The sequence below is a fragment of the Lithobates pipiens genome, unplaced genomic scaffold (assembly GCF_037356315.1).
Source record: "Lithobates pipiens isolate NorthernLeopardFrog02 unplaced genomic scaffold, aLitPip1_a1.2 Scaffold_16, whole genome shotgun sequence".
Lineage (NCBI taxonomy): Eukaryota > Metazoa > Chordata > Amphibia > Anura > Ranidae > Lithobates > Lithobates pipiens.
Window position 1 is genome coordinate 506253138 of NW_027507748.1, and position 1153433 is coordinate 507406570.

The 1153433-nt window shown below is 40.7% G+C and overlaps 1 protein-coding gene and 1 long non-coding RNA gene across 4 annotated transcripts in view; one reads left to right on the top strand and one right to left on the bottom strand.

Moving 5' to 3' along the window:
• Positions 1-34634, bottom strand: part of LOC143983436 (uncharacterized) — an 80830-nt gene extending 46196 nt beyond the window's left edge. Inside the window, exons 1-3 of the long non-coding RNA XR_013274608.1 lie at positions 34586-34634; positions 3499-3584; positions 914-1052 (exon numbers count right to left, since the gene is read on the bottom strand). This is a non-coding gene — a long non-coding RNA (uncharacterized LOC143983436). The remainder of the gene's footprint in view (positions 1-913; positions 1053-3498; positions 3585-34585) is intronic.
• A 3974-nt stretch (positions 34635-38608) lies between these two features.
• PCDH9 (protocadherin 9) lies at positions 38609-646066 on the top strand. 3 transcript variants are annotated; one of them, XM_077483137.1, is made up of 5 exons: positions 38609-38718; positions 38845-39579; positions 40596-43764; positions 643307-643387; positions 645098-646066. In XM_077483137.1, exons 3-5 carry the CDS (start codon positions 40729-40731, stop codon positions 645245-645247), a joined length of 3267 nt encoding a protein of 1088 aa, XP_077339263.1. In that variant the 5' UTR covers positions 38609-38718; positions 38845-39579; positions 40596-40728; the 3' UTR covers positions 645248-646066. The 3 variants fall into 3 exon arrangements, with proteins under 3 accessions (XP_077339263.1, XP_077339264.1, XP_077339265.1); XM_077483138.1 differs by lacking the exons at positions 643307-643387; positions 645098-646066 and adding an exon at positions 176346-177646 and having other exon boundaries at positions 38611-39579; XM_077483139.1 differs by lacking the exons at positions 643307-643387; positions 645098-646066 and adding an exon at positions 122284-130510 and having other exon boundaries at positions 38611-39579.
• The last annotated feature ends 507367 nt before the right edge of the window (positions 646067-1153433 follow it).

A 1153433-nucleotide genomic window follows, 5' to 3' on the forward strand; every position in this document is an offset into this window, starting at 1 on the left:
CCAGGAAATTGAAATATTTTGTTTACAGTTAATGGCTTAGATGAAAAATGATTAGCAAACTGGAATGGATCAGACATCAATTAGCATTGGTAGACAATGTGATAATTTTATTCAGTGTGAACTGTGGTTAATAAACCTACCACTAGTTAAAACCTTTAGAAATATTAAGTTAGTAGGCACAGATTGCTATCTGTAGCTACTGCCAGGAAATTCCAAAAGGGTTTCTGTATAATCCATGAACCCTGAACTTGAAAGGCTCGTGGATTACACTAACATGGCCTCCTCTCCATCACACTGATGTGTAACGAAGACTACCTCAGGAGTTATCATAGGATGCATAACATTCACTGAGCATGATACTAAAGAAAAAAAATCCCTATTTGAAGTATGAGGCTTCAATTGACTTTTTCATTGTCATATTTAATATCATGGCAAAATGTAATTTTAATTAAATGAACCAAACTAAGAGAAATGTGTAGGCTGCCATTGCTGACCTCTTATTAAAATGAGTGACCGAACCTGGTCATTACAGTACGACTACTGGTTTTTGCATCTAAAATATGTCATTATTCACTTTTCCCTACCAATGAGGAATTTTTTTTGTACTTGTCTTTGAAAATCTCAATAAAAGGTTAAACAATAAAAAAATATAAATACAAAAAATAAAAGAGTGACTAGCCTGGAAAAGGTATGTTATAATATCACCTGGTGCACATTTGTTACAGTCAGTGACTCAGAAAGCATTGAAGCCATGAACAGCCAGACAATTAACTTTTTCAGAAGGAGAGCACAGCAATAGCAGCCAACACATGTTTCTCTATACAGGCTTTCTTTAAGTCCTCTGTTGCTGGCCTTGTTACATTACTAGGCCAGGAATGGAGAAGCAGGCATATGGTACAGTCAATCACATTACCTTTTAACACCTTAGAGAACTGTGATTCCATTTATATCTCTCAATAACAGCACAATGTTCAAAGTAGCATGTTGTCAGCTGGAGCCATATGTCCTTTCAAAATTGGATGACCGGGCTTATTCTCCTATGGACAATTTTTCTGTAAGATAGATTTAATGCAACATTTTATGATTATGTTTTATATGTATTAATTGAATTCACCAAATACATATTCATATTTATTTTTATGCATTTATTGCTTTACATAGTTACATAGTCAGGTTGAAAAAAGACACAAGTTCCTCTAGTTGAACCAAAAAAAATAAATACAATCCCACATACACAATCCTTCACCCTCAGTTGATCCAAAGGAAGGCAAAAAATCCCAGCAAAACATGCTCCAATTTGCTACAGCAGGGGAAAAAAAATCCTTCCTGATCCCCGAGAGGTGATCGGATTTTTCATGGATCAATTTTACCTATAAATGTTAGTACCCAGTTATATTATGTACATTTAGGGAAGAATACAGGCCTTTATTAAAGCAATCTACTGAGCTTGCCAGAACCACCTCTGCAGGGAGTCTATTCCACATTTTCACGGCTCTTACTGTGAAGAATCCTTTCCTTTTCTTTTTCGTCTAGATGTGAAACATGCCCCCTTGTCCTTTGTGATAACCTTAAAGTGAATAACTCAACACCAAGTTCACTATATGGGCCACTTATGTATTTGTATATGTTGATCACATCCCCTTTAATCTCCTCTTCTCAAGATTGAATACATTCAGTTCCTCTAAACTTTCCTCATAGCTGAGCTCCTCCATGCCTCTTATCAGTTTGGTTGCCCTTCTCTGCACTTTCTCCAGTTCCCCAATATCCTTTTTATATGTACAGTATCATGATACAGTATTATAACAAATACTGTGCACTACTCTTGATGTTATAGTTATTATGTTTACTTGTTTATTAATTATTTTCCTAGTCTCTCTATCCTTCAGATTTCCAGATTTTCCACTATAAGTATAAACCAATTGAAGAAAAAAAATTATACCATTGGACACAACTTTCGTAGGTAAATCTACCACTTACTGTATGTCAAGAAATAAAAATGCTTGTTCACATATTTTAGTGTTATTTTGTATATTGTAGTTCGAAAAAGATACAGTATGTTGCTCCAGATTGCATGCAAATTTTTTACAATTGTGAAATCACGCTCCACAAGTCCTGTGTAATATGTTGCGATAATATTTAGTGGTATTACCACACCTTTTTGTCAGCTTGTAGTGAATCAAGGCCATACTGAGAAAGGTCAAAGGAAGAGTAATATTCTGATTACAGTTCATGGCAAATCAGATTATGTTTGTACAGTACGAATACAATTATAGCCCAAGCAATTGAACCAAGTAGAACTCAGAAAGCTTCAGATGTGTTCTGGCCCATAAACCATTTATTACTTCAGCTTACACTCCAGGGAATAGAACTGAACTACGCAGTCTTTAGCATCCTGATTGGGATTTTGACTTTAGCTTGAACTGAGAGGCTTTTCTACACATCAGGGCTGAATGACATTGGCTGAAGGTAATCCCATCTGTCTCTGTCTAGACGGTTCTCAGCACCAGTTTGCATTGCTCCTTCTTGCTGCTTTGTTGGTGTTTCTTGCGATATCCAGAAATTTGACAACAAAATCAATTACTGATCGCGCTGCAGTATGTGCTGGAATATGATTGAATGCAGCACATTTCTACTATATGTTTAGCTTGTACAAAAAAATGAAAACAAAAAAAAATATCTAGTGTACAAATGCGTATAAAATAAGAGCGTTCATCCTCTCTTCAATGTGTAATGAAGTAATCAGACATATGGGAGGTTTGCTTACAAAACATATGAAATCATCCTAAACTGCATGGCATGGTTCAGCTGGCAGTACATCCTAAAGTTGATATTTTCTTCATGTTTTTATTGCAAATGATTAGCTTTAATAAGCTAAGCAGGTTATTTCCAGGTCTTGGAACATATCCTATTTTACAGAAGCAAATTAACTGAGACATGTTCTGTATAAAGATGTAAGAGTCAAATTTATCACAATGAATAACCTAAGAGTGGAACTGTGCAAAATAGTATTTTATGTTGCATAAACCAGAAACAATTAGATCGTCCTAAATGAACTATATAATTGTTTTTTAAAGAGTGAATATTTATTATCCAATGTGTTGCCAAATCAACATTGATTTCCATTGCTTGTTTGTTTTTCTTAATGATTTAACAAGTTCTAAAGAAAAAAAAAAAACAGAGCACAGCAAGATGCCAATCCAGTACTGAAACTGATCTGAACCTGTAAAAGGAAACTATTGTTAAAGCATTTAATTTTCCTGAATTATGTTCATATAATTACTATTCATAAGTACAGTAATGTTACATAAAGTCCATAACTATATTTATATAAAATATTCAGTCATATCAATCCACAGTTATACTGTATACCATGAAGATAGTGGCCCACATACAAGTTACCTGTAAACCATATTTAAACATATGAGGTCCCTATCTCATATGCATACATACACATACTTAGGGCAATTTAGACATAATACAATGATCCAATTATCTTACCAGCATATCTTTGGACTGTGGATGGAAATGGGTGTATCCGGAGGAAACCCATAGAAGAACAGACGTCCGATGCCATGCAGGTAGTGCTGCAAGACATACATGTTTATATGCAACATCTTTACTTTCCAAAAACAATTTTTTATTGAATTGCAAGGTGCCTATGAACTGAATTGGGAACTGGCACTCCAGACAGTGTCAATTCCCAAGTGCAATTCCCTCTCTCTCCTGGCACACCGCTGTGGTGTGCCAGGAGAGAGAGGGAATTTCACTTGGATTGTGGGCTCCTTGAGGGTAGGGACCGATGTGAGTGTGCAATGTACAGGGATAGGGACAATTGTAGACACTCACTCAGGTTGAACTGGACTGGATGGACTGGTGTCTTTATTCAATCTTACTAACTATGTAACTATGAATGCACTGTATATATAGGCTACACTGAATTCAGAGTGTGTATGTATACATATATATATATATATATATATATATATATATATATATATATATATATACTGTATATACTCGAGTATAGGCCGACCCGAATATAAGCCGAGGCCCCCAATTTACCCCCAAAAAACTGGAAAACTTATTGACTCGTGTATAAGCCGAGGGTGAGACATGGCTGTCCATCCCTGTGTGTCCGTCCATCCCTGTGTGTGTGTCCGTCCATCCATCCCTGTGTGTGTGTCCATCCATCCATCCATCCATCCATCCCTGTGTGTGTGTCCGTCCATCCATCCCTGTGTGTGTATCCATCCATCCATCCATCCCTGTGTGTGTGTGTGTGTGTGTGTGTGTGTGTATTCATCCATCCATCCATCCCTGTGTGTGTGTGTGTGTGTATCCATCCATCCATCCATCCATCCCTGTGTGTGTGTGTGTGTGTGTGTGTGTGTGTGTGTGTGTGTGTGTGTGTGTGTGTCCGTGCAGCCTTGTGTGTGTGTCCAGCCTACCTGTGTCCCAAGCCTCCGTCCCGAGCCGCCGTCGTCCCGAGCCTCCTCTGTCCCGTGCCTCCTCTGTCCCGTGCCTCCTCTGTCCCGTGCCTCCTCTGTCCCGTGCCTCCTCTGTCCCGTGCCTCCTCCGTCCCGTGCCTCCTCCGTCCCGTGTCGTGCCGATGGATCGCCGCTCCAGGATCGCCGCTCTTCTCGGCGGCCATTCTACAATTCAAAAGCCGCGCCTCCGTCCTCCGCCTGTGATAGGCGGAACACTCAATTTCCCAGCAGCCTGTGTTCCGCCTATCACGGACATCCTCTCATACTCGTCCGTAGTATGAGAATGAACGGATGTCCGTGATAGGCGGAACACTGACTGCTGGGAAATTCAGTGTTCCGCCTATCACAGGCGGAGGCGGAGAAGGAGGCGCGGCTTTTGAATTTTAATGTCCGCCGTCTGTCTGCTCGATACGCTGATCGAGCAGTCAGACAGCGGTGACTCGAGTATAAGCCGAGGGGGCACTTTCAGCCTCAAAAAAGAGGCTGAAAATCTCGGCTTATACTCGAGTATATACGGTATATATATATATATATATATATATATATATATATATACAGTATCTCAAAAAAGTGAGTTCACCTCTCCCATTTTTGTAAATATTTTATTATATCTTTTTATGTGACAACACTGAAGAAAAGACACTGCTACAATGTAAAGTAATGAGTGTACAGCTTGTATAACAGTGTGAATTTTCTGTCCCCTCAAAATAACACATAGTCATTAATGTCTAAGCCACTGGCAACAAAATTGAGTACACCCCTAAGTGAAAATGTGCAAATCGGGCCCAATTAGCCAGCCCCCACCCCCCCAGTGTCATGTGACTCATTAGTTTTACAAGGTCTCAGGTGTGAATGGGGAGCAGGTGTGTTAAATTTGGTGTTATTGCCCTCACTCTCTCATACTGGTCACTGGAAGTTCAACATGGCACCTCATGGCAAAGAACTCTGAGGATCTGAAAAAAAGAATTGATGCTCCATATAAAGATGACCTAGTCTATAAGAAGATTGCCAAGACCCTGAAACTGAGCAGCAGCAAGGTGGTCAGGACAATACAGCGGTTAAACTGGACAGCTTTCACTCATTACAGGCCTCGCCATGGTTGACCAAAGAGGTTGAGTGCACATGCTCAGCATCATATCCAGAGATTGTCTGTAGGGGCACCAACAACAAGACAGAGACAACAACCCATACGCTGTGTATGCACGCATCGCTGCATGCACGATCAGAGCCCTCACTCCTGGTATACACTAAAGGTCCCACTGCAGTGGAGCGCTGGGTCCTATGTAATAAAGGTCCCACTGTGGCCGAATGGCTGCTGGGGCCCCTTGTGTACTAGAGGTCCCACTGCAGCCGAATGACCGCTGAGGCCCACAACAGCAGGGATCTATGTGCCTCCCAGGACCTGCCATGACAAGGTCAGGGGATGTGTGTCTCTCCAATTGAAGCACACATTTGTCAACATATGTTGAGGATGAATATGAGGATAAATGCCACTAACTGAATAACCTAGTATTTTTAATTGTGATATATATATATTTTTTGTGGACTTGAACTTGTTTGAACAATCCCTATTGCTCCTCTTAGGGTTCATCACCCACGGCTTCCCCCCCCCCCCCCCCCTGTGTTATAAGGCACTCTGACAATCCACATGTACATACAACGGATTGATGATAATTTTGCATGATTTTTCTTTCAATTTATTGATGTAATGGTTATTTTGTACTGATTTATGTTTGTTTGTTCTTCTAGTTAAAACTACTCACCCCACTATCCAAAAATACTGGACCCTGAGTAATCAGTAAAGTGAAATGCATCGGCCACAGATCTCTTGGCTAATGTCTGTCAATTATGAATTTGTAGTAGAAAACCATATATCGGGTGGTCTTCCACTATATGTGGGGCCTACAGTGTGCAATCTTTTAATACAATATAACTTTTATCATAATACATTTTGTATAAACTTCTTTATCTATTATGTTTTCTGCCCCATTTGTACAAGTAAAGTTCTACTTTATAGTTTTGTTTTTTGCTATTTAAAAAAATACATGGATGTGGTACAATTATTGTCAGCCATATGTCTTTGTATTTGTGAGTAAGTATAACAAGTATGCTTTACTGCATACACAGACTGATTTTATTGTTGTGGGTTTAGTAACACTTTAACTTCAATAACTTGAGCGAATACAAGGCCCACTATTTTTTTTATTTTTCTGCGTGTGATTGGCTGTTCAAAGCAAACATAATTTACTTTATTCAAATGGAGGCTTGTTTTGCTATGTAAACATTTCTTCAATAGTAAGACAATTCAGTTTGGAGGCTCATTACACCAACATTTAATTATTCAATTCAAAAGGCCTTTCAATGTGCATATAAAGGAATGTTGATTCATTTAAATATCCCTTTAAAGTGTATCTAAAGCTACCATTATTTTCCAGAACTGCCTTAACCCTCTCGGGCATGGAGTTCACCAGAGCTTCACAGGTTGCCACTGGAGTCCTCTTCCACCCCTTCATGATGACATCACAGAGCTGGTGGATGTTAGAGACCTTGCACTCCTCCATCTTCCATTTGAGGAATTCCCACAGATACTCAATAGGGTTTAGGTCTGGATACATGCTTGACCAGTCCATCACCTTTACCCTCAGCTTCTTTAGCAAGGCAGTGCTTATCTTGGAGGTGTGTTTTCAGGGTCATTATGTTGGAATACTGCACTGTGGCCCAATCTTAGAAGGGAGGGGATCATGCTCTGCTTCAGTATGCCACAGTACATGTTTGCATTCATGGTTCCCTTAATGAACTGTAGCTCCCCAGTCACGGCAGCACTCATGCAACCCCAGATCATGACACTCCCACCATAATGCTTGACTGTAGGTAAAACACACTTGTCTTTGTACTCCTCACCTGATTGCTGCCACACACGCTTGGCACCATCTGAATCAAATACATTTATCTTGGTCCCATCAAACTACAGGACATGGTTCCAGTAATCCATGGGCTTAGTCTGCTTGTCTTCGGCAGACTGTTTGCAGGCTTTCTTGTGCATTATCTTTAGAAGAGGCTTCCTTCTGGGGCGACAGCCATGCAGACCAATTTGATGCAGCATGCAGTGTATGGTCTGAACACTGACAGGCTGACCCCCCACCCCTTCAACCTCTGCAGCAATGCCGACAGCACTCATACGTCTATTTCCCACAGACAACCTCTAGATATGACGCTGATCACGTGCACTCAACTTCTTTGGTCGACCATGGCGAGGCCTGTTCTGAGTATAACCTGTCCTGTTAAACTGTTGTATGGTCTTGAAGCTCAGTTTCAGGGTCTTGCCAATTTTCTTATAGCCTAGGCCATCTTTATGTAGAACAAAACATGTCAAGTGAGACCGGGGAGGGAAAATGGCTAATTGGGCCCAATTTGGACATTTTCACTTAGGGGTGTACTCACCTTCGTTGCCAGAAGTTTATACATTAATGGCTGTGTGTTGAGTTATTTTGAGGGGACAGCAAATGTACACTGTTAAACAAGCTGTACACTCACTACTTTACATTGTAGCAAAGTGTAATTTCTTCATGTTGTCACATGAAAAGATATAATAAAATATTTACATGTAAGGGGTGTACTCACTTTTGTGAGCAGCAATATATATATATATATATATATATATATATATATATATATATATATATATATTGCTGCTTACTAGTGCTTAGTTGGATGTATTTGTTTCCTAATTTCAGTCTGTTTTTCTTTATTTTTACCTGGCATTCCTGAGAATAACACATTTTTCATCCTAGGATGTCAATGCTTACTGTGCTGTACTATACTGTGTCTACACAGACAATGTCTTGTCCACCTAGGGTGCTCTTCAGATTTGGATTGCATACACCTTCCCTATCCTAATCCCAGTCCCATAGGGACGAGATGTTCTATGGCTTAAGTTCTAAAAGATGATAGCTGAATTAGGCTGATAATGTTGTTTGGGATGTCAGTACAGTGAACAAGCACATAAAAACACACTGGATTTCTTTCCAGATCACCAGGTTTTTTTTTTTTTTTTCTGCTCTTTCAGATATTGTACCTAGCCTAAAAAAAAAAAAAGATATTGATTGATATAATTTAAATCCATGTAGGCTTTGTGGCCTTCTGTCCCTTAAAGTGTTACTTAACCCAGGGCCCTGCATTCACTATATCTGGTCTCCCACAATACACAGAACATGAAAACTTTAGTAACTATAAACTGCTAAATACATGTTCTCATCAGCAATTAGAGCAGTCTTGTGACTTCTATCAGTGCCCAGCCAAGCACTGGTTAAAGCTTGAACGAGTGGTTTTCTGACTGTCCTATGATACTGCAAGAGCCCTGACCCTCTGTCTGGACAGTGCTGATTGGCCTTGTGCTGATCGCATGCACTCTCAAAAGAAAAAAAAAACTCTCTAGCAATACACACCAAACTGAGCATATGCAGCCTGACTCCATAGGCTCTGTGTTATAAGGAAATTATCAATTTTAAAGAACTAAAATGGGTAAAATTGGTCATCAGTTGCCATTCTTAAAGACACCCTACTCGCAACTAGGTGTTTACTTAAAATTTTTCAACATACAGCATATAAAACAATCAGTATACATGGCGAATAGTCTCCCTCCAGAGGTGCATACAGAGGTATCGGTGGAGATGCCCCACTGGAGTAAACAAAACTGTTACTGTTATATGCAAAAACACAGAAAAACCCCAACAAAACAAAGACACAACAAAGGACATACAGGCATTCCATCACACACACACACACAGCACACTCACACAAGTCACCGTCCCACTGTGCAGTATTATTTTTAACATAAATAGCAGCCTCGTAAGGTCATACAATAGCCGATTACCACCCTGGTTCGCCCCTCCCCCCTATACCCGACATCACCCTCTACATTGCCGGAGGCCCCGGCCCTACCCCTACAGTCCCCCCAGGGGGTCCTGCGAGGATAGCACCGTCCCCCAGAAAGAACCAGAGACATTCAACCACGGTTGCCACACCTTATGGAACTTTTTCAAGCAAGCTCTGTTTTTATACACAATTTTAAATTTAGGGAGTTCACCATTAATAATACCATACAGGGATTGAATTCTGGGAGGAACATTCTCTTTCCAGTGCAATAAGATTACTTTACGTGCATAAAATAAAATGGTACGTAGAAGAGTCCGAGCTGATGTTCTGTGAAAAAAGTCATTCAATATACCCAGCAGCCCCAGCTCAGGGGTTTGAGGCGCCGGGAGAGCAAGATGATCATCAAAAAATGTAAACAGGTCCTTCCAATACGCATCCAGTCCAGGACAACTCCAAAACATATGAAATAAATCAGCATTATCATAAGTACATCTAGGGCACAAGGCCTCAGTTCTCAGATCCATTCTAGCCAATCTAGCCGGAGTATAATGCAGCTGATGAATAAAATTAAACTGAACATATTGGTCGGAAGTGCTGATAATGTCCTGGAAGCAACTTTCAGTAGTTTCCTCCCACCAACTAGGGTGAACTTTACCCGAACTCTTCCGCCTGCAGCCTGTGACATCCCAGGAGAGCTCTTCCTCTTGTTTTCCCCCCTCCACCATGTAAAGAAGGCAATCTGACCAGACTCAGAAATAGAGGCATAGAATGGATTCAGAGACATTACTAAACATAGTCCAACATGTTCCTAAGATGGCTGATTTACAAATCATTGCCCAGGAGTCAGGACATGACTTGTCAAACGCCCTGTCGGACACCGTCTCAGACTTCAAGGAGGAAATACATGGAGTCTCCAGTCACCTGGGGGAAATGGAGCGGACAGCAGGCTGCCATGATACTGATATTCAGGAGCTGCAATAGCACACAGTCATGTTCAACAACCATCTCATAGCAGTTCAACGTAAATTTGAAGACTTTGATAACCGGGGCCGTCAGAAAAACCTATGCTCCTGTGGCATCCCAGAATTGATCAAGCCCGACCACATAATCCTAGCCCTCCGAACCTCGATAAACAATCTCCTGGAAAGGCCACAGGACTCTCCAGTAGAGTTTGAGAGTGCCAGGCACTCCATTCTAGAGGCCATTAAGGAGATCCCCCAGAGACATTGCTTGCTCTTTTGTGGACTATCGGCTCAAAGAAGAAGTCACTATTAAAGCTCAGGAGCAGGAATAATTCTCTTTCAATGGCTCAGAGGTAAAGATCTTCCAAAATCTTTCTCAAATTAGCCTTAACAACCAAAGAGTTATGTAGCCCATACTAGCCACTTTAAGAGAAAGAAATATGGCATGTAAATGGCACTTTCCCTTTGGTCTATGTGTGACAGTTCAGGGCAGATCCTTTACTCTTTAAACACCGGTGGATCTCCCACAGCTTTTTGAACATGTCAACTTGGCTCCAATCTCAGTTCCAGACTGGTATCAAGAATTTTGCATACCAGAGATATGGAAGGAATTAGTACCCCCGGATCCTGAAAAACACACCCCTCATTACAGACCCAATTTAACACCACATTGTCGCAGGGGACAAGGTATGGCTTCTGCTGCCCCATCAGGAGAACTCGAAGTTGCCTAAAATACTAAATGTCCGCTTGGACCCAACCATGTTTCAGTCTCCTTCTCCATCTTGCATTACAAACTGACCCCTCTAGTTTCTTACAGCTAGTACCGTTCAGCTAGCTCCTATTCTTATGGCACAAAACTGTTTATCTACAGTACCAGCTGCCTTCTCTTCCATGTATTCTGTGCTCATTAGGTCCCTCGACCTTTCCGTTGGATAGTAACATTTCAGCTTGATGAAGCCCCTTCAAGAGCAGCGTGTCTGACCTACCCTTTAGCATCGGTGATATGACTGTCACCTAGACTTTTTGCTTGATCCAGTCTGTGCTATCTCCAGGTGAGCTGCTGTATCTGTCAATTGCCAGCAGCCACACTGAGCAGACTGTGCTTTCATTAACATTAACACGGACTGAGGAAAGGATCTCCGTTTTGTGCACTAAGTCCGTATCCAAAATTATTGAGGACCCAAGGAACTATGGTGCATTAATACCTAGTGACAATAGCTGGTAGGCCTTGCAGAAAAAAGGCCACTAAGGGTACATGATTCTCCGGTATAACTATCTGTTTCTTTGCTCATGTATGCTTGTGGGGCTTCTATTCTAACTGTTTTATTTTCTCACAGGTTTCTCTTCCCATGACTATCCATTTGTGCCCCCTTTTTGCCATCTTCTTTTTTATTTTTTTTTCATTTTGCTCTCTTTGAAGGGGAAACTGTGGATGTGGTTATTTTGCAGAGTAGTCTCTTGCAGGGGGCCTTCATTTGCTCATCATGCTCCCTTGGTCGTGGTGGGGGGTTGAGACTTCTGGACTCTCATATCAAGGACTGAGGATGTTTAAATAATATTATATAGAAGTGTTGTATGCTGAATGGGTCGACTTACCAAAGTTTTATATATTCATTGCTATTGAACTCGAACTGTTACTACCTACAGTATATTATAGGGTTACCTGTATGAAAGGCGATAAGAACATTATATTAGGTTTGCACATGTTTTATGGGCCAGACGGGCCATGTTAATGAGGGTTTATCAATCAATCTTTTTATTTTCATAGTTCTACTCTCTCTGCCCGGTGCTTTACACATGTCCATCTGTAACCCTTTGCATCTGTAACCCTTTGCAATTTATTTGTTGGATTGAGTGTTATTTTTTTTCAGGTTGAATAGTTCACATGTTAGCCCATTAGCCTAGACTGTCATTAACGCTAGATATAACTTACAGGTTATAGTCAACACTTTACTTTTCCCTATCATATGCTCCATACAATGTTAGAGATCCTCCCATAATGCGGACCTCCCTTCACTGTTTAGTCAACCACACTTTATTCCCCAATTAACCTAGTCAGTGACCAGGTTTTACCTTCCTTTTGGTACATTTTTGTGGGCAAGAGCAATGTTGCGCCTATCCCACCCAACCCTTCTCTTTCCTCCTCTTTACTCTCTTATTTCCCCCCTTTTTTCCAGATGTGATGGATGTTTTTGCCTAACCTTTAATTAGGTGATTCTACCTTTCACCAAGCCAGAGCCCCTCTCACCTTTTGATTCATGTACACAATCCAGTCGACACCGCCTGAACTGTATTCACTCCACCTTTTTAAGATCTCTAATGTCTGCATTCTCAACCATAAAATTCCCCTCCGACAATGTGAGAGGCTTGAATACCCCGGAGAAAAGATTTCAGGTTTTGAGGGAACTTTCCAAGCACCAGGCCCAATTGGCCTTCCTCCAGGAAACCCACTTTAAGGGACCTGACATCCCTAAACTATCTAACACTAAATTCCCTGTACTTTTCCACACATCCTGACCCACTTCCAAAACAAAGGGAGTAGCCATCCTACCGGTAGTTTCCAAAAATTTCCCATTTCAAGTTGTAGACCAAATAGCAGACGGTCGCTTCTTTTTTATTAAAGGCACACTACATAGTCGCCCCATTACATTTGCAAACATCTACTGTCCAAATAAGAGACAGGTTAGCTTCATCCAACAAACCACAGATCGCTTGATTTCATTCCAGATGGGAATGTTGGTACTGGGTGGGGACTTGAATGTCCCCTTGTCCCCGATTGTTGATTCCTCATCAGGTGCCTTTGCAATGCCGTACAGGGCTCTCAAACAAATCAATTCTTAACTCAATATGCTGCTCCTGCATAACACCTAGAGAGCTTTGTTTCTGGACACAAAACACTATACATTCTACTCTCCCCTCCAAAGCAAATATTCCCATATTGACTATCTTTTCCTCTCAGACCTGAAATATCTGCATGCTGCTAGTATAGAGCATATGTACATCTCCAATCATCATCCCATTGCCTTTACCTTGTGTCTTTCCAAACATGACCCAAAATCCCATTCATTTGAGCAGACTAGAGACTACCTTGAAGGATTTTTTTTCCATCAACTATTTTTTTTTTTTTTTTAATAAAGGAATTTTTCAAAAGTGTGTTTGTCTTATTTAACAATTTTTTACACTTTCTTTGTGAAATGGTAGGGGTACTTTTGTACCCCCTTACCATTTCAAACAGGGGGGGCGGGATCTGGGGGTCCCCTTGTTAAAGGGGGCTTCCAGATTCTGATAAGCCCCCCGCCCACAACCACCGGCCAGGGTTGTGGGGATGAGGCCCTTGTCCTCATCAACATGGGGACAAGGTGCTTTGAGGGGTCACAGACCCCCAAAGCATCCTCCCAATGTTGAGGGCATGTGGCCTGGTACGGTTCAGGAGGGAGGGGGGGCGCTCTCTCATCCCCCCCCTCTTTTCCTGTGGCCTGCCAGATTGCGTGCTCGGATAAAGGGTCTGGTATGGATTTTTAGGGAGACCCCACGTCAATTTTTTTTTTAAATTTGACGCGGGGTTCCCCTTAATATCCATACCAGACCTGAAGGATCTGGTTATGGATATTTAGGGGGAACCCCACGTCAAATTTTTTCTTAAATTTGAGGCAGGGTTCCCCTTAATATCCATACCAGACCTGAAGAGCCTGGTAATTGAATTTGGGGGACCCCCACACTTTTATTTATTTATTTTTTTATCAATGACTTTCAATGAGTGTTCTCTGTATTACGGAGCCGACAATTCATAATAGCTGCGAGTGATTTTAAAGGACTTTTTTTCCTGCATAAATGACACTTTGTGCAGGGACAGTTCTAAGCACCAGAAACATGCGCCCCTTCACAGGCATACTATAGACACCCCCCCCCCCCCTCTACGAAATTTAAAGGAATATTACACTTTTATTGTTTCACTTTAATCATTATTAAAATCACTTCTCCCGAAAAAAATGCAGTTTTTAAAACTTTTTTTTGCATTGCATGTCCCCTGGGGCAGGACCCGGGTCCCCAAACACTTTTTAGGACAGTAACTTGCAGAATCTTTTCTCTCTGTCAAATCTTTTTTCTCTGTCGGATATTTTCTCTATATAATCTTGGACTAATAGAGGTAAGGTTAGGCACATTCGACCACAGGTTCTATAGACAGATTGTTATTGTCAGAGTCACATCGAATCTCCTATTCTATATCGAACTGTTGTAACAATGAAAACGAAAATAAAGCATTTATTTATGTCGGATCTTTCGTTTTTCGGATTCTGTGCTTTCGTTATCGTTTGTCAAAACGAAAACGAAAATAGCTGAAATTCGGACGAAAATGCATTCGGACAAAAACGAATGCACATGTCTACTGTTTACTATACTGACTTGCTGTTTTGATTTTTATTTGGATATATTTTTGTATTTATTTTCAAACTGTTAATTCCCTTTTATGATTTCAATAACATTGCAAAATGCTGTTGTGTCATTGCCTTTAGACATATTTTTATGCTTTTCTCCTTTTAGAAATTATATATCTATGTCCCACTTTTGTATACATGCTGTATGCTGATACTGAAATAAACAGTTTGTAAATAATAACCCACCATAGTTAAAAAAAAGTACATTTTCTTTGCATCATACTGTAAAATAAATCTACCATAGCCACAATCAATCCACAATCAATCCTTTCCCTGTGTCTCATTCTTTGTTTGTTACACTGTATGGCTAAGTTCTGCATTGTATTGGGAACGATAGGCTAGTATCTCTGTGTTTGTGTGTTTGCCATTCTCTGACCTTTTGAAATTGCATTATTTTTATAGTATGGACTATTGATCATGACTTCTGACAGCAAAATGCTTCAGTGGCAGCAGCTCATACAGGGCGCAGGGGCACTTCTCCCCTAATCCATACGCCCGGCCCCTAAGCTACATGCAGGGAGCTGAACGAATGGATTTCAATGTTTTTTTTGTTTTTTTTTTGAAGCACATGATTAGAGCACTGGGTGGGGTAAGGGCAGAGCTGTCAGGGGGTCTGGCAGGCGACTGGCGAGCAAATTGACGATTGATCGAGCGATGGTGGGGGATGGAATCGGTGATCAATTGAGCACCAGCGCCACTGAAATGCTTGTATTTTGATACTGACAGCAATGTTATTATGAAAAAAATTTAATAAAATGAGAGGATATGAAACCATTACTAACAAATTATTATATGAGAACTGCTGCCCACTGTCCAATTATGAATTGAATATGTGGAGTAAGGATGAGCCGAACACCCCCAGTTTGGTTCGCACCAGAACCTGCGAACAGACCTAAACTTTGTGTGAACTTTAGAACCCTATTAACCACTTTCAGACCGGACCAATTTGCTGGTCAAAGACCAGACCACTTTTTGCGATTCGGCACTGCGTCGCTTTAACTGACAATTGTGCGGTCGTGCAACGTGCCTCCCAAACAAAATTGATGTCCTTTTTTTTCCCACAAATAGAGCTTTCTTTTGGTGGTATTTGATCACCCCTGCGGTTTTTATTTTTTGCGCTATAAACAAAAATAGAGCGACAATTTTGAAAAAAACGCATTATTTTTTACTTTTTGTTATAATAAATATCCCCCAAAAATATATAAAAAAACATTTTCCCTCAGTTTAGGCCGATACGTATTCTTCTACATATTTTTGGTAAAAAAATCGCAATAAGCGATTATTGATTGGTTTGCGCAAAAGTTATAGCGTTTACAAAATAGGGATAGTTTTATAGCATTTTTATTAATAATTTTTTATTATTTTTTTTTTACTAGTAATGGCGGCGATCAGCGATTTTTATTGTGACTGCGACATTGTGGGGGACCCATCGGACATTTTTGACACATTTTTGGGACCATTGTCATTTATACAATAATCACTGCTATATAAATTCCTGTGTAAATGACACTGGCAGTGAAGGGGTTAACCAGTGGGTGGCAGTGTAGGGGTTAAGTGTTCCTAGGGGTGTGTTACTAACTGTGGGGGGGGTTGGGCTTTCATTTAGTGAACACTGATCTCTGCTCCAATCACATGGAGCAGAGATCAGCGTCACTAGTTGCTAGGCAGAATGGAGAAATGTTGTTTACAACGGCATTTCTTCACTTGGCCGCTCCGTGAGACGATCGCGGGGATGCCCGCGGCGATCGAGTCCGCGGGTCCCGCGACCGGACTCACGGAGGTCCCGACCAGCGTAGGAGCGTGCCGATGGCAGGGCTGCAAATTTAAAGGGACGTACATGTACGCCCATTTGCCTGCCCGTGCCATTCTGTCGACGTACATCATCGTGCGCTGGTCGGCAAGTGGTTAAAGTCTATGGGAGTTGAACGTTCAAAATCTAAAGTGCTAATTTTAAAGGCTAATATGCAAGTTATTGTCCTAAAAAGTGTTTGGGGACCTGGGTACTGCCCCGGGGGACGTGTATCAATGCAAAAAAAAGTTTTAAAAACTGCAATTTTTTCGGGAGCAGTCATTTTAATAATGCTTAAAGTGAAACAATAAAAGTGTAATATTCCTTTAAATTTTGTACTTGGGGGGTGTCTATAGTATGCCTGTAAAGGGGCTCATGTTTCCCGTGCTTAGAACTGTCCCTGCACAGTGTCATTTCTGCAGGAAAAAAAGTCATTTAAAATCACTCGCGGCTATAATGAATTGTCGGCTCCCCGTAATACAGAGAACAGTCATTGAAAGTCATTGATAAATAAAAAAAAAAAAGCGTGGGGTTCCTCCAAATTCAATTACCAGGCCCTTCAGGTCCGGTATGGATATTAAGGGGAACACCTCATCAAATTAAAAAAAAATTACATGGGGCTCCCCCTATATATCCATACCAGACCCTTCAGGTCTGGTATGGATTTTAAGGGGAACTCCATGCCAAATTTTTAAAAAAATGCAGTGAAGCTCCCCCTAAAAATCCATACCAGACCCTTTATCCAAGCATGCAACCTGGCAGGCCGCAGGAAAAGAGGGGGGGCTAGAGAGCGCCCCCCCCGAATCGTACCAGTCCACATGCCCTCAACATTGGTAGGATGCTTTGGGGGTCTGTGACCCCTCAAAACACCTTGTCCCCATGTTGATGAGGACAAGGGCCTCATCCCCACAACCCTGGCCGTTGGTTGTGGTGGTCTGCGGGTGGGGGGCTTATCAGAATCTGGAAGTCCCCTTTAACAAGGGGACCTCCAGATCAGAAAAGTACCACTACCATTTTACAAAGAAAGTGTAAAAGAATGTTAAAAAAGACAAACACACTTTTGATAAAGTCCTTTATTAAAGGTAAAACAAATTAAAAAAATATTTCAGCGGTGGTAATCCACTCTTGCTATCCAGCGACGGATGATAATCTCTCCGGGGTCCAGCGATGGCTGATCTGATCCAGCGACGGGTGATCTCTCCCTCCAGCGCAGCGCATCCATCCATCCATCCTCTGTCTCCATTGGCGGAAACACTGCGGGGATCCCGGAAGCCTGACATTTCTTATATGAGGAGGGCGGGGCCACCATCACCTGACCCCACCCCCCTCTGATGCAAGTGGGAAAGCCTGGCTTCCCCAATGATGTGTGGGTGACCCTGCCCCCTCTGATGTAACGGAAACCCGGCCAGGGTTGTGGGAATGAGGCCCTTGTCCTCATCAACATGGGGACAAGATGCTTTGAGGGGTCACAGACCCCCAAAGCATCCTCCCAATGTTGAGAGCATGTGGCCTGGTATGGTTCAGGAGGGGGGGCGTTCTCTCGTCCCCCTCTTTTCCTGCGGCCTGACAGGTTGCGTGCTCAGATAAAGGGTATGGATTTTTAGGGGGAACTCCGCGACATTTTTTTTTTAATTTGGCATGGAGTTTCCCTTGAAATCCAAACCAGACCTGAAGGGTCTGGTATGGATATTTAGGGGGAACCCCGCGTCATTTTTTTTAAATTTGAAGCGGTGTTCCCCTTAATATCCATACCAGACCTGAAGGGCCTGGTAATTGAATTTGGAGGAACCCCACGCTTTTTTTTTTATTTATCAATTACTTTCAATCACTGTTCTCTGTATTACGGGGAGCCGACAATTCATTATAGCCGCGAGTGATTTTAAATGACTTTTTTTCCTGCAGAATTGACACTGTTCAAGGGCAGTTCTAAGCACGGGAAACATGCGCCCCTTTACAGACATACTATAGACACCCCCCCAGGTACAAAATTTAAAGGAATATTACACTTTTATTGTTTCACTTTAAGCATTATTAAAATTACTGCTCCCGAAAAAATTGCAGTTTTTAAAACTTTTTTTTGCATTGATACATGTCCCCTGGGACAGGACTCAGGTCCCTAAACACTTTTTAGGACAATAACTTGCATATTAGCCTTTAAAATTAGCACTTTAGATTTCTCCTATAGACTTGTATAGGGTGTTCCAAGGCTTTTGAATTTGCTGCAAACACCCCAAATTGTTCACTTTTCGCCAAACAGGCGAACAGGCAATGTTCGAGTCGAACATGAGTTTGACTCGAACTCGAAGCTCATCCCTAGTGTGGAGCCTGAGATTCATAGTCCTTCCTGATTAAAGAGGGAATAAAAACGGAATAGTGTGTAAACAAGTACCAATCAATCAGGTTCTATCGTTAGGTAGATAGGTAGTACATAAGGTTGAAAAAACACCAACAAGCAGGGCCGTCTTTACTTCCTGATTGGTTGAAAAACATTACTGCTCATTAATTGGTTTCTAGAGGCTACTGCAAATCCTTATTGCTCACTGATTGGTTGCTAGAGGTTACTGCACATCATAACCTCTGCATCAAATTGCGGGTGTGGCTAAACTGCACTAGCATTGAGTGGTGCACTATGTAAAGAGTGCATAGTTGAAAGGTGTGCTACATACACACAGGATTGAAGGGTGCACTATGTACAGAATACAGCATTCAGGGGTATGCTAGGTACAGAGTGCAGGGATGCGCTATTTACAGAGTGTAGGGTTGGGGGGGGTGCTAGGTGCAGAGTGCAAGGTTGAGGGGTGCACTATGTGCAGAATTCTGTGTTGAGGGGTATGCTACGTTCAGAGTGCAGGGTTGAGGGGAACACTATGTGCAGAGTGCAGGGTTCATGGGTGCGCTACATACAGAGTGCAGGGACAGGGGTGAGCTATATACAGAGTGCATGGTTAAGGGGCGCACTAGGTGCAGGGGGTGAGGTGGGTGTAGTGTGCAGGGGTGAGGTGGGTGCAGAGTGCAGGAGTGAGGTGGGTGCAGAGTGCAGGGGGTGAGGTGGGTGCAGAGTGCCGAGGGTGAGGTCGGTGCAGGGTGCCGCGTGCAGGTGGTGAGGGGTGGATGCAGAGTGCAGGGGGTGAGGTGGTGTAGAGTGCAGGGGGTGAGGGGTGGGTGCAGAGTGCAGGGAAGGGGTGAGGTGGGTGCAGAGTGGAGGTGGTGAGGTGGGTGCAGAGTACAGGTTGTGAGGGGTGGATGCAGAGTGCCGGGGTGAGGTGGGTGCAGAGTGCAGGTGGTGAGGGGTGGGTGCAGAGTCAGGGGGGTGAGGTGGGTGCAGAGTGCAGGGGGTGAGGTGGGTGCAGGGGGTGAGGGGTGGGTGCAGAGTGCAGGTGGTGAGGTGGGTGCAGAGTGTAGATGGTGAGGTGGGTGCAGAGTGCACAGGGTGAAGGGTGGGTGCAGAGTACAGGGGGTGAGGGGTGGGTGCAGAGTGCAGAGAAGGGGTGAGGTGGATGCAGAGTGGAGGTGGTGAGGTGGGTGCAGAGTGCAGGGGGTGAGGGGTGGGTGCAGAGTGCCGGGGTGAGGTGGGTGCAGAGTGCAGGTGGTAAGGGGTGGGTGCAGAGTGCAGGGGGGTGAGGTGGGTGCAGAGTGCAGGGGGTGAGGTGGGTGCAGAGTGCAGGGGGTGAGGTGGGTGCAGAGTACAGGGGGTGAGGGGTGGGTGCAGAGTGCAGGTGGTGAGGTGGGTGCAAAGTGCAGGTGGTGAGGTGGGTGCAGAGTGCAGGGGGTGAGGTGGTGAGGTGGGTGCAGAGTGCAGGGGGTGAGGGGTGGATGCAGAGTGCCGGGGTGAGGTGGGTGCAGAGTGCAGGTGGTGAGGGGTGGGTGCAGAGTCAGGGGGGTGAGGTGGGTGCAGAGTGCAGGGGGTGAGGTGGGTGCAGAGTGCAGGGGGTGAGGGGTGGGTGCAGAGTGTCGGGGTGAAGTGGGTGCAGAGTGCAGGTGGTGAGGGGTGCGTGCAGAGTGCAGGGGGGTGAGGTGGGTGCAGAGTGCAGGGAGTGAGGTGGGTGCAGAGCGCAGGGGGTGAGGGGTGGTTGCAGAGCGCAGGGGGTGAGGGGTGGGTGCAGAGTGCAGAAGTGAGGTGGGTGCAGAGTGCAGGGGGTGAGGTGGGCGCAGGGTGCAGAGTGCAGGGGGTGAGGGGTGGGTGCAGAGTGCGGGGAAGGGGTGAGGTGGGTGTAGAGTGGAGGTGGTGAGGTGGGTGCAGAGTGCAGGGGTGAGGGGTGGGTGCAGAGTGCCAGGGTGAGGTGGGTGCAGAGTGCAGGTGGTGAGGGGTGGGTGCAGAGTGCAGGGGGTGAGGTGGGTGCAGAGTGCAGGGGATGAGGCATGGGTGCAGAGTGCAGGTGGTGAGGTGGGTGCAGAGTGCAGGTGGTGAGGTGGGTGCAGAGTGCAGAGAAGGGGTGAGGTGGGTGCAGAGTGGAGGTGGTGAGGTGGGTACAGAGTGCAGGTGGTGAGGGGTGGGTGCAGAGTGTCGGGGTGAGGTGGGTGCAGAGTGCAGGTGGTGAGGGGTGCGTGCAGAGTGCAGGGGGGTGAGGTGGTTGCAGAGTGCAGGGGGTGAGGTGGGTGCAGAGTGCAGGGGGTGAGGGGTGGGTGCAGAGTGCAGGTGGTGAGGTGGGTGCAGAGTGCAGGAGTGAGGTGGGTGCAGAGTGCAGGGGGTGAGGTGGGTGCAGAGTGCCAGGGGTTAGGTGGGTGCAGGGTGCAGAGTGCAGGGGGTGAGGGGTGGGTGCAGAGTGCGGGGAAGGGGTGAGGTGGGTGTAGAGTGGAGGTGGTGAGGTGGGTGCAGAGTGCAGGGGTGAGGGGTGGGTGCAGAGTGCCAGGGTGAGGTGGGTGCAGAGTGCAGGTGGTGAGGGGTGGGTGCAGAGTGCAGGGGTGAGGTGGATGCAGAGTGCAGGGGATGAGGCGTGGGTGCAGAGTGCAGGTGGTGAGGTGGGTGCAGAGTGCAGGTGGTGAGGTGGGTGCAGAGTGCAGAGAAGGGGTAAGGTGGGTGCGGAGTGGAGGTGGTGAGGTGGGTGCAGAGTGCAGGTGGTGAGGGGTGCGTGCAGAGTGCAGGGGGTGAGGTGGGTGCAGAGTGCAGGGGGTGAGGGGTGGGTGCAGAGTGCAGGTGGTGAGGTGGGTGCAGAGTGCAGGAGTGAGGTGGGTGCAGAATGCAGGGGGTGAGGTGGGTGCAGAGTGCCAGGGGTTAGGTGGGTGCAGGGTGCCGCATGCAAGTGGTAAGGGGTGGGTGCAGAGTGCAGGGGGTGAGGGGTGGGTGCAGAGTGCGGGGAAGGGGTGAGGTGGGTGTAGAGTGGAGGTGGTGAGGTGGGTGCAGAGTGCAGGGGTGAGGGGTGGGTGCAGAGTGCCAGGGTGAGGTGGGTGCAGAGTGCAGGTGGTGAGGGGTGGGTGCAGAATGCAGGGGATGAGGCGTGGGTGCAGAGTGCAGGTGGTGAGGTGGGTGCAGAGTGCAGGTGGTGAGGTGGGTGCAGAGTGCAGGGGGTGAGGGGTGGGTGCAGAGTGCAGGTGGTGAGGGGTGCGTGCAGAGTGCAGGGGGGTGAGGTGGGTGCAGAGTGCAGGGGGTGAGGTGGGTGCAGAGCGCAGGGGGTGAGGGGTGGTTGCAGAGCGCAGGGGGTGAGGGGTGGGTGCAGAGTGCAGAAGTGAGGTGGGTGCAGAGTGCAGGGGGTGAGGTGGGCGCAGGGTGCAGAGTGCAGGGGGTGAGGGGTGGGTGCAGAGTGCGGGGAAGGGGTGAGGTGGGTGTAGAGTGGAGGTGGTGAGGTGGGTGCAGAGTGCAGGGGTGAGGGGTGGGTGCAGAGTGCCAGGGTGAGGTGGGTGCAGAGTGCAGGTGGTGAGGGGTGGGTGCAGAGTGCAGGGGGTGAGGTGGGTGCAGAGTGCAGGGGATGAGGCATGGGTGCAGAGTGCAGGTGGTGAGGTGGGTGCAGAGTGCAGGTGGTGAGGTGGGTGCAGAGTGCAGAGAAGGGGTGAGGTGGGTGCAGAGTGGAGGTGGTGAGGTGGGTACAGAGTGCAGGTGGTGAGGGGTGGGTGCAGAGTGTCGGGGTGAGGTGGGTGCAGAGTGCAGGTGGTGAGGGGTGCGTGCAGAGTGCAGGGGGGTGAGGTGGTTGCAGAGTGCAGGGGGTGAGGTGGGTGCAGAGTGCAGGGGGTGAGGGGTGGGTGCAGAGTGCAGGTGGTGAGGTGGGTGCAGAGTGCAGGAGTGAGGTGGGTGCAGAGTGCAGGGGGTGAGGTGGGTGCAGAGTGCCAGGGGTTAGGTGGGTGCAGGGTGCAGAGTGCAGGGGGTGAGGGGTGGGTGCAGAGTGCGGGGAAGGGGTGAGGTGGGTGTAGAGTGGAGGTGGTGAGGTGGGTGCAGAGTGCAGGGGTGAGGGGTGGGTGCAGAGTGCCAGGGTGAGGTGGGTGCAGAGTGCAGGTGGTGAGGGGTGGGTGCAGAGTGCAGGGGTGAGGTGGATGCAGAGTGCAGGGGATGAGGCGTGGGTGCAGAGTGCAGGTGGTGAGGTGGGTGCAGAGTGCAGGTGGTGAGGTGGGTGCAGAGTGCAGAGAAGGGGTAAGGTGGGTGCGGAGTGGAGGTGGTGAGGTGGGTGCAGAGTGCAGGTGGTGAGGGGTGCGTGCAGAGTGCAGGGGGGTGAGGTGGGTGCAGAGTGCAGGGGGTGAGGTGGGTGCAGAGTGCAGGGGGTGAGGGGTGGGTGCAGAGTGCAGGTGGTGAGGTGGGTGCAGAGTGCAGGAGTGAGGTGGGTGCAGAATGCAGGGGGTGAGGTGGGTGCAGAGTGCCAGGGGTTAGGTGGGTGCAGGGTGCCGCATGCAAGTGGTAAGGGGTGGGTGCAGAGTGCAGGGGGTGAGGGGTGGGTGCAGAGTGCGGGGAAGGGGTGAGGTGGGTGTAGAGTGGAGGTGGTGAGGTGGGTGCAGAGTGCAGGGGTGAGGGGTGGGTGCAGAGTGCCAGGGTGAGGTGGGTGCAGAGTGCAGGTGGTGAGGGGTGGGTGCAGAATGCAGGGGATGAGGCGTGGGTGCAGAGTGCAGGTGGTGAGGTGGGTGCAGAGTGCAGGTGGTGAGGTGGGTGCAGAGTGCAGAGAAGGGGTGAGGTGGGTGCAGAGTGGAGGTGGTGAGGTGGGTGCAGAGTGCAGGGGGTGAGGGGTGGATGCAGAGTGCCGGGGTGAGGTGGGTGCAGAGTGCAGGTGGTGAGGGGTGGGTGCAGAGTGCGGGGAAGGGGTGAGGTGGGTGTAGAGTGGAGGTGGTGAGGTGGGTGCAGAGTGCAGGGGTGGGTGCAGAGTGAAGGTGGTGAGGTGGGTGCAGAGTGTAGGGATGCATGGCTCTCCTCCCCTCCAGATTCCAGTACAGAGCTCCAAACTCCACTCTCCCCCCAAGTACAAGGTAAAACTTTCCTCCCTCAAAGCCCCCCCCCCCCCCGCCATTCCAGTACAGAGTTTTCCTCTGTCCTAAATGCTACTCACAGCATGTTGTCCAGTCCCCCGATGTCCGCGCAGCATGACAGTTTGAGGTAGCTTCCCCTGTGCAGATTCCTCACCCCCTTCCTCCTCTGCTCTCATAGAGCATGTGTATCAGAATTATCAGAGCGGCCGCCAGGGGGAGGAGCACTGTCACTTGGAAATACAGAAGAAGTGCTTCTGTTTTTCCAAGTGACATTAGCAAGTAGCCAACATGCAACCAGCACCTGAGGTGGCCAAACTCCGGCGGGCAGTGCGGGGCTCAAAAGGTGGGCAGCGCAGGGCCCCCAATAATGACAGGGCCCTGGGCAGCTGCCCCTTTTACCCCGCGTTAAAGACGGCCCTGCCAACAAGTTCCATTGAGTACTACCTTGGACAAAAGTGTCAACCTCAGATCCCTAAATCTTAAAGTAAACTTCTTTTTTCCCAAGCAGGGCAGAGCAACAGCTTCACTTTAATGCACACCTCCACAAATAGATATTGTTTATTTTCTTTTACTCCATTCAGCCAATGAAGATCAATAAAGATGAGCTTAGCATTTAGTCTGAACTTTAGTTTGGACCGAACACTGACTGTTTGAGAGCAGAACATTTAGGGCATTCTGCATTGGTGAACCTGACAGCTACAGTATCAGCTGTGTTCTTACCAACCACTGACATTACCTAACCTATTCACTAACATGGCTGGAAGTTCCTGCCTAATGGGTGGGGAATAGAGTGGGTTACATCATTGCCTGAATATGGCCACACAGCCATATTTGGGCAATGATACCACCACTATCCTGGCTGCCAATAGTTGTTAAAGAAGTAGAGTTTGCATCCTTACCAACTGTTGACATTACTTGGCCTATTCTCTTACATGACCTGGAATCCCCAGTCGTGTACGTAAGAGACAATAATGCCCCCACTACAACGAAAAAAGTATTGTAGAAAATGGTCTTTTAACCCTATAAGCCCCGGACCATTTTGCTGGCCAAAGACCAGACCACTTTAATTAATTCAATGTCCGGTCCATCAAGTGTAGACAAATCTGCACTAACACCCAAGGCAGCAAACAAGCTCCACAGGAGATGTGTGTCAAACTGTTCAGCACAACAACCCCAACACAGACCTGCCCTTAAGGGATCCCAAAGGGGGATGGTCAATGGGGAACTAGGTGGGTCTTCTTCAATTGGCCAATCCAAAAATCAAGTACATAATGAGGATGCAAAAACGGCGCCCAAACACACCTACATAGGTGTTTGTCTAAACCGCATACATGCAGTCAGACCCAACACCATGTTTGCCCTCACCTCCCCTTGGGAAGTGGAAATGGTAAAGTGATGACTGAGCTCAGTGGGCGGAGGCGGTTATCAAAGGCTAACCAGACTCCGAACAGCTCCGACATCATGCCAAGATGCAAAAGACACCCCACTAGGGTTTGATGGGGAAGTGGCCCATGTGAACGGGCCGCAATTCAACCCAGAGAGATAGAATCCAGTGCGCCAGCATCAATCCCTATCCAACGGAAAGCATCATGAGCCTCGACATACAATAGACCAGCGCGCCACCCATCAGACCAGCCTGCAAAACGTGAGAAAACCAAGAACAAAGCAACTGTCCATATCAGCCAGTCATCCATCGTGGTCTCCACCAATGGGCAGACCTTAAAAAAATCCTTATCTAAGAAACATGGATAGATATACCAAGGCCAAATGGGACCTAGCGAGAATATATCCAAGAACAAAGTACTCACAAAAAAAAAATACGCACCAACAGACACCCGCCTGACCATCCAACCCCCCCCAAAAAAGGGGGTCACAATAGAAGGATACATTGATTGGGGGAGCACACAATCTCACAATAATATGCAATGTGAACAGAAGTATCAATAGAGAAAAGGAAACATGGGACAGGAAAGAGCATCAGAATTTCTATCAGGTATAAATAAAAGGGTCATAGCTGACAAATCCATTTAACCCCCGGAGGGTGATCAGCTTTAAAAATAAATATCCTTCATGATTCGGAGAGCAAAATGGCATTATCAAAGTCAACTCCCCCCCCCCCCCCCCCCCACATGGAGTGTGGGTGTACTCTGTCAATAGCTAGGAACCCCAAATTATCCAAATTGCAAGGCCAACAGTTCTCAAAGTGTCTTGCAATGAGAATCTCGGGGATTCCATCCTTATTCCCTCAACATGTTCTTTGACACATTGCCACGGCATGCATTTCATTTTGCCAACATAAATGGCACTGTATTCCCCATAAGGATGTATACAAGGCCCTTAGTTTGGCAATTTGTAAAATGTTTAGGTCTAATGGTGGTGGATCCAACCATCATGAGGTCCTTATCTACACGTATGTAGCGGGAAAAAAAACACGTGTTCCACATGAATCAATACACCCAGTTCTATCAAAGTGACTGGATGTGAGAATGTCTGTGGTTGAGTGATTCCTTCTAAAATTAACTTGTGGAGTAGGGTCAACAAAGCACGTTATGGTTTTGTCCACCGTCAATAAGTGCCGATGTTCCCCCAGGACACTCATTATCTCATTAGGCTGTTTGTTGTATTTAAGGATTGGTCTAATCTTTACCTCCTCTGGGCTGTGATCCCCCTGGAAGAGTAGTAATTCACGTGGGCTCTCTAATGCCCTTTTATGGGCTTGTTTCAGGGCCCTATGGCTATAGCCCCCCCCCCCCCCTTTAAAAGTCTCACCTTTAGCGCTTGAGCTTGTATTTTAAAGTCACTATGGCTAGTGCAATTTCTATGAACCCGTAGGTAATCTCACCACTACACCTGCCCCTTTCTTTTATATAACAGATGACTGCTCAGAGAGATGTCATTTGTCTAGGATTATCATCCAAGATCGGTTATGTGCAGCGGGTCATTAGGCTTTTTTTTTTTCAGTGCTTGTGGGTATCCTGACAATGGATTAACAATGAGAGACTTTTTTGGGGGGGTTTATTTATTTAATAAAGGATTTTTCAAACAATTGGCTGTGTTTATTTCTAGGTGACATTTTGTTTTGTGAATGAGTTGAGATAATATGTACTCCATTATCATTCACATAGATATGGCCCCCTTATTATTAAAGCCCTCAGCTGAAAATCCACACAACCACTGGGTAATGGCCGTGGGGATGAGACCCTTTTCAGATTAAGGGATTAAGGGTCTGGGATAATTTTCAAGACCTCACACTACCAGACTCAAAGGATATGATATGCATTTTGGGGGGGGGGGGGGGGACTCTATGCATTCTTGCTGCAGGATGTGCTACAGTAAAATGGCATTTACAAAGAAAAAAAAAATGACAGGTAAACTTGCCAGCAAAGAAAACTGCATTTCTGACACAAAGACACCACCAATGTTCCTGCACAATACGTAACAGATCCTTAAGGGTTTGTTATGCATTTTGGGGACCTTTGGGATCTGCATGTTAGTTTTTTGTTTGTTTTTTAAGAAAAAAACAACAAAAAATATATATATTTTTTTTTATTATTGCATTTGTACACGTTCCTCAGGGTAGGGTCCACCCCCATCCTCAAAGTTCTGTGAACTTCTGCTGAACTGATGGGCAAGTCCGCTCAGAGCAAAAGCATAGAACTCCTTAAACTATGACAAGTAACCAGTGGCAGGAGAGTGAAGGAGGGATGAGTATATGCTTTTAAGAGTGGGGGGGGGGGGGTGCTTTGCCTTGCATGGGCAAACATATAGAATTTGTTGATGCATTGCACATGAAGGAAAAACTCTTTTAAAGCTTGGTCCAGTTTACAACTACAAGACATTGTTTCTTTCCTGGTCCCTTAAGGAAATTGTGTAACTCCCCTTACAATGTTTTACTTCTATTTTCAAACCTTCTCAGGCACCAGCCTTACTTCTGTGAATTTATAGATTTCACAATCCAGTTTAGAAATATTCTTAATTAACACAAAAGTTCAAGAACACAAATACAGGGGGGGGGGGGGGGGGGGGGGGAAACACCTATCAGCAACAACAAACAAAAGTATAGGCCTCAAGTGGCTGCAAGAAAAATGTTTTTCATAACATTATTCTCTCTTTTATCTTATTACACTGCACAGAGAAAGGGCGAATCTGATTGATTGCTGGCACACAGCCTGTCTGAGACGATTATTCCCCGAGACATTTTTTTAGAAATTAGGTGCTGTGTTTCTTCTGTTCAGCAGTACGTGCAGTGCACTCTTTTATTGTGTTCTATGCCTACTTTATACCACTAGGTGGCACAGTGTTTCATTAATAAACTAGAAAGGGAAAAAGTGGTTGCAGTTTGCAAAACTCTAAAGCTGCAAATAATAATACTACTATTAATAATAATAATAAAGTAGCAGGAAATAGATACCGGATTATTATTATTATAAAAATAATAAATAGCAGGAAATACATACTGGATTATTATTATTATTATTATTATTATTATTATTATTATTATTTATAGTATTATTATTATTATTAGTAATAGGATTTATATAGTGCCAAGTTTGTGATTCAATAGTCCTGAAATTGCAGGAGATTCTAGAGCTTCAGGTTGTCAGATCTAGTCGCAAAGATTGAAGTGTATGATGTCATACAGGGTTTTAATTCTGTGTATAAATGTATTTTTATACATGTATTGTATAAATGTATACAATGTATTTTTATACATTTGATTGCATTACTCATACATTGCATTACATTGGAAAAAATAACACAGCATTAAAATCCCATGAATTATTTCAGTGTCCCTTAACAGAGAGAAATAAGAAAACCAAAGTGGCAAACAACCTCCTGTAGCCACAAAGCAGAGAAAGGGTAAATTAATAAAGATCAACTTGTGTAAAGTGCTAATGTGTTCTGTTGTGACTAAAGTAACAGGAGGCAGGGCTAATAAAAGACGACTGTTTGGGGAAAAAACATCAATTTACAGAAAGCAAATAACGATTAAGAATGACATCAGGCAGTAGAGTTGCTTTCAAACAAATTCTTCCCCTGGAGACAGTACAGTGTTTGATGAAATGACATGTGAGTAAATTTACAACTCCCATATTCTTAATAGTTCAAGTGTTCTTTCAAAACCAACTTTACCCTTTAATAAGGATGGGAAATAAAATACCCCCACCGACTGCATTAAACATCTGCAGTGTTTGGTATCATTTAGTCCACTATACATGAACAATCTAATTGCAGAATGCATTACACACTAGAACCCAAGACCAGGAGCTGGTGGCTTGCTTTACTCCCAGCAGTTTAGCAATTACGTTTCCTCTAATGGTGTAGCCACGTTTGTTCTACTTAAATATAGGTAAGAGAACACAAGCCAATTTGTTCTATATTTAACACTGTAGCTTATTTTGTGACCTAAGCCTCAACGGGGTGACACAGCTAGCATTATCTCACCCAACATGTGATTATACAATAGTGTTTACTGTTCGAAAGAGACAAGCTTTGCCTTACAACTGTTGACTTCATACAGAACTGGGAGTGATGGAACAATAGGAGCTGCTATGTGAAGCTCTACAATGACACATACAGTATATAGGACGTGAGGGCTTTTGTAAAGTTTGAGGACAATTGTGAAAGCATTGGGGAGAGGAAAAACACCGACAGAATGATTGCACTGCACTGGATGTCAATTGTTAATGGAAGTGATGAAGTGTTAACACATTCATTGCTTGAGGGAAATGCAGGCTGGTTATAAACTGTGGATGATATGAGTAAGATTGAGTAGGTGGGGATCACTGGCTGTGTAGAATGGCTCCAGCTCAGGGATGCTCTGTTCTCCCTCAATCCCCTCCCTGGGATGGGTTTCAGCAGCAAGGACACCTCAGATGGGAGTGGACCGGGATTGAATGGGTGGGAATGGACCGTTCAGCATAGGGGAACTTTCAGCACCATGGATAAAGAGCTGGAGCTGAACAGCAGATGGGAGTGAGCAGAAATTAAAGAGGTTCCCATGGGTTGACTTTCAGCACCAAAGACAGGACACTGACGTGGAACAGAAGATGAGAATGGGTTTGGAATGGACGGTTTCCATAGGTTGACTTTCAGCACCAAAGACTGGGCACTGACATGGAATAGAAGATGAGAATGGGGTTGGAATGGAATGAACGGTTCCCATAGGTTGACTTTCAGCACCAAAGACTGGGCACTGACATGGAACAGAAGATGAGAATGGGGTTGGAATGGAATGAACGGTTCCCATAGGTTGACTTTCAGCACCAAAGACTGGGCACTGACATGGAACAGAAGATGAGAATGGGGTTGGAATGGAATGGACGGTTCCCATAGGTTGACTTTCAGCACCAAAAACTGGGCACTGACATGGAACAGAAGATGAGAATGGGGTTGGAATGGAAAGGACGGTTCCCATAGGTTGACTTTCAGCACCAAAGACTGGGCACTGACATGGAACAGAAGATGAGAATGGGTTTGGAATGGACGGTTCCCATAGGTTGACTTTCAGCACCAAAGACTGGGCACTGACATGGAACAGAAGATGAGAATGGGGTTGGGATGGAATGGACGGTTCCCATAGGTTGACTTTCAGCACCAAAGACTGGGCACTGACATGGAACAGAAGATGAGAATGGGGTTGCAACTAACAGTTCCCATAGGTTGACTTTCAGCACCAAAGGGAGGGCATTGACATGGAACAGAAGATGAGTTTGGAGTTGAAATAGACAGTTATCCATAGGTTGACTTTCAGCACCGTGAACAGGAACTAAGGATTGGATAGGTGGTAATAATCAGTTCCCCGTAAATAAAGTTTCAGAACCTTGGACAGGGAGCGGATGACAAACATCAGATGAAAATTGGGTGGGGTGGGTGGTTCGGCATGGGTTGACTTTCAATACCTTGGACAAGGGTTCTGATGTGGAACAGCAGATTTTAGTATCATGAAAATGGACACTTCTCCATGGGCCGACTTTCAGCATAATGTACGGGACGCATTAATTTAATAGGTGGAACTAAATGGTTACACATGGGTTGAGTTTGAGCAGCTTGGATGGGTGGCTGATGTCAAACTGCAGATGGAAGCAGGGCTGGACTGGGACAGAAATTTGGCCCTGGACTTCATCCAGACCGGCCCACTTACATTTTGAGTGTCCCATCAGCACTCCCTTACATCAGAGTGTCCTATTACCAGCCCCCTTACATCAGAGTGTCCCATCGGCAGCCCCCTTACATCAGAGTGTCCCATCGGCAGCCCCCTTACATCAGAGTGTCCCATCGGCAGCCCCCTTACATCAGAGTGTCCCATCGGCAGCCCCCTTACATCAGAGTGTCCCATCGGCAGCCCCCTTACATCAGAGTGTCCCATCGGCAGCCCCCTTACATCAGAGTGTCCCATCGGCAGCCCCCTTACATCAGAGTGTGCCATGAGCAGCCCCCTTACATCAGAGTGTCCCATCAGCACCCCCTTACATCAGAGTGTCCCGTCAGCAGCCCCCTTACATCAGAGTGTCCCGTCAGCAGCCCCCTTACATCAGAGTGTCCCGTCAGCAGCCCCCTTACATCAGAGTGTCCCATCGGCAGCCCCCTTACATCAGAGTGTGCCATGAGCAGCCCCCTTACATCAGAGTGTCCCATCAGCAGCCCCCTTACATCAGAGTGTCCCGTCAGCAGCCCCCTTACATCAGAGTGGCCCATCACCAGCCCCCTTACATCAGAGTGGCCCACTGAGCCATCGGCCCACCGGGAAACTCCCTGTAGTCCCGATGGCCAGTACATGCCTGGATGGAAGTAAGGTATGAATGGGCTGTTCGGCATAGGTTGACTTTCAGCACCATTGACCAGGAGCAGGGATTGAATAGGTGGGAATAATGAGTTCCCCGTAGGTTGACTTTCAGCACCATGGACAGGGAGCAGAGATTGAATAGATGGGAATAATAAATTCCCCAAAGGATGACTTTCAGCACCACGGACAGAGAGCTGATACCGAACAGCAGATGGGAGTGAGTAGGGATTGAATACGTGGGAATAAACTGCTTCCTATAGGTTGAGTTTTAACACCACGGACAGTGAGCTAATGCCGATTAGCAGATGGGAGTGAGTAGGGATTACCATAGGTGAAAATAAGCGTTGCACTTAGTTTAAGTTTCAGCACCGTGGTAAGTGAGCTCATGCCGAACAGCAGATGGGAGTGAGTAGGGGTTAATGGGAATAAACGGTTGTACTTAGGTTTAGTTTCGGCCACCATAGAGAGATTAAACAGATGATCTAAATGTAAAGTATGTTGGCTGTCAGCTGAGTTCCAGCCCCATAGACAGGACGAGGACACCAACCAGCAGATGGAAGTGGCATTGGAATGGACAAATCTTTATAGGTTGAGTTTAGCACCACGGAAATTGAGCTCATGCCGAACACCAGAATGGAGTGAGAAGGGATTGAGTAGGATAGGTGGTAATAAACAGCTTCCTATAGATTGGGGTTTAACACCATGGGCAGTGAGCTCATGCCGAACAGCAGATGGGAGTGAGTGGGGATTGAGTAGGATAGGTGGTAATAAACTGCTTCCTATAGATTGGGTTTTAACACCATGGGCAGTGAGCTCATGCCGAACACCAGATGGGAGTGAGTGGGGATTGAGTAGGATAGGTGGTAATAAACTGCTTCCTATAGATTGGGTTTTAACACCATGGACAGTGAGCGCATGCCGAACAGCAGATGAGAGTGAGTGGGGATTGAATAGGATAGGTGGTAATAAACTGCTTCCTATAGATTGGGGTTTAACACCATGGACAGTGAGCTCATGCCGAACAGCAGATGGGAGTGAGTGGGGATTGAGTAGGATAGGTGGTAATAAACTGCTTCCTATAGATTGGGTTTTAACACCATGGACAATGAGCTCATGCCGAAAAGCAGATGGGAGTGAGTAGGGATTGAGTAGGATAGGTGGTAATAAACAGCTTCCTATAGATTGGGGTTTAACACCATGGACAGTGAGCTCATGCCGAACAGCAGATGGGAGTGAGTGGGGATTGAGTAGGATAGGTGGTAATAAACAGCTTCCTATAGATTGGGTTTTAACACCATGGACAATGAGCTCATGCCGAAAAGCAGATGGGAGTGAGTAGGGATTGAGTAGGATAGGTGGTAATAAACTGCTTCCTATAGATTGGGTTGTAACACCATGGACAGTAAGCTCATGCCGATTGCCGAACAGCAGATGGGAGAGAGAAGGGATTACTGGGAATAAACGGTTGCACTTAGATTGAGTTCCAGTCGCCATAGAGAGTGAATAGATTAAATAGATGGAAAGTATGGTTGGCCGTCGGCTAAGTTTCAGCCCCATAGATAGGACGAGGACACCAACCAGCAGATGGAAGTGGCATTGGAATGGACAATTCCCTATAGGTTGAGTTCCCACATCACGGATAGTGAGCTCATGCCGAGCAGCAGATGGGAGTGAGAAGGGATTAAATAGGTGGGAATGGACGGTGGGATCGGATAGGCTGATTTTCAGCACCATGGACAGGGATGTAATGCCGAGCAGCAGATGGTAGTGAGAGGCGGGGGAATAGACGGGAACGGTCGGCAGTGTAGAGCGATCCGGCCCAGTTCTGTTCCGCTCAGTCATTCCCAGAGGATGAGTTTCAGCACCACGGACAGGGCGCTGGTAGCGGCCAGCGGATGGCAGCCTGCTCGGTTCTGGCACCATGCTACACCCATCCTATCATCCTCCGCCTTGTGCGATTGTGAATGGAGAACACATTCTAAAGAAAATCGTTTTTTTGTTTTTTTTGCCCAGGGCACGCTGGCCTTTTAATGGATTTCATTGCCCTTCGCAACCCTTTCCCCCTCGCGGATTGATTACTGGCCCAGGGGTCTTGTTGGTGGGGGCAGGCAGGAGAGAGGGATTAGCAATCTTCAATGTCCCTCCAGTCTCCAGTGCGTTTTATACATTGCTTAGTGCGACCAGCTATAGAGGAATAAGCAGGGAGGGCTCATCGCGAGAGGACAAGATCCGCATAGAGGTTGTATGTCTATACACGAGTGCAGAGCCTGTGTGTGTCCTTCTGTCAGTCCCTGAGCCCTTCTCTACTGACCACAGACAGCTCACATCACTGCTTACCTACCTGCCTGCATCAGTCCCTCAGCCCTTCTCTACTGACCACAGACAGCTCACATCACTGCTTACCTACCTGCCTGCATCAGTCCCTCAGCCCTTCTCTACTGACCACAGACAGCTCAGGATCGCTGCTTACCTACCTGCCTGCATCAGTCCCTCAGCCCTTCATTACTGACCGCAGACAGCTAGGATCACTGCCTACCTACCTGCCTGCATCAGTCCCTCAGCCCTTCTCTACTGACCGCAGACAGCTCAGATCACTGCCTACCTACCTGCCTGCATCAGTCCCTGAGCCCTTCACTACTGACCACAGACAGCTCAGATCACTGCCTACCTACCTGCCTGCATCAGTCCCTGAGCCCTTCACTACTGACCGAAGACAGCTCAGATCACTGCCTACCTACCTGCCTGCATCAGTCCCTGAGCCCTTCACCACTGCCCACAGCCAGCTCAGATCACTGCCTACCTACCTGCCTGCATCAGTCCCTGAGCCCTTCACCACTGCCCGCAGCCAGCTCAGATCACTGCCTACCTACCTGCCTGCATCAGTCCCTGCTCCATCCCACGCTGCACTCTGCCAACTACAAGGCAGTTCTTCTAAATAAAGCTAAAGCTATTTTTCCAACTGTATACTGGTAACAGGCTAGAAGGATGCCATTTCCTAACCCAAGGCACCCCCAGCACCCCTCTACACGTGCAAGATCCTTGCTTGTCTTTCCAGTCACACTGCACCAGGTTGGCTGACATTACTAAACATCATCACAATCATCTGACAAAGTGTACATTTCTAGGACTGATTATTAATATTCAGGTAAAGGTCACTTCCAGGCGTTTATAGTGCTGTTCATTTTATGTTGCCATGGCATTTTATTTTAACAGCTATCATCAATTTATTATCACTGCTAAAATACATGTTACCACCTCTCTACTAAAATGTCAAATTGTTTTTTTTGGAAGGGTAAAGCAAATAAAGTGTGTCATGGGACATGCTGAATGGCATAATATACAGTACCTTCTTGTCATAAACAAATTGTATTATACCCAGTCATTATAATATATTATATAGAAATCGACCAAAGACTTAACCAAGGTCTATTAAGATCCCTTTTTAACTATTATCGCCAATAAATATTTTGGTATTATATTGCAATCAATAAAAGACTTAGGGTCGGTTCACACTGGGGCGACTTGTCAGGCGATTTAGACTCCTGACAAGTCGCGTCCCATTCTGTACAATGGAACCGTTTCCAATCGGAGTTACACAAGTCCCTCAAACTTAGAGAAAGGTTCCTGTACGACTTTGGAGGCGACTTGCATTGACTTCTATAGAGAAGTTGTTTTGCAAGTCGCTGCAGCGGTCGTGTCCAGGTCGTCTGAGGCAGTCGCGCTGCAAGTCACGCTGCCTCAGTGTGAACCGACACTTAAAGTCCATTATTTTTTATTTATTCATTTATTACAAGTACTTATATAGCGCCATCAATTTATGCATCCCGCTTATATTGTGCATTCAAATTAGTCCCTACCCTCAAGGAGTTTACAATCTATTAAGATCCCTTTTTATTATTCGCAAAAATGATTTCACATTATATAGAAATCAATCACACTATGAAGGTCTATTAAAGGGGTTCTAAAGCTTTGTGTTTTTTCACTTCAATGCATCCACTCCAGTCCCCTCGAGCCCCCGTTTTACTTACCTGAGCCCCAAATCTCCGTGGGCTCGATCCCGCGTTGCTTTCCCCCAGCTCTTGTGGGCTCTTCATTGGATGATTGAGAGCAGCGCAGCCATTGGCTCTCACTGCTTTCAATCAAATCAATGACGCGGCACGCCAGGGATGGGGGCAGGTGATTTACTCAGCGGCTATGGCTGCTGACTGTATCACACGCACCCACAAGCTAACCCCCTTGGGAGAGCGCTTCCCAGAGGGGGGTTGGCTCTTGTGGGGAGGAGCCGAGACAGCCGCCGAGGGACCCCAGAAGATGAGGATTGGGGCCATTCTGTGCAAAACTTACTGCACAGTGAAGGTAAGTAGTATATGTTTGTTATTAAAAAAAATAAAAAAAATAAAATCTTTGCAACCCCTTTAAGATCTTTTTTTTTTTACTATTCCTAATAGGTATATGGCATTATTTAGCAATCACAGACTTAACCAGAGCCTATTAAAGTGGCTGTAAACCCTTACAACACACTTTGACCTACAGGTACGCCTAGATTAAGGCTTATCTGTAGGTCCAAGAAATATCTCCTAAACCTACACAGTTTAGGAGATATTTGCCGAAAGACAGGCACCGCTGTCTACGGCACATGCGCCGTAGACAGTGGTGCACAGGCGCACTGAGCGCGGCACCGTCAACGACGAAGATGCCGCGAGTGGCGGCTCCCGTGCGGATAAGCGGGAGTGACGTCATCGCGGCTTCGCCGAATGACAGCGGCGGAGCAGCAAAACCCACCAAGAAGATGGATGCGCCGGACTACAGGGGACAGCGGTGACTTCGCTGGCTCCTGTGTCAGGTAAGTGACACATAATGGACTACTATGCTATGCATAGTAGTCCATTATGCTTTGCCTTTGCAGGGAATGAAAGAGGAAGTAAACTCATCAGGGTTTACTTCCTCTTTAAGATTTTATTATTCCCAATTATAATTTGGCATTATTTAGCAATCAATGAAAGACCTAACAATGGTCTACCAAGATTGACTTTAAACCGTAACAGCAGCCATACACATGGCAATCTGATCGAATGATTCCAAATCAAATACTATGATGGGATCTATGAGTTATCTATGAGTTATTGAAAAGACACATACTGTTTGCTAGATGGATTTCAAGTAAAATGTCCTGATCTGATCAAAATATTCTGATTGATCTGGAAGAAAAATCAGATCACAGGACAGTAAAAAATGCAATGTGATCGCTAAGTTTATGGCGTAACCAGCGATCGATCTTTTTGATTTTAAGCAAAATCTATTGAAATATTCTGATCGAACTGGAAGAAAAATCAGATTACAGAACAGTAATTGTTATATGTGGCACTACCCCCCCCCCCCCCGCTGTCTGCCAGTCGATCCGGCACTTACCCCATCTAGGTGGTGGGTGGCGAGCTCCGGTGTCCTCTCCTCCAGTCACTTCCTCCTCCGCTTCTGCCATGTGTCTCCTTTCTCCTCCTAGGCTTCCAATAGGTTCCCCTGATGTTTTTTCCAATCGGGAAATGGGTTTTAGGGCCCACTTCCTGTTTGGCGGGGAGGAGACTTAGTGTGAAAACAGCGAATATCCATTCGCTATTGTCACACAATATTGAGCTCACACTTTTTTGAAGCCTATTAAAGCCTCCGGCTCTAATCACATGCATTAACCCCCCCCCCCATTGAAATCCATAGTCCGGCACCCTGTATGTAGATCAGGGGACCAGACGGATGGATGGGGGGGCGCCACTGGTTTGGACTGTAGTATGCTGGCAAATATCCTCATTGTGACTTTCTGATCCAGTTTCCAGCTGCTGGTTACTGCAACACCCAAATCTTCAAGAGCTTTATCCAGGAACGTCTGTGATGGGAATATGGAGTAGTACATATTTTCAATTGGGATTTTTCCCCTGCTGGAGCAAATTGGATCCTACTTTGCTGGAGTTTTTTCCCCTTCCTCTGGTTAAACTGTGGGTATAGCATTGTATATATAGAATTTAATATATATATAGATAGATAGATAGATAGATAGATAGATAGATAGATAGATAGATAGATAGATAGATAGATATGTGTGTGTGTGTGTGTATGTGTGTGTGTGTGTATATGTATGTATATATATATATATATATATATATATATATATTTGGGGGGTATTTATTATTATTATTATTATTTTTATCATTGGTTGAACTAGATGGACTTGTGTCTTTTTTTTTCCACCAGACAATGGGGGAGAATTACTAAAACTGCACAGTGCAAAATATGGTGCAGCTCTCATGCTAACATATATATATATATATATATATATATATATATATATATATATATATATATATATATATATATATATATATATATATATATATACATATATATATATATATATACATATATATATATATATATATATATATATATATATATATATATATATATATATATATATATATATACAAAATCGTCATGTGTATGGCCATTGTAAGAAGGCTATGTAGATTTTAACTACAAATAAGCCATAAACTGCTGCTGTTATATTAATACATATATATCCAGGCTTTCCCCAAGTGCTGCCCCGGGAGGGTTAACATTGTAAGTTGATTGTGAAGGATTACTAGACTGAGAGCCCTGCTGCTACAATGTAACTGAGCAACTAAACGGCGGCGGGCAGTAAAAAGTCTCCAGCACCCTTTAGCCGGCTGGGAGGAGCCGAGCAGCGGGCACGTCTAAAGGGAAGCCTTCTATGCCCCGGCTCCGTCTCTTTCCCAAGCACATACTCGTAGACAGCCAACCAGCAGGTCGTGGGCGTGTCCCGTCACCAAACACGCCCTCCCTTTGGGTTTATTGAGAGTTCTATGAAGAAATCCAGTTCAGAGGGAAAGAGGGTGGGCTATCTCATGCACGTCTATGAGAGGGCTAGTATAAAGAGGGAAGAAGGAGCATCTTGCAATCTCAAAGCCAATCGTTTGGGGATTTCTGGCAACTAGCAGTGAGCAGCACTATTAGCATTCTGACATTTGCCATAGCAAGTTGCAGACTCCTGATTTGTATTTATTTTTTTGGTTTATTTTTTTATTATTTTATTTTTTATTTTTTTATTTTTTTCCTGTTACAGTGCCAGATGGAAATCTTCTCCTCTGCTCAATGGAAAATATAAGTGGCTTGATTATTCCAAGCGGATGTGGTACCCGGTTGATGTTTTACTACCTTGGAGCACATGATGATGATGATGAGCGGTGGACCCGGCGGAGAGAATGATTTACAGTGTTCAGCTTGGAGTTGCTAAATCACCGTCCAGGAGCAACACCTTCTAAAGGGAAAAGCCTTTTGGGTTTAGGATTCACCAAACTGCTTGTGATTGTCGCCCTGCCAATTGCTGCTGGATGGATTCCTAGATGCATCACATCCGTGCTGATCAGGGGGCACAGTGAAGTTTAAGCATTGGTGCCGTTTGATTGCCTGCTATTTAATTTTTTATTTTTTTTGCCAGCTTGAGATGTTGGTGGGAGAACGCACTGGTACCTGCATCCGTACCTCCATCCCTACCTGCATCCCTACCTGTCTCTATCACTGCTGGAACTAATCACAGGCTCCCATCAGCTTCTCTCTCTCCAGCCCAATGCAGATCACATTAGAAACTGGCCAGCGGATGGAAGCTGCATCACAATCACTCCACTTTAGCTGCATTAACAAGTATTTGTGACTACTAGTTGAAGATCACATCCAGGGGACTGACCTTTTTTTTTATAACCAGACTGCGTCTTTTTTTTTTTTCCTTCATCAAGGAGCCTAACTACCCTGATACCTACCGATGCTCCATCCCTGGCTGCAGTTAACTCACCTCTGGACTGTAAGTTGCAAGCCCTTTTATTACTAGTTCACATGCCTTCCAATCTGACAGCTGCATTACAAGTCTGTATTGTCGGTGGGGTGAACACAATGCAATGTGATCATCACTTTGAAAATGAAAAAATAAATAAAAATGATGAGAATGTTCCCACAGCATGATCAGATTGCAATGTGTGTGATACCATTGTATGATTGTACACAATGTCTTTTTTTTTAGACAGCGGCCAGAATTAATCATGACATTATTGTTTTTTTTTTATATTATATTAGAAAAGATTTGCATCCTGCAATGCATAATGTTAGGCAAGAAATCCAGATTGCAAATGAAGCATCGTAAGGTGTGTAGTTAGCCTAAGTAAAGGATTGTACAGACTTGCCAGGTTAGAATTAACACGAGGCGATTTGGTAAATGTATAAAAAAAAACACAGAGTGGTACTGTGGATACATGAAAGTATAGACCCGTGCCACGTCCTGATATATCATGAAAAGCCCAGGCGATATGTTTTAGCTATCAGAGCTTGCAAGCATGTTCAGCAGTTGCTGCAGCAGCCCTCTTCTACTCCTTCCAGTCCTCCATATCATAGCAGTCTAGTAGCAAAGACACAAGGAATAGGCTCCGATAAGAGGAATGACTCCAGAGTAGAGGCAATGAAGCACAAATTGTATTTGGCAGCTGACAGTGCAGTTACAAGGAATACTGGTAAAGGCTTAGGATTTTATTGGCAACAGTTATATGGATAGGTGCATGATGTGAATCATGCATTACACAGCGGTGATTAGAAAAAGAAATGTGTAGGAATAAGATATCAGGAAAAGTAGCTGAGTGCATCCTATGTGCACATAATGCCAGGCATGCTAGTGTGGGTCTATTAGACTGTTTTAATTTTGCACACATGACAAGCTTTGCTGAGGGTAGTTACTTTTTGCAAGTCAAATGTGTTGTGTGTTTATGTCTGTATAGACTTATATTGTACTGAATGAAACAAATCTGTTTGTTTGTGTGATTGTGTTGACAGCTGCTGGCTCCAATTAGAAATGAGATGTAAGGCATCTTGCAGTCCATGCACGCCTCCACTTGCAAATCGGCACCATTTCTCAGCGACAACCCTTAAATCCTAAAATCCAAGAAAACAAAGGAAGCACATTATCATGGACCTAAGGGAATTTTACCTGTTGGCTGCTCTTATTGCCTGCTTAAGGCTGGATTCTGCAATTGCCCAAGAACTTATTTACACTATAAGAGAGGAACTGCCTGAAAATGTACCGATTGGAAACATACCAAAGGACCTGAATATCTCACATATCAATGCTGCAACTGGAACCAGTAACAGCCTGGTCTACAGACTGGTTTCTAAAGCTGGCGACTCTCCTTTGGTCAAGGTGTCCAGCACAACTGGGGAGATCTTCACCACCTCCACCAAAATAGACCGAGAAAAACTCTGTGCTGGATCATCCTATGCTGAGGAAAATGGTTGTTTCTTTGAACTTGAAGTAGTCATCCTTCCCAATGACTTTTTCAGGCTTATTAAGATCAAAATAATTGTCACAGATACCAATGATAATGCACCTATGTTTCCTTCAACTGTGATCAACATTTCTATTCCAGAAAACACGCTTATAAACAGCCGGTTCCCAATTCCATCAGCAGTTGACCCTGACACAGGTTTCAATGGAGTTCAGCACTATGGGCTTTTAAATGGACAGAGTGTCTTTGGACTGGACATTGTCGAGACACCAGAAGGGGAGAAATGGCCACAGCTCATAGTGCAGCAGGTCTTGGACAGAGAGCAGAAAGACACTTATGTGATGAAAATCAAAGTGGAGGATGGTGGAAACCCTCAGAAATCCAGCACTGCTATCCTGCAAGTCACAGTAAGTGATGTGAATGACAACAAACCAGTGTTCAAAGAAAGTCAGATAGAAGTTCATATCCCTGAGAACGCTCCCATAGGGACCTCTGTAGTGCAGTTGCATGCAACAGATGCAGACATAGGCAGCAATGCTGAGATCAAATATATATATGGTGCCCAAGTGACATCTGCTACCAAAAGACTTTTTGCTTTAAATAATACTACTGGATTAATTACAGTACAGAGACTGCTGGACAGGGAAGACACTGCAATTCACAAGTTAACCGTCCTAGCCACAGATGGCAGCTCCACACCTGCAAGGGCAACCGTAAATATTAACGTGACTGATGTAAATGACAACCCACCTAATATTGATCTCAGGTATATTATAAGCCCTATTAATGGTACGGTGTATTTATCAGAGAAGGACCCTATAAACACAAAGATAGCCCTGATTACAGTGTCCGATAAAGACACCGATGTCAACAGCAAGGTCATTTGCTTCATCGAAAGAGAAGTACCATTTCACCTGAAAGCCGTCTACGATAACCAGTATTTGCTAGAAACTTCTTCCTTGTTGGACTATGAGGGCACCAAAGAATTCAGTTTTAAGATAGTTGCTGCAGACACTGGAAAACCAAGCCTCAACCAGACTGCCTTGGTGAGAGTGGAATTGGAGGATGAGAATGACAATCCTCCAATTTTTATCCAGCCCGTAATTGAGTTATCAGTGTCTGAAAACAACCGCAGAGGTCTCTACTTAACCACTATCAGTGCCACAGATGAAGACAGTGGGAAGAATGCAGACATTGTTTATCAACTTGGCCCCAACGCTTCATTTTTTGATCTGGACCGGAAAACAGGAGTTTTGACAGCCTCTAGAGTTTTTGACAGAGAGGAGCAAGAGCGTTTTATTTTTACTGTCACAGCCAGAGACAATGGCACTCCTCCACTGCAGAGCCAAGCAGCTGTGATAGTGACTGTGCTGGATGAGAATGACAACAGTCCCAAGTTTACACATAACCACTTTCAGTTCTTTGTATCTGAGAACCTTCCAAAATACAGCACAGTGGGTGTTATCACAGCAACAGATTCGGATGCAGGAGAAAACAAAGCTGTAACACTTTCAATACTTAATGACAATGAAAATTTTGTCCTTGATCCATATTCTGGCTTGATTAAGTCTAATGTGTCCTTTGACAGAGAGCAACAAGGTTCATACACATTTGATGTCAAAGCTGTAGATGGAGGGCAAAATCCACGCTCCTCTACTGCAAAAGTAACAATCAATATCATGGATGCTAATGATAATAGCCCTGTAGTTATCTCCCCTCCATCCAATACATCATTTAAGCTGGTGCCTCTATCAGCCATTCCTGGCTCAGTTGTTGCAGAAGTTTTTGCTGTGGATGTTGACACTGGGATGAATGCCGAACTGAAATACACAATTGTCAGTGGAAATAGCAAAGGTCTGTTTCGAATAGACCCTGTAACAGGCAACATTACTTTGGAAGAGAAACCATCTGCAGCAGATGTGGGCCTGCACCGCCTAGTGGTAAATATCAGTGACTTAGGATACCCTAAACCGTTGCACACGCTGGTACTGGTATTCCTATATGTCAATGAGACAGCTGGGAATGCTTCCTACATCCATGATTTAATTCGCAGGACTATGGAAACTCCGTTAGACAGAAACATTGGAGACAGCAGTCAACCCTACCAAAACGAGGATTATCTTACTATAATGATTGCCATTGTGGCAGGTGCCATGGTGGTTATCGTTGTCATTTTTGTGACAGTTCTGGTTCGATGTCGGCATGCATCAAGATTTAAAGCTGCCCAGAGGAGCAAACAAGGGGCAGAGTGGATGTCACCAAACCAGGAGAGCAAGCAGAATAAAAAAAAGAAAAGGAAGAAACGAAAATCTCCTAAAAGTTCTTTGCTGAATTTTGTTACCATTGAGGAATCTAAACCTGATGACACTGTACATGAACCTATCAACGGGACTATTAGTCTTCCAGCTGAGCTGGAGGAACAAGGGATTGGACGCTTTGATTGGGGCACTGCTCCCCCAACAACCTTCAAACCTAACAGCCCTGACCTAGCTAAGCATTACAAGTCTGCCTCTCCGCAGTCTGCTTTTCATCTTAAAGCAGATACTCCAGTGTCAGTGAAAAAGCATCATGTCATTCAGGAACTCCCTTTGGACAACACCTTTGTTGGGGGCTGTGACACCCTTTCCAAACGCTCTTCCACTAGTTCAGATCACTTCAGTGCCTCAGAGTGCAGTTCCCAGGGAGGCTTCAAGACAAAAGGTCCTTTACACACCAGACAGGTAAACGAGCACTTTTACTGGTCTATAAGTACTGCATACAAGTGCCCAATCAACCAGTATTAAAGTGCCACTATGTCTTCATACAGTCTTCTTTGGCTTGCTCATGTTACTGAGAGGGAAAAAAAATCAACCCCTTTCTATTTTTTTTGTCACTGAGTCTTGAAAGACTTTTGAGGACTCATAAGTCCGGGAATATATATGCATACACATGTTTATGCATATATACTTATGTACATTCCTGATTGTACTGTACCATACATGTGCATGTTAAATACCAGAGTCCCACTGTAACCCCTACACTCCAATAATGAAAAGAAAAACAAAAAAAAAAAAAAAAAAAGTTTCTGAGGACTTTCTATTTTCACACTGAATATGTTCCACTGACAGACTTCAGAAGATTTTGATTTTAAAGTTTTTTTTTTTTTATTATTTCATGGACAAGAATTATATGTTCACAAAAAGGGGTTAACTTTTTTTTACTCTTGCTGTAAAGTAAGATAATGTATTTTGCATTAAATGCTAATTGTGAGTAAACAATGCATGACTGGGTGCAATTCACATCTGTCACAAATGTATTTTACATTTTGAGTGTTACTTTGCTTTTTTTTTTTTTTTATTATTATTTTTTTTGTTTTGTTTTTTCATTCTGTAAATTATTTGTCGGAAAAGCTACAGGTATGATGGACGCATGCTTGTAGCTAAATAAAAGTTTTATGTGTATTCTCAGTCCTGTGCCTTTGCTAGTTCTGCCTAGCTGCACAATGTATTGTGTTCTTCTGTCCTACAAGTATCAAAAAAAATAAATAGGCTATAATAACTCTTTATACATTTTATCCTGTGTATAAATCCCTCTATAATCAAATCGATCTGCAGGCATATTTCATAAGGCCCAAGAGCAATGAGCTATCAGCAAAGTGTATTAACCCATAGCAACTAATTGGCAAAAAAATCATTTAATGTTCAGATCAAGACAAATGAATGAAAATTTAAATCTGGCTAGATGCTTCAGTTGGTTAATAACAATTGCTCTTTGAATTGCCTTATTAAATAAGTCCTATAGTTTTTATAAAATGTTGCTAGTTTAGTTTTTTTTTTCTGTTCCCCCGTATGTAGGGATAACAGTGATCAGTTTACTATACAGGTCTGTTGAACATACAGGGCTATGGATTTGAATTGCCCCCAGATTTCTATTGTGTCATACTGAAAAGTTTTCCTATACTGCTGGAGAAATGTGTAGGGACTGTATCACTGAGCATTCTGCTGTATTATGCTTGTTCTTACAAAGCAAACTTATACTTTGAGAAAGTGGATTTATTCAAATAATTAGAGAAAAAATTATGCAGAACAAACTCAATCCATTGTAAATATTTCTTCATCTAAGTAAAGCAAAAGCAATCTGTCAAAGCTCATTTTAGCTGTGAAATTTGCCATCTAAAGAGGGATTAGTGATCAGGGAAACTCATATTTTACAAAATCCAGCATTAGCTTTCAGTCCAATAATTCCCTGCTAATAAAGATTTAAATGCAGAGCTGTCTAATTTATTTCATTGAGGCTTGTCTGTTTTGCCTCTAAAGACCAACGGAATGGCCTGTAGATGGCAGTAAGGTTCTATGTGGCTTGTGCTGGCTCGGTGCCAAGTCTGCAGTATATTAGAGATGGGGGAGGAATAGATCAGGCTGGATCTACAGCCAACGAAACCTTTTATTTAATGACGGTTGCACTGGAGCAACCAGTTCTTGAGTTTGTAAAGTAGATCCAGAATGGATAGGGTGTACTGCACCAACTTCCTAATCTTCATTTTATATCCCCCAATAAGTAATGGAACTACTGGCATTAGGCCTTAGGAATTGTGGATGATTGCAGTAGTTGGTAGACGTATAAGGAAATAGAACATAGCGTGACTCACTGTGTCACATGTGCTTTAGTGATGTTTCACACTGTATTCTACAACCGTACTTCTTTAACATCTTTAGCGTGAGGTCATGTGATATTATTTGAGTGCAGTGCAATAGCCATTAATGAATTGTTGTGTGCAACAGTGCATAGCAACCAATTAGAGTTCACCTCTCATTAGCATAGAGTTAATGTAAAAGTAAAAGGTCATTATTGATTGGTTGCCTTTGGTAACTGCACTCTTTATGTTGCTCCTCGCCTTATTAAATTAGCCCAATTATGTTTAGTTTGCAGTCTTATTAACTGTTAGTGAACTGTGCCTTCAGGTCGCAATGTATCCGTGAACAAACAAAACTTGTACTATCAACGCTCAAATTTCGACTACTTTTATTATGTTTTACATTTATGCAGGAGCTCAGGTGCAAAACTGTCAGTATTATGGCAGCCTAAAATATTGATGTTTTCTGCTGTCTGCTGCCAGATTTAAAAAAAAAAAAAAAAATGAAGTTCTCTGAGCTACTTTAAGCAACACTTGTCTTCCCCTCATTCTTTATGTATAGAGAATAGAGACAGATCTGTTGGTTACTGTATAAGTAATTCCTTTATTTACCATATCGGGCATGCTTTATTGACAGCCGTTTTATTGTAGCTAGAGGCTTTACAGTAAGCTGTTTATTGCCGTTTCCTAACTCCGTTGACAGCAATTGGGGAATTAATTTCCTTGGCCCTCGTGAATTTCTGTGGGTAAGAACATGAGATGTTAAAGATATGAAGCAGTGACCCACTTATATGATACATCTATGACATAACTCACTCTAAGTATTCATTTTCTAAGCTGTGAGTTTGGGTTGTCAAACTGTGGCACATAAATTGTTGTGACTGGTGCCAAGTGTCCTTACACCCAGTGTCAACACATTTCTAATTGTGCTTCATTGATGCTGGTTTCCTATCCTATTAGTAGTGACAGTGGGTGGTTGTTTTACAATTTTCACGTTTTTTTTTTCCATCCAAACGTGTATATATAAGCACATGGGTCCCTATTTGATACGCCGCTGTTCTTCTTGACTTTGTTCAAATATAAATATTCACCTCGCTCACATTTAACCTGTTTAAAATCTATACACTTAAAAAAAAAAATTTGAACATACACATCTCTTTTGTTTTTTTGGAAGAAAGTTTTATCGCTTAAAGCTAAATGTAGTGCTTTAAATTAAAAGCTAATTTATTAAATTATTAACCACTTAGATTTAGATAGTCATGTATTTTTTTTTATATAAAGGAAATCTAACTTGTCTAAATTCCCCTAATCTGATTGGGCATGGGACATAAGAGTTTTGTTACATGGTGACCGCTGATTAAATCAGACAATTATAGGTTGATTTATTAAAGCAGTCATTTTCAAGCTAGCTTATGTTCTAAATTTCCAATTAGGTTCATGGGAATGAAATAAAAAAAAATGAATATTTCCTGTGAAAGGAATTGGAGGTGTACTGAGGTAAAAAAAACACCTGATCATGAAATTCACTTGTTTGAAGCCCATGCAACACCTGGCTTGGCAAAAAAATAAAAATAAACAATCTAAATTCAGATTCAAGGATCCAGAATAAAAGCATAGAAACATAAAAGAAGAAAAAAAAAATCTCTCTCTCTCTCTATATATATATATATATATATATATATTTCCCTCTCTCTCTCTCTCTCTCTCTCTCTCTCTCTATATATATATATATATATATATATATATATATATATATATATATATATACATATATACAGTATAAATAAATAAATAAATATATATATATATATATATATATATATATATATATATATATTTTTTTTTTTTTTTTTTTTTTTTAAATAAAATCCTTTTTATTATTTTATATGAAAACAACATTGACACAGTACAGACAAAAACACAAAAATAGCAATCACACCAAACCAAACCCCCCCACCCAAAAAAAAAATAAAAAAAATAAAAAATAAACCCCAAACCACTTCCCTTCAACAAGCCCCACCATTTTTGTTTCTTCTTTTTTTTTTTAAAGCATACTTGTTTCATGAGCAACATTCTAGTATTAATATTGACTGTTTGTAATTCTACATACTGGTTTAACCCACTAATAACTGAAATGCTTTTGTGGCTTTGCATTGAGCGTTTATTACATGAGGGATGTGAAAAGAAAATTATGTATACAGCTGGAAAGACGGATGTAGAGCTAGATTAGCATAATCCCTTCTGGGAATGGGATGTCAGGCCCTTAGTATTTATAAGGTTAACAGTTATTGTTGATCTGAAATATAGCGCGTTATATGGTACTGTCAGTAATTGTTATTTGTTTATACCAAGAAGTGCCAGCGAGTTCACAGTTCACAATGCTTAAATAAATTGCCTTTTTTAATACTATAATTTTATTTGTTAATGTAGGAAAATGTCATCTGTAACGGCTCAATTCCATCCTTTTTTAAACATAGGTGACATATTGTAAATTGAATGATGAAAGTGTTCCAAATAATAATTTATTTCTGCTTGCAGAACGGTCTTGCTCATTATTTAAAAAAAGGCCTTTTCAAATGACTTTGAAGCTCATTTTCTCAATGTTAAATGAAGGGTCATTTTGCAATTCTGGCATATGAAGTCAGAAAAAAAGGGCGATATCAACACTACCCAGTTATTAAAAGTTGAAGGGCATTGTCTAATTCAACAGTAAACAACAACCAGAGAGATTTTGTGGGTCTCAGCTGTGACCCATGACTTCATTCTTATTATTTATTTATTTTTGTACGCTGCTTAAATCTGAACTCCAGACAAACACCAAAATACACAGCATTGTGGCCAGGCACTCCTACCACACAAGCTAGACAAGTTCTTTACCTCTACTGCATCAGCAAAGCTTGGCCAGGAACACACCTCCAGCATGCTGATTGGACAATAAAGTGACAAATCATAATCATGCTTTCTTCTTCTGTCCGTATGTTCACTGCCAACTAAGTCTGAGGGGCTTATTTTGCTCTAACTCATTTTATTCACCTGCATACTGCTGTACAGGTGATTTGCAGAGGTCGATGTCAGAACAAAGTTTAGTACTTACACTAAATTCAGTTAAAAATATATATATTTTAACAATATCATGAATACACAACTGGATCAAAGTGTATATCAACCCTAACAATGAACTTTTATTATTTGCATACCTTTGTGATTAAATATACCATTGATTTTTATTTATTTTTTAATCTGTTAGATGAGTCAAAAAAAATGTGTCAAAAACTCAAAACTGTTCTGTACCTTGTATCCTGCTGTCTGTGCATTATCAAGAAGCCTAATCAGCCCTCCCAGTTCTTGTCTTGGACTAACGAACATTTATGCCTTGTACACACGGTCTGACATTCCCACCACAAAACCCGTCGTTTTTTTTTCTGATGGATTTTGTACTAAACTGATGTTGCATACACACAGTTGGACAAAGTTGTCGGAAAATCCAATTGTTCAGAACGTGATGACATATCTTCGTTACGATGGGACTACGTCGAGGCTAGTAGCCAATAGCTATGGTCTTATAATTTGATCTGAGTATGCGTGGCACTTTGTCCAATCGGAAAAAGTCAGATCAGATTTTTTTGTCGGAAAATTTGAGATCCTGCTCTCAAATTTTTTCCGTCTGAATTTCCGACAGAAAAAGTCCGATAGAGCCCACGCACGATCTTGGATTTTCCAAGAATATAATCCGATCGGACCTTTTGCATTGGAATTTCCAACCATGTGTACAAGGCATTGCTCTCAGAGTGATGTGGAGATTAGGATGGGGGGGCTTCAGTAAAAGACAAGTGAGCAGGGCTGACACCTTTTCTAGTACATTTGACTCAAAAAAATCCTGTGTGTTGTCAGCCCCCAACAGGTAATTAAAGCCTCTTTCACATGGTGGCAGTCTCTACCACCTCTCCGAAATTAGTACTGTAGAGCAGAGGCTTCCAAGGATTCAGAAGGTAATACTACCACCTTTTTGAATGCATGTTTTTAGTCTGCAACTATTGTGCGTTGATGCTAAGTTTTGTGGAGTTGCAAACATTTTAAACATGTTTACAGCTGGATAATTTTTTCCACCCCGCAAAACAAAGCATTAGGACTGCAGAAATTTGTACAGCATCCAGGGAGCAGTAAAAATGCAAATCATCCATCTTTTTTTATTGACCACTACATCCCCCCAACCTTCCACGTGGACAAGGCATAAGAGCTAAGCACATTTTTTGCAGATCAACAGGTATTTTTTTGTACTCTCAGGCATTTTAAGGAAAATAAAACATGACAGAATGTGCATGTATTCCAAAGATATACTGCATATTTATTTTTTCTTTACCGATATACACTTTAACTCTTGTATTTGTCTGGGGTTGAGCTTTACTACAGGAAATGTTGTTCTAACATTGTAACTAATCAGCAGTTAATTGGTGGACTTTTTTGGTGTGTAGTGAGAATCTAATATGGTAACATAATTACCACCAACACTAGTGAGTAATTGCAATAGGCATATCAATAGGCACATAGAATCCAGCATAAATATCCTGTAATATATAGCAGTGTTTCTCAACTTTAATAAGGTATGTAGCCCTATACATAGATATATACTAAGTACCCCCTGCTGTATGTCAGCTTATTAGAAAATTTTTTTATATTATTATCCATGCTTCTAAATGTATTAGTCATTTAGACAGTGTTCTGTTAAGGTAATCCTCATTATAGGAATTGTTCATATATGTGGAACAACTTCCTAATGTACCAGCTGGCATTCTGTGTATACCATTGAGCTGTTCTGTGGACCCTCCATCCTGGGGACCGAACAGAAACATCATGATATATCTTCTTGTAAATGTTTGAACAGAACCTGTACTGCAGAAGTTGTGCCCCCAAAAAAAGGTAAGTAGAGGGTAGAGGACTAGCCACCAGTATGGTGCAGCTGATCTTTTCCCCTTTTACTGGCCTACTATGCCTTATTGAGTACATTTTTGTAAAGGTGATGATTTGCTTCCACATTTCGGAGTTGACCCACTGATGACTGATGGGGAAATTTTCAAGAAGCCAAAGGTTGGGAAATTACAGATCTACAGAATGATGCAGGGGGGGGGGGGGTGCACTGCAGGCCCTAAAGTACATATTTCTTCTCACTAGCAAGGAACATTGATCAGCACAATAGTAAAGTCAGAAAATCACTCTCCTAATATCATTAGACAAGCAGTCACAGGCACAGTGCCCTAGAAGATCTCAGTCTGGCGGATATTAACTTAAGAGGCTCAAAGCACAGCAAGTACACTTCTGTTTTCAGGAGGAATTCAAGACAGCAATTACTTTTTGCAGGGTACTGCTCAGTGACAATTGACATTACTACATGTTCCCTATAAGAACACATGTTAATTTTTCAAGAAGTATAAGCAGAGAAATGGTAAGTGCGGTATATATTCTACAGCAGTGCCAGTTTACTATCTTTCAGACATTAGGAGGGCTGGATAGTGGCCAGCGGGGGTAAAAAATGTCCTGCGCCCAGCATCAGTAAGAATAAATAAGGCCTCAGGGTTGGTGGTCAGTGGGAGGAGGAGTAGTGCCCCTCTTAGTAGGAGGAATAGTATCCCATCATTGGTATCAGTGGAAGAAATAGTGCCCCTTTTTTGGTGTCAGTGGGCAGATAAGTGTCTCATATCTTTGGGAGGAATAGTGGCCTGAGGGCCGGACAAAGGCTAGCAAAGGGCCACATCTGGCCCTTGGGCCGCAGTTTGGAGATCCCTGTTCTACAGCATTAGGGATTGTTTACATAATAAGTAATAACCCTATAAAGCTGTTTGGAATGCTAAGGGCAAAGATTGATTTTAAAAAACATTTAGGGCGTTTTTATCATATCTATAAAGCACATTTGCCATCTGCAGTAGCATAAACATTTACCTGATCTAGTTACATTTACTGCTGTTTACCAACATTTTGATTTACCATTCTTCAATTGGAAATAGAGACTCTAGTAACATCACTGTTACGTTTGTGAGCACCAATCACTTTTAATCATTTGCAGTTTGCAAATGATGAATCACGATTTTATTAACATTTCACAACTGATTCCTGTGGAGACCTGCTTGATCGTACTCTGTCATCTAAGTCTATAATCCCCACACATTCAGTGCTCTGCAAATGAGGATTTAAGCATTAAATCCTCATATACATATGCTTACGTTCACTTCCCCCATGCATGCCATTAACTATAAAGACACCCGGGCAAGTAATAGCGATAGCTGGTCAGTGATTCTAGCCATGCATATAGTCCAAGATTTTCCAGTTTTCCCCCACACACATACACACTCGCACACATATATTTTCTCTCTAAATACATTCCATAATTTACCTTTTCATTTAATTATTATTGTGGGCTTACAGTATAGCCACGATTGCTAAATAAACTCACATAGCTTTTAGTGATTTCTAAGGTATACAAATCAAAATGAAAGTAAAATCAATAGGAATAGTATTATCAAAACTAAAGAAAACGTATGCAGACTTGTCTAAAGGAAAACTCCGGGCATTTTTTTTTTTACCCTTGCAGTGTGTCTGTGCCCGCACTACATGGGTTAACTGTTTGTTGGGGAGATGACAGCGAATATATACTTGCCTGATCCGCCAATCCTCCCTGCAGAAGAGCAGTTCCTGCAGCTCCTGCTCCCCCATACTCCAGTGGTCTTGAAAATGGACTGTCCCCGATGTCAGCATGCTCTTTAGACAGGAACAGTCCACTGCTGGACTGTGGGAGAGTGTGGTTTTCTGGAGGATCAGGTGAGTATAAACTTTCTTTTCACCCCTAGAAACAATGAATAGTTGACCCATGCAGTACAGGCACAGCCCCACTGTATGGGGAACAAAAATTGCCCAGAGTTGGGCTTTAATAGATAGGTAGAAAAACTAGTCATATGTAAATTGCAGTGACACAGTAACACTATTAGATGTGACTGCGCAGTCAATCAGTAGATCAGTAAACAAAAAAAATCATTGGCTGCTACAGGTTACTGTGCATTACTCAGTTTTTTTTTTTTTTTGGGTGCCCTTTTGTTGTTACTGTGCATAATCAAAATTGTCAATTTCATAGTGCATGTTAGAATATGATCCATAGCTTTTTTCATTATAGCAAAATGGCCCTGGAATCACAAAGGTTGCATATTTACTTGATTTCCAGAATTCTCCTGGAACCCTCAAACTAAGAAGGTTATCTTATGGACATTGCAATAAGACTTGTTGCTTGATATTTGAACTAATTACAATATTAAAGTAACAGCATTAATTCATCAGTGACTAAAATGATGACAGGGCTTTTTGGGTCATTGTATGACGACAACAGGTGGTCCTTGCAAACATTAGATCAGTCTTTCTCAACCTTTTCAACACAGAGGAACCCTTGAAATAGTTCTCCAGCCTCGGGAAACCCCTGCTAAAAATTAGAAATCTGCAACTTGTGATTCAATAGTGTGATGGTTAATGGGAAGAATGGTCCTTACGCTTGTGGTCATTGGGAAGAATTACCTCCTCACAGATAGCTAAAAAGATTAATGGTGTCATTGGGAACTTATCTGAGAGGCAGAAATTGCCCAATGCTGAAGGAACCCCTAGCAACCTTTGGAAGAACCCTAGGGTTCCACGGAACCCTGGTTGAGAATCACTGCATTAGATTGTCAGTAACTCTCTCATACTTACTGTGTGTCCATTTTGTTTAAATTTTTCAGCTACAGTATCTTTTTAATAGATAGATATAAATAGATAGATATAAATAGATAGATAGATATAAATATCCCCAATATGGGATATTTTTTACTTCCTACCACTCCCCAAAATGTGGTCACTAGATCAAAAAAAAATGCCCTTTTTTATTTACTTTAAGCCAGTCATATGATGCCACAGCCCAAAGTCTTCTCCTCGTCTGTTCCCTTCATAATTGAGTCCTTATTCACATTCGTGCTTTCATAACTCTGACACATCCTATTGCAGTGGTGGGGTCTCTCAGGATCCAGAAGGAACTGATGTAATCAGAGGAGGATGGCAGGAGACCAGCTATCTTGGGCACCATCGCATCAGAGGATTCTCAAGCACCCAGAACTGACTGTGACGAGGGACCTAGAGAAGGAATTTAGGTGAGTACATAGGACTACACAGAGTAAGGATAAAAAAAATGCCTAGAATGAAGGGTTTGAGGCAAGTGGAAGGGGTGTGAAAAATATTTATTAAGGTTAAAACCCCAAGAATGGGGTTTTAACCTCCCTGGCAGTAATCCCGAGTGTGGCTCTGGGTTAAATTTCAGTGCCATTAGCAGTAACCCCGAGCCACACTTGGGATTGCATCTCAGGATCCTGGTGCAGATTACTTACCTTGTCACCAGGATCCTGCGATGGCCACCTGCTGTGTCTGTGGGTTGTGTCCTCCACCCGATGCTCTATGTTCTGGGCTACGGTCACTGCGAGCCTCGCGACGCATGGGGCGGAGCCTGGCGGCAAATTCAAAAAGTACACATAGCACAGTACACTGTAATCTTACAGATTATGTTTCTGTATCAAATTATTTCCCTTCTCTTTTGTCCCTAGTGCTTTGTCCAGTGCCTGGCATGCAGTTTTATATTATATATATATATATATATATATATATATATATATATATATATATATATATATACAGTATATATATATATATATATATATATATATATATATATACAGTATATATATATATATATATATATATATATATATATATATGCTGTTCTTTCTGCCTGGAAACTTGAGATTGTCCATGGCAACCAAAAAGTGTCCCTTTACATCAAAAGTGGTTTTAGACCAGCTAGAAAACAGCGATAGTAAATTAGAACACTTGCACAATTGAGCAATAGTGAATTGTGGGGAAATGTATTTTATTATTAATATATATATTTTTTATAATTATTTATAGTTAGTTATTAAGCTATAATTTATGATTTAATGTTTCAAACGTTATCATACCCAGGATGTCTACTAGATTCTTGTTTGGACAGATTTAAGTGTGTTATTACTAAGAATTACAGGCCTACAATATAAAACTCAAAATTTATATGCAAAACAATGTACCGCTTTGAGAGTCAAATATCTGACATAATCATACTGCCAGGGAGGTGAAGAACCTGCATACTTTTAAACAATTACTGTTAAGTACAGCATTTTCATATGATGATGTGCGTGTTTTTAGTGTCTGCTGTGTGTTCTAGTGAGGGTTTTATGCTGAAACCACTGATTGTTAGTGTAAGGCAAGGCACAAACATCACTAAGCACTGGAATTAAATTGATCAGCCTCTAGACTTCCCATGCTGCTACAGATCACTGTTTTGAAGCTCCCTTTAGTATTATGAAATTTGGTATCATCTTCAGGACTACTATAATTTTTGTTTCTGCAAATGTGCATTAACATTCTAGTTCAGGTCTAGTCACATCTGATCCACTATCTCCACCCATTCCCAAGAAGAAGATCAGTATAGAGCAGAATATAAAAAAAAAAATATATATATATATATATCAATTGGATAATGAATATAAATAATCCAATAAAAACACCCACCGTTACCATAAATCCTCAGGTTATGGGATATTCTAGATGCTATATTCATTTCCACAAGCATGTGTAATATCCTAAAAATATTTGCAATTACATGCCCATGAAATGTCACCATCAAACTATTTTTTGTCCATGCAAACCCCAATCCATTTACTGGAAAAATATCAGATAACATACCCTCCTTAGTCTTCCATAGTGTAGGGGAGTGATGTCATCTTCCTGTCTATGAGATCCCACAGAATGGTAAATGTTCCAACTCTAGAGAGTGTTCCAACTCTAGAGAGAAGGTGCAGCAGTGGAGTCCTGGATCATCTTAATAGTGACATTTGGGCTATTCAACATTACCTGGAATCTCACTAAAAAGGGGATGACGCCACCCTCATCTAGGCACCACAGGCGGATTCCAGGCAAGGTAAGTATATTATCTTCCTCCATAGGTGCTTTATTCCAGATTTTATCAATTGGAGGAGGGGGACACTTAAAAAGCTGACTTTGCACCTAAAAATCTTAAAGTTGTACTAACAATTTATGAAGCATTTTTTTCATAGCTGCGGAAACCTAAGCAGTAAAACTCCACACAAATTTCAGGTTGGCACAGCCATGGCAATGTGTAAACAGTAATGATAAAAATGTTCTTTCCCTGGGATCATGTGAGATCTCTTAGTTTAAACACAGGATCTCCCTGGAAAGGCACTGGTGATGTAGCCTCACTGCTCAGTAGGGAGCTAGTAGTTAGTCATCAAGAGGTGACGGGTGACTCCCAAAGTCAAGATGATGTTACATGATGCATGGGAAGCATCAGCTGCATGGGTGAAAGGGCTGGACTGCATGGACTGGTGAGTATCTTTATTCTTCAATGTCAGCAGCTACATTACATTTCATTTTCCTGTACTTGGGTGTAGTTCCTCTTTAAACAGATATACGATTTGAGCACATCTATTTATTATCTATTGACTCATGGATGTATTAGCAAATAACGGTGCATAGGTGAAGGATGAATCACTTGTATGATGCTGCTCTTCAAGTAAAATGGCATAAGCATATTTAAAAGGATAGATACATTGATGATTCATTTAGATGAGTCAGGACATGCTAAAAAAAAACCTACCTTATAGGCCCTTTATTACTTTTTTGCAGGCATTAATTAGGCTGGGTTCACGCTAGTGCAAATTGGATACGGGTTGTCTTGCATTCAATTTGCGTGACAGGAGAGTGTGCCAGGCTCTCAATGGAGCTGGTTCATACATCTCCGTGGCGGCCAAAGGAGCGGAATCCACAAGGGTCCTGTGCGTCTTTGGCTCCATTTCAGGTCCAAATTCAGGCAAAAATTTGGGCCTGAAATGGAGAACAGGGACACATCAGACCCCTGCTGTGAGCCGCGTCCACACTAAGTTATGAACCCAGCCTTAATGTTTCAGTTATCATTTAGGAGAATGTTTTTGGTGCTTTAACACTGTATTGTACAGGTGTGACAGCACCAGAAATTGTTCCATGGAATGGCATATGAAACATATTGACTTTCAAGGTGCTTTCAGTTATTTTTTAATAGAGTAAAACAGTAAGTTTTAAAACATGTAAACAATATTTAATGGTTTTCTGTTGCTCCACAAGAACATTTCTGTTAGCTTAGCATAAAAAAAAGGAAACCATCTGTTAACAAAGAGACTTTGGAACACAGGTTTTAATATGCTTGAATGGTATTTTATTGCATATCAGAATAAAAAAAGTAAAATCTCAAAGCATCCATAATTTTGCTCCTTTTCTTTTTGCAATGTTGCAGAAACATCTGTCTCAGAAACCTCACTAGATAATGCCATTCTCTAACCCAAATCCTGTACGCTAGTTATAGGGCTCTGCCTTCATCTACAGTGAAAGTAAATAGCCATAGAACGAGTTTGTTTCAGAACTAGTATGTAGGCTTTGAGTCTGAAAATGGCAGCTTCCATAAAAGGCATCTGACGCATGAATGTATCTCATGCCGCGTACACATGACCGGACTTTTCGACGGACTTGGTCCGGTGGACAGTCCAACGGACTTTGGGGTCCGCCAGACTTTCAAACAAACAGACTTGGCCACACACGATCACTCCAAAAGTCCGACGGATTCAAATGTTATGACATAGAATAAGGAACTTCATAGCTAGTAGCCAATAGCTGCCCTAGCATCGGTTTTAGTCCACTGGACTAGCACACAGACGAACGGATTGTCCGCTAAAAGCCAAGTCCGGTGGACAAATTTGAAGCCAGTCTTATTTTGAGGTCCGCCGGACTTTTGGGAAGAAAAAAAACGCTGGAGCCCACACACAATTGAATTGTCCAACGGACTTTGGTCCACTGGACCAAGTCCACCAGAAAGTCTGATCGTGTGTACGCGGCATTAGGCTTAAGGCCCGTAAACATGATCCGAATATCGTAAGAAAACTGTCGTCCGAGGAAGAATCGTGCGATTTTCGGATCGTGTGTACACTACTTTTGAGAGCCATGCACGACAGTGCATCCAATATTATTTGATCGGACAAGCACGAAAATTTTCCTCGTATCATACCAGATCGTACGATTTTCATTTAGTCAGTATAGTTGTCATCCAAAAATACAATACAAATACATTACAACACATGACATCACTTCCATTTTTTTTTCTTCTGTTGTCCGAGAATTTTCATGACTTTATTTACCTATTCAAATTCTACTTGCGACTATTAAGCGAATAAGGACATACGATCTGTCGAACGATATTCGGATCATGTGTAAGGGCCTTTAGTTTACACTAGCTTCAAAGGGAGACATTTCATTAATATTTTCAAAAGCTCTACAAATGTCTGTCAAAGCTGAGTACATTGCAGTACCCATGGTTTCATTAGCGTCACATCAAAATTGACTCAACATGTGTCCTTTTCCAGGCTTTGCTGTTCTCCAAACGCTTACATTGGTGTCAATGTAAACACACTGCAAATGCATCACAAAAACCCCTATGGTGTTTACTGTGTGTTTGAGATGTGTTTAGGAAGCATTACTAGCTGAGGTGGGGGTGTCTGGCAACCGTTTTTAATGTGAACACATCAAAAACGTGTAAAAAATGTGTTGTTAACACGTCTTAAAAGAGAAACACGGGTTCTTTTTTTATTCATATTTACCTTGGTGGATGCAACATCGGTCTGATGATGCATCTGTCCCCAGGTGCCTCTTACACTGAGAACAGAGCGATTGAACATCACCCATCGCTCTGTTCTCAAAGCTCAGTGCTCTGCCCTCTCCTCACTCATTTGAGCGATGGGATGTGGACGGGACGGGAGCAGCAGCCTCAGGCTCTCAGCAGGTCACTGAGAGGCTGAGCCAGGTGCAGGGTGGCCACGCTTTCTTCAAGTCAAACCCGAACCCGAGCAATTTTTTTTCATAGTATGCACAGATAAACAATGCATAGATGTTACTATTAAATACAATTTCTAATCATATGAAGTTAATCACAAGAGTCCCCCTTTACATCAGAGTCCACAGAGTTCCACTCACATCTGAACTCAGAGTTCCTTTTCACTGTAAGGGGCGACTCTGCATACTCTGATGTAAGGGAGGACTCTAACATAAGGTATGTTCTGGTGTACAAAGAGGGCTCTGATGTAAAGGTGAGCTCTGATGTAATGAGTGCTCTGAGAACCCTGATTTACCTTAGCGTGCTAACTTAGAGGCAGGAGAGAGAAGGGGGAGACTTAGTCTGATCTGAATGTGTCCAGGTCTCAGACAGTCTGAAACCCGGATGCATAATTCCAAACCCGAAGTGTCCGGGTGAACCCTGGACAGGTGGCAATCCTAGCCGGGTTTCGGCCCAGGGATCTAGGCTGATCCCGACTCTATGGTCGCGATGACGCCCGAGCTTGGCCTGACTTTGTGACATCAGAAGAGAGTGGACTTTAGACAAAACGGGTCACAGGAATGCAAAATGAACTGCACTCCTGTGATCCATAGGAGAAGTACAGCCAAACAAGTTTTGGTTTTGTTACTTCTCCTTTAATGCATTAGGTGCATTTGTGTATGCTCAAATTAATTTGCACATCTAAATGAACCCTTTGTAATATGCAGTGCTCTAAAGGTTGCAATATAAATGATTTTACTCAATGCTATGCTTGTTCGTTGGTGGTACAAAGGAAGTTTTTCGTGCAAAACTCCAAAACAGTACCCTTACTGAAATCTCACTGTTGATTTACAGAAATAGCAGCCCTTCTGTATATAGAAATATATAGTGTTTTGGGGTTCACATGGCTTCAATTATGCACTGAGATGCATAACATTTCAAAATGCAACATTTCTTTGTGGCTTCTCTGCCTCCTATGACCTTCACTGCAGGCAGGCCTGAGTCATGTAAAAAGAAATGAAATCTGGCACCCCCAGCTTCCCTCAAGACATGAATAATCCCTTCATGTACTAAACGATGATATACATATAGCAAATATATGATTTGCAGCACCATTAGGAAGAAGAGCATGCCCCAGAGATAATGTGTTCAGCAGAAAAAAAAAAAATCACATATTTTTTTAAAATTTAACCACTTAAGCCCCAGACCATTTTGCAGCTAAAGGACCCTTTTTGCGATTCGGCACTGCGTCGCTTTAACTGACAATTGCGCGGTCGTGCAACATGGCTCCCAAACAAAATTGGCGTCCTTTTTTTCCCACAAATAGAGCTTTCTTTTGGTGGTATTTGATCACCTCTGCTGTTTTTATTTTTTGCGCTATAAACAAAAATAGAGCGACAATTTTGAAAAAAATTCAATATTTTTAACTTTTTGCTATAATAAATATCCCCCAAGAATATATAAAAAAACATGTTTTTCCTCAGTTTAGGCCGATACATATTTTTGGTAAAAAAAAAATCGCAATAAGCATTTATTGATTGGTTTGCGCAAAAGTTATAGCGTCTACAAAATAGGGAATAGTTTTATGACATTTCTATTAATAATTTTTTTTTTTTACTAGTATCGGCGATCAGCGATTTTTATTGTGACTGCGACATTATGGCGGACACGTCAGACAATTTTGACACATTTTTGGGACCATTGGCATTAATACAGTGATCAGTGCGATTAAAAATGCATTGAGTACTGTAAAAATGTCACTGGCAGTGAAGGGGTTAACACTACGGGCAGTGTAGGGGTTAAGTGTGACCTAATGTGTTTTTTACTGTAGGGGGCGTGGCTTAGCGTGTGACATCACTGATCGTCTTTACCTATGACAGGGAACAGACGATCAGTAACAAGCTCACTAGGAAGCACAGGAGCTCAGGACTGGGTCGTGAGTGCGCTGCTCTTAAAGGGCAACGTACCTGTACGTGCTTGTGCCCAGCCGTGCCATTCTGCCGACGTATATCGGCTTGAGACGGTCCTTAAGTGGTTACAATTTCTTAGATATACAGCATTTGTAGAGCAGCCAGGTGGCTTGTGTAATCTGTAAAAAGTAAGGGATTATATTACTAATGTACAATTTACTACCTGGACTCTACCCCCTGAAGGGACAACACATACGTTCACAGGAACTAGGCACAAATAACTCCTTTGTGGCTTGTCATCAGGTGTTTTATATGTTCCAGTGGTGCATTATTTTCAGTGAAGACAATACTTAATATTCTCTCTGTCAGCATTTAAAGTTGTCTGTTGTCTGAGGGCTCGTTGAAATTTTTTTTGGCCTCTGAATAGAGAGCTACATTCAGATCACTTTTCTGAGAGCATTTGATGGGCGGCGATGAGGCATTTCATCACTTTCTCACTGGCTGCTCTAACCTCTTGAACCCCCACACTAGTGCGCTCCATTGATGAATTGCACACAGTTGCAGGGGACTTGCCGAGTGGTCCTATTCATCTGAATGGATCACGTTCGCCAAGTGGCAGAGTGTATAATTCCTGCTGTGCCCGCAAAGCATCACATCCATGACATGTGTACATCCCCGGCTGCTAAAGGGGAGTAGGTGGGGGCAGTCAAAATGCTGCTAAACCACAGGGTGTTAATGCCCACCCTCAACCACAATTGTGAACCAGCCCTAAGGCAAGCGACAGTGAATTTAAAGCCATTGTCAATTTTTTTGCCATCTGTGTCCTATTGGGGAGATTTTCCTTCACTTCCTTTCCTATAGCCAAAGCAGGAAGTGAGAAGAAACCCCTCCAAATGAGACAATCCCTGGTTGTCTCCAAGGCCACTAGAACTAGTGCCCCTTTTGGAAGATGTCCCCTCTATTTTCTGTTCTGGTGACAACCGAAAATGTAACATTTTCTTTTACTTTCACTTTCAGTAATAATGCTAAACAAACATCTCTGTCATGGTGGCACACACAGCAATAACAACCTGAGAGGTGTTCTAATCAAAATTAACAAACAAACAAAAAAAGAGTGCTGCCTTTAGTTATACTTTAATACTTTGTATTTTAGCTGCAGTGCATTAACCACTTTAAGACCGGGCCTTTTTCTGACATTTGTTATTTGCAAGTAAAAAAAAAAAAATTTTAAAGCAGAGACCCCAGAGAATAAAATGGCGGTCATTGCAACATTTTATGTCACACTGTAATTGTGAAGCTGGCCATTCAAGCGCAATTTTTTGGGAATACAAAATACACTTTAAATATAAAAAAACAACATTAAAGCTAGCTCAATTGTTTGTATAATATGAAAGATGATGTTATGCCGAGTAAATAGATGCCTAACATGTCATGCTTTAAAATTGTGCATACTCCTGGAATGGTGACAGTATGGTACCTTAAAATCTCCATATGTGACACTTTAACATTTCTTACAGGTTACCTGTTTAGAGTTACAGAGGAGGTCTTACACTAGAATTATAGCTCTCACTCGAATGATTTTTTTTTTTCTTATCACTTTTATTGCTGTTACAAGGAATAAATGTCCCTTGTAAAAGAAATAAGCATAATAGGTCCTCTTTATTGAGAGATCTGAGGTCAAAAATACCTCTCTCTCATTTACCTTTAAAAGCAGAAAAAAAAAATTACATTTTACCTTTAACAAAAAAAAAAATCAGCCCTTTAACCAGTTCTCGACCAGCGCACGCCGATGCACGTTGGCAGAATGGCATGGGCAGGCATATTGGCGTACATTTACGTCCAATCTTTAATGCCGCCCTGCCATCGCGTGCTCGACGCAGCGAGGTCCGGCAGAAGTAGGGAAGGGAACCTGTCAAAAACAGTCCGCATTCCCCTCTCCCCCCTAAAAGGTGCCAAATGTGGCACGAGAGGGGGGCGGAGGGCGAATAAGCGGAAGTTCCACTTTTGGGTGGAACTCCACTTTAAATAATCAGTATATTGTGCAGGTCTTTACATCACACACATTAAAAGATCAAATACTGGAAGGAAAGAGAGACCCCTTTGATTTGGTTACAAACAAGAGGGACAGATGGAGGCTCAGCTGGAAACCATTCAAACAGTGGCATCACCAGGACTGGTGTCATCCGGTGCAAAAAAAACATGGAATCACCCACCCTCCACCAACTATAGTCCCTCCTCAGTACAGACCCCCTCCTTCAGTACAGACCCCTCTCCCTCAGTATAGATCCCCTCAGTGAAGACCCTCCAATTCGTGCAGACCCCAATTCAGTGCAGATCCCAATTTAATGCAGACCCCCTCAGTGCATACCCTAATTCAGTTCATACCCCAATTCAGTGCAGACCCCAATTCAATGCAGACCCCCACAGCACAGACCCCAATTCAGTGCAGACCCCCTCACTGCAGACACATAATCTGTGCAGTGCATTTCTCATATCACAGACATGTTCAGCAGTGCCCCTCCTTCTGTGTAAATGTAAACATAGAGGAAGGGGAGACGGCTTCACTCTGGCTGTGTATGAGACAGCCGGTGGCACGAGAGATGCGGATTGTTTGTGCAGTGCCATTGCCTGGGTCCTGCCAATGGGAACCACCCCTCTGGCGAATGTCACCCGGGTGCACCCCCCCCCCCCCCCAGCGACGCCACTGCATTCAAAAGGCCTTGTTGGGCAATGCAGTGTGAATAGAAATTTTGTGTGATGACTTTTAGGACCCTTTCATGTGCGGACCGTTCAGATCCACCTGTCAGTTTTTTCAGGCGGATCTGAACGGTCGCTCCATACAGCTCTATGGAGCGACGGACGTCAGTGGTGACATGTCTTCTGATATCCGATCCACCCCGATCTGATCACCGCCACAAAATCCAGATGGATGGATATCCTATTTACCATCTACCTGGTGGATCGGATCTGATGAAAATGAACAGGTGGTCTGTAATCATCCGATCCCCCCATAGAGGAGAGTGTTCTCTCTGACAGATCTGTCCCTGCACAGTGTGCAGAGTCGGACTTGTCATCCGCCGGCTCAGTGAAGATCAACAGAGCGATCCCTGCTGAGCAAGAGGATGGCTAAATACGGATCTGCAGGTCTGAAAGGGGCCTTAGAGTCTTGCCTCTAAAATGATGTGCAGCAAATCCAAAAATGAGGTTCCTGCGTTTCGTGACACCTTAATAGAAGCTGATTTATTATAAGTTGCTATGGGTTACTTCTTCTCATTGCTCTATATTAAAGTTTAGTCAGTTTCATAAAACCATTATTGAGGATTGATGTTTTTGTACAACACACATGCAGATGGCCTAAAGAACATGTCTTGTCAGAAACCGTATGCAACTTGCTCATAAAAAATAAACTTTAATACTTTCTGTTAGCTGCCAAAAGTATCCACTTTTAGTCCATTTAAAAAATGATGCTGCAGAATGTTTTGTTTGTCAGCACAATGGATGTCGTAAAGTAAGCTGACTTAAAGCTATTCATACATGGCAGTGTAACCCTGTCTTGCCCCTGTCATGATTTTAAAAACAGAGTAGCAATTATCTATGCTGTGCACACATCTTATAATGGATTTGAGAGAAGATTCAGACAAAATTGCAGCATGCTGCTCTTTTCTCTGCCTTGGTTCGTATTTATTTTTGGGCAGACCAATGTGCACAGGAGATCTCCTAATGCATAGTGAACTGCTGTTCTCTGTTACTCTGCTGATCTTCATTTCTCTCTCTGTCTTCCCTCCTCTGTTCTTTTTTTTTTTTTTTTTTTTCAACAACATGGTGGAGGAGAGACAGGACTACAGATGACTGTGCAGGCGAGCCCTTTCAAGTACAGCAGTGCAGAAAGCAATACAGAAAAAGGCATAGCAGCCAAGCCATAACAATGTCACATTTCAGTTTGTTGTAGGTAAGCTAGATGATGATTTCTGATTGGTTGCTGTGGGTTTCTGCTTTCTTCACATTAGTAGATCTAAATGAGATAACGTTATTGTAAACAATCACTTTGCAAAACAACTCATTCAGTTTAAAATTAAAATGAAAGGCACACATTTTTGTGTATAGATAAAAAAAAAAAAATTATAAATACCTTTTTTTTCTTTTTTTATGTGATCACATTCTCTCTGTTCCCTCGGTTCTTAGATGAATAAGAGCTGGGGGGAGGAGAAGCAACAGCACACTGAGCTTCCCAGTGAAAGGCTTGTGTAGAGGGTGGGTGTCTGAATATGTCATTGTTACCCGTGTACTATATTTAAGATTTAATATCTCAAAGATATGATGTGGGTTAAATGAGAGTTCTTTGACCAAGAGTGAAAGCTTTAACACAATAACAACAATTATTGGTGAGTAGTTGAAAGTCTGTCTAACACACAACCATCTATCTGTAGTCTATACCAGTGTTTCTCAACTCCAGTCCTCAAGGTGTACCAACAGGTCATGTTTTCAGGATTTCATAGTTTCATAGTTAGTAAGGTTGAATAAAGACACCAGTCCATCCTGAGTGAGTGTCTACAGTTGTCCTTATCTCTGTACATTGCACACTCACATCAGTCCCTACCCTCAAGGAGCCCACAATCATAGGTCCCCATTCATACGAGTCAATATTTTTAGACAGAAGCCAATTGACCTACCTGCATGTCTTTGGATTGTGGGAGGAAACTGGAGTACCCAGAGGAAACCTATGCAGACCCAGGGAGAACATGCAAACTCCAGGCAGGTAGTGTCGTGGTTGGGATTTGAACCAGCAACCCCTCTTACTGCTAGGCAAGAGTGTTAACCACTACACCACTGTGCCACCCCAAAATTTCTATCAGATGAAAGAGCTGTTAAATATTGCAGCCAGTGAAATGGATCAAATCACCTGTGCAACATAATGGGATGCCTGAAAACATGCCCTGGTGGGGCATCTTGAGGACTGGAGTTGAGAAACACTGGTCTATACCAGTGAATGCGAGCCTTGGCACCCCAGATGTTTTGGAACTACATTTCCCATGAGGCTCATGCACTCTGCAGTGTAGCTGAGCATCATGGGAAATGTAGTTCCAAAACATCTGGGGTGCCAAGGTTCGCCATCACTGGTCTATACTAAGGAAGAAAATATTAGGTTCAAATAAAAGAATTACATTAAGGAATACAGAGTATATTCCTTAAAACATTCATCTACAAACATATTTAGTTACAAGTAAAATGCAGACTTTTCCCTTAATTACCCTTTCCACCAAGCTCCCATTCTGATGGTTGCTCTCCCATAAAGAGAAAGTCTTTCCTCCCATCTAGCCTGTGTATATCAATACAGGCTGATGCCTCATTGGTTGGCATAGCGTGGCTCTGATTGGTGAGCTTTCCTATACGTTGCATAAGTCAGCCCCCTTTAATGCAAATCCTTGTGACTATTCTGAGCAGGAGATTGACTTGAATTTTCCAGAGAAGTTAAGTATTGGCCTCCCTTCATTGCATATCCCAACATGGGATCCTTTGAAGTGAGTATGTGTAAAACAATGAGGTTTGGATCCCATTGTTTGTATATACAAGCCTAGGCACCGACTTGTCTGGTCTACCAGAGATATGTGTGAAGATAATATGTTTTGGCCTGCATAGATACAAGCTAAATTAAATATATTCCTAATTACAATATTTTACAGCTATTAATGGAGATTTCACATAAACTCACAAGGCAACAGTCATGATGTTAATGATTGTACCCAGTCTTCAAGTACCCCCAACAGGTCATGTTTTCAGGCTCTCCATTATTTTACACGGGTGATTTAAACAGTTTCACTGCCTTAGTAATTACCACAGCTGTTTCATCTGAGGGGAATCCTGAAAACATGACCTGTTGAGGGTACTTGAGGACTGCAGTTGAAAAACATTGGTTTAGAGCACTCACACTACACACAGGAACAGGACCAAGGGGGTGAACAATGATGTAAGAGTGTAACTCGCAAAAAGATAAATAACAAAAACCAAACACTAAAGCAAAATACAAAGTTTGGATTCAAGATTTATCTCACAGTACTATTGCACTTTAATATTGTATACACATATGGTATATTGCTTTAAGGGTAGCACAGTATTGTTTTAAAAGGGTCAAGGGGGTGAACAATGTCCAGGCTTGGTTAAAACTGTCAGTGTGACAACAGTGTGACAGGGCAACCTTGTCCACATGGTGGCAATGCTGCAGCAAGTTTGCTGCAGACAGAACAGCATTGTCACTCTTTAAAGGCGACTTTCACACTGGGGCGGTGCCGGCGTTATCGAGCTAAAATGAGTGGTGCTTTAGCGCTATTATAGCAACACTTTGGTGCTGCTTTTCGTGCAGTAGTTGTCTTTTTTAACCCCCCAAAAAAAGGTTAAAAAGGGGTTAAAGGCGCCCGTGATGCGGTGCCCATTCATTCCAATGGGTGTGGGTGTGGGGGGGGGGGGGGTTGAGGAGCGCTGTATACACTGCTCCCACACCACCCCAATGATGCTGCTTGTAGGACTTTTTTTCTCATCCTGCAAGCGCACCGCCCCAGTGTGAAAGCACTCAGGCTTTCACACTGGGGTGGCTTGAGAGGCAGTTTTCCGGCGCTTTACAGACGCTATTTTTAGTGCTAAAACGCCTGAAAACTGATTCAGTGTTAAAGGGGTTTAAAGGAAGTGCCAAAACAACAGATCTGGCAGGATCAACAGGTAATTAAACTAAGTGACAGGAGGGAATCAGAAAACCAAAACTGCTGTGTCAATGCTATAGACCAGTCATGGCGAACCTTGGCACCCCAGATGTTTTGGAACTACATTTCCCATGATGCTCAAGTACACTGCAGAGAGCATGAGCATCATGGGAAATGTAGTCCCAAAACATCTGGGGTGCCAAGGTTCGCCATCACTGCTATAGACTGTCATTTGTGCCCATAGTTTCAGTTTCTTTTTTTGTGTTATTTTATTTCACTGTATTTTTCTCATACTATTCTTTTCTTCACAAAAGCAGAATGAGCTCTGCTTTTATACATTTTCCTTTTTTTATGTTGTATTCTACTAAAGAAATAGTATAGATGAAATGGTGTTGATTTACTAAAGGCAAATCCACTTTGCACTACAAGTGCATTTGGAAGTGCAGTCGCTTTAGATCTAAGGGGAAGATGATGTGAAATGAGTGGAAGCTCTGCTGATTTTATCACCCAATCATGTAATCATGTACAAGCAAAAAATGCTGTTTTTTATTTTCCTTGCATGTTCCCCTCAGATTTACAGAGACTTTACTTCCAAGTTCACTTGCAATGCACTTGTAGTGCAAAGTAGATTTGCCTTTAGTAAATACACCCCATAGTGTATATCTGCTTCTCTAATTACAGCCATTGCTTGGTATACAGGCTTTGCCCAAAATACCAGCTGCTGCTAGCCCTGCTTCTATAGTATTCATTGTCCTTTTCCTTTCTTTTTCTTCTGAATTAATTTAGCTATTACAAATCTTAATTCCTTATGAATAGCACTTTTCCTCATGAAATATCATTGTATTTCTATCTCAAATGGCTTTTTGTTAGCTCTCCTTACAGTTATTGCTAGTTAGGAACAGGCATATTTTAAAAAGCTAAAACCAGTTCTTATTTTTGTGGATTGACTTAAACACACAGAAAAAAAATAAAAATACATTTTTTTTGCAAAAAACATAAAAAAAAAAGTGTAACTGGTAGATAAATGACTTTGCTGGTAGATAAGTAAGTGCTATGCAAGAATACAGTAAGTAACCTTACTAGGAGCAGGGTAACAAGCCTTCTTATGAGCTACAATAGCAGTAATCACTGAAACGCAGCTGGGGCCTCTAGATTCTCCCAGATGCATTATTTGTGCCTGACTGACGGGCTCCCTTGACAGCAGTGATGGTACTGAGCAGTGACTGTGCACTCCTTTACACACATCCTGCTTCTCAGGTCACACTGTCCCAGACGTCTGTCTCCAAAACAAGCTTTGCATGACCTATAATACACACGTATGTGCCCTTACGTCTGACGTCTTTCTTTGCTTCTCTTCCCTGGTCCTCCTGCCAGTTTCAGCTTCAAGGCCCAAGAGTCTTGCCTCTAATTATATATATATATTTTATTTTATCTTTTCATGTGACAACACGGAAGAAATGGCACATTGCTATAATGTAAAGAAATTAGTGAACAGCTTGTATAACAGTGTAAATTTGCTGTCCCTTTAAAATAACTCAACACACAGCCATTAATGTCTAAACCGTTGGCAACAAAAGTGAGTACACCCCTAAGTGAAAATGGGCCCAAAGTGTCAATATTTTTTGTGGCCACCATTATTTTCCAGCATTGCCTTAACCTTCTTGGGCATGGAGTTCACCAGAGCTTCACAGGTTGCCACTGGAGTCCTCTTCCACTCTTCCATGAGAACATCACAGAGCTGGTGGATGTTAGAGAACTTGCACTCCTCCACCTTCCGTTTGAGGATGCCCCACCAATGCTCAATAGGGTTTAGGTCTGGAGATATGCTTGGCCAGCCCATTACCTTTAACCTTAGCTTCTTTAGCAAGGCAGTGGTCACCTTGGAGGTGTGTTTCGTTATCATGTTGGAATACAGCCCTGGAGGCCAGTCTCCAAAGGGAGGGGATAATGCTCTGCTTCAGTATGTCACAGTACATGTTGGCATTCATGGTTCCCTCATTGAACTGTAGTTCCCCCGAGCCGGCAGCACTTGTGTGGCCCCAGACCATGACACTCCCACCACCATACTTGACTGTAGGCAAGACACACTTGTCTTTGTCCTCCTCACCTGGTTGCCCCCACAGGCCATGGCGAGGTCTGTTCTGAGTAACCTGTCCTCTTAAACCGCTGTATGTTTTTGGCCGCCGTGCTGCAGCTCAGTTTCAGGGTCTTGGCAATGTTCTTATAGCTTAGGCCACCTTTATGTAGAGCAACAATTCTTCTTTTAAGATCCCCAGAGAGTTCTTTGCCATGAGGTGCCATGTTGAACTTCCAGTAACCAGTATGAGAGAGTGAGAGCGATAACACCAAATTTAACACACCTGCTCCTAATTGTAACACTAATGAGTCACATGACACCGGGGAGGGAAAATGGCTAATTGGGCCCAATTTGGACATTTTCATTAGGGGTGTACTCACTTTTCTTGGCAGTGGTTTAGACATTAATGGTTGTGTGTTGAGTTATTTTGAGGGGACAGCGAATTTGCACTGTCATACAAGCTGTACACTCACTACTTTACATTGTAGCAAAGTAGCATTACTTCAGTGTTGTCACGTGAAAATATGTAATATTTATAAAAATGTGACAGGTATACTCACTTTTGTGAGATACTGTGTATGTCCTGTATGTATATATATGTATATATATATATATATATATATATATATATATATATATATATATATATATACTGTACACTGTTTACAACAAGGACAGCTTTGCAGACCATCTTGATTAGTCAAAAATACATTAGTTAGTTGGGCCAAGTTTACTCCCACCTATTAGAAAGCCAACGCTTAATAATTCAGTAACAAGACTGATAAACTAACAATGTAATAGAACATTAAAAGATGCTGCAAGTCAGTAAGTTATTTGATGTGCTTTGGGAAACATGAAGTTCTTTTACTGTAATCTTGCCAATCTAAGGTTATATTTCTATATGTCTATTTGCTGTTTATATGTCCAGGGATGTTGCACATTTATCAATGCTACAGCTTTACATGACAAAATACACTATATTACTACTACTATACTATTACTATATTGGTTCACCTGCCTTTACATGCTCATTAACTTTAATGGCATCCCATTCTTAGTTTGTAGGGTTCAATATTGATTTGGTCCACCTTTTGCAGTTATAACAGTTTCAGTTTCTGGGAAGGCTGTCCACGTGGTTTAGGAATGTGTCTATGAGAATATTTGACCATTTTTCCAAAAGCGTGTTTGAGAGGTCAGGCACTGATGTGGACAAGAAGGCCTGGCTAGCAGTCTCCACTCTAATTCATCCCAAAGGTGTTGTATTGGGTTTAGGTCAGCACTCTGTGCAAGCTAGTCAAATTCCTCCACCCAAAACTCGCTCATCCATGTCTTTATGGACCTTGCTTTGTGCACTGGCCCACATCATTTGGTGGAGGGGGGATTATGGTGCAGGGTTGTTTTTCAGGGGTTGGGCTTGTCTCCTTAGTTCCAGTGAAGAGAAATCTTAAGGCATCAGCATACCAAGATATTTTGGACAATTTCATGCTCCCAACTTTGCGGGAACAGTTTGGGGATGGCCCCTTCCTGTTCCAACATTACTGCGCACCAGTGCGCAAATAAGGTCTATAAAGACACGGATGGGTGAGTTTGGGGTCATTCAACATCAGTGTCTGACCTCACAAATGCTCTTCAGGAAGAATGGTCAGACATCTCCATAGACACCCTCCTAAACCTTGCGGATAGCCTTCCTAGAAGAGTTGAAGCTGTTATAGCTGCAAAGAGTGGGCCAACTCAATATTGAACCCTACAGGCTAAACTAAAACTGGAATGCCATTAAAGTTCATGTGCATGTAAAGGCAGGTGTCCCAATACTTCTGGTAATATAGTGTAGGTACATACACTAAAGATGTATTCCGCTGTATTAGCCTTAAAATGATGTTTTCTGTGCACCTTGGTAAATGTGATCCTCAGAAAAGCAAATGTAATTCCTTTGTTAAATGTACCTGTGCAATTGAGTAGTCAGATTCATGTAAGTCCAGCCTTCATGCTGAAGATGCTTAGTAGAAGTGCCAGGGGTACATATAGGGGTACATCAAACAAACTCTGGGGTACTCCTATACCATGGTATTTTAATGTTGTGGAACATTACTGCATACCAGGAAAGAGGGCTGTAGTAATTGCTAAATCACAGGTATTTCAGACCACAGCATTGGTGCTTCATGCCCAGAGATTTCTTTTTTTTTTTTTTAAATGAGCACTACATATATTTTATTTTACAATGACTAAACCTGTAGTCATTTTCTATTTGCTTTTTAGGAACTGTAGAAACAATTTAATCTGGTCCTTCCAGTTTCCCACTAGACTATTATGTTATACAATGAGTCATGCAAAGCATGCACATAACACAGTGAGCCCAAAAGAATAAAAATACAGCTCCGATAAAACACTAAAACATCATTTTTTAACCATTTAAGCGTCAATTATTCAAAGAAAATATTCAAAGAAAATATGTGAATCTCTCATTATTCTGCTGGAAGATGCGTATTGCCTGGCTGGTAATCTTCTATCTTCGCTCTTTAGTGAGCAGCTTTTCCAGAATAAATAAAGGTTGAGTGTGCTGTTATTACCAGCTTGGTGTGGACCAAGAAGTTACAGGATCATTACAGACAAGTATCAGTGAAGGCTTTTCTCTCCTGAGAGGTTTTAAAGCGGTTGTATAGTTACATTTTTCACTTTGACCTACATGTAAGCCTATAATAAGGCTTACCTGTAGGTAAAAAATAATATCTCCTAAACCTATACGGTTTAGGAGATATTGCTCTCGCAATGAGCCGCTGACTTCAGCGGTGCGTGCGCACCGGGGATTCTCGCCTGAAAGTCCGGCAGAAGCCGGACCCTGCCGGGAAGAAAACTCCCACGCGCATGCACGGGAGTGAAGACATCGCGGCTCCGGCCACTCGCAGCGCCGGACCCACGATACCCGGAAGACACGCCGAGGGAACATGTCAGCTCCCCCGGCGTGGACCGAGTGAGATGCCGGCGCCTCGTTCTAAGGTATTTCATAATGCGCTAATATATAGTGCATACTAGCTCATTATGCCTTTTCCCTTACAGGTGTAAAAAAATAAATAAAAAAAAAGTCAGCGGGTTTACTCTCGCTTTAATAAAAATCTAACATCAGAGCCATAGTAAAATATTCTTATGCTTAGCTATATTTATCTGACACTATTCAATGTACTTAAAATGATATTCCATATGCATAAAGAGGTTGAAAGCAGGAGTATGGAAATTTACATTCCATAACAGAACTAATCACAGTCATATCAAACACTTAAAACTAAAGATTCATCCTCCCAGGATGCCTGGCAGTAAATTCAACAGAAATACATACAATGCCTTTTCAGCGGTTGCATTGGACCCTATAGTCTTTTGACTTATAAATTCACCAAAATATAATCTGATAATGTTCTGGATGTATGTTTTTTTTTTTTTTTTTTCTAGATATCATTCATATATAGTGTTTATTGTGTTTTTTTTAAATAATAACACTTAGGGTTCCATTGACTGTGCTGTGAAGTTTCTCTTGCTGGCTCCACAGCAGTTTGTTGTAAAGTGATAATAATTTCAAATATATTATATTTGATGCACAGGTTATACTTTGAGAGAAAGAGCAGCAGTGGTTATCTCTTTGGCAGTTATACTGAACGCATATTAGTAGTTTCAATGTGAAGAGAGGTAGTGACAGTTTGATGTAAGTCAAGTGGGATGGGAATCTAGAGGAAAAGAAAAGTTATAGAAAAAAAAAAAAAAGTTGAAAGCACAAGAGCATTGGGAGTGGATGGTTCAGGAAAGAGACAATTTTGAGAGGCGGTAAAGAGATGTATTAAGGTATATGACAATAGAATAAGGATGATATGGGACTTTCGGATTCTGGTAAAGGAGTATACACATAAGGGAGTCTTCTTTTTAGCTTTTCTCCTATTTCAGAATACCTTGAGGTGTATAAAGCACAGGAATAAGTATTTAAAAAAAATACCTATGATATTTATCAAATTAACTACTTGACCTCCGAAAGATTTATCCCCCCCCCCCCCCCTTTTGTTTGGTTTTATGTAATAAAATAATTTGTATACTATTATAATTTGTACGTGCCTTAAAAGTCCACCCCCAGGGGACACCCTTTTCTTTGCCCCTTCATAACCAGGCCGTTTTTTGCGATACGCCACTGCATTAATTTAACTGACAATTGCGTGGTCATGCAACACTTTACCCAAATACATTTATGTCATTTTTTGTTCCCCCTACAAATAGATCTTTCTTTTGGTGGTATTTGATCACTACATTTTTTTTTTTTTTTGGTTGCACTATAAACAAAAGTGACCGGCAACTTAAAAAAAATATATATATATTTTTTACTTTCTGCTATAAAACATATCCAATAAAAAAAAAATGTAAAAAAATTAAATGTCTTCATAAATTTAGGCCAATGTGTATTCTACTACATGTACCCAATAAGCGTATATTGATTGGTTTACATGAACGTTATAACGCCTACAAACTGTGGTATATATTTTTGGAATTTCTTTTTTTTTTCATACTAGTAATAGCGATGATCAGCGACTTATAGTGGGACTGTGATATTGCGGCAGACAATTAAGCACTTACAGAAACTTTTGGCACTTTGTGGAAACCAGGGAACAGTGATCAGTGCTAAAAATATCCCCATGACTAAGCTTTGGGAGGGGCAGGTGAAAAATGTTGGGGTCGTGGCCTAGTTTGAGTCCAGGCTGAAGTTGCCCCTCCATTTACCGTTCTAAGACACCTTAGATGTGTGACTTCCAAGGGCTACCCCTTTTTTTCTTGAACCCTTGCAGGAGCCAGGATGGGCTCCATCCCCTGTCAGCACTCTGTGCCTGAGTGGCACACATACCCTTTCAAGGTCACTGTACTAATGGCACTGACTGGGAAGGGGTTACACATCTAGGGTGATCAAAGGGTTAACTTGTGCCTAGCCAGTGTTTTTCTGTTTACTGTGTTAGATGGTTTTTGCTTTCAGTTCTGTGTGTTTTACAGATGATCGGCGGGTGCCAGAGGACATCCAGTGCCCGACACCTGCAGATCGGCTTCTACTGTCATTACTCACAGTAGAAGTGGCCCACCAGCGGCACACACATTCCATGTGGGCAGAAATGCAGAATCACATATAAATACATGATCCTGTACAGGAAAGCCGCCTGGAGCACTAAATCTGCTATGGTGTGGATGGCAAGTGGTTAAATATTACCAATGGTTCTAAAACACAAACACAAAATCTATAGTATTATATCCAGTATTGAAATTCAGCGACATCCCCATTGCTAGTAGTCGGATTCAAATGAGATCTGTGGCTTTGTGTAATTGTCAATTTTTACATAAGCCCATGCAGCAATTGGTTGCATTGAAACTGGTACATGGAAATAATCCTACTTTAAGAGTAGACCCTAAATAGATGATGCTTAGTTTCTTAAAATACCATATATCATGAAAAATAGCTTTTTTTTATCATAAAGTACTGTTTTCAGTTTTTTCACACTTTTTATATGGCTGCTGATCTCATGAATCCTCTTTCAGACACTTTCTGTCTATATACACCCTTCTCTGCTTCATTTGGACATCATTGTTTGGAACCAACCTTCTGATGGTGGTAACAGTGGACCAGGCCTGCACAATGTGTGTCAGCAGAGTCACTTGCCATCTGCAGTGAGGGTGCATGTGATAGGATGACAATTCAGCAGTGCAAATGAGAGACCATTGTAATCTCACAGGAAGTACCTAAGCAAGTTATTTCATGGAAGGATCACTGTTTTTTTTTTTTTTTTACTGCAGTTTTAAAAACATTAAAAATTACTTTTGAAAATAAACTAGCATGCTGAAGCTTATATGAGGTTTTTGTAATGGGGTTTTGTTCTGCAAAAAGTGTTGCAATTAGCAATTACATTCCCTCAAGTGTAAATTGTGCTTGAGACAAGAAATTCTTTAGCCTAATACAGATTTTTTCTTTTTTTCGTTAGTGGAAGGAAAAAAAAAAATGACAGCCACTGTACTAACGATCCAACATTAGTACAACAATCTCCCCTGCTGAGCTATTGTGTTCTGACAGAGGGACGGCCCCCTCGTCAGAACGCTCTGGTCAGTGCTTTCAGATATTGTCTGAGAGCACTGATTGGTAGACGGTCGGCTGCTGGTTTTGCCAGCATGCTCGTCTGACAAAAGCTGGCTAATCGGCTGTCATCTGTTGGCCTGGCTTCCATATACACGGGCCGAATGTCAGCCACTTTTTATTAAACAGACCGGTGTCCCCCTACATTCGGCCTGTTTGTACTAGGCAGTACTTCAGGAATGAATTGACACAACAACAATACTGTGGGGCAGCTTTATAAACTGATTGTACAATTACAATAACAGTATGGCTACTGTGTCCTCTTCTAGAGGGGTAGGAGTGACTTACCTCTGTTGATGTCCCTCCACCACTCAGGAGCCACCTTGTATTTTTGTCAAAAAAAAGAAGACAGGTTCTGATTGGCTAAGGAGGATATTGTGATGTCATCTGCCCCTCCTCTCCACCTTGGCAAATCAGAACATTTTATTATTAATTACAAAAAAATTCATTACTACATAAAAATAATAATAATAATAATCATCATCATCACCATTATCAAGATGTACCCTGTTTCCCCGAAAATAAGGCCTAGCGTGATTGTCGGTGATTGCTGCAATATAAGCCCTGCCCACAAATAAGCCCTATCCTGTTTCCCTGAAAATAAGCCCTACAAGGACTTTAACTAGGGCTTATTTTTGGGGTAGGGCTTATATTGCCGCCATCACCGAGAATCACGCTAGGTCTTATTTTCGGGGAAGCAGGGTAATATTAATGATTGAACAAATCATACGAAGACAAGCGATAACCCAGAAGAACATTGTCAGACTCACCTTCAGCTTTAGCAGTTATAACTGATATTATAACTGATAAAAGACTTTGTAAGTCAGTTTATAGTTCAGTTTATATTTTCTGACCTTTCAACGTTGCCCATCATGTGGTAAAGCACATTTTCTTTCTTGAAATCCTCAGGATTTTGGTTGCTGGTATACCTCACGTTAGGCTACTGAAAATGTTTGATAAATGTTCCATTTGCAACATTCCATTATTTGTGCCATAGTAAGCTTTATCTGAAGTAAAGGTTCAAAAATCTACGGTTTACTTTAGATTTATTTCTTTCAATGAAATGTTCTATGGTCTTTTCAGCTCCAGACACTGCAATATTTTATCATTTTTACTTTTGTTTCTTGGGTCAAGATGTCTATCTAGATTTAGGACTTATATTTTCAGACAAGCACTGGAGCTGTTGCTGAAGCATATATTGGCCTGTCACTTTATATTTATAAATACCTTGGGAGGGAAGTTCAGGCCAAATAAAATTCTTTAGATATATATATATATATATATATATATATAAATTTCCTAACAACCACACTCAAAAAAAAAAAAATCACTCGTTAAGCAAGTGAATGCGAACTCGGGAAAAGCACTGCAATCTCTCATGCATTCTGTAAAATATAGTTGAAAATACGAGATTTCACCTGGCTCATTTTCAATGTTCTCTTCACATGCCATACACTTCTGTGGGGATCAAAGGCACAAAAGGTACATTATAAATCTTAGATATATTTTCTAAATGGAAGAATAGCAGTTGTTTGTATACAAAAACATAATATCCAGCAGCTGTATAGAAATCAGTGAATTAATTTCTACTGGGCTTTAGTAAAAAATGGAAGAGAGGCGCTTCAGTAGCTAAATGTCAATTCACATGATCCTTAAAGGGCTTTGCAACTCCTATTTTACTTACAAACTCTATTATAGCAATTCATTTGAGATTCCTTTTCTGGGACTTGGTAATAACTACTCATATTGACCACGTTCATTGCTAGAATGGATGTATAAAGGTTCGTGATGAGGGGAAACTGTCAAGGAAAACATAGTTACAGTATGCTGAACAAAACTGGATAGATTATTTATGTGAGACATTTACTTCTTCCACCATCAAATAAGCGCTTGAAACTAAACTATGTACATGTATTTAAAATCTAATTCTAAATTGATTTTATTTTATTTTTATGTAGCCCTCTGCCCATCAGAACTGCTGTAAGTTTGGGAAAGGGAGGAACAACATTATAAGCCAATCAGATTTTCCTGCATTGTATAATTCTGTTAGTCTAACACCTGTAATTTCCTGGCAGGAAAATTAATTTAGAGGAAATGGGCTGATAACCTCATCCCTTCAATAAAAAGGGATTCTGTCTAGTTACATAGTTAGTAAGGTTGAATAAAGACAACAGTCCACCCTGAGTGAGTGTCTACAATTGTCCCTATCCCTGTAGACTGCACACTCACATCAGTTCCTACCCTCAAGGAGCCCACAATCCAATGTCCCCGCTCATATACTAGGGGCAGTTTTAGACAGAAGCCATTTAACCTACCTGCATGTCTTTAGAGTGTGGGAGGAAACCAGTGTACCTGGAGGAAACCCACACAGGCACAGGGAGAACATACAAACTCCAGGCAGGTGGTGTCGTGGTTGGGATTTGAACCAGCAACCCCTTTTACTGCTAGGTGAGAGTGCTAACCATTACACCACTGTGCCGCCCTAACACCACTATGCCGCCTCTCTAAATAGAGCATAAAACATGAGGAACATTCTATAACAGTTCAAATATATTTAATATAGCTTTATCTTTAGCAGAGGTATTTGCCTTAAATTCAGCTTAAAATTGAATATGTGCCCAAACAACTGTATAATGTGCAGTAAAATCAACTCCCAATAACCTCTGTAGCTATAGGCATTGCAGAAAAAAATAATCTACAGACAAAACCTTGGTGTTTAAATATGGTCAGTCACAACATTTGCATTCATGCATATGGGGGAGGGCTTTAACAGATAAATCCAAAGATGTCTATATATTAGTGAACATAGAAAAATTGCTTTTAACCACTTACTGTCTGTCCCATAGACAGTTTTACTGCTATAGCGCAGCTCTCCTATACGTATATACAGGGGTCCCCTACTTACAAACATCTGACTTACAAATGACTCCTACGTACAAACGGAGGGAGACAACAGGAAGTAAGGGAAATTCTCTCTTGTAAGAGTTAATATGGGAAAAAAGGTGTCTCCACTGATGCTTTATCACCAATCCTTGTTTCCCTAACAGCCCAAAATTTTCAAAATCCAATTATCATTGGGACAGAAAAGTAGGTGAAATATTCTGTACAGGGGCACAGACAGCTAAACAAATGTTACAGGGGTGATAACCATTCCCTATGTTATCCAAAAAGCTTAAACATAGATTTTTTGACTGGAACTACACTTACAAAATGTACCTGTTCTGACTTACAAACAGATTCAACTTAAGAACAAACCTACAGTCCCTATCTTGTTTGTAACCCGGGGACCCCCTGTATACATCATGCTGCACTTCTGCCTACAGGAGGTGGGTGCCGCAGGGGGTTGGCTTCTGCTGTGAATATGATCTGTGGGTGGAAGGTAGTCAATGTCCTCCGGCACCCGCCAATCATCGGTAAACAACACAGAACGGAAACAAGGCAGATCGCTGTTCTGACAGAGGGGACGGGATGTATTCTGTGTTCCTGCAAAACAGTGACTAGAATCCATCTCTTCCCCTAGTAAAAGCAGCACATACAGTACACAAAAACTGGCTAGGCACACAGTTAAACCTTTGATTGCCCTAGATGTTTAACCTTTCCAGCCAGTTTCATTAGTACAGTAACAGTCCATATTTTTAGCACTGATCACTGTATTAGTGTCACTGGTTCCCGCAAAGTGTCAAAAGTGTCAGTGTCTGTTTGTCTGCCGCAATATTGCCATCAGCTATAAGTCATTACTAGTATAAAAAAAATAAAAAAATCATTAAATATATACCATTGTTTGGTTCAAGTATAGCGTCTACAATCAATATACACTTATTGGGATTTTTTTTTTTTTACCAACAAAATGTAGTAGAATACATTTTGGCCTTAATATAGGAATAAATTCATTATTATTATTTTTTTTTATTGGATATGTTTTATAGCAGAAAGTAAAATGCAATATTGTTTTAAAATTGTTGTTTGTTTTTTGCATTATAAAAAAAAAAAAAAAACACGGTGGTGATCAAATACCACCAAAAGAAAGCTCTATTTGTGAAAAAAAGTCACATCGATTGTATTTGTGTACAGTGTTACGTGGCTGGCCTTGCAATTGTCATTTAAAGTAACACAGTGCTGTATCGCAAAAAATGGCCTGGTCATGGAGGGGGATAAATCTTCCAGAGGTCAAGTGGTTAAGGCTCTCTGAATTTCATTTTTCACAAATGTCTCACTTATTTGAACAGTTTTGAGGTTTCGGCTCCCAGGGAATCACACTGATGCTTTTATTAAGATGTGGACATGTAGCATAGACACTTTAATTCAATCTCCACGGATGGGCAGATGTTATTGTCCAAGAACAGGGAGGGAGGTGTGACAGGTTTAGATCCATCCATTCCATTTATATGCTGCTTACATTTACCTACTCTTGGCTAATATGTGTAAAATGGTGTTATGAAAGACAAGTGTTTAATTCACCTTCAATATGGGGTATTTTCTGCTACCTTCATATTCCCTGCTATTTCAGTAAAGCCCTTGGTACAGTAATTCTTTCAGCAGCCTAGAAGCAGATTGCTATTGTCTATCTGCTACAGCAGACGTATTAGAGATCCACAAGTTCTTTTTAATGGCAGCATTTTAAACATCATGTTCATCCATCATGGTTTTGGCTCTAACATTTTTCACTATAATGTGAATTGGATGTGAAAATGCCTCTCTCTTTTTGTTTCCTTAACTAGTGATGCATGTCAGCAGCTTGCATGCAGTCTCACATTTAAAGTGATTGAGGCAGATTGCTCCAGTATAAACAACATAATAGTCAGAGAGTGCAATGCATGGATTTAAATCATTCATTGGATCACCCTGTCGTAATTATTTATTTAAGAGCAGCATTCTCAGAATAAATTACCATTTTTTTGTCTTTTGCCGGTTACACATTTTTCAGGTGCAGTGCAAATGGATGTTGCCAAGAATCTTTTTTAGTTTATTTTTATTTGAGTTTGTTAAATTTTGTACATGTAATTAACACAAATCCTCCCACAGATAAAAAAAAAAAAAAAAAAAAAAAAAAAAATATATATATATATATATATATATATATATATATACATACATATATATATACTTCTGGGGTCCCTCGGCAGCTGTCTCGGCTTCCTCCCGTAGGTACTTCTCACGTTCATGCGAGCTCCCTCGCATGGTGAGAAGCACCTGCGGGCACGCTCCGCAGCTATAGCTATAGCCGCTCGCTGTATCACACGGCCCTGCCCCCCGGCGCTCCGCGTCAGTGGATGTGATTGACAGCAGCGCGAGCCAATGGCTGCGCTGCTTTCCATCCATCCACTCCAGCCAATCTGCGTCCAGGCTGAACAGTGAAAAGGACGGCGGGGGCGAGCGCAGGATTTTCAAGGGGTGAGGTAAGTAAAACGGGGGGGCTGGGGGCGCAGGCACTGTCAGATGTTTTTTCACCATAATGCATAGAATGCATTAAGGTGAAAAAACATTTACCTTTAAAACCCCTTTAAGGACATAGTAGCCCACTTTCCTTAAAAAAGAAAAATGTATGTATTTACAACATAAGGTTTTCCACACAGTGGGTTTTCAGCCTCACATAAAACAGTGTTCTGCAGAAATACTGAGCCACCTGGCTCTCCTGTCAGCAGCACGGTGCTTTCTAGTCTCTCCGACCTCTGGCTCTTCAGGCTCACTCAGCTTTGGTTGCAGCACCCTACTGTATGTTCCTACTCCTGGCCCCCAGCACCCTGAGTTCTCCCACTTCATCTCTGCTTTCTCAGTCTGCTTGGACCCATGTAGCAGTCCTGACTTTCTTAGTCCAATGGGCAAGAAGTCCCCAATGTAAGGTCTTGTCTCCCGAGAACATCACCCCTCCTGACTGGAACACACAACTATCTATACACAGGGACATTCTCTCCAAATGGAAGCAACTGCCCTGAGTTCTCTCCAGACCTAGTTTATAATGAATGTGTGCACCTAGACACACAAGCTGTAAAACTCCAGAAAAACCTGGACACAGAATTGAAAGTTCCACCCTTGAACCTTCAAACTCCATGTTCCACCCTTGAACCTTCAAACTCAATTCCCTGATCCAGGACTACCAAACTCAGAGAAGTGACATACATACATAGCATACAAACATAGTTTGCTCCACAAAACACATTGCAAATCTGAAATCATGTGTTACCCAAATTCACCCAAATTGTTACCCAATGTGTTACCCAAATTACCCAAATTCATATAGTGGCAGAGCCTCACCCTGTCATATATATATATGTATATGTATATATAACTATATATATATAGTTTTGCCTTGAGTTGGCTGAGGTTGGGCCACTTGCTAGCAGTTATTAAGGCAGAGTCACACAGGGGATTATACTAGCTTGGTCATGCTACTAATGTCACTAATGATTAATCGCTAAGAGTAGTTAGACAGATGGAACAAGTAGCTCCCTTTGGAGTATGCTACACAAGCAGCATGTGGTAGAAATAATCCCAGCATGATTGCAGAATGCTCCAACTATGTGCAATTATTAACCACAAGATGATATTGCATAATACATGTGTAGTTTACTTTATGGAGTGTCATTTGTTGCATTTGCTTATTGAATCAGCAATCCAACAGGACCTAACACCAGGAGTTAACATAACAGGATTTAACAGGATTTAACGTTCACATATGAAAAGGCTTCTTCATATTACGAGCTGTGAAAATGTGGACTAGACTCAAGAAGTCATGAACTAGTTCTGGCCAGCAGATTGTTTTAAAAAGAGGTAGATGCATTCCTAATGCAAAAAAATGTGCAGGATATTGACATGTATAGGTGATAACATCAGAGAGTGTTGATCCAAGGAATATCTGCTTGCTTTCTGGGGGTTCAAGAAGGCATTTATTTTTTCCCTGCTAGAACAAAGTGAAACATGCTTTATAGTTTTTTTTTTTGGCTTTACTCTGGATCAACTGTGGGTAAAAGATTCTGTATTGGAGATTTCTATTTATTTATTATATTAAATTATTTATTTTTCTGTTTCTTGAACTAGATAGACTTTTTTTGTCTTTTTTCAGCCTGACGTAACTATGTAACTGCAGCTTACAGTCATTTTAGCAATTTTAGGGGCTTGATCGAACTACAAAAAAAAATTCTGGTTAAATCTTTCAGTGGCAAGAGAGTAAAATCTTCTGTGTTGTATAGCTCTTTGGGTTTTGTGCTAGCCAGCTATGTTGTAATGATATAAATGCAGAGATCCTAGTCTGACTGTTAATTTATACAGACATGTATGTACAACAAAAAACTATACCTGGATGTACTGTATAGTAAAACAAAACGTGCATATGTGTCTGATATATTCATAAAGAAAACTTTAACTGTTGCCCAGCAGTACCTCAGTGTAGATGTAATTAATGAGAACTACTACTGCTTAGTGCTAAAAATGATAACAAGAGACAACTAATGCCTAATAATGGATACAAGATGATAATCAAATGCAATTTTTTATTTAAAAAAATGGAATCCTCTTTGTGCTTGAGGGGCATATAAATTATATTTTTATTAGTGAATGTCATTCAAACTTTTGAATGGAATGTGAATTAAGAAATAAATTAATAATAATTCAACCACATAATAGCCTGTGGCTGCAGTTCATTCAGAACAGAATAATATGGAGGTAATCCTAAAATGTAAATGTTATTGTTACTATTGTTATTTTAAATTCATGGTATAAAACATTTAAATATCTTGTAACTATTATCATGACCGTGTCAGTTTGAGTATTAAAGTGGGGTGCCCATTTAAAAAAAATAAAAATAAAAGTCAGAAGCTACAAATACTGCAGCTGCTGACTTTTAATAATTGGACACTTACCTGTCCCAGTGTCCAGCGATGCGGGGGATCGAAGCCCTGCTCGCCCCCCCCCCTCAGTTCGGCATTGTAAGTGTGGGCGCTCGGCTGTGGCTTTACAGCCGGGCACCGACTGTGCATGCGTGAGCGGCACCGCGTGCTATGAGTGGCCGCGCAATCATCTGGGACCTGTCACGTTTCCCAGATAATTGACAGGAGGGAGAGGGCAGAGCTGAGCCCTTCCTGTGCCGAGGGGAAGTGATGTCACCAGCCCAGGCACTGAAGGAGGCAGACTACAAGGGACCCCCTAGCAACAGTCATTTAGAGGGGAGTTTAAATTTTTTTTATTTCCAAATGTTTTTTTATTTATTTTTTTTTTTTTAGGAATATTAATGATTTTTTTTTTGTGTGTGCAGACCCAATTTAAGGTTCTTGTCTGATAGCAACAGTATATTGCTTTTACGAATTTAAGGCTAGGTTTGCACTATTGCGACCCCAAAGTGGTGTAATTTACAGTGCGCCTTTGCAATGCGATTTTTGATGTGATGTCATGCGACTGGTGAGACTCATGGGAGAACAAGTCGCACCAAAATCAAAGTAGTGCATAAACCTTTTTCTGAGTCGCTGCGACTTGAGTCACACCAATTAGAATGGGGACCATTGAAATACATGGGTTTTGACTTGTCATGGGACTTCACATGTGTCAAGTCGCATAACAAATCGCAGGAGTGGAAACAGAGCCTTATGCCGCATACACACGATCGGAATTCTAGTCGGAAAAAGCTCTGATGGTTTTCCCGACAGAATTCAGCTCAAGCTGTCTTGCCTACACAGTCACATCAAATTCCGATCATTTATAATGCGGTGACGTACAACACGTACGACGTGACTAGAAAAAGGAAGTTCAGTAGCCAATAGCTTCTGTCTCGTAGTTGAATCTGAGCATGCGTGATTTTTGGCGTGTCGGAATTGCATACACACAATCGGAAAGTTTTTCTGTCCGGAAAATTGAGAACATGCTATCAATTTTTGGCTGGCGGAAATACGGACAGCTAAATTCCGATGGAGCATACACATGGTCGCATTTTCCAATGAAAAGCTCTCATCTGTCTTTTTCTGGCCCGAAATTCCGATCGTGTGTACGCGGCATTAATGAAATGGCTGTCTCTGTAGTGGTAACATGTATTTTGTGTGTTACACGTTTTAGCATATGTTATAAATGCTTCCATGCTCTATTTGAAAAATAACTAAACATAGTATACATGGCATAATGTACCCTGTTCTGTCCACTAATATGCAAGTCAAAAGTTTTTTTGTTTTTATTGGTTAGAGTGGGTGAAGGATTTAAACTCCTTTCAGGTTTTTAGGGATATTTAGGTATCTAGGGCTCTGTTAGAGATATTTCCCCTTACTTCTTGTGCTGATAACAATGATTTCATCAGACAGGAAGAGAAGGAAATCTGAAATAGCAATAAATACAGCAATAAAAAATCTAATATGGGTTCTAGCCTTCCCCATTGTGCTAACGAAAACCTTTTATTTATTTCTATCCGTGTGATGGTGAGAGAAATCACTTTACTTTCTGCCTGGTAAAATGCTGTCCTCAGGACAGGAATTCTCACTAATGAATCCTCACACAGCAGTTAATCCCTGATGGGGTTGTAACCCTTGCCACTATCCGAAACTAGGAAAATAATTTTGGCTCGGCATGCACTTTAAGAGGAGAATTAAAACATATCTAAATTAATCCAATCTACAGAATATCTTTTTTTATATTTTTTTCTAAGTCATTTTTTTTTAGAAAGTGTTTTGAAATTGATAAAAAGGTTACATAGGGTAATAACATGCAATACACAAGGTATGAATAGCAGGGGAATACGTAAGGTTGTTAGTCCATAGACAGATGGGTGGGCAGAGCCACAGTTACAGTATCTGCATGATTCATAATGCTGGCTATCTGCAGTAGTTATGGGCGAAACTTTGTAAACTTTAATGTGAACTCCAATGACGTCTGTGGAATATTGACAATCAGTTCTGTCCATTTTCAAGGCTAATAGGCAAGGTGTTGTTATTGTTGTTGTTGTTGGAGTCTATGTCTCGACTAGTCAGGGCTGTTTTGGTGTTAAAAGTGGGACTTCCTCAATATTAAGTGGGTGTTCATGTTCATGTTTGGGTAGGTAATCATAATGTTCTGACTGATCAGTGTTTATTAGATGCTTTATCTTAGATGATGGTTTGATGTGGATTGCAAGAGGGGATCCCACAAAAAAACAGCATGCGGTTCCCCCCAAAAACCTATACTAGACCTTTATCCTTAATGAGAGTCTGTTATTGTTTTTAAGCCGGTACCCCACATAAAAAAGACATACAGTATATCTGAAGGTCCCTTTTTTTTAAGGAGATTCCATATTCCTATATTTCTCCCCATAGACCCCAAAAGTTTACTGGACTACGGATGTGGAGAAGAAGTCTCTGGCAAAGTACCATCCTCATATTGAGGACAGGTGGCCTGGTATGGACCAGGAAAGGAGGTCTGCATGCTCACCTCTCTTCTCCTTCCTTGCCAGCCAAGCTGCATGTTTCAGTTGGGATCTGGTATGGATTTGGGTAGGTCCCATTGGTGTCATTGGTTGTGATGGCACGCTGACAAAAGTAATACCACCAATAAATGTATGACGTGGTGGGTGAACCACATTCACAAATGAGAGTCTTATCTTTTCGCAGGGACCAGGTCCTGGAAGAAAGAATGCTCAACAGAGATTCTCATTGGTTAGTGTAACTCTCTGTGTGCAGCCTATTATAGTGACTAGTGGGTGAAAGGAGGGGGGGGGGGGGGAGCCAAAGAGAGGTACAGGACCAACAAAGTACAGTGAGGATCTGAGGGTGGGGAAAGGTTACAGAGGTAGTGCATCTTTTCATTTTTTTTTTTATGAAAAGGTGAATTTGCCATATTAAGAGTCCTTAAAGGACACAACAGAGATTCCATAGATGGTTTTGATCAGTTTCTAAAAACTTAGAAACACCTGGGATGTGCTGCTAGCAGAGGACTGGCAAGCTGTCAAGATCTGCTTGTATAGAAAACAGCTAAAATTTCTGAGATTATGTTGTGAACTTTGAAGAACAACTATTTCTACAATGCTTAAAGTTATTGTAAAGTCTTTTTTTTAACAAATAGCAAACATGGCATACTTACCTCCTATGTGCAGTGGTTTTGCACAGAGCAGCCTAGATCCTCCTCTTCTCGGGTTCCTCTTTGCTACTCCGGTTGAGTGCCCCCTCCTTCCTGTTGAGTGCACCCACAGCAAGCAGCTTGCTATAGGGGCACCCAAGCCGAGCTGCAGCTACGTGCATCTATTCAAACACAGAGCTGCCGTGTGGCCCCACCCCTATCTTCTGATTGGCTAACTGATTTTGATTGGAGCCAATGGCAGCGCTGCTGTGTCTCAGCCAATCAGGAGGAGAGTCCCTGATGGCTGAGGAACTTGTGGATATTGCTGGACAGAGATGGGGCTCAGGTAAGTATTAGGGGGGCTGGAGGGGGTTGCTACACACAGAAGGCTTTTTATCTTAATGCATAGAATGCAGTAAGATAAAAAAAAAACCCTCTGCCTTTACAACTCCTTTAAGTTAATCTGTGCTCAGACAATGAACTAAAGTATTTATAATATTTGCAGTAAAAGCACTTTAAAACAAGCCCTCATTCACCTCTGTAGTTATAGGCATTTGTGGATAAATCTATCTTCGATTGGCACAGGCATACCTTAACAAATAATCTTGCACTGTAGCATAAAAGAGAAATGTTGAGAGTTGCAATTTATATAAAGAAGTTTTGAATTTCTTGGGATGCATATATGTTGATACAACGTAAATTAAATCTCTAGATAAGATAAGATTTGATCTTACTGAGATACACTTACCACAACAGCTTAGCTTCAAAAATGTGATTAAAGTCTATGGGGAGACTTGGAAAAAGCATATCAAGATAGATTTATCTCACACCAGAACAGAGACAAAATGAAAAATAGCAGTTTGTAATATTTACAAATTCATATGTAGCATTTACAACTATTTTGCAGTATCAGAAAATGCTCTTTCACAGCAGCAACGATTAACTTTGCATACCATATTTCCCTTACTGTTACCGATATTGAATAAAATGATTTATTTCTATAAAAAAAAAAAAGTTAAAAAGGTATAGAATCTGTATTGCTAAATATTGATAAAGGATGTGGTGCAGTTATTTATAAAAACCTAAGGCCAGATTTTTTTATTTTATTTGTAGGGTGTTTTAAGAGTTCCCTGAAAACTCATTTATTCAGGGAAGCCTATCCCACACCCGCCCCCTGTCCCCGAGCCACCCCCATCAAATCATTCTCTGCAGCTATTACCTTTTGTACCACCACCCCCTCCCTTTAGAATGTAAGCTCTATGAGCAGGGCCCTCCTGTACCTTTTGTATTGTACTGTAATTGTGTTGTCCCCCCTATACATTGTAAAGTGCTGCGTAAACTGTTGGCGCTATATAAATAAATAATAATAATAGGGTGGTAATACTCTGTAGTATCTGCGGCAGGAGAAAATGTATGATGTTTTCTGGGAAAAAAAGGGAAACAAAAGGAGAGACGGGGGAGTCCTTATAGTGTAGTAAATACACATATTTTTTACATATAAAAGTGTGACAATTTGAAAAGCATAAACAGCAATAAAATAATTTAGCAATTGTTTTTTCTCAAAGCGGGATCACTGGTCTACTTGAACAGGTATTGCAATATATGCTTGCTAGAAATAGATAAGGGTCTATAATAGTGCCCAGAGGGTTCAGACTATCCAGAAATAAAAACATTTTCAGACATTCTAGTCCCCCTCACTCTTTTTAAATTTGTTTTTGTTTTTATCTCTTGGCTCCATTGGAGAGGTTTGTCATAACTTCTTGTCCTGATAGAATGAACAGAATAAATAAAAAAAGAATGGGCCTGGTTTTTATAAGGATCATAGTTTTTGACCTCCAATCAATATATATATATATATATATATATATATATATATATATATATATATATATATATATATATATATATATATATATATATATATATTATAATATAATATATATATATATATATATATATATATTGCATATATCTATATCTATCTATCTATCTATCTATCTATCTATCTATCTATATATATATATATATATATATGTGTGTGTGTGTATATAGATAGATAGATAGATAGATAGATAGATAGATAGATAGATAGATAGATAGATAGATAGGGAGTTGCATTGTTTGGGAAAGGGAATTAGAGCAGGTAAATTATTATTATTATTTTTTTTTTACTTTATGAGGTTTGTGCATTATATAGTGGCTAGAGCTGCTACTTGTGTGGACTGTCATACAGGAACCTTTAGTTGTACTTTGTTTGTGATGCAAAATGGTTTCCACTTAAAGCAGCACCACAAGCTGAAAACACTACTTATTTCATTTTTAATATTTCAAGCAAATTCACCTATTCATCCATGTCTTTATTTTGTTGAGAAATCACTGTAATCAGAAATCAAAGAAAATCACCCCCCCCCCCCCCCCCCTAGCATTTCTAGTCGTGATTATCTTGAGTAAAGACAAATGATTTATGCAGCATTTGCTTTCTGGAAACCACCAGCCCTTAGGTCAGGCATGCAGGCAGGAGGTTCTGCTTAGCTGTGCAAGCGCTGATACCTTTCCCAATCAGGGCTTAGAATGCACTGTGCAGCACGCAGTGCATTGCAAGACGTTCAGCGGGACAAACACTCTGAAAATTCGGATGCTCTCCGCACGGGCGACCAGACAATGTTCGGGCCAAACTTTCGCTCGGCCCGGACCATTAGTCAACACTCTACTGAGAGTTAGACATCTAACTTTTGGAGATCATAAATGCCATATTTTTATATGAATATTATTGTATATTATATTATAGTTACTTGTTGTTTTTGTTGTGTTTTGCTAACACAACTCTGGGTATGGTTACTTAAATATATTTAACTATTATGATTTACAACACTTAAAGATATCTTAAATTTGCAACCAGTTTCAGAGTATTACAGATGTTATGTAAGTAGACCAGTGACAAGATTAAAAAGACTCCCATCTGTTAGCATAGCACCTCACATCTCACTTTTTTTAAGGATTGTTATACTACTAAGACTGTCTTCTCTAACATGCAAATTTTAAAATGTTTTGGAAGACTTAATGCAATTCAGAGTTAGTTTAAGAAAAAGTTAAAACCCAACTTGAAACTTTAAAAACAAGCTTGTTTAGGTCTATGGGACTTGTTATAGTAGAATAACTTACCCTCTCCTCTGCTCCTCCACACTCCTATTCCGGCCCCAGGGCCGTCTTTAATATAGATTGGACTCTGGGCAAAATTTTTCTTGGGCCCCCCCCCATGCAATTTCCCTCTCCATCTACTCTGAGACATAAAATAAATAGCAACTAGACTTAAAATCAGTTTACTGTATCAGATCAGGCAGCAATTGCGATTGGTTGCCAGCAGTTACAGCATATCATTACTGCTTACTGACTAGTTGCTAGAGGTTACAGCACACATTACTGCTCACTGATTAGTTGCTAGAGGTTACAGCACATCACCTCCTCACAGCAGGGGTGCATGATATACATAGGAATGCTGCCTTTATTTACATATCAATGCTGCAAGCCGCAGCTATTTACTTAGTATTGTCGCCGCTATTTACATACGAATGCCGGTTATTTACATGTAAACACAGGGTCTGCAGGTGAGTCATCTGCACACAACAATAGGGCAGAGCTAGGCAGCATTAGTAGCAGCACTTCACACTGAGATATCGGGACACAGCACAGGACTAAAACTTCAAGGGACAAGATAATTTAAACCGGGATAGTTGGCAAGTATGAGGCAGCTGCTTTGGGCCCCACAGCAATGACAGGGCCCAGGGCAACTGCCCCTTTTGCCCTGCCTTAAAGACGGCCCTGACCGGCCCCCATAGAGCCTTTTTCCCTACACCCCAGTGGACTAAGGTCCTGACGTTCTGTACCCCTGCACTGGATGTGTTGATCCCGAGGGACTGTCCAATATTGGAGTGTGGGAGAGCTTCCCCTCATCCCTAAACTAAACAAGCAATTCATTTTCAACATTTCCAAAGTCAGACTTAAACCACTTCAGCCTCAGAAGGTTTTACTCCTTTCCTAACTAGGCCATTTTTGACGATACAGCACTGCGTTATTTTAACTGACAATTGCACGGTCGTGCAATGCTGTACCTAAATACAATTGATGTTCTTTTTTTCCCACAAAAAGAGCTTTCTTTTGGTGATATTTGATCACCTCTGCGTTTTTTTTTTTTTGCGCTATAAATAAAAAAAGACAGACAATTTTGAAAAGAAAACAACATTTTTTTTTAACTTTCTGCAGGAAACCCAATAGAAAAAATTTGAAAAAACTAATGAATGCATCAATTTAGGCCAATCTGTATTCTGCTACATATTTTTGGTGAAAAAATAAATCCCAATAAGCATATATTGATTGGTTTGCTTCTACAAACTATGGGATATTTTTATGGCATTTTTTGAAATTCATTTTTTATAGTAATGGCGGTGATCAGCGATTTTCAGCTGGACTGCGACATTGCAGTGGACAAATCGGACACCTAAGTGACACTTTTTACACTTTTTTGGGAACCAGTGACATTATTACAGTGATCAGTGCTAAAAATGTGCACTGTTACTATACTAATGACACTGGCAGGCAAGAGGTTAACAGCAGGGGCGATCAAAGGATTAAGTGTGTCCCTAGGGGATGCTTTCTCACTGCGAGGGGGATGAGCTCACTGTATGAAATGAGAGATCCATGTTCCTGCTTAGCAGGAACACAAGATCTCTCTGTTTATACCTAACAGGATGATGATCTGCTTTGTTTACATCGGCAGACCACTGTCCTGTCTTTCGGGGGAGCGATCGCAGGTGGCTGGAAGATATCGCGCGTGGCATTGGCTCCCCCTCTGGCCAATGAATGGGCGCGGGTTCCCGCACTGGCTATTGCACAAAATAATGTACAGGTATGTTGCTTCACACAATAGAGCTGACCTGCCGCAGTATATGTACCGTGGTCAGTCGGCAAGTGGTTAAAAAAAATTCAACTGCTACGCTCAAAAAGCATCGCTTTTATAGCACACTATTTGGCATGTTCTGGCCTACTAGTATTTTCAGACAATGATATATTCTAATTTTTTTGTAGATAACATGTACCAAGAAAGCATATTCCTGGGTATTGATTTCCATTTTTCAGATAAGTATCCTTGGAGCTAGTAATAAAAATACTATAAAAATATATATTTTTTCTGCGTCCATTATGTTTATCTATAGAGGATTTTTTCACCAATGGTAGTCTATGTTTTGTATGTACCCTTTAAATATATATTCAAAATTAAATGCATATTATATAGTAATCACAATTACCCGATAAACATTGTATTAAGTAAGGCTTATTGTTTAAAGGAAGCAGAAATCAGTAAAATCTTTTTGTATTATGTTTAAAAGAGTATAATTACTTTAACATTATTTAAGTAAATGTCACAAAACATTCAGAGTATTTAAATATTCTTGTTGAACAAACTTTCAAATGCTAAATACACTTTCAGAATAATAGGAAAATGCAGAACATTAGCAAGCCCTTTTTGCTGAAGTGGATTTGCTGCAAGTGTAAACATTGATCTTGGTAATAATGTTTTGGTTGTATACAGAATTATTTTAATGAACTGTTTAAAGTGGAGAAATACAAGATTTTTAAACATTTGATTTCAATATTAACATTGCAAATGTCACCACTCTTCACATTGAATATATGAAAGGGCTGCATAGTTAAGAGGCATAGCATAAATGAAGGGACGTCATGCTGAGACAGCATTAGTAACAGCATACACTGGCAGAAATTACTACACTTAAAAAGTACTTAGATCCAAGATGCAAAAATGTTTCCAGTGTATTAAGATATGCAAATTTAACTTGTTAACCTTTTTTGTATTATTTTTTTAAAGTTATTGAGAAAAGGAAGAATGTCAGCAGCAGCACCCAAGCTAAATTGTGTTGGAGGTTGCCTCTGTGCTTTTGCAATTCTTTTCTTTTTTATTCTCTAAATTTTACCATTCTGATTTCAGACCTGTCTAGGGCTTATCATAGGGGAAGCAGTAGGAGTGGTATGAGGATGTTCATAGTTGGAGTATGTTTGGAAATTGTATTGTACTGTGCAAGTAGCAAATGGCAGACAAATCTTTAATGGAAGGGGTATGAAATATGCCCCCTTGCTTCTGGGTACCATAATTAGCTAAAGGCATGTAAACACTGGTTAAAAATATTATGAAAATGTTCATAGTTGGTACATCAGTGTGTTGGATTGTACTGTGTAAGTAGCAAATGGCAAAAAAATCTCTAATGGAAGGGACCTGAAATATGCACCCTTGCCTCTGGGTACCATAATGAGCTAAAGAAGCACAAACTGAAACTTGATAAAATAGATGGTTCACACCTTTTTGACCACTTGGAAAGGCATGTAAACACTGGTTAAAAATATAATGAAAATGTTCATAGTTGGTACATCATTGGATTGGATTGTACTGCGTTAGTAGCAAATGGCAGAACATCTTTAATGGAAGGGACCTGAAGAATACCCCCTTACCTCTAGGCATCATAATGATCACATCATGAGTCCCAGTCATGATAGTTATCTAAGGGAGTACAGACAGAAACTGGGTGAAGGGGTGGTTCAAGCTATTGACCATCAAGGAGCAAGGAATATAGATACTGGAAGCTTAATCAAACAATGTTTACATTAAATATAATGCAGTTTAATTTAATATCACACAAAATTTGTTGGTACCAAACCGTTTCTGGAATCCCATTTTTGATCTTAACCCTTGGTATGCCATTGTTAAATAAGATCTGTATGCTAAACAGTTGTAATGTAAAACTGATTTTAGAAAATTTCATTTAATTTGGTTTAATGCCAAGCTCACAAACAGTATTCTGAAAGCTATGTATTTGCAATGTCTATTACAATCAACAGTTAATACTATAGCATAGTAAGGATTATGGTTCCTATGGCTAACAAAGGTCCATTTATTTTTATATACAAGTTTAGTACTGTTGCCTGCAACTGCTGATGCTGAATATCCTGTTAGCCATACTTTTTTCACCATCTGTTGCTTAACCACTTACCGACCGGTTCATATAGATATAAGTCGGCAGTTCGAAGATGAATATCTCGGTAACGGCAGCAGCTGCTGCCACAACTGAGGTATCCATCTTTAGAGCCGGCGGTTCTGTCTACGATAATGGTGGTCTCTGTGGCAGATTTGCCGGGAGATCACTGTTATCAGCGGCGAGAGAGGTGTCACCCCCCTCCCGCTGCTCTCCCGCTCCCTTCGCCGCTTACCAGAGCTGTCGGTAGTGGCAGAGGCAATTGGGACATTTCCGTGTCTGTGTATAGAGACGAGTGAGGGGAAGATGGCCCCCACCTGTCTCCATACCATAGGAAGGTGGAAGCGATGTCAAAATGTCACTTCCACCCATACTTCTTAAAGGCACATTTTTCTGTTCTCATTTTTTCTAATGACATTTTTATTTTTTTTGCATTTTAGTTCAAATATGAGATCTGAGGACTTTTTGATCCCAGATCTCATATTTAAGAGGACCTTTGATGCTTTTTTTCTATTACAAGAGATGTTTACATTCCTTGTAATAGGAATAAAAGTGACCCTTTTAAAAAAAATAAAAACAGTAAAAAATAAATAAATAAGGAAAATAAATAAGAAAAAAACTATTTAATGCGCCCCATCCCGACAAGCTCGCACGCAGAAGTGAACGCATACATGAGTAGATTCTAAGCTCTAATGAGCAGGGCCCCCTGATTCCCCCTGTCTTGAATTGTAATGTATTGTAATGTCTGCCCTAATGTTGTAAAGCACTGCGTAAACTGCGCTATATAAATCCTGTATTATAATAATAATAATAATAATGAGTAGCGCCCGCATATGAAAATGGTGGTCAAACCACACATGTGGGCTATCATGGTGATCAGTAGAGCAAGAGCAATAATTCTAGCCCTAGACCTCCTCTGTAATGCAAAACATGCAACCTATAGAATTTTTAAAACGTCACCTATGGAGATTTTTGAGGGTAAAAGTTTGACACCATTCCTCGAGCGGACACAATTTTGAAGCATGTTGGGTATCAATTTACTCGGCGTAACATTATCTTTCACAATATAAAACAAAATTGGACTAACTTTACTGTTGTCTTATTTTTTTATTCAAAAATTGATTTTTTCCAAAAAAAGTACGCTTGTAAGACCGCTGCACAAATACGGTGTGAAAAAAAAGTATTGCAATGACTGCCATTTTATTCTCTAGGGTGTTAGAAAAAAAATATATAATGTTTGGGGGTTCTAAGTAATTTTCTAGCAAAAAAAAAAAAAAACTGTTTTAAACATGTAAACCCTTAAATTCCAAAATGAGGCTAATCCTTAAGTGGTTAAATGAAATTATTTGAAATTTCTTCCAAGCCATTTTCTTCTGTAGTTTTAGCTTTTACTGTGCTACTAATATAATGCTCCTACTGAGGACGATTTATCCTCAAGTCAATACTATTATTTTAGCATTTAGCTGTTTTAAATTGCAGGTTCTGTTTGTCTATTGTATGAACCAAAGGTTTCCAAAGTTTTAACAAATATTTACGTGAGTGTAAAACATAGCAGATAAACTTTTCTTCCATCTTTAGAAGTTTTGGGTGCTTAACAACCAGTACATGTAAGATAAATACGTAAAGGTAAATTAATTCATTATGCATGAAGGATGGGCATAGGCTGGCTTGGTTGTATTTTCTCTTTATTTTTTTCTCTAACAGATGTTTTTATTTTACTTGTTGAAATTCATTCTAGCAAATTATTTTCTAGCAAAGATGGATTGTAATTTTGTATGACTTCTTTAAACTAGTAAAATAGAAAACTAAACTTCACTGTGGCACATCAGTGGCACCTTATTAGCCCTTGTACACACGATCGGAGATTCCGACGGAATGTGTCCGATCGGAGCGTTTTGTCGGATATTCCGACTGTGTGTGGTCTGCATCGGACTGTTTCCGTCGGAATATCCGTCGGACCAAATTTTCCAACTTGCCAGAAATATTTTCCGACAAAATGCTCCAATCGGACATACTCCGATCATGTGTAGAGAATTCCGATCGGACAAAGTGCCACGCATGCTCAGATCAAATTCCTACATCAAAGCTATTGGCTACTAGCCTGAACGTAGTCCCATCGTAACAAAATTACGTCATCAGGTTCTGAAAGATCGGATTTTCTGACAACTTTGTCCGACCGTATGTATGCAACAGTTTCGGACAAGATCTGTCGGACAAAATCCGACGGATTTGGTTGTCGGAATCTCCGACCGTGTGTACAAGGGCTTAAAGTCAAATTCTACTTTTGGACAAAATGTGAAAAAAACCTGGTTATACCTACTCAACCTCCACTGAAAGGGCCACCTTGCTCCTTCCACTGACGCATTGTTTGGAGAACTTAGTCAAGTAGCTCACAAGCTAATTATCATTCAGATATACAGTAGCTGAAGAAAGTGCTCTCGGTGGTGACAGCCCTGTTGTAACTACTATTTTGTAGGGTTCCTAAGTAGGTAGGACTCCTGCCAATCACCAGCTTGGGGACAAGTTGACAGCTCTCCCACTCTCTGCCTCAGTTTAATTGATGGTAGAAGTCATTAAACCATATAGAAGTTAGCATTGATACATTGCAAGATTAATCAATATATAATTAACTATTGCAATGGTTGATTAAAATAGTTAAAAAAATCTCGCTGTATTTTTAAACTCCTGTAAATAAAATGCTTAATCATTTTGCTTAATCCCACTACTAATGTGTGCTGTTAAGGAGAGCAAAATTAATTTTATTTCACCAGCCAAGACTGTTGGGTTGTGTCCACACCAATATCACACCTTACTGAGATTTCTAAGGTGTTGTTTTAAAGAGGATATAAAGCCTATTTTCTTTTTTTTTTACCTTAACAACTAGCTGACCAGCCACCACAGTATAGGCAGGTTGGCATGGCTGCGCAAATCGCCGTAGCTGTAAGTTGCTCCTTCAAGACGTGACAGCAGACGTGCATGTGCCACCGGATGCGCAAGTCCCCGAAGCCGATGCAAGCGCCTGGTGGATGCGATGACTGCCGGGCACCTGCGATCGCTTGTGACAGAGCGAGAACTGGGACCTGTGTGTGTAAACACACAAATCCTGGTTCTCTCAGGAAAGAGGAGAGAGATTGTGTGTGCATACTAAGTATGAACACCGATCTCTCACCTCCCCTAGTCAGTCCCATCCCCCCTACAGTTAGAACACACCTAGTGAACACAGTTAACCCTTTGATCACCCCCTAGTGTTAACCCCTTCCATGCCAATGACAATTATACAGCAATCAATGGCTATTTTTAGCTCTGACCGCTGTAAAAATGTCAATGGCCCCAAAATAGTGTCGGAAGTTTATGATCTGTCAGGCGCAATATCGCAGTCCTGATAAAAATCACTGATCGCCACCATTACTAGTAAAAAAAATAAAAATAATAAAAAATGACATAAATCTATCCCCTATTTTGTAGACTATATAACTTTTGTGCAAACCAATCAATATACGCTTATTGCATTTTTTTTTTTTACCAAAAATATGTAGAAAAATACATATAGGCCTAAATTGAGGAAAAAATTAATTAAATTATTATATATTTTTTTCGGGGTATGTATTATAGAAAAATATTCCATTTCTGGGAGAAAAAGGACATGAATTTTGTTTGGGTACGTTGCACGACCGTGAAATTGTCACTTGCGATGCAGTGCCGTATCGCAAAACATGGCCTGGCCAGGAAGGGGGCAAATCCTTCCAGGGCTGAAGTGGTCAATGCATTCCTTGCACTAAGCTAAAAAATGTTTAGATATTTATATCCCCTTTCCTCTTACTTACCTGAGCCTTTATTCGATCCAGCACTGTGCCCATATGCAGCGGCTCTCTCCCCCACTTCCTGGTCTTTGCTGAGGCAGCTGGAGCCATTGGCTCCCACTACTTCCATTCAAAGCCAGGGACAAGTGAGTGGAGGGGCAGGGCCAAGACCTGCTGTCTGTGTCTATAGATGCAGACAGCGAGGCTCAGGAGGGAGCTTGCCCAAGCACCCTATAAGAAGCAGCTTCCTATGGGGTCACTCATCAGAGAAGAAGATGATCAGAGGACCCGAGAAGAAGAGAATCTGGGCTGCTCTGTGCCATTTCCTTTCTCAGAGTGGGTAAATATATTCAGTACTTTTTTGTTATTTTGATCACTCAAATAATGTTAGCACACTTCTGAGATTTCTTCACATCAAATTTTAATGTCAAATGGCAGCTTGACCACAAAGAACAAACTTTATCAAATCTACTTTCTACCATTATTTACAACACTGTTGTGCGTATCCACATATCAAGAGCAGCTTGTCACTTGTATCACTTTGGCATTTTGTATGTTCTTTTTTTGTACGTGGAAAGTCAGAAAAAAAAATGTTTTCTACTCATGTTCTACCACCATAACCCTTTTTGACAATACCACACATCTAGACAGGAGTCCAGATAAATCTAAAAGAAAAGTGTGTTTTACAATGTACTATGATCAATGTAAAATTATTTTGCTTTGCTGAGTTTTATTCTGGGGACATTGGTCATGGACTGTGATGTGTGAATCAATCAGCAATGTTTGAGCTATGCCTCAGCTGGAACACATTCACAGATAAAGGAGATTTACAGATATTTTTCAACCCGCATACAGTTTATCTGTTGGATATCTTCTCTGATTTTTTTACAACTTTTTTAATGTGTGGATATCCTCACTAAATGATCAAATGATCTTACTCTGATGTTGCTTTTGACTTGCATTTAGTAGCGGGAGAAAATGTAGTGGTTGTAAAGCCTAAAGTTTTATTTTTTATTTTTACCTTATTGCTTTCTATGCATTACATTAAAAAACGAAATCTAAAAAAATACTCCCTTCATCCCCCTTTTACTTACTTGAGCCCATTCTTGATCCAGCCTTGTGCATGAGAGCAACATCTCCCTTTGCACTCTCCCTCCACACAAGACAGATTGATAGCAGTGGGAGACATTGGCCGAGGGCCGAGCTGTGCTGTCTGTGGTCAATAGACACAGACAGGGTGGCTTGAGAGTGAGCCCACACAAGTGCACCCATAGAAAGAGGCATAGCTGTGCAGCTTTTGATAACAGGAAGCAGAGGCATAGCTTTAAGCTTGTGGACAATGATGCAAAAGATGACCTGGGGCTCCCCGACTACCACCCGCTGCTTTGCATGCCAAGATACTCATTGTGGTGCCCTCAGAAAGTCCCATAGAGTCTCTGAGACTCAGGCAGAGTATAGAGTAGGGAGGGAGGACTCAGAGGGAAATGCCCCTGTATTGTGAGGGGTGATGGTGTCATACAAATTCTAGGCAGTAATGACACCCCCTGGCCTTTCCAGGGTAAATCCCCTGTCCAGGCTCAGGCCGTTAGTTCGATGCCAGTTACTACCTGTCTGTAGGAGGCTCATCCTGATCATTTCCAATGAAGGGATATAGTGGAGCCATACATAGGAGTTTGTGACTGGCTGTAAATCAGGGACATCCCTGGGCTGGAAGAGAGGAATGATGGCTGCCTGAGTACACATGCTGCCATATCAGGATTCCCTGAAGCCCCTCCAACCCCCTCTATACATTGGAATGTTGCTGGTCTGTCCCAGCTCCCAGTATAGAGAGGGGAGGGAAGGGGGCTTCAGGGGGTCCTGGTGTGGCAGAACATTTGCTCAGGTAGCCATCACCCTTCTCCTCTGGAGACTTCACTGAGGTATGGCCAGTCAGAAAACATCTATGCACCGGAGCAGGCCACCCTATAAGCTTCCTTAGTATCAGCTCACCTCATACTACATAGTAAAATGTTTTTGAGACAGGACTCAGGGAACTGCCTAAGTCAAGGCAGCCAGTTTAGAAATCTGGATGCACGGGCCCCACTTGGGCATGGGAAGAATTGCAATTGTGGCCCCTGTGAACTCTGAAACTACAGGATGATCGGAAGAATATCCAGGGTGGTAGGATGTAGGAATACAGTAAAAATTCAGCCGGGGCAGGAGATAACGAGTTACTTATGGTTGAGTAATGCAAAAAGTGCACATACATATACTTTATGTTTCAATGTTTTTTTATGAAATCAAATAGAGAAACAGTATACCATAGTGTATCCATATATTCACAATTGTAATAATTGAGATGATGTGAATTATTTCACAATTACAGTATATCCAAAGAGTTTACATTTAAATAGTTCAAAGAATATAAATAGTATATGACATAAGTGTGGTATATAGGGGTTGATTTACTAAAGGTAAATATAGTTGCTCCAGAGCTTAGTAAATGAGTAAAAGCTCTGCTGACTTCCATTATACACTCACGTGCAAGTAAAAATGCTCTTTATTTTTTATTTTTTTCCTTGCATGTAAATGGGTATTCTTTGCCAAGTGAAGATTTACCTCATTTACTAAGCTTTGGAGCAACTGCACTTTGCAATGTGCACAGTCTATTTGACTTTGGTAAATCAACCCCACAGTATCCTGTCATACCCTTGCTCATACTTAGATGTCATATATATCAACAAACATGTATAGTCGTTTTGGAAGAAAAATTATATACCAATAGTACATCTAGTCTGATACAAATAAATACAAATAAAGAATTACAAAGTGCTGGGGGGGAGGGAAGGAACTGGAATGTCACTCGCGAGCATGTGTGGGAGTCTTCTTCCCGGCAAGGTCCAGCAGCGCCTGCCGGACCTTCATCCGGGCATTCACAACGCATGCACCGATGTCAGCGACTGCATGCAAAGTGAATATCTCCTAAACCGTACAGGTTTAGGAGATATTCATTTTACCTACAGGTAAGCCTTACTATAGGCTTACCTGTAGGTAAAAATAAAAAAAATGTATGTACAACCCCTTTAACCATTAAAGAACTTCACTAACATATTTGTATCTACAATGCGAACAGTACATAAGATAAAAAACTAAAATGCTTTTTTTAAGAGAAGAAAAAGCTTACATTTTCCTTTGTACGAGTTTGGATTTTTGTATCTCTGTGAACTTGTTTGCTGCTCTGTTTGATGCATTTTGAAGGATAACGGGTATTGTATTACCTGAAATGTAGCATACTCAGCACTCTTTAAATACTGATTTAGTTTTGAGAGCTGTAAGTCTTTCAAGTAACATATGCTTTCTGAAGTTAACGTATTTTTATCTTCTGCAAAGACTTCCTATGTTACAGCTGTAACAGCTCAACATCCGTTGGGTGTAGGCAGATGTGTTATGTGTAACTGGAATACCAGATATATGAAAACTAAGATTCATTTATCATGTGCCCAAGTTGCTTATAACATTCTTAATACATAGACAAAGTATAAAATATACTATCATTTTCATGTTTTAATGATAAAAAATATAAAAATAGTGTCCCTCGATGTTAATCCATCATCAATCACACCTCCCGCCGACCCGAAAAATGTAAAGAATTAAAAACGCTCTCGCCTCTTGGGAGGCCTCCTGCTGCAGGCCCCCTCTGTGCTTTGACATTTCTTATATAGGCAAAGGATGGGGCCACCTGGCTACGTCATCTGGTGGCATCGAGATTTGATCTAGGTCAGTGCCAGTGTTAGTGTTTGGGTCAAGGTTAGGGTCAAAGGTAAGGGTCAGTATATATATTTTTTAATTATTATTATTAGTGTCAATGTCAGTGTGTTTTAGGTAGGACAAAATGTGCACTATTGTTTCTGGGCTGTGTTTGGGGTACAAACAACAAATAACATACACATATGTGGTATCGCTGCAATTTTCAGGAGTAGGAGAAATTATTTTGGGCTGTTTTTTTTTTTTTTACTATTTTGGACCAGTTTACCTTTGATAATAATAAATAAAATCAGGAGATATCCATAACCACATACCACCAAATAAAAATCTATTTTGTCCTGAAAAAAACAAGGTATAATTCACCTGGCTATACAAAGTAGTTGTAGATGATATGTATGTTTTTACTAACATGTCACAGGTGCAAAATTGTGCTTAGGCATTAACATTTGTTTTACCCGTTAAGCATGAAGGAGTTTAAAATAAATTGCAATTAACGTATGTGGTACCCTGTAAACAGAATTATTTCCAACTACATTTTTCAATAAATATCTGGGCCCCATCTATTTACTTTATGTGTGAGAAAATGTCATATTAAATACAGAAATGAATTTTCTTGGATTAGAAAATGCTGCTGACCAATTCTTTATGTGTATATATATATATATATATATATATATATATATATATATATATATATATATACATATATAATATATATATATATATATATATATATATATATATATATATATATATATATATATATATATATATATATATATATATATATACACATATATATATATATATATATATATATTTATATATATATATATATATACACATATATATATATATATATATATATATATATATATATATATATATATATATATATATATATATATATACAAACAATATATAGTAGCTACAAAAATATATTGGAGCAAAAGTACCAAGCTAAACTACTAGCTGTAAACTAATATAGTTAGGCTGTAACAAAAAATATTCCCAGTACAGAAACAACACTAAAGCTTGCTAATAATGCTAGTGGCATACATGTGTGAATGTTTTTTTAACCCTTTACACAAAAAATATTGTACACAGGTAAAGGGTGATTCATATACAGACTAATATATATAAGTATAAAATATTTTTTTTTGTTTGATTTTGAGTTTTATTGGGAAGGGTTAGAACAGCGGCAGACAACCTTAACACTCTAGCTGTGGTGGAACTACAAACGCCATCATGCCTTTGCCTATGGGAGTCATGGCTATCGCTGTCAGAGTCTTGAAATGCATCGTGGGCATAGCTCCCAACTGTCCCTGATTTTGAAGGACTGTCCCCGATTCGGAGCAAAGTCCCTCTGTCCCTCTGTCCCTCATTCCTCCTCATTTGTCCCTCATTTTGGTTTGATCTATATAGTTGTATATAAAATGCACTTTTCATCTATCAAAAAGTGTTTTCCAGTGCTGAACCTTTCATCTGATTTCTAAAGTGCTGTATTTGTAAATTCCAAAAATCAATATAAAGAAATACTAGTGGCAAAAAAAGCACTTGTGGGTTGAACCAATCTTATTTTTTTATACAATTCTCCTGTAAGGGGGTGTGGTAAGGGGTGTGTCATATGCCTGCATACTTTTGCTGATAGGTGTCCCTCGTTCCCATCTAAAAAAAGTTGGGAGGTATGATTGTGGGACTTGTAGTTCACAGCAACTGGAGTGCAGAAGTTGCCTAACCCTGGGTTAGAACTTTTGTATAATTTTAAATGTTTTTTTTTTTTTATACATTTAGAAATACTTACCCACTAGGGATGAGCTCTGGGTTCGACTCGAATGCATGTTCGACTCGAACATTGGCCATTCGTCTGTTCAGCGAATTCAGAACTTTGTGGACCATTTGCACCAAATTCGTGTGGCACGCAATGCACTACGCCATCGTAGTGCATTGCTGGCTCATGATTGGCCAAGCATGCGCTGTGACCCTGCATGCTTGGCCAGTCACAGTGCCAGCAGCGAGGAGAGCCCTGCCTGTGGCCATTTATAGCTCAGGGGGTTTAGTACACGCCCCACACTATACGCCCCACGCCCCACACTATATAAGGCTGCCAGTGCGGCGGCCTTGGGTAGTGTATTCCCGGCGTGCAGGGAAAGAGCAAGATAGGCAGCGACAGTGTTCTTTTCTCAGGCATCTGCATGAGTTAAAGTGGATGTTGTGTGCCTCCAGCACAGTATACACCGGTATCTACCCTTTTCTACATTTTCTGCTGGTGTTCTCTAATACAGGCATCTGCAGGAGTTAGTGGGTGTTGTGTGCCTCCAGCCCAGTATACACCTGTATCTACCCTTTTATGCTGGTGTTCTCTAATACAGACATCTGCAGGAGTTAGTGGGTGTTGTGCGCCTCCAGCACAGCACAGAATACACCTGTATCTACCCTTTTTTGCTGGTGTTCTCTAATACAGGCATCTTCAGGAGTTAGTGGGTGTTGTGTGCCTCCAGCACAGTATACACCTGTATCTACCCTTTTATGCTGGTGTTCTCTAATACAGGCATCTGCAGGAGTTAAAGTGGGTGTTGTGTGCCTCCAGCACAATATACACCTGAAGATACCCCTTATTGCTGGTGTTATCTGTTGCATGTCTTGCATATTAGCCTTTAAAATGAGCACTTTTGATCTCGAATGTTCTAGTCTCATAGACTTTAATAGAGTTCTAAAGTTTGTACGAATTTTTGGTCCGTTTGAAGGTTCTGGTGCGAACCGAACCGGGGGGTGTTCGGCTCATCCCTATTACCCACACTTTCTATGCTGTCTGACAGCCATCATCTGGATAAGAAGTAATCTTCCTAACAACATAAAATAAACAAACATAGTCAGGAAAATCAAACACGTTACCATAGTTTCTGAAGCTATTGAATATATGTGGATTTGTCACAAAAAAAAAACAGAATATAGAGATATTCCAGGCTGCAGGCACAATTTCTGAAATTGCATGGTTAGTGTGCTGTCTGGTGAACCTATTGAGCACTAAATTGGGTATAGGTCCTTTATTAATCGTATGTTTTTTTATTTTTTATTCCTGGCATATCAAAATTGCCTCCACAATTTTACCTATACATTCTTCAAACAACATGTTTACATGACACAGCAGCTGAAATACAGGCACATGCAAGCTTGTTTATCTGCTTTCATCTCTGCTGTATAGTGGGGTCAATCTAAATACATTATACACAAACTTAGTGGGAAATTATTATTTGAATGCCATGGCTCTTGTAACCTACAAATTGTTTATTGTCAGAACCTGTGATTACTGTTCACTCATGAAAAATGTTTTGCTATTGATCTATTTGTTATTTCCAACTGGTGGTTCACTTGGAACCTATCAGTATACTTGTAGTCGTAAACTGTTGCCGTTTCCTTAAAATGCTAAAATACTATTTTACAAAGCATTAACACAACCATATACATATTGTTTTTTTTTTACTTACCTAATGACTAAATTGTAAAGTTTATTTTTATTGTTTACATTTTTATATGTATCAGTGTGAATAATGATATTGATATACGCTATCATTTTTTTCTTTCATTTTAAATGTACAGTATCTATGGACTTATTTAATTTACAGATAGTTTAATTATAAACTATATCTACATGGGATCAGTTATTTGTGTTTACTAAATATGCTAGGCTCTTTTTTCTGGTTTGTATTCTAGAAGAGTGTGATTATGATTTGTTATGGTTGAGTAGTACCCCACACTTACTGCTACAGGACAGGTGTTTCAGATTGAAAACAATGGTCTGTCTATGATTCTGCAAGAGTAGATAAAATGGTATTAAACCCAAAAACAAAAATGCTGTCCATGATGGAATAGCAGACGTGGTAATGCACATGCTCAGAATGACACCAGTTGCACAGCTCCCGATATACACAGGATGATGTCTTTTGGCACACTAACCTTTGGAGGTTGGTGCTCCCTGTGACTATGTGTGCAGCTGCGTGATGCCATCTGTTGGTGTGTTGCAAAACTAGTCTTGAAACATTTTGAGACCTTCTTGTATATTGCAGATTGCCAATCATTAGATGTGGTGGCAGCAGATTTACTGGCCAGATCATCAGATAAACATAAAGGAAAGAAAGCTTGACAAAGAAAACTTACGTAGCCTTCACATCTAAGAATTGGTATGCTGCAATAAGATAAATGTGTGCTTTTGGGTTAATATCACTTTAATCAAAAAGACAAATCAATTGTAGGAAGGTACAGTTTCACTGTTTAATCTGCATTCCAAAATGCTGTTCTCTGAGCTTGGGGCCCACAACATACTACATATGTGCAGTTTTGTCTCTATAAATTGAAATGGAAATCTTTCTTTGTGTCTGTGTCAAGTGTGAGAGCTTACTTGAATTCTTACATTTGCTTCTCTACCAATTGCCTGACCTTACACAGAAAACTGGTAAAAAAAAGCCTGCATAAGAAAAACATTAGAAAAAAAGGGGGAAACAAACTGCGCTAAGGTGAAAGATTGTGAAGTGTGTGAAATAATTGTGAATTTCTTAAATAATGAAAAGTATCAAAAGTGTTCAGCTGCGGCTTCACTGTATCACATACAAGCAAAATAGATAAACGAAAAAACATAAGCCGCGCTTAAACAAAGAAAAATGTGATCAGCTACTTGTACAGTAGTATTAAGATATACACTATATAGGGTACAGTAATATTGGGATATACACTATATAGGGTACAACAACCCTTTAAAAATATGTGCGTAATATAGAACACATATGTATTAATGTTCTAGATTCAAAACCTCACTGCTGTGATTCGCTATATATAATAAGAATACATAACATAACTTATAAATACGAAAAATATATAAAACATCAACACCCAGTGTATAAACAATAAGTCCGTGTATAGAACGCCAAAATGATTGACGTAAGGCTGTAAATATAAGACCTCTAAAAATAAAACATAATGTTCATGTAATCCAAACTGAGAAAAGTCGTGTTCAATCCACCACCAACATGTGTTGAGATTTGCTGCTTACCAGACGAATATGACCCCCCACTACAGAGGGTCACACAGAGCTCTATGAAATTGTGCACCACTTCCAGCCACGGGGGAGGGGATTCCACGATGTCCTCCTGACCTTGCTGCTTCAGAGGCTCTTGGGAAGAAAAGCTCGCTCCCGTATACTTGGCTCAAGGTCCAAAAGAAGGACTCAAAGGCAGGGGCATCAAAATCATAAAGGGAGATAAAACTCAAAATAGTATAAAACCCTTTTATTTTGGGATAAAAAATATAAAAATACACTTACAGATGTGTAAAAGAAAATATGCCTTAAGTCCGTGGCGCCGGCCGGACGCACACGGACAGACCCGTTCTCCTGGAACCCGTCACAAACACGAGGTGATAAGTAGCGTACCGCTCAGCCCGTTTTTTCGTTCATAAGAAAAACATTGTCATGAACTGAACAATGCAGATCAAACCAGACACTCCCCTATGACTTTTCATATATATTTTTTTTTTCAAGAAGCATTGTCTATGGGGCAGGTGGTATTTAGCAGGGACTCCCTCACAGGGGTTTAAAAGCAGTTGCATATCACCCCCAGGGTGCAGATACTGGTAGATGTAGCAAGAGGAGACAATGGGATTACAGACAGAATTGAGTAGGGGACTCATGAAGAAATGGAGGAAGGTAATGAGAGCACAGAAAATGAGATGCTCAGAGATTGCCAGCTGTGAGGGCTTGAAGGAGTAACCATCAGCAACTGGAGCATAACAAAAACAGTGCCTGTGGCCCGAAAAAAACTGGTAGAACATACTGGAAATGTTGGCCAGAGGCCAGGAGCAACAGGTTGTGCATATAAGGAACAGTGCCTGCAGCCAACGTCAGGTGGAACATATCAAAAACAGTGCCAGTGTCCAAGAGCAAAAGGTGGAGCATATTAGGAACAATGTCAGCAGCCAGGAGCGACAAATGACATGCAAGAAGAATAGTGCCTGAGGCCAGGAGCAACAGGTGGAGCATATCAGGAACAGTGTCAGCAGCCATAAGCGACAAATGACATATAAGAGGAATAGTGCCTGAGGCCAGGAGCAACAGGTGGAGCACATCAGCAACAGTGTCAGCAACCAGAAGCAACAAGTGATATATAATAGGAATAATGCCTGAGGCCAGGAGAAAGAGGTGGAACATATCAGGAACAGTGTCAGCAGCCATAAGTGACAAATGACATGTAAGAGGAATAGTGCCTGAGGCCAGGAGCAACGGGTGCAGCATATCAGGAACAGTGTCAGCAGCCATAAGCAACAAATGACACGTAAGAGGAATAGTGCCTGAGGCCAGGGGCAAGAGGTGGAGCATATCAGGAACAGTGTCAGCAGCCAGAAGTGACAAATGACGTGTAAGAGGAATAGTGCCTTAGGTCAAGAGCAACAGGTGGAGCATAATTGGTGTAGCAGTTACAGGCTGCAAGAACCAGGCTGCAGCAGGAACAGAAAGGCTCAGGAACAGAAGAGAAGCACAAGAAAAGGCTTAGGAAAACTGGCGCGTGTGTGGACAAATGTTTCATGAGGGTCTGTCTACATAGTTCATTGGTCCTTTACGTATGTGGCACAATGGCATGGATGTTCCTGATTCCCCTTCCAGTTCCCCTTCCTCCACAGCTCAGAGAGGCCACACTTGATAATGCAAAGGTAGTATTCTTCAACCAAGTGAGCAACCTTTCATTGTCACAACCAGAGTGTGGGTAGCCAAACAGGAGCCTAATAGTATACAGCTTCTCTGGAACACCCAGCTAATGTGGAGAACATCTCACCAATTGCTTTCAGAGTACTTCAGTTCCTGTGGAATGACACTTCATCCTCGGGCGATGGATCCCTCCAGCTGTTCACTTGTGTTTCTAGATAAATTCCCTACAAACAAAAACTATTAGGACTGTTAACCTGCATTACCAGAGCTATCCTGGACTTCACTGAGGTACTAAATATAATAAAGGATCCAATAGAGTCGTTATACAATGGCTTAGAATAGAGAATGACAAAGCCATGTCATTACAATTATACTATAGAAACTATAAAATGTATATAAGACTAAGACATACATAAACAAAATACCTGACAAAAAAAAACATTAAATTAGAACTATATGGTAGCAACAAAAAATAAATGTGTGTAAAACATAACCAAATCCTTTGTGAAGAAGAATATAAAAAAATTGAGATTTGATATTCATTACTCCTATGCACAGAATTTGGGAGACAATGGCTTGACTTATTATAGGTGCAGAGTATTTTCATAGTGAAATTTTCACTTACAAACAAACAGTCGGCAAGCTCACAGAGTCAGACAGGAGCATCTGACACATTGCTTACTACCAGACCCTTTCCTACTCCTTTAATGTAATGCTTGTTGCATATTGAGGGAAAAAAACTGCAGAAGTGTGGCATGTTTGTTTGTATCTGAATACTGCAAGAAGGAATGGATCTCAGTAGGTATGCACTCACAGCTAGTGGATGACCTGTAAACATACCTGTAGTGTTAATATTTTTATGAAGGTTTACTGAATTTTCCCTTAGCTTCATATACTGTATGTGGTGAAACAACTTTCTTTGCACATTATAGTCAGCATTTCATCTCATTTACTAAGCTAATTGATTTTTTTTTCTTTGCAAAGTGAATTTTCCATTAGCTTAGCAAATGCGGTCATCAAATCAAGGCTAGTGAAAATCCTGTTCTTCAATCTTCCTTGCACATGTTTGGTTATTGTTTTCAAAGTGAGTTTTCACTTTGTGTTATATAATTCACTCCTTTATTTAATCGGAGTCATTGTGTCAAAACAGGCAGTAGCAACGGGATAGCCATTTTTAGACTTTAGGGGATCCTATCATCCAAGCAGAAGAGTCTGACTCTGACATAGAAAGTAGAGCTAAATTAGGGGGCAAAATAAATATTTCATAAGTTATTCTACATGTTTTTAACAATGTAGGGCAAAACATTCTGATTTTTGTATAAGCTTAATTACAACTAGTTTTTGTTAAGGCGGAACATTCTTAAAGGAAGTGTTAACACTTTATTTTTTATCTTCTTATAGTGTTACTGCACAATTTAATCTTTTTTTTTTTTTCTAATGAGTTCTAAATTTAAATGTGTGTCTCACAACCTTAAAATAGCATACAGTATATTATCTGTACCACTTGATTCACTGGTAGCAACCAGCTAGTCTGGTCTGTGGCCACTATAATAAATGTATGTAGCTATGTGAAAATGTATTTTCCTCACTGGGTTGTCAAGATACACCATCCTTGACTGACTTATCTAACTAGTATTCTGTCCTTAAAATAGAATACCTTTGACAAGCAATTTCGACTATTCTTTACTGTACTCCAGAAAACATGTTGTGTTGATAATTATCCATTTCTAATTTTACCTACAATATAGTCAAAAATGACTGTTATTACACCTTGCACAAACCAGCAATTAAGGGAGCAGTCTTTTTCCCTTGTAATTTTCTTTTTTTTTTGTTGAATAAACTGTTCCCTGAATGAAATACTTTTGTCTCCTTTTTTAATATTTCTTTTACAGCAAAAGTGAAATCCTGGAAATTGTAATTTTTGAAAGTACACTGAATAGTATTAAATATATATTTTTTTATCCAAACAAGAATAGTAATATTAATGAAACAGGATGTCTATAACAAAGAAAAATAACATGTTTGCAATAACATAAGAAAACAACAATAGTCATGTACAGAATATCCTCTGTTTGAAAATATTTGCCGTTTCTAATGACCACATAAAATTGGTTTTTGGATGTGTTGCTAGTGTTGCTATATGTTGCTAGCAGCACGCAGCCTGGCCAGTCACGTACACACGATCAGACTATCCAGTGGACTTAATGTGTGGGCAAGTCCACTCGTTCAGAAATTCTGGCGGACTTTTCAAATGAGCGGACGTGCCCACACACAACCAGACTTTTCCAGCGAACTAGGTCCGGCGGACAAAATCCGCCGGACATTTGGCGGAGGTCTGCCGGTCTTTTCAAATGAATGGACTTGCCCACACACGGAGTAAAGTCCATTCATTTTGAACATGACTCCAGGTAGACAGGACTAGCGAAGGAAGTCAATGTCGCCGCCTCCACCAGTGAGATTGACACCTTGCTAACCCCATCGCCTGGTATAAATTTAAAGGGAACCCCTACGCCAAAAAAACAGCATCCATACCAGACCCTTATCCGAGCACACAGCCTGGCCGGTCAGGAAAGGGGGTGGGGACGAGTGAGCTCCCCCCCTCCTGAACCGTACCAAGCTGCATGCCCTCAAAATGGGGGTAGTGCTTTGGGGAAGGGGGCTCCCTGTGGCCCCCCCACCCCAAAATCACCTTGTCCCCATGTTGATGAGGACAAGGACCTCTTCCCGACAACCCTGGCCGTTGGTTGTTGGGGTCTATGGGCGGGGGGCTTATCGGAATCCGGGAGCCCCCTTTAATAAGGGGGCCCCCAGATCCCAACCCCTCACCCTATGTGAATGAGTATGGGGTACATCGTACCCATTCAACTGAGGGAAAAAGTGTCAATAAAAAAAAAACATAACACATGTTTTTTAAAGTAGTTTATTAGACAGCTGCAGGGGTCTTTTTACGACTTCGGGGGTCTTCTCGCCGTGCTCCTCCGCTATCTTCTGCTCTTTTACCGCTCTTTTACTAGCAGAGGAGCCCAGTTTTCTCCTTTGTCGCCGCCATCCGGGGGTCTTCTTCCGACTTTGGGGGTCTTCTTCTGACTTCAGGGGTCTTCTTCTGACTCCCGTTCTTCGGTTCTTCTGTCGGGCTCCTCCGCTATCTTCTTCCAGCTCTTTTACTAGCATTGGCCCGGTCTTCTAGTTTGTCACTGTCACCACCGCCTTCTTCTTCTTCTTCCCTTCTTCCGATGTTGACACGACACTCTCTCACACTGTAATTGTGATGCAGCTTCCTATTAGAGGGTGGCTACATTTCTGCTCCATGGCCCACTGTATGATAGAATGTGAATAAAAATTTAAATCTATCCGCGCTAAGGTACAAAATCCAAAGCTAATATTTAATGACATACAATATTAGTACTAGCAACCAGCAAAGAAGTCCATTTAAACTTGAATTAAAATAATGATTGAAATTATATTTATGCAGTGCTAAAGACAATATCTTAAACTAAAAATTCCATGTACTGATCAACATCTGATGAGTTTTCTAGCCACTGTATCCATGCATTAAACAACAGAAGAGCCCAACAATGACAGGCATGTGAAGGAAAGAGGGCACTCTACACCTACATGGTCTAGCCAAGCAGCTTACCAGAAATCAGGGACCCTTAAGTTAGTTATAGAGCGGTCATGTCAAGGCACAAAGGTATGTTATTCCAATCTCCTGATTTCTCCAATAATAAGGATAAAATCACAGGGATCGTTCATCACGCCTCTGACGACATCAGTTGTGCCGAAACATATAAGGTGAGACCTATGATGTCAGCATGATGGACGCTATGGCCATCTTACTGGTTTTAAACACACCTTTGATGACAGCAATTCTGATGAAACACATAAGGCGGGACCTACGATGTATGACATCAGCACGCTGGACGTCACAGTCATCTTACTGGTTTGAAACAAGCGCTTATACTGCATTTTACATGTGAGTTTGATACTTTAAAAATGTGAGTTTTTACTGGATTATATTACATTATGGAGGCTTTTTTATTTCCATGAGGGTATGTCTACCATATGTCTATTGATTTCTGATGGACATTGGGTGATAGATGAGGTCCTGGAATATTGATCCCGGTGATCTCATCTTTATAATTGGAGCAATCAGGAGATTGGGATATCATGCCTTTATGACCACTCTATAACTTAAGGGTCCCTGATTTCTGGTAAGCTGCTTGGCTAGACCTGAAGTGCCCTCTTTCCTTCACATGTCAGTCAGTGTTGGACTCTTCTGTCTCTTCTATGCATGGATACAGTGGCAAAAAAATCATCATATTTTGATCAGTACATTGGCTTTTTAGTCTAAGATCTTGTCTTTAGAGCCACATAATTATAATTTTGATTATGATAGAATGTAGCCACCCTCCCTTGCTCAATTCTGAGAGGATTAAGGACTATGGACTGTAGACTGTAGAATGTCTAGTGTGCATAGAGTAGTGAAAAACGAATATGCACTACTCATTCCAAGAAAACAGTTTGTGAGTAGGGAAAAGGAACGGTTCAGGAGCTTGTAGAGGAAATTACAAGGAGGCAGAACAACAAAGTAAGAAAGGATTTCATGAAACAAAGTTTGCAGGGCCATCAAGTAGGTGATGTGTATGGATTATTTCTGTAGAATTAGGGTATTGTGTTGCGACAGTTTAAGTTTGGAGTTAACCAAACTGATCCACCACAATTTCTTATTCATCTTAACATATGGCTTTAAAACATTGTTTAGTGATTGTAGACATAGAGTATATACTGTATGTCCATCATTTAGACTGAAAATTAAATTATGGAATGAATTTTATCTAAACCTAAGCAGTTATTGATCCCGTTGATATCAAAAGCAGTTTAAACATTAAGATGACCTACAAAGTGTCAATACAGCTTGTATATATAGTGTAAAGAGAGAGTATTATTAGCAGATTAGGCTCTAGTACAATAAATCAGTTTAATTGAAAACACATGCAGAGATGCACTATGAATATTGCAGGATGTAGAAATAAAGAGTAATGTTGAATAGGTGGGCAAGTTCACAATATTATTCAATTCATCTATAACTAATATTTCACTCATGAACAGAGAGTTAAATCAGTCACCAGATTGTATCATTTGGACATGCTAGTGAGGAGATACCAACACTGTGCCAAGGGGAGAGCCATACTCCGTTCCATAAACATTTTTCTACATCAAAGAAAATTCATCAATAAAAAGGAGACTACATCCTTTGCCATCACTGAATCATTCAGTCTACCAGCATACATTCCTGTCAGAAATATGTTCTGAGTTGACTGAACCTTTAAATGTTTTAGTGAGGAGGAGTTGAATACATTTCCCTTTGCTGTTGTTTAGTTCTTGGATTGTTCAATTAGCATTTACAGATTTAATTTGATTATAAAATGTAAATTCCAGCACATACTGCCAGTTAGCGAACTGTTGCTTTACCGTCATCCATGATATAGTTCAATAACTGCCAAGAGGGCACAGGCTGTATGCTTATGCCCTATACTTTAATAATTTAGACAGTGTATGACCACAAATCCGCAGAATATAAAAGTAGACAGCACTATCAAATGCTTTCATGTGCAGATTTCCCAGATCCATCAACATATCCATTTAGACGATATTCAGCCGGCGGTAACATGGCTATTAGAAAATGACATTGATACTTTCAATTTGCTCTGCAATGCATTTGGTCATATTGTTTAAATGTAGCACATAATCCAGGCACTTCAAAATTCTTTGAATATTTATTATGTGCAGTGATGTGGTGCATTGTTTTTCTCAGATAAGAAATTCTTGTCTGAGATTTTAAATTAATTATCAACATAGCCAGGAATTCCCTTGGCGCCAGTAATATATGAGAAAATCATAGAGCAAACACCCAGACACATGCACACAAAAAGGGAAAAGCAAAACCCTTACAATTACATTTATTTTAAAATACAATTTTATAAAAGAGCAATTTGCTATGTTCCCAAAAGTATATGAATAATATGTTTTAGCAGAGTAAAGCTGGCTGCCAATATTGTCGCTTGTTTAAAACAAAACAAGAAGACGAATGCTTAGAAAATCATTTATTATTGTTCTCTGAAGGTATTTACTGTATTAGAAAGTCTGGCATATCTGCCAAGCCGAGATTACTAGAAATGGGCATAACATGAGCAGGAAAGGGTGGTTATTTTACAATAGCCACAATATGCATGTGCTTCCGTAATCTCATTGGCAGAACTACCGCCATGACAACCTGCATAGTGGCAATAGGGCTGGTACAAGCTTCCTCTGCTGAAATTTTTTTTTTTCTGGTATTGGGCATAGCTAAGATATAGCACCTACTTTATTAAATCTATTGGTGAAGCTGCCTGTCTTTGAAGCATAAGACTGAAGCAAAAGATCTGGCTTTGAAGACAATCATTGCATGCACTAAAGCAAAAGAATTCAGGTAAAACAGAATCAGCAATTGAAAAACAGAACATATACATATGAATTATTAAGAATATATACATGTATAATACACACTAAATACTATATCAGAATATCTATATAAAGCCTCGTGCACATTTGTTTTTTTGTTTTTTTTCCTTCAACCTAACAAAAAATATCTGACAGCTCAGGAGGAACTGCTTTACTAACTATCCAACATTATTACAGCAATCTCCCCTGCTGTTCTATTGTGTTCTGACAGGGAGATGGCCCCCCGCCAGAACACTCCATTACCTGGGGGCGCTGATTGGGAGCCAATTGGCAGACCTTTTTCGGTCATGCCCCAAATGGCCGGCTTCTGTTCAGACCGCCTTACACATGGGCCGAATGTCGGCCAGTTTCTGTTGAACCGGCCAATGTTTCTGTAATTTGGCTCGTGTGTACTAGGCTTAACTGTAGTGCAATTAGTCCACAGCAATGTAAAAAAATAAAAAAACACACATAAAGCATATTCTAAAATGTATGTTCTTCATTTAAATCCTGACTTAGATGGTTCTCCAATTCCTGCCCCCCAATACAGGAACACAACCCTTTGTATTGACCTCCTATAATTAAAGTGGAGGTCCACCCTAAAAAACAAAAAACAAAAAAACCATAAAAACGCTCCTTTAAATACATAAAAAAAAACTTTTATTTATTACTTAACAGAAATGCCTGTTGCTAGGCAGATCGTCCTAATCTGCCACTTCCTATTCCGCGGTGATCTTCAGTCTTCTGAAGACCCATTCCGCTCAGCATGCGCAATAGGAAACAGGCAGTGATGCCACAAGGCTCCACTGCCTGTTTCCCTTAGTGAGGATGGCAGCGCAAGCACACAATATGGGGGAGGATTGTACATGAATAAGCATAAGCAAGCTTACCGGCATGACCACCTTGTGTCAACAACTGCAACCGGCATGTTTTTCTCACATCCAACTTTGTCAAGGGTGTTGCATTCTGCTGATTGTGATCAGAGAAGAACACAATAATATATTACTGTGCTTCAATTCCAGAATGAGCTTGAGCTATTGAACCACTCAATTTCTTAAATGCAAGTGTGTAGAAACCTAAAAGTGTTCATACAGTGGTGACTACAATAGATATGAGAGATATACTTGCCATCATTAGTTTTACACATGACTAGAACTCTGATGAGAGGTTTGATGGTTTATTTAAGACAAACAATGCCTAAATATGTTTTATTCTTTACATTTATGAGGTTGTGCATACTGAGCTAAGCTTTATGTTAAATAATATATGAATAGCTCCTTATAGTATATCTTAAACTCATTCAAAGCATATGAATATTGTATTGCATAATGTATGTGTAGGATAAATATTTATGTCATGTTTACTGGCCCTTTAAATACAAAAAGGTTGATTCACAGAAGGTCACGACTGCTATAACAAAATATGTACAATTTTCTTAATTACCTCCAATTGCATTTGTAAATTATATGCACACACGCACAAAAACATGCTCAGATAGCTTCTTGCAGTTGGTAAATAGAGAGAAGGTGGAAAGAGTGATAAATGCCTTAAGCTGATTTTTTTCAAAACCTTCTCCAAATTCTTTTGACATTGGTTTAAAGACAGGTAAAGATGAATGCACTCTGATAGCAGTTAAAAATGTGCTTAAAATATCAAGAAAGATAATAAAAAAAACAATAATTGCCTTTCAGCCTAAGAAAATTGTATTCTGTAGTGGAAAGCACATTTACATTCCAGCAAGCTGACTGTCAGAGCTTTTGCTTAGATTGTAACATTTTGTTTGGAACATGAATAGCCAGATTCCTCCTGTATATCGAGATTCATCCATTGTTTATTAGTGAGAGCTACAGGTCAAGTGCATAGGTAAAATGCAAAATAAATATTTTAGCTAAGAGGGCAGACTGCAGCTTTGGCTTTCTAGGAATCCACAATTACCTTAGCCCATAAATATTTAAATTGTTACTTTATCATTATAAACAAGAAATGCAGGTGGGTCATTCAATTACCCATCTTACGTGTACAATAAACACCTTTTTTCATATTTTTGTGTAAACCTTTGCATCACCCGTGACAGCTTCGGATATTTTGGCTAGTCAGCGTGTTTTGTGCTTTATTTGCCTGAAATGCAGTTGCTTATTTTAGAAATTGCAGTGGTGACTAGCTTCTCTAAATATTTCATTGATACATAATGGTCCAATTTACATTGCTTCCATCCATAATTTAATATTTTTCCACTGGCCGTGCAATTAGGGGCTTACTGAACATGCAGACCTTGGTTGAGATATATGACTAGCATTAATGCTTGCATTTGGGACTCCATGGAAATCAGATATAAGTAGAAAGTGAAGTGATTTCTATGTTCTTGGCTGAAACCTAGATGTATAGGTAGGCTAAGGTGAAACTATGAGGTACCTTCAACAGCATAGATGGCATATGCCTGGAGAATCACACCCAGGAGAGCATATACTGTAGGTCCCAAAACAGTTATACCATTATTTCAGGCACATCTGGATGTTACATGATCAGGGCTTCTAACTGGGAGCCTTCACACAGTGTTCCTGATCATTTTATTTGATATCCTCCACTTATATAGGGATCTCCAGTAGTCTCTACAAGCACAGTAACAGTATGTAGTGTCTCTAAGACCTTGTACACACGGTCGGACATTCTGACCACAAAATCCGCCGGATTTTGTCCGAAACTGGTGTTGCATACACACGGTCAAACAAAGTTGACGGAAAATCCAATCGTTAGGAACGTGATGATGTTCGTTAGTTACGACGGGACTACGTTCAGGCTAGTAGCCAATAGCTTTGGTCTCGTAATTTGATCTGAGAATGCGTGGCACTTTGTCCGATCGGGATTCTCTACAAACGATCGGATCATATTGTCGGAAAAAATTTAATATCCAGCTCTCAAACTTTATTGGTCGGACATTCCAATGGAAAAAGTCCGATGGAGCCCACACATGGTCAGATTATCCGACAATATGGTCCGATCGGACATTTTCCGTCTGAATTTCCGACTGTGTGTACAAGGGCTAAGACCATGTTAGTTGCAATTAAAATTCTTTGAGTCTGGAGACCTTTGGGAAATTTTTTGCTGTGAACTTGATACTTAAAATGTGCTAAATATGCCAACGTCATATTCTCAACACTAGTGATTAAAGATGGGTTCCCACTATTTGCACCCGTTGGTATTAGATATTAGGCTTGATTTACAAAGCCTTAACATTAACAGATAAAGTTAGCTATGTGACTTTTCAAATCTTATTGAACTCAAATGATAATAATTCTCACTTTGTGGAAAATAAGGATCCTGGTGTTTTAACTTTGTGAATTGAGCGTATACTGTTAAGCTCACCACACACCTCATAAAATCTGATCATACATTTTTTTTAGATCTACCGACAACCATTTAGTGCATGTGCCTGCTTGATTGGATACAGATTGATTGGATAGTTTAGTTAGGTGGTCATATTACCAGGTGACCCCAAGTGTAACATGCAGTGCACACATCTGGCAAAAAACAAACACTTGTTTTATTTTGTTTGCCTCAAGTATATACACTTGTGCTGTGAGTAGGATATGCCTTAACACTGCTACCTTAACAAGAGAACTGCTAATAACACATCCTACCCTGTGTAGATTATACTACCCTGTACTCTGTTCTCCCTCTGCCTCAATGGAAACACAAGGGTTAATAGTTTCTGATCTCAAACCAGCTCTTTTAGAAAACATGAATGATATATATGCCTGTTGACATGAACAATTGTTGAATTCTATGGACTGGGCAACTCAAGGATTGTATGGCTCTAAATCTGAAACTGTTAACACTTGAGGTCTCACTGAGGGAGAGAGAGATCTCTGATTGCAGTAATGTTGAGAAATACACTTGGCATATTTGCTAAATCTTAAGCATAATTTTTTTTTACTTAGTATTGGTGCAGTGCAAAATTATACATCATTATTGAATTGAAAACGTTGCTCAACCTAGAAAATTATAGCTAAGAGGAGAACACTTTCATTAAATCCCTAAGTTACATTTGTAGTTCTTTGCATGTTTTACTTGGATATATATAACCACATTCACGTGAATGGGAGAGTGTGCCTATATTTAAAATGTTACCATCGTAAAAAGCAGAAAATAAACTACCAAATTGTAAATGTAAATTGGTGCTACCAAAACAAAAAGACTTCTTCCAAAAGCTTTGGACTGTAAAACTCCCAGTATTTGTGTTCAATAGACTACTCCTTATTGATTCACTGTTATCCTGGCAAAGACAATTAGCAAGTACTTAGGGATCTGGTGGAAGTTCTATATAAAAATGATGAAGATGATCTGACTGAATATAAGGAAATTGAATCCAGTGGGGATCCAATTTGTCATGACCCAGCAGAATCTGAACATTTTTGTAACAAATCCATCAGCCTTTCCTCTCCAAATTTGAACCCCAATATTTCCACATTTGTTTAATAAACAGTCAAAGAAATGGAAAAGTTGCCTATTGGGGATAGGGGGCTTTATAATTGAATCCACATATTTGTATTGTTTAGTGCTCTTGATATTATGAGTTGGGATGAGCAACTTTCTCTAAAAAGTAATCAGAAGGGGCAATCTGTGTCAGGCTGATCATTATCTATTAGGAGCTAGCTTGACCCTAACCTTGGTCTCCCATCTATTTATCTCAGAATATGCTGCTGAGGTTCACCAGAGGTGGCAAGGATGCAGAGCGGCAAGGATGTGGAATTCCTTTCCACAGGCAGTGGTCTCAGCGGGGGAGCATCAATAGTTTCAAGAAACTATTAGATAAGCACCTGAACCACTGCAACATACAGGGATATGCAATGCAATACTGGCATATAATCATACACATAGGTTGGACTTGATGGACTTGTATCTTTTTTTTTTCAACCTCACCTACTTTGTAACTATGTATCTATGTAGAATGTAAATTCTATGCGGCACTGTAGTGGTAGGAAGGGTCTCCGCTAAAAGTAGGTACCTGTTTATCAGGGGTATATGTACAGGGGTCACAGGGGTCACCATCGTGAACCACCTCTATGCTCCAGGGGGCCCATGTGCCCCCCTATATGGCTGGATAGGAGGGCAGTGACATGTATCAATTATCCCTCCATGTAGCCACTGAATGCCCACCTCTGATTCTCTTCCTCTCAGACATTCAGCAGGTGCAGGAGAGAAATGGAGGGCATTGGTTCCTCTAAATGCTGCTTCTACAGCCCCCTCCCACAGAGCTTTTAGGTTTCCTCCTCCCACCTCCCCTTGGATGTTGTGGGGGATTTGTCAGGATGGAGAGCAGAGAAGGAGCTGATAAATTTGTAATTTACTGGCCCCTTTCTTGTCTTTATGAATAGAGTCAGTGATCTGACTCATTCATAGGTGGGGCATAGTAAAGTTTACCATGCCCCGGCTATGAATGAGTCAGATCACTGACTCATTTATAGCTGGGGCATAGTACTTTGTTTACTATGCCTCAGTTTTTTTAATACATGGGAAGCTGTTTACAGAGCTACAGTATTTCTGTTCATTTATTTTGTGCAAATGATGCTGCAGAGAAAGGAACTGATGATTCTGTCCTCAGTCCCTTTCTCTGTATCAAAAGTGAGACATGATATTTCACGAAAGCCCCCCAATTGGGGGTCCTAAAGAATATGTAAATAATAATAAAAGATCAAATTGTAAAAAAAATAATTAAAAATTAAATCAAAAGGTAAAAAATGTATAAGAAATAAAATAACAATAAAAAAACTACTGACACCAGTGGCAAAACTACTAGGGTCACAAATATCATACTTGTGAATGGGATCTGGTGTTCCTCCACTGTGGGGGGGCCTCAAGGTGGTAGGAAGGTGGCCTGCTGCTGGGACCATAATAAATGGTCCCACGATGGGAGTAAAGGGCCCCATCCCAGGTGGGTAGGGCCCTGTTTGGGAGCCAGGGGAACCCTTCATGGTTTTTTGCACCTGGGCCCTGAAGGTTCTAGTTACACCTCTGCTGTTTATATTACATTAGCTCAAGCTTTAGACAACAGCACAAGCATCCTCTAAAGATGCATTATCGTTTAGTGATCATTTTCACTGTACAGCTTTTATAGCAGAGTTTTAGTGGTGACATGCGGTAGCATTTTCACAAATATATCTGATGTGGATAATGTTTGTGGTCAAAAAGTAACAGGCAGGCTGATCATTTTGTCATAGAAAATTAGCTTTTGTTAGTTTATGTCATCAATCAACTGCTTCTCTTGTCCTATATACAGTTTAGACAGTATGATCTTTGCAATTTCAAAGTGCGTATTACTAAATCTGTTATTTGTTTCATGACCAAGCAACACTGCCTTGTCAGGTAATCATATTCAGATGATAGTGATCACCAGACAATAGTAATAATGCAGCTGGCTCTCAGCCCCTTCAGAGTGACCATGACTGTCAATAACAGCCTGGTGACAGTAAATGTGTAAAGTAAACACGCACCTAAATGCAGGGGAACACACAAACATGCAGTTGCAGTAAAGGGCAGTTGTTCTCTAGCATAGATCCTTCTTTATGCTTTAAGGCTCATCCCACCAATATGCAAATCTATTGCTAGGAAACCTTAAAACGATGGACATTTTTAAAAGCTTCATTGCTTTACGAGTCTTTTTTTTTACCTTGTAATGATGGGCTCACATGTGGCTGCAGTTTGTAGTATCATGGCTGATTGATTCCCCTATGTCTATGTATTAGTTACACTGCGTCCAATGCATGTGTCTCCATTTTCTTTGTGTTGCATTGCATACTGAGCTCTCTCTTAATTGCTCTGCCTGTTTGTGTCTGATTTTGATCTAATTACTGTTTAGCTCTCATAGAATGAGAGACGGAGGGATTGTGGGATACATAGTTTCGTCACAGGAAGTGTCAGTTCTCACACAACAGACAAAGGTCACGCATTAATATGTATGGTGTCATGTGGCATGCCTCATGTTTGTACACAAAACAGAAACTTCTAACATTGTAATGTGAATATTTACTGTACTATAGGCTGTGCATGTAGAGCAACAAATGACACCATGAATTTACATGATCAATGCACATATTTAGCAGGTGGGGAAGGTTCAGGTAGGAAGGTTTATAATGCCTTTAAAGGGTTACAGGCAAGGCCATATAATAAAAAAATTCTGAAAGTACAAGCTTAAAGAATAACTGTATCTGTCCTTTAATCGAACACCCCTTCCCAATAAACACCAAAGCTTTATACTTACCTTTCCATCTTATTTCAATATTTTTGCTGTGCTGGCCTCTGGGAACCTCACAACTGCTGCGGTAGTCTCTTTGCTGGGATCTTCTTCCTCCATCCAATCCTATTGGAAAATGTGATGCATATACATCTCCATATGAATAAATAGAGATTCACAGGAGACTTCTGCTGCTGCAGCTATGTGGCTCCCAGCCAGCAGGCTGCACAGTACAAAAAAATTTTGGAGCAATTAAAAGGTAAGTGTTAGACTTTGGTGGTTGTTGGCAAGGAGGAATAACTGCACTAAAGGTACAGTTGTCCTTTAGACCCCTTTTACACTGAGACACCTAGGGCGTCAGCAGTAAAGCTCTACTGTCGTTTTAGCAGCGCTATTCGGCCATTAACGGGGTGGTTTTGACCTCCGCTAGTGGCCGAAAAGGGGTTCAATACACCCGCAAAACGCCGCCGATGCAACGTTTTGCTGGCGGTATCGCAGCACTGCCCCATTGATTTCAGTGGGGAGCAGCGGTGGAGGAGCTCCAAAGAAGCTGCTGGCAGGACTTTTTGTGACACACTGCCAGTGCACCGCACCAGTGTGAAAGCCCCAGTGAATGGAGCCACTTTTTTCAGGCGCTATGTAGGCGCTATTTTTAGCGCTATAACGCCTGAAAAAGCCTGCAGTGTGAAAGGGGTCTGAGATGTTGGTCTCTTTTAGTGTAGTAGCTCTTGCTATTACACTTGATGTTAGGAGGGGAACAATTTTACAGCTTTAGTTCTCATAAAAACTATTTATAACAGTATTTATAAATTGCATTTCAGCTTTTACTTATGCTGAAGTATTAATGGTAGATTTTTCAATTTTTCATGATAGGTCCGCTTTAATGAATGCCCAGATGTCCTACAACATGTGAGTGGGTGGAGCTAATGCACCAAGACACCTCGTTTTTTCTACTCTACAACATGCATTGATTATGCAGTCTGTCGGAAGTTACTCCATCTGAAAACTAAAGCCAATAATGCATTCAATAATTCTGCCACACCAGAAACTGGACAGCTTGGGCCGTAGAGACCGATAAAAAAATAAAGATGAAAGATTCTGTACAAATTCGGATTTTCCCCACATTGCCCTGATTCTGCAGGGCATGGATCGAGAAAGGATTGAATTTGTCCCAGTGCATACAAATCCGGATTTATCCTATTTGCCTCAAATCTGCCGGTTTATGGATTAACAATGGATCATATATTTACAGACTTGCTCATGTCTGGCAATAACTATTAAAAATAATTAAACTTTTTTGGCACAAAGCCAGAATCACCCTGGAACCCCATATCATGGATTTGTAATGATGCGCTTATTAGGAACATTATAGGTGACTTTACAAGGTTTAATGGTTACTTTAATTAGTCCTTAGTGATAGGCAAATCTGGTAAGAAAAAAAAATGGTGGAGATCAAATAAAGGGCTCTTTTTAAAGACAATGGGCTTAAAAATCATAGTTTTCAATGCAGGCACATTTTTTCAGATGGTGAAATGATACAGGGGTCTAGCAATGAACAGTAACAAGTTGACTTTTGTGTTGAGGTTTGTAAGTCTGGTCATGATATGCATTTATGTGAAACCAAACAAACTTTAAATGAACAATCTTATAAAAAAAATCTATATGCAATACATATACAATCCAAATGATGTATTTTTAATGAAAAAAAAAGAAAGTTTAAACTTTATCTTACTGAACAATTATATACATATTATATACAAGTGAGTGTTAGGAGTGCAGTGTGTCCTGCATCAGAAATGTTATATATTTATCATGAGATAGTTTATTAGTATGAATTTCATTTTTGCAACTTATTGATATATTTAAAGGGCCAGTAAATTACAAAACATAGTTATCTGTTGAAAAAGAAGTGATATTAACAATTGCCTAAATGTTTGTACTCTATTACAGATCTTGTAGTATTTGTCAATGGTTAACTTATACGCTAACTGTAGTATAGGGTTTTTTGTAATTGACCATTGAAGCCCAACTGACAACTATATTTTAGGTGCATCAAAACAAAAGGTATGCAGATTTCAATTTTTTGGCTGAAATCCAGTACCTGATATTGACCTAGTATCAGCCTCTTGCAATCTGTGTACAGCAGAGCCCAGATTGGGCAAGGGAGAAACAGCTAAAGGAGCCAATCTAGTGTTCTACAGTATTTCTCTGCTATTAAAGGGTATGCCAATGGGGGAAGACAGCAGTCCACTGATTTTGCATTCTCTTTCTAATCTAGGGCTGTGGGAGGGACAAGACCTGTAAGTGTTCCTTAATAGCAGTAGAGAAAAATCAGGTCTCCTGCCCTGCCAGACAGGGCTGTGCTATATGGCAGAGCTGTGTAAATAACCGGACTCAGTGGACATACATACAAATTCATTGGCAAATAAAACAACCCCCATATATGTATTTAATTTGTGTATTTAGCTCTTTGTCTTAAATAAGCTTCAAAAAAACAACCATAGCCTGAGTAGAAAAGTCTGCCTCTTGTTGGCATGCTGCAGAGAGGGACCCTTGTTCTCTTGGTGGAAGTAGTGGTCTCTCTGCAGAGGTTTTTACACCTCCTGCAGAGTCAGAGTTAGCGCTCCCCAGTCAGCAGTGAGCATGAGCTTTCCTAATTGCAGAACTAGAGATCTGATTCTGCAATTGGCATGTTGGACTTCTGCAGAGAGATCCCGGCTTCCACACTGAGAAAAAGGGTCTTTCTGTGAAACATCCTGGCAGTGGACAGATTTATCTACTTTAAAAAAAAAGTTAATTTGAGACTTTGTACACCCTTTGTTTTGATGCATCTGCAATTAATCTAGCTGAATTCAACTTAAAGTTCAGTTGAGCTTAAAGGGTGAGAAAAGGCTGACTCAATGGTCCTTAAAGGGAAAACTCTTCATATATAGGAATACAAGAACAGTAGGACAAAGAAAATATCCAGCCATTCTCATTTGTGTTTTAGTTACTTTACTGTTGTGACTATGGAAACCCTATGCTGCAATACACCCTTGCCAAAATGTAAATTGCCTTTTGTAAAAAAGACCTTAAATTTAAAACTGGTTATTTCTGTGTTTTTTGGATTAAACTGTGATCATCAAGGAGAGATAAAAAGGCAGAAATCCCCAAATTCTGCCAATTCCAGAGCAACAATCAAATAAAAGATAGACTCAGTGTAGCTATAGAGAACCTGCAGAGAACAATATTAAAGCTGGCTTTACAGCTAGGTCTTGCAGTATTGAATATGATAATTGTAGTATTGTGGTATCTACCATAACATGTTAATGCATGACCTATGTGTTGCGGTGCCATTCATTTAGAATGGCATCCAGACTCACATCTATAGGAGCCAACAACCAAATGCATGGCATGTTTTGTGGTGTACTGCATAACATAAATGGTGCAGGAGCAGTGTTTCATCCTTTGTGATGTGTTGGCACTTTGTTCAAAAAGATTGAGTTGCCTTAATGCAATGCACAATAGTGCATAAGATATCACATGGTAACTCTTGTGCAGTAACATTTTGCAGCAGAGTTGGAAAGTGTGAAGGGAACCTAAAAATAGCTAAAAGCCACATGTGACTCCCAAACAACTGGTTGAGAACTGCTACGACATGAAAGCAGCTTCTGTATTGCCATAGATATATTAATTTAAATCAGATGGCGTTTTTGTAGTTTACAAAAGGAAGCTGCTTGGTGTATAATGTTTAACCTTTTCGAAGAGCATTAAAGTGCTCATTGCCAGAACTCAGGCCAATATGTGGCACTTCACACTAATCCTATGAGTCCATGTTTAATTCCATTTTAAAAAATGGGATCTACAACTTAGCAGTTCAATGTGGTCAATTTCAATGACTCCAGCAGCAATTTGAGTTCTTGGCATGGTATTAAATCTCCATTTCATGGATTAGCTTTCATCATGACTTTAATAAACACTCAAGCACGTTGATCTAATGCAGTTGCTTCTAAAACAGTACTGACAGAGCTAACATTTGAACCCCAAGGTCATTGCTCTGTAAGTTCCGCCAAGATTATTCACAGACAGACCTTTTCCCAATTATACTTGTAGGAAATCCAGAATGTCTTTGCTGAAAAATATTAAATTCTTCTGAGTTTATTTTTATAGAGTAGTAAAGCTATTTCAGGTATTTAATGTGTAGTTGATATGCCTATCTTGCACAAATTTTTCACACTTGTTGAAAATCCAGCCTACAAAGATATTATAACCTATAACATATCTTGAGTGCCTCTATACCTGTCCTGGATTTCTATGAATTTATTTGTGGGGGAGAACCTGGGCATTTACTTCACACATAGCATGCAGCAGCTACCCTTGGGAGAATATAACCATAATATATAATATATGTACATTATATTGTCAAAAGTATTGTTACATCTGCCTTTGCATGAACTTTAATGGCATCCCAGTCTTAGTCTATAGGGTTTAATATTGAGTAGGCCCACCGTTTGCAGCTTAACAGCTTCAACTCTTCTGTGAAAGCTGTCCACAAGGTTTAGGAGTGTGTCTATGGGAATGTTTGACCATTCATCCAGGAGTGCATTTGTGAGGTCAATCACTGATTTTGGGTGAGATGAGATTTTTGGATAAGACCTGGCTCGCAGTCTCCGCTCTAATTCATCCTAAAGGTGTTCTATTGGGTTGAGGTCAGGACTCTGTGCAGGCCAGTCAATTTCCTCCACCCCAAACTCGCTCATACACACCATATTGCCAAAAGTATTGGGCCACCCCCTCCAAATCATTTGGTGGAGGAGGGATTATGGTGTGGGGTTGTTGTTTTTCAGGGGTTTGGCTTGGCCCCTTAATTTTAGTGAAGGGAAATCTTAAAGAGTCAGCATACCAATAAATTTTGGACAATTTCATACACCTAACTGTGGGAACAGTTTGGGGATGGCCCCTTCCTGTCCCAAGCAGAGACCTTCATATCCAACATCAGTGCCTGACCTTACAAATGTACTTCTGTAAGAACGGTCAAACATTCTTATAGATACACTCTTAAACCTTGAGGATAGCCTTCCCAGAAGAGTTGACGCTAGTATAGCTAGTATGCACCAACTCGATATTGAACCCTACGGACTAAGACTGGGATGTAATTAAAGTTCATGTGTGTGTAAAGGCAGGCGTCACAAGCGTCACAACACTTTTGACAATATAGTGTGTATATTTGTGTATGTGTATATATATATATATATATATTATATATGTATTATTTAAATTATTTAACAATATATATTTACACAGGTGTATGTGAATATACCATACTCACACCAAGTTCAGTTAGTTCTGACTTAAAATTGTATAAGTACCCCAAAACTGCACCTTAAATTCTGCTTTGGCACACCTTTTTGGGTCAGTGATAGTATGCCCTGTACACACGTTCAGAAATTCTGGCGGAAAAGGTCCGATCGGATTATATTGTCGGAAAATCCGATCATGTGTGGGCAGAGAGCAGGATCTCAAATTTTCAGACAAAAAAATCCGATCAGACTTTTTCCGATCGTTTGTAGAGAATTCCGATCGGACAAAGTGCCACGCATGCTCAGATCAAATTACGAAATTACAAGACCAAAGCTATTGGCTACTAGCCTCTACGTAGTCCTATCATAACAAATGAAAGTCATCACATTCCGAATGATCGGATTTTCCAACAGCTTTGTCCAACCTTGCGTATGCAACACAAGTTTCGGACAAAATCCGTCGGAAAAAATCTGACGGATTTTGTGGTTGGAATATCCGACTGTGTGTACAGGGCATAACTCTCCCTTATGGATTATTAATTTATTTCATATTATGGGAAATGCAATACGATGTTCCAGAAGTTTAGTAGCCTACCAGACTCCACCTATAACTATGATTTCACCCTTGGGTAGATAACCCTTTAATGTTAGATATCAAACAAAGTTATATTACTGTTTGATTTGTATGCTACAGCTAGATGGAACACAACAGGTTTCCATCTTCACCAAGCTATCCTTCACATTTTTCTGAAACTGCTTTAATCTTTTTTGTTTTCTAACTTCTAGAATGCATTATTTTCATCTTATGTCACATAAGGCATGATGTTAGATGCTGTTATTGTAAAGCTGCCCATACGCAATATAGGGTTGTTGAAAGGTGGTCAGACATTGGGAAAAGTCAATGCATTTTTATTTTATTTTAGTATAAGCACTCATTCTTTTTCCGTAAAAACCCATACTATTTCCTCAACTTGCATTATTAGACAAAAAAATGATGTTGCTTTTAGATTATCTGCTATAATTTTATTAATTTGCTATCTGTGTCTTACAAGCATTAGAGGTGACCTACAAACAGTATGAAAATACCCAACCAAACCCAACATGCTTTTGTCTGGGTCCCAAAAATTGCCCTTATAATTATTCTTCAGAACACCTGAAGGTAGTTAAATCCAATTGCTCTCTAAATGTTCTGTCACCCGGTGCTGCCATGCTGTTATAAATAACACTGCTCAGATAAGCATTTATATTTATTGGAAGAAAGGAGGGGAGACAGGAGGAGCACAGTTATACAACACCAGGAACAGTTATCTTGAATAGGAGCAATAAGGCTGAAACAGGCTTTCAACTTGTCCAGTCTAACAATCCCCCAATGGCCCCCTCAGACATAAGGTGGTCTCTCATTATGGCCCATTTTGACCACCATCTCATATCTATGGGCATCTCTATTCAAAGATAGGTCTTCTTAAACCCCATCTATAAACTTTACAATTTTATTGACTCTTCAATACAAGTCATGTTTATATGCAATGGTCTCGGAGAGCTTTGGATGACCTCCCATCTCTTCAATTGGCAGGTTTAACCAGCGATGGTTTGGAATTGCATATACAAAGATATGAGGGTATTTTCTGACCCAGCCATTTTTGACTGGAATTGCATGTCTGTAGGCATCTCTTCTCCAAATACAGCATACACACACACATACACATCAAATTCTAGTGAGAAGTTATTTTCTTATTTAATGATCTAACAGAGCAAGCCTATTTAAGCAAAGCGTATCCATGAAACAAGACAAAATAGAAAGTAAAGCTAGTTTGAAGCATGTGTAGGAGGAAGTAGTGTATTATATATGCCAAGATATAAAAATGATTACTTGTACTCAATAAAACCTACAACATGTAGGGCGTTTCGATTCACTGCAGTGAATTGTTTGACACAAGTGCCGTTCATTGTAATTTAATCAGATTGCACCAGTCAGATGTGGTTACTTGCATCTATTGACATGAATAGTCATGTCATATGACAGAAACATAATTGATAACAAAAGACCTATAGAAGAAAACCCAAAATTGCTAATGTCAGCTTTAGTCAAATTTTTTGATATTTTCAATGCTGTTTTTCCAAGTGCTTGCTGTGTGCTGTGATTTCTGATTAAACCGAGCCTCCTTTTTTATCTATTCTAGATGAGTTTAACCCATGGAGAGTGCATGAAAGACATGTTTGTTTATTTCATGGAGTGATTCTTTTATAGCCTAGTGTATAGTGGCATGTTTCCAGAAAACTTTGATTTAACATGGCAGTTTAAATAGACTGTTGTTAAATGTTTTACATAAATTAAAAGGCAATTCAACATTTAAAACTATGTATGTATAAAGGAATCCCATCACACTACTTGCATTGTGAATCATATTTATTTTCTAAAGTTTTCAACAACTATTAGGCAGCAGCTATTAGGCAGCAGCCGGCCATAGTTCAGCAAGAGCAGAAAACCTGACTAGCAAAAAGTTTACATTTGTGTCACTAGAGAGGGAGCTGTGTAAATGTTGTCCTGTCTCATTACCAATAGTGATTAGTCATAAAAAATCCAATCAGCCTACCTGAAGCATCCTTACCAAGGGAGCATAAGGTAGAGTCACGGAGGGGTCTACAAATATACAATTATTCCATTATCTGACTGTGAATTACCAAATTTGGAAAATGCTCTCAAATATCTGTAGGCTGCAAGTGTCATTGATGAAGCTAACCATCTTTAGATGGTCTTTCTATGGATGCCACACCACTTCCTCAAACTCAACGTGTCCAAAACCAAGCTCATAATATTTCCTCTCCATGTGCCTCTTCCCCTTAATTCTCTGTCAAGAGCAATGGCAGAGCCATCCACCCATTCCCACATGCCAGGGTGCTAGGTGTTATCCGGGAATCTGAACTCTTCTTTCGGCCCCACATCCAATCCCTTTACAAAGCTTGCCGCCTCAACCTCTGCAACATCTCCAAACTACGTCCCTTCCTAACCAATAAAGCCACAATGCTCCTGATTTCCTCCCTGGTTATCTCTTGCCTCAACTACTGCAACTCCCTCCTTATTGGCTTACCTTTAAATAGACTATGTCCCCTTCAGTCCATCATGAATACTGTTGTCAGACTCATCCACCTTACAAACCGCTCAGCGTCTGCTACCCCTCTCTGCCAATCCCTCTATTGGCTGCCACTCACCCAACAAATTACTATCTCCAAATCTATCCACTTTTAGGTCATCTCTGAAAACATTTCTCTTAGGAGAAGCCTACCCTACCCTTTCATATCACTTAACCCTCCCTCCTAGATTGTAAGCTTTAATGACCAGGGCCCTCTAAATCTTCCTGTATTGAATTGTATTGTAATTGTACTGTCTGCCCTACTGTTGTAAAGCGCTGCGCAAACTGTCAGTGCTATATAAACCCTGTATAATAATAATAATCTCTAAAGAAATCTGAAGAGCTAATAATGAGCCTAGTGACCTGGTAGCACTTTTGAATTGCAAGCACTGGATCTCTAGGTTTATTTTCTTGCAGGGATCTGTCAACGTTATACTTGTACCGTTTGTTCAAGTTTTTCTTCTGCATTTTTTCCTACAAACAAAACCATACCAGCAGGTTAATTGCCTTCTGCCCAAATTAGCCTCAGTATTTACTCACATATATGCATGATTGTGGTAGAGATCTTAGATTGTTAGCTCCTTTGGGGCAGGGTCTGATTTGAATGGTTCTTTGTCTTTTGTTAAGCGCTGCGTAACTTGTCATTTCTGTATAAATAAAAAAAGTAAATAAATAAAAGTGCTGAAATAATGTGCAGTGCCCACTGGGAAATTCTCTCTGTCATACTGTGCTGCTTCTTGAGCCAGCTTCCCTAATAACATTACAAATCCCAAAGTCACACTGTGATCTTATTAAAGGGTTTGAATTAAATTTCAGATTGATATTGTATGGGGCAGGACTGAAGAAAACAGATTTTATTAGGAGAATTACAGATTATCATGTTGTCAGCTCACTAGTAGATACTTTGTGACCCTTTCACATTGAGACATAGGTGTTTCCTTCTCTGAAATGCTTACCATTCAGTTCTATACCAATCTTACTGGTACTAGAAACTCTCTTTTAAGACATTAGGGTTAATTTACTTATGAAGTAAAAAGTTTGCTTGGCTTAGTGAATAATGCTATGTTCATTTGCATCATTCAATCTAATGCAAGGTAAAATACATTTTTCTTTTTACATTCACCTGCATGTGATTAGCGTATCGAACGCAAATGAACGTATTCAATAAAGTAAGTGCATAATTATTTAGCTAAGGAAATATTCCATACTCTTTTAGCAAATCATTCCACTGTAGGCAGTATTTATCATAATGGTCATTGAGACAAATGGAGTGGAAAGAAATCTACTGACTGGGGGATGTGCATACTATGATCTTTCCCCTTTCCTTGCCAGCTAGGCTGCATTCTTGAACTATGGATCTAGTGTGGATTTTAGGGGTTTTTTGTTTTTTTCCACGAAGTCCCTGTTAAAATCCACACCAGAGTGTCTGCTATGCATTTTTTTTGGGGGGGGGGGTGCTCTAAACTGTTTTTTTTTCCATTTATGCTGTAGAATGTGCTTCTGCAAAATAGATGTTACAAGGAAAAAAAAACATGGGTGGGGGGTATGTTTTTTTTTTAATAGACACAAGAAGGGAAATGTCATTTGCTGGCAATTTAAAACCATTTTCTTTTATAAAAACCAATCAATGCTTCTGGCCAAATAGAGTTAAAAAAAAATGATTGTTCAGGTACATGCTCCCCAGGGCAGTACCCCCTATGCAATTTGTATACAACCCTAATAGCCCAAAAATGGTTTTGGTTTTTGATTCCAGTGGGGTTTGGGTTCAGCATCTGAACTTTGTTGATAATTGCCAAACCCTACTTGAACTGAATCCAGGGTGGTATGGCTCATCACTACTTTTACAAAAAGAATGTTCATGTAGCTTCAGAAAGGTGATTGCTGTATTTCCTTTAGTCGACTATTTTTTTTTTTTTTTACATGATCGGATATTTGCCATGAACGCCACTACCATTTGTTCACTAAATTTACACTTGCTTTGCTAGAATAGAGGTTTGGGAGTCTGGTCCCCAACCTAGACTCACCAAGAGAAAGAAGCATGCATACTATCTTGGTACAAGTTAAAAAACATATACAAATGAATAATTAAAACGAACATAAAAAGTTAAACAATCATTTATTCGTGAAAAAAGACACAATTCATTTCTAAAATTACAGATGGTATGGTATTCCAACTAGTTTCGCGATATGACTGCTTCATCAGGAAATACAGGAAATACATCTGAAAAAGATATAAGAATTCCATAATATAGCAACAATCATATTTATTTAAAACATTGCAGTTTAAATATATTTGAGGAGACGAGGGTGAAAAAAGAACACAACAGACAGCTGCTTACCCAGAATCAAGTAACATCAGGGCATAGAGGTCACCCGATCGAGCCTCCCGCGGTGATTGGGGGAGGCAATTTGAACAAAACCAGATGGCTAGTGTCTAAAGGAGATGAATAAAATACACTCAATTGCCAGGTAATGATAATGGGTCATGCCAAAATAAAAGCGATAGATCCTGTAATAAAATAGTGATCAATGTGACGAGAGGTGTGAGGGGGTTGGATAAAACCCAGACAAAGGTCACCAGAAAGAAAGGGAACAGATGGGGAAAGTGAAAAGTAAGAAGAGGAAAAATGGAAATTGTGAAGAAAATGACACAAGGAGAAGGAAAGGAAAGGGAGATGAGAAAGAGGGGGAGGGAAAGAGGGAAGAAAAAGAAGAAAAGAAAAAAGGAGGGGAAGGAGGAGAGAGGGAGGGGTTTTGCTTTGCTAATTGAACATTGTCTAAATCAACCCCAACATATCTGACCTAATACATTTTTGTATAGCCTCATAGCATGCAAATGAAATTCAATAAATACAAAGACAAGAAATAGTAATCAGACACATCAAACTAAAGGTATTTTTTGCTCTTATGCTTAGTAGTACACACAATAAATTAGGGTTTTAAACTGGAGGATAGAACAAGCCTGAAATTGTACATGATGCTTCAAATTCAATAGGAAATATTTTTATTCTAAAAGACATGTAGATATCTCAGTAAAAAATGAATTCAAGGGATTTCACTTTTTTCTTTAAAATAAATCCTTGCTTTTATCAGTATGTCAAGGGAATATGGCTGCTTTACCCTGATGTCTATGAACTAGATTTTTTAAGTTATTACTCTAAACATTTTAAAATCAACTTTTTCAGCATATGCACACTTGGGGGTGCATTTGTAATAGAAAGCAATATCTGCTTTCAGCAGTACTTCAAAATACCATGTGCCAGAATGTTACATTTAAAGCTGAACTTCAGTAATTTTTTCAACTTTCCATCCTTCTGCCCTTGTTGTTTTAACTTTGGATAGCATTTTTTTTTTGCCAGTAAATACCTTATACAGCCCACTTCCTGTTTCTTGTCTGGTCATTAGCCTAGGCTTATGACATCATGCACAGTGCTCTCTCTCACTCTGGTGAGAGTTTGAAAAGAAGGGGGGGGGATGAGTCATAAGAGGGCCAATGAGAGTGGCAGAGCTGGAGGTGTGTCTGTGTAAATCCAGGAAGTGCAAAGGAAGCAGCTTCAGCTGCCCACAGTTAAAATGGTAGCAGCCAGACTCAGTGGAGGGAGACTTCTGCAGCATAATTGGCAAGTACAGAATCACAGTTTATATAAAATAATATGCAAAGTGGTTGGAGGGGAACTGCAGAATGGCAAAAGTTTTTATTACAAATTATGTGAGAAGACTGCAGACTTAATTAAGAAGACTTAATTTGCAAAATACAAGGGAGGCTGCAGCTCCTTCTGTGTGTATTCTGCATAACACTATTTTACAGATAAAAGTCCTGTAACCTCACCTCTCAAAGTCACGTGACATATTTCCACCTCCCACCACTTACCCTTCCCATCCATTCATTAAATTGAACAAGGCTTTGCTTACTTCAGAGCTATTAAAATTCATATGGCTATAGTTAGGCCATATTGATGCTTTATAAATTGGCCCCTTAGTATTATGTAAAAATCAACTTTGTTCAGCCACAATACACAATAATATGAGCTGCAGGTAGGACCTAAATTCAGTCCATTGTGTTTTAATTAGATTACACCAGTCAGATATGATTACTTGCATCTATTACATAAAAAGTAATGTCGTACAACAAATACAAATTGACAACAAAAGGCCAATAAAAGGAAACAACAAAGCTAAGATCAGCTTCAGCCACATTTTGTAGACATTCCCAGTGCTGTTTATGTGGTTTATGTTAACCCTCTGCTTTCCTTTGCTTGTTTGCTCTGACATAAATATTTTAGAGGGTATGAAGGGGATGACTAGATTTTGAAATAAATAAATCATACTGCTAATACTGGCCTCAAAGTTTTTCCCTGTGTTTCACACATCCTGATTCTACTGCCCTTGATCCTGCTTCCGTACCTGCTACTCTTGCTTTTGCTGCCTATAACCTGTTATCCGGATTCCATTGCCTCTACCTATTCCGATTGTACTTGAACCCCCATGGCCCCCTTTCTGAACCATCTCACTTGCTGTTGCTTGCCCCTCTCTGCCTGACCTGATCTTTCCCAATCCCTATCCTTGTTTTGTGTATACTGTATCTTATTTGATTGGATTTTACACTATGGAAGCCTTATTTATTCTTGGGGTTCAACTGTGATCGGACCCATCTTTGGTGGCAGAGGCTTGGCAGCGAGATTCCCTTGGAGGTTTAAAGGCCCTGGCTGGGTATATAGCCACAAGTGGGAAGGACCTCTTGTCACAGGAGGTCATAAAGAGCTGGTAAGCAGCCATTCTCAAGAGGTGGAGGCTTTTTTTTATTAATTCACTTATCATTTTAGTGAAAGGTTAAAGCAGAAGGATCCATTGGATTTCACATCACTCAGAGGACTTTCCTTTATATGTTCATCATATTTGTGTAGCGCAACTTTATTTTGGACTTCTTGCCAATAAAGTATAGCACAGTTTTAACAGCTTTGCCTGTTGTGTTATTTATGTTCAGTATATGGACTAAATGCCCGCTTTCATATTTGTAGGAGGTATTCTTTAGTCATGATATTAAACTGTTGGCATCCAGTGCTGCTGATGTGAAATATTTATAGAACAATATACAAGTATGCGGGACAATAACAAGTAAATGAATGTAAAACCCTACAATTCAAGTAATGTACCTATTGTAAATAATGGAGGAACTGTCAGTGTCTAAAACCTGAGTAAAATAAGTCAGACCACACAAAACAAAGCGTTCAGTTTAATTCCACAGTTCAGATGTTTGTCAGATGTTATACATCATTGTTTCAGCAAGAAATACTGGCTAAAAGTCCGTGTAGTGATGCGTTTTATGATAAATTCTATTCCACCAAATATGTATTTTTCCTTTCTCATGAAAGAGCAGATGAATGTAGAAATTTCAAGGGTGGATTAGTCTAAACATAATTATTTGCCAGTTGCCACTAATAAAAAGGAGCACATTAACCAAACTATTATAAAGTAATCATTATTGCATGCAGTACACTAAGCTCTGGTGGTCACGTGAGCAGCCCAGCAGACAAATACTGTGTATATTGTTTTTGAAAGAGCAATTTAATATGTGTTCTAGAAATACAAACCAAGAAATAATTTGCCAGTGAAAGATTAAATTGAAGCTGCCAGGGGATCAGATAAATCCACAAAACACAGGAAACAAAGAAAAAGGAGCTCAGATTTGTGCTGTATTAGGTTTAAAACTGTTATAAACCGGGAATATCAACAAACAACCTCATTACACCTGTCTTTCAAAATGTGTCCCACTTTTGGCCAAAGCCATTTCCCAAAGTTCTTAAAATGCCAAAACCTAAATGGTTTCTATGGGTAACGCATATAATCCCTACCTCCCCTGTTCATAATCAACCCTTCTGAATCTATCAAGTATGACTTACTGGAAACTTTGCTAAAAAATGTCTTGAAAAAGTTATTTATGGACAGTTCAGTTGCCCATGTATTCTGAGATTTGCAGTTGTCATGGCTAGAGACAAGACACATCATACATTATATTATGAATAACAGGATGTTATTCCAACTGATATCAGCTGCCATTATACGTGTGCTTTAACATCACATAAAATATAAGAAAACTACTGAACTCCAGGCAGCAATGCAGTTCTGTTTATACAGATATAGTAAGTGCCTGCTATTTATCATATTATTACTATACAGAAAGCTCAGACTAGAAAGGGCAGAAAAAGAAGTCAATCAGTTGTGCTGCAGTGCTCATGTGTTAACAAAAAGCATGTTAACAGGAGGAGAAAGCAAAGTGGCAGAAAGATAAGCTTATCAGAGTGCTGCTTCTATTTCACTGCCTTATCACAGACTGAGGACGGGACAGAATTTGTGTTACTTAAAGTGATTGTAAAGCTTCCATTTTTGGAAAATTACTGTTAAAACCACTTTAACTACTAATTAGGTCTGCTGCCATGCCAGACAAGGCTGTGTTGTGGCAGAACAGTGAAAATCTTTGGAAGAGTTGGACATAAATTCTGGGAGTGGGTAAAACCCCCTTCAATTATAATTATTTTGTCTGATTTTACGGTAGCTATTTGCCTGAAGCTCAGCTTTAATGCAGTCTTCTCTTTGTATGATAACCTTAATTTCAAACGTAGTTCTATTACACAATAACAATTTCATATACAAATACTGTATGTATTAACTGACAGGGATGGATGTGACTATACAATATATACAATATATATATATATATATATATATATATATATATATATATATATATATATATATATATATATATATATATATATATATATATATATATAAAAACGCACCTCATAAATTGACGGTGCTATGTAAGTACCTGTAATAAATGCATTAATAAATAAATCACTAACATGTGAATGGGGTAGTGGCAATAGAAAGGGATAAGCATTCTATAGTCTTTGTACTCTTCTTAAAATACTGTACTTCATCAGTGTAAGAGCATTTTCAATAGGGGTGTATATCTAAGTAATGTACCAAGCCTAATAGCATCAGAAAGGGTCCTGCATACATGCAATTTGTTGAGAACTTGGTCTATATAAAACTTTTGGGGAAATACCTACGATTTATGCAAGACTTTCTGGTCATTCTTGTGGCATCAATAATGCTTTCCCAGGATTTCTTTTTTTTTTTTTTTTTTTAACCATGACAGGTTCCTGTGTACCTGGCAACCTTACCTCAACCACTTCCCACCCTCCTAGTTGACATAATGATCTTTGCAGCTCTAACCTAGGTGCCATTGCATATATTGCTTATGCTTTAGGCCTCTGGGGTCTACTCTCCTCCCTCGGGGGGGGGGGGGGGGGGTTCTCCCTGTTCAGCTACCAATATCTTTCCCCCTACTCCCCTGTTCCCCTCCCTTCTCTGTTCATGTCTTTCCCGTCTCTTATTCTCTTCTTCTCATCACCTTCTTAAGGCTGGGTTCACACTGCTGCGGGGGGAGATCCGGATGTGATTCGCACCGCAAATCACATCCGATCTCCGTAGCGATGCGAGTTCAGCCATACAGATAGTATGGCTGAATTCGCATCGCTCCCGCAGCAAACTCGCACGGGACCCTTTTTTTGGTCCGCAACAGAATCGGATCGCATGGGGGTTCACACCATGCGATCCGATTCCTGTGCGAGTCTGCAGATCGCACTGCGATATGCGGACGGATCTGGGGGTGTCATTAACATATCATTGACACTCCCAGCCGTCCGCATAGGGCAGTGTGAACTGCCGGCGGGAGTAATGCGATGCGGGAAAACGCCGCGGATTCGCGGCGTTCCCGCATCGCAGCGGTGTGAACCCGGCCTAATACTCATTAAGCCTGACCAAGGTGATCCTCTCCCTCCTCATAGATGACTGTAAGATAAGGGTTATTATACCCCAGTTCTTATGAACTGATTGGCTGAGTGTGTGACCAGCTCTATACAGCAATTTATTTTATGAGCTTCTTTCGTGATGGTCTCTGGAAAGCCCTGTTTATTTTGAGATAGTTTTTTAGGAGCAAACATGCATCACATTCCTTTGCTCAATAAGTTTCCCACATGCAGTTGTCTATTCTATATGTTTCTGATCTAATTCACTGGTGATCAGTGTTTTTCTAATTATAAGCACTGTACTTTTTTTAAATTTGTGTGCAGCAAAAAAAAAAGAAGAAAAACATTGCATAGGCCTGCATGTTTAATTGTATATTGGTTGTATACTGTATTATCTTTCTCTTATGAATAAAAACAAAGCAAAAGAACCTTTTTTCACTTTACATATCAGGTGAAGCCACTTAAGGTCCGGACAATTTTACCCACTTCATGACCAGATCATTTTTTGCTATACCGCACTGCCCTAATTTAACTGGCAATTGCACATTCATGCAATGCTGTACCCAAAAAAAAAAAAAAAAAAAAAATATATATATATATATATATATAAACAAAACCAAACAAAATAAAATAAAACAATATTTTTTACTTTCTGCTATAAAACATATCCAATAATTAAAAAAAACTAATTACTTTATACATTTTGGCCAACATTTTTCAGCTACATGTCTGTGGTAACATAAATCCCAAAGAGTGTACATTGATTGATGTAGGTGAAAGTTATAGCACAAACAAACTATAGTATATAATTTTTATTCATTTATTTTTTTATACTACTAATGGTGGTGATCAGCAACTTATAACGGGACTGCGATCTGACACTAACTGATGCTGGGGAGAACTATTTGCCACTGGCATCACCTGTGACATTAATACACTGATCAATGCTAATACCCTGTCACTGTACTGACACTGGCTGGAAAGGGGTTAACATCTACAGTAGGTCGGTGTTCCCCAAACATTTTTGTCTTGCAGCGCACCAAAAAGATCTTACAATGTTTGCAGCCCACCTGAAAAGATTTAACAATTTTTGTGGTGAAGAACTTATTTATTTTTACTTATGTGTACTGATGGGGTATGCTCACCTCTTGGTATAGAAGTGTACTGAGGGCCCCTTCCCCCCTCCATCCATAGAATGCCCCGGATACCTGGATCACAGCCAGTCATATTTTAAAAATATATTTTATTGCATTCCCATAAGCACTTTCTGAAATCTAATCTCACACATTTATAGATTGTATGTACAGCCTATCCAAAGCATGGACATGACTCCCCCAAAGTAGTGGGCAGCAAGGGGCAGAGTTAGGACAAGCGTTGTTAACTCCTCCCTACCCAGAAGCACTTCACACTGATCGGCTAGGCCGCCTCACCTCCGGCTCAGGCAAGTGCAGGTGGACATTGTACAGGCTCCTCTCTCAGACGTGTGGTGCGGTACTCATGCCCCCTTCCCTCAGGCACAGGCTCTGAACCATGTGATGCTGAAAAAGATGAAGGGAGGTGGGAGGAGCTGGAGCCAAAATTGAGTCACCAGGCACAGAGAAACAGATGAGGAGTTTAAATCATCTTCTGTTCTGAATGCTGGGGCCTTGCCTCACTCTCTTCTTGTGACGTTGTGATGTCAATGGTTGCTAGATGGCAGGCGATCCTACAGCAGTGCGGCGGCCACAGTAGAGGCCAGCAGAGGATCAGCCCACCACCCTGGACTCAGGGCTAATATTGTAAAAAGAGCACTGTGAGACTTAGGGCTTTTTGTTGGCCCACTCGGGGCTATAGCCCTGGTCAGCCGCAGCACACAGTTTGAGAAACACTGCTCTAGCTGCTCTTAGATCTCTAAGTTTCTCATCCCAGCTTTACAGACTGTTTCCTGCGTACAGAGCCCGTGATGTATGTCAATGCAGAGCTCGGGCTGTGATTAAACACAGCCCATCAGTAGGTCCTGGATGGGAATCATTGGCTGGGATTTCCTGACAGGCTCCAGCTGTGCACAATCACAGTGGGTTCGTTCCGGAGGGTGCGCATCTGCGTGCCCAATACCCGGAAGTGGGCAGTGATGGATTGGTGCTTCGCTTTGCCTGCGGCGGCCACCCATTCACAGTACATTGCAGAGGTGGGGGGGGGGGATTGTTAAGTGGATTTAAGGTGAACATCACTGGCTTATCTCCACACAGTTATCAGGGAACAATAGCATGTTAAGCTATTTACCAACCCAGCTAATTGATTGCTGCTAACTGGAAATTCTTGATTGTGATTGCTTTTATTCAATACAAGCTATTCAATTGTAAAAGCAAATGCATTAATAACAATACATCATTCAGTACACTAATTTGCAAAACACTACAATAAAAAGAACATTTCAGATGCTGGCCTTATAAATAGTGTAGAAAAAATAGAAAATATGCAGTATATATAATATCTAGCCTTTCTGTATTAATTTTTTTTTTGTTTTTTTTATAAAGTTACTTTCATTAACACAGATAAATACAAGGAAAATGTTCTATATTTTTTTGTCACAGTTGTGGTTTACAGTGGCTTTTTATTTTAAACCTTTTGCATGAATAAGGGTTTATTGTTCTAATTAAACATTGTTGTTCAGCATGTCACTTAACATAGATACTTGTGCAGCTAATTAGTCAGTGGTTCAGTATTATAAGAGGTCACTTGGTAACCACAAATAGGTTGCATAAAAAGATTTTTATTATTATTATTTTCAAGTGGGAAATAACAATTACAGGTTCTACGCATCCTTTTTGTTAGTTGTGAATTAAGCTAGGAAACAGTCTCCTTAATTGGAAAAGAGCTATGTAAGGAAGTTGAAAAAAAAGAATTACTGTTAATTAAAACCATAAATTTGCCAAAGAAAATTAACCATATTGTTTATAGCATATAATGCAGATGTGCTATGCTTGCAAATGCTCATATAGATAATATTTAGGAAAGGGCTATAATTAATAATTAAGTGCCCTCTGCTGTTAAGATATGGTGGCTAACAACTGATTTGCTAAACAAAATTGCATAAATATTAATGTCAAATTATACGTCTATGACTCATTTGAAATTTTTTTTTCTGCAGCCTTGCTACAACGCACATCTTTGATTGGCATGAGCTTTTCAAAAAGAAAAATTTATCAGATATGCTGATTTCATAATTAGATCAATAGTCTTCCAGTCAATTCTGTGTCCTTCTAGAGTCTCTTGGATCCCATTCTATACACAGAAACATAAGTTGTGTCCTAGTTAACACTTACCCCTGCTATTTCCTGCACTAAGGACCAATCCAACAGAGTAATTAAACTGACAAAATCAGAGTCTGTACTGGTTTCTGAGTCTCTGACCATTCAAATTTGAATGGAAAGGATGGTTGGGGAAACGCACAGGGTCACAGGAACTAAATGAAATACTTTACAAACACAGGTCATTTTATGTATCACAGGGCGTTTGCACTTGAATTTTATTATCTTACATCACTAGTTGTCAACTTCTGAGGTATAGGGGACCTCAACGGTGGTCCCCAATGTTATCAAGGGGCCCAAAATATTATTTACTAAAGAACTCTGAACACTACAGACATGTAACAGGTGCATTTGAAGAGTACAGACATGCTGTAGGAGAGGGCTTGAGACAAGGACATGTTATATGATCAATATCTCCCCCTCCAGTAAAGACTATGGTGATTCAAGGGTAGCATGGCAAGCAGCAAAGGGTGACGTGTGTCTATAAGTTGGGCAACAGGGCCTTTGCTCTTTATAGGCAACTGCTCCCTTTAATATACATTTGAAAAGTTAAAAACAACATATTAGACCATTAACACCCTGAGAGTGACAGTAAAGGGAACATACCAACTCTTACTTTGTTTACTAGGCAATTTTAAAATTGACAATGGCGAAGAGTTTGCCTGTTAGAAAAATGTATTATGTCGTTGGCCCTAGAAAATCTTTCTGATGGTCACTGCCTTTTCAGGTGTCTTCTGGTTAAAGATGGATCAATACGGCTGTACTCCAGAAAATTGCCATCATACAGTCAATAAGGATTGTACAGTACATATGCAACTAGTACCATCTCAAACTGGAATCAGTTTGGTCTGACAGTGAAAAAAGAAATACAGTAACAGACCAAACAATTGTAAATGGTAACATTTCCAGCAATAAAATGTCCCATTTTGATTTCTGACATGGACCCCGCTATGCTGCCCCTACTAACAGAATCAGTCTTATGGTGAAGCATGCTTACTTTTATACCAGAAGAACCCTACTCTGTGCTCCATGGAAATAAGTCCAGTATGTCAATAGTTGGTGCTGGTTGATTTTTTTTTTTATTGCTTTTTTAATGTTTAGTCATTTAAAAATGTTATTCAGTGTTTGCTGTTACTCAAATTAAACTACTATATAGCTCAAGGTCAGATGATTTAACTTTGAACTGGTTGATGGATTGTTGGCAACAGCTTTTGGCAACAAGAGTATATTCATGATAAGGACAGGTTAACTATGGCAAGCTCCAGGGATCTCTCTCCGAACCTGTTCTATTTAAGATATTCATTAGTTGTAAGAGACAGTCTAGAAGGAAAAGTAGACTTCTTAACAAATGACACAAGGTACTGCAAAGAAAAAGTTGACATTCCTTTGGGTAAACCAGTGATTAATGAATTAGGCAGATTAGTGGGATTGTTGGAAATGTTCTGCTTGCAGTTCAATGCCACAACGTGTTAGATAGCACACATGGGCCAGCAAGAATCTAAAAGAAGAGTCAAGGATTAATGGTACACTGATGCTATTAGAGAGGAAAGAAACTTTGCAGTCATCATTCCAGATGACCTACAGGTTGACAAGAGGCATTGGAAAACAGCAGCATTACAGCCTCTTTTATATAAAGGTTTTGCAGTTTGAAAAATAAGATAATACTGTTTTAATGTGCCATTAAACCTATTAAAACTTAAACCTCACCCTTATAATCAATACAGTTATGTCATTTTCAGGTTCCTCTAAATGATCATCAACCAATATTTTATTTTTTCATAGAATGCCCATTAGGCAGATACAATGATTTGCATCAATGTTTGGACTTTAATAGAAGTATATTTCACGTTGCATATGTAGTCCTTTTTCAACTAAATATCAAATGTACATGGCTGTCATACCATGGGACATATTTAACTGGCAGTGAATCAGTGGCGGCCGGTTGTAATTTTTTTGGGGGGACGGCAAACAGTACCCCCGCCCCCCTCATTGCAGTCAGTCAGTTGACGGGTGGGTCAGGTGCACTTACCCCATCTATGCAGAGCTTCACCAGTGGCTTTCATTACTCCTTGACAGCAGTGACAGCTCTCCCTTCCCCTGCTCTCCACAGGCATCGATGGCTTCCGTTTCCTCTCTCCTCCTCAGCAGCCAATTGGCACACTTCTCTTTTCGGCCAATCGAAAAATGGGTCTCAGGCCTGCTTCTGATTGGCCGGATTGAGGATCAGTGTTACAACAGCGAATGTTAATTCCCTGTTGTAACACCTGGATGGGCTTCTGGGGCAATGCTCTGCGATCCGAGCCCATCTTATTTTAAAGTCTATTAGAGCCTACGGCTCTAATCAGGTGCTTCAATGAAACACTCTCACCACTGTAATTCAGGAAAAGGCCAGATGCCTGAACTGGGTGTGGCCGCGGCATCCATAGATTCAGGCTATGTCTGAATCTATCAATTATTCATATAGAGGGTGGTGTGGAGAAAGGGGGCAGAGCCTGGGCACCCCTAATAGATGGGCCTCCACTGAATTGAATCAATTACTACACTGAATGTTTGTTTGTCACATTCACTGCTTTATAAGTTTCCCTAAACCTGTACCATAAGACCCCATATTAAGCACAATACAAGAAAAAAAATGTCAACGCCTACTGTATATATATGTGAATTTAACCCACAGGGTATACATACTTACTAATTTAATATTTGATTTAAAAAAAATATATGTATAACAGACTATGTATGTCAATGCATATCACATAAACTAGAACCGCTGATTACCTTAACCAAAAGAAAAATCATAAACTCTAGGATACTGAAGGACAATCCATCTGATCCAGTAATGCTAAATCATTCTCTGGAGATATACATGACCACCACTGGTTACTGATAGTAAAAATAAATTGAAAACAAATCTAAAAACACAATAATCAACATAGGTTGTTGCAATTCAATATTAAAATAGCTGACTCACTAATTCCTTAAAACCCAATTGAAGCTATGCAGAAATTTATATTTAGTCAATACACATTTTGCTACCAATTTCCATATGCTGTACTTTAGTAGAAAAAACAGTATGAGACTTTAACTGAACTTTGCATTACCCAAATAAATCACTAATTTTTATTTCCAAAATGTATCTCTTTGACTACATATTGTTAAAGTAGTTGGACAGTTAGAGCGGTTGTAAACCAAGTAAAAAAAAAAAAAAGAAAACTGCCTGCATTGCATACTAGCATATTATGAAATACTCACCTTAGAATGAAGCCATCTCAGAGGTGGACAGTCACTGCTGAGAGGGCTGATATCTTCTCCCGTCCTTTCTTTTATGGGATCGTGGAATCCGGAGCTGTGAGTGGCCAGAGCCACAATGCTGTCATTCCCCCGCATGCACGCGGGAACACTAATTTCCGGCGAGAAGCTCTGAAGTTCTGCCACAGTATGCCAGGCCTTCAGAGTGCTTGCACCACTGACATCAGCGACTGCATGCAGGGTGGATATCTCCTAAACCATGTAGGTTTAGGAGATATTCATTTTACCTACAGGTAAGCCTTATTATTAGTGATGGACGAACTTCCGACGGGACGTTTCGCGAAAGCGAAATGCGAACGGACCCAAACGTTCGCGAAACCGAACGTTCGCCGCGGGCCCCATTGACTTCAATGGGAGGCGAACTTTGCAAACCTTCATGTCGAATTTGCGGCCACGTGGTAATTATTAGGGGGTAAAACGTAGTCCCACCATCTGGACAATGACATAATACATGTATGAGGTGAATTTGGGATCGATAACTACAAGCATTTTTATTTTATTTGGGAAATTGTTCTAACAATTCAGGACTATGGAGCTAATGAAGGCAATGGAGGAGAGGGAAGGTCAGGGACCAGGGTAGGCAAAGAAGAGGGTGCAGGAGATGATCACCAGCAGCGTGACATACCGGAATGACACATGCACCGTGATAGAGGCATCTGACAGCAGCACCGTAATACAGAGCACTGACAGCAGCACCGTGACATACAGCGCTGACAGCAGCACCGTGACATACAGCGCTGACAGCAGCACCGTGACATACAGCGCTGACAGCAGCACCGTGACATACAGCGCTGACAGCAGCACCGTGACATACAGCGCTGACAGCAGCACCGTGACATACAGCGCTGACAGCAGCACCGTGACATACAGCGCTGACAGCAGCACCGTGACATACAGCGCTGACAGCAGCACCGTGACATACAGCGCTGACAGCAGCACCGTGACATACAGCACTGACAGCAGCACCGTAAGCAGCCCCAGGAGGAAGTCAGCACAGCACAGGGATGGTGTGATCCCCTCATAATAAGAACCCCCAGGAGGAAGTCAGCACAGCACAGGGATAGTGTGATCCCTTCATAATAAGAACCCCCAGGAGGAAGTCAGCACAGCACAGGGATATCATAAGCAGCCCCAGTAGAAATATGACACCGCTCAACCTCTTCAAAGAGGAGGGTAGGGGCATATAGTACGGTGTGCTTTTTTGGGTCAAGGAAGTGAGCCAAATGAATTAAGAAGGTCTGTGTGCTTGATTAAAAAAATAGTTTATAGACATATACATGGTCTACTGGTCACATGTGTTGAATTCCTCCGAGATCCATGCCTCATTCATTTTTAGAAATGTGAGGTAGTTAACACTGTGGTGAGCTAGGCGAGTACGCTTATCGGTCACAATCCCCCCTGCTGCGCTGAACGTCCTTTCGGACAGGACACTGGATGAGGGGCAAGCCAACAGTTCGATTGCAAATTGGGCAAGCTCTGGCCAGAGGTCAAGCCTGCCCACCCAGTAGTCTAGGGGTTCATCACTCCTCAGAGCGTCCACATCGGCCGTTAACCCAATGTAGTCGGACACCTGACGGTCTAGGCGTTCCCTGATGCTGGATCCGGATGACACCTGTCGATGGGTCGGCTGAAAGAATGACCTCATATCCGAAGTCACCAACACATCTTCAAACCGGCCTCTTCTTGCAGGCGCTGTTGGATTGGTACCCGCAAATCCTTCTCTGGGAGTGGGAATTGCTCCTCTGCCAGCGCACGCAAAAGCAGAATGCAGCATTTCTCGAAGCAAGGCCTGGAAGTGCTGCATTCTGACAGCCCTCTGCGACGGCGGTAACATTTCCGCCATTTTGTGTTTGTACCGGGGGTCTAAGTACGTTGCCACCCAGTACTGGTCCTTGACCCTCATGCTTTTTATACGGGGGTCCCTATTAAAACACTGGAGCATGAAGGCCCCCATTTGCACTAAAGTGGAAGCGGTGTGGTGGCCTGGCTCCTGCTCATCATCCAGGATAATGTCGTCCTCTTCATTCTCCTCTCCCCATCCTCGCACAACAGGGATCCCAGAAAGGTTTAAAGCATGCTCTTCTTGCTCCTGCTCATCCGCCCCGGCACCATCCTCCTCTGACTCCTCATCAGACTCCTGTTGTTGACTTGTCTCAGATAGAGTAGCCCCCCCTGGGAATTCATCCAGCATTGCGACTTCCTCATCTTCCCGCTCCTGCTCCTCCACAGCCTGATCAATGACACGACGCAATGCACGCTCCAGAAAGAAGGCATAAGGTACCATGTCACTGATGGCGCCATGGCTGCGACTGACCAGTTTGGTGATCTCCTCAAATGGCCGCAGAAGTCTGCATGAGTCGCGCATGAGCAGCCACTGGCGCGGTGAAAAAAAACCCAGCTCCCCAGAACCGTTTCTTTCGCAGAGTTCATACAGGTAGACGTTAACTGCACGTTTCTGCTGGAGCAGCCTATCAAGCATATAGAAGGTTGAGTTCCATCGCGTCGGGCAATCGCAAATAAGACGTCTGACCGGCAGATGGTGTCGCCGCTGAATGTCAGCAAGGCGAGCCATGGCCGTGTAAGATCTTCTGAAATGGGCCGAGATTTTCCTTGCCTGCCGCAAGATGTCCTGGACCCCAGGGTATTTGACAAGGAATCGCTGCACGACCAAGTTTAAGACGTGTGCCATGCACGGCACGTGCGTGATTTTGCCCTGTTTCAATGCGCTAAGCAGATTGGCACCGTTGTCACACACCACTTTACCAACTGTCAAATTGAGCGGTGTTAGCCACTCATCTGCCTGTGAACGCAAAGCTGAAAGGAGTGCCGGGCCAGTGTGGCTCTTTGCTTCCAGGCACAACAGACGCAGCACGGCATGGCAACGTCTCACCTGGCATGTGGAATAGGTTCTGGGGAGCTTGGGCGGTGCAGTGGAAGAGACGCTAGCAGCGGAAAAGGAGGAGGCAGCTGAGGAGGAGAGGGAGGAGGATGGAGTAGGAGGAGGAGAAGAAGAGTCAGGCCTGCATGCAATCCGTGGCGGTAAAACCAAATCTACACGGGTGCCACGGGTTACATGCTTGACGGCCGTCAGAAGGTTCACCCAGTGGGCAGTAAAACTGATATACCTTCCCTGCCCGTGTTTGCTAGACCACGTGTCTGTGGTCAGATGTATCTTGGCACCGACACTGTGTGCCAGAGATACATTCACTTGCCGCTGAACATGGCCATATAGCTCTGGGATGCCCTTCTCTGAGAAATACTTCCTTCCTGGGACCTTCCATTGTGGTGTTCCAATGGCCACAAATTTGCGAAAGGCCTCCGAGTCCACCAGTTTATATGGCAGTAGTTGGCGGGCTATGAGTTCTGACAAGCCAGCCGCCAACCGTTGGGCAAGAGGGTTATCCGGCGTCATCATTTTTTTACGCTCAAACATTAGGCCCACGGAAGCCTGCCTTTTTGCAGAAAAATGTGAGCTTGGCGTGATGGAAGGTGGAGTGGAGGACAATTGTGAGGAGAGAGGAGAAGGAGAAGTAGAAGACGAGGCTGGACGGTGAGAGCCTGCAGTGTGGCTTTGTGTGTTCCGTTGCTCCCACTGGGCTCGGTGATGGCTGCTCATGTGCCTTCTTAAGGCGGTCGTCCCTAGGTGAGTATTGGGCTTACCGCGACTAACGCGTTGACTGCAAAGATTGCAGATGGCAACGCTATTGTCAGCAGCGGACACGTTAAAAAAAGCCCACACTGCGGAGCCATGTGCCGGTGTCCTGGGAGCGCCAGATGTGACCGTACATGGTCGATGACTCGCTCCTGATACATTTGCAGTCTGCTTTGTCCCTGCTGTGCAATGTAAGTCATTGCTGCTTCTCCTCCCTATCTGCTGGTCCATATCTCCCTCTGAACTCCCCTCCTCTTCCTCTCTTGTGGGCACCCACGTGACATCACTAGACACGTCATCATCAACGTCACCTTCCCCACCGCTATAAGTAGAGATCTCGGAGTAGGCAGCAACACCGGGGACCAACCTCCTCCTTGGGCTGATCTGGGTACTGGCGTCAGACTGCTGAGTAGCGCTTGTTGCTACCTCCTCTTCCTGATCCAATACCAAGAGTGGCTGCGCATCAGAAATGTCCTCTTGATATGGATCGGAAAATAATTCCAGTGACTCAAGCGGAAGGTATGTGGTGGTGGTGGTGGTGGTCGTGTTGTTGGTGGTAGTGTCTTTGGGGGTGCACATAGCAGAGAGTGAAGAAGAGGGTGCAGATCGAGAGGATGAGGAGGGTGCAGAAGAGTAAGGCTGAGCGAGCCACTCAACCAAGTCTGGTGCATCCTTTAAAGTAATTGAACGCACCTTCTGCAACTTCCCACTTTGGCTCAAGCCTGTTGCTCCTGCCCTACCCCTACCACCCCTGCGGAAGGGCCTGCCTCTTCCTCTGCCTGTCATTTTTTAAATGACCCTGTGACAAAACTCTTAGTCCCTATACCGATGAAGGACTGCTGCAGTATAGGGCAGCGGTCAGCAGTGGTGCACGTCAACCCTATCTATTGTGGACCGATAGCGGTCCTTACAGAACAGCAGACTGTGCCGCACTCAAGCCTATGTACCGTAGCACCCTATACCAAGTTACCAGTCCTTATAAGAACTTTTGTGGACCAAGCAGGTTGTGTATTAGTGTTTAGCAGACTGTACGTCAGTCCCTATACCGCTGAAGGACTGCTGCAGTATAGGGCAGCGGTCAGCAGTGGTGCACGTCAACCCTATCTATTGTGGACCGATAGCGGTCCTTACAGAACAGCAGACTGTACCGCACTCAAGCCTATGTACCGTAGCACCCTATACCAAGTTACCAGTCCTTATAAGAACTTTTGTGGACCAAGCAGGTTGTGTATTAGTGTTTAGCAGACTGTACGTCAGTCCCTATACCGCTGAAGGACTGCTGCAGTATAGGGCAGCGGTCAGCAGTGGTGCACGTCAACCCTATCTATTGTGGACCGATAGCGGTCCTTACAGAACAGCAGACTGTACCGCACTCAAGCCTATGTACCGTAGCACCCTATACCAAGTTACCAGTCCTTATAAGAACTTTTGTGGACCAAGCAGGTTGTGTATTAGTGTTTAGCAGACTGTACGTCAGTCCCTATACCGCTGAAGGACTGCTGCAGTATAGGGCAGCGGTCAGCAGTGGTGCACGTCAACCCTATCTATTGTGGACCGATAGCGGTCCTTACAGAACAGCAGACTGTACCGCACTCAAGCCTATGTACCGTAGCACCCTATACCAAGTTACCAGTCCTTATAAGAACTTTTGTGGACCAAGCAGGTTGTGTATTAGTGTTTAGCAGACTGTACGTCAGTCCCTATACCGCTGAAGGACTGCTGCAGTATAGGGCAGCGGTCAGCAGTGGTGCACGTCAACCCTATCTATTGTGGACCGATAGCGGTCCTTACAGAACAGCAGACTGTACCGCACTCAAGCCTATGTACCGTAGCACCCTATACCAAGTTACCAGTCCTTATAAGAACTTTTGTGGACCAAGCAGGTTGTGTATTAGTGTTTAGCAGACTGTACGTCAGTCCCTATACCGCTGAAGGACTGCTGCAGTATAGGGCAGCGGTCAGCAGTGGTGCACGTCAACCCTATCTATTGTGGACCGATAGCGGTCCTTACAGAACAGCAGACTGTACCGCACTCAAGCCTATGTACCGTAGCACCCTATACCAAGTTACCAGTCCTTATAAGAACTTTTGTGGACCAAGCAGGTTGTGTATTAGTGTTTAGCAGACTGTACGTCAGTCCCTATACCGCTGAAGGACTGCTGCAGTATAGGGCAGCGGTCAGCAGTGGTGCACGTCAACCCTATCTATTGTGGACCGATAGCGGTCCTTACAGAACAGCAGACTGTACCGCACTCAAGCCTATGTACCGTAGCACCCTATACCAAGTTACCAGTCCTTATAAGAACTTTTGTGGAACAAGCAGGTTGTGTGTTAGTGTTTAGCAGACTGTACGTCAGTCCCTATACCGCTGAAGGACTGCTGCAGTATAGGGCAGCGGTCAGCAGTGGTGCACGTCAACCCTATCTATTGTGGACCGATAGCGGTCCTTACAGAACAGCAGACTGTACCGCACTCAAGCCTATGTACCGTAGCACCCTATACCAAGTTACCAGTCCTTATAAGAACTTTTGTGGAACAAGTGAGTTGTGAATGTTTAGCAGACTGCAGCAGAAGGGCAGCAGTCAAGTATAATATCCTTTCTATATTTGGAAGAAAGAATATTATACATGTACAAGCCTATTACTGTACCACTGATACCAGTCCTGAAAAGAACCTTTGTGGAACTAATAATAACAGCAAGTCTTTAAAATTACCCTCACTGCCTGACAACACTGCTTCCTTCCTGTCCCTATACAAATTGGCAAAAAAAGAGAACGATTAGTGGTTACTGGAACAGCTCTTTTGTGGACCTTGATAGTAACAGCTAATGATGATGATGATGATGATGATGATGAAAGACTAATCTGGCTGTCCCTGTAGCATACACCGTCCTTTCCCTTTCTCTAAACTAACAAAAGACACTCAGGCTGCTGCAAGAATCAGCAGCACAGCAAACCTATCAACACCTAACACCTATACCAGTCCTGAAAAGAACTTTTGTGTACCAAATAGCTAGTGGTTTATCTCTCCCTACTCCACACAGGAACCTGTCCCTATCGTAACAGAAGAAAGAATGTAAAATGGCCACCGGATCGGGTGTATTTATAGGTTAGGGGGAATGTACAAGTGTCCATGTGCTGTCATGTCTCAATTGGCTGTCCTGTATCACATGATAAACGTGTCACCAAAGGTTAAAGTTCTTGTATACATTAAACACGTAAGTCCGCCGCGGCGAACGACGGAAAAAGGCGTTCGAACGTGCGGACCGCGAATGTCGGAAATTCGCCGCGAAACGACCGCCGGGCGAAACGTTCGTCCATCACTACTTATTATAGGCTTACTTGTAGTTAAAAATAACACAGCAGGGTTTACAACTGCTTTAAGACACAACACATGTCCCAATGGAATAGCAAACATTGCCATGTCAATCACAGAATACAAGTTCTGTAAAATGGCGATATAACTATTCTTTTGTGATTCTATATTTCTGACCATGTAATTGCAAATCTCCAATGCATTGCCTTATAATGTGAGTGGAGGGCATGCATTTCAAGTCAAAAATAATAAAAGGAAAAGCTAGATCTACAATATTACAGTGCATATACTGTACTTCTAGAGGGACCAGCTCCTGATCATGTGACCACTGTTATTGGCTGTCAATTCTTCCTTCCTCCAGGGTGTTTAGAACCATATAAAGGTACGCTGGAGTGGGTGGGAAGGGGTTAAACTAGCCAGTACTGTCCCATGTACTGATTTTTTAATTTTATTTACCCAAACTTAGACTTTAAGTTGTCCCCTGGCTTTACTAACTGCACTGTAATTATTTGTATGTGCATCATAATACCTAAACATTTTCAGGAAAAGTAATACAATTATGTTATTAGAAGCCGCTTACTATCTGATTTATATGCAGATATTTAGTCCACAACTATGCAGCTGCAAGGAGTCTTATGATGATCTTCATAATCCAACACAATTCTTCCCCTTCTTCACTCCTGCCTTTGGATTCCAGTAGTTACCAAGCAAACAAAAACAAAGCAAAACTTTAACCACAAATTTCATTCCACTTTACACCACTGTTCTTTGTGCTGGTCTGCATATTTTATTTATTTCATTTATTTATTTCAGTTACTTATATAGTGCCATCAATTTACGCAGTGCTTTACATATACATTGTACATTCACTTCAGTCCCTACCCTCAAGGAGCTTACAATCTAAGGCCCCTAACTCACATTCATATATACTAGGGACAATGTTACACAGGATCCAATTAACCTACCAGCATTTCTTTGGAGTGTGGGGGGAGGCCGGGGTGCCTGGAGGAGGTCCATGCGGGCACAGGGAGAACATGCAAACTCCAGGCAGGTGGTGGTTGTGTTTGGGATTCGAACCAGTGACCCTTCTTGCTGCTAGGCGAGGGTGCTGCCCACTACACCACTGTGCCGCCCATATGCTTATGACTTTTCACAAATAAAAATTCACTTTCTGAAATCATTTCAGTGTATATACTTTTCTTTCCAACTGTAATCATAGTCACAACTTACCATGGGATATTTTAATAAATCTCACTGTCAACTGCATGTTTAACCAATGCAATACCAGACACTTTCACATCCTTCGTGCCCAGGCCAATTTTCAGCCTTCAGTCCTGTCACACTTTGGATGACAATTGCACGGTCATGCAACTCTGTACCCATATGATATTTATACCATTTTTTTTTCACACAATTAGAGCTTTAAAAAAAATATATACATTGACCTTTTCACTGCTAGAGCCTTTTTTGCACAAATGTTAGATCATTTTTGGCCTGAAGATTACACAAAAACTCCAAACATTATATATTTTCTGAAAGCAGACACCGCAGAGAATATAATAGGGATATTTCCAATTTCTTATGTCACACTTTATTACCACAAAGGTCTAGGGAACCAACATTTGCAGTAAAAAACACCCTAAATTGAATCTTTAATAATAATTTAATAATACACAATAATAATAATTAATAATTTATTTAATAATACACAACAACTACAATTTTTGGTCAAATATAAAAGACGAAGTTGCACAGTAAGTAGATACCCAACATGTCCAACCTTAATGGCAACAAACTTCAGTATCCTAGATTTTCTATAGGTGATGCTTCAAAACCCCTCTATAGATATCAGTTTGGTGTTACGGAGGAGGTCTTGTGTTAGAATTATTTCTCTCCCTCTGGCGTATGCGTCGATATGTACCATGTGTATTGAAAGCAATGTTTTAATGCTTAGGTGCCCTTGACACATACATATGTGCATATATGTGGGGGTGTAACTATATATTTGTGCAAAAAAAATAAAAATAACTTTTTTTATTACATAGGAGACAAAAAGTCCCATATGTGATGTTTTTTAGGTGACAGATTCTCATGCGACTTACTTATGTGTTTGCTTCTGCACACAAGCATGGAGGGATGGGCGCCTTCATTTTTTTTTCTTATTTATTTTACTTTTTTTTTTTTATTTTACACTGTCCCTTTAATTTTTTTGATTACTTTTATTCCTGTTACAAGGAATGTAGACATTTCTTGTAATAGAAATAAGGATGACCGGTCCTCTTTATGGAGAGATCTGGGGTCAAAAAGACCCTAAATCTCTCCTTTACTTTTAAATGCAATAGAGAAAAAAAAAGTTTTGATCTTTTGCTTTGAAAAAAAAAAACTTGTTTACTTTCAGCCTGACTTAATGGCACTCCGATCCTCAAAGGCCATAGGGGTAATCAAAGTGGACCTACTCTTTGATCGCCTGTATTCCCAGCTGGAAGCACCATCAGATTGTTTCTCGGGTGAACCAGCAGAAAGAGTAAGCCTGAGAAACACCATCAAGCTGCGGGATGGGGGGGTTCGTCACCTCTTGGCCCTTCTGAAAGCATTCCAGTGGCTTATGAGCTGTTCGGATCATCTTCATGAAAAAGTCAGCCACGGGCTGAAAAAACAATACCAGGGTTCAGCCATAATCCCGATAAACCACTTGCAAACCCCAACATATATATATATATATATATATATATATATATATATATATATATATATATATATATATATATATGTATGTATGTATTGTGTCGGCATATGTATTGTGGTCGGCAAGTGGTTAATCACCGCTGGGCTTTTAATATTTAAATAATTTTGAAAAAATAAAAATGGGTTTTTCCTAATTTCTGTTATAAAATTTTGCAAGTATAATAAACATTGTACATAAATTTAGGCTAAGATGTATGCTGCCACATTTCTTTAGTGAAAATAACCCAAATCAGTCTATATTATTTAGTCTGTAGGAAACTATGGTATAAATATCTGAAAATCAATCATAATAAAAATATATAAAAAAAAAACACTTTTTTTACATACTGTCACCAGTTCCCCAGTGCAGTACAGCATCATCATATAACTGGTGTGGTGGTGATCAGGGACACCGACTGGTAACAGTATCAACACAATAGAAAACAATGAATGGCATGTATGAAAGCCATCGATTGTGTACAATTGTCATCTGATCTGCTGTGATTGGCCACAGCGATCACATGGTACAATCACTTAAGCCAGGCAGGAAGCAATTGATGTTTCAAATCAGTGTTTAGAATGTATTCAATTAATGTGGGTTGTTATTTTCTTTACACTTTGGTGGCCATTATTGTATGGTAATGTGCGCATAGGTGCAAGGCAGTGGCATTCTAAAATATCACTTTCTTAGCTCATTTGCTTTGCAATGCAACGCAATGTAAGGATAGATGAGTTGTAGTGACCTGTGATGCCCAAAATGCTGTATGCATGATTTTTGGTATGTTCAAATGAATGGGCTGTATTAATGCAACACATATTAATTCACAAACCAAATATATTCAATTAACACAAAATAGAAGACCAGGCTAGTGGGAATGGGTTCTTAGACTTTAAGTCTAGCTGATGACACAATGTTAACCCATTGCTAGTTCAGAAGTAAGAATGTTTTACATTTTGTGTAATTAGCTACTGTATTTTGCTTTAACCACTTAAAGACTGCCTCATGCCGATGTAGGTTGGCAGAATGGCACGGCTGGGCACAGACACGTACAGGTACGTTTCCCTTTAAGAGCCCAGCCATGGGTCACACGCGTGCCGGCGGCGGTGCACTCGCGACCTGGTCCTGAGCTCCGTGACCGTGGCCCCCACGGACCTGCTCGCTGCCAGTGTCCTGTGATCGGGTCACAGAGCTGAAGAACGAGGAGAGGTAAGTGTAAACAAACCTCTCCTCGTGCTTCCTAGTGTGGCTGTCACTGATCATCTGTTCCTTGTTATAGAGAAAGACGATCAGTGAGGTCACGTGCCAAGCCACGCCCCCAACAGTGAAAAAATACACACACACTTAATTCCTACACTGCCCCCTAGTGGTTAACCCCTTCACTGCCAGTGACATTTTTACAGTAATCAGTGCATTTTTAATTGCACTGATCGCTGTATTAATACCAATGGCCTCAAAAATGTGTCAAAATTGTCCGACGTGTCCGCCATAATGTGTCGCAGTCACAATAAAAATCGCTGATCGCCGCCGTTACTAGTAAAAAATATTTTTTTTGAAAAATGCCATAAAACTATCCCCTATATTGTAGACGTTAGAACTTTTACGCGAACCAATCAATAAACGCTTATTGCATTTTTTTTTACCAAAAATATGTAGAAGAATACGTATCAGCCTAAACTGAGGAAAAACATTTTTTTTTATATATTTTTTGGGGATATTTATTATAGCAAAAAGTAAAAAATATTGCATTTTTTTCAAAATTGGCGCTCTATTTTTGTTTAATGCGCAAAAAATAAAAACCGCTGAGTTGATCAAATACCACCAAAAGAAAGCTCTATTTGTGAGAAAAAAAGGACACCGATTTTGTTTGGGAGTCACGTCGCACGACTGCGCAATTGTCAGTTAAAGCGGCGCAGTGCCGAGTCGCAAAAAAGGGGCCTGGTCCTTTAGCTGCAAAATGGTCCGGGGCTTAAGTGGTTAACAGTTCACCTAACTGAATTGAGTTCTTGGTAAATGATCACATCTGATAGAAAAAGATTTTCAAACTTTAATACAGGGTCTTTTAATGCTAATGTTGAAAAACATTTAACTAATGAGGTAAGAGTTTAGTAATTGCACTGCCGGTATGTTCCATAATGGAATCTGTTTATTGATTACTTTGATAGATGAACTTCATATTATGTGCTATGATGTTACTTTATAAGTTTGTTTCTGTTATCCATGCTGCTCTCTTCATCTCCAATGACCAGATAGACACAAATAAAATGAAGAAGATGAAATAAAGGATAGTAAAAAGTGCAAGGTCAATCCCATAAAACTGGTCTGAATACGCGTTATAGTAACTTTATAGATACAAAACAGGCTATTTCTTGCTTTACTGCAAATGAGAAAAGAAATTAATAGCTTCAATGAATACAAGTGGAAAGGCTTTGATAAAAAAAGGCTACATAATTATGTGGTATCACTTGCACAAGGTGTTGGCTTTCCACCCGGGGGATACACGCTCAGGTGAAAATAGAAAGAGCTGCAGGTTTACAAAAAAAAATTATAATACATAATTATTACCAGAATATTTCATTATTATTACATATAATAGATAATATTAAAGATAATGATACTATTTGCTAAGGCAAATTACAAGCGATATACCTAAGGAAATATAAAGGTTGATTAAAAAAAAAAGGAAAATGATGGCAATTTCCAAAACAGTTTTTTCTGTAACTTGTATCCTAGGGCATGACCAACTGAAAAAAATTTCAGCACTAAGCACTAAGTCTAAAATAAAAAAAAAATATATATTATGTAAAAGCATTACTAATAAAATGCACAACTATTTATGTATCTCCATACCTGTATACAACATAGATATTTACTGTAACTTAATTCTCTGTTATGTATGCAAAACAATATTTGCTTTCCTCTGTGTGAATATGGCATAGAAAGTAGACTACTGTATATACTTGAAAATACTATTCTCAACCATAATACCTATGTTAAAAAATGATAGTGCCAGGATTCTCAATTCAGCCTGGAAAAAATGGATCCCTCAGCAGCCCTTGAAAACAAAAGAGTAGCTCTGGCCACTATACTCACATTGTTCCATCCTACCAACCTGTCTGTACTTTTAGTGCCCGTTCACACTACCGCGACTTGTCAGGCAACTTAGCCGCCTGATAAGTCGCGCTCCGTTCTGTACTATGGAACCGTTCTAATAGGAGCGACTCAAGTCGCTCCGACTTAGAAAAAGGTTCCTGTACTATTTTTGGGGCGACTTCAGGCAACTTGGATTGACTTCTATACAGAAGTCGTTTTGCAAGTCGGCGCTGAAGTCGTGTGCAGGTCGCGTCTGTGAGTCGCGCTGTAAGTCACGTCGCCCCTGTGTGAATGGGCACCTAGAGATTAAAATTGATCATACATGAGATAATTTTTTATGCAATACTAATTATTTGGTACAATCTCTTAGCATGCAGACAATAACAAAATCAAAATATAAAATCTGCGCTTAGTAAAAAATATTACAGTGAAGAAAATTAAGAAAACAGCAGCTGAACACAATAACCCAGATACTAGGCCTAAGTAACAAAAATGTGAATAACAGTGCAGCGCTTGCAATTGAATAAATTTACATATACCTAAATACAGTAAATAAATTTTCATGAAAAACACTTTAGTGTTAGTGATTCCGAAAACTGAACATCAGTGATGAGAGATATTATGCAAAAAGTTATTTAGTCGTTAAACCAAAAAAATTTCCAAAAAATTAATATTAATGCAAAAAAGTGTATTTACCAAAAATTGTTGCTGGAAAAGCAAACAAAAGACAAAACAAAAACATTCAAAGAAAGTCCCCTGCCTTGAATGTGTGAAAGTGACTTTTCAAGGTCCCATACACATGAAGATAATTATTTATCGGTGAACAAAAAATAAAATTGATTGATCATATGAGATATAGGTGAACAAAAAATAAAGTTGATCCCGTGTATCTCAGGTGAAGGTGTTTGACCCCGTAAACTTTTTCACAGCAGCAACTCAAGTAAGTAATGCAGGCTTACCAGAACATCTAATAATGTGCGCAGATACGAATTCCCAAACTATTCGAATCGGTCGAGACGGTTCCTCGGACACTCCACAGTCACCCGGACGACTCGAATCCTCTTTCCGGGCGGGAAGGTAAAACACAGCCCCACCTTCGGGTGTTCCGTGATCGAAGTCCGTTCCGGTCTGTTCGGAAGTCTCAAGGTGTCATATCATCGAATGGATAAAAAAAGATAAAGCACGCCCAATCGTGTGATAAAGTTTCAAACACGTGGAATTTATTTCTCAACCAAATACATGTTGGAAACTACGAATGACTCGGTCGAGTCGCATAAAATTAGTCGCAACATAAAAAACGTTTTTGCTAGCAAAAGTATAAGACGAGCAGATAAAAAATAGCACGAAGTGTAAGCGTATCGTAGAGGAACCGTCTCGACCGATTCGAATCGTTTGGGAATTCGTATCTGCGCACATTATTAGATGTTCTGGTAAGCCTGCATTACTTACTTGAGTTGCTGCTGTGAAAAAGTTTACGGGGTCAAACACCTTCACCTGAGATACACGGGATCAACTTTATTTTTTGTTCACCTATATCTCATATGATCAATCAATTTTATTTTTTGTTCACCGATAAATAATTATCTTCATGTGTATGGGACCTTGAAAAGTCACTTTCACACATTCAAGGCAGGGGACTTTCTTTGAATGTTTTTGTTTTGTCTTTTGTTTTCTTTTCCAGCAACAATTTTTGGTAAATACACTTTTTTGCATTAATATAAATTTTTGGGAAATTTTTTTGGTTTAACGACTAAATAACTTTTTGCATAATATCTCGTTTTTGGAATCACTAACACTAAAGTGTTTTTCATGAAAATGTATTTACTGTATTTAGGTATATGTAAATTTATTCAATTGCAAGCGCTGCACTGTTATTCACATTTTAGCATGCAGAGTGTAACCTAGGACCACTAGAGACTAAGGCCGCGTACACATGGGTGGACTGTTCTCCCAACTAAGTTCGTCAAACAATCCGACAAACAGTCCGTTCAAAATTAGCATGAACGGACTTGACCACACACGATGAACGAACAGTCCGCTGAAAACGTGCGTGATGACGTGTACAGCACGTACGACGGGACTAGAAAAACGACGTCTTATACACTGCAATGCAACCTTCGGCCGTGTAAACCCTTTCTGAGCATGCGCGATACTTTGTCCGTCCAACTTGCCTACACACAAGCGGACTGTCCGCTGAAACCAAGTTTGGACGGACAAAACCAAGTTTGAACGGACTGTCTTACGGAAATTCCGTAAGACTTTGTTCGTCAGACTGTCCGCTGAAACAGTCCGCTGAAGCCCACACACGAGCGGACTGTCCGCTGAAACACTGTTCAGCGGACTAAGTTGGGCGAACAGTCCGCCCGTGTGTACGCGGCCTAACATTGAGCAATGAAAATCCACTATGTTTGAAAATTTTACCTAATTTTCCTGCTGGTCTTTCTTCATGGTAAGGAAATAATCGAATAGACTTCTGAAACTTTGCATTCTCTTGTCTTTTGACAAGTCAGCTGGCAATATACTATTTCTGAGACTAGGATAGAAATCCCTGCAGATAATAAATGCTTCTGGTGCTCAGGCACTAAAGCCATTATTAGTTACATTTGGCTATTCTCAGGCCAAATCTGTTATATGTATAACTATGCAGTGATGACATTGCCTACGTTTGTCTATTCACATAAAATGAATAAATAAAATCTCCTCCAGATGATTATCAGTTAGGTAATAATTCTGCCCATTTGTTTTCAATATAGACAAGGCCTGTAATGCTGCTTATCTTATTATTAAAAGTTATTCCCTAGCGTTTATGGAAAAGTTGCCTGGGTGTTAGTCTATCTCAAATGAAGATCAAGGCCATGAAGCATAAATCCCAAAGCAGGCAGCAGAAATCGGATGTAACCTCCTGTTCCCCATGGCAATAGATTCTCCTGGGTATTACCAGCTGCAGCTAATTAATCTCACTATTTCCTTCTGGCTTGTTTTGTTTATGATCAGGAAGTAGGAAATTGTGACTAAGATGAGCCTTCTGCTTAATATGCCAGACTGGGCAAAATAGTTAATTTAATTTATCTTTATAAATATTTTATTCTATATAATCAGTAGATTCCACATAACTATAATTTGTTTTATATGTTATGTTTCCTATTAAGTTATAGAATATGTAGGAATGAGCAGCTAGATAATACATTTTGTTTTTATTAAAATGTATCAGAACTGATTCAGTAAAATGTAGGGAAAGAAACAAGAGAACACAATTTGTTTTTGAATCATGGTGACTGGTCATATTTTTTTTATTTTATTTAAATTGTTCAACAATTGAAGGTACATCATGATTGTTTAATATTGGCCACAAGTCATTGTTTTTTTTTTTTATTGCAGTTTTTATTAGAAATTTGCAGTTTTATTTCAATCACAAGTATATACTCACACCACATGCCTTGAAGTACAAAAATGCACCTAAATGACTAAAATCCATTATGGTCTTTTTGGTCTACAATATTATCTCATGAAATGTATGGGAACATCCTTAATGGTATCATAGGTTCCAGACATTACATAACACTGCAGAATATGTAAGAATAACTTAAATAAATACAATTAATAAGAAAGCATTTCAACAAATCATGAAATCATCTTAAAGTGGTTGTATAGTCTTAATTTGAACTTTTACCTACAGGTAAGCCTATAATAAGGCTTACCTGTAGGTAAAAAAAATATCTCCTAAACCTGTAAGGTTCAGGAGATATTCCCCTCGCAATCAGCTGCTGACTGCAGCGGCGCATGTGCACAGGGGATTCTCGGCTGAAAGCCCGGCAAACGCCGGACCCTGCCGGAAAGAAATCTCCAGTGTGCATGCTCACGAGTGATGATATTGCTGCTCCGGCCACTCACAGCGCCGGAGCCGCGATATCCGGAAGACACGCCAAGCGAACATGTCAGCTCCCTCTGCGTGTATTGGGTGAGATGTCGGGAGCTCGTTCTAAGGTAAGTATTTCATAATGAGCTAGTATGTGGTAAATACTAGCTCATTATGTCTTTTGCCTTGCAGGTGTGAAAAAAATATGTCAGCGGGTTTACTACCGCTTTAACAAGAGCAAGGGCCCCTATGGAGTCCCCGATCCAATAATAATACATTCAACAACTATTTCACATTGTAAACAAACAGATTAATGAGTTTCATTCTAATACAATGTGTGTATGCCTTTAGAAGAGTCAGATCAGCTCAGACAGATCGGGGGGGAGATCAGGGAGAGGCCGTGTTGTAGGAAAACAAACCAAAAGGAGAATAATCCCATGGAGCCCAAATCCCCAGTTACTGCAAGAAGATATTCCATCACTCCTTTACACTACATCTGCGATGGTGGAAAGAAGTTGGGATTGAGACAGAGTCTCAGTAGATCTATAGTGTTGATAAATAAGTCCACTAGCTGCTGTTAAAATGTACACAGTGAGCATTTTAGAATACTTAGCAACACCTTGAAAAGGCAGTCCTAGGCCCTGGTACACATGGCCGGGCATTCCGACAACCAAATCCGAAACTGTTGCATACATACGGTCGGACAAAGTTGTCGGAAAATCCGATCTTTCAGAATGTGATGATGTAATTTTATTACGATGGGACTACGTTCAGGCTAGTAGCCAATAGCTTTGATGTAGGAATTTGATCTGAGCATGCGTGGCACTTTGTCCGATCGGAATTCTCTACACATGTTCGGAGTATGTCCGATCGGAGCAGTTTGTCGGAAAATATTTCTGGCAAGTTGGAAAATTTGGTCCGACGGATATTCCGACGGAAACAGTCCGATGCATACCACACACAGTCGGAATATCCGACAAAACGCTCCGATCGGACACATTCCGATGGAATCTCCGACCGTGTGTACAAGGGCTAGGAGATAGTGGTGAGGATCCAGAGGCAGGAAGATATCTAGAATTTGGTCTTTTGAGTGGATACCCAAAAAATGATTTTATTCTGAAGCATTGCCGAAATATGTGAAATAGAGTGCCTTTGTCCTGTTCGCATCTCCAACAAACCTCTGGCACCATCAAGTTGTAAGCATGGAGAGCATCACGGGTTTTTCACCAAAACATGAGAATTTTATATTAAGAACAGTAAAAATCATAGGGACAAGTAATAGATGGCCCGCTGATTTTTGAATGACATCTGAATGCCATTAGATCAGTGAAAAGGGATGCTGCATTTTATCAAAGCTCACTGACCTGAATTACACAGTGATGCCAGGCAGCACAGAGTGCCACCTGAAATTGCAGTGAATGAAGTATATGTTTTGTACACTTCAAATTAAGCTTGTTCAAAACAAAAACAGGGAGCAGTTCAATGCGCTGAATCATGCATTACACTGCCCCCTAGTGTAAATGGCAATGCTGATGCAGTGATTGCTCCAGCTGCTATATGATTTGCTGGTTTGTATAATGTGAATTGGCCCTTAAAGAAGGATGGATCTCTGGTGAAAAGCAATTATAGCACTTACTATAAAATTCCTCAAAGGTTTTTGCAATAGCATGAGGGCAATAGCTAGGAGTACCATCCTGTTGGAAAATAAACTTGGGCTGTTTGAGATGATCTGGCTGATAGTTTATTCACCAGCATCCTATGGAGTTTTTTGGAGTGCTCATAATGTTTTTGTTTAGTCCATAAGAGACTTATTTCAATTTTTTTTACATCAACTGTCTTTAGCTGATTTCACAACAAGGCAACTGCTCACAGTGGGGGTACTGTAGATGAAGATAACAATTGAGATTTTGCCTTACATAGTTTTTGCAATAGCTCCATTTTAGTTTCATTTGCGGCGAGTACCTTCTGATATGCACTGACCTCTAATGTAAACTTTATGTTCTTCTTATAGAATTGAAACCTGTGAGACTGTTAGTGTTTACTGTTAAAAAAAATCCTCCAAAGCCTTGGACAGTTGAGCCTTAAGCGGAGTACACCCGGGCCGAATATTGGGAGACATTTGCCAGTTCAAAAAAAAAATCCAGACATTCTGCCTATGTGTATGTTAGTCTGTCCAGTTGAGCATGCTGGAAAACCAGCGCTCTCAGCCAATAACGGAGATCACAGATTGGAGGGTTCTGGCACGAGAGGTGTTCCCCTGTCAGAACACAACTGCTTAGCGGGGGAGATCACTGTACTAATGTCAGCAGCTCCAACACTGTTAGTATGTACCAGGCTTTAATCTCCTCATTACAGAGACGTGTTTTCTTTAACTGACAGTGTCATGTTCTAGGGCTAGCATGTGTCACCTCAAGGTCCAAGGCTATAGGGGAATTAATACTATTTTTGAGGAGACCACTGATAACATAAGATAAGATAACTACATCTGCTTTCATGGAAGGGTTTGAGACAAGGTAACCTTTTTTTGTGGAAACGTGTTTCTTGCACCATAACTAAATCTACTTGAGAGGTCCTAAATTCCATCTAGGCTGACCTGAACAGACCTCATAATGATCATATCACGTATAGGAGCTCCTTTAGAGCCCATTCGCACATATGCATTGCAATATTAATTGGTAAATGTTCACTCACAAATGCATATAGGCATTGCACTGGCATCATAACACATATACAGTGCAATATGTATTTGTCTACTTAATTGGGGTTCACTGTGAATAATGTGAACTAGGTCTGCATTAGAAACAATTATCTAAAGTAAGGCAAGGAACCCGGATGCACCAAAACACGTGTTAACATATTTGTGTAGATGCACATGCATTAGGGCAATGCATAGAATGCATATGCTCTTGACGATGTAACATGGGTTCCTTAACAGTCTAATTCAATTGAAATACCAGAAAGGCAAAATATCTATTCTTAAACACACTGAACATAGTGTTACCCATTTACTATATTTGAGATTTAATATCTCTCAGATATGATTTGGGTTAAATGAGAGTCCTTTGAACATGAGTGAAAGTTTTAATAATAAAAATGTATTGGTATATAGTAAAGTAGAAAAAAGAAAAGAAAGATCGCACTACAGAATAATGTGTGAAAATCAATACTGCTGCAGTTCTAATATATACCAAAAAATATATAAGTGAATGAAAAGAAAACAAAGAGAACCGCGCAATCCCTAAAAGTTAATATAGGGTATTTTGTCCCTCCAATCGAGAGACTAAAATTCAAGAAACACACTAATAAACAAGTGCAATGTCCCTTAATGCAGGGACAATTATGTGATTAAAGGGCCACTGTGTATAAAATGTGAACTTAATGAGCATCAAAGAAATATGTTACATGTGCAGAACATTCGTTTACATACAAAGGCAACGATACCAAAAATATGTGTGCAAACAGATGGCCTGAATGAAGGTGCCACTCTATAGTGAACTACAAAATATAGTGCAAAATTAATTATTTAAGAGAACAGTCCTTAATTATAGTCCTTAAGTAAGACCATGAAGAAAACACCACGTGTCGCAAATAGCCTCCGTTTTCTGATTGTCGCTCCAACTTATGGACCATGCTATAGTGCACCACCACCAAAGGGATAAGATGGCTTCTTACCAGACATCCTGGTAGATCACGCTTTAAAAGGTCAAACCGGACCACATGGATGTCTTATTCCCCAGCTCTGTTACCACTCTTGGATCAGGTCACAGTTCAAAGGTATTCCAATAAGTTGAGAAAAGGTTGACCATAAAATGGAAAAATACTCCAAATAGTGAAATACCGTTTATTAAAAATGTAAAAGAGGAAGAAATACACTTACAGTGTTGATGTAAAAGAAGGCATAACAAAAGGGATGCGTCGGCCGAACACAGTACTCCACAGTTGTATCCTTATGTTGATCGAGAGGCAAACTATAGCGTGTCACAAGTTTTGTTTTCTTTTTATATAGTAAAGTAGGCCTAAACTAATACACAGCAGTGTTTCTGACTGTACAGGAAAGGGGTAAAAATCATGGATTCCATGATGGAATACAGAGTATATGCCTTAAACCATTCATCTATAAACAGTAGGACAGAAAAGACATAAGATAAACATATTTAGTTCCAATAGTTACCAGGCTATGACCCATAAAGGCTCCATTCGGGTGACCACTCCACCAGAGATTGTGTATTTGCCTCCCATCTAGACTGTGTATATCATTACAGGCTAATGCCTCATTGGTTGGCATGGTGTGGCTGTGATTGGTGGGCCTCTCTAATCCTGGCTAAGGACTGGCTACATCTCCAATCCCTATACTTTGCATAAGTCAGTCCCCTTTAATGCAAATCCTTGCCCCAGACTATTTTGAGCAGGAAACTTAACCTTGAGTAGATTACATTTTCAGGGAAATAAAGTATTCATGATGGACTGACCACGGCTCCTCATTGCATATTCAAACATGGGATCCTTTGAAGTGAGTATGTGTAGAACAATGTGGTTTGGGTCCCATTGTTTGATACACAAGCATAGGCACTGACTTGTCTGTCTAAAGCCCCATACACACGATCGGACTTTGTACAAACTTTTCCGTGGACTTTTGTACAAAGGGCGTGGTCCACAAGTTTGTATTGCATACACACGGTCGGACTTTTTGACAACAAACACGAACGTAATGACGTCACAATGTACTGACGCCGCTTCAAAAGAGGACGTTCAATGACTCCAGCGCCACCTTTGGTCAACTTCTGTATTGTAGTTCGATCGTTTGCATTGGTGCTGAGCATGCGTGTTTGTACCTTGTACAAAAGTCCGATGCTTTTGCATACACACGGTCGGACTTTGCTCCATCGGACTTTTGTTGCCAGAAAGTTTGTCCGTTCGCACAGCCAACAAAAGTCCGATGAAAACGGAAAAAGTTTGTCCGATGGAGCGTACACACAGTCGGATGTTGCTCCAAAACAGCTAATTTGCATGTTTGTTGTCAAAAAGTCCGACCGTGTGTACGGGCCTTAACATAGACTTCGGGGAAGTTATGTTACATAGATACAAAGCTAGCTGAAATATATTCATAATTACAATATTTTACAGCTATTAATTGAGATTTCACATAAATTCATAAGGCAACATTAGTTTACAAAAATTTCTCACTGTATCTACAGATTGTGTAATTCTAGGACATGTGCATAGGGGTTAATGAAAGTGAAAGGTCTTGGGGATAAAACATATGGAGAGCAACTGCAGGAACTTAATATGTACAGTCTAGAGGAAAGAAGAGAAATCATGATTTGAACTTTTAAATACATCAAGGGGGTGAGTAAGGGTCAGGAGAGCGTTTTTTTTTTCAATTTGAAGCAAAAATCAAGAACACGGGAACATGACCTTCCTCATTGGAGGAAAGTACTGCAATAAAACTACCAGCGGAGGTAGTGAGACAGTCAACAGTAAATGGCTTCAAACATGCTTGGGACAAACATAGATCTGGACTCACACAAAAAAGTTAATGAAAACACAAAACAATTGTCAGACTTGATTGACTACTCTGCCTTTTTCTGCTGTCCCTTTTCTATATTTCTATGTTATGTCCCTGGCACACATCTCTATTCTCAGCAGACTGAGAATGAGTCCAGATTTACACTGCATGACACACGCTCTCCACATTTAGGGACTTCTAAGCTGCAATATATTACATTTTGTGTTTAGAAATGCTTTAAAGAAACAGTAGGGTAGCAAAGTTAAGTAGGTAATCTGGGCGGAAGGGGCATTAGCCAAACAATCGATTCACCCTGTATGTATTTTCCTATTTCAATTTAGGCAGGCCTATCATTTTTAGGCATTGATCGTCAAGAAATATTGATCAGCACTGTTCCCTCTAGAAAAATGTATTCTACTGTGGTATTATTTGGACAGAGGTCAAACGTTCACTGTGTTGGTAAAGGTCTACAACTCCAAGAGTGGTACGCTGTAACTGTACCACAGTTTATGGTAAACACCTTTGTCACTGAGTGTCACCTACATTCTTCATGAAAGTGAAGTCCTACAGAATACAGGTGACGCTATATCTGTCTTAAATCCATGTAGGAGCAATGTACCATACAAATCCTAAATTGGCAAATGATACAGAAAACCATATGTTCAGCCCTTGTTTCTACAAACTGATGCATCTTTGTCTCTATTCTGAAGAAAATCTGTACTGACAGAAGTGCTATGGGTTGCGATTTTAGAAAAACTGATCAATCCAGATGAACAGGAGAGGCATTTTATAGACTTTCTCTTATAAGATTCTGCCTTTAGGAAAACAAAGTCTTTCCAATATGCTTCCTGCAACAATCAAGTATTATCATATAAATGTCCAATAGATTTGGAAAAGATTGAGAGAACTAATGAATTATGACAAAAATGTAGCTGGGGGTAAAACGTCTGTATAGATTTTTATGTGGTACTGTGAAACATCAGACATATTGGCAACTGCTATTGCTCTTTGTACATAGATGTGTATGTACAAGTGTCTGGAAGTCAACCAGTCTCCAAGTTGTGGCTTAAACTGTCACACTTAGTTAAATCATGTTTACCCAGCTCTAGTTCTTAAGACCTTGAATAGCTTTTGTTTTGTTTTTAGGACATTTTTGTCATGCTTCAGAAATGTTTTTTATTATTATTAATTTGACTACTGGCAAAACATGAACTTAACATAACTTTCCTGTTTTCTCTGTTTTAATTACATTTAAGTGTTACATGTTTGTATATTATTGTGGGCACTGGATATGAGCAAAATTAATTCTTCTTCAAGTGCAGACCAGGCTACATCATTGAGAGCAGAGATCAACAAAGGTCCATGCTTTTACAAAAGTATTTTTTTTTCTTCAAAGTCCTTCCATGTTAATACTTATGCAAATAAAATAAGGCACTGTTATGCAATATTAAGCAAAATGCCGTTCTGTTTACAACTTAATGTAAGAAAAAAAACACCTGTATATAAAGATTGTGTACTTCCTAAGGAGTGTTATTTAGCATCATTTAACATCTCCCCCTGTAACTTTAAGACCCTTTTCACACTGGAGGCCTTTTCAGGCACTTTAACACTAGAAATAGTGCCTTGAAACACTTAAGGACCGCATCATGCCAATGTACGTCGGCAGAATGGCACGGCTGGGCACAAGCACGTACCTGTACATTGCTTTTTAAGTGCCAAGCCATGAGTCAAGAGTGCGCTGCCAGCATTGATCTCCCGACCCGGTCCTGAGCTCCGTGACCGCGGGACCAGCGGACCTGATTGTGCTGATGTCCCGCGATCAGGTCACAGAGCTGATGAACGAGGAGAGGCCTGTGTAAACAAACCTTTCCCCCTGTGCTTCCTACTGTGGCTGTCAATGATCATCTGTTCCCTTTTATAGGGAAAGACGATCAGTGATGTCACATGCCAGGCCATGCCCCTTACAATAAAAAACACATAACGTCATGCATAACACCTACACTGCCCCCTATTGGTTAACTCCTTCACTGCCTGTGTCATTTACACAGGAATCAGTGCATTTAAATAGCACTGATTGCTGTATAAATGACAATGGTCCCAAAAATGTGTCAAAAATGTCCAATGTGTCCGCCATAATGTCACAGTCACAATGAAAATTGCTGATCGCCGCCATTACTAGTAAAACAATTTTTTTTTCTAAAAATGCTATAAAACTATCCCCCATTTTGTAAACGCTATAACTTTTGCGCAAACCAAACAATAATCGCTAATTGCGTTTTTTTTTACCAAAAATATGTAGAAGAATACGTATCAGCCTAAACTGAGGAAACATTTTTTTTTATATGTTTTTGGGGATATTTATTATAGCAAAAAGTAAAAAATATTGAATTTTTTTCGAAATTTCGCTCTATTTCTGTTTATAGCGCAAAACATAAAAAATGCAGAGGTAATCAAATACCACCAAATGAAAGCTCTATTTGTGGGAAAAAAGGACGCCAATTTTTTTTGGGAGCCACGTCGCACGACCGCGCAATTGTCAGTTAAAGCGACGCAGTGCCGAATCGCAAAAAGGGGCTTGGTCCTTTGGCTGCAAATTGGTCCAGGGGTTAAGTGGTTAAAGGGCCTATAAAATGCCTGCAATGTGAAAGCCCGAGCGCTTTGACACTGGGGCACTGTGCTGACAGGACTTCAAAAAAAGTCCTGCAAGCAGCATCTTTGAGGTGCTTTACGAGTGGTGTATATACCACCCCTAAAGCGCCCCTCCCCATTGAAATCAATGGGCCGCTGAAGCACCTGCAAAGCACCGTTGTGTTGCTTTGCAGGCACCATTAATCTCTTTATTGGCCGCTAGTGGGGTTAAAAGTCCCCATGCTAGCCGCCGAAAAGCGCCTCAAAAACAACGGTTTTAGCTGCGCTTTACCCCTAACAGGGCCGCGCTCTCGGTGTGAAAGGGCTCTAACCCTTTTGCTGCCACAGTCTTTTTTGTATTTTTTTTCTGCACAAGGTTAGAAAATCATTTTAGGCCAGAAGATTATATAAACCCTCAAAATATAATATATTTCCTGAAAGTACATTATAGAATAAAATAGTGGTAGTTCCAATTGTTTTAGTTTATGAAATGAAACATTTTAGTAAAAAACACACAAAAGTGTTTAGGACACTGAGACACAATAAATTACAAAATTTTCAGTAAATATATAAAAGATGAGGTTCTGTCAAGTAAATAGATGCCCAACATGTCAAACAATAAAATGATATGCGGCCCATGAAATAATAGCAAACTTTAGTAACCTACATTTTCCATAAGTGATGCTTTAAAAACTTCTACAGGTCATCAGTTTAGAGTTAGACCCCTTTCACACTGGGGCGGTATTCAGGCGTTACAACGCTAAAAATAGCGCCTGTGTAGCGCCTGAAAAAAACCGGCCCCTTTAACTCCAGTGTGAAAGCCGGAGGGCTTTCACACTGGAGCGATGCGCTGGCAGGACGGTGAAAAAAGTCCTGCTAGCCGCATCTTTGGAGCGGTGAAAGAGCGGTGTATTCACCGCTCCTATACCGCTCCTACCCATTGAAATCAATGGGACACCGCGGCAATACCGCGGTTTAACCCTTTTTCGGCCGCTAGCGGGGGTTAAAACCACCCCGCTAGCGCCCGCAGACCGCCGCTAAAACGACGGTAAAGCGCCGCTAAAAATAGATAGATAAAGTTGCATTCATATGTAATTTTTAATATATAATAAATGTCAGTGTTTTCAAAAGGTAGGCCATTTTCTGTGTGGCTTCAGTTCACACTAATGCTCAGCGTTCGTGAGCACTGAAAAATAATTGGACAAGTTTCATTTTGTGCAGTATGTCCTGTACATCATAAAGTGTGTCAGGAACTGCATTGCATTTTATCTCCTTAATTTCACCTATTGTAACAGAGGGCCCCACAAGCTCACCCTTCATATCAGCGCACACATGTTAGGTGTACAATAATGCATGCTGTCTGGTGTGAATGAGCCCTCACTGTTGGTATTTTAAGTCGCCAAATTCTTCAAAGGCAGTGAGGGAAAGAAGAAACCAGGAAGGATTCTATACTTATTTAGTCTAATTATATTCATGAATTCAATTAGGACAGCTCTAAAATATAATTTATTTAGCCAATTGTTGAACCCAAAGCAGCATTAGCAGCTCTGGCATGTAGTTACATCAGGTTGTAATGGGCTACTGCTGATGCATGTGCCCATCATGTATGTTGTCTATTAAGTGGATTTATCAGGTATTTTACTATAACATCCGTTACTTCACAGAGAATTTAGAAGTTCCAAGATTTCAGCGCAGTCTGACATTGAAACCTATACCTGCAACTTGGTTGTTTGGATATACTATCTCCATTATATTATATTATCCATTATATTAATATTTACTTTTAACACAATTAAGTTGTGTTTAACCACTTGCTTACTGGGCACTTAAACCCCCCTCAGTCCCAGACCAATTTTCAGCTTTCAGCGCTGATGCACTTTGAGTGACAATTGCGCGGTCATACAACACTGTACCCAAATGAAATTTTTATCATTTTTTTCCCACAAATAGAGCTTTCTTTTGGTGGTATTTAATTACAGCTCGGAGTTTTATTTTTTGCTAAACAAACAAAAAAAGATGCAAAAAAAAAAAAAAAAAAATCATGTTTTAATAGTTTGTTATAAAATTTTGCAAACGGGTCATTTTTCTCCTTCATTGAAGTGCGCTGATTAGGCGGCACTGATAGGCTGCATTGGTGGGCACTGATGGGCTGCATTGGTGGGCACTGATGGGCTGCATTGGTGGGCACTGATAGGCTGCACTGGTGGGCACTGATAGGCATAGTTAAGGCGGCACTAATAGGCACAGATAAGGCGGCACCGATGGGCACAGATAAGGCGGCACTGATGGGCAAAGATGGGCACAGATAAGATGGCACGGATGGGTGGCACGGATAAGTGGCACGGATGGGTGGCACGGATGGGCACTGATAGGTACCACAGATAGATGGGACTGATGGGCACTGATAGGTGGCACTGATAGGTGGCTCTGATAGGTGGCACTGCTGGGCACTGATGGGCGGCACTGCTGGGCACTGATGGGCGGCACTGGGGTGCAGCACCTTTGAGGCAGATTTTGGGTGGCACTGTGGGTGGCACTGCTGGGTGGCACTGCTGGGTGGCACTGTGGGCACTGCTGGGTGGCACTGTGGGCACTGCTGGGTGGCACTGTGGGCACTATGGGCACTGCTGGGTGGCACTGACAGGGGGGCACTTACTTTATTTCAGGATGGCACTGCGGGTGGCAGGTGGGCACTGGCAGGGGGCAGGTGTCCGCTGGAATTGCTGGCCGTGATCGGGACTCATGTCCCGAACACGGCCGCCGGCGATCGGCTTTTTTTTTTCTCCTCGCGCTGTCAGTGCGAGGAGGAATACTAGCCGATTACCGGCTCCGTTTTATCACATGATCAGCTGTCATTGGCTGACAGCTGATCACGTGATAAGGGGTCGGGATCGACCCCTTACACGGATCGGTGATCAGGCGAGTCTCACGGACTCGCCGATCACAGAGCGCGCCGCGCGCGCCCCTCAGGGGGCGCGCAGGCCGCTCGTAACCGGGACGACGTCAATAGACGTAGTCCCGGCAATCTAGGTCCGCGCTAATGCCGTCATTCGGCAATAGCGCGGTACCCAAGTGGTTAAAGTAAAGCATAAAATGATGCAAAGTGATACTGTGAACACAAAGGAGGCATTCCCAGGTACCTGCATGTACCCGTCAATCTCTTCATAAGCATCAAAGGAGCCTTGAAAGGAGTAAAGGGGTAAAATTGGAAAGCCTGGGAAGCAAATTAATGATTTGTTCAAACACCTTAGTGTGCCTGTATTTCAGTGATTTCGTGTTACAATAATTGTAATCCTTGATGTTCCCATCCATTCTGAAGGCTTCCAATCCTAAACGCTTAGGAGTTTTTCTAGTTTCAGAGCATATCATTCTGAACAATTGTGCCCTGCCCTCTAGTTTGCTGTAGGGGCAGCCACCAACACTGGATCAAAATCTTAGCTTCAGTAGGTAATTACTTTCCCAACAGGTCTCCTTTGGTGTTAACATCAGTAATCACTATTTTTGCAGCCTGAAACAGAAGAATCAGAAAGTTCTTTATTGTTTAAGTAACATGGAATTTTGTCGCATTTCGTTTTGTATAGTGGTCTGTACAGTTGAGGGTAGCTACATAAAGTAGCTAACATGCTGCTTACTATAGTGCAGTCCCGTGTGAGTTTTTTTTAAGTAATCACATGACACCTGGGCTGGAGCTTGTACAGGAGGATGTTATCATTCATTTGTTTCTAAGGCATCATTAAGTCTAAAGTTAGCTCTAAACATGTGATAGGAAATATAAAAAAAAGGAACTTTACTGGATATGATTGGATGTTATGCTTCACTTCATCTCACATCACACTTAAGTAAATTAGACACTGTGATTAAATTTTTCTAATTTATTTACCAAACTTTTAAACTTCAGTAGCACAGTAGAAACTGCACAAGTAATAATAAAACTAATTTAGCAAAAAAAATAAAAAAATAATCCAGTTTAGATTTAGTAGTGTTAATCATATGAATGTGCCGCAGTGAAGGTCATCTCGATGCTCAGGCTTTTTGCCAGCAGACCAGCAAGATATTATTTAATTCCATTAGAATTTTTTTTTCTCTGCAGACCCAGATGAGTAGCACAGCAATCTGCAATGATATGTATATTTAAACTGCCAAGGTTTCTCTTTACCCCCTGCTAAAGTCTGTCGAGTGAGTTTAAGAGAAAGTTGTGCCACATATAACAAATGTAAAATAATTAGGAGAATGCGCCAGCTTAAAGGTCAGTATGTTGCTGTGGCAAGTCATACTAATAACAGCTAATAACAGTTATTCTGGTTTACACTGGAGACTTCTTATTTATTTTATTTCCCAGACCTTCTCCAATATTACTTGTAAATTAATCAGTGGATACAAATAGCAGCTATCTCTTTCTCCTGTTGTGCACAGCTTTTGGGCTGACGTATTGAAAGTCACTTTATAGTCAATTTGCATATGCATTCCTAACATAAACTAAATGTTAATAGTTCCCATGACATTTTCATCTAACTGATGGCCAGATTCGAGACACTCCACACACATAGCAACCATGCAAACTGGAATTTCAGATTTATTAGCACGACAAAAGTTGATTAAGTGTGCATTTTTATATGACCGGTATATCTCAGATTGCCAAACAGTATTCCCTAGCAGCAATAAAATAGGTTTATACAAACAATGCAAAGGGGGTTTTTAGGAAGAAATAAAATTACTCATTATTTCAAACATAAATTATGAATTAACCGAGAAAACAACTTGACCTTTTAATCTTCTTGAAAATAAACTGTAAATAATTTAAAAAAAATTTGTTAAATCATGACTCGTTTAAAATAAAATGAAAAAAAAAAAAGTAAAATGTTGATAGTATATTTTTACTGGAACCTCATGATGGAATTCAGCAGATTTTATGGTAGTTTATTGCATGCTATACAGCTTTATATTTTAATTTTTCAGAAGCTTTGAACCAGCATAATGACATTAAGAAAATCAAATATAATGCTATATTGTGAAGCGTAGGAAAAGACGTCCTTTATTTAAGTGGATTTTTTTTTTAGATCCTTAATGAATGTTATAATGAAGCAAAAGTGAACATGTATTTTTAAAAGAACAGGTATATAAAAAAATGAAAATTATTGCAAATGTCATAAAATTGTGCATTTAAGACATATTTTATCTTTATGCGTGTATGTGAGCATATTTTTTTCAGCTTATTTCTGCCATGTTACATAACTCTGCCTTATCACTCTTTCCTAACCACTGTTATGGGCTCAACCAGTTATGAGTAATTAATAAAGACTGGTGCAAAGAAGAGAAAATAGAGATCCGTTTCCTGGGGTTACCAATAATATTTTGCCTTTAAACAGAATTAAAGTGGTACTAAAGCCTCAAGGTTTTTAACCTTAATGCACTTTATGAGCTGGGGCGGCAGCCGAGTCACCCGGTCTGTGTCAAGAGACGCGAGCAAGCATGCATGGGTGCCCCCATGGCAAATGGCTTTCCGTGGGGGCAGTCCCCGAAGAGGAGGGGCCTGGAGCATTGGTGGAGAACCCCAGAAAAGGAGGATCAGGGCTGCTCTGTGCAGAACCTCACAGAGCAGGTTAGTAAAACATGTTTGTTATTTTTTTTTAAATGACGGTTTAATATCAATTTTGAAATGAAGACCCTCCGTCACATTTTTAGCTATGAATTCTCTTCACCTTGGAGAGATTTCCCATAGGACAACAAGCAAATGAAATTTTTCTCACTCAGTGGGACATATATAGGAAAAAGGAACATGATAGGGGTTTTGCCCTTTCCTACTTTATCCCAAAGTAACAAAAAAAAGAAAAAGAAAAAAAAAAAGATTATGCAAATATTTTAAACCACGGTATTGAAAACCCTTGACTTTTGGGTGTTTTTTTGTAGACCAATATTTTTGTATTAGACTTACAGAATCTTTGTAAAAGCACCAAATCATCACAGCTGATGTAGTTTACAAACATACAAGCTTTGAAAAAAATGAATCATTTAGTAAATTATCCTCTATGGCCTTGTGCCCATGTTATCACTTCACCTATAATGGATTTGATTAGGCAGAGTTTACTACATACACAACACATAGAAAACTGAAATTATATAGGTTGCTATGAATGATCACATTTTGCACATCAGCATTGCTTCCTTTACTGCCTTTGTGAAAAAGCCTGAAAAGTAGTAAAAGCCTATATATTGGATCATTGAACTTTAAATCTGTACCCAAGTCAGCTCAGAGAGAGGGAGGGAGCTCAGGTGAAGGCTATGGGACTAATTTACTAATGAAGTTACTTTCTTGCCTGTGTTACTTCATCCAGATTTAAGGAAAAATACAATTTCTGCTTAGTCTGTTAGTATAAAAATCAATGTTTAGTAGATAAGCCTTAGCCACAAGCTAACACATTTGTTGAAAATACACATGATAGTATTCTAGGAAACATATTTTTGCTGTATTTGTCTGTTTAGCTGTCTGTTTTTTTTCAGTTTCACATCAGTACTATATATTGCAAAGCACAGATACAAATGCAGCCTTGGCAATTGGCATTAACTTGCCCAAAGCCACAGCTTTCTCCATAGACCATCTCCATAAACTCTCCAATTCTGTATAAGCAGTCCCATTTATACCTATAGAGGATACTAGCTTATGCCAGGACAGCACAGCCAGGATATTAACAAAGCAAAACATCTGATTGGTGGTTGCGGTGACTAAAAAATGTATGAAAACCACAAGATCTTGCTATTCACACAGTAGACCCATATCACCTCTATAGTGAATACTTGTACACAGAGAATGTTAGCTGTGCGAGTGCTGAAAGGGTCACAAGGAAACAAACTGTGGCAGGTTTCAGCATTGACATGCACAGGCCCTTGCATCTAGCTTTACATGAAATAATATTGCTTTTAATAAAAAATGATAATTGGGCAATATGATTTTTCTTCACACTCAAATCCAAAAGTTTTTCCTCACTTTGATTACTTATCTTGTATCTAAGCTTGTGGGGGTCAGGTATTCAAGTGACATTCAAAGGTAGAATAGGCTCTTCAAATAGGTGAACTCCCACTAGGTCAAAGTTAGGGGTCTACAAATAAAAACTTCTAATATTGGAGGAATGTTAGGTAAAGGATTTAGGTATGTAATTAGTAGACTAAAGATGCAGAGTAGAATCAGATTATATTTCCAGAGGTAAATGGGGCAATTATTTTTAACCCTAAGTAAAATCTCTTAGCATTATTTCATGTTAAACTCGCTGATGCCAGGTTCATTTTAATGAAAGGTTGTGGATTACACTTGTCACTGATTTTTCCTCTCTAATTTTTAAATTAATTAGAAAATGGCTACCGGGGATGCAGGAATCATCATGGATAAATCAGAATCTGTAGCCACTAGACAAGTATCTACAACTCTGGTGCCCCATCTTTTTTCTGAGAAAGACTCTAAGAACCATCATACCTTGTGACTGCCATGGCTATTCCATACCATCACACAGGGGTGGTCTCACATTGGCCACTTTGTAAATATAAGGGTATGCTTGAGAATGACTGCAATCTGAAGATAACAATGTCAAGCAGAGCTAAAGTTATTGTTTTATTACAAGAAAGAACTATTGCAAATAATAAAATATATGTAATAACATAAATATAACTAAATTGTGTTATACCTGTACTGTGTAAAATTATCCTTTAAAATTCCAGAAAAGTAATTCTGTAAAAGGGGACATAGTTTTGGTAAATACTGTTAACAATAAACATTTTGGGTTTTCTTTGCTGTTTTAACAATTTTTAGAACCACCAGTCAATTATAGCTATGAGTACAGCCACAGATTATAAAGCTTTAGTTTAATATGTCTGTTCCTACATTTGTTTGGCAGTATGTATATGGTTAATAGAGACACTGAAAAAAATACTAGTTGGTTCTTCATGTACGATTAATAACATTCCTGATGTTTGTATGCGTTTATATCTAAAACAAATATATATATATCCAATTAAATTGTTTGTGCTAAGGAATTTATTACAGATTCCATATGTGTGAAGCAAAATTTTAAAAGTGTTACCTTGCCAGCCATGTGTTCATTAAAATATTCCTGAAAACCTGAGAGTATATTGAATATCAGAATGTTTTCACTTGTTCCTGTTGTGTGTGGCAAATAATCATGGCCCATGTTACCTACTTGTCTATGGTAGCTGAATGATGTTAGCAGTTAGCAGAACCTTGCTCTGTAAACTTGTTTTTGCTAAGTATTATTGGACATACTAATTGAAACTGTAAGTAATATAATAGGCCTTTGTAAACTATAATTTATACACAATTAATGATAACTGAGATCTTATGATATTTGACAATGTAATGTGTGCCATTTTACCTTCTGTTATGTTTTTGTTCAAATGTATGCAAGTTAATTTATTTTCCAAAGGGATTATTTTATATAATGTGTATAATGTGTCTAAAAGCTAATTGCACTCATTCATGTATATTTTGTAACTTATAAGATCTGTCCTGCCTTTTGCTTTATCGTATGTAGACTTTTTCTTACAGACATCATTTCATTATAAAAAAAGTACGTTACTCTTTCCTAAATGTCACTGTAAAATTAACAATAAAGTCTAATAAGTTGTTTTATAAACTTTGGAGATTTTGTCCTGAATTTACTTGTTAATTGTATACAGACTATGTTACACAATGTGTAAAAAAATGAATAAAATGGAGTCACACAATATTCTTATTTCAAAAAGTAGAACCCCAGCCAAAAAGTTTGGATATAGTAGGAATAGAACCTTTTTCAGATTATACTTCTGTCTGTGAGAACAGATATCTCAAGGACAGGGGCACAATTATCAACTATATACACTGTATAATCCAAAAAAGAGAGCAGCACACATGGGTCTTGAGAGGTGAACACAAAGCGAAGATTTCATCTTGACGTTCCGAAGAGCCCCATTTATTTGGTGACTTTACACTGGGTTCATGTCTGTTTTTGTACTTTGCTCTTAATCTGCATTCCTGGTGTTAAAAGCCGTTTTGCAGCACCCCCTTGTACTTTTTCTTATACACATTACATGTTCACCATGCTCTTCTACTCCAGCTTTGCCTCAGTATGGGTGCATCTTGTCCAGGAAGCATGATACTCTGTCATGCAGTATTTTTATCTCTGACTTTTGTCTTTAGTGCCTCGATTTGGCTCCTTCCTTTATCGATGCCTATTTTGTAGCTACTTTTGTTGTTTTTCTGTTCTCCAAAATTTGGAAATTTGGCCATGATTGTTTTCAGCTGGAACGTTGACCTTTGCACTTGTTGATGTCATCACAAATGGATGATAATGATAGAAGGGGTTTTAGGGTATATATTTGCTGTGTTTCTTCATTTGTTTGTTGCCCTGAGGAAGACGAGCTTGTGCCTCATCGATATACTGTTCTCTCTTTTTGGAATATATATATATATATATATATACATACATACATTCGGTTTAATGGTTTTTATAATTATATATATATAATATATTGATATTAGCCTTTACCTAATATGTATATATATATATATATACATACATACATTCGGTTTAACGGTTTTTATAATTATATATATATATATATACATATTAGGTAAAGGCTAATATCAATATGCTATGCCTGTTTATAACCCCATTTTTCACTGGGACAAGTAGTAAAGGGTCATCTTCCCTACAGAGTCATACAGCTCTACCCAAACATATATTTTTCATGTTCTCTCCAAACATGTATATTTTAAGTTCTGTTAAGCTGTATCAAGACTGCTATTCGACTTTGGCAAAAGTATGGTATGGCCATTGCAAAGCCAAAAAATTGTTATGTGCCGTGCACCTGGTTATATATAATATATAATTAAAAGAGAACCATCTAAGAGACAGTGACACCCTTGTTCCAGCTTTACATGGCACAAGTTATTGTGACATATTAACACTTCATCTTTATACCAATAGTGCTGGAAATTTCTGCATTTATTCTGCACCATCTAAACTGATATAGCATACTGTATATCAGTGGTGATTCATAATAGTGATTTATTAGCATATTATTATCAAAAACAAAAAAAAAATTATTTTAGGTCAAGGAGATCCTAAACGATTATATTAAATATCAGAAATTCTGTGTATGATTCCTGCTGTTTTTCACTCTTTGAGATTGCATGCTGCTGATGCCCGGGAGATATGTTTACTAAGAAATATAGCTGCACCTGCCTAAAAGGAAAACTAACATATAGCGTAACATAATTTGTAGAGACTTAAAACGGTGTTCCACCCGCAATTTTTTTTTTTTTAAAGTTAGCAGGTACAAACACTGTAGCTGCTAACTTTTAATAAGGACACTTACCTGTCCAGGGAACCTGCAATGTCGGCCCCCGAGGCCGATCCATTCATCAGATCAGGTGCCCCCATTGTAATTAAGGGAAATCCGCAGTGGAGCCTTGCAGTCTTAAAGTGGAAATGCTCCACTTTAAGACTCTTGCTAATTCATTAATTTAAGGCCTTTTTATAAAATTATAAAGCAATGACATAGTTTCACATAAGCTGACATTTTTCAGATGAAAAAAAAGAGCTGAGAACTGATGGTTCAAATGCCATGTCAGAAAGTTCAATTTCAATTTCACTGAGTGGATCATATTTGTGATTGATAATATGGTTTTATTTCTTTAAAAAAAATGATTCTTGCACGTTGCTGCACACATATACTACTTAACTAGTAAGCACCTGTTGAATCTCTTGAATTTCTTATGAAAACTGCATAGTCTCTGGTCAGCCATGGTCAGCCTAAAAGCAATGGCAAAAGAAAAGTAACTCACTAACAAATCAGAAGTAAATGTTTATTGTTCTGTCTATTTTAAACTGATGAAAAATGGAACATGATTGATTGTTATAGGTTTCTACAAACTGTTGCTTTTGTAATATGTAAACGTGTAAAAATTATAGCAGAAAGAGTCATCTAAAGTCTAAAATATTTACGCTTGCCATACACTGATTGAAATGGGTCTGGGTCAGGTGGGACCAGCCAAATTTAAATCGGTACATGGCCACCCCCTTGATCAAAGCCAATCATTTCAAGGGACATATTGGAAAGCCTTTGTCACTTAGTGGCTCCAGCCAATCAGCTGTTCATTGTATTCTGGAAGCACCTGAATACAATATGCCAGAGGGGAGAGAAATACCTGGAGAAAAGGCTGCCTCAGGTTGACTTCAGTACTGTTTGCATAACCAAAAGTCCCAATATTTTAACTCTAGATCTCTGCTAAAACAGGAGATGAGAATTCAGAGATCTAATTATCAAATGTCCATTCTGTAAGCATGTGGCTGGCACTGAATGTTACAGTACATGGAGCTACATTTTTGGTAAAAAAGGTAAGTTCTAGCCACTATCAATCATCTGTCCAGGAGCCACCTCACATTCTAAAGCAGATTATCACATGGGGTAAGTACTGTAGTCGGGGAAAGGAACACGTCAACCTGCTTGAGCCACCCTTCAAGCTAATGACAAAAGGAAGTTACTGATGGAGCACGCATGCTGAAAGTGGAAATGCAGCAGCAAGTGTATCTTCTGCTATAGTATTGTCTCTGAAAATAGGGAAGCCTATAGAAACAGCAGGATCAACCAAGTAATTCCTAATATTAACAATATACTGCACATTACCAAAAGCTTCTGCAGTTAGAAAGTGAACATACTCTTTCTATATAATAATGGCACAAATAAATGACACATAAATGATAATGACACAAATAAAAAAGTGGGTTTACTGACACTTTAAACAAAACCTTTGTGATAACAATTGAGAAATTGTCTACTTTAAAGTGGTTGTAAACCCACTAACCTAAAAAAAAAAAAAAAAAAAAGAAAACTGGAAGACAAAGGCATAATGAACTAGCTCATTATGAATTATACACCTTAGATTGTAGCTCCTACAGCGGTCCTCATACACTACTCCAGCTGGCAACATAGCTCCCGGAGTTACTTCTGGGAAATGCAGGCTCCAGTGCTGTGATTGGCCGGAGGCACTATAATGCGCATGGGAGCCACTGGTAACAGCACATTAACTGAAGCAATGGCACATACTTGCCATTGCTTCAGTGCACATGTGCTGACGATGTTGGTAAATGCAGACACAGGGTATATCTCCTAAACCGTGCAGGTTTAGGAGATATCTGGGGTAGCTACATTTAAGTTTTATTATAGGCTTACCTGTAGTAAAAAGTGGGTGTAAAGGGTTTACAACTACTTTAAAAATAAGCCACATGTGATCATGCGTGTGCACCCAATTGTTTTGATTTTGTATGTATGCACATGGTATGAACAATGTGTGTGTGTGCATGTTTAAAAAATAGGCAAGAGGCATTGGGGTGAATTTACAAAGGCAAATAGACTGTGCACATTACAAATGCACAAATGCCGTTGTATTCTGTAGGTGCAGTTGCACTAATTTATCCCAGAGCTTAGTGAATTTGTGCAAGCAAAAACTTTTTTTTTAAATGTTCCTTGCACTTGATCTGGATATTCTTTACAAAGTGAAGTTGTACCATATTTACATTTACTGTAAAATCTAATCATATTAGTGTTTAGAGAGGCCTGATACACTAGTTTTAGTTTTGTTATGCCTTGACTTGACATAGATATGTGTAACTAATCAGTAACAATTATCTTTTATTATTTAGATGCAAAGTAAATACACACTGTCAACACTTTATTATAATTTCTTCTAATCAAAGCATGAATTGGTTTAACCTTTAATTAAAACATATATCCACAGCAAATTAATGAATGCAATCTGAAATGTATTGCATTTTAAAATGAACAGTGCAATCACTGTAACAGAAGGTCTGAGCTGACATGTGGCAGGTGACAGACTGACAGACAACAGACAGACACACACGCACACACACACACATATATATATATATATATATATATATATATATATATATAATGTTTATATACAGTAAATCCAATTTACCCATTTATTGGTAATAACTGATACTCAATTATCCCTATATGTAATTTTACTTATTGATAGCAAATCATTATGAGACATTTTTCACCTATTCATCCCATTTGTTATTGTTCTCAAATATCTGTGTGCACTTAGTAAACTCTTTCTTACAAAGGTTTTTACTTTCTATGCACTAATTCTAATTTATAATTTTATTGCCTGAATATAAATAAATGAATCAGTAGAAATGCCAGTTATGATCTGATTTCCCAGGTGCAAATAAAATAGTTAAAAAGTCACACAAAATTGAGTTAACATATATCAAAATTCAGCACTGGTAATAAAGTCTGCATTACTCAATTACTGACATTCTCAAACTGCTAGTACAATAATGGTTTGCAAACTGTAACGTTGGATTCACTCTTTCCCGTTTTTGTTTGCATTATGTTTATTTATGGAGTCAGCAATCATGCCTTTTTTGTGCTGTCAGTGTCATCAATGGGTCCTATAATGCAAGTTCATATATAAATAAATCGAAAAAGCATGTAAATGAAATGAATTTACCATTTGTGTACTAGCACCATTTAAAACACAAGCCAATGTTTGTGTATGTGTGTTGATGTGCATTAGTGCTAAAAAGTGTAAATTAGCCTTAATTTATTATACGGCTAGTCTAGTGGATATATTATGGTTCAGCAGACCCATATTCAGTCAGACTAAGAAACATTTACATAAGATGTGCCCCAAGTCTGCAAATTTCAGTGGGACAGAGGACAGACAAGGGGGGCCTAGATGCTACCAAGGAACGGCGAAGCAGGAATCCAGAGTTAACAAGTCTGTCAGGCATCGCATCTTATGATATAAACTTGGTCCTTTGTGATGTAATCTTTTTGCAATAAAAGTTGTGGACAACATCTGATGATTCACGGTGTGCTGGCAAATATGTGCATTGTTTCATGACAAGCCCAGTTTGCAGCTGGCAGTTGCTACAGCACCTGCGACTGAAGAGCCTATGCCCAGGAAGGTGTGCAATGAGAATATGGACAATACGAAGAGATATGATCGCAATATTCAAATATATAAATAGTGATCGTAGCATTGGGAGGAAACAATTCAGTCTCAGGTCACTTATAAGTCACATACACACATACACACTCACACTCACTAGCACAGGTTGATCTGGATGGACTGGCATCTTTATTGAATGTTACCAACTATGTAACTATGTTTCACAAGCCCACTTGTAGGTGTGGTTATATATCAAGTGAGGTATGGTGTGGGCAAGGGGATGTACTATCTGCAGGCATAGGCCCTAAATACTTGGTGGTGCTGCTCCAGGCTTAGGTGTAGAGCCCCATTGGCACTCAGGATAGCAGGGATACCAGCATAATAAAAATTCATCAAGGGAGCAATGAACATTTAAGCGTGAAACCGCCAATCACCATAGCCTATAGCCACAATTGGTCCTAGTATGGATGTATACATGTGAAAGCCTCAGTCAATCCTGCTTCTCAGGCCACGTCCTTTGACATAGGTCTATGATTAAGGCCAGTGGGTGGGGTGAAACATGTCAGGGGGCTTGTCCCATAGTGAGGCATTGACTGAGGCTTTTACATCTATACATCATACTAGGACCAGCTATGGTGAGCAGCGGTTTCATGCTTATATCTGCAGTCATAGGTGTTCCTGGCAAAACATGGAGATAGAAGGTTAGGAGCACTGATCAGTTGGGGTCCCAAAACCGAGATTTATGAAGCAGATATTGAGTTCAGTCCAGGTAATGTCTTTAAAATGCTTCCTCTCGGGGTAAAACATTAGGCTAAAGGGGAATGCCCATCTATACTGTAGGTGGCGTATCTTGCTGTTTAGTGATGGTTGACTAGGTCATGTCTGCATACATTTGGTAGGTATGTCATTGAAGATACAAAATGTGAGCTTACCTGCCTGACTTTAACATGTTTTCCTTGAAAAAAATGTAATTTAGAGACAACATTGCTGGGAGGGCTGTCTCATTGTCTGAGGGTAGTAGCTCTGTGACTTTGGTCCTATTTGAGGTGTTTGGCTGAAATGTCTGCGACCAGTTTTTGGAGAAACACTAGAATAGAACCTTGAAGATCTGTGATATTTTTAAGTAGGCCTCAGATCTGTAAAGTGCTGTAGCAAGCATGGTTCTTAGCATCCTTCATTTGAGAAAAGAAAGGTTTTTGGTTCACCGTGTAGGCTTTCAAGGTTCTTCCATGGCAGACCAGCATGATAGTGGTCATCCATCTAGAGGATCAAGCACTGGTCTAGCTCTTAAATTCCCTTGAGAAAATCAGAAGAGGGTTTGAGGAAAACAGCCGAGAACTTATCATGAACAACATTAAGCCAAAAAGTGTCTGATTCAGTATCTCATAGCCTTAGCGCAGAGGAAAACCTTTCCAGAGTGCTCAAGGACTCATTGGAGTCTGCTAGAAAATTACTGGCAGAGCCGACACCATTGGTAAGTCATCAAAGAAGTTTCAAGTCTGCTTTCTACTATATTTTTAATTTTTGCAGTTGACCCATGGTCCAGGTATGATCCCTTGATATTGCAATGCTTCTAGGAGAAAGTTTGTCTGGGATGGTCAGAGTGTCCGTGGTGTGTGGCTATGAATTAATGTGCTTCCATTCAGGTCTGTCATGTGCATGTGCCCCTTTCTTTAGATTTTTCTAAATTAGCACAATAACATCCTTTTCTCAAGTCAAGTACTTTACATTCTCACATACAGAGAAAGCAGAATGTAGATTTTACTCTTGATGACAAGTTAGGAAGAATAACTAAGGATGTGAAGGGCTGTCACATATTTAAATACAAGAGACAGTAAACAAGTAAGCAATTTACATTATTAATACAATATATCATTGTGTGGCTGAACAAATTTTCTTTAGTTATAGCCAAGGAATGTTAGAAAAATCAGTCATGTGTGTCCTTGAGATTGCGGTTATGATGCAGTCTAAAACTCTACATTATCCTACAACACATTTCTCAAAGGAGCTACTGACTAGCCATTGGAGCGTATATTTCATTTCTGTTGAATGACAGAATTTCTTGGGCCTGTGGAGGTGTTTATTCAAAAGAAAAAAAAGAGCCTGTCTGCCTTTTATAGCTACAAAATACAATATATGTAGAACGGAAAATGCACTGCTAGCATTAAAACATTATGTGTATATTTTTCCCTGGTGAGTCACAATCATTTTATGCAACTGCATATATACCATCAAAGGAAATGTGTTGATTACATTTTTTTTTTAATGTATATTGCCAGTTGCTAATATAAATGCAAATTGATAATAGACAACATAAGTTATTGTTTATCCTATGGATTTTTGTATTTATCTCTATCTATCTATCTATCTATCTATCTATCTATCTATCTATCTATCTATCTATCTATCTATCTAATTTTCTATCACACTATCTATCACACTATCTGTCAACATCAACATCTATCCATCCAGCCATGGCTTTATTCATATTTGTATTTAAATTACTGTGCTTTAAGATAGATATATGGCATCTTCTCTACTTATATATAACATAACATAATCCTGCAATTGTTTTACAAAAATTAGAACTTCAGTATTATGTCCCAGTGCCCATTTATTCTAACTACCCAGTGATATTGCTGAATAAATAAACCACCATAAAAGAAAATTCATCGCATTGCACAGGTAGTGCAAGCATAGCAATAAAGTTCTGTCTGAATAGTTTGGCTAAAAATGCACCGCTAGAGCAGGAGTGCTCGTACTGGGATTATTAATAGTATTAGTATATAGGATTTATTTAGCTTTAACAGCTTGCAATGTGCTTCACAATGTAAAGATAAATGGTACAGTTAAGTTACAATTCAATACAAGATGGTTCAGTGAGCCCTGTTTGTGAGAGCTTGTGATGACATCATCAGGCTGCTCCCAGCTATATATTGCCTGTTCATATCTGAATTGGGACCTGTGTTTTTCTGTTGAGCATATAGTTACATAATTGGTGAGGTTGAATAAAGACATCAGTCCATTCAGTTCAACCTGTGTGGATGTAGGTGTAGGAGTGTGTATATATGTATGTCCCATACCCCTGTATAGCCCATATCCCATACCCCTGTATATTGTGTTTGCTAAGATGCCTATTTAAGAGTTTTTTGAAATTATCAACACTCCCTGCTGACACCACCTGTTGTGGAAGGGAATGGAGATGGCTTTTGACTATCTTCAGTTTAGGTTAAAGAGATCAGAAATCTGTTCCATATACAAGAATAGAACACAGGTACTCCCTATTCTTCACCATGAGTGTGGCTGTTTCTTCTGTTTATTTTCCTTTTCAAAGTTATTCCAGATAATGAATCTCATAAATTTCCCAGGTTCAAGTAGCTTAAACAATTATTTTATATCTAAACGTTGATCTAAAAATATGCTTAGGATAGTGACAGTTTTTTACGACCTCATGCACACTGGCTTCTGGTGTCTTTTTTTCTGCAGCCACTAAAGTCCCTAGCATGGTATCCTTATGTTGTGTACACATGAGCGGATTTTCCGTTGGATCTTGCATGGTTTTTCAGACAGAATTCAGCACAAGCTGGGCTTGCATACACACGGTCACACAAAAGTTCACTGAACTTTCAACCGTCAAGAGCGCGGTGATGTACAACACTATGACAAGCCAAAAAAATGAAGTTCAATGCTTCCGAGCATGTGTCAAACTGCTTCCGAGCATGCGTAGGAATTTTGCGCATCAGAATTGCTGCAGATGGTTGGAATTTCCGATCAAAACTTTTTCCGACTGAAAAATTGAGAACCTGCTCTCAATCTTTTGCTGGCGGGAATTCGGCTAGCAAAAGTCCAATGGAGCATACACACGGTCACATTTTCTGACCGAAAGCTCTAATTGGTCTTTTGCTGGCCGAATTTCCGATCATGTGTACGCAGCATAAGTGTCCATGCACACATTGGCTGTTATTAGCATTTTTTGGCAGGGGTGTTTTCTGGTTGGAAATATCCCCCAAAACTAGTGGGTTTTAAGGGGAGTCTTTCAGCTGTAAAAACGCTCTAAAGCCTCATACACATGATTGGACTTTATACAAACTTTCCAAACTTTCCTGTTAATTTTTGTACAAAGGACGTCCGCCGTGAACTTGTATTGCACACGGCAGGACTTTTTCAGCCAACTTTCACCAAATGACATGTTTTTTCTGATCTTTACCACCACCTTTGGTCAACTTCTGTATTGTTGTCTGATCTTTTGCATTAGTTCTGAGCATGCGTGTTTGTACTTTGTACAAACGTCCTATGGTTTTCTGTACACATGATCGGACTTTGCTCCATTGGACTTTTGTTGCCGGTAAGTTTGTCCGATGGAGCGTATACGTGGTCGGATGTTTCCCATAAAACAGCTAATTTGAAAAGTCCGATTGTGTGTATGGGCCTTAACTCTGCTAAAAGCCTAAGAACTATGAAAAATGCTTAACAAAAAATTCAGAAAAACGTAAAAAAAAGCTATTCAGCGTTTATCAGTGTTTTTGAGCCACACACTTTTGTGGGAGTATAGTTTTACTAAAAAAAAAAAAAACGCTACTGGAAAAATGCTGTAAAACTCATTCTACAGCTATAGCTTTCTACAGCTAACACTACTGGCATTTTCATAACGTCCAGTGTGCATGAGGCCTTAGATTTTAATACATGAAAAGTGAGAGAAAAGAAAAAAAAAGGAAGAAACATAAGGTATGTGCAATACATTTAACCTGTAATAAGAAAAACATCTGACTTGGCGCTTGAGAAGGACAACATTTTTGTCATGTTCATTATTTAAGAATCCTTAGGGGGGAACTATAGGTGCACAAAAAACTCATGCAGAGCAGAAGATGAAAACATCAGAACGGGACAAAAAGGAGTAATTACATTCATTATGGCTGAGTTTGTCATGTAGCTTTTGTTTTATGACCAATAACCCCCTAGAAGTATTTCTTCATTGTTTTGTAAAGAATAACTTCACAGCTGGGAGCTCTGTGCATTCCAAATCACCTTACGGTTACATACATCAAACTGAATACATTAAGCTTTTTAAGCTGGGTCCCAGGCAGTATGTTATCCATAGTTCACCATTTCCAATAACAAATAATGTCCTTGTAACAGTGTTTGAGTTGCCTATAAATTCAGTGTGTTGTCATGAAAAAATGGTGTCCCTACATAAAGCAAGCAGTAGAACTAGCCACTATGAGCACAGAAGGCTATACTTTCCATTTGGGAAAAAAGCCTTCAGAATAAGTAAAAAAGTGACATTACACTATGAATATGAAACAGTTGTTAGCCCAGGGATATGCAATTAGTGGACCTCCAGCTGTTGCAGAACTACAAGTCCCATGAGGCATAGCAAGACTCTGACACCCACTAGCATGACACCCAGAGGCAGAGGCATGATGGGACTTGTAGTTTTGCAACAGCTGGAGGTCCGCTAATTGCATATCCCTGTATAAAGAATTTATTTAAAAAAAGTGACATTACAAATTGGCGATGATTTACTAAAGGTTCATGGGTACTCTTAATGTTCATTTAAAAAAAGCAATGTTAATAAATGAGGTGAAACTGTGTTCACTTTGAATGTCCTTTCAAATGTGAGAAAAACAAACAAAACAAAAAAAAAACACAAAAAAAGAGAGATTGTTTTTTAGCACATGATTCCATATTTAAAGTGAGCAAAGCATCACTTGATTTACTAATAATAATTTTGCAAAGTGATTATTGATGTTGGTAAATTAACAACCTCGACTTGATTAGTAACTCAACCCTACTGTATACAAAACTAATGCAAATCTTGATTGTGCTATTCGTTGTTTTGCAGGCCAACAGATTATATATGCCAGAACATTAATACATCTTATAGGGAGCTTAACCAGCATGTAAAATGAGATGTTTTGATTGATGAAAATTCTTAAATAGCCACATACTGATTCTTTCATCCCATAAAACATTAAAAAATATTTCTGGAGAGCAGTGTTCATTTTGTAGACTAAAACGACTAAAACATTGAAATTTGACTTAAAAATGAACACTGGTTTGTAGTTCAATACCATAAATAATAACATATTCAGTTTTTCACTCCAGCAGTATATAATGAGTTTGGAAATTGTAGAGAAATGTTAACTAATGCATTACAATTTAATTACACCCATTCGATTTTAGTCAACTAAAATATACTGGAGATTTTAGTCGACTAAAATGTAGGACATTTTAGTAGACTAAAATATACTGGAGATTTAGTTGACAAAATATAACTTAAACTAAAACAATTGCAGAAGACTAAAATGGGACTGAAACTTAAATGCCATTTTAGTCCTAACACTAAAACTAAATTGAAATTTGCTGCCAAAATTAACACTGCTGGATAGTTTGTTGTTCAAAAGTACTTTATCAACAGTCTATATCATGCATTGTGAGTATATCACATTAATAGAGATTGAAAGAAGTATGTTGTTTTAATCAAGCAGACCTGATCGAAGATTAACAAGATTAAAACATTTTGATAAGCTTATCTACATTTAGCTTTCATTTAGTTGAGTGAACATCTGACACTTGGCCACTTTCAGGAAAATTTACAGAATTATATGAACATATTGGCCTGTTCCTGCTGACTTTAGCTATTTAACAGCATGTCGATTTCTTGTCTGACAAATGCCAGTTCTTTTCTACTATTTATTGGCAAACATAAGTTTTGTGAAATTATCATTTTACATAGAGCAATTTTAGTGGCCTCCGGCCTCAAACATAAGAAGCTTTTTCCATGCTTGAGCATTATTTATTTTAGAGGTAGTACGGAATGCATTCATTTTTAATTTAACGAAGAACTTAGGTCCCCTTTTTTCCTCTCTTACCTTTTTTTGCTGGCCTATGCACAAAAAACATATTGACAAACCCAGCGATCAAGTGGTGTTCTTTAAGGGTCTGCCACTCCAGCGCCACCATACTATTCTCTCATGTCATGTGCAGTGCCAGGACAAGGTCATCCAGCACCCAGGGCGAACATGCCAAACGGTGCCCCCCAAGGTTGTACGTGGGTTTAATGCTCATTGATGCCTAGTACATATGGTGAGAACATGGGATGAAAACAAATGCATTTGGAGTGATTATCTGATAATCTGATCATTAGTACACAACTTTCAAGAGCTGATTACGACAGTTCATGTGAAAATATCACAAAATAAGCACAACAAAAATTCTTGTAAGATAACAGAAAAAAATATTTTCTTGTAATTATTATGGTATTTGCACAAAAATCTGTGCATGCTTGGAAATGAAATACGTAATTTCTGAAGTTGCATTCTGTCTAATGAGAATTTTTGTAACTTTACTAACCTATTTGTTTTCCATATGAGAACAGCATGGAAAAATTGTCTAATATTCTCATTGTATGTATGGGCCTTTTATTATAGGAGCAGAGAATTCAGGTAAAACCACCTAAACTGGCACACATGTATAGGTTTTTTTTTTTTTTCATTCAGCCATCGGGCTGAATGAAAAAAAAAAAAACCCTAAGGCTGGGTTCATACTAGTGCAAATCTTATGTGGGTTTCCCCACATCCAATTTACATATCAGGAGATTGGGGCTGGCTCTCTATGGAGAAAATTGCACAGGGGTCCTGTGCGTCTTCTGGTCCGTTTCAGGTCCGAATTTAGCCAAAAATCTAGACTGAAATCAGACCTGAAAAGGTGAACAGGGATGCAATGGACCCCTGCTGTGAACAGCTCCACACAGCAGTGTGAACCTAGTCTAACAGATTCATCCATCCACACAAGAGAGATGGATGCATAAATCCCCTTTACCGAAACATATTCTGACAGTGGGGACTCTCTGTCAGAATACACTAATCAACGATGCTGCTGATTGGCTGCAAGCTGCTGTTTGAACAAGATTCCAACAGTCCCATTCTACAGAAGATGATTGATGGGGCAACTTCTAACAGGCAAGGCCAAACATAGATCAAAATTCAGCTGGTCCCTGCTGAACCAAACAAATTTTGATCCGTATGTACCCAGATTTACCTTATTCCCTGCTCTAGTAGGCTCTCCCAGTACAGTGACTGGTCCTGTGGAGCTCCTGGGTGAATTGTGAGTGGCTGTGGTCACACTCCAGACTCATTATACCACACAGGGTTAATGTTCCTGTATGGTATGTGATACAGGGGGAGCACTGCAGCTGGATGGAGCAAGTACAAACTTTTCTCCAGCACTGCAAGGGTGGACTTTTTTACTTTGCTGGATTTAGATTTTTTTTTGAGCAAACTCTTTGGAGAGACTTGAATACACTCTACTCTTTCTTCATCTTTGTCCCATCTCGTTTCAACATCATTGTAGCATTTGTCTTTATGTACTTTTTTATTTATTTTTTATTTTATATTAGAATGTAATAATTTATTTATTTCTTTATATCACTTACTGTTCATGATCAAATTGTTAACCGGTTCCTGACCGGCTCACGCAGATATACTGTGGCAAAATGGCTCCCCTGGGCAAAATTTCATACGGGTACGTCATTCCCTTTTTCAGCCACCAGAGGGTGCACGCATGCCTGCTGCACAGTGGGGTACCCGATGTGTATGGCCGGCGGGCATGACCGCTGCTGGCCACATACGATCACATGCATGAGTGCAAGCATGGGGATTTGTGTGTGTAAAAACACATAAATCCCTGTGCTGTCAGGATAGAGGAGCCATATTGTTTGTTCCTACTAAGTAAAAACAATATGTCTCCTCTTCTAGTCAATCCTATCCCCCCAGAGTTAGAACACACTGAGGGAACACAAAATTAACCCCTTGGTCGCCCCTAGCATTAACCCCTTCCCTTCCAGTGGCATTTACACAGTAATCCGTGCATTTTTATAGCACTGATCAATGTATAAATGCTAATGGTCCCAAAAAAAGTTTCAGAAGTCTCCGATCTGTCCATGCAATGTTGCTATACCACTAAAAATCTCAGATTTTTTCAAAATTGACGCTCTTTTTTTGTTTATAGCGCAAAAAAAATAAAAATGCAGAGGTGATCAAATACCACCAAAAAAACTCTATTTGTGGGGGAAAAAAAAGCAATGCAAATTTTGTCTGGGTACAGTGTCGAATGACCGTATAATTTTCAGTTAAAGCGACGCAGTGCCAAATTGTAAAAAGTGCTCTGGTCAGGAAGGGGATAAAATCTTCTGGGGTAAGTGGTTAAATAGATTAGACATATAATGTGACTTTTCTGGTGCTACATAGATGTATTCCACATATACACTATATTTTATTAAAATGCATGAATTTCATTAAGATACATTGTGTGTGTGCAATACATCTACTGTATGTAGAGCCTGAAAAGTCCAAGTATATGTTTAACCTATTCATAAACATTTTACTTTCATTTTAGTAAACCTGCACTGCACAGGTTTACAGCACAGCGTTGCACAGTGTGGATAGCAGAACAGGTTGGGACTCACAGGATGAGAAAATCATTCTCTTATCTGTAACCTCTTATCTTAAGTCTGTGCCAGGAGAGAGGAAAGAGGAAAGAGGAAAGAGGAAAGCTCTGATATCTGCCACCCACCCATACTGGAGCTCTCACTGTCCCGATCCAATCGCCCAGCCTGTCAGGGACCTGTGCCCAGGAGAGGGTCTCTGTTCTTTTCAGGGAAGCCCACAGCAGGTAAATGCATATTCTCAGCTCTGCTTTTGGACAGAATTAGCAACACAGAGGTTGAGACAACGCATGATATTCCAGTATTTTGTGCCCCCTCCCACACTCCTCCCAGGGCAGTGGCCCCTTCTGCCCCTTCCTTGGATCGACCCTGGTCATGTGCACCATATTGTTCTCTCATATCATCGGGGGGCTAGATTTCTCTCCTGGGTTCTTTCATCCGGCCCTATGTCAGCTTGCATGCTCCATGATGCATCATCAAGAAAGTCCACTGAAAGAACCAGGAAGAGACAGTCAACCCCTTGATGATGCAACATGTAAAGTACCCAAGACCTCTTTGGATGTGTGTCATGTGTATTTTAGGAGACTGAGAGCATTAAATATGTAATTCTTGCCCAGGCAAGAATCCAGGAGGTGCAGGAAGGGTTCCCCATAAAAGGTATTAAACAATAATTAAATACAACGTATCCGATTGTTAGAGAGGAGGGGATAGAAGTGGGATAACATAAAGTGGGTCAAGAGAGTGAAGGTCCATTTAAAGGTGCCATGCACAAAAGATCTTCATAACCCAAACCTGACAGTTTTGTAATATCCATTGTTATTCACATTGGAAAGTAGATGTTTTCATCTGAAGAGTCTTGGTGTCAGAGGCATTTATTGGACCAGTTGAATCTTCCTGAATAATATCAATTGTCCCCAATATGGGCATCTGTGTTTGCTGAATTCACATAATACAGTTGATAATTGTATACTACACAAGTCAAATATTAAACCCAGCCAATGTTCTCAGATATGCATGCATACGTTCTGTCTTTAATATTGTGTACACAGCCATCATGGTCTGAAATCAGTACAGAATGGCTCCCCCAGAGTACCTTATGCCAATATATAAATGTGTGCATATGGTAGCAAACTGATTAGTCTAAATGTGCATTGCAGAACTTCACACCACTTTAAAAATGTAATACTTGGTTGATTTGAAAATGTCAGTTAAAATAGCATCAATTAATGAAAAATAGAAGTGTTAAATATAAAAAAATTAACTATATATGAGAATAACAATGAGTAAGCGTATAGCTGTTTATATGTTAGTAAAAGAATCATATATTCCTAAAGATCATAAAAATCATAAATTCCTAATCCATATTTTTTAAACAGCAATAAGTGCAGATTTTTTAATCTATAGAAGTTCGCCCATGAACCTTTTATGCTGCTCCATTGACCTACTTTGAAATATATTATATAGCCAGTTGTGTGAGCACACATCTATCTTTGTAGATGTTGCTGTGTTTCTACTAATATCAGCAAATAGGCCATTGATTTTAATTATGCGAAAGCATCACTCTCCACCCCTCCCCATTTTCCTATCAACAGAAATCCAAATGCAGAATTATATCAGTTAATTGAAGCAGTGCACTAAGTGAAAGCAAATAATTCTTGCATTAAGATTTGTTTTACTCATATAAATCCCTTTAGCAAACATATCCACCTGTTCCCAGAATCATTCACAAAGACCCCTTTCAATCACTGATCTAGGCAATCTAAAAGTGTTTGCTGCTATCTAACAGGGTTTAATATACATCAAATTATCCACATAGACAAGCTGCTTCCACATTCCAGCAAGAATAGTGAAACACAGAGGGTAATTTACTGAACATCAGATCATTGACATAAAATGATAATGAAAATAATGATAATAATGATAATAATAGTTAATATTTCCTACTAAACTTTGCGTAAGGTATTCAATATCTTTCTGCCTGCTCATTTGTATTTTCTTGCACCTCTATTCATCTTTTATCTCTTTGATGAATGGAGGTTAGTGCAAGCCACTTGCAGGTCAGCAGAGGTCCACACGTGGGTGGGCCAATAATTCATTTTTATAATAATGTGCAGACTTGCACATACATGCAATGCCCCTTGAAATAACCCTTGTTAATCATGTAGAATAAACTATGGCAGTCAAAGTCATTGTTGTTCAGCAGAGGAAAACATCTCATATTGCACCCCCAAAAAAAACTAGTAAACATATATGCTGGTAGAGGGCAAACATATATAATTCATATACAGTTACATATATATATATATATATATATATATATATATATATATATATATATATATATATATATATATATATATATATATATATATATATTTTTTTTTTTTTATCATACCATGTCAAAAGCAGACACCTGTGTCATTAGTCATAGATGTATGGCTTTTGACACATTCATTTTTAATTGTTCTTTGTCTATACATGGTAAGAGTATCACTGTAACAATGCATTGTTTGGGAGAAAATCTAACAAAAAAGCAAAAAAAATTGAATAATAGTTAGGTTGTAGGTAATAAAGACAGCAACATTTTAGAATATAATTTAAATGTAATCTAGTCAAAACTCATGATGGTATTGCGGCCTGGATCCCTGCTGGAGAGTGGAGAGTTTTCACTTACCCTTTCAGTGATCCCTAACACAAAAGAAAAAAAAAAACTTACAGAGATTATAGCCCTTCCCTATTGTTACTTTAAAATGCTTTTTTAAAAAAAATTATATAATTATAGAAAGTTATACTGGAGTTTCACTTTAACAAAAAAGCACACATTATTTTATTGTTTGCATCTTTTATGTTATTGCTCATAGAAATGAGTGAAGGTTGAGCTTCTTTTTTTTTTAACATTCTGCTTAAAAATTTGTATATCAGTACTACTTGGACCTTGAAGAAGGGGACATACCGCGAAAGCTTGTCCTGAAAAATTGAGTGTTACTGCAAATAAAAAAACGGACAGTACTTAATTTTCAAAGTTTAGAAAGAAAGATACATGAAATCAAATTGTTTGGCCTAAGTAACAGAGACTACCAAATTTACATCCAATGCATGGTTGCTACTATATCTGTTTACTAGGTTAAGTGTATATGTGAGTACTCTCCGGTTCTTATAGGAGTATTTACATATGCACAGTTAGATCTGAGGATCTAAAGAAGTAGTTCAAACTGCAATATACATTTGGCCTCATTCACACAAGGCGGATCAGCTTGCACGGAATCCGCCTCTGTCCACCGGCTCAGCGGGAGATCTCTCCATTGATCTCCGCTGAGCCGGTGGATGACAGGTCCCTCTCTGCTCACTGAGCGGGGAGGGGCTTTTTGAGCACTGCTGGATTCTATGGAGAGATTGGATGAAAATGGACAACATGTCCATTTTCATCAGATCTCATCCGATCTGATCCACCAGCGACGGATCCCGACGTAGGGCCATCGGTCTGCTTTGGGCAGATCGGATGTCAGCAGACATGTCACCGCTGACATCCGTCGTGCCATAGACCAGCATGGAGCGCCCGTTCAGGTCCGCTGTCAAAATTGACAGGTGGACCTCAATGGTCCGACGGTGTGAAAGGGGCCTTATTGATATCTGTATCTGTTTACTAGATTAAGTGTTAGATCTGAGGATCAAAACAAGTAGTTCAAACGGCAATATACATGTATTGATATCTTATCTGTTTACTAGGTTAAGTGTATATGTGAGTACTCTCCAGTTTTTATAGGAGTATTTACATATGCACAGTTAGATCTGAGGATCAAAATAAGTATTTCAAACTGCATTATACATTTATTGATAGGGATATATATATATATATATATATATATATATATATATATATATATATATATATATATATATATATATATATATATATATATATATATATATATATATATATATATATATATATATATATATATAAATTACACACTTAACAGTGTTTAAAATACAATGTATAGTATACATCTGGTGGGTTATATGATATATACAAATTCCACACAAAACCATATTTACAATACAGTGTACAGTACAAGTGTGAAGTTAGTTTACCTCTCAGCTTCAGGTCTGGCTATACTGAGTGCTTTTGTGTCCCAGCATGAAGAGAAAAGCATAGCTTGGAAACAATTCATTCTACCCCCCTTTCCTTTCTGCACAGTGGATACACACTATAAGATATTTGTTCATTCAACCCAGCTGGCTATTGTATTCAACAGGGGGACTGCTCCCTGGCAGAACAAACTCATAAGTGCTCCTAGCTATTGGCTGGCAGAGCTGATCGGATTCTGTTTTTCCAGCACGGCCATTTGACAGAAGCCGGACATAACACTGGATTCTGTAGAATAGTCAGGTGTTCACACGGGATGAAAGTCATCCTCTTCCTGTCAAACTGTTTTAAGCCAATTTTTGACTGTGTGTACCCAGCTTAAGATAACGTACCTTAATTGGTCACTATACCTAGGAAATGTATATTGGGTGCAGCCTGATTGGGAAATTCTAAAAAGGTTACTGTATACAACCTATGTGAGATGTGATAAGAAAAAACAATGCCAGACCCTTAAGTAGAAAAATATATATGGTAACACCTACTGGAAAGATAGAAGTGGTATAATGGAGAAACACACTCAATGGTTTAAAAGTATTTCCATCTAATTAAATATATATTTATAATCACAATATTATTTACATCTGTTAATGGAGATTTTACATAAACTCATTACATAACAAAAGCACAAAAAAATTTAAAATGATGGTTTGCATAAGGCCCCTTTCACATGATCAAAATGCAAAGATCCGCCTGTCCGTTTTTCAGGTGAATCTGAGCAGGCCACTCATTAACTTGTATGGGCAGGCGGGTGTCAGCGGAGATGTGTCCGCTGACTCCCACCTGCCATCTGATCCAACAAGATCCGCTGAAAACAGAAGGAAGGTGATACGTTCGCCATCCTTCCAGCGGATCAAATTGGATGGGATCGAATGAAAACAGACATGCTGTCCGTTTTTCATCTGATCTTCCCATAGAGAACAGTGGGGCTCTGGCAGGTCCATCCTTGCACAGTGAGCAGACACGGACCTGTCATCCGCCAGCTCAGTGGTTATCAACGGCGTAATCCCCCGCTGAGCTAGTGGAGTCCACTGAGGGGATCTGCCCCATGTGAACGGGGCCTTAGATGCATTATTTACATCAACACAAAGGAAAGTAAAAATAAAACTTGAATATCATTACATCTATTACTGCTACAATCACACACTAGAGGCGATTCAGTTCGCATTGTGCGCTATACAAGTATTTCATTCATTCATTCACAAAAAAAATAACAACCTTAAATTCTAGAGTGGTTTTCAAAAAAAGAAGAAAACAAGTAAATCTTTAACTTTAAATGTTATTTTCAGATTGAACTCACAATAAGGAACAGTAATAAAATAAGCATGCTTCTTGCTAAAACGAATTTAAATTATTCAAATGAAGTGAAAATCAAAGTTTAAATGACATACATTTTAATAACTAGAATTGTCACAAAGACAATACTGAAGATGTTGTTTCTTCACTTGCCTGCTGTTGCTGCAACAAGACTGTCTTTGATCTCATAAATTTCTCACTGCATTCTTAATATGGACTTCAATTCAGCATTGTCAGTTGAAATGAAGCTTAAAAACATCCACTGAAGCCTGATGCTCCAATCAAGAAAAGAAAATTCTCATTTTTTACAAATGTAATGGAAACAGAATATGGAAGTAGCCACATGTGGGGAAGCACTGTCTGAGGATCAACAGGAGGTAGGCTGGTTAATTGTGACTTTAGAAATTTAGCCGGAGACACAGCAAATGCATACAGAATGTGTATTTGCATGTCATGTGAATATGAACATAAGCCATTTTTTGACACACATTGTTCCCTCTTGTTTCTTTATCCACTTATTCCAATGTTCTGAGATTTTCCATTCCTGAAAAGGTTTTTATCAAAGCTCTTTGCATTATGTCGATGCTACATATAGTACTTTTCCTGGCAGAGCTGCATTAATGAAGGTCATATTTTTCCCCTTTCTTTAGAAGAGAACTTTTTCTAGGTGGTTGTATTTTAGTACTTTAATGAGACTGTTGAAATTGAAGTATGCTATGGTTAATGCGGTGAATTCAGCTGAATGTGAATTGGAAGGCCTGAGCACACCTTTACACAAGGAGACAATTAATATTCGGAATGCATAATATGATTCACATAAGAACATAATCACTATTTCAACATTGATTAGTGAAGTTAGAATACGTGGGTATATGTTAATAGAGCAGGTGTCCTTTGTTCCTTCTTTGTGCAAAAAAAAAAAAAAGAATGAAATTGTATTTCTACACAGTACCGTATATAAAATCTACATGTATGTAAAGTATGTACTTATATGCATATATTTATATGTATACCCACACAAAAATAAACATATATATATATATATATATATATATATATATATATATATATATACTGTATATATATGATATATATTATACAAAACTATAACTAACTGTATCCTTATCTTTGAATAGATCTTGGTAAGCTGTTGGTAAACCTTAAAATGCATGTCTTTTCCTTTATCTGGACACACACACATTCAGACTGATTTACGTACATTGGAGCAAAGAATTCTGGAGATAAATTAGGGCTGCAATCCATTACAAACACATTCCTTGTTTTAATCTATTGCAGAATAAAAGATAAAACTCGATGGTAGGTACTATGAACAAAAGCTCCACTTTCACTAGAACTCTATTTTCTGTTTTTTTTTTTTATATACTCACAAATTTCGCTGCTTAGCAAATAATTGTAAATATCTGTAAACCTTTCTGTAAATTTTGAAAAAGTCTATAGTTCAATTGGGCCAGATTGCTATATAAGTATTGTTACATTGTTATATATTAGTTTAAAAAATAAGAAAATATCAGTTTGTATTATTATACATCTCGAAGATGTATCTCAAAGTGGTTACTAAAATGCTTTCTGATATAAGCTATGCTTATTCACTGTTGCAGTTTTTACTGGAGCCAGATTTAAAAAAAATTGCAGTATTCAAAACAGTCAAACTTGGAGTTTTGAAGGATTTTAACCACTTGCCGCCCACCATATAGCAGAATGACGGTGGCAAAGTAGTTGTGATATCCTGACTGGACATCATATGGTGTGCCCAGGATAACACAGTCGGCGCATGCTTGTGGGAGCACGCAGCGGGGCGATCGGGGGTGCTGTATGTCAGTCTGACACAGCACAACTTCGATCATGGTATGAAGCCTCCCTCTGACAGAGGCTTCTTACCACATCATCAGCTGTGATCATTCATCTCATGAAGTGCCAGTAAATGGCTTTCCTTAGTTCACACTGACAGGGAGAGCCGATCGGTGGCTCTCCCTGTCAGGGGGGTCTGTGCTGATTATCAGCGCAGCCCCCATCAAAAGGTGCCCATCTGCTGCCAATCAGTGCCCAACACCTGCCAGCTTGTCCCCATAATAAACGCCTGTCAGTGCCCATAACAGAGCCAATCAGTGCTCACAACAGTGGCAATCAGTGCCCATAACAGTGCCAATCAGTGCCCAAAAAAATGCCAATCAGTAGCACTCAGAAATGCCTGTCAGTAGTTCCTCATCAGTGGCGCCAATCAGTCACCATCAGTGCTGCCTATCAGTGCCATCAGTGATGCCTATCAGTGCCCATCAGTTTTTTTTATTGTTGTTTTATTTCCTTTATAGCGCAAATAATTAAAAACCACAGAGGTGATCAAATACCACCAAAAGAAAGCTCTATTTGTGGAAAGAAAATGCTACAAATATAGTTTGGGTACAGTGTTGCATGAGCGGGCAATTGTCATTCAAATTGCGACAGCGCTGAAAGCTCAAAATTGTCCTGGGCGGAAAGGAGGGAAAGTGGCAGGTATGGAAGTGGTAGTTAAGTGCAAAAAGATGGATTTGGGGTCTTGACCCCAAATCCCTCCATAAAGAGTACATGTTACTGCCTATTACTGTCACACAAGGGATGTTTACATTCCTTGTGATAGCAATAAAAGTGATAAAAAATAAATAAATAAGGAGACAGTGTAACATAAATATATCAAATAAATACTATATATATATATTTTTTAACTGGTTTCCGACCGACTCGTGTACATATACTGCAGCACAATGGCACTGGTGCGCAAAACCCCCTATTTATATGGGGTTCCTTTAAGAGGCGCCAGAGGGCATGCGTGCCTCCAGAGGGGAGCGTGCACTGCACGGCAGGGGAACCCCATTGCACGGCGGTGGCCGGCAGTCGCTTTTAGAGGAGATAAGACATGTGATTTGTTCCCATAGGTAGGAACAGCTAAATGTCTCCTCTCCTACTCAGTGCTATCCCCCTACAGTTAGAACACACTGAGGGAACACACATTTACCCCTTGATCACCCCCTAGTGTTAACCCCTTCTCTACCAGTGTCATTTACACAGTAACTGATCACTGTATAAATGTCAATGGACTCAAAAATCTGTCAAAGGTGTCCGATCTGTCTGCTGCAATGTTGCAATATCACTAAAGATCGCAGATCACTGCCATTACTAGTAAAAAAATAAAAATAAATAATAATAAAAATGCCATAAAAATGCCATAAATATTTCCCACAGTTTGTATACGCTATAACTTTTACCAACAATATGTAGAAGAATATATATTGGCCTAAACTGATGCATACATTTGTTTTTGTTTTTTGGGGATATTTATTATAGCAAAAAGTTAAGAGCCGATTCACACAGGGGGACTCGTCAGGTGACTTAGCTGCCTGACAAGTCGCGTCCCGCTCGGTGCAATGGAACCGTTCTAATCGGAGCGACTCAAGTCGCTCCGACTTAGAAAAAGGTTCCTGTACGACTTTTGGGGCGACTTGAGGCGACTTGCATTGACTTCTATACAGAAGTCGTTTTTCAAGTCGCCGCAGTGGTCGCGTCCAGGTCGCCTGAGGCTGTAAGTCGTGCTGCCTCAGTGTGAACCGGACCTAAAACTATTGTCGGTCTTTTTTGTTTATAGGGCAAAAAATAAAAACTGTAGAGGTGATAAATAGCACCAAAAGAAAGCTCTATTTGTGAGGAAAAACAGACGCAAATTTAGTTTGGGTACAACATTGCATGACCGCGCAATTACCAGTTAAAGCAACACAGTGCCAAATTGTAAAAAGTGCTCTGGTCAGGAAGGGGGTAAAACCTTCCGGGGCTTAAGTGGTTAAAGCACCCCATCCCTCTGTGCTTGCGTGCAGAACAAACATATACGTAAGTCGTGCCCACAAATGTTCAAACCACACATATGAGGTATTGCCGTGATCATTAGAGGGAGAGCAATAATTCTAGTACTAGCCCTCCTCCGTAACTCTAAACTGGCAAAAAAAATTGAAAGCATCACCTATGGAGATTTACCGTAGTTTGTTACCATTCCATGAGTGTATGCAATTTGAAAGAGCGACATGTTAGGTATCTATTTAATCGTTGTAACATCATCTTTCACATTATACAAAAACGTTTGCCTAACTTTTATATTATTTTACAATGTGACATAAAATATTGCAATGATCACCATTTTCATTCTCTAGCGTCTCTGCTAAAAAATATATATATAATGTTTGGGGGTTGATTTTAACTTGTAAGCAATCCATGTCAGAAAAAAGCATCGAGCGGTTAAGCTTTGACACTAAAATCAAGAATCTTATTGGTTACTATGTACAGCTGCACCTGATTCTGTGTGCACCAGCTTTAGTAAATCTTCTCTAAACTGTCTCCAAAAAACACATCTGGACCTGTGCCTATTTGGACATTATTTCTAAATACATTAGTATAAACCACGAAAGCCACAAAAGCTAAATTACAGCTTTACATTGAGCATACTGCCAACTATAAAAAAAAGTTCTCAGTTTTTTTTTTTTTTTTTGCTTTTTAGCCACTTGCTTACTGGGCACTTATACCCCCCCCCCCCCCCCCGTTCAAACCAATTTTCAGCTTTCAGCGCTGTCACACTTTGAATTATAATTGAGCAGTCATACAACACTGTACCCAATTTACATTTTTATAATTTTTTTCCCACACATAGAATTTTCTTTTGGTGGTATTTCATCACCTCTGTGGCGTTTATTTTTTGTTAAAATAATGTAAAAAGGCAGCATTTTTATAAAAAGATTTTATTTTTTTATATTTTGTTATAACATTTTAAGACAGGTAATTTTTCTCCTTAATTTATGTACGCTGATAAGGCAGCACTGATGGGCACTGATAGGTGGCAGTGATAAACACTGATCGGTTATACTGATCGGCAGCACTGTTAGATGGCACTGGTTGGCACCACTGGTGGGCATTGATAGGTGGCACTCATGGGCATTGATAGGTGGCACTGGTGGGCACTGTGGGCACTGGCAGGTGGCAATGGCAGATGGCACTGGCAGGGGGTACTAGTGTGCACAGATGAGGCAGAATTGCCTCTTCCTCTTCGGGACCGATGTCCCTTGCAGATGAGCCAGTGATCGGCTTTTTTTTCTCCTCACGCTGAAAGAAAAACCAATTGCCGAGCTTTTGTGACAGCTGACAGCTGATCATATGTTAAGGGCCAGGACCGGTCGCTTACTCTGATCGGTGATCACCCGAGTCTCAGACTCGGTGATCACAGCACGCTCCGCATGCGCCCTGCAGGGCGCGCGCAGGGAGCGTGCACAGGGGAGGCCATCATATGATGTCCTCCCGGAAATTCAGGTCCGTGCTGTGGCCGCCATTCGTCTATAGCGCGGATGTCAAGTGGCTAGACTGAATTGAACTTTATTTTTTTATTTACAGGAATATGTTTATGTCATCCAAGTATCAGATACATTCACTTACAGCCTTCACTTTTAGTGAAGTTGTCATTTACAGCTTCCCCTTTCCCCAACCTCAGTGTAACCCACAAAATCTTTACTGTCAGCTTCATCTTGAGATCTTCGCTGTTTGCCCCTTCCCAGTGCCAAACAACCTTTGCTTGAATACAGTTCAAATGGGCCCTGCACCTACTTCATATCTATATCATAGCTTCATTTCTTCTGGTATAAACCAGGAAAAATACGGTAACTGTGCTATATAACCTATAACCTAAAAAAAGCAGCAACCATCCTGTAAGATATATACAGTCTCAAAATATAATTGTAAATAAAGTTGCGCTAATCCCCAAATGAAAAATTGTGAGAAATGAAATAAAGTGAAAATATGGCCAAACAATTAGTGAAAAATCAACTGATAAAAATAAATACCCAGCCAAGGCCTTTGCTTGCATAGGGAGATCTGTATATGACCGTCTCACCGTATATCTACTTCTGGGATCACAGGTACCACAACTGATATGGCTCAATCTTTAGCGGGAAGCCTTTACAGATGTCATTCGAATATTCCTACTCATGAAAGTTTCCCAAAAAAGATAAAGGCTCGCCAGAGTGTAAAACCATAAAAATGTATTACACATAAAAAGTAATGCACTTATATCAAGTTTGCATTAACACGCATGGGAAAATCACAAGCCAGCCGGCTTTAGTAATAAACGCCCGTCCTTCCAGGATCTATGAAGTGCGGTGATGTCAGCATGTCGCCCCACCCAAGAGCTTTGTGTCAGCACTGGGCAGGGCCACGCAATGAAGACCGAAAATCCAGACTGAAGGCATGTATTTACCACTTTGGTAAGAAGAAAACCCGCTCTAGGCGTCTGTACCTGAATATCACCTCCCCTGCCAAAGGGTGCCTGCTCAGTATGTACGAGGAATATGAACAAATTAAGATCCGGATAGCAAGAAAATTCCTTTATTGAAGATTCAGTCCATACAAAAACAGGATAAAATACAAACTGCTAACGCGTTTCACACCGCTGTCACTGGGGCTTAATTATATCATCATTACCTCTTTGGGTTACATTTTGCGTACACTGATGATATAAAGGACAGCATCAATTAAAAACAAGTTGCTGTTAAAGTCATTGTAACATTATGGGTTTGATTTACTAAAGTGCTACAAAAAGTTTAGTTAGCAAGGTAATGTTCAATTTGCAAAGTGAATGTTTACTTAGCTTAGTAGATACTGTCAAATTGTGTTTATGTTAAATACCCAATCAGGTGGAAGTGACAAGCTTGAGCTTGTGAACATGGTGCAAGTGAACAAGGTAACTCCCTATACATGACAGTCATTAAACCTTATAATACCTGTTACTCAGTGTATACTACTTCATCTTAGATATTAAAGACCCTTAAAAAGTCTGTTATTGCAAACACAATATAAAACCATTTATATTTTTTTCACATCTTAAAAACAAGTGTAAAAAATGCAGTCACCCAGCGTGATCAGAGTTAGTGTTTTTGTCTGGCTTCAGCAGTTTGAGAAAGATTTATTAATTGCTGCACAGCTGTCAGAATAATTCAAAGTAAGGATTAACCACTATAATACCTACAAAAACAGGCATTTCAAATACTGTATACTCAGAAGATAGAAATGACCCAGCACAGTCATTCACAGTGTCTTATAGCTGCCAACACTGGATCACAAAGGTAAAGGTCAGTGATGAGGCTACTAATTATTTAGTGATTCTCTGCCCAAAACTGAATCTTTTGAAATTAATATAATGTTCTGTCTTACAGCTTAATATATTGTTTAATCATTATAATCACCATAAATTAATCTCCAACAGATCAGTAATGCACAGATAGGTATTTCATTTTAGAGCACACATGGCTGTGCTTGCGCAATACAAAATTGTGGCTGTATTGTGACAAAAATATCTGCCAAAAGGAGATGTGCCTGCCCATGTTAGCTCTAGAGATGCACTGAGGTTGATATACTTAACCTGGAGGGTGAAAAATCTGGTGCAGTTGTGCTTGGTAGCCAATTAGCTTCAACCATCAGTTTGTTCAATTAAGCTTTGACAAAACGAAGAAAAAATTGGAAGTTGATTGGTTTTCGTGCAGAACTGAACCAGGTTTTGAACTCTCCGGCTTTAGTAATTCAACCAAAGTGTCTTTTGCAATGGCTGTCTTTGATTCATGAAACCTTATTAGAATTTCTCTCTATGGCATTGGATTACTAAAGTGTGAATTAAAGTGATATGAACACAAGCATCCAAACATGAGTAGGGGATATCTCAGAACAATTGTGCTTTCCCTGCCCATGTTTGGATGTTTGATTTGAACAAAGGCCAACTTTACAAAACTTTAGCTCATTCACACTGTAGTAACCCAGGACTAATAAAGGATAGTATGATTTTGAAAGCTATCCATTCTTGCCTCTGGATCAGCTCATCAGCAATGTTTTTTCTAAATATAAATACAGCTCAGTGTACAATCCCCAGAGTTGATTAACTCCTGAGTGCTTGCACATGAGTTATGTCATCTTGGGCTAACCAATCAAGGTGGCTGATTCTGACCCTAGAAGAAAACTGGGTAAATATATTAGCACTTAGCAGTAGTGATAGAGTGATGGTCAATATATATATGTGCTAAAGGGTTCCCTTTGGCAGTTAAGTCTGTCATAATGTGCAGATATGCCATGTATACTTGCATGTTATGACAGCAATCCTGGCTGTTGGAGGCAGATTTTAATTACGTTTTAGAAACCAAGTATTAGGGCTAAAATATATAAATACATTCAAGTTGCACAGTATTCCGTAGGCTAAATGTTTAGCCTGAGGGCAAGGATTTGGAAAGTCAAAAATCATTTTTATGTTATATTTTAACGATTGACAAAAAAGAAAGTGTAGATGCCACTTTAACCTCCTTGGTGGTATGATTATGTCATGGAAATTTGGCGTTTTATATTGTAGGCCTGTAATTCTTAGGAATAACACACTTAAATCTGTCCAAACAAGTGTCTAGTAGACATCCCAGGTATGATAAAGCTGATGATAAAATGATGAAACACGAAATCATAAATTATAATATAATAAATAACTATAAATAATTATAACAAATAATAATATATTAATAATAAAAACATGTATTCAATAATGTAATCGAAACAAAAACACTGAAATGTGCTCAGTTGCAGAATTGTCGCTGTTGTTTACTTTCAATGTTTGATGAAGAATTTCCCCACAAATTACTATCGCTCAATTCTGCAAGTGATTCAAATTTTTTATTGCTGTTTTCTAGCTGGTCTAAAACCACTTTTGATGTAAAGGGACACTTTTTTGACTGCTATGGACATACTCAAGGTTTCCAGTCAGAAAGAACAGTATATATAATATAAAACTGCATGCAGGGCACTGGACAAAGCACTAGGGACAAAAGGGATGTGGAATAATTTGATACAGTATTGCAATCTGTAAGATTACAGTGTACTGTATGTATTTTGTGTTTTAACTTTTTTAATTTGGTGCCGCGCTCCGTCCCCATGCGTCGCAACACTCGCAGGGAATGGAGCCCGGCACTGTGATGAATCGAGTGGAGGACACAGCTCGCACACACAGCAGGGAGACATCCCAGGATCCTGAGGACAAGGTAAGTAACTTTGTCTGGATCCTGCGATGCGATCCCGAATGTGGCTCGGGGGTTACCGCTTTGGTACTGAGAATTCAACCCGAGCCATACTCAGGAATTCCACCAGGGAGGTTAAACACTTTTTTTTTTTTTTTTTAGTTTATGACACTGCAATTTAAAACTTTGTATCCTTTAAAAATAAGCTTAACTTGGCCTTGGACATTTTAAACTTTCCAAATTCCTGTCTAAGTGCAAGTACCACAAGATATGCACTATTACCTTTATGATCCCATGTGTGTCCTTCAGATTTAGTTTCCAGCCCACTTTGCATTTTGTCCAGTAACGGTGCCCATAAAGATATGCCAGTTAGGGATGCTAGGGAGAACTTAACCCAGTTAATACAACCACAAGATGAATGAAAAAAATTCTCTATCCCCCCATCAACACAGCTAGTGTTAATGGGGAAACCCCTCCCATTGTGCTTTTGTATTCTGACAGTGGAAGGTTTCCCATCCACTAGAATACAATGATCACCGCCAGCGTCTATCACATGAAACAAAAGAGACAGGCTGATTGTACTGAAGTCTATTGATGGATCGCCTTCAATACAACCAGCCTGCCCATAGATGGATCCCATATATGGCCGACCTGAATCAGAGATGGTCACAGTAGTTTTGTCTGGTTATTAAAGGTAATAATAAACTACTTACAAGTTAGATGGGACCTTTTTAATGTCTTTTTTTGTGAGTTTTGCTTTAAATTTTAACAATATTTAATTGTTTTCAACACTCCTTTCAGATGTCTGCTGTTTAGCAAATTAAATTGGAAATTAGATTAATACTGTAGGCTTTAAAGTAAATTATCTAAAAAGAAAAAAAGTTTAATTGGATCAATTAATGATCACATACTTATGACTAAAACACAACAACACAACTGCTGATTATTTTCTATAAATTAACACATTAATTATTAAAGTAATCATAACACAAACTCATTAAAAGGGTTATTGTTACATTACCAAAAAATTTAAATCACTTGATAAAGTTTGGTTTTACATGTGAAGGTATTTTTTTTAACTTATTACTTGGATATTTATAGTAACATCTCTGCAGAAATGGGAAACAGACCTATCCTTTGGTGCCTTTTTACTTATAGTATATTATACATATAGCATACATACTGTATTATGAAATATTTACTCAGAACATAAAGTTTTTTTTTTAATAGATAAGTAAATTATAATTCACATATGCATGTTCTGATTTAGATAGTTCCAGTTTGCTCATCTCTAGTTCAAAATGATCAAAGAAATATTCCAATTATTTATCTTTTTATTTTATTTTTAATGCATACTGCTTTGTTTGGGAAACTTCTAGGTTTATTTGTTTTCAAATTTTAGCATGAATAGCTCTTAAATGATCTCTGATCTGAGCAACATAATATGTTGTTGTAGGTACAGGTTCACTTCATTTAACTTTAGTAAATTACCTCTAGGGTGTCAGTAATTTTAGACTCAAAAGGTGTTGAGTCATGAAATATGGCATAGAGTCAAAACACAGAAGTATAGCAATAATGAAGTGGCTGAAACAGAAGAGATTCTTTATTTTATAAAGGTCAAGTCAGAGTTCTGACCTCAGCCCCATTGAATTGCTGTGGTGTAAGTTACAGCAGTCTTTTCAGCATTATTTCTCCAAAAAATATACTTTATTGATAAAGCACAGGGCCAAAATATCTGATAACCACTATATACTGTATACATAGTGGTATATATGCTATATACTTCTCTGAACAGCAGCTACAGAAACTGTTTTTACTGAAGTTTTTGCCAATTAAATAGTTTCACTAGGATTCACATATGTTTCCATCAATTACCTTGATTGTTAAACCCTTTAATTAAAAAAAAGAAATAAAGAAAGATAAACTTGTTATTGTTTCTGGTTATAAAAAGTTGTATTTACTAATTACCGGTATATTTTGTATGAAAATGATAACCCATATAAGGTGCCACTCATTCAGAAAACCAGAAAAAGGGTACACACATTTTTGATTTAAAGCTTTTGTATTTCTTTATATGCCTACTTTGTACCATTTATTCTTTCCTCAATTGGTTTGTAAACAGTGGTGCTGTATTAAAACACAATTTGGGATTGATTTACTATACAATTATTTTTTTTTATTTTATTTTTTTATAGGTCCATTGTGCATTGGCATTTAAAATAAATACAGGGCTACCAATGAAAACATACCCACTCTGCTCTATAAATGCTCTATTTGTGTGTGATGGCTTTGTTGTTAGTATTATTATTCCTAACATAACTATATAATTTCTAATATTTATGTTGATTCTCAAATCTTTACAAAAGAATACATATGCAACATATAATGCTTTCATCATCACTCAAATATCAATACAACTAGCACATATTAATTTTTGTCATTTATCAAAAATCTTTGCATACCTCTTAAAATTACTCGGAGTCAATGCCAAATATTTTCTTTATGTATATAATAAAAGTCTTACAGGAGAGAAAATGTTCTATTTCCATGGTAATTTAAAAAGGTTGTTGCCATGGATATACTGTAACACTCTTTAATGGGGCTTTACGATTTAGTAGGTTTTGATATTTGCAAAGAGACATTTTTTTTGCGTTACTTGTAGTAACCTACATTTTTATTCTTTTAAATTGTGAGTAAACGTGTGTAGTAAATACATAAAATTGCTTGTTGTTTTGATAGCAAGATCCAATCCAGTCTAAAATTAGTGTCAAAATCAAACACATAGGTAAACAGTCTGAGTGAGATAGAGTATCTTGCTAAGTATTTTACTATATTACTTTCCTAATTTCTTGAAACAGATTTAGTTTTAGGAACCAAACTGTAAAACTTGTCATATCTGATAACATTTACAACAAAGAAAATAAAATACCTGTGCCTAAAGAAAACTTCTAAAAAAATTAAATAAATACTAGCTGCTTGGCTGTCATACTGATCCTTTGTCTTCAGCATTTTCACTCACCTAGAACAAGTAAGCTAATGGTGATATGTTAACCTTCAAGTGCATCACTGGTATAAGACTCAGAAAGAACGGAAAACATTTCATCAATGCTAACCAGCAACTTGAATTTTTCAATGGGTATCGACAATGGCAGCCACTATGGGGGATATTTACTAAAACTGGTGCAACTGTGCATAGTAGCCAATCAGCGTCTAACATCAGCTTGTTCAATTGGGTTTTGACAAAAAAAAAAAAACATATAAGCTGATTGGTTAATATGCAGAGCCACACCCGATTCTGTGTGCACCATTTTAGTAAATCTCTCCCTATTTCTCTATTACTGCAGGTTCCCTTTAAATCCCATTGTTGGTGTTCAGTGGATTTAACAGGGACAGTAGCAGCCCAGTAGAGCCAAATAGGTGTATAGGATTATAGTGACAGATGCAACTTGACACAGGTCACATTTATTTTTAATGCATCACAGTGTGAAGAAGCATTCATGCCTCTCTGAATGCTTGTGAGGATTAATCCAATCATCTTAATGAACTTTTTTTTGCCATTATTAGCAATGCATGCTCAGTGTAACATGTGCCTGTGGGAGCATAAGATATAATAATAAACAAAAAAAAAGTATTTGAAAACGATTGCCTGCTTTTGCTGTCTGGAGCTTTCTCTTGCACCAGTAACTCCTGCTGTACCACAATATTTTCCTAAAATAGAATCAGAATTAGTGATGGCCGAACGGTTCGCCCGGCGGTCGTTTCGCGGCGAATTTCCGACTTTCGCCGTCCGCGGGTTCGAACGCCTTTTTCCGTCGTTCGCCCCGGCGGACTTACGTGTTTAATGTATACAAGAACTTTAACCTTTCGTGACACGTTTATCATGTGTTACAGGACAACCAATTGAGACATGACAGCTCATGGACACTTGGACATTCCCCCTAACCTATAAATACACCCGATCCGGTGGCCATTTTACATTCTTTCTTCTGTCACTGTAGGGAAAGGATCCTGTGTGGAGTAGGGACAGAGAAAACGCTAGCTATTTGGTACACAAAAGTTCTTTTCAGGACTGGTATAGGTGTTAGGTCAGCAGCCTGAGTTTCTTTTGTCAGTTTAGATAAAGGGACAGAGCGCTGTATGCTGCTATTTTAGGGACAGCTCAGCCAGATTAGTCTTTCTTCATCATCATCATCATCATCATCATTAGCTGTTACTATCAGGTCCACAAAAGAGCTGTTCCAGCTAATCGTTCCAGCCTACTCTTTTTTGCCAATTTGTATAGGGACAGGCAGGAAGCAGTGTGTCAGGCAGTGAGGATAATTTTAAAGACTTGCTGTTACTATTAGTTCCACAAAGGTTCTTTTCAGGACTGGTATCAGTGGTACGGTAATAGGCTTGTACACGTATAATATTCTTTCTTCCAAATATAGAAAGAATATTATACTTGACTGCTGCCCTTCTGCTGCAGTCTGCTAATCATTCACAACTCACTTGTTCCACAAAGCTCTTTATCAGGACTGGTAACTTGGTCTGTCTAGGGTGCTACGGTACATAGGCTTGGGTGCGGTACAGTCTGCTGTTCTGTAAGGACCGCTATCGGTCCACAATACATAGGGTTGCCGTGCACTACTGCTGACCGCTGCCCTATACTGCAGCAGTCCTTCATTGGTATAGGGACTGACGTACAGTCTGCTAATCACTAACACACAACCTGCTTGGTCCACAAAAGTTCTTATAAGGACTGGTAACTTGGTATAGGGTGCTACGGTACATAGGCCTGAGTGCGTTACAGTCTGCTGTTCTGTAAGGACCGCTATCGGTCCACAATACATAGGGTTGCCGTGCACTACTGCTGACCGCTGCCCTATACTGCAGCAGTCCTTCAGCGGTATAGGGACTGACGCACAGTCTGCTAAACACTAACACACAACCTGCTTGGTCCACAAAAGTTTTTATAAGGACTGGTAACTTGGTATAGGGTGCTACGGTACATAGGCCTGAGTGCAGTACAGTCTGCTGTTCTGTAAGGACCGCTATCGGTCCACAATACATAGGGTTGCCGTGCACTACTGCTGACCGCTGCCCTATACTGCAGCAGTCCTTCATTGGTATAGGGACTGACGTACAGTCTGCTAATCACTAACACACAACCTGCTTGTTCCACAAAAGTTCTTATAAGGACTGGTAACTTGGTATAGGGTGCTACGGTACATAGGCTTGAGTGCGGTACAGTCTGCTGTTCTGTAAGGACCGCTATCGGTCCACAATAGATAGGGTTGACGTGCACCACTGCTGACCGCTGCCCTATACTGCAGCAGTCCTTCAGCGGTATAGGGACTGACGCACAGTCTGCTAAACACTAACACACAACCTGCTTGGTCCACAAAAGTTTTTATAAGGACTGGTAACTTGGTATAGGGTGCTACGGTACATAGGCCTGAGTGCGTTACAGTCTGCTGTTCTGTAAGGACCGCTATCGGTCCACAATACATAGGGTTGCCGTGCACTACTGCTGACCGCTGCCCTATACTGCAGCAGTCCTTCATTGGTATAGGGACTGACGTACAGTCTGCTAATCACTAACACACAACCTGCTTGGTCCACAAAAGTTCTTATAAGGACTGGTAACTTGGTATAGGGTGCTACGGTACATAGGCCTGAGTGCGTTACAGTCTGCTGTTCTGTAAGGACCGCTATCGGTCCACAATACATAGGGTTGCCGTGCACTACTGCTGACCGCTGCCCTATACTGCAGCAGTCCTTCAGCGGTATAGGGACTGACGCACAGTCTGCTAAACACTAACACACAACCTGCTTGGTCCACAAAAGTTCTTATAAGGACTGGTAACTTGGTATAGGGTGCTACGGTACATAGGCTTGAGTGCGGTACAGTCTGCTGTTCTGTAAGGACCGCTATCGGTCCACAATAGATAGGGTTGACGTGCACCACTGCTGACCGCTGCCCTATACTGCAGCAGTCCTTCAGCGGTATAGGGACTGACGTACAGTCTGCTAAACACTAATACACAACCTGCTTGGTCCACAAAAGTTCTTATAAGGACTGGTAACTTGGTATAGGGTGCTACGGTACATAGGCTTGAGTGCGGTACAGTCTGCTGTTCTGTAAGGACCGCTATAGGTCCACAATAGATAGGGTTGACGTGCACCACTGCTGACCGCTCACCTATACTGCAGCAGTCCTTCAGCGGTATAGGGACTAAGAGTTTTGTCACAGGGTCATTTAAAAAATGACATGCAGAGGAAGAGGCAGGCCCTTCCGCAGGGGTGGTAGGGGTAGGGCAGGAGCAACAGGCTTGAGCCAAAGTGGGAAGTTGCAGAAGGTGCGTTCAATTACTTTAAAGGATGCACCAGACTTGGTTGAGTGGCTCGCTCAGCCTTACTCTTCTGCACCCTCCTCATCCTCTCGATCTGCACCCTCTTCTTCACTCTCTGCTATGTGCACCCCCAAAGACACTACCACCAACAACACGACCACCACCACCACCACCACATACCTTCCGCTTGAGTCACTGGAATTATTTTCCGATCCATATCAAGAGGACATTTCTGATGCGCAGCCACTCTTGGTATTGGATCAGGAAGAGGAGGTAGCAACAAGCGCTACTCAGCAGTCTGACGCCAGTACCCAGATCAGCCCAAGGAGGAGGTTGGTCCCCGGTGTTGCTGCCTACTCTACTTATAGCGGTGGGGAAGGTGACGTTGATGATGACGTGTCTAGTGATGTCACGTGGGTGCCCACAAGAGAGGAAGAGGAGGGGAGTTCAGAGGGAGATATGGACCAGCAGATAGGGAGGAGAAGCAGCAATGACTTACATTGCACAGCAGGGACAAAGCAGACTGCAAATGTATCAGGAGCGAGTCATCGACCATGTACGGTCACATCTGGCGCTCCCAGGACACCGGCACATGGCTCCGCAGTGTGGGCTTTTTTTAACGTGTCCGCTGCTGACAATAGCGTTGCCATCTGCAATCTTTGCAGTCAACGCGTTAGTCGCGGTAAGCCCAATACTCACCTAGGGACGACCGCCTTAAGAAGGCACATGAGCAGCCATCACCGAGCCCAGTGGGAGCAACGGAACACACAAAGCCACACTGCAGGCTCTCACCGTCCAGCCTCGTCTTCTACTTCTCCTTCTCCTCTCTCCTCACAATTGTCCTCCACTCCACCTTCCATCACGCCAAGCTCACATTTTTCTGCAAAAAGGCAGGCTTCCGTGGGCCTAATGTTTGAGCGTAAAAAAATGATGACGCCGGATAACCCTCTTGCCCAACGGTTGGCGGCTGGCTTGTCAGAACTCATAGCCCGCCAACTACTGCCATATAAACTGGTGGACTCGGAGGCCTTTCGCAAATTTGTGGCCATTGGAACACCACAATGGAAGGTCCCAGGAAGGAAGTATTTCTCAGAGAAGGGCATCCCAGAGCTATATGGCCATGTTCAGCGGCAAGTGAATGTATCTCTGGCACACAGTGTCGGTGCCAAGATACATCTGACCACAGACACGTGGTCTAGCAAACACGGGCAGGGAAGGTATATCAGTTTTACTGCCCACTGGGTGAACCTTCTGACGGCCGTCAAGCATGTAACCCGTGGCACCCGTGTAGATTTGGTTTTACCGCCACGGATTGCATGCAGGCCTGACTCTTCTTCTCCTCCTCCTACTCCATCCTCCTCCCTCTCCTCCTCAGCTGCCTCCTCCTTTTCCGCTGCTAGCGTCTCTTCCACTGCACCGCCCAAGCTCCCCAGAACCTATTCCACATGCCAGGTGAGACGTTGCCATGCCGTGCTGCGTCTGTTGTGCCTGGAAGCAAAGAGCCACACTGGCCCGGCACTCCTTTCAGCTTTGCGTTCACAGGCAGATGAGTGGCTAACACCGCTCAATTTGACAGTTGGTAAAGTGGTGTGTGACAACGGTGCCAATCTGCTTAGCGCATTGAAACAGGGCAAAATCACGCACGTGCCGTGCATGGCACACGTCTTAAACTTGGTCGTGCAGCGATTCCTTGTCAAATACCCTGGGGTCCAGGACATCTTGCGGCAGGCAAGGAAAATCTCGGCCCATTTCAGAAGATCTTACACGGCCATGGCTCGCCTTGCTGACATTCAGCGGCGACACCATCTGCCGGTCAGACGTCTTATTTGCGATTGCCCGACGCGATGGAACTCAACCTTCTATATGCTTGATAGGCTGCTCCAGCAGAAACGTGCAGTTAACGTCTACCTGTATGAACTCTGCGAAAGAAACGGTTCTGGGGAGCTGGGTTTTTTTTCACCGCGCCAGTGGCTGCTCATGCGCGACACATGCAGACTTCTGCGGCCATTTGAGGAGATCACCAAACTGGTCAGTCGCAGCCATGGCGCCATCAGTGACATGGTACCTTATGCCTTCTTTCTGGAGCGTGCATTGCGTCGTGTCATTGATCAGGCTGTGGAGGAGCAGGAGCGGGAAGATGAGGAAGTCGCAATGCTGGATGAATTCCCAGGGGGGGCTACTCTATCTGAGACAAGTCAACAACAGGAGTCTGATGAGGAGTCAGAGGAGGATGGTGCCGGGGCGGATGAGCAGGAGCAAGAAGAGCATGCTTTAAACCTTTCTGGGATCCCTGTTGTGCGAGGATGGGGAGAGGAGAATGAAGAGGACGACATTATCCTGGATGATGAGCAGGAGCCAGGCCACCACACCGCTTCCACTTTAGTGCAAATGGGGGCCTTCATGCTCCAGTGTTTTAATAGGGACCCCCGTATAAAAAGCATGAGGGTCAAGGACCAGTACTGGGTGGCAACGTACTTAGACCCCCGGTACAAACACAAAATGGCGGAAATGTTACCGCCGTCGCAGAGGGCTGTCAGAATGCAGCACTTCCAGGCCTTGCTTCGAGAAATGCTGCATTCTGCTTTTGCGTGCGCTGGCAGAGGAGCAATTCCCACTCCCAGAGAAGGATTTGCGGGTACCAATCCAACAGCGCCTGCAAGAAGAGGCCGGTTTGAAGATGTGTTGGTGACTTCGGATATGAGGTCATTCTTTCAGCCGACCCATCGACAGGTGTCATCCGGATCCAGCATCAGGGAACGCCTAGACCGTCAGGTGTCCGACTACATTGGGTTAACGGCCGATGTGGACGCTCTGAGGAGTGATGAACCCCTAGACTACTGGGTGGGCAGGCTTGACCTCTGGCCAGAGCTTGCCCAATTTGCAATCGAACTGTTGGCTTGCCCCTCATCCAGTGTCCTGTCCGAAAGGACGTTCAGCGCAGCAGGGGGGATTGTGACCGATAAGCGTACTCGCCTAGCTCACCACAGTGTTAACTACCTCACATTTCTAAAAATGAATGAGGCATGGATCTCGGAGGAATTCAACACATGTGATCAGTAGACCATGTATATGTCTATAAACAATTTTTGGAATCAAGCACACAGACCTTCTTAATTCATTTGGCTCACTTCCCTGACCCAAAAAAGCACACCGTACTATATGCCCCTACCCTCCTCTTTGAAGAGGTTGAGCGGTGTCATATTTCTACTGGGGCTGCTTATTATGAGGGGTTCCCACCATCCCTGTGCTGTGCTGACTTCCTCCTGGGTGTTCTTATTATGAGGGGCTCCCACCATCCCTGTGCTGTGCTGACTTCCTCCTGGGGGTTCTTATTATGAGGGGATCACACCATCCCTGTGCTGTGCTGACTTCCTCCTGGGGCTGCTTACGGTGCTGCTGTCAGCGCTGTATGTCACGGAGCTGCTGTCAGCGCTGTATGTCACGGAGCTGCTGTCAGCGCTGTATGTCACGGAGCTGCTGTCAGCGCTGTATGTCACGGAGCTGCTGTCAGCGCTGTATGTCACGGAGCTGCTGTCAGCGCTGTATGTCACGGAGCTGCTGTCAGCGCTGTATGTCACGGAGCTGCTGTCAGCGCTGTATGTCACGGAGCTGCTGTCAGCGCTGTATGTCACGGAGCTGCTGTCAGCGCTGTATGTCACGGAGCTGCTGTCAGCGCTGTATGTCACGGTGCTGCTGTCAGCGCTGTATGTCACGGAGCTGCTGTCAGCGCTGTATGTCACGGAGCTGCTGTCAGTGCTGTATGTCACGGAGCTGCTGTCAGCGCTGTATGTCACGGAGCTGCTGTCAGCGCTGTATGTCACGGAGCTGCTGTCAGCGCTGTATGTCACGGTGCTGCTGTCAGCGCTGTATGTCACGGAGCTGCTGTCAGCGCTGTATGTCACGGAGCTGCTGTCAGCGCTGTATGTCACGGAGCTGCTGTCAGCGCTGTATGTCACGGAGCTGCTGTCAGCGCTGTATGTCACGGAGCTGCTGTCAGCGCTGTATGTCACGGTGCTGATGTCAGTGCTCTGTATTACGGTGCTGCTGTCAGTGCTCTGTATCTCCTGCACCCTCTTGTTTGCCTACCCTGGTCCCTGACCTTCCCTCTCCTCCATTGCCTTCATTAGCTCCATAGTCCTGAATTGTCAGAACAATTTCCCAAATAAAAAAAAAATGCTTGTAGTTATCGATCCCAAATTCACCTCATACATGTATTATGCTATTGTCCAGGTGGTGGGACTACGTGCTACCCCCTAATAATTACCCCGTGGCCGCAAATTCGACCTAAAGGTTTGCGAAATTCGCCTCCCATTGAAGTCAATGGAGCCCGCGGCGAACGGTCGTTTTCGCGAACGTTTGTGTCCGTTCGCGTTTCGCGTTCGCGAAACGTCCCGTCGGAAGTTCGTCCATCACTAATCAGAATGTATTTTTTCTTTCTTTTTTCTTCATTTTTTGTGGGCAGGTGGTGGGGCGTTAAATAGAACATTTAATTTATATGGGTCTTATTTTTAAAGTTTTTATTTTAAAGGAAGAGGTGGTGTTATAAAAGATATTTTTTCTTAAAGCTACTTTCCGGCAATGTAACACTGAATATTTTCACCAATATATAATTGAAAATGTGTTTAAGTACAAGATATTTTCAGAGATGTAATTTTTATATGATAAAGCAATATGGTAAGCCTAATGTTAAAGTTCATCTCCAAGTATAGACTTTAACCGTGCAACACAGACAGGTTAAAATAAGCTGCATAAACCAGTAGTGTAACACTAATATGGGAATTGACCTAAAAAATGAGTATTGTTGCAATTGGTGCTGTTTATGATTGTTATAGAAAAAAAATAAGTTACATTGAGCAGTCTTGTGTGATATGCAAGGAAACAAAAACTTAAAATGTTAAAGGGGTTGTAAAGGTTTGTTTTTTTATTTTCTAAATAGGTTCCTTTAAGCTAGTGCATTGTTGGTTCACTTACCGTATATACTCGAGTATAGGCCGACCCGAATATAAGCCGAGGCCCCCAATTTACCCCCAAAAAAACTGGCAAACTTATTGACTCGTGTATAAGCCGAGGGTGAGACATGCCTGTCCATCCCTGTGTGTGTGTCCGTCCATCCCTGTGTGTCCGTCCATCCCTGTGTGTCCGTCCATCCCTGTGTGTCCGTCCATCCATCCCTGTGTGTGTGTGTGTCCATCCATCCATCCATCCCTGTGTGTGTGTGTCTCCATCCATCCATCCATCCATCCCTGTGTGTGTGTGTCTCCATCCATCCATCCATCCATCCCTGTGTGTGTGTGTCTCCATCCATCCATCCATCCATCCCTGTGTGTGTGTGTGTCTCCATCCATCCATCCATCCGTGTGTGTGTGTGTGTGTGTGTGTGTGTGTGTGTGTGTGTGTGTGTGTGTGTCCAGCCTACCTGTGTCCCGAGCCTTTGTCCCGAGCCTCCGTCCCGTGTCGTGCCTTGCCTTCGTCCCGTCCCGTCCCGTCCCGTGCCGTGCCTTGCCTTGCCTTGCCTCCGTCCCGTGCCCTCTTCGTCGGCGGCCATTGTAAAATTCAAAAGCCGCGCCTCCTCCTTCGCCTGTGATAGGCGGAACACTGAATTTCCCAGCAGCCTGTGTTCCGCCTATCACGGACGTCGTATCATCCTCGTCCGTAGTACGAGGATGATACGACGTCCGTGATAGGCGGAACACAGGCTGCTGGGAAATTCAGTGTTCCGCCTATCACAGGCGAAGGCGGAGCCGGAGGCGCGGCTTTTAAATCATAGAATGGCCGCTGTCTGTCTGCTCGACACGCTGATCGAGCGGGCAGACAGCGATGACTCGAGTATAAGCCGAGGGGGGCACTTTCAGCCTCAAAAAAGAGGCTGAAAATCTCAGCTTATACTCGAGTATATACGGTACCTTTTCCTTTGATTTCCCTTCTAAATGTTTTTTTTTTCTTTGTTTTCTTTGTCTGAATTTCTCACTTCCTGTTCCTCTTCAGTAAGCTGTTCAGTAAGCTGTTCTGGCTGACTAAACACCGCTCGGATGGTGGTGTGAAGTTTACTGAGGAGAAACAGGAAGTGAGAAATTCAAACAAAGAAAAAAAACATTTACAAGGGAAATCGAAGGAAAAGGTAAGTGAACCAACAATGCACTAGCTTAAAGGAACCTATTTAGAAAATAAAAAATTAAGCTTTACAACCCCTTTAACCACTTTCAGACCGGACCATTTTGCTGGCTTAAGACCAGACCACTTTTTGTGATTCGGCACTGCGTCGCTTTAACTGACAATTGTGCGGTCGTTCGACGTGGCTCCCACACAATATTGACGTCCTTTTTTCCCACAAATAGAGCTTTCTTCTGGTGGTATTTGATTACCCCTGCGTTTTTTATTTTTTGCGCAATAAACAAAATTAGAGCGACAATTTTGAAAAAAACGCATTATTTTTTACTTTTTGTTATAATAAATATCCCCCAAAAATATATAAAAAAAACATTTTTTTCCCTCAGTTTAGGCCGATACATATTCTTCTACATATTTTTGGTGAAAAAATCGCAATAAGCGATTATTGTTTAGTTTGCGCAAAAGTTATAGCATTTACAAAATAGGGGATAGTTTTATGGCATTTTTATTATTATTTTTTTTACTAGCAATGGCGGCGATCAGCGATTTTTATTGTGACTGCGACATTATGGCGGACACATTGGACATTTTTGACACATTTTTGGGACCATTGTAATTTATACAGCAATCAGTGCTATACCAATGCACTGATTCCTGTGTAAATGACACTGGCAGTGAAGGGGTTAACCAGGGGGTGGCAGTGTAGGGGTTAAGTGTTCTTAGGGGCATGTTACTAACTGTGGGGGGCTGGGATTTGTGTTAGTGAACACTGATCTCTGCTCCAAGCACATGGAGCAGAGATCAGTGTCACTTGTTGCTAGGCAGAACGGGGAGAGGCTGTTTACAATGGCATCTCCCCATTCAGCCTCCCCGTGAGATGATCGCGGGTATCCCCATGGCGATCGAGTCCTCGGGACCAGCGATCGGACTGACAGGGGTCCCGACCGGCACACAAGAGCGCCGACGCCGGTGTGCACATGATGGCAATGCGGCATATAGAAATGGACGTACCTGTACACCAATATGCCTGCCCGTGCCATTCTGCTGATGTACATCGCCGTGCGCCGGTCGGGAAGTGGTTAAGTCCATCTTTAAAAAAAAAAAAAAAAACAATAAATGCATTCACATTTGCAAAAAAAAAACCTGACAACATGCTGCAAGTTATACCCCAAATATGGTTACAACAAATAATATGGTATAAATGGTGGCTGATTTAGCAATAAATATTATGCAGTCCTGTATACAATCAGAAACTGGAGCTCTAGATTTCTTTTCAGCTGCGCTAAAGGAAACCATTTTTATGGTCAATAAGTCTCCACTATAAGATATTTTGGAGGTTTGTTTTTCAGACAAGTGAAACTGCTAAGCAAGCCATTTTGCTGTGCTGCCTCTTTAGATAACACATAGTACTCTGGAAACCCTTTCTTGGGTGTTATATGTTCACAAAGCATTTAATGTGTTTATTCAAGGCAAGGCGTTAATGAGGGTATATATTTTTTTATTGTTCTATTGCTTGTTTTTGTCAGACAGTAAAAGATCACTGCTGCAGGAATGCAGGGAGGGACAAAGCAGAATTAAATCATCTCTGCCCTGTTCCAAGATGACCAGTGAAGATCAAAGGAGATCTCAAAGTTGGCAAAAAGGCATCTTTAAGATTTTTTATGTGACCACAGAAGCATTGTGGCTGCATTGTGCTGCAGATAGTTCATATAGAGCACACTGAAGCAGGATCAAAAACCCAAGAGCCTTCCTGCCTGTCAGTCTGAATGGTGGGGGTTCTTGCTTTGGAGTCTGTCATTCCTAAAGACATACAATGTTAGTAAAGAGTGGTTAACCTAACCTCCAAAGGATACTATGGTATGGTTAACCCAAGACAAACACAGGTTAAAAAAAAAAATCTGAGACAATGTATCGTTCACTAATTCAAAAGTACAGTAAATTCTGCAAAAAAAAAAAAGTGCCAGTTCCCTTCCTGTCCTCTTTTTGTATTTTATTAGTTCACTTTAGAATTAATATTTGACTTACAGTATAGCACCAATGCCCTTTGAAGATAACAGACTTCTGCCATCAGAATGTATTATCAATCTGAGTGTAAATTTTCAGATTGTAGTCAATTGATTACAATTAAGTAAATTGTAAAGCCTAAAGTAAAAATTCACCTTTTATTTAAAGCCTTGGAAAGTTGGAAAGAGTTACACGAAGTAGATGTAGATTCTTGTGCACAAGAAATAGATGGAGTTGTCGTCACCAGGAAGTCACAAACAGCAATTAATACATTATTCAGAAATTCAAACCCCTTTGTAAAGGGACACGGTTTTCAATATACCATATTTTTTGCTCCATAAGACGCACCTGACCATAAGACGCACCTAGATTTTAGAGGAGGAAAACAAGAAGATAAATATTCTGAACCAAATGGTGTACTAAAATATTTACCAGTGCCCATGAAACGCAGCCTGACCAGTGCCCATTAAATTAAGCCTTACCAGTGGCATTTAAATGCAGCCTTACCAGCGCCTATGAAATGCAGCCTGATCAGTGCCAATGAAATGCAGCCTTACCAGTGCCTATGAAATGCAGTCTTACCAGTCCCATGAAATGCAGCCTGACCTGTGCCCATGAAAAGCAGCCTGATCAGTGCCAATGAAATGCAGCCTTACCAGTCCCATGGAATGCAGCCTGACCTCTGCTAATGAAATGCAGCCTTACCACACAGAGCTCTGTTATGTCATGGATTTGAATATCCCGTCACACTGATTCAATGTATCTTTGGATCAATGTTCGGTCTATCTAGGAGGGGGGACTTTGTTACAATCCTCCACCTCACACAGACTGGCATTCCCTGGAGAGGATGTCATCACATCCACCTGTCACTCAGACAGAAGACAGAGCAGCCCAAGTGGCTAACGCGGCCCTACTTCATTCGGCCGCTTGGGCTGCTCTGTTTTCTGTCCGGAGATGTCAGGCCCGGTACTGTAACATGGCAGCAGGGGTGACAGGGGGTCTGGCTAGTATTTGCTCCATAAGAGGCACATACATTTTCCCTCATTTTTTTGGGGGGGGGCGGGGGTGCGTCTTATGGAGCGAAAAATATATCACCATCCTTGCTGTCTTCTGTATCATTTCTAAATCTGCCATCTGAACTCTCTCTTAGTTTTCCCTACATAAAAGGAATTTACATGGACATATGATAAAAAAATTCAGTGTCGTATTATCCATGGGTGCAATGTGCGCAGTGGGGGGGGGGGGGTTGCACTGTGCTCTGACATACAATGCAACCATGGAGGAGAATTTTCATTCCACAAATGACTGTTCGCTGTGCCCCTTACATGTCTAGGCACTGCAGTCAGGCCTGCCACTGCCCACTAGTTATGTCTTGCTGCCTGTATCCTGATTCCTGCTAACTGTGTCCCACTAATTGTATTCCCCTATCTGTGTTCCACTGCCTGTCCGTGTCACCTTGCCTGTTGCGGATCGGGATTTGCTGCTGGCTATCAACTCTGGGGGTGGAGCACTGATGCAATCCTGATGTAATAAACTTCACATGCCGCAGAGATGTGTCTGAGGTCTGTTAGCTGTTAACTGAGGGGAGGAGCTTGGTGACTATGCTGGGGACCCTGAGCTTGGGGGGAATGGTGATTGTGCTGGGGACCCTGAGCTGGGGGACCCTAAACTGGGGGGAAATTATGATTATGCTGGCAGACCCTAAATTTGGGGGGTGGTGATTGTGCTGGGGACCCTATAATGAAGGGGTGAGGATTGTGCTGGGGGACCCTGAACTGGGGAGGGTGACTGTTCTGTGGACCCTAAATTGTGATTGTGCTGAACCCTAAACTAAGGGAGATGGTGATAGTGCTGGGGGACTCTAAACTAGGGGGAGTGATTGTTCTAGGGAGCTCCATACCAGGGGGAAGGTGATTGTGCTGGGGGGCCCTGAATTGGGGGAATGTTTATTGCGCTGAAGGCACTATACTGGGAGGTGGTGATAGTGCTGGGGAACCCTAAACTGGGGGGATAATGATTGTGCTGGAGGATCCTATACTGAGGAGGTAGTGATTGTGCTGGGGACCCTAAAATGAGGGGGTAGTGATTGTGCTGGGGGACCCTAAACTGAGGGGGTAGTGATTGTGCTGGGGGACCCTAAACTGAAGGGGTGGTGAATGTTCTAGGGGACCCTAAATTGGGGGGAGTGATTGTGCTGTGGGACCCTAAACTGGGGGTGAATAGTGATTGTGCTGGGGGACCCTAAACTGGAGTGAGTGATTGTGCTGGGGGACCCTAAACTGGGTAAGTGTGGTGAATGGGCTAGGGGACCCCAAAACTGGGGGGCATGGTGATTGTTCTAGGGAACTCCAAACCAGGGGGAAGGTGATTGTGTTCGGGGACCCTGAATTGAGGGAATGGTGATTATGCTGGGGGCCCTTCACTAGGGGGGTGGTGATAGTGCTGGGGACCCTAAACTGAGTGGATAGTGATTGTGCTGGGGGACCCTAAAGTGAGAGGGGGTGATGATTGTGCTGGGGAGACTGAACTTGGGGGTGTGGTAATTGTGCTGAGGAACACTGACCTGGGGGTAATTGTGCTGGGGAACACTGACATGGGGGGTTAATTGTGCTAGGGACACTGACTGGGGGGTGATTGTGCTGGGGGACACTGATCTGAGGGGTGATTTTTCTAGGGGACACTGACCTGGGAGGCAATTGATCTGGGGGACAGACTCCTTCATTATATACATTATGTTGTATATTACACACGCCTGCACTATATATGCTATATTGCACATTATGGACTCCTGCACCACATACACTATATTGCAGATTACAGAATCCTGCATTATATACACTATATTGCACATTACAGACTCCTGCACTACAGTATTTACACCATGTTGTACATTATGCACTCCTGCACTATATACACTTATTGTACATTACACATGCCTGTACTATATACACTACATTGTACATTACACACTCATGCACTGTATACACTATATTGTACATTACACACTCCTGCACTGTATACACTATATTGTATGTTACACGCCCCTGCACTGTATACACTATATTGTACATATGTTGCATACTTCTGACCAAAGTGTTCATTGTCTTAACAGTTGCTGGTTGCTAAGCAGACCCTGTCTCATTTAATGATGTTCTTCTTTAGGTAGGCTCAGACAAAGTGTTAGATGTCTGTCTATTTTTAATGTAAACAAATCATGTGTAATGGAAAAGTTTTTTTTTTTTGTGTTTTTTAAAAGGATAATTTTATCTTTCAAAATATTTTATTTTATATTAAAGGCACTTACATACGTAAAACAGTACACAAACTAGCAGCAGCAGGGAGGGCCTGCTGTCACAATGTAAGTAAAGAAAACATGAGACATTAGTGAAAAACAGACAATATCAGGAGTGTACAGTCGGCAAGCCCTTCCTTATCGAGGGGCTACATTAATAAGAGGTAAACGGAGGGTGTCCCCCCCGGGAGAGCCCACCAGGTCGAACTATTAGGGTAACTCCCAGGAGCCCCCATCCCGACACCCCTAATAGGGAACTTGCTGTGCCAGGATGAGGGAGTGTCCTCCCAGGCCCCTCCCTCGCAGAGGGGAGAAACAGTCGGAGGATCGTCTGCAGTGGGTACCGCAACATTAAATTGGACTGTATGGTGAACCTGTCAATTACAGCTCTGTTGAGCAAACCAAAATCTTAGAACGACTAGAAGGACAGAGAAGAGAAGAAAGGAGGAGAAGAGGAGAACAGAGGGGTCGGGGAAGGTAAGCTATGTCCTGAAAGGGTGGAAGGATATAGCGAGGGAATGTTTCGCATTCAATGTAATTTTTTTGTGTTTTTAAATGATTGCTGAGGTGTATACATGTCTGTAAGACTCTTACTTGTGACACAATCTAAACATTTTTATGTGAACAAAAAGGCTTTTATTTTATTTAACATGCCTCTTTAAGCCCTTCCCACCATTACCACAATTTGGTCACACCCACCTTTCGCTTCGGCGCTCTCCACACGCCTCACTACTACTCTTCCTTCTGTAACCAATAGTGCCCTAGATCTTTTACAAGACACTTTTTAGACACTGTGCCCGCCCCGCACACACTCTGCCAATCAAAGGTTGCACCACGCAGTAGAGCCCTGTTCCCTGTATCCAGTGAGGGCACTGCTGATATCCCCCTCCTCACCTACCACATGTGCCTGGCTCTCCATACTGTGTGTCTGGAGCGATTGCTCAGAGGAGCATGAAGATGCCGAGAAGAGGGAGAGATCGGAGATGAGAGGGGTGGTGTGCCTAGGACCGGACACAGGTGAGCTATGTCATTGCTGCTCATTATCATAGTGGCACTATACAGCATTGTCTATGGGAGCTCTGTATCGTGTGCTGCGGGCAGACTGAATCTGTACTAGGACAGACCTGGAGTGTGGATATGGGGAGTAAGTTAGTGTTCTCTCATCTACAATGCTGTGAAAAAGTATTTTCCCCTTTCAGATTTTTTATTTTTTTGCATATTTGTCATACTTAAATCACTCAGATCATCAAACACATTTTATTATTACCCAAAGATAGCCCGAGTAAATACAAGATGCAGCTTTTAAATGATGGATTCACTTATTAAGGCAAAAAAGCTGTCCAAACGTGCCTGGCTTTATGTGAAAAAGTAATTGCCCCCTAAATCTAATAACTGGTTGAGCCACCCTTGGCGGCAACAACTGCAATCAAGCATTTGGGATAACTGGCAATGAGTCTTTCACATTGCTGTGGAGCAATTTTGGCCCACTCTTCTTTGCAGAATTGTTTTAATTCAGCCACATTGGAGGGTTTTCCAACATGAACAGCCTATGTAAGGTCATGATACAGCATCTCAATTGGATTTAAGTCCGAGCTTTGACTAGGCCACTCCAAAACCAAAATTTAGCTTTGTTTGAACCATTTGGAGGCGGACTTGTTGTTGTGTTTTGGATCATTGTCCAGCTGCATAACCCAAGTGCACTTGAGCTTGAGGTCACAAACTGATGGGCAGACATTCTTATTTAGGATTTTCTGGTAGAGCTCAGAATTCATGGTTCCATTAATTATGGTAAGTCGTCCAGGTGCCGCAGCTATGAAGCAGCCCCAGACCATCACACTACTACCACCATGTCTGACTGTTGGTATGATGCTCTTGTTAAAAAAAGAAAACGCTGTATTAGTTTTATGCCAGATGTAAAGGAATGAACACCTTCTAAAAAGTTAAATTTTTGTCTCATCAGTCCACAGAATATTTGCCTAAAAGTCTTGGAGATAATCAAGATGATTTTTGATAAATGTGAGGTGAAGCTTTGTGTTCTTTTTGGCCAGCAGTGGCTTTGGCCTTGGAACTATCCCATGTATGCCATTTTTGCCCAGTCTCTTTCTTATTGTTGAATAATGAACACTGATCTTACCTGAGGCAAGTGAGACCTGCAGTTCTTTAGATGTTGTTCTGGGTTCTTTTATGACCTCCTGGATGAGCCGTCATCATGCTCTTGGAGTTATTTTTGTAGGCCGGGAACTGCTGAAAAGGTTCACCACTCTTCCAAGTTATCTCCATTTGTGGATATCTACTCTCCCCATGGTTCACTGAAGTTCCAAAGCCTCAGAAATGGCCTTGAAACCCTTCATAGACCGATACATAAACATTGCTTTGTTTCTAATCTGTTCTTGAATTTTTTTTAGATTGTGACATGATGTGTGGTGATCTGTTAGCATGCTTCACTTTGTCAGACAGCTTCTATTTATGTGATTTCTTTATTCAACAGGTCTGGCAGTAATCAGGCCTGGGTGTGGCAAGTGAAATTTAACTTGACTTTCCAAAAAATTGTGGTTAATCACAGTTCATTCATGACTCAGCATGGGAGGGGGCAATTACTTTTTCACATAGGGTCAGGCAGTGTTGAACAGATTTTTTCCCCTTAATAAATTAAATAATAATTAAAAAACTGCATCTTGGATTTACCCAGGTTATCTTTGTGTTTTATTAAACGTTGTTTGATGATCTGAATCATTTAAGTGTGAGAAATATGCAAAAAAAAGGGGGTGGGGCAAATACTTTTTCACAGTACTGTATTAGATGTGAGTGGATGAAGAGTTACAATATGTACAGCTTGGGGCCCCCCACCACACTATTTACTTGCTGCAGCGATGAGAAAGAAATGTTGCGCAAGCTCCAGGTCATGTTAAGAGTTTTTGCAGGGCTCAGAACTCTCTACTTGAAGGAAAGGGGAGTATGAGCACAGTGGGATAGGGTGTCTAAATAAAGTGACAATAAACTTTAGCTACTGGTAGTTACGTTCCTTCTCCATGGTCCAACTCAGGCCCGGATTGGGCCGCATGTCCTAACAAGAGTTGGCTAAGAGTTGGCTAATGCAAGGGTCCCCAACCCCCAGGCCGTGGACCCGTACCAGTCCATGGCCTGTTGATGACCAAGAAGCACAGTGGAAGGTTGTCTTGCCCAGGGCAGCACTAGTACACCACTGTCTACATCTGAAGGCCTTCTTAATAGATAGTATTGCTACACTGCTACCTAGACTGAAATGGCTATGCACCAGGGAATCTTTAAAAAAAATGGGCTCTGTGTACATATTGGTAGATATTATATAATAATGTAATGTTTGTAATGCAATGACTTTAACTGCATTTCCTGTATGGTTTCTCCGCAACACATTATAATTTACAAATTTTGATTGCCCAAATACAGAAAGTATCATGGACAGCATTTGTGTTGTTGCAAATCTTATTTCAATACATTTCCTGTTTCTTTGCAGTAAACATTGCATTCCAAGGCTGATATGAAATGCAGAAGTTTAGTAAACCACACTTTTGAAATTTACACCTCTTCAGATATTGGTGGTTTTAGTCTTTACACTGTTTAAACCATTGTTACAGTGTGAAAACTATTACTATTCTGCACATATTCACCACTTAATTTTTGCTCTATGCATTCATTATATAGAGATTTTGGACATGTTCTGATTTTGAGACCTAGTCTGGATACAGATGTGTTATATACAGCTTTGCATATGTTACTAACTAGTGACTTCAGTAAAATACAAATAGACTAGCAAAGGACTATATCCATCTTTATAAATCATAGCAGACATTGCTATCCTAAAAGAAATATCCATTAAGTTATAGCTAACAACTAATAGCATTCTTAAGAGTGTAGAGCAAAAATATTTTCCATTATGTGTACAGATTATTTTGTGAACATTTTTTTTTTTAATTCTCAGCATATGGAAAGCAAATGTTATCACTTAACACAGTGATTTTCTTTGCAACAATCTATGTACCTGGTATGCTACAACAATTTATGTGTCTCAATGTGACATAGGTGGCAGATTAACTAGTTTAGCACTGGAAGGATGGATTGGATGCAGCTATCAGCTTTTGTTCTGCTTGTTCAGAAACCTTAAGACTATAAAGTAAATGTGATGCAGAAGCTGTATAGCCCCATGCTGGTGGTAATGGCCCTCCCCCCTGTGGTTCTCTGGCTCTCCCACTTTTACCTTGAGCCCGGGAAATAGTCACACTGCTCTCCATCCTGAAGCCACAACTGCTGGCTCCAGGATGGAGAGCAGTGTGAGAGCAAGGCATATCCATGCCTCAATCTCACATGTAAACAAAGAAACCAGAAACCATGATTTTTTTTTTAACTTCTGGTTTTAGATTCACTATTTCCTGTCTGGTACAGTCAGGGGACACATCTAACCGAGTAAATTTGTACTTGGTAAGATGGTATGAAAGGCAGAGTAGACATCGGGGTCTATTGGGCCCCTAATGTCTCCGAAAAGAGTACTTGTGACCTGCTCACAACTATCACATGGGGGTTATTAACCCCTTTGGATAGCAATCAAATAAAAATAAATACATAAATGGAAAAAGTTTAAAAATTATAATACGATGTATTAAAACTGTTTAAAAATTACCTTAATTCCCATTGCCCTGCACACATGCACAAATGCACACACATGCCCAGGTTGCAGACATGTAAGCAAACTGCTGTCACACCATACGTGTGACATATCACAGTGAATGTCAGAGTGAGAGCTGAAATCTAGCACAAGAGCTCATGGTTAACTCTAAAATGAGGAGCTGGTTTTTAACCACTTCCTACCCCGCCCATAGTCATATGACGTCCACAGGAGGGATCTCCTATCCTGGGTGGGTGTCATATGACATCCTCGGCTTCCCGGCCATCTAGGGTGCCGGGTATCCGTGATGTCTACCGGGCACCCGCGATGTCTGCCAGGCACCCGCGATTGCCCGTGAACACATCTGTGTGAGTACACACACAGATCCACATCCTGTCAGGTGAGAGGAGACTGATGGTGTGTTCTCAGTACAAAGGAACACTGATCGGTCTCCTCCCCTTGTGAGTCCCCACCCCCTACAGTTTGAATAATTCCCTAGAAAACATAATTAACCCCTCAATCACCCCCTAGTGTAAACCCCTTCCCTGCCAGTCACATTTACACAGTAATTAGTGCAATTTTATAGCACTGATCGCTGTATAAATGTTAATGGTCCCAAAAATGTGTCAAAAGTGTCTGATATGTCCGTTGCAATGTCACAGTCATGAAAAAAAATACCCCCAAAAGAAAGCTCTATTTGTGAGGAAAAAAACATAAACATTTAATTTGGGTACAGTGTTGCATGACCGTGCAATTGTCATTCAAAATGCAATAGCGCTGAAAACCAAAATTTGGTCTGGGCAGGAAGGGGGTGAAAATGCCCTGTATTGAAGTGGTTACAGCATCACCTGCAGAGATTTTTGGGTACCATCGTTTTTGTTTTTTTTCGCAATATCACAGGCGCACACAATTTTAAGACTTGACATATTTGGTATCTATTTACTCGACCTAACCACCTTTTTATATTTTATTAATAAATGGGTATTATATGGATAATATCCAAGTTTGTATGTACTGTATGTTTTTGTTTCTTTCAGGTTTCTGGTTTTGTCAGTACAGTACTAATGGTGTTTCTGTAGATACAGAATTGTATCTGTACAATATGGATCGTGTCCTCAAATATACTGTATCTCTGGTTAAGTCAGTATGGCACTGATTGTTTTCTGGTTGTTTCAGTACAGTACTGATTGCATTCTCTGCTTTTGTCAGTAAGGTGCTGATAATGTTCTGTGAATGTTAATGGCTGTATAATTAAGGTAGTAATTATGTTTCTGTTGACATATTTGTGGTTGTGTCAGTACGTTAATTATGTTGTTTCTGAAGACATGTTTCTGCTTTTGATTGTCTTAATATGCACATTTAACCATGTTTGTCACTTTAAAAAGTATGTTGATGCTGCCAGAAACCCATTCAGCTTCTCATTTTCTTTAGTGGGTTGACAACCCATCCTCTGCTTCACTGAAATCTCTTCAGTTTTGTCAGCCATTGCTATTTCTCTTCTGTGGACTACAGAACACTTTGTCTACTATGTTACAGAGATAAGGCGAGGGGAGGCATTTTGTAGTTCAGCTCAAACAGGAAATTAAAGTGGTTGTAAAGGCAGAAGGTTCTTTATCTTAATGCTTTCTATGCATTAAGATAAAAAAAAAACTGTGTGCAACAGCCCACTACAGCCCTTTTAATACTTACCTGAGCCCCATCTCTATCCAGTGATGTGCACAAGTGCCTCAACCATCTGGAACACTCCCTCCCATTGCTGTCAATCAAAGTCAGTTAGCCAATCAGGAGAGAGATGTGGCAGGCCCAAACCATGGCTTTGTTGAATGGAGACACAGAGCTATGACTCGGATCAGTTGCCCCCACAACAAACTGTGGGGGCAAGGAGAGCCTAAAAGGGACCCAAGAAGAGGAGGATCAGGGCTGCTCTGTGAAAAACCATGCAACAGAGCAGGTAAGTATAATATGTTTGTTATTTTTAAAGAAAAAAAGATGAGACTTTAGTATCACTTTAAGAGCACGCTGGTTTTCTGGTAGATCAATGGGTTATTTTTAAAAAGGCAAAATATGTGCATGTATTTCAGAGATGTACTGCACTCCTCTGAGTGTGGTTCCTAATGCCGTGTACACATGACCAGACTTTCCAGCAGACTAGGTCCGACGGTCTTCCTGATGGACTTTCGGCGGAGTTCCAACGGACTTTCCCAACGAACAGACTTGGCCACACACAATCACACCAAAGTCCGACGGATTTGACCATTATGATGTATGACCGGACTAGAATAAGGAAGTTCATAGCCAGTAGCCAATAGCTGCCCTAGCGTAATTTTTCACCCATCGGACTAGCATACAGACAAACAGATTTTTCAACCGGACTCGAGTCCGTCGGAAAGATTTGTAACATGTTCTAAATCTAAAGTCCATCTGATTTTTAGATAGCAAAGGTCCGATGAAGCCCACACACTGTCTGATGGATTCGTTCTGTCAGACCTTTGCTGTTGAAAAGTCCAGCCGTGTGTACACGGCATTAGAACTGGTATCATGTGCTGCCTTTCGGTGACACTAGTGGGCAGTGGCAAGAAATGCCAACTAGAATTCTCACTTTTTGCTCAACTGCTGCCACCATTGCTAAGCCAAATGATAGTGTCATGCTATCCCACCAATGCAAAGCATCAAGGTTTAACACCAGTATTCAATCTGTTTTTGAATCCTCTCTCTTTTTTCTTATGGGCAAAGGTAAATGCACTGTGCTCTAGCTACAATTGTTCTGGGCTGTACAGAAATATTGTGAATACAGAACATTATATCGTAAAACTAAACTAGATTAAGAGCCTTATCTTACCCATCACTGAACCAGAAATAAAAGCTAAGGGTGAAGAGTATATAAAACAATATTCCTTATAAATGGTGTTCTCAGCTTTCAACAACTAATAGGTTTCTCATTCAAGAAGTAACCTGCAATGTTATTATCATGAGATTAAAATTCATATAAAGGATGGGCAGAAAGAAAAGACAGTAATGTTTCAGTACTGAATATTTAAAGTGTAATTCTCTGCAGGAAGCTTTACAAGATTTGTTTCTCAGCACCCAGCTAAAAAGCTGAATATGTAGCATTTTGTATTAATGAATCTCCAGTTTAGAATTAAGGTTACTTTAGTGTGAAAGGGATTAAATGGTTATACAACTGGGAGATGTACTCAGTATATTTAGCTCTTACTGTATGGAACAATTACATTAGCCAATAATGTTCCTAAAATGCAGCATTTATGTGCAAAGCTTGCTTAAGTCTAAATCTTTAGTTTGATAAACTTTGAGAAATGTGCTTTTCATTATTTTAAATGAGTAAAATATATTAATTGTAGTTACAGTACTGAACAAATGAAAACGTATGTGATGATTGTAATTTAAATCAGTTTTCATACAGAGCAATATGTTTGCATTCTATGTAAATGCAGCCAAGAAGGGCCAGTAGACTGGTTTGATATTATTACAGAGGCAATGGCAATGTTTATCCCATTCATGTCCCCAGCTTGGAATCATTTTAAGGGCATTGCCACTTTTACTCCTTATTTGGATAATATCCTAGAGGCGATACAGTTCGCATTGTGCGCTATACAAGTAATTCATTCATTCATTTCATTCATAACTACTTCATATGTGTTATCTTTCAGCGCTGTCGCAATTTGAATGACAATTGAGCGGTCATACTACACTGGACCCAAACACATTTTTTATAATTATCTTCACACAAATACAACTTTCTTTTGGTGGTATTTAATCACTGCTGGGTTTTTTATTTTTTTTACAAAAAAAAAAGACCAAAAATTTTGAAAAAAAAGTTTTTTTCACTTTGTAAAATTTAAGTAAGTAATGTAAGTAATTTTTCGCATTCACTGATGTGCGCTGATTAGGCGGCACCAATGGGCACTGATAGGCTAAACTGGTGGTCATTGATGAGGTGGCACTTATGGGCACTGATAAAGCGGCACTTATGGGCACTGATGAGGTGGCACTGATGAAGAGGTACTAATATGCTGCACTTATGGGCACTGATAGGTGGCACTCATATGTGGCACTGATGAGCATTGATAGGTGGCACTGATGGGCATTGTTAGGTGGCAAGGATGGGCACTAATAGGCAGCACTGGTGGGCACTGATTGGCGGCAGTGGCGGGCACTGACAGGCAGCACTGGTGGGCCCGGATAGGCGGTACAGATGGGCACTTATGGGCATTGATGGGTGACAAATTTTAAGGATACAGGGAAGAGAAAAACAAGGGACTGGAGGGTAACCAACCCCTGGGACTTTTAAGACGGTACCAGATATAAAGGCAGGATAATCACATGCCAAAAAGTAAAATCAATATAATTTTATTAAGAATACAAATACATAAAACATTTCCGGAAAGGGAAAGTATAAATATATGTGGCAAATCCTAAAGTACAAGAAATGGTACAAAGTCATAGATAACTACACATGTTACCAAACTTGTACATTAAATGTGCTGCATTTTTCTCTACATGTTTCGCTCTCCTGAGCTTCTTCAGGATATTGCAGCGTGTACAGTTACACAAAGAAACTGAAAAAAATACAAAGTAATAAATAAATGTACTAAATACATCTAAGGAAATTTAAAGCAAACATTTCTGTGTTAAATTAAGTATCTGCTCTGACCAACCTCAGTTGATCAAGGCAGATACATTCCTTATTAAAATTATTAAAGCAAGGACATATATTACAAAGTAATATGAAACAAATGCATGTTAATATATTGAGGAACTGCGTATACATAATTTCCAGCATTGAAACAAAACAAAACAGTTTTAAACAACCCAATTGATATTTAATTAAACTTACAAAATGGCCGCCTTACCCAGTGGGTCTTACATCCATGCTTATCAAAGAATTGATCAAGTCAACTGTTGATGTGTGGAGAAAGTCAATGTGAATAGATAAAAGCGCTAATGAGGAGTTTAAAACACCTTCTCTATCATTGCCTATTTTGCAATTGACGGAGAAGGATCTCTGTGACGCTTTGATGCGACCTGGATGGAATGTCAAAATCCCTTTCATGTTCTCTTGGGAAAGGTAAAGTCTTGGAACCCTATTCAAACATACTCTGTGGGCTAATGTTTATATGTGAGCCCCTTGGGACTTGGAAAGCCAGCCTAGCATTTGCTGGGGAACTTTCTCTTGGTCCTTATCAAACAGATAGCAAATTATTTATAAGAAAACGCTCTCTGCTTTGAACTCTTACAGGCCAATGTTATTTGTAAAGGACCTAATCTCAAACACCTTCTGACAATATTTCGGTTATTTCGAGGTATCCTGTCCTCTACATTTTAAAATTGGCTCAAACATAGTTACTCCTTTGACACCCTTCAGGTACGTCCCTATATGACCAATATTTGCCTCTTTCTGGCCCAAACTTATAGATTTGTGTTCACTCTACCATATATCTCATGCCTCTGCAGACTCCCGGGGAACATCGGTGCTCCTCATTAGCGCTTTTATCTATTCACATTGACTTTCTCCACACATCAACAGTTGACTTGATCAATTCTTTGATAAGCATGGATGTAAGACCCACTGGGTAAGGCGGCCATTTTGTAAGTTTAATTAAATCTCAATTGGATTGTTTAAAACTGTTTTGTTTTGTTTAAATGCTGGAAATGATGTATACACAGTTCCTCAATATATTAACATGCATTTGTTTCATATTACTTTGCAATATGTGTCCTTGCTTTAATAATTTTAATAAGGAATGTATCTGCCTTGATCAACTGAGGTTGGTCAGAGCAGATACTTAATTTAACACAGAAATGTTTGCTTTAAATTTCCTTAGATGTATTTAGTAAATTTATTTATTACTTTGTATTTTTTTCAGTTTCTTTGTGTAACTGTATACGCTGCAATATCCTGAAGAAGCTCAGGAAAGCGAAACATGTAGAGAAAAATGCAGCATATTTAATGTACAAGTTCGGTAACGTGTAGTTATCTATGACTTTGTACCATTTCTTGTACTTTAGGATTTGCCACATATATTTATACTTTCCCTTTCCGGAAATGTTTTATGTATTTGTATTCTTAATAAAATTATATTGATTTTACTTTTTGGCATGTGATTATCCTGCCTTTATATCTGGTACCGTCTTAAAAGTCCCGGGGGTTGGTTACCCTCCAGTCCCTTGTTTTCTCTTCCCTGTATCCTTAAAATTTATATTCTGGGATGTGGTACCACTTTACCTTTTGATCAACTTCATCTATTTAAATCTTTTGTCTGTATTGATGGGTGACACTGATGGGCATTGATGGACAGCAGTGATGGGCATTGATGGGCATCACTGATAGGTGGCACTGATTGCCAGCACTGACTGGCATGGCTAATGGACACTGATTTGTGGCACTTGTGGGCAGTGGTGGGCACTGATTGCTGCCACTGGTGGGTACTGTGTGCTGGCATTGGTAGTCACTGTATGCTGGCATTGTGGGCACACTGTATTTTATACTTTATTTCTTTATTGTAATCAGGGCACTGAAGATCAGTGCCCTGATTACAACCCTAGATGTCCTCCTGTAAGGAGATGCCACTGATTGGCTCTCCTCTCCTCACACTCTGTCTGTGTGAGGCAAGGAGAGCCGATTACCGGCATCTCCATGTTTACATGTAACCGGCTGTGATTGGACACAGCCGATCACATGGTTGAAGAGCCACAGAGCAACAAGGTGTGGCCCTGATTGCTGCACTGAGTGCCCCCGCGGGCCATTTTGTGCCGCCATCATATGACGGCATCCCAGAACAAGAGCTGCACTGCCCGCCATCATTTGACAGTGCGGGGGCGGCAAGCAGTTAATAAACACTTACAAAAAAAAATTGCAGATAACTTTTTTAGATGCTGTATTTACCATAATTAACCCTGTCTGTACTGTAGTAGTCTGAATGAGAATACATAGCAAATATATGTGGCAGGGGAATTTGAGTAAGCTGAAGTTAGAAGCTGATTGGTAACTATGCACAACTGCACCAGATTCTATGTACACCAGTTTTAGATTATCCCCCCCATAGACTTTAGGTGCCTGCTTGCTGCTGCTCACCTTGTTTATTTGGACAGCAGCTGTTGCTAGTAAAGTTTCCTGTCTCTAACCACCCCAATGTGCAATATTCTTATTCAGTGCCACTGGGGTGTAGGGTGGGTCACCTTGCAAGTATCTTGCCTCCAGATGTCTACTTCCTTCTTGACGTTAATCCCCAGATGTGCCACTGTCATTATGGCACTCACGGCATCTAATGAAAAACGAAAACCACTGCATTCATAGTGTAGCATATCACATTAACCACTATAATACAAAAAAATTCTGCTTACATTTCTATTGTCCCTCAGATTATTCAAGGCTATAGTATGGGGCACACAGCTCATAGTGTAGTAGGATTAAAGGCACTGTTTATTTTATTTTATTTTTTTAGCAAGTGAGTCATGGAATAAAAATCCATCTGCTACATATGCTGCCTAGGTAACATGTGCATTGTTGCAGCATAGGCGACTTGGACTTTTGCTGCACATGTCATGTTTCAGCTATGATGAAACATTCTACTGTATGTATCACCTACACAATCTAGGTGGCATATGAATTTTTGCAACATAGGTGCCACATGCATCCACCTACTATATTCTTTACTGAAACACTATCAGATTTATGGTTGTGTCAGTACATTACTAATGTTACTAATTTTGGTGACCGTGTCCTATAAATTTCTTGTTATGCAGGTATTTTACTGATTGTTTTGGCAGATTGTTATATTTTCTGGTTGTGTTTCTTGCTTTTGTTAGTAGGTTACTGATTAGGTTTCTGTTGATGTTTCTGGATGTGTCAATAGGATACTAATTATGTTTCTGTTGACATATTTGTGGCTGTGTTAGTATTTTTTTTGTTGTTTCTGTGGACATGTTTCTATGATTGTGTTAGTTTGGTTATAATATTGCATTTGGATTTTGTTTGTCAAACTGTGTGTTGATAAGAGGGGTCAAGGTAGCTGGCCTAGAGGAGAAAACAATTACAAATCTGATCTTGGTAGCCAGCAGCACATATATACAGTATCTCACAAAAGTGAGTACATCCCTCACATTTTTTTAAATATTTTGTTATATCTTTTCATGTGACACCACTGAAGAAATAACACTTTGCTACAATGTAAAGTAGTGAGTGTACAGCTTGTATAACAGTGTCAATTTGCTGTCCCTTCAAAATAACTGAACACACAGCCATTAATTTCTAAACCGCTGGCAACAAAAGTGAGTACACCCCTTAGTGAAAATGTCAAAATTGGGCCCAAAGTGTCAATATTTTGTGTGGCCACCATTTTTTTTCCAGCACTGCCGTACCCTCTTAGGCATGGAGTTCACCAGAGCTTCACAGGTTGCCACTGGAGTCCTCTTCCACTCCATGACAACATCACGCAGCTGGTGGAAGTTAGAGACCTTGCGCTCCTCCACCTTCCATTTGAGGATGCCCCACAGATGCTCAATGGCATTTAGGTCTGGAGACATACTTGGCCAGTCCATCACCTTTACCTTCAGCTTCTTTAACAAGGTAGTGGTCCTCTTGGAGGTGTGTTTGCGGTCCTTATCATGTTGGAATACTGTCCTGCGGCCCAGTCTAAGAAGGGAGGGGATCATGCTCTGCTTCAGTATGCCACAGTACATGTTGGCATTCATGGTTCCCTCAATGAACTGTAGCTCTCCAGTGGCGGCAGCACTCATGCAGCCCCAGACCATGACACTCCCACCACCATACTTGACTGTAGGCAAGACACACTTGTCCCTTGGCATCTGCCTCAATGGTGGCTATACAATGATCATTAAGGCCAAAGTCATCTGGAATGTACTTTCTAACATAGTTCTCCTGCACTATAGTCCTGTGACCCAGTTATATCTCTTTGTCGCTTACCACCATGACTAGGTTGTAGGAAATGATGGTGACCCCATAACCTAAGTGTTGGAGGAAGGATGTGCGTAAGGAAAGATGGTGATAAGGTTTTTTGTTTTCTGTAGTTCTTAGTATCATTCCAGATTGCGGGGTATATATACTGTTTGCAGCTTTCTGTATACCTATTCAAATTCTGTGAAAAAAATGACATAAAATGGGGCTGCAAAGTAACTGCTGCTAATTCAGAATTTTGTATATATAAAAAAATATTGAATAGTTCCTCTAAAAGAAAAATAAATCTTCTTTGTTCAGTGCCATGTTTCAAGTAGGCTTTAGTTGCCACTGTTACTCCAATTGAATTTTTACTTCCAAAGTAAAATATGAGGAAAAATATGTATAAGGATATAAATACTTAAACATCAAGAGTAAAATAGGCTTTGGGGTACATAATGGTAAGAATCACTGCTTCAGATTTATGCTATTGATTTAAACTTTATTTTGCCCATGCTTTTTTTTACCAAGTCTCAGTGATCTTACTTGTGCGAAACCACACAAGGATATGATTTATACAGAACAATATCTGTAAGCCCTCTGTATTCCCTCTTTTGACTAGTATGAGCTAGGTTAAATGATAAATGTACTTCAGCTCAAATAGTCATATCTGCTTCTTCTTTCCCCAAGCACTTTCAGTAAAGATAGTACTTACCTACAGTTTTACTCCAAGTGCTGCTTGTGAATATGCACTGAGTTTCTATTTCTGCTTCTGCATGTCACAGTTTTCTTTTATCAGTAACTATGTCAATATAAAGATGTTAGAATGTTAAGGTTTAATTTGGAGTCATAGTGATTTTTGCACATGGTCTTGTACATTGATACGGTCATTGGTGTATCATAATATCCTTACAATTTACATCAGGAGATATATTGTATTTGCTCATTTATAATATGTGGTGCATTGTTAATATAATGTATGTATATATATATATATATATATATATATATATATATATATATATATATATATATATATATATATATATATATATATATATATATATATATATAGTACAAATATGTACTCTATACAACACTACTATGGCATTTCAGCTGTGTACTTCGTAGAGCATATTACATGATGTATTGCAAGCATTCCCTCAGTGTGAAGTGCTACAATCACAGCATCTTGTAAGAACAATTGCAGCTCAGAACATTACAATTAGCTGGGGTTTCCATTAGGAAGTAGGTTTTGTATCCATAAATGTCACACTGTTTATTTGCGTGCACACATAATATCTATGAATATATTGCAACAACAAATTTTAATTTGATGTTACTGTGCAATGTGCTCAGAAGACTCATATTTCAAAACAGTTGGGGGGAATATAGAGAAGGCGAAATCCCAACATGCTTTGCTCTGCAAAATGACCATAGCTTATTTTTTGATGACTGCTAACTCTCATTATGTGTGGTGGTGGTAATAAAAGAATACTAAGTAAAAAAACATTTGATGAAGAACAAAGTTGAAAGTGTTTTGTAGTTTTCACTTTTTTAACAAAATAACAAAAAAATACCTAATAAAAATATCAACCTGCACTAAAGAGTTACTCCACTTTTAACATTCCCCTCTGGTTGATCTATGTACTTTGCAGTGATTTTTAACAACCTTTGTTATTCTGAAGAAATAGCTGCGTGTTGTGTTCATGTACAGAGTGACTTTATATGGGAGTGATTTTATGATTATCAATCAGCTGCTGCATCTGCAGGGCTCTAATGGGGAAAGTTGCAAGGTCTGCATCCCTTTAGATATGATTTTCCCTAAGTATCTTACCAAAAGTTACATTTTTGGTGCACATAGGCAAACCTTCAAACATAAATGATAATTAAGTGACAAAAAATATAAGTGTATCAGACACAAAGTCCGTTTTCAGTGCAAAGTGCTGCGATTATTCTCAAAATCGCATAGGATGTGACTTCTTCAACAAGATATACGATGTGGAGCTGTTGCAATGGAAAGGGCAGTGGTGCTTTTGCCTGCACAAAGACTAAGCGCCCCAACGAAAGAAAAAGGAGTTCACTTCTACAAGCACTGGTGATACCTATACCATCAATGAATTCATCTGCTGCAAAACAGTGGGTGCCGTGTATGCCTTGGAGTGCAGTTGTGGACTACAGTACATTGGGCGCACTAAAAGACCACTAAGAACACGCATAAAAGAACACGTGCAAAACATATTAAAAGGCTTCGACAAACACAACGTGTCCAAACATTTCTTAATCCACCACAACAAAGACCCGTCACAACTAAAATTTTGGGGGATCGAGCCCTACGTGAAACATTGGCGCGGTGGACATAAGGTCCGCACCTTAAGCCAACTCGAATCCAAATGGATATATACATTAATACATTGACACCAAATGGATTGAACATTGAGTTTGACCTCAATTGCTTTATTAGCGACTTTTAAATCGCACCAGCAAGTTTTTTTCCTGGAAAACAGAAAAATCAATCTACTCTTCCTTAGGTGTTTTATTGAATATAGGAGAATCGTAGGCACATTCGGGACACTCCCCCCACTATGGATAAGCTTCAATTGTTTTATTAGCGACTTTCAAAATCGCACCAGCAAGTTCTTTTCCAGGATAACAGAAAAATCAATCTACTTTGCCTTAGGTGGTTTATTGAATATAGGAGGATCGTAGGCACATTCGGGGCACTCCCCCCACTATGGATAGGCTTTTCACGTCTTTTTTTAGTCATCTTCCCTTCCCCCTCCCCCCCTCTTATGATTAATGATTGTTATTATGTCCATTATCTTTCTCACGTTTTAATATAACTGTTAGATGAATGGTTTTATTCACTCGGCGATATACGTCATTTCCGGGTACGTCTATATTAAAAAATAAAAATAAAAAAAATTATATTAATTATGCGACTTTTACGCTAGTGCTTTATTAATTTTAATTGTTAATTTTAAAAAATTCCTCTAATATTTTAAAGATTTTCTCCAGGAATTTTTTATAATTTCTTTCCTTTCCCCTCCGATTATATTAAATGTAATTTTAATTTTATTTTTTATTTCCCCTTATAGTTATATATATACCTATTGGTATATACATACACATATCTATTAATATATTTTTCATATCTTAACAGTGTATGATTTATTCAGTGCCACATAACTCAATACGTCCCTTAACTAGCAATCTTGGTTGTTTTATCTGTGTTCACATTTCTTTATTTATATTTGCATATGTAAAACGGTCCTCTATATCCAGTATGTTCACTAACCATTCTGTGACATATAACTAACTATATCAATGGCGCCGGCCGCATTTCCTGTTTAATGGATAGATGGGCGGGTGCCTTCTATCCATTTCCGGGTTTTAAAACACAATAAGTATGCCAGACACCAAAAAATGGCCGCGGTGCCCTTTCTGGCGACATTATCAACAACAAAATGGCCGCTGGCTGACTTCCTGGTCTCCATAATAATGGCTGCCATATACTAGCGCTGTTTAAGTTATTTAAGGACACTTCCTACTGTTGTGTTTATCCCCTGATGAAGTCACGTGACCCGTGACGAACACGCGTCGGGACACAGCAACCAGGAAGTGACGTAGACCGAGCCCGCAGCTCGTTTATACACTGCTTGTACAGACTGTTTGTTTGTGAGTATTTTTAAACTGTTTTAATAACAATAAACCTGTTGAAGCATTTTACACTATGGAGTATTGTTCCTCCATCTCTGCTTAAACCCATGTATATGCCATACCACTGAGGAACCCTGACTGCAATACCACAGAGGAAACCCCCTTAAAGGGACCATATCATTGGTCAGGACCTGGGCACCCCACATTAAAGGGAAAACTCTGCTAAAAGGAGCCCAAAAAGCTCTCTATATATACGCTGTTACCTTACAGCGGTAAGGTAAGGGGACATCCATTACTGGTATATACCAAGGCCATATCCCCTTCCACCAGCACCACTGCCCTTCCCATTGCGAAAGCTCCACATCGTATATCTTGTTGAAGAAGTCACATCCTATGCGATTTTGAGAATAATCGCAGCACTTTGCACTGAAAACGGACTTTGTGTCTGATACACTTATATTTTTTGTCACTTAATTATCATTTATGTTTGAAGGTTTGCCTATGTGCACCACAGCTGAACACCTGCACTTTATGCGATTTTAGGATCGCAACACGCTGCACTTTTGAATGTTATACTGTGTTTTTTCTTTTTTCTTGTTTTTATTGTTTCACGGTTTCATGTTGTAGATTTTACACTAACAGCAACGAGCATTATTGTTTTATCAGCCACAGCGGCACATTGGAATATTTGCACTTTTATGCGACTACAGGATCGCAACACGTTGCACTTTGGATTTTATATGAATTTTCACTATTTTATGTATTTATGCTGTGGACTATTAGTAGAAATGAGTGTTGCTGTTTAAACTAGTCACATAGATATACCCAGACCTGTATTGTTTACTGGATATCCCCCCATTGCAAATTTTATATACTGCTTTTATCAATAGATATATCCTCTTTGTGTACAGCGCACCACTACCTTTCTTACTCATCTGTGCACAAAACACCTCCAGGTTGCCATATTGTATTACATTTTACATAAAATTACAGCACTGCAGATTAAAAAGTAAAGATCATTTTTAATAACATTCAATTACAATATGACTCGTGTACCAAATGTATATGCTATATATATATATATATATATATATATATATATATATATATATATATATATATATATATATATATATATATATTTTTTTTTTCTATTTTTTCCAACGGAAATTGAGTTAGCATTTAAAGGTGCCTCTATTCTTTTTTTCTTTTACAAAAGGTTTATTGAAAATTTACATCAGTGAGACAATACAAGGATGACAAAGATCTGTCAAAAACATATCAAAAACATGTGAAGAGTTACATATAGACATAACAATGTTGGGCTCATGTCTGGCCCATAATAATCATCTAGGAGTATCCGAGGCTGGCCGCAACACACAGCCGCACTCCATAGAGCAGAACTAAAGGGGCGTAGGGTCGGACAGAGTTCAGACAAAACTCTTACACAGTGACCAGATGAGTCTGGGCTGCTTTCGAAAGGGAAATAAAAGACCCACTACTGGTTAGAGATTGCCACTGGGCAGCCTGAGTGCGCTGTGAGACAGATTCAAAAGAACAGCAAGTAAGAGAAAGAGATAGTAATAGAGGTATAGAAAAGAAAGAAAGAAAAAGAAAAGAGAAGAAATGGGGAGAGGGGGAGGGAAAAGGGGGAAAGAAGGGGGGGCGGGGAGGTCCCTGGAGTGGGGTGAGGGACATCCAACGGTTAAAGAGAGAGGAGTACTAGATCAAATCTGGATGGGCGGGTATAAGCCACCCAGGGCTGCCACCTCTTTTCATTTTTTCATATTATTGTCATAGCTACTCAAAGTAACTGTACCATTTTAACATCTTATCTATATTGTATAATCAACAGGTTTGAAAGGTTAGGTACAATTATATTTATCACTGCAGTGAACACTAATACTAAATACACAATGTAATCCTCTGGTTTTATTTACATAAGATACATTATGTATTTAGGTTACAATAAGTAATTAGATACACACTCAGCAAAGCATATCTTATAGAAAATTACAGATAAAAACCATGGTGTTAATTTAGCAAAGGAATTGAGTAGCTTAAAGCAGTATCAAACCCAAAACCACAAATGAAATATATTCTAGCATAACCATCCTTAAAGGGATAAATTATACTAATTAGATTTTTTTATTTTTATTTTAGTTCAAGAACTCCACACTTACATAAAATGTATAGTCTTCTTTCTTGAAAAAATAATCCTTCTTGGCTGCCCCAGGTGGTCCCCCTCCTTTTCCCTGTTTTCAGATGTCTCTTTTGCCTAGATGGCAGCAAAGGAGACACCCGTGGGCGTGTGCCTTCTGACTGGGGGTATGTGCAATCACTGAAACGCACAGTGCCAACAAGCTACGCTTCTTCTTCTAGTTCCTGACAGACACATGTAGGTGCCAATTGCTCCTCTGCCCTCACCTCTCCTTAACAACCTGGAAGTTTGAAGGGACAGTATGGATTGTGTGGAATACAACTGCGGAGACAAGGACAGTAGGTAAATGTTTGAGAACAGGGAGAGGTAGCACAAGTAGTAGGGCATTTTTTTAAGATGACACTAGTCTCTAGTACTATTTTAACTGTCATTGAGGAAAAGAAGCAGCTGTCAACTCCATAACATCAAGCATATTTATTTTCAAGCCTTCACAATGAGTACAGTCAGCAGCAGACTAGTTTCGGTGATAAGGCTTGTTCACAGCACAGTGCTGTGAACAAGGCTTATCGCCAAAGCTAGTCTGCTGTTGAATGTACTCACTGTGAAGGCTTAAAAAATAAATACGCTTGATGTTATGTAGTTACCGGCTGCCTCTTTTACTCGATGACCGTTTGTCTATTGGTGTGTGGGAGGATCTTGGGATGTCTCCACTTCAATGGCGGAAACATTGAGATTGTCAATCTGGGGAGAGGGTAGTGTTAGACTAGCAGATTTAGATGAATTTGATGAATAAATTAAAGCAGAATCCAGCTTACATGGTTTAGGGCTCCTTGTGTATAGATTATGAAGAACAAAGCAATGTCAACAAAAAAAAGCTGCTCCAGGTGAGTGAGTCTCTAGTTAATCCGCACACACACACACACACTAGTCAGGTGCTAGCCCAGCTCGCATGCTGTGTATCATAAGGAAATGGTTCTGGAAGGCTGCACTTCCAAAAAATCCTTTTATTGAAGCTTTATGGAGCAGGGGACAAAGAGTTAGATGTGTTTTGCACTAATATTAGCTAGGTAATGACTAAGCACTAACATTTGCCTGAAGCTCGTCTACCTCTTTGTCTCCTACTCCATCTGTCAACCACTTGTCACATGAAGCTTCAATAAAAGGATATTTTGGAAGTGCAGCCATCAGGAACCATTTCCTTATGAAGCAATGTGAACTTAAAGCTCCTATGGCAGTTATGATGTGATTATGACATGTTTTTCTTGAGTTTATGAAGTGCAAAAAATGCTTCAAGAATGCTTTAAAAAATGTCCATGAAAGAGCTGCTTTTCTAGGGGGAATTGTTTAGAGGATAAGTGATGGAAAGGAAATGATCTGCTTTGAGGTGTGGTTAGGTTGTGGTGTGATAGCAGACATTTTTGTGAATTCTCTGCAAGATGGATTTGTATACTTTGATCTCTTTGACACTTGGCTTGGTTCAGCTCAACTTTGTTAATACAAAAAGTTTTGCTCTGAGAATAATGCTCAGTGCCTCTGGTCCTGCCTGGTACTGTCAGTATTGGTGGCTGGCTTGATGCTTTTACTTGCACATAAAAGCAAATTATGTTACCACACAGCTGCTCTGTAGAAAGAGGAAGTGTCTAGTGCTGTTCTGTCCTAGTTATCTATTATTTCCCAGTGCATTCTGGGATACAGGAACCTCCGCTGCCTATCCCCCAATGCCCAATTAACACTTTATACCTGCTTTAGTAACACGGCATAAATACTGTAGATGTTGTTAAGGTGCAGTTACAGGGCGTTACCATTGAAATCAGTGTTGGTGGCCAACAAGTGTTGATGCCTCATGAAAGCAACGTGCTGCTTAATTTTTTACCAGGACACAATACAACACTACCACTTTTGTGTGTTGTCGGCTTGTAGGTCTCAATGAACTACTAGGGCACTGTTGAGCACTCTAGGTAGTTCATTGTCGCTTCCTTTCAGTGTGTAACTGCCTGCTTGTACGAGGCATGAGCAGACAGCTTACATAGGCAGTCTGCAGGAGTCCTGCATGGTACCCGCGATCTGATAGTAAAAAAATATATAAATGCACATCTTTTTACTTGCGAAACAATGTAGATTTATTTTTATTTTTTTTACAAAGATGAACTCATCTTTTAAACAGTTACAGCAATATATATTTTTTTCATTTGGAATAAAAGTTTTACATAAATGAACACGCTGGAAGCTGCCACATTTATCCACACCGAACACCCTAAGAAGTTGGCAGTTGGACTAACGCATTCAGTCCAATCTTACAATATTGTGACGTTCACTAAAAAATGAAAGGATATGAGTTGAATCTTGTGGAATTTTCCCCAAATTGTCCAGTATAATAAGCCAGCACTGAGAGAATGAAAGACTAGCTAAGAAATTCATTGTAAACTATCAATATTGTGGTTATTAAAAAAGGAATTTCAATAAAATATGTTATTGTCCATATAGGTCCCATTTATAGCTTTTTATATGCTTTAATGACAATGTATTGATCATTACTGAGTAAGCTTTTACCTGTGCTATAGTGTGTATTTTAAGCACATTTTAATTCATGTGTGCTCTAAAAATGTACAAAATCCATCCATTAACTACACCATGTCCTTTGTTTACCCAGTAATAAATTGCATTTCTACAAGTAACACATTTTATGCAGTTAAATGTATTTGGTGCTTACTAGCCAAAGTCAAGTGGTGTAATTTAGCTTTTCTTGGATTGATTTGGCTTACATTTGTACTACACAATTTATACTTACATTTTATATAAAGCAATGACATCTTTAACAGGAAAGAATGAAAGTTGCCATGAGAATGATGATTAGTTAATCTCAGTCAATTGAGCAGAGGTGTGGGTGGGTTCTTTATATACACCATAATACATAGAGTCATCATATTATTGTGCTAATATTTCCTAGAACATGTATTTGCAGTGATTGCATTGTTTTAGATTTAATCATCATGATCAGAAGTATTTCATTAGATGCAGTGTACAGTAAAGCTCTCATATTCTGTAGCGTGGATCTTAAGATAATAGTTTTCAACACATGTTTGATCCTTTTCCTCATAGTCTTTATCGTATGAGTAGTTTAATGACAATGTTTGTTGTAGATGTGGTATTTTCATCATTCATTTTAGTAGACCTCAATTTTCTTCAAAAACAGGAGTGCATTGGTCAGTCATAGGAATGTTTTAGCTTGTTACAACTAGCCACATCTTTTGCTATCTGTCTACATGATTATAACTTGAACATTGCATGCAGACTTTTCCAGACAATTTTGTTCTTACTTGTCACGTGTTTTACTATCTATTTGTATATTCACATTGGGGGTTATTTACAAAAGGCAAATCCACTTTGCACTACAAGTGCAAACTGCAATTGGAATTGCACTGAAAGTGCTCTTGGAAGTGCAGTTGCTGTAGATCCGAGGGGGACATGCAAAGAAAATTAAAAAAACATAATTTTAGTTTGCATATGATTGGATGATAAAATCAGCAGAGCTTCCCCTCATTTCCGATCTACCCCTCAGACTTACAGCGACTGCACTTCCAAGTTCACTTTCAGTGCAATTTCAAGTGCACTTTGCACTTGTAGTTTGCACTTGTAGTGCAAAGTGGATTTGCCTTTCGTAAACAACCCCCATTATGTCTTAAATGTTAGATACAGCAATTTTTAGACCATTTGATATCCCATGGATTTTGCTTAGATTCTATCAAACTGACTCATTTTAATATAGGGTACCTGGGGGTCAGTCCATACAAGCATACCCCACTTTTAAGTACACAATGGGGTTTATTCACTAAAGCTGGAAAGTGCAAAATCAGGCTCACTTCTGCATAGAAACCAATGAGCTTCTAACCCCAGCTTGTTCAATTAAGCTTTGGTAATAAAACCTGGAAGCTCATTGATTTCTATGCAGAAGTGAGCCTGATTTTGCACTTTCCAGCTTTAGTAAATAAACCCCATTGTGTACTTAAAAGTGGGGTATGCCTGTATATCAATTTTTAAATGCTTTTTCTATTTGTCTGACTAGGGGTATACACATACATATAAATAAATTATTTGATTTGTGGGCCTAGAGGAGCATCAACTCTCTTGTTTAGACAATGAGAGGTTCACTTTAACACTTTAACATTGCATCTGAATGCAGATGAGCTGTCTTGCATGTAATGCTGCTGGACAGATTGGTATTGATTTACTAAAGCAGTGTTTTTCAACTCCAGTCCTCAAGGTGCCCCAACAGGTTATGTTTTCAGGATTTCCCTCAGATGAAACGGCTGTGGTAATTACTAAGGCTGGCCATACATTCAACTCCAGTCCTCAAGGTGCCCCAACAGGTTATGTTTTCAGGATTTCCCTCAGATGAAACGGCTGTGGTAATTACTAAGGCTGGCCATACATTATACAATTTTCTTCTATAGATTTCCTTTAGGTTTATCAAAACCATATAATATGAGGTCAAATCTGAACACTTTCAGTTTGTGTGCAATCAGGCAGGCCCTTGTACTACACAGTTGAAGGTAAATCTAAAGGAAATTGAATAAGAAAATTGTATGGTGTATGGTCAGCTTTAGGCAATGAAACTGATCAAATCACCTGTGCAAAATAATGGAAAGCCTCAAAACATGAACTGTTGGGGCGCCTTGAGGACTGGAGTTGAGAAACACTGTACTAAAGGATCAGATACCTTCGGAATTTTTATTGAATTGCTGTAGGTGATGCTGTTTTCACTTAGAAAAAGCATTCATGTGTGAGGGAGATGTAGAAAAAAGAAGATGTTTACTAGCACCTGATTGAATGACTGATATGAACACACCTTCGCCTTATTCACTAAGTTTGGAGAACTTTCTTTTGCATTTTATTTGAAATGTACAGTTTCTACTTTAGTAAGTAAAATCATTTTACTTAGTAAGTAAACTAATTTTGGTCTTCGGTAAGACAAAGGAAAGATCTATGGTGATTTACAGGAACCTATACCAAATTATGAGAAAGCATCTCAACTAATCTTTCCACAAAATACAAAAAAAAAAAGAAATGATTACTATTAGCTACCATGCCTTCATAGGTACTCGGATTAATGTCTTTGGTGAAGAGATCTTGAGTCTGTAGGATATGGGTGCAGAACTGCTGTATTAGGCTTTGACATGATTACTCTAAAAGTATGATAAGCCTGCACTTTTATGGGTGCCTTGGTGTTTGGGATTTGGATACGAGTTAGGTTAGGATTAAAGTTTGGATCAAAGTTAACTAAGTGTTAGGACTTAGGCAATATTTTGCAATGTAGAATACTCACTTTGCTAGCTCCCTGCTTCCCCACAGGAGTACTTTTCCTTACTATGTTTATGCTCTGTGCAATCACTGGGGCTAGTGAAAGAAAACCCTGTATAAAGCTCCAAACCAACTTGTGTCCCAGCCTCATATGACAAGGTTGTGCTAACCAGGAGGCACCTAGCCCTATCACATGGGAGAGGTGAAGTGAGTCACACACATATACCTGGAAGTACCAGGTATTTCATTTGACTGGTTCACTAAGTAAAGAAAAATTTTCATATGTTGCTAGGGAGTTGTAAACCTCAGACACTAAATATGATCAAATCATATCCTTTTATAGTGTGTACATGTCTCAATCCAGAGCACTAAGTGTCATTTTTCTCTGCTGCCTTATTCCTCTGCTGCCAGCATGAGTCACTTCTGTTTTTTCTGACACAAAAAGATAAAAAGGTAATAGGGAGGGAGCTCCAGCACGCAGCCTGTGGTTGACAACCTCAGCTTTGTTTCTGTGTGCTGCATGAAGGGGGTGTGTTCCTTCCCTCCAACCAGCTCTCAGCTCTCCTCACTGAGCTCTGCAGTGTGTACGAAGCTCAGACAAGCTGTACAAATGCTCCACTTTGAATGGCTGTAGAGAAGAAAATACTTCAGGTAAGGGCTACGAATTATGTAGGAGGATTTGTTTCATCTCTGTGTATCACCTGCGGTCAGTCACTTCATTGGGTATACAGTAAGTAACAGTTTACAACCACAAACCTTTTATTTTACAAAGGAAAGGCTTAGTTAATATTGAAAATTAGGCCTAACTCAACTTTTCTGGTAATTTTTAAAACTTTGTTCCCCAGCCACATATAAATAAAAAAGCAGCTTTTGCTGCAATATACGTGCTCAGTGTCACCCTCTACGTTCCCTGAGATTAGCATAAGATCAGAATAAAGTATTTTTTAAGCTGCTGCGTTAAAAACTTTCTCACTTAAAATCAATTTGAAGCACTAAATAAAGCCGTGTTCAGATGTCGTTGGCTACAGAGACATCTCACTCATAAAAAAAATTACTAGCTGTTGAAATTATTCATCTACTGTATCTTTAAAAAAATCTTTTTATTTTTTAGTTTTTTTTTTAAATATGCACTGCTACACAGACTGCTGCTTTACCAAATAACATGGCACAGGCTTTGTATGTTATTCTAATGTGTATTGTGCAAGGTAGATCTTGAAATAACCAGTTCTTAATTATATTCTATAATTCCTTGGCTTTCAGTCAACCTCATTGATTTTATTTCATATTCTGAACTTTTCTCTTTTTGACTAGCAAGTAATGACCTGCAGAAAGTACTTGAGAAGATAAAGCTGGTTCATTTAATTTACTTAGAGAAGCATCTTCCATAATCTATAGCTAATGTATTTAACATCATATTAGCTATTGACACATGCACACACATATGCAGAAAAGTTAATACTGCTTATCAAGCTCTTGAATATTATAGCATAGTCATGGATTTGACACATTCCACAAGAGTGTATTAACTGACAGAATTCCTTTTAATGCCATTATTGTAACATTTACGATAGTTTTACTGCTGAAAGTTTAGAATGTATAAAAAATACAGTACTGTGTCAGGCATAGGGTAACACAAATGTTAAACATAATAAACAGACAAAAGCAACCCTGCACTGAAAGGAAAGGAGTGACATAAAATTCCTAAATTCAGCTTTTTTATTAATATAATCCCTTATTTACTTCAGTTAAGTATTTAATGTTCACAAGTTAAATAAATACTCAAGATTTTCATAAATAAAATCAAAGGAGTCTGTGAAAAGTGATAAAGGCTGCACTTTTTTATTAAATAATTGTCCTGGTTTGTATATATTGTATCAACATGCTATGTTTAGAGAGATATTAGAGACTTTTCTGTTCCTACCTAACCTGACAAGTTATTACATATTGGTGTGAAAAGATAATGTAATTTTCCTAAAATAGGGCAATTTCAGATTTCCAAGTAGTTAATAATGCTAAATTTGTTAGTCTGGCATGATACTTGATAATTAGTGCTGAGCAAACTCAGAAAAGTTTGGATCGTTTGATGTTAGCTGGACAATTAAAAAACAATGCTAAGCCTAGAGCCCCTTTCACACTGACGTCCCGTTCAGGCCCGCCTGTCAGTTTTTCAGGCGGACCTGAACGGGTGCTCCATAGAGCTCTATGGAGTGTCGGATGTCAGCGGTGACATGTCCGCTGACATCCAACCCGCTCCGATCCGAAAAAGTGTAACGGAGGAAAAAGCTATTTTTCCATCCGTCTGCGGATCGGTTCGGGTGACGACGGGCACTGCGGTCCGTCGTCATCCGATCTCCCATAGGGGAGAGCGGCGCTGTGACAAGTCCGTCCCTGCGCAGTGTGCAGAGACGGACCTGTCATCTCCCTGCTCAGCGGGGATCGACGGAGTGATCCCCGCTGAGCAAACGGATATCCACGGGGCGGATCAGAACTGATCCGCCCCGTGTGAAAGGACCCTAACTGTAGCAGCAAACCCCATGGAAGTCTTATGGAGTCATCTTGAACCACCCCAGACCACATGCCTTCAGAATGTAGAGGGTATCTTAGTATTGAAGTGTGGCAACAATGATGAATGACACTGACTTTCTTACTAAAACAAAACACACTGACCTTTTAAGATGACCTACTGCTGATGAACGCTCACCACATCTGGCAGCTAAATGGCATGGTCTGGTATGGTTCAAGATGGGGGAGTCACAATCAGTGCCCCTCCCTTTAATGGCCAGCCGGGCTGTATTAACTGATTAGGGTCTGGTTTATCTGGGAAAATGTGCTGTGCTCAATAAATACAAAAAAAAACACCACTGTGCATAATAACATAGACAGTGTAGGAGAAAGTCCACATAGCTTTTTATAAAGTTCACACAAAAGAAATAACGTGCATTCCACTTCAGTGAGTAAGCCTCCATTATGAATAATTCATACAAGGCTTACTGTAACCCCATGTACCTCGGATTATAGAGGGTGTTTTTATGTAGATCCACCCCCATTAGTGCTTATCAAGGAATGTGTCCCATACTTGATCGGAGACATGAAATGACGAGGTTGGCCTCTCTTGTATCTCCAGCCCAGATCCCACTGAGGAAGGAACAGAGGGTATCCAGGGACAGGAAGAAAATGAGTACTGGCAAGTGTTGATAGCAGTGCTTGCAGCAGGCAATGTAATCCCAGGCAGACTGGCAGAACATCAGGTCAGGAACTGTGCACTGAGATCTAGCTAAAGTTGAAGGGGCACTCCACCTGGGATGCAGGTTCTGGATGCGAGGCTTGTCAGAGATCCCAGCAGACTTGAGACAGGAACTCACTGTCATGAGCAGAGCTGGTACAGATGAGAGCCAAGTAGGCTATCAAACAGGATGTGGAAACCAAGCCAGGAACAGAAGCATGGTCACTGGAATGGATGAGGTCAGCAACAGGTGGGCAGCGAGGTACAAAATCATAAGGCAGAGACATGGTCAGGAACAGAGCCGGGGTCAGCATCTGGTGACAAGGCAGAAGCAGGACTCAAGTTCAGGTCAGAGGCAAACTGGGTCAGCAACAAGGGAACAAGCAGCGTAGTAGTAGGATGCAGAGAATAGTTGAAAGACCAGTCAGCACTTAAACATGAGCAGAGGCATCCATAAATAACCCATCTGGTACCAACATGCGCACATGCATGTGCCTGGTCACTATCATGCTAAGAATGCCACACGCATGTGCATTTCGGCAAGCCAAACATCTGATAGGTATTCTCTGACAGATTGCTAGTTGGTAATAAACTGCACCCAAGATTGCTTTGAAGATTACACTTGCATATGCATAAGAACCAGGATACTCTCAAAACACCACCAAACAGGACACCACTGGTTATTTAGACCTTGCACTAACTTCTCAAAATAATATACACAGAAAGAGAAAAAAGGAAACCAATGCACCGCATAGTGTAAGCCAGTAAAGAAAATTTTAATTAAATAAAAATATACATAAATAAAAAGTACATAAATATAGGATATATCAGCGCTGTATAAACAAGTCACTAATTAGCCACATTCCACCACTAGGGGACACTTTCAGTGCATGGTGATGTCATGTAGCATAGCTCCACCCTGACATGTTTCATCAAAGATAACATCCTCAAAGGGCAAGGATGCTCCGCCAGATCACCACTGAATATATACTCTCCAAATGCCTAAAAGTAATGAAAGAACAACTAGACAATATCAATGGCACCATCTCTAGAACAAATATAATATCTACAGCGAAAACATAAACTGATCGATCATAACAAGGTTCCAAAAAAGAAATCTATAATTAATATGTCAATTTCATCCAGAGCATTTCAGGAGTCACAAATCCAAGAGGATATTTTACTAATTCATATTTAACCATGATTAAAGACGTTAATGAAAAAATAAATAAATCATATTCATATAAAATACCATACAAATTTATTAAAAATAACTTAAAATCATAAAATGGAATTAACACTGTAGCAACTGCTTATTGCAGTCTGCAGTCTTTGTGCGGACCCATGCACTAGGGTTTATTTACTAAAGTATTAGAGATTTTTTAAAGTGCAAATTGAACATTCTCTACTCTTTGATGGGGACAAGAGCCTCTTCCTGACAACCCTGTGAGGTGGTTGTGGGGGTCTGCAGGCAGGGGGCTTATTAGAATCTGGAAGCCCACTTTAACAAGGCTGCCCCCAGATCCACCCCCCCATGTGAATGAGTATGAGGTAGGTCGTATCCCATACTCATTCCCCCAAAAAATTGTCCAAAATAAATAAAAACACTAGAAGGATTTTTAACAAGTCCTTTATTAAATCATTTTTAAAGCAGAGTTCCACCAAAATGTGGAAATTCTATTTTAATGACTCGTGACCCCCTAACATGCCACATTTGGCATGTCATGTTTTTGGGGGGAGGGATTGGGTACCTAGTTTTGACAGTTACCCAGCTCCCACCTCCACTTGTAGTGCTGCAGTGCCACGAACAGAAGTTTCTCTTCTCCCCTCCCTCCCTGCAATCTTCTGGGACACGTCACAGGCCCCAAAGATTGCCTGACCATTCAAGAAGTGCAGTGAAATTCATGCATACGCAGTGGAGAGGAGAAGCAGAGAAGAGAGGCTTCAAGCGGTAATATGACTGGACCATGGGACAGATGAGTGTGTGTTTATTATAAGTCAGCTGCTACAGTGGCTGACTTTTAATAAACACAGAAATGGCTGGAACTAAGCTTTAAATATGTAAGGGCCACCTGGTGATGTCACCTCCCCCCCCTCCTCATGACATCACTGGCATGCTGGGTCGGTGACATAACAAGAGGGTAGTCCCACCAGGGGACGTTGCTAGGTGGCAGAGCCTGCAGTAGGCATTCACAAGCATTTTCTTTTCTTTTTTGGGGTCCGGCAGGTCTACATCAGGGGGACATTTTTCATTTTTTTTTAATAAAGACATTAACATAAAGACATCAAAACCCTGTCTACTGTTTTTTTTAAAAATTTTGTGAATGAAATACTCATTCACATAGAAGAGAGGCCGGAATCTGGGGGCCCCCATGTTAAAGGGGACTTCCAGATTTCGATAAGCCCCTTGCCACCAGACCCCCACAAGCACAGCTCAATGTTGTCAGAGCCCCCCTGCCCAAAGCACCCACCCCCCTATGTTAGGGGCATGTGGCCTGGTATGGTTCAGGAGGAGGGGGGCATTCACTAGTCCCTTCTCCTTTCTTGGCCTGCCAGGCTGCGTGACCAGATATGGGTCTGGCATGAATTTTGGGGGACCTCATGTTGTTTTTTTATTTTGTATTGCCACCATTTTTCTTTCAGCTGTCAATGGGAAAGTCCACTGACATCAGCTGTCAGCGGGGAAGCCAGCTGACAGCTGATGACTCATTCATTGTTGAGGACATGGCGGCTGGCTTCCCGACCCCGCCCCTTAAAAACATTTTCACTGTGCACTCAGTGGAGGAACATCCCATAGGATTAACCAGAAACACTCGAATGGACGATATTCACTTTTGCTCGACCCAAACCATTCGTCCAACACTACCAACTAATTGGCATCAACAAGGGACACATAATCTAAATTCTGAGCCTTAATTACATCACCTTCAACAAAAAAATATTTTCAGATTTTTGTATTTGCTTTTTTGAATATAACAGAAAAAAGAAAGAAATGCTGTTGACCCACAGAACGTTTCTTAAAATTACTTTATTTTAGGTATTGTATTACACATTTGTTCATACTTTGTGAACCACATGCAAAATTTTATTTTTTCTCTCAAAATGTTTGCAGCTCAGTTATAGCATTTATAAATGAACTGATGGGAATAAGGGAGCTACACATCCCATGCAAAATCTATTTGATTTTTTTTCTTATTCTAATCATCCAGAGGGTATATATGAAATTACATTGAGTACTCGTTAATATTCATGACGACATACTGTCTGTGCACTCATGTGCATAAGAACATGCTCACAGTTGGTTATACTGAAATTTTTCCCAGTCTTTTATCACAGCCAATGTGCATGTGTTTGCCTACATTCTGTTGTAGACCAGCCTGTTATGCACAGACTTTTGCCCTTCCATGATCATCCATGAGGAACTCCTAGCTTTCAATAGCAGGGATATGTCACACATTTACAAGGCAATTCATTTCCAGAAAGTGAAATGGTTGAGATTGTGTTTGGGACATGGATGACTTTACATGCTTCCATACCTAGTTCAGGTAATTACTCACATAGGCAGCATATACTGTATCGAGGTCTAACGTATAATTTTAGGGATTTTTTGCAGCCTTATGTTATTTAAAGTGCACTCAAATTTGGATATATAGATGTGGTGTATATAGACTTGTATACAAGCTACAAAAATGATTACATTAACCTGATCACAGCTTTCTATAATCCCTTGAACAGCAGAACACACTGATAGTGAATTTGTATGCACATAGTATAGATCTAGATATGCATTTCATATAGAACCTATGAGCAAAATTTCACCAATAACACCTCTAAGAATTGATTAACTCCAATCAAATCTGGTTCATTATTACAGTTCATACTATAGTCGATTAAGGAGGAGATTATATTATATGTAGAATTTCTTATAAAAAGCATTTATGAAAGTAATTGTACATAACATTTCTGCTTTTGCTAGACGTGTGGCCTTTGACATTTTGATTGTAATGCTGTAGCTTATATTTTTATCTGATGAGTTCCAGTATAATGAAAAAGATAGGGAGTAAAAGAGGGAGTACCCAGGAGCACTAACAAAAAACAGAAAATACTGATGTTTATTTGATTTTGGTTAAAGAACCTCTATGTTTAGCACATCTAAACTTGGAAGGAAAGCAACTCCTCTGCTCTATGCCCTTGTATACACGGTCAGACATTTCGACGGAAAATGTCCGATCGGACCGTGTTGTCGGATAATCCAACCATGCGTGGGCTCCATCAGACTGTTTCCGTCGGAATATCTGACCGACAAAGTTTTAGAGCTGGGCTATAAAATTTTCCGACAATATGGTCCGATGGGACTTTGTCCTATTGTTTTTAGAGAATTCCGATCGGACAAAGTGCCACGCATGCTCAGATCAAATTCCTAGACCAAAGCTATTGGCTACTAGCCTGAACGTAGTCCCGGCGTAAAGAAAAACGTCATCACGTTACGAACGATTGGATTTTCCGACAACTTTGTCCGACCGTGTGTATGCAGCACCAGTTTCGGACAAAATCCGTCAGGCAAAATCCCACGGATTTTGTTGTCAGAATGTCCGACCGTGTGTACAAGGGCTTTCTGTTGTGGTGGAGGTGGGATGAAAGCTTCTATCCTAGAAGCTGGTGAAAATAATCACTGACTGGTGCTCTTTAAAGATAACTAAACCCATCTAATTAACTGCTTCCCAAAACAGGTACAGTCAAAGCATACTGTGAATGATGAATATTACAGTTGCTTGTACTCGCAGCAGAACTCTCATGTCATCAACTGGCCGGAGTCATAACTGATCACATGGACAACTGCAGATCAAACAGAGGCTAAGATGGAAGTAAAGCATAGGAGAGTTTAGTTACACTTTAAAGGGTTAGTTCACTTTTACAAAAAAAACTGCCTATGCAGGTAAGGAGTGTTTGTAGATAAAAACAAACCATACAGCTCTGACTAAAAATGAATAATGTTCTTGCTATAGGTGTAGGCCATTTACATACATCATGAAGACTGACTGAAAGACTCCCAGGATGTTGCTAGGATGTTGCTAAGTGAGGCCTACTTGTTACTGCTCACCTCCATCATCACAGAAGTAGACTTTTTTCACTACTGTGATGGTGGAGGTGAGCAGTAATTACTAGGCCTCGCAACATCCTGGGAGTATTTCAGTCAGGCTTCATGAGTTATGTAAATGGCCTACACCTATAGCAAGGACAATATTCAACTTTAGTCAGAGTTGCACAGTTTGTTCTTTATCTGCAGAGGCCCCTTATCTGTGTAAGCAATTTTTTTTGTAAAAGTGAATTTACCCTTTAATGGTTTAGCAGAAAGATTTGCATGCTGTCATATTCAATAGGTGCTCACTGCTGCCCTCTGTGGGACTTCTTGGTACTTGCCTTCTGCTATAAACTTTCTTTTCTTTCCCTATGATCAATATTGATTGTATACTTGCTGGTGGCATTATTAAGATGATAACTGTGATAAAACCCAATAACTGTGCAAATACAGTTACAAAATGACAAATAATGACATAAACATATATGACCACCACTATTATAAGAAGCCCTAAGTCTTTTAAACGTATACGTTAATATGTAGTTAGCAGTGATGTACAAGGTCAATACTGGTCAAAAGATGTTATGAAAATGTTATTTACATTTGTTTTCTTTAAGTATACGATAAAATGCATGTCTAATCCTTTGTCATTCAATGCATTTCCAAGGACAGAATAGCCTTTCAGTGCCAACATGTATTTATTCTTGTCAGCTACATCTGTGATGGATAACACTTTGGGACACACAAGACAAGAACCAACGGAGGTGTCAGTCACAGTTTTTATTAAAATAACTAGAGCCATAACCTAGCCTAATCACTGAGCCACATAGTAGAAACATCTGTGAGATTATTCCATTAGAATAAATTTCAATATTTACATTTATTATAACAGAAAATGACTACGATGCAGGCATCATTGAGAGTAATCAGCTGCATTAACGGCTCTGCTATTATTACAGAGATTGTAACATGTTGCTTGCATCTTGCACGTAATGTTAAACATGTTTACCAGAAGCAGTTGTCATAGTAACCGGTACTGTCTTCATATGCGGAAAGTTAGCAAGGCATTGACTTCCATGAATGTGTTTGAGTCATTCCTTTGTATTTACATCTCAGAGGCTTAAATTCCAATAAAAAAGTTTTGCACAAATGAACTTGCTTAAATATGTAAATGGCATTTATTTCTATAGAAATGCAGTACCCTTCGGCAAACACTTGCAATTTCCATGCAAACTGTTTTGAGGAGAAATTATACACTTAAGTAACTTTGGTTGTAACACTACACAAAATTATAAATTTTTAAAGCTGAACTCTGAGGATGAAAAAAAAAACTTTAACCGTATAGTAGACCACCCTCCCTGCTTAGCACAGGGGCCTTCAAACCTTTACGTATAGAGGCCACGTCGTATGTTTCACAAATATTCTCAAGCCACAAAAAAATTATAATTAAATAAATTACTAAACATGCTCCAGGAACTTCATATCAGAAGCCCTCAATTGCATCAAAGTCCCCTCTCCACTCAAAAGCCTCCTTATCAGATCATCGTTCTCCTTTACCACCAGCAGCTCCTCATCAGTTCAGAGCTCCACCTTATATATTAAAGTTTGTATACATTAGAGTCTCCGCCTTACTTTAGAGCCCAAATCAGATGTGGAAACAGACTGATCTGATTCCTCATTTAGTGCAGTCTGAGGGTACAGCACTGATCCTAGATGCAGTCCAGGCATAAGCTTGTGGGCCAGATGTGGCCGTGGGCCATAGATGACCTCTGACCTAGGGGATGTCCAATGTCCTGGATGTGAGAGGGTCTTGGGTGTCCTCTCATGTAATGCAGGACTACTGGTCCTGCGTTGTACAGGATGAAATCAGAGAATTGTAACTTGCAGGGTAACAAAAAAATAGGCTTTGGGGGACTTGTTCCATGAGGATGAGGAAGCCTGTGAGTTTTGCAAAGTAAAAAGTAGGTATATCACCTTGTTCATCATTCACTAGGCAAAATTAGTAGATAACCCTTGCAGTGGGTAAAGGTTTTTCATCACTGGAGTTAATCTTTAAGATAAAACTGTGTGATAGCACTGCTCTATCACAATTTTTTTGTTTTTACAAAAAAAATTGCTTACAGTAAACTTAATAAATTAAATGCTTGTGCATAAGCTAACATTTCATTCTGTAGAGAATCATGAAATAGGCGTAGTTCACAAAGCTTTAACACAAGAAAAAGGATCTTTATTTTAGTCATGTGATTGTAACTTCCACATCTCAACAGACTTACCTGGAAAAAAATGCACTTTTTCTTAAAATAGTAAGTTGCCTTATGCTGGTGTGTTAGCTGTGGGAATGGAGCCTATTAATGTATTACATAAAAAAAAATAAAAAAATCCTCCTCTGGGGTCTTCTATCAGCTCCTCTCCGCTTTGTATAACCCCCTAGGAGAATCGTGCTCCCAGGGGGTTATCTTGCGCGCGTGCTCCCGAGTCCAGCATTTGCGTCCATAGACGCAGAATGCAGGACTAAGCCCAGCCCCCCCCCCCACACCTGCGTCATTGGATTTGATTGACAGCAGCGGGAGCCGCAAACCCCAGGCAGAGAAGGTGAGCAAATCTCCGCCAAGGGAATGAACGGTCTCAGAGGAGTAAAATGGGGGGCTGGGGGCCGATCACTGTCAGAAGTTTTTTCACCTTAATGCATAGGATGCATTAAGGGGAAAAAACACGAGAGTTTATAACCCCTTTAACATTCTTCTGAAAAGATCTCAGAGAATGCTGAGTACCCCAGAGCCCACAAGATTATGCATGAGCACAATGCCGAATAGTGTTCTCACAACGTTTGGGATACTCAGCATTATCTTGCCAAAAGGATGATGGTGACACCCTTACCTGTATTTTGGGGACAGAAGCTGGTAACATAAGCCTAATTACAATTTCTTTCATATATATATATATATATATATATATATATATATATATATATATATATATATATATATATATATATATATATATATATATATATATATTGTGCTACTTAAATTGATAGTCACAGCAAATTGAAGTTTTTTTTCTTTTTCTTTTTTTTTGGGGGGGGGGGGGGGGGGGGTAACTAGCAAAGTGATTGCCTGGGATATATGGCTGGTGTTCGGCTGCAAAGCATGGCTAGACATAGTACATCCTCATTTTTTAATTAGAAGAGGATAGGTACTGTTTTGTACTATAGTATGACAATCAGTGCCAAGAGTTAAGATGTCTAACCAACATTTTGGCTGCTTTTAATGCCTATTGTAAGCACTGTATTTACCATGCAGATGTTTTGCTGTTTCTCAGGGATGGAGAAGTAGAATAGAGACAACAATAACAAAGTTGGCTTTTCATTCAGCCTGCTACTCTGCTCTCTCTCTCTCTCTTTTACAATGCTGATGAAGAGGATGAAGGAAAATCCAGGCACACAGCAGCTCTGCCACCAGGGTGGATAGGACCTGGAGCTTAGCGACAACAGCTTACTTTCCCTATTACAGCAGAGTAGCGAGAGAGGACACTAACAAAGCAATACTTTATGCTGCAACTCAGTAGTTTGTCAGTGACTGTGTGGGTGCAACATGCCATGTAGTGCCCCCTCTCCCCAAATGAAAACACTGTGCCTGACTTACACCCCCCCCCCCCCCCGCATTCCTTTATTCTTAGACAGTATATGCCTAACCATGAGTCAAAACATAGCCCCCCTAAAGGTTAGAAGGCCTCATTACATTTTTACTTGGCTTTCTACCAGTTAAATTTGGGAACTGCAGACCAATTTTAAACATTTTTCCTGCATACATTGTGGATACATGGCTCAATTGTAAGAGAAAATCAGCTGGGCCATGTTGCAAAATGTTGTTTCTGGAACAAGCTGATGTAAAATTATGCATAAATCATAAATGTTGTACAAATCATTTACTTCTCAACATAAGCTAAGCATGGGCAAAATTCACAGCAAGAAGTAAAATACAATGCTTTGTAGCCTTGAAAGTCTAATCTCCCGTACTCCATGTTTGTTCCAGGTCAGGCCTGTAGATTTAAAAGCTAGCACCAAAACCTTCAGAAAAAAGTCATCAGTCTTAACCCTAGTGGTTCTCTCTGCACGGCTTTGCTTTAACAATGTTTCCTAACTTTGTGCATAGTGCAAAGAAGAAAACTAATCTTACTGCTATATTTTAATACATAATTTTTGTTCACTGCCAGGTGGTATGTGAATCCTGCTGCTAGTGTCTTGACACAGTTTAAGGCAAAACAGAGAGAACTAGACCAAGGAACTCAATCTGCAAAGAATAAAAACTGAACGGATAAAGAGAAAGCTAGATATTGATGGAAATTAACTATGTAATGATCACACATGAATATAATGCTAGAGAGAGTGAAATGAGAATATACTAAAAGCAGCACAAGCTTTTTTTAAGAAAAAACATATAAAAAAACAAAAAAAAACATTAACTATATTTTCTATGATTTTACTGTGTGTACTTTGTGTGCTATCAGTCCTATCAAAGCCGATCCCCAAGCATATATGATTAAAAAAAAAAAAGAAAAAGTTATGTATTCATTAAAAACTCTTTAAAAAGAAAAAAAATACCCTATTAACTTTATTTTCTATGATTTTACTGTGTGTACTTTGTGTCCTATCAGTCCTATCAAAGCTGATCCCCAAGCATATATGATAAAAAAGTTATGCATTCATTAAAAATTCTTGTGCTAATTAAAATAATTAGATGAATTTCTAAATGCAACTAATTAAAGTACCTGAATTTGCCTTGATATAAGCTTTCTGCAATCCATCAACACCCAGGTTGGGAGCAGGAAGGAAGCTTTACAAATCTATCAGGCTCTGCAGTAGTGCATACTGTATGTGCTTATAATAAATATGCTAATTGGTGTAATTGGTGTAAAAGTGAAGGTTGAGTGAGCAGATGATTAACCTTTCACTAAGCTTGGGTGTGTTCTGACCAGTGTCCATCACCAAGATGGTTTACCGTTGCATTGCAGGCAATAGGTCTGGCTGTGATCTCCGGTAGGGGTGGCTGGATAACAAAGTAAATCAATATTTTGGCACAGTTCCCAATTATGTATTTTGAATCTGTACTCACTTGCCTAGGGTTTAGCTAATTATTAATTAGTGCAAACATGATCTCTTAATTGATTTGCTAAAACATACACTCATGTTCAATGTATACACCGTGGTCCCTGCTTGCGGAGTACATTGAACATCAAAATAATGCTTGTTGTGCCCTAAAGGCAGATAAGGTAACGTAAATGATGTATTTAACTGCTTCTGCTTAAAGAGACCTTGTCACCACTTCATAAATACGAATAATTGCCTATATTTTCTAAATTTGAGTGTTTTGTTTTTTTTGCTGAAGACAGTGCCAACATTCCTCCTCTCTTCTGTCAACTTTTTAGATATTCTTGATTCCATCCCATGCCTTTGCGCCCTCTCCTTAACCCTGTTGTCATTGGAACTCCTGGCAGCATTTAGGGAATCGCAGCATGGTCTGCGAAGATTATCATATATTAGTGTTAAAGGTGGTACAGTGCTCCGTATTGGGCATATAACATGATTAATATAATATATAAACACTTTGTGTATATCCTTTATGGTGAACATCAACACAATATGAACAGAAAAATAACAACAGTGAAATCACTCTGACAATGTCACTTTAAATAAAATAATCAAGTAAATTCTAATGCAATATGCCACCACTGTGATGTTAGCGTCCATGAAATAGCGAATATTATACGTATTACCCAGTTATTAGGTAGATTTAAATAGTTTGAAAATAAAGTCTATTTAAAGAAGTTATGTGATGTGTGATGAAATGCCTAGTGACGTCAGTGTGCACATCGAGGAAGTTTATCCTGTGTATTTGTTGCTACTAACAGCCAAATGATCCTTAAGGGGGCTACACACCCTGAATGTGCTATGCATGTGCACCAGTGTTAGTGCACTACAAAATGTGAGTTTTATACTTTTTTATTAAGTTTTTATTAAAGTGTCTTAAAAGATTCAGCACTATGTCAGGCTTTTCTATTCCTCTGTGAGTATTACCACCCAGGATTGTCACAGGACATACTACAAGTACTTGGCAGGATCTATGACTATTCAGGATTACCGTAAGCACCCATAGAGGTCACAATCATCCACCAGAGGATTTACTTACCCCTTAAAGGGGAAGGCACATGGTGACCTGTATTGGGTCTAAAGTGGAGGTGAGCGCATAAAAAGGAAGGTGGATGTACACCACTGAAGGTGTTTGCGTGCTAGTACGGTATCCACTCATTTTCTTGATGCCTTTGGACTACCTAAATCTACCTAATAACTGGTTCATACGTATAACATTCTCTATTTCACAGACACTGATATCACAGCGGTGGCTTATTGCATTAGAATTTACTTGATTATTTTTTTAAATGGGTTGTAAAGTCTCAACGTTTTTCAAGTTTTTCACCTTAATGTATACCTCGTTTGCCCCCCCCCCCCCCCCCTGACCAACTCTTTTTCTTACTTGAGCGCATTAGTTCCAGCACCGTGGAGCCTAGCAGCTCCAGGCCCTGGCTCACATCACATTGGACAGATTGATAGCAGCAGGGGGCATTGGCTCCCGTTGCTGTCATTAAAGTCCCGTAACATGGGAGTGGGGCCAACTGTCTGTGTCAATGGATGCAGCAGCAGGACTCGGGAGCACGCCCGGACACGGGTGCCCCCAGGGAAAGCAGCTTTGATGAAGAGGAGGAGCCAGAAGTGCTGCAGAGCACTCAAAAAGAGGAGGATCGGGGCTGCTCTGTGCAAAACCCTTGTATAGAGTAGGTAAGTATACGTGTTTGTTATCTTAATTTAAAAACAATCCGAACCTGTACAACCCCTTTAAAGTGACACTGTCAAGTGATTTCACTGTTCTTATTTTTTTTTTCATATTATGTTGATTTTTACTATAGAGAATATACAAAAAGTGTTCATATAGTATATTAATCATGTTATATTATCAATAGGGGAGTGTGTACTACCTTTAAAACTATTCATAACTCTCAGCAACACATTGGGTATTCAGCAGCACACACATCACCATTACGATTTATAATACACAGTGCTTTTCAGCAGAATTTGTTTACATAGTAGTGCATGGAACAGTCACTTTTGTTAAAAGATTATCATATATTAACTAGTGGGCCTATTTGTTGTAACTACAGCACAATGCCAGATCAGCATATGCTTACAGTACCTTAGTTCAAACCTTTAGGTGGGGGTTACACTTAGATCAGATGCGGGTCACAGCAGGGTCTGGTGCTTCCCTGTTCTCCATTTCAGGGACAAATTGGGCCCAAATTTTTGCCTGAATTCGGACCTGAAACAGAGCCAAAGACCCACAGGACCACTGTGCAATATGCACCTTGGCCGCCACAGAGATGTGTGAACTGGCTCACAATCTCCTGTCATGCAAATTGGATGCGGGGAAACCCGCATCCAATTTGCACTAGTGTGAACCCAGCCTCAATGAAAATATATGTTGGGAAACCAAACCATCAATCTGATTGATATCTATCTATCCATATAAGTATCTATCTATCTATCTATCTATCTATCTATCTATCTATCTATCTATCTATCTATTTATCAATCTCTCTACTGTTAAAAGTACTGCCATAGCAGCCTATGCTGCCCTGTGATTTCTAGTTACTCCCCTGTATCCATCTATATTGCTAGGAATCCCTCTATACGATTATACAACACCATCAGGCCTGTGAGGCCATGGTTGTTAAGGCAACATAGTAAACTCACATGCATGCAAAGGAATTAACTTATTAAATGCATTGAGTTTTCCCTCAAGAATAACTACTTCTAGCATGATCAAGCTTACTATAGGATAGCCACTAGGATAGCCATGGAAGTTTGCTTCTAGTGTGGCTAATGCATTTATGGCACAGTGGAAAGAAGAGGTGGTTCATATGATTTCACTGATGGAACTAGGATTATATAAAAGATGTACTGATAATTTAATCAAAATATGTAATGGTAGTAAAGAATCATTGGAAAAGTTCCTATGTAATCTAAAGCAAAACAATAGAAACATTGAACTTACTTGGAAAATTGATGAAAAACAAATACATTTCCTTGATTTGGAAATTACTTTTGAAGGTGACAAACTAACTATAAAGACTAATTTTAAAGATGTAGCAAGGAATAGCTACTTGCCAATTACTACTTACTACTTGCCTATTAGTTGTCACTTCAAACCTTGGTTGTTTAATATTCCAAAGGGTCAGCTGAACAGACTCAAACACAATTGTACTAATGATTCTGATTATATGACCCAAGCTGACTTTATTGGAAACAGGTTTGTCAATAGAGAATAAACCCAGCAATATAGTTAAAAAAACAAATAGAATTGGTCAAAGAAATGGACAGAAAACAGATGATATATGGAAATAAAAAAGTATAGCAATTCTCGGAAGCTCCAGCTCTTATTTTAGATTATAGTGTCCAACATAAAGGTGTGGAAAAAATAATTAGAAAATACTGGCACATATTGGGTGGAGATAGGCACCTACAGAGTATCCTACCTGATAAACCAGTTATTATATACAAACAGGCAAATACATTAAGGGAATTAATTGTTAAAAATGTGGTTGAGGGCGTGGCCTGGCTGAGCTTGATGGCGGTCGCTTGAGCTCTTAGCTCCGACATCCCGGGACGAAAGCTATTGTCTACCGCAGGTCTTCCCGCCGATGTTTCACATCTAACGATGGGTACAGCCTCCCGCACGTCCTCCGCATCTAGATCTCGCTCCCCGAGAGAAAATTCTGCCGGACAACCGCCTCAAATCATCCCAGAGATGTTCAGGGCACAACGAGGAAACATGGCGCCTTCCCGCCACAGCACACCTCAGGCCGCGGACTCTCTCCCCCCCTCACAGGGGTCGATCGTCTTGTCTGACAACCTTATAGTTGGGACCGCAGCAGCTCAGAGACCAATTGATCATCCCCCGCAGGCAGCTTCCTCGCCGCAATCGATCAGCATGAACGATCTCCGTTCCGTCGCCTCTGATATTAAGGACACACTATCGGCGGCCATAGCTGAACTCAGGGTTGACATCAGAGGCCTTTCAGATCGTATGCATACAGTGTAGCAGATTGCAGATCAACATGAAATATCGCTCCGCAAGACAACTAGGAAGCTGGATTCCCATACTCTTCAAATGCGAGATATTCAACGACATTTAGAAGATTTGGACAACAGGGGAAGGCGTCACAACCTAAGGGTTAGAGGCCTCCCCGAATCGGTTGAAGCTGACCAAATCACCTCAGCAGTCTCCTCCATCTTTAATGATATTATGGGAAGACAGCCTCAATCTAACATTGAATTTGAACGTATCCACCGCGCTTTAAGGCCGAAGGGAAGAGACAATGATCCTCCAAGGGATATAGTTTGTTGCCTGGTCAACTACCACCTCAAAGAGGACATTTTAAAAGCTGCCAGAACAAGGCAAGTCATAACTTTTGGCTCTACCCCTATCCAGATTTTTCAAGACCTCTCTGGTATAACTTTGCAGCACCGCAGGGATTTGCGCCCCCTGCTCGACATTCTGAAGACGCGCGGCATACCATACAAATGGAAGTTTCCTTTCTGCCTCGCTGCCTCTGATTCCGGCCGTACTGCACACCTTAAAGTACCAGAAGATTTACCAAACTTTTGCTCGATTCTGAATATCCCCATGGTTGAGCTCCCTAATTGGTACGCCTCCTTCCGTCCGATGATACCTAGAGTGCCCAGACAACACGCGGATCCGATGGATACTCACGACACCTCCTTCCGAAGACGAAGATCCCCCTCGGGGCCACGAGGTCGGCGTCCGCCTGATATTACCCGCGGAGATCACAGTCCCTCATCCTCTCCGCGCACCCGCCGGGCACGAAGAGAATACTGAGTGAGTTGTCATCCTTTACTCATCGCCTTATCTTTCTGGTCAGACTTTTACACCTGGTTGTGTTATCAGTTACCTTCCTGCCAGAATGACCTGTCTTCTCTACTTGTCACAACCCGCAGTGAGTTACTAGTTGCCATCCGTTCCTGTTACATCGGTTCTTGTTACTCGATTTTTTCCCTGTTCTGCTCTTCGTTTCGGTATGTTGGCGGTACACGAAAACTTTTAGTCCTGCAGTACACCTACTCCAGATCGGATACAGACTTGGTCCTCCCCTGTCCTTTTAGTTACTGCTCTGGTATTGACTGTCCGCTGTGTACTACTTCCTCGCAATGCCCTCGGATTTGTATTGCTTTCAGGACATGACTTTATACGATCACTCATGCACTACTAGAGGAACTTTTGGATCCAGCCTTACTTCGGGACGCCGTTCGTTACCGATTACAGACGAGTCTGTTCCCAGCCATCCCACTCTGGATGTTTACTTGATCTCCTTCTATACGCTTCTCCCTGTACTATCTGACATGTGTACCCTAAGCAGACTGATCGAACTGTCTTCTTCGCGGAACTATTGATAGCTCTGTATCCTGGAATCCTTCGTCATTTCCCGAACACGCTTGTTTAAACCCCCCTCAGTGACAATGCCGGACTGCAGACGATTTCTACTCGCAAGAATCCACACTGTGCACTCGTTACATCAGACTGGTCTTCCCTTCTTTTATTTTCACAGGCTCTCCAGTTGATAAGTATTGTTGTCCTGATTTATTGTTGTTATATTGCGGTACTATCATTATGTATCACAAGCTTATTCTCTACACTCTACCATTTGCTGCGATCGACTCCGGAAGACGACTATTTACTCATATGTCGCCTGCGGACTCGGACGTACGCACCGAACAGCTTAAGGTTTATAATTGTTGATTGTTCGGTCGTACCTGTGGACCCTGAGTTGGATTATTCACAACTTTATATATATATGTAATTGACTGTTCCCCTGGTGTGTACTGTGCTCTACCACGAACCACAGCTGCTTTGTTTACTCACACATCAGGACCCTCTGTTAACTGTTATCCCTTAGTTAGTCCTTTTAAATACTCACCAATCATACCGTAGACCTGCTCCCATCACGCATGTCTTATAGTCCTGGGATGTCGCGAGGCCGTCTAATCGACTTATTTTTCTAATTTTTGTGTGTGATCCGTAGTTGGGCTGAGACTTGGCCAACCCCACTGTAGGGTGTCGTCTGGGATTCCCTTCGTTTAGCGTCGGGACCCCCTGCCTCATCCTACCCTTCTTTGTTTTTCTCGTACCACCGAATAAGTGGTCTGATTCCCTCTGCCCTTCCACCCCACTCATTCCCTCTCCATACACGTCATTCCTCCTCCCACAGCATTCAATTGGCCCCTTTTTGCACTCAGATCCGTTCTAACTACTGTTCGGACTGCTCCCACCTTCCGGACTTCCCCCCCCCCCCACCCTAACTCCCATTGCTTTGTTTTGATTTACTTGCTCCTCTCTGAACATGTCGGAAGCACGTTCTTCTCGAGACGATCGTGCTTCTCCACCTGATTTCACAGCCGGTACAAAATTCTACTCGATCAATATTAGAGGTTTAAACACTCCCGAAAAGAGATCAAAATTTCTTCTTACCTTACATAGAGCATGCGCACAAATAGCTCTGGTCCAAGAGAAACATTTTAGGACTGATTCTATACCCAAACTACATGACACAAATTATCCGATAGTATATCATGCTACTACGGCGGAATCGAAATCTAAAGGAGTCTCTATCTTAGTCTCTAAACGTTGCCCTCTCACGGTCACAGATGTCCTGTCAGACCCGATGGGCCGATATCTTTTCCTCAAAGGATATCTGCACAATAGACCTGTTACTATAGCTAACATTTATGCTCCAAATTCTAGACATGTTCCCTTCTTCGGAGAGGCACTCTCTCTACTCACCACTTTTCAACACGGGATGCTAGTCCTGGGGGGAGATTTCAATATCCCGCTTTCCCCAGACATCGACACGTCTAATGGTTCCTCTTGTATCACCTATAGAGCTTTACGGGCCATCAAAATGGAACTCCAATCTCTTACGCTACATGACACATGGCGTATGTTACACCCAAGTACTAAAGACTTCACGTTTTTCTCCCCACCTCATAATAAATATTCACGCATAGACCATTTTTTTCTTACACAAACTGATGTGCGTTGCTTGATGCAAGCCACCATAGAACCGGCATTTCTCTCAGACCACAATCCGATTACTATCACCCTTAACCTGACGACTACACCCCCACGTCCACGGCTGTGGAGACTCGATGACTCTCTACTCCTAGACCTTGATCACAAACAAGCCATCCTGGAATGCTTACAAAATTATTTTTCAGACAACTCCGGGGCTGATTCCTCTATGGAAACCATATGGGCTGCGCACAAATGTGTAGTGAGGGGATTGCTTATCTCATTAGCTGCTAAGCGGAAAAAACTTAGAGAAGCTCGTGTTACAGAGTTACACAGTCGCATTCGCACGTTGGAGCGGGCCCATAAACGTACCCTTGCATCCTCCAGTCTCACCGACCTTACCACAGCAAGGGAAGAGCTTTTGGAGGAATTGCAATTGTCAGTTAAACGTAAATTTGCTCTCACACACAAACTGTTTTACGAATTCGGAAACAAGGCTGGCAAATTTTTAGCTAAAGCTCTAAAGAATAAGAGAATGCTACATACTATACATAAGATTGTGACCCCTACTGGGACTTCTGTTGTAGCACCCGATGCCATAGCAAACCACTTTGTTAGCTACTTTCAATCTTTATATAATCTGCCACGGGCTTCCCATGCTGCTGACCCCACGTCTCGAGCGGACATGATTCATGACTTTCTGTCAAAATATGCCCCATCCCCCTGAATACCATTGACGCCTCTTCCCTGGAGGCCCCCATCTCGCTGCTGGAAATTAGGGAAACCATTAAGCACTTGAAATCCAGGAAGAGCCCGGGCCCAGACGGTCTAACGGCGGCATACTATAAATCTTTTCTTGATCTGCTGTCCCCACACTTAGCTAAGACCCTTAATGCCCTTCCTCAATCCACTAGGAACAATTCGGACCTCCTAGAAGCACATATTACTGTAATTCCCAAACCAGGAAAAGACCCTTCCTTAGTCACTAATTATCGCCCCATTTCTTTACTTAATGTAGATTTGAAAATATATGCCAAAATTTTAGAAAACCGATTGTCACCCCTACTCCCAGATTTGATTTCCAATGACCAAGTTGGCTTTGTCCCTGGTAGAGAAGCTAGGGACAATACCATTAAGGCAATAAATATCCACCACTGGCTCACCACGTCCCACTCGGAAGGCTTTTTTCTATCCCTAGATGCTGAGAAGGCGTTCGACAGGGTGGCCTGGGATTATATGATTTCCACTTTGCAGTATAATGGACTCCCTTCTAGATTAATACAAATGATACAGCTCCTATACTCAGCTCCATCTGCGAGGGTGAGAGTCAATGGCCACCTGTCGAACGCCTTCTCTATCACCAATGGCACACGTCAAGGTTGCCCACTTTCTCCGCTCATCTTTGTGCTTACCCTAGAGCCTCTCCTTAACATGCTTAGAGAAAACCAAAACATAACGGGGATATCGATTACTAATCATACGTACAAACTAGCCGCCTATGCGGATGATATTTTGCTCTTCCTTTCCAACCCGATCATATCGATACCCAACCTCCTACAAGATTTAGACTCTTATCATATCATCTCCAATTTGAAAATCAACTTTGACAAATCTAAAGCATTGCCGGTCACCCTGTCGGAACACCTTGTATCACAATGTAAAGATAACTTCCCCTTCCACTGGGAACGTAACACATTGACATACTTGGGAATTAAACTCCCGAATACGCTCTCCCAACTATATGACTGCAATTTTGGTCCAGCTCTCCTAAACATCCAAGAAGACCTCCTGAAATGGCACATGACGTCTTTTTCGTGGTTTGGGAGGATTGCTATTTTAAAAATGAATGTGCTCCCAAGGCTGTTGTATCTTTTACAAGCTATACCCATTGATCTCCCTAAAAGATTCTTTAACGCTTACAAACAGATGTGCAGAGCCTTTATATGGTCTCATAGATCCCCTCGTCTAAGTTGAGCAAAACTAATTCTTCCTAAAACGAGGGGAGGCCTAGGTTTGCCGGACATTCACACTTACTACCACGCTAACCTTCTACAGAGAATACTAGATTGGCATTTGCACCTTGATTCCAAAGCATGGGTCCGCCTAGAACAAACAATGAGTCCGCTCCCACTGATTAATCTACCATGGATTCCCAAATCGTATATCCCCGAGTCCTGCAAGACGCACCCTTTGATTGGACCCTCGCTTAGGACAGTTCACCAAACCTCCAACACTCTTGGCTTGCACCTTCCTAATGGTCCAATGACACCTTTGTCTAACAACCCGGCCTTCCCACCAGGTGTTCTGTCCACCGACCACTCGACTCCACAGCCCCAACCTTCTTATAGAGCATTCCAATTTTTTAGGCACAAGATGCTGCTCTCTTACCCGGAGATGACAGCTGCATTTCCAGACCTACATTTACCTTTTTTTAAATATTTGGGAATCTATTTACTACCACACACATAAGGGTTCCCTTAGTGTTTCCACACAGGAAAACAGATACAAACTGTGCTCGAGATGGTATCGCTCCCCCGATAAGGTACATAAGATATTCCCAGATGTATCCCCGGTGTGTTGGCGATGTGACTCAGCGGTAGGCTCCTTTCTCCACATATGGTGGGACTGCCCAGCCATACAAACATTTTGGAAAAAAGTTCACGACCAAATAACTCTAATTACGACTTATCAACTAGAATTCTCCCCAGCCCAATACCTCTTACATCACACTCCTATTCCTTTCCGCAGCTATAAGCGCTCCCTTGCTCTACATTTGATTAACGCAGCTACTCAGTGCATTCCCAGATGGTGGAAGTCAAAATCAACCCCCACTTTGGAAGACTGGTACCGACAGATTAATAGGACTGAAGAAATGGAAAGACTAATTTTTCAATCGCATGACAAACATGATAAATATACCCAAATTTGGTCTTGCTGGATACACTTTCGATCAACCTCTACGGCATCCCCTTTTCATTCTGACCGGAGACATTCTACACCTCTATGACTCCTTTACCGCTGGCACTTTAAGCTCCCCCCCCACCCCCTTTTTTAGTCTTTACCTCCCTAACCTGACCTCCCCTCTTATTTCTCCCTCATAACCCCTACATAAAAACTTTTTGCTCTTTCCTACCTTCATGTCCCTAATCCTTTGTAACACAAATTAAGCGGTTTATAACTCCATGCAGTGATGTTCAACAACCCTGTCATACCTCCGATAGGTCTCCTACAGTGTGTCTTTCCCATCCACAGCAAGTTCCCGTAAGGGGTGGATGGTTGAAAGATACACATAAAACTCCTAAGGGTAACCGGGTTCCCGAGATCTTCTTTGGTTCTTTAGTTATTTCGCCCAATGTTGTTACCCTTGACCTCCCTTTCCACATCCCACCTTGACCTGGCTTATATGACTCGGTTAATGTGGATATAAACATATGAACGCTTCTGATAATCATACTGTTTGCCTCCGATTATATTTCTTTACAAACCTGCTGTTCTTATCTGATGAATGATTTTCCCGACTATGATTGTACTTGATATATTGTTTGTATTAGTAATGCTTAAACTTGGTTGATATTGTATTGTAATACTTCTTATACTTTAATAAAATGTTTGAAACAAAAAATGTGGTTGAACCACCGTCTAGGAACCAATTCTCCTTCTTTACTGGCAAAGGTTTCTTCCTATGTAAATATTGTTTTGCATATCAACATTCAAAGACATTTCAAGGTAAAAAGAATGAATTTGAAGCTACCAATACAGGGAGTATCTATCCCATCAGAGACTTCATTAGTTGCCATACTGATGGGGTTGTATATGTTCTACAATGCTCTTGTAAATTACAGTATGTAGGGAGGACTAAAAGGGCTCTGAAAGAAAAAATTAGGGAGCATATACAAAACATTATTAAAGGATGTCCAAAGCATAGTGTATCTAGATCCTCAATGCTCACAATAATGACCCAGCCCATTTATTGTTTTGGGGAATAGAGAGACATAATAAACCATGGAGAGGTGACCATAAAGTTAGATCTTTGAGCCAGAAAGAATCAAAATGGACACACAGGATGAGAACTCTTGTACCACTTGGGTTAAACGTAGATTTTGATTTCAATTGTTTTATTTGTAATTATTCATTTTATAATATTTTTTTCTTTTTTCTTTATGGATTATTGATTACGTATATGTAAACCTCACATCTTATTTCCTGTGTGTATCAAACTATTTGGATTATTCAGATAAACTAACATCATCATGTTTATATGTGGTATTTTATGGGGCATTTGCTCTATTTTAGGGAGTATGTCTGTGTGTTTAGGAATTGAGGATATAAAAGCCCCATTATTATGTTCTAATTATCTATATTTTTATATTGTAAAACAATTTTTTAAATTATTTACTTATCCTACAATTAATTCATTTAATTTCGTTTTTTAGCTTTTAGCATAATTAATCAATTTAGTGTGCGATTTTGTCGGATATAAATGTGGTAAAAGGCTGCTTCTATGTCGATTTGCATTAAGAAGCACTCCAATTCCATTCTGTTATATTATTTAGAAGTATTATAAAAATCATAGGGAAAATGGCCTCCATCTCATTGTCTCTATCTATGACAATGAGCTTCATCAAAATAACGTTAAGCATTATACAAATATTAGGGAAAATGGCCACCGTCTCATTGTCTCTATTTATGATGATGAGCTTCATCAAAATGCCATCAAATACACTTTCTGTCCACATGATATAAATAGAATTACACAACAACCAACCAATCCGGTCCCCTGAGGAAGTCACGTGATGTGATGTAACATGTAGGGCATGGCCGGAGTATACTGCGGACTTTAAGTGATGTGAGAGGTGTTGTGAACGCTGAATGTTTGTCTTTCTTTGCTTTCATATAAGCAGGTATTTTTAATCTTAATAAACTTCTTTTTAATGGTGATACAGTTTTGGAGGCTTATTTGTTTATTATGTGGGGTGGAATTTTCTGACACAAAAAGGCTTACTGTTGATCCTGGAAGGGAAATTTGTTGTTTCTATTGGATTATGTTCCATGGCATATGATCTATGCTTATGAGGTTAGAGTTCGGTGACGACAGGGGTGTGACTGGTTTACCTATTGGATAAATCACCAAGTCTCTATTGATGCTTCATCTTCACTACTTTGATGAATTTGATTATTTTCACTTAAGGACTTCACTGCACATATTGAATTAATTGTGTCACTATTGTTTGGATGCGCATTGCATGCAATTTATTTCACATTATTGTAATTATTTAACATTTTTGGTGATTTATTATATATATGAAAGAGTATAGGATATGCGCAAGATCACTGTAAATTAAAACTTTTATTTGTGTATTTGTGAACACTATTAGGTTTTGCTGCATTTTCACCTTAATTTAATTAAATTGTATTTCTATTCACTGTATTTACTAGTAGTAGCGCAGAAGACCATTATACAATTTTTTTTTTATATTGTAAGGAACAACACATTGTCAACTTTTGGCTTAGTTAAAGTGGAGGTCCGCCCACTGCTGCAAAAATTAAAACCCAGCAGCTGCACATACTAAAACTGCTGACTTTTAATAATAGGACACTTATCTGTCCTGGAGTCCAGCAATGTCATTACTGCCTTCATTGCGAATAAGGGAACCCAGCAGTGTTGCCTTATGGCTTCAGACCGGGAACCCTACTGTACATGCGCTCCACTCCACTCCTCTCTCCTACTGGCCTGGCGATCAGGGATAGAGAAGGGAGAAGGAGGGAGCCCCAGAGATGATGGAAATACCCACTGCTGAGGCTCCCGGAAGAGCAGACAAGATACCTGTGAAAGACAGGTATCCTGTCCCCCTTCCCCCCAAAAGTTGCCAAATGTGGCACCAGAGGGGGGAAGGAGTACATTGAGCAGAAGTTCCACTTTTGGGTGGAACTCCACTTTAATTTGCATTGATCATGCAGGATAGTGGGCCTTTTGTTAATACATAGAACAAATAACAGGTACTTTCGAGGCAAGCCTTTGATGATAAATGTTACAGCTGTAATTGCAGTGGTGGCTGGGGCCCAGAATTTTTGAGGGGACGCAAACAAACTGAAAAATGAAACTGTTAGTAATGCAGGACTGTAAATAGCCATTTATAAGGTGTATATAGTGCACAATTCCATGTGTGTCTTTATGTATATAGTGCTAGATTTTGTGTGCGTTTCTTTTCCATGTCCATTTGTTAATACGCTTCTTACTTACAATAATTTATTCATATAAATTTCCCTTCAACTTTGAATGTGAAGGGATTTTTATTAAATCCCAATTGCATTTTATCTTCATAACTGGTAGTGTTGCGCTGCAAATCAATACACTGTAATAATTATTGTGTGTGTTTTTTATGGGGTTTAGAGGAAGATGGGAGTATACAGCTATATATACACCCACCCTCCTTCCTGTATATAGAGACCTTCCTCCATCATCACTGACCAGATATATATCATCTGTCCTGTATACAGCTATATATATATATATATATATATATATATATATATATATATATATATATATATATATTATCAGTACAAATGATATATACAGGAAAGACGAAGGTGGGTGTATATAGCCGTATACACTACAGTAACAGATCAGGACAGACTGATGATGACATACTTCTGGGATGAGGAAGGTCTCTCCTCCAAGCTTATCTCTGTCTGTATCTGTGTACTCCGCTCGCTCCAGCCGTGTGATCAGTCAACCCCCCAGCCTCTGGGCTCAGCCTGCATGGTCTGCCAGACTGCCACTGAGTCTGACTCAGGTGGTGAACTGGAGTAGAGAGAGAAGCACTGAAGTGTGTGCCGAGCAGAGGGGCGGCTGTCAGTGCACAAGCACAAACAGCAGCTTACCGGTCCGGTCAAGTATGGGACAAGGCGTCGCTCAGGCACTGCTTCTTCCCATCACATCCACACAGACAGTGAGAGAGTGGTGGGAAACTGGAAGTGACACAGCGGTTATGGGCGTATGACTTGCACCCTGAGGACACAGCCCATTGGATCTTGTCAGCCACATTCACTTGATTGCAACCATGTTGAGCTTCCCATTGACAGCTGTGGGTCTGGCGTCCATACACACTTAAAGGAACATTTTTGTTTTTCTTTATGACTGCTTTGAGGGGGGGTGGCACCCCATATTGACGGGCCACCACTGTGTAAGTGTATTTATATTAAAACTCAACCAAACTTTCAAGCTCCCAGATAACAAGTGTCACAAATAAGGTTCAATAGCATGACAAATACAGATCTGAATAAAGGTTAAAATGGTGCCATTCTCAGCTTTAAAGGATAGGAGGGAAAATTTTCACTGTAAAGCGGTATTAACAACTTAAGGCCCAAAAGGATTTCCCCCCTTAATGACCAGGCCATTTTTTGCGTAATGGCACTGCGTCACTTTAACTGACAATTGAGCATTCGTGCGATGTTGTACCAAACTAAATTGATGTATTTTTCCCACAAATAGAGCTTTCTTTTGGTGGTATTTGATCACCTCTGCATTTTTTATTTTTTGCTCCATAAACAAAAAAATTCTGACAGCTTTGGAAAAAAATATATATTTTTTACTCTTTGCTATAATAAATATCCCCCCCCCCCCCACGCCAAAAAAAAAGTAAAAAAAAAAAACGAATTTCTTCATCAGTTTAGGCCAATATGTATTCTACTACATATTTTAGTAAACAAATTGTAATAAGTGTATATTGATTGGTTTGTGTAAAATGTATTGTGTCTAGAAAATAAGGAATAGATTTATGGCATTTTTATCATTATAATTTTTTTATTAGTAATGTCGGTGATCAGCAATTTTCAGTGGGACTGTGAAATTGCGGTGGACAGATCGGACACTTTTGGCACTTTTTTGGGACAAGGGGAATTTTTTACAGCAATCAGTGCTGTTTACAGATTACTGTATAAATGATACTTGCAAGGAAGGGGTTAACACTAGGGGGTAATCAAGGGGTAAAATGTGTTCCCTGAGAGGTGTTTCTAACTGTGGGGGTGAGTGGACTGACTGGGTGTACAGAGAGATCATTGTTCCTAATCACTAGGAACAGACAATCACTCTGTACTTCCCTGACAGAACAGGGATCTGCTTGTTTACATTGACAGATCTCCACTGTGGTCATCAGCCACGTGCATCAGCTCCGCCTACACGCCATGGGCGCATGCCTATCCACTGTATCTATTGCACAAAGTGACATACACCTTTTGCGCAAAAGAGCCGACTTGCCACAGTATAATGATGGCGGCTGGTCGGCAAGTGGTTAAATCCAAAACTAAAATAGAATATGTTGCAGCTCACCAATCCTTCGTTGTGGTGGCTGCATTAGTTGTTTTTTCTTAGCCCTTTGCCCTATGTTTTGACCTAGTGATCTGGCCGGTTACATACGCTGGATGAAGGAGCACATTTGGACGGCAGCATTATCATTCTGGATGGGAGCAGAGTGCTAGATGAACTACCAGATTTAAATACACTAAATAGATTGAAGCAAAACTCCAGCTAACACTGTAGTTACACAGCAACAGTTTTTTTTTTCTGCTTTTAGGATAAAGGCTTTACGTAAATAAATAAAACTAAACATTATAAACACCTCTTTCAATGATACATGGTTTGTCTTAGGATTATAACTGCTACATTTGCAGGACAGCCTGCTTTGCTGAAAAATAACAGACTTACAGACAGGATCACCAGGTGAAAATATAGAAAATATATCCTAAAAAAAATAAAACAAATGTAGCAACCACATTTAATGATTGGAAAACTGCAGTATGATAAATGCTTGGTTTGGGGTTTAAGACTGCTTTAAATTTAAAGAGATGCAGTGATGTGCATCAAATAGCAGTTTTTAACACCTGTGTATATTATTTGTAGTCCAAATGCCAACAAAAAGTAGCATGTGTACTGTTTTCTTATAACCAAAAACAAACTGTAATTTTATACAAACTGGCTTCAGTTTTCTGATAAATTCAGATTGAGAGCAACGTAAGAAAACAGTTTTCTACGTTTGATGCACTTAAAAATAATCATGAATTATTAAAACGTGCACTGTTACAAAGAATTGTCAATGTAACACCTTTATAGACTAGCTGGTAATAACACCCACCATATTTGATATTGTTTATGTCAGCGCTATGCATATTTGTATTATTATACAAAAAAAAAATACAGAGAATGTTTCATAATATCCAGTTACAAATTAACATTTCTTCTCATTCCAGATTCAGATCATTACTTTAAAAAGCAAAAAAAGAAAAAAAAAATGGGGGGAAAAAAGATTAAAAACATAAATGCATCAAGAAACTATTATCTTGAGATTGTATCCAGAGGCACAGAAATTAAATGGTGTTTTGTAATAGAGTTTATCAAAAAGGCAGAACAATTACCAAAACTTTTCAGTTTGCACTTATTTGTAAAAAAATACATAAGTACCCTCTAGAGAGATATATGTTTCATAATGCAAGGAAGGGCAGGATTATACTCATTGGTGTATTAGTATTAATATGTGCCGTATTTGCCTTAATACTTGCATCACAACACAAAACATTTTTTTAACTCAAGGTATTCTTCCTGATGTCTTGTAAATTTTCTTTATGGGCAAGCAGACTTCATGTCATTAGAAGAAGTCCAACATCTCTCCATGTAACGCATATAGGCAATCAGATTGAGAGCTAGGCTCCTGATTGACAAGCTGCAGAGTATTTGGAATTTTTTTCTTTTTTAGATCTTCTGCACATTTGTGTTACTAAAGTGCAAATGAATTGAGATGATCAAGTGCTGCATCGTACCACCAAAAAGAATAATGCATGAGAATACATGGAGGATTGCTGGGAAGACTAATCATTCAATCTGAACCCCAGGCAGATCAAAAAGTATCAGTGAATACATAAATACTGTTATATATTTTTCATAGAATTATGAAATATATTTTTAAAAGTAACTCGTACAAATGCCCACGTTTTTTTTTTTTGCTGAGGAGAGAGCAAAGTGATGACTCCTGTTGCTGCTCCTTCACTGTCCAATTACATCTGTGCTGTCTCAACTGCGACAGAGAAAATTCAGGTCACCAAGCTGGTTGTGCTGATGGGAAAAGGCTGTGTACATATCTTGACTGGGTGGACAGAAATAGAAATCTTTTTTGCAGGCGCAACAGCCCCCTATATGTATTTTAATGGTGTATTTTTCCGTTTGACTGTATTCTGACATTCAGAGCTCCATGTATGAACAGCTTTGATGAAGTGCAGTATAGATTATAAAGTTGTTTGTTTATCTGTCAAAATTAGGATTCAGTTCAGACAACCTCTATGAGAAATTGTAGACAGTTATGACAACAGCAGTAAAAGCATGGACGTTTCTGGGTAGTGATTGTACATTTTCACACATTGGCCTATTGTCTAAAAGAAGATCAATAATTTAGGGTGAAAGTCAAAAGAATCTTACTCAAAAATAGTTAAAAAAAGCTGAATTAACAAAGCTCCATGTTAACCCTTATCCTTTAATAATGGTCATGTTCAGTTTCTGTCATAAACTAAAAATCAACAGAAGATAAAAGCTGGGCAAAATCAATAATAATGGCCATTGGTTGTAAATAATTGATTTTAATGTGTGAATGTCAGAAGGTGTTTTGGCAGGAAAACTCCTGTCTATGAAATATTTTCTAGTCTGCTTCTTCTCATACTGCTATTTGCAGTATCCAGCATCTGGACTGTTTAGGAGATAATTTGCTGCAAAATATGACAGTTAAAATTTAAAATAGAAATGACCTCTAATAACCAGATATGGAGTCATATCAAAAATAATTTAATTTATCTCTTTTAGAGTTCTTCTAACACGAGTGCTTATTCACTGGACTGAATCTATTCTTATTAAGGATCTTAACAGAAAGCTTTCCGAGGCTTATATGAATTTGAGGCAGAAAATATGGTACAACTGCAAGATTATAATTGGTGTTTTTCTGAAAATCCTTAAGAAACTTGTAACAGTAATCTAATAATAAATCAGAAATTAGTATCTAAAGCAATATGAATTACTGGAATAACATTTCCCATCACTTAATGGCCATTATAACAGTAATAGAAATGTCATATTTTTTAACGGCATCTAAGACAGTGCAAGAACTGGAAAGAACATACTGACTTATTGTTTGTTGGTATCTAAATACGATGAAAAAAATATTTTCTGGGAACTACTTGCAGCTGGGCTGATTCGCCTTTATATTGAATTTGCTTGTGCTGCAGTTTAGTGAACTTTGTGATAAAAACAAGTTTGAGCATCTGAAGACACCTTGTGTAATCTATCAATAAGAAGTGATAAAGAAATTTACTTTTTACTATTTTAAAAAGGAAAATGATTTCCTCTACTTGGTAGTTTTAAAGAATAAATATTGACTATTTATCCTTAGTGGGCTTTTCCTATCCTGCAGAGAATAAAAATTATATATTTTTTTAGTATTGATTCTCTTTAAAAATCTTTGCTGAGTGACCTGAATGGAAGAGTATTTTTTCCAAAATCTTTCCAGTTGGCCCATGCAAAGGTGGCCCACACTCTATTCATCTCAAATGAATGACAAAGTCACAAATGCAGGGCTCTCTGGTTAGCAGAGTCGATTTTTGAAGAAAGGGTGTGCATTTCCAGGTAAACCATAGAGCAAAGATTTCTGTAGATATGCGGCACAGGTAAGTATTGTAACGAAATGTGCCACACTCCACTTGAGTGCTTTCATCATATACTGCTTCCTCCCAGTCTGAATATAGATATCAGATATTCCAAACCGCTGACAACCAATAACTAGACAGTACTCATTTTGGTTGCTGAACATTAACTGCTTTATTTGAGATCCCACACAAATATATACACCAGGATTGCAATACAAACTGTAACTAGAAACCTAATTAACATGAGCCAATTAACTAATCATATAACCAGACTAGGTGACTCAGAGATATGACCTTTCAGGGCAGCCTCGTCCTCTCCTAGCTCACTGATTATCATACATATCAACACAGAACTCCTTCACGCAATAGCAGAGTTAATTAGCACAAATAACAATGGCTGAAAGACCCTTAGAGCCCACACTAGACTTATTAACAATTAACACATTATAGCAGACAGCAGATAGACAGGTGGCTGGAGTTGATGACATCAGCATCTGCTATGAGTCTGAACAGTATGAAGCAATCACTATTTCTAATATGGCATATACAGGGTTCCCAGAGTCTGTGTGTCTTGGGGGGACATGGACTTAAATCCAAAGTAACATTACTTCAAGGGTCCCCAGGCATACACCCCACAAAGATTATTGTTCCCTTAAAATCCAGGGCCCATAATCAGTAAGCAGGCTGAAGGCTAGCATTGAGTCCCCTCTAAAAGCCTCTGTCCTGGGTGAGTCTATCAAAAGTATATCCTACTTGCTGTCCACAAGCAGTAGAGGGTACCATAGATAAAGCCATGTAAGCACACTCATCATTTAAATAAAAAAAGCTTAACAGCATATTTATTTTCTAAAAGTCTGAAAAACAAGCTTTAGAACTGGAAAATCCTATTGAAAACATAAAAATTGCACAAAGTAGCACATTTCCCCTTAGTTATTAATAGTTATCTGCCTAATTTAACTGGCAGCTACACACTAGAGATGAGGTTCATTCTCACCGCTACCATGGAATCAAGACAAATGCCCCAGGTTCAAGATTTGCAGTCCAGTAAAATTATGTGAAGAGTCTCCAGAAAGTGTAAAACCATATTTCATTGCATGGCCTTTTGGGCTATGGCCATTAGGCTGAGAAACACCAATAAGTGGGGTTTTGGTTAAGCCAGCCCTTTTATTATAAAAGTGGGGCACCGAGAGCTATGACTTAGGGTCAGTTAGGGTCAGATAGAAAATTGTACTTTAATTTAGGCTGCTAGCTCTCTAGGCAATCAATTATTTTCCTGGGCCCCTTCCTGCCCAGGCCAATTTTCAGCTTTTAGCACTGTCACTCTTTGAATGACAATTGCATGGTCATGCTACACTGTACCCATATGAAATTTTTATCTTTTTTTTCACACAAACAGAGCTTTCTTTTGGTGGTATTTAATCACTACTGTGTTTTTTTTTTCTGCTAAACATGCCCACCAGTGCCACTGGTAGGTGGCACTGGTGGGCACTGCTTAACAGTGCTGATATGCACTGGTAGGTGGCACTGGTGGACACTGGTAGGCGGCACTGGTGGGCACTGCTTAGCAGCAGCGGGTCTGGAGTGTGCCAGACCGATGTCCCATTTACTCCAGACAGTAATCGGCTTTTTGTTCTCTCCTCTGCTGTTAGTGTGAGGAAAATAATGGCTCTGTTTACATCATGTGATCAGCTGTCATTGGCTGAGAGCTGATCACGTGGTAAGGGGCCGGGATCAGCCCCTACTCCAATCTGTGATCAGCCGTGTTTCATTGACTCACTGATCACAGATTGAACCACGCTGTAGCCCTCTTTTGGCTATAGCATGTGCGCAAGTTTGATTTGAGGTCAGCCGTCACTTTTCAGCTTTGTGCCCATATCCCCATGGGCTTTCAGTTACCAATATAAAGAAAGACTAAATTAACTTTGAGCATGCTGAGCTGTGCACTCACAACTCATTTAAACTACAAGTAAATCAGCCACCATGTTATTTTTCATTAAAAGAAATCTGTAAATCTGTGAAAAAATTGACAACCGGGATGGTGGAAGATCCCCACCTGCTGTCACTAGAGAGCACTAACAGCAGAAGGTGTGTGCATAGGAACATGTGACATGTTACACCCTGTAAATAAGTGTAGCATGCTAGGGTGTAACATGTAACATGTTCATAAGGGTGAACTCATCCTTTAAAATAGTCCTGTTTCCGGTCAATTTTACACTGCAGTGTCATCTGGAGTCTTTTCATGTATGTATTAATACACCTGCCTGTACTCTTTTTCTTTAAAACTTTTTGGCCAACACTCCCTTAATTAAAACTCCCCATTAAAAATATCCTGCTGCTGGGCAATATTAAACAGCTGTATCAGCTGCAGTGTCTTAATTCTTAATGAGAGTATAACACAAATTTACCAGTAGCAGAATAGTTTTGCATCAGTGGGAATAGGGACAGCCACATTGAACCACTGGGCAATTTCTCTTAATGAAATAACATGTGTTGCTGCTAAAGTTTACTTCAGTTTGAAATGAATCTGATTGGGATGCTGATGTAGGTAAACTAAGCTAACTGTAAAAAAAAAAAGTAAATTCAAAAGACACATACACACTGCCAGTGTCTGAGGCTGTCTTAGAATAATTTACAGTTCCATAACATCACATAGCTAGTAAAATCAAATACATGGTTTAGAGGTCAGAAGTACATAACACACAAGGCAGAGGTCAAATGTTACTAAAACACATCTCCATCACACAATCAAAAATACTTACCTTACAGTACAAACATCTACCCTAAATCTAAAATCACCAACAGCACAAATCCCCCCCACCCTTAGTAAAGTTAACTCACCAGATGCAGTAGCACCCTATGGAGTATGGTCTCCCCATTAAAGTCCTGCTAGGTCTCCTCATGATTGTGTTATATGACTTTGACCTGAATTCTTTAAAGTGGTAAGAAGATTTAGATGCTGGCAGCGGGCAGGGTTGGGTCACAATCAGGGCTCAAGTCCTGCCGGAACGCATGGGAATGGAGTTCCTGTACTTTTTCCACAACAGAAACTCAGTTCCCCTTGGCAGCCATGCCTTGCAAGACTTTGAAGTATGCGAGCTCTGTGGCAGATGCTACACCAGCAGCTGCCGACACGGCTCACAATACTAAGTGCCGCACCCCTGACCATTCAGGCATTGCCAGTAGGGGGCCCCATGACAGCTTCCACTTCAATCTACCTGTCAATCACAGCTAGCTGATGGGTAGATCAGGCCCCTGCTGCTAAGAGATTGTATTTAGTCAGACCTCTCATGATGCGCTCCTCCCTGCCGACCCCTCCTGATTTTCTGTCTCCTCCCCCCCCCCCAGTCTCCTGCATACTTGCTCTGTGTGTCCCCCTGAATCCCCCCTCCTCTATCTTCAATGCCATATGATGAGAGATCCCAGAGGAGGAGCACAGCTATTCTGCTCATAGGACATGCAGGGAGAGAGGTGAGCTGAGGGAGGAACATAAGTTTGGGGTGGTAAGCTGAGCACAATACCTGGCAAAGTTTAATTCCAGGAGGGAAGTTTATGTGGAAATATGTGAAGGGTTGGAATAGCAGTGAGTGTGTGTGTTGGAGCCCTGCAGAGTTTGCAGCCCCCCAAGCTAACATACATCTCCTAAGCAGGAACACATCACTATCTCCCCAAGCATTCTGTCCAGATAATGTGCAGTTCATTTATGATCTTTCCATTTAACACCATGTTATCCAAACTCTGTGAAAATGTAAACACACCACATAAACACTCTATATACAAAATAACATTCCCAAATAAAGATCAGAACATGATGTTCACATTTGCATGGAAGCACAATTGAATGAAGGCTGATTATTCAGAGAATTACCGTTTTTATGTTTATTGATGATTGTCTTCTTTTTATGTACTAACAGTTAAGCTTCATACACAAAATACGAAAATTGGATGAAAAATACCACTTTTGAAGTGTTTGTGCATACAGTATGAGCGTATCATTTTTTATTTTTTTTGGTGGGGGAGTGGATCTTGGGTGGGAGTTCCCACACTTTTTTACCCAGGACTTGACCCCTGGTCACAATCTACTTGTCACATAGTCACAACCTTTACAAAAAATAAGTAGTGCTAATCATCTAAAAGTATGAATGAAATCAATAAGAAATGACAACAAATAAAGGCCATCCAATGTAGTGACATCAGCGTGGCAATAATGAATATTACACCCAAGAAAACGTGAAGTTTGATTTCCACCACTAAATTCACTGCCACTTACCGACTTCCTATGTTGTCCTATTATGGGAGACCACAAGCACCTTTGAATCAATACCCAGCCAGGGCCTTTAATGAACACTGCAACAGTCACAGCCACAGCATCTTCATAAGCTTCCATCACTTATATAGAGTGCAATGACACAGGATCCCCATGAAGGAATAACAAGCTTCCATAGTGTAAAATCTTAGGGTGTTTTAATAATAAAAAAGCTGTAATGCACTTACAATTATGTAGATAAGCATAGCCCGTCACTCCGAGACCTGTGTGAACGCGATGATGTCAGCACATCGCTCCTCCCCCCAAACTTTAACATCAAGACTCTTTCCTTATTAGACTTCAGTGGAATCTGCCTCTCAGCATGAGTTCACCAGACTTTGAAGAAGATTACCGAACCTGTACCTTTAGCAATTTAAGCCTGTGCAGATTCAACATCACTACTGTACACACTGAAACATTTTCTTACAGTGCATCATTCATGTGAGCATCACTCAACAGCTTGGTATTGATAGTCAGTGGGGTCAGGCACAAATGAAATGCCACATGACATTTAATTGATTTGCCAAAGCCCCAGTCACATTGAGCCTGCCCTCTTATGGCTGATGTAGTGTAGTTAGTATAGAATGCAGCACATCATTTCAGATTCACAGTCAATATATATAAATTTTTGTTCCTGAAAAAATGATTGCTAATAAAAAACATAGTATTTGTACTTTGTAATTCAAAAAACAATATATTTTGTTATCTATAAGAGGAATGTCAAATATGTAAACATTAGACATGTGCAGAGTAAAATATTTCGTTTTGGAATTTCGTTTTCGTCTGAAAACTTAATTTATTTAGTTACTCCCGAAATTCGTTTTTATTTATTTCGTTTTTCGTTCAAAAATTGCATTCGTCCGAAAATCCACATGAATTACGGTCGAATCTGTCTTTGAAGGCTTATGGTGTCTGTCGAATGTATAAAGAAGATTCGACGGAGCTAGTATATAGCATACTTTAGAACCCTATTAAAGTCTATGGGACTCCAACGTTCAAAATCTAAAGTGCTAATTTTAAAGGCTAATTTGCAAGTTACTGTCCTAAAAAGTGTTTGGGGACCCGGGTCCTGCCCCAGGGGACATGTATCAATGCAAAAAAAAAGTTTTAAAACGGCCGTTTTTTCGGGAGCAGTGATTTTAATAATGATTAAAGTGAAACAATAAAAGTGTAATATTCCTTTAAATTTCGTAGGGGGGGTTGTCTATAGTATGCCTGTGAAGGGGCACATGTTTCCCGTGCTTAGAACTGTCCCTGCACAAAGTGTCATTTATGCAGGAAAAAAAGTCCTTTAAAATCACTCGCAGCTATTATGAATTGTCGGCTCCCGTAATACAGAGAACACTCATTGAAAGTCATTGATAAAAAAAAAAAAAATCAATAAAAAAGCGTGGGGGACCCCCAAATTCAATTACCAGGCCCTTCAGGTCTGGTATGGATATTAAGGGGAACCCTGCCTCAAATTTAAGAAAAAATTTGACGTGGGGTTCCCCCTAAATATCCATAACCAGACCCTTCAGGTCTGGTATGGATATTAAGGGGAACCCCGCATCAAATTTAAAAAAAAATTGACGTGGGGATCCCCCTAAAAATCCATACCAGACCCTTTATCCGAGCACGCAACCTGGCAGGCCGCAGGAAAAGAGGGGGGGACGAGAGAGCGGCCCCCCCTCCCTCCTGAACCGTACCAGGCCACATGCCCTCAACATTGGGAGGATGCTTTGGGGGTCTGTGACCCCTCAAAGCACCTTGTCCCCATGTTGATGAGGACAAGGGCCTCATCCCCACAACCCTGGCCGGTGGTTGTGGAGGTCTGCGGGCGGGGGGCTTATCAGAATCTGGAAGCCCCCTTTAACAAGGGGACCCCCAGATCCCGCCCCCCCTGTTTGAAATGGTGAGGGGGTACAAAAGTACCCCTACCATTTCACAAAGAAAGTGTAAAAAATGGTTAAATAAAACAAACACACTTTTGAAAAATTCCTTTATTAAAAATAAAAAAATTAAAAAAAGATTCCAGCGACGGTAATCCACTCTTGCTATCCAGCGACGGACGGTCATCTCTCCAGCGATGGCTCATCTCATCCAGTGCAGCGAATCTATCCTTCTTCTGTCTCCGTGTAGGAGACACTGCAGGCATTCCGGCGGCTGACGTTTCTTATATACGGAGGGCGGGGCCACCCGTCACCTGACCCCGCCCCCCTCTGACGCAAGGGGAAACCCGGGGTTCCCCGTGACGTATGGGTGACCCCACCCCCCTCTGATGTAATGGAAACCTGCCTGTGTTACATCAGAGGGGTGCGGGGTCACCCATACGTCACAGGGAACCCCGGGTTTCCCCTTGCGTCAGAGGGGGGCGGGGGTCAGGTGACGGGTGGCCCCGCCCTCCGTATATAAGAAACGTCAGCCGCCGGAATGCCTGCAGTGTCTCCTACACGGAGACAGAAGAAGGATAGATTCGCTGCGCTGGATGAGATGAGCCATCGCTGGAGAGATGACCGTCCGTCGCTGGATAGCAAGAGTGGATTACCGCCGCTGGAATCTTTTTTTAATTTTTTTATTTTTAATAAAGGAATTTTTCAAAAGTGTGTTTGTTTTATTTAACCATTTTTTACACTTTCTTTGTGAAATGGTAGGGGTACTTTTGTACCCCCTCACCATTTCAAACAGGGGAGGCGGGATCTGGGGGTCCCCTTGTTAAAGGGGGCTTCTAGATTCTGATAAGCCCCCCGCCCGCAGACCTCCACAACCACCGGCCAGGGTTGTGGGGATGAGGCCCTTGTCCTCATCAACATGGGGACAAGGTGCTTTGAGGGGTCACAGACCCCCAAAGCATCCTCCCAATGTTGAGGGCATGTGGCCTGGTACGGTTCAGGAGGGAGGGGGGCCGCTCTCTCGCCCCCCCCTCTTTTCCTGCGGCCTGCCAGGTTGCGTGCTCGGATAAAGGGTCTGGTATGGATTTTTAGGGGGAACCCCACGTCAATTTTTTTTTTAATTTGACGCGGGGTTCCCCTTAATATCCATACCAGACCTGAAGGGTCTGGTTATGGATATTTAGGGGGAACCCCATGTCAATTTTTTTCTTAAATTTGAGGCAGGGTTCCCCTTAATATCCATACCAGACCTGAAGGGCCTGGTAATTGAATTTGGGGGACCCCCACGCTTTTTTTTTTTTTATCAATGACTTTCAATGAGTGTTCTCTTTATTACGGGAGCCGACAATTCATAATAGCTGCGAGTGATTTTAAAGGACTTTTTTTCCTGCATAAATGACACTTTGTGCAGGGACAGTTCTAAGCACGGGAAACATGAGCCCCTTCACAGGCATACTATAGACAACCCCCCCTACGAAATTTAAAGGAATATTACACTTTTATTGTTTCACTTTAATCATTATTAAAATCACTGCTCCCGAAAAAACGGCCGTTTTAAAACTTTTTTTTGCATTGATACATGTCCCCTGGGGCAGGACCCGGGTCCCCAAACACTTTTTAGGACAGTAACTTGCAGAATCTTTTCTCTCTGTCGAATATTTTCTCTATATAATCTTGGACTAATAGAGGTAAGGTTAGGCACATTCGACCACAGGTTCTATAGACACAGATTGTTGTCAGAGTCATGTCGAATCTCCTATTCTATATCGAACTGTTGTAACAATGAAAACGAAAATAAAGCATTTATTTATGTCGGATCTTTCGTTTTTCGGATTTTGTGCTTTCGTTATCGTTTGTCAAAACGAAAACGAAAATAGCTGATATTCGGACGAAAATGCATTCGGACGAAAACGAATGCACATGTCTAGTAAACATTATACAACTGTCTTCAAGTACATCTCTTAACTAGAGTGCTAGGCTTGGTTTATCTCAAGAGGAACAATAATGATCAGAAATCAAACCTGATGGGTGCTTATATAGAAATTAGATTGTTATTCAGTCTGTCAGTAAATGGCCTGGTATCTATGTTCCATGATTAGCCTTATAATGTATGTCTCACATATAAAAACATGTAAGGATTGTGTTTGGTTATTACATTTTGCATGGGCTTTAGTAATATGGTTAAATATCCAAACTCAAAATGTAACTCTTAACACCTAACTGACATAAACACTTAACCAAATGTTAACACTTTATCCAATGCTAAAAATAACCTTTAACCCTTTTCCACCCTCTGCCTTTTTTAGCACTCCCCAGAATGATTTCCATGCTCCTCTTTGAGATCAAATAGCCCACAATAACAGCCAGGGCCCCCACTGATCATGGGAAAGTTAATGCCTTCAGATTGCAGTATTCATTGGTGATGCCATCTATTTGATAGTGTAATTGTCAGAATCAGTTGCACTAACAAAATTATAATACATCTTTTTTTTTTCAGCCTAAGAAAAGCAGAAACTTTTTTGTTTGCCTGGGTATCTAGTCTTTAATGACCTGGTCATGAAAGAGTTAAAACTTACCATTAATCTCTGAATTTATACTAACACTTAACTCCTAAAATACTAACTCTAACGTTGACCTTACCCAACCCCTCACCTTAAATCTAGCACTTACCTCACTGCCACTGAATGTAACAGTAATCAGTTCCAGTTTAAAAGTTGCCATGCCAAAATCTGGTGCCACCCTTATTTGGCATAAATTATGTCAAGCAATCTTCATAATAGAGACTGTCCTCAAAATGTTCCCTGACTGAATAGTTGAAAATCCCTTCACTGAAATAAGTACAAAATGTACTCCTTTCCTAAATCAACTCTATTGTGTGTTTGTATAAGCTTCTGTCAAGTATGTTTTAAAACACTTGTGTTGTCATATAATTGGTAATCAGCTGCAGAACTGTAGATAATTCTGTAACTATTCATGACGTATTCATGCTGGTGCATGAAGTGGTTTCACCTAAAAAGCCTGGGTTGTTTCTGACATCCCAAAAAGTAGATTATATAAGGACAAAGTACCCCCCAAAAACATGGGATTTTTGAGGCGATACAGTTGATGTGGTTGAGAATTGTTGGCCTCCTTTGTGTGTCTCCCGACGTGATTCAGGATTTCAATATTAATCCCTTCATCAGTGTGTTTCTTTTAGGAGAAGTCAATACAAATGATAATCTACCTGATAACTGGATACTGCACTTTTGTACTGCCAATGTTTTTGTATATATACACCAATATGTGATACCTATATATGTGGATCGGAGGTAGAAGAACCCACTTGGATACCTCGAGCAGACAGATCAAAGAACTTTATGGGTATGATGTTTGGGTGTGTGGAAATCCTGGGAAAGTGCATCAGAGCTTAAATTAGTTAAATTAATGATCAGCTGATGGTCGTCCAGTGTCACTGGAATAAGGACCGAATTATGTGTAGGAAAACCCAGAAGTTCTAAAATAATGAAAAATATATGCATGCATGTCAAAACTTACAATTGAATCTAGTACACAAATTATGTTAAATAAAAATTTATCATTAAGGGTAAACCCAACGTATTTACATTATTGGTATGTGTGCTATATGAAAGCATGGAAGACTATATACACATACATAAACCTACAAAGAGTACCTCCATGTCAGGTCTAACCATTTGTGCAGGCTGGCTACATTCATATGTGTCTCCAAGGAGAGAGAAGTCCTTTGCATTCACTACAGTACCTGACCGTGAGAATGTGTTTCCAGTGCGATCCCATCGCGCTGGTTCTCGGCAACAGGGTACTGTACATCTCGCGCTGGCTGCAATAGGAAAGTGTCATATTTTCTTATTGCAGCGAGTGCGAAAAAGAAGCAACAATGTTGCCTCTCTAATAATAAAACCGGCATGGGTTCCCCTCCAGGGGCATAGCAGGCCCTTATGTCGGGTATGGATTTTAAGGGGAACCCTCTATGTGAAAATACGGCGTGTGGGTCCCCCCAAAATCCATACCAGACACTTATCTGAGCACACAGCCCAGCCACTCAGGAAAGGGGGTGGGGACGAGCGAGCGCTCCCCCCCCCCCTCCTGAACCGTACCAGGCCGCATGCCCTCAACATGGTGGGTGGCTGGATGGGATTAATATTGAAATCCTGAAGCAGGTCGGCTGAAACACAAAGGAGGCCAACAATTCATCAACTGTATTGTTCTTATTTTCAATTTTATGTTCTATGTGTTGATGTATGCACCTACCAGTTTTTAATAATACTTCAATAAATTTTGTTAATTTTTTCGATATATATTTGGATTTCTTCATTAAATTGCCTCAAAAATCCCATGTTTATAGAGGGTACTTTATCTTTGTAGAATATCACATATTTACCCATTGCCTTTAATGTAATGTATGTATACATAAGTGAACTAAGTTTACATGACAAAAATACAGGGGTTGTTTAGATTATATATTTTTTTACAGTCAAAGCTAATATTTTTTAAATTGTGTTGCACATATACATTAACCAGGTAAAGTAACACATATGGAAAGGATTATAAAAAGAAAAGGCAATAATTTATTCAAATCATGTTTCATTAATCCTGTTTTGCTTGCAGGAAATTAATTTTATTTAATACGTTTTTGAAACACCTATTCCATGGCATACTTTTATATAAAAATGTTTTTGCATTTTGCTTCAAATCCCCGTTTATACTTCTTTGTAGAAAGACTGTTGGCTGTACCATTTACAATTTAATTTAGGTATAGGGATTAGTTTAATTGCCTAGATCAAAGCATCAGTTTGTATGTATGAAGCTTATTCATCTGCATACTACCAGCAAGTTGACCAGAAAGGTTGATGACGAGTTTAATCATGAGGAAGTATTTGCAGGCACACCAGAATAATGTGTTAAAGCAGTTAATACATTCACAGTGAATGTAATATTACTGCAGCAAAATAATTATATTTCTGCGCTTCTGCGTATTAGGCCAGGTCATCACACAGTGTACTTGTTCTTCATCGTCAGTTCAATGACAGGTTTTTAACATTGCTGACATTTTTAAATGGCATTTTTATAATACTATATGGCTTATCAAAGCTGAAATGTAGTCTATGCCTTTTTCCATGTACATAATCAAGAAGAAGTACCATGACTTGTATTGCACTGTATGTTTAGATGTACACTATTATGTATAAATAATGCAGCTTGTAATTTATTCAAGGTTCCTTAGCCCTTAGAGCAAGTCCATCTAACTTACCTTTTCTGTAAAGATACAGAAATGTTTCCTGCCTTCAGACCTCTTTTTACCTCCAATTCTTGCAAATTTAGACTTCAGATCAGCCTCAATTCCTGCATCATCAAAAAGGCACATATTTTGCATGTATACCAGCTGTAGCGGGCAGTTAAACTAGGAATAGGAAGAGAGAAAGTGAGTGGGCTTCTTCACAGGCAAACCTATGATGGAACTGAGAAGGGGGCCTTCTAGTCAGTGACATTTGTCAGGTCCCTTTCAAAAGGCAAATAAATGGGTGGGCTGAAGGAGCAGATGGGGAAGGCAAGCTGTTATCTTAGTGAACTGTCAGTTACAGCTTATACACCTTATGCCAATCCATGCCAATCATGCCACGTGATGCTCTTCTAGGTGCCACAGAAAATGACATTGCATTTCCAACCTGGAATGCATGCTTTAGGTTGCCTATACCTGGTCTAATAGTTTTCATTTCTACAAGGTTGGCATAATCTAATTGATGCCTATTCATGAAAAACAAAAACACATAATAATAAAAAAAAAACCTTAACCAGCTTCCAACTATCTTTACTGCAGGGCATAACTAAAAATTACCTAGGGATTCAGATTGGTTGCAATAGGCAGAGTGCTAACGGACTAAGTTACAAACAGCTGGATGGAGAGGAAATAGGATTAAAATAGCCACTTTGAACTTATTCTAAGGCCGCGTACACACGCGCGGACTGTTCGCCCAACTTTTTCCGTCAAACAGTTTCGGCAAACAGTCCGCTCAAAATTAGCATGGACGGACATGGCCACACACGACGGACGAACAGTTTGCTGAAACCGTGCGCGATGACGTGAACGGCACGTACGACGGGACGAAAAATACGACGTCCTATACACTGCATTATAACTTTCGGCGTGTAAATCCTTTCTGAGCATGCGCGGAACTTAGTTTGACGAACAAGCCTACACACGAGCGGACTGTTCGCTGAAACAAGGTTTCAGCGGACAGTTTTTCGGAAATTCCGTAAAACCTTGTTCGTCAAACTGTCCGCTGAAACTGTCCGCTGAAAGCCCACACACGAGCGGACTGTCCGCCCAAACACTGTTCAGCGGACAAAGTTGGGCGAACAGTCCGCGCGTGTGTACGCGGCCTTAGGCTGGGTTCACACATGTCTGGTGCAGTTTGCAGCTCCGGAGTCCAGTGCGTTTCTGTTCAAAAGTTCAGGTGTGATTCAGGTGCAAATTTTTGCCTGAAATCACACTTGAACCAGACCCAAAAACACACAGGACTCTTTTCAAAACTGCACCATGACTGCCCCAGACATGTGTGAAACAGCTCCATTGAGAGGCGGTCAGGTACATGTGTTGTGTGAATTGGATGCGGTTAAAAACACATCCAATTTGCATATATGTAAACCCAGCCTTGGAGTGTTCACTGGATTTGAGTTTGGAATGCCAAAATAAAATGTAAACACAATTTTTTTTTTTATACTTCTGCAGGCTTCTTTGTTGTGCAAGACAAATGGTAACCATGATGGTAACCATGATAGTGTGGACATGCTCAAAATATTTAGGGCTCATATAAACGTGCTTGTGTCAACATCGATCCAAAAGCAACTAAAAGCAGTTTAACCACTTGCTGTAATTATACAGCAGCAGGTCGGCTCTATTGCACAAATCGCTGTAGGTGTATGTCACTTCGTGCAATAGATATAGTGGGGCTGCAATGTCTGCCGGCCATCCACGATCACTCCACAGGGAGCCAGAATGGGGATCTGTCAATGTAAACAAACAGATCCCCGTTCTGTCAGGGGAGTGCAGAGTGATCTTCTGTTCCTAGTGAAGAGGAACAGTGATCTCTCTGTACTCCCTGTTAGTCCACTTCCCTCACATTTAGAAACACCTCCCATGGAACACATTTAACCCCTTAATCGCCCCCTAGTGTTTCCCCCTTCCCTGCCAGTTTAATTTATACAGTGATCAGTGCATTTTTATAGCACTGATCACTGTATAAATTACACGGGTCCCAATAAAAGTGTCCGATCTGTCTGCCGCAATGTTGCAGTCCCACTAAAAATCACTGATCACTGCCATTACTAGTAAAATTAAAAAAATATTAATACAAATGCCATAAATCTATCATCTATTTTGTAGATGCTATAACTTTTGGGCAAACCAATAAATATATACGCTTATTGCGATTTTTTTTACCAAAAATATGTAGAAGATTACATATTAGCCTAAACTGATGAAGAAATTTGTTTTTTTACTTTTTTTGGATATTTATTATAGCAAAAAGTAAAAAATATATTTTATTTTTTCAAAATCATCTGCCTTTTTTTGTTTATAGCGCAATAGATAAGAAACATAGAGGTGATCAAATAGCACCAAAAGTAAACTTTATTTGTGGGAAAAAAGAACATACATTTTGTTTGGGTACAGCATCACATGACTGCACAATGGTCCATTAAAGCGATGTAGTGCCGTATCACAAAAAATGACCTGTCATTAAGGGGGTAAATCCTTCCGGGGTTGAAGTGATTAAAGCAGAACAATTTGATATAACAGCAGCTTGAAGCAACTGAAAGGCAAAATAAAAGCTCAAAAACTCATATGTATTCAAGAATTACCTAAAAGCATGCTGCATTTGACGCATTGCTGTTTTCCTCTTCCTCCTTTTCTACTTCACTGAAAAAATAAGCTTATTTTTTACATATATCATAAACTCAAGCTAGAATTTACACTTGCAACATCAAAGAGGTGACCCATCTCTTATTAGAAGGCTTACAGAGTGACAGCCATTCTAGAAAGGGCATAACTACTGCTGCATTGTCTCTTTAAAAAACACATACTGGGGAATTTATAAAAATGTCACCACATTCTTTACAATGTCATTATGCCTCCACACAATGAATGTCAATGCTTGCCCAAAATTCATGTAGCTGTTGGAAACATGTACATAAATTTGGGGCAAGCTCCTCTATTTGTTGTGTGAAGGTGCACAGAAGTTGGAGTTCCCTGAGCTCCTTCCCTGTCACTGCAGCTGTCACTCAGACAGAGCAGCAGCAAAGGAATTTTGTAGGTAGGTGGGCAGATCCCGATGGGGATTTAGAGACATCATGTATGCTCCCTATGGTGTTAACAGTGGCAAAGGGAAGAGTCTGCTGCCAAAAGACATCATGTTAATGGCTATGGAATCCACTCACTTCCTACTGTTAATTACAAGGAGAGAACAGACCTGATGGGGATCCACTCAGGGTCTACCCGCAGTCAGTATCACCTACTGCTTGGAGCCTGTCATCTGTGAAGCCAACAGAATCTTGGCAGCCAGTTACATGTGGGGAGGGGGCAGAAAACATGCTGTCCGCTTACACAGAGTACATAACCAGACATTCTGCTTATCTATGTATGCCAACTTGGATCCATTCTTAATTGCATACATTTTCTTTACCTATGTACTGGAGATACAATAGTTTGTTTTTAATTTGCTGCAGTTACAACACCACTTTGTAAAAATAACTACCTGAATCTGTTGCATGTTTTGCTAAAGCTACCAAAACTGGTGGCAGTACTCAGTAAATGACCATGCTGCCTTTTGTCAGGCCTTAATGGATTATTGGCTAAATAGATAAAAAAAGATTGTATATTGTAAAACAGGAGTGTCAACCTCTTCAAACCTTGGGCAAGCCAGAATATTTTATATAAACCAAAGAAAAAGTGCGCTCTCGCCTTGCAAAATAAAAAATTATATATATATAAATATATATATATAAATATATATATGTGATAAAGTATATTTACAAACCTCCTAACTTCTATCAAATTGTACCACAAAAAAAGAAAAAATGCACACTCATCAAATAAAAAATGAATCAAATAAATGCCACAAGTCATGTGGTGTACCGCTGATAAATCCAAGTGCACAATCATAAATAAAAAATATATCAAACATATAAGAATCAAACATATGAAAATCAATCATATAAAATAGTTCAAATCAATAGTTCATACAAATAAATATATAACAAAAAGTTCATCAAAAATAAAGGCCAAATACATTTGCTTAAAAGTGCTCTGTGCTCTCTATATACAGTATATTTATAGATTTATTTGTATGAATTATTGACTAACTTTTTTATATATATATATATATATATATATATATATATTTGTATGGATTGATTTGCACTATGATTGATTTTCATATTTTTGATTTTTATATGTTTGATATTTTGCTTATTTAACTGCTTGCCGACCATCTCACTTCGGCAGAAGGGCTCATAAGGCAAACTAACGTACCTGCGCGTTGCTCTTTAAGAGGCGGCCTGCGGGCACGCTCCATGAGTCAGGTAGCGTGTCCCACAGACTTGATCGCTGTGGGGATACCTGTGATTGTCTCACGGAGAGGAAGAACAGGGAGATGGTAATGTAAACAAGCATCTCCTCATTCTGCATAGTGACAGTGTCACTGATCTCTGCTCCCTGTGGTTGAGAGTATACATATCACAGTTATACTGTGTATACTGTGTATACTGTGTATACATATCACAGTTATAAACACTCCCAGGGACACACTTAACCCCTACACTGCCCCCTAGTGGTTAACCCATTCACTGCCTTTGTCATTTACATAGGAATTGGTGCCTTTGTATAGCACTGATTGCTATATAAATGACAATGGTCCCAAAAATGTGTTAAAAATGTCTGATGTGTCTGCCATAATGTTGCAGTCACAATAAAAATTGATGATCGCCGCCATTACTTGTAACAAAAAAAAAATTAACAAAATGAATAAAAATGCCATAAATCTATCCCCTATTTTGTAAGCGCTATAACTTTTGCACAGACCAATCAATAAACATGTATTGCAATTTTTTTACCAAAAATATGTAGAAGAATACGTATCAGCCTAAACTGAGGAAAAAATATTTTTTTTATATATTTTTGGGGGATATTTATTATAGCAAAATGTAAAAAAAAATTGTTTTTTTCAAAATTGTTGCTCTCTTCTTGTTTATAGCGCAAAAAATAAAAACTGCAGAGGTGATCAAATACCACCAAAAGAAAGCTCTATATATGGGGAAAAAAGGACATCAATTTTGTTTGGGTGCAATGTCGCATGGCCGCGCAATTGTCAGTTAAAGCGACACAGTGCCGAATCACAAAAAGTGCTCTGGTCAGGAAGGGGGTAAATTGGTTAAGATTGTGCACTTGCATTTATCAGTGGTGTATCACATGACTTGTGCCATTTATAAGATTTATGATATGATTTATGATTCATTTTTTATTCGATGAGTGTGCAAGTAAATCACATATTTTTTTAATATTTTGCAAGGAGGCAGCACAATTTTTATTTGGCTTATTTGTAATCGCGTAATACCTGGTATTCAGGTGCATTTTGTTTATTTGGGTGCAGCAGCTCCAATTTGTTCCTATCACCGTGTGCGAGATTTAGCTTTTTCTTCTCTAGTTTAAGCCACAAGATGTTGCTCTGGATAATGTGTGGTGGCAGCATGACGAGTAAGAACTACTATTTTGGTATTACTAATATGTAAGCAGTCTGTCTATGTTACTTAGTGCTGGAAGTAAATTTTTTAACCATTATTGGGAACTTGCACTGGAGACCTTCAACTGACCGAAGAAAATCATACCTTAACATCACCATGACTTCCTTGTGGTTTTACTAGCATCAGGCAGATTTACCACCATTAAGCAGGTTGACTTTGTGCACAAAGCAAGGTCCATAAAGAAATGGATGAGTGAGTATGGGGTGGAGGAACTTGACTGCCTGCACAGAGTCCTGACCTCAACAAGATAGAACACCTTCACTTTTAGGATGAATTAGAGAGGAAACTGTGAGCCATGCCTTCTTGTCCAACATCAAGGCCTGACCTCACAAATGTGCTTCTGAAAGAATGGTCAAACATTCCCATAACCACACTCCTAAACATTGTTGACAGCCTGCTAAGAGTTGAAGCTGTTATAGCTGCAAAAGGTGGGCCAACTCAATATTGAACCCTACAGATTAAGACTGGGATGCCATTAAAGTTCATGTGATTGTAAAGACAGACGTCACAATACTTTTGACAATATAGTGTATGTGTATTATCCATGGCTAGCCATCAGCTAACCCATTTAATTCTGTGGCCTATGTTTAAAATGAAAATAGAAGAAGATGACAGTTTCCTACAGATATCACAGGTATATTTTCTTTGATGAGCTCAAGTTCATGAGACCCACTATGGCTGTCCAGATATAGTGTTGTATAACTGAGCAGTACATCTGAATAATGTCATAAGAAGGTGAATCTAAAAAGTGATTACACGATAATAAGATCAAGTCAACATTTCACATATCTGAAACCATATTGGATATTTTTTTCTTACATAAAACCATATCAGAATGCAGGTTGAATGTCACATCATACAATTGTATCTTATATGATCCCCCCATTATATGTGGGTCATATGGCTTTCAGAAATTTTTTTTTATATCTACAAGCATGAAAATATATTGCTCCCTGCATGGGTCTCTTACCATTTTATTCTGCTCCTTTTTGTATTGGCCATTGCGCTGCTTGATATACTTTAGCTTTATGTATTATATGTTTGAAAAGTACAAGTCAATTAACATGATAGATATATTCCGCCTTCAAAGACTGCAAACCCAGTAGCTTGTTAAATTCTTGATAAATGTATTCTACTGGTTTGTCATTGTTTCTTCTCTGCATTAACACTCTGCACAGAGTACATATAGCACATGACTATTGACTGAACAACAGATATGCTGATCACAAGTATTTTAACAAAACAATAGTTTCTTCAATTAATGAACTCTCTCTAGATTGATTTGTTAGTACGCTATGTCGAATGGATTTGATTCAGCCAGCACAAAAGGATTATTTTCTTAGAGAAATGACTTCCATTCTTAAAGGAAAATCACACTTCAAAAACTTAAACTGTATTTATTGCAGACACTTTTTGTCACCACAGGACACTGGAGGAAACATCACAGCAGGGAATAGACATGTATTTTACAATATTAGAAGAGAGGCATGGAATGTATTTGAAATTATTATAGAATCTATTGTATTATTTTTTTGGCCTCAGAATGCAGCATCGCAAAGTCTGGTATACTTTTTCAAAAATACTTTTAAAAAAATAAGAAAAGGTTGTTGTACAATATATATTAAAATATGTATATATCTGTCAGTTTTCCAAGCTTTTTCTTATAATATATACGTTTTGGAGGGGCGTGGCCTGACGAGCGGCGAGGATGGCAGCATAACTTAGGAGCTCCATCAGACCCCCGGCCCTAGCCCGTCTTTCTGCACCAATATCACCCAAGGATGAACAAACAGAATCACCAATTACATCTCACCCGATCCTGTCACTCTATGTCTGCAAGTGCTGGGAGAAATATCTCTGACATTTTAAAGAACCAGGCCGCCATTCTGAAAGTCTTGGCTGGAGGCAAGATGGTGCCAGTAAGTGCTGATGAGGACTTTAGTGAGGGTTCGCAGTTGGCTGTAGAGGATGACGGTAAGGGGAACACCACTCTGGCCACTCATAAACATTTGAGGATATGTCAGGGTTTACAGCTGATATAAAAGCCTCATTCTCCATCGCCATTATGGACCTCAAAACCAGCTTACTGGTTTTACAAGATAAAATGACCACCGCAGAGACGGCAGGAAAGCAAAGGGATAAGGCCATCAATAGATTAGACAATGTGGCTACTTCACATGCTTTGCATTTCATTGAGATGAATAGACATCTTGAAGACCTTGATAATAGGGGGAGAGGCAATAACATCAGAGTCTGCGGCATACCGGAATCTGTCATGGCTGACCAAATTACCTCAGTTTTGCAAAGGATCTTCAGTAGCCTCTTGGAGAGACCAGAGGACACATATATTGAATTTGTAAGAGCGGACAGGGCTCTGAGAGCAAGAGGCCTGGATACTCTACCCCCCTGTGACATAATTTGTTGTTTACAAAACTTATGTCTTAAAGAAGACATCATGTCCAAAGCTCATAGGAATGATCAAATTGTGTTTAATCAAGAAAACATAAAACTTTTCCAAGATCTTTCCCAGATCACACTGAAAAATAGCAGAGCCCTGCGGCTCATAATGGCAGACAACACACGCTCCACACACCAAATGAACTCCCTGAGTGTCAGACCCACGTACCTGACAGGTGAGCCCGAAATAGCAGGGGAAGGTCTCCCTTACGAGTCTGGTTCACGGCCCCTGATAGGATGGACAGGAGGCACGGGAGCGCAGACGGGTATGAGAGCCTGGCAGGTTAGTTGCTGAAGGAGGGATCCGACGGCAGGGTTCAGGCAGGTAGACAGTCTCTCACGGCTAGATGCAGGAGCAGATGCAAGCAGAAGGTGGGAGCAGGTCCAGCCACAGGCACAGATGACAGCAGGCAGGTAGTGCAGAAAAGGGATAAGCAAGTTCGAGTCCGGGTCACAAGCAGGGTTGGCAACAGGCGGGCAGCGTGGTACAAAGGAGCAGGCAGATGCAATGTCAGAGACAGGCCGAGGTCGAAGGCAGGCAGCAGACAGGAAAATCCAAGGGACGAGCCGGGTAAACATGAGTTCAGGAACACAAGCGAAGTCACAGGTCACAGGGCACAGGAAGCTGCAGACCGGACAGCACTGAGCACACCACGGGGGAACACTTAAGTAGGCCGATTGGCGCCAATGCGCACCGACGCGCGCGCACGCGAACGCGCACGTGAGCACGCGCAGGCGTGCACCCGGCAGCGCCAGCGCGCACCAGCACACACCGACGCCCCGCAGCGCGCCCAGTGACAAGTCCGCTACGGGCAACTCTCTGACACTGAGTTTTGCAATGCTCTCCAAGTAGATGAGATTGACCTTCCGGAGTGGTATCAGGAGTTCACCTTACCCCCCAAAGAACGGAGCCCCCCCATTCTCCCATGACAACACCAGAGAAACATCATTCTAAAAAGCATAAGCAAAACCGCCATGACACTCAGATGACAGGCACCCTCCGCAACAGGTCACACTCCTCCAGAAGCATAATGGAAAACTGAAGGATGGATCTGCCCCATGCTGTTTCACCTTGTTTAGCTGATGCAACGAGCTGATTTAAGACTGCTGCACCAGGTTAGAGATAAACTTTACAAGGATTGGATGCTCTGAAATTTTATTATGATATGCAACACCTGGGGTTGAACACAGGGTGTTATATATTTATACCGTCTGTTGTTCAGTGGTGACACAAGATTTGCGGCATTCCATGACTGAACTTATGCTTTCTTGTAATCCACACCTGCATACCCCTCCATGGAATTCTTGGAGCCTTTTTTCCCCAGATGCCTTAAAACCACACAATGACTGCATCATCAGGAGATAACCTGCTCACTAGCTTTTAGGGAGCTGGGATAAGTTTCAACAGACTGCTCAGGCTTCTCTTAGGTCCCAATTTAAATGTATTGTACAAGGTGATAGACTAAGGGAACATCACTGATTGTTTATAATGGTACAGTTAGCCACCTGATTCCTGACCTGGTATAGCAAGTTGCATAACAGTTAGTTTATAAGTTGCTTACAAAACGTTATAATGATCTCTAACTTTCTAAGTTGCACATATATTTGAACAGCAGTTTCTCTACCTCACACGTATATAATTACCTATATGTGTTGGGTTTGGCTATTGCTACTGTTCTCGCTGGGTTACTCCCACAACCCCGCAATAGTGTTTTGGGTGGGTTACATTGGACCCATCCAGGTGCACTCAATTTGACCCTCTGGGACGATACAATCGTCTAAGTAGGGTGTGACCTATCCTCTCCTTTCTTACTTCTATTTATATCATCTGTCTTGACCTTTCTCTATTCAACCTCTAATCTGTTGTTTACTTTGGTGCTCAGAGGGTTAGGAATTTCCAGTTGAAGAGGTAACTAATCTATATTTTTTTAGCTACTTTGGCAGGTGCATTCTCCCATCTCTCTCTGATCCTACACCATGGCTTACTTAGACTTAGGACGTAACCCTACTATGATTTTGCATAACCTCAAAGGCTTGAATATACTAGAGAAACAAACTACTCTTTTGAGAGAACTCAAAAAAGGTAAGCCCAAATATGTTTTTCTTCAGGAAACCCATTTCAAAATAAATCACGTACCAAAGATCACTGACTCTTACTTCACTGAGGCACATCACGCCACCAATGATACTTTCAAATCAAAGGGAGTCTCAATATTGGTGAATAAAGATGCTAAGTTTGAACTCTCTGATAAACTAGTTGATCCAGGAGGAAGATTTATCTTCCTTAGGGGAAAATGTGAGGGAGTCCACCTCACCCCAGCAAATGCTTATTTCCCAAATACTGCACACCTAAAATTCTGCCAAAAATTGACAAAAGCACTACCGAGTTTTAGTACGGGTCGTCTAGTCTTGGGTGGCGATTTCAACATTCCTCTTAACCTGATGGTAGACACCTCATTAGGGAAGACGCATGTCACCTTCAAAATCCTGAAGAGAATTAAAACCCTCTAACACTCATTAAACTTGATTGACACTTGGCGTTTCTCCCATTCTGATGGATAAGGATTTTATTTTCTATTCAATCCCACATAATCGCCACTCAAAAATAGACTATTATTCATCTCACAGAGAGACCTCCAACAACTCTCTGGAGCACACATAGGGCTCCAAACTATTTCAGAGCATGCTCCCATCTCCATTGCTCTGAACCTTTCAGAACCCCCAACTAAATCCAACATCTGGAGACTAAACTCATTCCTAATAACAGACACTTCCATACTTCCCACCCTGACCTCCTCACTGGCAGATTATTTCCGCAGCATTAGCCCAGACATGGATCCTATGATGGTCTGGGAAGCCCATAAATTCTATATTAGAGTGGAATTAATAAAAAAAGAAATGGAAAAAGAAATTGTACAATTGACAGATAAAATTCGCTTTTTAGAATCCTTACATAAACAATCGCTTACAACCCAATCTGTGACGTCCCTTCTTGAAGCTAGGAAAACTCTCAAACAGATTTTTGATAATAAAACCAAAAGATTATATTTTTCAAGAAAAAGATATACTACAAACATGGCGACAAAACTGGCAAGATACTAGCTAGGACCATGAGGGCACAGGCCGCAAAACACAATATCTTAGGCATTCAAAACAAAGAGGTTAAAATAGATAGAATCACAGATAAGATTGCGCAACACTTTCAGGACTATTACACTTCCCTGTATAACCTACAAGTCCAACACAAACCAGCAGATACCCTCAGCGACAGATCACAGGCCATAAAGGACTATTTAAAAGAATCTGATTTCCTCTCACTTGCTGAAGATGAGATATCTCAAATGGAAAGCCCCTTTGATACCTCGGAAATTAGATTTGCCATTAAAGACTTAAAATCCAGTAAGAGTCTAGGTCTTGATGGATTTAGCACCATCTATTACAAGATATTTATTAATCTACTAGTCATGCCCCTCAGAGATGCCCTGAACTCTTTATCCAAATTGAGATCGGTACCGAATGACTTTCTCTCAGCATTTATCAAAGTGATACCCAAGCCCGGCAAGGACCCTTTACACTGTGCCAGTTATAGACCGATTTCTTTGCTGAACTTGGACGTCAAACTCATGGCAAAAATTATTTGTATATTAAATAATAATTAAATTAATTAATTTTTTAATGCATTTGTTGCATTTTTTGTTGAATTTTTTGTTGAATTTTCTGCTGAATTTTTTGTTGCATTTTTTGCGGAATTTTTTGGGTTTTATATGTAATTTTTAATTTCTGCTGAATTTTTATGCTGCATTTTTGTTGGACTTTTTTATTTAAGCACTTTTATTGGTTTTTTCTTTTACTTATAGTGTGATTATTCTATATTAACACTAAGCACTTTATGTGTTCAACTATTATATAATATTTGCACTTTGTGCACATTTCTGTATCTTTTGCACTTCACCAGCACTTTTAGAGTTTCTTATGGGTTTAGTGTATATGCATGTGTGCAGACACATGGATACACATTTTTAATTTAGGTTTACACATTAGACATGTGCATTCGTTTTCATCCGAATGCATTTTCGTCCGAATTTCAGCTATTTTCGTTTTCGTTTTGACAAACGATAACGAAAGCACAAAATCCGAAAAACGAAAGATCCGACATAAATAAATGCTTTATTTTCATTTTCATTGTTACAACAGTTCGATATAGAATAGGAGATTCGACATGACTCTGACAATAACAATCTGTCTATAGAACCTGTGGTCGAATGTGCCTAACCTTAGCTCTATTAGTCCAAAATTATATAGAGAAAATATTTGACAGAGAAAAAAGATTTGACAGAGAGAAAAGATTCTGCAAGTTAGGCCGCGTACACACGCGGGGACTGTTCGCCCAACTTTGTCCGTCAAACAGTTTCAGCAAACAGTCCGCTCAAAATTAGCATGGACGGACATGGCCACACACGACGAACGAACAGTTTGCTGAAACCGTGCGCGATGACGTGAACGGCACGTACGACGGGACGAAAAATACGACGTCCTATACACTGCATTATAACTTTCGGCGTGTAAATCCTTTCTGAGCATGCGCGGAACTTAGTTTGACGAACAAGCCTACACACGAGGGGACTGTTCGCTGAAACAAAGTTTCAGCGGACAGTTTTTCGGAATTTCCGAAAAACCTTGTTCAGCGTACTGTTCGCTGAAAGCCCACACACGAGCGGACTGTCCGCCGAAACACTGTTCAGCGGACAAAGTTGGGCGAACAGTCCCCGCGTGTGTACGCGGCCTTACTGTCCTAAAAAGTGTTTGGGGACCCGGGTCCTGCCCCAGGGGACATGGATCAATGCAAAAAAAAGTTGTAAAAACTGCAGTTTTTTCGGGAGCAGTGATTTTAATAATGATTAAAGTGAAACAATAAAAGTGTAATATTCCTTTAAATTTCATAGGGGGGGGGGGGGGTTGTCTATAGTATGCCTGTGAAGGGGCTCATGTTTCTGGTGCTTAGAACTGTCCCTGCACAAAGTGTCATTTATGCAGGAAAAAAAGTCCTTTAAAATCACTCGCAGCTATTATGAATTGTCGGCTCCGTAATACAGAGAACACTCATTGAAAGTCATTGATAAAAAAATAAAAAAATAAATAAAAAAAAAGCGTGGGGGTCCCCCAAATTCAATTACCAGGCCCTTCAGGTCTGGTATGGATATTAAGGGGAACCCTGCCTCAAATTTAAGAAAAAATTTGACGTGGGGTTCCCCCTAAATATCCATAACCAGACCCTTCAGGTCTGGTATGGATATTAAGGGGAACCCCGCGTCAAATTTAAAAAAAAATTGACGTGGGGGTCCCCCTAAAAATCCATACCAGACCCTTTATCCGACCACGCAACCTGGCAGGCCGCAGGAAAAGAGGGGGGGCGAGAGAGGGGGGCGGGTCACCCATACGTCACAGGGAACCCCGGGTTTCCCCTTGCGTCAGAGGGGGGCGGGGTCAGGTGACGGGTGGCCCCGCCCTCCCTATATAAGAAACGTCAGGCCGCCAGAATCCTTGCAGTGTCTCCTCTGCGAAGACAGAAGAAGGATGTATTCGCTGCGCTGCATGAGATGAGCCATCGCTGGAGAGATGACTGTCCATCACTGGATAGCAAGAGTGGATTACCGCCGCTGGAATCTTTTTTTTTATTTTTTTTATTTTTAATAAAGATATTTTTCAAAAAGTGTGTTTGTCTTATTTAACTATTTTTTACACTTTCTTTGTGAAATGGTAGGGGTACTTTTGTACCCCCTTACCATTTCAAACAGGGGGGGGGCGGGATCTGGGGGTCCCCTTGTTAAAGGGGGCTTCCAGATACTGATAAGCCCCCCGCCCGCAGACCTCCACAACCACCGGCCCTTGTCCTCATCAACATGGGGACAAGGTGCTTTGAGGGGTCACAGACCCCCAAAGCATCCTCCCAATGTTGAGGGCATGTGGCCTGGTACGGTTCAGGAGGGAGGGGGGGCCTCTCTCGTCCCCCCCTCTTTTCCTGTGGCCTGCCAGGTTGTGTGCTCGGATAAAGGGTCTGGTATGGATTTTTAGGGGGACCCCCACGTCAATTTTTTTTTTAATTTGACGCGGGGTTCCCCTTAATATCCATACCAGACCTGAAGGGTCTGGTTATGGATATTTAGGGTGAACCCCACGTCAAATTGTTTCTTAAATTTGAGGCAGGGTTCCCCTTAATATCCATACCAGACCTGAAGGGCCTGGTAATTGAATTTGGGGGACCCCCACGCTTTTTTATTTATTTATTTATTTATTTTTTTATCAATGACTTTCAATCAGTGTTCTCTGTATTACGGAGCCGACAATTCATAATAGCTGCGAGTGGTTTTAAAGGACTTTTTTTCCTGCATAAATGACACTTTGTGCAGGGACAGTTCTAAGCACCAGAAACATAAGCCCCTTCACAGGCATACTATAGACACCCCCCCCCCTACGAAATTTAAAGGAATATTACACTTTTATTGTTTCACTTTAATCATTATTAAAATCACTGCTCCTGAAAAAACGGCCGTTTTTAAAACTTTTTTTTGCATTGATACATGTTCCCTGGGGCAGGACCCGGGTCCCCAAACACTTTTTAGGACAGTAACTTGCAAATTAGTCTTTAAAATTAGCACTTTAGATTTTGAATGTTGGAGTCCCATAGACTTTAACAGGGGTTCTAAAGTATGCTATATACTAGCTCCGTCGAATCTTCTTTATACATTCGACAGACACCATAAGCCTTCAAAGACAGATTCGACCGTAGTTCATGTGGATTTTCGGACGAATGCAATTTTTGAACGAAAAACGAAATAAATAAAAACGAATTTCGGGAGTAACTAAATAAATTAAGTTTTCGGACGAAAACGAAATTCCGAAACGAAATATTTTACTCTGCACATGTCTATTACACATACATAACCTAATACCCCCTGCTGCTTTTATATATGTGCATCTGTTGTTGCTGTGATCAACCTATCTGGTATATGGCTACATAAGTGCTATTTAGTGGTCTATACATACACCTCTGGGTGGGGCATGAGATATCTATATAATTTGTGATATCCCTTAGCACATTATAGACACTGGCGTGTACCACAACTAGTACCTATTAGTATTATCTACTAGTGGGGGATATCATATGTTTTTGCTCTGCTTGCTCCCTTTTTTTCTGTACCTTACCAGTGGAAAGTGTGGTTTTCTACCTCTAACAACTACTGTGGTCTTCTAGGTGGTTAGTGCTGTATGTGTACTCACCTTTATGCACATACTCCACTTTAGCCAATATCAGTAGCGCCTGACCCCGTTTAAATATATATTTTCAATAATTAAATTATTGCCAACAGGCTGAAACCTTTAATTCATAACCTGATCGGTTCAGACCAGGCAGGATTCATGCCTGGAAGGGAGGCCAGGGATAATGTCACAAAGTCATTGGACCTGATATATGGAGCCCAACAGCGAAAGATTGAGGGCTTTCTTCTGTTGATGGACACAGAGAAGACCTTTGATCGAGTAGCTTGGGATTACATGCTAGAGACATGCAAACATGTGGGACTAGGCCCTCACATGATGGCTTGGATTCTGGCATTGTACCAGGATCCTTCCACTAGGCTTAAAATAAACAGAACACTGTTAAATAGAGTGGACATAAAAATGGGAAGAGACAAGGGTGCCCCTTGTCACCCTTGCTCTTCATCATTTCGCTAGAACTGTAGCAAACAGTTCCGTTAAGGGATTCCAGATGTCTGTGAAGGAATTTAAGGTAGCTGCTTATGCAGATGATCTTTTACTCTTTTTGACTGAACCTCATTTTTATACCCTCTCTCATGCATGAGTTCTCATGCTACGGTTACATCTCCAATCTTAAAATAAATTATTCTAAATCTGAAGCTTTAAATATCTGAATCTAACTTAAGACATATGCAGAATAACAGCCCCTTTAGATGGGAAACATCAGCCATTAAATACCTTGGGATATGGTTAACACCCAGGCTTCCCTTAATCTTTAACCGCAACTTTCCTCCTCTCCCTAAAATTATAGAAAAGGATCTCCAGGATTGGCATCCAAAATTTTTCTCTTGGTTCGGTAGGGTAGTTATTTATAAAATGACTGTACTACCAAAAGTCCTCTACTTACTTTGTACACTACCTATCAAAATACCTCAGAGTTTTTTTAAAGCTCTCCATTCATTGCAAATTAAATTCATATGGGCCCACAAACCACCTTGTATAAAATCCACCTTACTGACTAGACCCAAAGTAATGGGAGGTATGGGCATACTTCAAAGCTTATTACCATGCATCACACATCGCTCGCATAATTGATTGGCTACTGCCACCCAACTCTCAAGTATTGGGTTTCAATATAAAACAATATGAGTATAATCCCCCTAAAATTTTCCACATGGATACCAAAAACTAGATATCCTCATCCTGTTAAATCAATCCCTCTAATAGGCACCTCATTGGAAATATTCCACAATCTTACGAAATACTCTAAATTCTCCACACCCTATAGTCTTCTTACCCTATTACAGAACAATCCTGATTTCTCACCAGGTTTAAGGAATCATTTACTGAGCTTTAAAGACACAAAGAAGTCCCTACTGGCACTGCATTGCTTCACTAACAAAACAATGAAAGACTTCAATCAACTTAAAGCAGATAATAACTTATCCCTCTTGCCCATGTGGACATATTTTCAAGTATGCAGTTACATCAACAACAAGGTTCACAAAGGTCACTTCACGAGAGACCTCACTGAATTTGAGTCGGTGTGCTTGGAGGGTGATCAAATTCAGAAATCCATCTCCACCTCATATAGGTGGCTGCAAAATTTGAAAATCAAAGATAGATTCAGAGAGGGAAGGTCAAATGAATTAGGAATACCGATTATGGACCACCAATGGGAGAGAATCTGCATCTTGTCATACAAGTGCTTGCTCAGTACACAAATGCAGGGAGCTGCATACACAATTCTGACCCATTGGTATGCCACCTCAGAAAAAATCCACAAATGGTACCCCCAGTCAACAGACTTATGTTGGAGATGCAAGAAAGAAAAAGGTACTTTGCTACACATTTCGTGGGAATGTGAAATGTTGACACCATACTGGTCCAAAGTGATAGAGACTATCTATCAGATCACGGAGACCAAACTTAAGCTTGACGGAGCTTGCTGTCTGTTACACATCTCAATTTTTTCCTTCAAAAAATACAAAAATACCCTCTCCAGGCACCTGATAAATGTGGCCAACTCTCTCATCCCACTCTTTTGGAAATCAACAAACATACCCACACTGAAAGATTGGTTGCTCAAAATTTCCTACATATGTGAGATTGAGGACACAGTTGCTCATTCAAATGAGACTGTTGAACGTTATCACAAAATTTGGTCTCTGTGGTTCATTTTTAGATACTGTCAAGCCTATGAACAACTGTTAGGTAAAACATGAGTTACAGAAACCCACAGACCCTCTTCCCATGAATTTTCCAACCCTGAATGACTTTATACAGCACTCTCTCAAACCTTTGACTGCACAATGTTACAACTGAATTTCTTTGAACATACTGGCAGATACTTGCTTATTATTAACTGGAAGATATCTGGTCATTTATAACAGGCGCTCAGAATTCTAAGGACACCTCTGTAGGTTACAACCTGCTCATGTTCTTTTTCTCCCTTTTAACTTTCTCAACTTAACTTTTCTTTGTCTCTCTTCCTATGAATATAACAAGTTGAAAAGCCCATTATACCGGTGGCAGATCACAATGCCAAGCTGAGGCCTCTGGCACTGGCTGTGGTTCAACTTACTGTTTTTGTTTTAATAGATTACCACCTACTTTCTTAGAAGATTTTGTTACCCTTTTTGTCTGGTAGCCATTTGCCCATAAACCTCATATGTCAGTAGTTGGACTGTTTTCCATGCCTATATGTATTCGTTATTTACAATAAACTTTGATGTAAAAAAAAAACTGCACCTACATGTAGGATGTCTTCTGGGATGCTGGAAAACGATGGCCATCCTCAAGAAGAGTGAGGTCACTAAACTCAATAATGTCAAAGAAACCTGTTGTGTGTCATGAGCGATGTCATTCTTGACCTTCTTTACAAATGAAAGTTGCCTAGATCTCATGCTGATCTCATGCAGAGTGGTAGGGCAAAGGGGATGAGAGAGCATAGATTGGGTGCCTTTTCTTCTCTTTTTGACACATGGTTTGCCAAGTGCTCCTGGGTCAGCACCTGATGCACTGAAGGGTGGAGAAGTAAATGTTTTGGAGTGACAGTATTTGCTACTGATCCTGAAGTTCAGGTGCCAAATTGATGGTAAATATGCCAAATAAATGAAAACAGTAATGTAATGGACATTTTTAGGCTAATATGTGAGGGATTGTGAAACAAATGACATTTGGGGCTGGCTGGAGGAAATAAAAGGGAAACAAATTATATTTGTCAGGCAGGAGCAATTTTAATAATGCCTAAAGTGAATATTGGAAAAATGCAAAATTCCTTTAAATAACATTCCTGGGGATTGTCTTAACTGCTGTGAAGTGGCTCATCTATATAATGTATTCAACCTACAACAGTAAAATTGACATATGCAAAGAAACAAATGCCATTTAAATTGCCAGTAAATTACAGCACCTGCACTCTACTAAGGCTGAAGCATTACCTGTCCACATATCTCCTGCATTGCTCACATCCCAACAAGGCAATGGTGCCAACATTCACTTAAATACATGCTTAGATAATGACTGATTACTCCTCCCTTTATAGTGCTAATTATCCCCTTTTGTTTTGATTGATTCTTCAATCATTTAAACAGTGGGATTCTTACAATATCTCTCTACTGGGAAGAATAAATGTTCTTAAGTTGGGAGTCTTGCTCAGATTACTGTACCTTTTAAAAACACTTCAAATTCCAATCCCTATGGCTCAGCTACATAACATGCAAAGGTCATTCACTAATTTCATTTGGCATAACAAGACCCATTGTATTACACGCTCTGTCCTTCTCTCTCTGCAGTCTCATGGCTGCCTAAGGGCACTTGACCTAATTAAATACTATTATGGTACACATCTGAGTTATATTACCTTTTGGTCTACTCAATCTGTACCCATTCACTGGACAGCAAATATTCCCTGTACATCTTTGCTCATTGATCCATTGAAGAAGGATTCATAGAATGTTAAAACATTTATATCTGGCTCCTGTGTTGATCACACTGTTGATTTGGAATATGCAATGTTATCTCTTTCTCCAACATGCTCCATTTTGACTAATGTTTTATATAAACCAGTGATCCTGATAGTCTGTCTTACTGGCGAATGCTATCACGGGCACAAGCAGCTATTTTTCAACTCTCACACCCTATTATCACAGTATCCCATACATTTCACATGTTTAAAGAGTTGCAGGTTAATAAACATGTAACTGAACAATGCTTCCATGTGTATTTGCAATTTAGGCATTGCTTCATTATTTCTATGCAACCCTCCTTAACCTTAGAAAGACCCACGCAATTTTAACCTATTTGTGTTAAGGGTCTGTTTCAGCTCCAACTAATTTGTTCCTTATATAAAATCCTCCATGAGAGCCAGTCACTGGATAGCGAATGTCATTCAATTCATATATGTTAAAATATGAAGGGACCCTTTAACTTCCTAGTCTCTTAAAAAGCTGGAAAACAAATATGGGAATTGACTTCCAAATCATCCCTTTCTGTGGTGTATAAAATATTATATTTTATATTATATATAAAATATTAATATAATAGAGAATATTTAAAAGGCCTTGATGTTGTTACATAGTTAACCTGGTTAAAAAAAGACATAACAATCCTATATACACAATCCTATATCCACAGTTTTTTTGCCATCCAGAGGAAGGCTAAAAACCCAACAGAGCATGAACCAATGTGCTCCAGCAGGGGAGAAACATTCCTTCCTTATCCCCCGAGAGGCAATCAGATATTCCCTGAATCAACTTTATCTATACATGTTAGTATCCAGTTATATTATGTACATTTATGAAAGAATCCAGACCTTTTTTAAAGCAATTTACTGAGCTGGCCAGAATCAGCTCTTGAGGGATTCCACATTTTCACAGCTCTTACTGTGAAGAAATCTTTCCGTATTTGAAGGTTAAATCTCTTTTCTGCTAAAAGTAAAGACTGTCCCCTTGTCGTCTGTGATGACCTTAAAGAGAATGGGGGCCGTTATGTATGTATAAATGTTGATCATATCCCCCTTAATCTCCTCTTCTCAAGAGAGAATAAATTCAGTTAAGCTAATCGTTTCTCATAGCTGAGCTCATCCATGCCTCTTATCAGTTTGATTGCCCTTCTCTGCACTTTCTCCAGTTATTCAATATCCTTTTTGAGAACTGGTGCTCAAAACTGAACTGCATATTTCAGATGAGGTCTTACTATTGATTTGTAAAGTGGCAAAATGATATCTCTCTCTGCAGTCCATATCTCTTAATAAAAGAAAGGATTTTTCTCGCTTTGGAAACCGCAGCTTGGCATTGCATGATGTTATTAAATGTATGATCTATCAGAACACCCAGTTCCTTCTGCATCATTAATTCCCTCTGGTTGTAAGCCCCCAGTATGTACGATGGTCGGTTTGTAAGTTGGAAACATCCTGTAAGGATGCTATTCCACTGCATAGCTTTGTGTCATCTGCAAACACTGAAATGGTTTCATGCTTCTAACTTCATGGTATCAGATGCTTGTTGGAGATCTGGTTTAGGAATGGGCTCATTATATCATATAGTTTGGCAATGTTTTCATATTCAATCTTTTTAGTCCCAGGGGATGTCGATCTTACAACAGGTCCTTGATACCACTTTTCCTTTAAACCCTATTCATTACCTCTTAGCCCTTGTACACACGGATATTGTCCGTCAGATTTTGTCAGACGGATTTTGTCCGAAACTGTTGCATACACACGGTCGGACAAAGTTGTCGGAAAATCCGACATGATGACATTATTTCATTACGATGGGACTACGTTCACGCTAGTAGCCAATAGCTTTGGTGTAGGAATTTGATCTGAGCATGCGTGGCACTTTGTCCAATCGGAATTCTCTACACATGATCGGAGTATGTCCGATCGGAGCATTTTGTCTGAAAATTTTACCAACAAGTTGGAAAACTTGGTCCATCGGATACTCTGACAGAAACAGTCCGATGTAGACCACACACAGTCGGAATATCCGACAAAATGCTCCGATCGGACACATTCCGTTGGAATCTCCGACCGTGTGTACAAGGGCTTAGGTTTACGCTTTCCTGGCATCTGTAAATACACTAAAAAGCTGGCCTCTCATTTTCCAAAGGCTGCCAGGCAAGTTATCCCACTACATTGGCTCTCTAAAAAAAACATTCCCTGACTCCACTACTTAATACGTACATTAGAGCTATTTAATACAACTTGAGCTTTATGGGACAAATCTCAGTATGGCCTTTCACCCCCACCCACCATTTCTCAATAACATTGTACTATGGCATTTGAATTGAACTTGATTAAAAACCTTGGTGTGAGCCATTTATTCTCTTTTTATCACTTTTCTTTATGTGTACCGTACCAATTTATCTGATAAAGTTTAGGTTGGATAGATCCATAGGCACATTTATGTTTTGTTTACTTGCTTACTACTTAAATGCACACTGAAATTTATTTTTTCTCTGAACATTATGAGTCAATGACACTTGCGGCTGTGCTGTGTTGTGGTCTTATGACTGTTTCTGCCGGTGAGTGTAGAGTATGTGCTTAATTTAATTGCTATAAAATTGGAATGCTTTTTTACTGATGCTTGTGGAACTACCTGGGTTCCATGCCATTGTACCTGTATTGATTAATTATTATCCATTGTCCTGTCTTGAAAAATCTATAAAAAATAAATTAAACAAATTGACAGCAACTCACTGCTTACCGATGCGTGTAAATAAAGCAATTTATTTCTATTCATCTATATTTTTCCAGATGAAAGTGTCATATATATGGTATTGGGGGACAACCCCCCCCACACACACATACACACACACACACACACACACACACACACACACAAATGACATAGGGTTCCCCTAAAAACACATACCAGCCCTTTATCCTTGATAAGGGTCTAGTGTGGAAGTCAATGTAAACCCTTCCAAATTGCCCATACAGTCCAGCAGGCAATGAAAGGTATTGGTGAGGGGGGGGGGGGGGGCATGTGCCCTACCTCCTGAATTATATCGTGCCATGTAGCCTTAGCATACCCGGGCCTCTTCCTCACAATCCTGATCTAGTGGTTGTGGGGGTCTGCAGGTAGGGGGCTTATCAAAATATGAAAGCCTTCGCAAAAGATACAACCCTCCCCCATGGAAGGAGGTACACATTCACAAAAAATGTAAATGTAAATAGACATATACACTTTTTTTTAGCAATCCCTTTATTGATAAATAACCCCCCTAAAATGTAAATCCATCATAATTCACTTTGTCCAGCAATGCAGGTGAACAAAGCTTGCTAAAATGTATAAATCCTGATAACCAATGGACACAATCAATCCCATCACTACAATCATTACATATGACATCTTCCAGTCCCTGACCCATCTGTACCCTAGGTGGGGTATACACGGTGGTGTCATTAACCACTTCAGCCCCGGACCAATTTTCAGACTAAGGACCAGAGGTCTTTTTACAATTTTGCACTGCACTGTTTTAACTGGTAATTGCGCGGTCATGCAATGTTGTACCCAAACTAAATTTGCGTCCTTTTCTTCCCACAAATAGAGCTTTCTTTTGATGGTATTTGACTGCCTCTGCGATTTTTATTTTTTGCAATATAAATTGAAAAAGACTGAAAATTTTGAGAAAAAAATATATTTTCTACTTTTTGTTATAAGAAAAATCGAATAAACTCAATTTTAGTTATACATTTAGGGCAAAATTTATTCAGCCTCAGTCTTTAGTAAAAAAAATGTCAATAAGCGTATATTTATTGGTTTGCGCAAAAGTTATAGCGTCTACAAACTAGAATACATTTTCTGGAATTTACACAGCTTTTAATTTATGACTTCCTATCTCATTTCTTGAGGTGCTAAAATGGCAGAGCAGTACAAACCCCCCAAATGACCCCATTTTGGAAAGTAGACACCCCAAGGAAATTGCTGAGGGGCATGTTGAGCCCATTGAATATTTTTTTTTTGTCCCAAGTAATTGAATAATGACACAAAAAAAAAAGTTTACAAAAAGTTGTCACTAAATGATATATTGCTCACACATGCCATAGTTATATGTGGAATTGCACCCAAAAATATATTCTGCTACTTCTCCTGAGTATGGGGATACCACATATGTGGGACTTTTTGGGAGTCTAGCTGCGTACGGCACCCCGAAAACCAATCACTGCCTTCAGGGTTTCTAAGGGTGCAAATTTTTGATTTCACTCCTCACTACCTATCACAGTTTCGAAGGCCATAAAATGCCAAAATAACACAACCCCCCCACCCAAAATGACCCCATTTTGGAAAGTAGACACCCCAAGCTATTTACTGAGAGGCATGTTGAGTCCATGAAATATTTTATATATTGCCACAAGTTGCAGGAATATTACAATTTTTTATTTTTTTTTCACAAAGTTGTCACTAAATGATATATTGCTCACACATGCTATGGGCATAAGTCAAATTACACCCCAAAATAAATTCTGCTGCTTCTCCTGAGTACGGGGATACCACATGTGGGGAACTTTTTGGGAGCCTACCCACGTACGGGACCCCGAAAATCAAGCACTGCCTTCCGGATTTAAATATAAAACGCTACCAAAAAAAACTGTTAGCGATCGCAGGGATCAGGCCTGACTCTGCGAACGCTGCAGTTATGTGTTTAGTGTTTTGTAATGACAGCGGTCGATCGATACTGCACTTGGGTGGGCTAGGCGGAGGGGAAAAACACAGGTGCTAGCAGGTATCTGGGCTGATCCCGCTAACAATGCGTTTTTTTGGAACCCTAAACTGCTGGGGACGCTAGTATAGATCTGATCAGATCAGATATTGATCTGTTCAGATTCTATACCACTACGGGAGATTTATGCTTTGCGCGTGGGTGTTAGCGGTACTGGCACTAGCCTAGCGCTGCCTGGGGTGACTCAGACCCTGACCCTAAAACCTAATTGATATCACCCGCCGGGTGATCAGGGGGTTAAACCTTTATTGGGTAATAAATGGTGGGTGCCCTGATGCTATAAAAAGCAAACTAACTAACCAGAGTCACCCGTAACACTTATATGGTGATTGCTGGTGAAAGGGTTAACTAGGGGCAATCAGGAGGTTAAAACCATTATTGGGTTAGGGGGGTACCTAGCGCTATAAAAACCTGGCGGTGAACCTAAAAAAATAACTAGCTACCTAGCGACACTAGTGACACTAATGCAGCGATCAGAAAAATGGCCGCTTAGTGACACTGGCAAAAGGGGGTGAAAGGGTTAACTAGGGGCAATCAGGGGGTTAAAACCATTATTGGGTAGTATATCGGGGTACCTAGCGCTATAAAAACCTGGCGGTGAACCTAAAAAAATAACTAGCTACCTAGCGACACTAATGCAGCGATCAGAAAAATGATCGCTTAGTGACATTAGCAAAAGGGGGTGAAAGGGTTAACTAAGGGCAATCAGGGGGTTAAAACCATTATTGGGTAGTATATCGGGGTACCTAGCGCTATAAAAACCTGGCGGTGAACCCAAAAAAATAACTAGCTACCTAGCGACACTAGCGACACTAATGCAGCGATCAGAAAAATTATCGCTTAGTGACACTGGCAAAAGGGGGTGAAAGGGTTAATTAGGGGCAATCAGGGGGTTAAAACCATTATTGGGTAGTATATCGGGGTACCTAGCGCTATAAAAACCTGGCAGTGAACCTAAAAAAATAACTAGCTACCTAGCGACACTAGCGACACTAATGCAGCGATCAGAAAAATGATCGCTTAGTGACACTGGCAAAAGGGAGTGAAAGGGTTAACTCTAAGGGCAATCAGGGGGTTAAATCTTTATTGGGGGGTGGTAGGGGGGTACCCTGGACCTAACACTAACTGCCCTGACACTTTTTACTTTTACAACTGACACTGAATGCAGTGATTAGTAAATAAATGATCACTGCAATCAGTGAAACTGTGACTGGGGGGGGGGGGGCATCGGGGGGCGATCGGAGGGGGTGATCGGGAGGGGGTTTGTGTGCCTGTGTGTTAGTTAGTGTCAGTGTAGTGTTTGGTGCAGACTTACTGTGCCCTCTCCTCGTAGTCCGGTCAATAAGACCGCCCCGAGGAGAATGACATCACTTCCCCCCTGCCTGTGTATACAATACACAGTGGGAGGAAGCTTCTCATTCGCCAGGAGCGATCGAGAGGGGATGACCAGAAACCAACGGCCATCCCCTCATCCCGGATCGCTCCTGAAGTGAACTGGACCGCCGCATCCAGCCGGAGGGGGTCCGATCGGACCCCCCACCCGCTGGAATGCAAGCACGTACATGTAAGTGCTTGTGCCTGTACATGCCATTGTGATGACGTACAATTGCATGCAGCGGTCGTTAAGTGGTTAACCAAATATGGCCATGTGGAACATGACAAATGGTTCAAAATGAACACAGTTTTACTTTATAAACTAACACACACAATGAAAAGTGAAAACTGAATTTTCAAAAGTCAATGTTTCATTTAATTTTGGCTAAACGGCCAACTCCTTTACAATGCAGCAGACCAGTTGCTCGGTATGGGACCTGGAAGGAAGTGGAGATCACTGGAGTAGCAACATCTACTACAGTGATTTCCAGCTTCCAGAGGTACAGTATAAACATAGTTAAATTTTTACATGTTTCCAAGCTGGAACGATGTATCTGTGTATATCATATCTATACCTGGAATCATTCTTTAAACATAAAACATCTATGTGTAAGTATATATGAAATACTGGGCTCCATTCACAAAGTGGTATCTATGGCTTTAAGAAATGCCAGAAAATACTGCATACCGTTTTCAATTTTTTGTAGGGCATTCACTGAAAAACACTTTGAAAATAGTGCATGCTGTATTTTTTCTTAAATATGTAATATTTATCTCATGAAACCATACAGTATTTTATCTCATGCAATATCCAGTGGGATGTATACAGTGGAGAAAAATTACAACCCCTGTTGTTTTTATTGTTAATAAAGAGGTAAAATGGTTTAAACCATAGAAATATGCCAACTCACTAAGTTAGTGCGGTCCCTGCAGCATATATATTAATACAAAAAAAAAAAGTGACTAGGGTATCAGTCAAAGGGAAACTGCTTTCACAGGACACATGTGGTATATCAAAAACAACTGGGTTAAAGTGGATGTAAACCCGATTCATGAAATTTGAGCTGGGCACATATATGTGCAGTGTTTTCTTATCTCTCTTCAAAGCGCTATGTCCTATAGCTGTCTCCTGCTCCGTTCTTCTGTTATCAGCCTGATAACTTCTGACAGGTTCTCTGTCACATATGATAAAGGCAGTCAGGTTTTTGTGTTGGGGAGGATGCTATAAATAGATTAGCAGAGCCCTGAACTATTCAACAAACAGAGCTGAACATCTCTACCTATGAGGAGAGGGGGGGTGTGCCTTTCCTCCAATCAGGTGTCTTGGCTGTATGTCCAGGCTTCACTGCAGTGCTAACCAGGAAGAGAAAATCTCCTAACACGATGTGCACTTTCTAAACAGTATATAAAGCTAAAGACATCAGATATATATGTTAAACATATGTAGGAGGATTTGTTTCATCTCTGTGTATCATTTGAGGCTGGTCACTTCACTGGCTATATGTGAGGGTTTACATCCACTTTAAATGAAATCAGTTCAAAATACCTTTATACATCTCACATATTGAATGGAAATAGTATAAAAAATCACACACATATATAAATACCTTTCTACCACCAATAAAACAAATGCTGCATTTTTATTGGTAGAAGAAGGGTATTTATATATGCGTGTGATTTTTTTTTATACTATTTATAACTAAGGGAAACATTTTTTTTTTTTAGTTTTTGGATAGGGTGCAGGGGTATTAGAACATCTATTAGATCACACTGTTGTCTGTCCCCATTAGGAAGATTCACCCTCTCTGTTTGTACTGTTTACCATGATCATTGAAAATGAAATTTGAAGAAAATGGATAGAGTAATAGAGGGTTAGAACCCTTGTCAGTTTTTTTCCATCTGTCTCTTTTTGGGGGGATTTACATTCAATTCCTGTCCCATAGCCAAAACAGGAAATGAGAAGAAATCCCTGCAAATTAAGGTAAACCTTTGGGGTCCCCTAGGTGAAAGTTTTCCCCTCTACTATTTTGCTGGGGACAGCCCAACATTTGTGATTTTCTTTTACTTTCACTTTCAATGATAATGGTAAAATGAACAAATAGAGAGGAGGAATCTCCCTAATTCAGGCAAAGACAAAAATAAAAACCTGACAGGTGTTCCAATCCACCTCCACTATATCAAAAAAAAATCATGTCTCCTTTTGTTATACTTTGCTAGGACATGGAACGATCCCGATCTGTGTAAAGAGCTGCAGCCTCGGCTCTTTAATCATGTGATCGGCTGTGTCCAATCACAGCCGGTCACACGTAAACACAGAGATGCTGGTAATCAGCGCTCTTCGCCTCACACTGAGAGAGTGTGAGGAGAGGAGAGCCAATCAGTGGCATCTCCTCACAGGGGACAGCTAGATATCATCAGTGACCTGATTACAATTAAGTGCCCACCAGTGCCAGCAATGATTGCCCACCGAAGCTAAAAATCAGTGGCAATCAGTGTCCATAATTGCCACCAATCCATGCCCACAAGTGCCAGTTATCAGTGGCCTTTAGTGATGCCATTCAGTGCTGGCTATTAGTGCTGTCCATCAATGCCCATCACTGCTGCCCATCAGTGCCGCCTATCCTTGCTGCCTATCTGTGCCTATCTGTGCCCACCAATGCTCCTTATCTCTGACCACCAGTGAAGGAGAAACATGACTTATTTATAAAATTTACTGACAAAATGTTTGTGGTCTTTTTTTGGAAAAAATAAAAAATCCAGGAGTGATTAAATACCACCAAAAGAAAGCTCTATTTGTGTGAAGAAAATGATAACATGGTTACAGTGTAGCATGACTGCGCAATTGTCATTCAAAGTGTGACAGCATTGAAAGCTGAAAAATGGCCTGGGCAGGAAGGGGGTGTAAGTTCCCTGTAAAGAAGTGGTTAACCTCCCTGGCGGTATGATTATGCAGGATTTTTGATGCTCAAAGCGGTACATTGTTTTGCATGAAAATTTGCCATTTTTTAATGTAGTACAAAAAAATCTCCACACAAATTAGTGAATGCAACACCAAACATAAATCACTGTGTCATAATGTGAATATGCACAGAAAAAAATACAGTGCAAACATAAAGTGCTATGCAACATGTATATCAAATACTATTGCCAAAGCAATTATAACAAAGTATCATTAAATAAATCACCCAGTGTGCACCCAAAGTGTCAATATTCCAATGATATATATATAAACATAAGTGTCTGTGAAATCCAATGTTAGAAACAAGTCTCTAATGAGTAATAATCAAGATTAAACTATCCGATGAATGGTGCAAATTCAAAAAAGGTTAATCCAGTTTAATGTTCTTCCACCACACCGCTGTGCTTGTGCCTCCACTAGCCTTGTCCAAACACACTCACCAAATAAATTTGCCTCTTGTGTTTGACTTAATGCACATTCATCCACTCCTGGATATGATACCAAATGCACTTTAAGATTTCTGTCAAGCGTGACACACTGTTCTAGGTGTCATACATCAGTTTTCCCCACATGTGAAAATAAAGAAATGCTCCAATAGTGTAACAACGTCTCACACCACTTTATTAAAACAGCACTCCAAATATTACACTCACATGTCAAATAGCAAACAGGGTGTGCGATAGATCCTCAATAATCTTACCCACTCCTTGTCCCCGTGAAGCACAAGCTGGTGCAGTAGATCGCGTTCCTCCGTCCTACCCCCCTGCTCAATAGATTGGCAGGAAGCCACGCCCAGACATGTTTCGTCATAGGAGACTTTTTCAATGGGATTCTATCGCACAACCTGGATGCCAATTTTGTTTGGGAGCCACGTCGCACGACTGCGCAATTGTCAGTTAAAGCGGTGCAGTGCCGAATCGCAAAAAGGAGCTTGGTCCTTTGGCTGCAAATTGGTCCGGGGCTTAAGTGGATAATGTAATCAAATCAAAAACACTGAAATGTGCTCAGTTGTAGAATTGTTGCTGGCATTACTTTCAGTGTTTGATGACGAATTTCCCCACAAATCACTACTGCTCAATTCTGCAAGTGATTCTAATTTATTAACACTGTTTTCTAGCTGGTATAAAACCGCTTTTGACGTAAAGGGACACGTTTTGACTGCCATGGACAGTCTCAAGTTTACAGGCAGAAAGAACATATAAAACTGCATGCAGGGCACTGGACAAAGCATTAGGGACAAAAGGGATGTGAAATAATTTGATATAGTAATGTAATCTGTAAGATATGTGTTATTTTTTTTCACTTTTTGAATTTGGCCCGAGGCTCTGTCCCCATGCGGCGTGGCGCTTGCAGGGAACAGTGCCCGGCACTATGATAGATAGAGTGGAGGACACAGCGGGAAGACATCTCAGGATCCTGGGGACAAGTTAAGTAACTTTGCCTGGATCCTGCAATGCAATCCTGAGTGTGGCTCGGGGTTCCCGCTTTTGGCACTGAAAATTCACCCCAAACCACACTCGGGATTACCGCTAGGGAGGTTAAGTAAATCAACGAAAATGATTTCCATTTTTAGGTTTCTATGCATTACTGTTGAGAGAACGGATCCAAAGGCAAACTCCTCAAAATTGGCTATTATATTTTTACATTCTTTAAATATCGCTTGCCTGGATCATTACTTAATTACCACACACATTTAATTATTTATTTCCTTCTGTGAATTGAGTTTCACGCCTTTTCATGTTTTATTCACCAATCGCTTTCAGCGTTTTGTGGTAAACACCGCAAATCGGCATAGTGAATTGGCAGCTTCAGGATTGCATACAATATTTAGTGAAAATGTGTCTGGACACCCATGGAGATCCCTTTAAGTGTCTTTAGTGAGATTCATCCTCCCTGAAAGCAGAGCATTATTGGTGTCCTGTTTTTTTTACCCAAAAGGTCTGTGAATCCTTTGTGATGCATTAAATATTTATTTATAAAGCAGAAAGTGCATGTATGTAATAAAAAGCTAATTTGAAAAAAAATCTATTTAAAAAAAAATGGATTTTTGTTTTTTAAATCCATTAGGATAAACTTGACCCAGAACCATGATATAAGTTCACTGTCAACATCAATTATACATATGTATTTGTACTGGCTTTGCTGTGAATAGAGTTTTCCCAGCCATAGCTAAAGGATACAATGTGAAGGCCTACCAAACCGTGCAACTGATATGAAGCACAGGCAGGCTGGAGCTATATGAATATACGATGATTTTCTTGAAGTAGCAATATTATTTGTCAACATTTGGATGAAATTTATGTTTGTCAAGTTTAGTAGCCTCTATTTAATTGATATACAGTATCTGTATAAGTAGTCAGATTGTCTTTGATATGGAGATTAAATAGACAGAATTCCTTATAATAGTTTTATTTAATTAATAACATTTTATTGATTAAGTAGTAGGTACATACATCTCAGACTCAATCCACTTTTCGTGCATAACAAGAAAGTATAAAATAATTTGTTTACCATAGCAGTAACAGCATTAATGTTACAACAAAAAGCATTTAACAAGTGACTATAAAGAAGACTTTTGCTGGCGTCTGCTCCAATTGCATCTCTTGCAAAAGTCTATTGACGGGTCTAACTTATTAGGTTAAGCTCTGTTTAGATACCAGGATCACTGATATCCCTCAGTTGCAACTCCTTATGCTTGGGGTTGTAGATGGGGGGATTATTGCTAAGTTTGGGCGATACAAGCCCTCGCAGGACTAGACTCCGCGGTTGCTACAAGCGGGAGGGAAGCTTTTGTTGTATCTCATTTAAAATGGGGGATTGTGAGATTGTGTAGAATCGACAGAGCCCTGTACGTTACGCGAGGTGTTGGCCGTTATGAGCTCTGGGAGACTGGATTGAGAGTGAGATAAGGTGACAAACAGGTATTGGGGAGAAGGGAATCCGGGGTGGGAACTAAATTGTGGTGAGGGAGAGATACATAGGATCAATGGGGGATATTGGGTATGATTAAAAGGGAGTAAGGGCTAAGGAGGGAGGGAAAATGGGGTGAGAGACAAAAAATGGGGGTGAGAGACAAATAAAAAAAAAACCCTAAGGGAGGTGGAGGTGGGGAAAGAGGGCTTAAAGATAGTGGGGATGGTCAGCTTGAATGGGGCATAGTGAAGTTTAGGAGAGGCATGGTGTGGAAGGAGATCTTCCCCAGTCTAGTTATGACCCTTTTTAGATCCTAGCTGGACACAGAATTGCTGGACACAGAACTTTTGTTCTTGAAAGGTAATACATCATACTGGGATTTTTTTTTCCGAAGTTACAGGGAAAATTTTGAAGTCCATAGTTAAGCTTCAGGTGTACATTATGGAATACTACAACTAGTTGGTTAGTTAACAAAAGTGATCATCTAAAAGACACATGCACAATGGTGTAAAACCACATGCAACATCCACAAAAGAACGCATAACACCACAAAGCTTTTGAAGAGTTCTATCCACTGTGCCTTTCTTTCATAATAACCCTCTCATTTTCTAAGGGTTTGCAGAGCATTTATTCTTGAAGTTATATATTATACTGTGCTCATTATTTCCCTCATTATTGTTATTATTCTCCTGATGATTGGTAACAATGTTTTTTCCTTCCTCTCAAATCTTTTAGAGTATTACTAAGAGAGAACAAGCGCTACACTGTAAAGTAGGTCAATGCATGCAGCAAACATGATTAAATGGGTGATTGTCATACTTGCAACTTTCAGTTTCTCAAAGGAAAAAAAAAAAAAGAGATGTTGGCACATTGATAATATCACTAAGTAGATCAGCATTATAGTGTGATATAAAGGGACTTCAAAATCTACAGACTGTCATAAAATGCAGTGTTTGCTTAATTATAATGCAATCACCGTCTTTGGCAATTAACTCTTGCACTTAATTAACTGGTATAAATACTGAGGAAATTTAGGAATCAAAATAAAATGCATATACTTAATTAAAAGCAAAGAAGTAATATATTTTTACAATATAAAAAAACTACAATAGTGCATGTGGTGTTTCTGAACACAACAAACTGTAACAAGAAGTATATAGTATATATAGTATTTGGGTATGCAGTGGTCATAACTTTTCACAGTTACCCAGACTGTTGGTAAAAGTCACAATAACAAAAATTGAGTTGCTACTTTCTGTAATGGAAGCCCCTCCTTGGCTGACTGAAACACTTGTTAGTAAGAAAGCAGTGGAGTGACGCTTTGTTGCTTCGGACAATGAAGGAATACCATAGTCCTATTCTTGTGTCGGCAAGTTATTGCCAATGTCAGAACCGATTGTGTGTGACATACACTTGGGACAGATGAAGCACTTATGTAGCTGGTGTAATAATGGCATAGTTAAACTAACGTTTTACAGTACCTATAATACAAAAATGTTCATCACAGTATACTACTAACCAACATTGTGTGTTACTGGGCTAGTACAACACGCATGTGTACTAAAGTTGCTGTGCACTATGTAGACCTCTAAGGACTACCAAATTATCTATTTGTCCTTTGGCCAAAATTAGCTTCAAATACTTTTAGCTTTCAAGAGCAACATTAAATAATACATTTAAGTCCTGGACTGTATTTCATATATAGGAATCTCTGATATTTTGCCTGGGATAGTTTAATTTAGTGAAGTAAGCTATGTCTTCTGTATGCAATTCGGTGCATGAAGGATGTATACCTGTAATTTGGAAACATTTATTCACACCCACTGAACCTCTTTAACACAGTAACTACTGTTTGTACTCCCAGGTCTGCCTTTCATACTCTTTTTGTCAGGGCTTGCCATCAGCAGGGAGTTACAAGACGATATTGAGTTGTGTGTACTGCTTTCTTTTTACATCTGCAGATATAGGGTGAGCCCCCTGTGGTTTTTGTATGGGCTTCAGGGAGATACCATTGTTTATGGTCCACAGCCTCATGGTACCTTAACTGCTTTATTTCAAATTTCTTTGCCTGACATATTTTAAAGGTTTGGATATGTGTGTACATTTAATAACCGGTGTTAAACTGGTGTTAAGTTGCGTTAAGCATTATCACAGAGAATCAGAGTGTTTAATTCCCTAAGAGGTGTTTAATTAACCCTTTTAACTAAGGTAGGAGCCAAATATCTCCTTGTTTCACCATACGGTGTTGTCTCTGTGATAATGACAGTGTTAGTATAGGAAAATAACATGCAGTACATTTCTGTGTGATTCATGTGCAGGCATGGTGTGAGCTGCCCCTTAAAATGAATAGGCTGAAACCGCGCCACACAGAAGCGCATGTGAATCGCACAGCTCATTCCTGTGTGGGCATGGTAAGAACCAGTCTTAAAAGAGAAATAGAAATGTGTCTGGAGAGTAATACAGTTAGCTAGAGGTGGGTGGGATGGCAGGGGGATATAAAATAATATTTAATATTTTAATAAAGATGTGTATATATATTTTATGTTGTATTTTAACCCCATAAGTCAGTTCTGAGGATTAAGCTATGGTCCTTTAGGGTAGAGGTTGGTAGGGGAAAAGTTATAGGTATATATATATATATATATATATATATGTAAATATATACTTTATAATATTAGTCAGGGTGTGTATTTGCTTTTGCATGTGTTTTTTTATTTCTGAGAAATAATCTATGATCCTTTACTGTAGATCAGAGGTTTCCCCACACAGGATGGTTATTGTGTAGCTAGTTATACCTTCGCCACATTCCTTGCACTCTAACACAGTGCTAATACACTGCTAGCCATCACTGCTTATCGCAGACCTGGAGTAAACACAAAACGGTTTATTAAACAGCCTCAGAGCAGGTGTAAAAATCGGCCGTGTTAGCAAGTGAGAAAGGTGATAATGCAAGAATTAACACAGATTACTAAATGTACACCATAGTGTGTTAACACTGTCTTTTAACCACTTCCTGACCAGAGCACTTTTTCCGATATGGCACTGTGTCACTTTAACTGACAATTGCGTGGTGATGCGACGTTGTACCCAAACAAAATTGACGTCCTTTTTTCCTACAAATAGAGCTTCTTTTTGGTGGTATTTGATCACCTTTGCAATTTTTTGCGCTATAAACAAAAAATGAGTGACAAATTTGAAAAAAAAGCAATATTTTTTACTTTTTGCTAAAATAAATATCCCCTAAAAAAAATGTCCTTCTTAGTTTAGGCCGATATGCATTCTTTTACATATTTTTGGTAAATAAAATCGCAATAAAGTTTGGTTTGCACAAAAGTTATAGCATCTACAAAATAGGGATTGATTTATGGCATTTTTATTATTATTATTTTTATTAGTAATGGCCTCGATCTGCGATTTTTATCAGGACTGCGACATTATGGAGGACACATCGTACACTTTTGACACTATTTTGGTACCATTGTCCTTTATACAGCGATCAGTGCTATAAAATGCACTGATTTCTGTTTAAATGACACTGGCAGGGAAGGGGCTTAAAAACTTGGGGGCGATCAAGGGGTTACGTGTGTCCTAGGGAGTGATTCTAACTGTGGGGGGATGGGCTACCACTGAGCAGTAGCTCCCTATCATGTCACTAGGCAGAACAGTGAAATGCCTTGTTTACATAGGCATCTCCCTGTACTTCCACTCTGTGACATGATCGGCAGACATTGAGTCCATGGGACCCACGGGCACGGTCATGGAGTACGATACCGCGTTTTAAGGGGACGTACCTGTACGCCCATTTGCCCAACCGTTCCATTGTGCCAACGTACATCATCATGCACTAATCAGCATTTGGTTAAACACCCGTTAAGCCCTGGCGACCCCTTGTGGGGTAATCATTACATCTCTGTAGACTAAGGGTGAATAGATATATACCTTTACTCTCTCTTTAGGTACCTAGATAGGGCTGTACTGAGTCCCACGCTTACTCGTTTTTTTTTTTATATCCATCAAGAAACTTATATAGCCAGAGGACTATCACCATTTCCTGCCAGGATACCACAATCTATTGATAGGGTGTGTGATCATATACAGATATTTACACCCATCTTAGACCATCTTTCCCAGCTCCCTATATGATGACATATTTTTGTATCACCAGACTGAGAATATATGCCGCTTGTTGTAGTGCTCCCATATTCGCCAGGATAGACGTATATTGTATTGCCATACTTATAGCCACATTATGGGTAAGATTTTGCACAGCCTTTGTAATCAAGTACACATGGTCTTCCCTTGTCATGCTGTTGTTATAATTATTATTTTTCTTTTCTGTAGAAATACATTTTTGTAATCACTCTCTAAAAACTCCTGAAAAAGTGGAACTTCTTCGCCAAACATGTTAAACAAAAACCTGAATATATGTTATCTGATTTTTTAAAGTATTAGCCTTTTTTGCCATCACTATATTATTATTAGTATTATTATTATTATATTATTATCCAGTCTATAGAGAGCAATTGGGTGCCCTTTTGTGGCACAATTTGTCTTTTATGTGTTTGTTTTAAAAAAAAAAATGTTGTAATACATAGAACCTTTTATATATCTACCCATGTGTTCAAGTTCTTATACAGTACCATTAAAGTTCATGATAGCCTCCAAAAATGGTTTCTCTATAACAGTGTTTCTCAACTCCAGTCCTCAAGGCACCCCAACAGGTCATGTTTTCAGGCTCTACATTATTTTGCACAGGTGATTTGATCAGATTCACTGCCTTAGTAATTGCCACAGCTGTTTCATCTGAAGGAAATCCTGAAAACATGACCTGTTGGGCCGCCTTGAGGACTGGAGATGAGAAACACTGATCTATAACTATTATAGCAGATATTTACTGCTATCTCAAGCCTTCCTCTACTCTACTAAAAAAAAAATATATATATATATACATATATATATATATATATATATATATATATATATATATGTATGTATGTATGTGTGTGTGTGTGTATTTGAAGAGATTCCTTCACTTCTTGAATGGTAAAACACTGTTGGCAGAGAAAGAAGCTAGATTAAATCTCTCTCACCTAGCCCCTGATACCAATACAAACTGGTCAGGGTTCTAATACTGCTTTACTCCCTACTTCCTTACTTACAAAAGCTAAGAATTTTTTTTTTGGATAGACATACACTTTAAATGTACTTTGTGTGTGCTTATACAAATACTCTGGCTTTGTATCACTGGTGCCATCACTATTTATCAGTAGAGCTGGTGGGATTGTTGCCACTAGTTGTCCTATCAGAAGTTATCAGTAGCTTTTATATGATTTCAAATATATAGCAATAGGTATTTGGAAACAAATGGCTTTTACCACTGTTGACCATTAGCACCATTTATCAAAACTGTGTTTCTGGATGTTGCTGAAGCTGAAAATACAGTTTAAGGAAACACTGGTTCTTTACCTATGCAGGATAAGGTGCCAGTGTCTCTGTAAAAGGTATCCCCTAAAACCCATATACTCACCTGCATTTCTTTAAAGCTTCTTGCTTCTGTGCAGCTAGAACTTCTCGGTCATGTGATAGCACACCTAATAATTAGCTTTTGGACTTGGGTGTTGTCACAGGGTAGCAGACCACATAGTTACATAGTTAGCCAGGTTGAAAAAAAGCACAAGTACATCTAGTTCAATCAAAAAGAAATACAATCTCATATGCACAACCCACAGTTGATCCAGAGGAAGGCAAAAAAACCCAGCAAAGCATGCTCCAATTTGCTACAGCAGGGGAACAAATTCCTTTCTGATCCCCAAGAGGCAATCAGATTTTCCCTGGATCAACTTTACCTATAACTATGGGTACCCATTTATATTATGTACATTTAGGAAATAATCCAGGCCCTTTTTAAAGCAATCAACTTAGCTTGCCAGTACCACCTCTGGAGGGAGTCTATTCCACATTTCTTACTGTAAAGAAACCCTTCAGTATTTGGAGTTGAAATCAGTTTTTCCTCAAGACATAAGGAGGGCCCCATTGTCCTGTGTGATGACCTTAAAGTGAATGCAGTGAACTATATGGACCACTTATGTATTTGTACATGTTGATTATACCCCCCTTAATCTCCTCTTCTCAAGAGGGCATAAATTCAGTTCCTCTAATCTTTCCTCATAGCTCCTTCATGCCTCTTATCAGTTTGGTTGTCCTTCATTACCCACCCAAAATTGATGGTTAGTGTTGCTGGTTGAAGGGGAGCAAGGAACTCTGAGGGAGCAATAGTAATGTCCCGTCTTTTTCACAGAATCTGGGGGGTTGGTGATACCCTTTCCAGAGACACTGTCGCTTTGCCCTCTGCATGGGCAAGATGGCAAAAATGATCCCCCTCATCACATTAATTGGGTCACATGGTGCAAAGTATGCAATTGCAGTACTGTGGTCTGGGCTTTTAGGAGTTGAACAGGCGATAAGGAGGCAACATAGTGCCTCCCCACCGCCTGTTAAATACCTTCTGAAAAGCAGTCTACTACAAATGCTCTTCAGAGGGCAATGCTTGTGTAAACGTGCCCTTATAGTTTCCTCATAAGGTATATGGAAAAATTCATTTTCTAGTTTATTTGATTTTTTTTTCCCTAGCTCCTCACTTCTGAATATAAATATAGTGGTAATACGTATACCAATAAAGTACCATAATGAATGTAATACAGCTCCTGTGCAGTCTGAACAACAAGTGAAAATGGAGCAGGTCTGTGGCCCAATCAATCAGTGGCTGATAATGATTTAGCATTCTATGGAAAGTAACGGCTCATCACCACTGAGTATAAACACTTCCCCATTTATTAGCATCACCTCCTAGCTGATTCTCCCATCAGTGCTTTTAAGTCTCTATGAAATTACTTTTTTCCTTTCTTGTTGACCCAGTTACAACATAAACATTAGACAATAATTTCCTTCTCTAAACACATGCTCATAACAGGTTTCTGAGCTGTATATAAAAAAGCCTTCAAACAGCAAGTACCGCAAGAAAAAAAAGAGAATATAGTTAAATAATTTCACCGATTTTATGAAACATAAAAGTCTTGCTCTAACAGCTAATAGTTTTTACATCTAGTTATACATATGAAATATTTCTTCATGAAATTATAATTTCCTAGTGCACTTCCTGCCTACATACTGCAAAATAATTCTCATGTGTGCAATCCTACATTTTAAACATACTGTAGAGCATTAAAAAGAGAGGGCACTTGACCCTTATGTAAAAAAATGAAAAGTATTTCTGCTGCCCATAGCAAACAGTAGATTATTAATTGTATATATAAAACAAGCAGGTAACAATTTACTGTAGAAAAGCATTATAAAGTATAGAAGGCAAAGTGCAATTCCTAAATGTACATTGTCTAAACTTATGGTGCCATTTAAAAAAAATAAGAGTACTTTAGTAGTGAGTTTATTATATCACCTACCTCCCCAACACCATCCTTCCATATTGACCATACTTGGAATATATTACAAAGCCCAGGTGCAGGCATATCCAAATGTGACAGCAGAAACCTAGGGGTCAAACATAACCAATTTGGCCTTTTATTGTAGGGGCAGATATTTGTGAGCAAACAAAGTTTCCCATACAAACTGTGTCATTGTGCATTGAGCATTGTTTCCTGGGCATAGTGAAAGGTAGGTGTTCCTAAAGGACAATGTTTATTGTCTTATATGTCTTTAAGCATTAGCTTCCTTTGCAGGTAATTTTGTTACATGACATCTCAGAGCCGCAAAGGAAGTTGATGATTGAAGACTTCCCTCTGCCAGATGCTGTGATCGATGGTGTGAACAGGATTAATGTATATATAGAATGCTTAGAATGTGTCACTAAGTGCAGGTGTGATTGATGTCTGAATGATGAAGTAGCTCCACTCAGGCCACCACGCAAAACCTTATTAGGACTGGCTTTGGGGAAAAATACCCCTCTTGCCCTCCATTGCAGTGCTCTGTGTGACAGCCATAGCAAGCCCATAGCTACATTGTTGTTCCTTTTAGAGATTCCCATTGCTAGTGGTCCTGCCTGTGGAGTAAACTGTCGTGAAATTGGTTCATTAACCACATCCCATCATTGGCCACTGTGGATTCCATTTTCTTTTATTGTTGAAAAAGAAAGGTGAGAATAAAAATTGTGATTCTTTATTTTTTGTATAAATCCTTTATTTAAGAAGGACGAACATGCAGAAATACAGAGACAACCCCAGTGGTATGTATAAAGGTATCAGTGAGCTCCCCCCCAAATATAATCAATGATACAGCCATTGCAGTATTATAATAAAGGTCTTCTATCTGTGGGAGTAGCACCTATCCACATGGCCAGTTTTCCATGGCAAACAGGGGGGAAAAAAAGAGAATAAAAACCACATTGATCCCAAGGTCGTGACGGTCATGGAGATGTAATAAGAAAGTAACAGCTGAAGAAGAGAGGAAAAAAGTAGAGAGGGGAAGGAAGAAAGGAGAGAGGGAGAGAGAGGAGAGAGAGGGAAAAACAAAAGGGGGTGTCCCCTCCCTCCTTGGGGGGATTGAGAAGATACTGTATATACCTCCAACCAGTCATACCATCCCCATCTGGGGAGCTTACAGATTGATCGTACCAAGGGGGAGCTAAGCCATCAGCTCCCTATATTCCTCAGAGAAGACATATTGGTGTCAATAAAACCATTTTTTGGAGAATTGCTTGCTGAGGCCTTACTCCGTGGCCACCAAGTCCTCCATTGATTTGATCTCCGTTACCTTTTTTAACCAGACGGCCACTGACAGGGGCTGTGTCTGCTTTCAGAGCAGGGGGATGCAGCTTTTCGCTGCTGTGAGCAAGAGAGGCAGAATGGATCTACTGTAAACCTTACTAGGAATCCCGTGGTGATGTAGGAGGAAGAACTCAGGGGTTTCCAGCAACCTCCCAGTCAGTGAATTCTTTCACTATGCGATGCACTTCTGTCCAAAAGGGCTGAAGGATGCGACAGGACCAGAAGACGTGAAGGAGCAATCACCTCCCCACATCTCTAACAAAGGTCCGTACTCTGAGGGAACATCTTGTGGATTTTTTCTGGAGTGTAGTACCACCAGGACAGTATTTTAAATCCCACTTCCTGGTGTCTGGGCAGATAGAAGTTTTTCAGGAAAAAGGAGGCACCAATCGATTTGTTTCTCTGTAAATTACACTCCCGGGTCCCGTTCCCATTTGGTAATATAGGGGGGTCTAAAGTCCGGAGATTGAGCTATAAGTAGTTGATAGGTCAGAGAGATAGCATGTCTCAGTGGAGATTGCTCCAGGCTCAACAGTTCAAAGTAGGTTAGTTTCCTCCTAAAAGCCACGGGGAAGGGCAGGGAGCCAGTACAATTAGTTAGCTGTACTTTTTCCAGAAAGAGAGCCCAGTCAGGGCAGGATCATCTATAATTTGTTGCCTATTTTTCCACTGGCCATTGACAAGAAAGTGTCATACTTGTGACCTTTTGACCTCTACCAACTCAAGAAATCTAGAGTCCTTGATTCCCGGATTGAAGGCTTGTTTGCCAACAATGGAAGTGAGTGGAGAAGGGAGCGGTGCGACTGAGAAGTCACGGAAGGCCTTAAGGGTTATCTGCCATGTTTCACTCACTATGGGGTGGTTCAGTAGCCAGTTTGGCAGGGGCTTCTGGCACCAGGGCAGTGGCTCCAACCGGATCCCAGTTAGCCCTTGTACACACGGTCGGACATTCCGACAACAAAATTCGTCTAATTTTTTCTGGTGTTGCATACACACGGTCGGACAAATTTGTCGGAAAATCCGATCGTGTGTAACGTGATGACGTTATTTCGTTATGACGGGACTACGTTCAGCTTAGTAGCCAATAGCTTTGGTCTCATAATTTGATCTGAGCATGTGTGGCACTTTGTCCATTTGGAATTCTCTACAAACGATCGTACAAAGTCTGATCGGATCATGTTGTCGGAAAATTTTATATCTAGCTCTCAAACTTTGTTGGTCGGATGGAAAAAGTCAGATGAAGCCCACACACGGTCAGATTATCCGACAACACGGTCCGATCAGACATTTTCCGCCGGAATGTCCGACCGTGTGTACAAGGGCTTAGAGTGTGCTCTATTTGTACCCATTGCTTCACAGTGCCATGTCGAGACCAGTCTAGAATTCGAGTTAAGTGGCATGCCGTATTATAGAGATTAGCATCGGGCAAGGTGATACCTCCCCTCAGCTTGGGGAGTCAAAGGAGGGTCTGCACTAGCCAGGGGGAATTTGGGCCCAGACAAATGTGACAAAAGTTCATTCAGTGCCCTGAGAGAAAGAGGCAGGGATCTGTATAGGGAGTGCCTGGAAGTGGGGGAGTTGAGGGGAAAGATCTCTTCCACTCTACTGGGCAGAAGAATGCCTAGGTACTTAATGTGAGACATAGCCCATTTGAAGGGGAAATCCACCCTGATCAGTGCAGCTAAGGAGGGGGCAGGGCTACCTCTAGTGCCTCAGACTTCTGATAGTTAATGCGGAAAAGCGACAACTCTTCTTACGTCTTTAGTTCAACGAGAAGCTTCAGGATAGACATCAGGGGGTTGTACAAGAAGAATAGCAGGTCGTCTGCAAATGCTGCAAATTTTTGGGGAAAGGGTGGCATCCAATCATAGGCCCGAGATGTTCAGGTTTTCCCTGATGAGTCTCAGAAAGGGTTTGAGGGTCAGAATAAATATCAGGTGCGATAAGGGGCAACGCTGTCTCGTCCAATTTGTTATCTGAAATGATGATGAGAGGTGGCTATTGACTTTATCCTGTGCCGATGAGCAAGAATAGATAGCTTGGACCCAGTTCATTATTCGTTCCCTCAGACCTATGCATCGAAGGGTCTTGAACAGAAAGGGCCAGCTCACCCTGTCAAACGCTTTTTTGCCATCAGTCGACAGGAGCACCATTTGGGTCTTCCGTGTCCATGCTGCACAAATCAAATTGATTGGCTTGGTTGTATTGTCGCTTGCCTCCTTTGTGGGGACAAATCCCATTTGGTTAGAGTGAATCAATGGTGGAATCAAATCCATCAGCTGTATGGAGAGAATTTTGGTGAATATTTTAAGATCCACATTTAATTGGTAAATCGAACAGTAGTTTTGGCAAAGTAGAGGGTCTTTACTCTCCTTCGGGATCACTGCAACGTGTGCACGCAGTATGTCTCCTGGGAGGGCCGTCCCTTTCCTCACAGCATTATATGCAGAGAGAAAATGTGGGGTCAGGAGCTCCTCGAAGGTCCTGTAGTATAGAAGGGAGTATCCATCTGGACCCAGGGCTTTTCCCATTTGCAAGCATGCCATCGCCAGAGCCACCTCGTCTGCAGAGATGGGTTTCTCTAGTTCAGTTAGTTCCTCATCTGAGAGATGGGGTAGTCCTGATTTTTTAAGGTAGTTCTGTATGTTCCTCTGTTAGGTCGGTATCTTCCCTTTGGATGCTGGGCATGAAAGGTTATATAGAGAGGTATAATACTTTTGAAACTGGTCTGCTATGTCCTCTGTAGACATGTGCGATTCGTTTCATACGAATCTCAAATTCGTATGAATTTCCCTAAATTCGTATGTTCAGGAGGATCCGAAATACCAATTGCCATGCGTCCGAATTTTGTACGAAATACGAACTTTTGTTTACGAATCCCCAGGAGGAGGTCAGCACAGCACAGGGATGGTGGGAGCCCCTCATCTAACGGAATTTCATATTTCGGACAAAAACCAAACTTCCATCAGCATCAACTGTCATATTGAGGTATATTTTTGCCTTTAAATTAATCATAACGAACGTTCGTACAAGTCAACGAACCTAACGACAATTCGTATTTCGTACAAATTGAAATTGAATTCCGGACACGAAATACGAAGTACGAATTAATTTTAATACGAACCGTAACGGAACAGAACTAAACAAATTTATTGACGGCGCCCATGTCTAGTCCTCTGTAGTATGGACCTTGTTATGGGTATCGGTGAGAAGTTCAGGGATAAATGATTAAGATTGCTGGGCTCTTAGAGCCCGTGCCAGCAATTTCCCACATTTGTTGCTGTGCTCATAAAATCTTTTTAGTAGAAAAAAACTGCCTTAGTTCCCTGGAACTTAGTTCCCTCAGTGACCTCAGGCAATTGGATCAGGGAATTGTTAATCTTCCCCATCCACTGTTTGGGAGTGGGTTGTAGGAGGTCAATGTGTACAAGAACGTGCGCGTGGTGTGAGAATGTTATGGAGCCAATTGAGGCCGAAGTAACCTTGGACAAAGATCAAAAATAAGATCAATTTGTGTGTAGGAGTCATGGGCATGCAAGGAGAATGTGTATTTTTTTATGGTTTGGGTGTAAAATACGACTGATTGGGGCTCTCAGTGCCCCCCTGGTCCTCCTGCATTTGCGGTATGTCATGGCAGTGCAAAAGAAGTAATTTCAGCCATTTTTGGTGGGTCAGGAGTCGGGAGCTCTAGCAGTAAGTGTCTTCACTCCGCCATGACCAAGCCATGCCCCCCATGATTCTTTCTTGAGCTTGATGAGGCCCTGCCATTTGCCATGTTTGCATAATAGTTTAATTCACAACAATGATCTATGCAGGCTAAATAAATTGCACAGCAATTGTGATACGTATGAGCAGTTTTCAATATTCCAGTGTCATAAATGTTAATCCTGTCCAAAATAGAAATCTTCTCCTGTAAAGATGCCATATAACAGCTGCAGTATAGAGGCTTTTTTTTATAAAACATGTGACCAATCAGATTTTTTGTTTTATGAGAGTTAAAATCTTACTGGTTACTATTAGCAACAACTGACTTTTTTCCTATTTTATTTCTATTTTTTTTAATAAAACCCTGATCCAATAAAGCAAGAGATCAAGTACTCTGGAAGCAGAAGGTAGCAAGTCTCTCAGCTATGGAGAATTGTCATACAGACATAAAATTAAACTGTACTTTGCCCATGCTCGGCAGAGCAACAGGTTCACTTTAATCTGTAATTGCTTTCCCTTTTCACCTCTACCTCTACAAGTTACTTTGAAGTGGTTTTACTCCACATGTGACTGCATTAATTGGCTTTGCTCTTTCACATGGATTGAGTCTCATGTTCATCCATACCAGGAAGTAACAGGAATTTCTTCTGGCTCTCAGCATAGTTCAGTGTTAAAGGGGATATTAACCAAGCCTGTTGCTTTTCTGTGAATAGGGGCAAGTTTGATGTAATCTTCATACCATTTACTACAAATAATATCAATAGTTTCAAAAGGGGCTGAAAAAAGTAAAGCCGTTAACCTCTTTTAGCAATTAAGTTTAGAAGAAAAAAAAATAGTTTTGATTAGTTATATAATTTCATAAATAATGTGATGTGCAGAGGGATTGTAACAGTTTATAGCATGCATATATCCACAATGCTTTTTCTAATAACTCTCAGTTATAGGATTTTGTTTTCCCTTTAACACATGGCTAGTTTCTTCAGGCAATAACCTTTTCCAGTTCTCAAATCAATATATTCAAAGTCACGGCCTCAAAGAAATAAAACAGAAAGACTCATAAAGCAAGTTTTATAGTCCCAAATGTATTCTAGAATCAGCAAACAATATAATCTATTAAATGTATCTTTATAAGTTTATAATAAGTTACCAGTTTTTTTTTTATAGCAACAATGCTGTCATTCCTGCTGTTTTAGTTGTAATATGGCTTCTGTACTTTGTAAATTTAAAATAACAACAGATTACTGTGCAGCTCTCACTCCATTATGCATTATGAAAAATCAAAACATTTTTTAGTTTTAGATAGAGGAAGGAAGGGTTAATATTCATCTTCTATTTTTTTTTTTTTTGTATTTCTCTTCACATACTGTTGTAAAGGTATAACAGGAAATAAGAGGACATCTCCCCAATCTCCGCAAAGTGAATGGAATGCCCATCTTAGAGAGTTGTCCTAGAATCAACTGGCCTCATTGGAAGATTTCCCACCAACAACCTCTTCCTGTTCTGGTGACCACTCTAAAATATTTAGTTTCAATATGTCTTTTATTGGTTCAATAAGACTGAATGAACAGGTCTGAATATGTCAGTATGTAAAATATAGAGTTGCATATATATATATATATATATATATATATATATATATATATATATATACATATATATATATATATATATATATATATACATATATATATATATATATATATATATATATATATATATATAATTGGGAGTTTTGTGATGGAAGAAGCTAGGGTAAAGATAGAAGTCCAGAATGCTGTGAGTTTTGGGCAAAGCCACCATGTATGTGGAGGAGAGCCAGTATGTCCACACTTTCGCCAACATTGTGGAGAGTAATTGTTGTATATGGCGGCTAGTTTTTCTGAAGTGAGGCACCAATCGTATAGGAGTTTTTTGGTAGAGGCATTTCACTCTTTTTTTTAAATTTTTTTTTAATTTCTTACTACTTTCTATCATTGTAACAATAGTGACCTGGACTTATGTCCAGGCTCTGAGCCATTTTACAACTTTGTATATATATATATACATATATATATATATATATATATATTAACAAATCAGTGACTTTGTTTTTTGTTTTTAACAATAAATGATGGTATAATGTGGGTTACACCCACCTGTTTCACACACACACACACACACACACACACACACACACACACACAGATACACACACGTGTGCATAAACTATATGAATATATTGCTATATTTGAATAAAATGAATTAAATTGCTTCCAACTCTTCTCTGGTTAAAGTAATGAAATTTACATGAAAATGTAAAATAGGCCAGGCAGTCATCTATTTGTGTTCTTTACCCATTATCATAAACTGCACTTCTTGTATGATGACTTCAACAGACTGCACATGCTACTTAATGCAATCAGCTAATATTACTAGCTCTAAACTCATTACATACCTTCGCTGGCAAGGAGGATTTGTGATTGGGTGTTACAAAGCTCTGTTGTGTCACGTTTTGCATTCAATTGGTATACTACACAGGGGATCTAAGCAGCAGCAACTAACCCTTCCCGTTCCTCTGAAGTCTGACATTATTGGTATTTTATTGTAATTGTTTGCACCACTACTGCTAAACACAATCTTCAGTCCAACTCATCTTTACTGTAAGCACATAGGGTGTGTAGAGAGGTCAGCGAGATAACTTCTTATGGGTCTTACAGAAAACCCACTGTTCTCCTTGAGAGGCCATGCTTTGCAACCCTGGGTACTATAATGTTTTTTCATGTAACGTAAAATGGCCCTTTACTTGAATGTAAACTCCAGGCAAGTAGAAAAGACACACATTAAAGTGTAAGTAAACCCTAACAATGGACTTCTTTTATTTGCTCCTTTTTGATCAATAAAATATACCCTTAACCACTTGCTTACTGGGCACTTAAACCCCCCTCAGTCCCAGACCAATTTTCAGCTTTCAGCGCTGATGCACTTTGAATGACAATTGCGCGGGCATACAACACTGTACCCAAATGAAATTTTTATCATTTTTTTCCCACAAATAGAGCTTTCTTTTGGTGGTATTTAGTTACAACTCGGAGTTTTATTTTTTGCTAAACAAACAAAAAAAGATGCAAAAAAAAAAAAAAAAATCATGTTTTAATAGTTTGTTATAAAATTTTGCAAACGGGTAATTTTTCTCCTTCGTTGAAGTGCGCTGATTAGGCGGCACTGATGGCTGCATTGGTGGGCACTGATGGGCTGCATTGGTGGGCACTGATAGGCTGCATTGGTGGGCACTGATAGGCATAGTTAAGGCGGCACTAATAGGCACAGATAAGGCGGCACCGATGGGCACAGATAAGGCGGCACTGATGGGCAAAGATGGGCACAGATAAGATGGCATGGATGGGTGGCACGGATAAGTGGCACGGATAGGTGGCACAGATGGGCACTGATAGGTACCACTGATAGATGGGACTGATGGGCACTGATAGGTGGCACTGATAGGTGGCTCTGATAGGTGGCACTGCTGGGCACTGATGGGCGGCACTGCTGGGCACTGATGGGCGGCACTGCTGGGCACTGATGGGCGGCACTGGGGTGCAGCACCTTTGAGGCACATTGTGGGCACATTGTGGGCACTGTGGGTGGCACTGTTGGTGGCACTGTTGGTGGCACTGCTGGATGGCACTGTGGGTGGCACTGTGGGTGGCACTGTGGGCACTATGGGCACTGCTGGGTGGCACTGCTGGGGGGCACTTACTTTTATTCAGGATGGCACTGCGGTGGGCAGGTGGGCACTGGCAGGGGGCAGGTGGTCAGCTGTATTGCTGGCCGTGATCGGGACTGATGTCCCGATCACGGCCGCCGGTGATCGGCTTTTTTTTTCTCTCCTCGCGCTGTCAGCGCGAGGAGGAATAATAGCCGATTACCGGCTCCGTTCTATCACATGATCAGCTGTCATTGGCTGACAGCTGATCACGTGATAAGGGGTCGGGATCGACCCCTTGCACGGATCGGTGATCAGGCGAGTCTCACGGACTCGCCGATCACAGAGCGCGCCGCGCACGCCCCTCAGGGCGCGCGCAGGCCGCTCGTACCCGGGACGACGTCAATAGACGTAGTCCCGGAAAAGTAGATCCGCGCTAATGCTGTCATTTGGCAATAGCGCGGATCCCAAGTGGTTAAAGCGATACTAAAGTATCGCATTTTTTTTCTTTAACAATAATAAGCATGTCGTACTTACCTGCTCTGTGAAATTGTTTTGCACAGAGGAGCCTAGATCCTCCTCTTCTCTTGTCCGTCTTTGGCACTCCTGACCCCTACATCCTATTAAGTGCATCCACAGCAAGCAGCTTGCTATGGAGGCACTCAAGCCGAGACGCAGCTCCGGGTGTCCATTCAGACACGGAGCCACTGTTTAGCCCTTCCCTCTCTCTCACCTGATTGGCAAACTGACTTTAAATGACAGCAGCAATGGCGCCGCTGCTGTGTCTCAGCCAATCAGGAGGGAGAGTCCAAGGCGGCTGAGGCACTCATGCACACCGCTGGATGGATATGGGTTTTGGTAAGTATTAGGTTGGCTGAGGGGGGGCTGCTACACACAGAAGGTTTTTTTATCTTAATGAATAGAATGCATTAAGATAAAAAAACCTTCTTTCTTTACAAACACTTTAAACGTTTTTTAAAAATCTGTTTGATGAAAACAAATACTTATTGAATGCACAGCAGCCACAGCAGCCAATGTTGACAACTGCGGCAGTGGAAGATCAGTGCTGTGGGCATGACCCAGCAACAGTAAAGAGCAGATTTCTCCACTATGCAGCAGTCAGACAGAAATTGGACATACTTCATTAGAGATTATTTCTCTTATACAGCATAGCAAAAAAAAAAAAAAATAATAATAAGCTTCAGCTTTAGGTCATTACATTTATCTTTTTATAAAATAACGTGTTTGAGTACCTACATTTAACTTGCTATCAACCTCTTGCTATCTCCCTATAAAACGGCATTTAGAGTTGGCTAATGAGAGATAGCAATGGGAGCCAATCAGGTCTGTTGCATGCCAGTGGCTGATAAGAAACAAGCTGACTGAAGGAGGAGAGAGAGGGAACAGAGAGATGCCCTTAACAGTCTGCTGCTGCTCCTTTACTGTCAGCAAGCTGAGTGGACATTGCTTTATCCCTTCGACATTGTGTAACTAAAGTATTGTTTATCTGCTTGTTTACCTGTTCTGTGCAGTGGTTTTGTACAGAGCAGTGCCAACCCTCCTCTTCCCAGGTCCCTCACCAGCGCTACTGGCCTCTTCCTCTTGTCGAGTGCCCCCCATAGCAAGTAGCTTGCTATGGTGGCACCCAAACCCAGCTACTGCTCTGTGTGTCCATTGAACACTCTCTCTCCTCATTGGCTCACTGACTTTAATTGACAGCAGCAGAAGCCAATGACACCCACTGTGTGGCTCAACCAATCAGGAGAGAGTGTCCCAGACAGCCGAGTCTCTCACACAACATTGCTGGATCAAGATGAGGCTCGGGTAAGTATGAGATGGGCTGCTGCACACAGAAGGTTTTTTTTTTTATCTTAATACATAGAATGCTTTAAGATTAAAAAAACCTTCTGCCTTTACAACCACTTTAAAGGGATTGTAAAAATATATTTTTTTTTTAAAATAACAAACATGTTATACTTACCTCCACTGTGCAGCTTGTTTTGCATAGAGTGGCCTTGAACCTGGTCTTCTAGGGTCCCTCGGCGGCTGTCTCTGCTTCCCCCCGCAAGTACTTCTCACATTCATGTGAGCTCCCTCGCATGGTGAGAAGTGCTTGCAGGAGCGCTCCCGTGATACAGCCGGTGGCTATAGCCGCTCCCTGTATCACTCAGGCCCGCCCCCCGGTGCGCCGCATCATTGGATGTGATTGACAGCAGCGCGACCCAATGGCTTCGCTGCTTTCAATCCATCCACTCTAGCCAATCAATGGCCAGGCTGAGCAGCAAAGAGGATGTCGGAGGCGAGCACGAGACTTTTGAGGGCTCAGGTAAGTAAAATGGGGGGGGGCTGGGGGGGCCGGCACTGTCAGATGTTTTTTCACCTTAATGCACAGAATGCATTAAGGTGAAAAAATGTTTAACTTTACAACCCCTTTAAGGGCTTATTTACACTGACATCACCCTTTGAAGAGCAATCCACTGTGGATCGTTCTTCAAAGGGCGTGTAACAGACATGGAGGAGGTGTACCTTCGGACTACCTGCTTTAACCCCTAAAACCATGCACCACAACTGCATGCATTGCAAAAGGATGCATGGAGGTTGCTGTACAGCCCCATTCAGTTGAATAGGTTTGCGTTCAGCGGTAGTAATGCTAGCCAAACACTTTTGCAGGCAAAATAGCTAATTTCTATGTATTAATCTGATCATTTAAAAAAAACACATAAACATAAATGTAATATAGGTTTTCTTATATTAGTAATCTAACGTCAAGGTATATAATGTCAAGAAAAAAAAATTGAATTATTTTGCAATTAGTGGAGGCAGTGTGCAATGAATTGTTGTTACAGCTGTGAAAGGTTAAGGAAATATTCTGCTTTAAACTAATGTAGAGATGGAAAACAACTCCACATCACCATAATAGGATTTCTGCAATTGACTTAATTACACTGTATGCAGATGTAGTGTCAAAGCTTATAGCAAAAAATGAATTGGTGCTTAGAGATAGCTTAAACAACTTGATTGGATAAAAAGATTCAGTGGCTATTTTATTTTTAATTATGATATGCATTGTCTTTAGTCATAGAAAGATTAATTACATCTCTTTTTGGTATTATGTAGCACAATGTAGAAACACTACACAATGCATATGAGTGAATGGTTTTAATGAATCATAGTCTATGGAAGCTGCTTTAAAAAAGCATTAATTTGTGTACAATGGACACAAGGCCTGTTTCTTTCAATATGTTGTAAGTCATTTTCTCAGTTTTAGAACTAGTTCTATTGTTTTTAAATGAATGTGAACAATTTCCCAGCAATGATTGCGGCAGACCCTTTTTTACATTTAAACTTCATGTAGATCTTCAATACAACTGACAGCATAGTGCAAATCAAATTGCCAAAAAAACAGTGGTCCTAGCACAAAAGGGATTTTAAACCGTGTGACAGTAGTAAACTATTGTACTATGTTAGACCTTGATTAATGCTGAAGGTTCGAAGTTTAAAGCAACGCTTAAGCTGGTCATACACCTATAGATTATCTGCAGATTTTCTATGGTTAGATGGAAAAAGTGGGAGATTCCTCCATCCACACAGTTTAGTGAACATGGAGAAATCTGTTGCACTTTTTCCATCTAACCATAGAAAATCTGCAGATAATCTATAGGTGTATGGCCAGCTTAAATGATATCCCTTTTCTCCAAAAATAATATATTCACATGCACCAATTAATGACCCCGTAATCTATTTTCATGAAATTGTTTCTTAATGTGTTTATCTACATCCCTATAACACCATTTATGAGCTTGCAGAAATGGGTTACTTCCACTTTAACTGTAAAATGCGCTTTGTAGACTGTTCTCATTCATGCAACATACCTAAAGAAAAAAACATCTTACCTTTTAGATGTTTTTTGGGAATAGCCATAGCTGACCACTTGTTTTTTTTTTTTTTAACAATGTTGGAGTGAGTCTGTCCCAAGTCTGTCCTCATTAACACATAATGCAAAATATCACCTTTAAAGTGATTCTAAAGGCACACTCTTTTAAATAAAAAACATGCTATACTTACCCGCTCTGTGCAATGGTTTTGCACAGAGCAGCCCTGATCCTCCTTTTCTCGGGTCCCCTGCCAGTGCTCCTGGCTCCTCCCTTTTTCCAAGTGCCCATAGCAAGCTGCTTGCTATAGAGGCTTTCATGGGTGCTCACTTCCAAGTCCATAGGACACACAGTGCATAACTCAGCCCTACCCCCATTTCCTCCTCACCAGCTGTGATTTACAGCAGCAGGAGTCATTGGCTCCCACTTTTGTATCTGAGACCAATGAGGAGACACATCACTAAATCTTGTGTAAGGGGAGAGGGAACTTGAGAAAGAATTACTTGCAGAATTTTTTTTTTTACTTTAATTCAAAGAACTCATTAAGGTTAAAAAAAACATTCTGCCTTCAGAACCACTTTAAAGTGGTTTTAAACCCATGAGAAAAAAAACCTGAAAGACAAAGGCATAATGAGCTTGCATGCATAGCATACTAGCTCATTATGAAATACTCACCTTAGATTGAAGCCCACAGCAGTCTCGGCACACTGCTCTGCCCAGTGAGAGGTCTCCCGGAATTATTTTCAGGTATCGCAGGCTCCAGCACTGTGATTGGCCAGAACCGCGATTATGCCACTCCCACCGGTAACGGCACATCAGCTGAAGAAATGTCATGAACGAGCCAATACTTCAGTGCGCATGTGCTGATGCCGTTGGTTATATCTCCTAAACTGTGCAGGTTTAGGAGATATCCACGGTAGCTAGAAGTATGTCTTATTATAGGCTTACCTGTAGTGAAATATGGTCTGTAAGGGTTTACAACCACTTTAATCCTTTGGTAGGACAGGACGTTTTCAAAACTAGGTACCTAACAATGTAAATCTGCCTGCACAGTACAGGGGGGGTTTCCCAGTCCCCTCATAAACAAGGGGAACAACCCAGGACTTTTTTCTTAATAGAGGGTGTAGAATAAAGCATGTAAAAGGGTAAGCTGCATTTTTTTTATTTTATGTTACGCAATGTGAATAAGGACATGTAATAAATAATGCTGGTGTTATCCTAATTTGGCTGCAAAAGTAGAAATACGTTTTAAGGGATGGAAGGGACTTAGCCCTTGTACACATGGTCGGAGATTCCGACAACCAAATCCGTCGGATTTTGTCCGACGGATTTTGTCCAAAACTGTTGCATACACACGGTCGGACAAAGTTGTCGGAAAATCCGACGTGATTACGTTATTTCGTTACGACGGGACTACGTTCACGCTAGTAGCCAAAAGCTTTTGTGTAGGAATTTTATCTGAGCATGCGTTGCACTTTGTCCGATCGGAATTCTCTACACATGATCGGTGTATGTCCGATCGGAGCATTTTGGCAGAAAATATTGCAAGTTGGAAAAGTTGTTCCGTCGTGCATCGGAGCATTTTGGCAGAAAATATTGCAAGTTGGAAAAGTTGGTCTGTGTGATCACACACAGTCGGAATATCCGACAAAACGCTCCGATAGGAAACATTCCGACAGAATCTCCGACCGTGTGTACAAGGGCTTAGTGAAGAGGCCCACGGGAAGCAAAAATGTTTTAGCAGAGCTGTGTATGCTTACTCCCCTTTAGGGAAAGGCAGTCTAGGAATGGAAGGCTGTGCCCATTAATTGGGGCATCAGGACAAGTGAACTTGGGTAACAATATTCTGTAAAATAACTTCATTAACATGGGCTGTTAGAAATGCATACCTGTTGTCTCAAACTGTGTTATGCCCACTTATGGGGTATGTTTACATTTATTTCAAGCAAAGAGGATTAAATTGCAAAAAAAATCTGTCTGTGTGGTGTGCTGAAAGAGATTAGAAGTGTTATTCAGTGTGCATGTGTGCCACTGCCTGGGGAAAAGAGTAAAATGTGAATATTTTTGAAAACCTGATCTTCTCAGGATTAGGTGTTAAATAGGGGAAATTAGTTACCCTCCTGGCAGTGAGAGCGAGCCCCCTCATGGAACAAGTGCTAGGGGACCCATGCTTCAATATGACATGGGCCTCAGGTGTTTGACTGGACTCCCAGAGCTCTAATCTGGGCCACCACAAATTACAGAGCCCGGCATGACAGGTATAAGGGACCATTCTGAACTGTGGTCACAAAGTGGAGTGAGGCTATCTCAGACATATGCATATGGTGGCAGAGAAGTGAATCTGCCTGGGCTTGGGAATGTCTGAAATAAAGAATATTCCCTAGATAGGCCTACTAATAAGTGAAGCCCCAGCTGCAGGGTTTCACCACTTGAAGCAGTCATAACTGCTCCAAGTGGTGAAACTTCTGAACTTCTAACTTCTGAAAACCACATATTCATACACAGTGTTGTATTTACCACATGCCGACCGTCTCACACAGATATACTGCGGTAGGTCGGCTCTCCTGCGCCAACTGATGTACTTGTAAGTCAGTCCATGCAATGAGAATAGTGGACGTGCACCGTGGAAGCGTGCCCGCAGGTACCACAGACTCGACGACCGCTGGCGGCCCACTATTGCGGTGAGGAGAGGCAGAACAGGGCATTGCCTATGTAAACAAGGTGATTCCTTGTTCTACCTAGTGACATGACAGAGATGTACTGTTCCTGGTGATCGGGAAAAGTGATCTCTGTCGTATTCAAGTAAGTCCATCCCCCCTACAGTTAGAACACACCTAGGGAACACACTTAACCCTTTGATCACCCCCTAGTGTTTCCCTGCCAGTGTAATTTTTTACATTGATCAGTGCATTTTTATAGCACTAATTAATGTAATAATGTCACTGGTCCCCAAAAAGTGTAATTTGCGGTCAGATTTGTCTGCCACAATGTCGCAGTCATGCTAAAAATCGCAGATCACCGACATTACCAGTAAAAACAAAAACGAAAAATAAAAGTCCCTAAATCTTTTCCATAGATGGTAGATGCAATAACTTTTGTGCAAACCAATCAATATATGCCTATTGCAATTTTTTTTACCAAAAATATGTAGCAGAATATCGATCGGTCTAAACTGATGAATATTTTTTTGTATATGTTTTGGGGGATATCTATTATAGCAGAAAGTAATAAAAAAAATGTTTTTTTCAAAATTGTGAGTCTTTTTTGTTTATAGTGCAACAAATAAAAACCACAGTGGTAATCAAATATCACCAAAATATAGCTCTATTTGTGGGTAAAAAAATGATGTAAATTGTGTTTAATTATTTAATTAATTGTCAGTTAATGAAATGCAGTGCCGTATTGCAAAAAAATGGCCTGGTCATTAAGGGGGCAAATCCTTCCAGAGCTGAAGTGGTTTAATAAATAAGTGCACAGCTACATTTATTACAAAAGAGCACTTGCAGCCAGGAAAAAAAATAATGTAACAGTTTGTTGACTATTTTCATGGCGAAAAATAATATTCACAGTACTTTAACACAATAGAACCAAACAGAATCAATTGTTCACTGCTATGACTTTCATATGGTTTCAGTGGATTGGAATAGTTTCAACACTGCTCTTTATACTGCTTTATTGAGCAAATCCACATGTTTTTCAGTGTTATAGTACTAGGAGTGTTGGAAATGGTCTAGTGTTACACCCTTTTTATACTGAGGTAGTTTTCAGGCATTTAGCACTATAAATAGTGCATGTAAAGCACCTGAAAACTGCCTCCTGTTTTTCACACCTGGGCGGTGTGCTTGCAGTATGTTAGAAAAAGTCCTGCAAAAAGCACCATTGGAGAGATTTGGACGCGCTGTATACAGCGCTCCCAAAACACCCCTGCCCATTGCAATGAATGGGCAGCGCTTCCGAAGTGCCTGAAAAGAGCTTCGGAAACGCTGCAACACAGGAATTTTTAACTCCTTTTTGGGGGTTAAAAGCCCCCCGCTGGCGGCCGAAAAGTGGAGCAAAAGTGCCGAATAAACAGCGGTAAAGCACCACTAAAATGAGCGGCCCTTTACTGCAAACTCATGGGTAGCCCCAGTGTGAAGGGGCCTTATAGGATGATATTACAGGATATGTACCTGTCACAAGCTGACATAAGCATCTGGTGAAACTATGTACAGGCAGCCCCTGGATTTGTACTTTAGTTGAATTTGTATGTAAGTTGGAACAGGTAAATTTTTTAACCACCCTGGCGGTATGATTCAGTCTGGAATTAGGTGCTGAAAGCGGTACAATTATTTTGCATGGAAATCTGGCGTTTTATTTTGTAGTCCTGTAATTCTTAGGAATAACGCTCTTAAATCTCTTCAAACCAGAGTCTAGCAGACATCCCAGGTATGATAAAGTTTATAATATAATAAAGAATAATAAAAAATATTCAATAATGTAATCAAATCCTAAAACACTGAAAAAGGGACACTTTTTGGTTGCTATGGACAATCTCCAAATTCCAGGCAGAAAAAACAGTATTTATAATATACAAGTGCATGCAGGGCATTGCACAGACCACTAGGGACAAAGTGGGTGTGTATTTTTTAATACAGTACTGTAATCTGTAAGATTACAGTACTGTGTGTGTTTTGTGTACTTTTGCTTTTTTGAATTTGCCGCCGTTCTCTGCTCCCGTGCGCCGTAACGCCGCAGGGAACGGAGTTCGGCGGCATTCGGCACTGTGAATCGAGCGGAGGACAGCTCGATCACACAGCGCTGGGGACATCGCTGGATCCAGGGGACAAGGTAAGTAAGTCTCACTGTGTCCTCCCCTGCATCCAGCGATGCGATCCCGAGTCTGGCTCGGGGTTACCGCTCCTGCTAGTAAATTCCCAACCCGAGGCAGACTCAGGATTACCACTAGGGAGGTTAATGACCAGGCCATTTTTTGCGATATGGCACTACTTGCTTTAACTGACAATTCTGCAGTCCTGCGATGCTGTACGGAAACAAAATGAAGGCCTTTTTTCCCACAAATAGAGCTTTCTTTTGGTGATATTTGATCACCTCTGCATTTTTATTTTTTGCGCTATAAACAAAAAAAGAGCAACAATTTTGAAATAAAACCCCTATATTTTATACTTTTTACTATAATAAATATCCCCCCAAAAAATGTAAACAAATAAATGTCCGTTTAGGCTGATATATAATCTTCTACATATTTTTTGTAGAAGCAATATGCATATATTGATTGGTTTGCACAAAAATTATAGCGTCTACAAAATAGGGAATAAATTTATGACATTTTTATTATTATTATTTTTATTAGTAATGGTGGTGATCTGCACATTTTAGTGGGGCTTCTACATTGCGGTGGACAGATCAGACACTTTTGAGACTTTTTTGGGACAATTGACATTTATACAGCGGTCAGTGCTATAAAAATGCACTGAATACTGTGTAAATGTCACTGGTAGGGAAATGGGTTAAATGTATTCCCTCATGTGTGTTTATAAATGTGGGGGGATGGGACTTACTAGAGAAGGAGAAAGATTGTTGTTCCTGATTAGTAGGAACTGTAGATTTGTCTCTCCTCTCCTGTCTCCTATCTGTATGTGTTTACATACACAGATGATTGTTATGTCTCTCGTGCCCGCGATCGCGGGTGGCTGGTGGACACCGCGGCCGCCGGCCAAGCGCATCGGGTCTGTGCCGTGCAGCACGCACGTGTGCACCTGCTATCGCCCTTAACAGTGCTGACATACACCTACGGTGATTTGCGGGAATGAGCCGACCCGCCGCAGTATAATGACGGCAAGGAGTTAAGCGAAACTCCAGTACAAGCATTTTTTTTTGGTTGCCTAGGGAATGGTTAACACCCCTGCAACATTTGTTTTGCTGTCTTTGGTCCTGTTCAGAAGATTTTACCTCACTTTCTGTTCCTGTATCCAATTGGATTTTGAAAAATTTGGGTTGTTGTGGAAACAAGGATTGGTGATAAAGCTTCAGTGGAGACACCTTTTTCCTATGATAACTCTTAGCCCTTGTACACACGGTCGGACATTCCAACGGAAAATGTCCGATCGGACCGTGTTGTCGGATAATCCGACCGTGTGTGGGCTCCATCAGACTGTTTCCGTCAGAATATCCGACTGGCAAAGTTTTAGAGCTGGGCTATAAAACTTTCCAACAACATGATCCGATCAGACTTTGTCCAATTGTGTGTAGAGAAATCGGACAAAGTGCCACGCATGCTCAGATCAAATTCCTAGACCAAAGCTATTGGCTACTAGCCTGAATGTAGTCCCGTAGTAACGAAATAACGTCATCACATTATGTACGATCGGATTTTCCGACAACTTTGTCTGACCGTGTATATGCAACACAAGTTTTGGTCAAAATCCGTCAGACAAGGGCTTACATGAGTGAATTTTCCTTTCTTGCGGTAGATTTCCTCTCACTTCCTGTAGTCTCCCATTTGTTTGTAGATATGAGTCGTATGTATGTAACTTGGGGACTGCTTGTAGTTGTTTCAGACTCCTTTGTATGTTAAGTAACCAGAGAACAACGATGATAACATAATATTTGTTTCCTCTTGACTTGTTGATTCTAACTATGGGTGTATACTAAAGCCTAGTACACATGGGCCGAATGTTGGGTGGCATTTGCCGGTTCAATAGAAAACCAGCCGACATGTGGCCCGTGTGTACTGTGGCCAGTCTGTTTTTTGTCGAAGGGCCAAAGGCCTGAGTGTTCTGGCGGGGAGGGGGCGCAGAAAACAATAGAACAGCAGGGAGATCACTCTAATAACATTGCATAGTTATTAAAGCGGCTGTCAGGTTTTTTATTTTTTTTGTTCAGCCCACTGATTTGAACGAAAAAAAAGTAGTGTGTACAAGGCTTAAATGTTTTCCTCGTTATGACAACTATAGTTTTAAACCAATCGCATATATATCCAACTCTACCTGAAACACATGCAGCTCAGTGTGGTTTCCACCATGTTGTATAATAAGCTGGCTTACTTATATCTCTCAGAGGTTTCCCTGGTGAGATATCCTCTGCATGATTCTTAGTTCTACCCAACTGACCAGAAGATGGTGTTATTCCCCAGGAGATTTTATTTAATGTAGCATAAATAGACCTGCTGCAAGCGATCCAATTTTTGTTGGCCCAGTGGGAAAGGATAAATATCTAACTAGTGTTAAAGTCTGACTACGATGAGCCTCAGAGAGATGTATAGATTCATCCCACCAGTGTATAGTGTTCAGAGGAGCTTGATCTTCTGCAAAATATATTTTCAATAATATTACTGTTTTTATCTAAAGACACCGGAAAATACAAAAAGAACATAATACTCTTGTGTCTCAGCCAGCAGAAATAAATTGTCCTGTTTCTCTTTCTTGGTCGTCTTCATTAAGAAATATCCACTTTAGTTTAATGTCCGCCAATGTAAGGTCCATAGAGGTATATCAATACAGAAATATTTCCCTCGTTTCAGAGAGCATGGGGTTTTAAAAGAGAGACTACTGAGCAAACGTGTTAGGCACTGTTCTCATTTTATATTCTTCAATTAATAATATGAAGACTTCATACTGTTAGAGTGGATTATTTAATCAGGATGAAAACATGCATTCAAAAATAGATAATGAGGCATAAACTACCTCCTACGGATATTAAAGAGTGACCAGGGACTCCAGGAGAGTAATTTAAGATGGACAAGGGCCATGTTAAGCTTCACAGGTCAAAAGAAAAAATTTAAAATCAATATGAGACTTAAGAGGAAGCCAATGAACAGAGTAAAGCACAGGAGTAATGGGATGGTTTGATTTAATATGAGTCCTTGGGCAACAGTATTTTGCAGTAATAACATCTTTGGTAGTGAGGCAAAAAAAAGCAGGCCAATGCTAAACTGCAGTGGTCAATTTTTGAGATAATAAAAGCAGTGAACAGTGCAGCGTAATTCAGCAATAGCAAAGCCAGTCTCAATCATGCAGCATTTCTAAGCTGATAAAGAAGCAACCTTGAATGCAGCACACAGTAAAATAAGTGCCTATAACAATACATTGTCAAATCTATTTCAGTAATAGCCTTAACCGTCTATTCTCCATTTTAAGCACTAAAGTCACACAAGCACAAAAAAATACAATATAAATGTAATGTAAAAGGGATTTGTAGCTTTAACCCTGTCCTGTCCGCATTTCTTAAATTCTTAGAGCAACGCAATGGACATGCAGTTCTTTCATTATTTGCTCACAAACACACATCTTTCTTTTTACTTATAAAATAAACAGTAATGCATATTTTTTGTCTTCAACAATTGACAGTGAGCAATCAAAGGATAGATTTTTTTTTCTTTTTTTTCTTTTTTTACGAGATGAGGTCACAAAATTAAAGCCAGTGGAATATATTTTTATAGCAATTTAATTATTTTAGTACTTACTGTGTCTCCTCTGTAAGCTGGGTTAATTTGGGTTCATGTGAATTTAACGTTAAAATATAACTAAATGCAAAAAGTACCGTATTTATCTGCATTTTTCCCCTGAAAAACAGGGGAAAATCGTGGGTGCGTGTTATACATCGATCCCCGCCTATCTCCCACTGATTGTGAGGAAAGGAGCAAGCAGACCTAAACAAAGCCGAGTTTACTTCGGCTAGACTCGGCTCCTCTCACAGTGCCGCCCACCTCCACTGTTTGCGAGAAGAGCAAGCATCGCCGACATACAGAAAGCCGAGTGTACTTCGGCTAGACTCGGCTCCTTTCGCAGTCCCGCCCCTGACTGTGAGCAGAGCCGAGTCTAGCTGAAGTACACTCGGCTTTGTGTATCTCGGCTCCGTTCACTCCTCTCGGCTCCGTTCGCTCCTCTCCGCTCAGTCAGCGGAGATCGGCGCCAATTTTAAATCAGGGCAATGCTGCAAAGACACTGGGCAATGCTGCAAAGGCACTGGGCAAGGCTGCAAAGGCACTGGGTAAGGCTGCAGATGGACACTGGGTAAGGCTGCAGATGGACACAGGGCAAGGCTGCAATGATGGACAAGGCTGCAGATGGACACTGACAAGGCTGCAATGATGGACAAGGCTGCAGATGGACAGTAACAAGGCTGCAATGATGGACAAGGCTGCAGATGGACACTGACAAGGCTGCAATGATGGACAAGGCTGCAGTGATGGACAAGGCTGCAGATGGATACTGATAAGGCTTCATTGATGGGTATTTATATGTAAGTTTTTTTTCCTTAAACTTCCCTCCTAAAAGTTTTTTCCTTAAAATTCCCTCATAAACTTGGGGTGCGCGTTATACGCCAGCGCGTGGTATATGCCGATAAATACAGTAATTGTTTTTACTTTTGAATAGAATAATGAGTGATTTGAGTGTACTCTCCTTTAGAGAGTTTCACCCCCTCTATATGTTCCCTCTGTTACCATTATCACTGGGAGTGAAAGCGGAAAAAAAGTAAATATAGTGCCCCCAATATGTTCAGGGGGCTGCACAATAGATTCATTTTCTCAAATTTTCAGTTTTTCTGTTTTTGTTGGCCCAGTGAATTACATTGTGATGTGCCCATAAAAAAAAAATAGTTTGTGCTAAATGATAATGTAATGTTCGTAGTCTATTTACATTTATGTGTTCCATTAGCACATAGTAAAATGCATTCTAATTCGTGCACCATGTGTGCACATTCTATATTATTAATTACGAATAGCACCCCAATGTACTGTTACAGTAGCTGTCAATGCATCTGCATTACAGAGCACCACAGTGAGCATGGCATACATTGCATTCAAGTGCACTGCATTAAAAAATGAATGTCTGAGTTTTAAGGCCAGTTTACCCCTTTGCAATGTATTGTCGCAAATGCATCAATACGATTGCATTAGAGCATCACTTTTTAACAATACCTCTTTATTTACTCTACATGATCATAGTGTATGATTGATAATAGCACTGTCCAACTAAGAGTCATTGTAGCACACAACCCACAATTAGGGAAGAGCCGACACCCTCCCCCCCCCTCCCCCCCCATTCAGTTCACACCAGAACTTGCGAACAGGCAAAAAATGTGTACGAACACACAAACACAGTTAAAGTCTGGGACACGAACATAAAAAATCAAAAGTGTTAATTTTAAAGGCTTATATGCAAGTTATTGTCATAAAAAGTGTATGGGGACCCGGGTCCTTTCCCAGGGGACATGTATCAATGCAAAAAAAGTTTAAAAAAAATGCCTTTTTTTCAGGAGCAGTGATTTTAATGCTTAAAGTGAAATATTCCTTTAAATATCGTGCCTGGGGGGTGTCCTTAGTATGCCTGTAAAGTAGAAAATGTTTCCGTGTTTAGAACAGTACCACAGCAAAATGACATTTCTAACACCCCTTTCACACTGGGGCATTTTTCATGCGTTTTTCAGGTGCTTTAGCTTTAAAAAAAGCGCCTGTAAAGCACCTAAAAGAAGCTGCAATTGCAACCCCAATGTAAAAGCCGAGTGCTTTCACACTGAGGTGCTGCGCTGGCAGGGCGTCAGAAAAAGTCCTGCAAGCAGCTTCTTTGCAGCGCTTTTGGAGCGGTGAATACAACGCTCCTAAAGCGCCCCTTCCCATTGAAATCAATCGCCTGTAAAACGCCTGAAAAGCACTATTGGCAGCAGCGTTTTGTGTGCGCTTTTAACCCTTTATTTGGCCACTAGCAGGGGTTAAAAGCGCCCCAATAAAGCTTGAAAAACGCTGGTAAAGCACTGCTAGTTTAAGCAGTGCTTTATGAGCGTTTTTCGGGCGCTGACATTATGAAAGGGCTCTTAAAGTACTTGGGCTTTCACATTGGGACTGCAGATGAGGCTTCTTTCAAGCGCTTTACATGGGCTTTTTTTAACGCTAAAGCGCCTGAAAAACGCCCCAGTGTGAAAGGGGTCTTAAGAAAAATTTAGTATTCAATGTATTTTTGGATCTCAGCAATATAGATACAAGTCAAAAAACGGCATGGGTTCCCCCTAGTCCATTACCAGGCCCTTTGGGTCTGGCATGGATATTAAGGGGAACCCTGCACCCATTTTTTTTAATGGCGTAGGGGTCCCCCCAAAATCCATACCAGACACTTATCTGAGCACACAACCTGGCAGGCCACAGGAAAAGGGAGCTAAAGGGCCGGGTATGGATTTTGGGGGTACTCCCACGCAACTCGAACATCAGCCTCATCCCTACCCATTATAAAGCAATGGGTATTTTGCAGTAGCAGGGATAGAAGAGTTTATGTCAGCAGCCACACACTGTCTCACAGCACATGTGTAACTAGATCCTCAAATCCACTAATACTGTATATGCACCTGAGCTCCAGCAGATTTTACCCCCCCTATGACCAGGCCATTTTTTGCTCTTCGGCACTGTTCTACTTCAACTGGTAATTGCGCGGTCATGCAACGCTGTACCCAAACAAAATGTATATCATTTTTTTTCACACAAATAAAGCTTTCTTTTGTTTCTGGATTTTTTTATTGTTTACTATATAAATAAAAAAATACTGAATAGCAAAAAATATATATTTTTTTACTTTATGCTATAAAACATATCCAATAAAAAAAAAATCTTAATACATATTTTCCAAAATGTATTCTGATACATACATGTCTTTGGTAAAAAAAATCCCAATAAGTGTACATTGATTGGTTTACATGAAAGTTATAGCGCCTACAAATTTCGGTATATATTTACACAAATTTGTATATTTGTTTTTATATACTGCTAATGGCGGTGATCAGCAACTTATAATGGGGCTGCGGTAGTGTGGTGGCTAATCTGACACTAACTGATGCTGGGATGCACTGACTAACTGCCACTGACATCTCCAGTGACATTAATACAGTGATCAGTGATAACACTATGCACTGTCACTGTACTAATGACACTGGCTGGAAAGGGGTTAACATCTAGGGCAAATTCAGCAAATTCAGGCTGTGAACCATTGGCCAGGACTTGCTGATAGGCTCCCTCTGTGCACAATCACTGTGCCAGGAGTGCATCCTGAACCAGGAAGTAGGCAGTTATTTACTGGTACATCATTTTGCCTACACCAGCCACTCACCCATAGTACATTGTGGGCAGGCAGGCATCAAGTGGATATAAAAACTGCTAGAGCCTCTGTAATCCAGTTCCTAGACCAACCATTTGTCCAGCCCTAAGTGCCTGTTCAAATATAGTGTGGTGGCCAGCATTTTTTTCAGTTTTTCTGTCACTGCTAAGACACATAGAAAACAATTGCTTTCTATGTGGCTTGTTTGCACTGCAAACAAGCCACAAGCGGTGAAGTGAGCTGCGATAAAAGGCAGTCATGCTGCAATTTATCACAGTGCACAGTAAGGCACCACATTTCACTGTACAGCAGTGCAATGCACTGCGCTGCTGTGCATTAACCACTTGCCGACCGCTGTCAGCATATATACATTGGCAAAATGGCACGGCTGGGCAAAGTAATGTACCCGTATGTTACTTTGAAATTCCCGCTGTGCGCACGCACCTGCCGTTACCTCCGTGACCGTGCCCGTGGGACCTGCGGACTCGATCACCGTGGGGATACCCGCGATCGTGTCACGGAGCTCAAGAACAGGGAGATGCCAATGTAAACAATGTAAACCGATCAGTGTCCACGTCACATACAGCCCATCCCCCAGACAGTTAGAGACACTCTCCTAGGACACACTTAACCCCTCCCCGCCTTCTAGTTGTTAACCCCTTCACTGCTAGTGACATTTTTACAGTAATCAATGCAATTTCATTGCATTGATCTCTGTATTAATGCCAATGGTCCCAAAAATGTGTCAAAATTGTCCATTACAGTCACGATAAAAATCACTGATCGCCGCCATTACTAGTGAAAAAAAATTATTAATAAAAATGCCTTAAAACTATCTCCTATTTTGTAGACCCTATAACTTTTGTGCAAACCAATCAATAAACATTTATTGTGTTTTTTTTTTTACCAAAAATATGTAGAAGTATATGTATCATCCTAAACTGAGGAAAAAAAAATTATTATATATTTTCGGGGGATATGTATTATAGCAAAAAGTAAAAAATAATGCGTTTTTTCAAAATTGTCGCAATTTTTTTGTTTATAGCGCAAAAAATTAAAACCGTATGGGTGATCAAATACCACCAAAAGAAAGCTCTATTTGTGAGAAAAAAAGGATGCCGATTTTGTTCGGGAGCCACGTTGCACGACTGCGCAATTGTCAGTTAAAGCGACGCAGTGCCGAAACGCAAAAAGTGCTCTGGTCAGGAAGGGGGTAAATCCTTCCTGGGCTGAAGTGGTTAACATCAATGCAGTGTCTCTTTTTGCATTCACATAAGGTTCACAGAAAGAAAGAAGCTGTGTGATGCAGTACAACATGCCCCTACCACTGTGGTTTAGTGTTTGGATAGTATGAACCTACCCTAAGGCCTTCCAGAGCCGTTGTCACTCAGCTTGCAGCCAGTCTGTGATTAGAGGTCTGCAGCACAGAAGGCTGCTTGCTGAGTGCTGGCAAACCATAGGCAGACCCACAAGTTATTTTTTTTTGGGTACCAGGGCTCTACATTGTTCAATCATTTGTATCACTTTTACATAGAACTATTTTTATTCATGCAATATGTTTTATAACAAAATAATTAATTATAATAATAATTGTTTTTTAAGATATACTGTATGAGTAAAAGTAGAAGAGCTATGGGGCCAATTTATTATAAATGTGCCAATGTTTGCTGTAATACTGTATAACAAATTCTAAAAGGTTAGAAATAAAGCCAAAGATCATAGTCACTTTGCACAATACAACACAATCACTCAAGTGATGATTACTTGTATATAATATTTGTCTAATGAGCAAAGTGGTCAAGGTTAGCCTATAAGTTCACTGCTTCGATGTATTTCCTCTATAAATTTAATTTACAATTAAAAAAATGTAAACCAAGATTCATAGACTTTATTATAATTATTATTAGTTGATGCTGCATTCTGTAAGCACAAATGTTGAACGTATCTGATATAAACATTCATGATGGCTACAGGGTCAGTGTGTAATTAACAATCCGGCTTATCTCCATTCTTTAAACTCCGCAATTTGTTATATTATTAAAATGTTCCATAGCAAAGGGAAACAAAATAATAAAACATCTCATACATATCGGGTTGTCATATTGAATACATTTCTTATTGCTCTACAAAAATCATGTTATAGGGTACTTTTAGAGGAACTCGTATAAGCAAGACAGGCTGTATTATACCACTTGAGTTTTTCTGTTAATTTACAGCCCGTTCTGTATATTCGATTTAAAAAATTTTTTTAGTTCAGGTCTATGAGTTGGTGAGAGAAGTATAGGGTTCTTATGCCATTGTATCTTTACTACCCTACAATAGTTAAAGCAGATCTCCATCCAAAAGAGAAAGCTCTGCATGTCTGCCGCACCCCCCCCCCCACCTGCCACATTTGGCACCTTTTTTTGGGGGGGTGGTTACCTGGATTTGACAGGTACCCTCTCCCACTTCCAGGTCAGTTTAACGCAGCCCCCCCATTCACAAAATGCAGCGTGCTTCGCACATGTGCAGTAGGAGACTTGCTGTGAAGCTGCGAGGCTTTACTGCTGGTTCCCCTTAGGGTGGTGGTGCCAGCACCCAGTAGCTGATTGAACACCTGGCTTGGGTAAGGACACCGCTGGATGCCTAGGCAGGTAAGTGCCCTAATATTAAAAGTCAGGAGCTACAGTATTTGTAACTGTTTTCTTCTTTTTTTCTGGGTGGGGGGGGGGGGGGGCTGGAGCTCCTCTTTAAAAGTCTGGCTTTTGATCTTACAATGTATTGAATCTGGAAAGTCTAATGGAGATCCCCAGCAATTAACACCTACGTACACGTACCAACATGTACAACGGGACTAGAAAAAGGAAGTTCAATAGCCCATAGCCAATAGCTTCTGTCTCATAGTTGAATCTGAGCATGCGTGGATTTTTGTGCATCGGAATTGCATACACACAAATGGATTTTCGGATAGGAACTTTATCCGACCGAAAAATTGAGAACATGCTCTCAATCTTTTGCTGGCCGCAATTCGGCCAGCAAAAGTCCAATGGACTCGATCCGATCGCATTTTCCGACCAAAAGCTCTCCTTTCGGTCTTTTGCTGGCCGAATTTCCAATCGCATGTACGCAGCATAACATGTGTCTGATGGCCCATGAAATGGAAAGTAAGAACTACTAAGTAGGTAGAGATTACATATTTCACTGAAGTTAGTCATAACATATCAGAATTGAGTTGCTTCTGCTAAATGATAAAGCTCTAAAACAAACTTACATTACATTAATTTAGTTGTCTGCGTAAGGTTAATAACTCTTCACTACCCAGATTTTATAATCCTTGCCAACATAACATATGAAATTGGGACCAGAGGCCTTAGTAACATTCAGAGCCCCAAGTAGTTTGTAGGACATACCATATTAGCACCCACACACGAATAGATGAATAAGAAAAACGTAATTCTCTTAGCAACGCTGGTCTAATGAGCCAATTATATCATGCAGCAATCATTTACTTTGCAAGCCTGCCAATTCCTGCTTAATGGATAGACATGGATTCACTACTATTACTTGTAATCCACTTTTGCATTTTCTGCTGACAGCTCTAATGCAACTAAGTAATCATCAGGGTAGATTTACTTTATTTACATTATACATCAAGCCACAAGGTAAGTGCATTCTACAGGGAACTAAAGATCAAGAATGTGGGTGACCAACCAAAACAGCCATAACCAGCCATACGAGTATGTCAGGATCAATGCAATAAAAACGTCAATAAACACAGTGGTTGTGGAAAAAGAAAGCATATAGAAAAGTGATAATTGATACTGTGTTAATTATTAAACACTGAGGTTTTATTCTGATTTTGTGTAGTGTCACTTTAAGTGTATTGCTACATTAAACCCTTGTATTAACTTTACAGATGAAGTAAACATGCTAAAATGTGGTCTGCTTTTCCGGTCAGCTTGTATACATTAAACTGAAATGTGTATTCCATATAACATGTAACAAAGAACCAATTGACATTTCCATTTGTTTTTCTAATATTTATTCTATTTATGCTCATGCAGGTAAGAGTTACACAGTGCATGCAGCTCTAAATAGAAACCAATCAGCTTCCAGGTTTTATCGTCAAAGCTTAATTGAACAAGCTGAAGTTTGAACCTGATTGGCTGCCATGCACAACTGTTTTAGTAAATCTCCCTAGGTATGCCAGGCCAATGTTTTTGATGGGCATAGCCCTCATTTATCAAGGTCTAAAGGTCTGAAGCATAATTAACAAAGGAGAAAAAGAACTGCTGATACATACCACACATATACATATTAATGGATATTATAAATATTAATGGCAATTATAAATAGCCAATGGAATATAGCTGTTTTAGAGCTTTTTTAACACAAGGGATACAACTAGGACAACTGGTCAGATTTTATGAAGTGGGCAGAAAAATAGACATACTATACACTTATGTCAACACACACCAGTGCAATGTGAATGTTGCTTATAATTCTGGTACTGTGATGGATAATACAACCACATTTACTGCGGGCGTGTGTAGTACAGACTAGGCTGTTGTCCTGCATTTAACCACTTGGACAATATTTAACTAATCTTTATAATTTTTTTTACTTGTAGCCTAAAGGAGAAGTACAGATAACTCTCGTTTGGCTGTACTTCTCTGGTGGATCACAGAAGTGCAGTTAGTTCTGCACTATTGTGACCCATTTTCAGTAGAAAGCGGGCTGAAGCCATCTGGCAGCAGACTTCACAGAGCTAGTCCAGGCTCAGGAAGGATTGCAACCATATGGTCGGGATCCACCCACATACCTGGACCAGCACCCGACTCAGCTTCTCAAGGAGCCACTGAGAGGCTGAGCCGACCACTCCCACCCCTTCCACATCCCAGTGCTCTAGTGAGCGTGGGAGGGAAGAGCAGAGAGACAGTGACTTACAGTCTTCAGCTCTCTGCTCACGGAGCTGTTAGAACCAAGCAATCGGCTGTGTTTGATCGCTTGGTTCTCAGTGTTAGAGCCAGCAATGGGACAGATGGAGCATCAGACTAATGCTTCAACCAGCGAGGTAAGTATGATTTACAAAAAAAAAGTAAATCCCATACTTCTCTTTTAAGCTGCTAACATATAACAACAGTTATCTGTCCAAAGTCCCTGCTTCAGCCAATATTTGGCAAAAAACACTTTTCTTTTAATACCTCAGCAGTACAAAAGAGGCCCTACTACAGATTAAGCAATGTATGTACATGAGCTATTAGGATTTGCTTTTTCAATTACTTATCATTTATAGGTTTTCAAATTAGACACGTCTGTATGTTTAAGTACCAGTTAAGTAAATCATTATTCTGTGCTGCTTAATTATACGATTCTTGTGAAGGCCTGGCTATCCTTGAGAGTTGCATCAGGCGTATTGTGATCTCTCAAGTCCTTTCGTTTAATGTTTTTTATTAGATAAGTAATAAATTTTGACTTTTATTATACTGCCTAGGGAGTTTCTGTCTTTTTAATCAATATTAGTCCTTGTGTGACTTTTTCTTTCCAATAAATGCAAGTACAAGGGGACATTATTGAGAAAAAAACTTGCTGGATCATATAAAAAGTGCATAGTATAGTTATATTCATTCGCAATGTCTCTAATTTAAAATAGTACAAGCAAGATTAAATAGTTTGTTCCATTTACCCCTAGGTTTAGGGACTTACTGGGGAGCTTAAATTATTTTAGGGAACAGTTAAACATAGACAACATTCCCCTCTTTAGAGCAGATGTTTAGGAACGTTTTGAAGAGTTGTTTTTACCTTTATTCATCTGCATGATTGGAAGTGTTTTGTTCTTTCTTTAGTCCTGGTACTAGGGAGCCCATTCAGGAATGACTCTATGGAGATTTGCAATCAAAAGATGGCCAGGCGATGAAATGGGGAATCTCAAGGAGGATAATTTTTCAAGATTATTGTTTATGAATGAAAAATATATTTTGGCCTCTTTTAATTCGTGTGCGAGTGTGCTAGATTATATGCTGGAATAAAGGTGGAGGTGAACACATGACAGTGCAAAAAGATTTCCATTTTAAACTGTTATGAAAAAGTATGGATATAGATGGTTGTGCACATTCTGTGATGTCATTATATGTTGATGAATTATATATATATTTTTTGGATGTGCATACCATCAGCTGGTTTAGCCTCCCAGCATCTGGCTGAGAGCCTGAGTCAGCCACTCCCATCCCCTTCCCAGCCCAGCTTTCCAGTGAGCACTGGAGGGGCAAAGCAGAGAGCTAGTGACTGACAGTCACCGGCCTCTGCTCACTGGTGACTGAGAACAGACCGATCAACAGTTTTTGTTAGCTCAGTTCTTAGTGTAAGGAAAAAGTTGGGGAAAGATGCAGCATCAGATTGATGCCAGATATACATAGGTGAGCATGAATGTTTACTTTTTTGAGAATCCTGCATTTGTTTCAAATTTTCTAATCATATAAATATTCCTCATGCACAAGATATAAGCAGGGAGAGGGGCAGGTTAGTTTGTTGGTTGGCCTGTTTAGTTGCTATAAACAACATGCTATTGTTATATTGATAGCTCTACTGGAATAGGGACTGATATGAATGATACATTGGGGGTTATTTACAAAAGGAAAATCCACTTTGCACTGCAAGTGCACTTGGAAGTAAAGTCGCTGTAGATCCGAAGGGGAAATGCGAGGGAAATAAAAAAAAAACAGTATTTTAGCTTGCACATTATTATTATTATTCACAATTTATATAGTGCCAACAGTTCATGCAGCGCTTTACAATGTATAGGGGGGGCAACACAATTACAGTACAATACAAAAGGTACAGGAGGGCCCTGCTCATAGAGCTTACATTCTAATAGGGAGGGGGTGGTGGTACAAAAGGTAATAGCTGCAGAGAATGATTTGATGGGGGTGGCACATGATTGGATGATAAAATCAGCAGGGCTTCCACTCATTTCAGATCTATCCCTTAGATTTTGAGTGACTGCACTTCCAAGTGCACTTGCAGTGCAAAGTGGATTTGCCTTTCAAAAATAACTCCATTGTAACACATGATTAAATATATTTTTACAGTATTCAAACACTATTAAATACTCTATAGCAGGGGTAGGGAACTTTGGCTCTCCAGCTGTTTTGAAACTACAAATCCCATCATGCCTCTGCCTCTAGGAGTCATACCTGTGATTGCTAGGGTCTTGCAATGTCTCATGGGACTTGTAGTTTTAAAACAACTGGAGAGCCAAGGTTCCCTACCCCTGCTCTATAGGGTAAAATGCAAAAGGAAATATTAAACTGTTATTATTATTATTATTATTATTATTTCTATACAGGATTTATCGAGCACCAACAGTTTGTTTTCCCAAGTTGGCACATAGGGGCATACTAAAAGTTTTTTTTTTTGTTGTGACATAAATACAGTAAGGACATTTAACTATAGTCTGCTCTGAGACAAAGTGCAACATAATATTTTAACACAATATAACAAAAATGAATGAGCTAAGTATCTACTTGTGTAACTATCTTTCTGTATGCCCATCAATCCATTTACCTAAATACAGGAAAATACTGTCCTAAATCATAAGCATTCCAATGAGGAAAATTCATGGCGGTTCATAAATAAACTCATTGTCATCATTCACTTGTATTTTCCTTTAAAAAGTCAACAGCATTAGTAGCACAAGGTTAAAGAAAAACATCAGAAGAAGAGCTAACAAAAAACAATCTTTTGTCAAAAGTGTTTTTTTTTACTTTTTTGTCCACCACCATGGCTTTGTGTTTCATCGACAAAGCAACAGCAAAATAGATTTTTCTTCCCAAAAATGCTTTTTTATTTTCCTTCTCTGTACATTTAACTGAAGCTGTGTGAAATATTTTTTTTTTTTTTTCGGAAATTGTTATAACAAAGCTGTACCCAATAAAGGGCAATGTTCATACCATTTTGAAATAAAGAAATAAAAGATTGGTTCAGAAGAAACAAACAAAGGGCAGTTATTTGAGATATTGGAAATAATTGTGCAGATTATATTTGAAAAGCTTTTGTTTGGCACATATATGTGGCTCTGTAATATTTTTAATGAATTTGTAAAACGATAGCATAAATATAACGTTGCCAGGGGAAGCTGTGAAATGTGTTTGTTCAGCTGAAGAAATGCATGCTTTCTTCCAATCAGTGCCAAAGAAAAGTTTTGAATTTGCCATACTTTTATTTTACCTTGCTATAATGTTACATTTTCCACTGATATTACAAGAGCAGATTACGTAATAAACTTTTACAATACTAGGAACTCCATAATATTTTAACCAAATTTTTGGCCTGTACTACTCATTTTATTATGTTTATTTATTTAGACAGGAATTGTAAAGGAAAACTAGAACTCTTTCCCACAGCAATCAATCAGTTGTCAGGTTCATTTTCTAACCATCTTTCATGGATAGAATCGGATTGCTTGCTTTGAAATACAACTCTTTTCCTCAGATTTATATTTATATTGGCTGTTTTTATAGATTTATTTAATCCTTTTTAGTGGTAATAAAACAAAGCTAATTTATGAAACCTGCAGAAAAGATGAAGTAGTTGTGTATGTCAGCAAATCATTTCTCATTTTAAAAATATGGAACCTGCTGTGCTTGTGGACAGAAGCTTCACTTTGATCTTGTTTTCTTTGCTTCCCTGTGCAATCATCAACCCCAAAGTATTCCTTTTAATTGTTTCTTGTTTTATTAGTAGAACCTCGCCTACAAGGTAGGAGCATATCTGGCCCCGAACATCCTGGTCACATGTGTTTCATCTCCTGCTGGTTGCCTCAATATCAGACACTATGGGGTTGACTTACTAAAAATGGCGAGCACAAAATCTGGAACAGCTCTGCATAGAAACCAATCAGCTTCCAGGTTTATTTGTCAAAACATAATTGAACAAGCTGAAGTCAGAAACTGATTGGCTACCATGCACAGCTGCACCAAATTTTGCAGTCTCCAGTTTTAGTAAATTAACCCCTATGACTGTCAGTACAATAGTTATGAGCTTGCTATCATTAGACCACATAGATCACAGTCAAAAGGCACAGAGCCAATCTGAACTCTGGAGAAAAGTTCCTTGCAAAATGCAACTTCCCTTGCAAAAGGGAACAGCCTTGATGCCTTTGGTAGATTAACCCTATTGTGTAAATCATTAGCCTTTTGGTAGTTTAAGATACCGCACATACTCATTTCTTAACCTTATTGAAGTGATTTGCTTGTTGAGGGGAGAAGCAGAATGTCCACATCCCTATTACATAACACGTAAAACCAAAGAACCTCTAAGTGGGACTTTGAGGGGCATCAACTTCAGTGTTATATAAAAAGTATGCATTTTAATTAAAACAAGGTAAACAGTATTCAATAGACAACATTTTTAATTTAGATGCAGTTTACATGAAAGTTGACACATAACAATTCTAATCAGTCAGCACATTGGTTCGTGGAGACAGAAAACTCCCAACGTGAGCATTTGACCATGAATGTCCACTCGCGGCGACTGCTTCGTCGAATCTTCATGTTGAATCTTTTCTCTCTATTTGCTATTGTCTCTATAATGTTGAATCTTTTCTCTCTATGTTAAATCTTTTCTCTCTATGTAGAATAATCTTGAACTAATACAGCTAAGGTTAGGGACATTCGACCACAGGTTCGATAGACACAGATCGCTATTGTCAGCATCATGTTGAATCTCCTATCTATATCGAACTGTTGTCGCAAAGAAAATGAAAACAAAGCATTTGTTTATGTCGGATCTTTCGGTTTTCGGATTCTGCAAGTTCATTATCGTTTGTTAAAATGATAACGAAAATACCTGAAATTCCGAAGAAAATGCATTCGGATGAAAATTAATGCACATGTCTAGATTGAACATGAAACCACAACATCAGTTAAAAATGGAAAACAGAAATTATTTTGCTGCTGCGTGAAATGAATGAACCAACAGGAAAAAGCACCCATTCTCCTAGCCACTGAGGGATAGAGGGTCCCAAACACAAAAATTCCCGTTGTCCTTGCACAGTCAGCCTAATTTGGGTTTTATGAAGGTGTGAGTGAACTCAATAAACTCTTGTCAGAAGACACAGAGCCCTCATTTGTAGAGATTCATGCTTACTGGGGTAGCGATATATCATTTGGAAACATCTTACACCTCAAGCATATCTTCCAGAGAAAGTAAACTACAAAAGAAGGTACAATTTAATATTCCCAAAATGCAGAGGGGATCTAATTTCTCAGAAATCCCCAAATGCAGTGCCTGCTGCTCCACAGATGTCAGGCATGACTGTGATCTACAGACACTTCATTTGGGGATTTCTGAGACATTAGATCCCCTCTGCATTTTGGGAATATTAAATTATACCTTCTTTTGTATTTTGCCTTCTCTCGAAGATATGCTGGAAGATATGCTTGAAGTGTATGTTTTTTCTGAATGCTATATTCCTACCCCAGTAATCATGGCTCTCTACATTTGAGGACTCTGTGTCTTCTGACAAGAGATTATTCATTTCAACTCACACCTTCATAATACCCAAATCGGGCTGACTGTACATAGACAGTGGGCATTTTTGTGATGGGGACCCTCTATCCCTTAGTGGCTAGGAGAGTAAGTGCTTGGGCCTTCTTCCTGTTGGTTCAGTCGGGGCAAGCAGCAGCAAAAGAATTTCCATTTACCCTTTTTAATTGATGTTTCGGTTTCATGTTCAATTCCTCTCATTCTGATGGATAACTATTTTGGTTATTACTTGCCCCTGAAGAAGAAAAAGCTATAAACTGTTACATTTTGAAACATGTTGGGTATTTTCTGTCTCCAAGAATCAATGTGCTGACTGATCAGAATTGTTATCTGTCAACTTTCATGTAAACTGCATATTTTTTTTTTTAATTTGTCTATTGAATACTTTTTAAATTGTTTCTATAGATTATATACTTTTTATATAACACTGAAGTTGTTGATGCCTCTCAAAGTCTCACTTAGAGGTTCTTTGGTTTTGTGTGATTAGTAAGTAACCTTAAGAAAGCTCGGCAACTGACTGTATTAAATAAACACATAAACTGGAACATTCAAAATCTGGTGCAGCTCTGAATAGAAACCAATCAGCTTCCAGTTTTTTTTTGTAAAAGGTTAATTGAACAAGCTGAATTTAGAAGCTGATTGACTACTATGCATAGCTGCACTACATTCAGAGTGCTCCAGTTTTAGTAAATCTTGCCCACAAGGTAGCACCATGGACATTAAAGCGGTAGTAAATGGCTGGACATTTTTTTTTGTACATGCAAGGTAATGTCATAATGTGCTAGTATGCATCGCATACTAGCACATTCATTTACACATACCTTAAAACAAAGCTCTTCCAGCGCTGAGATGTCAGCTCTGCAGGCGATCTCATCTTCACCTGTCTTGCTTCTGGGTTGGTGGACTCCGGTTCTGTCACTGGTTGGAGCTGCAATGATGTCACTCCTGCACATGGGCATGGGAGCTGCCATTCACGGCACAGGGCTTTGAAGAAACAGTACGGGTGGCCGTTCCTTCAGAGGGTATGCACCAGTGATGTCACTGGCTGCATGTACAGTAAATATCTCTTAACCCATGCATGTTTAGGGGATATTTACACTACCTATAGGAAAGCCTTATTATAGACTTACCAATAGGTAAAAGCAAGAGATGGATGTTTACTTCCACTCTAAAATGTAAAATGTAGTCACTTATAGTTAAAATTCACTGAGAACATAAAATTTTACATCTCTTATTTTGAAACAAATTAATTCATAAGCTAAACAAGATGAATTTTTTGCATTGCAATTTCTGTTGTACTCTCTTATTACCTGCTCAGAATGCATTTGATTAACTATGATTATGTATTGGGCTAAACAGAACAGAATAGCATTTTGTTGTATCCTCCTTCCTTAATGAAAATTATTCCTGTAAGCTTGGTTGCCCAGGAAAACCCTGTGATACCAACAAGACAAAAGATTTTATTTTCAGTGAGAAACTAGACAGTGCTAAGCATTCCTCATGCAATAAGTCAACATGCTGAAAATTGCCTCTTGCAATTTCTGTTAGGCATTGAGACAATATTTACACATTCGTAAAAACAGCTCCAGAATAAAATATGTGCTGATGTATGTAATGAATGGAGTAAGATATATCAATAATTCAATTTACGTGCATATACACAACCAAAGGGAACATATTATTCATAGAGAAAGCAAGGCCTGTTGAAGAGTTTATGCTATTAACTGTATAGAACGCAGGCAAGAAGATGGCTTTAGAACATTTCTGTATACATTCCTCAACACAAGTTTAATTACTCAGTTCCCCATATAGTTGCTTTAGTCTTAATCATATCAAAAGCCAGATACAATCATTTTAAATATATATTATTTATTACAGGTATTTATATAATGCTGTCAATTTATGCAGGGCTTTTACAAATTATATATATATGTGTGTGTGTGTATGTATATATATATATATATATATATATATATATATATATATATATATATATATATTACATTCACATTGGTCCCTGCCCTCAAGGAGCTTACAATCTAAGGTCACTAACTCATATTCATTCATACACATATTAGGGCCAATTTAATCAGAAGCCAATTATTTTCCTACTAGGATGTCTTTGGTGTGTGGGAAGAAACTGGAGTATCTGGAGGAAACCCATGCAGGCACAGGGAGAACGTATAAACTCCTGGCAAGTAGTGTCATGGATGGAAGTTGAATCGACCACCCTAGTGCTGCTAGGTGGAAGTGCTAACCACTGCTAGCCACTAGGTAGCTAATGCTTAGAATTAAAATATAACATATTGCAGCTTAAAAGTCTTTAGATGTGGTGTCTTCATTATTTTGCAAACTTGGTTTTCTATATTTTCATCCGGTGGTCCCGTGGCAACACTTACTATTGAATTGTATCTTTGAAGGACCCAGCTTTGTCATCCTGGGGCAAAAGGTATGTAATAACTACAGAATACCTTGCCTTCTCCTTGTCTCCATAACATAGGGTAAGCTGTTCTGTAGTTCATGAATATGATTTCTGACAGGACCTTGGAGTATTGTACATTTACTGAACAGAAATAACAGAACCAATACGAAAAGTTCATTGTAAGGGTTTATATTTTGCTTGAATCAATACTATTTTTTTAATAATGTGTAAACTAATTACAGTGAACTGTAAATAATTAGGTTCTTGACAGTATTCCAGGACTTCAGGGGTCCAGCAAAGTAATACTTGTGGACATGCTTCATATACTAGGATGAACTTACTAAATAAGCAGAGGCTTTTTACTTAGCAAAGTGAATATTATCTTTGCAAAATGTATGTTTGGTTGGCATAGTTATCATTAGTGAATATAGTGGACCTATTGCTTTGCTTGGTGTACAGCCTCTGGGGAATTTTAGTAAATCAACACCAAATGTGATATTGTAAAGCCTTTTCAGAGTACTAAAAGTAAGAAAAGGAAGGTTAATGTGGTGTTCATAGCAGCTGGATTTATCTGCCTATTCAACTAAACACTTCACGATGCAAAGTGAAAAATTGAGTACCAGTAACAATTCAAAACCCATCCTCCACTGTCGATATATATATATATATGGGAAACAATGTTATATATAATATATATATAATATGCAAGCTAAAAAATTAAACATTTATTAGGGTAATTTAAAGAGGAAGTAAACTCTCCCACTCTGATGCTTCTTTTCATTTAGTCCGTTATAATAAGTAATTATCAAACTATAGCCACTGTAATCCAGCCCAAATTGCATATTACTTACTGTTTAAAGAAATTTAAAAAAAACTTGTTTCCAGGAGTTAGGCAGCGCCATCTTAAGTATTGTGTTCTGAATCCACAGTAGAGTGTATTTTCGCCGTTACATTGAGCACTTCCTGTACTGTTAACCAGGCCTCCTTCTCAATCCAACATTTCTATGGCAACCCTGCTCCCCTGTTCATAGCTGACTTGTTTTATTTCATAGTATTTACTTATTCTGATTACCTAGTGTTTTCCTTTGTCAGTCTTATCAGCTTCATGCTGCCCCATGTCCTGCTTTACAATGCATGTGATATCACATGGTCACATAGGGTGTAGGAGGAAGCTCTGAATGATTCTGCAGTCTCCTGGGATTTCAGTGTTGTGTGCTGTAGGAAGTCCTGATAACAGATAACAGTGTGCCGTAAATCGGGGGAGAGCTGGGCATGCTCAGTGACATTGTTCTAAAGAACAAAAAGTATTACAACAATACTAAGCAAAGTAGTAGATATCTACAAGAAGTGTTCATTAGGGGTTTTATGCTGATTTACATGGGACAACGTTGTGGGGGAGAGTTTACAACCACTTTAACCACTTTCAGACCGGACCATTTTGCTGGTCAATGACCAGAGGTCTTTTTACAATTTGGCACTGCGCTGCTTTAACTGGTAATTGCGCGGTCATGCAATGTTGTACCCAAACAAAATTTGCGTCCTTTTTTTCCCACAAATAGAGCTTTCTTTTAAAGGTATTTGACTGACTCTGCGATTTTAATTTTTTGCGATATAACTGTAAAAAGACCGCAAATTTGGAAAAAAAATGATATTTTCTACTTTTTGTTATTAGAAAAATCCAATAAACTCAATTTTAGTCATACATTTAGGCCAAAATGTATTCAGCCACATGTCTTTGGTAAAAAAAAAGTCAATAACTGTATATTTATTGGTTTGCGGAAAAGTTGTCACATCTACAAACTAAGGTACGTTTTCTGGAATTTACGCAGCTTTTAGTTTATGACTGCCTATCTCATTTCTTGAGGTGCTAAAATGGCAGGGCAGTACAAAACCCCCCCAAATGACCCCATTTTGCAAAGTAGACACCCTAAGGAAATTGATAAGAGGCATGTTGAGCCCATTGAATATTTTATTTTTTTGCCTCAAGCGATTGAATAATGACAAAAAAAAAAAAAATTTTTTTTTTTTTACACAAAGTTGTCACTAAATGATATATTGCTCACACATGCCAGGGTTATGTGTAGAATTGTACCCCAAAATACATTCTGCTGCTTCTCCTGAGTACGGGGATACCACATGTGGTCGACTTTTTGGAAGCCTAGCCGCGTACGGGGCCCCGAAAACCAAGCACCGCCTTCAGGATTTCTAAGGGCATACATTTGTAATTTCACTCCTCACTACCTATCACAGTTTTGAAGGCCATAAAATGCCAAGATGGCACAAAACACCCACAAATGACCCCATTTTAGAAAGTAGACACCCCAAGCTATTTACTGAGAGGCATGTTGAGTCCATGGAATATTTTATATTTTGCCACAAGTTGCGGGAAAATTACAAACTTTTATTTATTTTATTTTTATTTTCACAAAGTTGTCACTAAATGATATATTGCTCACACATGCTATGGGCATATGTGAAATGACACCCCAAAATAAATTCTGCTGCTTCTACTGAGTACGGGGATACCACATATGTGGGACTTTTTGGGAGCCTAGCCGCGTACGGGGCCCCGAAAACCAAGCACCGCCTTCAGGCTTTCTAAGGGCGTACATTTTTGATTTCACTCCTCACTACCTATTACAGTTTTGAAGGCCATAAAATGCCAAGATGGCACAAAACCCCCCAAATGACCCCATTTTAGAAAGTAGACACCCCAAGCTATTTGCTGAGAGGCATGTTGAGTCCATGGAATATTTTATATTTTGCCACAAGTTGCGGGAATATTACAAACTTTTTTTTTTTCACAAAGTTGTCACTAAATGATATATTGCTCACACATGCCATGGGCATATGTGAAATGACACCCCAAAATAAATTCTGCTGCTTCTCCTGAGTATGGGGATACCACATGTGTGGGACTTTTTTCGGGGCCCCGAAAACCAAGCACCGCCTTCAGGATTTCTAAGGGTGTAAATTTTTGAATTCACTCCTCACTACCTATCGCAGTTTTGAAGGCCATAAAATGCCAATATGGCACAAACCCCCCCCCCCCCCAAATGACCCCATTTTGGAAAGTAGACACCCCTAAATTTAGGGGTACACTAGTGAGACTCACAGGTAAAAAAGCACCAAGGCTGTCAGCGACTGTATCAAAACGCTATAAAAAAAACTGTTAGCGATCGCAGGGATCAGGCCTGACTCTGCGAACGCTGCAGATATGTGTGTTGTGATTTGTAAGTGACAGTGATCGATCGATACTGCACTTGGGTGGGCTGGGCTGAGCTTGGCGGAGGGGCTAAACGCAGGTGCTAGCAGGTATCTGGGCTGATCCTGCTAACAATGCGTTTTGGGAAACCTAAACTGCTGGCGACGCTAATATAGATCTGATCAGATACTATATTACTAAGGGAGGTGTATGCTTTGCGCGTGGGTGTTAGCGGTACTGGCACTAACCTGACGCTGCCTGGGGCGACGCAGACCCTATCTGACCCTCAAACTTATATCACCCGCCGGGTGATCAGGGGGTTAAACCTTTATTAGGTAATACATGGCGGGTGCCCTGAAACTATAAAAAAATAACTAACCAACCAGCGTCACCTGTAACAGTTATATGGTGATCACTGGTGAAAGGGTTAACTAGGGGGCAATCAGGGGGCTTTATGCGGTAGTATATGGGGGTCCCTGGCGCTATAAAAAGCTGCGGCGAACCTAAATACCTACCTGCTTAACTAGCGTCACCTGTGACACTAATACAGCGATCAGAAAAACGATCGCTTATTAGGCTGGGTTCACACTGGAGCGATGAGGGAACGCCACGAATCCTCGGCGGGTTCCCGCATCACACTGCCCTATGCGAACTGCTGGGAGTGTCAGTGAAATGTTAATGACACCCCCAGATCAGTTCGCATATCGCAGTGCTATCTGCAAACTCGGACAGGAATCGGATCGCATGGTGTGAACAGCCATGCGATCCGATTCTGCTGCGGACCAAAAAAAGGGTCCCGTGCGAGTTTGCGGCGGGTGCGGCAGGTGCGATGCGAATTCAGCCATACTATCTGTATGGCTGAACTCGCATCGCACAGAGATCGGATGTGATTTGCACTGCAGTGCGGTGCGAATCACATCCGTTCTCATAAACCGCTGCAATGTGAACCCAGCCTTAGTGACACTGGCAACGGGGGGTGATCACGGGGTTAAACCTTTATTGGGGGGGTTAGGGGGGTACCCTAGAACTAAAGGGGGCTAATCCTAACTGCCCTAACAGTTATTACAGTCACAAATGACACCAATGCAATAAAAAAAAAAATGCAATTGGTGTCACTGTGACTCGGGGTGCAGGGGTGATTTGGGGGGTGATCGGGGGGTGAAGGGGGGTGAGAGTGTGCCTGGCATGTTCTACTGTGTAGTGTAGTGTTGGTGCAACTCACCGATCCTCTCTCCTCGGTGCCGGAATGAAAAATACCGACACGGAGGAGAGATTACATCACTTCCTCTGCCTGTGTTTACATTACAGGAGAGGAAGTGATGTCATGCTGCACTTCCATTCGTCAGGAGAGATCGCGAGGGGGTGGCCATGAATGAATGGCCGCCCCCTCATCCCGGATCGCTCCTGAATGGATTCCGACCGCTGCTGGCACCGGGGGGGGGGCCCGAACGGGCCCCCCACCCGCGGGAAGGCAGGGACGTACAGGTACGCCCATATGCCTGCCCGTGCCATTCTGTCGATGTACATCATTGTGCGGCGGTCGGCAACTGGTTAATAATACATGTAGAAGATTTTGCATATGTCTCCAAATTGTGTAGTTGATCAAGTGTTTGTTTATAAAGAGTCTTGATGTCTTGGGCCCTAAGTTTCATAATTTACAAGGCCCTTCCATGTACATAATGCTATATACTAGCTAGCATGTTTGCTGCCCCATCATTACTTAAGACAGATAAGAACAGAATTGTCTCAGATATATCAATGTCTTGCATTTTGTGCAGACAACACCATATCTCATGCAATAGAACTGATATCTACCGGTCCGTGATGCTTTTTGAACATGTTGTCCAAATACAGAAAGTATTTTTACTGCAGTATTTTCATGTCTCCCTTTTTTTGGTATATCCGTTAAACAGAGAGAACATGCACTTGACTTATGTGTTCTAAGATGCATACTGTAACTCATCAGTTTATAGGGACATTATGGTCAGCAACAACTGATCTATTTTATAAACCACAAACATTTCCTAAATGGTGTTCATTAAAAGGTGGTCAGGTTAAATTTAGCTGCTTCTGATGTAGCTGGCTCTACACTCAATTAGTTACTCTATTTCTACCACAGGCTTCAAATATAAATTCTGTGCTAGTTTGCATTCATTTTGAACATGAAAATTAAATTATCTGCATATCAGGTTTAAAAAAAATGTCTCCAAATGTCCAGTTGCAGGAGATAAACTATAGGGTCATCTAGACATCATACATATCTTTTAATAACTGACATTCTTTAATTACTGTGTTTTTTCAGGGCTCATTAAAATGAGAAAAATATGTAGACTCTAATTTCCGAACTTTATCTGAAAGTGTTAGTGGTCTGTCAGCCCTTGCATCAATAAGTTCAGTCACTTCCCTGGAACAAAGACATACATCAGAAAAGTCAGAACAAAGTCAAACTGTCCAATTTGCTTACTTGTTTTGGTTCAGTAACTAAGAAAGTAGTCAGGTATTTGACTCAATGTAGAAACCATAAAACAAAACAGAGGGCACACCAGCCTAGTGCATTATCCTCAAAACATGTATTTTATTATTACAAAAAAAACATAAGTATAATACTCAGAAACCAACAGGTGTATAAAAACTTGTCATGCTACAACAATTACAGCATTGAGTCAATGTTACATCTTAACCTATTGCTTACTGGGCACTTAAACCCCCCTCCTGCCCAGACCAATTTTCAGCTTTCAGCACTGTCACAATTTGAATGACAATTGCGTGGTCCTGCTACACTGTACTCAAATTAAATTGTTGTCATTTTTTTTCACACAAATGGAGCTTTCTTTTGGTGGTATTTAATCATCATTTGGGTTTTTATTTTTTGCTAAACAAACCAAAAAGGCAGAAATAATAAAAAAAAAAAACATGTTTCATAGTTTTTTATAAAATTTTTCTCCTTCATTGATATTCGCTGATAAAGCTGCACCGATGGCCACTGATGGGCTGCACTGATGGACACTGATGGGCTGCACTGATGGGCACAGATAAGACGACATTGATAGGCACAGATAAGGTGACACTGATCGGCACAGATACGACAACACTGATGGGCACTGATAAGATGGCACTGATGGGCCCTGATGGATGGTACTGATGGATGGCAATGATGGGCATTGATAGGTGGCACTGATGGACACTGATAGGTGGCACTAATAGGTGGCACTGATAGGTGGCACTGATGGGCACTGATAGGTGGCACTGATGGGCACTGGTAGGTGTTATTGATAGGCAGCACTGGTAATGATGCACTGATTGGTGATTTATATAGCAAGGGGCGTGCAGGCCACTCAAGCACGAGAGGACGTCCAGGGACACCCTCCCGGCAAATTAAGTCCACGCTGTAGCTGTCTTTTGGCTATAGCATGGATGGAAAGTGGTTAACTCATAACAGAATATCATGTGTCCAACAGGCTAATATGTTTCTAGCGGCTTCCCTCTTCCTCAGAGACCTGAGGAAGGGCTCTGAGGAAGAGGGAAGCCCCTCGAAACGTGCTATGATTTATGATGCAACGTAGACTCAATGCTGCTGTTGTAGCATGACAAGCAGTTATACACCTTTTGGTTTGTGAGTGTTATACTTAAGATTTTTTAACATTAAAATACATGTTTTGAGGACAATGCACTAGGCTGGTGCTCCATCTGTTTTTTTTTTTTTTTTTTTTTTTTATGGTTTCAGTGTATCCTGACTTCCCCAGTCATAAGAGGGAAGCAAGGCACAGCATGTCCATTAAACCCAAGATGGACTCTAGACAACTTCCTCTTCTGGGGTCCACTCTCAAGTGCAGGCGGTTTTACATGTGTTTGATCATTTGAATCTATGTGGCAGAATTTTTGGCATACAGGCATACCCCACTTTTAAGTACACAATGGGGTTTATTGACCAAAGCTGGAAAGTGCAAAATCAGGTTCACTTCTGCATAGAAACCAATGAGCTTCCAGGTTTTATTACCAAAGCTTAATTGAACAAGCTGGGTTTAGAAGCTCATTGGTTTCTATGCAGAAGTGAGCCTGATTTTGCACTTTCCGGCCTTAGTAAATAAACCCCATTGTGTACTTAAAAGTGGGGTATGCCTGTACTCGTTTTGCACATATCCTCTTTAAATCCAGGTAAATCCAGATAAAGCATTGACTTTAATTCTAACACATGTTTTATTTTCCATAACAATCTATGTTTAAATAATTAAATTGCTATTTTCAGTTCTTATTGGCTGTCATTGCTAAAATAATGATTGCCATGACAAACTAGCAGATAGGAACTGTAATAGTTTAGTAAATGGAGACTAATGCTACATGTCATGTCCCAAGCATTACTTTCTCTGTACCATCCTTTTTGTGGCACCATTTATTATCAAAGGTAACAGCAACCAACAGGATGGCGCCAGGATAAAACATTAGCTTAATCCCTGGTTTTGATGTTATCACTGCATCCCATATTAGCTCTTAATAACAGAAACGTGGATGGTTGTCAGTTAGGGCATGCACACTGTTTTGTTTATTGACAAAAATGTAGTGGTTGCAGTCTATCTACATTTCACAGAGTGGCATTATTATCATGGGGTTGGTTTACAAAAGACAAAAAGGCTGCTTATTTTGTAAGGGAATTCTCTCCAGATCTTAGTGAAAGGGGAGAATTTTCACTTTGCAAAGAATATGCAATTGAGCCAAGGAAAATAAAGACAATCCTTTTTGCATGTACATAATTGGATAATGGAAACCAGCAGAATTTGATCACAATCACTAAGGTCTAGGAAACATTCCAGTAAAAAGTGCAACTTCCCTTGCAAAATGAACATTCTATGTGCCTTTAGTAAGTCAACCCCATGTTCCAGTGATGTTGACCTCTCTGTTGTGTAGAGTAGTAATAATAATGCTAAACAGTATGACAAGAGAAAAAAAATAAGTTATCAATTTATTACTGAAGCAGTGGAGGCAGTCCATATGGGGCACTGCCCCTAAACCATGCACCCAGCCCCTAATCTACATGCACGGCGCTGGACGCATGGATTTCCATGTTTTTTTTTTTTAAGCACATGATTAGAGCCTGAGGCTCTGATTGGCTTCAAAAGGGGTGGGCTTTGGGCACAGAGCACTGTGCCCTGAGTCCACCCAGTTGTGTGACATTAGCAAATTAATATAATGTCTAATTATGTTAATGGCTAATGTCTGCTTGCTTCTCCTCTCGGCCAATCAGTAAGCAGGTCCTGAGACTTGATTGGCCAGGGAGTCATAGGACTCCGGGCCATTTGAGTCTCAGGAACCACTTCCTTGGCAAGCTGGAGTGAGGAGCAGCATTGGCCACTTAAGACTGATTGCTGCCTTTCCAGCTCCATAAATCTTGCACTGGGCGCCATCCTCCTAGCAGAGCTCATAGTTCCAATGAGCAGGTCATCCCAGTCCAATGCCTGCCTGGGAGGGAAGAGATGGAGCGGACCGATGCAGGGATTGCCCTGATTACAGATGGGAGGATGAGAATGGGGAGCAGTGTGTGTACCAAGGCTGGCCTGTGCGCGGGGGGGTGGTGGCGGTATGTGCGAGTGAGGGGGCAGGTTTGTTTGCCCCCCAAAATATTGAGCATCAGTTGTCACTGTACTGAAGTATTTATTCAAGGGTGTGGTGTGGAGAGTGGTTGCTTGTACACTCACGTTGAACCATGTTACAATCCATGGCATGTAATACATACATACTATACAACCAATCAATTGTATTTTCTGACTTTTGTATAATATTTGTGGAAGGATGTATCTTTATTTGAATACATTGTATAGCAAGTCAAGAGTTAAATAATGCTATTTGTCTTCATAGTAAAAAATTATTTAATACATACTTCTCTCAAGCTCATATTGCCTATTACAAATGTATTACTTTAACAATTTTTAAGTTGTTGTATCAGGAAATATGAATTTTCCTTGGGGCCTCAGCTGTACTTACATATTTAAATCTAGCTATCAGATATTCTAACAGTGTAGAAAAGTACATTCTATTATGCACACTCTGGATCTGAGATCACATGCAATTTTGCTTAAATTATTAATAGAAGAGTACATTTTTCAGGCTTCTTCATATACACATACAATATGCAGCTTACCTTAAATTGAATATTGTTAAAGAAAAAAGAACGTTATTTCAGGTTGAACACTACATTGGATCAACACTTAGCCATGAATGAAGACACTTGTAAGGAAACTGTGTTCTACTTCTTCCTTTAAGTATTTGATTTCTGAATGATTGACAGGTAATGTATTATGAGTTTTCATAACGATTTTATACTGTGATCAGGAAGGAAGAGGACGGTTTGAGAAAGGTTGGAAAGGAACTGCTGACAATAATAGCAACAATAGCTTCAGAATACTAAAATGTGATATATTATGAACTTGTGGCCATTGAGGCTTAGCACATTTCAATTGAGACAGAGTTTCAATATTTTAGAGAGTGGTGCTTAATCCTCATGCTGAATTCCATCTACAGATTTTTGTCAAAGTTGCTTGAGTTACTGCTGTCATACGAAGGATGTAGATTTAAAATTACAGTTATTAGAAATAATAGTGATAGTTCATCCTGAGGTCTGATTTGTTCGGTCTTGTCACTAATAATAAGGCAATAATGCCAGACTGTTTTTGACCACGGGGGAATACATAATAGGTCTATCTACTCGTGTATACGTAACTGGTGTAGCCCTGTGAGCCAACCAGTCTTCCAGGGATTTCTTAAGATTAACTATGATATTCCCTACAGAACCACTGACTTCCTGATATTTCCCTACACAAAGCACGACTGTAATATTGAAGTACGTATATTGCTGTGAAATGGGGGTTAGATACTCTTTTTATTTTTTCTTATGATTTCTTAGAATTTTCTGTGTACTTAGTATGTATTATCTATGAGGCTGCTGTAGCCATGTGTGCTTCCATGATGTTTGTTTTTTAACAAGACAGCAATAAAATATTCATTTACAGGATAATGACATTTAATAGGTTTAATTGTAATTTAGCATTTAGGAACATTATTGGAAGTGACATCAAAGCACAACCACAACAACCAAATATTGTTACAGCGGTGGCATACAAAATGGGTTTGTGCCAGTTGTTAAAGTTTATGTAAAAATGTTTTAAAACGAAAAAAAAAAAGGAAAAACAAAAAAAAGTAAACACATTTGACACAGTTCTCAAATACATGCACCTTTCTCCATGTTTTATATATATATATATATATATATATATATATATATATATATATATATTAATTCACTCTTAATCAGGGCTTTTTTTTCTGGTGCAGGGACTCCCCTTGTCTCTTCCCCCTACCTACCTCTAAGCACCTTTCCTTGGTTACACCCCCTATCCACCTATCCACCTCCCAGAACCACCCCCTTTTTAAAAAATACAAAACCAAATATCATCTTGTGCTACTAAGTAATTTGTATGCAATGTGTTCATGATAACAAGAAAGACAGTATACCAGTGAGCACCCCAGCAGCAATAGATCTCTCACACAAAAATACACCCCCCCAGCAACAATGGACCTCCACAAAAAAATAACACCCCAGCAACAATAGACTCCCAGCAGCAACAACAGATTTCCCAGCAGCCAGCATCAATCGATCCTCCAACAGCCAGCAGCAATAGACCTCTCCCTCGATAGCAGAGCCCCCCCAGTAGCAATTGACCCCCCAGCAACATAGGACCTACCTAGAAACAATAGACCCCCACGCAAAAGTAGAACCCCACCAGTGACAATAGATCCCCCAAGAGCCAGTAGCCCTGCTGTTAATGATGAAAAACACCCGATGATTCTGCCAGAAAAGCAATAAATGCTTATGCCGCGTACACATGATCGGAATTCTGGTCGGAAAAAGGTCTGATGGTTTTCCCAATGGAATTCTGACGGAATACCGCTCAATCTGTCTTGCCTACACGCGGTCACACCAAATTCCGATAGTTTAGAATGCGGTGACATACAACACGTATGATGGGACTAGAAAAAAGGAAGATCAATAGCCAGTAGCCAATACCTTCTGTCTCGTAGTTGAATCTGAGCATGCATGCGTTTTTGCGCATCGGATTGCATACACACAATCAGAATTTCCGATAGAAAGTTTTTCCATTGGGAAAATTGAGAACATGTACTCAAATTTTTACTGGTGAAAATTCGGCCAGCTAAATTCCGATGGAGCCTACATGCATTTTCCGATGAAAAGCTCTCATCGATCTTTTGCTGGCCGAAATTCCGATTGTGTGTTACAGTATCTTCTTGTAGTTGGATGATAACATTGCTGCTGCTGACCTGAAATTCCAAACAGCGGTGTTAGCCCTGTTTGAGTTCTTCTCTGCTGGACTACTTAATGCATTTCCCTTTCCTCTTCTATATCATTCCTCCTTTTTTATACTCTTATTACTGATTACTGATTGTGTTCCATTTCAACTGCCTCCTCTTTTTACCCTTCTCCCTTTACATCTGTGCTACAGTGTTCATGTTGTTAGTCCACTAAAGGATATTAGGATTGCATTTCTGGCAGGATCCGCAAGTATTTTTTTTTGTATTTGCAGAACTTTTAAGTACAAATAACTTGGAAAATGTGCATATATTGGATATAAGTTGTTTTAGATTTTGTCCACACATGCCATTTTAGGAGAAGAGATTTAATAGGTATGGGAAACAAGATAAGACCTATCTGGAAGTGGAGGCTGAATTTAAAGAGGAATTCCAGGAATACTTTATTTCTACATAGTTTTATTGCTCCAAAATAACTATGTATATATAATACCTGGCCAATGCTCCTGGAAACTGGAAATCACTTCTGTCTTTAATGTTTATATCTTCAATAGTACACACTGTTACTTTGGTAATCTTGAATTGCATCTGTGTCCTGTGCTGAGCAACTGGCATGTTGCATTGTGAACATAAGAGGTTGCCTCCTTGGCATGGGTGCCATTCAGAGAATGTGTCTGCAACAGTGATTTCGAGCTGCTAGGGGCATCAAAGCTGAACCAATGAAACTGTGAAAATATTCCATGTCTGGAATTCATCTTTAAATCTGTACTCCAAGCTAACATTCAGTCCTGAAATTTAGATCATTGGACATCATCAGACATCATCAGCACAGTGTTGAGTCTTATCTTAAAGTGGTTGTAAACCTCAGTCATGTATATCTCTAGTGTTTACTTGTCTCTCTCCAAAGCTCTAAATGTTGTTTCTCTCTGGTTCCTCTGTTTCATCGGCTATCAGCATGAGATACTTCTGAGGAGTTTTCCTGACACATGAGATTTGAGTTGAATAGGGAGCACAGCATGTAGGTTGTCTATTCACAGCACAGTTGTTCTGCTGTGTGAAGGGGGGGGGAGTGTTCCTCTCCTTCAATCAACTATCACGCAGTGTAACTGCAGCCACTCCACCCCTCCTCTGTGCTCCTAACAGATGAGAAAGGACTTTAACATGGTTCTGCCCTTTGAAGGGGTGTAGGGAAGAGAGGGCTGCAGATAAACACATTGTAGGGAGGTTAAGCATATGCACTGTAGAATAACTGATAAGTAGAGGATGCTATCAAGTCACACTCAGGTACTCACAACTTTAATTAAAAAAATATATTTTATGTGTGTCTTTAAATAGTATACATCTACAATGACTTGTGATTTTTTTTACCTACACATAGTTTTTTTTTTTTTTTTACCTGTGATCACTACCACTATGGAAGCCATGGTAATAAATAGAATAAAATGTTCTTCTAATAAACACCCAGGCATGGGTCTATAAAGCACTTTAGCAAGAACTGGGCCATAGGGCCCACACTGTACAGGTTATCCTGGGTGATTCTAACATAACGTGCCCCATAGAAAATTGAAATGATGCACTGTTTTTAAGTAGACATGATGGTTCATTTTGTTCAGAGTTAATATTCAGACACATTTTTTGTTATTCTGAGATTTGGATATATCCGAATACCTGAATTACAATATAAACAAATTTTACTGAATGCTCCGATTAATGTAACGAAATTCGTCCAAATACGAATTCTGAATACGAATTCTGAAAACGAATTCTGAAAACGAATTGAACGAATCAACCAAATTTAACTAAACTAAATAACTAGATTATCGAACCAAAACGAAAAGAAACAAAACACATTTTTTTTTTGTCATGCGCATGTCTATTCTCAAGAACTGAAATATTGAGAAAGCTGTATTTAGACAAGGTGATGCAAAGCCAGGACTAGTATATTGGGTCTGCAGTTTGAAGCTATAGACATTTAGGACAGAAGCGTTGTGATGTCATTTTTGGGTGCACTGCGGGCGCCATCTTGGTACACTTTCATACATCTGATTGTGTCCTATGGTTTTATATTTTACTGCAGAAATGTGAGTACTGTATTATTCCTCAATGACTTTTAATTTATTAAAACTTTTTACACTATGGGAAGTCCCTTTGTCCCTTGTTTTATGAGAGTATACTGAGCCAAGAGATCATTTAAGGGGGCTTATATCCTTGACCCAAGGAATGCTGAGGGACCTGGATCTTGGTTATATCAAAAGCACATTTGACCTGTAATTTATGGGTCATATTTTGAGGTGACCGTACATGACAGAAGGTGGTGGATCACAATGGTGTTACTCACATAAAAGAGACACAGAGATGTGTGGATAAGAAGGTGGATGGTTACAATTGCCATACGGAGGGTGACTAGATGTGTGTGGACTGTGGTTTCGATCACTGTCGGCCATGCACAATTGCATGCATGAGCTCCAGCATGGGGATTTGTGTGTGTAAACACACAAATCCCTGTGCTGTCAGAGGAGAGGAGACATGTTGTTTGTTCCTAGTAAATAGGCACAGCAAAATGTCCTATCTACTCTACTCAGTCCTATCCCCATACAGTTAGAAACACACAGAGGGAACACACATTTAACACCTTGATCGCCCCCTAGTGTTAACACCTTCCTTGCCAGTGTTATTTATACAATAATCAGTGAATTTTTATAGCACTGATGGCTGTATAAATGTCAATGGTCCCAAAAAATGTGTCAAAAGTGTTGCAATAATGCTCCCACCGCCACTACTAGTAAAAAAATTTTAAATAATAATAAAATGCCATAAAAATGCCATAAATCTTTCCCATAGTTTGTAGACACTATAACTTTTGTGAAAAGCAATCAAATCACACTTATTGCCAATTTTTTTTTTTTTTTTTACCAAAAATATGTAGAAGATTATATATTGGCCTAAACGGATGAATAGATTTGTTTTTTAAAAACATTTTTGGGGATATTTATTATAGCAAAAAGTAAAAAATATTATTTTTCTTTTCAAAATTGTTGCTCTTTTTTGTGTATAGCGCAGAAAATAAAAACCGCAGAGGTGTTCAAATAGCACCAAAAGAATGCTCTTTTTGTTGGGAAAAAAGGATGCAAATTTAGTTTGGGTACAGCATTGCATGATTGCGCAATTACCAGTTAAATTGATGCAGTTCCAAATTGTAAAACGTGCTCTGGTCAGGAAGGGGCTGAAGTGGTTAAAGAAAAGCTGTGGGTTTACTAAACCCTACTAGGCGCCATCCTCATTGATAACTATCCCACCTCCTACCACCCCCGACACCTTCTAATTGGCCTATAAAGTTGGCCAATGGCCATCACATTTTTTTAGGGGTAGCTGGAAGAGATGGACAAATTACTGACCAGTAAGCCATTTGCATAATAAAGCATTATGGTTTGGGGATCCTTTGGGATTCTAAAAAATAAAGATAGAATAGGAGCCACCGGCATGGTAAAGTGAGCTCACAAGTTTACTTTAAAGTTCCACCTTTCACAACTCTTGCACTCGAACTGCTGCAATAATGGTATGTTTTACCATAAGCACTTCTAGTCCCTAGCACATGGCCATAAGGGAAATTAAGATGACCTCTGTATCTAAAGCTAGGTTTACAGTAGTCATAATATACAACATATGTTGGTTTATCTATGATAAAATTCTTGTTATAAACAGTAAAGCAGAATATTATTGAATTTATTTCATATTTATCACTTTTAAGCAATGTACCATGGCCACTACTTGGAATAAGTAGTTAGATAATAAAGTATTCCTTCAATATCCTCATGGGCGAAAAAAAAAAATCAAGGTGTCATTTTGAATTCTGGCAGTTATGGAGCTAAGTTATAACTGAAAATAAGGATTTTATCTTTGTCACACAGAGCTGATAGGGAGATATGGGATGTTGCTGAAATGTGCACGCTATTTCTGTGAAACTGATAAAATGCCCTTCACAGTCCTGTACAAAGCTGACAAATGATTTGATATAAAATTAAGAACACAAGCAAAACTGAGAATGTGTGTCAATTCATCCTGTTTTAGAAAGGTGACTGTGTAGGATTCATGATCCTGTGTGAAATAACACTTCTCTAAAATTTCTATAACCTCACTATGTTCTACTATGTTCTATCAATTTACAGATACATAGATGTCACATTAGAAAAAAAATATATAAAGGAACTGTTAACATCATAAATGTGACACATACACAACCAGCTTAGTAGATAATGCAGTTGACTTACTAAAGCGAAAAAGACTAAAGGGAGAAAGTGGAACCCAGAGGAGAGAATGACTTGTGTATCGGCATGACTGAAGTGAGGAACAAGTCCTGGAAGGGTTAAATCTGGGCCATTTAGTGGTGAAAGGGCGTGGTTCTTACTTTATTTGACGTGGAAGGTTAGATGGGCAAGGAGGAGCCACAAGGGTGGTCCGTACAAGGGATGCTGGGTATTCATTCTGGAAAGTTCAAGCGACAAAGAAACTTCCCTCCCTCCCTCCCTATATCAAGGGTTCCTGAGGTATTAGGGCTTGTGAGTTTTTGATGTGGATTACAATTACGATATGGGCAAGTACTTTCAAAGAAAAAGGGGGGGGGGGGGTCATTGTCACAGCAGTTTAGTGGATCAGAGTGTCTTGGGGGGGAGTCAGTGTATAACTATATTGTTACAAAATTGGGGGCCCATCTACGGCATGGCGCTCCCACCTGGTTGGTTATTGGTGGTTATCCAAGAAGCTAGGTCCCCTGGGGGGAAAATGTAAGAAGGTGTGTGGTCGTAATGTCTTCAAGCTGGTTGGGGGTTATTACAGTTATAAAGTGTGCCTTAGGAACAGCCAAAGAGCCCTTCTTGGTTGTATTGTTGATTGTTGAATTGTTTTAATTGATGTTATTTATTCATTTGTTAATAAAAGGTCTGCTGTGGCCATTTAAACCCACGTCACTCAGTGTGGTGTCTTTATTTAGAATGGTTAACGGACCAAGGTTGACGAACCTTATAGTCATGTGCAGTTGCTCCAGAGCTTAGTAAATGAGGTAAGGCTTAATTTTGCAATGAATACCCAATCACGTGCAAGGAAAAAAAATGCATTTTTGGATAATGGAAGTCAGCGGAGCTTCTGCTCATTTACTAAGCTCTAGCGCAACAGCACTTGCAGAGTGCAAATGCACTTTGCAACATGCATAGTCTATTTGCCTTTAGTAAATCAACCCTATTGCGCTTATATAAGTGATATGACCTTATAGTAAGAATTGTATTAGGTCATAACTATTCTGATGTACAAGAAAGGTGTGCTGGCACATGGATGTACATATCTAAATATAAATATAAATATATATATATATATATATATATATATATATATATATATATATATATATATATATATATATATATATAATATATATATATATATATATATATATATATATATATATATATATATACATTTTTATTTTAGGTTTTCTGGGTGAGGGGGAATCAGATCTCACAAATAATAATTTTGTTTCTCCAGCTGACATCTTGAGGTTTAAAAGACTGATAGTCTATGGCACCCTTTATAAATCCCCCCATTGTATCCAAAATAAAGTCTGTATGATAAGTGAACATTTTTATGTATCCTCTGTATGTCTTATGTCTTCCCACAACCTGAGCGCAGCTTCCCGGCAAACAAACGTGCCCAACACCTGTGACTGTGTTCAAACCTCACCGGAATTATATGATCTTACTGCGAATTCAGGTCAAATGCACTTTCTCAGAAATCCTTTCTTTGTTTCTCCACCCCACCTCCAGACCTCACTGTGTCTTTCATGTTGCCATATCTATGTACAGAATGATGGTGATAGGAAATAAGGAATGTTCAGCAAAATGTAAAGAATAATGGCATTGTGATACAGGGAATGTACAGCACATTGTACAGAATAACGACAGTAATGAATGGGAAGTGTATAGAATGATAATAATCAAAAAATTGGACTGTGACTTAAAGCAGAACTTCAGTAATTTTTTTCATCTTTCCATCTATAAAATCTTCTGCACTTGTTGTTTTAACTTTGCATTATTTTATTTTTTTTGCCAGTAAATATCTTATACAGCCCACTTCCTGTTTCTTGTCTGGTAAAAAGCCTAGGCTTATGACATCATTTACATCATGCACAGATCTCTCTCTCACTCTCGTGAGAGTTTGCCAGGAAGGGAGGGGGGATGAGTCGTAAGAGGGCCAATGAGAGCTGTAGAGCTGGAGGTGTGCCTCTGTGTGTCTGTGTAAATCCAGGAAGTGAACAGGCAGCAGCTTCAGCTGCCCACATTTAAAATGGTTGCAGCCAGACTCAGTGGAGGGAGATTTCTGCAGCATATTTGGCAAGTACAGAATCACAGTATATATAAAATAATATGAAAAGTCGTTGGAGGGAAGCTTCAGAATGGCAAAAGAAAAACATACAAATTGTAACTGCTTAGAAAGAGTTTGGCTTCAATTTGTTAGTGAACCTAAATCTGCTAGTACATTTAACAACCCCCCCCCCCCAAACTGATAATGCAGCTTTCCGAAGTTGCCCCCTGTGTTCCTTCATCCAGAGTGGGGGCAATCTAATACAGAAGGTGTGTTACTGGCCGGGTCACCAGGTGTATGCAACCACCACCAATAATGATTGGTAAGCTGCAATATAATAAATTTTTGGCTTTGGGTTTAATACCATTTTAAATTGGTTCTTAGCCATAGTTCAATCAGTTCAGCTTTAAAATGGCGCTACTTTGGTGCAATTTCAAAGCCATGCATCAGTGCAATTTGTAGTGCCGATTTCATTGCAGCTTGTGACTTCACTTAACAGAAGTCTATGCAAGTCGCTATGAAATTGGTAAAAAGTAGTGGAGGAAACTTTTTCTTAATCGCTTCAACATGAGTCGCAGCAATATGAACAGTTCCATTTGCGGCAATGGGGTGTGACTCATAATGCCACTTGGAACTGTCAAATCGCACTACAAGTTGTACCAGTGTGATAGGGGGCTAAGAGCTCAAGGATGTTTACCTTCATGCATTCCATACATAAAGGTAATAAAATCCTGTATGCAGCAATCCCCCCAGCCCCCCTTAATACTTACCTATGCCTGATCTCAATCCATCGATGCGCACAAGAGTCTTGGCTCTCCAAAGACTCTCCCTCCTCATTGGCTGAGACAGCAGCAGGGGCCATTGACTGCTCCTGTGACAGCTAGTAAACCAATGAGGAGATAATGGGGGCAACGAATGGACAGGGAGAGCCGCGGTTCAGGAAGGTGCCTGCTTGGGTGGCCCTATTGAAAGCTGGGGGCAGGAGGAGGGAGGGGCCAGGAGAGACGGTGAGGGACTCAAGAAGAGGAGGATCGGGTCCCTCAGGAGGAGGTGAGTATGACATGTTTGGTGTTTTTTTTTTTTTAAGAAAGCCTTTCATATCACTTTAAGTCCAGAGAGGTGATGACGTCCCCAAAAGAATGTGATACACACGAATGGACACAAATGGCCACTTGGTATGTGGGTCCTTTAAGGCATCATCATCAACTAAATTTGTTTTATAAAAAATCTAAAATTGTATTATTACATAAATAAAAGACATAAACTCATTGATTGATCACATGACAAAAACATTAATCTCTCATCGACATGTCCATCATATTTTGTGCAAGGTACATGTATGGTGATATCCAGTTATACCACAACACACAGTGATACTCTAAATGCATTTCAATTCATTTAAATTTCACGAATGCATGAATATATAGTTCACTTTAGTGTGCCTGTGTTATAGCACATTACAGATGGACACATACAATACAATCTGATGTATCTATAGATCTTTTAGATTTATTTACAGATTTATCAAACCCACATAATAGGAAGCCTTAACCTTAATCTATAGGAATAATTAATCTATCCAATCAATCTGTATGCAATAAGGCAGACACTTGCACTACATACAGTAGGTGCTGGTAAATCCAAAGGGGATTTTATAATCAGATTGTATCGTGTATGGTGAGCTTAAAATGCATAGATGCAAATGCTATTGGTAATGATACTTTTAAACAGTGCAGGAATTTGTATTTCTTTTTTACTCGGGGTGCATTTCCAGCTTACTAAAAATGAATGGGCAGCCTACCTCAACAACACACATAAAGGTGCTAGTCTGGATTATACTGTATTTATATGAATATTTGCAATACATAAACATGCATGAGAATATTGATTGATATGCATTGTGAAATGAGCCCTTTCAAATCTTTGCTGCATACATTTTTGGGAACACATGAACCCATTTAATTTTGTCAATATTGTATATGTGATTAATATCATTATTATATATTGCCAAGTATATTTTGTTTTTCCCACTCACTTTCTCAATGCATAGATGAAGGATAGGATCTGGCTTGCCATTCCACATTACTGTTCCTCTCGCTTTGCGCATAGGTACAGCCCCCAGCAATATAAGTTCCACAAGGTTCATCTTCTGGTGGCTGCTGATAGCAGATAGCAGCTGGATCTGAGGTCTGACACATGTCAAGATTCATTTATCAGCCCAGTTGTGGCAGTGAGGAGCCAGCTAGGGAATAATGTAGCTGTCATTAAACTAACAACTGCATATGCTCTGGTGGTAGTGGCGGGGGAGGGGGTATTTGGACCCCTGTTGGAGGATTGGGGGTGGCTGAAAGTTAATGTTTACCATAATTAACCCTGTATGTAATGTACTGCCAGAATTCATTATTAGTGGTAAACTAAATTTGAACACTATGGCGTGGATTTACTAAAGGCAAATAAAATGTGCACTTTGCAAAGTAGTTTGCTCCAGAGTTTAGTATATGAGTAGAAGCTCTGCTGACTTCCATCATCCAATCATGGGCAAGCAAAAATACAGTTTTTAAAAAAAAAATCCTTGTACGTGAATTCTTTGCAAAGTAAAGGTTTACCTCATTTACTAAGCTCTGGAACAGCTGCACTTGGAGAAAGTGCACCGTCTATTTGCCTTTAGTAAATCATCTCCTATATATCCACTTCCAAACTGGGCCATAGTAAAAAGATGTCCTCGGTCTGAAGTGGAATACCGGGGTTATGGATGCAACAATATGCCATAACTCCAGTATTGTTTCAGCCGGCGATTCTCTAACCACTAAAAGTGATCAGAGTGGCTGATTAGTGGCTGGATCGCTCCCCCCTACCCCCCAGCTGCTTTCCAGTGGTTCTCGGGCTTACCTGGATGATCCATAGCCCCAAACTGATCTGACAGTTTGGGTGGCTGACCAGAGAAATTAGCTGAGGAAAAAGGGCCTCAGCTAAACTCTATGGTCTAGGAGGACCGGTGTCATGATGTCACTTCAATCACTGCTGATCACAATGAAAACACACTTGCTAGTTATCAGCATTCCTTTCCTCACCATGTTACAGTGTGAGAAGAGGAGAGAGACAGTAACTGACTAGTGTGAAAAGGGACAGCTGCACTGATAACCAGGGCACTGATCATCAGTGTCCTCATAATCAGTACAATGCTCCATATTCCCAATGCACATCTTCCTGGATGAAGCTTCAAAAAGATTTACTGTAGCTGCTGCAGAAAAGGCCAGCTGGAGACTGGTTCAAAAGCCATAATGCAGATTTTTGCCAGCACGCCAGGGAATGACAAAATAGCATCCAAAGATCCTTGCTCTGGACAAAACAAAAATTCTATGAATATACGAACAAACCCCATAGAATGTTAGTCAATAAATTACGCCCCCGGCCATTTAACTCCTTTCCTGCGGTCAGATGGAACCAGAACGTACTGACCCTGTGAGATGTCAGGAATTCTTGGCAAATTTTAGAATAAATTATATAACTGTCTCACCCCGGAGAATCACTTTAATTTTACTCAGGAAAAATTTGAAACCTTTTTCTCTAATATAAAGCTTCCTAAACTAACCCCAACAGACTTTGCTAACCTGAACAAAGCTGTAACGGCTGAGGAACTTCTGGCCACAATCAAGGGACTGCCTTTACACAAATCACCTGGTCCTGATGGTCTGTCATATTTTTATTACAAAACGTTCTTTGATATTCTATCCCCACATATGTTGACCTTGTATGGTTCCCTGCTTGAGGGTTCTTCCCAACATCCACATTTTTCCCATTCTTATATGTCTTTTATTCCAAAGCCAGGTAAGGACCCCTCTATTCCAGACAACTACAGACCCATTGCCCTCATTGGTTTTCATGGGTCCTTTTTAAAAGCTCTAGAGGCTCATTATTCAACGGTCTCAGCCCAGATACAGATGTCGTCCCTCCTGTCGCCTAGCTTCCCCATGACAAATGGAACTCAGCAGGGGTGTCCCTTGTCGCCACTGCTTTTTATTTTATGTCTAGAACCCCTGGCTGAGTCCATACGCTCTCATCCAGATATTCGTGGGGTGGTGATGCGACAGGGGGAGTACAAACTGTCGCTTTTTGCAGAGGACTAACTAACCCACTGATATCCATTCCCTCACTGCACAAATTATTGTCCTCCTTTGGTGCCATTTCCGGATATAAGGTTAACACCTCTAAAACTGAGGCTCTTCCCATCCTTCCCGAGCCCATACCATTGCAACTTAGGGAGGCATACCCTTATAAATGGTGTATAAATGGTGTAACACTTCTCTTAAATACTTAAGGGTCCTCCTCACCCCTTCCTACTCCTCTCTATATCCAGCTAATTTTCCTCCTCTAATTTTAAACATAAATAAATCCCTGTCAACCCGGACAAAATACCCCCTATTTCTGTTAGGTAGGATTAATGTCCTAAAAATGTCTATTCTACCTAGACTGCTCTACCATTTCAAAACAATGCCAGTTGCCATGCCAGTCTCTCAACTAAAAGCTCTCCAGAGGACCTTTCTGAAGTTTGTTTAGGGCGGTGGGGCTCATTGTATAGCGAGCTGGTGGTATTGGCTCTAAGGTCAAGGGGTGGTTTGGGGGCGCCGGACATTACCAAATATTACTATGCCACACACTTGAGGGCTTTGGTTTCATGGTCCTCTCTACATGCACCCAATCAGTGGATAGCTATTGAAAAGGGAGTATTGTACCCGGTCCACCCTTGCTCCCTAATTTGGGGAGCTCCTTCACCCCTGGATCCTGTTTTTAAATGCCAATGTACCGCTCCAATGAACTTTACTCTGAGTATACTCTGGCATAAATGTCTTAAATGCTATCCCCTTGCTTCTCTATGCCCTCCCCTTATGAATGTGTTGTTTAACCCAGTCATACCGGACAGAATGTCTCTGGGTAGGGTATTTACTTGGCTTAATGCTCCACTATTTCAACTTTGAATCCTGGTCCATCCCACTATGTAGAGGCTGTACTCTTTCGATATCCTACGTGAAAAATATGACATTCCCTCCCATCTTATTCATTTTTACCTACAGGTTAGACATCTCTTTCACTCCAAGTCCTCATCCCTGATCCTTGATAAACCTACCGCCTTTGAATATTTATGCACTCAGGGGCCCCACCAGTTACATTTAATATCTTCCATTCACCACATCCTCCATGAGTCGACCCCTCTCACTGAGCCCACTCACCACTACATGAGGAAATGGACCCACCTATTAGGTAAATCCATAACAGTCCAAACATGGGATAAGATTTGGTCCTCCATTTTAAATCCTCCAAATGTGTGACCCAAAAGGAAACTTATATAAAGATTCTTATGTTCTGGTACAAAACCCCCGATGTTCTACACAAATAAGATTCCTCGGTTTCATCTCGCTGTTGGTGATGTGGAGTTGAAGTGGGTTCTTTGTTTCATATCTTCTGGGAGTGCTCTCTGATTTGGCCCTTCTGGCAAGATGTGGGGCAACTAATCCAGGTAGATGTATCACTCCCGCTAGACCCCTTGAACTGTCTACTGGGGCTTCCTGTTAAGGGCCTACCCAAAAAAGTTAACCGGCTGATCTCTTACATCTTACTTGCAGCCAAAAGAATTATTCCATTATGCTGGCTGTCTAACACATCCCCCCCATGGCTCAGATATTTACATTTGGTAGCCCAGATCCGGAGGATGGAATATCTAACAGCATCTGTACACAATTCTATTCCCCATTTTGACAAAGTATGGGAACCATGGGATCAATCAGAATATGGGACTCATAAACTAGTGGACACATCGGAAAATGTCATAACTTAAAATTAAGTTTTTCCTTCTCCACCCCCTCCCTTTTTCTTTTTGTACGCTAATTAGTACCTATCTGATTACTTTGTTAGTCTACATATAACCTCCACAAAACTCCTTACTGTTTCACTATTGTACATGCTCTTGGATTCTAAATCTTACTATTCAAATCTGAGTTGTTTATGTTATATAACTATTAATAAGCTGTGCAGATCACCCCTGTGCTCTGCACTATGGACATTGTTTACCTGTTCTCATCAGTTCTATATTTACCATCTGTAATCATTATGCTTATACTACTGGTATAATGTGCATTGTACTTTAATTTTTGTATTTGGTTTTACTCTTATAACCCAATAAAAATTAAAATTTTGAAAAAAATAGCATCCAAAATAATTTTTAATTGCATGGTCACATCACAAAGTGGTGCAACGTTTCGGAGCCACACAGGACCCCACAGGACCCCTTCACCAGGCATGTGCACGTCACATGCCTGCCGAAGGGGCCCTGCATGGCTGAACTGTTAAACTTACCTGCAAAACAGAAATGGCACAGGTTGCCGCTCCTTCATAGCGCATGCGCCGATGATGCAATTGGCTACATGTACAGTAAATATCTCCTAAACTGTACATTTTTAGGAGATATTTACAGTATCTATAGGTAAGCCTTATTATAGGCTTACCTATATTGTAGGTACAAACAATACATGGACGTTTACTTCCACTTTAACAGTAAATGCAAGCCTACTTATTACATTTTACCATTAAATCACGTATATAACTCTTTTTAAAGATTGCATAATGTTTTTCCCTAACTTAACAGTAGTATTAATAATGAAACCATTGGTAGTGCATTGGTTTCCAGCTCTGGTTAGTTATTGACACTAGATGGTTTTCTTTACTAAAACCAACTGTCTAATGTAATAGGTCCAATAATGTCATTGACTTTTAACCTTTCTCTAACTCTTAATGAGAACCAATTTAAACCTAAACCATACCCTAACATTTAGCATAATCCTTAAAGAAGAACCTTAACCTTATCATATTGAGTTAAGCTTTAATGAAGGCTTTGCAACTAATCTGTAGAGCTGCTATGGCCCAGTCTCTTTAACACTCATAAGATGCAGCCCTTATGAGGTATAATTAATGTGCTTGATTTAATAAAAGGAATGTAAAAAAGAGCAGGTAGAAATCACTATAAACATAAATGTCATGGTTCTCTTGCAGGTTTAAATGAGCATGCGGACCATTACACACCCAGGGAACACAACCTCTTAACTGATTTGCTAAAGTGTACACTGATGTACAGAGCATATATTGCAGTCCTCATTTGTAATTTACAGATGCGTGTGTGTTAAGACTGTTCCTTATATTATATATATATATATATATACACAAACACACAAGGAGAAAATAGGGCAACCTATTGGCTCACCGTGTTTATGGCTTCCTATCATTATTGCTTTTGCAATTGTTTTATATGAAGTCATGTACATGTGAAGCCAAAGTATCCATGTGATACACCCAAAAAGCATGCATTGTGGCTTTTTTGTGTTCAGTGTTTTTTCAGTAGATCAGTAGGCTGATATCATCCTAATACTTTAATTTTCTTAATTTATTCTTACATTTCCTAATAACTATTTAACAATAAAACAAAAAAAAAAAACAGCCGTTCTGAAAATATAACGCTCCAGACATATATGCATAAATCCATGGCTAAATCAGGTGTACCCATGGTAGTGCTTTAACCACTTTCAGACCGGACCATTTTGCTGGTCAATGACCAGAGGTCTTTTTACAATTTGGCACTGCGCTGCTTTAACTGGTAATTGCGCAGTCATGCAATGTTGTACCCAAACAAAATTTGCGTCCTTTTCTTCCCACAAATAGAGCTTTCTTTTGATGGTATTTGATTGCCTCTGCGATTTTTATTTTTTGCGATATAAACGTAAAAAGACCGCAAATTTTGAAAAAAAATGATATTTTCTACTTTTTGTTATTAGAAAAATCCAATAAACTCAATTTTAGTCATACATTTAGGCCAAAATGTATTCAGCCACATGTCTTTGGTAAAAAAAAGTCAATAACTGTATATTTATTGGTTTGCGCAAAAGTTGTCACATCTACAAACTAAGGTACGTTTTCTGGAATTTACGCAGCTTTTAGTTTACGACTGCCTATCTCATTTCTTGAGGTGCTAAAATGGCAGGGCAATACAAAACCCCCCAAATGACCCCATTTTGGAAAGTAGACCCCCTAAGGAAATTGATAAGAGGCATGTTGAGCCCATTGAATATTTTATTTTTTTGCCTCAAGCGATTGATATATTGCTCACACATGCTATGGGCATATGTGAAATGACACCCCGAAATAAATTCTGCTGCTTCTCCTGAGTACGGGGATATCACATATGTGGGACTTTTTGGGAGCCTAGCCGCGTACGGGGCCCAGAAAACCAAGCACCGCCTTCAGGCTTTCTAAGGGCGTAAATTTTTGATTTCACTTCTCACTACCTATTACAGTTTTGAAGGCCATAAAATGCCAAGATGGCACAAAACCCCCACAAATGACCCCATTTTAGAAAGTAGACACCCCAAGCTATTTGCTGAGAGGCATGTTGAGTGCATGGAATATTTTATATTTTGCCACAAGTTGCGGGAAAATTACAAACTTTTATTTGTATTTTTATTTTTTCACAAAGTTGTCACTAAATTATATATTGCTCACACATGCTATGGGCATATGTGAAATGACACCCCAAAATAAATTCTGCTGCTTCTCCTGAGTATGGGGATACCACATATGTGGGACTTTTTGGAAGCCTAGCCGCGTACGGGGCCCCGAAAACCAAGCACCGCCTTCAGGCTTTCTAAGGGCGTAAATTTTTGATTTCACTTCTCACTACCTATTACAGTTTTGAAGGCCATAAAATGCCAAGATGGCACAAAACCCCCACAAATGACCCCATTTTAGAAAGTAGACACCCCAATCTATTTGCTGAGAGGCATGTTGAGTCCATGGAATATTTTATATTTTGCCACAAGTTGCGGGAAAATTACAAACTTTAATTTTTTTTTATTTTTTTTTCACAAAGTTGTCACTAAATGATATATTGCTCACACATTCCATGGGCATATGTGAAATGACACCCCAAAATAAATTCTGCTGCTTCTCCTGAGTACGGGGATACCACATGTGTGGGATTTTTTGGGAGCCTAGCCGCGTACGGGGCCCCGAAAGCCAAGAACCACCTTCAGGTTTTCTAAGGGCGTAAATATTTGACTTCACTCCTCACTACCTATTACAGTTTTGAAGGCCATAAAATGCCAAGATGGCACAAAACCCCCACAAATGACCCCATTTTAGAAAGTAGACACCCCAAGCTATTTGCTGAGAGGCATGTTGAGTCCATGGAATATTTTATATTTGGCACAAGTTGCGGGAAAATTACAAACTTTTATTTTTTTTTATTTTTTTTTTCACAAAGTTGTCACTAAATGATATATTGCTCACACATGCTATGGGCATATGTGAAATGACACCCCAAAATAAGTTCTGCTGCTTCTCCTGAGTACGGGGATACCACATATGTGGGACTTTTTTGGAGCCTAGCCGGGTACGGGGCCCCGAAAACCAAGCACCGCCTTCAGGCTTTCTAAGGGCGTAAATGTTTGACTTCACTCCTCACTACCTATTACAGTTTTGAAGGCCATAAAATGCCAAGATGGCACAAACCCCCCCCCCCAAATGACCCCATTTTGTAAAGTAGACACCCCTAAATTTAGGGGTACACTAGTGAGACTCACAGGTAAAAAAGCACCTAGGCTGTCAGCGACTGTATCAAAACGCTACAAGAAAAACTGTTAGCGATCGCAGGGATCAGGCCTGACTCTGCGAACGCTGCAGTTATGCGTGTTGTGTTTTGTAAGTGACAGTGATCGATCGATACTGCACTTGGGTGGGCTGGTCTGGGCTTGGCGGAGGGGCTAAACGCAGGTGTGACACTAATACAGCGATCAGAAAATGATCGCTTATTAGGCTGGGTTCACACTGGAGCGATGCGGGAACGCCACAAATCCGCGGCGGGTTCCCGCATCGCATGCCTCCCGGCGGCAGTTCACACTGCCCTATGCGAACTGCTGGGAGTGTCAGTGAAATGTTAATGACACCCCCAGATCAGTTCGCATATCGCAGTGCGATCTGCAAACTCGGATCGCATGGTGTGAACACCCATGCGATCCGATTCTGCTGCGGACCAAAAAAAGGGTCCCGTGCGAGTTTGCGGCGGGTGCGGCGGGTGCGACGCGAATTCAGCCATACTATCTGTATGGCTGAACTCGAATCGCACAGAGATCGGATGTGATTTGCACTGCAGTGCGGTGCGAATCGCATCCGTTCTCATAAACCGCTGCAATGTGAACCCAGCCTTAGTGACACTGGCGACGGGGGGTGATCACGGGGTTAAACCTTTATTGGGGGGGTTAGGGGGGTACCTTAGAACTAAAGGGGGCTAACCCTAACTGCCCTAACAGTTATTACAGTCACAAATTACACCCGCCGGGTGATCAGGGGGTTAAACCTTTATTAGGTAATAAATGGCGGGTGCCCTGAAACTATAAAAAAATAACTAACCAACCAGCGTCACCTGTAACAGTTATATGGTGATCACTGGTGAAAGGGTTAACTAGGGGGCAATCAGGGGGCTTTATGCCGTAGTATATGGGGTCCCTGGCGCTATAAAAAGCTGCGGTGAACCTAAATACCTACCTGCCTAACTAGCGTCACCTGTGACACTAATACAGCGATCAGAAAAATGATCGCTTATTAGGCTGGGTTCACACTGGAGCGATGCAGGAACGCCACGAATCCGCGGCGGGTTCCCGCATCGCATGCCTCCCTGCGGCAGTTCACACTGCCCTATGCGAACTGCTGGGAGTGTCAGTGAAATGTTAATGACACCCCCAGATCAGTTCGCATATCGCAGTGCGATCTGCAAACTCGGATCGCATGGTGTGAACACCCATGCGATCCGATTCTGCTGCGGACCAAAAAAAGGGTCCCGTGCGAATTTGCGGCGGGTGCGACGCAAATTCAGCCATACAGATAGTATGGCTGAACTCGAATCGCACAGAGATCGGATGTGATTTGCACTGCAGTGCGGTGCGAATCACATCCGTTCTCATAAACCGCTGCAATGTGAACCCAGCCTTAGTGACACTGGCGATGGGGGGTGATCACGGGGTTAAACCTTTATTGGGGGGGTTAGGGGGGTACCTTAGAACTAAAGGGGGCTAACCCTAACTTCCCTAACAGTTATTACAGTCACAAATGACACCAATGCAAAAAAAATAAAAAATGCAATTGGTGTCACTGTGACTGGGGGGGCAGGGGTAATTGGGGGGGGGGGTGATCGGGGGGTGAAGGGGGGGTGTGAGTGTGCCTGACATGTTCTACTGTGTAGTGTCGTGTTGGTGCAACTCACCGATCCTCTCTCCTCGGTGCCGGAACGAAAAATACCGACACGGAGGAGAGATTACATCACTTCCTCTGCCTGTGTTTACATTACAGGAGAGGAAGTGATGTCACGCCTCACTTCCATTCGTCAGGAGCGATCGCGAGGGGGTGGCCATGAAGGAATGGCCGCCCCCTCATCCCGGATCGCTCCTGAAAGGATTCCGACCGCCGCTGGCACTGGGGGGGGCCCGATCGGGCCCCCCACCCGCGGGAAGGCAGGGACGTATATATACGCCCATATGCCTGCCCGTGCCATTCTGTCGACGTATATCGTCGTGCGGCGGTCAGCAAGTGGTTAAGAAAACCAGCCTCCACCATACTTATACTAGCATATATGCACTACACTGGTTGGAAGATTGAAGGGGAAATCACTAAATTAAGTTACCCCATTGAAAATATTTTCCTAGTGTTCGGGATCCCTGGACCCAGTACCATTTTCCCATTTACCTTCTAGTGAAAGTACATTGCTAATCTTTGTTAATTGATTGGTAAAGAAGTCAATTGAATCCCTGCTCAAACTTGAAAATGGTTTCATTTTTCTAAAAGGGCGAAAATACTTAAAATGCCTAAAACTTGATGGATCAATTGACTTTTCTCTGGCAGAAAAAAGAGCTTGCTGGTTGTTCTTATTTCATCATGATGGAATGTCCTATGTCCTATGCAAGAGACATTGATGCTAGTTTTAGGAATTAGGAAGAACAAGACCTAGGTTCTGCTTTATGTGTCTTTTTATCTATGTAATGCTTTCTGTTTTATTAGGGCTATATAATCGACTGGCAGTAATAGTAGTAGTCTGGCTGTAATTTTCTAGAAGGATCATGGCATACCCATGCTGTTAAATATAATCCCTTGGATTGTGCTTGTATGTTTAAACCTGAGAAGATATCTTGGCATGTCCATACAACAGTAAAAGAAAAATGATTAGCCATATAAATCTATCCCACATGATCAATTCTTTCCCTGTTCAATCTAGTGTAAGTTAGGGGTAAGCCACATGTGTATGACATTTTCCATTTACAATGGTTATCAGTTGGATTGGGTGACAATCATCTTATATTCATGGCTGTTTTAATGGGGATTTGTGAGAATAGAACCACTGAAAACTTTTTATAGGCGTGGGCTTCAGGGTTGTCTACCTGCTTATGGTTTACAGACCCATCAACGCCAGAATGGTGGAAACCTGCGTTCTGTGCACATTTCCCACACTACATTCAAAACCCACTGCAGTTGCAACCCACAGTGGCTGTTAACATGAACTTAATGACACCCCAAACACAGGTTGCAAATGCATTTTGCCCTATGTACAAATCATTAGTAGGACCTAATCTGGAATTTGCCGTTCAGTTTTGGGCACCAGTTCTCAAAAAGGATATTGAGGAACTGGAGAAAGTGCAGAGAAAAGCAACCAAACTGATAAGAGGCATGGAGGAGCTCAGCTATGAGGAACCATTAGCTGAGTTGAATATATTCTCTCTTGAGAAGAGAACATTAAAGGGGGATATGATCAACATGTATAAATACATAAGTGATCATATAGTGAACTTGGTGGTGAGCTATTCACTTTAAGGACAGAGGACAAGGGGGTACTCTTTATGTTGGAAGGAAAAGAGATTTCATCTCCAAATACTGAAAGGCTTCTTCATAGTAAAAGCTGTAGAAATGTGTAATTTAAAACTTTTTATGTGAAATCCAATCTGCTCTGCATCAAAGTTCCCAAGTGTGCTACCACTGTGTGAATCCTTCACCATTCTCACTAAAATTGACTCACCAGGTGGATATGCTGGTAAGATTATAAACCAGCAAACAAGCTACAATGTCTCCCAACGATCACTGACTGCATCTCCCTTTCCCCACAGGTTTTTGGTCAGGCTCCCATCTCAAAGGTCACAGCATTCAATGTAGAAAACAAAGAGAAGGAAGGAGGATCCCATAGAGTTAAACCATATCACAGGCTTTATTTAAAAATGTATGTACTGCAATCACATTTAAAAAGTGTTTACCCAGCACTAGGGAAGTACCTGCTCAGCTTTACTAGCCATTCATCTCCGGACCTTTGATGCAGAGCAGTTTGGACTTCACATCACAAGTTTTAAATAATACTTTTTTGAACAATTTTCTTTTTTTCTCTTTTCTACATTTTGCTTACATTTTCAAGTTTTTTTACAAATATTTATGGATTATTGTATAAGCACTTTAGTGATATATTGTTGCACGATTGTTTTATTTGCACTATTTGATGCATTAGCACTTTATTCATATTTAGCATTGTTAATTAGATTTGTGTATGCATTGTTATATATATATATATATATATATATATATATATATATATATATATATATATATATATATATATATATATATATATATATATATATATATATATATATATATATATGAGCATTTGCACATTAACACTGCTGTTATTGGAGATTGGTCTACTCTTACCACATTATATTGAAATTGCACCGTACCCACCCTCCTATGCGATTCATTGTGTGAACCGGCCCTCACTACCTTACTAGTCAGTGACCTGGAAAAATAATATTTCCGGTTTTCTGTCTCTATTTAAAGCATTTGTTACTCTAAAAAAAAAAAAAAAAAAAAAAAAAAAAGATCCTATTCCCTTAAAGCATGTTATACAGCTTGTGCTGTGTAATTTGGCCCCTTGTATTACCTGAAATACCTGGTTGATTCTGCCTGGTTCTTCCCTCCCCCCTGTAAACTGATCATGGTTTATCATGGCTGCTGAGCCCTGACACCATGGTCAGTTTACAAACAGGATTATATAATGACCGTGGCTTAACAACCACTTTAACCAGTAACACCCACGTGGACTGTACACTGTGTGTCTGTTCTTTAGGGCTATACACAGAATTTTTAACAATAAAAAAAAAAACCTGGAAGCTGGTTTCTGCACAAGATTTTTCCAGTTTTAGTAAACCAACCCCTATGCATCCTTGCATCCTGCTTTTTATACAATATTATACCATTTTATATATACTGTATATATATATATATATATATATATATATATATATATATATATATATAATGGTTTTGTTTTTGATTGCTCTTGTTGGGCCGAGGAACCTTATGAGACCAAGGCATGTGACAAGTCTGGAGGTTCAGGTAGTGTTTTACCCCTTTAAAAGGAAAGGTGTAGAGAAACATTTCTTTATATATACGTCAATATCTCCAGGTGAAAGTGTATAGTGACAGATGGTGTAGCATGTGGGATTCACAGCACAGGATTTTTACCTATCTGCACTTCGGTTGAACAAACACATTGGACTTTTATTTAATTCAGCTCATCTATTTTCCTATTGTTTTGTTTAATCACATGTATGTGTCAATTATACGTTTTAGCAGATTTACCACTGTATATATCTAACTATATTATATATGTTAGTGATATTACATGCAGGGCATTCGTTATTTAATATTTTTTAATTTTTCAATATGCTTTTTTAGATTTATAATTATTTTAGGTGGTTGTACGGCACTATTAGAGTATAAATTATTGCTATAGGCGTGGGAACACATATCAGCGCAGTCTGCAACCTAAAAATACATTGGTTTCTGTTGGTAATACAGCAGAGGGTATTTTGTTCATTAACAGTTTTTATATTGCTTTATTTTTGGATAGAAGCAAAAACTTTAATAGGGTTTTTTTTTAAAGGGAATTGTGTAATCAGGTTTGAATTTTTCCTCATTATAAACATGTATGTGTTGCATTTTAGTCATGTGAAATAATGGCTATAGAATGACCTGGCCTTGCACATATTCACACATACATTCCCTCACATCAAAGACAACTGATAATGAAACATAGAACTCTGAATTCAATGTTATAACCTTGTGGATGTGGGATGTGTCATGCATTTGCATATAACATTTGCAGTTTGTAGTTTCTTTTGAACACCAGCACAGTAATTCAGCTGATTTTCAAAAAGAAAGAGTTCTATTCTGTTCACTTATTACAGTGCACCTCAGATCAGTAGAAATGTCACTTAGTACTGTCTGCCTGCTTAGGGCCAGGGATGTGCTTACTGAACACTATTTGTTGTTACAGCCTTGTGCATATGCTGAGCTAAGATCAAATGCCATCCTTGGAGAACAATAGCAGTCCACATCACTCTTTACACACATGCCAGACCCCCATTATTGTTTTTATTAGGTACCAATCTCAAGCTAAGCACATGTGCTGGACAGCAATAGGAAAAAGTACTATTCCAGCCATGGGCAAGCCGGACAATATTTAGTTACAATTCTGCCGATATGGCTTTGAAGTGTATTATTATATGTACATTACTATTGCAGAGCCTGGAAAATCATTACAGGCATACCCCACTTTTAAGTACACAATGGGGTTTATTTACTAAAGCTGGAAAGTGCAAAATCAGGCTCACTTCTGTATAGAAACCAATGAGCTTCCAGGTTTTATTACCAAAGCCTAATTGAACAAGCTGGGGTTAGCAGTTCATTGGTTTCTATGCAGAAGTGAGCCCGATTTTGCACTTTCCAGCTTTAGTAAATAAACCCCGTTGTGTACTTAAAAGTGGGGTATGCCTGTATTTTGCTTAAAAAAAAGGGCATTTATTATTTAAAGCTAAATTTAAGGCATGTAAATCAACGTGTATTAGTATAGCTACATATGCAATTGATCGTAATCTGGGTTTTGTTCCTGCTGTATGTATTGTGAATGCTAGGATTTAGGGCTAAAAAAAAGGCATTTTTCTGTTACTGCGACCAGTTACCCCAGCAGGCTGCCTAAGGGCCAGGGAATGGTCATCTCACTACTGCCTAGAACATTGGTGTGCAACCTGTGGCCATCCAGCTGCTGCCGAACTACAAGTCCCATCATGCCTTTCATGGCTTTCAGAATCATGCCTGTAACTGCCAACCTTATTGTAATGCCTCATGGGACTTTAGTTCTGCAACAGCTGGAGGGCCACAGTTTGAGCACCCATGACCTAGAAGTTCCGTGCAAGCAGGGATACCTGAACTATACTGTCCCTGACAGGAAAATGGGTGGAATGCTTTTTGCTTGTCCCCACCCCATTAAGCTCAGCAGTCAACCCTCTCTGCCTTCTCCCTTAGAACTCACCAAAGAATACTGTCAGTGCAGGCTTTACCTGCTCTGTCCCCTTGCTCTGTAGCACCTGCACACTGTGATAGCCAACTATTGGAGCAGGTACGGCAGGTAATGCATCTGCCATAAGCAGTGTGCAGAGGTTATAATGAAGCAGGGCAAAGACACTGCCAGCAATGGAGGCGTCACCTGCTCTGCCTCCCCCATTAATGGAAGAATAATTGTACAGGATGTTTATTTTATTACAGACACACACGGCACAGGCTTATCAAAGAATAAGTAGCCCTCCTCCATGATGCACTGAAGTCTCTGCAGACAACTGATGGGCAGCTGATTAGTAAATCAGGCAGAGCAGGCACTGATGTCAGTGGAATACACTTCTGGGAGCCAGTCCTCTGCTTGGATGGAGAGGACCCCTAAGAGATAATACTAGAAGTTGTATGTGGTGGATTCAAAATGTTGTATCAAAGCTAAAAATCCTTACAGGGGTCCATTTCAATATAGTTACGTATATGCAACAAAGCAATAGCCTCACTGAGAGTGAAAGCAGGATATGAGACTTTAAATGAAGCCATTTACTTCCAACAGACATAAAAATCCATATAATCAGTAAAGCATCAATTAATTTATTAATATGATACAAATTAAAAAAAAAAAAAAAAACATAATTCACGAAAAATGTATTTATTTAGACTTTGTACTATTACACAGAGCTTAGAGACATTAACACGGTTCATGATAGCAATCGCTTCTTCGGGATGTACACTGAAGAGTAGGCCTAAACTTCTTGTCAAATTTGTAATATTGGACAAGATGCTTAAGCCAACTCTGCAACCCACATCCTGAAGAAGCAATTGCCATGGTAAATGTGTCTCTGTTTCTAAGTGTTGTGTAATAGAACACAACGGGGCGTCTGTGTTGTATGAAGTCCAAATGAACAAATGTTTTAGGTTTTTGCAATTTGTATCATATCAATAAATGAATTGTTGCCTTTACTGATTAGATAGATTATATGTTTGTTGGAATCTAAACATAATCTAACAAAGGGGTTCCTTTAAAGTTCTATATCTTACCTTCACGGACAAAATTGCCCAACAGCAGTGTGAAAAAACACTCATTGCCAGTTATCGCAAACACTTGATTGCAGTGTGACATATATGCAAAAATAAAATAAAATAAATAAATCAGAAAAGGGGCAAATACTTTACAGCATATATATATATATATATATATATATATAGATATATATATATATATATACACCCACGATGCTGTAAAGTATTTGCCACTTTTCTGATTTATTTATTTTATTTTATTTTTGCATATATGTCACACTGCAATCAAGCATTTGTGATAACTGGCAATGAGTGTTTCACACTGCTGTGGAGCAATTTTGTTAGAGTATGTTTAGATTCCAACACACATATAATCTATCTAATCAGTAAGGCAACATTTCATTTATTGATATAATACATATATATATATATATATATGTATATATATATATATATATATATATATATATATATATATATATATATATATATATGGATATATATATATATAAATAAACAATATAATATAATATTTAACAAATAAAGTCCTAACTGCCCCACTATCCCCCTATGCCCTAGAGATATGTATAATACATTAGATAGCTTTCCACTGTATGAAATAATCAGTTCAAATGGAGAGGAAGGATCTGGAACTGAATAATTTTTTCAAAATTTTACATAATATATTACATTTGTCCTATTTCATCACCATATCTGCATGGCTGTTTTGCAAACATAAATGAAATTCTTAAATAGGGAATTCAAATAAAAGGTATAAGCATGAGATGCAGTCTGCAAATGACGCCTGTGACTTTTGGCATCCTTATAATATAAATTTGGGGCTTGGTATTCTATATATAGCTATTAGCACTATTGTACTAGTATTTTAGGTCCAGAGTTATTTTCAAAAAAAAGGAAAAAGAAAAAGGTAAAATGCAACATAGAGAAGAAAATATAATTGACTTAAAAATTGCAGTGACACCAAATCAATATACATGTCAAGCACACTCAAGGTAAAAATTCTATAAGTTAAATATCTTCTATTTTGTAGCCCATACACCAGCTAAAAAAAATATTTCATGGAACTACGGTAAAATAAATTGGAACACATTCAAAACGATGCTCTTTTTTTGTTGCTTATTTTAGCTCTCTGCTGATTCATGACACTTACACAACTCCAATTTACTTGGCTTGACAACACCCTGGCTGACACCTGTTTGATCAGGACAGGTGTGTCAGCAGAGGTTGCACACAGAATGTGATGCTTCGGCTGTCATAAAAAGCATTCTTCAGGGTGAAAAGTGTCAAAAAGTGACAGAAAGCTGCATAACTATGAGTAAAGGCAAACGCTTTTAAAATAACATAAAAAAAAAAAGTGTATGTTTACTAAATCCGAAAGCTTTTTAATGAAGCAAGCGAAGTGACAAAATCTAATATTCTGATCACATCTCACAATAAGGACATTAGGAAAACATTACTGACACAGCATTTTTTCCTACCATGTGATTAAATAGCGCTAGATAGGATGACTTTTAATAGCTTGCAACAAATGGGGATGTGAAAGCTGATTTGCGAAAAATGCAGCTACAGTAATCACCGTATACAAATGTATTATTACTGTAATAATCCCAGAGGGCTTACACTAAACACATGCTATATTTTGTGCATGTTATTGTGATATATATTTGGTTTCAGTCCTCTGGCATCCTCTCCCAGATCAGATCATTAAATCAAGTGGTCTGCTAAGTTGCAGTAATTACATTAATTTAATGAATCTGTAAGATGATATGTCAGTGTTAGCTCTTGATATCTTGCATTCACTTGGAAACAGGAGGCCTTTGTTGTGCAAATTAAGCCTACTACTTGTAGCTTTGTACTGTGTTCATGATATGAAAAGGAGCACTGTGCTAAAATTCCCCTGTGTTCTACCTTGAGCCAAATTTCCCCTTTAGTATGCCAACATAAATCAACCACCCGTGTGATTTCATAGTTGTCTTTAAAATGAGAAATGAAATATAAATATGTCCATGTTATCATACGTTTAATATTCTTTTTATGCTTAGGGGATACTAGTCCCTTAATATGGGGATATTTGGGACATTTTCAAGTGCGTAATGGGAATTTTGTGGCAATGTAAATAAATGGTCTAATTAATGAGCTTATTGTCAGTGCTAAAATTATGTTTTAGATGTTTTCTGGCTATAAATAGGCTGTCTATGCTCTTCCCTGATTTTCAAAGCCAACAGATAGCCACTCAAATAGTGAACAGCCAGGATGGACGATGCAATCATACAAGGTTCAAATCAGTGTCTGTATTTCTCTCTGCTGTCCCTACACAATAGGGGGAATTGGCAGCAAAGCAAATTGTCCCTGTCAGTCACAAGTAGCCATGCCTATTTTGTATTGGATTGCTGATGGGACAGCACAGAAAAAGAAATGGAGTACGACCTTATCTAAACATAGATTACAATCTTTTAGGTCTGGAGGAGCCATTAAAAAACGAAAAAAAAAAAAAAAAAGAAACTGTGTTGGTGAACTAACTTTTTAAGATTTATATCATGTTTGCACTTATTATTATAAATAATATCAACAAACAATAAGCTTTTTTTAATACACATGCCTACAAGTAGTAACAATAAAACAAATGATATATATCTATATATATATATATATCTATATATATATATATATATATATATCTATATATATATATATATATATATATATATATATATATATATATATATATATATATATATATATAGATAGATAGATAGATAGATAGATAGATAGATAGATATAGATATAGAATATCTATGATTGTGGACCACATCCCTGATACATAGAGTCATGGGTCAACATGAATTCCTCAGATTGGAACTTTAAACCGGGGCCACAAACAGTTTGATGTTAAAAAAAAATTCAAAATTTATTACACATTGATAATATATAGCAACATGAACTTGAGGATATACACAACAAATACAAATATTGGGAGCAGAAATGGAAACTAGCTGCAAGGAAAAGTTTTCCCTTGCAGCTGGTTTCCATTTCTGCTCCCAACATTTTTGTTTGTTGCATACAGTATATCCCCATGTTCATGTTGCTATATATTATCAATGTGTAATACATTTTGAATTTTTTTTTAACATCAAACTATTTGTGGCCCGGTTTAAAGTTCCAATCTGAGGAATTCATGATTCATGTTTTGACTCTATGTATCAGGGATGTGGTAAACAATCATAGATATTCTATATCTATATCTATCTATCTATCTATCTATCTATCTATCTATCTATCTATCTATCTATCTATCTATATCTATCTATCTATCTATCTATCTATCTATCTATCTATCTATCTATCTATATATATATATATATATATATATATATATATATATATATATATATATACCGTATTTGCCGGTGTATAAGGCAACCCGGCATATAAGACGACCCCCTAATCTTACAGGACAAAAACGCTTTTAAAACTGTACTTACCGTATAAGACGACCCGGCTTTCGAGGCTTCCGAGGCTTCATATTTCTTCCTTCTTCCTGCATTTGCTGGAGCCAATCACGGCGAGCGATGTATTCTATTAATGAATACAAAGCCTGCTTGGATTGGCAGAGGCTGTAACATCATCAGCCTGCGCCGCTCTGACTCTCCAAGCCAATCAGAGCAGGCTACAGAGTAGCCTGCTCGGATTGACAGAGGTCGTTACTCCAATCCGAGCAGGCTTTGTATTCATTTGAATACATCGCTCACCAGGATTGGCTCAGCGGTATATACTGTATGTAGCCGAAGCTACATACAGTATTACCGAACACCCAGCCGGCATCCGAGGGGCTGACCCGGCGTATAAGACGACCCCTGCTTTTTGGCCAATTTTTTTACATGTAAAAGGTCGTCTTATACGCCGGAAAATATGGTATATATATATATATATATATATATATATATATATATATATATATATATATCATTTGTTTTATTGTTACTACTTGTAGGCATGTTTTTACCATCAAACTGTTTGTGGCTCAGTTTAAAGCCCAATCTGAGGAATTCATGTTTTGACTTCTAGACAACAAGGGAGGCTACTAATGTTATCCAACAAATACTGCAACTGTTGAATGCAAAAGTGAAAATTCAGAAAAAAAGCAGAATGTTCACTGGGTTTGCCTAGATATGCATCCTCTATAATCCCATGCTGGCAGAATTCAAACAATACATCACAAGATCACTGCCAGTATATTTCCTGAAATCTGTATCATTTAGATTCCTATCTTTCTGCTTAATAAATCACATACATCACATTTAAACCTCCAATGAAGGTTTAAACCTTCAATGTGATAAAAATAGAAAGGTGCAGGTCAGCAGTGCTCCCTATATATGTCCTAAGGTTTTAATTTTCAACTTTGACTAACGTGTTAAAGGGTCCATTAGGTTTATGTGTATGTTGAGGTGCATTCTTTTTTAGAGCTCATCATGCAGCTGTAAAGCCCCAAACACACAATCAGAAATTCTGCCAGCAAAAGTCAGATGCGAGCTTTTGGTCAGACATTCCGACCGTGTGTATGCACCATTGTGCTTTTGCTGGCATCCAGCAAAAGATTGAGAGCAGGTTCTCTAATTTTCAGTTGGAAAAAGCTACGACTGGAAATTCCGATTGTCTGTACAAATTCCGATGCGCAAAATTCCTATGCATGCTCAGAAAAAAATTTGACGCATGTTCGGAAACAATTTGACGCATGCTCGGAAGCATTGAACTTCATTTTCTCGGCTCATCGTAGTGTTATACGTCACCACATTCTTGACGGTTGAAAGTTCAAAGAACTTTTGTGTGACTGTGTGTATGCAAGCCAAGCTTGAGCGGAATTCCGTCTGAAAAACCATCCAAGTTTTTTCCAAGGAAAATCCGCTCATGTGTACGGGGTATAAGATGTTTTTTACATTAGCACTCCTTCATTTGTGATGTAAAGGACGGTATGGTACGGCAGGGCTGTGAAGGGTAGTTGTGTTACATCCAAAATAAAGTGAATTGTTTTCTACCTTAGTTTGTACGTGCCATTAAAATCCACTCCTAGGGGGTTCTCTCTTGATGTCATTTGTGATGTAACTCGGTAGTGGTGGCAAGGAATGCATTTGACCTTCTGCAGACCAGGGTTGTCTTGTTCCTTAGTAGCACATACGGACCAGCTAACTAAAGCTATATATGGACATGGGGGACTGATCAGCCATAACACTACACACGCCAGCTACAACAAGTGAGCCTATCATTACAGGGTAAAGCAAACCTACAGCCCAGGGATTATAACTACACTTGTCTCTAGTTAAAACAATGAAAACATTCAAAAGTGTACACAGTTTTTAATTAAATATATTAAAATTATTATATTATTTTATAATAAAATAATAATTATTTGAGGGATTTTTGTTTTATATATATATATATATATATATATATATATATATATATATATATGCCAGGCATTAACCCAGGGGTGCCCAACCAGTGGTCCTCTAATGTGACCCTCGACCTCCTGCTCTAAGATGGAAGGTTGGCAAGCCTAGATCATGGATTTCTGACCCTCCATCCCAGAGCAGAAGTTTTGTGAATGAAGCCGCTGGTAGTTGCAAGCAAGTGGCTGCAGAGCAGAGCCACATATGCTTTCAATGCTAACAATGCTTTCTGTATAGTGCCCTCTCCTGTCACAGGTGGAGTGATACCAAATGCACTCCGCCTAGGACAGCAACAGCCAGCGATACCAGAATGGAAGACGGTTATTTAAGGTAAGTTTACTAGTAAATTCACAGTATATATGGATATATCTGTTTTGCAGTGGTTACTGGGCTGTTTTCAAACGGATCCGCAGGTGCAGTGCAGCTGCGGGTTACCTGCATTGAGCCATAGACTTATTACTTGTGGGTTTGTTGCGCCTTCAGAAAGTGCACCAAACCTGCAGGATATAACAGAAGTTTATGGCAAAGTGCAGCTAAACTGCAGAAAATCCACTGGTTCACTGTGCTGCACCTGCGGTTTTGGCAAATTGCAGCGCATCAGTGTGAAAGAAGCCTTAGGCCCCTTTCACATGATTGGTCCAACCCAATCGGACTTACTATTCACCTCTATGTAGCAGCAGATGTAAACGGACTTGTGTCTGTTTATACTTGCCTACCTAAAAAAAAAGGGTATCAGCCCCTTCCATCTGGGGGAATCGGATTGGATCAGAGGGCCCATAAAGTAGAGTGGGCTGTGTCAGTGGACACAGACCTCTCATACTCCCACTCCACTCATTGTGGCCCACGACCAGTTACCAATTCGCTTAAGTGGCCCTCGCTCTTCAAAAGGTTGGGCACCCCTGCATTAACCATTAACTTGAAATGCGAGGTCCACTTTAAAGATATCTAATGGTGAAATGACTGAGATTAGGAATAGAGAGTAAAGATTTCGATATACAGATTTAGAAAACCATAACGTCATAAAAAAGACACATAACACATGATGACCCTTTTTTAATGCTCTGCATTTGCTATGAAACAACAGTAATAACCAACAAATGCATTCGTAAGTTGTAATCAACAGCAATCAGTTGCTGGTTTTTATTTCTTTCCTCTGTAAGTATATATTCTGTATGTCTTATGTGGCAGTGGCTGTGCATTTTTAGTACCTGCCACCTCATTTAAATGCATGTAGTGACACTAGTATGTTTCCAGCCATGTAATCAAGTGCCATAAACCGGTGCAGTTGTGCAGAGATCAGCCAAGACATATTCTCCAGGGGTGGATGGGGGGGAAACTGTGTTGGATGAGTGCATTTGCCTGAGCATTTACTTCATATCTGTTCCCATTTAACAGTAAAAAAACACAATTACAATGTCTTTGCAATTATGTCATAGGATGTACGTTAGGAAATACTTAATTCATTACAGCTTCTCTGATTGTATTATGCAAACAAGGAACATGTGTCACTACTATCGTGTGTCTGTCTAGTAATTATACATATACACACACACACACACACACACACACACTTTTTCTATCTTAGTGATTTATTTCCCCTTTGGTTTACCTGTCATTCCTGTCAAGTATTGATAAGCAGGTTTCTGGGCTATTTGAGGATTTGTAGTGGATGTTTCAACTGCCAAATCGTACTTGAAGATAAGAAATATGTTTACTTTTAACAGATCATAGCAAAATAGAATGGAATATTTATGACAAAAGTGTTCTGGGCATGCCAGTTTTATTAAAATAGAAAAACATATTGGGTCCACAGTATGTAAAGAAATTTAAACACACACAAGCATACACTTAGAAAGGGGGGGGGGGGGGGGTAGTTACTAAAGCTAAAGAGTGCAAAATCTGGTGCAGTTCTGCATAGGAACCAATCAGCTTCCAGGTTTTATTGCCCAAAGCTGAAGTTAGAAGCTGATTGGCTACAGTGCACAGCTGCACCAGATTCTGATGCATCAGTTTTAGTAACTCTCACCCTTAGTCTATGTTAGTATTATATTAACCTATTGCTGACCAGCTGTGTTGTTTTACAGCAGCAGGTTGGCACGGCTGCACAAACTGCCGTAGGTGTACGCCGGCCGCTTTAAGAGCTGTGAGAGGCGCGCGTGAAGCCGGAGCCGATGCACGTGGCTGGCGGTCTGCCGGTCACCCATGATCATTCCACAGAATGTTAATGTAAACAGACAGATCCCCATTCTGACAGGTGATCAGGAACAGCAAGTTCTCTCCTCCACCAGTCACTACTCTACCCCCCACAGTTAGAAACACCTCCCAGGGAACACATTTAACCCCTCAATCACACCCTAGTGTTAACACCTTCCCTGCCAGTGACATTTACACAGTAACCAGTGTAATTTTATAGCACTGATCACTGTATAAATGTCAATGCTCCCAAAAAAGTGTTAAAAGTGTCTGATCTGTCTGCCGCAATGTCGCAGTCCCGCAAAAAATTGCTGATCACCGTCATTACTAGTTTAAAAAAATGAATAATAAAAATACCATAAATATATTCCCTATTTTGTAGACGCTATAACTTTTCTGCAAACCAATCAATATACGTCTATTGTAATTATTTTTACTGAAAATATGTATAAGAATACATATTGGCCTAAATTGATGAAGATTTTTTTTTTTATATATATATTTATTATAGCATAAAGCTAAAATATATTTTTTTTTTCAAAATTGGCAGTCTTTTTTTGTTTATATTGCAAAAAATAAAAACCGCAGAGGTGATCAAATACCACCAATAGAAGGTTCTATTTGTGTGAAAAAAAGGACATACATTTTGTTTGTGTACAACATCACATAATCGTGCAATTGTCAGTTAAAGCGATGCAGTGCCCTATCGCAAAAAATGGCCTGGTCAGGATGTAGGTAAATCCTTCTGGGGCTGAAGTGGTTAATGGTCATCAAATACTGTATGTTTACGTAACTGACTGACAAACAAATATAGCCCTTATGCACTTATTTTGCCTTACATTCTCCTAACCCAACCACCAGTAATTCTTTATCTTTATCTGTTTTTGTCTAATGCAAACAATAAAGTGTTATTAAACGCTAATGAAAAAGTATATAGTACTGCAGACCTCAGCACTTCCCATGTGTGCATGTCTACTATTGATTGCCCTCAATTCCAACCCTGAAAATTGTCTCTTTTGCTGGTTGTTGTTTTTGGGTGGCTCTGCCCCCTTACACAGTTCTGTGGAGCCACTTTTACATGCACACTTCTAGATGGCACTACAGAAAAGTCTACTTACAGGCACTGAAACAGATAGCCCTGATGATAAGCTATTCCTCTGCTCCCTGCTCATTCAAGCAAGTAATTGACACCCACTGAGGCCTGCGCTGCTCTTGTGCACTTACTCTATGCATGTGAAGTACTTAGGGCATGTACTCCCCTACCAGAAAGTTTGGGGAAGTAACACTGTGCAACTTGGATGTGGAAGCTTTAAATAGCAAAATATGGAGCAAAAAGTGTACTGGAGAATGTTTTTTTTTCAATTAGTTTTTTCTAAAGCATAAGTGCAGGTTACAGATAATCAACAACTGAGTCAGCATGCATGGGGCTACATTTGTGTACACAGTAAGCAAGGAACCATTTGTGATTTTAGTAAATATACAAAAACAAACAAGATTACATAGTTACATGATAGGTGAGGCTGAAAAAAGAGTCCATCAAGTCCAACCTATGTGTGTGATTACATGTCAGTATTACTTTGTATATCCCTGTATGTTGTGGTCATTCAGGTGCATATCTAATAGTTTTTGAAAATTTTGATGCCCCCCCACTGAGACCACCACCTGTGAAAGGGAATTTCACATCCTGGCTGCTCTTACAGTGGACATGTGTTTTGTTAAACTCCCTTCTGCGAAAACATTTTATCCCTATTGTGGGGTCACCAGTATGGTATTTGTAAATTGAAATCATATCCCCTCTCAAGCGTCTCTTCTCCAGAGAGAATACGTTCAGTACTCGCAACTTTTCCTCATAACTAATATCCTCCAGACCCTTTATTAGCTTTGTTGCCCTTCTTTGTACTTGCTCCATTTCCAGTACATCCTTCCTGAGGACTGGTGTCCAGAACTGGACAGCATACTCTAGGTGAGTTACGCCTTAACCTCAGAAATCCGGTTATACTCTGGACCTGACCCTCCAAAGGGGGAGCGTGATATGTAGTATTTAATTAGATAACAAAATAATACATACAAAACAAAAGAACATAGACACCATTTGGCATCAGAGAGAGCAAGAGCCTGGAGGGCCAATCAAGACAAAACCAAGTCAATAATCGTGTTACTACATGACTATGTATTACTTATAGGGAATAATCAAATTATGTTTGGAGAGTAAATTATTTATTTGTAAAGTAGCATATTGGTTATATCTAGATTTGCCTATGGTGAGGTCTTTAATATACAGCACGCCCTGTGAAGCCCAAGGGTGTATTTTAATGGATGGGATTACGTACTCCAATACTGATAGTGGAGAAGGAACAGGTTTGTTGTCCTTTTCTTATGATGTTGGTGGAAAAAATTCAAAGCTTGCACAGACACCTGAATTGCAGGGATCTTAGGTATATTCACAGAAAGGCCTGTCTGTGAGGAAAGCAGCAGGGAGGGCAGATCTTTGTTGATGACTAGGACCCTTTCAAAGGAAACCCAATGGCGCTCGGAGAGCGAGTCAAACCATGCATGCATTTGTTCAAGCAGCACTGCTCTAACTGGTTAATGTTTCACTGCATTTTTGCATTAAATGCATCAAGTTGAAAAAAAGCTGTTGAATACTACTTTAAGAGATGAAATTCATAATATATTTTAGAGCCAAAAAATCTGTTTCCTTTGAATGCTTTAGTAAGTCTCAATGCAATTTTCTTTTTTCTTTTCAATCTCCTGCAAGAACTGTATAATAGGTGCTTGTAACCTAAAATTCAATGTTGTAAGTGATAACATAAAGAGCAAGTCCACTTTTTGCTAAATAAATAAATGCACATATATTTGCAAAAAAATAAATAAATGTGAATTTATCCTTTTCTTTGCAAACTAATTAGTTTGCAAACTAATGTAAAAATCTAAATATGACTTGATATCTGTTTTGTTAAGGCTCAGATTCACACTGCTGAAATGCAATTGTGATGCAATGTGTTCAGTGTGTTTATGTAGTGTGACTTTGATGTGGCTTTGCATATTCTGTGGGCCAAATTGCACTGTAAATTGCACAAAAGTAGCACAGGAATCTTTCCAAAGTCCCACCATGCTGAATTGTATTGATGAGAACAGGCATCATCGAATATAATGTTTTCCCTTGTCATGCAACTAAAGTCGCATCAGAAGACACACTAGCGTGAACCAGCACTTGATCTACTGTACAGTAAATCACAGTCTGGGAGCAGGAGAGAAGTTATAATGAATCAAGTGTGCTACAAGGACATATGCTAACAAGGAGTTAGGTGACCAATGGAGAAAGCAGAGAGAGCAGAGGATTAAAGTGGTTGTAAAGGCATTCTATGCATTAGGATAAAACACCTTCTGTGTGTAGCAGCCCCCCTCAGCCTCCCTAATACTTACCTGAGCCTCATCTAGATTCAGGGATGTTGTAGGATTGTCTCGGCTGCCCAAGACTCCCCTCCTCACTGGCAGAAATGCAACACCATTGGCTCCTGATACTGTTAATTAAAGTCAGCCAGTCAATGAGAAGAGAAAGGGGGCAGGGCAGAGCCAGGCCACAGCTTTGTGTCTGAATGGACACAGGGAGCTGTGACTTGCCCCCATAGCAAGCTGCTTGCTGTGGGGGCACTAAACAGGAGGGAGGGGCCAGGAGCACCAAAGAGAGACTGGAAAAGAGGATAATATAGGCTGCTCTGTGCAAATCCATTGCACGGAGCAGTTAAGTATAAAATGTTTGTTATTTTTAACTAAAAAAAATGAGACTTTACAATCACCTTAAGCCAAATCATTTGTTTTATTCAGTAGACTCAAAAATTGTAGCATTTGTGCCATGATGTGTTTTTTTTAAAGAAAAACTGTCGTGTTTGACAAAAGACTACAGTGAATTAAGGACTCAAGTTGCCCTTGCCAAGTCATCAGCAATGGAAAATAAGTGGGCTTGGCATATTTTATTTAAAGCTTTAGTACTTTTGCAAAGAGCTGTTTGTAAGTGTTTGAATGCTACAGAGGATTATTCCAATTTGGACTAAATGTTGATCTGGACTTCTTGTTTTGTGGACCTATGCTGTCAATATTCAAGGGACATCTAGGCAAATGCATAAAGCTGAAAAAAGGGCTGTTATGCAGACTGATTTTGCCAGGTTGAGCTCACACTTTTGATAATCTATCAAGTCAGGCAAGGATACATGAAAACTAGATTAAGTGAATGTGACAGTTGATTTCAGGAGATTAATGTCCCACTGCGTGGTATCTCTTGAATTCAAAGAGTAAGTTACCCATAAGAATAGAGGGTCTTGAAACACAAAAACTGTTTCAGCAATTTTCTTCTTCTGCAAAGTCAATTTTTTGCTTATAAAACTATATTTCATAGCAACATCATTTCAGCATGTCACAGGCGCTGATGGAACTTTAGCCAATCCCATAGGAGACTTGTGGCACTTTGCTGGCTCATAAGATCATAAGTAGAGATTTCATAGGTATTTTAAGTAGAAAGGGTGTTTGGGGGATTTACTGACTTTTTAAACATTGAAATACATAAACAGACTCAATGAATGTGAATAATCTCAGTGCTGCTGAGCAATGCAACTCTTTTGTGAAGAACTGAGTGTTTAATGAGTCTTTTGGAAGATTAACCAACATGTGGGCACTTGTATGAATTGATTTGCCAGGCAGGTGTCTACTTTTAAAAAATCTACATGTTAACAGATATTGTTTGCTTATTTTCTATATTGAACTTTATAAATGGAGTGATTTGGCACATAATATGGGGGATCTCAAATATTATGACAACAGTGGTATTAAAAAAAAAAAGTCCCAGATCACATCTGTAACCAAACATGCATTTAAGGACTAATGAAATTCTGCAAAAGACAAGGCTCTGCTGGTTGCTATAGTGCATCTGTACTGTGGTTAGGTTCCTGTGCACATTTATCACATATGTAGATAGAGAATGACAAGAGCACACTGACATCTTTTGTACTGTAATAATTAAAGTTCAATTTCACTTCTGGATAAGTGCAGAGTACACAGTAGTTTTCATTATCGTAGCTAATCCTCATTGAGCATCAATAAAGTAAAAGTCTGGTCAAATCTAAATTTAAATCTGCTCCTACTCTCATTCTACTAACTACCCTTTAAAGAAAAGATGTGCATACTTATCTATTCCCCGGACACTCTGGTCAGGTCTGGTGATCCAGCTGCAGTGAAGTGGAAAAAGGTGCCAATAATGGCTGCAATGCCCGTGCCATGACATCACCCTTAAGCTTACTATTTGGCATCCATTGTTGGCTGTCCCTCCTCTACTCTGAAATCAGCGCTGGGAGCTCATCATATGATTGGAACACAGTTCATTCAGAATGGGTAAGTACATACATATTTTCTCTACAGGGTAGTTAGAACCAGAGTGGGAGCAGATTTAAGTTTAGATAGGTTTTGACATTTGTATTTAGGGTGCAGCATGTGCCAAGCTGAAGCACCACCCCCAAATGCCCTCCATGACAGCATTCAGTAGTTCTTATCCCCACAGCCACTGTCAATTTAGAATTTTGCATGGCTGGGTTTGGCTCTGCCCATGCGTCCATGTATTTCACTCATAGAGAACTGTGACATTTAGTTTGCATTTGGAATACAAGTTCAGTGATCATTGCACTTGTAGTCTAATGGCACTTCCCCCAGATCTCCATCTGAAAGTCTGTACCTCAGTATAAATAAGTAACTGGAGAAAGAGTCTGAAGGATTCTGGCATTGCACCTGTGATCCACTGATTGTGGTTGCAATGCTTTTAGGCTCATTTGCAAAAAAAAAAAAAAATACATGCACATTTCTTTTGATGCAGCTACTTCTGCATTTATTATTTTTTTTTCTTAGCCTTTAATTGGTAATGTGTTGCTGAGTTGCATTAGTGTGATGTGATCTATTTATTACAAGATATAATATTACTGTGCTGATGATATGACACTGCTCTTATACTAGTCCAAGATCACTAACAGTTGTAAGAAAAATGTAAAAATATGGCTTCTCAAGAGATACCGAGCAGGCGTTCAAGCTGATATCCTCTATACTGGAAGGTTTAAGCTTCTGTTCTCCAATATCCATATTAATACTAACCATTTAATTACAGGTAAGCCTTATTCCTTATGTGCCATATCCTAGACATTATGATACATCCTATCTCAAATAAATATGGTAAAATGTTGACTAAAACTTGCAGTTTTCTGTGCACTCACAATGATCTCATGCATTAGGTCACCTTAGCTCCTAAAACTGGTCCGTTTTTTTCTGTTGAAATATTTGGTGATCTGTTTTTTTATATAATATAATTTGTGTATAATGCATATCTTTTACCAAAGCCTATTGTATTGTGTTAGGAGAGCTCTGCCCTGGGCCAGTGCCATTGGCAGCATGTCTTTCCAGTGCTTTTAGTTTCCATACATGCCGAAGAGTGTACTGTGTCAGGCTGCAACTAATGCATAATTCCAGTTGGTGCTATTTGTAAAGTAAACTCAGCACGTAAAAATGGGACAGATCAAAAAAGAAACACTTATAATATGTAATAGCTGTTGTAATGACACTGGCCGGCCATTAATAGCAGTTATTGGAAACACTGGTGTCATTAAGTGAAAGGGCTAATGTTGTTGCATTCTAGAAGAAGTGAAAAAGATAAATTACTAGGCACGACCCTTGCACTTGCCATAAAAAAATGTCAAGTCCTTTCAAGTCAGCTATACTTTCAATCCACTTAGCCTTTATAAACAGAAATCCATATAAATGTTTAAATTGGTTAACCTAGGGTGAATTTATGGTTTACAGATTTTTTTAGTGTCTTCATCCTTTTCTGTTAGTATTTTTTTAGAGTTCTTTCACTGAAAGCTGTTAGTGGTTCACAGCTCACGTATATTTCCTCTGTATAATCAAAGAACAGGGATTATTGCTTCCATTAAAGTGATATTCCAGACAAAAGTCTTTTATTTGTTTTAGATACCGCAAAGAAGGGTTAGAAGGTGCAAAAGCATATTATTGCTGTCTGTCGGGGAGATTGCCCCTACTATGTCCTTGTGATTATAAGGACAGGATGGCATAAGATATCCGCCTAGGGGTCAATTTAACCCTTCGTCGCCCTATGCTACACTTATCATTTGCTTCATATCTCAGAGACACCTGTCATAAGAACAAGAAATGATGAGAAATCTAACCTTAGCACAATTTGTCATAAAAGGTACCCATACAACTACCTCTATGGCCCCAGCGAAATAGAACAAATACAGACAAACATTATTACTATATAATCTATACCAAAAAATGACAGCACTCCAATATAAAATGGTTTATTATCTAACACATGTAGGGTTTGATGGGAACAAAGTGTTACAGACTGAATTTACAAAAATAACAGGGAGGCTAAAGCCTCATACACACGGTATGATTGTTGGTCAACTGAGCATCTGATTTATGTCAAAAGGGCGTGTGCCAAGATCTTGTCTTGCCTACTAACATTACACAATTGTTGTACCACAAAAACGAATGTAGTGATGCACTACAAGGAAATTCAGCTCTTGAGCACCACCCTTTGGGCCCCTTCTCATAATTTTGTGTTTGGTGAGCATTGATTCCGAACATGCGTGTTTGTACTTTTGACTTTTGTGTGACGGATTTGTGTACTGACCATATACGAAAATCTGACGTCAAAGTGTTGTCCAACGAAAATTTACTAGCCTGCCATCCAACATTTGTTGGCCCGAATATTGGACAACAATTGTCAAAAGGAGCGTAATAAAGGTAAGATTTTAGGACAATAGACTGTCAACAAACAATCCCCTGTCAACAAACGTACTGTGTGTATGAAGCTTTACCCTTCTTTATCTGAAGATTTCAATTTAATATTTTATCAGTCTAAAACTAGGAAGAAAAGTTGTAAAAAAAAAAGAAAAAAAAAAAAGAAAAAGCTATAAGATATATTGCTTATGCATTCTGATAAAAATATTTAATTCTGTAACTGGTGTTAGCACTCTTATGCTCTAAAGTGTAAATCAGTAATTTATATGTAAGGAAAATGTATTTTAATGAAATGTGTAAAGTTGAGCCAGTAGACTAGAATGTGTGAGTCATGGGATTCAGTAGTAAATTCAGTCTGTTATTACGGAATTCTCTGTGTATGTACTGCTGTTGATTAGATGTATTCACTGTGTTCTGAAGGTGACACTATTGCATGCATTGCTGCAGTAGACACAAACAATGCGGGAGACAACCTTGCATGTGAATATATGTATTTTAAACATGCTAGCAACCCACTGAAACATTCTTGATCTTTTATTAAGGCATACCTTACCACCAGACAATTTACTACATCACAGTTTTTTTTTAACATAAATTATTTGATTTTACCATTTTTTTACATTTAAAGTAGTCTTTGTTTACACTTGAGAGTCGTCTTTTTCAGCCAGTTATGAAGATTTTTACATGTGCATTCTCACATAATTCTCAGAAATTCTTGCATATTTTCCATCATAAATTTAGATTAATTTAGATTACTGGAAAACAGGTTACTAAAAGAAGACATGACTGGTTGTTTGGCACATGCATTTTTCAGGTACTGCTATTAGGGTTTAAGGGGCTAAAAACATGGGACCCTACTGTAACCGTTTCAGCCCGGGAAGACTTTACCCCCTTCCTGACCAGAGCACTTTTTGCCATTCGGCACTGTGTCGCTTTAACTGACAATTGCGTGGTCGTGCGACGTGGCTCCCAAACAAAATAAATATCCCCCAAAAATATCTATAAAAAATTTTTTTTACTCAGTTTAGGCTGATACATATTCTTCGACATATTTTTTGGTAAAAGGAAATTGCAATAAGCGTTTATTGATTGGTTCTGAAAAAGTTATAGCATTTACAAAATAGGGGATAGTTTTAAGGCATTTTTATTAATATTTTTTCTTTTACTAGCAATGTCGGCGATCATCGATTTTTATCATGACTGTGACATTATGGCGGACACATCAGACATTTTTGACAAATATTTGGGACCATTGTCATTTATACAGCAATCAGTGCTAAACAAATGCACTGATTCCTGTGTAAATGACACTGGCAATGAAGGGGTTAAACACTAGGGGGCAGTGTAAGGGTTAAGTGTGTCCTGGGGAGTGTTTATAACTGTGGGGGGAGCGTGTCTACATGTGACACATCATTGATCTCTGCTCCTGATCACAGGGAGCACTGATCAGTGACAGTGTCACTAGGCAGAACGGGAAGATGCTTGTTTACATTAGCATCTCCCCATTCTTCCTCTCCATGAGGCGATCGAGTCCACGGGACCCGTGACCACGGAGGTCCCGACTGGTGTACACGCGATGGCATGGCGGCAAATTTAAAGGGACTTACAGGTACGCCCATTTGCCCAGCCGTGCCGTTCTGCGCTGGTTGGGAACCGGCTAAGGAACCACCTGTACTTCTATGGTTCAACAAGCAATAGCTCCCCACCACTCAAACGAACGGACTTGGCCACACATGAACGGACTATGTCCGTTTGAAAGTCCTTTTGTTTTGAACGTAATGATGTAAGACGGGACTAAAAAAGGAAGCTCAATAGCCAGTAGCCAATAGCTGCTTGCGTCGTATTTGGTCCGTCGGACCAGCATACAGAAAAACGGTTTTCCTGATAGGAATTGAGTCCATCGGACAGATTTGAAACATGTTCTATTTCTAGGTCCGTCTGATTTTTTCAACAAAAAATGATCGGATTAGCCCACGCACGCTCGGATTGTCCAACAGACTGATTCCGTCTGACCTAGTCTGCCGGAAAGTCCAATCGTTTGTACGCGACATTAGGGCCTGTTTCCCTTATGTGCAGTTAACTGTGTTTTTCCTAATTTGTAGCTAAATGCAGGTAACTGCAGTGACACACAGAAAACAATAGTATAATATAGAAATGACTGCAATGACAAAAAAAAAAGTGATCACACTAGAAAGCAGTGTTTCACTGCCTTCCAGAGCAGTGCAATACTATAAACAGGTTTGCATAATATTGCACCTCTCAGGATGGCAATGCATATCACCGTCCAGCAAGTGCTGGGCACCAGGCTGCTCTGCAGTGACAGGAATGAAGTGTCACTTTGTACATACTGTATCACATAAAGTTCAGTAAAAAAAAAAAATCTAGTCTAGTCGTGTGTACGTGGCATTAAAGTACACAAGTTGCTCAGAATTGAACAAGGCTACATCTACAGTAAAGGGGAATTCAGTGGACTAACAATAATGCTGTGCTATTACACACTATTTTAGACCACTTAAATTATGGCAGGATTAGCGAAGAAGCAGTGTAAAATTTTATTTTACCATGGAAACCTCATAATTATTACATTTACACATAATTATTTGTATTTAACATCCAAGACTATTAGCAAGCCATCGTTAACCAGGATTTAGTCAGTTTTTGATTCTTTGTCAGAGGTAACTGTAAACCATTATTCACAGAATGAAACACAATTGTTGAAAGATGAACTGCAATATAATAACTAGTGCTTGCTTGCAAACGCAGACATTTCTACCTAAACTGCATTGTAAAAACACAATCTGGTATAGCTATTGCTGCAAGGGCTACATTTTCAAGTGTTATGCATCTTTACGTTGTAGGACAGCTATTAGCTGTCTAGTAAAGTATCTGTTCACATGTTTGAGAACACTATTATAATCGAGCACTATATTTACTTTAAGAAATTCATAATTAATGAGTTCTTCTCCTGTAATGTGCTCTCAGCACAAAGTCCCATTATCTAATCTAAGTGATCACAGACTTACCTAGAAACCTTTATTAACATCTTAACATCCTTGATTTAATCATGAAAGCATTGTGTTTAAAAGGATATATATATATATATATATATATATATATATATATATATATATATATATATATATATATATATATATATATATATAATGCTGAACAGAACACTATTATCTTTATCTTTACATTAGAGGTTGCCCCACCTGAGCCATTTCTACACGGGAAACTAAATGAAGAATCAAAGTGATATCAAAGGATTTTTTTTCTTTAAAATGTTATACTTACCTGCTCTGTGCAATGGTATTGAACAGAAAGGTCAGTTTTTTTTCAGACCTCCATTGGCACAGTCCACTCCACCTACCTATGGGTGCCCCTTCAGCAAGCTGAATGCTAAGGGGCTTGCATGCGGGCACCCTCCCGAGCCGGGCTGTTTGCATCCATAGACACACACAGTGCTAGTGAGCCACTCCTCTGCTTCCCCCTCACAGGAGTTTGACTGACAGGAAGTGGAGGAGCGACACCACAGTTGGAAAGGCATTGGATCAGAGAGAGGAGCCAGGTAAGTGTTTAGGGACAAAGGGGGACAGTGTAGGGCTAGGACAGGTAGTGGAACATTTTTTTAAGCTTTATAATCATTAAGGTAACACTTGTTTTATTCTTTCATTGCAACAGCAGAAATCTTATTGCTCATTTTACATTTATTTAAAAAGCATGATTGTTAACAAGAGCAAGTGATGATTGGATGGGGGGTGGGAGTGACACCACCCCCTTGGTTAGTATAAGTGATCAGTAGGGATGAGAACAATGTTCGAGTTGAAAGTAAGTTTGACTCAAACATTGAGTGTTAGCACGTTTGCCGAATACTGAACATTATGGGGTGTTTGTGGGAAATGAGAGCATCCATGGAAGGTGCCATAATGAATCACCAATGCAGTGCAAGATCGCAGTGCAATGACATCTGCTGATTGGCCAAAGCATGCATCTGACCTGCCTGCTTTGGCCAATCACAGTGCGCTCTGCTGTGAGAGACATGATTGACCAAAGGCAGGGCAAGTTCATGCCCCACACTATGTAAGGCTGCTTACTTGGCAGATGTATGATCCCCATCCCCATCAAATCATTCTCTGCAGCAATTACTTTTTGTACCACCACCCCCTCCCTTTATAATGTAAGCTTCACGAGCAGGGATTGAACTGCACTATAATTGTGTTGCCCCCCCCATACATTGTAAAGCACTGCGTAAACTGTTGGCGCTATATAACTCATGTATAATAATAATAATAATAATGAATGAGAGCAGCAAATGACAATTGTAAAGGAAAACATGTAAAACTGCTTGCGGCTGTAATGTATTGCCGGGTCCTGGTAATATAGATAAAAATCATTGAAAAAATGGCAAGGGTTTCTCCACCCAGTCCATTACCAGGCCCTTTAGGTCTGGTATGGATATTAAAGGGAACCCTGCCCCAAAATAAAAAAAATTGCGTGGGGGTCTGGTTCAGGTCTGGTATGGATATTAAGGGGAACCCTACACCAACATTTTTAAACAAATGGCTTATGGGTCTCCCCCAAAATCCATACCAGAGCCTTCGGATATGGCATGGATTTTAAGGGGAACCCAGAGCCAAAATGAAAAAGAATGGCGCCTGAGTCCCCCCAAAATCCATACCAGACCCTTATCCGAGCACGCAACCTGGTAGGCCACAGGAAAAGAGGGGACGAGAGAGCACCCCCCCTGAACTGTACCAGGCCACATGCTCTCAACATAGGGATGATACTTTGGGGTCCCTCCAAAGCACCATGTTGATGGGGACAAGGGCCTCAGCCCCTCAACCCTTGCCCGGTGAGTGCAGGGGTCTGTGGGCGGGGGCTTGTTGGAATCTAGAACCCTGTTTAACAAGGTCCCAGCCCCCCTATGTGAATGGGTATCGGTTACATTGTACCCCTGCACATTCACCAAAAAAGTGCCAAAATGCTAAAAATGACAGGAGACAGTTTGGGGCTCCCGCTGACTGCAGGCTTTTTCCAATGACAGCTGTAATATAGCTGAGGGCGGGGTCACCCAGTGACATAACTGGGTGACCCTGCCCCCCCACTGATGTTACATCACATGACATCAGAATATATAACAGCTTTCATTGGAAAAAGCCTGCAGTCAGCGGGAGTGGGTCGTCAGACGCTGTGTTAAATTGCAGGACACTTTTCTTTTCTTTTAATAAAGGACTTGTTCCAAACTGTCTCCTGTCATTTTTGCCATTCTGACACTGTTTTTGGTGAATGTGTAGGGGTACAATGTACCCGATACACATTCATGGGGGGGCATGATCTGGGGGTCTCCTTGTTAAAGGGGGCTTCCAGATTCCGATAAGCCCCCCCCCACCCGCAGACTTCCAGAGCCACCGGGCAAGGGTTGTGGGCATGTGGCCTGGTACAGTTCAGGAGGGGGGATGTCTCTTGTCCCCCCTTTTTCTGTGGTCTGCCAGGTTGCATGCTCAGGTAAGGGTCTGGCATGGATTTTTTTTGTTTTTGTTTTTTTTCGGGTCGTCGGACGCTGTGATTGAAGATGGAGTTACATTGCAGGGCCCCTTTTTTTTTAATAAAGGACTTGTCCCAAACTGAGTCTGGTATGGATTTTGGGGGGGACTATCTTTTAAAAAAAAATTGCCTCTGGGTTCCTCTTAAAATCCATACCAGACCTGAAGGGCCTGGTATGGATTTTAGGGGGGTACCCACGCAATTTTATTTTTAAATTTTGGTGTGAGGTTCCCCTTAATATCCATACCGGACCCATAGGGCCTGATAATGGACTGGGGGAACCCATGCCATGTTTTTTCAAATATTTTTATCTATATTGCTGGGATCCGACAATTTATTACAGATGTGAGCAGTTTTAAATGATTTTGTTTCCTTTAGAAATGTAATTTTGCCATGGTAGTGTTCTAAACACGGGAAAGGTGTGCTGCTTTACAAGTATACAAAGGACACCCCCCAGGCATGATATTTAAAGGAATATTTTATTTTTATTGTTTTAGTTTAACCATTATTAAAATCACTGCAGCCATTTTTAAAACTTTCTTTTGTATTGATACATATCCCCTGGGACAGGACTCGAGTCCCCAAACACTTTATATGACAATAACTTGCATATAAGCCTTTAAAATTAGCACTTTTGATTTTTCATGTTTGTGTCACATAGACTATAACTGTGTTTGCACAAATGATTTGCTTGTTTGCAAGTTCTAGTGTGAACCAAACCAGGGGGTGTTCAGCTTATTACTTGTGATTGACCAGTATCAATGAGTATTAGTGGCAAGATGATTAATTAAATCCATTCAGAAAGATGATGTTGAAAGAGAAAGTATACAAAAACAAATTATTTCATTTAAGATCACCCACTATGCATACCAGTCACTGGGCATTTAAGTACACTTTGCATGGTACATTATCCCACAAAATCTGCCTTGACCATGTGAAGGCCACTTGGTTGTGTTTGCCTCCAGGATTGTGGATCTTGTTAAAGGCAAACAATCCCAAGGATCAAAATGCAAAAGCCAAAACACAAAAGATACCTCATCATATGTCCAACATAAAGTGGAGAATAGTGGATAAACTTGGGTATGTCAGTTCAGGTCTTAATGATTAATAATTCATACAGAGGACAATTAATATCACATTATAATGATAAAATGACCAGTATTAGAATGCACAGTGCATTACAGACTTGGCTAAAGTGGGCATAACAGCAGGCAACTACTCAGAGTAACCTACTTACAATAAACTGTTAGAAAGCAGTGAGCTAAGGAACATCATCAGGTGACTTTGATGACTGTAAAAAAATAATCTGGTTTGAGTAAGCCCAAACTATTGGCTCTGCATTATAGTGGTGTTAGGCACAGGGCACAGTTTATTGGGATGATTCTTGAATACAGCACCTACAGAAACATTAATTAACCATAAGCAGCAGTACAATACAACGAACAGCAGAAACTAAATAGAATAATTACTCATAGGGTAACAATAGCCTTTCTAAAGTACAACATAATAGAGGCTTAGGCTGGTCCAACAGGGAAAAAAATATTACACTTTTTGAGCATTTTGACTCATTTGTTTATTAATCTTTCAAGCATCACATCATATTGTGTGGTTTAACTAATCAGAAAGTTGAACAGCTTTATCACACATTCTAAACACCTCTGCTGATAAAGCACAGATGAATGAGAATAATAGCTCCCAATTACTAACACAATTTGGTAAAATAATGGAGGGCTTTTCTCAAAATAGCCCCTACAGCTAAATAGTATGAAGGAAAGATTTTTCAAGTACCTGATTACGTGTCTCTGAACAATTAGGCCCCTTGGTGTTTCCCTTTAAGGGAAAATTGAAAAAGCAAAACTCTACTTTTGCAGAAAAAATATAATTGAATATATATTCACTAAACAAACAATTTTGTACGTTTATGTTTTTAAAGCTTGCAGCTGCTAAAAGTTTTTTTTAAACCATCATAAATATCTGTTCCTTGCAATATGGCAATGTGGAGGTGATCTTGCTTTTGTGATTGGATTTTAAATAGTCTGAAAAAAAAAATCTGATTTTATGCATCCTCACAATAGAAGTTACATTTTTAGTAAGACACACTCTAAGGTCCCTTTTCCTCAAGTGGTTATAATGCTGGTAAGATAGAGATATATTTTTTGAGAAGGACGATCTGAATCAGCAAAAAAAAGTTAGTAATAATCTTTAAAATGTATTTAGAGCTTTTATATTTTCAACAAAGGTGGAATTACATTTTTAAATAGAATAAACTCTAACTGAATGACAACTGTGGATCATACAGAATTGCCATCTTTACTTTCATACTCCTAATCCTTTTTTGCATTACAGTTCTGTGGATGTCCACCAGCCTCCTTTAAGCTATTTTCTGTCTACATGCACATGCTTAAGGTTTAGTTGCATATCATTATTCAGGGATAGCTTCCTAATATGGGTACTACCGTGGACCATGTCTACGTAACGTACATTAGACAGGTCACTTTTAGTCTCCATTGGGGGAGTGTCTGACAGAGTGACAATGCAGGAGTAAAATGTAGAGATGGAGAAGAGCAATGTCAACCCCTAACATGAAATATTTACAGACATTTATTACAGGAATAACAGGCAATAAATCTGAGTAGTTTAAAAGACTGAAGACAGCTTTACTGTGTAAAATGTTTTATGCAATTCTAGTGACTTGGTTTAAATGTATTTTAAAGTGGTATTAAACCGTAGCACAAAATAAAAATTGGGCACTGGGCAGTTCAAGTTATATTATACTAGTATGCACCACATACTAACACATTATGACAGACGTACCTGAAAACAAAACCCTCCAGTGGCATACTGTCATCTCTGTAGGTGCTTCCTTCTGAGTTTGCTGGCTTCGGCTGAATGAATGGCTGAGCTGCAATGGTGTTACTCTAGCGCACATGCATGGGAGTCATGGCCGGAGCACAGAGTTCAGAATGACAAGGTCCATTCAGATCCCAATGCGCATACACCAGTGACGTCCCTGGCCATTCACCAAAATAAATATCTCCTAACTGGTCATTTACGAGATATTTACTGTACCTACAGGTAAGCATTCTTATAGGCTTACAGTATCTATAGGTACAAAGCAACAAATGGAGTTTACTCCCACTTTAAGATGAAAGGAATTGAGTTGCATTCTAACTTTCTGCCTTAAAGAGTTTTGGAGCTGCTGAGGTCCAGCAGTTACCTAAAGTTTGATTACAAATGTTTTTTATTGGAATATCAATACACATACAGATAATGATGATGGAATAACAGGTATTCAAACATAGTAGTTGGAAACATAAACACATTCCATATAGAAAGGAAGTCAGTAGCAAGCAACTCTGTTAATCATGTACTAGACGTGGCATAAAATATACAGAGAAAAGCAATGAGGTGAGGAAGATGTTGGGCTAGGTGTTGTTCTTCAAATTAGGTAGCACAATCAATTCAGATCAGTCATCCTAATATATTGAGATACTGTGGTTCATCAAAATGGTGAGTCCCAGTGCTCCCATTTTCGGTCACAGATGTGTATTGTATAATAAAGAATGTGATTAATTTGTTCAGATAATTTGATCATTTCCATCCTGGCTAAAACTTGTGACCAAGAAACTGAGGAATAATGCCAATTCAAGGCTGATACCCAGTGTATTGCAACAAACAGGGTGTGAATCAACTTCTGACATGGAACATGAACATTTGGGATAAAGGTAAAAAACATGCACATCTGCACTGTCAACGTGAGAAGGTGATCAGCTATCAAGGATGCTTTTGTGGATGCCTGCTGCCAAATAGGCTTGAGATGTTTACAACTCCAAAAAATATAGAGAAAAGAACCTGTTTTAGGACAGCCATGAAAGCAATGGGGAAATATATTATTTGGAGCTTGGCAGGTGCCAGGTACCAACTTGTATGGAGTTTAATTGCAGTCTCATGGGTAGACAAGGATCTTGTGTTTTTGTACATACTTTCCAGCCTCTCTTCCCATTCAGGAGGTGAAAAAGTGAGATCTGTCTCAATCTCCCAAATGTTTATTAGTTTGATTTTTTTGGTCAAGAACGGTCTCATTGAGTAACCTGTATATGCATGAGATTACACCTTTATCTCTAGAAGTGTTTTCACAAGTCAGTTCCAATTAAATGTTATGGATATGGGATGATAATGCGCCTCTACCATGATAGACATGACGATTGTGGAGGTATCTGAAATGTTCAGAGGAAGGTAGGTCGTGTTCCATTTGACATTGTGCAAAAGATTTGAATTGTGAGCCAGACCTAAGGGACACAAAGGTAGTTAAGCCAATGGAGCACCACCTAAGAACACAGTCTCTATGTTGGAAGGCTGAAGGAAAATATGGGTCCCCTATAAAAGAGTAAAGGGGCGCGAGTAGAGATATTAGTTTGAATTTGTTTTTGTATAGAGCCCACAGGTAAAGAGTTTGTGAAACAATACTGTTGAGAGGAGCTACATTACTTGCATGTACAGATAGGGACCATAGTAAACCAGAGAGGTGGTATGGGTATACCACATACGCCTCAAATTGTAACCATCTGATATTGGGGCATGCCACTGAGTGGTCTGGGTAAGTCTGGCTGCCAAATAATAGAGCCATAAACCTGGAAGGCCTAGCCCTCCGAGAGGTTAGGGTCTATGTAAAACAATGACTTTTTAAATCTTGGTTGTTTAGAATGCCATATACATTTATTAATGTGTCTTTGGAGAGATTCAAGATAAGGTCCTAAAGAAAAAAGTATCCAGGGTAATAACGACATCTTTATGGCCGTAACTCTACCTAAGAAGGAGATACGAATAGGATAGGGATCTTATGTGAGCAGCTATAGGGTGATAATTAAGATGGAAAAGACCCTGGAAAGTAGGAGTGAGTTGGATGCCTAAGTAGTGGAATGAACGAGTGCACCACGCAAAAGTAAAATTCTGTTGCAAAGTGATAGCGAAATCATTGGGTATGTTGATAGGCATGGCAGTACATTTGGACATATTCACTCCTAGACCTGAAATAGATTGGAAAGAGTCTAACAGGGATGTTAAATTTGGAAGTGTGATTAAGGGGTTTGTGAAGAATAGGAGAACATCATCTGCATAAAGGCTAAGTTTAAATTCCTCAGGTCCCTTATGATAGCCTTTGGTATTAGCATAAATTGCAATGGCTCTAGACAAAGGTTCTATTGCCAGGGCAAATAGGAGAGGGGATGGAGGACATCCTTGCCTCATATCTGTATGAAGTGAGAAAAATTGGGAATTGTTGCCTGGTAATTTGATACACGTTTGGGGGGGTTGATAAAGTGCATGAAAATCTTCCATGAAAGTGCCTGTGATACTGAATTTAGGCAGTAGGTGATCTAAGTATGACAAGCTCATGCTATTGAAAGCCTTGTGTATATTAAGGCTAAGAAGAAGTGCCTGATTAGAGTGCAGATTATCATCCTGGATAATGTTCGACACTAAAAGTATGTTATAGGTGATTTGGCTGACAGGTATAAAACCAGTTTGGTTTGCAGAGATAAGTGTGGTGATTACTGCAGCTATTCTATCCACCAGCAACCTACCAAATATTTTTAAGTCATTATTTATCACAGATAGGGCGTAAGTTCTGGGGGGCAGAATGATTTTTGTGAGGTTTTGGAATGAGAGACATATTAGCCAAAAGCATTTCCGGTGGGAAGTTATTACCCTTCACGATATGATTAAAGAGGGTGACTCATTTTGGAGTCAATGTAATGAGAATTTTTTATGGTATGTAGTAGTATAGCCATCTTAGCCAGAGGTGGTGGACAATTTGAGGGACTTGATAATGTCTGCAATTTCCAAGGTAGTGCATGGGACAATCAGAGTTTCCAGTTGCTGGTCAGATAGAGTAGGTAGATCTAATTCTGCAAACCAATCTTGGGAGGCTTGGTCAGAGGCCACATTTGGTTTCAAAAATAATTTTTGGTAGTAGTCAACAAAAATACTCAGAATGTCATTGGGGTGAGGCATCAAGGTACCATTTGAATTAAGCAGTTTGTATACATGAGGCAGTTTAACTATGTTGTGGATTTTTTTTTTTTTTAAAGATAGTAGAAGCAGAGTTACTAAACAGCAACAATTTTGCCCTGGACTAACATAAAGCCTTTTCAGTGTCTTCAGAAAGTAATAGGTCTAAAGCGCTTTTTTTGGAATTAATTTGCTCAAGAAGTGCAGGGGTAGGAAATTGGCTATAGCGATTGTACAAATGATCTAGCATTCTTGTAAGGGAGCGTTCTTTTAAATGAGGGGACCTCGCATGACTGCCTTATGAGCTTTCCATAGTGTGGTGGGCTCGCACAGGAAGCGTCCATCTCTCATCACACAGCGTATGCACCCCCCCCCCCCCCCCCCACACACACACACACCTAAAGTTATCTAAAGGTAGATACAGAGACACAGTATTTGTAAAGGCAACTTTTTTTTTTATTTTTTTTTTAGTTATACTCACCTGATCTATGCAATGGTATTGCACAGAGCAACCTCAAACCTCCTCTTCTAGGCTACTTGCAAAACAGTAGGTGAGAAGTAGATTTAGAAGGCTGCATAATTGTAAGCGATATAGCTGAAAGGTAGAGAGTTTTGTTAAAGAGTCCTCTTTTGAATAGTTAAAGCTTCTAAGTTCAGGAATGGGTCCTTCATTGTTAAATACTTATAAAAATATGTTTTGTACTGGGCAACATAATACAAACTTTCCACTTGGCCCGATCACTGGCCTACCTGCCAAAGAAGAGAAGCCAAACTTAATAGTGAGAAGCTGAAGGCATATACTAACTGAAAGAGTATAAAGGAACATTTTTTATACATTAATATTTTGCCATTGATTTTTCAGTTAGCGTTTTCAAACTTCGCTATTAAAATGTAATGACGCGTCTAACAAAGATTTTCTTTTTCAGTAGATGGAAGTTACAAAGCTGTTTTCTTTGCTTACTGCAGCAATGTTTAGTTTTACAAAAATACCTCTCTCTTTATTCAGCCTGCTAAACTATTCTAGAAAAAGCAGTTAGATTTTTTGCACAGTCAATACTTCTTTGGCTGACTTACAGCCCCAAATTGTAACGGTTCAGTATGTTTTGAAACAACTATACAACACAATATCTCTTTGAAATCATACAAATCAATTTATCACAGTATTTTTGGGCCATTAAAAAATTCTGTTCTTAAAATAAAAGACAGCTACAGTGTGAACTTACAATGCCGGGAGGGTTTATATGGATGTCCTCCTGTGAAGATGCTGTGCTCCGCATGGGGGGAGGGGCGTGCTCTGTGATCACCAAGTCATTTTGGCTCAGTTGATTACAGATTGGGGTAAAGGGCAAATCACAGTGGCCCTTTACCACGTGATCAGCTGTCAGCCAATGACAGCTGATCACAGGATATAAACAGAAGCCGGTTATCGACATTTCTCTCCTCCTGCTGTCTGCAAGGAGAGAAGAAAGCCTATAACTGGCTTCTGTTATCGGTCCCAACAGTGCCCACCAATGCTGCTTATAAGTGCCCACCAGTGTTGCTATTCATTACCCATCAGTGTTACCTATCAGTGCTGTCTATCAGTGTTGCCTAACAGTGCCTACTAGTTCTCTTCAGTGTCACATATCTGTGCCAATCAGTTCAGCTTATCAGTGTCATCTCTCAGTGCCCTTCAGTGCCACCTATCAGTGCTCATCAGTGCAGCCTCATCAGTGCCCCTTTTTTTTTTTTTGTTTAGCAAAAAATAGAAAACCAAGTGGGGAATAAATATCCCCAAAAGAAAGCTATATTTATGTGAAAAAAATTATAAAAATGTTGTTTAGGTACAGTGTTGCATGACCCCATAATTGTTATTCAAATTGTGATAGTGCTGAAAGCTGAAAATTGGCCTGGGCAGGAAGGGGGTGAAACTGCCCAGTAGGCAAGTGGTTAAATTATATATATATATATATATATATATATATATATATAAAAATATATATATATATGTAGGAAGGCCAGTGTGGTGGCCTGAATTTATGGGAGGAGCCCGGAGGGTATTTAACCAGCCCGCTCGCCTGTGGTCTTTGTCGGTTTCCGGTGCGCGGCACTACGTCACTAGGCCGACTGCTCGTGTTTCGTTGCCGCTCGGACAAAACGTCTCTCTACTAGAATCTCGTGGTTTACGTTTCCCGTTCGTTTTTGTACAAACGTCGCCGGCTAGACTGCCGCAGGTAAGGGTCTCGATTGACCTTCCTGTTCTATTTTTGAGTGTCGTTAAAACCTGAAATATCGAATCGTTCGTTATGATACCAGGTGGTTATCACTCAAAACGCACTATTTTCGCAGCACCCTTCATTTCACGGGCGTCATTTCGGTAGATATTGCTTGTAGGAAAAACTGCACTGTTTTAGTAACTTGTTATAGTCTCGTTGCCGTGTTCCACAGTCAAATCGTTGCCAGTTGTATCTCACGGCACAACGACTCGTACCTCTGCCATAGCTGGCTCACGTAGGTCATTTCATCATTTCACTCATTTCTGTCACGCACTGAGCTCCGATTCGAATCCAGTCGCATCCCTAAATGCGGCGATTCGTTCCGGTGTGCCCCTAGTTGCTCGGCCTCATTTCGGTACATGCTCCAGAGCCCGCTCGTTGCTAATCGACCCGGGTCTCTGTCATGGGAGTCATTTCACCTCACCTATTACGTTCGAATCAAAACCAGTCGCTTTTCTCAAAACGCACAGGTTCGATCGACGTGTCCCAGTTGCGTTGGCCTCATTTCGGTACATGCTCTAGAGCCCGTTCGTTGGCGGTCGCAGGTTGCGTCCTCTCCGATTCGTAGCTCTATCATGGGAAACATTTCATTGTCACGTAGTACGTTCAGTTCGAATCCGGTCGCATCCCCGTGCATCGATTCGTCCGGACGGCCCCAGGTATTTTCGGCCTCAATTCAGTACATGCTCCAGAGTCCCGTTCGTTGTCAGTCGCAGGTTGCGGCGCACCGATTCGTGCCTCTGTCATGGGAAATCATTTCACTGTCACGTATCACGTTCCGATACGAATCCAGTCGCATCTAAGATGCACCAATTCGTCCCGGCGTGCCCCAGGTATTTTTTCGGCCTCATTTTAGTACATGCTCCAGAGTCCCGTTCGTTGTCACTCGCAATCGCGGCACGACCGGTTCGGGCCTCTGTCATGGCAAACTTTGTCACTCATTTCACTGTCACTTACCGCGCTCCGATTCGAATCTAGTCGCATCCGTCATGCACCGATTCGTTTCGATGTGCCCCAGTTGGTCACGGCCTCATTTCAGTACATGCTCCAGAGTCAGGATTCATTATCGGTCGCAGTTTTCGGTTCTCTGATTCATGACTCTGTCATGGGAAATCATTTCACTGTCACGTATCACGCTCCGACACGAATCCAGTCGCAGCCACATTTCAGTACATGCTTCAAAGCATGCACGATTAACGGATAGTCGCAACAGCGGCATGATCGATTCGTGCCTCTGTCATGGCAATCAAAATTAATTTCACCACCACGTACCGCGCTCCGTTTCGAATCCAATTGCATACATGCACCGATTCGTTACGGCATGCCCCAGTGCTTTAGCCTCATTTCAGTGCATGCTCCAGAGTCCGGTTCATCTTCAGTCACAGTCACGGCATGACCGGCTTATGCCTCTATCATAACAGTTTTTTTTTTTTTTCCCATTAAATTGACCGTCATATACCATGCCCCGATTCGAGTCGGTCGCATCTGACATGCACCGATTCGTTCCGGCGTGCTCCAGTTGTTTTCATTCGTACGACCGATTCATATCGGATTCATTCCATACACATCCTAGAAACAACGTCTTGCAAAATCGCTGCTAGCGCGCACCTAAGCATACGCTCCCTGCAATCATTGCAAACACATTCCCAGGCACAGACTTCTCGCAATCGTTGCAAGCATGCATTCAAGCATAGACTTCTTGCAATCGTTGCAAGCATGCATCCAAGCATAGACTTCTTGCAAATCGTTGCAAGCACACATTCAAGCATGGATGTCTTGCAGTCGTTGCAAGTTCGCATTCAAGTGTAGACTTCTGGCAACAGTTGCAAGCACGCCTTCAAGCATAGACGCCTTGCAGTCGTTACAAGTACGCACACAAGCGTAGACTTCTTGCAATCATTGTAAACACACATGCAAGCGTAGACTTCTTGCAATCGTTGCAAGCACGCATCCAAACATATACTTCTTGCAATCGTTGCAAGCAAGCAGTCAAGCATGGACATCTTGCAGTTGGTGCAAGTACGCATACAAGCGTACACTTCCTGCAATTGTTGCGAACACGCATCCAAGCGTAGACTTCTTGCAGTCATTGCAAGCACGCATCCAAGCGTAGGCTTCTTGTAATCATTGCAAGCACGCATCCAAACATAGACTTCTTGCAATCGTTGCAAGCACGCATTCAAGCATGGACGTCTTACAGTCGTTGCAAGTACGCATACCAGCGTAGACTTCTTGCAATCGTTGCAAGCACGAATCCAAGCATAGACTTCTTGCAAATCATTGCAAGCACGCATTAAGCATTAACTTCTTGCAATCGTTGCAAGCACGCATTCAAGCATGGACGTCTTGCAGTCGTCGCAAGTACGCATACAAGCATAGACTTCTTGCACTCATTGCAAACACGCATCCAAGTGTAGACTTCTTGCAATCATTGCAAACACGCGTCCAAGTGTAGACTTCTTGCAATCATTGCAAACACGCATCCAAGCGTAGACTTCTTGCAATCGTTGCAAGCACACATTCAGGCATAGACCTCTTGCAGTCATTGCAAACATGCATTGGAGCATAAGACCTCTTGCAATCATTGCAAGCAGATGTCCAGGCACAAACTTATTGCAATCATTGCTAGCAGGCAGTTCTGGCTGGATCAATAGATTGCTTTAGGAAAAGCCTGGATACTTTCCTAAAGGTACATTATAACGGGGTACTTATATTTATAGGTAAAGTTGATCCAGGGTAAATCCGATTGCCTCTCAAGGGATCAGGAAGGAATTTTTCCCCTGTTGTAGCAAATTGGGCTATGCTCTGCTGGGGTTTTTGCCTTCCTCTGGATCAGCTGTGGGTGTAGAATTGGGTGTGTCGGGTTGTGCGGTATTTTATTTGTTTGATTCGTGGTTAGGACTGGATGCACTTCTGTCTTTTCCGACCTAGCTACCCATCTATCTTACCATAACTCCTTGCAATTGTTGCAGACACGCATCCTGGCATAACTCCTTGCAATCATTGCAGGCACGCATCCTAGCATAACATCTTGCAATCATGGCAAGCACGCATCCTGGTGCGACTCCTTGCAATCGTTGCAGGCACGCATCCTAGCATATCATCTTGCAATCGTTGCAAGCACGTATCTTGGCATAACATCTTGCAATCGTTGCAAGCACGCACCCAAACACATGTTCAAGCACAACTCCTGCAGTCTTTGCAAAGCACATGCGCTAACACAAATTTCTCATAGTCACTACCAACACATCTCCAGTGACAAACTCCCGCGCAATTGTCGCAAGTACACGTTTAAACACTACTTTTGCAATCATGCCAAGGCTCGCGACTTAGCATAACTTCTTGCAATCATTCTTTTGCAAGCACATTCTCAGTGGCACACAAACTGGCTACACGTCGTTTTCAGCAGCACTTAATTGACCACTTGTCTCCTGTGGCTTTTCTTACAAGCCACTCACCGTTTCCTGTCTGTCTGTCTCTCCCTTAGGACAGTTGAGTGCAACTTCCGTCCTGCACCAGGATCATATTGACACACACAACTGGCTTCTTCCTGTAACACGCTCAGGATATACCTAGCCAGCGTTCAGCATTTCTTATCCTTACAGGGCCCGGAGAGCCATCCGTCTTTACGGCCCATACAGCAAGATCCCCACTACGAGGCATCCAGAGGCATCGCCCATAGCCAACGGCAAACGACGCCCATCACAACTGCCATCTTTACGGACATATAAAAATCCTTGCATATTCCCCAGTCTAGTCATCCAAGCGGCCATCTACCTGGCCCTTTGTGGTTTTCCATGGCCTAGCCAATTTATTGTTGGTAGCACTGGCAGCCAGGTTCTACACAGACACTACCTGACGAACGTTCAAATCGGCAATACGGGCCATTCCCCAGGGTCGATCTTTATGTCACGCCTCCTGGTCCTCCTCTCACGGACACAGGACCCTTCTGAGATCCTTAATTTAGATGCCGTGTCAATAGCAGACCTATCTATGTCGGAAGGTTCCTTACTGCATGGGTTGGTGTAGCGATGTTTAGACCATCTACGATGCCCCTGTCACCCCTGGTAGTGACGGATGCCACAGCCCCCACAGGCTCGCTGCAATTTTTGGCCACCACTGGTTACAGAACCATGGCATCAGGGATACTCCTAAACCCCGGGTTTACCTGGACTTCCTCCCTCTTCAAGCTATACCCGGTCATGACAGCCTCTCGAATCTGGGGTTATGTCAGGACAGGACTTTCACCACCGACAACTGGGCCGAGGCTCACCTTGTTGATGAAGCCAGGTCTGGACCGCTCTCGGTTGGGTCCTTCCTGCGCAGACTGCTGCAGTTATCTTGGGGGCACCAGTTTAAAGTCCATTGTATGGGCATTCCAGGCCTTCAGCAATCCCGCAGGCCAAGTCCGGCATAGTCGTCACTTGGCTCGCTACCAACACCATTTCATCCTCCACCTTGCAGTGTCTAAAACCCAGCAATCTGGCTCCAGGATAGACGTCCATTTCTATAGAGTAGGCAGTGCTTGGTGTCAAGTAACCATACTCGACTACCTACTGTCACTCCTACCGGAACGCCTAAACTCCAGTTCCCTATTGCCTTTTCGTGCTAACACTTGTGTACCTGCCAGTTTCCCAAACACATGGGGTTCTTCTACGCAGCGTACACCTCAACCCCGGTCCATACCGTGGTCACTCTTTAGTATTTGAGCACCCTTGGCAGCATGTTGGCATGGGTCCCAAGTCACGTCATTGAGAGTCTAAGCAGTTGGAACCCTGCCTACCTCGCCCGGTACATCCCCAATCCTCGGATGGAAATGGCACAAGCATTCACCAAACTTGCTCAACTAATTAAGCTAAAACTAATAAACTACACCCCTACCTGAATGTTTTTGCCCCCTTATTTTGGTATACCGACCATGAGACCAGGGCACACTTCAGGTCCATTTCATGTTGTTAATCTTATGGTAAAGTCTATTTGTTTATATCCGTATCGGCCATAGGGCTTTGACCATAAGTAGGAAGGCCAGTGTGGTGGCCTGAATTTATGGGAGGAGCCCGGAGGGTATTTAACCAGCCCGCTCGCCTGTGGTCTTTGTCGGTTTCCGGTGCGCGGCACCCACCCTCCCATCCCCTTTTCAGGGCATTTCTCAAATTCATTTCTCTTCACAAATATTAATTTCTAATCTAGGGTATGCCCCCTTATTTTGGTATACCGACCATGAGACCAGGGCACACTTCAGGTCCATTTCATGTTGTTAATCTTATGGTAAAGTCTATTTGTTTATATCCATATCGGCCATAGGGCTTTGACCATAAATATATATATCAAGAAGGTAAATGCCTATGCCTTCATGAGCCCCTAAATGGTTTATTTCCATCCTCTAACTGACACTTTTGTTGGATGGGTAGGTCTGTTAGAGGAAGATGGAAAATGTTAGCTGCCTGGCTGTCTTTGATTTTAGTTAAACACAGAGGGAATTCAACATTTCTGACCTGCATACTTATTCCAGATCAGTGAATCAGATAGTAATAAAATACCTATATTGATCCAGCTTGGCACAGTCTGAATATACATATTTACGTAATGTAATTTATTTAAGAACACATCAAATGACAGGTTTAAAGATACTGTAAATGCCCTTTCAAGTGGATTTGGAGGTCCAGGAAGGGCCTACCTAATATCCTGCCCTGATCATTGCTTATATTCTGTTGACTGTCCTATGACCTCATTATCCCACCCCATCCCAGTAAATTCTGAATATGAAGGAGCATATGTCTCTCTTCTCTTCCTCCCATAGTGCTTGAGTGCACAGTTGTCAAGTGATGTTTGTCTGCCACATATGGGGGACATCCCTAAACCTTTGCATGTTCTGGGAGGACCAGCTTAAAGAGTACACAATATATATATATACACATATATATATATATATATATATATATATATATATATATATATATATACACATATATATTTTCTTTACTTTGGTAGGAGACTAGTGTAGTAAAAGAGAAGATAATGAAGCATAAATATAGACTTAGACACCAAGGTCAAGGTAGGGAAAATTGTTAATAGAAGAGGTAATGGGGTAATGAATAGTAAGTATAAGCAACCAGGCAACCAGGTCAGGGAAAGGGCTATTAAAGAACATCCATGCCCACTAAATGCATTACTACTGGCTCTTCACCTTGATCTAAGAGACTGCTGCCTTATTTAGCTTAACATGACTGCTAAAATCAGATGCAACATGACCAAATTATGGGAAATATGAACACTATATTTTCTGTAAATTATGGATATTTCTATATATCTGTTTGTAAATGCTTTGTTAGTTACATAGTTACATAGTAGGTGAGGTTGAAAAAAGACACAAGTCCATCAAGTCCAACCCATGTGTTTATATGTCAGTATTACATTGTATAACCCTGTTTGCTACATTCGTTCAGGTGCTTATCTAATAGTCTCTTGAAATTATCAATGCTCCCCGCTAAGCACACCACCTGTGGAAGGGAATTCCACATCCTTGCCTCTCTTACGGTAAAGAACCCTCTACGTAGTTTAAGGTTAAACCTCTTTTCTTCTAATTTTAATGAGTGGCAATGAGTCTTGTTAAACTCCCTTCTGTAAAAAAAGTTTTATCCCTATAGTGGGGTCACCAGTATGGTATTTGTATAATGAAATCATATCCCCTCTGAAGCGTCTCCAGAGAGAATAAGTTCAGTACTCGCAACCTTTCCCCATAGCTAATATCCTCCAGGCCCTTTATTAGCTTTGTTGCCCTTCTTTGTACTCGACCCATTTCCAGTACATCCTTCCTGAGGACCGGTGCCCAGAACTGTACAGGATACTCTAGGTAAGGCCAGACCAGAGTCTTGTAGAGTGGGAGAATTATCGTTTTATCTCTGGAGTTGATCCCCTTTTTAATGCATGCCAATATTCTGTTTGCTTTGTTAGCAGCAGCTTGGCATTGCATGCCATTGCTGAACATATCATCTACTAGGACCCCAGGTCCTTTTCCAGCCTAGATTTTCCCAGAGGTCCCCCCCCAGTGTATAGATTGCATTCATATTTTTGCCACCCAAATACATTATTTTAAAATTTTCTACATTGAACCTCATTTGCCATGTAGTTGTCCACCCCATTTATTTGTTCAGATCTTTTTTCAAGATTTCCACATCCTACAGAGAAGTTATTTCCCTGCTTAGCTTAGTATCATTTTCAAATACAGAGATTGCCGTTTATGAACAAATTAAATAGGATTGGTCTCAGCACAGAACCCTGTGGGACTCTACCCACCCCTGACCATTCCGAGTACTCCCCATTTATCACTACCCTCTGAACTCGCCCTTATAGCCAGTTTTCAATCCATGTACTCACCCTATGGTCCATGCCAATGGACTTTATTTTGTACAGTATGGTACAGTTGAGTTTATGGGAACCTGTGTCAAATGCTTTTGCAAAATCCAGATACACCACATCCACAGGCCTTCCTTTATCTAGATGGCGACTCACCTCCTCATAGAAGGTTAATAGTTTGGTTTGGCAAGAACAATTCTTCAAGAATCCATGCTGCTTACTGCTAATGATACCGTTCTCATTCCCTCCAAGAGTTTACAACTAACTGGTCTGTAATTCCCAGGGATGTATGTTGGGCCCTTTTGAAATATTGGTGCTACATTGGCTTTTCTCCAATCATCTGGTAACGTTCCAGTCAGTAGACTGTCAGTAAAAATTAGGAACAATGGTTTGGCAATTACTTGACTGAGTTCCCTAAGTACCCTCGGGTGCAAGCCATCTGGTCCCGGTGATTTATTAATGTTAAGTTTCCCAAGTCTAAGACTGAGGAGAAGAATAAATTCAATACCTTCGCCATCTCCCCATCCTTTGAAACCAGATGTCCTTCCTCATTCTTTATGGGACCAATATGGTCTGACCTCCTTTTTTACTGTTTACATACTTAAAGAATGTCTTGGGATTTTTTTTTGCTCTTCTCCACTATGTGTTTTTCATGTTCTATCTTAGCCGTCCTTACTGCACCCTTACATTTCTTCTTGCATTCTTTATAACGTCTGAATGCTGATGATGATCCCTCAACCTTGTATTTTTTGAAGGCCTTCTCCTTTGCTTTTATATGCATTTTTACATTGGATTTAAGCCATCCAGGACTTTTGTTCGCTCTTTTAAATGTATTACCCAATGGGATGCATTGGCTAATGCCCTTATTTAATATGCTCTTAAAGCAAACCCATCTCTCCTCCGTATTCTTTGGTCCTAAGATTTTATCCCGATTTATGCCTTCTAGTAAGGCTTGTAGTTTAGGGACGTAGCATAAAGGGCTCTTTTGAAATTCAGTGTCTTTGTATTCCCCATATGTTTCCTATTTGTGTGATTAATACTAAAGCCGATTGACCTGTGATTGCTGTTACATAAATTGCCCTGTATTTCCACATCTGTGATCAGGTCTGTATTGTTGGTAATCAGTAGATCCAGTAGTTGGTCTAGTTGGTGCCTCTACCATCTGACCCATAAAATTGTCCTGCAAGATGTTTAGGAACTGGCGAGCCTTAGATGAATGCGCGGGTTCCCTCTGCCCAGTCTATGTCTGGATAGTTAAAATCCCCCATTATGATAACAAATCCCCCATTAGTAGCTTCTTTAGAATATATGTTTTAAGTTTTACATTTTCTATCTCTTTAAAGGCCAATTAAAGTTGAACTATGAGCAAAATCAAATATTACATATATGATGCAACTTCAACACATCATTTGTTTGCTTTTCTGAGTTCCTCTGTAACATAGTTCTATTACCTGTTGATCCATCCGGTAAATCTGTTACTTTTTGACTGTCTTCATTAGCTGACAGAGGTGCTGATATTGGTCAATTGTCTCATAGTTAGAATCCTTTATCCTAAAATGAATTGTTGCCATAACTGCTTAAAAGTGTTAGCTGGCTCTTTAAGGTTGGAGATCACATTCAGATGAGGGTTTGTGTCTAGGTGGGGGTTGGATTGGATAGGGAGAGTTAACTCCGGTCCAACTGAACAGAAGGGTCTTGGAGAGTCCTTTTTGGAGGGCTTGGGCAGCTACCTTTGGGTATGGCCTTGAAGGTTGTTACCGCAAGGAGCACCCAATATCTAATGAGAAGCAAGGTGATGGTGAATTTATAGTTGTTTTAGTGAAAGAAACAAAAAATGGTAGCGCCAATGCATTTGCGGGGAACAGAGACTCCCCTTTCTTCAGGGCTTTTGTTGTGTGCTAATGTTGAATGGGGATATATCCCAAAATGCAGTGTCTATGACACCATCATTAAATGAGTTATTGTTTCCTCGTTCAAAGGCAGTCTAGCACACAGCAACAGCCCTGAAGAAGGGGGAGTCTCTGTTCTCTCGAAACACGATGGCCCGACCATTTGGTGTTTCTTTCAATAAAATTACTATAAATTCACCTTCACTCTGCTTCTCATTGGATGTTGGGGGCTCCTTTCACCCACCCTTTAAAAGTGTTAGCTGAAATTCAGTTTTAAATTGTTGATCACATATGTAAACTCCATCTAGATCTACTAGTCTATCTAGATCTACTAGTCTATCTAACATTACCATCTCAACAAGTAAATAATGCTGCTGTGCATGGGTAGATACTTTGCTACTTAATTGTTACAGTGGGAGGAGTGTAGCCACTCTAAAACAGGAAGCATGTTACTGACTGGATCAACACATTAAAATAAAAAAGCCTAACAAAGCTAATGGAAAGCATCACATCACTAGTAAGTTGTAATATATTATAGTACAGAAGCATATTGTTTCCAACTCATAGACTTACATTGTGAGAAGGAGCAGCACATTACAACCACGGCGTGGAACTGCAATGTAGAAAGCAGAGCTTGTAAAGGTCCTTAACAACTACAGCTGCCATGTAATTACAATTTGTAATTACAAACTAAAGGAAAAAATAAATTACATCCAAAAAATTATTACAATCTAGCTGATATGACAAAAGAAACCAGTCAGGAATGCAAGCAGCTTTATTAGATTAAAAATTTGCTTACCGCAGCTCACTAGATATTTTGAGGAATGAAAGCTTGACCATCTTACAAAAGTATTTTTTTGGGGGGGGGGGGGGGGGGGTCACACAGGTTTTCCTGTATAGGCTTTGAGAGGAAAGAAGTATAAATGAGAAAGTCAAAAGGCCATCTTTCCTTGAGGAGAAAATAGCAATCAGTCTATCACTATTACACACTATCTAATCAATTCTCTTGCTTTAGGCTGTCACTATTCAAAATTGACCAGAAACATTAGATTGTCCACCATTTAGCTATTTTCAGCCAGATTGCGAAACAGCCATCTCATATCTCCTATGAGCACCTTTGCCATAAATAAACGATAAGAGCTTTATTATTAGAATCAGTGCTCGCTATGTCAGGATCATTTAACTTTTCATTCATTCTTTAGTGAATGGATTACAGTAGAGATAGGCATATAACCACCACAGTGTCCTTAATCTGATCTAAATCTATTGCTATGTGTATCCCAATGTTAAGATCTCCTAAGAGATCAGAAAATATCCTGCAGTTCAGTTAATAGAATTCCCTGAAATATCAAGACAATAATTCTGTTTTCATTGAATGCAAATCCATTATTTTGGTTTCAGATAGAAAATGTTATTACAATAACATTTTAAGACAAAAATGTCAGAATGTAAATATGTTCAGTTTGGTATTTTTGATTTGCTTTATAGATATGGTTGCTTAAAAACAATACTTTAGATTAGAACATTCAACAATTTAACATTAACACAATTTATCCATTATGAACAAATGTATTATGTTTTATAATACTTCTCAACAGCATATGGGTTTTTTGAAAAGGCTAGTTAAGTGTAAACTTTCAAAATGTTTGCTTCAGTATAAAAAAAATTTTTCTATATATATTTTGTTTTATTTTGTTTTTTACGTTTTCTGGCTGAGATTTTGAAGGGGCCCTCTTTAATGTCATTTAGCTGCCTTGTGGGAAGAAAGGTACTTGTTCAAGTGGCAGGCCGAGAAAAATAGGTTGTAATACGTTTTTTATTTATTACATTACTTATTAGCAGACTTCTGCTGCTCTTCTTGTATCTCCAGCGTTCTGGGTTGTGGTTAGGTCCACATTGTCTACATGTACAATGCAGGACTGCTGTTCCTCCATTACACATGACAACATCAGGGTGTGACCACCAGCCGCAGTACCAGGGGCAAGAGATTTCAAGGAACTAGCCTTGCAAGTATGGTGGAAACTATTGTGTAGCTATTACAGCATAAGAAGTATAGTCAAGGCTTGTTTGGCTATATTTTTCTTCTGGGTCACACTTTTGCTTTCCTGTCAACCAGAATCAGCAGACAGGGAGAAAAAGCCCCATATAGCCAGTCCGGGCTCTGGAAGAGTCCCAACAAATAATTGGAGCAAGGTGAGTATGGGCTTTTTTTTTTATCCCAAACTTCTCCTTTAGTAAATAGTTAACTGTAGCTTTTTAAAAAAAAGTTTTTTTTTTTTTTTATATGTTTACATTGGTAGTTAAGTAGGTTCTTGGTGGGAGCTCCTTTGGACTCCAGTCTTCATAGGTTCCTCAAATAATGAGTAGCATTGGGGGCTGCAACAAGAGTTGCTCTGTGGCTGAACAAACACATGACCACTGCCCTCACCCATAACTGGCCTTTGCAGCAAGGAACATATGGAAGGGCAATGCATGCAAAACAAAACCAAATAAATTTCCAGCTCAACTTACTGACCAGTCTGCCATCAATCAAATTGTCCTATCTAACAATAGGCATTAAAAACAGGGGTTTAATTTGCACACATTTGCAAACATATGCATAAGCTACAGAGCCCCATTAAGGCATCCCAGTATTTTAGGTAGTCCTAACTTTAAATTTTGAGAGCCTCCACAATAGAGGCATGTGCATGCCTATCAATTATAATTCATGAGCTTCTACTGTGGTGGCTCTCAAAATTTAGAGTTAGAACTACAGAAAATACTTGGGTGCCTTGATGGAGCTCTGTAGCTTACTCATGTATTTGCAAATGTGTGCAAACAAAACCCCTGTTTTTAATGCATACTGATAGACAGGTTAGTTTGGTTGGTTTCAGATGGGTCGATAAGTTTCTCTGTGGCTGAAACCTACACAATTGTCTCCCTACTTATGCCAAGGCATGTGCACATAACATTACAATAATTGGCTTTGACTTTGCTGAGACTAATGCCCTGTACACATGGTCGGAAATTCCGATGGAAAAGGTCCGATCGGATTATATTGTCGGAAAATCCGATCATGTGTGGGCTCTATCGGACGTCACCACGTTCCGAGCGAACAGATTTTCAGACGACTTTGTCCGACCGTGTGTATGCAACACCAGTTTCAGACAAAATCCATCAGAAAAAATCTGATGGATTTTGTGGTCGGAATGTCCAACCGTGTGTACAAGGCATTACAGTTGCACAGACATGAATGTACAACCTAAGGAAGCATGGGCTGTGATAGACTGCAAAACCAGCATCTGCTATCAGTCTGTTTAGCAGTATATGTTAGGCAAGGAACAGCCTGGTTCATTGGCCTATAGAAAGCATTTCACCAGCTAATCAAAGGATTGATTGGCAAGCAATAAAATATTCTCAGGTAGCAACCAATGATTTAAGCAGTACATGGCTGACAATGAAGTAAGAATGTTACCTCTTTTATCTAGTTTGAAGCAAGAGTAATGCTGCTTTAGTTGTTGTCAGGTAAGATCAGCTAATAAAAAGGAGGCTGCATGCACAAAATGTAATGGGGGAGATAAACCCCCTAAAAGCACAGTGAAAGCTGCAGTAATTTCAAGTGTTGCCACTGACTGAACCTCTTTGACATGAAGGGCTGTGTGGTGACTTTGAAATGATTACCCTGTGAGTAGTGGGGTAATGGGGTAAGACTGAAACACAAAAATAGAACATAAGAGGCAAGTTTTGATAGAGAAGGGAAGAGGTAAAACCCCAGACAGGTAGTTATTATTGTCTGTGTCCCCTCTGGGGAGATTTAACCCTGAATTTGTCCTGAAGACCATTGTCACCATAACAGAAAGTGAGGAGGAATCTAAACATTGAGTCTACTGAGCAAGGGGCAATCGAGGGTGTGGATAAAGGATTAATAGCGCGTATTGCAGCAACATTTTTTTTTTTTTTTTTTTTTATCTTTTAAAGGATTATTCCTTTTTACTTGGGTTCAGATTTAGGATGGTATCCCATAACAAAGTTTTGCTAGTAATTTATCCATGTCTCTTCTTCTGCAGATAATAATTTTGATCTGCCTCATATATGAAATAAGTTATACAACAGGTTCTGCAATCTCAGTTGCTCACTGCTAGGGATGAGCTTCGAGTTCAAGTCAAACTCATGTTCGACTCAAACATTTCCTGTTCGCCCCCTCCCCGAACAGCGAACAATTTGGGGTGTTCGCGGTAAATTCGAAAAGCCATGGAACACCCTGTAAAAGTCTATGGGAGAAATATAAAGTGCTCATTTTAAAGGCTTATATGCAAGTTATTGTAAAAAAAAAGTGTTTGAGGATCTGGGTCCTGCCCCAGGGGACATGTATCAATGCAAAAAAAAAAGTTTTAAAAGTGGCTGTTTTTTTCGGGAGCAGTGATTTTAATAATGCTTAAAGTGAAACCATAAAAGTGTAATATTCCTTAAAATTTCGAACCTGGGGGTGTGTATAGTATGCCTGTAAAGGGGCGCATGTTTCCCGTGCTTAGAACTGTCCCTGCACAACGTGTAATTTCTGCAGGAAAAAAAGTAATTTAAAAGCACTTGCGGCTATTATGAATTGTTGGCTCCCCGTAATACAGAGAACAGTCATTGAAAGTCATTGATAAAAAATAAATGTGTGAGGTCCCCCCAAATTCAATTACCAGGCCCTTCAGGTCTGGTATGGATATTAAGGGGAACTCCACGCCAAATAAAAAAAAATGGCGTGGAGTTCCCCCCAAAAATCCATACCAGACCCTTTATATGAGCACACAACCTAGCAGGCCACAGGAAAAGAGGGGGGACGAGAGATCGCCCCCCACACCGTACCAGGCCACATGCCCTCAACATTGGGAGGATGCTTTGGATGATGTCCAGTGCAGCGCATCCTTTCTCCACCGGAGACACTGCGGGAATCCTGGCAGCCTGACAGGTCTTAGCTGAGGAGGACGAGGTCACCCGTCACCTGACCCCACCCCCTCTGACGCAAGGGGAAACCCGGGCTTCCCCAGTGATGTGCGGGTGACCCCGTCCCCTCTGATGTAATGCAGGTTTCCATTACTTTGGGGTCACAAACCCCCAAAGCATCCTCCCAATGTTGAGGGTATGTGGCCTGGTATGGTTCAGGAGGGGGGGCGCTCTCTCGTCCCCCCTCTTTTCATGCGGTCTGCCAGGTTACGTGCTCGGATAATGGGTCTAGTATGAATTTTTGGGGGGGAACTCCACGCCATTTTTTTTTATTTGGAGTGGAGTTCCCCTTAAAATCCATACCTTTCAGGTCTGGTATGGATATTTGGGGGGAACCCCACGTCATTTTTTTTTTTACATTTGACGCGGGGTTCCCCTTAATATCCATACCAGACCTGAAGGGCCTGGTAATTGAATTTGGGGGGATCCCCATGCTTTTTTTTTTTTAATCAATAACTTTCAATGACTGTTCTCTGTATTATGGGGAGCCGACAATTCATTATAGCCACGGGTGCTTTTAAAATACTTTTTTTCCTGCAGAAATGACACTTTGTGCAGGGACAGTTCTAAGCACGGGAAACATGCGCCCCTTTACAGGCAGGAATAATAAAGGAATATTACACTTTTATTGTTTCACTTTAAGCATTATTAAAATCACTGCTCCTGAAAAAACATTTTTTTTTGCATTGATACATGTCCCCTGGGGCAGGAGCTGGGTCCCAAACCTTTTTTATGACAATAACTTGCATATTAGCCTTTAAAAGTAGCTTTTTTGATTTTGAACGTTCGAGTCCCATAGACTTTAATAGGGTTCTAGAGTTCACACGAATGTTAGGTCTGTTCCCAGGTTCTGGTGCCAACCGAACCGGGGGGTGTTCGGCTCATTCCTACTCACTGCTATTTCATTTTCATTGCATCCACTTGTGCTTCTGAAATGTCAAATGTTCACAAAGCAGCCAAGCAAACTGAAAGTGATTCTACACATAGAAATTGTCATTGTTTTAAAGCTGTAGAGCCACAAATTTCATCGATTACAACTTAAAAGTGATTGTAAACAATTACCTTGTAAACTTCAGTTTAAAATGAAAATTAAAGGCAAACCAGTTTTGCATAGATATAAAAAAAAAATATATATATATATATATATATATATATATATATATATATATATATATATATATATATATATATATATATATATGAAATACCTTTTTTTTCCCCCTTTTTATTAGTGATCACATTCCCTCTGTTCCCTCTATTCTCAGCTGCATAAGAACTGGTGGGAGGAGAAGCAGCAGTACACTGAGTGTGTGTGTGTGTGTGTGGGGGGGGGGGGGGGCAGGACAGGTCTGGTCATTGGAGGAGAGCAGACTGAGTTCCCAGGACAACTAAAGAACTGACCATGGTGTGTTCTCCTGCTTAGTGCCGTCAGTTTTTTTTCATAGGAAAGCAAGGGGACTGACAGGAACACCAGGAATAGTGATGGACGAACTTCCGACGGGACGTTTCGCGAACGCGAAACGCGAACGGGCACAAACGTTCGCGAAAACGACCGTTCGCCGCGGGCTCCATTGACTTCAATGGGAGGCGAATTTCGCAAACCTTTAGGTCGAATTTGCGGCCACGGGGTAATTATTAGGGGGTAGCACGTAGTCCCACCACCTGGACAATAGCATAATACATGTATGAGGTGAATTTGGGATCGATAACTACAAGCATTTTTTTTTTATTTGGGAAATTGTTCTGACAATTCAGGACTATGGAGCTAATGAAGGCAATGGAGGAGAGGGAAGGTCAGGGACCAGGGTAGGCAAACAAGAGGGTGCAGGAGATACAGAGCACTGACAGCAGCACCGTAATACAGAGCACTGACATCAGCACCGTGACATACAGCGCTGACAGCAGCTCCGTGACATACAGCGCTGACAGCAGCTCCGTGACATACAGCGCTGACAGCAGCTCCGTGACATACAGCGCTGACAGCAGCTCCGTGACATACAGCGCTGACAGCAGCTCCGTGACATACAGCGCTGACAGCAGCTCCGTGACATACAGCGCTGACAGCAGCACCGTGACATACAGCGCTGACAGCAGCTCCGTGACATACAGCGCTGACAGCAGCTCCGTGACATACAGCGCTGACAGCAGCTCCGTGACATACAGCACTGACAGCAGCTCCGTGACATACAGCGCTGACAGCAGCTCCGTGACATACAGCGCTGACAGCAGCACCGTGACATACAGCGCTGACAGCAGCTCCGTGACATACAGCGCTGACAGCAGCACCGTGACATACAGCGCTGACAGCAGCTCCGTGACATACAGCGCTGACAGCAGCTCCGTGACATACAGCGCTGACAGCAGCTCCGTGACATACAGCGCTGACAGCAGCTCCGTGACATACAGCGCTGACAGCAGCTCCGTGACATACAGCGCTGACAGCAGCTCCGTGACATACAGCGCTGACAGCAGCTCCGTGACATACAGCGCTGACAGCAGCTCCGTGACATACAGCGCTGACAGCAGCACCGTAAGCAGCCCCAGGAGGAAGTCAGCACAGCACAGGGATGGTGTGATCCCCTCATAATAAGAACCCCCAGGAGGAAGTCAGCACAGCACAGGGATGGTGGGAGCCCCTCATAATAAGAACCCCCAGGAGGAAGTCAGCACAGCACAGGGATGGTGGGAGCCCCTCATAATAAGAACACCCAGGAGGAAGTCAGCACAGCACAGGGATGGTGGGAACCCCTCATAATAAGCAGCCCCAGTAGAAATATGACACCGCTCAACCTCTTCAAAGAGGAGGGTAGGGGCATATAGTACGGTGTGCTTTTTTGGGTCAGGGAAGTGAGCCAAATGAATTAAGAAGGTCTGTGTGCTTGATTCCAAAAATTGTTTATAGACATATACATGGTCTACTGATCACATGTGTTGAATTCCTCCGAGATCCATGCCTCATTCATTTTTAGAAATGTGAGGTAGTTAACACTGTCGTGAGCTAGGCGAGTACGCTTATCGGTCACAATCCCCCCTGCTGCGCTGAACGTCCTTTCGGACAGGACACTGGATGAGGGGCAAGCCAACAGTTCGATTGCAAATTGGGCAAGCTCTGGCCAGAGGTCAAGCCTGCCCACCCAGTAGTCTAGGGGTTCATCACTCCTCAGAGCGTCCACATCGGCCGTTAACCCAATGTAGTCGGACACCTGACGGTCTAGGCGTTCCCTGATGCTGGATCCGGATGACACCTGTCGATGGGTCGGCTGAAAGAATGACCTCATATCCGAAGTCACCAACACATCTTCAAACCGGCCTCTTCTTGCAGGCGCTGTTGGATTGGTACCCGCAAATCCTTCTCTGGGAGTGGGAATTGCTCCTCTGCCAGCGCACGCAAAAGCAGAATGCAGCATTTCTCGAAGCAAGGCCTGGAAGTGCTGCATTCTGACAGCCCTCTGCGACGGCGGTAACATTTCCGCCATTTTGTGTTTGTACCGGGGATCTAAGTACGTTGCCACCCAGTACTGGTCCTTGACCCTCATGCTTTTTATACGGGGGTCCCTATTAAAACACTGGAGCATGAAGGCCCCCATTTGCACTCAAGCGGAAGGTATGTGGTGGTGGTGGTGTTGTTGGTGGTAGTGTCTTTGGGGGTGCACATAGCAGAGAGTGAAGAAGAGGGTGCAGATCGAGAGGATGAGGAGGGTGCAGAAGAATAAGGCTGAGTGAGCCACTCAACCAAGTCTGGTGCGTCCTTTAAAGTAATTGAACGCACCTTCTGCAACTTCCCACTTTGGCTCAAGGCTGTTGCTCCTGCCCTACCCCTACCACCCCTGCGGAAGGGCCTGCCTCTTCCTCTGCCTGTCATTTTTTAAATCACCCTGTGACAAAACTCTTAGTCCCTATACCGCTGAAGGACTGCTGCAGTATAGGGCAGCGGTCAGCAGTAGTGCACGTCAACCCTATGTATTGTGGACCGATAGCGGTCCTTACAGAACAGCAGACTGTACTGCACTCAGGCCTATGTACCGTAGCACCCTATACCAAGTTACCAGTCCTTATAAAAACTTTTGTGGACCAAGCAGGTTGTGTGTTAGTGATTAGCAGACTGTACGTCAGTCCCTATACCAATGAAGGACTGCTGCAGTATAGGGCAGCGGTCAGCAGTAGTGCACGGCAACCCTATGTATTGTGGACCGATAGCGGTCCTTACAGAACAGCAGACTGTAACGCACTCAGGCCTATGTACCGTAGCACCCTATACCAAGTTACCAGTCCTTATAAGAACTTTTGTGGACCAAGCAGGTTGTGTGTTAGTGATTAGCAGACTGTACGTCAGTCCCTATACCAATGAAGGACTGCTGCAGTATAGGGCAGCGGTCAGCAGTAGTGCACGGCAACCCTATGTATTGTGGACCGATAGCGGTCCTTACAGAACAGCAGACTGTACTGCACTCAGGCCTATGTACCGTAGCACCCTATACCAAGTTACCAGTCCTTATAAGAACTTTTGTGGACCAAGCAGGTTGTGTGTTAGTGTTTAGCAGACTGTGCGTCAGTCCCTATACCGCTGAAGGACTGCTGCAGTATAGGGCAGCGGTCAGCAGTAGTGCACGTCAACCCTATGTATTGTGGACCGATAGCGGTCCTTACAGAACAGCAGACTGTACTGCACTCAGGCCTATGTACCGTAGCACCCTATACCAAGTTACCAGTCCTTATAAAAACTTTTGTGGACCAAGCAGGTTGTGTGTTAGTGATTAGCAGACTGTACGTCAGTCCCTATACCAATGAAGGACTGCTGCAGTATAGGGCAGCGGTCAGCAGTAGTGCACGGCAACCCTATGTATTGTGGACCGATAGCGGTCCTTACAGAACAGCAGACTGTACTGCACTCAGGCCTATGTACCGTAGCACCCTATACCAAGTTACCAGTCCTTATAAGAACTTTTGTGGACCAAGCAGGTTGTGTGTTAGTGTTTAGCAGACTGTGCGTCAGTCCCTATACCGCTGAAGGACTGCTGCAGTATAGGGCAGCGGTCAGCAGTAGTGCACGGCAACCCTATGTATTGTGGACCGATAGCGGTCCTTACAGAACAGCAGACTGTAACGCACTCAGGCCTATGTACCGTAGCACCCTATACCAAGTTACCAGTCCTTATAAGAACTTTTGTGGACCAAGCAGGTTGTGTGTTAGTGATTAGCAGACTGTACGTCAGTCCCTATACCAATGAAGGACTGCTGCAGTATAGGGCAGCGGTCAGCAGTAGTGCACGGCAACCCTATGTATTGTGGACCGATAGCGGTCCTTACAGAACAGCAGACTGTACTGCACTCAGGCCTATGTACCGTAGCACCCTATACCAAGTTACCAGTCCTTATAAGAACTTTTGTGGACCAAGCAGGTTGTGTGTTAGTGTTTAGCAGACTGTGCGTCAGTCCCTATACCGCTGAAGGACTGCTGCAGTATAGGGCAGCGGTCAGCAGTAGTGCACGTCAACCCTATGTATTGTGGACCGATAGCGGTCCTTACAGAACAGCAGACTGTACTGCACTCAGGCCTATGTACCGTAGCACCCTATACCAAGTTACCAGTCCTTATAAAAACTTTTGTGGACCAAGCAGGTTGTGTGTTAGTGATTAGCAGACTGTACGTCAGTCCCTATACCAATGAAGGACTGCTGCAGTATAGGGCAGCGGTCAGCAGTAGTGCACGGCAACCCTATGTATTGTGGACCGATAGCGGTCCTTACAGAACAGCAGACTGTACTGCACTCAGGCCTATGTACCGTAGCACCCTATACCAAGTTACCAGTCCTTATAAGAACTTTTGTGGACCAAGCAGGTTGTGTGTTAGTGTTTAGCAGACTGTGCGTCAGTCCCTATACCGCTGAAGGACTGCTGCAGTATAGGGCAGCGGTCAGCAGTAGTGCACGGCAACCCTATGTATTGTGGACCGATAGCGGTCCTTACAGAACAGCAGACTGTAACGCACTCAGGCCTATGTACCGTAGCACCCTATACCAAGTTACCAGTCCTTATAAGAACTTTTGTGGACCAAGCAGGTTGTGTGTTAGTGATTAGCAGACTGTACGTCAGTCCCTATACCAATGAAGGACTGCTGCAGTATAGGGCAGCGGTCAGCAGTAGTGCACGGCAACCCTATGTATTGTGGACCGATAGCGGTCCTTACAGAACAGCAGACTGTAACGCACTCAGGCCTATGTACCGTAGCACCCTATACCAAGTTACCAGTCCTTATAAGAACTTTTGTGGACCAAGCAGGTTGTGTGTTAGTGATTAGCAGACTGTACGTCAGTCCCTATACCAATGAAGGACTGCTGCAGTATAGGGCAGCGGTCAGCAGTAGTGCACGGCAACCCTATGTATTGTGGACCGATAGCGGTCCTTACAGAACAGCAGACTGTAACGCACTCAGGCCTATGTACCGTAGCACCCTATACCAAGTTACCAGTCCTTATAAGAACTTTTGTGGACCAAGCAGGTTGTGTGTTAGTGTTTAGCAGACTGTGCGTCAGTCCCTATACCGCTGAAGGACTGCTGCAGTATAGGGCAGCGGTCAGCAGTAGTGCACGGCAACCCTATGTATTGTGGACCGATAGCGGTCCTTACAGAACAGCAGACTGTAACGCACTCAGGCCTATGTACCGTAGCACCCTATACCAAGTTACCAGTCCTTATAAGAACTTTTGTGGACCAAGCAGGTTGTGTGTTAGTGATTAGCAGACTGTACGTCAGTCCCTATACCAATGAAGGACTGCTGCAGTATAGGGCAGCGGTCAGCAGTAGTGCACGGCAACCCTATGTATTGTGGACCGATAGCGGTCCTTACAGAACAGCAGACTGTAACGCACTCAGGCCTATGTACCGTAGCACCCTATACCAAGTTACCAGTCCTTATAAGAACTTTTGTGGACCAAGCAGGTTGTGTGTTAGTGATTAGCAGACTGTACGTCAGTCCCTATACCAATGAAGGACTGCTGCAGTATAGGGCAGCGGTCAGCAGTAGTGCACGGCAACCCTATGTATTGTGGACCGATAGCGGTCCTTACAGAACAGCAGACTGTAACGCACTCAGGCCTATGTACCGTAGCACCCTATACCAAGTTACCAGTCCTTATAAGAACTTTTGTGGACCAAGCAGGTTGTGTGTTAGTGTTTAGCAGACTGTGCGTCAGTCCCTATACCGCTGAAGGACTGCTGCAGTATAGGGCAGCGGTCAGCAGTAGTGCACGGCAACCCTATGTATTGTGGACCGATAGCGGTCCTTACAGAACAGCAGACTGTAACGCACTCAGGCCTATGTACCGTAGCACCCTATACCAAGTTACCAGTCCTTATAAGAACTTTTGTGGACCAAGCAGGTTGTGTGTTAGTGATTAGCAGACTGTACGTCAGTCCCTATACCAATGAAGGACTGCTGCAGTATAGGGCAGCGGTCAGCAGTAGTGCACGGCAACCCTATGTATTGTGGACCGATAGCGGTCCTTACAGAACAGCAGACTGTAACGCACTCAGGCCTATGTACCGTAGCACCCTATACCAAGTTACCAGTCCTTATAAGAACTTTTGTGGACCAAGCAGGTTGTGTGTTAGTGATTAGCAGACTGTACGTCAGTCCCTATACCAATGAAGGACTGCTGCAGTATAGGGCAGCGGTCAGCAGTAGTGCACGGCAACCCTATGTATTGTGGACCGATAGCGGTCCTTACAGAACAGCAGACTGTAACGCACTCAGGCCTATGTACCGTAGCACCCTATACCAAGTTACCAGTCCTTATAAGAACTTTTGTGGACCAAGCAGGTTGTGTATTAGTGTTTAGCAGACTGTGCGTCAGTCCCTATACCGCTGAAGGACTGCTGCAGTATAGGGCAGCGGTCAGCAGTAGTGCACGGCAACCCTATGTATTGTGGACCGATAGCAGTCCTTACAGAACAGCAGACTGTACTGCACTCAGGCCTATGTACCGTAGCACCCTATACCAAGTTACCAGTCCTTATAAGAACTTTTGTGGACCAAGCAGGTTGTGTGTTAGTGTTTAGCAGACTGTGCGTCAGTCCCTATACCGCTGAAGGACTGCTGCAGTATAGGGCAGCGGTCAGCAGTAGTGCACGTCAACCCTATGTATTGTGGACCGATAGCGGTCCTTACAGAACAGCAGACTGTAACGCACTCAGGCCTATGTACCGTAGCACCCTATACCAAGTTACCAGTCCTTATAAGAACTTTTGTGGACCAAGCAGGTTGTGTATTAGTGTTTAGCAGACTGTGCGTCAGTCCCTATACCGCTGAAGGACTGCTGCAGTATAGGGCAGCGGTCAGCAGTAGTGCACGGCAACCCTATCTATTGTGGACCGATAGCGGTCCTTACAGAACAGCAGACTGTACCGCACCCAAGCCTATGTACCGTAGCACCCTAGACAGACCAAGTTACCAGTCCTGATAAAGAGCTTTGTGGAACAAGTGAGTTGTGAATGATTAGCAGACTGCAGCAGAAGGGCAGCAGTCAAGTATAATATTCTTTCTATATTTGGAAGAAAGAATATTATACGTGTACAAGCCTATTACCGTACCACTGATACCAGTCCTGAAAAGAACCTTTGTGGAACTAATAGTAACAGCAAGTCTTTAAAATTATCCTCACTGCCTGACACACTGCTTCCTGCCTGTCCCTATACAAATTGGCAAAAAAGAGTAGGCTGGAACGATTAGCTGGAACAGCTCTTTTGTGGACCTGATAGTAACAGCTAATGATGATGATGATGATGATGATGAAGAAAGACTAATCTGGCTGAGCTGTCCCTAAAATAGCAGCATACAGCGCTCTGTCCCTTTATCTAAACTGACAAAAGAAACTCAGGCTGCTGACCTAACACCTATACCAGTCCTGAAAAGAACTTTTGTGTACCAAATAGCTAGCGTTTTCTCTGTCCCTACTCCACACAGGATCCTTTCCCTACAGTGACAGAAGAAAGAATGTAAAATGGCCACCGGATCGGGTGTATTTATAGGTTAGGGGGAATGTCCAAGTGTCCATGAGCTGTCATGTCTCAATTGGTTGTCCTGTAACACATGATAAACGTGTCACGAAAGGTTAAAGTTCTTGTATACATTAAACACGTAAGTCCGCCGGGGCGAACGACGGAAAAAGGCGTTCGAACCCGCGGACGGCGAAAGTCGGAAATTCGCCGCGAAACGACCGCCGGGCGAACCGTTCGGCCATCACTAACCAGGAATTTTAAACAAAGGAAGCAATACAAAGAAAATAGGATACTTTTTCATACAAGTACATGATACAAATGCTGAGGTAACAAACACTTTAACAACTCACTAAAAAATAACAAATATGCAGGTTAGGGATTCCAAATTAACTGCCTACTTGCTTTTTACAGGTCAGTTACAAAGTAAGTAATGGAACAAGACACAGTGGATTTGATTTACTAAAGGCACATATAGACTGTTCCCTTTTTAAAGTAAGTTTCAATTTGCGCCAGAGCTTTGTGAATGAGGTGAAGCTCTGCTGCTGACTTCCATTATCCAAATACATGCCAGCAAAAATGCTGTTTCTTGTATTTTCCTTGCATGCAATTGAGTTTTCTTTGAAAAAATATATTTCCCTACATTCACTAAGATCAGGGTAAAATTCCTTTACAACGTGCAACTTCCCTTGCAAAGTGACCATTCAATTTGTTGTTAGTAAATTAACCCCAAAAAGTAGAGCCTGTTCAAGTGGAACAGGCTCTACTTTTTTCTTTCTATTTTTTTTTTTGAGAGTGAGGGGAAATCCATGCAAATTAAGGGAATCCCTTGCAAACATAAATAGTATGACATTCCCGTGCATAGAGGTTTATTTACTAAAACTGGATAATGCAAAATCAGGCTCACTTCTGCCTAGAAACCAATCAGCTTCCAGTTTTTATTGACGAAACTTCATTGAACAAGCTGAGGATAGAAGCTGATTGGCTATCATGCGGAGCTGCACCAGATTCTGAGTGCACCAGCCTTAGTAAATCTACCCCATTTTGCGGGCAGTTTTAGCTATGATCCTGAATGAGCTGCTCTGTTAATCTTGATAATATAATGGAATGTATGAGTTTAGACACTTAATTTGTATATATATTCCTACTACATGTTTTCATTTTCGACAGGTTTTGGCAAACTTTCTCACAAACAATTGATGCTCTCACACCCCAATGCTTTTTTTACTCAAACCATGTGTTTCCAACTTAATCATATTCAAATGGAAAAGGCTGCATTTTAAAAGAATGCTTGTTGACATGATCCCTTAGACCAGTGATGGCGAACCTTGGCACTCCAGATGTTTTGGAACTACATTTCCCATGATGCCCATGCACTCTGCAGTGTAGCTGAGCATCATGGGAAATGTAGTTCCAAATCATCTGGGGTGCCAAGGTTTACCATCACTGCCTTAAACCCACTGCACACGTGCTTTAACAGGAAAGTGAAGGTAAGACTATAAAAATGAAGGTTGTTTTTACAATGTCTATCTGACAGTATATCTATTTCTGTGACATCATTTGGACTTTCAGATGCTTCTTGTTTCATACTCATACCTTGTAAGTTTGTACTCCCAGGGCTCCCTTTGTAGTATTAATCTTATTGATGTACATTTTTTGCTATACAGCTATAAGTAGCTGTTACTGTAAATGTTTTTTTATTCTTATATCATCTATAATACTTACCCTTGTCTGTATTGCTTAATATGTTTACCTGACCTCCATATTTGTATATGTATTATTATTATTATTATTATTATTATTATTAATAATAATAACAACAATTCATCCTTCTAACTGCAAGACTCAATTCTTGCAAAAAAAAAAGGAGCAAATTTTAGTATTAACATACTATAATTGCCTTTCTATATTAATACACTACCTAAAAGCGCTGTAACTTATAAACAGTGAAACCATGCATGAACTCATTTTCAGCCAACACATGTCCAAATATTGAATTTCATGAGCATGCATTTATTATCTAAGAACAGCTCTGCAAACATGTGCAGCAGAATTATTATAAATATACAGGGCTAATGTATTCCATGACCAGTCAGACCACTTCAGTCTGCACAAGATTTGTAGTGTTCTCAGATAATTGTAGCCATCCACTTGTGATATGTCCCAGCTCCAGCATCAGCTAATCATCTGCAAATGGCCTGCTTGTTGAGTATCCGCCAAGCCTAATAATCCGCCAACATGTTGTAGTCACAGTGCAAAAAGAAAAAAAAGTACACTCTGCATTCTATTATTTTGTATTAAATGCACTGAATTATGCATCTGAATGGTAATCACAGTGATGGAATATGTGGGAGCTGCTGTAAATGATTAAAATACTGCCATATTGCAGTGGGTAGCAAACAATGCATGTCCGACTTAGCATTACACTATTGTATATGCTTCATCTGGTAAGGCTTTAGTACATGAAATAAAAAATTCCTACCACTTCAGTGTTCAGGAAAAAATGAAGAATGAAGAGCTTAAGGTCACTTAAATTTAACAAAAGGCACTCTTTAAATATTCAGTAAAATGATGAAGATGAAATTACTGTGCCAGGTGTTTCAGTCACAGAAGGGCTTAAAGCATAGAAGGAGCAATGTACCAGCAAGCCAGACCTCCTGAATAATTCATCATTGTCTTACGTACTTCTGCTGCCATACTGTTATTTAGCAAAGAATATTACAATGTTATTGATTATAGCACTTGCTGATACAATTTGTTTGCTTGAAGGTGTTGTGTGCATATGCTCTGATTATCTGACGGGTTCAACAGCTGTGGCAAAAACTTAAGTACGAGAGCAATTAAAACTTAAGAGTCAGCCATGAACATGCACACTTGTCACCAAAAACTCCTGATCAAGGATCATTCTGAACTAACAACCCGCCCAAGGTGAAGAAATGGATAGACAGATAGATAGATAGATAGATAGATAGATAGATAGATAGATAGATAGATAGATAGATAGATAGATAGAGTCAAATTATGTTTAGCTGCTCTTTCTAAGTGCAAATGCTACCGTCATTCAACTTTAACTGTATCTATAGCTAAAACATGTTTTAATTTTAGAGAGGGAGGAAGGATTAGAGCTCCTTTCAGGTTTTCACAGCTGTCAGAGGCTTTTTAGACAAGTTTCCCTGTGTTTGCTGTCCCAGAGACAATCTTTTCACCAGACAGGAAGTAGAGTAAACTCTCCAACAGCAACACAGATAGAGGTACAAATTCTGTTTTTTGTTTTTATTTAACCCCTAGGAGCCGGCCATATGCAAATATGTGGACTCTCAGCAACTGGTCCTTAGTGCCGAGGGGCTGCATATTGGCGTGATTTTCCCCCAAAACAACTGTGTGGAGAGTGCACACGTTGCACGCTCCTGGCACAGTTGCCATCGCTTAACCAAAAGCTCCTGATGACTCCTTGCAATCGGGAGTTTTTGGACCAAGTGACCACCATGACAGCCAATCATGACAGTCATGTGCTCTTAAGCCAGCGCCATAAACCTCTTAAAGGGGAGGCACCGGTGCTAAGAGGTTAAGCTGAAGAATGCCAAAATTTCAACCCACATACCAGTAATCACTGACATGGGTTCTAAGCCTTCCAAACTCTAGCAGACTCACTAACTGTGGTGGGTAGTATACACAGACACCATGTCTTAATTTGAATATATGTTATGGTATTTAAGAGTGGACTTTATGGGTGCCCAAGAGTGTAATTTAGGGATTTAATCATTGTGCACCCATAAAGTCCACTCTTAGCCACTACAATACAGGGCACTTTCACCCCCTTCCTTCCCAGCCCAATTTTCAGCTTTCATCGCTCTAGCGCTTTCAGTGACAATTGCGCGGTCATGCTACACTGTACCCAAATTAAATTGTTATCATTTTGTTCGCACAAATAGAGCTTTATTTTGGTGTTATTTATTCACGACTCCGTTTTTTTTTTTTTGCGATATAAGCGCAAAAAAAGCGGAAATTTGGAAAAAAAACAATATTTTCTTTTTTCTATTTGAAAAGAAATCCAATAAAATCTAATTTTGTCATAAATTTAAGCCAAAATGTATTCTGCTACATGTTTTTGGTAAAAAAAATTCCGTTAAGTGTATAATAATTGGTTTGTGTGATCACGGACATATGTACGCAAATGATCATGTACATATGTGTGCAGGTGATCACGTACATATGTGTGCAGATAATCATTGGGACATGTGATTTTAGTGGGACATATGTGGGGGACATGTTTTTATTATTAGGGACATGTGTTTTTATTATTTGGGGACATGTATGTTTTGGGGACATGTGTGTTTTGGGGGCATATGTGGGGACTGTGTTTGTACTGTGTGGTGTGTTGTGTGTTGACACTACACTGATGATCAGTGAGTAAAAAGCTGTAAAAAGCAGCCCATACTCACTGATCATCAGCCGGCTGCAGCGTTCTGCTCTCCTCTCCTCAGCGATGACTTCCGTGTGAGGAGAGGAGAGCCGATTGCCTAGCAACCGGCTGTTTGTTTACATCACATGACGGCCGTGATTGGACACGGCCGTCATGTGATCAGGAGGGCCAATCACAGAGCCCTCCTGCCGATCCGAGATGTGCCGTGTCCGGGTGACACAAGCACATCGGGATCGCGCCTCTGCGCGGGCACGCGCACGCGCGATCCCGCTACTTCTGAAGGACGTTCCTGAACGTCCTATCAGGAGTAGACGGCTCCCACCCGGCCGTATATATGCATTGACCGGGTGGGAAGTGGTTAAATACACTAACATAACATATCCAAAATAATAAATAAATACATCAGCACATGTTTCTGAAAAATTTAAGATTGCACTTCAGTGAAAAAAAGATTTTCCTTTGCATTGGGTCCTAGTCTACATTGTAAGGAATAACTGCTTGCTTTACCTAGGGGGTGATGAATAGGGGGATACACTTACATTATCCCTCACTATCCCGATAGCCAGTGCTCTCAACTACTGCCCAGCGATCTTAATTGTTGATGGGCCTTCAACATCCTTTCTACATTCTACAAGATGACATTGGAGAGTGGTAGTCAGGACACCTTCACATGAAGAGGGGAAGCCTGTAGGCTCAAATAAGGTAAAAATAATATATAGCTTATCCATCATCTTCTACGCAAAAGAACCAGTTAACTTCTGAAATGAGGTGCATGTTTTGTTCCCTGGAGTTCAGATTTAATGCACATTTTCTGTTCAGTTTCAGAATTTGAGAAAAAAAGACAAAAAAATGACCAAAAGCGTTCAAAGTTTAGGCACTCCATCAGTTTGGCAGAAATCACAGACTCCATAATTTGTTGTAGCTAGCTATGTCTTTCTTTTCTGTTTTTTGTTCTTTTTTTCCCATTATTCCTTTGTTAACTTGTCTATTTCTGGATTTTCTTGTGTGTAATGTATGTTTGATAGTAACCCATGGACTATCAATAATTTTCAAGTCTGATATCTGTGAAGACTACTCAAAATGTCAAACTTTTATTTCTTAAAGCAGTTCTTGGCTGTCTTTAAGATCTCTTTCAGAACATTTTCTTGTTGTAATATTCAACCTCATTGCGCTTTTCAGTTTTATAGTAACTGATAAACAATAATCTGCAAGTATAAGTATGAAAAGTCAACATATGAAAGATCAACCACACACATACCAATTTGCAAGTTTTTTTTTTTTTTTTTCATTTTTTCAGTTGCTGCTTTTCTCTCCAAATGTACTTTTTGTACTGCAACAATAGAGCCCATTTTTGTTTTATCATTGCCCATGTGGTTCTAACATGCCACTGGAACAGCCAAGTGTAGTGAATTATACTTTAAATGTTGATTTTGGTGATAAGATTTTAGGTAATGCATTTTGTAAGGAGTCTTCCATTCAGATCATGTTTATCGAAGCAATGCAAGTGAACTACTATAAAATTGACAGCTAGGCCTTTCTCCAGATCCTTTGCAATGGTATGTGGATTAAGTCTACATAGATGACTAGTATACATGCTGTTCTACTGGATATATTTTTTTGGTCTTTCAGAACTTATCCAGACTTTATTATTTCCCTGTAATTGATAAACGTTAAGGTAAATCTATTATAACAAAAATACATTAGTTGAGCTTACCTTTGGTAAAAGCTACATGTTAGAAATCAGTTGAAGCAAATATATAAGCAGTTGATTCACCTGATTTGCAAATTGGTTTATTCATCACTATTCATCAGAAATGTATATTTGTGTTTTAAAGTTTGCAGAAACATGAAACGTATGAACATTTTCCCTGCAGAGCTAGTTATTTGATTTAAAAAAAAAAAAATGTAACCAACCGTTTGCATTTATATTGTATGTATATGTGTATAAATATAGTATAAATATAGTATATATATATATATATATATATATATATATATATATATATATATATATACTGTATATACTGTATATATTGTCAAACCTATAACGGATGGAATGGTTTTCTCTAAAACACCTTCCTAATAATAGGGAGAAAGCATGGTCTGTTGTACTGCTGTTGTATCTAAAATGTTATCCCGCAGAGTTGTATAAATGTTCAGAAGGGAATCTACAAACAGACTCAGTTGTGTGAATAGAGCTTTGATGTGGCTGTGATCAGAGCCAGTTCCACTTATGAACTAACCCCCAAGGGTCTCCTTTGCTTGTGCCACCGTACTGGCTGATACAAATAAAATTTCAACTTAAATTTGGTGGGAAGCCAAGATAATTATGTGGCATATCCGCAGATGGAGGGTCACAGCGCTTGCGGTTGTTCTAAAACACCTTTTAAATTTCTTACATATTTCAAAAAAATGCACATCTCATGGTAATATATTCTCTAACCTTTGAAATGTTAAAAAAAGCCAAAGCGATTTTTAAGTTTGTATAGACAAGTGTGATAACATCGGAACAAAATAAATTGCTGTTTCCCCCTGTGTGGCATTTTACCTCCTCAATTTTACATGTAAAGTTAATGCAGTAGAGTGCTCTTTATTTCACTGATTAAACTTTCAACAAGCACTTTGGCTATTAGATAGTTCATATGTTCTCTGCATGTCCTTTTTTTTTATTACTCAATCCTACTTAGAGTTAAAGTTGTCTTAGACCTGAACCCTTAGGCGGTGATTTACTAAAAGATGATCACTCAGAATCTGGTGCAGCAGTGCCAATCAGCTTCTAACTTCAGCTTGTTCAATTAAGCTTTAATGATTTAATGATAAAGTTTGGAAGCTGATTGGTTTCTATGCACAGCTGTACCAGATTTTGCACATTTAGTAACCCCCCCCCCCCCCCCTTAGTGTGCTTGAAAAAAAGTTAGTTATGTTTTGGGGGGGGGGGGGGGGCTTGGGGTTACTTTGAGGGTTTTCTCATGTCGCCCCTTGATTCCTTGATTTTTCATTTTGAGACAAAATAATAAAAGAGAACATTGTTAGTACATATTTAATATATATATATATATATATATATATATATATATATATATATATACTCATTCCTTCATGTTTTATCCCTTTAATGATGTTGGAAGTACAGAAAGATAACTTTTGGTGTGCTTGACAAATACTCATATCTTCCACCTTGACCTGACAATGCAACTATGAATTCCTAAGCACATAGTGTCAGCCATGACTACACGGGTGGACCTACAGGGATCGCAGGAGTCATCACCGTGCTCCGACCCCATGCTGGAGGGGGCCCATGCCAGCCCCCTATATGCCTGGATAGGAAGAGCAGCAAGGGCGGCTGAAACTGAGCTCCCCAATCAGCAAACTGTAAATGGGCACTGCAGGAGCTGATCCCACTGTTTAGATCTAAAGTGAAAGCACAGTGTGTGCTGTGCACTCTGCCTCCCCCAACAGTGCAGTACCCGGCAGGAAGAGTTACGGTACTGTAGTTTTTTTTAGAAGGCTATCTATGTATGTGTGTTTATATATGTGTGTGTGTATGTGTGTATATGTATGTGTGTGTTTGTTTATATTTGTGTGCATATGTGTATTTATATGTGTGTGTGTGTGTGTGTTTATATATGTGTGTGTGTGTGCATGTATGTGTGTGTGTGTTTATATATGAGTGCGCTTATATATATAGATATGTGTCTGTTTGTGTATATGTGTATGTGCATATATATGTGTGTACACGAATGTGTGTGTGTGTGTGTGTGTGTGTGTGTGTGTGTTTATATATGGGTGTGCTTATATATATATATGTGTGTGCATGTACAGTATGTGTGTGTTTTATATATGTTTGTGTGCATGTATGTGTGTGTTTATATATGTGGATGTATATAAGTGTGTGTATGTATGTACATGTGTGTTTACATGCATGTGTATGCATGCACATTACTTTTAAAATCAAAAGTGCTCATTTTAAAGGTTTATATGCAAGTTATTGTCCTAAAAAGTGTTTGGGGACCTGGGTCCTGCCCCAGGGGACATGTATCAATGCAAAAAAAAGTTTTAAAAATTGCTGTTTTTTCAAGAGCAGTGATTTTAATAATGCTTAAAGTGAAACAATAATGGGTAATAAAGTATAACATTCCTTTGAATTTCATACTTGGGGGGTGTGTATAGTATGGCTGTAAAGGGGTGCATGTTTCCCATGCTTAGAACTGTCCATGCACAAAGTGTCATTCCTGCAGGACAAAAAGTCATTCAGAAGCACTTGCGGCTATAATGAATTGCCTGCTTCCCATAATACAGTCATTGAAAGTCATTGATAAAAAAAAAGCGCAGGGTTCCCCCCAAATTCAATTACCAGGCTCTCGCTGGATAGCAAGAGTGGAGTAATCTTTTTTTTTTTTTTCATTTTTAATAAAGGACTTTTCCCAATGATGTGTGCATGTTTTTTACTTTCAATAAATTTTTATTGAGTATTCAATGTAATGATATAAAACATGAACAATGCTCAATGGTACATAGCGCAACATAGCGCTCAACATAGACAGTTTACAGATAATGAGTCCTTGTGGATAATGCTAACATAACAGTGCTAACTGGTGTGATCCAGAGTGATGGTTAACTGAAGAGCAAACCAAATGAAGAACCTTAGTGGACAGGAGTCCCATTGAGTCCCCTCCCCCATCAATAATTGTCTTTATCTAAGGGGCGAGCCTCCCAGTCCCAGCACCCCAAATTAGAACTAACTGTGGTGTGTATGTTTTTTAACAATTTTTTACACTTTATTTGTGAAATGGTAGGGGTACTTTTGTACCCCCTTACCATTTCAATCAGGGGGGTGGGATCTGGGGGCATATATAAATATGTATATATCTATATATATATATATATATATATATATATATATATATATATATATATATATATGCAAAAAAAAGATATATATATTTATGGTTTAGAGCCCTACGGCCGATACGGAAATGGATGGCATACAGGGTTAACATAAACTTACCACTTGAAATGGACCTGAAAGTGTGCCTTGGTCTAACGTACGGTATACCAAAATAAGGGGGCAAAATCATTCCGGTAGGGGATAGTTCTTTATTAATTGAGTTTGATCATTGAGTGAGTTTAATAAATGCCTGAGCCATTTCCACTTGCGGATTGTGGCTGTACCGGGCAAAGCAGGCAGGCTCCCACCTGCCTAGCCTTTCAATGACATGGTCTGGGACCCCGTGACGGGATTCTGCTGAGGCTGCCCCAATGCGGAAGGAGTGACGGGAGTACAGGATAGGGTTTAGGTGAAAGTTACGCAGAAGTACCCTCATCTGTTTCATAAACTGACCAGTACTCAAGGGCTTTGATGAGAAAGGAAGAAGGGGACTGGAGTCCGACTGTTGGGGGAGTAGTGTCGACAGTTGGTTGAGTGTGGCAACTGGACACCTGCTATTATCGGTTCTGTAAAGTGGATGTCTACCCTGGAGCCTACTTGCTGCTCTTTAGAAACTGCTAGGTGAAGTGCGAAGTGATCTTTGTAGTGGACTAAGTGGTGTCTACGTAGCTCTTGGCCTGCTGGATTGCTGCAGGTGAACTTTTCAGGTCGCAGGGACCCATAGTAGGCCAAACACCTGGCTACTTGTAGGACCATGCTAGGGGGGAGACTAAACGAGGAGGTAGTCAGGATGGTCGGTATGCCCTTAAGGATGTCACCCGTTTGGGTAAGCATTTGGCACTGACCACCGGTTGGAGTTCCTGGACTTCACGTAGCATGGCTCAAATAGCGTGGGACATGAATAAGGAAGGTTTGCGGGGTACCACAAGGACAAGAAATTTTGCATGCCATATAGGTATAGCCGAATAGTGTTATGGGATAGGGCTAGCTGGGTATGACAGTATGAGATAAAGGCCAGTATCTGCTTGATGTTAGAAGTTTCACAGGAGTGGTGTGTCAGGAATTTTTGAAGGCCCTCCAGGCCGTCTGGTAGGCTTGAGGGTGTTGCAAGAAAGTGAGACATTGATGAGCTTGGTCACTGTTTGCAGATGTTGTGCTAAACAGGGGTTTAGCTGAGACCGACCTAGGATAATGGCTGATACTGGATCGGCTCCTGGCACCTGTGCAAAGAAGGTGTAGTTAAACACGACAGCGCATCTGCTGCGAGATTGCTCTTGCCCGGGAACAATGTACAGTCAACTTTAAACTGAATTTATAATGACAGCTGTACCAGCCTACACAGGAAGGACATGTCTGCTTAGGGATTTAGATCTGTCTTTGCAATAATCTCTGCTGGTTGTCGGTGGTGAAGGCCATAGTTTGCCCTGTCCAGCAACGACCCCAGAGCTGTGCGGCTGTTACTATGGGACAGAGCTGCCATGACGTGGTGTAGCTAAAGAGGGAGGACGTTTGTGATTGGATGCATGCTAGCAACAATTGCACAAAGTTGTACTTGGATGTGTCTGAAATGAATCCGATATGAATCGGATGTAGGTATGAAATGAATCCTATGAATTGGTTGTATGCGATAAATCTCATACAAAGCGATCGTGGAGTGTATGAAATGAATCCGATATGAATTGTTGAGTTATACCCATAAGGCTGACATGACGGGTGTGGATCAATGCGTTGCTGGTTTGAGTGGATTCGAGTCGATAAAGCAATTAGTATGTGAAATGAAATAAATGAAATGTATGCCGTGATATAGGCAAGAATTGGTATGTTGTGATTAACGATGAGTTTAGATGGTGGAGCCCATAACGAAACGAGGTCAAGACAACTGGGCCATGCCTGGACAAATCAGTGCATGGCAGATGCTACTGGACTCGACTGACCTGCAAATATGAAAGCAAAACTTTGTTGAGAGTTCCATACCTGTCACAGACAACTGGCTAAAATGGTGACTTTAATGGGGGTGGTGAGTTTGAAATGAAATGAAATGAGTCAAACAAACACAATGAAACGTTGCCTTAAAATGAAACATCTGCCGTGACAGAGGCGCGACTCGGTCGTGTTGCAGACGCAACTGACAACAAACCGGAGCATGTATTGGAATGAGGCAATAAGTGAAATGAGGCCAATGAGCAAGGCCCCCGGAATGAATCGGAACATTGCAAAACAACTGGATTCGGGGCGCAGTACGTGACAATGAAATGAATGATTCTGCCATGACAGAGGTCCGGATTGCCACGCCGTAGCTTGCGACTGAGCACGAAACAGACTCTGGAGCATGTATTGAAATGAGGCTTGTCCTGGGGCACACCGAGACGGATTTAGTGCATAGGTGTGACTACATTCATATCGGAGCGTGATAGGTGACAACAAAATGATACCCATGACAAAGACAAGAATCAGAGAGTAAGCCCATGATTGACAAATTAATCCTGTCTCTGGAGCTGGTACCGAAATGAGGCCAAACAACTGGGCACACCAGAACGAATCGTTCCATCTGTAAATGCGACAGGATTCGAATCGGAGCGTAATAAGTGATCAGAAATGATATGCCATGACAGAGACAAGAATCAGCGACTAAACCAACGAATTTGACAAAGAATCTGTCTCTGGAGCATGTACAGAAATGAGGCCAAACAACTGGGCACACCGGAATGAATCGGTGCATTCCTTAAATACGACTGGATTTGTATCGGAGTGTAATACGTGACAAGAAATTATATGCCATGACAAAGACAAGAATCAGAAACTGAACCAGAACCTGCGAGTGACTCTATCTCTGGAGCATGTACTGAAATGAGGCCAAACAACTGGGCACACCAGAGTGAATCGGTGCATTCCTGAAATGCGACTGGATTCGTATCGGAGCATAATCCGTGACAAGAAATTATATGCCATGACAAAGACAAGAATCAGAGACTGCACCTGAATCTGCGAGTGACTCTGTCTCTGGAGCATGTACTGAAATGAGGCCGAAAACTGGGGCACACCGAAGCGAATCAGTGCATCGGAGATGGGACTAGATTCAAATCGGAGAGCGGTACGTGACAGAAATGAATGAAATGATTTAGAAATGATTTGAAATGATCCGGACTGATTAGAACGTTCTGACATGATAAACAACAACCTACAACTTTAGAAATGATTTGAACGATTCGAAATGTTTAGAAACGACTAGGGACTTGTCCGAATGAATGAAATGTTTGGGAAATGATTGCCTGATGTGGCATGACCGATGTATCACGAACGAGTGGCAACGAATCCTTCGAGAAGCTAAGGAGCAACCGATATTTAGGTAATGAATGCATGCAACATGATCGGAACGCGTTAGTGAAATGTTTGTGAGTGGTTCACATACGGGAACTCACGAACACAGAACTCACAACGTATAGTCTCGAATAGTCGGCCCTAGATCTCTGACGTAACAGATATCGCGCACAGGAACCAACAAGGAACACAGCCAAATGGGCTGATTAAATACCCCTCTGGGCTCCTCCCATAAATTCAGGCCACCATACTGACCATATATATATATGCTGTATGTATATATAGAAAGGCCAGTATGGTGGCCTGGAATTATGGGAGGAGCCCGGTGGGGTATATAACCAGCCCGTTCGCCTGCCTTCCTCGTCGGTTCCGGTGCGCGATATCTGATACGTCAGAAATCAAGGGCCGACTGTTGAGACCAAACGTAGCGAGTTGTGTTCGTGAGTCCCCGTGTTTGTCTTGATTGTGTCCGTGTTGTCAGTCGTCTTATCGTTGGCGTTCGTGTGTTTTCCGTCCGAGTGTCGCAATACTCAAAGAAATTGCCGTTGTCGTACAACGCGTCTGGGCCGCCTGTCGCAGGTAGGGCTTCGGCACCCATATTCTCATTTCATGTGTTACAATGTCACTCAAACACGATATCCTGAACTCACGAACCTCTCACCTCTCATTTCACGAATGTTTTAAACCGTGTCACTCGTACTCGTTACCTCATGTCACTACTCCTGTTTATTTCGAAGGAAAGTTGTTACTTCCTTTCGAGACGCGTCGGTCGTGCCACATCGGGCACTTCATTTCGTAGGCACGTCAGGTCGAGCCGAACGACTTCCCAATCATTACTTAAATATTCAAATCGGTCAAAATCACTCCGATACCGCAGCCGACTGCTCGTTACGCTAAATCTAGCAGTCCGGATCATTTCGAATGTCGTGTCCTTTCAAATGGTAAACCGGTCCGACCGTTCCAAATACGTTTCATTTTCATACATATTGAGTCATTTCGATCATTTCATTCCGTTCGAATTATTTCGATCATTTCATGTCACTTCGCATCATTTCAATCTTTTTGATATCAGATCGTTTCATTTCATTTCTGTCACTCACCACGCTCCGGTGCGAATCCTGTCGCATCCCCGATGCACCGATTCGCTTCGGAGTGCCTAGTTATTCGGCCTCATTTCTGTACATACTCCAGAGACTGAGTCACTCGCAGGTTCAGGCACAATCTCTGATTCTAGTCTTTGTCATGGCATACCATTTCTGTCACTTATTACGCTCCGATTCGAATCCCGTCGCATGCATTAATGCACCGATTCGTTCCGGCGTGACCAGCTGCTACGCCTCATTTCAGTACATGCTCCAGAGAAGGATTCTTTGTGGTAACCATTTGTCCAGTCGTTGATTCTTGTCTCTGTCATGGCATATAATTTTCTGTCACTTATCACGCTCCGATTCAAATCCTGTTGCATTTATTGATGCACCGATTTGTTCCGGTGTGCCCAGCTGTCACGCCTCATTTCAGTACATGCTCCAAAGACAGGATTCGTTTGTTTCATTCATGGGCACATCCTCTGATTCTTGTCTTTGTCATGGGTATCATTTCATCTCACCTATCACGCTCCAGTACGAATAGTCACATCCGTGCACCAAATTCGTCTCGGCGTGCCCTAGGACAGGCCTCATTTTCAGTACATGCTCCAGAATCCGTTTCGTGCTCGGTCGCAAGATGGCGGCATGGCGATCCGGACATCTGTCATGGCGGATTCACTCATTTCACGGTCATATCGCTTCCCGGTTCAAGTCCAGTTGATTTTTCAAGCTTTGGATTCCTACCGGGGGCCTGCCTCACCGACCTCATTTCACTATAAATTGCTTCAAAGGTTCATACCTGCCAAAAAAAAAAAAAAAAAATCTCACCTCCATGAAATCACTATTTTGGCTAGCATTTCTGTTCAGGTATAGAACTCTCAAACTTCACCTTCATCTCCTCAGGTCAGTCGAGTTTTCAGTAGGTCCACCCTGCACCTGGTGGGACGGTGCCTCCTTAGGTAAGAAAAAAAAAAAAAAAAAAACGTCTTCTGGGAGGAAACGCTCATGAGCGGAAGCATCCTTCTTGTTAAGCATACATGCTTTTTCAGGATCTCCAACGTGTCTTGTAATCCATGTCACCCTCATATAGGTTCCGCGTAGGAGAAAACCCGAACCCAAGGACCAATAAGGCTCGCCAGGCCTGGATTACGCCACCATGTCTCGGGCTGACAGCGAGGACCTCACTGCCCCATTGTCTCCGTCTCTAGTCTCAGAGAGTGGCAGCCAACGGTCCCTCAGAGCATGGACCATTCCTAGGATGACAGCTGAGCTTAGGCGCAGAGGCGTACCCTTTCCGGCAACAGCCAGGAAAGCCGAGCTGTTCAGGCTCCTCTTTCCTCCCCCAGCGCCGGCTGAGGCTAGTACCCAGCAGGCCTCACTGGGCTCTATCGCCTCTTCTATTTCGCAGCTCCATACCTTGGTCTCTTCCCTGGCGACCTCTATGTCAGAGGTCCAGAATCGGGTGGCCCTCCTCGAGACCCGCCCGCCCGTGTCTCCTCCAGTACCAGCATCCCAGGCAGTGACTAACCCTCTCGCAGGTACCACCGAGCGTACATCAGTGGTGTACCCCTCTCATCTGGTATCAGCTAGCATCAGGAAGGACATCTTAGAGGGCAAGGACGTCAATCTGGCTTCGCTTCTCATCTCCATTCATGAACTGGCAGAAAACAAGGCTTATACATGGGGGGACGTGTCGGTGGTCCTCAAGACCAAAGACCCCAGGCTGGACAGGAAGCTTTCTGTCACCGAATTTACACTGGCCTTCGGCATGATGAGGGACATCATCTGCTCAGTCTCCCCTGGCAGGAGGGAGGAGCTGGATCGCTACCTCCATGTGGTAGTAGATCTAGGTTATAAATACGGCGGGTTTTCATTTTACGACTACCACCGCTCCTTTTCCGCCAAAGCGGCCGCCAGGCTTGTCCAGTTCCAGACGCCTACTGATTGGAGCGTCATGGATACAGAACTATTCTGCCGCCACTTTGCGGGGCTACGGTCTCCTCTTTGTGCGATTTGCCAATCGGCTACTCACACCGCGACTTGGTGCGCTAGCTCAGTGGCAGCCCCGCCCTCAGACGGTCCTTCTACCTCAGGTACCGCTCAGGGCTCACAAGCGCCGGCACGCCTGCCGCAGACGGATAAATTTGGGCGCCCGATCAAGACCATGGGGGGCGCAGCAATCTGCAACAATTTCAATAGCGGCTCATGCAATTTCAGTCAGTGCAGGCTGCTCCACGTATGCACACAGTGTCATAGGGCTCATCCCAGGATCATGTGTGAGGTCAAACCGGTTAAGAAATTTTGACTAGGCCGGGTCAACGTCTCGTGGCTCAGCATCTACCTCACCGATCATCCTACCCCCTCACTATCTGTCTACCTTGTTCAGGGCTTCACTCAAGGCTTTCACACTGGACTCATTTCTCTCCCTCACCTCACGCACGAATGCCAGAACCTGCGGTCAGCAGCTATGGACGAACGAGCCGTTGACCAACTACTACAGTCAGAGTTAGACCGAGACTTCATCATAGGCCCTTTCACACAGCCCCCATTCAACACCTGGAGAGTCAGCCCTATTGGGCTTGTCAAGGGCAAGTTCTCTAATAAACTCAGATTGGTGTACGATTTGTCAGCGCCTCATTCCTCTTCTGTCCCCAGTCTTAATTCCCTTATCCCCTCAGAGGAGTTCTCCCTCAAGTATACATCTGTAGACACGGCCATCCAGGCCATTCTCAAAACAGGCACAGGAACCTGGCTCTCCAAGGCCGACATCTCGGACGCCTTCAAGCTCCTTCCCATCCACCCATCTCTCTGGTGCTGGCATGGCATCAAGTGGAAGGAGCGGTACTATTTTGCCACCAAACTTACATTCGGGTCCAAGAGCAGCCCCTGGCTCTTCGATACTTTCGCTCAGACTCTCACGTGGATCCTGCTACACGTAGCCCAGTGCCGGGGAGTCATACACTATCTGGATGACTTCCTGCTGATCGAGCCACCCGGCTCACCTCCAGGAGATCTGCATAAGTTGAGGGCGGTCTTCAGCAACCTCAACGTCCCCATTGCCGAGCACAAGGTGGACGGTCCGACGCAGACCATCACCTTTCTCGGGGTCAGCCTAGACACCAACACTATGCAGGCCAGCCTCCCCCTGGATAAACTGGCCCGCATCAGGATGGTCCTGAGGGACTTCACCCGTGCCAGAACTTGCACCAAAAGACAGCTACAGTCCCTACTCGGCATGCTGAATTTCGCTATGCGCATCATCCCTCAGGGTCGCGCATTCGTGTCACGCCTATTAGTCTTACTGTCCCTCTAACAGGACCCGGAGCAGGTCCTCAGCCTGGATCCCGCGGCGATAGCAGACCTTGCTATGTGGGAGGAGTTCCTATCCTCTTGGAATGGCGTGTCCCTGTTCATTCCCTCTGTCTTCTCTCTCACCCCAGGTGGTGACCGACGCAGCGGCCTCCACAGGCTTTGCGGCTATTTTTGGCCATCTGTGGCTCGCAGCTCCCTGGCCTCCCCAGATACTGGCTATTCCTGGCTTCACCGAGACGTCCTCCCTCTTTGAGTTGTACCCTATCGTAGCTGCAGCTCACACATGGGGCCGCAGTTGGTCGGGGCAAACGGTGACCTTTTCTACAGATAATTTAGCCACTGCGGAGATCATTAATAAAGGCAGATCCAACTCTCTAGCAATTATGTCCTTCCTTCGCCGACTGGTCCAGCTTTCTTTATCATTTCAGTTCAATATCCATTGTTCCTTCATCCCAGGTAAATTCAATCAGGCAGCGGACGCCCTCTCCCGCTTTAACTTTGTTTCTTTTTTTGATCAGGTACCCGGAGCTGGACCAACATCAGCAGCTATCCCGGACTGGTCTCAGCTGACCCTGGATTAGCACCACACCTCCTAGCGGCGACCCAACTCATCGAGCACTCCCTCTCACGCAATACCCTCAAAGCCTATCAATCGGCCTGGAGGGCCTTTAATCGCTTCATGACGTGTCACAGCACAGAGACGTCCCGTGTCAAGCAAGTCCTAGGCTTCATTTCCCACTGCCACTCGAAGTTGGCGTTGTCCTTTAACACAATCCGGCTATATCTGGCCGGTGTACAACATTTCTCATCCCTCCAGGACCCTACCGAACCTTCCTTATTTTCTTATCACGCCGTACGGGCTCTTATGCGCGGCATCCAGAAGCGCCAGCCAGTGGCCCGCACCAAACGGCTGCCTATTACAGGAGACGTTTTTAGAGATATGTCAGATATTCTGGCCACTTCACCTTTTGGTCTCCGCATAAGTATCGTCTTGCAAGCAGCCATACACCTGGCCTTCTACGGCTTCTTACGGCCAGGCGAGTTTACTTGTAACGGCCCCTCAGCACGCATGCTGTGCAAGCACCACCTGATCCAATACGAAGATCATTATATCCTACACTTAGCAGTCTCCAAGACGCAGCAGCTTGGCTCGGGTACTGACATACATTTCTATAAGACCAACAACCGCTGGTGCCCGGTCGCCATTCTCACCCGCCTGTTAAACCTTCTGGACGGTCAACCAGGGCCTGGCCCGCTTCTGCCATTTCACATTAAACCACTGAACGCTGCCCAGTTTATGGAACATGTCAGGATACTTCTGGGCATCCTTCACCTCAATCCTAATCACTACTCCGGACATTCTTTCCGTATCGGAGCAGCTTCAACCGCCTCCCGCCAAGGGGTCCCAGACCATGTTATCAAGAAGTTGGGCAGATGGAAGTCCACCTGTTTCACCCGTTACATACCCAACCCGCAAGTGGAGATGGCCCAGGCCTTTGTTAAGCTCACCCAGTCTCTAACTTGAAACAATAAATATAACCCCTACCTGAATGTTTTTGCCCCCTTATTTTGGTATACCGTACGTTAGACCAGGGCACACTTTCAGGTCTATTTCTGGGAAGGGAGTTTATGTTAACCTTGTTTGTCATCCTTATACGTATCGGTCAGAGGGCTCCAGACCATAAATAGAAAGGCCAGTATGGTGGCCTGGAATTATGGGAGGAGCCCGGTGGGGTATATAACCAGCCCGTTCGCCTGCCTTCCTCGTCGGTTCCGGTGCGCGATACCCACCCACCCATCCCCTTTTTAGGGCATTTCTCAGGCATTATACTCCTCATGAGAGTACTCATTTCACTCCATTTCATATTTATCTCATTTATACCCATTTCTCTATCTAGGGTATGCCCCCTTATTTTGGTATACCGTACGTTAGACCAGGGCACACTTTCAGGTCTATTTCTGGGAAGGGAGTTTATGTTAACCTTGTTTGTCATCCTTATACGTATCGGTCAGAGGGCTCCAGACCATAAATATATATATATATATATATATATATATATATATATATATATATATATATATACATACATATATATATATATATATATATATACATACAGTATATATATATATATATATATATATATATATATATATATATATATACAATTACTAATGTAGGGCATGTTTATTTATATTACCAGTATATATTTAGATATGATGATAAACAGTATGGATATATTTATCATAACTGGAAGATCTGTGATCAGAGTATTAGTCATCCAGTAAAACATGGTGGTATATGGTGGATACAATTATTAATCCTAATCTGATGCTGCGTTATGTTAAATGTTTTTGTCCCAACCTGATCAGTATTCAAAGAGCGTACCTGAATTATAATGAGAATGAGCACAGCAAGGTGGCATATTATGATACAGTGCTACACACACAGGACATTACCCCATTAAGCAGCCAGTGGGGCTTTCAGTTGGATAACTCTGGATGCACCAGCATATCTGCATGTAAGAAGATGTACTCTTACTCAGTCATCCATTTGGCTTTGTGACAAGATATATAAACTATTCTTGTTTGATAAACCTTTGATGCTTCATGAGCAACAGAACGAAGAATAACTTTACAAACAGGCAAGCCTTAATATGAAGGAATGGGATAAAACCAATAGTGTGTGTGTGTAAATGTGTATGAATGTTCACCAACCATGAGCAAGAGCTCTAAGTACAGATATTTATAATTTGTTTACACATTTAGATTTGACTAAGATTATTAGTTAGCTGGATACAGGTACTCACAAACATTTGACACTCTGCCTCAAAAGGTGTGCACCTTTTAATTTTAATATTGTTATTTACCTAACTCTGATGGTCCTTTGGGTGCATTTCTAGGCTGCCACATTTAGGGCAGCTAGTAAGGCTTACTTATCCAACCAACTATACAAAGTATTGCAAAGCACAGAAGTAGTCATCTTCAAATTGCTCTGCTAGGGGCAGATAGAAGAATGTCTTTGCTGCTCTGCTCCTGATTTTATATGTATATGTATAGCACCAAAACATTTAAATACAATGCTGCTCCATGACACTGTATTATTTCCAGCTTACCATAAACTGCCAACATTCATTGGTCCCCAGCGATGGCCCATCCTTTAGGGGTGCATGGGCACCGCCCCCCCCCCATCCATGCATCCGGCCCTTTAACCACCTCAGTACAGTGCAGTTACACCCCCTTCCTGACCAGACCAATTTTCAGCTTTCAGCGCTCTCACAATTTGAATGACAATTACTCAGTCATCCAACACAGTATCCATATGAAACTTGCGTCCTTTTTTCCACACAAATAGAGCTTTCTTTTAGTGGTATTTAATCACTAGTGGGTTTTTTATTTTTTGTGCTATAAATAAAATAAAACGTAAATTTTGTGAAAAAAATGCCTTTTTCTTCGTTTCTGTCATACATTTTTGCTAATTAGTAATTTTTCTTCATAAATTTTGGCCAAAATTTATACTGCTACATATCTTTGGTAAAAATAACCCACATTGGTATATATTATTTGGTCTTTGTGAAAGTTATAGAGTCTACAATCTATGGTGCCAATCACTGAAAATTCATCACTTCTGATCAGGCCTTCAGTACATCAGGTGTACCTAATTTCTTGAGACTCTAACTAGTCAGGAAAGTACAAATACCCCCCAAATGACCCCTTTTTACAAAGTAGACATCCCAAGGTATTAAGTAAGTAGCATGGTGAGTTTTTTTAAGTTGTCATTTTTTCCCACAATTCTTTGCAAAATGAAGATTTTTTATTTTTTTTTATTTTTTTTTACTAAATTGTCATATTATCAGGTTATTTCTCACACACAGCATATGTATACAACAAATTACCCCCCAAAATACATTCTGCTACTCTTCCCGAGTATGGCGATACCACATGTGTGAGACTTTTACACAGCCTGGCCACATACAGAGCACCAACATTGATGTAGTACCTTCAGACGTTCTACGAGCAAAAATGACGCATCTCATTTCTCAACCACCTATTACACTTTTGAAGGCCCTGGAGTACCAGGACAATGGAATTTCCCATAAAATCACCCCATTTTGGAAAGCTAACACCCCAACGTATAATCTGTGAGGCATAATGAGTCTTTTGAATGGTTAATTTTTTTCCAGAAGTTTTTGGAATATGTGGAAAAAAAATAAAACACATTTTTTTTACACAAAATTGTCAATTTATAAGATATTTCTAACACATAGCATGTATATAGCCAAAATTACACCCCAAAATACATTCTGCTACTCTTCCCGAGTACAGCGATACCACGTGTGTGAGACTTTTACACAGCCTGGCCACATACAGAGCACTAACATTGATGTAGTACCTTCAGACGTTCTATGAGCAAAAATTACGCATCTCATTTCTCAACCACCTATTACACTTTTGAAGGCCCTGGAGTACCAGCACAATGGAATTTCCCATAAAATTACCCCATTTTGGAAAGCAAACACCCCAACGTATAATCTGTGAGGCATAATGAGTCTTTTGAACGGTTCATTTTTTTCCAGAAGTTTTTGGAATATGTGGAAAAAAATTAAAACGCATCTTTTTTTTACACAAAATGATCAATTTATAAGATATTTCTAACACATAACATGTATATAGCAAAAATTACACCCCAAAATACATTCTGCTACTCCTCCCGAGTATGGCGATACCAATTGTGTAGGACTTTTACACAGCCTGGCCACATAGAGAGGCCGAACATTGAAATAGTACGTTCAGGCGTTCTAGGAGCATAAATGACACATCTCATTTCATTCCTACCCATCACACTTTTGAAGGTCCTGGACCACCAGGACAGTGAAATTACCCACAAAATGACCCCATTTTGGAAAGTAAACACCCCAACGTATATTCTATGAGACATGGGCTGCAAATAGGTACTCGGGTACTCTGATGGGCTGGAGATAGGTACTCGGGTACTCAGATGGACTGTGACAGGTACTCGGGTACTCAGATGGACTGGAACAGGTACTCGGGTACTCTGATGGCCTGGTGACAGGTACTCGGGTACTCTGATGGCCTGGTGACAGGTACTCGAGTACTCTGATGGCCTGGTGACAGGTACTCGGGTACTCTGATGGCCTGGTGACAGGTACTCGGGTACTCTGATGGCCTGGTGACAGGTACTCGGGTACTCTGATGGCCTGGTGACAAGTACTCAGGTACTCTGATGGCCTGGTGGCAGGTACTCTGATGGTTTGGTGACTGGTATTTGGGTACTCTGAAGGGCGGTGACAGGTACTCTGGTACACAGATGGACTGGAACAGGTACTCGGGTACTCAGATGGGCTGTGACAGGTACTCGGTACTCTAATGGACTGTGACAGGTACTCGGTACTCTAATGGACTGTGACAGGTACTCGGTACTCTAATGGACTGTGACAGGTACTCGGTACTCTAATGGACCGTGACAGGTACTCGGTACTCTAATGGACTGTGACAGGTACTCGGTACTCTAATGGACTGTGACAGGTACTCGGGTACCCTGATGGGCCGTGACAGGTACTCAGGTACCCTGATGGGCCGTGACAGGTACTCGGGTACCCTGATGGGCCATGACAGGTACTCGGGTACCCTGATGTGCCGTGACAGGTACTCGGGTACTCTGATGTGCCGTGACAGGTACTCGGGTACTCTGATGGGCCGGGACAGGTACTCGGGTACTCTGATGGGCCGGGACAGGTACTCGGGTACTCTGATGGGCCGGGACAGGTACTCGGGTACTCTGATGGGCCGGGACAGGTACTCGGGTACTCAGATGAACTGTGACAGGTACTTGGGTACTCAGATGGGCTGGGACAGGTACTCGGGTACTCTGATGGGCTGGGACAGGTACTCGGGTACTCTGATGGGCTGGGACAGGTACTCGGGTACTCTGATGGGCTGGGACAGGTACTCGGGTACTCTGATGGGCCGGGACAGGTACTCGGGTACTCTGATGGGCCGGGACAGGTACTCGGGTACTCTGATGGGCCGGGACAGGTACTCAGGTACTCTGATGGGCTGGGACAGGTACTCGGGTACTCTGATGGGCTGGGACAGGTACTCAAATACTCTGATGGACTGGGACAGGCACTCAAATACTCTGATGGACTGTGACAGGTACTCTGATGGACTGTGATTGACAGGTACTATGAGGGGTGGTGACAGGTCCTCTTTATTGGGGGGGGGGGGCAATCAGTGTGATTGGTGTGTACAGTAAGCGGTAACGAGATGTTACCGCAATCTCCTCCTCACACACGATCGGTGTGTGAGGAGGAGAACCCGGTAACATCCCGTTACCGCGGTTTGTTTACATTTTAGTGATCGGCTGTGAAAGGATCACAGCCGATCACGTGGGTAAACAGCCAGCCAATGGCTGTTTACCAGTGTCGGTGACGAGCAGTGTTCCCGGGGAACACGCCGCCACCGACGTGCACGCGCAGCGCGCTCGCGATCGCGCGCTCGCGATCGCGCGCTCGCGATCGCGCGCATGTGCCGTGCACGTACGGGGTGTGACCATCTGTGATCGGCCGTGACTTCATCACGGCCGATCACGTGGTAAACAGCCATAACGAATGGCTGTTCACCCCCTTCGGTGGCGAGCGGTGTCTCCGTGACACGCCGCCACCAAAGAAACAGGGATGCGCGCGCACGATCGCGCGCATCCCTGTTTAAACGGGAGGCCGTCATATGACGGCCTCCCGCCACAATAGCTGCGCCGCCTGGCCGTCATTTGACGGCCGGCGGTCAGCAACTAGTTAATCTACATGCAGGGTGCCAGACCATGGATTCCAATGGTGAGGGGTGTTTTTTTTTTAAATACATGATTAGAGCCAGAGGCTTTATTAGGCTTCAAAAAAGGGTGGGCTCAGGGCTCTGAGCACTGAGCTCCGAGCTCACTCAGCTGTGTGACAATAGCTATTGCCACACTAATCCTCCTCCCAGGCCAATCAGGAAGCAGGTCTTGAGACCTATAACCCGACTGGCTGAAAGGACAAGTTAATATTAACTTCCCGTTCCAGGGAAGTTAAAATCACACTTCATGCAATGAACATGTGATTGTAAACATTTTAGCCCATATATACCAAAAGTGAAACATTGCATATCATTCAAATGAATTGTTATTCAAAAATGCAGCACTCCTTTATGGTATCATGTAAAGTTATGACAAAAAAATGAAATATCACCTTTTCAAATAAATGTTCAAACTATTTTATACAGGTCTATTGCCAGCTTATTTTTTTTTGTTGGTTGTTGTTCCCTATTGATAATTATTGCTTTTGGCGTGCCATAAAGTTATATTCTGACAATGTTACAAAATATAAATGCTTTGACATGTGGGTTCCCAATTACAAGAACAATTAGCACTGCTATTCTAGATTTCATTACTAACTGCTGTTAGTGCTTCATTATTTCTATTATTTGTGCAATTTTCTGCTTTTTGTTCTGCGAGTTCATTTTTAAATGCATATTGCTTTATTATGCCTTTATTGTATTTATCGGAATACCTTTCAGCATTATAATTGGTAGCCTGACAAAAGAATTAATATAATTGCAATGTTAACACCATATTGAACTTTGTTATGACTTTTCCTATATTTTTTTCATTATAACTTCATGTTATACAACTAATTTATTCATATGCATACACAGTATATAGACTGTACGATAAAAACAAAATCACAGTGGAGTTGATTTACTAATGGCAAATAGACTGTGCACTTTGCAAATGCAGTTGCACCAGAGCTTAATAAATGAGGGGGGGGGGGGGGGCTCTGCTAACGTCTATCATCCAATTACATGCAAGCAAAAATGCAATTTGGCTTTCCTTGCATGTGATTGGGTAAGCTTTGAAAAATGAAGCTTTACCTTATTTACGAAGCTCTGGAGCAACTGCACTTGCAAAGTGCACAGTATATTTGCCTTTAGTAAATCTACCCCAATGTATCATGAACATACAATGTTTACACAATTGCAGTCCAATATATTATGATGTAAACATTATGCTACAATTTAGCACTGTTTTGATGCTATGTATATTTTAAGCAATCATGTGTATTAAATATCTATTAGCATTAGCTCTCAAAATCAGTTACTCCAATGAAAGCTAATCGTGAATTTAGGCAGGATATAAAGGGTTTTTTGTAGTTATATTTTTTCTTTCCATTGATGTCAGTGGAACATGCTTAAGTCAATGGAAAATCATTTTAACTAAACCCATTTACCAAGAGAACAGCATAGCATCATAAAGTTAATGAACTCAATAGACTTCCAGACAAGAAGACTGATGATATACAAGGCAAAAATTGAGCTGGACTAGTTCATGGTTTAGTCTACCACTGGTGTGCAAATTCCCTTTCATTTACCCTAACGTGTCAAAAAAAAATGATGGTCACTTTATGGTTTTAAGGGGTTTAAAATATATTAAAGTATATTATAGTTTAATTATAGTGTAAGAAAACAAAAAATCACAAAATAATGGGTATACAGAAGGCATTCTCCGAAGGATAAAAGATAACAGAAAATGAATACATCTGAAGCAACCCTTTTCCTTACTAAATATTATTCTTGGGGTACCACCTAAAACTGCTAAATGAAGTAAGGTCAGGGCCAGGTGGGGCCTTGGTTTGGGTGACCTTTAGTTTCCCTAACGCATTCCTTAAATCCATTTTAGCATACCACTCGTGAACAGGTATGAAGACATGACATGACCAAAATTGCGTAGCATAACATTCAGTTTTTCCATATAAAGTAATGCTTTAAGCTCTCTCTGGACCACGTGGATTGACAGTACCTTATGACGCCACAGTCCCAGCATGCCCCGAGACTGTAGAGATTCTGTTAGTTTGGGGCTGTACCACAGCCTGTGCAATGCAGGCATGTGACGTTTCCTCCTCTGGTAGTGGTGGTGGGTCCGGAGATGAGGGCAAGGTGTTTGGATCAAGCACTTTCTTCCTGGGATTGTGCACCATCTTAAGAAGCTCATTGGGACCTGTGTGTGATAACTGACTAGGACGGGAGCTGAATCCTTCCACAAATCGGTCCATGTGATAGCAGGGTGTTGATAGGTGTGCAACGCCTCAGGATCACAGGCTGGTGAACAATTTTATAAGCAGATGTGGCAAGTCTCAGCAGGAGCCAAGTTAACTCACATCTTCCCCATGCGGCTCCAGAACTGGACGTCTCTACACCCTGTTTTAAAGATCTAACAGGATGTGAGAGGAAAGCTTCCCTGAAGTGAGGGGAATTCCTGTATTTGACAACTGGCATCAGAACATCTGTCCCTAATGAATGATTTCTCCTCATTTTTTGTTCACATAATGACTCTAAATTTTAGCATTTACACTTGCCTTCTGTCTTGGTGACAATAGTCATAAAGAGAAATAGCAGGGTGATTCCCTTTGGCAGGAACACAAACTGGAATAAAAACTTGGCAGAGGGTCTAACCCTTCCCTACTATATACAATGCCCAAAAAGTTTGCCTTCACATATACTTTAACAATTGCAATTTCAATTTTGAGCAGCAGATGCTACTGGAGGCTTAAAGCCATTGAGTAAAAACAAAAAAAGATATATATATATATATATATATATATACCTGCAATGTTGAATGTATTTTGGCAGATGATCTATATCATTCATACCCCCATTATTTTGGATACTCTTTTATCCATTATCATATTCAACATTGTAGCGGGAAGTTATAAAAGCCAAAAAGCTAATTATTTATTAAAATAGATGAGTGAATCTGCCTGGGTTTGGTACACCATCTTTTTTTTACAAATCATGCCGTACGTTTTAACGTTTGTAAACTTTGCTGTGAACCCCATGTCTGTACGAGGCACATTTTGTTATTCAATTATGGCTGTTTGTATGATTAATAAGCAATCTGTTGTCAAACACAAGGCATGGGAAACTAGGCACTGGGCTTGAGGAACCTGTAGCAATGCAAATATTCTAAAAATAAATAAATAAAATTAATCAGCTCGAACATACACTGACAATATAACTGCTGTGAGTGGGATATCCATTACTTCAAATTATTGGTACTTATGACTCAGCTAACCAAAAGGGAAAAGCTGTGCACTACTTTATGGTTCCTCAACAAACATAGCACTAGGCTTGACTAGGACACCAATCTAATGTTTACATTCCTTAGATTGTATGCAATCAAATGCAAAAATGATCAGTATTTTTCAATCTATAACTATGCTAATGAGATAAGAACTCAACACATACTGTACATTAAACTATATCCTAAATATTTTATCATTAGCACTCCAAATAAGTAATCATACAGAAGAAACAGCTTTAAAATGTAGCAGAAAAGAGTAGATAAACATGTCATATAACTCCTGCAGAAGAACGTTTTTGTGCAACCTGCTCACCAAATGCTCACCAAATATATATGTATAAAGGAAATAATAAGGATGAAACTGATGAACAATAAAATGTACCTTTCAATGTATTCTTCCTATTATACAGACAAGACAAACACATAATAAAAGCATAGATTCTGAGGCCCCAGCATTCAATTTGAAGACAGTAAGAAATATTTGCGATCGAATGGTATACCAACAATGTATTATCTACTCTTCTGTAGCTATATCTTTCGAATAAGGACATTTTCAAATAAAAAATAAAGGCATAACAAGTATAAGAACAAATACTGATCTATAGGAAATGCCCAGCCACATCAAAACCACAGGGATGATTAGAGTTTCTAATAAAAACAGCCTATTAGGCTTATAACAAAAGGTACAAATGGATATAATATTCTTAAATGAGTGTGAAGAGGAGGAATCCTCAAAATACTCTCATTCTGTTATGTTACCAGACCTCTTATTATTTCCTTTATACAGCTTCTAAAATAAATGTTACACTAACAGGGATCTTACACTATAAGAAGACAAGCATATTTAGCCAATAACCTCAGAAATCAGAGGTACATGCAGTACAAATTGGTTCCTGTGGCAGTACAGTTACTTTGTAACATTTTATTGATTTAGCATTTTACAATTTTTCAATTACACGTTAAAGTAGTTACAAGTTCAATATTTTTTTTCTTTTTAAAAATGGAACTTATAACTGACTAAAGGAACAAATGGGAAACATGGCGTTTTGTTATTGTTAGTTTGAGTGTGTAAAAGCATAATTTCCTCTATCATGTACAGGTATTATCAATGTTCAAGCTATTTCACAGGCCGTTATCTCTGCACTTCTACAAAGAAAAACAGTAATATTAATAAACTATAAAGATTTTATGAAAAGAATGCACTGACATTACTAAGTGATCATGTTTTTGCCTCTTGGGACATCAAGCTTGTATTTGTAAAATGTGATTACTGGCTGAATACAAATAAACCACATTTCTTGTTCAGTTTATAGTGGTGGAAGTAAATGGGTCACAGGCAAAGCAATCACTCCTGTGGGGGTGCAGGTTGGCCATCTGCTTCTAGTCCATGAGGTCAGAGAGTCCAGATTAAAATAGTTCTGGCATTTATTCACATTCAACTGGACTTGCGCTCTAATATTGTTGGACTTTGGCGACTCTTCCATAGAAGTTACGGGGAACATACCCCAGCATTGTATTCAGGTGACTAGATCGTGTGGTAAAATATGTTAAACCTTACAGAATATGTCCCGATTATGGTGTTTAAATTCTAATAGCTGTTCTGTAGCCTAGATAAATGAAAACCACTCAACTCACTCCACTTTTTGATCTGCTATTTAGGCCTCCAACAGCCTAATATAGACTGAAAAGGTAATACCTAGATACTTTATGTAAGAATATCCACCTCAGGACTGTTTAAGGTCTTTTTTAGATACCAGTGCCCCCCCCCCCGTTTAAATTGTCCCCTGTAGTTTTGGAGTTCAGTAATGCTTGTTAGAGCTCTGAACTATTATTCCTATTTCCAGCTACTGAAAGGTTTGGGGGCCCTACACACTGATACACTGATTTCTGCACACATGGATGTGAGCATTAATACCATACAGAGACTCCCAATCCATGTTTATAGCAAAGACTGTAATTTCCATATGGATTCTTTAACTTTGACACAGTTAGTTACCCTACACTACCCTTTTGCTGCGTACACACGATTGAAATTTTGGTTGTAAAAAGCACTAATGTTTTTTCTCATGGAATTCCGAAGGAATTCCGCTCAAGCTGTTTTGCTTACACATGGTCACACAAAGGTTCTCTCTTTCAACCGCCAAGAATGCAGTGACGTACAACACTACGACGAGCCGAGAAAATGAAGTTCAATGCTTCCGAGCATGTGTCAAATTGTTTCTGAGCATGCGTAGGAATTTTTCACGTCGGAATGTGTACAGACGATCAGAATTTCTGATCTGAACTTTTTCCTACCGAAAAATTGAGAACATGCTCTCAATCTTTTGCTGGTCAAAATTCCACCAGCAAAAGTCCGATGGAGCATACACACGATTGCATTTTTCGACCAAAAGCTCTCCTCTGACTTTTTCTGGTGGAATCTCCGATTGTGTGTACGGGGCATAACACTAAAAATGATGGTACCTTTGCATACTTAAAATTGCAGGCTAATAAACATTTTCTGGCGTTCTATTTTTCACCTGGACATTGCTGTAGTGCACCAACTCACGCACCATCATTTAAAAAAAAATATTTTGGAAATTTTTGGAAATATATCCTTAAGCACAGCTATTGTAGGCTCCTTGTTGTCTCTCATACTCAGAAAGCCTGATGTATCAAAGCATCTCTCAATTTCTCAGTTACCAATTACATTCAAATATTAACCTCCCTGGCGGTACGATTATTTCGGATTTTAGGTGCTAAAAGCGGTACAATTATTTTGCATGAAAATTTGGCGTTTTATATTGTAGTCCTGTAATTCGTAGCAATAACTCACTTAAATCTGTCCAAACCAAAGTCTAGCAGACATCCCGGGTATGATAAAGTTTGAAAAATCAAATCATAAATTATAATATAATAGATAATTATAAATAATTATACCAAATAATAATATAACAATAATAAAAATGATTCAATAATGTAATCAAATCAAAAAGCTCAGTTGCAGAATTGTCACTGTCATTACTTTTCAATATTTGATGACGGATCTCCCCACAAATCGCTATCGCTCAATTCTGTGAGTGATTCTAATTTATTATCGCTGTTTTCTAGCTGGTCTAAAATAATTTTTGATGTAAAGGGACAGTTTTGGTTGCTATCTCCAGTTTCCAGGCATAAAGAACAGTTTTTTATTATATAAAACTGCAAGCACGGCACTGGGCAGACCAGTAGGGACAAAGGGGATGTGAAAGTATGTATACTGTGTGTTTCACTTTTTGAATTTGGCGCCGATCTCCATCCCCGTGTGTCGCAACGCTCGCAGGGCACAGAGATCAGCTCCGTGATAGATCGAGCGAGACACGGCTTGCTCGTACAGCGCGGGGACATCGCTGGATCAGAGGGAGAAGGTAAGTAAACGTCCTGGATCCAGCGATGCAGTCCCGAGTCTGGCTCGGGGTTACCGCTTTTGGTATAAAAATTCCACCCCGAGCCAGACTCGGGAATACCGTCGGGGGGGTTAAAGAACTGATTTTTTTTTTTAAATGAGAACATTTTTTTTTATTAGCATGGCCTTTTCAAAAAGTACAAAAAAATTTGATTCTGTATATTGAAAAAAATCTCATTATATTTCTTTGTTTTATAGAGATATAAAGGTAAGCACAGGTTGTCATGAATATATATAGTACATAAAAATCTATTTTTTTTTCTTTAAGCCTAAATTCACACTGACAGCGGGAATGAAATTGTGCGAGTTCAGCTGAACTCACGCAATTTCATTCCTGCATGTTAGTCCTGACTTTGGGGATGATTTTAGAGACATCTGTGTGGGTTGCTGCACAGATGTCTATGGAAATTGCACCCAAAATTCACCAAAAGTAGTACAAAAAACTACTTTTGCCGCAGGTTTGGAATGCAATATGACATGCCAAATCACATGCCAAATTGCTCCAATGTGAACCAGGGCTGAAGGGATTTTCAATGACTGTCTGTCTCTGTGATAATGGTAACCAGGTATAACAGGGAATATGAATCTCCCCCAGAAGGCACACCGACAGTAGAACAATAATAACTGGGGTTTTAATGCTTCCACATTATTCAAATACTAGACTTCATAAAAAGATTTAGATACTATTTAAAGCTAAACTTTTTTTAGTCCTTCCCTCTCAGTTTGCTACCAAGCTCTGGCACTGCCATCTGGGTTCCTCTTCTGCTTACTATCCTAACAAACTCTTGGGTTGACTGAGGGCCAGCATCATTGAACTCCTATCTGTGATACCAGGCTGATATTGACATTCCTTCCTAAACTCACAGTACTGTAGCATTGTTTAGAGCTCAAACATCATTATGTGAGTGCCATCCAGTGCTGAAATAAGGACCACAGCTGCCACCAGTAAAGAACACCTATGGCATCACTAGACAGAAAACCGGCAGGATTAAATCAAAATCTAAGCAAATAGCTTTTTTAATGTTTATTTCTCACATAAACATTGTCAATTTGTTAGCACATCAGGAACTCTCAAAGCTGAGAGATAATGTCACACTTCTGGCTCTTCGTTTATCAGAATGGTGTGTACAATCGATGCTAGTGCCTCAGCCCCCCTCTCTCTGTTTCTCTGCTATGCCATTCACAAAGCACAGAACAAACATCACCACTGAAGAGAGCTCCTCATGTACTAACAAACTGACATTGTTTATTTTTTAAAAAGCTGTGGGTTAATGTGGGCTTTAATCTCCCTGGCGGTATGATTATTTCAGATTTTTGATGCTGAAGCATATTGTAGGCCGATAATTCTTAGGAAAAACACATGTAGATCTGTCCAAAAAAAAGTCTAGTTGACATCCCGGGTATGATAAAGTTTAAAACACAAAATCATAAATTATAATATAATAAATAACTATAAATAATTATAACAAATAATAATAATAAAATGTATTCAATAATTTAATCAAATTAAAAAAAAATGAAATTTGCTCAGTTGCAGAATTATAACTGGTCATCACTTTCAGTGTTTGATGACAAAATTCCCCATGAATCACTATAGCTCAATTCTGCAAGTGATTCTAATTTACTGTTGCTGGGTTTTTAGCTGGTCTAAAACTGCCTTTGACGTAAAGGGACACTTTTTGGTTGCCATGGACAATCTCAGGTTTCCAGGCAGAAAGAACAGTGTATATCATATAAATATTGTACTTTCTGCCAGGAAACCGTAGATTGTCCATAGCAACCAAAAAATGTCTGTTTACATCAAAAGTGCTTTTAGACCAGCTAGAAAATAGCGATAATAAATTAGAATCACTTGCAGAATTGAGCAATAGTGATTTGTGGGGAGATTCATCATCAAACACTAAAAGTAATGACAGTGACAATTCTGCAACTGAGCACATTTCAGTGTTTTTGATTTGATTACATTGTTGAATATTTTTTATTATTAGTATATTATTATTTGTTATAATTATTTATAGTTATTTATTATATTATAATTTATGATTTTGTGTTTCAAACGTTATCATACCCGGGATGTCTACTAGACTCTTGTTTGGACAGATTTAAGTGAGTTATTTCTAAGAATTACAGGCCTACAATATAAAATGCCAAATTTCCATGCAAAATAATGGTACCGCTTTCAGCACCTAAAATCTGAAATAATCATACCGCCAGGGAGGTTAATGTCCAGCTCCCAGTACCTGAAAACCTATGACATCAGCATTGCATATTGCATATTACATTGTGCAAGGTAATTAAGTCAGATGGGCTCCAAATTAATAACCCAATAACACCTGATTGTCAGTCTGATTTCTGCAGTGCAGTTGGTATTTACAAGAAAATATAAAGATCTTATGCAATTTTACTGGCAGATTTACTATGTTCAATAAATTCATATCAATTCATCCCCCACAGCTATTACCTTTTGTATCACTTGACCCTCCCTCCTAGATTGAAGCTCTAATCAACCCTCTGATTCCTCTTGTATTGAATTATGTTGAAGCTGTACTGTTTGTCCTGTTATAAAGTGCTGCACAAACTGTTGGTGCTATATAAATCCTGAATAATAATAATAATAAAAACAAGGATATTTGCCTTGATTTTAATTGAACATCTGCATGCTGTTTATATAATCCAGGAACTCTGATGTGAATATTCAGAGGAATTCACATTTTATTTATTCCCACTCCAACCTTTCTTTAACCCTGTATGACAAGGTGGAAGGATTGTGGTCATGCTGGGAAGCCTAATAAAAAGACAAAGGATGTGCTTTTTTACAGTTTGATTTAGGAAACAAAACAAAAAAACAATATAAGCCCACCTTACCTGGCATGTGGGTTGATATCAGCATGGCATAAGATTAGAGTGGAAGTAAACTCCCCTATAGTTTTCAGCCAAGGAAGCTGCCATCTTTGCCTCTGTTTAATCTTCAACTGCTATGGTGCTGCACATGTGATTCGTTATGACACCAGCCATTGGATGGTTTGATAGTTTGGCTGAGAGCACAGCCAATGTGCAGTTAGCATTCCCGGCATGCCTTTTTTTATAACTGTTTAAATCGATGGGCTTACTTCCACTTTAATGTGCCTTAGGGCTCTTACTTTTTTGATGCCAATGTATGCTAGAAACAGTGTTTCGATTGAGCCAAAAACAATTTGCCAGAGCATAGGAACTCGAGAAATCTATGGGAAAGTTAGTGCAATAAAGAGTAGAATCAGCCTGGGAAAGGATCCTGAGGATACATTTGTTTAACACTTCTTGCATCATGGTGTATATGATAGAAGTCCATGCCAGGCATTTCTCTTTAGGTAGAGGAATTCTTTTTATTTGTATTCCATTTTTATATGATCCACTGTTAACACCATAATCAAGTCTCAGCAGTGCATTTGCACAGGAAGTGGCTTCAGGAGATGAGCAATTATGAGATAAAAAGGGATGAAATAAAAGTTAAAACAGTATTTTATTATGTAAAAAATTTCAATTCTTTATAATGTACAGTACTTTAGCAAACCAAATGTCATTCAGTTAGGGTTTACATCCACTATAAAGAATTAAAGAAACATTTATTGAAGCAGAACTAATAGGTCTAGAGAAGTGGCTGAAATGTGGTAATATTTGCTCTTCAAAAATGAGTCTGACCTAAGTCAGATATGGAGCCAGGCACTTATCTATTGTGGTCAGACCCCAGCCCACCAAGTATTTTAAGTAAAAGTAGGACTGGCGCTTATTGAATGAAGATTTTTTTTTACTACTTAGAGACACCACAAACAAGCAGTAAAATGTATTTTCTTTGAAAATCCACTTTAAAGCTTTAAACTTTTAAACGCATTTCTATATTACACTGTATTAGGTGTTTCTGTGTGTATATATTGCTATAATTATTGATAACTAGTACCATTGTCTAATTTGCAGTGATCAAAGCAGAAAATACAATCATATAAAGTGTTTCCAGTGACCAAGACAGACAGCTATATAGAAAAAATGTCTACAGTAATAACAAGGTACAATAAGAGACAGAACCTTGCCTGTATGAACTTCCATGACTGGTTAGTTGGCACATTGTAACACTGGTATGCTTTTAAGATTCGCACCAGTTAAATACAAATTTCATTAGCGAGTTTGTCGTTATTCTCCATTTCTACTCAGGCTTTAATAACTTGACCCTCATGACCGTGGCTTGAAACATGCCAAAATTGTTGTAGATAATAATAGCAGCTTGCAAACTCAAAAGCTAATTGCAACCCTCTTCCCAGCCTCTGAATGTCAGCTGATTTAATATAATGAAGAGGAACTGAGAAGATATATCACAAGCCATAATATGTGCACTTGTAATCCTCATGAACACTTTCTATATGGGTCAAGCAAATGAAACCATTCCCTATTTGAAGCTGTTACACAACCAATATTATTATACACAGCATAAATGGAGCATTCTTGTGTGTAAGTTGGTAGTGGGGTGAATGGAATATGCCTGACTGTGATTTTTGAGGGGGCAAGGTTGGGTTATGGTCTTGCCTTAAATCCATGTAATCTGAAGTTAACTGCAAACAACATTGACGTCTATATCACAATATGGCTATTTTCAAGGAAAGCTGTTGACAAAACATGGCGTTGGGAGTGGTACACTGCCATGGGGGAGATTTAGCAAAAAAAATAGGCAGGTGCAGTTGGCTTGCTTGCCACTAGATGGCTCACTAGTGGTAAAAGTTTGCCTGCCAGGTCAGTGAGGGGTCTATTTATTAAAATTTTCTATGCAAATGTCTTAAGCATTCACTCAACTCTCATGAATAATACCCATAGTTTACCTAAAATGTTTATTTCCTGTGATCATCAGTTCCATCTGGTGGCCATAATGCAGCATTTTCCTGATTGAGGTATTTTCCTTAGTTAGAGCATTATGGCCACTAGATAGAGCTGAGTATCATAACAAACAAATGCATTAGGCAAACTAGGGGGATTATTTGTGCCAGCTGAGCAACTGCTTTGTGTGACTTCCTGCCCTGGTCACCATATTGTAAATGACCACTTCCCTCATTTACAGTATGTATGGGTTGCATGAGATTAGGAAGGAACAAAAAATCTTCAAAATGGTGTAGAAAAAATGAAAAAAAAAACATTTTATAAACAAAAAAACAAGTGGCTAGGTACATTTACAGGGTTAATTCAATTTATACAATGCTGTTTTTCAAGCAATACAAAAGCAACAGAGCTCCTAACTGAAATATTCACCTGAAAATGTATTTATATTCTTACTTTAGGTTTGGAACTTGACCCACTCTAACCCAGTGTGTGCTTACCTGACAGCATTAGTTGATCAAAAGCTTAGTCACTCCCCAATGATTTTTTGGACATCTGTGAGAGGTCACAGACTGCTAGCTAGCAGGAAAATCATAGAACAGCAATGATTTATGACCCATCAGGCTCAAACTGTTTACCTACCACTATACAGACGAAATGCAAACAAAAAGAAAAGGTATTTTTTTTAGGATGAATGATAGTGGATCAAGAGAGGGCTGGTTAAATCTCTAACATTGCCAGTGTAATTAAACTAGTTAGCATTGGTCAAAATAAATACAGTAAAACCTTGGATTGCAAGCATAATTCGTCCCAGAAATATGCTTGTAATCCAAAGCACTCGTATATCAAAACTAACTTCCCCATAAGAAATAATGGAAACTCAAATGATTTGTTCCACAACCATTTATTCATAAATCCTTCCATTTATAGTCCATATAAAAAGATTATAGCAATGTGATTGTTGTGTAACCATAAAATGTCCATCCACAAATGTAAGCCTCCACATAGGGATTACAGTGGTGTGAAAAAGTGTTTGCCCCCTTCCTCATTTCCTGTTCCTTTGCATGTTTGTCACACTTAAGTGTTTCGAAACATCAAACCAATTTCAACAATAGTCAAGGACAACACAAGTAAACACAAAATGCAATTTGTAAATGAAGGTGTTTATTATTAAAGGTGAAAAAAAATCCAAACCATCATGGCCCTGTGTGAAAAAGTGATTGCCCCCCTTGTTAAAACATACTATAACTGTGGTTGTCCACACCTGAGTTAAATTTCTCTAGCCACACCCAGGCCTGATTATTGCCACACCTGTTCACAATCAAGGCATCACTTAAATAGGAGCTGCTTGACACAGTAAGGTCCACCAGAAGATCCTTAAAAGCTACACATCATGCCGAGACCCAAAGAAATTCAGGAACAATTGAGAAAGAAAGTAATTGAGATCCATCAGTCTGGAAAGGGTTATAAAGCCATTTCCAAAGCTTTGGGAATCCAGCGAACCACAGTGAGAGCCATTATCCACAAATGGCGAAGACATGGAACAGTGGTGAACCTTCCCAGGAGTGGCCGGCCGCCCAAAATTACCCCAAGAGCGCAGCGACGACTCATCCAAGAGGTCACAAAAGACCCCACAACAACGTCCAAGGAACTGCAGGCCTCACTTGCCTCAGTTAAGGTCAGCGTTCATGCCTCCACCATCAGGAAAAGACTGGGCAAAAATGGCCTGCATGGCAGAGTTCCAAGGAGAAAACCACTGCTGAGCAAAAAGAACATCAAAGCTCGTCTCAATTTCTCCACAACACATCTTGATGATCCCCAAGACTTTTGGGACAACATTCTGTGGACCGATGAGACAAAAGTGGAACTCTTTGGAAGGTGTGTGTCCAAGTATATCTGGCGTAGAAGGAACACTGCATTTCATAAAAAGAACATTATACCAACAGTAAAATATGGTGGTGGTAGTGTGATGGTCTGGGGCTGTTTTGCTGCTTCAGGACCTGGAAGACTTGCCCTGATAAAAGGAACTATGAATTCTGCTGTCTACCAAGAGATCCTGAAGGAGAATGTCCGACCATCTGTTCGTGTACTCAAGCTGAAACGAACTTGGGTTCTGCAGCAGGACAATGATCCTAAACACACCAGCAAGTCCACCACCGAATGGCTGAAGAAAAACAAAATGAAGACTGTGGAGTGGCCTAGCCAAAGTCCTGACCTGAATCCTATTGAGATGTTGTGGTATGACCTTAAAAAGGCCGTTCATGCTCGAAAACCCTCTAATGTAACTGAATTAGGACAATTCTGCAAAGATGAGTGGGCCAAAATTCCTCCAGGACGCTGTAAAAGCCTCATTGCACGTTATCGCAAACGCTTGGTTGCAGTTGTTGCTGCTAAGGGTGGCCCAACCAGTTATTAGGTTTAGGGGGCAATCACTTTTTCACACTGGGCCATGATGGTTTGGATTTTTTTTCACCTTTAATAATAAACACCTTCATTTACAAATTGCATTTTGTGTTTACTTGTGTTGTCCTTGACTATTGTTTAAATTGGTTTGATGTTCCGAAACACTTAAGTGTGACAAACATGCAAAGGAACAGGAAATGAGGAAGGGGGCAAACACTTTTTCACACCACTGTAGATGCAAAATCCAGCAAGAGCTACAGAGTAGACATGTGTTATTTTTTTCGTACGAATCGGAAATACAAATTTTTATGCTTACGAATTACATACGAAATACAAAATTTTGTTAACGAATTTCGGATCCAAATTAACAGAAACATGACGTGTGTTTTGTTCACCAATCAGAGGAAGTACAGCACAGCACAGGGATGGTGGGAGCCCCTCATAATGATAAATTCATGATAATGAACATTCGTACTTGTTACAAAAAGTGAACAAACCTAAAAGTTAAAAACCCAGGAAGTCAGCACAGCACAGGGATGGTGGGAACCCCCCATAATGATAAATTCATCATAACAAACTTTTCTTATTTTTGCGAAAAGTTAACAAACCTAAAATTTTAAAACCCAGGAAGTCAGCACAGCACAGGGATGGTAGTAACCACACATAATGATAAATTCATAATAACGAACTTTCGTTATTTCAATGACAAGTTTACAAATCTAACAAAAATTCATATTTTGTATGAATCTGAATTCAATTTCGTGCACGAATTACGAAATACTATTTTATTTTCATACGGAACAAAACAGAACGGAACAAAACAAATTTTTTGACGGCGCCCATGTCTACTACAGAGTATAAAAGAGGAGAGAGGTGCCTCTAATTGTAGCAATATGGTTACATTTAATGAAGGTACAACATTTAGCAACTCACATGATTGATGAGGCACATCTAAGTATGCAGGCATTGGGGGTAAAGCTGTCCACATAGACTATCCTCCGCACTGCCGGTTCTCACCGCTGTCAGTCTGCAATCATGACTGGGAAGCCCACCCTGCAGTAGAGTGATCTGAAAGCGAGGCTTGAACCGCTTGTGGAGCACAGCGTAGAAGGGATGACATTGATTGTGGTGTGAGTTGCTAAATGTTATACCTTCATTAAATGTAACCATATTGCTACACTTATGCCGCGTACACACAATCAGACTTTCCAAACAAGCAGACTTGCCTACATACGACCACACGAACAGACTTTTCCGGCTGACAATCCGCCGGACTTTTGGCAGAGGTCCGCCGGACATTCCACATGAACGGACTAGCCCACACATGGACTAAAGTCCGCTCATTTTGAACGTGACTTCATGTATGACGGGACTAGTGAAGGAAGTCAATGTCGCCGCCTCCATTGGCGAGATTGACACCTTGCGAGCCTCGTCACCTGGTATGGGTTTTAAGGGTAACCCCTACGCTGAAAAATGACATGGGGTACCCCCAAAGTCCATACTAGACCCTTATCCGAGCATGCAACCCGGCCAGTCAGGAAAGGGGGTGGGGGCGAGTGCCCCCCCTGAACCGTACTAGGCCGCGTGCCCTCAACATGGGGGGTGGGTGCTTGCAAGGTGTGAATTTCACCGATGGAGGCGGCGACATAGACTTCCTTCGCTAGTCCCATCGTACCTGAAGTCAAGTTCAAAATGAATGGACTTTAGTCCATGTGTGTGGACTAGTCCATTCATTTGAAAAGTCCGGCGGACTAGCACACAGACAAACGGATTGTCCGGAGGACAATTTTGAGTCAAGTCTTCTTTCAAAGTCTACCAGACTTTTGGGAAGAAAAAAGTCCGCCTGAGCCCACACACGATAGAATTGTCTGATGGACAGTCCAATCGTGTGTACGCGGCATTAGAGGCACCTCTCTTCTCTTTTATACTCAGTTGTGACATGATGCTACTTGTATATCAGGACATCGCTTGCATATCAAGTCAAAATTTGATAAAAATGTTGCTTGTCTTGCAAGACACTCTCAAACCAAGGTATTCTCAACCAAGGTTTTACTGTATTTTAGGAAAAACTTGTTGTGCTGTTGTGTTTAAGCAAAACAAAGAGTTATCATTACTGCAAGGCTTTAATGAAAATCTGCCATTTTGGAGAAATGCAGGTGAAATTGGGTTTTAGCCCCTAAAGGTTACAGACCTTTGAAATGTAGGGATGTCTGTGAACCTGTTCTAATGCAACAGTACACAAATAACAAGCAAGTACACCTAAAAAGGAAAAAAAATGCAAACAACACTAAATTAATAAGCCTTCTTATTCGTATAGCCTAAACAGCATAAGTATAAAATTTAAGGCAGAACTTTAGATAAAAATATCAAAAACGCGAGCAGGACGTTTTTTTTTCTTTTTGCAGAAGAAAATAGAATTTTTGACTTACCGTAAAATCAATTTCTCTGAGTTCATTGACAGACACAGCCTTCTATATTCATAACAATAGGGTTATATCACTTGTATTAGGAGTAGGACTAGGCAGAATCAAAGAGAAAACAAGCACCTGGGTACGCCCATGGGCCGTCCCTCAGTCAGTATATAACCCCCGCCCTGCTCTAGGCATTCAGTTGGAACCTGTGGTTCTTTGGATTTTTGTGTTTTTTCTCTTTTTTTTCCTGTGATGGTATATTATAGTAAGGGAGGATGAGGGCACTTCTGTTGATATCCGAGCCCAGGCAGAAGTTTGGAGATGGAACTTAGGGCAGCTCTTTCAAGAGGAGAAGCAGCTCTAAAAGATCAGGAGGAAAACAAAGGCATCTCTAATTGCAGTGTTTACAATGTGAAAGAAGGGGCTAAATATACTTGCAAGAGTTTCCATAAAAACAGGCATATCAGTATAGCAATCCTTGTAGAACATATGATCCTACGTCTCTGTATGGGGAGAGAGAGCTGGCCAGCAGCTGTCATGAACCCAGCATGACATGGGAGAGCGGGGGAGTGAGGAAGTGAACATTTGACCCGGCTTCTGGAACCATGCTGGAACAGACATGTCCAGAGTGGCGCTGGACGGTGACGCGTTTCAGATCAGCTTTGACGAAAGAGCCGAGCAACACCCACTACAGATGAGCCTCTAATCCAGGAACATGTGTGATGGAAATATGAAGAAAACAAATTCTGGGTTCATGATAGCTGCTGGCTGGCTCTCTCTCCCTATACAGAGACGTAGGATCATATGATTTACAAGGATTGCTAAACTGATATGCCTGTTTTATGGAACTCTTGTAAGTGTTTTTTAATCAATTGTAAATTATAAATTATTATAAATTGTAAATTGTAAATACTGCACTTAGATGCACCTTTGTTTCTCTCTCTCTCTCTCTCTCTCTTGTTATGTCATGTGTTAGTGTACTATATATATATATATATATATATATATATATATATATATATTAATTAGCAAAGGCTTTATTTAAAAATCAATCACCTTTGCAGGAAATAGACTACATTTGTCTGTTATATGCTATATGCTGCTATATTTAGCCAAACAGTCCTTTCTAGACCATATTCTCAAAACCGGAATGTCTCCACAGTTTATTCTTAATGTACAGAAATACTTTTTTACTTGTATCTATTTGTTCTGTAAATTTATGTATAACAAGCTTGTACAACAAATCCCTTATATATATATATATATATATATATATATATATATATATAATATATATATATATACGCATGCAAACACTCACTTGTTCATTGTGCATGTAATGTGTGTACATAAGCTCTGCTCAGCAGTATTTTTACTCTTTAACAATACAAAGCTCAGTAAATAATTGGCCCTTGTGGTTTGTGAGCATGCCTGAGCTGGCATAGTGCAGTAAATGCCATGCACAGTTAAGTCTCTCTACAGCCGGATGCTTATATTATTCTTCTGTGACATCATCAATCATGCTGACGCGGTGTACTGTTCCTTCATGTGATATTTTCTTACCAACATAAAGGTTATCATATGACTGTTCATTTACCATTGTCATTTCATTATAAAGCAAGATAACTGCCTTAAAATGTATACTATTTTAAGCAGCTCTGCTGTCCCCGATAGCAGAATAACTTGCTTGGCAATTAGCAGTGGTGAAAGCTGCCTGGGGTTGGAAACATTTATTTAGACACGCAGCAGTCTTGTAAAGCTATCACATATTGAAGGAACATCACAGCCTGATTATCTTCAATTTCTCTAGCATATGGTGAGAAAGTGCTGGTTAAAAAAAATTATAATCATGAAGTATTCATATGGGTCCATTCACATATTCTAAAGGTGAAATTATTAGTTGTAATAACCCTTGTAACACAATGTATGAATGTCTGGGTGGGATTAGGTTCCACCCAGGCATTCACACATCAGTCTGGTCCTGGTCCTAGAAAGCTATTAATAAAATGTTAGCCTTTATTTAATGATTAAAGTAGGTCTACACCCTACCGCGATGACATTTACAATGCTAAAGCACAGTGTATTATAAATAATTGCCATTTTTACCATATAATATACTATTTCAATCTCCTTTTTCATCCTATGTTCACATTTAAGTTCTGCTGATCTCCTTCGTATCTTTCAGACATTACTGTCAACGTGCACCGAAAGTTACAAAAGGAAGACCATGCCTACGCAGTGGGGTTCATTTGCTAAAACTGGAGTGAAAAATCTGGTGTAACTGAGATCTGGTGCATGGTAGCCAATCAGCTTTTAACTTCATTTGTTCAATTAAGCTTGGGTAAAAAACCTGGAAGCTGATTGGTTTGTATGCAGAGCTGCACCAGATTTTGCACTCTCCAGGTTTAGTAAACCAACCCCAGAATGTGTCAGCATGGCCACATGTACTCTTCACAAGCTGAGAGGAAGTGTCTGAATGAGGCCCTGGTGGCAGGATCACCCAGGTATTCTTTTACAGTCCAACTCCAAGGATTTAAAAAAACGCACACTGCAGGCCCTATTATTTACCTTATGGCCTGTTCTGGCCAGCATTGGGGCTCTCCTCTTCTGCTCAGATCTCTATTGTGTGGGCTTAGCCTTGGCATCATCATGTACAAAACAGGGCTATGGTATGTGAGGGCGCTGAAGTATGGCAGGAGCCGGTTGCACCTTACAGAGTAGGCTGTGGGGACTAGTTACAGGACTGGAGGCACCCTGCTGAATCCAAGAGTAAGATAAATATTTACTCCCTTTTTATGCATCCCTGCAGTGTAGGGAGGGGGGCCCACTGCAAGTTTTTTTTCTTTTTTAGAGGCTAGGCTTTAATAAAATCGAGTTTAAACCAATTTAATTAGAATTATGTTAACTTGCTGAAGCTTTAAAGTGATTTTAATAGTTGAATTCAGACAAGTTCACTTTTGTTTAAATGGCTGGTTTACATACTATTAGTCCATCCAGCTTTAGATGTAAAACAAGACTAAAGCTGGCCATAGACAAGTAGTGTTTTTTGTTTTTTTGGGCCAGCGAGCTCCATGCTTTCCAAAGAGCCGAATAGAGAAATAATGGAGAAATATCCTGCCATGATATTGTATTCTGAAAGCAGGGCCCGGCACTGTCAGAATATACTAATCAGCATCTGCATCTGATTGAGTGTAGCAGATCAACAAAAGTTTTCCAGCATGCCCCTTTAACAGAATTCAACTAACTTCTGTTGAACAGGGATGGCCAAACATGGATCCATCCATGGTTAGCTTAACTTCTTCCCGCCCATCCTATTGTAAAATCATGCCCGAGTGTGAGCCCTGTTATCCTGGGGGGACGTCACATGATGTCCTTCCAGGATCGCACCTCGCGTGTGCCCCATGGGCAGCTCTCCAGCAAGATTTGTCACCCGCTGTGTCCACTGGACACAGCAGGTGACAAATCAACATACCAACCCTCTGCTGATATGTGTGATCGCTGCGACCAATCACAGCATATCACATGACAATTGTACACAATGAATGGCTTTGATTCATGCCATTAATTGTGTACTATTGTAATGAGCTATGTGATTCATTGTGTTCAATCATAGCTAATCACAATAGTAAACACTGAATAAATAGTTTTGATTCAGAAAAAATGGTTGCTTATAACAGTAAAATTAATTTACAAGCAATCATAGTCTGTAAAAAAAAATAGAAAATCCTGATCACCTCCCTAGAGTAGTACAGTGTTACTATGGTAACACTATATTGCTCTGATCACTGTATGTAAAAAAATAAAAGTAAAATATGGAACAAAATATAATTACTTTTTTTTTACATACTGTCACTGGCAGTGTTCCTGATCACCCCCACACCAGTTATATGATGATGCTATACTGCACCAGTGACATTATGTACAAAATGTTAATAAAATTGTTAATAAAAATGTTGTTTTTATTTGTTAATTTTACAAAAAATTGTGACAAAAAAAATTACAATTTCAAAAAACTTGCTATGCCTCTTACTAAATACTTTGGACTGTCTACTTTCCAAAAAGGGGTCATTTGGGGAAATTTGTAATGTCCTGGCATTTTCGGGCCTCAAGAAATATGACAGGTAGTCAATACATCAGGATTGATCAATTTTCATATACAGTATATACTGTATATCATAGTTTGTAGACTTTCCTACGGACTAAATCATATACACTGATTTGAGTTATTTTCTTCAAAGAAATGCAGCAGTATACATTTTGGCTTAAATTTTCGAAAGAAAGATTATTTATTTGCAAAATGGGATAACAGAAAAAAGAAGAAAAACACATTTTCTGTCTTTTATCATTTATTAAGCAAAAAAAACAGTAATGATTAAATATCGCCAAAAGAAAACTCTATTTGTGTAATAAAAAATATAAAAATGTAATTTTAGTACAGTGCTGCATGACCGTACAATTGTCATTCAAAGTGTGACAGTGTTGAAAGCCAAACATTGGCCTGGACAGGAAGGGTGTAAAAGTGTCTGGTATTGAAGTGGTTAAGAATAGGCTATTTTCAGACATCAGAACAGTGTAGTCATCAGAGGCCATATAAAATGTTCTTTTTACAATTTTTATTTTTTTTGGATTTCAGGGCAGAGCAGATAGAAATGCTTGTACATACATTTTGATGGCTTCCAGACAGCTCAGAAAAGTGTAATGTGCTATCATTTGAACACTAACTTCAGCTGCTGAACTCATGCCCACTCATTTTACTGTATCACCATCCCTCTCTATTGGTTCACCACTATAATGTACAAACTCACTGACCAATAGTGAAATGCAAGAAGAGGGAAGGGGTAAGCTTAACTTAAGGAGCCAAAATCAGTTGAATAATGGAGCCTTAAAGGTGCTATAGAAATCTTTGAAAGGTACTGTATATGTGCCTGCATGTCCTTTTTTACTGGCAGTTAATTTGTTGTAATGGGGGAGGTTTACTAAAACTGGTATACACAGAATCTGGTGCAGCTGTGCATAATAACCAATCAGCTTCTAACTTCAGCTTGTTCAGTTAAGATTGGACAATAAAACATGAAAGTTTATTGGTTACTATGCAGAGCTCAATGGTGATCCCAGTGTAGGTAGGAAACTATTCAGTCTCAGGGAGTGTAAGAGGACATGGGGCCACACAATGAGACTGGAGGAGAAGAAGTTTAACCCTAAGCTACGTAGGGGGTTTTCACTGTCAGGGCAATAAGAAAATTGAACTCTCTTCCACAATCAGTGGTGTCAGCAGGAAGTATTGATAGTTTTAAAAGACTCACGGATGTGCATCTTAGCGAACAAAATATACAGGGGTATGGGGAATGATTATCAAGATTAACACACATATACCCACACAGGTTGAACTGGATGAACTATTGTCTTTATTCAACCTTACCAACTATATAACTATGAGGTAAATCAGATTCTGTGTGCACCACTTTTAGTAAATCTTCCTCAATGTGTGTTTTGGTACACTGTACAATTTTTTTAATTAAAAAACTCGCATATGCTTACACAAAAAAGCACTTATTCACCTTTCAATGTATTACAGCTATTTTTCTGTGGTTTACTCTGTGTAACTATTTTATTTTAGGTCAAGAAGCATTCCAAAATGTAACCAGTGGTGGTGTCCATGGCCATCAACCAGGTTGACACTTTCAGTTTCGTACCTAGACCATTAAAAGCATCATATGACACTTTATTGTGCGTGCTGTTGAAATGTAACATTAGTTTAGATATTTACATTGCAGGTTTACTTTAGGAATACTGTTTTAGAAATCCAACAGTCACTAGTGAGATTCCAACCTGTATTGGAAACGCCATTGGATAATGTCAGTTTGCATTTTTTGGTTGCAGATCAAGTGCAATTTCTCTGTAAAAAAATACATTAAAGTTCATTTTATTACACATAAACACAATATATTAGCCAATTTTGTTGTAAAATATAAGACATAAGTTTACATCAAGTTAATAGATATCCAACATGTCAAGTTTTAAAACAGAAAGTGCCTATGAAATGGCTACAAACTTTACTGCCAAAATTGTCCATGTTTTAGAAGTTCTTACAGGTCATTAGTTTAGAGTAGGCCCTAGAATTATTCTAGCTTGCATGGTAATATGTATCATTTGTAGTGCAATTGACGGTTTCATATGTAGGAACCCCCTGCTGTGTGCATTTAGGTACAGTACGTATGCACATGTTCATTGGGGCAGGGAGGTTATTAATATGTGTATTGGAAGGGTTTAAGTGCTTGGGCACACCTTTATTTTTTTACACTTTCTTTTTACAGTTTTTTAGTAACACTAAATCCCTGATGTCTCCCCTGAACTCCGATAAATCTAATAGAGCACAGATTGGAGTGACCGAGAAAAGTAATAGTCAAAACCAGAAGTGACATAATGCATATTGCTTTTGGGTTCTTACTAGCTAGAGGAGATCATTGATCTGCCTCCTCTCTACCTGGCAACATCCTCATGAGGGTCTCGGGCTCACAAATGGGGTAGCAGAGAATGACATCCATGGTGTGGGGTCATGAAGGAAGGATGCATTCTCCTGGGGTCTGTGAAAACAATCAGGTGGTTGTACAGCCACTGGATCAGATTCCATCTGCAAGCCAACAGTTGTGATGTTTACATGCACTGCTGCTGATGAATGATATATGTCAGTGGCAGCCTAGAGCAGCTGGGGACATGTATGTGAATGGCAACAAAGGAAGGAATTCATTGGGGACATTCTGACTTTAAATTAGGTCTATACGATCTACTGTGAGCTGTGACAAAATGGGAGGGGGCATTGGGGAGGGTGGGGTGGTGGGAGGGGTGTTATGGGTAGTAGATAGGAGCTATCAATGTTAGTCCGGAATGACTGGGCCCTGCGAGGCCTTTTTTTTGGTTTATTGGTTTTCTTTTTTTTGTTTTGGGCCATGTCACGCTGATATGGCCTGGATTTATGTGTGTTTAAAATGTAATCTTCAATAAAAAGAATAAAAAAAAAAAAAGTGTAATTAAATTCTTCTATTCTCTGTGACCATGTTTCGTGTTACACTCTAAGCATGGGTGTGTAGCATGGTCAGAAAGGTGGACTTAGCTTTTAAATAAAAAAAAAGATGTCTCCCTTATATGTATGTATTTGTATTGACTACTGAGTATTGTATAATCCCAAGGGATAATAGGGAAGCCAAAATTAACATGTGCTGTAAACGCAGGCATATGTTCATAAATATCATGTAAGAAATGTGAGGTATTGTATTACATAAGGGTATTGTATCATATCCATAAGAAGCCCATCATTCACTCATAACCATAATACGGTAAAAGGTTGGTAGGAGTTTCTGGCAATTTATGGGGTATAAATGACTGCTGTAATAGAAGTATAGTCGCTGTCCAATTCTAATCACTAGAAGAAAGTTGTTCTACTTTTTGATGCATGCATATTATAGGGATTTTCCATCAAGAAAAGTGTGCTTCAACAGCATTCCACTACTTAGATAAAACATGTTTCTGCCATATCTGTCAGTATCCGGATTAACAGTACAATACAAACGGGTAGGAAGCAGTGCTGAAAGATCCTTTCTCTAGAACCTTCTTCCACAGAGTTGGAAGTTCGAATACGAGGAGATAATACTCATTATTTCCTAGTGCATTATTTATTTAACAATGGTATATATAGATTTAATATGTAAAGATATTTTTCCACATTATTGCAGTCTGATCTACACTCACTGCCCACTTTCTTCAATCTAAAATAAAGAAAACTTGCGAGCCTCCACTTGTAAAATAATTATTGTGTGGACAGCTGCTGGTGTTGATCACGTCTCATAAATTCATGGAAAACCAAAGTGTATATTTAAAGCTATGCTGTCTTTAAATAAAAACAACAGAATGTGCAAATAAACTGAATAAAGTGACTATGGTGCAATGCATTGATAATCACTAGAACCAAATCAGCATAATTAAATCATGTCTACCTTATATTAATGTAAATAAAGTGACAATAGTTCAATAAAAGTGCTATTCACGTGAAACATAACAGAATCACAATATGCTTAATATTAATATTAATACAGTAACACATAGAAAAAGTACTAAAGTGCTGTAGTACATATGTGATATCCAGTTAATATATCACATCAACCAGTGCAGCAAACTTATAAAGTCCATAAGTCGTTAATTCTTAATGCAGTGATCCAAACGTGTTGGTGTGTTCACGCATTGGTGATCCCCCCTAGGTAATCAACGTTCACCTCAGAGCGTTTGGTCAAAACATGCCTGGGAAACCACTTCTGGATTCTGTGAATGCTGTAGAATCCTGGGCTGCCCAATAGCATAGTATCCATATATAAGTGGGATAACAGAAAAGACTGGATAGTGTGATATCGTTTATGTGTGTCGATACAGGGATGTGACGTATCTTCCTCAGGGGGATCATAATCCCCCTGAGGAAGATATGTCACATCCCTGTATTGACACACATTGGGGAGAGGACAGGACAGTACGGGAGGCAGCTGGTCTGCTTAAGGAGGAGACACATCGCATATGATCCCAGCATATATTTACCTTTTATAGAGTGGTGGATTGACACACCAAGTCCATGTGAGTACCCCTGACTTGAGCTTGTGTTTAATAAAAAAAGTTATTTTATATACCAAAATGTTATCACACTACCCAACCTTAAATATACACTTTTTTTTTAAGTATTCCTTGCTAGTACTGGGTTGGATCCACTTTTGCCTTCAGAACTGGTGGTTGGAAAGGTGTGGGAAGGTGTTGGAAATATTCCTCAGAGATTTTGGTCAATATGGACATGATAGCATCATGCAATGGATGCAGATTTGTGAGCTGCGCATCCATTATGTAAATCTCCCATTCCACCACATCCCAAAGGTGTCCCATTGGATTGAGATCTGGTTACTGTGGAAGCTATTGGAGTACAGTGAACTCATTGTCATGTTAAAGAAACCAGTTTGGGATGATTTGAGCTTTGTGACATGGTGCAGTATTCTACTGGAAGAAGCCATCAGAAGATGGGTACACTGTAATCATAGTAGTCAAGGGATAGACATGGTCAGCAACCATAGGCCATGGCATTATATGATGCTCATTTGGTACTAAGGGTCCCAAAGTGTGCCAAGAAAATATAGTTTGCTTTACAACACCGTGACATATTTGCTTTGAACCAGATCCCCAATAAAAATGAAAAATTGTGTTATCAGGGCCAGTGACAAGCTAATAATGGATTATTGACTATGCAGATGATTCAACAAAGTAGATTTCAATATTTAAAACCTGGCCCATATATTAGTGAACTATTGTAATAGTTCAGCATCCCACTTTTTACATTGCATGGGGTTATGGACAGTGATGTCCCTGAACAGTCCCTGTCTCCCAGAAACCTCTTGTAACTCATATTTTTCCTGTTGTTACTTTATTATAATATTCATTATAATACTCAGCTCATTGGAATTCAATTAGGGACATAAAGTGGCTTATTGTTGTATTTTACAGTCACCCCTTATCATTAGCAGGTAAAGCTACACCTAAAAGATATAATTTTTTTGGTCACAGAAGAGCCCTGAACAATTGGCTGACAGCTGATCACGTGATAAGGGGTCGGGATCGACCCCTTGCACGGATCGGTGATCAGGCGAGTCTCGTAGACTCGCCGATCACAGAGCGCGCCGCGCGCGCCCCTCAGGGGGCGTGCAGGGTGCTCGTGCATGGGACTACGTCTATTGACGTCGTCCCGGAAAAGGAGATCCGCGCTGTAGCTGTCATTTGGCTATAGCGCGGATCTCAAGTGGTTAAAGAACCCCCAAAAAATATCCAGAATAGGTGCTAACTGTGGAACAAACACACTTTATTAAAAAACTAAATAAAAAAAAGAATTTACAAAACCCAATTTGTGTACCATTTACACTACCAGAAATAACAGAAAATCTTGCAAAGTAAGAAAGCCAGTGGGAATCCTGACAGAGATGATTAAACACAATTTCCCAAATGTACATGCCACAATAGTTAAAGTGATCAACCAAGTCCTGGAGTGCTGGTTACTACCTTCAAGTTTAAAACTAAGGCCTAATAACACCCATCCATAAATGTGCAGCCCAGTACAATTTAGCCAACACACTGGGAAAACTATTCAACGATATTCTGAACAAAAGGATCCTCACCTTCCCAATACAACATAATGTCCTTAGCAAAAACAAAGCAGGTTTCAGGCCAAACCATCACACCACAAACCAAACTTACATCCTGTCTCATCATCTCATCAAGAACTGCATAATACAAAACTTGGAAAGATATTTGCCTGTTTTGCAGACTTTAAGAAGCAGAAAATAATAGGAGGGAAAACATGAAATACAGGAGCTCATATATTACAAACAGCTGCAGTGTAAATGTCCCATGGAGACAGGACTGCAGTCTAACTCCAACTCTCTTTCTTCACATGAATGAATTGGTTGCAGCTCTAGAATAATCCCCAGCACCATAGCTAACTTTACATGACACCAAGGTAAAGTTCCTGCTGTATGTAGATGACCTCCTACTACTGACATCAACAGAGAGAGGTCTACAGACAGCTTGGAAGTGCTGGTGAAATAAAGGGGGGATACCCTTTAACCCAAAGAAAACTAACATTATGGAGTTTCAAAGGAGGATCACAGAGGGTTAAAGAGAGAGCAATGAAAAAAGAGAAAATGAAAGAAAGAGAGAGAGGGGGCAGAGAAAGAGAGAGAGAGAGAGAGAGAGAGAGAGAGAGAGAGGGGGGCAGACAAAGAGAGAGAGAGAGGAATAGAAACAGAGCGCATGAGAACGGAAAAGAGAGAGAGAGAAAGAGAGAGAGAGAGAGAGAGAGAGAGAGAGCGTGGGGGGGGGGGGGCAGAGAGAGATAGTACATATATCTATGTAATTAATCTAAAAAGTGCGTAAAACCAATATTTCTGTAATTCTCAATACAAAAATGTGTGAGAAAAATAAACTCATATTAAACCATAATAAACACTGTGCATGAAATAAATGGTGAAATATCAGTCCCATAAAACTGCACATGCATAACAAAGAAATAAACTTCAAAGAGAAATATATAAAAATCCAAATGATGAAAGTCCATATGTAAGAATCCAACCAACTCACAGACAAGTGTGCCAATTCATTTATCAAATAGTAATGATCTCCAAATAATAAGAGATCAACAGCGCAGAAATTATCCAGTTGGAGGGCGACCACTCAGTAAACCACCGCCTCCATAGTCCTTCACCTTTTATCCAAAGCCAGCGAAAAAGTTAGAGTAGCACAGGCAAAACATACCACACCAGGGATCGACAGATGATGCACAGCATCATATGCCACTGGCCTTACCCTACAAGGAAATATTTTTCCTTGTAGTGTAGGGTGAGGCCAGTGGCATAAGAAGTTGTACACCTGCTTTTGATCGCTGGTGTGGTGTGCTTTACCTGTGTTACTCTAACTTTTGTGCTGGCATTTGGTACCCGGTGAAGGACCATGGAGGCGGTGGTGTCAGTAGTATCGTGAGTTGTGGCCTCCCAAATATGAGTTAACTTTTTTTCACACATGTTTTTGTATTGATCACTAAAAAAAATATTGGTTTTGTGTACCTTTTAGATTAATTATTTTTGTAATTCCTTTGTGTCTGGAATATAGATTGCTGCATTACCTCTTTTTTTTGCACTAAACAAACAATTTTTTCTGTGTTTATATACTGTATCTATGTAGAAAAACAAAAAGTAACATACATAAGGCAGAGAGAGAGATAGATGGATAGATAGAGAGATAGATAGATAGATAGATAGATAGATAGATAGATAGATAGATAGATAGATAGATAGATAGATAGATAGATAGATAGAGGGAAAGAGAGGATAGACAGTTTCTGTATGTCCTATCACTAATAGTTTTTACTATTTTTACTATTTACTAAATAGTCTCCACATAACTCGATTTTGTCAGGTAAGTACTTTCTATACCTATTGTGGTATGTTTCTTGTTGAAGTCTAACTGTTATTTCATGATAAATGATTATGCTGCTATGCATTACAGGCAGAACGAGATGATCATATCCTTAAACAAATGTCTTTTTAAAGAGTGGATTACAAAGCAGGACTGGAAAGTCTGCAACCATAATGATTTCATGTTTTGCTGATACCAGCCTTTTCGCCTGAAAGACTTTTTAGTGGTCCCTGGTGGAAAGTTGAGATCAGCATTAAAATGCAGGTCTATCTTTTTAACACAAGTCTTTAGAAGTCTGTATCTCTAAAAGGCTTTGAAAATCCATAAACAGGATGTATATGTCCGTGGGCCCTTAAGTCCATATCTTACACATTTATTAGTAAAAGAAGGAAAAACGTTCACTTGGCTTCCATTATTATTTTCACAGCCTGAAAGATAATAGGAGTCACAATAACATCCTTCCTCATCAAGTCATTCTGTAAATATAAAAAAAAAAAAAAAATCATCAAGAGCTCAGGGACCAATTTGAGCTATTTCCTTCCCTAATGAATTAATTCGGCTAAGACACATCGCTTCCTCAACAGGGAAGCTGAATCCTGCCCATGTACAGCTTTGCTTTCCTTCTGATTTCTGGTGATTTTCAGTTTGCTTACTGATACAACTTAAAGGCTGCACATACATTTTATGTGAGCTAACAGATGTTATTTATAAGCATAATGTCACACTGCTTGTGGAGGGAAAAAAAAAAAACTAAGAAAAAACCTTATCAGCAAGTATATCTTATTTATAATTATTAATTGTGTGAAAGCAACTGTTATATTTTTCCTAAGCTTGATTTGTTAAATACTAAATCTTTGTCATTTAGAGGGCCTAAACACAGCAACAATTTGATTAGGTACCTTTGTTTGTTGCCATGAACTAATAAACAGTAATTCATGCAACTGCAATGCAATGAATAAAGACATGGTGAAGACATTCACTTGAGTTTGGCATGGGGTAGATTGTCTGTGTCAGATGTTATGGTCTCACAATTTTAGAATTTTAGAAATGTATGGCCTCCTGGTACTTTCACACAATGGAAACTCCAGAGTTTACAGTAAATGGCACCAAAACAAAACAGCATCTGATCTGTAGGCAAAACTTTGTGTTGATGTTGTAGGAGGTCCGGATTTCCGCTGACAGGAAGTCAGGTGCCTATTATAATAGTGGTGTAAAGATGGGCATCTCTAATGCCGTGTACACACGACCGGACTTTCCAACAGACTAGGTCTGACGGTCTTCCCAAAGGACTTTCGGCAGAGTTCCGACGGTCTTTACGAATGAACGGACTTGGCCACACACGAACGGACTAAGTCCATTTGAAAGTATATTCATTTTGAACGTGATGACGTAAGAAAGGACTAAAAAAGGAAGTTGTATAGCCAGTAGCCAATAGCTTCTCTTGCGTCGTATTGGGTCAGTCGGACCAGCATACAAACGGTTTTCCCGATAGGTATTGAGTCCATCGGACAGATTTGTAACATGTTCTATTTCTAGGTCCATTGGATTTTTTAAAGAAAAAATGATTGGATTAGCCCACATACGATCAGATTGTCCGACCGACTGATTCCGTCGGACCTAGTCTGCTGGAAAGTCCAGTCGTGTGTGTATGCGACATTTGGGCCTGTTTCCGTTATGTGCAGTTAACTGTGTTTTTCCTATTTTGTAGATAAATGCAGGTAACTGCAGTGACACACAGAAAACAATAGTATAATATCAAACCAATAGTATAATATAGAAATGACTGTAATGACACACAGGAAATAGTGATCACACTAGAAAGCGGTGTTTCACTGCCTTCAAGAGCAGTGCAATATTATGCAATAGGTTTGCATAATATTGCACCTCTCAGGATGGCAATGCATATCACTACACAGCAAGTTCAGGGCACCAGGCCGCTCTGCAGTGACAGGAATGAAGTGTCACTTTGTAAATATCACATAAAGTTCAGTCAAAAAAAAAAGTGGGGTGGGGGAAGATGTGTAATGCACTTAGACATGCAGCACACTGCCCCGCAACTCAAAACTCTGGTGCCCGCACACTAAACCAATCTGACACAATTGACATTTGTGTGACATATTTGAGCATATTGCGTAAGTCAGAGCTGAACCAATTGAATGCGTGTATGGGCATGTGTGTGTGTGGTGTGGGGATGTCCCACACATGACAACTTTGTCATAAGCTCTACGATCCTTTATAGTAGCCGCCTTTCTGCGGTCTTTCCGGAAAGCGTTTTTTGTAGTTTAGTATGTGGGTAGCAGAATTTTGAGATGCAGGCTTGTGTGAAGGGCCCTAAAGGTATGACACATTAAACGTTAAATACGATAGGTTACAAAAACAGAACAATCCATCTGGTTGCATTCTTGTTAGAAAACAAAAAACAAAAAATTAACTAGAAAAATCAGACAAAAGTGTGCACAGGAACATCAGATTGCATAATCTGAAAAATCTTATATGATGATCTAAACCCAAGAAAATCTTAATAATATGCCGCGTACACACGATTGGATATTCCAACAGGAAATGTTAGATGTGAGCTTGTTGGTGGTAAGTCCGACCGTGTGTATGCTCCAGGGGACATTTTTTTGTCAGACTTTCCACCAACAAACGTTGGCTAGCAGGTTCTCACATTTTCCACCAACAAATGTTTGTTGTCGGACTTTCCAATCGCGCGACGGACAAAAGTCAACGCATGCTCGGAATCAAGGATGACCCGGAAGCGCTTGGTCTTGTAAAACTAGCGTTCTTGTACGTCTTGTACGTTCCCATGTTTGTAATTGTTGGCCAACATTTGTGTGACCTTGTGTATGTAAGACAAATTGAAGCCAACACCCTTTGAACAACATTTCACGGTTTTGTTGTCAGAAATTCCGATCGTGTGTACGGGGCATAACAGCTTACAAGTCCTTTGATGTAGTAGTTTTCTTTTGTATACTTTTTTTCTTTATTTTAACCTAGTAATCCTACCATTGGCACATTACCTGTCCTAGAGTGACAACCATACTGAACAGCATGCATAACACTGTGTTAGGTCTACATAACACCTCCTTCTCTTCTTCATAACACAGGGAGGTGTTTTGTAGCACACAGAGCTAGCAGGGAATCATACTAACTGTTAACAGTCCTGCTTACAAGATTTCCAGCTAGATGAACAGCTATTTTTTTCATCTGTTGAACAGAAATAACAAAACTACTTTTAATTGTATATATACAAGACCAAAAAGAATTAAATAAGATAAAACTATTGTTAGAGTTTACATGCACTTTAAATTCTGATGCTTAAAGAATTGGTTTGGGATATGCACGACAACATTAATGTATGGATCCATTCTTATTTGTGTTTATGGTTCACTACATAGCTACACTACATTACATAGCTCTCAATTTCCCCTGATTTTGAGGGACTGTCCCTGATTTGGAACAATGTCCCTCTGTCCCTCGTTCCTCCACATTTTGGTCTGATGCATATACCTGTATTAAAAATGCACTATTTATCTAACAAAAAGTGTTTCCCAGTGCTAAACCTTTCATCCAGTTTCTAAATTGTTGCATTTGTATATTTCAAAAGCCAATATAAAGGAATAGTAGTTTTTTAGGTTTAACTAAGACTTTTTTGTATAATACTCCTTCAAGGGGGGCTTGGCAGAAGCTGTATCAGATGCCTACCTACTTCTGCTAATAAGTGTCCCTTGTTCCCATCTAAAAAAGTTGGGAGGTATGATAGTGGTATAATGGTGTAAAATGATTTCTTGGTGCATATTATGGTAAACTGTTACCCAGACATTTTATATTTTTTTGATATGCGTCTGCCTTACTGTGTACTTGTGTGAAAATGTGTCCTGCTCTCTTTGCATTGCTTCCTTTGTGTGAAATACCTGGCGATCCTGCTATTCCCCGCTACTTTAATATTTCAATCTGACCTTGCCAGGCATGAAAGAACATCCACATCAGGGTGTACTCCAGTATCTAGATTTGTGCTGACACACCCCACTGCACAGCTCTTCACTAAGGAGCTCAGTGTACTGTTGCTTCTTTGCCTTCTGCAGACATGCCCCCCTGCCCAGCACTATACAGTGATTTCTGTCTCTGCATTTTACACAGGACTGTGCCTGTGCTCCTGTCAGACTGCTATTGCCATATCTCCCATCATCACAAGGAGTCTCCATTCCCACATCTCCAAGCCCATTATGCAGCTAAGAACAGAAGTTATGTGATCAGTTATGAAATAGAAGAGAAAAGAGAAAGATATACTGTATATACAAACCTTTGCCTTTCATTTATATTTTTAACCACTTGCCGAGTGGCTCGCGCCAATATGCGTCGGCAGAATGGCTCTGCTGGGTGAAACCCCATATGTTGGGGGACCTGATGTGTGTGGCCAGCGGGCGTGATCGCTGCTGGCTCCCCTTGATCGCAGATACAAGAACCAGCACCCGGATTTGGTTGTGTTAACACACAGACCCTTGTTCTGTCAGGTGAGAGGAGACATATTGTTTGTTCCTACTAAGTAGGAACAGGGTTATGTCTCCTCCTCGAGTCAGCCCTATCCCCATACAGTTAGAAACACTAACTGTAACACTAAGGAACACAGTTAACTCCTTGATCATCCCCTTGTGTTAACCCCTTCCCTACCAGTGACATTTGCAAAGTAATCAGTACATTTTTTTTAGCACTGATCGCTGTATAATGGTCATTGGTCCCAAAAATTTGTCAAAAGTGTCTTACCTGTCCATTGCAATGTCACAGCACCTCTAAAAATCACAGATCCCCGCCATTACTAGTAAACAAAAAAAAATAAAAATAAAGATGCCATAGATCTTTCCCATAGTTTGTAGACACTATAACTTTTGCGCAAACCAATCAATATATGCTTATTGCAATTTATTTTAACAAAAATATGTGGAAGAATATATATTGACCTAAACTGATGAAGACATTTTTTTTTTTTAAACATTTTTGGGGATATTTATTATAGCAACAGTAAAAAAATATGTTTTTTTTCAAAATTAGCGCTCTTTTTTTGTTTATAGCGCAAAAAAATAAAAACCACAGAAGTGATCAAATACCACCAAAAGAAAGCTCTATTTGTGCGGAGAAAAGACAAAAAAATGTAATAGTTGGGGTACAGCATTGTATGACCCTGCGATTGTCAGATAAATCAATGCTGTGTCAAATTGTAAAAAGTGCTCTGGTCAGGAAGAGGGTATAATCTTCTGGGGCTGAAGCGGTTAAACTGAATAGGTTGTTTTACTAGGTAAGGGATAGCATATATTTTAATACCATCTAAGCTTCAACTTCCTTTTACATGGCATTAGAATTTTGTTGCTGATTATGTGCACCCTCTGTGGATAGTATAAATGTGTACTTAATAAAGTGGCCACTGACTGTATACTGGCAGTGAGTGTAGTGATGACAATGACAACAATGTTGTTCTAGCACTGCAAAGATTTTGACTTGCATAATAATTTCCAACCTCATTTATAAATACTGAAAAACAAAAGAAAATATATTTATTTTTATTTTTTATTTTACATATTTGATTTTCCTTATTTTAACCACTTAACAACCGGCCCATAGCCGAATGACAGCTACAGGGAGGTTTCTTAACTCTGGGAGGCCGTCATATGACGTCCTCCCAGAATTCCGCTCTCGCACGCCCCCTTGGGCGCGCACTCGAGAGCATCCGTGACCGCCGGGTCCTGTGCATCACGGATCACGGCCGTTTACCACGGGATCGCTCCGTCAAATGACGGAGTGATCACTTGTAAACAAACCGGCGTCATGTTATGATGCCGGTTTCTCCCTCCCCCTCTCTGTACCGATCGGTACAGCGGAGGGGGAAGAGATCGGTGTCAGTAGCGCTGTGGGCTGCATCTGCAGTGCCCACATCACTGCTCACTGAAATGTAACCCCTAAATTCCCTGCCAATACTCTGCAATACTCTGCAATGCCAGCTAATACTCTACAATACCCACCAATACTCTGCAATACCCACCAATACTCTGCAATACCCGCCAATACTCTGCAATACCCGCTAATACTCTGCAATACCAGCTAATACTCTGCAATACTCTGCAATACCCGCTAATACTCTGCAATACCAGCTAATACTCTGCAATACCTGCTAATACTCTGCAATACCCGCCAATACTGTGCAATACCAGCCAATACTCTGCAATACCCGCCAATATTCTGCAATACCAGCTAATACTCTGCAATAACCGCCAAACCTCTGCAATACCAGCCAATACTCTGCAATACCCGCCAATACTCTGCAATACCCACCAATACTCTGAAATACCAGCCAATATCCTGCAATACCCACCAATACTCTGCAAAACCAGCTAATACTCTGCAATACCAGCTAATACTCTGCAGTACCCGCCAATACTCTGCAGTACAATTCCAGCCAATACTCTGCAATACCCTGCCAATACTCTGCAATACCCTGCCATAAATTTCCATACCCGGAGATACCCAGCCATACTCGGTGATACCCTGCAATACCCAGCCATAGACATCCCCCCCCCTCCCGCCGCCCTCCGGTGCTTTTACCGACTCGCCAATACGATCAAAGCCAGAATCTTTTTTTTTTATTTCAGGCTTCCCAGCTTAGAGGTGAGATGTGGGGTCTTATTGACCCCATAGCTCACTTTAAAGAGGACCTGTCATGCCATATTCCTATTACAAGGGGTGTTTACATTCTTGTAATAGGAATAAAAGTGATCAAAAATGTATTTTTGGGGAAAAAAATGTCAAACTAAAATAAATAAAGTAAAATGAACAATAAGATTTTTTTTTTTAAAGCGCCCCTGTCCTCATGTGCTCGCATGCAGATGCGAACGCATACGTAAGTCCCGCCCACATATGAAAACGGTGTTCAAACCACACATGTGAGGTATCGCTGCGAACGTTAGAGCGAGGGCAATAATTGTAGCCCTAGACCTCCTCTGTAACTCAAAACATGTAACCAGTAAAAAAAAATTTAAAGCGTCGCCTATGGGGATTTTTAAGTAGCAATGTTTGGCGCCATTCCACGAGCGTGTGCAATTTTGAAGAGTGACATGTTAGGTATCTATTTACTCAGCGTAACTTCATCTTTCACATTATGCAAAAATTGGGCTAACTTTACAGTGTTTTTTTTTTTAAGCACAAAATAGTTTTTTTTTCCAAAAAAAAGCCTTTCGAAAAATTTCTGCGCAAATACCGTGCGAGATAAAAAGTTGCAACGACCACCATTGTATTCTCCAGGGTGCTTGCTAAAAAAAAACATAATGTTTTGGGATTCTATGTAATTTTCTAGCAAATAAATTATGATTTTTACATGTAGGAGAGAAATGTCAGAATTGTCCTGGGTGCTCCAGAATGCCTGATGGCGCTCCCTGCATGTTGGGCCTCTTTATGTGGTCACACTGTGTAAAAGTGTCACACATGTGGTATCGCCGTACTCGGGAGTAATAGCAGAATGTGTTTTGGGGTGTAATTTGTGGTATGCATATGCTGTGTGTGAGAAATAAACTGATAATATGACAATTTTGTGAAAAAAAAAGTAAAAAAAAATCTTGATTTTGCAAAGAATTGTGAGAAAAAAATGAAAACTTCAAAAAACTCATCTTGCCTCTTACTAAATACCTTGGAATGTCTTCTTTCCAAAAAGGGGTCATTTGGGGGGTATTTGTACTTTTCTGGCATGTTAGGGTCTCAAGAATTGAAATAGGCCATCAGTACTTCAGGTGTGATACATTTTCAGATATTGGCACCATAGCTTGTGGACTCTATAACTTTCACAAAGACCAAATAATATCCACCAATTTGTACTTATTTTTTACCAAAGATATGTAGTAGTATAAATTTTGGCCAAAATTTATGAAGAAAAATTACTAATCTGCAAAATTTTATAACAAAAACAAAGGAAAATTCATTTTCAATATGAGAATTCTTGGCTGGTGTGAGCATCTTGGAGTGATCTAACTGTCTGACCTGTGTATGTTTGTGGTTCAATTAGAAAGCTGTAATTCTGCTTAAATGGAATTCAAGTGGTTGTAAACCTCAGACATGAAATATGAACAAAGCATATCCCTCTATAATGTGTACCTGTCTCAGGGCCAGTTCAGAATATGAACTGGATTATTTACTAAAACTGTAGAGTGCAAAATCTGGAGCACCTCTGCATGGTAGCCAAACTGCTTCTTCAGTTAAAGGCTATGTTCACCTTTGGTCACTTTTTTTTTCTAAATTCCAGCTCCCTTATGTACCAATATACTATTAATGTACTTCTTTTGCAGAAATAAAACAGCTTTCCATGTATTCAGCACACACTTACCTCACTCTTCCCATGGCTGTTTAAAAATACTTCTCCATTACTTCTGCCTTACTTCCTGGACAGACTATAGGACAGGACACAGGAAGGAGTTGACCAGCTGCCCTTATTAGCACACACCCTGCATCATCTGCCTCCTACCTATCCACCCACTTCCAGGTGCACTTAAAAAAAAAAAAACAATACATCATTGATTATTGTTCTCACTAAATATACAGGCATTTCTTTTTTTTTCTACCTTAAAGAAGTACATCAATGGTATATTGGTACATAGGGAGCTGGAATAATGAAAAAAAAAAAAGTGAACTTAGCCTTTTAAGAGGAAGTAAACTCAGCCCCTCAAATGCTCCTTCTAAATAAATCCAATACGATAAAGCTTTCAATAACATTCTGCATTATTCTTTCAGTTTATTTGTAATTCCTACTTCCTGATTGCAGCCAGCGCCATCTTAGCTACTGTCTTCTGAGTCTGATGAGCAGTTTACTTCCACCCTTACTGTGTTTCTGTTTGTCCCTGCTGTAACCTCGCACATGCTAAGTAATGTTGTAGCTATGCCTTGCTTGCATTAACGATTATTATAGCAATAATGTCCCACATATTAACGCATAGAGAGGTGAGCAGGATTTGCAATAACACATATTTTGCACATCACAGGAGGGGTTTCGAGAATTTGTGAATAGGGGCCCTGCTGCAGAGAGGAGATGCATATACAGTTTATGAATGGACTGACAGCACAATGAGCTTGCTGTGAATCGGGCAAAATATACACATGCGCCAGTGACCCCATGAAAATGAAAAATGCAAGTTACAAGAAAACAAAGCAGGCTAGAATTAATTCATACACAGCAATTTGTAAAGTGCGTATTACTGATTTACATGGGGAAAAGTTACGTGGTTGAGTTTTCAACCACTTTAAGCTTTGACAAAAAAAAAACCTAGAAGCTGATTGCTTTCTATGCACAGCTACACCAGATTTTGCACTCTCCAGCTTCAGGAAATCAACCTCTGTTTGTTCTTGTACCATTCACATGGAGTTCTTTGTGGTGCAATTTCAACCCATTCATTTTGTATGGACTAAAGTCGCACCGCACCAAAAGTAGTGCATGCACTACTTATAGAAATGCATTGTTACCGGATTGCATCTGTGGTGCTTTTGAATATGGTTTGGGAAATGCTCACGAATGCCCACAGAATGTAGGTTTCCTGCACTTGGTGTGAACTGGCCCTCAGTCCAGAGCACCAAGCGTCATTTTGTCTGCTGCCTCATTCTTCTGCTATCTGTATGGGTCACTTCTGTCCGGGTCTATGTGTTTGTTATTTGAGACTCTCCTTAAGGTGTTTCTTACTGCTGTGCGTTGCTTGTTGGATGGTTTATTGTAGTTGATTTTTCTCAGCTGGAATGTTTCTGCAAGTGTGTGTAATATTTTTTTCTGGTTTACACCTTGTGGGCTGATCTCACAGGTGTTGGTTTGGAAATGTTTGGGTTGTTTTTTGTTTTTGTTTTTATAACAGTTCCGTCAGTTACCTATGGTAGACTGCCTGGACCATTTAAATGACGGTGGCTGGTTGTGAAGATGAAGTATGATGTAGTTTTTAGGATGGTCTATTTGAAAATGTAATATTCACCAATGCCAGGAGCCTGCCAAACAAGATGATACTGTTGTACGAGGAGGATTTGGATTTTGTGGGAATTTCAGAGACCTGGGTCAACAACTCTCATGATTGGCTGGCAACCATTCAAGGGAATACCCTTTATCGCAAGGATAGAGAGGGTAAAAAAGGGGGAGGGGTATGCCTATTTATCAAGACTAATGTGAAAGTTAATGTGAGAGATGGCATCACTAAGAGAGTTAGGGAGGAGGTGGAATCCTTATGGGTAGAGCTCCAAAGGGATGAAGCTAAGAGGAAAATAATACTGGGAGTAGCTTTAGGTGCCCTAACCTGAGCAAGGAGAGGGGGACAGATCTCCTATCACAATTTAGATTTGCAGCAAGGATGGGAAGTGTTATCATAATGGGGGATTTTAATTATCCAGACATAGACTGGTTGGCGGGAACCGCGCATTCGTCTAATGCTCGCCAGTTCCTAAATGTCTTGCAGGACAATTTCATGCTTCAGATGGTAGATGCACCAACTAGAAATAAAGCGTTACCGGATCTTCTGATTACCAACAATACAGACATGATCACGGATGTGGAAATATGGGGCAATTTAGAAAATAGCGATCACAGGTCAAATGGCTTCAGTATAAATCACTCAAATAAGAAAGGGGAATACAAAGACACTGGCTTTCTTTCTTTTTATTTTCTTTTCTTTTCTTTTCTTTTACTTTCACTTTCAATGATAATGGTAAACAGAACAAATAGAGAGAGGCAGAATTCCTTAACGGGGACACAGACAGCAAAAAATAAAATAAAAACAGTGTTCTAATCTCTCTGTACTCTATGCAAAACTAAAAAAAGTGTGCCTTTAGTATACTTTTATGCATACCTTCCCAGAGAGTCTAACTTGGTGTGGCTATTATGGATGTAAAGCCTTAGAATCTGACACAGATTAGAACACTTTTCAGTTTTTTTGCTGTCTGTGTCCCCATTAAGGAATTCTGTGTGGCTTCTTTCTCTGTTTCCCTCTCTTTCTCTTGCATTCTCCCCATCTCCTTCTCTTTAACATCTATCTATCTATCTATCTATCTATCTATCTATCTATCTATCTATCTATCTATCTATCTATCTATTTTTTTTTTGTGGCTGCCAATGAAAAGATGACATAGGTGAACTAGTAAAAATACAGGATTCACTGACCACATATGAAACATAATTATAGTTCTATAGCTGCAGAATTGTGGATCCTGCAGTTTTACAGTGTAAACTTCTTTTGACAGCAATGGAAGTTTGCAAGAAAAAAATCTGCCAGCTCAGGTGTTTTCTTTTACCGAATAAGGCCCCTAGTGTCTAAACAATCTCATGAGTCATAGATTTTACACTTTAGGATAACACCTCCATTTAACTGTAAATTACATTCTTTTTGTGTCATTTTCTAGAAGATTAAGCCATAGTCCCTGTCATTGCTTGACAAGGGACACTCCTTCACTACTGTCTAGACATCTGTTCTGCAATTCTTGCATGTATATTTCTACTCACTTACAGGGCAACAGAAATTTCACTGTATTTAATGTAAATATAAATTATGTTGAATGTTTGCTGTGAGCAATATCCCTAGATGTTCCTTTTATGCATATGAGGCATCATTTAAGTTTGAATCTGCTTCACAGCAGAAGGATAGAGAGAGGTGAGCCATAATTGTTCCAGTAATTACATCAGTGCCCTTGTTATCGATGTTTCTTGTGATGATCGGGCTATTGCTAAACTACCTTAGGGTAGATCTTTCGGTGAAATTCTATGTAAAAAGATAGCCCAATTATTCTTTTTTTTTTAAATGGGAAGGATGATAAATACTGAATGTGTGCTTTATGAACCTTTTTAACATAATGGCAGGTTCTAGTACTTGATAGTTATTTGTATGTATATGGGCTGCCTAAGGTTCAACTGGACTTAGCAAGTGTCACAACATGTTTGGTATTAATTCTGAGTTGGACACATTGGCCTGTGCTTTAAGAATTTGGCTAGAGGGCAATGTTTCTTCAAGAGAAGGGGAAATATAGAGTCTGCAGAGCCAATGCAATGAGGTATTGTTACCTTTAATGTGATGCCACATAAAAAAAAAAAAGCTTCAATGAGCACTGAAATAGGTAAATACAACCTTTCTATCCCAGGCATTTAAAGTGATACTAAAGTTTTGTACCCTTTCATGACTAAGTCTATTTTTGACATTTGGTGTTTACAAGTTAAAATCCATATTTTTGGGAATAGGGACATTTTCATGAATTTAAAAAAACAAAACAGTAAAATTAGCCCAAATTTTTGAGCATAATGCATAATGCATAATGTGAAAGATAATGTTACGCTGAGTAAATAGATACCAAACATGTCACGCTTTATAATTGCACGCACTCGTGGGATGACGACAAACTACGGTACCTAAAAATCTCAATAGGTGATGCTTTATTTATTTTTTCCGGTTACCAGGTTTGAGTTACAGAGGAGGTCTAGTGCTAGAATTATTGCTCTCGCTCTGACAAATCATGGAGATACCTCACATGTGTGATTTGAACACCGTTTACACATGCAGGCGCGTTTTCTTTGCTTCGCGAGCTCGCGGGAAAGGCAGGCGCTTTAAAAAAAAAATTCTTATTTACTTTATTTATTTTAAAATTAATAAATAGTTTTAAAAAAATAAAAAAATGTGATCACTTTTATTGCTGTCACAAGGAATGTAAACATCAGTAATAGGTGGTGAAAGATGCTCTTTATGGAGGGATCGGGGGTCTTCATTCCAGTCCCTACCCAGCCGCCGGAGGCATCGGATTCGCCATCGATGCTCCCGATTGAACGGGAGCACTGGTAAGAGAGGCGGGAGGCGGCGGGAGGGGGGATGTCCCCTCCCCCTCCTCCGGCATAACAGCCGAGCAGCTTTTAGCCACGTCGGTTCTTATGGCTGGAAAGCCAATCGCCCGCTCTGCAAAACGGTACTGGGATGATGCCTGCAGGTGCGGGCATCATCCCGGTATAACCCCCAGAAGCCGAGTACGCACATCTGCGTACGCTTGGCGGCAAGGGGTTAAAAATTTAAAACATGTTATACTTACCTGCTCTGTGCAGTAGTATTGCACAGAGCAGCCCGATCATTCTTGAGTCCCTTGTCAGGTCTCTTGGCCCCTCCCTCCTGCCCCCAAAGCAAGCAGCTTGCTATGGGGCTCCCAGGCTGAGCTGCTGCTCTGTGTGACCATTCAGACATGGAGCCGTGGCGTGGCTCGGCCCGGCCCTGCCCTGCCCCCTCTGTCTCCTTATTGGCTCACTGGCTTCGATTGACAGCAGTGGGAGTCAATTCCGCCTTCTGTGTCTTTCAGCCAATTAGGAGGTCGAGTCCATGAGAGCCGAGTCGCTGCAAAATCGCTGGATTGAGATGGTTTGAGATGGGGCTCAGGTAAGTATTGGGGGGGGGGCTGCAACACACAGGTTTTTTTTTATCTTAATGCATACAATGCATTAAGATAAAAAAATTCTGCCTTTAGAACCACTTAAAAGAGGTTCTTTCACTAAGAGGGAAGGCAACATATTGCTTCAGGTGTGTAGTGCAGGCACCTGGAGCAGCCTCGTAAGCATTCCTGTCAAGACCCAATTTTAGGTCTTTCTGACAGGCGCTTTCTAATTTTTGCCAACATTTACCTGTGCCTTTCTGTCTTATATGTATTCCTAGTGACCCAAAAAAGATACCCATCATAGTATTATTGGGACACAGTTATGAAGAATGCCAGAGGTTTGCCAGCCAGCTTTGCCAGCCCAGCATTCAGCCATGACAGGAAAGTTTGGAAGGCCATAGCAGATATCTCTAAGTGCTTGCACTTTATACGTACAAGCAGTTTCCTCTCTTCTCTTTCTGTGACAGAATCTCTTTATGTCTATTGGCTTAATTGGACAAATGTAGTGTGTTTTTGACATCGGTCTAGGAGACTTCTGAGACCATTCAGAATACATTGCAGTTTCATTGGCCAACAATTGACCTACTTCATTTTTTTTTTACACTAGTTTGGGGGACAGATGCAATTCTGAAGAGCTGTCTACATGGGCCCTAACAATGAAACAGAAAAAAAACACCCAATCATTTTAGGTAAAACACATTCTCCATATCTTTAACTAAAGAAAATAAACAACACTTTTCAGCCCATATGATAGGACCATAGAGCTTGTTTCTGAAATACAGATCACAATGTGTGAGACATGCTATTTTAATACAATGCATGAGCCAGTATGCGGCTCCGAAAAAAAAAAAAACATTTGACATCCCCAGACAAAAATTTCCACTGAACCATGCTGCTTTAAATGCACATGGATTCACTGGGCCAGAGTAAAAAAGATCTGTAGTAAATTACAATCTGAAAGTCTAAGACCCCTTTCATGCCCTGTACACATGACCAGTTTTACCATCGGAGTAAACTCTGAAGGTTTTTCCGACGGAATTCCGCTGAAACTGTCTTGCGTACTCACGATCACACCAAAGCCCAATCGCCAAGAACGCGGTGATGTACAACACGTACGACAGGACTAGAAAAAGGAAGTTCAATAGACAGTAGCCAATAGCTTCTGTCTTGTACTTGCTTCAGAGCATGCATCGTTTTAGCTCCGTCGGAACAGCGTACAGACAAGCGGTTTTCCAGATAGGAATTGGTTCCATTGGAAATATTTAGAACATGTTCCATTTCTAGGTCCGTCAGATTTTTTTTTACATAAAAAGTCCGATGGGGCATACACACGATTGGAATATACGATGAAAAGCTCCCGTCTGACTTTTTCTGTCGGATATTCCGTTCGTGTGTATGCGGCATCACACTGAGCGTTTTCGAAGACCTTTTCAGGCGCTTTTGAAGAGCTTTCCATTTCAATTGAGAGGGGTGTTTTTTCACTGCTTTGCCAGCACACTGCCCCAGTGTGAAAGCATTCATTGATTTTAATGGAAATAGGTTTTCGTGAGCTTTTCAGGTGCTTTATTTAGTGTGAAAGGGGTCTTAAAGTGAATGTTAAATGTGAATAATAGTAAGTCATTTTGAAATTGTACAATTTTTAAGCTATCCGAAAATTTTCCCCAAAAATATAATTAGCAGAATTTTGATATGGTGTTGATGCTGATAGTTAAACACAGAACAAAAAAAAGCCTATGACCTATAACAAAATATTAGGTCAGTGCTACAGCATACCAACAGCAGATTTATTGCTAGGTGTGGCAGAAAACAGTTCAGTATTTAAAGCAAGCCTAACACTGTCCCTGGGGATTTATTCCAGGAAGTGCTCCCCTGTTCATGGCCTTTCCATCAGCTGCTTTATACTGCAAGTGTAGAGTGGCAGTGTACTTGAAATAAATATGCTGTCCTAGCCATTAAAAATTGGTTTGGATATACAGTATGCACTGTGGACTTTTTTATAAGGCTGCTTTTATATATATATATATATATATATATATATATATATATATATATATAGAAGCAACAGCAAAGCCTAGTTATGTGGCTAGGCTCATTTTGAGCCTTTGTGTTAGGAGAAAAATGTAATCACAATCTGGGTCGTGTATTCAGTATCGTTTCCAGGAATTACATTTTATACATCTTCATTGCATATTTACATAAGAGTTAAGCATTCTGTACCAATCACTCCACACATGTTACAAGAGGGTAGGGCTTACCAGGAAAGGTGTAGGGTAAAATGTAACTATTGCTGCAGAGTATGAATGCACCGGGAGAGCCAGGGCTATAGTGGAGCCATACAACCATAATCACATGACTGAAGTATAGTGAGACACTTTGTATGTCTGTGACAAAGTAGTAAATGTCAGTCAGAACCCCTGGTATTATCATATGTGAGACTGAATACATTTGTTATTATTATTATACAGAATTTATATAACGCCAACAGTTTACGTAACGCTTTACAACTTGAGGGTAGACAGTACAAATACAATACACTAATACAGTAGGAATCAGAGGGTTGTAGATTGTCAGTCACTTAGAAGCAGTGATTACATCGTACTTTAGCTAATAATGTACCTAAATATCACAAAAATAAAAAGCAATTGCAATGTTTTGTGTCTTATTAAGTATATGCAAATAGCAATATACGCCAATCAACAATCAACTTTTACCTTTTGGCTCAGACACACCCTACTCCTTTCCTGGTAAGTCCTTCCCTCTTGTCACTTTAACCACTTGATGTCCACGCTATAGCCAAATGATGGCTACACCGCGGACCTGAATTTCCGGGAGGCCATCATAGGACGTTCTACCCTTTGCACGCTCCCTGCATGCCTCCTGCAGGGTGCGCGCGGCACACACTGAGATCACGAGTCACCAAGACTCGAGTGATCACCGATTATAGTAAGGGGCTGAGCCCAGCCCCTTATCGCGTGGTCAGTTGTCAGCCAATGACAGTTGATCACGTGTGTAAACAAAAGCTCGGTAATCTTTTTTTTCTCTCCTCACTCTGACAGCGTGAGGAGAAAAAAAAGCCGATCACAGGCTTATGTTCAAGGGACATCAGTCCTGAAGAGGAAGGCAGCACATCCGTCTCCTTCTCTGCCTCCTCTGTGCCAATAAGTACGCCCTGCCAGTGCCACCTGCCATTGCCACCTGCCAGTGCCCACCAGTGCCACCTATCAATGCCCATGAGTGCCACCTATCATTGCCCACAAGTGCCACCTATCAATGCCTACCAGTGGTGCCAATCAGTGCTTCATTAGCGCCACCTAGCAGTGCTACTTTCAGTGTAACCTACCAGTGCCCATCACTGCCACCCATCAGTGTCCATCACTGCCACCTATCAGTGCCCATCACTGCCACCTATCAGTGCCAGCTATTAGTGCCACTTCTTAGTACCCACCAATGTCACCTATCAATGCCCTTCAGTGTCACCCATCGGTGATACCGCTCAGTGTCACCTCTCAGTGCCCACTAGGGATGAGCCGAACACCCCCCTGTTCGGTTCGCACCAGAACCTGCGAACAGACCTAAACTTCGTGTGAACTTTAGAACCCTATTAAAGTCTATGGGACTCGAACGTTCACAATCTAAAGTGCTCATTTTAAAGGGTAATATGCAGGTTACTGTCCTAAAAAGTGTTTGGGGACCTGGGTCCTGCCCCAGGGGACATGGATCAATGCAAAAAGAAGTTTTAAAAACGGCCGTTTTTTCAGGAGCAGTGATTTTAATAATGATTAAAGTGAAACAATAAAAGTGTAATATTCCTTTAAATTTCGTAGCTGGGGGGTATCTATAGTATGCCTGTGAAGGGGCGCATGTTTCTGGGGCTTAGAACTGTCCCTGCACAAAGTGTCATTTGTGCAGGAAAAAAAGTCTTTTAAAATCACTTGCGGCTAAATTGTCGGCTCCCGTAATACAGAGAACATTCAATGAGTGTTCTCTGTATTAGCCGACAATTCATTCACTCATTGATAAAAAAAAAAAAAAAAAAGCGTGGGGGTTCCCCTAAATTCAATTACCAGGCCCTTCAGGTCTGACATGGATATTAAGGGGAACCCCGTGTCAAATGTAAAAAAAAAATTGACGTGGGGGTCCCCCTAAATATCCATACCAGACCCTTCAGGTCTGAAATGGATATTAAGGGGAACCCCGCATCAAATTAAAAAAAAAAATTGACGTGGGGGTCCCCCTAAAAATCCATATCAGACCCTTTATCCGAGCACGCAACCTGGCAGGCCGCAGGAAAAGAGGGGGGGACGAGAGAGCGGCCCCCCTCCCTCCTGAACCGTACCAGGCCACATACCCTCAACATTGGGAGGATGCTTTGGGGGTCTGTGACCCCCTCAAAGCACCTTGTCCCCATGTTGATGAGGACAAGGGCCTCATCCTCACAACCCTGGCCGTTGGTTGTGAGGGTCTGCGGGCGGGGGGCTTATCAGAATCTGGAATCCCCCTTTAACAAGGGGACCCCCAGATCCCGGCCCCCCCTGTTTGAAATGGTAAGGGGGTACAAAAGTACCCCTACCATTTCACAAAGAAAGTGTCAAAATGGTTAAATAAGACAAACACACTTTTGAAAAATTCCTTTATTAAAAATGAAAAAAATAAAAAAAAGATTCCAGCGGTGCTAATCCACTCTTGCTATCCAGCGACGGATCTCCGGGGTCCAGCAATGGATGACCATATCCAGCGACGGGGGATCTCTCAGTCCAGCGCTGTCCATACATCCTTCTTCTGTCTCCACTCCGGAGACACTGCAGAGAGCCCAGCGCTGACGTTTCTTATATTAGGAGGGCGGGGCCACCCGTCACCTGACCCCGCCCCTCTGATGCTGGAGAGGGAAGCCAGGGGTTCCCCAGTGACGTGTGGGTGACCCCGCCCCCTCTGATGTAACGGAGGTTACATCAGAGGGGGCGGGGTCACCCACACATCACTGGGGAACCCCTGGCTCCCTTCACCAGCGTCAGAGGGGGCGGGGTCAGGTGACGGGTGGCCCCGCCCTCCTAATATAAGAAACGTCAGCGCTGGGCTCTCTGCAGTGTCTCCGGAGTGGAGACAGAAGAATGATGTATGGACAGAGCTGGACTGAGAGATTCCCCGTCGCTGGATGTGATCATCCATCGCTGGACCCCGGAGATCCGTCGCTGGATAGCAAGAGTGGATTAGCACCGCTGGAATCTTTTTTTTATTTTTTTCATTTTTAATAAAGGAATTTTTAAAAGTGTGTTTGTCTTATTTAACCATTTTGACACTTTCTTTGTGAAATGGTAGGGGTACTTTTGTACCCCCTTACCATTTCAAACAGGGGGGGCCGGGATCTGGGGGTCCTCTTGTTAAAGGGGGCTTCCAGATTCTGATAAGCCCCCCGCCCGCAGACCCTCACAACCAACAGCCAGGGTTGTGAGGATGAGGCCCTTGTCCTCATCAACATGGGGACAAGGTGCTTTGAGGGGTCACAGACCCATAAAGCATCCTCCCAATGTTGAGGGTATGTGGCCTGGTACGGTTCAGGAGGGAGGGGGGGTCGCTCTCTTGTCCCCCCCTCTTTTCCTGTGGCCTGCCAGGTTGCGTGCTCGGATAAAGGGTCTGATATGGATTTTTAGGGGGACCCCCACGTCAATTTTTTTTTTAATTTGATGCGGGGTTCCCCTTAATATCTATATCAGACATGAAGGGTCTGGTATGAATATTTAGGGGGACCCCCACGTCAATTTTTTTTTTAATTTGACACGGAGTTCCCCTTAATATCCATGTCAGACCTGAAGGGCCTGGTAATTGAATTTAGGGGAACCCCCACGCTTTTTTTTTTTTTTTTTTTTTTAAATGAATGAATGAATGAATTGTCGGCTAATACAGAAAACACTCATGGAGTGTTCTCTGTATTACGGGGAGCCGACAATTTAGCCGCAAGTGATTTTAAAAGACTTTTTTTTCCTGCACAAATGACACTTTGTGCAGGGACAGTTCTAAGCACCAGAAACATGCGCCCCTTCACAGGCATACTATAGATACCCCCCAGCTACGAAATTTAAAGGAATATTACACTTTTATTGTTTCACTTTAATCATTATTAAAATCACTGCTCCTGAAAAAACTGCAGTTTTTAAAACTTTTTTTTGCATTGATCCATGTCCCCTGGGGCAGGACCCAGGTCCCCAAACACTTTTTAGGACAGTAACCTGCATATTACCATTTAAAATGAGCACTTTAGATTTCTCCCATAGACTTGTATAGGGTGTTCCGGCTTTTCGAATTTGCTGCGAACAGCCCAAATTGTTCACTGTTCGCTGAACAGGCGAACAGGCAATGTTCGAGTTGAACATGAGTTCGACTCGAACTCGAAGCTCATCCATAGTGCCCACCAGTGCCACCTATCAGTGCCCACCAGTGCCGTCCTATCAGTGCCCATCAGTGCAGCCTCATCAGCGTACATCAATGATGGAAAAATATTACCTGTTTGCAAATTTTTATACCAAAATATAAAAAGAAATAAATATATATATATATATATACAGTGGTGTGAAAAAGTGTTTGCCCCCTTCCTCATTTCCTGTTCCTTTGCATGTTTGTCACACTTAAGTGTTTCGGAACATCAAACCAATTTAAACAATAGTCAAGGACAACACAAGTAAACACAAAATGCAATTTGTAAATGAAGGTGTTTATTATTAAAGGTGAAAAAAAATCCAAACCATCATGGCCCTGTGTGAAAAAGTGATTGCCCCCCTTGTTAAAACATACTATAACTGTGGTTGTCCACACCTGAGTTCAATTTCTCTAGCCACACCCAGGCCTGATTATTGCCACACCTGTTCACAATCAAGGCATCACTTAAATAGGAGCTGCTTGACACAGTAAGGTCCACCAGAAGATCCTTAAAAGCTACACATCATGCCGAGACCCAAAGAAATTCAGGAACAATTGAGAAAGAAAGTAATTGAGATCTATCAGTCTGGAAAGGGTTATAAAGCCATTTCCAAAGCTTTGGGAATCCAGCAAACCACAGTGAGAGCCATTATCCACAAATGGCGAAGACATGGAACAGTGGTGAACCTTCCCAGGAGTGGCCGGCCGCCCAAAATTACCCCAAGAGCGCAGCGACGACTCATCCAAGAGGTCACAAAAGACCCCACAACAACGTCCAAGGAACTGCAGGCCTCACTTGCCTCAGTTAAGGTCAGCGTTCATGCCTCCACCATCAGGAAAAGACTGGGCAAAAATGGCCTGCATGGCAGAGTTCCAAGGAGAAAACCACTGCTGAGCAAAAAGAACATCAAAGCTCGTCTCAATTTCTCCACAACACATCTTGATGATCCCCAAGACTTTTGGGACAACATTCTGTGGACCGATGAGACAAAAGTGGAACTCTTTGGAAGGTGTGTGTCCAAGTATATCTGGCGTAGAAGGAACACTGCATTTCATAAAAAGAACATTATACCAACAGTAAAATATGGTGGTGGTGGTGTGATGGTCTGGGGCTGTTTTGCTGCTTCAGGACCTGGAAGACTTGCCGTGATAAAAGGAACTATGAATTCTGCTGTCTACCAAGAGATCCTGAAGGAGAATGTCCGACCATCTGTTCGTGTACTCAAGCTGAAACTAACTTGGGTTCTGCAGCAGGACAATGATCCTAAACACACCAGCAAGTCCACCACCGAATGGCTGAAGGAAAAACAGAATGAAGGCTTTGGAGTGGCCTAGCCAAAGTCCTGACCTGAATCCTATTGAGATGTTGTGGTATGACCTTAAAAAGGGCGTTCATGCTCGAAAACCCCCTAAATGGAATTAGGACAATTCTGCAAAGATGAGTGGGCCAAAATTCCTCCAGGACGCTGTAAAAGCCTCATTGCACGTTATCGCAAACGCTTGGTTGCAGTTGTTGCTGCTAAGGGTGGCCCAACCAGTTATTAGGTTTAGGGGGCAATCACTTTTTCACACAGGGCCACGATGGTTTGGATTTTTTTTCACCTTTAATAATAAACACCTTCATTTACAAATTGCATTTTGTGTTTACTTGTGTTGTCCTTGACTATTGTTTAAATTGGTTTGATGTTCTGAAACACTTAAGTGTGACAAACATGCAAAGGAACAGGAAATGAGGAAGGGGGCAAACACTTTTTCACACCACTGTATATATATATATTACATTTAGTCTTTTTACATTTTTTTTAACAAAAAATAAAAACCACAGAGGTGATCAAATTTCACCAAAAGAAAGCTCTATTTGTGGGGAAAAAAATGATAAAAATGTAATTTGAGTACAGTGTTGTATGACCACGCAATTGCCATTCAACTTGCGACAGCGCTGAAAGCTGAAAAGTGGTCTGGACAGGAGGGGGGTTTAAGTGCCCAGTAAGCAAGTGGTTAAAAAAAATTTGCAGTCATATTGTGCACATGATAGCTGCTACCAGCAGAGCTATATTAAAGAGAATGCAAATATAGGATACTGCTCTAGTCTTCTGGCACACCGACTTTGACTAAAGGCTACTGAATCAATAAGGTTCATTCTCTTTCAATTCAATTCAAAAGGAAAAAGCTACACATTCATTACCCCTTTTTCATTTCTTCAGAACTTTATTATATGAATATATTAACAAGACCAAGTTAAAGAGGAAGTAAACCCTGATGGGTTTACTTCCTCTTTATCCCCCTGCAAAGGTAAAGCATAATGGGCTACTATGCATCACATAGTAGCCCATTATGTCTCACTTACCTGACACAGGAGCCAGCGATGTCACCGCTGTCCCCTGTAGCATGAAGCGTCCATCTTCTTCCGGGTATCGCTGCTCCGGCCACTCACAGCGCCCGAGCAGTGATGACATCACTCCTATGCATGGGAGCCGCCACTAACGGCACATTGCTGCTAGCAGCAGCATGGTCAGTGAGCCTGCGTGCCGCTGTCTACAGTGCATGCACCATAGACAGCGGTGCCTGTGTTTTTGTAAATATCTCCTAAACCGTGTAGGTTTAAGAGATATTTCTTGGACCTACAGGTAAGCCTTAATCTAGGCTTATCTGCAGATCAAAGTGGTTTGTAAGGGTTTACAACCACTTTAAAGCTCATAACTCTTTATCAGACTCTGCTCCTTTTCTTGCTTTACTCCAGCAGGGGTATAGTCATAATATTTTATGAATATTCATAAATATTAATTTTAAATCGGCTAGATTGTTACATTTCCATGTCTAAACAATCTGCAGTTTATATACAATCTAGATGTTTTTATGTCTTAGTTTTTAACTTTTTAGTTAAAAAGTTTGGTTTTATTAGGGTAGGTTAAATTAACCACATTTAATAGATTTTGGAACTAGAGTTATATCTCTTTAAAGTGAATAATATTTAAGATAATTGATGAGTACATATACCCTCACCCTACTCTAAATTTACACCTTTATGAGTGAGCTCAATTGGGGTGAAATGCATCAGGGCTCAGACTTGGTCTTGTTAATGTTCTCATGTTGATATAATGCTCTTTGAAGAAATTAATAAAGATATGATGGATATGTAGCTTTTTCCATTTTAATTTCATTAATTAGTAAACCATGGCTGTTTTGAAAAATAAATAAAAACATGTGTAAGGCTATTGCATAATGTACTACTATGCATCACATACTATCACATTATGAAATACTTTGGAATGAAGCCCCCCAGCGCTGTGCTGTCAGGGCTGACATCTTCCCCCAGTCTAACTTCCGGGTTTGCGTGCTCTAGCGATGTGATTGGCCAAAGCCGATTGGCTGGAGCCGCAATGAAGTCACTCTCGAACATGCCCGTGGGAGTCCTTGGTTCCAGCATGAAGGTCTGCAAGTCTGGAAAGGTATGCCGGACCTTCAAAGCGCATGCTCCGGTGACATAATTAGTTGAATTCAGGGTGAATATCTCCAGAGCATGTTTGGGAGATATTCATTTTATCTACAGGTAAGCCTTATTATAGGCTTGAATCAAAGAGTTATCAAAGCACCAACACAGGATGGAACTTTGGAAGCTTGAGGTAGTGCAGTGCCATGTCCTAAACGTCAATTGGTCAAATGGGGAAAGTGAAAAAATTAACTTTCAGGCACCAATCATAAGAAATAAATAATGGATTTTATTAACAATTAATACAAAAAAAAAGATAAAAAAAACACATTAAAATACTGTAGTGTTACTACAATAAACCTCTCCAAAAGTGGTCAAGGGTGTCAGAAGCATGTCATAATAGACATGTACCTGTCCAGCTCTATTGATTCTGGCATTACCTTTATATACCGAGTGTATCTATCAGGTGAGATTATATGTTACTAGTCACACACTGTGAGTTCTTCTCCCCTAGAACTATTTTCAGTGTGGTTTTCTATATTTTTTAGATGGTATGGTTTTGCCGCTAAGCACATTCAAAGCCATATTTGCAGATCCCAGCTATATACTATAGACTAAGTCCACAAATATTTACTGTTCATATCAAGGTAGGCATAGTGTAGGTAGGATCCTGTTTACCCTAATGCATGACAATATCCGGATATGAATGTAGTTTTTCCAATTATCTTACATCGTTTATTTTTCTTCTTAATCCTTTGCCTACACAGTTTAGGTGCTGCACTTTCTTCCTTGTGGTGCATCTATATAGATATATGTTTACACATTTCCTTTCTGGCACGCCCCCACATATCAATAGCCCGCTATGCACTTTGCATGCTGTGTGTTCTTTAATCTGCTCCTTGGTGCAGTCTTGGTGTTCTCTGCATACTTTGAGAATATTTACCTATTCATTATATTTAGCTCTACTATGTCATAATTATTGATTTTCTCTTTCTCTCCTTAGAATATATACAAAGCTCCTAAAGAAGCGATTTTCGCAAAGCATGTAGAGCTTTTTTTATTGCTACATTATAGTCTAGTCATACATGTCTATTATGACATGCTTCTGACACCCTATACCACTATTGGAGAGGTCTAGCATCTACTGTAGTAATACTACAGTATTTTGATGTGTTTTTTATTTTTTTTGCATTAAGGTTTCTTCACAGTAAGAGCTGTGAAAATGTGGAATAGACTCCCTGCAGAGGTGGTTCTGGCCAGCTCAGTGGATTGCTTTAAGAAAGGCCTGGATTATTTCCTAAGTGTACATAATATAACTGGGTACTAACATTTATAGGTAAAGTTGATCCGGGGAAAATCCGATTGCCTCTCGGGGGATCAGGAAGGAATTTTTCCCCCTGCTTTAGCAAATTGGATCATGCTCTGCTGGGGTTTTTTGCCTTCCTCTGGATCAACTGTGGGTATAGAATTGGGTATATGGGCTAGTATGATATTTATTATATATATATATTTTTTGTGGTTAAACTGAATTGACTTGTGTCTTTTTTCAACTTGACTAACTATGTAACTATGTAATTGGTAATAAGACATCATTGTTTATTTCTTATGATTGGTGCCTGGAAAGTCAATTTTTTAACTTTCACCATTTGACTTATTATAGGCTTACCTGTAGGTTAAAATCACCAAGTGGTCTTTTCTACCGCTTTAAGGAAAACATTTACTGAATTGATCTACTTTTTGTAAACCAAAAAGATGGAAGCTGCCTGGTTGTGTTTGGTTCAGTGATTTCTGATCTACAACACACATGTAACTAGTAAAGTAAGAACAATTCAGAACTGCTGATCTCTATGTTTGTTTTTAGTCAGTGACTAAGAATGTGTTGAAGTAATTGTATCAGCATTACAGTCAGGTTGTACTGTACTAGTATTTTCGAATGACGTTTTCAACAATGGCAACATATGTACAGGTATTTAACCAGAAAAAGAGTGTTTTAACCTGAAGCATTAATTAAAAAGTGATGTGCTTTGCCTGCTTTCAGTATAATGTTACAATTTAATACAAAAACATATTTGACTGCAAGCTCTAATAACCAAGACCCTCAAGCATTTTGTTCCATGAACAGAACAATATATTATTAACAAAAGAAATGATGGGAATAATGATCACTCTGGACCAGGGGAACAGGAAATATTATTAATACTTGAAATTTTATTCTTTGGTGGATCAAAAAGGAATATCAAATGCGGCAGAAGCTGGCAGAACCACTCTATCTGTCACTTGATGTATGGCATGCATTACCGTAGTCTAGTAAGTTAAGGCCAACTATTTAATCCCAATTACGCCAATGATATAACTAAATGCTATTGGCACACAGCAACTGCAAGCAGTTAGTAGACCAAGTAAGTGAAAGATTAAAGTAGTAAAAACCAAAGTGCCAACCCCCAACATGTTTGATAAAAAATGTTCATAGAAGTCCATGACATTAATGATGCATGTGTGAAAGCACTTGCCTCGGCTGCAGCATTACTGAGAAAGCAGGACACCCACTGGGCAGTACATGTAAAAGAAAGGAGAGAGAGGGCACCACCCATTAAGTGTAGGTTTATTAGATATGATAATAAAAACACACCCAAATTGTACTCCTTGGAAGTAAAGAAGTGATACATATATCATGCAGCTTCTGTGAAAACTGTCAGGTCTGGATGAAGGCTGGCATCTGTAGAATGAGAATCTATGCATTGTGCAGTCATGGAAACGGTCAGACATGAACACTGAAACCAGCTGGAGATACTGTACCTGATATCAGAGCTTGACAGGGAAGCAGCCAGTGATCCAGAACTTAAGTGGAGGTGGAATAAGGAGGCGTCAATAAGCATTTCAGGGTCAGCTCCTTTCAAAACCCTCCTGGTAAGATTTTTTTAAGCTTGAGAAAGGGACTTACCCACCCTGCAATGCGTTGCCATGCCCTCTTGTTATGCAGAGTGTGACATTATCCTCTGCAGTTCCAGATCATTGGCCAATTCCCTGCCAAGCTCTGCTATCAGGTACAGGATTGCAAACTGGTTTCAGCATTCATGTCCGGCTGCTGCCCTGACAAGGCCTGCACAGTGCATTGGTTCCCACTCTACAATGATGGCCATCATTCAGAGCTGAGGGACAGTCAGCAAAAAGGCTGCATAACAAGAGTATCACTTTTTCACATTGAGTGAGTGCAATTTGTGCATGTTTTCATTATCCTAACAAATAAACCTTAACTCGAGGCATAGCTAGGCACACTTGAGAAAGTAATTCCGCATTACAAATGGTAGGCATGGCTAGATCACGTGTAATAGTGGGAGTGGCTTGAAAGTAAAAGGTTAAATGGATTCTGAATCTACTCACTGTATACACTGTGCATATGCATGACAGGCCATGTACCCACAACATGTACTTTAATGAATTCAATTCATATTAATTTAATTAATTGACACATGTGCACAGACATATTAGGACAATACTTCTTAAAAATGTATCATTTTTGTTGTATAGACAATTCTGCACAAAGACCAAGCGTTACCATTTTGTCTGAGCCTACCTTAAGAAGTTTATAAAAATGTGGCAACTAATTAGCAATCAATAACTGTTGGGACAATCAATACTTTCATGTGAGGTGGTATCAAAAGGTTTTGAGACTAGTTTTGTAACACACCAACAGATGGCAGCACAAGGCTGCACACAGTCACAGGGAGCACCAACCCTCATAACTCAGTGTGCCAAAAGACATTGTCCTATGTACATTGGGAGCTGTGAAACTGATGCTATTCTGTCTACATGCATTACCATGTCTGCTATTTCATCATGGACAGCAAGTTGGAACAAACATGTGTGTGTCAAACTCAGCAAAACTGCCACAGAGACCTTTGACATGATTCTTCAAGTTTACGGCAATGCTGCAATGAGTTGTTTAAGGTGTTCTGAGTGGCACATGCACTTTAAAAGTGGAAGAACATCACTGGAAGATGACAAGAGATCAGGAAGACCTTCAACAAACTCAACTCCCAAAAATGTCAAAACTATTCAGAAACTTGTGCATGATGATTGTCAGAGAACAATCGTATGTGCCACTCAACACACCTCAAATGACTCTTTGCAGCATCGTATAAACTTACTGAATCATGTCAAACATCTCTGTGGCAGATTTGCCCAGTTTCACACAGAATGTCAGCTTTTCTCTTTGTTCTGACTTGCTGACCATGTTGAAATAGCAGATGTGGTAATGCATGCAGTCAGAATAGCACCATTTGCACAGCTCCCAATGTAGGACAATGTCTTTTGGCACACTGACTTAAGGTTGGTGCTCCCTGCCACTGTGTGTACAGCCTTGTGCTACCATCTGTTTGCGTGTTACAAAACTGGTCTCAAAACTTTTTGATACCACCTCGTAATAGGTACTGTATGTAATGTACACGTAGTATACACAGTGCAGAGGTCAAGACTAAAGAGTGTATACAGTGCAACAATCAGGGCTTTTTAATGTCCAATACATATGCATACAGAGCAGTAGACAGATTGCATCCTTATGTTGATGGTTAGTGTGCCCCTTACATTGGTGGTCAGGGTACCCTCTTACTTGGTGAGCAGGGTGTCCCAATGCACTGGTTGTCATTGTGCACTGGTGATGGTCAGAGTGCTCCCTTGCATTAGTGATTGACATGCATCCTTCATTGGTGCTCATCCTAACCCCAAAATTGATGCTCAGTATGCCCCTATTTACTTGTGCTCAGCATGTCCTCATTTACTTGAGCTCAGCATGCCAGATATTTATTTGTAAACAAATTTGAAAACCATTTATCATTTTCCTTCCATTTCACAATTATGCGCCACTTTGTGTTGGTTGGGTCACATGCAGTCCCAATAAAATACATTTACATTTTTCGTTGTATAATGACAAAATGTGGAAATGTCAAGGGGTATGAATACTTTTTCAAGGCACTGTACTAGCACATTATTAGTTTTGTCCAACTTCTCATTATACAGCCAAATTGGTTTGTATGTGTATGCCATACACCAATGGACCGATAGAGGCCTCCATGAATAATAAAAATAGCCTGGGACAAAAAGTACAATTAATCCACTGCCTGTTCTCCTTAATTAACTTACCAAGCCAAGACTGTATACATGCATGCATTCAGCTTTGTAAATAATAAATAATTAAGTTACGAAATGCAAAAGTATTCAAGTAGTGCACAGTAACTAATGTTGTTTGAGATGTCCTAATTTTTTAGTATACAAGTGTAATATCTGTAATATCTGATTCATTATTATATTGGTTTCTACATTTTATAACCACTTTAGATGAAAGGAACTTGCATTTTAGGTGCGTATGTATGTTTGCGTGTGCTTGCTAGGTGTACTGATGTAGTTATGTTCATAAGCGTTAGCATTCAGCCTCTGGAGGAAATTCTCTTCTATGTTATAAGGTTATAACTGCTTTTTTTCTCCTGTCATTTACAAAATAAAGCCACTTTGCAAACCTCAGCATGCTGATAACACAGAGAAAAGCAGTTTTTCCAGGGTAGATGCTTTTCACCTATTTACAGGGCTTTCATGCTGTAGTCCATGAAACAGCACAGCAGACATCATCCTAATATGGTAACAGCAGCATTTTATCTTTCTTTTGCTAACTAAATGCAGATGGATGAAAGGTAGCTTGATGGTCGTAAGACTATAATTTCAAGACTGAAAGTCTCTTACTTGTGTTGCATTATACCATTAAATCAAACCGCGCTGAATGACCATGAGAAGTAAAATAACTACTTAACAACATGACTGAAAGGATTTTTCTGAGTTTTTCTTGTATCAGCACTCATGAAATATATTTAAATAACATAAGGATACAGCTATTCAAAAAGCAGCAACAGTGTGCAACCATACAATAACAAACACCATTTCTGAGACTAAGGCCGCGTACACACGCGCGGACTGTTCGCCCAAACTTGTCCGCTGAACAGTGTTTGGGCGGACAGTCCGCTCGTGTGTGGGGCTTCAGAGGACAGTTTCAGCGGACAGTTGGCCGAACAAGGTCTTACGGAAATTCCGAAAAACTGTCCGCTGAAACAAGGTTTCAGCGGACTGTTCGCTCGTGTGTAGGCTTGTTCGGCCAACTAAGTCTCGCGCATGCTCAGAAAGGATTTCCACGTCGGAAGGTTGCATTGCAGTGTATATGACGTCGTATTTTTCGTCCCGTCGTACGTGCCGTTCACGTCATCGCGCACGGTTTCAGCAAACTGTTCGTCCGTCGTGTGTGGCCATGTCCGTCCATGCTAAGTTTGAGCGGACTGTTCGCTCAAACTGTTGGACGTACAAAGTTGGGCCAACAGTCCGCGCGTGTGTACGCGGCCTAAAAGACAAAAAAAAGGTCAATGCCTCTTGGTTGCTAAAGGTTACTGTGCTTACATATTGCTTCTTTTCCTTTAAAAAAAAAAAAGATAAGTAGAAAAAAAATCAATAGTTATATAGTAAAAAGCCTTTTGGGTTTGATTTCTGAATGTCAAAACATTAATATTAATAAACCATGAGGATGAAAATTTGCATAATTAAATTGATATCAATTTTCTTGATTTCTAGGTTAGGGTTAAGGACTGCCATTATAAAACGGCTATGGGAGTGATCATTAAATACACTTGTATTGTAGTTAAGAAGATTAAATTAATCTCTTGAGATTGGATGTTCTGAGTTGTGGAGGAGTTTTCTTTTGTAATTTACAAAGCATTTATATCCCACTCATTTGCGGCAATGAGGGGTTAATGTTCTCTGTCTTTGATCACAACTACTTTTCATCCAGTGGGTACAACACAAGCATAATTTATAGTGAAGCTGAAGTCCCATAACAATCATTAAGAATAATGTAATTAAATAGCTGATTGAGTTTGTCCCTATTGCAGTTTACTATGGTCAGATAATCAATGTTGCTTGGTACGGATTTTAGCAGTGCCCTTGCTGAATTGAAAGCAGTGCTGGATTTAATGAAAGTTTTAATATGGCTTTGCTATATAGAGCATGCATAGTAGAAAGCATGGCCAAACTGTAAAAGTAAAACAGCTCCATTTGTCAGTACACTAGGTAGCTTCTAGCCAAGGACTCCTTTTAAAACATATGGCATGCTGATTATAACTATGTTAGTTAATATAGCTGTCATTGTTTCAATATCATACTCAGTCCCATAAGTATTGCCTGTATGCATTTCCTAAGCTACGCTAATAGATAAAGTGCTATGCGGAAGCTGGTTGACAGGTCAGCACAAAACCGTGATTTGCAAAGGCACAACACACACCTGGGATGAAGCTAAGAAATAAAGGTTAGTTTAAGTGAATAAGAAAATCACTGCACTGTTTTTAAGGATGCAACAAAAAAAAATGTCTTTGTCTTCATATCCAGAAGAGCAGGAAAATGTAATGCCACTATCAGATATTTTAGGAACATTAGTACATTAGGAACACAGAGAGCCATAATAAGTATACTTTTAGTCCCTCTTTTAATCCACTTACCCTTTTAATTCAAATACACCATTTTCTTCTTCAGCCCCCCCCCCCCCCCCCCCAAGTCTAATGCCCCATACACACGGTTGGACATTCCGACCACAACATTTTTTCTGATATTGGCCGAAACACAAGGTCGCACAAAGTTGTCATAAAATCTGATTGTTCGAAAGACGTGACAAAACGTACGATGGGACTACGTAGAGGCCAGTAGCCAATAGCTTTCATCTTAAAATTTTTCCTGAGAATGCGTGGCACTTTGTGCGTTGGAATTCTCTACACACGATCGGAAAAAGTCAGATCGGATTTTGTTGTCAGAAAATTTTAGATCCAGCTCTCAAACTTTTTCCATCGGAAATTCCAATAGAAAAAGTCCGATAGAGCCCACACACTATCAGATTTTCTGACAACTTAATCAGACTTTTTCCGTCGGAATTTCCAACTGTGTGTAATACTTGCCTATTCCTCTCTGCTATGCAGCCCACTGGAAGCCACTCAGCCTCCAGAGCTGAAGCCATCAAACGTGACGCTCTAGGGCTTTCTTTTTTTATGCATATTCACTGCACTTTCTATTTATTATTATGGAAAGGCCATCTACAGTTAGATCAAATAATATACATTCTTTGTAAGTAATGAAAGTAGATTCTTACCCACATATAGCCCAGCCAGAGGACTCTTTGTTAGGCATTCTAAACAGAACCAGTAAAGCAATATTTGTTGGGATTATGTTTTTCAGAGACTAAATACAGGAAGGTGAATTTACCCTGAGTCTTTTTTTTACACCTAGAAATGTGTTTTTGCATATATAAATTTACATCAGTAGTTTGCGCTAATAACAATGTGAACAAGACGTTCAATTATTCTTTCCTAGAAAGAGTTTACCATGTGATATAAGAGCCAAAGCAAAAAAAAAAAATTGCTGCATGTCAAACTTCATTTATCAAAGGGGCCAATCAATCACAGATTTCCTTAAAGAGGAAGTAAACCCCTTCAAACCACTTTGACCTACAGGTAAGCCTAGATTAAGGCTTACCTGTAGGTCCAAGCAATATCTCCTAAACCTATATGGTTTAGGAGATATTTGCCCGAAAATGGGCACCGCTGTCTACGGCGCGCAGGCGCACTAAATGCGGCAAGTCCAAGAATGGATTTGCCTAATTTGTCGACTCCCGTGCGCATGCGCGGGAGTGACGTCACCGCGGCTTCGCGGAATGGCAGCGGCGGAGCTGCGAGACGCGACTCCCGTGCGCATGCGCGGGAGTGACGTCATCGCGGCTTTGCCGCTGTCATCGGTCGGAGCTGCGGGACGCCACCAGCAAGATGGATGCGGCGGACTACAGGGATCAGCGGCGACTTCGCTGGCTCCTGTGTCAGGTAAGTGACACATAATGAGCTACTATGCGATGCATAGTAGTCCATTATGCTTTACCTTTGCAGGGAAAAAAAGAGGAAGTAAACCCATCAGGGTTTACTTCCTCTTTAACAGGGAAGCATTGCCTTTGAAATTTTAAGCAATTTTTCTAAAAATCAAACTTTGGAATCAGATAAAAGGGCCAATTAGAAATAAGCAAAGATGGCTACACAATTGCACTCTAGTAATAAAATAGCTTATACCTTCACAACACTAAGTACCTAAAAAGAAAACATTATAACATATCTGTACTTCAGTAGTAAATTATTACGGTAGTGTTGTCAAGGCAGATAAGTAATAATATGGCCTCAGTTGTTTGATTCCTTCATCAGTGCCTGTTATGGTCCTTCTACATAATTCTTCACACCTGGCAGTCACTAGGCAGGCATGCTGTTTGCCATGCTGCTGACTAGTGATGGCCGAACGGTTCGCCCGGCGGTCGTTTCGCGGCGAATTTCCGACTTTCGCCGTCCGCGGGTTCGAACGCCTTTTTCCGTCGTTCGCCCCGGCGGACTTACGTGTTTAATGTATACAAGAACTTTAACCTTTCGTGACACGTTTATCATGTGTTACAGGACAACCAATTGAGACATGACAGCTCATGGACACTTGGACATTCCCCCTAACCTATAAATACACCCGATCCGGTGGCCATTTTACATTCTTTCTTCTGTCACTGTAGGGAAAGGATCCTGTGTGGAGTAGGGACAGAGAAAACGCTAGCTATTTGGTACACAAAAGTTCTTTTCAGGACTGGTATAGGTGTTAGGTCAGCAGCCTGAGTTTCTTTTGTCAGTTTAGATAAAGGGACAGAGCGCTGTATGCTGCTATTTTAGGGACAGCTCAGCCAGATTAGTCTTTCTTCATCATCATCATCATCATCATCATTAGCTGTTACTATCAGGTCCACAAAAGAGCTGTTCCAGCTAATCGTTCCAGCCTACTCTTTTTTGCCAATTTGTATAGGGACAGGCAGGAAGCAGTGTGTCAGGCAGTGAGGATAATTTTAAAGACTTGCTGTTACTATTAGTTCCACAAAGGTTCTTTTCAGGACTGGTATCAGTGGTACGGTAATAGGCTTGTACACGTATAATATTCTTTCTTCCAAATATAGAAAGAATATTATACTTGACTGCTGCCCTTCTGCTGCAGTCTGCTAATCATTCACAACTCACTTGTTCCACAAAGCTCTTTATCAGGACTGGTAACTTGGTCTGTCTAGGGTGCTACGGTACATAGGCTTGGGTGCGGTACAGTCTGCTGTTCTGTAAGGACCGCTATCGGTCCACAATACATAGGGTTGCCGTGCACTACTGCTGACCGCTGCCCTATACTGCAGCAGTCCTTCATTGGTATAGGGACTGACGTACAGTCTGCTAATCACTAACACACAACCTGCTTGGTCCACAAAAGTTCTTATAAGGACTGGTAACTTGGTATAGGGTGCTACGGTACATAGGCCTGAGTGCGTTACAGTCTGCTGTTCTGTAAGGACCGCTATCGGTCCACAATACATAGGGTTGCCGTGCACTACTGCTGACCGCTGCCCTATACTGCAGCAGTCCTTCAGCGGTATAGGGACTGACGCACAGTCTGCTAAACACTAACACACAACCTGCTTGGTCCACAAAAGTTTTTATAAGGACTGGTAACTTGGTATAGGGTGCTACGGTACATAGGCCTGAGTGCAGTACAGTCTGCTGTTCTGTAAGGACCGCTATCGGTCCACAATACATAGGGTTGCCGTGCACTACTGCTGACCGCTGCCCTATACTGCAGCAGTCCTTCATTGGTATAGGGACTGACGTACAGTCTGCTAATCACTAACACACAACCTGCTTGGTCCACAAAAGTTCTTATAAGGACTGGTAACTTGGTATAGGGTGCTACGGTACATAGGCCTGAGTGCGTTACAGTCTGCTGTTCTGTAAGGACCGCTATCGGTCCACAATACATAGGGTTGCCGTGCACTACTGCTGACCGCTGCCCTATACTGCAGCAGTCCTTCATTGGTATAGGGACTGACGTACAGTCTGCTAATCACTAACACACAACCTGCTTGTTCCACAAAAGTTCTTATAAGGACTGGTAACTTGGTATAGGGTGCTACGGTACATAGGCTTGAGTGCGGTACAGTCTGCTGTTCTGTAAGGACCGCTATCGGTCCACAATAGATAGGGTTGACGTGCACCACTGCTGACCGCTGCCCTATACTGCAGCAGTCCTTCAGCGGTATAGGGACTGACGTACAGTCTGCTAAACACTAATACACAACCTGCTTGGTCCACAAAAGTTCTTATAAGGACTGGTAACTTGGTATAGGGTGCTACGGTACATAGGCTTGAGTGCGGTACAGTCTGCTGTTCTGTAAGGACCGCTATCGGTCCACAATAGATAGGGTTGACGTGCACCACTGCTGACCGCTGCCCTATACTGCAGCAGTCCTTCAGCGGTATAGGGACTGACGCACAGTCTGCTAAACACTAACACACAACCTGCTTGGTCCACAAAAGTTTTTATAAGGACTGGTAACTTGGTATAGGGTGCTACGGTACATAGGCCTGAGTGCGTTACAGTCTGCTGTTCTGTAAGGACCGCTATCGGTCCACAATACATAGGGTTGCCGTGCACTACTGCTGACCGCTGCCCTATACTGCAGCAGTCCTTCATTGGTATAGGGACTGACGTACAGTCTGCTAATCACTAACACACAACCTGCTTGGTCCACAAAAGTTCTTATAAGGACTGGTAACTTGGTATAGGGTGCTACGGTACATAGGCCTGAGTGCGTTACAGTCTGCTGTTCTGTAAGGACCGCTATCGGTCCACAATACATAGGGTTGCCGTGCACTACTGCTGACCGCTGCCCTATACTGCAGCAGTCCTTCAGCGGTATAGGGACTGACGCACAGTCTGCTAAACACTAACACACAACCTGCTTGGTCCACAAAAGTTCTTATAAGGACTGGTAACTTGGTATAGGGTGCTACGGTACATAGGCCTGAGTGCAGTACAGTCTGCTGTTCTGTAAGGACCGCTATCGGTCCACAATACATAGGGTTGCCGTGCACTACTGCTGACCGCTGCCCTATACTGCAGCAGTCCTTCATTGGTATAGGGACTGACGTACAGTCTGCTAATCACTAACACACAACCTGCTTGTTCCACAAAAGTTCTTATAAGGACTGGTAACTTGGTATAGGGTGCTACGGTACATAGGCTTGAGTGCGGTACAGTCTGCTGTTCTGTAAGGACCGCTATCGGTCCACAATAGATAGGGTTGACGTGCACCACTGCTGACCGCTGCCCTATACTGCAGCAGTCCTTCAGCGGTATAGGGACTGACGTACAGTCTGCTAAACACTAATACACAACCTGCTTGGTCCACAAAAGTTCTTATAAGGACTGGTAACTTGGTATAGGGTGCTACGGTACATAGGCTTGAGTGCGGTACAGTCTGCTGTTCTGTAAGGACCGCTATCGGTCCACAATAGATAGGGTTGACGTGCACCACTGCTGACCGCTGCCCTATACTGCAGCAGTCCTTCAGCGGTATAGGGACTGACGTACAGTCTGCTAAACACTAATACACAACCTGCTTGGTCCACAAAAGTTCTTATAAGGACTGGTAACTTGGTATAGGGTGCTACGGTACATAGGCTTGAGTGCGGTACAGTCTGCTGTTCTGTAAGGACCGCTATAGGTCCACAATAGATAGGGTTGACGTGCACCACTGCTGACCGCTCACCTATACTGCAGCAGTCCTTCAGCGGTATAGGGACTAAGAGTTTTGTCACAGGGTCATTTAAAAAATGACATGCAGAGGAAGAGGCAGGCCCTTCCGCAGGGGTGGTAGGGGTAGGGCAGGAGCAACAGGCTTGAGCCAAAGTGGGAAGTTGCAGAAGGTGCGTTCAATTACTTTAAAGGATGCACCAGACTTGGTTGAGTGGCTCGCTCAGCCTTACTCTTCTGCACCCTCCTCATCCTCTCGATCTGCACCCTCTTCTTCACTCTCTGCTATGTGCACCCCCAAAGACACTACCACCAACAACACGACCACCACCACCACCACCACATACCTTCCGCTTGAGTCACTGGAATTATTTTCCGATCCATATCAAGAGGACATTTCTGATGCGCAGCCACTCTTGGTATTGGATCAGGAAGAGGAGGTAGCAACAAGCGCTACTCAGCAGTCTGACGCCAGTACCCAGATCAGCCCAAGGAGGAGGTTGGTCCCCGGTGTTGCTGCCTACTCTACTTATAGCGGTGGGGAAGGTGACGTTGATGATGACGTGTCTAGTGATGTCACGTGGGTGCCCACAAGAGAGGAAGAGGAGGGGAGTTCAGAGGGAGATATGGACCAGCAGATAGGGAGGAGAAGCAGCAATGACTTACATTGCACAGCAGGGACAAAGCAGACTGCAAATGTATCAGGAGCGAGTCATCGACCATGTACGGTCACATCTGGCGCTCCCAGGACACCGGCACATGGCTCCGCAGTGTGGGCTTTTTTTAACGTGTCCGCTGCTGACAATAGCGTTGCCATCTGCAATCTTTGCAGTCAACGCGTTAGTCGCGGTAAGCCCAATACTCACCTAGGGACGACCGCCTTAAGAAGGCACATGAGCAGCCATCACCGAGCCCAGTGGGAGCAACGGAACACACAAAGCCACACTGCAGGCTCTCACCGTCCAGCCTCGTCTTCTACTTCTCCTTCTCCTCTCTCCTCACAATTGTCCTCCACTCCACCTTCCATCACGCCAAGCTCACATTTTTCTGCAAAAAGGCAGGCTTCCGTGGGCCTAATGTTTGAGCGTAAAAAAATGATGACGCCGGATAACCCTCTTGCCCAACGGTTGGCGGCTGGCTTGTCAGAACTCATAGCCCGCCAACTACTGCCATATAAACTGGTGGACTCGGAGGCCTTTCGCAAATTTGTGGCCATTGGAACACCACAATGGAAGGTCCCAGGAAGGAAGTATTTCTCAGAGAAGGGCATCCCAGAGCTATATGGCCATGTTCAGCGGCAAGTGAATGTATCTCTGGCACACAGTGTCGGTGCCAAGATACATCTGACCACAGACACGTGGTCTAGCAAACACGGGCAGGGAAGGTATATCAGTTTTACTGCCCACTGGGTGAACCTTCTGACGGCCGTCAAGCATGTAACCCGTGGCACCCGTGTAGATTTGGTTTTACCGCCACGGATTGCATGCAGGCCTGACTCTTCTTCTCCTCCTCCTACTCCATCCTCCTCCCTCTCCTCCTCAGCTGCCTCCTCCTTTTCCGCTGCTAGCGTCTCTTCCACTGCACCGCCCAAGCTCCCCAGAACCTATTCCACATGCCAGGTGAGACGTTGCCATGCCGTGCTGCGTCTGTTGTGCCTGGAAGCAAAGAGCCACACTGGCCCGGCACTCCTTTCAGCTTTGCGTTCACAGGCAGATGAGTGGCTAACACCGCTCAATTTGACAGTTGGTAAAGTGGTGTGTGACAACGGTGCCAATCTGCTTAGCGCATTGAAACAGGGCAAAATCACGCACGTGCCGTGCATGGCACACGTCTTAAACTTGGTCGTGCAGCGATTCCTTGTCAAATACCCTGGGGTCCAGGACATCTTGCGGCAGGCAAGGAAAATCTCGGCCCATTTCAGAAGATCTTACACGGCCATGGCTCGCCTTGCTGACATTCAGCGGCGACACCATCTGCCGGTCAGACGTCTTATTTGCGATTGCCCGACGCGATGGAACTCAACCTTCTATATGCTTGATAGGCTGCTCCAGCAGAAACGTGCAGTTAACGTCTACCTGTATGAACTCTGCGAAAGAAACGGTTCTGGGGAGCTGGGTTTTTTTTCACCGCGCCAGTGGCTGCTCATGCGCGACACATGCAGACTTCTGCGGCCATTTGAGGAGATCACCAAACTGGTCAGTCGCAGCCATGGCGCCATCAGTGACATGGTACCTTATGCCTTCTTTCTGGAGCGTGCATTGCGTCGTGTCATTGATCAGGCTGTGGAGGAGCAGGAGCGGGAAGATGAGGAAGTCGCAATGCTGGATGAATTCCCAGGGGGGGCTACTCTATCTGAGACAAGTCAACAACAGGAGTCTGATGAGGAGTCAGAGGAGGATGGTGCCGGGGCGGATGAGCAGGAGCAAGAAGAGCATGCTTTAAACCTTTCTGGGATCCCTGTTGTGCGAGGATGGGGAGAGGAGAATGAAGAGGACGACATTATCCTGGATGATGAGCAGGAGCCAGGCCACCACACCGCTTCCACTTTAGTGCAAATGGGGGCCTTCATGCTCCAGTGTTTTAATAGGGACCCCCGTATAAAAAGCATGAGGGTCAAGGACCAGTACTGGGTGGCAACGTACTTAGACCCCCGGTACAAACACAAAATGGCGGAAATGTTACCGCCGTCGCAGAGGGCTGTCAGAATGCAGCACTTCCAGGCCTTGCTTCGAGAAATGCTGCATTCTGCTTTTGCGTGCGCTGGCAGAGGAGCAATTCCCACTCCCAGAGAAGGATTTGCGGGTACCAATCCAACAGCGCCTGCAAGAAGAGGCCGGTTTGAAGATGTGTTGGTGACTTCGGATATGAGGTCATTCTTTCAGCCGACCCATCGACAGGTGTCATCCGGATCCAGCATCAGGGAACGCCTAGACCGTCAGGTGTCCGACTACATTGGGTTAACGGCCGATGTGGACGCTCTGAGGAGTGATGAACCCCTAGACTACTGGGTGGGCAGGCTTGACCTCTGGCCAGAGCTTGCCCAATTTGCAATCGAACTGTTGGCTTGCCCCTCATCCAGTGTCCTGTCCGAAAGGACGTTCAGCGCAGCAGGGGGGATTGTGACCGATAAGCGTACTCGCCTAGCTCACCACAGTGTTAACTACCTCACATTTCTAAAAATGAATGAGGCATGGATCTCGGAGGAATTCAACACATGTGATCAGTAGACCATGTATATGTCTATAAACAATTTTTGGAATCAAGCACACAGACCTTCTTAATTCATTTGGCTCACTTCCCTGACCCAAAAAAGCACACCGTACTATATGCCCCTACCCTCCTCTTTGAAGAGGTTGAGCGGTGTCATATTTCTACTGGGGCTGCTTATTATGAGGGGTTCCCACCATCCCTGTGCTGTGCTGACTTCCTCCTGGGTGTTCTTATTATGAGGGGCTCCCACCATCCCTGTGCTGTGCTGACTTCCTCCTGGGGGTTCTTATTATGAGGGGATCACACCATCCCTGTGCTGTGCTGACTTCCTCCTGGGGCTGCTTACGGTGCTGCTGTCAGCGCTGTATGTCACGGAGCTGCTGTCAGCGCTGTATGTCACGGAGCTGCTGTCAGCGCTGTATGTCACGGAGCTGCTGTCAGCGCTGTATGTCACGGAGCTGCTGTCAGCGCTGTATGTCACGGAGCTGCTGTCAGCGCTGTATGTCACGGAGCTGCTGTCAGCGCTGTATGTCACGGAGCTGCTGTCAGCGCTGTATGTCACGGAGCTGCTGTCAGCGCTGTATGTCACGGAGCTGCTGTCAGCGCTGTATGTCACGGAGCTGCTGTCAGCGCTGTATGTCACGGTGCTGCTGTCAGCGCTGTATGTCACGGAGCTGCTGTCAGCGCTGTATGTCACGGAGCTGCTGTCAGCGCTGTATGTCACGGAGCTGCTGTCAGCGCTGTATGTCACGGAGCTGCTGTCAGCGCTGTATGTCACGGAGCTGCTGTCAGCGCTGTATGTCACGGTGCTGATGTCAGTGCTCTGTATTACGGTGCTGCTGTCAGTGCTCTGTATCTCCTGCACCCTCTTGTTTGCCTACCCTGGTCCCTGACCTTCCCTCTCCTCCATTGCCTTCATTAGCTCCATAGTCCTGAATTGTCAGAACAATTTCCCAAATAAAAAAAAAATGCTTGTAGTTATCGATCCCAAATTCACCTCATACATGTATTATGCTATTGTCCAGGTGGTGGGACTACGTGCTACCCCCTAATAATTACCCCGTGGCCGCAAATTCGACCTAAAGGTTTGCGAAATTCGCCTCCCATTGAAGTCAATGGAGCCCGCGGCGAACGGTCGTTTTCGCGAACGTTTGTGTCCGTTCGCGTTTCGCGTTCGCGAAACGTCCCGTCGGAAGTTCGTCCATCACTACTGCTGACAATTACAAGCTGTAATTTATTTTTGTGTAGAGAGGGACAGGGCTTCATAACAACGGTGTATTCTACAGATGTTAGAGCTCCTTCCTCTGCTCCACCCATGCAAATTCCTATGAAAAAAAAATGCAAACGCACAGTGTGTTTACATTCTATGCTCCAGAGAACTGCTATGGAGTGGTCTGTAACGGGGTTGTAACGGGGTTGGAAGCCTAGGAGTTGATAGCTAGCAGTTTCAGTGCTACTTCTAGCTAGTACTCACCTGGCATTGTAAAATAACACTGAAACAAAAACCACTGTCATCACAGTTTAGGGGGGTTAAATGTAGCTTGCATCTGATATAATCTAAGATAACATAAGCATTAGCCAATTACCTTTTTTCTGGACACATTTGTTTGAAGAAAATGTCCAAGCATTTTTGTTGTAGCTGTCCTTTATGCCAAAACCAACAGAAAATGCTACCAGCTAATTATTCTAGTGGCAGATTTTTTTTGTTGAGGAGGCCATTCACCCCATTCAGCTATCTATGTTTTGGGTGACTGTTCTCCCCAAAAGCACCCATAACTTCTTTATGGAAGTGCTCAGTAATTGCTTTGTCTGTCTCTGTTCCCCCCCCCCAGTGAAGTGATGCTTAAAGTCCAGAGATGGGCTTGAAAGTGCTTTTACATTGTGCATAGTATCAGTTTTCATATATATATATATATATATATATATATATATATATATATATATATATATATATATATATATATATCATTGTTTATTAATTTCATAATGTGAAATTTACAGTGGGAGAAAAAAGCAAAAATGTGTAAAGATATAACATCAAAGTTGAAAATAAATATTTTCCCCAACGTATTAATATTGCAACATTTTACACATCCTAATTATCTCCTCAGGACTGTAAAAATAAATTAGGCAAAATTGTAGTTGGCCAAAGTGACTCTGTAGAGGTGTCATAAAACTTCTCTTCCTGAAACCTATAATCATTATTAAATGACTCCTTCATATAAAAGCTAAATTAGTTGTTTGAATTACATAATACAAGCACCTTCACTGCAAGAACAGTTAAAAAAATGACAATTGTTATTTATACGTTGCAGATATGTAGAATATTAACATTCATTTTGAAAACATTTACCGTATAAGAATGGTTGTTACCTAAAGGTTTTCCAAACTCATCAGTAAGCACCTTTGAGTATTAATATGTACAGTACCTTCATACAGACTGTTAAAGTACATGTATATGTTTAAATAAAAAATGGCCTAGCACCCTCCCTACATAGATCTGTGTTCACCCAATAGGTCCTTAACTCCTCCAATTACTCTGACCTCCTGCATTGTCTGTAGCCCAGACAGTAAAAATCTACTTGAAAAAAATAATAAAAAGAGACACAACAGGATCTGAGATCCAGAGTAATACCACGTACACACGATCAAACTATCCGGTGGACTTAATCCGCCAGACAAACCACCACACGACTAATTGCAATATACACAGAGAAGCCACCCCATTTGCATTGCATGTATTAGCACAGACATATCAGACACTAACTTCTACAAGTGAAGTGACACCCTTGTGAAAAGACAAGCAGGTAACCAGCTTTGACCATTTGTGTTTACTGCAGGAGCATAAAGATTGTAGCTGACAAATTGGAGAGCCACTTCTTCTTTGGTTGCATCTAGGCTAATCTGGTTCTGATGACCATCCTACAGCTGTTTTCCAATATTTTTAAATGATATCTAAATAAGTAATGAATTAAGAGGAAAATGTACATGTTTTTTATATGCGTGACAATTATCATCAAACGGGGTCTAAAATCTAACAAAATAAATAGGCATTTTGTATTCCTAAACTATGTAATTAGTTATAGAGCTTTCTCAGATTTGTCTCATAGTGAGAATCACATTTAAACAGTGTGAGCTTGAGTTTTTGTAACTTTTTGGGTTATCAAAGGGTGCCTGTAGCCTGATCAACACTGGCCACTCTTTTGGCTTCTATAATTCTTGTTCTTACCCACATGAAGGAACATAAAATGAAACATAATAATGGACTACCTATTGGTGTAATGTTCATTCCATGGTGGATTAAAGGAAATGCAGCCATAACATTAAAAAAAAAAAGTTAACTATCCCTAAAGACGTTTTATGAGACAAATACTTTGAGTGCAAAAATCCAGCTATTTCCCAGATGATGTGTATTCTATTGGTTCTGCTTGGAAATATCATTATCTCAGGTCTCATGCTGTATTACAGTTTCGTACTTTAAATGGCAGTAATTCAATATTGGCTAGACAACATACAGTTCTAACAATGTTGGAAATGTTTGTATTTGCCAACCCATGTTAGGAAAAAGAACATTGAGGTCTTGTTATATATGTGCAAAGATATTATTTGTGACAAAGCAAGGACTATTCTGTTAACAAGCTGGGTTTTATGTTGATTGGTTGATAGATAGACATCTATGATTATGAAAGTATGGTTCATCTACTAACTCTTATATCTATTATTCACTCTCTGCTATACTCTATAGTATAACTCCACACTGCTGCCTGCAATTGACCCATTTATAAAATACAGACCATTTGGTAGAGCCTGTAGTGGTCATGGAGTTTTCTCTGCTTAAAAATGCAGAGAGAACTCCATGACAGGAGGAGAGCTAGGACATGCAACATTGACAACCAGGCTCTGTCTTCCTACAATTATTTTACTTGTGCTCTGTCTGTGTCAAAAAAAGTCTTCTTACCCTCTTTTATGTTAGGGCAGCAATTGCCTAACCAAAAATCCACAGAGATATCAAAATGCTCTGTGAGGGAAATGATTGGCTACAGAAACTTATTTGAAGAGTTGCCATTCTTTGCAGGTGTCTGCACTTTACTGTCTTAATAAAAAAAGCAACAGACTCAATAATTCCTCTGCTTCCTCCAGAAAGGTGCCCACTGAATTAATACAATGATTTTCTAACCAAAGGTTTGATTAAAATATAAAAAAGAACATACTGTATGTATTGGCTGTGTGACATAGATTTAAAATTGAAGGTTCGGTGCCAGTAAACATAAACTATTGTGAGAATATAGTTGAGGTTTGGATGATCAACATTCCATGTTTTATACTAAATTGCATTTTATGGTCTTAGGGTGTTATGGTCTCAATAAACATTCTTCTTAAATGTTAAAGAGGTTGTTTAAGGCAATGCACACAAGCACTACCAGCCCCACTGCTAGTTTAACCTGCAGTATACAGTGCATGCCTTTTTTTATAAAAATTATTCTTCTAAATACCCTATTCCTTCTCCTGATCAGCAGACATGTGACCACCCCTCACTCTCTTCCTCCAATGTATACTCTAGGGCAGGGGTGGATCCAGGGGGCAATTGCCCCCCCCCCCCAAGAAATTAGTAATGGACTGGTGGGTGTGTCGGCAGCCCAGTCAGCTGGTGAGTGAGCGGGTGGGTTAACGAGTGGGTTAATGAGTGGGTGGGCCAATCAGCGGGTGAGTGTGCGGGCGGGTTAACGAGAAGGCGGGCCAGTCAGTAGGGTCCGGCAGGTGAGTGAGCAGGTAGGTCGGCAGATGAGTGAGCAGGTGGGTGGGGCAGTCAGCGGGGGGTGAGTGAGTGGGCGGACTGGTCGGCAGGTGAGCGGAGGTACTGGCCAGTCAGTGAGGTGGCGGATGGGGGAGCAGAGAGATAACATCATCTCTCACCGCCCGCCCTGCATCACTGCAGTTCCGCCCTCACTGTGGGAAGCAGAGAGACTACATCCTCTCTCTGCTGCCTGTCACTCTGGCAAGTGACAACCTGCACCTTAGCAGGCAAGTGACAATAAGTAATATGTGGTAAGTGACATGGCAAGTGACAGTCAGCAATTTGTGGCAAGTGACAATCTGCATATGGTGGCAGGTGATGTGGCAAGTGACAATCCACAACTTGTGGCAAGTGACAATCTGCAACATGTGGCAGGTGACGTGGCAAGTGACAACCAGCAATGTGTGGCAGGTCCCGTGGCAAGTGACAACCAGCAATGTGTGGCAGGTCCCGTGGCAAGTGACAATCAGCAATGTGTGTCCGGTGACGTGGCAAAGGGACAATGCGCAATGTGTGGCAGGTGATGTGGCAAATAATAATCAGCAACGTGTGGCATGTGACATGGCAAGTGACAATCCACAACTTGTGGCAGGTGATGTGGCAAGTGATAATCTGCATCTGGTGGCAGGCAAGTGACAATCCGGATCTGAAGGCAGGTCGATGTGGAAAGTGATACACTCAGGGCTCCCACTGATTCTGCACTATGGTGAGTTGAACCATTTAATTTTATATCACAATGTAATATGTAAAATCATGCGCTTTAATCATCCTGACACCATATCAACCATGGTGCAGTGATGATGAAAGTGCTAACACCAGCCATTGCCCCAATAAATTGCCTGCAGAAAAAAAATATTTACTGGCGGTGCACCTCCCGAGACTAAATTCTGGATCTGCCCCTGCACTAGGGAGGGAGGGATTGAGCAAGTGACAATCAGCAATGTGTGGTAAGTGACATGGCAAGTGACAGTCAGCAACGTGTGGCAAGTGATAATCTGCATATGGTGGCAGGTGATGTGGCAAGTAACAATCCACAACTTGTGGCAAGTGACAATAAGCAATGTGTGGCAGGTCCCGTGGCAAGTGACAATCAGCAATGTGTGGCAGGTGACGTGGCAAATAATAATCAGCAACGTGCGGCATGTGACATGGCAAGTGACAATAAACAACATGTAGCAAGTAACAATCCACAACTTGTGGCAGGTGATGTGGCAAGTGATAATCTGCATCTGGTGGCAGGCAAGTGACAATCCGGATCTGAAGGCAGGTCGACGTGGAAAGTGATACACTCGGGGCTCCCACTGATTCTGCATTATGGTGAGTTGAACCATTTAATTTGATATCATAATGTAATAATTGAAATAATGCGCTTTAATCATCCTGACACCATATCAACCATGGTGCAGTGATGATAAAAGTGCTAACACCAGCCATTGCCCCAAAAAATTGCCTGCAGAAAAAAAAATATTTTCTGGCGGTGCACCTCCCGAGACTAAATTCTGGAATCCGCCCCTGCACTAGGGAGGGAGGGATTGAGCACTCCCTCTGTCATCTGCAGAGCAGTCACATGACCTTCCTCTGCAGTGTATACATCAGAGGAAGACAGAGATGGGTGGTCACATGACCGCTGATCGGGGAGAAGGAATAATGCATTTAGAAGAATTTTACAAAAAGGCATATAGTATATACTACATGTTATAATAGCAGTGGGGCTGCAGTGCTTGTGTGCTGTAATGTGTGCACTGCTTGGAGTGGTGCTAAAAGGGGTGGGGAGGGGCTGCGCACACAGATTAGTTGACAGGCAGGGAGGGGAGGGGGAAGAGGACAAAGGAGACACAGGAGAGCAGAGAGCAGGGCTGCAGATGACGGTGGCATGTAAACTGACCACAGTGTTAGGACTCAGCAGCATGATATACCGTGGTCAGTTTACAGAGGGGAAGGCAGACACTGGCAGTATCAATCAAGTATTTCAGGTGTTACAAGTGTCCTAATTACACAGCACAAGCACTGTGCTGTTATTCATGCTTTAAAGAAACAGGATTATAATTTTTTTTAGTTTTGTTTTTTAGGTTAACAAACGCTTTAAGTGCTGTAGCCAAGAGAAACCAATCAGAATTTACTTTGTTTAAGTCAGACCAGTAAAAGATCAATGCTGATTTGTTACTAGGGCTTTCTGTACTTAGGGGGACAATTTTTTATTGAATTAGGTTGTAGATGCAGGCAATGTAGATAAACATATTCCTCTCCCCTTCTGCAATGCCATCAACAACTGACAACATGCAAGGTAAATAATGATTTCCAGCACCATTGATTTTAATATGTGGCGCTGATGACACATACAGATAAGAGAGAACAGATCAAAAAAACGAATGTCACATATTCCACAATATGTCTTCCTTTTCCAGTGACTTTACCTTTAGGTTGTGTTCTTTTAATAAGCCTAATCTTATTATAGAAACATTCACTTCAGAGTATGTATAGCATGCCTCCAATGCATGTCACTTATCTTCTTTATTCGTAGAGAAATGTGTTGTTGCTTGTCATAACAGTAAATATTTCTCTCTATGGACGCTGAAGATGTAGAGTGTTACTACTTGCAAGTGCTCAGTGCCTTCCAATGGGAATAATGAAAATTACAGAGTGCTCTTTAGAAATCGTTTGTATCATGGATTTTTTTTTTCTCTTCACCTTTAATGGCCAAATGATACAAATCACCTGATCAACTACGAGCAGCCTTTCTTTTCTGTTACAGATCCACGCAGCAGCTTAAAGCTATCAAACTAGACCAATGACTGTGATGACAGTTTATTAAACTTCTAGACAGGCTTGGATCGATTGCTTTTGTAATGATAAGTAGAGGCATAGAACAGAAATACAATGATAAGATGATTCATGGCATTTATATCAAAAAGAGATGAAAGCTGTTTTCGTGGAGAATGTTGTACCCAAGCACTGTGGTTTATCATAGCAGACAATATTGCATCTGGGAATTCAAAGGTGTTTGGAAAGTGGGAAAATGTTCAAAGGGACTTCCCTTCTGCCTCATATGCTTGCATGCCTTCCACATTCAAGCAAGGGACACTATAATGGTTTATGGATTTTGTCTTCTGTAGTACATAAAACTGTTGGTTTATGATTACAGACAATATGTATTGAGATTTATTGAATAAAGATGTGCAAAGAATAATGAATATGTAAAAGCAGTTGTAACCTAGAGCAACATACAGTTGTGCTCAAAAAATTGAATACCCTGGCAGAAATTGTGAAAGTTTGGCATTATTATTATTGAAAATATGACTGATCATGCCAAAAAAAACCTGTCTTTTATTTAAAGAGAGCAATCACATAAAGCCATTTATTATCAAATTGTTTTTTGGATCCTTTTTAAATCATATTGATAACAGAAATCACCCAAATGACCCTGATAAAAAAAGTTGAATGTTTGGCCTTGGTACAGACACAAAAGGTGGCACACACTGGTTAAAATGCAATTAAAGGTTAATTCCCCACATCTGTGTCTTTTTAAATCACAATTAGTGTCTGTGTATAAATAGTCAATGAGTTTGTTAGCTCTCACATGGATGCACTAAGCAGACTGGACACTAAGCCATGAGAAGGTTGAAAATAACAGTCAAAAGAACTGCAAAACAATGTGATGAAACTTTACAAAGATGGAAAAAGGATATAAAAAGATATCCAAAGCCTCAAATATGCCAGTCAGTACTGTTCAATCACTTAATAAGAAGTGGAAAATGTGGGGGATCTCTTGATCTCTTGATACCAAGCCAGGTCAGGTAGCTCAAGAAAGATTGCAGTCACAACTGTCACAGGAACTGTTCGGGATAACCTCAGGAGAAATACAAGCTGCTCTAAAAAAAGAGGGTGTGGTTGTTTTTAAGGAGCACAATACGATGATATTTGAACAAAAAAAAGCTGCACGGTCAAGTTGCAAGAAAGAATCCTGTATTGTACAAGTTTCACAAAAAAGCCTGGTTACAATATGTCCAACAACACCTTGACATGCCTCATTGGCTTTTTTGTGGCATTGGCGCAGTAAAGGCTTCCTTCTGGCAGGTCAATCATGCAGCTCTTATTTGTTCAAGTATCGTTGAATTGTGCTCCTTAAAAACAACCACGCTGTCTTTTTGGAAAGCAGCCTGTATTTCTTCTGCGTTTACCTTTGGGTTTTTCTTTGTATCCTGAGCAATTCTTCTACCAGTTGTGGCTGCTAGCTTTCTTGGTCTACCTGACCTTGATTTTCCACTTTTTAATGAGTGATTACACAGTACAGACTGGCATATTCAAGGCTTTGGATATCTTTTTATATCCTTTTCCATCTTTATAAAGTTCCATTAACTTTTTACGCATGTCTTTTTATTGTTCTTTTCTACCTCCTCATGGCTCAGTGTATGGCCTGCTTAGTGCATCCATGTAAGAGCTAACAAACGTATTGACTATTTATACACAGACACTAATTTTGATTTAAAAAGCTACAAATGTGTGAAATTAAACTTGAATTGCCATTTTAACCTGTGTGTCACTTTCTGTGCCTGTACCATGGCCAAACATTCCAGGGTATGTCAACTTTTTATCAGGGCCATTTGGGTGATTTCTGTTATCATTATGATTTAAAAAAGATCCAAAAAACGATGTGGTGATTAATTGCTTCATGTGATTGTTGTCCTTAAATAAAAGACAGTTTTTTGGCATGATGAGTCATATTTTCAATATTAATGCCAAAATTTCACAATTTCTGCCAGGGTGTGCAAACTTTTGAGCATGACTGTATATTTAACTAGGATTAGTATTTCCAAAGTGTTGGATGTGCCATTGTGTTTGATGGTTAACATATTTAATCTAGATAGTACACAGCATATATAGACAACTAAAAGGAGTGGGAAAAGAAAGCCCTGGTGAAATATTTCTTATCCATATCCATGTTTAAACAGCTAATAAATGTACCTTTGCTGCCCCTCCAATAATCTAAATAAACATGCATAAATAAACCATACGGAGCAAAAAAATATATAATATCATATAATATATGTAAATATAATATTATAATATAAATATAATAGTGGCAATCCAATCCAATATATATATATATATATATATATATATATATATATATATATATATAATACAAAGTGTGAAACGAGCAGTCTCTGGTGATGTTCCTTTTAAACTTGTTCAGTCCTTCTCCAACACAATCTATACAATCAATTTTGCTCTCTATATGTGAATTCCTTAAATTCTCTGGTATCAAAGTGCACCAAATCCACCTTTACATGTCCTCACAATGCCATCACATATGTAGTGACTCCCAACATTATTTCACCAATGCCCTCACCTTAAATCTTTGACCTGTTAACATTCAGGTCAACTATTGCTTTCCCCTATAAGGGCTCCCTGGCTTTTTTTCCGTTGGAATTCCTCTCTCGATTACCTCCTGTAATACTTCTTTCAACCCACCTGTAAATGTGCTGTATGGCCCTTTAAAGGTTTGGGTGTCCCTCTCCTGCAGCTATGTAAACCAACTTACAGAATACAAGAGCCCCTCATGGTGTAGTGTGTAATAAAACCATTTATTAATGCAACTTATTTTAAAACACCTACAAACAGCGTGGCCACAGCACAAGTATCACTTCCGGTCTCCATGTAAGTCACCCAGCTCTGCCCAAGTTTTAAACAGCCGTGCTTCTTTTACTACAAGATATATCTTTCAGTAGTGTGGATGTTCTATTTGTGAGAATATGACCATTCTTGGAAAAAAGTGCACTAGAGGAGGAATGATGATTAAAAAATAGTATGGATCTATTAACTACTATGGTCTCCAGTGGCTATTGTAAAGTAGTGTTGAATGTAATAATTGCACAATCTCTGTGTTAAAGGTTAGTGTGAATCTGGAGATATATGGGGCAGGAAATAGAGACTTTGATAAAGGTGGCTTTGACAAGTATGGCTATAGCATATATCTGTCACTGCGCATATCATAGTCTCCATAGTCCACAAAGACATCACTTCAAAGTATGGCAAAGTAGAAATTGGCTAACCCTCCCATAGACGGATCTGGGAGCAATTGTTCATATTCACTGCTAAGTAAACTTTGCAAACTGCAATAGGCCTAAATATGTTGAAGTACACTATATCTATGATATAAATCTTTTGGTAAAGCAATATATAGTTTCCAAGCACAGATATGTATGGATGAATGTGCTATCTAAAATCAAAAAGTAAAGGAAAAGTCGTTTTTTCAACTGTTTTATATATAAAAAAAGTCCATGTAAGTGTTGTTCTAAAATATCATGAGATATTGAGATGATTAAGATTGTAAAATGCTATCTACCCTCCTCCATTTATAATCTTTGAACTTAGTTGATCCTGAGATTACCTGGATTCTTAGGGGTTAGTTTAATCACCTTCAGCTGTAAACAGGTATAGGTAGACATGTGCAAAAGCCTTCAAAAACCTCATCCATCCTTAGTTCGTAGTCTAGCAGTTTTAAATCATGACCAATGCAATCTCCATTATAGTCAGAGCAGGCATTAAAACAATGAGAAATGTACTGTAGATGAAAGAAAAATGTGGACATATGTTAGAAAACCACAGCGTAATTGCAATAAATGTAAATTCACAAAGCTGTATGTGTTATAAACTGTGTTCATTATGCTATCTCCAAACAATTTCCTGATCAAAATATTTAGTTTACATACATAACTACATTGTATCATATAGCTGTAAATGCCATATTTTCTAGTATGAAATGATTATATAGGCATTTCGGACACATTTCTCATTATTTTACCTTCTGAAAGCCTCTTTAAATTGCTCTGTATTTTGCTATCCTTAATAGATACACCTGATAGAACCTCAAAAACCTTAGACGGTAGCGAAAACCTATGCAGTCATTTTTGTGAATTGCAATAAAAAATCCTGCAGAAATTGATAGTTAAACCTGCATTTCATAAATTCGAGTAATCCAAACACTTAACCTTTAGGGCCCATTTACACTTTATTGTTCTTGTGCATGAATAAAAATGTCCTGTATTATTTTTCAGATGTTGTGCAACACAATGCATGGTAGTGTGTTACAGATTGGTGCGCTGCAACGTATGTGTGTTGGAGGTCCATTGGGTTAGTGTCTTAACCTGTCATTAAAAATGTATGGCACCATAATGCTGTAATGCATGTAACATGTGTTTACTTTCATACTTTCAAGTATTGTCACGTACCTTACTGTGGAGCCAGAGATGACAAGGGCGGCCTCTTGAGCAATTCTTGTCTAACCACCGTTGGTGGTGGAGACAGGGACTGCTAGGGCAGTGGAAAGGTGCAGGTGTCAGGAAGCTGTAGTGGTAAGCTGAAGCATGATTCCTGCCAGTGGTGGTTTGGAGACTGGTCACAAACCTTGTTTTTAGCAGCAGCCAGGCAGACAGGTGTAGTGGCGGGATCATGTACAAGGTCAGGAACAGGCAGAGGTTGGTAATGTGCTGGCAGTGGAGTACCAAATCAGGAAGCAGAAACAGTAATGCCGCGTTCACACGACCGGACTTTCCAGCAAACTAGGTCTGAAGGGATTAGTCCGTCGGAAAATCCGATTGTGTGTGGGCTAGTCCGATTGTTTTTCGAAAAAAAAAAAATCAGACACACCTAGAAATAAAACATGTTTCAAATCTATCCGGCAGACTCAGTTCCGACGGATTAAAATTGGGAAAATCGTTTGTCTGTGTGCTGGTCCTATGGACCAAATATGACGCAAGGGCTATTGAACTTCCTTGTTTAGTCCCATTTACGTCATCACGTTCAAAACGAACGGACTTTTGAATGGACTTTGTTCAGAAAGTCCATTGGAACTACACCGAAAGTCCGTCGGGAAGACCGTCGGACTTAGTCTGCCGGAAAGTCCGGTTGTGTGTACGCGGCATCAGTAATCCAAGTCAGGAACAAGGTTAGTAGACTTTCTAGAATCAGCAACACAGGGACCAGAGCATAAGACAATCCAGCACTGAGGCCAGCCAGACTCTCAGTTTAAATAGGCTGATGGGCGCCATAATCTGTGGATGCATGTGCTCACCTAGTCAACACTGCACATGCGCATAAGAATGAGCACCTGCTGCAAGGGAATAAGCACTTTCTGCAGGAGATCTCTGACAAGTATGCACTTTACCACAATGCATTTTGACAACAAAGTATAAATGGGACATTTGTTAATTTTTTTAAACAAACTTTTTTTTTGTTTTTGTAATTAATAGGTCAAATCAATGTTTGTTTTCAACTGTAGTGATAACACAATTCGAATGAACAGGAGGGATTTTTTTTCTTGAATGAACAAATTTATAACAGTGTATGTGGTCTTCACTTTGTAAAGTCCATTCATTCCAAAATCAGATGTTAAAAGCACACAAAATCTTTTGAACAACAATTTAATTTTCTGAGAATGTTCAGAGATTTTTTTGTACAAATATCTTACAAAATACTTTTCCTAAGACTGTTCTTTCAAAATTCTGGCCAGTAGTAAACCACCAAAAAAAAATTAAAAAATCCAGCAAGACAATAGCATAATGTGCTAGTATGCATCGCATGCAAGTGCCTTGAAAAGGTATTCATACCCCTTGAAATGTTGTCATGTTACAACCAAAAATGTGAATGTATTTTATTGGGATTTTTTGTGATAGACCAACACAAAGTGACACGTACTGTAATAGAGAGTGAAATTTTTGCCCATTCTTCTTTGCAAAAAAGTTCAAGCTCTGTCAGATATGATGAAGAGTGTCTGTGAACAGCAATTTTCAAGTCTTGCCACCGATTCTCAATTGGATTGAGGTCTGGACTTTGGGCCATTCTAACACATGAATATGCTTTAATCTAAACTATTTCATTGTAGCTGTGGCTGTATTTTTAGGGTAGTTGTCTCCCTGGAAAGTGACCCCCCCTCCCCAATGGTTTTAAGTCTTTTGCAGACTCTACCAGGTTTTCTTCTAAGATTGTCCTGTATTTGGCGCCGTCCATCAACTCTGACCAGCTTCCCTGTTCCTGCTGAAGAAAAGCATTCCCACAACATGATGCTGCCACCACCATTTTTCATGGTGGGGATGGTGTGTTCAGGGAGAGGAGCAGTGTTAGTTTTCCGACACAGATACTGTTTTGCTTTTGGGCCATAAAGTTCAATTCTGGTCTCATCTGACCATAGAACCTCCTTCCACGTGTTTGCTGTGTCCCCCACATGGCTTCTTGCAAACTGCAGATGGGGCTTCTTATGGCTTTCTTTCAACAATGGCTTTCTTCTTGCCACTCTTCCATAAAGGCCAGATTTGTGGAGCGCATGACTAATAGTTGTCCTGTGGACAGATTCTTCCACCTGAGCTGTGGATCTCTGCAGCTCATCCAGAGTTACCATGGGACTCTTGGCTGCTTCTCAAATAAATGCTATCCTTGCCCAGCCTGTCAGTTTAGGTGGACGGGCATGTCTTGGTAGGTTTGCAGCTGTGTCATACTCTTTCTATTTTCGGATGATGGATTGAACAGTGCTCTGTGAGATGTTTAAAGCTTGGGATATTTTTTTATAACCTAACCCTGCTTTAAACTTCTCCACAACTTTATCCCTGACCTGTCTGGTGTGTTCATTGGCCTTCGTGATACTGTTTGTTCACTGCTGGTTTAGGAGATATTCATTTTACCTACAGGTAAGCCTTATTATAGGCTTACTTGTAGCTAAAAATGAATAAGTGGACGATACAACCGCTTTAATATAATACTGGTTCTGGTCCTATTAGACTCCTCACTCTGATATGACCTTATTTAGAGATCACACTATATTACATTAAAAGAATAGGGAGAATCTAATGAGAGTGATCCTCTTGCTGAATGATAATAATTGGATCATAATTGGATGGCGAGCCATTTCTTCATAAAATCTGGTACAAGTGTTGGAGGATGCATGGGAATCACCTACACCTGTAAAAGTAGGTACTGTATTTAAAAATCAGTTACAAAAAAAGCCTTAATTGGTAAATTTTGCTAATGTAAGACCATAGACATAATTTGTGTATATGCCAAGAAGTGCTCTGTCATTCTTTAGCCAGTATTGAAGAAATCTCTGGTCTGTAAAACTAAATGATATTAGGCAAACCCATGTGGGATTAGTGAACAAGAAAGGCGATTGCATTTAAATTCTTATTCAGTGAAGGGTCTGATAGCAATCCATAGTAAACATACCTATACATGGAAAGCAGCAATGATTTTCCTTATACATTTTACTATTCTCACATGTGTCAGCTGTTGCCTAGCTACTGTAAGATTTAACGTATGCATAACATTTTTGAAAAGGAATCAATATTCCTATGAAGAACAGTGGAATCAATATTTTACAAGAAAACTATATCATTGGTTACTATGCATTAACAAAAAAAAGCATGTAAAAACATATTTTATGTTTGTAGATAGTGAAAAAGCCTACGTTTTTTTAAAATATCAGGCTCATCTACATAAAGCTGAGTCTGGTTCTAAAAGCTTTTTAATGTTGAATGTTTTGAAATCTTGACTATCTAGCATTTTTTTTTGCTTATATATATATATATATATATATATATATATATATATATATATATATATACAGTTCTTTCTTGTACATGGTTCATCTCCTGGGCTTGATCATTAGTGAAATGTCAGTAACAGATATTTGTTTTTATAGTATAACTAACTAATGGATGACTGGTGGACTGCGATTGAGCTATGAACTGAGGTGGTAGCAGAAGAATGAAGACATCACAGAGATTTTACAACGTCAAATGGTTCTAAGCATTTTTAAGTGAGCCTGTGTAGGAACCCATTGGAATCCATAATCCATGTGTCTAACGCCCTGCATGTAGATTAGGGGGCCGGACTCATGGTTGGGGGGGGGGGGGGTGATGCCTATGCGCCCCTAATGGATGGGCTGTCACTGTTTGTAACTAGAGTTAGAAAGATCTACTGATTGTACTCTGACCCATAGGGAACAGCACTTTAAAATAAAAATGTACTTTTCTTTCTATCTGTTATATGCAGCTAAGCATAGCTGTGATTTTCTAGACCAGTGATGGCGAACCTTGGCATCCCAGATGTTTTGGAACTACATTTCCCATGATGCTCATCTACAATGCAGAGTGCATAAGCATCATGGGAAATGCACTTCCAAACATCTGGGGTGCCAAGGTTCGCCACCACTGTTCTAGACTCTTTTAGTGTTCCTAAGATGAGTCAATAACTGCTTTAGTCAGCTACTGCTGAGTAGGGTTCGGGAGTTGTCATCCAATGACTGATGGGTTTGCTCAGTGGTGGGAAACGTTGATAAAAAAATTAAGCAACCTTCCAGAAGGGTATTTCCTCATAAGGGCTCTACTCTTGGTGGAGCTGGGTGTGGAAAGTTCCTGGATTGTTCTGTCTATGCTACTCTGGACTTTGTTAGAAGAAAGAATATCCATCCAAAATGACCATTCAAGGATTCTGTGCACTGTACTTGAGTGCCCCCTGGACCAGGATAAGTCAGTTCTGGATAATGAGACAAAAGTGTGGATGGAAAGCCAAAAGTCACTGCCAGGGGTAACCAGAGCCATGTGTACAAATCAGTATAAGGATAAACTCATAGTCAAAAGCACGGCTGAGAATAAGTTCGCAAGGGTTCATGCAAAGTTATCAAAGACAAATTAGGCAACCTTAGTCAATTTGAAGCCTCACCAATGAGCAAACCAATTCTATACTGGACACCTATTTATAAAAGATGAGCTCCTTCTAAAGGGATGATGACCAATTAGGAATAAGCTACAAAACCAGGAACTATAGTTTTGAGTTTTTGTTGCACAGGTGCACATGAATGCACTTACCAAAAGGCATGAAAGAATTGCCCACCTGAGGACATAAACAGGACTAGAGTGAGCAAGTTATCTCATACAGAAGTAATGCCTCTGCTGGAAGAAATATAAGCAAGGGGCATGCTAAAATTACCTAAGCTTCACCCATGTAGAGCAAAGCAAAAGTTCACTTTAATGCCCCCACATTCCTACGTTCTTCTTTGATCTTTTGCGCTTTCATTTAGCTGCTCAGAGTTAACAAAAACAGCACTAAGCAAGCTCTGAGTTAAGCCAGTCATAGATGGATCAAATCCCAGACAGTTTAGTAGGTACTGGCTGAGATGCAATCCATCTATAGGCAGGCTGGTTGTGCTGAAATTGATCCATTAATTGATTTCAGTACAACCAGCATGTCAGTTTTTTTTTCATGCGATCACTGCTGGCAGCAGGAAAGGAAAGAAAATTGTGTAAACTCTGGCTTGCTTTGCTCAATTCGAAGCTTACACAGATCTAGAGACTCTCATGGCCCTCGTGTGATAGCAATGGTCCAATCAACATGCAGCAGCACTGCCACTGAGTCAATCTATTGAGTCACATGCTCACCTATATCTGAAAGCATCAGGTATTTTCTTGAGCTTGAGTGAAGAAGCGGGGGAGCAATGGAAGGGTCAATATGTACTGCTAGGAAATGAGGCATTAAAGTGGAGGGTTGTTTTAACATCATGATTAAAAATAAAGCATAAAAATGTATGCAAGGGACACACCCTGCTTGCTTTGGACTTCAGATTTTCATCAAGGTATAGTGTTTTGTGCCACCAGTCTGCTGTTCTAGGTATTGACCTCCTTTAGCTTACCTACTTGTGATAGAAAAAAGTTGTTCCAAATCCCAACAATTATGCGTCCATTGCTGTCTCTCACATTAAGTCTGATGTATCAAAATGTCATTACTAAGGAATTTCTCAAAGCCACCAATACTATTCAGACTTTCCTTTAGAGTGTGAATCTGACTGGTGATGCATTCGACCCCATTCACCCTTGCGTGACATCAAAGTTGCATGACAAGTTGTACCCTTTGTTTTCTAATGATAACCATTCACATATGTGCAACATAAAGTCTTAGCGACTTTAGAGTAGCTCATACCCTTCTTTGGTCTGACTTCCATGCAACTTGAGGGCCAAAGATTTCAATGTTAACCCTCAAAAGTTGTACCCAAATATTTTACATGCAATAGTGGGTCCGATTTTGCAGTGGGACAAGTCACATCTAAGTCGCACCCATCCAAAGATGTGTCAAAGTTGCATCAAAGGTGCACTCCAAAGTCGGGCAACTTTGGAGTCATAAATATGTGAATGGAACCTAAAGCAAGAAAGAGAGCAACATTTGCACATCACAGGCTTCAGGCAGACACATTCACTGCCCATGTTAAGGGTTCTCTGGAATTAGGCTGAACTGTACTTTATAGGAAACTTTAGGAATGTTTTCCTTTAGAACCTTGCATGTTCTAAATAGCAATTCATGTTTACTAATTAGTTTTGCCTACCCCCGAAGTAGCTGTTTAAAAGATGGGTGATTCAAAAAGGCATTTCTGGTGTGGATGTAGTCATAGTTCATGAAACAGGTACATGTACATTGCTGTTCTGATAAGTGTGAGAAATTCAGGTAGTTTGTATTTGTGACACTAATACAGCATATACACGATCACACTTTCCGGCAGACTAGGTCCGCTGGTCTTCCCAATGGACTTTTCAGCGGAGTTCCAACGGCCTTCCAAATGAACAGACTTGGCCACACATGAATGGACTAAGTTTGTTCAAAAGTCCGTTCATTTTGAACATGATGATGTAAGACGGGACTAAAAAAGGAAGTTCAATAGCCAGTAGCCAATAGCTTCCCTTGCGTCGTATTTGGTCCGTCGGACCAGCACACAGGAATTGAGTCCGTCGAATTTTTTTCACTCAAGATTTACACAACTTTCATCTAATATTCACACATGTTTCTAAATAAATGCTACAGGGAAAACGTGTGAAAGTTGTGTAAACCTTGTGTAAAAATACGTTTCTGGTTCAATATTTTTTATTGAAAAGTTGAATAAACAGGAATAAACAAGAGACTACAATCTGCTCCTTGTGCGCCCTCGCAGGGGCTACAAAGCATGAATATGAAACCAAAGGGCCAACCACCACATTATACTTATAATAAACAGAAGAAAAGGAGGGAATATGAGTAGGGGATGGTATCGAGACTGGTTCCAGAACCAGGCAACTCGTTCCCTTGTCGTTTCCGGAGGGCAGGCCCTTCTTCCACTACCCCCTCCTACGGGGGGCAGCAGAGTGTAAAAATATGTTTAAATGGATCTTTCTGTGTTAGGTAAGTCAATCTAGGGCAGTGATGGCGAACCTTGGCACCCCAGATGTTTTGGAACTACATTTGCTATGATGCTCATGCACTCTGAAGTGTAGTAGTGGGAAAGTAGTTCCAAAACATCTGGGGTGCAAAAGTTTGCCATCACTAATCTAAGGGCTGTTAAATGCTCACTTGTAGGAAATAATGAAACTGGAGCAACTTGGATTTTGAGGCACCACATTAACACAAAAAGTAAGTTTAAAGGAACAAGAGTTTACTTATACATCCAAAACTGGTATACAATAAAAAACCTTCATATAAGAACACTGGATATCTTCAAAATTGGATATTATGACAGCCAGCAACCTGCATATTTTTTACACCTCTCCAATCACTGTCCAGCTGGTATATTATACTGACTAAAACTGCCGTATAACCATTATTATATATCATAGTGTATCATGATGCTGGTTTCTACAGTCAAAGAGGGGTCTTCGCACCACATTTTGCAATTATCGCTGCTTCATCAGGGATATCATTGGAGGTGAGATAACAAGATTTGTATGTATGCAATGGCTATCTGTCCAATAAGCCTGAAACACCTTCATGGCTGAAAACACTACAAGAAAATAGGCTGACTACTGCCACGTACACACGACCGGACTTTTTGACAGCAAAGGTCTGACGGAACAAATCCGTTGGACAATTCGATAGTGTGTGGGCTTCATCTGACCTTTTCTGTCCAAAAATCAGACGGACTTTAGAAATAGAACATGTTTTAAACCTTCCCGCCGGAACTCCGCCTGACCCAGTTCCTATCGGGAAACCCGTTTGTCTGTATGCTGGTCCGACGGAACAAATACGACACAATGGCAGCTATAGCACCTGCCCGCGAGAATGTTTTTCGGCTGCAGGGTACTGTACATCTCGCACTCGCTGCAACAGGAAAAACACATTTTCCTATTGCAGCGTCAATGACAATGTCCCTTAGGTCTGGCATGGATGTTAAGGGGAACCCCCTACGCCAAAAAAACAGCATGGGGGTCCCCCCAAGGTCCATACCAGACCCTTATCCAAGCACACAGCCCGGCCAGCCAGGAAAGGGGGTGGAGATGAGGAAGAGCCCCCCCCCTCCTGAACCATACCAGGCCACATGCCTTCAACATGGAGGGTGGGTGCTTTGGGGAAGGGGGGCACCCTGCAGGTCCCCCACCCCAAAGCACCTTGTCCCCATGGTGATGAGGACAAGGGTTTCATCTTTTGTGAAATTCAGTGTTGCAAATACTCATTACAAGTGTGTCTTGTTGTAGTGTTAAAAAGGTGCACCTTGGGACAGAACAGTAGTCTTCTACCATGAGCCAGTCTAAGCCCTTGTACACACGGTCAGAGAATCTGTCGGAATGAGTCTTATCGGACCGTGTCGTCAGATAATCCGACTGTGTGTGGTATTCATCGGACTGATTCCGTCCGAATCTCCGTCCGACCCAATTTTCCAACATGTTGGAAATATTTCCCGACCAACTGGGCTGGACGGACCTAATCCGATCATGTGTAGAGCATTTTGATCGGACCAAGTGCCACGCATGCTCAGATCAAATTCCTACATCAAAGCTATTGGCTACTAGCCTGAATGTAGTCCCATCATAACGAAATTACGTCATCACGTTCTGAAAGATTGGATTTTTCGCCAACTTGGCCCAACCGTGTGTATGCAACAGTTTCGGAACACAATCCGTCGGACTAAATCCGACGGGCAAAATCCGACGGATTTGGTTGGCAAAATCTCCGACCGTGTGTACGTGGGCTAAGGCCCGTTGGGGGGGTCCTCACACCGTTTTGTGGCATAGGGGGTTCCCCTTAAAATCTATACCAGGCGACGGGGCTCGCAAGGTGTCAATCTTACCGATAAAAGTGGCGAGATTGACTACCTTTTCTAGTCTTGTCGTAACTCGTCATGTTCAAAATGAACAGACTTTAGTCCATGTGTGGGCAAGTTCATTTGGAAGTTCGTCAAAAGTCCATCGGGAAGACCATCGGGCCTAGTCTGCCGGAAAGTCCGGTCATGTGTGCGCAAGACCGTTCTTCCTGGAAGTCCGTCGGAATCTGCCGAAAGTTCGTCGGGATGACCGTCGGACCTAGTCTGCTGTAAAGTCCGGTCATGTGTACGTGGCATAAGGGATCACAAGGCACACCTCAAAATAATAACACCTAATAACATGACTAACCAATAGTGAATTTCTCAAAACTATGCAGAACAACACTCAAAGATCCCAGTGACTGAACTTCCTGACATAGGATCAATGTAAACAGTGTCCGATATGTAGGCAATCACCTAGGTGCACTCTTCCAGGTAATACCAGTTTGTTGTTTAATCCACCACCTCTAGTAGGCCAGTGTTCACGCCACCACCTTCTAATGGAACTTCCCTATGGATCCCTCTGCCTGTCTGTGTGTATAAATAAAATGTTTTTTTCTTTAAGCTTTATGTTTGTGGTTCTTTGGTTCTAAGATTTCCAGATTTTATGGATGTTCCACTTCCCAACCCCATATAAAGTACACTATATAAAGATCCTTATTTCTAAGAAACCTCAATTGTACCTAGCATTGTAGATACTTTTTCATGTACATGCAAGCTGCATAACCTTTAGTGCAGATGTAACATTTGCACATTTGTTTTTCCTTTCAGAAAAGATCACGATAATCCCCATGATAATGCCTACATTGGTGTTTCCCTGTTCTCTTAAGACCACTTTTAGTTTCTGTAATAATTCTTTTTAATGTGTAAAGCAAACAAGGCTAAAAACTGTGAATGTACTCATATTTTATGTGCCGGTTATACCCTATAAAATTTATTCTGTTATCACCAGGATTCACAGTAACGTTTTCTCCACTGATACCTGACGAAACTGCTCCAATGCTCTTAGTATAAACCAAGGCTTATTTTCTATAAACTACTTATATTGTAAGTGCATGAAAAAGCCTCAACTTGCAAACTTCTATAAATGCTCAGTGACGGTAATGAAACCTGACACAAATTTTGCTTTTTTTTTCTCCTTCTGCAACATTTATGCAAATCTTAATCTCCATTTCATAATAACTCTATGATTCAATCCTGATTGATCTATTTTTTCTTCCAAAATTGCAACTCTGTGCAGAATATTAAAACTGACGCAATAATACAAGTAAATAATCTGAATATATAGTCACAAAGAGACACTAGCAATCTGAATATGTTTCACTGTCAAGAGAGTAAGAAAGAATCATTATGCAAATGTAATACACATGGGGAATGACAAGCTATGACAAGATACTTCTTGGATATAACTGGATTATACGAAATATTTTTTATAGCATTTCTGCTAGATACAGTAGTAGTAGTAGTAGTATTGTCTTAAAGCATACATACATGGCTAATACAGATATATATATATATATATATATATATATATATATATATATAGATAGATAGATAGATAGATACATATATATATATATATATATGTAGATAGATAGATAGATACATAGATACATATATATCTATATATATATATTGTTCTGCTCTCACAATGTGTTCAAAGTGCAAGGCTTGGCAGACAGCTAACAGCTTTTCCCAATAAAGACTCAGGAGGAAGGGCTAATAGTTGTAATCTTTACTGAGAATACTTTTTGTAAAACTGCAAAATACAAATTATAAAAATATGCATTATCATTTAACATTGAATCACAAATGCAAATAGTAACAGACATTTCTACAATACTGTTCAGGCACTAGCTAACAAAAAATGGCCTAGCTGAGTGAACGTCCTGACAGAAACATCCCACCAAACAAACATATAAAATGTAGTTGCTTTAGTAGAACATATACTAACTAATTGAAAACTGATGAGTGTATTAAGAAATAGTGGAGGTCTTTAGCATGCTTCCTTCACTGTAGAAAGATTATCTAATATGACTGCTGGGCAGGAAGTGGGCGGAATATACTACAGTTCCTGTTAGTAATGGATGCCAATTTAAAGCAACAGTACGATCAGTAAATATATACCTTATACTGATCAGAACATATATACATATATCTTTATCTCTATCTATATCTATCTATATGTATATATCTATATGTATATATATATATATATATATATATATATATATATATATATATATATATATATATATATATATATATATATATATGTGTGTTCTTCAAAAAGTTTCTGCACTTTTTGTATACGTTTTGCAGTCATCTTCACAGCATGACAACTCTTATGCCACATACACACGATCAGACTTTCCAACAACAATATTTTGTTGGCGGACAATTTGAGAACCTGCTAGCAAATGTTCGATGGAGCATACACACGGTTACAAGGTATTTATAGGCATCATTTTATAAAAACATTTGCACAGTGTAGGGTAGATTGAGAGAACAGAGGGGCTGGCAGATATTTTTTTTTTTTTTTTTATAAATGTATTTTTATTGAGAAAAAGATTTCTTTCACAGAACAAAGTATATATGCTTCCGATACATACAATCAAAATTAATATTGCAGCTGTAACAGCAAGTACCGCCGCAGGCGGGATATCAAATGTCGGTAACTGAAAATATCACATTAAAGGGGAAGGAACAGGATACACCACGGATTCGCATATAAAGATGCATAGTTAAACCAAGTACCGTATTTTATAGAGGTAACACAGGGGTAGGATCTCGGGAGTGAGCCATGGGAACAATTTCCTGGAAGCTCATGTCTATACATCGGGGTGTTGCCTCAGGATTCGATGTAGAGTTGTCCCATCTGTCCCATATTTTAGAAAATGTAGGTAGAGAGTCTTGTACCAAAGCAGTCATATGTTCCATTCTACGTATGTTTGCAATAGCGGAAATCAACTGAGAGTGGGTTGGGGGGGAGAAGGACAACCAAAGAGCAGGTATCACTCTCTTGGCAGCTAGGAGGACATATGCTGTCAGCTTCTTAGCGCTTTTTGAAAGCGTCGCAACAGGCAGGCCCAGCAAGTAATGCCTCGGGTCTAAAGGGATGGTGATCCCCAACACGGTATGGAGTAGGGATTGGACCATAGACCAAAAAGGTACAATTAAGGGGCAACTCCAAAAAATGTGATAATGAGTGCCCTCATGTCGTAGGCACCTCCAGCACATCTTAGATATAGAGGGGTCATATTTGTGTAGCATTTCAGGGGTTTTGTACCAAAACATCAGTACCTTGTAGGCTGTCTCTCTCTGCTCCACGCACCTGGAAACCTTGGAGGTGGACAACCAAACATCTTGCCATTGAGAGAGGGTTAAGGGAGTCTGTAAAATAGTGGCCCATTTCCTCATATAGAGGTGAGCCTCCGCGGTGGGAGCAGTAGAATTGTGAAGAATGCTGTATATAACGGATATGAGGCCCTTCTGGCAAGGACCCTGGGAACATAAAGTTTCAAAGGTGGTAGGATTGACCAGAGCCAGGTCAGGGGATCTGGAATGAAAATAGTGTTTAAATTGGAGGTATGAAAATAGGAGTTGGCTCGGGATATCATACTTATTCTGAAGTTCTAAAAAGGATAGAAATTTACGAGATATCGGGTTTACTAGGTGGCGAAGTTGGAAGATACCCGAACTGAACCAGGGGTACATATTCTTCAAGGAGAGACTATCAGGTATGTCTGGGTTGAAAACGACATTTAACAAGGGTGAGCATGGAGAAGAGAGAGAGTACCTCCCATAACATTTTTTCCATATGGATAGAGTAAATAACATCGGCCCAAGGAGTATGCGTCTAAGCTGAGCCATAGAGGAGGGCAGATCTGACCACAGCATGGAGCAAGGGTGAACAGGACCAATGACACTCATTTCAAGTTCCGACCATCTACTGGTAGCGAAATAGGACGACCAGGAGATAGCCGGCAGAAGGTGAGTCGCATAAAAGTACTTCACTATATCAGGAGCTCCCAATCCCCCATGAGACCGCGGAGCAAAGACCACGGTCTGGGCGATTCTGTGCATTTTATTTCCCCATATAAATTTAGTGAAGGCCCGTTGAATATTCCGAAGCTGAGACATGGAAATAGCAATTGGTAACGTTTCAAAGAGATACAAAAATTTAGGGAGTATGGCCATTTTTAATACATTAATCCTACCCAGGAGGGACAGAGGGCAAGTTGACCAGCTTCTGAGCAGACTATGTGTTTCCGCTATCAGAGAGACAAAGTTAGCTTCGTATAAGGAATTATATGTAGCGGTCAAATTAATGCCAAGGTATTTAAGGGAGACCGGGCACCAATGGTAGGGGAAGTCATTCTTTAAAGAAGCCAGAAGTGGAGGAGGTATGTGGATGGGGAGCGCTTCAGTTTTAGTCGTGTTAACCCTATACCCCGAGAGTTTACTGAATGTATCCAGGAGTGTATGAAGTTTGGGGAGGGAAATTTGAGGTTTCGTCAAGGTGAGGAGGATGTCATCTGCAAAAAGGGACAACTTATATTCCTTCAGTTTGAGAGAAATCCCGCTTATATCTGAGTCTTCCCTTATAGCTGCGGCCAAGGGCTCAAGGCATAATATAAACAACAGGGGGGATAGGGGACATCCCTGTCTAGTGCCGTTACTATGCGTAAAGAGTGGGGATCTATAAGATGCCAATTGGACCTGAGACGTGGGAAGTGAGTACAAGGCCTGCAGGGCTGACAGGAAAGAACCAGAAAAACCAAAACGCTGGAGCGTGGCAAACATGTACGGCCATCCCAGCCTATCAAAGGCTTTTTGTGCGTCTAAACTCAAAATAATGGCAGGGCGGGATGTCTTGTCGAGCAGGTCTATAAGATCGATAGTGCGTCTAGTGTTATCACCGGCACGTCTACCCAGGACAAATCCCACCTGGTCATTATGGACCAGGGCGGGAATCATCGAGGAAAGTCTATTAGCTAAAATTTTGGTGAAGATCTTATAATCGGAGTTAAGTAAGGCTATGGGTCTGTAATTGTCCGGTAGGGTAGGGGATTTACCCGGCTTTGGGATAACCGTTATGTGCGCATGTAGGAATTGGGAATGAGGCACTCTACCTTTCTGTAAAGAGGAAAAAAGATTTAGCAAATGAGGGCTCAGAGTCGGAAGGAAAGATTTATAATAGATATAGGGAAGTCCGTCTGGGCCTGGGGATTTATGGGATGGGAGAGCTTTTACTACCGCAGCCAATTCCTCTGGCGTGACGGCAGCGTTCAGGGTATTGACCTGGGAAGAGGACAAGACTGGTAGTTTCAATGAGGTGCAGAAGTCATTAAAGTTATCTTGGGAGAAAGCGTGGTTGGGGTCGGAGGTTAGGCAGTTATATAGTTTCTTATAAAAAGCACCAAAAACTTTAGACATTGTTAAGGGGCAATAGGTTGGTGTGCCATCCGACTGAATAAGAAGATCGGGGTAGGAGTGGAATGGGCGGGGTTTGAGCTTATTCACCAACATCCTATGAGGCTTGTTAGCGAACTCATAAAATTTCTGTTTTGCCCAGAGTAGGGCTTTGGAGCATCTATGCAAATCTAATGATTTTAACCGTTCGCGTAGGGAGGTCACTGCGCGGAGACGAGACACCGAAGGGGAGGACAGGAGCAGAGCTTCAGCTTTTTGCAACTGAGAAAGAATATCTAGTCTCTGCGCTGCCGAGTCCCGCTTAAGGCGGGAGCCGGCTGAGATACATTCTCCTCTAAAGAAGGCCTTGTGCGCCTCCCAAAGGGTGGATACGTCCCGCACAGATCCCACGTTAAATTGGAAAAAGTCAGTTAAACTTTGAGATAAATGAGCCTTAGTGACCGGATCCCGGAGAAGGAAGTCATTAAGTCTCCAATGACATGTCCTGGGTGTAGAGGAGGAGAGGGTAAGGTCGAGCTGGACCGAGGCATGATCCGACCACGTCATGGGGTTCAACTCTGAGGCTACTGCCGACGTCAGTAGAGGTGCCGTTACAAAAATATAATCCAATCTAGAGTACATTTTATGTGGGGGGGAATAAAAAGAAAATTGGCGGTGTGTGGGGTGTTTAATCCTCCAAATATCTAGCAGGTGATGGGATCTAATAAGCTTGCGAAACGCAGTGGATTGACGTTCAGTTTTGGAAGAGGGGTTACCTGGGAAAAGAGTTTGTCTGTCCCTCTTAGCGGACATGGTCATATTAAAGTCCCCGCCAATGATCATGAATGGCTGGGCATAGGAGCCCAGAGCATCCAAGACCCCAGAGAGGAACTGAACCTGACCCGAATTTGGGGCGTAAATATTAACTATAGTAAGTGAGCGGGATAAGTAGTCGCAGTCCAGGAGAATGTATCTACCCTGAGGGTCAAGGAATGAGGACTTCACCCGCAACGGGCAGGTTTTTTTAATCAGTATCGCGACCCCTGCTTTACCAGAGGGATCGGAAGCCATAAAAGAAACCGGAAAATGTTTAGCAGCAAATTTAAGAGAGCCTCCTGGGCGGAAGTGAGTCTCCTGGACTAGGACCACGTCTGCGTTGGAGGACTTGAAATCCTTCAGAGCCAACCATCGCTTATGAATAGAGTTCAAGCCTTTAACATTGTATGTAAGTACCCTTAAAGCCATTGTGCACCAAGTAGTTGAAGCTTAAAGTACCCATAACCAACATACAATAAACAAATATACCTGAGTAAACCAAGGAAATACTGGGAGCCGTGGTGTATCCTAGGAAGGAAAAGCGAGTAGAAACATATAATAACAACAATAATGCATCTAGAGATTGAAAAAGACAACAGCCAAAATGGGCAAAAAATGAAAAAAAGGCCAAAAAAAAGGCCTAAAAAGTAAAAAAGTAAACTATAAGTAATAGCAAAAAGGCCTGGGGGGTAAAAACCACCCAGGAGTCCGCAGCCGCAGCCGCGGAACAAAAGGAGGCACATCAGGGGTACCTGCTCATCTAGAGGGACCCCGCCACCTTCCAGAAAAAAGCTATAGGCAGCGTGAACAATATACCATAGTCCCAATCAACAAAAACAAAAAGAAAAGTCACAACCCGTAAATAGGGGTGCGAATACCCCCTGTCAAGAGGGAAGAAAAAAAAAAAAAAAAACACAAACATGGCGAAATAGGGTCCGAAGCCAAGATAAACCAAACACAGCACTTAAATGTTCTCTTCAAGGAGGTAGTCTGGGATGCAAGTTCCGCTGGGGAGTAGAGAAGGATTTCTGCGATCTCTGACGAGCTGGGGTCCAAATCCGTGTCGGGATGGCCGTGGGTCTGGGTGTCGTTGGAAGCGGGACAGGGTCTTCGTCAGGCAGTGGTGGCAAACCCAGACTGCGTATGAAAGCTTCACTTTCCTGAAGGTCCCTCATGGAGTATTGAATCCCATCTTTAGTAGCCGAAAGACGAAAGGGGAAACCCCAGCGATACGGAAACTGGTGATTCTGCAGATGGGCAGTTACAGGGCGGAAGCTGCGACGTTTAGCCAAGGTAATGGGGGATAGGTCACTGAAAATTTGTATCTTGGCCCCTTTAAATTCCAGACGAGACTTGTTACGGGTGGCCACAGTCAGAGCTTCTTTGCTGTCGTAGTAGTGGAAGCGTACAATGATGTCTCTAGGGTTGGCCCCGGCTGGGGGCTTTGGGGCTAAAGACCTGTGGGCCCTATCCAATCTCCAATCAATGTCCGGGATTTTAGGGGCGACAACATTGAAGAGGCTGAGAAGGTAAGGTTTAATCTCCCCCTCACTAACGGTCTCGGGGACTCCTCTGATGCGTAGGTTTTGGCGGCGTTCCCTGTTCTCCAAGTCCTCCTGTTGGGACTGGAGCTGTGAGACAGACTGCTTCAAACCGGCATTATCCTCCTCCAAGACGTGTACATATTGCAATAAATCGTCAAATTTGGTTTCCAGGACGTCAGTCCGTTCCCCAATCTGGGCCAGCTCCCCCCGCAGTTCATGGGCGAGTTTGCCCATTTCCTTCGAAACATTACTGGTCAAGTCTTGCAGGAGAACTCGCAGTTTATCATCGAGTACTTCAACTGTAACAGGGGCAGACATCGTGTCAAAGTGGCCCTTTGACAAAGGGTTCGGATTATCTTGTACGGACAGTTGGGAAGCCACTTGTGCGTATGTGGAAGAACCCGGAGTTGGAACAGGGGAGGCCGGCCTGCTTAGGAAGCGATCTAAAGTCTGTGAGGGCCGCAGTTCAGGAGACAGAGATTGAGGGAGGTGTTTCGGACCGTATTTCACCATGAGGCGTTGGGACTAGGCAAACATTCAGTTACACGTGGAGCTCCCCATGTAAAGGTAGCGACTGTGAGCTGTAGGGGAACCAGATATTTTTTTATTTACCTTTACAACCACTTTAAATCAACCTTAATTGTTGTCAACCTATAACAAGAGGTACCTGAGCAAGAACCATCAGATTTTAATTTAATGAAGGCAAGCAATGTAAAAAGATTAAACATGTCTTTTGAAATTTTATTAATACTAAAGATTATATGGATGATTGTACTTTTTATAGGCAGAAGACTTTATAGATTTGGTAACAATGGTGGTATGGCAAAGTAGAACAAGCAAATACAACCAATCCAATACTATGTTGGCAAAATGTACCTATTAAAAATAATAATTTAATGGGTAGTTTTGCTAGTTTTACTTTGTATTTAATGATATAAAATGTCCTTGTCTGTGAGATATTCCTCTTGTGGACTGGGATCTTAGTGCTGCTGGCTATAGATATTAGATAGTGGTTAAAGATTAAGAAATGATCTGTCATTTCAAAGATTAATATTCCCCCATACTTGCATGGATATGTATACTTATATCCTTTAAGCATGTTATGATGTGACTTGTAGCACCATGCTTATCGCTACACTGACAGGATAATGATGGAAAATCAGATAAAAAAAAATCATCTCAGTTGATATCTATGCTGTCTCTGGGTTCACAGAGGGTGTCAGTAAACAGAAAAAAATGCACGCTTCAGGTGTTTTTCCCTTCGAGCTCTAAAAAACACTGTAGCACTATATCTCAACGTGCCTATTTCATTCAAAAAGTCAGAGGACATGGAACAGTGCACAGGATATAAGAATTACAGAGATACCATGGATAGAGGAGCACAGATGGCAATGTAGCAATAATTTCTTGCCGTTAAGCCTTCCAGGTTTTTGCAACGTAGTTTTTATAAAATGTAGAAAATTATTAAAGTGGGCCTTCTCCTCCAACAATACAATTTACAGCTGCATGCAGCACTGTAGACAAATATAAAATCATTCTGGTGTGTTGTGTGTTGAAAAAAAAATTGTCTTACATTTGATTAGTACCCCCTTCCTGTTTTTCCAACACTGATGATGCAGACAGGACCTAACTGCTGCCCACTGGGAAGGTTATGTCACCAGTGCCTTCCAGGGAAATCTTTACCAATAACAAGCCATGTCAAATCTTGTATGGCGCATATTGCACATGCACTAGATCAGGTGCATGCATTGCATTTGGTTTGACTCAGTTGCTTTGAATAATTAGCCTTGCTAGATCTAGTATGGCGCATGTGCGAGATCAGGCAAGACTTAATTAGTATGCTGGCATAAAAAAAAGGAAGAAGAAGCCAGCTGATGATGACATTTAAAAAAAATAACTATGTTTTCCTATCGGCAGGGGAAACAGAACTAAAAGTGTGTAGAAAACTTAACATAAAGAGGTACTAATTGCATTGGTTTGTAAATAAATAGTTTGTCCCTGCAGTCAGTTTTATTAAGGAGGGTTTAGGTGCTGTAATAATAACATTTCAATATGACTTGAGAACATGCATATATTCCTCGTTCATTCTTTTTATATTCCCTGAGATCTTAGAATATAAAGGGAGTTGGATACGCAGTCAGATGTGCACAGGTAACATTAATTTCCAATGCAAAAGGGGATTGCTGTCTCTGCCATAGCTCAGCAAAATGTATACTACAGGAAACAACAGCATGACCTGCACTCCTTTTGGTCCTTCTTCTTGATTCCTGATGTTTGCTATTTTACAGCAGCTATGGGGATAGCTACAGTATGTGTATTCTATTCTGCCCTTCTAACTTTAAAATACTTCTAAAGACAAAACATTGGGGGTTATTTATGATAGGCAAATCCATTTTTGCACTACAAGTGCAAATTACAATTGCAAAGTGCACTTGAAATTGTACTGAAAGTGGACTTGGGAGTGCAGTCGCTGTAAATCTTAGGGGTAGATCTGAAATGAGGGGAAGCTCTGCTGATTTTATTATTCATTTGTGTGCAAGTTAAAATGCTGTTTTTTTTATTTCCTTGCATGTCCCCCTCGGATCTAGAGCGACTGCACTTCCATGTGCACTTTTCACTTGTAGTTTGCACTTGTAGTGCAAAGTGGATTTGCCTATCATAAATAACCCCCATTGTTTTATACATTAGGGAAAAGTTAAGGCCCCTGCCATGTTTTTTAAATTTTTCCTTTCTATAACCCATTGGAAAGAATTCTCTTCACTTCCTGTCCTGTAGACTTGAAAGTGGGAAGAAATATCTCTACCTCTTAGATAATTGTCCCCTATGTGTTCCCAAAAGAAGGTAACCTACTCCATTCTTATTCTGGTGACAACTATATTCTTAATTCTCTCACATTTTAAGGCTTGTTCACAAATTGCATAGAGGGAATGAGCAATCCTACTATGTGATTTTCAAAGAACGATTCTCACGTGATTTTGTATGTCGCATTGGGCCAACCCATTCCCTTGAATGCTCCTTTTCAGGCAGCAGGCTTCACATACTTTTTAAAGGTGCAGTTTGCCTTCATTTCTACATGATCCTGTCCTGCGACAATCCTGGCAAAATTGCATTGCATTTGGGGTGCCATTAAAGAAAAATGCCACCCAAAAGCATGTTGCATGTTCTGTAGTGATTTGGGATACCGGGCAGAAACACCAAAATTCTGCCCATGATCACAAATCACAGGATGTGCAGGGGGCCTAAATGTGGGAGACAGTGGTGATTAGGACAGAGATAATGGATCTCCCTAGTGGGAGAAAGTACAAAAATCTGGCACGGGTTCCAACTTCTCACCCCTCCATTGAAAAAAAAATGGATTTGGATAGGCTTTAATAAATTATATCTTTTAATGATTACTCTTCTGTCAATGTTATTTTATGTGTACATAATATTTCTAAAAAAATTATAAAACACATTTGCAAATGGAATGTTATCTAATACGGTAGCTACTTTCTGTTGCTTGCTATAATTTTCTTGAGAAAAAGATGAGTAAAGCTGTTTGGCTTTAGCAGCATTGTAAAACAAGCTTGACTTAAATAGATCACATTTATCACTGTACTTTTGTTTTTCTTTGTGTTTGCTGTCATGTAAGAGAACTTACTGTCTTAATGTAACCAAATATAGGTCAGCCAAGCTGCACAGATCAATCAAAAGACAGAACTTAAGAGGTTGCTTTTTCTTGTGTAGGATATGAAGTCCTATTTTAACCATGTAATTTACAGAGCTGTTGAAACTTTGTTTTGCTCCCAAATCTTCTATAATAGTGAATGTATCAAGCCCAGCCATAGAGAATGATGGCTGCCTGGGTCGGTAGATCATTGCATGCACCAAAAGTGAATATTCTCTACAGCAGAGGCTAATAAAGTAATTACAGAGGACATCACAGAAATTAAGGATATAAATCCACTGATTTTCATTTGCCATTTGCATTAGTATTTGGGAATGTGATAGAAAAAAAATGTATGTATGGGTGTGTTGTGGGGATACACATTTATGGTAAAATAGCACTCACCCTTTAAGCATGTGTTTGGGCAGAGTCCAGACTCTTTCTATAGGATTCAGGGACATAATTTGTTAATTGTAATGATTTTGAGAAATGACAGCGTTACTTAAAATTCACGTTCCTCATCTTAAAGAGCCTAAAGTACTGGGGACTTGCATTCACTGAACCTGGTTTCCTAAGACAGCATAGTGTTTCTTACTTTGCATTGCCACTTATATCCTCCAACCTGGTTCAGAGATGTACATGATGACACATTACAGTACGCTTTACCCATCAACACTCATACCCATGTCCATATGTCTCCAGCCTAGGTCTTTAGGAGCAACTGGATTTTCATTATAACCATACGCTTCCTCTATCCAGCCTTAAAAGCCTCTACTTTATCCAATCATTGTAATACATTCCCTTGCTATCTGAAGTTCAGTTTTTGAAGAAAAGGATAACCTCTTTTAATAATGATGATATGTATTATTGTTGATTTTACTTCTTTTTACTTTCATTATGCTATCCGTGTTATCATTCATACCACATTATTTTTAGGGTAGTGCCTTCTAGCAGTACCTGTCCCATTTACTGACGCTTATGAGTGACAAAAGTATGGCACTCCTTCTGAAGACCAACCCTGGCCATCAGGTTTTCTCCAGAGCCCTTGGTGGAGCAGAAGTTGTTCTGCTATTGCTCAGGGTCCATTATGCGGATGTCTGGTAGTAAGAGATGGCTAGCATATAGCCAAGCACTGTACCAGATCATGGGACAGAAGTGAGATTGGATAGGCTAGTGTTGAGGCATATGGCAGGCAGAAGCGTAATACTAAGTACAAGCTTAGGTCATAAAACGGGAGGTAAATACAAATGCAGTTGTCAGACAAACACAGAAAAACATGAGCGGGCTACAGTGGAAGCATGCAATGGCAGAAATAGTTCAAAGATGGTGGTGACAAGCAATTCGGGGGTTCAAGATCTCTTGACTGTAGCCATGTACCATCTCTGAACCAAGATTTTTACTGTATAATTGGATGAGGTTTTCATCTTGCCTGATGGTGGTACATCTGTCTCCTGCTGCTATAGGCACAAATAATATGACACTAGGATAAATATATAGCATCACCGTTTTGTTAGTATCTGCACTACCAGAACAGTCAGGCTTTTGTGTGGGCAGATGGTATCACTTGGTGCAGACATCTTAAGGAGTATCTTGAAGGCCACCCAGGAGGTTGTTCATGCTCTTTTTCAGTAAATGCACACACTTTGCACTTCCTGAATTGGTGAGTAGTCCTTCCAAAGCTGAAGTCTGAAACTAAATTGTCATATGAACACAATGGGGGGTTATTTACTAAAAGCAATCCATTTTGCACTAAAAGTGCAAACTACAAGTGGAAAGCACACTTGAAAGTATACTGAAAGTGCAATTGTAAGTGGAGTCGCTGTAGATCCAAGGGGGACATGCAAGGGAAATAAAAAAAAACGCATTTTAGCACATGATTGGATAATAAAATCAGCAGAGCTTCCCCTCATTTCAGATCTACCCCTCAGATTTACAGCGCCTGCACTTCCAGTGCAATTTCAAGTGCACTTTGCACTTGTAGTTTGCACTTCTAGTGAAAAGTGGATTTCACTTTCGTAAATAACCCCCATTGTAAAGCAAAGCTAAATAAAGAGGACACATTTAATTCTTTAAGGTAAACAATTACTGTATAATTATGTAAAGTAAAACAGGCATAAACATGGGTAATGCAAACTAAGTACAGTATATCACTAAAAAACATAAACAGAGATTCATAACCAGAAACAATAATTCATACAAATAGTACTAGCACAATAATGTAACAATCTTCCTGTGTATGGAATAGAAGCAATTGCAGCACAGGACCTCAGGGATCTGCATTGCAGTTGAAGGGAAATTTAGCATGTTTAACAAATTAAGTCTAATTCTCCATTGTTGTATATTAATTAAACAGATGTACATTGGCACCTCTGTGCCCTGCCTATATGGAGCAACAGAAAGATTGCCTTGTAAGCACTGTCATGTATTCACAGTATGCATGTTAAGGGAAAGACAAGCCACTGAGGGATTGAATGATCAGATACCCCTATGTGCAATCACCTTCCACGTTACACGTCAGCCAAAAAAAATCAATTGCATTTAAACCTATTCAGCAGGCAAAGCCTATGTCTTCTCTGATAGTTAAACCACTCTAGCTGTTATTGTGCATAGTTTCTGAAAGCTACAGTCTTGTGAATCAGCAGTCACCATATTAACAGCTATGTGCCAGGCAACATTTTGTCACCCCCACTGTAGTGCAAGCAGGCATAGCCTACATGAGGGTGGCAACTCTCTTCTGGATTCAGCAGCAGTGCAGCATAATTGTCACACCATCACAGGAAGCTGCATTAGGTGGAATTTGCTGGCAGACTAAGGCTGGATTCACACCTATGCATTTTTAGTGCTTTTTGCATTTTCTAGATTTGCACTACAGAACGTGTTCCATAGGAAACCATGGTAAATGGACTGTAGTCCAAATCTGCAAAATGCAAAAAGCACTAAAAATGCATAGGTGTGAATCCAGCCTTAATGAGTATTTGTCAGACTTTGCAGGGACTAAGAGTAAACCTACCCTGTGCAGTGGTTTTGCACAGAGTAGCCCAGATCCTCCTCTTCTTAGGTCCCTCTTCGGTGCTCCTGACCCCTTCCCCCTGCTCAGGGCCCCCACAGCACACAACTTTCTATGGGGGCACCCGAGCTGAGCCACAGCTCCCTGTGTCCATTCCGACATGGATCTGTAGCCTGGCTCCACCCTCTTTCTATTTTAATATGGCTAACTGATTTAACTGACAGCAGCCGAAGCCAATGGCACCAAGCTGCAGTATCAGCCAATGTGGAGGTGAGTCATGGCAGCTCAGACACTCCTGCAACATCCTGGATCTAGATGGGGCTCAGGTAAATATTAGGGGGCTGAGGGGGCTGCTGCACACAGAAGGCTTTTTATCTTAATGCATAGAATGCATTATGATACAAAAAAAAACCTTCTGCTTTTATAACCACTTTAAATGCAGATGTACTTATAATTAAAGTGGTTCTAAAGGCAAAAGATGTTTTTACCTTAACACATTCTGTCCATTAAAGGGGAGCTCCACCCAAAAGGGGTGAGGGAAGTGCGTACCTTTTTTTAACAGAAACCCACTCCCTCTTCTGAGTGATCTCCCCATGGCAAGATCACCCAGAAGTTCGGCCCCCCTCCTTCTTCCCCCGCCACTGGGTCATTCACAAAGGGCAAAGAGCTTCGGCATGTGCAGTACGGAACCGCAAGGCTTCACTGCCAGTTTCCCTTACAAACAATGGTGGTGGCAGCTCCCGAGAGCCAAAGGAAAAATTGGCTGGGGTGAAGACACCGCAGAATCCCTGGACAGGTAAGTGTCCAAATATTAAAAGTCTGCTGACTTGGAGCCTGGAGCTCCTCTTTAAGGTAAAAAAACCTTCTGCATGTAGTTTCCCCCCCAGCCCCCCCCCCCTTATACTTACCTTAGCCCCATCTCTCGTGCATAGCAATGTGCACGAGAGCAGAGGCTTGCTCCACTCTCTCCTTCCTGATTGGCTCAGAGTCAGTAGCGGGAATAGTTTTACAAGCTAATGCCTGGGTAAGCTGGTAATACAGTATATTAACCACAGCAAATGTGTAAATACACATGTCATATTCCAGAGCAAAGAGTTTGCAGTTGTCCACTAAACCTTGCTGTGACACTGAAAATGTTGAACTGTTAAGACATTCTGGCAGGTATTGGGAGATCTCTTGGTGGATTGGCCATGTGTCGCTAGGAACCTCCATCCTCCAGAGTTAAAATCTTAGTAGTTTGAGCTTCCAGAATGGGGTATTAGGAAATAAAGCAGCATTACTTAACCGCTTAAGGACCGCCTCCTGCACATTTACGTCGGCAGAATGGCACGGCTGACACATCAACGTACAGGTACGTTGCTCTTTAGGTGCCCAGCCACGGGTCATGTGGGTGCCGCCGGCATCACGCGCTGATGACCAGGTCCTGAGCTCCGTGACTGTGGCTGCGGGACCCGTGGACCCGATCGCCGCTAGTGTCCCGCATCGGGTCACAGAGCTGAAGAACGAGGAGAGGTCTGTGTAAACAAACCTCTCCCCATGCTTCCTAGTGTGGCTGTCGCCGATCGTCTATTCCCTGTTATAGGGAAAGACGATCAGTGATGTCACATGCCAAGCCACGCCCCAACAGTAAAAAAACACACATGTAACACTTAACCCCTCCCCACCCCCTAGTGGTTAACTCCTTCACTGCCAGTGTCCTTTACACAGGAATCAGTGCATTTAAATAGCACAGATTGCTGAATAAATGACAATGGTCCCAAAAATGTGTCAAAAATGTCCAATGTGTCTGCCATAATGTAGCAGTCACAATAAAAATCGCTGATCGCCGTCATTACTAGTAAAAAACAAATATTAATAAAAATGCTATAAAACTATCCCCTAGTTTGGAAACGCTATAACTTTTGCGCAAACCAATCAATAATCGCTAATTGTGATTTTTTTTAATCAAAAATATGTAGAAGCCTAAACTGAGGAAAAAAATGTTTATATATTTTTTGGCGATATTTATTATAACAAAAAGTAAAAAATATAGCATTTTCTTCAAAATTGTCGCTCTATTTTTGTTTATAGAGCAAAAAATAAAAACCACAGAGGTGATCAAATATCATCAAAAGAAAGCTCTATTTGTTGGGAAAAAAGGACGCCAATTTTGTTTGGGAGCCACGTCGCACGACTGCACAATTGTCAGTTAAATTGACGCAGTGCCGAATCGCAAAAAGGGACCTGGTCCTTTGGCTGCAAATTGGTCGGGGGCTTAAGTGGTTAAATAGTGTGGTTGTGTGCGTGTGAGTGTGCCTGTGTTTGTTTTATGCAATATCATCTTAATGTAAGGTCTTCTTTAAACTGCAGTACAGCCAAAAAAAATGCAAATCTATAATAAGGACATTAGCTGGGCAGCAGCACAATGAATCATATCTTATTCTTTCCCAAATAGTGAACTTACTGAATGAATGTAAATTGGACAGTTAGGATGGAGAGGATAAAAGAACTGTTTACTTATTGATAAGGAAGTATAATTCATTCTGCCCTTTGTTCTTCTTGAAAGGTAATTGATTATAAAACATAATTAAAAAGGAATTTTCAGGTAGATACAAGAAATACTTCATCTGCAATTCTAGTTTCAGAAAGAATCAATGAAGATTCTGTATTCTGAATCTTGCTTTAAAGTATGCAGAATAATAATGCATTTAAATCTCTTCAGCAAAAGTCTATAATGAAAAGGGAAAAAAAAAAAATATTGGAACATTATCATATCACCATTGGGAAAATTCATTAGATCAGAAATAAGTCAAGAATGTTATTTTTGAATTTCATGTAGGAATTAATGGAAATCAAGCAGAGTTGTTAAAAACATTTGAACAGACAAGCACAATGAAAACACAGCATTCATGTTGAGTGTATAGAGATCTAAAGGAAAGTGTATTATAAGCAAGAAAACAATATTTAGAGAATACTGGTAGTGAGTATGATTGTCACAAGTCTTTGGTCTTACTGTGATATTGTAAATAAATATAATACCCAAAGTTGTTTTTTTGAGTACAAATAATATGTCTTGCACCCGTCATTCCTTTTGATTATATTACATGATCTATACATCTCCTGTAAATAGCTAAACCAACTGAAACTTGGACAGCACCATTTTATAAATGATGTATTCATTTATTAATAATTTATTATTTATTAATAATATCACAAGTATCATACTTTTCTTTTAACATTTATCCAATTAAAACCACGATCAATGTTAAATGTTAAACCTGTCTCAAATCCAGCTTTTCTTGTATGGGAATGTTATTCTCCTCTACCACGGCTAGTCAAGCCCTGCCTATGTATAGAATATCCTGTATATTGGTAAAATCTGACCATTACACTATACACTATTTAGATATTAAAATGTGAATATAACTCATAAGCGAACATGAGGTAGAAATACCATAAACTTAAAGATCACCACCACCACCACCACCAAGATCAATGTCACATGTTAAACCTGTCTCAAATCCAGCTTTTCTTGTATGGGAATGATATTTTCCCCCACCAAGGCCAGTCAGGCCCTGCCTATGTATACAATATCCTGTATATTGGTAAAATCTGACCATTACACTATACACTATTTAGATCTTAAAATTCTAATATAACTCATAAGCGAACATGAGTTAGAAATACCATAAACTTAAAGATCACCACCACATCTTAAAAATTGTAGTTAAAACCCCCAGGGGACCAAGTGCACTTAGCACTTGACCCCACTCTGAACTGTGGCTCTGCTGTACTTCTTCTATATGTTTTAAATTACCTGATGATAGGCACGAAGTAATGTGTCTAAGACCCCATTCACACCTGAGCATTTTGTAGCTTGAAGCCTGAAGCTACAAAACGCTAGAGGGAAAAAAATCTATTATTCTCAATGGAGATGGTTCACATCTCCACTCCATGTCGCCTGAAGCCGAACGCCTGAAGCTCAAAAAAGTTCCAGACCCTTTTTTGTCGCTCGAATTGAGCAGATTTGGGCGTTTTTCTTCTTTCAACATTGGTGACCTTTTGCCCTGTACAAAATCGCGTAAAATCGCGGTAAAAAAACGCTGCAAAAAACACCACAAAATCACCGTAAATTTGCATGATTTTCTGCTTGAAAATGCTACGCTCAGGTGTGAATTCAGCCTAAGAGGAAGTAATTTAGAACAATCCAATTGTTCTAGATTACCTGATCATAGGCACATTATGCAGAACAGGACACCCACTACACATAATGGAGAGGGGCAGTGGTTTCAGTACTGGCTTTAGCTTTCCCATAGGCATACAGATAAATTGGGCCTCAGCTTGGGCTGGAGCTAAAGTAAGCAATAACAGGAAAAAATGTCCTCTTTTTGCACAACCACAGCACAGATTAGAATGGAACCAAGTGCTACATGCACTTAGTTCCTGTAGTATCCAAAATAAGTTTTTTTTTGGTTACAATGATAGCTATATTTAAAGAATAAAGTAGGGGAAAGAGATGGGAAAAATAAGTGAAATAACACAAGAAACATACACTTGCTAATCAAAATTAGGAAAACAAGCATAAACAATTAACCACTTGACCTCTGCAAGGTTTTGATCCCTTCCTGACCAGGCCATTTGTTGGCACTGTGCTATTTTACCTGACAATTGCACAGTTGTGCAATGCTATACCCAAGCAAAATGTATGTCCTTTTTATTTACACAAATATAACTTTCTTTTGATTGTACATGATCACCACTAGGTTTTTTTTTTTTGCGCTATAAATGAAAAAAGACCCACAATTTTGAAAAAAAATTATATTCTACTTTGTTATAAAAAATATCCAATAAACTCAAATTTCGTCATAAATTTGTACCAAAATGTATTCTGCTATAGGTCTTAAAAAAAAAAAAAAGGGTATATTGATTGGTTTGTGTGAAACTTATAGCATCTACAAATGGTATATATACAGTAACGTACGCAGCTTTTACTTTCTTACTGCCTATCACATTTCTTGAGGTGCTAAAATCCCAGGGCAGTACAAAACCCAAATCCCCAAACTACCCCTTCTTGGCAAGTAGACACCCCAAGCTATTTGTTGAGAGGGATGTTGAGTCCATGGAATTTTTTATTTTTTTGTCCCCATTTTCCGGAAAATTATTTTCTTTTTTTCTTTTTACACATGTGTCACTTATATGATATCCCATAATACATTTTGCTGCTTCTCCTGAGTATGGGGATACCGCATGTGTGAGAAGTTTTGGGAGCCTTGCCACGTACGGGGGCCGAAAACCAATGACAGTTTTGGCGGCCCTGATATGCCAAGATAGCACAAAATTTAATTTTTTTGCCACAAGTTTCTGGAAAAGTACAAAAAAGGCTTTACCCCAACTGCGTTACTTTAATTGACAATTGTGCAGTGATTGTGTGCAATAGGCCTCCCTGTCGCAATAGGCCTCCCTGTCGCAGTATTAATGCGGTAGGCAGTATTTAAGTGGTTAATGATATATTGCTTACACATGCCATGGATCAATGTGGAATAACACCCCAAAATACATTGTGTTGCTTCTCCTGCCTGGAGGAATGATGGGGATACCACATGTGTGAGATTCATTTGCAGCCTAATCACGTACAGGCCCTTAAAATCCGATTACCACCTTCAGGCTTTTAAAGGGTGTATTTCCTCATGTCACTTCCTCACTACCTATCACAGTTTTGGTGGCCCTGAAATGACAGGATAGTACAACCCCCCCCCCCCCCCCATCCTCCACAAGTGACCCCTTTTTGGAAAGTATATCCCAAGGAATTTGATAAGAGGCATGGTCAGTATTTTGCCCCAAGGTTTTGAAACAGAAAATAGAATATATGTTTTCATTTTCCTTCTTCATTTTGCAAAAACGTGTGGCAACATATGAGATCTGCAAAATACTCACATGTCTCTTAGCACATACCTTGCATCCACGCATTCCAGTAAGAATATTTAATCTCCCCTCTGGGTGGTGGATTCACAGTCCCGGGTGACTCCTTTAGTGGACAGTGGTTAACCTTTATCCATACTGAGTAGATCTCTAACTCTAGTCTTCCTCATATCAAAATCTTTGAATATACAGTGGTTGTCTGCACTTTCACTTCAAGTTTTCATATGTGGACTTTTCTACATTTATTTTTAATGTTTTTTTTTAGCACTTTGCGCTTTATTATTATTGGTATATGGTAACATTACCTTATTTATTTGATTGTTTTGCATATATGCACATTGTATTTCATGCTTGTTTTGCACATTTATATGGTATATGTTCATATTTGTATATTTGCACATTGTTACTGTTTTTGCTTGTTTTGCACATGCAATATGGTTTATGCTCAGCACTGTACTTTTTGAATTTATCACATACCTTGGAGTGTGGACTTTCCAAAAAGGTGTCATTTGGAGATGTTTTGTACTATCTTGGCGTTTCAGTGCCTTTGAAACTGTGATAGATAGTCAGGAAGAGTAATGAGGAAAGAATGCCCTAAAAGCCTAAATGTGCTTATTGGATTGTGGGGTCTTGTATATTGCTAGACTGCTAAAAAAGTCTCTCACATGTGGTATCCTCATACTCAGGAGAAGTAGCAGAAGATATTTTGGGGAGTAGTTCCACATATACTCATAGCATGGGTGAGCAATATATAATTTAAGGTGTAAGTAAACCCCCCTATCGTTTTAAGCCAAGGAAGCTGCCCTCTTTGCCTCTGTTTAAACTACAACTGCCATGATGCTGCACATGTGATCAGTTATGACCCCAGCCATTGGATGGTTTTACAGTTTGGTTGAGAGCACAACCAATGGGAGTGTTACATTTCCAGCATGTGCTGGAAATTAAACTGTATTTACTTCCACTTTAAGTTACAACTTGTGGCAAAAAATACATTTTTCCATTGAATCAACATGCTTCTTAGCAAATAGCTTAGGGTGTCTATTGTTCTGGAAATGTTATAGATAGGCTACTATGCTACTTCTATCCTCGTATTGATTAGTGGTTCCAAATAAATAATAACTACTGCAGTAGGGAACAGATTTATGTATACATGATTATGTAGGTATCACATTAATATTACAACTGCACTTTTATGGTAACAATGGTCGAAACATAGGCAGGCTAATTCTAATCAGGACTCAAAAGAATGCAACGTGTAATGAAAACATTATTCATGACATGTGCACAATGAGTGCAGTGTGCAAGACATAGGCAAACCATACAAAATAGAATACAAAGTTATACACAAATTACAATTTCCTTAACAAATGCCCCTCTTTTGATCAATATTTTACATTTTGATCACTGACCATACCTGCTATCCCCCTTAACCTGGAACCTCCTTACATTTAGGCAGAATTAGTCCCAGTCAAAGAGGTAAACTCCATTGTGGAGAAAATAATAGCTGAGAGCAGCTAAATTATTACAAAATTACTTTTTATGGTGACTAAAACTTACATAAAACCAATGATTGATAAAAAATATTTAGCGTAATTGGCTGTACACTCCTGTGGCCAGAATGGCTTTGTAACTTAATTGTGGACAATTGTACATAAAATGAAAGACATATAAAAGACAAAGGGGTTTATTTACTAAAGCTAAAGAGGGCAAAATCAGTCACAATTCTACATCAAAATCAAGCAGCTTCCAGGTTTTATTACCAAAGCTTAACGGAACAATCTGAGGTTAGAAGCTGATTGGTTTCTATGCAGAATTGTGTCTAATGCTGCCCTCTCTAGCCTTAGTAAATAAATTCCAATATGACTTCAGCATGGCTGAACTACTTTAAAATCACATTAAATATATATATACAGTATATTTGTATCCCTTACAATTAAAAAATTTGAATAAATAGTACCCCAGACTGTGATTTCAAGAAGAAAAGTAATAAAAAGTAATAATAACTACTGCAGTGGGGAGCAGTTATTTTGGAAATATGCTGAGTGTATCTTTTTGTGTCTGTTCCCTACTGCAGTAGTTATTATTTATATGGAACCACTAATCAATATGGAGATAGGAGTTTCCTATGTATAAAATCTCCAGAACACTACTTTCCTAAAAGGGGTCATTTGGGGCGTGTTTGAACTGGAAAATTATTTTAAACATCCAAACATTATAGATTTTTTTAAAGCAGAGGCCCTAGAGAATAAAAAGGTGGGTGTTGCAATGTTTTATGCCACACAGTATTTGCGCAGTGGTTTTTCAAACTCAATTGTTTGGGAAAAAATACCTTTTTGAATTAAAAAAAATACCTTTTTTTAATGCACAAAAACACAATATATCACCCAGTTGTTTGTTAAAATATAAAAGAATGATCTTACGCTGAATAAAAAGATACCAAACATGACATGCTTTAAAATTTCACAAGCCCATGCAATTGCGTCAAACTACGTATATTTTTAAAACATCCATAGGCAATGCCTTTACAGGTCACCACTTTACATTTACGCAGGAGGACTAGTTCTAGAATCACTGCCCTTGATCTGACTTTCACGGTGATATCTCACATGCATAGTGCAACTGCTTTGTGCCTGAGCATGGGGGGGACAGTGGTGCATTCATTTTATTTTTTTAATTATTATTTATTTTGCTTTTTTTATTTTATTGAGACACTATCCCATTCATTTTTGTACTCACTTTTATTGTTATCCCAAGGAATGTAAATATTCCCTGTGATAGCAATAGGCAGTGACAGGTACTCCATTCTGAGAAATCTGAGTTAAATTAGACTCTACATCTCTTCTCTGCCCTTAAAGCTCAATGTGATCAGATGCTTTCCCAATTTAAAAATGGCGCTGTTATATCTGCAAAACTGAAGTGATGAAATGCTCATAGCTTCCAGTTTCTTAGACCATAGAAATGATTGGAGCCCTTTGTGTTTCTGATCAGCTCTATGGCCAGCTGGTTTAAACAGCGGCTGCATTCTCAGGTTCCCCATTGGGACATGAGAGCCCAAGAAAATCCTGCAAGGCGGTGGAAGGGACATCTCCTCCTACTGCTTTAAAAGCACTTTAAAAAGCTCCATGTGACACCACATGAGTGACACTATCGACGTCATGGGTGACGCAGCTCCACATACCTGCCCATGCTCTATGCACCTATTGAACAGGCACCGCAGTGCTGATCTTACAGTAACTAGACCAGGTGATTGGAGACCACCTCAGTCTCTGAGTGAGACCCGAGCAATCAAGCATCAACATCAGCAAGCCAGTCTGGATCTCCATGAGTCGCATGCCTGCAAGAGCAGCTCTTTCCCTCAGTGATCCAGGAAGTGGAATAGGCTTCCATACAGGTCGGGTGAGCAGATCCATCAGTTTCCTACAGCGTGGGTGCTTGTCATTGTTGATTTCACATGCATGTGAACTATCTGATGTATATCAGTACATATAAAATATGATCAACCATTGTCATAACAGGGTGCTGATACTTCATCAAACACAGTCAAGTCCCTTTTACTTTACATTTACATCACAACTCAGTAGAGGAGTGATTATACTTGGCGTGAATGAACTAATACCCTCTGAGCAACCTGGTGACTATACCTTATTATCCTTTTGCTGCAGGCTATAGGGGCATTTTATATTTTGTAGCAGATTAATGTATATACTATAGGCAACACTTCCCCTTGTTTGACAGTTAATCATATGCTCTACTTTAGCTGTAAGTGTGTCACTTTTGGGTCCAAGGTTGAATGGGCAGTATGCGCATTCTAAGCATGCGTGCTCCTTGGTCGGCAGCCTTCTAGCAACAGCACCTATATCTCCAGAGACTGCCACGTCATTAATGGACTGAAATAAACATACAATCTCGATACTCTGGCCATCTTGTTATGCCCTGTCCATCCAGCTGCAGTGCGCCAATGGTTATTTGCCTTTAGTGTGACTTTGTGCTTGTGCATGGTGTGATCGCAGCTGCATTTATCCTAGACTACATTGTCATTTTTTATATAACCAAGGTAAAGGTGGTGGTAGAGTTTTTTTTTACCTAGAGTTTTGTATTAGTAACTTTTTGAATAAAGTATTCTGTGATTAAGCTGTGTGGTCCTGCTGTGACTTCCATTTTTCTTGGGTCATACTTCCCCAAAAATATTCCGTATGTACGGCTGTTGCAGAAACTGTGGACTGCCAATCAGGATTTGCAAGCACATCAGGAAGGACACTATGGGCTCCACGGGCCTGCCTTCTAATTCTTGGCGGCTGCAGAACACTACTTGTGCTAACCACCTCACTAGCTTGGACTACACTTACGGGACTCGCCATGTCACCAAGTGTTACTACAGTGCTGGTATGTATAAGACCAGGATGTAGTAAGCCACCAGTGCTCGCCAGTTTGCCAAAAGGTGGCCTGGCACTAGTACTGGCACTCAGATGCTTAAGAGAATCTTTATGCAATTATACCACCTCATTAACCTGGACATGGAGTCGGGTACACCTGACCTTAGCAGAGACCACTTATTCATCATCTGAGCTATCAGGGTGCCGCTGCTCTCTACAGGTTTGTATTCTGAGCCTGATTATGTCAGTGAAGCTTCCCCATCGTTTTCATCTGACATGCTCATAATCCTGTAGGCCTCTTCACTAGTGTACTTTTCGTTGGACATTTTGGACACTAAATTTATAGATACCTAGTGCTACTCATAGATAAAAGAGCACCTGGCTGTCAGAGGACCCACTATAAAAAAATGTACCTGCTAGTGCTAGCAGAGATCAGGCCTGATCTTGCTAACGTTGCGGCTTTTCATGTATTAAAAGCGACAGTAATCTAGTGACACAGCACCTGTTGAGGGGGAGGAGCTAAATGCAGATGTTTAGCAGCTGATCCTGCTGAAGCTGCATTTTTGGGGACACTATCCTATTGAGACGATCAAAGATATTGATTTGATCAGACAGTATACTAGTAATGGAAGTTTATAGTGTGATAGTGTTACTGGCAATCAAAGGGTTAAATCAAAGGGTTAAAATGTATTCTTGAATATGTGGTGGGCAAACTGGCACTATCCGGGATTGGCACTGGCACTAACGATATCTACCGTCACCCCTGACACTAATGCAGTGATCAGAAAAAAAATCTGTATTATTGACAATAGCATCACTACTATCGCTATCGTTACCAGTGTTGTCAGTATTATTGTAAAGCCCCGTACACATGAGAGGACTTATGTCCGACAGACTTCCAAAGGAGTTCCGCCGGAGTTCCGCCGGAGTTCTGACAGACTTTTCGGCCGAACGGACTTGGCCACACACGATCACACTAAACTCCGACGGATTCGAACGTGATGACGTACGACCCGACTCGAATAAGGAAGTTCATAGCCAGTAGCCAATAGCTGCCCTAGCGTCGGTTTTAGTCCGTCGGAGTAGCATACACACGAGCGGATTTTTCGAAGGGGACCGGGTCCGGCGGAGTTCCGTCGGGAAAATTTGAAGCATGCTTCATTTCTAAAGTCCGTCAGACTTTAGCGAAGCTAAAGTCCGTTGCAGCCCACACACGATCGGATAGTCTGACGGACTCGGTCTGACGGACTTTGGATGTTGAAAAGTCCGCTCGTGTGTACGGGGCTTTACCATAACCCTTCCTACATATACTACCTATGGGATTGCTTTAATGCTTGCTATGGATTCCGCCTAAGTGGATAGTCCACTGTACCTTATTATTTCTATCTTTATTGTTATTGTACCTTTTATTTTACGGTATCTCAAGAAAATGCACTGGATTTCTTTTTTTATATATCTTTGTATTATCTTTTCCCAATTAAAATTATAAAAAAAAAAAAAATAAAATAAAAATCTGTACACTATACTAATGATACTGTGACAGGTCAGTGAAAGGGTAAACTGTGGGGCAATCAGGAGGTTAAAACGTATTGGGGAATATTTTGCGGGAAACGTGACACTATCTGTGATTGACTGTACTAATGACACTGTGACAGGGCAGTGAAAGGGGTTAACTAGGAGTGATCAGGGGGTTAAATGTGCCTAACTATTTGGTTGTGTGTCAGTTTAGTGCTTTTACCCACTATCCAATGCTGTCTCTTCTCACTCTGGAACCGAAAAGGGCTCCAGGAGAGAAGATGACATAATTTCCTGTGCCTGTGTTTTGTAAACACAGGCCCATGCTGATCTCTGATTCGCCAGAACCGATCAGCAATGCCAGGCCAATTGGCCTGGACCTGTTAACTGATTGGTTCTGGATTGAATCACAGCACCTCTGGGCCAGTGAGTGCGCCCCCAGCTCGGGAACATGAAGGGAGTGCGGATCACGTATATATTTATGGTATCCATTGCAGCTGCCACGCTGTGGAAGTAAAACTGCTATAGGGCAGTCAGCAACTGGTTAAAGTAGTAGATTAGAAAATTAGATACATAGAAGTAAAGCAATTAGCTACAGGAAAGAAGAGGAAAGAATACATTTTTTTTTCTGTATATGTCTTCACTATACTGTATGTCCCAGAGACCCAAAAGGAGATAGGAGGAAAATTGTAGGGAAATTAATTTTAAAATTGGCCACAAACTGCTAGATATTTTCCAAAATCAGATTCCTCTATTCACACTATACTGCATGATTTTTCAGTTGAAGGATGTCAGGTGGGGACAAGGTGCTTTACCAGGCGGATACTTACTGGCAAGCTACACTTCCCATGTTATCTAGTATGGCTCAGGAGGTGTGGGGTCAACCACTCACCCACCCCCTTTTCTAGCCTTCTGGTTGTGTGCTAAGGGTCTGGTATCTTGGGGTTCCTTGAGGGGTTGGGTTCCCCCTTGAAGCCAACACTTGAGCTGAATTTGGGGAGACCCATGTCATTTTTTTGTGTGTTCTCTTAAAATTAACAAATTTGAGGGAGAGGACCTGCCTGGTTGTTTTCATTTGCCTTTCAACTGGGAATCTCTTGCTGACAGGCTGTTGTAATGCTGCCAGCCTCACTAACAACAAGTCTGAAGGAAGCTATCACATTTAGAATATAAACCTCTGGCTACAGCAGGAAGTGAAACAATTATCAGAAGTATTGAATGTTTCACTTCCTCCTCTAGCTGGAGGGTCAGCTCAGCTTAACACTCATTTACTTTGGCTGTTTTCCAAACCTCTGATCAAGCAAAATGTGTCTAGAACTTGAGTTCAGGCTGAGCTAGGAGCTCATCAATACATTCATAGTTTAATAATGATGATTCAGAAAACACACTCTGTGACAACATGGACCACTCACCACTGGAAACGATCCAAAAGAACCTAATTTATCACTTCACTGGCCTGAAGGTATCTGGACAAAGAAAGTATATATTGTGTTATCTTGTTCCTTTGGATCTTTGCCAGACATGAGTGGTCCATGATGTCACAGAGTGTGCTTTCTTATTCATCATTATTAAACTTTAAAACAAAAAATACACATTAGAGGGCCCTTTGTGAAAAGGGGGAGGGGGGGTGTCACAGTTCTAGGGTGTTGGAGGTTGCCAGGAATACAGAGCTGGCCTTAAAATATTAACACAAATATTTGCAGGGATCACAAGAGTTTCTGGATCTTAGCAGTATTGGCTAATGCAATGCTTAGGACTTATAGGCAGGGGCGTTGCCAGGTGGCAAAAAGACCAGGGGCTTCAGCCCAAAGTCTTTTTTTTTGGCCTGGGTGGTGGGGATGTGTGACTTAAAGCAATAAACACACCTGTCTGACACTGACCTGCCTGGCTTACACACACTGACCTACATACACTGACCTGCCTGACCTACATACACACACTGACCTGCCTGGCCTACATACACTCACTGACCTACATATACACACTGACCTGCCTAGCCTACATACACACACTGACCTGCCTAGCCTACATACACACACTGACCTGCCTGGCCTACATACACACACTGACCTGCATACACTGACCACTGACCTACACACACTGACCTGCCTGACCTACATACATTGACCTGCCTGTCCTACATACACTGACCTACATACACTGACCACTGACCTACATACACTGACCTGCCTGACCTACACACACTGACCTGCCTGACCTACACACACATTATACCAACAGTAAAATATGGTGGTGGTAGTGTGATGGTCTGGGGCTGTTTTGCTGCTTCAGGACCTGGAAGACTTGCCGTGATAAAAGGAACTATGAATTCTGCTGTCTACCAAGAGATCCTGAAGGAGAATGTCCAACCATCTGTTTGTGTACTCAAGCTGAAAAGAACTTGGGTTCTGCAGCAGGACAATGATCCTAAACACACCAGCAAGTCCACCACCGAATGGCTGAAGAAAAACAAAATGAAGACTTTGGAGTGGCCTAGCCAAAGTCCTGACCTGAATCCTATTGAGATTTTGTGGTATGACCTTAAAAAGGCTGTTCATGCTCAAAAACCCTCTAATGTAACTGAAGTAGGACAATTCTGCAAAGATGAGTGGGCCAAAATTCCTCCAGGACGCTGTAAAAGCCTCATTGCACGTTATCGCAAACGCTTGGTTGCAGTTGTTGCTGCTAAGGGTGGCCCAACCAGTTATTAGGTTTAGGGGGCAATCACTTTTTCACACAGGGCCATGATGGTTTGGATTTTTTTTCACCTTTAATAATAATCACCTTCATTTACAAATTGCATTTTGTGTTTACTTGTGTTGTCCTTGACTATTGTTTAAATTGGTTTGATGTTCCGAAACACTTAAGTGTGACAAACATGCAAAGGAACAGGAAATGAGGAAGGGGGCAAACACTTTTTCACACCACTGTATGTACTTTTTCTATTCCAGAATAAATGTATGAAAAATATTTGACAATGAATATACTGTACTCATCTACTTTTTAGTAGATGAGTACAACACATTGAATTATATAATCAGCCATAAGAGATTCAGAGTGGATTCTTGCACTTTAGTCCATTAATGTGTACATAGGAAGTCTAAGTGTGACTAGTGGGAAAGTACTACTTCATAAAAAATGCATTGTCAATATATGGGAACATCACACTTGTATTTGTAAAGAAAATAAAATCATGTACAGTAATAGGCAACATGATAATGGTACGTACAGAAAAAATAGAGTAAAGAATAAAAGCACCCGTGTTATGCCTGTTCTTTATTTTGCAATTGAATATTGTTTTCAGTGGCACAAGATATCGGTTTGCCCCTGTCTGCTAAAACACAATAAAGTTGTGCCTGTAATTCTTAAATGTAAAGTCACAAAGCTTAGCCAGAAAGAGTTCACTTGTAAAGCAGGTGCTCCGTGTTGTCCTCCACAGACCTGTCCTTTCCTCCTCTCATTGTGGCGCTATAAGGAACTGTAGCATGCCAGAATTGAGAATAACTCTTTATTCATCCATACAAGTGAGGTGACAGCTGAGCCTTACAGCCGTCCTTCAAGAGAAGTGATTCTGTTTATACTGTGAAAAGCCTAGACCTGCAACAGCTTTGGTATTTTCAGACTGAATAATTTAAAATATTTGAGAATGTTTGAATATCTTACTAATAGTTTTGGAAAGTGGTAATAAATAGTATGCAATGCAAACCAATGAGATGCACATGTTGCTATTCAAGTATAATTTAAAATGATTATCCAGTTAAAATTGAAAATGAAGACTTGAAATACATGGAGGGAGCCTAGCTACTTGCCCAGCACTTCAGTTTTCCATCCAAGAAAGGTCTTTAAATAAAATTCCCCACAGCAAGTCCCTGTAATAAAAGAGATTTTGTATGCACCTCTGCAGTTGTGCGTGTCTCCTATCTGTCCTTCTTTCCATCAATGTAACCTCCATACGACTCTTTGGCATTCAACACTTCTGAGAACAAACCCTTGTTATATATCATGTTTTTTATCTAGGATCCCTACATCACTCCTAAGTCCAGTAATGATGTAGGGGCCAGAAGAACAAGGACATGTGGTGGTATACAAAGGCATCGGGCACTCCCAGGAGTGTCAAATGCTAAGGCGTCTTATGGAGGCTGCAGAGCTGGAATGGAGTGAATGGGCTGTCACACATGTGAGCATATCTTATCTATTATATGGCCTGCCATTTTAAAATTTTTAAAAACATAATAAGATCTCTTTAATCTAGACATGCTGAGGCTCCCACTAAGACTCAGTTAATACCTAGCTGTTTGAAATTCACTTTTTTGGCACTTTTTTGTGTTTTTTTTCCTTCCTGTGACACTCAGTTCTTTTAAATGGGCTGCCCTACGTAACACAAATACAACAAAGTAACTCATGGAGCATTTTGCTCCTTTCTGGTTTTATCATTTTTACTGCACGTTTTGCCACATTTGACATGCATTTTGCATGTGACAAAATGCACATTTGCTTCTCGTGTTTGGGGTGCCATTACCAATTAATGGCACCACAAGTGCAATGTGCATTTTTCACGCGTTCCTAAAATGCACAGACGTGAATAAAGCTTAATGGTTTCTTGGTGCCTCTTAAATATAGAAACCTGATTTAAAGACACCGCCTAGCATATTAACACTTGCCTTGAAATCTTAAAAGAGATTTATCATACAAGAAACAGCAAGAAAGGAAGCTAAACAATACAGGTTTCCCCTAATGCATTTCAAGTTGGGCTGACACTTTTCAGTAATATTCTGCATTGTACTATACAAAACTCATATTAAAATGACACTGTTACTTTGCTCATGAAGGGAAAGATGGCAGTGTCTCTGGAAAGGGCATCTCCCTACCCCCATAGACTCACTCTGAACTCTGGCTTTTGATACACTTTACGAATATCAAGTGACATAAAAAATTGCAACAACCAACATTTTTTTCTCCAGAGCCCTTGCTTTTAGAAACGATATAATGTTTGGGGGTTCTAATTAATTATTTACCAAAAAATACAAATAAATGCTGATTTTTTTAATGTAAGTGATAAGTGTCATAATTGGCCTTGGGGTCAAGTAGTAAAATTGCCAGCAAATTACATCCATTGCCTTCTTCTTAAACAAAAAAAAAAAAAAAAAAAAAAAGACGACTCCCAAAATGCATAGCAGCCCCTTGGAGGGGTCTGTGTGCTGTTTTTTTTTTCAAGCATAGAAGCTGTTAATGACAGCTCTCAAAGTAATTTAACAGCAGTTTTAAAACATTTTTCCTTTTTAAACTTCTCACCACAGTCTCCTGTGACCTCAAGACATCATCAATGGACTGCTGGGAACAACTACTACAATGTTCTCTTCATGCACCACTAAAGTCCTCCAGCTGCCTAATTCATTGGGAATATGTCCGGAAATATTCCACGACTGGTAGCTCACACATGCTAAATTAGCACACATTTACCCTACAACAAACATGTGCTGTAGAAACTGTAGAAGCTATGGATCTCTTCTACTCATATGGTGGAATTGCCCCACATTTCCTCTATACTGGTCCATTCCAACTAAGCTCATCCTTTCTATTACCGCGACACTCTCTCCCTATCGCCACAAATGGTTCTTTTTTTTGGATTTAGATATCGACACTTGGCACCAGAGATAACACACAATCATCTCCAATATTTTCATAGCTGCCCGTCTAGCTTTTTCTAGAGAGTGGAAATCCCCATCCATTTTGGTAAGTGATCACGCTCCTCAACAACAACTGGCTGATGGATAGGGATGGACAAACGGTTCTGCCTGAGCATAAGTTTGGGCTGTTTGGAATTTCTACAGAACACCGAACAATATGTGGTGTTCGGGGCAAATACGAAAGCCACCGAAACACCATTAAAGTGGAACATTAACATGAAAAATCGACTTATATGCAAGTTATTGTCATAAAAAGTGTTTGAGGACCTGGGTCCTGGCCCAGGAGACATGTATCAATGCAAAAAAGGCCTTTTTGTTCAGGAGCAGTGATTTTAATAATGCTTAAAGTGAAACAATAAAAGTGAAATATTCCTTTAAATTTCATACCTGGGGGGTGTCTATAGTATGCCCATTAAGTGGAACATTTTCCCGTGTTTAGAACAGTCCCTGCACAAAATGACATTTCGAAAGGAAAAAAAGTAATTTAAAAGTACTTGCGGCTATAAAGAATTGGCGGTCCCGGCAATACAGATAAAAGTCATTGAATAAAACAGATCCCCCCAGTCCATTACCAGGCCTTTTGGGTCTGATATGAATATTAAGGGGAACCCTGAACCAAAAGTTAAAAAAAATTGCATGGGGGACCCCCCAAATTTCATACCAGGTCCTTCAGGACTGGTATGGATATTAACCATTTAAGGACCAGCCTCATTTTGAGATTTTTGTGTTTACATGTTTAAAACTTTTTTTGCTAGAAAATTACTTAAAACCCCCAAACATTATATATTTTTTTTCTAACACCCTAGAGAATAAAATAGCAGTCATTGTAATACTTTTTTCACACCGTATTTGCGAAGTGGTTTTACAAGCACACTTATTTTGGGAAAAATTCACATTTTTGGAAAAAAAAATAAGACACCAGAAAAATTAGCCCAATTTTTTTTTATATTGTGAAAGATAATTTTACGCAGAGTAAATTGATACCCAACATGTCACGCTTCAAAATTGTGCCCACTCGTGGAATGGCAACAAACGTTTACCCTTAAAAATGTCCATATGCAACAAAAAAATTCTACAGGTTGCATGTTTTGCATTACAGAGGAGGTCTAGGGCTAGAATTATTGCTCTCGCTCTACCAATCATGAGAGCCCTTAAATATGAGATCTGGGGTCAGAAAGTCTAGATTAGAATAGATCTCATATTTAGACTAAAATGCAATAAAAAAATTGTAATTTAAAAAATCATTTAAAAAAATTGGCCCTTTAAGAGCTGTGGGCGGAAGTGACTTTTTGACATCGCTTCCGCCCAGCAATTGTATGGAGACAGGTGGGGACCATCTTCCCCTCACTCATCTCCATACCAAGCAGGAGACAGAACGCGATCACCTCCGGCGATCACCTCCGGCGCTGCCGATGGCTCCGGTAAGCGGCGGAGTGCATCGGATCGCAGAGGGGTGCCCCTCTCCCACTACCGATAAAAGTGAGGGACCACTTTTATCTTGTAGTGGACCGCCACTGAAGAAGGGGATACCAGAGTTATGACAGCTAGCTGCTGCCATAACAATGATAACCTCCTTCAAACAGCCGCTGTAAAACTGCGGTGGGTGGTCCGTACGTGATTAAGGGAAACCCCTTGCCAAAATTTAAAAAGAAAATGACGTGGGGGTCCCCCTCAAAATCCATACCAGACCCTTTAGTTCTGGTATGGATTTTAAGGGGAACCCTGCTCCAAAATAAAAAAAAATTCTTGGGGGTCTCCCCAAAAATCCATACCAGACCCTTATCCAAGCACGCAACCTGGCAGGCTGCAGGAAAAGGAGGGGCGAGAGAGCGCTCCCTCTCCTGAACCATATCAGGCCACATGCCCTCAACATGGGGAGGGTGCTCTGGGGTAGCCCCCCAAAGAACCTTGTCCCCATGTTGATGGGGACAAGGGCCACATCCCCACAACCCTTTCCCGGTGGTTGTGGGGGTCTGTCGGCAGGGGGCTTATCTGAATCTGGAAGTCCCCTTCAACAAGAGGACCCCCAGATCCCAGCATCCCCCTATGTTAAATGGTGACAGGGTACAAATGTACCTCTACCATTTCACAAAAAAAAGTGTCAAAATGGGACAAAAGACAAGACACAGCTTTGACAAGTCCTTTATTAAGAAATAAAAAATAAAAATGTCCCATAAAGTCCATTCATCTTCTCTTACTCTGCCGATGGACAGAAAAAGTAATACAAAAAAAAAGCTGTGACTGACCCACCTCCATGGGAGGCACCCACTGTTTGACACATCCTTGCCGGTGACAGTTCTTTTATAACTGAGGGCAGGGCCACCCATGGATGTCCCGGGTGACACCGCCCCCCCTCTGAGACATGGGGACTTCCCCATGGCTTTCCCCGGGCATCAGCGGGGGGCGGGGCCTCCTGTTTACGTAACCGGGTCGCCTCGTGCCCCTCTGATGCCCCAGGAAAGCCATTGGGAAGTCCCCATGCGTCAGAAGGGGCGGGTCACCCGGGACATCACAGCGTGACCCTGCCCCTCAGAACTTTCCCCTGTGAGGTCGCAGCCATTTTTAAAACTTTTTTTGCACTGATACATGTCCCCTGGGGCAGGACCCAGGTCCTCAAACACTTTTTATGACATTAAATTGCATATAAGCCTTTAAAATGAGCACTTTTGATTATTTGTGTTCGTGTCCCATAGACTTTAACGGTGTTCGTGTGTTCTGCTGATTTTTTTCCTTTTTGGTATGTTCTGGTGCCAACCAATGCCAAAGCTCATTTACAACTCCCGAAATGTCACGGCCAATGGGAACTTTGGCTTAAACACTCTAAATGCCTAAACCTTGCGTGACCTATGCGTGACCTATGCCTACTTAACCACTTGCCGACCGCCGCACGACGATGTACGTCGACAGAATGGCACGGGCAGGCATAAGGGCTTACATGTACGTCCTTGCCTGCCCGTCCTCCCCTGCGGCGGTCGGTATTCGTTCGGGAGCGATCCCGGACGAGGGGACGGCCATTCATTCATGGCCACCCCCTCGCGATCGCTTCCGACGAATGAAAATGTCCCGTGACATCACTTCCTCTCCTGTAATGTAAACACAGGAGAGGAAGTGATGTATTCTCTCCTCTGTGTCGGTATTTTTCGTTCCGGCACCGAGGAGAGAGCATCGGTGAGTTGCACAAGCACTACACTACACAGTAGAACATGCCAGGCACACTCACACCCCCCCTTTACCCCCCGATCACCCCCCAATTACCCCTGCCCCCCCAGTCACAGTGACACCAATTGCTTTTTTTTTTTTTTTGCATTGGTGTCATTTGTGACTGTAATAACTGTTAGGGCAGTTAGGGTTAGCCCCCTTTAGTTCTAATGTGCCCCCCCTAACCCCCCAATAAAGGTTTAACCCCGTGATTACCCCCCCTCGCCAGTGTCACTAAGGCTGGGTTCACATTGCAGCGGTTTATGAGAACGAATGTGATTCACACCGCACTGCAGTGCAAATCACATCCGATCTCTGTGCGATTCGAGTTCAGCCATACAGATAGTATGGCTGAATTCGTGTCGCACCCGCCGCACCCGCCGCAAATTCACACGGGACCCTTTTTTTGGCCCGCAGCAGAATCGGATCGCATGGTGTGAACAGATCGCACTGCGATATGCGAACTGATCTGGGGGTGTCATTAACATTTCACTGACACTCCCAGCAGTTCGCATAGAGCAGTGTGAACTGCCGCCGGGAGGCATGCGATGCGGGAACCCGCCGCTGATTCGTGGCGTTCCCGCATCGCTCCAGTGTGAACCCAGCCTAATAAGCGATCGTTTTTCTGATCGCTGTATTAGTGTCACAGGTGACGCTTGTTAGGCAGGTAGGTATTTAGGTTCGCCGCAGCTTTTTATAGCGCCAGGGACCCCCATATACTACCGCATAAAGCCCCCTGATTGCCCCCTAGTTAACCCTTTCACCAGTGATCACCATATAACTGTTACAGGTGACGCTGGTTGGTTAGTTATTTTTTTATAGTTTCAGGGCACCCGCCATTTATTACCTAATAAAGGTTTAACCCCCTGATCACCCGGCGGGTGTCATTTGTGACTGTAATAACTGTTAGGGCAGTTAGGGTTAGCCCCCTTTAGTTCTAAGGTACCCCCCTAACCCCCCCAATAAAGGTTTAACCCCGTGATCACCCCCCGTCGCCAGTGTCACTAAGGCTGGGTTCACATTGCAGCTGTTTATGAGAACGGATGTGATTCGCACCGCACTGCAGTGCAAATCACATCCGATCTCTGTGCGATTCGAGTTCAGCCATACAGATAGTATGGCTGAATTCGTGTCGCACCCGCCGCAAACTCGCACGGGACCCTTTTTTTGGTCCGCAGCAGAATCGGATCGCATGGGTGTTCACACCATGCGATCCGAGTTTGCAGATCGCACTGCGATATGCGAACTGATCTGGGGGTGTCATTAACATTTCACTGACACTCCCAGCAGTTCGCATAGGGCAGTGTGAACTGCCGCCGGGAGGCATGCGATGCGGGAACCCGCCGCGCATTCGTGGCGTTCCCACATCGCTCCAGTGTGAACCCAGCCTAATAAGCGATCGTTTTTCTGATCACTGTATTAGTGTCACAGGTGACGCTAGTTAGGCAGGTAGGTATTTAGGTTCGCCGCAGCTTTTTATAGCGCCAGGGACCCCCATATACTACCGCATAAAGCCCCCTGATTGCCCCCTAGTTAACCCTTTCACCAGTGATCACCATATAACTGTTACAGGTGACGCTGGTTGGTTAGTTATTTTTTTTATAGTTTCAGGGCACCCGCCATTTATTACCTAGTCTCACTAGTGTACCCCTAAATTTAGGGGTGTCTACTTTCCAAAATGGGGTCATTTGGGGGGGGGTTTGTGCCATCTTGGCATTTTATGGCCTTCAAAACTGTAACGCCCTTAGAAAGCCTGAAGGCGGTGCTTGGTTTTCGGGGCCCCGTACGCTGCTAGGCTCCCAAAAAGTCCCACATATGTGGTATCCCCGTACTCAGGAGAAGCAGCAGAATTTATTTTGGGGTGTCATTTCACATATGCCCATGGCATGCGTGAGCAATATATCATTTAGTGACAACTTTGTGAAAAAAAAAAAAAAAAAAAGTTTGTAATTTTCCCGCAACTTGTGGCAAAATATAAAATATTCCATGGACTCAACATGCCTCTCAGCAAATAGCTTGGGGTGTCTACTTTCTAAAATGGGGTCATTTGTGGGGGTTTTGTGCCATCTTGGCATTTTATGGCCTTCAAAACTGTAATAGGTAGTGAGGAGTGAAGTCAAATATTTACGCCCTTAGAAAACCTGAAGGCGGTTCTTGGTTTTCGGGGCCCCGTACGTGGCTAAGCTCCCAAAAAGTCCCACATATGTGGTATCCCCGTACTCAGGAGAAGCAGCAGAATTTATTTTGGGGTGTCATTTCACATATGCCCATAGCATGTGTGAGCAATATATCATTTAGTGACAACTTTGTGAAAAAAAATTTAAAAAAATTAAAGTTTGTAATTTTCCCGCAACTTGTGGCAAAATATAAAATATTCCATGGACTCAAAATGCCTCTCAGCAAATAGCTTGGCGTGTCTACTTTCTAAAATGGGGTCATTTGTGGGGGTTTTGTGCCATCTTGGCATTTTATGGCCTTCAAAACTGTAATAGGTAGTGAGAAGTGAAATCAAAAATTTACGCCCTTAGAAAGCCTGAAGGCGGTGCTTGGATTTCGGGGCCCCGTACGCGGCTAGGCTCCCAAAAAGTCCCACATATGTGGTATCCCCGTACTCAGGAGAAGCAGCAGAATTTATTTTGCGGTGTCATTTCACATATGCCCATAGCATGTGTAAACAATATATAATTTAGTGACAACTTTGTGTAAAAAAAAATATATATATATATTTTTTGTCATTATTCAATCGCTTGAGGCAAAAAAATAAAATATTCAATGGGCTCAACATGCCACTTATCAATTTCCTTAGGGTGTCTACTTTCCAAAATGGGGTCATTTGGGGGGGTTTTGTACTCCCCTACCATTTTAGCACCTCAAGAAATGAGATAGGCAGTCGTAAACTAAAAGCTGCGTAAATTCCAGAAAACGTATCTTAGTTTGTAGATGTGACAACTTTTGCGCAAACCAATAAATATACAATTATTGACTTTTTTTTTACCAAAGACATGTGGCTGAATACATTTTGGCCTAAATGTATGACTAAAATTGAGTTTATTGGATTTTTCTAATAACAAAAAGTAGAAAATATAATTTTTTTTCAAAATTCGCGGTCTTTTTACGTTTACCGTATATACTCGAGTATAAGCCGAGATTTTCAGCCTCTTTTTTGAGGCTGAAAGTGCCCCCCTCGGCTTATACTCGAGTCATCGCTGTCTGCCCGCTCGATCAGCGTGTCGAGCAGACAGACAGCGGCCATTCTATTCAAAAGCCGCGCCTCCGGCTCCGCCTTCGCCTGTGATAGGCGGAACACTGAATTTCCCAGCAGCCTGTGTTCCGCCTATCACGGACATCGTATCATCCTCGTACTACGGACGAGGATGATATGACGTCTGTGATAGGCGGAACACAGGCTGCTGGGAAATTCAGTGTTCCGCCTATCACAGGCGAAGGCGGCGGCGCAGCTTTTGAACTTTACAATGGCCGCCGACGAAGAGGGCACGGGACGGCACGGCACGGGACGGGACGGGACGGGGGCAAGGCAAGGCACGACACGGGACGGATGCAAGGAGGCAAGGCACGGGACGGAGGCAAGGAGGCAAGGCACGGGACGGAGGCTCGGGACAAAGGTAGGCTGGACACACACACACACACACATGGATGGAGACACACACAGGGATGGATGGATGGATGGATGGAGACACACACACACAGGGATGGATGGATAGATGGATGGAGACACACACACACAGGGATGGATGGATGGATGGATGGAGACACACACACACAGGGATGGATGGATGGATGGACACACACACACACAGGGATGGATGGACGGACACACAGGGATGGACGGACACACAGGGATGGACGGACACACACACAGGGATGGACAGGCATGTCTCACCCTCGGCTTATACACGAGTCAATAAGTTTGCCAGTTTTTTTGGGGGTAAATTGGGGGCCTCGGCTTATATTCGGGTCGGCCTATACTCGAGTATATACGGTATATCGCAAAAAATAAAAATCGCAGAGGCAATCAAATACCATCAAAAGAAAGCTCTATTTGTGGGAAGAAAAAGACGCAAATTTTGTTTGGGTACAACATTGCATGACCGCGCAATTACCAGTTAAAGCAGCGCAGTGCCAAATTGTAAAAAGACCTCTGGTCATTTACCAGCAAAATGGTCCGGTCTGAAGGGGGTTAATAGCCTTAATGCCTTATCTAGACCCAATCTGAATGAACATCCCATCTGACTTAATAATTTACCTTGCTTTTAATCTAACCTCAAATCTGTCCCCCCATATTAATGCTGCAGTTTTTCGCCTGTTGAACTCTATTCTGTGCCGATACAAAAATGTTCACCTTCTATATCATTTTGTTTTATATACAACATTCATTTATGTCTGTATTTTGCATTCCCTTTTTGAAATCTCAATAAATATCAAGTTAAAAAGAAAAAAAAATAGCTCAATGGTTGAGTTTTGACTATAACTATACCTTTTGACTATACTATAACTATATAAGTGAAGTAAATGTACACTTTTGTGCAATTCTAGTGGTAGATACCACTTGCCATCATTTAAGTTGAATCAATGTCAGGTCTATGCGGCCTCTACTTGGCCCTTTTTAATATTATGATGATATTATGGAAAGTATAGTAAAAACTGCCATTATTGGCTCAAGAAATGGGTGGCCCTGTAAGCAGTATTTGGCTCAACAAAAGTTGATTTTTTTGGTTTTAATCTTATTTTATTAAGGTTTTCAGATATAAAAACAAGACTTAAATGTACGATAAACAAAGTGATTCAACTGTAACAGGCAAATACATTATATTGATTTTACATTCGACTTTTGTGAAAGGAGTTGCATAAAAAAAAATCTAAACAGTGACAGCATCCAATCAGATGCACTCGCTGTTCAGGTATTCTGACAGCTGTGAGTGCCTATGGGGCGGAACACAATAGCCGGCAAGGGAGATTCCTTCATAAACGCTGTTTAGTATGGATGGAGGAATCTATTAGAAATCTATATGTGTAGTCTATTACAAATCTTTACAAACATATGTCTACAGTTGGATTGCTGAAAGAATAATTCTCATTGTTTTGTGTTAGAATATCATCCTTAGAGGTTTTAATTAAACCTGAATATGTTTGTTTAGTTTAATTCCTGTGAGGACTTGTTATCCATTTTGCTTATGAGCTGCAGGTTATAACCTGCTGAAATTTACCCATGGCCTCTGTGGATTTAAGTAACTATCTGCATGCTTTTTGTTACCTATGGGCACAGAAAAAATAGTATTGCTTTCACACATACATCACGTTGCTTAAGTGATAAAAAAAAAAAAAAACAATAAAAACAGTGTAGCGCTTCACTAATAGATGTGGTCAGCATAAATTATATGGATAGAAGCAAAAATGATATAAATAAGAATGCCTAAAGAAAAGTCCAATAATAGCCACACGTTCCACTATATAGCCGGCCCAAGGGTGGTCGAACCGTCACAGAGGGGGGAAATTGGACTGGGCGGGTGTATTCATGCGAGTCTGCTTGACTGTAACATCAGAGAAGAATGGATAAAATACTTCTTACCGACTTAGTTGGACTCATACAGTCATATGACAGTTGAGTCTAGAAGGCTTTAGGTCACAGTTTGGGACCGAGGAGTACGAAGAGGAAGGTCTGTTGAGCTGATGGATGAGCTCCAAACGATTGTAAGCCCTGTGATGGATCCTTTCAAATGGAACGTCAAGGGTGTATGTAGTCAAGCTCAGACGTAGCCCGTTGTACTGTTATAAGGTAGATTCAGAAGTGGAGCTTAGGCTGAGGCGTAAGTGTAGTCAGGCAGGCTTGGTTAGCAACAATTCTGGCAGAAAGACATAAAATCAGGAACCAGAAAAACAGTCAAGGGCAGGCAGAGGTCATACACAGGCTAGCAGAGGAAAGCAGCATCATCAGGCCAACATTTAAAACCCGTAGTTCAGCAGTTCACATAGGACGGCAGACATGGAGGGAACAAATTCTCACAAACATGCATGTTTGTGAGAATTTGTTCCCTCCATGTCTGCCGTCCTATGTGAACTGCTGAACTACGGGTTTTAAATGTTGGTCTGATGATGCTGCTTTCCTCTGCTAGCCTGTGTATGACCTCTGCCTGCCCTTGACTGTTTTTCTGGTTCCTGATTTTATGTCTTTCTGCCAGAATTGTTGCTAACCAAGCCTGCCTGACTACACTTACGCCTCAGCCTAAGCTCCACTTCTGAATCTACCTTATAACAGTACAACGGGCTACGTCTGAGCTTGACTACATACACCCTTGACGTTCCATTTGAAAGGATCCATCACAGGGCTTACAATCGTTTGGAGCTCATCCATCAGCTCAACAGACCTTCCTCTTCGTACTCCTCGGTCCCAAACTGTGACCTAAAGCCTTCTAGACTCAACTGTCATATGACTGTATGAGTCCAACTAAGTCGGTAAGAAGTATTTTATCCATTCTTCTCTGATGTTACAGTCAAGCAGACTCGCATGAATACACCCGCCCAGTCCAATTTCCCCCCTCTGTGACGGTTCGACCACCCTTGGGCCGGCTATATAGTGGAACGTGTGGCTATTATTGGACTTTTCTTTAGGCATTCTTATTTATATCATTTTTGCTTCTATCCATATAATTTATGCTGACCACATCTATTAGTGAAGCGCTACACTGTTTTTATTGTTTTGTTTGTTGAACTTTGTTTGTTTTTTGGTGTTGGCTGCTGTTTTTTGGCTGTTGAGGCCTCTTTCCATATATACTAAATTGTAGCGCAGTGTTTTCCCCCTAAACTGTAAGTGATAAAAAAAAAAAAAAAAAATGTCACCTGGATACTTAATTTAATCACATTCTATTTATTTCAGCAAGTCAGCTTAATAATAAGTGATATGGTAATAAACCATTTTTTCAGTGTTAAATGCTTAAATCCTCAAACTAGGGCTATAATATGTACATTAATACAGAAATGCCCTATAATGTTTTCCCATTAAGGCTGATTGTTACACATTTATGGAAATATGTTTATGCAAATAGGCCAGCTTCAATTGTAAATGGATTTGCTCTTCTTTCCTAATTTTGTTACAATTAACAAAGTTACAACCTCCTCATTGCTTAGCAATGGATTAGTGAACAGTTGTTCTAAACCACGGCTTCTTCAATAGCAATTAATTAAGCTAAAGTGGTATATTTAGATAGTGTAAACAACTAGAAAATAATTAATCCATAGTTATGTTTAGCACACAATAAAAACAATAAATTCATAACTGCAACCAAGTGCTTCGGGGTATAATATATACCAGAGCGATTCTTACTACTGATCTCATAAAGTACTTATGGTACCTCTGGGAGAGTAAGTTTTCAACTTGACCTTCTTCTGATCTCTAAGATAGTAACACCACAGCTAAGTGGGAAAAATCCTTGGCGATTTTCTTTCTGTATGCTTTGCTGTGCTTTCCCTATAAGCTAGGTCGTGTGCTGCGTGTCAGTCAGCATCTAAATGTTCTTGACATAATTGTGGCTTTCACTCCCTTCACATTTAGCCCCTTTGTCTTATTATTACTTGAGATCAGTCAAGGTTAGGCCATAGGTGACCCTGCACATTCCATCTTCATAAACCGCAAAAGAAACTATTTTGCTTGATGAAAATTCTGCAAACTTGTACAATTGAAAGAATTGGTCTTTGTATATGAAGAGATTGCATGTTGTTTTTTTATGACAAGGTTTAAAGTGGTCGTTTTGCTTTCTTTGAGATTGCATTACACAAAAACAGGTTGTACTATGAAAAAAAAAACTATAGGTTTGACAGTGACAATCTGACAGTTAAGCTGCCAACACACACATCACATTTGTATAGCCTATTCATTGAACTTTATCTTTTAAATGTACAATATCTTTGAAGTTCAGGGGCCTCTCAAATCAGTTTATTCGATTTGTATAAATCAGATTTTCCTCTTACCACAGAGTTAATGGTAAGACCAAATGAGATTGTCCCTGATAGTCCATCAGTTTGTAATGTGTGTTGGCAGATGTGTATGTTATTTTGAATCATATTTACAAACACTTATGCATGGTTGCTTCTGGATGGCTGGCCTCTGTACTAATGATCAGTTCTATTATACATTAGCTATTTGCAGGTCCCAGTAGGCTGATAGGAGAGAATATATTTTCATGAAAAAGTTGTATTGGGCTTGTTCAAGAAGAAAAATAAATGGTAAGTAGCATGTAATTATTATTATTTTTTTAGGGCCATATATTGCTTCCTGGATAAACCAGTTAGTGGTAAAGGCAGCATGGCAGAGGTACCCAGGTGGTAGTCCCCCCCATGGCAGACATGGGGGACACTGCCGTGCTGCTTTTACCACTCACTGTTTTTTCCAGGTAAACAATGTATGACCCTAAAAAAAACAAATGTATATGCTACTTGCCATTTATTTGTATTTATTTTTTCTGCTCTATCTTTGCTATTTTGCATATATCACACTCTATGTTACAGCTGATCGTCTATAAGATTATTATTATGACTTATTATTTTGTAGATGACAATGATAGACTCCTCCAGGGGAAGCGGTAGACACCCTGAAACATGTAGATGACCATGTCAAGATCTACGACATTCCGTATCCCCAGTATTCATTGGGGACTATTGATCCTTTCAATTTATTAATAATTATGCACGGATCTAAACATTCATTTCATATAGTGTTTTAAGTCTGTATGTTTGTTAAAAAAAATGTTTATACTATTAAAATGTTAATTTTTATCTGAACTATTGCTAAATTCTTGGGTACCAAGATAGTCCATCTTTCTTTTCTTGCCAGGGGCATGTTTTGAGGCAGCCCTAGGGTTCTCTTTCCATTATTGACTATTTGTGAATGATGGTACCCTCCCCTATGAAAGATTACCACATTTGAGACATACCTTCAAGTGTTGGTCTATTACATCAAACCCCTAATAAAATGCATGCACGTTTTTGGTTGTAACATGAAAAATGTGGAAAATTTCAAGGGGTATGAATATTTTTTCAAGGCACTGTAAATTGTAAACGCAAAGAGCTAAGCTGGATTTATTTTGGGGAATTCAGTGAAGCAATAATGACAATTTTCTGTGGTAGTTCCCTTAACTGGGCCTATTTCCAGCAAGCATTTGTGCTAGATTCAGTAATAATATAAACATTTCATGTTTAAAATTCATGTAGCCTTATTATCTTCTCTTTATGAACCTGTCACTATTTCAGCAATAGATTCTTAAGGTATTATTACCAGTTTGCCAATTAGGAAACTGGCAGTAATTAAGATCAGTTCTGAACTGACGTACAAAGGTTTACCAGTGTTCATAGTGGGACATGTCTGTGCTGGCAAGCTGTCATAAATGTAGCAGTTTCCCACACAAAGGGTATATCCTCAACCCCAATAAGCTGTTGGCTTGGAGATTCAACATCAACAGCTTAATGTAAACAAATGGGCCGAGGATACTGGTGATGTCATTACGCAAATTGTCCATATTTGGGAAGTGATGAGATCACAGGGAAGGCTAACCTGGCAGGGAACTAGTCCCAACTGCTGCAGCCCTTATTGGGTGGCAGGAGCATAAATGGGGATGGAGAGACTAGATCCCCATCAGGTACACCTTGCTTTTGAATGACAGAAGATGGCAGTGTGTGGATTCAAAATGCACTATTGGACTGAATAGTGGCTATGAATCTGCCTATTGCAGTGTGATATCAATCAAAAGCAAAGCCAGCCTGATGGGGAACTATTCATCCACCCTTTCACAAAACTCCCCAAGCCATGCTTCTGTCAGTGTGTTGGATGCAGTGGTCAGGGATGGAGGGCACTAAGGAAGTATGGTTACACCAACCACAGTGCCAGTTTCTGTCAGATTCACATGTTTCTGACAGGTACATAAATCTAGCAAGAACAACCAACAATTTTTTTGCAGAGACTACAGAATGTGAAAGGGTGTCTATGACATCCTTTATGATTCCCCCCATGTTTTACTATATTGCAGCTTGACAATTATACCTACTGAGGCTGACTGAGTTGGTAAACTGTTAGTTTAGTTTCATGAGTTGTATTTAAAGGATAAGTTCACATTTGGTAAGATGTTACATGTTGCATCCATTTTTAGGGTGGAACATGTAAGATATTCCCGATGCTGCAGCTGCTGTCCAGTCCCCCCCCCCCCCCCCCCGATCTGACAGCAGTAAGGGGAGAAGTTCCCCTGTACTAGCTGTCAATTTTTGAAAACAGTGCAGCTCCACCCACACGTCTGCATCATTCCTTCACACAGCTCTGTGTGTGAATGAACTGCAAGCCCCGACATCCTCTGTGGCTTTCAGCTTGCAGTTTTCAATGAACTACCATTGCGCTGTGGTACTTAATTGATTCTTCCTGCGAGTGTATCTGCTTGCCCGTACTGCTAATTGATAGAGCAATGCTTTACAGGCTCCTGCAACAAAAAATAATGCAAAAAATGTGCTTTTATTTTATTTATTTTTAAAGTGAACTTGTTCTTTAACTAGCACCAGCTGTAGTAATTTGTTGCAGTATATCACCTTTTGTAAAAGCTACATCAACCTGAGACAATAGCTTACAAATTGAGCAGTGGCATGCGAAGGCTGGATTCACACCTATGCATTTTTAGTGTTTTTTGCATTTTGCAGATTTGCACTACAGTCCATTGAAGATTGTTTCCTATGGAACACTTTCTGTAGTGCAAATCTGCAAAATGCTAAAAGCATTAAAAGTGCATAGGTGTGAATCTAGCCTTAGTGTGCTCTGATAAAAATATGTATGGCCGAATAGGCATGGTTTAACAGATAGGGATAATTATGATTGACATGGTAAATTAAGGAGATGTTAGTAGAGACTAGTACCTGTTTTACAAAATGCAAGGGTGTTACAGGTTCTCAACAGGTTACCAAAGACTAATCATTATTTAAATAGCATCATTAGTGACTCAAGACATAATGCAAAAGACTACTAGAGACCACAGACATGCTGCAAGAGATTACTTAATACCAATGGTATAAAAACACAATTTAATCCAGTTATGGTGGATATGAAATTCGTTTTGCAACTCAACTGGCAAAAGTACCTGGATCTATAACTCCCTGCTTAGTAACACCGGGGGGGGGGGGGGGGGGGTGGATTTACTAAGAAGAAGGCACTGCACCAGTTATTTCATTACCGTATATACTCGAGTATAAGCCGAGATTTTCAGCCTCTTTTTTGAGGCTGAAAGTGCCCCCTCGGCTTATACTCGAGTCACCGCTGTCTGACTGCTCGATCAGCGTATCGAGCAGACAGACGGCGGACATTAAAATTCAAAAGCCGCGCCTCCTTCTCCGCCTCCGCCTGTGATAGGCGGAACACTGAATTTCCCAGCAGTCAGTGTTCCGCCTATCACGGACATCTGCTCATTCTCATACTACGGACGAGTATGAGAGGATGTCCGTGATAGGCGGAACACAGGCTGCTGGGAAATTGAGTGTACCGCCTATCACAGGCGGAGGCGCGGCTTTTGAATTGTAGAATGGCCGCCGAGAAGAGCGGCGATCCTGGAGCGGCGATCCATCGGCACGACACGGGACGGAGGAGGCACGGGACGGAGGAGGCACGGGACGGAGGAGGCACGGGACGGAGGAGGCTCGGGACGACGGCGGCTCGGGACGGAGGCTTGGGACACAGGTAGGCTGGACACACACACAAGGCTGCACGGACACACACACACACACACACACACACACACACACACACACACACACACACACACACACACACACACACACACAGGGATGGATGGATGGATACACACACACACACACAGGGATGGATGGATGGATGAATACACACACACACACACACACACACAGGGATGGATGGATGGATGGATACACACACAGGGATGGATGGACGGACACACACACAGGGATGGATGGATGGATGGATGGACACACACACAGGGATGGATGGACGGACACACACACAGGGATGGACGGACACACAGGGATGGACAGCCATGTCTCACCCTCGGCTTATACACGAGTCAATACGTTTTCCAGTTTTTTGGGGGTAAATTGGGGGCCTCGGCTTATATTCGGGTCGGCCTATACTCGAGTATATACGGTAATTGGTGCACCGGAAAAATAATTAACTGAACGCAAAATGCCCCGATCGGACATACTCCGATCATGTGTAGCCTACTCCGACGGACAAAGTGCCACGCATGCTCAGATCAAATTCCTAGACCAAAGCTATTGGCTACTAGGCTGAATGTAGTCCCGTCTTAACGAAATAACGTCATCACGTTGTGTACAATCAGATTTTCCGACAACTGAGTCTGACCATGTGTATACAACATCACTTCCGGAATTAATCCGTCGGAAAAACTCAGACGGATTTGGTTGTCGGAATCTCCAACCGTGTGTACGGGGGCTAAAAGGTGTCCATACACTGCAATCAGTTATATCTTAAATACATTAAATTTAGTGCAAGGGACTGTTTGATTTCCTATATTTTGAATTCATTGTTCAAGTGCGTCTTCCTATAATCTATTTTGCCTAAAGATCAAGTTGTACAGAGATTGGCCAATCAGATTGCATAGTGCATGACCATCTTAAGTGCCAAATTGGGAATGTAGATGTGCCGACCTACTTGTAATTTCCAATACAGTATTTCTTGGGCTTTACACAAGGCACATGAGAAATCACCTTTTTTCAAGACATGCTAGAATGATCAGGAATCTTTAAACTATGGCTCTCCAGCTGTTGCGAAACTACACTTGCATGAGGCATTGTAAAACTCTGACATTCAAACATGATTAGGCATGACGGGAAGTGTAGTTCCTGACCAACTGGAGGGCCATAGTTTGAAGACCCCTGTGCTAGACCATTATTACTTTACCCTCACTTCTTGTTTGGCTATGTGACAGGAAGTGAAGCCAATTTTCAGAAAAGGTACACAAAGCCCAACCTAAAAAAGACAAGCAGGGGTTCTAACACTCATTGGTTTCCCTCAAATGCCCACAGTTAGAATAGTATTGTCTTTAGCTAGATTGTAGCTCAGTACTATAAATCAATGGTTCTCAACCCTGTCCTCAAGTACCCTCAACAGGCCATGTTTGCAGGTTTACATTCATCTTGCACACATGCTTTAAATCAGAGTCAATGGCTTGGTATTTTGGACAGCTATTTTAGCTAAGATAAATTCCCAAAACATGTCCTGTCAGGAGTACTTAAGGACTGAGACTGAGAACCACCGCACCAAATGGAAAATGGAATACTACCTCTCTGTAATTTTCCTTTCCTGGTGCCTATCCATGGCAACATACGCATGCACATGCTACCATGAAGGAACCAGGAAATTAGCTTTTAGACAAATCACACCTTTTTTTGTTTTACCATGCCAATCAGCCTAGTTAAGCTGCAGCTGGAAATCTTTAGCATGAAAATAGTTTGGGGGGGGGGGGTATAAAATGCATTACTTGAGCATGCATCTGCAAAAAAATATTTACAAAACACATGAAGCATAAAAATCTGCTACAAATTTTATTGGCCAACAAAACAGGAGCAAGGAAAGCAAAAAACACATGTATGTCAAATTGAGACACTAACAGAATATGGTTTTGAGATCTGACCATTTTGCAGACGGTTGATTTTTTTCAGACGGATTTTGACCCAAACTTGTCTTGCATACACAATGTCACACAAAGTTGTCAGAAAATCCGATCATTCAGAACGAGGTGACGTAAACCACGTACGACAGGATTATAAAGAGGCCAGTAGCCAATAGCTTTCATCTCGTAATTTATTCTGAGCATGCATGGCACTTTGTGCGTCGGAATTTTATACACATGATCGGAATTTAAACAATCGGATTTTGTTGTCAGAAAATTTTAGATCCAGATCTCAAACTTTGTGTGTCGGAAATTCCGATGGAAAAAGTCAGATGGAGCCCATACACGATCTGAATTTCCTACAACACAGTCCGATCTCACATTTTCCGTCTGAAAGTCTGGCCATGTGTACAGGACAATAGTGTTGTTTATTGAAGACTGAAAGCCTTCCTCCGACATGACGGGAGGAAGAAGTAATGACCATATTAGTGCACTGCAGCTCTTTCATTGTCCAGGCGAAGGTCATTGAAGATTTTTTGACTGTTATGTAATAATGTAATATGTCAAGTGTGTGTGTGTGTGTGTGTGTGTGTGTGTGTGTGTGTGTGTGTGTGTGTGTGTGTGTGTGTGTGTGTGTGTGTGTGTGTGTGTGTGTGTGTGTGTGTGTGTGTGTGTGTGTGTGTGTGTGTGTGTGTGTGTGTGTGTGTGTGTGTGTGTGTGTGTGGGGGGGGGGGGGGTATTAGAAACCTAGTTAAACAGAATAATTAAAAAAAGACAACACTTCATACCTATCATGTGGATATTTAATTTTTTTTCTGGTGTTCATCTTTATTTGCAGAAGTAGAGATTATTGTAGGATACACTTTCCGGTATTGTGCAGTGATCTACTTGCATATGGAACTTGAATGATATGATTGGCAGACCACAGGAAACTGTTCTTTGCATCACGAGTGACAGTGTGAGATGGAACATTTTGTTTGATATTCTTTACCTTTTTTTTCTGAAGCAGAGATAAAGATAGATAACCTGGCTCTCCAGATTACTACCTCATAGGAATAGAAGACATGCATAGTAGGTGTAACGTAGCACATCTGAAGGTCCGGTCATTGAGTGCCAAAAAGATTTATCTGTGTATGGTCTTCTTTACCTTCTATCCTGCCTGCTCAGTTGACCCAGTAAGAGTTCAAGAATCCTATTTGAAGCTAATGTCTGCAATTGGACTTGTCCTGAATAATCACTTAAAGCAGTGGAAAAATTGCTTTCTGTAGTACTGTACAATACCTATGCTGTGCTTTGTATAAAAAGTATCTAATCCTTTCTAGAAGCAATTAATGGTACAATTGCTAGGGCATAGTCTGTTCTATTTGCTCTAAGTAAATGTTTCCCAAGGACATTCTAAATCACATATAAATGTGTATAGACCTTTGCTGGTTATTTTCATCATAGCTGAATAAGTGGTATATTGAAAATCACATTTAGAAAAGTGGACATCTGTGACTAGAATATATTTAATAGCTGACCATGTTTCCCTTCATTTACTTTATTGTACAGAAAGGAAAATATATTCCCCACGCTTCATTGTCATTTGTATATTGGAAATATAGCAAGAGCTAAAACCCTTTAGCAAATGTTAAATTACGGAACGAAAAAAGAAAACTATTAGGAATGCACACCTGCAATACTGTGTTAGTATTTCATAATGGGTATTGTTGTAAGCTTGACGTTTTAGAATTGATTACTGTTGTCCATGATTAATAAAGCTCCAGTGACTCATAGGAGCATTGTACATTTTTTAATGGTTTTGTATATATAAAAAACTCAAGACCATAATGAAGAGGAGCCTTGCCAATTAGAGACAGAAACAAGTGGGATTTAAATGAAATCAGACCGTCTGAGTTTGAAATGCGGACTACTTTCTTTTCAGAAATTCACCTGCTTATTGAATCCTTATGCTGGCCACACAATTTTGAACTTTCATTCAGATTTGGTTTTTCTGATAAAAAGTGCCAGCAAATAAGGTGGTTCAGTCTGTTTCCTTGACTGTCTGAGTCAGCCATCTCCAGCAATGGAAGGTCTGACAGCTCTCCTTGAATCCAGCCTGGCTATTGGTTATGCCAGGGGTCTCCTAACGTTCTATACAAAGGTCCAGTTTACTGTCCTTCAGACTTTAGGGGGGATATTGAGAGTAGAAAATATCCCGGCATCGGTGGGAATAAATAATGGCCCATCTTTGCTGTCAGTGAGAGGAACTGTAGAAATTCTGGAGAAGCCTTTTCACATTGCTATCCAGAATTTCTAGTGTTAACATGTGATCACACCCCTTTACAACCTGATAGATTATATGCATGTACAAGCTATTGGGATTTGAGCAAAGGTATATCTTGTTTCTAGCTAGAGGAACTGTGCCCCATTGTTGGTGTCAGTGAGACAAATTGTGCCTCATCATCTGTGTCATTGGGAGGAATCATGCCCCATCATTAGTGTCATTAGGGGGAATTGTGCCCCATCATTGGTGTATTTGGGCCCCATTGTTGGTGTTATTGAGAGGAACTGTGGGCCATCATTGGTGTCTTTGAGAAGAATTGTGCCCCATCATTGGTGTCATTAAGAGGAACTGGGCTCATTTTATTGGTTGTAATGGGAGAATTATGCCCCATTGTTGGTGTCAGTGGATGAAATAGTAGTACTTCAAGTGCCAGATAAAAGCAAGCAAAGGGCCTCATCCGGCCATCAGGCCACAGTTTGGAGACCACTGAGCTATGACAATAATGACATAAGGATGGATTTAAACACATAGGACTAAGTTGTGCTGTTAAAAACTAACAAGATGTCTTGATGTTTTTAAAGTGGAAGTAAACCCATCAATTTAAACAGTTAAAAAAAAAAAGGCATGCCGGGAATGCTAACTGCACATTGGCTGTGCTCTAAGCCAAACTATTAACCAGTTGCCGACCGCCGCACGACGATGTACGTCGATAGCATGGCACGGGCAGGCATATTGGCGTACATGTACGTCCCTTGCCTCCCGCGGGTCGGGGGCCCGATCGGCGGTCGGTATTCGTGCGGGAGCGATCCCGGACGAGGGGACGGCCATTCGTTCATGGCCACCCCCTCGCGATCGCTCCCGACGAATAGGAATCCCCCGTGACATCACTTCCTCTCCTGTAATGTAAACACAGGAGAGGAAGTGATGTATTCTCTCCTCCGTGTCGGTATTTTTCGTTCCGACACGGAGGAGAGCGGATCGGTGAGTTGCACCAACACTCTACACACACAGTAGAACATGCCAGGCACACTCACACCCCCCCTTTACCCCCCGATCACCCCCCCAATTACCCCTGCCCCCCAGTCACAGTGACACCAATGTCATTTTTTATTTTTTTTTTTGCATTGGTGTCATTTGTGACTGTAATAACTGTTAGGGCAGTTAGGGTTAGCCCCCTTTAGTTCTAATGTACCCCCCTAACCCCCCCAATAAAGGTTTAACCCCATGATCACCCCCCGTCGCCAGTGTCACTAAGGCTGGGTTCACATTGCAGCGGTTTATGAGAACGAATGTGATTCGCACCGCACTGCAGTGCAAATCACATCCGATCTCTGTGCGATTCGAGTTCAGCCATTCGCCGCACCCGCCGCACCCGCCACACCCGCCGCACCCACCGCAAATTCGCACGGGACCCTTTTTTTGGCCCGCAGCAGAATCGGATCGCATGGGTGTTCACACCATGCGATCCGAGTTTGCAGATCGCACTGCGATATGCGAACTGATCTGGGGGTGTCAGTAACATTTCACTGACACTCCCAGCAGTTCGCATAGGGCAGTGTGAACTGCCGCCGGGAGGCATGCGATGCGGGAACCCGCCGCGGATTTGCGGCGTTTCCGCATCGCTCCAGTGTGAACCCAGCCTAATAAGCGATCATTTTTCTGATCGCCGTATTAGTGTCACAGGTGACGCTAGTTAGGCAGGTAGGTATTTAGGTTCGCCGCAGCTTTTTATAGCGCCAGGGACCCCCATATACTACCGCATAAAGCCCCCTGATTGCCCCCTAGTTAACCCTTTCACCAGTGATCACCATATAACTGTTACAGGTGACGCTGGTTGGTTAGTTATTTTTTATAGTTTCAGGGCACCCGCCATTTATTACCTAATAAAGGTTTAACCCCCTGATCACCCGGCGGGTGTCATTTGTGACTAATAACTGTTAGGGCAGTTAGGGTTAGCCCCCTTTAGTTCTAAGGTACCCCCCTAACCCCCCCAATAAAGGTTTAACCCCGTGATCACCCCCCGTCGCCAGTGTCACTAAGGCTGGGTTCACATTGCAGCGGTTTATGAGAACGGATGTGATTCGCACCGCACTGCAGTGCAAATCACATCCGATCTCTGTGCGATTCGAGTTCAGCCATTCGCCGCACCCGCCGCACCCGCCACACCCGCCGCACCCGCCGCAAATTCGCACGGGACCCTTTTTTTGGCCCGCAGCAGAATCGGATCGCATGGGTGTTCACACCATGCGATCCGAGTTTGCAGATCGCACTGCGATATGCGAACTGATCTGGGGGTGTCAGTAACATTTCACTGACACTCCCAGCAGTTCGCATAGGGCAGTGTGAACTGCCGGCGGGAGGCATGCGATGCGGGAACCCGCCGCGCATTCGTGGCGTTCCCGCATCGCTCCAGTGTGAACCCAGCCTAATAAGCGATCGTTTTTCTGATCGCTGTATTAGTGTCACAGGTGACGCTAGTTAGGCAGGTAGGTATTTAGGTTCGCCGCAGCTTTTTATAGCGCCAGGGACCCCCATATACTACCGCATAAAGCCCCCTGATTGCCCCCTAGTTAACCCTTTCACCAGTGATCACCATATAACTGTTACAGGTGACGCTGGTTGGTTAGTTATTTTTTTATAGTTTCAGGGCACCCGCCATTTATTACCTAGTCTCACTAGTGTACCCCTAAATTTAGGGGTGTCTACTTTCCAAAATGGGGTCATTTGGGGGGGGTTTGTGCCATCTTGGCATTTTATGGCCTTCAAAACTGTAACGCCCTTAGAAAGCCTGAAGGCGGTGCTTGGTTTTCGGGGCCCCGTACGCGGCTAGGCTCCCAAAAAGTCCCACATATGTGGTATCCCCGTACTCAGGAGAAGCAGCAGAATTTATTTTGGGGTGTCATTTCACATATGCCCATGGCATGCGTGAGCAATATATCATTTAGTGACAACTTTGTTAAAAAAAAAAAAAAAAAAAAAAGTTTGTAATTTTCCCGCAACTTGTGGCAAAATATAAAATATTCCATGAACTCAACATGCCTCTCAGCAAATAGCTTGGGGTGTCTACTTTCTAAAATGGGGTCATTTGTGGGGGTTTTGTGCCATCTTGGCATTTTATGGCCTTCAAAACTGTAATAGGTAGTGAGAAGTTAAGTCAAATATTTACGCCCTTAGAAAGCCTGAAGGCGGTGCTTGGTTTTCGGGGCCCCGTACGCGGCTAGGCTCCCAAAAAGTCCCACATATGTGGTATCCCCGTACTCAGGAGAAGCAGCAGAATTTATTTTGGGGTGTCATTTCACATATGCCCATGGCATGCATGAGCAATATATCATTTAGTGACAACTTTGTGAAAAAAAAAAAAAAAAGTTTGTAATTTTCCCGCAACTTGTGGCAAAATATAAAATATTCCATGAACTCAACATGCCTCTCAGCAAATAGCTTGGGGTGTCTACTTTCTAAAATGGGGTCATTTGTGGGGGTTTTGTGCCATCTTGGCATTTTATGGCCTTCAAAACTGTAATAGGTAGTGAGAAGTGAACTCAAAAATTTACGCCCTTAGAAAGCCTGAAGGCGGTGCTTGGTTTTCGGGGCCCCGTACGCGGCTAGGCTCCCAAAAAGTCCCACATATGTGGTATCCCCGTACTCAGGAGAAGCAGCAGAATTTATTTTGGGGTGTTATTTCACATACGCCCATAGCATGTGTGAGCAATATATCATTTAGTGACAACTTTGTGTAAAAAAAAAAAAAAATTATTTTTTTTGTCATTATTCAATCGCTTGAGGCAAAAAAATAAAATATTCAATGGGCTCAACATGCCTCTTATCAATTTCCTTAGGGGGTCTACTTTCCAAAATGGGGTCATTTGGGGGGGTTTTGTACTACCCTGCCATTTTAGCACCTCAAGAAATGAGATAGGCAGTCGTAAACTAAAAGCTGCGTAAATTGCAGAAAACGTACCTTAGTTTGTAGATGTGACAACTTTTGCGCAAACCAATAAATATACAATTATTGACTTTTTTTTACCAAAGACATGTGGCTGAATACATTTTGGCCTAAATGTATGTCTAAAATTGAGTTTATTGGATTTTTCTAATAACAAAAAGTAGAAAATATCATTTTTTTTCAAAATTTGCGGTCTTTTTACGTTTATATCGCAAAAAATAAAAATCGCAGAGGCAATCAAATACCATCAAAAGAAAGCTCTATTTGTGGGAAGAAAAGGACGCAAATTTTGTTTGGGTACAACATTGCATGACCGCGCAATTACCAGTTAAAGCAGCGCAGTGCCAAAGTGTAAAAAGACCTCTGGTCATTTACCAGCAAAATGGTCCGGTCTGAAAGTGGTTAAACCTTCCAATGGCTGGTGTCATAACGAATCACATGTGCAGCACCATAGCAGTTGAAGATTAAACAGAGGCAAAGATAACAGCTTCCTTGGCTGAAAACGATAGGGGAGTTTACTTCCACTTTAAATACACCAACAAGTTAAAATATATCTATGGTCAAAATGTAAAATCATGTATCTATTTTCACATTGTATTTAAATTATTTTGAGACAACTCTTATTACTCTGAACCATCTTGAAGTTTGTAAAACGTACTTGTGAAGAACCCAAAGATTTATACACACATTCTGTAATATATTTTCACTATGCCCAATGAGTAGGTACTGCTGCATCACAAAATTTACAGAGCCTGCCTCCTGAATTACAGAGGTGCTGAGAGGAGGAGATTCAGGAGGTGGAGTCAGTACAGGAATCACTTTGTGCATGCAGCACGGTACCATGAGATATGTGGTCCTTAGAGATTGAAAATAAAGAGCAGAGGAGAAGCTGCAAAGCATGCAGGAAATCCAGTAAGTTGTGGAAAGAGATTGACAACAGACAGCCAGAACTCACATCATGAAAAGCAAACTTTCAAGTAAGCTTATATTGGATTATCAAAAATAATGTTTGTATTACTATTACAGTGTTTATGTTATAAAATGAAAGTGTGTGCTGTGACTATAGATCCCCTTTAATTATATAATTGAAATCATTAACTGAATATAACAACAGAACAATAATGTAGTGGCAATGTTTTACACTGTGCCACTAAAATATGTCCAAAGTCTGTGTCTGAGTCCTGTATCGGGGCTGCTGCTAAAGCACAGAGTCTGAATAATATAATGATTTGTAAAAAAAATATGTCAGCTTTTGACAAGTCTGAAAACATGTAATTCATTTTTTCCAAAATACTGTTTAGGTGACATAAACAAAATGGAGTGCTGTCACACCGTCTTGTAATATACAGTTTTCACACATGTAGAGATTTAAAACAACGTTCACACATTTTTATATATTCACATCCCAAATCTCATATTAAGAAGATTTGAAATGAATACTGTCTGTTACTTTCTGGCAGAAAAGTAAACAGAACTTTCCCAGGCTGGCCATATACGCTATCACAGAAGCAGCAGTGCTAGGATAGCTAGCCAACTTTTTAAAATATGGACAAGGTTCGGTTCACTGCAGTATCCATTGTTCTCATATATTTGGACTATAATGGAATGGTTATCACCTCTGTTAAATGCATATCAAAAGTCCTTGGACATTGGGCATTTGTTCCCCCCCCCCCAATTTTCACCTAGTGAACCTGCCAATAGCACCCTTTCTTTCCCAGGATGACCATGCTCACCAAAGCTGCCAATAGATTTTATTTATTTATTTATTCAGCTGTAAAGTGATTGTAAAGTCTGTTTTTTGTTTGTTTTTTTTGGTTAAAAGATAATAAACATGTTATTCTTACCTGCTCTGTGTAATGGTTTTGCACAGAGCAGCCCAGATTGTCCTCTTCTATAGTCCCTCTTCGGCACTCATGGCCTCTCCCTCCTGACGAGTGCCCCCACAGCAAGCGGCTTGCTATGGGGACACCACCAGCCGAGCTGCAGCTCTGTGTATCCATTCAGACACAGAGCTGCGGCCCGGCCCCTTTTCTCTCCTCATTGGCTAACTGACTTTGGTTGACAACAGCGGGAGACAATGGCACCACACTGCTGTTTCAGCCAATGAGGAGGGGAGTCCTGGGCAGCCAAGACAATCCTACAACATCGCTGGATAGAGATGGGGCTCAGGTAAGTATTAAGGGGGCTGCTGCACACAGAAGGTTTTTAATCTTAATGCATAGAATGCATTAAGGAAAAAAAAAACTTTCTGATTTTACAAGCACTTTGAGGTTGAAAAAAATAGGGTTCCCCATCCACACAAGAGAGTTGGATGGAGGAATCCTCCCCTTTAAGCCATTGTATTCTGACAGCAGGACTCCTTTACTGTCAGAATACACTAACCAACATTCCTATTCCACAGAAAACAAATTGTTTGAAATCATTTTTTGAGATTTTGGTTCATTGCGTAAGAAGTTACCATGGCACTGGGTTTCTGGCAGGATCCAGAAGTAAATTTATGTACTTGCTGAAAATGTAATGCAACCACCACATCTGAGGACTGGAAATCGCCAATATACTACATTTTTGTTCGTGGATTAAGCTGTACTTCAGGAACCTCCAGTTCTAACAAATGGTTAAAGGTTTAGAGGCTAACAGGTAATGCAGGCAATAGTTGCATGCGAAAATCTACCATGCTAGTTAAAATCAGCCTGCCCATAGATGGTTCAAATCTCAGGTACTGGCTGAGATTTGAACCATCTATGGATCTATGGCCAGCTATAAAGTAGCATAACAATACATTAAAACGTCCTTACTAGGCATTAGTCTAATAAGGAGATATAGTTCTTTCTTATTAGGAAAGTGATGTCAAATAAGGAGCTTCCTGCGACAGAACTGCTTTAATAAGATCAGAACCTTCTAAAAAAAAACAGCACTTCCTGTTTTTAAAGGTTATCTGCCACTCTTTTGAATCAATTTACCAGTAATTGAGTGAATACATTTTGCCAGCAAAGTAGATTGTCACTAACTAGTGAACCCACATTTGGAGAAAACTAAATAGATTTGGTAAAGGTTTTCTGACTTGTTAAATTAATTTAATCATCCCAAAACGCTGGTTCACAGAGGGCATGCAGTGCAGGAAACCTGCCTGCAGTCTGCTTTTTTTCCCACACCAAGTTTAAAATGTGCTACGTCTGCGATCTGCATCATGTGCCAGTGTAAAGTTAACAACACCCCACATGCAGACAGCAAATGCAGTGCAAGATTGCAAGGTAACAAAGTGTAACAAAGACTTGTTAAATTAATTTAATCATCCCGAAATGCTGGTTCACAGAGGGCATGCTGTGCAGGAAACCTGCCTGCAGTCTGCTTTTTTTCCCACACCAAGTTTAAAATGTGCTACATCTGTGATCTGAATCATGTGCCAGTGTAAAGTTAACAACACCCCACATGCAGACAGCAAATGCAGTGCAAGATTGCAGGGTAACAAAGTGCCATGCATTCCGATTGCAATGCCTTTTCAATAGTGCATGCATCATTTTTGGTGTGAAGCAGTGCAACGTCAGTCCATTCAAGTTAACACACAGGCATTCCTGTGTGATTCCTGGCATTAACTGGTCCTAAAAGCATGCACATTGTAGTCTAAAAAGAAACAAATTCTCCTGCGCTTGAGAGAGATATATATGCGTTCGGATGTGATCATGTATCTCCATCTGGTTCAGCCTACGCATTGGCTGTGCTGCCACTCACAACATTTCAGAGAAACCCAAGTATAGGACTCTATAAAGATAAGGAACAGAGGGTTCACCAGCCCAGTGCATTACCTTTGAAACATTGATTGTAAAAATGTAAAAATATGCTCACAACGTTATGAATCAAGCAAAATGCAGTCCACAAGGTGCTCCACCCAGCAAATGTGGAATAAAAAGCCAAAAATTCTGCTGCGTTTCGAAGGGGTCCCCTCTTCTTCAGAGCTAAGTTTGGAGTACAAGTAGCTGGTTTTTATATAGTGTGGTAGGTGGTCTGGGAGGGTCCCATGTGACCTCAAGGACAGACTTTTCTCATCTATGGTCGGGCATATGGTATTAATCTAGTGTAACTGCTTTTAGGAAAAAACGTTAGTCTCAGAAAGAGTGGAGAAAGTATCATCGATCAGATTCAGAAGAGAAACATGTGCTATGCCATACCATCATGGAGTGCATGGGCAGCAAACATTACCTCTTTAATCATAATGTAACCCTCCAAGTGCGAACATGTAGTCCTTTTAGCACAAGACCCTTTGGGATCCCCTGGCAAAGATGGAGCAACACTAAGCAGGTTAAACTTCTTAAGGAATCCTAGGTTAACCCAGCCTGGCATAACCAGAGTACATTTCCATCCCTTGACCACATCTGCCCCTTCTTATGTCAGCTCCATTGATTTCCAGAGTAGATCCATGTAAATGAGTAGTCCCCCAGTGAGGGAGATTGAATAGAGTTCACACTAATGTTTTCCTAATATAGGTTGTAGCTATTATAATTTAAAGGGGTTGTAAAGTAACTCAAGTAACAAGTATAGTCAGGAGAGGTAAACAGTAGAAACCTACATATTTCACCCTTAACAGGTTTCCTTAAAATATGACTTGTTATTTCACACAAATCATATAATCTTATTACAGTGAAAAATATTGTGTATACTGTCAAGGTACTATTGGATGTATGTTTTAGTTTTGTTTCTTAGAGTCTAGCTCTCTAATATTTTAGTTAAATGATAATAGTATCATTATATCATTATAGCTAATAGTATCATTATGGCAAATAGGCAAAACACCAATATTCCTCTAGGAATTTTCATGTTTGACTACAGGGGCTGAATTATAAAAAGAAGAGTGGCGCACATAATTTAAGGCAGATCCACACCTTATATGAATTTGTCAATCATCTCCATCTCCCTTTACTATGACTGACTGGGCCTCAGACACATAATGCAAATGTAAATCATAATGTTTTGCTATAGATGGAATCAGTATCAACACTGCAGAATCGGTAGTGACTCAATGAAAAGAATAGTGGGAAGCAATTGTCCCTTAAACAGCTACCACTTACTCAATAATAGCCTTTATAAATTACCTCTTTGAAACTGAATATGAATATAGCTAGCTTAAAAATGTGAAGAAGTGACAAATGACATTTACCTATTGACCCATTGTATGAAATCTAGAAGTTAATGATATAATAATTGTGCTCTCTATGGGTTGGTTGTATTTCTAGCCCTTGTTGCTGTGTTCGTTTGCTGAGGAACCATTGTAAGATTTTCTCAGATAATTATGGCTGTTTTCAGAAATGATTTTACCTTCACCCATTTGAAAAAAATGGCTTATCTGACATTTAGTATACAGTACATTCTGATTATTTACTATTATCCACAAGCTCTCACAAATAGACATATAGTAATTGGTCCCATTCTGATTGGTGGTTCCTTTGCAGATTAAAGTGGAACTAAACCCACAAATGTAATGCTTTCTCAAAACAAGAACTAAATAAGGATCCTTTTTATCACGTTATGCTATGTAGTGGGTTGTACTTCTTTCGATGTAGGGATTGTGTATTTGGAAACGTTGGGAAATGCTTCAAGAGTGCTCAATAAATGCTTTTCTAGTAGGAAGTGCTTAAAGGGGAAGCAATAAAGAGGAAATTATCTAATTGGATTTGGGATATATTACAATAACTATATAAAATGAAAAACAGTAGCCACTTTTGATACTCACTATTGCTGACATGGTCCCTAAGGGACAGTATTTCCCAGTCTAATGATAATACTCCCTTGGTGATAATACTCCCTTGTATGCATCACAATAGTTTGGGATACTTGGGTCATTAACAGTTCAATAAAACTAGTATATAATATACTGCATTTTTCGCTCCACAAGATGCCCCTGACCATAAGACGCACCTAAGTTTTAGAGGAGGAAAACAAGAAAAAAATATTCTGAACCACATGGCTGCAGGTCCTGCTGGGAGCTGGTTGCATAACTGTGGCTCCTACTGGTTTCTGGCCTGTAGGTCCTGCTGGAAGCTGGCTATGGCCTGTGGGCCACAGGCCATGGTCAGCTCCCAGCAGGACCTACATGCCAGTGCCAGTAGGACACACAGGCCAGCACAAACCATGGCCATCTCCCAGCAGAACCCACAGTGCTGAAGGCTATTTTGAGGTTACTTGGTGGGCACTGGTGTATGGGGGGGATAGATGGGATGTGGGGCTCAGCTGGACCTGGGGGTGTCAGGGTCTGTCACCTCAGTGATAGCAGCTGCTAGTGTCAGCAGGTCCTTGCACGGACTCCTCCAGTCCTGGGGGGGGGGGGGTGATGCTCCTGTCCTGGGTTCAAGCAAAGTTGCAGCCCAAGCCAGTCACGTTATTACCAAGTCTTGACTCCCTGGCGCACCCTGCCTCCAAGATCCTGTGAGTTGTAGTTCCCTGGTTGTGATGCACTGCTTCTTCACCCACCGGTAGAGCTTGAGCATGAGCAGAGTGGACTACAATTCCCAGAATGCAACAGCATCAGCTGGTTGGTGGCCGGCCACCACAGCCACATAATAGCAGTGGTGACGGGTCAATATTCGCTCCGTAAGGCTCATAGACATTTCCCCCCATTTGTTGGAGGGAAAAATTGTGTCTTATGGAGCAAAAAATATGGTATATTTACATTAAAATCACAATGTAAGGCTGGGGTCACACTTATGCAAATTGGATGCAGGTTTCACTGCATCCAATGCATATGACAGGAGATTGTGACCAGCTCTTAATCTCCGCACTGGAAAAGGGTACTGTGCATCTTTGGCTCCATTTCAGGTCCAAATTAAGACAAAAATGGGGACCTTTTTCACCTCTGAAAGAAACAACAGGGATGCGCCGGACCCCCTGCTGCGGCCGCAGCTAGTGTGAACCCAGCCCTAAAAATGCACAAAGCGGCCAGCATACCTCCTCTCCTTCATAACAACAGTACAGCAGTGGCTCTCCTAGTGTATCTGACAGTCGTGATGACAGTCTCCATTAAAGCTGTCTAATTAGAAGGTCCATCACTAGCTCTGCATGTGTTAACTGCACCTGTAGACTGAGTATCACTGTTTCTAATGGAGAATAAGAGGGCATTCCTCCTTTTTAGTTGTCTGACTGATTCCTCTCCTGGGCTTGTTGCTGGATTGCGTGTGACAGTCAGTGTGAATCTCTCTGTGATTCAGGCTGGGTTCACACTGGTGTGAACAGAACACAGACATTGCTTGAGATTCACACCAAATTACTGTGCAGATCACATGCGATACCTGTGCGATGCAAATTCAGCCATACAGTTTGTATAGCTGAATTCTCATTGCCTTCAGAATGGCACAGGACCTTTTTTTTGGTCTGCACTTGAATTGAATCCGATTCCTGTACTATTTCACAGTTCACACTGTGATCTGCAAACTGATCTGGGGGTATCATTAACTTTACATTGACATCCGTAGCTGTTCGCAGAGGACAGAGTGAACTGCTGGCCAGTGACATGCAATGCGGGAACTCGCACTGGAATCACACTGGTTTCCACACCCAGGCTCAGACCTGAACTGAGATCTGAAGCACAGCAGGCCACACTCTAAACTCTTTCTGGCTGATTGCTGTATACCACAGTACTGATAATATTGTACAACTATAGCCCCATCAGGCATAGCATTTATTATATTTTACACATATATGAATCCTTTTGTCAATATAAAACATTTTGATCAGTAGCATATAATGCTAATGCAAGTGTAATTTTTTTCTTACCTGGAAAAACACAGGTTCTAATCCCTTTCACTTTTCATTTGTAAATGTACTTGTTTGTGGCTGCAATGGATTTGTAAAGAGCACATCAGTTATTTAGAACAATGATTTTAAACGGAAGCCATTCTCTTACATCTCGTTTCAAATATTGGAAAGAAAAACAATTAACAGTAACATTTTCACATCCAGCATCTGCAATCAATACAAAAGTGCAAAATTGTAAAGTTCAATGAAGTCTAATAGAAAGTTACCAGCTATTCTTCCCAACTCTAGATTGAAAAAAATCTATTTGTAAATGACTTTTGAAAGAGTTCATGTGCATAGATCAGAAATTAATGTTATGTGTTAGACAAGGTAAAGAAGCGCAATAGCTCGATGAATGTGGGTTTCTATCTCAATAGTTTTGATATATTCTGACAACAAATGACTGATGTACTATGATATACTGTGTGTGCATATATATAAATACAGTCATAGCCAAAAATTTTACCAGAAAATCAAGTATTTATCACAGAAAAGTATTGCAGTAACACATGTTTTGCTATGCACATGTTTATTCCCTTTGTGTGTATTGGAACAAAACCAAAAAAGGGAGGAAAAAAATTGGACATAATGTCACACAAAATTCCAAAAATTGGCTGGTTAAAATTCTTGGCACCCTTTCAAAATTGTGGATAAATAAGATTGTTTCAAGCATGTGATGCTCCTTTAACTGCTTGTCGACCGCCGGCTGTCAAATCACGGCCAGGCAACGCGGCTCTTGTGGCAGGAGGCCTTCATATGATGGCCTCCCATTTAAACAGGGAATGTTCGCGATCGTGCCCGCTCATCCCTGACCCTTCGGTGGCGGCGTGTCACGGAGACACTGCTTGCCCCCAAGACGGGTGAACAGCCATTGGGTATGGCTGTTTACCACGTGATCGGCCGTGATGAAGTCTCAGCCGATCACAGATGGTTACACCCCCATTGTGCACGTCACGAGCGCGCGATCATGAGCGCACTGCATGTGCACATCAATGGTGGCGTGTTCCCGGTAACACTGCTCATCACCGATGCTGGTAAACAGCCATTGGCCAGCTGTTTACCCATGTGATCGGCTGTGATCATTTCACAGCCGATCGCTAAATGTAAAAAAACAAACCGATCATGTGTGAGGAGGAGATTGCAGCAACATCTCGTTACCACTTACAGTGTACACCAATCACACTAATTGCCCCCCCAATAAAGAGGACCTGTCACCACCCATCATATTACCTGTCACTCACAGTCCATCAGAGTACCTGTCATGGTCCATCTGAGTACCTGTCACATTCCATCCGAGTACCCAAGTACCTTTCACATTCCATCCGAGTACCCGAGTACCTGTCACAGTCCATCAGAGTACCCGAGCACCTGTCACAGTCCATCAGAGTACCCGAGCACCTGTCACAGCCCATCAGAGTACCCGAGTACCTGTCACAGTCCATCACAGTACCCGAGTACATGTCACAGCTCATCAGAGTACCCGAGTACCTGTCACAGCCCATCAGAGTACCCAAGTACCTGTCACAGCCCATCAGAGTACCCGAGTACCTTTCACAGCCCATCAGAGTACCTGAGTACCTGTCACAGCCCATCAGAGTACCCAAGTACCTGTCACAGCCCATCAGAGTACCTGAGTACCTGTCACAGTCCATCTGAGTACCCGAGTACCTGTCACAGTTCATCTGAGTACCTGTCAAAGTCCATATGAGTAACTGAATACCTGTCACAGTTCATCTGAGTACCTGAATATCTGTCAGTCCATCTGAGTACCTGAGTACCTGTCATAATCCCTAAGAGTACCTGAGTACCTATCACAGTTCTTCTGAGTACCCGAGTACCTGTCACAGTCCATATGAGCAACTGAGTACCTATCACCACCCTTCAGAGTACCCGAATACCAGTCACCAGGCCATCAGAGAACCTGTCACCAGGCCATCAGAGTACCCGAGTACCTGTCACCAGCCCATCAGAGTACTCAAGTACCTGTCACCAGCCCACCCGAGTACCTATCTGCAGCCCATGCCTCATAGAATATACGTTAGGGTGTTTGATTTCCAAAATGGGGTCATTTTGTGGGTAATTCCACTGTCCTGGTGCTCCAGGACCTCCAAAAGTGTGATGGGTAGGAATGAAATGAGATGTGTCATTTATGCTCCTAGAACGCCTGAAGGTACTACTTCAATGTTCAGCCTGGCTGTGACCAGGCTGTGTAAAGGTCCTACACATGTGGTATCGCCATACTTGGGAAGAGTAGCAGAATGTATTTTGGGGTGTAATTTTTGCTATATACATGCTATGTGTTAGAAATATCTTACAAATTGACAACTTTGTGTAAAAGAAAATGTGTTTTCATTTTTTTCCACATTTTCCAAAAACTCATGGAAAAAATGAACTGTTCAAAAGACTCATTATGCCTCATAGATTATACGTTGGGGTGTTTGCTTTCCAAAATGGGGTAATTGTGTGGGCAATTCCATTGTCCTGGTGCTCCAGGGCCTTCAAAAGTGTAATAGGTGGTTATGAAAGAGATGTGTCATTTTTGCCTGAACGCCTGAAGGTGCTACTTCAATGTTGGTGCTCTGTATGTGGCCAGGCTGTGTAAAAGTCTCACACACATGGTATCGCCATACTCAGGAAGAGTAGCAGAATCTATTTTGGGGTGTAATTTGTTATGTGCATATGCTGTTTGGGAAAAAATGACAATTAAAAAAACTCACCATGCTACTTACTTAATACTTTGGAATGTCTACTTTCTAAAAAGGGGTAATTTGGGGGGTATTTGTATTCTCCTGACTTGTTAGTGTCTCAAGAAATGAGATACACCTGATGTACTGAAGGCCTGATCAGATATGATCAATTTTCAGTGATTGGCACCATAGTTTGTAGACTCTATAACTTTCACAAAGACCAAATAATATACACTAATTTGGGTTATTTTTACCGAAGATATGTAGCAGTATAAATTTTGACCAAAATGTATGAAGAAAAATTACTAATTAGCAAAATGTTATGACAGAAACAAAGAAAAAAAATTATTTTTCACAAAATTTTCGTTTTTTTTTAATTTATAGCACAAAAAATAAAAAGCCCACTAGTGATTAAATACCACTAAAAGAAAGCTCTATTTTTGTGGAAAAAAGGACTCAAGTTTCATATGGGTACAGTGTTGCATGACTGAGTAATTGTCATTCAAACTGTGAGAGCGCTGAAAGCTGAAAATTGGTCTGGACAGGAAGGGGGTGTAAGTGCACTGTATTGAGGTGGTTAAACTCACCTGGGGCAAGTAACAGCTGTGGGCAATATAAAAATCACCCCTGAAAGCAGATAAAAAGGAGAGAAGTTCACTTAGTCTTTGCATTGTGTGTCTGTTTGTGCAACACTAAGCATGCACAACAGAAAGAAGAGAAGAAAACTGAGGACTTGATAACCAAAATTGTGGGAAAAATATCAACAATCTCAAGGTTACAAGTCCATCTCCAGACATCTAGATTTGCCTTTGTCCAAAGTGCACAACCGTCCGTATCAAGAAGTTTACCAACCCAGGGCACTGTAGCTAATCTCTCTGGGTGTGGACGGAAGAGAAAAAATTGATGAAAGGTTGCAACACAGGATAGTCCGGATGGTGGATAAGCAGTCACAAACAAGTTCCAAACAAATTCAAGCTGTCCTGCAGGCTCAGGGAACATCAGCATCAGCGCAAACTATCTGTCAACATTAAAATGAAATGAAAAGACCCAGGAGGACCCCACTGCTGACACAGAGACATAAAAAAAGCAAGACTACAGTTTGCTGAAATGTACTTAAATAAGCCAAAATCCTTCTGGGAAAACGTCTTGTGGACAGATGAGACCAATATAGAGCTTTTTGGTAAAACACATCATTCTACTGTTTACTGGAAATGGAATGAGGCCTACAAAGAAAAGAACACAGTACCTACAGTTAAATATGGTGGAGGTTCAATGATGTTTTGGGGTTGTTTTGCTGCCTCTGGCACTGGGTGCCTTGAATGTGTGCAAGGCATCATGAAATCTGAGGATTAACAAAAGATTTTGGGTTGCACTGTAGAGCCCAGTGTCAGAAAGCTGGGTTTGCGTCCGAGATCTTGGGTCTTCCAGCAGGACAATGACCTCAAACATACGTCAAAAAGCACCCAGAAATGGATGGCAACAAAGAGTTCTAAAGTGACCAGCAATAAGTCCAGATCTAAATCCCATTGAACACCTGTGGAGAGATCTTAAAATTGCTGTTGGGTAAAGGCACCCTTCCAATAAGAGAGACCTGGAGCAGTTTGCAAAGGAAGAGTGGTCCAAAACTCCAGGTGAGAGGTGTAAGAAGCTTATTGATGGTTATAGGAAGCGACAGATTTTTCCAAAGGGTGTGCAACCAAATATTAAGTTAAGGGTGCCAAGAATTTCGACCAGCCCATTTTTGGAGTTTTGAGTGACATTATGTCCAATTTGCTTTTTTTCCTCCCTTTTTTTCACACACAAAGGGAATAAATATGTGTATAGCAAAACATGTTACTGCAATACTTTTCTGTGAGAAATACTTGATTTTCCGGAAATTTCACGGGTGCCAACAATTTTGCCAATGACTGTATATACTGTGTATATGTATGTATATATATATATATATATATATTATTCATTGTTTGATAACATTTGGGTAGTGATTTGCAATTTACTGGGTCTGTTGAAGGTGATTGTATGTGTAACAGGTGGGAAAAAGACAAAGCCCTATTGTTATTTGTGTCCTATCTTACAGTCCATCTCCCCCTTTAAAAACTCTACATTGGAGCAATAAAAAAAGTTGGAATTAAAATGTAAGAAATACTCGGTTTCCTATGCACTTGCCTAGGTGACATTAGCAGGCCTCCCCGCCCCCACCAGGTCTTGGGGAACCCGATAATCCTAAAACCCATGAGAATGTGCTCTTGCACAGTGTTGGTGATGTCAGCAGTGGCTACAGGAAAATGGTGGAAGCTGGAGAGCTTAGTAAGTATTTTGGCTGTGTGTCTTCTAAAGGCAGCCACCACTTGACCACCACAACAGTCTCCATAATGGACTCTTCTTCTTGTGCCTATTAATTATTTTGGAGATACTTTTAAAGAAGAAGCTTCTAGTAGGTCCCACAGGAAAGAAGGAGGAGTGAGGACAGGTAAGTGTAATGCCCTGTACACACGATTTTCTGACGGAAAATATGCCATTGGACCGTGTTGTCAGAAAATCCGATCATGTGTGGGCTCCATCGGCCTTTGTTCCATCGGAATTTCTGACACACAAAGTGAGAGCTGGATCTAAAATTTTCCGACAACAAAATCCGATCATTTAAATTCTGATCGTGTATAGACAATTCCGACGGACAAAGTGCCACTCATGCTCAGAATAGATTACGAGATGAAAGCTATTGACTACTGTCCTCTTTATAGTCCCATCGTACATGGTTTACGACACCTCAGTCTGAACGATCAGATTTTGCGACAGCTTTGTGCGACAGTGTGTATGCAAGACAAGTTTGGGCCAAAATTTGTCTGAAAAAATCAGTCGTAATGTCCGACCATGTGTACAGGGCATACAACTTTGTTAGGGTGCTGAGGACAGGGGGACCCCCCCTCAAGGCTAAAATTGTTTCCCCTGCCCACATCTAACACCTCCTAATAGGTATTTTGCCTCTTACTTTTTGAAGCCGATATACTCAAAGTTTTCCCTCCGAGTCTTTATCCGCTGATGGTTCTGGGTGTAGGGGGCCGCAAATTCAGCAGTGTGATGGAGCATGAGATCACTGTTCACTTATCACCCCCTGTGACTGCTTCAGTCCTCTTTTGGATCCTGAGAGAGCCCCACCACTTGACATTCATTAGGAAGTGTCAATGTCATACAAGCAATAACATGGACCCAAGTAGGAAGTAAACAGTAGAGGCTTCATGTGAGGTTAAGGTAAGTAAAAAGAGGCATTCAGATAGGGATTTTTTGACCAAGTAATTAGATAAAGGAGGGTTGGTAAAATGTATTTCTGAGAAGAGCTTTAAGTGATAACAGAAATACAGGGAGAATGTATACATTTATAAAACACTGGTGCTCATGATTCCAGTGTTGCAAGATAAGCATGTTTACTACTTAATCATCACATTGAACAAATAGCTCTCAAATATACTTACCATCTATTAGCATTCTTGTCAGGAGAGGGTGGAGATACAATACATTTAATGCAGAAGACAATAAAAGTATATTACCTAAAAACATGGTTTTGTATTATCTCTGAAATATGAAATGCTGCTTCTAGCACAATCCCTTATACTTCAGACAAAATGTCTAGACTTGATGAGTAATGCATTGTGTTCTCTGCAGAGGAACATTAATGAGATAATAGCGTTGTTTTTGGAATAATGCCTGTTCTCACACTTCTATAATGCAATTGTCATTATGTATTGATGCTCCTCAGCAGTCTTTTGATAATGGATATTGTTTCACTTATTTCAACATCTAAAAAGCTAGAGGGTTATTTTGACCCATGGGCCAATAAAGTGTTGTGCTACTGACAACACAAAATTTATAGATTTTTATTTTTTTTCAGCCTCTGGTACTAATTTCCTTTATCCATTTTATAACATCCAAAGATAGACTGAAATTCATTTATCAAAGGTCACGGCTCACATAAAGAGCACACCTAAAGCTTTTACATATACTGGATTAATTAAAGTAAACCATGAGCTAAACACAAACATACTTTTTTTTTTTTTATGACAGTCACCTGCCCTCAATCACAAAGTACTAGAAAAAAGTAGTAAATAATACAAATGAAAAAAAAAGATATTCACCTTGCTCCCTAGATTCCAGCTGGATCCTAATGCTGACAAGATGCAAAACCTTGCAAGTAGATGTCTTAGCACTAACATCAGTGCATTCTAGTGGGATTTGGGATCCTCAGCTTTCCCAGGTTTCCACGTGAAGCCGCAGGATTACGCTCATCTAGGCGAGTTAACAGGAATTCGCTGGTTGCTGCAGGAAGCCAAAAAAATTGTGGTGCCATTTCTTCTATCACTAAATGTGACAGCTCAGGAAACCACTCAGGAAAATGTGTCAGCCCCACCCTTTGGTTTCTGGGACTGGAATTCCTGCAGCCAGCAACCCAGATGAAGTGTGGACCACCTGCCTCTGTCCTAATAACAAATTACATATGTCGATGCTAGGACACCAGTGGCCACCCAGTCATTGGATGGTATGGTGCAACATAACAACCGCTGACTTGTGAAAGAGGAATGTGAAGCAGCTCAATGCAACTCAGAATAAGCTTGAAGCAACTCATTTAACAACATAAATTTATAGACAATCAAACGCACCTGGAAACACATAATGCATATGACATTTTTTTCTGATTCTGATGTTTATGTGTATGGCCCATTAGATCCGCTAATTGGGCAAGCATGTCTCACACTTAATAAATATTTAATAGTATATAAAATAGTTGGGAGGGGAAAAAAGTGCATGCCTGTCCATTATGAACACATCTGTCTGCATGCAGGGACTACTTCTGCTATCCTCATGATAATTAATACCATTCATATTTGGCCAAAAGCATACATAGGCATATCTCAAATTCCTCTTATGTCTTATACTGTCAGGGGAAGTTTTTTTTTTTTTATTGATGCAGTGCTCAATCTGAAGCGCAAATGTGGAATTATAAATCAAGTTTGGATATTAAAATATACTTGCCTCGGTGCTCCTGTTTTTCATTACTTTGTTTTGTAGCACAGTTGATAACTCTTTCAAATGACTCATGGACTAATGTTGACAGGTCTGATTTTCGACCTGTAAAATGGGAAGATTATGCACACTTTTATCAATGTAATATGCAGGTAAATAGGGTCATATCAGACATATATCTGGTAAAGAAAACAAGGCCAAGTCTTCACCATTTTCCATTTGTCTATACTTGCTTACTACAGGATAACTAGCTTGTACAGACAGAAAATAAACAACATTGTTCTACACAGGTAGGGCCAGATCAATTTAATAGTATCTTATGACACCTTTGGGTACTATGAAGCACCAATGGTTCATCTGCTTTCTAGGGCAAAGCAGTAACATGGCAAATGGTTACTTAGTAAATGTTCCACTTGTAACATTCTACTGTCTTTACTTTAAGCAATTAACTATACAAGTGCAGATATTCAATACTAACACTACACATTTTGTTGCATTGTAAAGTCGTATACATTGCTATATGAACGCATATATTGTTGTTCATATTAATAATTACTTTTTGATAGATTAGACAAAATATTATCCCGCTCTTACATTTACTATCAAAGAGAATATGATTATCAGCAAGATAAATGAAATATAAAATAGGTTTAATTCTCTATTATTATTCTTTCTTGTGTACTGGTATTGTATCAAGTAATATTCTGTACTTAAAGCGGAGGTCCGCCCATCCCTGCAAAAATTAAATGCCAGCATCTACACATACTGCAGCTGCTGAATTTTAATAATAGGACACTTACCTGTCCTGGAGTCTAGCGATGTCAGCATTGCAGCTGATGTCCCTTGTCATTGCAAGTAAGGAAACCTGGCAGTTTAGCCATATGGCTTAACGCCGGGAAATCTGCTGTGCATGAGCGAGTCTCTGGCACGGTGGCAGGGGAAGGAGGAGGGAAGAAGTGGGAGCCAAGCTGCTGGCATAATTCCCTGTGGCGCGGACTCCCGAAAGTGGAGACAGGTATCCGCTCCCTCCCCCTCCCCAAAGATGCCAAATGTGGCACTGTAGGGTGGAGGAGACAAATGTGTGGAAGTTCCACTTTTGGGTGGAAATCCGCTTTAAGTTCAAATGAAAAATTATGGGCAATTTACTTCTTCTTATAGTGTAACCCCTTCTATGAAAAATTCAACATCAAACTATAGTATAACTGAATCTAAAATTTAAAAATAAAGTAAAAAGTAAATTTAGCTTTGCTATCATTAGATATCAAACAATTTGGGGTGTTTGTGGAAAATTTGGAAGCCATGGAACACCCTTTAAAAGTTTATGGGAGAAATCAAAAGTGCTAATTTTTAAGGCATAAATGCATGGTATTGTCATAAAGGACTTGTCCCAAGCCGTATCATGTCATTTTTACAATTTTCACACTTTTTTGGTGAAATGGTAGGGGTACATTTGTACCCTGTTACCATTTCACATGGGGGGAGGCCGGGATCTGGGGGGTCCTATTTCAGATTCCAATAAGCCCCCCGCCCGCAGACCAACACAATGACCAGGTAAGGGTTTTGGGGATGAGGCCCTTGTCCTCATCAACATGGGGACACAGTGCTTTGGGGAGCTACCCCAAAGCACCCTCTGCATGTTGAGGGCATGTTGCCTGGTACGGTTTCAAGAGGGGGGTGCTCTCATCCCCCCCTTTTCCTGCAGCCTGCCAGGTTGCGTGCTCGGGTAAGGGTATGGTATAGATTTTTGGGGGGACCTCCATGGCATTTTGTTTTTTTAATTTTGGCATGGGGTTCCCCTTAATATCCATACCAGACCTGAAGGGCCTGGTATGTAATTTAAAAATTGAAAAAAAATCCTCTGTGGTGGGACTTTTAAATAGGGGGATTCGCTAATGAAGTATTAAGCAAATATTAAAAAGTTATGTCTTTTAATGATAACATAGTATAAAAGGATGAGCACATACATAATAAGAAAACAATCCTATACAAAAATATTTATAGGAGGCTGGAGGACATACAATACATAGTAGACTGTATGGAATTTGGGGGGACCCCTACTTATTTTTTTTTACATTTTGGTTCAGGGTTCCCCTTAATATTCATACCAGACCCAAAGGGCCTGGTAATGGACTGTGGGGGAATCCCATGCCATTTTTTTAAATTACTTGCCGGGACTGAGTTTTAAATTACTTTTTTTTACTTTAGAAATGTAATTTTGCTCTCAGGCTGTTCTAAACATGGGAAACATGCACCATTTTACAGGCATACTATAGACACCCCCTCAGGTACAAAATTTTAAGGAATATTATACTTTTATCGTTTTGCTTTAAGCATTATTAAAATCACTGCTCCCGAAAAAAACGGCCATTTTTACAACTTTTTTTTGCATTGATACATGTCCCCTGGGGCAGGACCCAGGTCCCCAATTTTTATGACAACAACTTACATGTTCGTGTCCCATAGACTTTAACGGTGTTCGCATGTTCAAACAAATTCTTTGCCTGCTCACATGTTCTGCTGCAAACCGAACCGGGTGTTCGGCTCATCCCTAATAGATACCAATTAGGCATTTTGAATTATAAATAAGATACCAACAAAGTATTAAGCATATATCTTTAACAAATGTGTCTCATTCAAGATTTGGTTCTAATTCCTTTATATTCTGCATATGAACTATGAGCTATGATTTACCAAAGCCCTTAGGTGACCTTAATGATAAACATCTACTATTAAATATTTCTGCACATCTCAGCAGTTTACAATTTGTGGTGTACATCAAAGTTACAGAGATGTACTGCAATGTCATCCACAATTATCTTCCATAATAGTAATAATTCCAAGTTTATTTATAAAATTGATCTAAGGCTAGAACTGTTTGGCTAAAAAAAAAACATAGGTAGTGCTGCTTTTTATGTTTTTCCTGTACACTAATTGTGTGACGTAATATTTTTTAGTAATATTTTCTCCCTTTGTAGCTAGGACAAAACTGGGAAGATAAATGATGGGAATCTAGCATTGAGAAAAGGGTGCAGCATTCATTGGTGGGAACAGAACAGAACACTGAACAAAAGGTTTGGGTGTAGTGGTGAGCAGAGAGTAGGACATACAGATGATGGTGGTAGGAACAGAACAGGAGGTGGAAAAGCAAACTGCTGCCACAGGGAAACCATGTGGATATAATAATTCATGGTGCAGAGGTGTGGGAAATTTTACAACTACTTGATGACAAAAATTGAAGATGAAGATGATGGCATCAAGACAAAAAAAAGAGGTCAAAGAAATGTGAGATTCTCATTTCATGAGAATTGCTCGGAGATATCTGTTGGTGGTTACAAATGGGAGGTAATGTTTGGCGCCCTGTGTCAGCTGAACACCCTCACCAGTGATATACAGGAAGGTCACCTCTTCGCCTCTACTATGAAGAATTTGAAAATGAGCTGATGACGATAATTGGCCTCAGTGTGTCTATATGAATATCTGGAAAATACCTGGATTCAGATCTAGCAAGTAAGTTTTTTTTTCCATGTGTGTTTGTACTAGTGTATGCTCAAATTACTGTAGCTGTTTAATAATTATAATCTTATAATGTCTGTTTCATTGACCTGGATTTTACTTATTTTTGTTCTCTTATGTCATAGATATTGCATCAAAAAAAGGTCCTGCCGGAGATCCAACTGAATCAGAAGAAAAGTATGACACTTTGCAAAGAAAAATTCCAGGTAAAAACTATATAACTATCCATCACCCACATTCATTTATCCTTCCTGCCTTAATTTATTTGTTCACATTTACCTTCACATCCCCTCCCCTCTAGATATTCTTGACTCCATTATATCCTGTCTTATCCATTCTTCAATTCATCCATCCTCCAATCCATCCATCTGTATCTCTTGCCTGAGAACTGACATACAATTTTAGCATTAATTGGGAAACAAAAATATAATTTTAATTATATTTGTAATCAATTTAATTATTTATAATTAATATTTTTCTTTTTTCTTTTTTTTTTCCTTTTTTTTCTGTAAAAAAAAAAATTTCTTTAAAATGTTAAATTAGAAGTATGCCAGAAATGGAACTATGCATTGTGAAAGGTTCCTGTAGTTTAAAAAGAAACATAAAGTAAACACATGCTGTAATAAATGGCCAAGAAAAGTCTATCTGGAGAACACATCTGCACTTCCCATTCTCTTGTTAATACAAAAACAACTATGGCTGCTAAAATTCTCTATTTCTCTGTCACCATTCATCACATCCCCACTGACCAAGAGCTACCCATTTGTGGGGTTGATTTGTGGGGTTGATTGATGTCTAGGAGTCATTCAAGTCACTTCCTGTAAGCCCTAAAGTGGGGCCACAGAAGGACACTAAAGCAAAAATTTAGGGATTGATTTGCTAAAACTGGGGAGTGCAAAATCTGGTGCAGCTGTGCATGGTAGCCAATCAGCTTCTGACTTCTGCTTGTTCAATTAAACTACAGAACAAGGAAATAAACATTTAGCACTGCCCACTGTACAAGCCCAGTGTATAATAGGTGATACAGCCTCAGCCTAACCCCATCAAGGCCATGCGCCCCAACATGTTTTCGCCCTGACCATGGGGCTTAGTCGTGGAGGTTTATGCCCTTGTTCTGTGAATTACATAGAGCATGGTGGACTCCTAGCCTGACATGCACTCTCAATGGAATACACTAAATAGGGGAAATAAATGCCAGAGCGAATACCATAAAGTAAATTTTTGTTCAAATAAGCTTTGACAAAAAGCCTGGAAGCTGATTAGTTTTTATGCAAAGCTGCACCAGATTTTGCACTTTCCAGCTTTAGTAAACTAACCCCTAAATGTTCAACCATCAGTAGAGGAAGAAAAGGGTGAAGAGACTCTTCGGTGTCCCTAACCAAATACTTGAATAAGGTAAGTATAAAATTATTTTTTAAGTGTTTGGAAAGGGGGTGATCTAATGAGGTGGGAGGGGGTCTTGAGCTTGGGTAGGTCTTTTAAATAACAGAATAGGCCTGCTATAAAGAACAGATAAAATGAACGTAATAAAATGGTGATAGTCCTGACTACCATGTTACCATTACTCAAGCTTATGACTCAAGCAAAACTCAAGCTTTGCAATGGTGTATGGTGTGACTCTTTCCTATCCTTAATTACATAAATGTATCCATGGTTTTGAAACAAACTTGTTTATGATTCTACAAATAGAGAGTGCAAAACACATTGCTTATGCTTTGTGTCCTTTCCTGAACATTTTTATAGTGGTCAGCCAAGACTGACACATTAGAATAAATACTCCTTTTGAAACCCTCAAGATCTTCCCTGCCAAAGTACTGTCCTGGGAAAATGTCTTGCATGTTATGCTTTTTAATTTACTTAAGTGTTACTTTGTTTCTATGCAATTGTTATTAACTTTATTTTTATTTTTTTCACAGGAAGTCCATGATCTAAAGACATTCATGAAGACCCATGTAAAAATGAGAACATCCTCCCTTTTCAGCCTGCCAACAAAAGTAGATAAGATGCAGCCCTTACAAGTACAGGACCTGTGGTGGGTGAAAGCTCCCCTCCTACCCAAGGATTAGGAACACCTTTTCTGATCTTAACTTCAACAGTAGAATTCCTAGGAATGTATGTTACAGTAATATATAAGCTACTCTCTATACAGCACAGCAAAACCTCAATACAGAAGAATAGTTTAATGTTGTTATTGTACTGTTAAGCACAGCCCTGAAAAGCATTAAAAAAAATTAAAAACTTTAAAAAAACAGGACATTAAGAACTTTCATAAAAATGACCTTGCTACAGAGTTTCCTTTTGTATCTACATAAACATATAATAATTTCAAACAAATATAAAGTTACAATTGTTCAACATTCCATTGTGTTATGCAAAATGAAAACACCCATTCATAGCAGGAAGCTGAACTGTATTGCCAATTTATGGCCAAATGTGATAACGTTATTCAACTCCTATTCTCTATGTATAGAACTCCACTTGTCATGTTGGCCTGCTTCCTCAAGATATTCTCCAAGGAAACATTATGAAGGATGTACAGATTTGCATGTGATTATAAAGCTTGCTCCTGAAGAGTGTAAAAAACACAGTAGAACAGTGTTAATATTTATTGTATTATATTTATATAGGGTTTATATTACTTGCAGAATTTTCCACAACGTGTCTGCACTGCACAAACATGTCTTGACTTGTAATTCACTTTTGTCTATTTTGGGATTACTGACTGACATGTATTTACTGTTACAATCTGATGTAAAATACAGATCAGTAATTGTATGTTGTAAATATGTAGCTTTCCAGAAAGAAATTGTATTGCTGAATAAAAATGCAAAGGCATTTTTGGTACTCTCTCTCTAAAAAAAAAAATAACAATAACAACAAACAGGTAACATCTTAAAAAATATTTTGTTTGAAACATCATTTGTGTTGTATTTTTGTGTTTTTACTTAATAAAAATTGAACACAAAAACAAGTAAAAGTGCCATTTGAAAAGCATCATTTGTGTTTTTTTTTTTTACCTTTTCTATTACTTGTAACTTAGAGCTGAAGTCCAGGCAGATGTAAAAGACACAAAAAGAATGCAAGCAGGGATCCACAAATCAATTAATGATGGAGGAACTATATGAAATCATGGAGGGATCACCATTTTAGAACTGGAGAAACAAAAATGTTTTTTTTTCTTAATATACTTCTTAGCCCTTGTACACACGGTTGGAGATTCTGACGGAATGTGTCCTATCAGACTGTTTTGTCGGATAATCCGACTGTGTGTGGTCTCCATCGGACTGTTTCTGTCAGAGTATCCGACGGACCAAGTTTTCCAACTTGTCCGTTAATTTTCCAACAAAATGCTCCGATCGGACATACTTCGATCATGTGTAGCCTACTCCGACGGACAAAGTGCCATGCATGCTCAGATCAAATTCCTATACCAAAGCTATTGGCTACTAGCCTGAACATAGTCATCACGTTATGCACAATCAGATTTTCCGACAACTTTGTCCGACCGTGTGTATGCAACAGTTTCGGACAAAATCCATCGAACAAAATCCGGCCTACAAAATCCAACGAATTTGGTTGTCAGAATGTCCCACCGTGTGTACAAGGGCTAATAGATACATCAATTATGCAAAGGTACAGTAGGAGAACCAGGCAGTCCTTAAAGCGGAGGTCCACCCTAAAGTGGACCTTCCGCTCATTGGAACCCTCCCCCCCTCCGGCGCCACAATTGGCACCTTTCAGGGGGGAGGGGGGTGCAGGTACCTGTACAGTACAGGTATCTGCACCCACTTCCGGCGTAGATTCTGCAGAAGCTACGCCCCTTTCCGCAGAATCTACGCCCCTTTCCGAAGGTCCCCCGCTGCCTGCTGGGAAACACACGGATCCCAGAGACAGCGGGGACCATCCTTATTGCGCAGCGTGACTCAGCGCAGTAGGGAACCGGGAAATGAAGCCGAAAGGCTCCACTTCCTGATTCCCATACCCAAGATGGCGGTGGCAGCACCCGAGAGACGATCGAGAGATCGGCTTCGGGTGCCGACATTGCGGGCGCGCTGGGCGGGTAAGTGTCATTATTTTAAAAGTCAGCAGCTGCAGTATTTGTAGCTGCTGGCTTTTAAAAAAAAAAAAACGGCGGACTCTCGCTTTAAACACATAACGTTAAACTTTAGTCAGAAAGTGGAACTTTAGTCAGAAAATTATGACTTGCTAGATCACATCATGCTGGCTCCTTTTGCAGGTATAGCTATATAAAACTTTCAAAAATAGGAGTTTACAATCCAGTAATACACTCTCTCATCCTGTTCTGCACATGCTCAGTTGCTCTCTATTTTGTGGTTCTGTGCAGAAAATCAGAGCTAGTAGTGAATCTGCTAACAGTTAAAAAATTTACTGCTTAAAACCATTCAAGACCTTCAACATACCACGGCCTCTTGGGCAGGCAGAATAGCTCTCGCTAAGATGTTCTTGCTACCCCACGTTCTATATCTGTTCCGAACCCTCCCCATACCCTTCCTCAAACAACAAATAACCCACCTCCAAACCATCTTTAATACATTTATATGGAATGGCAAACGTTCCCGACTTAAAAACAACACTCTCTGCACGCCGGTTGCCGCTGGAGGAATGGGAGCACCTAACCTATTAGCCTACTACAAGGCAATTATACTAGCCCAAACCAAGGCCTGGTGGAACACTGCTCTGCAAACCACATGGGTACAAATAGAACAAGCGGCACTCGCCTCCCAGCCCAAATTGATCCTGTGCGCCCTCTTACTACAACACCACGAGCCCCATTCCTTCCTAGACACAATTAACGCCTCCATTCGAGTGTGGAAATCTACCCTACAAACTTCTGCGGGTATCCCGTTACGTCTACTCCAACATATACCACTGTCAGCTCTACACGTCCTCACTCCTGATATCGATCTCTCCGCATGGACAACCTTAGGGGTCCTCAATCTCGGACACCTGTACCAGAATTCCAACCTCAAACCATTCCACACTCTACACGCCAACTTTCACATAAGCCATAAGGACTTCTTCAAATACCTAAGGATACGATCGATTCTCTCTAAAGTACAATGGTCGAACAACCTAACTACTTGGCACATACTGACCTTCTTCAATCTCACCTCACCCCACCAACGAGGGATCTCGATTTGCTACAAACTCCTCACTGAAATCTCTCCACCTCTCAAATCCCCCACAATGTTAAAATGGGAACACTTACTACATCGCACCTACACCCCCCAGCAATGGTTCCGCTCGCTTCGAGCACCCATGAAATTCTCCAAATGCCTACTGCATTGGGAAACAGTCCAAAAAATATACCATAATTGGTACCTCACACCAGTCAAACTGGCCCATATATATCCAACTGCGAGCAATCTGTGCTGGAGAAACTGTGGATCCTTAGGTACTCCACTCCACATATGGTGGGACTGCCCAATCCTAACCCCACTATGGTCCATGCTATCCAAACTCCTTATGTCCATTTTAAAGATTCCTGTACCACTGACACCGCAACTAGTACTATTTGGTCTCGAATTGGAAGACTGGCCTCAACCCACTCGACACATTCTCGCCCATGTTCTTATCGCCACGCGTCTAGCCATCGCCAAAAACTGGAAATCCCCTCTAGCCCCTTCCGGTATGGAAATAATCGCACTTCTAAACAACCACTGCCTGATGGAATTCATGCATGCCAAAGGCCACCTCCTTATTCCTGAATTCAGAAGCAACTGGGTCCTTTGGCTTCAACATCCTAAATGCAAACCCCCTATGACAGACCTATTACTTACTTGACCTCCTTACCCGGTCAGTACCTGAAACTCTTACCCTGTGTACCTGTGTTGCTCTCCCAATTAACACGTTGTTTCTTGTTAAAGTTATCTATTACAACTCTGAGTTAAGCTATATGTTTTGTGCTACACCTGTAACAGACGGTCTTCCTACCTTCATTTGCTAGCCTAAGTTATTGGACATATACATTTGCGAGATGGAGCTCTAGGGATCATCATCTGGGGCCAAAGTCGGACCCCTTCCTATGGCGCCCTTAAGAACCCGTCACAGTTAGTTCCCAGATGGGGTGACGGGTTCGACCTCCCACTGACAATGTCTCCTACTATGCCATATGAAGCCTGCATGTGTATGATACTGTGTATACCCTGAGCTCCTCTCCTTTTTTTTTTTTTTTTTTTTTTCCCCTTTCCCTCATCTTTCTTTCTGTTCTGCTGTTGTTCTCATTATGTATAACTGACATGTTGCACTACCTGTTGCATACCTTGTACCGTATACTATGAAACTCAATAAAAATCTATGGTTAAAAAAATTTACTGCTGCCTAGGGGCTCTGGGCTTCAGCAAAATGGCAGCCTCCAGCAAAAAGAAACAGGAACAATGCTGGAGCCAATTGACACAGCAATTCTGGTAGCATAATTATTAACATGGAATGCATGCTCCTTACTAAAGAACATTAATTTATATCAGATAGAATTGTGTGTTAGGGCACTCTGAGTAACAATATATTGTCTTTATTGGAGGTGAAGGGGTTTGAATAATGAAGAGTCTTCAGAGCACTTAAGGCAGCACTTGAAAAAACCACATAGGCTCGAAGAAGGAACCAATCAGTAGTTGCCAAATACATCCCTCTTTGATATCCTCACTACCGGTTTGCAGTCCACGCTGGTTGTAAGTCCCCTACTGCTGACATCACTTCTGGGATTCATGTCCAGCACTGATTCTGACAGCGCGGGCAATCCATTGATGCCTCCAGAGCTGTGGCATCCTCCTGCTGGAATGTTTTTCTGCTGCATAATGACTTCTCTGGGAACCCCTGACATACACTGGGACCACATGATGCCGGATCACCTTCATTATACATATGATGCATTCCTCTCATCATCCATCCTGTTAAGCCGCGTACACACGGGGCGGACTGTCTGGCCAACTTAGTCCGTCAGACAATCCGACGGACAGTCCGTCATACTTTCGAATGAACGGACTTGACCACACACACCACTTTTTGAGCGGACTAATACGGCGTACTAAGTCCGCCATACTATCCGCCCTACTTTTGAAATGAACGGACTCGCCCACACACGCGGAGGAAAGTCCGCTCATTTCGAGCGCGTCTCCAGGTAGGCGGGCCCGCGAAGGAGACGTCGCTGGCCCCTCCGCCTGGTATGGACTTAAAGGGGAACCCCAACGCCGAAAAAAATCGGCGTGGGGTTCCCCCCCAAGTCCACAACAGACCCTTGTCCGAGCACACTACCCGGCCGGCCAGGAAAGGGGGGCGAGCGAGCGCCCCCCCCCTCCTGAGCCGTACCAGGCCGCGTGCCCTCAACATGGGGGGGTGCCTTGGGGAAGGGGGGGGCCGCGCGGCCCCCCCACCCCAAAGCACCTTGTCCCCATGTTGATGAGGACAAGGGCCTCTTCCCGACAACCCTGGCCGTTGGTTGTCGGGGTCTGCGGGCGGGGGGCTTATCGGAATCCGGGAGCCCCCTTTAATAAGGGGGCCCCCGGATACCGGCCCCCCATCCTATGTGAATGAGTATGGGGTACAATGTACCCCTACCCATTCACCTGTAAAATAAAAGTACCAAAAAAAACACAACACACGAGATAAAATACTTTATTGCACAGCTCCGGGGGTCTTCCGTCTTCGGGGGTCTTCTCGCCGGACTCCTCCGCTATCTTCTTGTGGCTCTTTTGCTAGCGGAGGAGTCCGGCTTTCTTCCACGCCGCCGGCCTCTTCTCCCGACTTCGGGGGTCTTGTCCCCCTCTTCGGTTCTTCTGCCGGGCCTTCTTATAGCTCTTTTACAGGCGGTGGCCCGGTCTTCTGTCGCCGCCGTCGCCACCGCCTTCCGTTCTTCTTCTTCTTCTTCTTCTTCTTCTCCAGGAGATGTTGCCTCGACGATCTCTCCGGCCGGAATGCCAGGGACGCACTGCGCGGCCACTTATATAGGGACAAGGGGCGGTGTCACATGGCTTTATGTCACATGGGTTGGTCACATGGGTTAATGTCACATGGGGACTATGCCATCGTAAGGGGGCGGGTTCACCATGTGACATTGTGTACATTGTACCCCATACTCATTCACATAGGGTGGGGGGTCGGTATCTGGGGCCCCCTTATTAAAGGGGGCTCCCGGATTCCGATAAGCCCCCGCCCGCAGACCCCGACAACCAACGGCCAGGGTTGTCGGGAAGAGGCCCTTGTCCTCATCAACATGGGGACAAGGTGCGGCCCCCCCCTTCCCCAAGGCACCCCCCATGTTAAGGGCACGCGGCCTGGTACGGCTCAGGAGGGGGGACGCTCGCTCGCCCCCCTTTCCTGGCCGGCCGGGTAGCGTGCTCGGACAAGGGTCTGTTGTGGACTTGGGGGGGACCCCCACGCCGATTTTTTTCGGCGTTGGGGTTCCCCTTTAAGTCCATACCAGGCGGCGGGGCCAGCGACGTCTCCTTCGCGGGCCCCGCCTACCTGGATACCCGCTCGAAATGAGCGGACTTTTCTCCGGGCGGGAAAAGTCCGCTCATTTCAAAAGTACGGCGGACTGGCACACACACGGGCGGATTGTCCGCCGAAATGCGAGTCCGACGGACAGTATTACGGAAATTCCGAAATACTTAGTCCGCCAGACTGCACGCTGAAAAAGTCCGCTGAAGCCCACACACGAGCAGACTGTCCGCTGAAATGTGTTTTGGCGGACTAAGTAGGCCAGACAGTCCGCCCGTGTGTACGCGGCTTTAGTGTTCTTAATCCCTTTTGAGATATTAAAGGTTTTTAATATTGCACGTATAGCCGCCTTTTTTTTTGTTTATATTAATTTTTATCAAGTTATTATGGGTAAAGTTCTATTTTAATTAGTATCAACACGTGCAGCTCAGTAAATTACTTTCTGACAGTTTCTCCTGTGGTGCCTATATCAGTAATAAGACATCCTAAAATAAATCTCTCATGAGAAGATTTCCTTCCTTTACATCCTAAAATCCTAGTTGCCAAATGTCCTGCTCCCGCATTTGCTTCATTACTGTGGCATTGCCCTCTGAGTCACCAGGACAGGAAATCTTTTGAATAGGGATTCAGATATCCTTAAATTCCTAAAAGAGGTTATAATCCTGTGCTACAATTAAAATAAATAAGACTAGAAATACACTTTATTTACTTGATTTTCTGGACATTGCCTACACATTTCATTCATTTCTGTTTCAAAGCTTTTTTTTTTTTTTTTTGCTTGAGATTCGCTCCTCCTGTTCTACTTATTTTAGATTACAGTCAAGTTTAAGAGAATAAAATTAAAATACACCCATAATATTAAGCCTAGTAACCTACAGTCTATGTGTTAAAAAATAAATAAATAAATTAATAATATATATATATATATATATATATATATATATATATATATATATATATATATATATATATATATATATATATACTGTACATCTTAGCTGATGCAGGAAAAGACCAACAATTCGCATGTTGATTTGTGAAGTCTAGGTCAGAACTGTCAGAAAATCCAGTCAGTTAATGACCGTGATCTACATGATTAAGAAGCCAAAAGTCTCTGCATTAAGTGAGCATTATCTGCTTGCTCACCCCAGGCCTTGTCTGTCTAATGTAGTGGCAAACGTTTAGCTACATGAGACATAATTCCAGTCAATGAGTTTTCAAGCCGAGTGTTTGGCTTTTTTCCATGTATAGGTAGTTCTTCCAGTAAGGTTTCCTGCACATCAGGCAATTGATATAGTGATCGTTGGGTCACATGTGCATTAATTCATATAATTATACAGAGTGTAACACAACAATAACAATCTACAACATATATATACATTCCATATGACTGTTGCTTAAGCATGTCATTGCAAATAAAAAGAAAAGGAAAATGTACACAACTGTAGAGTGTACATGTTGCAGCTGAACTTTACTTCAAGAATAAACAGTTATTGATCTTTCAATGTAATCAATAAAACAATGGCTCATTTGTGGTCAGTATAAGGGTAATTTGACATTATTTTGTGAATTCCATCTGACATTTAATTTCCCTGTCCATTATCTCTCATACCCTATGCTCCTATGCTGTTTAATAAACATTTCAACACTGCAACCCAGAAATGCATTGCTTGGACATCCAGTGGTTACACTGCAGATAGGAAGAAGAAACCTTCTGCACTGGTCAGGCTCCAGCTGCTGTCTGTGGAGAGCCCTGGCATGGAATGCTGTCCAGAAATGGATGTGCACCATATTTTCAGTCTGGTCTGTCAGCAAAATGGTGGTGGAGGAGAAAAGATTGAATGAAATCCAATGGCATCACCAGCCCCAGTGTTAGCCATACTCCCTTGATTTCAGTGGCTGGGTACAAAGCAACTTATCCTGTGGAAATTCACGAGTGCATATTGCTACTGATTTTTACCATAATAAAGTGGGGGGTTTTTTATGTGCAAGATCTGAACACTTCCATTTTCTCAGATTTTTTTTATCTATAGGCTCTCCGTGTAACCGTATCTATCTGGGGAAGCTGCAAGTTGATCTTGAAATATAGCAATAAAAAGACACAAGAAAAGGGAAAAATGGTCTGGTGTCACCCGAAAAGCACCTCCATCCCAATATATACAACAAAAAACAAAAAGTCACCCCATGACTTTAAATGAAGTGAATGCGATTAAACAGTCCCATGACACAAGTAAATACAGTATCAAAGTTTATTAAAAATGGTCGTGCATACATGAAATATAAAACAATTGCCAAGCCACTCAGCTGATACATACAGTGTAAAATAATATCATTACATGTATAGCAGTATAAATGTACATAGCAATATACACAAGCATAGAACGTTTTATATACTTTTTTTACAAATGTAATACACACGCATCTACCCCTGATAAAGTGATCATGGTCTTGCAAAATGCGTAGGGTCACTTTCTATGTCTGTGTATATTGCTAGTACATTTATACTGCTATGTGTAATGATACTGTTTTACACTGTATGTATCAGCCGACTGGCTTGGCAATTTTTTGTTGTTCTTGTATGCATGACAATTTTTAATAAACTTTGATACTGTATTTACTTGTGTCATGTGGCTGGCTAATCTAATTCACCTCATTTAAGGTCCCGGGGTAACTTTTTGTGTTTTGTTAAAAAGACACAAGGGGATGCCAACTAAGCGCAGTATTAAGGATAACTTTAACTCGTCTACATTTTAAAGCACTGCATAAACTGCTGGTGCTATATAAATCGTTAATAATAATAATAATAATAATAATAATAATAATAATGCAGTCAAATGCAAACTCACATAAATCCACAGGAAAGCGCTTGTCAGTGAACAGTAATAGCAGCTTTTACAGGGTTCTCTCCCTAAAAGAGGCACATAAGTGGTAGCAGTTAGGGTTGATGGTAAAACCAGGGAGTCACTTGTCAGCCGAGCCAGGAAGTCATCGGGAACTACCATGGAGCATGGAACCATAAGTGATGTCACTCCTGGGGATGGGCTGTGACCAAGATATATAGCAATATAGCAAATACTTGTGTCGATTTGGGGATTTTGCTTAGAAGATAAGGACTATTACAGAACAGAATATATAAATGTTTTCGTACAGGCCAATATTTGCTTATTATAAGACTCATCTGAGCATCGCTTGTGTGTGTCTGTCAGCAAATAACTTCCATACATTTACATGAATATTAAGAACAGTGTTTGCTTATGGTTAAAGAGATTTAGCAACATCCTAGTGCAACTAATAAATGTGGAGATAAGTGAACTGATCTGTCAAAGTCAATATTGCACCCATATTGGGTCAGTTTGCAGTAAGTAGAGTTGTATAAACATAGCCCATTGTGCTGTTGATTTGCCATCATTTAACCCAATAACAATCCATAATCACCTTCTACTATACATTTGCCAGTATGAGAAATCAGGTATAAGGGTTGGTGTATCCATAGAAGAAAGGCCATTAGTATGTTGACAATCTTGTTCTGTACCATGTCAAATCTTTAGTGTCCTTTTAACCCTCCTCTTAAGCACCAGGCCAGTGCCAATGGGTATCTGCTTCTTGCATACCCCATTTTCCACAAGAAGTTAACAACTCACCCACCTTCCAGTGTAAGCAAGAGCAAGGTTTTACATAAGTACCCATATCCTGCACCATCAGTGATTAAGTTTGTGTCTACACCAGATGAATAGTTAAAGAGCAGGGCTCAGGACCATTTTGCTGGCCAAAGGCCGGAGCACTTTTTGCGATTCGGTACTGCGTCACTTTAACTGACAATTGCACAGTCGTGCAACGTGGCTCCCAAACAAAATGTACATCTTTTTCCCCACAAATAGAGCTTTCTTCTAGTGGTATTTGATCACCTCTGCGACAATTTTGAAAAAAAAAACATAATTTTTTGCTTTTTGCTATAATAAATATCCCTCAAAAATATATATAACATTTTTCACCCCTCAGTTTAGGCTGATACGTATTCTTCTACATATTTTTAGTAAAAAAAATCGCAATAAGCGTTTATTGATTGGTTTGCGCACAATTTATAGCATCTACAAAATAGGGGATAGTTTTATGGCATTTTTATTAATATTTTTTTTACTAGTAATGGCGTTGATCAGTGATTTTTATCATGACTGCGACATTATGGCGGACACGTCGGACAATTTTGGTGCGATTTTGGGATCATTCCAATTTATTCAGCAATCAGTGCGATTAAAATTGCATTGATTACTGAGTAAATGTGACTGGCAGTGAATGGTGTTAACACTAGGTGGCACTATAGGGGTTAAGTGTGTCCTAGTGCTGTGTTCTAACTGTAGGAGGGATGGGCTATGTGTGACACATCACTGATCATAGCTCCTGATCACAGGAAGTTATGATCAGTGACAGTGTCACAAGGCAGAACGGGGAGATGCTTGCTTATTGGCATCTCCCCATTCTTGCTTTCCATGAGATGATCGCAGGTATCCCCACGGACATCGAGTCCGCGGGACCCGCGATCCTACTCATGGAGCTCCCAGTGGGTGCATGCGTGAACCGTGGGATGGCACGGTGGCAAATTCAAAGGGACGTACAGGTACGCCCATTTGCGCAGCCATGCCATTCTGCTGACGTACATCGGCGTGCGCCAGTCGGGAACCGGTTAGGAGAAAAAAAACTGTTATGAAGGAAAAAAATCAACATAAATGATAACTTTGGAGTTGGTAGATTCCTTTTATATGATTAACTCCTTTAGGACAAATCACAAAATGATTTATAGCTATTCCACCATTTCTTGTCAGCAGTCATTTGTGCACTCGTAAAGGAATATAGTGCTTCACCACATGTATTTGGACCATGTTGGGGAAAAAACTTCTGGTGCATCCTGGCGATGTGCCACTTTGGTGTTGATGGTTAGATCTGTCAATGCTTATCACTCTCTTTGAGAACTGTGCCTGTCTTAGGACCAACCTGAGATTAATGAATACTGACACTGAGCTGGAAAAAAAAACAGTTGAGCTAGAGCTTTTTCATTTTTTAAAATAATATTTTACAATATTTTTTAAGAAAATAAGAAACTGGCGCATCAAAAAAATAGCAGCGCTGATAAATATGATTAATAGACACATTCGTGTGAATTGCCTTTTAAGTCCTGTACAAGAGATAATGAATCATAGTAATTTGGTTTCTGACATGTTTTCTCCAAAACAGCAACAGCATCATTCAGCCAGAAAGCATAGCACAACAGCATCTTTATTTTATAATGGTGTAAGACTATACTGTACATAAGTAAAAATTATATGTTCTAGTAGAATTAGACAATCCTCCACTTTTCAGATCCTGCAACTGAAATATTGGCTAATAACCATATATCACACAACCTGCGGTCACAGGAGGACCTGTTGAACAATCATTATAGAATGCCCAGTGCATTTTTTTTTTTTTAGAGGTTGGGCAAGGATACCTTTTGCAATGTAATCTATATTTAAAGCTTTGGCATTTCCGAGAGTGTGTTATAGAAGTTATTTGACTACAGCACCTGCAAATAAATGATAGAACATTTCGATGTGAAGGAAATTGAAGCAGATTATGACCTTTTCTATACAGTGGATGAGAAGATTTAGTGTAAAGAAAGTCTTTATGACGCCAGACATCCATAATTTTGATTAACTTTGCAATGTTTCAGAGCAGGGTCATGGTATTCGGCTGGTACCCTTTGAGATGTCAGTCACATTTCAATAACTTTGCAGTGTGAGCTTGTAACTTCTCTCTTTCCGCTAAGTTGAATGAGGCAGGTTAGCTTATGAATATAGCATGAAATGTCACTCAGAAAATTTTGTATTATGCTATCCATTGATTGGCATGTTTATGGCCACAAGGCTATTGCAAGGCAGATATATAACTCACTGTTGATGGATGATGTGCATTTTTATTCCTTTTGTATCCTGAATACTGAAGCTTAACACATTGTATTTTTATAAAAGCATTTTTTTTTGTGATTTGTTGTTTTTACATTTTAATGACTCAGATACACATGCTGTAGGTGTTATAGAACAGTGTTCATTGAAGCTCGGCATAGAATCCCATAAGCTTGTATATTGAATAGTACGTTTTGTTTTTGCTTTAACTGCTGCCTAATTACAGTTGTAGAGCTTTTGAACAATACAGACAAGAAGCACAAGACATCTCTGCCTGCTAATAAAAACAGTAATGACTAAACCCTCAAGCAAAACAACAAATTCCCTCAGCAGATAGCTACACTTTTAGTTCACTTAAAATATATTTTTATTGGTGATTTTTAGCTAAAGTATATTTATTAGTTACTGTACTTTTATTATTGTTAATATTGCTAATGTTATCACAATTGCCATCCTTTATACAGTGTCAAGATATTACAAAGTACTATACAGGCAACATTTTATGATTGCAATTGTTTACTTCTACTTATTTTCCACATTCTTGTAGTTCCTTTATTCGCCATGCTTGCTTTTATTGAACATACAAAAATGCATTTTTTTCATGAAAGGTGCATACATGCTAAACACGATATGTATGTGTGTGACACTTCCAGGTATTTATTGCCTCTCATAGGAATCACACTACCATTAAAAATGCTTTTATCTTCCTTTCTTTGCAGGCGACTGGCCTCATCTTTGTTTAGGCAACAACTAAGGTCAAAGATGACACAATCATGCAAATAAAGGTGTCTTTGTATTCTTAACCCATTTGTGTACTAGCTGATGTACAGGATATGTGACTTACCAGACAATTACAGTCTGAGTGAATAAATACTAGAAGAAAGCAAATATATCCTCCTATCTGTAGACTGGTTGGATGACTTCAACCTTCCAGCATTATTTTCCCAGGCAAAACCTTAATAGACCATATCTAGGAGGTATACATTTGACTGGAGGTCATATATATATATATATATATATATATATATATATATATATATATATATATATGTATATGTGCAGTATCTGACCTGTAAGCCCTAGCAATGTTAAGTGTCTAAATGCAGAAAATACTTGTTATTCCTAACAGAAATCTTGTCAGCACTCTACCTGTGGTGCACTCTTGTGAGTTAGCATTGTTCTCTTTATAGGCGCGCACAGCCTTATTCATTAGGGTGTGCACCCCAAAGCTCAAACACACACGCGTGTATATATATATATATATATATACACTATATTACTAAAAGTATTGGGGCGCCTGCCTTTACATGCACATGAACTTTAAGGGTAGGCTGTCAGTGTACATGAGACCTGCATGGCATCAGTGATTTGCTGATTGCTGGTGCAATGCTTTCCAGGCTTCTGCAACAAAAAATAATAAATGCACACTTTTTTTATTGATGGGCACAGTGTCAACAATTGATGGGCACACTGGCAGCAATTTATGGGTACAGTGGCCAGCGTTTGAGGGGCACAGTGGCTGCATTTGATGGCACAGTGGTGGAAATTTGTGGGCACAGTGACGGCAATTGATGGGCACAGTGGCAGCGTTTGATGGGCATAGTGGCTGCATTTGATGGGCACAGTGGCTGCGTTTGATGGCACAGTGGATGCGTTTGATGGCACAGTGGCGGCAATTGATGGGCACAGTAGCTGCGTTTGATGGGCACAGTGGCTGAAATTTTATTTATTTTTTTCAGTTTGTTTGCGCCCCCCCCCCCCCAAAAAAAATGTGAACACCGGCTGCCACTGCTCCAATGTGGGTTGACATACAGATATGTTAAGCCAGGGTTCATATCGATTTGAATTGTATTATATGTAATTTTATATTATTATACAATTCAAAGCTATATGAACCCTGGCTTGTCAGTAAAAAAGTACCATATTTATCGGCGTATAACACGCACCCCAAGTTTAGGAGGGAATTTGCAGCCTTGCATTGCAACCTTCCATTGCAGCTTTGCATTGCAACCTTCTATTGCAGCCTTCCATTGCAGCTTTGCATTGCAGCCTTCCATTGGAGCTTTGCATTGCAGCTTTCCATTACAGCCTTGCATTGCAGCCTTCCATTGCAGCCTTGCATTGCAGCCTTGCATTGCAGCCTTGTCAGTAGTGATGGACGAACTTCCGACGGGACGTTTCGCGAACGCGAAATGCGAACGGACCCAAACGTTCGCGAAACCGACCGTTCGCCGCGGGCCCCATTGACTTCAATGGGAGGCGAACTTTGCAAACCTTCATGTCGAATTTGCGGCCACGTGGTAATTATTAGGGGGTAAAACGTAGTCCCACCATCTGGACAATGACATAATACATGTATGAGGTGAATTTGGGATCGATAACTACAAGCATTTTTATTTTATTTGGGAAATTGTTCTAACAATTCAGGACTATGGAGCTAATGAAGGCAATGGAGGAGAGGGAAGGTCAGGGACCAGGGTAGGCAAAGAAGAGGGTGCAGGAGATGATCACCAGCAGCGTGACATACCGGAATGACACATGCACCGTGATAGAGGCATCTGACAGCAGCACCGTAATACAGAGCACTGACAGCAGCACCGTGACATACAGCGCTGACAGCAGCACCGTGACATACAGCGCTGACAGCAGCACCGTGACATACAGCGCTGACAGCAGCACCGTGACATACAGCGCTGACAGCAGCACCGTGACATACAGCGCTGACAGCAGCACCGTGACATACAGCGCTGACAGCAGCACCGTGACATACAGCGCTGACAGCAGCACCGTGACATACAGCGCTGACAGCAGCACCGTGACATACAGCGCTGACAGCAGCACCGTAAGCAGCCCCAGGAGGAAGTCAGCACAGCACAGGGATGGTGTGATCCCCTCATAATAAGAACCCCCAGGAGGAAGTCAGCACAGCACAGGGATAGTGTGATCCCTTCATAATAAGAACCCCCAGGAGGAAGTCAGCACAGCACAGGGATATCATAAGCAGCCCCAGTAGAAATATGACACCGCTCAACCTCTTCAAAGAGGAGGGTAGGGGCATATAGTACGGTGTGCTTTTTTGGGTCAAGGAAGTGAGCCAAATGAATTAAGAAGGTCTGTGTGCTTGATTAAAAAAATAGTTTATAGACATATACATGGTCTACTGGTCACATGTGTTGAATTCCTCCGAGATCCATGCCTCATTCATTTTTAGAAATGTGAGGTAGTTAACACTGTGGTGAGCTAGGCGAGTACGCTTATCGGTCACAATCCCCCCTGCTGCGCTGAACGTCCTTTCGGACAGGACACTGGATGAGGGGCAAGCCAACAGTTCGATTGCAAATTGGGCAAGCTCTGGCCAGAGGTCAAGCCTGCCCACCCAGTAGTCTAGGGGTTCATCACTCCTCAGAGCGTCCACATCGGCCGTTAACCCAATGTAGTCGGACACCTGACGGTCTAGGCGTTCCCTGATGCTGGATCCGGATGACACCTGTCGATGGGTCGGCTGAAAGAATGACCTCATATCCGAAGTCACCAACACATCTTCAAACCGGCCTCTTCTTGCAGGCGCTGTTGGATTGGTACCCGCAAATCCTTCTCTGGGAGTGGGAATTGCTCCTCTGCCAGCGCACGCAAAAGCAGAATGCAGCATTTCTCGAAGCAAGGCCTGGAAGTGCTGCATTCTGACAGCCCTCTGCGACGGCGGTAACATTTCCGCCATTTTGTGTTTGTACCGGGGGTCTAAGTACGTTGCCACCCAGTACTGGTCCTTGACCCTCATGCTTTTTATACGGGGGTCCCTATTAAAACACTGGAGCATGAAGGCCCCCATTTGCACTAAAGTGGAAGCGGTGTGGTGGCCTGGCTCCTGCTCATCATCCAGGATAATGTCGTCCTCTTCATTCTCCTCTCCCCATCCTCGCACAACAGGGATCCCAGAAAGGTTTAAAGCATGCTCTTCTTGCTCCTGCTCATCCGCCCCGGCACCATCCTCCTCTGACTCCTCATCAGACTCCTGTTGTTGACTTGTCTCAGATAGAGTAGCCCCCCCTGGGAATTCATCCAGCATTGCGACTTCCTCATCTTCCCGCTCCTGCTCCTCCACAGCCTGATCAATGACACGACGCAATGCACGCTCCAGAAAGAAGGCATAAGGTACCATGTCACTGATGGCGCCATGGCTGCGACTGACCAGTTTGGTGATCTCCTCAAATGGCCGCAGAAGTCTGCATGTGTCGCGCATGAGCAGCCACTGGCGCGGTGAAAAAAAACCCAGCTCCCCAGAACCGTTTCTTTCGCAGAGTTCATACAGGTAGACGTTAACTGCACGTTTCTGCTGGAGCAGCCTATCAAGCATATAGAAGGTTGAGTTCCATCGCGTCGGGCAATCGCAAATAAGACGTCTGACCGGCAGATGGTGTCGCCGCTGAATGTCAGCAAGGCGAGCCATGGCCGTGTAAGATCTTCTGAAATGGGCCGAGATTTTCCTTGCCTGCCGCAAGATGTCCTGGACCCCAGGGTATTTGACAAGGAATCGCTGCACGACCAAGTTTAAGACGTGTGCCATGCACGGCACGTGTGTGATTTTGCCCTGTTTCAATGCGCTAAGCAGATTGGCACCGTTGTCACACACCACTTTACCAACTGTCAAATTGAGCGGTGTTAGCCACTCATCTGCCTGTGAACGCAAAGCTGAAAGGAGTGCCGGGCCAGTGTGGCTCTTTGCTTCCAGGCACAACAGACGCAGCACGGCATGGCAACGTCTCACCTGGCATGTGGAATAGGTTCTGGGGAGCTTGGGCGGTGCAGTGGAAGAGACGCTAGCAGCGGAAAAGGAGGAGGCAGCTGAGGAGGAGAGGGAGGAGGATGGAGTAGGAGGAGGAGAAGAAGAGTCAGGCCTGCATGCAATCCGTGGCGGTAAAACCAAATCTACACGGGTGCCACGGGTTACATGCTTGACGGCCGTCAGAAGGTTCACCCAGTGGGCAGTAAAACTGATATACCTTCCCTGCCCGTGTTTGCTAGACCACGTGTCTGTGGTCAGATGTATCTTGGCACCGACACTGTGTGCCAGAGATACATTCACTTGCCGCTGAACATGGCCATATAGCTCTGGGATGCCCTTCTCTGAGAAATACTTCCTTCCTGGGACCTTCCATTGTGGTGTTCCAATGGCCACAAATTTGCGAAAGGCCTCCGAGTCCACCAGTTTATATGGCAGTAGTTGGCGGGCTATGAGTTCTGACAAGCCAGCCGCCAACCGTTGGGCAAGAGGGTTATCCGGCATCATCATTTTTTTACGCTCAAACATTAGGCCCACGGAAGCCTGCCTTTTTGCAGAAAAATGTGAGCTTGGCGTGATGGAAGGTGGAGTGGAGGACAATTGTGAGGAGAGAGGAGAAGGAGAAGTAGAAGACGAGGCTGGACGGTGAGAGCCTGCAGTGTGGCTTTGTGTGTTCCGTTGCTCCCACTGGGCTCGGTGATGGCTGCTCATGTGCCTTCTTAAGGCGGTCGTCCCTAGGTGAGTATTGGGCTTACCGCGACTAACGCGTTGACTGCAAAGATTGCAGATGGCAACGCTATTGTCAGCAGCGGACACGTTAAAAAAAGCCCACACTGCGGAGCCATGTGCCGGTGTCCTGGGAGCGCCAGATGTGACCGTACATGGTCGATGACTCGCTCCTGATACATTTGCAGTCTGCTTTGTCCCTGCTGTGCAATGTAAGTCATTGCTGCTTCTCCTCCCTATCTGCTGGTCCATATCTCCCTCTGAACTCCCCTCCTCTTCCTCTCTTGTGGGCACCCACGTGACATCACTAGACACGTCATCATCAACGTCACCTTCCCCACCGCTATAAGTAGAGATCTCGGAGTAGGCAGCAACACCGGGGACCAACCTCCTCCTTGGGCTGATCTGGGTACTGGCGTCAGACTGCTGAGTAGCGCTTGTTGCTACCTCCTCTTCCTGATCCAATACCAAGAGTGGCTGCGCATCAGAAATGTCCTCTTGATATGGATCGGAAAATAATTCCAGTGACTCAAGCGGAAGGTATGTGGTGGTGGTGGTGGTGGTCGTGTTGTTGGTGGTAGTGTCTTTGGGGGTGCACATAGCAGAGAGTGAAGAAGAGGGTGCAGATCGAGAGGATGAGGAGGGTGCAGAAGAGTAAGGCTGAGCGAGCCACTCAACCAAGTCTGGTGCATCCTTTAAAGTAATTGAACGCACCTTCTGCAACTTCCCACTTTGGCTCAAGCCTGTTGCTCCTGCCCTACCCCTACCACCCCTGCGGAAGGGCCTGCCTCTTCCTCTGCATGTCATTTTTTAAATGACCCTGTGACAAAACTCTTAGTCCCTATACCGCTGAAGGACTGCTGCAGTATAGGTGAGCGGTCAGCAGTGGTGCACGTCAACCCTATCTATTGTGGACCTATAGCGGTCCTTACAGAACAGCAGACTGTACCGCACTCAAGCCTATGTACCGTAGCACCCTATACCAAGTTACCAGTCCTTATAAGAACTTTTGTGGACCAAGCAGGTTGTGTATTAGTGTTTAGCAGACTGTACGTCAGTCCCTATACCGCTGAAGGACTGCTGCAGTATAGGGCAGCGGTCAGCAGTGGTGCACGTCAACCCTATCTATTGTGGACCGATAGCGGTCCTTACAGAACAGCAGACTGTATCGCACTCAAGCCTATGTACCGTAGCACCCTATACCAAGTTACCAGTCCTTATAAGAACTTTTGTGGACCAAGCAGGTTGTGTATTAGTGTTTAGCAGACTGTACGTCAGTCCCTATACCGCTGAAGGACTGCTGCAGTATAGGGCAGCGGTCAGCAGTGGTGCACGTCAACCCTATCTATTGTGGACCGATAGCGGTCCTTACAGAACAGCAGACTGTACCGCACTCAAGCCTATGTACCGTAGCACCCTATACCAAGTTACCAGTCCTTATAAGAACTTTTGTGGAACAAGCAGGTTGTGTGTTAGTGATTAGCAGACTGTACGTCAGTCCCTATACCGCTGAAGGACTGCTGCAGTATAGGTGAGCGGTCAGCAGTGGTGCACGTCAACCCTATCTATTGTGGACCGATAGCGGTCCTTACAGAACAGCAGACTGTACCGCACTCAAGCCTATGTACCGTAGCACCCTATACCAAGTTACCAGTCCTTATAAGAACTTTTGTGGAACAAGCAGGTTGTGTGTTAGTGATTAGCAGACTGTACGTCAGTCCCTATACCGCTGAAGGACTGCTGCAGTATAGGTGAGCGGTCAGCAGTGGTGCACGTCAACCCTATCTATTGTGGACCGATAGCGGTCCTTACAGAACAGCAGACTGTACCGCACTCAAGCCTATGTACCGTAGCACCCTATACCAAGTTACCAGTCCTTATAAGAACTTTTGTGGAACAAGCAGGTTGTGTGTTAGTGATTAGCAGACTGTACGTCAGTCCCTATACCGCTGAAGGACTGCTGCAGTATAGGTGAGCGGTCAGCAGTGGTGCACGTCAACCCTATCTATTGTGGACCGATAGCGGTCCTTACAGAACAGCAGACTGTACCGCACTCAAGCCTATGTACCGTAGCACCCTATACCAAGTTACCAGTCCTTATAAGAACTTTTGTGGACCAAGCAGGTTGTGTATTAGTGTTTAGCAGACTGTACGTCAGTCCCTATACCGCTGAAGGACTGCTGCAGTATAGGGCAGCGGTCAGCAGTGGTGCACGTCAACCCTATCTATTGTGGACCGATAGCGGTCCTTACAGAACAGCAGACTGTACCGCACTCAAGCCTATGTACCGTAGCACCCTATACCAAGTTACCAGTCCTTATAAGAACTTTTGTGGAACAAGCAGGTTGTGTGTTAGTGATTAGCAGACTGTACGTCAGTCCCTATACCGCTGAAGGACTGCTGCAGTATAGGTGAGCGGTCAGCAGTGGTGCACGTCAACCCTATCTATTGTGGACCGATAGCGGTCCTTACAGAACAGCAGACTGTACCGCACTCAAGCCTATGTACCGTAGCACCCTATACCAAGTTACCAGTCCTTATAAGAACTTTTGTGGAACAAGCAGGTTGTGTGTTAGTGATTAGCAGACTGTACGTCAGTCCCTATACCGCTGAAGGACTGCTGCAGTATAGGTGAGCGGTCAGCAGTGGTGCACGTCAACCCTATCTATTGTGGACCGATAGCGGTCCTTACAGAACAGCAGACTGTACCGCACTCAAGCCTATGTACCGTAGCACCCTATACCAAGTTACCAGTCCTTATAAGAACTTTTGTGGAACAAGCAGGTTGTGTGTTAGTGATTAGCAGACTGTACGTCAGTCCCTATACCGCTGAAGGACTGCTGCAGTATAGGGCAGCGGTCAGCAGTGGTGCACGTCAACCCTATCTATTGTGGACCGATAGCGGTCCTTACAGAACAGCAGACTGTACCGCACTCAAGCCTATGTACCGTAGCACCCTATACCAAGTTACCAGTCCTTATAAGAACTTTTGTGGAACAAGCAGGTTGTGTGTTAGTGATTAGCAGACTGTACGTCAGTCCCTATACCGCTGAAGGACTGCTGCAGTATAGGTGAGCGGTCAGCAGTGGTGCACGTCAACCCTATCTATTGTGGACCGATAGCGGTCCTTACAGAACAGCAGACTGTACCGCACTCAAGCCTATGTACCGTAGCACCCTATACCAAGTTACCAGTCCTTATAAGAACTTTTGTGGACCAAGCAGGTTGTGTATTAGTGTTTAGCAGACTGTACGTCAGTCCCTATACCGCTGAAGGACTGCTGCAGTATAGGGCAGCGGTCAGCAGTGGTGCACGTCAACCCTATCTATTGTGGACCGATAGCGGTCCTTACAGAACAGCAGACTGTACCGCACTCAAGCCTATGTACCGTAGCACCCTATACCAAGTTACCAGTCCTTATAAGAACTTTTGTGGACCAAGCAGGTTGTGTATTAGTGTTTAGCAGACTGTACGTCAGTCCCTATACCGCTGAAGGACTGCTGCAGTATAGGGCAGCGGTCAGCAGTGGTGCACGTCAACCCTATCTATTGTGGACCGATAGCGGTCCTTACAGAACAGCAGACTGTACCGCACTCAAGCCTATGTACCGTAGCACCCTATACCAAGTTACCAGTCCTTATAAGAACTTTTGTGGAACAAGCAGGTTGTGTGTTAGTGATTAGCAGACTGTACGTCAGTCCCTATACCGCTGAAGGACTGCTGCAGTATAGGGCAGCGGTCAGCAGTGGTGCACGTCAACCCTATCTATTGTGGACCGATAGCGGTCCTTACAGAACAGCAGACTGTACCGCACTCAAGCCTATGTACCGTAGCACCCTATACCAAGTTACCAGTCCTTATAAGAACTTTTGTGGAACAAGCAGGTTGTGTGTTAGTGATTAGCAGACTGTACGTCAGTCCCTATACCGCTGAAGGACTGCTGCAGTATAGGTGAGCGGTCAGCAGTGGTGCACGTCAACCCTATCTATTGTGGACCGATAGCGGTCCTTACAGAACAGCAGACTGTACCGCACTCAAGCCTATGTACCGTAGCACCCTATACCAAGTTACCAGTCCTTATAAGAACTTTTGTGGACCAAGCAGGTTGTGTATTAGTGTTTAGCAGACTGTACGTCAGTCCCTATACCGCTGAAGGACTGCTGCAGTATAGGGCAGCGGTCAGCAGTGGTGCACGTCAACCCTATCTATTGTGGACCGATAGCGGTCCTTACAGAACAGCAGACTGTACCGCACTCAAGCCTATGTACCGTAGCACCCTATACCAAGTTACCAGTCCTTATAAGAACTTTTGTGGACCAAGCAGGTTGTGTATTAGTGTTTAGCAGACTGTACGTCAGTCCCTATACCGCTGAAGGACTGCTGCAGTATAGGGCAGCGGTCAGCAGTGGTGCACGTCAACCCTATCTATTGTGGACCGATAGCGGTCCTTACAGAACAGCAGACTGTACCGCACTCAAGCCTATGTACCGTAGCACCCTATACCAAGTTACCAGTCCTTATAAGAACTTTTGTGGAACAAGCAGGTTGTGTGTTAGTGATTAGCAGACTGTACGTCAGTCCCTATACCGCTGAAGGACTGCTGCAGTATAGGGCAGCGGTCAGCAGTGGTGCACGTCAACCCTATCTATTGTGGACCGATAGCGGTCCTTACAGAACAGCAGACTGTACCGCACTCAAGCCTATGTACCGTAGCACCCTATACCAAGTTACCAGTCCTTATAAGAACTTTTGTGGAACAAGTGAGTTGTGAATGTTTAGCAGACTGCAGCAGAAGGGCAGCAGTCAAGTATAATATCCTTTCTATATTTGGAAGAAAGAATATTATACATGTACAAGCCTATTACTGTACCACTGATACCAGTCCTGAAAAGAACCTTTGTGGAACTAATAATAACAGCAAGTCTTTAAAATTACCCTCACTGCCTGACAACACTGCTTCCTTCCTGTCCCTATACAAATTGGCAAAAAAAGAGAACGATTAGTGGTTACTGGAACAGCTCTTTTGTGGACCTTGATAGTAACAGCTAATGATGATGATGATGATGATGATGATGAAAGACTAATCTGGCTGTCCCTGTAGCATACACCGTCCTTTCCCTTTCTCTAAACTAACAAAAGACACTCAGGCTGCTGCAAGAATCAGCAGCACAGCAAACCTATCAACACCTAACACCTATACCAGTCCTGAAAAGAACTTTTGTGTACCAAATAGCTAGTGGTTTATCTCTCCCTACTCCACACAGGAACCTGTCCCTATCTTAACAGAAGAAAGAATGTAAAATGGCCACCGGATCGGGTGTATTTATAGGTTAGGGGGAATGTACAAGTGTCCATGTGCTGTCATGTCTCAATTGGCTGTCCTGTATCACATGATAAACGTGTCACCAAAGGTTAAAGTTCTTGTATACATTAAACACGTAAGTCCGCCGCGGCGAACGACGGAAAAAGGCGTTCGAACGTGCGGACCGCGAATGTCGGAAATTCGCCGCGAAACGACCGCCGGGCGAACCGTTCGGCCATCACTACTTGTCAGTCGATTGCAGCCTTGTCAGTCGTTTGCAGGCTTGTCAGTGTCTTTGCCATTTAAAAAAAGGTGATGCCGAGATACAGAGCGGATGTCCTGTGTATCTCGGCGGTGCTTGTTCTTGGCCGTTCTCATCGGCTTTCGGGTATTTTCGGCCGCACTCGGCCGTTCTCGGCTATTTTCGTCCCTTCTCGCCTATTTTCGGCCGCATTCGGCTGTTCTCAGCTGCTTTCAGCTTTCCGAAAGCCTCCAAGAATGGCCGAATGTGGCCGAAAATAGCCGAGAATGACTGAATATACCTGAGAACGGCCGAAAATACCTGAAAGCTGCCGAGAGTGGCAGAGAAGGTTAATAACGGCGGGGGATCGACGTATAACACGCACCCTCGATTTCCCCCTGATTTTAGGGGGAAGAAAGTGCGTGTTATATGCCGATAAATACGGTATGTAATTATATATATATATATATATATATATATATATATATATATATATATATTTATGACCAAAGCCCTATGACCGATACGTATCCGAACAATACAAACTTATCATAAGATACACTATATGAAATGGACCTGAAGTGTGCCCTGGTCTAATGGACGGTATACCAAAATAAGAGGGCATACCCAGTGATTAGAAATGAAGGCAGAGGCACGAATCGTTGTGCCGTGTGATGCGACTGGCAACGATTTGTCTGTGGAACACGGTGTCGAGGCAGACAATACAATAAGCTACGGAAATAGTGCGATATTTTCAGTTTAAGCAATTCTACCGAAATGAGGCCCGTGCAATGAAGCGAGTTGCGATAATGGTGCGTTCGAGTGACTAACGACCCGGTTTCATAACGAATGACTCGAGGGTTTAGTGTCGAGTTTCGGGTTTTAAGACACGCAATAGAAATGTTTTTAGTAAAGGAAGGTCAATCGAGACCCTTACCTGCGGCAGTCGAGCCAGAGACGTACAAAAAACACGAACGGGAACGAAAACCACGAGACTTCTTGTAGAGAGAAGTTATCCGAATGGCAACGAAACTCGAGCAGTCGGCCTAGTGACGTAGTATTGCGCACAGGAAACCGACAAAGACCACAGGCGAGTGGGCTGGTTAAATACCCCCCGGGCTCCTTCCATAAATTCAGGCCACCATACTGGCCTTCTTACATATATACATGCACTTTTTTGCTGACAAGCCAGGGTTCTTATACTTTAGATTCATATGGATTGGTTGGCTTTTTTTTTTGGTGCATCATTTGCCCATTGCCTGCGCAGGTGCACTGCTCAGTGCTGTCTCACTCACCTGTAGCCACTCGTCTGCCGCTCTCCAGGCTCTGCTAGTGTGCTGCTTCTAAGGGAGAGAGAGGTCGGAGGGGGGGGGGGGGGGGCGGAGTGCAGGTGTAGATCACTCTACCAACGCCTGTGGGACCTGCAGCCGGAAATATAGAACCTGCATCCGCAAATGCAGCTGGGTTACTCTGCGGCTGTGGTCCTAGTTCCTTGCTCAATCACCTCCCACTCGCAGCACAGCTGTTTTTGCCAGCCGGACCTGACCCCAGTAATGGTGACTGAGTTACACAGGGACAGGAGAGATAATTTGCAGGCAGTCAGCACTAACAATAGGTGTGAAACACTGACAGAGCACAGGGATGATTATGGTTCACTTCTACCCCCATGTTTTGGAGAAGGGGAGAGAGGAAGGAAGTCTGTGTCCTAACACACTTCCTGATTTCCTGTTCTCGGGTGATAATACTGCTCATCCATAGATATAGTTAGATTATAGCTGGTGGTGATGATCGAGAGAACATTTTCTAACAGGCTGGTTCTACAGAAGTTGCTCAATAAATAGACTTCTGTAGTACCAGCCTGCCCATACATGGATTCAACTTTGACTGGTCCCTTTTAAAAACGGCAGAATTTTGAAGTCACATTGCTGCATGAATTCTGCATGAGACTGCTTGCTATCAGCATAGAGTATCCTGGTATTGGACAGGTTCAGTACAATGCAATTTAGTTGATTATGGCTTACAGTGACTTGCAAAAGTATTCACCCACCTTGGCTTTTTACCTATTTTGTTGCATTACAGCCTTTAGTTCAATGTTTATTTAATTTGAATTATGTGTGGTGGATCAGAACACAATAGTCTAAGTTGGTGAAGTAAAATTAGAAAAATATATACATAAAACAATTTTTCAGAAATAAAAAACTGATAATTGGCATGTGCGTATGTATTCACCCCCTTTGTTATGATGCCCATAAAAAGCTCTGGTGCAACCAATTACCTTCAGAAGTCACATATTTAGTGAAATGATGTCCACCTGTGTGCAATCTAAGGGTCACATGAAGCTGCAGCACCTAGGCAAGAGGCACCACTAACGAAACACTGCCATGAAGACCAAGGAACTCTCCAAAGAAGTAAGGGACAATGTTGTTGAGAAGTACAATTCAGGGTTAAGTTATAAAAAAAATCCAAATCTTTCATGATCCCTAAGAGCACCATCAAATCTATCATAACCAAATGGAAAGAACATGGCACAACAGCAAACGAGACATTCGCACACAAAAAACTCATGGATCAGGCAAGGAGGGCATTAATCAGAGAGGCAGCACAGAAGCCTAAGGTAACTCTGGAGGAGCTGCAGAGTTCCACAGCAGAGACTGGAGTATCTGTACATAGACAATAAGCCATACGCTCCATAGAGTTGGGCTTTATGGCAGAGTGGCCAGAAGAAAGCCATTACTTTCAGCAAAAAACTAAATGGCACATTTTGAGTTTGCAAAAAGGCATGTGGGAGACTCCCAAAATGTATGGAGGAAGGTGCACTGGTCTGATGAGACTAAATTTGAACTTTTTGGCCATCAAAGAAAACACTATGACTGGACCAAACCCAACATATCACATCACCCAAAGAACACCATTCATACAGTGAAGCATAGGGGTGGAAGCATCATGCTGTGGGGGTGTTTTTCAGCAGGTGGGACTGGGAAACTGGTTAGAGTTGAGGGAAAGATGAATGGTGCTAAATACAGGGATATTCTTGAGCAAAACCTGTACCACCCTGTGTGTGTGATTTGAAGCTAGGGCGGAAGTTCACCTTCCAGCAGGACAATGACCCCAAAAATACTGCTAAATAAACACTTGAGTGGTTTAAGGGGAAACATGTAAATTAGTTGGAATGGTCTAGTCAAAGCCCAGACCTCAATCCAATAGAAAATATGTGGTCAGACTTAAAGATTGCTGTTCACAAGTGTAAACCATCCAACTTGAAGGAGATGGAGCAGTTTTGGGAGGAGGAATTGGCAAAAATTCCAGTGGTAAGATGTGGCAAGCTCATAGAGACTTATTCAAATGACTTGGAGCTGTGATAGCCACAAAAGGTGGCTCTACAAATTATTAAATTTAGGGGGGGGATAGTTATGCACATTGACTTTTTCTGTTATTTTGTCCTATTTGTTGTTTGCTTCACAATAAAAAAAAAATCTTCAAAGTTGTGTGCATGTTCTGTAAATTAAATGATCCTAATCCTCAAACAATCTATGTTAATTACAGGTTGTGAGGCAAAAAAATACAAAAAATGCCAAGGGGGTGAATACTTTTGCAAGGCACTGTAGTTAGGTCAATTGGATGGTAAACTCCTTTATATGTCAGGTTACAAGTTAAGGTTAATGTTAGGGTTCATTTTAAGGATTTTTTTTTAAAGCCAAACTTTTGGAAAACTGCAAGGGTTCAATCGTTGTTAAGTATAACTAAAGGCAAAACTTTTTTTTTTAGTTTCGGATAGAGTGCATAGGGATTAGAACACCTGTCAGTTATTTTTGCTGTCTGTATCCCTATTAAAGAGATTCACCCTCTCTAGTGTTCTGTTTACCATCTTAATTGAAAGTGAAAGTAAAAGAAAAACCCAAATTTTGGTTGTCCCCAGAAAAGAAATAGAGGGGAAATTTTCCAATGGGGACACTAGTTCTGATGAACTGGGGTCCCAAAGGAAATCCCTTAATTTTCAGGGATTTCTTCTTACTTCCTTTTTGGCTATGGGATAGGAAGTGAAGGGAAATCTTAATAATGGGACACAGATGGCGAAAAAAATCTGACAGGGGTTATAACACTCCCTTGCTCTATCCAAAATGAAAAAAAAAAGTTTTGCCTATAGTTCTACTAACTATAGGGGATGATAAATAAGGTGTAATACATTTTATCATATTGCTGTTGTTATTTTTATAAATGGACAAATATCCCTGGGTTTGATCTGCCAAGGTTTCAGAAAACTGTGTTTGAAATTTGTGAACCCAAACCTAGAGGCAAATCTCACCGTTGTTTATGTGAGAGGTGAGGGTGTGGAAGAATTGTGTTTTTCTGGCTAATAGGCAAACTACTGTAAAAAGTTAGCTGGGAACAGCCATCAGCAACATGTGTCAAATGTTTTTAACCACTTCAATACCAGGCACATTCGCCCCTTCCTACCCAGGACAATTGTGAGCTTTCAGTGCTGTCGCATTTTGAATGACAATTGCGCAGTCATACGACACTGTACCCAAACTACATTTTTATCATATTTTTTTCCCACAAATAGAGCTTTATTTCGGTGGTATTTGATCACCTCTGCATTTTTTATTTTTTGCTAAACAAACTAAAAAAGGCCGGCATTTAAAAAAAAAAAAAGTTGTCCTTTGTTTCTATTATAAAATGTTGTCTTCCTCTTCACTGATGGGCACTGATGAGTTGACACTGATAAGGCGGCACCGATGGGCACTGATGAGTTTGCACTGATAAGGTGGCATTGATGGGCCCTGATGGGGAGGATATGATATGTAGAATTGATGGGCACTGATAGGTGGCACTGATATGCAGCAATGATGGGCACTGACAGGCGGCACTGATGGGCACTGACGGGCAGCACTGATGAGCACTGACACACGGCACTGATTGGTACTGATAGGTGGCACTGATTGGCACTGACAGGTGGCATTGATGAACACTAATAGATGGCACTGATAGGGCAGGTACTGACAGGTCTTAATGCTAGGCACTGATTGGCACTGTGATGAACACTGATTGTCACTGTAGTGGGCACTGATTTTCACTGTGGTGGGCACTGATTGGCATTTCATTGGGCACTGGCAGGGGGTTATGATGGGGCACTAACTGGGCACCGCTTGGCAGCTTATGGGTACATTGGATAATAATCTGATAATTCAGTGTGCTGATTATCAGCACAGACCCCCCTCTAACAAGGAGAACTGCGCATCGGATCTCCCTGTCAGCATGAACTGAGGAATGCCGTTTACAGGCACTTCCTGGTTCACACGATGATCAGCTGTGATTGGTCACATCTGATCATGTGGTAAGCCTCTGTGAGACGCTTCTTATCACGATCTGAGATGTGGCGTGTCAGACTGATATGCCACACTCATGATCGCCCTGCTGCGTGCTCCCGCGGGCGTGTGCTGAAATGTTATATGATACCCAGTAAGGATAACAGAACCACTTCCCAGACGTCAATCTGTTATAGGCCGAGCAGGAAGTGGTTAAAATACCGTACAGTGTGGAGAGGTTATTTTCATTCAGATTCAAGAGTAACATTAAAAATACACAAAGTATATACATACCATGCTTGAGGGATGCCTTAAAGCAGTAGATGGTATTATGAAACAGTACAATTTTCACAGGAGGTGTTACATTGACAGTGCATATTTTGTTTTGGAATTTTTACTTTCTTTTACAATCGACTTTGTATACATACTGCAGTATCGCCTGAATTTGATTCATTTCAGTTTGAACGGAGGCTTTTTCAGGTAGTGTTAGCAGCCACTCTTTTCCATGTGTTTCCATCAAATGGTACTAGGTCTGCTTTACCCAGCAGATAGAAATTGGCCAGTAGTCTCCGGCTGTCGCCTGTTTTCTCTGATGCAAAGCCAACCTGCCACTGGCAAATTTCTATCACTAAGTAATAAGAGACCATAGATGACACAATAGTGTAAAAGTGGCCTACAGAAGGACATTTGTAATGAGAGGCAACATTTGCTACAGAGAAAAAGTGCATGCAGGTATTTTACTACAACATATGTAAAATTGCCATCAGCAGGACAATTTTAAACAGCAAGGCAAGACCTAAATTTGTTAGTGAAAAATTACATAGCCTGGTGCTTTACTACAATAATGATTATAATGCTATAGGTTAAAAATTGGCCAGTAGCAGGACAATTGTATAATCCAGGATAATTGGTAAAATGGACTAGAAGCTAGGGGGTCTATGTATAAAAAAAATTTGCTTTGCAAATGTTTAATCATTCATGCAAAACTAACAAATAATACCCATAATGTTTGTAATATGTCAGTTTCTATTTGTTGCCTTTCACTGGGCGACAAATAGAAACTGACTTACACATATATTAAAAACATTACAGGTATTATTCATTAATTTTGCGTGAATGATGACACATTAAGAAAGCAAATTGTATTCAGTGATAATAGGTCTAACTGGTTTATATCTGATTTTTATTTTGTCTACACGGATGGGTTGATATAATCAGAGGAGGTTTAAATGTTCATTTATTTTATTTCAACTGATGATGTGCCATGCTGCCTATAAAAGGCAGTTTAACCACTTCAATACTGGGCACTTTCACACCTTCCTGCCCAAGTCAATTTTCAGCTTTCAGTGCGCGCTTTGAATAACAATTGTGCAATCATGCAACACTGTATCCATATAAAATGTTATCACTTTTTGAGATCAATAAAACTTTCTGTTTGTGCTTTTCAATCACCACTTGTTGCTAAACAAATGAAAAAAAAAAAATATTTTTTGAAAAAAAAAGTTTTCTTAGATTCTATTATACGTTTTTGTAAATAAGTAATTTTTCTTCTTCACTGATGTGCGCTGATGAGGTTTCACTGTTAGGCACTGATAGGCTGCACTGATGGACACTGATGAGGAGGCACTGATAGGTGGCACTGATTGGCACTGATAAGTAACACTGATGGCACTGAAAGGCAGCACTGCACTGATGGGCACTGATTTGGAGTTATTTATAGGTGACACTGATAGGTCGCACTGATAGGCTGCATTAGTGGGCACTGACAGGCTGCACTTATGGGCACTGATTGGCACTGATGGGGCTGCATTGATAATCAGGGCACTGATGATCAGTGCCTTAATTATCGGTGTTAACAATGTGCTGACAAGCTTGCCAGTTACCATTTCTCCTTTTTCCCACACAGACACAGAGTGGCAGGAAAGGACTGCTGTGATTGGCCCTTTACCACAATCCGTGATCAGCTGTGTCCGAAGGACACATCAGTTACAGGGCGTATCAGAGGGGTGTGGCAGAAGGCGTGTTTTGAGAGGTTGTCCATGGATGCCCTCCCAGAACTGGATAACCATGCTGTAGCTGTCTTTTGGGTATAGTGTGGTTGAAAATTAGTTAAAGAACAGATGGTCATTAACAAGTAAAGCATGTGCTTTACACCACACATGGCAAAAAAAAAAAGCCATGGATGAGACATCAGCTTAATAATGACTGCTGACCTCAAATCAACCACACATTAAAATGAAACACAAAAAGGCCTCAATAATAAGAATAAGGGTTCATTTCTCAAAGAGCTTGCAATCAGAATTAAAGTACAGTTTCCTAACTGACCCTATGCTCTCAGTATGCAGTTTGTGATCATTCTCTCTGCTTCCCCTACTACAGCTTTCAATTCCCTGACCCTATGACTTCTCTGTGCCCCCTTTTTTTATAGTAAGGGGATGGCTTATGCATAATCCCCATTTATTTACTCCTTTAAATCCTGGTCATAGTTCAAAGGCATTATGGTAACAGAAAGTGAATTATGGTAATAGAAAAAAAATATCTCCTAAGCAAATCTACAGCTATGGTAGCAGTGAACACGAAATCTAAAAACTTAATGATGATGATTATTTTTATTATTGCTATGCTGAATTTCAGCATAAATGGGTTTTAAAGAAATAAAAGCTTTTTCTGACTTTTACTATGAAGTAAGGTTTGTTTGTTTCATTCACTCAAAACATTCTCAGGGGCAATAAAATAAGACTTGTCATCTTATTCTTTATGAATGTTTTAACCCTCCAGTATTGGTAGAGAAAGTAAAGAATTGGTAAAAAATAAAAAATGCTTTAGGAATAAAAAAGCACCAGATCACTCTAGGGCAACACTAGAAATACAAACAGCATGCATTTTAAGTTTTGTCTGCTGACAAATTTGTCTCCTAACATCTTCCTTTTCTTAGATAAAAGAATACAAGTAATGGCTTGCATTGACAAAGGAAATATCAAAATAATCCAACTTAGAAAAAGAAGATGCTTGGAAAAAAGACACAATGTCATGTCAGTTATTTCAAGGATGGCAGTGAATGAATGCAACGCCATCCACATTTATGCGATAATGTTTGTTTACTAACACTTGAACTGAACTTTTTAACATACTGAAATGCAGTTCCGGATAAAAAAAAAATCTGTAGTTATGTTCTTATCAACTTTTTATGGAATTTCAAAATGATCAATCTTTTTTGTATGGCACATAGCTGTGTGCAAATGTGTAGCCCACAGTAGCAAATCTTCTTGCAATTTATAGTAATGAAATGCATTATTAAGGTTTATACCCACAACCAACATTTCTAGTATAAAGATCCTTTAAATGCAGCATTACCAAGAATTGATATCCCAACCTTCCATATTTGTTCTGTAAAACAGTGGTGGTTAACATAGAAAGTGCAGCCCCCAACGTGTCCGCAGGGCCAAACGAGTTTTGTTTTTATAAATTTGCTAATGCATCCCTAGGGGTGAGTCCATTATAGCCGTCTAGACAAAAAACACTGGATAAACAGCACCTTGGTAAAAGTGAGTGTTGCAGTGAAAGCTGTTTTTTTTTATTTTTCATTTTATAGGTACAAGGGACAGTATTAAGCAAAAATATACGAAAATCACGTAGGAAGCCACAGCAATGTACCCGAGACAGTTAAAAAAAATGCCCTGTGTTGTTTTTGCATGTTAGCTGGTATATTTTGTTGTCATTATTGACAGTTGATAAAGAAAAAAATGGCAAGAAAAAAATACCAAAATGGGTAATAAAAATAGCAACTTTTGCATTTTTAACACTGGACACATGCTTGTGCAAATGTATCTTTATTTTTATTTATTTTTTAAAGCGGCTATTTGTACTTACAGAGAAAAATTATACCAAAAATATACCTAGAGAGGAGACATAATAAAGATATCTATTTTTAACAAAAAAAAAAAAATATTTGATAAACTTTTTCATAACTTTGTTTTGTTAACATGTGCACTCTGCTGTGAAGTGAGAACAGTGGATAGTCACCATTGTCATTAGTTCACCTGCTGACATGCACATGAACGTCTTTGTTTACCCTAAAACCCATCAATAAATTATGAATGGGTCAGAAGATAAACAAACCCATTAATACCAGCAATCTGTTTTGTTTGTCAGGTTTAATAGAGGAGCAGTCGGACAGGGATACAGGTGGCTAAGAATAATCTGGCTGGGGGAAACGGGTAGAAATGAAGAGTTATTTGACTGGGGTGAGAAGACTCGGAGAGGAGCAGTCTGATAGGAGGAGAGGGAAAGCGGTGTGAATGGCAAGGACATGGTCAAGGAGAAACAGTTGATAGGGGTGAGGTGGCCAGGGAGAATTGCACATAATAAATTTGTGTTGCATCCATGTCACATTGTTCGTGAACTATCAGTGCCCGTGTGCTCACTTATGTTCGACCACTGGTAGAGACTACTGTATATGTATAACTAACCCTTTTCTCCAGATCAGTTCCAGTATCTCTACTTAGTATGAGGAGTTCATCTCTCATATACTAGCCCCTTGAAGACGTGTTTCCATTTGATGATTTACCTTCAGCTCTTGTTTTGGTGACAACTCTAAAATGTTGGATTTTATTTATTCTTTTCTGCCTCAATGATAATTTTTACCCCTTCACAAGGTGATTCCACCTAGCAGGAACACACAAAGAAATAACATTAGACAGTTCCATTCAATCCAAAACTATAAAAAGGTTTGGATATACATATCAATTAAGGTGTTAATATTTTATCAATATTTTTCACACGTTGACTGACTGCAGTAAGCTTTAAATTCTAAATACTGTAAGGATGACCTTACATGAGTAATACTATATCTGTTCGCTCATAAAACAACAGTTTAGCACCAACAAGCTGGACACTAGCTATAACCTAAAGGAGAACTCTACTAACAGCTATTACATTCCAACAAACATATATAGCAAAACTCCTATTGATTAACTGACAAATGTTAAGCACTTCAAGGCTTCAACACATGGATCTCCTAGTTACAATTGTCATTATTCCTCTGTGGACAGCTGCTGGCTACTTTCAGCACATCATTTTTTAGAATAAACTCAATTCTCTAAAGCCTTGGGAACCAGCAAAAAACATGATGTAATCATAACATTCGCTCTTGATTATTTTACTGTGTGCTATGTGACTGACTAAGTTCCATTCAAAATTGAACCTGGCTTACAGCTATCTGGATAAAACTGTTGTCGATCAAAGTTTTTGAAAGTATCTCCTTTAAACTATTGTATCTTATTATTTTCTTTACAGTCCAGTGAATGGAAAACTTATATAAACATAGTATTAACCAGAATTTTCAATGGGACACTACTCATTTTACCAAACTATTTCTAAGTTTAGTATGCTTATTCTTGAACTCTACCAATTTTTTTTCACTGTTTAAAATATTTTTTTATATGCTTTAATATAAAAGTTAGCCCCTGTGCAATGTACCATGAATTGCACAGGAAATAACGCTGACTGTGTTACGTGCTACGTTTGCTAACATTCATCCTTTTGGGTATCATTCATCTTAATTCCTTACTCCATAAAACACAACACTACCATACTTAGGATATGTAAAATGCAAATACGATTGTGCAATCTATCAATGATTGATTTGCTTTAATAACGTTCGTGTTGATATCAGACCTCTAGTAATAGCACAGATGCATTTAAAATAGGTTACATGGGAAGCAAACCCTATAAATTAAAGATGAGAGGTACTAACATCTGAAACATAAATCAAAGGCAGCGTAATAAAAAGAAACATGAAGCAAATGTTAGGTTTCAACAAGCCTTGCATATGTAACCACAAGGAACACAATCAGCAAAGAGCCTTAGTATCCTCATTTAAACTGTTCAGACCAAGAGGGAGAGGTATGGTTCCTCATCAAAACCAACTTTCTGTAACCTTCTGTCTTTCCACTTTAAGATCCTATAGATAACACTCTAGATGATTGTTAAAGCAGAACCTTACAGTAAAATACAAGGTTCACATAAAATGCCCAGGCATTTTCCCCTTCGCAAAGCTATTATTAGTGGGCATGAAATGTACCTGTTAAAAAAAAATGCCATTATACTTATGTAGCACTACCCCCAGAGGAGCTGGTGAATCGTTTTGTGATTTTTCTGCACACCTGAAGATAACACATATCATTCACCCAGCACTTTCTAACACACCTTGAAGAATTTCAAAGAATGTATTAGGCCAAGCATAGTCTAAAAGAAGAAATGATTATCAAGTGTACTAATACAAACAATTAATAAGGCATTAACTTTACTGTTTCATGGTTAAACATCAGCAGAATTTTGATTAGTAGTAATGAACAGAACTGAATTGTATTTATCTAGAAGCTGTATATAAAGACAGTCCTACTTTGCTATAAAAGTCTCAGTTTTATTCCATTGGCCCATGATTGATGGAAAAAAAGTTGACTAGCAAAGTTGGGGCCCTTGAAGAAAGTACAACAGTTCTCAGCTGACAATAGATTAACTTGTATAATGTCAGTCTCTTACAAGTGCCAAGGCACCCTCTTCTGGGTCTCTGGACACATTCTCTAAATTCAGTAAAAGTCAAGTTTTAAGTCAGACAGTGATAGAATTTACTGTGATCTCTCTTTCAATTCTGATGAAACAGTCCCTCTTTTCATTCTTTACAAGCGGTAGAAGTGCTCTCCAGTACAGTCTTTGAAATCCAAAGGGACACTGGATTGTTCCCAAAATAAGGGGGAATTATAGTAACCCCACTGGGGTAGAACAATTTTACAGAACCAGGAAACAAGAAAATTCAGTGGCCAAGAGAATTCTCACCACAGTAGACTCGTTTCAAACTTCAGGTGTTTCAGTGTAGGTTTATGAAAGGGTCCATCCTTACAAAACGGCACCAAGCACTAGTAGCCTGTGATTTTTCTCCTGATGTTGAGGGGTCTGCTGATAGTCACGGTTACTCATTGCATCATGCAAATGAAATACTGATCCCCAGTGTGTGCTCTCAGAATTTAATTCTCCTCACATGTATCATTGCAGAGTATGATGTCAGCAGTAGTCTTTGATTAGCACTCTTCTCCTGAGCAGCACAGCATCAAATAGCTCTGACACACTCTGGCCACATCACTGTTCCCCCTTCTGCAACCTTGTAGTGCTCTCTCCCAGCTGCTCAGCACAGGAAATGGTTGCAGCAGCACACAGTGCCCGCTGTGGCTACATCCCTGCATTGTGCAGGCTGGTGGCACAACAGAGCACTCTTTATGCAGCATCACATTTCAGTGTCTCACTGTCTCCTGGCTATTCTTCCCCAGGGGCACAGTCCCCACACAACAGTAACAGTGCTTACCCACCCTCAGATTATTTCACAATGTCTCCACTCTCACTTCCTCTCCAATTGAGCCCATCAGTTGTCTCAACCCTCTGGGAGCTATACCCCCTCTTTTCCTCCCAAACCCAGGATTCTGCTGCTTTTTGGATTACTTTACCCAGGGGCCTGCATACAAGTCCTCCTTGCTTTGTTGCCTCAGCCAATCTCTCAATCCAGACCTAAACATGGTGGCAGCTCCCCTGCATTGGAGACACTCCATAGATGACTAAAGTGGTCTCCTAAAGATGGCTGTTGTGCTTCTGCATTAATGAATATTCAGTTTACCCTTGTCCCCATTATAGAAGGATAATACAGCAGTAACAAAGGAAGAGTCACAGAAATTACAGTCCAGGTTACACATACCATATCCCTGTCTTTTGCATCCTTGAGCTTTATGTCATGTCTTTCCATAAAAATAAAAAAAAGATGCTTCAGTTTTTTGCAAACGTATATTCTTCCAATGTTTTGGCTTATCTGTATTCCCCAAGATCTAGCTGCAAGGAATGTGATGTTATCCTCACCTAGGCATCACAAGGTTGAGGTATGCATAAACCCTAACTATTTTTTTTTATAGGTACATTTTACAATTGCTAATAGAAAGTAATTTGTGAGAGTGGGGGGGGGGGGGGCAATGTAAGTGTACCTTGTATTTTACTGTAGGGCCCACTTTTATGGCAGCCTCAATTTGCGTAAACATTTTACCATACCAATGTTTTGTAAAGTAATGCACTTACTCCTGCAATCCATCCACCCCTGTATTTCTTTTTGGCTTTGCAGCATTGAATGACAACTGTTTCAAATTCTAACTTTGTGCAGATCTGTTGCCATGCCCTGTCTTCCGCCTGCTTATATAATTATACATGTTCATCAGGTAGAAGGAAATAGGACTGTTCCCCCAACTGGGAACAAAAACTCTTTGCTATACAGTGCCTTGCAGAAGTATTCACCCCCCCCCCCCCCCTCTTGGCATTTTTTGTATTTTGTTGCCTCACAACCTGGAATTAACATGGATTGTTTGATGATTTGCATCATTTAATTTACAGAACATGCCCACAACTTTGAATATTTTTTTTTTATTGTTAAGAAAACAACAAATAGGACAAAATAAAAGAAAAAGTCAATGTGCAAAACTATCCCCCCTAAAGTCAATACTTTGTAGAGCCACCTTTTGTGGCTATCACAGCTTCAAATCTCTATGAGCTTGCCACATCTTACTACTGGGATTTTTGCCAATTCCTCCTTGCAAAACTGCTCCAGCTCCTTTTAAGTTGGATGATTTACACTTGTGAACAGCAATCTTTAAGTCTGACCACAGATTTTCTATTGGATTGAGGTCTGGGCTTTGACTAGGCAATTCAAACGCATTTACATGTTTCCCCTTTAACCACTCAAGTGTTTATTTAGCAGTGTGTTTGGGGTAATTGTCCTGCTGGAAGGTGAACCTCTATCCTAGCCTCAAATCACACACACAGAGTGGTACAGGCTTTGCTCAAGAATATCCCTGTATTTAGCACCATCCATCTTGCAAAAGTATTCACCCCCTTGGCATTTTTCGTGTTTTGTTGCCTCACAACCTGGAATTAACATGGATTGTTTGAGGATTTGCATCATTTAATTTGCAGAACATGCCCACAACTTTGAAGATGTTTTTTTTTTTATTGTGAAGCAAACAACAATTATGACAAAATAACAGAAAATGTCAACGTGCATAACTGTTTACCCCACTAAAGTCAATACTTTGTAGAGCCACCTTTTGTGGCTATCCCAGCTCCAAGTCGCTTTGGATAAGTCTCTATGAGTTTGCCACATCTTACCACTGGGATTTTTACCAATTTCTCTTTGCAAAACTGTTCCAGCTCCTTCAAGTTGGATGGTTTGTGTTTGTGAACAGCAATCACAGATTTTCTATTGGATTGAGGTCTGGGCTTTGACTAGGCCATTCCAACACATTTACATGTTTCCCCTTAAACCACTCAAGTGTTGCTTTAGCAGTGTGTTTGGGGTCATTGTCCTGCTGGAAAGTGAACCTCAGACCTAGCCTACATAGGTTGGTACAGGTTTTGCTTAAGAATATCCCTGTATTTAGCACCATCCATCTTTTCCTCAACTCTGACCAATTTCCCAGTCCCAACTGCTGAAAAATATCCCCACAGCATGATGCTGCCACCACCATGTTTCATTGTGGGGATGGTGTTCTTTGGGTGATGTGATGTGTTGGGTTTGTGTCAGACATAATGTTTTTGTTGATGGCCATAAAGTTTAATTTTAGTCTCATTGGACCAGAGCACATTCCTCCATACATTTTGGGAGTCTCCCTCATGCCTTTTCACAAACTCAAAATGTGCCATTTTGTTTTTTGCTGAAAGTAATGGCTTTCTTCTGGCCAATGTGCCATAAAGCACAACTCTATGGAGCGCATGGCTTATTGTTGTCCTATGTACAGATACTCCAGTCTCTACTGTGGAACTCTGCAGCTCCTCCAGGGTTACCTTAGGTCTCTGTGCTGCCTCTCTGAATAATTCCCTCCTTGCCGTGAGTTTTGGTGTGCTGTTGTGCTGTTGTGTCCATGTTCTTTCCATTTGGTTATGACAGATTTGATGGTGCTTCTAGGGATCATCAAAGATTTGGATTTTTTTATAACCTAATGCCGCATATACACGTATCAGACTATCCAGCGGGCTTAGGATGCTGGGACTGTGACATCATAATGGGCGGGGACATCATCTGGCGATGTCCCTATATAAGTCGCCACACGCCGTGTGTCCTGTCATAGTGACCGGAGACAGCGACGAGGCAACATCTCCAGAAGAGAAAAACAGAAGGCCAGAAGACAGCGGCAGCGGCGACCGGGCTACCACTTGTAAAAGAGCTAGAAGAAGGTGCGGTGGCCCGGCAAGAAGAACTGAAGAGGGGGACAAGACCCCCGAAGTCAGAAGAAGAGGGCGGCGGCGAAGAAGAAAGCCGGGCTACTCCGCTAGTAAAAGAGCTAGCAGAAGATAGCGGAGGAGTCCGACGAGAAGACCCCCGAAGACGGAAGAAGACCCCCGGAGCTGTGCAATAAACTATTTTAACCCTTGTATGTTGTGTTTTTTTCCCATTTTTTTCACAGGTGAATGGGTAGGGGGTACATCGTACCCCATACTCATTCACATAGGGTGGGGGCCGGATTCCGATAAGCCCCCCGCCCACAGGCCCCGACAACCGGCCAGGGTTGTCAGGAAGAGGCCCTTGTCCTCATCAACATGTTGAGGGCTCAGGAGGGGGTGGCGCTCGCTCGTCCCCAACCCCTTTCCTGGCCGGCCAGGTAGCATGCTCGGATAAGGGTCTGATATGGACCTGGGGGGGACCCCCACGCTGGTTTTTCGGTGTAGGGATTGCCCTTTAAGTCCATACTAGGTGACGGTGCCAGCGACACTTCCTTCGCTGGTCCCGGGTACCTGGAGCCGCGCTCAAAATGAGTGGACTTTTCTTCTTTTCCGTTCATTTCAAAAGTACGCTGGACTGGCACACACACGGCCGTACTGTCCACCGAAATGCGAGTCCGGCGGACAGATTGATGTACAAAACTCCAATCTTAGTCCGCTGGACTTTTGGGTAAAAAAAGTCAGCCGGAGCCTACACACGGGCGGATTGTCCGGCGGACTTTCCACTGGATTGTTTGATCATGTGTACGCGGCATAACTCTGACTTATACTTCTCAACAACATTGTCCCTTACTTGTTTGGAGAGTTCCTTGGTATTCATGGCAGTGTTTGGTTAGTGGTGCCTCTTGATTAGGTGTTGCAGCCTCTAGGGCGACTACATACACACATGCCAATTATCAGTTATCAGTTTTTTATTTCTAAAAAATTGTTTTATGTATATATTTTACAAATTTTACTTCATCAACTTAGACTATTGTGTTCTGATCCATCACATATAATTCAGATTAAAAACAGCATTGAACTAAAGGCTGTAATGTAACAAAATAGGTAAAAAGCCAAGGGGATCAATACATTTGCAAGACACGGTAGATAAGGACCTTTTGTGGTGGCTTTTTTTTGTGTCAGAACTACTTCCTCCCCTATACAAGTTAATAGAAATACATAAACAGCTTGAAGCAGGTTCAATGGAGGTCAGAATACATTCAATTGCTCCTGTCAGCGAATTCTGTATGCCCATACGTACAAACCCAAATCCTATTGACACAGGCCTTAAACAGCTTTAATTAACACGTGTGAGAACAATTAAAACAATAATTGCTTTCTCAGACAATTCAGAAAAGGGACATATGGACAGTAAACCAGCATAGATAGTTAAGTGCAATCCAAAAATGGAATATTCAAATGAATAAATTACATGAATATATTCAACTAAGACATAAAACAGTTAAATAGCATTTCTTGGAAATGTTAGCATAAGTTGAAACCACCCTTGTAGTTTAAAGTCCCAAAATGAAGTGTTCATTAATTTTAATAGACATTAGCAGATGTCCAAGTAAGATATGGTTTGTCACAGGTTCAGATTAAGGCAGTAGCAGGAGATAAAGGGTACTGGTTATTTTTAAGTGGCACTAAACCCTCCTATCTTTTACTACCAAGCAAGCTGCCATCATAGTCTCTGTTTGATCTGCAGTTGTCATGGTGCTGAACATGTGATTAAATATGACACCAGCCATTTGATCACTCAAAGGTTTCATTTAGGCCCCATTCACACCTGGGTGTTTTGTAGCTTGAAGCCTGAAGCTACAAAACGTTGGAGGGGAAAAAAATCAATTATTCTCTATGGAGATTGTTCACATCTTCACTCCAAAACGCCTGAAACCAGAAGCTCAAAAACGCCTGAAGCTCAAACAAGTTCTGGAACTTTTTTTTTTGGCAGATTTGGGTGTTTTTCTTCTTTTTACATTGGTGACCATTTGCCCTGCACAAAATCGTGGCAAAACGTTGTAAAAAACGCAGCACAATTGCAGTAAAAAACACAGCAAAAACACTGCAAAATCGCTGTAACATTGCGTGATTTTCTGCCTGAAAGCACTATGCTAAGGTGTGAATGGGGCCTAAGAGGTAACATAAGCACACTAGTAACTGTGACAGTTATCCATCAAAGCGTGCCTTAAATGTAATTTATGTTGGGAAACCGTAAAGTAGGCGGGTTTAGTTCCATTTTAAGCTGCACTCAACAATGCACAGAAAAATGGTCACATACTACAAAATGGGAGATAGCATAGTTGATCTACTAAAGGAGTAGAGCAAGGTCATTTTGAAAAGTTGATTTTAATTTACCGTATATACTCGAGTATAGGCCGACCCGAATATAAGCCGAGGCCCCCAATTTACCCCCAAAAAAACTGGCAAACTTATTGACTCGTGTATAAGCCGAGGGTGAGACATGCCTGTCCATCCCTGTGTGTGTGTCCGTCCCTGTGTGTCCGTCCATCCCTGTGTGTCCGTCCATCCCTGTGTGTGTGTGTGTGTGTCCATCCATCCATCCATCCCTGTGTGTGTGTGTGTGTGTCCATCCATCCATCCATCCCTGTGTGTGTGTGTGTCCATCCATCCATCCATCCATCCCTGTGTGTGTGTGTGTGTGTCCATCCATCCATCCATCCCTGTGTGTGTGTGTGTCCATCCATCCATCCACCCCTGTGTGTGTGTGTGTCCATCCATCCATCCATCCCTGTGTGTGTGTGTCTCCATCCATCCATCCATCCCTGTGTGTGTGTGTCTCCATCCATCCATCCATCCCTGTGTGTGTGTGTCTCCATCCATCCATCCATCCCTGTGTGTGTGTGTGTCTCCATCCATCCATCCCTGTGTGTGTGTGTCCATGTGTGTGTGTGTGTGTGTGTGTGTGTGTGTGTGTGTGTGTGTGTGTGTGTGTGTGTGTGTCCAGCCTACCTGTGTCCCGAGCCTCCGTCCCGTGCCTTGCCTCCTTGCCTCCGTCCCGTGCCGTGCCTTGCCTCCTTGCCTCCGTCCCGTGTCGTGCCTTGCCTCCGTCCCGTCCCGTGCCGTGCCTTGCCTTGCCTCCGTCCCGTGCCTTGCCAGGATCGCCGCTCTTCGTCGGCGCCTCGGCGGACATACTACAATTCGAAAGCCGCGCCTCCGCCTCCGCCTTCGCCTGTGATAGGCGGAACACTGAATTTCCCAGCAGCCTGTGTTCCGCCTATCACGGACATCGTCTCATCCTCGTACTACGGACGAGGATGAGACGATGTCAGTGATAGGCGGAACACAGGCTGCTGGGAAATTCAGTGTTCCGCCTATCACAGGCGGAGGCGGAGGCGGAGGCGCGGCTTTCAAATTGTAGTATGTCCGCCGTCTGTCTGCTCGATACGCTGATCGAGCAGTCAGACGGCGATGACTCGAGTATAAGCCGAGGGGGGCACTTTCAGCCTCAAAAAAGAGGCTGAAAATCTCGGCTTATACTCGAGTATATACGGTACCCAATCAAAATGAAAAATAGATAAATTGATTTTTCTTTGCACATGATTGGTTAAATATAGCTTCACCCAATTCACTAAGAAAAGTGAAAAATCTCTTTGCAAAGTGAACACGCACTATTTCCTTAGTAAATCAACCCAAATGGCTCTCATAAAAACACCCACATTTTTTTTTTACAGTCATCACTGATTTTTTTTTACCAGAATTTAGAAGGGAACAGTTTTATTAGACTTCTTAATCTCAATGACATGCCATTATTCTCAGGGTCATGTACAATTATCCAACTGGAAAGATCACCTGGTATATACCTTCATGGCTGTGATGGCTGCAGTGTCCTTGAATTTCAGTTTCACCAGTCTTATATTAAACACACCACTAGCAAAAATATAGAGGTTTCAAAATATGACTTTATAACAGTTTCTTCATTTTCAAACTATAAAAAGTTCTCTATCAGCCTGACACTTTTACGCCACCAAATCCCTTTTAATCTACAGTCTTAATTAGTTCCCATTAAGAAAGGTGTTTTATTTTTGAGGTAGTCATCCATCTATGAAAGTGGACATTTATATTATCACCTTGGATAAGTTATGCTCTCTGGAACTGAGAATCTTTGATGCATTTAACAAGTGTAATTTCATAGCATACATGCTTTAGACAACATACATAAATAGCTTTCAGTGCAGCTTGCCTCCAATCCATAAAATTATACTGTCCTGCTCTCTCACATTCATTTGCATGAAGCCGCCTGTCGGATGAACTTTATGCCTAGTGCATTCAAATTTCATAGCTGTACCTCTGGCCTAATTTTCACTTGGGAATGTAGTGTGACTTTCACCATCAACTTGGCAGACTTTCTTAATGAGTGAAAGGGAATACTTCAACATGAACAATGCTGCTTTTGTGGGGAAAAACAAGAAAAAGATGCAAGTGAATACGATTAGGTTTTCCACCACTGCTCTGAATAACGTAATTCAGTTCAGGCTTCCTTCTATGAATCTAATGATTGGCAACTTGTTCAATAAAATGAAGATGATCTTCTGCCTGATTTTACTATCAATAGGGGTTCTACAATTTTATGAATCAGTAGTTATTGAAGCTGCTTCTCCTTAAATGCTCCCAAGGATAAAACAAATTTCTTCCTTTTTTTTGTATATAAAGAGCATAATCTTTACCGTTTTAACAAAAAGAACACATTATTATTATCAGTTTTGATTTATTTCACATTGTCGCCTATGATAATGTCTAAATTGTTACAAATAACACAAGGGTGTATCAAAGAGATAACATTCTTCTGGTTGCATATACTGTACAGTTGCATAGTAATAAAAAGTAGCACTGAAAACCAGATCGGTTATCAAGGGGACATTTTTTTTTTCATCTTTCCATGCACTTTAAATAGCCAATGTCTATTCTATAACATAAAAGTGAATGGCTCAGTACATGTACAAAAAGCAGAATGTGTTTCCTTGATTTGCTTTTGTCATTTTTTTTTTATCTTACCTGCAATGTTTGTCTGGGGCTGGCAGCTTCTGAAGCTTGCCAATGCTACAATTCAGTTCGAGGGCAGCATGCCACAAACATGCTCCAGATACTCGTAAGGCATTGGCGAGCATTTTTTTTTTCCACTCTTAAAAAAAAAAATGCAAAGAAAAAATAAAGTTTTACAAGATGCTTTAAATGCTTTACATAACAATTTATGAACACCCCTTAAACATATTGAAAATGTTTACTAACACTACAGGATTTCATGGCTGTTTTTAAAACTTTTTTTTTCCAACAACCAAAATGTTAAGTGTGCGAAACCAGTACCAGGAATAAAATGTTCTTTTGTCTGAGATTTTTGGAAAAATTGCAGTGCACTTCCTGGTATATGAGTGTCCCTAGGTACTCATGTGCTCACAGATTAAGGCTTTTTTTACACTGTGGGTTTGCTCAGCAGTCGCTACCAGGTATTTAGGAGGTGCTACCATTGCCCCCTGATGCCTTTTTTTTTTTGCATTGCCAGATCATGCTGTAACTGCACTGATTGATTGCACTGTGGCCCCATTTATCTCAATAGACGAGTTTGACAAGCAATGCCACCTATCAAACTCTGCAGCCCAACTTAAATTTGCTGCAGCTGCAAAAAGGCATTGTGACCACAGCATGTGTACAGTCTTGCCAAGCTGCAATGTTATCATTCAGCTATGGGTGGTAAAACTGCAAGAAAAGAAAACAACTTCTCCTGTGCTCTGTTGTCGGGATCCTCAATATGTGATACAGGCAGCTTCACAAGGTAGTGTCTAGAAGTCTTGCAGCCCTCCTCAGAATAATGGGTATTCAAACGCTGGAGAAAACAAAACAAAAAAGGAGGGCGCACTGACCTAGTGTATTACCATAGACAGAGCTTTATTCAAAACCAAACATATAGCAAAATGGCTACTCACAAACGAGTATTGATAAAAGGAATAATCAATACAGCAAGCTCTGTATATGGTAATACACTAGGTCAGTGCGCCCTCCTTTTTTTTTGGTAAAACTGCAGCTCAGCTGCCTATGTTTACTGTTCCCCAGCTGCCTGTTTGAAAAAGCCCTTATAGCAATAGATCTGCAGTGTGAAATGCAGGCACTACTACCTTTAACTGCTAGTCTCAGTAGATTTGGTAATGTCACTGCTATGCAGCTCACTGTGCTCCTTCCTGAAGACTCTGACATGAGGAAGAAATGCCCTGCCTCTCCCAAGATGGCTACACACAGAGACATAGTGCAGAACTAGGCATGGTAATTTAGTAATGGGGAAAAGATCAGTTGCAGGGAAACCACATGCCATACCGTGGACCATATTTCAGAGTTCATTTTATCCCTACTTCATTGTACTAGCTTACAATCAGATACATAGATTGAGAGAAAATGTATTTGATACCATGCTGATTTTGTACATGTGCCCACTGAAAAAGAAATGATCAGTCTATAAATTTAAAGGTAGGTTTATTTTAACAGTGAGAGACAGAATAATAACAAAAAAATCCTGAAAAATGCATTTCAAAAAAGTTATACATTTATTTGCATTTTAACCACTTCCTGGCCGGCGCACGACGATGTACGTCAGCAGAATGGCACAGACAGGCATATGGGCATACAGGTACGCCCTTTTAAGAGTGTCATCACGTGCGTGTCGGTCGGGACCCCCGTGAGTCCGGTTGCGGGTCCCACGGACTTGATCACGGGGAGGCTGAATGGGGAGATACGGAAGTAAACAGCATCTCCCTGTTCTGCCTAGCAACAAATGACACTGATCTCTACTCCCTGTGATTGGAGCAGAGATCAGTGTTCACAAACACACATCCACACCCCCCACAGTTAGTAACACGCCCCTATGACACACTTAACCCCTACACTGCTAACCCCTGGTTAACCCCTTCACTGCCAGTGTCATTTGCACAGGAATCAGTGCATTTGTATAGCACTGATTGCTGTATAAATGGCAATGGTCCTCAAAAATGTCCGATGTGTCTGCCATAATGTCACAGTCCCAATAAATATCACTGATTGCCGCCATTACTAATAATAAAAAAAAATATTAATAAAAATGCCATAAAACTATCCTCTATTTTGTAAACGCTACAAATTTTGTGCAAACCAATCACTTATTGCGTTTTTTTGTACCAAAAATATGTAGAAGAATACGTAACGGCCTAAACTGAGGAAAAAAAAAATGTTTTTATATATTTTTGGTATTGATATTTATTATAGCAAAAAGTAAAAAATTATGCGTTTTTTCAAAATTGTCGCTCTTTATTTGTTTATAGCGCAAAAAATTAAAACCGTAGGGGTGATAAAATATCACCAAAAGAAAGCTCTATTTGTGGCAAAAAAGGACGTCAATTTTGTTTGGGAGCCACATGGCACGACTACGCAATTGTCAGTTAAAACAACGCAGTGCCGAATCGCAAAAAGTGGTCTGGTCTTAAGCCAGCAAAATGGTCCGGTCTGAAAGTGGTTAATAAGTGAAATAATTATTTGACCCCTGCGCAAAACATGACTTAGTACTTGGTGGCAAATCTCTTGTTGGCAATCACAGAGGTCAGACATTTCTTGTAGTTGGCCATCAGGCTTGCACACAGGAGGGATTTTGTCCCACTCTTCTTTATAGATTCTCTCCAAGTCATTAAGGTTTTGAGGCTTACAATTGATAACTCAAACCTTCAGCTCGCTCCACATATTTTCTATGGGATTAAGGTCTGTTCTTCTTTGTGATCCACTCCTTTGTTGCCTTGGCCATGTATTTTTGGTCATTGTCATGCAGGAATACCCAACCACGCTCCATTTTCAATGCCCCGACTGAGGCAAGAAGGGTCTCACCCAAGATTTGATGGTAGATGGCCTGTCCATTGTCCCTTTGATGCAGTGAAGTTGTCCTGTCCTCTTAGCAGAAAAACATCCCCAAAACATAATGTTTCCACCCCCATGTTTGACAGTGGAGATGGTGTTCTTGAGTTCATAGGCAGCATTCCTCCTCCTCCAAACACGGCAAGTTGAGTTGATGTCAAAGAGATCGATTTTGGTCTTATCTGACCACAACACTTTCACCCGGTTCTCCTCTGAATCATTCAGATGTTCAGTAGCAAACTTTAGAGAGCCTGTACATGTGTTTTCTTGAGCAGTCGGACCTGCTGTAGGATTTTAGCTCTTCATGGTATAGTTTGCCAATTGTTTTCTGAGAGATTATCGTCCCAGCTGCCTTGAGATCATTGACAAGATTGTCCTGTGTAGTTCTGTGCTGATTCCTTACCATTCTCATGGTCATTGAAACTCCACGAGGTGAGACCCTTCATGAAGCCCCAGACCGAGAGAGATTGTTTGCAAATGGAAGAAACACTAAATAACTGTCAATCAGACCAACTGTTGTTATTCTCTAACCAAACTGCTTGGTGATGGTCTTGTAGCCCACTCCAGCCTTGTGTAGGTCTACAATCTTTTCCCTGACATCCTTGGACGTTTTTTTTGGTTTTGACCATGGTGGAGAGATTGGAACTGATTGATTGTTTGCTTCTGTGGAAAAGTGCCTTTTTTTCAGGTAACGTGATGAGATTAGGAGCACTACCTTTAAGAGAGTTTTCCTTATCTCAGCTTGTTACCCGTATAGAAGACACCTGGGAGACATAAATCTTGCTGATTGATGGGGGATCAAATACTCACTAAAATGCAAATCAATTTATAACTTTTTTCAAATGCGATTTTATGGATAGTTTTGTTGTTATTCTGTCTCTTACTGTTAAAATAATCCTACCATTAAAATTATATACTGATCACTTCTTTGTCGGTGTGCAAACATACAAAATCAGCAGGGATCAAATACTTTTTCCCCTCACTGTAAGAATGAAAATAAAAGATAAGGAAATGGGTATATTTTATATAAGATATCTGAGGATGAGGAAGCAGTGCTGAATCAGTAACAGAAGAGAATGACTTATTTTAGATTATGTGCTTGACTGATGAGTTTTAATTAACAGTAATTAAAAAAAAAATACTTTGTAAAGTAACCCCCTTGCATCTAACTGCCTAATACATGTACATAAATTTGAATGTTTAGTGGTCTTTTTCCACACATCATAGATGAATAACGCTGAAATAAAATAAAATAAGCTCCCATGATGCTTTGTTCCAATACAGCCTATGTTATTGAGTGCAAGTAGACACAGACACATATTTGTGAAGTTATTAGATATATTAGGTCGAGGAAAATTGTTAGTTTGCATATTAGCTGATATACTCTTGCAAAGTAGCTAAACGTGTTAATTGGTTAAAATCCTAAACATTATTCTATTTTTAATTATATCACAGGTTTTTGTTAATTCTTCATTTGTAGTTCTCCAAGTGGAGGAAACCTTTAATAAAAACATTAGTAAAAATTAATGTAACTCAAAAATTCCCCAAGAGAAACAATATTAATAATACGTTAGCATTTCATGTTTGCTACAGTGGGTTTGATGCCTTAATTCTATTTCTTTGGTGTATACATGTTTGCTTGGGGAAATCTTTTGTATTGGTTCAACGGACCATGAGCCCGTTTTGTGAGTTCTGAATTAATTCATCCCACACAGCTGCTATCAGTGTGTGCATATTTTCCAGCTAACACTGAAATTATAAAGCATTTTTTTTAATAATAAAAATAAATACATAATTAAAAGTAAGTATTATGTAAGGAAAAAAAAAAATAAATAAATAAAAAAAAACAATAAAATATATAAATATACATGTGTATGTGTGTGTACATGTGTGTGTTTGTGTATATATATATATATATATATATATATATATATATATATATATATATATATATATATATATATATATATATATATATATATATATATATATATATATATTATGGACCTGACTGTTATGATTATTGTTGATAATTTCACACATTAAAATTCACACATTTTCCAATCTTCAGACTTTGCTTTATTTTTTTCTATATTAAGGTCTCAATAGCTCTTTCATTATTGTGCGTACAAATTACAAGTCAGAAATTATCTGTGACTGCCTAAAGAATCATTGCTCAATTTGCAAACTTGCACTATAATGCATACTCTAAAGGTTTTTATTAGCTGTCTGCAAATAGTTCGTGAATTTCACCAAGCTAGGCTAAAATACACTATGGTATGATGAAAGTTGCTCATGACATCTAGACAAAAGATGACACACTGGGTCAGATTTACTAAATTATGTAGTGAGCTAAAATGAACTTGTGCTTACTTCAAACATCTAAGCATATGAGCAATCTGCTTTTCAAATTCTCTTGCAATTGATTGAATACTTGGGGTGAATGCAGGTTCATTTCAGCTTCAGTTACAGTTAAATAAATCTGTCCCAAGCAACCACCACTTCACTAAACTTTATCTCACCACAAGACCCATCACAATTTGGTAAATTATGCCTACTAGACCGATACAGTAGATTCCTGAAGCCTAATACTGCATTTTGAGATTTTTTCTTTTTTCACAGTGGCATCCTTAAATATTAGTGCCTACAGATCCTCACTTCTCTGTCAGTGATTACATTCCTTATGGGTAGCTCTAAATTCCAGAGCAAAAATTGAAACTTTAACCACTTGACCACTGGGCACTTAAACACCCTTAATAACCAGACCAATTTTCAGCTTTTGGTGCTCTCACATTTTGAATGACAATTACTCAGTCATGCAACACTGGACCTATATGAAAATTTTGTCCTTTTTTTCACACAAATAGAGATTTCTTTTGGTGGTATTTAATCACCTCTCAGTTTTTTATTTTTTGTGCTATAAAAGAAAAAAGATTGAAAATTCGGCGAAAAATGAATTTTTCTTAGTTTCTGTTATAAAATTTAGCAGGTTAGTTAATTTTTCTTCATAAATTTTGGCCAAAATTTATACTACTACATATCTTTGGTAAAAATAAGTACAAATTATGTGGTCTTTGTGAAAGTTATAGAGTCCACAAGCTATGGTGCCAATATCTGAAAATTGATCACACCTGAAGGACTGACAGCCTATTTCAATTCTTGAGACCCTAACATGCCAGAAATGTACAAATACCCCCCCAAATGACCCTTTTTTGGAAAGAAGACATTCCAATGTATTTAGTAAGAGGCATGATGAGTTTTTTGAAGTTGTCATTTTTTCCCACAATTCTTTGCAAAATCAAGATTTTTTTTCCTTTTTTTTTTCCACAAAATTGTCATATTATCAGGTTATTTCTCACACACAGCATATGCATACCACAAATTACACCCCAAAACACATTCTGCTATTACTCCCGAGTACGGCGATACCACATGTGTGAGACTTTTACACAGTGTGGCCACATACAGAGGCCCAACATGCAGGGAGCGCCATCAGGCATTCTGGAGCACCCAGGACAATTCTGACATTTCTCTCCTACATCATTTATTTGCTAGAAAATTACAGAGAACCCCAAAACATTATATATATTTTTTTAGCAAAGACCCTGGAGAATACAATGGTGGTCGTTGCAAATTTTTATCTCACACGGTATTTGCGCAGCAATTTTTCGAACGCGTTTTTTTGGGGAAAAAACTGTTTTGTGCTTAAAAAAAACAAAAAAACAGTAAGTTAGCCCAATTTTTGCATAAAGTGAAAGATGAAGTTATGCTGAGTAAATAGATATCGAACATGTCACTCTTCAAAATTGCACATGCCCGTGGAATGGCGCCAAACGTCGCTACTTAAAAAATTCCCATAGGCAGCGCTTTAATTTTTTTTACTGGTTACATGTTTTGAGTTGCAGAGGAGGTCTAGGGCTAGAATTATTGCTCTCGCTCTAACGTTCGCGGCGATACCTCACATGTGTGGTTTGAACACCGTTTTCATATGTGGGCGGGGCTTGCGTATGCGTTCGCTTCTGCATGCGAGCACATGGGGACAGGGGCGCTTTAAATTTTTTTTTTTTTTTTTTTTATTGTTCATTTTACTTTATTTATTTTAGTTAGACATTTTTTTCCCCAAAAATAAATTTTTGATCACTTTTATTCCTATTACAAGGAATGTAAGCATCCCTTGTAATAGGAATATGGGGTGACAGGTCCTCTTTACAGTGAAATCTGGGGGTCAATATGACCCCACATCTCACCTCTAGGCTGGGAAGCCTGAAAAAAAAAAGATTCTGGCTTTGATCGTACTGGCGAGTTGGTAGAAGCACCGGAGGGCGGTGAGGGGTGGGTATTGCAGGGTATCACTGAGTATGGCTGGGTATCTCCGAGTATGGCTGGGTATGGCAATTTATGGCAGGGTATTGCAGGGGTATTGGAGGAGTATTGGCGGGGTATTGGGGGGTATTGCAGAGTATTGGGGGGTATTGCAGAGTATTGGGGGGCACTGCAGAGTAATGGCGGGTACTGCAGAGTATTGGGGGGTACTGCAGAGTAATGGGGGTACTGCAGAGTAATGGCAGGGTACTGCAGAGTAATGGGGGGTACTGCAGAGTAATGGCAGGGTACTGCAGAGTATTGGGGGGTACTGCAGAGTAATGGCAGGGTACTGCAGAGTATTGGGGGGTACTGCAGAGTATTGGGGGGGTACTGCAGAGTAATGGCAGGGTACTGCAGAGTAATGGCGGGTACTACAGAGTATTGGGGGTACGGCAGAGTATTGGGGGGTATTACAGAATATTGGGGGGTACTGCAGAGTAATGGCGGGTACTGCAGAGTAATGGGGGTACTGCAGAGTAATGGGGGGTGCTGCAGAGTAATGACAGGGTACTGCAGAGTAATGGGGGGTACTGCAGAGTAATGGCAGGGTACTGCAGAGTATTGGGGGGTACTGCAGAGTAATGGCAGGGTACTGCAGAGTATTGGGGGTACTGCAGAGTATTGGGGGTACGGCAGAGTATTGGGGGTATTACAGAATATTGGGGGGGTACTGCCGAGTAATGGCGGGTACTGCAGAGTAATGGGGGGTACTGCAGAGTAATGGGGGGTACTGCAGAGTAATGACAGGGTACTGCAGAGTAATGGGGGGTACTGCAGAGTAATGGCAGGGTACTGCAGAGTATTGGGGGGTACTGCAGAGTAATGGCAGGGTACTGCAGAGTAATGGCAGGGTACTGCAGAGTATTGGGGGTACTGCAGAGTAATGGCGGGTACTGCAGAGTATTGGGGGGTACTGCAGAGTATTGGGGGGTACTGCAGAGTAATGGGGGGTACTGCAGAGTAATGGCAGGGTACTGAAGAGTAATGGGGGGTACTGCAGAGTAATGGCAGGGTACTGCAGAGTATTGCAGGGTATTGCAGAGTATTGGCAGGGAATTGAGGGGTTAAATTCGGTGAGCAGCGATGTGGGCACTGCAGATGCAGCCCACATCGCTGCTGACACCGATCTCTTTCCCCTCCACTGTACCGATCGGTACAGAGAGGGGGAGGGAGGAACCGGCGTCATAACATGACGCCGGTTTGTTTACAAGTGATCACTCTGTCATTTGATGGAGCGATCACGTGGTAAACGGCCGCGACGAGCCACTGGACCCGGCGGTCACGGATGATCTCGTGTGCGCGCCCCAGGGGGCGCGCGAGAGCAGAATTCTGGGAGGCCATTAATTAACGGCCTCTCAGAGTTAAACAACTGCCCTGAAGCCGTTAATCGGCAATGGGCGGTTGTTAAGTGGTTAAAGGTGCAACGCACTTTACAAGAAAGAAATACAAACAAATTAGAGATAAAAAGCCCTAAATTTATTGTAAAATTGTTCTAAAATGTCAAATGTACTTCTTTATAAAAAGATGTAGCTAGCCACATGTATAACAGAGAATACCCACATGTAGCCATCCCCACCCTTTTATATATGTATATAACACATTTTTGACATGGACATCATGATATATAAACATTTCACTTCAGAAGGATGTCCTCATGAGTACAGATTGGTTGTTAGGCTACATCTCTCTTCATGTATCACAAAGAAGAGTTTTTTTTATCTATAATTTGTTTTTATTTATTTTTCCTCTAAAATGTGTTGCACCTTTAAAGTCCCATTTTCTGCTCCAGCGTTTGGATCTCTTATATGTTTATGGGGATGTGATGCATATCTTACCCTTCAATGTAATCTCGTATATAGTATACTTTATCTCTGTTGATGGTATGAATAAGCAGTAATACTTGGGTATGGGTGGAAGACCCAGTGGAAATGAACGATACAGAGAAAAGCCAATAGTGCTTTTCAGTGAGGGAAGGCCAGGATGTAATTAAAGCACCCTGATTCTAAATCAGAGTGACCCTAAAATATTTCCACCTACTATATGCACGCTTGTGAGCCTGAAATCTTTTCCAACTGACAGCTGTTGTCTGCATCACATAATGATAAACCTGAGAAATTATGTCAGAAGCTATTGGAACTTCCAACGGTGTCAATCTCATGGGTTCCTCCTGCTGTCTTCCACATCACTACAGGAAACAGTAATGATGGGGTGGTCAGCAGAAATAAGTAGTGAGAGCTGTAGGGGACCCAAGTGATATGTACTCTCTTGAGTGTTGGTTCCTCTATGGATGGTTTACTGGGATTGGAGCAGTGTTTAGTAGTGTGAATGATGGAAAAGTTGAGTATTAGCAGTCTTTTTTACAGATATTGCAAAATGTATTTTAAAAGAAGGAAACATGGACATTAGAGGCACATCTGTAGTGTTGAAATACAAAAAGAACTTTTATTAATCTTTAAAATTCGCATTATTGACATGACATGTTAAAAAAAACATGGTGTTTGGTCTAAACAACGTTCATACCACCTAACACAACCAACTTTTACCACAGTGGAACAGATCGATCAATAATGATTCAAAATGAGATGATGTCAAATGGAAGGAGCAGCTGGTTGGTGGTAGAAATGTAGTGAAGAAAACTCTACATGTTATGCGACCTTAAGCGCTTCTTCAGGAGATTGCAGTCTAATATATACACGAAAACAATAAAAATTATAAAAAAAAAAGACAGCCAAATAATGTATCAGAACTGAAAATGTAACAATCATGCTGTTCCACTACATTGATTCCTGACTTCTGGCTTGGATGACTATCTGTTCTGGTTACTGAACTTTGGCTACGTTTTTTCTTTTTACTTTTATTATTAAACAAGTGTGATGCACTTCTGTCGCGGCCTGATTTCATGGTTTCTGACAATAAGCGAAGGTCATGAATTCAGAAGATGCAGTCAATCCACTTGTTGGTATTATATTTTTCCAGATTGGATGAACTGGATCACCGCATGGATTGGTTTTCCATGGCGTTTGAAACACTCCTGAGTCACGCGGCTCACCTGGAATCTCCCACTGGGGCTGCCCCAATACAGCCTATGTTGCAGGCTGACCCTGCTGCTGCTGCTCCAGTCTCTGTGCAGGCACCCGCCTCAAGTATTAACTCTATAAGAGGTATGTCTGGTTGGGTGCTGTTTCCCCAGCGATTTGGGGGTGATCCAGTCCAATGCAGAGGGTTTCTCAACCAGGATGAGATATGCTTTGAAATGCTGTCCCAGGCATTTTCCACAGACAGAAGAAAAGTATGTTTCGTGATATCTTTGCTTTTTAAGAGAGCCTTGGCCTGGGCAAACCCTCTATGGGAGACGCAAAAATCTGCTGTCTTGAGCTACCCTGAGTTTAGGGCTTTGTTTAAAATTGTATTTGATGTTCCCGTATGCTCTGCTTCTGCTGCCAAGTGCTCATGTCCATCGAACAGAGTACAAGAACTGTTGCCAACTACGCCATTGAATTCCGTACTCTGGCAGCAGAGGTTGCGTGGAACAATGAGGCCCTCATGGCTGCTTTTTCTCATGATCTCTCAGATACCATCAAGGATGAGATAGCAGCCCTGGATATACCCGCTGAGCTGAAGAAGTTGATCATGTTTGCCATCCTCATTGACTCCAGACTCAGAGAAAGACTCTTTTAAGGAGCGCTCATGGAAGCCTCCTGTACTTTTGTCTCCCAGCAGTCCCACCCATGCCTCCCTCACCTCCCATGCCTCCTGGTACTGAGTCAGTCAGTGAAGGTGAACCCATGCATTTGGGTTTCATGCGTCTCTCTGCGGATGAGAGAACCTTTAGGCCCCTTTCACACATGTGGACATTATGTCCGTATTTCATCCATCCGTTTGCGGGTGAAATACGGACATACATGCATCCCTATGGGATAGCGGGTGTCTGCGGATAAACATCCGCAGACAACCGCTATCGTCCGCCTCCGCTATTGTCCAATTCTGCAGATGAAGGAAAATCCTATTTTTCTATCCGTCTGCAGAGTGGATTGGATGAACACGAACAGACGGTCTGTGTTCATCCGATCCCCCATAGAGGAGAGCGGAGAGCTGACAGGGCGGTCCCTGCACAATGTGCTGGGACCCCCCTGTTATCCGCCGGCTCAGCGGGGACAACGGAGTGATCCCCGCTGAGCAAGCGGATCATCATGGGCGGATCATTACTGATCCGTCCCGTGTGAAAGGGGCCTTAGGAGGAGGGAGAGATTGTTCCTTTATTGTAGCCAGACAGGTCCGTTTTTGAAATCTTGTCCTGCCCGTCCACGGAACGCCCGAACCTTGAGGTCCTGTCATGGACAGACCTTAGGTGGCATTGTTCATCCCCAGTTATCCAGAAGGATAAGCCCCCTGTCGTCCGTCGAGATATAGATAATGAACTCTGGGGCTGCAGGCCTGTTGATTGATTCTGCCTTTGTATCGAAGCACTCAATTTTGCTGCAGCTCCGTGATACTCCACTTGCCATTGAGGCTCTTGATGGGAGACCTCTACAGCCTTCCCATGTGACTCATGAGACGGTTCCATTGTTCATGGTCATAGGGGCTCTTCACCATGAGATAATCCAATTCCAAGTTATATCCTCACCTAAGTTTCCACTGGTTATTGGTAATCCTTGGTTACAGAGGCACAACCTCTCTTTTGATTGACTCCATGCTGAAGTTCTCTCCTGTCACCACAATGCAGTGTGTCGTGGATATTCCACCACACTCTTGTGCTAATAAGCACCCTTCAATCTAATGATATAATGTACCTTTTGATCATATGTCTCCCCTCTGGTTCCCCAGTTCCCCAGTAAACAGACATGACCACATTCTTATGTCCTCATCTCAGCATGGCTGGCCTTTCTGAGTTGTGCGTTTGCTTTTATTTACACATAAACAGGAAGCCACACCATGGAGGGTTTGCCTCCAACAGCTAATCCCTTCCTACACCGTTTGTGATCTCACAGGAAATGAACAACACAGGATGTGAATGACCATATAAGAACATGATCAAATAAAGACATGACACAGAATAAATTAATTTATACAATAACCAATGAACGATGACTACAATTTTGCTGATAGCAATCCTTATTATGCATTGTTCCAGAGAACAATGCATACCTGGATTATGCTACCCGTCCTTGTAGAGGGAAGGCTATACGCAGGTGCACGCTGCGAATCTTGACATGTGCTTATCACATATAGCAAAGACAAAGAGCGTACATCCGCCCATAATCGTTCCCCTCTGACAATCGTCTGTGCAATACACAGGGGACCTTTTCGCTGGCGGACATACCCTCACTCTGCAAACACCTCTCTCCAATCCCAGGAAGTTTTCCACTACCTAACGGATCTCAACCAGCATCAGTCTGCCCCAGTCAGCTCTTTAGAGTGGCCTGCGGGAGTGCTAACACTGGGAGAATCTTATGACAATACATTAAAATACATCTTCATAAATTTTTCCACAAGTGAGACATGCTTCCAGAAGGTAGCCAAGGTCCTGTGCATCTCTTCACTCTCCTCCCTGCCGGAGGAGTACCGCGATTTTAGTGATGTCTTTGACAAAGGTCAAGCCGGTAGCTTTCCTCCACACTGTATGATTGCGCAATTGACCTTCAACCTGGTGCCATACCCCCTCGTGGCTGGGTTTACCCTTTGTCAGTTGGAGGATAAGGCCATGGAGGAGTATGTTGCAGACACGCTTTCTCGAGGTTTCATCCGCAAATCCTTGTCTCCTGCTGGTGCTGGTTTCTTCTTTGTAAAGAAGAAGAGTGGTGAACTGAGACCTTGTATTGATTATAGGAATCTCAATCGTTTCACGATTAAGAATGCCTATCCGATTCCATTTATTACATAGTTATTTGACCGCCTCAAGGGAGCAACAGTTTTCACGAAGCTTGATTTGAGAGGGGCATACAATCTCATGAGGATTAAGGAGGGCGATGTGTGTAAAACTGTGTTTAAAGCAGGACTGTACTGGGGAAAAAAATATTAAAAGCCAGCAGCTATAAATACTACAGCTGCTGACTTTTAATAAATGGACACTCACCTGTGTCGGGGTCCAGCGATGCCGGAAGCCGAGGCCGATCGATCGCTCGGCTCTCGGCTGCTGCCGCCACCATTCTAGGTGAGGGAATCAGGAAGTGAAGTGAATCGGCTTCACTTCCTGGTTCCCTACTGCGCATGTGCGAGTCGCGCAGCGCAATAGGAATTGTCCGCGCTGTCTCTGGGACCCGTGTGTGTCCCAGCAGACAGCGCGGCAGGACAGGAAGAGGCATAGACTCCCACGGGAGTCTATGCCCGGAAGTGGGTGTAAATACCTGTCTTTGACAGGTATATGCACCCCCCTCCCCCCTGAAAGGTGCCAATTGTGACACCGGAGGGGGGAGGGTTCCTATCAGCGGAAGTTCCACTTTAGGGTGGAACCCCGCTTTAATACCAGAATAGGTCATTATGAGTACCTCATAAGGCCTTTTGGCCTTTGTAACGCCCTGGCAGTTTTCCAGGAATTTGTTCTCTGAGATTTGTTTCAATTATGTGTGGTGATTTATCTCAATGATATCCTCATATTTTCCAAGTCTCTGGAGAGTCACCACACAGATATTTGCCATGTGCTTTAGAAACTAAGGGAGAACAATCTCTATTGTAAACTGGAGAAGTGCGAGTTCCATCGTGAACAGGTTAAATTCCTAGGCTATGACATTTCTACTGTTGGTTTTTCGATGGACCCAGAGAAACTTTCTGTAGTTCTACAGTGGTCCCGACCCATGGGTGTACATTCTCTGCAGTGTTTCCTGGGCTTTGCCAACTATTATCAGAAGTTTATTCGTACGTCTCATCTCTGGTCAAGCCCCTGACTGATATGACCAGAAAAGACAGTAACCCACAGAGTTGGTCTCCGGAGTCCATTAAAACCTTTGAGAGTCTCAAGGTTGCCTTTGTTTCTGCTACTGTGTTGGCACATCCTGATCCTACGTTACCTCTTATCCTTGAGGTTGATGCTTCTGGTGTTGGTGCCCTTTTGTCTCAAGGTCCTACCTCTGAGAGCGCTATGCATCCTTGTGGCTACTTTTCCAAGAAATTGTCACCTGCGGAGTGCAATTACGAGATTGGTGACAGAGAGCTGTTGGTGTTCATTTTAGTCCTGAAAGAATGGAGACATTTCCTCAAAGGTACCACTGTGCCGGTTCTCATTCTTACTGAACATAAGAATCTCACATTCTTGTCTGAGGCTAAATGCCTCTCTCCCTGATGGGCTCTTTTCTTGTCAAGTTTCCATTACATTGTCTCATTCTTACCCAGTACTAAGGATGTAAGGGCTGACGCCTTGTTACAACAATTTTCCTCCATTTCCAAGTTGGAGTCGGTCCCTGTTCCTGTGACTCCTCCTAATCATATTCTGGCTATGGTTCGCACCAGTCTCACTTCTCCTTTGGCTGACAAAATTCTTGCTGTTCATGCTCCCCACTGAGAAACCTTGTGACTGCTGCTTTGTCCCAGAGAGTCTCCATTGCCATGCTCCAGACTTACCATTTTCCCAAGGCTGCTGGACACCCTGGGAAGAATAAACTCTTTTGGGCCATTTCCCAACAATTCTGGTGGCCTAGTCTGTGTGCTGATGTAACTGCCTTCATAGCTGCCTGTTCCATGTGTGCTCAGAGTAAGACTCCACAACACTTTCCAGTGGGCCTCCTACAACCCATAGCCAATGGAGAGAAGCCCTTGAACCACTTGTCTATGGATTTTTATTGTGGAGTTACCCAACTCCCAGGGCAACACAGTTATCCTTATGGTAGTTGACCGATTCTCAAAGATGTACCATTGTATTCCACTTAAGAAGTTGCCCAATGGAACTGGCTTCCATTGTTGCTTGGGAGATCTTTAGCTTACATGGGCTACCAAAGGTGATTGTCTCTGATAGGGGTAGTCAGTTTGTGTCCCAGTTCTGGCAAGCCATTTTGTGCACAGTTGGGAATTAAGCTTGCTTTCTCCTCTGCATATCACCTGCAGTCTAATAGGGCTGCAGAACGAGCTAAGCAGTCCTTGGAGCAGTTCCTACATTGCTATATTTCTGACCATCATAACAACTGGTCAGACCTATTACCGTGGGCAAAGTTTGCTTACAACAGTGCCTTGAATTCTGCTTCCCGATTGTCCCTGTTTATGGTGAATTATGCTTTCCAACCTTCCATGTTGCCTGACTTGTTTATTCCACAGTGTATTCCTGCATTAGAGGAGCATCTCTGTGGTCTTCGTTCCACTTGGGCACCAGTCCATGAGGCTTTGTGACATGCTAATGAGAGGTACAGACTCCATGCTGACCACTGATGCCTGTCTGTGCCATCCTACCAGGTTGGGGACGGGATCTGGCTGTCATCTCGTAACCTCCGACTTCATTTTCATTCACTGAATTTTGCACCTCGGTTTATTGGGCCTTTCAGTATTTTTCGCAGGATTAACCCAGTGGCTTACGCATTAGACCTTCCTTCTAATATGTGTATTTCAAATGTATTTCATGTCTCATTATTAAAACCTTTGGTCTGCAACTGCTTGACCACCTCATGCCATGTCCTCACCCTGTACAGGTTGAGAACCATGAGAACTATGAATTACAGTCCATTGTTGACTCCTGTAGGTTCCGTGGGTGCATACAGTACCTGGTGCATTGGAAAGGGTACGGTCCGGAGGAACGCTTTTGGGTCTCATCCTTGGAGGTACATACCCCTGTCCTCTTCCGTGATTTCCATAGATCTTTTCCCCTCAAGCCTGGTGGTCCTCCAAGGGGGAGGGGGTGTTGAGAAGGGTTTACTGTCAGGGCTGGGCTCAGCCCTTCCTTCTGAGCTGGCCGCTCAGCTGTCGGTTAATTGCGAGCTATCTCTCCACAGTTACTTAGCTGTTGATGATATCCTGCTCATCAGTCCTGCCTACTTAAGCCGTCCAGTCCAGAGGATCTCTGCCTTTGTCTTGGTCATTGGTCAACATCACAGAAAGTATCTCCTGCGATCCTCTTCAAGACTTCTTGCTGTTCCACTAGATTGATCCCTGACTTCTGGCTTGGCTGACTATCCATTCCAGTTACTGAACTTTGGCAATGTTTTAAATACGTTTGTTCTTCTTTTATTATTAACCACTTGACCACTGGGCACTTAAACCCCCTTCCTAACCAGACCAATTTTCAGATTTCGGTGCTCTCACACTTTGAATGACAATTAGTTATGCAAAACTGGACCCATATGACATTTTTGTCCTTTTTCACACAAATAGAGCTTTCTTTTGGTGGTATTTTTTTTTTTTAAACATTCAATTTTTATTGAAGTTTTGATGATACAGAAAAAAAAAGAGGACATGAGATAATACAAATTATAGGGGGAAGAAAAGAAAAAAACAAAACAAAAACATTAGCACACACTACTGTATCGATTAAGAGTCATCATGCAGTAGAATACAATACAATCTCAAAATGAACATAGAGATGTATAGAAATAAACAGAGAACGGAATGTCAACAAAACTTAAGACTTCTGATATCGAGCACTCCATATACTCCACATATTATCAAATTGCTTGCATTTTAAAGTGTTGATAGCTAACGCTCGTTCTAGGGTGTAGTGATGATGAACTGTGTTGGTCAGATCCGTAATGTTTATGGTTGTGGCTGATTTCCAATGTAATAAAACCAAGGATCTTGCTGCCAGGAGAATATTAGAAACAACTACCCTCATGTTGTAGGGGAATTGGTCAATACCAATATGTAGGATCGCTAAAGCAGGGTTGGGGAGAGTAATTATACCCGTAATGGAAGTTATGAGTTGGAATATTTGATTCCAAAAACTTATCAGGTTGGGGCATTCCCAGAACATGTGTAGTAAGTGGCCTGATTGCCCGCAGTTCCTCCAGCAAAGTGAGGAAGTGTGCGGAAAAATTTTCGACAATCTACAAGGCGTGTATTGCCATCTATTGACGATTCTGATAGACATTGCCCAATAACTAATGGAATGAGAGGCTTTTTGGATCTCACGAAATGCTGTGGTCCATTGATCCTCTGGAAAAGTGAGTCCCAAATCAGCTTCCCAAGCATTGATCTGTTTTGTCTTCGTGAAGGATTTTTTATCCTGTAGAAGAGCATAAAAGATCGAAATGCCTTTGTTTCTTGAAGATTCGCATGAAAGATAGTGCCAAACAGAAGGTGGTAGTTTAATTGTAGGAAGAGGATTTTTCTTCAGGAATTGGGAGATTTGGATACACGTGAAGAAATGATGGCGAGGGAGATCAAACTTTGCCATTATTTGATCACTATCAAGGGCCCTGTGGTCAATAAAGAAATTTTGGACATTGTGTATACCGTAACTCGGAAACTGTTTCAAAGACAGCATCGGGATACGAGCTGCTAGAAGACTCAGGGGAAATTGATAATCGATAGTTTGGAGGGTGCGGTGATCTTGATTAAGGAGGAATCTCCATGCTTGTATGGAGGTTTGTATTATGGGGGAGAGTTGGCGTAAGTCCCAAGGCTTCCAAATGTCGCCCATAAGGAAAGCTACGAGATCGGGAACTGGAGCCATGGCTCGCTCTAATTCAACCCAAAGAGGAGTATTAGTGGTTCTAAACCACTGACGGAGTTGGTCTAGTCTAGTGGACCACAGGTAGTCATAAACATCTATCAGTCCTGCCCCTCCCACCAGTCTATGGGGAATTAGGCTACGGGGAGTACACCGTGCCTTTTTCCCATTCCACAAGAAGTTCCATATGAGCTTGGAGATAGCTTTAAGAAAATAAATGGGAATGTGTAATGGAATAGTCCTAAACAAATAGAGTATGTGAGGGAGCACCAACATCTTACAAGCAGCTAGTTTGCCCAACCACGCAAGTTCAGTTTTAGCTATGTGTTTAAGGGTTTCTTCAATTTTGGCAAGCAGTGGTCTAAAATTTGAGGTAACGATGGTGCGAGTGGAATTAGTTATCTTAATACCCAAGTATGGTATACCATCATCTTGCCATTTGTATGGTAGGTCTCTTTTAAGTTGGTCCTGTATACGCCTGTCCATACCCAGGTTTAATATCAATGACTTAGCAAAGTTGACTTTGTAATAGGAAATATCACCAAATTTCAACAGAGTGTCATGGACTAACGGTAATGATCTGGATGGATTTGTTAGCATAAGGATGACATCATCTGCAAATAAATTGATAACATGGTTGCGGGAACCTATTTCGAAGCCAGATATGTCGACATTAGACCTGATGGTCTCCGCCAGGGGTTCTATCATCAGGTTAAATATAGTAGGGGACAGTGGGCACCCCTGACGGGTACCATTCGTAATCAAAAAAGTATGGGACAGCATACCAGCCGTTAGCACCTGGGCAGAGGGACAGGAATACAGGGCCAACATTGCATTGAATATAGTGCCCTGAAAACCGAATTTACAGAGTACCTCTCTCATGTAACTCCAGTCTACTCTATCAAACGCCTTCTCTGCGTCAATGGAGAGCAGCAGAGAAGGCGTCCTAGACAGAGCAGCGTGATGAACAACATTTATGATACGTCTCGTTGCATCAGAAGTTTGTCTCCCCCTTATGAAACCCATCTGGTCGTTTTTTATTAGGGACGGTATGAATTCTTCCAGGCGCTTAGCTAAGAGTTTGGCGTAGATTTTGATGTCTTAGTTTAGTAAAGAAATTGGCCTAAAGTTACTTGGGGTGGTGTGGTCCTTTCCTGGTTTGGGGATCGTAGCAACATATGCTGTCAGCATTTCCTGGGGAAATGATGCCCGTTCCGCCGCTTGGGTAAAGACCTTTTGTAAGTATGGGGAAAGAAGTTTAGGGAAGGTTTTGAAATATTCATTAGAAAACCCATCAGGGCCTGGGGATTTCCCATTCGGAAGCGTGGTGATAACAGATTCTATTTCACCTGTGGTGAATGGGGAGTTCAGGGAAGCTAAGTGAGTACCCGATAGCAGAGGGAGGTTCAAATCCTTCAAGAAACGTTGTATGGCGGGTAAGGTGGGCTGTACAGTATGTGGATCAGATTTAAGGTTATATAATGCACTGTAATACTGTGCAAATTGATTAGCAATATCTTGAGGATTAAGAATTTTGTGATGTGACACAGGGTGAAGTAAGTGGGAGATTTTAGTTTTAGTGCGTGTTGTCTTGATTCTGTTGGCTAGGTATTTACCCGCCCTATTCGCATTGGCATAAGAGGACAGCTGTAGACGGCGAAAGTATGAGTCATATTTTTGGGTGAGATGCTCCCTCAGCTTCTCTCTAAGTGCAGAAAGCTGATCAGTTAGAGATTGTGATGGAGACGCCATATTCAACGCTTCTAACCTATGTATGTCAGATGTAATAGAGTCTAAGGTTGCTGTGTATCGTTTCTTTGCTCTAGCTCCTAGTTGAATTAAAAGACCTCTTACTGAAGCTTTGTGGGCATTCCATAGTGTAAAGGGGCTCTCTACAGAGTGTTCATTATGTTGGAAGAATTCATGAATGTGCTGGGAGATCAATTGGTTAGTGCAGGGGTCTTGTAGCAGTCTAACATTACTACGCCAGATGGGTGGAGAGGGGGAGACACCCTTCTCATGGAGGGATAATGAAATAACAGCGTGGTCTGGCCACGTGATGTCATGAATACATGAGGAGAAGACATTTTGCAGAGTCCATTTATCTGTTAAGAACATGTCAATTCTTGAATAAGAGAGGTGTCTGTGGGAGAAAAAGGTATAAGACCTTTCGTTACCGTGGGTGCATCTCCACACATCATATAAGTCTGCAACATGAAGGGTTCTGTGTAGGTAAGTCTTGCCGTGTTGAGCAGTGGAAGAGGTGTCCAATTTAGGATCCACAATTAGGTTGAAGTCACCTCCCAGAATAAGGTTCCCATATTGGACAGACTTTACCTTTCGGAGTAACCTGTTGAGAAATCTGATCTGGTGCGTGTTCGGAGAATACACTGACACGAAGGTGTATGGTTTAGAATTAATGTCACCTTGGATGATAATATATCTGCCATTTTCATCTATCCAGGAGTTGCGAAGGTTAAAGGAGACTGTATCTCGGATTGCTAGGAGAACTCCGCCTTTTTTCTTTTTCGGATTAGGTGCTAGAAATATATGCGGGTAATTCCTGTGTGTGCATGAAGGATGATTGTTGAGTTGGAAATGAGTCTCCTGCACACACAGAACATCAGCTTTTTGCCTCAGGGCTTCAGACCACAGAGAGTGACGCTTTGCAGGGTGGTTAAGGCCCCTAGCGTTAATAGATACACATGTAATAGTCATTTAGCAGGAGTAAAGTACGCTGGGAGGGGTCGTACTCACTGTGTCAGTCGATGAGTGGTGGGAGCAAAGCCGGGTCAGAGTAAGTATCCAACATCCCTGGGAATGTACAAGGACAGGAGGTAGCCAGTAAGGGCATGCAGAGTCTGTGCTAATTAGGAAGGAACTGAGAACATAACAAAGAACAGAACAATAACCAACAAAAATAAGCAAAATATTAAGAATAGAATCTGAGAAACGATTCATGTGCAGACGTAACTGCATAGGAAGGATATTAATCCGGGGGATACAACAAAGGTTGCAATAAAGTGAACAACCCTTGTGACCTAGGAGAGAACCTTATACGTTGTAGTGAGGATTAAGTAGAACCATCAGCAACTTTTTTAGGAGCCCTTTTGCGAGACACCACTTGCCACTCGTCTGGAGTGTTGGTCAGTGGCGGTATATGCGGACCAGATGTGTCTTGTGGGGGTATTATACCCCATTGTCGCAAGAGCGCAATCCCTTCAGCCAGGGTAGAAACGCTGTGAGTGGTTCCTTCATGGGAAATGACCAGTTTCACCGGGTGTCTCCATTTATGGGGAACACTGTGATTCCTCAGCGCCTTCGTTATGGTGGCTAGATTACGGCGTTGCTGGAGAGTGTGCCGTGACAGGTCAGGGAGAAGAATTATTTCTGCATATTGTGGATGTTTATTGTCGGATTTTCGTGAGGCAATTAAGATTTGCTCTTTAACATGGTAGTAGTGCATCTTTAGTAACACATCTCTGGGAGAGTTGTCGGGCAGGAATGCTGGCTTAGGTAGTCTATGGATCCTATCGATAGTCAAGTCCTGAGGGGATAGCGTAGGAATAATGGTGGAGAACAGTGTATGTACATACTGTAATAGTTGGGTGGGAGGTATGACCTCGGGGATACCTCTGATTTTTATATTTGACCTTCTGGAGCGGTCTTCAAGGTCAGCTACCTTGTTTTTTAGCCAAGCAATTTCTTCTCCGTGTGATTTATGGGCCTCTACTAAGCCATTGAAGGAATTAGTGTAGTTCCCTAATGAGTTTTCCACTTGATCCACTCTGTTGCCCAGAGCCATAACTTCTCTATGACATTTAGTAATTTCAGCAGTAATATCAGTTTGTATGGAAATTTTGAGGGATAGCAACATCTCCTTCAATAGTGTGTCAGAGATCGGCCTGTCCGAGGTGGGATAGGTCGCAATGGGGTCAGCGATGTGTGACTGAGGAGTGAGGCCTATAGCAGAGGGCCCGCTTACCTCCATGTCGCGGCCTTCTGGTGAGGAGATCCGCAGCTTTTGTTTCACTGGACTCCTTGTGGAGGGGCTAGCAGTCCCCGATGAGGATTCGCTGAAAGAGGCTGCTCCGGTATGCAGGTGAGTCGGCGGTTTCTGACTGAGCATAGCAGGCGGGAGAGCGGAGCGATCGTCTGGTGTTCCGGCGCCATTTTGTGGCGGTCCGCGCGTTCCGAAGAAGCTCGGAAGTTTCCGCGGAGTCTGCGGGTGTTTCTTGTTTTTCGGCATGGCTGACAGGATATTCGGTGTCAGCGGAGATTGGCGAACGAGTGCGTTCTGTTTAAAGTTGTCGATGGTCGTGAGGTTAGTCGGTTCTCTCCGGCGGCCGAACGGAGCTCCTAGATCACACGTCCATCTTGGAGCTCGGACGCCACGCCCCCTCTCTTTTGGTGGTATTTAATGACCGCTTGCTTTTTTATTTTTTGCACTATAAATTCAAAAAATACTGAAAATTCTATAAAAAAAAAAGTCTTTGTTTCTGTTAAAATGTAGCAAATTAATAATTTTCTTAATACATTTTGGCCAAAATTTATACTGCTACATATCTTTTGTAAAAATAATAAAAATTGGTGTATATTATTTGGTCGTGAGAAAGTTATAGAGTCCACAAGCTATAGTGCCAATCTCTGAAAATTGATCACACCTGAAGTACTAATTTCTTGAGACCCTAACATGCCAGGAAAGTACAAATACCCCCAAATGTACCCTTTTTGAAAAGTAGACATTCCAAGGTATTTAGAAAGAGGCACAGTGAGATTTTTGAAGTTGTATTTTTTTCCCACAATTCTTTGCAAAATCAAGTTTTTTTCTTTTTTTTCCACACAATTGTCATATTAATAGGTTATTTTTCATACACAGCATATGCATACCACAAATTACACTCTAAAATACATTCTGCTACTCCTTGAGTATGGAGATACCACATGTGTGAGACTTTTACACAGGGTGGCCACATATAGAGGCCTAACATGCAGGGAGCACCAGCAGGCATTCTAGGGGCATACATTTCAAGTCTAATTTGACTATCTAATTACACTTAGAGGCACTGTAGTAGCATGGATGCAAACTTATGTGGCATGGATGAGCCATGGATGTGGATGGCTGGGTATGGCTGGGTGGGTATGGCTGAGTGTGGGATGGCTGGGTATGGCTGAGTATGGATGAATGAGTATTGCAGAGTATGGATTGATGGATAAGCATTCCAGAGTATGGATGAGTATTGCAGAGTATTGCAGAGTAATGCAGAATATGGCAGGGTATTACAGGGTATGGCAGAGAATGGCAGGGTATGGCAGAGTATTGCAGAATATGGCAGGGTATGGCAGAGTATTGCAGGGTATGGCAGAGTATTGCAGGGTATTGCAGAGTATTGCAGAGTATTACAGGGTATGGTAGAGAATTGCAGAGTATGGATGAGTATGGCAGAGTATGGCAGGGTATTGCAGGGTATGGCAGAGTATGGCAGGGTATTGCAGGGTATGGCAGAGTATTGCAGCTGAGTTAATGCCAGAACATCAATTTAGATAAGTTTCTGTTTAAATAGCTTTGCTTTCATTTATATTTTAAAAGTGCTCCTGTGCTACCCCAGTTGCCACCTCCCCTGCAATCTGCTGAAAATAAAGACTGTTGCACTATGTGTGGGAGCTATGGTCTACCTCCAGTGGTCTTGAACAACCCTTGAATAGTCAACTATTGTGTACTGGGAGCATGCAGATTGTGCTAGGCCCCTTTTCACACTGCCGGTGCCCGGGCGTCAGCGGTAAAGATAGTGCCGCTTTTCCGTTGTTTTAGCGGCGCTATTCGGCCGCTAGCAGGGTGGTTTTAAAAGGGTGTAAAGGGTTGAAAACCAACACAAAAGGCTGCTACAGATGGCAGTATAGCCACTCTGCCCCATCGATTTCAATGGGCAGGAGCGGTGTATACAGATGCCCTCGGGGTTTTCAGATTGGAGAGACAGCAGCAGATGTTTCAGGATGCTTTGCCTGCAAAGTGCCCCTGTGTGTAAGGGGTCTTAGACTACTGGAAATAGACTACTTTTCTGCTCCTCACTTCAACAAGCTGCCAGGGAAAGAGTTTTTTGGTAGAACAGGAGTTCTATTATAGACACCAAAAAAAAGTAAGACTTTAAAAGAGTTAACCTTTTATTCTTCATGGCTTTGCCTAAGTTGTAAAAGCTTAGGCTACAATTCGACTTCAAAAACAAGGTGCAAACAACAGACTAAACATTTACATAATGCATATGGTTCATACATTTGTGGTTATTGGTTAACCCCCTTTACTACTACATTTCCATTCTATTTCCATAATAACCTACTATGAAATAATATTCAGTGACGCAAAACTGCCATGCAGGTTTCCTTTTTCTGAACAATGTCTCAGAAAGGTAGAATTGACGGTAGTACAGCCATTATATCGTTAGAGAATGCATTAGCTCTGAAATCAGCAACAGAGCTGCTAATTACAGACTGGGAATCACACTGACTACATGTTTTATATTGGGGAAAGAGGGAGTACAGTTTTGTGCTTAAAGCTCATAAGGAAGCTAACAATAAGAATAAAGCCATTGAAAAATAGCTCTGCCTGAATATAATGTTAGCCTTGGATTAGTGACGAGGTTTTAACAGCAAGAGTAGCTACCAGCAAGAAAACTCCAAGGAAGTCATATAGAAAACTAAACTGACCTTCGCATATGACAGTAAGATTATGGTCTTTCATATGTGACAGAGAACAGGCCAGGAAATGAATATGTGATGCTTTTTCAACAATACCCATGGCAACCTCATGACTTGAAAATTGATGGTATCACAATGAAATGCTGTTAGTATATCTTGTGCAATATCTCAAAAGTGAAATGATCTGGCCGTCTAACAACCTGATGCCTCCAGGACATTAAGGCGATATTGTATTGCCCTTAAAAAAGCATATGGGAATAGCTAAGACGCAGCTTGGACATATTTTTTAAAAGCATACTGTAGATTCTTTTCTATTACAGTTTTTGTAATAAAAACCTTTCTGACAGATTTATTTGAGACAATTGCCCATTTATCAATGTTACCAAGACTAATAGAGAAAAAAAATGTGCATCAATGTTCTCTTATGAAAAGGATGACTGCAGTTAGATGTGAAAGTTGTTAGTTTAGACAGGGAACTTTATTTTTCTTAGTGAAAGCTAACCCCCCCCCCCCCCCATCTACCTATAAATAAATACATGAATACATGCATGCGGATGATAGTTGACACTGGCCCTGCATTTTCTGGTGAGATCTTTTTTTTTTTTTTTTTTTAACAAAAATAATAATGATACATTTTGGACACTTTTTTCTTTTATAATTTACATTTTGGTAAGACAAGCAGCGATTCATTAATCGCATATTTGAATCTGTTATTTGTTTTTATATTAGAAACTGACAGTTGGTATTAATAGAACAAACAAATGCTGATTGCACCTCCATCATAATATTGTGTGTTCATTATTTAATAATTACATAAACAAAAACATCCTAGCTTTTTCTTGAATATTAGTCTATGAATCAACTTACGATATTTTAACTAAATAAATGTCAATGGGTTTAGGGGATGACATCAGGAGCCCTAGTTACGCTGTCTCTTCCCATTATACTAAATACAGAGTGTTACCATCCAACACCTGGAATCAGTTTTGACTTTCTCTGTTGTTTCTTAATTGTTCTCCCATCTCTGCTTGACATTGGAAGGTCTGAGATTTCTGTATCCTATATCTGCATGGACTATCTGTGTTACATGTAGTAGGCAGGGGCATTTACTAACAAGCAGAGGGGAATTTTACGATGGCTGGAGCAGCAAGAATTTGGAGCAACTGTGTATGGCATTCAAATAGCTTCTAGCTTTCATTTTAAAAGCTTATAATGGTTCTAACGATTTATTTATTTTTTTACTGAAAATAAAAAACATGTTATTCTTACCTGCTCCGCGCAATGGTTTTGCCCTGAACCTTCTCTTCTGGGGTCCCCAGCCGGAGCTCTCTGTTCTTTCTCTTCTGTGTCTGCCCCATAGCCAGCCACAGATGTGTAAACTTGCTCCCGACCAGGCTGTGTGCATCCAACGAAACATACACAGTAGCTCAGCCCTGCCTTCCTCTCTCTGCTCATGGGATTAGATTGACTGCAGCAAGAGCCAATGGCTCCTGCTACTGCTTCTGTCCTGTGAATGCAGGGAGAGGAGAGAGTCACTACAGATGGGCACAGCTCTGGATCGAGTTGGGGGAAAGGGAGAGAAAATACTGCTACTGGAATTTTTTTTGCCTTAAAGTGGTTGTAATCCCCTTACAACCACTTTACACTACAGGCAAGCCTATAATTAGGCTTACCTGTAGCTGCACTGGATATATCCTAAACCTGCACGGTTTGGGAGATATCCCTGTATTTGCATGTGCTGATGTCATGCGGCACATGTGCACTTAAGCCAACTAAAGCAACGGCACATACGTGCCGTTGCTTTAGTTGTACTGTGCCATTCCTGAAGGCTCCCGCACATGTGTTAGAGTTACGTCATCGGGGCTCTGGCAAATCACAGCGCCGGAGCTGTGATAACCGGAAGTAACCTCTAGGATAGATGTCACCGGCAAGAGGGGGAGACGAGAATGGCTGTGGGGGCTTCATTCTCAGTAAGTAAATAATAATGAGCTAGTATGCTATGCATACTAGCTCATTATGCCTTTATTTTGCAGGATGTTTTGATTTTTTTCCCCAGGAGGGTTTACAGCTACTTTAATGCAGGGAATGCCTTAAGGTAAAAAAGGTTTTATGACTTCAGAACCACTTTAACTGAACAAGTTGAAGAGAGAAACTGATTGGTTACTGCACAGAGCCGCTCCGGATCCTGTCTGCTATAGTTTTAATACTTCCCCAGCAAAATATAAGAAGGGTCCTTTCACATCAAGTTCAATTACATATTCTTTACTGAAAGGAAACTACCTGTTAAAATGCAGTTATATCAATGGCACCATATTGTGCGCTGATAGGAAAATGCCTGTTAAATGCAGTTGTATCAATTGAACTATAGTGATGCATCGGATAATACTTTTAAAATATGATTTCATAATCTCATTGCAAAACACATGGCAGCATTCTTAAACTGAACACATTTCTACATTCAATTTAATGACATCCAGTGTGGATAAACTATGATCATGATTCATGGAAGTTACTTTTGCGAGGGAAGTTGCACTTTGTAAGGACTTATGCCTTATAGCATAGTGCATGTATTCTTTGCATTGTGAAACATCACCACATTCACTCTGGGGCAGTAAATCAACCACATGGTCTTGCAGCATAAGCAACACTGCAGGCACAAAAACATGTGTCCTCTTCAACGCCTCTAAATTGCAGGCAGCCATGTATGGCAAGCCACTAGTGGTGAAGGCATACATGGTCATATATTATGTGGATCTCACTGGAAACCCTGAAACCTGCATGATCGAATACACAAAATGGGAATTCATATCCTGAATATATTTTTGGTCCTATTTTCTCTTGCATCCTGTGTCTACTTAGTGCTTGCCATAAGAAGAACGAGGATAATTACGCTCCAGAGGTAGAGTGAAGTGTGTTGTGGGGGGTGGCCTGGTTGAAAACTGGGCTGAGGCTGTCATACATCTCCTTACAGGGTTTTGCTGTGATGTGCAACTTTTAGGACTTCCTTCCTACTATATATTTTGAGCTGGGATGAGCTCTGTCCTTATCAGCACTATTGGCAGTTTGTCATGCAAGAGGACTTTGTAGAGCCTTGAGTGGCACCTGACATTTTTGTTGTGGGTCACAGTTGATAAGGAGAGAGGGCTCTCATTGACATTGAAGAAATATAAGAATCGGTAGTATCATACAAGCTTGGCATTTCCTTTCAAAATTGACATTCATGAATTATGGGCATTCAGGCATTCAGCTTGGTCACAGATTCTATTGTAGATGTTTGATGGTAAAATAAAAAAGAAAGAAAAGCTATTAACTTTGTTTAATGTATTAGCAGCCATGTTGACTAAAAGGAATATCCTATGCAACACACTTATTGAAGGACATCCTTTGTAATACTACATTTAGGAAATGTAAGAAACAGTCTTTGTTCTTCAGTCCTTTTTTTTTCTTTTTCTACTAAAGTAGAAGATCCTCAAGATCCTTTCAAAGCATTAGATGCATAAAACATACAAACTTCAAATATAGATGTGAAAAACAATCCAGCTATTGCTCAAGTAGTCCCATTTCTTAGCAGGTGATAGATGCACCTCAAGCTTAGAAGAAGTGAGATCTGTTATTCATAATCTCTTGGTAACCCGCTGCATACTGCTAGTTGGTATTCATCATCAATACCTTAGTGACTGTTGTGGTTGGTTCTATATAGCCAGGTGCTTTGTTACATTTTATATTCTCTGTGGCACTGCAAAGTCAGGAGATAATTGATACCCTTTCACAACACTGAAATTACCATTATTAGCTGTCTGTGATTGTAAACAGCTTGCCTGTGGCGGTCTAGTAGACCTAACTTCCCATTTATATTATTTATGGAAGTATATATATATATATATATATATATATATATATATATAAAGCTAAATGCATTTGCTCTCTTTACACCTTTCAATCTGTCAGAATGTTCTACCTTTTATTTTACCTTTTAGAGTCTTTTCACAATATATACCATTATTTCTATTTATAGCTGATATAAATATTCAGTTTGCATGAAACATGATATACATAGTTATGATCTATACTGATGCAAACTTTGCACACAGCAGTATATTTCAGAGTCTGTGTATGTTTATCTTATGTAACACTGAAATGTTTTAAAATAGAAAAAGAAAGGGGTGTTCAGATAATTCCCATCACAAATGCTGTCTTTCCAAACAAGGGTATTGGCAGCTACTCTACAAGTACAGACCTCACCCTCTCTCTGGCAGAGCTGGTATCTGGCACCATAGAATTACAGTGCTAATCCTGTTAGTAATCCTCCAGTTGAACAATGATGCTCAGCTTTTTTATACATAGATCTCTGCTTTCTTCCTGTATACATTTGTTGTGATTCACAATCCAATGTATATCCTGGAGGAGATGAAGAACATAATGATGGGCAGGAGCACCAAAAGCTCCCAGGTGGACAAGAACAAAGTCAGGGATTAGAGCAGGGAAATCTCTCTTTTGTAACCAAGTCATGTTAGAAACCTGACTCAGTTTAGTTATAATTGGAGCCTAGGGGGCTATCACTTTTAAGTGGACTAACTCGAATTATTCTGTGTGTACGTATATACTCTCTAATAAAAATGATATTTTCTATGCTATTATTACTGTATACATGGTGCCGTGCTACGTCTCAAATCTTATGTGTACACACAAACGCCACTACTAGAGAAATGTTAAAGCGGTTTTCTTATAGCACTTTCTTGATTGCTTGTAGAACCAATATTTGTCATACACAGCATTCATCATGGGTGGTTCTCATTCATTGTCATTCTCAAATCAGTCAATTACTGTATATCACAGTGCATTTTCTAAATACAAGTGCAAACTGCAAGTGCAAAGTGCACTTCAAATTGCACTGTAAGTGCACTTGGAAGTGCTGTCGCTGTAAATCTGAGGGGTAGATCTGAAATGAGGGGAAGCTCTGCTGATGTTCTCATCTGATCATGTGCAAGCTAAAATGCTGTTTTATATTTTCCTTGTATGCCCCCTCGGATCTACAGCGACTGCACTTCCAGTGCAATTTCAAGTGCACTTTGCACTTGAAGTTTGCACTTGTAATGCAAAATGAATTTGCCTTTCGTAAATAACCCCCATTGTCAAATTACAAAAAAAGTCTATTAGAAAAATTAAAAACATTTATTTGTCAAGCTAACGATTTTGCTTTGGTGAAAAGGCTAAATTCCCCTTTTCCATAAAATAGCTTATGTAGTCAAGTGGCCCCAGTAGATATTTAAAATCAGTGCCGCTTTGTAATATGATCATTTGTTTTATTGTTTTAACTGCAGGCCATCTGTGTCCCATCAGAAGCCTGACTAATACATTTCTAGTTATCACCTTGCACGCTCTGGCTCATTTTTAGAATATGAAAAACATTGATTTTGAGTTCTGTGATGCTTGGAGAGGGTATCCGATGGTTTTCACATCCTAGCATCAAGTCAGGATGTGGGATTGCCAACTAGGAGTTGTTAGCCAGGCATCTGACAGGGCACAAATGTCATACAGGTAAAACAAAAAAATGAATGATCGTTTTACAAAGCTGCCCAATTTTTTTAATATCTACTGCGGCCCATTGACTGCATAGGCTATTTTCTGGAAAAGGTGAACTTAACCTTTAAAGCTTGTGAATTGGGTCTTATGTCTCTTTTGCATAAAGAAAAAGCCTAACAATGAAAACAAAATAAGAAAAAAAAATGATACTGACTGTGGTGCATGCCCAGCAAAATGTACAATCAACATCTTTAAATTTTGAAAGTGCAGCTGGGTGGCCGAATAATGCAACTCCAGCAACCATGGTGTGCTATCATCAGTGGCCACATAAAGAAAATGCCTGGCCAGAAGAAGTGGCAGAATATGATTGCAGTGGCAGATAGAGCTGCCTCAGAGAGCGAAGGCCTATCAGTACTGGAGGAGGACAACGTAATAGTCAAATCTGTCATACTGTGCAAATAAGCTATGTTTACTTGGGCATCATGGAAAGAGCACCTGAGACAAGTGGGTGCTTAGTTATACTTTAAAAGTGGTGTTAAAGCAGCATCACAATTGCTTACCTTTTGGGAAAGTGAAGTAGTAGTAGCGAACAAGGAAGTAAAGGTAAATGATAGGCCCTTTTTTTATAAAAGTTGGCCATTGCAGTTCTCAAATTTCCGTTATTTCAAGCAATATAAAACTAAATCTGTTTGTTAGAATAAAAAGTAAATTCTGAGAAACTATGCTTGTAACTGCATACTTATAGTGACTAAATATTTTAATCTGCAGTACATTCTGCACAGTCCACAGCTAAACCTAAGGTAACTGAAGGCATTTAACACAGGTGATAGAAAGCATGCTACCTATCCACAAACCCCTGTAAATTCCTCCCATAAAGCTGACTTGATCCATAAACATCTGTTTGCCAAGGTACGAATATAATTGAAATTTTATATGCAAAGGCTAGAAAATTAAACCTCTAGCACATTCAGAAGAAGTTTTATATAAACATGCAGGCATTGATTTTATTCCGATGAATTAAGAAAATGTATTACATTTCCAACGGAGCACTCCATAGCTATGAAAAGCCAGTTCCAGGGAGGATAGGCCATTATAATGAAACATGTATGGAAGGATGTTTATTGGATTAATGACTGTGATTAATCAAGGACTCTTTGCACGTTGTTTTGTTACAGAAGCTAAACCATTTTATGAATGTGCATAAAAAGATTCTCAGGAGTTATGAGAAAAAAGGACAAAGTGAGCCTTTTTCTAACCCCTGTTGTTTTGCCCAAAGCATGTTTAATCCCTATGGAAACGCTGAATTGAGAAAATTAAATTATCTATGACTTGGGACTTGTATGATGAAGTGAATGAGCAAGCTGACACTCGGAATAGCTGTAAATCAAATAAGTGTGAGTTTCATAGTTAGAAAAACTCAGGCTGCAGACTCACTGAATTAACTTTGAGGCTTTGCTGGCAAAGTCAAATGTTGCTTGGCATGAGACTCTATTACCATTAGAAAAGAGAGTAAGGAGATAATAGAGATAAAAGGGAGCCAACTGAGGTAAACAACACTTACATTTAATAGGGATTAGAAAGAGCAACCTGTTGTCAGTAAATTATTTTAAACATTTGATGATGAGACATGCACAAATATTTTAATGCAACTAATAATATTTGAAAACATGATTTCAATTAATTAAATTTATAATTGCTGTAAGATTTTTTTTTTTTAACAAATAAGTCAAGATTGTTCAAATATTGCAGGAGCTAAAACACAAATCTGCAATAAGATTCATCCTTCTGGTTGGCTGTCCTGATGTAAGCAGTACATTAGCTCTGGTTGTTATCAAAAAATAATTTCTATATTGCACAGTCATGCAAAAACTTTGCATTGCTATGATTCACTCCCTTCTTGCCCAGGCCAATTTTCAGCTTTCTGTGCTGTTGCACTTTGAATGACAATTGCGTGGTCATGTAACACTGTACTCATATGATGAGCAATGATGAACAGCACTGATGGACACTGATAGGCAGCACTGATGAGGAGGCACTGATAGGCACTGATTGGCAGCACTGGTGGGAAATGTTGGGGCTGCACTGATAATCAGGATACTGATGATCATTGCACTGATTATCAGTGCAGATGTCCCCTTTACACTTGCAGATTACTGGCTTTCCTCTCCTCACACCGTGTCAGTGTGAGGAAAGGAATGCCGATAACTGGCAAATGTGTGTTTACATTGTGATCAGCTGTGATTGGATGTGGCAAAGGGCCCCTGTGATTGGCCCTTTACCCTGATCACAGAGCGTGCTGGATGCACACTGCATCGGGTGCGCGGGGGGGGGGGGGCTCTGGGAGGACATCAATAGATGCTCTCCCAGAACAGGACAACTGTGCTGTAGTTGTCATTCAGCTATAGCGTGGTAGGCAAGTGGTTAAGCTTTGTTACTTGTTACTTAAATTGATAGTTAATTCAAATTAAAAAAATAAATAACCTGCTCAATGCAATCCTTTTCTTGGGTCCCTTGCTGGCGCTTCTGGCTCTTCCTCTCTGGGTGCCCCCAAAGGAAGTGGGTTCCTATAGGTGTAGTCATATGGGGCCACTCCCATGCTTTGCTGTATGCATCCATAGACACAGACAGCAGGGCTCAGCACCACCCGTCATCACTGGCTTTGATATACAGCATCGGGAGCCAATGCATTCTACTTTTTTCAGCAAAGCCCATGAGACCAGGGAGTTTAAATGAGGATTAAATGTGGGATAAGGTAAATGTAAGGGGGGGGGGGGGTGAGGGGAGATAATAATACCCAAACATGTTTACCTTAATGCAAGGAATGCATTAAAGCGGAGCTTCATCCTCTTTGGCAATTTATATCAAAAAACATTCTAGTTAGTTGTACAATATAATTAGGCTACTTCTGTCAGTGTAATCTTTATTCTTACTTATCAATTTGTCATTATCCATGGGGTCCCAGAGGGCAGGCAGCAAATATTAATGATGTGGCCATCAGAAACCCATTCCTATAAACTTCCGGGATTCCAAGCAGCTGGCTTGCACCTGCGCAGTGATGACACTGCACGGCATGTTGTTTACAGATTGCCATAACAATGGTAACTTCAGCAGCATTTCCCGCCCCATTGTTATGGCAACCTGTCAATCAACACAAAATCTTCCTTTCTCAAAATACTAGAAGATTATACTGTTGGCCATCCCTAGAACCTCTGGTGTAAATTATGCCAATATCCCAGGACTCCTAGGAAATTGTCTAAAGATGGAATCGTCTAGGCAGCCGGGACAGGGAGTGCAGACTACACAGAGAAAAAACAGGTATTTAGCAATACATTTTTAATCCATCCACTGTGTGATTAATGGTACTAATGAAAAAACAATTATACTGGGGAGTATATATATATATCTAAGAAGCAAATTTAACTTGTGACTTAAATGACCAGAAACAATCCAACAGTTATGATCAGCAGGGGCAGGCTGGGACAGGGTGGCAATGGCACCCCAGGCTGCTCTGATGCTGGGTAAAAAGGCCGCACTCAGGGCTGGATTAATGCAGTGGCCGGCCAACAGACACTATATACAGCTTCCGGCCACCACTACCCAGTGTTTTTTTATGTGCAGAGCAGCTGCAGCAGAGCAGTATGAGTGTGCTGAGTGCCGGCACACTCAATCACTTCCCTGTTAGGTGGAGAGGAGCTTCCTAGGCCCCACCTGGCATGATGTTCATTCAGAGGCCAGGAGCACGGGATGGAAGAGGAGGAGTGCTGCCTCTGTGATCCATGGACAAGTGAGTGAGCAGAGGCTCAGGCTGATAATATTGCTGCACTGCTGTATGACCCTACTCTGAAGTGTTTTGGGGGGGAGAGGGGTATTAATTAATCTACATTGGTATTTGTAATATACAGCATGGAGGGTGTTCATTTTTTGACATTTGTCACTGATGCATTGGTGACCAGTGGCAATAAATTAAGCCCTTTGTGCTGCATTAGTGTCAACAGTGTCAGTGTTAATTGCATGCAGGGGTTAATTAACACTGACAGTGGCACCACTAATGCAGCACAAAGAAGTTAATTCATTGCCACTGGTCACTAATGCATCAGTGACCAATGGTAAAACATTAACCCCCTCCATGCTGCATTGTACAAATACCAATGTAGATTAATTACCCCCCAAATGGTTACAGTGGTTGTAAAGTCTGAAGGTTTTTCACCTTCATACATTCTATGGGCAATTATGAGGAGGAACTGATGGACACCAATAGGCTGCAGTGATGAGGCTGAGCTGATGGGCACTGATGAAATTGCATTGATGGACAAAGGTGAAACTGTATTGATGAGCAAATGTGGGGCTTCACTGATGGGCACTGGTAAGGCTGCACTGATGGCCACTGGTGAGGCTGAGCTAATGGGCACTGATGAGGCTGCATTAATGGACACTGGTGAGGCTGCATTGCAAGGACATGGATCAGGCTGTATTGATGGGCACTAATCAGGCTGCATTGATGGGCACTGATCAGGCTGCATTGATGGACACTGTTGAGGCTGCATTACATGGGCACTGTTGAGGCTGCTTAGATTGGCACTGGTGAGGCTGCATAGATGGGCACTGGTGAGGCTGCATTGCATGGGCACTGGTGAGGCTGCATTGCATGGGCACTGCTGAGGCTGCATTGATGGGCACTAATCAGTCTGCATTGATGGCCACTGATCAGACTGTATTGATGGGCAGTAATCAGACTGCACTGATGGGCACTGATCAGGCTTCATTGATGAACACTGGTGAGGCTGACACTTGAATTCCTTGTTAGGATTTTTATTTTTGCATAAAACAGTTGAACAAACTCAGTCTCTAAGTTGGGAATAGAGGGTATCAGGGTAGAGTTTAGCTCAGGTGCTTGGAACTGTTGACTCCAATAAAAGTCTCTCTCTATGTACACAGTCCAGGGAACAGCCGCTCGCAACTGGACTCTTTAACTGTTGGATAAATCCTTAAGCTTTGGGTTTAGCAGCCAACAGGTAATTCTAGCTTTTAAAGTCTCTCATGCAGACTTGGTTGGAAACTTGGAAATTTGATTACAACTTGAAGGGTAGAAGTAGGAACTTTTCTTACTGTACCAGAATCTTTCAGCCGGGCCAGGGGATACCGTAAGAATTGTGAATTCAATCAATGTCCATGGCAGCTCTGCTTCCAGGTTCTTACTGAGCAGCCGGCCTTGTGCATGGCTCTCTTACCGAAGAGTCCTCCCCTGGTCGCATGTAGAGTTGCTGGGCCTCTCCAAAACCCGAGACAGCACATGAACACCTTAGAATCCTCTTTCCAGTTACTGCGCCTCAAACTAGCCAGTTCTGAGGCTCGGAAATGGATGGATCCACATCCCAGGCCATGGGGGCCCCCAGGGGCTGGTCAGGAGGACCAGGACCATGGAGTCAGCAACAACTTCTGGACCGGTACAACAATAATGTTGTTTTGAGAGTGACTCATAGGTGTGCAACCCTTTTGCTTGACCTGGGGATTATCTTAAAAAATATGAAATTTTTTTTTTTCAAAAACATAAAGTAACAAAAATATTTATTTACTAGCATGCTGACCCTTAAATGTTTATTTATTCTTTTTTGTTGTTATGTGTAATATTCAAAAATATTATTAAAAATAATCTTAGGACTATAAGGAAATGTTCACTGTTTGCTGACACAGGCTGAATTACAGAGATCAATTAAATAAGACAAATATCTGAGTAGAGTTTATGAATTTGTAAGTAACATGCAAAAAAAAAAAAAAAGAGCAAACACGCTTCTTACAACCATATGGATGAGTCCTAATTGCAATATAATGAAAGACATATGAAAAAGCAATTAGTATGCCTAAAGAATATAGAGTAACAAAAGAACTGAATGATGCTACATTTGTCATGCTTTTAGATGTTGCATTATGAAATACTATATGTTTCAAATATTGTTTGGTATAATTTAAGGGTCAGTTTAGTGATATTTTATTTATGTATTAATTGGTTTATTAATTTATTTATGGCAGAGTTTGAAACACACAGTATATGGGCATTGCAGTATATGCCATTTATTCTCAATGGCACCCCAATATCATATCCAGTAAAACCAACCTTACACCTTTTCTAAAGTGCATGAATCACAGCACACAGACACTCATCTGTCCACCCCTTCCCACCTTGGAGTATCCCTCTGCAATATCATATACATTTTTCATACTTACATTTTCTGGGCGCCTTCAGGGTGGCAGATGTCTCTTTCTCTTTGCCTCTTCTCTATTGGTTAATTGCCCCCAGTGATACAGAGGGCATTGCTGATGTGATCATGTCAGATGCTCTTTCTACATCATTAAGCTGTGATTTTAGGTCACTGTGATGATGCCAGATAAGATCCATAAAGGCCCTGCACTCAAAGTATGTCCTCAGTCTTCACTGGGAGTCATTCTAGCCAGAAGACTGAGAGCAGATTGTGGCAAAAAGGGGTTATTGCAAAGAACAGAGAGAATGGAGAGAAGGTAAATATTGCAGCCAACATTGTTTTTTACTTTTAATTCAGCTCAAGAACCATCTTTTCTTTTGAATTTAACAACAGATAGATACATGCAATTTAGTATGTAGTGCTGAAATACAATTAGAAAACAGTAACGTGCATATATTGACTGTCACTTCTATGAACTGGTTTGCAAATAAGATGCTATATCTGATTGGTGGCTATAAGAATGGTTGTTTCTCTGATATTTGTTGCAGTCTTCCCAGTGTGTTTTTTCTTTGTTGTGTGTCTTTTTGAGGACCTAAAGAAACACTGTCCCCTTACCAGTGCAGGGCGAATGACAATGTCTCTAAAAATTGGACCCTATATAATCATATTACTTGAACTTCCTTGAACTTCCTTGCTGCTCCTTGCTCTCTCACAGCTGGCCCTGAAACTGGCACCAGGAAGACCTAACATCCTCAGTCACAGTGCACAAGCCTACTGAATGGTTGCTAGACCTAGGCAAGTCTGGAAAGAGGTTTTAGCTGCGCTGAAAAAATAATAAGTGATAACAAATGACTAGACTGAAAAAAAAATATACAGATAATTCAATCATTAAAATTAATATTAATAATATAATGACAAAACCTGTGATAAAAATAAATAAACAAGGATGTCCAAAGAGTCCAATAATTTCCAAAATAACTGTGTTCAGTATTCCACCAAGTGATATATATTGTAATGGAGGGTCCTTAGCGCTCTATTCACTAGTGACATAACACTGTAGCACCCAAGAAGCAGTGACAGGATATGATAGAAAAGGTCCTCCACCACCGATAACACTGCCACTTACCAGATTTTAAGATCTCTTATTAGGGAGATCTACAAGAGCATGTGGCTCTTTCCCCAGCCCAGGGTCTCTGTATGAGGATAGGATAATGATCCCTGCTGTACCGTTTAAAACTGGCTTCAATGGATTAGGCAATTGCTCATCCCCCATGTAAGAAACAAAGAAGCCTCCATAGTGTAACTCTTAAAACATTTATTAAAACAAAAAAGTAATGCACTTACAAGTATTTGTATGATAAAAAGCATCTCAAGTATCGAGCTGGTCGGCTCTCGATCGCTGCCCATAGCTTCCGGGACTAGCGCGGTATGTGGTGACGGCAACACTCCACTCCTCCCTATGCCCCTTCATCACAGATTATGTCTTCTAGGGGCAAGTAACAGGGGTGGAGGTCACATGCCTCTCCATACCCACTATGTACGTGGTAGTGTCATCAGCTGAGGATGAGCAAACATGTGCAAGGGAACACAAGTTAGGTAAGTTGACGGAGGTCAGGAATTTATTTTAACTCTCTGGATGCACTGTGTCATTGTCTTGTATGGACATGTTGACAGTGTCTTTTAAAATCACATTTTATGTCATTAACACGTTTTAGGTGTGTGTATGTGTGCTCAATCACAGGTAGATGGATTGCATTAGAAATAAATTAAGTATTCTAAGAGTGGAACATAGTTGAAAAATAAATATGTTTACTGATTTAGGGCTCATTCAGACCTTAACGAAGTGGTTGTAAAGCTATATACCTATATACCCAATGAAGTGAATAGCCTCAGATGATACATAGTGATGAGACAAATACTCTTACATAAGTTTAACTTTTTTATCTGCAGTCTTCTCTTTTCTATATCCCTTCAAAAGTGCAGAGATTCTGTATCTGTAAATATCACAGGGGAGGGGGTGATCTGCAGTTATAGTGTCTGAGAAATGATTGGATGAAAGGGACACACCCCCTTCACACATGGCACAGGAACAAAGGAAGGATATAGAGCTGTGTTCTGAATAGACAAGCTGAGTGCAGAGCTCCCTCCCCATCACAAATGTATCTCATATCTGTGTTGGGAAAACTTCTCAGAAGTGACTCATGCTGATAACAGAGGAACGAAGCATCAGAGAGAAACGACACTCTAGAGATAGACACTACCAACATACACTATGTGTTTTGTTCAGATTTCTTGACTGAGGTTTACAACCACTTTAATCATAGGATAGCCTGTGATATTCGAAATGGTGGACTTTAAAGGTGGGTGGTTTCTAAGAAGAACATCACAGCCAACTTAAAAATAAATTGTTTTTAATTCCATAGTTTTTTTTTAAAACAAATTAGAGACATACCTACCCCTTTTCTTTAAAAGCAAAACACACATTTGTGCCCAGTTCTATAGAGAACATTAACCCCTGAATACTTAGTATTTTTTTTTAAATCAACACTACTCATTTAAAATAGTATTGCACCACATCTTTAGTTGTCTTAACTTGGTCCATAGAGTGTTGATAGAAACATAGACATTGCATAGCATAATTCTCAACGTATTACACATGGGAAGGGCTTCCTTAGAGGATTTAGGGTTTTTTTGTTCTGTCCAATCCTCTAACACCTATTGCAAATAATTTCAATAATATGGTAACTTAACCAGACCAAAAACAGCTGTCAGAGTGCACACAGGCACCCTCACTGTGTAGGTCCAAATACATTGCACCCCCTGTTATGGTGGTTTGTAGGGAGGTGCCACTGAGCAAAGACTGCACAACATATACAGTACAGACCAAAAGTTTGGACACACCTTCTCATTCAAAGAGTTTTCTTTATTTTCATGACTATGAAAATTGTAGATTCACACTGAAGGCATCAAAACTATGAATTAACACATGTCCAATTATATACTGAACAAAAAAGTGTGAAACAACTGAAAATTTGTCTTATATTCTAACTTCTTCAAAGTAGCCACCCTTTGCTTTGATTACTGCTCCGCACACTCTTGGCATTCTGTTGATGAGCTTCAAGAGGTAGTCACCCGAAATGGTTTTCACTTCACAGGTATGCCCTGTCAGGTTTAATAAGTGGGATTTTAAGACTTATAAATGGGGTTGGGACCATCAGTTGTGTTGTGCAGGAGGTGGATACAGTACACAGCTGATAGTCCTACTGAATAGACTGTTGGCTGCTTTTTTCTTGCCATAATACAAATTCTAAGTAAAGAAAAACGAGTGGCCATTATTACTTTAAGAAATGAAGGTCAGTCAGTCTGAACAATTGGGAAAACGTTGAAAGTGTCCCCAAGTGCAGTGGCAAAAACCATCAAGCGCTACAAAGAAACTGGCTCACATGACGACCGCCCCAGGAAAGGAAGACCAAGAGTCACCTCTGTTGCGGACGATAAGTTCATCCAAGTCACCAGCCTCAGAAATCGCAGGTTAACAGCAGGTCAGATTAGAGAACAGGTCAATGCCACACAGAGTTCTAGCAGCAGACACATCTCTAGAACAACTGTTAAGAGGAGATTGTGTGAATCAGGCCTTCATAGTAAAATAACTGCTAGAAACCACTGCTGAGGACAGGCAACAAGCAGAAAAGACTTGTTTGGGCTAAAGAACACAAGGAATGGACATTAGACCAGTGGAAATCTGTGCTTTGGTCTGATAAGTACAAGTTTGAGATCTTTGGTTCCAACCACCATGTCTTTGTGCGACGCAGAAGAGGTGAACGGATGGACTCTACATGCCCGGTTCCCACCGTGAAGCATGGAGGAGGTGTGATGGTGTTAGGGTGCTTTGCTGGTGACACTGTTGGGGAGTTATTCAAAATTGAAGGCATACTGAACCAGCATGGCTACCACAGCATCTTGCAGCGGCATGCTTTTCCATCCGGTTTGCGTTTAGTTGGACCATCATTTATTTTTCAACAGGATAATGAGCCCAAACACACCTCCAGGCTGTGTAAGGGCTATTTGACCAAGAAGGAGAGTGATGGGGTGTTGCGCCAGAGGACCTGGCCTCCACAGTCACCGGACCTGAACCCAATCGAGATGGTTTGGGGTGTGCTGGACAGCAGAGTGAAGGCAAAAGGGCCAACAAGTGCTAAGCATCTCTGGGAACTCCTTCAAGACTGTTGGAAAGCCATTTCAGGTGACTACCTCTTGAAGCTCATCAACAGAATGCCAAGAGTGTGCGGAGCAGTAATCAAAGCAAAAGGTGACTACTTTGAAGAACCTAGAATATAAGACATATTTTCAGTTGTTTCACACTTTTTTGTTCAGTATATAATTGGACATGTGTTAATTTATAGTTTTGATGCCTTCAGTGTGAATCTACAATTTTCATAGTCATGAAAATAAAGAAAACTCTTTGAATGAGAAGGTGTGTCCAAACTTTTGGTCTGTACTGTATTTTACCTACACAGTGAGAGTGGCTGTGGCCCATTACTACTGTACCATTGACAAATGTAAAACTATAGACTTCCCTTCACTTTCTGTCCCAATAAAAAAGGTCACTAGGATAGAAAGTAAGAGTAAACAGCCAAAACAGGGACAACCTGATTTCCCTGTTAACTAAAACCAGACACAAAAAAATTATTTTAAGTGCATAAATCATACCAAATAGCACTCAGTCTGAAGTCGATAGAAGTAGATGGATTTTGGCTGACTGCTGACCCTTTCCCTATAGTAAAGTACCCTAGACAATGATAAAGCTGTAAAAGAAGACAATTAACATTCACCTTTCCTGTTGCTCACACCACCAAACACTGCTCCATTTAGTGGAAATCATCCAATGAAGTCCACAGGCAAATCAACATTTCTGGAAGTGTCAATCTCCTGGGAACCCCACAGCACTTTAAAGTGGATCTAAAGGCTCCACATTTTTTTACCTTAATGCTTTCTCTGCATTAAGGTAAAAACATGTCCCAGTAACTGTATCACCCACTCGTGGCTGCAGTGGGAGCCATTGTCTCATGCAACTGTTAATCAATCCTGTGTCGATAGGTAGAAAGGAGAGACCCCCCACTATGCCAACATCCAATAATTATATGAAAATATTGAATAAAGTAAAAGAAAAACAAAGGCAAAGTAAAACAAGGTGGATTTTGGCTTTTCTTTTTACTTAATCAATCCTTTCATATACTGTCAATAGATGTACGCAGTCCACCCCAGGAGTGAGCCCACAGGTGTGCTCCCATAGCAAGCGACAGAAGAGGAGGAGCCAAGAACTCTGGCAGGGGACCCCGGAAGAGGAAGCTCAGGCCACTCTGTACAATACCATTGCACAGAGCTGGTAAGTATGACATGCTTGTTATTTCCCCCCCCCCCCCCCCCAAAAAGTTTTTACAAACCCTTTAGGTGTAGTAACCTATAGCAATCAAACAGAATCCATCCTGAACAGGTCTCCCCTAAGACTGAATATTTATTGAATAATTTAATAAATAAGGCCTGTGGCATATATATATATATATATATATATATATATATATATATATATATATATATATATATATATATATATATATATATATATATATATATATATATATATATATATATATATATATATATATATATATATATATATATATATATGCCACAGGCCTTATTTATTAAATTATTCAATAAATAATACTGAAACGAACTTGGGTTCTGCAGCAGGACAATGATCCTAAACACACCAGCAAGTCCACCACCGAATGGCTGAAGAAAAACAAAATGAAGACTTTGGAGTGGCCTAGCCAAAGTCCTGACCTGAATCCTATTGAGATGTTGTGGTATGACCTTAAAAAGGCCGTTCATGCTCAAAAACCCTCTAATGTAACTGAATTAGGACAATTCTGCAAAGATGAGTGGGCCAAAATTCCTCCAGGACGCTGTAAAAGCCTCATTGCACGTTATCGCAAAGGCTTGGTTGCAGTTGTTGCTGCTAAGGGTGGCCCAACCAGTTATTAGGTTTAGGGGGCAATCACTTTTTCACACAAGGCCATGATGGTTTGGATTTTTTTTCACCTTTAATAATAAACACCTTCATTTACAAATTGCATTTTGTGTTTACTTGTGTTGTCCTTGACTATTGTTTAAATTGGTTTGATGTTCCGAAACACTTAAGTGTGACAAACATGCAAAGGAACAGGAAATGAGGAAGGGGGCAAGCACTTTTTCACACCACTGTATATATATATATATAGTTTTAAATTACTATCTGGGGCCAGTGAATATGTAGAATTCTGCAGAATGACATTATACAAATTAATCAGACAAGGTAGTAGTGTGAAAGAGGACACAGTGGTATATTCAAAGTATAATGAGAGTGTTTAATTGAGCCTTAGGGAATATCAGACATTATTAGGGAATACACATGCTTAAGAAGAATGGGTTGAGGCATTAATAGAAGCTATAAGAGGGTCAAGCAGGGGAGCAGCATGTCATACGGAGTAAAAGAAAACACATCTAATAAGAGTAAACATCTTGTAATTCCCCTTAATGTCATGGCATCCTTTGTTAGATTTATGTGCTGCACAATAAAGAAATAATGTGATAGTAATACATATCTAGCAACAAGAATCTCATAGCATGTTGTATGTAATCTGAATGTGAAATATAATTTGGTCCCGCTTCCATAAAAGATAGTATTAATCAAATAGTAACTAGCAAAAGCACAACATAACAGAGAATATAAACGAGGAGGATTTTGTGTTTCACCAATATATTGGTCACAGAAAAAGAAGACCCAAATAGGTATTAGAAAGTGTTGAGCAATATACATTTTTTTCACATATAGCAACATTGTCAGACATGCAGAAAAATTAGCATTGTATCTAAAATGGAAAAAAAAAACAAGCTTTGCCTTTTTACGGTTTAAAATGTATTAAAACATTGCTGGTTAATTACCAGTGGAAAAATCAACCGATTTGACGTCGACTGCTAAATAAAACATGGTATTACATCTAGTACTTAGTATACCAAGCATGGGTTTCTTTCTTTTTTAATTATCTTGTTATTGAAGTTTTAAAATACAAAAGTGATGACAATAATAATAACATACCAATCTGTCCATCATTAAACATAATGAAATAATATTTTTATTGGTAGGCTTATGCAAAACATATAAAGAAGGTATTGAAGAGACATTTAGGGAAGCAAGTTTGCAACAACACAGGGTTTGTCTGTAAATAATCATAGTTGTTTAAAAATGGTATCCCTACTACCACAAAATGTGACAAGTTCCCACTCAGGGTTAACCTAACAAACCCAGCTATGGAAGTAGAGGGACAGCCGTCCACAAGTGCAGGGCCCTGCTGACTCCCCGCTGACTTTTAAAAATTCCTTGGTGTGGGCCTTTTTTTGACACATGTGCAGCAAATCGCACTGTTACTGTTTGCAACCTATGTCTGAAGCAGATCAAGCGTGGCCAGAACAGCAGCCACTTGGGCACCACATGCTTGACCAGGCATATGATGACCTGCCATGCAGTGCATTGGCAACAGCACTTGAAAGACCCACATCAAAGAAAAAGGCAAACTTCTCCTTGCTCCTCATCTGGGGTATCCAACCCTACTATACCTCCAGTCCTCTCAAAAACCTGCACTGAGAGGAATGAAGGTATAGCAATTGGTTTCCCAAGTACTTGCAGCCAATCTGCTAGCAGTACACCACCAATTGATTTTAGCAGGCAAATTTTCCTATCCCAGTTGCTGAACCGTAAAAAGAAAATTGGTTCTAGCCAACCACATGCTCAGCGTCTAAATGCTAGCTTGGCCAAATTGCTAGCACTGCAACTGCTGCCTTTTCAGCTAGTAGACTCTGCCCCCTTTCGTGAATTTGTGGAATGTGCTGTACCTCAGTGGCAGGTTCCAAAACGCCATTTCTTTTCAAGGAAGGCCATTCCGGCTCTCTAATGGCATGTGGAAGGCAATATGTTGGCCTCGTTGGACAGGGTGGTCCGCAGTAAGGTTAATATTACCTCTGACTCATGGTCCAGCAGGCAGGGACATTACCTTTCCTTCATGGTGCACTGGGTAACTCTACTGGCAGCTGGGAAGGATGCAGGACAGGGTTCAGTGTTGTTGGAGCTTGTTCCACCACCAAGCCTCCAAAATGCTAGTGGTGATTCTGCCACAGCTCTCTCCTCCACTCCCTCCTCTTCTTCTTCCTCTATGGCCTCTTCTGCAGATTCAAGGGGCTATGCAAGCAGTCAGGCTAAAAGATGTAATGCGGTGCTTGAGTTGATCTGCCTAGGGGACAAGAGCCACACTGGGGCAGAGATTATTTCAGCTCCGCAGGGGCGGGCTCAGAGGTGGTTGACACCACGCCAGCTTCAGCCAGGAATGGTTGTATGCGACAATGGCACCAACCTTCTCTCAGCCCTCCGACAGGGACACTGGACCCATGTTTGTAATTTCCACTGGTCATACAATGCCAGTGCTCGACTGGCTAACATTCAAAAGGAATGCAACCTGCCCACCAACTGCCTCATTTGTGACATGCCCACTGGGTGTACACACAGCAGACGGCCATCAATGAGTACCTGTGCAAGTATGACACCAGGACAGGGTCAGGGGAGATTGGCTCCTTTTCGCCACACCAGTAGCTACTTTTTAAGGATGCATGCACTGTTCTGTCACCATTTGAGGAGGCCACAGGGACGGTGAGCAGCAACAATGCATACATCAGTGACACTGTCCCTCTAGTCTTCCTGTTTAGCATACACTTTGTGGATTCATGGACAGGGCGCTTGAGGCAGAACAGTGAGAGGAAGAGAAGGACTTCCTTACCTCTTAAGGCTCCCTTTAGAAAGGTTTTTGCAATGCTTTTCCAGACCCTGGGAGGTTACCATTTCCTGGTGCTGGACAACATGTTGCTGAGGCCTCCTTCAGTCAGAGGAAGAGCGGTGGAGAAGGTGGCCATCTGACCGATGGCTTTAAACAATTTTTCAGTCCTCGGTGCCTAGATCTGATCGGTTCAAACAACCATTGCCAGTGTCTGCATTATATGGTGCCGGGATATCTAGGGGCAAGAGCAGACTTCTGGGTTACTGGGTCTTGAGGATGGACCACTGGCCAGAACTTGCTTAATATGCAATTGAGCGACTGGCCTGTCCTGCATACAGCGTGCTTTCTGAATGCACATTCAGTGCTTCTGGAGGTTTTGTAATGGATCAAAGAGTGCACATGTCCACAGACTCCGTTGATAGGCTCACATTCATAAAAATGATTCAGTCTTGGATCAGCAGCTATCGAGCACATGATGCTGATGTAACTGATTAAATTTGCTATGGATGTGGGATCCCTTGAAGACTGCCTATGCTGACTATCCTGTTCCTCCTCAATCTTGATGATGATAGCTCCCATCAATATTTTTGGTTTAGGGCACCACCACCACCCAAGGCCAAATGTTCTGCCCCTGTTTAACAGGGGCATGTAATTACAATTTTTGATCTAGTATTTCACAGCAGGGCCCATTACTATGCCCAACAAGAGTATCTGTGAGGGGTTACAGTGTTGTGGTTCCACCACCACTACCCAAGAACCAATTTTTCTGCCACTGTTTAACAGGGCATGTAATTACAATTTTTGATACGGGATTTCAACACAGGGCCCGTTCCTGTGCCCAACAAGAGGATCTGTGAGGGGTTACAGTGTTGTGGCACCACAACCACCCAACACCCAGATTTTCTGACCCTGTTTAACAGGGACATGTAATTATCAATTTTTATATAATATTTAACAGCAGGACCTGTTCCTGCACCCAGCACGAGTATCTGTGAGAGTTTACAGTGTTGTGGCACCACCACCACTCAAAGCCTTATTTTTCTGCCCCTGTTTAACGGGGCATATAATTATGATTTTGTTTATATAATATTTCACAGCAGGGCCCATTCCTGCACCCAACAAGAGTATCTGTGAGGGCTTACAGTGTTCTGGCGCCACCAAAACCAAAGGCCCAATTGTTCTGCGCCTGTTTAACAGGGGCATGTAATTACAATTCTTGATCTAATATTTCACAGCAGGGCCCTGTCCTGCACCTAACACGACTAACCGTGAGAGCTTAAAGTGTTTCGGTGCCACCAAAACCATAGGCCCAGTGTTTATGCCCCTGTTTAATAGGGGGTTGCAATTACAATTCTTGATATAATATTTCACAGCAGGGCCCATTCCTGCACCCAACAAGAGTAACTGTGGGGGCTTACAGTGTTCTAGTACCACCAACAGCTAAGGCTCAATTTTCTGCAGAGTATATAGGGCAGGCCGTATAGTATATATACTGCTGTTCAGAGTATATAGTGCCCTGGAGCCTGGGTGACCCCCACATAATTTTTACATTTTTGTGTGGGCTTCCCCTTAATATCCATACAGGACCTAAAGGGCCTGGTATGGATTTTGGGGGGGACATCTACGCTATTTTTTTGTATTTTTGGTATTTTTATCTATATTGCCATGATCCTACAATACATTACAGCCGTGAGCAGTAAAAATGACATTTCCTTTAGAAATATAATTTTCCTGTGGCACTGTTATAAAGATGGGAAAGATGTGCTACTGGCTACTGTACAGGCATACAAAGGACAACATGCCCCCCCCCCCCCCCCCCCCTATGCATATTATTTAATGGAATATTTCATTTTTATTGTTTCATTTTAAGCATTATTAACATCACTGCTCCTAAAAAAATACAGTTTTTAAAACTTTTTTTTGCATTAATACATGACCCCTGGGGCAGGACCCGGGTTCCCGAACACTTTTTATGGCAATAACTTGCATATAACCTTTGAAATTAGCACTTTTGATTTTTCACGTTCACGTCCCATAGACTTTACCAGTGTTCGCACAATTTATTTGCCTGTTCGCATGTTCTGCTGTGAACCGAACTGGGGGGTGTTGATCCCTAGTAAAGAGCAATAAATTGCCTTAAGTGTAATCATTTCATGCGAGGGCGGGGGGGGGGGGAGTAGCTGGATCATGCAAATCACTGGAAAGGACAATGATGTTGGGTATGGCATATCCTTTTCATATCACAAATGAGGCAGTAATTTGGCTTATTCTCCTACATAAATCTTTTTGGGAGTGCTTTCTATCAGGATAATAAGCCCCAAAGCAAATCAATTGAGCTCTTGATCTGTGTATTTCAGCCCTTTACTTATAGCTAACCGTTTCATCATTAACACCCATCTGGATCCCTTGAAAGTGGTGTTGGAATTAATAAATGTAAATCCAAGGCTGTTTTAAAACCCTACCTGGGACTCATATCGTTAAAATGCCCTAACAATGAAAGTAATGGCATAAATGCTATGTACTAAGGATAAGGGGATTTTAAAAACACACTCTATCTCACAAATTGAAAGCATATGAATTGGAAGGTCATGTCCATGATCATCTCTACTATGTACATTAAAGAAACACACAGTTGCGTCAAACTGCAGGCATCCTTATCAGTGACCCTTTAAAAATATTTGACACTCATTATATCATTGCCCATATCAGAGCTTACAAGGCTGTTTCTAGTACATTTTGTGATTCTCCATCCATGACTCATATCTACCCATAATTCTTCCTGCCATAGCAATTTTTTTTTCTTAGTTTATCATAGCCTTTTGAACTGGACTGAGGCCCTTGGCACACACTAGACTTTGACAAATTTTCCTTTTGGGCTTTTTTTAATTTATTAATTATCCGTTATCCATGATCATATCTTATAGCTATGCATATAAACCTAGGATATTTACTGACTGCAGGCAATCAGCAGGCATATCAAGTCTTACAAGCAAGCAGAGTGCTATAGATCAGGGGTCTCCAAATTATGACCCTCTAGTTGTTCCAGAATTACAATTCCCATCATGCTTAGTCATGTCTGTGAATGTCTGTGAATGTCTGTGAGTTTTACAATGCCTCATGTGATGTGTAGTTCTGCAACAGCGTGAAGGCCACAGATTGGAGATCCCTGCTATAGATGATGGCCACAATTAAAGGGTCTATAGTATCCATGATAGAATTCTTAGGAATTCCCTGACATTGCCCCCCCCCCCCCCCCCTTAAGCGCAGCCTCCGGATGCCCACTAAGGAACTCTTCGCAGGGTGAAGATGAAGATAGGCTTGAATCGAAGGTGGAGCATGAACATTGGAGGAGGTTCCCATGAATTATCTTCAGGGCCAAGTTTGGCCCCCTCTTCTCCTGCAATCCAGGATAGTTTCAACTTCAAATTCAGGTTCCCAATCAGGAAAAGGATCAATAGCAGACCATTTTAAGAGGGACACATGAAAAACCAGATGGATCCTCAAACTCACTGGCAAGCTTAGCTCAAAGGCTACTGAATTAATTCTCTTCTTTACTGTAAATGACCTAATGTACCTTGGCCCTAATTACTTTGAGGGGCAAGCCAGGTTTAAATTTGCAGTAGATAGCAATACCTTATCCCTAGGTTTCAGGTCTTGATTATCCCTCCTGCTTTTTTCATAGAACCTTGTATTATTTGCCTGAGATTTGGTAATAGCTTCTTGCAAGAACTGGTTATTGGATCTCCAGAACTCCAGCCGATCCTGTACTGTTGGTACCGGAGATTCTTGGGGAACATCTGGCAAGAAGGATGGGTGAAATACATAGTTTGCAAAGAAAGGTGTTTGTGTGATAGCAGGATATATTGAGTTGTTATAAGCAAACTCTGATATATAAAATACCTCTGCGCCAACCAACCAAACAGGAAAAATGAAAAACTGCTGCAAGCACTAGAGAAGAGCTTAACCTACTCCGTAAGAAATATAAATTAAAAATTTTAGTGTTGCGCAATATACAAAAGAGTGGGGGGGGGAGGGAAGAAAAGGGGGGGAGGGGAAGGAGTAGAGAGAGGGGTGAAGAAGAAATAAGGGATGGAGGGGGAAAGGCAAGGGGGCAAGGGGGTTACAGATGAAAGGATACTAGAAAGAAAATAGAGATATGGATAGTGACTAAATGTAAACAGTGCCTTAAGACTAATAAAGTGCGTGATGGGCTAAATAAAAAGATGATAATAACAATCATAAGTAAATGCCTAGGCACATAAATATTAAAATCCAAAAACTGTGCAAAACTGCAATATAGTGTGCCAAGTGAATATATAAATAAAGTGACAATCCAAGGTATATACCAAATACCAACAATCTATATGCACTCACATAAGCACAATACCATGTGGCATGCCAGGTGGATATGTGAAAAAGAAAACAAATCTCAATAAATCCAATAAACATATAAAAAAACATAAAATGAGTATTCCATGCAGTGTATTACGTTGTGCAAATGATGCTAGCAGCAATACAGGATGTGACCATTGCAGGTGAAAAAAATTAATAAAAATAAAAGCGGATAAAGTGCTAGTAGTCAATATGAACTGTTCAAAAATGTAAACGTGCAGTATTCTGAAAGTAAAAGTTCTTTGCTTCAGACTCCAGTGACACGTGCAAACATATACTTGCAGTGACTTTTTCTTTCTGTCATCCAATGAATGAACGGATGTGCCCTTACCTCACGGCTGTGAGGTTACAGCCTTATTGAAATAATGATGTATAGCTTGCTCCAATTCCTATGACCTTAGGGTAGGTGTGCCTCACAAAATAAGGAGATGGTAATCCATAGTGTAGTAGTTTAGAAGAAACCAGTTTATTAAGTTAAAATAACAGGGTACTCACATTGAGGAGTAAACATGTAAAGCGGTATATAGAGCAACGGACAGTGTGTTCCAGCGTCCTTCCTAGTGTCTCTCTCACTTCCTTCCTTGCGCATTCGTCACCGTCACGTGACTTCTTCAGGGAATGATTCTTCAGGGAACGGACAGTGCGTTCCAGCGTCCTTCCTAGTGTCTCCCTCACTTCCTTCCTTGCGCATTCGTCACCGTCACGTGACTTCTTCAGGGAATGATTCCCTGAAGAAGTCACGTGACGGTGACGAATGCGCAAGGAAGGAAGTGAGAGAGACACTAGGAAGGACACTGGAACGCACTGTCCGTTGCTCTATATACCGCTTTACATGTTTACTCCTCAATGTGAGTACCCTGTTATTTTAACTTAATAAACTGGTTTCTTCTAAACTACTACACTATGGATTACCATCTCCTTATTTTGTGAGGCACACCTACCCTAAGGTCATAGGAATTGGAGCAAGCTATACATCATTATTTCAATAAGGCTGTAACCTCACAGCCGTGAGGTAAGGGCACATCCGTTCATTCATTGGATGACAGAAAGAAAAAGTCACTGCACGTATATGTTTGCACGTGTCACTGGAGTCTGAAGCAAAGAACTTTTACTTTCAGAATACTGCACGTTTACATTTTTGAACAGTTCATATTGACTACTAGCACTTTATCCGCTTTTACTTTTATTAATTTTTTTCACCTGCAATGGTCACGTCCTGTATTGCTGCTAGCATCATTTGCACAACGTAATACACTGCATGGAATATTCATTTTATGTTTTGTTATATGTTTATTGGATTTATTGAGATTTGTTTTCTTTTTCACATATCCACCTGGCATGCCACATGGTATTGTGCTTATGTGAGTGCATATAGATTGTTGGTATTTGGTATATACCTTGGATTGTCACTTTATTTATATATTCACTTGGCACGCTATATTGCAGTTTTGCACAGTTTTTGGATTTTAATATGTATGTGCCTAGGCATTTACTTATGATTGTTATTATCATCTTTTTATTTAGCCCATCACGCACTTTATTAGTCTTAAGGCACTGTTTACATTTAGTCACTATGCATATCTCTATTTTCTTTCTAGTATCCTTTCATCTGTAACCCCCTTGCCCCCTTGCCTTTCCCCCTCCATCCCTTATTTCTTCTTCACCCCTCTCTCTACTCCTTCCCCTCTCCCTCTTTTCTTCCCTCCCCCCCCCCCCTTCCCACTCTTTTGTATATTGCGCAACACTAACATTTTTAATTTATATAAGCAAACTCTGCTATGGCAAAAGAGATGTCCAATCATCTTGTGCAAAAGAAGAAAAACAATGTAAATATTGTTCCAGGGTCTGGCTCATTCTCTCCGTCTGACCGTTTGCCTGTGGATGATAGGCTGATGATAAACAATGCTTAATGCTCAACTTCACATAAGGACTTCCAGAATCTGGAAGTAAATTGTACCCCACGGTCTGAAGTCATATTAACAGGAGTACTGTGTAGACATACTATTTCCCTGATGAAAGAAGAAGCAGTTTCTGTAGCAGAAGCGGTACCTTTCACGGGCACGAAGTGGGCCATCTTGAATAAATGATCCACAATCACAAAAAGGGTGGCAATTCGACAATAAAGTTTGTAGAGATCATGCTCCATAATCTATCAGGCACAGAAAGAGGTTCTAGCAGACCCCAATTTTTTTGTTGTTCTGTAAACATGCTGTGCAAGATTTAACATAGTCTCTGCCATTCTGTATCATATCTGTCCACCAGAACAAATAACTAGATTTGAAGTTTTATGTACTCCAAAATGTTTTGTCAGGGGATCGTCATGACATATAAAGGACATCTACAACTGCTCTGGAATAAAGATGTGCTCACCATGGAAATAGAGACCCTCCTTCAGACTCCATTATTTTCTGAATGGCACTGTCATGTACCTGAAGGCAGACTGAGATGACGAGGTTGGCCTCTCTTGTATCTCCAACCCAGGTCACACTGAGATTGAAATAGAGGGTGCCAAGAAACAGGTGGAACACGAGTGCCTGCAAGTGTAAACCCCTAAACTTGCAGCAGGAGAGGCAACTTTGAGAAGGCGGAAGAACCATCAGGTCAGGATGGGCAGCTGTGGACCATAGTTCAGCTCAGGTTAAAGAGACACTCTTCTTGTACTGCAAAACTGGAATATATGGCAAGGTAGAGTTTCTGGCAGGCTTGCAGCAGGAACTCTCAGCAGGTCGCAGGACCGTAATCGCAGACAGCTGGGCAGGCACTTGGAGGAGCTGGAAAGCTGGAGTCAGCATACAGGAGTATGGTTGTGGGATAGCCAAGGTCATCAACATGCGGGCAGTGAGGTATAGGATTAAGAATGGAGCCAAGTCAGGAAAGGCGGGGTCAGGAGGAGGAGCCAGTTAACAGAATCCAAGATCAGAGTCAAAAACCAAGGGAACATATCAGAGGTAAGCAGGATTCAGGGAACAGCTGTTGACCAGTCAGCATTAAAGCACAGACAGAGTGCTCCTTAAATAGCCCACCTGACACCAAGATACTTCATGCGTGTGCGTATCCCCACGTGCATGCACACTTCTGTTGGGTGCATGTGTATGTCTTTAGGCAAGACGTCTTCTAGGAATTCCCTGAATGATTTCTACAACAGAACAGCTGTTATACCCACCTCCCCAGTGGCCACTGTTAGACTCATCTCCTCAAGGGTCCATACTTCTCACCCTTGACCCATTCCTGAGCAGTGCCCACTGTTATGCCATGTACACACGACCGGACTTTTTGAAGGACTAGTTCAGACGGAATGAATCCGGCGGACAATTCGATCATGTATGGCCTCCATCGGACCTTTGTTGTCCAAAAATCTGACAGACTTTAGAACATGTTTCAAATCTTTCCGATGGACTCGAGTTTGGTCGAAAAATCCGTTTGTGTGTATGCTAGTCAGACGGACAAAAAGCGACGCTAGGGCAGCTATTGGCTACTGGCTATGAACTTCCTTATTCTAGTCTGGTCATATGTCATCATGTTCGAATCCATCAGACTTTGGTGTGATTATGTGTGGCCAAGTCCATTCATTTGGAAAGTCCGTCGGAACTCCACCGAAAATCCATCGGGAAGACCGTCGAAAAGTTAAGTCGTGTGTACGCGGCATTAGACTCTCTTCCCCAAGGGTCCATTACTATTACCTTTGAGAGATTCCCATGCAATGGCTGCTGTTAGACCTCCAGCATTCAACACTTTAGGTGTACTGATTGCCTTTGTCCCCCTGCCCAATACTGTGGTTTCATTATCTGATCCTCTCCCCCACCAGAGTTGAATATAACAGCTCTTCTATTACTGGAAATGTACTATATATATATATATATATATATATATATATATATATATATATATATATATACCCACCTTCCCATATATATTAATAACTGACATTAAAGCCCTAGAGGGGTGTTACTATGGGGTCCTATAGTAATACATTGATAAGCGCCCCTAACTACCTCTTTCTGTAGCAGCTTGCAATATCAACTGTGACAGTATGAGCTATTGATCCCAACATAAAATATGACTAAACCAAAGTCAGACAGTAGGACAGCCATCAGCATAGTTAGTACCAAGGGACCAATGCTGTGAATAAAAGCAGTAACAATAAACAAAATTATATCAGCTTTATTAAATGGTTTTATACAAGAAGAAACATTGGGACTACATTAGGCATTCAAGTTTATTTCCGGTCTGTAGTAAATCTACAATGCTCAGCAAAATGCTTCTTCACAAACAAGCATGTATACCTATCAGTGACCCTGAGATCTGATATCAGCTCTTCTATACATAAATGTTTTGTTTTCCCTAGCAGCCTCCTTAACAGGGCTCCCTTTTACCCAAGGCCCATAGCAGGGATTTGGGCTACTATTGCAATTGTTAGACAACTGACTGGCTCCAGCCTAAACTTTTCATGTTATTTTGGCTAGAGTAGGGAAGTCATAAAGTCTCTATTGGGTTTTTATTGCTCTTGGTGTCCTTGTTGGAAAGATCTCCCCTCCAGGACAGGAAGTGATGGTGAAACGCTAGCGATTACCCTGGGAAAAAGTTTAAAAGATAGGGGAAGTGTAAAAACTTTTAACAATGGTTTAATTGATGTGAACCTTTTTGGCTTGGTGACAATTGCACCCTATCACATGTTATAATAACAAACCATAAAATATCTCCCAAATAACATCACCAACAAAAAATAAAAACATGATTAAAATGTTAGCTCTTTCCCACTCTGGTTAAAGTTCAGGCTTAAGAATAAGCGTTTCTTTTTTTAGACTGTTGTTTGCTTCCTGGGGGCTTGCTGTTCAAGAATTAAATCACATATTACTTATACTTTTCCCAGCAAGTTCCAATTTTGTTGATATTTAGGATATTTGCATTTGCTAAATGTTGCCTGGCTATAAGACAGCAGGCAGATTTATTAGTAAAGACTGGAAACAAAATGCAAAGTGTAAAGAGCTATGTGTAAACAGTGCAGCAAGCAAGAATATAACTTCTCATGCCAACTGTCACCCATATAAAACCCCAAGCTACCCTACATTGCTGTAAACAGGATTATAAAATAAATTGATGATAGTTTCTATTTAAAAACGGCACTATATCTGCTTTTTAGGAATGCAGCTTGACAGATTTAAACAGAGGTTTCTTGAAAAAAGTGCTGATGTGCAAAATCGCCATGATCTACTGTGCTTCAGCCTGTGCAATTCAGACATAATTGTATACTTGGCAAAAATATTGATTTTTTTGAAAGCTCGGTTTTAATGCAATACCTAGTAAATGACAGCATTTTAAAGCTGGTATGATGACAAGTGCTGTTTTTTTTTTTTTTCATAAAATGTAAATGAAGCAGTGTCATTAACATGTAAACATAGATGATTATTGTAAAACAGATGATTTATGTAGACTAAAGCTTTCATAACACAGTACATCAACACAAATGTTTACATACACACTCATTTCAGTCACTGTTCATCTCAATGGCTGATGCCCATGAGGTGCAGAATCGCTAAAGCATTTATAGATGGAACTCCAGAATGCTTGCCTAAAGCTATCGTACAAGGACCACTTATTTGATAAATGGGAACTTTTTGTAGATTTATTAAACCAATAACTGACCTGTGAAGAGCATATAACCTGCCCAACTGGATATATACTGAAACTGCAGCATGAAAAAAAACTGATCCAACAATGAGTTGTCTGTCCTTGTTTATAATCATAATCTGTCACACATTTGAGCGAGAACAATAGTTCATACACTTTGTTGATATCTAAATGTACTGAACGAGCAGCTTCCTGCACTGATCACAAAGATGGTTTGAAGAGCTATAAGCTAAAAGCAGCCTTACATCTGCCCTTTTCTGACACATTATTAATATATCAGGGGACATTTCATTCATGCTCAATAGCCTAGATCCACTATGGCAGCACAGCAACTGAGATATAAATTAAGACTCAGCACTTTCATAAATGAGTTGTTTACGATCTTTTCTCTTGCTAATCCAATATGGTACTTTGGCTAGGATGCTGAATCAGGTGTGACCTTATCTAAATACCAAAATCACAGGAACCAGAGCTTCCTGATATAAGGATAAAGTTAGAAATTTGATTATGAAGGCATTGCTATGTCTCTCTAACACATTTTATCGTAAGTAGAAAAGGATTCCCTCTGAAACCCAAAACAAGCTGATATGGCATTTTTCAGGTTAGCATTAAGAATGCTCACTGGATGAATGCCTTTGTGACCACACTGCATATTTATGCACAAACTGAATGGGTCATAATCTTAGGCCGCGTACACACGCGGGGACTGTTCGCTCAACTTTGTCCGTCAAACAGTTTCAGCAAACAGTCCGCTCAAACTAAGAATGGACGGACTTGCCCACACACGATGAACGAACAGTTTGCTGAAACCGTGCGCGATGACGTGAACGGCACGTACGACGGGACTAGAAAACGACGTCCTATACACTGCAATGCAACCTTCGGCGTATAAATTCTTTCTGAGCATGCGCGGAACTTTGTTTGACGAACAAGCCTACACACGAGGGGACTGTTCGCTGAAACAAGGTTTCAGCGGACAGTTTTTCGGAAATTCCGAAAAACCTTGTTCAGCAGACTGTTCACTGAAACTGTCCGCTGAAAGCCCACACACGGGCGGACTGTTCACACTGCATTTTCCCTGCAAATTATTATCTGATTGGATAAGGTGGAGAGGCAGGCAGGCAAAGTCACAATCTTCACTTTGTCCAATCAAAGAACATTTTGCATTCCACATTTTGCATGCAGCAGGGCAGCTACTTGACATGGGAACCAGAATCTAATTGAGATCATTGTAGTAGCTGGATCTCACAAGTATGGCTCATACTGTACATAAATACATAATAGTGTGCTTCTGGTTACTATGCAAGAAATGAAATACTGAAAATGAATACTCAAATACCGAAAATACAGTCAAACAGTAAATTGAATAGTCCATAAAGTTCAATATGGAAATAATTGAAAACAAATGTGCCAATAGCAATGAAAGCATATAGTGGAATGAAGGTGTATCTAATTCTTCTCAAGATAATGATATATCCCACCGGGTGGCAAATCACATCAATTGTCAAGAAATTCCACCATACACACATGCCCTCCACCGTAATCAAGCCTCTTAGCAGATGGTTGTGACCACCAATTACAGAGATCAAACACACATGAGAAATAATGGACCCCTCCGGGTGTCGCTAAATGGGATCAGCATGATACACTGGGTTTTACCATATGATATTCCCCAATACCAACATCACAACTTTGGGTCCAACTCAGACAGGCACCATAGAGGAAAAGGAACATAGGCCGCATATAGTGTGAATACTTCTAATACATGTTTACTTGGAGCGGTGCCACAAACGTGTAATATCTTTCATGCAGTATGAATGCTTTTTATTGTCCTTAATTGTGTGAGTACTTTGTGGTGTTTATAACAATAAACGTTTACTAGCAGTACTCATGCCCCCCCCCCCCCCCCCTCCTGCATTGTAGTGCCAAATTATCAGCAGTTACGACCAGTGTCACATGGGCAAAAGGGGGCAATAGAAAGTAGTTGATTACTACGTTGGCAGAGTTTTGTGATAGTACTCTTAAAGATTATGCTGTCCACTATTCATTTATGAAAGTTTTCGTTTTTACCTCTTTTCATAATTTACAGTTGTTGAGAATGTGTTTATCTTTTAAATGATCCTTGTATGTGTACACAGTAGAAGAGTTATATAAACATTTATGTGTATGCAACTGAGAACTTACTAAACATCTTGTACATTCTAATTTTCTTTTCTTTTTTCTTTTGCACAGGTAGGTTACAAGTGCAAAATCTCCACCGATCACCAGACTGTCCATGAGCTGTTAAGGTTTGGCCATCATTGTGTCTAAAATGTATTTGATCTGTATTTTTATGTTACTTTAACGTTCAATATATAAAATATGCAAATTAATTGTATCTATAAAATAAAAAAATGGTCATAATTTATTAAGGAAACAAGCAATTTACAAATGTTGTTAGCTCATAGCCACTATCCAAGAACCATTACTTGTTTCACTATTCTAAATTTAACCTGGAAGCTCGATTATTGAAAGCTCTAAGCAGGCCATACACGGATCAAAATTTTAATCCACGTATGGGCAATCTGGTTGTACACAAGTTGATCTCTTGATCGACTTGTGTAAGACTAGTCTGTTGGGTTTTTGCCGATTGATCAGTGTGGCTAGTTCTAGCCACATTGATCATTGTATTCTGATGGCAAAGAAGTGTCCCAGCTGTCAGAATACAATAGCTTAGTGATAAGGATTCCTCCATCCATATCAAATTTATAGAAAGGGGAATTGGCTCATTTTTCCGTGTTCAGTCTGTTGATCTATCACTACTATGAATGATCAGCACTGTTAGTTGATTAATAATAGTAATATTATTAGATATAATATAATAGTAAGATAATCTATTTGTGGTTGCTTTTACTTTATACAAGGTGCTAGAAGATATTTTACACAGAGCCAAAGTCCTGAGGAATCTTTTACCATTATGAATGGACAAGCAGTGCTGATTATTAAATCATAATAATGACAGATCACTCACATTTGGGGGGGGGGGGGCTCTGGCTGGCTGTACCCCCCCCCCCCCCCACATGAACTCCCATAATTTGGATTTCACAAAGGGCATGGAGCTACAGCCAGCATATAGAGGTACATTTTGTGGACAATGCTGGAATCTCTTGGTCCCCCGGGGAGTTTAAAAAAAAGCACTAGTTCTTCTCTAAATTGAAATAGACAAGGAGAGAGACACCTTTGGGTGTAGAATTATGAAAACTTTAATTACACTTTAAAATGGCAACTCATATTTAAGAAGTATATGAAGTATAGGCACATCAATGGTATGGTCCCAGCAAGGGGAGGGAGTCATGAGGCAGACAGTCCAGTCCTAATACTCCACTGTAGAAGAGCGCTGTGCTCATGGTGGAGACTGCTGTGTGGAAAAGCCAGCTGGGGCATGATGGTGAGAAAGGATGACATCGCAAGTGACACCACCCTTTCTCGCTATCAAACCAGTCATCACACCATCTGCGATCCAAGCCTTGCTTTGAGTGTTCGCCATCGCAGCCGGCTTTTCCACACAGAGGTGTCCAGCGATGTCCTACAATGGAGTATTACGTCTGGACTGTCTGCAGATGAACCCCACCCCTTGCTGGGATCATACCATTGATGTGTCTATCATATACTTCTTAAATCTAAGTTGCCATTTTGAAGTGTAATTAAAGTTGTCTTAATTCTATACCCAGAGATGCCTCTTTGCTTGTCTCCTTTAGTTTCACTGGAACCTGGTTTCTGTTCCTGAGTGTTTGGACTTTCTCTACTCCCCTCTTATTATGGACTTATTAGACTGTCTTTTTTAGACTGTTTTTATATATATATTATATTTGTGGAATATATATTTTTTAGTTTTGCGCCTTTACTGGTCTATCTTCTTTAAAATGGTCTTTGATTTATGGCCTTTTGTGTATATGAGGCATAACTGTATCCCTGATAGCAGCAAGTATATAGTCTAACTATTCAATTATGGATATGTTACACAGTTTTACAGCCAAATATTTAACAGACCGAAAGGCAAACACATACACACACTATAGAAAATGCTTCTGTGAGTAATTAAGAAGGCCAAAACACCACCAAGTGCAATCCAACACATATAAACCCATGCTTTTTTCACTGTGAATAATAATTTTTCCAATTATGCTCTCACAACAGGTCCTTTTTATCGCAATGTTTTTATTATCATTGTCTACACGAGTCTGTATTGTCTCTCCTGACCCATTGTTGAAAGAATAAATAATTTTCATCATCAGACCAGGTGTACTTTAGTGCCCAAATATGCATTGCATTTGCATTGTTATCAGCTCTAATTTTATACTGATATATTGCTCATTAGCACATCATTTTCTTTGGCATTAAGGCTTTTAAAGCTTAAGCATGCAGCATTTCAGAATTTAATAGCTAATCCGCCTATTTCTGAGCCACTCGTACACACTTAAAGAGAGTGGCAGAGGCTTTTCTTGCTGTGGTTACTGGTCATTGCAGACTTGTGTTCCAGGGCTATAAATTAATACAAACAGACACAATGATCTTTATTTTATGCAAAATATTTCTCCGGCAGCCTTCTGCCCATGCCATCCAACAAACAGCTAAAAGCAACCACTTTAATAATTTGATCACAATCTCTATCCAACCATGTGCTGCTGAGTAAAGCACATACTGAAATCTGGCAGCCTTTTGTACACAAATAAATATTAAATACTGGATGTGAATAGAAATGAACTCAAAGATCCTACAGCAAACCATGAAGGAATACATGTATATGTAAGAACTGGCTTTCCTGTCTTCTGCTAGTAATAAGATTACAGTTAATTTGCCCATTATGCCTGAGGCTACAGGACACTTGTCTGCACCTAGTGGAAAAAAGGTTTCATACCAGGAGTATGGGACTTTGTGGTACATTTTATTTCCGAATCCCTGTGGAGCCTGGACTGCCACTGTGATGTCAGCGGTCATCTGAGCCTGGGTCACGGAACTGAAGTGCATTCCTGTGACCTACAGGAGAAGTATGGCCAAAAGAGCTTTGGCCTTACTTCTCCTTTAATAAAACAGGATTGGGTGATTGTGAGCACATCTTAACCTTATTTACTAAGCAAACAGCCTAAGCCTTAGTGGATGGACTCAGAAAACAAAATTAGCCAGTAAAATATAGAAACCTCTGGTATGCTCATTTTTGTTTCAGGTGACTGACCTACTAGCTAGTAAAGCCTGATTCAGGATGACAGTGCTGGACCTTGCACCTTTAAAAACAAGTCAGCAGTGGCAGCTCTCATATGTTTTCTCTAACAGTTCCCTTTTTGTGTAGTGTTGTGGATTTGTTTATACATGAACAATCTGAATTTAAATCCTGGGTCACAGCATCTGGTATGCTGCTGATTGGAGTCATATATAAGATGCAACCAGTATAGCCAGTGAAACAACAACAAAGCACAGTGAGCTTTTATCAGTATTGTGAAACTTATTACATAAAACCAATAAATCGTTCACACTATGTTTAGTGGCTGGCATTTTTTTGCACTGTGCACGGGATAAACACCAGTGATGGAAAACTGTCCTGCAAGCCACACATCACTGCAAGCCCTGTGTAGGAATGTGCGTAACAGCCTCAGCTTGGGCTCCAACCAGACCACTCCCCCCACCATGTTTCGCTCCAGCCGGGAGGTTAATCATGGGAGATTCCCTAATTAACCACCATGGTGGAGAAAAACATGTTGGGAGGTGTGACCCGTTTGGAGTCCAGGCTGGAACTGGTACACACATCCCTACACAGGGCTTGCAGTAATGTGTGGCTTACAGGACACTTACTTTTTTATACACTGACGTTTGGAGCCTGGGGTGAGCTCTGTCCTACCACAGATTAGGATCCTTTGAAAACTGAGCGGCACCCACAGTTTTTGCTTTTGGTTCACAGCGATATGCGGCTTACAAGAAACCCTTTATTCTATACACCAGTCACAGCAAAAGCACATTAAAACTGTTTCACATACTGACGCTGACACCCGTGTGATGTACAGTGTGATGCAGGGCAGAAAATTTTTTTGCAGCATAGTGGGCACTATACTGCAGCAGAAAGCTCTACCTTACTGTTCAGAGACATGAATGAAGTAGCACAATGACGTTCATTTTTTTAAAAGCCTAAAACCCATACGTGAGCAATGTAGAGTATTATATATTTGAAAGTGTACATATACAGTATCTCACAAAAGTGAGTACACCACAATATTTTATTATATCTTTTCATGTGACAATACTGAAGAAATAACACTTTGCTACAATGTAAAGTAGTGAGTGTACAGCTTGTATAACAGTGTAAATTTACTGTCCCCTCAAAATAACTCTACACACAGCCATTAATGTCCATATTTTGTGTGGTCACCATTATTTTCCAGCGCTGCCTTAACCCTCTTGAGCATGGAGTTCACAGGTTGCCACTGGTGTCCTCTTGCACTCTTCCATGATGACATCCCGGAGCTGGTGGATGTTAAAGTTAAATCATGCTGGAGAACTGCTCTGTGGCCCAGTCTCCAAAGGAAGGGGGCCATGCTCTGCTTCAGTATGTCACAGTACTTGTTGGCATTCATGGTTCTCTCAATGAACTGTAGCTCCCCAGTTCCGGCAGCACTCATGCAGCCCCAGACCATGACACTCCTACCAATGCTTGCCTTTAGGCAATACACACTTATCTTTGTACTCCTCACCTGGTTGCTGCCACACATGCTTGACACCATCTGAACCAAATAAGTTTATCTCGGTCTCATGAGACAACATGACATGGTTCCAGTAATCCATGTCCTTAGTCTGCTTGTCTTCAGCAAACTGTTTGCGGTCTTTCTTGTGCATCAGCTTTAGAAAAGCCTTCCTTCTGGGACAACAGCCATGCAGACCAATTTGATGCAGTATGCGGCCTATGGTCTGAGCACTGACAGGCTGACCACCCACCCCTTCAACCTCTGCAGCAATGCTGGCAGCACTCATATTTCCCAAAGACAACCTCTGGATATGATGCTGAGCACATGCACTCAACGTCTTTGGCCATGGCGAGGCCTGTTCTGAGTGGAACCTGTCCTGTTAAACTGTTGTATGGTCTTGGCCACCATGCTGCAGCTCAGTTTCAGGGTTTTGGCAATCTTCTTATATCCTAGGTTATCTTTATGTAGAGTAACAATTATTTTTTTCAAATCCTCTGAGATTTCTTTTCCATGAGGTTCCATGTTGAACTTCCAGTGACCAGTACTGTATAAGAGAGTGAGAGTTTTAACGCCAAATTTAACACACCTGCTTATTATTCCCACCTGAGACCTTGTAACACTAACAAGCCACATGACACCAGGGCGGGGGTGGGGTAAATGGCTAATTCGGCCCTATTTGGACATTTCCACTGAGGGGTGTACTCATTTTTGTTGCCTGTGGTTTAGACATTAATGGCCGTGTGTTGAGTTATTTTGAGAGGACAGCAAATTTACACTGTTATACACTCACTAATTTACATTTTAGCAAAGTGTAATTTCTTCAGTGTTGTTACATGAAAAGATATAATAAAATAATTACAAAAATGTGAAGGGTGTACTCACTTTTGTCAGATACTGTAGAAAGGCATTATTTCCTATGGTGCATGAAGCTCCTTTGCCTATGCTTATCTTTTTCCATTTAATACCATATTGATATCACTATAACAGTTGTATCGGTTACCTTTTGTGTCAATAAAAGTTATTGAACTTAAAAAAATAAAAAATAACAGTGTGATGCACGGAATTACTTAGCCCTTCACCCTCTAACCTCAAACTGACAGCTGCCTGCGTGGTAAACTGTTTCCCTTTACCATTTGAGCAAGTGTGAACAAGCTCTTCACAGAGAAGTGTCAAATGCCATAATTCATTCACATAAATCTTACATATCGTGCCACTTTATTTATCTATTTATTTTTAAACCTCTAAGTACCTCATTTCTGTGCTGTTGTGTGGTCACGTGATCCTTCCCTGTCCTTTGGTATCTGCAAGGAAAGATCCTTGGGAGGGTATTCTATTACTCTGCTCATGTACAGTATGCTCTCTACAGTATGATGTCAGTCACTTGATTTTAAAAAAGCAGTTTCATAAGAGTAATTCAAATTAGATTATAAATATAAAATAATATATATCTTTATTGGACACCAGTGTGTATTTTGTGTGCATTAATATGGTATAGGCAGAGTCAGAGATGATTGACACTAGCTTTCATTTTGTTCAAACAGCATCTGCATTCAAGGCTATTTTTTACTTTATAGGTATTAGCAATTACATTTGATATATTTAATACTGATTTATATTGAAATTAAGTATTTGAGTTAGTTTCTTAGCGAATGCAGTCAATCTGCATACTATATCCTGCCCCCATAGTGTTTAGCAATAAGAAGACATGGAGGAAGAGGAGGGAGTGTTATTTACCACTGTGTATACACCCACACACGTGACTCTATAGTCACATGGGCTGCACTGATAGGGAAAAGGAGGAAATGAAGAGCTTAGAAGGGAACTGGAATTGAGCATGCTCAGTAGATGACACCAGTTGGTCTACACAATCCCAGCCTGCAATGGGGACACGGAGAAGATGGGAGGGACAGCTGAAGGCAGGAGCATCTAGGTATATTTCACGCTACAGAAAACAAATTCTTTAGTGGCTTAGTGAGTATGCACACTTTGTTATATAGCATGTAATGAGAATTTTTCATAATCTGTGTTTAATGACACTTTAAAGTGGCACATCAGTTTTTTTCCTTTTTCATGCACTTTTTGAATACTGCATTGAGGAAACTTCTGATCCAGGGAAACAGCTGAGAAACCCATAGTGGTTCATATGCGTGATTTGACTTAGTGTTTTTTTTTTTCTATTTATTTACTTTTTGCAATTTTGTTGTCACATTGGTATGCATTAAGCACTATCTGTTTTTATTTTAATTTGTGTTATATGTATATGGGGGCACCACATAATGGTTAAGTTTATATATTTTAATCAAATTTATTGAGTGTAGTTCTGGCACGATTTGCACTTGTGCACTTTTTTCCAGTTGTGTGTTTACATTTGTGTGCGCATTATTTGCTTGCCACAGATTGCACCTGCACTTTATACCAGCTGTGTGTTTATTATTTATGTGAAATACAAACAATTATTGCACCTTTCCTATAAAATAAAACTGAATCAAGGAAAAAGCAGCTACACAGAATGTGACAAAAATTCAAATCAGTAATAGTGGTGAATATGTAGCGCTAAACCAAACATATAAACAGTGCAAACTTGTGAGTGAGAATAATCAAACAAAAAATAAGTGAGAAAAAGTCCACATAGAAGTAAAGGAAACACAAATGTCCATCTAGACACGTAGGTGAATACACAGGATGTCACACAGCCCCGAAAATCATCAAACTGTAGGCGTCTTCAAAATAAACATCAAGGTTCATATACGCTTACCAGAGATGTTGGACTCGACTATCATAAGACAATCGAGCATGAATGCACTCATGGGACAGGTCCACGATGACTGTATATCCGATGTCAGGAAATTCCTGGATTGGCCTTACTTAATATAATGGACACTGCAGGCGGTACCAGGACAGGAACTCCAGTGATGGCAAATTAATTACCAAAAATAAGGGTGCTGGAACCAAATAGTGAAGCTCAGCAGCACTTGCATTGGTACAAGTGAGCGGCTCCGTTGCCTTCTGGGACATGTGTGCATCCCAGAAAACAACGGGGGCCATTCACAAAGTGCCACATGACTCGTTCATGCGCAGTAGGAAGCGGGCAGAGAAGCCGCAAGGCTCCACTGCCTGTTTCCCTTCGTTAAGATGGAGGTGCCACCAGCCGATCCGATGGACGGATCAGCCTCGGGGCAGCCAACATCGCGGGGTTGCTGGACAGGTAATTGTCCTTATTAAAAGTCAGCAGCTACAGTGTTTGTAGCTGCTGACTTAAAAAAAAATAGTCTTGGCCGGAGCTCCCCTTTAATACATGTGATAGGTGGTAATATATATGCAGTATTCTAATGGTTCTCAGCTCCTATTACATGATCAGCCACAGCTGGACTGAGATCATGGAGATCTTTTATAATGGAGAACGATATTGCTATCTATTCTCCAGAACACCACACTTTCCTATGCATATTGTGGCCCATCACATTCATAAGAATTAGGTCATGCTATGTAACTCGCGGGGTCCAGTGGAGTTATCTGTGCTAAACAGAGCAGAGAGAGCTCTGTGACCTCGGAAGAAATGGTCACCAGTTTTTGAACTAGATTTGGCTCTTCTCCTGATTTTTATTTAGTTCCATTGCGTTCCATCAGCTTCAGAGTACTAAAGCTGGAAGCGCAGAGCAAATTTGTATATAAATGTGCATTTTTTAAATTTTCTTACAGCAGCAAAATACTTCTTTTTGAATGACCCACATGTCTCAATGCTGTATATGCAGAGGTGAAACCCTGGAGATGTAGTAACTGGACACGTACCATCATATTAATAACTTCAGCTATGTTGTTGATCAATTCTGACCTGTATAAATCTTGGACTTTATGTAAATTATGGTTACTCTATAGTCTGTGTACTAATGGCTATCTATCTATCTATCTATCTATCTATCTATCTATCTATCTATCTATCTATCTATCTATCTATCTATTTATCTATCTATCTATCTATCTCTGTGCATATAGTTTTGTTATGGTGTAAGGCAGAGTGTGCCTATGAAGAACGGACTGTAATTTTATTTCATCATAATTTTGTGTGCTGACACTCACTGGTTTTCCACTCTGTTGGCCATGCTTACATATCCTCTGACACCCTCAGGGATCAATCAGGGATTCAATTCTTCGTGGTCTGAATACCCTGGAGAAATGTACTATTTTTCAAATGATTACTTTTCTCTCCCAACAGTATTCATGCTCAGCTCATTTTTTTTTCAAACTTTTAACTCTTTTTCTAGTTAATAGTCTTGCGCGCTCCAAGATTTTCCAGAGGTGCACTGTGAACAGCCTGAAGTACAGATGTTCTGCTTGAGCTATACAAGTTCAGAGGGAATGAAGAGCTTAGAGCAATTTAAAAGCAACCAAGCAAAGATAGAAATCCACAATGAAGCAGCTGATGTGAGCATTTTAGCCATAGACTGGAAGGCATAGAGAGGCACAGAGAGAATATACACACATGCTCACATGTGTACTTTCTCATACACACTGTACTATTAAGGCTCTCAAGAAGAAGCATCAGTTAATTAATTATCCTTCTTAGTAATAAATCAATGGTTCATTTGACATTTAATGAATACAGTTAATTTAAATTTGTGATAGCAATAGCAATCTTTCATACTTTGAAACAAAATGTTGCACTGTGAATCTTTTCCATTACCACTGTATCATACTAAAGCATAATTCCACTTTAGGGATTTTTAGTCATATAAAAGTTGTTTTGAACTAGAGAAAATGACACTTTTCTTTTGTTCTGGTAATTGATCAATTAATAAATGACTAAGGTTTGCTTTATATTAATAAATCACAATTTTCACCCCATTGCCCACCAGCTTGTAAACAAGGCCTAGGGCATCCTGTGAAACTTGATTTACCAAATATGGTTGTGACCATATCTGGACAACTGAATCAAAGGATGAGGACTGCATTCCTTTCTGTGTTTTACCTTGATGAAAGATGGGTGCTTGTAGTGACTGTAGTGGATGGTGCAAATCACAGTAAAACAATGAGATGTCATCAGCACTCCATTGCAAACATATAAACTCATTTATTAGTGCATTGTACATTAGTCAAATAAGCCAACATTTTTGGGTCTTGCAGGGTCTCCTTCTTGCAGGTGACATAATGATAAAATCACCTTGAGGAAGCGACCCTTCCTGCTCCCCAAAATGTGACTTTTTTTACTAATGTGACATTGCACTAATTAATGAGTGTGTATGTTCGCAATGGAGTGCTGATGACATCTCATAAATTTACCATATTTGGTCAATAACTTCAGACAGCTCCCAGGTTACATTTAGCTGTCAGTTGTGATATGAAACCTGAAAGGCTTCATTAGGCATAATCACTGGCCACATAGTCACTGTTTTTTCTTTGATGGGTCATCAAGAACATTTCCCATCCTGATTAATCCTGATTGACGAGGATCTGCACCGCTGCACAACATGAATAACAATGTATTTATATTGTGGGATATGCTTTTGAGTATAATTTTTTTTTTTTTTTTAAATAAAGGACTTGTTAAGGGTATCTGTGTGGCAATTACATAGAATTTTTGTTTTTAATTGAGTAACCAGTAATGGGATGACAGTATCTGAGTGCCCCCTTTTTTATGAAAAAGATCCTAGATTCTTATAAGCCCCCTGCTTGCATGCCTCCACAATCACCAGGCTAGGGTTGTGGGGAAAGGGCCCCTTAACTTTATCAATATCTTGACAAGGTACCCTCCCCATGTTGGGGGCATGTGGTTTGGTATGGTTCAAGAAGGTGGGTGCATGTTTTTTTACCTCACCTCTCCTGGTAGGCTGGCTGAATTCATGGATAAGGGTCTGGTATGGATTTTGTGCCCCCACACTTTTTGTTTATGGGGTCTCCTATAAAATTTCTTCCAGACCCTCAACAAAGATAAGGACCTGATATATATTTTAGAGTAAGCCCCATGCCTTTTTTTTGCATGTGGTCTCTCCCTAAAATCTATACCATGCCCTCAACGTTCTGGCAAAAATTAAGGGAATCTTAACCACTTGCCGACCAGTGCACGACGATGTACGTCGACAGAATGGCACGGGCAGGCAAATGGGCGTACATGTACGTCCCTTTAAATTTGCCGCCCTGCCATCGGGAGCATGCCGCCGGCGGCCCCCCCGCGCTAGTCGGGACCCCCGTGAGTCCGGTCGCGGGACCCGCGGACTCGATCGCCGTGGGCATCCCCGCGATCGTCTCACGGAGCGGCCGAATGGAGAAGTGCCGTTGTAAACAACATTTCTCAATTCTGCCTAGCAACTAGTGACGCTGATCTCTGCTCCATGTGATTGGAGCAGAGATCAGTGTTCACTAAATGAAAGCCCAACCCCCCCACAGTTAGTAACACATCCCTAGGAACACTTAACCCCTACACTGCCACCCACTGGTTAACCCCTTCACTGCCAGTGTCATTTACACAGGAATCACTGCATTTATATAGCAGTGATTACTGTATAAATGACAATGGTCCCAAAAATGTGTCAAAAATGTCCGATGGGTCCCCCACAATGTCGCAGTCACAATAAAAATCGCTGATCGCCGCCATTACTAGTAAAAAAAAAAATAATAAAAAATTATTAATAAAAATGCTATAAAACTATCCCTATTTTGTAAACGCTATAACTTTTGCGCAAACCAATCAATAATCGCTTATTGCGATTTTTTTTACCAAAAATATGTAGAAGAATACGTATCGGCCTAAACTGAGGGAAAAAAATGTTTTTTTATATATTTTTGGGGGATATTTATTATAACAAAAAGTAAAAAATAATGTGTTTTTTTCAAAATTGTCGCTCTATTTTTGTTTATAGCGCAAAAAATAAAAACCGCAGGGGTGATCAAATACCACCAAAAGAAAGCTCTATTTGTGGGAAAAAAAGGACGTCAATTTTGTTTGGGAGCCACGTCGCACGACTGCGCAATTGTCAGTTAAAGTGACGCAGTGCCGAATCACAAAAAGTGGTCTGGTCTTTGACCAGCAAATTGGTCCGGTCTGAAAGTGGTTAAACCACTCAATCAAAACAAAGTGGCAGGGAAATCTAATTTAACAGCATTTGAAATTATTTTTTCCCCAGTCATGTTATTTGGCCTTAGGGTTCACTTTGGGCAATATTAAAACTGCTGCCTCCACCAAACAAAAAAAGAATTAGAAAAGAAAAAAGTGGCATTGGTACATGTCCCCCAGGGGAATGTTCAGCTTCCCATGCCCTTTGTTTAACAATCCTTTACCTATTAGTCTTAAAAATGACCAGCATTGATTTGAAATATGTGTCTCCCTTTGAATTTAATAGAGGCTTGGATTATTATTCAGAATTTCAGCATGGTTCAGCAAGCCTCCCACTCATATACACTTAAGACAAAGGATATATTTTTAAGACTGAAACTTTTACATTACAATACACTATTACACCAGCCATTGGAGAGTTTACAAAATCAAATGAAAACTGACATTAGCACACTGGCAACTGTGACAGATGTCACAAGTGGCAATAATATAGCATACACTGCACATGCACTAGTAGGCAGAATGTAAATGAAAACACTGCAGAAAATAATATTGGTCTGTATAAGAATTTAACATTTATTGAACATTTATTACTTGAGCTTTTTTCATTAAAGCAGTTGGGAACTATTTATCAACTACTTAGAAACCAGTGACTGTTGAGAGCACAGTTTACAGAGAGCAGTAGTCTAGAATGGTGGTGCTTAATCTTTTCAAGTGCAAGGGCCACTCAAGTGATTTGGTAATCGGTCACGGGACACAAGGAACTAATGGGTTTTACCACCACCCCAAACTGAAAATATAAATGAGCCTTTACTATTAATTTACCAACACTGTGGGTACAGCACAGTATACCTGTGGCTTTCCTGCAAATTAGCTGCACAGCGCCATAGAATTATATTGTCTTGTGCTTTCAGAGCGCACCAAAAAACTCCAGATATAATAGAAGTCTATGGCTCAGTGCAACCAACCCACAGGAGAGTGCTAATATATCCATTGCAAAAGTGCAGCGCATGTGATGTTGAATGCACTGACCTTTTACTCTTCCAGCTTCTGCTGGCATCGCCTTACAGGCTACTATTATAAAGGTCAGAGGTACACTTTAAATCACTCCACCTGGGACAGGAGCTGATGCTACAGAGGAAGCATTGGTACATGTGGCCCGCAGGCCAGGGGTTCAGAACCCCTGGTTTAGAGAATATTATCTAGTCTAAACTGCTGGTTAGTGGGAGAAATAATGATCTGTTATCAACAGCCCTTGGAAGGAAAAATGTCTTAGCCCTTGTACACACAGTCGGAGATTCCGACAACCAAATCCGTCAGAGTAATTCCGGAAAAGGTCCGGAAGTGATGTTGCATATACACGGTCGGACTAAGTTGTCGGAAAAGCCAATAGCTTTTGTCTAGGAATTTGATCTGAGCATGTGTGGCACTTTGTCCGTCTGAGTAGGCTACACATGATCAGAGTATGTCCGATCGGAGCATTTTGTAGGAGAATTTTACCGGCAAGTTGGAAAAGTTGGTCTGTCGGATATTCCGATGGAAGTAGTCCGATGGAGACCACACACAGTCGGAATATCTGACAAAATGGTCCGATAGGACACATTCTGTTGGAATCTCCGACCGTGTGTACAAGGGCTAAGAGTTAAAGCACTGTGTAAAGAAGAATGTCCTTGCATAAGCAGCAGAAGAATGCAGCAATGCATCAATGGTCAGTGGAAGGGGGAATGCCCCAGGGTCAGTAGAGGGGGTGGGGGGGCACTCAAATAGTGGTGTCAGTGAGGTAAAAAAAACCCTCACCAGTAGTGATTCCAGTGATCTCTTTAACCTCTTCCCGCCCACGCTATAGCCAAAATACGGCAACAGCGTGGGCCAAAATTGGCGGCATGGCGTCCATGTATATCCTCCAATGTATGTGCTGCTTGCAGGGCGTGGGCAGCGTGCTCTGTGATCAGCAAGTCTATGAGACTGGGCTGATCACAGATGGGAGTAAGGAGCAGATCCCGGCCCCTTACCATGTCATCAGCCAATGACAGCTGATAACTTGAAATAAATAAAAGCCATAATCTGCACTTTTTTCCTCATGCTGACAGCGTGAGGAGAAAAAAAAAGCTGATTACTGGCTTGTGTAAATGGGACATCAATCCCACACACTCTATACACACTGCTGCTAAGCAGTGCCACCTATAAATGCCCACCAGTGCCATCTACCAGTGCCCACCAGTGACATCTGTAAATGACCAGCAGTGACACCTATCAATGCCCATCAGGGCTGCCAATCAGTGCCCATCAGTGACTCATTATCAGTGCCACCTATCAGTGCTACCTATCAGTGTCACCTACCAGTGCCTATTAGTGCTCATCAGTGCCGCCTATCAGTGCTCATCAGTGCCACCTATTAGTGCAGCCTCATCAGTGCCTTCTGATTAGTGGCCACCAGTGCTGCCTCATCGGTGCCCATTGGCGCCACTTATCAATGCCAATCAGTGCCACATCAGTGCTCATCAGTGCTGCCTTACCAGTGTCTACCAGTGCCCATCAGTGCAACCTCATCAGTGCACATCAATGAAGGAGAACAATTGCCAGTTTGCAAAATGTTATAACAAACTATAAAAACAGTTTTTCATTCTAAAGTTTCGGTCTTGTTTTGTTTGTTTAGCAAAAAAATAAAAACCCCAGTAGTGATTAAATACCATCAAAATAAAGCTCTATTTGTGTGAAAAAAAATTATAAAAATTTAATTTGAGTACAGTGTAGCATGACCGCGCTGAAAGATGAAAATTGGCCTGGGCAGGAAGGGAGTTTAAGTGCCCAGTAAGCAAGTGGTTAACTTGTTACTTCGAGCTCTGTAAAATGTGGTGTTCGGTGGTGTACAAACTGTACCCGAGAGTCTCTTGTTGTGCTCTGTCTCCTCCCAACAAGTTACATGAGCATCAGAACTATGAAGACACTGTCTAGCAGTAAGCAACTCATCCTGACTCTGCCTAAATAGATTCTCTGCCAGGTGCTGAAATGAGTGTTAATAGAGTATCCATAATACAAAGCAATAATAGTGGTAAAGGAAGAAATAGATGAATTAACAATTAAATACTTGAAAGTTGGATATATTTCTTGCTACTGCAACCAGCAAGGTAAGGGTTATTGAAAGAGTGAGGAGGAAATGATACAAAAAAGTAAAAAGTAAAAACACAAGAGATGCTTCAAAAACTGGTTGTTCCTGCATCTTAAAACACTTCAAAATTTTCAAGTGGGGAGTAACTTACTAACTTGTAGAAGTATCTGTAGTTTAATTTTACACACCTCTTTTAACTTTATTTAGTGTTCAAGACAGCAGAATGCATGAAAACAGAAACAGAAAGGAAAAGATCTTCCCCATGGTATGCATAAAATATAATACTTTGTTGGCTGCATGAAAACAAATTCCGGCATAGGTTGTGTTTTATATCTGTTCTCAATATTCCTTTAAGACTATCGTATAAGCAGTCTTGACATGTACATTTGTTTTTAGAAATAGGGACTGTAAAGTGATGGAAGGAGGTGTAGTTATCAATTCCACAGTTTACAAATAAGGTACAAAAAATATTAGAGGTATTGGTTTGAATTGTCTGTATTTAAAATGTCTAATGCTGTATACACACACTCAGAATTTCCGGCAACAGATTTTGTTGTCGCAAAATTGGAGATCCAGCTCTCACATTTTTGTTGTCGGAAATTCCAACAAACAATGTCTGATGGAGCCTACACACGGTAGGAATTTCCGACAACAAGCTCCCATCAAACATTTGTTGTCGGAAAATCCGATTGTGTGTACGCAGCATAAGCGTGGTTCTACTACACGTCCGGCCACAGACCATGAGGGCCAAAATGGTGGCTTACCACCACGGCTGGCCAAGAAAAAGTACAGGGAGGCAGCCCAGAAGTTCTTCACTAAACCAGCGCCACGAGAGAAACCCACACTATTCGACCCTCTGGAGGTTCTTATCGGTAATCAGTCCGATGTGGATGATACTGTACCGCTGGAAGATCTGACTAAATCCCTGCTAGACTGAGACACAATGAGTGCTCCTACTGACACCCTGGCCATGGAGCCTACTCAGACTCCAGACCCAGAGCGGCCAGAACTTACCCTGAGGGACCTATTATCAGCTGTTCTTCTATCACAGAACTTACATCAGAAATTAAGGCGGTAAAAGCAGAAATTTCCTTTCTCCGCCAAGACACGCAGAACTTAAAATGGGATTCAGGGTGGATCTGATTTAAAGGAATAGTTCACCTTTACCAAAAAAATGCCGTAGATAAGGGGCATCTTTATATAAAAACAAACTGTGCAACTTTGACCAACTTTGAATATTGCTCTTGCCATTGGTGTAGACCATGTACATACCTCATGAAGCCTGACTACAAAATTCCAAGAGATTGCATTTCCCAATACTCACCACTACAGGAGTATGCTTTCAAATGCTGAGTGCAGAGCTACTGCATCACAGGAGAGAAAGTGCATTATGTGAGGGGGTTTAAATCAGAGAAGGAGCTTGCTCATGTGATGTGATGGTGGAAGTAAACAGTAACAGCTGGGCATGTCTTAGTAATGTGCCAGCAACAAAGCAGGATGGGAGTTTTGTTTATCTATACACTCCCCTTACCTGCATAGTCAGTTATTATTGATAAAGGTAAACTACAGTATGCCTTTAAATAACAGAGGTAGAAAGAAATAAATAGAGTATAAATAGAGTGACAAGGCGCTGGAGGAAAGAGAAGTAAGGAAAGTCCTAGTAATATTTAGGAAAGAAAAAAAGGGAGAAGGATTGAAAGGTCCCCCTCTCTGCTCTAAACAGAGAGCCATGGCTGTCGGTAAGCAGCTCTCTGCTATCCCCTCCAGTGCTCACTGGAGTGCTGGGCTATGGAGGAGGTGAGAGGCTCTCACCTGAGCCAGGTGCCATTCCAGACATCTGAGTGGATGCTGACCATATTGTCTGGATCTTTTCCAAGCCTGGACTGTCTGAGCCCACTGTTGGCTAAAAAAGGTGTCACAAGAGTGCAGAATGAACTGCACTCCTGTGATCCATGGGAGACTTATATACAAAAAAGCTTTGGCTATACTCTAAAAAGGGAGTGGGGGGAGGGTGCAAAAGGGAGGTTTGGGAATCTTGAGCCTCCAAAGACGTAAGGGAGGGGAATATTTAAAATGGGACTAAGACTATACAGTAAATGTATGATAGCGCCAGAAGGAATGTAGTGGTGAGGAAAAGGAGAGAGCAGTTACGTTCTTAGATTATTTCACTGAGTGTTTGAGAAGGTGAGTTGCAGCCATGTATGTGATTGGTTGTCTTTTGTGTTGGAAAAGTATAATGATGCTGCTTTATGAATCAATAGGCTGTAATGTTTTCAGATTGACCTAATACGTTTAAAACATTCTAAAGTATCAGTATCCAGCCCTTTCCATCTGGGCTATATGGTGTACTTTAGTCTTCCAGTCTGTAGTGGGGAGGGGGGGTCATGGATCCCCAGTGTAAAAGATTAGTAGATTAAGTCGGAAGTGTTGTATAAAAGGTGATTGTCAGGATCAAGTAGGTGAGGATCTCCCATTGTCTGTGTGATTTATTTGTTGCCAAAAGGGTTGGATATTTGTTGATGTCCGTCATGTTCATGTTCTCACAGACTTTTCAGTGTTTTTGTTGTCCTATTGGGGAGGATGTTAGTCACGTGTAGACCTGAGACATGACATGTGTGAGACTTCACCTTTAGCACACAGGCTCTCAAAGGGTGTCTGGAGGAGTTTCTTTTTACGTCTGTGGTTGTAAATTATGTTTTTGAGTTGAAGGTAAGACCATTGTACTAGTGGATCTTTGGATTCAAGAGCATTTCTTAGTTGGAGACCTTTGTCATTGGTGAAATCAAAAACCCTAAGGTGGTATTTTAAGTTCCAAACTCATAAAAAGTGGGGAGACATGCCAGGTGGGAAATTTACATTTCCTGTAAGTGGGATTTAAGGGCATAGGGGAGTCACAAGGTCCTCTTTTACCACAATCCTAGAAAGGGTGAGTTGAGGTAGGTCAGTGAAAAGGGTAAATGGCTGGATGGGTAGGGCTTGCTGACTTATACACTCACTTTTCTGACATGTATACTGGAACTCAGCAGTTGGAATCCATATACAGACACTTACAGCTTTTTTTCATATTGCATATGTCAAGCATATGGAAGCAGGGAATACTGTGCTATTTTAGATGCTCTAATCTAGTTTTTATTTAATCAAACTGGTGAGAACTCCTAGTTCTGGGTTCTGACAAGTGATGTCCTCCCCTGACAGTGTTTACAGGGATCTGGGTCAGTTAGCAGGTATTATAAAACTATATAGAAAGCTGGTGTGCATGGTAGGAATTTATATTATTAGAGATGAGATCCTGAAGAAGGGGATTTGCAAATGTATACTGCATTATTGCTTGGAAAAGCCCATTAAAGACCTTGATATGGACAAATAATAAATTATTAAATCTGTATATTGGTTTTATATTAGCTACTATAACATATATTAAAGATTAATGTTTTACTTTGTTTTTGATTGAACAGAGAATGTTTAGGGTCTCTGTTTTGTTGCTGCCTATTTCCCCTTTGGGGGGACTTCACCTCACTTCTTTTAAGGACAATACGTGATGGCAAATCTCTCAAATGTAAACATAGACGGAAAAATATTTTTAGTATAGTGGGGAAGGGTTTGAAACTCTGCCAGTGTTTTCATAACTTCTTATTACACCTGCTTCCCCCATTTCTTGTACGGGTATCACAGTAGTAAGGAAACTGAGGGAAAATCTCCCCAAAAGCGTCCCACACAGAAATAAAAACTGGCTTTTATATTTATATTTATATTTTCACTGCTATCAAAAACTAAAAAAAATGCATAGATTGAGGTTTGAATTTAGATTTGCATATTTTATGAGAAATCCAAGGATTAGAAAAATGGCTTCCTAAACAGGGGTCATATTGGTAAGAGTTTTCCAAGTGACACTACTGGTTTCAGTGTGATGTAAGCTCTCTTTAAGCTGTCATAAACAAGTCGAATGTGTGACTTGTGTTTTCAGTAGTCAGAATGCAATTATAATTTAGTAATTAGTTATATTTCTATACCGAATAACAGTAGGCTTGCCACAACACTCAGAAGCCAAAATAGATCTACATGTCTCGGCTGGTGGAAAGCTATAAACAAAGTGCCTGCCCAAACAAACCAAAAATACAATGAAGCTGAAAGCGTTTTCAACACCCACAGGAGTTCTGAGTAATATGTAGCCCAGTTTCTTATCAGCACCCGGTTCTAGCTAGCCCACTCATTTGTCTCAATGAAACCTGATCCAATTCCCTAAAGCAAAGAGAAAAATAACACTAGCACATAGACGTCCACACAAACCATTAGCTCAGTGAACAGTAAGCTAGTGAGTCCTTGCAGCAACATTAATTCTTTTATACTACACAGTTTTATTATTATTCAGGAAAGAACATTGGATTATCTAATGCTTCAGTCTGGTGTTCATTGACTGAAATACTCATAGACTGATGAAGAATACAATCCTATAAAGTATAATGTATAAAGAGATCATCTTTTTCATAGGGATAATAGAGCTCATGTCTACATAGAAGACAATGCTATAGAATTGTAGTTCAGTGTATTTTGTGGTCCATGAGCCACTGAGGGTTCACCTGTTTATAAATACAACTAGTTTATCTATAAAGGAATCTTCCTATAGGTAACTCAATCAGAGTAAAATATATTTTTGATGATGACACCAATTGTTAGGCAATGGTGTCAACATCAGGACATTCTCAACCCCTTCAGATCTGCGCAATAGCCGAATGATGGTTACAGCGTGGGTCTGCTTTGCTGGGATAATAGACGTCCTCCCCTTTGCATGCTCACCGCGCACCGTTTTTGGTGATCTGAATACTTTGAAGTGCAAAGGAGGGATTGGAGGTCTTTTAGACCCCCCAATCCCTCCATAAAGAGTACCTGTCACCACTAAATACTGTCACAAGGGATGTTTACATTCCTTGTGACAGCAATAAAAGTGATAATTAAAAAAAAAAACACAATTTAATAATATAAAAATAAATAAGAAAAATATTTTTTTTGAAAGCACCCGTCACCGCGAGCTTGTGCAGCAAAGAAAACGCATACGGAAGTTGCAAACACATATGTAAACGGTATTCAAATCACACATGTGAGGTATCGCCACGATCGCCAGAGTGAGAGCAATAATTCTAGTACTAGGCCTCCTCTGTAACTGTAACCGTAAAAAGAATGAAAGCGTTGCCTATGGAGATTTTTAGGTACAAAAGTTTGTCGCCATTCCATGAGTGCGTGCAATTATAAAGCATGACATGTTTGGTATCTATTCACTCGGCATAACATCATATTTCACATTATACAAAAAAAATGATAAATATACTGTTTTGTTTTTATAAAATTCATGAAAGTGTCCCTTTTCCCAAAAAGTTGCGTTTAAAACACTGCTGCACAAATACCGTGTGACATAAAATATTGCAACAATCCCCATTTTATTCTCTAGATTCTTTGATCAAAATATATATATAATGTTTGGGGGTTCTAAATAATTTTCTAGCAAAAAATATGGATTTTAACTTTTAAACACCAAATGTCAGAAATAGGCCACGTCATGAATGGGTTAAAATTATCCCTTGAAGTGTAGCGACACTGCAAGGGATAATTGCTTGTTTAAGTATAAGGGACACAGAAAAGAAAATCTATTTACTTGATTCTATGCGCTGCTAGAGCAATCCCCATGGTGTCTTCTCCCCCAAGCTCCAGTGGTCTGGGGATCATCATCAAGGATCACTGAATACTGTATATTTTTTAAAATCTGACGCCATTGGAAGCAAAGTAAACTGGAAGTGACGTTGCGACGTCACTTCTGTGTTTACATCCAGGAGACTAGAACGAAGCAATTTCCGGCTTCATTCCAGTCTGTAACTAGCCGCCAGTATTGGCGGATGTTCAATCGGGCCTTCTGGGAAGAACAGCGGAAGGCAGCAGGAGGGGGGATACCCTCCCACCCCTCTGGTATAACAGCTGAGCAGCTTTTAGCCACATCGGTTGTTATCCCTGGAAAGTCAATCACCTGCTCTAAACAACACCACTGGGATGATGCCTGCAGCTGTGGGCATCATCCCTGTATAACCCCTGAAAGCACACACATCTGCGTATGCTCGGCAGGAATGGGTTAACATTTCATGGAGTTAGTCTTTAATTGTAAGAAACAACATAGGGGTTGATTTACTAAAGGCAAAAAGACTGTGCACTCTGCAAATATAGTTGCTCCAGAGCTTAGTAAATCAGCAGACAGATGATTTCAATCATCCAATCATTTGCAAGCAAACATTTTTTTTTTTTACTTGAACATGATTGGGTGCTCTTTGCAAAGTGAAATCTTATCTCATTTACTAAGCTCTAGAGGGCAACTTGCAGAGGGCAACTGCACAGTCCATTTGCCTTTAGTAAATCAACCCCATAGTGTCAACCTCCTCTCTCTGCTGTAAGATGGGACTGTGCAAATCTCAGGATATTTGTATTAATATATTTTCTTGGAATTCATCTTTAATTTAGGATTACTCTTTTGTGAAATACTTCCACATATTCAGCATTTGCAAATGTAGGTCACTGGGACCTCTGCTTTTATGTATGTGTTAGAATAAGATCTTGTTTATGTCTTTTTACTGTGCTGAAGAGACTTTGCAATGTCTAAATAATGCCAATATATTTTCCAAGTTAGGATAATCCTACACTGAGGAGCGAATGTTGACATACGCAGCTGTCTTTTGGAAATATAGCGTCATGTCACACGACTGGATATCAGCTATAAAAAAGAACCAATGCTCAAGAGCTCAAATGTGACAGACAATATTCCCAAGAGAAAGTTGATCACTGGTTTCTTAGCATTGATTTTTTTTTTTTTCTGGGTCATGTGTAAACTGTTGTTCGTCCTCCCATTGGTTCCCCCTCTTGTGCACAACAGGGGTGCAGCTTTCTACAACAGTCATGACATGAAGCTGTACATACGTGGGATGTAATGAGAAGGAGTGATGCATAGTAGGAAGAGAAGTATGGTAATGTCTTACAACATTTTACTTTTCTGAAGTCTACAGTCACTACAGAAGCCAGGGACTTTGCAGGACTGTGGAGAGGCAGATTCACAAAGGAATTGTTATGGGACACTTCTTTGACGTCTTCAGAAGAACAAGCACTTTCATACATAAGGTTATTACTGGCTACAATACATACTAGCTGTAAATTTAACCCTAGCCTATGAGAGGATATGGCATTACTCAATAGAATTCATGGTTTTGATATTACATATTGTTGCTGATGCTCTTCTTCTAAATAAATACGATTTAACAGAAAGTACATCTGTCAGGAAAAGCAAAATACAGCTAGAGATGTGATGCAAAAAAAAAACTAGGGCTTTCATTTCCATGAAGTCTGTTTAATTCACAAAAAAGTAATACTGAAAACTGTTGTGGGTGTGTGTAGATGTGCATTTTTGGAATATGAGCATATGTGCCAAAGAAACACAGAAACACTTTTTTTTTACAAACACAAAAATAAAGTTATCTTCCAATAATGTAGCCTGCCTAATCTAATGGGGCATTAGAGTGATGTCAAAATATGTTCATGCCATGAGCCCCCTTCCTTTATTACATGCATGGAAAGCCTTGTAGTGATCCCTGTTATTCCTGGGGCATCATAGGTCTCCATCCAACTGCATAACATACATGGTGAGAGACCTTCACGGCTTCCTTGCTTGAAGTAGTGTCGATGTCCAAAGAGGTCTCAACCAGGCAGAAGACATACATGCCGATGTGCTCTTTGCTCCATGTATTAGTCTTCTAGGAATCGCCGGGGTCCAAATAAGAATCCCTAAATGCATAAAACAAGAAAAAGATGCATGTTGTAGAGAGGGCTGCAATTTAGTATTGTGGTCTTATGTGGAATCTGATATTGGTAAATAGTGATCTAAAAATATGTATTCCTCATGTGGCAAAATGTTAATTTATTGGCATTTTCGCCATGATCATATTCAGAATATGGCAATGAATGTTGATATAACAGACAGTCTCATTCCCTTTGTCCAAGTCTTATTTTAATACACATTTGCAGGCAATCCAATATAATTATTCTTTATAAACATTAAAAAAAAAATAAAACTGCCTGATGTCTAATATGTAAGTGACAGAGTTGAAGGTTTTACATTTTTAGTGATTCACAAAGCATCTTAAAACAGTTCCAAATGGAAGCAAAAGTGCAGGAAAACAAGTCATTCAGTTACATATGATATGACAATGAATGTTTTGTAAATCCTTATAAATAGTTAATGAAACAAACCTGATCAGCAGAGAAAACCTCATTAGTGAATATGTATATGTGTATCAGGTGACCTATAATTGCATTTATAATCCTGTGTACGCAAGACGCTTGTTGCAAACAATTTTCTATCAACAGCATGGTGGTTACTGTAAGGCTATATTTTATGATACCAGGAATTTACAGCAAAGGGGACAGAATACGCAATAAATATTCTGTTTTACATAGTAAATAATAATAGTAATCATGGTAGAATAGTTATCTAAAACATAAATAAAAGGTTCTTTTTTTATCTGCTGAACAGTTATGAACTCATACAAACAACCAATATCCATATCAGCTATAAAATCTTTTGGCTGCCGGATTAAATTCAGTAAGGATTGCTTTTTTTAGCACACATTTGACAGGCCATAAGGAGGCGATGTGTTATCTCCTCACTGCCATTTTTAACGTGCTTGCAGGGAAGTTGTGGAGTGGCCCTAGTCACTTAAATGGGTCGCATTAAGTAGGCAGTACTACTATTTGCCTAACGTGACAGAGGGTATGGTTCCTACTGCACTGAGATACAAGGCAGTGTGGCCATGGAAGGTTTGCAATATTGTCTGGCTGCCTTTATAGTGTAAACTTAGCCTTACTTAGATTTAGATTTGAGCCACATGGTTGATTTGTAATTCTCATATTTTAAAATGAATAGTCAGTGGATTTCATGTTAGCAGTCATTAGGTCACATTCAACTGTGTAGCAAAAAAAGACTGAAGTGCAGCCATCTAGAAAATGCCATGAAATGCATCTGAAAGAGCGTTCTTTTCTGAAAATGTCTTATACATATTTCTTAACTCCAACTAGTTTTAATTTACATTCAACAATTGGCTTCTGCCAAGCAGGCTGGCTATAGAGTGGTAAAAAAACTGCTGGTCTGTAGCAGGGATTTAGGGAAACACACTGGGGATCATTTATAAATTGTGCCATAGACTGTACATACTAGACACTACTTCCTCAGTTTCAGGGCTAGGACAAGGGATGTATATATATATATGTATTTATACATATATATACATATATATATATATATATATATATATACTTCTTATATTTTTGAAAGCATGGTGATGGCAGGCTCATTAGAAGTTGCTGGGAAGTAACTATGTAACAGCATAGGTAATGGACAAATGGTGAGACATCAAGCAACCATAACTTGCAGTTTATTAAATAGATGCAAAGTTAGCATCAGTAATGCCAAATAGGTTCAGGATGGCAAAAACATGCATACAATACAGAATAAGGCTTTATGTACACAGAACGTTTGACAACCTCTTGTGAACGCTGGAAACTTGACAGCTAGTAACCAACGTTAAAAAACAACCATTTTGACACTTGCACATGCTGCATTTATGTGCGTTTAAACATCAGTTTAGCAGCTACAGTGTACATGAGGTCTAATACAAAACTGATTATAGAAGCTGCACAAACATGGACTACTCACAGCACTACTAAGTCAGGGAAACATGTGGCTTTATACCATAGTCACTATAAGATTCTATAGCAACCGAAAGTCTAGCTGATCATTTCTAGACAGGCATTCGTCATCGTCTGAATGCATTTTTGTCCAAATTTCGGGGATTTTCACGTTCGTTCAAAACGAATGCGCAGAATCTGGCATCCAAAAAATTCAAAACTAAAAAATTCTTTATTTTCGTATCTATTATATTTTTGTATCATTGTGACAACATTTTTATATAGCTAGACAGAAGATTCTACATGACAGTGACAATAGCAATCTGCGGTCAAATGTACCTAACCTAACTCTATTAGTCCAAAATTGTTCGACATAGAGAGAAAAGATTCAACATTATAGAGACAATAGTAAAATAGCTGTTAGTGGTCGCTGCTGGAATGGGTGGGGGAAGTAAAATGATGATGATGGCTGATAGTAACCAAAGAGGAGGAGCAGGAAAATAGCTTGACATGAAGAGTCGACAAAGCAGATAAAAACATACGCAAGCGGACATTTACGGTCAAATTCTCAGCCCATAGGCTATAGAAGAATTCTAATGTTGGTTAACTAGTAATAATAATTAATAATTATAATTATTACTAGTCAAACAACATTAGAATTCTACTATAGCTTGCGGGCAGAGCATTCGACCGGAAATGTACGATTGCGGCATCGTACAGTTTAGCTGTTTCGTCAAATCTTCTTATAACATCCGACAGACACCATAAGACATCAAAAACAGATTCGACCTTACTTAATTCTAATTTTCACACAAATGCATTTTTAGCGAAACAAAATAGATTAAAAAAAAAATCGGGAGTAACTAAATAAATGTATTTTTCGGACGAAACCAATATTCTGAAAAACAAAATATTTCAGTGTGCACAAGTCTAATAATTTCTACTTCAATGCAGCAGTTCAGAACACAAACAGCTACTTGCAATTATCCTCACAAGCAGCATCCCTCTCAGGGAAGCCCAGACATCTTTGGTAACACAGGCAAACAGCCAGAGGGATCCTACACCACTGGAACTAGAGTACTCTCATTGCAATTGGGGAGGGGCTCACCACAGTAGCTGGCTCCTCAGAAGACTCTACATGCTATTAGGCTTTTGCCCGTCTGCCCACATGCCGGTCTGATAATGGAGTGCCTTTTAGCTTACTGCAATTGCCCTGCTACCCCTGCTTCATAAGTACTGATGACTCTCTGTCACATAAGAGGAAAATATGTGAGTCAAATGCTTCTTCATAACTGGGTATTTCCTTCACTCCTAGTGATCAAATGCAGAGGCAGGTAAGATAAGATTGTGCTGCTATGAAGAAAAGCATTAAAGGCTAAGATCACCTTTTATATAAACTGGCCCATGCACACAAGGGGCCCCAGTCATATAAAATACACTATACTGTTTGCAAAAATATTGTTTAAAAGACAAGTATGGGAAATCCTTTTTTGGTCATACTTCTCTTCTTAGTCACAGGATTGCATATACTTCTGCTCACCTGTGATTCAGAATGTGAGTCAGCTGACACCACAGAGCCGCTCCAGGCTCTGGAAGGATCCCAACAATAATGTTGTCAAATCAGTATGCCGTTGAGAATCTAAGCAAGCCACTCTTGCCCGTGCTCCATAATGGCACTTCAGTGCATGCTGGAAGGGTAGAGCAGAGAGAGGTACTGTAACTGATAGTCATCGCTATTCCCCTTTGAGAAGACTGAGAACTGAATGACCATCAGTCATGTGATCTTTAAGTTCTCTGAGCAGCTGCAACATCACAGCAATGCTGCAGCCATAGATGTAAGTATGAATGTTTTTGTTTATTCTGACTCTTCTCTCTTAAACTGAAACTTTAGACAATGAAGTCATGCTAGATCATTTCAGGCCGGCCCCTGTTGTAGGTGTAGCTATGTTAAATATTAAAAACAAGTGGAAATACTGTTTAACCACTTCCGGGCCACCTGCCACAGTTTTACTGCGGCAGGATAGCTGGGCAAGCCAAAATGACCTTCCTTTTGGCCACTAGGGGCGCACGCACCACATGCGCAGCATGTGCATGGAGCCGATGCGAGTGCCCAGTGGTCACGATTAGGATCACAAATCCCAGTTCTTTCAGGGGAGTAGAGACAGATTGTGTATTCATACTAAGTATGAACACCGTTCTCTCTCTTCTCCTAGACAGTCCCATTGCTCCTACAGTTAGAACACAGTGAGGGATTACAGTTAACCCTTTGATAGCCTCCTAGTGTTAACCCCTCTCCTACCAGTGACATGTATACAGTAATCAGTGCATTTTTATAGCACCGATCGCTGTATAATTGTCAATGGTCCCAAAAATGTGTCATAAATGTCCAATTTGTCCGTAGCAATATCGCAGTCCCAACAAAAATTGCAGATCACCGCCATTACTAGTAAAAAAATAATAATAATAAAAATGCCATACATCTATCCCCTATTTTGTAGACGCTATAACTTTTGCGCAAACCAATCAATGTACGCTTATTGCAATTTTTTTTACCAAAAATATGTAGAAGAATACATATCAGCCTAAACTGAGGAAGAAATGTGTTTTCTTGAAAAAAAAAATGTGGGATATTTATTATAGAAAAAAGTTAAAGATATTATGTGTTTTTCAAAATTGTCTCTCTTCTTTTGTTTATAGCGCAAAAAATAAAAACTGCAGAGGTGATCAAATACCACCAAAAGCAAGCTCTATTTTTGGGGAAAAAAATACATCAATTTTGTTTGGGTACAGCATTGCACGGGATCGCAATTGCCAGTTAAATGGATGCAGTGCAGTATTGCAAAAGATGGCCTGGTCTTTGAGCAGCCAGATCTTCCGGGGCTGAAGTTGTTAAAATCTAGTAATACACCATTTCACCCTTCTCTGCAATCACTCAGTGTCAAAAATCAGAACCACTAGAGGATGATCTGATAACAGCTTAAAGATTTACTGCTGCTCGCAGGCTCTGGGCTTCAGCAACATGTCAGACATTGTCAAGGGGAACAGGAGCAATTCTGGAGGAAATTGGCAGCACACACTAATTGGTAACTTATGTGGAATGTATGGTCCTTGCTAAAGAAAGTTTTTTTTTTTTTTTTTATCAAGCTATTATGGGTACATTTTCCCTTTCAATGCAAATACATTACCTGTGAACCTTTTCTTTTACCCATGAAGCCCGACTGAAGACTTGTTTATATTCCTGCATCTGGACTTATTTGGCTGAAAATAAGTCGAAATGTAGAAAAGTAAATGTGTGACACCCACACCCACACATGACTGAGCGTATTTTAACCACTTCCGGGCGGCCCATCGTCGTTATACGTCGGTACTTTGACGTTGAATACTGTTGTTTTGGCAGCAGATAACTGCCATATTCATGGGATATTCTTAAACGGCAGGGTGTCTGCTTCTAGATAAAAGTGGTTTCTGCAGCGGATTCATCGCAAGACCAGTTTTATTGGTGGCAGGAGATGTGCCCACCCCCCTCCTTCTGCATTCCAGTTGTCTCCGCCACTTACCAAAACCATGGATAAAAGTCTGATCCATTCCCAGTCACGCCCGCATATGTAAACAGTGTTCAAACCACACATATCAGGTAAGATCACAATCGTTAGAGTGAGAGCAATAATTCTAGTAAAAGATATCCTCTATAACTCAAAACTGTTAACCTGTAGACATTTTTAAACGTCGCCTTTGGTGACTTTTAAGGGTCAAAGTTTGTTGCCATTCCACAAATGGGGGCAATTTTGAAGCATGACATGTTGGGTATCAATTTACTCTGTGTAACATTATCTTTCACAATATAAAAACAATTGGGCTAACTTTACAGTTTTTTATTTTTTTATTTCAAAAAGTTTATTTTTTCCCAAAAAATTGCGTTTGTAAGACCGCCGCGCAAATACGGTGTGACAGAAAGAATTGCAACAATCGGCATTTTATTCTCTAGGGTATCTGAAAAAATATATATAGTGCGTTTCTCTTTGGGATAAAAGTGGTCTCTGCGGCGGATTCACCGCGAGATCCCTTTTATCAGTGGTGGGAGAGGGGCTCCCCTCCTGCCACACTCAGGTCGTCTCCGCCACTTACCTGAGCCGTCGGTAGCAGCGTCTGCTTTCCTCCCTGCCTGGATGCTGAGTGAGGGAAAGATGGCCCTCGCTCGGCTCCATAGCATTGGAGGACAGAAGCGACATCAAACATCACTTCCACCCAATGCTCTTAAAGGGGAATTTTATTGCATTTAATTTTTTATAATTGTATTATAGTGTAAATTTGACATCTGAGGTCTTTTTGACCCAGATCTCACATTTAAGAGGTCCAGTCATGTTTTTTTTTCTATTACAAGGGATGTTTACGTTTCTTGTAATAGGAATAAAAGTGACCCAATTTTTTTTTGAAAGGACAGTGTAAAAATAAAAAATAAAAAGTAAAATAAATAAGAAAAAAATAAGAAATTTTAAAGAGTCCGCCCCGCCGAGCTTGCACGCAGAAGCAAATGCATACGTAAGTCGCCCCTTCCGCATATTAAAACAGTGTTCAGACCACACATGTGAGGTATCACCATAATTATTAGAGCAAGAGCAATAATACTATCTATAGACCTCCTCTGTAACTCAAAACTGGTAACCTGTAGACATTTTTATACGTCGCCAATGGAGATTTTTAAGTGTCAAAATTTGGTGCAATTTTGAAGCGTGACATGTGGGGTATCAGTTTACTCCGTATAACATTATCTTTCACAATGTTGAAAAAAATTGGGCTTACTTTACTGTTGTCTTATTTTTAAAATAAAAAAGTGAATTTTTTTAAAAAAATTGCGCTTGTAAGACCGCTGCGCAAATACGGTGTGACATAAAGTGTTGCAATGACTGCCATTTTATTCTCTAGGGTGTCTAAAAAAATGATATATATATATATATATATATATATATATATATATATATACTTAGAGGGTTCTAAGTAATTTTCTAGCAAATTTTCTTGTAAACAACAAGTGCCAAAAAGAGGCTCGTCACTTAAAGAAAAGTTCCAGCTGCAAAGGTTTTATTTTTTAAAGTCAGCAGCTACAAACACTGTAGCTGCTGACTTTTGATAAGGACACTTACCTGTCCAGGGAGCCCGCAATGTCAGTCGCCAGAGGCCGATCCATCCATGGGATCAGGTGTAGGCGCCCCCGTTGTAACAAGGGAAACAGGCAGTGGAGTCTTGCGGTTTTACTGCCCGTTTCCTACTGCACACGGATGAGTCGCGTGGCGCTTTGTGAATAACCAGCTTGTCTTCTAGGACACACATAGGTGCCAGAAGACAGCAGGGGATGGAGCGGAAGTATACTATGTAATTCATAAAAAGGTAGGAAGGAAACAAAAATAATAATTTTAATACCCAAAAACGAGAGGTTGTTTAAGACCACCTCTCAAAAGTGGGTGGAACTCCGCTTTAAGTGGTAAACTTCTGGGGTCCCTTGTCTGCATAGGCCAGTTCTTGTGAAAGGTGTTTTTCTCACAAGTTTCCTTTAAAATATTGATTGGAATTACACTATAAAATAGAAACATTAGCCATAAGGATATACAGAATAACATTATTAGTAAACTTACAGTCCCTATAAAGGAGGTTATATGTACAGATGCCAAAAGAGCATGCTGACATAAATAATTTTTATTATTGCAGCTGATGAAAGCATCCTTAGGCCTATCCCTCTAGGTTTTATATGGTATATAAAGCTGTGCTTCCAGAAATGAAAATCTTTAGTCAAATTCCATGACATTTTCCTCCAGCATAAGATTCCTCTGTTTTAAGCAAAGCAGAACAGAACAAAACAAAATCCATTTCATTCCAATCATGCCAACATCATTAGGATGCAAGAGGAGGCAATCGAAAGCCTGCAAAAGTGTGTGCTTGAACTTGACACAACCATTTACAATGCCAATTTTTAAACTTCTACCTATTCCAAAGGCAATAGGAGTCCAATCTACATTTCATAGGCCAAAATATATCAAACCATGCACATATATCAGTCTTCATTACCTGAAGCAAATTGTGATCTATCTCTCTCTATATAATATGGATTTGTGGTGCAAGGTATGTAAAAAAAATACATATATAACAGCCAGCGGCCTGTAATCACAGATTTCAGGACTGGATTAATGGATGATTCTTCTGCCACAGCTCCAATTGTTTGCTCATTATCACTGAGAGATCAATTTTATTCCTGTGAACTGTATAGGGTGAGATTGCTGTCACTATAAACAATTAAGACGGGTTTTCACGTTAACACAGAAAAACAGGAAGGATTTGAAAGAAGTAAACAAGGACAAAATTTGAGGTCAGCTAAAAAAAGTCAACAGACTATACTGTGTGACATTTACTGAGCTGTTTATGTAGAAAGCCTTGTTTTTTTTTTTGTTTTTTTTTTACATACATCTCATCTGCGTAATAGTGTCACTACAGAATATGTACTGCATATAATTGGCATCTTGAATATTCATGGGTCTTAAAACCAAATTTATTTATTTATTTGTAGAGTACATTTTAAAATGTTATCTTTTTACATTTGCAATAGTTAAAAATAGACTCATTAAGGCAAAAGTAAAAAAAAAAAAAACTGCCACTTTCTACAAAAGATACTCTAAAGTGACCCTTGAATGAGGTGCAAAATAAAATGGTTTATTAAAGGATAACTAAACAGAAGAACAAAAAATGTGATATATATAACAGCTTATAGTCCATAGATGTGCTGGCTGCCTTAGTTTTCTTTCAAGCTAATTATATTTGCACCAATGACCTAGTGCCTGTGTCACTTTCTATGAGCTGCACAGAAGTATATCTTTCTTTATAACTACCAACTGACCTGCCCCATATGTTATGGAAGTGAAGAGAAGACATAAAGATATGTTTGTAGTCAAGGAGAGCAGCCTAGGGAGACAACCATGGCTCCCTCCATAGATTAAGGTGACCAGATTTTTAAAATGAAATCCGGGGACGTTTTTTTTTTTATTTTTACTGTAATGGCACCAATCAGCGACTCTCTGCCCATCGCCCCTGCCGCCCACCTCACAGCGTGTCAAGTCTTAGCCCCCATACACACGGTCGGACATTCTGACAACAAAATCCGTCAGATTTTTTCCGATGGATTTTGTCCGAAATTGGTGTTGCATACACACGGTCGGACAAAGTTGTTTCGGAAAATCCGATCATTCGGAACATGATGACCAGTGATTCTCAACCAGGGTTCCTCCAAATGTTGCTAGGGGTTCCTTCATCATTGGGCAATTTCTGCCTCTTAGATAAGATCTCACCGACACCATTCGATCTTTTTAGATACCTGTAAGGAGGTAATTCTTCCCAATAACCATAAGTGTAAGGAGCATTCTTCCCACTGACCATCACACTATTGAATCATGAGTTGTAGATTTCTCATTTTTAGCAGGGGTTCCCCGAGACCGGAGAACTATTTTAAGGGTTCCTCTGTGTTGAAAAGGTTGAGAAAGGCTGGTGATGACATTTGTTCATTGCGATGGGACTACGTTGTGGCTAGTAGCCAATAGCTTTGGTCTCGTAATTTGATTTGAGCATGCGTGGCATTTTGTCCAATCAGAATTCTCTACAAATGATTGGAAAAAGTCAGATCGGATTTTGTTGTCGGAAAATTTGAGGTCCTGCTCTCAAATTTTTTCAGTCGGAAATTCCAACGGGGAAAAGTCCGCTAGAGCCCACACACAATCGGACTTTCCGACAATATAATCCAATCGGACCTTTTCCGTTGGAATTTCCGACAGTGTGTATGGGGGCTTACTCTCCAGGCCCCGGCTACTACTGGATGGGGAGCAGAGGAAGATCACTCCTACAGGGAAGGCAAGGAGATAAGCAGGCAGGCGGCTGGCCGGGACTTGAGCCAAGGCAGAAGAACATGCGAGCAGAGCTGAATGGGTATTCGCCCGAAACTGAAGAAATATTCCCTCCACTCCGACCAGCACATGATCATCAGAAAGGGGCACAGATAATGGAAAAAAATACACCCCTCTAATCTAGTAGGAGTGGCGGAGTGGAGTTGTGTAATTCAGATTTTTTTTTTTATTCTGCACTGACTGTCTTTGTAATTGTCACAGTCCCTGTTCAAATCTAATCCAGGGACAAAACCAGGGACAGTCTTGGTCTGGGGACAGTGTCCTCAATCCGGGGACTGTCCCCGGAAATCGGGGATGTCTGGTCACCCTACCCTAGAAACACTGGATGAAGGATGTAGCCACCCAGTTACAGGAAGTGTGTTATTTGCAGCATAACCAGCAAAATGAGCTTGAAAAATGCAGCCACCAAACCAGGGACTATTAAACTATAATATCATTCATTTTGATTTTGGGTTTAGATATATTTTAACTTCTCTACTTACCAGCAGCATGTACTTACCTTACTCTATAATATTGCTGCTGATTTCAGCTGCCAGTAGTAAATTAAAGAATCCATCATTTCAGGCTATGAGTGGCCATGTGACCCAGTTTCTGTTGCCTAAGTGCCTTGTGGTTGGCACAGTGCTGTCACATGCAGCCAATGAGCCCTTTCTCACATGATGAAAAGCACAGCCCTGTGTGAGCTCCAACATATTGGTTTATGCCCTTTGTCACACCCTCCACACTTCTCTCCTGTACACAGTGCCCACTGTCATACCCCCCACAATCCTCTCCTGTATATACTGCCCGCTGTCACACACTTCTCTCCTGTACATAGTGTCCACTGTCATACCCTCCTCACTCCTCTCCTGTACATATCACCCACTGTCATACCCCACGCACTCCTCTCATGTGCATACCGCTGACTGTCATAGCCTCCACACTCCTCTCCTGTACATACTGCCCACTGTCATAATCTCCCCATTCCTCTCCTGTACATACTGCCCTTTGTCATCCCCTCCACACTCCTCTCCATTTATATACTGCCCCCATAATACTTTTCACACTTCTTTCCTGTACATACTGCCCCCATTATACCCTCCACACCCCTCTCCTGTGCATCCTGCTCAACTGTCATACCCTCCACACTCCTCTCCTGTGCATACTGCTCACTGTCATCTCCTCTGCATTCCTCTCTTGTACATATTGGCCACCCGCATACCCTCCACATTCTTCTCCTGTACATAGCGCCCACTGTCAACCCTCCACACTCCTCTGCTGTGCATACTGCCCACTGTCATACCCTGCACCCTCATCTCCTCTACATAGTGCCCACTGCAATACTCTCCCCACTCCTCTCCTGTACATAGTGCCCATTGTTATACACTCCCCATTCCTCTTCCTCACTTGCACATACTTTCCACTTGTATACCATCCATACTTCTCCCCTAAGCGTCTTACACACAAAAAGAGTTCTTTAAAATTCTATTGAATATCATCAATGTTACCAGCTCTAGAATGGGCACTCCCACACATGCCACTCCCACACATGCTCATGCGCATCCTCCCTCTTTATCATCCCCCCTCCCTTACCCCTCACCCCTCTCTCATCCCCTTTCTCTCTCTCTCATACCCTTTCTTTCTCTATCATCCTCCCTCTCTCTATTTAAATGTAATTTGTTAGATAGAACAAACAATTGTTTGCATTTTTATTTATCTACTTTGTTTATAAAAAGCCCCATCAAAATCCTCAGCACCATGATGTTCTTAATCCAGCCCTGGCTGGCAGTGGCTCCTGTGCCCTCTTCTCCATCACAGCGGCTTCTGCCGTGTTTTTCCTCCTAGGTGTCCAATAGGATCACCTGTCCTTTCCCCTCGAGACCCACTTACTGATGGCCGGGAGGAGGTTCAGTGTTACAAATAGTGAATATTCCTTTGCTATTGTAACACAACTGGGTGGGCTAGTTTTCATTCTCTGCACCCTGAGCCCACCCTATTTTGAAGCCTGTTAGAGCCTCTGGCTTTAATTAGGTGTTTCAAAAAAACATCGTGGCATGCAGAGAGATGTGATGTTTTTTCTTGTTTCAAACAACCTCCATATCCATAGTGCTCCCACCACCACATGCAATGCTCCCTCACCTCCTTGAAAGACCCTACAAGGGGTCAAAACACACCTTGCACACAGTGCAACTCTCTCTTCAGGAATAATCCTCACTGGTCCTTAGCAATCTCTGTTGGACTCTCAAAGGACAGGTAGTGATCTATATCAGATGTAGATTCCTTCCACTATGCTGCTTCAAATTTGAATCCACATTGGCTTCCGGTAATTCCACAGATACATAGAAAAAGCAAAAAGTGCCTCCAATAATGCAGTATCCGAGTACAAATAGTTGCAGACACTTCCAATTCCACTACAAGGGAAAAACTTCCAACTAATCAAACATATTTTTTCATCATTTTTACCGTAGGAACCAGTTTCACAGCTTTGAAGCCCAACAGAAAGACAGAATTTTTGTGATTACAGTATGTTAGCACAGTGTGCATTAATCTATGCGTGTGATTTTACAGAATCCTTAGTAATTCCACTGGGATTATTTAACAAATAAAAAATCGGCACTTTGACAAATCACATAATATGCCTTAATGTATGGCAGCAGAGACTTATTTTTGTACTGTGATAAATTAACTGTAAAGGGAAATGTTGGCCCTGATCTAAGCAAGGGTTTATTCCCCCTAAAACTGAAGTTTGCTTAGTTAAAGCAAAATTACACCCAAAACCAAAAATTTTATATAATGCAGATTACCAATTGTTATACGTGGTGGCTTTATTTCTTTAATTTCAACTGGTGATTTGGCCAGTAACACACTTCCTATCCAAGACCCCTTTCACACCGAGGCAGTTTTCAGACACTTTAGCGCTAGAATTAACCTCTGCTAAGCACCTGAAAACTGCCTCTCATTCATTACAGTATGCCTTTTCACACTCAGGCGGTGCGCTTGTGGGACGGGAAAAAAAGGCCTGTAAGCAGCGTCTTTGGGGAGGATTGGGAGCGCTGTATACATTACTCCTAAAATGCCCCTTCCCATTGGAATGAATAGACAGCGCTTCAAAATGGCAGTTTTTTACCCCTTTTTTGGGGGTTTAAAGTGCTACGCTAGAAGCCAAAAACAAGCAGGGCCTTAGCGCTAATGTGGCCGCAGCCCCAGTGTAAAAGGGGTCTAATGTCCATCCAATCAGGTCTACCTGTCAGTTTTTCAGGTGGGTACCCGATTGGACTCTGCATTGTCCTCTATGGAGTGATGGATGAGAGCTGACACCCGCCGCCATCCGATCCAGTCCTGTCCACCAAAAACAGGCAGATGGTGGTCCTATTTTCCATTCGCCCAGCAGATCAGATTGGATGGCATCAGATGGAAATGGATAGGCGGTCTGTTTCCATCTGATTGCCCCATAGAAGAGAGCGGGACTGTGTCCGTATCCACTCTGCAAAGCGAAGTGAACATGGACCTGTCATCCGCCTGCTCAGCAGGGATGCGTGAAGAAATCCCCCGTTGAGCAAGCAGATTCCACTTAGCAGAGGCGCCCATGTGAAAGGGGCCTTAAATTCAGGAACCGTAATAGGTTGGGATTTGCGGCGATAAATTGACCAGCGTATACATTACTTTGGTCCACAATAGATCTGTAGAGATCTTCTGAGAAAAACAGCAAATAAAAAACAAGGGAAGTAAAATACGCTGTTTCCACCTGAATTCCAGTTTGGCCAGTGAATGGGGGAAGTACGGGCACTGCAGAAGTGGTGGGCTCCCAATCAGGATTGTCAAACGCAGCGGGAAGGACATTATGGGCTCTATAGGCCTGTTCTGTTTTCAAACCCTTGGTGGCTGAGGGGCACTACTTGTGCTAGCCACCATACCAGCTTGAACTGCACTTATCTGACTCGCCACGTCACCAAGTGTTACTGCAGTGCTGGTTTGTCTATGACCAGGATGTACTAGGCAGCTGGTTCTTGCCAGTTCACCAGAAGGTTGAGTGGCATTAGTACTGGCTCATTGCTCCATATGAGAGCCCTGCAGTTGCTGCACCTCAACAAAAGAAGAATGGGGTCGGGTGCGCCTGACCTTAGCAGGGACCACTCTCATCTGTCATGCTCATACTAGTAAGGGAGGTGTATGGTGTGTGTGGGTGTTAGCGCTACTGGCACTAATCTGACGCTGCCTGGGATTGATGCTGACCCTAACTGTAACTAAAACCTGTACTGGGGGCGATCAAGTGGTTAAACCTTTATTAGGTAATATATGGCGGGTACCTTGACGCTATAAAAAACTGACGGTGACAGTAACCAGCTAACTAGTGTCACCCATGATACTAAATACAGTGATCAGAAAATAGATCTGTACACTATAGTAGTGACAATGGTGACAGGGGGTGAAAAGGGTTAACTGGGGGTGATCAGAGGGTTAAAACATTATTAGGGGGTTAATGGGGGGTACCCTAGACCTACCTGGGCCTACTACTAACTAAGGGTTAAAGGGGGGGGGTGCGATCGGGTGGTGACAAGTTTGCCTATGTGTCCTGGTGTTAGTGTAGTGCTTGGTGTACTATGAGATGTCCTCTATTCTTGCTCTGGAACTGTAAAAGGCTCCATGAGGGAAGGTGACATCACTTCCTCTGCCTGTGTTTACATTACACAGGCAGAGGACAGTTTCTCATTCACCAGAACCAATCACCATGTCCAGGCCAGAAATCATTGGCCAGTGCCTGGAGACTGATCGTTTCTAGAATGATCTGATCACTGTGGGGATGCCAGGGGCATGCACATGTGCCCCCGAGGCAGCTGCACACCCAATGTACAATGACGGCGATTCACCCAGGAGAGCCAAGTTGCAGCAGTGCAACTGCGGTGGCTGGTCCTTAACTGGTTAATGAATTGTTGCATACAACTGATTTATAACTACCTGACTCTATCTTGTTATCACCCTCCTGTAGTCTCCTGCACAGCAACACAGATTATGGCGAGGAAGAGCACTATGACCAAATAGGTCTCTAGTGATTTGCACAGTACTATCCAATGCACCAACTCCCCAACAGGCATACAAGAGGAAAATGTGCAGGTATGGCTTAAATATTTACATGACAGGGTTTTCTGACATTTGGCTGGTCTGCTTCAAGCCAGGGAGCTATATATATAGTTATAGTTATAGTGTTATTATACTGAAAGAATTTAGACAATTTTGAAATTCCAACAACTGCATGAATACACAAAAAACTAATTATTCAGTATAACATAAGGCATAAAGGTCAGTATAAAAACAAGCATGGTAAGAATAAAAAATTGAACCTATCCAAGCAATATTTTTACATAACTTATTTTACTGTCCACTGCCCATTGCATCTATTTCAATAGAGGAAGGATTTTCAGATTGCTCGTGTGTCACTCACAATCACAGCAAACCTACATAGGGTTTCATATAATGCTAGTATCTGCTGATATCTGGTGACAAATCCAAAAAGTGCACACAAAGAAGTGGAAAGATGCTTTTTCTTGCTCTTCTCTTTGCTTGTATGACCATCCAATTCACCAGATGCAGGGACATACCTAGAGAATTTGGCACCCAGGGCGGATCCAATATTTGGCACCCCCCCCCACAGATCCTATATTTGGCACCCCCAACTTCAAAATGTAAAAAACACCCCACTGTGCCCCCTGCATACCTCTGTACCCCTAATATCTCTCTGTCACTACTCTATACCCCCTCTCCACAACTTCACTCCCGCTGTATCCCTCTGCCACCAATTCCCCCACCTCGCTAACACAATACTGCCACAGTTATTGTTGTACTCATAGTGCTGAGTTCTTCCTGCAGCCGCAGCACCATTCTGTGAAGTAAATTGCAGCTGACAATATAAACCAAGCAAAGCAGGGCAGGGTCAGGGTGTGGTTTTGTGCCAGCTCCCTTCAAGGATTGGAGTCTGGCTGCAGGCTCACTCACAGTCTTCTCAACAAATAAAAGCATTGCAGCTTCAGCATCAGGTCACAATGGTGACCAAAATTCACAGATAGGAAGAAGTAATATGTCCGGCCAGGTGCCAGCCCATACACCCCCTGTGAATAAGCAGCACTGGCCTGACACCCCCTCAATGTGTGCCAGCCAGGGCAGACCGACACCTGTTGGAACGCCACTGACCAGATGTGTTCTTTGCTTACAACTTACAGCATTTCTAAACCAAAGATCCAAAATTCTAAATAATAATGTATCTAACTGATATATGAAATGAATAGAGTAGAAAAGTATAGAGGCATCTGTCACTGACATTTCCCACTAAAAAGCTACTTTCCTGACTGTTATGCTGATCCAGTAAGATCAGGACTTTTTAAATCACCAACCTGCAGATCAGGGGGTTTGATTTCACTCAAACATTACTTGTTGCATACCTGCTAAGAATAATTAACTTAGAAAGTATCGAAATTAGTGACAGCCATGCAATTCATATTTTTAGATTTCCAAAAAAGTGAATCGGTGTGCGCTCATAAATGCAAAATGTGTGCACTTTATTTTAATTACTACTACTAAAATTTTATTTCATGTTTGGGCACTATTTTTCTTCAGCAATGAAGCCTTGATTTGTGTATGCAGACATAACTGTTTAAAGTAGACTACTGCTCTTGAAACACCAAACAATTTGTCTTTTGTAATTCTAGACACTCCAGCTACATGGGCATGAATTTGTTCTCTTTGAAAGTCTGACAAGCCACTTATTTTTCTGATCACTAGTACTGACCTCTTGGTAATGCTGTCATTTGAGTTCAGTACATCATTATATGAACTCATTTTGCAGGAGCCCCCAATGGAGCCCACCAAGACCCCCACATTAGAGCCCAAGAGGGTTGCATTCTTTTGGCAGGGGGCATGGCTGGAACATGGCTGGGAGAGCAGTAATCCTGGAGAAGAGCATGGAATAGTGATGGGACCATAACATTACCCTTGTTGGGACATAATAGGGAGAGAAGTATTTTGTCTGTGGGGGAAGGGTGTAAATCAAACCAGAGATGTTATAGAAAGGCAAATTCACTCTGGGGTTAGAGGGGAATGGCAATAAAAAAATCTTTACGAATAATGGCATTCACTCCGAGGTTGGAGGGGAATGGTATTAAGAGAACCTTTATGCATAATGGCTAGAAAATGTGTGTTCTGACTGGGGGGAATGGGGGGTAGTAAGAAGATATGGGTTCTGATTGCTGGGTTTTCTGCCAGGACAACGTTATAACTTTAGGGAGGAACTGTCATTTGTAGCTTATGCGCTGTTTGCAAACTTATTCCCCTTATTGCATTAAGTAAAAAAAAAAAAAAAAGCATTTCATTAGCATGATTTTTCTGAATGTGTCTGGAATAAACAGTGGCAAAACCAATAATAAATGTCCCCAATATATAATACATTTACATACAGCCTAGGAAGCATAGACAAAGAAAAATAAAATATACACTTATTTTTAAGTGTAACCTAAAATTAAGTCTATAATTCTGGTGTGCACGTTATTTTATCCACCACCTGTTTAAATTTGGTAGGGGTCCAAAGCACACAATTAGCAAATTATTAGGCAGTGGGTATCTGAGGGCAGGCAAGATGTATATTCACAATGAAAGTACAAAAGTTAGTAGGGGTGATTGTTAGAAATACGGTTCTCTTGGTTGGTACTTTGTCTAATTTGATTCCACATTGTGCTATTACTTCGCTTTGAAAATAGAATCCATTGAGACAAGTTTACTTTTACTTTTGGCTGCTCTGAAACCCCTCATTGTTCTTACTGCTTTTATCTGATTTAATGTGAAATCTATTTGGTTTCTGTTGCCATGGGCTATTGCACTTAGCACATCATCATTGCTCCTCACAGCACCCTGTCAAATGATGCTTAGCGCAGAAGCCACGTGAGTGCTTGCCAGCACCTGCTGCACTAAAAATGTATTGCGGCCAATGTTTACCTACTATTAATGCTGCTTTTCATTGTGAGTAGTATGGAACATTTTTCAATTTGTTTAATACTGTTTAATTTGTTCTGGTTTTTCATGTTGTGCGGATCTTTGTTCCACTTCACTGTCAATGGCCTTTCTCCATCATCGTGCCTAATGTGTCATATTGTCTCAGCTTCTTGATTGTTTGTAATAGAGTTGTTTGTGTTTCAGCAGAGAAGAACAAATACATTTCTTATTAATATAAAAATGTTTTTGTCATCATTTAGAATGAAGATATATTTTATGAAAGTCTTACATGGAAAGACTGTCATTATTTATTAAAATAAAGATATAGCCATTGCTGGGAGACTGATCACATTTTTATATATACATTTATAAAAAGTAATCATGAAATGTAATACATACTTCAGCCTGCAGGTCAGGACTGCTCTTTATTTCGATGGTGAACTTTTATTCATTTTAGTCTCAAAGTGCCAATGACATTTTCAGGCTATGAAATGAACAATCCAAAAAGCAAGATCACTATACCTCAAAGAATGTTCCTTCATGCGAAAAGAGAGTACTTACAACAGCATTAATACATGCATTAGAATAACAAAGGCATTTTTCCACTCCCTAGAACTTTATCAAATAGCTAAGAAAGCAATTGATTTAAGTGTATATATAGAAAATCTTATTTTTTTTTCCATTTTGGATAAATTAGGAGTAAAAACCCTGTCAGTTTTGTTTTCTTAGGTACATTTTAAATGTATGGCCATGTCAAACATCCAGTCTAATAAAGAAACGTTAACCTTTTCCCCCTACCCATGATTGGATTTTTAAAGAGGAATTCCAGATATGGATATTTTTACTTAGTTAAATTGGTGCAACTTTGACCAATGTAATTAAGCATATACTATACCTGGGTGATCCCTGTAACACTTGGAAATCACAGTAGTAAACATCACTACTCCAGTTATCTCAACTAGCTTCCAGGTCCCATGCAAAGAAGCTGCCCTGCTGCATTGTGAACTCAGGGGGTGGATTACTCTGCACAGGCATCATTCAGAGATCCCGTGGCATTTTCTCTAAAAATGCAATGCATTCTCTGATTGGATAAGGAAGGTGGAGAGTGTGATATCACTGCCCTGCCTCTACACCTCACCCAATCAGAGAATTCTTTCAACTCACTGAAAAAATGCAAAGCAATCTCTGAATGGTGCCCTTGCCAAGTGTATACATTGCAGCAGGGCAGCCACTTGGCACAGGACCTGGAAGCAAGTGGAGATCACTGGAGTAGCGATGTCTACTATTGGGATTTCCAGGTTCTGCAGGGATCATATAGCATATGCGTAGCTGGGCCATTGTAACTACAGTACATATGGAAAATATCATATAGTCTTTTTTAAATAATTAAAGAAGAATTAAATTCTTCTTTTAAGTGCTTATTCATTTTAGTTCACTTTCTACTTTGGGAAATATGACCCAGAATAATTTGCTTTCAGTGAATGTGCCAGTCTCTGGTGCAAAGCAATTTTTGGCCTTACAAGTGGTGATTTTTTTTTCCAAAAAAGTGGTAGAATAGGAAATGCTCTCCAGTAGATAAAACTTAAAACATTCATTTCTTATTTAATTTAAGTTTGCGTATACTGCTGGCACTATATAAATCCTGTATAATAATAATAATAATAATAATATAATTTCTCCATTCCCAGTGTAAGATGGTTAAAAATGGTATCTTTAAAATGAGCAGAGCCTTTCCAGTTGAGATAATGGTGTTCACACGATCGAAGCTGGGAGGTTTATCTAACCCACAGCCTTATTCAAAGAAGAGTGTTAATCCTTAAATGCAGTAGCTTATAGTAACCAATCAATTTTATTAAATAAGCCTATCTAGACTCTATTATAATTAAAGGCTCTACCAATTCATAAATATACACGATCTGTACTAGTAAACTTCTGCGAAAAGTATGAGCAACTGAACAGCAGGAGAATGCAAGATTTAAGACTGTGATAAATATTAGAAGCCAGAGGAAGTCAAATATGTAGTTCAGGTGCTGCTTTGATAAATAGACTCCTTATGATTGATTTAGTAAAGATAACTAAGCTGTTTAGGGAATTTTCACTTGACAAGGATTTCCTTAGCTTAATGCATAAGATTAAGCTTTGCTGATTCCCATCATCCATTTTCAAACAAAAATTGTGTTTTTTTTTTTTTTATTTACCTTCAACATCATTGGGTATTTATTTTTCCAAAATGCATTTTTCACCACATTCACTAAGCTAAGTGAAATTTCAATTGAAGAGTGAACAGCCTTTAATAAATCAAATCCTTTGTCTCAACTGTTCTTTTCCTCTTTAATATCCTAGTCTACAATAATTATTAGTATTGAAGGCTACTGCAGTGGACTAGTGCATGTTTGCTTTACATTAACAGTTCACACAATGCATATATGTTCTACTTTTTGAAGTCAACTTAATTTCACATCTTTTTTTTTGCTGACTGCAGATTTCAAACTATTAGAAAACCATGTCTCTGTATCACTTAAAAAATATAATTTTACACATTTAATTCCATAGATTTAGTTGTGCATGGTAGATACTGGATGACTGGCACTACAGAAAAAGTACAGTGTACTATTTGAAAATGGTATTTGGATATATTGGATAAAAATATCTACTCAAGGTAGCATAGGTACATCATGAATATATGGTTGGGTCTTTTCCATGTGAAACCTATGTTGCTAGTTGAATAATAAACTCCACATATAGGCTTCTGCAAGCTTTATGACACTCACTGACCGGAACTTAAATTCTTTAACACATTCTGTTCATTAGCATCAGCATAAACTATGTCTGCAATACGCCATAATTATGCATTTTTTTTTGTTTTCTAAACATTAATTCTAATCCAGTGATTACCTAAATTATGTGTCACTTTAAAATATCATGCGTTAAGGCCTATAATGAATTGATAGATGGTTACAGATGTTATTCCACAAGAACATGGAGAAGAGTGTGAAACACTGTAATTACCACCACTGATGATTTATGTTAACAGACATTGCATATTACCAGAAAGCATCATGAAGCAAAGGTATTAGAGAAAACAATGTATTGCCTTATAATAAAATAATATTCCTTATTCCTAATATGTGCAGAACAAAGTTTATACATGTTTAGTGTTGCTTTGTTGCATTATAATGCATAACTACAGCTCAATAAAGTAAAAAAAAAAAAAAAAATGGACTTTAAAAGCCAGCAGTAGTAGAACCAAAGGTGTTGCACAAGGTGCTAAGAACAAACAACTCAGTGCTATCATTGCTATAACTAGAAAATGATTCTATGACATCTGATTGAACCATGTATGGGGAGCTGATTTGGCAAAAAATGTTTGCATATGCATATTGGAAAAATGATGATGGCTGAAATTATATATATATATATATATATATATATATATATATATATATATATATATATATATATATATATATATATATATATATATATTATGCCCATATGCATAAAGGTATGACCCTGGAGGTAAAACTATGATAAATAAATTAGTCACTGGATACCACAGGCTAGACTGAGGCTGCCTTCTCAGATGGGCTGGGAACCCAAGCACTGTAACAGAGGAAGGGAAGGAAAGGGAAGGAAAGGGAAGGAGAGGCCCCAAGCTGCCAATAGTGTAGCACCGTTTATTCAAAAGAACATAAGTACACAGTAAAAATGCACTCACAAACATTTAAGATGACAGACATATAATAGCTCAAAGTAGGACCACCAAGGAGGTGTCCAATCCATGCTGGAGCTGCTGGATGTCAAAGCTGCTGTGGGATGCCCATAAACAACTGGGTAAAAAAACTCCCCCCACCAGCACCTCAGCCAAAGGAGTTAAAAAAGACAGCGTGTCTAACCAAAATGCAGCTGCAATATTCAGGACCACTCACAAACACATATCACAATCATAGCCCATAGAGTAGTGCACTGGCTTTGTTTAGTGACATAAAGATCCACAGGATGTCTAATCAATTGTTGAAGTTACTGCCCAGGTTTTAAACTCATATAAGCAAATGTGTGGATGTGTGACTCCATGAGTATATTAGTAAAAAAATAAAAATAAGGATCCTTAGCTCACCATTTTATAAACAGCAAGCACTTAATCACAGTATGCTGTCAGTATTGCATCAAGGGTGACCATAGAGCGTCAATCGCGTGGTATTGTGACAGCCGACATGTTTCGCCCAATCAGCATGAGCTTCATTTGTTTTTTATTTTTTGCATCTTCCCCATGCAAGTGAAATCAGTCTAGTGTGGGGGACATTGGAGTGCTGCACTGAAAAGGCCCACCCTCCTGATTCCTCACCCACATGCATGTATGCATGGGAGCTAGCCAGGAAGTATGCCTGCCCTTTCCATCTGCCTGCCCACTTGCATGAATGCCAGCCAGCAGGGCTTTCAGGAAGTCTGCATGCCTGCGCACAGAGTTATCCTCATACTGATTGGTCTACCTAGGGGCCTCCTGGTGGTATTACTGTATGCTGCACTGATTCTAATCCAATCCTGTTTTTTTTTTTTTTTTTAGCAGTGACAATCCTGTTTATTTATTTAATATGCTGCATTGATATTTATCTTGAGGGTATTATGCAGAAACCAATCCTTTTTGGGGGATGCTCTGCACTGACACTAATCCTAGGGTATTTTGCTCCACTGACACCAATCAGGATTTTTTCTTTTCTTTGTTTTTTTTTTGTTTGTTTTTTTGGTGGAATTGACACCAATCCTATTTGTTTTTTAATGTGTCCATAAGACACCTTTTTTTTCAACTGTATTTAATGAGTATATTGTGGGTACAAGGAATGTGACAAATATGTGTAGTGTATATGCAAATAGGCTAAATTTTGTTAAGTCATACCCAAAATTCAGCATCGTTTAACCACCCCTACTTCTTGCCACATCACACTAACATGCTACAGACCATCATTGCTCTAAAGGTGGGTGTCTGAAAAGTTGTGGGACTCTGTCAGTTGTAGGTTACTGTACATAGGGCCCCATGACTTTCAATAGTAGCCCTGTATGGCACTCTCAATTTCTTTTTGCCCTGTCTGGCACTATCAAAGGTCGGAGATTTCCACAACCAAATCCGTCGGATTTTGCCCGTCGGATTTTGTCTGTCGGATCTTGTCCAAAACTGTTGCATACACGCAGTTGGACGATGTTGGCGAAAAATCTGATCTTTCAGAACGTGATGACGTAATTTTGTTACGATGGGACTACATTCAGGCTAGTAGCCAATAGCTTTTATGTAGGAATTTGATCTGAGCATGCGTGGCACTTGGTCCGATCAAAATTCTCTACACATGATCGGAGTGTGTCCGATCGGCCCAGTTGGTCGGGAAATATTTCCAACATGTTGGAAAATTGGGTCCGATGGATATTCCGACGGAATCAGTGCGATGCATACCACACACAGTCGGATTTTCCGACGACACGGTCCGATAGGACACAATCCGACGGATTCTCTGACCGTGTGTACAAGGGCTAAGAGCCAGGTTGCTTTGTATACAAGGTTTACTCACAGATGCCTTCAAAATCTGCAGAATAAATAATTAAACTCTTAATTTGACTCCAAGATAGAGGAAGGAAGGAATGTACATTTGCATTACCATGGGCAATTCAGGATATCACATCCAACATTGTGATTTTTAACACTGCTGTCATTAACAAAAAAGTTTTCTTTTTAAAATAGCTTTCAACTAAGCTTTCAGTGAGTATACAATATGAACACAGTGACAGAATAGCTGACAAAGGTCATAGGGGCAAGCTGCCAGTGGGATTTTGTCCAGGCGGAAACCCGGTTAATGACTGTAATTGGAAGTCTTCACTCACTGTGTCATCATTTCTCTTTCTGCAGCTTTACCCTTGACAAAAATGTGCATCAAAGCAATCTGTTTCATAGCACATGGCAAAAAATTTGTATATCACTGTAATACTGTGCTTTTCTAAAGCAGTTCTTCTGTTCCTGACTTAGAAAAACATATATTTCAATAAATACAATTCCACTCCAAATAGATAATTGAGCAAGAAGTGAGCCAAGACCAGAGTACATGTGCAGTGCACCTTACCACATTTTGTTTTTTTCAAGAACTGTATTATGATTTTAGAACAAGAAAAACAGTATAACAATGGTACAAAGACAAAAGGTATTCATAATGTATCAGGAATGTTACTGCTATGAGGTATATTGCAAAAAATAAACATACAAGAGAAAGGGAAATCTTACCACTTATATTCAGTCATATTTTTCACTCTTGTACTAGCATGTTGCATTGGTTCTCAGATACTGTATAAGGAGTCTTGCAAGTGCTTGGACCTGCTACCCGCTAAAAGTCACATAGTAGAAGTAGTAGAAACTGTAAGTCCTATAAAAAAAAAAAGAAATTCCCAACCTATTGTCTGCTGTTATTCTCCCAAGCCTTTCTGCTGCAGTCATTTGTATGACATACTCAGCCCACAATTGATGTGACTTGGTCAGTGTTCTTTGTAAAGCTGCAGAATTTTTTTTACATTAGAGAGATTGACAAAACAGCACCAAAACCACTTAAAATACATCTATTTGCACAAGCATTTTAATGCACACACTGGGGAAAGTTCACTAAAACTGGTGCACACAGAATTTGGTACAGCTTTGCATAGTAACCAGCTTCCAGGTTTAATTGTCGAGGTTTAATTGAACGGACTGAAGTTAGACACTGATTGGTTACTATGCACAGCTGCACCAAATTCTATGTGCACCAGTTTTAGTATATCTCCACCATTGCACAGGTTGAAGAGGGTCATGTTTATCCCCATACGTATATCGCTGTGTAAGTTTGCTGCTTCTGCTTGTATCATGATTTTTCTTTGTTACATTTTGTAGAACCAAATGTATCAGCTGACCAGACAAGCAGATCCGTATTTATATTGGACTTTGGGTAGAATAAATATTATATAGGATGACTTCCATTTAAGTGCTGTTGTTATTGACAAATACATAAACATTTCTTGTTTAAAGAACCAATAAACAATGAAATACAAGCAGGCGTTTAAAAAAAAGAGGTTTAAATAACTTTTGCAGATATATATTTAAGACTAGAGTTTGAGAAGTGAAGGAGGTTGAGATAAGATTGTGGTTGCAGAGACACTTATATTGCTATGAGGATCAGGTTCATACTAGTGGCTATATCACATGGGTTAGACCTAGGGCACTAAAACTGGAAAATTGGTATACCCAATATATATTGATAAAACTATGATGCTGTCTAACCCTTAGACTACAGTACATATTTGTATTACCTTGTTTTTGCTGTTTTAGCTGTGTGGCTGCAAATATAATTCAAAGTAACTTTTTAAGTGATTCAAAGGCAAACCAACTGAGATGGCAAAGTCATGTCAAAAGCAACTCATAGGTACTTGAAAAGTATGACAATTATTGAAGGTTTACCATATATCCTCACAGGGTGATACTGTGGATACACCAATAGAAATAATCACCAAAGTCCCAATAATATTTGGAAAGAAATTTGGAATTTTACAAAAATGGACTTTGTAGGCACATAGGTGTAGTATAAAAATACAAAACATTTTATTTAATAGAATAGAGTTAAATGGATACAATTTAAATGATTGTGCCTTTTTATTTATATTTTGTTTTATATGTTGAATGATATACATTCTATATTCTCTACATATATCTATCTGTATTAGTATTTTTATTGTATTTTTTATGTATTTTCCACATTCTTAGCTCCTGAAGAAGCCCTGCTAAGCACGCAACATGTCAAGTAAATAGTCTTCCCATGATCCCTGTTTGGACTCAATCACTCTTACCTTGATCAGGGGTACCGGTTATATGTCATAATCATCATTTGTTCTCTTTACAACTTCAAATGAAGTGATATTTGAGTCCTCAGGGCTAAATTATTTTATGTAATTTGTTATAACGTGTTTTCTTTCTATGTGTTATAGAACAATTTTTTAACGCTATTCTATTACATAAAAGTTTTTGTATTTTTATACTAAACCTATGTGCCTACAAAGTCCATTTTTGTAAAATTCCAAATTTCTTTCCAAACACTTGAAAAGTATACTGTATTTCATTTGCTTTTTCATTTTATGTCCATGTACACAAACCCTCTTAAAAGATCATTGGGTAGATAGGCTGAGGGAAGAAGGGATCCTACAGGTGCACTAAGCTGTCACAGTCTATCTAAAAAAAAAAAAAAAGTAATATCACTTAAGACATTCCTTTATTTCCAGTTGATTCTTAGACTGGATACAAACAGTAGGCTGATTGAAAAAAAAAAGGAAAAAAATACATTCCTGCATTTACTCATATGAGATGGATGCAGGAATTTCCCTTGCTGTGTTATTTTATTCTGACAGCAGGAACCCCTCTGCTTCGCTCTCTGATCAGATCTAAAAATCGACTTCTGTCAAACTGGGAGGGCTAGGCACAAATCAAAATTTGCCTGGTCCTTTTGAACCAGCTGTTTTTCAATTTGTGTGTACTCAGCTTTAGCAGTTTTATCAGGGATTGCTCTTCAATGCCTTAGTTAGTCTATCCATGACTGATATTTCAACATTGGTTTATTCTGTAGATGCAAACCACATCTCTCAGGAACACTGTTGATAATTCTGCAGTTCCAAGGTCCGCACACCTGGTCTGTGTATTATGAGGGGTTCCTATTGTTCCTCCTTGTCTCTAAATGTATTAAATATATCTAATTATGGATAATACAGCAGCTGGAGCTCACAAGGATAGGCAGAAATCCCTATATTTCTCTGGTGGACAGGAATCAAATTTTGGATTATATTGCTGGACTGTCCTAACAAGGGGCTGTCTCGAAAAAGGTGTTTCTGTCTATTCAGAACACTAAGTGCAGGCATTTCTATAGCATGAGCACCATGAGTGTATAGATCCCTTGCAATATGCATACCAGCCTGTATGTTTTTTTTTTTATATAATATGGGTTCTTTATAAGAAGAATTCCTACAAATTAGATTCACCCCACTCTAAAACCAATGACCTGGTTCTGAGCACGAGACTCCACACCACTGGAAGTATACAAGAAAATAAAGTAACGCTTGGAATATCTAAGGTAACATACTGTATATTACTTAATCAATAATTTGACAACAAAGGCTATAATGTTTAGGCTAAACCCATTTTGATACAAGAGTTACTTAGGAAAAATAATACAATTTTGCATTAAAAGCAATTACTTGTTTTTGGGTATATTTTGTATAGTTTTGCTAATATATAAATGTATATATTTAATATATAACTTATATGTACCACAAAAAACACCAATAGCTTCAAAATAACTGGTTGCATGACACAACCTGACTAATAAAATATAGAAGTATCCTCTCACTTTTACTATAATCAAATTGTTTAGTTTTTTTCAGCAGTGATACTTTGAAGTATTGTAAATAGATAGAATCACAGCAATTGTATAGCTAAAGGCTTTTATTGATTTTGACAAACTCTGTGAATATTGCATCTTAAAATCATGCACTGGCAAGCTCCCTGTAATACAAGGAAATCTTCAAGCAGACCTGAAACAAAGTGATCTAAGCCTTTGAAAGGGTGACAATAAACAGGTACAATTTCAGTGAAAAGAACATCAAGAAAAATGCGGGAAGTTCTTGTTGTTAGAGTCTCCAAACCATTTAAGAAACTGGGGGCTAGATTAATGAGTCAGGCTCCACCTATAAGCAAAATATTACCTTTAGGTAAACTGACCCTTTTTGACCATGTTGTACCTTATCATAGATTGATCTATTAGACCTAAGAGAATATGGGGTAGATTCATTAAACATTACCGCATGCATGTTACTGATTTGCATAAACTATTGTATGCAGTAAATAAAGTCCAATTCATTAAAAAAATAATGATTTTGTGGTAAATAACAAAAAAAACTAAAAAAATTGTTAGTAAACATCGCACAAAAATTGTGCGCTAAGCTGTTAAGTCCAATTCACAAACGGAACAGGAACTAAAAAAGGCACGGTATTAATCACCCCCTTGTTATTGGCGGTAATCAGTGTGGTATTTCCTGTTGGAGTGATTCAGAGTTAAGAGAGAGAGTGCTTAGCAACATAACAGCTATCAAGTTTTTTGAATGCAATATTTTGCAATTTAACTTGTTTAGAAGCCATCAGAGGAGAAGGAGGAGGGTTGTGGTGATAGCGCCACAACATTTTGCAGAGAGGACCCTGCTTAATGACTTCACAGAGGGTGAGGCTCTACAGAAGTTCCAGCTGACCAAGGAGCTGATTCTGATGCTGTTCGTTAGGATGCAGTTTAACAACAATTAGTAAACACAACACAAACAAATATCAAAGTATGTGAATAGTGGGAAAACATTGCTGTCTATTAATCCTAAAATATAATAATAAACAAATACGAAAATTACGTATAAAATGAATTTTTCCTTCAACTTAAAGAGGAGGGCCGGTTTAAAATTTTTTTTTTTTAAAGTCAGCAGCTGCAAACACTGTAGCTGCTGACTTTTAATAAGGACACTTACCTGTCCAGGGCGCCCCCGATGTCGACCGCCCGAGGTTGACCCATCCCTCGGCTCTCGGGTCCCGGTGCTGCCCTTTTGGCTAAGGGAAACAGGCAGTGGAACCTTGCGGCTTCACTGCCCGTTTCCTACTGCGCATGCGCGAGTCGTGCAGCGCTTTGTGAATGGGGCGCGCTGTGTTCTGGGACGCACAGTTCCCAGAACACACAGCGCCCCATTACCCAGAAGATGCCGCACGGAGGAGAGAAGATAGAAGATCTCTGTGGAGGAGGAAGAGGCAGATTAGGACGATGTGCCTAGCAACAGGCATTTCTGGTAAGTTAAATAAAAAAATTCATTTTTTTTCAGATTTTTTCTAATTTTTTATGTTTTTTTTTTTTTCAGGGTGGCCCTCCACTTTAATGTAAGATACACACAATACAATACCATTCAAAAGAAAAAGCTGCACTGAAAAATAATAAGTGTACGTGATATACTATAAGTGTATAGTATATCATGTAGACTTATAATTTTTCAGAGCAGCTTTTTCTTTTAACCACTTAACAACCGCCCATTGCCGATTAACGGCTTCAGGGCGGTTGTTTAACTCTGAGAGGCCGTTAATTAACGGCCTCCCAGAATTCTGCTCTCGCGCGCCCCCTGGGGCGTGCACACGATATCATCCGTGACCGCCGGGTCCACTGGATCACGCTCGTCGCGGCCGTTTACCACGTGATCGCTCCATCAAATGACGGAGTGATCACTTGTAAACAAACCGACGTCATGTTATGACGCCGGTTCCTCCCTCCCCCTCTCTGTACCGATCGGTACAGCGGAGGGGAAAGAGATTGGTGTTAGCAGCGCTGTGGGCTGCATGTGCAGTGCCCACATCGATGCTCACCGAATTTAACCCCTCAATTCCCTGCCAATACTCTGCAATACCCTGCAATACTCTGCAGTACCCTGCCATTACTCTGCAGTACCCCCCATTACTCTGCAATACCCCGCAATACTCTGCAGTACCCTGCCATTACTCTGCAGTACCCCCCATTACTCTGCAATACCCTGCCATTACTCTGCAGTACCCCCCATTACTCTGCAGTACCCCCCATTACTCTGCAGTACCCCCCATTACTCTGCAGTACCCTGCCATTACTCTGCAGTACCCGCCATTACTCTGCAGTACCCCACAATACTCTGCAGTACCCGCCATTACTCTGCAGTACCCCCCATTACTCTGCAGTACCCCACCATTACTCTGCAGTACCCCCCAATACTCTGCAGTACCCTGCCATTACTCTGCAGTACCTCCCAATACTCTGCAGTACCCTGCCGTTACTCTGCAGTACCCCCCATTACTCTGCAGTACCCCCCAATACTCTGCAGTACCCCCCAATACTCTGCAGTACCCCCCAATACTCTGCAATACCCGCCAATACCCACCAATACCCCGCCAATACTCTGCAGTACCCTGCCATAAATTGCCATACCCAGCCATACTCGGAGATACCCAGCCATACTCGGTGATACCCTGCAATACCCAGCCATAGACGCCCCCCCACCCCTCACCGCCCTCCGGTGCTTCTACCAACTCGCCAGTACGATCAAAGCCAGAATCTTTTTTTTTTTTCAGGCTTCCCAGCCTAGAGGTGAGATGTGGGGTCATATTGACCCCCAGATTTCACTGTAAAGAGGACCTGTCACCCCATATTCCTATTACAAGGGATGTTTACATTCCTTGTAATAGGAATAAAAGTGATCAAAAATGTATTTTTGGGGAAAAAAATGTCAAACTAAAATAAATAAAGTAAAATGAACAATAAAAAAAAAAAAAAAATTCAAAGCGCCCCTGTCCTCATGTGCTCGCATGCAGAAGCGAACGCATACTTAAGCCCCGCCCACATATGAAAACGGTGTTCAAACCACACATGTGAGGTATCGCCTCTGCAACTCAAAACATGTAACCAGTAAAAAAAATTAAAGCGTCGCCTATGGGGATTTTTTAAGTAGCGACGTTTGGCGCCATTCCACGGGCATGTGCAATTTTGAAGAGTGACATGTTCGATATCTATTTACTCAGCGTAACTTCATCTTTCACTTTATGCAAAAATTGGGCTAACTTTACTGTTTTTTCCCAAAAAAAAACGCGTTCGAAAAATTGCTGCGCAAATACCGTGTGAGATAAAAATTTGCAACGACCACCATTGTATTCTCCAGGGTCTTTGCTAAAAAAAAATATATAATGTTATAATGGGGTTCTCTGTAATTTTCTACCAAATAAATGATGATTTTTACATGTAGGAGAGAATGTCAGAATTGTCCTGGGTGCTCCAGAATGCCTGATGGCGCTCCCTGCATTTTGGGCCTCTGTATGTGGCCACACTGTGTAAAAGTCTCACACGTGTGGTATCGCTGTACTCGGGAGTAATAGCAGAATGTGTTTTGGGGTGTAATTTGTGGTATGCATATGCTGTGTGTGAGAAATAACCTGATAATATGACAATTTTGTAGAAAAAAAAAAGGAAAAAAAATCTTGATTTTGCAAAGAATTGTGGGAAAAAATGACAACTTCAAAAAACTCATCATGCCTCTTACTAAATACATTGGAATGTCTTCTTTCCAAAAAGGGGTCATTTGGGGGGTATTTGTACTTTTCTGGCATGTTAGGGTCTCAAGAATTGAAATAGGCCATCAGTCCTTCAGGTGTGATCAATTTTCAGATATTGGCACCATAGCTTGTGGACTCTATAACTTTCACAAAGACCAAATAATATCCACCAATTTGTACTTATTTTTACCAAAGATATGTAGTAGTATAAATTTTGGCCAAAATGTATTAAGAAAAAATTACTAATCTGCTAAATTTTATAACAGAAACGAAGAAAAATTCATTATTTCGCAGAATTTTCGGTCTTTTTTCTTTTATAGCACAAAAAATAAAAAACTGAGAGGTGATTAAATACCACCAAAAGAAAGCTCTATTTGTGTGAAAAAAAGGACAAAAATTTCATATAGGTCCAGTGTTGCATGACTGAGTAATTGTCATTCAAAATGTGAGAGCACCAAAAGCTGAAAATTGGTCTGGTTATTAAGGGTGTTTAAGTGCCCAGTGGTCAAGTGGTTAAATAGCAAAGTACACTTAATGAAAATGAAAATTAATGGAAGACAATAAAAATGAATTGTTTTATTAGTTTTCAGACATTTTAACAATTGCAGCATTAACAATTTATATATAACACGTTCAAAAATGAGCACTCTGTTACCCCTTGAAACCCACTAAAATGGGCAATATTCTTCCCTGGGAAACCCACACTATTTGCATTATACACACCCAAACAAATGAGCACATCTTCCCACTAAGGACACCCACACAAATGGGCACTTATTATTGCTCCTTAGGAAATACCAACAGAAATGGTGCACTATACCAACCAAGAAGATCCATACACGTTCCTTACAAATAGAACCACTAAAATGAGACACAAATCTACCTGCAGGGCACAATAATACCCACAGATTCCACCCTCAGCAAGGGCCTAACTCCACTCTCAGAAAGGGGCCTAATTCCACCCACAGGAGGAGGGGCCTAATTCCACCCACAGGAAGGGGTACTATTTCACCCACAGAAAGGGGTACAATGCTACCCTCAGAGAGGGGCCTAATTCCAGCCACAGAGAGCCTAATTCAACCCTTAATGACTACAGCCCCAGAAGGATTTGCCCCCTTCCTGACCAGGCCATTTTTTGTGATACAGCACTTTGTCATTTTAACTGAGAATTGTGCGGTCATGCGACATTGTACCCAAACAAAATGTATGTCCTTTTTTCCCACAAATCGACTCTGTGGTTTTTAGCAAAAATAACATAATATTTTTTGCTATAATAAATATCCCAAATTAAAAAAAATAAAATTTTTTCCCTCAGTTTAGGCCGATATGTATTCTTCTACATATTTTTGGTAAAAAAAATTGCAACAAGCGTATATTGATTGATTTGTGCAAAAGGTATAGCATCTACAAAATAGGGGATAGATTTATGTAATATATTTTTTTATTTTTTACTAATAATGGTGGTGATCTGGGATTTTAATCAGGACTACGGCATTGCGGCAGACAATTTGGATACTTTTGACACTATTTTGGGATCATTATACAGTGTTAAGAGCTAAAAATAGCCATTGATTACTGTATAAATGTCACTGGCAGGGAAGGGGCTAACACTAGGGAGCGATCAAGGTTTTAACTGTGTTCCCTAGGTGTATTCTAACTGTAGGGGGATGGGACTGACTAGGGGAGGAGAGAGATCAGTGTTCATAGTTAGTATGAACATACGATCTGTCTCCTCTCCCCTGAGAGAACCGGGAGTTGTATGTTTACATACACAGATCCCGGTTCTCGCTCTGTCACAAGCGGTCGCTGGGGCCCGGCAGTCATTGCGCCCGCCAGGCACACGGATCAGCTCCGGAGACATGCAGCGGCGTGTGTGCCTGCTGTGATGTCTTAAAGGAGCGACATACAGCTATGGCAATTTACGCAGCCGGGCCAACCTGCGGTGGCTGGTCGGCTAGTGGTAAACACTGAAATGACCTTAACCACTGACACATGCAATAATTAACGTGTGTAAAAAATGTGGTATTAAATTAATTAGTGAATTGAACTGTCAAAACTGATTTACTGTTTTTATTTTTTTATTTAACTCTTAGTGAATTGACCCCTATGTCAGTTCATACTTATCAAATTAAATGTTGACGACTGAAAACCTTTGAATCTTCTCCATTCTATTAAATTTCTGGGCTTGTCGTTTTTGTGTATCTTTTTTGTGTGTGTTTTCCCCATGCAAACTGAAACTGCTATTTTGAAAAAAATCATGCAATTTAAATAACGTTCTGTGTGAAGTGTACAATGGTAATAGATCTCAGTGTCGGGCGATTAGGTCTTCCCACGGGCCATATATAGAAAAACAAAGAGAGGATTGCTGCACATAAAGTTTAATGTAGAAAAGATGTCATACAAAAGAAAATTGCTTATTCAGGGTTCGATATAAGAGTTTCAGGCTATATGGATAGCACCTTCTTCAGATTAATGTGCATCTCTCTTGAATAAACTATTTCCCCTGCACTAAATGGTACACTGGTATCATAACATGTCTGCAGCAGCAAACTTTCAGTATGAAAAGAAATTATGGATGCTTCCTGCCCTGTCCAAACTGATCTGGCCAATATGAAACCTAGACTGCCTGGAAAGGAAGCATTCAACATTCTAATCTAACGTAATTTAATTTGTGATCTCTGTGTATCTAAATTAATGAAATTGCCTGACTGAATACATAAGATTAAATTTAATCAAGTATTGAATAGATATCATAGATCAAATTATGTGGTAACGTAGAAATTCTGTGGTAATGCACAGTATATTTTGCATAGGGAGAAAAGTTACAGAGATTTAGTTAACTGTGTGTTTTAGGATACTTTCGTTAAATCACTATGGAAAAAATCCAAACTGCTAATTACATAAGCAACACTGCAAGTGGTGTTAATGAAACGTAACATGATATAATGAACACTCCCAAATCCAGTAGATTTGTCTTGCATTAAGGAAGATTATTTTTGGTTTTGCAAATGAAAATAAAATATGAAATTATCAGGAGAAAACAGCCTTTTATGCATCTATCAAAATATTGATATGATATAATATTGTGACTTCCTAGCTAATTTATCCTGTGGTTAAATGTATTTCTTTCTTTTCTTTGCTTGGCTACAAGTATATATTGATATAATAATATTAGACTAGGTCTTATATGGTATGGTCCAACAATAACAATAATGTCATCAATCTATAGTTCATTTATTAACATACTGTATACAGTACAAGGCTATATTTAATATACTGTATTATTAATATACTAGTTAAAACATATCATCACCAAAGGAACAGTGCAAAGCTGCAAGCACTACCTACCTCTAACACAGAACTGCACTGGAATCATAACTCTATATAATCACAATGGGGCTGATTTACTAAGATGAATGCGCTGCGCCAGTTCATACCTCAATTTGTGCGCCGGATAAATTATTAAGTGAGCGTATGAACCGGCGCACGCATAAGCGTAAGGCCGCGTACACACGGGCGGACTGTCTGACGGACTAAATATGGCGCATGCTCAGAAAGGATTTACACGGCCGAAGGTTGCATTGCAGTGTATTGGACGTCGTATTTCTAGTCCCGTCGTACGTGCCGTACACGTCATCGCGCAAGCTTTCAGCGGACTGTCTGTTCGTCGTGTGTGGTCAAGTCCGTTCATTCAAAAGTAGGACGGACTGTCTGTCGGATTGTCTGACGGACTTAGTTGGACAGATAGTCCGCCCGTGTGTACGCGGCCTTACAGATAATATGCGCGAGCGATAATAATCTCCCATTGATAATAGCGCACGCCGTATCATTAACAGTCTATTCACGCAGGGGCAACATGACTTCCAGCGCGACTTTGGGAGGCAACTTGGACACGACTTGAGTGTGAATCACAGCGTGACTTGGGGCGACTTACAACATGACTTGGGGCGACTTACAACATGACTTATAGTTGCCCCCAGGCCAGGCGACTTTAATTTAACAAAAAAATGGCATGGGTCTTGTATGGATATTAAGGGGAACCCTGCACAAAAAAAAAGAATAGGCGTGGGGGTCCCTCTCAAAATCAATACCAGGCCCTTCAGGTCTGTCATGGATTTTGAGGGGAACACTGCGCCAAAAAAAATGGCGTGGCGGTCCCCCCAAAGCACAAAAGTACCCCTACTGTTTAACCAAAAAAGTGACAAAAGTGTTAAAAATGACAAGAGACAGTTTTTGACAATTCCTTTATTAAAGTCTTCTTCTTTCCATTTTCTTTCTTCTGGTCTTCTTCCTTCTTCTTTCCTTCATCCTTCAGTTTCTTCCTCCATCTTCTCCCTCCTCCATCTTCTTTTTCCTCCGATCCTCTACTACTCCACTGCGGTGTTCTTGTCCGGCATCTTCCTCCATCGTGTCTCTTCTTCCTCGCTTAATTTACGGGCCGCTCCACACAATATGAGGCTCCCACTGTGTGACACTTCTCTTCTTCTGACAGTCCTTATATAACGGAGGGTGGGGCCACCCGGTGATCTCGCCCCCTCTGGCGCACGGTTCCATTATATAAGTGTCAGAAGAAGAGAAGCATCACACAGAGGGAGCCTCCCATTGCACGGAGTGGCCCGAGAACAAAGCGGGGAAGAAGAGACGCCATGGAGGAAGATATCGGAGGAGAACACTGGAGCAAGAAGCAGAGGATCGGAGGAAGAAGAAGTTGGCGGAAGAAGAAGGAAGGAAGAAACCAAAGGATGAAGGAAAGAAGAAGGAAGAAGACCGGAAGAAAGAAGATGGAAAGAAGAAGACTTTAATAAAGGAATTGTCAAAAACTGTCTCTTGTCATTTTTAACACTTTTGTCACTTTTTTGATGAAATTGTAGTACCCCCTTACCATTTCACACGGGGGGATCTGGGGGTCCCCTTGTTAAAGGGAGTTTCCAGATTTCTGATAAGCCCCCCACCCACAGACCCCCACAACCACTGGCTAGGTTTGTGGGGATGAAACCCTTGTCCTCATCAACATGGGGACAAGGTGCTTTGGGGGGACCCCAAAGCACCCTCCCAATGTTGAGGGCATGTGGCCTGGTACGGTTCATGAGGGGGGTGCTCTCTTGTCCCCCCTCTTTTCCTGTGGCCTGCCAGGTTGCATGCTCGGATAAGTGTCTGGTATGGATTTTGAGGGGGGCCCCCACACCATTTTTTTGGTGCAGGGTTCCCCTTAAAATCCATGCTAGACTTGAAGGCCCTGGTATGGCATTTCGGGGGACCCCCACACATTTTTTTTCTTCATTTTTTTTTCTTACCGCTAACATGACCTGTGTGCAAATAGCCTTAAAAAAACATAAAAATGAATCAGCGCAAAAGTTGAGAGGTACGCCTGTTCAACTTATGCAAATTAATCTATGTGGCTTGCACTTGAATGTGCGCAAATGCCGCTTGCGCATGTGCAGTACATAAATTGACCTCGCACAGCTCCAACTGTATTTGCAGGCGCAGCAAGCTTGCTCAGAGAAAGTTATTTTTCCGTTCTATTTTGGGCATATTTGTTACTTGGACAGTTATAACTATACTTCCTCACATCACCCACATCACCCCAATAATATTGGCACTTCCAGCTTCTTTTAATTCTGAGTTGAATAATGCATGCTTCTATAGAGGCGCACCGATCGCCGCATCCCGTGCACCGGCATGTTATTAGTAAATGGGGAATTGTGCTGTGTTACAGGCGCAAATGCTTTGTGAATACGAAAATGGCCATTGCGCATTGGCGTGTGCCGCAACTCATGGCACAAACTTTTTGTAAATCAGCCCTAATGTGTCTCTCTCTATACAACATATTATATGTCTATATATATATATATATATATATATATATATATTAGGTCTGTGGAAATGAAAGATTAATTCCTTGATTAATCGTACATTTTTTTGATCGATCAAAATACTCACCTCTCCGCCGGCTTTCTTCAAAGAGTTCCATCGGAGATCCGGTGACGTCACGGACATCGACGTCACCGAATTCCTCCCCCTTCCCCAAGTGCCTCCGTCTGCTAATGAAGGGAAGGGGGAAGAGTCCGGTAACATTGAAGTTCTGATTGAACATAACACATACAGGGAGGAGCTACGCATGATGTCAACCGCTACTACCCTACAGAACTAACACGATTGTCGGCTTTACATGCTGTGTTTTTATCATCTTTATGTGAGTAGTTTGTGTTTGAACACAAAAATGTAATCTTATACTTAAGTGGTGAGCACTTAGATCTTTTCTTTCTACCCATGACCTGGCATCCTTGCTGAGATCTAAGGAGACGTGAGAGAAGTTTATGGTCCGTGTTAATCCTTTTGATAACCGCTTGCATGACCACCTGTTGGCACAGGGGTCCATGCCACAAGGTGAGAGTGCTTAGTTAGATCGGAGGTGGAAGGATTGTCACGCTACTGTGAAAAAAAAAATACTTGCATCGGTGCTACAGTTTGAATTTAAAACGTATATGTGTGAACTGTGAAGTTAAGTCATGGATTGTGGAAACTAACTAGTGTCGGATGATTGTATATAGTGTATACCATATTTACCACTGACTAATGCAGAGTTGCAATGCAAGGAGTTCAGCCAAAAGTAGTTGGATCTGTATATGCATTATAATTAATCGAAATTAGTTGATTAATCGATTTAAAAAATAGATTAATTGAACACAAAAATTTTAATCAGTAACAGCCCTAGATTAAACATATTATTTAGCCACTTGCTTAATTGGCACTTAAACCCCCTTCCTGCCCAGGCCATTTTTCAGCTTTCAGTGCTATCACTCTTTAACCACTTCAGCCCGGAAGGATTTGCCCCCTTCCTTTTAACTGACAACTACGCGGTCGTGCGACGTTGTGTCCAAACAAAATTTCTGTATTTTTTTTCCTCATAAATAGAGCTTTCTTTTGGTGGTATTTGATCACCTCTGTGTTTTTTATTTGTTGCGCTATAAACAAAAAAGTGACCATTTTTAAAAAAAATACAATATTTTGTTGTTTTTGCTATAATAAATATCCTCAAATTAAAAAATAAAATAAAATCCTCAGTTTAGGCCGATATCTATGTATTCTTCTACATATTTTTGGTAAACAAATTGCAATAAGCGTATATATAGATTGGTTTGCACAAAAGTCATAGTGTCTAGAAAATAGGAGATAGATTTATAGCATTTTTATTATTATTATTTTTTTTACTAGTAATAGCGGCAATCTGAGATTTTTATCAGGACTGTGACATTATGGCAGATGGATCAGATACTTTTGAGACTATTTTGGGACCAGTGACATTTATACAGTGATCAGAGCTAAAAATAGCCATTGGTTACTGCATAAATGTCACTGGCAGGGAAGGGGTTAACAACAGGGGGCACTCAAGGGGTTAACTGTGTCCCCTAGGTGTGTTATAACTGTAGGGGGGGTGGGACTGATTAGGGGAGGAGAGAGATCAGTGTTCATACTTAGTATGAACACACAATTTCTCTCCTCTCCCCTGAGAGAACTGGGATTTGTGTGTTTACACACACAGATCCCAGTTCTCACTCTGTCACAAGCACATCAGCTCCAGGGACAATGCAGTCCCCTGCTGTGACAGTGATGTACAGCTATGGCAATTTGTGCAGCCGTACCAAACTGCCGCAGTATAACTGCGGTGGCTGGTTGGCTAGCGGTTAAATGACAATTGTGTGGTCATGCAACCCTGTACCCAAATGAAATATTTATATTTTTTTTAACACAAATAGAGCTTTCTTTTAGTGGTATTTAATCACTGCTGGGATTCTGAATCTGTATACGACAGCGTGTTCCAGTTCCTGACAATATCCAGAAACTTCACACAGCCATTGAAGAGGAATGGACCAACATTCCACGGGCCACAATTAACAACCTGATCAACTCTATGTGAAGGAGATGTGCTGCACTGTGTGGTCACACCAGATACTGACAGGTTTTTGGAACACCCCCCCCCCCCGACCCCCCCAATACAGTAAAACTGCACATTTAGAGTGGCCTTTTATTGTGGCCAGTCTAAGTCACACCAGTGCAATAATCATGCTTTCTTATCAACATCTTGATATGCCACACCTGTGAGGTAGATGGATTATCTCAGCAAAGGAGAAGTCCTCACTAAAATAGATTCAGACAGACTCCTGAACAATATTTCAAAGAAATAAAATGTTGTGTACATAGAATAAATTGGAGATCTCTGCATTCAGCTCATGATAAATATGGGCAAACACCAAAGTGTTTATAATTTTGCTCAGTATATATATATATATATATATATATATATATTAGACAATGGAACATATTATGAGATATATGTAGAAGAATTATGGAGAACTTCATATGTACACAAACACATTTTTTATATGTATATATGTGTATTTCCCATAGAATAACTGTGTTTTTTTAATAGTTATGCTGGATATATATATATATATATATATATATATATATATATATATATATATATATATATATATATATATATATATATATATATATATATATATATATATATATATATATATATATATATATATATATATTAATTAGGACTGTTACTGATTAAAATGTTTGTGTTTGATTAATTGATTTTTTTCAAAATAGATTAATCGACTAATTTCGATTGATTATAACGCACATACAGATCCAACTACTTTTAGCTGATCTCCTTGCATTGCACCTCTGCATTAGTCAGTGGTAAATGGACAATCTCTTCAGTTCAACAAAGATATAAAATATAACCCAACAGTTTTTTTAACATTCCCAAAATGTAAAAAGAAAATAAATAGCTAGTCATATGGTTCAACTAAAAAGTTTAACTGCTTAGCAAACCCCCAGGTTTAGAATAATATAGTCATCCCTGTTTTATGGTCTGCTCACTCTTACATTTCATGTATACTGCTGCTTATCAATACAGGCACACATGATCTTTTATAGTTAATTCTAGGCAGTTAAGAAAAGTCTTGCACACACAATTGGATTTTCCGATGGGAAATGTGTGATGACAGGCTGTTGGTGGAAAATCTGACCGTTTTGTACTCTCCGTCGAACAATTTTTGTCAGATTTTCCTGCGGACAAATGTTGGATGGCAGGTTTTAAAATTTTCCGCGGTCAAATGTCTGTTGTCTGATTTTCTGAGCATGTGTACACAAGTCCGTCAAACAAAAGTCAAAGTACAAATACGCATGCTCGGAAGCAAGGACAAGCCAGAAGCAGTCGGTCTTGTTAACTAGCGCTCGTAATCGTCAATGAACATTCATGATGTGGCAAATTATGAAATCTCGAAATGCAGCACACATTTTCTTCTTCTTTAATTGGATTATAATGAAGCTGCTTTGCTGGTGATACTGATGGAATTATTGCAAACAAATTTTCAAAGGCTTTTTTTTTCTAGTGATATCAAGAATAATATTATTATGCTTTCTTTTTTTCTTTTTCTTTTTTTTTGGGGGGGCAAGCTAACACAACACCATTATCCCATAGTTTTTAAGATCAAAGATACAACTATGTTGATGTCCCTTGTCAATTTTACATTGTATTTTTTTTAAATGTAACTGCCTACTCCCAAACTGTCATTTGAAGTAAAACACATATATCCAAGCATTATTCTCCACATTTTTTTATTGTGTATTAAAATAAGAAAACAAATAGAATTATGCCGCATACACACGATCAAACAATCTGGTGGAAAAGTTCGACGGACTCAAGTCCCCCCGTGTGTAGGCTCCGGGGCGGACTTTTTTTACCCAAAAGTCTGACGGACTTAGAGAGTAGTTTTGCACTCCAATCTTTCCGCTGGATGCTGGGACTGTGACATCATAATAGGCAGGGACATCATCCGGTGATGTCCCTATATAAGTCGCCACGCGCCGCATCCCTGCCATTGTGAACGGAGGATGCGACGAGGCAACATCTGAAGAGAAGAACAGAAGGCGGTGACAGCGGCGACAGAAGACCGGGCCACCGCCTGTAAAAGAGCTAGGTGGCCTGGCAAGAAGAACCGAAGAGGGGGACAAGACCCCCGAAGAGGGGGACAAAACCCCTGAAGTCGGAATAAGAGGGCGGCGGCGGCGAAGAAGAAAGCCGGGCTCCTCCGCTAGCAAAAGAGCTAGCAGAAGATAGCAAGAAGACCCCCGAAGAGGGACAGAAGACCCCCGGAGATGTGCAATAAACTATTTTAACCCTTGTGTGTTGTGTTTTTTTTACTTTTTTTACTTTTTTTCACAGGTGAATGGGTAGGGGTACATTGTACCCCATACTAATTCACATAGGGTGGGGGCCGGTATCCGGGGGCCCCCTTATTAAATTCCGATAAGCCCTCTGCCCGCAGACCCTGACAACCAAAGGCCAGGGTTGTCGGGAAGAGGCCCTTGTCCTCATCAACATGGGGACAAGGTGCTTTGGGGTGGGGGGCCGCGTGGCACCCCTTCCCCAAGGCACCCCCCATGTTGAGGGCACGCGGCCTGGTATGGCTCAGGAGGGGGGGCGCTCGCTTGTCCCCACCCCCTTTCCTGGCTGGCCGGGTAGCGTGCTCGGACAAGGGTCTGATGTGGACCCCCACGCCGTTTTTTCAGCGTACGGGTTCCCCTTTAAGTCCATATCAGGTGACGGGGCCAGCGACACCTCCTTCGCTGGCCCCGGCTACCTGGAGACACGCTCAAAATGAGCGGACTTTCCTCCAGGTGTGTGGGCGAGTCCGTTCTTTTCAAAAGTAAGGCGGATAGTCCGGCGGACTTAGTATGCCATATTAGTCCGCTGAAAAAGTGCCGTGTGTTGGTAAGTAGCTCGTTCGGAAAGTCTGGCGGGAAGTCCGTCAGAATAAGTCCGCCGGATAGTTGGCTACCTGTGTACGTGGCATAAGACACACTATCTGCCAATAGAATTTAACCAAAAAGATGCTATGCATCCAAAAATATAGAAAATATACAAAATCAAATCATTATTATTCAACAAAAATTAAAAGAAAAGCCTCATGCATGTGTCAGAAAAAAATATCTGGATTATTCTCCTGTAGCTCCCGCAGCAAAGACATATGACATAATTGGTCATGATTAATAAAGCAACCAATTTTTGGTCCAAGAACTCCTCCCCTACTGTTCCTGGACTGGACTTGGGTCAAAGCAATAACTCCAAGGCCAATAATAAATAACACCTTATCTCCTCCAATTCCGCAACATGATTGGTTGGTGAACGGCCATTCAGAAATGAACTGAAAAGCATGAAATGAAAAACACAAACTGAAAAGCGCTAAATGAAAAGTGTGAACTGAAAAGTGCTAAATGAAAAGCGTAAAATGAAAAGCAAAAATAAACACTCACCATAGAATGCATTAAGGTGAAAAACCATGAGACTTTACAACCCCTTTAACTTTAATTGAACAAAATTACAACAAAAAGTGTGGTCCTCTCTATCCACCTGATTTAAGGCCTGGTAATTCTATAGCACGAGGACCATGAATATTTAGGCCTCCAGCAATATGTATACTAACCTGTTGACTTTAAAAATAGTATAGGTTCCCTATGATGAGAGGCCCTAAAAAGAGTTTCATTTTGAATGGGCTAAAATCACACCACAATGTACCGAGAGTAGTGCATGCAAGATTTTTGGAAATGCACTACAACCAGATCACATGTTATTTTTGTTTTGTGCAGGCAAAAACACTGTGTTTGCAACCTGCATTTGGGATGTCACTAACATTGCACTGACGCCTGATGCAGATTGCAAGGGCCATGCTCCTTAGATGCGCTGTGGGAAATGCATATGGAACTCTGGTTTCCTAAGCCTCATTCTAGTGTGCATGTGCCCTTAAGGCACCCTCCTAATGATGAAGAACATACTGACTTATATTAGCACAGCTGCTTGCTTTTCGCTGTCTTTCCAATGGCAATATCAACCCCATAGCCTATGTGTTGGGTTTGTCTGGGGCATGAGATGGCCATACTTTTATTTGGGTTAGAAAACATTTGCAGATGTGAACCAAATGATTGTGGAACTGGATCAGGAAAAGTTAGGAACAACCTCTACTGACTGTACACCTACTGCAAATGTGAGATAGCTACTTGTTCAAATGTGATTTTAAGGAAAATCTCTGCTTGCAATATTTACAAATAATTTTATGAAGTTACATTTATTGCTGAATAAATATTTTGACAAAAAAGGCTATAATCTTTAGGAAAAAGAAAAACATCCTAATACAAAAATGATTTAGGAAGAATAATACAATTGTGTATTTACAAAACAACTACAGTTTATTGTTTTTGCACATTTTGTACAGTTTTTTAGTATAGCTTTAATACTGTATTTACCTTATACAGTACATCCCCCAATAACTATCACTTGCTTTAAAATAACTGGTTGAACGATACAACTTGACCAATAAAATATAGAAATATTCTCTCCCTGTCTCTGTAATATATTTGTTGAGTTCAATTCAGCAGTTAGTTTGTCCTTTGGCCCTATGAAATATTGTAAATAGATAGGAGGACAGCAATTTTATATCTAAAGGCTTTTATTGATTTTGACAAACTCTGTGAATTTTGCATCTCACAGTCTGTCAATGAATCATGCATTGGCAAACTCCTTGTAATGCAAAGAAATCTGTAAGCAGACATGAAACAAAGTGACCTAAGCCTTGGAAGGTTGACAATAAACAGGAATGATTCTAGGGAGAAGAACATCAAGAAAATGTATAAGTATTTTGAGGGCTAGAGGTCGAAAAGGCACGTATTAAAGCTTGTTATGATTGATGCCCCTAAACACAAGATGTTTTCTCTAGAGACATAACCAATAAAGAACAATGAAGCAGATACATAAACCTGTTTCATTATATAAATAACATAACAAGCTAAATGTGCATATTATATGCATACGCTATATACCAAAGTACAATAAAACCTTGGATTACGAACATAATTTGTTCCAGAAACATGCTTGTAATCCAAAGCACTCTTATATCAAAGCAAATTTCCCCATAAGAAATAATGGAAGCTCAGATGATTCATTCCACAACCATTTATTCATTCAAGTCCTTCAGATTATAGTCCATATAAAAAGATTATAGCAATGTGATTGGGATAAAATGTCCATCCACAATTGCCACCCTCCACAAGGGGATTAGAAACAAAATCCAGCAGGGGCTACAGAGTATAAATGAGTAGAAACGCACCTCTAAAGCCTAGTACACGTGATCAAATTTTCCGCAGACTTTTGTCTGAAGGGAGTTGGCCCTAATCTTGTCTTTCATACAAACGACACACAATTGTCGGCCAACAAACACGAACATAGTGACATACTACGTGGTTTTTCATCTCTTTCGCGCCACCCTTTGAATTCCTTCTGCTAATTTCATGTTAGTAGAAGTTTGGTGAGTGTTGATTCATGCTTTTCATTTCACACTTTTCATTTTGCGCTTTTCATTTTGCTCTTTTCATTTCGTGCTTTTCATTTTGCGCTTTTCAGTTTGTTTCTGAACGACAGTTCATCAACCAACAATGTTGCGGAATCAGATGAGATAACGTTTTATTTACTATTGGCCTTGGAGTTATTGCTTTGACCCAAGTGCAGTCCAGGAACAGGAGGAGGAGGTTTTTTGGATTTATCTTCGGATTACGGACCCCCTGCTTTCACCAACTCTTGGCATTTTTGACCCCCTATATTAAGAAGCAGGACACATGCATGAGGCTATATATTTTCAGATGCATAGAAAGCACTTTTTGGTTAAGTTCTATTGGCAGATAGCATGTCTATTTTTATTTGTTTTCTTTTTATTTAATGCACAATTAAAAAGTTATGGTGAATAATACTTGTCTATGTACTTTACTTCAAATGACAGTTTGGGAGTAGGCAGTTACATTTAAAAAAAATATAAAATGTGTCCCTTGTTAATGTAAAATGAACAAGGGACACACACCAACATAGTTGTACCTTTGATCTTAAAAACTACGGGATAATGGTGTTGTGTTAGCTTTTACCATAAATAAAATAGCAAACATAATAATATTATGCTTAATATTACTAGATTTCATAATGTGCCATGTCCCGAATGTTAATTGTGCATTACGAATGCTAGTTTACAATACCAACCTCTTCTGGCTCATCCTTGCTTCCGAGCATGTGTGTTTGTACTTTGGACTTTTGTCCGAGGGACTTGTATACACACGCTCAGAAAGTCCAACAACAGACATTTATCTGTGGAAAATTTTAAAGCCTGCCACCCAAAACTTGTCTGTGGAAAATCCGAAAAACAATTGTCCGATGGAGCATACAAATGGTTGGATTTTCCACCAACAGCCTGCCATCACACATTTCCTGATGGAAAATCCGAGTGTTTGTACGCAGCTTAAGTGTAGCAATATGGTTATATTTGATGAAGGTACAAAATTTAGCAACTCACATGGTTGATGATTAAAAAAGGCACATCTAAGTATGCAGGCATCCGGGGTGAAGCTGTCCACGAAGACCGTCCTCCGCACTCAGCTCTCACTACCGTCAGTCTGCAATTGTGATTGTGCAGTAGAGCAATCTGAAAGTGAGGCTTGATGTGCTCATGGAGCATGGTGTGGAAGGGATGACATTGATGGCGGTGCGGAGGATGGTCTATGTGGACAGCTTTACCCCAGATGCCTGCATACTTAGATGTGCCTCTTTTAATCATCAACCATGTGAGTTGCCAAATGTTGTACCTTCATTAATTTTAGCCATATTGCTACACTTAGTGGTGTCTACCATCTCTTTTATACTCAATTGTGACGTGACGCTACTTGTATATCAAGACATCTCTTGTATATCAAGTCAAAATTGATTAAAAAAAAATTGCGTGTCCTGCAAAACGCTCTCAAACCAAATTACTCTCAAACCAAGGTTTTACTGTATTACATTTTCTCATGATTTACATTTAGCAAAGTCTCTAGGATATGTAGGTAGAGATGAGCTCAAAGTCTGGTCCAAACACATTTGCCAAACTCTAAGCTTGTTCAACGGGTGCTGAACATCATATATGGTAGTAGTATTTTTACCGCTTACTAAAATTGATAGCTTTTTACCTGTTAATAATTGCTAAGGAAGCCACAAATGCAGGCACCTACTGTGTTCTTAGCAGCATTTTCTGGCCATGTAAACTGAGATTGATGTGGATTTACTGCTTGCTTTTTGTCTGTGAATGAGTACCATGTACCCCTTACTATATCACATGAGGGCAGTATCTAGAGGTCTCATTGTTAAATTGGGTTCCAGGTTTTGATAAGCTCCCTGCCTGCAGAACTCCACAGCCACTGGGCCAGGGTTGTCCTCATAAATACAGGGCAAGGTTCTTTGCCAGTGGGGTCCCCATGAGAATGTGGCCTGGTATGATTCAGGAGGTTAAACGCCCAATAATTTCCCTCCTTTCCTGGGAACACATAACAGAGTCTGGTATAGAATTTGGGGGGCCCATGCTTCTTTGTTTTTCTTGTGTAGTGTACCTTGATACTAGAGGGATAAAGTGAAACATGCGCCGCTTTACAGGCATACTATAGACACCCACAGGGTATGAAATTTAAAGGAATATTTCACTTTTATTGTTTCATTTCAAGCATTATTAAAATCACTGCTCCTGAAAAAAAAGGCTGTTTTTAAAACTTTTTTTTGCACTGATACATGTCTCCTGGGGCAGGATCCAGGCCCCCAATCACTTTTTTATGACAATACCATGCATATAAGCCTTTAGAAATTAGCATTTTGATTTCTCCCATAGACAATTCATTATAGCCGTGAGTACTTTTAAATGACTTTTTTTCCTTTAGAAATGTCATTTTGTGCAGGGACTGTTCTAAACACAGGAAACATGTGCCACTTTACAGGTATACTATAGACCCCCCCCCCCCCCCCAGGTACACAATTTAAAGGAATATTTCACTTTTATTGTTTCACTTTAAGCATTATTAAAATCACTGCTCCTGAAACACTTTTCATGACAATAACTTGCATATAAGCCTTTAAAATTAACACTTTTGATTTTTCATGTTACTGTCCCATAGACTTTAACAGGATTCAGGCGGCTTTCGAATTTGCCCCGAGCACTGCATATTGTTCAGTGTTCGCAGAACATCCAACCAACCAAAGTTTGGCCCGAACTTATGCTCGGGCCGAACAGTTCGCCCATCCCTAGTCATTATCAAATAAGCCTGAAAGCCTATAAAACTGCTGACCATTAAGCTAGTTGTAATGACTGCATCTAAATGCAGCTACCTTGCCAAAGGCTTGGCCACAGAAAAAAAAAGACAGTAATTAAAATACCAGTTCATATAGCTCAGGGCATGCACTGTCCAGCTGTGTGAAGACATAATTGCCTACAAAATTGAGCAATCAAAATGTGTTTCAGTTGCATCATACTGTCTATATGTCACGTACATTAATAAAGCAATTGATTTAAATATGTTGGGATCACAAATACAGGGAACTTTTAAGGGTACTGTTTCCTCCATTCAACAAGATATATTTGACAAAACTAGCCAATATTGAAGGCTAATTTAAGGATGTATTTCTGAATGTTAGTAAGAGATAGAGAATCCACTGAAGGGTGAATGACACAAATATTCTGCATCACTTGCCTTATAGTAAATTCTGGATTAGGTAGGTGACACAAAAACATCAATCAAAAAGTCTACTTTGACTTGTCATAATCATGCTGGTGTAGAAGGATATCTTCCTACGTGACCCAGAAAACTTTAAGAGCCCTTACAAGAACATATTTGTTTCAAGCTGAGTTTTTAAGTTAAAGAAAGAGTTCAGTCACTCTAGAAATGTATGTGTGACAGAGCATGGACTAATTGTTGCTTCTTTTGGGAAAGCAGGAGGTACAATATCCCGATTTTTCAGGTGTTTTTCTGTGGATGCAGTGGTGACAAGGGCACGGTAAAGTAATGATAATTGCAGTCAGATGTGTATATCTACATATAAATTGAATCATTGCATGAATATTTCAACTGTTACAATATTTCATCCCTGTAAAGGTTCTCAAAAAACAAATCTTCTGTCAGTTTGATAAACTGTCCTTATTGAATCTTAACTCCAACCTTATTTTAATTAGTTTAGCTATTGCAGCTTTAAATCACTATTTTTAAATCACTATTTTAAATGATTAAATCACTATTTTGAACATCTTAATTTCTTGAGTTGAGCAATTCACTATTGTTTGGTTAACTATCATTATCAAGCCTAATGTGTCATTCCTCATGTCTGTTTGTCTTCACCAGAGAAAGAATACTTATATCACTAAGTGTTCATGGCAGAACACATATTTAAATTTTAAACTTTACATTATTTTTAAATGTTTTCCTTTTCTTACTTCACAGTGGTTTCTTGTTTTCTTGCTTAGAACAATTTAAGGTGTTTTGCTTATCTACAAGTTATTTGAATTCAAACAGTGTTAGGCTGGGGTACCAATAGATGGTGTGAAATGTTCTGCAACTAAGGATTTCTAATGCTGCATACACACGACCGGACTTTCTGGCAGAAAAGGTCAGACGGAATAATTTAATTGGATATTTCGATCATGTGTGGGCTTCAGCTGACTTTTTTTCAAAACGGACCTAGAAATAGAACCTGTTTTAAATCTTTCCGACAGAATCAATTCTTATCCGGAAAACCATTTGTCCGTATGCTACTCGGATAGACCAAATACGACGCAAGGGCAGCTATTGGCTACTGGCTATTGAACTTCCTTTTCTAGTCCCACCATACGTCATTGTGTTTGAAGCAAACGGACTTTGGTGTGATTGTGTGTAGGCAAGTCCATTCAGTCGGAACTCCATTGTAAAGACAGTCGGAGAGACTGTCAGAGTTTATTCTGATGGAAAGTCCGGTCGTGTGTGCACTGCATAAATCTCTGCCTGAATCTAAACAACCTTGGTGTCCAGAATATCTAGGTGCTATAATATACACATACATTCTGGATCAGTGGCATGGAATCTTGCCCTATCCTTTTCTATGCCTCACAATTGGCCAGTTACTGTAATGGTTAGCTTTACTGGTCAATAATGAGACATTGGACAAAGGTAGGCTCCTGACTAGGAAGTAATTTTATTAAAGGGAACATTGGGGATTCTATACATCAGTGGTAAATAAGCCTGACAGTAGGTATTTGCTATGTGCTGATAGAGTAGTGAAGGATTAAATCTCCTGATGCTTTTTTCTTTATTTGATATCTGTGTTCAGTTGCAGAGTTTGCCCCATTACTTTCTGGCAGGTAGACACAACAAGAAGTGAAATGAAATATATTCAAAGTTTTGTATTAGTGACAATAGTTACCTAGAAAAATAAAGAAGATATATCTCTGCAGTGGAGACACAGATAATACAAGCCTGACAGCTTTGCCAACCCTTCTGCAGGCCAAAATTAAACAAAACTTTTTTGCTTTAGATACATCATCATTAGGGATGAGCTTCGTGTTCGAGTCGAACGTACGTTCGACTCGAACATTGGCTGTTCGTCCGTTCGGCGAAATCCGAACTCTTGGTCCGTTTGCGTCAAAATTCGTATGGCGCGCACGGCCCACAATGCACTGCGATGGCGCAGTGCATTGCTGGCTCATGATTGGCCAAGCATGCACTGTGACCCCGCATACTTGGCCAATCGCAGCGCCAGCAGCGAGGAGAGCCATGATTGGCCACAGGCATCCTGCCTGTGGCCAATCATAGCTCAGGCTGTGTAGTGCACGCCCCACACTATATAAGGCCGCCTTTGAGGCGGCCTCATGTAGTGTGTTGGCATCTGAAGCAGTGGGTGTTCTGTGTACCTTCAACACAGTTACACACCAATCGTTTTTGGCTGATTTCCTATCTTGCTCTTGTGTAGTGGTTATTGTCTGTGCCCTGACCGCAGTATACACCACTACACTATATTCACCTCACCTATATAGCTAGCTAGTGATCTATCTTTAACCACTTAACAACCGCCCATTGCCGATTAACGGCTTCAGGGCGGTTGTTTAACTCTGAGAGGCCGTTAATTAACGGCCTCCCAGAATTCTGCTCTCGCGCGCCCCCTGGGGCGCGCACTCGAGAGCATCCGTGACCGCCGGGTCCACAGGAACCGGCGCATCACGGATCACGGTAAACGGCCGCTCGTCGCGGCCGTTTACCACGTGATCGCTCAGTCAAATGACGGAGTGATCACTTGTAAACAAACCGGCGTCATGTTATGACGCCGGTTCCTCCCTCCCCTCTCTGTACCGATCGGTACAGCGGAGGGGAAAGAGATCGGTGTCAGCAGCGATGTGGGCTGCATCTGCAGTGCCCACATCGCTGCTCACCGAATTTAACCCCTCAATTCCCTGCCAATACTCTGCAATACCAGTGCATACTCTGCAGTACCCTGCCATTACTCTGCAGTACCCCCTATTACTCTTCAGTACCCTGCCATTACTCTGCAGTACCCTGCCATTACTCTGCAGTACCCCCCATTACTCTGCAGTAACCCCCATTACTCTGCAGTATCCTGCCATTACTCTGCAGTACCCCCCAATACTCTGCAGTACCCGCCATTACTCTGCAGTACCCCGCCATTACTCTGCAGTGCAGTACCCTGCCATTACTCTGCAGTACCCTGCCATTACTCTGCAGTACCCTGCCATTACTCTGCAGTACCCCCCAATACTCTGCAGTACCCGCCATTACTCTGCAGTACCCCGCCATTACTCTGCAGTGCAGTACCCTGCCATTACTCTGCAGTACCCTGCCATTACTCTGCAGTACCCCCAATACTCTGCAGTACCCGCCATTACTCTGCAGTACCCCGCCATTACTCTGCAGTGCAGTACCCTGCCATTACTCTGCAGTACCCTGCCATTACTCTGCAGTACCCTGCCTTTACTCTGCAGTACCCCCCATTACTCTGCAGTAACCCCCATTACTCTGCAGTACCCTGCCATTACTCTGTAGTACTCCCCAATACTCTGCAGTACCCTGCTATTACTCTGTAGTACCCCGCCAATACCCCGCCAATACTCTGCAATACCCTGCCATAAATTGCCATACCCAGCCATACTCGGAGATACCCAGCCATACTCGGTGATACCCTGAAATACCCAGCCATAGACGCCCCCCACCCCTCACCGCCCTCCGGTGCTTCTACCAACTCGCCAGTACGATCAAAGCCAGAATCTTTTTTTTATTTTTTATGTCAGGCTTCCCAGCCTAGAGGTGAGATGTGGGGTCATATTGACCCCCAGATTTCACTGTAAAGAGGACCTGTCACCCCATATTCCTATTACAAGGGATGTTTACATTCCTTGTAATAGGAATAAAAGTGATCAAAAATATATTTTTGGGGAAAAAAATGTCAAACTAAAATAAATAAAGTAAAATGAACAATAAAAAATAAAATAAAATTTAAAGCGCCCATGTCCCCATGTGCTCGCATGCAGAAGCGAATGCATGCCTAAGCCCCGCCCACATATGAAAACGGTGTTCAAACCACACATGTGAGGTATCGCCGAGAACGTTAGAGCGAGAGCAATAATTCTAGTCCTAGACCTCCTCTGCAACTCAAAACATGTAACCAGTAAAAAAAAATTTATGAAGAAAAAATTACTAATCTGCTAAATTTTATAACAGAAACAAAGAAAAATTCATTTTTTCGCAGAATTTCCGGTCTTTTTTCTTTTATAGCACAAAAAATAAAAAACTGAGAGGTGATTAAATACCACCAAAAGAAAGCTCTATTTGTGTGAAAAAAAGGACAAACATTTCATATAGGTCCAGTGTTGCATGACTGAGTAATTGTCATTCAAAATGTGAGAGCACCAAAAGCTGAAAATTGGTCTGGTTATTAAGGGTGTTTAAGTGCCCAGTGGTCAAGTGGTTAAAAATAGAGCTTGCAGTCAGTAGTGTTAGGAGATAGTGCGTGCTGTCTGCGTGCTCTGTACCCAGTACATACCGCTATAATATAGGGCAGGCCCCTACTTTCAAACATCCAACTTACAAACATCTCCTACTTGCAAACGCAAGGAGAAAGCAGCAAGTGAGATGAAAAAAGACGGACGACAAAACAAATTATACAGGGGTGATAACCCTTTCCTATGTTTTCCAAAAAGCTTAAAAATAGTTTTTTTGACTGGAGCTACACTTTAAAAATGTACCAGTTGAAAATTACAAACAGATTCAACTTAACACAACAAACCTACACAGTCCCTGTCTTGTTTGCACCGCCTGTATACTGCTGTTCTGAGTATATAGGGCCTGGGGGCCACACGCATTTCCTTTTTTTAATATGGGTACAGGGTTCCCCTTAATATGCGTACAAGACCCAAATAGGCTGGTAATGGGCAGGGAGGGCTACCCATGCCATTTTTCTCAATGATTTTCAACCATATTGCAGGAACCAGATATAACATTAAAACCGCAAGCAGTTTTAAATGGTGTTATTTCCGTTTAATGTCATTTGGTGCAGGGACTGTTCTAAACACGGGAAACACGTGGCACTTCACAGGCATACTACAGACACCCCCCAGGCACCATATTTAAAGGAATATTTCACTTTTTTTTTTTTCACTTTAATCGTCATTAAAATCAGTGCTCCCGCCAAAACGGCCGTTTTTAAAACTTTTTTTTGCATTGACCCATGTCCCCTGAGGCAGGAGGCAGGTCCCCAAACCCTTTTTAGGACAGTATCTTGCATATTAGCTGTTAAAATTAGCACTTTCCATTTCGAACGTTCGAGTCCCATAGACTTCAATGGGGTTCTAACGTTCGTAACGAACGCGGGGGCCGTTCGCAAGTTCTGGTGCGAACCGAACCGGGGGGTGTTCGGCTCCTCCCTAATCATCATCTATACCAACTGTATATACTCTCCAAAAACTGTATATACTCTCCAAAAAATTTAAAATTCTAATTCAATAAAAGGGTAGTTTTAAGCATACAATGTATACACATACAAGAAAATGCTCCACCCATTCAAAATTGCCTTACATAAGTTCACTGTTAAATCCTCTAGCAGTCTGAAATAAAGTATTTCACATAAGTGAGTACACCCCTCACATTTTTGTAAATATTTTATTATAACTTTTCATATGACAACACTGAAGAAATTACACTTTGCTACAATGTAAAGTAGTGAGTGTACAGCTTGTATAACGGTGTAAATTTTCTGTACCCTCAAAATAACTCAACACACAGCCATTAATGTCTAAACTACTGGCAACAAAACTGAGTACACCCCAAGTGAAAATTGGGCCATTTTTCCTCCAAGGTGTCATGTGACTCGTTAGTGTTACAAGGTCTCAGGTGTGAATGGGGAGCAGGTGAGTTAAATTTGGTGTTATCACTTTCACTCTCTCATACTGGTCACTGAAAGTTCAACATGGCACCTCATTGCAAAGAACTCTCTGAGGATCTGAACAAAAGAATTGTTGCTCTACATGAAGATAGCCTAGGCTATAAGAAAATTGCTAAGATCCTGAAACTGAGCTGAAGCACAGTGGTCAAGACCATACAGTGGTTTAACAAGACAGGTTTCACTCAGAACAGACCTCGGCATGGTCGACAAAAGATGTTGAGTGCACGTGCTCAGCGTCATATCCAGAGATTGTCTTTGGGAAATAGACATATGAGTGCTGCCAGCATTGCTGCAGAGGTTGAAGGGGTGGGGGGAGTCAATCTGTCAGTGCTCAGATCATATGCTGCAGACTGCATCAAATTGGTCTGCATGGCATGGCTGTCATCCCAGAAGGAAACCTCTTCTAAAGATGATGCACAAGAAAGCCTGTAAACAGTTTGCTGAAGACAAACAGACTATGGGCATGGGTTACTGGAACCATGTCCTGTGGTCGGATGAGACCAATATAAACGTATTTGGTTCAGATGGAGTTAAGCATTTGTGATGGCAACCAGGTTAGGAGTACAAAGACAAGTGTGTCTTGCCTACAGTCAAGCATGGTGGTGGGAGTGTCATGGTCTTGGGCTGCATGAGTGCTGCCGGCACTGGGGAGCTACAATTTATTGAGGGAACCATGAATTGCAACATGTACTGTGACATACTGAAGCAGAGCATGATCCCCTCCCTCTGGAGACTGGGCCACAAGGCAGTATTCCAAAATGATAAAGATCCCAAACATACCTCCAAGAGGACTACTGCCTTGCTAAAGAAGCTGAGGGTAAAGGTGATGGACTGGCCAAACATATCTCCAGAACGAATATTGAACATCTGTGGGGCATCCTCAAATCCTCAAATGGAAGGTGGAGGAGTAGAAGGTCTCTAACATCCATCAGTTCCCTGATGTCATCCTGGAAGAGCGGAAGAGGACTCCAGTGGCAACCTGTGAAGCTCTGGTGAACTCCATGCCCAAGAGGGTTAAGGCAGTACTGTAAAATAATGGTGGCCACACAAAATATTGACACTTTGTTCCCAATTTGGACATTTTCACTTAGGGGTGTGCTCAATTTTGTTGCAAAGTGCCATTTCTTCATGTTACATGAAAAGATATAATAAAATAGTTACAAAAAAGGGGAGGGGTGTACTCACTTTTGTGAGCTACTGTACATATGTAAGATATCTTTACTATATTTTCTTTATTCTTACTGTAGAAAACCTCTTGACTCCATTAAAAATAAATAATTACATATGTATAGCACATGTTCAAATGAGATCTAATGTTTATCAGGAAGCTTAGGATGTAGTCACCCTAGAGTCACAGAATTCAAACAATTCTGACTACCAGCTTGTACAGGCAGAGCTAAAATTCAATGCAGAGGTATGACAAGCTGGAAGTTGGGGCTAGCAGCAGTTGAACAAATAAGGGACAAGATGAAGGTCAGATCAGACAGCTGGCAAATGAAAAAACAAGCATAAGTCCTGTTTGTAACCATTAGCAGATCTAAAAGCATTAAAGCACCAGATGTGTGCATACACTTTTGATCAGGTACTGGATGAATATTCTAAACTCAACTAAAGTCAATCTAAAGGTATTATTAAAAATAAATAAACCATGTTATACTTACATGCTCTGTGCAATGGTTTTAAACATAGCAGCCCCAATCCTGTTCTTTTTGAGTCCCCCCGGCGGTGGCCCTGGCCACTCCCCCCTGCTAAGCAGGCTCTCTCCAGTCAATGGCTCCCACTGCTGTGTTAGCCAATGAGGAGAGAGAGACCCAGGAGAGCTGCTGCTCTCATGCACTTGCTGGATTGAAATGGGGCTCAGGTAAGTATAAGGGGGAGCTGCACCCAGAAGGTTGTTTTAACTTAATGCATGGAATGCATTAAGGTAAAAAATCTTGTGCTTTTGGAACCTTTTTAAAGCACTGTTGATCTAAATCAGGTGTGCAATAACAGCATGATCAATTGGCAGTGGCAAGTATTATGTAGCAGATGAAAGGAGTAAGTCTAAGAAGTGAGCACCAAGCCAATCTAGTTTTGTATGTAGTTGTGTTGAAATTGTTAAACTTGTTAATTTGTTGTGACATCACTAGTCACACTATGCACAAATCCACCATTCCATATACAGTGGGATTTGTTTTCAGGATTTGACCATATTGCTGGCTATCCTTATCTCCTGATTGTCAAATATACACCTTGATCTTGTAAAGGAAACTTGCTGGAATTAAATAAAAATGTATATTTTTGAAAGTAAAATATTGAGACATTTAAAGGAAAACTGGACCGAGAAGTAAGGGTCTTCTGAATTCTTTCTAAACATGTTGATTAGCTGTTTCTGGCTTTATTACACTCTAGCAAGATGCCCAGTACAAAAATGGAGGTCAGAAGAGTGATATAAGAGCCCCTCATCTGCTTACATGTTTGAGTTCAGTAAAGTCAATAAACTAGCATTTTCAGGACAGGTCAACAATTGCAACAATCATGCTTTATCAGTAGAGATTTTTTCACTTTATTGTGGAAGTAGCAGCTTCAAACTTGTGCTACTTACTCGTTTTAAGCAGTGAAGTTAAGTCTGTAATTGCTTCAGACATACAGTACTGTAGTGTATACCTACTCTGGCAGAAATAAAGCATATACTCCTAAAGGTAAGGCCCATTATGACAGAGTCCCTTTAACTGTAGCCTGTTGAGTAATTCAGTAATACAGAATCTTTGATGAACATTAATGCCATACTGTGATATTATTTGTTCTTTAAAATAGGAAAGGGCATGGACAGCACATGTGCATTGTTGATACACTTCAACTGCTTTTGTGAAGAACACAGATGTATGAACTATGTCTAGTGTCAGGTTTTCATCTGCTTTATTGGAATCCTGCTGAATGCATTAAGAACATACAAAAAGTATCAAATGTGCAATGCAATCAGGATGGGCTTCAAGAATTGAGTAGGATTCTATTCATTGATATGTAAGCACTAACCTACTATGTCTGCTTTTGAACTCTCCTGCATAAGGATTATGTGTCTCTAATTTGGATAATATATATTTTTTTCTTTATAAAGTTGTTTGATATATTCTCACTAACTGGTGAGCAAGTAACAGTTGATGTTCTAAACTTGAAAGAAATAGTGTGTATATATATATATATATATATATATATATATATATATATATATATATATATATATATATATATATATATATATATATAATGTAGCACTGACCCCCAATGGAGCTGCTGGTTATTGTTGGGCATACCATTGCCTCACTGTGTCCGTCTTAAGGGTCCTGTTGTAGAGTGGATTAAAGAGGAAGTAAACCCTGATGAGTTTACTTCCTCTTTCATTCCCTGCAAGGGCAAAGCATAATGGACTACTATGCATCGCATAGTAGCCCATTATGTGTCACTTACCTGACACAGGAGCCAGCGAAGTCACCGCTGTCCCCTGTAGTCTGGCGCATCCATCTTCTCGGTGGGTTCTCGCAGCTCCGCCACTCTCATTCGGCGAAGCCGCGATGACGTCACTCCCGCGCATGTGCACAGGAGCCGAGACCACGCTCAGTGCGCCTGCGCGCCGCTGCCTATGGCGCATGCGCCGTAGACAGCGGTGCCTGTCTTCGGGCAAATATCTCATAAACCGTATAGGTTTAGGAGATATTTCTTGGACCTACAGGTAAGCCTTAATCTAGGCTTACCTGTAGGTCAAAGTGGTTTGTAAGGGTTTACAACCACTTTAACACTTAGTCCTTTTTCTTAGGTATTTATTTAACAAAAACACACACTTTGCAATAAAGGGGTAGAGGATAAGGGGAAGTCAGGTACCTTTGTAGTTTTGCGGGTTAAAGGTATTTCCTTGAACCAGAGGACAAACGATTCCCCCAAGCTGGATCTAGAAATCACCGGCTAGGTCTCTCTCACTGACCTAGCAGCCGGTGAGATGCTCGAAAAAAGTCTCTGCCACAGACTTGATAAGTTTAGCGATCTTGTTATGCAATCCTCTGCCACAGGAAGGCACAATAAGCTTCTGGTTGCAAAATTAAAGAGTTTCCCCACAGTACCAGATTCTTTCAGCTGACCCGGCGATACTGTGTTGTAGACAACCCAGGATGCATCCTCCAACTGTCCAGACTTCTCCATGAGTCACCAGCCTTATTGCTCAGTCCTCCTCAGAAAAGTACTCCCCTGGATCCTCCAGTTGCTTGGCTTCTCCCCACAGGCAAGACAACACAGGATCATCTCTGGATCAGTAGGCCCCAGAACCTCTGGACCTAACTTTCAGTTGTGGAGCCTCAGGACATCCCGAAACATTGAATAAGGCAGCACACACCTCAGGCCAGGAGGGCCATGAGGTCGGGAAAACAAACCCCAGAAAATGGCGTTGGTACCTTAAGTACTCTTACCCAGAATGCACAATGACTAGACCACTCCCATGGGCTGTTTCTGAGTAAAAGTGGTACCCAATACATTTAGCTTGCTGCATTTCCAACACTGTGGCGACAGGGACACCCACGGTCAAGTGGAAATTAGCCCAACCCAGCCAAACTGGTACAGAAGCCAGATCTTTAGCATAATTAGTGTGAACCAAACTGCAGCTTCAGACAAACTTAAACTTACAAAAATACTAGCATCACTATTAAAAATAGCAGCGTTACATACTCCCCCCTCCGCATTAGATGATGTCCCCATCGCCTGAAAAAAATAAAGATTCTCAGTCCTGGGAGTCAAGTACCTGAATCCCAAAAGTTGGATAGGAAGGGGAAAGGGAAGGATAACAACACATTGTACAATTAACAGTGTCACATATAAAAGAATTACAGCAACATAACTCCCAACACCTAACTATCTATCTAGGCCATCCACTCTCCAGCAGCTTGATAGATGATCCAGTTGAGTCCTGAAACAAAACACACACAAAAAAACAAGAACACACAAATCAGTACCTACTGTAGGAAGCAAAGCCCCATTTCCGTGGAAATCACACTTTCTTTCTCCTGTCTGTGTCTGTAGTGACTAAGTGCAAAAAGTTCAACATAAGTTATGTAGACGTCTACCATCTAGTGGCAGAACATCATAATGCAAGTCCTTTAGGCAAGTACTGTGGTCGGTAGACGATCTTGACTTGAAGCTTCTCTCTTTGAGTTAACCCTACCTAGCTATACTTCCCCACAGTTCTTGTAATTTAAAGGTTCCTCTTTCAGAACTAACATCAGCTGAACAGTAACTGTATTTGATCACCAATAAAAGCAATGCTCAGGCAAAGTTAAGGCTTTCCCTTTTGCATCTACTGTTATGATAAAATACACAATGTTATCTTTGCCCGGTCGGCAAATGACTACTTTATCTGCATAAACATGTCTCCCATAGCTCCAATGCAAAAGACATCTGGTAAACCGATCGTACATACTGGGAGAACACCCTGGTTTTCTGAAAGGCTTTGGCACTTTTAAATAGTCCCAGACCAACTTTCTCTGTTCCTCTCGATCTCCTGCATTATTTCTTTGGGAACATAGGGAAATTCCAATCCGTACTTTGTGGCCACCCACTTATTCAACAGCCATTGTGATCGGGGGAGTCTCGGCAGAGATCGAACACTTCCCAATCCAGGAGGTACACGTGAAAGTGGCGATTTTTGTACCATAGAATAATTAGGTAGTTCCTTTAACTCGGACAAATTGGCACTTTTGAGCAAAGTCTCCCTAGTTTTTAACAGGGGTTTCCACACAAGGTGATGTACTCCCTGAGTTTAGGGCTATCCAGCCAGCTATATTAAATGTCAAGGCAACATCATCAGCATTTGCCCATAGCATCTCCTGGGACATAGTCTCAAATAGGTCATCATCTCCAGACACATCAGAGAGAGAGTCTATTTCAGAGTCCCATAACTCCTCTGCGGGCACATATTTACAAACAGTCCCTTTAATCACATTTTCCCCAGATTTCTCACCCGTTCCTGGCGTGGATTCCACTGGAGTGATTTCCTTCTCCATATCCGGTTCAGACTGTTTCTGAGGTAAGCCTTGACCGCGGCCATGGGAGGCTTTCACATACCCCACCTTCTTTAGGGTGGATGCAGCAAAATGGGTAGTAGTAGAAGAAGTGGCAGCTTTAGTAGAATAATTAGGTAGTTCCTTTAACTCAAACAAATTGGCACTTTTGAGCAAAGTCTCCCTGTTGTTCCTCCAATGCTAGTAACAGCACCATCTCCCTTGGGAACACTCGTTGTAATGGGCTTTGAGAACGTAGACCAGACCGTAGGAGTGAACATAGCGGTCTCCTCAGTGGCAGTACCGTGGCCCAATCCATCCGGTAGGCACGAGACGACATGGTGGGTTGCTCCACTTCGAACAGGTACTCTCCGCAGTGTAGACATCGGACAAACAGTTGAGGGCTTGGAACCAGTCCCTCGTATCTGTTACACAACATGCCCAAGGCCTCGGCATCTCCTGTCGTGTACAGAATGAAACGCCCATGCGGTTTCAGGTGAATTCCAGTGTCTGTCAGTAATGTTCCAGGCAATCTGACACTCATAGCGGTACCCCCAGAGAACATCCTGGGTCCTATGACAGACTGCATTCCTGGCATTTGGAACATTTCGGCAACAATCAGGTCCTTCCTCTGAATGTTTGGACACACACACGTGGTGTCTCATGCAGCAAGTGGAAGGAAGACTCCTCCCACTGGCTCCTTTGGTCAAGTAACTCCTGGGCTTTCTTGACTCCACCCACAGCTTACGTGGCAGGCATTGGCCCGCAATTAACCCCTTGTAGAAAAACTTGACAGAGGATAATTTCTTTGAGTTGCGAGAGGCAAAGGCAAATCCCGGGCTCGAGCCCCCACATGTAGCACTGACCCCGAAGGAGCTGCTGTTTTTTTTTGTTGGGCTCACCGTTACCTCACCTGCTCACTGTGTCCGTCTTAGCGGTCCCATTGTAGAGTGGATTAAAGAATATTAGTCCTTTTTCTAGGTGTTTAACAAAAACACACACTTTTTCAATAGAGGGGTAGAGGATAAGGGGAATTCAGGTAGCTTTGCAGTTTTGCGGGTTAAAGGTATTTTCTTGATCCAGAGGACAAACGATTCCCACAAGCTGGATCTAGCAGTCATAGGATAGGCCTCTCTCACTTACCTAGCAGCCGGTGAGATGCTCGGAAAAAGTCTCTGCCACAGACTTGATAAGTTTAGCGATCTCGTTATGCAATCCTCTGCCACAGGAAGGCACAATAAGCTTCTGGTTGCAAAATTAAAGAGTTTCCCCACAGTACCTGATTCTTTCAGCTGACCTGGTGATACTGTGTGGTAGACAACCCAGGATGCATTTTCCAACTGAGTCTCCAGGCTTCTCCATGAGTCACCAGCCTTATTGCTCGGTCCTCCTCAGAAAAGTCCTCCCCTGGATCCTCCAGTTGCTTGGCTTCCCCCCGGAGGCAAGACAGCAGAGGATCGTCTCTAGATCAGTAGGCCCCAGAGCCTCTGGGCCTAACCTTCAGTTGCGGAGCCTCAGGCCAGCCGACCCTGAGACATTGAATAAGGCAGTACACACCTCGGGCCAGGAGGGCCAGGAGGTCAGGAAAAACAAACCCCAGAAAATGGTGTTGGTACATTAAGTACTCTTACCCAGAATGCACGAGTAGACCACTCCCACCGGGCTGTTTCTGAGTAACAGTGCATTTAGCATTTCCAACACTTATTGGTGGTGACAGCGACACCCACAGTCAAGTGGAAATTAGCACAACCCAGCCAAACTAGTACAGAAGACAGAACTTTAGCATAATTAGTCTGAACCAAACTGCAGCTTCAGACAAACTTAAATTCACAAAAATACTAGCATCGGTATTAAAAATACCAGTGCTACAATAATATTTTTAAATAATTTCATACACCCTTTTTCTACTTTGTCCTTTTCTGGTTTCTTGTAAACCTGGTTGCATACTTCAATGAGTTTCAGTAATAAGTGAACTAATATGTATATGTATATGTGAGATATCAAATATCTGCAATTGTGCTATAATAAGCTTTGGGTTGGCTGTATTGATTTCTGTGCACCCATGTTGAGAGACTGTGTCTTTGTTATCCTTTATCAAATCTTTGACCTTCATCACTCAGTTTCCTTTGCCCCTGTTACACAGTAAACATATAGATGGATCAGCCAGGACATGTGACCATTGAGATGCAAAATGGATAACATTGATTATCTTGTTATAAAGGCATCCGAAAGTGGGTGGGATATATTAGACAGCAAGTGAACATGCTGAAGCTGATGTGTTGGAAGCAGAATAAATGGGCGAGCATAAGGATTTGAGCAACTTTGATAAGGGCCAAATAATAATGGCTGCATATATATATATACTGTATATAATGCAATCCTCATACTGCTAGCATTAGCAAATAGATAGGAGAGTAGCTCATATTTACTTGTTTTAAACTTTTTTTTTACATTTCTTCAGTTATTTCCTGGTTTCCTAGACAAATTATTTCATACATCCCAGGAGTCTTAGGAGAGGAGGAGGTTTTTTTTTCAGATAATCACACTATCCTGCATTCATACTTGACCTAAGAGCAAGAAGCAAATGTTACAAGAAATGCTAGGGAGGTGTTTTTCAAAGAGATTTCTCACAAAAATAAAGCATAGAGACTGAGACATGGATGTATGGGGGCGTTTGCTTTGAATATGAACATAAATAGCATTTTTGGTTTGTGGTGCTTGGATGCAGTGAAGATCCACTTTAAACTCATTGCTGTGTTCTTCAAAGGATTCTTGAAGTATTTCTTCAGTGTGGTAGGGCACTTTATCCTGCTGAAAGAGGCCACTGCCATCAAAGAATACAATTTCCATGATGGGGTGAACTTAGTCACCAGCAATGTATAGGTAGCTGGTGGATGTCAAAGTAAAATCAACATGAATGGCAGCACCAAGGTTTTTCAGCAGAACATTGCCCAAAGAATCATTCTGCTTCTGCCGGCTTGCCTTCTTTCCACACTGTATCCTGGTGCCATCGCTTTCCCAGAAAAGTGATACACACGCACCCGGCCATCCACATGATGTAAAAAGAAATGTGATTCAACAGACCAGGCCACCTTTTTCTATTGCTCCATGGTCCAGTTCTGATGCCCATATGCTCATTGTATGTGGTTTTGGCTGTGAACACAGATCAGCATGGCCACCCTGACTGGTTCGTGGCTACGTTGCCCTATACACAACAAACTACAGTGCATATTTTGTCGGCTTTCAACACATCAGAGAGAGAAAGAGAGATATACAACTTTGCTGTTGTAGGTTATTTCACTTTCATTTCACTTTTAATTACATTTGCCCAAAAAATGCCTATGCATTTCAGTTTCATCAGTTAATATGCAGTCCTCTATTTTGTGAAATAATTCTTCACTTTTCAAGCTGCTTATTACATTGCCCTCCCCTTTCCATCCAGCAAATGGCAAGACAAACTAAGCATAGGACGCATGGAACCGGCAACTTATGAGTAAGAACCCGGCTTCATGCCCAACCCATCCGTGCACAATCTGCTTTCTTTCACTCTCGCAGAATGCTGAGCTGTGAGAGAAAGTGGACTGCACATACTTGGATAAGGAACAAAGCTGAGTGCTCCATCACAAGCTGCCAGGGCTACCCATCCAGTGCTCAGCACCTCCTGTAATTTGCAGTATGAAGAATCAATGCAGTATGAATGAGCAGCTTGAAAAGTAAGGGTTATTTTCTAAATGGAACTCTGAATATTAATGAACTGACAAAGCTATAATGCATGGGGACTTTTTTGCCAAATGTCATTAAAAGTATGCAGTGTATGTATTATAGATGTGTCTTGACTTTAAATAGGTGAATGGTTGATTGGTGTTGTAGTTAATGATTAGATACATTGTAAAGTGCATATGATTTTTTTTTTTTTTTAGATATATTGTACGTGCTTCCTGTGTATGCTATAACATCTTCAAAAGAGGTTGTAAAGGAAAAAGTTTTTTTTTTTACCTTAATGCATTCTCTGGAAGGTAAAAAAAAAACTTTCCAATACTAGCTTCCCTCCACCCCCCTTCCTAACAATTACCTGAGCCCTGGCTTCAGTTTTTCTTTCCCCTCTCCCGCTTTTACAGACTTGACTTGACAAATCATGTGAGGGGGGAGAGGGGATGAGGCCAAGCCATGCAGTAAGTGTCTATGGATGTACACAGCCCAGCTTGGGAGCGAGCCCACACATCTGCCCCCTAGAAATCAGTTTCCTAGGGGGCAGACATAGAATAGGAGGAAGAGACAATGCTTGCGGGAAACCAGAGAACAAGAGGTTCCAGGCTACTTTGTGCAAAATCTTTGTACAAAGCAGGTAAGTATAACTTGTTTGTTATTTTAATAAAAAATAACCTTTACTACCACTTCAATATGGGTTTCAAAACCTGTTCAATCTGTATAGTTAGATCCCTGCAAATGGGTATGCAACCTTTTACTAACTCTCTTACCCTTTGTAAGTGTCAGAAATTTTAAGGAACCTGTGAAGTATCATTTCAGATATAGGTGGATTCTGATTCTCTCACTAACTTTATATGTTGCTTTAGTACATACACATTTCTTGCTCATTTCTTTTCCTACATAATAAGTGTTCTCATTCCTCCTATCACTTTCTATCAAATATATCCATCAAATAAAAATCCATTAAGGAGAGTGGAGGCTTCTCATAAGCACTGCAACAAAGGGAAAACATGGAAACTCAGCTTCAAAGACTGGAGTACCTAAGAGACAAAGGAAACAATCAAGTAAATTAAAGGGAACCAGAGTTGAATGGATCTATGCACAACATTCAGCTTTAAATTATTTATAAGGCTTACTTATATTTATATCCCCTTCCCTCTTAATTAGCTTTACTTTCTTTTAATGTCAAGGATCAGCTGGAGGTTGGAAGCTGCTTGCTGATCTAAACACAGTTTTGCTCTGCTAATGCCTTGTACACACGACTGGTTTTCCCATCGATATAAACTCTGAAGGTTTTTCCGACGGAGTTCCGATGGAATTCCACCGAAACTGTCTCTTGTACACATGATCACACCAAAGTCCGATCTTCAAGAATGTGGTGAAGTATAACACATATGGCGGGACTAAAAAAAGGAAGTTCAATAGCCAGTAGCTAATAGCTTCAGTCTCGTACTGGCTTGAGAGCACACATCATTTTTGGTCCGTCAGAAAAGCATACAGACAAGCATTTTTCCCGATAGGAATTGGCTCCATAGGAAATATTTAGAACATGTTCTATTTCTAGGTCTGTCAGAATTAAAAAAAAAAAAAAAGTCAGATGAGTCATACACACGATCGGAATATACGATAAAAAGCTTCCGTCAGACTTTTTCTGTCAGACATTCCGCTCGTGTGTACCGTATATACTCGAGTATAGGCCGACCCGAATATAAGCCGAGGCCCCCAATTTACCCCCAAAAAAACTGGCAAACTTATTGACTCGTGTATAAGCCGAGGGTGAGACATGCCTGTCCATCCCTGTGTGTGTGTCCGTCCATCCCTGTGTGTCCGTCCATCCCTGTGTGTCCGTCCATCCCTGTGTGTCCGTCCATCCCTGTGTGTCCGTCCATCCATCCCTGTGTGTGTGTGTGTCCATCCATCCATCCATCCCTGTGTGTGTGTGTCTCCATCCATCCATCCATCCATCCCTGTGTGTGTGTGTCTCCATCCATCCATCCATCCATCCCTGTGTGTGTGTGTCTCCATCCATCCATCCATCCATCCCTGTGTGTGTCTCCATCCATCCGTGTGTGTGTGTGTGTGTGTGTGTGTGTGTGTGTGTGTGTGTGTGTGTGTGTGTGTGTGTGTGTGTGTGTGTGTGTCCAGCCTACCTTTGTCCCGAGCCTCCGTCCCGTGCCTTGCCTCCTTGCCTCCGTCCCGTGCCGTGCCTTGCCTTGCATCCGTCCCGTGTCGTGCCTTGCCTTGCCCCGTCCCGTCCCGTCCCGTCCCGTGCCGTGCCGTGCCTTGCCTTGCCTCCGTCCCGTGCCCTCTTCGTCGGCGGCCATTGTAAAATTCAAAAGCTGCGCCGCCGCCTTCGTCTGTGATAGGCGGAACACTGAATTTCCCAGCAGCCTGTGTTCCGCCTATCACAGACGTCGTATCATCCTCGTCCGTAGTACGAGGATGATACGATGTCCGTGATAGGCGGAACACAGGCTGCTGGGAAATTCAGTGTTCCGCCTATCACAGGCGAAGGCGGAGCCGGAGGCGCGGCTTTTGAATAGAATGGCCGCTGTCTGTCTGCTCGACACGCTGATCGAGCGGGCAGACAGCGATGACTCGAGTATAAGCCGAGGGGGGCACTTTCAGCCTCAAAAAAGAGGCTGAAAATCTCGGCTTATACTCGAGTATATACGGTACATAAGGCACTGTTCACGCAAATGTGATGTGGGCATGTATGAGATATCGAGGGCATTTCCACAATGCATGAAAACAGGCTATGTCTTATGTAATTCTTCTTTTTTTTTCATTTAAAAGGCTTTTATTGAACACAGCAATCCGAACATCATACATCAATAATAAACCATATACAGCTTTTACAATGGCTGAAACATTAAGGTAGCACAGCATTTTTCCGGCACCACAACCTGCACATAATCATGGGGAATATGCTACTGGCATCCCTGGCTTAATTGCCGCCCCCAGTAGGGAACCAACACCGCTGATCTAAACCCCATACAGGAAGCTGTCCCAGACTGCTGAGGTCCAAGTCTATTTTTTGAAGTTCAATAAAGGTAGGAAATAAAGCTAACAGAATAACAAAGTGCAAAGAAATGCAGAAAAAGAAAGCAGAGAGAGTTTTGGACCGACTCCGGTCCTGAACAGGAGAAATCAGAGAAAAAGAAAAGAGAAGAGAAGGGGGGGGGGTGGGGGAGGGATGAAAAAAAGAAAAAAAAAAGGGGGGTGAAATACTTACCCCCCCAAATACCCCCCAACCGCTAACCATCAAAAATCTTTGTCTTATGTAATTCTTAATGGCACTTCAATTGCACCAACCAATGCAATTGCACTAAATGACACCACAACAAATGCTAACTTGCCTGTACATCTCTTATGTGAATGTAGCTTCCCTAAATGCAATGCACCAGAAGAGCAAAAACACACGCATGCCATCACACCTGCATACCCTAGTGTTTAACATTATTTTAAATACCGCCTGATAACACAGGATTATTGGTTCTGAATATAAGAGTGCATAATGGTGAACATTGCTAAATCACAAGTGAGTTATAGAATAAAGTTCCGTCAGCATGAGTAATATGGTCATAAAGAGGGGAACCTATCAGGATACGAATTTCAGCAACATTGTTTATTTTTCGAAAGTGCAGGTTTTTAAGAGAAGCTCATTTGGTCAGTGAGTCTTTTTATTTACTAAGGAAAAAAAGATTGTGCACTTTGCAGGTGGTCAAGCTGTTTTGATTTTCATCACCCAATCATCACCCAATACCTGATTGGGTATTCTGCACAGTAGGAAGCTTTAAACCACTGACTGAAATAAACAGGTAGCAAGTGAAATGTTAGAACTTCTGATTTACACAAGTGATGAAAACCAAATAATGTTGACGGTTTAAAGCTGCTATACATTTCTTTTAATACCTGATGAAACTTGTGTGAGAGGTTGCTTTCTTGCTTTTGGGATCCATTCACACCTAGGCGATTTAAAATGTGGGCAGAATCCCTGCGATTCTGCCCATGATTCCAAACCGCGGCAAAATGCGGGATGCATTTGCAATGCCATTATTTCTTAATCTTCGCAAGTGATTTTTCCACAATTGTCACACAATAAACTGCTTTGCAATCACAGCTAAATCACAGCAAAATCACAGTGCACAAAGCTTGTCAATGAAAAATGAGCAGGTGCTTCTTTTGGGAGACAGCATCACGTGTTGCGATTTGCCACAATTGCAGCATGTTTGATCGCACGACAATTGTCCTGCAATTGGGGTGCCATTAAGAAGTAATGGCATCGCAAACGCAGCCTGTGTTTTGGTGTGATTTGGGCATTGTGGGCAGAATCAAGGTGACTTTGCCCATGATTTAAATCGCTTACGTGTGAATGGAGCCTTAAGAATAAACTGTAGGCAAAAGAAGTGTCTAAAAGGATCAACAGATTATCCTTTGTTATTGTTAACTTGAATTTTATAAACATGCCAATAAAGTAATTATCTTTATTAACTTTGTGCACGTTGTCTCACACATTTGGTGCATTTAAATGTAATGGATCAAACAGAAATTGACTCTCAAAGGAACAATAGCCAATACAATTCCTTAAATGACAGATTCAAAGCAACAGTGAAAAAACTGTGAAAAAAAAAAAGGATAGTATGCATTCAAATCACATGCACTGAACAATTACAACTGCTAAAAACAGTAAATGTCCCTTTTTATCAGCACCATCTGGAAGAATGGAAAGAAATATTGTAATATGCAAACAACTCTAAAACAAGGCAGAAAAAACAGATACTGCTTTGTATAAACCAATGATACTGTATAAACTAATAAATAATCTAATCCACAGCTCACTAATAAATAGAAATGCTGTTAAGTGTAACTTGATAATAAGATGAACTGTACAACAAACATAAAGATGCCCTACCTAAGCAAAGCAACTGCAGGATTTATTCTAGCTTTATAGGGGCTCATATACATGGGATTTGGTTTCCTGCCTTTGAAACACATGTCAAACTCAGGGCAACAAATCACCATTTACTTTAATGGAGCACTAAGCATGTCAGTTCAGTGGCTGCATTTGACTTGCTTTGCATTGTGTTCTGTTTCGTTGGACACAGCTAGGTTGAGTTACTAAAGGCAAATAGACAGTACACTTTGCAAGTGCAGTTGCACTTATTTTCTTTATTAAATGTAAATGTGACAAAGCTTCACTTTGTAAAGAATACCCAATTGGGTGCAATAAAAAAAATATTCTGCTTGCACATGATTGGATGGTGAAAATTAGCAGAGCTTACCACATTTACTAAGCAATTAAAGTGGTTGTGCAGTCTCAAGGGCTTTCACCTTATTTATTCTATACATTAAAGCAGAGTTCCAACAAAAAAAAGTAAAAAAAGTAAAAAAAAAAAATAATTAAAAGTCAGAAGCTATACTGCAGCTGCTGACTTTTATTAATTGGACACTTACCTGTCCCAGGGTCCAGTGATGCTGGGGAACAAAGCCCTGCTTGTCTCCCCCTCCTCTCTGCATTGTCACTGTGGGTGCCTGGCTGTGGCTTCTACTGTTTTTTTTTTGCAATATAACCAAAAAAAACAAAAATTTTGAAAAGGAAAATTATATATTTTTACTTTCTGTCATAAAACATATTCAAAGAAATCTAATTTTGTCATAAATTTAGGCCAAAAATGAAATCTGCTACATGTCTTTGGTAAAGTCGGATACATTGTACCCCTTACCCATTCACCTAAAAAAGCAGTGAAATGTGACAAAAGACGATAGCCATTTTTGACAATTCCTTTATTAAAAATGTCTTCTTCTTTCCCCCCGCTTCTTCCTCCATCTTCTTCTGATCTTCCTTTGGTTTTCTCCTTCTTCTTCCATCTCCCTCCGCTTCTTCCTTTGGTCTTCTCCATCTTCCTCCGGCTTATTCTTCCCCAACTTCGTCCTCCGGTCTTTCTCATCTGCCACTGGCCCGCTGAACATGAAAACAATGACCCTTCCACCACTTCCATAAGGCACATTTCATATGGAGTGTGGCCGCCAAACGACATCAGCAGGAGACACAGTCCCCATGTGACATCACTGACCAATCATGTCCCGGGCGGTGAAATCACAAGGGGTGGGGTCGCGGAGTGACATCATGCACCCCATCGCAGCATCAAAGGAGGTTTGTTTTTTTGAATGTTCATTGGGAACGGTGGCGGGAGCAGCAGAGGAGAAAGACTGGAGGACAAAACAGGGGAAGAATAAGCCGGAGGAAAATGGAGAAGACCGGATGAAGAAGCAGAGTAAGCTGGAGGAAGAAATGGAGGAAGAAGCAGCTGGAGGAAGAAGGAGAAAACCGTAGAAAGACCGGGGGAAGATGGAGGATGACGCGGGGGAGAGAAGAGGACATTTTTAATAATGGAATTGTCAATAACCGGATATTGCCTTTTGTCACATTTCACAGCTTTTTTAGGTGAATGGGTAGGGGTACAATATACTTTAGAAATGTAATTTTGCAGTGGAGCAGTAATAAATACGGCAAATATGCAATATTTTACAGGCATACTAAGGACATTCCCCAGGCACGATATTTGAAGGAATTTTAAATTTTTATTGTTTCACTTTAAGCATTATTAAAATCACTGCTCCTGAAAAAAATGTCAGTTTAAAAAAAAATCCAATTAATACATGTCCCCTGGGGCAGGACCCAGGGCTTATACACGTTTTATGGCAAAAAAAGCCTTCAGTGAGAACTTTGGATTTTGCAGGTTCACGCCCCATTGACTTCTACTATTCCTGCATATGTTATCTGACAGGCATGTTTGCTGGTAATAGCGTTGGTTTCCATTTGCATTAGCACCCAGTTTCTGAGAGTTGAAGTCTTAATTGGCCTTTTTTGGGACTGCAGGATCATTTATAGGTGCTATACAAAATGACCCACAGTGACTTGAAAGTATTAGGCAGAGAATCAGCTTAACAGTCAGAAAAATGGTCTCCATATTTCCCTTAGGAAAAGTTTATTTAAAATAAAGTCTATAGGTTCCTGTTATTTGAAATTGTTTAGTGTTAGCTTATAAATAGGTGTTATATTTTATCTGAATCATTAAATAAGAGCTCACTTTTTCTGAAAGGTTAAACATTGATCACACATTTTTGACTTTCCTATATATCTCTGGGTTTGCACCACTTTTGATACCACTTACTACATCCTGAGCTATAGATTACTATGTATCATACATGAAAAAAATAAATAGTAGTTTAATGCTAATATATTCTGGCACAAGACATTTTTAGACAAATGTTACAAGCAACTGTAGAATATCAGATCTATAACGTAAACTGTACTGGGCCCGAGCTCCATCAGTTCAACAGGTGGCCCAGGTATGGCACCTGTCAAACAGGAAGACAGGCTCTACTGCTCTATTAGCCTAATACATTTAAAACAAGGAGCACTTCTAAAGTAGCTACTTGTGTAAGGCAAACTTGAAACAATGTAATTTTCTCATTGTTTTCCTTAGCTGTCACTTGCTTGACACATGACAGCATTCTGCAGTTAGGAGTCTGTCCCGATCTTTGATCTTTACAACTCCAGCTCAGCTGTGGACTGCAGAGGATGTGCAGCTGAGACGGAGTTGTAAAGATCAAAGATAGGGGCACAGACTCCTAACAGCAGCGCTATACTGTACAAGCCTGAATGCTGTCCTGTGTCAAGCAAGTGAAAGCTAATAAAAATGGTGAGAAAATTACATTGCTTAATGTTAGTATTACACAAGAGGCACTCGCTATTTTATATTTTTAGAATTGATACTGTTTCTCTGTATTTTGAGATTGTCTAGTGCAGCTGAAGAACAAAAAGGGGCAACAATATCTGGCAACTTGGTTTTCATCTTCAACTCTGCACAGTGCACTACCAGATCCTTTGCATCCTTTACAGTGGGGCAAAAAGGTATTTAGTCAGCCACCAATTGTGCAAGTTCTCCCACTTAAAAAGATGAGAGAGGCCTGCAATTGTCATCATAGGTATACCTCAACTATGAGAGACAAAATGTGGAAACAAATCCAGACAATCACATGGTCTGATTTGGAAAGAATTTATTTGTAAATTATGGTGGAAAATAAGTATTTTGTCAATATCAAAAGTTTATCTCAATACTTTGTTATATATCCTTTGTTGGCAATGACAGAGGTTAAATGTTTTCTGTAAGTCTTCACAAGGTTGTCACACACTGTTGCTGGTATGTTGGCCAATTCCTCCATGCAGATCTCTTCTAGAGCGGTGCTGTTTTGGGGCTGTCGCTGGGCAGCATGGACTTTCAACTCCCTCTAAAGGTTTTCTATGGGGTTGAGATCTGGAGACTGGCTAGGCCACTCCATGACCTTGAAATGCTTCTTACAAAGCCACTCCTTCATTGCGGTGTGTTTGGGATCATTGTCATGCTGAAAGACCCAGCCACATTTCACCCTTAATGCCCTTGCTGATGGGAGGAGGTTTGTACTCAAAATCTCATGATACATGGCCCCATTCATTCTTTCATGTACATGGATCAGTAGTTCTGTTCCCTTTGCAGAGAAACAGCCCCAAAGCATGATGTTGCCACCCCCATGCTTCACAGTAAGTATGGTGTTCTTTTTTTGCAACTCAGCATTCTCTTTCCTCCAAACACGACAAGTTGTGTTTCTACCAAACAGTTCTACTTTGGTTTCATCTGACCATATAACATTCTTCCAATACTTTTCTGGATCATCCAAATGCTCTCTAGCAAACCTCAGATGGGCCCTAACATGTACTGGTTTAGGCAGGGGGACACGTCTGGCACTGCAGGATCTGAGTCCCTGGTGGCATAGTGTGTTACTGATGGTAGCCTTTGTTATGTTGGTCCCAGCTCTCTGCAGGTCATTCACTAGGTCCCCTCGTATGGTTCTGGGATTTTTGCTCACCTTTCTTGTGATCATTTTCACCCCACGGGATGAGCTCTAGTGTGGAGCCCCAGATTGAGGGAGATTATCAGTGGTCTTGTATGTCTTCCATTTTCTAATTTTTGCTCCCACAGTTGATTTCTTAACACCAAGCTGCTTGCCTATTGTAGATCCAGTCTTCCCAGCCTGGTGCAGGTCTACAATTTTGTTTCTGGTGTCCTTCGACAGCTCTTTGGTCTGCACCATAGTGGAGTTTGGAGTGTGACTGTTTGAGGATGTGGACAGGTGTCTTTTATACTGATAACAAGTTCAAACAGGTGCCATTAATAAAGGTAATGAGTGGAGGACAGAGGAGCCTCTTAAAGAAGAAGATACAAGTCTGTGAGAGCCAGAAATATTGCTTGTTTGTAGGTGACTAAATATGTATTTTCCACCATAGTTTGCTCTATGAAATTTAATCTATGAAACAGACCTCCCTGCAGAGCACCTAGCTTCTCCTCTTCTCCCTCACACCTGGCTTTCAGCTGCTGAAGGGGGAGCCATAGGGGGATTAGTTACAGTAATTGCACAGTGGGTATAATCCCTACCATGGAGAACAAAGCAAAGCATTGCAGCCATTTAATGTGCATCCCCTTAGCTGCTGCTTCTGCAGCTAAAGGGGGGAGCAGCTGGGGGGAGGAAACATTTCAGCTTAATCACTGGGTTTTACCCCCCAAACTCACAGTTGAACAAGTCCTAAGAGCTTATTCACTTAAGTGCTCTGACCATGTGAATGAGTGGTTTGTTCATGTGGCTTAAGCCACCTATTATTCTATAGGGACAAATCGGCTGTACGAACACAGTCTCAGGTCCTAATTTTATACATTTAGCAGGAATGTTTTAAGTTGTGTTGTGATTGTGTCCACTTATAATGATTTTAGTGCATTTTTTGCAAAATTATTGTTTTGATGTTTCCTGGTGGCCCAGTCAAATAGGCTATACGGGGCCCCATAATTTCTAACATCAGTCTTGCACAACATCTTATTATACATACTGTATACAGTATATTTTACCTTTTTGTACCGTATTTAGATTCCTCTCAATTTTCCATGAAGTATTAATGAAGACTTTGATTTTATGGCATGGAGATTATTCTAGTCTGTCAATTCCACAGGTAACAACATCCTTGACATTTTAACTTCAATCACATTGCATGAGATATTAAAAATGTACATCAACTATTCCAAGATGGTAACTTTAAGCCTATAGTGTTGATTTTTTGGAAGCATTTAGGCTGTTCACTTTGTTGCAGAATATTTCCCTAGGGCAAAAAAATTCTGAATGAGGTGAATGAGGTGACTGACTTTCATAATCTAATCATGTGCAAGAGAACTGTTGTTTTTTACATTTTCTTGGGTATTCCTTTCAAAGTAAACAAACCATTCACTAAGCTCTGGGGTAAATTTACTTGCACAATGCAACTTTCCTTCAAAAGTGAACTGCCTATTTGCCTTTAGTAAGTCAACCCCTATAACTCTATAAGAAACATATTTAAAACTCCATAGAATCCTTGTAATACATACAGCTTCAACATGCCACTAAAATGCAGACAGGTCTATCAAATGTTGTTATTGGTTACATGGCTCTAGAAAAGCTATACAATCTGGGCCAGATAAATTAATCTCCTCCATTTTTTCAACTCTGCTGGGCACCAAAACAGTCTAAAGTGTGGTGAGTACCTCTTATTCCAAGTTTAATGGAAGATAGTTGGTAGGAGTTCAAGGAGTGCTACATGTCCATTCTTCAAGGTCATACAACTTCAACTTATTTAAACAGATTTACTACACTCTTTTAAAGTGGTTGTACACCCTGTACAATCACTTTTACCTACAGGTAAGCCTATATTAAGGCCTACCTGTAGGTGCTGGAAATATGTCCTAAACCTCCACAGTTTAGGAGATATTTACAATAAAGCAGTGTCCAATGTCTACAGCACATGCACCGATGTCTAACAGGCATGCACACTTTAAAAATGGCAGATTGTGCCGTTTCTAAAGGGGATCATGCCGTGACTGGGGCTCCCTCACGCATGCTTGCGAGTGACACCATGCGACTTTGGCCAGTCACAGAGCCAGAGTTCGTGGCCCAGGTGGGAAGAGGGGCGAAGATGAACGCTCACTGCTAGTGGGGACAGGGGTGACATTGCAGGCTTCATTTTCTGGTAAGTAACACATAATTGGCTACTATGTGGTGCATAGTAACCCAGTATGCTTTAGCTTTGCAGGGAAATCAAGAGGAAGTAAAACCCATCAGGATTTACTTCCTCTTTAAAATGGTATTTCCAAGGTTTAAGGGGTTTATCAGTCCTGCTTCATGGGCTGTTAGGAAAACAACCATTTTTTTTTTTTTTAAATATTGTCTGAGAATAAAGCTCTATCTTTGAATTTTGGTGTCACATTACTTAATTTGTTTGTAGCTAACTTAGCCTACTACATACCCTGTTACCAGAAGCATGCAATTTAGGCTTTTTGAGGGACAACTCCTTATCATTGTATCATGTAAGGTTCTTGCTTACTCTGTATTTTTATGCCACAAAGTGTATCCTATTTAACTGGAAAGGCCCACACCGTCTATCAATCTCTATATCAGATTAATCCTGTTCTTTCCCTCTATTATATCAGAGGCCAGCCATCTCTTGTGATAAAAAAAATGAGGATTAGCTTCCTCTCCTCACACTATAGCTGATTCTTCTTAACCTCATCTCATTGTAACTTGATTGCGGGCATTTTGATTGCTTTGTTTTTATGCTAATCATATCCTAAAAAAAATATTTTCTGTGCCAAAAATGATGTTCTCACTACATTGTTGACCCTATAATTCTTGTACGGTTACCATGTATCCTATAGTACTTTGATGACTGTGTCCTAAAGGACCATACAAGCTCCAAGAGCCCAGCGGGACTCCAGGGTTACTAGTGAGCAGCCTTTAAGACTTAAAACCACTCATTACATTCTTACATATCTCCGTAAGATTCAGTACAAAAAAAATCAGTGCTGTCATACAACCATCTGGAGCAAATAAGCATGCACAAATAAGGATTCAGTTATATTTTACAAATGCAAATATCTGGCCTGTGAAATGTTTCTCTCAATCAAGATAATTTAGACTGTAAAAGTGGAGATGCTGTACAAAAATGTGGACATTTTTCCTAACTAGTCAACTTTTTTTTTTAAACATAACAACATTGTATCTTGTACTTTTAGAATGCCTGAGTTATTTTGAACTTTTACCTAATCAAAGTGATGGCTGGCTTCCACTTAACAAGAAGTTTTTTTATCCTAATGCATGTTACAACAAAGTACATGTTTGTACTTTCACATTTGTGGTGATAGCTTTAATTCATCAAGAGAATTGCAGTATGATTTATTTAAAAGCTACATCATGTTCTGATTATTTCAGCTTTAAGTTTGGCCACAAAAGCCAAGAAAAGCATAAAATGCCATACAGCAAACATATTTTGAAGGATGTTAAAGTGGGCTCTTGTGTCTGCCATTTCAACATTGTGCTTTTTCTTGTTCATCGGACCATGCTCTCTATTGTAACATACAGATCTGTATTTTCCATTTAAAGAAACGCTGCAGTCTTTTTCTCCTGCTCTGTCAGTTGGTCTTTTCTTTTAGCTGGATGAGCAGCATATGAAAAATAAACCAGTGAGCCACATTAAGAAAAAGAGTTTGTACAGAGTAGCCTCTTAGGACATATCTATCTGGTTAATGCATAGCGTAGCAAAAAAACAAAACAAAAAAACTGTTTTATCTCATGTTGATATTTAGTGCAATAGCAAAATCATTTTACCTTAATAAGGCCAGTGACATACAACTGTATTTGTCTCTCTAATCATTTATTTATAGGTGACATGGAAATGTTTCCCTGTAGACATACTTGACTACACCTAACACAACCGAGTCTTGCTTTCTAAGACTTTTGTTATTGTAACATGATTAAATAATCCCATTAATTATGCATCTCTCAATAAAATTGGATACAGCCAAGGAAATAAATGCACATTAATAATACATTAGTTATTAATCTGTGTACTTGTCATGAATGGGATGTAAATGACTGCCTTGTGTTCTGGAAAACTTACTATCATGTTATGTTAATTTCCAAATGCCTTCAGCTCAGGGGATTTTTTTTAGTTTTGTGGGGGTTGTAACATTTAAAATTTTATCAGGTTGTGTTGTTTATTTTTGACTCCTACTCATGTTCAGACCTTAACTTATTAAGGCCAACCTGTCAGGGGAGAGGCGAAAAGTTTGTTTAAGTTGTAGCTGAATTAGCTTTTATTTGAAATAAGTGTGCCTGTGCACCTTAAAAAAAGACATTCAAAATCAATGCTTAGCTGCAAAAGAAAATGATAAGCATAATAATAATGACCAACCTTATATCTACAATCTTATTTTTATCAGTTGGGTTGACATCATGGCTTCTTCAAAATAAAGGCAGATGTTGAGCTTTGGTGGTCCATTGGATGACGTTATAATTTATATTAAGTATGTGAAACTTTACATAACACTACTGCACAGAATTTATGGCTAATATTTTAGAATATGGAGTTTGGAAGAAATGGTCACAAAAGAAAATGCAAGAGTAGCATAACATTACATTAAGGTGTATGTCCAGCCAGACTCAGAAAACAATAAAAATGACTAAGGTTTCTTTTTATTAAAATTTTTCAACATAATAAAATAACATGTGGAGAGCTTAGAGTTGATAAGAATTTGCATTCCAATAGACTTCCATGGGATCAGACACATGTGCAAACAATTGTGTTAAGTACACCGCCCAATTGCATATGAGAACAAAGAGCTCCAATTCAGCTTTACTTGATGGTCCACTGAAGTAAACTTGTCAAATAAATTTATGCCCAATGCTTAAGGTAAACAGACAGAAAAAAAGAGGAGGAGAACCATAGATATGGTGGGAAATGTAGAACAGCTGGAGCAAAACAAAAAAGGGAAAGGGATCGGGAAAAGGGGAAAAATGGGGTGGGGGCTGAGAGGAACCCATTGCCTCCCCGTCTGGCCTCTAGTCCTGAAACTGCATTGAGAAACCCATCAGTATTACTTATTTACAGCAATTAGTGTCTCATACTCCCAGGAGCATGTAAACATGTTCCAGTAGAATCATATGCACCTGAACTTTTCTTCTCAACTTTTTAGTGTATCTGTGAAGTTTTCCTTCTGGTGTATTTTGGGGATCTTTGAGAACCACAGTAGAAGTGAAAAACAATGGATCAACATTGTCTTTTTTTTATCTGTGTCTGGGTAGGTGTGAAAAAAAAGTAATAGGTACTTTGCTGCTGGGTCGGTGCCAAGGTCAAAGTTTGTCAGCTGTTTAATGATGGTTTTAAACTTCGAACAAAAGTTTTGGAGTTTATTGCACATTCAAATTATGTGGATAAGCATGCCCTCTGCTTTTCCACATCCCCAGCAGCTGTTGGATGTCTGGGGATACATTTTGTATGAAACCTACAGGACTTTATACCACCTGGTAAGGACCATATAACCTAGTTCCTGATTTTGGTTTGATATAGAGGAATATTGTGCAAAATGTATAATGTCCTCTCTCTGGGTGGAGGTAAATGAGGTCTCCAGACTTTACTTAACCAGGCTTTACAACCTCACTGACCAAATTATTGGACCTAGCAGTCCAAATGTATAGATATGGGGTGCATTTTGAATGGTACTATAATAGTTTTGACCATTTTCCACTACTGTTTTGATCACTTTTTTGATCTTAACTGGGAAATGACTGAAACACTAAGCAACTGATTGTTGTAGACCAGTCAGTTCTTATGGACCTTTTTTGTTTCTTTAGGTGATTGTTGATGGAAAGCTTCAAAAATTGTTCATTGTTTGTCCAGCTCTCTTAGCAAAAAATGTACAATTCTGCATTGATTCTGCAGTAAGCAGTTCAGGAATATTGCACACGTGTAGTGGTGATAACCTATTCCTTAAAAGTTTAAGAAGAAACAAAAAAACCTAACAAAGTCACAAACCCTGGTTAGGTCTTGTATTTAAATTCTTTATGTCATTATTAAATAGTATAATATAGGTGCAAAACACACTAATCTCAGAATCTATATTTTGTATTTTTTTATTTTTAAATGTATATATGATTGCTCTCTAAATGTAAATATTCTTTTTTTTTTAAATCAGCCTGCATTTATTTAAAAATAACATTTTAATATGTTCCTACAAGCAACAATATATAACCCCAACAAAACCATTATAACATTGGCTCTGTGAGTATAGTACGAAATGTGATGTATTTGGTTACTATAGAAAGATTGAGCTAGTAAAGATTAGCCATGACATAGGGTATGCAGCATCTTATCTTATAAAAACTGTAAATCTATTCATTTATCAGCTTGTACATCACAAGTCTCCAACAAATAAAGAACACTGACAAACAATACTTTGTTCTTTGTACCTTGACAGCATCTGTTTTTTTGTCTTCTGTGCTGACCTTCTCTCCTGTGAGAGCCTGACACTTTCTCTTGTTTTTTTTTTCACTTATTGCAATATATTGTAAATTTTTGAGATCCCAAGGACAAGCTACTCTGTGCAAGAAGTCTATTTGATTAGAGTAAAATGAGCAAAGTTTTGGTGTGTCTAACCAACCTTTACAGATCTTTTCTAATTTCTGTCAGCAGCCCCTGTGTATTAGATTAGAACTAAAGTGATCATATTGCATTTTTAAGGTAGATTGAGGGGGAAATCCATAGCTGAGATAGAGTACTTCTGTGCCCCCTCCACCCCCTCTTTACAACTATGAGGATTACATGCCATTTTTCAGACTTTTTTTCAGTAAAGCCCCATACACAGTCAGATTTTCTTCAGATTTTTGTCTTCAGATTTACCAAAACAATATAATATGAGAGTTTCATTTTGTATGCAATCAGGCAGGCCCTTGCACTACATGGTTTTGGTAAATCTGAAGACAAAAATAACCAGAAAATCTGATAGTGTATATGGGGCTTACAGACCATCCTTTTAAATTCTGTTTCTTTCTGTAACCAGGCTTGTTGTGGACTTCTACAGACTAATAAAATTATATTGAGCTTGAGTGTGAGAGAAACAACTGCTATTGTAGCTTGCAGATCTCTACTAGGAATGGGTTTACAGTTCGGGCCAAACTTTAGCTGTTTGGACATTTGACAAACAGCCAAACAAATGGATAGTTTGACCGTTTGTCCGGCCCCCTGAACTGACCACAATGCATTGCTGTGCTTTGCAAGCTTTCACTGCTTCAGACAATCAGGGCACAAAGCACTGTCAGAGTCATGATTGGACACTGTCATCATGACTTTATCCAGTCATGGCTCATTCCCGCCCCACAGTATAAAAGTATTCTTTCAATAGCAGCCATTTTTAGTTTGATTTTGGTGTGGAGAGAGATAGAAAAGGGTTCTGTTCAGTGCTATCAGTTAGTGTGCTATACTATGCTATTTTGTTTCAATTGTCAGTGTAGAATATTAGTATAGTGTCATTCTAGGGATAGTGTGAATGTAATGAGGAGGACCATCATTCAGCTTTGCACAGTGTGTAGCTAGAGTAGTGACAGCTCAGATAGTTTCACTGTAGTGTAGTGTAGTGAGACCATGTCATTCATACATACAGTGGTATGAAAAAGTGTTTGCCCCCTTCCTCATTTCCTGTTCCTTTGCATGTTTGTCACACTTAAGTGTTTCGGAACATCAAACCAATTTAAACAATAGTCAAGGACAACACAAGTAAACACAAAATGCAATTTGTAAATGAAGGTGTTTATTATTAAAGGTGAAAAAAAATCCAAACCATCATGGCCCTGTGTGAAAAAGTGATTGCCCCCCTTGTTAAAACATACTATAACTGTGGTTGTCCACACCTGAGTTCAATTTCTCTAGCCACATCCAGGCCTGATTATTGCCACACCTGTTCACAATCAAGCCATCACTTAAATAGGAGCTGCTTGACACAGTAAGGTCCACCAGAAGATCCTTAAAAGCTACACATCATGCCGAGACCCAAAGAAATTCAGGAACAATTGAGAAAGAAAGTAATTGAGATCTATCAGTCTGGAAAGGGTTATAAAGCCATTTCCAAAGCTTTGGGAATCCAGCGAACCACAGTGAGAGCCATTATCCACAAATGGCGAAGACATGGAACAGTGGTGAACCTTCCCAGGAGTGTCCGTCCGCCCAAAATTACCCCAAGAGCGCAGCGACGACTCATCCAAGAGGTCACAAAAGACCCCACAACAACGTCCAAGGAACTGCAGGCCTCACTTGCCTCAGTTAAGGTCAGCGTTCATGCCTCCACCATCAGGAAAAGACTGGGCAAAAATGGCCTGCATGGCAGAGTTCCAAGGAGAAAACCACTGCTGAGCAAAAAGAACATCAAAGCTCGTCTCAATTTCTCCACAACACATCTTGATGATCCCCAAGACTTTTGGGACAACATTCTGTGGACCGATGAGACAAAAGTGGAACTCTTTGGAAGGTGTGTGTCCAAGTATATCTGGCGTAGAAGGAATACTGCATTTCATAAAAAGAACATTATACCAACAGTAAAATATGGTGGTGGTAGTGTGATGGTCTGGGGCTGTTTTGCTGCTTCAGGACCTGGAAGACTTGCCGTGATAAAAGGAACTATGAATTCTGCTGTCTACCAAGAGATCCTGAAGGAGAATGTCCGACCATCTGTTCGTGTACTCAAGCTGAAACGAACTTGGGTTCTGCAGCAGGACAATGATCCTAAACACACCAGCAAGTCCACCACCGAATGGCTGAAGAAAAACAAAATGAAGACTTTGGAGTGGCCTAGCCAAAGTCCTGACCTGAATCCTATTGAGATGTTGTGGTATGACCTTAAAAAGGCCGTTCATGCTCGAAAACCCTCTAATGTAACTGAATTAGGACAATTCTGCAAAGATGAGTGGGCCAAAATTCCTCCAGGACGCTGTAAAAGCCTCATTGCACGTTATCGCAAACGCTTGGTTGCAGTTGTTGCTGCTAAGGGTGGCCCAACCAGATATTAGGTTTAGGGGGCAATCACTTTTTCACACAGGGCCATGATGGTTTGGATTTTTTTTCACCTTTAATAATAAACACCTTCATTTACAAATTGCATTTTGTGTTTACTTGTGTTGTCCTTGACTATTGTTTAAATTGGTTTGATGTTCCGAAACACTTAAGTGTGACAAACATGCAAAGGAACAGGAAATGAGGAAGGGGGCAAACACTTTTTCACACCACTGTACATTAGTGTGCAGTAGGGACAGCTAATATAGTTTCAGTGTAGTGTAGGGAGACCATGTCAGTAATCTTGACATAAGTGTATTGCTAGAGTAGGGACAGTTCAGATAGTGTCAGTGTAGTTTAAAGCATCTATTTGATTGTGTTACTGCCAGTTTAATGCCTTTTACTTCTGTGTGCGTTAATGCCAGTTTAATGCCATATAGTTTTGTGTGCATTACTGCCAGTTTAATGCCATATAGATCTGTGTGCGTTACTGTTAATTTAACAGCATTTATTTCTGTATGCGTTACTGTCAGTTTAACGCCATATCGTTTTGCATGCTTTACTGCCAGTTTAATGCCATTTACTTCTGCGTGCGTTACTGCCAGTTTAATGCTATATTGTTTTGCATGAGTTATTGCCAGTTTAATGCCATATTGTTTTGTGTGCATTACTGCCAGTTTAACGACATATCGCTTTGCGTGCATTACTGCCAGTTTAATGCCATATGGTTTTTGTGCGCTACTGCCAGTTTAACACCATATAGTTCTGTGTGCGTTACTGCCAGTTTAACGCCATATAGTTTTGTGTGTGCTACTGCCAGTTTAATGCCATATAGTTTTGTGCATTCCTGACAGTTTAACGGCATTTACTTCTGTGTGCATTACTGTCAGTTTAACATCATATAGTTTTGCATGCATTACTGCCAGTTTAACGGCATATAGTTTTGTGTGCGTTACTGCCAGTTTAAGACCATATAATTTTGTATGCATTACTGCCAGTTTAACGCCATATAGTTCTGTGTGTCACTGTATGTTTGGCGCATTATATTGCAGTATATTATAGTGTATCCGTGGAGTGTGTCTGTGTAGCTTGAGTACTCAAATTAAAGTGCACCAAAGACCACTTTACATTGATTAAAGTGCATCTACGTACAGATTTTAACTTCTTCTTTACATTTGCTTATAAGCACCACCCCTTCCATCCCAATAATGTCTGGCTGGACAACAAGGAGAAGCAGATGTTCCCTTGGCACTGTAAGGGGGCCAGCAAGAAATGTGTCCACAGGCAAAGATGGACATGGTGTTCCCTCCTCAGGCAGGGCATTATTGCCTCTGTTTACTGAGTTTTCCCATGCTATCCAGCCACAGCATGCAGTGGAGGTGGTGGACTGGCTTACTAAACCTTCCTCATCCTCCTCATCCTCTGTCATCCAAGCAGAGACAAGTGTGTAGTCCCCTGCAGTTGCTAGAGTCGATAATCCTGCCTCCACATCTATTCCTGCCATAGCCATAACATCAGCCATTGAGGAGTAAGTAAGTAAGTGAGTTATTTGACCACAGAGTCAGCCACTTGCCCCTTGATGATGCCCAACCATTACTGGATTCAGATGTTGGTTCTGAGGTTGAGGATGACAGGAACATGAGCCTAGAGAGAGGGAGGAACACTGGTAGACAAATTGGCACTCATGTTCCTCAAGCCACAGCGTATTGCCAAGTTGTCTCCAGTGGTAATGATGAAGAGGGAGGAGATGGAGATGATGATGATAATGAGGTCAGTGATGTGACTTGGGTGCCAGATAGAACAGAGAAGGAAACTGAAGGTGAGGAGGCACAACCCCAAGGAGGGTGACATCAAGAAAGAATAGAGAGCAGCCATCCTATTCCATCACATTCTGCAGCTGTTATCTCCCGGCCCACTCCTCAAAGCTCAGCTGTCTGGGCCTTTTTCAGTACATCTTCAGCAGATCGAACTGTTGCTATCTGCAAACTGTGCCTCAGGCACATCAAATGTGGCAAAAATACCAACCATTTGGGTACCACATGCCTAACAAAGCATTTAATGTCCAACCACTCAGCCCCTTGGCAAGAGCACCTAAAAGCCACACAAAAGGGCCAAACATCTGTCCCTCCTCCTCCTTACCCACTTCAATCTGCCCCTGCTATACTGAGTCATTACCTCTCAGCAACCTCCACTGACAGTAATGATGGTATAGCACATGGTGCCCCAGGTCCTAGCAGCACTTCTGCCTTTCAGTCTGGTGCATTCTGCCCCTTCCATGACTTCCCACAATGTGCTGTACCACAATGGCAGGTTCCTGGTCGCTACTACTTTTGATGTAAGGCCTGTAAGCTTGGGGATACTAGCTCTGCGGGACCAAGTGCATAAACCAGTCAAAGGTGAAACCAAAATACTCTTATTTATAATTAAATCAAAAATAAGGCTTTCTTCAGCACACAAATAAAAAGTAAATTAAAGTCTGCTTATCTTCAGCACACAAAATAAGAAAAGAAAGCACCTACGGTTCTGTAGTCGGGTCTTCACCCCAAAGTTTTCAGAGTCCTTACAGAGATCTTTTGCAGCCTCCAAAACAGCAAGACAGCAAGACAGCTCCTCAGACAGGTGTTAATCTCCTACTCCTCCTCACCACCACCTCTCTACTACTTCCTGTCTTTATGAACTGTCTTCTTGGAGGCCTTTAACCCCCTGTGGGCCAAATCGCTGTGGTCAGGGAGGGAGGCTCTTTTCCACCCAAATGTCACTTCAGAGCCACCCAAATTCCGGGTCCTAACTATCTTTCTTAATATAGAGAGGACCGTGAGTCAGTCCTCTCCTAAAGACTATCCCCGGAATTTCTCACCCATTTTTGGGTGACCCCCTGAAGCCTACCGGGATTCCCTTAAAGGGACCACAACCCGAATATAGGTGCTACATAGCACCTGTCCAGGACCCAACCTTGGCGTCCTGTACAGGCCGTTCCATCTCTCTACCATCATGTGGAAGGGAATGTCCTGGCATCGTTGGGCAAGGCAGTCAGCCATAAAATCCATCTTACTGCTGACACGTGGTACAGAAAGCATGGGCAGGGATGATATATTTCGTTCACAGCACACTGGGTAATGCTGCTTGCAACTCGAAAGGATGCAGGACAGGGCTCATTGCTGTAGCTTGTTGTGCCCCCATGTCTCCATACAGCTGGTGGTGATGATGCCAGACCTGTGAGCTCTACTGTCTCCTCCTCCTCCTCCACCACCTCCATGCCCTCTTCTGCAGAATTGTCCTATGAACATCCGGTACCACCTAATAGTTCAATGGACTATTCCATGAGTCAGTATAAAAGGTGCCATGCAGTGCTACAAATGGTGTGTTTAGGTGACAGGAACCACATCAGAACAGAGATTCTTGCAGCTTGGCAGGGACAGGCCCAAAGGTGTTTCACACCACACCAGCTGGAGCCAGGAATGGTGGTGTTCGATAATGGCTCAAACCTCCTGTCAGCCCTTAGACAGGGAAAGTTGACACATGTGCCATGCCTGGCATATGTCCTCAATTTGGTGGTAAAGCATTTCCTAAGTATGTACCCAGGATTGCAAGATGTACTAAAACAGGCCAGAAGAGTCTGTAGCCACTTCAGGCAGTCATACACAGCCAGTGCTCGGTTGGCTGAAATTCAGCAGGAATTCCACCTGCCCATAAACTGCCTGATTGCCCATCAGGTGGAACACAACTTTGGCAATGCTGCAGCAGCTATACATGCAGCAGAGGGCCATCAACGAGTACCTGTAGCAGTACAGCATGGCAACAGGCTCAGGCTGTCTCAGCTTTTTTTTTTCCATGCCAATGGCTGATCATTAAGGATGCATGCAATGCATTGTCACCATTTGAGGAGGCCACAAGGATGGTGAGCAGTGACAGTGCATGCATCAGTGACACTATCCCTGTTGTGTTCCTGCTGGAGCAGACTCTGCATGGCATTATGGACAGGGCACTGGAGGGAAAGCCGTAGGAGGAAGAGGAGGACTTCCTTTCCTCTCAAGGCCAACTTTATCCAGACACTATCATTCCTATGTCATAGAACACCCAGGAGGAGAGAGGGGAGGAGAATGAGAAGGAGGATTCTGGCACTTTCATAGGCTTTGAAGAAGAGGAAGACATGCGTCAATCTATAAGAGATGGCCTTCCAACCTCAGGACCCTTGGGAGTAGTAGATGGCTGGGAGGAGGAAGTTCCAGATGCTGTCACCCTGAGTGACCCCGAGGAGTCTGCATCTCAAACTTCGGCAAATTTGAGGCGCATGGGCAACCTTATGCTTCAAAGAATATGTGGCATAAAGGAGAAGGATGATTACTGGTTGACAACCCTCCTTGACCACCGTTATAAGGGGAAGGTCTCAGAACTCACCCCGTCCCCACAGAGAGTGCAGAAGATAAAATCTCTTAAGGACACGTTAAAGAGGATTTTATTGAATATTTCCCTGACTCAAGTAGGTTACAGTGTGATGGAAAATGTTATTTTGAATCTTCTGTTGGTCAAGAGAGGAGCATTGGAGAAGGTGTCCACCTAAGTTAGGCATTTCGGAATTTTTTTAGCCCTCGCTGCCCAGGGCTGTCAGCTTCCACATCCCATCGACAGCGTCTGCAACACATAGTGGACAATTACCTCGGGGCCAAAACAGAGATGGAGAGCTTTCCAACTGACTATCCACTGACTTACTTGGTCATGAGAATAGACCACTGGCCAGAACTTGCCCAGTATGCTATTGAGTTGTTGGGCTGCCCTGCATCCAGCGTGCTTTCAGAATGGGCATTCAGATCTGCAGAAGGTTTTGTTACTGATCATAGAACACATCTGTCCACAGACTCTATTGACGCTTTCACTTTTATAAAAAATAATCAGTCATGGATTACGAGCTATGATACCCCTGATGTCGATGTCACTGATTAAGACTTTCCACACCTGGGGTATGTTTAGCATAATACAACATCATAATACATTAAAATAATTTCTAGCCTCCTGGATAGCTTTCTTGCAGTACAATCTGCCCAGCTAAGCTCTAGATCTGTGCCACTTAACTTAAAACTAAAAATGTAATATATTGCTTTCAAATCCTGTTTGCATTTAAAAGAGGAATTTCACTTGCCAAATGCGATGCTGTTCTGATACATTTAGTTTAGACATGTGATCACCAGGTAAATGAGGCCCATATAAATTACCTGTGCTTGCAGATAATCGTTTGACTCCTGGTACAGTTAGAGCTTCTCCTAAATAAAGCTCTATCAATTGACTTTTGGCAAATATGGGTTATTCATTGATCAAAATGTGGCCGGACTGGTACCTGCTGAACCAGCCTAATTTCAATCAGCCTATGGCCAGCTTAAATCAAAAATATTTAATGCCAAGTTGGCTGGCAAGATACAAACCATAATATACAGTTACCCATACAAGTCTAATTGTCAAGTGACACCTGGCTCATTTTTGTGCTTTGCTCTGGTCCTGTCCACAGATGCAGACTTACTAGAAGTAAATAATAACTGTTTTTTATGATGTCATGGGTTTGCTGGTGCAACTTGATGTTGTTCAGTTATATCTGCTGTGTCCTCCTGTATTGGAATTACACATGTATCTGTGTATTGTTTTGCATGAGGTATTGTTTACTGCCAAGAAGCTGATAGCTAATGTGTGGATCCGAACGGAGGTGCCTATCTTACAATAAAGGGACAGTTAAGATTAAGAAAATGTTCCTAAAAATGAAAATGACTTATGACAGCAGAGGTTTCCCAAAAAATTTAGAAAATGTGGGATATGTGTCAAGCAGAATCTTCCTATTGCTGTCCATTAGACTCAGCTCATACTTGATTTTGAACAGGGGCTTCTATGTGTTTAAGTTCAGTGTACTAAGGCTGCAGTTACATATACTCATTTGTTATCTGGACTATCTAAGGTGCTTTAAGTTTTTAGGTTTTATTTTTTAGGTTCGTTTTTAGGTTTTAGCTCTTGCTGTAGGTTTTCATAGTATTTCAACTTATTATTATATAATTTTATGGGCTTATATATCTTTTTTATACTGTGTATATATTAAATATAATCAGCAATTTGATAACTTGCCAATGACGCTATCTTTTCTTTTCCTTTCAAGAATATGCAAATATAGAGGTGCATGACAGCATTATTCTTGATACTTTATGCCCATTTTATTACTGGATTAAAAAAAAAAGTAATATGTTGCAATTTACCAGTCCTCGGATGAGGTGGTTGCTTTAGTTTCTTTTTTTTCAGGTTTATTTTGTCCTGCAAATGCTAAAGGGCTACTGCACTTATTGCACACTGTTGAGTCAGTACACTACCTGCTGGACCCCCTGTGCCACATGCAGCTTACATCTTGTTTCCTGAGTATTTCTGTGACTTAATGTTTCTACGTACAAAACACAATAATGTTTCCAGAGCCTCCTCCAAATGCCTTTGCGTTCCTAGTGTGTTCCTGTGTTTATTCCATTAAACTTCTTGTATATCACTACTTTTGCAGACAGTTCATTCTGAGAGACTCTCTTCCTTCCTGCATTCATATGCACATCATACACCAACAGAGCTACATTGTGCCCCAACATTACTATTTCTGTGTACCCTGCATTTCTCCACTGAGCCTGCTCCCTTTGTGCATCAGTCTGCTGCTTTAACATACTTCCTCCTCTGTAAGTTAGCCAGTGAATCCTGAGGTACTGTTGCCTATACGTCTGTACTGCTACTGTAGCAGCACAGAAAGCTAGACCTGGACATGCACCTTCATGTCACTTCCATTATTGGGCCAAACTCACCAGTTTTAAAGTGTTTAAAGAGCCAAAATGCTTTTTAATTTAGGAGTTAAGGATTGTTCATTTTTTTTTTTCTGTCTGTGTTCCTGCTTGGGAGATTTTCTCCTGATCCGGGTGATCATTGTTACTGAGACAGAATGTAGCAAGAAATATATTTTAGAATTATCACCATAACAAGAAGTGGGAGTAATTCTTCTATTCCTCCCCTACATGTTGTAGGAATATTCTCTAATTTACTATAACGTCCCCTGGTCAGTAGGTGACTGGAAATCGCACCAACAGGACACCGACAGTAAAGACTAAACTGAAAGAGGTTTTAAACCTTACATACCCTATCTCAAACTTTTTTTGGCTATACAAACATCCTTTGATTAGACATTTAGACTCTTTATTTGGCATATACTGTATTTATATATATATTTGAGGTTTTTTCTTAGGCCGGCTAAAGATGGCTCGGATCTTGGGAGGTTCAGCAAGGACTGCCCAAGATTCAAACCATGTATGGGAAGGTTAAATGTACCTCAATTGATAGATCAATCAACCTAGGTACAACCAGCCTGTTGGATTTTACATGTGATTACTGCTAGTGGCTATTGTAGCCACTAGCAGTAATCACTGTGTTCCCCTGGGGGAACACAATGGCTCCACAGGAGGGATTCCCTGTAAACACTGGTTGCAGGAAAGAAAATTGCTCTGTGTATGGCCAGCTTACGCTGTTTCATTTGTAATTATTGATGTTTGGTTTGTATAATTAGTGATATGTGATACACCTGTCAAGCCGTTTTTCTTGTATCTATTTGAATGGTTCTGCTTAACAATGGTTCACACTTGACTTGGGAAAGAGCATTTTTATTGCTTGAAACTACAAAGTTGTTTGATATTTTTTTATGTATACAAATAGATTTTTGAAGTAAAAGATTTTTGCAGTATTAGGATATCTCATTTCTTTCCTTGTTTGGATGATATTGGCAAAACAATAGGAGCCTGCTAGATATGAGATCACCCAGCTGGATATTTCAAGATTTAGAAGTCGACAGGAGTGACTCACCCTTTATCATATATATATATATATATATATATATATATATATATATATATATATATATATATATATATATATATATATATATATATATATATATATATATATATATATATATATATATATATATATATATATATATATATATATATATATATATATATATAGTATATATCCAAAACAGGTTTGGAGGCACTAACAGGTCTTGCAGAGGAGGATATCTATCTATCTATCTATATTTTTATATATATATATATATATATATATATATATATATAGAGAGAGAGAGAGAGAGAGAGAGAGAGAGAGAGAGAGAGAGAGATAGAGAGAGAGATCCCAGTAGTCAATTAGTGGTTCCCATGTTTATTTGTTTATTAGAGCAAACAAGCTTGAAAAGTGGTGTGGAAGTGGCTTCATATTTAGGCTATATGTGTATAAACCAGTAGTGCTGTATGTATGTTTAGCTGCAGGGGTACAAATTAATCTGCTTGTATCATTACAATAAAACTATGCATATGCAGCCTAAGCATACTGTATGCATGTATATTTGTGCAGTGTGTAGAAAACGAAACAATGCATGAATCATTATTTCATAGTAAATTGTAAATTGCATAACTCTGTGGAGGTCAATCAGTCTACATGCAGATAGATATTCAGGATAATTTTCTTTATGTTGTCACCCCCAATTATCTCAGTCTTGTACCCTTTCCCATTGCAGAGGATGCAATAAACTCTGTTCCACTCATTTTACATTTTATGTTTTTGTTTGTCTTTGTCATTCTAAAAATGTTCAAAACTTTTTTAAAGGTTCTCTTAGCAAGGAAATAAAATAGTAATAGAAAAGAATAGCAATATATCCAAGAGAAGCTTTTGAATTGCCTTGTTTCTTTCTCTCACTGCCCCAGGCAGGAGATGTGAATGTGTTTCATGCTAAAATGAATGGCATATTTCATTGCTCTATCTTCCATTTCTTCTTTAGCTCACTCAATTATTGAAAAAACAAAATTATGATACACCTCATCTCACAATAAAATACATGTCCTGTTATGTTTTGTGCACATACTACAATTCTGACGTTTTTCAAAGTTAATGCGCTGAAGCTATTCAGGGCTTTTTACATTCTTTACTAGTACCTAAGGTTAGTGTGCCTTTGGGCAATGTTAGAGTAGTAGTGTTGTAAAGCCCTAATGTAACATTAAAGTGGCTTGGCTTTTCCCACAATGGATAAAATGAAGTAGTCGGATTGTTCTTAAATTATCTATATCTTAAAATCAATTTGTTTCAAGTAGTGGCACTAGATTAAAAGACACAACATCCCTGATATGACTCCATAGCCTGGGGTTTTTAGCACTGGCCTACATACAATTTCCAAGCATCCCTGAAAAAAACTCGAAGGTACATTAAAGTGAACTGAAAAGATGACTTAAGCTAAAAACACTTCAGATTTGTAAGCCTTTTGTTATATGTAAAATATATGGTCTTTTTGTCATCAAGACATGTTTTGCCCAAAGACATTGCTCTTTTTCAGGCATCCGTGTAGCCTTTGTTGTATTCATGATATATCTCCAATACTGCAGTCACTGTTCCCATTGTTACAATAAATAAATAAATAAAACTGATTTCAACATTATCCGTATTTTAGGTTATTTAGGAAAGCGCAAATCTGCCTGTGTTCAGTTCACAAACAGTTTCACAAAGTTTGAAGGTTGTAAATGAGGGTGAATACGTGAGCTATTTTAAAGCAAAAACCTTGGAAATCTAGGCACTGGTATGGGGAACATGTTCCAAAGCCAAAAATAAATAAATAAAAATAAATACAAATCTCTCCCTATACAAAATTGGCTGTGGTGCAAATGGGCAAATTTGGTCCTGGATAATTTGTTCTAAGGATGACTTTAGGGAGTCTGGGAGTCAGGAGCAAGAAATCGGGCAGATTCTGCCCTGCTAAATGATTTGCATTGTCTCCAATAACATGCATACCAGGATCAGAGACATAGACACTTGTATTGAAGAGGGATCAATTTCTGATACTGTTATAGCTACTTTTGGATATAGAAAACAACATGTGCTATCATATGTTCAGGTATTTGATAGGGTAGCAGCTTTCATAATTCAGGTGGTCTCCCACCTGTTATTTCTAGTTTCAAGAATCATCCTCATACGAACTTAAATACACGGTCTTCCAAATTATAACAGTTTAAGAGTTTTTTTTTATTTTTTATTCTCACTGTAAGCCCACGGTAAGCATACAGTAAGCCCAATAATATTTGAAAGTTTTATGAAACCACAACCATTTTTAACAATCCCTATTCCTCCTAGCCTCAGGAAATCTTGAGAAAATGTTCACAAAATTTTGGGTTTTCTTTTACTTTTACTTTCAATGATAATGGTAAACAGGACAAATAGAGAGGGGGAATCTCCTTAACGAAGGCAGAAAAAGCAGTAAAAATGGACATGTGCTTTAAGCCCTCTCCACTCTATCCAATACTAAAAAAAAATGTTATGTCTTTAATTATACTTTAAGCTTTGACAAGCTGATTGGTGTCTATGTAGAGCAGCACCAGGTATAGTACTCTCCAGATTTTTGTAAATCATCACCACTGAGAATTGTTTTTAATTTTTTTGGGATATTTTTATGATATATTTTTTTTATTACCATTTTGAATATTGTATTTGTTATTAATCGTGTGTATATATGTACTGTATACACATTATTGGAAAGGAGCACAGCACTGTTTTTTCACATATATACCTTCTATAAATATACCTACTATATGAATGCCCTTGTCAAACAGAATTACACAAAAGTAAATATGTATGTAAACCCTAACAGTTAAAGTCTCCTTTTTGCTCTATATCTCTGTTTGATAAGTGTTAAAATTACCTGGTGATCCTGCCAGAAATTCAGTGCCTTGATAACATACTGTGAATTCTGCATCTGCTGCATTAAAATCTCAACCAATGTTATCAGCCCGGTCTAGTTTTCATCTTTAGGTTACAAAAAATCATATAATGTTATGGAGTGGTAAGAAGGAGGTGTTTTGTAGTGGAAATCAGGAGCAAGCAGCCTAAAGTGATAATGCTGCTCCTCTATATATATATATACGGTACAGAAAATGAGCATTACCACTCAAGGACCAGAAGTAGATAAAAACTGGTAAGTGCAAAATACTCATTTTTTTGCTCATGGCTTTACAAAAATTGTATTCAAATAGGAAACATTTTAAACATCTTTAAACACTTCCAGACTATTGCCTTTTTTTCTTATTGGACTTTTTTTTAGGTGATGTGAATTGTGTGCTAAATAAATATTAACCTTTGCTGTCAGTCTTAACACATAATCTTTTTTGGAGACAGATTGAACTTTAGCAGCCTAAATGAAAACATATACCGTATTCTCGCTTTGCAGGTTGAAATGAGACAGAAAGTGAGAAAAAAGTTATTTTTCCAATAGTTATCCTAATAGTTTTAAATGTAATTAACACAGACCCTGATATTCACTCCAAAATATAATCATGTACATCTCCCAAATAGAGGAATACTAAATACTCATGGTTTTATGATTTTTATTTGACACATTGGAATAGTTTATGTGCAAATACCCCTGCACTACTATTGTGATAGTGAAAGAATATATATAAATAAAATTATTCCCAAAATATATAATGGGCTTTCTGCTAATCAGCTGAAATCTGTTCCTACACCTTGTAGAACCAAATAACCTAAAAGTGTAGCGCTGCCCCCTTAAAAAAAATGTAATGTAAATGTGAATCACTGCATTTTGCAGTTTCATGGTGTATTGCCTTTATATTCACACAACTGAGGTTCTCACCATCATTCACTATATGATATATATATATATATATATATATATATATATATATATATATACTGTATATAAATATACAGTATATAAGAAATTGTTTTGAAATGCTGTTTGTTGGCACATATTCTAAGTTAAATTTGATTTGATATTGCATATAAGGCACTTTGCAGTTTTATAGTGTTTTTTATGCAGTATATATTAATATATATATATATATATATATATATATATATATATATATATATATATATATATATATATATATATATATATATATATATATATATATATATGTGTGTGTGTGTGTTACTGTCTTTATCACATTTGCAGTGCACTTATTATTATTATTTTGTTTGAGTTTACCGATTATTAAGGTTTCAGCAGCCTAAGTTGGATACAGCATTCTGATGATTCACATTCACATAGGGGGTTTCCACCACTATTCACATATGCAAATTTTTTAAGAGGGCAGCACTACACTTTTTTGTTATATTGGAATTTTGGAAAAAAATACACTTTTTTGAATTAAAAAAATAAGACAACAGTAACCTAAGCCCAATTGTTTTCTATACTGTGAAACATAATGTTATGCCAAGTAAATTGATACCCAACATGTCATGCTTAAAAATTGCACCCGCTCGTGGAATGGCGACAAACTTTGACACTTAAAAATCTCCATAGCGTAAATTTAAAATGCTCTACAGGTTATAAATTTTGAGTTACAGAGAAGGTATTTTGCTAGAATCATTGCTCTCGCTCTAACGATCATAGCGATACCTCACATGTGTGGTTTTGAACTAGCTTTGTACGCATTATCTTCTGTGCGCACACATGGAGGAAGGGGGTGCTTTAATCTTTTGTCTCTTATTTATTTAACTTTTTTATTTTTTTTATTTTTACACTGTCACTTTAAAAAAAAAAAATTGGATCATTTTTATTCCTATTACAAGGAATGTAAACATCCCTTGTAACAGAAAAAAAGCATGACAGGACCTCTTTAATGTGAGATCTGGGGTCAAAAAGACCTCAGATTTCACATTTATACTTAAAAGCAAAAAAAAAAATAAAGTGTCAAAAAAAAAAAAGGTCATTGGACGGAAGTAACGTTTTAACGTCACTCCGGTCCTCAAGGACATAGAGTCGAGTGGAGGCCATCATGCCCTCGCTCGACTTCCTGCCCATCAGGCCACAGGATCAGATCATCTCTGCCACTTCCAACAGCTCCGGTAAGTGGCGGAGATGCCCAGGACGCGGTAGGCATCTCTCTTTTCTCCCATGAAAGTGATCTCGTGGCAAATCCGCCGCTGAGACCAATTTTATGTGAAAGTGGTGAAAAATATCAGGGTTATAGCAGCTATTTCTGCCTTAACAACGGTATTTAACGTCAACATACCGATGTATATCCACAGTGGGCAGTCTGGAAGTGGTTAAACCAAAGTAGGAGATATTTTTCCCCCCTGTTAATGATACGTGTTAACCATTTTTGTTTTATTTGGATAAGTAGCCAGATTTATTTGGGTTGGAACTGGAGCAACATTGTTTTTGTTGGAGTCACAAAAAATGTTAAATGACAATGCACAAGCTTTTCAAATGTATTTTCTCTGACTTGGAGATTAATTGGAATGGGGGATTTAAATTGTATTTAATTTAATTTAAAGTATTATTTTATTATTTAGACTTTTCCCTTAATTTATCATAATGCAAAATTCAATACATTAATGCCTCATTAACTTATTGCTGCTAGAATTACTGGGGCTGACATAGGGGTTGATTTATTAAAACTGGAGAGTGCAAAATCTTGTGCAGCTGTGCATGGTAGTCAATCAGCTTCTAACCTCAGCTTGTTCAATTAAGCTTTGACTAAAAAAACATGGAAGCTGATTGCAGATCTTCACCAGATTTTACACTCTTCAATTTTAGTAACTCAACCCTATAGAGCAGTCCTGCCCTGATTTAAAATATCCATCCAGTCTGAACAGGAAATCTGAATGACTTCATTTAGACTTCCCATGTAACCCATGATATGGTGTTACAGTGATTAATTTTTTTTTACAGAGAAGTCTTATAAAGAAGTCTGTATTCGAATGAACCCTGGGAGCTCATCAATTGGACTCCTGGGCTAAGTGCAGGACCTTGGCTGTCACTCCAGGCAGCAATACCAGAATAATAACCATCCAGACTCACCAGAGCTACTGTCACTTAAAAAAATCAAGGTGGCTCAGAGCAACTTTGGCAGAACCTTTTAAATCCGGCAGTTTACCTGTAGTGTTAAAAAAAAGAAAAAGAAAGAAAACCAACTTGAATATAAGAAAGAAATATTTCACTGAAGATATAAATCTTTATTTTTCAAGCTGAAAATTCACCTTAGTTTAATACATATGGCGAATGTTTGTTTGCTTTAACCACTTAAGGACGGCCGCATGGCAATGTACGTCGGTGCAATGGCACCGACAGGCACAAGCACGTACATGTACGTGCTCGCATTCCAGTGGGTGGGGGGTCCGATCGGACCCCCTCCCGCTGGATGCAGCGGTCCGTTTCGCTGCAGGAGCGATCCGGGATGAGGGGATGGCCGTTGGTTTCTGGCCATCCCCTCTCAATCGCTCCTGGCGAATGAGAAGCTTCCCCCTGCTGTGTATAGTAAACACAGGCAGGGAGGAAGTGATGTCATTCTCCTCGGGGCGGTCTTTTTGACCGGACTACGAGGAGAACACTGAAAGTAAGTGCACCAAACACTACACTAACATGTAGGCACACATAGGCACACAAACCCCCCCCCCCAGGTTCACCGCCAGGTTTTTATAGCGCTAGGTACCCCGATATACTACCCAATAACGGTTTTAACCCCTGATTGCCCCTAGTTAACCCTTTCACCCCCTTTTGCCAGTGTCACTAAGGCCGCGTACACACGGGCGGACTATCCGTCCAACTAAGTCCGTCAGACAATCCGACAGACAGTCCGTCCTACTTTTGAATGAACGGACTTGACCACACACGACGAACAGACAGTCCGCTGAAAGCTTGCACGATGACGTGTACAGCACGTACGACGGGACTAGAAATACGACGTCCAGTACACTGCAATGCAACCTTCGGCCGTGTAAATCCTTTCTGAGCATGCGCCATACTTAGTCCGTCCAACTTGCCTACTCACGAGCGGACTGTCCGCTGAAACCAAGTTTGGACGGACAATATTACGGAAATTCCGAAAGACTTAGTCCGCCAGACTGTCCGCTGAAAAAGTCCGCTGAAGCCCACACACGAGCGGATTGTCCGCTGAAACACGTTTCAGCGGACCAAGTCCGTCAGACAGTCCGCCCGTGTGTACGCGGCCTTAGCGATCATTTTTCTGATCGCTGAATTAGTGTCACTAGTGTCGCTAGGTAGCTAGTTATTTTTGTAGGTTCACCGCCAGGTTTTTATAGCGCTAGGTACCCCGATATACTACCCAATAATGGTTTTAACCCCCTGATTGACCCTAGTTAACCCTTTCACCCCCTTTTGCCAGTGTCACTAAGCGATCGTTTTTCTGATCGCTGCATTAGTGTCACTGGTGCAGCTAAGTAGCTAGTTATTTTTTTAGGTTCACCGCCAGGTTGTTATAACGCTAGATACCCCGATATACTACCCAATAATGGTTTTAACCCCCTGATTGCCCCTAGTTAACCCTTTCACCCCCTTTTGCCAGTGTCACTAAGCGATCATTTTTTCTGATCGCTGCATTAGTGTCACTAGTGTCGCTAGGTAGCTAGTTATTTTTTTAGGTTCATCGCCAGGTTTTTATAGCGCTAGGTACCCCCATATACTACCCAATAATGGTTTTAACCCCCTGATTGCCCCTAGTTAACCCTTTCACCAGCAATCACCGTATAAGTGTCACTGGTGACGCTGGTTAGCCAGTTAGTTATTTAGGTTCCCCGTCAGGTTTTTATGTAGCGCCAGGGACCCCCATATACTACCTAATAAAAATTTGAACCCCCTGATTGCCCCTAGTTAACCCTTTCACCAGTGATCACCGTATAAGTGTTACGGGTGACTCTGGTTAGTTAGTTTGCTTTTTATAGCATCAGGGCACCCACCATTTATTACCCAATAAAGGTTTAACCCCCTGATCACCCAGCGGGTGATATCAATTAGGTTTTAGGGTCAGGGTCTGCGTCGCCCCAGGCAGCGCTAGGTTAGTGCCAGTACCGCTAACACCCACGCGCAAAGCATAAACCTCCCGTAGTGGTATAGAATCTGAACAGATCAATGTCTGATCTGATCAGATCTATACTAGCGTCCCCAGCAGTTTAGGGTTCCAAAAAAACGCATTGTTAGCGGGATCAGCCCAGATACCTGCTAGCACCTGCGTTTTGCCCCTCCGCCCAGCCCACCCAAGTGCAGTATTGATCGATCACTGTCACTTACAAAACACTAAACATATAACTGCAGCGTTCGCAGAGTCAGGCCTGATCCCTGCGATCGCTAACAGTTTTTTTTGGTAGCGTTTTATATTTAAATCCGGAAGGCAATGCTTGGTTTTCGGGGTCCCGTATGTGTTTAGGCTCCCAAAAAGTCCCCCACATGTGGTATCCCCGTACTCGGGAGAAGCAGCAGAATTTATTTTGGGGTGTAATTTCACTTATGTCCATAGCATGTGTGAGCAATATATCATTTAGTGACAACTTTGTGCAAAAAAAAAAAAAATGTTTAATATTCCTGCAACTTGTGGCAAAATATAAAATATTTCATGGACTCAACATGCCTCTCAGTAAATAGCTTGGGCTGTCTACTTTCCAAAATGGGGTCGTTTGGGGGGTTTTGTGTTATTTTGGCATTTTATGGCCTTCGAAACTGTGATAGGTAGTGAGGAGTGAAATCAAAAATTTGCACCCTTAGAAATAATGAAGGGAGTGATTGGTTTTCGGGGTGCCGTACGCGGCTATATTCCCAAAAAGTCCCACATATGTGGTATCCCCATACTCAGGAGAAGCAGCAGAATATATTTTGGGGTGCAATTCCACATATAACTATGGCATGTGTGAGCAATATATCATTTAGTGACAACTTTTTGTAAACTTTTTTTTTTGTCATTATTCAATCACTTAGGACAAAAAAAATATTCAATGGGCTCAACATGCCCCTCAGCAATTTCCTTGGGGTGTCTACTTTCCAAAATGGGGTCATTTGGGGGGGGGGGGTTGTACTGCCCTGCCATTTTAGCACCTCAAGAAATGAGATAGGCAGTCATAAATTAAAAGCTGTGTAAATTCCAGAAAATGTACTCTAGTTTGTAGACGCTATAACTTTTGCGCAGACCAATAAATATACGCTTATTGACATTTTTTTTACTAAAGACATGTGGCTGAATACATTTTTCCCTAAATGTATGACTAAAATTGAGTTTATTCGATTTTTCTTATAACAAAAAGTAGAAAATATCATTTTTTCTCAAAATTTTCGGTCTTTTTCCATTTATATCGCAAAAAATAAAAATCGCAGAGGCAATAAAATACCATTAAAAGAAAACTCTATTTGTGGGAAGAAAAGGACGCAAATTTTGTTTGGGTACAACATTGCATGGCCGCGCAATTACCAGTTAAAGCAGTGCAGTGCGAAATTGTAAAAAGACCTCTGGTCCTTAGGCTGACAATTGGTCCGGGGCTGAAGTGGTTAAAATACTCATGTGTCAGGAAAAAAAAAAATGATTTTTGGTTGCACAATTTACATGGTTTAAGTAAACATTACTTTAAAGAGAAGATGCAGCCCACCCACCCGCCGCAAATTAAAAGTAATAGACTACAAATGCGGTAGCTGCTGACTTTTAATAAAAGGACAATCACCTGTCCAGGGATACAACGCTTTGCTCCCCAAAGCCAATTCTTCAATGGGCTTCAGGTTCAGGTGGTGGCACTTTAACTACTGTAAGGGAAGCCTTGCGGTTTCACATCCGGATTCCCACTGTGCATACATGAGCCCCGCTACGCTTTATAAAAGGTCCTGCAGTCTTCTGGGACCTGTGATCTGCCTAGGTGAATGTTCATATCTTTTTGATTAGATTTTTTTTTTCAAACATAAAACCCATGGCCTCAGACTAGCTCTGACTTTAACATTTATAGTTAGATGTTTTACATTGATATAAAACATATAGTCGTATTTTGGAGCCAAGCACAGTTTCTCTCTTGAGACACCTGCTTTCTATTCCATCTTCCCTTCTTTACTTTTATTTGGTATTTCCTGAGCGAAACAGTCATAGCTGACTTACTTTCCCAATATTCTGTGTATTTTTAAATTTGGAATATAAAGTGGTTTTCACATTCCTGCATACATTAACCATTTCCATCAAGAATTGGCTTGCAGTTTCCACTTTTCCTTCAAATGAGCATAAAACAAAAACAGAAATGCATCATTGACAATACGCCACACTTTTTATAGGAAGCGTATGTAGCAACTTCGCCTTGATGCACATTTTATGATACAATATCTTCTTAATTTCACAAAAATGAACTTGTTTCCCTTTTCTTTATTAAGAGAACTTTTTATCATAAGAGTACAAAATATTTCTTGATATAATGTTACATTTTTATGTTCAGCAGATGGAATACATTATACAACACATTCACAAATCATAATTCTAATATACTCTATATTATAAGGAACAGCATGTTTTCCGGGTAGTGGGAATAAAAATGTCAGGCATTTTGGCATCTTTTTAGATGAACTCTGGTTTTCTGCCAGTGGCTTTAACAAAGAGCTGCACACTCCAGTTTCTGAATTATATACATATAAAAAAGTTAGCAGCCCATCATTAACATTTCAAAGGCACTTCTTTTTGCATTAAGATGGTTATGTTTTGCACAATGATGTCATGTAGTTGCCTGCTTTCCTATTTTAAAGTCATGCTAAAGACTACGGGGACTGAGGCCATACAATTATTATTTACAGTTGCTGCCCATATAGACTGTAAATATAGATCAGGTTACAGTTACTGTCATCTTTGGTTCATCAGCACATTCTGTTTTCCAAGACTGTCTTTTCAATAAAAGAATGGGTGAGCTGTGACCATAAAAATGTGAATGTAGCATAGTTACATAGTAGGTGAGGTTGAAAAAAGACACAAGTCCATCAAGTCCAACCTCTGCATCTGTCATACAGCTGGTAGAGGAGCAGGACTTGATGAGGAAGGCCTCTCTTTCACCTTTGGTTCAGGGGCCCTGATAGAGTGAACAGGTGGCAGAAGAGTATAGGGTGGCATGAGTGCCTGTTGAGGAAGCTGGAACAGGTAGGTACTCTGTAGCAAAAAGGTTACAGTCAGTTGGTGAGCAGGCACTGGCTGGCAGTAGGCAGATGATGAGCAGGTGCTGGCTGGTAAGTGAGCAGGCAATTAGCATGTACTGGCTGGTAGCAGGTAGGTGGAAGGAGCAGATTGCTAGGCAGTGGGTAGAAGAACAGCAAAATATGAAATGCTGGGTCCTGGATGAGCTTGAGTACATGAATGTGTGTGTGCATGAGCATGTACACTTTTTCTTACTAGATGTGTAAAACTGTGTGCTGGCCTGTGACTGCACACAGAAATCCACCTAGAGGAGCCATCCTGCCTGCTGGTATGCCCTTCTTAAAAGTAACTAGGGCTGATTCCACATTTAAAGTGATATTAAAGGCAATGTTTTTTTGTTTTATATAGTAAACATGGTATACTTACCTGTTCTGTGCAGTGGATTTGTACAGAACAGCCCTCATCCTCCTCTTCTCAAGTCCCCCACCAGCGCTTCTGGTCTCTCCCTCCTGCCAAGTGCCCCCAGAGCAAACAGTTTGCTATGGTGTCACCTGAGCAGGCTCACTCCCAAGCCTCTGTCCATCCACACACTGAGCTGTTACTTGGCCCCACCCTCTCTCTTCTCATTGGCTCACTGACTCTGATTGACAGTAATGAAAGCCAATGGAGGGAGAGATTGCTGGATCAAGATGGGTTTCAGGTCAATTTTAGGGGTGCTGGGGGGGATGCTGCACAGATAATTTTTTTTACCTTTGTGCATAGAATGCATGGAGGTTAAAAACCTTGAGCCTTTAGAACCACTTTAATCTCTTTCTGTCTTTAAAAGAGGTATGAAACTTGTTGAGTAGACCAACACATCTACAAAATATAAAAAATGCTCTAGGCATTAATGATGGAAAGATGAGAATGAATTTGAGACTGAAGTGGTTAATAATTCATTATAATATGATTATAATAAGCACATTTACTTATTATCCATGCTCACAAACAATTCAATAAGGGATTTTTCTAACTTTGCTAGATGTGACTGATTTTTTTTTAAGGGCATATAAATCAGTTATAATTATACTAATGATTGCTTCAGCACACCTGGAAAAACAATTGACATATACTAACATTTTTATAATTTTTATGGAAGATAATTTGAAGATACTCTGTAAAAAAAGAAGAAAATTAATATACCCAAGACAACTGTTGACATTTTCTAATGTAAAGTTGTATATGAACATTTACTATAACTTATTTGTAAAATATACTTTTTTTTTTCAAATGAAAGTGGTCAAGATCACCAAGGGAAGGGGTTGGGGAAATTGTCCCAGGCCTCCAGGTACCTACTTTTTGCGTGCCTTCTCAGCATAGAGGATGGGTAGATTTCACCAGGCCTCCAGGCACCTACAGTTTTTGTATCTTTTCACTTCTAATGCCGCGTACACATGATCAGAATTCCGGCCAGAAAAAGACCGATGAGAGCTTTTCATCGGAAAATGCGACCATGTGTATGCTCCATCGGAATTTAGCTGTCCGAGTTTCCGCTAGCCAAAAATTGATAGCATGTTCTCAATTTTCCAGACGGAAAAACTTTCTATCGGTAATTCCAATCGTGTGTATGCAATTCCGACACGCCAAAAATCACGCATGCTCAGATTCAACTATGAGACATAAGCTATTGTCTACTGGCTATTGAACTTCCTTTTTCTAGTCACGTCGTACTTGTTGTATGTCACTGCGTTCTAAATGATCGGAATTTGATGTGACCATGTGTAGGCAAGACAGCTTGACCCGAATTCCATCAGAATTCCGTCGGGAAAACCATCAGAGCTTTTTCCGATGAGAATTGCGATCGTGTGTATGCGGCATTACATGTTTGTTTTCTATGACACAAATTGTCTTTTAGTTCCTGCATGACCGGAACATGTGATGTTAGTCTTTCTGTGGATTCTCACTGGTAGATGCAGCTGCTAATCACAATAAGGTACACAGCCTTGTTTTCGAAAAAACTGAGTGGAATTGTTACACTGATGTGCTTTATGTGTCTTTATAATTATTGAATTGGCTATTTGTATTACAATTATCTAAGAAAATATTGAACAATAAAATATATTAAAAAATAAAAAGAGTGACCACCAAAATAATTCCAGGACTGTGCCTTAATCATTATACTATTTTCTTGCACTAGCCCCTAACATTGAAGGTGGTCTCACACCAGTGGGATTTGACTATTTCATCACTATGATACTGTGATTTAATCTACAGAATATTAAATTATAAATTGGCATTTTACAATAAGTTTAAATTATTTTTTCAGATCAGTCTAGAAGGGTTCCACAGGGTTGTAGTGTGGGGTTTTACCACACATGAAAAGATATTTCCCAATATGATGAAATTTAGCACCTGAATCTGGAAAAAATCAAGTAAGTCTCAGTTCCAGATGGGTGCTCCAGTTTTCACCATTAACATGAAAAATGGTCAAATACCCTAAATGTGATTATGGTGCACTATAAATAATATATATGTGTATAAATACACATATACCCACGCTAATAGGTGCAGTGCATCAACAAACTTTGTAAATTAGCTCCTATGTGACAAGTTGTGACAAAAGATATATTAAATATAAACATGAGACTGCTGCTCCTTCAAAGGTATAGTGCCTTTAAAGCGGGAGTCCGCCGGGACTGCGCGTTTTTTTTTTTTTTTTAAAGTCAGCAGCTACAAATACTGCAGCTGCTGACTTTTAAAATAGTGACACTTACCTGTCCAGCGCGCCCGCGATGTCGGCACCCGAAGCCGATCTCTAGCTCGACACTCGAGTGCTGCCGCCGCCATCTTGGGTATGGGAATCAGGAAATGGAGCCTTTCGGCTTCATTTCCCGGTTCCCTACTGCGCATGCGCGAGCCGCGCTGCGCAATGAGGACGGTCCCCGCTGCCTCTGGGATCTGTGTGTTTCCCAGCAGGCAGCGGGGCACTTGCGGAAGGGGGCGGGCACTTGCGGAAAGGGGCATAATGTACGCCCCTTTCCGCAGAGAGCTAGCCCGGAAGTGGGTGCAGTTACCTGGATTATCCAGGTAACTGCACCCCCCCTCCCCCCTGAAAGGTGCCAATTGTGGCGCCGGAGGGGGGGAGGAATCCGATGAGCGGAAGGTCCATTTTAGGGTGGACCTCCGCTTTAAATCATATGTGCATATAACAGTGTGCGCTAACTGTGAATACTAATATCAATACATCACATAAAAACATACATATACATCAATTCAAATGTCCAAATCATGATTCAAAAAAATTCAAAAACAAAAAAAAAACAAAAAAAACAACAACAGAGTCCGTCAAATATTGATACTCTCAATCAAGTATAAAGTGCTGTTGTACCAAATGCTGTATACAAATCTGTGCAGTTCGTACTCCCCTCCTGTGCCAACTCACTCACAAGCTGCTATGGACTCCCATACACATGTCCAATTCATTTCGTGATGAATCTAAATTCATCTGAATATCTGAAGAAAAAAAATAAAGAATTTCAACTAATACGAAAAAAATTATAGCGAAAATGAGTTGGACGACTTTGAAGTCGTCCCTGTACAGTCCAATCAGTTGATTCATTTTGTGATGGAAGTTGGATTACTGGAAAAGTGCATTCCTGAGAACTGAGTGAGAGGGGTGTTGTATTGCAGCCCTCAAAAAATCCATTCACCTGCTCGCATTTTGCAAGTGGATTTTGAGGGCTTGTAAGTATGGGAGCCATTCTTCCAGTGATCGGAGGGGAGGAGAACCGCCGCCGCCTGTTCGATTAGAGTGCCAGGGGAATATAACAGCTTTTGTTTCAATAGCTGTGTGTTCCCCGCCGCACGCCATCATATACAGCCCCTCCCCCTTTTTCAGGGAACTTTGATAGACAGATCACCTGACCCAGGATTGGACGGGTGATCTGTCTATCAAAGTGACCCGGACAAGGGGGAGCTGTATATGACAGCACGTGGTGGGGAACACACACCTATTGAAACTAAAGCTGTTATGTTCCCCTGGCACTCTAATCAAACAGGCAGCAGCTCTCCTCCCCTGCACAGGTAGGCTGCATTGGGGACAGGGGCTGCACTGGGGGACACATGCTGTACTGGGAGACACTGGGGACACAGGCTGCACTGGGGGACACATGCTGCACTGAGGACACATGCTGCACTGGGGGACACTGGGGACACAGGCTGCACTGGGGGACACACAGGCTGCACTGGGGGACACATGCTGCATTGGGGACACATGCTGCACTGGGGGACACTGGGGACACAGGATGCACTGGGGGACACATGCTGCATTGGGGACACATGCTGCACTGGGGGACACTTGGGACACAGGATGCACTGGGGGACACATGCTGCACTGGGGGGACACAGTCTGCACTGGGGGGGCACAGTATGCATTGGGTGGACACAGGCTGCACTGGGGGGAGACACTGGGGACACATTCTTCACTGGGCGACACTGGGGACACAGGCTGCACTGGGGGACACATGCTGCACTTGGGGACACTGGGGACACAGGAGGCACTGGGGGACACATGCTGCACTGGGGGGACACATGTTGCACTGGGGGGACACTGGGGACACAGGATGCACTGGGGGACACATGCTGCACTGGGGAGACACAGGCTGCACTGGTGGGACACAGGCTGCACTGGGGAGGACACAGGCTGCACTGGGGGGACACAGGCTGCATTGGGGGACACTGGGGACACATGCTGCACTGGGGGGACACATGCTGCACTGAGGGACACATGCTTCCCGGGGGGACACTGGGGACACAGGCTGCACTGGGAGACACATGCTGCACTGGGGCACACTGGGGGACACAGGCTGCACTGAGGGACACATGCTGCACTGGGAGACACATACTGCACTGGGGACACTGGGGACACATGCTGCACTGGGGAACACATGTTGCACTGGGGAAAACAAGCTGCACTGGGGGACACATGCTGCACTGGGGGACACTGGGGACACAGGCTGCACTGGGGCCCATATGCTGCACTGGGTGACACACAGGCTGCACTGGGTGACACACAGGCTGCACTGGGTGACACACAGGCTGCACTGGGTGACACACAGGCTGCACTGGGGGGGGGGGGGGGGGGCACAGGCTGCACTGGGGGGACACAGGCTGCACTGGGGACATATGCTGCACTGAGGGCACTGGGGACACATGCTGCACTGTGGGACACTGGGAGACACTGGGGGACACATGCTGCACTGGGGGACACATGCTGCACTGGTGGGGACACAGGCTGAACTGGTGGGACACAGGCTGTTTGCATTGGTGGACAAAGTTGTAGTTAATATTTATTTTTATAACTTAATTCTGCATAAAACATTTAAGTGTAATTTCATGAGATAATTTATGAGGGTGTGTTTAGGGGTGGGGCAGGGTAGGGGTTGGGCGGGGCAACTGGTGACAAGTAACCCTTGAGGCCTGGCTAGTAGCTCAGGACTTGAAATTTTGAGCCCTGTTGTATTGTATTTGAGCATAGGAGAAGAGATATTGTCATTGTGTGTGTTAATGAATTCAATAAACGAATGACTTTCCAAACTATGAATTGTTATCACGTATATATGTATACATACATAAATATTGAATCGATACACATACAAAACGAATCACTTTGGTATAATGAATATCAACACTCTACAGAAATAACAAATTATCCGAAAACAAATTAACATAACATAACGAATATTACAGAACAAACGTATTTTACGAATGAAACTAAATAAAATTAAACACAATTTTCCATTGTGCACAAGTCTAGAATCCCCCATATGTGCCTTGCAAACCAACTGAAAATGCTGGGATTAGTAGTCCTCCAACAAGGAGTAAACGCGTCAGGAGACCATGGGTGGTGACGTCAGATGCGGCCGGTGACACGCAAATAGCAGCAGACTTCCGGTTTCTGGTTTTAGCTGGTTTAGGCCTATTTTTAACCTGTATAATGTGAGTGGACTACTGTGTCTTTTTAATTAATTTTAATAAACAGAATTACACTATATACTTCCTCTTTCTTTGTCATTATTAGTGATGGACGAACGTTTCGCCCGGCGGTCGTTTCGCGGCGAATTTCCGACATTCGCGGTCCGCACGTTCGAACGCCTTTTTCCGTCGTTCGCCGCGGCGGACTTACGTGTTTAATGTATACAAGAACTTTAACCTTTGGTGACACGTTTATCATGTGATACAGGACAGCCAATTGAGACATGACAGCACATGGACACTTGGACATTCCCCCTAACCTATAAATACACCCGATCCGGTGGCCATTTTACATTCTTTCTTCTGTTACGATAGGGACAGGTTCCTGTGTGGAGTAGGGAGAGATAAACCACTAGCTATTTGGTACACAAAAGTTCTTTTCAGGACTGGTATAGGTGTTAGGTGTTGATAGGTTTGCTGTGCTGCTGATTCTTGCAGCAGCCTGAGTGTCTTTTGTTAGTTTAGAGAAAGGGAAAGGACGGTGTATGCTACAGGGACAGCCAGATTAGTCTTTCATCATCATCATCATCATCATCATCATTAGCTGTTACTATCAAGGTCCACAAAAGAGCTGTTCCAGTAACCACTAATCGTTCTCTTTTTTTGCCAATTTGTATAGGGACAGGAAGGAAGCAGTGTTGTCAGGCAGTGAGGGTAATTTTAAAGACTTGCTGTTATTATTAGTTCCACAAAGGTTCTTTTCAGGACTGGTATCAGTGGTACAGTAATAGGCTTGTACATGTATAATATTCTTTCTTCCAAATATAGAAAGGATATTATACTTGACTGCTGCCCTTCTGCTGCAGTCTGCTAAACATTCACAACTCACTTGTTCCACAAAAGTTCTTATAAGGACTGGTAACTTGGTATAGGGTGCTACGGTACATAGGCTTGAGTGCGGTACAGTCTGCTGTTCTGTAAGGACCGCTATCGGTCCACAATAGATAGGGTTGACGTGCACCACTGCTGACCGCTGCCCTATACTGCAGCAGTCCTTCAGCGGTATAGGGACTGACGTACAGTCTGCTCACTTCCTTGACCCAAAAAAGCACACCGTACTATATGCCCCTACCCTCCTCTTTGAAGAGGTTGAGCGGTGTCATATTTCTACTGGGGCTGCTTATGATATCCCTGTGCTGTGCTGACTTCCTCCTGGGGGTTCTTATTATGAAGGGATCACACTATCCCTGTGCTGTGCTGACTTCCTCCTGGGGGTTCTTATTATGAGGGGATCACACCATCCCTGTGCTGTGCTGACTTCCTCCTGGGGCTGCTTACGGTGCTGCTGTCAGTGCTGTATGTCACGGTGCTGCTGTCAGCGCTGTATGTCACGGTGCTGCTGTCAGCGCTGTATGTCACGGTGCTGCTGTCAGTGCTCTGTATTACGGTGCTGCTGTCAGATGCCTCTATCACGGTGCATGTGTCATTCCGGTATGTCACGCTGCTGGTGATCATCTCCTGCACCCTCTTCTTTGCCTACCCTGGTCCCTGACCTTCCCTCTCCTCCATTGCCTTCATTAGCTCCATAGTCCTGAATTGTTAGAACAATTTCCCAAATAAAATAAAAATGCTTGTAGTTATCGATCCCAAATTCACCTCATACATGTATTATGTCATTGTCCAGATGGTGGGACTACGTTTTACCCCCTAATAATTACCACGTGGCCGCAAATTCGACATGAAGGTTTGCAAAGTTCGCCTCCCATTGAAGTCAATGGGGCCCGCGGCGAACGTTCGGTTTCGCGAACGTTTGGGTCCGTTCGCATTTCGCTTTCGCGAAACGTCCCGTCGGAAGTTCGTCCATCACTAGTCATTATACCATTTATGATGAGAATCTGGGTCTACTAAGAAGAAGCCTGGTTAAATGACTACCAATCCCAGCATTTTCAGTTGCTTTGCAATGTGCGCATGACTTCTGTTATGGGAGTCCACAGCAGCTGGTGAGTGAGTTGGCACCCAGGAGGAGAGCATGGACTGCACCGATTTGTTTACAGCATTTGGCACAACAGCACTTTATACTTGATTCAGAATATCACTGTTTGATGGACTTCTTTTGTTTTTGTTTTTTTTAGTTTTTAAATTTTTCAAATCATGATTTGGACATGAAATGATGTACTGTATATTTATAATTTTATGTGATATATTGATTAGTATTCACAGTGAGAGAGCTATTTGTTATATACGTAGAGTGCACTATTATCTCACAGACCACACCTATGCATGCATGTTTGTGTGTGCACAAACATGCATGCAGCATAATGGGCAGTATAAGTGTGATGCATTGTGTGCACACAGTGATAGCAAAAACTAGTTTAGGTACTTTTTTGTAAGTGGTAGCCTTGTAAGGGTCCATTTAACTCCTTCCCACCAACAGCCTCCCAGCCCTTTAAAGTGGTTGCAAACCCTTCCAAACCACTTTGACCTACAGGTAAGCCTACATTAAGGTTTACCTGTAGGTCCAACACGGTTTAGGAGATATTTTCCAAAACACAGGCACCGCTGTCTACGGGGCATGCTCCGTGGACAGCGGCACGCAGGTGCACTGAGCAGGCCGCTGTCAATGGCGATATGCCGTGAGTGGCGACTCCCGTGCACATGCACGGCAGTGACGTCATCGCGGCTTCGTCGAATGACAGCGGCGGAGCAGCAAGACCCACCGAGAAGATGGATGCTCCAGACTACAGGGGACATCGGTGACTTCGCTGGCTCCTGTGTCAGGTAAGTGACACATAATGGGCTACTATGCGATGCATAGTAGTCCATTATGCTTTACCTTTGCAGGGAATCAAAGAGGAAGTAAACCCATCAGGGTTTACTTCCTCTTTAAGGGCTCTAAAAGCCGGGAAGTGAAGGCAGGTATTTGGGTTGTGTGACCACTGTGATTTGCTGTCACAGTGGTCACAGTAACGGAAGGCTCTGGATCGCTAGTATGCATCAGGAGCTTTCCGGTACATGCCAGCTACCATTCTCTGCACAGGGAACAGGCTCTCAGCACAGTATATATGTGTGTTATCAGTGTCTAGGGGTTTAAGAAGCAAGGGATGCCTTAATGCAACAAGTAGGCATGAATTGAGACCTTAAATATTTATAAAGCAGTGACCTTCAACAAACTCTCACTGAAGGTGAATCAGTCACAGTCACACGTTCTGCTACACAATTGGTTGTCAGCTTTTAAACTGTGTTATCTCCTGTTATGTCTGTTGATTTATTTTGTCATTCATAGTTTCACCATTTAGTGGAGGTACCAGCAATGGGAATGATATACTAAAGGTAAAGAGAATGTTCTCTTATAGGGCAAGTCAAATTCTTTGTCCAACAATTTTCATAGGAATTTAGAAGAAAAGTATTTTGCTTCACACATATTTGACTGATTACAATCAAATACATTTTACTAAAGCAATGGTCTGATCCTCAAAAAATACTTGTGCTTATAGAAACCCCTTCCGTTTCTAACCTCTACTTAAAATATACATGTGCAACAGTAAGGCCTTATAAATGCAGCTGCGGCTTTGCGCCTGAGGTCCGGTGTGTCCCTGTGCACCGAGTTCATGTTCAAATCGGGTCTGAATTTTTTGCTGAATTCACACCTCAATCTGCCCCAAAGATGCACATGACCATTTCTGAATGCAGACCATGACCGCCATGGACATGTGTGAACCGGTTCCATTGAGAGTTGGTCACCCTTGCCCTTCATGTGAATTGGATGCGGGTTTACCCACATCCAATTTGCATATGTGTGAACTTGGATTTAGTATCATAATATTCAAATGCAAGCAGTTAAGAAGTGGAGTAACAATATCAGTAACTAATCACTTTTAATTAAGAAGTGGAGTAACACTATCAGTAACTAATCACTTTTAATTAAGAAGTGGAGTAACAATATCAGTAACTAATCACTTTTAATGCTTTAAAATTTTACAACAAATGTGATCAGGGGCTGTTTTAAAGCCTAAAGCCTAAGTGAAGCCATATTAAAAAAAAAAACAGGAAAATGCATCAGCACACGGGACAGATCCTACTGACTCTAAATGATGTCCTATGTGCTGATTTTTCAGCTTTTTAGTTTGGCTGCACATGGGCTTTAATCTGACCATACATTGTTAGGTTTTTCTAATTCAACCAGGGGGCATGATTAAAAAAAAAAGATTTTTCAATGCAAACAAATTAAGTGGATGGAGGAATACCCCCTACAGGACATTATATTCTGACAGTGGGACCCACTGCTGTCAGAATACACTGAAAAGAAAAAGTTTTCCAGCATGTCCCTTCAACAAAAGTCGATCAAAAGATCAACTTCTGTCGAGCAGGGATGGGGACACACAGATCAACCTTTAGATAGATTATATCCATATAGTACAATTTAAGTACTTAGCTTCTGTCAGATGGAAGTGGAGTCACTCTTAATGGAACCCTACCTCTTGATACTTAGAGTTAAAATAAATATTTTTTGTGCTGGTATACTGAAGTAGGTTTTACTGATGAAAAGGTTTTACTGATGAAAAAATGATCCTCATTTCCTGTCCTAATGGCAACTTGCACATGGGTTAGGAAGAGAGGTTAAATCTCCCAGAGGAAATCGAGACAGGTCCTAACCTTTCCTACTCTATCCAGAGTCAGTCTTGGCTGATGTCCTTTTTCAGCAAATCTTCTTTGAATAGCGTCAGCAGATGAAGTCATTTAAAATATGCTGTAAGAGGAGACAAGTCAGAAATGTGTCATTTAAAAACATTTCTAAAATGATAGAATACTTTTATTTTTTTCACAAAATATTGTGAAATGTCCTAATATTTAAACTTTTTTTTCAGGACAAGCTTATAGGTTTCTGTACTGTAAATTTTATAATTATGCAGCAATAACTGGGGAAGAGAAAATGGCTGGAAGGTGTACTCTTGGTGCCAACATAATATAGAATGTTCAGTAAGTGGGCTGGAGGAGCAGGAAACAGCTAGACAGCAGCTCCTTCAGGGATGTCTAGAGGAAAACTGAATAATGCCTTTCAAGTTTCCGAAACAATCTTGTTTGCATTACTTTAAAAGGACACTGAGGTTGCATATTACTTTGGAAACTCCAAAACTTGCTGGTTTGATCAGAATAGAACTTTAATGCATCAAAAAATATGACCTTTTCCCATAAAAGACTTTCAAGGTTTCTAATACCTTGTGTTCCTTTTTAAATAAAGTAAGACTCCAAGCTAAAGGCTAAGTAAAAATGGATCCAAACTAAACACAAATATCAGAATATGCATGGTTTGCTTTTCATGTTATACACAATTTAAAAATATGAGATTTAGGCAATGTCTTCTGACAACTGCATGTTGTCAAATGATATTATCTTAATCTCATCTTGGAATCTCAATAGATGGGAAGCTTTTGCTACCATACCTGACTCACCATGAGTTTCGATTACTAATATATTAGTAGGGAAAAAATCAAGAGAAAAATTTAGCACACACCCAGTGAGCAGCAAGGAATTAATCTTCTTCTGTTTCTATGTCTAGCAGCAACTGATCACAGGCATAACGGGAGCTGAAATCTTTTTCAGAACTGGAACTACACATTAAAGATATAACGTGGCTGATTTACAAAAGAGTAAAGCTTGTTCTCTTTGAAAAAGATTTTTGCCTTACTTTAGTGAATACATAGAAGTTGTGCTCGGACTTCTACCATCCAATCATGTGCAAGCAAAAATCTTTTATATTTTTCCTTGCACATGATTGAGTATTCTTTGCAAGGTGAACATTCACTGCTTCTTTATTAAATCAACCACAATGAGTCACAGAAGACACCAAGAATATTTAACATTAAAACATTGGCCAGCATACGGACATTGTAATATTCACATATTTTTAACAAACACAAAATAAAGTTTAAAACAAGTCCTCATTCATTTATCTAGCTTAAAGTAATTTGTCCTCAATTTTGCAGTAGCTTCTCAGTTTTACGTTTTACTTTCTCCCCATATCTCAGCTTCCCCCGCCAGCAGTGACTTTGGAAAGCCTGCCAGTCTTCTTTTTTTGTAATGTAAACACAAAGGCTGCATTCACACCTGGGAGTTTTGAATCGCTGGCAGATTCATATTAATTCTGCCCACAATTTCAAAATGCTCTGTTAAAATGACTAATCGCACAATAAAAATTTCAGATGCCATTCATTTCAATGCCACCTAAAAATGCGGTGCTGTTCTGCAGTGAATGCTACACAATAAATTGTGCTGTGAAGCTTGTCGCCCAAAAAAAGGACCAAGAGCTTCTTTTAAGAGACAAGATAATGAATGGCCTCCCATTTTGAAATCAATAACATATTGAAAGTAATCATATGTACCATCATCCCAATTAAATAGAATAAGCATTTGAGACTTGAGAGTCTGGACCCCAACCCAGACCCATCAAGAGAGAGCAAGTAGACTATCACGGTACAACTTAAACAGTTACATAAAAAATTCCATTACCAAGTTAAAATTTGACAATAATGTATTAATACAAAAACAACAGGGTGATTATATAAAATTCACAGATGGTGTGGTATTTTTACTAGTTTCGCGGTTTAACCGCTTCATCAGGAAATACATCTAAAAAACATATGTATATATGTGAATAAGCACCGAAATAAACAGACATAAATTGAACAATAAAAAACACGATGGGAAAAAGAAGAAATTGTAACAAAACACCTCAAGACTACTTAACCACACTCCAGCAAAAAACAGTGCCAAATGAGTACACGGTAGGAGTCTCCTGCGGCGACTGGGGGAAAGCATATATAGAAGACCAGAGACCAGTGTCTGCGCAAAATAATGAAACACATTCAATGCCTACCAATCTCCGCACAGTGTCAGCCCAGGAACCAGAGGCCTCCGCAAGATGCCAGAGGGGAAAACACAGTCACAATACATTATATAATACAGAAACACAGGGTAATAATGAATATGTATACTTTGAAATAACACAAAATGCAAAAAGGGAAAAAAGACTCTATGGTTAAAAGTCAGTAAATAATAAATATAATATACATTACACTAGAGAGGATGCAGATACTTCCTCAACATGATCTAATACAGGAACAACCATTACAGATGTATGAGAAGATAGCACTAGACTGATCAAATAATCAATCAGTAAATGATAAATGAGCCCAAAAACAATAGTTGGTTAAACAACAAATAATGAATCATACTGCGCAGTGTTCGCAACACAATTTATCACATGACAATCTCGGTAGAACCGAACCGTGTTTTCAGGTGCCATTAAAAGGAAGGTCATCTGACATTTGCATTGTTCGCTTTGTCATATTAGCAGAGTGTTTTGAAATTGTGGGCAGAATCCTGGTAATTATGCCTGTGATTCAGAATGCCCAGTTGTGAATGTAGCCAAAGAAAATGCACAGGAAGAGAGGGAAAACTAAGTGCTGAAACCCGTGCTAAGATCTTACGTAAAGCCATGTTTGGTTTCACTTTAAACTGTTTGTTTTCATTGCTAAGAAACCTGCTGTCAGTGCTGTAAAAACTGTATGAAGCATTCGGTTATACAGTACAGTATATACAGAGCTGTGTTTTGGTAGTGGGTGCAGGGACATTTTTTCCTGTTCCCAGAAAAAAAATTAAGTCAGGCAGAGTTTGGCTCAGCCATTCATAGGTAGCTCTGTATTTTTTTAAATAAATGTAAGGCTTCCTCTGGTCAGAGGTGGTGAGGCGTGGAATAAATTATAATCGTCACCTCAGCTAATCAGAAGAAGCCTCATATTTATTCATAAAAATACTCAGTTTTGTCCTGGAAACAGGACAAGATATCTCTGTATCGCTGCCGAAACACAGAGATGACAGTGGCGGCATTTCTTAGTAATGGCAACAGGTGTTTGGACCAGCTTGGCCTGAACTTAATAATGCTGCGTACACACGACCGGACTTTCCGGCAGACTAGGTCCGACGGAATCAGTCCGTCAGACAATGCAATCGTATGTGGGATAATCTGATCGTTTTTTCATCTAAAACCTAGAAATAGAACATGTTTCAACTCTGTCCAACGGACTCAATTCCCATCCGTCTGTATGCTGGTCCGATGGACCAAATATAATGCAAAGGAAGCTATTGGCTACTATTTAACTTTCTTTTTAGTCCCGTCTTACGTCATCACATTCAAAACAAAGGGACTTTCGAATGGACTTAGTCCGTTCATGTGTGGCCAAGTCAGTTCGTTCAGAAAGTCCATCGGAACTCTGTTGAAAGTCCGTCGGGAAGACCGTCAGACCTAGTCTGCCGGAAAGTCCGGCCATGTGTACGCGGCATTAGACTTATGCCACATACACATAACCGGACTTTCAGGCAAAATAGGTCCGATGGAATCATTCTGTCGGATAGGAAGGGCAGCTATTGACTACTGGCTATTGAACTTCCTTTTCTAGTCCCGTCGTACGTCATCACGTTCAAAACGGACAGACTTTCAAATGGACTTTAGTCCGTTCGTGTGTGTGCAAGTCCGTTCGTTCAGAAGTCTGTCGTAACTCCGTTTAAAGTCCGTCGGGAAGACCTTCTGACCTTTTCTGCCAGAAAGTCCGGTCATGTGTATGCAGCATTAGAGTGAAATAAAAACTGGAGTCAGACTTTCAGTTCAATGCTTCTATTCTAAACCTTGTGAATACATTGCTGCAGTAATACAGAGGCTAGTGAGGGACTTACTTTAAAGAATATGTAAGCCCAACATTTCATATTTTTGATTTGTACCCACTGACAGATTGTTACACCCACAATGCACCACAGAGCAACACAGGAAATCTGTAGCGATCAAGATATATAATTATTTTCTGTGAGGGCTGGAGGTGAAGATTTAATTCTGTTTTTTTTAAGATCAGGAAGGATTTTGTGTTGCTTTTATAGTATGTTGGTATTGCGTTGGTTATTATCTGGGGTGGTGTTAGAGAAAGTGGTGTATTATGTGTATTTGATAGTTTGCCTGTTATTTTATTCTGTGTTATTTATTCTATGTTGTATTTTAATTGTATGGATGTTTTATTTGTAGTGTAGTTTTAATTTTGTTATTTAGTGTTAATGGCTGTTATTGGTAATTTTGTTGTTTTTTTGCATCTTGTTCAGTCTATTGTTGTGATCTTGTGTTATCTTTGTTAAGGGTGTCTGTGTCATAACAATTTCCCAATCTCCCTTTGGGATTAATACAGTATTCTGTATGGAAAGGTATTCTGGTATTCTGGTATACTTGTATGAAAAGGTATTCGGTTCTCTTTGTATTGCTTCCTTTGTATGAAACCCCTGGTGTTTCTGGCAGTCGCTCTGCTTTCCTATTATACTGACCACACTATGCATGGTAGCACAGTGTGGCCAATTCTCCTGCCATAACCCACCTGCCGCCACCCGCCCCCCGCACCCCACACAACCATTCACTGGGAAGATCAGTGTGCTGCTGTTTCTCCTCCTCCAGCTCTGAGAATAGAGAGTTGGCTGTCACAGTGGTCCCATGATCAGAAAGCTCCTGATCACAAGTATGCATCGGTTGGCTACCATGCTGGAAGCACACTCTCAGCATGGTAATTTGTACACAGGGCTGCATATATGCTGCCTCTCAGTGTTCAGGCCCACCCAAAGAGAGTCAGAATTTATGCGTACTATCAGCACCAAGGGGGTTGAAGATTAGGTTCCCTTTTTTTCTAAATTCCATCTTTCTTTTGTACCAATATATCATTAAATATTAAAAGTCAGTAGCTAAATACTGCAACTGCTGACTTTTAATAAATGGACACTTACCTGTCCAGGGTGCCCGCGACGTCAGCAGCAGATGATCACCTGGCACCTGCCTAGGAGACTGCTTTCACCCACCTCTGTACTCACATGCAGACATGTGTCATATATAGGCAATAGTATTGAAAACAGAAGTGTGTCCCTGAAACTCTGTAAGCTCATCATACAATCTTACTGTACAATCTCCTTTAGATCTACCATATAATGTAGTAAAAGTACCTGCCTGCCTGGGCACAAAGTGATTGAATAGAAAGGTGTGTTCTACAGTTATATAGTTTTGATAAATCTAAAGTTAATTTTACAGAGTTTGTGCAATCAGATTGTATAGCTATTGGCCAGCTTTATACAAGTATATAGGAGCGGGTGGACAGAGACACTCAGCTGTCAGGCCTCATTCACATCTCTGCATAGCAGAAATTTACATTCCAGTAACTTTTGTTTGGGGGGTGGGGCACTTCCTAATGTGCATTCAAGTGAATGGGTTGCCGTCCACATGGAGAAAAGCGTGGTGCATTTCTTTACCTCACTTTTTGGCACATTTGCAGCACTTTTGTCATGTGACAAAATGCCCAACAAATATACTCTTGCTACACACTCTTGTGGTGCCAATAACATTTAATGGCAATGCAAAGGCCCTGTACATTTGCATCACATTTCTCAAATGCTCTGCATGTGACTAGAGCCTCATTGTTTTTACATAAACACACCGATTTCACTTTTTGCCCCTTTCACACTTACCATGGTGGAGGGCACACTTTTTTTTGGCTAGTTTTTTTCTGTGACAAGCATAGGGAAGTCCAGTCATTTCAATGGGCTGCCCTACATGTCGCAAAGTAGTTAATGGGACATTTTGCCATTTTTCGGTTTGCACATTTTTTACTGTGTGTTTTGCTGCATTTGACACAAATTTTCTCAAGCAGCGCAATTTGTGTTTGGGTCCATTAAAAACGAATGGCACTGAAAGTGCGACTAGTTCATTTTAGTTGTATAAAGGTGACCATACACTAAAAAATCTCTGTACCACCTCCTTTAGATGTACCAAAACTAAAAAAAAAAGTGAACTTAGCCTTTAAGGTACCGACACATCTTTCAGTTTGATTATTAAATAATTAAATTGTTATAATATGTCAAAAATGATAGTTTTCTAGAGGGGTATAGGGGTTGATTTACTAAAGGCAAATCCACTTTGCACTGCAAGTGCACTTGGAAGTGCAGTCGCCATAGATCTGAGGGGAAGATGTGAAATGAGTGGAAGCTCTACTGATTTTATCATCCAATCATGTACAAGCAAAAATTATGTTTTTTATTTTCCTTACATGTCCCCCTCGGATCTACAGTGACTGCACTTCCAAGTGCACTTGTAGTGCAAAGTGGATTTGTCTTAAAGTAAATACCCCCCCCCCCCCCCCAGTGTGTTTTGTATACTGTACAACAATTCGATCTTTTACATTGCTCTTGGGAATAATTATAATTACATTCACAATTATAATTGTAATTTATCTTGGATTAAAAATAAACAAACATCACAAATTTGATGGAAATTCTTTTCCTTTCATTCGAAAAAAAAATGCAGAACTGATGTGTGTGGCTAGCTTTATTAAGTAGGCTTTGTTAAACTCAAGCTACAAGTGTTTCTATGTTTAGCTGGTGTCAGCAAAGGGGGAAATGGAACTAATTTAATAGGGACCCTTACATCAGACTCTGTGTCCCTGGTGAGATCAACACTTGTTAAGCAACATCCAAAGAGTGCAACATCCTCTAGTTCTTAAATGTTCTATTTAATTTTGAGCTTGCAATATACAATATCAGATGTTATCTCTAGAAAAAAATAAGTTTAAATAAAATCTGTTTTATTTTTAATAATTTTTTAAGGCATTTATTAAATGTTACTTATTTTGAAAAAAGCCTGAAACAGACTTTAAATATGCATCACTGTGTGTGTTATAGCAAGATAAGATAAGGCACAAATGTGCATTAAACATTTATATTCGTTTGATAAATCTAGGCCATAGTTCAATAATTTGTTTGATTTTTTTTTGAGCAGTGAACTGTTTGAATGATTGTTCTACAAAATTAGGAGGTAGGAACAATCAATAAAACAGCACTGTAATAATAAGTGTTAACTAGATGACAGAGGCTGGGAGTGAAATGCTATAAAATATAAAAATCATAACACAGCTGGAAACAAATACTATTGTAAAATTGGTAGTGAAAGAATAAATACAAAAGTTTCCTGGCAGAAAAGTTTTAAAAAGCAGAACATATGTGCTACAGTGCCATATTTTTTCACAATATATCCAGTGGAAAAATATATTTTTTAGTTTTTTTTTTACTTTATAGGTAGATCGCAGATTGGTGTGTACATAATGCTGCACTACAAGTCCTATGCAATTTTATACATTTGCTTTCAAATATTCTCCCATTCCTTCTGTCTAAACAAAAGAACAAAGAGAGTGCAGGCTTCTTATTTTCTGGGGGTCCAGTTTGGCAGCACTTCACAAGATTGGGACCACCCTCAGGAAAAAGGACCCAAAGTTGAGAATCTACACATATGCAAAAATAAGACAACAGTAAAGTTAGCCCATTTTTTGGTGTTACGCCGAATAAATTGATAGCCAACATGTCACGCTTCAAAATTGCGCCCGCTCGTGGAATGGCGTCAAACTTTTACCCTTAAAAATATCCATAGGTGACATATAAGAAATTCTACCGTTTGCATGTTTTGCACTACAGAGGAGATCTAGGGCTATAATTATTGCTTTCACTCTACCGATCGCAGCAATACCTCACATGTGTGGTTTGAACACCATTTTCATACGCGGGCGCTACTCACGTATGCATTCGCTTCTGCATGCAAGCTCGGCGGGGCGTTTACATTTTTTTATTATTTATTTTACCTTTTACTTTTTATTTTTACACTGTTTTAAAAGAAAAAAATAAACTCTGACACTTTTCTTCCTATTACAAGGAATGTAAACATCCCTTGTAATAGAAAATAAGCATGACAGGACCTCTTAAATATGAGATCTGGGGTCAAAAAGACCTCATATTTAGACTAAAATACAATAAAAAAAATAAAACAATAAAATGCCCCTTTAAGAGCTATGGGCGGAAGAGACATTATGAGGTCGCTTCCGCTCTGCAGTGTCATGGAGATGCGTGGGGGCCATCTTTCCCTCACTCATCTCCATGTCAGCCCAGGGAACAGATGCAATCACCTCCACCAGTGCCAATGGCTCCGGTAAGCGGCGGAGGGCACCGGATCATGGCCGGAGGGGGGCCCTCTCCTGCCATAGATAAAAGTGGTCTTGCGGTGAATCTGCCGCAGAGACTACTTTTATCTTGTACCGGACCGCCTCCCAAACACGGGGATACCGGGGTTATAGAAGCCTGCTGCTGCCATAACAACGATATCCGTCCCCAAAGTAGGGATGTACATCAGCGTGTGGCAGTCCGGAACTGGTTAAGGCTTGGTCTTCTTATGACAATTTAGTTGCTTCTTATATAAAATATTGCAAATGTATTTGAATATAGGTATTAGAAAAGGGATGAATACCCTAGAAAATAAGGGGAAACTGTGTTGATTTTTGAATCCTCAGTCATTTTGGACATATTGGAGTTGATTTACTAAAACTGAAGTGTGCCAAATCTAGTGCAGCTGTACATGGTAGCCAATCAGCTTCTAATTAGCGCTTGTTCCCTTAAGCTTTGACAATAAAACCTGGAAATTGATTGGTTTCTATGCAGAGCTGTACCATATTTTGTACTCTCCAATTTTAGTAAATAACCCCTTCTATGAGGGGAACCAAATAATTTCTAGGAAAGACAATTATCCTTGGAAAAAAATAATGTGATAAGAAGAAAAGAATGACTATCGATAAGGTGGCTGAATACATTCACATAATTATGAATATGCTGTTGCAAAGGCTTAAAGTGGTTTTAAACCCTCACATATATCCAGTGAAGTTAATCACCTCAGATGATACACAGAAATAAAACAAATACTCCTACATGTTTTCCTTGTTTATCTGCAGTTTTCTCTTGTCTACCCCACTTCAAAAGAGCACAATTGTGATAAAATCCTTCTGCATCTGTAAGAAGTGAGAGCTGATTGGAGGAAATGGAACATCCCCACCCCCCCTTCCATCCACATAGGCAGAGGATGGAAGGAACGTGCAGAGCTGTAGTCTGAATAGACAATCTGTGTGCTTTTCTCTCTCCCCGACACAAATGTAATCTCATGTGCCAGGAAAACTTGTCAAAAGTGGCTCATGCTGATAACAAAGGAATGAAGCACAAGAGAGAAACAACACTTAGATCTTTGGAGAGAGACACGTAAACACTACAGATATATGTGTTGTGTTCAGATTTCATGACTGAGGTTTACAACCACTTTAACCTCCCTGGTGGTAATCCCAAGGCTGGCTCGGGTTGGGATTTCAGTACCACGAGTGGTAACCCTGAGCCAGACCCGGGATCGCATTGCTGGATACAGGGAGAAGTTACTTACCTTGTCCCCTGGATCCAGCGATGTCCCACCGCTGTGTGTGCAAGGCGTCATCCGCTCGATTCACACAGTGCCCGAGTGCCGCCGAGCTCCGTTCCCTGCGACATTATGATGCATGGGAGTGGAGATCGGCGCCAAATTCAAAAAAGTTAAAATACACAATACACATACAGTACACATCCCCTTTGTCCCTAGCGGTCTGTCCAGTGCCCTGCATGCACTTTTATATTATAAATACTGTTTTTTTTTTGCCTGGAATTTGGAGATTGTCCATAGCAACCAAAAAGTATCCCTTTCTGTCAAAAGTGGTTTTAGACCAGATAGAAAACAGCGATAATAAATTAGAATCACTTGCACAATTGAGCGATAATGATTTGTGGGGAGATCCATCATCAAACACTAAATCTAATGACTGCAACAAATTTCTGTGTTTTTGGATTTGATTACATTATTGAATAATTGTTATTATTATTTGTTATCATTATTTATAGTCATTTATTATATTATAAACGTTATCATACCCGGGATGTCTACTAGACTCTGGTTTGAACAGATTTAAGAGAGTTATTCCTAAGAATTGCAGGCCTACAATATAAAATGCCAAATTTCCATGCAAAATAATTGTACCGCTTTTAGCACCTAAAACCAGAAATAATCATACTGCCAGGGAGGTTAAGACCCAAACAGAAGACAGATCAGTCTAGATAATTACACTATGGTTTTTCAATAAACAGGATTTGTCATATATAAATGATTGATTGAGGCTGGGTTCACACTTATGCAAATTGATGCAAGGTCCCCGTATCCAATTTGCATGACAGGAGACTATGACTGGCTCTCGATGGAGCCGGTTCACATATCTCCAGGGTGGCTGCAGAGTGGATTACACAGGGCTCCTGTTTATCTTTTTGCTCCATTTCAGGTTCAAATTCAGGCAGAAATTTGGGCCTGCTTCTTCCCTGAAATGGGGAACAGGGATGCACCAGGCCCCTGCTGTGAGCTGCAATTGTATTGTGGATGAACCCAGCCTGATTGTTTGTTTGAAGTGAATGCAGTTTCACCCAGCACATTGGACAGCAAACATGTTTTTTTTTTTTGTAAATCAGTCCCTAATAATCTCTTAATCTCTCCACTATGTCATGCTATGTAATGAGTTCAGGACAGGAAGGACAGATTGGAGTATATATAAACAACAGCAGACAAAAAGCCTTTTTATAATAAAACAGAGGAAATCATTTCAAACCCTATTGCATCATTTGTTGATGAGATTCTTGAATTGCAAATAGTGGAAAACAGGGGGGGGAAAATAATTGGACAGTAAAGGCTTGTGTCTTGTATAGTGAGTGCTATTATTGCTTTAAATAAATTAGTTTTCTCAACAGAATGCTGCACCAGTGACATTGACTTCATAGAGACAGGAGATGGATTAGGATGTTACAACAACCTTACTTTACAACAATTTTGGGTCATAGCTTTCTAAATTGCCCACATTCTGTTCCCAGCAATGTACTTAAAGTCAAATGAATTAGGTTTCCTATGTTCTGATTGTTAGATGTTATTTTCAGTATCTGTTTAAATGGTTTACTATCTGGCATATCTGTTTTCCATTGAGAACACAACACTTTTGTGGAAATTGTTTCCAAATATATCTCTATAATCCACCCTGATGATTATTAAAAAATAAAATCTGGTAAAATCATTTATAAACCCATTGTGTTACATATGATGTCTACTGAGGATTTTTTTTTTAAATAAAATAGTTATTTTTTTTTATATTATTATTTTTTCATTACCAACTCTATAAGAGGATTTTATGAGATTTTCCACATGCTGTAAAGGCAAGCCAAGCATTGGTCTCTGGTATTTCTGGCTACTATATTATTTTATTCAGCTTAATTTAACATGATTGGATGGATTATGTCAAGTCTGGGCAAGGAAGCAATTGGCTGGATTTTATTTTTGCTCTACCTTAATGTATATGAGATACATTTTATTAATCTTGAGTGAGATGAAAACTAGACATTGTGTTCCAGTGAACATATATTTAATTTATTGTTAAGTACATATTTTTTTATAAAAGTATAGTTTAATGTACAAGTTGTGTTATTATTATTTATATTACTATTATTTTGTGATATGTGTTTTTAGCAAAGCTCAAAAGTTGTTGATTTTCAGCCTGTCCAGGCTTATTAGATTTCTAAAGTGCTATCTAGCTTTTAAACTTTTCAGTACACAGGGAACATCAATAAGGCTAACTCTGGCTACATGCCACTTACAGTTTTCTTTGATTTGATTTATTAGATAGGAAAAATGTACCAATAGACATGTAGTGCAAAGGACTATCTAAACAATCCATTCAATTGAAAATATATCCAGGCAATCCCTTACACTACATTACAGATCAAAATAAAGAAAAAATATAAATGGCATGAGAACAATTTAAAGTACACCAGTTAGAAGAAATATAAAGACTCAGAAATGCTAGTTTTCAACTTTCTTTGGCTTCAATACTTCATAATCCCAAACCCGAGACAAGTGTGTAGTGCATACATTTTAGAAAAGTGTTGGAATTCTATATCTCTATACTTGTTGTATGAGTGTTGGGTCAGAGATTCAGAACTCAAGTTTACGTAAAAAAAAAGCACATTTTTTTTTTTAGTTTGGAATACTTTCTGTAAATTTCTGTAAACTTTTTTTTTTCCTTCCTGTGGTATTGTCACCAGTTCAAAAGGTTCCGGAAAACCATACAATGGGTATAATTGGTCTGGTGAAAATATAATATAATATAGTTTTTTCATATTTCTCATGACAGATATATTTAAAGGGGTTGTAAACCCTCATGGTTTTTCACCTTAATGCATTCTATGCATTAAGGTGAAAAACCTCCTGTCATGTACCAGCCCCACAGTGCCCCTCTTATATTTACCTGAACCCTGTCTTACTCCATCCAGGAATGAGAACACCAGCTCTAGCTGCTGTCTTGTGTCCTGATTGGATAGATTGATAGCAGCGCAGCCATTTGCTCCTGCTGCTGTCAATAAAATCCAATGATGTGGGCGCCAGGGAGCAGGGGCGAGTTTGACTTTCTGTGTCTATGGACGCAAAAGCTGGACTTGTGAGCGTGCCTGCATGGGTACCCCCAAGAGAGCACTTCTCTTAGGTGGTTTTCTGATACGGGCAGGAGCTACTAGAGCCTTTGAGGGATCCCAGAAGAGGAGGATTGGGGTCACTCTGTGCAAAATTAACTGCACAGTGGAGTATGATATGTTATGTTATTTTACTTTAAAACCCAAGGGTTTAGTAATCCTTTACGGGCATTTTCATACCAGCGTTCTGTGTAGGGAAAAGGCCTAAAGTCATTTGGACAGAGCAGCTAGGCCATATTGTGGAACTTTAAGGCTCATCATAAACATTAGAATCTGACAATACAATCATCAATACAATTTTTACAATCAACTTTGGATTTATGAAATCTATGTAATATGAGCATCTACTTAATCAAATTATTTGTTTGTTTTCAGTCAGACAGAACATTTTTACAATATAGCTTATGGTAGATCTAAAGGAGAGCATACAATCAGATTGTAACGTGTGTTATGAGCTTAAAGCTGGGTACACACAAGCTGAATGTTGGGAGGGAAAAAAAAGGTTGACATTTGGCCTGTGTGAAGCATCCGACTGACTCCCAATCAGCGATCTTAGCCAATGGTAGAGAGCGCTGATCAGAGAAGTCTGGAGGAGGGCTGTCCCCCTGTCAAAACACAACAGCTCAGTGGGAGAGATAGTGTGTACCCGGCTTAAGACTGGTCTCTTTGGATGATACATGCAGTACATTGTATGTGGTATATTAGTGATAAAAGTGGGATGCAATAGCAATGGTCATCATACTGACTATTCCCTTTTGCTTGGCAGACACCCTTCTATGGGCACCTGCTCAGGATATTCCAATAATACTACCCCTTCTAGTCACTGCTGAGTCTGGGAGGTTCAAGGTTGTTTACTGCCATGGTACCTTACCTGATTTTTAATACACAATGAAGCTCTGAATGTAGGGATTGTGGCGTAAACTAGCATTCTGCTCTAAATGGACTAGTACAATTGTCTTTCCATACTGGTTTACAGACTGATAAAGTATGTAGAGTTCACCACTCTAATGTCCTGTACACACGGTCGGACATCTTTTCCGATGGATTTTGGCCCAAACTTGTCTTACATACACACGGTCACACAAAGTTGTCAGAAAATCCGATTGTTCAGAACACAGTGACGTAGAACACATACGACGAGACTATAAACGGGACAGTAGCCAATAGCTTTTGTCTCATAATTTATTCTGAGCATGGCATGGCACTTTGTCCATCGGAATTGTCTACACACGATTGGAATTTAAACGATCTGATTTTTTTGTATCGAATTTTAGATACTGCTCTCAAACTTTGTTTTTTTTGTGTCTGATGGAGCCCACACACAATCGACATCAAGATCCGATCGCACATTTTCAGTTGGAAAGTCTGACTGTGTGTACAGGGTATAAGACAATCGCCTCACCTTTGATCAGCTGTCTCCACAGTCAGGTTGGGTGCAACAGAAACAGAAACAAAATTATGCTGTATAGCCACCCTCCAATATTTACCTTTATTTTGTAAAAAACATAGTCAAAGCATGATTAAGCACGATATCTGCTGTGCAGTTTGTCTGTATCCACTTATCATGCTTTGAACTCTGTTTTTACAAAATAAAGGTGAATATAGGAGTGCGGCTATCCAGCATAATTTTGTTTCCATACTGGCTTACAGATATATTTTTGTAAAATATATTGAGGCCTTTAGACCATATTCAGTATGCACAATGGTGCTGACAATGCTTTGAACTAATTTGTGACATCTGACTCTGTGCTATATACTTAGTCATATGATGGTTTAATTATTCACAAGCCAAAAATTTTAATGGCACCCCGCACCTCTGCAAAAGAGTAGCAAATTTACCTGTGGGTTGGGCAACACCTGCATTTAGCACTCCCCGACTCACATATATGCGTGCACCTAGACATAAAGGAGGTTTACTTATCCTCCTGATCTTTTGCCCCCCCCCCCTCCCCCTCCCCCTCACTGCTAGACTGGTCCTGCAAATTGTACATCCCCACGCTTCACCAGTCTATGGTCCTGATGTCAAGACAGGGTCCATAGCTCTGTACTGGACATGGGAACAGCAAAGGACAGTCCACCACCAGATCATGGGGGAACGTTGCCTATGCAGGGAGCAGAGCATCAAGTAAATACAACTGCTTCTGCTCTCCCCACTGCAAGGGGTCATTTAAAAATTTGAGCTTTAATGAAAGCTTTGCATTTAAAAAAAGATTAAAACAACTTTTAGAATTGCATGAACAAGTTAGATCAGATTTTAGTGGCTGGGTTTAGATCTATTTTAATATATGCAAACTACAGAAAACTACATGAATTGTTTCTTTTTGTGCTGATAATCCTGTCTCTTTTGGTTTGGTAATACATAAAATACAAAACAGAATACTGGCTAAATATTCCCTGTATGTTAGCCCAGTGCATCTATTTCATTAATATGATACAAGAATCAAATCCTCTTGAGTTTCAGATGAATTATTGTACTAATCCCCAAATGCAATGGCAGAATAATCTGTCAAGCAATATTAAATATTTTGTGATTATAAATTAATTTCTTATCTAGAAATATTGTTTTGTTGCTATTATTGTTACAGTCATTCATGAATATTATTTCCCAATGTATGCTATAGCACCTACCATGTTTGATTTTTAGTTTAATTCATAACAAAGCTATTTTGTATCCACGGAGGTCAGAACTGACATATTTTTGTTGCAGGATTGAAAACGAAACAGTCGTTACTAGGGACAATGGGGGTTATTTACTAAAGGAAAAGCCACTTTGCACTACAAGTGCACTTGGAAGTGCAGTCGCTGTAGATCCGAGGGGGACATGCAAGGAAAATAAAAAACAGCATTTTAGCTTGCATATGTTTGGATGATAAAATCAGCAGATCTACCCCTCAGATTTACAGCGACTGCACTTCCAAGTGCACTTTCAGTGCACTTGTAGTGTAACGTAGATTTGCCTTTCATTAATAAACCCCAATATCTGCACTTAGGGTGATTATCCTCATTTGTTAGAATATTTAAGAAATTAAAAGGCATTTTCAATGGACTTATAATTAAAGGATCAGTCCACTGAAAACTGATATTTCAGTCTATTGTCTGCACAGCAATTTCCATAGGGTCCCATTGTCAGTTTTTCTTTTTCTATTTTGAAGAATGCAAGAGGAGTGGCAACACCTGTGCTGTAGCTGGATGAAGGATACTCCCGAGATAAGAACTATGGCAGGGAGCTATTACAGCTGAATTCACCTGGGTGCAAAAGAAGCAAGAATGGGAAGCAGAGCTATTGACTAAATCAATCAATAAAAATTGTGTTAATTGTTAGGTGCAATCACTTAGAAATTCTTCGACTAAAACCTAAACCAGTACATGATGGATTTTGATTGGTTGCTATAGGGTACTTTACTTTAGAATTGGTAGTGTTTCTTTAACATAGTCAAATAATTAAGATTTTACTTCTCTACAGTCTGATCTCTCAAGTGAATATATTGCAAGCACAGCAGGTAAATGTGAAAAGAAATTATACTCTCTGTTGGTTCTTAAGAACGGCTTTTCAAAATGAAGCCTGTACTGAGAGATAATTGTAGACTGTCATTAGTGACCCTTATTGTGAAAATGTTAGTTGCCTGGCTTACTGAGTCACTGGCCTGGAGTAAAACCTAGTACACATGATGAGGTTATTGGACAATTGCTTCGAAATCAATATTTTTTGTGCGATACTCTGATCATGTGTACACAGCGTAAGTATGTAGTAACTCCTGATCTTTTTGTTTCAGGCCAGAGGTTAGCAATAACATTCTCCGTATTTCGCTTATCACAGAACCAAAGCCACCTCCCTCCTTGTTTAATTTTCTTATTTCATTAAAGTTTTAGGGGAATTTCTCCTCATTTACTGGTCCGATAACAACTGTTTCACCAGATAGGAAGTAAGGAAAAATCACAACAACAACAAAGACATATCAAAATACATATTATTTATATAAAAAGAGGAAAAGGCTTGAAAGCATGGCAGTTTAAAAAAAAATGTTTTTTAAAGAAACGGCAATACTGCGCCCCTGATTCAAGCTTTATGATCCACCATGGAGGGAGCCAGGGTTTCTAAGCTCATTTCCACTCCACCAAACAAATTGAGCAAAGTGCTGCACACTAACATTAGCTTAAGATCCACTTTATTTACTAGGATAGTCCATAGTAACCCCCACCTTTCATTGTCTTGCTATTTGATGCGTTTCATCCTAAAATGGTTTGCTTGTACAGTCCAACCACTCCTAGAACCTCTACAACTAAGCACTTATTGGGTGAAATGCACCAGCAACACATTGGATCCCAGATGGGGATTTCTATGGACCGCCTGTCAATAAAGTGGATTTAAAGCTGATTTTGTCATTTTGATGCTCTTTTATTTCTGTCTATATCCCTATTGGAGATTTTCCATCATTTCCTGTCTGGTGAAACTGTTGTCACGGGGATGATAAGTGATGCTAAATCTCTCTAACTGAGTGCTGGATAACTGTAAAAACATGACAGGGGTTCTCACCTTTCCCCAATTGATCCAAAAATAAAAGAAAATATTTTGGCTGGACATCCACTTTAGTTATTACTCAGTCTGTGCAAAGGGAAAGTGAGATACTGGCAATGTGTAGCATGCAGGTGTAATCATAACTTTGTAGGAATTGCTGTTCCTAGAAAAAATATCTGATTATGTTTTACTCTTTTAGGCTGGGTTCACACTGAAGCGATGCAGGAACGCCGCAAATCCGTGGCGGGTTCCTGCATCGCATGCCTCCCACCGGCAGTTCACACTGCCCTATGCGGACTGCTGGGAGTGTCAGTGAAACCTTAATGACACCCCCAGATCAGTTCGCATATCGCAGTGCGATCTGCAAACTCGGACAGGAATCGGATCGCATGGTGTGAACACCCATGCGATCCGATTCTGCTGCGGACCAAAAAAAGGGTCCTGTGTGAGTTTGGAGTGGGTGCGATGCGAATTCAGCCATACTATCTGTATGGCTGAACTCGCATCGCACAGAGATTGGATGTGATTTGCACTGCAGTGCAGTGTGAATCACATCCGGGTCTCCTAGCCGCAGCAGTGTGAACCCAGCCTTATGCATGTGTCTTGAATTGTATTGTAACTGTACTGTCTGGAATGAATGAATAAATATTACTACTACTACCAGTGCTGAGATAAGGTCTTCCAGCTCCCAGGGCGAACTTGCCAAGGTGCACCCCCTTCCTTTTGATGCATGACCAATAATCTTAACCACACCTGTTCATTAGGGTTGCACTGATACCAATACTGGTATAGATATCGGTGCCAATACTAAGGATTTGCAAATGCTCCGATACCTGAAACCGATTCCATGGCATTGCAGTTTGAGCCCATACAATATTGATAGACTCAAATAACACTGCAAAGAATCAAATGTGATTTGAACAGGAATGTGTGTCAATTCCTGTCCAAATCACATGTGATTTCCCCCACCACTCCTGTGTGAACCCAGGCATGTCATAGTAATTTCAGCCTGGGTTCACATAGAAGCAGTGCGGATAAACACATGTGATTTGAACAGGAATCACACTGCTTTCTTTGCAGTATGGTTTGAGTCCATTCATTTTGTATGGGCTCAAATATCACTGTTACGGTATCAGTACTTGATATCCACGAGTAGTTGAACACAAGTATTGGTATTCGTACACCCCAATAAAAAAAGTATTGGTGCAACCCTACTGTTCATTATACTTATGTATAGAGTGCAGAGGTCAGGATTAAATAAATTGAAAATTTCAAGAGTCAGGGGCAAAAATAATTTACAGAATGAAGAAGTACAGAGTGTAGGGATAAAGTGTATCTGATGTACTATACAGAGTAGAGACCAGAAGTATGTCCACCCTAGTACCCAGTAGTACCCCCTATGAGGCATGTCACACCTACAGTATATATACACACACCCACACATACAAACACTCACATATATATATACACTTAAAGCCACTCATTTATGTTTCTACCTAACCCAAGTGTCTTCTCTGACATTCTTGTCCATAAGAAAGATTTAAATCCCAGGAAAAAAAAAACACCCTTGCAGTAGGGCCCCCTTATTGCATAGGTTAAATGCTCATTTAGTCTAGGGGCAGAGGAGTAAGGTATAAATACCTAAAGGCTAGATTCACCTTTAATTAACCTCTTAAAGATAAGCCACTGCAGCTATACTGCGACATGTTGGCTCTCCTGGGCGAATTGCCATCATGGTACTTTAAGACCACTAGGGGCGCCAGAGCCCTGTGCATGGCCAACTGCCGCCATGACCACCAGCCACCCGCGATCACTCCTGAGAGAGACAGAATGGGAATCTGTCAATGTAAACAGACAGATCCCTGTTCTGTCAGGGGACAATAGACAGATTGTCTGTTCCTAGTGATTGGGAGCAGCGATCTGTCTCCTCCTCCAGTCACTACACTGCCCCCACAGTTAGAAACACCTCCCTAGGGAATACTTAACCCTTGATCACCTCCTACTGTTAACCCCTTCCCTGCCAGTAACATTTATACAGTAATCAGTGGCTATTTTTAGCCCTGATCACTGTATAAATGCCAATAGTCCCAAAATAGTCTCAAATCTTCAAGTGATCTGTCTGCTGCAATGTCACAGCCCCATTAAAAATCACTGGTCACCTCCATTACTAGTAAAACAAAAAATTATAATAAAAATGCCATAAATCTATTCCCTATTTTGTAGACACGTTTGTGCAAACTGATCAATGTACGCTTAGCATTTTTTTCCCCCAAAATTTGTATAGGAATACATATTGGCCTAAACTGATGATTTTTTTGATATTTTTTACTTTTTTGGGGATAATTATTATAGCAAAAAGTTAAAAAAAATATATATATATATATTTTTTTTAATTGTCAGTAATTTTTTGTTTATAGTGGAAAAAAACACAGAGGTGAGCAAATACCACCAAAAGAAAGCTCAAATATGTGGGAAAAAAAGGATATCAATTGTGTTTGGGTACAGCATCGCACAACCACGCAATTGTCATTTAAAGCAGTGCTGTATCGCAAAAAATGGTTTGGTCATTAAGGGGGCAAATCCTTTCGGTCCTTAAGTGGTTATAAAATAAATAAATGCACATATTTATGGCGGAAAAAAATGTGCATTTATTTTTATTTTTTTAAAACAAGAGCCTGTAAAGCATTGCACCAGTGATCAGCAGATCATGGGTGTAGTGTCAAGATCCTGCATGAATTGCCTAAAGCTCTGTGCCCATACCTCCATTCAGACGGTCATTGCAGAGCTGTGACCTGTATGAATTAACTATAGGCATGCTGATCAGTGTGCTCACAGTTCATTTAAACTACAAGTCTATCTGCTGCAGTGGCGGACAGGGGTTGTAGTTTCTACATTCAGGCCGCGTACACACGCGGGGACTGTTCGCCCAACTTTGTCCGTCAAACAGTTTCGGCAAACAGTCCGCTCAAAATTAGCATGGACGGACATGGCCACACACGACGAACGAACAGTTTGCTGAAACCGTGCGCGATGACGTGAACGGCACGTACGACGGGACGAAAAATACGACGTCCTATACACTGCATTATAACTTTCGGCGTGTAAATCCTTTCTGAGCATGCGCGGAACTTAGTTTGACGAACAAGCCTACACACGAGGGGACTGTTCGCTGAAACAAAGTTTCAGCGGACAGTTTTTCGGAATTTCCGAAAAACCTTGTTCAGCGGACTGTTCGCTGAAACTGTCCGCTGAAAGCCCACACACGAGCGGACTGTTTGCCGAAACACTGTTCAGCGGACAAAGTTGGGCGAACAGTCCCCGCGTGTGTACGCGGCCTCACAGATTCCTGTGAATGAATGATGCTGCTGTGTGGGTGGATCTCTGCCCAGCCATGCTGTTTTTAAAATGTGACAAAATGTGAGGGGTGAAGAACCTCTGCCTGCTGTCACACTGAGGAGGCGAAGGCAGCAACTAGAACTTGTTACATGTTACATCCTGAATACTGGTGTAACATGTTCTAAAAGGCAAATTCAGTTATTAAGTTGATACACGCACACAAGTTTTTGTTTTTTTGTTTTCAGATTTCTGTCTGGCAGGTTCTTGCATCTACCCAAGCTATGTTAATGCAGCAATCCCCCTGATGGGACATTGTATTTTGAAAGTGGTGAATCCCCACTGTTAGAATACACTTAGTGCTGCAGCCGATTGGCTACAAGCCACTGATCGAACAAGGTTTTCTAGCAGTCCTTGTCAACAGAAGCTGATCTAATCTTCAACTTCTTTTTGGCAGGGAGGGCTACACACATATTGAAATTAAGCCTGTCCCTGTTGAACTGGACAAGTCTCAACTTGTGTGTACCCAGCTTCACTCTATCCCTTGCTCCAGCAGGCTCCCTCCAGTGCTGTGACCCCTCAGCTTCTATGTAAATTACTGTCTGTGATCACATGCCAGCCTCCTCATCATACCATATAGGGTTAATGTTCCTGTATGGTATGTGATGATGTCAAGGCTTTGTGTGGAGAAAGAGAGCAATGGAGCTGGCTGGAGCATGACATAAGGTAAGAGAAAGAGATTACCCCCCCCCCACACACACACACACACACACATACACTGCAAGGGTAGACTTTTTTTAACTTTCCTGGAGTTGGCTCTATTACAGAATCCCATGCATTGCTGTTTATGGTAAGATTTTTTAATAGGTTAGAAATTCCTTGAACTTCTGAGGTTTTACATAGGTGTATTCCACATAAACACTATGTCTTATTAAAAAAGATGTGCATGTGGAATGCATCTACTGTATGTAGCAACTCAGAAGTTCCAGTAACTCCTAAACTAATCAAGAAAGTTACTTTCTTTTTTTGTAAATTTGCACTGTAAGGTGTAGGGAAGCTTTACAGCACAGCATAGTACAGTTTGGAAGTCAGAGAGTATCAGAACTCATATGTGGAGAATATTCAGGCTGACATCTATTCTCTGAGTGTCAGTGCTGGCCCGGCCCTTCCTTCTCTGAGCTGGCCGCTCAGCTGTCTGCTCATTGCCAGCTCTCATCTCTCTCCACAGTTATCCAGCTGTTCCTGATCCTGCTCATCTGACCTACCTACTTAAATCTGTCCAGCTCACTTCATCTCTGCCTTCGCCTTGGTCACATCACTAGAAACCATCTCCTGTCTTCCTGTTTAAAGATTGGCTTTGCTGACATCCCTTTGGCTCCTTATCCTGCTTGCTGTTCCTCTACTAAATCCCTGACTTCTGGCCTGGCTGATTACCCGTTCTGGTTACTGAACTCTGGCTTGGCTGATTACCCGATCTGGTTACTGAACTTTGGATTGGCTGACTACCCGATCCGGTTGCTGGACTCTGGCTATGCTTTGACTACGCTTACTTTATTTACCTTTTTATTTTATAAATAAACAAGTATGATTTTACTGTACTTCTATCTCGGTCTGGTTCATGGTTTCTGACACTGAGATATTCATTCTGCCCTGGGGAGAGTTCTGGTGTGGGATTGGCTGGAAGCAATGATCGGGGACTGCATTGTACTGATCTCTTCTTGTTCTGCCCACCTGTACTGGAACTCTTGCTGTAAAAAGCCCCAACTCAGCCAGACACACTAACAGAAACCCAAGGAGAGAACCAGGAGGTAGCATGTTTTCCCTTTGTAAAAAGGAACTTGACTGCTGCATCAGAGAGGAGTTTGGCAATCAGTAAGGGTGCATCTGCCACTTTCTTTTGTTGCAGGCTGTAGCAGTAATACATAGGATAGTGATACTCTTCTGCCTGCTAACAAACTACTGTCCTCTCCCAAACTGCGCCCAGGGCACCTGCTCCTATCCAACCCTCCCTTGTCTCAGCCCTGAATACTACTATTATTACTACTACTACTACTACTACTAATAATGATAAAATAATAATACTACTAATAACAATAACAAGGTCTCATTCACACCTGAGCAATTTTTAGCTTGACACTAAGAGCTATAAAACTCACAGCATCCCAAATCGTATTTATTTTAATGGTGGCTGTTCAAATATGAGCACTCGAGTGCCTATAGCTCAACAGCTGATGCTTCAAAAGATACATGAACTATTTTTGAGGCAGTTTGGCCATTTTTGGTCCCACAGACCTCAATGGAAATGCCTGTAAATGCTTGAATCAAGCAGTTTTGCATTTTTTTTGTCATTTTATATTTTTTAGCATGGAAAAACTGGTCTCTTTCTCCTAGTGCTTTCCATTGGCTAAAATAAAAATGCTGAAGCTTGTATACACATGGAAAATGCTTGTAATACACTTATAAAATGTTCATATACACTTGCAAAAGTGTTGAAATAAATAATAAAATAAATAAATATGCCTGAAACCACCTGAAAATTGTTCAGGTATAATAGCTACTACTACTAATACTACTACTACTACTACTACTACTGCTACTACTACTACTACTACTACTAATAATAATAATAATAATAATAATAGTAATAATAATAACAAAAATAAAACAGACCAAGCATGGGACAAATTATACTGATATATATTTATAAACTAAGTCTATAAAATATTTGTTTTGTGTGCCATTCATGCCTTCTTTTTATATCCATTACTGTGTAGCCCCTACATACATAAGTGTCCTCTAAAGCCCATTTTAAAAATCAGTCTCCATAGTTAAATGAGCTTTCAGTCTATTTGACCCCAACCCCTTAATGAATCTCTATAGATTTTGTTTACAGAAAAAAACCCAAGGTCATATTTGAATATTATCTGCAAAGAGTGCACACATTGCATCAGGCGGGGAGGAAGTAAAGGAAAACTCAGCATTTATAGTTATTACTAGAAGGGGGCCTCAGTGGGCTCAGATTATTGTACTTTAAGTGAAATTGATTTTGTACATGATTTGATTTTAATCTAGTTTAGATGAATCAAATTCTACAAGGAGCAGATATTTAATTTAGTACATTAGGATAAAAAGGACATTGGTTCAGAGGAGTTTAATGCATTTGATGTGATAAAAGCAGTATCTGATTATGATTTTTTCAGTAATTCCTTGTTATTTCATTACTGCTGCAATAATTTCATCTACTCATAATATTTTTATTAAATCAACAAAAGAGCATAGTATTTTTGCTGCGTTAAACAGGATTGTGTTGGCTATATTCATACATTAGGTGAAAAAGTGGCCAAAGGCAGATATTAGAGTAGAGGTTAAAAAGGGCTATTGTATGCTTGTTATTGGTGCAACCTGCTTTAGAACTCTTCTACTAGCTGGCAAATGTAAGCTGTACAGTAAGGAAAACAATCTAGTAATTTTCCACTCCTGTTTTCCAATAAGATCAGTTAAGAGCGCTTATTAGCTGTTAGGTGGTACTTACAACACTTCCTCACCCTTTTAACAAAAAACGTGTTTTCTCTTAAATTTCTTTAACTTAGCTATCTCAAGCAAATTTATTGAGAAAAGTGTAATATATCATTGATGCACATGACGGCAGTCAGAACCTTCTAAAATGCAGACAGCACTGCTAAATTACTGATATAAAAACATGAATGCCAAGTATTTTTTTTTTCCACTGCAAGTTTATAGAGCTTTGCCATGATGATAGGCATGTAATGTAAAAGCACTTTTTACATTTTACAAATGTAGGTGCAGTGCAAAGAGCAGTAAAAGTAACAGCAGTGCATTAGCCCAGAGAAACATATCAATTGCACCCAAAACTGGTGTCGCCTGTTCACTTAGCAAAGTAAAGTACAACTTTGTGTAGAAAATTTCTCCTCCCTTACTGTTTCGGTAACAACTGTTTCACCAGATAGGAAGTGAAGAAACATCTCCAACAACTACACAGACAGATATAAAAATTCTTCTTTCCATAACATTAGGAGATGTCTATAAACACAAAAAGCTTTTTATTTTTTAAATAGAAAAAACAATAACACTCCAAGCCCCCAAGCTTTAAGCTTGGCTTTTCACCACAAATAGCGGCTCCTGAGCTTATCTCCATTCTGAATCCACCAAAGAAATTCTTCCCACTGAAATCAGCATGAATCTACTTGATTTACTGGGGTGCTCCATAGTAATCCCCATCTGGGATCATCTCTTATTTTTTTGATGCATTTTACCCAATAATGGCTTGATTGAAGAGGTCAAGCCTTTATTGGAATCAAGCTCATGCTTCAAACTTGGCTTCCCACCATGAATGAAGGCATGGCTCCTGAGCTTCTCTCCACTTTCAAGCCACCAAACAAATGTTACACACAGAAATCAGTTTATAGTCTACTTCATTTACTGGGGTGGTCTATAGTAATTCTTCCCTGGAAGCTTCTCTTGCATCTTGATTTTACCCAATAATGGCTTGATTGTAGCGGTCAAACTTCTCCTGGAACCTTTGCGACTAAGCCTTTATTCTAGAGTAACAAACGACCATTAGCCTGGGGAAAGTTTACTTCTATTGCCTCAGTTAAATAGCACCTCCACCCAAAACTGGTATTTCAGTTATATGTGGCTGCTGATACACTGGGAGGTTTTTTTTGTTTTTGTTTTTTTAAGTTTAGAGCTTGTTCATTTAGCAAAGTAAACCACCACTCCACTAATCTAAAGAAAAAACAGGAAGACACTGGTCATTTGAACTACCCAAACATGTTCAATAAAATAGATTTTTCTTATTTCCCTTACATATGATAGGGTATTAAAAGTGAACACAGCTTTACCTTGCTTTAAATGATTAGTGAACATTCTCTTTGCCAAGGTCAAAGTCTTTAGCAAGAATTACGCTGTAGCTCATACATCCATGGATTCCAATTATGTCTCAGATAACATTTATTTATCTAATATACAGTATGTTTTCTAAAGGTAATGATAACATTGCTATATTATATACTTTTGAATGCTCTTCTTTGTTGCCAGGGATAATATGACATTACGTAGGAAATAGTCTACATGTTAACTAGGAATGAGCTGAACATCCCCTGTTTCCGTGCGCACCCGAACATACCAAACAGGCAAAACATTTGGAAGAACACGCAAACATTGTTAAAGTCTATGGGACACAAACATGAAAAATCAAAAGAGCTAATTTTAAAGACTAATATGCAAGTTATTGTCATAAAAAGTGTTTGGGGACCTAAGTCCTGGCCCAGAGGACATGTATCAATGCAAAGAAAAGTTTTAAAAACGGCAGTTTTTTCGGAGCAGTGATTCTAATAATGCTTAAAGTGAAACAATAAAAGTGCAATATTCCTTTAAATGTCATGCCTTGGGGGTGTCTATAGTATGCCTGTAAAGTGGCGAATGTTTCCCATGTTTATAACAGCCTGAGAGCAAAATGACATTTCTAATGGAAAACAAGTCATTTAAAAATACTCATGGCTATAATTAATTGTTGGTCCCGGCAATACACATAAAAGTCATTGAAGAAAACGGCATGAGATTCCCCCACAGAGGAACCCTGAATCAAAATTAAAAAAATGCCCTTCAGATCTGATATGGATATTAAGGGGAACCTCGCGCCAAAAAAAAAAAAAAAGGCATGGGTTCCCCACAAAAATACATAACAGACCCTTATCTGAGCATGCAACCTGGCAGGCCACAAGAAAAAAGGGGCGGGTGAGAGAGCGCCCCCCCCTCCTGAACCGTACCAGGCCACATGCCCTCAACAAGGGGAGGGTGCTTTGGATCTAAACCGGTTCCTGAAATATCCACTTTTTCCACGTGGAATCAATCTAATCTGTTGTCTCCATCCTATAAGGAAAACTTCTGGCATCAGTCGACATCAGGGATACATATCTGCATGTGCCTATTTTTCCCCGCTCATCAAAAATATCTGCGCTTTGAAGTAGAAAAACATCACTTTCAGTTGTAGCATTGCCCTTTTTCGGTCTAGCTACTGCACCTCGAGTGTTTACAAAATTTCTGGCCCTTACTTTCGCCAGATTAAGGACTCAAGGTATTACAATTGTAGCATACCTAGACTACCTGCTCTGAATAGACATGTCGGTAGCCCATTTAGACCAAAGCTTGGTCTCCCCAATCAGCTACCTGGAATACCTAGGTTGGATCCTCAACCTAGAGAGATCTTCTTTAAAACCATTAAGAATTTGTGGGTCTGGTTATAGATACAGCCCAGAAGAGGGTGGCTTTTACCCCAGGCAACGATCAGTTCCATAAAGGACGCTGTCCACTATAATATACTGTCCACTACACAGACCACTATACCATACTGTCCACTACACGACACTGACCACTGCACTATACTGACCACTACATTACACTGACCACTATACTATACTTTTCACTATACTATACTGTCCACTATACTATACTGTCCACTATACTACACTGCCCGCTATACTATACTGTCCACTACACTATACTGTCCACTACACTACACTGACTACTGCACTATACTGTCCACTATACTACACTGGCCACTATACTGACCACTACAATACACTGACCACTATACTATACTGTCCACTATAGTACACTGACCACTACACTACACTGACCACTATACTATACTGTCCACTATACTACACTGGCCACTATACTGTCCAGTACACTATACTGTCAAGTACACTATACTGACCACTACACTATACTGCCCACTGCACTATACTGTCAACTATATTATACTGACCACTACACTACACTGACCAGTATACTATAATGTTCACTATACTACACTGACCACTATACTATCCACTACACTATACTGATCACTACACTACACTGACCACTGACCACTACACTAACCACTACACTGTCCATTACACTATACTGACTACTATACAATACTGTCCACTATACTACACTGACCACTACACTATACTGACCACTATACTATACTGTCCACTACACTACACTGACCACTACACTACACTGACCACTGACCACTACACTAACCACTACACTGTCCATTACACTATACTGACTACTATACTATACTGTCCACTACACTATACTGACCACTATACTGTATGCCTATAGTCTTCCTAAACTCACATTACATTTACAGTGCCTCCCCCCCGTCCATCCATTCCTCACCTTTTTGTCCTGCATTGGTCCAGACTCCGGAGGATATGAGGAGGAGGAGGAGGAGGAGAAGACAGCGGCCCAGGCGGCTCACACTTTCCAGTGCGTGTTTCCCGTGTCCCCCGCACTCCGGCCACCATGTTCAGTGTTTCCCAGTGCACTGTGATTGGGCGCATGGGGGGTCATGTGTGGAGGTGGGACTTCAGGAGCAACTGCGATCATGGACAGACCAGCCTCACGCCACACATGACCCCCATACGCCCAATCACAGGGCACCGGACACTGAACATGGCGGCCAGAGCACGGGGTACACAGGAAATAAAAATTAGGAGGAGGCAGGACTGTGACACTACTGGCATGAAATTACGCCCCCCTAAATGTCACGCCCAAGGCCACGGCACCCCCACACTCTATATGCCATATATGCGGTTCGTTTACACCTGCAATTTGGGGGTGGTAAAAAACACTGTTTCCGCCAATATGCACCACCTTAAACTGCAAAGGCAGCAAAAGGGTGTATACATCCCACAGCAATGATGCTTTGCATCTCAGTGTGGCAAAAATTATCCCCTTGTCACTTTTAATGGGCAGTACTGCCCACAGAAGGTGACACATTTAATTGATTGGGGCCATGCGAAAATTGTGTGCAATATATGTGGTTGCACTGCAGTGGTTCAAGATTTTAGGGGTTAAAACAGATGATGAGAATCTGCTAGGGATGAGCCGAACACCCCCCGGTTCGGTTTGCAGCAGAACATGCGAACAGGCAAACAATTTGTTCGAACATATGAACACCATTAAAGACAATGGGAAAATAACATGATCAATCAAAACTGATAATTTTAAAGGCTTGTGTGAAAGTTTTTGCCGTAAAAAGTGTTTGGGGACCCGAGTCCAGCCCCATGTATCAATGCAAAAAAGTTTTAAAAACATACGTTTTTTCGGTAGCAGCGATTTTAATCATGCTTAAAGTGAAACAATAAAAATGAAATATTCCTTTAAATATCATGCCTAGGAGGTGTCATTAGTATGCCTGTAAATTAGCACATTTGTCCCATGTTTAGAATAATACCACAGCAAAATTACATTTCTAAAGGAAAACATTTTAATTTAAAATTACTCACAGCTATAATGTATTGTCGGGTCCCAGCAATATAGATGAAAATCATTGAAAAAACAGCATGGCCCTTTGGGTCTGGTATGGATATTAAGGGGAACCAGCACTCAATACTCTGAACAGCAGTATATATACTATACGGCCTCCCCTATACAGGCATGCCCCACTTTTAAATATGCAATGGGGTTTATTTAGTAAAGCTAGAAAGTGCAAAATCAGGCTCACTTTTGCATAGAAACCAATGAGCTTCTAACCCCAGCTAGTTCAATTAAGCTTTGGTAATAAAACCTGGAAGCTCATTGGTTTCTATGCAGACATGAGCCTGACTTTGCACTTTTCAGCTTTAGTAAATAAACCCCATTGTGTACTTAAAAGGGGTATGCCTGTATACTCTGCAGAAAATTGGGTTTTATGTGTTGGTGGTACCAGAACACTGTAAGCCCTCATAGTTACTGTTGGTGGGTGCAGAAACGGCCCTGCACTGAAATATTATATCTAGAATTGTAATTACGTGCCCCTGTTAAACAAGGGCAGAAAAATTGGGCCTTAGGTGGTAGTGGTGGTGGTGCCACAACACTGTAAGTCCTCACAGTTACTCTTGTTGGGCACAGGAATGGGCCCTGCTGTGAAATATTATATCAAGAATTGCAATTACATGCCCATGTTAAACAGTGACAGAAAAATTGGGTGCTAAAAAATTGCGTTGAAATATTAGCTCAAAAATTTTAATTACATGCCCCTGTTAAACAGGGGTACAAAAACTGGGCCTTGGGTGGTGGTGGTGGTGGTGGTGGTGCTACAACACTGTAAACTCGCACAAATACTCTTGTTAAACAGGGGCAGAAAAATTGGGCCTTAGGTGGTGGTGGTGCCAGAACACTGTAATCCCTCGCAGATACTCTTCTTGAGTGCAAAAACAGGCCCCGCTGTTTATTACCTCCACCCAGCCACGTACAACTCCTTAGGTTTCCGTGGACTAAAAACTGTCCTTTGAAGACTGCTGCTGAGTGTTATCCTCTACATCCATGCTGATAAAATCCTCCTCATTTTCTTCTTGTCTGTCTGGAGGGCCTGCAGAAATGCAATCTGGATAAAGAAAGTGGGCCTTGAAAGGTAAGGAAGACTTCCTCTTCCTCCTGCTGTTCTGCCTCAAGTGCCCTGTCTATGATTCAACAAAGCATATGCTCAAAAAAGGGAGACTAGAGGGACAGTGTCACTGATGCATGCATTGTCACTAATCACCATCCTTGTAGCCTCCTCAAATGGTTACAGTATAGCACATGCATCCTTGATCAGTAGCCACTGGCATGGTGAAAAAGAAGCCAAGCTCCCCTGACCCTGTCCTGGTGCCATACTCCCACAGGTACTCGTTGATAGCCCTCTGCTGTGTGTTCAGCCATTGCAGCATTGGCAATGTTGAGTTCCACCTGGTGGGCATGTCACAAATGAGGCGGTTGGTGGGCAGGTTGCATTCCCTTTGAATGTCAGCCAGCTGAGCACTGGCATTGTTTGACCGGCATAAATCACCATAGATTTTTCTGGACTGCCTCAGGAGATCCTGTAAGCCTGGGTACCTGCTCAAGAACTGCTACACCACCAAATTCAGGACGTGTGCCAAACATGGAACATAGGTTACATGTCCATGTCATAGGGTAGAGAGAAGGTTGGTGCCATTGTCGCATACAACTATTCATGGCTGAAACTGGCATAGCGTCAACCACCTCTGAGCCTTCTCCTGCAGAGCTGACGGAATCTTTGCCCCAGTGTGGCTTTTGTTCCCTAAGCAGACACACTTAAGCACCACATGGCATATTTTAGCCTGATTGCTTGTGCAGCCCCTTGAACAATTACAGAGCTCTGCTGGTTCAGAGGACAAATCTGCAGAAGAGGCCATAAAGGAAGAAGAAGAGGAGGGGTGGAATAGAGAGCTGTGGCAGAATCACCACTAGCATTTTGGAGGTGTGCTGGTGAAACAAGTGCCAACAACACTGAACCCTGTCCTACATCCTTCCCATCTGCCAGCTGAGTTACCCAATGTGCCGTGAAGGAAAGATAACATCCCTGTCCATGCCTGCTGGACCATGAGTCAGCAGTAATAGGCATCTTGCTGCTGACTGATCGCCCTGTCCAACAAAGCCAAAACATTGCCTTCTACATGCCAGTAGAAATCTGGAATGGCCTTCCGTGAAAAAAATGGTGTTTCAGAACCTGTCACTGAGGTACAGCACATTCCACAAATTCATGAAATTCACGAAAGGGGGCAGAGTCTACCATCTGAAAAGGCAGCAGTTGCAGTGCTAGCAATTTGGCCAAGCTAGCATTTAGACGCTGAGCATGAGGAGGGATGGGAGCAAATTTGTTTTTATGGTTCAGCAACTGGGGTAGGGAAATTTGCCTGCTAAAACCAGATGGTGGTGTACTGCTAGCAGATTGGCTGCAAGTACTTTGGAAACCTATTGATATACCTCTATCCCTCTCAGTGCAGGCTTTTGAGAGGACTAGAGGTATAGTAGGGTTGTAGATCCCAGATGAGGAGCAAGGAGAAGTCCATCTTTTTCTTTGATGTGGGTCTTTCAAGTGCTGTTGTTAATGGACTGCATGGCAGGTCATCATATGTCTGGTCAAGCATGTGATGACCAAACGGCTGCTGTTCTGGCCATGCTTGATTCGCTTCAGACATAGGTTGCAATCAGCAATGATGCGATCTGCTCCACATGTGCAGAAAAATGGTCACACCAAGGAACTTTTAAAAGTGAGCAGAGAGTCAGCAGTGCCCTGCACCTACAGAGCTCTGCGGTGTGATGCAATTGGGTGGCTGCCCTTAAGCTGCCCCCTGGAGGACACCCTGCCTCGGTAGAGTTGTGCATCATTGGAGTTGTGCCTTCTCCTCCTCCTCCTCCACCTCTCTTTTTTAAGGCACTCAAGTACAGTCAGTGACCTCATCATCCCCTCCCTCCTCATCACTGGAGCAAACTTGGCAGTATGCTGCAGCTGGGGGAACATGACTGCCAGTTTTTTGTCCTTTTTGGGCACCCCTCTCTCTAGGTTCACCTTACTCCCTTCCTTAACCTGGCAACCAACACCGAAGCCTTCAAATTGCTGTGCATCCTCCAGCAGCATTTTCTCGACACTGTGGTTGAATAATTCTGGGGACTCCTCTGTGCATGATGGTGGAGCTATGAAAGGAGTGACTGTGGACAAGGAGCCAGTGGAATAGGCCACTTTGGCAGCTGCATTGGTCAAACTACTCTGAGCCTGGGTGACAGAGGATGAGGAGGATGAGGACGGCTTTGCTATCCACTCCACCAACTCTTCTGCTTCTGGCTCAATAATATGGCCAGCAGCAGAAAAAAAATTGTTTTGCAACACCACACTACACTGTATTAGATATTGTGTTCCACCACCAGAAGTGTAGTAGAAACTGTACATACTGTATTAGATACTGTATACACGGCCTGCACTGTATTAGGAACTGTACTATGGCTGCACTGTATTGTGTACTGTGTACACCACCAGAAGTGTAGTAGAAACTGTAAATACTGTATTAGATACTGTGTACACTGCCTGAACTGTATTAGCAACTGTACTATGGCTACACTGTATTGTAAACTGTGTACACCACCTGATGTGTAGTAGAAACTGTACACACTGTATTAGATACTGTGTACGCCGACTGCATTGTATGAGTAACTGTACTATGGCTGCATTGTATTGTGAACTGTGTACACCACCAAAAGTGTAGTAGAAACGGCACACACTGTATTAGATACTGTGTACACTGCCTACACTTTATTAGCAACTGTACTATGGCTGCACTGTATTGTGTACTGTGTACACCACCAGAAGGGTATTAGAAACTGTATACACTGTATTATCAACTATACTATAGCTGCAAAGACAAAGCTTTGCACACAAAGTTCTGGGTGGTGTGTTTGAAGATGGATGGATATTGCGGGACTAAATAAAGGAATTGTCAAAAAAGGTGTATTGTGGTTTTTACGTTTTGACACTTTTTTTGGTGAATAGGTAGAGATACACAGTACCCCTACCCGTTCACATAGGGGGGCCAGGATCTGGGGACCCCCTTGTTAAAGGGATATTCCAGATTATGATAAGTCCCCCACCCAAAGACCCCCATGATTTGATGAAAGAGTATGCAGGAGCTACAGTACTGCACCCACAACCCACTGATCAAGGTAGAAATACTGTTCACATTTAAATAAGAAAGATAATAAATTAACATTATGCTTTTTGAAAAAAATGGTAAATTTATTGCTATTTTTTTTTTAGCACAGTTCCCTTTTAAGTCATAACACAGTTATTGTTGAATAAGTGGAAATGTAAAAACTGTTCTGGTCCATAATGGGTATAAAAGATATAAGACTTGGAATGGTTTAAAATGTTAGTCCCACAATAGGTCTAGCAAACAAACATATACTCAGTTTACCTACACAATGTGCTATGTACTGCTCTTTCACATCTCTCAGACTTACCTGTTGGCCGTCAGTAGATATATTTTGCTATTTTGTACAAGTAATAGAATGGGTAGACATGCACATATTTATTCAGTATGTAAATCCCTGCTTCCCTGAAATTAATGGAATAGGCACACCTAGCATTTTAAATAATTGAATGGGACAAAAATTAACAATATTTTATAGCATACATGTACCGTACTATAATTTTATATATATATATATATATATATATAGAGAGAGAGAGAGAGAGAGAGAGAGAGAGAGAGAGAGAGAGAGAGAGAGAACAGAGAGAGAGAGAGAGAGAGAGAGAGAGAGAATTCTTTATTGTCACAATTTCTGTTTTTAAACCTTTATTCATTTACATTTTTTATCATTTAACTACTTTCTTGTTCATGGTTTTATGATTGTTTTTTAGGAACAATCTTGTGCTTAAGGTCAGCCAGTGCTCAAAGTAAATTAAGTCCTTAGGTGTGGCCTTTCTCAGGTTTATTTAGTACATTTAAAAGAATGTGCAAGTGATGTCATAACAGCAATCATTCTCCAATGGGTCCACTGCTGGGAATTCATAAATTGGTCACTAGAAACTACTCTGATTTGTAAGTTAATCATTTTTGCTCTGCTTTAGTTCAATTCCTTCTGTTAAACATCTAATTTTCTGTAAATATGGATAACTACTTTTAAGTATGTTATTAGTGAAAGCATAAGTGAGCAACTGCTCCATGTGCCAGTTTTGTCAATGTGTGAAAATTTTGAGCATGTGTAAGACAAATGATATCATTTGTATGGTTCATTAACTTTTTCAGTGCTAGGTCTTCTGATATATTTCATTATCATAAGCTTTCAGGCACACACAAAGAAAATTCTTGGTCTACTCTTATATCCTCCATAAACACATGACAGTCTCTGTGCAGGATTGTGGGACAGAGATTAAGGATTAGAAAAGTGAGCTAACTACTAAAATAGCTAAAGTAATACTTTCACTTCAAGAAGAACAGATGAACCTATTATGTATCACCAGCATTGTATAAATATATAGAATATCCTAACCTTGTTTCTAAGTCAGAGACTAACAGAGACATAGCTCTATGCATTTTCTTCAATTCCTTTTTGTGCAGAAAGTACTCTCAACTTCTAGAGATGAAGAGATTGAGATCAACTGATATGTAAAATATCCTAAAATGTTGACAGTTTTGACAAGTCTGTTTATCCACCCCATTAATCAAACCCCTTTCCTGGCTTTCCTTTTTATAGCCTTATTCAGATATGGTCTCATCATTACACATAATGGCCATGCAAATCATAGATACTGTACTTCCTCTAGTACTTCACACATAAAGTAAAATAAACATGGGGGTATATATCTTTAGGGCTCTGGTTGTCACTGAGTGGGAAAGTATAACTGGAAGTGATAGCTATACAGGACAATGCCCCGAAGAAAACTTAATTGACAGATTTTCCTGACAAGTGACTTTTTTCTGGTTTAATTAAGCAAAAAATACTATGGTGAATAAAAAAAGTAAGGTCCCTTCCCCTCCAACACATACTATGGTCTACATAATGCAGTGCATTTTTGTAACAGATTACAGTGCCTAATTTTTTTTATTTTTAAAATACTTTTAAATAATTACATCAGTTCAGCACTATGCACAATACCACATTTTGTAAGACTCTACAGTGTGATAAAATGTATGTATAGTATATAAACTTTCATTTCCATGCACATTCCGTGCACACACAGACTGAATTGATCATTTCCACAAGGCATAGTTGTGAAGAAAACTTCAAGACTTGCACACATATTGTATGTTACTTATTAGGATTTGTGCATACATTTACATTTTACTATTTAGCAAAAAGGCACATTTGTTTTTTAATTTTTGTTATTTATTAACTAAATATAGTTTGTTTTTTTAGATAGCATGGCTTGTGTAAGTTATGTTGTATTTGTGTACATTAGTAATGATTTTGGAGCATTTTTTGCCAAAATATTGGTTTAATAAACATGTGTACAACTATCACAGGACCAACAAAATCAACAACATCATCTTTTTATTCAATGGTCCTGTCCATTTATTAAAAAAAAATATTGTTTTGGGAGTCTTTTACAAATTGCAAAGCTGTAAGTAAAAAATAAAAAAGTAAAATATTGCAAAAATGGTCTGGCCACCTAAGGGTAAAAATGAAGTAAATGCCTTGGCAGCAAAATAGTTAAACGTTTGTAACTATGCAGGCGATAGTATCTTTGAGCTCCTGTATGTCTGACAGATTGATATGCTAAGTTTAGTATCTCTACATAAAGTTGCATCCGTATTTACATCTGCTTCTGTCCACCCTCCATAGGTTATTTTTTCTTCTTCCGCCCCCAGCATGCATAATATTTATTTTCATGATTACTACTGTGAATAATTTTGATGTACGGGGAAGTGTTAAAAAATATCTTCCCTACGTTCCAGCTAGGTAAACCACTGTATCTATCTTAGCCTCTCATGCCTATTTCCCCAAATGATTTAACACCTAACTAAGCAGTCTAATCCATGATCAAAATTCAAATGTATAGGTCACTTGTAAACATCTTTTCTGATGTGATACATGCAGTGATTTAATGTCTGACTTGTTTCTCAAATGATACAGTTAAATACATTTAAAAGGAAATGTCCAATACTCTATTCCCTGAAAAACATACTGTAAGCATAGACTGTGTACTGTATTTCTTCAAATTTACAAGCTGGATAGCAGGTGCTACTTCAATGGGTTTGTTACCAGACACAGAGATGGATTTACTAAGGGCAAACAGACTGTGCAAAGGCAATCGCTCCAGAGCTCAGTAAATAAGCAAACGCCATGCTGACTTCCATCATCCAATCATGTGAAAGCAAAAATGCATTTATTTTTTATTTTTGTAGCATGTGATTGGGTATTCTTTGCAAAGTGAATTTTTACCTCATTTACTAAGCTCTGGAGAAACTGCACTTGCAGGGTGCAATAACACTTTGTAAAGTGCCCAGTCTATTTGCCTTTAGTAAATAAACCCCTAAGTGCTTCAAATAATTTTTGGGTATGCAATCTGACAGTCAAAAATATTTTATATTTTAGCAAATATCCAGTCTCATGAGTATTAATTCTCATTAGTCTCATGGAGTAAAATGAAAATGTTGCTGAGTTGCAGAAGGGTCATCATATAAAAAAAAAATGTTGTAAATAAATCTATGGTATATATTTGCATCAAAGCACACTTACCTACCCTCACCCATATAGAAAATCTTTGGGACACGACGATTTATGATTTACACCTCAAACCAACTACAGAGTGATCTAGAAGATCATCTTTAACTACAGTACATGTTTGAAATGTACAAGAGAGAGATTTAGCCCCCATATATGCAGGTGTCCTTCTGCATGTTAATGGCTTCCAAATAAAGAAAAATGTTTCATTCATTCAAAGCCTTAATAAATTAGCTGATACAGCCAGTAGATAATTTAAGTACTACACAGGTGAATGCTCCTCACTACAATTTCATTATAAAAATCTATTATGGCAATTTTTCATCATCAGCTTCACAATAAAATTAGGACAAACCATTTAATGATTTAAAAACAGAAGAAACATTTAAACTTTACAAACATTTTAACAATGCTGGTTGAATCAGTTGTACAGTTGTTATGGTGAAACAGCTCCTTGCTAGAAGTTGATGTAGATCTATTGCTAGGGATGAGTGGGCACTTTAGTTACATTTTATTTTAAAGCAAAGTTACCAATTTCACCCTTAAAAAAATCCATCAAAGTTACCTTCACATTTTGACTGATGGGGTTGATTTTCTAAAGGCCACTTTGCAAGGGAAGTTTCACTTTGCCAAGGAAATTTGCCCTAGAGCTTAATGAATTTTCAAGGAAAATAAAATGACAGCATTTTTGCTTGCACATAAATTGATGATGGAAGTCATTTGCTCAGCTCACCTCATTTGCTCAGCTCTATGGCAAATTTATTTTGCAAAGTGCAACTTATTTGTAAAGTGAACAGCTTACTTGCTTTTAGTAAATAAACCCTAAAGACTGCTTAGGCAAAATTTGCCTGGAAAGAACATGATGTGGCTTTGTTTTCTAACAAAGCCACGTGATCACTCATGTTAATGGTGAGTGCTTGAGCTGGCGATAAATGGATTATATTGATTATATTTTTTATCAAGGCAACCATGTGATTATCATGTTAATGCTCACTTAGCAAACACGAGTCTTTTTTGATGAACAAATCCTTTAACCCCCAGCTCCACACTAGTGATGAATTAATTAATTTTTTTTTTTTTACCAAAGCCATTCCTCACCATGTAAACATTGGCAGGTGTACATCCAGTAAGCATTAAATACTTTTGCTAAAACCGGTTCTGAAGTACAAAAAAACAAAAGTTCAAGAACAATTTAAAAAAAAAATGTAACAGAAGGTCCTCTCCTAATATAATGCAGTTAAAAGGGGTTGTAAACATCAAAGTTTTTCACCTTAATGCATTTTCTTACCTGAACCCAGTTGTTCCAGCAATGGCAATAAGCACAGTAGCTCCAGACGCTGTCTCGGGTCCTCATTGCATAGATTGATAGCAGCAGGAGCCATTGGCTCAAATCCAGTCACATGGGAGCTGGCGGGCAGGGCAGAGTTCTGCTGTCTGTGTCACAGGACACAGCAGCAGGACTCGGGAGTGCGCCCGTATCAGTGCCCTCGTGGAAAACTGCTCTCTGTGGGGGCACTTGAGAAGAAGAGGAGCCAGGACCCCAGAAAAGAAGAGAAAAACAATTCCATAGCTCAACTCACCAACAAGTCTGCTGACCAACCAAATTAACCTTCTGTTAAAAGCAGGGGTTTAGTTAGCACACATTTGAAAACACATGTGAAAGCTGCAAGGCTTTGTCACGACACCCTGTGTTGCTTGTAGTCCTAACACTACAAATTTATAAGTGTCTCCACAGTGGAAGCACGTGCATGGAATGGATAGATGTGGGACAGGTAAGCCCCCCTAAAGGAACAGGAGCACACTGAACACCCAGCAAGAGCACAATGGCAGCGAAGGTGCCCAGTGTGTCCCCGGACCATATATACAAACAGTAACAAAAAACTGGCCACTGTCCCAGAAAAGAAGGATCAGGGCCAGTCTGTGCAAAACCCTTGCACATAGGAGGCAAGTATAACATGTTTGTTATTTAACCACTTTCAGACCGGACCATTTTGCTGGTCAAAGACCAGACCACTTTTTGCGATTCGGCACTGCGTCGTTTACACGGCATTTCCTCCATTCAGCCGTCCCGTGAGACGATCGCGGGGATGCCCGCGGCGATCGAGTCCGCGGGTCCCGCGACTGGACTCACGGGGGTCCCGACCGGCGCGGGAGCGTGCCGCCGGCGGCGCGCTCCCGATGGCAAGGCGGCATTGAAGATTGGACGTACATGTACGCCAATATGCCTGCCCGTGCCATTCTGTCGACGTACATCGTCGTGCGCTGGTCGGGAAGTGGTTAAAAAAAAAAAAAAAAAAACAAAGCTTTACAATCACTTTAAAGCCAATTGCAACCTGAAAACTATTTAAAAAATCCCCAATATTTAGCTCATTGACTCCAATGCAATTCACCAAAATAGCAAATTATAAATATATATAAAACAAAATATATAAAATAATATACCTATATTATCTTATATTAGTGTTTATATCTAATAAACTGTATGTAACAAAATAAAAATGGAAATCCAGAGATACCACATATTTTTTGTTTATTTTTATTTTTTTTCATAAAAAAAAAAAAAAAGTTACAGAAGATCCTCTTTTAATCTATTATAGTTTAAAGCCAATTGTACCCTGAGCCCAGGTTCACACTGATCTGAGGGAATGAAGCCGCGTTCAGTTGAACTTCAGTTGAATGTCAATGTAAATCGCAACCCAAAATCACAAAAAGTAGTACAGAAACAACTGCGGTGTTGCACCGATTAGGGCAGTGCCATTGATGGCAATTACTGCAGATTTGACATGTCAAATTGCATGTCAAAACTCTCCAGTGTGAACCAGGGCTGAAAACTATAAAAAAAATCGCCAATATTGAACTCATTGACTACAATGCAAATCACCAAAATAGCAAATTTTTAAATAATATACCTATCTCATCTTCTAATAGTGCTTAGATCTAATGTAATCTGTAGGTCAACAAAAAATGGAAATCCAGAGATATTGTATATTCAACAATTTAATTCCGTCATATTTGACCTTGGCCAAGCCCCTCCTACTTCACAAGTCTCTATATTGATAATGTAATGTTATTTCTAACCTCAGAATGTAGAAGGAGTGAGACGTTTGATTTTTACAGAAAGGCCATATATAAATTATACACACACACCCAGCTTAAACTGTACAACCTGTAAAGCACTTTAGGTTATGAATATGTTGGCACACACCATTCTATCCTCAGTATGCTGTAACTTTCTACATGACTGGACTTTATTTTTGTACTTCCATTACTTGCTAATTTAAGACTTTCCAAATTCTGTCTTCTTTATGCATGCTGTGTGAATCTTCAAAGTGCTTTCCACAGACCAATGAATTCAGCCCTATCCTCATTACTTGCATCAGAAGCACATTAGAAAGTAAAGCATAACTCCAGACTTACTCCCGCTCTACCTTTAGATTAACATTTCTGTCAGATTCTTGTGAGTGTGATATAAAGGGATGTGGTAGTCACATAAAACAGAAAGTTCTAAACTTCTCCTACTCTATTAACCTCCCTGGGGGTATGAAACATGGGATTGTACAAAGTCCAATGCCACAATCACGACAATGGAAAGCGTCCCTCTACATCAAAAGCGGCTTTAGGCCAGCTAGAAAACAGCAATAGTGAATTAGAACCACTTGCAGAATTGAGCGATAGTGATTTGTGGGGAAATTGATCATCAGACACTAAAAGTGACAACAGCGACAATTCTGCGACAATTCTGAGCTCAGTGCTACATGATCCATAGCACAGTCAATAGAGCAATAGAGCACCAATTTCGCACATCACTGTCGCTGTCGTCACTTTCAGTGTCTGATGAAGAATTTCCCCACAAATCACTATCGCTCAGTTCTGAAATTGATTATAATTCACTATGGCTGTTTTCTAGCTGATTCAAAACCGCTTTTGGTGTAGCTTTCTGGATGCCATGGACGTTCTCAAGTTTCCAGGTAGAAAGAATGGTATATATGATATAAAAGTGCAGGCAGGGTACTGGACAAAGCGCTAGGGACAAAACTGAGGTGAAATGATTTGATACACTAATGTAATCTACAGATTACAATGTATTGTGTGTGGGTTTTTTTTGTACTTTTTTTTAATTTGCCACCGGCTCCGACCCCATGCACCTTGACGCTCGCAGGAAACGGAGGCCGAAACATTAATGCATCAGGCGGAGTATACAGCGGGGAGACATCACGGGATCATTGGGACAAGGTATGTAATTGTACCTGGATACTGCATGCAATCCTGAGTGGGGCTCTGAGTTACCGCTATTGGTAATAAAAAGTAACCACTCGGGAATACCACTTGGGAGGTTAAAATTTGTTTTTGCCAGTGTCCGTATTGGAGAGATTTTAGCATTACTTTCTGTCCTAAATTTAAGTATGGATACATTTTCCAAATAGGGGCAAGGTTAGCAATTAACCACTTATGGACCACTTGCCATCATTATATGTCGGTTGTATCATCCCTTTTCAAACAACCGACATATAATGATGGCAAGTGGTCCATAATGTTATGGTAGCAGCTAGCTACCCCAGTATCCTCTTCTTCAGCAGGCAGTCCACTTTCAGATAAAAGTGGTCTCTGTGGCAGATTCACTACAAATTCACTTTTATCGGTGGTGGAAGAGGGTCACCCTCCTTCCATGCTCCAGTGCCCTCCACCACTTACCAGAGCCACCAGCAGCAGCAGAGGCAATTGTGTCTATTCCCGTGTGTGGTATGGAGCTAAATGGTGGGGAAGATGGCCCCCACCTGACTCCATACCATTGCCGGGGGGAAGAGATGTTAAAACATCACTTCTGCCCAAAGCTCTTAAATAAACTTTTTTTTTAACCACTTCAGCCCTAGACCATGTGGCTGGCCAAAGACAAGAGCACTTTTTACGATTCGGCACTGCATCAATTTAACTGACAAGTGCACGGTCGTGTGATGTGGCTCCCAAACAAAATCAACGTCCTTTTTTCCCCTCAAATAGAGCTTTCTTTTGGTGGTATTTGATCACCTTTTTGGTTTTTATTTTTTGCGCTATAAACAAAAAAAGAGCGTCAATTTTGAAAAAAGCTATATTTTTTACTTTTTGCTATAATAAATATCCCCAAAAATACATAAAAAATGTTTTCCTCAGTTTAGGCTGATATGTATTGTTCTACATATTTTTGGTAAAAAAATTACAATAAGCATGTATTGATTGGTTTGAGCAAACCTTATAGCATCTACAAAATAGGGGATAGTTTTATGACATTTTTATTAATCTTTTTTTTTTACTAATAATGGCAGCAATCAGTGATTTTTATCATGACTGTGACATTATAACAGACAGATCGGACACTTTTTGTGCTATTTTGGGACCATTCACATTTATACAGCGATTAGTACGATTAAAAATGCATTGATTACTGTGTAAATGTGACTGGCAGTGAAGGGGTTAACCAGGAAGGGCCGCTGCAGGGGTTAAGTGTGTCCTAAGGAGTGATTCTGACTGTGGGGGGGATGGGCTACGTGTGACATGACACTGATCACAAGGAGCTGTAATCAGTGTCACTAGGCAGAATGGGGAAATGCGACAATGAGGGAAATGCATCTCCATGAGACGATCGCGGGTATCCCAGCGGGATACATTGAGTCAGCGGGATTCGTGGTCAGACTGATGAAGCTCACGGCGAGCCTGCTATCCAGACCTTGCGAGATCACATACAATAACGTGATTTCGCGCAGCAGAGCCAACCTGCCGCAGTAAAACTGTGGTGGCTGGTCCGCAAGTGGTTAAACAACATTTTTTTATTGAATTTTAGCGTAAATATGACATCTGAGGTCTTTTTGGCCCAAATCTCATACTTAAGAGGTTCTGTCCTGCTTTTTCTCTATTACATTTTTACATGTTTACATGTTTTTTTACATGTTTACATTCTTTGTAATAGGAATACAAGTGACCCTTTTTTTTAAAAAGAACAGTGTAAAAATAAAAAATTTAAAAGGTAAAACAAATTAGAAAAAAAATGTAAATGTGCCGGGTCCCGACAAACTCGCACACAGAAGTGAACGCATAAGTGAGTAGCGGCCACATATGAAAAAATAATTCTAGCCCTAGACCTTGTCTGTAACTCAAAACATGCAACTTGTAGGATTTTTTAAACATCGCATACGGAGATTTTTAAGGGTAAAAGTTTGTCTCTATTCCACACACGGGCACAACTTTGAAGCGTAACATGTTTGGGTATCAGTTTACTCGGCATAGCATCATCTTTCACAATATGAAAAAAAATCGGGTTAACTTTACTATTATCTTATTTTTTTATTTAAACAAGTGTATTTTCCCCCCCAAAAAACTGCTCTTGTAAGACCGCTGCACAAATATGGTGTGACAAAAAGTATTGCAACAACCACCATTTTATTCTCCAGGGTGTTAGAGAAAAAATATATAATGTTTAGGGGTTTTAAGTAATTTTCGAGCAAAAAAATAATTATTTTACCTTGTAAACAACAAGTAAAATAGGCTCAGGGCTGAAGTGGTTAAAACCTGAGAGAATTTCTAACCTCTCCCCATTCTATATCATATGTCTTAAAATTGAATAACATGTTTTAGCTGGAGCTGGGCATTAACTGCACCAAATTATTGATCCGATGAAGGTTACTAGCTCAGGGGGTGGTGGCCTTGGAGCTGATTGGAATTGTTGCACAGGGTAAGTGATACAGTTTGATTCCAGGCCATGAATACTGTTGTTATGTTAATATGTCTGTAACCACTCCACGACCAGCATCAAAGGACATTTAGCGCACTATACTGATCATAGTTAATGGATGAATGGAATAGTCTGATGTTTTGTGTTAGACCACTTGAGGCAAACAGCAGTTCCTTGCCAGCAGGTTTACTATCAGAAATGAAAGTTTCCATTATAGCGTAGTATACTTTTTATGACAAGCATTAAGCTCTTTTCTACTCTTTTTTATTTCTTAAGTAAGGATGCTTTCTTATCAATGTCTCCTTCAACAATATGTAATTTAGGCTGCTAACATCCACATCATTAACATTCGCTTTACACTTGTGCATATACCTAAAGACAGCAAGAAAATAATTTTTTTTTGTTTTCTTTTTTCATTGTATCCTTCCAGGCAATTAGAGATGAGTCAGAGGACACATGCTATTTTCAGTTTAGTCAGTGACCTTTACATGCTCTAAAATATACTCTGTACCGAAAATGCTTTATATTTTTTGCTAATATTGAAATGATCTGCATGGCTGCCTAATGGACATCCACAATGAGAGTGTATTCCAACATAAGGCATATAGGAGTTTAAATACCTTTCTATGCTTGTTCTTGCCTGAAAATTGTGCTCAACCAGACAGGACCTCAAACAACTACACACAGCATTCATAGTTATGGATTTAATGAAAAGATAATGTGCCTCCGGAAGGATGAACAAACACAGCCCGTATAACCATTACAATAAAGCCACAACAGTTGACAACTTTCCATTTGCTTAAAAAATAAGAAATGCTTAGAAAATGTTTCGAAAAATGTAAATATGTCTAAACATTGTGTAAATGTTATCTTCCTTTCCATTTATAGAAAATCACATTTGATGTGATTAATGATTACACCTGAAAAGGCCCAACCTTAAAAAGAAATAAATTATTTTATTTTTTTCACAATTTTAGATTTGCAAAAACCTGTGATTATGTTCTTGATTTTATCGTATTCAAATAAGCTGTTCAAAGAGCAATTATGACATGCACTGCTAAGTAGCTTCTAATCTACCTAATTTTCTAGAGTTACATCAGTACAAACTGATCTCTTCTAGGTTACTAGGGGCTATTACACTGCTGTCTACTACTGAACATCAGAATTTCCTATTATTTATTACTCATTTTAAGAATTCATGTTAAAGACCATTATTTCCCTGTATTTGACATGTGTTTCAGATGCACATCAAATGCAGGCCAGAAATGTGTCTTTGACTTCAATGGAGCTGCGCATATGCCAATTTAGAGGTTGTGAGGTTGTGTTTGACTTTCTTTGAATTGTGGTGCTTTTATTTGGATGTAGAATGTCATATTGAGGTGTGATCAAACTCCAGGCAAAGCATGTGTTTGACATGAACATCTGTCAACATGATCCTTAGGGCTACATTCAGGCAGCCAAAAGCAGCCAAATACCACATCTGGATGTAGCAACACTCTGTGCTATGGACATATACAAATGGGTTGATTTTCTATGCCAAGTTCGTGTGCACTCAAAACTCCAAAGAAAATCCAAATCTGGACGCACAAATGAGTAGTTACAGTACAGAACAGCGGCAACGCTAGCCTATTTGTATGGACTACAATGCACAAACAAACTACCAAAAAATAAGACTTTATAGATGCCCACACATATGCTATTTACACGTGATTATTAAAATGTTAATGTATTTAAAGCCATATAAACATTAAAAACATGTACACAATATTAAACACGTCAGCCCCAGGAAAGAATTTACCCCCTTCCTTAGCAGAGCACTTGCAATTCAGCACTACATTGCTTTAACTGTAAATTGAGTGGTCGTGCAACGTGGCTCACAAACAAAAAATTATGTCCTTTTTTTCCCACAAATGGAGCTTTCTTTTGGTGGTATTTGATCACCCCTACGTTTTTTATTTTTTGTGCTATAAACATAAAAAGAGCGACAATTTTGAAAAAAAACACATTATTTTTTACATTTTGCTATAATAAATATCCCCCAAAAATATATAAAACAACATATTTTTGGTTAAAAAAAAATCACAATAAGCGATTATTGATTGGTTTGCAAAAAGTTATAGCGTTTAAAATATAGGGGATAGTTTTATGACATTTTTATAAAAAAAAAAATTTACTAGTAATGGTGGCGATCAGTGATTTTTATCATGACTGTAACATTATGGTGGACACATCGGACATTTTTGACACATTTTTGGGACCATTGTCATTTATACAGCAATCAGTGCTATACAAATGCACTGATTCCTGTGTAAATGACACTGGCAGTGAAGGGGTTAACAACTAGGGGGCAGTGTATGGGTTAAGTTTTCCCTGGGGAGTGTTTCTACCTGTGGGGGGCATGGCTATGTGTGACACATCACTGATCTCTGCTCCTGATCACAGAGAGCAGAGATTAGTGACACTGTCACTAGGCAGAACGGGGAGATGCTTATTTGTAGTATCTCTCCATTCTTTCTCCCTGTGGGTATCCAGCGATCGAGTCCGCGGGACCCCGCGACCCGACTCATGGAGCTTGCCATGGGCCACCACTTAAAGGGCAATGTACAGGTACGTTAGTTTGTCTGTACGAGCCCTTCTGCTGACATATATCGGCGTGAGGTGGTTGCCAAGCGGTTAAAGACATATGCTTGTAAATTCCAACATATAAAGAGTGTTTTACAGTGTATCTTAGTTTCTTCCCATTTTACCTATTATCACTTGACTTCGTTGATGATGTAAACTTGATATTGTAAGTGTTCATGAAGACTTTGGTCAGGGGGAGTTCCACAGTATATAACAATGTTTTTTGGGGTGCCAAAAACCCACTTCTTCAGGTGCTGCAAAATTGTAAATCACAAATAAATATTTACTTCAACACTATTATTTTGATATCCTTAACCAATAAAACATGGTAAGGTCTGGTTCACACCTATTAATTTTTTTGTGCGTTTTCAGTTTCGCATAAACACACTAAAGTACATTTAACATGGTTTCCTATGGATCATTTTATGGAAAGGTTCCATATACGTCAATGATTTAAAGATGTATATTGAAATGCACCTGCAATATGCAAACTGCATTAGTTATTGAGATCTTTTTTAGTTATTGAACATTAAGTTTTAGTCCTAGGGGCCCCCAAATCATACCAAATCACCTCCACCTTGGAGGAGAACCATAAGGAGACTGAAAAAAAAAGAATAAAAGAGAGAAAATAAGGAAAAGAAGGGGGGTTAATGTATGAATTCAATTACTATAAAAGAAGGTGAAAGAAGAATTGTGATCTCTATGAAAGAAGTCCTTCCAATTATTACATACCCCAATGGGTTTAAATAAAGTTCAAAAAGGGGAAAAATGGTAATCTGTGCTCCTCACTTATCAGCCTGGTGGTCAAATTCCATGGGGTGCTGACAAAACATACATGTCCCTATGTGGAAAAGGACCTAAAGTTAATTGTGCCTGCAATATTAAAAAAGAGAAAGCCAGGAGGAGCAATATGTGTGAAGCAGGTGGGACCTGTGTGACATCACACTGGCAGGGACCAGGCACCATCTTGCTGAGCTGACAGATTTATACTGTATATAAACATGCTGTGAATAGATGATGTATCTCTGCACATTGTGAGTGTTACACCGTTTTATTCTTTTATTATGCAAGAACTGCAGAATATGGAGATGTGACCTCGATATTGCTGACCTGTTGCTTATGTGATTAAAGTGTTTTTGACCACCTTGATTATTTTAAGGGGTCCATCGCAACAGGTGGGGAGACACCTGATTGGGCATGGGGTTTACACTCTTTCGTGGCAGTCCATGGTGAAAGATTTCTGGTACTGTGAAATACTTACCACTACTTGTGGCACATGAACTGTAGTGGTGTTTTTTCTGGACACTTATAATCTAATTGGATGATCTGCCTCTAATGCCTCCCCCAGTGTGAAAGCCTGAGTGCTTTCACACTGGAGCGGTGCACTTTTGGGATGAAAAAAAAATGCTGCAAGCAGCATCTTTGGGGCAGTGTAGGAGCACTGTATACAGCACTCCTACACTGCCCCTGCCCATTGGAATGAAAAGCGCTTATGAATTGCAGCACAAAGGCACAAAACATAGAATATAAAATACAAAAAATATGGTAATTAATAAGTCATACTGTATATAAGCTGCAAGTAAAGTGTTTTCACTTAACTGTGAAATACCAAATCAAACAATGTAAATACACATAGCCACACTAAAAAAAAATAATGTACCCATATGATAAATCCACACTTTATAAACTATGTCCATTCAAGCAAAAATCATTGCTGGTGCATAATAACTCTTCTGTGATTTAATGTTCCAATTCAGTGCCGTGCATGCTATTCACCACCGATATAACGTGAAATCCTCCACTGACCAAACTTTTCACTCACCAGATGACCTTTATTAATAAGCATTATCATCCACTCCAACCAGGGATCCTCCAATCATCCAAGGTTCCTGTGTGCAATATTGCACTCCTCTTTCACTCAATCATATAATGAGAAAAATGCTATCACTGCACAACATATTTATTCAGTTTTCAAGCCTGTCCAGTATAAAAACAAATACCCCCTTCAGGTCTGGTATGGATTTTGAGAGGGACCTCCACGCCATTTTTTAAAATTTTGGTGTGGGGTTCCCCTTAATATCCATACCAGACCTGAAGGGCCTGGTATGGAATTTGGGGGGACCTCCGTGCAATTTTTTTTCTTAATTTTGGTTCAGGGTTTCCCTTAATATTCATACCAGACCCAAAGGGACTGGTAATGAACTGGGGGCATCCCATGCCATTTTTTTCAATTACTTATTTTATCTGTATTGTCGGGACCGACAATTTGTTATTGCCGCGAGTAGACTTTTTTTTCTTTAGAAATTTTTTTTTGCTCTTGGACTGTTCTAAACATAAGAAACATGCACCACGTTACAGGCATACTATAGACACCCCCAAGGTACAAAATTTAAAGGAATGTTTCAATTTTATTGTTTCACATCACTGCTTCCAAAAAAAGTCCGTTTTTAAAACTTTTTTTGCATTGATACATGTCCCCTGGGGCAGGACCCAGGTCGCCAAACACTTTTTATGACAATAACTTGCATATAAGCCTTTAAAATTAGCACTTTTGATTATTCATGTTTGTGTCCCATAGACTTTAAAGGTGTTTGTGTGTTCCAACACATTTTTTGCCTATTCGCATGTTCTGCTGTGAACCGAACATGAGGGTGTTCGATTCATCCCTAGGCATATATAAAGTAGAATGTACACGTACCTGAAGTGAACCATATTACTGGCTAATGATTCTAGAGTTCATTTTAAGAGTGAGGCATTACTTGGGTGTATAGTGCTTGGCAAATTTGCCTTTAATACACCAACATCATCACTCAGTGATAATACAAACACTTTTCTGTGCCTAGTGAAAATGTCAGCTTAATACTCACTCCTTAGGGGCATATGTGGAAAGTAGTTGTGTGAATTTCAAAAAACATTCACCATTGGTAAATAAATCACTGTCATCTAAAAGACATACACTTTGAAGGTTCACCTGCAGTGAATTTATAAATATGCCCCTTAGAGTATTTGCATAATCTTTCAGAACTGAATGTTTGTGCCATAGTTTACCAAATTTCCAGCTATATAGCCCATGAAGGAAACTTGCCAACGTTTATCAAGATTTATCAAGCTGTATTTGAGGGCTTCCGTTAAATCCTGTATTTATTGGTTCTTCTAGATTGTCCAGCTGGCGTTTAAAGCCTAATTCCATGTTTCATTTAACTTTAAATAGGTTATTTGAATTAAACTCATCCAAACAAACTATATTCTTTAGTAACTTGTACAACCTACATCAGGTACATACAGTAAACAGCATCATGTTCCGGCAGTAGTGTGGGGACTTACTGTGCATGCCTGGAGAAAAATTAAGTTGGGCTGAGCATTGCTCTTTCATACATTTATTTTATGAATACAAGGCTTTCTCTGAATGGCTGAGGTAGAGATTGTGACATCATCTGCCCATTTCTCCATCTCAGCTGGTCAGAGGAAGCCTTATCTTCATTTATAAAAATATAAGGCTTCCTGTGAATGGCTGCCCAGCTCTCAGCCCGATTCAATTTTGTTCCAGGGACTGGACAGGAAGTCCTCTTACTGCTGCCGGTACACAGCACTATATACTGTACAGTATGTAACTGCTGCCACAGTTTATACAACATTCATAGTGGGGGCATTTGCTAGTGAAGAAAGTAATTAATTTGGACCAGTTTGTTAAATGAAAGCTGGAGTTCAGTTTTATACCCATATTTCTGGCATCAAATATTAAAACCGTAGATGACTACCTATACAAAAAAATAGTATTGCTAAAAAAGCACAGTGGCATTGTTCTCTATGCAGATCAAATACACGTTACTTCTGACAACACCAACAGAAAATCACCAGCATATCAAGCATATGATTACATATGTCCTTGTTTTGATTGTTCTTGCTTAAGACATTTAACTAAAATTTTCTTTTGAGTCTGATTTCCTTTTATATGACACGTCCCTATAGACCTTTGATGCTTTCCTCTGTTACTTGAATTTGCTTTTGAAAAGTTTCCTGTAATACCAGTGCTCTAAATGGTTTGTGAAACGCCAGCTGTTCCCAGTGATCCAAATTACGTTTTCTATCCCTAGGAGAAAAGGCAGAATGGTTTTAGTTGTTGACTAAATAATAAGATGGCTATATGTAGCATATCTTTACATATTCTTTTGAAGTAAAACTCATTTAGCAAATAAAACATTAAGCCTCAGAATTCATTAAACGTTAATCCCAGTTACTGAATGGATCCTGAACCACAACTGGTTGATTTTATGAAGCAATTTTGCAGTCATAAAACTGAATTGATTAGCACTGAGTAAAAAAGCACTTTCAATGTTCTTGCACTTATTTGCTATGAAGATGGAAAGTTCTCAACCCTTGTTGACCCTTGGGTTGTTAAAATACACATAGATATATATGTGTATCTATCTATCTATCTATCTATCTATCTATCTATCTATCTATCTATCTATCTATCTATCTATCTATCTATCTATATAAATATACTATACATTGCCTTTGTACAGGGGGCTGTGGTAGTGGTGGTGAAGGGGGCTGTACTGGATTTTCTATAGTTTCATAACGTGTACAGTAGTCACTGAATACTAGGACAACTGTATGATTTTTAACTAGGACACATTGGGGTCTATTTATAAAAAAAATTGCTGTGCGAGTGTCGCCGCATTGGCACAGTCTTCATGTATACTCCCCATAATAGGTGTAATAATATGTAAAATGTCATTTTCTATTAATTTCCTATAGCCCCCGGCTCCATCTAGTGGCCATATTGCTGTATTTTCCTGAAATAACGCACATAGAAAAATACTGCTTTATAGCCACTAGACTGAGCTGATGGTCATTGGAAATAAATATAAAATCACTTTTCATACATATTAGACACATTACAGGGATTATTTGCAACAGTTGTGCAAATGCAGAGACATTAACACAACACATATTTTCTGAATAAACCCCTTAGTTGCTTACATATTTTGTTTTCAATACATTTTTATTGGAGGTTCAAATCAGAACAAGACAATATTAATGCAACATGAAGCAGAAAGTTTACATGTCAGGATCACATTATATATATATATGTGATGACAACTGAAGTATATGTATCATAAACACAAATATGCAATAGGAACCGAAAGAAAATAAAATGAAGAAAGATTTAATAAGGACATATAACTTGCCAGGTCAGGCATTTAAACAATTTTTTACATAGGGGGGTAATTTGGAGAAATCTAGAGGAGCCAGTGATGTTATAAAGAAAGTAGGCGTAAAGGCGGAGCAGACTGAACCTATCCATGGTGTGATTCCTATTGTGGGCTAGAGGACCCTTATATTCTGTAGTTTCGAGTAGGGGGTAATGAAGCACTAGACCCAGCATGTCCAACATTAACAACTTCAGCCCTGGAGGATTTGGCTGCTCAACGACTGGGCACAATTTGGCACTGTGCTGCTTTAACTGGTAAATGCTGTACCCTCACAAAATTTTAGTCCTTTTTTCCCACAAATATAGCTTTCTTTTGATGGTATTTGATTGCCTCTGTGATTTTTATTTTTTGCGATATAAATGGAAAAAGACCGACAATTTTGAAAAAAAATTATATTTTCTACTTTTTGTTAAACAAAAATCCATTAAACTCAATTTTACATTTTAGTTGAAAATGTGTTCAGCCACATGTCTTTGGTTAAAAAAAATGCCAATAAGCGTATATTTATTGGTTTGTGCAAAAGTTATAGCGTCTACAAACTGGGGTAAATTTCCTGGAATTTACGCAGCTCTTAGTTTATGACTGCTTATCTCATTTCTTGAGGTGCTAAAATGGCAGGGCAGTACAAAGCCCCCCCCCCGCCTCCCAATGACCTCATTTTGGAAAGTAGACACCCCACTGAAATTTCTGAGAGGCATCTTGAGCCCACTGAATATTTGTTTTTTTTGTCAAAAATTATTGAAAAATTACAACAAATAAAATTACACAAAGTTGTCACCAAATGATATATTGCTCACACCTGCCATGGTTATTTGGGAGCCTAGCCCTGTACAGGACCCCGAAAACCAATCACCACCTTCCGGCTTTCTAAGGGCATAAAATGGTGAATACACTTCCTCACTACCTAATCACAGTTTTGGAGGCCATGAAATGTCAATATAGCACAACCCCTCCCCCCAAATGACCCCATTTTGGAAATAAGACACTCCAAAATATTACGTTGAGTCTTATATTTTGCCACAAGTTTAGAGAGAAAAAAAATGTTGTTACTAAATGATATATTGTTCAAACATGGAATGGTTATATGTGGAATTACACCCCAAAAAACATTCTGCTGCTTCTCCTGAGTATGGGGATACCACATTAGTGGGACTTTTTGGCAGTCTAAGGGCATACAGGACCCCGAAAACTAACCACCGCCTTCAGGCTTTCTAAGGGCGTAAATATTGATTTCTCTCCTCACTGCCTATCACATATACGGAGGCCATGAAATGCCCAGATAGCACCCCCCCAAATTACCCCATTTTAGAAAGTAGACACTCCAAGCTACTTGCTGAGAGGCTTGTTGAGTATTTTGCAGATCTCACTTTTTCTCACAAAGTTTTGAGAATTGAAAAAAGAAAAAAAAAAAAGTTTTCTTTTCTTTCTTAATTTTCAAAAATAAATGAGAGCTGCAAAATACTCAACATGCCTCTTAGCAAATATTGTGGGGTGTCTACTTTCCAAAATTGCCTAATTTTTTTTTGGGGGGGGGGGGGGGGTTGTGCTATCTGGACATTTCAGGGCCTCTGTAACTGTGATAGGTAGTGAGGCGTAAAAACACAATTTTACGCCTTCAGAAAGCCTGAAGGTGGTGATTGAGTTTTTGGGTCCTGTACGTGGCTAGGCTCCCAAAAAGTTTCACACATGTGGTATCCCCATATTCAGGAGAAGCAGTAGAATGTATTTTGGGGTGTAATTCTACACATAACCATTCCATGTTTGAACAATATATAATTTTGTGACAACTTTGTGCAAAAAAACAAGAGAAAAAAGTTTGTAATTTTCCTGCAACTTGTGGCAAAATATAAAATATTCCATGGACTCAACATGCCTCTCAGAAAATAGCTTGGGGTGTCTATTTTCCAAAAAGGGTTCGGGGGGTTGGACTGGGGGGGGGGGGGGGGTTGGACTGTCCTTTCATTTTATGCTCAACATTTAGAAGTTTATGTCACACATCACCCACTCTTCTAACCACTTGAAGAAAAAGCTCTTTCTGACATTTTATGTTTTTTTATTGAAAATTACTTTGAACCCCCAAATATTATATATTTTTTTAAAAGCAAGGGCCCTAAAGATTAAAATGGTGGGTATTGCAACTTTTTTGAAAAAAAAAACCTTTTTTTTATTTTAATGCACTAAAACATACTATATTGCCCAAATGTTTGATGAAATTAAAAAAAAGGCGATCTTATGCCAAGTACTGGGAATACCAAACATGACATGCTTTAAAATTGCTCACAAACATGCAGCGGTGACAAACTACATGCATTTTTTAAAAGCCTTTAAAAACCTTTACAGGTTACCACTTTAGAGTTACAGAGGAGGTCTACTGCTAAAATCACTGCCCTCAATGTGACCTTTGCAGTGATACCTGCACATGAGCAAGGGGGTGCAGGGGTGCTTTTTTTAACTATTTATTTTGCTGTTTTGTTTTATTTTTAAACAGTTCCTTTCATTGTTTTTTTTTATAATTTTTATTGTTATCTCAGGGAATGTAAATATCCCATATGACAGCAATAGGTAGTGACGGGCACCATATTTATCAGTGTATAACACGCACCTTTTCCCCCTAAAATCAAGGGGGAATCGGGAGTGCATGTTATACGCAGATCCCCCGCTGTTTCTCGCCCTTTCTGCCGTTCTCTGCGGCTTCCAGCTATCTTTGGCCATTCTCGTCTATCTTTGGCTGTTCTAAGCTATTTTCAGCCATTCTTGGCTATTTTTGGCCGCACTCGGTGGCTTTCGGCTTTCCAGCCGAGTGTGGCCGAAAATAGCCGAGAACGACCGAAAATAGCCGTGAACAGCTGAGTGCGAAAATACCGAAAGTCGCTGAGAACTACCGTGCGCCGCTGAGATACACAGGACATCCGCTCTGTATCTCGGAGGCGCCATTTTTAAACGGCAAACACACTGCAAAGACTGCAAATGACTGACAAGGCTGCAAATGACTGACAAGGCTGGAATTCAAGGCTGCAAATGACTGACAAGGCTGCAAATGACTGACAAGGCTACAATGCAAGGCTGCAAATGACTGACAAGGCTGTAAATGACTGACACGGCTGCAAATGACTGACAAGGCTACAATGCAAGGCTGTAAATCACACTGACAAGGCTGCATTGAAGGGCATTTAAATGTACATGTTTTCCTTAAACTTCCCTCCTAAAAGTTTTTTTCTTTTAAATTCCCTCCTAAACTTGGGGTGCGTGTTAATACGCTGGCGCATGTTATACACCGATAAATATGGTACTCTTTTTTGAAAAAAAATTGGGATCTATTAGACCCTCTCCTCTGCTCTCAAAGCATCTGACCACACCAAGATCGGTGTGATTAAATGCTTTTCCAATTTCCCAATTCTACTGTTTATATCTGGCGAATCCTAAGTCACGAGATGCTCATAGTTTCCTGGTTTCTTAGGCCATAGAGATGATTGGAGAGATCAGCTCTATGGTCAGCTGGCGGAACCACTGGCTGCATTCTTGGGTTCCCTGTTGGGACAGGAGAACCCGAGAAAACCATGGAAGATGGTGGTGGGAGCGTTCCCTCCCACTGCTTGTAAAAAAATTAGCCACTAGGATTGCTTTTACATGAAAGCCGACCGCTGACTTAAAAGAATGATACCAAGATGATCATTCTGGTATAACCACTTAAAGTGCAGCAACATACCAGTACGTTGCTGGTCTTTGTTGGGCATATATTGTAACATTCTTTTTTTCATGCAGCCTGTGGGCTGCATGAAAAAAAGATTGATTGGTGGGTATGCCCACCATTATAACACTGCCCCTTCATCCACCCACTTCAAATAATGTAAGACTTACAATACCAAAGTAAATACAATAAAATATAGTAAAAACAAAACATTACAGTTCTAAAATACAGTAACAAAAGAGAGAGAACAATGAGGCAAACAACAGAGAGAGAACAGTAGAGAGAAGTAAAATAAAACCACAACTATTTTTGGCTTTTCTTTTTTTTTTTGTGTTTTTTTCTTTCAGTTTTTTTCACTTTTATATAAACTCTGAACTGTAAACGTTCCAGATTAGGGTCTCTCAAAATGTGATGGCCATCACATCTTTCGAGACCTTGTGTTAGTATGCCTAGGACTGTGCAATGCTGTGCCTTATGCTAATACTCCACTGTGTGTGGTAGCATCCAAAACAGTCACCAATGCAAAGACCAAGTTGGTCAGAACAGGAGGGACAATAAAAGCAGTTGTCACGCCTATAGCCACGCTTTCTACAGACACAACATCTTCTTTGGGGGTTTCTTTGGGTAGGGGTACCAGCTTTGAATAGCACATAAGCATTCAGCAGAGCCAATTGAATAAGGTATACAGAAACTTTTTTGTACCAGCGTCTGGCCTTATGGGAAATTAGGTATGGTACCAACAACTGGTTGTTAAGGTCCATCCCTCCCATATTAAGGTTATATCTGTGGACAGAGGGGTTTCTTCACAACACCAGTCTCGGTAGGAATTTGGACTGTCATGTCTGCGTGAAGACAGGACAGAACAAAAACATTCTTATTATCCCTCCACTTTACAGCAAGCAAAATATTACATCTCAAGCAGGCTCTCTCCACCAGCCTAAGACGGGAATATACAAGCAGCTGGGGTAAGCCCCTGCGATTAGATCGCACGGTGCCATATGTGCCAATTTGCTGATCAAACAAGTGACTAAAAAGTGTCATGCTTGTGTAATACTTGTCCACATACAAGTGGTACCCCTTTCCGAATAAGGGTGACACCAAGTCCCACACAAATTTACCAGTGATCCCTATATAGTCTGGGAAGTTCTTCAGCTCTATGTAACTATCTTTTTTCTCATAAACCATAAAACTATATGTATAGCCTGTGGCCCTGTCACAGAGCTTATACATCTTGACCCCATATCTGGCATGCTTTCTGGGATGATAGTGTTTCAATGACAAGTGACCAGAAAACTTAATCAGGGACTCATAAATGCAGACAACTTGATAGGGTGTAAACAAGGCTGAAAACTGTTGGTTGAAGTGGTTTATGAGGGGCCGAATTTTGTAGAGCCGATCAAATTCAGGGTCACCCTGAGGGTGACAGAGTTCATTGTCATTGAAGTGCATGAACGTCAAGATCTGCTTGTATTGTGTCCTGGTGGCAGAGAACACGGGCATATGGTGAATTGGGTCAGTGGACCAATATGACCGCAATTCACTCTTTTTAGTTATGCCCATGAGGAGGGATAGGCCAAGGAAGGTCTTAAATTTGGAAACCGTAATTGGTTTCCATTCTTTGGCAAGGGTCAGCTGTGGATTATCGGTGATGAATTGATCAGCATTTATATTGCTTTGGTCCACAATAGGTCTATAGAGATCTTCCGTAAAAAGCAGTGAATAAAAATCAAGTGACGTAAAATCAACTGTTTCCACCTGAATTCCTGGTTGGCCAGTGAATGGGGAAGTATGGGTGCTGCAGAAGTAGTGGGCTCCCAATTAGGATTGGTGAATACAGCAGGAGGGGCACTATGGGCTTGATGGGCCTGTCTTTTTCTTCTTCTTGGTGGCAGCGGGACACTACTGGTGCTAGTCACCTCACCAGCTTGAGCTGCACTTATGGGACTCACCAGATGATACTGCAGTGCTGGATGTACGACCAGGATGTACTAGGCCACGGGTGCTTGCCAGTTCACCAGTAGCATGAGCGCCACTGGTACTGGCTCTCTGCTCCATATGAGAGCCCTGTGGTTCTTGCACCTCAACAACAGCAGAAGAACGGGGTCTGGTACGCTTGACCTTGGCAGGGACCACAACTCCATCATCAGAGCTATCTGTCAGGGTGCCGTTGCTGTCTACAGGTTCATATATTCTGAGCCTGAATCTGACGAATGAGTGACTTCCTCTTTACTATCTGTCATGCTCAGAAATGGGTAGGCCCTTCACTACTGTACCTTTTATTTGACATTTTGGTCTCTAAATTTACTGGTACAGTAGTGAGACTCACAAGAAAAAAAAGCACCTGACTGTCAGCAACTGATTCAAACGCTCAACAAAAAAAAACTGTTAGAATTCGCAGGGATCAGGCCTGACTCTGTGAACGCTGCATTTATGTGTGTTGTGTTTTTGTGTAAATGACAGTGATCGCTTGATACTGCACTTGAGTGGGCTTAGATGGGCTGGGCTCAGCCTAGGGGCTAAATGCAGGTGCTAGCAGGTATCTGGGCTGATCCTGCTAACACTGTATTTTTGGGAACCCTAAACTGCTGGGGACACTAATATAGTTCTGATTAGATCAGATATTGATCTGTTCAGACTTATACTACTAAGGTAGGTGTATGGTGCGTGCGTGGGCATTATCGCTACTGGCACTAATCTGACGCTGCCTGGGGCGACACAGACCCTGACTAACTCTAAAAACTGATGTCACCCGCTGTATAATCAGAGGGTCAAACCTTTATTGAGTGTTTATTATTCCTGACATTAATGCTAGCAGGGAATTGATGTTGTATTACCTGTAATTCCTCTTTACCTGTAAGCCATGTGGAAAGTATGTAACCTGTTGGTCTATGTGGACCCATTTCCTGCTATAAATAAAAAACAAAAAACAAAAAAAAAACCTTTATTGGGTAATATACGGCGTGGTGCCCTGATGCTATAAAAACAGGGGGAAGGGGGTGATCAAGGGTATAAACATTTATCAGGGGGTTAGGGGGGTCCCTAGACCTATCTGGGCCTACCACGAATTACCCTAACACTGATTTGTGCCACTTATGACACCAGTACAGTCATAAAAAAATTTGAACACTGCACTGGGTGACACAGTGACAGGGGGTGAAGGGGTTAACTGTAGTGGTGATTGGAGTTGGGGGTGGGGGTGGCAAGTGTACCTACGTGAACTGATGTCAGTGTAGTGTTGGTGCACTTACTGTGAGATATTCTCTCTCCTCAACCTGGAATGGAAAAGACCGATACGAGAAGAGATAAAATCACTTTCCCTGCTGTGTTTACACTTACACATGCAGGGCAAGGATCTCATTCACCAGAAGCAATCACCAGGTCCAGATCCAGGTCAGATTTTTCCCAAATCACTTGTCCATGCCATTCTGCTGCATTAAAACTGCTGCAGCTGGTCGGGAAGTGGTTAACAGAACAGTATCATGGTAGACATGGTGTATCTGGATTTTGGAAAAGCATTAACGTTTACTGTACAAAGCCCCCCAAAGCACCCTGTCCCTATGTTGATGGGGAGAAGGGCCTCATCCCCACCACCCTTGGGGGTTGTGGGGGTCTGCAGGCAGGAGGGCTTATCAGAATCTGTAAGCCCCCTTTAACAAGGGGACCCCCAGATCCCGCCCCCCCGTGTAAATTGGTACCATTTCATAACTGAATGTCAAAAATTAAAAAAAAAAAGACAAGAGACGGTTTTTGACAATTCCTTTATTAATTTATACTTTCCCTGCTTCTTCTTCCATCTTCTTTCTTCTGGTATTCTTTTGGTGTTCTTATTCTTCCTCCATCTTCTTCCTCCCACGCTTCTTCTTCCCACGCTTCTTCTTCTGTCCTCCTCCTGTCTTTTCGTATGGCATCTTCCTCCAGCTTCTTCTTCTCCGCTTCCTCCTCCGCACGATCAGCCTGAGTGGAAGTCTTCAGCTGTGCGACTCTTTTTTTCAGCTGACAGTTCTTATATAATGGAGGACAGGGCCACCCGGTGACCCCACCCCCTCTGACGCACGGGGACTTCCCTATATTTTGTTTCTCACTAAAGTCTGTTAAAGGGTGGGGTAATAAAGTAGCATTTTCTACCAAGACTTCAATTCTCCTGCAATCTAAAGTGGCACTTATGAAATGCAGCATATTCTGTACACTGATGGTTTCCAGTCTGTCACAGGCAGCTGTAGGTGAGAAACGATCAACATGCAGCACACATCACATTAATCCTGCATTCTGCAAGAGAGAAAGAAGCCTTTGATGGAGTTTGTTTCAACATCTGCTTACTGCATTACAGATGTCCAGTGTGAAGAGAAAAAGGAGCAGACATGGCAGTAACAATGGTCACAAGAAACGTAAGCAAGAATCTTTTTCTTGCTAAAATGTACTAAACAATAAAATAAAATCGTCCCAATACTATAAATATTTCCTTTTAGTAGTTTGCATTTCTTTTATCCAATATGTAATCATTTAATGTGAAAACAATCAAGGTTAAAAGTGGCACATGCTTTTAAGTGCCCCCATTTCTCCATGGTCTTGGGCTTCAACCACTTCTATGACCTGCAGTATTATTGTTGTGTTTGTGAATGTTTTTAATAACTCTTACTAGGAAGCAGGTGAATTGAATAAACCCATTAGAACACTTTTCTAGTAGTTGAATGGCCTTTGCCTACTTTTAAGTATCCCTGCCTCCCGTTTCATTAGCTTTACAAAGTAGTGCTATTAATGCACCAAATTCAAAAATAAATACCTCCAGTTCAGAACAAAGCCTGAAAACTCCCAGTTAGCATCCCTAATGTCCTGTCTCATTGCCGGGGCATATGTAGCACCCTCTACCAATAGGTAGGTGCTAGTAATAGATTTTTACTAGGAACTGTCAGCACAGACAAATTTAGGCAGGCCTATGCTGCAAGCTAGGCCTGTCTGTTTTGATATGGGGTCTGGGAGTGGTCAGAGCAGCAGTGGGTGAGACCACCTTTGCTCTGGTTCTGAGGTGCCTCCCATGCTTCCAGGGAAAATGTTCTGGAAGAGGAACAGGGCCTGAAACTGGAGTGGCAGGCAGTTCATGTGGGAGCCCTGACTAATCCCCAACTAGTATTGGCAGGCGGTGGGCCTCCTATATAAACTGAGGTAACATGCCACTGGGGGGAGATATCAGCTGATGTAGAGGATGGAATACTAGGCAGCAGCACGTGGGCACCCCCTTCTGGGGGGTGCGCCAATCGCAGGAGGAGGCCCAGGTAGAGCTGTGATGGAACTTTGCCTCTACACGGTAATTGGCATTGTCTTTATCATCACACAGTGGCTGATAAAGAACTCCTGGAGCAGAGGGGCAGGTGAAGCTGTTGGAATGTATGGTCCGGTCAAGTTCACCATCAAGGACTCAGGGCAGTGAAAGGTCGGTGAGTGTTACTACAGTGGAGGGCTGGATGTGCTAGGAAGTCTGTGAGGGAACTTTGCTTCTAAACGGTCATTAGAAAAGTCTTCATCATTTACACAGTGAATGATGGGGAGTCCTGGATCAGAGGAAGAGACTGTGCGGATCTGTGTCAAATTGATGTGGCTTGAGGGCACAGGATTTGCAAGCTGGGCTGGCAGGAAACAGTAGTCCACCATTCAAAGAAATGCTTCTAAACTACTAGGCCTCCGGGGAGAGATGCTGCAGGCCTCAGGCTTAATAGCAGAGAAGCAACCAGAGCCTGCTTGGAAACTTATTGAGAGTGGGTCCTTCTTGCTCAATAGAAGAAAATATGACATTACTTCAGTTCAGGATACGTTTGTGCAGGAGGGGAACTACAGGAGAAGCTTTGTGCAGGGGGAAAGAAGTTTCTGGGAACATAATTTGTACACGGTTAGGAGTAATGTCCTCATTACCTACACGGTATTGAATGGGGAATTCTTGGAAGCAAATAGTCTGCAGGAGTTGAGCAGAGAAGGAGCAACAGTCTGCATGGAGATACAGGAGGAGAAACATAACAGTTATAGATGCACATCATATCTTCTGGCTCTAAATATGAGCTAGTGTGTATAATCTCTAAAATATGATGGCAATTGAAACATCCTATGGGCATCCCATATACCCTTTTCCCCAACCAAGATGTACTCCCCAATAAAACCAAAACAAAACCAGCAAAAGACTGTTCGTTATCTCTGCAAGTGATGTATGGAGTCTGGCGGCGGGGTGACTTGGTGGATTGTCTGTTACTAGTGGCAACAACAACGCTACACATTGAAACTTTTGTTTTTTCACTTCTGTATTGCTCAGCGTTAGTGTCAAATGATTTTCACAATGTAGCGACAAGACAGGAAGTGGGGAGTGCTAATTGGGAGTTTTCAGGCCAGGCTTCTGAGGGGACCTAAATGGCCTAAAGCTATAACAATAAATTAAATTAACAATTTACAAAGCTGCTACTGGGGCCCCTTGACTGCATAGGCTATTTTATGTAAGAGGCGAACCTAGCATTTAAGCATATTTAAACACATTTTACACATATTTTATGTTTGGCAAAAAGGATAACAAACTGTTGAAAAAAAATATTTACTGTTGCTTCAGTTTCATGTTTTCATGTTATTATTGCTGAATATGTAATTCTTTCATGGGATGTTATAGAATGCTTGTTGGATGTTGTACAGCAGCAGATTTTTCTTATTCCTGTAATTCGCTCTCTCATACCTTTTTTCCCTAGTATTTTGTCTGCATATACTTTCTATCATCAGCATTCTTTTATAGCAATAAAAGCTGCTTCACTGGCTTTGATATTCTTTCATGGATCAACATGCAGTGTCATTCTCATAAGGTAATGTAGTGCATAATCTTTTAAGCCTGCATATGTCTTTTCTTCAGATGTAAATATAAATTACAGGAACAGGTGTTCAATGGGGGCTTTGTTCCACGTTCAGCACCTGTAAACAAACTGCTTCAAAGGAAGCAATAAAAAAAAAAAAAAATCTTCCTATTCTGGGTCAGCTGGGCTTCAGTGCAAGGAGTATGAATGTGGTTCTCTCACCACATCTCATTCAATGGTGTGGAACATTAACTGAATGTTTGCGAGGCACTGCATCAGTTTTAAAAAACATAAAATTGAGTATGTGTGCCTTTGTAGTTTGCTTGCAGGCAAAAAGTGACAATATTATCCCTGCATTCTGTTTATATTGTAGATTAAATTCTCCTTTTGCATTTGTTGTTTTTTTTTTTTTTTTTTTAAGGAAACATGTACGGTGTGAAATACAAGCTGCCATTGCTGAGCTCACTTACTTAGCAGTGTATTGCTTTAGAACTTTCTGGGACACTGATATAGTACAGTACAAGCATGCAGGTTATGAAAATCATGCTCTAGGCCAGGAACTCAGAAAGCAGTGAAGCAACTGGATTATCATGACAAGGTCGGCAATGGCAGCCTCCATATATTCTCAAGACAGCTTTTGCATAATTAGAGCAGGGAAAACCTGTAGTATTATTGACTGGAAACGTACAATAATTACAATATTTATTTACTGACCAAGCTTTTCAGAAGCATACGATTGTATAGTATCCCCCCTTCCCCTCCAGGGGGAGAGCACGCTACCTCAAAGGTTTGAAGTGGCCAAATTGCACAGTGGAAGGGTCTTGGAGAGGCATGGTTAAATAAGCACATAGTTCAGGAGTGCAGGGATCAGAGTGCACTACATACAGAGTGCAGAGTTCAGGAGTGCGCTTCTTACAGAATGTAAAGTTCAGGAGTGCGCTATGTACAGAGCGCAGAGTTCAAGAATGTGAAATGTATGGGGTGCAGAGTCAGGAGTGTGCTGCATACAGAATGCAGAGTTCAGTAATGCACTATGTACTGTACAGAATCCAGAGTTAAGGAACGTGATATGTACAGGGTGCAGAGTTCAGGACTGTGTCGTGTACATAGTGCAGCAGTGTGCTATGTACAGAGTGCAGAGGTTAGGAGTGAGCTAAATACAGAATGCAGAGTACAGGAGTACACGACATTAAGAGTGCAGATTCAGAAGTACGCTGCATATATGGGGGAAGGGTTAAGGGGTGCACTACATACAGAGTGTAGAGTTCAGTAGTTTGCTACATACCGGACGTGGGACTCAGCATTGCACAACATAAAGGGCACATGACTCAGGAGTGTGCCACATGTAAGGTACTGGACCCAAGAGTATGATATGTACAGGGTGCAGGACCTGGACGTGCACTAAATACATGATGCAAGACTCAATAGACCTCTGTTTGTGCAAGTGACAGTAGTGAGCAGTGGGTGGCCTAACTGTATTCTGACATGTTCCAGCTAAAAAAAAAAAAAAATGCTGATTAAAATGCTGAATTATTCACTTAGGCTATAATTACAAATTCAGCTGTCACTGCTCTGCCTTTAAAAAGAGAACCACAGTAGGATCACACTCAATTTGCTTCTCAGAGGCATTTGACAGGCAGTGAGGGGTGATAAGTCACCTCCTTACCACATGTTTTACCCAGTAAATGGCACACCACTGAGCAACAACCACGGGACAGGTTGGGTGGTGATACAGCCCTCTGAATGTGACAAGGGGGAATCATTTTTGCTGCATCATGGTTGAGGGGGTGGTAAAATCATGACTCAATCACATGTTTTTGAGCCCTTAGAGATTTTTTTTTTCATTTGCAAAACAAAGAACAAGGGAATGAACCGTTATTTTCAAAGTCCAATGAGAATTGAAAATTAAGCACCTTAGACTTAAGTGAAAGTTTTGTGAACAAAGTCTAATGAATGGATATAAAACATTTTATGGGTCTATCAAGGGATATAAAAAATTTTAGTGTATGGATCATTATCTATCACCTTGTATCATGCATGTTACTATCTGCATTGTAATTTTGACAAATATAAATAATTAATTTCATAGAATTATCTATATACAGTTTGTATTACTTTTTGTGTTAGCAGAATATTAGAAAACATATTACTGTGAATTGTGGAGAAGTGTAAGTTATGTTTAAGCTATGTTTTTTCCTTGTATCTTCATCCATAGCTTACAATGTAAAGTCTTCTACTGATATAAGCAGTACATTTTTTTTTCCTTTATAGGTTAAGATTAACTTGTGAATTAAATAGCTAAAAGTAACACTTAAAATAAAACTCTGATTTTATTTAGGAACAAAATAATAATTGGTGCTTATTTTTCAAAGTTTTGTCTCCCATCTGACCTTGTTTGCTTTGCAAACCTGACTATAATGCAGTTGTTGTTGTTAATATACTTGCACAGAAACTCAATGCCATTCATAAAGAAAGGATGAATGATAACACACTTTATTCTTATGTGTTGTAGAAATTTCCCTTTATCATTACTTGTGTAGAAAGCCTGCCACAGTGTTATATAAGGTTATTGGAACAAAAGGCAGTTGACTTTGCCTTCAACTAACAAACAATATTTAAAGCGGTAGCAAACCGCTGCAGAAAAAAAACCACATGTAAGCCCTTGTACACACGGTCGGAGATTCCGACGGAATGTGTCCTATCGGACCACTTTGTCGAATATTCCAACTGTGTGTGGTCTGCATCGGACTGTTTCCGTCGGAATATCCGACGGACCAAGTTTTCCAACTTGCCGATAAAATTTTCCGACAAAATGCTCCTATCGGACATACTCCGATCATGTGTAGCCTACTCCGACGGACAAAGTGCCACGCATGCTTAGATCAAATTCCTAGACCAAAGCTATTGGCTACTAGCCTGAACGTAGTCCCGTCTAACGAAATAACGTCATCACGTTATGTACAATCGGATTTTCCGACAACTTAGTCCGACCGTGTGTATGCAACATCACTTCCGGACCTCTTCGGGAATTACTCAGACGGATTTGGTAGTCGGAATCTCCGACCGTGTATACAAGGGCTAAGACAATGCCATAATGTGCTAGTATGCATCACACATTATGAAATACTTACCTTAGAATGAAGCCCTTCCAGCGGAGCCCGGTCACCGCTGGGAGGGCTGACATTTTCCGCCAGCATTTCTTCAGGGTTTGTGAAATCTGGTGTTGTGAGTTGCCAGAACTGCAATGCCATGACTCAGTTCCAGCAAGCATGGTATGCTAGACCTTCAAAGCGCATTCACTGGTGACATCAGTGGCTGCACGCAGGGTGAATATCTCCTAAACAGTGCACATTTAGGGGATCTTCATTTTACCGACAGGTAAGACTTATTATAGTAAAAATAACAAAGCAGGCTTTACTATCAGTTTAATTGTTTGTTATTATCCAGTGTATATGCTCAGAACGAACATGGCAATAGATATGTTACTTTAGTAAACGTGATGATGCCTAAATTATGCATTTTTCTTAAAATATTTAGTCTGTTTGGAGCATTACTTGCTCATTTCACAGTGATATCCTAAAATAATTATATATACCATCCTGATTACATCTATTAACTATCTGTGCCCTTAGTTTATATTATAAATGTTTACTCTTATGGAAACTACATTGTGACCCTGTTGTTACTTGGGCTTCCTGCTTCCTGGTGGCAACTATGTACATGCTTGTACATGCTTGTTGAGCCTCTGCAATGTTGCCACTAAAGAACACATGCTCCTTATTAGCTAAGTAAGCCGTGTATTGCCATACATTACTTTCTTACTAGGGCACATGATTGTGTTCTTATCACCACAGCATGGTCTGAATTCAGGGCAGAATTAAACCACAGCATGTCACATATCATGTGACATTGCTTTAACAAATCCATGTCCTTGCTTTCCGACCATTCAGAACAAAGGGCACTGTCAGTCAGGCAAGTACTATGCCCTCTGGGTAGATCAGATGTTTGACTGATAGCATACTCTGCTCTGAATGGTATGGAAAGGGAGGTAGCATAATAGCTGAAGTGATGTCACAGATCATGTGGCACACTGTGGCGTGTCTCCTCTTCCTCCCAGTCCATTCTATGTGAAAATAGGGACAGTAATCTCATGACCTAATGAGAAATAAGAAAAAAAGGTACAGACAAAATGATATTAAACCCCTGTGTATATAAATATGTATTGTAACTGTTGATGTGTTGATGTGCCCTACCCATAAAAGATGGGGCAGATATATGGGTTTAGTACAACTTAATGTTTCAAGAAAAAGACATAGGACCTTTTAGGTACTGATACACTCCAATTAGTAAAAATTGTTTTCTTTGCATAACATTTAAAATCATAAAAGGTTATATTTAGATGTGATTAATATATTAATGTTGTAATATATCAATGTGTATTACAGCTTAAATCTACTTATACAGTATATTAGATCAACAGCACATTGGTTGGATGGTTAAACACCACCAACATCAGCGATAATGCCTTTGCTGGCCACTGGGGTAGTCTTATTGGACAGTGAACTAGCAGTTGTAAGCCCTTGTACACACGTTCGGACATTCTGACAACCAAATCCGTCTGATTTTTTCCAACGGATTTTGTCCAAAACTGTTGCATACACATGGTAGGATAAAGTTGTCGGAAAATCCGATCGTTCAGAACGGGATGACGTTATTTCGTTATGACGGGACTACGTTCATTCTAGTAGCCAATAGCTTTGGTGTAGGAATTTGATCTGAGCATGCGTGGCACTTTGTCTGATCGGAATTCTCTGCACATGATCGGACAAAGTCCGATCGGATCATGTTGTCGGAAAATTTTATAGCGAAGCTGGAAAACTTGGTCCGTCGGATATACCGACGGAAACAGTCCGATGGAGCCCACACACGGTTGGATTATCCAACAACATTTTCCGTTGGAATGTCTGACCGTGTGTACAAGGGCTTAGACCAGTGTTTCTCAACTCCTGTCCCCAGGACCCACTAACAGGCCAGATTTTAAGTATTACCTTGGGAAGGTGCAGACTAGAATACTGCCATCACTGAGCAGCAAATGATATCACCTGTGATGTGATGTTCAGTTATCTTGCAAACCTGGCCTGTTAGTGGGTCCTGAGCACAGGAGTTGTGAACCACTGCATTAGACCTTAGCTATTAAGTCAAGCTTTGGTTGAAAAAAAAAAGTAAAATGAATTAACCAGTTGCCGACCGCCGCACGACGATGTACGTCGATAGCATGGCACGGGCAGGCATATTGGCGTACATGTACGTCCCTTGCCTCCCGCGGGTCGGGGGCCCGATCGGGCCCCCGCCCGGTGCCTGCGGCGGTCGGTATTCGTGCGGGAGCGATCCCGGACGAGGGGACGGCCATTCGTTCATGGCCACCCCCTCGCGATCGCTCCCGACGAATAGGAATCCCCCGTGACATCACTTCCTCTCCTGTAATGTAAACACAGGAGAGGAAGTGATGTATTCTCTCCTCCGTGTCGGTATTTTTCGTTCCGACACGGAGGAGAGCGGATCGGTGAGTTGCACCAACACTCTACACACACAGTAGAACATGCCAGGCACACTCACACCCCCCCTTTACCCCCCGATCACCCCCCCAATTACCCCTGCCCCCCAGTCACAGTGACACCAATGTCATTTTTTTTTTTTTTTTTTTTTTTTTTGCATTGGTGTCATTTGTGACTGTAATAACTGTTAGGGCAGTTAGAGTTAGCCCCCTTTAGTTCTAATGTACCCCCCTAACCCCCCCAATAAAGGTTTAACCCCGTGATCACCCCCCGTCGCCAGTGTCACTAAGGCTGGGTTCACATTGCAGCGGTTTATGAGAACGAATGTGATTCGCACCGCACTGCAGTGCAAATCACATCCGATCTCTGTGCGATTCGAGTTCAGCCATTCGCCGCACCCGCCGCACCCGCCACACCCGCCGCACCCACCGCAAATTCGCACGGGACCCTTTTTTTGGCCCGCAGCAGAATCGGATCGCATGGGTGTTCACACCATGCGATCCGAGTTTGCAGATCGCACTGCGATATGCGAACTGATCTGGGGGTGTCAGTAACATTTCACTGACACTCCCAGCAGTTCGCATAGGGCAGTGTGAACTGCCGCCGGGAGGCATGCGATGCGGGAACCCGCCGCGCATTCGTGGCGTTTCCGCATCGCTCCAGTGTGAACCCAGCCTAATAAGCGATCATTTTTCTGATCGCCGTATTAGTGTCACAGGTGACGCTAGTTAGGCAGGTAGGTATTTAGGTTCGCCGCAGCTTTTTATAGCGCCAGGGACCCCCATATACTACCGCATAAAGCCCCCTGATTGCCCCCTAGTTAACCCTTTCACCAGTGATCACCATATAACTGTTACAGGTGACGCTGGTTGGTTAGTTATTTTTTATAGTTTCAGGGCACCCGCCATTTATTACCTAATAAAGGTTTAACCCCCTGATCACCCGGCGGGTGTCATTTGTGACTAATAACTGTTAGGGCAGTTAGGGTTAGCCCCCTTTAGTTCTAAGGTACCCCCCTAACCCCCCCAATAAAGGTTTAACCCCGTGATCACCCCCCGTCGCCAGTGTCACTAAGGCTGGGTTCACATTGCAGCGGTTTATGAGAACGGATGTGATTCGCACCGCACTGCAGTGCAAATCACATCCGATCTCTGTGCGATTCGAGTTCAGCCATTCGCCGCACCCGCCGCACCCGCCACACCCGCCGCACCCGCCGCAAATTCGCACGGGACCCTTTTTTTGGCCCGCAGCAGAATCGGATCGCATGGGTGTTCACACCATGCGATCCGAGTTTGCAGATCGCACTGCGATATGCGAACTGATCTGGGGGTGTCAGTAACATTTCACTGACACTCCCAGCAGTTCGCATAGGGCAGTGTGAACTGCCGCCGGGAGGCATGCGATGCGGGAACCCGCCGCGCATTCGTGGCGTTCCCGCATCGCTCCAGTGTGAACCCAGCCTAATAAGCGATCGTTTTTCTGATCGCTGTATTAGTGTCACAGGTGACGCTAGTTAGGCAGGTAGGTATTTAGGTTCGCCGCAGCTTTTTATAGCGCCAGGGACCCCCATATACTACCGCATAAAGCCCCCTGATTGCCCCCTAGTTAACCCTTTCACCAGTGATCACCATATAACTGTTACAGGTGACGCTGGTTGGTTAGTTATTTTTTTATAGTTTCAGGGCACCCGCCATTTATTACCTAGTCTCACTAGTGTACCCCTAAATTTAGGGGTGTCTACTTTCCAAAATGGGGTCATTTGGGGGGGGTTTGTGCCATCTTGGCATTTTATGGCCTTCAAAACTGTAACGCCCTTAGAAAGCCTGAAGGCGGTGCTTGGTTTTCGGGGCCCCGTACGCGGCTAGGCTCCCAAAAAGTCCCACATATGTGGTATCCCCGTACTCAGGAGAAGCAGCAGAATTTATTTTGGGGTGTCATTTCACATATGCCCATGGCATGCGTGAGCAATATATCATTTAGTGACAACTTTGTGAAAAAAAAAAAAAAAAAGTTTGTAATTTTCCCGCAACTTGTGGCAAAATATAAAATATTCCATGGACTCAACATGCCTCTCAGCAAATAGCTTGGGGTGTCTACTTTCTAAAATGGGGTCATTTGTGGGGGTTTTGTGCCATCTTGGCATTTTATGGCCTTCAAAACTGTAATAGGTAGTGAGAAGTGAACTCAAAAATTTACGCCCTTAGAAAGCCTGAAGGCGGTGCTTGGTTTTCGGGGCCCCGTACGCGGCTAGGCTCCCAAAAAGTCCCACATATGTGGTATCCCCGTACTCAGGAGAAGCAGCAGAATTTATTTTGGGGTGTCATTTCACATATGCCCATGGCATGTGTGAGCAATATATCATTTAGTGACAACTTTGTGAAAAAAAAAAAAAAAAAAAAAAAGTTTGTAATTTTCCCGCAACTTGTGGCAAAATATAAAATATTCCATGAACTCAACATGCCTCTCAGCAAATAGCTTGGGGTGTCTACTTTCTAAAATGGGGTCATTTGTGGGGGTTTTGTGCCATCTTGGCATTTTATGGCCTTCAAAACTGTAATAGGTAGTGAGAAGTGAACTCAAAAATGTACGCCCTTAGAAAGCCTGAAGGCGGTGCTTGGTTTTCGGGGCCCCGTACGCGGCTAGGCTCCCAAAAAGTCCCACATATGTGGTATCCCCGTACTCAGGAGAAGCAGCAGAATTTATTTTGGGGTGTTATTTCACATACGCCCATAGCATGTGTGAGCAATATATCATTTAGTGACAACTTTGTGTAAAAAAAAAAAAAAATTTTTTTTTTTGTCATTATTCAATCGCTTGAGGCAAAAAAATAAAATATTCAATGGGCTCAACATGCCTCTTATCAATTTCCTTAGGGGGTCTACTTTCCAAAATGGGGTCATTTGGGGGGGTTTTGTACTGCCCTGCCATTTTAGCACCTCAAGAAATGAGATAGGCAGTCGTAAACTAAAAGCTGCGTAAATTGCAGAAAACGTACCTTAGTTTGTAGATGTGACAACTTTTGCGCAAACCAATAAATATACAATTATTGACTTTTTTTTTACCAAAGACATGTGGCTGAATACATTTTGGCCTAAATGTATGACTAAAATTGAGTTTATTGGATTTTTCTAATAACAAAAAGTAGAAAATATCATTTTTTTTCAAAATTTGCGGTCTTTTTACGTTTATATCGCAAAAAATAAAAATCGCAGAGGCCATCAAATACCATCAAAAGAAAGCTCTATTTGTGGGAAGAAAAGGACGCAAATTTTGTTTGGGTACAACATTGCATGACCGCGCAATTACCAGTTAAAGCAGCGCAGTGCCAAAGTGTAAAAAGACCTCTGGTCATTTACCAGCAAAATGGTCCGGTCTGAAAGTGGTTAAAGAAGAATCTTTTCTGGGTAATAAAGGTAATACAGGGCATCTTGGGGTGTCTTATGCTATAGAGCACTTTTAATTAACCACTAGAGATCCGCGCTATAGCCGAATGATGGCTACAGCGCGGACTTGCTTTGCCGGGACGACGTCTATTGACGTCGTCCCATGCACGAGCGGCCTGAGCGCCCCCTGAGGGGTGCGCGCGGCGCGCTCTGTGATCAGTGAGTCTATGAGACTTGTCTGATCACAGATCGGAGCAAGGGTTCGACCCCGACCCCTTACCACATCATCAGCTGTGTGACAATGACAGCTGATCTTGTGATGACAACAGAGCCGGTAATCGGCTATTTTTCCTCCTTGCGCTGACAGCGCAAGGAGAAAAAAAAAGCCGATCATCGGCAAGCTGGGGCCAGCTCATCAGTGCCCACCTGCCCCCTGCCATTGCCACCTAAGTATAGGCAAAAGTGCCACCCATCAGTGCCACCCATTAGTGCCCATAGTGCCACCCATCAGTGCCCACAGTGCCACCTATCAGTGCCCACAATCTGCCTCAACAACAGTGCTGCACCTCAGTGCCACATATCCGTGCCCATCAGTGTCATCTACCAGTGCTTATCAGTGCCGCCCAGCAGTGCCACCTAGCAAAGCCACCTATCAGTGCCCATCAGTCCCATCTATCAGTGGTACCTATCAATGCCCATTAATGCCACCCATCCGTGCCACCCATCTGTGCCACCCACCAGTGCAACCCACCAGTGCCATATTATCTGTGCCCATATTTGCCCATCAGTGCCGCCTTATCTGTGCCCATCAGTACTGCCTTATCTGTGCCTATCGGTGCCACCTTATCTGTGCCTATCAGTGCCCACCAGTGCAGCCTATCAGTGCCCACCAATGCAGCCTATCAGTGCTCACCAGTGCCGCCTCATCAGCGCATTTCAATGACGGAGATAAATGACGTGTTTGCAAAATTTTATAACAAACTATTAAACATGATTTTTTATTTTTATTTTTTGTTTGTTTAGCAAAAAATAAAAATCCCACTACCACCAAAAGAAAGCTCTATTTGTGTGAAAAAAATGATAAACATTTAATTTGGGTACAGGGTTGTATGGCCGCACAATTGTCATTCAAATTGCATCAGCGCTGAAAGCTGAAAATTGGTCTGGGCAGGAGGGGGGTTTAAGTGCCCAGTAAGCAAGTGGTTAAAAACCAGGAATAGCAACCAGAATCCAACAAAATAATATAATCTCTATTCTCACATTTCAGTACACCATGTGAGTGGATACTAGCACATATCTATATTTATTTATAAAAAAAAAACAGAATTGCATGCCAATATCATGTTCGAAGACCATATGTGATGGTTCACCAAACTATCATTGTTTCATAAATCAGTTGATCTGGCTGCTGCCAGATTGATTCACATACTGTATTTACATAAGTTATACAGTTGAGTTGTAATTTTAATAGATCACACTTCATTTAGTATAAATGAAAATGTTGCTATTATCAACTGTGAAGTTTGGTGATCTATGAATGCTTTAGAGAAGAGCTCATGGATTTATATTGACCTAGAACAAAGGTATGAATCCCATTTGGGTTATAAATACCACAGTTATGGTTCAGTCCACAGCTACAGAAGTCTACTGGAATCTTCATGCAGCATATTAAGTGTTCATAACTAGTTATAAATCAGTCTCAACAGACCTACACACGAAATGCCTAAGGTGGGTTCATTTGGTACTGAGATGAAACTAGTAAAGAATTAGGCATTTTGAAGCTGTCGAGCACATGATGAAAATCTCAAGGCATACTGTATGAAGCATGAACCTCTATTTGTGACCTTATTACAGTATACAGTGTAAAGGACACATGGTAAATAACTAATAATCAACATTTTTATTTACTGTTTTCCAGCCCCAAAGTACAATAGTTACAGCAAATCACACCATAACTGTGGAAACATACAATCTAATAGACATGTGCATTTGTTTTTGTCCGAATGCATTTTCGTCCGAATTTCAGGAATTTTCGTTATCGTTTTAACAAACGATAATGAAAGTGCTGAATCCGAAAAACGAAAGATCCAACATAAACAAATGCTTTATTTTCATTTTTGTTGTGACAACGGTTCAATATAGATAGGTGGTTCAACATGATGCTGACAATACAAATCTGTGTCTATCGAACCTGTGGTCGAATGTGCCTAACCTTAACTCTATTAGTCCAGGGTTATTCTACATAGAAAGAAAAGACTCGACATAGAGAGAAAAGATGGCTGCAGGAATTGGGTGGGGGAAGTAAAATAAAAATAACGATGATGATGAATGTTATTAGCTGATTGTAACCAAAGAGGAGGAGCAGTAAAATAGCTAGAACTAAGTACACACGTACAGCCAACTTACTTTCACTTACTATTGCTAGCAGAGAGAGACACACACACTGAATCATTTCAGAAGACAGTCAATCTTAGCTGGTCCGTTTGTCAGAGAACCTGAATTATTTAGCAATTAAGCATAAGCACAGCAGCAGAACAATAGTGAAGCAAGCTACAGTTCAACTTAACTTTTTCATAATAATCCGCTGCTATTGTGTTAGTGTTGTGAACCTGATAGTGATACTAGTGTTGCTAGTGTTGTGCTAGCCTCAGAGGTTGTCAGTGTTGGGGGGGGATTATTATTATAGTTATAAATTCTATATTATAGATTGAGATTCTATATAGATTCTATATACCCTATCTTGTTAGCTGTCTGTCAGTGATCACTATCACCAGTCCATTTTCTGTTTGAACTATATACATTCAACATGAACAACAAAGATTCGACAAAGCAGCGAAAAACATACAAATGTCGAATCTTTGGGTTATGGTGTCTGTCGAAAGTTCTAAGAAGATTCAGCGGAGCAACTAAACTATATGGAGTCATACAGTTTATCTGCTCTGTCTAAATCTTCTTTGCACATTCCACAGAAACTATAAGCCTTCAATGACAGATTTGACCTTAATTAATTTGGATTTTCGGAAGAATGCATTTTTTTTACGAAAAACTAAATAAATAAAAAGGGGAGTAACTAAATAAATAAATGTCTACAATCCAACAATTTAGTCTTTGAGTGGAAAATGTCTAAGGCATGGCTCTTTCACATAGATTCTTAAAGCAGGAGAGCATCAAATAGCGGAGGGCGATATACCAGGCTCTATGATTAACTCAGGTATTTTAGAACTTGGTTGGTCTGGCAGAGGTCAAAAGTCAGCCTGCACAGAATTACAAATCATTTGTATTATGTGTGTATTCAGCTGTTTCCTATAATGCATGTTTAATACATTCTTTAATATCCACTGTCAGGATGGTATTTATTTACATATCCATATCAGGCCCCTATTTGATGTGTGTCCCTAAGGCCCTTTTATCTTCCATTGACTTACATTTGGGTATAATTTTAATACCCAACGCTAGCCACACACAAGACAATTTTCTAGCAATTGTAACCACTTCAATAAATCAAGAGCAACTTACTACTAGTATATTATTATTCATTTCAGTTATTGTAGCAGAGATAATTATAGGTTTCCTTGACCTATTTGATTATTTTGTGATCAAATTCTGATGGTGGGTCAATTACTTAAAAATTGCCTGTGATTATGACATTATAGTATCGTCATACATATACAGGATAACTTGGAACAAACAGTTGTGTAAAATATTGTCAAGTAAATTAGGTCTTCTCAATGTCATCCTTGAAAGAAGAAATTCAAAGCATCTGTGCACAAAAAACAAGGTATTTTTTTCAAATTGTGACTGTCAGAAAATGTACCTGCTGTTTGTAGTACATAATAATAGTAGATTAATGTATATTTTAGTAAACGGTTGACTACATGAAAATCCAATTCATGTCTAAGGGCATTTCAACAGCTGTCTTCACTTTCCTTTTTCATCACTAAATTACTGAAGTCTTCAGGGTATGGTGAGATTTCTGCTTACCAGAATAAAACTAAGGCTAGTGGTAATTTGTTATTTGATAAACAATTACATTTTTATTCATTGGAAAGTCTGCAATACTGAACGCACAAAAACTAAGCTCTTTAGAGAAAAATATTGTGCTAAATGTCTGAAAAGAAAAGAAAAGAAAAACAATATAAAAAGGGAAATGTGTTATAACATCCACCGGTAAATTTGAATTTGAATTTTTAAGTACACATCCAACTGCCATGAAAAATGTAATTTCTGAATATGTTTTTAACTGACAGTATATCTACAACAGATGTCTGAAATTGTGGGGCAAAACACATTCCAGAGAACGGCTAAACTGCAGAAATCCAGCAAGAAACTGTATAAATCAACTCTTTCATATCAGATCATATTTGTTGAATTATCCATTCTGGGGAGCATTCAAATGGTAATTGTTTGCTTAAGGGTTACACATAATGTACATTTGCATTTTTTTCAGCTATTTGAACTATGATAATAATAATAACAATAACAATAATAATAATAATAATAATAATATAATTTGGTTAAAATTAAGGCATGTTTATATACAGTATCTCACAAAAGTGAGTACACCCCTCACATTTTGTGAATTATTTATTATATTTTTTCATGTGGCAACCCTGAAGAAATTACATTTTGCTACAAGGTAAAGTAGTGAGTGTACAGCTTGTATAACAGTGTAAAATTGTTGTCCCATGAAAATAACTTAACACACAGCCATGTCTAAACTGCTGGCGACAAAAAGAGTACACCCCTGAATGAAAATTGCGCCCAATTAACCATTTTCCCTTCCCGGTGTCATGCGACTCGTTAGTGTTACAAGGTCTCAGGTGTGACTGGGGAGCAGATGTGGCAAATTTGGTGTTATTGCTCTCACTCTCTCATACTGGTCACAGGAAGTTCAACATAACACTTCATGACAAAGAACTCTCTGAGGATCTGAAAAAAAGAATTGTTGCTCTAAGTAAAGATGGTCTAGGCTATAAGAAGATGGCAAATCACCCCCCTAGGATACAGAAATTTGGAAGAGACCTAGAGAGGTGGTTGTGATGTGGTCTATCCTGGCTGGGCAGTGTTAACGTGGTGAAAATGACACTTCTCCCTCAAATGTTATACCTGTTTCGCTCTCTCCTGATACCTATAAAGAAACAATTCCTCAGTAAACTTCAGTCTCGAATAGTGAAATTGTTATGGGGGAACAAAGGGTACAGATGCCCCAAAGAGGTTCTTCTCTGGTCAAAATCCCAGGGTGGAGTAGGTGTACCAAATTTATGGTGGTACTACCAAGCTGCACAACTCGTTCAAATCTCCACAGTTTCCTAAGCCCCATTGGCTCTCCATGGAATGGCAGGCTGTCCCCTTATATACCATAGACCATCTCCTCTGGAGAGATATGAGTTCAATTCCGTCCCCGACGATAATGTCCCCAACATATATTCCACAACCCAATGTTTCCCCCTGGCCTTGACATCAAAGCTTTCGGCTGGTGAACTGACAAAGGCCTTTATCGCATTGGCCACTTTCTTACCCCGACGGGCCCCATCACTCTGAAATAATGTAGAAAGAAACTGGAAATGCCCGACTCAGAAGTCTTCCGCTTCTCCCAAATTACACACTTTCTTAACTAATTGGGGTCCAACAGGCAGGAACCCCCCACCATCACCCCATATGAGCAGTGGTGCTCAAATACCATGGATCAGAGGGGGGAACATTGCTGATGTATTCAGCTCTGGTGAGCAGGGATGTTATCACGGCATACACTCGAGCCTGGGAGGTGGACACAGGATGTACCTGGAAGCCAACGGTATGGTACCATGTGATTCAACACTCCTTCAAAGGTATTCTAAATGTCTCCCTGATAGAAGTTCATTTCAAGAACCTGACTAGGTGGAACTATGCAGTGCTGGGACAAGGCCATTTGGTGCACAGAGTTCATGCACACTGCACTGCGTGCAGCACGTCTTACTGAAACATATGTAACATATGAGTTTAACAGCAGTACACATCCTATCCTGTAATTAAATATGGGGCTCACAATGATTTAGAAAGAAATTCACCAGCATCAGTGTAGGGAAAAAAATGCCCCTGCATTGGTGGGGTCACTGGAATGAAAAATATGGTGTGAGCCTAATGCCCTGTACACACGGTCCGAAGACAAAATCCGTCAGATTTTTTCAGACGGATTTTGGCCCAAATTTGTCTAGCATACACACGGTCACACAAAGTTGTCAGAAAATCGGTTCTGAACACGGTGACGTACAACATGTACAACGGGACTATAAACGGGCCAGTAGCCAATAGCATTTGTCTCGTAATTTAATTTGAGCATGCATGGCACTTTGTCTGTCGGAATTGTCTGCACACGATTGGAATTTAAACAATTGGATTTTGTTGTTGGAAAATTGTAGATCCGGCTCTCAAACTTTGAGTGTTTCGGAAATTCAGATGGAGCCCACACACAATTGTATTTTCCGACAACACGATCCAATCGTGTATGGGGCATAAGGACTGATTTGGTGATGGTTTGAAGAGGGAGGGGAGCTGGGAAGGTGGGGGCTATGTGGGGTGCATTTATCTAGGGGGCCCTGTGTCACTTTGAAGGAGTGAGGCTTTGTTCCCAGGTGCAGCCAGTGGGTAGTAAAACTAAGTGGGGCACCCGTGGCTTTATCACTCCAGACCTGAACACTAACATACTCCTGCTCGTGGCTATATACATGTCAAGGCAAAACTTAAAGCAGGGTTCCACCCTAAAGTGGAACTTCTGCTGATCGGAACCCTCCCCCCCTCCGGTGTCACAATTGGCACCTTACAGGGGGGAGGGGGGTGGAGATACCTGTCAAAGACAGGTATTTACACCCACTTCCGGGCATAGACTCCCACGGGATTCCTATTGTGCTGCGCGACTCACGCATGCGCAGTATGGAACCGGGAAGTGAAGCCGATTCGCTTCACTTCCTGATTCCCTCACCTAGAATGGTGACAGCAGCAGCCGAGCGATCGATCGGCCTCAGCTGCCGGCATCGCTGGAAACCGGAACAGGTGAGTGTCCATTTATTAAAAGTCAGCAGCTGTAGTATTTATAGCTGCTGGCTTTTAATATTTTTTTTATCCCTCTTTAAACAGCATATTACTTTTGATAGGCGTTATGGGTCCCCAGTCATCTCCCATTCAGCAGGGCCCCCAGAGATCTCCCATACAGCTGGGTCTCCAGAGATTTCCCATACAGCAGGGTCCCAAGAGATCCCCCATACAGCTGGGTCTCCAGAGATCTCCCATACAGCAGGGTCCCCAGAGATCTCCCACACAGCAGGGTCCCCAGATATCCCCCATACAGCAGGGTCCCCAGAGATCCTACTTACATTATGATCTGATTTTTCTTTGTGGAACTACAGGACATACACAAGGATACTCTGAGACATGTCACTAAGCCAGGCAGAAAGTTACATTCTTCTCCTACTCTGAAGGCCAGGACTTTGGGGCGGGGCAAGCATCCGATTGGCTGATGTGACGCCAGAGGTCCTACCAACCAGCCACAAGCACAGAGAGTGGGCAGTGGTGGGGGAGGTGAATGCCGAGTCTAACATCCAGCAAATTTTCACAGACATGGGCACTGCCGTACTGTTGATGAGGATCGTGGCTGCAGCAGATACTGAACGGGCAAGTGTTAATGGAATCCAATGATAGCAGAGGTGGATTCTGGGAACTGTAACAGTGTGATTTGGTGAAGCTTGCAATCTGGTGCCTCCCCGCCTCAAAAGACTGCGCCCAGGGCAAGTGTCCCTCCTGCCTCTGCCTTGTACCGGCCCTGGTACTATGTCACCTCCAGGCTGGCAATGATCTACCCAGGACATCACAATTATGTTACAATGCTTGTGATCTGGAGGGCACTACATTTGTTCATGTTCCACATTTGGTGGTCTTGTCCCTCCATTAGATCCTATTGAAAAAAAGGTCTTTCACACTATAAGGATAATAACAGACTCCACTATAACCCCTGACCCTACCATTGCCCTTTGAACCGTCCCATTTCCGGGTTACTCAAACATTTACAAGCTATCACATTTTATATCCTCTTCAGAGCCAAGATAACGCTTGCAAGGGCTTGGAAAACCCCTTCTGTACTCTTTAGGGAATTCAAGAGAAAAGTATCATAGATAATGGCACAAGAAAATTTAGTAGCACAACTGCATGATAGAATGAAAAAATTCAATGAGAGTTGGGAACCCTGGGCCTCTTACTGTAACATCTCCCTGTGCCCAGGCACATCACTCTGAATCTTGGACGGACCTGGACCTCTTCCTCTTTCTGTCCTTCCCTTTTCTTTATTTCTCTATTTAGGACACTCTGTTCCCACCTTCTGATTTAACGAGAGGGGGTACCTACACCCCCCATTGATGGAGTAGAAGAAGTATTAAGTGGGCTAGCATTTTAAACAATATTGCCTCAGGTATTTTCCCCCCTGGTTGTTTATACAGCCTTAAAGCCCATATGGGGTATGCTAACTAAATCCCCCCTTTTTCTAGCTACTATACAATTTTTATACACTTGTATTTTGACTTTGGGGTTTCTTCTGGTTATCTGGGTGCTTCTACTCTTTTCCGGTGCCGCTGGTGCTTGTATTTCTTACCCTTCCCATTCCCTGTCTCTTCCCCCCCTTTTCTTCTTCCCTCCCCCTTTCCCCTCCCCTTTCTCCCCCCCCCCCCCCCTTTGCCCCCTTTTTCATCCCTTTCTTTCCTTTTTCCCTACTCTTTTCCTTCCCTTCCGTTTCATTCTTCTTTTTCCCTTCCCCTTTCCTTTCTCCCTTTTCCCCTCCCTTTTTTCTCCCTTCCTGCCCCCCCCCCCCCCCTTCGTCTTTTCCTTCTTCCCACTTGAGCACTCAAGCACTTTTTCCATCCATGGACAATCTATTAGTATGTGCTTTTGATACCCATTATTCAACTGATTTATCTGTTAATGTTCCATCTTTAGCTGGCCTTTTGTTGCCCCCCGTGTCCGCCCCCAGGGGGTTACCCTATTATAGGGTGTCTCAACTGTTGCCACCTTTCACCATAAAAGGGTTTGCATTTTGGTGAGTCATACAGGATTTATATAAATACTCCAAGCTTGTTGTACTATCTATTGTTTTTGTTATCATTGATTTTGAAAAATTTCTTTATAGATTATATCTTTTTATAGATGTCATGGGTGACGCCTCTAGAGGAAGCGGCACAAGCCGCAAAACCGATCGAGGAATACGTCTAACCCCTTACCAACGTGTCTCCACATATCCGTGGGGCCCATTGTAAATTTGTAAACCCTGATATATTTTATATCCAAGATTTACTCAACAACTTCTGTAATGTTGTGTTGTATATTTTTTGTATTATCTAAATTATGTGTTAAATAAATGCTATATATAATTTTTTTATCATCTGTGTTACTATATTTGGGTACCTTAATATTCCCTATCATTATTGATGCTCAAGGGTACCATTTGGAGTAGCCCTTATTTGAGTCTTTCCCCATCTTTTGTAAGTGGGCTAGCATGTTGTAATGGATGCAACAGCAGTCTTGTCAGTCCATCTTAACGGTCAGTTACACAGTAACACAATGGGCTGCAATGAACAGGCCTGATAACTTAAACAGCCTGCTGAGGGACCAGGGGGAGTGGAGGGGAGGGGGATGGGCCGGGGGGACCAGCACTTCCACATAGAGTTCTTAAAGGGGTGGGATATCGGTTAACTCCTGGGTTAGATTGCTGACCCCCTCTCATGGTCCCCAGGCGGGACCGCAGTATGGGAATCCGGTACTGGGCAGTGAGTCTCTTATAGACAATGTTCCAAACAAACAGTTCTTACCCTTGCAGAGCCAGGGGTTGAGAACACACAGTACTGAGATGTCTACTGGCATAATAAAAAAGTTTACTGTTAACCACCAAACACCTTAATATTAGATTACTGTTATTCCATTGTTCATTATGTTACCACTCTGTCTTTCCTGTTACTGGACCTGGTGGTCCGATGATGAGATTTAGTCTGTACTGCATTGTATGTGTTCTTCTCTTTTCCAAAACCCAATAAAATACTTTGAAAGAAACAAGACACGTGGCCACTCATTAAAATTAGAAAAAAAGAGGTTTAACCTTAAACTACATAGAGGGTTCTTCAGTGTAAGAGCGGCAAGGATGTGGAATTCCCTTCCACAGGTGGTGGTCTCAGCGAGGGGCATCGATAGTTTCAAAAAACTATTAGATAAGCACCTGAACGACCGCAACATACAGGGATATACAATGTAATACTGACATATAATCACACACATGGGTTGGACTTGATGGACTTGTGTCTTTTTTCAACCTTACCTACTATTTAATTATATAACTATGAGTGTAAACCTTACCAGAGCAGTTAAAGTATTATGTTTTCAGGGTATGCAATGGTCTGTGTCTTCGTGAAAACTTTTTAGAGAATTCATACCCTTACTCTTGTGCATTTAATTTAAGTGAATTATCTGCTATTGCACCAGGTGTGCTGTGAATCAGATGAAGTGAGCTCAAAGCCAATTTGGCTGCAAACATTTTTTTTTTTTTTTTTTTTTTTACTTCTTGAATGAAGGTAAGGGAAAGAGAAATCTAGTGGAAATTATTTAAAATCTCATTGGTTTAAAATAAATATTTTAATTTTTGTATGGTTTTGTTTCTAGATGTTCTACTACTTAAACAATATTGTGTAATTGACAGTGTAGTATTTTTTAATGTTTGGATTCATTAATAACCATTACAACTGTATATTACACATATATATATATATATATATATATATATATATATATATATATATATATATGCAGTATCTCACAAAAGTGTGTACACCCCCACATTTTTGTAAATATTTTATTATACCTTTTCTTGTGACAACACTGAAGAAATTACACTTTGCTACAATGTAAAGTAGTGAGTGTACAGCTTGGAAAACAGTGTACATTTGCTGTCCCCTCAAAATAACTCAATACACAGCCATTAATGTCTAAACTGCTGGCAACAAAGTTGAGTACACCCCTAAGTGAAAATGTCCAAATTGGGACCAAAGTGTCAATATTTTGTGTGGCCACAATTATTTTCCAGCACTGCCTTAACCCTCTTGGGCACAGAGTTTAACAGAGCTTCACAGGTTGCCACTGGAGTCCTCTTCCACTCCTCCATGACGATGTCACGGAGCTGGTGGATTCTAGAGGCATTTTTCTCCTCCACCTTCCTTTTGAGGATGCCCCACAGATGCTCAATAAGGTTTAGGTCTGGAGACATGCTTTGCCAGTCCTTCACCTTTACCCTCGGCTTCTTTAGCAAGGCAGATGTCATCTTGGAGGTGTGTTTGGGGTCGTTATGATGTTGGAATACTGCCCTGCGGCCCAGTCTCCGAAGGGAGGGGATCATGCTCTGCTTCAGTATGTCACAGTACATGTTGGTATTCATGGTTCCCTCAATGAACTGTAGCTCCCCAGTGCCGACAGCATTCATGCAGCCCCAGACCATGACACTCCCACCACCATGCATGACTATATGCAAAACACACTAGTCTTTGTACTCCTAACCTGGTTGCCGCTACACACACTTGACACCATCTGAACCAAATAAGTTTATCTTGGTCTTATCAGACCACAGTACATGGTTCCAGTAAACCATGTTCTTCGTCTGCTTGTCTTCAGCAAACTGTTTGCAGGCTTTCTTGCACATGATCTTTAGAAGAGGCTTCCTTCTGGGACGACAGCCATGCAGATCAATTTGATGCAGTATGCGGCCTATGGTCTGAGCACTGACAGGCTGACCCCCCCACCCTTCAACCTCTGCAGCAATGCTGGCAGCACTCATATGTCTATTTCCCAAAGACAACCTCTGGATATGATGCTGAACACGTGCACTCAACTTCTTTGGTCGACCCTGGCGAGGCTTGTTCTGAGTGGAACCTGTCCTGTTAAACCGCTGTATGGTCTTGGCCGGCAGCTCAGTTTTAGGGTCTTGGCAATCGTCGTATAGCCTAGGCCATCTTTATGTAAAACAACAATTATTTTTTTCAGAACCTCAGAGAGTTCTTTGCCACGAAGTGCCATGTTGAACCTCCAGTGACCAATATGAGAGAGTAAGAGCGATAACACAAAATTTAACACACCTGCTCCCCATTCACACCTGAGACCTTTTAACACTAACAATTCACATGACACTGGGGAGAGAAAATGGCTAATTGGGACCAATTTGGACATTCAGGGGTGTACTCACTATTGTTGCCAGTGGCTTAGACATTAATGGCTGTGTGTTGAGTTATTTTGAGGGGTCAGCGAATTTACACTGTTATAAAAGCTGTACACTCACTACTTTACATTTTAGCAAAGGGTAATTTCTTCAGTGTCGTCACATGAAAGGATATGATCAAATATTTACAAAAATGTGAGGGGTGTACTCACTTTGTGGTGAGATACTGTGTGTATATATATATATATATATATATATATATATATATATATATATATATATGACATACCTGTATATCTTCATGTTACAGGTTGGATATTGATTTGTATGGATGACTTATCCATTTTCTCATCTGTCACTAATGTGATCAATAAATGATGGGTAATTTTCACAGTTTAGGAAAACATACGATTAGGTGGGCCACAAACAGAAGTTCAGCATATAGATAAATTCATAGATTATTAAATCTACAGCTAAATTGGGATGTACTAACTAGTTAATGATTTTTGCATTATTAAACAGTGTATGAAGAGCTGGTGAGCAAGAACATATTCTTTAAAATGTCACAAAACATTTCATGGAGTTTTTAATGTAATGAGTATTATTTTTAATTAGGATTCAGTTTAGGAGGCTCAGATATAAGCATAGTGAAGTGTATCGTGTTATAATTCCATGGTTAGGAGGGATATAAAACCTAAAATTAAGTTCTTTTATTTGCTCCCCTTTGATCTGTTAAATATACCATCAAAAGTGTTTTGTTACATCTGTTGGAAGTGCAAAAAAATAGCTACTCATCTTGCCAGAAATCTTGTCAGCTGATAATTTCTTGTGCTCTCAAAATGTGTTGTAGACTTTTCAGTTACATTGTTACCAGCTATCTTTTTAGGGCTACAGAACCCAATATTTAAACACAAAATTGGAACCTCTGCTTTTCGGAAGGCTCCCTCCCTCCTGTGCCACATTTGGCACATTTCAGGGAGGAGGGGGGTGCAGATACCTGTATAATTCTGTCTACACCTCTTCCCATCCCCCCCCCCCCACCTCCGCTGTCTGCTGGGAAATACACGGATTGGAGAGACAGCGGGGAACCATCCAGATTGCGCAGCGCGACTCATGCATGCGCAGAACGAGGAAGTGAAGCCGCAAAGCTTCAGCTCCTGATTCCCTTACCAAAGATGGCAGCAGCAGTACCCGAGAGCCGAGCAACAGATCGGCTTCGGATGCTGACATCACGGGCACCCTGGAAAGGTGAGTGTCCATATTTTAAAAGTCAGTAGCTGCAGTATTTGTAGCTGCTGACTTTAAAAAGAAAATAAAAAAATTGCCGGACCTCAGCTTTAAGGAGTTAAGAAGAGAATTTGAATTTTTTGTAGTTGTTTTGTAGCGTGACAAGACTGTTTCTCCATAAATATTGTGGGGGAGATTTACCAAAGCTGGCACACTCAGAATCTGGTGCAGCTGTGTATGGTAGCCACTTAGCTTCTAACCTCAGCTTGTTCAATTAAAGTGGTTCTAAAGGCAGACGTTTTTTTTTTTTTATCTTAATGCATTCTATGTATTAGGATAAAAAAAAACTTCTGTGTGCAGCATCCCCCTCAGCCCCCCTTATACTTACCTGAGCCCCATCTCAAACCAGTGATGTTGCACATAAGATCCTGGGCTGTCCAGGCACTGTCCCCCATTGGCTGATACACTGAGTCAGTGAGCCAATGAGGAGAGAGAGGGGATGGGTCCGAGCCATGGCTTTGTGTCTGTGCCTCCATAGTGAGCTGCTTTTAGTAATACTTTAAAGCGGTTGTATAGTATTTTTTTTTTACTTTTACCTAAAGGTAAGCCTATAATATGGCTTACCTGTAGGTAAAAAGAATATCTCCTAAACCTGTACGGTACAGATATTCCCCTTGAAATGACTTCAGCAGCGCATGTTCTCGGCTGAAAGTCCGGCAGACCCTGGACCTTGCTGGAAAGAAGTCTCCTGCACACATGCACGGGAGTGATGACATTGCGGCTCCAGCCACTGACAGCGCCGGAGCCACAAAACCCGGAAGATACGCCGAAGAAACATCAACTCCCTCGGCGTGGACTGGGTGAGATACAAACGTCTTGTTCTAAGGTAAATATTTCATAATGTGCTAGTATGCCGTGCTTACTAGCTCATTACGCCTTTTGCCTTACAGGTGTAGAAAAAAAGAGTCAGCGGGTTTACAACTGCTTTAAGCTTTGACAATAAAACCTGGAAGCTGATTGGTTTATATGCAGAAGTAAGCCTGATTTTGCATGCTCCAGCTTTGGTAAATAAACCCTTGAATATTAAGTGTGGGTTGTCACCCCAGGAAAAGATGTATTACTGGTGTATAGTAGTAGTAATAGTAAATGATGGCAATATTTTGACATACTTACTATTGTAATTTGTAGTACCATAGTCAGGTAAATAAAAAAGAAGCATCCCATCTCTTTGAACGAAAGTAGTTTAGTTTCTATTTATTCACCTGTGTGGATGCTTTTACAGTGATGCTTTTATTTTTGTAGCAAGCAGATAACACATTGATCTTTCTAGATAAAATTAGCACTGACATTTTTTGAGCCATACTTGCAACTAATGTCAGGAAGGTTTAATTAGAGAGATACAAACTGTAAGCAGAAACAAAGAGTGGAATCACAGGAAAAGTGGGAAGAATGATTCCTGGGGTCTGTAAAGACCTTTCAGCTAAATTGAATTTTAGGAGAGAAGTGTTCCAGTAAGAAGAGCCTGTAACTCCTCGGTTCATTTTATTGTTGGCTTTGAAAGATTTACTCAGTCTGTTCAAATCATTAGAACTCCTCATCCTAAGCTTTCATTAAATTTGAAGCAAATGTCAGCATCAACTAGACGTGTTTCAAGATTGCAATAAGTAGCTGCCTTCTGCTTACAAGCTTGTAAGCTTTTGATAACTTTTAACCGGATTTGTATTTTCTTTTTCCTTGCAAAGGGCTTAATTTTCTCAGGCTTGCCAGGAACATAATGAGACTCTCTAGCTGGACTAGACTTGTAATAAGGATCAAATAGTGCTAGGAAATGTTAGCCATTCTTAAATTCACTTATTTAGTCAGGGATGTGCAGAATGCACACGTCCGAATGTCTATTTCTGGTGTCCAGATAAATAACACATTATTGTTCTCAGTGGCAGCAATTTTTCACAGGATGAGAATTTCATTACAGAATTTAAATTGTGATACAGAAAAGATTTTAGTGTGGGAAGGCTAATAAAAGCAATATATTGTTCATACATCTTCTAAACTTGCAGCGCAACAACCTCTGTCTTTAAGTTGTATTTCCATCTAATTTGCTCTTACATTTATTATGACACAAACCCTTTTGCCCTAAACAATGTAATTTCTGCAAATGTTGTTCCTTTATGATTGGGAAAACAGCGCCTTTAGTAAACAGAGCAATTTGTATCTGACTTTTATCTGCTAAGTTTGTTTTGTCTCAGCTCTTGAAGTTAAAATATTTTAACTTATGAGTGACAATCCAGCTAGTGGTATTGGATATTGAAAATTAATCCACCACAGCATAGACTAACTTGATAAGAAACAAACGCAATATTTTGAGTGTTAATTTTAGTTCCTTACAAATGTTATCTCTTTATATTACAATTACTAATGTTTTTCTTATTATTTCCTGATTTTTATTTTATAGCATCTAAACAAATTACCTCAAGCGACCACTGTAAGGCCGCGTACACACGGGCAGACTGTCTGACGGACTTGGTCCGCTGAAACGTGTTTCAGCGGACAGTCCGCTCGTGTGTGGGCTTCAGCAGACTTTTTCAGCGGACAGTCTGGCGGACTAAGTCTTTCGGAATTTCCGTAATATTGTCCGTCCAACTTTGGTTTCAGCGGACAGTCCGCTCGTGAGTAGGCAAGTTGGACGGACTAAGTATGGCGCATGCTCAGAAAGGATTTACACGGCCGAAGGTTGCATTGCAGTGTATTGGACGTCGTATTTCTAGTCCCGTTGTACGTGCTGTACACGTCATCGCGCAAGCTTTCAACGGACTGTCTGTTCATCGTGTGTGGTCAAGTCCGTTCATTCAAAAGTAGGACGGACTGTCTGTCGGATTGTCTGACGGACTTAGTTGGCCAGACAGTCCGCCCGTGTGTACGCGGCCTAAAGGGTCACTATCAGAGTTACGAAACGTCCATCATACTAGTCTGTTCACAGCATGTTCCCATTAGGGGTGACAGGTTTTCCTCATAGAGAAGTGTATACTATTAGAACCCTGGAGAAAACATAGAAATAATGTGTGTGTATGTATGTGTGTATATATATATCTTGATGTTTAATAAAAAAAAGTATGGTTAAAAAAAAAATATACATAAAATATTTTAACTTCAAATGAAGGCAACAAAATATTTATAACAATCACATGGAAATATAGGCCACACCTCCCCCCCGAATACCACAACAATAACAATGAATTAACCACTTCCGGACTGCCGCATGCCAATATACGTCTTAACTTTGAAGAGGGATATCTTTGTTATAGCAGCAGCTAGCTGCCATGAACCTGATATCCTCTTCTACGGAGAGCAGTCTGGTTTCCAATCACTTTTATCAGTGGCAGTAGAGGGGCTCCACTCCGGTGCCCTCTCCGCTTACCGGAGCCATCGGTAGTGACAGAGTCGATCGGATCCTTGTCCTTCCTGGGTATGGAGATGAGTGAGGGGAAAATGGCCCCCACCCGTCTCCATATTATTGCAAGGTGGAAGAGAAGTGAAAACGTCACTTCCGCCCATAGCTCTTAAAGGGCCATTTTTTTTCAAATGACTATATATATTTTTAAATTGCATTTTAGTGTAAATATGAGATCTGAGATCTTTTTGACCCCAGATCTCACATTTAAGCGGTCCTGTCATGCTTGTTTACTATTACAAGGGATGTTTACATTCCTTGTAATAGGAATAAAAGTGACACCAGTTTTTTAAAAGAACAGTGTAAAAGTAAAAAATAAAAGATAAAATAAATACGATTTTTTTTTTTAAAGGCATCTGTCCTGCCAAGCTTGCGCGCAGAAGTGAATGCATATGGGAGTAGCACCCGCATATGAAAACGGTGTTTAAATCACACATGTGTGTTTGTCGCCATTCCACTAGAGGGCTTAATTTTGAAGAGTGACATGTTGGGTTTCAATTTACTCTGCATAACCTTATCTTTCACAATATAAAAAAATTGGGTTAACCTTACTGTTGTCTTATTTTTTAATTCAAAGAAGTGTATTTTTTCCCAAAAAAGTGCGCTTGTAAGACCCCCCGCAAATATGATGTGACACAATGTATTGCAACTTGCATTTTATTCTCTAGGGTGTTAGAAAAAAAATGTATAATGTTTGCGGGTTCTAAGTAATTTTCTAGCAAAAAAAACAGTTTTGAACTTGTAAATAACAAGTTTAAAGCTTGGTCCTTAAGTGGTTAAAGACACTCAACAACTTTGTTTGGCATATAATTGGCCGCGGCACATTTATTGGTGTAATAACAAATAAATTAACATAATTTTAATCATTTTTATTAATCCATAAAAATGCTCAACTTGCAAATATTAAAATACAAAAACAGCTCAGTCTTAGCCCTTGTACACATGGTCGGACATTCCGATGGAAAATATCCGACCGGACCGTTTTGTCGGATAATCCGACCGTGTGTGGGCTCCATCGGACTGTTTTCGTCGGAATATCCGACCGACAAAGTTTTAGACCGGGCTATAAAGTTTTCTGACAACATGATCCGATCTGACTTTGACCGATCATTTGTAGAGAATTCCGATCGGACAAGGTGCCACGCATGCTCAGATCAAATGTCATCACGTTATGAACCATTGGATTTTCCGACAGCTTTGTCCGACACAAGTCCCCCCTTCAAATATAAAGGTGACGGACCATATATACATGCTTGAGACAAGGGTGTGGGGGTTGGGAGCTTGTTGCTGATTCTGACCAACTGGTGAGGAAATTCCCACAGAGCCAGTTTTATATAATGAGCCCCTTTCTGGATTGTTCTAATTGGTCATGTGACCTTCTAGAACATTCCCAGCCATCATGTGGTGGACCCGCAGTTCTGCAGTGTCACATAACCCCGTTTTAACTCTCTTTTTTTAAATATAAAACTACACATGCGGGAAGGGGGCGGCCACATGTCCATGCTGACAGGCTCAAATCATTAAGCCCTTTCAGTCCATGGAAATGTAGGCCGCACCTCCCCCCTGAATACCTCAACCATAAAACTTAATTATAGACACTCAACAACTTTGTTTGGCATATAATTGGCCGTGGCACCTTTATTGGTGTATTAATAAATAAATGAACATAATTTCTTTATCGTATATCATGGGACACAGAGCCACAATAATAACTGTATGGGTTATATGGCACCTTCAGGTGGTGGACACTGGCACACCCTAAACAGGATGTTCAATTCCCCATATAACTCCTCACCTTACCAGGAGTACCTCAGTTTTTTTCACCAGTGTCTTATGTGTTGGTCATGAGTAAAGATGTGCTGTGCTGAGCTCCGCTGGAATATTACTTACTGGGGCAAGCCATGCAATTGGATAGATTCAAAGTGTCTTTTCCAGGCTGAATTGAATGGTACCCGGGCCTCGAGTCTGAGGAAACAAGGTTTTGCCTGTAACGCTTGTCTTTTCAGAGAGCTGGACCCTGGGATCCGGTATATGTTTTTTTTCAGCCATATTCCTGGTGGGGTGCTTTTTACAGGCCCAGGGCTGTGGTTCCCCCAATCAAAAAGGGGGCCCCAGTCCCTGAAGATTTTCTAAATGGAGCCCACCATGAGAGGTAAAGATTGGGTCTATTACCACAGAACCCTGCAGCTGGATAAGAAAAGAGAGATTCCTAAGGAATTTTTACTTAATGTGATTGTAGCCGAAAGGAATTTTTCTAATCCTTGTGGATTTTCTCCTTTAAAGTAAATGTTGCTATGACTATAGTCACCACCGGGGGCTGTCAAGAGCACGTATCTGTTCCATGCTTGTAAGTCTTGTCTCTGTGTACAAGCTGCACGCTTCCGCCTTCCCAGACTCCAGGTAAAGTCGTGGGAAAGGTTTTTTTCCTCCTAAGAATGTCCCCCCACTTGGATAGCTTTAGATGGGTGGGGGGTGCAATGGGTGATCAGAGGAAGGGGGCGAGGCTTAGCGGGATTGACACAAATTAGCATCCACAACGTGGACTGCATAGCTATAGAATGCACAAAAAGGTGCATACAGCTAGGAAGGACACAGAGTGGACGGGAGCATGTGAGTGAGTGACACAGGCATTCTCTGGCACATTTACTTTATCTCTCTCTAGTGTTAACCCCTTCCCTGCCAGTGACATTTACACAGTAAATAGTGCATTTTTATAGCACTGATCGTTGTAGTCAATGGTCCCAAAAATGTGTCAAAAGTGTCCAGTCTGTCCATTGCAATGTTGCAATACCACTAAAAATTGCAGATTACCGCCGTTACTAGTAAAAAAAATTCTATAAAAATGCCATCAATATTCCCCATAGTTTGTAGACGCTACAACTTTTGCGCAAACCAATCAATATACGCTTATTGTGTTTTTTTGGTTTTGTTTTTTACCAAAAATATGTAGAAGAATACATATTAGCCTAAACTGATGAAGATTTTTTTTTTTTTTTTTTTTAATTGGGCATATTTATTATAGCAAAAAGTAAAGAATATTGTTTTTTTCAAAATTGTCGCTTTTTTTTGTTTATAAAAATAACAACTGCAAAGGTGATCAAATACCGCCAAAAGAAAGATATATTTGTATGAAAAAAAGGATGCACATTTAGTTTGGGTACAGCATTGCATGACCGTGAAGATGCCAGTTAAAGCAATGCAAAATTGCCAAATTGTAAAAAGTGCTCTGGTTAGGAAGGGGGTAGAATCTTCCAGGGCTGAAATGGTTAACTTAATATTATTATACAGGATTCATACTTTTAAAGGGAGACAGTACAGTACATTACAATCCTAGGCAAGAGAAGTTCTTTGTTAATGAGAGTTTACACTTAAAAAAAAAAAATGTTTCATTGGTGTTTGAAAACTTGGCTACCCTAGATGCTGCTGCAACAGGTTTGGACAGTTTTGCCTGTTGGGGCAATCTAGTATATCACAAACTCTCAGATAGAATGTCAATTAAATACATGAAAATGGTCCCTATATGTTGTTATAGAGGGTGTTCAACTAAATACATATGTAATATCAGTTATGTTGCTAATTATGAATAATCACCAAAGCAATACTGCTAGTTCAAACATCATCATGCATTTAAGCAAAGGTCAACATGCATTCATTTAAGCAAATAAAACTTTATTTTTTATTTACATATCAATGCTCAATTGCATAACATCTCTGAAGATTGTGTGAACACAATATGGATAATAGGTTTACTGACCTGGTAAGACAAAATGAGGCTGCACTCTGTCAATGTTAACCATATAATCAGAATCCCATATTCAGCCCAGTTCCCTCCCACTAGACTTGCCCTCTGATGCATTTCACTCAGGTTGGTCTTATTTGATTAAGCCTAATCTGGGTACAACACATCAGAGGGACATGGCTATTGGAAGAGGACTGAGCTGAAGCCAGGATTTGAATTGAAAGATAATGCTTAACATTGAAAGAGTGCAGTCTTGGTTTGCCCAACCAGTTAAAGGGTGGAGCGGGATGTGGTACTTTAGAGAACTGGCTCTTGCAGCCATTATAGAAGCTAATAAGCGCTTAGAACAGTGCTGTTAGAATTGTATTACAGGTGTACTGATCTATTCAATTCAAAACCATTTGTAACAAACTAATTAAAGATGTGTTGAGTGGGATGTCTTAAAAACACAGAAACCCATTTGTAGTCTTCAAGTATGCTAAAATATAATTGGATACATGTAGTGAATGACATCAAACATCTGAAAGTTAGTTCTGACACAAAAAATCTGTTGTGAATGACTTGTATGTCCATTCCATTAAGTCTTGGGGTCCAACTGTTGTTCAATTATAATGAGAGCTGATGCATTTCTTCAATTCATTTTCAAGGGTTTTAACACAAGTGTATCACCAGGACTCGATTTCAGTCAATTGCAGTCCACTAATATGTAATTCTGATATATAGACATTATTATTAGACAGTGAAATAGACAGTGTTGTAAATAGTACATATCAGCTCAGAAGCTGCCACTATCCCACCAAGGCTCAATTACAGCTCTAAGGGCAAATGTGTAGCTGTCACCTACCTTGTGGCAGAGCTGGACATGTAGAAGGAGACATCTCATACAGCCCCAGCTCAAGGACCACTGATGTTGTAGCAGCAGTGCAGTGAGGTAAGAATGCCTGTAAGATCTTCTGTTGGTTTGCAGAGGTGTGTCAGCTATACAGTTGGGCTGTATAGCTGAAGCAGTGGAACAATATATAATGTTTGGGGGTTCTAAGTAATTTTCTAGCAAAAAAAATAAAAAATTAAACATGTAAACACCAAGTCTGAAAAAGAGGCCTGGTCCTTAAGTGGTTAAACCCCCTTCCTAACCAGCCCAATTTTCAGCTTCCGGTGCTTTCACATTTTGAATGACAACTACTCAGTCATGTAACACTGTACTCATATGAAATTTTTATTTTTTCACACATATAGAGTTTTCTTTTGGTGGTATTTAATCACCGCTGGGTTTTTATTTTTTGCACTATAAAAGGGTATGGCTGGGTACAGCTGGGTATGGCTGGGTACAACTGAGTATGACTGGGTACGACTGAGTATGACTGGGTATGACTGAGTATGGCTGGGTATGGCTGAGTATGACTGGGTATGACTAAGTATGGCTGGGTATGGCTGAGTATGACTGGGTATGACTAAGTATGGCTGAGTATGACTGAGTATGACTGGGTATGACTAAGTATGGCTGTGTATGGATGGGGTTGGATGTGATGGCTGAGCCTGGATGGATGGATGCGTTTTGCTGAGTATGGATGGCTGAGCAGTCATGGATGGATGAGTATTTCTTGAGAATGGATTGCTAGATGAGTATGACAGAGGGAAGGCTAAGCATGGATGAGTATGACATAGGGACGGCTGAGCATAAATGGATGGTTGAATGAGTATGACAGAGGGATGGCTGAGCATGGATGGATGGATGAGGCTGCAATGGGCACAGATCAGCACTGTGGGCACTACAGATCCAGCCGACAGCACTGCTGCACCCAATCTCCCCCTTCTCCACTCACACTGTACCGATCGGTACAGACGTGGGAGAGAGGAACCAGACATGACGCCGGTTTGTTTACAAGTGATCGCTATGTCTTTTTTTTTTAGAAATTCTTTATTTTTCACATTAATAGTAATACAGTATTACATATAAGTACATCAACACCTACATCTTGTATTTAACTTCTAATTACATCTTGATTATTGTCAATTACTATCACATTTAAAGACAAAATATTCATCATTTATGCGTACCTCCTTATTGTTCTATTACATTCCCGTAATACCTTCTACGCATTATTGCATTTTCCTTAACCAAAGATAGCCCTAGTTATCCACCTTAGAAAGACAAGAATACTACAGAAAGAAAGAAGAAAAGAGAGAGAGAAAAAAAAAAGAATGGGGCCGTCCTCCCCTCCCCCTACCCCCCTCACAAGGAACCTTATCTAGAGATTCTGTTCCCTATATATAATATAGGGAGTCCAAACTTCCAGATACGTATCTTCTTGCTCTCTCAACATCAGATTTTTCATTTGTTGAATCTCTGCTATCCTACCCATCAATTGTGATTTAGTTGGAGCTGCCGTACTTTTCCAGAGGGCTGGAATACACACTTTTGCTGCTGTGAGCAGGTGCCTTAAAAGGGAGTTTTTATATCTTTCGATAGAAAAAGGAATGTCATGCAGTAAAAAAGCTTCTGGATTTTCTCAGAGAGACACATCTGTCATTTCTTTAACTATTTCAGAGACCATCTTTCAAAATTCTTTCAGTCCAGGACATTCCCAAAATATGTGTAGCATAGTGCCTTCTGCACCCTAACAGTGCCAACATAAATTGGATACTTGTGGATATATCGGGTGCAATACTTCTGGGGTTCTATATCACCTAGTCAAAATTTTATACCCCCCTTCTTGATATCTGGTTGCCATTGACGCCCTGTGCGTGAGTTTAAAAATCTTGTTTTTCTGTGTCTCTGAGAAAGTAACTCCCAGGTCCCTTTACCATGCTCGTAAGAATGCCAGTTCTTGTGGGGCTTCTTGCTCAGTCAACAACGCGTACATAGATGAAAGTGAGTGTTTCAGTGGTTCACCTTTTAGACATATCTGTTCAAAACCAGATGGTGTCCTTACCACCGGCGCTCGCTGCATAATCGATCGAAGGAAGGCATTGAGCTGTATTTGCCTAAACGGGTCAAAGTCACCCGAGTATTCTTGTTCAATCTCCCCCTTTTTCATCACACGGTTGTCAATTGAAAAATGTATGATCTTGCTAATTCCCCGTCACCTTAAATCCCTAAAAAAGTGGTCTGTAAGGCCTGGCTCAAAGCTAGGGGTGCCCAGGATTGGTATCATGGGGCATGGATGCACCGACATCTTGGTTTTCTTAAATATCTTTTTTAATAGTCTGGAGTGTAGCATCCACCGTGGGGTGTCTCCATACCACCTGTGGTATTTCTGCGTCTGAGAGCCATGCTAATCCCTCCAAGGGAATCGTGATTGTTGCTTGCTCCATATGTATCCTTGGCTTTTCCTTTTGACGTACACACCAATCCACTACCCATGCTAAATGTGATGATTCATAGTAGCCCACCGGGTCAGGGAATCCCACCCCTCCTCTCTCCTTTGGTAGTGTCAGAATATCTCTGCATATTCTCGCTTTTTTGCCCGCCCATACGAACTTTGCAAATCTTGATCTTGGGTCCCTCAAAAATCCAGATGAGAGCTTTATAGGTAAGGTCTGAAACAGATAAAGCAATCTCGGCATTATGTTCATTTTAATAATATTAATTCTCCCAAACCGCGTAAAGACCATTTTATCCCCCGCTGGAAATCTAGTTTAATCTGTCGTATCAGTGGGGCAAAATTCAATTCAAACAATCTATTAAGCTTATTTGGTATTTTGGTTCCTAAGTAGCATATGTGGGAATCTGTCCATCTAAAAGCAAAATGCTCCTCAAGCTGGGATTGTGACGCAGTATTCATTTCTACACCCATCGCTTCCAATTTACTGCAATTAACTTTAAAATTGGGGATCTCCTCATATGTGCGTAGCTCTAATAGCAGAGATGGTAAAGATATCACTGGGGAGGTTATAAAGAATAGCAGATCATCCGCATATGTGGCCCGTTTATGTTGTTCTCTTTTTGTTACAATGCCCCTAATGTCAGGGTTAGCCCGAATTATTCTTAAAAAGGGTTCTAATGTAAGAATAAATATGATAGGGGAGAGTGGGTATCCCTGGTGTGTTCCATTCCTTATTCAGAATGGTTCAGACATTGTGTCGTTTATCTTCATCCTTGCTTTCGGGCAAGAATATGTAATCCAGTTCTGCATCCCACTTCTTAATCCTATGTGCTGTAACGTGGCTCTCAGGAATGTCCAGTCTACCCTATCAAATGCTTTTTCTGCATCCGCAGATATGAGCACTAGTGATTTTTGATAGTGTTACGCTATGTGAATAGCATTTAGAACCCTTTGCGTATTTTCTCTTTCCTCTCTATCAGGAGTAAACCCCACTTGGTCCGGATATATTAAAGCGGGGACATATGTCAGTAATCTATTTGCGAGTATTTTCATTAGAATCTTGAGATCTACGTTTAGCAGAGAGATTGGACGGTAACTAGCACATTGGGTTGGATATTTTCCCTCCTTAGGGATTACTGTTAGGCCGCGTACACACGGGCGGACTGTTCGCCCAACTTTGTCCGCTGAACAGTGTTTGGGCGGACAGTCCGCTCGTGTGTGGGCTTTCAGCGGACAGTTTCAGCGGACAGTTTGACGGACAAGGTTTTTCGGAATTTCCGAAAAACTGTCCGCTGAAACCTTGTTTCAGCGAACAGTCCGCTCGTGTGTAGGCTTGTTCGTCAAACAAAGTTGCGCGCATGCTCAGAAAGGATTTTCACGCCGAAAGCTATAATGCAGTGTATAGGACGTCGTATTTTTCGTCCCGTCGTACGTGCCGTTCACGTCATCGCGCACGGTTTCAGCAAACTGTTCGTCCGTCGTGTGTGGCCATGTCCGTCCATGCTAAGTTTGAGCGGACTGTTTGCCGAAACTGTTTGACGGACAAAGTTGGGCGAACAGTCCGCGCGTGTGTACGCGGCCTTATATGTTATGTTATATATGTTGTTATATATATATGTCATATATGTCATATATGTTATATATGTTGTTATATGGGCCATTAGTGTCTCAACTGGCATCCTTTGTCCATCACATATTGAATTAAAAGCATCTAAAAATTGTGGTGCCAGTTTTTCAGAAAAGGTCTTATAATAAAGCAAGATATACCCATTAGGGCCTGGGGCCTTACCTGGTTTCAGCGATTTAAGGGCTTCTGATCATTTTTCTATTGTAATTGGACCGTCTATATCTCCTGCTCCTTCTTCAGGGAGCTTAGACATTCCTGAGGCCATTATATACTCTTTTGCCATCTCCGCTCTGGTAGATGTCCTCAAAGTGGGTTGATCCTCTATCTGATAAAGATTGGTATAATAATCTCTAAACTGACTAACATATCTCCCTGAGTTTTAATACGCTCAATATAATTCTGTGCTCTCGTCTCTGAGCGCATTTGCCAACACCCTGCTGGGTTTATTTCCATTTTCATAATATAATCGCCAGTACCGGGTTAACTTCGTTTTTGCTTTATCCATTAATAGTAAATTTAATTCATCCTGTAGCCTCAGAAGTTTCTCCTCAGTCTGTTGTGCTTGCGATTTCTTATGTGCCAGTTCGAGTGTACAGATCTCTTCAAGCAGGGTGTCTAGTTTAGCGCTCAGAGAGCGTTTCCCATTCACTCCTAGGGATATAAGAATTCCTCTGATATAACATTTATTCACTTCCCATCTGCATATTGGGGTTACTTCCTCTGATTAATTTATTATAAAGAAGGATTCCAATTCCCGGGCTATCTGATTCTCATACTCCGGTTCTTTCAGGAGTGTCTCATTCATCTTCCAGTTCAATCCCCGAGGACTTTTCTCTCCCCATTCTATAACACTATTAGTTGGCGCATGGTCCAACAGTGTACAAGATCCTATGGATGCCTCCCGTACACACGACAGTGCATTCTGTGATATAAAAATATAGTCTATTCTGGTATATGTCTTATGTTTAGCTGAGAAACAGGTATAGTCTCTATCGTGTACATGGAGGGTTCTCCATGTGTCCATTAATTGCAAGTCTTGTAGCAATCTCTTTGCTCTGCGCAATTTTACAGAAGATAAATGAGAGACTCCCTTTGAGACATCCAGAGTAGGATCTAGTACCATATTCAGATCCCCTCCCATCATCAGAATACCCTCTTTATTTTGGTGTACTAGATTCAGATATGTCTCGAGAGCCGGGACTTGACCCTCATTTGGTAGATACAAATTTACTAACGTGACTTTTCGTTCTTGTAAAAAACCTTTTACAATAAGAAGATGTCCTGCCTCATCCGTGATTATCTTAGATTCTTTCCATGGTATTTGATTCGAGATCCTAATTGATACTCCATTTTCCTTTGTGGTCTGAGAGGCATTATGATACACTGTGTGAAATCTCGGATTCCCTAATTTTGGAATTGTATTATTTCTAAAATGTGTCTCTTGCAGAAAAAATAATTTGAGATTTAGATCTCCCCAGTTCAGTTAGCAATCTAGTACGTTTCTCTGGAGTATTTAGCCCCTTTACATTGTAGGAGGTCAATTTTATCCTGGTCATCTTTAATGCTGGACTTCAAATAGTCCCCAATGTAAAAGATCTGGGTAGTAGGGAAGAGGGGTAGGGGGAGGAAGGGAAATCCCACAAAAAAAAAAAAAGAAAGAAAAAGAGAAAGCTGTAGCTCAAGGTCTGACAGATTATCAGGAGATTGATTTAAAGAGAAAAAAAAAAAACATGGGGCCTCTTCCACCTTCTGTTATTTGGATTGTTCAGTGATTAACACCAGTATTCAGATTATCTCAACCCCAATAACTCACATTTCATGTTTTTTTATTATATTCTGTTATATTATGTTTTATATGTTTTATTATATGTAGATATTCCTCCCTTGCCAGGATACTCAAAAAATAATACTCCCCATATCAAGAAGCAGGAGGGGGTACCCCGTTCTTTTCTAAGGTGGCACTGGCACCTTCCCCCTTCAGTCCTCCAAATTGGTGATTCCCTCCCCTCTACATTTCCCCCTTACCCTTGTGAAAATATATAGTGTACTATGATTAAATTCCCCCCAGCATGCCCCCTGCCCCTTTATTCAAAGCTTGAATGCTATGTACTGTAAACCTTACTAAAACACTCTATTTTGGTCTGGTAAGTATATAATTGACTGAATAGTGTTATATATATATTTGTTTGTTAAGTGCAATTAAAGATATGTTGATCTTGTCCGAAACCCAGATCTGCTCTGTGTCCTATGAACTCTTCTTGTGTTATCTTAGTAAGCCTATTTAGCCGTCCTAGTTCTTATCATATACTACAGAATGATTATCAATTGTGTTATAGAGATTTGAGAGAGGGAAAGACTGAGTAGTTTAGTAAGACAGTAGGACAGTGTGAGGGTTGACAACACTCCTTAAAAATGCTTTGTGTTCCCAGCTCACAACAGGACGTAGGAGCTGAGTGCATTTTTGGAAGAAAAACAAATACTTGTTTGTACTTGCAGGGTCTCAACAGGGTTAAAACACAGTGAGAATGTACATGTATTGCAGAGATGTATTTCATTTTTTTTTTATGTCTAACCATGCTCTTTAGGGAAACATTTTGTTGTATAACAGAAATTATGAAACTCTTACCAAACATGCAAAGCAAACACACAAAAACAAATAATAAAATAAAAATTGCAACTACACATTATTAATAATGTTTCTTATGAATAAAATACCACGTTAATGTGTTTAATAAACCAATTATGTATTGTAAATGATTTGTTCTTACATTTCATCCCTGAGCTTGGTATCCCATACCTCCCATATATTTTCTCTTTAATTGGATTCTAACTGGCAGGTATGCTGTCAACTTTAGCAACACATGTACACTAAAGCCACACTAATTATGACCAGGGATCTGTGGTGCCACACCAGATCCTATATTGTAGGTTATGTTCTATTTATGTGGCTGGGATGAGACCACTCTAATCCTTATGCTGTTTTTTAACCATATGCTTCTTTAGTGGGGAAAAAGTACAATAACATTTAACGCATGTTAAGGTTTTTCCCATATTCTAAAATATCACATATACAATTATCACATATAAAAAAATTGGAGAGCTTACTTTAACACACTGGGTATGAAGTTCTACTAGTTTAATTATTCAGTTCCAGTCTACCTTAAATACATAAAAGAAAGGCAATGCTTTATTGTTATTGGTCATTTCGTTCTTAGTAGTGTGATTATGTCTGCAAAAAAGGAGACAACAATTAACATGGTCAATGACTAGGGCACAATATACAATTCATGCAACTTTGTCTCTAATGCCCCATATACCATTCTGCCTCTCCACACAGCCTGTCAATGTACATTTACTACACTTTGTTGGAGGAATTTTTCCCTTCTCTACCCTTACTTCTTCCTGTCTCTCCATGCAGCTAGTAAGTGTTAGCAGCTCATTGAGGAATCTTTCCTTAAGCCATCTCTTCCTGCCTTTGTATACAGTTTGTCAATGTAGCATGGTAGCAGCTCATTGGGGGAATTTTCCTCCACTCTGTATGTACCCCATCATACTTATTTACACAGCCTGTTAGTGTATAGTAGCTGCAACTCTGTGGAGGACATTTTCCCTATTCTACATTTACCCCTTTCTGATTCTTTACATAGTGTGTCAATGTACATTGGCTACATCTCATTAGGGAATTATTTTCCCACTACACTGCTACCTCTTCCTGACTCTCCATACACCCTATCAGTGAACAGTGGCTACAGCTCATTAGTGGACCCCTTTTCCGCTCGACTTCTGCCCGCTGATGCCACTCCACACAGTCTTAGTATACAGTGGATACAGTTTATTGAATACTGCTTGGACCTTAGAAGAAGGTGGTACACCCTAAAGCTTGCCCTAATAATTTGGATTTAGTGCAAATAAAAAGTATCAGCACTCAATTGAGTTTATTGGAGGAATCTTTCCTCTCCAACAACATCTGTCCCTTTCTGACAGACATTCCACACAGTCTATCAGTGTACAGTGGCTGCAGTTCATGGTAGAAATGTCTCCCTAGTCTATCACTATCCCTTCTTACCTTTTCACACAGTCTCATAGTGCACAGTGATTATAGTTCATTGGAGTAATCTTACTCTCTCTACTTCTAGCCCTTTCTGCCACTTAAGACAGTCTGTCAGTGTATGGTGGCTACAACTCATTGGAGGAATCGTTCCCTCCACTGTTGCCCCCTTCTGCCACTCCACACAATGTGCAAGTGTAAAGTATATATACATTTAACATTTATTTATACATATATATATTTATATAGGCTTCAAACATAAAGATATAAAATTAAATTTTTTTATGAAGAATCACCAACAAGTGGGACACAATTGTGAAGTGGAACGAAATCTATTGGATATTTTAAACTTTTTTAGCAAATAAAAAACTGAAAAGTGGTGCGTGCAAAATTATTCGGCCCCTTTACTTTCAGTGCAGCAAACTCACTCCAGAAGTTCAGCGAGGATCTCTGAATGATCCAATGTTGTCCTAAATGACTGATGGTGATAAATAGAATCCACCTGTGTGTAATCAAGTCTCTGTATAAATGCACCTGCTCTGTGATAGTCTCAGGGTTCTGTTGAAAGCGCAGAGAGCATCATGAAGACCAAGGAACACACCAGGCAGGTCCGTAATACTGTTGTGGAGAAGTTTAAAGCCGGATTTGGATACAAAAAGATTTCCCAAGCTTTAAACATCCCAAGGAGCACTGTGCAAGCGATCATTTTGAAATGGAAGGAGTATCAGACCACTGCAAATCTACCAAGCCCTGGTCATCCCTCTAAACTTTCAGCTCAGACAAGACTAATCAGAGATGCAGCCAAGAGGCCCATGATCACTCTGGATGAACTGCAGAGAACTACAGCTGAGGTGGGAGAGTCTGTCCATAGGACAACAATCAGTCGTACACTGCACAAATCTGGCCTTTATGGAAGAGTAGCAAGAAAAAAGCCATTTCTCAAAGATATCCATAAAAAGTCTCATCTAAAGTTTGCCACAAGCCACCTGGGAGACACACCAAACATGTGGAAGAAGGTGCTCTGGTCAGATGAAACCAAAATCGAACTTTTTGCCCACATTGCAAAACGATATGTTTGGCGTAAAAGCAACACAGCTCATCACCCTCAACACACCATCCCCACTGTCAAACATGGTGGTGGCAGCATCATGGTTTGGGCCTGCTTTTCTTCAGCAGGGACAGGGAAGATGGTTAAAATTGAGGGGAAGATGGATGCAGCCAAATACAGGACCATTCTGGATGAAAACCTGTTGGAGTCTGCAAAAGACCTGAAACTGGGACGGAGATTTATCTTCCAACAAGACAATGATCCCAAACATACAGCAAAATCTACAAAGGAATGTTTCACAAATAAACGTATCAAGGTGTTAGAATGGCCAAGTCAAAGTCCAGACCTGAATCCAATCGAGAATCTGTGGAAAGAGCTGAAAACTGCTGTTAACAAACGCTCTCCATCCAACCTCACTGAGCTCAAGCTGTTTTGCAAGGAAGAATGGGCAAGAATTTCAGTCTCTCGATGTGCAAAACTGATAGAGACATACCCCAAGCGACTTGCAGCAGCTGTAATCGCAGAAAAAGGTGGCTCTACAAAGTATTAACGCAATAATTTTGCACGCCCCACTTTTCATTTTTTTATTAGTTAAAAAAGTTTCAAAAATCCAATAGATTTCGTTCCACTTCACAATTGTGTCCCACTTGTTGGTGATTCTTCACAAAAAATAAAAATGTTATATCTTTATGTTTGAAGCCTGAAATGTGGCAAAAGGTTGAAAAGTTCAAGGGGGCCGAATACTTTCGCAAGGCACTGTATATATATATATATATATATATATATATATATATATATATATATATATATATATATATATTGTAAAAAAAAATGTCTAATATGTAGTGTACATGGCACCAGAATATATTATAAACAAAATTATAAACTTCATTTTTTTTTGTCAAACAAAGATTTTGCAGCATTAAAAACATCAGCTTCTTTTATTTTAGTGGTTTAATAAAGAATTTATTATATACACTATTTTCCTAACTTAGACTTTCCTTAATATTGTATGCTCTCCTGTGCAGGGCCCTCTGATTCTTCTTGCTTTGAACTATAGTGTAAATGTGCGAACTGTACAATCTGTTGTCTCTATATAAATCCTGAATAATAATAATAATAATAATAATAATAGACATAGAAAATTGTGCCTGAAGGTTGATCTTCTACTGGTCATTTCTTTGAAAGTATTATTAGCTGCATAGTGTTCCTTATAATTAGTTATAGAACAGTACTGTTAGCAGTGTATAAATTATCAAACTATGTAAACAATTTTGAATGAATAAAGCAATTGTACATTCCTTTGGGTAATAAGGGAAACTTAACAACCTTATTGTATTCAATGTCCTTTACTGACACGAAGGCCATTTTCTCTAAAAATATTCAAAAAGAAAATACTGAGTTAATTATATTGACCATGGTGGCCTTATGTCTACAATATTCTAGAACTCAATTAATGAGAGAAATAGATGAATTTATGATGTAAATGTCAAAATCGCTTCGTGATCACATGTAGATGTACTGTAGCTTAATTGTGATAAAGAACTTTTCTCAGTGGGAAGCAAAATACACTTTTCTTATTGCACTTTGGAAAAAAATGCATGGCTTTATTAAATTAGATAAAATGCTAAATAACTGGATATTTTCTAAGGATAAATAAAAAAAATGTGTCTCTTCCTGCATGATCCCATATGGATGTAGGCTAAACAAATTTTTACCTGGTTTCTGAAGGTTATTGAAAGCCATTTAAAGTATATGTGAACATTTACCTTTACCTTGTAAAACAGCTCTTCAGTATAAAATAGAAATGAAAGGCAAAACATCTGTGTATACATATATTCTAAAAACATTACCAATACCCTTTTTTATCTTTTAACATATGATCACATAATCTCTGTTCTGAGATGCATAATGGGGCTTAGAGAGGTGGGAGTGGAAAAACAGTAGTACACTGATCTTCCCAGTGAATAACTCAGAACGAGTCTGATCATTGGAGGACAGGAAGTCTGTTCTTCCAAAGTAGTCAGAAAACTGACCATGCTGAGATGTATGTGCTTTCATGCATAGCATGGTCAGTTTGAAGTAGGAAAGTAGGGGGATTGGCAGGATCCCCATGTATTTCACACAAAGGAAGCAATACAAGGAGAACAGGATACTTTTACACATAAGTACACAATACAACAGGCACATATCAGGAATATAATAAAGAAAAATAATTAGCACAATCACCAATTTAACCCTGTATATAAAGTGCTCAAATTAATATAATATTATTATACAGGATTTATATAGCGCCAACACAGTTTGCGCAGCGCTTTACAACATGAGGGCAGATAGTACACTTACAATAAAAATCAATACAGGAGGGACTAGCGGGCCCTGCTCGTTAGAGCTTACAATCTAGAAGGGAGGGTCAAGTTGAAATAAAAAGGTAATAACTGTGGGGGATGAGCTGATGGAGAAAATGAAAATACAGTTGTTAGGTGTGGGTAGGGTAGGCTTCTCTGAAGAGAAGGGTTTTCAGGGATCATCTAAAAGCTAATAAAGTAGGAGATAGGCGGACAGATTGGGGTAGGGAATTCCATAGGATTTGGAGAGGCTTTGGAAAAGACCTGGAGGCGAGCATGGGAGGAAGTAATGAGGGAGCTAGAGAGCAGGAGGTCTTGAGAGAAATGAAGAGAACGAGTAGGTTGGTATTTAGAGACTAAGCTAGTGATGTAGCTGGGAGCGAAATTGTGGATGGCTTTGTATGTAGTTGTTAGTATTTTGAATTTCATTATTTGGCCGATCGGAAGCCAGTGGAGGGATTGACAGAGAAAAGTAGCAGACACAGAGCGATTGGTAAGGTGGATGAGTCTGGCGGCAGCATTCATGATGGATTAAAGAGGTGATAGACTATGTAGAGGTAAGCCAATGAGAAGGGAGTTGCAGTAGTCAAGGCAAGAGATGACCAACGGATGAATTAAGAGCTTTGTTGTGTCATTGGTTAGAAAGGGGCGTATTTTGGAGATGTTGCGGAGGTTGAGACGGCAGGATTTGGACAGTGATTGGATGTGTTGCTTGAAGGAGAGTTCAGAGTCCAGGACTACACCTAGAACCTTGGCATGTGGGGATGGGCTTATGGTTGTGCCATCAATTTTGACAGTGAGATCAGGGGAAGGGTATCTGGGGGAGGAAAAATTATAAGTTCGGTTTTGGATAGATTGAGTTTGAGGAAGTGGTGTGACATCCAGACTGATATATCTGATAGTAAATTAGTGATACGTGAGGAGACAGAGGGAGTGAGCTGAGGGGTAGAGAAATAGATTTGGGTGTTGTCAGCATAGAGGTGGTAATGGAAGCCATGGGAGGCTATCAGTTGACCCAGGGAGGAGGTGTAGATTGAAAATAGGAGCTGTCCAAGAACAGAACCTTGGGGGACCCAACAGAGAAAGGAAGAGGAGAGGAGGAAGTAAAATTGTAAGAAACCATAGGTGCTGTTGGATAACTAGGAAGAGAACCAGCGAAGAGTACAGTCATGGAGACCAAAAGTGTGGAGTTTTTTTTTGAGGAGGGGGTGGTCAACCGTATCAAAGGCAGCAGAGAGGTCCAGGAGTAGGAGTACAGAATAATGTTGATTGGTTTTGGCCGTTAGTAGATAGTTTGTTAGTTTTAGGAAGCAGTTTCTGTGGAGTGTTGAGGACGAAATCCAGACTGAAGGGGATCAAGAAGGCTATTATCAGCAAGGTGGACGCTCAGTCGGTTGTAGACCAAACGTTCAAGGAGTTTGGATAAGAAGGGGAGCAAGGAGATAGGGCGTAGGTTGTTAGGATTGGATGGGTCCAGTGAGGGCTTTTTAAGTATGGGTCTGACAAGTGCATGTTTTAGAGAGTTGGGGAAGGTGATTGAAGATGTGGGTTAGAGAGTGTAGCATAAGCCAGAGGGTGAAAGTAACATTTGTGAGGGAACAGGATCCAGAGGGTAGATGGTAAGGGGGACATTACCAAGTAGTTTAGCAACTTCGTCTATAGTGGTGGTGTTGGATGAGGGAAGTAATGATTGTGCCTGTGGACATGAAGTGTAAAGTGTGGAGGGTATCAGAACAGTAGAGATCTCCACGCGAATTGTATCAATATTCTGTTTGAAGTGATTGGCAATCTCCTGGGCAGTGAGTGAGTTGGTGCGTGGAGGCGGAGGAGGACAAAGTAGAGAGTTGAAGGTAGAGAAGAGTTGACGGGGACGGGATGATAAGTTGTTAATGAGAGTGATAAAATAGGTCTGCTTGGCAGAGAGGAGGCTGGAATTGTATTTTTGGAGGGCAGATTTATATTGGTTGAAATCTCTCTGAGACTTGGTCTTACGCCACAGGCGCTCATGAGATCTTGATCACGATTATATATATGCTTTGCAACCAAGGCACAAATTGACACTAATTCTTTCCCAGTGTGTTCAATGAAAACACCACATAAATCAACTACAATATAAAAAATAAGTGCAGCGCAACAGATATATATATATATATATATATATATATATATATATATATATATATATATATATATATTGAAAACCACTGTGTAATGAAGTGAGACTTCATATATCTCCACAGTGCTTCTGGTGACCCATCACCTTCAGGTGCAATGCCTGCTCACCTCAAATACCAGACCCCACTACAGAGTCTAATACACCTCTGAGTGATTCCTCCTATAGGATAGGCAGGGGAACCAAAGACTATGATGTCACTTAGCAGTTACCAGTTTCAGCGTGACTGAGGAGAGAAGAGGGAAAGGCAGCAGCTATACCCCGGGATGGGAGAAAGAGGAGTTCTTGCTGTACCTCCTAAAGGAGGAATCAGTCAAAGGAATATTAGACTCAGTAGTGGGATCTGGTATTTGAGGTGAGCAGGCATTGCACCTGAAGGTGGTGGGTCACCAGAAGCATTGTGAAGATACATGAACTGTCACTTCATTAAACAGTGTTTTTTACTATGTACAATATACGAGTGTCTTCAGATATACTGTATGTTTATTTTTGTTCACATTATTATGTTTTGTTTTTGAGCACGAGTCTTGTAGAGTGTTGTTTGATCAACGAGTATACTTCACATGCATGTTGTATTGTTCTACACCCTATTTTAGCACTGCATTTTAATTTTTTTTTGTATAACATATCTTTATACCTGTTGCGCTACACTTATTTTATGTAGTAGTATACATTAGAAATATGAAATGGCGAGGTAATGTATTATTTAAGATTTTTTATTTATATTATTTTATTAATGTAGGCAAATTAGGGGAGCAGTTTTTTTTTATTATGATACAGGTTTGATATTCTCCTGTGTGCATTCCTAAAAAGGACAATTTCAGGACAATGGGATTCAAGAAGCATTTTCAAGTTATAGGTGTTACATGAGTGCGATTATACAATTATCATTTTAATTAAAATTGTGCATTTTAAGATACTACTGGATGTTGCTGGCACCTCAATATTATTCATTCTCTTAATGTGTTTTCATTGATAGTGAGGTACAACTCCAAAAGCTTGTTTGATGATATCATTATTATTTTATTTTTTTATTCAATAGTTTTTATTCAAATTTTTCAGAATTACAACCTTTATAAATACACATATTGACTTTCGTACATTAGAATCATACAACAACCATAAAGAAGAGGCAATGCAAAGATAACCATAAATCAATATGCCTTCACCTATAAAAAGCAATATGGCACACTTACACAACTTGTTTCCAATCAAATACCATAACTACACTTTATATGTTTATCTTCCTCCCACCCTGGGTGCCCCATCCGGGATCTAGCTGCACCTTTATAGGTGGGATTCTAAACTTCCCATTATTCAATTCCTGGCTTTAGATTGGATCAGATAGGATACCAAGAAAGGTTTCCACTCATATCCAATAGATTAGTTCCAAGTGTGTGGTTGGAGGTAGTATTATCCCTCAATGTTATCTTCTACATGCAATAAAGAAAATCAATATACAGGGGGAAAACCATAACTATATCTATAAACGGGTAGGAAAGAGGGGGGGGGGGGGAGGAAGGGTAAGAGCCTATTACAAGGCTCAAGGGCCAGGACGGCTGTCACATGAGAGAAATCCTCCAAAAGAGAGGTGTATATCTCCAGTTCCTATGTGTTCACTCCACTCGCATCTTGTTTGTCTATGTTACATTATGATGGTTTGTGTGATTTATACCAAGCACTCCATAGTTGCCAATTGTTTAGGAAGATAGTACGTTTCCCTGATACTGATGCCAGAATAAGTTCATAATTGTAATGAGTAGCAAGGGTCTGGACGACCTCATGTACCTCCGGGGGCTGCAATGATTTCTAAATCCTAAGTATTACCAATTTGGCTGCCAAAAACAGATGGGTAGCAAACTGTCCAAGGGATGGTGGAATGCCCTCTATCCCTATATTGAGCAATACAAGAGAAGGGGATGGCGATAAAGTTACACCCGTCACTTGACGGAATATTACGAAAATCCTCGTCCAGAATCCGGCTAATTTACTGCACGGCCACAATACGTGGAAGATATTGCCTACTTGAGAGCAGTTTCTCCAACAGAGTGGAGAGATTGAGGGACTGAATTTGGCAAGACAATATGGTGTCAGATACCACCTTTGAGTAATTTTATGCGCTAGTTCCCATAGGGAGGTGCATCTTGTGGCAGAATACGTGTGTTGGATGGCTATGCTCCATTGATCGCTGGAAATGGAGATACCGAGGTCCCTCTCCCAGTCCAACATGAACTTGGTCTTTTCAAGCATTGATTTGTCATGGAGGGTGCTATAAAATAAGGAGATACCACCCCTCTTCCAACCCCTGGTGGTGAGATACTGTATACTTCACCAGTGTAATTTGTAAGGTAGAATATGGTTACTGGTGAGATATGATTGTATGCGAATATATGTGAAGTATTCTAGATGTGATAGACTGTACTCCTCTTGAATAGCTGTAAAAGATTTAATCCCAGAGCCACAAAATAAGTCTTGTATCTAGTTGATTCCCAATTTGGACCAACTACTCAAAGATAAATCAGGAATCAGTTGGATAGGGGTATCGGAATAGAGGAAGTTGGGCCGCTAGATGGCTGTGTCAAAGTTAGTATTTTCCAAGATTGTAGTGATGCTAGCACTGGAAGAGGAAGATACCTAGGTACCTGTGTGAGGTGTGGAAAAGCCAGGACATACTCATATAAACTACCACCTGGGACACTCGTCTGTTCTATCGCACCCCATAATGAGGAGGGCTGGTCAATAAACCAGTCTCTTAATTATGCTAGAATAGATGATCTGTAGTAATCCACTAGTAAAGAATATGGCCTCCATCCTTTCTAGATTTGCTCAATTTCTTGAAAGCGCTTCTAGCTTTCCTACCCTCCCAGAGGCTGATAACATTGATTTCAGTTTGTTAAAGAATTGGTTGTTAACTGGGATGGGGACCGTGAGAAATATATATATATATCAATTGGGGTAATATTTGCATTTTAAACGCCGCTAGGCGGCTTAACCATGATAAAATGTGCTTACTCAGAGCGAGGAGACCAGACCTCAATTTTTCCTCCAGCGGGAGGTAGTTAGCTTTGAAAAGGTGGACTGGGTAGGAGGTAAGTGTTATCCCTAGATAGGAGATACCCGAGTCTTGCCATATAAAAGGATAATTATTTTGTATATACCTTCTTTCTTGCGGGGAGGTTCCTAGGTCAAGGACATAGGACTTGGATTTGTTTACCTTATAATATGAAATTTTGCTATATTGTTCCAGAATTTTGGTTGCATATATTAGAGAGGTTGATGGTCTCGTAAGCATTAGAATCACGTCATCAGCGAATAAGCTGATAACATGTTTACTATCCTTCACCCAAAACCCATGAATATTCAGGTCTTGCCTAATGCTTGCAGCCAAAGGTTCAATAAGCATGTTGAAGATCAAGGGCGATAATGGACAACCCTGTCGGGTGCCATTCGTGATTCTAAAGGGCTTTGACAACATTCCCGAGGAGTACACCTTAGCTGACGGAGAAGTGTAAAGAGCAAGTATAGCCGATAATATATGACCTCTAAAGCCAAATGTCTCCAACACTCCAGACAAGTATACCCAGTGGATGCGGTCGAACACCTTCTCCGCATCCAAGGCTATGAGCAGAGAAGGCATTCGCTGTCTCCTCGCCAGACCAATCACATCTATAACCCGTCTTGTGGCATCTGAGGTCTGCCAGCCCTTAGTAAATCCAGATTGGTCTGAATCTATTATTGTAGGCAACATCGGCATCAAACGTAGTGCTAACATTTTAACTTTCAAATCATTGTTCAATAATGATATAGGCCTAAAGTTTTGAGGCACATCTGGGGCTTTGCCCGGTTTAGGCAGGGTTACTATAACTGCTTCCAGCATTTTGGGTGGAAAGAGAGCAGAGGCAGCGGCAGTGTCGTAAACTCTAAGAAGATGGGGCCCCAATATTGACTTAAAGGCATTATAATACTCCACATTCAGTCCATCAGGACCCAGAGATTTATTGTTCGGCAAAATATCTATAGCTTTAAACACTTCAGAAATCGTGAAAGGTAAATTTCGTTCATCCAATTGGTTGGGGGCTAATTTAGGGATCTTCACTTTCGTTAAAAAAAAAATTCTATATCAACCCTAGAAGGCTGTGGGATGGAGCTGTCCTTGTCTAGGTTATAAAGAGATTCATAATAATCACTAAAGGAATCCGCAATTTTTTGAGGATCACATTCTTTAGCATTAGACTTAGGTTTGATCAAATAGGGAATTTTGGATTTAAAACGCTGTCCCTACAGCCTACGCGCCAAAGCTTTCCCTACCTTATTGCCAATCGAATAAAAGGACAGTTTCATCTTTCTCTCTAACTGTTCAAACTTTTGTAGTAATATGAGCCTTAGTTCATGCCTCAAGTGTCCTAGAGTGGTATGGAGGGATGGATAAGGATTTGTTTTGTTTAAGCCTTCTAAGGTTTCAATATTTTTCAGAAGTTCCTCTATCTGCCTCTGCCTCTTCAATCTGGCTCCTTGTTGGATAAAGATACCGCGGATGAATGCCTTATGGGCATTCCATACCTTAGATGGAGTAACATCAGGGGTAGAGTTGATCTGAAAGAATTCAGAGAGGTGGCCCTCCAGTAAGCTTTTGGTAGATGAGTCCTAAATTAATTGAGAATTGGATTGCCACAAATAGGCGGTGTTGGTGGAATTATCATCTGCAATCGAACAGAGGCATGGTCCGACCGTGTAATTGAGTTAATTTTGGTATGGGTAATTTTTTGAAGCAGCCACCTTTCTGACAGGAACAGATCGACCCTACTATAAGAGCGATGCCTATGAGATTAGAAGGAATAATCTCTCTCATTGGCATGTCTGCAACGCCATACATCATAGAGATCATTAGCTCTTAAAAAATTACATAGAGAGGGGGTTTTCCTAGCAGGGGTATTTGTCGAGTCCATATCTGGATCAGGAGTGATATTAAAGTCTCCATAACAATAAAACCCCTTGTCGAATTTTGCTTATCCGTTTCATTAATCCATTTAGGAAGCGAATCTGACGTACATTGGGGACATAGACATTTACCAATGTTTATCGGGTATTATTAATATCGCACACTAAAATTATGAAGCGACCGTTAGGGTCAGAGATTTCTTGATGCAATAGAAAGGAGATGGTGTCCCTAATTGCAATCATAGTTCCTCTCTTCTTCCCTTGTGCACTAGATGTAAAGTAGTGCTGGAATCCTTTTGACGCGCACTTAGGAGGGGAATCTTTGTGAAAATGTGTCTCTTGAACACAAAGTATATCGCAATGCGATGACTGAGCTTTTTTCCATAAAGAAAATCTCTTAGCTGGATGATTTAGCCTGTGGGCATTGACTGACAGAATATTAAGTGGCATAGTACCTGTATGGTGAAGCGCTTCCTGTTAAGAGTCGCTCATACTCACACTTGGTTTCTTCCTGGAGTAGCTTTAGTAGGTAGTGATGCAGACATGATGAGTAGAAGGTCTCCGCTAGTTCTCTTTCTCGTAGTAAATATTCAGATACGGTGTCTTTGGGAGTTCCTGGGTATAGAGATGGTGCAGACAGCTCCTGAGGGAAAATCAAAAAAGGAAAAAAACAACCAAAACAATAACCAGTTAAAAGGAGGGTCATCATAACCCGTGTGCAGATCTTATCTGCTCAAGTAAGTGGAGGTTTTTTGACCAAGGAATGGCTCCATAAGGCGGGGCCTATAAGAGGCTGCTTAGTGCGGCATTTAAGAAAAAAAAAATTTCCGGCGAGAAATCAAGTGTTATGGTCAAGTTGGTCAACTGGTGGCTGTCCCCTAGGGCTGTGGACAGCAGGTGATGAGGGTGAATCATTAGGGAGCATCTTCCATATCTTGAGAAGTTGAAGTCCCTTATCAGGTGAGGAGATCACATGGTTGGTCCCTTCCCTGTTCACGATCAACTTGTTGGGGAACCCCCATTTATAACTAATGCTGTGATTCCATAGCACCTTGGTGATGTTGTTCAAGTTTTTGTGGAGTTGTAATGTATGCTGTGAAAGATCTGTATAAAACTGAATGTCAGAAAATTCTGTAGCACGATGCTCCCCTTTCCTTGTAATTTGCATTAATCGGTCCTTGGTTTGATAGAAGTTCATACGAAATAAAACATCCCTGGGTACATGTTCTGGAATAAAGGTAGACTTTGGGATGCAGTGTATTCTATCAATAGAGATCTCTATAGGCGAAAGATCTGGCATGAGACTGGATAGCATTTTTGTAACATAGGGATACTCCAAGACATACCAGTGCCGTGGAGATTTGCCACATGCACGTAGAGATCGTCTACCCATCACCTGTAATACCTGAAGCACATACATTGGCTTTAGATATTTCCTACTTCTTCCTATTTCTTGACATTTTCTAGTCTTCCCCTCTCTACTTCCCTCCACCACCCCGGGACATCTCTTCATCTACATCTACAAGTGCGATCTACTCCCACTGATATCACTTTTTCATGTCTTCCACAGTCCAAACAACAGTTCCTTTATCGCTCAAAGTATATTCTCTAAACTCTAAGGTCCTCAATGCACCGGAAAAGCGTAGTAGTGTCTTAGCAGAGACTCACCGCTGCAGAGCAAATGTGGTTTTTCTACAGGAGACCCATTTTAAAATGGGGTCTATTCCCCACCTTGCTAGCAAACATTTTCCTGAAGCATATCACGCGACACGTGCAGACTACAAAACAAAAGGAGTTTCCATCCTGCTGGCTAAGTCACTCATGTTACACCTGACAGACCAAATGCTGGATTCTGAGGGAAGGTTTATTTTCTTAAAAGGTACCTGGAATGAAAAACCTATGACTCTAGCAAACATATACTGCCTCAACTCCAAGATGGTGACCTTTCTAAAGGAGACATTCCTGAAACTTGCCTTCTTCCAAACAGGCCTACTGATACTGGGGAGCGACTTCAATATAGCCCTTAACCCCTTATTAGATACCTCTATGGGCACCTCCTCCCTTCTGTTCTTGTCACTAGGAAAAGTGAAACTTCAATTGACCTCTCTTACACTACACGATACCTGGCACACTCTTAATCCTAGGGAGATGGACTATAAATTCTTCTCATTGCCCCACAATCAATATTCGAAGGCTGGACTACCTCTTCATTCACCAATCTGACCTGACATATCTTGCAGACGCGACCATTGAAAATATGGCTCTTTCCAAACATGACCCGATTACCCTAACTCTTCAATTTCCACAATGAGTGCAGCCCACCAAAACATGGAGACTAGATGCCTTCATTCTTGCGGACCCTGGAGAACTGGCAAACATTAAACAGGCCCTTACTGATTATTTTTACTAAAATGACACACCTGAGGTTTCTCCCATGGTTCAATGGGAGGCACATAAGTGTGTCATATGAGAATATCTCCCTGCTATAGTTGCTAGGAAAAAGAAAGCACATCAAGCATTGATTATCTCGCTTTTCAAGAAAATAGCTAGGCTTGAAGCCCAAAATAAATGTTCTCAGACTCTCCAAGTAGCTAAGGAACTAGCAGAAATGCGAGCTCAGTTAGTGAAGGAATTGTTTAAGAAAGCACACAAGGGACTTATTCTAACCCACAAACTATTTTATGAACAGGGTAATAAGCCAGGTAAGCTACTAGCCAGACTTATGCAGAAACGCACACAGACCCTCACAGTGAACCATGTGATCGACTCGTCGGGAACAATTTACTCCAAAAGCGAGATTGCACACCAATTTTGACGCTTTTATAGTGAACTTTATAATCTTAAAGGGGCAAGTTCAGAATTAGAACCCCACTAATGTCGAAACACGATCACGACTAATAAAGGACTTCCTTAACAAATACAGCCCTAAAGCCCTCTCAGAGGCCGACAAGATCACGATAGAAGCCCCTTTGAACTCCAAAGAGTGGACAGAGTCCCTAAAAGCCATGAAACCTGACAAATGCCCAGGACCAGATGGCTTCTTGGCACAATATTATAAAAGCTTTGCAGACCTTTTAGCCCCACGCTTCCTTAAGGCCTTTAATACACTAGCCACCACCTCCTGCTCCTCAGAGACCTTACGAGAAGCCTACATTTCTGTAATCCACAAAGAAAATAAAGACCAGACCAATATAGTCGTCTGATTTCACTTTTAATGTGGATATCAAACTTTTCTCAAAAATTCTGGCCAATTGACTTGCATTCCATGTACCGGCCTGGATAGGATTGAACCAAGTGGGTTTTGTCCCTGGTAGGGGAGCCACAGACAACACCATCAAAGCCCTGAATATTCAACACTGGCTCACCTCCTCCCAACAAGAGGGATTTTTCCTGGCAATGGATGTGGAGAAGGCATTCCATTGAGAGGCCTGGGACTATATGGAAGCGACCATGATGGCTCTTTGTTTAGGGAGCAGTATGTGTGCATTTATAGGCTCCCTTTATGTGAATCCAAGAGATAGAGTCCGAGTCAATGGCCACTTATTGAATGCCTTCCCCATCCATAATGGCACTAGGCAAGGGTGTCCTCTCTTGGCCATACTCTACATCCTGACCCTAGAACCCTTACTTTGTTGCATCAGAGAGAACCCAAACATAAAGGGCATTGCAGTCCACCAAAAAGAATCCAAAATGTTGGCTTTTGCGGACGACATCCTGCTCTTTCTTTCCTCACCATTGACGTCCCTACATAACTTTATGCCAAGCTTAGGCCTTTTCCAGCATATCTCAAATTTAAAAATCAATCTGTTCAAATCATTCACACTAAATGCCTAGTTACCAAATGACCTGGTGCGTCAATGCCAAATGCACTTCCCATTTAAAGTGGAGAAAGAGGCCATCACTTACTTAGGCATCCAACTACCAGTTAATCTAAAAACACTGTACACTACAAACTTCCTATCGGCTAAAACTTATACAACGAGACCTTCTGAAGTGAAACGTGCCTACCCTTTCATGGTTCAGATGGGCTGCTGTCCTAAAGATGACAGTCTTGCCTTGTTTACTGTACAAAATACAGACCGTCCCGTCACACTTACCACCCGCCTTTTTTACAGCATACAGGAGGATGTGTAGATCCTTTCTATGGGGTGAAAACTCAGCTCGTATCGGATGGGCAAAGCTAGTTCTTCCCAAAGCAAAAGATGCCATTGGCCTCCCAGATTTACAGCAATATCATTGTGCTGTCCACATGACCAGGGTGGTGGACTGGAATGTACATGCCCTGTGCAAAAGCTGGGTGAACCTTGATAAACTAATGGTGGAAACTGAACTGGCCTTGGGTCTCTAAACAATTGGTACTACCTAAGCTTCATACACATCCACTTATTGGAGCTATGCTCCAAGCCTGCGATAGGGCGCGCAAGGCCCATGCAATGTCAGCAACAGTTTGCCCGATCACCCCCATTAGAGGCAACCCAGACTTCCCCCAGGCCTACTGAAATCCTATCTTCTAAAGGAATTGCCCTATACACAGATACGGGCTAAACACTTCTTTCGCAGAGGTAAGTTTCTAAGACTACAAGATCCCACTGCATTGTCCAACATAAATCCTCTGCGTGCCAACGAAAATATTCAAATTCATAAACCCTCCCACAGTGTTTGAATCTTTATGTTCAAGCTCTTCTCCCCAGAGTCACGTGATCTCGGCCTTATATGCCTCCATGTTTGGAGAACCATACTCCTCTCTACACTCAGACCATGCATTCTGGGAGTCAGCCTTAGACAGGGAGATGGGAGAATCTAACTGGGATTGTATCCACTTATACATACACAAAAGGCTCTCTCAACGTCAATACACAGGAAAATGGGTATAAGCTCAAAACTAGATGGTATAAGACCCCACAGATGCTTCATAAGGTTTTACCAGACCACTGTTGGCGATGTGAAACAGAGGTAGGTACTCTCATTTATGCCTGGTGGTCCTGCCCTCTGATCCAGCCATACTGGCTTAAGATACATGAAGTGACTACAGCTATCTCCTCACTCACATTGGAGTTCACACCAGGACAATACCCGCTACACAAAATTCTCCCAAAAAATACTTCAAATCAATAGCTATGCACTCGATAAACGCTGCTAGTCTCTGTGTACCAGTACATTGGATGTCCACGTGGCCACCTTCACTAAAAGAATGGGCCCTCACTGTTCACTGCATAGCATTTATGGAGGAACTGATCCTCGCTTTGCAAGATAAAATCTCAAGCTTCTCAGTTATCTGGGAGGCATGGATCACATACAAAAACTCTCAGCCATATCAGGATTTATTTCAACAAATTACGTAACCTATTATCATAACGCAAAAGTTATTGTGGATGGTCCTCCCTGGGGATCCAGGAGACCCAGTGAATGTAGCAGGTGGCCGGTAGACGAACATATAGATTATTGCTTGAAACACTTCAAATGGAAGCTGTTACCCAATTTGTTACATTGTTGAATTTTTACACTATGTTGTATATTTCTTGAAATATGTAAGAAAATCTTTATGAAACAAGGAAATGTAAATTTATTTATCTAAGTTTTTTTTGCGTCCCCACTAATATGATTTCCCTTCACTTCTTGTATAGATGTCATTGGAGAAAGGTGGATAGGAAATGATCAAAAACAGAAAAACAGCAAAAACACTTGTTTATGTGCATAAGAAAAATGTTCATTGGCATCTGTGTTTTCTATTGCTGTTTCTGCCTTGTTGTTCTAGTGACCCTTTTCTCTTGTTTCTTGTCTTGGTGCTACAAACACCACAAAAATGATGGAACACCTCTCCAGCTGACTGACATATAATAACTAAACACTGGCCAGAGGTTATAAACCTTTACTAACTAATTTGGACATTAAATTAGTCAATTTTAGACTTGTTCTAATATATGTACTATAGATAGATATGGCAATCACAATAAATTATATACAACAGGTCTAAACAATGCCCATTTGAACACTTTTAGAGATGTGTTTTACCACCAGCTGGAATATGGTATCCTGGTGTTTCCTTGCTGATATTACATCCATTAAAACATAGATATGGCAGTTAGCCCAGCAAGTGCCCAGTAACAACACATCTACAGTGCCTTGCCAACTGCTGATGAAACATGAAAAATAATACAAATCTAATAGATGCATGTGGGGGGCAAATATGGAAAATAAATATATTTTGTTGGTTGTTACAGAACACTTTGTCATAACAGATTTAAATACAAATGTGCTACTGAATAAATTATTATGATGATAATATTTACTTTAGCAGCAGCATAGAATTCTTAAGAATCCTCTTCAAATTGGATTCGCAAGCTTGCAATTTTCAGGGGCAACTGATTGAAGTTTTAACCCAGCATGGTTTGTTGTTTGCAGATTGAGGACAAGATGCTTTGTACAATGTTCTGACCAGCAGTGAGTGAAACATATTTTGTTCTAAGTTGTGAAAATAAAGATTTCATATATATTGAAAATCATTTGACACTTATCGTTGTCCTTCTATTATTGAAGACACTTATGTCTATGCAAGCAACTATCCAAACTAACACACATTTGTTCAGTTTAGTTCTCTGATACATTATGGATACGTTAGCCATTAAATTATTTCTGTCTTGGGATAAATGTGCGCAAAGCCACTGTTTACCTCTTTTTGAAAATTTGAATTACACTTGCATCAATATGTTCGGAGCTATCGACCTGAAACAGGTATGCAGATTTGGAATGTCAGAAAAAAAGTCTTTATAAGATTTGCTGTCTGCCAAGAAATTAGCATTTTCAGAGGAGCACAGCATTGGCAGCCTCTGTTTCTCTAATGAAATGTTTCCTTCAACATGTGTCAGATGTGTGACATCTTTTTTTTCCTCTTCTGAAATGTTTCATAGTGAATTAAAGGTACACATTAAATCGACAGCATTACTCAATAGACATATAATACAAGCAATCTCAATCTAATTCACCAATGGTAGAAGGTACATAATGCAAACAGTTGCACATACTTGATGTCTTTAGCAAGATTTTTACTTCTATTAGATTGTAAGCTCTTCTAAACAGGGCCCTCTTAATCCCCTTGTATTTTATTGTATTGTCTCCCTTTTTTATTGTAAAGCACTGCGTAAACTGTTGGCACTATATAAATCCTGTATAATAGTAATAATACTTGGATTTGGATTCAGCTACCAATACATTCTTTTTGATCCACAACAGTAACTCCTGCTGCAATGAAGACCTAACTACTGTCCTCTTACTCAATGCAGAAAACTATATAAATCAGTGTGATTTCTATGTATGATTATATGTGTAATAAGTATGAATCTTACTTAAAGTGTATTTCCCCTTTTGCACTTAAATTTGAGAAGTAAAAAAAAAAAAAACTCACTATGGGTTTGATTTACTAAAACTGAAGAGTGTAAAATCGGATACAACTCTGCGTAGAAATAAATAATCTTCCAGATTTTATTGTCAAAACTTAACTGAACAAGGGGAAGTTAGAAGCTGATTGGCTACTATGCACAGCTGCACCAGCTTTTGAACTCTTACGTTTTATTAAATCAATCCCTTTATATTTGTTATATTTTCCTATTCACACAGCTATTTCACACAGTTTTTTTTACTGTGTCTTACATTTTAGATGAGGATAAAGGTGTCATGGCTTACTGCAAGAAGCTCAGTATGATCTGTCCCAGTAGCCCAGTGAGTCCAGTTCTCATTAACATACAATGGAGAAGGCAGCTCCTAAACTTTTTATTTTTTTATTCAATTTAAAAGTTAAGGTATACAAAACAAAACCTAAGTACTTAAGCCTGGCATATCCAGGCTTAAGAAAACAGAAAACCAAGCACACAAAACATCGTCTTTAACCGCATGCCGACCAGCCGCCGCAGTTGTACTGCGGCAGCATTGTTTGGCTGCGCAAATCACCGTTATGCTACGTCGGTAGCATAAACGGCCACTAGGAGGCATGTGTGCACCCCCCGCTCTCTCCCCAAGCCGATGTGAGTGCCCGGCGGTCAGGATCGCCGCCGGGCTCCTGCGATCATTCAAGGCTCATGGAGAACTGGCAGCTGTGTGTGTAAACACACAGTTTCCAGTTCTCTGAGCAGGGAACTGACAGATCATCTGTCCATACAGAGTATGGACAGTGATCTGTTAGTTTCCCTGCACAGTCCCATCCCCCTTTCAGTTAGAACACAAAATAGAATACATATTAAGCCCTTCCCTAGTTGCCCCCTAGTGTTAACCCCAGTGACATTTTTACAGTAATCAATGCAATTTTAATCACACTGATCGCTGTATTAATGCCAATGGTCCCAAAAATGTGTCAAAATTGTCAGACGTGTTCGCAATAATGTTGCAGTCACAATAAAAATCACTGATCGCCACCATTACTAGTAAATGAAAATTATTAATGAAAATGCCATAAAACTATCCTCTATTTTGTAGATGCTATAACTTTTGTGCAAACCAATCAATAAACGTTTATTGTGATTTTTTTTTTTTTTTACCATAAATATGTAAAAGAATATGTATCGTCCTAAACTGAGGAAAAAAAAGTTTTTTATATATTTTTGGGGGATATTTATTATAGCAAAAAGTAAAAAATAATGCGTTCTTTTCAAAATTGTTGCTCTTTTTTTGTTTATAGCGCAAAAAATAAAAACCGCTGAGGTGATCAAATACCACAAAAAGAAAGCTCTTTATGTGGGAAAAAAAGACGTCAATTTTGTTTGGGAGGCAAAGGATTGTGCAATTGTCAGTTAAAGCGACACAGTGCCGATTTGCAAAAAGCAGTCTGGTCTTTGACCAGCCAAATGGTCCGGGGCTTAAGCGGTTAAACCTTTTGTTAAGACAGACTGTGTTCAAATCTAGGGCAAGTGATGAAATATCTGCTTCCAGACAGGGTTAATTATGGTAAACACAGCTTCCCAGTCTCTCTCATAACAAAGAGAACTAAGTAGCATTTATCCTTTCTTGAACTTTCAGAAAATAGCATCTAAAAAGGTAATGTGCTTTTTTTGAAGTTATGCTATGTGAATGAAGACATGTAACAAACGTATTATTATCCCTATTTGGCTGCAAATTTGGAAATACCCTTGAGGTAGAATTAAACCTTAACTGAGTGACATTCGTTCGGTAAAGCACCATGCATCATACATAATTACTTATTGTTTAGGAAAATACTCACATGCACTTTTTGCTGCATGTCATTTCTCAGGGCAGGTTTCTTGATAAATACAGTCGACAGTCGTGTGTAATGTGTGTGGAAGAGGTCACTTTTTTCATTAGAAGCCAATGAGACATAAAAATGGCACAAGCGCAATTAGGAGACAACGACAGAGCATTGTCATCCTATCATACCTGAATAAGGACTGTTTGTATAAAAGGGGCAGATTTGAAAATAAATTTGAAGTTAACAGGAAAGCATGTAATTATCGCTCTACTTATAAAGCTAATTATATTAGTCCACATTTAACTGACCACCCGGTGTGACTAAGACAATACAACCTGTGGGATATTACTATTCTCTGAGTAGGTTGTTCATTGTTGATCTGTGATACATCTATGGTCTGAAATGTCCTCTAGGCATATTTTTTCTATTCCATACAAATCATGGTTCACAGAGTTTTCTGCAGATTTGGAAGATTTTTCTGACAGGTAGTTAGGCATATAATAATTCAACTGTTTCCAGAGTTTAATATATTTTGGGTTAGATCATAAAATGTTAATTTGCCTTTGTCAGATTGTCATTATCAAAATGGTCTGTTCCTCACTTTTGACTATTGTTTAAGCTGTAGAATGAGTCAGATTGAATGTGACATCTACAATAAGAATATTAAAGCCATTTCTTCACTGTAACCACAGAATTTGATCACATATTCAACAACAAAATCATTGTCTCACTATATATCTGTTTATTAACCACCTGTGGCCTAGTCTGTATATGCTATTTCACTACCATATGGTTTGAGGGACTGTTACTGGATCATGCAACACTGTACCCAAATAAGTTTAAAAAAAAAATTTTCTGTGAGAGATAGAGATTTTTGTGTTATTTAATAGCCCCTGGGCAAATAGTTTTTCTATATAATGGAAAAAGATCAACAAATTGGGATTATTTATAATTTCCTTTCATGTCATTTTCATCTGTAATATATTTTAATTTTCTAATAAAATAATTTAATTTAATTTTTCTAATAGATAATGATTAGCGTAGCTTCCTAGCATCAATTTACATTGGCATTGTATTAAAATAAAGGCACACAGAATGTTTTTTTTTTTATCTTAATGCATAGAATGCATTAAAGCGGAGGTCCACCCTAAAGTGGACCTCCGCTCATCGGAACCCTCCCCTCCTCCGGCGCCACAATTGGCACCTTTCAGGGGGGAGGGGGGTGCAGATACCTGTACAGTACAGGTATTCTGCACCCACTTCCGGGATATCTCTCTGCGGAAAGGGGCGTGGATTACGCCCCTTTCCGCAAGTGCCCGCCCCCTTCTGCAAGTGCCCCGCTGCCTGCTGGGAAACACACAGATCCCAGAGGCAGCGGGGACCATCCTTATTGCGCAGCGCGATTCGCGCATGCGCAGTAGGGAACCGGGAAATGAAGCCAAAAGGCTCCATTTCCTGATTCCCCTACCCAAGATGGCGGCGGCAGCACCCGACAAGACGATCTAGAGATCGGCTTCGGGTGCCGACATCGCGGGCGCGCTGGACAGGTAAGTGTCACTATTTTAAAAGTCAGCAGCTGCAGTATTTGTAGCTGCTGGCTTTTAAAAAAAAAAAAAAAACGCGGAGTCCCGGTGGACTCCCGCTTTAAGATAAAAAAACAAACCTTCTGCCTTTAGAACCACTTTAAAGCGGAGTTCCACCAACATTTTTTTTTTAAGGCACCCATTTTGCTGTTATCAATCTAATTTTATAAATGATGATATCAGTAAAACCGCCGCTGTATTTCCTGTTTTTTTTTTTAAACTAACCTTTGTCTTTCCTTTGCTGAGCGTTTTCATCTTGCTTCTGGGCTTCTGAAGCCCACTAGGTCTCTTTTCCGGGATAAGGTGCATTACACGCAGGGCACAGCGAAGGGAGGGTCTCTGGTTGCCATGGTGGAGCTAAGAGGCAGTGTTCTATCAGAAAGCCACTGCCCATCAGAATATGCAGCCAAAGTGACGTTGTATCGTGGCCACCTTGGTACACCCGCACTCATCCGCAGTCCGCATAGAGTTAGAAGTCGGCAAGCAGGCATCTTTATACACCCACCGGAGTCTTGCTTTCAGAATTAAACATCACAGCAGTCAGAAGGACTTCTAAATACAGTATTTCACTTTATAAACAGAGTTTACTTTTAAAAATAACCGTGAAAAGCAAGACTCTGGAGGGTGTATAAAGACGTCTGCTTACTGACGTCTAACTCTAGGCTTACTGCGGACGAGTGTGGGTGTACCAAGATAGCCGCGATGCAACGTCACTTCTTTTGTATATAGTGGTGAAGCCCACTGACTCCTGGCAATCATGACACACATCTCCCAGGAGCCAGTGCGCTACAGGAGGTGACATAAATAGCTGTGAGTGGGAGAAACAGGAAGCTATAATTAAAGCCATGGAAACAGGGCAAAATATGCCAATGCTGTTTTTTTTTGGTCAATTCTGAAGCTGATAGTGTTCAGATGAAAAAGCGGGTGGAACTCCGCTTTAACACAGTAAATAGACTCACTACACGGAGGAGAAAAAATCCTTTTCTTGTCATTGTAAAAGCAAGGGGAGGCCTGTTTTCATGTAAAAACAGCCTATGGTTACACCTTGGGAGCACTGTGATTCGTTCACAGTGCTCACAAGGAACAGAGCCTCTCTGACTGGCACTTTTTATTTTGCCTGTGATCTGTACTGTCTATTTTAATTGTGCATTTTCTACGATTTTATTTATATATAGCCATCAAGTAAATTGCATCCACCGACCCACAGTTTCTTTTACAATGGCACAGTGGAGAAATTTACTAAAACTGGAGCACTCAGAATCTGGTGAAGCTGTGCATGGTAGCCAATCAGATTCTAACTTCAGCTTGTTCAATTGAGCTTTGGAAATAAAACATGGAAGCTGATTGGGTTCTTTGCAGAGCTGCACCATATTTTGCACACTCCAGTTTTAGTAAATAAACGCCACTGTATTAAGATGGTTAACCCCCCTGACGGTATTCCCGAGTCTGACTCGGGGTGGATTTTTTATACCAAAAGCGGTATCCCCGAGTCAGACTCGGGACTGCATCGCTGGATCCAGGAGGAGGTTTACTTACCTTCTCCCTCGGATCCAGCGTTGTCTCCCCGCTGTACGAGCGAGCCGTGTCTCGCTCGATGCATTACATCGCCGATCTCCGTGCCCTGCGAGCGTTGCGACGCACGGGCACGGAGATCGGCGCCAAATTCAAAAAGTGAAACAAACAGTAAACATACAGTATAATGTAATCTTACAGATTACATTGCTGTATGTAATTATATCACATCCCCTTTGTCCCTAGTGGTCTGTCCAGTGCTCTGCATGTCGTTTTATATAATAAAAACTGTTCTTTATGCCTGGAAACTGGAGATTGTCCATAGCAACCAAAACTGTCACTGTACATCAAAAATTATTTTAGACCAGCTAGAAAACAGCGATAATAAATTAGAATCACTCGCAGAATTGAGCGATAGCGATTTGTGGGGAGATCTGTCATCAAATACTGAAAAGTAATGACAGTGACAATTCTGCAACTGAGCAAATTTCAGTGTTTTTGATTTGATTACATTATTGAATAATTTTTATTATTGTTATATTATTATTTGGTACAATTATTTATAATTATTTATTATATTATAATTTATGATTTAATTTTTCAAACTTTATCATACCCGGGATGTCTGCTAGACTCTGGTTTGGACAGATTTAAGAGAGTTATTCCTAAGAATTGCAGGACTACAATATAAAACGCCAAATTTTCATGCAAAATAATGGTACCGCTTTTAGCACCTAAAATCCGAAATAATCGTACCGCCAGGGAGGTTAAACAACAAATCTAAAATACTTAAATAGTTGTGTAAAAATAACACATTTAATTTTTATTTTTTTAGGAGTGATCCCACACATAAAGGTTGTTAAAAAAATAACCTCATAAACCTAATGCCGAGTTCCCTAATTCTTACCGAAAAGGGCAGTTCATAGACTAAAAACATACTATGACCTAAATCAAAAATGCACATACACATTATGGCTATTATATATTTTTAACTACACTATTATTTTATCATATACTGTATATTCTGCTGAAGCATTCAAACAACTACTCTGACAGTGCAAAACAATACCATTTATAATGTTTCTAAAGCCATAGAAGGTCTTTTTAAAGGAGTTTTGTTGCTTGTGAACAGACAGGATAGAAATATAACTCACTCATTTTTAAAGATGCAAATTCTTGGGACACCATCCTTGCTTGACAACGTGTAATCATTATCTTAAACAAGTATCAAACTAGTTGAGTGTTAGGATACCTAATAGGTACTGTACAATTTTCCAGACCAGTGACTCATCAAGTAATTAAGGAAGGATAAAGATGACAGCCAAGTAATTGTGTAGCCACCATGTTCACAGTAATGACATCTCCTCACTAGGTGCTCCAGTTATCTTCCCCACTTTGCTGCTTTACCAATTAACACTTACAGTTTTGGCAATGTAGCAGGAGCAGTAAGACATCCATCTTCTTCTTGTTTAGAAAAGTTATGGAAAAGTCATGGCTTCTTGTGTTATTTATTCAATAATTAGCTATGGGCTAGAATTTCCTCTAACATCATGAAATTTGACTTTTAGGTGAAAGAGAGGGCATTCCTTAAAAAAAAGATCTCTTTGTATAGTTTATTAACATCAGATATCTGAACATCTGGAAATAGTTGTTTATCACATACTATATTATGCAATGCAGTCATCTGGAAAAAATGTGTTCACTTGCTGACCACCCTGTAGTAGTTTTAGTGCTACAGGGCGGCAGCTGTGTGCAGGATCACGTATATATATTATATGTGATTCTGCATTTCCACCTGCAGGGGGCATGCATGCACTGCTAGTGGGTCGCTTCTGCTGTGGTTCTTCACAGCAGAAGACGATATGCGGGTGCTGGGCACTCAATTTCCTCTGATATCTGCCAAACATTGGTAAACACCACAGAACAGGGATTGTAAATAAGGCAGATCGCCATTCTGAAAGGGTTTTCCTGTGTGTTCCTGCAAAGCAGGGACTAGAATCCATATCTTCTCCTCATAAAAGCAGCACATACAGTACACATAAACATTGGATAGTCACACAAGTATCCCTTTGATCACCTTAGATTTTTAACTCCTTTCCAGCCAGTTTCATTGGTACAGTGACAGTGAATATTTTTAGCACTGATCACTGGTTTCGGAAATGTGTCAAAAGTGTCAGTTAGTGTCCAATAGTCCACCACAATATCACAGTCCTGCTATAAGTTAATGATTGCCGCCAGTATAAATAATAAATAAACAAAAATTCCATAAATATATTCTATAGTTTGTAGATGCTATAAGGTTCAGGTAAACCAATCAGTATATGCTTATTTTGATATTTTGTTACCAAAAACATGTAGTAGAATACATATTAGTCTAAATTTATAAAGACATTTGATTTTTGACATTTTTTTTATTGGATATGTTTTTCAAAAATTGTCAGTGATGATCTAATACCCCCAAAAGACAGCTCTATTTGTGGGTAAATACATAACATACATTTTATTTGGGTACAGTATTTCATGACCAGACAGTTGTCAGTTAATGTAACATAGTGCTGAGTCGCAAAAAGTGGCCTGGTCATAAAGGGGGTAATATTTCCAGAGGTAAAGTGGTTAAACTAGACGTTACAACATAAATATACTCATAATTAATACATATTTTGATTTGAGTTAACACATTACTCTATTATTTATAGACTCTGCATGTACATCAATTACCCACAGTTTATAATGTTCACTTACAATAAGATATTCACTTGGCTCCTTTGAATTGGGGTTTAGTAAGAGTGTATCGGATATATACAGGGCTTGTGATACAGTGAGATAAAGGAAATTATTGATAGAATACTAACTGTCTATGTCCATATTAACACAAAATTCGTTAAAAAAAAGATAGCTCATAGATTATCAGACCTAATTATTGGTCTTTTGACCAGTCAGAATAAGATTAGGGTAGTGACAGTAAATACTGTATCACATGTGTCAAAGGCTACTTATGAACCTCTGCATTCCATTTTATGCATATGCTATTACTTTAAGTATAAACTTTTTTTTCTAGCATATTATAATAAGCATTTTTATTGGATATTCTGTTTACATAAAATGAACCTAGGCCCTCAACTGTAGTTGATTCTGTCTGATAGTAAGGAGATTTATCAACTATGACCCCAGGAAAAGTTATTTTTTTTTTGTATTAATGTCTTATTGTATGTTTAAACAGGACTGGGGGACCTGAAACATATTGAATAAATATATTATGTTTATCTTAGTCTAGTAGAATTTGACTCTTTGAAGCTTTGCAAGCCCAGAGGCAAGGTAATCCTAAATACTCTCTTGCATGGACCTCTAGTAGAATCTTTAAAATCTCCATCTGAATGTCTCTTGTCCTTGTCCTTGTCAAGTCTTTTGTTCAACAATTCAAAATGCAGATATACAAGACACTTACTGCCTTTATACACTAAGATCTTATAAGTTGTAGGTTGATAGCCTTAATTTGAAAATGTTCATAATTTATGACTGCTCCTAAATGTATATTCTGCACTTACATGTGTGACTCATAACAGAAATTCTTATTTTAATGAATTTAAAATATTAAAATTAAAAGGATTAAATAGGACTGCGCATGAACGTTTTAGACAATAAGTTGAGGGAAAACCCATAACTACCTACAGCATGATTATGTTGTGTCTGAATACCATGCCATAATCTGGCTTTAATACCTAGTTGAATATAGTAAGTTGCACTTTATGTAAGTAGCATATGTTCTAATTTTGACTGTACTTGTGACTTGTTTATCCGGATAATTCTGAAATGAAATCCCATAATCATTTATATTATACCCTACACAGTGACATAGACACATTATATTCCACACATCGAAGGATTGCAGGTATGGCTTTCAGGTACCTGTGACTGGGGTATAGCAGAGGACATAAATTTATGGCTTATTTTATGAGCTGGAAGGGGAGCCAATGCAAAGCCAGCAGTTTTACCAAGCTGAAATTGAGACACCGGGTCTGGGATTGATTTGGGGATATATTTTTATTTCGCTCCAATAGTTGCATAAGAGAAAATTGCTTTGAGAAGGATGCTGCTGGAAATGGATGTATGAGAATTCTGCAGAGGTTCAATACTTCATTTGATCCTCATCATTATGACCTTCATAGAATATGCTAATCCTATAAAAACCCTGAAATGTTGCTTCCTGTCTCTATAGGCTTGATGCAGCAGGAGGTTCTTCTGGAGGGGGAGATGTGGAAAATGAGTGCAGGCCGATAACTAGGGATGAGCCGAACACCCCCTGGTTCGGTTTGCATCAGAACTTTGGAACGGACCGCAAATTCGTACGAACGTTAGAACCCCATTGAAGTCTATGGGACTCGAATGTTCGAAATAAAAAGTGCTAATTTTAATGGCTAATATGCAAGATACTGTCCTAAAAAGGGTTTGGGGGCCTGGCTCCTGCCCCACGGGACATGGTTCAATGCCTAAAATGTTTTTAAAAATGGCCGTTTTGGTGGGAGTACTGATTTTAATGACGATTAAAGTGAAAAAAAAAGTGAAATATTCCTTTAAATATCGTGCCTGGGGGGTCTATAGTATGCCTGTGAAGTGTCACGTGTTTCCCATGTTTAGAACAGTCCTTGCTCAAAATGACATTTAATGGAAAAAAAAGTAATTTCAAACTGCTTGCATTTTTAATGTATTTTTTTCCTCCTTTTCGTGCCATCTCAGTCAGTTGCTTTATTCTAGCAGCTTCTAATCAGCTTGTCGCTCAGAATTCCGCTTATTCTCCATAACATCATTGTGGCACTCCTTCTATCCTTTTCTTTTTTCCTTCCCATTTTCCTTTTGTGTTCTTTATTTTCCAATTTCCTATTAATACACATAATACATCAAATTGCTTATAAAAGATTACTTCCCTTAGGGCCGGTTCACACAGCGAGGCGCGGCGAGGCGTCTCCGACTTGCCTCGCCGCGACCTGCGGGGACCTCAGCGGCGACTTGCAGAAGACTTCTGTATAGAAGTCAATGCAAGTCGCCCCCGAAGTCGCCCCGAAGTAGTACAGGAACCTTTTTTCTGAGTCGGAGCAACTCGAGTCGCTCCTCTCAGAACGGTTCCATTGTACAGAACGGGGGCGACTTGCGGGAGCGAGGCGAGCCGTGTCGCCTCGCATTGCCTCGCTGTGTGAACCGGCCCTAACATTACATATCCCTCTCCCTCCCCCCTCCCATAAACCTGGGGCGAAAAAAAAAAAAAAAAGGGGGAGGTTTGCCCCCCTCTCTCAATTTTTAATGTAATACCTTGTTCCGGCAATATGGATGAAAATCATTACCTTGCTCATTACCAGCCCTTTTGGGTTTTGTACGGATATTAAGGGGAACCCCGTACCCATATTAAAAAAAGGAAAGATGTGGGGCCCCCAGGCCCTATATACTCAGAACAGCAGTATACAGGCGGTGCAAACAAGACAGGGACTGTGTAGATTTGTTGTGTTAAGTAGAATCTGTTTGTAATTTTGAACTGGTACATTTTTAAAGTGTAGCTCCAGTCAAAAAATCTATTTTTAAGCTTTTTGGAAAACATAGGGAAGGGTTTCACCCCTGTCTAATTTGTTTTGCTGTCTGTCTTTTTTCATCTCACTTCCTGTTGTCTCCTTCCGTTTTCAAGTAGGAGACGTTTGTAAGTTGGATGTTTGAAAGTAGGGGCCTGCCCTATATGCTCTTCAGAAATGGCGGAACAAGGTGTTGGTGTTGCCACAACATTGTACGTCCTCAAAGTGACTCTTGGTGGGCGCTGGAGCACCCTGCTGTGAATGATTATATAAAGAATTGTAATTACATGCCATTGTTGAACAGTGGTAGAAAAATTGGGCCTTTGGTGGTTGTAGTGCTGGTGCCACAACACTATAAGTCCTCACAGTTAGTCTCAGTGGGCACAGGAATGGGCCCTGCTGTGAAATATTATATCAAGAATTGTAATTACATGCACCTGTTAAACAGGGGCTGAAAAATTGGGCCTTAGGCACTGGTGCTGGTGCCACGACACTGCAACCTCTCCCATATACTCTAGTTGTAGTGCAGGAATGAGCCCTGCTGCAAAGCATTGCATCAAAAATTGTAATTAAATGCCCCTGTTAAACAGGGGCTGAAAAATTGGGCTGGTGGCATCACCCAGAACCAAAAATGTTCTTCCAACATATCAGCGGAGGAGGAAGAGGATAGACAATCAACATAAAAGGACAGTCACTCAGCATCAGCATAGGCAGTCTTGAAGGGATGTGATATTTAAAAAAAAAAATATTCGGTTACATCAGCTTCAGGTGCTTGGTAGCTGTGGGTGATCCAAGACTGATTCATCTTTATGAAGGTCAGTCGATCAACCGAGTCAGTGGACAGGCGCACCCTGTGATCGGTAACAAAGCCACCAGCAGCACTGAAGGTACATTCCGAAAGAATGCTGGATGCAGGACAGGCCAGTAGCTCAATTGCATACTGTGCAAGCTCTGGCCAGTGATCCATCCTCAAGACCCAGTAAGCCAGAGGATTTTCGGTGGGAAAGGTGTCCAAGTCTGACCTTGCCCCTAGGTATTCCTACACCATGTAAATCAGACGCTGGCGATGGTTGCTGGAATCGATCATACCTTGGGGCTGCGGACTAAAAAATTGTCTGAACGCATCGGTCAGACGGCCACCTTCTCCACCACTCCTTCTGACCGATGTCTCAGCAACACGTTGTCCAGGACCAGGAGTTTTTAACCTCCCAGTCTCTGGGAACATATTGCACAGACCTTTCTGCAAGGCCTCCCGGAGATGTCTCATCCTCTGCTCCCTCTGCGATGGCAAGATAAGGTCGGCAACCTTACCCTTGTACCGTGGATCAAGGAGAGTGGCCCGCAGAGTGCATGCAGACAACACGCACAATCTCCTACAACTGACTGCAAGCTGTATTACAGAAGAGCAATATAGCTAGCTATATAGGTGGATATAATGGTGTATAGTGCGGTCAGGGCACGCAGACAACACACACAATCTCCTACAACTGACTGCAAGCTGTATTACAGAAGAGCAATATAGCTAGCTATATAGGTGGATATAATGGTGTATAGTGCGGTCAGGGCACGCAGACAACACGCACAATCTCCTACAACTGACTGCAAGCTCTATTACAGAAGAACAATATAGCTAGCTATATAGGTGGATATAATGGTGTATAGTGCGCTCAGGGCATGCAGACAACATGCACAATCTCCTACAACTGACTGCAAGCTCTATTACAGAAGAGCAATATAGCTAGCTATATAGGTGGACATAATGGTGTATAGTTCAGTCAGGGCACGCAGACAACACGCACAATCTCCTACAACTGACTGCAAGCTCTATTACAGAAGAGCAATATAGCTAGCTATATAGGTGGATATAATGGTGTATACTGCGGTCAGGGCACGCAGACAACACGCACAATCTCCTACAACTGACTGCAAGCTCTATTACAGAAGAGCAATATAGCTAGTTATATAGGTTGATATAATGGTGTATAGTGCGCTCAGGGCACGCAGACAACACCCACAAACTCCTGCAGATTGCTAAAAGCTCAATTACAGAAGAGCAAGAACGCAAAATCGGCAGATAACGAACGGTGTATACTGTGTTGAAGGTGCGCAGAGAACACCCACTAACTCCTACAGACGCCAACACACTACACAAGGCCGCCGCGCTGGCAGCCTTATATAGTCTGGGGCGTGTACTACACAGCCTGAGCTATGATTGGCCACAGGCATCCTGTGATTGGTCACAGTGCATGCTTGGCCAATCATGAGCCAGCAATGCACTGCGATGGCGCAGTGCATTGTGGGCCGTGAGCGCCACGCAAATTTGGTGCAAACGGCCCATAACGTTCGGTATTCGCCGAATGTGCGAACAGCCGATGTTTGAGTCGAACGTATGTCTGACTCGAACACGAAGCTCATCCCTACCGATAACTTTTGCTGATGACTTGTCTCTTTGAGGTACTGCTCCCAGATCTGTGGTGAAGAGTCATATGTTTCCTCATGCATTTGATTACCATCCTGCATCAAATAAGTGACTGTATTGTCAAATAATTCTACCAACTCCTTATTGCCAGCTTTCAGGGCTATGGTGAGATTAGCAGAAAAGGAGGGGAGAAGGAGGAAGAATATGAGGGTGTCATATCAGCAGTTCTGCTCTGTGCCTGGTAGGAGGAAGAAGAGGAAGGCTTTTTCAGCTACTCAACTACCCCTTGGATGTGTCCTAGTTGTATATCATGGGCTCTCTGAGACAGAAAAGTACTGCATACTGTATAGAAAATGTATATCTGCCTAACATTTATAATAAATTCTTATTATCATACTAAAGGGTACCAAAATGTAATAGTAGCTATGACAATATGGAAAATGTGTGGTGCTTTGGTGCCATGTGACATGCTACAAACAAAAAGCAACTTAGTCTGTGTCAGCAAAAATGTATGCTAGGCAGCGGAAAAAAAAATGCTCAAAATAAAACGAAATCTACTTTTACAAAAAAATAATAAACCCCACCGATTTTTTTTCACCTAGAAGTAAATAAAAATATTGTATAACTGGGAAATGAAAGAAAATAAAAACATATCAACAAAAGCACTAAACAAGGAGGGTACTTAAGAAGGTCCCCATAATTGACATTTCTAAGCAAGTTGACCTATGTTCAAATGCCACATAGTGCATTATGGTTCCAAAGAGTTTCACTTTGTGAAATTCACTGTAAACTTCCTGGGAGCAAGAATATTGCACATGCAGGATTCACCTTTTACTCATGGTAGAGGCAAACCAGAACTTTATCCCAACTCATAATCCAATTTGTGAAATCTGGCATTAAGCAAACATGTACTGTACTTGAATCACTAGTCTATGGATTAGAAAATCTTGGAAATCAAGGCAATTGTTCTTGTAAACAATATTCAGTGAGCCTAAGTAGCTGAAAGTGCTTTATTTTTAATTAGAATTTTTGATTGGTTGTTTTGGCCCATATGTAATTGGATAGAGAAGCACCCTGAAAAGCATGAATATATTCCAAATTGAGTTAACATATAAAATATCAGTAAGCACTGCAGCCTATTTAGACATGTGCACATTTTCTGAAGCTGAAGATTAAAGGATCTGTGCTTTTCTATTCCAGTGCATTCAGTTGAAAAACATAAGCACCAGAAAACAAGAATCAAGTGTCAGGAAAATATGGTAACTCAAGTTCTTACCATTAAAATATACAAGTTTTGCAAAATCACCCATGCAATAATTCACAGGTAAACAGTTCTGGAATGCATATATTCACAAAGAGCGATTTATGTTTCTTATACATAAATGGTATTATTAAAAATAAATTATAACAATATTTTTCAACTACAGCACAATGTACAGTATATGTGCACTGTGACAAGAGCTACATATAGCGGAGCCCATATAGATGAAGTTAACATCATACAGTTTACACAATTTTGGATTGGCAGATAACTGCATGTTTGTGACCATTATACAGGCTGTGCAGAGAATTCCTGGATGACCAACAGACCAGGCTGGATTTTCTGGTCTCCTAATGCCGTGTAAACACGACCGGACTTTCCAGCAGAAAAGGTCAGACAGTCTTCCCGATGGAGTTTCGACGGAGTTCCGACCGAACGGACTTGCCCACACTCGAACGGACCAAAGTCTGTTCATTTTGAACGTGATGATGTAAGATGAGATTAGAAAAGGAAGTCCAATAGCCAGTAGCCAATAGCTGCCCTTGCATATTTGGTAGGTCAGACCAGCATACAGATGAACGGTTTTCCCGATAGAAATTGATTCAGTCAGAAAGATTTAAAACGTGTTCTATTTCTAGGTCCGTTGGCATTTTTTGAAGAAAAACAATCGGAATATCCCACACATGATCAGAATATCTGAGGGAAAGATTCCATCTGACCTTTTCTGATGGAAAGTCCAGTCTTGTGTATGCGGCATAACTTGTTAATGTTGGCACCAGGGATTTTTAAACAGTTCAGTCATTATGTAAGTGCACTGAGCAATCGCATATTATTGCCATCTTACATCTATAGATGTAGGACTGCTTCCATATTTGCACCTTAATTAATCTCAAAAACATTCAGAATGAAATAACAATTTTACTTGAAATAAATCCCCCCCCACCCTCCTATTTTTTTTAAGTAAAAGTAAATCTAAAAGTTTTCTTTCTTCATCTATAACAGGCTCAAACCATTATTGTACAATGCTTGTTGTCCGGCTGCATCCGGTGTAAACACTTTTGGAGTCACGGTCCATGAATATGTGTGCTGTAAATAAGTGTCATAAAAGTCTTAAGCCTCATACACACAATCAGATTGTTGGCCAACAAAATGTCAGACTTTTGTCCCGAAGGGCGTGTGCCTGGAACTTGTCTTGCATACAAACACAACACTTGTCGGCCAACAAACACAAACGTAGTTTGAATTTCAGCTCTTGAGCGCCAACCTTTGGGAACCTTCTGCTAATGTCGTGTTTGGTGAGCATTGATTTTGAGCATGCGTGTTTGTACTTTCAACTTTTGTGTGAAGGACTTGTGTACAGACGATAGGAAAATCTGACAACAGACCATTGTCCATATAAAAATTTACTAGCCTGCCATCCAACATTTGTTGGCAAAAAGTTGGGCAACAATTGTCTGATAGAGCATACTAACGGTCGGATTTTAGGCCAACAGTTTGTCATCACACAATTCCCTGCCGAAAATCCGATTGTGTGTACGGGGCTTTAGAATTCTCTATATTTGTTCCAAGTCAGTCACTCCAAATCTTGAAGCTAAAACATCAGCATAATAGTCAGGAAACTAACCATTTTCAAAGGAATGATCTTTAATGATCTTTTGTGGCAGCCTCCGTGATCTCCCATGATAAATTTACTTTAAAAATCCAACAGAAAAAACACAGGTGGATTATCATTTCAGGCAGATGAAATTGTGGGAGCAGAAGTCAAATTGCCATCTTAACATATCGTTGGTGCGTGTTCATTTTTCATTACAACTTAAAGTAAAGCTGTGGTTAGGCTATGGGCATTAATGCATTGGACAACAAATTAGCTTTACATCTAGCCCCAACTGACCCCTGTAGCTACAGGCGCTGTGAAACAGCCCATCCTCAAAGTTCACATAATAATATAAACGTAAGCTACATCTCTATTTTTCCTCCCCTTCTAGAGCACTCGCTATACAGTTAGTATTAGATTAAATGGCTGGCAGCTTGCCACATTACTGGAGGGGGGGGGGGGGGGGTGGTGGTTTAAATGGGAGCCAAGATGCTGAAAGAAAATTAAAGTAAAATCACTGTACATTTTAGAAACATAAATTCTAGCCATGTTTTGTGGTAATTGAAACACCATTTTACTTTAAAGTGACAGCATCTTTGCAAAATACATTCCCCGTTCATGGAACCACTTGCCAGCATTCCCCTGCCCCTTATTGCCCCAGCACAGCTGGAGTCAATACCTGGTGCTTCCGGTTATGAAGTAACATGTGATTTCTTCACAAGATGTTACAGCTCTTTCTAGCATTTGACACTAGAGATTAATGTTGACTGTGAGAGAGGAAGCAAATTGCCACATTGCCTCAAATGGGCAAGGTGAAAGCATTTATTTAATGAACCCCACACAATATTTTAAGGGGTAGATGGATTTATATTTTATTGAGGGGACCTTCAATTTTATTGATGTAATAAAAAACCTTTGCGGCAAGGACATTTTTTTTTTCTGAACAGTGACCATATATTTGTCAATTTTGTCAGCATTTTATATGCTTTCAATGAAAAGACTAAATTATTGGACATCATAATGATGGGTTCACTTTAAAGTAATTTTTAAAATTACATTTGCATTTTTACAAATTTTCAATATATATTTTTCATGTTACTCTACTGTAATATAGTGATTTGCAGATTGGAAACTGGAGAGAATTACTCTCTCCTCTTCTTAGTAACACTTGACACAACATATTAGCACCACATTGCCCGCCACCACACATAGCATAGACTTGAATGAAGTGCAATTTTGTGATACTTAAAAAAAAAAAAAAAAAAAAGATAAACAGCGCCTTGCATTGTAAAAATGCAATGCAGCACCTGTAATCTCCTTTGCACAATGGACACCACATACTTTAGGATGCAGACTGATGTGATCAAGCCTTAAATGATGAAGGCTGCTCATATAACCACACTGGAGATGTGTCAAGGTGCAGCTGTTTGAGAAACCATGCACACTGTCATTGTACAAAGGAGGGAATAAAACCAGTGGACAATGACTTGATGTTTGCTTCTTGGAAAGGGTCTGTGTTTGTGGCAGCATGTGCATTGTATATGCTTATGGCAGCCTGAGTATGTCAATCTCTGTGCTCCTTAACTAAACCCGCCTGAAAGTAAAACATGGAGAAATGATATCAAGTGTGACTAGTATGAATTGTCACGCAGCCGTGAGACATTCAGCTAGTCTGGAGGAAAAGTTAATATTAACCATGGTAGATAAATGTCAATTTCAGAGGGTTTTGACATAATATTATGTTTATATTAAAGGGAATATTATTCTGTTTCTCTCCAGCTCTAAACCTGCTGGTTTCCTTTTCAGAAAACTGATAAAATATGTGATCATCCTCTGCCAAGGATCTCAATTCCTCTTCTGTGCAGACGGCAGGGTTTATATGATAAAATTTTAATGACCCTGGACCTGCATAATAATGTGAGGCACCAGCACATTTTCAATAATGCTTACGATTCTGTGAAGACTGGCACCGAGTGATATCCCTACAGCTGAATCCTCCATGGCCGGAGAAGCAAGCTTGCAGAAGATAGACGCAGCTCCAGAGAAAGCACCATTATCATTCAGCAGTCGTACTGATGAAACAGATTTATGAATCCCTGCCAACAAAACTATATTACAGACTGTAAATTAAAATGGGGTTTAACTCATCCCCAGCCAAAGGATGCTGCTTTCATTTTTGGAATTACATTTTGTGACACAGCATATATAACTCTACAACCCCTTCACCTTCACAAAATAAGAGTACAAAAAATAAGTTAGGTTGCATCTTGGCTTCTGTCAAAATGAAGGTGATGTGAAAGAAGACCTCGCTTTGTGGCCAGATCTTTTCCGAGGCTGTTTTTCTGAATCATTTTACAATGTCATTTGCTAATTTATTCATGAAATGTTTGCTATATAGATTAACCCTGTGTCTTAACTGCAATGAAGGTTTGGAAGGGATAGCGCCTGTGTGCGTTGTTGAATATCAATATATTTCAGAGTCGTGATTTGTAATGGTAATGACAAAGCTAAAGCTCATAGAGAAAGTCAGATATGTCACTGCTGAGGTGGCATTTCTTTCCTTTTAAATAGGAGCACCAGTGACAGCAGGAAGAAAGAATGGCTTCATGGCTTGGCACCAACACATACACTTGTCACCTTTGTGTCACGTCTCAGAAGTTAGCTGGAGGAAGCATTACATTTAAATCTCTCTACAACTGGCAAATTAAAAGCAAAAGTAGAGTGTGAAAAAATATTATTAACAGGTCTTTGATATTATAATTTCATAAGTTTTCTATAGCTTAAGCCATTGCAGTTTGCAAAATGTAATTATACACTTCTCCATTTATATTTTTTTTAAATACAGTCGTTTTTGTAGGTGGTGTTTTGTAGGTGGCCTAATTGCTGTGAGATATGTATCATTCAGATTTTTTTTTAAAACCTTGATAAATTCTGAATCAGAAAACAGTATTTATGATTTGGAAAGATATTTTTTAATAGCATTACAACTATTTTCTTATTCTGATCTTCCAGTATCTGCCCTATCACCACTGGAGAATTTTTACACTAGTGATTTTATATAAAAACACATTTTTAGAGTTGCGCTGAATAAATTATTTATTTAAATATAACAAACCATAAAATATATTGTGGTTTGTTATGGTTTATTATGATATTAAAAAGAGTCCAAAATAGTGAGATCATTTTTAAAATGAGAGTATTCTTGTCAATGCGTCAATATCATCACCATCCGCCACCTGGAATGTGTGATCACTTGAACCACCACCACCAGTACAGACAAAGTGCTCGCTTACCAGCTTACACAGACCTCCTATTATGGAAGGTCAGTGACACTTGTGGCTACACTCCCAGCCAGGGCCTTTTGGTTCTATCTGAGGATTCTCTTGCAGCATGTAAGCAAACTGTCCAGAGAGTCTTTTTATAAGCTACCCCCAAAATATGAAAAGCTCCACATAGTGTAAAGTCGTTAAAACTGTATTAGAAAAGCTCAAAATTGCATTTACATCAAGTAAGGTAAAAAAAAATTACCTTTAACCGCTTGCCGACCTAGCCGCAGCAGTTATACTGTGGCAGATTGGCTCGGCTGTGCAAATTAGGAGGTCTGTGTGAGCTGGTAAGCAAGCATTTGTCTGTATTGGTGGTGGCACTTCAAGTGATCACACATTCCAGGTGGCGGATGGTGGTGATGCTGATGCATTGACAAGAATACTCTCATTTGAAAATGATTTCACTTTTTTTAGCTCTTTGCCAAAACAATATAACTCCATAGACTCCAGCGTGTATCCCTTTACCACTTATTCTGCAGCCTCCAGGTGCACCTGCAGATCATAGTCTGTGTTTTTCGTATCTAGTTTCTACGTAGTTGGGGGAAAACTATTCTTCAGACTGCATTCTAGTAGTTACCATACAGCATATGGTTTAGTTTTCTTTCTAATGCCTTGTTCACATGATTGCACTTTCCGACAACAAAACTTAGGTTTTTTGTTCGAAGGGTGTTGGCTCCAACTTGTCTTGCATACACACGGTCACAAACATGTTGGCTAATAATTATGAACGTAGTGGTGTACAAGACGTACATGATATGTCCATTACGACTGCTAGTTTTACAAGACCGAGTGCCTCCGGATCATCCTTGATTCCAAGCATGCGTGGATTTTTGTGCAAAGGACTTGTGTACACACGCTCAGAAAGTCTGACAACAAACATTTGTTGGCGGAAAATTTGAGAACCTGCTAGCCCACATTTGTTGGTGGAAAGTTCAACAACAAATATCCAATGGAGCATACACAAGGTCTGACTTACCACCAACAAGCTCACATCCAATATTCCCCATTGGAAACCCGTTCCTGTTATCTGTGCTGGGGCTGAAGTATTTTTTAAGAAGTAGAAAGCAAAAATGCAGAAGCATTGCATTGTAAAAGGGACTGTAAAAGTAGCAATCTCTTGCAGTCATATGTCATGTGTCTTGAGTCTACAACTATCCTCTGAAGCATATCCTCAGTCTCAAACTAACCAAGTAGCATGTATACAGTCTCTTATAGTCTGTGACTATCCCTTGTTGAAAATCTAGAGTTTTCTGTAGTCTTGTATTCACCAAATATTATGTGTCATCCTTTGGTGATGGTAGGGGCTGCATTAGTGGCCCCTTATGTGAAGAAAGTTAACACCCACTGTTCTAACCTGTCCAATTCGTGGGCTTTCTGCTAAAGAAAACACAACACACATGCAGAATGTTTGGCAAACAAAATTTGCATTGGCAGTATACAGTATCTCTCCAAAAAGCCCCAAGTGAAAAGTGCAGTGGAAAGATGAATGTTTATGTTAGGCTGACTGCTTGTACAGGTGATGATTTAGGCACACATTAATAAAACGTTAATCCTGAAGTTTGTTATTTATTCTGACATTGAACTGGAGAATATATTTCAGCAGGTAAAATCAATGTACAGATAAAGCATACAATCTCTCCTTAAAGAGCAGCCTAATGCATTATAAGTATGGACTGCACCTGCCTCAATGTTTATATTCACCAGAGAATACATTATCTTTTGTTATAGCTGTGTTGTAATGTTATACCTACTATCCATATGCCAAGGAATTGTATATATATATATATATATATATATATATATATACACAACCTGGTACATCACTGAGTTAAAAGTTACGCACCCCTGTTAAGGATGTTTCTTATTGCTATTAAGGGCTTTAATCCTTCTTTCCTGTTTTTCGGTTCATTTACCTTAGTGTTAGTCTCATGTGTCTTATTTTGTTCCCACTGCTGCTTATGTAATTGGAGCATCACAGATTTAGGACATCCTGGTATCCTAATTTTCTGACATTATGAATTTATAGTTTGCAATACGAAGTTAAATTTAGTATTGAAAATAGCAGACATTTAGCAACAGGTTCTTCCTCCAAGTTTCAGCACTATGGAGACATTATAAAGGTTTTCTTATTTATATATACAGTATTTTACTGAGCTAATATTGATATTTAGACTGGTTTGTGAATATATAGAGGGTGATTGTGTGCAACAGTACATGCTTTAATGGCTGGCAATTTTGTGTAATGGTAATCAGAGTTGTGTTTACTGTATGTGATACTCATAGGCCCAAGTGTAGGTCAAAAGGGTATTAGCCCAAGACAGTCATTTAAAAGTGATTCAGAAAATGAGAATGCAACTGAAAATGTGATCTATAATTGCCTTCAGAACCATTTCCAAATGTTTAAATGTGTAAGTGTGCCAAGTATGGTTAAGAAAGATCTGAACATTTTTTTTATTATGCTCCAAAGTTTCTGACTTTTATAATCACCTACTGAAATTTGTTAAATGCAATCATTGCAGATTACAGAAAATATGTCTTAGTTTAAACTTCTGGCCCCTGGAAACACTAGCAGGCATTTCAGACCATATTAACTCATTGTAAAACTTTAATAATTTAGCTTGTGGTCAAATCTATCATTGAAAGTAAAATAAGTTCTCATAATGGAAAATTACAGGAACATTTCTAACCTGGATCAATATTTATAGTTTGGATTGTAGATATCAGAGAATGTGTATCTACAGGGCTGCTATGCTTTTCTAGTTACTAGAGCTGAACAACATCTAATGGGAACAGATGAGCAAACTTTATTAATTTAAAGCTTTATTGATGATTCTCCTATGTTTTTTACTAGCTTCAGGTTTGGGTTGACCACAAACTTGACCCAAACACAAACTGTCTGCAGCTTGCACAACTGGTGACTAAATAGTCAGATTTAGACTGTTTGTTCACCTGTTCGAACCTCTAGCTGCTGTAGCTGGAAGTCATTAATTTAGTGATGTTATTACTACCACCTTAAATGGCAGCTCCTGGCCTCCTGCTAGCTTGTTTAAAATTGTAAACAACCTGGTGGGCATTCTTTGTGACATAATTGTCCAAATAATGTGGATTATCATTTCAGACATTCAGCAGACAGCCTGGAGTTGTTATTTTGGGAGGAGAGGATCCCGTGGTGTGGGTCATCATGTTGGTGGATCATCGGGGTGTCATTCAATATGGTTGACTATGGATCTACATCAATAAATTATGTGATTGACTTTGTATTTATACTGGGGACACTATTTCTTTCTTTATTATCTTCTTTAATTATAACACTTTTATTATACTCTATGTTAATGTTCCATTTATTTCATTTTTTTGTGAATGAGTAACACGGGGTATTAAATGCCATGTATTCTTGAAAAGTCCCCCTCCCCACAGACACCAACCAGGGCAGCCTAGTATGATTCAGGAAGGGTAGGGGGGTCTCACACTCACTGTCCCTCTCTTTTCTGGCTAACCAGACTAAAATGGCAGTGCACATTTTTTGGGAAAATAGAAAAAAAAAGCATGGGGTCCACCTCAAGATCCATATCAGATCTGTATCCATTAGGGTCTATTGTGGATATAGAGGAGGTCCCCACACACAATTTAACAAACATAAACAGTCTGAAAACTGTATTTTAGTGTCAATATTTTTTTCCATAAATGCAACTTTTGGGGGTTCATTGGGGGTACCCTGCTATAAAGATAGTATCAGAAATACAGCTAAAATACCATATATATATATATATATATATATATATATATATATATATATATATATATATATATATATACATATCTCTCTCTCTCATATATATACATCTCTCTCTCTCTCTCTCTCTCTCTCTCTCTCTCTCTCTCTCTCTCTCTCTCTCTCTCATTAGCTGTGTGGGGAACTGTGTTGCTTTTGAAAAAAACAAAACAAGTATAGTATGTCCACAGGCAATCCTGTGTGTGTGTCTCTCTCTCTCTTTATATATATATATACGAGAGAGAGAGAGAGACAAAGGAGTGGCTGTGGACATCATATACTTGTTTTTTTTTTTTTTTTTTAAAGCAACACAGTTCCCCACACAGCTAATGTAAAGTCTACAGGCTTGGAAAAATTCATTTGTAAATGGATAGAAAACTGGTTAAAAGACTGTATTCAGCAAGTAGTGGTTAATGTTTCAAAGGCTGAATGGTCTAAGGTTATTATTAGTGGTGTACTCTAAGGATCAGTGTTGTGACCCTTACTTTTTCATATATAGATGATATAGGGTCTGGGGTTAAAAGTACCATACCATTCTTTGCAGATGACTCCAAGCTATGCAGTGGAATAATGTCCTTATCAGATGTCTCCAACTTACAAGCTGACCTGAATGCATTGTTTATTTAGGCAACTATGTGGCAAATGAGGGTCAGTGTTGATAAATGTAAAGTTATGTACCTGAGGTCTAAAAATGTGCATGCATCAAACTGTACATACTAGGGGGGAGTACAACTTGGGGATTCAATGGTGGAGATGGATATTGGTGTTCTGGTAGATCATTGGCTTAATAATAGCATTCAATGCCAAGCTATGGTTTCCAAAGTGAGACAAATTCTTTCTTGTATTTAATAAGGTATGGACTATAGAGAACGAGGCATAATTTTGGCCCTGTACAAATACCTCTTCTAGAATACACAGTTTAGTTTTGGGCACCAGTTCACAAAAAGGATATTGGGAAACTGGAGAAAGTGCAGAGAAGGGCAACCAAACTAATAAGAGGCATGGAGTAACTCAGCTATAAGGAAATGTTAGCTGAACTTAATGCATTGTCTCTTAAGAAGAGGAGATTAAAGGGGATTAAAGGGGGATATGATCAATATGTATAAATATGTAAGTGGTACATGTAGTGAACTTGGTGTAAAGTTATTCACGTTAACCACTTTTGAAGATGAATATCATTGTTGTGGCAGCAGCTAGCTGCACAAATATGGTGTGACAGAAAGTATTGCAATGACAGCCATTTTATACTCTAGGGTGTTTAAAAAAAAAAAAAGATATATATATATATATATATATATATATATATAATGTTTTGGGGTTCTAAGTAATTTTCTAGCAAAAAAAAACAATAAAAGTTTTAATGAGTTTGAAAAACAGGCTTGGTCTTAAAGTGGTTAAGATCATCACAGAGGACAAGGGGGCACACTTTACGTCTGGTGGAAAAGATATTTAACCTCAAAATATGGAAAGTCTTCACAGTAAGAGCTGTAGAAATATAGAATAGACTCGCTCAAGAGCTGGTTCTGGCCAGATTTGTTTTTAAAAAACTTGTATTGTTTCCTAAATGCATGAAATATAACAGAATACTAATATTTATAGGGAAAGTTGTTCCAGGAAATATCCAATTGCCACTTGGGGTATTAGGATGGGATCACACTTTATTACTTTACTTTATTACTTTTACTTTTTTACTTTATTTTGTCTTCCTCTGGATCAACTGTGGGTAAAGGATTGTGTATATGGAGGTTTTCTATTCGAAAGTGTGTGTTTTTTTTTTCTCTGTAGGTTGAACTGGATGGACTATATTATATCTCCATAAATAATTCAAGTTATCGGTTAAACATTACGTTGTTTGGAATGTTTCCTTTCATTTACACATTATACTATTGTGGGAACATTTTGGTTTCAGCACCCACACATTTGATACTTTTACTGTGTTTTAGGGTGTGCATCTGCTTTTTTGCTGTACTAGTTAAGAACTAGGGTAAAATTAGCAGTTCACTGGGGATGTACCTTCTTAGCAGGAATGCTTAAAAGATGTAAACAGTCAGCATCCAGAGGGGCTGCAAACTCCTAGTTAGTGAGGCTGTTGAAATTTTGGCCAAGCGAGGCTACACATTTTTGGAGTTAAAGCCTGCAGGGCATATTTAATGCCTATGGAGTTATTAAAGCTCCTTAACCACTTAACCCTTAACCACAAAATCACGTACCTGTATGTGATTTCTTCCATCAGCTCTGGGGCACAGGCATTCCACTGGAGCCACGCTCCCTCTGTGGTTGGACCCAGCAGGGGCCAATCAGTGAGTCCGGAAGGTGTAATGGCTGCTGGCCACCCAGATCGTTCACTGGAGAGACAGAACAAGGCAGACCGTCGTTCTGTCGGTGAGGGAAAGAGAGAGATCTGTGATTCCTGTAAATCAGAAACATAGATATGTCTCTTCTTTGAGTCCGTCCATCCCCCACACAATAAGAAAGAACACCCAGGGAACACAGTTAACCCTTTGATTGGCCCTGATGTTAACTCCTTCCCTGCCAGTGTCATTTATACAGTGAGAGTGTATTTTTTTATTAGCACTGATCATTGTATTGATACCATTGGTCCCTAAAAAGTGTCACTTATGTCCCATACACACTATCAGATTTTCTGCAGAGTTTTTCCTTCAGGTTTACCAAAACCATGTAGTGCAGGGGCCTGCCTGATTGCATACAAATTAAAACTCCTAAGTTTTGACCTCATATTATATGGTTTTGGTAAATCTGAAGGAAAAACTTTATGTGTGTATGGGGCTTTAGTGTCCAAATTGTCCACTGAAATGTCAGAATCCCACTAAAAATCGCTGATCGCCAACATTAGTAGAAAAAAAATAAACAAATAAAAAGTTCAGAAATCTATCCCATAGTTTGTAGACCCTATAGCGGTTGTGCAAACCATTTAATATACACTTATTGGGATTTGTTTTTTTACCAAAAATATGTATCAGAATACAAATTGGCTTAAATTGATGAAAACATTTTTTTTTTACTTTTTTATTGGATGTGTTTTATAGCAGAAAGTAAAAAATATTGTTTTTCAAAATTTTTGCTCTTTTTTTGTTTATAGCGCAAAAAATAAAAACCCAGTGGTGATCAAATACCACCCAAAAAAAGCTCTATTTGTGGGGGAAAAATGCCAAAAATTTTATTTGGTTACAGCATTACACGGCCGTGAAATTGTTAGTTAAATGAATGCAGTGTCGTATCGCAAAAAATGGCCTGGTCAGAAAAGGGGTAAAACCTTTCTGAGCTAAAGTGGTTAAATAAGCAGGCGAAACTTCCAAACAAATATCCCCCTCACTGCATCCTGTAAGTCAGAAATATATCAGTAGAAGTAGCAGGCTGTGTAAGTTGTTGCAAACCTTGCACTGTCTATTAATTTCTCTCTATGTTACAGTATAACCATTAGGTTATTGTAGTACATCCAAGACAAGCAGATCACCAATAATGAATCTCTTAAAAACTGTAACATCCATTTCTGCTCCCTAACTCTGCCCTGCGATCAATAACAGACCTTCGGACTGACCCTGTCTAACTACTGTTTCTTATCTATATATGAGAAGATGAAGATGTTAAAATGAGTAAGAAAAGAAAGGAATTACTGACAGCCTTTATTGGCAAGTACATCTATATCTACAAAGTGTGACAATGTAGAACTGAATAAGAACAACATCCATTGCACTGTGACTAGTAGGGATGAGCCGAACACCCCCCGGTTCGGTTTGCACCAGAACCTTTGAATGGACCGAAAATTCATACGAACTTTAGAACCCTATTAAAGTCTATGGGACTCAAACGTTCAAAATCAAAAGTGCTAATTTTAAAGGCTAATTTGCAAGATATGCAACAGACAACACCAGCAATAAGGGGTATCTTCAGGTGTATACTGTGCTGGAGGCACACAACACCCACTTTAACTCCTGCAGATGCCTGTATTAGAAAACACCAACAATAAAGAGTAGATACAGGTGTATACTGTGCTGTTCTGGAGGCACACAACACCCACTAACTCCTGCAGATGCCTGTATAGAGAACACCAGCAAAAAAGGATAGATACAGGTGTATACTGTGCTGGAGGCACACAACACCCACTTTAACTCCTGCAGATGTCTGAAAAAGGAACACACTGTCCCTGCATATCTAGCTCTTTCTCTGCACGCCGGAACACACTACACAAGGCCGCCGAGCTGGCGGCCTTATATAGTGGGGGGCGTGTACTAAACCCCCTGAGCTATAATTGGCCACAGGCATCCTGCCTGTGGCCAATTATAGCTCTCCTCACTGCTGACACTGTGATTGGCCAAGCATGCTGGGTCACAGTGCATGCTTGGCCAATCATGAGCCAGCAATGCACTGCAATGGCGTAGTGCATTGTGGGGCGTTCGTGCCACATGAATTTGGTGCGAATGGTCCACAAAGTTCTGAATTCGACAAACAGGTGAACGGCCCGTGTTCGGGTTGAACATGCGTTCGAGTCGAACACCGAGCTCATCCCTAGTGACTAGTGATGATGAGAAAAACATACTGGGTTTGGCTCCAAGTAGGTTTGGCGAACATTGCTAAAGTTTGGGTGTCGAATCCCAGCCCCACAAAAGTCAATGAGAGCCAAATGTTAAAAAACAATGATGGCATTTTCCAATTTGTCAAATAAATGGCATGGTGAGCTGGGCACTGTCCTGGGGGACATTTACAAATACAAACATGTGTTTAGGTTGCCTCAAAATGTACTGTAACTCATACCAGGTTCTTGAGATCTATTATGAATTTTAAGGGTGATCCCATGCAAAATAACAAATGAAAAATGATTTGAGGTCCCTCTAAATTCTATACCAGATACTTATAGTAAGGATGTGGGTCTTCCTGAAAAAATCAACACCAGACCCTTTTTAAAGCAAGCAACTTGAATGGCCATGAAAAGTGCAGTAGATTGTGTGTCCCCAAACCTTACCAGGCCACATACGCTTAAAATGCCCCCCACCCGATGAGGATAAGGGCCTCTTCTCCACAACTCTAGCCAGGTGGTTGTGGGATGTGTGGGCAAGAGGACTTGTTAAACTGGAAACCCCCTTAAATATTACTGAGGCCTCAAGATACATGCCCCCTGTTGTGATTGAGAAAGTTATACATACTAGGCTTGCTCATTCACAAGAAATTACCCATTCACTGGCACACAGCTGTTCCCATCACTACCCTCAGCCTACTACCCTCACCCAAATTAGATCTCTGGCAGATGACAGCTGATATGGTAAATTGGGCAGGGTTTCCAGGTGATAGCATTGACCAAATATAGACAATAATGTCACTGTGTTCAGAGAGGGGGCCCCATTCTTGTCCCCACTTTTTTGGCCTTCCAGCCTGCGTGTTCAGATGTGTGGCTCTGTGGGCAGGAAGGCTTATAAAAATCTGGAAGTTTCCTTAAACAATAAGGTATCCTTCAGGTATCCTCCCCATATGAATGAGAATCGGGTATAGAATATCCCTACTCATTCACAAAAAAGTAAGCAAAAAACCTTTTCGGCAAGTTCTTTATTTAAAAGAAATTCCCACAATGTAAGTCTATTGAAATTCATCTCATCCAGGGATGAGATCCTCATCAATCATGATGAATAGTGAACAATGAAAGAAAAAAACAACGGTCCCAACATGATGACAGCCGCTCGCCAAATGACAGCTCCCTGAGCTGTTATCTGCAATATAGGGGGAGGAGTGAGGATAGTGGACTCATCGTTGCTCAAATATTGACAGTGACTAAGTAAGGCAAGGAGCAGCTCAGAGAGGAGGTGTCTAGCACAAGTGCATTCAAAAATTAGCTCCTACAATCTTTTTCTATGATTGTCATGTTTGATGATAACCCTACCTGACTGCTAGTGGCAAAGGGTGGTCAGGCATAGGAGTGGATAGTATTGAAGATATTTGGACATGTAACTGAACATCGTATTGACCTTTACTGTAACTTATGATCATTTTACTGTACTTAACGCTGCTGTTTCTAAAATATGTCTTAATAGACTACTATCAATATGTTATTGGCTGTCACTACAATTAATGTGTATCTTGTTTTCCATCATGGCAAAAACTAGCAATTCTTTTTGTGCTTACTTCACTAATAGCCATCACTATAATCCTTGTGATTATTAAAGGGCATCTCAAAGCCATCACTGCTAGTAAATTGAACCTTTCAAACCCATACAACTACTACTGCTCCAGAAAATTACACATTGCTTGGGATTTAGTTGCTGGGCAGCTTAGAAGGCTCTATAATGGTTATTTTTACCAGCATAATTGGTCTGGCTTGGCTTATTGTAATTATTTCATATTAAGGCTTTATTTTCTTTTATGCTACACCTTATATTATCTAAAGCATTCTAAAGTGACGTTTCTCACTGATCAGCAGACTTTGGTAAGCATTCTAGATATTGTTAAGATAGTAGTTGTCTGTTTCAGAACAAGCTTTTTAATAAATGAAAATCAAGCTGCCAGTTGCTGGACTGTCCAGAGTTCAGTGGTTCTTTTGTGCGTGATAGAAAACATAGCTAGCAGCTCTTTTTCAGGCACATTGTCAATCCCATTTGTTAAGTTCAGTCTATCAATGATATTACGTTATGACTGTCGTTGACATATATTCGGTGATAGCTATCAAAGAGTGACATATGCTTTAGTTCTACATGTAATTTAATGACATTTGTTTTCAGTAACTTATTTCATGGTAATGACAGATGTTTTAATTTTCTCAGTAGTTGATGCTTCTTCTTTGTGAATCCCTTTAGACAAAGATATGATACAGACTAATGACCAAGGCCGTCTTAATAGCATCATGGGCCCCTGGGCAAAGTAATGCTCTGGGGCCCATATAATGGAGATAGCACAGGTAAACAGACATCAAGTAGGTAGGAGGCAGACAAGCGGAGCTTCCCCTTTTGGGTGGAGCTCCGCTTTAACTACATGAACAATCATTCTGTATAGCAAATGTAGTGCTGACTCCTGAAGAGCATGCACTATGTGTTTTTGTCATTTAACTTTACCCTTAAACCACAGTTTAGTTTTAATTGTTCTAAATTTTGACCTCAGCACCAGTCTGACTGGACTGCAGGGTGTTCTGCCTGGCTATGGGTGGTGCTGTTACTTTTGGCAGATATTGAATCACAGTCTAGTTGAATGCATTGAGATTATTCTCTCTTGGAACCAGCCCAGTGAGAGTGTCACTCCTGCTGTGCTTCCTGGGAGAGGGTACTTAAGGTGCGGATGTCACGTGTATCAGGGTTCCGGTCCAGGAGTGATTTATGGGTGATGGTCCTGGTCCTCCTGAACAGCCCCCAGGACTTCCATGGCTTGGGGTGTGGATCCACCTGATTTTTTGTCTCAGGGCTGGCTAGCCCGAGGCAAGGACACTGAAGGTATGATTCGGATGTGGCCCAGTGCCGTCTCGGTTGTTGGAGAGGCTGTGGGGAAGATACTAGGGATGAGCTTGATGTTCAAATCAAACGTAAGTTCGACTCAAACATTGGGTGTTCGCCCGTTCGCGAAACAGTGAATATTGTGGGGTGTTTGTGGCAAATTTGAGTCCTGCGGAATGCCCCATAATTCACTGTGAGATAGCAGTGCATTGATGTCTGATGATTGGCCAAAGCATGCGCCTGACCTGCATGCTTTGGCCAATCACAGCGCACTGCGCTGTGAGTGCCATAATTGGCCAAAGCCAGGATGCACACTATATAAGGCTGCTTACATAGTGGCCGTGTATAGTGTGACTGTGAACGGAAATTCCCAGTGAAAGGTTGTGCAGCAGAGGCGTGTTCCCAGCATAGCTACATAACTGACCACAGTGTGTTCTCTTGCTTAGTGTGGTCAGTTTTTAATAGGAAAGCAGAGGGACTGGCAGTGAGTTCACATAAAGGAAGCATGCAAAGAGAACAGGATACTTTCTTATACAAGTATATGGTACAGCAGACACATATCAGGAATATGAAGTTTTGGGGTGACAGATGCTTTAACAGGTGGGTCAAGGGTATCTCCCATGGATGTTATTTAAAAGAATTTAGCATTTTTAATGTTTCCCTTTAAAGTAGTTGTTAAGCCACTATCTCATCTTTATATCATCCCCTCTGCCAGATAAAAATCTTCATTCTGCTGTCTGTGCTGTATAAAAAAAATATTTCTACCTGTTTTAACAGCATCTCCTAGCAATAAGATGACACCAGGCTGTCAGCTCTCCCCGTGTGATATCTCCAGTGGGAGAGGCCGAGAATCTCCTGCTGACGTCAGCCTGGGAGGAGGGGAGCAGAGAGCCTGGAGTCATGTGATCACTGGAAGACACTGGTAAAACAAGTAGAATTTTTTTTTTTATATAGCACTAGGACACAGCTTTTTATATGACAGAGGGGATGATATACAGATAAGGTAGTTTTGAAGCAGCAGGGAGAGGAGCAAATCAGCAATAGTGAGAGATGACAGGCAAGGGAGAGGTGACAGGGAAGGGGAGATAGGAAATCGGCAGATAGCAGCGTATGACGGAGGCACGCATGCTGACAACAGTGCCAGGGCTCAGTAGCCCTGATATATCGGAGTCAGCATACAGCAAAAAGGTAGAAACTGGCAGGATTAGCCAGGTATTTCAGGTGATAAAAGGGACCAAAATACACAGCACAAGTACTGTTCAGTATAATATGCTTTAAAGGAACACTATCTTTATTTTATTTTTTGGGGTTAACCAATACTTTAAGTATTAATAAAATGCTGCTTCCCCACAAAACAAAATGAAAAAATAATAATGTTTTGCTTTGGTATATTTTCCCCCGGGCAGGGCTTAACCCTTAATTCCCCATGACATTTGTTTAACAATCCCTTACCTATTAGCATAGCAAATGGCCAATACCAAGTTTTAACATTCAGTTCCCTTCCACTTAAATGGATTTCAGATTCGGTACCCAAACTTCAATAATTCTTGGTAAATATACTCAGAAGCAACCCCAGGTAGATTTGGCACATGCCTGCTGTTAAATTAGATCTCAATGATACCATCTTCCATGATAATATGATTGCCTATGGATAACCTTCATAACCTAATCTGAAGAAAATACTGTATATAGAAACAGTATTTTGTGCTTTTGAACAGAGCACCTTTACATTCTTTCTTATTGACTAAATTGGAATAAAAAATTGAGTTTGGCAGGCTCTCAAGTCAAGGTTTTACTGCTGTATTGTATGATCTAAGATAAAACTGTGATACAAGACAGCAGTTAATTAAGAATAGAACTAGTGTTAATTACTTGATTTGATGAAATAATTTATTAATGAGGAAAGGGGGGGGACTAGTCTGCGTTCATTATAAAAATGCCCTCTGCCACTTTACAATATGTCTCATTTACATGTCTCAAGATTCCATTCCTTTCTGCACTAGTTTTATTGAAACAGCATGCAATTGCAGTTACATTTTACAATGTACTTGTAAACATACCGAAGCACACTATAGCACACTTTGTGCATTTATAACTAGCCCGAGCTTCATTTTGACTCTATTTTTTATTTATTTTTTATTGTTCATATTAAACTGAAAAAAACATGTTCTTGCAGTCAAACTGAAACATGTCCAAATTATAAATGCAGTGAAGTTGTGCATGCAGGAAACCACTTGAGACTGCGTTCACACATATGCGATGTGGGAACCTGCGTGATTCCTATGTGGGTTTCTGCATCGCGTGTCACTAGCAGGCAGTTCACACTGCCCTGTGAGAACCACTGTGTGTCAATAGAAAGTTAATGACACCCCCATATTGGTTTGTAGATCGCAGGGCAAACTGTCAAATGGTACACAAATCAGATTGCATGGGTGTGAACACCCATGTGATCCGATCCTAGTGCAGAGTGCAGACTAGACACATGCACACTGAAATATTGTGTTCCAGAATTTTGTTTTCATCCGGAAACTGCATTTATTTAGTTACTCCCAACATTTGTTTTCATTTATTTAATTTTGTTAAATGAAATGAATTCAGTTTGTTTTGTTGTGATTAGCTGTGATTGGTCACAGCTCCTCACATGGTACAGTTGGGCTGTGATTGGCCCAGTCTGTACCATGTGATCCCACTGACCAATTACAGCTAGAAAAACAATTGTATACAATGAATGGTTTGAAAAAAGCCATCTATTGTTTACAACTGTCATGCGACCTGCTGTGATCAGTTACAGCAGTCACATGGTACTGGCAGTGGGCTGGTAAAATGATCAGTCATTGGCTGTGCTTGGTGGAGATAGCCTGTGACAGATCGCTGCACCGCACAACCTGCAGCCATGCATGGGGCGTGATTCTGGAGGAAGTCAAATGACGTTCACCCAAATCGACGAGAGGTTTGCACCGGCGTCATCTTGCCATAGGCCAGATGGGAACCAGTCGAACACCATTGACAGTGGCAGAGGAAAGATTGAGCTAAAGTTTAATGTTTGGATAAATGCACAAAGATGTAAAGTTTGGCTTATTCCTACCCACTAGTAGCAAACCTGCTCATGGTACTCATCTGTAAAGTTAATTGTATGCCTCGTCATAGGTCAGTTCAGGCACCAAACATCAAATCATTCAAATACCTAAATACAGCTTTGTGATTGAGTAAAATATAGGAAATCATTAATGTTTAATCCAAGGCTCAAATTTTAGCATGCATTTTTGCAAGTGTTCTTAGTGGAGTCTATGGAGCCATAATGTACCATGTTGCACCAAAAGACAAATCTGTACCTTTTTCCAAGTTGTACAGAATGATGTTGCTTGGGTGTAATTTGGCTCTGTAAACAGTAATGGAATTATTTTGCAATGGCTGAAGTGTGACAAATCAGACAGGTGTGAATGGGTACTTCAATAGTGTGTATTTCTGCAATCTGAAAAAAGAAAGAAAAACAAAATTGACTTCTAATGGGGAATACAAACTATTTAAGATAACAGATTTGCTTGTTTACTGCAGGTACAGTGCAGACAATTTACTTTTCACTTTAAATACTCTACAAGAAGTCACTTGTAGCATCTTTATAGTGAAACTTAACTCAAAAAGAGAAAAATATTTATGAATATTTAGAGAATATTTAGGAATATTAGGTGCATATAAACTTAAGGGAAATTTTGGGGGCGTCCTGCGCAGATGGTTAATTGTGTGTTGTTATGAGAGCTGCTGCCTCCATTGAGACAACTACCTGGGTATGGTCTTTTATGAGAAGATTTAGAGCAGTGTTTCTTAACTCCAGTCCTCAAGGCACCCAACAGGTCATGTTTTCAAGATTTCCTTCAGACCAAACAGCTATGGTAATTACTAAGGCAGTGAAACTAATCAAATCACCTGTGCAAAATAATGTAGAGCCTTAAAACATAACCCGTTGGGGCACCTTGAGGACTGGAGTTGAGAAACGCTGATTTATGCCCAATACATACGGTCGGACATTCCGACCACAAAATCCATCTGATTTTTTCAGACGGATTTTGGCCGAAACCTGTCGTGCATACACACGGTAAGTTGTCGGAAAATCCGATCGTTCGGAACGAGGCCAGTAGCCGATAGCTTTTGTCTCCAAATTTTTTCTGAGCATGCGTGCCACTTTATGCATTGGAATTCTCTACACGCGATCAGAAAAAGTCTGATCGGATTTTGTTGTCGGAAAATTTTAGATCCAGCTCTCAAACTTTTTCCATCAAAAATTCAGACAGAAAAAGTCCGCTAGAACCCACATCTGATCGGACTTTTTCCGTCGGAATTTCCGACCGTGTGTATGGGACATTAGAGGGATAGCGAGTATGGCACTGCTCTTTGATGTGACAGGTGGGTGTTGTAAATTCTTTGTATACGCTTTAAGCCAACACATTAAACAAATGAATTTAAAAATAAAAAGGTGCAGGTATTCCGCTCTGTGCTCCTCTTATGCTACTGCACTCACCGGAGAGCTCTCCCCTTAAAGGGTTATCTCACATTCACAGCTTAAACTGCTCTATGACAGGACACAGGTACACGTTTGGTGTGTTTCCTTTCTCCTTCACACAGTTAGCCACTTCCACAGTGCTCAGGCCTTCCACTTTAGGCCTTGGGCTGTCTCTCTCAGACCATGTCCTTGTAACACTGGCCATATAAATAACAGCCCCTCACTGCTCTGACCTTAAGGCTTGGGTCTCTGGCTTCTCCAGTGCACGCTTGGACTCCTCGGGAGGGTGGCTCTTCAATAATAAATTTACAACACACACTTGTCACACCAAAGAGCAGCGCTATACCTAAATGTAACCCTTTGAATCAAAAACACTTCTGAAAAATAGCAGACAGATTCCTGGTATGTGAATGTCCATACAGCCATAAGGCTATCTATCTGAAGTATGAGCTCCATGACATTGCTATCTCTGACTGCTTGTCTCAGGAGATCTAGACTGATATTTGGTGATGCCGCTACTGTTGTGTTCACTGTTCCACTTGCTGAACGCTCTGATAGAAGAGGCAAATCCCTGTCTATTCCAAGATTGCCACCTCCACATTCAGTGCACAAAACATTGGATGCAGGGAGACTACAGGCAATGTTATTGATTAGTCCTTTGGGCACAACTTCCGGGGTTCTGTTCTTTAACAGTCAGCATGTTAGCCTTCCAATTTAATGTCTCTTGTGACATTTAAGTAATGTTTAAATAAAAAAATAAAAAAACAAAATGTACACAGTGTAATGCACTGGGATCAGTGCATCCACATCATTTCTCCCAGCACACACCAGCAGCTGTGCGTGGCTTGCTGGCGTGAATGGATTCTCAAGTGAATATGGGTCTTACATAATGAGATGATCAAGTGGGACTTTATGACAGTGAGATTTATCCTAGCGATGGTTAGCCCCATGAGAGCTATAATTACAATGTGGATTATCAGCATTCAACTTTCATGCCTCAAACAGTTGGTCTATGAATATCTATACCTTGAATCAAATGTTTTAGTTTTTGTATGTTTGTATGTGTCTTTTTCAAGTTGATATATTACCAAAAGTATTGGGACACCTGCCTTTACATGCACTTTAACGGCATTCCAGTCCTAGTCCACAGGGTTCAATATTGAGTTGGCCCACTCTTTTCAGCTATAACAGCTTCAATTCCTCCAGAAGCACATTTGTGAGCTCAGGCACTGATGTGGATGAGAAAGCCTGGCTCACAGTCTCCGCTCTAATTCATCCCAAAGGTGTTCTATCGAGTTATGGTCAGGACTCATAACCTGATGACCTGTGCAGGTCAGTCAAGTTTCTCCACCCAAAACTTGCTTGTGCACTGGTGAGCAGTCATGTTGAAACAGGAAGGAACCATCCCCAAACTGTTCCCACAAAGTTGGGAAAATAAAATTGTCCAAAATGTAATTAATAGTTCCCTTCACTGGAACTAAGGGGCCAAGCCCAACCCTTGAAAAACAACCCCACACCATAATCCCCCCGCACCAAATTATTTTGACCAGTGCACAAAGCAAGCTCCATAAAGATATGGATGAGCGAGTTTTGGGTGGAGGAATTTGTCCTGACCTCAACCTGAAAGAACACCTTTGGGATGAATTCGAGCAGAGACTCCCAGAAGAGTTGAAGCTGTTATAGCTTCAAAGGGTGGGGTAGCACAATACTGAACCCTATGGACGAAGATTGGGATGCCTATATACCACTTTATTACTTTTGGTAATATAGTGTGTGTATATACACAAACACACACACACCAATTAGCCTGTTTACTCTAAAAATAGTTTTTGTTTGTCAGTGTTTGAGGTCTGATATACTTTTATATTTATATTACTTCTCTGTATTGTTGAGAAGCTATATTACAATGCTTTTCTCTCTCACGGGGGAATCCTGTGGTCTAGGTATTGTGTGAATGTGGTGATGCATACAATTCCCAGATGAAGCATATTCTGTGCCAATGATGGAGTTTTCTGCATCTGCTATTCTGCTTTTATGCTACAAACTATAGATTTTCAACATAATTCTGTTTTTTATTTACCTTTGGATGAGTGAGCTCTAACCCTAATGCAGTTACCAGCTTGATCCTGTTTATTATCTGATAATACAGTAGTGGCAGGTTTGTAGAGCAGTCTATATATAATATTAACATCAACTGAACTTATCACAGGTACAAGTCTGGCTTTTCTTGGGCTTTCTTGCTAACAGGCGCACTTTAATAAACATTTCTCAGATTAAGTCCCTCCCTAAACCTAGGATAAGTGACAGATTAGCATACTAAGTTCCTCAGTCAGTTTTACAGTAGTCTTTAGCCTCCCATTGGACATATATATGTATATATATATATAGAATTTAAATGATTCTAAAAGCTGGGAAGTAATTGAGAACTGCACAGTCTTCCCAACTGACATCATTGCTGGGAATTGCAGCTTAGTAAGCTGATTATGTAAATTAAACTGTAACATCATAACAATGTGTTGCCAACATTTAAAGTTGGCTTTGTATAAAAAAAAAAAAAAAAAAAAATTAAGAGTATGGTATAAGCTAGATTTCCCATTAGATTTTATAAAGTTAGTGAACTATGACAATTTTATTTATTTTTTTACCTAGGTTATCATTAAACAACCTAGATTTTTATTATGCTTTTGGCAGTGAGACAGCGTTGAACTGATAAAACTACCCATTCATAACAGTTCCTCTATACTGGCTCAGCAGTCTACCTCTTTTCCAGCCCAGGGCCTCATGTAGACCTTTGTGTCTGAGGTTTCACATGATTTCAGAAACAGTTAGGGAAACATAAAAGTAAGCAATCTCTGTACTATGGGAATGCAAACCTGAAATGAAAAAATCTGAACACAGTTTAAAGCGGGGTTCCACCCTAAAGTGGAACTGCCGCTGATCGGAACCCTCCCCCCTCCGGTGTCACAATTGGCACCTTACAGGGGGGATGGGGGTGGAGATACCTGTCAAAGGTATTTACACCCACTTCCGGACATAGACTCCCATGGGAGTCTATGTCATTTCCTGTCCTGCCGAGCTGTCTGCTGGGACACACGGGTCCCAGTGACAGCGCGGACAATTCCTACTGCGCTGCGCGACTCGCGCATGTGCAGTAGGGAACCAGGAAGTGAAGCCGATTCGCTTCACTTCCTGATTCCCTCACCTAGAATGGTGACGGCAGCAGCCGAGAACCAAGCGATCGATCGGCATCGCTGGAACCCGGGACAGGCGAGTGTCCATTTATTAAAAGTCAGCAGCTGTAGTATTTATAGCTGCTGGCTTTTAATATTTTTTTTTTAGGTGGAATCCCTCTTTAAATACATATAGGACTTGATCTGTTTGACATGGTTAAAAACATTTAAGTCCTATCTGCATTTCTTGTGATTTGGACAGTCCTGACAAACTGTATAGCCAGGTGAAAGACCTCATGATTTGTTACGGATGAGTAAAACAGCTTGGTTTGCTTCATGTCCCCAAGCTGCTGCCAACTCTGAATAAATTACTGCTGTGAGCTCCTGTTCTGTAAGCAAGCTCCAACTGTTAAATGTACACCAATAGGAAGTATAATGGATTTGCTCATACTATTGACATTCTCCATGTTAGTTTGGGAGGAAGTTCTTGCTGAATTTCAAATTCCCCTTCTTATGTTGCGTACACACGATCGGACATTCCGACAACAAAATCCATGGGATTTTTTCCGACGGATGTTGGCTCATACTTGTCTTGCATACACACGGTCACACAATGTTGTCAGAAATTCTGAACATCAAGAACGCAGTGACGTATCACGAGGCAACAAAATTCAATAGCCAGTGCAGCTCTTCTTCTTGATTCTAAGCATGCGTAGAACTTTGTGCGTCGTTATTGTATGAACACAATTGGAATTTCCGACAATGGATTTTGTTGTCGGAAAAGTTGAGATCAAGATCTCAAATTTTGTGTGTCGGAAATTCCGATGGAAAATATCTGATTGAGCCTACACATGGTCAGAATTTCAGACAAAAAGCTCCCATCGAACATTCTCCGTCTGAAAATCCGACCGTGTGTACGAGGCATAAGTCTATGCCCTGTGAACGCCCTTTCACACTGATCATTTCTTTTTTTTTCCCATTTTTGCCTTGCCAAAAGCGTAAGAAAAATGTATGACCATTAAGGCTCCATTCACACCTGGACATTCTAGTTGTGGGTCAGTTGTTTTTTTAAAAGTCCTGCATGCTGCATTTTTGGTGCATGTTTGGTGCGGTAAAAAAAAAAAGCACCAAAAAAAACCTTCCCATTGAAATGATTGAAAAATGCATCAAAAAAATGCAGGAAAAATGCAACTGAAGATGCTTTTTTGTTGTGTTCTTTTAATCAAAATGAACCGGAAGTGCAGCAAAAACATTTGTTTTTACCTCATTTTTACAACAGAACAGTGAGAAAGAAGCCTAATAGATGAAATTCTAGCTATACTTAAAAGGATGTTCAAAGTAGAACTAAATCAATCTTTAAAATCCCATTAGCATGCTAATATAATTTTACAAATTGTTTCCTATCATTTTTAATATGCAGCTTTAAAGGCAGATAACAAAAAAAAGCATGCATTCCTATTCCTGCATGAAAAAAAAGTGTATTTATTATTTTTTGCAGTGGAACCTGCAAAACCGTGCACTGCAATTGGTAGATCATGGGTGCAATGCTCAGATTCCTGCAGTCTATTCCTCCAGCTGCAGGTCCATACTGAGGGATGGACCTTTAGTTACAGGACTGGAAGAAGTATCAATGAACTGGACTAGAAGAAGTATCAAAGAACAACCAGTGCAGTGACATCACCACACTTGTGCTCCATTGAGAACTGAGAGTACCTCTGCCGCAGTACAGATCAGACTTGTCGTTATTTTTTTATTCACAGATTATTGTTCCATGTACAGCCATGGCAAATGAAAAAAAATTAAAGGCATCTGCAGGAGGAAGAACTACTGAATTCTGTAAGTGGGGTGGTTTGGGTGGGGGGGGGGGGGGGGTTGCAGACTCTGAAAGTTTATCAAGTTACATCCTAAACATGAGTGTAACATGAAACATGAAACATGATCAGCAAAATATACTTATCTTCGAGAGAAATAAAAATAGTGATCCTGCCAAAGATTTCCTTCATCAGACACTTTTTTCTTTTAATTAGGGGACAATTATTGCAATGGTCAATAGTGCTCCTGCATTGTCACCAAGTCACCTGTGACCCTAATTGAGATTGTAAGTGGCCTTGCTTAAACAGGCATAGATGCTGGTGCACAAACATGTAAACAGGAAGTGGCTGCATAGAAGTTGGAGGAGATAGACAGATTCAAACCATATGTGGGCAGTGAATGTACCCAAGTTGATTGATTGATTGATCAATTTGGGCACAACCAGCCTGGTGCATTGTACATACAATTATTGGTAGCGGCTGTTATAGCCACTAGCAATATTCACTGTGTTCTCCTGTGGTTGCAGAAAAGTAATTTGTTCTATGGCCAGCCTAATAAGGAAATAATAAAGATAAAAGGAGGTGAAAACAGTATGTTAAATTCAATTTAAATGCAAATGTAATGAAACAAAGTGCTTCAACTAAGCACTATCATCATCCAGACCTATTTAACCTTTTGCAGCAGCAAAGAGGGTGGATTTAATGCTGACATGTCACACATATGCATCTATGAACGGTTGAGGTTTCTGTGCTGGGAGCACACTCACATTACCAGCCCAGTGACTGAGCTGTCATACATACCTCCCAACAGTCCTGGATTGGGTGGAACTGTCCCGCATTTTCATCCTTTGTCCCAGAGTAGGTTTTGTCCTGCATTACTCCATTATATGGTAAGAGCAGGGCAGGACCTGCAGCAGTGTGTTGTAACACAGCACAGCCAAGGATTGGTTGGTAAGCCAGCTGGGGTACAGTCCCATGAGAAAAAGTGAAGCTGTAAAATTCAGTGTCGAATATTGGTCAAATGACAAATGTCCCTCATTCTGAAGTTCAAAAGTTTGGAGGTATGTTCATAGACAGCGATTGCTCTCTACTCATGATTATGAGTCGACAGGCAGGCTCCTGATCATATGAGCACTGTGACAGACAATTTCAAGGGCTGGGTGGGAAAGAGGTTAATGTTTTAATGAATATGTGATTAAATGAATTGGTGGATTTTGTTTATTTTTCTAGAATACAGCATTTAATATTGCAGCAAGGAGTACAAATATTACATGGCACATACAGTAATCGCTGATCACGACCATTACTAGTATCAAAAATAAATACAAATTTTATAAATATATACGATAGTTTGTAGACACTATAATATTTGCATAAACCAATCAATATTCTCTTATTGAGATGTTTGTTTTTTTTTACAAAGAATTTGTAGCAGAATACATACATATTGGCCTAAATTTATGAAGAAATTTGATTTTTTACATTTTTTTTTTTATTGGATGTGTTTTAACCACTTGCTTACTGGGCACTTAAACACCCTTCCTGACCAGACCAATTTTCAGCTTTTGGTGCTCTCACACTTTGAATGACAATTACTCAGTCATGCAACACTGTACCCAAATGAATTTTGTGTCCTTTTTTTCCCACAAATAGAGCTTTCTTTTGGTGGTATTTGATCACCTCTGGGGTTTTTATTTTTTGCGCTATAAATGAAAAAAGACCGAAAATTTTGAAAAAAAAACACATATTTCTTTGTTTCTGTGATAAAATTTTGCAAATTATAATTTTTTTTTCATAAATTTTGGCCACAATTTATACTGCTACATATCTTTGGTAAAAATAACCCAAATTAGTGGATATTATTTGGTCTTTGTGAAAGTTAGAGAGTCTACAAGCTGTGGTGCGAATCGCACAAAATTGATCACACCTGACGTACTGGTGGCCTATCTCATTTCTTGCGACCCGAACAAGTCAGGAAAGTACAAATACCCCCCAAATGACCCCTTTTTTGAAAGTAGACATTCCAAGGTATTTACTAAGAAGCATGGTGAGGTTTTTGATGTTGTCATCTTTTTCCCACAATTCTTTGCAAAATGAAGATTTTTTTTTTTTTTCTCACAAAATTTTCAATGTAATAGGTTATTTCTCTCACATGGCATGTGTATACCACAAATGACACCCCAAAATACGTTCTGCTACTCCTTCTGAGTATTACGATACCAAATGTGTGAGACTTTTACACAGCCTGACCACATACAGAGGCCCAATATTGAAATAGCACCATCAGGAGTTCTAGGAGCATAAATTACACATCTTATTTCTCAACCACCTATTACAGTTTTGAAGGCCCTGGAGCACCAAGACAATGGAAATGCCCACAAAGTGACCCCATTTTGGAAAGCTAACACCCCAACGTATAATCTATGAGGCATAATGAGTCGTTTGAATGGTTCATTTTTTTTTCAGAAGTTTTGGGAAAATGTGGAAAAAAATGAAAACGCATTTTTTTTACGCAAAGTTGTCCATTTATAAGATATTTCCAACACATAGCATGTACATAGCAAAAATGACACCCCAAAATACGTTCTACTACTCCTCCTGAGTATAACGATACCAAATGTGTGAGACTTTTACACAGCCTGACCACATACAGAGGCCCAATATTGAAATAGCACCATCAGGCGTTCTAAGAGCATAAATTACACATCTTATTTCTCAACCACCTATTACAGTTTTGAAGGCCCTGGAGCACCAGGACAATGGAAATGCCCACAAAGTGACCCCACGTGGCACTGACGACACGTGGCACTGACAGATGGCACTGGAGGCAGATGGCACTGGAGGCAGATGGGGCTGGCAGATGGGGCTGGCAGATGGGGCTGACAGATGGGGCTGACAGATTGGGCTGACAGATGGGGCTGGCAGATGGGGCTGACAGATGGGGCTGGCAGATGGGGCTGGCAGATGGGGTTGGCAGATGTCGCTGGCAGATGGGGCTGGGGCTGGCACTGGGGCTGGCACTGGCAGATGGTGCTGGCTATTTGCTCTGGCTAATTGCTCTGGCAAATGGGGCTGGCAGATGGCACTGCGGCTGGCAGATGGCGCTGGCAGGTGGCACTGGCAGGTGGCACTGGCAGGTGGCACTGGGGCTGGCGGCACTGGGGCTGACGGATGGCACTGGGGCTGACGGATGGCACTGGTGCTGGCAGGTGGCACTGGCGCTGGCAGGTGGCACTGGCAGGTGGCACTGGCACTGGCAGGTGGCACTGGCAGGTGGCACTGGCGCTGGCAGGTGGCACTGGCAGGTGGCACTGGCATGTGGCCCTGGGGCTGGCACTGGGGCTGGCGGCACTGGGGCTGACGGCACTGGGGCTGACGGATGGCACTGGCGCTGGCAGGTGGCACTGGCACTGGCAGGTGGCACTAGCAAGTGGCACTGGCGACACTGGCACTGGCGGCACTGGTGGTGGCACTGGCAGGTGGCACTGGCGGCACTGGCACTGGGGCTGACGGATGGCACTGACTGATGGCACTGGCGCTGGCAGGTGGCACTGGCGCTGGCAGGTGGCACTGGCAGGTGGCACTGGCACTGGCGGCACTGACGGCACTAGGGCTGACGGCACTGGGGCTGACGGCACTGAGGCTGATGGATGGCACTGGCAGGTGGCACTGGCAGGTGGCACTGGGGCTGATGGCACTGGCGGCACTGGGGCTGATGGCACTGACGGCACTGGGGCTGACGGCACTGGGGCTGACGGACGGCACTGGGGCTGACGGACGGCACTGGGGCTGACGGGCGGCACTGGGGCTGACGGGCGGCCCTGGGGCTGACGGGCGGCACTGGGGCTGGCGGCACGGGCTGACGGCACTGGGGCTGACGGCACTGGGGCTGACGGCACTGGGGCTGGCGGCAGGCGCTGGCAGGTGGCACTGGCGGCACTGGCACTACTGGCAGATGGCACTTGGCTGACAGATGGCACTGGTCTGACAGATGGCACTGGGGCTGACAGATGGCACTGGGGCTGACACTGGCACTGGGGCTGACACAGGCACTGGGCTGACACAGGCACTGGGCTGAGACTGGCACTGGGGCTGAGACAGGCACTGGGGCTGAGACAGGCACTGAGGCTGAGACTGGCACTGGGGCTGAGACTGGGGCTGACACTTAGATCGCTCTCCCTCCTCACACGCTGTCTCTGTGTGAGGAGGGAGAGACACGGCAATGGGAGATGATCTCATATGTTTACATATGAGATCATCTCCCATTGGCAGCTGCGATCGCGCTGTGAACGGTCGCTATGATTGGCCGTTCACGGCGATCTGTATTTGCCTGTCTCCGGGAGACACGGCAAATACAATACTTCCGCGATGCGCGCCGCCGGGGGCGCGCATCGCGGAAGTAAACACCAGGCCGTCCAGGGACGGCCAGGCGAAGGAAGCCGCCCGCTCTAAGGCCGTCATTCAGCCATAGGGCGGGTGGGAAGCGGTTAAAGCAGAAAGTTTTTTTATTTTTTTATTGACTTTTTTTTATTTATAGCACAAAAACTAAAAAATACAGTGGTAATCGAATACCACCAAAAGAAAGTTCTATTCGTAGGGAAAAAAATACAGATACATTTTATTTGGGTACAGCATTGCATGACCTTGCAATTATCAGTTAAAGTAACACAGTGTCGTATCGCAAAAAATTGCCTGGTCGTGAAGGGGGGTAAGTCTTCCGGAGGTCAAGTGGTTAAAGTGATAATAATAATAATAATAATATAAAGTCTAAAGTAAAGCAATAAAACATAATTTATTTTAGCAAAAAACGTATAGTCAAAATATAATATAGATAACATTTGGATATGACTGTAAACATTAACCTCATTCAATCATATGATTCTGTATGTGGGTGGAAGCAAAGTACTGGATGAGTTTGATGTGCTTATTAGAGGCCACTCAACTGTGCCATGTGTCACAAGCAGTGACATGTTACCTGTAGATTTGATGTTCTGAACAAGTAGTAGTGTTGTGTTGCTTTGAACAGAGCTTCTCAACTGCTAACCTATAAAAAACTAAAAAAATAGTAACAAAATACAGTAAAACCTTGGTTTGAGAGTAACTTGTTTTAAGAGTGTTTTGCAAGACAAGCAACATTTTTAAAGAAATGTTGACTTGAAATACAGTACAAGCGATGTCTTGATATACAAATAGCGTCAAATCACACCTGAGTATAAAAGAAAGGCGCCTCTAAGTGTAGCAATATGGTTAAATTTAATGAAGGTACAACATTTACCAACTCACATGGTTGATGATTAACCTCCCTGGCGGTATGATTAGTTCTGGTTTTAGGTGCTGAAAGCGGTACAATTATTTTGCATGGAAATTTGGTGTCTTATATTGTAGTCCTGTAATTCTTAGGAATAACTCTCTTAAATCTGTTCAAACCAGAGTCTAGTAGACATCCCGGGTATGATAAAGTTTATAATATAATAAATAATAATAAAAAATATTCAATAATGTAATCAAATCCAAAAACACTGACATTTGTTCATTTGCAGAATTGTCGCTGTCATTAGATTTAGTGTTTGATGACGCATTTCCCCACAAATCGTCATCGCTCAATTCTTCAAGTGATTATAATTTATTATCGCTGTTTTCTAGTTGGTCTAAAATTACTTTTGACATAAAGGTACATTTTCTGGTTGCTATGGACAATCTCCAAATTCCAGGCAGGAAAAACAGTATTTATAATATAAAAGTGCATACAGGGCACTGGACAGACCACTAGGGACAAAGAGGGTGTGCAATTTTTTTTCTATACAGTACTGTAATCTGTAAGATTACAGTACTGTGTGGGTTTTTACTTTTTTGAATTTGGCGCCGATCTCCGCCCCCGTGCGCCGTAACTTCGCAGGGAACAGAAATCGGCGGCATTCCGGCACTGTGTGAATCGAGCGGAGGGCAGCTCGATCACACAGCGCAGAGGACATCGCTGGATCCAGGGGACAAGGTAAGTAACTTCTCCCTGTGCCCTCCCTGTATCCAGCGATGCGATCCCAAGTCTGGCTCGGGGGTTACCGCTTATGGTGCTGAAATCCCAACCCGAGCCAGACTCGGGATTACCGCTAGGGAGGTTAAAAGAGACACATCTAAGTATGCAGGCATCTGGGGTAAAGCTGTCCACATAGACCATTCTCCTCACCGTCATTGATGTTATCCCTTCCACGCTGTGATCCACGAGTGGTTGAAGCATCACTTTCAGATTGCTCTACTGCAGGGTAGTCTTCCTGGTCACAATTGCAGACTAACATTGGTGAGAGCCGGCCGTGCTGGGGATGGTCTATGTGGACAGCTCTTGCTGGATTTTGCTTCTAATCCCCTTGTGGGGGCTGCCATTTGTGGATCGACATTTTATGGTTACACAACCTATTGAATTGCTATAATCTTTTTATATGGACTATAAACTGGACTATAAACTGAAGGACTTATAAATGGTTCTGGAATGAATCATTTAAGTTTCCATTATTTCTTATTGGAAAATTTGCTTTGATATAAGAGTGCTTTGGATTACAAGCATGTTTCTGGAACAAATTATACTTGCAATCCAAGGTTTTACTGTAGTTGAAACAATGCATTTCATGGTTACACTAAACATATAGAAGGCAAGAGATTAAAAGTTATCTTCCTTTTTGTTCTTGTTGTTGCATTACATGAATGTCACGTTTGATTGGTACTCGGTACACCTACACAGCTCAAAGGAAATACTACATTTTTCTGCCAGATATTTCCATGATTACTTTTAAAACATATGTGGTATAAATATATTGTAATCAAACATAAATGTGGCAGACCAAATATAGACTGGTACAGTTAAAAAATGGTACAGAACCTAATACCTGTCATATCAGACATCTGTGATAATTAAGCCCTTTTTAAAATTTTGCGTTTAAAATCAAGAGTCAGGGGACAGAGCCTATCTGCTGAGTGTCTCTAATTTTCATCTTGGCAGCCATCTGGTGCACGTGGCATGCTAACGAAATCCCTGTGGTTGCCAGTATCTTCATCTTCTAATGGTCCCAAATATGTGCCTGTGGAAATTAAAGCCAGCGCATTCACTAGATCCAGCTCCCTGTGTGCCCACTGCAGCCACACAGAGGCATGAATAGAAGGATGAACAGCAAAGAACAGTTAGAAGTCTAGTAGTCTCTGAAAAAGAGTGAACACAGCTTAAGATCAAATTAAAGACAGCCTGCCACAAAGAGCGTGGTTGCCCCAACAATGGTCCTGACTTATCAAGTTGGAATCTCACCGAGGGAAACTATATCATCACAAGTTGTCATTTGTGTCCTTCTGAAAATGTTAGCTGTCTGGCTGTCTTTGATTTAAGTAAAGCAAACACAGGGAGAATTCAAAGTTTCTGACCTGCATACTTGTTACAGATCAGTGACTCAAACAATATTCATTTTGTATAAAGGCTGAAATCCAGGAATGATCTGTATTCCATGCCTACAGCTTGCAAACAATGTAAGTAAATATCCCATATCTGAGGGGCCACTGAGGAAGTTAAAAATCATTGTAGTAGTTGGTGCTACTACAATGATAGTTGCTATCACTGGTCCTGCTCAAATTCTGTGCAAGCAGCTTCCCCTCTGTGCATTTTGAAAGTGCAGTTGCTCCAGAGCTTAAATGAGGGGAAGCTCTGCTGACTTCCATCATCCAATCTCAAGCAAAAAATGCCATCATGCATTTTCTTTGCATGTGATTGGGTATTATTTGCAAAGTGAAACTTCATCTCTAATTTATTAAGCTCTGCAGGAACTGCACTTGCAGAATGCACAGTCTCTTTAGTAAATCAACCCCTGTGATTTTATCTCATGTGTTACTATTGCAGGATATGCAGGACATTAGCAAGCTTTAACGTATACATATTCTAAAAATCCTTCAATTTCAGACAATGAGGTTTATTTACTAAAGGCAAATCCACTTTGCACTGCAAGTGCACTTGGAAGTGCAGCCACTGCAGTTCTGAGGGGGACGTGCAAGGAAAATAAAAAACTGTATTTTTTGCTTGTACGTGTTTGGATGATAAATTCAGCAGAGCTTCCCCTCATTTCAGATCTTCCCCTCAAATCAAAAGCAACTGCACTTCCAAGTGCACTTTCAAATGTACTTGTAGTGAAAAGTGGATTTGCCTTTAGTAAATCAAACCCAGTGTGTACTAGGGTTGGAACCATTGTCAGGTTTTTATTGATTTACTCTCTCTACTGTATTTGTCAGGGTAATCATTGTCACTGGTAGAGAAATTGAATGTTTACTTGGGAATATACAGTATATGCTCACTTCACTTAGCTACTAAGTTGAAGCCAGGTAATTCCAGATATGGATATTTTTATATAACTACAGTACATTGGTCTAGCTTGTACCAATGTACTGTAACTATACATACTCCACAGAGATCCCTGTAGGAGCTGTAAAGCACTGTATTAAGCACACCTACTCTGGATCTCCTGGGTCTCATTTCAAGAGCCTGACCTGCTTCATTGTGAAGACGGGAGTTTGGCTGCCGGGCATGGTCATCACTTACAGAGTGCTTTGCATTTTCTCAAGAAAGGCAAAACATTCTCTAATTGGATGAGGTGGAGAGAGTGACATCATAGCCCCATCTCTCCACTCTGCCAAATCAGAGATTCAGAAAGAGCAAAGCAGTCTCTGAATGGTGCCCATGCTAAATGGCCAACGTCCTGTGTCCACAATGTAGCAGGGTAGCCACTCAGCACAGGACTCAGAAGCTAGTGGAGATCACTGCACTTGCAGTCACGAGTAATGTCCAGCTTCTAGTGGGATCCCCACAGGTATGGCATATGCATAGTTACATTGGTCCAAATTTGAGCAACGAAACTACTATGTAAAAATATCCATATCTGGAGTTCTTTAAAACACAAGATTATTGCTTGCATTTGATTTGATTGTTCATCTGGTGGGTTTTTCTTCCGTTCTTCTTCCCTACAAAGTAAAGGCATAATGCATTGTATACGAGCACATTATGTGACATTACCTGCACACAAAGCCTGCATCATCCCTGCTGCAGGCTGCATCCATGTTTGCCCATCCTCCTTCTGTGGCTGAGGACTCCGGCTCTGGGACTGGCTGGAGCCGCGTTACGTCACTCCTGCGCAGGAGCCACCAGTCATGGCTCACTCGCCTGAAGAAATGGCATGGGCAGCCGTTCCTTCAGAGCACATGCACCGATTATGTCATCAGCGCAGTAAACGGTAAACATCTTCTGAATGGCGCACGTTTAGGAGATATTTACAGTACCCATAGGTAAGCCTTATTCTAGGCCTACCCATAGGTAAGCCTTATTCTAGACTTACCTATAGGTACAACTTCCCCATGGAGGGTTACAACCTCTTTAAGTGAGCATTCTTTTTGCTGAGTGAATAGTCCTGTAGCAAATCAGTCCCACTGTTTCATCATTTTGGCCCACAGCTCACTAATATTGTCATGGAGGTGAAATTCTAACAATCGTAGTCTTAAACTACCTTGTCACAAGATTTTTTTGAAATAGGTCACAATAGCCCTCTTATTTTTAAAGTTCCATCTTCTGTAAATATTGTAGTGTGCATTTATGTAAAGAAATACATTTTGTTGTCCAATTACTTTTGCACATAAGAACACTTATTTAGATAATTGTTTTTTTACTGCCTTGTAGTCATGCAAAGAACACACTCTGGCTGCAGAACAAAGCAATCAATCTTGATATCCATCACATAAATGAATATTAAATCAGCACATTTTTTTGATTTGCAAAATCAATTTGAAAGCAGCCAATATCATTCTAATCCTGTGCAATATTTTCCTACGTAGGACAATGGCAACACAATCTACACAGTTAAAATAATACATTGAGCTTATAGAGTGGTTCTTGACATAGCACGCTGGCACAATTAATGGGCTTTACTACATCACCCCCTTGTGTTTTGTATTAAACTGATGTTTGCAAGAACAGTCTTGAGCTTGGATTTAAAAACACAAGTAAATCTTGGTTATGGTGTGCCAGTGACATATATTTTTACATGCTGAAGAGATTGATTTGTTGTTAGTTCTTTTTCTGCCAAAGCTCTGTGAAGATTTGAATTATGTCACACAATTGAAGTGATGTAGCAGATATGTGCCAGTTTTACTTGCCTTTAAAAAATACACAGAAAGATCACTTTACAAAAACACAACATTTGACAGTGTTCGCGGAAACCTGTATTTTACTTGGAAATGCTAGTAATATAACTGATAGCATTCTAATGTATACTATCATCCAATCCAACTGTTGTCTACCTGAGGTCACTCAAATATACAAATATGCCTACATCATCTTGTTAACAGGAACTGCTGCTTGAATAGGAGCATTGAACAAACATCTCCAGAGCTTTTGGCAAGCTTTGCCACTTTGCCACGCCTCTTTCTGAGATTTGTTGTTTACAAGTTAAAAAACGTTTTTATTGCTAGAAACCTACTTAGAACCCTCAAACATTATACTTTTTTTTTCTAATAGCCTAGAGAATAAAATGGAGGCCATTGCAATACTTTCTGTCACACCATATTTGCGCAGCAGTCTTTTTTGAAAAAAAAAATACACTTATTTGAATTAAAAAATAAGACAACAGTAAAGTTAGCCCAATTTTTTTTATATTGTGAAAGATAATGTTATGCTGGGTAAATTTATACCAAACATGTCACGCTGCAAAATTACGCCCGGTCGTGGAATGGCGACAAATTTTTACCCTTAAAAATCTCCATAGGCGATGTTTAAAAAATTCTACAGGTTGCATGTTTTGTGTTACAGAGAAGCTTGAATTATTGCCCTCACTCTACCGATCGCGGTGATATCTAACATGTGTGGTTTGAACACCGTTTTTATATGCGGGCACTACTCGCGTATGCGTTCACTTCTGCACGCGAGCTCATCGTGACAGGACACGTTTACATATTTTTACACTGTTCTTTAAAAAAAAATGTGGCACTTGTATTTCTATTACAAGGGATGTAAACATGCCTTGTAATAGAAAAAAAGCATGACAGGACATCTTAAATATGAGATCTTTGGTCAAAAATACCTCAGGTCTCATATTTACACCAAGGCTGGGTTCACACTGGCGCGGCTAGGAGAACCGGATGTGATTCGCACTGCACTGCAGTGCAAATCACATCCGATCTCTGTGCGATGCAAGTTCAGCCATACAGATAGTATGGCTGAATTCGCATCGCACCCGCCACAAACTCGCACAGGACCCTTTTTTTGGTCCGCAGCATAATCAGATCGCATGGGTGTTCACACCATGCGATCCGATTCCTGTCTGAGTTTTCAGATCGCACTGCAATATACGAACTGATCTGGGGGTGTCATTAAGGTTTCACTGACACTCCCAGCAGTCTGCATAGGGCAGTGTGAACTGCCGGCAGGAGCCATGCGATAGGTGAACCGCTGTGGATTCGCGGAGTTCCCGCATCTCTTCAGTGTGAACCCAGCCTAAAATGCAATAAGAAAAAAAAACTTGTCAAAAAAATACATAAAAATAGGAAAATAGGCCCTTTAAGAGCTATGGGTGGAAGTGACGTTTAGACGTTGCTTCCGCCCTGCATTGATATGGAGACGGGTGGGGGCCATCTTCCCCTCACTTTTCTCCATGTCACACAAGAGAAAATAATTTGATCTCCGCCACTCCGGTATCCGAATCCGTCACAGAGACCACTTTTATCTTGAAGTGGCTGCCTGCTGTAGAAGAGGATACCGGGGTTATGGCCACTAGCTGCTGCCATAACAGCGATACTCCTCTTCAAAGAACCAATATATAAGGATGGTGGACAGTCTGGAAGTGGTTAAAGCCTTTAGACCCCTTTCACACTGGGGAGCTTTTCAGGCACATTTGGGCTAAAAATTGTGCCTGAAAAACACCTCCCCTGCAGTCTCAGTGTGAAAGTCTAAGTGCCGCTAAAATGACGGTAAAGCGCCGCTAAAACTGCGTTTTACTGTCAACGCCCACCCACTCCAGTGTGAAAACAGCCTAAGGGCTTGTTCACTCTATGCTCATTGACCTATGTTTTTTATGCTGAATAATCACCATCACTGGGGTACATAGAAAAAGATTTGTCCAGCTCACACCACAACAGTGTGAAGTGTGTAGTGATAAAGAAGCAGCTTGTCTGCATTTTTTGGCAGTGCACCTGGTGGCAACATATGTCACTGCACTATAGTGCAACACTGCTGTGAAAAGGCATGAATACAGTGTAACTATGTGATCCTTCAAATAAAGTAAAAAAAAATTAAAATTAAAGTAAGTAGTGCTGAAACTTGCATCGCACAGCTCCCTTACATATGAACGTACATATTTGCTGGCAATCTATGAATCTTTAAATGATGTCTAAAATATTTTATTCAGAGTTATCACATCAAAGGAGTGCAATGTTTCAGGGCCATGCAGGACCCCTTTGTCAAGCATGTGAATTATATGCCTGACGAAGGGGTCCTGTGTGGCCCTGAAATGCTGCACTCTTCACTGTGATGTGATCACTCGAAATAAAAGCATTTGGACATTATTTAAAGATGCAAGGTGTGCTTGCAAATATATTTGTTGATATGTGATGTTACCAGTTTCCAGCTGGCTGTTGCTACAGCACCCATTTATTTTTCATCTTATTCCGGAAACATGTACAATGGGGATATTGATAGTTGCCTCCAAATGGAGTTGATACTGACAGCTGTTTGTATAGTAAAAGTTTGTATTTTACTATGTGTGCCGGAGTGAACCAGGCATTTAAGTACCATCCAAATCCAGTTCTAAAATCCAGATCTTAAAGGGACTGCTAAATGTCACAATAACACTATCTGCTAGCAGTCTTTAGTAAGTGTCAGTACTACATGAAGCTTGTTGAAAGCCTGATAAAGCCACATGACAGATTGTTTAAAGTGACAGCACTTACATCACTGTGTTTAATATTCCCAACCCGAGCTTAAGAATTCTTAAAGGCTTCAACAAAGCTTATGGAGGTTTGAGGATAGCTTTTACAAATACTTTTCAAAAGATTTATGTACACATTGCTCTTATATCAGTTGAGGTATGTATGCACAAGGTCTATCAGGCATAAATCTATTTATATTGTTTTGATATCTATAAAATAATTAGATCTCCAAGACTTTTTGATCACAGGTTGCCTAGGCTCTCCAGCTTGATACCATCAGGGTTCCTCTTCCTTAATCACTTTCAGACCGGACCAATTTGCTGGTCAAAGACCAGACCACTTTTTGCGATTCGGCACTGCGTCGCTTTAACTGACAAGTGCGCGATCGTGCGACGTGGCTCCCAAACAAAATTTACGTCATTTTTTTCCCACAAATAGAGCTTTCTTTTGGTGGTATTTGATCACCCCTGCGGTTTTTATTTTTTGCGCTATAAACAAAAATAGAGCGACAATTTTGAAAAAAACGCATTATTTTTTACTTTTTGTTATAATAAATATCCCCCAAAAATATATAAAAAAACATTTTTTTCCCTCAATTTAGGCCGATACGTATTCTTCTACATATTTTTGGTAAAAAAAAATCGCAATAAGCGATTATTGATTGGTTTGCGCAAAAGTTATAGCGTTTACAAAATAGGGATAGTTTTATAGCATTTTTATTAATAATTTTTTTTTTTTTTTTTTTACTAGTAATGGCGGCGATCTGCGATTTTTATTGTGACTGCGACATTGTCGGGGACCCATCGGACATTTTTTACACATTTTTGGGACCATTGTCATTTATACAGTAATCACTGCTATATAAATGCAGTGATTCCTGTGTAAATGACACTGGCAGTGAAAGGGTTAACCAGTGGGTGGCAGTGTAGGGGTTAAGTGTTCCTAGGGGTGTGTTACTAACTGTCGGGGGGCTGGGCTTTCATTTAGTGTACACTGATCTCTGCTCCAATCACATGGAGCAGAGATCAGCGTCACTAGTTGCTAGGCAGAATGGAAAAATGTTGTTTATACAGCATTTCCTCCATTCGGCCGCTCCGTGAGACGATCGCGGGGATGCCCGCGGCGATCGAGTCCGCGGGTCCCGCGACCGGACTCACGGGGGTCCCAACCAGAGCGGGAGCGCGCCACCGGCGGCGCACTCCCGATGGCAGGGCGGCATCGAATATTGGGCGTACATGTACGCCAATATGCCTGCCCGTGCCATTCTGTCGACGTACATCGTCGTGCGCTGGTCGGGAAGTGGTTAAAGAGCTTGTTACCCTCCAAAAAATAAATTTCCTGTTACCTTAAAGTAGATTAAACAGCACAGTGCTTGTTCTGTGTATTCTGCCCCCTCTAAACTATGAAGAACCTCCCTGAACCTGGCACTTCCTGTATCCCCTCTCTAAACAGACCACAAAAATCAGGACAGCTCCACCCTGATCACCATGGTCTCATTGCAGCCCTCAATCATAGGCTTCTGTCCCCTCTGATTTCCTCTCTCTCCCCTCACCCCCTCCTTCCTGGATGTCAGCTCGTGTCTGTGTCTCCATTTCCGCCCCCCACCGCTTCTAGTAAAATGTAAAATGCTTTATGCTCACTGCCAGCAACTCTTTCATATCATGGCAGAGCACACTGCAGTATTCTTTTAGAAAAACGAGTGCTGTAAATACTAGACATGTGCACTGCCGAAAAATTTGTTTGTTTTCGTTTCATTCCTTTTTTGTTTTTTTCAGATTCAAAAATTTGTATATTTGAAAATTTGAAAAATGCATAAATTCAAAAATTCTGAATTTGTAAATTCGTAAATTTTTTAAATTCAAAATTCTGAAATTGGAAAATTCGTAAATTCTGAAATCGGAAAATTTGAAAATAAGAAAGGAAAATTAGAAAATTAGAAAGGACGAAAATCCAAAAATCCCAAAAAATTCTAAATAATAACTAACTAACTAACTAACTAACTAATAATAATTATTAAATTATAGGTATTGCAATTTCCTTTCAAATTTGGCTGTTAGTGAATGTAACAAATACAAATTTCTTGGAAGTTACAAATTATCCGAAATAAAGAATGCTGCATCTAAACAAATGCATCTGAACAAAACGAAATAATTATAATAATAAATAATAATAATAATAATAATAATAATAATAATAATAATAATAATGATAATAATAATAATAATAATAATAATAATAATAATAATAATACATTATTATTATTATTATTATTATTATTATTATTATTATTGTTATTTATTATTATTCATTTATTACATTCCTTTAATTTAGATATGGCATTCATTATCATGGATAATTCATAACTTCGGAAACATTCTTATTCATTACGTTCCATAACAGACAAATTTGAAAGGAAAATCCAATACCTATACTTTAATAGTTAATAATAGTTAAGTTATTATTAGAAGGTTATTATTTCCGATTTTTGAGTTTTCAGGTTTTTGAATTTTCTGATTTTTGTTCTTATTTTCTGATTTTCGTTTTTTGAATTTTCCGATTTTCATTCTTACTGAATATTCCCAATTTCTGTATTTGCTAAATTTGAATCTCCAAATCTCCAAACTTCTAAATTTTCAAATTCCGAATTTCCAAAATTTCTAATTTTCGGATTTTCAAATTTCCAAATTTCCGAATTTCTGAATTTCCGAAATGTAGAATTTTCGGATTTTCACATTTTCAAATTTCCAAATTTCCGAATCTTCAAATTTTAGAATTTCCGGATATTCGGACAAATTTAGAATTTTCAAAAAATTTGGACATTTGGATTAGAGGCCCAGTGCTATCCAAAATGCGGCTGGATATTCAAGGCAGCTTGTGACAGGAAAAATAAGTTCCCACCTCTCTCTGTGGACTATAGAACATCTCTCCCAATTATATGGAGAAGAGAAGAAAGGGAGGTGTTCCATAGTTCTAAAACTTCCTGTCCTAGGATGATAATGCTGCTTCTTCATAAATACAGTATAGTGTGTGCCTTCTTACCCTAGGACAGAACGTATGTTATTTGCATGATATTCCGATGAAATTAAAGGGGGAAAAAACTAAAATAAGAAGAATACTAATAACCTGCAAATTAATTTTTGTTCTTGGGCTGAGATACACTTATAAAACTGGTAGTCTGGCTTTTGGCTCCAACACACATAGTTACATAGTTAGTCAGGTTGAAAAAGAGGCACAAGTCTATATAATTCAACCAAAAGAAAAATGGAAAACTTCCATATACAGAACTAGATACCCACAGTTGATCCAGAGGAAGGAAAAAACACTTACAAAATGTTTGTTTAAAAGAAAACGATTGCTTTGCTTAAAGTGGAACTTCACTCTCTCAATCAACATTGGCTATTTTTAATCCTCATGCTGCTAGCATTAGTAAATAGATAGGAAAGTATAGCATACAGTATGTTGTTTTAAACTTTTTTTCTCTCTTTTTCTGCTTACTTCTTGGTTTCCATGCCTAGGCAGATCATGTCATACATTCCAAGAGTCTTCAGGAGAGGAAGAGGGGTTTTCTGGACTAAGCACGTCCTCCTGTCCACATGCCTAAGATAAGGGCAGATGGATTTCAGGAAGTGAAATCCACCTGCTCCTACTAAAGATGGTCATGGCCAGAAATGCTAGAGAGGTGTTTCTCAAAGTCATTTCTCAAAATAAAGCATGGAGATATGGATGGATGGGTGAGTTTGCTTTGAGTATGAAATATGAATTAAATAGCATTTTTAGTTTGTGATGCACTGTAGTTTCACTTTAACCACTTGCTGCCTGCCCACTGTCAAATAACGGTGGGCCGGCATGGCTCTCGTTCTGGGTGGACATCATATGATGGCCCTCCAGAATGACCGCTGTCAGTCTGACACACCTCTACACCGATCTCAGTAAAGAGCCTCTGACGGAGGCTCTTTACCACGTGATCAACAGTCTGCAATCACGGCTGATCACAATGTAAACAGGAAGAGCCATTGATTGGCTTTTCCTCACTCGCGTCTGACAGACGCAAGAAGAAGAGAGACGGTCGGCTGCTCTCATGACAGGGGGAGTCTGTGCTGATTGTTTACCAGTGCAGCCCCCCAGATGCCCACCCAGGACCACCAAGGATGGCCACCACACTGGACCACCAGGTATGCCACCCTAGACTACCAGGGAAATGCCAATCAGTAGCCAGGCAGCTGACAATCAGTGCCTATCCCCAATGCCTGCCAGTGTCAGTGCCATCAGTGATGCCTATCAATGCCATCGATCAGTGCCGCATATAAGTGCCCATCAGTGCCAAGTATCAGTGCCCATCAGTGCCACCTATCAGTGCCCATCAATGCCCAGCAGTGCTGCCTATCAGTGCAACCCATAAGTACCCATCAGTTCAGCCTTTCAGTGCCTATCAGTGTTGCCTATTAATGCCCATCAGTGGCCCCCATGAGTGCCCATCAGTGCCGCCTATAAATGCCGATCAGTGCTGCCTACCAGTGCCCATCAGTGCTCCCTATCATTGCCCATCATTAGTGCCCGTCAGTGACCATCAGTGCCACCTCATTGGTGCCACCTTATCACTCCCCATCAGTGAAGGAAAAAACGTACTTATTTAAAAAATTTTATAACAGAAACAAAAGAAAAACTTTTTTTCAAAATGTTATGTCTTTTTTTTATTTGTTTAGCAAAAAATAAAAAAAACACAGAGGTGGCCACCAAAAGAAAACTCTTTTTGTGGGAACAAAACTATAAACATTCTGTTTAGGTATAGTGTAGCATGACCGCGCAATTGTCATTTAACCACTTCCCGACCAGCGCACGACGATATACGTCGACAGAATGGCACGGGCAGGCATATTGGCATACAGGTACGTCCAATATTCGATGCTGCCCTGCCATCGGGAGCGCGCCGCTGGTCGGGACCCCCGTGAGTCTGGTTGCGGGACCCGCGGACTCGATCGCCGCGGGCATCCCCGCGATCGTCTCATGGAGCGGCCGAATGGAGGAAATGCTGTGTAAACAACATTTTTACATTCTGCCTAGCAACTAGTGACGCTGATCTCTGCTCCATGTGATTGGAGCAGAGATCAGTGTACACTAAATGAAAGCCCAACCCCCCCACAGTTAGTAACACACCCCTAGGAACACTTAACCCCTACACTGCCACCCACTGGTTAACCCTTTCACTGCCAGTGTCATTTACACAGGAATCACTGCATTTATATAGCAGTGATTACTGTATAAATGACAATGGTCCCAAAAATGTGTCAAAAATGTCCGATGGGTCCCCGACAATGTCGCAGTCACAATAAAAATCGCAGATCGCCGCCATTACTAGTAAAAAAGAAATAATAAAAAATTATTAATAAAAATGCTATAAAACTATCCCTATTTTGTAAACGCTATAGCTTTTGCGCAAACCAATCAATAATCGCTTATTGCGATTTCTTTTACCAAAAATATGTAGAAGAATACGTATCGGCCTAAATTGAGGGAAAAAAATGTTTTTTTATATATTTTGGGGGGATATTTATTATAACAAAAAGTAAAAAATAATGCGTTTTTTTCAAAATTGTCGCTCTATTTTTGTTTATAGCGCAAAAAATAAAAACCGCAGGGGTGATCAAATACCACCAAAAGAAAGCTCTATTTGTGGGAAAAAAAGGACGTCAATTTTGTTTGGGAGCCACGTCGCACGACCGCGCAATTGTCAGTTAAAGCGACGCAGTGCCGAATCGCAAAAAGTGGTCTGGTCTTTGACCAGCAAATTGGTCCGGTCTGAAAGTGGTTAAACAGCGTCAGCGCTGAAAGCTGAAAATTGGCCTGGGCAGGAAGGTGTATAAGTGTCCGGTATTGAAGTAGTTAAAGATGAAAGTCAAATCCCAGTTGCCATTTTGCTCATGCAGGTTAAAAATGAAAAGCTAACATTGATTTGATAGCTATAGGCAAGACTGTTCTTTATTTTAAACGAGTTTATATAAATGAACCTGTCCAAGCATTTGGTATTCAGAGGTGAGAATTTCTAGCAGCAAAGTGCCATGTGAGATTTGTATTAAAATCCAAGCAGCAAGCATCCTGAGCAATAACTCCTTTTCCAGCTTTTTTTGCTTCATGCATATTAGCTGCTGAATATAGATAAATACTTAATATTTGCAGTTCAGGTTCTTTGTGTTGAACCTAAAAGAAAAACACAGTGCAATCAGAAATAAGATAGATTGTTCCGGCGAACATTATGAATTGTGCATTCTGATCTGTAATTTAGTGGCTAAGTTTTTCCTTTGGTAACCATGGAAACCTGTTCTCAAATGAGCCTGGAAAACCTAAATGATCGCCTCATTCAAACTCATATATAAACTCTGCACACTGTAGCCAGTTCTAATTTTCTTTATTTATGATATCCAATCGGATGGTACCTTTTTCCAGAAAAAAAAAAAAAAATGAGCCACTTCCCAAAGTGCTTCCCTATTAGTCAACCTACATTAATTCTTCATGCTTGCAGATCAAGACTTTGCTGCTGCCAGGCATGCTTCTAATGTTTCACAATCTTCCTGTGTTCAGAAAATAGGAGCATTTGCTAGAATGCTTTATTAAACTGTAATTGTTTCAGGAGAAATATTAAACATTACAGGAAAGATTAATTTCCACGATGGCAGCAAATTTCTGTGACAAAATATGATAGTTTCTTGAAGTACTGAACAGCATACTGAAGCATACTAAGATGATTGCCTCATTTGAACAAGAGAGAAGCAATTGACGGTAGAAGGTAAATGGAAAGAGCTCGCTTATCACCTCTAGAAAGATTTTGGTTTCCAACAGAACATTTGGAGTTAAAGTGATTGTAAAGGCAGAAGTTTTTTTTTTTTTTTACCTTAAAGCATTCTCTTCATTAAGGTTAAAAAACCTTTTATGTGCAAATCCCCTCCTAAAGACTTACCTGAGCCTGATCTCGATCCAACGCTTTACGTTTACTGTAAAAAATAAGGTCAGTTGGCATGGGCCATAGGGTCAGTACATAGATTGAAAACTGGCTACAAGGGCGAGTTCAGAGGGTGGTGGTAAATGAGGAGGACTCGGAATGGTCAGGGGTGGGAAGTGGGGCCCCCCAGGGTTCTGAGCTGGGACCAATCCTATTTATTGTAATTTGTTCATAAACGACCTGGAGGATGGGGTAAATAGTTCAATCACTGTATTTGCAGACAATATTAAGCTAAGCAGGGCAATAATTTCTCCCCAGGTTGTGGAAACCTTGCAAAAAGATCTGAACAAATGAATGGGCAACTACATGGCAAATGAGGTTTAATGTGGAAAAAAAGTAAAATAAGGCAATTAGGTGGCAAAAATATGAATGCAATCTATTCACTCAACAAACTTCAGGGATATTAAAAATACACCTGATCCCAGCGCCCTATGAAATATTATTTTACGACAAAGATGAAAATACAGGTACCATGAAGAGATTATTCCTCATTCACCTACAGCAGCTATTATAAATGAGTTCACTAAAGTATACAACGTGGCTAATTAAAAAATCAGACACTAAGCCCTAGTACACACGGTCAGACATTCCGACGGAAAATGTCCGATCGGACCATGTTGTCGCATAATCCGACTGTGTGTGGGCTCCATCGGACTGTTTCCGTCAGAATATCCAACGGACAAAGTTTTAGAACTGGGCTATAAAACTTTCCAACAACATGATCCGATCGGACTTTGCCCGATTGTGTGTAGAGAATTCCGATCTGACAAAGTGCCACGCAGTCACAAGGAGTAACAGTCCTACACTGTCACCGTATCCACCTTTGTGCAATCCCCCATGGCTGGCTGCTTACCAGAACAATACTGCAAACAGGCTTTGTATGTTAGGACTTTAAATCTCTCTGCTCCTCCAGGTCTCTTTACTCATCCTCACACCGACAAAATCTCCTCATTAAGCGTCAACATGCAAGGATACACAAGGGATTTGATATAGTGTTATACCCTTTATTGCACTTACACCTTCCCCCCTTACAAATTGCGCTTACATCAACATAAAGATAAAATCAGCATAAAAAGTGTGTCAGCTCAGCATAATGGCAATCGCACCAACGATCGATTTTTCCTCTATACGATCTGCTGGATAAGTCCCGGGAACCGTTTGCTGCTACCGACCGTAAACCTCGCGTGGCCACGCCTGACGCGTTTTGTGATTACGTCTTCAGGGGGCGTGCTATGAGCTGAAAATATGGCCTTTGTTGCACAGAAAGTGTAGTGTTGTCAGCCCTGCCCAGTTCTCCCCTGCTAGACTACAGAACACTTCCCACTGATGATATGGAGATTAGGAAAGGAGAAAATAAATCTATACAACAATAGGGAACTGATAAGGACTGACCTCTCTACTTAGTACTGCAGAGGTAATTGGGTTGATTCCGTAAATGGAAATAGACTGTTCATTTTGCAAGGGAAGTTGCACTGATCAAGGACATTTCCTGCAAAGCTTAGTGAATGTGGTGATATTTCCCTTTGCAAAAATCGTGTTCAAGAAAAAAAAAATAAAAAAATCTGAATTTTTGCTTGCACATGATTAAATGATGGAAGTCAGCAGATCTTCACCTCATTCATCAAAACTCCTTTGCAAAGTGCAACTTCCCTTGTAGCGTGAACAGTTAATCTGTGTTTAGTAAATCAATCCCAGTGTTTTGACAACTCAAACAGGAAATTAAAGCAAACAGGATGATCAACAGGTATAGGTCTTTACTTACTTTTACGTGCAGAGTTTACAAAGTGATACAACATGGAGAAATGTGCATGAGTTCTTCAGCAGAAATTGAATGTTAAAAAAAAAAAAGTTAAAATGATTGTATACACTTTCTTTATATTTTTACCTACAAGTAAGCCTATAATAAGGCTTACCTGTGGGTAAAATTAATATCTCCTAAACCTGTACCGTTTAGGAGATATTCACTTTGCATGCAGCCGCTGATGTCAGAGGCGCATGCGCTGTGAAGGTTCGGCTGGAGAAGTCTCCAACGCGCATGTGCGGGATTACGACATTGCAGCTCTGACCACTCACAGCGCCAGAGCTGCGAACCCGGAAGACAAGCCGAGGGGAAATGTCAGCTCCCTGGGCGGTGACTGGGATCAGTAAGGTCAGTATTTCATAATGAGCTAGAACAGTGTTTTTAAACTCCAGTCCTCAAGGCGCCCTAACAGGTGATGTTTTCAGGATTTCTCTTAGATGAAACAGCTGTGGTAATTACGAAGGCAGTGAAACTGATCAAATCACCTGTGCAACATAATGGAAAGCCTGAAAACATGACCTGTTGAGGCGCCTTGAGGACTGGAGTTGAGAAACAATGAGCTAGAATGCAGTGCATACTAGCTCATTATGCATTTTGCCTTACAGGTTTAAAAAAAAAATTGCATGGGTATACAACCGCTTTAAATCATAGTAAATTGTGGCAATGAAAAGCACCCTGCAGTGATATAGATTATCCTGTTTCCCTCACTGTTATGTATACTAGACACATTTTTAAGAAGTTAAATGTGAAGAAAAATATGTAAAAAAGGCATGTGAAATAAAAAAATAAAAATGTTTTGAATAGTATCATTGCATGTATAAGCAACATACAGTTACTGCAATGTAGTATTTTTCACAAAAGCAGTCATCTTCATTTCTTTGTTGGGCATTAGACTCAATCTAAATCCATACATTTATACACAAAACAACAAATCAATCCCGACGTTATCTTTTCCTACAAATGTTAACCATTCTTGACACACATGACTTGTACTATCTGTTGTAAAATTTAGGATATACATATGGTGCTCAGAAGCCTTGTGAAAAACTGACATAAGAACTGGAAATAAGGAATCATGACACGTATACCTGAGGTCGTTTTATTGTGAACGTCTTTTGAAATGTCTGTACGGGTTTGATCAGGGGCTTGAAAGGTAAAAGACATCCTGGGCAGAGGTATAAATTCCCTTCAGTTAAAATCATGCAGGTACCTACAAATTATTTCTCTGTTAAGCCACAGTCCAGAGACCTGGTTCTCTGCATGAGTTATATTCCCTCTGCAAACTTTCTTTTTATGTTTTGGAGCTCTTTATCAGATATATTATATTATTGCCTTTGCTGTATTAGCTGGCTGCTAGAGGGATGTTTGTTGTTCCTAATAGTATATCTGTACAGATTAATTTTAAAGTGGAAGTAAACTTCCATCACTAAATGTTACCTGTAATATAATAAGGCCTATCTATAGGTAGTGTAAACATGCACCATTTAGGAGATGATTACATTATATACAGCCAGTGACATCACTGGCGCTGAAGGTTCCATCAGAGCCCTTTGCTTTGAACAGCGGCTACCGTGAGCATGCACAGGAGTGATGTCATTGTGGCTCTGGCCAGTCAAAGAGCCGGAGTCTGTCAAACTGGAAGCAAGATGGGTAAAGATGGAAATGACCTCCAGCGATGACATTGCATCGCTGGAATGCTTCGTTTTCAGGTAGGTTTCACATAATGTGCTAGTAAGTGATACATAATAGTACATTATTATGAAAAAAAAGTCAGATAGTTTACAATCGCTTCAGGGGAACCATTCACATGTAATCGTTTTGTAACTCAAAGCTCCAAAATGCTTAACATCCAAAATATCATGTATCACAATGATGATTTTTCGAATATGAGTGCTCAGATGTCTAAGGCTTCAAGCCTGAAGCCATAAAACAAGGAGCTACGTTGAGGCAGATTTGAGTTTTTTTTGGTTGTAAAGATTTCAATGGAAACACCTGAACACCTGAAAATGCTCAAATTGACCTTTTTAGTTTTTCAGGTATTTATCAGGCATTGTTTAACCACATGCCGACCGGACCATAGCCGAAAGACGGCTACAGCGCAGTCGGCTTATTCTGGGAGGGCGCCCATGGATGTCCTCTCAGAATCTTGCTCCCGCGCACCCCCTGGGGCACGCACCCAGGGACATCCGTGATGGATCACGGTAAACGGCTGCTGATACCGGCCATTTACCACGTGATCGATTGGTACACGAATCGTGTACCGATTGGTACAGTGAGAGGGGAGAGGGAGAGAGATGGCAGCAGCGCTGTGGGCTGGATGGGAAGTGCCCACAGCGCTGCTCAGTGCCAATAATCTGCAGTACTCTGCCCATACTGTGCAATAATCTGCCAATACTCTGCAACACTGTGCAATACTCTGCCAATACACTGCCAATACTCTGCAACACTGTGCAATACTCTGCCAATACTTTGCCAATCGTCTGCAATACTCTGCAATAATCTGCCAATTCTCTGCCACTACTCACCAATACTCGCCAATGCTCTGCAATAAATTTAAAAGAAACAAAGAATTTATTTATTTTACCAAATTTCAGGTTTTTTATTAATAGCGCAAAAAATAACAGCAGTTATTAAATACCACCAAAAGAAAGCTCTATTTGTGTGAAAAAAGGACAAAAATTTAATTTGGGTACAGAGTAATTGTCATTCAAAGTGTGAGAGCACCGAAAGCTGAAAATTGGTCTGGTTAGGAAGGGGGTTTAAGTGCCCAGTGGTCAAGTGGTTAAGTATTGTTGAGCCTGTAAGAACTGGCCCATTCCCCTTAGTGCTTTCCATTGGCTAAAACAGAAATGCCTGAATCTTGAATACAATATTCACTTAAAATATTGAAATATGCTTCTAAAATCTTTGAATATGCATGTAAAAATTAAACCCCCACCTGAAAGTGTCTGAAAATTGCTCTGCTCAGGTATGAATGCAGCCTAAGGGTTAAGAATACAGGCAGTCCCCTGGTTACAAACAAGATAGATTCTGTAGGTTTGTTCTTAAGTTGAATTTGTTTGTAAGTTGGAACAGGTACAAGTGTAACTCCAGCCCAAATTTTTTTTATATTTTCTTTGTATATCATAGGGAAGCATTTCCACCACTGTTGTGTTTGGTTTCCTGTGTGGGCCCCATGTTCAAAAGATTTCTCCTCACTATCTGTCCCTGTGACAATTGAATTTTGAAAATGTTGGGTTGTTGCGGAAACAAATATTGGTGATAAATCTTCAATGGAGACACCTCTTCCCATGACAACTCTTACTGGAGAGAATTTCCCTTCCCAGGGTAGATTTCCTCTCACTTCCTGTTGTCTCCCTGCATTTGTAAGTAGGAGTCATTTGTAAGTCAGATGTTTGTAACTCGGGAATTGCCTGTATAAAATATTGTGTATTGCTGTTTTCTTACAGTGTGCATTTGATACTGCAGTAGGTCAGATGCAGCCTGTCTCATTTCCTGGCTGGAGAATATCCAAGATCATCTAGTCTCTCTACAGTCTTACTGTCTTTTGCTCATCCCTTTCATTAGATTTAAGTTATTTCAATCATGAGGCTCTGTATTAAGCTGGCCATACACTGATTGAAATGTGTCCAATTCAGCAGGTATGGCTGGCTCCAAAAAAAAAAAAACAATGTATGGCCAAATTTGCATACAAGTATTGCCTAGGGCAATCTGAATGCAAATGCAGCCTGTCTAGCAAAGCTGTCTCTTCTTGACTATAAAAGAACAGAAAACAATGCCATACCAAAACCAGATGAAAGAGAGCAAGTGTCACAACAGACTATAGTTTACTGCCTGTACATTCTTACCCCATTGCTGCAGTGCTTTCCCTACCCTGCTCACTTTCATATGTGTGGTTTGGCTGTGCTTACCTATGGGCATCACCTGCTATTCTATGGACTTTTATTTCCTTCCCTTTCATCACTTCCTGGCCAATCTCCTAGTTTGCTTGCCTATATAAGACATGCTCAGGGTAGCCCACATTGTCTGAGCAACTTCACAGTTATCTGATCTCCTGTTTGCTTGCTACTTGTCTACCCTGTGCCTGATTACCCATGTACTGACTCCAGCTTTGTTCACCATCTGTGCTTGTTTGCTGCCTGTCCTAACCTTGGCTTATCTCCTGGATTTCCTGTTGTTTCCTGCTGTCTGTACTTTTTTACACACAAGTGGTTTCTGCATCCTCAGCTGGGTGTACCTGGGGGCCACAACCTTTTATCCAGCTTGCTGCAAGTACATCCTTACCATCAGGAGCCCTAGTGAAGAAGCAGGCTGGGGTTTAGACTCTGTGCCCTGGGAACCACAAGTTTGAGATCTACAAGGACTCACTAACACAGATGCTTGACAGCAAGACATTTTGAATTGTTAATAATAAAAGCTTATATAAAAACATCCATTGTGTTTTGGTGGCAACACCATTCCCCCTTCAAGGTTCAACACAGAATAAAAAGTGGATGGACACAGAGAAAACAATGACTTCACGGCTCTGTATTAGAACCAGTATTGAACTCTCCACGTGAAGTAACAACTTGACAGCAGTAGCTGAGAAGCAGTGGAGACTTGTTTGATGTCTTCCTTCATCTGACTACATGTGCAAGTCTAAAAGTTACCAGCACCTCTGTCACTTACTTGATTGTGGAGCCCAAGATTATGAGGGTGGCCTCTTGCACAATTCCCATCCAACCTTCTTAGATAGTGGAGACAGGGACTGCTAGGGCAGTGGATGATGATGATGATGAGGGGGGCCTCTTGCTCAATTCCCATCCAACCTTCTTAGTTAGTGGAGACAGGGACTACTAGGGCAGTGGAAGGGCTCTGGTGCCAGAAAGCTGTTGTAGTGAACTTAAGCTTGGAAACACAGGAGTCCTTTCAGTAGTAGTATGGAGTCTGGTCACAAGCTATGTTCAGTAGCAGCCAGGCAAAAGTGTGCAGGGTTCATATAATTTGAAAAAACAGTTGTTAGCGCATTCCTGTTTTTTTTAAAACCCCTCATAAAGTGTTTTCCATGGCGTCTAAAAAGATCTAATTACATTTTCTTGCTTGATTATAGATAGTGGCTTTTTCACATGTTTGGAAAGGAAACCGGGTCAGTACAGATGAAGGATCAGCACCCAGACCTGTAAAAAAATAAATAATAATGTTTTCTTTTATTAAATCAATATAATATAATAAGACAAGCGATTGACATATCACAGACTATACACTGACCTTGGTTATATAATTAAGTATAGTGTTCTGTTGAAACATGTCAGATACCTGTGTGTGTATTAGACAAAGCTTTTTTGTTTAGTTTTGGAATGGGGAAAAGTTAGACATTCTATCAAGTTTTTATTGCTGTTTGAGTGCCCATTGGGAAGATTCCTCCTTCTTTTTGTACTGGTGACCATTGTCACTGAGAAAAAAAGTGATTTGAAATTGAACATTTTAGGGTTGTCCCCAGAACAGGAAGTGAAAGGAAATCATCTAATGGGGACACTTGTTCTAAAGACAACTGTCTAAGAGGTTAATTTCCTCCATTTGAGGAGCTGTCCACTAACTAAATGGTGCACAGACAGCAAAAAAAAAAAAAAAAACTGGCCTAATTTTAATCCTTCAAAATGAAAAAATAAAATAAAAAGTTTTGGCTCTATATACATTTTAAATAAAAGCTAATAACTACAGAAACCGGCAAATGCTATTCCTTAATCCATATTGACACTGAAGTTTATAGGAATGATTGTGCTTTTGGATAAGCAGTGTTTTAAGCATTGATTGCTAAAGAATATGAATCAATCTGTGGCTTGAGAGTAGATACAAAATTGTAAGATATACCTATAAATTTACATTATAATGTAAACACTTTACTGAGTTGTTAATGGTTTGACTTGTGTTATATTGAATATTAAATGCTGCTATGGTTTTTGAACCTGAAAAAAAGCCCCCCCCCTGGCTTGCAGCTCACTTAACCACTTAAGCTCCGGACCATTTTCCAGCTAAAGGACCAGGCCCCTTTTTGCGATTCGGCACTGCGTCACTTTAACTGACAATTTCGTGCAACGTGGCTCCCAAACAAAATTGGCGTCCTTTTTTTCCCACAAATAGAGCTTTCTTTTGGTGGTATTTGATCACCTCTGTGGTTTTTTATTTTTTGAGTTATAAACAAAAATAGAGCGACAATTTTGAAAAAAATTCAATATTTTTTACTTTTTGCTATAATAAATAGCCCCAAAAAATATATAAATAAAACATTTTTTTCCTCTGTTTCGGCTGATACATATTCTTCTACATATTTTTGGTAAAAAAAAATCGCAATAAGTGTTTATTAATTGGTTTGTGCAAAAGTTATACAAAACTACAACATAGGGGATAGTTTTACGGCATTTTTATTAATAATATTTTTTTACTAGTAATGGCAGCGATTTTTATTGAGACTGGGACATTATGGGGGACACGTCGGACAATTTTGACACATTTTTGGGACCATTGGCATTAATACAGCGATCAGTGCGATTACAAATGCATTGATTACTGTAAAAATGTCATTGGCAGTGAAGGGGTTAACACTAGGGGCAGTGAAGGGGTTAAGTGTGACCTAATGTGTGTTTCTTACTGTAGGGGGCGTGGCTTGGCATGTGACATCACTGATCGTTGTTCCCTATGACATAGAACAGACGATCAGTGTCAGGAAACTAGGAAGCACGGAGAGAGGTTTGTTTACACTTACCTCTCCCCGTTCTTCAGCTCTGTGAACCGATCGCGGGACACAGGCGGCGATGGTGTCCGAAGGTCCCGCGGCTATGGTCATGGAGCTCAGGACCGGGTCACGAGAGCGACCCATGGCTGGGCTCTTTAAGGGCAATGTACCATTCTGCCGACGTATATCGGCGTGAGGCGGTCCTTAAGTGGTTAATCAAGTGTCACTGATTTATCAGAAGTAGCTCATGGTATTATGCAGTACATAAGTTATTCTTATAAAAGCCGCTGAATGACAATGGCTGATGAATGATGTCACCTGCCCCGGTTCCTAATACAGGGCAAATGCAGACCAGAGGGGCAGTGTTGATTCAGGAAGCCAAAACCAATGAGGGCAATAGAGCACCTTCTGGAAAGGCAAAGGCCAGCACAGGAGGCAGGCAGTGGGAGGTTCAGATCCAACAGAGAGGAATGCTCTGGCTCTGTTGCCTGTTAAGAGGCCACATTCCCACCAGACACAAACACCCTGGTGAAAAAATGAACACCACATGAAGCAAACACCGACACTAAAGCGAGGAGAGCTTAAAAAATAAAACATGACTTTCACAACACTGCAATAATATCATATCAGTACATTGCAATGACAAAGAGATGGCATTACAATGAAGGATATAAAGAAAGGAACAAATGAAGCACAGCTGGTCAAATAAAAAAAATGGAATATCAATAGTGGTATTACCAATAGGTGTATAACAAATCTAGGCTGCATAGCTAAATCTGATCCAAGAGACAACATCTTTTGATGACAAAACGCAAGTAGGGAGGTAAAGGTACTGATGTGATCGTGCATCTTAGTGACAGGCATTCACTTGCTGGCCAGCCGTTTTTTCTACATGTCTGTTTTTATCATCATAAATGTAAGTGTGTTACTTTTTTTACATTAAAATTCACTGTGGTTCAGTCGGCACTATGGTGTTCTCTTTATTTTCTGGGCAATATCCTCTTTAACCATTGGAGACCATCATTTGTTCCCCCGAGTCATTTGATGTATGGTCCAGGTGTCCTTTTTTACTTCAGCTTCCTTGAGGAAAAGGCCCTGGCTGGGTATTAGCCGCAGGCTCCCTTATAGCTTGCCTCTGCTAAGCGCATATATTTTTATGTGGTGGTGGTGTGCTGTCGTTACCAGCCAACCAGTGTTATCAGCACTCATATACATGCTGGTTTGGATTAAGTTTTCACTAACCATCACAGTTATATCTCATCATTGATTGTTGGACACATTTATTTCTGTTTTGGACTTTTTGTTCACTAATTTTTGATCTTCATTATTTTTTTATTTTTCAGCACTGCCTATTTATTGTTTATTGTATTTTGTTCTATGTGTATTTCATAGTTTGGCAGCTGCTTTTGCTTGGTTTTTCACTTATGCACTTTATCGCAGTATTCTTTTTATTGTAAATACTGTAAGTGTTCAGCAGAAAGAAAGCAAAAAGAAAGCAATGAAAAAATAAATAAATAAGAAAATAGATAAGTAGGTACTGATGCAAGTTGAGCCATGCATTAATGCTTAAAAAATGTATGTAGTGGATCAAGGGACTGCAACAACAGGGAATAAGGCACCAGAATGGCAAAGACCTGAGAGAGTTATAAAAAAAATGTATGTACAAATCTTGTTTAATCCCAGGTTTTGGTGGCATGTGTAGTGTAATCCTGCATGTTGGCCATTTTACAATTTTTGAATAATATATATGGTCATTGACCCTTTGGCGTAATTGGTGGCATGTGCAGAGCATCCACTTTGCACTAGAAGTGCACTATGGTTGCTGTAATATTGAGGGGGACATACAAGGAAAAAGAAAAAAACTGCATTTTTAATTGCACACGATTGGATGATAGAAATTAGCAGAGATTCCCCTCGTTTTGATCTTCCCCTCAGATCTACAGTGACTGCTCCACCAAGTGCACATATCCTCTTCATGTTTCTCAAAGCGTTTGGAGAGGCTGTCCCTCATGACCTGCCTGAATGTTTTAATGACACGTGTGTTGGGTCCTTCATTCTCTGGAAGAAAAATCTTCAGCACTCTCACACATGGGATAACAGATGACACAGATGAGTCATAATGACACACCTCTAGTGTCACTTCCTCTATGGGGAGGAGGGTCTCAATGACTGATCAGTAGTAGGACAACTATATCCTCCATGTTCGCGTGAATAGATGCTCAGAGCTCGCTTCTTTGCAATATAAGTGTTTAATTTCAATGTGTTGGAACAGCCTGAATTAGGCTGTTTTTGGGTAGGCAAACATGTGCCTGATGGACCTCAGTTGCTGCTTGACAAGGACTGAATGGTGGAAATGATCATCATTTACCACAAGTTGCAGGGTGTGGGCCATGCAACTGAAGTCTGACACATCAGCAAGCCTCATACTTTCACCATTTTTGCGCTGCTGTCACGAAGCACAAGCATTACTCAGTCTTTGTTTATTGTTTATTTATTGAAGCATGCCCAGAAACATTTCTCTTATGTACTTCCCAGAGTGGGATCCTTGCATCACCAATTGCCTTTTTGTCCATCCACTGTCAATTAAGTGGCATGTAAGACTCATTAGTGACGCTGTTGGTCCTGACCAGCAGTCAGTCATGAATGAGAGTCAGTTGCCAGCATTCTCTGGTTGCAGCATACCTTTAATTTCTCAATTATCTTTTGGTGAGTCTTTCCCAGCATTTCGGTTTGATAATACTTTTCACTCTTCAGTGGGTAACTTGGCTCAGCTATGGACATCAACCGCTAAAATCCAGAGTCAGACACCATTGTAAATGGCTGGTTATCCATACCCAACATCTTTGTACATCAGTTGGGATCTTCTATCTAAATTTAGTCACTTAGATTTTTTTCTGAAACATATCTTATATTGTAGTTTGATGGAATTATGGTATTTCATGTTGTGATTCAGATTGTTTTCTCTGTGCTTCATTATATAATTAAACAGATGAGACCAAAGATTTTTGCAGTTGTTGATCCCATGCTCACATTATTTGTGCATGTGTTGCACACTGCTGCTTTTCCTGGATATGGTTGAGATGAGAAATAGTCCCAGACCACACTGTTACTTTTTCTCTCTGCATCCATTTGCACTGGAATTGGAAAGATTAAGTTTAAAAATGGCAGGCACGCTTCTGTGGGTGGGCTTGCTGGCTGACACCCTGCTGTGGGTCGGCAAGCTGGCCTGGCACCCTGCTGTGAGTGGCTTGCTGGCTGGCACCCTGTTGTGGCTGGCTTGCTGGCACCCTGCTGTGGCTGGCTTGCTGGCTGGTACCTTGAAGTGGGTGGGCTTGTTGGCTGGCACCCTGCTGTGGGTGGCTTGCTGGATGGCACCCTGCTGTGGATGGCTTGTTGGCACCCTGCTGTGCCTGGCTTGCTGGCTGGCAACCTGCAGTGGGGGCAGCTTGCTGGCTGGCCTGGCACCTTGCTGTGGGTGGCTGGCTGACACTATGCTGGGGGTGGGTGGGTGGATGCTGGCTTGCTGGCTGGCACCCTGCTGTGGGTGGGCTTGCTGGCTGGCACCCTACTGTGGGTGGGCTTGCTGGCTGGCCTGGAACCCTGCTGTGGATGGGCTTGCTGGCTGGCAGCCTGCTGTGGCTGGCTTGCTAGCTAGCACCCTGATGCGGGTGGGCTTTCTGGCTGGCACCCTACTATGAGTGGACTTACTGGCTGGCCTGGCACCCTGCTGTGGATGGGCTTGCTGGCTGGCAGCCTGCATTGAGTGTCTTGCTGGCTTGCACCCTTCTGTGACTGGATTGATGGCTGGCACCTTGCTGTGGGTGGCTGGCTGGCACCCTGTTGTGGCTGGCTGGCACCCTGCTGTGGCTGGCCCCCTGCTGAGGGGATTGCTTTCTGGCTGGCCTGGCACCCTGCTCTGGGTGGCTGGCTTGCACCTTGCTGTGGCTGGCTTTCTGGCTTGCCTGGTGCCCTACTGTGGGTGGCTGGCTGGCACAATGCTGTGGCTGGCTTGCTGGCCTGCAACCTGCTGTGGGGGTGGCTTGCTGGCTGGCCTGTCACCCTGCTGTGGGTGGGTTTGCTGGCTGGCACCCTGATGTGGGTGGGCTTTCTAACTGGCACGCTGCTATGGGTGGGCTTGCTGGCTGACACCCTGATGTGGACTTGCTGGCTGGCACCCTGCTGTGGGTGGGTGGCTGGCTGGCACCTTTTTGTTGCTGGCTTGCTAGTTGGCCTGGTACCCTGCTGTGGGTGGCTGGCTGACACAATGCTGTGGCTGGCTTTCTGGCTGGCACTCTGCTGTGGGGGTGGCTTGCTGGCTGGCCTGGCACCCTGCTGTAAGTGGACTTGCTGGCTGACACCCTGATGTTGGTGGGCTTGCTGGCTGTCACCCTGCTGTGGGTGGTTGGCTAGCACCCTGGCGTGGGCTTTCTGGCTGGCACCCTACTGTGAGTGGACTTACTGGCTGGCCTGGCACCCTGCTGTGGATGGGCTTGCTGGCTGGCAGCCTGCATTGAGTGTCTTGCTGGCTTGCACCCTTCTGTGACTGGCTTGATGGCTGGCACCCTGCTGTGGGTGGCTGGCTGGCACCCTGTTGTGGCTGTCTGGCACCCTGCTGTGGCTGGCTTGCTGACTGGCCCCCTGCTGAGGAGATGGCTTTCTGGCTGGCCTGGCACCCTGCTCTGGGTGGCTGGCTGGCACCTTGCTGTGGCTGGCTTTCTGGCTTGCCTGGTGCCCTACTGTGGGTAGCTGGCTGGCACAATACTGTGGCTGGCTTGCTGGCTGGCAACCTGCTGTGGGGGTGGCTTGCTGGCTGGCCTGTCACCCTACTGTGGGTGGGTTTGGCTGGCTGGCACCCTGATGTGGGTGGGCTTTCTGACTGGCACCCTGCTGTGGGTGGGCTTGCTGGCTGACACCCTGATGTGGGCTTGTTGGATGGCACCCTGCTGTGGGTGGGTGGCTGGCTGGCACCTTTTTGTCTCTGGCTTGCTAGTTGGCCTGGTACCCTGCTGTGGGTAGCTGGCTGACACAATGCTGTGGCTGGCTTGCTGGCTGGCACTCTGCTGTGGGGGTGGCTTACTGGCTGGCCTGGCACCCTGCTGTGGGTGGGCTTGGTGGCTGGCACCCTGATGTGGGTGGGCTTTCTGACTGGCACCCTGCTGTGGGTGGGCTTGCTGGCTGACACCCTGATGTGGGCTTGTTGGCTGGCACTCTGCTGTGGGTGGCTGGCTGGCTGGCAGATTTTTGTCTCTGGCTTGCTAGTTGGCCTGGTACCCTGCTGTGGGTGGCTGGCTGACACAATGCTGTGGCTGGCTTGCTGGCTGGCACTCTGCTGTGGGGGTGGCTTGCTGGCTGGCCTGGCACCCTGCTGTGGGTGGACTTGCTGGCTGGCACCCTGATGTGGGTGGGCTTGCTGGCTGTCACCCTGCTGTGGGTGGCTGGCTAGCACCCTGGTGTGGGTGGCTGGCTGGCACCTTGCTGTGGCTGGTTTGCTAGCTAGCCTGGGACCCTGCTGTGGGTGGCTGGCTGGCACAATGCTGTGTCATGGCTTGCTGGCTGGCACCCTGCTGTGGGGGTGGCTTGGTAGCTGGCCTGGCACCTTGATGTGAGTGGGCTTGCTGGCTGGCACCATGCTGTGGGTGGGCTTTCTGCTTGACACCCTGCTGTGGGTGGTTGTCTGGCACCCTGCTGTAGTTGGTTGGCTGGCCTGGCACCCTGCTGTGGGTGGGCTTGCTGGCTGGCATCCTGATGTGGGTGGGCTTTCTGACTGGCACCCTGCTGTGGGTGGGCTTGCTGGCTGACACCCTGATGTGGGCTTGTTGGCTGGCACCCTGCTGTGGGTGGCTGGCTAGCACCCTGGTGTGGGTGGCTGGCTGGCACTTTGCTGTGGCTGGTTTGCTAGCTAGCCTGAGACCCTGCTGTGGGTGGCTGGCTGGCACAATGCTGTGTCATGGCTTGCCGGCTGGCACCCTGCTGTGGGGATGGCTTGCTAGCTGGCCTGGCACCTTGATGTGGGTGGGCTTGCTGGCTGGCACCGTGCTGTGGGTGGGCTTTCTGGTTGACACCCTGCTGTGGGTGGTTGTCTGGCACCCTGCTGTAGTTGGTTGGCTGGCTGGCACCCTTCTGTGGGTGGGCATTCTGGCCTGGTACCCTGCTGTGGGTGATTTGCTGGCTGGCACCTTGCTGTGGCTGGCTTGCTAGCTGGCCTGGTACCCTGCTTTGGGTGTCTGGTTGGCACGATGCTGTGGCATGGCTTGCTGACTGGCACCCTGCTGTGGGGGTGGTTTGCTAGCTGGCCTGGCACCCTGCTGTGGGTGGGCTTGCTGGCTGGCACCCTGCTGTGGATGGGCTTGCTGGCTGGCATCCTGCTGTTGGTGGCTTACTGGCTGGCACCATGTTGTGGGGGTGGCTTACTGGCTGGCCTGGCACCCTGCTGTGGTTGGGCTTGATGGCTGGCACCCTAATGTGGGTGGCTGGCACCTTGCTTTGGCTGGCTTGCTTGCTGGCCTGGCACCCTGCTGTGTGTGGGCTTGCTGAATGGCACACTGCTGTGGGTGGGCATGCTGGCCTGGCACCCTGCTGTGGGTGGCTTGCTGGCTGGCACCCTGTAGTGTATGGGCATGCTGGACTGGCACCCTGCTGTGGGTGGCTGGCTGGCTGGCTGGCATTCTGTTGTGGCTGGCTGGCTGGCACCCTGCTGTGGGTGGCTTGCTGGCTGGCACCCTACTGTGGGGGTGGCTTTCTGGCTGGCTTGGCACCCTGCTGTGGGTGTACTTGCTGGCTGGCACCCTACTGTGGCTGGCTTGCTGGCTAGAACCCTGCTGTGGGTGTGCTTGCTGGCTGGCACCCTGCTGTGGCTGGCTTGCTGGCTGGAACCCTGCTGTGGCTGGCTTGCTGGCTGGAACCCTGCTGTGGGTGTCTTGCTGGCTGGCAAACGTCTGTGGCTGGCATCCTGCTGTGGGTGGCTGGCTGGCACCCTTTTGTAGCTGGCTTGCTGGCTGACCTGGCACCCTGCTGTGGGTATGCTTGCTGGTTGGCACCCTGCTATGGGTTGCATGCTGATTGGCACCCTGCCATTAATGGCTTGCTGGCTGGCATCCTGCTGTGCCTGGCACCCTGCTGTGGGTGGCTTGCTGGCTGGCATCTTGCTGTGGATGGGTGGCTGGCAACCTGTTGTGGGTGGCTGGCTGGCTGGCTGGCACTCTGCTGTGTGTGTCTTGCTGGCTGGCACTCTGCTGTGGGTGTGCTTGCTGGATGGCACCCTGCTGTGGTTGGCTTGCTGGCTGGCAAACGTCTGTGGATGGCTTGCTGGCTGGCACCCTTCTGTGGGTGGCTGGCTAGCACCCTTCTGTGGCTGGCTTGCTGGCTGGCTTGGCACCCTGCTGTGGGTAGGCTTGCTGGCTGGAACCTTCGTGTGTGTGTGTGGCTGCTGGTTGATCTGGCACCTTGCTGTGGGTGGATTGCTGCTGGCTAGTTGGCCGGCCTCAGTGGCCTGGCACCTTATTGTGTGTGCATGGGTGGCTGCTGGCTGGCCGGCTGGCATGTCTGTCTGAGTGTTGAGGCAAGGGAGGCCTAATACAAACAATAGGAATAAAAGTGCCAACATTTAAAAAAAAAAGTGTAAAAATGTAAAAAAAAATAGTTAAATAAATAAGACATTTTTTTTAAATGCATATGTGACTAGCGCCCACATGTCAAAACAGTGTTCAAACCTATCGTGGTATCACCACGAGTGGTAGAGCGAGAGAAATAATTCTAGCTCTAGACCTCCTCTGTAACTTAAAGCGGGAGTCCGCTGTTTTTTTTTTTAAAAGCCAGCAGCTACAAATACTGCAGCTGCTGACTTTTAAAATAAGGACACTTACCCGCCCAGCGCGCCCGCGATGTCGGCACCCGAAGCCGATCTCTCGATCGTCTCTCGGGTGCTGCCGCCGCCATCTTGGGTATGGGAATCAGGAAGTGGAGCCTTTCGGCTTCATTTCCTGGTTCTCTACTGCGCATGCGCGAGTCGCGCTGCGCAATAAGGATGGACCCGCTGCCTCTGGGATCTGTGTGTTTCCCAGCAGGCAGCGGGGGACTTTCAGAAAGGGGCGTAATCTATGCCCCTTTCCGCAGAGAGCTATCCCGGAAGTGGGTGCAGATACCTGTACTGTACAGGTACCTGCTCCCCCCTCCCCTCTGAAAGGTGCCAATTGTGGCGCCGGAGGGGGGGAGGATTCCAATGAGTGGAAGGTCCACTTTAGGGTGTACCTCCTCTTTAAAACATGCAACCTGTATAATTTTTTAAATGTCACTTACGGAGATTTTTAAGGGTAAAAGTTTGTCGCCATTCCACGATCGGGCTCAATTTTGAAAAATGACATGTTGGGTATCAATTTACTTGGCATAACATTATCTTTCACAATATAAAAAAAATTGGGCTAACTTTACTGTTGTCTTATTATTTAATTAAAAAAAAGTGTATTTTTTCCCAAAAGAGTGCACTTGTAAGACCGCTGCGCAAATACGGTGTAACAGAAAGTATTGCAATGACCTCCATTTTATTTTCTAAAAATTATAATGTTAGGGGGTTCTAAGTAATTTCTAGCAAAAAAATAATAATGTTTTTAACTTGTAAAAAAAAAAATCTCAGAAAGAGGCTTGGTCCTTAACCACTACAATACAGGGCACTTTCGCCCCCTTCCTTCCCAGCCCAATTTTGAGATTTCAGTGTTCTCACAATTTCAATGACAATTACGCGGTCATGCTACGCTGTACCCAGCTTAAATTGTTATCATTTTGTTTGCACAAATAGAGCTTTATTTTGGTGTTATAAACGACTCCTTTTTTTTATGATATAAGCGAAAAAAGAGCGGAGATTGGGAAAAAAAAAACAATATTTTCTTCTTTCTATTTTAAAAGAAATCCAATAAAATTGAATTTTGTCATAAATTTAAGCCAAAATGTATTCTGCTACATGTCTTTGGTAAAAAAAATTTGGTTAAGTGTATAATAATTGGTTTGTGTGATCACGGACATATGTACGCAAATGATCATGTACACATGTGTGCAGGTTATCACGGACATATGTGTGCAGATAATCATTCGGACATGTAATTTTAGTGGGACATATGTGGGGGTCATGTTTTTATTATTAGGGACATGTGTTTTTATTATTTGGGGACATGTGTGTTTTGGGGACATATGTGGGGACATTGTGTTTATACTGTGTGGTGTGTTGTGTGTTTTACACTAGACTGGTGATCAGTGAGTAAAAAGCTGTAAAAAACAGCTCATACTCACTGATCATCAGCCGGCTGCAGCGATCTGCTCTCCTCTCCTCAGCGATGACTTCCATGTGAGGAGAGGAGGAGCCGATTGCCTAGCAACCGGCTGTTTGTTTACATCACATGACGGGCGTGATTGGACATGGCCGTCATGTGATCAGAAGGGCCAATCACAGAGCCCTCCTGCTGATCCGAGATGCGCCGTGTCCGGGTGACACGGGCACATCGGGATCGCGCCGCTGTGCGGGCACGCGCACGCGTGATACCCCTACTTCTGATGGACGTTTAGGAACGTCCACTCAGAAGTAGAGAGATCCCACCCAGCCAATGTACATATAAGTAGTTAAGTGGTTAATAAAATCTGCAGAGTTAAAAATACTAACAATGCCTGTTAAAACTGCCTTATCTAAATAGGTCTTGATGGACATGTTTCTTTTTTCAACCTGACTAACTATGTAACTATGTCTTTTATTCATATTACTAATTCATGTTTAATAAAAAAAAAATGATCATGCTAAAATGATTTAAAAAAAAAGATCAAATACATTTTCAGTTTTTAATCTCTTGAATTACAGTACCTAATATACATTATCATTGCAATTAAAAAAAATGCTTTGCTTTTATTACTTTAATAGCTAATGTGACATACATGGTATAACATTTTGCCTTTTTTCTCTAAGAAAGAGAAGGACATAATAAAGAGTAGTGGGCTTGGAAATAAGAGCTGAATACTGTTCAGTAGTGATTGGGTTTGATTTGCTGGATAAAGTGCTATTTTCAGTTTCAATCTGAATCAATGGGCAAAGCCTTGCACACCTGCTGAGCCTGTCACTCTTTGTAACCTTTACTCTGCCAACTTTAATATAGCTAGTCTTTTGTTTCTTTCAATATGTATTTCTTTGTAATCTTCACAGGGGAGAGCAATAATTTTCACTAGTTACAAAACACAAAGCAAAAACATATTTTCTGTAATGTTCAGATACTCCTATCAATCAATAATCAAATTATCCAATTGCTGCTACTAATGCAAGATTACTGTGCTTCAATTATGTAAATACCTTATCAGGTTTTTAATTATTGCTCCTTAAAATGCAAAATGATTCTGACATTGGATCTGTTTATACCTTTGGCAATCTGTAAGCATTGCTCACTAAAGTGATATTTCACCCCTCTAACCATCTTGGGAGAATGTTTGTATGGAAGGGAGCTCACCATTCAAAGGTGGAAGCAGCTTTGCACACAGAAGATGTTACTTCCTATAAATGCATAATGGTAAATATTTGTTTGCTTAGGCTAATCAAAATGATTCATTACTTTAGCCTTTCTATTATTTCATCTAGATGTGCTGGTTAATTACAAATGATGGTCAAGTTCAGCCATTCCTTTCATACAATACACCACCAATATAAACAGTGATTACATTAATCTATCGATACTAGAACTTTTGTTAACCATTTGCTTACTGGGCACTTAAACCCCCCTCCTGCCCAGACCAATTTTCAGCTTTCAGCGCTGTCGCATTTTGAATGAAAATTGCGCGGTCATACAACACTGTACCCAAATTCAATTTTTATATATATTTTTTTACCACAAATAGAGCTTTCTTTTGGTGGTATTTGATCACCTCTGTGCTTTTTATAGTTTATTAAAAAAAATTAAAAGACAGAATTTAAAAAAAATATATATTTTTTATATTTTGTTATAAAATTTTGCAAACAGGTAATTTTTCTCCTTCATTGAAGTACACTGATGAGGCTGCACTGATGGGCACTGATAGGCTGCACTGATGGGCACTGATGGGCTGCACTGATGGGCACAAACAATGGGCTGCACTGATGGGCACTGATAAGGCAGCACTGGTGGGCACTGATAGGTGGCACTGATACTCGGCACTGGTGTACACTGAGATGTTACACTGAGAGGTGGCACTGATGGGTGGCACTGGTGGGCACCGAGAAGTGGCCCTAATAGGTGGCACTGATGGGCACTGATGGGTGGTAATAATGGGCACTGATCGGCACTGGAAGGTTACACTGATAGGCAGCACTGCAGAACTGGGGGGCATTGATCAGTGGCACTCATGGGAATTGATAGGTGGCACTGGTGGGCACTGTGGGCACTGGCAGGTGACAATGGCAGGGGGTACTGATTGGCAAAGATGACTGGCACAGATGAGGGTACTGATTGGCATCCTCTTCAGGACGGATGTCCCTTGCACATAAGTCAGTGATCAGATTTTTTTCCTCCTCACGCTGACAGCGTGAGGAGGAAAAAAACTGATTACAGAGCTTTTATTTACACGTGTGATCAGCTGTCATTGGCTGACAGCTGATCACATGGTAAGGGGCCGGGACAGGCCCCTTACTCGGATCTGTGATCACCCGAGTCTCTGTGACTTGGTGATCACAGAGCACCCCACGCGCTCCCTGCAGGGGGCATGCAAAGGGGAGAACGACATATGACGGCCTCCCGGAAATTCAAGTCTGCGCTGTAGCTATAGTGCGGACGTCAAGAGGTTAATAAGTGTGTTTAAAGTGATCTCTATTTTGAACAGAGATTTTACAGTTTGTGGGAGGCTCTCTGCAGAAGAGAAAACTGATTTCTGTAGAATTGAGAACAAATATGTCATTGCAGGAAGATTGCATGTTTAAGTTACTGTTACTGCTGGTGAAATAGTCGCATGCAAATTTACCAAAATATCCTTCCAAGTTTAATATTTTCAGCAATCTAGGGGGTAAATTTACTAAAACTGGTGCACTCAGATTCTGGGGTCATTGTACATGATAGCCAATCAGCTTCTAACTTCAGCTTGTTCAATTAAGCTTTGTCAATAAAACCAGGTGGCTTATTGGCTTCTATGTGGAATTGCATTAGATTTTACACTCTCCAGTTTTAGTAAATAACCCCCTAAGATATAGAGAAATAGAAAAATCTGCAGTAAGGAGCAATAGATTCTAGAAAGTAGCTTTCCTAGTATAGCCATACATAACACTGTTGCACTAAAAACAACTTTTCATTGTAAATAAATTATCACAAATATTTACTCAGTAAAGCAGTGCAAAGTACTGTGGTTGTATACTTCATGCACATGCCATACATATTTGGAGTGCTGGTCATTTCTTCTACTTTGGATTTACATGATGTCTCTGTGGGCCGTGCACTCTCCGCGAGGCATGAAAGGTGAAGGTGCAGGATAGATTTTAGTTCAGTTGAAAGTACTGATGCTGTAACTTCATCTAAGATTTTGGAAAAGATTTGGAGTGCTAGCCATTTATTTTTCTTTGGATTTTCATGATGTCTCTGTGGGCCATGTATCCTCCTCAATTCATAAAAGGTAAAGGTATGGGATGGATTTTAGTTGAGTTTATAGTATTGACATGAGTACAGTAAGATGATCCTGTGTAGGACTCTGTGCATTATTATGCTTTACAGTGGCTTCTCGATTAGTGTATGCATGAATGCCTTAAATCCACGATGAAATCAACTTTTTTATATATTTATGTTAATGTGCTGGATATGCTGGTTTAAGCACCTCATCTTGCCACTTACCACTTTTAAATACATTTTACTTCAATGGTGTCTTAATGCATAGTGCAGGTTCATATTCATGAGTTTTACAGACCTTTTTTATTTTACCCTCTTGTGCCATTTTCTGCTGTGACATTTTGTGAATTGATTTTGTAATTCTGTAGTTCTTCTGTATTTAGCACATTTTACTTTTCCTCTAGTCATTCTTCCTATTTTGCTATAGAGTTTTGCCCATATTCAAGCCAACTTTCTGATTTTGTAATTGGTAACTTTTCATCCTCTTTCACATGGTGCTTTTGGAAATAGGCCAGTCTGTGACAGCTGCCCAGGATCCCGAGTGGAAACATCAGGTTATAGGTAGTCATTTATATCCACACTGATTGCCTTGTTACTTTTTCTGATGTATAGTAACACGAGTAGTATTTTTTATAAAAAGTTTCACAAATGTGACCTCAGCTTTGTAAAGATCATTTTTGTTTACTACCAATTGCTTCTGTAAGGCCGCGTACACACGGGCGGACTGTTCGCCCAACTTTGTCCGCTGAACAGTGTTTGGGCGGACAGTCCGCTCGTGTGTGGGCTTTCAGCGGACAGTTTCAGCGGACAGTTGGACGGACAAGGTTTTTCGGAATTTCCGAAAAACTGTCCGCTGAAACCTTGTTTGAGCGAACAGTCCGCCCGTGTGTAGGCTTGTTCGTCAAACAAAGTTGCGCGCATGCTCAGAAAGGATTTTCACGCCGAAAGCTATAATGCAGTGTATAGGACGTCGTATTTTTCGTCCCGTCGTACGTGCCGTTCACGTCATCGCGCACGGTTTCAGCAAACTGTTCATCCGTCGTGTGTGGCCATGTCCACTGTCACACTGTTTGCCGAAACTGTTGGACGGACAAAGTTGGGCGAACAGTCCGCGCGTGTGTACGCGGCCTTAGACTTGCTTGGGTGTTGAAATTACTTATCCAATCAGGCAATTTGTTACATTGGACCTAATGAAAGAATAATAAGTCATTGGGTCCAGCAGACATAAGTGAATCTGCATGGCTTAGTTTGAAATTTGGTGAACCTAAACTTAGTGGTGAATCCCTTTGAAGTATATTGACAAAAAGTACAGGCACGCATTTTACTACAATAATTTAGAGAATGCAAATGTTACAGAAGTGTAGCATTGGCCAGCAATCATTTTTTTTAATGAGCAAAGCTAGGTCAAAGTATCCTAGAGGCAAGGAGAACAGGCTGGATTTTTACTACAGGAGTTAAGAGAATGCGGTTGATACAGTAATCTATCATTGGTCAGCAGCAGGACAATTTCCACACTAAGATTAAATACCAAGCCTATTTCCGACATGTATTGTTCACAAGTTAAAATCAGTATGTTTTGCTAGAAAATTACTTAGAACCTCAAACGTTTTATGTATTTTTTTAGCAGAGACCCTAGAAAATAAAATGCAGATCGTTTCAATACGTTATGTCACACTATATTTGCGCAGTGGTCTTACACACACAATTAGCCACTCCCATCAAATCATTCTCTGCAGCTATTACCTTTTGTACCACCACCCCCTCCCTTTAAAGCCCAAGAGCAGGGCCCTCCTGTACCTTTTGTATTGTACTGTAATTGTGTTGCCCCCCATACATTGTAAAACGCTGCATAAACTGTTGGCGCTATATAAATCATGTATAATAATAATAATAATAATAAAACACTTGTTTCATACACTTTTTGTATAATGTGAAAAATTATGTTACGCTGAGTAAATTTATCCTAACATGTCATGCTTGAAAATTGCACATGCTTGCGGAATGGTGAAAAGCGTCAGTGCTTAAAAATTTCGTTAGGCGACATTTAAAACATGTATACAGGTTACCAGTTTAGAGTTACAGAGGAGGTCTTGTGCTAAAATTATTACTCTCGCTCTGGAGATAACTCACATGTGTGGATTGAATACCGTTTACATATGTGGACGCGACTTCCGTATGCGTTCACTTCTGCATGTGAGCTCACAGGGACAGGGCCCTTTTAATTTTTTTCTTATTTATTTTACTTTTTTTTCACACTGTCCCTTAAAAAAAAAAATTGGATCACTTGTATTCCTATTTCAAGGAATGTAAACATCCCTTTTAATATAAATAAGCAAGACATGGCCTCTTTAGGGTGAGATCTGGGGTCAAAAAGACCTCAGATCTTTTCTTTACACTTAAAAGTAAAAACAAAAACAAAAAAAAAGAATTTTACATAAACACACAAAAAATGGGCCCTTTAAGGCCAGAGGGCGGAAGTGATGTTTGACATCACTCTGGTCCTCAAAGAAAATAGACTTCTTGCCATCCTTCCAGCTACCGACGGCTCCAATAAGCAGGGAAAACGTCTGGGAAGCGGCAGGAGGAGGGCATCTTTCCTACTGTCCATAAAAGTGATCTTATGGTAAATCCACTGCAGGGACCACTTTTATTTGACAGTGGTTTGTCTGCTGTGTAAAAATATACCAGGGTTATGTATAACGTTAAAGTAGTGAAGTACATACATGGTGGGTGGTCCATAAGGGTCCTCCTCTGTGGTATATTGGCAGGAGACAGGCTTTTCCACATAGATCTGAAGTTGCTTTCAATATAAAATGATCTGAAATACATGAAACAACTTTGGTTTTGATCACTAAAAAAGGGGAGCAACTATGAAAAATACAGTGAATAGTTACAGTGATTCGCTCAAACACCACACTCGCATACCTACATGCTATGATCAAACATGATTCTTGATTTATTTTTACTTGCTTTGGAATTTTGAATATGCTTTCAATCACACTTACATGAGTATTGCACTGATGGACTCTTATTGCACGGACTTTTGCACCAATTGAACAATAAGGCCCCTTTCACACATGCAGACTGCATGTCCGCATTTCATCCATCCGTTTGCAGATGAAATATGGACATACATGCATTCCTATGGGATAGCGGGTTTCTGCGGATGAATATCCGCAGACACATGATATCGTTTGTCTCCGCTATGGTCCGATTCTGCAGACGGAGGAAAATCCTATTTTTCTATCCATCTGCAGAGCGGATTGGATGAACATGGACAGATGGTCCATGTTCATCTGATCCCCCATAGAGGAGAGCGGAGATCTGACAGGGCGGTCCCGGCACAGTGTGAGCAAGCGGATCTATACGGGGCGGATCATTACGTGTGAAAGGGGCCTAAGGAATATTAGATAATATTCTTGTTTTTTATATGTACACATTATTGATTAATAGTGCTGCACATTTGTAGATTGTTTGATCTTTGGTTTTGATGACCCTAGAATGTATCCCATTTAAAGTGATGGTTCACCTGCTTTTAGTATAGCATTTTATTTACATAGATCTCCAGAATCCATTTCCAAATTATTTTGTAACACTTTAATTTATATGGCCTATATTTAAACTGTATACAAATACTATACTATATGAATCTGGTGGAGTCTTAAATGATTTAATATTGACTTACCCATGAGAAAAACATATAGAAGGTAACTGGGGCAGGATCTTTACATGAATTTCAAAGTGCTGTATAAAGAGTATGAGAAAGTTTAGCTTCAACCACACCCTGCCATCATTATCCTCCAGAGAACAGTTTAGGGAGAAGGTCTTATCTAATGCAAAAGCTTGGCAATTAGGCCTGGAGACAGCATTTACTGAAATAAAACGAAATGTCCATTTCTTCAAAACATTTTTTGAAATTTCTTTCTCAGCAACATAAAAAAAATAAAGTATTTGTAACTGAAAAGATCATTACAGTTTGGAGAGAAGATAAAGAGCTGTGGTTCTGTTTCTTATCTTTGATATTTCAAAATGTGTTGTCATTATTATGTCAAATAAAAATGTCCGAGGTAAAGTCATCTTCCTTAGTTACAAGGGAATAATCACAAACTGCATGTTTTTGTGATATGCTGACTATGAACCACAGAATAGGAAATACAAAAATAAGATCAGCAATACATGACTACAAAAACACAAAAGATCATCTTATGTAATGTTAATTGAAAGGGATTGTTGATATTTTTTTTTTGCTTTGGTTGGCATGCGTAATATTATTTTCCCAAAAATGGATTTAAAGCTATATTTTAGGCTGCCCCACAGAATCACACACCCTCTTCCCACTAGCCCCAGGCTCATTGCTGTCATGAAAAACAAAAGGCCTGCTTAAATGCTCCTTTTACTTGCCTAAGGTTCAGGTTGCGATTCTTCCCTCTTCTTCTGTGTACAGGAGGCAGAGTCTGTTTTCAGGTGTTCACATCACTGCTTACTTGACATGAGTATTTCCCTTTGGCTGTCCAGCAAAGAGATTCTCTCTGAATCCATAACAAGAGTCTATAGTGATGACATTGGAAAAGGCACATCTGCAACACTGGATTACCAGTCCCTGGTACTTGAAAACAGTGCTAGCTGATGGTCCAACTGGTAAGTGGTTTAAATGGGAAAGAGGGGAATAGGAGGGGAAGGGCATTAAGTAACTAACAGATAATGTATTTATATTCTTTACTAAAGTTGAGCCAAACACCCCCCCCAACTTGAAAGATCAAAAGTGCCGAGTTTGAAGACTTATATGCAAGATATTGACCATAAAAAGGGTAAGGGGGCCGGCTACTGCCCTGGGGGACATGTATCAATGCAAAATGTTTGTTTTTTAAAGATTTTTTTTGTTTGTTTGTTTTTTTTTAAGAGATTTTAATTATGTTTAAAGTGAAACAATAAAAATGAAAAATTCCTCTAAATATAGTACTTGGGGGCCCCCCCTTAGTCTATCTGTAAAGTGGCACATCTGTACCATGTATAGAACCTGCTGCAGAAAAACTGACATATACAAAGAAAGAAATGACATTTAGGCCGGGTTCACACCGCTACAAAGCGGGAACGCCGCGAATCCGCTGCGTTTTCCCGCATCGCATTACTCCCGCCGGCAGTTCACACTGCCCTATGCGAACGGCTGGGAGTGTCAATGATATGTTAATGACACCCCCAGATCCGTCCGCATATCGCAGTGCGATCTGCCGACTCGCACAGGAATCGGATCACATGGTGTGAACACCCATGCGATCCGATTCTGTTGCGGACCAAAAAAAGGGTCCCGTGCGAGTTTGCTGCGGGAGCGATGCGAATTCAGCCATACTATCTGTATGGCTGTACTCGCATCGCTACGGAGATCGGATGTGATTAGCACTGCAGTGCGGTGCGAATCACATCCGGATCTCCCCCCGCAGCAGTGTGAACCCGGCCTTAAATTGATTCTTCTTGCAAGCTTGCAAAACAACGGCTTGTAAACAATGGCTTGGGGAGCCAGTCTGTATGATGAGGCCAGAATTTAGTGCACTCGGAACAAGATCATAGATTTTTTGGATAAATTCTGGTGTCTCTTTGGCAGACTTTGAATGGAAATAAAACATTTTTGCGCCTTATGTGCCTTAGCACGCCTTATGTGAATAAGTCAAATTATAGTACACTCAGGCCAAGATTAACAATTTTTTTTTAGATAATGTCTAGCGTCTCTTTTGCAGACTTTGGATGAAAGTAACAGGTGTGAAAAAATTGGGCTTTGGGTGTTGGAGGTTTCTTCACAGCGTAACTAGAGGTACTCTTGAAAAAAATTTTTTTTTTATATGTTTTGTTAAGAAAAATAATGTCCAACAATAACCTCAAATGAGAAGTTTCAAAATAAATTTACAAAACAAATTTGGAAGTTGCTTTATTCTCTCATCTCACCATTAGGGATGAGCCCGATATTCATAAGTTCGACTCGAAAATTGGGTGTTCACCTGTTTGCCAAACAGCGAACATTATGCTTTTTTTGCGGAAATTCAAAAAGCCCGGAACACCGTTAAAGTCTATGTGACACTAACATGAAAAACCAAAAGTGCTCCTTTTAAAGGCTTATATGCAAGTTATTGTCATAAAGCGTGTATGGGGACCCGGGTCTTGCCAGGTTGCCCCTAGATTAAGGCTTACCTGTAGGTGCAAGAAATATCTCCTAAACCTACACGGTTTAGGATATATTTGCAAAGAACAGGCACCGCTGTCTAGGGCGCATGCGCCGTAAACAGAGGTGCGTAGGCGCACTAAGCATTCCGTTTCTAACGGCAATCATGCTGTTAGTGGTGGCTCCCGCGCGCATGCCAATCACAGCGCCGGAGACGCGATACCCGGAAGGAAGATGGACGCTTCATGGAAGAGGGGACATCTGTGACATTGATGGCTCCTGTGTCAGGTAAGTGACACATAATGGGCTACTATGCACTGCATAGTAGCCTATTGTGCTTTACCTTTGCAGGGAAACAAAGAGGTAGTAAAACCTATCAGGGTTTACTTCCTCTTTAAAGTGAAGCAAAAAATTTAATATTCCTTTAAATATTGTGACTGGGGATATCCTTAGTATACCTGTAAAGTAGCAAATCTTTCCCATGTTTAGAACAATACCACAGAACAATGACATTTCTAAAGGAAAAAAAAGTAATTTAATACTGCTCGCAGTGTAATGAATTGTTGGATCCTGGCAATATAGATACAAATCATTAAAAAAAATGGCATGTGTTCCCCCTAGTCCATTACCAGGCCCTGTGGGTCTGGTATGAATATTAAGGAGAACCTTGCTCCTTTTTTTTAAATGGTGTAGGGATGCCGCAAAATCCATACCAGGCCCTTTATGGACTTTAAGAGAAACCCTGCGCCAAAATAAAAAAATGACGTAGGGGTCCCCCCAAAATCCATTACAGACCCTTGTCCAAGCAGGCAAAGTGGCAGGCTGCAGAAAAAGGGGAGGATAAGAGAGGGCCCCCCTCCTGAAACATACCAGGCCACATGCCCGCAACATGGGGAGGGTGCTTTGGGGTCGCCCCAAAACACCTTGTCCTCATGTTGATGGGGACAAGAGGCTCGTCTCCGCAACCCTTGCCCGGTGGTTGTGGGAGTCTGCGGGCTGGGGGCTTATCAGAATCTGCCTAGACAACCTAGACAGTCTTGCAAAGATTCCATTTAATCAGGGGCTTGATAGCTGCTGCTAATCTGGGACTGAATTATTTTGACAAATGTAAGCCGGCCAACATAATCTGTGGACAGACACATTCTTTTATCTGTCACAAAACCTCCAGAAGCACTGAATGCTCATTCTGGATGCAGGCCAGCTCAGCAGCTCAATTGCATACTGGGCAAGCTCTGGCCAGTGGTCTATTCTCATGACCTTGTTACACAGTGGATCATCTACTGGAAAGCTTTCTAGGTCTGTTTTCACCCCTAGATAATCTTCCACTATATGATGCAGACTCTGCCAATGGGATGTGATGCATCCTTGAGTGCCAAAGACAATTTTTTTTTTAAATGCATCATTGAGACGGCCCCCTTCGCCCCCGCTCCTTCTTAGACCAACAGAAGCCTTTCCCCTTGTAACGATGGTCCAGGAGGGTTGCCAACCAATAATGATCCTTATATTTGATGCCACAAATTCTTGGGTCCTTTTGCAGGCTTTGAAGAATAAGGGTCCTTATCCACGTCCAAGTTTGTGGAGGCATGAGAAGCAGAGTCCTTGGAGTCACTGAGGATTACACTATCTGGAATTGCTTCCTCCCAGTCATGTACTACTCCCAAGGTTTCTGGGGACTGAAAACCATCTCTTGAAAGAAGTATAGGTTTGGTTTTTCCCCCATTATACTTACCTAGGTGAATGCAGCATGGGTCCAATGTGGCATCTGTCTCCTGGTGCCCCTACACTGAGAACAGAGCAATTGAACATTGTCGATGGCTTAGTTTTCACAACTCCCCAAGCAGAGAGCTGCTGACTGTCAATCAGCATCTCTCTGCTCTGCTCCTCCACTCTCATTGGAGTGCTGATCTGTGGAGGGGTGGTGAGCGGCTGTCTCAGGCTCTCGGTGGCTCGCTAAGAGGCTGAGATGGGTATCAGTAGGCACCTTGTGGATCCTGACTTCCATTGTCATGATGTCATGTGTCTTGACTGATTCCTGTGATGTCAGCAGAGCGGACATCAGTCCACATTCTGCTGAAAATGGGTCACAGGAGTGACAAATGAATTGCACTCCTGTGACCCATAGAAGCCCAGCCAAAACAAGCTTAGGCTGGACTTCTCCTTTAAGGTTTTACATATGTCTTCCTCTGCTTCAATGCCTCCAAAACTGCCAAAAACATCCTCCTCCCTCTCCTCTTGCATGCTCTGTGGCATTGCAAGAATGGTGTCTGCATAATGCGGACCTTGAGAGGAAAGGAAGTCCTCCTCTTCCTCCCACTGCTCTGCCTCGTGTGCCCTGTCCATAATGCCATGCAGAGTATGCTCCAGGAGGAACACAAGAGGGATTGTGTCACTGATGCATGAATTGTCACGGCTCACCTCCTCAAATGGTGACAATATAGTGCATGCATCCTTTATCAGCAGCCATTGGCATAGGGAAAAAAGCAGAGCCCCCCCTGAGCCAGTCCTTGTGCCATACTCACATGGGTACTCATTGATGGCCCTGTCACAAATCAGGAGGTTTACTGGCAGGTGAAATTCCTGCTAAATTTCAGCCAACCAAATGCTGGCTGTGTATGACAACCTGAAATGGCTACATACTCTTTTGCCCTAGAAGATTTTGCAAACCTGGGTACCTATTTAACCACTTTCAGACCGGACCAATTTGCTGGTCAAAGACCAGACCACTTTTTGCGATTCGGCACTGCGTCGCTTTAACTGACAATTGCGCGGTCGTGTGACGTGGCTCCCAAACAAAATTGACGTCCTTTTTTTCCCACAAATAGAGCTTTCTTTTGGTGGTATTTGATCACCCCTGCGGTTTTTATTTTTTGCGCTATAAACAAAAATAGAGCGACAATTTTGAAAAAAACGCATTATTTTTTACTTTTTGTTATAATAAATATCCCCCAAAAATATATAAAAAAAACATTTTTTTCCCTCAATTTAGGCCGATACGTATTCTTCTACATATTTTTGGTAAAAAAAATCGCAATAAGCGATTATTGATTGGTTTGCGCAAAAGTTATAGCGTTTACAAAATAGGGATAGTTTTATAGCATTTTTATTAATAATTTTTTATTATTTTTTTTTTTTACTAGTAATGGCGGCGATCTGCGATTTTTATTGTGACTGCGACATTGTCGGGGACCCATCGGACATTTTTGACACATTTTTGGGACCATTGTCATTTATACAGTAATCACTGCTATATAAATGCAGTGATTCCTGTGTAAATGACACTGGCAGTGAAAGGGTTAACCAGTGGGTGGCAGTGTAGGGGTTAAGTGTTCCTAGGGGTGTGTTACTAACTGTGGGGGGGTTGGGCTTTCATTTAGTGTACACTGATCTCTGCTCCAATCACATGGAGCAGAGATCAGCGTCACTAGTTGCTAGGCAGAATGGGAAAATGTTGTTTATACAGCATTTCCTCCATTCGGCCGCTCCGTGAGACGATCGCGGGGATGCCCGCGGCGATCGAGTCCGCGGGTCCCGCGACTGGACTCACGGGGGTCCCGACCAGCGCGGGAGCGCGCCGCCGGCGGCGCGCTCCCGATGGCACGGCGGCAACGAATATTGGACGTACATGTACGCCAATATGCCTGCCCGTGCCATTCTGTCGACGTACATCGTCGTGCGCTGGTCGGGAAGTGGTTGAGAAACGCTGCACCACCAAATTGAGGTCATGTGCCAGGCATGCCACATGTGTCAACTTTCCTTGTCGAGGGGCGGACAAAAGGTTAGTGCCATTATCACACACCACCATTCCTGACTCAAGCTTCCATGGTGTGAACCACCTCTGGGCCTGCCCCTGTGGAGCTGAAATAATTTCTTCTCCGGTGTGGATCCTGTCCCCTAGACAGACCAGCTGAAGCACTGCATGGCATCCTTTAGCCTAACTCATTGAATAGCTTAGGGAGTATTGATGGTTTATAGGACAATTCTGCAGAGGAGGGCAGCTGAATGGAGACGTGGCAGCAAAACAAGCTCCAGCACTGAGCCCTGTCCTCCATCCATCCTAGTTGCTGGCAGAGTTATCCAGTGGGCTGTGAACAAAATATGTATGCTGGACCATGTGTCAGAAGTAAGATGGACCTTGCTGCTGATGGCCTTGTCCAACAATACCTACCCCATGCTGCTACAGAGCTGGAATGGACTTACATGCAAATAAATAGCGACTGGGAACCTGCCATTGTGGTACAGCACATTCTGAAAATTCATGAAAGGGAGCAGAATCCACCAGATGGAAAGGCAAGAGTTGTAAAGCCAGCAATTTGGACAAGCTGGAATGTAGACACTGGGCATGTGGGTGGCAAGGAGTGTATTTTTTTTGATGCAGCAGTTGGAGCAGATAAATTTGCCTGCTATACATCTGGTGGTGTGCTGCTGGCAGATGGGTTGCAAGGACCTGTGAGGTCATGAGATATAGTGGGGTTAGACAGGTGAGGAGTGAGGAGATCAACCCTTATCAACAGGCTGAATGGTGGAAGGTTAAATGCATTTGCAAGCATGTGGTACCCAAATGGCTGTTTTTTGCCACACTTGATCTGCTTGCAACAGTGCAATTGCAACAGTGCGATCAACTGCACATATGCTCAAAAAAGTAGGCAGGGCGATAACAAATTCACAATCTGATGGGATAGGTTGACTGCTCTCCACTGTTCTATGATGGCTGCCTCTGGAGAACATTCTGCCTCGTTGAGGTTGTGCCTCCCCCTCACTTTAATCCTCTGCTCTATCCAGAACCCAAGTTGCATCAGTGACCTCATTAGCATCATCCCCTCCATCCTCATCATCACTGGAGCCAACTTGCTTCATCCAATTAGAGCCCTAGAATGCAGTGTACAGCATGCAGTGCATTGTGGGGAGCTCGCTGGATGAACATCCCATCGAGAGCCTTGCAAAATCAGGTGTTTGCCGAACGGGCTAACAAGCGATGTTCGGCCTGAACTTTTGCTCATCTCAAACTGTTTGCCCAGCTCTATTCTTTACTTATAGATCATTTAACATGTTTACCTCATTGTTTGCCATCCCATCCTGAAGTCTGCCTGAATTTTCCTAGCTTCTTTTCAACTAATGGTTTTTGATGGAATTTTATATGCAAGGTATTCTCCTACAGTTTCACTATTTCAGAGGTGTTTTTTTTTTTTTAACCACTTGACCACTGGCCACTTAAACTCCCTTCCTAACCATACCAATTTTCAGCTTTTGGTTCTCTCATACTTCGAATGACAATTACTCAATCATGCAAAACGGTACCCATATCAAATGTTTGTCCTTTTTTTCACACAAATTGAGCTTTTTTTTGGTGGTATTTAATCACCGCTGGGTCTTTTATATAAATCAAAAAAGACTGAAAATTTGGTAAATAAATAAAAAATTATTTGTTTCTGTTAAAATTTATTGCAGAGTATTGGGGAGTGTTGGCGAGTATTGGCGAGTATTGGCAGAGTATTGGCAGAGTATTGGCAAGTATTGCCAGAGTATTGCCAGAGTATTGCCAGAGTATTAGCAGAGTATTGCAGAGTATTGGCAGAGTATTGGCAGAGTACTGCAGATTATTGGCAGAGTATGGCAGATTATGGGCAAGTATAGCAGAGTATTGCAGAGTATGGGCACTGAGCAGCGCTGTGGGCACTACAGATCCAGCCCACAGCGCTGCTGCAAATGATCTCTCCCCCTCTCCCCTTGCGCTGTACAGATCGGTAGAGAGAGGGGAGGGAGGAACCGGCGTCATGACAAGTTTACAAGTGATCGCTTTGTCATTTGACAGAGAGATCACTTGGTAAACAGCCACTACCAGCAGCCATTTACCATGATCCGTGATGTGCCGGGTCTTCCAGACCCAATGGGCAGGGATTTTTCCAGGGGGCGTACATGAGCAAGATTCTGGGAGGATGTCCATGGACGCCCTCCCTGAATAAGCTGACTGCGCTGTAGCCGTATTTCAGCTATGGCCGGGTCGGCAATTGGTTAAAGTTAACCTGTACTGCAGACATTTTCAAAAATGATAGCTGGCCACATGGTCAAAATCCACTGACCAAATTTGAATCCATGTATAGGCACTGTGGTTGTACAGAAGTTGATCTACCAATGTGACTTTTCTGTCAGATTTTCTCTGCTTGATCAGTGCTGTAAAGTATAGCCTGCAATGCTGATCAGTGTTTTCCGACTGTGGAGAAGTCTCACTGCTGACAGAATACAATGACAGAGTGGAAGGATTCCATCATCCACCTCAGGTGTGTGGATGGGGGAATTGGATTAAATTATTTTTTGTTCAACCCTCTGGTTGATTGTACAAAACATACTGATTTATATGCTACCTAAGAGTAAACACCACAAGATGCCTCATAATGCTTTATTAGACAGACAATCTCTTTTATGTACTGTAATTTAACTTTCATTTTGCTGCTGACTTAAAGGCTAAGTCTTGACAATAGCCATGACAATTTTCTGAGCACCCTGTAAAGAAATCCTCATTGAATAGTAAGGCTCCTTTCACACTGGGAATGGTGTGGCGTTGGAAGTAAAGCAGCGCTATTTTTAGCGCCGTTTTACCGCCATTTTAGCGGCGCTATTCGGCTGCTAGCGGGGCAATTTTAACCCCAGCTAGCGGCTGAGAAAGGGTTAAAAACCACCGCAAAGTGCTGCTAGAGTAGCGCTATGGCCGAGCTGCCTCATTAATTTCAATGGGCAGGAGTGGTATAGGAGTGGTGTATACACTGCTCCTTCACCGCTCCAAAGATGCTGCTAGCAGGACTTTTTTGAGCGTCCTGCCAGCACATGGCTTTAGTGTGAAAGCCCTTTCAAATTGAAGAGACAGCAGCGGCTGTTTCAGGGTGTTTTGCAGGTGCTATTTTTAGCCCTGTAGCGCCTGCAAAGCACCCCAGTGTGAAAGGGGTCTAAGATAGCAGCTTAGAAATGAAGATGGAGAAAGTCAGTCCAAGGTAACAAAGTGAAACCTAATACAAGAGGGACACAGGAGACACTTTCTGGCTAATACTGGTAATAGAAGGCATTCTAAGGTGTCTGATTTTATAAAGAAAGAGAGTTTCTTTTGCACATGCCCTCTTAACAAGGGTATGTATCTTCTGTTTTGTTAGCTCAGCTTTGATTTTTTTTTTCCTGGTGCTTAACTTATAGCTCATTCAATACCTCTTCGGTGGTGGTGCTTTCTATTAACCAAAGTTGTGCTGGGTGCTCAGCTTTAATAGTTTCAGCAATGGTATTATTTGCATTTTCATTCAAGTTCATGCCTGTCCATCTGTTGAAAGCCCTACTTCAGGATAAAACCCTCCTCCTTCCCACCTCTCCAACCCATTCCCCTCTTAGATGAGTCCTCTTAGATGAGCTGCAGCAGTATGGGTTAAAAGAATGGTGGGAGGAAGGGCTAGTTAAATTTTTTGCCTGGAGTTGGGCTTTAACTTCCCCAACAATCTGTAGAAAGATTTCCCTTTTTACTTTTAAACATTGAGAGCACAGGTTTGAATTCAGCTTTCATGTCATGCCTGTTTCTTTTTAGCTGCTCTATATCTCTTAAATTTGCTCTTTAATACTCTTTCTTCTTTAGTGTAGCTTCTTGTCCTCATGGCTTAACCTTCTGTATTGTTTTTTAGATGCCCTTGACTTCTTTAGATGTATCAGCCTATTTACTTTTTCTTTTCTATCACATTCTTTTCTCTTGCTTCTCATTCTCCAATGCCTTATCTGATATCTGTCCCAAAGTGTTTAAGCTTCTTTGCACAAAGATATGTTTTACCATTTTCTTTCATCTTCTTAGCTACATATTTTGGACACATCTTTAGTATGCCTCAAATCTTCACACTTTCTTTATTGTTTATATTTACACACCTTAGTTTGAATTCACTAACTCTGTAGATCTATGTATGTATTTTGGAAACTAGTAAATAAATATATGGGTCTATATTTGTACCCCTATGTAACGTATGATATTCAAGGTTGAGTATAAACATTGCATCTATCATAATTTGGTAAATCAAATTCATCTTTTTTTTTCTGTGCCCTTACTTTAAAGCCCTACAAATGAATTGCATTCTCCCAAACATAACTTTAGCAAGAGGAAACACTTCTGGGCAATAGCCATTATCATTTATCTCTTCATATATACTTTTTCCCAGCATTTGGTTCATGTGCACTTTATTTTCCAATCTGAGTATTGTGATTTATCTTACAGCTGTGCCTAGGGAAATTATTAATAACCGAGAGACTGAGTACACACCTTAGGAGACAATCATAGACTGAAAACACATTACATTAGACTCCTAGTTCACTACTATTAAAGTTGCTTAAAAAATACATGCTTCCACATTTGTGTCCCTACAGCCCACTTAAAAATTACTAGTGCCACCACAATTTCTCTTCTTAAAGATCAGAGGAAAAAAAATGTAAAAAAAGTAAGACAGTATAAAAAAAAGAAGCCACGTTTTTAAAATTACTAGAATATTTTCCTTAACTGATTTGAGTAAGCACCTGGGGAAGAAAAATACAGACTACTGTCTGCTCTGAAGGCCACAAAATAAGTTCCAAAGAGCCACATGCAGCCCCTGAGCTGAAAACAGGGCACCATGGACCCAGAGACAGTATTGTTAATTTATAGCTAACTGAATGCCTTTTAGGCGGTGGTGCTTTCTCTTAACCATACAGTAGTTGTGCTGGATGCTCAAATGTATTAGTTTCAGCAACTGTGTTATTTGCATTTTCATTCAAGAGTTCATGCCTGTCCACCCATTGAAAGCCCCACTTCAGGATAAAACCTGCTCCTTCCCACCTCTCAAACCCATCCCCTTCTAACTAATCACCAAATAAAATAAAAAAATTACCCTAAATGCCCTTTTACCTTACTTGTAGCCACAGTCACCCAGAGTCTTCTTGCATTCTGTTTACTTCCTGTTTTGGGTCCTCTTGGATGGGTCTTCTTAGATGAGCTGCAGCAGGGTACCCTCAGGATCCAGAAAAGGGGACATCATCAGAGGGGAACAGCAGAGGACTAGCAGCCTCAAGGGGGCATTTCAGAACTGAATCCGTGGTTCCCCCAACTGGAAACAGCAACGGTATGGGACTTGGATGGGGGACATAAGTGAGTATATCTCATTTTACAAGGTAAGGATGGGAGGAAGACTTACAGTATGGGTTAAAGGAGGGATGAAAGGGAGGGCTAGTTAAAAAATAGTTTTTGCTTGGAGTGGTGCTTTAACTTTTCCCGTTAATCTGTAGAAACATTTCCCGTTTTACTTTTAAACATTGAGAGCCCAGGTTTGAATTCAGCTTTCATGCCATGCATGTTTCTTTTTAGCTACTCTATATCCCTTAAATTTGCTCTTTGATACTTTTTTTTATTCAGTGTAGCTTCTTGTACTGATTTCTTAACCTTCTGTACTCGTGCCTTAACCTTCTGTAGTGTTTTTTTTAGATGCCCTTGACTTCTTTAGATGTATAAGCCTATTTACAGTTTTTTTTTTTTCTATCACATTTTTTTATCTTGCTTCTCATTCTCCAATGCCTTATCTGTTATCTGTCCCAGTGTGCTTCTTTGCAAATACCAATTTATTTTTTTTTTACCTTTTTTCTTTCATCTTCTCTGCTAGCTGTTTTGGACACATCTTTAGTATGCTTCTTTATTGTACATATTTACTGTACATACTCTTCTCTGAATTCCCTAACTCTGTAGATCCACGTATGTATTTTTGAAATTAGTAAATAAATATATGGGTCTATATTTTTACCCCTATATAACCTAGGGTATTCAAGGTTGAGTCTAAGAATTGTGCCTACCATATCATGACAGTTAATCTGATTAATCTGCTTCTTTTTTTTTTTTTCTATCTAGTGCTTTTCAAGTGTCCTTACTTTATAGCCTTACGAATAAACTGCATTCTCCTAAATATAACAGTAGAAAGAGGAAACACCGCTAGGCAAGAGCCATTATAATGTATCTCTTCATATACACTTTTTCTCCTGCATTTGGTTCATTTTGGTTTATGTACACTTTATCTTCCAATCGGATTATTGCGATTTATCTTATAGCTATGCCTAGGGAATTTATTAATAAACTGTCTCAAGCATTCTTTATTCTTAGAAGAGCTTTAGGTTGGGTAAAGATGAATCAGAAATTATCTGGTTTAAAGGGTGCCAGTTTAATCGTGATCTGGTGTGGCCCTCGGCCATGAGGGAAAACTGTAATTGATTAGAACCTGAAGTCAATTGGCAGATAGTCTCCGTTGCCAGAATACAATGTTTCAGAGGGGGGAGGATTCCTTCATCCATCTCATTTTTATTTTTTCAATCATCCCATCAACTGAAAAAAAAAAAAGAACTTTGTATAACCCACTTAGGTTGGATTAGTGTCTGGGTACTTTATTTTTATAGTTCTCACATTCTATGGACACAGTTTTTAAATCCTTTTTTTTTTCTGCATACCTTGTCTATATCCAGGGCCACTCCTAGGGTTGGTAACAATAGTGAATATGCCATCCCCATAAGCAACATCCATTTTCATGGGGGACTCAACCCCCATTATTTTAGGGAATTGGTTTTTATAGGTCCTAAAGATCAATTGTCCCCATTTTTAGTGGACTGCTACTTCTTTTTGACCCATCTGACTTTGGTGGCTCAATCAGCATATCTCCTTGGGTCATAGCAAGACTTTAAAAATCCCATACATTGGCAAATCAGAAATCTTTATGGAGGGCATGCAACTTTGCAAAATATGTAGGTTGTCATCTTGATTAAAAAGCAAATATAGCATCTAAACATATCAAGTATATCAGAATTCTATAGTCTGTTCATACTATTATGTGTTGTGCTGCACTGGACAGCCTTGACCAAGGGCAACCACAGCATAGACAATGAAATTTGCCTTGTGCACTGTAGTGGTGGGCACTGAAAACATGCTATAGGGGTTGTTGGAGACTGAGTACAAACCTTAGGAGACAATTATAGACTAGAAACACATAACTTTTTGTCTCCTAGTTTACTACTATTAAAGTTGCTTGAAAATGACATATTACCAAAAAAATACTAGTGCTACTGCAAGATCTCTTCTAAAAGATCAGAGAAAAATATATATAAAAAAGAAAGACACAGTACAGAAACAAGTAAGACAGTATAAAAAAAGAAGCCAAGTTGTATTAATCAATAGAACACAACTGTCTGCTTTGAAGGCCACAAAATAATATCCAAAAAGCCACATGCAGCCCCTAAGCTGAAGCAGGGCACCATGGACCTAGAGACTGTATTGTGTTGAATGACAAAATATGGGTCTGGGCTTTTCATCTTGATGGGAAATATCTATGATGGCTCTGATGGTTCCATTTTCCAATGAGAAAATGTGATGAAATGTTCACCACATGTGTGCTGCTAAAAACTACAAAAGAAGATAGAGAAATATCATGGACAGCGCTGGCATTAGAGGACGAAAGGTCTCAAAAGCTATCACCCACAGTAAGACAACTGCCATCCATATCGTTAGAATCTAGTATTCTCAAAAAGATCCACTGTTAGCAAGCTCAATTTGTGCATGCACAGTAGTAGAAACTTTGGAGAGAAAATGGGTTTGCACACCTGTGAAATCCTTTTAATGCCGTGCTGAGTCCATGTCCTGTTTAATCAAAGCTGCTCTAAGAACCAATGCTCTCTTAACAATATGTTTTTTTTTCAGTAAATGCTGGTGTTTGCCTTGCTGTCTACAGACCTTTCAATAGGTCATTTAAGTCTGTTCAACATTTAAAGGCATTTTCAGGAAAATATTGCAGAATCCATCACATGGCAGGCAGTTTCAGTAAATTAAGTAAAAAATAAAAGTACATTTTGCTTCTTTCAGTGTTTAGAATTAGTGAAATGATGGGGTTAATTTATTAAAGGCAAATCCATTTTACACTACAAGTGCACTTGTAAGTGTGGTCGCTGTAGATCATTGTAGATCTAAGAGGAAGCTCTGAAATGAGAGGAAGCTCTGCTGTTTTTATTATCCAATCACGTGCAAGCAAAAATGCTGTTTTTTATTTTCCTTGCATGTCCCCCTCAGATCTACAACAACTGCACTTCCAAGTGCTCTTGCAGTGCACTTGTAGTGAAAAGTGGATTTACCTTTAGCAAATAATGCCCTATGTATTGCATTCAAAGTGAGCATTGTCATCATATTCACTTTACCGTCTTTGATAGCTTTAGAGATGCTAGCTTTAAATAAAATATTCCATAAAACCATGATACTGCTGATGATTCATTTGTACATAATATATACCATACATACTTTGCAGTGTGTAGGCGGACTTGCATATATGAGGAAGGAGTCTCAGCAGGTAGGCTGCTTATGCAGGAGTATAATTCCCCCTCTACACCCTATATAGGATATAGAATGACTTGGACTCTGAATATGGGGTTGGTCTTGGGCTACTTGGAAGTTGGATCTGGAAGGGAAATGATCTGAACCCCCTTTGGATGAGTGCCATCTCACATGCTTCACCCTCCTCTCATTTCCTCTCCTCACCTATGAGATCTGCCTTCCCCTGATTTTCAAACACTGTGACCCCTGTATGCCTCTGTGTCCACCTGTCTACCTGGGAGACTATTGTGCATTTACTGAATCAGCTGGTCATTGCACTGTTAAACAATCATTCCATCCTGAGGATGCACCACTGGCCACTTAACATATTAACAGTAAATACAGGGAAAAAGCGCCCTGCTACATACTGCAATATGCATTTGTGAAAACATTTGACTATTGAACTTTGCAGGCATCCTCTTCCTATTCAGTAATGGTGTTATGTACTGATAATTTACATGTTCTTAAAAATATTTTGTATATTTTGTCTCTTTTGAGATTCCTGATGTATGTCAAGCAATGCTGTAAATAAATTACATTTTTTTTTTTTAATGATTTATGATTTCCTATGTAACATTCAATGTAACATGCACTTTTTATATAGGTGGGAAGGTATAGGTCACCTCAGATATTAGCACTTTAACACAGGCTCATTGGTAGAAATAACTTACATGGTTAATAATCCTTCCTCCCTCCAATAATTTTATGGTGGATGTTATACATACAGTGTCTCACAAAAGTGAGTACACTCCCCACATTGTTTGTGAATATTTTATTCTATCTTTTTCATATGACAACACTAAAGAACTGACACTTTTCTACAATGTAAAGCAGTGGGTGTACAGCTTGTGTAACAGTGTAAATTTGCTGTCCCCTCAAAATAACCCAACACAGCCATTAATGTCTAAACCATTGGCAACAAACGTGAGTACACCCCTAAGTGAAAATGTCCAAACTGGGCCCAAAGTGTTAATATTTTTTGTTGCCACCATTATTTTCTAGCACTGCCTTAACCCTCTTGTACATGGAGTTCACCAGAGCTTTACAGGTTGCCACTGGAGTCCTCTTGCACTCCTCCATGATGTTACAGACCTTACGCTCTTCCACCTTTACATTTGAGGATGCCCCACAGATGCTCAACAGGGTTTAGGTCTGGAGACATGCTTGGTCAGTCCATCACCTTTACCTTCAGCTTCTTTAGCAATGCAGTGGTCATCTTGGAAGTATGTTTGGGATCATTATCATGTTGGAATATTGCTCTGTGGCCCAGTCTCCAAAGAGATGGATCATGCTCTGCTTCAGTATGTCACAGTACATTTTGGCATTCATGGTTCCCTCAATGAACTGTAGCTCCCCAGTTCTAGTAGCACTCATGCAGCCCCAGACCATGACACTCCCACCACCATACTTGACTGTAGGCAAGACACACTTGTCTCTGTACTCTTCCCCTGGTTGCTGCCACACAGGCTTGACACTATCTAAACCAAATAAGTTTATCTTGGTCTCATCAGACCAGAGGACATGATTCCAGTAATCCTTGTACTTAGTTTGCTTGTCTTCAGCAAACAGTTTGTGGGGTTTCTTGTGCATCATCTTTAGAATAAGCTTCCTTCTGTGAAGACAGCCATGCAGACCAATTTAAAACAGTGTGCAGCATATGATCTGACTGAGCACTGACAGGCTGACCCCCCTCCCCCCCCCCCCCCTTCAACCTCTGCAGCAATACTGGCAGAACTAATATGTATATTTCCCAAAGGCAACCTCTGGATCTGACACTGAGCACGTGCACTCAACTTCTTTGGTCGACCATGGCGAGGCCTGCTCTGAGTGGAACCTGTCCTTTTAAACTGCTGTATGTTCTTGGTCACCATGCTGCTAAGTTTCAGGGTCTTGGCAATCTTCTTATAGACTAGGTCATCTTTATGTAGAGCAACGATTGTTTTTTTTTCAGATCCTCAGAGAGTTCTTTGTCATGAGGCAGTATGTTGAACTTCCAGTGACCTGTACGAGAGAGTGAGAGCGATAACAACACACTTGCTCCCCATTCACACCGGAGACCTTGTAAATGGCTAATTGGGTCCAATTTGGACATTTTCACTTAGGGGTGTACTCACTTTTGTTGCCAAAAGTTTAGACATGGCTGTGTGTTGAGTTATTTTGAGGGGGCAGCAAATTTATACTGTTATACAAGCTGTACACTCACTACTTTACATTGTAGCAAAGTGCCATTTCTTCAGTGTTGTCACATGAAAAGATAGAATAAAATATTTACAAAAATGTGAAGGGTGTACTGACTTTTGTGAGATACTGTGTATACATATGGGGACAACCTTTACTACATAGGTAGTTCCTAATACACACGCACTCCTCTTGAAGGTCACACCCCAGGGGAAAGGTAGTGATACGTATTACCACACCACCAAGCGTTCCATTTAGGACATCTGCAACTGCTAGTTTTCACTGGGGGTCACTTTCCAGGTGATAGGGTAGTACAATCTATCCCTGCATATACATACATACATATATATATATATATATATATATATATATATATATATATATATATATATATACATTCATTTTTCTGGTGCTGCACTAGTGGAGCACCTAGGGGAAGCAGCAGCCCAGCCCTACCTAAGCGCGTTATTGCTTTGGCTGCCTCATGGTGTACGTTTAAAATCCGGCATTATGGAGTAACAGTAATTTTCCTCTATTCTTTAAGGGTGTTTTGCAATATATGGATGTGGTACAGTGGAAGTTCTAAATATTGTAACTATTCTAATATAAATATTCTAAATATTGAATTAAGTAAAATAGTCATACATTTTTAATCATCCTGGCTTTTATATATATATATATATATATATATATATATATATATATATATATATATATATATACGTGGACTTATACTCAATCAGCAAAACACTTGCTATCCTATACAATATAAAACAGCTAATTCTGTCTAAGCATAATTCCGAGTAATCTACCTTTGCCTTACATTCCTCCTAAAAAAAGCAGTATGCTTTCTAAGCTTTCTAAGACTGTACCTAAACACTGCTATTCTGCTGCCTGCTACAGACAGCTGAATATCTGCATTGGGAGGTAATCAAAGGCACTGCTGCTCTTTGTCTACCTGTTTGGCTGAGTTGTGACCCTGCAAGCTTTCATATGTCCAATTATCAAAAAACACTCTAATGTGATCAAATCCCTGCTCTTCTACCGAGATGGCCACCTTAACACTGAAACAGTGCAGAACAAGGTATTATAAGTCAGTAATAGGAAAAAAGCTAAGCCTACAGGAAATGGTTGTGTTTCTCCTTTGCCCTCCACTTGCCCATTTTGAGCACAGTTTCTGTAGTACAGGTTTATTTTATCTTTGGATTGCTCTGCATTCCAAGTTACTGCAATCAGCATCAAACACAATTGTCTGTGGTTTGCTAACACCTTTATATTAAATTACGGTATGTAAAAATGTAATTTTTTTTCATGGGCTGTCTTTGTACACATTTTAAAACGTGTCTGGTCACACAATGCTATTTGCAAAAATAGCAAAGCAGTCAGCCCTTATATTAGTTTATTGCACAAAACACTTGTTAATTTTCATTCACAACAACCAGTCTAGTGGTTACCTTAGACTAGGCATACATGAGTAGATCTCTCGTGGAAAATGATGGCTGTTAGGCAGCTTCCCAGGTCTGAGTGTGCTGGAACACAACACACTTGGGCTAATTTACTAAAGGAGTGTACATTGTCTTCATATTCACTTTGATTATCCAATCATGTGCAGATTAAACAGGTAAAGAGGAATTCTCTTTTCACATGATTAGATCATTTTTGCACAGTTTCTTAAAGATTCTCAATTTTTTTAGCATACAAAAGAAATTGAGCACATTTGCTTTGCAAAGTTGAATTTCCACTTAGCTTAATGAATGTGGGGATACTGAGCTAATTTCAATAATGCAGCTACTGTATGTGCAACCAAAAGCCTTGTATTTTTAATTGTACATATTATTGGGTATACGTTGCAATGTGATGTTTTCATGTCACACATTTACTAAGAAAATTCCTTTGCAAATGAGAAAATCACTTTGCAATGTGAACATGCTCAATTTCTTTAGTGAGTCAGGATCACAGTGATATGCAACTTGAATATAAGACTAAAATGGTACATCAGTTATGTTCCTTTTAAGTAGGGGGACATATTTATTCCTCAAGCGTGTGTAACAACAAGCACCCGATATGGTCTGAAATGCTGATATTTGCCCCCTAGGGTACCTCTACCTAGCTCGAGCATTATATTGGGCTTTTGAAGAAAGCTGACTATTGATAGAGTGGCTCACAAATGTACATGACCCCTGTTTAGTCATAGGTGTACAGGGCCTCTGCTATATTTATTATAGCCTGTATGCCAGTCAGCACTGGGGTGGTGAGATTTTCTAGAGATGATAAAATATATCTTTCCTAAAAAAACAAAAAAGCAAAAACAAAAACAAAAAAAAACAAAAAAAAACAAAGTCCATTGTTGAGATGCACAGGGATTCTTTATTACCACCATCAGGTCAATCTAGTAGGTGGCCCTTATGAAAACAAACTGCCCCATTAGTTTAATTGTTTGTAAAGGCTCTGTTTCTTTTGTGTTTTTTTAATAATAAAAATGGTTTTGCACAGATCAGTCCTGAACCTTCTCTAAACATGCGTATAGTGTTCACAGAAAGATATATGCATCAATAATGTATGAAAAATAGGGACCATACATAAAATAGAATAAACATAAAAATTGTTATAAATTAAAGTCCATTAAGATGTTCCAATATTCCAAGCGATCAGCATATCACCACCGTGATCACACACACACACTCCGAAATTCTGTGCCCGTCACCAGATAAGTTATGCGCTTACCAGATGAATGAACAATTACAGCCTTAATGGTATTTAATTCGAGGCAGAGAGATTAGAGCTTCAATCAAGGCTCCTGCATCCAGATAACCCCCAATGTAGATAAATGGCCAAATCCCAATCTTTGGAGCTCCAATGGATATATCATCAGCAACACCGTTAGAGAAAAAGAAATGCCATTGCCATCAGTGCAGCCTGATTCACGTGGGCATTTGATGGCAATGGCATTTCTTTTTCTCTAACGGTGTTGCTGATGATATATCCATTGGAGCTCCAAAGATTGGGATTTGGCCATTTATCTACATTGGGGGTTATCTGGATGCAGGAGCCTTGATTGAAGCTCTAATCTCTCTGCCTCGAATTAAATACCATTAAGGCTGTAATTGTTCATTCATCTGGTAAGCGCATCACTTATCTGGTGACGGGCACAGAATTTCGGAGTGTGTGTGTGTGATCACGGTGGTGATATGCTGATCGCTTGGAATATTGGAACATCTTAATGGACTTTAATTTATAACAATTTTTATGTTTATTCTATTTTATGTATGGTCCCTATTTTTCATACATTATTGATGCATATATCTTTCTGTGAACACTATACGCATGTTTAGTGACCACTTTTGGCAATAGACATCTATGCCATATGTTCTCTGCATAGTTTATGTATATAGTTATTTTTTATCTAGTGCTATTGGCGCAGTTCTTTTTATCTTTCTTTGCATTTGTGTGTTTGTATCCCACTTCGAGCTGCTGCCTATTATTTATGTTTAGTATAATTTTTAATTTATAGTTTTTTGTTCATTTACATCCAAGCGCAGTTTACACATTTTTCTATCTTTTATTTTACTGCAGGGAATGCATTAAGGTAAAGAAAAAAATGTTTGACCTATGCAAATATTTGCACATACTGACAAAATAAGAGGAAGGTGTGGAACGTTTATGACCTCTGGGATGTGCAGCTTGCAGAGCTCAAACCAAGAGCTTATGGAAAACTCTTATTCCGCGTACACACAATCAGAATTCTGGCCAGAAAAAGACCAATGAGAGTTCTTCATCGGAAAATGCGACCGTGTGTAGGCTCCATCGGAATTTAGCTGTCCGAAATTCTGCCAGCCAAAAATTGATAGCATCTTCTCAATTTTCCCGACGGAAAAACTTTCTATCGGAAATTCCAATCGTGTGTATGCAATTCCGACATGCCAAAAATCATGCATGCTCAGATTCAACTGCGAGACAGAAGCTATTGGCTACTGGCTATTGAACTTCCTTTTTCTAGTCCCGTCGTACGTGTTGTATGTCACCACGTTATAAACGATCAGAATTTGGTGTGACCGTGTGTAGGCAAGACAGCTTGAGCCGAATTCCATCGGAATTCCGTCGGGAAAACCATCAGAGCTTTTTCCGACGAGAATTCCAATCGTGTGTACGGGGCATTACACTGGAAAAGCTAACACAAACAGGTTTTGTTAAGATATTTTTTCATTTGAAATTTGAGTATTTGCATTAAAAATAAACGTTAGTTTTACTTTAAATATATATATTATTTTAAAATAAAAAGCATGTTGTGTTTTCCATGGAAATGTGTATTTAGGAATGGTAGCATGTTGCAAAAAGCTAACTTACATTTCAGGTCTACTGGACCTTTAGGGACTTCTTCATGTTTGTGTTTTATTTAAAATTTTTCTAGTGGTGCTTTTCCTCAGCTTTTTTTATAAAGTGCGTAAATTTACACTGTTGCTGTGCAATAACAGACACATGAACAGAGTGCTAATGCTGCTTATGTCCTTGTATAACTCTATGGCTATGATAATAGATTTTCTGCTTTTCCCAGAAGTCCATTTCTAGCAAACTGCTAAACTGCAAGTGAACTAAAGAGATACCAGTTAGTCTGCCAATGCATTATGATTTTAATTTGATTTTGGCAGCATGTTTAAAAAACATGGGGAAATATTTCCCAAAATTGTTAGCGTTGTAGGCTGTATTGTATAAGCAATAAATTACTTTGAATGATCCTGATTTAATATTGGGCATAGTCCTGGCCTGCTTATTTAGTATTTGTTGTTTTGTTTGACAGAATTCTTTTTTTTTTTATCAATACTTAGAAAAAAATGCAGGTGCAGATACCTTCTTCCTCTGCCTTTCCCAATTTTTGTAGATAACTACAGTAAACATATACAAATATAAATGCATTCACACATCAATTTCAGCTCATAGGGGAGTCCTGTCGGCGTGTATCCGCTCCTGGGGGCTGTATTAGATGTGCAGAGCTGGCCGATGTAGAGCAGTGAGCGTTAGTCCGAGGCGTGGAACGCACGAGGAACTCCGGGCGACGGGAGATGACGGGAGATGATTCCCCCAGCGCAAGGGATACAGATGACACATCGAGGGTCTCCCTCCGGTTTGGAATCTTTACATTGCCTGTTAATGTACTACTTCATGTGAGTGTTTTTAACCACCTGTGCATTAAATAAGAATTTTACAATCTACACTCAGAGGCGCCTCTCTCTCTTATCTTTACAGTACTAATTGGGAACCTGTTTCAGTTTCCACTGGATGGCTGCTGTGTTTGGACCGTACTTTTACCCCCCTGAGAGTTTTTACCCCCCTGAGAGTGATTAACCCCTTCCCTGTCAGATTTTAGACCTAGTTAAGGAAGGGGTCCTCTCCTTACTTCCGCCCCTTTCACTCCCATTCCCCCGTCCCTTTCCATTCCCCCTCTTATGCTGATTGCACCTACAGCATTATTACTTGCAGCATTATTATTATGCCTTTTAAATATGTTTTTTAAATATTGTGTTTATTAAGTGTTTTTCATTTCTTGAAAAATAGTGATAGGCGGGTGGGTGTTTTTATGAGCGCCATAATACTTGTATATATAAGCCTTAATCTAGGCTTACCTGTAGGTCAAAGTTTGTTGTAAGACCCCTTTCACACCACACCGCACCTTGCATCAGCGGTAAAACGCAGCTATTTTTAGCGGCCGGATTTGCGGCGCATTTCGCCCGCTAGCGGGGCGCTTTTACCCCCGCTAACGGCCGCGAAAGGGTTAAAACCGCCGGCAATACGCCACAATAGCGGCGTTTTGCCGGCGGCATTACAGCGCTGCCCCATTGATTTCAATGGGCAGCAGCGGTGGAGGAGCGGTAAACACACCGCTCCTTTACCGCTCCAAAGAAGCTGCTGGTAGGACTTTTTTCTGACGTCCTGCCAGCGCACCGCTGTAGTGTGAAAGCCCTCAGGGCTTTCACACTACACACAATGGTGCAGCTTCTTTAGGGCGTTTTGCAGGCGCTATTTCTAACGCTATAGCGCCTGCAAAACGCCCTGGTGTGAAAGGGGTCTAAGGGTTTACAACCACTTTAATAAATGATGCAATGTCCATGAAAAAAAGTGCAGTCCCATACACCAACAGCACTTCAGTAATTGCATCTGATCACCACAGTGTCCTTCACCCACCTATAGGTGTCGTCTCACCTGCTTGAATGGACCTCACTAATTACAGGACATCTTTATGCACTTTACAGTGTCATAAGTGGCACCGCTCACACTGGCTATATACTACACATCTGCAGCTTTCAACAGCTCTCAGCAGCTTTCAGCTTGGTGTCAATCATATCAGAGGCAAGAGGAAAGAAACAGTGCAAATCGCTAATAAAAAGTATTTATTTCCATGTAAAAATAGAAGTAAAAAACAAGCATTTTTACAATACAATCCTCTTGCATACACAGCTCCACCTAGTCCCAGCGTGATCACGTAAATGTATAATATATAGAGATGAGTTTTACACTGTTTTCAGATATTTATTTATGCACTATAATTTGAATGCACTTTATTGAAGGAGAGAGCTGCACTTGTTTGTGACTAAATATTTGCATAAGGGGCCGAGCACTTCACTAAGACCCCTTTCATACTGGGGTGGCGGGTCCATTAGCGCTAAAGCACCGCTAGTTTTTGCGGTGCTTTACCGTTGTTTAAGCGGCACTTTTCAGGTGCTCCCGCTAGCGGCTAGTAGCTGAAGAAAGGGTTAAAAGCACCTGTGTTGCGATTCCAATGGGCGGGGGGGATCACTCACAAACCAAAGATGCTGTTTGCAGGACTTTTTTTCTCATCCCGCAAGCGCACCACCCAAGTGTGAAAGCACTCAGGTTTTCACACTGGGAGGCATAAGAGGCAGTTTTCAGATGCTTAGCAGGCGCTATTTTTAGTGCTAAAACGCCTGAAAACTGCCTCAGTGTGAAAGTAGCCTAAACAACAAAAATGGGGCCTCTTCCAGTCCCACCCTGTGATCTGCCTTTTTATATTCGCTACAGAAGCGTTTATTAAATAAAATAACAGGAGAAAGGAAGGATTAGGGTGAGGATAAAGCCACTTTATTACTCTATAAAACACGTACGACGGGACTATAGACGCTCCAGTAGCCTATAGCTTTCATCTCGTAAATTTATTCTGAGCATGCGTGGTGTTCCGTCAGAATTGTCTCCACACGATCGGCATTTAAATGATCGGATTTTGTTGTCGGAAAATTTTATATCTAGCTCTCAAACTTTGTGTGTCGGGAATTCCCGCGGAAAAAGTCGGATGGAGCCCACATGCGACGGATTTTCCGAAAACACGATCCGATTGCACATTTTTCGCCGGAAAGTCCGACAGTGTGTACAGGGCATTTGTTCCATTCCTAGCACAGAATGTAAACAGTATCTGTAGAGAAATGTAGAGAATAAAATGAAATACAGATAATGCAAAGGGTAACACAGGTATGCATGTATCCTTGCATACACTATTTTAACTTGCAATTTCAGAGTGTTTGCATTAAAAAAAAGATAATTTAGTTCTTCTTTAAACATTTTTACCAATCTATGATGGGTATTCTAAATGTTTATAATATCTGAGAAGCATCAGAAATATTATATATGCACATATTCTGCAAATTCAGAGCAACTGAAATAATCCAATTAGGGAAATTCACATTTAAAAAGGAAAGTGAGTGTCAGTAATATATATTTGAGTTATTACTGCAGTATTTACATAAGTCATTTTTAGTTTACAATTATACTTTTACATGCTTGTCTTTCATATTTTCTATTACATTAAAGTGGTATTAAACGTCTTCCTTTTTTTCATAATTGGGCCCCAGGAGCTTTAAGCCATAAAGGGCCAGTATGAGTAATCCCCTCCAATGCTGTGGTGTCTGTGCTTCCAATTAGTCACAGGCTCTGCCATCCTGTCTGTTTTCCTTACGGCCTTTAGGCTCTTTAGCCACTTGATTGGCTAGACCAGAATTATGTCAATCACATAGGGCTATAAATGTACACTAAGGCTGGGTTCACATTATTGCGAATTGGATGCGGCTTTCTCCGCATACAATTTGCATGTCAGCAGACTGTGACCGTCTCTCTATGGAGCCAGTGCACATAGCTCCGGGATGGCTGTGGAGTGAATTGCACATGAGTCTTGTGTGTCTTCTTGTCCATATCAGGTCTGAATTCAGCCAAAAATTCAGAGCGAAACTGCACCTAAAACGGTGAACACGGTGTAAGTGTTTTTTTATTCCACTTTGAATACAGAGGTTTGTAGAACAGCCATAATAAGCAGAGATGTCACTGCAGACACAATGCTTTCCTAACAACTGTTGAGATAAGATAATGGCTTTAAGGCTGGCCATACACAGAGCAAATTTCTTTCCTGCAACCACAGGTTGCAGGAAAGAAATTTGCTAGATTTCCCCCTCAACGTTGTCTGTTGGGAATACCTCCTTCCGGGCCATTGTCTTCACCCAGTGATGAGAGGGGGGGGGGGAACAGCCGCTAGCGATAATCACTGGTAAAATCTGGCACGCTGGTTTTACCCAAGTTGATTAATCGATTAACTAGGTACATTTAGCCGGCCCATACATGGCTCGAATCTCAGCAGGTTCCTGCTGAACTGGCAGAGATTGGAATAGTGTATGGCCTCCCTAAGAAATATATTGTTTTCAGTGGGTTGGCAGACCCAGAGACTGGAAGAAGAAGCAGTAAATCATTAAAAATATGAAAATAGAAAGTGACACTGCCTTTTTAACTACCTAAGGACTGGAAGGATTTGCCCCCTTAAGGTCGTTTTTTGTGATACAGCACTGCGTTGCCTCAACTGACAATTGTGTGGTCATGCGACGTTGTACTGCAGCGGACAGAGCGGACATTTTTTACACTTTTTTGGGACCAGTGACATTTATACAGTGATTAGAGCTAAAAATAGCCGCTGATTACTGTATAAATGTCACTGGCAAGAAATTGGGTTAACACTAGGGGGCGATCAAGGGGTTAAGTGTTTCCTAGGGAGGTGTTTCTAACTGTAGGGAGAGTGGACTGATTGGGTCTAGAGAGAGATTGCTGTTCCCGATCACTAGGAATAGCAGATCTCTCTCTACTTCCCTGTCAGAACAAGGATATGTCTGTTAACATTGACAGATCCTCATTCAGACATCGCGGCCGCTGGTTTGCACGCATCGACTCTGGGGTCGCGCCTCCGGCAGCACGCATATGCCCCCTGTTGCTTTTAAAGTTACCGACGTACACTTACGGCGTTTCGCGGAGCTGTGACAACCTGCTAAAGTATAATGAGAGCGGCTGGTGGGCAAGTAGGTAATGAACCCTCACATGCAAGTGTTGATTTAGTTAAACTGCTGATTTATTTATTTAAAAATTCCCCTTAAAACCCTATTTTGATCATAATCCATTGCATGCAAACCCATTATCTACTTCGTGCTATTTACAGGCTATTTACATCTGATTCATATATTCAAAAGTAATACTCTCTGGTCTGCAGAGGACCCACGAATCCTATTATACTTGCATATATCCGTGCTTCCTATAGTTTTGAACCTTTCTACACATGTGAGATGGGCAATACAACCTGCATAAAGCTGAAGTAGCACAATGGGAGGAATGTAGTAAAGCTATAGTACTACTATAGTAGAGTGCACTATTTTTTGGCCTTAATCCCGCTTGTTAATGTGCTGTGCCAAATTCAAGAAGCAGCTGTGACACATTTGATTCTGGCATCGACTTCTGCACCAAATTCAGCTAGTTCTAAAATGAGCCATTTTGATTTAAAAATGTGCAATGACTGCTCCACATTTAAAATAAAATACTGACAGCTCATATCTTATGAAAGTGGAATTAAAGTGGAGCTCCATCCTATTTTCAATGTTTTGCTCAATCAAATGCCATGAATGTGTTTTTAACTACCGTATATACTCGAGTATAGGCCGACCCGAATATAAGCCGAGGCCCCCAATTTACCCCCAAAAAAACTGGCAAACTTATTGACTCGTGTATAAGCCGAGGGTAAGACATGCCTGTCCATCCCTGTGTGTGTGTCCGTCCATCCCTGTGTGTCCGTCCATCCCTGTGTGTCCGTCCATCCCTGTGTGTCCGTCCATCCCTGTGTGTGTGTGTCTCCATCCATCCATCCATCCCTGTGTGTGTGTGTGTATCCGTGTGTGTGTGTGTGTGTGTGTGTGTGTGTGTGTGTGTGTGTGTGTGTGTGTGTCCAGCCTACCTGTGTCCTGAGCCTTTGTCCCGAGCCTCCGTCCCGTGCCGAGCCTCCTTGCCTCCGTGCCTCGCCGCCGTGCCTCGCCGCCGTGCCTCGCCGCCGTGCCTTGCCTCCGGTCCCGTCCCGTCCCGTCCCGTGCCGTGCCGTCCTGTGCCTTGCCTCCGTCCCGTGCCCTCTTCGTTCGTCGGCGGCCATTGTAAAATTCAAAAGCTGCGCCGCCGCCTTCGCCTGTGATAGGCGGAACACTGAATTTCCCAGCAGCCTGTGTTCCGCCTATCACAGACGTCGTATCATCCTCGTCCGTAGTACGAGGATGATACGAAGTCCGTGATAGGCGGAACACAGGCTGCTGGGAAATTCAGTGTTCCGCCTATCACAGGCGAAGGGGGAGCCGGAGGCGCGGCTTTTGAATCAGAATGGCCGCTGTCTGTCTGCTCGACACGCTGATCGAGCGGGCAGACAGCGATGACTCGAGTATAAGCCGAGGGGGGCACTTTCAGCCTCAAAAAAGAGGCTGAAAATCTCGGCTTATACTCGAGTATATACGGTAAATGGATATATATTTTTTTTCTTCTTTTCTTCTGTAACTTTTTTTGTAATGTCCTTCTTTCCTTCCTGTCTCTTATCTGCGGATATGGGCGGGTCAACTGCGGCTATTTTGTCATTTCCTTTTTACCTGCAATGACTCCTGGGAGCTTCTGTCATTATTTCCAGGAGTCATTGGTGATGCCTGCCGCGAGATCTCACGGGATTTCGATAGAGCCGTGCCGCCGTGAGCTGTTGACTGTGTCCTGTCCAATACTATCCCGTCGGGTAGTGCCGTTGTGTACTGCGCATGCGCAGTATGGATGATAAACATTTTGCAAAAATATCCGAAGATGAATGGTGAACGGCGCTCTGATTACTGCGCAAGCGCGAGATCAGGGATACAGTCGGTGCATGCTGGACCATTAGACGCACAGTGTCCCGGAAGAGGATGCCTGTGGGCTTCACATGCCCACAGGCAAAATGACAACCATCAGCATACACCTTTATAACTTAGTTTTTGTGGCGAAAACGGACTGCAGAATTCTTTTTAAAATGATCAAGTGAGTTATATCTTTACATATATTAATTATTGTCATGATGCAAAAAAAAGCAAAAAACATTGGAGACCGTGGAACCCCGCTTTAAATAGGACCAACTCCCTTTTAACATACAGAGAGAAACCCTGGTGCAACTATGTTCTGCATGTGTAGAGAAACATGTGCTAAGTTAACCACTTTAGCCCCAGAAGGATTTACCCCCTTAACGACCAGGCCATTTTTTGTGATATGGCACTGCATCATTTTAACTGACAACTGCACAGTCATGCAACGTTGTACCCAAACAAAATTGATGTCACTTTTTCCCACAAATAGATCTTACTTTTGGTGGTATTTTATCACCTCTGCGGTTTTTATTTTTTGTGCCATAAACAAAAAAGAGCAACAATTTTGAAAGAAAAACAAAACAGTATTTTTTACTTTTTGCTATAATAAATATCCCTAAAAAAATTTCTTCATAAGTTTAGGCCAATATGTATGCTACTACATATTTTTGGTTAAAAAAAAAATTCAATAAGCGTATATTGATTGGTTTGCACAAAAATTTTAGCGTCTACAAAATAGGCGATAGATTTATGGCATTTTTATTATTATCATTTTTTCACTAGAAATGGCAGTGATCAGGGATTTTTAGCAGGACTGTGACATTGCGGCAGACAGATCAGACACTTTTGGCATTTTTTGGGGGACCAGTGGCATTGATACAGCGACCAGTGCTATAAAAATGCACTGATTACTTTATAAATGACCCTGGCAGAGAAGGGGTTAACAACAGGGGGTGATCAAGGGGTCAAGCATTCCCTAGGGAGGTGATTTTAACTGTGGGGAGATTGTACTGTTCCTGTTCCTGATCACTAAGAACAGACAATCACTCTCTACTCCCCTGACAGAACAGGGATCTGTGTGTTTACATTTACAGATCCCCATTCTGGCTCTCTGAGGAGTGTTTGCAGGTAGCCGGCAGACATGGCCTCTGGCAAAGCACACACACCTGCTATAGCTCTTAAAGGAACCTCTGTACCAGTACAGCGAATCACATAATAGAGCCAAAACGCTGCTGTATATTGGCGGCGGCTGGTCGGCAAGTGATTAAAGTGTAATTTCTAGTGCAATTTTTAGACAGGTACATGAATTTGGCATATACTGCACCATTTTTTAAATGCACGCAAGACGCTTCTGCGTCAGTCTTCTGAATTTCAGGGAATGTTTCTGATACATGGACATTAGACCTGTAGCTCAGTTTTCGAGTGGTGCAGGGGAGGGCAGGATCTGCTTCTTTTTTTTTTTTTTGCTTTAGTAATATATGCAAATACATTATCTTTAATTGGTAGCATTTGTTATTTCGTCAGTAACTCTTGCATTATTTATTAGTAGAATTTGTATGAGCATAAAACACTGAAGCTGTTAATGCTATTTTTAATGCACATTTATGGCATGATATGTTTCTTAATGAGCCTATTTACCAAAAATGAATGCATTTTAAGTCAGAAGACAATCATCCTTTCATAGGATTCAACATTACCTTTCTTTAGAAACGGCTCTTCAAACCATCAACAAAAGTACATATGTTTTATTAACAGCATTTACATCATGTCAAGATATAATTTCCTAAAAACAATAAGTAGCATGCATGTTACTTGTATAAGTTCTAAACTGCTATTAAGGCTGCAAGATATGGTGTTCATAACTTATGTTAAGACCCATATGTTTAACACAACATTATTTTACCAGTGTGAGTGCCAAAAAAAACAGTAAGGAGGCTGTTTGTTCGAACAACTTTGAAATTTGACTGCAGAATTCAGAATTAGAATTAATTCTAATTAATTAATTCTTCTAGCGGCCCTCAATTCCCTAGCCACCTCGCCTTCCCCACCCACTGACACGCTTGCAGCACACATTACGGTCATACACAAGGAGGGAAAAGATGCCACCTCGGTCTCAAATTACAGGCCAATTTCGTTACTAAATGTAGACCTGAAGCTATTCTCGAAAATCCTAGCCAACCATCTCCTTCCCCTTCTACCCTCATGGATTAGCAAGGACCAGGTGGGATTTGGCCCTGGTCTTGAGGCTAGGGACAATACCATCAAGGCGATTAACATTCACCACTATCTCTCCTCTAGCAAGATGAAAGGCTTTTTCCTTTCCCTGGACGCGGAGAAGGCGTTTGACAGGCTGGCCTGGGACTACCTGGCAATGACCTTACGCCACCTGGGTATTCCCTCCCACATGTTGAACTACATCTTATCTCTATACTCCTCCCCAACGGCGAGAATTAGAGTCAATGGCCACCTGTCAGGCGCCTTCCCCGTCCGCAATGGGACGAGACAGGGATGCCCCCTTTCCCCTATACTGTTCATCCTCACGCTTGAGCCCCTTTTAAATAGCATAAGGGCGAACGACAACATCAAGGGGATACCCATTGCTGATCACTCATACAAGTTGGCGGCTTTTGCGGACGATATATTACTGTTCCTCAGAGACCCCCTAACTTCCATTCCCAATTTACTAAAAGAATTCGACCTGTTCCAGCGTATTTCCAATTTAAAAATTAATTTCTCTAAATCCCATGCCCTCAATATATCCCTCCCGCAAGACGTAGTCACCAAATGCCAGAATAACTTCCCATTCATATGGAAACACAATTCAATTAGATATTTAGGGATTCAACTTCCCTCGCACCTATCAGACCTTTATGCGAAGAACTTTGGCCCACTTACTCAAGCTATTGCTTCAGATTTGCGCAGCTGGGACAAATCACATTTTTCATGGTTTGGTCGGGCTGCGATATTGAAAATGAATGTCCTTCCTCGAGTTCTATACTTATTCCAAACAATACTTATTAAACTCCCTCGTTCCTTTTTCCAAGTTATGAGAAGGCTGACCCAAAACTTTCTATGGCACCACAAACGCCCCAGAATTAGTTATTCTCAACTTACCAAACCAAAACAAAAGGGGGGCATCGGTCTACCGGACCTTATACTATATGCACGAGCCAGCCACCTATGTAGAGTTGTTGACTGGGCGGTCCACAACGATACCAAAGACTGGGTGAAGCTTGAAGACTCCCTGACGGAGCTCCAAATTAAAAGTACCCCTTGGATGCCCCCACACGGCATCCCCAAGACACTAAAAGAACACCCTCTCATAAGTGCAACGTTATTTAGTTTCAGAGAAGCAGTCAAAGGAGGCATGATCTCCTCAAACCCGGGTCCTCTCACCCCGGTTAGGCTCAATCCGGACTTCCAACCGGGAATGTCCACCCACTTTCTCAGTAACTGCTGGCCATATCCGGACGTACAGGCCCATCAATTTTTCCAAAGGGGCAAATTATTAGAACGCGAGGCAATTCCCAAGACTCCCGAAGCAGACCCTCTTCCCTATTGGGTTTACTTCCAAATCCGTCATTTCCTCCTAAAGACAAACTTAGACAACGCACTTGGACGCTCATTTACCCCATTTGAGACTCTCTGCTCCCAAACCACGCCGCAACAGCATGTAATCTCAATTACATACTCACTCCTTTTTTCCTCGATCTCACCGAAAGAGGGGACAGCTTGCAGGGCATGGGAGAGAGACTTGCAGATGGAATTGACAGAGGAACAGTGGGAGAAGATTTTCCTAATCGCCCACAAAGCATGTCACAACGCAGGAAAACAATTATAAGACAATCTCAAGGTGGTACAGGACACCAGCTTTGATAAACAAATATAACAAAGAGCTCACGGACAGGTGCTGGAGATGCAACATTGAGAGAGGCACATTCCTTCATGTCTGGTGGTCATGCCCCAGATTACAGACCTTTTGGATGCTAGTTCACACCACCATATCCCAAATCACGAATACCCAGCTAGACTACTCGCCTGAGAGATTTCTTCTGCACCATTCTGATGTACCCGCTATAGTTTACAAGAAATCTCTGTCTATGCACCTGCTTAACGCAGCCAAATTATGCGTACCAGCTCACTGGGGTTCCCCGGATACCCCTTCTGTTTCAGAATGGTTTAAACGCATCGAGAAGATGGCAGAAATGGAAGAGCTAATCCACATTGCGAAAGACACCCCACATAAGTTCGCTAGAACTTGGGGACAATGGAGAGATTTCATAAACTCAGAGATATATCAACCACATTAAAGGCCAGTTTCTTATGACCCACACACTATCTGTAGGTGACCACAGGGACATTACCCCTCCTCTTCCTAGGCTAAGAAGGACTGGGATCTTCTCGATCCCATATACATCGCAAACAATACAGAGATCCAGATAAACTGGGCCCAAGCGCTACGATCGGCGGAAGCCGGAGAGGCAATCATATTCCCTACACCCTCCCCTCCTCTTATACCCCTTTGTTTCTTTACCCCCCCCCTCCCTCCTCTCTTCTACCTGTGTAGATAACCCTTCATACTTACTCAACTACTCATTTTTCACTACCAATAGACTACATTCATTTGGACGGTCTACCAATTTGCTCACAAATGACCTCGTGTGAGATGACTGACTTGCTCGGGAACAGAACCCTACTTTACTTCTTAGACTTGACAGACGATCCCTCACTTAGACCGTTCCAGTGCGACCTGTTAAACGCATTATGACAGCTGATTAGAAGGAATGGGAAGAGATGCTTTGTACATGATAGCGGAAGGTTAAACCTTCCCATGGTGTGAGTAGGTTCTGCACCGGAAATTCAGCCTGGAAATATGTTATACTCGGACACAGATTATTGTACAATGTTTTAATATGATCTATGTGTTGGACTGTACTGATTTTGCACGCACGTTACGTGCCCTGTTATTGTAACCTTTTTCTTTTCCTAATAAAAATTTTGAATGGAAAAAAAAAAAAAAAAAAAGAATTAGAATTAGAAGACATTTAAAGTTCATTGCAGCCTTAAAAAATGCCGAAAACCTTAACCTCTTAATGCAGAGCGCAAATAAATATGTGGCCTCTTGGCGGCTGGGCCTTGGCACAGAGCAGCCGCATATTTGCATGTAATAGCACCATCAGTGCTCTGCTGAGAGCGCGCGCCTTAAACGCTCCTAGCACAATGACCGGAGGCTCATGGAAAGCTACAGATCGCTATTTACGATCTGGATAATTCTGATCATGTGACTGCTGTGACAGCCAATCATGGCGGTCATGTGGCCATAACCCCTGCCCCACCTCTCGGCCTAGCAAACCGCTTAAGGGGCCAGTGGCAGCTGGCGCCCAAGGGGTTAAAGCAAAACTGAAGTTCAAAAAAGAGGAAAGACTACGTATTCCAGGGATCACATAAAGGTGGACAGTGTACAAGTGCAGTGTAGACTCTTAGCAATCATAAGGTGTTGAGTGTACACTTTTAAAAAAAAAATATGCATCCAGTGTATTCTCTTCTATGACCTGGGTTGCACAACAGCACTGTGAAATTTATCAATTTTTTCAATTGTACCCCATCTTCCCTTTTCATTGCTGTAACCTAATCATATACAGGCATACCCCACTTTTAAGTATGCAATGGGGTTTATTTACTGTACTAAAGCTGGAAAGTGCAAAAGCAGGCTCACTTCTGCATAGAAACCAATGGGCTTCTAAACCCAGATTGTTCAGTTAAGCTTTGGTAATAAAACCTGGAAGCTCATTTATTTCTACGCAGAAGTGAGCCTGATTTTGCACTTTCCAGCTTTAGTAAATAAAGCCCATCGTGTACTTAAAAGTGGAGTATGCCTGTACAGTGATATTATATTTTGTGTGTGTAGCTGTTAGTTGGTAGGTGCATATTCAGCAGTGTGCATGTAAAATTTATTTTCTACAGGAAAGGAATAAACAGTAGAAAGTAATCATGGCTAGGGGTACCGAGAACAAGCAACAGAATCACACCCTTCCATCAAGTCTTTAACATGGAGTCAGTTATGGCTTACAACCTGCCAAGAACTCCAGAATTATAAATTTTTCTTCGTAAATTTTGGCCACAATTTATACTGCTACATATCTTTGGTAAAAATAACCCAAATTAGTGGATATTATTTGGTCTTTGTGAAAATTAGAGAGTCTACAAGCTGTGGTGCAAATCACACAAAATTGATCACATCTGATGTACTGGTGGCCTATCTCACTTCTTGTGACCCGAACAAGTCAGGAAAGTACAAATTACCCCCCAAATGACCCCTTTTTGGAAAGTAGACATTCCAAGGTATTTAGTAAGAGGCATGGTGAGCTTTTTGATGTTGTCATTTTTTCCCACAATTCTTTGCAAAATTAAGATTTTTTATTTTTTAATTTTTTTTCCACAAAATTGTCATTGTAATAGGTTATTTCTCTCACATGGCATGTGTATACCACAAATGAAACCCCCCAAAGAATTCTGCTACTCCTCCTGAGTATTACAATACCACATGTGTGGGACTTTTTCACAGCCTGGCCATTTAGAGAGACCCAACATGCAGGGAGCGCCTTCACATGTTCTAGGAGCATAAATTACACATCTAACTTGTTGACTACCTATTACACTTTTGAAGGCCCCGGAGCACCAGGACAATGACACGTGACATTGATGACAGACGGCACTGATGCGTGGCACTGATGACACTTATACGTGACACTGATGACACGTGACACTGATGAGAAATGGCACTAATATGTGGCACTGATGAGAGATGGCACTTATACGTGGCACTGATGACAGATGGCACGTATACGTGGCACTAATACATGGCACTGATGACTGATTACAGATGAGATCATCTCTCATTGGACACGCCGATCGCGCTGTAAACGTTCGCTGTGATTGGCCGTTTACAGCGATCTGTGACTGGCTGTGTCCGAGGGACACGGCCAGCACAGAACTTCCCCGATACGCACTCCTGGGAGTGCGCATTCTGGAAGTAAACAGGAGGACATCCAGGGACGGCCTCCTGGCAGTTAGCATCTGCTCTGTAGCCGTCTTTCGGCTATAGGGCAGGCGCGAAACGGTTAAATCATTCCACAATCATCCAACTTTTACCTACTCTTTTCTTCTCCAGCAGCAGTTTGACACCCTCTCCCCAAAATGCAATTCTATGTAATTAATATAATACTTTTTGTCTGTGGCATTAGGTAAAAACAAATATTTCTATGTTTGTGCCATACAGTGTTGTACGCTGGCTGCAATGTCATTGTAATCGTAAAAACAGGTCTTAGTAGTGGGAAAGGTCAGAGTTTCCTTATTCTGTGTCTCTGCTCATCCCTAATGATTTATTTGTCAAAGAGCAGCTCTTCTGTGATATCCCTTGACTGTTGATCAGTGCAGGGCACGGATATCTACAGTACATTACACAACACCTGCTATCTGAGGCTTCACAAAGCATGGGACCCTTTTCATAGGGCTGCACCTGCTATCTACATGTAGTAAAGATGAAATAGCTGCATGAAATATTTCAGTGTACCTAATTGAAAAGAAATGTAAATGTATTTTCAACTCTCATTTTTTAGCTTTCAAAATAAAGAAAGATATGCTTTTAAACTAGGCTAATGTGCTCAGCTGGCTGTAATACTTTACACCTACGTGTTGATGTGTCACCTTATATAGAAAGATGGCAGTAGCTGGAATGGGGCATGCCCAGTCATAGAATAACAGTGACGATGATAACCCAGACTAAATCTTTGCAGGCATATTTAAAAACAGCCTTATTCAACAAGAGATTTCTAACTCTTAAGACTTTTAAAAAACTGTTCGCACTTTAGTAATCTGTCAGAAGATTTTTTTTTTTTTAGTTCTTCATGTTCTCCATGTTTATTGCAGTTAGTGGGTCTTGTTATGCAGTAGGGCAACTTTCAAATCATTGTTCCTCCACTAATGCTTAGCTTTCAAGCTTTTTCTGTATAGTCATACTTGTAAAACAGAGCCATCTTGCTCAAACTTGTGAGGGTTTTTTTTTGTTTGTTTTCAGTATATTGAATATGTTCAGATTTATCCAATTACTGAACAAATTCCTGTATTAGAAGTTCAAAAATTTGATTGCGTAAAATGGGGAATAAACCATGACTTTGAATAAAAGCACAGGGCATTTCAAGTCCTTGCTATTTATGAGCATACTTCACCACCCCTTAATAGTCAGATGATGTATATACTGTATATATATTTATAAAATCAATAATGGTGGCCTGCCCTTCCCCCAACACACAGAAGGTGACAGTTTCACTTAACTGATGACATGAATGTTTCCTCTGTAGAGGGGTTGGGCCTTTCCCTCCACTCGGGTGCCAAATTACACTCAGCTCCTCAGCTCTGCGTTTCTCAGCTCTCTGTTTTGTGCAGTGGAGTGTGTTATGTTAGATCCCTAACCCACTGTCTCCTGGAAGCTGTGAAATATAGTCAGCTATTTTACTTTAAATACATCTGGAAGAGAGAGGGTTGATGGAAGAGAAACAGTAACACCTTGGTTTGAGAGCATTTTGCATGACAAGCTACAATTTTTAATAAATTTTGACTTGATATACAAGCGATGTCTTGATATACAAGTAACGTCATGCCACAACTGAGTATCAAAGAGAACAGAGGCGCCTCTAAAGCTCCATACACACTATCAGTTTTTCTGCTGAGTTTTTCCTTCAGGTTTACCAAAACCATGTAGCGCAAGGGCCTGCCTGATTATATACAAATTGAAACTCCTAAGGTTTGACCTCATATTACATGGTTTTGGTAAATCTGAAGGAAAAACTCTACAAACTTTAGTGTAACAATACATATATTTAATGACGGTAAATTTAGAAACTCACACGGTTGATGATTAAAACAGGCACATATAAGTATACAGGCATTGGGGTAAAGCTGTCCACATAGACCATCCTCCACACCGTGACTGATGTCGTCTTTTTCACGCTGTGCTCCATGAGTGGTTCAAACCTCGCCTTCAGATCACGCTACTGCAGGGTAGTCTTCCCAGTCACGAATGCAGACAGCTTTACCCCAGGTGCCTGCATACTTAGATGTGCCTCTTTTAATCATCAACCATGTGAGTTGCTAAATGTTGTACCGTCATTAAATGTAACCATATGCTACACTTAGATGCATCTCTCTTCTCTTTTATACTGTGTAGCCCCTTCTGGATTTTGCTTCTAATCCCTATGTGGAGGCTGCCATTTGTGGATGGACATTTTATGGTTACACAACCTATCACATTGCTATAATCTTTATAAGTGCTTTGGATTACAAGCATGCCTACAGAACTAATTATGCTCACAATCCAAGGTTTTACTGTATGTGTGTGTGTGTGTATATATATATATATATATATATATATATATATATATATATATATATATATATAACACAATCCACTCTAGGTGATTTATCCCAGATAGCAAGGATAACTTGCCACAAATATATAGCAGGGTTGAACTGTAAGTCTGTTTCAGTCTCTACGATTGCAAAGCACTTGAAGCATGAGTTCTAGTTGGCACTTTTCCAATTTGTAGCAAATTTGCCTGGCAAGTCTCTAGAAAGAGCAAAGTTGCAGTGGTGACTCTACAACAAGAGCTCTGCAAGTCTACAGCATGAAAATTCAGTCACAGTGACCCCTGTGGCGGGATGACTATTGCACAACATAACTGAACCAGAACGTGCAGCAGACTTGCAGAATGTTTGTAAAGAAAGTTGATCTGGAGTCATGCAATGTGAACTTTCTGCAATTGTGCAATAAACTTGTGAAGCCTGGCAAGCCTAGCAATAGCTTAGCAAGTCGTTTTCAAACTTGTAGCACAATCATACCTTTTTTTAGTTCTTAAGAAACATCTGTTTGTTTCCCCATGCCCTTTCCAGATGCCTGAGATGCAAAGTCATTCCCTGCATATTCGCAGCTGAGCACAAAACTATTGGCTACTGCAACCAGTTATATGTGACATTAGCTGGAATATATTGTGTTAGATTTTTATAAACTAATCTACCAGATTGAATGAATTTACCAGCAACAGCCACAGCTTGCTGAAGATATCAAAATTAAAAATATACCTAGATCTGCAAAAAAAAATAAAAAAATTAAATTATATTGATGAACACTGATTCTCCATAGTGTCTTGTTCACCTGCGGTTCTTGGAATCTGACATTGATTTTTTCTTTCTTTCATGTACAGAGGTTATAATTTATTCTGTAGAAAACAGATAGGTGCCCTTTTAATTAGGAGTTTGATTTTGAAAGCTGCAATTGCATTCAGCGCAGAATTTTCCATTAGTTGTGAACATACTAATGAAAATAACTCTTTGACTTATTTTGCAGAGATTTGCATTGTTGTTGTCATGACAGTAAATTTGCAGATTTATTATTTTCTTTTTTGTTAAAACTGATATACTGTATGTATAATAGCTACAAACATCACTTTGCAATTAAGTGTTAATAAAACAACGCTTCTAGTTCAGTCTGCAGTAGGGACTAGTGATTTGATCTTAGTGAAGAAACATTCAATTTTTTGGATACAGCACTATGTTATTTAAACTGAAAATTGCATGGTTATGCCATGCTGTACCCAAATAAAATGTCATTTATTTGCCACAAATAGAGCTTTCTTTTGGTGGTATTTGATCACCACTGCATTTATTTATTTTTTTTATGCTATAAACAAAAAAAAAGACTAGCAATTTAGAAAAAAAATATATATGTATATTTTTAACTTTCTGCTATAAAACATATCCAACAAAAAATGTTTTAAAAATTCAATAACTTCATAAATGTATGCCAATATGTATTCTGTTCTATATCTTTGCTAAAAAAAAATCCAGGAGATGGAGGGCACAAATTTTCCTATCTGTTCTGGGGTTATATATCATCAGAATAGTTATTTTTGGGCTTTTTCCTGCCTCACATTGATTGAGCATTTAATCACTGATAACCAGATTTTATTCCATTCAGAGATATCTAGCGATTCCCCCAAGTCACTTTCCCAATTAATGGTATATGGGCACATGGAAAGGTGTTCGTCTTGTAGGACTTTAAATGGGAAAAAAGCTATTTTAAACTAGTAATGCATATGTGTTTTATTTTAAACAGGGTAAGACAAAATTCTGTGAGTAATACAAATCTACAACATACACGAACATGGATATACAAGAAAAAATTGTACAGGATGCAACATATACCAAAAAGTGCAATACAATATGAGAGAATCACAATCATTTACTCTGTTAAATGCGTGAACTACATGTACAAGCAAACTGACGCGTTTCGAGTAAGAACTCTTCTTCAGAGAAACTGATTGGAAAACAGCACGATACAGATGTGTCTGCAAATGAGGGAATACTTCATGAGCAAATAAATAGGGAAAAAAGGTACAACACATTCACAAAAATATGTACAGCAGCAAGATTATTTATTATGTAAGGATTGTTCGATATAGGAATCAGTACTGACCATAAGGCATTGCTTGGGGGCATCATAGGTTTCGGCATCCATGTAGAAAATACGTTTAAAAACAGGGAAGAAACAAGACCGTCAAGGACAGCTGGATCAGTGATCCTAATGCCTGCTCCTAAAGCGGATCAAGGAGGGCCTTATGCGTCAGGCCTGGAGGGGCCCCCGAGGGGAGGGAGTTCCCCACAAAGGGCGCCATGACACCCAGTAAAAATAGTGCTCATTGAAAAGTTGGCCTCTACACCCTAGAAAGGGAGATGGATATGGAAGAAAAAAATAAAAAATATAATGACTAGTCTGGAGGAATCCAGATCCTTTTATAGATTTTTAAATCTACTCTCTGTTGTTCTCCTTTTCTAAAAAAAAAAAAAAAACATGATAAGGTTGATGAGGTATCAGTCTTTTGCAATCCCCTTTACAGGTGGGTTTAGATTAGAAGGTGGAGAAACAGTCAGTCATGCTTCTGTACTTCAATGTGCTAACTAGGAGCATACTGATAGAAGGAGAAAGCGGAGTGATAGAAGTTAAATCATTTGTCTGTTGCTTTTCATTTTACTGTCCAGACTTTTGCCCCACCAGACAGAGAAGTGTCAAGGATGTGTAAATCTCAAAAATGGATGGACAGAAATATAATCTTTTGACAGGTAAAACAGCTTCCATATACTTATCTCATCTGCTTTTCTCTGGAGTTCAGATTTAAAAAAACAAAGGTTGCAAGCATGTTGGGGCTGCCTTCCTAACTGTGCATAGACTATATGACTTAAGGTAAGAAAAGATGGCAGTATACTATCAATGCCAACTTAACCAAGGCATTGTTTTTTGGCCAAGAGATGGCATAAACAGAGGAAACTGAATAGAAACCATCGTATTCATCCTTTCACTTTCACTCCATTGGTGTGAACTTCCAGTTTATTTGCACTGTCTATTCCCCTTATTAAGTCAACAAATTTGTGAAAATTTTGGTATATTGGTTATTTTTTGAAATGTAACACATGTATTTTGTTAATAGTTAAATGGGAGAGGAAATAGGATTGATTCAATGCAAATATGTGAGGGTCAATTCTTAAAAGAGGGTTTCTTCATAATCCCTTTGTATTTCCTCTTCCTTTTTTGGCCTAGCTTAATAATATGCCAGGGTAAGGATACAAAATGGAAGTTAGTGTAAAAGCAAATGCATTAAATATTATGGAAATTAGAGATTTTAATACAGTGAACTGTGAGATCTCAGGTGGCATCTGACTCCCTGACATTCCAACTAAAGCATATGGCTCAGAAAAGTATTCAAATCAAAATAAGTGTATATACCTTTTAATAATGCAATTTGCATAAAGACAGAATATTTAGGTTCCTACTAAGGCTCAACTCTGACTGGTTTTCTTCACATTTCTATTTGAATCATTTTGCCATTTTACTATCAAGGCCTGTGTTTCCTCTATAAATATATAGCAACAGATGGTGAGGTGAGGGAGTATAATACTATTAAACTTATCTTGAATGCAACCCAGATTTCACTGCAAAATGTCACAGATGAGGCAATTAAACAAATAAATCCAATTGGCATGGTTTGTGTTTTAGATTTCCATGGAAAATATACTAGACAGGCCACAGATGACATATAAGCAGCACTGTAAGCTGTGTTATAGAACACCAGTGTGTCTGCTGCTTGTCCATCTTTTTCCCTACAGCAATATAGCAGGAAGATACTTGCATCATGGAGCAGTGACCGAGAAGCAGCACTTCAGCTATGGTGACTAGTTCTCTTCTTTAATCTTAAAAATGTATGAAAAATGTATATACCTAGGTTTCCTTGGATTCATTGCAACCCTGCAGAATGAATATTTAATAATCTTCAGACATTAAAGAAAAGGTGCTATGGAGCCACATTACTGTTAGCTTCCTGTTTCATAGAATGAAGGACAGGCATAATGAGTTTAATCAGACCAGGCTCAATAGCGTGCTGTTACTTAAGTATTTCTTTGATTAGAAGAATGGGCTTACATGGAGTGAGTTTAATTATCACATTATTACTTAACATGTGTAGGTTTTATCATATAGTGAAATTTAATATAAAACATACAGTGCGTCCTGCTTTCAATAGATTTTGTGGATTTAACTATTGAAGAGTAACGTCACTTTTTTTTTCAGACTTAATATAAGGATAGGGAAACCATTCCATTCTGTTTCCTGAAAGTGATTCTAAAGGCTCAAGGTTTTTACCTTAACGCATTTTATGTATTAAGGTAAAAAAAAAATGCAGGGTGTAGCCCCCCATCCCCACCTTATACTTACCTGAGCCCCAGCTCGATCTAGCAATGTGCACGAGAGTAACAGCACTCCCAGGTCTCTACTCATTGGCTCACACAATAGAGGGAGCCATTGGTTCCTGCTGCTGTCAATCACAGACAGTGAGCCAATGAGTGAGAAGGGAGGATGGGGTCCAGCCGCACTCTGTGTGTGTGAATGGACACACAGAGCACTGCTCAACAGCTAGCCTGCTTGAGTGCCCCAATAGCAAGGCAATTTAGACACTTGGCAGGGGGAAGCAGCCAAGAGTGTCAAAAAGAAGAGGATCAGGTCAGGTCAGGAAGGGGGTAAATCCTTCCAGGGCTGAAGTGGTTAAGCTATAGTGCAAATTACTTTATAGTATTTATGGTGAGTGTTGAAGACTGACAACATTTTACTTATCCGCTATGGAAGAGCTGCTCCAATCCAAAGCTTTCTATACAATACTTGCATAGGCCTAGCAATTTAAGTGTCTGCAAAAAACTCCAAAGTTATGATACTCATAAACCTAAAACATTACAACCTTTCTTTTAATATTGCAACCAGTTCACTTACTGATAAATAACAATAAAAAAGGCTAAATAATAGTCTGCTTTCTATTATGTAAGTTGGTAAAACCAATCCTTATTTGGTTATGGTAAAAACATATACCATTTAATATTGCAACGCTCAGAGTATTGGTCTGTTTTTTTTTTCCTTTTTCTGCGTATTAACTTTGCTGGTTTGTGAGGGTTTGGGTCTTATTGATTCATAGGAAGTTATATATAAAGGAAAAATATGCGTCGAATATATTTTGGAGCCAAATCTGTAGTCTTAATATAATACTTGCAAAGTTGATTGTTTTGCGGTTTTGCCTTAATGTGGGCCTAGAATCTGGCATATGTTTAAGGTACATACATGCTAAGAAACGTGTAAGGATGGCACAGGTTTTTATTACCTATTCATGAATAACAGTACTTCCCCTAACCAAGCCATACTTGCCAACAGTCCCAATTTTTCCAGCACAATCCCAATTTTCAGACCCTCATCCCGATCCAAGGCCGTCCCGGTTAAAATCCTGGAATTTTGCTTTTGTCCTGGGAATCAGGACTGTTTTTGGCATCACAGCTTCTGACTCCGCAAAAAATGGCCACCCCTGCAAGTTCTCTTTCCGGCTACCAGGTTCTTTCCCCTAGTGTTCAGTGTATCTCTTCCAAGGGCTATTCACGGAGGCCACTGCACTCGTCCTAGAGGGCGCCCCTGTGCTGACTGCTCCACGCTACGCCAAGTGTGCATCCCCTCTCCCCACTCCCCATTTACCCATTTACTCAGATTTTCACTTTCCCAAAGATGTCGACCCCAGGGTGTCCACCAGGACATAGTGACAGATCTTTATCATGCTTCTGCTTTTCTGCCATCTTTGCTTCCTTCTCCTTGTATCCACAATGCAGCTGGGAGGAGAGGTAATCTCTGGCTGGCTCCTCACAACTGGAATTTGTCAAACATCACCCATGGCTGACCTAAAAGGCTGAGCAGCTACTGGGGGGCCCTTAAAGGGGCCAGGAGGGGGGAAGTGTCCTATTTCTGAGCAGGATGGGGGAGGGGTGCCATGGCACCTGCCTGACTGAGGGGGGGCACTCCACTGGGGACATCTGATGTAAGGAGGCACTCCTCTGGGGACATCTGATGTAAGGGGAATTCCACTGGGGACATCTGATGTAAGGGGGTCACTCCACTGGGGACATTTGATGTAAGGGGGCACTCCACTGGGGATATCTGACGTAAGGAAGGACTCCACTGCGGACATCTGATGTAAGGGGCACTCTGCTGGGGACATCTGATGTAAGGAGGCACTCCACTGGGGACATCTGATGTAAGAAGGCACTCCGCTGGGGACATGTGATGTAAGGAGGCACTCCACTGGGGACATCTGATGTAAGGGGGCACTCCACTGGGGGGCTTCTGATGTAAGGTAGGACTTCAGGGATGGCACCTGATGGCATCTGGTGGCAGGTGACGATGGCAGGTGACATGCTCAGGGCTCCCACTGATTCTGCATTATGGTGAGTTGAACTATTTCATTTTATATAACAATGTAATAATAGAAATAATGCTCTTCAATCATCCTGACACCATAACAACCATGGAGCTGGGATAATTGAAGCGCTAACACCAGATGTTTGGAGTATCTTTAACTGCTGATTGTTAAACTTTATGCAATATACATATTTATATTGTGGTGTAGGATCTGGGCCCGCTGTCTCTCCATCCCCCTTCTTTGCTTCCTCCTCTCTCCTTCCCTCCCTATTTTTTTATTTTTATTTTTTCCTTCTCTCTCCTTCCCTTCCAATTTCTTTCTTTCTTTCTCCCTCCATCCGTCGTTTATTTCATACTCGGACCACACCCATTTGAGTCACGCCCATTTAAGCCACTATTTCAGTTAAACCACACCCATTTTTAATTTCACCGCTATACCACCCCTAAAAAGGAATGCCCTACCCCCTAACTATAATAAGACTCTGCCTACAGAAAAAAAAGTGTCCCTATAAATATTTTTTACAATGTTGGCAACTATGCAAAGGCTTCATCTTTGTTTCTTTTTAGAAGGCCAGCACCTACTTTGATCGGACATCATCCAGACAAATTATCTGCTTCTGGGATTAAAAAGTTCCCCCTGTGATAATACAATCATGTAAATCCTATTAATGTGACATGTATATATACCACGCTGTGTAAAAAGATTAAGCAGCCAGCATAGCTGAAGACACACAGCAATAAACCAAAAGAAAAAATATGCAGCGCTTATAATGGAACAAAAGAAAATGTATAAATAAATCTAGACAATTTTATAATAATGTCCACACGTTAATATCTGACAGAAATAAACCAAAAAAGTCTGGTGAAAATTGACAATATCTGTGGGTTAATATTTTGAAAGCATTAGTAAGATAGTAGACATCAATGAAGGTCAACATGTAGGGAGATCTTTTAAGGAGACTGCCTCCAATTATCTGAAGGCTTCCTGGAAAGGTTGGACATGAAGAGGCATATACCTCTCAAGTCAAACAGGCTTGTGGTGACTGACAAACACCAATGGTGATGTGGAACCAGAGACAATCCGGATGGCTTGAGTCACACTACACTTGATACAGTATAGGTCACTAGTATGTGTTCAAACAGACATCAGAGTATGGTGCAGCCAATGGGAAGGATGCCCAAGGAGGTTAAAGTCAGCTCACACGATAAACCCTTCACACACAGCTCAGAGTCCTCCCAGCTCTGACTTTGAGATGTGTGTAAAGGTTTTATCATGTGAGCTGACTTTAACCTATTTGGGCGCCCTCCCCATTGGCTGCCCCATACTCTGATGTCTGTTTGAACACATACTAGTGACCTATACATAATCAAGTGTAGTGTGGCTGAAGCCATCTGGATGTAAATCTATTGCTTGTGCAGTTATGTTTATGCTCTGAGTTATGGGTATGCATTTAAAACATATTAGCCCCCTACTAAGCCTTTCACCTTGGTCAACTTGTCCGTGACCTGATACAGTTTCATAGTCAGAGTTATGACTGAAAAACTATCCACCTGCAGCTGACAAATGACATATTTCTCCCAGACTGGAACTCAAGTATTGCTTTTTTAATTGTAAAATGTAGATTGATTTTCTAAAAATTATATTGTTGCTATATTTTGGAGCATGTCAGGAATTCATTCATGCAGACATCTAAAGTCACTGATAAATCTGCTTTAAAATGTCAAATTTACTGAGCTGTAAAGCGGAGCTCCACCCAAAAAGGGAAGCCCCACTTGTCTGGCCGCCCCCCCACTGCCACATTTGGCATCCTTCAGGGGGGTGGGTACCTGGATTTGCTCCCACTTCTGAGTGAGTTGGCCACAGCGAACTCTAAATCTCGCACCCCTCCTCCTTCCCCTGCCACCAGGCCATTCACAAAGCTCAGTGTGCTTTGTGCATGCATGGTAGGGAGTCAGCTGTGAAGCTGCATGACTTCACTTCCAGTTCCCCATAGCCGAGATGGTGCGGCAGCAGCTGAAAACCCATTAAAAAAACCGGGTCAGGTGAGGACATCGCTGGATTCGTGGACGGGTAAGTGTCCTAATATTAAAAGTTGATTTTAACTTGTTTTTTTTTTTCTGAAGGAGCCTGGGGCTCTGATTTAAGATGGCATTTCTCTTTACCTGAAGGTTTATCATATTCCAAATTGAACCTATAACTCACTGTAATAGAGAATATAGGTTGGAATTTTGTGCAGGCAGGAGGAACACTCACAACATTTGCAATGGTACTTTGTTCATTTAAAATGTTTGAACACATCACAAATCAGTTCAATGATATGGCAGGTTATTAAAAATGGAGTATAGGAGTATATGTAATCTTCTGCTAAAAATCTTCTTTTGTCATACTGGTAACCTCCTCCTTCTAATGTACTACATGGATCACTATATTGTAGCACTGTCTTCATCAGTTTAGGCCAATATGTATTCTGCTGCATATTTTTGGAAAACAATCACAATTTATGCCAATATGTATTCTGCTACATATTTTTGGTAAACAATCCCAATAAGCTTATATTGATTGGTTTGCACAAAAAGTTATAGTGTCTACAAACTGGGACATTTTTATTTATTTAATTTTTTTGCTAGTAATGGTGGCAATCAGTGATTGTTAGCAGGACTGCAACATTGGACACCTAACTGACATTTTTGATACTTTTTTGGGGACCAGTGACATTATTACAATGATTAATGCTAAAAATATGCACTGTTACTGTACTAATGACCCTGGCAGGGGGGGTATTTACATCAGGGGCGATCAAAGGATTAAATGTGTCCCTAGGGGGTGCTTGCTACCTGTGCGGGGGGTGCTTTGACTGAGTGAAGACAGAGATCCATGTTCCTGCCTAGCAGGAATACAAAATCTTCTTCTATCTTCTCCCCTGTCAGAATGGCGATCTGCATTGTTTACATCGTGGGTGACAGGCAGACATTGGATCCGCCGGACCTGCTGATTGGTTCCCCCTCTGACCAATCAGCATTTGATCGTGCCTCCAGCGGTGCAGCAGGCTATTGCATGAAATAACATGCAAGTGTGTGATTTTGTGCAATAGAGCTGACCTGTCGCAGTGCATGTACGTTAGGCGGCCAGCAAGTGGTTAAAAGATACACTAACTATTGTAGTAGTTTACAGCAGAACTTTCATGACACATCTAATGAATATCATTCCAAATGCAGCAAGAGGAAGAAAAAAAAACATTTCCTTACACACTGATCTATATTAAGCTCAATTAAAAAAGCTAATACTTGGCACATGTTGATATTATTTATAGTCCGTTAGATATTCTAGACAGGAAGATGTTGGAAAGTGTTAGGAAAAAGGAAGATGTTAACATAGAGGGATGTTTCACCTAATGAAGAACAGCTGTGAGGTTTGCTTTTCAATCTGTCAGTATAGAAGCGGCAGAGCAGAATCATACATTTTATCCAACAAGAATACAAACTGAGAGACAGTGTGATATAGTGATTTACCTTCTAGACTTTTACATCTGGAGACCAGAGTTTAAATTGAGTGAAAATCACATACAAAATGAGCTTGCAGCCAGTTGGGATATTTTTCCCATAAAAACAGCATGCATCACTTGACTTAATATTACACAAGTGGCCTTTGCCAATACCAAAGAACTTGTATTGAGTGTAAGGTATAATAAATAGTACCTTTTGTATGTGTGTATTGTATGTGGGCAGCACTTTACCACTCTGTTCCCTGTTGTCAGAGCAATGCTGCTTCTTGGAATTTCCATCTACGTTTGTGTATTACATTTTATGGATGATGTCATGGCTCTAGTTTGACAGATTAAGCCAGCAGGGCACAAGAAAAACAATCATTAAATGTTTTATTTCAATTACCACTTCTGGGTCTATTGTGCATAGTAGTTACCAGATCAGATGATTGTGTAATTACTAAGTAGGTTTCATAACAAGTGAGCAGGTCATCGTCCCACTGACGTTTGCAGCAACAATGTTGTAATGGTAAAATAGGAAATTTGAACACATGCTGTATATTATAGCATATAATCTTAACAGATTTCATTAATATCTATTTATTTTTTGGAACAAGTGATGGCCTTTTGGTTATTAGTTGCTATGGTGCACCATAACAACCAATCCAGCTGTGCCAACAAAAGAAAAATGCTGGGGGCCCCCCCAAAATCCATGCACAACTCTTTTCACAGATAGCGGTATGGAATGGATTTTTTTTACAAGGGATGCCACTCAAGAAAAAAATGATCCCACAAGCCTGCACTACTTGCAAAATCCACCCTAAACAGTGTGATGTCCCAAATTCAATACCAGACCTTTATCTGAGCATGCCACATCTTGGTCAGCTAAGTGGGGGTGATAGCATATGAACTTCTTCCTGAACCATACCAGGCTACATGCCTTAAGCATGAGGAGGACACTTTGCCAGTGGCAAAGTGCCTTGTCCCCTTGTTTGTGGTGAAAAGGCCCTCTTTACCACATCTTTGGCCTAGTGAATGCAAGGGGCAGCCGGAAGTAACTTGATTGAATGTGGAATCCCACCTTTAAAATAAGGAGGCCCCCAGATGCCAACTGTGTGAGTAAGTAAAGGATACTCATTCACATAGAGGATGGATATCTGGGGTCCCTCCTATTTTAAAGGGGCTTCCGAATTCTGATAAGTTGTCCCACAGAATCCATCATTCACCAGGCCAGGGGTGTGGGGAAGAGACCCATGTCACCATCAACATAAGGATAAAGTGGCCATAGTCTACTATCGGATGACGTGGCAGAGTCATTCCAGGCTCTGGAAGGATCCGAACATTATTGTCACAATCCCCCCCAGCTGCTTGATGGACAGCTGGCTTCATCTATCAACATTAAGGATGAGCCAAACACCCCCCTGTTTGGTTTGCACCAGAACCTGCGAACATACCTAAACTTTGTGTGAACTTTAGAACCCTATTAAAGTCTATGGGACTCGAACATTCACAATCTAAAGTGCTAATTTTAAAGGCTAATATGCAAGTTACTGTCCTAAATAGTGTTTGGGGACCTGGGTCCTGCCCCAGGGGACATGGATCAATACAAAAAAAGTATTAAAAACAGCCTTTTTTTCAGGAGCAGTGATTTTAATAATGATTAAAGTGAAACAACAAAGGTGTAATATTCCTTTAAATTTCATACCTGGGGGGTGTCTATAGTATGCCTGTGAAGGGGCGCATGTTTCCAGTGCTTAGAACTGTCCCTGCACAAAGTGTAATTTGGCAAGGAAAAAAAGTCTTTTAAAATCACTTTCAATTGTCAGCTCCCGTAATACGGAGCGGACAATTCATTCATTGATATAAAATTTTTTTTTTTAAAAAGCGTGGGGTTCTCCTAAATTCAATTACCAGGCCCTTCAGGTCTGGTATGCATATTAAGGGGAACCCTGTGTCAAATTAAAAAAAAAAATTGGCGTGGGGGTCCCCCTAAAAATCCATACCAGACCCTTTATCCGAGCACGCAACCTGCCAGGCCGCAGGAAAAGAGGGGGGACAAGAGAGTGCCCCCCCTCCTGAACCGTACCAGGCCACATGCCCTCAACATTGGGAGGATGCTTTGGGGGTCTGTGACTCCTCAAAGCACCATGTCCCCATGTTGATGGGGACAATGGCCTCATCCCCACAGCCCTGGCCGGTGGTTGTGGGGGTCTGTGTTCAGGAGGGGGAGTGCTCTCTCATCCCCCCTCTTTTTCTGCGGCCTGCCAGGTTGCGTGCTCGGATAAAGGGTCTGGTATGGATTTTTAGGGGGACCCCCACGTCAATTTTTGTTTTTTAAATTTGACGCGGGGTTCCCCTTAATAGCCATACCAGACCTGAAGGGTCTGGTATGAATATTTAGGGGGATCCCACATAATTTTTTTTTAATTTGACGCTGGGTTCCCCTTAATATCCATACCAGACCCAAAGGGCCTGGTAATTGAATTTAGGGATACCCCACGCTTTTTTTTTTTATCAATGAATGAATTGTCCGCTCCGTATTACGGGAGCCGACAATTGAAAGTGATTTTAAAATACTTTGTTTTCCTTGCGAAATGACACTTTGTGCAGGGACAGTTCTAAGCACGGGAAACATGCGCCCCTTCACAGGCATACGATAGACACCCCCCAGGTATGAAATTTAAAGGAATATTACACTTTTATTGTTTCACTATAATCATTATTAAAATCACTGCTTCTGAAAAAACGGCCGTTTTTAAAACTTTTTTTTTGCATTGATCCATATCCCCTGGGGCAGGACCCAGGTCTCCAAACACTTTTTAGGACAGTAACTTGCACATTAGCCTTTAAAATTAGCCCTTTAGATTTCTCCCATAGACTTGTACAGGGTGTTCCGGCTTTTCGAATTTGCCTCCAACAGCCCAAATTGTTCCCTATGCGCTGAACAGGCAATGTTCGAGTCGAACATGAGTTCGACTCGAACTCGAAGCTCATCCCTAATCAACATGAGCCTTAAAGCTAGAGCCACCTGGGCCCGCCCCCTCTATTTACCTTGGTGCTCCAGTGAGTGCTAGAGGAGCAGAGTGGAGAGTGGCGACTGACAACAGCCTATGTGGATAGCTGAAAAATTTAAAACAAGGAAAGTATGTCCCTCACCAAGCTCACCATACGCAATCTGATTGTACAATCAGATTGTGTATGGTGATGATTGGGTAAGCGCACCACACGCAATCTGATTGTACAATTTTCTTTAGATCTATCATTAACTATATAGTGCAATGGCCTACCTGATTGCATACAGAGTGATTGGATAAATGGTGCTCCCCTCCTACAGAGATTGTACAACCAGCAAAACGCACAGTAAAAACACGTACAACACCCAACACGCCTAGGCATGAATGGAGCCTGAACATGAAATTGGTGTGTTTACACAAAATCATTGAGGCTTTCAAACCTGTGTGTTTCCAAATGCATGGCAAACCACACATATGGAGCCTCATTGTTCTTGTGTAAACACACTAATTTAATTTTCAGGCTCCAATCACGCCTAGCATAGTGGAAGCACATGTTTTTTGGCACATTTCTATGACAAGCATAGGGCAGCTCATTGATTTTAATGGGCTGTCCTACAGTCGGCAAAGTAGCTCATGGGACATTTTGGCATGTTGCTGGTTGAACATTTTTTAGTGCTACATTTGTCGCTTCTTTTTTCATGTGACAAAATGTGTGTTTTCTTCTGTCTTTGGTGTACTGTTAACAATGAATGGCACCAAAAGCATAACTAGTTAATTTTAGGTGTATAAAGGTGGCCATACACTATACAATCTCTGTACAATCTCCTTTAGAATTCCCACAATTATACTATAATATAGTATATTATATTATAGTATAGTATATTATATTATAGTATATTATATTATAGTATAGTATATTATATTATAGTATATTATATTATAGTATATTATATTATAGTATAAGTATAATAAGAAGCGACACCGTCTATCCAATCACTCTTTATCCAGTTAGGCAGGCCCTAGCACTACATAGTTGATGGTAGATCTAAAGGAGATTGTACAATCAGCTTGTATAGAGTATGATGAGCTTTACAGAACCCAGGACAATGCTTCTCCTGTTTTCAGTAGTACAGCTCTATCCACATAGGCTGTTATCTGATCGCTAGCTCCTGCACACTCTGCCAAATTAAAAGTCTATGGCTATGTATTTAGCGAGAATGATATTCACTGATTGCATAGAAAAGCAAGCACCTGATAAGGGGTAGTAAGTGATCTTCTTGAGTAGGAGGGTAGATGATCCAGGGTGTATGCTAATGAGGTCAGCAGGTCAGCTCCTTCCTGTGTCATGTCCTAAGGTCCATCCATGCTGCACCCATCTGAAAATCTTTTGCCTATTGGTAGAGATGAGCTTGGTTGTATTCAAAACCCCTCTTTCCCGATTCTGCCAGGAAGTCAACACTGGACAGAGCTAATCTCAGGCAGTGAGACTTGTCCCAATCTTTGCGGCTGCGGAATGGGAAAAGTCTAACTGCCTATGATTAGCGCTGTCCAGTGTCGGCTTCCTGACGGAATTAGGCATGTGGGGTTTGGAGCACACCCGAACCAATCTCCACCTTAGCCTTGGAAATGGGGAAAATTGCTTTTCAAGATTTGTCTCCACTTGACTTTGATAGAGTATGCATTACATTTTGCAGATTTATGGCCATGTTTTTGAAACCAAATCAAACCCAAACAGATTATTAGGCAGTATGTTATATGTTTTTCCTCCTGCAGCTTTAAAAAATGTGTAACTTTTCACAAAAGGAAAGACTACCTTGTATTAAACTGTTCTGACTATTAGAGGCATAGGCATTTTATGAACAGCATTTTTCCTTATAGAAAAAGTTGTTTTTCCAAGAGTGCATTGGTTTTATGTTATGTAATCTTAGCACTAAGTATCACAAGTAATTTGTATAGCTTAAAGCGGTAGTAAACCCGAAATTTTTTATTTTTATTTTTAAAACCTGCAAAGCAAAAGGCATAATGAGCTAGTATGCACCGCATACTAGCTCATTATGAAATACTTACCTTAGAACGAGGCCCCGACATCTCGCCCGATCCACGCCGAGGAAGCCGACATGCTCCCTCGGCGTCTCTTCCGGGTATCGCGGCTCCGGCGCTGTGAGTGGCCGGAGCCGCGATATCGTCACTCCCGCGCATGCGCGCGGGAGATTTAAATCCGGCCGGACGAGCGCTGCCGGATTTTCACGGAGAGAACCCCCTTGTGCGCATGCGCCGCTGCAGTCAGCGGCGCATACCGAGGGGAATATCTCCTAAACCGTACAGGTTTAGGAGATATTTTTTTTACCTACAGGTAAGCCTTATTATAGGCTTTCCTGTAGGTAAAAGTTAAAAAAGTGGGTATACAACCACTTTAAATAGAGGTAGACAGCTTCAAGGTTGCACTTAGCAATAACAAAGGTACACTTGAATGTAGTTAATCTTGTATACCTTTGGAACACAATTTGCTTAATAATATCCCAGGCATTCAATAAACCATCACTATACTTACCAGCAATTCACAATTTTCAGAAACTGTCAATATTATATTGATCTACAGCTGGCTTTTAGATGTATGTTGAGCATGGAATGCTTCGGGATAAGAATTAGCTAAGGTGCCAATAGCTTTATATACTTATTGGATGCACAGATTCCATCACAGTATGGTTTGTTAGGAGCACAAACCTGAAACATGGAAATACAAAAATGTACCATAGATCCAAATGTCAGTTATAGCTACCTTCTCCTTAGGCCTCCTTCACATCTGAGTGTAGCGTTTTCAGGCAGAAAGTCGCATGATTTTACCATGATTTTTGCAGCGATTTTGCCACAATTTTGAACAGGACAAAAGGTCATCAATTGAAAAAGCAGAAAAACGCTTGTAATCTGCCTAAAAAGAAGTTCCAGAACTTGTTTGCACTTCAGGCGTTTTGGAGCTTCTGGCTTCAAGTGTTTTGGAGTGGAGATGTGAACCATCTCCATAGAGAATCATTGATTTTTTTCCCCTCCAGCGTTTTGTAGCTTCATGTTTCAAGCTCCAAATCGCTCAGGAGTGAATGAGGCCTAAGGGTCCTTTCACATGGGCTTTCTGATTAGGTCCTCCTGTCAGTTTTTTAGATGGACCTGATCAGTGCCTCCAGTCACCTCTATGGGGCAGGGGATGTCAGTGGTGACATGTCCGCTGACATCCGCTGCTATCCAATCCAATCCTGTTCCATGAAATCCAGATGGAAGGTGACCCTATATTTCATTAGATAGGACTGGTTGAAAATGGACAAGTGGTCCGTTTTCATCTGATCTGCCCATAGAGGGCTCTGACAGATCCAGCTCTGCACAGTGAGCGGATACGGACCTGTCATCCACCTGCTCGGTGGGGATCAGCTAAATGGTCCTCTGCCGAGTGAAGCGGAGTCCGCTGAGTGGATCGCCGTGTGAAAGGATCCTTACTTAGCTAACTAATCAAGTATCTACAGCCATTTAAAGGAAACCTATAATTGGAGAACATGTAGGATGTCATTACTGAAGTCAGAATCCAAAATACTAGTCATATGGCTTCTATCTGTCTATATTTGATATTTATATTTCTATCTATATTGTGTAAGGGATCATGCACATGGATGGTTTAACATGAAAAATATTCTGCAGAACAAAAATCCCATGTTTTTTTCAATGCATGTGGAGCCACAGATCACTGTCTTCTCACCGCCAGGAGTGTGGCCTCTTTAAACTTCCACCAGCTCCCAACCTGCCCGTGTTTACACCATTAGCAGACCAGATTACTATGGGATTATATTCATACGTATGACTGCCTGCATCCCAACGGTATTCACTCTCACTCTACATACTGACACTTAAATGTTCAAGCATCCTCAATGAGAAATAAAGCATCCAGCCAAAAGCTTTTTATCTTTTACTTCTATAACTAAATTATACTTCTTCCAAAAAGGGGTGAAATAAACAAGGCGCATTGGGGTTGATTTACTAAAAGTGGAGAGTGCAAAATCTGGTGCAGCTCTTCATGGAAACCAATAAGCTTCCAGTTTTGTTTTTAAAAGATTAATTGAATAAGCTAGAAGCTGATTGGCCACCATGCACAGCTGCACCGAATTCTGCACTCTCTGCTTTTAGAAAATCAACCCCATTGCATGCACTTCAAGTTACTATTTAAATCAATGTACCCACATCTTCTGGCATTATCTTAAATGTGGTAATAAACCTTTGCATTTACATAATCAATACACCCACGCCAAATAATAAATAGATGAAATAAAATAAAATGCATAAAATGAGTGTCAGCTGCTGTTCTAAATCTATGAAGTGAAGTGCTAAATCGTGCACAAACCTGGATGTGCAAAACAGCACTTGCTAGTAACATAGAAGGTTAGGATGAACAACGTGAACTACATTGATACTAGTGCAAACAAAATTGATGTGAATAAAAATTGAATGATGTGAAAAAAAAATGATATAGTTGAACAGTCCTTAAAACATATGTGAGCATATGACCAAAAATTAATCCAAATGTGACAAAGTGGCAAAAAAATCTTTCAAGTACTCCAATGAAAAGAAAATCCTCTTACATTAATCATATGTTGACAATTTAGTGTGGATGTACACTCACCAGATGTTGTAGATCCCCCTGCCTTATGACAAGAGGGCTCATACCTGGCTTGTGGTGTCTCTCCGACCTCCTTGGGTCTTTTAGGCAAATCCTCCAGTGTCCCCCTCCTCCAGGTAGGGCGTAACTTCAAGATCGGATGTCACCAGCGGTAAAAGGAAGGAAAAAAACAGAGGATGGACAGAAGCTTCTGAAGGCGTCACATTTCACGCATGTTGCGCTATGTAACGTCTTTGTGGAATGCACACTGACTCTGGTGTGGGTTACATGGCTTTCCACAACTCCCATTGTGTTTGCAGTTGTTCACATTTAGAGGGACTGTATTTACTTGTTTTATGCTGCAGCCCATTGAGGCTTTTAATAAAACTACCTATATGGTTTTACACTATATGGAGTCCATCCTCTGTTTTTTACTTCCTTTACCGCTGGTGACATTCCGTCTTGAGGTCACGCCCTAACTGGAGGAGGGGGACACTGGAAGATTTGCCTAAAAGACCCGAGGAGATCAGGCAGACCCCACAAGCCCTTTATGATCGCTCTTGTCATAAGGCAGGAGGATCTACAACATCTGGTGAGTGGATATCCACATTTAATTGTCACCATATGATCTATGTAAGAGGATTTTCATTTCATTGAAGTACTTGAAAGGTTTTTTTTGGGACTTTGTCACATTTGGATTGGATGCATTTTTGGTCATATGTTCACATATGTTTTAAGGATTGCTCAACTATACATTTTTTTTTGTTTTACATCATTCAATTTTTATTCACAACAATTTTGTTTGTTGAAGTAACATGTCCTCCACCAACCTTATACACACTGTATGCAGGGACCTGTTGAAAAGGGGCAGAGATAACATTGTTACTTCCTTCAAGGGGGTCCAAATGAAGGAAAATAAGCAAACATATGCTCTGTGCAGAATCCCTGTGATATCAGCCTTCTGCTAATTGGTGGGCTGCCCATGTATTATTTTTATACTGGCATTTACCAAGGGCACTCCAGAAGTAGATGTTCACCTCTCCTCTGTTTTATTGTTATTTTTTATTTTTTTACAGTATATGGTGATAGGTAAGTTAATGACTACATTCATTTTTATTTATTTTTTGTGTTGGAATCTGTGGTAGAAGTAGTTTGGAAATATTTTTCTTTAATATGTAAATAGGTATATGTTGGAATTAACCTTAGAAAGTTAGGAGTTCTCTAAACACTTTTTGGAATATTAATTGTAGATGGTGTTAACATCATCCTTGCTGTCTGATTAAATATCTGTCTATTACCATTTTTGCAGCATCCATGACAAATGTTTTATGAAAATACAGTTTTCAAAGCATACAGCTATTTTTAATAAGTGATAATAGACATAAATACGATTATTTTAACATTCAGCTTTCCATATTACCTGCTACAACCAATGTTGGAGACTTTAAGCAATGTTAATTTTTACTTTTATTGTGTTTATGGTATTGAAAACCAAGCTCTGGTTTTTGACTTTTAACTTTTAACCAGTGCTATTTGTAATGATGTCTGGGTCCTGAAAACTCCAGGAATATTAACACAACATTCTTGTTCCATTCGAAGTGTCTATATGCATAATAACGTTCATTGATTTGCATTCCTTTAAATCCCTGACTTCATGTTAGTTCATAATATCACAATGGTTAAGCCACACAGGGAACTTAGGAGGATGAGAAATAATTATAGGAGGCAAATTTTGCTGCAAACAAAATGGGAATTGGTAATACAGCTGGGGAGATCTCACATATAATCACACATTTGTACAGAATTAGGGCCTCCATATGATATGAAAATGAGTTTGGGGATACAGAGTCATAAATAATCCTCACTGGACATGGTGCTAACCTAATTAATATAAAATGTATTTAATAAGAAGTGTTTTGGTTCTTTAAGGTCACTTTTATGATGAATGATATCTTGAACATAAATTGTACCATATGGTTCTTTCCCTTCATATTACCTGTTAACAGTTTTCTAGTCTATTATTATTTCCACTTCATTTTGTTGCAAAGTATTTCAAAACTAGGCCACTGATGCCTGAAAAAGATTAAAAACAAAGTTTGTTAGATGTGCTTAAGCAGAGGCAGTTTATCAAATGCAAACATTTTGTTCTTTTTCTTACCAAATACACAGAAAAGGATCTGTTGTTTTATATAATTGTTACTATACCATTTTACTTTGTACTGAACTTTTGATTTTTTTTTATGAATGAATAAATACCTGACATATCACAAAATACAGCACATTATTAAAAAAATAAATCTCAGGGGTACTTAGTTCTCGACTTCAGTTCCTGCAATGTACAATATATAGATATGATTTCTCAAGGTATTCCTGAGAAAAGCATGGGAGAATGATGTCAATAGACTGCTGCTAGAAGGAGGAAGCATTTCCTTTGTTCCCTATTCTCCAAAAATAATCCTTATACATCCATTACTTATTTTCTCTCTTGTCATAGCCTAATCCACTCTCTCATTTGTTCTGTTGGACTACAGAACATTCTTCTCCCTATGTTGTGGAGATGAGGGAGGTATTGTGTAGGTAAGCAAGAGATAGCAATGCAGGGAGGGCACAAATCCTTACAATTTTTAGTGAAGCAAATGCACCTTGTTGTCAGCCCACAATTGAGGATTAGGAGCTGAATGCATTTTTGTCTAGATCAACAGATATTTTTTCTGTACTCACAGAATGGTGAAAATGCTTATTTACTGCAAAGAAGCATTGCTTTTTTTTATTATTTCACTTGACTTACACTTTAACTACTGAATGAGTCTATTTAGTCTAATAGGCAGCTTGAGAGGTAACTTTGTGAGTCTAATCCCATGTACACACAATCAGACTTTATGGCAGACTTGGTCCGGTGGACCAGAGTCCGTCGGGCAATTCAATCGTGTGTCGGCTCCAGCGGACTTTTTCTTCCCGAAAGTCCTGCAGACCTAGAAATAAGATTGGCTTCAAATTTGTCCACCAGACTCGGCTTTTAGTGTACAATCCGTTTGTCTGTGTGCTAGTCCGATGGACTAAAACCGACGCTAGGGCAGCTATTGGCTACTGGCTATGAACTTCCTTATTCTACGTCATCACGTTCAAATCCGTCAGAATTTTGGAGTGATCGTGTGTGGCCAAGTCTATTTTCTTGAAAGTCCATCGGACCTCAGCTGCAAAGTCAGTCGAATTGTCCACCAGACCAAGTCCGTCGAAAAGTCCGGACAAGATTTGAACTATCAATGGGCAGACGGACTGTACCAAGTTGATCGATAGATCAACTTGGGTAAAACCAGCCTGCCAGATTCCATTGAGATTATCAAAGCTGCTGCTATAGCTGCTAGTGATAAATGCTATCTTCTCATGGCAAGGGTGGTTTCTGCCAGGAGAAGACAATTGCTTGGCAGGAGGGTTTCCTCTGTGAACACTGTCTGTGTTGATGGGGGAATCATGCAAATTTCTTTCCTGAAACCTATGGTCTGCCTAAGACAAACTTGACTTTTACAGAAAATAAAGCTATTGGCATATGTGGGCCTTCCTACCCATATTACATGCAGAAATCCTTGCCTATGCATTTTTCAATTTGCACTGTTTGAATGCCCAGGCTTTATAACAGATTTACTTGCCTACTTTTCTTTCAGCCATTCAGGGCATGGTTGATATTGGTTCTCTGTGTACTCTGCTTTCATTGTACTCACTTTTTATAAATAAATGCTCCAAAGATGTGTCCTATGTTTATTATTTAATCATTCCATTGGCTTTGTTCCAAAGCGAGGGTGAGTTTACACTAGAACGGAGAACTTCCAGAGCGATTTCCCTCTTCGGCCAGTGTTTCATGGTGACTGTGGTAGAGGGCTGTGCAGTGTGATCACACAATTTCCCATTTTTTTTGTTTTTGTACAAACTTTTTTTGAAGTGTGCAAAAATACACTCCGTTCATGTCGCTGTATGGCAGCATAATGCACTGGTGGTTCTGTATAGTCCTCTGCAATACAATGCAGCATGTCTGCACTTTATCACAGTGCACTACAGCGCTGCTCTGGGCTGTATTGGAGAGTGAATGGGACAAAACAATTATTTTCTGTGTGTCCTTGCGGTGACAGGTGTTTTACAGTGCAGTAAAAAACAGGCCACCACACCATATTGAATGTTTATTAAACTGAGAAGTTTTCTTTCAGTTCAATTCTCCACAGTTCTCAGAGGAAAATGATCTCCTCTGCAGCTTTAAACAGCTTTATTGATTACTCATATAAAATAACCATGATCTGAAAGACAATTTTAGAATAAACAGACAGGTTAAAGTGATATTAAAATGTTTAAAAAAAAAAAATAACAGACATGTCATACTCACCTGCTCTGTGTAGTGGTTTTGCACAGAGCAGCCCAGGTCCTCCTCTTCACAGGTCCCTCAATGGTGCTCTTGGCCCCTCCCTCCTGTTGAATGCAAGCAGCTTGCAATGGGGGCACCCAAGCAGGCTCATACCCATTCCTCTTGTGCACATCACTAGATCGAGATGTGACTCAGAGAAGTATTAGTGGGGCTGGGGGAGCTGCTGCACAAAGAAGGTTTTCTTTACCTTTAGGAATAGAATGCATGAAGGTAAAAAGCCTTGAGCCATTAAAACCAATTTAAGCTGGCCATAGACTGATTGAGGTTCAACTGGTTTGGAAGAGACTGGCTAAATTTTGATCTGTGTGTGGCTGTCCCCATTCGGCAGAAGTCAGAGCTGGAAAACTGTTGTCAATTAGAGACTGCAGTCAATCAGTCAGTATATTCTGACAGCTAAGTGTCTTTTTCAGAATGCAATGTCATCTCAAATGTGTGGAAGGGGGAACCAGTTCCTTTTTTTTTTCCATATAGACCAATGGCTGAAAAAAAAATTACCAATCAGTGCCAGCTTCAGGTTCCAAGCCTGTTCTACCCCATCAAACAATAGACAACATTTTGGCTAGCCTTCTACGATGGGTTACAAAAGAAATATAACAGGTTTAAAATGGGCATTAGTCATTCATGCAGTTCCCACACCAAACATGCACACTCCACAACACATGCATTATTATTAAAGAACAAAATAGCATGGTAAGGTTGTATCAATCAATTATATAACGTTTCTGGTAGTCATGCTGAAAATCACTCATTACACTTTAGCACTATACCAGAACCTTTATATGAAAGGATTATATTATGCACACATCTTGTCTGTGTATAGAGGTATTTTTAAAATGTATTTAAATATCTCTACATCATCCAGTTGAAACTTTGATTATTGTAGGTTTCAAAAATTGTAAAGCCAATCAAATATATATTTAAAGTAGCAAAACAGATGTAAATGTAATCTAGCAATACAGATTTGATGAGGACACAATTGTATTTTTGAATCTTGATGGTTAAAAGAATCCTCATGTATAAATAGATATTTATGTGCAAGAAACACACATATATTGAAGCAACAGAAAATGACTCTGCCTAAAACAAATGGATAAATATAAATACCCTTTGTTAGCAATGGTTTACAACTGGTAGAAGCAAGCCCAATCTGTAGCCAGAAAAGTATAGGAAATGTTCCAACAGATTGATGCAGTACCAAGAATACAAATGTATCACAAATCTCAGCAAGCCAATATATATTCAGCACCAACAGCTTAATTTCAGCAGAAAAAATATATCCAGATAGGTGTATTAGGCATTCTAGTAAGCTAATTCAAGAAAAGGCATGTGGACAAAAGAATATATATATATATATATATATATATATATATATATATATATATATATATATATATATATGTGTATATATAGATATATATATAAAACCATATATGGAGTGCATCACTCAGCAGACCATTATGCTCAGTCCCAGCAGCTTTATTGCAGCACATAGAAGAGCAGCCAAACTGGTATTAATGCAGTCTAGTGGGCTATGTCAATGTAAAGCAAGCAAATAAATCAAAACAAAGAAAATGAGACAGACTTGATGGACCACTTGATCTTTCTTTTTTCTTTTTTTTTTTTGCCGTCACTCTTCTATGTTATTGTGGTTGTAGCTACTTGCATAGTGCTGTAATATACTTATCCATTCATGATTAGACTACATTTCACATAGAGGTCACATAGTGAAGGGAGCAATTTTGCAGAAGAGGATGTTCCTGATACCTTCTGCCATTAGGCAAGCCCCTCTGTGGACACTGATGGTGGAACTCATTAGATATGCTTTTGTTTGTCCCACAGCTGCCATTAGAGGAAAGTCCCCTGAAGGGTGCCTGGTGGCAAAATGCACCAGAATATACTTTTGTTTACCCCACAGCTGCAATTGGGGCAAGACCCTCTAAGAACGTCTAATAGAAAAATGCATCAGGGACACACTTTTGTTTGCCCCACAACTGCCATTGAAATCATGTGGATGGCTTAGCATTTTAACCATACTTAAGTTTAACCATGCTGACAAGCTTCTTTAATAAAAAAATTACAGTGAGAAACATGAAATATTTTCCAAATTTAACCAATCATTGATTTTCTGACATCAAACATCTTCACATTAACTAATAGCACTGCAGTGCTCCTGTCTCATTCAGACCCTGCCATTGGCTGCAGTGAAGAATCAGAAGTGGCAGAGAGTGGGTGGGCATAAAAGAGCCCATTCCCATTGGTAGTTAAGTATTTCAAGACTTTTAACTGTTATTTTTTCATATTAACAGTAAGCTTGAGCAGCAGACCTAAAGTAATTTTTTTACTTTATTTCCACTTTAATGTAATGATACTGATAATTCCGTGTGCAGCAGGTTCCACACTTGATATAACACTTAAAAACATCAACACAGCTGTTTATATTCAAGTAATGTATTGAACAGTAGTTTCATACTTCCCCACATCACTTTCTAAAATAGATTTGCATACCAAATTTGGGTATTTTGTAAACTGATATCTTCAAAATCCTTTAAGAGCGCGTTTCCATTTTTTTGTCTGCATTTGGCATAAAATGCTTATTTTTTGTTCTTTTATACTCCAGGCAGACTGGAGACGAGGCTTTTCAGTAAACATTTTATAACATTATTATTTTGAACATATAAGTATCTGATTTCATATTCCACTGCCAATAGCCATAATTGTTACTAGAGGCCAGATTTATCAAAGTATGCATGTGTTTGGAGATTCTCATCACATTGCAATAATTTCAAAGCCAGAAAAGAAAGATTGTTTAAGGGAGATGTATTATACCACCTGCATTTTCAAAAGTAAGTTGGGAGTTGATAACTGCAATGTTTTCTTGTATGAGGTTAGAGAAGGCGGAATATTAAACAGTTTCCTAGAAACTGATTTTTTACAGCAGAAAAAAATAGGTAAAGACTAATAAGCTTACTAAATACATTCCATATAAAGTGCTGCTGTTTGTTTTAAACAATGAAAGCAGTAGATGTGTCTATGATTGTTTTAGACAATTTGTCTATTATGTAGTAAAATACTGGTGTCAGAATCCTCAGATGGAAGCTGATGCTCTACTGCCCTATCTACTAATGCCATCACATTGACTTCAGACCCAAAGAAGCTGAATAGATTCAGTTTCCCTGTGCATGTATTAGTTTGATATGGCTGTTATGTATTAGGGGACATAAGAAAAGGCATTCATGTGTATCCAAAATAGGGTTACAACAAAGTAAGTGGTTAAAAAAAAAAAGAACTAAACTCAGGAATCTGTTCCCTTGAAAAAACAAAACAAAAGAACAGGCAGAAGGAATTTGACTAGTCACCACTATTGCCTATGGTCTCCCTGCAACTGATCTTTTACCCCTTACTGACTTACAATGCCTTATTTGGTACTCTTTTTCTGTGTGAGGGTGGCAATCTTGGTATATGCAGTGTTTAGGTTCCTTATGTCACAGCAATAAGAAACAATAAGCAGCACAGTATTGACATCACCAAATCTTTCCAAATCTCCCAAAACTAGGATTCTAAGGCAGCAACTCGCACTGCAGATATACAGCTAAGAAGCCAAAAGCACAGGGGGGCCTAGACACCCTCACATACCAGAAGTATACTGCCATTTATCAGGAGGAATTCAAGGAAAATGTGCATTTTTCAGGGTACTGCTTATGGTTAACATGTATAGATATTCCCTATAACACAGCAATTCTTCACCTATTAAGTTCATTTTCACTTTAAATGCAAAACACAATGTTTTTGGTGGGTCCTAGAAACATTCATTAACAAGTTTTTTTGAAATGTATGAGATTAAATTTCTTCATTCATTTTTGTTCTCATAATCTAAAAGGAAAGGGCAAGTGATTCAAAAGATAGTAAATGTGTGTGTATAAATTGCTCAAGCAAGAGATGTGTGTTCAAGGATCAAGAGTTCTAGAGGATGGGAGATGCTCTGGAAAGGTCCTGGTTGTGTGCATGGGAGGAAGTAATGAGAACACTCATGAGCAGGAGGAGTGATGAGAATGGTTTGGGTGATATTTTGAGCTGAGGTTGAGGGCTTTTTGGAAATCTGGAATCTGGAAGCCCTCTTTATTAATAAGGGGCCTCCATATATCAGACTTTCCTATGCAATTTGTGGGGTACAAAAACCCCTACTCATTCACAAAAAAATGTTGTGACATATAAATAAAGACATCCAAATTCCTAAGAAGTTCTTTATTTAAAAAAAATATAAAATCCCAAAAAATGTCCCTCATTGCAAATCTTCTATCTGAAGACTTGCCAGATAAAAATACTGATGACCCGGTGTATTTGGTTTCTCCTGATGTGAAGAATAACTTAATGACAGCTCCCCAACCTGTCATCAGCTATATAAGGGAAGGGACATGAATAATGGTGACATCATTGACCAAATATGAGTGTGATATCAAATAGGATTCATTTGGAACAGAGAACAGTCACTAGTGGTGTACCACAAGGCTATATACTAGGTTCTGTTCTATTTAATCTATTTGTAAGTAATATGAGTAAAGTTTTGTCGGATAAGGTATATATATATCATCTGCTGATGACACAAAGGCATGTAATAGGATTGTCTGTAACATTGAACATGATTTGACAATGCTGGAAATTTGATCAAAGTAGTGGAAACTGCAGTTCAATGTTTATAATGTAAATGCAAATAATGCACCTAAGAAAAAGGAATCCCTTGACAGAGTGCACTATTGGGGGTACAGTGTTGGCCAGCACTACAGAGTGAAAATACAGTGGGATACTTATTTCAGATGATTGCAAAATCAGCAAAAGTGGGGTAATGTAATGAGAAAAGTGAAATTCTAAGATGCATCACAACGTTCTGAGGGATAAAGCATATCAGGAGAGACTTCAGAAATGTAATGTGTACAGTCTGTAAAAATGAAGGTAACGGGGATAGGGGATTCAAACCTTCAAGCACATCATGGGGGTGAATAAGGTTCAGGAGGGCAGTATTTTCAATACAAAGCCAAGATAAAGAACATAGGGAGAAAACATCAAACTAGAGAATCAAACTAGAGAAGGAAAGTTCAAAACTAATCTTAGAAAGTTATTTTACTGAAAAGTATTTGATGTTTGGAATAAATCTCCAGCATAAGTATTGAGTCAATCAAAAGCAAGTAGATTCAAACATGCTTGGGTAAAACATAGATCTAAACACAAAAAAATTACAAAAGCAAAACAAACAAAAAAAACACAGAAACATATATGAATAAATAAAACATTGAGCAGACTCGATGGATCACTTGGTCTTTTTTTCGCCATCACTGTTTCTATGACCATGGCCATATGTGGGATATGTCATTGCCCACATATAGCCATATTTGCTTAAAAGGAGGGGGTAGAGTTTGCAATATCATTGATTCCTAAGGCTGCAGGTGTCCAGAAATACCAATTCTATATATGATACATGGCTGCTGCTTACAGTCATGCTTCATCTTCACACAAAAATTCTATAGAAATCAAGAATTATAAATATGTAACAGCTGTACAGCCCAGTTGACTATTTCATAATCATCATGCTTGCCTGGTCTGATAAAAATTAAATATCTAACATAAAAATAAATCTGGTGAAAATGACTGGATAGACCCAAATGATTGGTAAAAAATATGATTCGTGAAGTTTAGGAAATCATGACACTCCAGAGTTCACTGGAAAGATGGTAGTGGGTATTGTCAAAATGATCCATAATAACAGAAAGAGCTCAGAAGCACACAACAGTTTCACAATAATAATAGCTTTACCAATAGTAGACATATTCTTTGGAATGTTCTATAGCATTCACAATAATGATAAATTACAGTCCTAGATTTGTGTATTAATACTTTAATGGTATGGTCCACAAAAATGCAAATGCACTACTGAAATATATAACATATACAGCCTGTGTGACCATGTCATCTATGCATCTAAACCATAGTAAAGGCTTAATCGGTGCTATGAATTATGCATTTTTCTTTAATATTAGTCCTTCATGTTTGCTGTAATTGACTTGATAAATTACTCAGCACAAATAGATAGATGGTATAAAGTAATTTTACTTAGCTTGTATAATGATAGCAGTTGCTATGATGAGAGCAAGTAGAAATGCAGTTGGTTTGACTTCAATCACAATCAGTTCAGGCAGGCCTGTACACAGATTGAAAAAAAAAAACTGATGATTAAATCTCTTGGCAATATACATCTTTGAAATCCTAGGCAATGCTATTGAACCCTGGTGGAAACTCACCTTTTATATTTAAAAACCTGAGGAGACCTCCCACACCAGGAGTTCTCTTGTATAACATGGTGTTGTAAATTAACTTGTTTAGATCAGCATAAAATCTGAAATTCTAACAAGTGAGCATGAACTTTGGGCATATGTGTTTAACAAGCAATATTTGTCAATCAAATATTTCATTTTCTTTTCTAGAGAACTTTTTGTAATCTCAGAGTCTTATTACACTACTGTTTGATAAGAAAATAATGTATTAATTGTATGAGAGAAGATTATTCATAGTGTACATTTCTTCAATTCATTACTGCAGAATATTTGCTAAGCATTTTGTGCAGGTTATATAGGCTATCCAGCAAATTCTTACACTTATTATGTATCAACTTGTTAGCATGTCTCAAAACTGTGGAGATGCTGTCACATTTGAGATGCTTAAGTCAATTTACTTTGTGAAGTCTCCAGATACATCCATCTCATATTTTTTTCTTTTCAAGATGTTTCTTGAAATAATTGAAGTGCTAATCATTTTGTGGAACTTGAACAAGAGTTTCTTCAATAGAACTTGGAGCAAAATAGAAAGTAAAGCTGGCCATACACTGCTAGTTTTATTTTTCCTTTTTCAGTCGGCGGGCTGAATGAAAAAAAAAAAAAAAAAACGATTCCTCCATATGAAAAGTGATGTACAAATGAAGGTGATAGAAGAATCTACCTCTCCCCCTCCCCTTCCCCCAGGACAGTGGTACCCAGCATTCAGAATACAATGATCAACAGCTGCTGAACTGCTGCATTTCACCCATTAAATGGTCAGCTTAAGTAGCATACGGAGTAACATGAGCTAGCCCAAAACATTCTTTATCCAATTCAAACCTGACTTTACCTCTGTGCATTCATATTATATGGTGGATAGTAACTTCTCAGTTTAATTTAGCTTCTTGGAAAGCAATGTTTTAATGGCATCTTGACTATGATTTCCTATGGCAAAATAGCTGAGAAGGCTCATGGATGTACTCCTTCCCCAGCCAGTTACTCATAACTTCTCTTCAGTGGGGATAGTCAAACAATGCTTCCTTTGGGGTTGGGTAAAGTGCAAAATTCTTGGTAGTCTAGGATTTCAGTAGGAAAACCTTAGAGGGGGAGACCCCTCAACACACAACTCTTTTGCCAAAACTGCATGAGAAAGAACCTTCTTATACATTTGTACTTAGTATTTATAATCTCATGAACTCGCTCCCTTTGTACCACTTAGCAGTGATGTGGCAAGTCAATTTCCATTTTTGTTACTTTGGCACACAGAGAAAATAAAGGAGTAAATAGGCTGGATGTAGCCTAAATTCTACATTTAAATAATACAGTACAGATACTCACATACTGCCTTTAGACAAGTCTCTACACTAGCATTTTGCAAGTCATTCTAATTGTTTCCTAATAATTCTTTATTTAAAAAATATATTCTGGCATAATTATTGTAACTGGGGAATTGATAATAAGGATGAGGGGCTCCAAATATCCCACCTCCCCCCCCCCCCCCCAGAGGATCCACATCAATATTTGTAGACGCACCTTGCTCCACCGAACATACCAGGCTTAATCTTACCACTGTCAGCAGCACAAACAGCAGAAACCGAAGCCAACCCAGTTCTTTATAAACAGACACAATGCTCAAGTGAGTGGCCCAGGTTACCAGGATAGGCTGTGCTTAACCTCCCTGGCGGTATGATTAGTTATGATTTTAGGTGCTGAAAGCAGTACAATTATTTTGCATGGGAATTTGGCGTTTTATATTGTAGGCCTGCAATTCTTAGGAATAACTCTGTTAAATCTGTTCAAACCAGAGTCTAGCAGACATCCCGGGTATGATAAAGTTTATAATATAATAAATAATGATAATAAATAATAATAAAAATTATTCAATAATGTAATCAAATCAAAAACACTGAAATTTGCTCATTTGCAGAATTGTCTGTTTGATGACGCATTTCCCCACAAATCGCTATCGTTCAATTCTGCAAGTGATTCTAATTTTTTTTTTTTTTTTAAATACATTTTATTGAAATTCAGCATTAATACAAATAAGCATAAAGTACATGTAGCCAAATACAAGTCAAGAGTGGCTGTACAACAATTTACCATTGAATGAAGTACAACAACAATGTCAGATAATCGAGATAAAGGAGGAACAAAACAAAGAGAGAGGCCAATGGCCTCCATAAGCAAGTACAAATAGATCAAATATACTCCCATCTCAATCAAATGGAAAGAAACCATCTCTAATGCACTACCTAGAAACAGAGAAACAAAAACATAGTAGTATTGCATTATATTGTAAAAACTGGACCTTACTGTCAAGCCACCGGACACCCCAAAAGGGATCTTGCTGTGACCGGTGGTTGAATGAAGGAGGTAGACAGATAATTTTAGGAGTCCATTTATGTCAGAGTCTGCTAGTTTGCTAGTCTATCAGACAACATAAACGGGGTTTAGACCCCCTACTAATATAAGTAAAGGGTACATAAGAAGAATCTAGTGAGGATAAAGGATGTAAATACATCCGATATAATAATGAATCAAGCTTTTGGAAAGTGAAAGTACGAGACATGTTGTGTCTCCGAATGGGGTTAAACAACATAAAAAAAAAAAAAAAAAAAGGGCTTGAGAATTTGCAATTAGAGAGGAAAAGGAACGGATCTAGTGTGATCCGCAACCTATGGTCGCTGAAAAGAGTACTGACGACATATTTATGGGTTGGTATTCTGAATTCCCAAATTGAAGGAATCTCTAAAATGTGTCCAACACGCCCAAATTTTCCCATATTTAGTGGGTTCATCTCTCGCTTGGTGTATGAGATTTTCCATATCTGCTATCTTATCTACCCGTGTCACCCATTCGGCTAACGTAGGAGGCGATGTGGTCTTCCAATGAACTGGGATACACTGATTAGCTGCATTAATGAGATGCATTGAGAGGGATTTGGTATACGCTGTCTTGGGAGTGGAAGAGTAGTGTAGAAGGAATTGGGCAGGAGTAAAATCAGGGGTGTAAGTTGTTATATTGGTAATATGTCTGTGTATATCTTGCCAAAATGGTTGTATAAGTGGACATTCCCACCAAATGTGGATTAGAGTTCCCACTGCGGTATTGCAACGCCAACATGTAGAAGGGACACTAGGGAAGAATTTGTGGATTTTGTCAGGGGTTCTTCATTTAGAGAAGATCTTATATCTGCTCTCTTGAGAAGAAACATTTATGGAACCTTTGTGAATGAGATGGTAGACGTTCTTCCAATCCTCAGATGAAAGAGTTAACTGTAGGTCAGATTCCCATTGTTGAACTAGATTATCGCTCAGAATATCATAAGTGGAAAAGAGCATTGCATAAGTCATAGAGATAACATGTCTTTGTGGTTCATGGTTGTTACAGACAGATTCAAATGGTGTAAGGGTTCTAAACCAGTTGGAATAATTTTTGGAGCTCTGAAAAAAGTGTCTAATTTGTAAGAACTTAAAAAAGGGGACATGAAATTCCGGGAATAAGGAGACCATGTTTGAGTGGGATAGGAGAATGCCATTTTGAAAGAAGTCGGATGCTCTTGGTAAGGACCCGCCTGGGGACCGCCTCGGCAAATTAGGATAAAATCCTGGTGGAAAGTCTGGATTGTCAGTTAGGGGCATCATGGGGCCACAAGTAGGGTTCAAGTGTAGATATTTACAAGCCTCTCTAAATCTTTGCAACGTAGAGTGTATGAATGGATTAGTACGTACGTTTTGCGGGATGTGTGACGTGCGGAACCATGGTAGATGATCTAACGGTAATTGTGTGAATGCTTGTTCTAGTTTAATCCAGTCTTTATAGGATTCATGAGAGTGCCAGTCTATTATTCTGGTCAGGTGGCACGCCATATGGTACTTCTGAAGGTCTGGCAGACCCATACCGCCTAGCTCTTTAGGAAGTATCAAACGATCCCAGCTTAATCTTGGTGTTTTAGCCAACCAGATAAAGTGTCTGCACATGCGTTAATAAGAGAGGAAGAAGGTAGGTGGTAATTCTATAGGAATCGCTTGCAACAAATACAGGATCCTGGGCAGCACATTCATTTTTAAAATAGCCATTCTGCCAAACCAAGAGAAGGGTCCCTTGAACCATTTGTGTAAGTCTGTTTGGATGACACGGAGGAGGGTCTGAAAATTGATAGCATATAAATCTGTAAGGTTGGCGGGAATATGGATGCCTAAATATTTGATTGAATTGAGTTCCCAGCAGAATGGGAAGTTATGTTTGCATTGTAGAACTAGTGGAGGTGATAACGATATATTTAGAGCTTTAGATTTAGAAAAATTTATTTTCAAATTAGAAAGTAACTGGAATAGCGAAAAATCTTTGAGGAGATTGGGAATAGAGGTAATAGGGTCAGATAAAAAGAGCAGAACGTCATCAGCATAAGCTGCGACCTTATAAGTTTTATTGGTGATAGTTATACCTTTAATGTCCGGATTCTCTCGCAGCCTACGAAGAAGGGGTTCCATAGTGAGTAGGAAGATTAGGGGAGAAAGAGGGCAACCCTGACGAGTGCCGTTGGAAATGGAGAAGGCGTTCGACAGGCATCCATTAACTCGGATTTTGGCCACAGGGGAGGAGTATAAGGCCATTATCATCTGTATTAATTGAGGAGGGAAACCTACTGAATGTAAAACCGCCTCCATGTAGTCCCATGCCACCCTGTCGAACGCCTTCTCCGCGTCAAGTGATAAGAAGAAACCAGGGGTAGAGGTCGTAGAGAGCCAATGGTGGATGTGAAGCGCTTTGATCGTGTTATCCCTAGCTTCCCTGCCAGGGACGAACCCCACTTGATCTAAATCAATTAAGCTCGGAAGGAGGGGTAGTATACGGTTGGCTAGTGCTTTTGCATACAGTTTAATGTCAACATTTAAAAGTGATATTGGGCGATAATTAGTAACTAAGGTGGGATGTTTATCGGGCTTTGGAATAAGGGTTATGTGTGCTTCAAGCAGATCTTTGTGGGCTGCGTTAGAGGGTGACATAGCAGTAAAGGCTTTAACCAAATGGGGGGTTAGGATGTCAGGAAAGGATTTATAATAGCTGACAGGAAGGCCGTCAGGGCCTGGGCTTTTGCCGGGTTTCATTTGTTTTAGGGCACTAAGTATTTCTTCCGTTGACAGTGGGGAATCTAAACCAGGGAATCGTTCTTTATCAATTGGCTTAGGAGAGTACTGTTGTAAAAAATTTTTAATGGCTGTTGAACGTTCAGTCAGATTGGACATCGTGGGTGGAGTGGGGAGGTTATACAAAGTGGAGAAATAGCGAACAAATTGATCCGAAATGTCCTTTGTCGAGGATAGGGTGGTACCCTGCTCATCTACAATCGAGTGTATCGTGTGTTTTGCCTTCTTTGCTTGAAGGGCTCTGGCCAGTAGTTTACCAGATTTGTTTCCAAATTCATAAAAAACTTTTTTAGATAACATAAAATTACGCTTTACTTTTTTAT

Bases quoted from the DNA above. Each gene is read 5' to 3' on its own strand.
- PCDH9 (XM_077483137.1), top strand. From the start codon at position 40,729: ATGGACCTAAGGGAATTTTACCTGTTGGCTGCTCTTATTGCCTGCTTA. The intron at 43,765-643,306 runs GTAAACGAGCAC...CTTATGTCATAG, and splicing joins GTCCTTTACACACCAGACAG to ATATTGCATCAAAAAAAGGT. The intron at 643,388-645,097 runs GTAAAAACTATA...TTTTTTTCACAG, and splicing joins TTTGCAAAGAAAAATTCCAG to GAAGTCCATGATCTAAAGAC.